The 914,632-nt window shown below is 39.0% G+C and overlaps 2 protein-coding genes and 1 long non-coding RNA gene across 7 annotated transcripts; 1 reads left to right on the plus strand and 2 right to left on the minus strand.

Annotated features, from left to right (window-relative positions):
• Window positions 1-30,052: 30,052 nt before the first annotated feature.
• LOC150085291 (uncharacterized) lies at window positions 30,053-167,541 on the minus strand. Of its 3 annotated transcripts, none has more exons than XR_016546926.1 (2): window positions 167,425-167,541; window positions 30,053-30,491 (listed from the first exon to the last, which is right to left on the minus strand). It is a non-coding gene; the product is annotated as an uncharacterized LOC150085291 (long non-coding RNA). The 3 variants fall into 3 exon arrangements; XR_016546925.1 differs by lacking the exon at window positions 167,425-167,541 and adding an exon at window positions 165,888-165,917; XR_016546924.1 differs by lacking the exon at window positions 167,425-167,541 and adding an exon at window positions 163,269-163,292.
• Window positions 167,542-204,966: 37,425 nt separating this feature from the next.
• LOC150085292 (endocuticle structural glycoprotein SgAbd-9-like) lies at window positions 204,967-206,808 on the minus strand. The gene is made up of 2 exons (XM_090373135.1): window positions 206,752-206,808; window positions 204,967-205,443 (listed from the first exon to the last, which is right to left on the minus strand). The coding sequence occupies exons 1-2, from the start codon at window positions 206,758-206,760 to the stop codon at window positions 205,006-205,008; spliced, it is 447 nt and encodes a 148-aa protein (XP_090229261.1). The 5' UTR covers window positions 206,761-206,808; the 3' UTR covers window positions 204,967-205,005.
• Window positions 206,809-299,850: 93,042 nt separating this feature from the next.
• dsh (Segment polarity protein dishevelled) lies at window positions 299,851-812,109 on the plus strand. Of its 3 annotated transcripts, XM_090373973.1 has the most exons (18): window positions 299,851-300,397; window positions 353,406-353,475; window positions 405,986-406,119; window positions 462,970-463,049; window positions 503,586-503,648; window positions 539,204-539,393; window positions 541,482-541,575; window positions 544,938-545,007; window positions 545,195-545,282; window positions 572,202-572,330; window positions 580,589-580,716; window positions 665,347-665,433; window positions 710,206-710,340; window positions 742,002-742,169; window positions 755,868-756,098; window positions 762,109-762,324; window positions 810,157-810,255; window positions 811,773-812,109. In XM_090373973.1, exons 1-17 carry the CDS (start codon window positions 300,237-300,239, stop codon window positions 810,192-810,194), a joined length of 2,082 nt encoding a protein of 693 aa, XP_090230099.1. In that variant the 5' UTR covers window positions 299,851-300,236; the 3' UTR covers window positions 810,195-810,255; window positions 811,773-812,109. The 3 variants fall into 3 exon arrangements, with proteins under 3 accessions (XP_090230099.1, XP_090230101.1, XP_090230098.1); XM_090373972.1 differs by lacking the exon at window positions 810,157-810,255 and having other exon boundaries at window positions 299,853-300,397; window positions 811,773-812,101; XM_090373975.1 differs by lacking the exons at window positions 665,347-665,433; window positions 810,157-810,255 and having other exon boundaries at window positions 299,852-300,397; window positions 811,773-812,101.
• The last annotated feature ends 102,523 nt before the right edge of the window (window positions 812,110-914,632 follow it).

Here is a 914,632-nt window from a genome sequence, read left to right on the forward strand (position 1 = left end):
TTTGACGTGGTAGCTTTTGCTACCAAAATGTTTAATAACATTTTAAATTTGTCTTGGCGCATTATGGCCTTAGCTGCCAATGCGCCATTAAAAACCAAACCAAACCAAACCAAACCAAACCTCCTACCATTGCTTGGCGCATAATGGCCTATAGGTGCCGTTGCGCCGTAAAACATACAACAACAACAACAACAACGACCACGTGTCGGCAGTTTTTAAATTTTTAAAAGCGATTAATATATACCCACATATATAAATAACAATTTGACGAGGTAACCTTTTTAAAGGTTACCAGAATTTATCTTTAATGTTATTTTAATCGTTTCTTGGCGCAGTATAACCTTAGTTGTTTTTGCGCCAATAAACCCAAAATCAAAAAATCAAATCAAAAGCAGGATGTCCCACCTCAATGCACTCATTGTGCTTTACCACTTACTGTGAAGCATATACTCATATATTGTAAGCAGTATTCCTACTTCCGAAGGACTAGTTTTCTTTCACTCTCACAAATGAAAGAGCCTCTATCACTTGCTCATATTATTGGAAACAATGCGAATTTAAATGAACTTTTTACTTTTCTTAAGCAGATACAAATATATGATTTTCTATGATTAAAAACTGGAATGAAATATTATATGAAAACATGTTATAGGAACAGGCACATTTTGGCCTTAGTTGCCCTTGTGCCCAAAATACCAATACCAATCTCTTGAGAACAGTGCTATATTTCGACTAAATAAACTATGAACAGACACAATTTGGCCTCAGTAGCCCTTGTGTCGTTAAGCTAAATAACAACAACAACAACCAATCTCTTGAGACTTCTCCGAAAACCATACTGGCTTGGACTCAGAATGTTTTGAGTCTCCAAATACCACGTTAGTCGGGTGTTAAGTATTTTTTCCATTGTTTTTCCCAAGCAACTTGTTAAGGAGATAGGTCGATAGTTTGTTGGGTCTGTGTGGTCTTTTCCTGGTTTCGGGAAGGCTAGCACATAAGAATGGCACCAGCTGGTGGGGTAATATTCCTCTAAGAAAATTCTATTATAGAGTAGTAAGAGAGCACTTAATGATCTTTCACTTAAATGGGAAATCATTGAGTAATAAATTCCATCAGGGCCTGGAGCACTGTTTTTCACTTTTGTGAGCGCATTAAGCAATTCAGTCATGGTCAACGGCAGATTGTATGAATGTTGGAGAGCGGTATTAAAATTCAGTTTATACTTTTCTGTATCACGTTTTAGCAACTGAAAGGCTGGTTCATAGGCGGAGACAGCTGAGAGTGATTCAAAAGACGAGCCAAATGCATTAGCAAGTTCTTCAGGTTCAGAAATTTCCTTTCCTTTCAGAAATAGAATTGGAGAAGTAACAAGTGGGTATTTGCCACTGATACGTTTGATTTTTTTCCAGACTGTAGCAGTATCTGTGAATCTGTTTATTGTGGCAGCATAGCGTGCCCATGCTTCTTTTTTACTTATCCGTCTTATATAGGCCCCGGGTGCCAAGCGTATTTCGAGGCCAAGCTATATTCTTGCGATTTATAAAGTGCTCTTGATAAGTGATTGAAATTATATTTTACGTTCACATTTCTATAAACAGTTTTACTTTAAAAAACAGTTCTATACTTGAAAAGTAACAAGTAGAACACAGGAAGGAAATACACCTTTCTTTACATTTTCCTCAATTTATATTTTTACTAATTAACTAACACTTCAACCGCTTGGCCTCCGAGCGGCACTGCTCCTGCCTCCCCGTGGCGGGGCCGGTAACCTGGGGGAAAAGTTATCCTCCAGGGCGAAAAGGAGTAACGATGGATATAAATGACTATCCACCTCTAGAGCCTTCAAATTCAAGGCCAGACATACCAAATGATGATGACCTAAACCAACCAAAAAGGCTCCGAAGAGAAGTGCAGAGCAATGAGATGCCAAACTTCCTTGTAATACATTCGCTCTCCAACCAGCCTGTTGGCAAATTGTCACCATTTGTCATCCAAAGATTTTTGGAATCCATTGCTGGTACGCCGAAAATGGTTAAACGTCTGCAGTCCGGAGACCTACTAATCGAAACAGCTTCCTCAAAACATTCAGAATGGCTGCTTAAAACAACAACCTTTGCTGGGCTACCCGTATCTGTAACTCCCCACAATACGTTAAACTCGTCAAAAGGTGTCATCACAGAGTGGGACCTGATTACAGTATCTGAAGAGGAACTAGTACAGGAACTGGGCAATCAAAAAGTAATTAGTGCAAAACGTATAAAAACCAAAAAAGATGGAAATCTTGTTCCAACCCGATCCATAATTTTAACATTCAGCACCCCAGATTTACCATCCTCAGTAAAAGCTGGCTATTTAAACTGCCGAATACGGCCTTACATACCTAATCCTCTACGTTGCTTTAAATGCCAAAAATATGGACATTCGCAACAAGCATGTAGAGGTGATGCCATTTGTCCAATTTGTGGTTCCAAGGAGCATACACAAACAGACTGTTCAGCCTCAAGTCCCATTTGTCCAAACTGCAAAGAAAGTCACCCAGCCTTTTCCAAATCTTGTGAAATGTGGAAAACGGGGAAGAAAATCCAAAAATATAAAATAGAGCACAAAGTCACGTACCCTGAGGCACGCAGACAGGTTATGTCGACCATGCCCAGTCGTTCATATGCAGCTCACACTCGAAGCTTTAATTCAACAGCAGCTCAAACAGATGTATCCATACCTCCCTGCACATCTCTATCTAAATGGGTTAAAAACACATTATCAAGCCCTGTCAAAGACACACATCAAATTAAAACCACTGAATCGACCAACACTCCAATCAGTATCCCAGTTGAGACTCGGACAGTCCCGCATGACAAAGAAAAACTGAAAACTACTAAACACAACAATAAACCTGAATCATCCACTGGTAGTATGGAAGTAGATGTAAACCCAGATCATGAAGAACCAATACTAGAACTTCACGCAAACGATACTATGGATACCGGTCGCCCTACCTTCCCGAAAAGAGACCGAAAAAAATCCTCCTCAAACAAAAAACAGTCAGATGAATCGTCCTCATCTAAACCAAAATGAACCACAGCATCTTACAATGGAATTGCAGAGGCTTTCGTTCAAACACAGACGATATTCAATACCTAATTAATCAATATTCTCCGGTTGCCTTTTGTTTACAGGAAACTTACCTAACCACACAAATTTCTCCTTCGATAAAGAACTATTGCATTTATCGAAGAGATCGAAATACCGCTAGCGCTGCCCATGGTGGTGTGGCAATCTTAGTAAATTCAAAGATCCCAACTAAACATATCCCACTCCAAACTAATATAGAAGCTGTTGCTGTTCGTATAATTCTCCATAGTGCAATAACACTAGTCTCAATATACCTACCGCCAAACTGTACTAACTCTTTAAAAGATCTTGAAGACCTCTTTATACAGGTACCTCCACCTCTCTGTATATTAGGGGACTTTAACGGGCACCACCCATTATGGGGCTCTCCTAAATTGGATAGACGAGGCCGACTAATTGAAAGTTTTTTGGATGCACTAAATCTCACTATACTCAATACAGGTGCACCGACACACGTACAGCTTCCAACAGGACACACCTCAGCAATAGATCTCTCAATTTGTTCACCAGTACTAGTCCCAGCCATAGAGTGGTATGTAATAAACGATCCCATGGGCAGTGACCACTTCCCAATAGTATGCAACTTTCTAAAAGCAAAGACTCCTTCAATTCAACCCTGCAGAAAGTGGAAATTTGTCCGAGCAGACTGGGCAAAATTTCAATCATCAATTGACCTCGATGAGGAAAAAATCCGCCTCCAGCACATTGATGATGTGACAGATTACATCACGTCGCATCTTCTAAATGTGGCTAAAGACACAATACCAATATCAAATCCGCCGGGCCGAAAGCATTATAATTACTGGTGGAATGACAAATGCACCACAGCAAAGAGAGCAAAAAATAAAGCCTGGAATTTGTTTCGGAAATGTCCGAGCACAGTCAATCTCATTAATTATAAGAAATTAAGGGCAAAAGCACGCTTCATACAAAAACAGGCAAAGAAAGAATCCTGGACCCGTTTTGCATCCACTTTTCACAGAAATACCGATCCCAAAATAATATGGAAAAAAATTAGACAGCTGTCTGGTAAGTTTCCTACCATACCTTCTCCAATCCTCTCCTGGAATGGAAAAGATCTCTCTAATCCTGTAGATATAGCTAATGCTTTAGCCAATACTTTTGCAGAAATCTCAGCAACGTCAGCCTATACTACCTCTTTCCAAAGAATTAAAATCACTAAAGAAAAGCATGCTATTCATTTTCAAACTACCCGTCCTCTCCCATATAACAAACCTCTGCAATATTCTGAACTTTTACATGTCATTAGAACAGCTCGCAATGGTGCTGCTGGACCAGATGGAATTTATTATGTCATGCTACAACATCTTGATGACAAAGCTCTGCGCTGCCTCCTGGTCTTTTACAATCGCATATTTTTAGAAAATGTTTATCCAGCATCTTGGCATCACTCTACAATTTTGGCATTCCTGAAGCCTGGAAAAGATCCATCAAACCCAAATAGCTATAGACCCATATCTCTCTCAAGCTGCCTCAGTAAAATCCTTGAGAAAATTATCCACAGAAGACTCGTCTGGATCATTGAGTCGGAACATCTAATGAGCCATTGTCAATATGGCTTTCGCCAAAACAGATCATGCTTAGATCTTATGGTCAAGGCCGAATTTGCCATCCGTAATGCTTTTGTCAAACATGAACATCTAGTAATGGTTTCAATAGACATAGAGAAGGCTTTTGATACCACCTGGCGGTATGGTATACTTAGTGATCTTTACCTTCTCGGACTACGAGGCAATCTTCCTATATTCATTCAGAACTTTCTACATACAAGAACATTTCAAGTTCGATATCAACATGCCCTTTCCCCAACTTTCATCCAGGAAGAAGGTGTTCCACAGGGATCAGTACTGAGTGCCACACTTTTTGCCCTGAGAATAGATTGTATTACTAAGCAGCTTCCAAATACAGTTGAGACTTACCTTTATGCAGATGACCTTTCCATCTCTTGTCATTCTCAAAACATGAGGTCTATTGAAAGACAGCTTCAGATATCACTTAATAAAATTCAACAATGGGCGAGCCTCAACGGCTATCGGCTCTCACAACAGAAAACAGTTGCCATCCATTTCTGTAGACAACGCAAACTTCATCCAGATCCTGAACTTCAAATTTCTAACATCTTTGTCCCGGTCACCAGCAACATCCGATTTCTAGGATTAACCCTTGACAATAAGTTAAATTTCCTAGATCATATTAAAAATGTACGGACTTCATGTCTAAAAAAGTTAAACATACTCAGAGCTTTATCTGCCCAAACATGGGGTGCAGATCGTACCACACTTCTTCGGTTATACAGGGCATTAATCAGATCTCGTCTCGATTACGGTGCTCCAATCTATGATTCTGCCAGAAAGAGTGCATTACGCTGGCTTGATCCCATTCAGCACAGTGCTTTGAGAATTGCAACTGGTGCATTCAGAACGTCGCCAGCACATAGTCTCTACATTGATGCTCATGAGCCCCCACTAACTTTACGCAGGAAAACACTGTTACTCAAATATGCTGTCAAGATACAAAGCTGTGCTTCTCATCCCATTCGGTCATACCTTTTTAACCCACCGTTAGAAACCCTATACAGAAACAAACCTAGCATAGTAAAACCAGCTGGTCTTCGCCTTCTTGAACTTGTGCAAGTTTGGAATATTTCCATCCATTCGGCCCCAAGTGCCAAGCGATTCTGTGATCAAGTGACTTTGCTCTGAATTAGCGCTCTTTCTTGAAGTAGAAATCGTTTCCTTATTTAAAGCATTTATTAACACACAATTAAATAATCCATAGTAAAGAAAGCAACTTTACTAGATTAAGAAGGAAAGCAACCTTCTCTCTCTCTTTTATTTTTTGGTTATATATTAATTACTAACCTCCTAGTGCTTGGTCACAGGGGTGGCACTGCTCCTGCCTCCACGTGGCGGGGCCGGTAACCTGGAAGGGAAAAGCTCTCCCTTCCAGGGCGAAATGGAGCGAACTGACTCCAATACCCAGGAATCCACTGGGTCAACGGACCCGAATAGAACTGACCCAAGATATGAGAAATCTAGTTCTTTCGGAGACACCTCTAAGGCAATCAGAAAAGGCGATACAAATGACTCTGTCTCCACAAAGAGATTAAAAACAGACGTTAAAATTTTAATTTCCCCAACATACATTATTATACATTCAAAGACTGAGAAAGCGGTAGGGCAATTGTCACCCTTTCTCATACAAAAAACTCTTGAGAGTTATGTCGGCCCACCAAAACAAGTTAAAAGACTAAAATCAGGCGACATTTTGGTAGAAACAGCCAACGCTAAACACTCCGAAAAATTATTACAAATGACAACCTTTGCAGGAATACCAGTAACGGTATCCCCACACAATACATTAAATACCTCAAAAGGTGTCATTACGGAATGGGACCTTCTAAATGTGCCCGAAGAGGAAATTCAAATCGAGCTTCAGGAACAAGGAGTCATAAGTGTTAAAAGAATTACAATTAAAAAAGAAGGGATAATCACCCCCACCAGGAATCTGATACTCACCTTCAACACACCTAAAGCGCCCAGATCAGTAAAAGCTGGATATCTACACTGCAATATAAGACCGTACATCCCGAACCCTCTCCGTTGTTTCAACTGTCAGAAGTTTGGTCACTCACAGACAGTATGCAGAGGAAAACTAACATGTGCAAACTGTGGTTCGCAAGAACATGCCACTTCTACTTGCACAGCTGGAAACCATAAATGTGTAAATTGTAAAGGGGAACACACCGCATATTCAAAGGAGTGTGAAATTTGGAAGAAGGAAAAAATGATACAAAAATACAAAGCAGAAAATGGAGTTTCATATCAGGAAGCTAAAAAGGCGATTATAATAAATATAGCAAACAAACCTTCTTATGCGCAGATTACCACAACCAAAAAGGCTCCGGAAATTAAATTACCCAATTCAAAATGTTGTGGCACACAAACGGATGTCACAATCCCCCCAGGAGAATCCATCTCAGAATGGGTTCGTGAGTTTTACAAACCATCTCCATCACAAAAACAAGAAAAGATTATCAATACTCCGTTATCTTTCCCACCAGATAATTCAGAAAATGTAAGGAGAAAAGGAAACAAAGAAAAGCTAGGTAGTACAGGGAAAAAGATTTCAGAACAAATGGATACAGATGCAAGAAACCAAGGAGAGGAACCAGTCCTCGAAATCTTCACTGAAGAAGAAATGGATACGGGTAGACCATACTTTTCAAAGAAAGATAAAATTAAGGTAGACAAAGTTAAATCAGCCCCAAGGAAGCAATCCGAGGGAACATCTAACCTCAAATGACAGGTACAATTATCCAATGGAACTGTCGAGGTTTTCGCTCAAACACTAACGATGTTATAGACCTCATCACCCAGTATCACCCACTAAGTATCTGCCTACAAGAAACATATTTAAAACCACAGGACAATAGTATAATCAAAAATTATATCATATATAGAAAGGATCGCATAACGAATGGAACAACGAGAGGAGGAGTTGCAATATTAGTTAACAGACATGTACCTTCCCAAACAATACCATTGAACACACCATTAGAAGCAGTTGCAGCCCGTCTAGCAATAGGCTTCAACATTACCATAGCCTCAATATATATACCCCCTAATCAAGAATTCCAGTTTAAGGATTTCGAAGAGCTGATCACTCAGCTACCACCTCCATTCTTTATCTTAGGTGACCTAAATGGACATCACCCACTATGGGGCGATCCCAAAATAGACCAAAAGGGTAAGCAAATAGAAAAATTAATTGTCGAGAACAACCTAATGATTTTAAATGACGGCACACACACATATTTCCACCTTCCATCAAAAAGCAGTTCTGCAATAGACTTATCAATCTGTTCCCCAACACTGTTCCCTATGACTAAATGGAGCGTGCACGAGACTCCATTGAGTAGCGACCACTACCCTATTATTTTGAAAATCACGACGAAAACACCATGTCAAGTCAGTAGGCACCCCAGGTGGAAAATATATGATGCAGATTGGGAAACATTCAGGTTACTAGCCAAGTTAGACTGCAACATTATTAAACGAGAATCAGTACAAACATCAGTAGCCTATGTTACTGATAGTATGCTTCAAGCTGCCGAAAAGACAATACCTAAAACATCTTCTAACATTAGAATATATCCAAAACCATGGTGGAACAAAGAGTGCTGGGAAGCTAAAAAAGAGAGAAATAGAACCTGGAACCTCTTTCGCAGAAATCCAACAACAGACAATCTGATACAATTCAAGAGAGCCAGAGCTAAGGTCAGGAAAGTGCAAAAAATAAGCAAAAAAGCTGCTTGGATGAAATTTGCATCCACTATAACTATTTCCACACCAGCTACACTTATCTGGAAAAAGATCAGAAGGATGACAAATAATTCTCAATCAAACCCCTCTCCCTTGCTAGATTGGAAGGGACAGCTGGTTACAAATACCTTAGATATAGTCAATGTGCTTGGTGAAAATTTTTCGAATACATCTGCTAATTGTGCATACCCCACTGCTTTCAAAACATACAAGAAAGAGGCCGAAAAAATAAAACTAAACTTTTCTAGCAATCAGTGTGAACAATACAACTTGCCGCTCACAGTAGCAGAACTAAAACAAACTCTAGTGCAGGCAAAACACAGCGCAGTCGGTCCTGATGAAATCCATTATGCAATGATACAACAATTAGATGAACAGTCCCAATTAGCGCTGTTAGATCTATACAACAAAATATACTTGGAAAATTCTTTCCCAAAAAAATGGCACCACGCAATAATACTAGCTCTCCCAAAACAGGGAAAAGATCTATCAGACCCACAGAACTATCGTCCCATAGCTTTGACCAGCTGCTTAGGCAAGATCTTAGAGAAAATGGTCAACAATAGACTAACATGGTATCTAGAAAATAATGATCTTCTCAACTCAGAACAATTTGGCTTCAGAAAAAATCGCTGTACCTTGGATGTACTTATACAACTGGAAAATCAAGTAAGAAATGCGTTTCTCAGGAAACAACACCAAGTCATGGTTAATTTTGACATCCAAAAGGCATACGATACCACGTGGCGATATGGTATACTTAAAAGATTACATCAACTTGGCCTTAGAGGACATCTACCCCTCTACGTATGCAATTTCCTTAAGAATCGGACCTTCCAAGTTCGAATGAACAATACACTTTCCAATATATTTTATCAAGAAGAAGGGGTCCCTCAAGGATCTGTACTTAGTGCCACACTTTTTGCAATCCACTTCAGCACAATACTAGAACAAATTCCAAACAATATCTTCACAACTGTTTATGCTGATGATTTCAGCATTTCTTATCAAGCGCAGCATATGAGGACAATAGAGCGGCAATTGCAAGTAGCCATTAACAGAGTCATAAAATGGACAGAAAGAAATGGATATAGAATATCGGTACAAAAGACTGCATGTATACATTTCTGCAGAAAAAGGAATCTCCATCCAGACCCAGAACTCAGGCTGAAAGAACAGATCATCCCAGTTGAAAATAGTGTCCGTTTCTTAGGATTAGTTTTTGACAAAAAACTGACTTTCCTAGAGCATATCAGTCACATAAGAGTCCACTGTTTGAAGAAAATGAACATCTTGAAGGTCCTATCCGCTATATCCTGGGGAGCAGACAGGACAATCCTACTACGTTTATATCGCCTTCTCATTCGGTCTAAGCTAGACTATGGTGCCCCAGTCTATGATTCGGCAAGACCTAGTGCCCTGAGATGGCTCGATCCGGTACATCACTGCGCACTCCGTTTAGCCCTTGGAGCTTTCCGCACCTCACCCGTGCAGAGCCTGTACGCCGAAGCTCAAGAACCTCCTCTGCAAATCAGAAGACAAAATCAATTACTCTCTTATGCAGCTAAAATAAAATCCTTACCAGATCACCCTCTACACAAAACTCTTTTTACTTCTGAATGGGAACAACATTATCAGCAACAACAAAGAATCAATAAACCTGCGAATGTAAGATTAAAAAACCTTCTTCTCAGTAGAGAGCTTAACCTAGATAACATAATTCCGCTGACGAAGCAGTCTACCCCACCATGGATAATCAGACAACCTTTATGCGACTTCTCCTTCCACTTCTGGGACAAACAAACCCTTTCCCATATAAACCATCAACAGCTGCACGCTGCTTATAAGGCACAATTTTCAGATCATTGCTTTTTATATACAGATGGATCCAAAACTGATTCTCATGTGGGAGCGGCAGTTTACTTTTCTGACATCACATTGGCCCAAAAACTCCCAAAAGACTGTAGCATTTATACTGCAGAACTGCAAGCCATTATGTTAGCACTAAACGAAATCGACCATTCAAGTTTTCAAAACAGCATAATTTTTACTGACTCTCGTAGTTCCATGATGGCAATACAAAATATCAGTTCTAACAAACATCCACTACAACAGCAGATTCAATACAGAATATCCAAACTCCTTGAACAACATCGTAACATTAGATTTTGCTGGATCCCAAGCCATGTCGGAATACATGGTAACGAACAAGCAGACAGAGCTGCTAAAGAAGCCAACAACAATATTTCCGCATCAGAATATATCTCTTTCTCAGACTACAAACGCGTTATTGATCACAGTGGGATACATCACTGGCAGCAGCAATGGCAAGTACTTACCACTAACAAATTGCATCAGATTAAAAGATTACTCCAACCATGGAAATCCAGCATTCAGAAAAATAGACGCGATGAAGTGATACTTGCTAGGTTAAGGATAGGACACACATATTTCAGTCACTCTTATCTTTTGCGAGGAGAAGATCCACCCCTATGTCCTATCTGTCACACACAACAAACAGTAGAACATGTACTGATTACTTGTCCAGCCTTTGCAGATGATCGCCGAAACTCCTTCAAAGAGCTAAACAAACATCACTCCCTCACTCTCAAAACCATACTGGAAGATAGAAAAAATATAGCAGATGTTTTTCAGTTCCTCAAGAAAATAAATTACTATAATCAAATATAAAACTAAATATTACCTATTACTCTTGGAAATTATTAGCAGCAATATACCAATTAGAACAAAACCGATATATTAAATCTTACAGGCGCATTTTAGCCTCAGTAGCTCTTGCGCCAAGAATTCTTAAATCAAATCAAATCAAATTCCATCCATTCCGTAAAGCAGGTAGCAACTTATACTCAACCTCCATGGACTCCTCCTCCTCTTCCAATCTGTGACACTTACCTCTGTCAATGGAGAAAGAATTCCTTGCAAGCAGCAAATATCAACCAAATTCACGCAGTTCACATTGAAAGATATTCTGATTTCTCTCCAATTTATACAGATGGCTCTAAATCTAATTCAAATGTTGGAGCAGCTGCAGTGTTTCCAAATACAATTGTATCAGCTTCCCTTCCGTCAGAATTTAGTATATTTTCTGCTGAATTATACGCAATAAAACTAGCTTTAGAAAATCTTCATTTTAACTCTTCCTTAAAATCTGTCATTTACACTGATTCCCTCAGCTCAATCATGTCGTTATGTAATTCCTCAGATAAAGTTCACCCTGTTCTAGATGAAATCAGAAGCTTATTACTGCAAATTAAAGAACCCAATCAACAGGTCACTTTTTGCTGGATTCCAGCACATTCCGGTATTTTAGGAAATGAACTGGCCGATAAAGCTGCAAAAAATCCAACTACCTTAGATGTAACCAACATCCCTGTTCCAGCATCAGATTATGCACTAACCATTCATGCTGCTTGCCTATCACAATGGACAGCCCTGTGGCACTCCCAGACTAATAATAAACTCTTTCAGTTTAAACAAGACCCGAAAATTTGGCGCTCCAGTGTCCGTACATCGAGACGAGAAGAAGTAGTCCTCTCAAGGGCAAGAATAGGACATACACATCTGACCCACCTTCATTTACTGAGAGGAGATGATCCACCACAATGTACACATTGTTCTAACAATTTGACTGTAAAACATATTCTTATTGGCTGCCCCTATTATAAACAAGCGAGAACTTCATCCTTGATCTCACTGGTTAATCTACATAAACCAATTACTCTTGAAAACCTGATTGGTGATAAGGCAAATATTTCTGAATTTTTTGACTTTCTCAGGCAAACTGGGCTTTTCAATTATTTCTGATTTTCTTTTGATTTAGAGAAAACTCATGTCTTAATATAATAAGTGAATAGGCACATTATAGCCTTAGCAGCTGATGTGCCATTAAACCTCCAGAGCAACAACAAACAACAACCGTCTTATATAACGAGCCTTAGCCCTTGCTCTTTTAAACTGTAGGAGGTTGGCTGTGGTTGGATGTTTTCTAAACTGATTCCAGGATTTATTTCTTTCTCTTTTAGCAATGCTACATGCTTCGTTCCACCACATTTTTGGATGGAGTCGGATTTTAAATGATGATTTCGGGATAGCGGATTCAGCTGCTGTCATTATTCGTTCTGTGATATAGCTTACTGCAGAATCGATCTTGTCAGTAGCAATGATAGTGGAATCTAAATGAGCTATTTCTTGATATTTAGCCCAGTTGGCCTTGTCAAATTTCCAGATTGTTCTAATTCTGTTTATCGGAGGAGAACTTGTACAGAAATTACAGATGATTGGAAAGTGATCACTACCAAGAGGGTTGTTAGTAACTGTCCAGTCTATGAGAGGAAATATTGTTGGAGAACATACTGTTAGGTCAATGGCAGAGCTTGAGCCAGATGGTACATGAACATATGTGTGATCACCTGTGTTTAAAATAGTTAGATTGTGTTTATCCAAGAATTTCTCAATTATTTTCCCTCTGCAGTCAAGTTGTTGAGTACCCCATAGAGGGTTATGGCCATTCCAGTCACCCAGAATACAGAAAGGAGCGGGTATTTGTCCTACTAGGTCATCTAAATCAGCAAGGGTGAAAGCATGGTTTGGTGACAGATACAATGAGACTAATGTAATCGTTATGCCAATGGTGATACGGGCTGCAACTGCCTCCAACGGTGTTTGCAAGGGAACAGGTCTGGAGGGAACTGAAGAGTTTACTAACAGCGCTACTCCTCCGTGTGATGCATTAGAGCAGTTTCTATCTTTTCTATACATGGTGAAGCGTTTAACTGTTATAGATACTGCATTCGTCAGGTTTGTTTCTTGTAAGCATGCTGCGACGGGCTTATATTGACTTAGCAGATCGTAGAGGTCATCTAAATTAGCACGAAATCCGCGACAATTCCATTGAATCACTGTCTGCATTGTTTGGTTTAAAAGGAGGGTTTGGTTTCTTACGGCGGATTTTTTTGTTTGCGCTTGTCTACTTTTGCTTTTTCTTTTTTTGGGAAGACTGGCCTACCCGTGTCAATGTCATCCTCTGGATGAATCTCAAGAATTGAGTCATCTTCATCTATCTTTTCATCAAGGCCCCGAGTGCCAAGCGAGTGATCATAGCGACATTTCCAAAGTGATTTGAAAGCGTTTTTTCTCTAAGCGACAGATTGTAGAGATTGTTAAAACCCTCTTTATTTATAAAATTATTTAATTTTGGCTTTTTCTAAATAAAGAACTAAGCTTCATATCAAGGAAGGAAAGATCCTTTCTTTTATATTTATATATATATAACCAATTTCTCTAACACACTAACCACTAATCTCTTATCGCTTGGTCACTGGTGGCACCGCTCCTGCCTCCACGTGGCGGGGCTGGTAGTCTGAGTATTAATCTAATACTCAGGGCGAAAAGGAGCAAATATGGATCCATTAATATCACCAACTGTAGAGCCTACGTGCTCGCATGAACTTGAGTCATCTCAAGCAAAAAGAATCAAAAAAGATGATTCTTCACATGACATACCTGCTTTTCTAATTTTACACTCTTTGTCAACGAAACCTCTTAGTAGCTTATCGCCATTTCTTGTGCAGAAAAGCATAGAGGCTGTAGCAGGTACTCCCAAAATTGTCAAACGCCTTCGCTCAGGAGATCTTCTTATAGAGACTTCCCATCCCAGTCATTCTAGACAACTCCTGAAGCAAACGACCTTCGGAGGCCTTCCCATTTCGGTAACCCCGCACAGAACTTTAAACACCTCAAAGGGAGTCATCTCGGAATGGGACCTCCTTAATGTTTCTGAGGAAGAAATTGCCGAAGAACTTAAAGCACAACGTGTTGTCGGTGCTAAAAGAATTATGACCAAACAAGATGGTGTCCTTACACCCACAAGAAATGTTATCCTTACCTTCAGCAGTCCGAATCTACCAGAATCAGTAAAAGCTGGCTACCTTTCCTGTAAGATCCGACCATATATACCAAATCCACTTAGATGCTTTAAATGCCAGAAGTATGGTCATTCTCAAACAGCATGCCAAGGTAAGACAATCTGTCCCCTGTGTGGCTCATCAGACCATTCCCAAACTGAATGTACAGCAGCTACGCCAAAGTGTCCCAATTGCCAGGGTACTCACCCCGCATATTCTAGAACTTGTGAATTATGGAAAACGGGAAAGAAAATAATGAAGTACAAGGTAGAGAAAAATGTATCTTACCAAGAGGCACGTAAACAAATATTAAATGTGATCCCTGCCAAAACATATTCCAATGCAGTTAAAAACACTAAAGAATTTTCTACACAGACTTATATTACTATTCCTCCTAAATTATCTCTTATTCAATGGGCTAGATCCATCCTTGCGGATGGTGAGACACTAACAGCAACAAAGACAAAAAGTCCATCAAATTCTACTAATACAAAGCCATCCAAGCCACAACAAGACGTTCCAAACTCAGGCACATTATTAAAGGAGAAAGATGTTCATCGTACACAAAATAAACCAACTGAACGAACCATGGAAACCGATGAGAAATTAGACAATGATGATGCTGTTCTCATGCTTCATGCTGATAATGAGATGGATATTACTCGCCCAGTATTTTCAAAACGAGAGAAATATAAACAGGATCGAGGGAAAAACAAACGATCAGACCAATCCATCTAACCTAAACCCAAATAATGCAGAAAATTATTCAATGGAATTGTAGAGGACTAAGAAGTAATCTTGACGAATTAAAATACCTAATGCACCAGCATGATCCTGCATGTATTTGTCTACAGGAAACTTATTTATCATCAAATTATAGCCCACACTTCTCGCGGTATACACTATATAGACGTGACAGATGTTCCGATTCTCCAGCAAGAGGAGGAGTAGCAATATTAGTTCGTAGTAATGTACCATCGAAACCCATCCAGCTTTCCACTAATCTAGAAGCAATAGCCGTTCGTATTGTTCTTGGGATTAATCTCACCCTTGTCTCCATTTATATTCCACCAAACGTTTCATGTTCCATTGCAGAACTTGATAATTTACATAATCAACTACCCCAACCTGTATGCTTTCTAGGTGATCTAAATGCTCATCATCCTTTGTGGGGTTCCCCGAACATGGATCGTAGAGGGAGGATGATCGAAACTCTACTTGATAACCATCACTTAACACTACTGAATACCGGTGTGCATACTTATATTCACTTGCCTACAGGTTCTAGCTCTGCTCTGGATCTGTCCATATGTTCCTCGTCCATTTATCCTAGCTTTGATTGGACAGTATTAACTGACCTTCATAACAGCGATCACTTTCCTATAATTTGTGAAATACAGACGGATACAAACTATACATCTAACCAAAAAATTACGTGGAATTTTCACAGAGCTAACTGGGAAAAGTTTTCGAAAACAGTGCAATTTGATAACCATTTGATTCTTTCTGCATCTATTAATAATGCTACTAGACATATAGTAGAACAATTACTTGAAGCTGCTACCAGTGCAATACCGAAAGTTAACCTTACGAAACAAAGGTACAATAATTGGTGGACAAGGGACTGCTATCTTGCCAAAAGGAAACAAAACAAAGCTTGGAACACTTTTCGCCGAAATGCTACAATGGAGAACCTTATAAACTATAAACGGCTGAAAGCTGAAGCACGCCGAATTCGTCGAAAAGCTAAACAGGATGCGTGGATTCGATTCAGTTCTACCATCTGCAGAAACACTGACCCCAGAATAATTTGGAGAAAGATCCGTATCCTCAGTGGAAAGTGTCAACAAACCAAAGCCCCAATCTTGTCCTGGAAAGGAATAGATATTTCTTCTCCAACTGATATTGCAGAGGCTTTAGCACAAACATTTGCAGTCACTTCATCATCTCAATCTTATGAAGACTCATTTAGACGCAAAAAAATTTCCGTGGAAAAATATAAAATTAACTTTGTTACAAAACAATCTCATTCTTATAACCTTCCGTTCACTATGAATGAACTCAACGAAGCTCTCCAGAATTCTAGAAATAGTTCTGCTGGACCAGATGGCATTTTCTATATAATGCTTTGCCACCTCAACTCAAACTCAAAGGAATAGGCGCATTATAGCCAAAGAAGCTTATGCGCCAGAAAACCCCCACAACAACAACAACAATCAAACTCAAAATCTATATTACTGAAATTTTACAATAGAATCTTTGAGGAGAATGTTTACCCTGATACATGGCATCAGTCAGTTGTGGTAGCCATAGCGAAAGCCGGGAAAGATGCTTCCTCTCCCAATAGTTATCGTCCTATATCTTTGACCAGCTGTTTAGGAAAGATAATGGAAAAGATGGTACACAAGAGACTTGTCTGGATTATTGAAGATCAAGGTGCTATATCATGCCATCAATTTGGTTTCCGCCGTAACAGGTGTACAACTGATGTCCACATCAAGGTTGAAGCTCACATTCGAAATGCTTTTCTTAAGAAACAGCACATGGTAATGATAACATTCGATATTACCAAAGCATTCGATACAACCTGGAGATATGGAATCCTCCAAGACTTATACAAACTTGGACTGAGAGGTAACCTGCCTAGATTCATTCAGAATTTTCTTCACCTCAGGACCTTTCAAGTAAGATTCCAGAATGAGCTGTCCAAAATTCACACACAAGAAGAAGGAATACCTCAGGGATCGATTTTAAGTGCCACACTCTTTGCATTACGTACCAGTAGCATTATAAGAGACATCCCAGCCGCGGTAGAAGTTTATATGTATGCAGATGATCTTGCTATTTCCTGTCAATCATCGAACATGGCTACCATCGAAAGACAACTACAGATAGCAATAAACAAAATTGAAACTTGGACAGAAAGCAACGGCTATCAATTAACAGAGGGGAAAACAGCAGCAATACACTTCTGTAAATTACGATCGCTTCATCCGGAACCTGTATTAAAACTGAAAGGCAGAGAAATACCGATGACAGACTGCATAAGATTATTGGGTCTGAATTTAGACACCAAATTAAATTTTCGTAAACATGTGATCTATCTACGAACTACGTGCCTCCAGAAACTAAACATCCTTCGTGCAGTATCCTCAACATCTTGGGGTGCTGACAGACAGTCACTGCTCAATTTATATCGTGCTCTAATCCGGTCACGATTAGACTATGGAGCCATAGTATATGCATCAGCTAAAAACAGCATCTTACGGTCTGTGAACACCATTCAACACAGTGCCCTTCGATCAGCACTAGGCGCCTACAGAACCTCGCCAGTTCAAAGCTTGTATATAGAAGCACACGACCCTCCGCTTTATCTTAGAAGACAACGCCTACTCTGCCAATACGCTGCTAAAATAAGAAGCTTTCCAACTCACCCCTGTTGGGTATATCTCAACCAACCTTTATGGTCAACACTTTATGAATCCAAACCTAATGAACCCAGACCTGCTGGAATTCGTCTTCAAGTAGTAATAAAAAAGTGGAAACTCGATCTCAATAAAATTGCGGAAAGTGTAAATATGCCTTTACCTCCATGGAATAGACATCATATAAACATTGATCTTTACTTCGCTCAGTGGCCAAAAAATACCATTCCACTATGTAATATCCGACAGTTGCATGCCAATCATACTTCGCAACACACTGGAAAGCTCATAATCTATACGGATGGATCTAAAACCCAATCACATGTAGGTGCAGCAACCGTGTTCCCTTCGCATGTAATTTCAAAATCCCTTCCAGTTGAGTGCAGCATTCTATCTGCAGAACTGTATGCTATACAGCTTGCATTAAGTGAAATATGTCAACAGTCATCCCTCTCTGTTTTAATATACTCGGATTCACTGAGTGCTATTTCAGCCATACAGGGTAAACGACATTCTCGTCACCCTCTTCTACAAGAAATTGAGTTTTTAATCAACCTTTGTCAAAAGAAACACTCTGAAATAACTCTTTGCTGGATCCCAGGACACTGCGGAATAGAAGGCAATGAAAAAGCAGACATTGCAGCTAAGTCAGCATCAGAACTGCCAAACAGAACAATGATAGTCCCACACACTGATTTTAGTCCAATCATTATTAGAGAAAGTGAAAATGAATGGACCCAAATATGGAAAAATGAAGTCAACAATAAACTACATGAAATAAAACCTAATCCAGAAATATGGAACTCAAGCATCAGAGAGAGTCGCAGAGAAGAAGTAATACTTGCCAGACTGAGAATTGGCCATACTCATCTTACTCATTTTCATCTATTGGCAAACAAAAATCCCCCACTCTGTTTTCAATGCCAAGTTCAACTTACAGTAAAACACATTCTTTTGGTATGCCCTCGATTCAGAAATTCCAGATTGCTTTGTTTTCAGAGTTCATACAATAACCAGAATCCAGTTACCCTTCAACAGATCTTAGACAATAACGCGAATATACATGAATTGTTTAATTTTATTCGGCAAATCAGATTTGATAAACAAATCTGAAAAAATGTTTGATGTACATTAAAAACTTGGAAAGACACATCTTGGCCATTGATGCCCTTGTGTCTTAAAACCATTAATCAACAACAACAACAACTTTTCATCAATATCCATGGTATCAGATTTAAATTTAGTAGTGTTGCTTCTTTCAGGAGTCTTGGCTCGTTCATTTGGTTTCTCATTAGGCTTCTTGTCCGGAGGTATTGTTACAGGAGTATTTGCTTCTCGAGTAGCATATTTAGGAGTAGGTTTTTCCTTTGAGGAGGAGAGGAGCGATTTAGCCCAACCAGATATTGAGATATTTGGAGGGACTGAGCAGTCTGTCTGAGTTTCTACTGAGCGTAGCCGTTGGGTAATTGAAGCATATGTAGGTGACTTAGCAGGTACTGCAAAATGTTTTTTAGCTTCTTGATAGGATACTTTCTGCTCTATCTTATATTTTTGAATATTCTTTTCTCTTTTCCATTGAGGGCATTCCTTAGAGAAGGCAGAGTGATTACCATGGCAGTTAGGACAAATTTGCACTTCAGTGTTACAGTTTGTGTGTGTATGCTCTTTTGATCCGCAGTTAGCACAAGTGGCTACACTTCTGCAGACAGCTTGGGAATGACCGAATTTTTGGCACTTAAAGCACCGGACTGGATTTGGAATGTATGGTCTTACTTGGCATCTAAGATAACCAGCTTTAATATAAGTAGGTAGATTTGGTGTTTCGAATGTTAGAATCACCGTCCGTGTGGGAGCAGGTTCTCCATCTCTTTTAATAACAATTCTTTTGGCTTGTACCACGTTTTGATCTCTTAGTTCATGCACAAGTTCATCCTCTGATACGTTTAATAGATCCCACTCTGATATTACCCCTTTAGAGGAGTTTAAGGTGGCATGTGGGGTAACCTTCGTGGGAATTCCACCGAAAGTAGATATTTTCAATAGCCTCTCAGCATGTCTATGTTCCGTCATTTCGATCAATAAATCTCCGGATCTTAATCGCCGAACCATTTTTGGAGGGCCAGCCACATTTTCGAGACATTTCTGTATCAAAAATGGGGACAGCTTACTCAATGGTTGGTCTGTGGAGGAGTGTAGTATAAGAAAGAGTGGAGTGGTCTTCTCCATTCCTTCTTTTTTTTGTCTCTTCGCATGGGATACATTTGTGTCGTCATGATCTGGATTATGTTTGTCCAGTTCTGAATCATAAGATCCACACGTGGACTGTTTATTTTTGTCCATCGTTGCTCCTTTTAGCCCTGGGAGAGTGGATTTCTTCTCCCAGACTTCCAGCCCCGCCACGTGGAGGCAGGAGCGGTGCCACCTAGTGGCCAAGCGGTTGGAGAGGTTAGTTTGTTAGTGCGAAAATTAATAAAAAAACTAGGAAAAGAAAGGTAATTTTCCTTTCTGGGTTTTTACTTAGGATCTGTTAAGTACAAAACCACTTATAAAGAAATAAGGTTGAGAAAAGCACTGGAAAGAAAATATAACGAAATCACTTAGAAAGAGCACTATATATCACTTAGGAAAATCGCTTGGACACTATCGCTTGGCACTCGGGGCCGACTTACATCAAAACTTGGAAAAGACACATCTTGGCCATTGATGCCCTTGTGTCTTTAAACCCTTAATCAACAACAACAACAACAACAACAACCTTTGGAAAACTCAAACCAATAATAAACTACTGCAGATAAAAAAAAGAGCCACAACTGTGGACATCTAGTTCCAGGAGAAGCAGGCGACAAGAAGTGATTCTAGCAAGGCTCCGCATCGGCCATTCGCACCCAACTCACCTGTTTTTGCTTATGGGAGAGAATCCTCCTCAGTGTTTCTTTTGTCAGTCGCAGCTAACAATAAAACATCCTCATAGAATGTCCCCAACTTTCAACAGTCAGAAAATCAAGCTTTAGCTCCCTGTCCAACTTAAAGGAACCATTAACCTTATTTCATATTCTTGGCAATGAAGCAAATTTCGAGAAACTATTTAATTATTTGAAGCACATAAATCTGTATGATAGACTGTGATCAAAGTGACAAACAAATCCTGAACAGGCACAATATGGCCCAAGAGGCCCTTGTGCCAAACAACCCCAATACAACAACAGCAATGTTTTTCAGTTCCTCAAGGAAATAATATTTGATTTCATATTTGATTATAGAAATTTATCTCTGCAGCAAGCTCTGATCACTTCATGACTCTTGGAAATTATTCATAGTAAAATACGGATACGAACAAAATTGTTGGGTGAAACCCTTCCAGGTGCATTTTAGCCGCAGTAGCTCTTGCGCCAAGAATTCTTAAATCAATGAATCCGAATTATAAGCAAAAAATTTATATTTTATGTGCCGCGAAAAGTTCGATTGCAAGAATAATGCTTTTATTTTCACTGGATGAAAACCCTACTTTCCGAGAAGGACCGTGCAACCCTCAACCAAGATCAACTATCATGGATGGCCACAGTGCGAAAGTACATAATGTTCCAGTCTCGATGGAATTCGAAAGAAAACCATAAGCATTATGGCCTTATTTGGCTCGGCGCTGATTCTAACAACTAGAACATCGCACATAAGTGGAAAACTTCTGTTCGAGTTTCTTCAAAATGCGAAGAACTTTTTGCTGGTCTTTTCCGTATCGTGGCCAAGCTAGTCGGTCTTGTTTAAGGTTTGAGAAATATTTGGTTTTATTTATTTACTTACTCTAATTTACTTTTATTATTTTAATCGTGCAGTTGTTGATTTCTGCCTCGCATGCACCGTTAAATCCGCAATATTTAATCCAGAGAAATTGGAGCAAATTTCTAAACACGGACGTCGTTTTGGTGATGTCACCTGTGATAACTTTGCCCTCGCGATTACTCATCGAACCACTTCCGTAGGAGTTCCGTAACGAAAGATTATAATAGTTAATTATTATGCACGCAATGGGGGGGAGAGACCTAGAGGCTCACTGGATAACCGGAATTAGATGTATCAACAGAATAAGGGTGTGGATCACGACAGATGTTTTTTTACTTCACTTGGCCGGTGAAGGTCGCGCCAATCGCTGGGAGTTGTACAAGGATGCCTGGAAGTTAGGCAACGGAAGACGGGGGAAAAACAAGGATGGAAGAAACGAAAGTATCAGGTGTTATCTTCCTGCTCCTGTCCCTTCGCTCGCCTTTCGGACACAGAAAAGTGGGTCAAGAACGCTGCGAAACGGCGCTTCTCAATCCCTTCTCTACTCGTTTTGGGTGGAGACGACATCCTTGCCATTTTTCTCTATGTGGATACGGAAAAAAGAATTGATTTTCAGCTCTTATAAAAGAATGGACGGCTAAACTCTGGGCTGTTACTTAAACAGAGCACTACCTTGAACGGATTAACATTTGGATATTTAAAAGACAATGATAGCTTCAGGCGTCTTTTGTTTATGTTCACCACTTACTCCGTAATGTGAACTGTAAACTGAGTGTGTTATAAAGGTCAGTTTAACATTTTTGCGGGGGTTTAAATAATGAAAGTCCTTAGTAGAATCATGTGAGCATCCAATGAAGAAGTTTTTATTCAGAACCAGGCTTTTAAACTAACCATCTCGAATACGTTTGTTATGAATACAATAATTATATTAACCAAGGAAATGTATTCCCATAAAGGGAAGTCCATAGAAGCATACTATAAAGAAAGTAATCATACGAGAGGAGAAGGCGAGCAAATCAGAAACGAATATTAACCCTTATTGAATTTTTGTTTGTCTCATTTTCTTCTAACTACGTCATTTGATCGATGGTTATGTTTCATCATTGCATCATTCATTATGACGCATCCGCATCCTTGAGAGTATCCTGCTCTTGGCCGCACGAATTCCTAGTATTTATTCTAATAATGCATCTATTCGTTGAACACATTTGAGAAACTCGTCAGGAATGATTTCCTGGTCGTGAGTCGCTAGTTAAACTGATATATATTTTTCTTGATTATAAAAAACTAAAAATGAGGTTAAGAAGGAAAGTTGGACAATTTAAGGATGTTAAGTAAGATACACCGATGAGCCAAAACATTATGACCACCTACTTAATATGATGTTGGTGCTCCACGTGCAGCCAAAATAGCTCGTCCCGGCAATGCATGAACGCAACAAGATTTCTAGGCCCCGAGTGACAAACGAGTGATCATAGCGATTTGAAAGAGTCTTTTTTCCAAGATTAGAGAGATTCTTAACAACTTTTCTTTTATAAAGGCCCCGGGTGCCAAGCGATTGACTGAGCGATTTCTCTTTGTGCTTTCACTGCGACTTTTTCATTGGTGAATTCTGCGTTCTCTTTTACGTTCCTCTCGTTGAGAAATACTTTTATTTAGTAGCTCTTTTATCAAAAGTACTGGTAGAGAGCAAGGAAGGAAAGTAACCTTTCTTTATTTTTCATATTTAATAGATTAACTCCTACTAATTTCGCTTGGTCACTCCAGGCACTGCTCCTGCCTCCCCGTGGCGGGGCCGGTAACCTTGGCAGAAAAGTTCATCTGCCAGGGGCTAAAAGGAGCCAAAATGGAACAAAATATGTTTCCTTCGTTACAACCGACAAGCAGTCGGCTAGACACAGAACAGGAACATGACTCTTCACATGCAAAGAGGTTAAAAACCATTTCCTCTGCGACCGAGTTTCCTGCATTTTTAATAATGCATTCATTATCAGAACAGCCTCTTAGTAAGCTATCCCCCTTTCTTATCCAAAAACACTTGGAAAGTATTGCAGGGTCTCCCAAGATGGTTAAGAGATTGCAATCGGGGGACTTACTAGTAGAAACTGTCAACTGTAGGCATTCTGAAAAACTCCTGAAAGTGACAAACTTTGCAAAAATTCCAGTAAAGGTAACTGCCCATGCAACCCTAAATACATCTAAGGGTGTTATATCTAGTTGGGACCTTTTGAATGTGACAGAAGAAGAAATTAAAGAAGAGCTAAATGAACAAAACGTAATTGCTGTCAAAAGAATCATGACTAAAAGGGACAATATACTCACACCCACCAGAAGTATCATTCTCACCTTTAACAGTCCAAATCTACCCTCAACAGTAAAAGCAGGATATCTACTCTGTCGCATTCGTCCTTATATTCCTAATCCGCTGAGATGCTACAAATGCCAAAAGTATGGCCATTCTCAGACGGCATGCAGAGGGAACCCAGCTTGTCCCAACTGTGGATCTTCTGATCACAGTCAAAATGACTGTTCGGCAAAAGAAATGACTTGCCTTAATTGCAAGGGTAACCATCCTGCTTACTCTAAAACATGTGAGAAGTGGAAAATGGAGAAAAAAATTGTAAAATATAAAGTCGAAAACAAAGTTACTTACCAGGAAGCAAGAAAATTAATTGCACCAAGTATATCTAACCGTAGCTATGCCAGTGTTGCAAAAAAATATCAAACAATAGCCACGCAAACTGATGTTACTGTTCCATCCAACATATCAATCTCCGACTGGGCCCGAGCTGTTCTTTCTCAGCAACAGTCCAATATCCAGAAGCACTCAGATCAAGCAAGTAATACGCCTCTTACGATTCCAGCAAAATCTCCTCATTCGCCAATAATTGCTACCACACCAAATAATCCCAGTTCAACTTCAAAACAGAGTATTCAGGAAACATCAATGGATCAAGAGTACCCATCTAAACAGGAAGATCCGATTCTTGAAATATTTGCAGAAGAAGAAGAAGAAGATATGGACACAGGTCGCCCCACCTTTCCAAAAAGAAATAAACCAAAGCCAGAACGCCACAAGACAGCCACGTCAGGTACAGCTTCTTCTAAACTCAAATAATGCCTTATATTTTACAGTGGAATTGTAGAGGCTTTAGATGCAACATTGACGACATTCAGTACTTAATTAGACGCTACTCTCCAGTGGGTTTCTGTCTGCAGGAAACCTATTTAACTGCTAAAATCTCTGTTTCTATAAAAAACTACTCAGTCTACCGAAGAGATCGGAATACATCTGACTCTGCTCGTGGTGGTGTAGCTATTTTGATTAACTCAAAGATCCCTGCTAGTCAAATCATTCTTCAAACCAAAATTGAAGCCGTTGCTGTGCGTCTGATTGCTGAGATTGCATTTACGCTAGTCTCAGTCTATCTCCCACCAAACAATACCTACTCTTTCAAAGATATTGAAGAACTTTTAGTACAGCTACCCTCACCAGTCTGCTTGCTAGGGGATTTTAATGGCCACCACCCTTTATGGGGATCCTCTAAATTAGATAGACAGGGCCGACTGATTGAAACTCTACTAGATAAACAAAACCTTACCATTCTTAATACTGGTACACACACCCATATACAGTTACCTACTGGACAGACCTCTGCAATTGACCAAATTTGACAGTGAAACACATTCTCATTGAATGTCCATACTATAAACAAAACAGAAATACAACCCTGCTATCTTTGGATAACCCTCGAAAACCAATAACTCTAGAGAATGTCATTGGTGACAATGCAAACATTCCGGAATTTTTTAACTTTCTGAAACAAATTGGAGTCTTTAGTCATTTCTGATTACTGCCCTTTCTGACGTGACAAGAATTTCTTATATATTTTATATATATACATATATCATTATTATTACAATAAAAGAATAGGCGCATTATAGCCAAAGCAGCTTATGCGCCATAAAACCCCACAACAACAACAACAACAACAGCAATTGACCTCTCGATTTGTTCTCCGATACTGTTTCCAGTCATTCAATGGTCCGCTATGGATGATCCATTGGGAAGTGACCATTTTCCAATTGTCTGTAACCTGCTCACTACACAACTACCATTAGACCAACCCTGCAGAAAATGGAAATTTTCTAAAGCCAAATGGGCCAAATTTCAATCAGCAATCATTCTGGACAAAGAAACTATTCAGCTACAACCTATAGATAAAGTAACCGATTATATCACATCCAGTCTTTTAGTTGCAGCAAAATACTCAATTCCATTATCAAACCCCCCAACTCGACGGCACTTCAACTACTGGTGGAACGAAGAGTGCACGAAAGCAAAGAAGGAAAAAAATAAAGCATTCAACTTATTCCGTCGATTTCCGACAACAGCTAATTTAATTAGCTACAAGAAGCTAAGGGCAAAAGCGCGGTTCATTCACAGGCAAGCCAAGAAAGCTTCTTGGACTCGGTTTGCATGTACTATCAACAGAAATACCGACTCCAGATTAATATGGAAGAAAATTAGACAGCTTTCTGGGAAGTTTCCAATCATCCCTTCCCCAATTCTTTCATACAATGGAGAAGAACTGTCTGGTCCTCTAGATATAGCGAATGCCTTGGGTAAAACCTTTGCCGAAGTCTCTGCCTTATCAAATTACACTCCGAAATTCCAAAAAATTAAGACCTCCACTGAACAGAGGCCCATTAACTTTACAACCTCGCTATCACTTCCGTATAATCAGCCCCTTGAATATTGTGAACTTTTACAAGCCATAAAAACAACGAGAAACAGTGCAGCTGGGCCAGATGGCATATATTATGTCATGCTGCAGCATCTCGATGAGCAAAACTTACAAATGCTGCTAGTTTTCTTTAACCGGATCTTCCTGGAAAATATTTATCCAACATCTTGGCACCATGCTACAGTTTTGCCCTTTTTGAAACCTGGAAAAGATCCTTCCAGTCCTAATAGTTACAGGCCAATCTCTCTGTCAAGTTGCCTTGGTAAAATTCTTGAAAAAATGATCCACAGTCGACTCAGCTGGATCATTGAAACTGAACAACTATTGAGTAATTGTCAACATGGCTTTCGCAAAAATAGGTCCTCTCTAGATCTGATGATCAAGGCCGAATCTGAAATTCGCAATGCCTTTGTGAAAAATGAACACCTTGTCATGGTCTCTATTGATATAGAAAAGGCATTCGATACTACCTGGCGATATGGCATTCTCAGTGACCTACATAATCTTGGTCTACGAGGCAACCTGCCTATATTCATTAGGAACTTCCTCCAGATCCGCTCTTTCCAGGTTCGATACCAAAACTCCCTTTCTTCTACATTCTTGCAGGAAGAAGGAGTACCACAGGGATCGGTTTTGAGCGCAACCCTATTTGCCATTAGAATTGATTCCATTTCCAAAGAACTTCCAAATACTGTAGAAGCCTATCTTTATGCTGACGATCTCTCCATTTCTTGCCACTCTCAGAACATGAGATCTATTGAACGCCAATTGCAAATATCCCTCAATAAAATTCAAAAATGGGCTGAGTTCAATGGATATCGGCTTTCCCATCAGAAAACAGTTGCTATCCACTTTTGTAACCAACGCAAATTACATACAGATCCTGAACTCCGGATATCAAATTCCAGCATCCCGATTACCAACAATATTAGATTCTTGGGATTAATATTAGACAGCAAGTTAAATTTCCTTGAGCACATTAGAGTAATACGTACTACCTGTCTGAAAAAGCTCAACATGCTTAGAGCTCTATCTGCCCAGTCTTGGGGAGCAGATCGTACAACTTTGCTGCTCTTATATAGAGCACTGATTAGATCTCGGTTAGATTACGGTGCCCCAGTTTATGATTCTGCTCGAAAGAGTGTATTACGCTGGCTGGATCCTGTACAACACAATGCACTGAGGATTGCTCTTGGTGCTTATAGGACATCACCAACCTATAGTCTATATATTGAAGCCCATGAGCCCCCTCTTTACCTCCGCAGAAAAATGTTACTACTTAAATATGCAGTCAGAATACGAAACTGTTCTCCGCACCCCATCCAACCATATCTCTTTAATCCACCATTTCACAATCTCTATAGAAATAAACCAAATAAAATACGCCCAGCAGGCCTACGGCTCCTTGAAATAGCACAAAATTGGAATGTTCCTCTACAGAGTAGGCAGCACAGAAAGAATTATTCTTGCCCACCATGGACCCCATTTCCTCAACCAGCCTGTGATAATTATTTTCTCCAATGGGGAAAGAATCATCTACCAACTCTGAATGTGCAACAACTCCATGCTAGCCATATTCAAAACTGTTTTGACTTCTTACCGATATATACTGATGGTTCCAAATCTCATTCAACTGTTGGAGCAGCAGCAGTGTTTCCCTCTGTTATCATATCAGCCTCTCTTCCACCTGAATACAGCAGCTTTTCAGCGGAATTATATGCAATTCAATTAGCTCTAGAAAATTTGAGTCTTTACCCATCTGCAAAATACTTAATTTACACTGACTCTCTGAGCTCAATTAGAGCAATGCAGAATTTCTCTCATAAGGATCACCATATACTAAATCAAATCAAGTATTTGCTGTTGAAAATCGAAGAACGCCAGCAACGAGTGAACTTTTGCTGGATTCCAGCACATTCAGGCATCAAAGGGAACGAGTTGGCTGATATTTCGGCTAAAAATCCATCAACAGTAGACTTAACCTCTGCCTTTATTCCAGTTTCTGATTATAATATTATAATTCAAACAGCATTTCATGCACAATGGACAGAGCTATGGCATAAACAAGCAAATAACAAACTGTTCCAGATAAAACAGGACCCAAAATTTTGGCACTCATGCATTCAGACAGTTCGGCGAGAAGAAGTGGTACTCGCGCGGATTAGAATAGGACATACTCATCTGACTCACCTCCACCTACTCACAGGCGATGATCCTCCTCTTTGTTCACAATGCTCTGAGCAGCTAACAGTCAAACATATTTTGATTGACTGCCCACATTATCAACAACATCGAACTTCAATATTTCATTCTCTGGCTAATTTCCGTGAACGGATAATATTAAATGATATCATTGGTGAAAATGCCAATATTAATGAACTTTTCTGTTATTTGAAACAAATAGGAATGTATAAGCGACTCTGATTAGTTCCTGGCATGAAATGAGATTGAACCGTCTTCACATTAATTATTTATTTTATCTTTTCAACATACCTATGAATAGGTGCAATATAGCCACAGCAGCTTGTGCGCCATTAAACACCCATACCACACACACTCTTTTATAAAGTTATTTATTTTTGGCTCTTCCTAAATAAAGAAGTAAGTTTCCTGCCAAGAAAGGAAAGACACCTTTCTATTATATATAATTAACTTCTCTATCACACTAACCTCTTAGCGCTTGGTCGGTAATTACAAGCCATTTCAATGGCTATAAACCAAATCAAACAAACAAATAGCAAACAGCATTATTTTCACGGACTCGCTTAGCTCTGTTACTGTCTTGCAGAACACAAATACCAAAGGACACCCAATCCTACACCATACCCAATTTTCAGTATCAAAGCTATTACAAAGAAATCACAATATCAGATTCTGCTGGATCCTTAGTGGAAATGATTTGGCTGACACCACAGCCAAATCAGCAATTCCAAATAATATTCGCTGCCTGTCAGTCCCCTATACAGACTACAGACAAATAATACAGCAGAAGATACACTCCCAATGGCAGGATTCGTTGAATAGACAGACTGCGAATAAATTATATCGTATAAAGCCTGTAATTGAACCGTGACAGTCTAGTCTGAGCAGGAATCGTACGGAGGAAGTTGTTCTTGCCCGGACCCGCATAGGACATAGTCATTTGACTCATTCGTTTTTGCTGACGGCTGATGACCCTCCTATGTGTGAGTCCTGTGGCACAGTTTTATCCATGAGACACATTTTAATTGATTGTCCAGATTTTAGCAATATCCGTTTTACCGCTTTTAATCATCTGACTGAGCCGTATACACTCAGTCAGATTTTATCCGACAATGACCATGTGTCTGCCGTTTTTAGCTTTTTGAAATCAGTAAACCTTTTAACTCATATTTAAAAAAATCTACTTTGTTAATGTTACTTGTTATTGATATTTGTCTTTTACCGTTTATACTTGTTTTTATAATTTGACTTGGTGACCTAATTCGTTAGGCCACTAAAAATTTATTTTTTAATGACCAGGTTTTGGCGCTTATAGCCTTAGTTGCTAATGCGCCAATAAAACCCAACAACAAACAAACCGAATTCCTGGATCAAAACACTAAATGTACAATCTCTCAAATTTTATAAATTTATTTATTTTCGTTTTTTTTTTATATAGTATAATGTATTGGAAGCTGTGATGAATGGCTAATTTCTATCGAAATGAGGATTTGCAAGAGTACACACACAATAAAACTTGATTATTAACTTCGCTAGTGTTCGTTATATTCAGAATTTCACTACTCCAAATAAATGTACAATAAATTTATTAGAAGAGTTTTAATACAGTTGCCTCCGATGTTTTAACTACAGCATGGTACAAAACAATCCTACGCTAGCAGAAGCCAACAAGAGTATTGTAATCTACTCCTCCTTTTTCTCCTCCTTCTTCTCTTCTGTTTTCAAGCCAATTACGGTAGTGAAAGGATGATAGCCGAAGTTATACATGGGAAGGCCCAGTGGATGGCGATAGTAATTTGGAATAATGTAATATGGAACGACAGCGTCGACTTTGTCCACCTTATCCGCCTTCTCTATCTTGAGAGTAGGAACATGGGGAGAGAATAATAATGGAAGCATTTGGGCAGAGGCCACAGCTACTAGTAGAGCGAGAACAATCTGAAAAAAAAAAAAAAAAATCATATTTTAGCCTTGAAATCATATTAGAGCATATTCTAATTAAGTTTTAAATAAATAAAAGTTGGCATTTAGAGTTTTTATCTGTTTAAGGATATAATTATTCTGAATAACTACTTTAAAATATTCATAATGAGGAGTCCATGATTAGAAATCAAAAAATCTTCAAGAAATTCTAATAATACATTTCTAGATTCAATTATTAAAAAGAACACTGATTATTTTTGTTATAATATAATTATTGTTCGAAAGATATTAAATAGCTCAGCTTACAAAACCTTTCCGTAAAACACATTCTTTTGGTATGCCCTCGATTCAGAAATTCCAGATTGCTTTGGTTTCAGAGTTCATGCAATAACCAGAATCCAGTTACCCTTCAACAGATCTTAGACAATTCTGCGAATATAGAGGAATTGCTTAATTTTATTCGGCAAATCAGATTCGACAAACAAATCTAAAAAAAAAAAAAAAAGTTTGATTTACATCAAAACTTGGAAAAGACACATCTTGGCCATTGATGCCCTTGTGTCATTAAACCCTTAATCAACAACAGCTTACAAAACCATACATTCGCGTGTACAGAATATTTTAGACAGAAGTGTTGATTCAAACTGACCTCCAAAGTAACAGGCGCAATATGGTCATAGCAGCCCTTGCGCCAATAAATCCCACTCTAACAACAAACTTACCTAGAGTGTCAAGCGATTTGTGTGACTGAGCGAGATCTGTGCCTGAATTGCGGGCCTCGAATGCCCAGCCCGGCCCCGGGTGCCAAGCGTTCCGTGGCCAAGCGATTCTAGTGCGTCTGTAAAAGCGTTTTTTCCTAAAGAGATTTTCAGCGAATAGATTCTATTTTTGTTTCAACAACCGTTTTTCTTGATTTCTCGATTAAAGTAGCTCTTTCGCACTACAAGAAGTAGGCAAAGGCCCAGGAAGGAAAACCACCTTTCTGTTTCTCTTTATATTAATACTAACTTCCTAACCCAGCCGCTTGGTCACCTTGTGGCACTGCTCCTGCCTCCCCGTGGCGGGGCCGGAAACCTGGGTGGTAAAGCAAACCCCCAGGGCCAAAAGGAGCAAAACATGGACTTTGAAAACTTTCCCCCGATTCAGACAGCAAATCCAAATTCAAAGGATTTGCACCAACCTAATGATGACAAAACCAACCGAAAGAGACTGAAGACGGATGATTCCCTAATAGAACATCCGAGTTTCCTGATCCTGCATTCCTTAGCGAACCAGGCCCTAGGCAATCTATCGCCATTCCTCATACAAAAGTGTCTGGAAAATGTAGCAGGTTCCCCCAAAATGGTGCGCCGTCTCAAATCTGGTGACCTGTTGGTTGAGACTACAAGCTCTAAACATTCAGAGTACCTTCTCAAGCTCACAACATTCAATGGAATCCCTGTTAAGGTGTCACCACACGCAACACTCAATACCTCCAAGGGTGTTATCTCAGAATGGGACCTAATGAATGTTTCAGAAGAGGAAATTGTCAACGAATTGCAGGATCAGAAGGTCATACAAGCGAAGAGAATCATGATTAAGAAAGATGGCGAACTTATTCCAACTCGCAGTATCATACTGACATTTAGCTCACCCAACCTACCATCATCAGTAAAAGCCGGGTATTTGAACTGCCGCATTCGCCCGTATATCCCAAACCCGCTAAGGTGTTATAAATGTCAAAAATTTGGACATTCCCAAACTGTCTGTAGAGGCGATGCCGTATGCCCTAACTGTGGATCGAAGGAACATGCCCAAGCTGATTGTAAATCGCAGTCCTCACTTTGCCCTAATTGTAAAGGCAATCACCCAGCTTTCTCAAAAACATGCGATCAGTGGAAATACGAGAAGAAAATTCAAAAATACAAGATAGAAAAGAAAGTCTCATTTTCCGAAGCCAGAAAACAATTACAGCAACTAATACCGATGCCAAAACGTACATATGCCGACGCTGCTCAAAAATTTCACTCAATATCAGTTCAAACAGATACATCAATCCCGCCAAGCATCTCTATTTCTGAATGGGCTCGAACTTTACTCTCTACTGTACCTCAGTCCTCAAAGCAACAGACTTCTAATAGATCTAATAACACACCAGTCACGATACCTCCTGTTACTCTTACAACTCCTGTAAGATCTAGTCAAACAGAAAACTCTGATCCCGGTAACAAGCAGCATGCTGAATCTTTCTTCATGGACACGAATGAGACTTGCTCTCATGAAGAAACGGAAACCATTCTGGAAATTCATCCAGAAGATGTAATAGACGCCAGACCAATATTTTCAAAGAGAGACAAAATAAAAATTGACCGACAGAAACAGACTTCCAAAAAGCAGACAGACACAGCTTCCTCATTTAAATCCAAACAATGAAAAACATCATCCAATGGAACTGTAGAGGCTTTCGCAGCAATATCGACGACATCCATGAGATAATTAAGCGTTATAAACCAATTGGAATCTGTTTACAAGAGACATATTTAACACCTCAGGTGTCTACTTCGATAAAAAATTACACTCTCTTTCGGCAAGACAGACCTGCTACTAATAATGCTCACGGAGGGGTAGCGATACTTATAAATGGAAGAGTACCCTGCAAACGCATTCAGTTACAAACCAATGTTGAAATTGTTGCCACACGAATAGCCATTGGCGTTACCCTAACACTTGCTTCAATCTACCTGCCACCCAGTCGCCCTTGTACCATACATGAACTTGAAGATCTCATTCAGCAGTTGCCAACCCCTTTCTGCTTATTGGGTGACTTCAATGGACACCATCCATTGTGGGGTTCTTCCAATACAGACGGACGGGGAAAAATCATCGAAATGCTTATTGAAAGACGGAATCTAACCATATTAAATACTGGTTCGCCAACTTACCTCCACCTCCCAACAGGAACAGTCTCTTCAATAGATCTCTCTATCTGCTCTCCAATCCTTTTCCCTAGTATCCAGTGGACAGCTCTGGATGATCCACTCAATAGTGACCACTACCCTATAATATGTAAAATTGAAACTTCACACTGCATACCTTCAGAAACTCACACAAAATGGAAATTTTCCAAGGCAGACTGGGCAAAGTATACCACTAACGTATCCTTCGACAATCAGATCATCAAATCTCATCCGATTGACACAGTTGCCGACCATATTACAAAACAGATTCTAGCAGCTGCATCCACCGCCATTCCGCAATCAAAGTCAAGCATTCGTAGAAACAGAAATTATTGGTGGAACGAGGATTGTAAGAATATAAAAAAAGACAAAAACCGTGCATGGAATTTATTCTGCAAACATCCTACCACCACTAATCTTATAAATTACAAGAAAATTAGAGCTAAAGCCCGTCATATTAGAAAGAAAGCAAAAAGAGACTCTTGGGTTCAATTCGCAACTACAATTAATAAAAATACTGATGTAAGAATTATTTGGAGGAAAATAAGACAATTAAATGGTAAATTTCCCCCTTTGTCGTCCCCACTTTTCACCGTGAATGGACAGGAGCTATCTACTCCTGCAGAGATTGCAAATGCTCTAGGGACGGTATTTTCACAGTTGTCTGACTCTACGGCATATGATCCATCATTTCAAAAGATTAAAGCTGTAGCAGAAAAATCCCATCCGAATTTTAGAACTACATCCTCTTTCCAATACAATACACCACTTACTTTGGTAGAACTTCAAGAAGCTTTATCCACCGCTAAAAACAGTGCTGCTGGCCCGGATGGAATATACTACATAATGTTACAACATCTAGACAATAAATCATTATCTTCGCTACTGACCTTCTACAATCGCATATTTATGGAGCATTCCTTCCCCAGCCTCTGGCGTCATGCTTTTGTACTGGCGATACCCAAACCAGGGAAAGATCATTCTATTCCGAACAATTACAGACCCATTTCGCTCACAAGCTGCCTAAGTAAAACCATAGAAAAAATGATACACCGTCGACTAACGTGGTATCTTGATTCCCAAAATATTATCTCTGACAATCAATTTGGTTTCCGAAAACACCGATCATCTCTAGATCTCATGATCAAAGCGGAAACAGACATCAGGAATGCGTTTATCCAAAACAAACATCTAGTAATGGTATGTCTCGACATAGAGAAGGCTTTTGACACCACTTGGCGGTTTGGTATCCTGAAAGATCTTCATTCCCTGGACCTGAGAGGACACTTACCGTACTTCATACAGAATTTCCTACAACACAGGACATTTCAAGTTCGCTATCGGCAAGTACTTTCGCAAACATTCATACAAGAAGAAGGAGTCCCGCAGGGCTCTGTACTCAGTGCAACCTTATTTGCAATTAGAATAAATCAGATGACAAAAAATATTCCAAAAGCTGTAAACTCTTACCTCTATGCTGATGATTTGACTGTGTCTTGCAGCTCGCAAAACATGAGCTTTATCGAAAGGCAGCTGCAAACATCTATAAATAACATTGAGTTATGGATGATACACAATGGTTACCGATTATCCTATCAGAAATCTAGAGTCATTCACTTTTGTAATAAACGAAAGATGCATCCAGATCCAGAGATACAACTAACAAATCATCCCATCACAGTGGTGAATAGCATTCGTCTCCTTGGTTTAATTTTTGATAATAAACTGAACTTCTTAGAATATATCACACATCTAAGGACTGCTTGCCAGAAAAAAATGAATTTATTAAGAATTATCTCTTCTACATCATGGGGTGCAGATCGGTACACCTTACTTCACTTGTACAGAGCCCTGATCAGATCTCGCCTTGATTATGGCGCCCCGGTGTATGATTCAGCTAGGGAAAGCGTGCTAGCACGTCTTGCCCCCATTCAACATTCTGCCCTCAGAATTGCTGTAGGCGCCTATAGAACATCGCCAGTGCAAAGTCTTTATGTCGAAGCCCATGAACCTCCGCTCAGCCTCAGGAGAAAGATGTTACTTTTGAACTATGCAGCCAAAATTCAAAGTCTGCCTTCTCACCCCAATTGGCCAATACTTAACAACCCACAGTTCTCAATGTACTACAGAAATAAACCTAGAGCAGTTCGACCTGCTGGCATCAGATTACAGGAACTATCACAAAATTGGAATATACATCTGGACAAAATCCTTCATGATCTGACCAGTTCAGATCCTCCATGGTCCTATATTAAAGCATCCTGTGACAGCTATTTCTTAAACTGGGGAAAACATTCGCTTGCAAATACCAATATACAGCAACTGCATGCCGCTCACACACAAAATTACCAAAATTTTACGCAAGTATACACTGATGGATCAAAGTCTGGTAGTAAAGTCGGTGCTGCAGCTGTCTTTCCCTTTAACACTATCTCTGTTTCACTTCCCATCGAATGCGGCAGTTATACAGCTGAATTATATGCTATCAAGCTTGCCTTAGAAAACATTCTCCACCTGTCCATCCAAAAAAGTGTAATATATAGTGACTCACAGAGTTCAATCTTGGCCTTGCAAAATTCCTCCTCAACAACACATCCCTTAATAAAATCTATAAAATCTCAACTAATGCATATCCATGATCACCAACAAGTTGTCATATTTTGCTGGATCCCAAGTCACACTGGGATATCAGGGAATGAAAAAGCAGACTATGCAGCCAAACATTCATCCAACATAGCATCACCAGGTTACTATGTCCCATATATGGACTACAGATCCCATATAAGAAATACATGCAAAGAACAATGGACTCTTCTATGGCAATCTCAACTGAATAACAAGCTCCGTGAAATAAAACCTGAACCACAGTTATGGGTTTCCAGTTTTTCTGTAAACAGAAAAGAAGAAGTCATCCTGGCCAGAGCCCGGATCGGGCACAGTCAGCTCACCCATATTTTTCTTCTTACAGGGAATGATCCTCCGCAGTGTATGCACTGCAACTCCGTTCTCACAATAAAGCACATACTCGTTGAATGTACCTTATACACTGATGCCCGAAAAGCTTCATACAGTAATCTCCAACAACCTTTGACACTCCAACAGTTCATAGGTAATGATGCAAATCTCCCGGAATTTTTCCGCTTCTTAAAACGCATAAATCTGTATAATTGTCTCTAACTGTTTTTTACAGACACCGTGAAATCCTCACCTCGTTTATAGGCGCAATATGGCCTAAGTAGCCCTTGCGCCAGAAATAACCATACCAATACCAATACCAATGCCCAGCCCCTCGACATGGTGAGGGGACCTCCCAGTGATGCTGCTGGTTTTCCAGATTAGCATCACTGGGATCTAACGCCCATACCTTGGTTCCAGGGTTATATCTGTGGAAGGCCCCGGGTGCCAAGCGTTATAGTGATCAAGCGAATTTCAGAGTGATTCATAGAGCGTTTACTCAGAGCCAAAGTTCTTATTTAGTTTAAAACGTTTTTTTACATTCTCTTTAATTAATAACTTAGTCTTACGAATTGTAAGCAAGTTTTAAGAAAGGAAATCCACCTTTCTTTCTTTTTCTCTTTAAACTAACGTATTAACCCATATACCGCTTGGTCACTCTAGCGGCACTGCCGGTAACCTGGGAGAAGAAATCTACTCTCCCGGGGCTGAAAGGAGCAAAGATGGAAAACAGTTCATTTCCACCTTTAGAGAGCGACCTTTCTGCACCACATCCGTCAACTTCGCACAAAGTGCACACGCGGGCTTAATATTCTCCGCTCGCTCTCCTCTACATCTTGGGGAGCGGACCGATGCACGCTTCTTCGGCTTTACCGTGCACTTGTGCGATCCAAACTTGATTATGGGTCCCAGGTATATTCTTCAGCCAGAGACAGTGCCCTTCGATGGCTGGATCCTGTCCATCACCAGGCTCTTCGTATCGCTACTGGAGCATATAGAACATCTCCTGTCCAGAGTTTATATGTCGAAGCAAACGAACCACCGTTATCGCTTCGACGTAAGCAGTTGTGTCTAAACTACGCTTTTAAACTGAAATCCCTGCCAGACCATCCTACGTGGCTATCCGTTTTTGAGCCACGATGGGAAAATTTGTACAATACCCGTAAGACTGCTAATCGTCTTTTTGGTATTCGTCTCCAAGAGCTACTCATAGAACTTGATATCAAGGTAGACAAGGTTGCCCAAACACCGAAGCAACCCCTTCCACCCTGGCATGCTCGTATTCCAATATGTGACTTGTCCCTTAAAAATTGGGGAAAGTCGGACACTCCATCATCGGTCTACCTGCAGCTTTATTCAGCACACCGAGCTGAACATTCTGACTTCGCGCCAGTTTACACAGACGGCTCGAAGTCAGAATCCTATGTGGGGGCCCCGAGTGCCAAGCGATATTAGTGACCACAGCGCCTTTCCAGAGTGATTATCTAGTACGCTTAATTGTAAATACGTTTCTCCTGAGTTTCGAAAGTCCGATAACTCCTGAAGATTATAATTAAATAGATATATTCAAATACTATAACCTAGAAAGGAAAGCCACCTTTCTTTAATCCCTCTTTTTATTTTTAGTTATTACTAACCCTTTTCTTCGCTTGGGTCACTAGGCGGCACCGCTCTTGCCTCCACGTGGCGGGGCTGGTAACCTGGGAGAAAAAGACAATCTCCCGGGGCCAAAAAGAGCATACCATGAGTAAATCAAACTCAGACTTATCTGGGCTGCCAGACGCAACCCAGATATCAAAAAAGAAAGACAGTTCCACAGCAGGAACGGCAAAGCGCCAAAAAACTGAGCCAGAGACATATCCAATTCCAACCTATCTAATCATCCATTCAACTGGTGAGAATGCAGTTGGCAAACTCTCTCTCTTTAGAATTCAAAAGGAATTGGAAAGTAAAGCAGGATCTCCGAAATCCGTAAAAAGACTCAGATCAGGAGATATTCTCATTGAGACATCTAATACCAAACATTCTGAGCGACTTCTGAAAACAAATTTCTTTGCAGGTCTCCCAGTAACTGTAACACCCCACAGATCACTAAACACCTCTCAAGGAGTGATCTCAAACTGGGACTTACTAGATGTAACTGAAGAAGAAATGCTAGAAGAACTGAAAGAACAAGGAGTTATTCATGTCAAGAGAATCTCCACGAGAAAAGATGGTAATCTGATCCCTACCCGCAATCTGATCTTGACCTTTAACACACCGAATCGTCCATCATCCATTAAGGCCGGATATCTGGTATGTAATGTGAGACCATACGTCCCAAACCCGCTACGGTGTTTCCGATGCCAGAAGTATGGACATTCCCAAACAGCTTGCCGGGGAACCCCTACTTGCGCGGCCCCGAGTGCCAAGCGAGTGACTAAAGCGATTCTATAGTGATTTGAAAGCGATTTTCTTAAAAGAGCGATTGATTGTAGTTGAACGTTAGTTTCTAATTTCCAAAGTTATATAATTTTGCTCTTCTAAAGTAAGAAGTCAGCTTACTCAACAGAAAGGAAAGCCACCTTTCTTCTTGTATATAAAACTAATCTACTAACGCACTAACACTAACAACCTTATCGCTTGGTCACTGGTGGCACCGCTCCTGCCTCCACGTGGCGGGGCTGGAAGCCTGGGAGGAGAAATCCACTCTCCCGGGACTAAAAGGAGCAACTATGGACAACACAAAACAGTCCTACTATGGATCTCTTGATCCAGATCCAAATAGACATGACGACCATGATAATTTGAATAAATCCCATGCTAAGAGACAAAAAAAAGAAGGGACAGATTTTTCTGCTCCTCTCTTCTTAATATTACATTCCTCCACAGACCAACCATTGAGTAAACTCTCCCCATTTTTGATTCAGAAATGTCTCGAAAATGTGGCTGGGCCTCCAAAAATGGTTCGGCGACTAAGATCTGGAGACCTATTAGTGGAGATGAGTGAACACAGACATGCTGAAAGACTCTTGAAAATATCTGCCTTTGGTGGAATTCCCACAAAGGTTACCCCACATGCTACCTTGAACTCCTCTAAAGGGGTAATATCTGAATGGGATCTTCTAAATGTATCAGAGGATGAACTTGTCTCTGAATTAAGCAATCAAAATGTAGTCCAGGCAAAAAGAATTGTCATCAAAAAAGATGGAGAGCCTGTCCCTACACGAACCGTCATATTGACATTTAAGTCACCAAATCTCCCCACAACTATAAAAGCTGGATATCTCAGATGCCATGTTCGACCGTACATTCCCAACCCAGTCCGGTGCTTTAAGTGCCAGAAATTTGGTCATTCGCAAACTGTGTGCAGAGGTATAGTCACTTGTGCTTCTTGTGGTTCAAAAGAACACACACATACAGACTGCAATAGTGAAACCCAAAACTGTCCTAACTGCCATGGAAATCATTCTGCCTTCTCTAAGGACTGTATCCAATGGAAAAGAGAGAAGAACATTCAGAAGTATAAAATAGAGAACAAAGTGTCATATCAAGAGGCAAAGAAACACTTTGCAATCCCTACTAAATCATCTACATACGCCTCAGTTACTAAACAGCTATGCACAATATCAACTCAGACTGACTGCTCTGTCCCTCCGAATATCTCTATATCTGGTTGGGCAAAATCATTACTTACTTCATTAAAAGAACCATCTCCCTCAAAATATGCAACCCAAGAAGTAAATACGCCGGTAACAATACCTCCAGATAAGAATATCAATCAGCAACCAAAAGTACAAACTAAGAGCGCTGAAAGAACTGATGCACACACATTCAGATCTGATACCATGGACACTGATGAAAAAGCAGATGAAGATGACACATTTCTTGAAATTCATCCAGAAGGTGACATTGACACAAGCAGACCAGTCTTCTCAAAGAAGGATAAAGGAAAAATAGACAGGCGTAAGCAAACTACCTCACGCAAGTCAGCAGACACTAGCTAAAACCAAACAATGGATACAGTTATACAATGGAATTGTCGTGGGCTCCGTGCTAACCTTGACGACTTTTACGATCTCCTATCTGAATACAAGCCTGTTGCACTATGCATTCAAGAGACAAATCTCACAAATGCAATATCTATGAAAATTAAGCATTACAATATGTATAGAAAAGATAGAAACTCATCTATTTTAGCTCATGGAGGAGTAGCACTCATAGTGAATTCCTCGGTACCCTCTAGACCTATATCCCTCCAAACTTCTTTAGAGGCAATTGCTGTCCGTGTCACCTTCGGAATCACAATAACATTAGTTTCATTGTATCTATCACCAAATCATACATACACCTTTGCTGATTTAGATAATTTAGTAATGCAAATACCTGCTCCCTTTTGTATTATGGGTGACTGGAATGGCCATCACCCGCTATGGGGTTCTCAACATCTTGACTCCAGAGGACAGATAATTGAAAAAATTTTAGACAAACATAACCTGACAATTTTAAACACTGGTGCTCACACATATGTGCATTTACCATCTGGCTCAACCTCTGCTATTGATCTTTCTATATGCTCTCCAGTGATATTTCCTCTCATAGACTGGACCGTTACTAATAACCCTCGCGGTAGCGATCACTTTCCTATCATCTGTACTTTCTGTATAAGTTCTACTCCTCAGAGTAACATTAGGACAACCTGGAAATTTACTAAGGCGAACTGGATTAAATACCAAGAAATAGCTCACTTAGATGCTATCTTCATAGCAACCCACACAATTGACTCTGCAGTAAGCTACATTACAGATACAATAATGAAAGCATCCGAGACTGCTATACCAAAATCATCATCCAAAATCCGGCTTCATCCAAAAATGTGGTGGAACGAAGCATGCAACAGCGCTAAAAAAGAAAGGAACAAATATTGGAATATTTTCCGAAAACATCCAACCACAGCTAACCTCCTACAGTTTAAGAGAGTCAGAGCTAAAGCTCGTCATATAAGACGGGAGAGTAAAAAAGAAGCATGGGTGCATTATGCCTCCACCATAAACAGATCCACGGATACTTCTACAATATGGAAAAAAATCAAAAGAATTAATGGTAAATACTCGCAGACAACTTCTCCTATTCTACTTGTGAAAGGGAAAGAAATCTCTGAACCTATAGAAATTGCCAATGCCTTAGGTACTACGTTTGAAACGCTTTCAGCTGTTGACACATATGAACCTGCATTTCAATCGCTAAAATCCCAGACAGAAAAATACAAACTAAATTTTAATACTGCCATCCTTCATTCTTATAATCTGCCTCTGACCATGAATGAATTGCGTAATACACTTGCACGAGTGAAAAATAGTGCTCCAGGTCCCGACGGGATTTATTACACCATGATCTGTCATTTAAATGAGGAATCATTAACTGTACTCTTACAACTTTATAACAGAATTTACATAGAAGAGTATTACCCCGCTAGCTGGTGCCATTCTTATGTGCTAGCCTTCCCGAAACCAGGGAAAGACCACACAGATCCCAAAAATTACCGTCCTATCTCTCTAACCAGTTGTCTGGGAAAAACATTGGAAAAAATAATTAACGCCAGACTGACATGGTTTTTTGAGACTCAAAACATTCTAAGCCCAAGTCAGTATGGTTTCCGGAGAAAAAGATGTACGCTTGATCTCATTATCAAGGCCGAAACAAATATCCGGAACGCGTTCCTGAGAAATGAACATCTAGTCATGGTATGTGTTGATATTGAAAAAGCCTTTGATACAACTTGGCGATACGGAATTCTTCATGACTTGCATAAATGTGGACTTCGGGGTCATCTCCCAAAATTTATTAAGAACTTTCTAGGCAATAGATTCTTTCAAGTCCGATTCCACTCTTCATTATCTCGAACATATGTACAAGAAGAGGGAGTTCCCCAAGGATCAGTGTTGAGCGCCACACTCTTTGCCATTAGGATTGATTCTATTACCAAGTGCATACCTAACACAGTTGACACATACTTGTACGCTGACGATCTTGCCATGTCATGTCATTCTAAAAATATGAGACTTATTGAAAGACAACTACAAGGCACCATTAACAAAATAGTCTCTTGGGCTAAGAACAACGGATATCGGCTTTCAAAACCAAAAACGACTGCTGTGCACTTCTGTCGCAAACGTTCGTTACATCCGGATCCAGACCTTCATTTGGATTCTCATTGTATTACTTTCCAACCTAGTATTACATTTCTTGGTGTAATATTTGATAAAAAATTAAACTTTCTGGAACATATAAAACATATTCGTACAAGTTGTCTTAGAAAACTAAATATTCTCAGAGTAATTTCTTCTATGTCATGGGGTGCAGATCGTTACGTGTTGTTACATCTATATCGCTCACTGATCAGATCCCGGTTAGACTATGGGTCTCCTGCATATGATTCAGCCAGGCCAAGTGTATTGAAATGGCTCGATCCTGTACATCACAGTGCATTAAGAGTTGCACTGGGGGCTTTTCGCACATCACCAATCTTAAGCCTCTATACCGAAGCCTATGAACCACCGTTACACCTTAGGCGAGAAACTCTACTACTAAATTATGCAGCTAAAATCAGCAGTCTCCCACATCATCCCATGTGGCAATGCCTCTTCATGCCAAAATGGAGAGAAATCTATCAAACTAAATGGCGTTACAACAAACCATCTGGCATTCGGCTTCAAGCTTTGATAACAAGCTGGGGCCTGAAGTTCTCTAACACGCTCCAGGATACTAGCACTGAAACCCAGCCATGGCTTTCCATAGCTCCAGTACATATTGATAGACTTTTTCAGCAATGGGGAAAGAATAACATTCCCGATATCAACATTAGACAAATACATATGGCTCACTCCACCGAGTTTAGCAGCTTCATTCAGCTATACACAGATGGATCCAAAAATGGTAATAAAGTTGGTACAGCTGTAGTACTACCAAACTGCACCATCTCCAGACAGCTTCCACCAGAATGCAGTATTTATACCTCAGAACTATATGGTATTCTACTAGCCCTAGAGAATATAAAAGAAGCCTCACACGCTAAATCCATCATATATACAGACTCGTTGAGTGCTGTTAATGCTCTACAGGGTAAATCCTTCCCTAGTCATCCTCTGATACAGAAAATTTTAGTTCAGTTATCAGCACTTCATGGACGTGGACAGCTCGTAATATTTTGCTGGATCCCTGGACACGTTGGAATCCAAGGAAACGAACAGGCAGATTTAGCTGCTAAAATTGCTACAAATGTGATGCCATCTAATTTCAGGACTCCTTATAGGGATCATAAGTCCTTTATCAAACAGATATATAAAGAAGTATGGACACGCATGTGGAAAGATCAGAAAAATAATAAACTTTTTGAAATCAAGAGAGAACCTAAACAGTGGCAATCCAGCATGAGACGAAACAGAAAGGAAGAAACTATTTTAGCCAGATTACGCATTGGTCATACTTTCCTCACTCATAGCTATCTACTAACAAACAGTGACCCTCCACAATGCAGTAATTGTTTATGCCCACTAACAGTAAAGCATATCATCATCGAATGCCCGCAATATCAAAAAGAACGGAAAACAGCTTTTTCCTCTAATTTCCATGATTACAATCATTTAACACTGCAGTGTGTCCTAGGAGATCGAGAGAACATAGATGACATTTTTCTTTTTCTAAAATTTATTCATAAATATCACCTTATCTGAACTGCTATCTCCTGTAAGAAAAACGAAGGAAATATCAGACAGTAATTAGTGCATTATAGCCTAAGTTGCTGATGCACCAATAAATCTAACAAACAACAACAACAACCTACTTGCGCAAAGTGTGGTTCAATCGAACACGATTGCGAAAACTGTAATGCTCCTCAATCAGTATGTCCAAATTGCAAAAAGGATCATCCCGCTTATGCCAGAATATGCGAGCGCTGGAAAAGTGAGAAACTTATCCAAAAATATAAAACTGAGCATAATGTTTCTTACCATGAAGCAAAAAGAATCATCTCACCACCAATTCATTCAGACAGACCTACATATGCCCAAGCCACCAAAAAATTCCAATCAACCGGATCGCAAACTGAAATAACAGTACCTCCAAAGCAGTCTTTCTCAAATTACGTAAAATCTTTGTACAGTGCAACTCAAACCCAAGCAGTCAATACACCAATTACCATACCACAAGAAAACATACACACTCTGGACGAAGGATTTAAAGAAAAACATATCCTAACTTCTAGTCACCAACAACAAATGGACACTAAAGAAAAATCAGCAGATGACCCTGTTCTTCAAATCTTTGTTGAAGAAGATATGGACACCGAAAGGCCTTCCTTCCCAAAAAAAGATAAAAACAAAAGTGAAAAACAGAAAACATCAACAACCCGAAAACGCTCAGAAAGTCTAATAAGAGATAAACAATGAACAGAATAATACAATGGAACTGTCGTGGATTCCGCGCCAATATCGATGACCAATACGATCTTTCCTGTAAATACTCACCAATATGTATCTGCCTTCAAGAAACTTATTTAAAACCCCAAAATACACCAAAACTGTCTCATTATAACATTATTAGAAAAGACAGAACCAATCAGAATATCGCACATGGTGGCGTAGCTATTTTAACAAACCCACATATTCCTACCAAACAGGTCTCACTGAACACTCCCCTCGAGGCAATAGCAGTCCGTATAGCTGCTGACATCCATATGACAATCTGCTCCTTATACATTCCACCAAGCTATACCTTCCAGCAAAATGATCTCAACAATCTTATAGCTCAACTCCCAACACCTTTCCTCATTCTGGGAGACTTAAATGGTCATCACACTCTTTGGGGTAACAACAGCATCGACCAAAGAGGAAAACTAATTGAACAGTGTCTTGACAATAACAACCTCCTTCTTCTAAATGACGGTTCACCTACATACGTTCACCTTCCTTCAGGAACAAGCACTGCAATAGATTTGTCTATCTGTTCTGCAACCTTATATCCTATTCTAAAGTGGACGGTAAACAACGATCCGCTACATAGCGATCATTTCCCCATAATAATTGAATTACTTAATAAGCCCCCTCATCATCCTACTAAAATTCCGCACTGGCTTACTGATAAAGCAGATTGGCAGTCCTATAAAAAATTAACCAAGCTTGATCCCGAAATAATCCAAAATTCCACAACTGACGAAGCAGTTGACCATGTCACCAAAATGATATTACATGCAGCAGAACAAACCGTACCGAAATCCTCATCAAAATTACCGATTCATCCAAAAACCTGGTGGAGCGATGAATGCCTTGTGGCTAAAAAAATGCAAAGTAAAGCTTGGAATTCTTTTCGCCGGAGTCCAACTACAACCAATCTCATTCAATATAAGCGTGCTAGAGCAAGAGCGAGATATGTTAGACGCTGCAATAAAAAGGCTGCTTGGATCCGCTTCACTTCGACTATTAATCAAGCAATGCCTACACATAAAATTTGGAAAGCAATCAGAAAAATGAGTGGCAAATATAAACCGATACCCCTACCCATCATGGAATGGAGAGGGCAGAATGTAAATGATCCTGCTGGAATTGCCAATATACTAGGTGAAACCTTTGCAAAAACATCAGCAATAGAAAGTTATACACCGACCTTCAGAAGATTAAAAACAAGTTTAGAAAAACATAAGTTAAACTTCTCTTCAAAAGGAGATGAACAATATAATTTACCTTTTACCATTCACGAATTACATAGAGCTTTGTCAACATCTAGACGCAGTGCTGTAGGACCAGATAACATTCACTATTCCATGATTCAGGAACTAAGTACCGAATCATTACAGTTACTTCTTCATCTATTCAACAGACTCTTCCTGGAAGATAAATTTCCTAATCAATGGCATCACGCTACGGTCCTTGCCTTCCCTAAACCAGGTAAAGACCCTACAAATCCCACTCATTATAGACCAATCGCCTTGACCAGTTGCATTTGCAAAATTCTCGAAAAGATGGTGAACCATCGACTGATCTGGTACCTTGAAAATCTCAATCTGCTACATTCTGCACAATACGGTGTCCGACAAAACAGATCTACACTAGATATACTAGTCAGACTAGAGAATTCCATCCGTAATGCATTCCTCAGATCGGAACACCATGTGTTAGTCTGCTTTGACATCAGTAAGGCCTATGATTCCACGTGGAAGTATGGAATACTCCGTGAATTACATCGTCATGGACTTCGGGGTCACCTCCCGATTTTCATACAGAATTTCCTATGCAAGCGTACATTCCAGGTTCGATTCAAAACCTCACTGTCCCAAGTATTTTCCCAAGAAGAAGGAGTTCCTCAAGGCTCTGTACTCAGTGCTTCACTTTTTATAATTGCAATAAACTCCATTGCCGGACAAATTCCAGACACTGTTGATAAAGCACTGTTTGTAGACGATCTTAGTATTTGGTGTCATGCTAAAAATATGAATACTATTGAGAGACAGTTGCAAGTGGCAATAAATAAGATCAGTTCATGGGCTCAGACTAATGGATTTCAACTTTGTCCAGAAAAAACGTTTTGCATCCATTTTTGCCGCCAACGCAAACTCCATCCCAATCCGGAGCTACAACTGAATCGCCAACAAATAACAGTTCATCCCAGCATACGGTTCTTAGGAATCACTTTAGACCATAAACTCACTTTCGTTGAGCACATCAAAAGACTAAGAACATCATGTCAACAAAAACTAAATATCATCCGGGTTCTCTCTGCAACCAAATGGGGAGCTGATCGCCTTACTTTATTACGGTTATATAGAGCATTAATAAGATCGAAACTTGACTACGGAGCACCAGTCTATAGTTCAGCAAGACCTAGTGCCCTTCGCTGGCTTGACCCTATCCATCATAGTGGAATACGCATTGCTTTAGGGGCATATCGCACGTCACCAATACATAGCTTATATGCTGAAGCACACGAACCACCTCTCTCAATCAGGCGACAACAACTGATACTACGTTATGCCTATAAAATTAGATCTATGCCAGAACACCCGAACTGGCCTATACTTTTCACATCACAGCACAGTAGGTTATACCAAAACCGCCCTAATGCTAATCGTCCTTTGGGTATGAGAATAGAACACCTCTTAGAAGAACTAAATCTAACCTTAGACAATGTGGCACATAGCCTCCCATCCTCTCTTGCTCCTTGGAATATCATTCCACCCTCATGTGACTTACATCTGCATGAATGGAATAAATCTACTTTGCATAGAGAAAACTTCTCGCAACTATACCATGCAGTAGTAGACCAGTTTCCCAGCTTTTCCATAGTACATACGGATGGATCAAAGAATGATGTCCACGTTGGAATCGCCGCAGTTTTTCCAAACATCACATTAGCTTATCAGTTATCACCTGAGTTCGGTATATTTTCCGCCGAACTAATAGCAATTCAGGTTGCACTGAACCATATCGAGTCCTCTGATATTAACAACAGTATAATTTTCACAGATTCTTTAAGTGCACTCCAAGCACTAAAAAACAATATGAACATCACCCACCCAGTCGTGAAAAGAATAGTCAGCTCTTTACATAGCTTATCAGAACTTGGAAAAAACATACATTTCTGCTGGGTCCCAGGACATATTGGAATTCCTGGAAACGAACTAGCGGACAATGCTGCCAAATCAGCTCACCTACCACCCGAGAAAAAATGGAAAGTGCCTCATCAAGACTATCGACCAATAATCCAGGAAAAATGCATGTGCCAATGGCAGTTATCATGGGAAAATCAACCTAATAATAAACTTCGAAGTATCAAGCCAAACCTTGAGCGATGGCCTTCCAGCTTTAATTCAATCCGACATCAAGAGGTAATATTGGCTCGACTGCGAATAGGGCACACAAATATCACTCATGGTTATCTTTTAAGAGGAGAAATACCCCCTCAATGTCATCACTGTAATACACTGCTCTCAGTGAAACACATTCTGGTCGAATGCACAAAATATACAAGAGAACGCCAGATTCTTTGCACTTCAGCCACGACAAAAGATCTTACACTTACCTCACTTTTAAACAATGAAACAAATGTCTCAAGCATATATAACTTTCTGAGGCCCCGAGTGCCAAGCGAGTGACTATAGCGATTTCTAAGTGATATTAAAGCGATTTTCTCAAAGAGCAGCTGATAATTATAGTAGTATCCTTCGTTTCTCACAGTTATTTAATTTTGCTGTTCTAAAGTAAAGAATTTAGCGTACCTAACAGAAAGGAAAGACACCTTTCTTCTTGTACATAGGATTATTTATTAACGCACTAACTACTAACCTTCCTTTATCGCTTGGTCACTGGTGGCACCGCTCCTGCCTCCACGTGGCGGGGCTGGAAACCTGGGAGAAGAAAGCCACCCTCCCAGGGCAAAAAGGAGCAAAGATGGACAAAATTAAACAGTCCACTTATGGATCTTTTGATCCAGACCTAGATAGACATGATCGAGATCATGATGACACAACATCCCATGCTAAACGACAAAAAAAAGAAGGAACGGATAATACCGTACCTCTCTTTTTAATTCTACACTCCTCCACAGACCAACCATTGAGTAAGCTTTCCCCATTTTTGATACAAAAATGTCTCGAAAATGTGGCTGGCCCTCCAAAAATGGTTAGGCGACTGAGATCCGGAGACTTATTAATTGAAATGACCGAACGTAGACACGCTGAGAGACTGTTAAAAGTATCTACCTTTGGTGGAATTCCCACGAAGGTTACCCCACATGCCACCTTAAACTCCTCAAAAGGGGTAATATCAGAGTGGGATCTTTTAAACGTATCGGAGGATGAACTTGTCCAGGAACTACAAGATCAAAATGTGACACACGCAAAAAGAATCGTCATCAAAAAAGATGGAGAGGCTGTCCCTACTCGGACAGTGATACTCACATTTAAAACACCGAACCTGCCTACCACTATAAAAGCTGGTTACCTTAGGTGTCAGGTAAGACCTTACATCCCGAACCCAGTCCGGTGCTTTAAGTGCCAAAAATTTGGCCATTCGCAAACTGTATGCAGGGGAGTTTCTGTCTGTCCAAATTGCGGGTCCTTAGATCACAACCAGAGTGAGTGTTCTGCTGCAAAAATGACGTGCGCGAACTGCAAAGGTGACCATCCGGCATATTCCAAAATTTGTGAAAAATGGAAAACTGAAAAAAAAAATAGTACGATACAAGATCGAACACAAAGTCAGCTACCAAGAAGCAAGAAAACTAGTTTCACCTATTATAAACAAAAATAGTACCTATGCTAATGTAGTAAAAAAATTCCAAACAGTCTCCACTCAAACAGATGTCACAGTTCCCATTACCAAGTCAATTTCTGATTGGGCTAGAACTGTCCTCTCTGAGCAACAACCAAGTGTGCATAAACAACAACCCAAACTCTCAGACCAGGCAAATAACACTCCACTGACAATACCAGCCGCATCTCCTCCTCAGATATGTGCTAATACATCTGATATTACAAACCCAAAATCAAAGAAAAATACCCAGGACATAATCATGGATACAGATGGGACAACTATACATGAAGAACCAATTTTAGAAATCTACGCTGAAGAAGAAATGGATACTGGTCGACCAGTTTTCAAAAAAGACAAATCAAAATTGGAACGAAATAAGCCAGTCACCTCCAAAAAGCAGTCAGATACAGCTCCATCAACTAAACATAAATAATGGCCTGTGTTTTACAATGGAACTGCAGAGGCTTTCGTTGCAACACAGATGACATCCATGCTTTAATTAACCGGTATTCTCCAATTGCTCTTTGTCTTCAGGAAACTTACCTAACCTTACAAATTTCTCCTTCGATAAAGAATTATTGCCTTTATCGAAGAGATCGTAATAGAACAAATGCTGCCCATGGTGGTGTAGCAATCCTAATAAATTCCAATATCCCAACTAAACATATTCCACTTCAAACTGAAATAGAAGCTGTCGCTGTTCATATAACTCACTGTATTTCAATGACAATTGTCTCAATTTACCTACCACCAAACCATACTTACTTCTTAAAAGACCTTGAAGATCTCTTCATACAGGTACCTTCACCCCTCTGTATATTAGGAGATTTTAACGGGCACCACCCCTTATGGGGCGATCCTAAACTAGATAGACAGGGTCGACTAATTGAAAGCTTTCTAGAGTCGCAAAATCTTACCATACTCAATACTGGTGCACACACTCATATACAACTCCCAACTGGACACACCTCAGCAATAGATCTCTCAATTTGTTCTCCAGTCCTGGTCCCAAGCATAGAGTGGCATGTTTCAAATGATCCTATGGGCAGTGATCACTTTCCAATCATATGCAATTTTTTAATATCAAAGACTCCCTCAAACAAACCCCGCAGGAAATGGAAATTTGTTCGGGCAGACTGGGCAAAATTTCGAACATCAATCTCTCTTGATGAGGAAAAAATCCAGCTCCAGAATATTGATAATGTGACAGACTACATCACGTCACATCTTCTAAAAGTGGCCAAGGAGACAATACCATTATCAAATCCCCCTGGTCGCAAGCATTATAATTACTGGTGGAATGAGGAATGTACAAAAGCAAAGAAAGCAAAAATTAAAGCCTGGAATTTATTTCGGCGATGTCCAACCACAACCAATCTCATTAACTATAAGAAACTAAGAGCAAAAGCACGATTTGTACAAAGGCAAGCCAAGAAAGAATCCTGGACCCGTTTTGCATCGACCTTTAACAGAAACACTGATCAGAAAACTATATGGAAAAAAATTAGACAGTTATCTGGTACGTTTCCTACTATACCTTCTCCAATTCTCTCCTGGAAAGGACAAGATCTATCCAGTCCCTTAGATATTGCTAATGCTTTGGGCAGTACGTTTGCTGAAATCTCAGCAGCATCAGCCTTTTCTACATCATTCAAACGAATTAAAAACACCAAAGAAAAGCATTCTATAAACTTTCACACTGCCCGCCTCCTTTCATATAACAAACCTCTGAAATACTCTGAACTTTTGCATGCTATTAGAACAGCCCACAATGGTGCTGCAGGGCCAGATGGGATTTATTATGTGATGCTACAACATCTTGATGACAAAGCTTTGCGCTTGCTGCTGGTTTTTTACAATCGTATATTTTCAGAAAATGTTTTTCCAGCTTCCTGGCATCACTCTACTGTTTTGGCACTTCTAAAGCCTGGGAAAGATCCAACCAACCCCCATAGCTATAGACCGATATCTCTCTCAAGCTGCCTCAGCAAAATCTTAGAAAAGATTGTCCACAGAAGACTCGTCTGGATCATTGAGTCAGAACATCTAATGAGCCATAGTCAATATGGCTTTCGTAAAAATAGGTCGTGCTTAGATCTTATGGTCAAGGCTGAATTCGCCATTCGAAATGCCTTCGTTAAACGGGAACATCTTGTAATGGTTTCAATAGACATAGAGAAGGCTTTTGACACCACCTGGCGGCATGGCATACTTGGTGATCTACACGCCCTTGGTCTGGGGGGCAACCTTCCTATATTTATTCAAAACTTCCTACGTACCAGATCGTTTCAAGTTCAGTACCAACATGCTCTCTCTACAACGTTCATGCAGGAAGAGGGTGTTCCACAAGGATCAGTACTGAGTGCCACTCTGTTTTCTCTTAGAATAGATTCTATTACAAGACAGCTTCCAAATTCAATCGAGACTTATCTTTATGCAGATGACCTCTCCATCTCCTGCCATTCCCAAAATATGAGATCTATTGAACGGCAGCTTCAGATATCACTAAATAAAATACAACAGTGGGCTAGCATCAATGGCTATCGGCTCTCGCAGCAGAAAACAGTTGCAATTCATTTTTGTAGGCAACGCAAACTTCATCCAGATCCCGAACTTCAAATTTCTAATGTCTCCATCCCGGTCACTAATAATATCAGATTTCTAGGATTAATCCTTGACAACAAGTTAAATTTTATAGACCATATTAAAAATGTACGTACTTCCTGTCTAAAAAAGTTAAACATTCTCAAAGCTTTATCCGCCCAAACATGGGGTGCAGATCGTACTTCTCTGCTTCGGCTATACAGGTCATTAATCAGATCCCGCCTTGATTATGGAGCTCCCATCTATGATTCTGCCCGAATGAGCGCATTACGCTGGCTTGATCCCATTCAACACAGTGCTTTGAGGATTGCACTTGGTGCTTTTAGAACGTCGCCCAAACATAGTCTCTATATTGATGCTCATGAGCCTCCATTATCGTTACGTAGAAAAACACTGTTACTAAAGTATGCCGTTAAGATACAAAGCTGTGCCTCGCATCCGATTCAGTCATACTTGTTCAATCCACCACTAGAAAACCTCTTCAGAAATAAACCTAGCATAGTAAAGCCAGCTGGTCTTCGTCTCCTTGAACTGATGGAAGTTTGGAATCTTTCCGTTCATTCCGTACAACAGGTAGCAACCTGCTGTCAACCACCATGGGCTTCTCTTCCTCTGGTGACTTGTGACACTTATCTCTGCCAATGGGGAAAGGGAGTTTTACAAGCATCTAATATCATACAGCTTCATGCAGCTCACACTCAAAGATATAGTGATTTTACCCCAATTTATACAGATGGATCTAAATCTAATTCAAACGTTGGAGCAGCTGCGGTGTTTCCGAATACTGGTATTTCAGTATCACTTCCACCTGAATTCAGTATCTTCTCAGCTGAATTATATGCTATTAAACTGGCCTTACAAAATCTCTGTGCTGATGGATCTTTAAAATCTGTTATCTACACCGATTCGCTTAGTTCAATCATGGCTTTATGTAATTTCTCAGATAAAGTTCACCCTTTTATAGACGAACTTCAAAGTATATTATTAAAAATTGAAGAACGGCATCAACAGGTCATCTTCTGTTGGATTCCAGCACATTCTGGTATTCTGGGCAATGAACTGGCTGATAAAGCTGCAAAAAATCCATCTAGCTTAGACTTAACTAACATCCCTGTTCCGCCGTCAGATTTTGCCTTAACTATTCAAGCTGCCTGCTTGTCAGAATGGACAACAATCTGGCACTCTCAAACAAATAATACACTCTTTCAATTTAAACATGATCCAAAAATTTGGAGCTCCAGTATCCGTACATCAAGACGAGAAGAAGTAGGCCTGTCAAGGGCAAGAATAGGGCATACCCATCTAACCCATCTTTATTTACTTAGAGGAGACGATCCACCACAGTGTCCACATTGTACTATAAATCTGACTGTTAAACACATACTTATTGACTGCCCCTACTATAGACAAGACAGAACATCAACCCTGCTTTCACTGGTAAATCTTAATAAACCAATAACGTTAGTGAATCTCATAGGTGACAATGCAAATATTTTCGAATTTTTCAACTTTCTGAAGCAGATTGGGCTTTTTAATCTTTTGTGATTTAAAAAAAAAAAAAAAAAATTTTTTTTCCGATTTCCCTATATAAATAATGAATAGGCGCATTATAGCCATAGTAGCTTATGCGCCATTAAACCCCCATAACAACAACAACAACAACAATAACTTTCTGAAGATGATTAAAGTATATCACCTCCTTTAGTTAGGGAAAAAAAATTATTTTCTGATTTCTTTTTCCATTTTCTGTAAGTGAAAAGAAATAGCATGCATAATTATCATATGTATGGCGCACTATGGTCATAGTTGCCGATGCGCCCAATAAATCCCGAAACAAACAAACAAACAAACAAATCCTATGTGGGATCTGCTGCTGTCTTTAGAGACACCACTACATCGGAGCAGATTCCCTCTGAATGCAGTATATTTACTGCAGAGCTGCACGCTATTGAGTTAGCTTTGGATCACATCAGTAAATGCCAAAACCAACGGTTCATTTTATATTCTGATTCTCTTAGTGTGTTACAGGCTTTAATAACCGTGAGATTTAATTCTCATCCAGTTCTGTCTAGCATTCAGCAGAAGATTCACTTGCTCCGTGAACGTGAATATGATACCCGCTTCTGCTGGATTCCTAGCCACATTGGGATTAAGGGAAATGCTTTGGCTGACACCGCAGCCAAATCAGCAATTCCCAGAAATAATCGCTGCCTGTCAGTCCCCTATACAGACTACAGGCTGCTCCGACGAAAGCAATTGTCGCTAAACTATACCTTCAAACTAAAATCCCTGCCAGACAACCCAACGTGGGCTTGTGTTTTTGAGCCACGATGGGAAACGCTTTATAGAACCCGTCAGACTGCTAACCGATCCTTTGGCATCCGGGTCCAAGATCTGCTCAGAGAGCTCAACATTACGGTAGACAATGTTGCAAAGTCACCAAGGCATCTACTTCCACCCTGGCATGCTCGCTTACCATCATGTGACTTCTCCATAAAAAGTTGGGGTAAAGCCATAACTCCGTCCTCTGTCTACCAACAACTCTATGCTGCCCATCGATCCGATTACTCTGATTTCTTGCCTGTGTTCACTGATGGCTCGAAGTCAGAGTTGTCTGTAGGATCTGCTGCTGTCTTTCCAGATTGTACTATATCTGGGAAGATTCCCCTCGAATCCAGCATATATACAGCTGAGTTGTATGCTATAGAGCTAGCCTTGGACCACATTAAAACCCGGAAGCATCAAAGATGTATGGTGTACACTGACTCTTCAAGTACACTGCAGACTTTATCGGGGATGAGATATAATCCTCATCCAATATTGACCCGGGTTCAGCAGACTTTACATTCTTTGTTTGAGAGTTCACTCGATATCCGTTTCTGCTGGATCCCAAGCCACATTGGGATCAGGGGAAATGAACTGGCTGATGCTGCGGCCAGATCACCAGAACCCCAAAACACGTATTGCCTGTTAGTCCCCTATACAGACTACAGGCAAATAATACACCAAAAGATTAATTCCCAATGGCAACAATCTTGGCATGAGCAACTCACAAACAAGCTCTATCAGATAAAGCCTGTAATCGGACATTGGCAGTCTAGTCTGCGCAGGAACCGCAGAGAGGAAGTTGTTTTAGCTCGCCTCCGCATAGGCCCCGGGTGCCAAGCGTTTCCGTGGCCAAGCGATTCTCGTGCGTTTAAAGAGCGTTTTTGGTAAGCGACTAGGTTCTATTTTGCTTTCTCCCTTACTTATTAAACCTTTTCGTTAAGTAGCTTCATTTTCTTAAAAGTACTAAGAGGTGAGCCCAGAAGAAGGAAAGAACCTTTTTCTTTAATTTAGTACTCCTACTAACTATATTAACCTATACGCTTGGCCACAAGCGGCACTGCTCCTGCCTCCCCGTGGCGGGGCCGGTAACCTGGGTGGTAAAGGTAAACCCCCAGGGCCAAAAGGAGCTAACATGGATAAAAATAATTATCCCCCTTTAGAGCCATTGAGCTCAAGACAAGAGACTCCCGATATTGACCATGACTCTGTTCAACCAAAAAGGCTTCGAACAGAAGCAAAATGTCCAAATGAGATACCGAATTTCTTGGTGGTACATTCGTTATCTGCCCAACCTGTAGGCAAGTTATCACCATTCTTGATACAGAAGTGTTTAGAGTCTATTGCAGGGTCACCAAAAATGGTGAAGCGACTACAATCCGGAGACCTCCTGATCGAAACAGCCACCTCAAAACATTCTGAGCGGCTGTTAAATACAACGTCTTTTGGGGGGCTAACAGTATCCGTTACTCCCCACAGAACCTTAAATTCATCAAGAGGTGTGATCAGTGAGTGGGACCTAACTTCAGTCTCCGAAGAAGAACTACTCCAAGAACTTAGTAGTCAAAAGGTAACAAGTGTAAAAAGAATCATGACTAAAAAAGATGGGAATCTAACTCCAACTAGAACCATCATTTTAACATTCAGTACTCCGGACTTACCATCCTCAATCAAAGCTGGCTATTTGAATTGCCGTATTAGACCATATATTCCGAATCCCGTTCGTTGCTTCAAATGCCAGAAATATGGTCATTCACAGCAGGCATGTAGAGGTGACTCCATCTGTCCCATATGCGGATCTAAAGACCATACTCAAGCTGATTGCTCAGTGGCAACCCCTGCGTGTCCAAACTGCAAGGGAAGTCACCCTGCCTTTTCCAAATCTTGCGAATTATGGATTACAGGGAAAAAAAATTCAAAAATATAAAGTAGAAAATAAAGTTACGTTTCCTGAAGCACGTAGGCAAGTAATGTTGAACATGCCTAGCAGTCGATCCTACGCTGTTCGCACTAGAAACTATGTATCTGCTGGAGCACAAACAGATGTATCAATCCCGCCTAATACCTCAATGGCTAATTGGCTTAAATCTACCCTTTCAAATTCAAAAAAAGAAAATCCTCAAAATAAAACTAGCGAAGCTACAAATACCCCAATCAGTATCCCTAGTGATACTCCATCGGTCCCATATGACACAGAGCAAACGAAATCTGACACAGGTTCAAAACAAATGGAAACTCCTACCAACAGTATGGAAGTAGATGAGCGTTTAGATAATGGGGAACCCATTTTGGAACTCCATGCAAATGACACCATGGATTCAGTACGCCCCTATTTTCCGAAAAAAGATAAAATAAAACAAGACAGACCGAAATGCTCCACTTCTAAAAAACAGTCAGACCAATCGAGCACAACTAAAATCAAATAATGTCTAATATCATACAGTGGAACTGCAGAGGACTAAGAAGCAATTCTGACGACATAAAAGATTTACTGATTAAATATAATCCGATAGGAGTATGTCTACAAGAAACTTTCTTATCATCTCAAGCTTCACCAAAATTTACAAACTATACAATATATAGAAAAGACAGGATTTCGGAGTCTCCTGCTCGCGGAGGAGTAGCTGTGCTTATAAAATCAAACATACCGTCCAGGCAAATTCAATTACAAACTAGTCTAGAAGCTGTGGCAGCACGTATTTCAATCGGTATATCAATTACTCTAACTTCTATATATATATCCCCTTCTCACCCATTGTCAAATACAGAACTTGATAATTTGGTTATGCAACTACCATCTCCAATCTGCCTTTTTGGTGATTTCAATGGCCACCATCCATTATGGGGGTCGCCTGCGATTGACACAAGAGGCAAATTAATAGAAACATTCATGAATAATAACAACCTAACTATACTAAATTCTGGATCTCCCACTTATATTCACCTATCTACAGGATCTACTTCTGCAATAGACTTGTCAATCTGCTCACCAGCAATTTTCCCAAGTATGACATGGTCAGTGCTAAACTATCCTCTAAACAGTGATCACTTCCCAATCCTTTGCTCATTACAAACACGAGTAACTGCAAATCTAGAACACCGATCCACCTGGAAGTTCAAGAAGGCAAACTGGGAGAGCTACTGTACCCAGGTCCAGTTAGACAGGAGTTATGTTCAGCAACATCCAATTGAAGACGTAACTAACTACATTACCAATCAGATACTAAATGCAGCAAAAAATTCAATTCCGAAGTCACGACCCCACAAGTGCTCCCACCATAACGGCCCCGGGTGCCAAGCGTTCCGTGGCCAAGCGATTATAGTGCGTCTCTGAAAGCGTTTTCTAAAAAGAGAATTTAAGCAATCAGTTTATATTTTAGTTTCAAACACCGTTTTCTTAATTTATATATATTAGAGTAGCTCTCTCGCACTACAAGAGGTAGGCAGAAGCCCAGAAAGGAAAATCACCTTTCTGTTTCCTTTTCTATTAGTACTAACTACTAACACAGCCGCTTGGTCACCTCGTGGCACTGCTCCTGCCTCCCCGTGGCGGGGCCGGAAACCTGGGTGGTAAAGCAAACCCCCAGGGCCAAAAGGAGCAAAACATGGATTTTGACAACTTTCCCCCGATCCAGACAGCAAATCCTAATTCAATGGATTTGCACCATCCCGATGATGACAAAAACACCAGAAAGAGACTGAAGACGGATGCTTGCAGAATAGAACATCCAACGTTTCTGATCTTGCATTCTTTAACAAATCAAGCCATAGGCAATCTATCTCCATTTCTCATTCAGAAATGTCTGGAAAGTGTAGCAGGTTCCCCGAAAATGGTGAGACGTCTTAAATCTGGCGACCTACTGGTTGAGACCACCAGCTCCAAACACTCTGATTCCCTTCTGAAAATATCCACATTTGGTGGAATTCCAGTCACGGTGTCACCACATGCTACACTCAATACCTCCAAAGGTGTCATCTCAGAATGGGACTTAATGAATGTCTCAGAGGAGGAAATTGTAAATGAATTGCAAGATCAGAAGGTCATACAGGCGAAAAGAATTATGCTGAAGAAGGATGGAGAACTTATCCAAACTCGCAGCATCATACTGACATTTAGTTCACCAAACCTACCAACATCGGTGAAAGCTGGGTATCTGAATTGCCGCATTCGCCCGTATATTCCAAACCCATTAAGATGTTATAAATGTCAGAAATTCGGACACTCTCAAACAGTCTGTCGAAGTGATGCGGTATGCCCTAACTGTGGCTCGAAGGAGCATGCCCAAGCTGATTGCAAATCACAGTCCTCACTCTGCCCTAACTGCAAAGGCAACCACCCAGCCTTCTCTAAGACATGTGACCAATGGAAGTATGAAAAGAAAATCCAGAAATACAAGGTAGAAAAAAAAAAGTCTCATTTTCAGAAGCAAGAAAACAAATACAACAACTGATACCAAAACATACATATGCTGATGCTACCAAAAGATTTCACACAATATCCGTTCAGACTGAAACATCAATCCCACCAAACATTTCTATTTCTGAATGGGCACGATCTATACTCTCTTCAGTACCACAGTCCTCAAAGCAACAGACTTCAACCAGATCTAGTAACACTCCAGTCACGATACCACCTGCTGCTGCTTCAGCTTCCGTAAGACCTGCTCAAAGAGAAAATTCTGACCCCATTAATAAACAGCATGCTGAATCCTCTTCTGCTATGGACACAAATGAGGCTTGCAATCAAGAAGAAAATGAAACCATTCTGGAAATTCATCCAGAAGACGAAATAGAAACCAGACCTGTTTTTTCAAAGAGAGAGAAAATGAAAGCTGACCGCCTGAAACAGATCTCCAAAAAACAGACAGATGCAGCTACTTCATATAAATCCAAACAATGAAAAACATCGTACAATGGAATTGCAGAGGCTTTCGCAGCAATATTGACGACATCCACGAAATAATCATGAACCATAATCCAATTGGAATCTGCTTACAAGAGACATATTTAACACCTCAGTTGTCTCCCTCGATAAAAAATTATACTCTCTTTCGGCAAGACAGACCTACAACCACAAATGCTCATGGAGGGGTAGCCATACTCGTAGATTCACGAGTCCCTTGTAAATGCATTCCGCTACAAACTACGATTGAAGCTGTTGCCACGCGAATAGCGATTGGCATTAGCCTAACACTAGTTTCTATCTATCTGCCACCCAGTTATCCTTGTACCTTTCAAGAACTTCAAAGTCTCATTATGCAGCTGCCAACCCCATTCTGTTTACTGGGCGATTTCAATGGACACAATCCATTGTGGGGATCTCCGAACATAGACGCCCGAGGACAGCTCATTGAAATGCTTGTCGACAGACAAAATCTAACCATATTAAATACAGGCTCACCAACATATTTCCATCTCCCAACCGGATCAGTCTCTGCAATAGACCTATCCATCTGCTCTCCTATCCTCTTTCCTAATATTGAGTGGACTGCTCTGGACGATCCACTCAGTAGTGACCACTACCCAATAATCTGTAAAATACCAACTTCACTCTGCATAACTTCAGAAACCAGCACAAAATGGAAATTTTCTAAGGCAGATTGGACAAAATATGCTTCCCACGTATCCTTTGACAACCAGACCATTGAATATCATCCAATTGACAAGGCTGCCAACCATATTACAAAACAGATCCTAGTAGCTGCATCTATTGCCATTCCACAAACACAGACAAGCATCCGTAGAAACAGAAACTACTGGTGGAATGAGGACTGTAGAAATGCAAAAAAAGAAAAAAACCGTGCTTGGAACTTGTTCCGCAAATACCCTACCACTGCTAATCTGATAAACTACAAAAAACTTAGAGCTAAGGCCCGACATATTAGGAAGAAAGCAAAAAAAGACTCTTGGATTAGATTCGCAACTGAAATTAATAAAAATACTGACGTCAGAATTATATGGAAAAAAATCAGGCAATTAAATGGAAAATTTCACCCATTGTCCTCCCCACTTATCACCTGGAATGGGCTAGAACTGTCTACTCCTGCAGAGATTGCAGATGCCCTAGGCGCAGTATTTGCACAGTTATCTCAATCAACGGCATACGAACCATCTTTTCAGAAGATTAAGACTTCAGCTGAAAAATTCCAGCTTAATTTCAGAACCAAATCGTCTCTACCGTACAATCAACCACTCACTATGCTAGAACTTCAAGAGGCTCTATCCACTGCAAGGAACAGCGCTGCTGGCCCTGATGGAATATACAACATAATGCTACAACATCTAGATAATAAATCGCTATCTTCCCTTCTGACATTCTATAATCGCATCTTCATGGAACAGTCATTCCCCAGTTCCTGGCGTCACTCTTTTGTACTGGCAATACCCAAACCAGGGAAAGATCTCTCTATGCCTAATAATTATAGACCCATTTCTCTCACCAGCTGCTTAAGTAAAACCCTAGAAAAAATAATACACCGTAGACTGACATGGTACCTTGATTCCCAAAACATGATATCTGATAATCAATTTGGTTTCAGGAAAAACCGATCATCACTGGATCTTATGATCAAAGCAGAAACAAATATTAGGAATGCATTTATTCAAAATAAGCATCTCGTCATGGCATGTCTCGATATAGAGAAAGCATTTGACACCACTTGGCGTTTTGGCATACTGAGAGATCTTCATTCCCTGGATCTGAGAGGTCACTTACCTTACTTCATACAGAATTTCCTACAGCAGAGGACCTTTCAAGTTCGCTACCGGCAAGTCCTTTCCAAAACATTTATACAAGAAGAAGGAGTCCCTCAGGGCTCTGTTCTTAGTGCAACTTTGTTTGCAATAAGAATAAACCAGTTGACTAAAGTTATTCCCAATACAGTGAATTCATACCTTTATGCTGATGACCTGACGGTCTCTTGCAGTTCACAAAACATGAGTTATATTGAGAGGCAACTTCAAACATCAATAAATAATATCGAACTATGGATGACACAGAATGGCTACCGACTATCCTATCAGAAATCTAGTGTCATTCACTTTTGTAACAAACGAAAGATGCACCCAGATCCTGAAATACACCTAAGAAACCAACCTGTCACTGTTGTGAACAACGTTCCTCTTCTTGGTGTGATTTTTGACAATAAATTGAACTTTAAAGAACACATTAATCATCTACGGACTGTTTGCCAGAAAAAAATGAACATACTAAGAGTTATCTCTTCTACATCGTGGGGTGCAGATCGTTGCACCTTACTTCACTTATATAGAGCCCTAATCAGATCTCGCCTTGATTATGGTGCCCCGGTGTACGATTCTGCTAGGGAAAGCGTGTTAGCACGACTTGCCCCTATTCAACATTCTGCCCTCAGGATTGCTGTAGGTGCTTTTAGAACATCGCCAGTACAAAGCCTTTATATTGAAACACATGAACCTCCCCTCAGACTCAGGAGAAAGATGTTACTCCTAAATTATGCTGCTAAAATTCAAAGTGTATCTACTCACCCCATTCGGCCAATACTTAATGATCCACAGTTCTCTATGCACTATAGAAACAAACCTAGAGCAGTTCAACCTACTGGTATCAGATTGCAAGCATTATCGCAAACCTGGAATATACATCTTGACAGAGTCTTCAAAAATTCAAACAGTGCAGATCCTCCATGGTATTCTATTAAAGTATCCTGTGACAGCTATTTCCTAAACTGGGGAAAACATTCGCTTGCTAATATCAATATACAGCAACTTCATACTGCTCACACACAAAATTATCCACATTTTACAAAAGTATACACTGATGGATCAAAGTCTGAAAGTGGAGTCGGGGCTGCAGCTGTCTTTCCCTATAACACCATCTCTGTTTCCTTGCCCACTGAATGCAGCAGTTACACAGCAGAATTATGGGCCATCAATCTTGCCTTAGAAAATATCCTCCATCTGTCAATCCAAAAAACTGTGATATATACAGACTCACAGAGCGCACTTATAGCCTTGCAAAATTCCTCCTCGCCAACACATCCTGTAATAGCAATAATAAAATCTCGGCTGATGCATATCCAAGAGCAACAGCAAGTAGTCATCTTTTGTTGGATCCCAGGCCACATGGGGATATCAGGTAATGAAAAAGCGGATTATGCAGCAAAACAATCATCCAACATAACATCTACAAATTACTACGTTCCATACATTGACTACAGATCCTATATAAGACATGTATGTAAGGAACAGTGGACACTTCTATGGCAAGCTCAACCGCAGAACAAGCTCCTGCAAATAAAATCTGAACCACAGTTATGGACTTCCAGTTTCCGTGCAAGCAGAAGGGAAGAAGTGCTCCTGTCCAGAGTGCGAATCGGTCACAGTCACCTCACCCATCTTTATCTACTCACAGGAGACGATCCTCCTAAGTGTACGCACTGTAACGCTTTTCTCACAATCAAACACATTCTCATTGATTGTACACTATACACTGACGCCCGAATATCCTCTTTCAGTATTATACGAAATCTTCAAGAACCTTTAACACTTCGTCATATTATAGGCAATGATGCAAATCTTCAAGAATTTTTCTGCTTCCTCAAAGAGATACAACTATATGATCGCATCTGATATGATTCTATAATCACAATGTCTGAACTCCATACCTTTGATAGGCGCAATATGGCCCTAGTAGCCCTTGCGCCAGAAATAACAATACCAATACCAATACCAATACCCACCATAACAACTGGTGGAACACAGATTGTTCTAATGCCAAGCGTGAGAAAAACCGTGCTTGGAACAAATTCCGTAAGTTTCCTACAACCAGTAATCTGATAGAATACAAAAGACTTAAAGCCAAAGCAAGGCAGATTAGGAGAAAAGCCAAGCGTGACTCCTGGATCTCATTTGCCTCAACTATCACCAAAGACACTGACCCACGATTCATTAGGAGAAGAATTAAAGCGCTAAATGGAAAATTCACTCGACCACCCTCTCCAATACTCTGTTGGAATGGAAAAGATCTCTCGGCACCTAAGGAAATCGCCAATGCGCTAGCAGAATCATTTTCTTCAATATCTGCTTCTGCTTCCTACTCCATCTCCTTTCAGCGCATCAAGGCAGATGCAGAACGCCGCAAAATTAACTTTTCCACACGGCTCTCACTTCCATACAATCAACCATTTAATATAACAGAACTCAAAGAATCCTTAAATAAATCTTCAAATAGTGCTGTCGGCCCAGACGACGTACATTACATCATGCTAAAACATTTACTTGAAGAGGACTTACGTACCCTATTGATCTTCTATAATCGAATCTTCTCAGAAAATGATTACCCACTTTCGTGGCGTCACTCTCACATACTTGCCATACCAAAACCAGGCAAAGACCCTTCTTTGGTTAACAATTATAGGCCAATATCTCTCACAAGCTGCATGGGGAAAATTTTTGAAAGAATGATACATACGAGGCTTACCTGGATCTTAGAAGCAGAGAACCTTTTAACAGATCATCAGAGCGGCTTTCGTAAGAACAGATCCACTCTTGATGTACTTATCAAAGCTGAATCGAATATTCGGAATGCCTTTGTCATGAAGCAACATCTAGTCATGGTCAATTTAGATATTGAAAAGGCATTTGATACTACCTGGCGACATGGTATTATTATGGACCTTTATCACCTAGGATTAAGGGGTCATCTCCCTCAGATAATTCAGAATTTCCTGCGCCACCGCTCTTTTCAGGTCCGTTATCAGAACGTACTGTCTACACCCCATATTCAGGAAGAAGGAGTACCACAGGGATCTATACTCAGCGCAACATTATTTGCAATTCGAGTCAACAGCATAACTAAAGACATCCCCAAAACTGTGGAGGCTTATATGTACGCGGATGACCTAGCAATCTCCTGCCAATCTCAAAGCATGAACACCATTGAGCGTCAACTCCAACTTGCCATTAACAGAATTGAATCCTGGATGTCACGCAACGGATATCGACTAGCTGAACAAAAGTCTACCACCACTCACTTTTGTAAGAAACGTGCTGTCCACCACCATCCTGAATTACGGCTAAACAATTGTCCAATACCAGTTGTAAACAGCATCAGATTTCTCGGTCTGATATTAGATAGTAAGCTTAACTTCCAAGCACATATCACATATCTACGAACTACTTGTCTAAAACAGTTAAACATGCTTCGATCAGTCTCATCCATGTCATGGGGAGCTGATCGGTACTCCTTACTTCACCTCTACAAATCTCTGATCCGTTCACGCTTAGATTATGGTTCTCCCGTATATGACTCAGCTAGGAAAAGCACATTAGATCGGCTGAATGTCATCCAGCACAGTGCCCTGAGGACTGCTCTGGGCGCATTCAGGACTTCTCCCATGCAAAGTCTTTATGTTGAAGCCCACGAGCCGCCATTACATCTTCGTAGGAAAACAGTATTGCTTTTCTATGCTTCTAAGATCCAGAGTCTTCCATCGCACCCCAGTTGGGAGTATCTTTATCACACTCGGTGGGATTCTTTTTATGAGAATAAACCACATGAAAATCGTCCTGCTTCACTCAGGATCAGAGATCTTATTCACAGTTGGAATATTGATTTAGCTGATATTTTTCAGAACACAACTGCACCTGTTCCACCCTGGACGTATGTTTGTGCCTCACATGATACATATTTTCTCCAGTGGGGGAAGAATGTCATACCTCCCAAAAACATGAGACAGTTGCACTCAGCCCATGCTACCCATAACTCCGATGCATGTAAAATATATACCGATGGGTCGAAAACTGATAGTAAGGTAGGTGCTGCAGCTGTTTTTCCTACATGTACAATTTCAGCCACACTACCTTTATCATGCAGTGTCTTCACTACTGAACTTTATGCCATCAAGTTAGCACTTAGTAAGATTATTGAACTTTGCATCTCACCCGCAATAATCTACACGGATTCCCTCAGTGCTATCAATGCCATAAGGAAGAATTTCTCCTCTCCTCATCCTACATTGAAAGAAATTCATTCCCAACTATTTTCCTGTAGTGTGTCCAATCAGTCAATCACATTTTGCTGGATCCCTGGCCATTCTGGCATTCCGGGAAATGAAAGTGCAGACTTTGCCGCTAAACATCCTCAACCCACTCTCTCACAACATCCTCAGGTTCCATACACTGATTTTAAACCTGTTATTCATAAAGCATGTTACAACAACTGGTCACAGATATGGAAAAGGAATACTAACAGCAAACTTTACCAAATAAAACAAGAACCAAAGCTGTGGCTCTCCTGCTTCAGACCAAACAGACGTGAGGAAGTGGTGTTGGCAAGGCTAAGAATTGGACATACGCATCATACCCATCTATACTTGCTACTGGGAGAAATCCCACCTCAGTGTTCATCCTGTAACAGTCGGCTTACGGTCCGCCATTTTCTGCTTGATTGTCCCTTGCATTCAACCATCAGGTCAAACACGTTTCAATCAGTTTCTAGGCTTAATGTATCACCTGATTTATCCCATATTCTAGGAAACAATGCAAATATTGAAGAACTTTTAATATACTTAAAATGTATTGGCCTATACAAAAGTATATAATTTAACAATCATAAAGATAGGGTCATGCAATTAAACGATGAATAGACACAATTTGGCCTCAGTTGCCCTTGTGTCTTTAAACCCAATCACAACAACAACAACAGCCTCCGCATAGGACACAGTCATCTTACACATGCTTTTCTGCTGAGGGCAGATGACTGTCCTATGTGCGAGAACTGTGGCACCATTTTAACTATTTATCACATTTTAACCGTGTGTCCACGTTTTACCCCTGAACGTGATTTTTATTTTACCGCTTTTAGTCATGGCCCCGGGTGCCAAGCGTTATAGTGATCAAGCGATTCTCAGTGATTTCTAGAGCGTTTTTCTTGAAGCTGCAGTTTTTGTTCAGTTAAAAAAGTTTTCTTACGTTTTCATTAAATACTAGTAAACTTAGACTTACGATCTGTAAGTAAGTTTCAGAAAGGCAAATCACCTTTCTTTTTTTCATTTAAACTAATATACTAACTCTTATACCGCTTGGTCACTCTAGCGGCACTGCTCCTGCCTCCCCGTGGCGGGGCCGGTAACCTGGGAGAAGAAATCCACTCTCCCGGGGCTGAAAGGAGCAAAGATGGATAACAATTCGTTTCCACCTTTAGAGCCTCCGAGCTCAAAACTAGTGACTAAACACACCGATGATGACTTCTCCCAACCCAAGAGGTTGAAAACAAATCCTCAAGAGGAGATACCAGCATTTCTCATACTGCACTCTACATCAGACCAGCCTTTGAGTAAATTGTCCCCATTCCTTGTGCAAAAATGCTTAGAGGCTGTCGCAGGTTCACCAAAATCAGTAAGGCGACTCCAGTCTGGGGATCTTCTGGTAGAGACCATGAAATCCCAGCATTCTGCAAAGCTATTAAATCTGACAACTTTCGGCGGACATCCGATAAAAGTCACTCCCCATGCCACCTTAAATTCCTCCAAGGGAGTAATTGCAGAATGGGACTTATTAACCGTATCAGAGGAGGAAATAGTCAAAGAGCTACGAGAACAAAGAGTCATCCAAGCCAGGAGAATCATGACTCGTAAAGATGGTACTCTCATTCCAACAAGGAGCATAATCCTCACTTTTAGCTCTCCCATCTTACCAACATCTGTCAAAGCAGGCTATCTCCATTGCCGTGTCCGACCCTACATCCCAAACCCAATCAGGTGCTATAAGTGCCAAAAATATGGACACTCTCAGACTGCATGTAGAGGTGAGGCAATATGTCCTAATTGCGGATCGAAAGACCACAATCAATCCGATTGCAATGCTACCACTCCTAATTGCCCAAATTGTAAAGGGAATCATCCAGCTTTCTCTAAAATATGCGAACTATGGAAGCAAGGGAAAAAAATACAGAAATATAAAGTGGAAAACAAAGTCACTTATTCAGAGGCGAGAAGAGAAATAATCAAAATGGAGCCAAAGCGAACGTATGCCACAGCTGCCAAACAGGTGCAATCAGTAAGTATCCAAACGGACGTTACAGTTCCTCCTAATACATCTATCGCGAATTGGGCACGATCCATACTCACTTCTCCCAAACAGTGTCCTTCACAACAAACAACTGAACAAGCCAGCAATACTCCAATCTCCATTCCAGCCGATGCGTCAACAATGAAACCAAAAGCTACAGAAACCCCAATGGTGCATCCACGGATTTCAACGGAAATGGATATTGATCAGGAGAAAAATTCAGATGATGGAATTTTAGAACTCCACGCAACTGATGAGATAGACACAACACGTCCTTTCTTTCCTAAGAAAGACAAAGTAAAAATAGAGAGGTATAAACAAGCTACAACCAAAAAACTGTCAGAAGCAAAAACAACTACCAAGAACGCATAATGGAAAGAATTCTTCAGTGGAATTGTAGGGGCTTTCGTAATGCAAAAGATGACTTGCATGATCTCGTAAACCGCTATGAACCAGCATGTATATCCCTACAAGAAACCTATTTAAATCCACAAGTGTGTCCTACCATTAAAAATTATACCATGTTCAGAAGAGATAGGAGTATCGACTCGCCAGCTCGTGGAGGCGTGGCAGTTCTTGTTAGAAATAATATTCCATCTAAACCTGTTGCTCTTCAGACTCCTTTTGAGGTAGTGGCAATGCGCGCAGAAATTGGCATGACTATTACAATAGCATCTATATATATTCCCCCAAATTCCTCAATCTCCTCAGAAAATCTAGAAAATCTAATAGACCAGCTACCACCTCCTTTCTATTTACTCGGAGACTTCAATGCTCATCACTCGCTGTGGGGATCTCCAACAATCGACAAAAGAGGTAAACAAATAGAAAATCTTCTCGATGTGTGCCAACTTACCCTTTTGAATACTGGAGAGCCTACCTATATACATTTTTCAACAGGATCCATGAGTGCAATAGACCTTTCAATCTGCTCTCCCTCCATATGTACTAATACGGAGTGGTCAGTTCTTGAAAATCCACTAAATAGTGATCATCTACCAATTCTCTGCAAGCTGCAAACACGGGTAAACTCCCCTTTGCCGGGTCGCTCCAAATGGAAATTTCGTAGGGCACACTGGAATGAATATGCTTCAAATGTTCAGTTAGATGATGAAATAATTCAACTTCAACCCATAGATTATGTCACACAACATATAACTAATCAAATATTACAAGCTGCCAACTCTACAATACCAAAGTCCTTGCCTGGGAAACGCAAACACAATAATTACTGGTGGAATCCGGATTGTACATACGCTAAACAGGAAAAAAATAGGGCTTGGAATTTGTTCCGCAAATTCCCCACAACCAGTAACCTAATTAGTTTTAAAAGAATGAAAGCTAAGTTCCGCCAAATAAGAAGGAAAGCAAAAAGAGAAGCATGGATTAGCTTTTCCTCTAGTATAAACAAGGACACAGATATCAGACTCATCTGGAAGAAAATACGAACAATTGATGGCAAATATGTCCAGTCCCCATCCTCAATATTAAACTGGAAAGGAAAGGAGTTGTCCTCTCCGGCAGAAATTGCAAATGCCTTAGCCGAATCATTTGCCAGTATATCAGGTGTATCCACCTACGACCCAATCTTTCAGAAAATTAAAAAATCATCAGAGCAGCATAAGATCAATTTCTCCACCAGAGTTTCACACCCGTACAACCAGCCATTTACATTAACAGAACTTTTAGGGGCGCTCAATAAAACTTCCAGTAGTGCTGCTGGTCCAGATGGGATCTACTACATCATGATAAGCCAACTAAACAACAGAACAAAAAGGGTATTGTTAAAATATTACAATCGAATATTTCTAGAAAATATTTACCCAAACTCATGGCGTCACTCAATTATACTAGCCTTTCCAAAGCCAGGAAAGGATCGCAGCTTTCCACATAATTACAGGCCGATTTCATTGACCAGCTGCTTAGGCAAAGTCTTGGAAAAAATGGTTCACAGGCGGCTAACGTGGTTCCTGGAAACTAACAACTTGCAAAATAACAATCAGTACGGGTTTCGAAAGAACCGGTCCACGTTAGATGTAATGATAAAAGCAGAAGCAAACATCCGAAATGCCTTCATAAGGGGACAACATCTGGTCATGATCAATCTTGATATTGAGAAAGCCTTTGATAACGCCTGGCGATACGGTGTACTTCAAGATCTTCATTCTTTTGGCTTGAGAGGTCATTTACCCCACTTTATACAAAACTTCCTATGCCACAGAACATTTCAGGTTAGATACATGAACAATTTATCTAAATCATTTGAACAAGAGGAGGGTGTTCCTCAGGGGTCCATTCTTAGTCCGACGTTATTTTCAATAAGAATTACAAACATGACACAGGATGTACCTAATACAGTAGAATCGTATATGTTCGCTGATGACCTCGTTGTTTCTTGTCAATCCCAATCCATGAACACCATTGAAAGGCAACTCCAAATTTCCATCGCTAAAATTGAATCATGGGCATTGCGGAATGGCTATTCCCTATCAGAAAAGAAATCTAGTGCAATTCATTTTTGTAAAAAACGCAAACTTCACCCAGATCCAGAAATATTTTTAAAAAACAACCTGATTCCTGTCACTAACAGTTTCCGACTGTTCGGGTTATATTTAGATAACAAACTTAATTTTGCTTCCCATATTGCTTTCCTTCGAACTACATGTCTAAAAAAACTGAGCATCCTGAGAGCAGTCTCTGCTAAGTCCTGGGGTGCTGACAGAAGCTCTCTCCTTCATCTGTATAGAGCTTTAATAAGATCACGATTAGACTATGGATCACCTGTCTATGACTCCGCTAGGAAAAGTTCACTATTACGTCTGAACACCATACAGCATAGTGCTCTTAGGATAGCTGTGGGAGCCTTCAGAACATCTCCGGTCCACAGCCTGTATATTGAGGCAAATGAACCCCCTTTGCATCTCAGGAGAAAATCCTTATTGTGTAAGTTTGCAGCAAAAATTAAAAGCATGCCATTCCACCCTAGCTGGCAGTACCTGTTTGATCCTCAATATGCTGAATTATATCACAATAAGCCTAATGAAAACCGCACTGCAGGGATTCGACTGCAAGAACTCACAATCAGTTGGGATCTTAAATTTCACAACATATTCCAAGACCTTGCTACTCCTGAAACTCCCTGGACTGAATTCTCACCTCTCTGCGACAATTTCTTTTCAAGATTGGGAAAATCCTCTCTGGCAAATATAAACTATCAACAGCTCCATAAAACTCATTTGTTGGAAAATTCAGATAAAGTACCTATCTATACTGATGGCTCCAAAACAGATGCAGCCGTTGGTGCTGCAGCAGTTTCTTCTACCTTTTCAGATGCTGTGTCTCTTCCAACGGAATGTACTATCTATACTGCAGAATTATTTGCTATTAAACTAGCTCTAGATAGAATACACAACAGCTGTATAAAGCAATCCCTGATATACACAGACTCCTTAAGCGCAATCACTGCCATTCAAACTACCATGTCGCCCTCACATCCGATTCTTAAAGAGATACGGTCCAAGTTATTTTACTGTCAAAAAGCCAACCAGAAGGTTACCTTCTGCTGGATACCTGGTCATGCAGGCATTCCAGGTAATGAACAAGCGGACGCCGCCGCTAAACACCCTGACTCAAGCAATTCCAGGCAACAAACAGTGCCCTACACCGACTACAAATCCATCATTGAAACAGCATGTAGGAAGCAATGGTCTGACCTCTGGAAAGCTCAAATAAATAATAAACTGCTGCAGATAAAAAAAGAGCCAAAATTATGGACATCTAGTATCAGGAAAAGCAGGCGACAAGAAGTAATTCTAGCAAGGCTCCGCATTGGACATTCACATCCAACTCATCTGTATTTGCTTATGGGAGAGAACCCTCCTCAGTGTTTGTTGTGCCAGTCGCAGTTGACAATATATCATATTCTCATTGAATGTCCCCAACTTTCAACTACCAGAAAATCAACCTTTACATCCCTATCCCATTTGAAGGAACCGATTACCTTATTGCAGATTCTTGGCAATGATGCAAATTTGGAGGAACTGTTTACTTATTTGAAACAGATAAATCTTTATAATAGCCTATGATCACAATAACATGAGAAATTAGTGATAAGCAAATATCGAACAGGCACAATATGGCCCAAGAGGCCCTTGTGCCAGAAAACCCAAATACAACAACAACAGCTTTTAGTCATCTGGCTGAGCCTTATACACTCAGCCAGATTTTATCCGACAATGACCACGTGTCTGCTGTTTTTAGCTTTTTAAAATCAATAAACGTTTTCGCTTATATATAAAATTTACATTTTATTGTGAATTTTTGTTGATTTACCTTTTATACATTTGCTAAATTTTTTGACATAGTGACCTAATTAATTAGGTCACTGAAAGTTTACTCTTTTATACATGACCTGGTCTTGGCGCATTATAGCCTAAGTTGCTAATGCGCCAATAAAACCCAAATCAAACAAACAAACAGACTACAGGCAAAGAATACTCGAGAAAATACACTCCCAATGGCAGGACTCGTGGAATAGACAGACTGGAAATAAACTATATTGTATAAAGCCTGTAATTGAACCGTGGCAGTCTAGTCTGCGCAGGAACCGTAAGGAGGAAGTTGTTCTTGCCCGGACCCGCATAGGACATAGTCATTTGACACACTCGTTTTTGCTGAGGGCTGATGACCCTCCTATGTGTGAGTTCTGCGGCACAATCTTAACAATCAGACACATTTTAATTGACTGTACCAGTTTTAGTAATGCTCGTTTTACCGCTTTTAACCATCTGACTGAGCCGTATACACTCAGTCAGATTTTATCCGACAATGACCATGTGTCTGCTATTTTTAATTTCCTAAAATTAGTAAACCTTTTTACTCATATTTAACAATCTTATTATTTGAAGACACTATGTTACTGTTTATACTTGTTTTTATAATCTGACGTAGTGACCTAATTCAGTAGGTCACTGAAATTATTTACTTTTTATGACAAGGGCTTGGCGCATAATAGCCATAGTCGCTGATGCGCCAATAAAACTCAAGCAATCAATCAATCAATCCACCTTTAGAGCCATCGAGCTCAAGACTATCAAATGACAATGGAAATGACTATTCTCAACCAAAGAGGTTGAAAACAACACCTAAAGAGGAGATACCAGCCTTCCTCATCTTGCACTCTCTATCAGATCAGCCTCTGAGCAAATTATCACCTTTTCTAGTGCAGAAATGCATTGAGTCTGCTGCTGGTTCGCCTAAATCAGTACGGAGACTTCAATCAGGTGATCTTCTAATAGAAACAACTCAACCTCAACATTCTGTAAAGCTATTAAAGCTCACAACATTTGGAGGACACCAAATAAAAGTTACTCCCCATGCTACTTTAAACTCCTCAAAGGGAGTAATAACAGAATGGGACTTATTACTTGTATCAGAGGAGGAAATTGTCCAAGAATTACACGATCAAAAAGTGATACAAGCAAGGAGAATCATGACCCGAACTGCTGAATTATATGCAATCAAACTAGCTTTAGAAAATCTCTGTTCAGACAGTTCCTTCAAATCAGTTATTTACACTGATTCCCTCAGTTCAATCATGTCGTTATGTAATTCCTCAGATGAAGTCCACCCTATTCTTAATGAAATCAGAAGCTTATTACTGCAAATTAAAGAACGCAACCAACTGGTCACTTTTTGCTGGATTCCATCCCATTCTGGTATTTTAGGCAATGAACTGGCCGATAAAGCTGCAAAAAATCCAACTACTTTTGATTTAACCAATATCCCTGTTCCAGCATCAGATTATGCACTAACTGTTCATGCTGCTTGCCTATCACAATGGACAGCACTCTGGCACTCTCAGACTAATAATAAACTCTTTCAGTTTAAACATGATCCAAAAATCTGGCACTCCAGTAACCGTACATCGAGACAAGAAGAAGTAGTCCTTTCAAGGGCAAGAATAGGACATACCCATCTGACCCACCTTCATTTACTCACAGGAGATGATCCATCACAATGTACACATTGTTCTAATAATTTGACAGTAAAACATATTCTTATTGGCTGCCCCTATTATAAACAGGCCAGAACTTCATCCTTGATCTCACTGGTTAATCTCCATAAACCAATAACTCTTGAAAATCTCATTGGTGATAAGGCAAATATTTCTGAATTTTTTGACTTTCTCAGGCAAACTGGGCTTTTCAATTATTTCTGATTTCAGATTTTCTTTTGATTTAGGGAAAACTCATGTTTTAATATAATAAGTGAATAGGCACATTATAGCCTTAGCAGCTTATGTGCCATTAAGCCTCCAGAACAACAACAACAACAACAAGACCCGAAAAGACGGTACACTCGTTCCAACAAGAAGTATAATTCTTACCTTTAGCCCCTCGACGTGGGCACCTGTACGTGGTGAGGGGACCTCCCAGTGACGCTGCTGGACTTCCAGACTAGCATCACTGGGATCCAACGCCCACAGCCTAGGTTCCAGGCTTACATCAATGGAATCCGGCGTGTTTGCCGTGCGCTGCGACCCGTGGAAATTCGGAAAGGGGGATCCTGGTGGTTGAGGGGCCCAGCTTCAATACACCACTTTGGCCCCTGCTTCGACAAGACGGGTGGTCCTGGAAGGCCCGGCTAGGATCAATCGGCTAGTAGGCTCGCCTGCGAGGGTCAACCGTGTCAATGCCACGCCCCTACCCTCATGGTCCGAGGGACAGGATTCAGGCTGGCGGCGGTGCGGGTATAGTGTCTGGGTAGCCCTGGCGTTCCACTCCCGAGCGCATTTATTGCATGCCGGGTAGTGGGCGTCCCTTTGGGCTCCGTGGTGGGTGGGGAGCCCGGGCACTGAACAATTTAAATAACTTCATGAATCCTGATAAACGTATTCCTTCAGGGGCCCCAACCCGGTCCCTATCTGAAAATAACGACGGAGAGGCAGATAGCATTATTGCTACAAAGAGGCAGCGAACCGAACTACCATCAGGGCCTGTCCCAAGGTTCTTAATAATGCATTCCACCAATGAAACACCGATTGGTAAAATGTCGCCCTTTTTTATACAAAAAGGGTTGGATGGGTTAGCAGGTACACCCAAGTCGGTTAAGAGGCTCCGTTCAGGGGACCTCTTGATTGAAACAAAAAATGACGGGCAGTCTGAACATCTACTCCGAGTAACATCAATCGGAGGTATACCCATAACGGTGACACCACACAGAACACTAAATTCATCGAGAGATGTCATTTCGGAGTGGGACCTTCTCGACGTCACCGAGGAGGAAATCTGCTCCGAATTAAAACCACAGGGAGTTACTGCCGTCAAGAGAATCACTGCGCGAAGGGATGGGAAAATTGTTAAAACCAGGAGTGTTATCCTGACTTTTAACTCTCCCAAACCTCCTGATGAGATTAAAGCTGGATACATCAACTGTCCAGTACGTCCATACATTCCAAACCCTTTACGGTGTTTTAAGTGTCATAAGTATGGACATTCTCAAATGGCCTGCCGTGGAGTCCTTGCATGCGCCCGGTGCGGTGCAAAGGACCACGAAACAACAGAATGTTCAGCCACTAAACCCACCTGCATTAACTGTGAGGGAGAACATCCGGCCTATTCAAGGGCATGCCAGAGGTGGAAAGAAGAAAAAGAAATCCAACGGCTGAAGGCAGAGCTAAACATATCGTACCAGGAGGCAAGAAAAGCAGTGAAACCTCTTAACATCAACAAACCTACCTACGCCCAGAAGGTAGCAGGGAAATGTTCGATTGGAACTCAGACGGACATGTCCGTCCCTCCAAAAGAATCATTTACTCCCATTGCACGTTATCTTTTAAGCTCCCAAAAACCTGCACAGAAGGACCAATCAGCTGCCTTTCCTATATCGATACCTCCTAATGCTCCACAAGTAACGAAAGCAAAAGAAAAGAATAAGAAAGGGAAAGTAACACCTAGTACCCAGGAAAACATGGATGTCGAGCAGAAGGAGGTACATGATGAGTCAGTTTTGGAACTCTTCGCTGAGGAAGAAATGGACACAGGACAGCGTCCATACTTCCCCAGGAAAGATAAATCCAAGACTGACAAAATTAAGCCCTCAGCACCTCGGAAGCCGCCTGATGGACCCACCAAGTCCAAATAATGGCTAAATTCCTACAGTGGAATTGTCGTGGATTCCGGCAAAATACTGACGACATCAAGGCACTCCTGCAAAAGCACAAGCCAGTTTGCTTTTGTATACAGGAGACTTATTTAAAGGCAAATGATGACCCCACCATGCTTAACATTACCATCATTCGTAAGGATAGAATTGTGGATGGGTCTGCCCACGGAGGAGTCGCAATCCTCGTCGGCAACCAGATCCCATTTCAGGCAAAATAATCACAAGATCAGTTTCTGTTGGATTCCAGGCCACACAGGAATAACTGGGAATGAAAAAGCAGATAAAGCGGCAAGAGAAGCTGCTACCTCTTACTATGCATTCCGCTCAATACCATATACCGATTACAAGTCGTTAATCCACCAAAGCAGTTTGAAACAATGGCAACAACATTGGAAAGATCAAAGTAACAACAAACTTCGTGTAATTAAACAAACACTCCGACCATGGACTACCAGTTGCCGATCCAACAGACACGAAGAAGTGATCCTTGCTCGATTGCGAATTGGGCATACCCATATGACCCATTCTTACCTACTCAGAGGTGAAGACCCCTCGACGTGGGCACCTGTACGTGGTGAGGGGACCTCCCAGTGATGCTGCTGGTTTTCCAGATTAGCATCACTGGGATCCAACGCCCATACCTTGGTTCCAGGGTTACACCATTGGAATCCGGCGTGTGCAGCCGTGCGCCGCGACCCGTGGAAGCGGAAAGGGGGATCCTGGTGGTTGAGGGGCCCAGCCTTAATACACCACTTTGGCCCCTGCTTCGACAAGACGGGCGGTCCCGGACCGGCTCGACTGGGATCAATCGGCGGGTGGTTTTATACTGCTAGGGTCAACTGCGTTCCAATAAGTCTCCCTCCCTTTGGTCCTGGGACGGGATAAAGACTTATTGGTAACGTGGGTATGGTGTTCTAAGCGAACTCGGCGTCCCATTCGTGTACGCAGTACCTGCTAGTTCACGAGTGGGCGCCCCCTCGTAGGGCTCCGTGGTGGGTGAGGTACTTAGGCATCAGACACTTTCTTTTTACTCCTATGAGTAATTTAAATCTTTCTTCTGGGGCCCCAACAAGGCCCCTACCTAATCGAGACGAAACCACAGAAAATACCTCTGCAAAAAGAGCCAGAACTGAGGATACACCACCATCTGTGACACCGCTTTTCCTCATTCTCCATTCCACCGGAGAGCAGACACTCGGGAAAATGTCACCCTTTTTCATCCAGAAAGGATTAGAAGGGTTGACAGGATCTCCAAAATCTGTAAAAAGGCTACGTTCTGGAGACATTTTAGTCGAGGCTGCAAGCCAAAAACATGCACAAAAACTACTGAAAGCAACATCGTTAGGGGGACTACCCATCGTCGTTACACCCCATAAAACCTTGAATTTCTCACGCGGTGTCATATCAGAGTGGGATCTTCTTCATGTTTCTGAAGAAGAGATCTGCTCTGAACTTAAAGACCAAGGAGTGACGGCTGTGAAAAGAATATCGATGCGGAAGGATGGGAATCTCGTCCCTACCCGAGTTCTCATCGTGACGTTCAACACCCCACGGCCTCCAAGTTCTATAAAAGCAGGCTATTTAAACTGCCCAGTGAGGATTTATATCCCGAACCCACTGAGGTGTTTTAAATGCCAAAAGTATGGCCACTCTCAAACAGCTTGTCGTGGTAACCCTGCCTGTGCTCGATGTGGTGCCAAAGACCACGAGAGCAAGGGATGTTTAGCTTCTAAGCCAAGTTGTACAAACTGCCAAGGGGAACACCCTGCATACTCTCGAGCATGCCAGCGGTGGAAAGAGGAGAAAGAAATTCAGAAACTAAAAACAGAGCTAAACATCTCCTATCAGGAGGCCAGAAGACGCATCCAACCTATAAATAGCGCCAAGCCCTCATATGCCCAGAAAGCTTCTGGGAAAAGTACCATTGGTACTCAGACTGATATGAGTATTCCACCAAGGGAGTCTTTTACCCCCATTGCGCGCTATTTATTAAGTTCCGAAAAGCCCACCCAAAAATCACAGTCAGCCGCCACTGCTATATCCGTACCTCCTAGTGCTCCACCACTTCCAAAACAGAGTACTAAAGAAACTCTGAAGAAAGTGGAACAGGCATCTACAATTCAAGAGACAATGGATGTCGAAAATAAGGAGGTACAGGACGACTCTGTCCTGGAACTCTTTGCGAAAGACGAAGAAGAAATGGATACAGGCCAACGTCCAGTCTTTCCAAAGAGAGATAAACCCAGGACTGAGAAAATCAAGCCCTCAGCCCTTCGGAAGCCACCAGACGGACCCAGTAAATCAAAATAATGGGTACATTTAAATTTCTCCAATGGAATTGCCGTGGATTTCGTAGAAATAGAGATGACATCAAGGTTCTCCTGAGTAAGCATGAACCAACTTGCTTTTGCTTACAGGAGACGTATTTAAAGGCAAACGAGGACCCTTACTTACGTAACTGCTCAGTTATTCGCAGAGACAGAGCTGGGGATGGACCTGCCCACGGAGGAGTCGCTATCCTTGTGGGTAACCATAACCCGTTTCAAGTTGTGCTTCTTACCACTAATCTGGAGGCTGTAGCAGTTCGTCTTACAGTTGGGTTCCTTTTAACTGTCTGCTCCATTTATTTGCCACCTGGGAACGACACCGCCCAGGCAGACCTTGATGATCTCATCAAGCAACTGCCACCCCCTTTTCTATTATTGGGGGATTTCAATGGACATAATCCGCTGTGGGGTAGTTCTGACATCAACAGAAGAGGTCGGATTATCGAGCGATTGCTTGAAAACAATGATCTGGCCCCTCTAAATGTGGGATCTAACACCTTTTTTCACTCGGCTACCCGTTCATTTACTGCCATTGATCTTTCCATCTGCTCCCCTTCCCTCCTGCCTCTGAGTACATGGGAGGTTGAAGAAAACCTTTATGGTAGTGATCACTTCCCCGTGTTATCCACCATTTCAAATGGGAGACAATGTCACCAGTCGAGGATACCACGTTGGAAGATCGATCATGCCGACTGGAATGCCTTTCGTCATCTGGCAACGTTTAATACCACTATAGTCGGCCAGGAGCCAATTAATGAGGCAGTAAAAGACATCACAGAAAGTATAGTCCAGGCAGCAGCAGTTGCAATTCCCAGGACATCATCCCGCTTTCCACGTTTTCCAAAACCATGGTGGAATGGAGAATGCACAGCAGCTAGGAAGGCTCAAAACAAAGCATGGGGAATATTTCGTCGTTACCCCACCACAGATAATTTAATAGCCTTCAAACGTGCACGTGCCAAAGCACGGTACATTAGACGTCAGAGCCAAAAGGAATCTTGGATCAAATTTACATCTTCCCTTACACGGGCCGCCAATCCCAAAGCCATCTGGGACAAAGTTCGGAAAATGAAGGGCAAATACAACTCACACCCTTCATCGATCCTGGAACATAATGGATGTAAAATTGCAGATGTAACTGCAATTGCAAATACTCTCGGGGAGACATTTGCTAAAGTGTCTTCAGAAACAGCTTACCCCCCAGAGTTCCTCGCACACAAGCAGAGAGCAGAAAAACATCACCTGAAGCTGTCCTCTAACAATCGCGAGGAATACAATCAGCCCTTTACACAATGGGAGCTGAAAGCAGCACTCTCGCTATCCAAGGCGAGTGCTGTTGGACCAGACGACATCCATTATGAGATGATAAAACACCTTTCATCAGAATCTATGGATCATTTGCTCCGTCTCTATAATAGAATCTATTTTGAAGAGACATTTCCGGACTCATGGCATATGGCAACCGTCCTTCCCTTTCCGAAACCTGGAAAGGATCCAAAAATAGCAAAAAATTATCGTCCTATCGCTCTGACGAGCTGCTTGTGCAAGATTCTGGAAAGAATGGTCAATGCTCGTCTTTTGTGGTATTTAGAAGCTAACGACCTTCTTTCCAGAATACAGTGTGGCTTCCGAAGGAACAGGTCAACACTTGACCATTTAATCCGCTTGGAAACATCTATACGTGATGCTTTCCTGAAACGTGAGCACCAGGTGTCGGTTTTCTTTGATATGGAAAAAGCGTACGACACGGCTTGGAGATATGGAATTTTAAAAGACATATATAACTTTGGTCTTCGAGGACACATTGCCCTCTTTATTAAAAACTTCCTTACAGACCGGTCTTTCCAAGTTCGTGTAGGATCCACTCTCTCCCGGCCATTCTGCCAAGAAGAGGGAGTTCCACAAGGATCAGTTTTAAGCGTTACGCTTTTTGCTATCAAAGTTAACTCTATAACTGAACAACTTCCTCCAATCGTAAACAGTGCCCTCTTTGTAGATGATTTTAGCATCTTTTTGCAGTCATGCAATATGAGGGTCATTGAAAGGCAATTGCAGCATGCCATAGACCACGTCAACACTTGGGCAATGACTAATGGGTTTAGGTTCTCGCCACAGAAGACTGTCTGCGTACACTTTTGTCGCAAACGGAACCTTCACCCTGAACCAGAATTTAAACTCGGACAAGACATTATTCCAGTAGCACCCGAGACAAAATTCTTGGGGCTTATTTTCGACAAGAAGTTGACATTTTTACCTTATATTCGTCAACTGCGGACAAAGTGCACAAGAGGGTTGAATCTCCTACGCTCTATTTCCTCCAATAAATGGGGAGCAGACCGCTCCACTTTGCTCAGCCTCTATCGTGCACTTGTCCGATCTAAACTAGACTATGGGTCCCAAGTGTACGCATCGGCCAGAAATAGCGTACTTAGGTGGCTGGACCCAGTTCACCACCAAGCCATCCGCATTGCTACTGGAGCATTTAGAACATCCCCTGTCCAGAGTTTATATGTTGAAACAACTGAACCACCACTGTCATTTCGACGAAAGCAATTGTCTTTAAAATATACTTTTAAATTAAAATCCCTGCCAGACAACCCTACGTGGACATCCGTTTTCAAGCCACAATGGGAAAACCTATATAACACTCGTCAGACTGCCAACCGGCCTTTTGGTATCCGCGTCCAAGAGCTGCTAAGAGAGCTCGACATCATGGTAGACAATGTTGCCCAGTCACCAAGGCAACCACTTCCACCCTGGCATGCTCGCTTACCATCATGTGACTTCTCCCTTAAAAATTGGGATAAGTCAGTAACTCCACCTGCTGTCTACCACCAACTCTACGCTGCCCACCGGGCCGAATATTCCAACTTCTTGCCTGTCTTCACTGATGGCTCGAAGTCGGAGTTGTCAGTTGGATCTGCTGCTATCTTTCCAGGTCTTTCTATATCTGGAAAGATTCCCCAACAATGCAGCATATATACAGCCGAGTTGTATGCTATAGAGTTAGCCTTGGACCATATTAAAACCCACAGGTATCAAAGGTGTATGGTGTACACTGACTCTCTCAGTACACTGCAGGCTTTATCTAGTATGAGGTATAATTCTCATCCATTTGTGATCCGGATTCAGCAGATGCTACACTCTCTGTCTGAGTGTTCTTTCGACATTCGTTTCTGCTGGATTCCAAGCCACATTGGGATCGTGGGAAATGAACTGGCAGATGCTGCGGCTAGGTCACCAGAACCCCACAGCACTTACTGCCTGTTAGTCCCCTATACAGACTACAGGCAGCTAATACAGGCTAAATTACTGTCCCAATGGCCCCGGGTGCCAAGCGTTATTGTGATCGAGCGATTCTCTGAGCTATTTACAAAGCGTTTTCTTACTGCGACAGTTCTTGTTAATTTGGAAAGTTTCTCTTACGTTTAAAACTATTTATTGTTAACTTACTCTTACGAATTGTAAGTAAGTTACAGAAAGGAAAACCACCTTTCTTTTTTCTTTCCTTAAACTAACAAACTAACTTACACCGCTTGGTCACTCTAGCGGCACTGCTCCTGCCTCCCCGTGGCGGGGCCGGTAACCTTGGCAGAAAAGTCTCTCTGCCAGGGGCTAAAAGGAGCTGACATGGATCTCAAAGATAGTTATCCATCTGTTGAGCCTCGTGCCTCAACCTGTCCAAGGACAGACCAAACTGATTTTGACACCTCCCATCCTAAGAGACAAAGAACAGAAGTTTCCAAAAAGGAATCGCCTCTGTTTCTTATAATACATTCCCAAACAAGTCAACCAATAGGTGCACTTTCTCCATTTCTTATCGAGAAATGTCTCGAGAATGCTGCCGGACCACCTAAAATGGTGAAAAGACTCCGCTCCGGAGATCTACTTATAGAGACCATGAATAGTAGGCACTCTGAAGCCCTACTGAGAATTTCAAAATTTGCTAATATTCCTGTCACAGTAACCCCACATGCCACCCTAAATTCATCCAAAGGAGTGCTCTCTGAGTGGGACTTATTAAATGTTACTGAAGAGGAATTAGTCCAAGAGCTACAAGATCAAAAAGTTATACAGGCAAAGCGAATTAAAATCAAGAAAGATGGCGAACTGGTTCCGACACGCAGTGTTATACTGACGTTTTCAACACCAATCCTTCCAGCTACAGTTAAGGCTGGATATCTGAACTGCCATATCCGACCTTATATCCCTAATCCGCTCAGGTGCTTCAAGTGCCAAAAATTTGGCCATGCTCAAACAGTGTGTAGAGGGGTTTCAGTGTGCCCCAACTGTGGATCCAAGGAACACACTCAGACAGACTGCCCAGCACAAACACCAGTATGTCCAAACTGCAACGGTAGCCATCCAGCTTACTCAAAAGTTTGTGAAACCTGGAAAACAGGAAAGAAGATACAGAAATACAAAATAGAAAACAAAGTGACTTATCAAGAAGCAAGGAAACAAGTTTTGCTCACAGTACCGAAACTCACATATGCAGCTGCAACACAAAAATACAAATCAGAAGGAACACAAACTGAAGTGTCCATACCACCAGCTACATCCATTTCCGGCTGGGCTCGGACTGTTCTAGCGAATCCGCAGGAGTCCCCTAAAGAAAAAGTAAAAGAACAAGCAAATAATACCCCAGTAACCGTACCACCAACTATTGCTCCATTACGTTCAGATACTGAAAGTCTAAGAAATCTTAAACAGCAAAATACTTTAACCGCAGATATGGAAACCGATAACACCACCAACAATGATGAAACAGTCTTAGAAATACATGCTGAGGAAGACATGGATACTGCACGACCCACTTTCCCGAGAAAAGATAAAATAAAACTGGAACGCCATAAACAGATTGGTTCTAAAAAACAGTCAGAAATAATTTCTACCTCAAAAGCTAAATAATGGAACAGTTGATTCAATGGAATTGTAGAGGCCTCCGTAACAACATAGATGACATTCACGACTTGATAAATCAGCATCATCCAGTAGGCATCTGTCTACAAGAAACGAATCTCTCTCCACAAGTGACACTTTCAGTTAAAAACTATACCTTGTTCAGGCAAGACAGGATCTCTGCCCATGGATCACATGGTGGTGTAGCTATATTGATTGACAGTAAAATCCCATCCAGACGTATTCCTGTCCAAAGCACTTTAGAAGTAGTTGCAGTACGCCTCGCTCTTGGCACAACGCTTACTCTCGTATCTATATATATCTCACCAAATCAGAACTGCCCGATAACTGAACTAGATGATCTTATCTTACAACTACCTTCTCCTTTCTGCATATTGGGTGATTTTAATGCGCATCACCAGTTATGGGGATCTTTACATACAGACAACCGGGGACGCACGATAGAGGCTTTTCTTTTAAAGCATAATATCACACTGCTGAACACAGGCTCCGACACCTATGTCCATTTTCCAACAGGCTCAACTTCTGCTATAGATCTGTCCTTATGCTCACCAATGTTATTTCCAGATTTCGATTGGAGAGTTTCAGAAAATCCATTAAACAGTGATCATTTTCCTATAATCTGTAAGCTCTGCACAAGAAGAAACTTACCAGTAAGTAGTCGAACCAAGTGGAAATTCTCAAAAGCTGACTGGAATAAATATGCATCAAGCGTTACACTAGATGATGATATTATCCATCATCACTCCATAGATGACGCCGTTAAACACATCACAGAAGAAATGCTGGCGGCAGCTGCTATAGCCATTCCTAAAACTTCAATTAAAGGATTCAAACACAAAAATTACTGGTGGAATTCGGCGTGTAACACTGCTAAGGCGGAAAAGAACAAGGCATGGAATCAGTTCCGAAAAAATCCAACCACTGCCAATCTGATTACCTTCAAGAAACTTAAAGCCCAGGCCCGATACATCCGGCGAAAAGCTAAAAAAGAGTCTTGGATTCGTTTTGCCTCATCTGTCACTAAAGACTCAAGTGCAGGACTGATCTGGCGGAAAATAAGATGCCTTACCGGAAAGTCTCCATCAATTCTCTCCTCTATCATTGTCTATAAAGGACAAGAGGTAACCCTTCCCGAGAATATTGCAAACATCCTCGCGGAATCCTTTGCTCACCATTCTGCATCAACCTCATATGATCCAACTTTCTTAAAAAGCAAATCAGTAGCTGAAAAATATAAAATAAATTTCAGAACGAAGTCAGCCCTCTCTTATAATGAACCACTTACCATATATGAATTAGAAGAATCTCTAAAAAAATCTGTCAATAGTGCATCTGGTCCAGACGGCATATTCTACTTAATGATAAAAAATCTAAATGAGAAATCTCGTTACTCTCTCCTAAAACTTTTCAACCGGATATTTGTCACAAATTACTTTCCCCTATCTTGGCGCCATTCTGTAGTCCTACCCATTCCAAAACCAGGAAAAGACCAATCAGACCCACATAATTATAGACCAATCTCACTTACTAGCTGCTTAGGTAAGACCCTGGAAAAAATGGTACATCGTCGCCTCACCTGGTATCTGGAAACTCAAACTACGGTGAACAACGATCAGTTTGGATTTCGTAAAAACAGATCTACCTTAGACCTCATGATAAAGGCTGAGGCAAATGTGCGAAATACATTCATAAAAAACGAACATTTAGTTATGGTGAGCTTAGATATAGCGAAAGCCTTTGAAACTACGTGGCGTCATGGCATCCTTTGTGACCTGCATGCCCTAGGATTAAAAGGACATTTACCAGCATTCATTCAGAGCTTTCTTGAATATCGAACTCTCCAGGTCTGTTATCGAGGTACACTCTCCAAAATCTACATACAGGAAGAAGGAGTCCCACAAGGGTCAGTCCTTAGTGCCACACTCTTCGCAGTTAGAATACACACTCTAACAACAACCATACCGAATTCAGTAGAAACTTATCTTTATGCCGATGACCTCACTATATCTAGTCACTCACAAAATATGTACTCTATCGAAAGGAAACTCCAAATATCAATAAATAAAATACAAACGTGGATGTCACAAAATGGTTACAGACTGTCACCAGAGAAAACTGTCGCTATACACTTCTGCAAGAAACGAAAACTGCACCCTGATCCTGAATTGCGCCTGGGAAACCATGCTATTCCAGTTAATGATAATATTAGATTTTTAGGATTAATATTAGATAAAAAATTAAACTTCCTGAAACACATACAGCATGTACGAACTATTTGTTTGAAGAAAATGAATATTCTTAGAGTGCTTTCTGCGATGTCATGGGGAGCTGACCGACTCTCCCTCCTTCACCTGTATAAAACTATAATCCGATCCAGACTAGACTATGGCGCACCCGTATATGGCTCAGCTAGAAAATCAGCTTTACAGTCCCTAAATACCATTCAACATAATGCACTTAGAATAGCCCTAGGTGCCTTCCGAACGTCGCCAGTCCAGAGTCTTTATATTGATGCACATGAACCTCCATTATCGTTTCGGAGACAGATGCTGCTGCTTACGTACGCTGCCAAACTTCGGAGTATGCCCTCACATCCCATCTGGCCTTACATGTTTGCTCCGTCTTTCCAAAATTTATACAGAAATAAACCAAATGAAAATAAACCTGCTGGAATCAGATTGAAAGATATTGTACAGAATTGGAGTGTCCCACTCGACAATATCCACCCAGACACGGAAGACATTGAGCCTCCATGGTCCAATTTTACACCTTTAATCGATGAATACTTTCAAAAGTGGGGAAAACAGGCGTTGGACAATCACAATATACAGCAGCTACATTCAACTCATGCATCAGCAAACACTCACTGTTTTCAAATTTATACTGATGGATCAAAATCTGATAAAGATGTAGGTGCTGCAGTAGTTCTTCCAACTTGTGCAATCTCCGAAAAACTTTTCCCAAGTTGTAGTATTTACACCGCTGAACTCCATGCAATAAAAATGGCTATCAAACACGTCAACAACAGGTCTAATGAAGAAATTATAATCTATACCGATTCCTTGAGTGCAGTAACGTCTTTACAACATAAATTTCCGAAATCTCATCCTATTCTGAAAGAAATCAGAGCTCAGCTAATTAATCTCGCAAAACATAACACAGAGGTAAGGTTCTGCTGGATTCCTGGGCATGCTGGAATCCAGGGAAATGAGAAAGCAGATCAAGCAGCAAAAAACCCAGTCAACCCCGTATCTTCACTTGCCTCGATTCCTTATATGGACTGTAAACTTATCATAAAACAGTTATGTATTGACCAATGGACATCAGTATGGCAGCAGCAAACCCACAATAAACTTTTCCAAATCAAGAAAAAGCCACAATACTGGAAATCTAGTTCACGACTAAACAGAAGAGAAGAGGTTGTCCTTGCAAGGACACGCATCGGGCATACCTATCTCACCCACCTCCATCTGTTGACAGGGGATGAACCTCCTCACTGTCGCCATTGTTCCGCCCTACTTACAGTGAAACACATTCTCCTCGAGTGTCCTTACAATCATGCTGCCCGATTAACAAATTTTAAATCGGTTTTAACCCAAAACAATTCATTAGAGATGAACCATATTCTCAGTGATGACGCAAATCTATCCGATTTATTTAGTTTTTTAAAACAAATTCATTTATTTGAACTTGTGTGACGTACGACTGAAAAAAAAAAAAAAAAAAAATTTTTTTGCACAATTACTGTGACAGGCACAATTTGGCCTTAGTTGCCCTTGTGCCAATAAACTTCCATTTAAACAACAAACAACAACTGTCCCAATGGCAAAATTCTTGGCATGATCATGTCACAAACAAGCTTTATCAGATAAAGCCTGTAATCCGACATTGGCAGTCTAGTCTGCGCAGGAGTCGCAGAGAGGAAGTTGTTCTAGCTCGCCTCCGCATAGGACACAGTCATCTTACGCATGCATTTCTGCTGAGGGCAGATGACTGTCCTATGTGTGAGAACTGTGACACCTATTTAAGTATACGTCACATTTTAATCGAGTGTCCACGTTTTAGACATGAACGTGACTTTTATTTTACCGATTTTAGTCATCTGGCTGAGCCTTATACACTCAGTCAGATTTTATCTGACAATGACAATGTGTCTGCTGTTTTTAGCTTTTTAAAATCAGTAAGCCTTTTTACCCGTATTTAAAATTGAATTTTTATTGCTTTGCTGATATACTTTTATACCTTTAACATCTATGTTATATCTCGACATGGTGGCCTAATTAACTAGGTCACTGAATACTTTAATTTTTTACACATGACCTGGATTTGGCGCATTATAGCCTTAGTTGCTAATGCGCCAATAAACCCCAAACCAAACCAAACCAAACCAAACCAAATCAGAGGTGAAGACCCTCCTCAGTGCCAAAACTGTCAAGTTCCACTCACTGTACATCACTTCATGGTGAACTGTCCAAGATTTACTTCAGAACGTATAAAAGCCTTTCAAATAACCACGAACGCACAAAACAACCTAACGCACAAAACAATTTTAGATAACCGGCCAAATATTACCGACGTTTTCTTTTTCCTTAAGTTAATCGGATACTACCAAAACATATAAAAATAAATAGTGTAACATTTACCAAAAAGTTACGTAATTATAAAATAAAATCTTGGCTTCCCATCTGAACAACATAATAAAAAATGTCGAAATATGAAACTCTAACCTAGATTAGGCGCATTATAGCCTAAGCTGCTCTTGCGCCAATAGCTCTCAAAACAACAACCCACGTCAGGTACAGCTTCTTCTTCTAAATTCAAGTAATGCCTAACATCTTGCAATGGAATTGCAGAGGCTTTCGTGGCAACATTGACGACATTCATTACTTAATTAACCGCTACTCTCCAGTTGGTTTCTGCCTGCAAGAAACCTATTTAACTCCTCAAATTTCCATTTCCATAAAAAACTACTCAATCTATCGACTAGATCGGAATACATCCAATTCTGCTCGAGGTGGTGTAGCTATCTTAATTAACACAAGGATTCCAGCTAGGCAAATCACTCTCCAAACCCAAATCGAAGCTGTCGCCGTGCGTCTGATTAGTCAGACTGCTTTAACTCTAGTCTCAGTTTATCTCCCACCAAATCATACTTACTCTTATAATGATCTTAAAGAACTTTTATTACAGCTCCCCTCCCCTATCTGCCTGCTAGGGGATTTCAATGGCCACCACCCTTTATGGGGATCAACTAAATTAGACCGACGCGGCCGACTGATCGAAACTTTACTGGATAAAGAAAACCTCACTCTTCTTAACAGTGGTTCGCACACCCATATACAGTTACCTAATGGACAGACTTCTGCCATTGACCTATCGATTTGCTCCCCAATACTGTTTTCAGTCATGCAATGGTCCGCTCTGGATAATCCCATGGGCAGCGACCATTTTCCAATTGTTTGTAATCTGATGACTACACAACCACCATTAGACGAACCCTGCAGGAAATGAAAATTTTCTAAAGCTAATTGGGACAAATTTCAATCAGCAATCACATTGGATAAAAAAATTATACAACTACATCCCATAGATGAAGTTACCGACTATATCACTTCCTGCCTTTTATTTGCAGCTAAAATCTCAATTCCAATATCAAATTCAAAGACTCGACGCCATTTCAACTGTTGGTGGAATGAGGAATGCACAAAAGCGAAGAAAGAACAAAATAAAGCATGGAATTTATTTCGGCGAACTCCAACTACAGTTAATCTTATTCAATACAAGAAACTAAAGGCAAAAGCTCGTTTCATTCAAAGACAAGCCAAGAAAGATTCTTGGACTCGGTTTGCATCCACTATCAATAGAAACACGAACCCACGATTAATATGGAAGAAAATTAGGCAGCTTTCCGGGAAGTTTCCAACTGCTCCTTCCCCAATTCTCTCCTGCAATGGTCTAAACGTTTCTGCTCCTCTGGATATAGCAAATGCCTTAGGCAAAACGTTTGCTGACGTCTCAGCTGCTTCCACCTACTCTCCGGAATTTCAGAAAACTAAGAACACCGCAGAACACAGACACATCAACTTTCGAACTTCACTGCTACTTCCATATAACCAGCCACTCCAAAAATGTGAACTTATGCAAGCCATCAGAACAACGCGCAACAGTGCCGCTGGGCCAGATGGGATATATTATGTTATGTTACAGCACCTTGATGAGGAAAACTTACAAATGCTGCTAGCCTTTTTTAACCGAATCTTCCTGGGAAATGTTTATCCCACTTCTTGGCACCATTCTACAGTTTTGGCCCCCCTCGACGTGGGCACCTGTACGTGGTGAGGGGACCTCCCAGTGACGCTGCTGGACTTCCAGACTAGCATCACTGGGATCCAACGCCCACAGCCTAGGTTCCGGGCTTACATCAATGGAATCCGGCGTGTTTGCCGTGCGCTGCGACCCGTGGAAATTCGGAAAGGGGGATCCTGGTGGTTGAGGGGCCCAGCTTCAATACACCACTTTGGCCCCTGCTTCGACAAGACGGGTGGTCCTGGAAGGCCCGGCTAGGATCAATCGGCTAGTAGGTTCGCCTGCGAGGGTCAACCGTGTCAATGCCACGCCCCTACCCTCATGGTCCGAGGGACAGGATTCAGGCTGGCGGCGGTGCGGGTATAGTGTCTGGGTAGCCCTGGCGTCCCACTCCCGAGCGCATTTATTGCATGCCGGGTAGTGGGCGTCCCTTTGGGCTCCGTGGTGGGTGGGGAGCCCGGGCACTGAACAACTAAATAACCTTCATGAATCCTGAGAAACTTACTTCTTCAGGGGCCCCAACCCGGTCCCTATCTGAAAATATAGACGGAGAGGCAGATATTATTGCAACAAAGAGGCAGCGAACTGAAACATCATCATCAGGGCCTGTCCCAAGATTCCTAATTATTCATTCCACCAGTGAAAAACCGATTGGTAAAATGTCGCCCTTTTTTATTCAAAAAGGGTTAGATGGGTTAGTAGGTTCTCCCAAATCAGTTAAGAGGCTCCGTTCTGGAGACCTCTTAATTGAAACGAAAAATGACAGGCAATCCGAACATCTACTCCGAGTAACATCAATCGGAGGAATCCCTGTAACAGTGACACCACACAGAACACTCAATTCATCGAGAGGTGTCATTTCGGAGTGGGACCTTCTTGACGTAACCGAGGAGGAAATCTGCTCCGAATTAAAACCCCAGGGAGTTATTGCCGTCAAGAGAATTACTGCGCGAAGGGATGGAAAAATAGTTAAAACCAGGAGCGTTATCCTGACTTTCAACTCTCCTAAGCCTCCTGACGAAATAAAAGCTGGATACATCAACTGTTCAGTGCGTCCATACGTTCCGAATCCTTTGCGGTGCTTTAAATGCCAGAAGTATGGACATTCTCAAATGGCCTGCCGTGGAGTCCTTGCATGCGCTCGATGCGGTGCAAAGGACCACGAAACAACAGCATGTTCAGCCGCAAAACCCACCTGTATTAACTGTGAAGGCGAACACCCGGCCTATTCACGAGCATGCCAGAGGTGGAAAGAAGAAAAAGAAATTCAACGGCTGAAGGCAGAGCTAAATATATCATACCAGGAGGCAAGGAAATCGGTCAAACCCCTGAATATCAACAGACCTACCTACGCCCAGAAGGTAGCAGGGAGATGTTCCGTCGGAACTCAGACGGACATGACCATTCCTCCAAAGGAGTCTTTCACTCCCATCGCACGGTATTTATTAAGTTCACAAAAACCTGCACAAAAGGACCAGTCAGCTGCCACTCCTATATCGGTACCTCCTAATGCTCCACAAATTACAAAAGTAGATACGAAAGAAAAGAATAAGAAAGGGGAAGTCCCCCCTAGTTCCCAAGAAAAGATGGATGTAGAGCAGAAGGAGGTACCCGATGATTCAGTCTTGGAACTCTTTGCGGAGGAGGAAATGGACACGGGACAGCGTCCTTTCTTCCCCAAAAAAGATAAATCCAAGACTGATAAAAGTAAGCCCTCAGCACCTCGGGGCCCCGGGTGCCAAGCGATTGTGACTGAGCGATTTATCTGTGCCTTATAGTGCGATTTCCAAAAAGTGATATATAGTTCTTTTGCGTTCCTCTCGTTAAGTAATCTATTTATTTTATAACTGCTCTTGCTACAAAAGTACCTGTACAGAGCAAGAAGGGCAAGCCACCTTTCTTTTTTCATATTCTTATTACTAACCCCCTACTACTTCTCGCTTGGTCACACCAGGCACTGCTCCTGCCTCCCCGTGGCGGGGCCGGAAACCTTGGCAGAAAAGCTCATCTGCCAAGGGCGAAAAGGAGCAAAGATGGAGCAAAATGATTATCCATCTTTAGAGCCGACAAGCTCTCGGCCACTTACTGAAATTGATCATGACATTTCACAACCCAAGAGGTTGAAAACAAATTCAACAACCAAAGAGTTTCCTTCCTTTTTAATTTTACATTCACTTTCAGAACAACCTCTCAGCAAATTATCTCCTTTCCTCATCCAGAAACACCTGGAGAGTATTGCAGGTTCTCCGAAGACTGTGAGAAGGCTGCAATCTGGAGACCTTCTTTTAGAAACAACAACAAGTAAACATTCAGAGAAACTCTTACAACTTTCAAATTTTGCTGGGATACCAATTAAAGTATCTCCCCATGCTACCTTAAATACATCCAAAGGTGTGATTTCTAGTTGGGATTTGTTGAACGTGACAGAGGATGAATTAACCCAAGAACTTCAGGATCAAAATGTTATTGCATCAAGAAGGATCATGACTAAAAAAGACAATAACCTTATGCCTACCAGGAATATCATTCTTACATTTAATTCCCCAAACCTACCATCAACAGTAAAAACTGGCTATCTACTTTGTCGTGTTCGCCCGTATATACCCAATCCCTTGAGATGCTACAAGTGCCAAAAGTATGGTCACTCTCAGACAACATGTAGAGGAAACCCAGTTTGTCCAAACTGTGGATCTTCCGATCATACTCAGGCTGAATGTTTGGCGACAGAAAAGACATGTCCCAACTGTAATGGTAACCATCCTGCATATTCTAGAACTTGTGAGAGATGGAAAACTGAGAAACAAATTGTTAAATATAAGGTTGAGAACAAGGTAAGCTTTCAAGAAGCAAGGAAAATAATTGCTCCTACCATGCCCAAACGTACCTATGCAAATGTTGCACAAAAACAACAAACAGTATCCACCCAAACTGAAGTTACCGTCCCCTCAAACATATCAATCTCTGACTGGGCTCGAGCTGTCCTCTCTCAGCAACAGTCCAGTAACCCCAAGCATTCAGATCAGGCAAGTAACACTCCTCTTACAATACCAGCGACATCTCCTACTCTACCGGAAGATCCAATATTAGAAATTCATGCCGAAGAAGAAGAAATGGACACTGGTCGGCCAGTTTTCCTAAAAAAAGATAAGCAAAAATTGGAACGTCATAAACCAATCACCTTCAAAAAGCAGTCAGATACATCTCAAATAATTAAACACAAATAATGGCCATAATTGTACAATGGAACTGTAGAGGCTTTCGTTACAACACAGATGATATCCATAATCTAATTAACCAGTATTCTCCAGTTGCTCTCTGTCTCCAAGAAACTTACTTAACCTCGCAAATTTCTCCATCGATAAAGAACTACTGCCTTTATCGAAGAGATCGCAATACAGCAAATACTGCCCACGGTGGTGTAGCAATCCTGATAAATTCAAAGATCCCAACAAAGCATATCGCACTTCGAACTGAAATAGAAGCTGTTGCAGTTCGTATAACTCTCCATATTGCAATAACACTAGTCTCAATCTATTTACAGCCAAACCATACTTATTCTCTAAAAGAACTTGAAGACCTCCTCATACAGATACCTCCACCTGTCTGTATATTAGGGGACTTTAATGGGCACAACCCCCTATGGGGTGCTTCTAAATTGGATACACGTGGTCGACTCATTGAAAGACTTTTAGATGCACTAAACCTCACCATACTGAATACTGGCACGCACACTCACATTCAGCTCCCAACTGGAAATACTTCAGCAATAGACCTTTCCATTTGTTCTCCAGTACTGGTCCCGACCATAGAGTGGTATGTTATAAACGACCCTATGGGCAGTGATCACTTCCCAATCGTATGCAAGGTATTGATAGCACAGACTCCTTTAACTAAACCCTGCAGGAAATGGAAATTTACAAGAGCAAACTGGGCAAAATTTAAGTCATCAATCTCTTTCGATGAGAAAAAAATCCGTTTCCATCATATTGATGATGTGACAGACTACATCACGTCGCATCTCTTAAACGTGGCTAAAGATACAATACCATTATCAAACCCACCGGGTCGAAAGCACTATAATTATTGGTGGAATGAGGAATGCACCAAAGCAAAAAAAGCAAAAAATAAAGCGTGGAATTTGTTTCGGCGTTATCCAATCACAGCCAATCTGATAAATTATAAGAAAGTAAGGGCAAAAGCACGTTTCATACAGAGGCAAGCCAAAAAAGAATCCTGGGCTCGCTTTGCATCAACAATTAACAGAAATACTGACAGCAAATTAATCTGGAAAAAAAATTAGACAGCTTTCTGGCAAGTTTCCAACCATACCCTCTCCAGTCCTCTCATGGAATGGGCGAGATTTAACTAGTCCCTCGGATATAGCTAACGCTTTGGGCAATACTTTTGCTGAGATCTCGGCAACATCAGCTTATACTACATCTTTCCAACGAATTAAAAACAGTCGAGAACGGTATTCTATTAACTTCCAAACTGCCCCCATTCTGCCATATAACAAACCTCTACAATATCCTGAATTATTGCATGCCATTAAAACAGCTCGTAATGGTGCCGCCGGACCAGATGGGATCTATTATATCATGCTGCAACATCTTCATGACAAGGCTTTGCGCCTCCTCCTGGTCTTTTACAACCGTATTTTTTTAGAAAAAACTTATCCAGCTTCTTGGCACCACTCTATTGTTTTGGCGTTCCTGAAGCCTGGAAAAGACCCAACCAATCCCCATAACTACAGACCTATATCTCTGTCAAGCTGCCTCAGCAAAATCCTTGAAAAAATTGTCCACAATAGACTCGTCTGGATCATAGAGTCACAACATCTCATGAGCAATAGTCAGCATGGCTTTCGACAAAACAGATCATGCTTAGATCTCATGATCAAGGCTGAATTTGCCATTCGCAATGCGTTCGTTAAACACGAGCATCTGGTTATGGTTACTATAGATATACAGAAAGCCTTTGACACCACCTGGCGACATGGCATACTTAGTGATCTTTATTCTCTCGGTCTACGCGGAAACCTTCCCATATTTGTACAGAACTTCCTATACACTAGATCGTTTCAAGTAAAATACCAAAATGAGCTCTCTACAACTTTCATTCAGGAAGAAGGTGTTCCTCAGGGATCTGTGCTGAGTGCCACTCTTTTTGCTCTTAGAATAGATTCCATCACTAAACAGCTTCCAAACACAGTTGAGTCATATCTTTATGCTGATGACCTCTCCATTTCCTGCCATTCCCAACAATGAAGCACATTCTTGTTGAATGCACTCTGTACAAACATGCTCGGCAATGTTCATTCAGCTTCCTTCCAAATCTAAAAGAACCTCTAAAACTCTCTCATATCATAGGCAACGATGCTAATCTCTTGGAGTTATTCTGTTTTCTTAAACGAATAAAACTATATGATCGTCTCTGACTGTTTCCATAACAGTCACCATTGATAACTTTCATATCACTGATAGGCGCAATATGGTCTAAGCAGCCCTTGCGCCAAAAATAACAATAACAACAACAACAACAACAACCTGCCATTCCCAAAGCATGAGATCAATTGAAAGGCAGCTTCAGATATCACTGAATAAAATACAACAATGGGCCAACCTAAACGGCTATCGACTCTCACAACAGAAAACAGTCGCCATCCATTTTTGTCGACAACGCAAACTCCATCTGGATCCTGAACTCCAAATTTCCAACTTCTCCATCCCAGTCAATAGTAACATCAGATTTCTAGGATTAATCCTTGACAACAAATTAAACTTCTTAGACCATATTAAAAATGTACGTACTTCCTGTTTAAAAAAGTTAAATATACTCAGAACTTTATCCGCCCTAACATGGGGTGCAGATCGCACCTCCTTACTTCGGCTATACAGGGCATTAATCCGATCCCGTCTTGATTATGGTGCTCCTGTCTATGATTCTGCCAGAGCAAGTGTTTTGCGCTGGCTTGATCCAGTTCAGCACAGCGCCTTGAGGACTGCACTTGGGGCTTTCAGAACATCACCAGCACATAGCCTCTACATTGACGCTCATGAGCCCCCGTTAACACTACGTAGGAAAACACTGCTACTGAAGTATGCTGTCAAAATACAAAGCTGTGCCTCGCATCCAATTCAGTCATATTTATTTAATCCACCACTAGAAAACCTCTACAGAAGTAAGCCTAGTATAGTAAAACCAGCTGGTCTTCGCCTTCTTGAACTGATGCAAGATTGGAAAGTTCCCATTCATTCTGTACAAGAAGTAGTAACATGCACTCAACCACCATGGACTCCTACTCCTCTACCCACCTGTGACACTTACCTTTGCCAATGGGGAAAAAATGTTCTTCAAGCATCAAATGTGAAACAACTTCATGCAATTCACACTCACAAATATTTTGACTTTTCTCCAATTTATACAGATGGCTCTAAATCTAACTCAAATGTTGGAGCAGCAGCAGTGTTCCTAAATACCACTATTTCAGCAGCCCTTCCACCTGAATTCAGTATATTCTCAGCAGAATTATATGCAATTAAACTAGCCTTAGAAAACCTCTGTTCTGACTGCTCACTAAAATTTGTTATTTACACTGATTCCCTCAGCTCAATTATGGCATTATCTAACTCCACAGATAAAGTTCACCCTCTTCTAAATGAAATTAGAAGATTATTACTGCAGATTGAAGAGCGCCACCAAATGATCACCTTCTGCTGGATTCCATCCCATTCTGGAATTTCTGGTAATGAACTGGCCGATAAAGCGGCAAAAAATCCATCTACCTTAGATTTAACCACTATCCCTGTTCCAGCATCAGACTACCCACAAATCATTCGTGACGCATGCCTAACAGAATGGACAGCACTCTGGCACTCTCAAACACATAACAAACTTTTTCAATTTAAACAGGATCCTAGAATTTGGCGTTCCAGTGTCCGTTCATCAAGACGAGAAGAGGTACTCCTTTCAAGATCAAGAATAGGCCATACACATTTGACTCACCTTCATTTACTCACAGGAGATGATCCACCACAGTGTCCACATTGTTTTCTAAATCTGACTGTGAAACACATTCTCATCGAATGCCCACACTATAATCAAGACAGAAATACAACCCTGCTATCTTTGGTTAACCTTCGCAAACCAATAACTCTAGAGAATGTCATTGGTGACAATGCAAATATCCCTGAATTTTTTAACTTTCTGAAGAAAATTGGAGTTTATAGTCATTTCTGATTTTTGCCTCTTCTGATATAAGAAGAAATTCTTATATATTATTACAATAAAGGAATAGGCGCATTATAGCCAAAGCTGCTTATGCGCCAGAAAACCCCCACAACAACAACATCAGCACCTCGGAAGCCGCCTGATGGACCCACCAAGCCAAAATAATGGCTAAATTCCTACAATGGAATTGTCGTGGATTCCGGCGAAATATTGATGACATCAAGGCCCTCCTGCAAAAGCACGAGCCAGTTTGCTTTTGCTTGCAGGAAACATATCTAAAGGCAAATGATGATCCCACCATGCACAACATCACAGTTTTTCGAAAGGATAGAATTGCGGATGGCTCTGTACATGGGGGAGTGGCTATCCTTGTGGGTAACCAGACCCCAGTGCAGCCCTTGCTAATTACAACCAGCATAGAGGCTGTCGCAATTCGCCTTTCAGTGGGATTTTTATTAACTGTGTGCTCTATCTATTTGCCACCTGGGACTGACATCTCCCAGGCAGACCTTGATGATCTTCTAACGCAGTTGCCTCCCCCTTTCTTACTTCTCGGGGATATGAATGAACATAACACCCTGTGGGGTAGTGCTAACATCAACGGAAGGGGACGAGTCATAGAGCGAATGCTCAATGACAATGACCTTTCCCTTCTAAATACTGGAACAAACACCTTCTTCCACATGCCTACCCGTACTTTTTCTGCCATTGATCTCTCTATCTGCTCCCCTTCTCTACTCCCTTCACTTACTTGGGAAGTGGAGGAGAATCCGTACGGAAGCGATCACTTCCCTGTGATAACCTTGTTACACAGTGGGAGACCATGCCTTCCCTTCAGGTTACCACGGTGGAAGATTGATCAGGCTGACTGGACTGCCTTCCAACATCAGGCAAATTTTGATCTTAGCACAGTCAGTCAAGAGCCGATCAATGATGCAGTCAAGTACATCACAGAAAATATTGTCCAAGCAGCTGCGAATGCTGTTCCAAAAACATCTGCCCGGTTTCCACCATTTCCTAAACCTTGGTGGAATTCACAATGCACAGCGGCAAAAAAGGCTCAAAACAAAGCGTGGGGGATATTCCGCCGGTATCCCACCACGACCAACCTTGTCATCTTTAAACGTGCAAGAGCCAAAGCACGATATATCCGCCGTCAGAGTCAAAAGGAATCGTGGATCCGTTTTACATCATCTATTAACCAGTCTACCAACTCTAAGGTAGTCTGGGATAAAATCCGGAAAATGAAGGGGAAATATACATCCCACCCTTCTTCAATCCTAGATTATAATGGATGCGCTATTGCAGATCCAACTGCAATAGCCAATGCTCTTGGGGAAACATTCTCTAACATCTCCGCAACATCCTCGTACTCCCCAGAGTTCCTGGTCCTGAAACATAAATTGGAAAAACAAGCACTTAATTTTAAGACCAAAGGCCTCTATCCCTACAACGGGGCGTTCACTATAGAGGAACTGAAAAGAGCCCTCACTCTTTCCAAAGCAAGTGCTGTTGGACCAGATGGCATCCATTATGAAATGATTAAATATCTTTCACCAAAATCTATGGATTGTCTGCTCCTTCTATATAACAGAATCTTTACTGAAGGGCAGTTTCCGGATTCCTGGCGAAAGGCAATCGTTCTTGCCTTCCCTAAGCCAGGAAAGGATCCAAAGGTCACCACCAACTATCGTCCTATTGCTCTGACTAGCTGTCTGTGCAAAATCCTGGAGAGAATGGTCAATTCTCGTTTAATATGGTATTTAGAATCAAATGACCTTCTCTCTAGCATCCAGTGCGGCTTCCGAAGGAACCGGTCCACTTTGGACCATCTTATTAGAATGGAAGCATCCATCCGGGATGCTTTCCTAAAACGCGAACACTTGGTGTCGGTGTTCTTTGACATGGAGAAAGCGTATGACACAACTTGGAGATTTGGCATCTTAAAAGATCTGCATCGCCTTGGTCTTAGGGGGCAACTCCCCATTTTTATTCAAAACTTTTTAGCCAATCGATCGTTCCAAGTTCGTGTGGGATCCTCACTCTCTCGCTCCTTTAGCCAAGACGAGGGAGTACCACAAGGATCAGTATTAAGTGTCACGCTTTTTGCCATAAAAATAAATTCCATCACAGAACAACTTCCTCCAACTGTAAACAGTGCCCTCTATGTTGATGACTTTAGCATTTTTTGCCAGTCGTGCAACATGAGGGTTATTGAAAGACAACTGCAGAAAGCCATTGATAATCTGAATTCCTGGGCACTTGCTAATGGCTTCAGGTTCTCGCCGCAGAAGACCGTTTGCGTACACTTTTGTCGCAAGCGTAATCTTCATCCTGAACCTGAATTAAGGCTCGGACAAAATGCTATTCCAGTAGCAGCGAACACAAAATTCTTGGGACTCATATTCGATAAAAAATTGACCTTTTTGGATCACATTCGCCAACTCCGCACAAAGTGCACAAAAGCCCTTAATATACTCCGCTCGCTGTCCTCCTTATCCTGGGGTGCAGACCGATGCACCCTTTTACGGCTTTACCGTGCACTTGTGCGATCCAAATTAGATTATGGGTCCCAAGTATATTCTTCAGCTAGAGATAGTGTCCTCCGATGGCTGGACCCTGTCCACCATCAGGCTATCCGTATCGCTACTGGAGCTTTTCGAACATCTCCTGTCCTGAGTCTATACGTCGAAGCAAACGAACCACCGTTATCGTTTCGACGTAAGCAGTTGTCTTTAAAGTACGCTTTAAAACTGAAATCCCTGCCAGACCATCCTACGTGGCCCTTCGTTTTTGAGCCACGATGGGAAAACTTGTACAATACCCGTAAGACTGCCAATCGTCCTTTTGGTATTCGTGTCCAAGAGCTACTCAACGAACTCAATATCAAGGTAGACAAGGTTGCCCAAACATCCAAGCAACCCTTTCCACCCTGGCATGCTCGTGTCCCGGCATGCGACTTGTCGTTTAGAAACTGGGGAAAATCGGACACTCCATCATGCGTCTACCTGCAGCTCCATTCAGCACACCGAACTGAATATTCCGACTTCGCGCCAGTCTACACAGACGGTTCGAAGTCAGAATCATATGTGGGATCTGCTGCTGTCTTCACAGACAGCACTATCTCAGAGCAGATTCCCTCTGAATGCAGCATATTTACTGCAGAGCTGCACGCTGTAGAGTTAGCCTTGGATCATATTAGTAAATGCCAATACCAACGGTTCATTTTATATTCCGACTCTCTTAGCATGTTACAGGCTGTAATATCTGTGAGGTATAATCCCCATCCAGTTCTGTCTAGCATTCAGCAGAAGATTCACGTTCTCCATGATCGTGAATATGACATCCGCTTCTGCTGGATTCCGAGCCACATTGGGATTAGGGGAAATGATTTGGCTGACGCCGCAGCCAATTCAGCAATTCCCAATAATAACCGATGCCTGTTAGTCCCTTATACAGACTACAGGCAAATAATACATCAAAACATACATTCCCAATGGCAGGACTCGTGGAATAGGCAGACTGCGAATAAATTATATTGTATAAAGCCTGTAATTGAACCGTGGCAGTCTTGTCTGCGCAGGAACCGTAAGGAGGAAGTTGTTCTAGCCCGTCTCCGCATCGGACACAGTCATCTTACACATTCTTTTCTGCTGAGGGCAGATGACTGTCCTATGTGCGAGCAATGCGACACCATTTTATCTATTAATCACATTTTAACCGTATGTCCACGTTTTAGACACGAACGTGATTTATACTTTACCGTTTTTAGTTATCTGGCTGAGCCTTATACACTCAGTCAGATTTTATCTGACAATGACCATGTGTCTGCTGTTTTTAGCTTTTTAAAATCAATAAACATTTTTACTGCCATATAAAATTTACATTTTATTGTTCTTTTCCATTGATTTATCTTTTACACATTTGTTATTATTTATTTTGACATGGTGACCTAACTAGTTAGGTCACTGAAAGTTTAAATTTTTATTAATGACATGGTCTTGGCGCATTATAGCCTTAGCAGCTAATGCGCCAATAAAACCAAACAAACAAACAAACAAACAGTTTTGGCCTTCTTTAAACCTGGAAAAGACCCCTCCAATCCTAATAGTTACAGACCAATATCTCTGTCCAGTTGCCTCGGTAAAATTCTTGAAAAAATGATCCACAGTCGACTCGCTTGGATCATTGAAAGCGAACATCTACTAAGTAATAGTCAGCATGGCTTTCGCCAAAACAGGTCCTCCTTTGATCTGATGATCAAGGCTGAATCCGAAATTCGCAATGCCTTTGTTAAAAACGAACACCTAGTTATGGTCTCCATAGATATTGAGAAGGCATTCGATACCACCTGGCGTTATGGAATTCTCCGTGACCTCCATAACCATGGTCTCCGTGGCAACCTGCCTATATTTATTAAGAACTTCCTCAAGAGCAGATCTTTCCAGGTGCGATATCAAAATTCCCTTTCTACTACATTCTTGCAAGAAGAAGGAGTACCACAAGGGTCAGTTTTGAGTGCGACCCTCTTTGCCCTCAGAATTGATTCTATCACAAAAGAACTTCCAAATACTGTAAAGGCGTACCTTTACGCTGACGATCTCTCTCTTTCTTGCCATTCACAGAATATGAGATCTATTGAAAGGCAATTGCAGATATCTCTCAATAAAGTACAAAAGTGGGCTGAGTGCAATGGATATCGTCTTTCCCAACAAAAAACAGTTGCGATCCACTTTTGCAATCAACGCAAACTGCATACGGATCCTGAACTTCGGATATCAAATACCACCATTCCGATTGCCAGCAATATCAGATTCTTGGGACTAATCCTGGACAGTAAGCTGAATTTCTTTGAGCATGTAAAATTGTTACGTACTACCTGTCTCAAAAAGATCAACATGCTAAGAGCTTTATCTGCCCATTCTTGGGGAGCAGACCGTACAACTTTGCTGCTCTTATATAGAGCATTGATCAGATCCCGTTTAGATTATGGTGCTCCAGTTTATGATTCTGCCCGAAAGAGTGTACTACGCTGGCTAGATCCTATTCAACATAATGCACTGCGGATTGCAATTGGTGCGTATAGGACATCTCCAACTCATAGTCTATACATTGAAGCTCATGAGCCCCCTCTGCATCTCCGCAGAAAAATGCTGTTACTTAAATATGCAGCCAAAATACAGACTTGCTCTTTGCATCCTATTCAGCCCTACCTTTTTAATCAACCACTAATTAATCTCTATAGAAATAAACCAGGTAAAATCCGACCAGCTGGCCTACGGCTTCTTGAAATATCACAGAACTGGAATGTTCCTCTCCACAATAGGCAACAGATAGAGGATCTCCCAAGATGGTGAAGAGACTGCAATCAGGAGACTTACTAGTAGAAACCACCAACCACAGACATTCTGAGAAGCTGTTACAACTGACAAGTTTTGCTGGAATTCCAGTTAAAATATCCCCGCACACAACCTTAAATTCATCTAAAGGTGTGATATCCAGTTGGGACTTATTAAACGTTACTGAGGAAGAAATAACCCAAGAGCTGCAGGGACAACACGTAATTGAAGCAAGACGAATAATGATCAAAAAAGATAATGTACTTACACCTACAAGAAACATTATTCTCACCTTCAATACACCCAACTTACCCTCCTCTGTAAAAGCAGGTTATTTACTTTGCCGAATCCGGCCTTACATTCCAAACCCTTTAAGGTGTTACAAATGTCAGAAGTATGGCCACTCACAAACTGTATGCAGAGGAGTTCCTGTCTGCCCTAATTGTGGTTCTGCAGATCACATACAAAGTAACTGTACAGCTACAAAAATGACCTGCCCAAATTGCAAAGGTGACCATCCTGCATATTCCAAGACATGCGAAAAGTGGAAAACCGAGAAAAAAATAGTAAAATACAAGGTTGAGAACAAAGTAAGTTACCCAGAAGCGAGAAAATTAGTTGCTCCAACTATAACCAAAAATATGACCTATGCCAATGCTGTGAAAAAATATCAGACCGTCTCCACTCAAACTGATGTAACAGTTCCCACTAACAAATCAATTTCTGATTGGGCTAGAAATGTTCTTTCTAAGCAACAATCCAAGTTCTCTGACCAAGCCAATAATACTCCTCTGACAATACCAGCGGCCTCACCTACTCCGGTCATAGATACCATATCTCATAGTTCAAACGCAAATGTAGTAAAAAAATTTCAGGACACAACCATGGACACAGATGGCACATCCATACAGGATGATCCCCCTCTAGAAATCCATGCAGAAGAAGAAATGGACACAGGTCGACCAGTTTTCTCTAAAAAAGATAAAACTAAATTAGAGCGTCATAAGCCAGTAACCTTCAAAAAACAGTCAGATACAGCTCCTTCAATAAAACACAAATAATGCCTTGTATTTTACAATGGAACTGCAGAGGCTTTCGTTGCAACACAGATGATATCCGTGATCTAATTAGCCGATATTCTCCAGTTGCCCTTTGTCTTCAGGAAACTTACCTAACCTCGCAAATTTCTCCTTCAATAAAAAACTATTGTCTTTATCGAAGAGATCGTAACACAGCAAATGCTGCCCATGGTGGTGTAGCAATCCTGATAAACTCAAAGATCCCAACTAAACATATTCCACTTCAAACTGAAATAGAAGCTGTTGCTGTTCATATAACTCTGAATATTTCAATAACAGTTGTTTCAATATACCTACCACCAAACCATGCTTATTGTTTAAAAGATCTTGAAGATCTATTCCTACAGATACCTCCACCTCTCTGTATATTAGGGGATTTTAATGGGCACCACCCCTTATGGGGCGATCCTAAACTAGACACACGTGGTCGACTCGTTGAAAGCTTTCTAGAGTCACAAAACCTCACCTTACTCAATACTGGTACGCACACTCACATACAACTCCCAACTGGACACACCTCAGCAATAGATCTCTCAATTTGTTCTCCAATACTCTTTCCAACCATAGAGTGGTACGTTTTAAATGATCCAATGGGCAGTGACCACCTTCCAATCATATGCAATGTTTTAATGTCACAGACTCCATCAAACAAGCTCCGCAGGAAATGGAAATTTGTTCGCGCAAACTGGGCAAAATTTCGATCATCAATCTCTCTTGACGAGGAAAAAATCCAGCTCCAAAATATTGATAATGTAACAGACTACATCACATCACATCTCCTAAAAGTGGCCAAGGACACAATACCATTATCAAACCCCCCTGATCGCAAGCATTATAATTATTGGTGGAATGATGAGTGCACAAAAGCAAAGAAAGCAAAAATCAAAGCCTGGAATTTATTTCGGCGATGTCCAACCACAACCAATCTCATTAATTATAAGAAGCTAAGAGCAAAAGCACGATTTGTACAAAAGCAAGCTAAGAAAGAATCCTGGACCCGTTTTGCATCGACCTTTAACAGAAACACTGATCCGAAAACTATATGGAAGAAAATTAGACAGTTATCTGGTAAGTTTCCTACTATACCATCTCCAATCCTCTCCTGGAAAGGGCAAGATCTATCCAATTCCTTAGACATTGCTAATGCTTTGGGCAATACTTTTGCTAAAATATCAGCGGCATCAGCATATCCTACATCATTCCAACGAATTAAAAACACTAGAGAAAAGCATGCCATAAAATTTCAAACCGCATGTACTCTTCCATATAACAAACCTCTGCAATACTTTGAACTTCTGCATGCCATTAGAACAGCCCACAATGGTGCAGCCGGGCCAGATGGGATTTATTATGTCATGCTTCAACATCTCGATGACAAAGCTTTAAGACTGCTTCTGGTTTTTTACAATCGTATATTTTTAGAAAACGTTTTTCCAAATTCTTGGCACCACTCTACTGTTTTGGCATTCCTAAAACCTGGGAAAGATCCAACTAACCCCTATAGCTATAGACCGATCTCTCTCTCAAGCTGCCTGAGCAAAATCCTTGAAAAAATTGTCCACAGAAGACTCGTATGGATCATTGAGTCACAGCATCTAATGAGCCATAACCAATATGGCTTTCGTAAAAATAGGTCATGCTTAGATCTTATGGTCAAGGCTGAATTCGCCATTCGAAATGCCTTTGTTAAACGGGAACATCTTGTAATGGTTTCAATAGATATCGAGAAGGCTTTTGACACTACCTGGCGGCATGGCATACTTAGTGATCTTTACTCTCTTGGTTTGCGAGGCAACCTTCCTATTTTTGTTCAGAACTTCCTACGTACTAGATCGTTTCAAGTTCAATACCAAGATGCCCTTTCCAAAACGTTTATACAGGAAGAAGGAGTGCCACAGGGATCAGTACTGAGTGCCACTTTGTTTGCTCTTAGAATAGATTCCATCACCAATCAGCTTCCAAATACAGTTGAGACCTACCTTTATGCAGATGATCTTTCCATCTCCTGCCATTCCCAAAATATGAGGTCTATTGAACGGCAGCTCCAGATATCACTTAATAAAATTCAACAGTGGGCCAGCCTCAACGGATATCGACTCTCGCAGCAGAAAACAGTTGCCATCCATTTTTGTAGACAGCGCAAACTTCATCTGGATCCTGAACTTCAAATTTATAATGTCTCCATCCCGGTCACTAATAGCATCAGATTTCTAGGATTAACATTTGATAATAAGTTAAATTTTATAGACCACATTAAAAATGTACGTACTTCCTGTCTAAAAAAGTTAAATATACTCAGAGCTTTATCCTCCCAAACATGGGGCGCAGATCGTACATCTCTGCTTCGGCTGTACCGGGCATTAAGCAGATCCCGTCTTGATTATGGAGCTCCCATCTATGATTCAGCCAGATTGAGTGCATTGCGTTGGCTTGATCCAATTCAACACAGTGCCTTGAGACTTTCACTCGGTGCTTTCAGAACATCACCAGCACATAGTCTCTACATTGATGCCCATGAACCCCCACTAACTTTACGTAGGAAAACACTGTTATTGAACTATGCTGTCAAGATACAAAGCTGTGCCATGCATCCGACTCAGTCATACCTGTTCAATCCACCATTAGAAAACCTTTTCAGAAATAAACCAAGCGTAGTAAAGCCAGCTGGTCTTCGCCTTCTTGAACTGATGCAAATTTGGAATGTTCCCATCCTTTCTGTGCAACAGACAACAACTTGTCCTCAACCACCATGGGTTCCACCACCTATACCGACCTGTGACACCTACCTCTCTCAATGGGGTAAGAACATTTTACAAACATCAAATATCAAACAACTTCACGAAGCTCACATTCAAAGATACTTTGACTTCTCTCCAATTTATACAGACGGCTCTAAATCTAATTCAAACGTTGGAGCAGCTGCAGTGTTTCCAAATACCGTTATTTCAGCATCCTTGCCATCTGAATTCAGTATCTTCTCAGCTGAATTATATGCTATCAAACTAGCTTTACAGAATCTCTCTTCTGACTGTGCTTTAAAATCTGTTATTTATACTGATTCCCTCAGCTCAATTTTGGCTTTATGTAACCCCTTAGATAAAGTACACCCTGTTCTAGATGAAATAAAAAGCATATTACTACAAATTGAAGAACGCAATCAACTGGTCACCTTCTGCTGGATTCCAGCTCATTCTGGCATTTTGGGCAACGAACTGGCTGATAAAGCCGCAAAAAATCCAACTAGCTTCGACTTAACTGATATTCCTGTTCCGCCATCAGATTATGCATTAATCATTCAGGCTGCAAGCCTGTCAAAATGGACAGCAATATGGCACTCTCAAATTAATAATAAACTCTTTCAATTTAAACATGATCCAAAAATTTGGCGCTCCAGTGTCCGCACATCAAGACGAGAAGAGGTAGTCCTTTCAAGGGTAAGAATAGGCCATACTTATCTGACCCACCTATATTTACTCACAGGGAATGTCCCGCCACAGTGTCCACTTTGTAATATAAATCTGAGTATTAAACACATTCTCATTGACTGCCCTTACTATGAAAAAGACAGAACTTCAACCCTGCTATCACTGGTTAATCTTCGTAGACCAATAACTTTAGAGAATCTCATTGGAGATGATGCAGATATTTCCGAATTTTTCAACTTCATAAAGCAAACAGGACTTTTTAATCAATTCTGAATTTATGAAACTTTTTCATCTCTTTTTATAATAAATGAATAGGCGCATTATGGCCAAAGTAGCCTATGCGCCATCAAACCTCCATATCAACAACAACAACAACAAGCAACAGATAGAGAATTACTGTCATCCTCCGTGGACATCGTTTCCTCAACTAACTTGTGATACTTATTTTCTACAATGGGGAAAGAATCGCCTACCGACACTGAATGTGCAACAACTCCATGCTAGCCATCTTCAAAGCTGTGCTGACTTCTTGCCGGTATATACGGATGGTTCCAAATCTCTTTCAACTGTTGGCGCAGCAGCAGTGTTTCCCTCTGCTATGATATCAGCTTCTCTTCCACCTGAGTATACCAACTTTTCAGCAGAACTGTATGCAATACAATTAGCCCTAGAAAATTGACTCTACATCCATCTGAAAAATATATAGTTTACACTGACTCTCTCAGCTCAATTAGAGCAATGCAGAATCCCTCTCAACAGAATCACCATATTTTAATTAAAATCAGGAGTTTACTATTGCAAATTGACAACCGTCAACAACTAGTGAAGTTTTGCTGGATTCCGGCACATTCAGGCATAAAAGGAAATGAACTAGCTGATATATCTGCTAAAAATCCGTCAACCTTAGACTTAACCTCTGCCTTCATTCCAGCATCTGATTATAATATCATAATTCAAACAGCATACCATGCACAGTGGACAGCGCTATGGCATAAAGAAACAAATAACAAACTTTTTCAATTGAAACAGGACCCAAAATTATGGCACTCATGCACTCAGACAGTTCGGCGAGAAGAAGTGGTACTCGCACGGATAAGAATAGGGCATACCCATCTGACTCACCTCCATTTACTTACCGGCAATGATCCTCCACAGTGTTCACACTGCTCTGAACATCTAACAGTCAAACATATTTTGATTGACTGTCCACACTATCAACCACATCGTACTTCAACACTTCAAAATCTGGCTAATCTTCAAGAACTGCTGACACTACATCATATCATAGGAGAGGAGGCAAATATTAAGGAACTTTTCTGCTTTCTGAAACAAATTAGAGTGTATAATCTTTTATGAATAGCTCTCAGAACTGAAATGAATTTGAATTGTTACGTTCTTTATTATTTTCTGATATAACTACGAATAGGCGCACTATAGCCATAGCAGCTAATGCGCCAATAAACAACCATACCACACACACACACAACAACCCATTTCAGGCTTTGCAGCTTACAACTAGCATTGAAGCTGTAGCAATTCGCCTTACAGTGGGGTTCTTATTAACTGTCTGCTCTGTTTATTTGCCACCTGGGATTGACATCCCCCAGAAAGACCTTGATGATCTTATCATGCAATTGCCTTCCCTTTGTTTAATTCTTGGGGATTTCAATGGACATAACACTCTGTGGGGTTGTGCTGACATCAATGGAAGGGGACGAGTCATAGAGCATATGCTCACTGACACTGATCTCTCCCTCCTAAATGTGGGAACAAACACCTTTTTCCACATGCCTACCCGTACATTCTCTGCCATTGATCTTTCTATCTGCTCCCCTTCTCTCCTTCCTTCACTTACTTGGGAGGTAGAAGAAAATCCATATGGAAGCGATCACTTCCCCGTGATAACAACCCTAACTAATGGTAGACCCTGTCTGCCATTTAGTTTACCGCGGTGGAAGATCGATCAGGCTGACTGGAATGCCTTTCAATATCTGGCAAACTTTGACATCACTAGAGTCAGTCAGGAGCCAATCAATGAAGCAGTCATGTATGTCACAGAAACGATTGTCCAAGCAGCTGCAATTGCAATCCCAAAATCATCCAGCCGGTTCCCACTATTTCCCAAACCTTGGTGGAATTCAGAATGCACGGCAGCAAAAAAAGCACAAAACAAAGCGTGGGGGATATTCCGCCGATATCCCACCACTGAAAATTTAATATCATTCAAACGTGCACGTGCAAAAGCACGTTATGTACGACGTCAGAGCCAAAGGAAATCTTGGATTCGTTTTACATCTTCCATAACTCAGGCTGCTAGCTCAAAAGTAGTCTGGGATAAGATCCGGAAAATGAAGGGAAAATATCCACCATGCCCTTCAGTGATCCTCGAGCACAACGGATGTCCAATTGCAGATCGAACTGCAGTTTCCAATTGTCTAGGGGAAACATTTGCAAAAATCTCTGCGATAACATCCTTTCCCGCAGAGTTTTTGGCCCTGAAAAAGAAAATTGAGAAAAACCCACCGAACTTCTCTTCAAAAGGGCTTGAATCGTATAACAAGCCCTTTTTACAGGAAGAGTTAAATACAGCACTCTGTCTCACGCATGCAAGTGCTGTGGGGCCCGATGGCATCCACTATGAAATGCTAAAACACCTCTCACCACAATCTAAGGATCACCTTTTAATTCTGTTTAACAGAATTTTTATTTACAAACAATTTCCGGATTCCTGGCAAAGGGCTATCGTCCTTGCTTTCCCAAAACCAGGAAAAGATCCTAGCAATCCAAGTAACTATAGGCCTATTGCTCTGACAAGCTGTTTGTGCAAAGTCCTGGAAAGAATGGTTAATGCACGACTGGTATGGTATTTAGAAACAAACGGTCTGCTTTCCAGGACACAGTGCGGCTTCCGAAGAAATAGATCCACTCTGGATCATTTAATCCGATTGGAAACGTCCATTCGTGATGCTTTTATTAAATCCGAGCATTTGGTAGCAGTTTTCTTTGATATTGAAAAAGCGTACGACACAGCCTGGCGATTTGGGATTTTGAAAGACCTTTATAACTTTGGTCTTAGAGGTAACCTTCCTCTTTTCATTAAAAACTTTCTTTCGAATCGCCAATTTCAAGTCCGTTTAGGATCCACCCTCTCTCGAGTTTTCTCTCAGGAAGAGGGAGTCCCACAAGGATCCGTTCTAAGTGTCACGCTTTTCGCAATCAAAATAAACTCTATCACAGAACAACTTCCACCCACTGTAAACAATGCCCTCTATGTAGATGAGTTTGCTATATTTTGTCACTCATGCAATATGAGGGTCATTGAAAGGCAACTGCAGAAAACCATTGACCATCTTACAGCTTGGTCTTTGGCTAATGGGTTCAGATTTTCATCACAGAAGACTGTTTGTGTACACTTCTGTCGCAAACGTAATCTTCATCCTGACCCAGAATTAAGGCTTGGGCAAAATAACATCCCAGTTTTAGCAGAATTCAAATTCCTTGGACTTATTTTCGACAAAAAGCTGACATTTTTACAACACATTCGTCAGCTGAGGACAAGGTGTATCAAAGGGCTTAACATCCTTCATGCCCTTTCGTCAACTTCATGGGGCGCAGATCGTTCTTCCCTTCTCCGTCTGTACCGAGCACTTGTCCGCATCAAACTTGACTATGGGTCTCAGGTTTATGGTTCTGCTAGAGATAGGCCCCGGGTGCCAAGCGTTATAGTGATCAAGCGATTTCATGAGTGATTTCTAGAGCGTTTTTGTCAAAGCTACAGTTATATTCATTTGTAAAAGTTTTCTTACGTTCCCATTAATTATTTGTTAACTTAGTATTACGAATTGTAACTAAGTTACAGGAAGGAAATTCACCTTTCTTTTTTTCTCTTTAAACTAACGCATTAACCCTTATACCGCTTGGTCACTCTAGCGGCACTGCTCCTGCTTCCCCTTGGCGGGGCCGGTAACCTGGGAGAAGAAATCCACTCTCCCGGGGCTGAAAGGAGCAAAGATGGAAAACAATTCTTTTCCACCTTTAGAGCCATCGAGCTCAAGACTAGAAAATGATACCGAAAATGACTACTCTCAACCAAAGAGGTTGAAAACAATCCCACAAGAGGAAATACCAGCATTCCTCATACTACACTCTCTATCAGAGTTGCCTCTGAGTAAACTGTCCCCATTCCTTGTCCAAAAATGCATCGAGTCTGCTGCAGGCTCACCAAAAACAGTAAAGCGGCTCCAGTCAGGGGATCTTCTTGTAGAGACCATGAAATCCCAGCATTCCGAAAAATTATTAAACATGACTACTTTTGGCGGACAACCAATAAAAGTTACTCCCCATGCCACCTTAAACTCCTCGAAGGGAGTAATCGCAGAATGGGACTTGTTAGCTGTATCAGAGGAGGAGATAGTTCAAGAGCTAAGTAAACAAAAAGTCATACAAGCAAGGAGAATTATGACTCGGAAAGATGGTGTTCTTGTTCCCACTAGGAGCATAATTCTTACTTTCAGCACTCCCATCATCTGTTAAAGCAGGCTATCTCCATTGCCGTGTCCGTCCTTACATCTCAAACCCACTCAGGTGTTACAAGTGCCAAAGATATGGACACTCCCAAACAGCATGTCGAGGTGAGTCAGTATGTCCAATTTGTGGATCGAAGGAGCACAATCAAACTGAATGCACTGCTACGACTTCTGTTTGCCCAAACTGTAAGGGTGATCACCCAGCTTTTTCCAAAAGTTGTGGCCCCGGGTGCCAAGCGATTGACTGAGCGATTTCTCTTTGTGCTTTCACTGCGACTTTTTCATTGGTGAATTCTGCGTTCTCTTTTACGTTCCTCTCGTTGAGAAATACTTTTATTTAGTAGCTCTTTTATCAAAAGTACTGGTAGAGAGCAAGGAAGGAAAGTAACCTTTCTTTATTTTTCATATTTAATAGATTAACTCCTACTAATTTCGCTTGGTCACTCCAGGCACTGCTCCTGCCTCCCCGTGGCGGGGCCGGTAACCTTGGCAGAAAAGTTCATCTGCCAGGGGCTAAAAGGAGCCAAAATGGAACAAAATATGTTTCCTTCTTTACAACCGACAAGCAGTCGGCTAGACACAGAACAGGAACATGACTCTTCACATGCAAAGAGGTTAAAAACCATTTCCTCTGCGACCGAGTTTCCTGCATTTTTAATAATGCATTCATTATCAGAACAGCCTCTTAGTAAGCTATCCCCCTTTCTTATCCAAAAACACTTGGAAAGTATTGCAGGGTCTCCCAAGATGGTTAAGAGATTGCAATCGGGGGACTTACTAGTAGAAACTGTCAACTGTAGGCATTCTGAAAAACTCCTGAAAGTGACAAACTTTGCAAAAATTCCAGTAAAGGTAACTTGCCCATGCAACCCTAAATACATCTAAGGGTGTTATATCTAGTTGGGACCTTTTGAATGTGACAGAAGAAGAAATTAAAGAAGAGCTAAATGAACAAAACGTAATTGCTGTCAAAAGAATCATGACTAAAAGGGACAATATACTCACACCCACCAGAAGTATCATTCTCACCTTTAACAGTCCAAATCTACCCTCAACAGTAAAAGCAGGATATCTACTCTGTCGCATTCGTCCTTATATTCCTAATCCGCTGAGATGCTACAAATGCCAAAAGTATGGCCATTCTCAGACGGCATGCAGAGGGAACCCAGCTTGTCCCAACTGTGGATCTTCTGATCACAGTCAAAATGACTGTTCGGCAAAAGAAATGACTTGCCTTAATTGCAAGGGTAACCATCCTGCTTACTCTAAAACATGTGAGAAGTGGAAAATGGAGAAAAAAATTGTAAAATATAAAGTCGAAAACAAAGTTACTTACCAGGAAGCAAGAAAATTAATTGCACCAAGTATATCTAACCGTAGCTATGCCAGTGTTGCAAAAAAATATCAAACAATAGCCACGCAAACTGATGTTACTGTTCCATCCAACATATCAATCTCCGACTGGGCCCGAGCTGTTCTTTCTCAGCAACAGTCCAATATCCAGAAGCACTCAGATCAAGCAAGTAATACGCCTCTTACGATTCCAGCAAAATCTCCTCATTCGCCAATGATTGCTACCACACCAAATAATCCCAGTTCAACTTCAAAACAGAGTATTCAGGAAACATCAATGGATCAAGAGTACCCATCTAAACAGGAAGATCCGATTCTTGAAATATTTGCAGAAGAAGAAGAAGAAGATATGGACACAGGTCGCCCCACCTTTCCAAAAAGAAATAAACCAAAGCCAGAACGCCACAAGACAGCCACGTCAGGTACAGCTTCTTCTAAACTCAAATAATGCCTTATATTTTACAGTGGAATTGTAGAGGCTTTAGATGCAACATTGACGACATTCAGTACTTAATTAGACGCTACTCTCCAGTGGGTTTCTGTCTGCAGGAAACCTATTTAACTGCTAAAATCTCTGTTTCTATAAAAAACTACTCAGTCTACCGAAGAGATCGGAATACATCTGACTCTGCTCGTGGTGGTGTAGCTATTTTGATTAACTCAAAGATCCCTGCTAGTCAAATCATTCTTCAAACCAAAATTGAAGCCGTTGCTGTGCGTCTGATTGCTGAGATTGCATTTACGCTAGTCTCAGTCTATCTCCCACCAAACAATACCTACTCTTTCAAAGATATTGAAGAACTTTTAGTACAGCTACCCTCACCAGTCTGCTTGCTAGAGGATTTTAATGGCCACCACCCTTTATGGGGATCCTCTAAATTAGATAGACAGGGCCGACTGATTGAAACTCTACTAGATAAACAAAACCTTACCATTCTTAATACTGGTACAAACACCCATATACAGTTACCTACTGGACAGACCTCTGCAATTGACCTCTCGATTTGTTCTCCGATACTGTTTCCAGTCATTCAATGGTCCGCTATGGATGATCCATTGGGAAGTGACCATTTTCCAATTGTCTGTAACCTGCTCACTACACAACTACCATTAGACCAACCCTGCAGAAAATGGAAATTTTCTAAAGCCAAATGGGCCAAATTTCAATCAGCAATCATTCTGGACAAAGAAACTATTCAGCTACAACCTATAGATAAAGTAACCGATTATATCACATCCAGTCTTTTAGTTGCAGCAAAATACTCAATTCCATTATCAAACCCCCCAACTCGACGGCACTTCAACTACTGGTGGAACGAAGAGTGCACGAAAGCAAAGAAGGAAAAAAATAAAGTATTCAACTTATTCCGTCGATTTCCGACAACAGCTAATTTAATTAGCTACAAGAAGCTAAGGGCAAAAGCGCGGTTCATTCACAGGCAAGCCAAGAAAGCTTCTTGGACTCGGTTTGCATGTACTATCAACAGAAATACCGACTCCAGATTAATATGGAAGAAAATTAGACAGCTTTCTGGGAAGTTTCCAATCATCCCTTCCCCAATTCTTTCATACAATGGAGAAGAACTGTCTGGTCCTCTAGATATAGCGAATGCCTTGGGTAAAACCTTTGCCGAAGTCTCTGCCTTATCAAATTACACTCCGAAATTCCAAAAAATTAAGACCTCCACTGAACAGAGGCCCATTAACTTTACAACCTCGCTATCACTTCCGTATAATCAGCCCCTTGAATATTGTGAACTTTTACAAGCCATAAAAACAACGAGAAACAGTGCAGCTGGGCCAGATGGCATATATTATGTCATGCTGCAGCATCTCGATGAGCAAAACTTACAAATGCTGCTAGTTTTCTTTAACCGGATCTTCCTGGAAAATATTTATCCAACATCTTGGCCCCACTTGTACAATCTCTCAAAAACTTTTCCCAAGTTGCAGTATTTACACCGCCGAACTTCATGCAATAAAAATGGCTATCGAACACATCAAAAACAGGTCTAATGAAGAGATAATAATCTATACCGATTCCTTAAGTGCAGTAACCTCTTTACAACATAAATGTCCAAACTCTCACCCTATCCTGAAAGAAATCAGAGCAGAGTTAATTAATCTAACAGAGCATAACACAGACGTAAGATTCTGCTGGATTCCCGGGCATGCTGGAATCCAGGGAAATGAAAAAGCAGATCAAGCAGCAAAAAATCCAATCAATCCAATGTCTTCATTTGCCTCGTTTCCTTATATGGACTGTAAACTCATCATAAAACAGTTATGTATTGACCAATGGACATCAGTATGGCAGCAACAGACCCATAACAAACTTTTTCAAATAAAGCAAAAGCCACAATACTGGAAATCTAGTTCGCGATTAAACAGACGAGAAGAGGTTGTTCTTGCAAGGACACGCATTGGCCATTCCCATCTGACCCACCTCCATTTGTTAACAGGGGATCAACCTCCTCACTGTCAACATTGTTCTGCCCTACTTACAGTGAAACACATTCTCCTCGAGTGTCCCTACAATCATGCTGCTCGACAAACAAATTTTAAATCTGTTTTAACTCAAAACAATTCATTACAGATGAATCATATTCTCAGTGATGACGCAAATTTATCCGATTTTTTTAATTTTTTAAAACAAATTCATTTATATGAACTTATCTGACATATGACTGAAAAAAAAAAAAAAAAAAAAATATATATATATATATATATCATTTGCAGAATTACTATGACAGGCACAATTTGGCCTTAGTTGCCCTTGTGCCAATAAACTCCCATTAAACCAACCAACCAACCAACATCTTGGCACCATGCTACAGTTTTGCCCTTTTTGAAACCTGGAAAAGATCCTTCCAGTCCTAATAGTTACAGGCCAATCTCTCTGTCAAGTTGCCTTGGTAAAATTCTTGAAAAAATGATCCACAGTCGACTCAGCTGGATCATTGAAACTGAACAACTATTGAGTAATTGTCAACATGGCTTTCGCAAAAATAGGTCCTCTCTAGATCTGATGATCAAGGCCGAATCTGAAATTCGCAATGCCTTTGTGAAAAATGAACACCTTGTCATGGTCTCTATTGATATAGAAAAGGCATTCGATACTACCTGGCGATATGGCATTCTCAGTGACCTACATAATCTTGGTCTACGAGGCAACCTGCCTATATTCATTAGGAACTTCCTCCAGATCCGCTCTTTCCAGGTTCGATACCAAAACTCCCTTTCTTCTACATTCTTGCAGGAAGAAGGAGTACCACAGGGATCGGTTTTTTTGAGCGCAACCCTATTTGCCATTAGAATTGATTCCATTTCCAAAGAACTTCCAAATACTGTAGAAGCCTATCTTTATGCTGACGATCTCTCCATTTCTTGCCACTCTCAGAACATGAGATCTTTTGAACGCCAATTGCAAATATCCCTCAATAAAATTCAAAAATGGGCTGAGTTCAATGGATATCGGCTTTCCCATCAGAAAACAGTTGCTATCCACTTTTGTAACCAACGCAAATTACATACAGATCCTGAACTCCGGATATCAAATTCCAGCATCCCGATTACCAACAATATTAGATTCTTGGGATTAATATTAGACAGCAAGTTAAATTTCCTTGAGCACATTAGAGTAATACGTACTACCTGTCTGAAAAAGCTCAACATGCTTAGAGCTCTATCTGCCCAGTCTTGGGGAGCAGATCGTACAACTTTGCTGCTCTTATATAGAGCACTGATTAGATCTCGGTTAGATTACGGTGCCCCAGTTTATGATTCTGCTCGAAAGAGTGTATTACGCTGGCTGGATCCTGTACAACACAATGCACTGCTCCCCGTGGCGGGGCCGGAAGTCTTGGCAGAAAAGCTCATCTGCCAAGGACTAAAAGGAGCAAACATGGATCAACATGCCTTTCCGCCTCTCGAGCCGACAAGCTCTCGGCCAGAGTTAGAAAATGAGCATAGCACGTCGCAACCCAAGAGGATGAAAACCACTTCCTCAGCGACAAATTGTCCTGCATTTCTAATAATGCACTCTCTTACAGATCAGCCTCTCAGTAAACTCTCTCCGTTCCTTATCCAGAAACACCTGGAAAGTCTGGCAGGATCGCCTAAGACAGTCAAGAGGCTACAATCAGGCGACCTTCTATTGGAAACAGTGAATTGTAAACATTCAGAGAAACTGCTTAAACTTACAAGCTTTGCTGGAATTCCAGTAAAAGTTTCTCCCCATGCTACCCTAAATACATCTAAGGGCGTTATATCCAGCTGGGATCTATTGTATGTCACTGAGGAGGAGATAACACTAGAGCTTCAAGATCAAAATGTTATTGCCGTGAGAAGAATTATGGTGAAAAGAGAAAATATACTCACACCAACAAGGAATATTATTCTAACTTTTAACACGCCAAATCTACCACCATCGATAAAAGCAGGCTACCTACTCTGCCGCATTAGACCATATATTCCTAACCCATTGAGATGTTTTAAGTGCCAGAAGTATGGCCACTCTCAAACGGCGTGCAGAGGAATCCAGGTTTGTCCTAATTGTGGGTCCGCTGACCACACCCAAAGTGACTGCTTGGCAAAAGAAATGACTTGTCCCAACTGTAAGGGAAACCATCCTGCCTACTCAAGGACATGTGACAGATGGAAAACTGAAAAGCAAATCGTTAAATATAAGATAGAAAATAAAGTGAGCTTTCAGGAAGCACGGAAATTAATTGCTCCCAGTATGAATAAACGTACATACGCCAATATTACGCAAAAATATCAATCAGTAGCCACCCAAACTGATGTTACAGTCCCTTCTACCACCTCAATCTCTGAGTGGGCTCGGACTGTTCTCTCTCAGCAACAGTCCAATCTCCCGAAACAGTTGAACCAGGCAAGTAATACTGCACTTACAGTACCAGCTACATCTCCTGCTCCTCCCCCAGTGATTTCTTCTATATCGAATAATCGTAACTCAAATTTAAAAAAGAATATCCAAGAAACGTCTATGGATACCATTGACTCATCCAGACAGGAAGAACCGATCTTAGAAATATATGCGGAAGAAGAAATGGACACCGGTCGACCATTATTCCCAAAAAAAGACAAACCAAGGCCTGAACGTCACAAGACAGTCACATCAAAAAAACAGTCAGAAGCAGCTTCTTCTACTAAACATCAGTAATGCCTTACATTCTACAATGGAATTGTAGAGGATTTCGTAGCAACCTTAATGACATTCAAGTCTTAATTAACCGCTATTCTCCAGTTGGTTTCTGTCTACAGGAAACCTATCTAACTCCGCAAATTTCCACCAACATAAAGAACTATGCCATCTATCGGCACGATCGTAATAATTCAAATACTGCCCGTGGGGGAGTGGCCATCTTAGTCAGCTCAAATATCCCGACCAAGCAAATTGTTTTGCAAACTACAATTGAAGCTGTCGCCGTACGTTTGATAACCCAGATTGCTTTAACACTGGTATCAGTCTATCTCCCACCAAGTCATACCTTCTCTTACCAAGACCTTGAAAACCTGCTAATGCAATTAGTACCCCCTGTCTGTCTCTTGGGTGATTTCAATGGCCACAACCCCTTATGGGGATCTACAAAATTAGATATACATGGCCGCTTAATTGAAACCTTTCTGGATAAGGAAAACCTTACTCTTCTTAATACTGGTGCACCTACTCACATACAACTACCAACTGGACAAACCTCTGCAATCGATCTATCAATATGTTCCCCGATTCTGTTTCCAATTATAGAATGGTCTGTTATGGACGATCCCATGGGCAGTGACCATTTTCCGATTATTTGCGATCTGCTCACTGCACAACCACCGTTAATTATACCCTGCAGGAAATGGAAGTTCTCTCAAGCTAACTGGGTCAAATTTCAATCAGTTGTCACCCTGGATGAACAATATATACGAACACAGTCAATAGATGAAGCCATAGATTATATCACTTCTCATATAATATCTGCAGCTAAATGTTCATTCCATTGTCGAATCCCCAATCCCGACGGCACCTTAACTATTGGTGGAATCAAGAATGCACAATAGCTAAGAAGTTAAAAAATAAAGCGTGGAATTTATTTCGTAGATCCCCAACCACAGCTAATCTTATCAATTACAAGAAACTAAGAGCAAAAGCACGTCGCATTCAAAGAGAAGCAAAGAAAAATTCTTGGATTCGGTTTGCATCTACCATAAACAGAAACACTAACTCCAGGTTAATATGGAAGAAAATCAGGCAGATTTCTGGAAAATTTCCAACCACCCCTTCACCAATTCTTTCATGGAATGGGCAAGAACTATCTGCTCCTCAAGACATTGCAAATGCCTTGGCTAAAACTTTTGCCGAAGTTTCTGCGGCATCAAATTATTCTCCGGATTTCCAGAAAATAAAGACCAAGACTGAACAACGAGCCATCAATTTTCGAACCTCAGTTTCTTTTCCATATAATCAGCCTCTTCAATATCATGAACTTATACATGTCATTAAAACAACACGCAACAGTGCCTCTGGACCAGATGGAATATCTTACATTATGTTACAAAACCTTGGTGACAGAAACTTACAAATACTACTGGTCTACTATAACCGGATATTTATGGAAAACATTTATCCCAGCTCTTGGCATCATGCCACAGTTCTTGCCTTTTTGAAACCCGGTAAAGATCCTACCAGTCCTAACAGTTATAGACCTATTTCTCTATCCAGTTGCCTCGGTAAATTACTTGAAAAAATGATCCATAATCGCCTTGTTTGGATCATCGAAACGCAACAACTAATTAGCAATAAACAGCATGGCTTTCGAAAGAACAGGTCCTCCTTAGATCTCATGATCAAAGCTGAGTTTGCAATTCGTAATGCCTTTGTGAAAAATGAACATCTTGTTATGGTTTCCATAGACATAGAAAAGGCATTTGATACTACCTGGCGTCGTGGCATTCTCAGTGACCTCCATGCTCTAGGTCTACGAGGCAACCTTCCTATATTCATCAGGAACTTTCTCAGGACTCGTTCGTTCCAAGTTCGATACCGCAACTCGCTTTCTAAGACATTTTTACAGGAAGAAGGAGTGCCACAAGGGTCCGTACTGAGTGCAACCCTATTTTCCCTAAGAATCGATTCCATCACAAAAGATCTTCCAAATACTGTTGAGACCTACCTTTATGCCGATGATCTCTCTATTTCTTGCCATTCTCTGAATATGAGATCCATTGAACGACAGCTGCAGATATCTTTAAATAAAGTCCAAAGGTGGGCAGAGTTAAATGGCTATCATCTATCACAGCAGAAAACTGTTGCAATCCACTTTTGTAATCAACGGAAAATGCATACAGATCCCGAACTTCAGATGCAAAACTTTACTGTTCCAGTGACTAACAACATCAAACTCTTGGGATTAATCCTTGACAGGAAACTGAATTTCCTTGAGCACATTAAATCTGTGCGTATATCCTGCCTCAAAAAGCTGAACATACTAAGAGCTTTATCTGCCTTGTCTTGGGGAGCAGACCGTACATCTCTCTTGCTTTTATATAGAGCATTGATCAGATCCCGATTGGATTATGGTGCTCCCCTTTATGATTCTGCCTGTAAGAGTACACTACGATGGCTGGATCCTATACAGCATAGCGCATTGCGGATTGCACTTGGTGCTTTCAGGACATCTCCTACTCATAGTTTGTATATTGAAGCACATGAGCCCCCCCTTCACCTCCGCAGAAAAACGCTGCTTCTTAAGTATGCAGCCCGAATACAAAGTTGCTTTCAGCATCCTATTGGACCATATCTCTTTAATCCACCACTGCAAAACCTTTATAGAAATAAACCCAGTAAAATAAGACCGGCAGGCTTACGCCTTATTGAATTAACGCAGAGTTGGAACGTTCAAATTTTCAACAGGAAACATGTAATGAATTACTCCCAACCGCCATGGATTCCTCCTCCTCAGTTATATTTGGATACTTATCTTGAAAAGTGGGGAAAGAATCGTCTACCAACGCTCAGTGTGAAACAACTCCATGCAAGTCATATTCAGAAATACGCTGATTTTTTGCCCATATATACTGATGGCTCCAAATCACATTCAGCCGTAGGAGCAGCGGCAGTATTTCCGTCTACTATCATCTCGGCTGCCCTTCCACCTGAGTATAGCAGCTTCTCCGCAGAACTTCATGCAATAAAATTAGCTTTAGACAACCTGAATCTCTACCCATCTATAAAATATGTTATATACACAGACTCTCTCAGCTCAATAACCGCAATGCAAAACTCTTTCTACAAGGCTCATCCTGTGTTAAATCAAATTAGAAGACTCCTGTTACAAATTGAAGAACGTCATCAATCAGTGACCTTCTGCTGGATCCCAGCACATTCAGGGATAATGGGTAATGAACTTGCTGATGTAAATGCTAAAAATCCGTCAACCTTTGATTTAACCTCCATTCCGATTCCAGCCTCTGACTACTGTCACATCATACAAACAGCATGTTTCGCGGAGTGGAAAGATCTATGGCACAAACAAAAGAATAATAAACTCTACCAGTTGAAACAGGATCCAAAACATTGGCACTCTAGCACAAAAACAGTGCGAAGAGAAGAAGTGGTTCTTGCACGGGCACGTATTGGACACACATATCTGACCCACCTCCATCTGCTCAGAGGCGAAGATCCTCCTCAATGTCCATACTGTTCAGAAAAATTAACAGTCAAACATATTCTGATTGACTGCCCTCACTATCAACAGGACAGAACATCCGTCCTGAGTTCCCTGAAAAATCTACAAGAACCAATGACATTACAACATATTATTGGAGATGATGCAAACATCAACGAATTTTTCTCATATCTGAAAATAATTGGATTCTATGATAAATTTTAAATATCTCTATAAATGCAAACAAGTTGTTACGCCTAAATTATGTTTTTAGCTCTTTCATGTGAATAGGCGCATTATAGCCACAGCAGCTTATGCGCCGATAAACACCCATAACACACACACACACAATGCACTGAGGATTGCTCTTGGTGCTTATAGGACATCACCAACCTATAGTCTATATATTGAAGCCCATGAGCCCCCTCTTTACCTCCGCAGAAAAATGTTACTACTTAAATATGCAGTCAGAATACGAAACTGTTCTCCGCACCCCATCCAACCATATCTCTTTAATCCACCATTTCACAATCTCTATAGAAATAAACCAAATAAAATACGCCCAGCAGGCCTACGGCTCCTTGAAATAGCACAAAATTGGAATGTTCCTCTACAGAGTAGGCAGCACAGAAAGAATTATTCTTGCCCACCATGGACCCCATTTCCTCAACCAGCCTGTGATAATTATTTTCTCCAATGGGGAAAGAATCATCTACCAACTCTGAATGTGCAACAACTCCATGCTAGCCATATTCAAAACTGTTTTGACTTCTTACCGATATATACTGATGGTTCCAAATCTCATTCAACTGTTGGAGCAGCAGCAGTGTTTCCCTCTGCTATCATATCAGCCTCTCTTCCACCTGAATACAGCAGCTTTTCGGGCCCCGGGTGCCAAGCGTTCCGTGGCCAAGCGATTATAGTGCGTCTCTGAAAGCGTTTTCTAAAAAGAGAATTTAAGCAATCAGTTTATATTTTAGTTTCAAACACCGTTTTCTTAATTTATATATATTAGAGTAGCTCTCTCGCACTACAAGAGGTAGGCAGAAGCCCAGAAAGGAAAATCACCTTTCTGTTTCCTTTTCTATTAGTACTAACTACTAACACAGCCGCTTGGTCACCTCGTGGCACTGCTCCTGCCTCCCCGTGGCGGGGCCGGAAACCTGGGTGGTAAAGCAAACCCCCAGGGCCAAAAGGAGCAAAACATGGATTTTGACAACTTTCCCCCGATCCAGACAGCAAATCCTAATTCAATGGATTTGCACCATCCCGATGATGACAAAAACACCAGAAAGAGACTGAAGACGGATGCTTGCAGAATAGAACATCCAACGTTTCTGATCTTGCAATCTTTAACAAATCAAGCCATAGGCAATCTATCTCCATTTCTCATTCAGAAATGTCTGGAAAGTGTAGCAGGTTCCCCGAAAATGGTGAGACGTCTTAAATCTGGCGACCTACTGGTTGAGACCACCAGCTCCAAACACTCTGATTCCCTTCTGAAAATATCCACATTTGGTGGAATTCCAGTCACGGTGTCACCACATGCTACACTCAATACCTCCAAAGGTGTCATCTCAGAATGGGACTTAATGAATGTCTCAGAGGAGGAAATTGTAAATGAATTGCAAGATCAGAAGGTCATACAGGCGAAAAGAATTATGCTGAAGAAGGATGGAGAACTTATCCAAACTCGCAGCATCATACTGACATTTAGTTCACCAAACCTACCAACATCGGTGAAAGCTGGGTATCTGAATTGCCGCATTCGCCCGTATATTCCAAACCCATTAAGATGTTATAAATGTCAGAAATTCGGACACTCTCAAACAGTCTGTCGAAGTGATGCGGTATGCCCTAACTGTGGCTCGAAGGAGCATGCCCAAGCTGATTGCAAATCACAGTCCTCACTCTGCCCTAACTGCAAAGGCAACCACCCAGCCTTCTCTAAGACATGTGACCAATGGAAGTATGAAAAGAAAATCCAGAAATACAAGGTAGAAAAAAAAGTCTCATTTTCAGAAGCAAGAAAACAAATACAACAACTGATACCAAAACATACATATGCTGATGCTACCAAAAGATTTCACACAATATCCGTTCAGACTGAAACATCAATCCCACCAAACATTTCTATTTCTGAATGGGCACGATCTATACTCTCTTCAGTACCACAGTCCTCAAAGCAACAGACTTCAACCAGATCTAGTAACACTCCAGTCACGATACCACCTGCTGCTGCTTCAGCTTCCGTAAGACCTGCTCAAAGAGAAAATTCTGACCCCATTAATAAACAGCATGCTGAATCCTCTTCTGCTATGGACACAAATGAGGCTTGCAATCAAGAAGAAAATGAAACCATTCTGGAAATTCATCCAGAAGACGAAATAGAAACCAGACCTGTTTTTTCAAAGAGAGAGAAAATGAAAGCTGACCGCCTGAAACAGATCTCCAAAAAACAGACAGATGCAGCTACTTCATATAAATCCAAACAATGAAAAACATCGTACAATGGAATTGCAGAGGCTTTCGCAGCAATATTGACGACATCCACGAAATAATCATGAACCATAATCCAATTGGAATCTGCTTACAAGAGACATATTTAACACCTCAGTTGTCTCCCTCGATAAAAAATTATACTCTCTTTCGGCAAGACAGACCTACAACCACAAATGCTCATGGAGGGGTAGCCATACTGGTAGATTCACGAGTCCCTTGTAAATGCATTCCGCTACAAACTACGATTGAAGCTGTTGCCACGCGAATAGCGATTGGCATTAGCCTAACACTAGTTTCTATCTATCTGCCACCCAGTTATCCTTGTACCTTTCAAGAACTTCAAGATCTCATTATGCAGCTGCCAACCCCATTCTGTTTACTGGGCGATTTCAATGGACACAATCCATTGCATTGTGGGGATCTCCGAACATAGACACCCGAGGACAGCTCATTGAAATGCTTGTCGACAGACAAAATCTAACCATATTAAATACAGGCTCACCAACATATTTCCATCTCCCAACCGGATCAGTCTCTGCAATAGACCTATCCATCTGCTCTCCTATCCTCTTTCCTAATATTGAGTGGACTGCTCTGGACGATCCACTCAGTAGTGACCACTACCCAATAATCTGTAAAATACAAACTTCACTCTGCATAACTTCAGAAACCAGCACAAAATGGAAATTTTCTAAGGCAGATTGGACAAAATATGCTTCCCACGTATCCTTTGACAACCAGACCATTGAATATCATCCAATTGACAAGGCTGCCAACCATATTACAAAACAGATCCTAGTAGCTGCATCTATTGCCATTCCACAAACACAGACAAGCATCCGTAGAAACAGAAACTACTGGTGGAATGAGGACTGTAGAAATGCAAAAAAAGAAAAAACCGTGCTTGGAACTTGTTCCGCAAATACCCTACCACTGCTAATCTGATAAACTACAAAAAACTTAGAGCTAAGGCCCGACATATTAGGAAGAAAGCAAAAAAAGACTCTTGGATTAGATTCGCAACTGAAATTAATAAAAATACTGACGTCAGAATTATATGGAAAAAAATCAGGCAATTAAATGGAAAATTTCACCCATTGTCCTCCCCACTTATCACCTGGAATGGGCTAGAACTGTCTACTCCTGCAGAGATTGCAGATGCCCTAGGCGCAGTATTTGCACAGTTATCTCAATCAACGGCATACGAACCATCTTTTCAGAAGATTAAGACTTCAGCTGAAAAATTCCAGCTTAATTTCAGAACCAAATCGTCTCTACCGTACAATCAACCACTCACTATGCTAGAACTTCAAGAGGCTCTATCCACTGCAAGGAACAGCGCTGCTGGCCCTGATGGAATATACAACATAATGCTACAACATCTAGATAATAAATCGCTATCTTCCCTTCTGACATTCTATAATCGCATCTTCATGGAACAGTCATTCCCCAGTTCCTGGCGTCACTCTTTTGTACTGGCAATACCCAAACCAGGGAAAGATCTCTCTATGCCTAATAATTATAGACCCATTTCTCTCACCAGCTGCTTAAGTAAAACCCTAGAAAAAATAATACACCGTAGACTGACATGGTACCTTGATTCCCAAAACATGATATCTGATAATCAATTTGGTTTCAGGAAAAACCGATCATCACTGGATCTTATGATCAAAGCAGAAACAAATATTAGGAATGCATTTATTCAAAATAAGCATCTCGTCATGGCATGTCTCGATATAGAGAAAGCATTTGACACCACTTGGCGTTTTGGCATACTGAGAGATCTTCATTCCCTGGATCTGAGAGGTCACTTACCTTACTTCATACAGAATTTCCTACAGCAGAGGACCTTTCAAGTTCGCTACCGGCAAGTCCTTTCCAAAACATTTATACAAGAAGAAGGAGTCCCTCAGGGCTCTGTTCTTAGTGCAACTTTGTTTGCAATAAGAATAAACCAGTTGACTAAAGTTATTCCCAATACAGTGAATTCATACCTTTATGCTGATGACCTGACGGTCTCTTGCAGTTCACAAAACATGAGTTATATTGAGAGGCAACTTCAAACATCAATAAATAATATCGAACTATGGATGACACAGAATGGCTACCGACTATCTTATCAGAAATCTAGTGTCATTCACTTTTGTAACAAACGAAAGATGCACCCAGATCCTGAAATACACCTAAGAAACCAACCTGTCACTGTTGTGAACAACGTTCCTCTTCTTGGTGTGATTTTTGACAATAAATTGAACTTTAAAGAACACATTAATCATCTACGGACTGTTTGCCAGAAAAAAATGAACATACTAAGAGTTATCTCTTCTACATCGTGGGGTGCAGATCGTTGCACCTTACTTCACTTATATAGAGCCCTAATCAGATCTCGCCTTGATTATGGTGCCCCGGTGTACGATTCTGCTAGGGAAAGCGTGTTAGCACGACTTGCCCCTATTCAACATTCTGCCCTCAGGATTGCTGTAGGTGCTTTTAGAACATCGCCAGTACAAAGCCTTTATATTGAAACACATGAACCTCCCCTCAGACTCAGGAGAAAGATGTTACTCCTAAATTATGCTGCTAAAATTCAAAGTGTATCTACTCACCCCATTCGGCCAATACTTAATGATCCACAGTTCTCTATGCACTATAGAAACAAACCTAGAGCAGTTCAACCTACTGGTATCAGATTGCAAGCATTATCGCAAACCTGGAATATACATCTTGACAGAGTCTTCAAAAATTCAAACAGTGCAGATCCTCCATGGTATTCTATTAAAGTATCCTGTGACAGCTATTTCCTAAACTGGGGAAAACATTCGCTTGCTAATATCAATATACAGCAACTTCATACTGCTCACACACAAAATTATCCACATTTTACAAAAGTATACACTGATGGATCAAAGTCTGAAAGTGGAGTCGGGGCTGCAGCTGTCTTTCCCTATAACACCATCTCTGTTTCCTTGCCCACTGAATGCAGCAGTTACACAGCAGAATTATGGGCCATCAACCTTGCCTTAGAAAATATCCTCCATCTGTCAATCCAAAAAACTGTGATATATACAGACTCACAGAGCGCACTTATAGCCTTGCAAAATTCCTCCTCGCTAACACATCCTGTAATAGCAATAATAAAATCTCGGCTGATGCATATCCAAGAGCAACAGCAAGTAGTCATCTTTTGTTGGATCCCAGGCCACATGGGGATATCAGGTATTGAAAAAGCGGATTATGCAGCAAAACAATCATCCAACATAACATCTACAAATTACTACGTTCCATACATTGACTACAGATCCTATATAAGACATGTATGTAAGGAACAGTGGACACTTCTATGGCAAGCTCAACCGCAGAACAAGCTCCTGCAAATAAAATCTGAACCACAGTTATGGACTTCCAGTTTCCGTGCAAGCAGAAGGGAAGAAGTGCTCCTGTCCAGAGCGCGAATCGGTCACAGTCACCTCACCCATCTTTATCTACTCACAGGAGACGATCCTCCTAAGTGTACGCACTGTAACGCTTTTCTCACAATCAAACACATTCTCATTGATTGTACACTATACACTGACGCCCGAATATCCTCTTTCAGTATTATACGAAATCTTCAAGAACCTTTAACACTTCGTCATATTATAGGCAATGATGCAAATCTTCAAGAATTTTTCTGCTTCCTCAAAGAGATACAACTATATGATCGCATCTGATATGATTCTATAATCACAATGTCTGAACTCCATACCTTTGATAGGCGCAATATGGCCCTAGTAGCCCTTGCGCCAGAAATAACAATACTAATACAATAATACAGCAGCTTTTCAGCGGAATTATATGCAATTCAATTAGCTCTAGAAAATTTGAGTCTTTACCCATCTGCAAAATACTTAATTTACACTGACTCTCTGAGCTCAATTAGAGCAATGCAGAATTTCTCTCATAAGGATCACCATATACTAAATCAAATCAAGTATTTGCTGTTGAAAATCGAAGAAAGCCAGCAACGAGTGAACTTTTGCTGGATTCCAGCACATTCAGGCATCAAAGGGAACGAGTTGGCTGATATTTCGGCTAAAAATCCATCAACAGTAGACTTAACCTCTGCCTTTATTCCAGTTTCTGATTATAATATTATAATTCAAACAGCATTTCATGCACAATGGCCCCTCGACGTGGGCACCTGTACGTGGTGAGGGGACCTCCCAGTGATGCTGCTGGGTTTCCAGATTAGCATCACTGGGATCTAACGCCCATACCTTGGTTCCAGGGTTACATCTTTGGAATCCGGCGTGTGCAGCCGTGCGCCGCGACCCGTGGAAGCGGAAAGGGGGATCCTGGTGGTTGAGGGGCCCAGCCTTAATACACCACTTTGGCCCCTGCTTCGACGAGACGGGTGGTCCCGGACCGGCTCGACTGGGATCAATCGGCGGGTGGTTCTATACTGCTAGGGTCAACTGCGTTCCAATAAGTCTCCCTCCCTTTGGTCCTGGGACGGGATAAAGACTTATTGGTAACGTGGGTATGGTGCTCTAAGCGAACTTGGCGTCCCATTCGTGTACGCAGTACCTGCTAGTTCACGAGTGGGCGTCCCCTCGTAGGGCTCCGTGGTGGGTGAGGTACTTAGGCATCAGACATTTTCTTTTTACTCATATGAGTAATTTAAATTCTTCTTCTGGGGCCCCAACAAGGCCCCTACCTAATCGATCGTCAGATGAGAGTGAAAGCAATTCAGCTAAAAGAGCCAGAACTGAGGAGAAAACAACATCTGTGACACCTCTTTTCCTCATTCTCCATTCCACCGGAGAGCAGTCACTTGGGAAAATGTCACCTTTCTTTATCCAGAAAGGATTAGAAGGGATGGCAGGCTCACCCAAATCCGTTAAACGGCTGCGTTCTGGAGATATTCTAATTGAAGCAGCAAATATAAATCAAGCTGAAAAATTTTTGAAAGCCATATTTATAGGGGGAATACCCATCATCGTAACCCCTCACAAAACTTTGAACTCTTCAAGAGGTGTGATATCAGAGTGGGATCTTCTTCACGTTTCTGAAGAAGAGATCTGCTCTGAATTAAAAGAACAAGGAGTGACAGCTGTAAAGCGGATATCCATGCGTAAGGATGGGAATCTTGTCCCTACCCGAGTTCTCATCCTAACATTCAACACCCCACGGCCTCCAAGTTCCATCAAGGCAGGGTACTTAAACTGCCCAGTGAGGATTTACGTTCCCAACCCACTGAGGTGTTTTAAATGTCAAAAGTACGGCCACTCACAAACATCCTGTCGTGGTAATCCTGCCTGTGCTCGATGTGGTGTTAAAGTCCACGAGAGCAAGGAATGTCTAGCTCCTAAGCCTAATTGTATTAACTGCCAAGGAGAGCACCCTGCATACTCTCGAGCATGCCAGCGGTGGAAGGACGAAAAGGAGATACAGAAATTAAAAACGGAGCTAAACATCTCCTACCCAGAGGCTAGAAAACGCATACAACCAATAAATAGCGGGAAACCTTCATATGCCCAGAAGGTTTCTGCTAAGTGCACTATCGGTACACAAACTGAGATGACTATACCACCAAAAGAGTCATTCACCCCGATTGCACGCTATTTATTGAGTTCACAAAAGCCCACCACAAAAACACAATCAGCTGCCACTCCTATATCCGTACCTCCTAGTGCTCCACCACTACCTAAACCAAGTGGTAAAGAAAAGCCAAAAACTTTAGAAGAGTCATCCGTGACACCAGAAAGAATGGATGTAGAGAACAAGGAGGTACAGGATGAATCAGTCTTGGAACTCTTTGCGGAGGAAGAAATGGACACGGGACATCGTCCTTTTTTCCCCAAAAAAGATAAAGCCAAGGCTGATAAAAGTAAGCCCTCAGCACCTCGGAAGCCGCCTGATGGACCCACCAAGCCAAAATAATGGCTAAATTCCTACAATGGAATTGTCGTGGATTCCGGCGAAATACTGATGACATCAAGGCCCTCCTGCAAAAGCACGAGCCAGTTTGCTTTTGCTTGCAGGAGACTTATCTAAAGGCGAATGATGATCCCACTATGCATAACATCACAATCTTTCGTAAGGATAGAATTGCGGATGGTCCTGCTCATGGAGGAGTGGCTATCCTTGTGAGTAATCAGACCCCAGTTCAGCCCTTGCTAATTACAACCAGCATAGAGGCTGTTGCAATTCGCCTTACAGTGGGATTTTTATTAACGGTCTGCTCTATTTATTTGCCACCTGGGACTGACATCTCCCAGGAAGCCCTTGATGATCTTCTAAAGCAGTTGCCTCCCCCTTTCTTACTTCTCGGGGATATGAATGGACATAACACCCTGTGGGGTAGTGCTAACATCAATGAAAGGAGACGGGTCATAGAGCGTATGCTCAATGACAATGCCCTTTCCCTTCTCAATACTGGAACAAACACCTTCTTCCATACGCCTACTCGTACTTTTTCTGCCATTGATCTCTCTATCTGCTCCCCTTCTCTGCTCCCTTCACTCACTTGGGAAGTGGAGGAGAATCCATACGGAAGTGATCACTTCCCTGTGATAACCTTGTTACACAGTGGGAGACCATGTCTTCCTTTTAGGTTACCACGGTGGAAGTTTGATCAGGCTGACTGGAATGCCTTCCAACATCAGGCAAATTTTGAACTCAGTACAGTCAGTCAGGAGCCTATCAATGATGCAGTAACGTACATCACAGAAATCATTGTCCAAGCAGCTGCGAATGCTGTTCCAAAAACATCTGGCCGGTTTCCACCATTTCCCAAAACTTGGTGGAATTCACAATGCACAGCAGCAAAAAAGGCTCAAAACAAAGCGTGGGGGATATTCCGTCGATATCCTACCACTGCTAATCTAATAGCTTTCAAGCGTGCACGAGCCAAAGCACGCTACATTCGCCGTCAGAGTCAAAAGGAATCATGGATCCGTTTTACATCATCTGTTAACCAGGCTACCAATTCTAAGGTAGTCTGGGATAAAATCCGGAAAATGAAGGGAAAATATACATCCCACCCTTCTTCAATCCTAGATTACAATGGATGCGCTATTGCAGATCCAACTGCAATAGCCAATGCTCTTGGGGAAACAATCTCTAACATCTCTGCAACATCCTCGTATTCCCCAGAGTTTCTGGTCCTGAAACATAAACTGGAAAAAGAGGCACTTAATTTTAAGTCAAAGAACATCTATCCCTACAATGGGCCGTTCACTATTCAGGAACTGAAAAGAGCCCTCGCCCTTTCCAAAGCAAGTGCTGTTGGACCAGATGGCATCCATTATGAATTGGTTAAACATCTTTCACCAAAATCTATGGATTATCTGCTCTCTCTGTATAACAGAATCTTTATTGAAGGGCAGTTTCCGGATTCCTGGCGCAAGGCAATCGTTCTTGCCTTTCCTAAGCCAGGAAAGGATCCAAAAATCACCACCAATTATCGTCCTATTGCTCTGACTAGCTGTCTGTGCAAAATTCTGGAGAGAATGGTCAATTCTCGTTTAATATGGTATTTAGAATCAAATGACCTTCTCTCCAATATCCAGTGCGGCTTCCGAAGGAACCGGTCCACTTTGGACCATCTTATTAGACTGGAAACATCCATCCGGGATGCTTTCCTAAAACGTGAACACTTGGTGTCGGTGTTCTTTGACATGGAGAAAGCGTATGACACAACTTGGAGATTTGGCATTTTAAAAGATCTGCATAGCCTCGGTCTTAGGGGGCAACTCCCCATTTTTATTAAAAACCTTTTAGCCAATCGATCTTTCCAGGTTCGTGTGGGATCCTCACTCTCTCGTTCCTTTAGCCAAGAGGAGGGAGTACCACAAGGATCAGTATTAAGTGTCACGCTTTTTGCCATCAAAGTAAATTCCATCACAGAACAACTTCCTCAAACTGTAAACAGTGCCCTCTATGTTGATGACTTTAGCATATTTTGCCAGTCATGCAACATGAGGGTGATTGAAAGACAACTGCAGAAAGCCATTGATCGACTCAACTCCTGGGCACTTACAAATGGTTTCAGGTTCTCGCCGGAGAAGACCGTTTGCGTACACTTTTGTCGTAAGCGTAATCTTCATCCTGAACCCGAATTAAGGCTCGGACGAAATGCTATTCCAATAGCAGCGGATACAAAATTCTTGGGACTCGTATTTGACAAAAAGTTGACCTTTCTGGATCACATCCGTCAACTCCGCACAAAGTGCACAAGAGGGCTGAATATTCTGCGCTCTCTTTCCTCTACATCTTGGGGTGCGGATCGATGCACCCTACTACGCATCTACCGTGCACTTGTACGATCCAGACTAGATTACGGGTCCCTGGTATACAATTCGGCCAGAGACAGTGTACTTCGGTGGCTGGATCCTGTCCATCATCTGGCTCTCCGTACCGCTATTGGAGCATATCGAACATCTCCAGTCCAGAGCTTATACGTCGAAGCAAACGAACCGCAGTTATTGCTTCGACGCAAGCAGTTGTCTCTAAACTACGCTCTAAAACTGAAATCCCTGCCAGACAACCCTACGTGGCTATCCGTTTTTGAGCCACGATGGGAAAATTTATACAACACCCGTAAGACTGCCAATCGCCCTTTTGGTATTCGTGTCCAAGAGCTACTTAAAGAACTTAATATCAAGGTAGACAAGGTTGCGCAAACACCAAAGCAACCCCTTCCACCCTGGCATGCTCATGTCCCGGCATGTGACTTGTCCCTTAGAAATTGGGGAAAGTCGGACACTCCGTCATCTGTCTACCTGCAGCTTTTTTCAGCACACCGAGCTGAACATTCTGACTTCGTGCCAGTCTACACAGACGGCTCGAAGGCGGAATCATATGTGGGATCCGCTGCTGTCTTTAGAGACAGCACTACATCGGAGCAGATTCCCTCTGAATGCAGCATATTTACTGCAGAGCTGCACGCTATAAAGTTAGCCTTGGATCACATTATTAAATGCCAATACCAACGGTTCATTTTATATTCATACTCTCTCAGCGTGTTACAGGCTTTAATATCTGTGAGATATAATTCTCATCCAGTTCTGTCTAGCATTCAGCAGAAGCTTCACGTTCTCCATGAACGTGAATATGATATCCGCTTCTGCTGGATTCCTAGCCACATTGGGATTAGGGGAAATGATTTGGCTGACGCCGCAGCCAAATCAGCAATTCCCAATAATAACCACTGCCTGTTAGTCCCCTATACAGACTACAGGCAAATAATACACGAGAAGATTCACTCCCAATGGCAGGATTCGTGGAATAGGCAGACTGCGAATAAATTATATCGTATAAAGCCCGTAATTGAACCGTGGCAGTCTAGTCTGCGCAGTAATCGTACTGAGGAAGTTGTTCTTGCCCGGACCCGCATAGGACACAGTCATTTAACGCATTCGTTTCTGCTGAGGGCTGATGACCCTCCTATGTGTGTGTCCTGTGGCACAATGTTAACGATCAGACACCTTTTAATTGACTGTCCAGATTTTAGCAGTACCCGTTTTACCGCTTTTAATCATCTGACTGAGCCTTATACACTCAGTCCGATTTTATCCGACAATGACAATGTGTCTGCTGTTTTTAGCTTTTTAAAAGCAATAAAGGTTTTTAATCGTATTTAAAATTTATATGTTATTGTTGTTTATTTATGTTTTCAGATCTGGACATGGTGGCCTAATTAATTAGGTCACCGAGATGTTAAATTTTTTAGATATTACCTGGTCTTGGCGCATTATAGCCTTAGTTGCTAGTGCGCCAATAAAACCCAAATCAATCAATCAATCAATGCACAATGGACAGAGCTATGGCATAAACAAGCAAAGAACAAACTGTTCCAGATAAAACAGGACCCAAAATTTTGGCACTCATGCATTCAGACAGTTCGGCGAGAAGAAGTGGTACTCGCGCGGATTAGAATAGGACATACTGATCTGACTCACCTCCACCTACTCACAGGCGATGATCCTCCTCTTTGTTCACAATGCTCTGAGCAGCTAACAGTCAAACATATTTTGATTGACTGCCCACATTATCAACAACATCGAACTTCAATATTTCATTCTCTGGCTAATTTCCGTGAACGGATAATATTAAATGATATCATTGGTGAAAATGCCAATATTAATGAACTTTTCTGTTATTTGAAACAAATAGGAATGTATAAGCGACTCTGATTAGTTTCTGGCATGAAATGAGATTGAACCGTCTTCACATTAATTATTTATTTTATCTTTTCAACATACCTATGAATAGGCGCAATATAGCCACAGCAGCTTGTGCGCCATTAAACACCCATACCACACACACATACCCAAAAGTTGCGAACTTTGGAAGCAAGGAAAAAAAATCCAGAAATATAAAATTGAGAATAAAGTGACATATCCAGAGGCGAGAAGGCAAATACTAAAAACAGATCCAAAACGCACATATGCAACGGCTGCTAAACAATTTCAGTCAACAGGTACACAAACAGATGTTGCCGTTCCCCCAAATATGTCTATCGCTAATTGGGCACGCTCCATGCTCTCTGCCCCCAAACAGTGTCCTTCGCAACAAAAAACTGAACAAGCCAGTAATACCCCAATTACCATTCCAGCTAATGTAAACCCAACAGCAAAACAAAAAGTGACTGAAACCATGGTACTGAAACCACCAAATTCAACCAGAATGGATATTGACCAGCACAATGACCCAGAAGATGCCATATTAGAACTTCATGCGACTGATGAGATGGACGTAACACGTCCCTACTTTCCAAAGAAAGACAAAGGAAAATCAGATCGATACAAACAAGTCACAACTAAAAAGCAGTCAGAAACAAAAACAAACAAAACCGCCTAATGGAAAGAATTCTTCAAAGGAATTGTAGAGGGTTTCGCAGTACAAAAGATGATATATGTGATCTCATCCACCGTTATGATCCAGCAGGCGTATCCCTACAGGAAACTTATTTAAATTCACAAGTGTGTCCTACTATAAAAAATTACTCCATCTTTAGAAGAGATAGAAATATCGACTCTCCAGCCCGTGGAGGAGTGGCAGTTCTTATAAGAAACAACGTACCCTCCAAACATATTGCTCTTCAGACTCCTTTTGAAGTAGTGGCAGTGCGCATTGAAATTGGCATCACCCTTACAATAGCATCTATATATATTCCTCCTAATTTCTCATTTTCTTCAGATGACCTAGAAAAACTAATAGAACAGTTACCGTCTCCCTTCTGCTTACTTGGAGACTTTAATGCTCATCATCCGATGTGGGGATCTCCAACAATTGACCAGAGAGGCAAGTTGATAGAATCCCTTCTGGACTCTTATCAACTTACCCTTCTGAACACTGGTGAACCTACCTATATTCATTTTTCGACAGGATCCATGAGTGCAATAGACCTGTCAATCTGTTCTCCTTCCGTATATACTATTATGGAGTGGTCGATTCTTGAAAATCCACTAAACAGTGATCACCTTCCGATTCTCTGCAAGCTGCAAACACGGGCAAACTCTCCTTCACCACGTCACTCCACTTGGAAATTTCGTAGGGCACGCTGGTATGAATATGCAACCCATGTGCAGTTAGACAATAAAATAATTCAATCTCAACCCATAAACAATGTCACAGAACATGTAACTAAACAAATATTACAAGCTGCTGCCTCCGCAATACCAAAATCTTTCCCGGGGGAACGGAAACATAGTAATTACTGGTGGAATCAAGACTGCACACACGCCAAACAGTACAAAAATAGAGCTTGGAATTTATTTCGTAAATTTCCCACAACTACCAATCTAATTAACTTTAAAAGACTGAAAGATCAGTTCCGCCAAATAAGACGAAAAGCAAAGAAAGATGCCTAGATTAGCTTTTCCTCGAGCATAAACAAGGATACAGACAGCAGAATTATCTGGAGAAAAATACAAACACTAAATGGCAAATACATTCAGTCCCCAGCTACAATACTAAACTGGGAAGGGAAAGAGTTGTCATCCCCGGGAGAAATAGCAAATGCCTTAGCGGAATCATTCGCCAGTATTCAGCAATAGCCTCCTACAAACCAACCTTTCAGCGAATTAAAAAAACTGCAGAGCAGCATAAGATTAATTTTTCCACGAGAATTTCACATCCATATAACCAGCCATTCACATTAACAGAACTTTTTGGAGCGCTCAATAAAACATCACATAGCGCTGCTGGTCCAGATGGGATCTACTATATAATGTTAAAACAACTGAACGACAGAGCAAAAAGATCATTGTTAAACTATTACAACCGAATATTCTTAGAAAATGCTTACCCAATTTCCTGGTGTCACTCAATAGTTCTAGCCTTCCCTAAGCCCGGAAAGGATCGTACCATTCCACATAACTATAGGCCAATTTCACTGACCAATTGTTTAGGCAAAGTCCTGGAAAAAATGGTTCACAGGCGGTTAATCTGGTTCCTGGAAACTAACAACTTGCTAAATAGTAATCAGTACGGGTTTCGGAAAAACCGTTCCACCTTAGACGTAATGATAAAAGCAGAGTCAAATATACGTAATGCCTTCATAAGGGGACAGCATCTGGTGATGATTAATCTAGATATTCAGAAAGCCTTTGATACCACCTGGCGGTATGGTGTTCTTAAAGATCTACACTCTTTCGGCTTGAGAGGTCACTTACCCCAATTTATACAAAGCTTCCTATGCCATAGAACTTTTCAGGTCAGATACATGAATAATTTATCCAAAACATTTGAACAAGAGGAAGGCGTACCACAGGGTTCCATTCTGAGTCCAACATTATTTGCAATAAGAATCACCAACATGACAAGGGATGTACCAAGTACAGTACAATCGTACATGTTTGCCGATGACCTCATTATCTCTACTCAATCCCAGACTATGAACACCATCGAAAGGCAACTTCAAATTGCTATAGCTAGTATAGAATCATGGGCATTGCGGAATGGTTATTCCCTAGCAGAAAAGAAGTCTACTGCTATTCATTTCTGTAAAAAACGGAAATTACATCCGGATCCAGAAATATTTTTAAACAACAGCCTGATTCCAGTCACTAACAATTTCCGTCTGTTGGGGTTAAATCTAGATAATAAACTTAATTTTGCTTCCCATATGGTGTACCTCCGGAATACTTGTCTTAAAAAACTGAATATCCTAAGAGCTGTCTCCGCTATGTCCTGGGGTGCTGACAGAAGCTCTCTCCTACATCTTTATAGAGCTTTAATAAGATCGCGCTTAGATTATGGAGCACCTGTCTACGACTCTGCCAGGAAAAGTTCTCTATTACGTCTGAACACCATCCAGCATAGTGCCCTTAGAATAGCTGTTGGAGCCTTCAGAACATCTCCGGTTCACAGCCTGTATATTGAGGCAAACGAATCCCCTCTGCATCTCAGGAGAAAAATGTTATTGTTAAATTATGCAGCAAAGATTGGAAGTACTCCAGCCCACCCCAGCTGGCAGTATCTGTTTGATCCTCAACACACCCTGCTATATCACAATAAGGCCCCGAGTGCCAAGCGATAGTGTCCAAGCGATTTTCCAAAGCGATATATAGTGCTCTTTCCCAGTGATTTTGTTATATTTTCTTTCCAGTGCTTTTCTCATACTCATTTCTTTGTAAGTGGTTCTGTACTTAACAGATCCTAAGTAAGAACCCAGAAAGGAAAATTACCTTTCTTTTCCTAGTATATTTATTAATTTTCTGCACTAACAAACTAACCTCTCCAACCGCTTGGCCACTAGGTGGCACCGCTCCTGCCTCCACGTGGCGGGGCTGGAAGTCTGGGAGGAAAAGCGCTCACTCCCAGGGCTAAAAGGAGCAACAATGGACTGTGATACATGTCCACCACTAGAGCCGACAGGCTCTCAACATTCTGAGACTAGAAGAATGGAAGACGATCCAAATCTGGCGAAAAGAATGAAAAAAGACTGTAACAAATCAGAACCACCAGCTTTTCTGATTGTACATTCTTTATCGACGCAGCCACTAAGCAGACTCTCTCCCTTTGTCATCCAGAGATGTCTGGAGAATGCAGCAGGTACGCCGAAAATGGTGAAAAGGCTCCAATCAGGAGATCTCTTAATTGAGACCACTCAAGCAAGGCATTCAGAATTTTTATTAAAAATGACATCTATAAGCGGAATCCCAATCAAAGTCTCACCACATAACACCTTGAACTCCTCAAAAGGAGTAATAAGTGAGTGGGATTTGTTGAACGTAACTGAAGAGGAGATAGTCGTGAAATTAGCAGAACAGAAAGTAACTCAAGCAAGAAGAATTATGATAAAGAAGGATGACAAACTTGTTCCCACACGTAACATTATACTGACCTTTAATACACCAAATTTGCCGACCTCAGTTAAAGCAGGCTACCTAAACTGCCGTATCCGCCCATACATTCCAAATCCTTTAAGATGTTTCAAGTGCCAAAAGTTTGGTCACTCCCAAACAACATGTAGAGGCGAAAATACTTGTCCTAACTGCGGGTCAAAAAACCATTCACAAACAGAGTGCACTGCAAAGGCTCCGGAATGTCCAAATTGCAAAAATGACCATCCAGCATACTCAAAATCATGCGAACTCTGGAAAATTGAAAAAAGAATACAAAAGTACAAGACTGAGAATAAGGTCACATATCAAGAAGCAAGAAAGCAAATAAAGTCAACTATCCCAAAAACCACGTACGCTGCCATTACACTAAAATGCCAAGCTGTTTCAACCCAAACTGATGTATCAATTCCGCCAAATACATCCATTGCAGAATGGGCACGATCTGTGCTATCAACACCTCAACCTACCACAAAACCCGTTGTAGTTGATGAAATAAGCAATACCCCTATCACAGTTCCGCCTAAAATAAAATCATGTGATAAAATGTCAAATAAATCACGAAGGCAACAAGCCACTGAATCACAAAAGGCAAACTCAAATAGAATGGATTCTGAAAATATAACTACACACGATGAAACAGTACTTGATCTTCATGCAGAAGATGATATGGAGACTGGATTTTCATCAGGTCAAACTGATGACGTAGAAGAGAGTACAGATCCCGGACGTCCCAATTTTCCTAAAAAAGATAAAATGAAATATGAACGTCAAAAGCAAACCACTCACAAGAAACAGACAGACTCGCCTTCCCTCCTCAAACCCCGATAATGCAGAACATTGTTCAATGGAATTGTAGAGGTTTACGCAGCAATACCGATGACATCTATGATTTAATCTCCCGATACAGTCCTATAGCCATTTGTATTCAAGAGACTAATCTAACTCCACAAGTAACTCCATCAATCAGAAATTTTATATTTTACAGAAAAGATAGAAACTCCTCATTATCTGCACGTGGAGGCGTCGCTATTCTAGTTGACTGTAAAATTCCTTCTAGAAACGTTCCGCTTCAAACCAACTTAGAAGCCATTGCTGTACGTGTATCAGTTGGGCAAATTCTAACTCTAGTATCTCTGTACCTTCCACCTAACAAGATGTGCACGTTTAAAGAACTAGAAGACCTTATAAGACAAATACCACCACCTTTTTGTATCCTTGGTGATTTCAATGCGCATCATCCATTGTGGGGATCAGACCACATGGACAATAGAGGACACTTGATCGAGATGATACTAGACCAATTGAATCTAACATTACTGAACACTGGTGAAAATACTTATACTCACCTTCCCACTGGATCTATTCCAGGGCACACTGGAATACCAGGAAATGAGAGTGCAGATAAAGCAGCAAGAAACCCCACCGATAATAACCACATCCGGATTCCTTACACAGACTACAAATCAATCATACGCCGCATTTGCAATGAAAAATGGCGAGAAATATGGCATAATCAGGAAAATAACAAGTTACGAAATATAAAACAGAATCCACAGCTATGGAAATCTAGTTTCCGTTCAAACAGACATGAAGAGGTAGTGCTTGCTAGAGCACGTATAGGTCATACCCAACTTACACATCACTATTTATTGCGAGGAAATAATCCACCACTGTGCTTCCACTGTAATTCAACGCTAACCGTAAAACATATCCTTATAGAGTGCACTCACTATCAGTTTGCCAGAAACACATCATTCCGATCCCTATCAAATTTAAATGAACCTCTTCAAATTAGACATATGATTGGAGACAACTCCAATTTACCTGAGTTTTTCCACTATCTAAAACAGATTAATATATTTATGCTCCTATAAACCCTTTTTATTAATCATTACTGTGTCTCTCGACTAGAACAGGCGCAATATGGCCAAAGTAGCTCTTGCGCCAAAAAACCCAACAACAACAACAACTGGATCTATGTCAGCAATTGATTTAACTCTCTGTTCCCCCGTATTATATCCCAGTACAGAATGGACAGTATTAAACGACCCACATAATAGTGATCACTTTCCAATCATATGCAGAATCCAAACGCTTCAAACATCATACCCTGATAATCGCTCAAAATGGAAATTCTCCAGAGCAGATTGGGAAAAGTTTTCAACCCGTCTTTCTTTTGATAGTCAATTGATCAGACTACAACCCATTGATGATGTCACAGAACATATTACCAGGCAAATATTGACCATTGCCTCCGAAGCAATACCTCAAACCTCCACATGTAAACACAACAACCTTAAACACTGGTGGAATGAAGCTTGTACCAATGCCAAAAAGGAAAAAAATAAAGCTTGGAACCTGTTCCGGAAGTTCCCAACTACCAACAACCTAATTCAATATAAAAGGCTAAAGTCAAAAGCTAGACAAATTAGAAGAAGAACCAAAAAGGAATCATGGATACAGTTTGCCTCCACTATTACAAAGGATACTAGCAGTCGTCTCATCTGGAAAAAGATTCGGCAATTAAATGGGAAATATCCACTTCTTCCTTCTCCCATCTTAATCAAAAATGGACAGGAAATTTCTTCTGAACAAGAAATAGCTAACACCCTTGCAGAGAATTTCTACCAAACATCTGCCACGTCAGCATATGACAACTCCTTCCTTAAAATCAAAGCTTCGGCTGAAAGGTACAAAATAAAATTCCATACTACCCAATATATTGCCTATAATCAACCGTTTAACCTATTTGAACTGCAAACAGCACTAAATAGATCACCCAACAGTGCAGCTGGACCTGATGGTATATATTATGTAATGCTGAAACATATAAACAGTACGGCATTGAATTTACTATTAATTTTCTATAATCGGATTTTTCTTGAAGGTACATATCCATCTTCCTGGCATCATTCCATCATTTTAGCCTTTCCTAAACCAGGAAAAGATCACACACTTCCAGAAAATTACCGACCTATTTCTCTAACCAGCTGCCTAAGTAAAATCCTAGAAAGAATGATACATAGACGGCTTACCTGGGTTCTTGAAACTAAAGCACTGATGAACAACAATCAGTTTGGTTTTCGACAGAACAGATGCACTTTGGATCTAATGGTGAAAGCCGAGACTAACATCCGCAATGCTTACGTCAAAAATGAACATATTGTAATGGTAAGTCTCGATATAGAAAAGGCTTTCGACACTACCTGGAGGTATGGCATATTGAGAGAACTTCATTCCATAGGATTGCGAGGACACTTACCAGAATTCGTTCAAAATTTTCTTCAACACAGAACCTTTCAGGTCCGCTATCAATCTGTACTTTCCCGGTCCTACACTCAAGAAGAAGGTATCCCGCAAGGATCAGTACTGAGCTCCACCCTTTTTTCACTTAGACTGAACACCATAACACACAACATCCCAAATACTGTAGAACTATATATGTATGCTGATGATCTAACTATATCTTGCCGTTCCCAAAATATACAGACCATTGAAAGACAGCTCCAACTCTCTATAAATAATTTGGAGGCATGGGCAATGCAGAATGGATATCGTTTATCAGGTCAAAAAACAATTGCAGTTCACTTTTGCAAAAAACGTAAGCTACACCCAAAACCAGAACTCAGATTAAAAAACCATTTGATCCCTCTCACCAGTAATTTCCGTTTTTTAGGCCTAATATTGGACACCAAACTGAACTTTGTTTCACATATCACATACCTCCGAACTGTCTGTCTAAAGAAACTTAATATACTTAGGTCCATTTCTGTTATGACATGGGGAGCTGATAGATACACTCTATTACATTTGTATCGTGCTATTATCAGATCTCGTTTAGACTACGGTGCTATTGTATATGATTCAGCTAGGAAAAGCGCATTAATCAGACTTAATACCATCCAACACAGTGCCCTTCGAACTGCTCTGGGCGCATTTAGAACATCCCCTGTTCAGAGTCTGTATGTAGAGGCACACGAACCTCCACTTCACCTTCGAAGGAAAATGTTGCTTCTAAATTATGCAGCTAAAATTCAGAGCCTTCCAGACCATCCCATTCGACCATTGCTTTCTAACCCTGAGTGGACAACGTTCTATAACAGTAAACCGAATGAAAATAGACCAACTGGCATGAGACTAAAAGATTTGCTTCACACCTGGAATATTGATTTTGATAACATACTTAAAGAAAGCGATATTCCTGATCCACCCTGGTCTGTAAATCTCCCTCACTGTGATACGCACTTTCAGCAATGGGCAAAGAACTCCCTGGCAAATAAAAATATCAAACAACTACATAAAGAACATGCCCTCAACAATATACAAAGCTACCAAATATATACAGATGGCTCAAAAACAGATTCTACAGTTGGTGCCGCAGCTGTCTTTCCATCGTTTACAGTCTCCATATCACTACCAGTTGAATGTAGCAGTTATACTGCTGAGTTATATGCAATTAAACTAGCCTTACAGAATATTAACACTATCCACAATACTAGCAGTATAATATACACTGATTCATTGAGTGCAGTGTCTGCTTTGGCTAATCAGTTTTCAATATCACAACCAATTGAAAAACAAATCATTTGCTACTTAAACCCTACGAAGTAGGAATCACAAAGTGAAATTCTGCTGGATTCCAGGGCATTCTGGTATCTTAGGCAATGAGAGAGCAGATCAGGCAGCCAAAAATCCAAACAGTACAACACCAGCAAATTATAAAGTTCCATATAGAGATTATTTGAGGCATATAAAAAAAGTCTATATGTTTCAGTGGTCAGAAATATGGAAGGCACAAAGTAATAACAAGTTGCTCCAAATCAAAAAAGAACCTGCGTTATGGATTTCCAGCTTTAGACAAAATAGACAGGAAGAAGTTGTTCTAGCAAGACTAAGGATTGGACATACTCATCTAACCCATGTGTTTCTACTCATGGGGGATGACCCACCTCGATGCACGCATTGTTCACTACCGCTTACAGTCAAACATATACTTTTAGATTGTCCTCAGTACTCTCCTTTCGGAAGAATTTTCCACTCTCAATCACAACTACAAGAACCGTTATCGCTTAACCATATGATTGGCAATAGTGCTAACCTAGCTACACTCTATACATTTCTGAAGGAAATACATATATATGAATGCCTATGATGCCAAAATAGAACATATACCTTAGAATAATAATGTAGGACCTGGCACATTTTGGCCTTAGCTGCCCTTGTGCCTTTAAACACCAATACCAATACCAATATCACAATAAACCTAATGAAAACCGCCCTGCTGGGATTCGACTGCAAGAACTCATGGTCAGTTGGAAAATTAACTTTAAGAATATATTCCAAGACCCTGCTACCCCTGAACCTCCCTGGACTGAATTCATACCTCTCTGTGACAATTTCTTTTCAAGATGGGGAAAATCCTCCCTGGCAAATACCAACTTTCAACAGCTACATAAATTGCATTCATTGGAAAACTCAGAGAAAGTTCAGATCTATACCGACGGCTCCAAAACAGATACGGCTGTTGGTGCAGCAGCAGTTTCCGCCACTTTCTTAACAGCTGCCTCTCTTCGCACTGAATGCAGTATCTATACTGCAGAATTATTTGCAATAAAACTGGCTCTAGATAACATAAACAAATACCATATTAAACAATCTCTGAGATATACAGACTCTTTTGGCCCCGAGTGCCAAGCGATAGTTCCCAAGCGATCTTTATAGTGCGTTTTCTAGCGTTTTTCCTAGAGTGAGTACTAGTGCTTTCATAAACCCTCCACCGCTCGCAACGTCACTGCTGACCGCTCGCAACGTCACTGCTTCCCTCGCTGAGCAACGTCACTGCTTCAACGCTAGCAACGTTACTGCTAACCCCGCTTGCAACGTTACTGCCATCGCTAGCAACGTACTGCTCTCTTCTTCTGCTGATCGCTTGGTCACTGGTTGGCACCGCTCCTGCCTCCACGTGGCGGGGTCGGTAACCTGGGAGAAGGAATTCCCTCTTCCAGGGCTGAAAGGAGCAACGATGGATTGTGATGCATATCCACCGCTAGAGCCCACGAGCTCCAGACCTGTCAACTCTGATTCAGAGCATGACTTGAATCGTCCGAAGAGACAGCGGACTGAAAAACATAGTGCAGATATGCCAGCATTTCTAATAATGCACTCATTATCCACACAACCTGTAGGCAAGTTATCGCCATTTCTAATACAGAAATGTTTAGAATCGGTTGTTGGATCTCCCAAAATGGTGAAGCGTCTTCAATCTGGAGACCTTCTAATTGAAGCTTCCAAACCAAGCCATTCAGAAAAATTGTTAAAATTGACAACCTTTAACAACATTCCAGTGTCAGTTACGCCACATAACACCCTGAACACCTCTAAAGGCGTCATCAGCGAATGGGACTTACTAAATGTCTCTGAACAAGAAATAATACAAGAGCTTAGTGAACAAAAAGTGACTCATGCACGGAGAATCATGACTAAAAAAGATGGCAACCTACTACCAACCAGGTCCATCATTTTAACTTTCAGTACTCCGACTCTTCCATCTTCTGTTAAAGCAGGTTACCTAAATTGTAAGATACGGCCTTACATCCCAAACCCCATTCGCTGCTTTAAATGTCAGAAGTACGGTCATTCTCAAACAGCATGCCGAGGCGATGCTGTGTGTCCTCTTTGTGGTTCCAAGGAGCATTCTCAAGAAGACTGTACAGCTTCCACTCCTATTTGTCCAAACTGTAAGGAAAACCACCCTGCATTTTCTAAAGCATGTGACCTTTGGAAAACAGGTAAAAAAATCCAGAAATATAAAGTTGAACATAAAGTCACTTACCCTGAAGCAAGAAAGCAAGTGCTACTAACCATTCCTAGCCGATCATACGCATCTGTTACTAGAACCAGCCGCTCAGCTGCAACTCAAACAGATGTGTCCATAGAACCGAGAGTTTCCTTTGCCACCTGGGCCAAAACTGTTTTATCATGCAATAAGAAATCTACAGTCAACGAAACCAGCAATACGCCGATCAGCATCCCAACTGATGCTATCTCAACTTTGCCCGAAACAACAAAATCAACTACCGTTGAAAATCAGAAAAAGGTGAAGCCACGAAATATCAACATGGAAACTGATGTTCAATCAGAAGATGACGACACGGTACTAGAGTTACATGCTAGTGACATCATGGATACAGGACGCCCAATCTTTCCCAGAAATGAGAAACCAAAACCAAGCAGACAGAAACCTTCTCAGAAAAAACAGTCAGATCAATCTTCCTCAAACAAATCCAACCAATGAATAAATTCCTACAATGGAACTGTCGAGGATTACGCAGTAATATAGACGACCTCAGTGATTTACTGACTCAAACTAATGCAGTAGGTGCATGCTTACAAGAAACATTTTTATCACCACACGCTTCGGTCAAAATCAAAAACTATACTATGTTTAGGCGAGACAGGGTTTCTAACTCTCCTGCTCGTGGTGGGGTAGCTATACTTGTGAAATCTACAATTCCCTCAAGACATCTCCAACTAAATACCTCCTTAGAAGTTGTAGCAGTCCGGATAGCAATGGGAATATCGTTATCACTTGCATCCATCTATATATCACCGAATTATCCTTGCTCCCAGACTGAACTGGACAGTCTTATTATGCAACTTCCGCCTCCCGTCTGTTTACTTGGTGATTTCAATGGTCACCATCCATTGTGGGGATCCTCCACCATGGATGGTAGAGGCAAACTAATCGAAACATTCCTGGATAACCATAACCTGACTCTTTTAAACTCTGGTTCTCCAACTCATGTTCAACTACCTGCTGGTACTACATCCGCCATAGACCTATCCATCTGTTCAGCCTCTCTTTTTCCAAGCATGGAATGGTTAGTGCTAAATGATCCATTCCACAGTGACCATTTCCCTATCATTAGTTCAATTCAAACACAGGTCATGTCATACCCTAAAGGCCATACCCTCTTGGAACTTCCAAAAAGCAGACTGGAAAACCTATTCCAGTTGTGTTATATTTGAAAAGCAATATGTACAGCAACAGAATCTTGATAACGTAACTGACCACATTACCAGCCACGTATTATCTGCAGCAGAAATTTCCATCCCAAAATCTAACCTGCACAAGAGTGTACACCAAAATCAGTGGTGGAATGAAGAATGCTCCAAAGCAAAGCGTGATAAAAACAGAGCTTGGAACCACTTTCGTAAATTCCCAACTACCGCCAACCTAATTGTCTACAAAAAACTCAGAGCTAAAGCGAGACTGATTAGAAAAAAAGCAAAACATGAATCCTGGACTAACTTCGCCTCATCCATTAACAGAAATACTGACACTCGAATTATTTGGAAAAAAATACGAGCACTCAATGGGAAATTTCTACCGCTGCAATCACCAATAATACAATGGAATGGGCAGGAACTATCTTCCCCTAATGATATAGCAAATGCGCTATCAGAGTCTTTTTATGACATTTCCGCCTCATCCTCTTATGTGACATCCTTCCAACGCATTAAAACTAATGAAGAACGTCAAAAATTAAATTTTCAAACTAGACTATCACTCCCTTATAACCAGCCTTTTACTCTCGTCGAGCTGAAGGAATGCTTAAGCAAATCGTCAAATAGTGCAGCAGGACCAGACGGTATTCACTACAGTATGTTGCAGCATCTATGTGAATCTGACCTTGGCATATTATTAATATTCTTTAACCGTATCTTTTCAGAAAATACTTATCCTCTGTCCTGGCGGCATTCCTATATTTGTGCTATTCCAAAACCAGGCAAAGATCCCACTCTGGTCCAGAACTACAGACCGATATCATTAACAAGCTGTTTAGGCAAAATCTTTGAAAGGATGGTACATAAGAGGCTCACCTGGTTTCTAGATTCCCAGCATCTTCTCTCTGATCACCAATATGGCTTCCGTAAAAACAGATCCACCCTAGATTTACTTGTAAAACTTGAATGCAACATACGAAATGCCTTCGTCATGAAACAGCACCTAGTGATGGTCAACCTAGATATTCACAAAGCATTCGATACTACCTGGCGCTATGGCATTACTAAAGATATGCATCAGTTGGGGCTGAGAGGCTATCTTCCTCAAATCATTCAGAACTTTTTAAAATTACGCACTTTTCAAGTCCGATATAAAAATGAGCTGTCAGCAACTCACATTCAAGAAGAGGGTGTCCCGCAGGGTTCAATACTGAGTGCTACCCTATTTGCGATTCGAGTCAACAAAATATTGAAAGATCTTCCAAAAACCATTCAAATTTATATGTATGCTGATGACCTCACTATATCCTGCCAATCACAAAGTATGAATACTATCGAAAGACAGTTGCAAAATGCTCTATACAAAATAGAAACCTGGACCTTATGCAATGGATATCGTCTTGCTGAACAGAAATCCACCACTACACACTTCTGCAAACTACGATCACTTCATCCTGATCCTGAGCTAAAGATTAATAACATGCCAATACCTCTTACTCACACTGTCCGTTTTCTTGGCCTAGTGCTAGATAGAAAACTAAACTTTCAAGCACATGTGACCTACCTTCGGACCATCTGCTTGAAGAAATTGAACATCCTCCGGTGTGTGTCATCTATGTCGTGGGGCGCTGATCGGCATACCCTGATCCATCTCTATCGAGCTCTCATCAGGTCCCGTTTAGACTATGGCTCCCCAGTGTATGACTCTGCTAGGAAAACTATTTTAGAGCGATTGAACATGATCCAGCACAGTGCTCTGAGAGTTTCTCTAGGGGCTTTCAGAACCTCCCCAGTTCAGAGCCTTTACATTGAAGCCCACGAACCTCCCTTACATCTTCGGAGGAAAACATTGCTTTTGATGTATGCCGCAAAAATCCGCAGTCTTCCCTCTCACCCGAATTGGAGATGTCTGTACAATACCGAATGGGAGTCATTCTTCAATAGCAAACCAAATGAAAACAGACCTGCTGCACTTAGACTTAAAGAACTAACTCAAACGTGGAATATTGAAATCGGCAATATATATGAGGACATAACACCGCCTGATCCACCGTGGACAAATATCCGTGCAATTTATGATGATTATTTCCAACAGTGGGGAAAGAAAACCTTGTCTCCCTTCAATATTGCACAATTACATGAAACTCATTCTGCTTCTAATTCACAGGCCTGTAAGATCTATACTGATGGATCAAAAACTGAGACCCAAGTAGGCGCTGCGGCAATCTTCCCTTCATTCACTACTTCTATCTCATTACCTGTAGAATGCAGTATCTTCACTGCAGAGCTTTATGCTATTAACTTGGCCCTAGATCACATTACTCAACTTCTGATTTCTTCTGCCTTAATATACACTGACTCCCTCAGTGCTGTCTCTGCCATAAATAGCAATAGCACCTCCTCTCACCCTGTTATCAAACAAATCCATTCCAAATTACTTGTGTGCAATGAGACCAACCAAACTGTGACATTCTGCTGGATACCAGGGCATTCTGGTATAGCAGGTAATGAAAGAGCAGATCTTGCAGCCAAACAACCAGATACCAATATTTTACAGAATTGTCAAGTTCCGTACTCCGATTTCAAACATATCATTCGTAAAGCTTGTTACAATAGATGGTCACTGATCTGGAGAGGTTATCCAGGAAACAAACTATACAAAATAAAACCAGAACCAAAACTGTGGCTCTCCAGTTTCCGGAAAAATAGACGAGAAGAAACAATTTTAGGAAGGCTAAGGATTGGGCATACCCACCTCACTCACCTGTATCTATTAAATAATGACAGTGCTCCCCAATGCACATCTTGCCAAGTTCAACTGACCATTCGCCATTTGCTAGTGGACTGTCCCCACTTTCAAACCATCCGCTTAAGCATCTTTAAGTCAATTTCTAATACACAGTCATCAGTAAATTTAATGCAGATCCTGGGAGATGATCCTAATAAAAAGGAACTATTTACTTACTTAAATCAGATAGGAATATACCATAAAATATAGGTATCGTTTCATATCCACCATTAGAAAGACACAATATGGCCCCAGCAGCCTATGTGTCGTTAAACTTAACAACAACAACAACAACAGACTCTTTAAGTGCAATCAGTGCCTTTCAATCTACCTTCCTCCCTCTCATCCCGTTCTTAAAGAGATCCGGTCTAAATTATTCTGCCATCAAACAGCCAACTACAAGGTTATCTTCTGCTGGATTCCTGGTCATGTCGGCATCCAAGGTAATGATCGTGCAGATGAGGCTGCTAAACATCCCGACTCTGGATCTTACAGTCAACTGAAAGTTCCATACCACAGACTACAAATCCATTATTAGAAAAACATGTTGGAAACAATGGTCTCACCTCTGGCAATCTCAGGCCCCGAGTGCCAAGCGAGTGATCTAGCGATTTACAAAGCGAATTTGAAAGCGTTTTTCTAAAGAGAAGTTGATAAAGAGATTTCCAAAGGCTTTACTTTCAAAGTTATTTATTTTCTGGCTCTTTGTAAATAAAGAAGGAAGCCTCCTACAAGAAAGGAAAGACACCTTTCTTTTGTATATATAACTACTTTTCTAACACACTAACCACTAACCTTTTAGGCCCCGAGTGCCAAGCGAGTGATCTAGCGATTTCCAAAGCGATTTTCAAAGAGTATTTTCTATAAAGAAGTAGTTAAAATTTCTAAAGTCTTTTCCTTTCAAAGTTATTTATTTTCTGGCTCTTTATAAATAAAGAAGGAAGCCTCCTACAAGAAAGGAAAAACACCTTTCTTTTGTATATATATAACTAACTCTTGTAACACACTAACCACTAACTTTTTATCGCTTGGTCACTGGTGGCACCGCTCCTGCCTCCACGTGGCGGGGCCGGTAACCTGGGAGAAGGAAGCTCCTCTCCCGGGGCGAAAAGGAGCAACAATGGATTGCGACGAATTTCCACCAATAGAGCCAACAGGCTCTCAACATATTGACACCCGTAGAAGGGAACATGATCCTAGTCTCTCGAAAAGAATGAGAACAGATTCTAGCAAACCAGAACCACCAGCTTTTCTGATAATGCATTCATTATCGAATCAACCAGTAAGCAATTTGTCTCCCTTTGTCATTCAAAGATGTCTCGAGAATTCAGCAGGAACACCAAAAATGGTAAAACGACTCCAGTCAGGAGATCTATTAATTGAAACCACGCAGGCAAGACACTCTGAACTGTTATTGAAACTGTCAACTATAAGCGGAATCCCAATTAAAGTCACGCCGCATAATACACTGAACTCCTCTAAAGGAGTAATAAGTGAGTGGGATCTACTAAACGTCACCGAAGAGGAAATAGTTACGGAATTACAAGAACAAAAAGTAACACAAGCAAGGCGAATCATGATCCGGAAAGACGATAAACTAGTTCCAACACGAAATATCATACTGACCTTCAGTACACCAAATTTACCAAACTCAGTAAAAGCAGGCTACCTCCACTGCCGAGTCCGGGCATACATTCCAAATCCCTTAAGGTGTTTCAAATGCCAAAAATTCGGTCATTCTCAAACAACATGCAGAGGAGAAATTACATGTCCTAATTGTGGTTCTAAAAATCATTCTCAAACAGATTGTACTGCAAAATCTCCAGAGTGCCCAAATTGTAAGAATGATCACCCAGCTTATTCAAAATCATGTGATCTGTGGAAAATGGAAAAAAATATACAGAAGTTTAAGATTGAACACAAAGTATCATATCAAGAAGCAAGAAGACAAGTCAAGGTAACTATGCCAAAACGCAGCTATGCTATTGCTACCCAAAACTGTCAAGCTGTTGCTACCCAAACAGAAGTGTCAATACCACCTAACACATCCATTGCAGAATGGGCACGATCTGTACTTTTGACAGATCAGCCCGCTAACAAACCTGTTTCAATGGACGAAATAAACAATACTCCACTCTCAGTTCCATCTAAAATTACGTCAATCGATAAATTACAAAGGAAACCACAAAAGGTAACGTGCCACTGAATTGCAACAACCAAATTCAAGCAGCATGGACAGTGAAGCTGTAAATGCACAAGAAGAAACAGTCCTTGATCTTCATGCATAAAATGACATGGAGACTGGATGTTCATCTACTGGTATCGATGATGTAGAAGGGAGTACAGAATATGGACGCCCTTATTTTCCAAGAAAGGAAAAGATAAAGCATGATCGCCAAAAGCAAACTGCTCCCTCTTACAAGAAACAGACAGAATCATCTTCTCTCTAAAACCAAATAATGATGCACATTGTACAATGGAATTGCAGAGGTTTACGCAGTAATACTGATGATATATACGATTTGATCTCGCAATATAATCCGGTAGCCATTTACTTGCAAGAGACTTACTTAAATCCACAGGTAACTTATTCGATTAAACATTTTACAGCCTATAGAAAAGATAGAATTAGTTCAAGCCATGCACATGGTGGAGTTGCAATTCTAGTGAATTGTAAATTTCCAGCAAGAAACATTCCTCTTCAGACCCACTTAGAAGCGGTTGCAGCTCGTGTAGCAATGGGAAAAACAATAACTCTCGTCTCATTGTATCTACCACCTAACAATATCTACACGTTGAAAGAATTAGATCTTATAAAACAGATACCATCTCCTTTTTGTCTTCTTGGTGACCTAAATGCACATCATTCGCTTTGGGGATCTGCTTACATGGATAACAGAGGGCACTTGCTAGAAAAACTCATAGACCAACTAAACCTAACTTTGCTAAACACTGGTCTAAACACCTACACTCATCTCTCCACGGGATGTATGTCGGCAATCGACTTGTCTATTTGTTCCCCTGAGTTACTTCCTATTATTGATTGGACGGTTTTGAATGATCTGCACAACAGTGATCACTTCCCAATAATATGCAGAATTCAAACAATGCAGACATCTTGCCCCGATCATCGGGTATTATGGAAATTTTCTAAAGCAGATTGGGAAAAGTTTTCTGTCTCCATCTCCTTTGATAGCCAATTGATACAACTAGGGTCCATTGATGATGCCACCGAGCACATTACCAAACAAATACTAGCAGCAGCTTCCAAAGCAATACCAATGTTTTCTGCTTTCAAACACAGAAACCTTAAACACTGGTGGAATGACGCTTGTAGCATAGCGAAAAAAGAAAAAAATAAAGCCTGGAATCTGTTCCGTAAGTTTCCAACCACCGACAACCTAATTCAGTTTAAAAGGCTTAAGGCAAAAGAACGGCAAATAAGAAGACAAGCCAAAAAAGAATCATGGATACAGTTTGCCTCTTCTATCACAAAAGACACTAGCAGTAAAACTATTTGGAAAAAAATTCGACAACTAAATGGCAAATTTTTACCGGTTTCTGCTCCAATTTTTACCAAGAACGGACAAGAAATATCTTCACCACAAGAAATAGCCAACGAGCTTGCAGAGACTTTCTCCAAAACTTCCGCCACTGCAGCTTATGATTCTTCCTTTCTACAAACTAAAGCCATAGCAGAAAAATATAAGATAAATTTCAAAACTACCCAGTCTCTAGCCTACAATCAACCTTTTCGTCTTTTTGAACTCCAAACAGCACTAAACAGATCACCAAATAGCGCTGCCGGAGCTGATGGAATCTATTATGTAATGATGAAACATCTAAACAATATAGCTTTGAAATTGCTAATAACATTCTTTAATCGGATCTTCCTTGAAGGTACCTATCCCTCCGCCTGGCATCACTCCATTATTCTAGCCTTTCCCAAACCAGGAAAGGATCAATCACTCACACAAAATTATCGACCAATCTCCCTCACCAGTTGTCTAGGTAAAACTCTAGAAAAGATGATACACAGGCGACTTACCTGGGTTCTTGAAACTCAAAACTTGTTAAACAACAATCAGTTTGGATTCCGACAGAACAGATCCACTTTAGACCTCACGTGAAAGCAGAGACTAACATCCGTAATGCTTATGTGAAAAATGAACACCTTGTAATGGTAAGTTTGGACATTGAAAAGGCTTTTGACACAACCTGGAGGTATGGCATATTGCGAGAACTTCATTCCCTAGGATTGCGGGGACATTTACCGAAATTTATTCAAAACTTCCTCCAAAACAGAACTTTTCAGGTTCGTTATCAAACAGTACTTTCTCATATTTATACCCAAGAAGAAGGTGTCCCACAAGGGTCTATACTTAGCGCTACTCTTTTTTCACTTAGGCTGAACACTATAACCCACAACATTCCCACTACTGTCGAATTATACATGTACGCTGATGATCTCACTCTATCTTGCAGTTCAAAAAATATTAATACTATTGAAAGACAGCTGCAACTCTCCATAAATAAGCTAGAAATATGGACACAGCAGAATGGATATCGTATGTCAGAACAAAAAACTGTTGCAATTCACTTCTGCAAAAAACGCAAGCTGCATCCGGAACCAGAACTACGGCTAAAAAACCACCTGATACCACTCACCAGTAATCTTCGTTTCCTAGGTTTAATGTTGGACACCAAACTTAACTTTGTTTCTCACATTACATATCTTCGAACTGTATGCTTAAAGAAACTAAATATTCTTCGGTCCATTTCTGCCATGAAATGGGGTGCTGACAGATACTCTCTCCTACATCTGTATCGTGCTCTTATCAGGTCCCGATTAGATTATGGAGCTGTTGTCTATGACTCTGCTAGGAAAAGTGCACTAACCAGACTGAACACCATCCAACACAGTGCCCTTCGTACTTCGCTAGGAGCCTTTAGAACATCCCCTGTCCAGAGTCTGTATGTAGAGGCGTATGAACCTCCACTTCACCTTAGAAGGAAAATGCTGCTCCTCAATTATGCAGCCAAAATTCAAAGCCTTCCAGCCCATCCTGTTCGACCTTTGCTTTTCAACCCTGATTGGATCACGTTCTACAACAGCAAAGTTACAGAAAATAAACCCACTGGTATTCGATTAAAAGAATTGATACATGCCTGGGACATAAACTTTGACAATATGCTTCAAGAGAATGATGTACCTGATCCACCCTGGTCTGTAACTCTCCCTCACTGTGATAACTATTCTCAGCAATGGGGAAAAAAATCTCTACCATATGAAAGTATTAAACAGCTACATAAAGGCCATGCCCTCAACAATGCTCAACGCTGTATAATATATACAGATGGTTCGAAAACAGACTCTTCTGTTGGTGCTGCAGCTGTCTTTTCCTCTTTCACGCTTTCAATATCATTACCAGTTGAGTGTAGCAGTTACACTGCAGAATTATATGCAATAAAATTAGCCCTAGAAAATATAAACACTTCCCACAATACTAGCAGTATAATATACACAGATTCCATGAGTGCAGTATCCGCTTTGGACAATAAACTTTCAATATCGCATCCCATCATAAAACAAATTTTTTCCTGCTTAAACCACCTACGAAGTAAGAATCATGCAGTGCTATTTTGCTGGATCCCAGGGCACTCTGGTATCACAGGTAACGAGAGAGCAGATCAGGCAGCCAAACAACCAATCAGTGCAATACCATCACATTACCAAGTACCATACGTAGATTATTTGAAGCACATTAAAAAAATCAATACGATCCAGTGGTCTGAAATCTGGAGGTCACAAATGAACAACAAATTGCTTGAAATCAAAGAGGAACCAGCACCATGGAAATCTAGCTTAAGAAAAAACAGACAAGAAGAGGTTGTGCTAGCAAGATTACGCATAGGGCATACACATCCAACCCATATATATCTACTCAAGCAGGAGGTCCCACCTCAGTGTACTCATTGTGCTTTACCACTTACCGTCAAGCATATACTCTTAGATTGTAAGCAGTATTCCTATTTCCGAAAAAATAGTTTCCCTTCACTGTCACAACTGAAAGAGCCTCTATCACTTGCCCATATTATTGGAAACAATGCGAATTTAAGAGAACTATTTACCTTTCTTAAGCAGATAAAAATATATGATTTTCTATGATTACAAACTGGAACCAAATTTTATATAAAAACATGTCATAAGAACAGGCACATTTTGGCCCTAGTTGCCCTTGTGCCCAAAAAAAATACCAATACCTCATACTAACCTTTTATCGCTTGGTCACTGGTGGCACCGCTCCTGCCTCCACGTGGCGGGGCCGGTAACCTGGGGGATAAATCAACCCTCGGGGCTAAAAGGAGCAGTAATGGAAACGAATGAATTTCCACGTCTAGAGCCCAAGAGTGCTCAATATGACAATCGTGAACCCGACCATAACTTTTCTACCTCTAAGAGAATGAAAAAAGATGCAGGCAGACAGGAATCACCAGCTTTCCTGATTATCCATTCTCTGTCGGCACAGCCTGTTAGCAAGCTCTCCCCTTTCATCATCTCCAAAAATGGTGAAACGTCTCCAATCCGGGGACTTGTTAATAGAGACTTCTCTCCCAAGACACTCTGAACAACTACTGAAACTCACCACTCTAAGCGGAATTCCAATACAAGTCACTCCACATAACACCCTGAATTCATCCAGAGGAGTGATTACTGAGTGGGATCTACTGAACGTGTCTGAAGAAGAAATAGTACAAGAACTAAAGTCACAAAATGTAACTCAAGCAAAAAGAATCATGATACGAAAAGATGGTACCTTAGTCCCAACACGTAACATAATTCTAACTTTCAATACACCGAATCTACCAGCATCAGTCAAAGCAGGTTACTTAAATTGCCGTGTTCGACCCTTTATCCCAAATCCCCTAAGATGCTACAAGTGCCAGAAATTTGGTCACTCCCAGACAGCATGCCGTGGCGTTTCAACATGTCCAAACTGTGGCTCCACAACTCATACCCAGTTAGAATGCAAAGCACAAACTCCACAGTGTCCTAATTGCAGGGGAAGCCATCCAGCATACTCTAAAGAATGTGACCTCTGGAAGATAGGCAAAAAAATTCAAAAATATAAGACTGAAAATAAAGTCTCCTATCAAGAAGCTAGGAAACAAATTAAACTAACCATGCCAAATAGCTCTTATGCCTCGATTATTCACTCTCACCAATCAGTAGCATGTCAGACGGAAGTGTCACTCTCTCCAGATAAATCGATTGCAGACTGGGCTCGATCAGTTCTATCGACCCAGCCTACATCAAAGCCAAACACAGTTGACCAAAGTATGAATACACCTATCACAGTTCCAACCCAAATCATAACCCAAGGTAAAGTAACAGAAAAACCTCAAAAATCAGATCCTGTCGAGGTTAATCAACCACCCTCAACAAGGATGGATACCGACGATACGACTACCCAAGACCTCCTTGAATTACATGCAGATGATGAAATGGAAGATAGCAATAATTCAACACGCCCCAATTTCCCCAGAAAAGAAAAACCTAAGCTGGATCGTCACAAACAACCCACTTATAAAAAACAGTCAGATTCATCTCCCTCTTTCAAATCCAAATAATGGAACAGATCATCCAATGGAACTGTAGAGGCCTTCGCAGCAACATCGATGATATCCATGAATTAATTCACCTATACCGACCTCTTGCAATGTGCTTGCAGGAAACGAATTTGACACCTCAGATCTCAATCAAAATCAAAAATTATACCTTGTTTAGACAAGACAGAGCTGACACTAACAGTGCTCACGGAGGAGTAGCAATACTCGTGGATTCAAGCATCCCCTCCAGACGCATCCATTTACAAACCTCCTTAGAAGCTGTTGCCACTCGCGTTGTAAATGGTATTACACTGACACTGGTTTCAATCTATCTTCCACCAAATCATCAATATACCATTCAAGAAATCGAAGATCTTGTCTTGCAGTTACCATCTGCCTTTTGTATCCTAGGAGACTTTAATGCCCACCATCCAATATGGGGTTCACCTATATCAGACAAACGAGGGAAGCTTATTGAAATGTTGATAGACAGGCAAAATTTAACTTTACTAAATACTGGCACTCCCACATATATCCATCTCCCTACAGGTACAACCTCTACAATAGACCTTACCATCTGTTCCCCAATCCTCTTTCCAAGTATAGAGTGGGTAACTCTAAGCGATCCTTATAGCAGTGATCACTATCCCATAATCTGCAAAATTCAAACATCCTGTTCCTTCCCAACAGAAAATCCAATGAAATGGAAATTTTCAAGAGCTGATTGGACAAAATACAGAACGCACATATCATTTGACAACTACATTATTCAGTCCTGTTCCATCGACAGTGTTACTGAGCACATCACAAATGAAATTCTGTCAGCCGCATCCGCTACCATTCCTCAATATCAAGCAAGAAATAGACGAAAAACAAATTATTGGTGGAATGAGGACTGCAACCATGCGAAAAAAGAGAAAAACAAAGCCTGGAACCTTTTCCGCAAACACCCAACCACCCTCAATCTTATTAGTTATAAACGTCTTAGAGCAAAAGCTCGTTACATCAGACGTAAAGCGAAAAAAGAAAACTGGATTAAATTCGCCTCGTCAGTGAATAAAAATACTGATATTAGATTAATCTGGAGAAAAATAAAATGTTTAAACAGTAAATTTCCTCCTTTATCCACCCCACTACTGAACTGGAATGGACAGGAGCTTTCTACCCCTACAGAAATATCAAATGCACTGGGAACCACATTTTCTCAGTTGTCCTCTTCTATCGCCTATGATCAAACATTTCAAAAACTTAAAACAATTGCAGAGAAATCCAGACTAAATTTCACTGACAATTCCGCTTTACCTTATAACAAACCATTTACCATGCTTGAGCTGCAACAATCCCTTAACAACTCAAGAAACAGTGCTGCTGGCCCAGATGGGATATACTATGTAATGTTGCAAAATTTGGATCAGAGATCACTCTCATTACTGCTCATATTTTTCAATCGCATTTTTTCCGAACATACCTTCCCAAGTTCCTGGAGTCATTCTTATGTACTAGCAATTGCAAAGCCCGGTAAAGATCATTCTGTTCCGCAAAATTACAGACCAATATCCCTTACCAGCTGTCTAAGCAAAACCCTAGAGAAAATGATACATCGCCGTCTCACTTGGTTCCTGGAGTCCCAAAACTTGATTAACAACAACCAATTTGGATTCCGGAAAAATCGATCTTCATTGGATCTCATGATCAAAACCGAGACAAACATTAGAAATGCTTTCGTCAAGAAGGAACATCTCGTAATGGTCTGTCTTGATGTTGAGAAAGCCTTCGACACTACTTGGCGATTCGGCCTCTTAAAAGATCTGCATTCTCTTGGCCTGAGAGGTAATTTATCATACTTTATCAAAAATTTTCTACATCAGAGATCCTTTCAAGTTCGTTACCGGGGAACCCTCTCTAAGATCTTTACCCAAGAAGAAGGAATTCCGCAAGGGTCGGTTCTCAGTGCCACTTTATTTACAATGAGAATGAACCACATAATTGAACTCATTCCGGCCCCGGGTGCCAAGCGTTCCGTGGCCAAGCGATTAAAGTGCGTTCATTGAAGCGATCTTTTCAGAGCCTTTGCTATATACAGAGTTTCTTTTTGTTGTGATTACCGTTATTTTCATTTTATACTAGAGTAGCTCTTTGACACTACAGGAAGTAGGCAAAGGCCCAGAAAGGGAAGTTACCTTTCTGTTTCTTTTTTATATCTCTCACTAACACAACTAACAGCCGCTTGGTCACCTCGTGGCACTGCTCCTGCCTCCCCGTGGCGGGGCCGGAAACCTGGAAGGAAAAGTTATCCTTCCAGGGCTAAAAGGAGCAATCATGGAAAACGAAAATTTCTCTCCTCTAAAGGCTGCAAATCCTATGGATTTGCAACAAAATTGTGACAGTCAAAACCGTAAAAGGATGAAAACTGATGTACCTGAAATGGAATACCCATCTTTCCTCATAATGCATTCTTTAACGAATCAGTCATTAGGTACACTATCTCCCTTCTACATACAAAAATGTTTAGAAAGTGTAGCCGGATCACCAAAAATGGTACGCAGACTGAAATCTGGTGACTTATTAGTTGAAACCACCAACCGCAAACATTCTGAGTCTCTCCTCAAACTAACATCATTTGGTGGAGTCCCCACTAAGGTTTCTCCTCATGCCACCCTTAATACCTCTAAAGGAGTCATATCCGAATGGGACCTATTGAACGTCAAAGAGGAAGAGATTGTTCAAGAACTCCAAGACCAGAAAGTAATTCAAGCGAGACGAATAATGTTAAAGAAGGATGGAGAATTTGTACCCACTCGCAGCATTATTCTTACTTTTTCTACACCGAACCTACCTTCATCAGTAAAAGCTGGATACCTAAACTGCCGCATCCGCCCTTATATCCCCAATCCTATCCGATGCTACAAGTGTCAGAAGTTTGGGCATTCCCAAACTGTCTGCCGAGGAAATTCAGTATGTTCAAACTGCGGATCAAAGGAGCATATTCATACCGATTGCAATGCCGAATCATCACGATGCCCAAACTGCAAAGGCAATCATTCAGCATTCTCTAAATCCTGTGAGCAATGGAAGCTGGAGAAAACAATCCAGAAATACAAAGTAATTAACAAAGTCACATATCTCGAAGCGAGAAAACACCTTCTACAAAGCATACCTAAACGTTCATATGCTGAGGCATCTAAAAGATACCAAACGGTTTCAACTCAGACGGATACAACTGTTCCACCAAAAGTGTCAATTTCTGACTGGGCTCGGTCACTCTTATCATCTGCACCACAATCCACAAAACAAACTGTCGATAGGACTAATAACACACCAATCTCAATACCACCAGCTATTTCAGGTCAAATGGAAAACTCAGATTATGCCAGAAAGAAATCATCTGATACCACAAATATGGATGTTGCAGAGAATAATACCTATGATGAACCCATTCTAGATCTATATGCTGAAGACGACATGGATACACGTCCATTCTTCCCAAAAAAGGAAAAAATAAAATTTGACCGTCAAAAACAGAGCACGTCTAAAAAACAGATGGATTCGACTGCTAACTCTAAACCTAAACAATGAATAAAATAATCCAATGGAATTGCAGAGGGTTTCGTAGCAACATAGATGACATATACGAGTTAATCGACCGTTATCATCCTGTGGGTATATGCCTACAAGAGACAAATTTAACACCTCAAGTATCTGTATCAATTAAAAATTATACTCTTTTTCGTCAAGACAGGTCCACTACACAAAATGCTCATGGAGGAGTAGCCATACTGATAGACTCAACAGTTCCTTGTAAGAAAATTGTTCTCCAAACTTCCCTAGAAGCCGTCGCAGCTCGTATAGTGGTTGGCACTGCTTTAACGATCGTCTCAATCTATCTTCCACCCAATAAACCATGTTCAATTCAGGAACTGGAAAACCTTATTCTGCAATTACCTTCTCCCATCTTCCTGTTAGGAGACTTTAACGGTCACAATCCATTATGGGGATCTCCCGTCTCAGATAGACGTGGAGAGCTCATTGAAATGTTACTAGACAGACAGAATTTAACGTTACTGAACACTGGCTTATCCACGTACATTCATTTTCCTACTGGTTCAACCTCGGCAATAGATCTTTCGCTATGCTCTCCTATCCTCTTCCCAAGTATCAAGTGGACAATACATAACAATCCTCTCAGCAGTGATCACTATCCTGTAATGTGCCGAATTCAAACCACCCATTCCAAAACAACTGAAACCCAAACGAAATGGAAATTTTCCAAAGCAGAATGGGCAAAATATAAAAATCATGTGTCTCTTTTGATGATCACATCATTGAGTCTTCTCCTGTCGATACCATCACAGAGCATATAACAGCACAGACACTTAGAGCTGCAACAACCGCCATCCCGCAGTCTCAACTAGGAAACCGCAAGCATATCAATCATTGGTGGAACAAAGACTGTTACACGGTTAAAAGAGAAAAAAATGCAGCATGGAACCAATTCCGCAAATACCCAACCACTGTCAACCTTATTAATTATAAAAGACTTAGAGCCAAAGCACGATACATCCACCGAAAAGCCAAAAAAGACTCTTGGATAAAATTCGCTTCAACAATTAACAAAGATACCGACTCCAGAATAATTTGGAAAAAAATAAGGCAGTTGAATGGCAAATATCTTAAATCACCTTCAGCTATTCTTAACTGGAATGGGAAGGAGATCTCTGATCACACAGAGATTGCAAACACCTTAGGAACTGCGTTCTCTGAGTTGTCCGCCTCAATAGCTTATCAGCCATCATTCCAAAAAATTAAAGCCGAAACTGAGAAATTCAAAATAAATTTCAAAACTACCCATTCGTTGCCTTATAATCAACCACTCACACTATCTGAACTGAAAGAATCCATAAATACCTCTAGAAACAGCGCCCCTGGCCCTGATGGTATTTACTATATAATGCTGAAACATCTACATGAGAAATCTCTGTCCTCACTCCTAAAATTCTACAATAGGGTCTATTCTGAACACACATTCCCCTGTTCCTGGCAACATTCTTACGTAATAGCTATCCCTAAACCAGGAAAAGATCACTCGGCTCCATACAACTATAGACCGATATGTCTAACCAGCTGCTTGAGTAAAACTTTGGAAAAAATGGTGCACCGCCGATTAACATGGTACCTGGAGAAAAGAAACATAATCAGCAGCAATCAATTTGGCTTTCGGAGGAATAGATCATCTTTAGATCTTATGGTAAAGGCGGAATCAAACATAAGAAATGCGTTCATTAGAAATCAACATCTGGTCATGGTTTGTCTCGATATCGAAAAAGCTTTCGATACCACATGGCGTTATGGAATCCTAAAGGATCTCCATACTATTGATATGAGAGGCCATTTACCATCTTTTATTGAAAACTTCCTTCGCCACAGGTCTTTCCAAGTCCGATACCATCAGGCTCTGTCACAAACATACATACAAGAAGAAGGAATCCCACAAGGCTCTGTACTCAGTGCCACTTTATTTGCAGTACGAATCAACAATATCACAAACAGAATTCCAAACACTGTCGACTCATATCTCTACGCTGATGACCTTACCTTATCCTGTCATTCCCAGAATATGAATTATATCGAGAGGCACTTACAAATATCAATAAATAATATTGAACTGTGGATGACCCAAAATGGATACAGGCTATCAAAGCAAAAGTCTGCAGCTATCCACTTCTGCAACAAGCGCAAAATCCATCCAGATCCTGAGCTACTCTTGGACAGTCATCCTATTCCAATCATGAACAATATTCGTCTCCTAGGACTAATTTTCGATAAGAAGCTAAATTTCCAAGACCACATCAAAAACCTACGAACTATTTGCATTAAGAAAATGAACGTACTCCGGGTAATCTCCAGTACATCATGGGGTGCAGACCGTTACACTTTGCTCCGTCTATACAGATCCCTAATTAGATCTCGGCTGGATTATGGAGCACCTGTTTATGGCTCTGCTAGAGAGAGTACCTTAGCTCGTCTTGCTCCCATCCAACACACTGCTCTCAGGATTGCTCTAGGTGCATACAGAACATCGCCAGTTCAAAGTTTGTATGTTGAGGCCCACGAACCTCCATTGAATATCAGAAGAAAGATGTTATTGATGACATACTCTGTTAAAATTAAAAGTCACCCCACACATCCTATTTGGCCACTACTGCATGATCCTCAGTACATAATCCACTATGCAAACAAACCAAGAACAATTCGGCCTACTGGTATCAGATTCCAAAATCTAACAGAATGCTGGAATATTCAACTTCATAATGTTCTCAGTGACTTAAGAGATCCAGATCCTCCGTGGATTACCTTTGCGCCTTCTTGTGATGATTACTTTGAGCAGTGGGGAAAAGGAGCTATATCAGATATCAACATCCAACAGCTACATCTTGTCCATACACAGAATTATTCCCTCTTTACTAAGATCTATACTGATGGCTCTAAGTCTGGTAATAAAGTGGGTGCAGCTGCTGTCTTCCCCAACAAAATTATTTCACTTACACTTCCTGCAGAATGCAGCAGTTATTCTGCTGAACTTCATGCCATTAAGCTTGCCTTGGAACATATTTCACTCCTGTCAATCAATAAAAGCATCATATATACGGATTCCAAAAGTGCTCTCTCAGCTCTCAAAAACACGACACCTCACAATCCTTTGCTAAAAATCTTAAGACATGCGCTAATACGTCTTCACGAACATCAGCAAACTGTTGTCTTCTCTTGGATTCCAGGACACAGTGGTATTAAAGGAAATGAATGTGCAGATAATGCTGCAAAACATCCCTCCAGCATAAATTCAACAAATGACCTTGTCCCGTATACTGATTGTAGATGCAATATCCAAAAAAAAATGTATGGAGCAGTGGGCACTTATGTGGAGAAATCAAACACAGAACAAGCTGTTTCAGCTGAAACCTGAACCACAATTATGGAATTCCAGCCTGCGTAAAAATAGAAAAGAAGAAGTAATTCTAGCCAGAAGCCGAATAGGCCATACTCACCTCACTCATCTTTTTTTGCTCACAGGAAACGATCCTCCGCAGTGTACGCACTGCTTGAAACCACTGACAGTAAAGCATATACTCATTGAATGTAGCCTGTTTAACAATGTCCGACAGTGTATTTTCAGCTCGTTGTCATTACAAGAACCGTTGTCACTCAGCCGCATCATAGGTAATAATGCAAACCTCTCCGAATTCTTTTTGTACCTAAAACGAATTCAAATGTATGATCAATTTTAACTGCTCCCAGAGCAGTCATCACATAGAACTTCACTACCTTTGGTAGGCGCAATATGGCCAAAGTAGCCCTTGCGCCAGAAACTCCAATAACAATAACAATAATAACTCTGACTAGCTGTCTGTGCAAAATCCTGGAGAGAATGGTCAATTCTCGTTTAATATGGTAATTAGAATCAAATGACCTTCTCTCCAATATCCAGTGCGGCTTCCGAAGGAACCGGTCCACTTTGGACCATCTTATTAGACTGGAAACATCCATCCGGGATGCTTTCCTATAAACGCGAACACTTGGTGTCGGTGTTCTTTGACATGGAGAAAGCGTATGACACAACTTGGAGATTTGGCAACTTAAAAGATCTTCATAGCCTCGGTCTTAGGGGGCAACTCCCAATTTTTATTAAAAACTTTTTAGCCAATCGATCTTTACAAGTTCGTATGGGATCCTCACTCTCTCGTTCCTTTAGCCAAGAGGAGGGAGTACCACAAGGATCAGTATTAAGTGTCACGCTTTTTGCCATCAAAGTAAATTCCATCACAGAACAACTTCCTCCAACCGTAAACAGTGCCCTCTATGTTGATGACTTTAGCATATTTTGTCAGTCATGCAACATGAGGGTTATTGAAAGACAACTGCAGAAAGCCATTGATCGTCTCAACTCCTGGGCACTTGCAAATGGCTTCAGGTTCTCGCCGGAGAAGACCGTTTGCGTACACTTTTGTCGTAAGCGTAATCTTCATCCTGAACCTGAATTAAGGCTCGGACAAAATGCTATTCCAGTAGTAGCGGATACAAAATTCTTGGGACTCGTATTTGACAAAAAGTTGACCTTCTGGATCACATCCGTCAACTCCGCACAAAGTGCACAAGAGGGCTGAATATTCTTCGCTCTCTTTCCTCTACATCTTGGGGTGCGGATCGATGCACCCTACTACGCATCTACCGTGCACTTGTACGATCCAGATTAGATTACGGGTCCCTGGTATACAATTCGGCCAGAGACAGTGTACTTCGTTGGCTGGATCCTGTCCATCATCTGGCTCTCCGTACCGCTATTGGAGCATATCGAACATCTCCAGTCCAGAGCTTATACGTCGAAGCAAACGAACCACCGTTATTGCTTCGACGTAAGCAGTTGTCTCTAAACTACGCTCTAAAACTGAAATCCCTGCCAGACCACCCTACGTGGCTATCCGTTTTTGAGCCACGATGGGAAAATTTGTACAACACCCGTAAAACTGCCAATCGTCCTTTTGGTATTCGTGTCCAAGGGCTACTCAAAGAATTTAATATAAAGGTAGACAAGGTTGCCCAAACACCAAAGCAACCCCTTCCACCCTGGCATGCTCATGTCCCGGCATGTGACTTGTCCCTTAGAAATTGGGGAAAGTCGGACACTCCATCGTCTGTCTACCTGCAGCTTTTTTCAGCACACCGAGCTGAACATTCTGACTTCGCGCCAGTCTACACAGACGGCTCGAAGTCGGAATCATATGTGGGATCTGCCTCTGTCTTTACAGACAGCACTACATCGGAGCAGATTCCCTCTGAATGCAGCATATTTACTGCAGAGCTGCACGCTATAAAGTTAGCCTTGGATCACATTAGTAAATGCCAATACCAACGGTTCATTTTATATTCCGACTCTCTCAGTGTGTTACAGGCTTTAATAACCGTGAGATATAATTCTCATCCAGTGCTGTCTAGCATTCAGCAGAAGATTCACGTTCTCCATGAACGCGAATATGACATCCGCTTCTGCTGGATTCCCAGCCACATTGGGATTAGGGGAAATGATTTGGCTGACGCCGCAGCCAAATCAGCAATTCCCAGTAATAATCGCTGCCTGTCAGTCCCCTATACAGACTACAGGCAAATAATACACGAAAGGATACACTCCCAATGGCAGGATTCGTGGAGTAGACAGACTGCGAATAAATTATATCAAATAAAGCCTGTAATTGAACCGTGGCAGTCTAGTCTGCGCAGGAATCGTAAGGAGGAAGTTGTTCTTGCCCGGACCCGCATAGGACATAGCCATTTGACTCATTCGTTTTTGCTGAGGGCTGATGACCCTCCTATGTGTGAGTCCTGTGGCACAATTTTAACAATAAGACACATTTTAGTTGACTGTTCAGATTTTAGCAATATCCGTTTTACCGCTTTTAATCATCTGACCGAGCCATATACACTCAGTCAGATTTTATCCGACAATGACAATGTGTCTGCTGTTTTTAGCTTTTTTAAATCAATAAAGGTTTTTACTCGTATTTAAAATTTATACGTTATTGTTATTTGTTTTATTGACACTTTTTATTATATATCTGGACATGGTGGCCTAACTACTTAGGTCACTGAAAGGATAAATTTTTATATATTACCTGGTCTTGGCGCATTATAGCCGTAGATGCTAATGCACCAATAAAATTCAAACCGAACCAATCTTCCTCAGACCCGCCTTCTTGTCCGAACTGCCATTCTCAAATCACAGTCCAGCACATCATTGTTGACTGCCCTCTCTATAATGGAGTACGGCAGACCACCTTCTTATCAAACTATGCAGCCCAAACCACACCTACTTTGGAACAAATATTAGGCGACAGATCTGATATTAATGCAGTTTTCACTTTCCTAAAAAGTGATAAAATGCTATGACAGAATATAATGCTTAAATCTCACATAGTACACATATCTCACTTTTAATAAAGCCTTTTGCCTCCTACCATTGCTTGGCGCATAATGGCCTATAGGTGCCGTTGCGCCGTAAAACATACAACAACAACAATGGCAGGATTCGTGGAATCGACAGGCTGCGAATAAATTACGACATAATTTATCGTATAAAGCCTGTAATTGAACCGTGGCAGTCTAGTCTGCGCAGGAATCGTAAAGAGGAAGTTGTTCCCGCCCGGACCCGCATAGGACATAGCCATTTGATTCATTCATTTTTTCTGAGGGCTGATGACCCTCCTATGTGTGAGTCCTGTGGCACAATTTTATCAATTAGGCACATTTTAGTTGACTGTCAAGATTTTAGCAATATCCGTTTTACCGCTTTTCACCATTTGACTGAGCCGTATACACTCAGTCAGATTTTATCTGACAATGACAATGTGTCTGCTGTTTTTAGCTATTTTAAATCAATAAAGGTTTTTACTTGTATTTAAAATTTATTATTTGTTGATGTTATTTCTTTATTGATTTATCTTTTTTACATTTTATACCGTTGTTATTTTATATCTTGACTTGGTGACCTTAATAATTAGGTCAGTGAAATCAAAATTTTTAAATATCACCTAGTTTTGGCGCATTATAGCCTTAGTTGCTAATGCGCCAATAAAACCTAACAAACAAACTCAGTCATAAGTTAATAATGAGAAGGCACAATATGGCCCAGGAGGCCCTGTTGCCAAAAACCCCACGACACCAATAACGTTGATTAGTGCAATATGGCAAAGTAGCTCCTTGCACCAAAAAACAACATCGCAAAGGTATTAAAGAAAGAAAAATATTACTTACTAACCGTAATACCGTTATGAGGTGCAGGCATGGGTCAATATACCACTGCTATGCTTGAATAAAAAAAATCCTCTAAATGATTTCACATTTTAAGATACCTTAGAACTGCTTTTCATTGCAGCTAACTTGCTTTTGTCAAGAACGGATAAATTTATTACAACTTAGTAACCCTATGCCGATAAACAGCTATACGGAAAATAATTTTGGATTGCCAAAAAACAGCGTTGGGCGAGGGAGAAGACGAGTTATGTACTTCTAAATTCTTAACCCTTTTACTGAAATAAAGTCTTCTTAGCCATGTTCTTGCGAATATTAAAAAATAAACCGAATTTAGGTAACAGATTTTATGCTACGTAATACGTATTGATGACAGCAACGAAAATTAGCAAGAATACTTACAAAGTGCTTCATCTTGAAGACTGCAGAGTACTGCTGTCGAACGTTTGAACTGCTTGGCCCTCAACTGTTTTATAGTTTCCATCAGTTTTGTTTGTTTTTTTTGTTCGCCATTCACGTGCACATTCATTACTTTCTATTCCAATAAACAATTATTATTCTGACGTTCCTGTTTGCTACGATTATCCTGCTTGAGATGGATGTAGGTCAAGTACAAAGATGATCCTACGAATCATCAACTTATACTTATTTTCTCCAACGATTTTATTGTAAAAAATAAGTCTTGAATTTAAAACTGTTTCTCGATCTTCATGAAATACGAATATTCTTAAATCATATTAGGAGAGAACTCTGCATTTTGGTATTTATCTTATGAGAGTATTTTCGGTTATTTTTAAATATACGAACTCCATGGCCTTCGATAGTTACTCCACCCAATTTGGCGGGTTTCCCACTCCTCTGCATGACCATCACACTCATCTGCTGCACTACGATATGACCACACCCCTCCCTCCCTCTAGTTCCTTACATAGTCAAATAGTTTACTTTTGTAAACCAGTTGAAAACCTACTGTGCATTAACTATGAGAATGAATTTATTGATATGCATGAGGAAAAGAAAAACTTAAGGAGTTCAGGTCCCACCTCTTTTTTCCCCCATTCTTATTTGAAGACAATCATCGGTAAACGTGTGGGATTTTCTAGAGCAATGGTCCTCAGCATTGTTGTTTTTTTTTTTTTTTTTTTTTTTTACGAGGCGTACTAAAACTTCATAGAATTTAAAAAGAAAACATCAAAAGCGGAATATTTAAATATACATTACGTATGAATTTTTCAGCGAAATACTGGCTGACAACAGCTGAAAGTACAATTCAACCTGGCCCCGGGTGCCAAGCGTTTCCGTGGCCAAGCGATTCTTGTGCGATTAAAGAGCGTTTTTTGGTAAGCGACTAGGTTCTCTTTTGTTTTCTCCCTTACTTATTAAACCTTTTTGTTAAGTAGCTTCATTTTCTTAAAAACACTTAAGAAGTGAGCCCAGAAGAAGGAAAGTACCTTTTTCTTTAATTTAGTACTTATACTAACTAAACTAACCTCTACGCTTGGCCACAAGCGGCACTGCTCCTGCCTCCCCGTGGCGGGGCCGGTAACCTGGGTGGTAAAGGTAAACCCCCAGGGCCAAAAGGAGCTAATATGGATACAAATAGTTATCCACCTTTAGAGCCATTGAGCTCAAGACAAGAAACTTCTGAAATTGACCGTGACTGTGTTCACCCAAAAAGGCTTCGAAGGGAAGCAAAATGTCAAAATGATATCCCGAACTTCTTGGTGGTACATTCGTTATCTGCCCAACCTGTAGGCAAGTTATCACCATTCTTGATACAAAAGTGTCTAGAGTCTATTGCAGGGTCACCAAAGATGGTGAAGTGACTCCAATCCGGAGACCTCCTGATCGAAACAGCCACCTCGAAACATTCTGAGCGGCTGTTAAATACAACATCTTTTGGGGGGCTAACAGTATCAGTTACTCCCCACAGAACCTTAAATTCATCAAGAGGTGTGATCAGTGAGTGGGACCTAATTTCAGTCTCCGAAGAAGAACTACTTCAAGAACTTAGTAGTCAAAAAGTAACAAATGTAAAAAGAATTATGAGTAAAAAAGATGGGAATCTAACTCCAACTAGAACCATCATATTAACATTCAATACTCCAGACTTACCATCCTCAATCAAAGCTGGCTATTTGAATTGCCGTATTAGACCATATATTCCGAATCCCGTTCGTTGCTTCAAATGCCAGAAATATGGTCATTCACAGCAGGCATGTAGAGGTGACTCCATCTGTCCCATATGTGGATCTAAAGACCATACTCAAGCTGATTGCTCAGCGGCAACCCCTGCGTGTTCAAACTGCAAGGGAAATCACCCTGCCTTTTCCAAATCTTGCGAGTTATGGATTACAGGGAAAAAAATTCAAAAATATAAAGTAGAAAATAAAGTTACGTTTCCTGAGGCACGTAGGCAAGTTATGTTGAGCATGCCTAGCTGTCGATCCTACGCTGTTCGCACTAGAAACTATGTATCTACTGGAGCACAAACAGATGTATCAATTCCGCCTAATACGTCAATGGCTAACTGGCTTAAATCTACTCTTTCAAATTCAAAAAAAGAAAATCCTCAAAATAAAACTAGCGAAGCTACAAATACCCCAGTCAGTATCCCTAGTGATACTCCATCGGTCCCATATGACACAGAGCAAACGAAATCTGACACAGGTTCAAAACAAATGGAAACTCCTACCAACAGTATGGAAGTAGATGAGCGTTTAGATAATGGGGAATGGGGAACCCATTTTGGAACTCCATGCAAATGACACCATGGATTCCGTACGCCCCTATTTTCCAAAAAAAGATAAAATAAAACAAGACAGACCGAAATGCTCCACTTCTAAAAAACAGTCAGACCAATCGAGCACAACTAAACTCAAATAATGTCTAATATCATACAGTGGAATTGTAGAGGACTAAGAAGCAATTCTGATGACATAAAAGATTTACTGATTAAATATAATCCGATAGAAGTATGTCTACAAGAAACTTTCTTATCATCTCAAGCTTCACCAAAATTTACAAACTATACAATATATAGAAAAGACAGGATTTCGGAGTCTCCTGCTCGTGGAGGAGTAGCTGTGCTTATAAAATCAAACATACCGTCCAGGCAAATTCAATTACAAACTAGTCTAGAAGCTGTGGCAGCACGTATTTCAATCGGTATATCAATCACCCTAACTTCTATATATATCCCCTTCTCAACCATTATCAAATACAGAACTTGATAATTTGGTTATGCAACTACCATCTCCAATCTGCCTTTTTGGTGACTTCAATGGCCACCATCCATTATGGGGGTCGCCTGCGATTGACACAAGAGGCAAATTAATAGAATCATTCATGAATAATAACAACCTAACTATACTAAATTCTGGATCTCCCACTTATATTCACCTATCTACAGGATCTACTTCTGCAATAGACTTGTCAATCTGCTCACCAGCAATTTTCCCAAGTATGACATGGTCAGTGCTAAACTATCCTCTAAACAGTGATCACTTCCCAATCCTTTGCTCATTACAAACAAGGGTAACTGCAAATCTCGAGCACCGATCCACCTGGAAGTTCAAGAAGGCAAACTGGGAGAGCTACTGTACCCGGGTCCAGTTAGACAGGAGTTATGTTCAGCAACATCCAATTGAAGACGTAACTAACTACATTACCAATCAGATATTAAATGCAGCAAAAAATTCAATTCCGAAGTCACGACCTCACAAGTGCTCCCACCATAACAACTGGTGGATGATCACAGATTGTTCTAATGCCAAGCGTGAGAAAAACCGTGCTTGGAACAAATTCCGTAAGTTTCCTACAACCAGTAATCTAATAGAATACAAAAGACTTAAAGCCAAAGCAAGGCAGATTAGGAGAAAAGCCAAACGTGACTCCTGGATCTCATTTGCCTCAACTATCACCAAAGACACTGACCCACGATTCATTTGGAGAAGAATTAAAGCGCTAAATGGAAAATTCATTCGACCACCCTCTCCAATACTCTGTTGGAATGGAAAAGATCTCTCGGCACCTAAAGAAATCGCGAATGCGCTAGCAGAATCATTTTCTTCAATATCTGCTTCTGCTTCCTACTCCATCTCCTTTCAGCGCATCAAGGCAGATGCAGAACGCCGCAAAATTAACTTTTCCACACGGCTCTCACTTCCATACAATCAACCATTTAATATAACAGAACTCAAAGAATCCTTAAATAAATCTTCAAATAGTGCTGCCGGCCCAGACGACGTACATTACATCATGCTAAAACAATTACTTGAAGAGGACTTACGTACCCTATTGATCTTCTATAATCGAATCTTCTCAGAAAATGATTATCCACTTTCGTGGCGTCATTCTCACATACTTGCCATACCAAAACCAGGCAAAGACCCTTCTTTGGTTAACAATTATAGGCCAATATCTCTCACAAGCTGCATGGGGAAAATTTTTGAAAGAATGATACATACGAGGCTTACCTGGATCTTAGAAGCAGAGAACCTTTTAACAGATCATCAGAGCGGCTTTCGTAAGAACAGATCCACTCTTGATGTACTTATCAAAGCTGAATCGAATATTCGCAACGCCTTTGTCATGAAGCAACATCTAGTCATGGTCAATTTAGATATTCAAAAGGCATTTGATACTACCTGGCGACATGGTATTATTATGGACCTTTATCATCTAGGACTAAGGGGTCATCTCCCTCAGATAATTCAGAATTTCTTGCGCCACCGCTCTTTTCAGGTCCGTTATCAGAACGTACTGTCTACACCCCATATTCAGGAAGAAGGAGTACCGCAGGGATCTATACTCAGCGCAACGTTATTTGCAATTCGAGTCAACAGCATAACTAGAGACATCCCCAAAACTGTGGAGGCATATATGTACGCGGATGACCTCGCCATCTCTTGCCAATCGCAAAACATGAACACCATTGAGCGTCAACTCCAACTTGCCATTAACAGAATTGAATCCTGGATGTCACGCAACGGATATCGTCTAGCTGTACAAAAGTCTACCACCACTCACTTTTGTAAGAAACGTGCTGTCCACCACCATCCTGAATTACGGCTAAACAATTCTCCAATACCTGTAGTAAACAGCATCAGATTTCTCGGTCTGATTTTAGATAGTAAGCTTAACTTCCAAGCACATATCACATATCTACGAACTACTTGTCTAAAACAGTTGAACATGCTTCGATCAGTCTCATCCATGTCGTGGGGAGCTGATCGGTACTCCTTACTTCACCTCTACAAATCTCTGATCCGTTCACGCTTAGATTATGGTTCTCCCGTATATGACTCAGCTAGGAAAAGCACATTAGATCGGCTGAATGTCATCCAGCACAGTGCCCTGAGGACTGCTCTGGGCGCATTCAGGACTTCTCCCATGCAAAGTCTTTATATCGAAGCCCACGAGCCTCCATTACATCTCCGTAGGAAAACATTATTGCTTTTCTATGCTTCGAAGATCCAGAGTCTTCCATCGCACCCCAGTTGGGAGTATCTTTATCACACTCGGTGGGATTCCTTTTATGAGAATAAGCCACATGAAAATCGACCTGCTTCTCTCAGGATCAAAGATCTTATTCTGAGTTGCAACATTGATTTAGCTGATATTTATCAGAACACAACTGCACCCATTCCACCTTGGATGTATGTTTGTGCCTCACATGACGCACATTTTCTCCAGTGGGGGAAGAATGTCATATCTCCCAATAACATGAGACAGTTGCACTCAGCTCATGCTAATCTTAACTCCGATTTCTGTAAAATATATACTGATGGGTCCAAAACTGATAGTATGGTAGGTGCTGCAGCTGTCTTTCCTACATGTACAATTTCAGCCACACTACCTTTATCATGCAGTGTCTTCACTACTGAGCTTTATGCCATCAAGTTAGCACTTAGTAAGATTATTGAACTTTGCATCTCACCCGCAATAATTTACACGGATTCCCTCAGTGCTATCAATGCCATAAGGAAGAATTTCTCCTCTTCTCATCCTACATTGAAAGAAATTCATTCCCAACTATTTTCCTGTAGTATGTCCAATCTGTCAATCTGCTTTTGCTGGATCCCTGGCCATTCTGGCATTCCGGGAAATGAAAGTGCAGACTTTGCCGCTAAACATCCTCAACCCACTCTCTCACAACATCCTCAGGTTCCATACACTGATTTTAAACCTGTTATTCATAAAGCATGTTACAACAACTGGTCACAGATATGGAAAAGGAATACTAACAGCAAACTTTACCAAATAAAACAAGAACCAAAGCTGTGGCTCTCTTGCTTCAGACCAAACAGACGTGAGGAAGTGGTGTTGGCAAGGCTAAGAATTGGACATACACATCATACCCATCTCCACTTGCTATTGGGAGAAATCCCACCTCAGTGTTCATCCTGTAACAGTCGGCTCACAGTCCGCCACTTTCTGCTTGATTGTCCCTTGCATTCAACCATCTGGTCAAACACTTTTCAATCAATTTCCAGGCTTAACGTATCACCTGATTTATCTCATATCCTAGGAAACAATGCAAATATTGAAGAACTTTTAATATACCTAAAATGTATTGGCCTATACAACAGTATATAATTTAACAACTATAAAGATAGAGTCATGCAATTAAACGATGAATAGACACAATTTGGCCTCAGATGCCCTTGTGTCTTTAAACCCAATCACAACAACAACAACAATTCAACCTGACACCTAGAACGACATGACGGATTAGGCAACCAAAGCTACAAAGTGCAGGTATAATATCTGTAAATTAAGTATTTTATGACCAGAGTTGCTTATTTTGCCTGATAAAAATCATGTAATCCTTCCCAAGACCGAGTAACTCAGTCACTGTATGAAAACCATTTTCCTGACAACGCCTTTTTGTTGATGACTTTAGCATCTTTCCTCAGTTATGCAACGTGAGGGTTATCGAAAGGCAATTGTTGCAAGCCATTGACAGTATCAACTCTTGGGCAATAGCAAATGGGTTCTTTCTGGGAAGTTTCCAATCATCCCTTCCCCAATTCTTTCATAAAGTGGGCAAGAACTCTCCGATCCTCTAGATATAGCGAATGCCTTCGGAAAAACCTTTGCCCAAGGCTCAGCTGCATCAAACTACACTCCCAATTTCCAAAAAAATTAAGACCGCCACCAAACAGAGACCCATCAACTTTAGAACCTCACTATCACTTCTGTACAATCAGCCTCTTGAATATTGTGAACTTTTACAAGCCATCAGAACGACACGAAACAGTGCCGCTGGGCCAGATGGCATATATTATGTCGTGCTGCAGCATCTCGATGAGAAAAACTTACAAATGCTGCTAGTCTTCTTTAACCGGATCTTCCTTGAAAATATTTATCCAACCTCTTGGCACCATGCTACAGTTTTAGCGTTTTTGACACCTGGAAAAGATCCCTCCAGTCCTAATAGTTACAGGCCAATCCCTAGATCTGTTGATCAAGGCCGAATCTGAAATTCGCAATGCCTTTGTGAAAAACGAACACCTTGTCATGGTCTCCATTGATATAGAGAAGGCATTTGATGCTATCTGGCGGTATGGCATTCTCAGTGACCTACATAATCTTGGTCTACGAGGCAACCTACCTATATTTATTACGAACTTCCTCCAGAGCCGCTCTTTCCAGGTTCGATACCAAAACCTTTCTTCTACATTCTCGCGAGCCCCGAGTGCCAAGGTTTCTAGTGATCAGGCGATTTCTCTGCAATTATAAAGCGATTCCTAAAGTGAAAGAGTGTTAGATATATCAAGAGATTAAAGTTAATTCTCTGCTGTAAATATAGTTGCTGAAAAGTATCAGTGCAAAGGTTCCTAAGAAAGGAAAGTCACGTCACCTTTCTTTTATTTATATTCTAGTCCTACTAGTCACTAATCTACTTCCGCTTGGTCACTAGGTGGCACCGCTCCTGCCACCCCGTGGCGGGGCCGGAAACCTGGGAGGAAAAGCTCACTCCCAGGGCCAATAGGAGCAAACATGAATGACTCAAACATTACCACGAATCCCAAAGATCTGACTCTTTTGAGTCGGAAAAATGAGGACAATGAGACTATTGCAACCAAAAGGCAAAAAAAGGAAATAACATCGCTTAATGCACCTACCTTTATTGTCTTTAATTCTACGACAGAACGGCCATTAGGAAAACTGTCGCCATTCGTCATCCAGAAATGTTTAGAAAGTGTGGCTGGAACATCAAAAAATGTTAAGCGACTAAAATCAAGCGACATTCTAGTCGAGACAGCAAATACCAAACATGCACAAAGACTGCTTCAAATGAAAACATTTGGTGGGATCCCAGTAAAGGTCTCTCCCCATAATACGCTAAATACATCGAAAGGAGTAATTTCTGAGTGGGACCTTATCAGCGTCTCTGAAGAAGAAATTAAAAATGAACTTGAAAATCAAGGTGTTATAGCTGTAAGAAGGATTAAAATTACAAGAGATTACAAGGGAGACCATTCCGCCTATTCCAAGAATTGTGAATATTGGAAAAGCAGATTCAGCGGTATAAAGTGGAACATTCTGTCACATACCAAGAAGCTAAGAGAACTACACACCCGACTATCTTAAACAGACCTTCCTATGCGCAGGTCATAATGAATCGGCGTACAATAGAAACCCAAACAGATTTTACAATTCCTCCAAAGAAGTCCATCTCAGACTGGGCACAAGCACTACATACAATATCCCAGCCAAAACACCAAGAGAAACTCACCACTTTCCGTACCGCCCGATGTAAAATACTCAGAAACGAAAGCCCCTCAAGGAAAACTTAATTCCAGAAGTCAACTGAACAAAGAGACAGAAGCGACCAACCAAACCGATGAATCAGTATTAGAGATTTTCGCGGAAGAAGAGATGGACACCGGAAAATCATATTTCCCCAAAAAGGAAAAACCAACGTGTGAAACACTTAAAACAGCATCTAGGTTGGCCCCGGGTGCCAAGCGAATGTGACTGAGCGATTTCTCTGTGCTATTACTGCGATTTTCCAAAAGTGATCTATAGTTATTTTACGTTCTTGTCGTTAATAAATTTATTCATTTAAAAACAGCTCTTGTAACAAAAACACTTGTACAGAGCAAGAAAGGAAAGGCACCTTTCTTTATTTCTTCTAGTTTACTACTAACCACTTACTACTTTTCGCTTGGTCACACCAGGCACTGCTCCTGCCTCCCCGTGGCGGGGCCGGTAACCTTGGCAGAAAAGTCCATCTGCCAGGGGCTAAGAGGAGCCAACATGGAACAAAATATGTTTCCAAATTTAGAGCCGTCAAGCTGTCGGCCAACCACAGAAAATGACCATGACCATGATTCGTCGCAAGCAAAGAGGTTGAAAACCAATCCCTCGGCGACAGACTTACCTGCATTCTTAATAATGCACTCACTATCTGAACAGCCTCTCAGTAAGCTATCCCCCTTTTTAATTCAAAAACATCTGGAAAGTATTGCAGGGTCTCCCAAGACGGTTAAGAGACTGCAATCAGGGGACTTACTTATTGAAACTCTGAATAGCAGGCACTCTGAGAAATTACTAAAAAAGACAACTTTCGCTGGTATTCCAGTGAAAGTAACTCCACATGCAACCCTAAATACATCAAAGGGTGTAATATCTAGTTGGGACCTGATGAATGTGTCGGAGGAAGAAATTAAAGAAGAGCTTTAGGAACAAAATGTAATAGCTGTAAAAAGAATAATGATAAAAAAAGAAAATATTCTCACACCTACCAGAAATATCATTCTTACCTCCAACAGTCCAATCCTGCCCTCATCAGTAAAAGCTGGATATCTACTTTGCCGCACTCGTCCTTTCATACCAAATCCGTTGAGATGTTATAAATGTCAAAAGTATGGCCACTCTCAAACGACATGCAGAAGCAACCCAGTTTGTCCCAACTGTGGATCCTCCGATCACATTCAAAGTGATTGTGTGGCGAAAGAAATGATATGTCCCAACTGCAAAGGGAACCATCCGGCCTACTCTAAGACATGTGAGAGGTGGAAAACAGAGAAAAAAAATTGTGAAATATAAAGTTGAAAACAGAGTTAGTTATCAGGAGGCTAGAAAATTAATTGCACCGAGTATACCTAACCGTACCTATGCCAATATTACAAAAAAATACCAAACCATTGCCACACAAACCGATGTTACCGTTCCTTCAAACACTTCCATCTCTGACTGGGCTCGAGATGTCCTCTCTCAGCAACAGTCCAGTGCCGTTAAGCACTCAGACCAAGCAAATAATACGCCTCTCACAATACCAGCAAAATCTCAATCTCCGCCAGTGAATGCCACTACAAATAAAGATAGCTCGACTTTGAAAAAGATTATCCAGGACAAATCGATGGAGGCAGAGTATCCACCCAAACAGGAAGATCCAATTCTGGAAATATTTGCTGAAATAGAGATGGACACTGGTCGCCCTTCCTTCCCGAAAAGAGACAAACCAAAGCCAGAACGCCATAAGACAGCCACGTCAGGTACAGCTTCTTCCTCTAAATTCAAATAATGTCTAACATCTTACAATGGAATTGCAGAGGCTTTCGTGGAAACATTGACGACATCCGTTATTTAATTAATCGCTACTCTCCAGTTGGTTTCTGCCTACAAGAAACCTATTTAACTGCTCAAATTTCCATTTCCGTCAAAAACTACTCGGTCTATAGGCGAGATCGGAATATATCCGATTCTGCTCGAGGTGGTGTAGCTATTTTAATTAGTACAAGGATTCCAGCTAAGCAAATTACTCTCCAAACCCAAATCGAAGCTGTCGCTGTGCGTCTGATTACTCAAACTGCATTAACTCTAGTCTCAGTTTATCTCCCACCAAACCATGCTTACACTTATAATGATCTTAAAGAACTTTTACTGCAGCTACCCTCTCCTATCTGCCTGCTAGGGGATTTCAACGGCCACCACCCTTTATGGGGTTCATCTAAATTAGACAGACGCGGCAGATTGATTGAAACTTTACTGGAAAAAGAAAACCTCACTCTTCTTAACAGTGGCTCGCACACCCATATACAGTTACCCAATGGACAGACTTCTGCCATTGACCTATCGATTTGCTCCCCGATACTGTTTTCAGCTATGCAATGGTCCACCCTGGATGATCCCATGGGCAGTGATCATTTTCCAATTGTTTGTAATCTGTTTACTACCCAACCACAATTACAACATCCCTGTAGGAAATGGAAATTCTCTAAAGCCAATTGGGCGAAATTTCAGTCAGCAATCACTCTTGACAAAAAAACTATTCAACTACAGCCCATTGATGAAGTTACTGATTATATTACATCCTGCCTTTTAGTTGCAACTAAGTACTCAACTCCGTTATCAAATCCCCCGTCCCGACGGCATTTCAATTACTGGTGGAAGGAAGAGTGCACAAAAGCAAAGAAGGAAAAAAATAAAGCATTTAATTTATTCCGTCGATCTCCAACCACAGCTAATCTAATTAGCTACAAGAAACTAAGGCCCCAGGTGCCAAGCGATTTTGTGATCAAGTGTCTTTGCCAGTGAATTTGCGCTCTCTTGAATAAATAAAATCGTCTTCTTTATTTACAGCGTTACACTAACAATCAATTACATAAGCTTAAGTAAAGAAATCACTTTACTTGAACAGGAGGAAAAGTAACCATCTTTCTTCTTTTTCTTTTATTTTGCATTACTACTAACCCACTACCGCTTGGTCACAAAGGTGGCACTGCTCCTGCCTCCACGTGGCGGGGCTGGTAACCTGGAGGGGAAAAGGTCTCCCTTCCAGGGCGAAATGGAGCAAGAAGTCCGTAAAACCCAGAACAACACTGGGTGCATAGAAGAAACCTTGACACGGCAAGAACAAGAGGAGTCTGGTTCTGTCGCAGCAAAACGTCAAAAGACTGACGTAGGCAGAATCCGAACTCCAACCTTCTTGATTATTCATTCAACTGAAGAACAACCAGTTGGAAAGCTCTCTCCATTTCTAGTGCAGAAATGCCTAGAAAGCACAATAGGAACTCCAAAGACAGTTCGTCGTCTAAGATCAGGTGACCTACTAGTTGAAGTTGCCACTGCTCGACAGGCTGAGCAACTACAAAAAATGAAAACTTTTGGTGGAACTTCTATCACCGTTTCACCCCACATTTCCCTGAACACGTCAAGAGGTGTCATCACCGAATGGGACCTCATGAACGTGTCAGACGAAGAACTAAAACAAGAATTACACGACCAAGGAATCATTAATGTCAGACGAATTATGACAAAGAAAGATGGCATACTAGTTCCTACACGGAACATAATACTTACTTTTGACAATCCCAAGCCACCAACAGTGATAAAAGCAGGCTACCTTAACTGCCGAGTTAAACCGTACATCCCGAACCCGCTACGCTGCTATAAATGCCAAAAATTTGGGCACTCACAGACAGTCTGCAGAGGAGTAGCTGCCTGTGCCACGTGTGGATCCACTGAACACATTAATACTGACTGCACAGCCACAAGACCAATCTGTCTGAACTGTAAAGAGGCACACCCAGCATATTCCAAAGAGTGTTCCCTTTGGCAGCGTGAAAAAAAGATACAGCGGTACAAAACCGAACATAACGTAACCTACCAAGAGGCCAAAAAATCCCTACCGGTTCCAAATACTAGTAAGCCCACTTATGCACAAATAACCACAAAACACATATCAATTTCTACCCAAACGGAAGTAACTATACCACCAAGCAAATCACTAGCTGAATGGGCAAGGTCATTGCTGTCCCCAGTACCAACGCCCCATACGAAAAACAAACATACCAAAGCCATAAATACGCCAATCTCAGTACAACCTGATGCCATTCAACAGAATACCACAGTATCTACTACTCCTGACTCAAATCAAACAGAATACATGGACTCAGAAGACAATTTGAATCACGACGAACAGGTTTTAGAACTGTTCTCCAATGAGGACATGGATACAGGGAAACCTTACTTCCCAAAGAAGGGGAAAGTTAAACTTGACCGAGGCAAATCTTCTGTCCCTCGAAAAGAAGTCGAGGGTTCCACTAAACCCAAATAATGCTTACTTTCTTACAGTGGAACTGCAGAGGCTATCGCAGTAACTTGTCCGACATCCAAGATCTTCTTTCACAATATGACCCTATTGCCTTTTGCTTACAGGAAACCAATCTGACACCAAATATAAATGTTTCCCTTCGGAAATACATAATACATCGTCAAGATCGTGTTGCACAAAATTCAAACAATCCTGCCCATGGAGGAGTAGCATTGATCATCAATGCCCAGATACCCTCAAAGCCACTCCCGCTAAAAACAAACCTTGAGGCAGTTGCTGCACGAGTCAATATTAACTTTGATTTAACCATAGTCTCACTATACTTGCCACCTAACCAAAATATAAGCTATGCCGATTTAGAAGAATTAGTAATACAACTTCCCAAACCCTACTGTATCTTAGGAGACCTCAACAGTCACCATCCGCTGTGGGGAAACCACAATCTGGACAAGCGTGGACAAATAATTGAAAAATTACTCGATCAACAGAATCTGATAACTCTGAATAATGGGGCTCACACCTATACACATCTTCCGACAGGATCTACATCAGCTATTGATGTCTCCCTGTGCACAGCAACCATATATCCACTATTTGGATGGACCATTCACAGCAATCCGCTGGGCAGTGATCATTATCCTGTGATATGTCGCATTAACACAAGCATTCCCCACCTTTCTTATCGGATCCCTAAATGGAACTTTTCAAAAGCTGAATGGGATGTGTACAAGCAGCTAGCAATACTAGAAGAAAACCAGATCCAACAGACATCCATAAACCTGGCAGTAGAATACATATCTAATCAAATACTGCAGGCAGCAGACAAAGCAATTCCAAAACAATCCACAAAAATATCGGCCAAATCAAAAGTGTGGTGGAATGATGAATGTAATGCAGCTAAAAAACAGAAGAACAAAGCATGGAACGTCTTCAGGAAGTTCCCAACAACAGAAAACCTCATCCGCTTTAAACAGGCAAGAGCAAAGGCAAAACGAGTCAGGCAGACTAGTAGAAGGGAAGCATGGAGACGCTTCGCATCCACAATTACAAGCACGACAAAAACTCAAACAATATGGTCAAAAATACAGCGGATGTACGGAAAACACCCACGTGTCAACTGTCCCATGCTATTACAAAACCTGAGGATATCGCAAACACGCTGGGTAAAACTTTCATGAACATATCAGCCGCAACATCATACTCGCAATATTTTCAGGCACACAAAGCACAAGCTGAAAAAAAACGTATCAATTTTGAATCAGTATCAATTTCTGCGTACAATCTCCCCTTCACAATGTCAGAGTTGCATCATGCTCTATCGTCTACTAAACTCAGTGCAGCAGGGCCTGATGGAATCCACTACATCATGATAGCAAAACTCAGCGAACCGGCTCTCAAGACTCTGTTACTCCTCTATAACAGAATATTCAAAGAAAACACGTTCCCCGACAAATGGCACCATGCGTACATTCTGGCTTTTCCAAAACCAGGCAAAGACCCTACAAATCCGCAACATTATCGACCTATTGCACTCACTAGCTGTATGAGCAAGGTCATGGAAAAAATGGTTAACGGCCGACTAACCTGGTTTCTAGCTCAAAAGGATCTCCTAAATCCTGTGCAATGTGGTTTCCGGGAAGGTAGATCCACTCTTGACCTTTTGATCAAGACAGAAATAAACATCCGGGATGCCTTCGTCCGAAAAGAACATCTTGCAATGGTCTTCTTTGACATCGAAAAAGCCTTTGACACTTCTTGGAGATATGGTATTATGCGAACCCTATACGATCTGGGATTTCGCGGACACCTACCACAGTTTATCAGAAACTTCCTGCATTGCCGCTCATTTCAAGTTAGAGTTCACAACCACTTATCTTCAAAATTCATCCAGGAAGAAGGAGTACCACAAGGGTCAGTGCTAAGTGCTACTCTCTTTAATATAATAATGAATTCTATAACACACGACCTACCACAAACGATATCCACTACCCTGTACGCTGATGACTTCAGTATCGCCTGCCATTCGCCTAACATGCGAATGATAGAAAGGCAGTTGCAATGTGCTATCAACAAAATAGCTAAATGGTCCCAAAACAATGGTTTTCGTCTCTCACACCAAAAAACAGTTGGGATACACTTCTGTAGAAAGCGTAATCTACACCAACATCCGGAACTTAGACTAGAAAATCAGGTCATACCAGTGGTCCCTAGTGTTCGCTTTCTGGGTGTGATATTCGACCAAAAACTCACTTTCCTTGATCATATAAAAACGCTCCGGACTAACTGTCTTAAAAAGCTTAACATTCTAAGAGTTCTATCGGGCACAACGTGGGGAGCTGACCGTTACACGCTGCTAAATCTCTACCGTGCACTAATACGGTCACGTCTGGATTATGGTTCTGTCGTATATAGCTCTGCTAGACCAAGCGCTCTACGTTGGCTTGATCCTGTACACCACAGCGCTCTTCGTCTTGCACTGGGGGCGTACCGTACATCACCGGTTCAGAGCCTATATACCGAAGCGCATGAAACACCCTTACAGCTACGGAGACAAATGCTTTTATTAAATTATGCTGCAAAACTCAAAGGGCATCCAAACCACCCCACTTGGAATGGTGTTTTCCATCCTAAATGGGAAAACCTTTATAGAGCCTACCCATCAATAAACCCACCAATTGGGATACGTCTTCGCTCACTACAAGCTGACTGGCAAATTGACCTGAGTAAGATACAGCCTACTGCCTCTCATGCAGTCCCGCCATGGATGTATCATATACCGCCGTGTGACTTTTCATTCACAGCCTGGGGAAAACACACCATGTCCCAACAGAACTTGCTTCAAATACATGCCACACTGAGAACCCAGCACGGCCAGTACACACCGATCTACACAGATGGATCTAAAAGTGAAAAGCATGTTGGTGCAGCAGCAGTATTTCCTAACATCACTTTGTCCAAAAAACTCCCCACCGAATGTAGCAGCTATACTGCAGAACTCTGTGCTATCCACATAGCCTTAAACTACACACTCTCAAGAACTATACTCCACAGCGTTATTTATACCGACTCCATTAGTACTATCCAAGCTATACAACACAATACAAAAAATGATAACCCCTTACTTAGACAGATCTGGAATAGTCTGACCAAGTTAAACCAGAAGAAACAACAGGTTCTGTTATGTTGGATCCCTGGTCACGCTGGCATTTCCGGAAACGAACAGGCCGACCTAGCTGCCAAAACTGCTACCGATCCTATAGACCAATCCTTCACTACACCTATATCTGACTATAAGTGCATTATAAATAAGCGATGCCTTGAACTATGGCAACATATCTGGCAGAATCAAGCCAACAATAAGGTACTTGGCGTAAAAAAATATCTAAAACCATGGAGATCTAGTATCCGTGAGAACCGTCATGAAGAAGTTGTATTAGCCCGATTAAGGATAGGCCACACACACCTGACACATCTTTATTTGCTGGCAGCCACTGACCCACCACTGTGTACAAACTGCAACACTCAGCTCACTGTCCACCATCTACTTATTGATTGTCCCAAGTACAGTATTCAGCGACAAGCTATGTTTATCTCATTTCCCAGGACGAACACCTCTCTCAGCATTTCTGATCTACTAGGAGACACACCACATGTGTCCAAAATTTTTGATTTCCTCAAACATATAAAACTATACAACACAATATAAATTTGAATAGCATCTATACAGATGCAATTCAAGATTTAACATCACCATAGTTAGGCGCATTATGACCTTTGCTGTCCTTGCGCCGTAAAGCCCCCCCAAAACAACAACAAGAAACTAAGGGCAAAGGCGCGTTACATTCAAAAGCAGGCCAAGAAAGATTCTTGGACTAGGTTCGCATCAACTATCAATAGGAACACTGACTCCAGACTAATATGGAAAAAAATTAGGCATCTTTCTGGGAAGTTTCCAACTGTTCCTTCCCCAATTCTCTCCTGCAATGGGCAAGAACTCTCTGCTCCTGTAGATATAGCCAATGCCTTGGGCAAAACATTTGCTGAAATATCGGCTGCATCAAACTACACTCCAAAATTCCAGAAAATTAAGACTGTCAAAGAACAGAGACCTATCAACTTTCGAACCTCACTGTCACTTCCATATAATCAGCCTCTGCAATATTGTGAACTTTTACAGGCCATCAGAACAACACGAAACAGTCCCTCTGGGCCAGATGGCTTATATTATGTCATGCTGCAGCATCTCGATGAGAAAAACTTACAACTGATTCTAATCTTTTTTAACAGGATCTTCCTGGAAAATATTTATCCAACATCTTGGCACCACGCTACAGTTTTGGCGTTTTTGAAACCTGGAAAAGATCCCTCCAGTTCTAATAGTTACAGACCAATATCTCTGTCAAGTTGCCTTGGTAAAATTCTTGAAAAAATGATCCATAGTCGACTCACTTGGATCATTGAAACTCAACATCTACTGAGTAATTGTCAACATGGCTTTCGCAAAAACAGGTCATCCCTAGATCTGATGATCAAGGCGGAATCTGAAATTCGCAATGCCTTTGTGAAAAACGAACACCTAGTCATGGTCTCCATTGATATAGAGAAGGCATTTGATACTACCTGGCGGTATGGCATTCTCAGTGACCTATATAATCTTGGTTTACGAGGCAACCTACCCATATTTATTAGGAACTTCCTGAAGAGCCGATCTTTCCAGGTGAGATATCAAAATTCCCTTTCTGCTACATTCTCGCAGGAAGAAGGAGTACCACAAGGATCAGTTTTGAGTGCAACTTTGTTTGCCCTTAAAATTGATTCCATTACAAAAGTACTCCCAAATACTGTAGAGGCTTACTTTTACGCTGACGATCTCGCTATTTCTTGCCATTCTCAGAACATGAGATCTATCGAAAGGCAATTGCAGATGTCCCTCAATAAAGTTCAAAAGTGGGCTGAGCTCAATGGATATCGTCTTTCCCCACAGAAAACAGTTGCGATCCACTTTTGCTGTCAACACAAATTGCATGCAGATCCTGAACTTCGGATTTCAAATTCCACCATTCCGATTGCCAGCAATATGAAATTCTTGGGACTAATCCTGGACAGTAAGCTCAACTTCTTAGATCATGTTAAATTAATACGTACTGCCTGTCTTAAAAAGATCAACATGCTAAGAGCTTTATCTGCCCTCTCTTGGGGAGCAGATCGTACAACTTTGCTGCTCTTATATAGAGCACTGATTAGATCCCGTTTAGACTATGGTGTTCCAGTTTATGATTCTGCCCGAAGGAGTGTGCTACGCTGGCTGGATCCTATTCAACATAATGCATTGCGGATTGCAATTGGTGCATACAGGACATCTCCAACTCAGAGTCTATACATTGAAGCTAATGAGCCCCCTTTGCATCTTCGTAGAAAAATGTTACTACTTAAATATGCAGCCAAAATACAGACTTGCCCTTTGCATATTATTCAGCCATACCTTTTTAATCAACCACTAGTTAATCTCTATAGAAATAAACCAAGTAAAATCCAACCGGCTGGCCTACGGCTCCTTGAAATATCGCAGAACTGGAATGTTCCTCTCCACAATAGGCAACAGATAAAGAATTACTCTCATCCACCATGGACCACCTTTCCTCAACTGACCTCTGATACCTATTTCCTTCAATGAGGAAAGAATTGCCTACCGGCAGTGACTGTGCAACAACTCCATGCTAGCCATATTCAAACCTATGCCGACTTCTTACCGATATATACGGATGGTTCCAAATCTCTGTCGACTGTTGGAGCAGCAGCAGTGTTTCCCTCTGCTATCATATCAGCTTCTCTTCCACCTGAATATAGCAACTTTTCAGCAGAACTGTATGCAATACAGTTAGCTCTAGAAAATTTGAATTTACATCCATCTGCAAAATATATAGTTTATACTGACTCTCTCAGCTCAATCAAAGCAATGCAGAATACATCTCAAAAGAATCACCATATTGTAATGAAAATCAGGAGTTTGTTATTGCAGATTTATGATCGTCAACAACTAGTGAAGTTTTGCTGTATTCCAGCACATTCAGGCATAAAAGGGAATGAAGTGGCTGATATATCTGCCAAAAGTCCAAATTCAGACCTAACTTCTGTCCCTATTCCAGCGCCCGATTATAATACCTTAATTCAAGCAGCATGCCATGCACAGTGGACAGAATTATGGCATAACCAAACGAATAACAAACTTTTCCAGCTGAAACAAAACCCAAAGTTCTGGCATTCCAGCAATCAGACAGTGCGGCGGGAAGAAGTGGTACTCACACGAATGAGAATAGGACACACCCATCTGACTCACCTCCACCTACTAATGGGCGATGATCCTCCTCAATGTCTACACTGCTTAGAACATCTAACAGTCAAACACATTCTGATTGACTGTCCGCAGTATCAACAACATCGAGATGCAATACTTCAAAATATGGATAATCATTCAGAAACATTGACATTACGTCATATCATTGGAGAGGATGCAAATGTTAACTATTCGGAGAGATGGAAATGTAATACCTACCAAAACCTTAATCCTGACATTTAACACACCAAAAATCCCATGCACTGTAAAAGCAGGATATTTGAACTGCCAAGTAAAAGTATATATTCCAAATCCTTTGCGCTGTTTCAAGTGTCAACAATTTGGTCACTCGCAAACAGCATGTAGAAACACACCGACATGCGCTAAATGTGGATCCAAAGAACATCAGAGTGATGAGTGCCCAGCCACAGCCCCAAAGTGTTCAAATTGTAAAGGAGAACATCCCGCATACTCCAGAGCATGTGATAGATGGAAAAAAGAAAAAGAAATACAAAACAGAGCACAATATTACATACCAAGAAGCAAGAAAAATGGTACAGCCAACCATAACCAATAGACCAACGCACGCACAAGTAACAACTAAATTTAAATCAGTGGAATGTCAAACTGAAATCTCAGTTCCTCCAAATGAATCTTTTTCTCCACAAGTCAAACACTTACTCCAAGCAAAGCAACAAGATAAACAAGAGAAAACAGTAAACACACCCATCTCAATCCCCTCAGATTCTCCAACCTTGCAACAGTGTAAGAGTAATAGCAGACCACAAAATCACGAACCTAACTCAGAATTTATGGAATTTGAGAAAACGGGAAAGATAGATGACGATACGTTGGAAATCCATGCCGAAGAATCAGAAGAAGATATGGATACCGGAAAACCGATATTTCCCAAAAGAGACAGAGTAAGGACAGAAAAACAAAAGACAGTCACCCAACGAAAACAGCTCGAGGGGCTGAGCAAATATAAATAATGGATAAAATTATCCAGTGGAACTGTCGTGGATTACGTACTAATTTTGACGCCGTACTGTATCTGATCACCCATTACACACCAATCTGTATATGTCTCCAGGAAACGTACCTCAAACAACAAGATACCCTGAATATCAGGAACTACTCAATGTACAGAAGAGACCGAATAACTCAAAGTATAACACATGGAGGAGTTGCTATATTAGTAAATGACAAAATACCAACACAACAGGCGCATTTAAATAGCCCATTAGAAGCGGTAGCAATTCGTACAATAGCAAGGTCCCTATTAACCATATGTTCATTATACATTCCACCAGGAGATGATGTCTCTTATGAAGACCTAGACGCATTACTACAACAACTACCACCCCCAATTTGTCTGATGGGAGATATGAATGGACATAACCCTTTGTGGGGATGCTCCGACTACAACAGAAGAGGACGCATCATTGAACAACTGCTAGATAATCATAACCTCTTACTTCTTAACAGGGGTAACCACACTTACTTCCATTTTCCAACTCGGACCACCACAGCTATAGATCTTACCATATGTACCCCTACACTTTACACAGCATTTAATTGGGAAGTTTTTGAGGATCCTCTTGGGAGTGATCATTATCCAGTAATTTCCACACTGGTCAGTGAATATCCATATCATACCAGCAGGACTCCTCGTTGGAAAATAGAAAAAGCTAATTGGGAAGCATTCAGGAGGAAAGCAGTTTTCAACACCAATATCATTGAGCAGGAAACAGTAGTTGTTGCACTAGCACATGTCACAGAAACCATACAAAACGCAGGCAAGCTAACAATCCCTAAGACTTCATCACGTTTTCCAAACTGTCCGAAAACATGGTGGAATGATGACTGCACTGAAACAAGAAAACAACAGAATAGGGCATGGAACCGTTTTCGCAGGTATCCCACAACAGAAAATCTGATTCAGTTCAAAAGAATGCGTGCCATAGCGCGATTTACCAGGAAGCAGAGTCGGAAAGCAGCATGGATAAAATTCACATCTACAATAAACAAAAAAACAAATGCACATATAGTCTGGAATAAAATAAGAAAAATGACAGGTAAATATAGAAATAGGCCATCACCAATACTGATCTGCAATGGAAATAGTTTGACTGAACCTACCGTTATTGCAAACACATTAGGCGAGACCTTCGCCAAAGTATCAGCGAAAGATTCATACCATCCGGAATTTCTGATCCAAAAAGAAAAAGCAGAAAAGTATAAGATCAAATTTAAATCAAAAGGTAATGAACCCTACAATCAACCATTCACAATAAACGAACTACACGAAGTTTTGTTCACAGCCAGGCCAAGTGCAGTAGGCCCAGACGATATACATTACGACATGATCAAGCACCTTAACAAGACTGAATTAGAAAATTTATTGAAACTGTATAACAGAATATTCCAAGAAAACGTATTTCCAAACACATGGTGCCATGCAATAGTACTAGTTTTCCCGAAACCTGACAAAGACCTGACAAATCCATGCAACTATCGACCAATAGCCCTCACCAGCTGTTTAGGAAAACTATTAGAAAAAATGATAAACAAAAGACTGATTTGGTATCTAGAGGAAAATAACATCTACACAAACACGCAATGTGGTTTTAGACATCAAAGATCTACTCTGGATCATCTAGTCAGGATAGAAGCCAACATCAGAAATGCATTTATCAGATCACAGCATATGGTTACAGTATTTTTTGACATCGAAAAAGCTTACGATACCACTTGGAGATATGGGATCCTGCGAGATATGCACCATGCTGGACTGAGAGGCAATCTCCCTGTGTTTATCCAGAACTTCCTTATGAACAGAACCTTCCAAGTCAAAGTACAAACTTCTTTCTCTAAAATCTACCAACAAGAAGAAGGTGTTCCACAGGGCTCAGTCTTGAGTGCCACTTTGTTTGCCATAAAGATTAATTCGATCACAAATCAACTCCCTCCTTCGGTTTCACATGCACTTTATGTTGATGACTTTAGTATCTCTAGTCAGGCACAGAACATGAGAACTGTCGAGAGACAATTGCAATGCGCAATCAACAATATAAGTAAGTGGGCACTAGATAACGGTTTCAGACTGTCAACACAAAAAACAATATGTGTACATTTTTGTCGCAAAAGAAATCTCCATCCTGATCCCGAACTAAAATTAGAAGGCAAAAATATACCAACGCAGCCGAAGGCAAAATTTCTCGGACTAATCTTAGATAAGAAACTCAAATTCGTGGAGCATATCCGAGAGCTGCGTAAAAGCTGTACAAAACACATGAACATACTTAAAATCCTTTCATCAACAGCATGGGGAGCAGACAGATATTCCTTACTAAACCTATACAAAGCACTAATTAGATCAAAATTGGACTATGGAGCCCCAGTTTACGATTCAGCACGGAAAACAGCTCTGAAATGGCTGGATCCAATTCATCACAATGCACTGCGCATAGCTACTGGCGCTTATCGTACCTCTCCCATATATAGTCTCTATGCTGAAGCCAACGAACCACCTTTAACTCTTAGGCGACAGCAACTCGCATTGTATTATACATTTAAAATAAAATCTATGCAAGGACACCCTACTTGGGAGACCCTCTTTGATCCACGATGCAGAAACACATATCAGAATCGCCAACAAGCAAACCGACCCCTGGGAATTAGAATGCAAGACTTTCTGGCAGTACATAACCTTAATATAGACAAAATAGCACACATGCCAGTTCATACTCCTCCACCATGGGATTCGCATATCCCGATATGCGACTTCTCCTTTCAGAAATGGAATAAAAAAGGGATACCTTCAACAAACTTCCAACAGTTACATGCAGAGCACAGAATTCAATTTCCTGACTATATTCCAATATACACAGATGGTTCAAAAACAGACACTTTAGTGGGAGCAGCAGCTGTATTCCCAGATATAACTTTAACACAACAGCTACCGAAAGAGTGCAGTGTATACACAGCAGAATTATACGCAATAAAAATAGCCTTAACTCATGTACAAGATAAGCATTACACGAGAAGTGTAATATATACAGATTCCTTGAGTTCTTTACAATCCATGCAAAACATAGGTACGTCCAAACACCCAATCCTTTGGCACATACGGCAAATATTAACTGACTGCGCCAAAAATGAACAGGATATTTTTTTCTGCTGGATCCCAGGACACACAGAGATTGCGGGAAACGAAGCAGCAGACAAGTCAGCCAAAGAAGCCGTACTACAGTTCGGAGAGGAAATATCAGTCCCATATTCCGATTACAAGCCTGCAATATGGCGTATTTGCCAGTTGAAATGGCAAGAAACCTGGAATCAGCAAACTACAAACAAATTATACAAAATAAAGCCGAATATTGAAAACTGGATTTCTAGCAGTCGAAGGTCGAGAAAAGAAGAAACAGCACTCACCAGGCTAAGAATCGGCCATACCCATCTTACGCACTCATTTTTGTTGCGAGCAGAGGAACCACCACGATGCCAGACTTGTGACACCGTTCAATCAGTAAAACACATATTAATAGACTGCCCTACATATACAAATGAACGTAAACAAATCTTCAAAGATATTTATGAGACACATAACGCCATTACACTAACAGATCTCTTGAAAAATAAACATGACTGCACAGATGTTTTCAACTTTCTTAAAGTAATCAATTTATACCACCTCCTCTAAGGAAGTGGTACGAAGTGGTCTGTTGCTTATGAATATAAGCAACAGACTAACACAAGAACGTATAAATCAGGTTAAAATGAACAACTGAAATCGAAAGTAAACACCCTTGAAACACATCACACCGTATGAACTGGCGCATTATGACCCCCCCGTAGTCCATGCGCCATTAATCCTCAATACAAACAAACAAGCAAATGTTAACAAACTTTTCTGCTTTTTAAAACAAATCGGAGTGTATCATCTTTTGTAAATAGGCTACAGAACTGAAACTAATTTAAACTGGATTATTTTTTAATATTCCTACGAATAGGCGCACTATAGCCATAGTAGCTAATGCGCCACTAAACACCCATACCACACACACACACACACACACGCATCTAGGAAACAGCCCGAAAACCTCTCCAAAACCAAATAATGAAAACCATAATCCAGTGGAATTGTAGAGGACTCCTCACTAACATAGGTGATATATATGATCTGATGCGTATGCACCGCTATGTCTTTGCTTACAAGAAACCTACCTCAAACCTCAAGACTCTACCTTAATAAAGAACTATACAGCATATCGAAAGGACAAAGTAACAGGCGACACAACCCATGGTGGTGTGGCAATACTAATAAATTCTCGCATTCCTTCCCAGATTGTCCCGCTAAGCACAACCCTTGAAGCGATTGCAATACGCATAGCCACTAGATCCCTCATAACAGTAATAATTTATGTTCCACCAAACCAAAATTTATTACAACAGGACTTAGAAGACAGACAGTAAGGCAGTTACCTACCCCCTTCTGTATACTAGGCAATCTGTGGTTGTGTTACCCCACACAGGGCATAGCCCTGTGTGGGGTAACACAACCACAGATCGGAGAGGAAAACAAATTGAAAAATGGATAGACGAGAATGATTTAACTTTGTTGAACGACGGCACACATACTTATACACATCTTCCATCAGGAAATACTACAGCTATAGACCTGTCTATGTTCTCCAATACTATTTCCAATACTTGATTGGTCATCAATAACCTACCTATTGGGGAACAATGCCAATCTGGATGAGCTTTTCGCTTATCTCAAACAAATTAGACTTTATGAATATATCTAATAACAAATAAGGCAAACTCCGGTACCATTCCAAATAATTGAATAGGCACATTTTGGCCACAGTTGCCCTTATGCCGAAAAACCTCTACACCAACAACAACTTGATTGGTCAGTGCACAGTGATCCGAGTAATTACCGTCCCATTGCTTTGACAAGCTGCTTGTGCAAGATCTTGGAAAGGATGGTGAATGCCCGTCTCATGTGGTATTTAGAAGGGAATGACCTCCTTTCCAAAGTTCAATGTGGTTTCCGAAGGAACAGGTCAACACTTGACCATCTTATAAGACTGGAAACATCTATCCGAGATGCTTTCCTTAAACGTGAACACCTGGTGTCAATTTTCTTTGATATCGAAAAAGCGTATGACACGGCCTGGAGATTTGGAATCTTAAAGGATATCCATGATCTGGGTCTGAGGGGCCATCTAGCCCTCTTCATTAAAAATTTCTTATTGAACCGGTCATTCCAAGTTCGTGTCGGCTCTGTTTATTCTCAATCTTTTTGTCAAGAAGAAGGAGTCCCCCAAGGGTCAGTGTTAAGTGTTACGCTTTTCGCTATCAAAGTTAATTCTATTACTGAACAACTTCCTCCAACCGTAAACAGCGCCCTCTTTGTTGATGACTTTACCATCTTCTGTCAGTCATGCAACATGAGGGTTATTGAACGACAATTGCAGCATGCCATTGACCATGTAAAAACTTGGGCAATGGCTAATGGTTTCAGGCTATCACCACAGAAGACCGTCTGCGTACATTTTTGCCGCAAACGCAACCTTCACCCTGAACCAGAACTCAAACTTGGACAACACATCATTCCAGTAGTACCTGAGACAAAATTCTTAGGTCTCACATTCGATAAGAAGTTGACATTTTTACCACATATCCGTCAACTGCGAACAAGGTGCACGAGGGGATTGAATCTCCTTCGTGCCATCTCCTCACCTGGGTGGTAAAGGTAAACCCCCAGGGCCAAAAGGAGCTAATATGGATACAAATAGTTATCCACCTTTAGAGCCATTGAGCTCAAGACAAGAGACTTCTGAAATTGACCATGACTGTGTTCACCCAAAAAGGCTTCGAAGGGAAGCAAAATGTCAAAATGATATACCGAATTTCTTGGTGGTACATTCGTTATCTGCCCAACCTGTAGGCAAGTTATCACCATTCTTGATACAAAAGTGTTTAGAGTCTATTGCAGGGTCACCAAAAATGGTGAAGCGACTACAATCCGGAGACCTCCTGATCGAAACAGCCACCTCAAAACATTCTGAGCGGCTGTTAAATACAACATCTTTTGGGGGGCTAACAGTATCAGTTACTCCCCACAGAACCTTAAATTCATCAAGAGGTGTGATCAGTGAGTGGGACCTAACTTCAGTCTCCGAAGAAGAACTACTCCAAGAACTTAGTAGTCAAAAGGTAACAAGTGTAAAAAGAATCATGACTAAAAAAGATGAGAATCTAACTCCAACTAGAACCATCATTTTAACATTCAGTACTCCAGACTTACCATCCTCAATCAAAGCTGGCTATTTGAATTGCCGTATTAGACCATATATCCCGAATCCCGTTCGTTGCTTCAAATGCCAGAAATATGGTCATTCACAGCAGGCATGTAGAGGTGACTCCATCTGTCCCATATGCGGATCTAAAGACCATACTCAAGCTGATTGCTCAGTGGCAACCCCTGCGTGTCCAAACTGCAAGGGAAGTCACCCTGCCTTTTCCAAATCTTGCAAATTATGGATTACAGGAAAAAAAATTCAAAAATATAAAGTAGAAAATAAAGTTACGTTTCCTGAAGCACGTAGGCAAGTTATGTTGAGCATGCCTAGCAGTCGATCCTACGCTGTTCGCACTAGAAACTATGTATCCACTGGAGCACAAACAGATGTATCAATTCCGCCTAATACCTCAATGGCTAATTGGCTTAAATCTACCCTTTCAAATTCAAAAAAAGAAAATCCTCAAAATAAAACTAGCGAAGCTACAAATACCCCAATCAGTATCCCTAGTGATATTCCATCGGTCTCATATGACACAGAGCAAACGAAATCTGACACAGGTTCAAAACAAATGGAAACTCCTACCAACAGTATGGAAGTAGATGAGCGTTTAGATAATGGGGAACCCATTTTGGAACTCCATGCAAATGACACCATGGATTCAGTACGCCCCTATTTTCCGAAAAAAGATAAAATAAAACAAGACAGACCGAAATGCTCCACTTCTAAAAAACAGTCAGACCAATCGACCACGACTAAACTCAAATAATGTCTAATATCATACAGTGGAACTGCAGAGGACTAAGAAGCAATTCTGACGACATAAAAGATTTAGATTTGATTTTTGATTTGGTAGTTGTTGGCGCATCGGCTTCTGTGGCCATATTGCACCTCCCAAGTTTTTTGCAGTACTTTGATCCAAGCCCGAGGCGGGAATCGAACCCGCGACCTTTGGGTTGCCGGGTAGGTGCTTTACCCACTCGACTAGCCCGGTCGGCACATAAAAGATTTACTGATTAAATATAATCCGATAGGAGTATGTCTACAAGAAACTTTCTTATCATCTCAAGCTTCACCAAAATTTACAAACTATACAATATATAGAAAAGACAGGATTTCGGAGTCTCCTGCTCGCGGAGGAGTAGCTGTGCTTATAAAATCAAACATACCGTCCAGGCAAATTCAATTACAAACTAGTCTAGAAGCTGTGGCAGCACGTATTTCAATCGGTATATCAATTACCCTAACTTCTATATATATATCCCCTTCTCAACCATTGTCAAATACAGAACTTGATAATTTGGTTATGCAACTACCATCTCCAATCTGCCTTTTTGGTGATTTCAATGGCCACCATCCATTATGGGGGTCGCCTGCGATTGACACAAGAGGCAAATTAATAGAAACATTCATGAATAATAACAACCTAACTATACTAAATTCTGGATCTCCAACTTATATTCACCTATCTACAGGATCTACTTCTGCAATAGACTTGTCAATCTGCTCACCAGCAATTTTCCCAAGTATGACATGGTCAGTGCTAAACTATCCTCTAAACAGTGATCACTTCCCAATCCTTTGCTCATTACAAACACGGGTAACTGCAAATCTCGAGCACCGATCCACCTGGAAGTTCAAGAAGGCAAACTGGGAGAGCTACTGTACCCAGGTCCAGTTAGACAGGAGTTATGTTCAGCAACATCCAATTGAAGACGTAACTAACTACATTACCAATCAGATACTAAATGCAGCAAAAAATTCAATTCCGAAGTCACGACCCCACAAGTGCTCCCACCATAACAACTGGTGGAACACAGATTGTTCTAATGCCAAGCGTGAGAAAAACCGTGCTTGGAACAAATTCCGTAAGTTTCCTACAACCAGTAATCTAATAGAATACAAAAGACTTAAAGCCAAAGCAAGGCAGATTAGGAGAAAAGCCAAGCGTGACTCCTGGATCTCATTTGCCTCAACTATCACCAAAGACACTGACCCACGATTCATTTGGAGAAGAATTAAAGCGCTAAATGGAAAATTCATTCGACCACCCTCTCCAATACTCTGTTGGAATGGAAAAGATCTCTCGGCACCTAAGGAAATCGCGAATGCGCTAGCAGAATCATTTTCTTCAATATCTGCTTCTGCTTCCTACTCCATCTCCTTTCAGCGCGTCAAGGCAGATGCAGAACGCCGCAAAATTAACTTTTCCACACGGCTCTCACTTCCATACAATCAACCATTTAATATAACAGAACTCAAAGAAGCCTTAAATAAATCTTCAAATAGTGCTGCCGGCCCAGACGACGTACATTACATCATGCTAAAACAATTACTTGAAGAGGACTTACGTACCCTATTGATCTTCTATAATAGAATCTTCTCAGAAAATGATTATCCACTTCCGTGGTGTCATTCTCACATACTTGCCATACCAAAACCAGGCAAAGACCCTTCTTTGGTTGACAATTATAGGCCAATATCTCTCACAAGCTGCATGGGGAAAGTTTTTGAAAGAATGATACATACGAGGCTTACCTGGATCTTAGTAGCAGAGAACCTTTTAACAGATCATCAGAGCGGCTTTCGTAAGAACAGATCCACTCTTGATGTCCTTATCAAAGCTGAATCGAATATTCGGAATGCCTTTGTCATGAAGCAACATCTAGTCATGGTCAATTTAGATATTCAAAAGGCATTTGATACTACCTGGCGACATGGTATTATTATGGACCTTTATCACCTAGGATTAAGGGGTCATCTTCCTCAGATAATTCAGAATTTCCTGCGCCACCGCTCTTTTCAGGTCCGTTATCAGAACGTACTGTCTACACCCCATATTCAGGAAGAAGGAGTACCACAGGGATCTATACTCAGCGCAACATTATTTGCAATTCGAGTCAACAGCATAACTAGAGACACCCCCAAAACTGTGGAGGCTTATATGTACGCGGATGACCTCGCCATCTCCTGCCAATCTCAATGCATGAACACCATTGAGCGTCAACTCCAACTTGCCATTAACAGAATTGAATCCTGGATGTCACGCAACGGATATCGACTAGCTGAACAAAAGTCTACCACCACTCACTTTTGTAAGAAACGTGCTGTCCACCACCATCCTGAATTACGGCTAAACAATTGTCCAATACCAGTAGTAAACAGCATCAGATTTCTCGGTCTGATATTAGATAGTAAGCTTAACTTCCAAGCACATATCACATATCTACGAACTACTTGTCTAAAACAGTTGAACATGCTTCGATCAGTCTCATCCATGTCGTGGGGAGCTGATCGGTACTCCTTACTTCACCTCTACAAATCTCTGATCCGTTCACGCTTAGATTATGGTTCTCCCGTATATGACTCAGCTAGGAAAAGCACATTAGACCGGCTGAATGTCATCCAGCACAGTGCCCTGAGGACTGCCCTGGGCGCATTCAGGACTTCTCCCATGCAAAGTCTTTATATCGAAGCCCACGAGCCTCCATTACATCTTCGTAGAAAAACATTGCTTTTCTATGCTTCTAAGATCCAGAGTCTTCCATCGCACCCCAGTTGGGAGTATCTTTATCACACTCGGTGGGATTCCTTTTATGAGAATAAGCCACATGAAAATCGACCTGCTTCTCTCAGGATCAAAGATCTTATTCTGAGTTGGAACATTGATTTAGCTGATATTTTTCAGAACACAACTGCACCTATTCCACCTTGGACGTATGTTTGTGCCTCACATGACACACATTTTCTCCAGTGGGGGAAGAATGTCATATCTTCCAATAACATGAGACAGTTGCACTCTGCTCATGCTACTCTTAACTCCGATTTCTGTAAAATATATACTGATGGGTCCAAAACTGATAGTATGGTAGGTGCTGCAGCTGTTTTTCCTACATGTACAATTTCAGCAACACTACCTTTATCATGCAGTGTCTTCACTTCTGAACTTTATGCCATCAAGTTAGCACTTAGTAAGCTTATTGAACTTTGCATCTCACCCGCAATAATTTACACGGATTCCCTCAGTGCTATCAATGCCATAAGGAAGAATTTCTCCTCTTCTCATCCTACATTGAAAGAAATTCATTCCCAACTATTTTCCTGTAGTATGTCCAATCAGTCAATCTGCTTTTGCTGGATCCCTGGCCATTCTGGCATTCCGGGAAATGAAAGTGCAGACTTTGCCGCTAAACATCCTCAACCCACTCTCTCACAACATCCTCAGGTTCCATACACTGATTACAAACCTGTTATTCGTAAAGCATGTTACCACAACTGGTCACAGATATGGAAAAGAAATACTAACAGCAAACTTTACCAAATAAAACAAGAACCAAAGCTGTGGCTCTCTTGCTTCAGACCAAACAGACGTGAGGAAGTGGTGTTGGCAAGGCTAAGAATTGGACATACACATCATACCCATCTCCACTTGCTATTGGGAGAAGTCCCACCTCAGTGTTCATCCTGAAACACTCGGCTTACTGTGCGCCATTTTCTGCTTGATTGTCCCTTGCATTCAACCATCTGGTCAAACACTTTTCAATCAGTTTCCAGGCTTAACGTATCACCTGACTTAACTCATATACTAGGAAACAATGCAAATATTGAAGAACTCTTAATATACTTAAAATGTATTGGCCTATACAAAAGTATATAATTTAACAACTATAAAGATAGGGTCAAGCAATTAAACAATGAATAGACACAATTTGGCCTCAGATGCCCTTGTGTCTTTAAACCCAATAACAACCAACCATCTCCTCAAATAAATGGGGGGGGGCAGACCGATGCACTTTACTGCGTCTTTATCGTACACTTGTTCGTTCAAAATTAGACTATGGGTCCCAAGTGTACGCATCGGCTAGAAATAGCGTGCTACGGTGGCTAGACCCACTGCACCACCAAGCCATCCGTACTGCAACCGGAGCATTCAGAACATCTCCCGTCCAGAGTTTATACGTCGAAGCAGGTGAACCACCACTATTGCTCCGACGAAAGCAATTGTCGCTAACATATACCTTCAAACTAAAATCCCTGCCAGACAACCCAACGTGGGCTTGTGTTTTTGAGCCACGATGGGAAACGCTTTATAAAACCCGTCAGACTGCTAACCGATCCTTTGGCATCCGTGTCCAAGATCTGCTCAGAGAGCTCAACATTATGGTAGACAATGTTGCAAAGTCACCAAGGCATCTACTTCCACCCTGGCATGCTCGCTTACCATCATGTGACTTCTCCATAAAAAGTTGGGGTAAAGCCATAACTCCGTCCTCTGTCTACCAACAACTCTATGTTGCCCATCGATCCGATTACTCTGATTTCTTGCCTGTGTTCACTGATGGCTCGAAGTCAGAGTTGTCTGTAGGATCTGCTGCTGTCTTTCCAGATTGTACTATATCTGGGAAGATTCCCCTCGAATGCAGCATATATACAGCTGAGTTGTATGCTATAGAGCTAGCCTTGGACCACATTAAAACCCGGAAGCATCAAAGATGTATGGTGTACACTGACTCTTCAAGTACACTGCAGGCTTTATCGGGGATGAGATATAATCCTCATCCAATATTGACCCGGGTTCAGCAGACTTTACATTCTTTGTTTGAGGGTTCATTCGATATCCGTTTCTGCTGGATCCCAAGCCACATTGGGATCGGGGGAAATGAACTGGCTGATGCTGCGGCCAGATCACCAGAACCCCAAAACACTTATTGCCTGTTAGTCCCCTATACAGACTACAGGCAAATAATACACCAAAAGATTAATTCCCAATGGCAACAATCTTGGCATGAGCAAGTCACAAACAAGCTCTATCAGATAAAGCCTGTAATCAGACATTGGCAGTCTAGTCTGCGCAGGAACCGCAGAGAGGAAGTTGTTTTAGCTCGCCTCCGCATAGGACACAGTCATCTTACACATGCTTTTCTGCTGAGGGCAGATGACTGTCCTATGTGCGAGAACTGTGGCACTATTTTAACTATTTATCACATTTTAACCGTGTGTCCACGTTTTACCCCTGAACGTGATTTTTATTTTACCGCTTTTAGTCATCTGGCTGAGCCTTATACACTCAGCCAGATTTTATCCGACAATGACCACGTGTCTGCTGTTTTTAGCTTTTTAAAATCAATAAAAGTTTTCGCTTATATATAAAATTTACATTTTATTGTGATTTTTTGTTGATTTACCTTTTATACATTTGTTAAATTTTTTGACATAGTGACCTAATTAATTAGGTCACTGAACGTTTACTCTTTTATACATGACCTGGTCTTGGCGCATTATAGCCTAAGTTGCTAATGCGCCAATAAAACCCAAATCAAACTCAAACCCAAACGCACAGTGATCCTCTCAGCAGTGATCACTATCCAATAATCATCACCATGGCATTAGGAACCACATGCAAGTCACGCAAAACTCCCAGATGGAAAATAAATTAAGCAGACTGGGAAACTTATAAATAAATCATTAGCAAAACTAAAATGTTGATACTATCAAGCAAAAACCGTTAAATGCAGCAGTACAATATATAACAAATAAAGTAATTCAAGCTGCTGAACACTATCCCAAAAACATCGTCTCACTTTCCAACACATCCAAAATCATGGTGGAATGCAGAATGCGAAACAAAACCCGGAATACTTTTCGAAGATATCCAACTTTAGAGAACCCCATTGTTCAAGAAGGTACGGGAAAGAGCCAGATATATTAGGCGGGCCAGTAGGAAAGCAGCCTGGATAAAATTTGCATGTACATTAACAAGTTCCACACCATCAAAAACTGTCTGAAATAAAATTAACAAAATGAGTGGCAGATACCAGATTACTCCAACTCCGATCCTAAACTAGAATGGACAAGTCACTGCAGAGCCGTCAGAAATAGCCAATGCACTGAGCGAAACCTTTGCCAGAATATCAACGACCACTTCATATACTCCCAGTTTTCAAATATACAAGGCAAGAATAGAAAGACGAACTGAATTTTTACACAAGAAATAATGAAGAGTACACCCTACCTTTAACATTCTATGAATTGAAACACGCTCTATCACAGAAAAAGCAAAGTGCTGTAGGACCAGACCAAATCCACTATATGATGTTAAAGCAACTCGATGATCAAATCCCAATTGGCATTACTAGAACTATATAACAGAATCTTCCTAGAAAACCAATTTCCAGATAACTGGCGTCATGCAATAATTCTTGCTTTCCCAAAACCGGGGAAAGCCCTCTGACCCACGCAACTACCGTCCAATTGCTCTAAAAAAAAAGTTATGGAGAAAATTTATCAATGCTCGTCTAACATGGATTTTGAACAGAAATAACCTTCTCAATCCAGCACAGCACGGTTTCAGGAAAAATCGTTCAACACTAGATTTACTTATCAAATTAGAAAACAGTGTGCGGAATGCCTGTATCCGAAAAGATCACCACGTAATGATCTGTTTCGATATAGAAAAAGCTTACGATACTGCATGGCATTGTGGAATTATTCAAAACCTATACCACCTTGGATTACGTGGACATCTTCCAAAATATATTCAAAATTTTACTCCACAGGTCATTTCAAGTTAGATTGCAGAATGCTCTTTCAAAAGTCTTCACCCAAGACTGTATTCTCATCCAACAACTCCCAAAAGAATGCAGCATCTTCACGAGCCATTTTGATGGCCGCAAACAAAATTAAACATGAACAGATAGCAGACAGCATAATTTTCACTGACTCGCTTAGCTCTGCCATTGCCTTGCAGAATGCCAATACTAAAGCACACTCGGTTTTACAACAGGTCCAATATTCAGTATCAAAGCTATTACAAAATAATCACAAGATCAGATTCTACTGGATTCCAGGCCACACAGCAATAACCGGAAATGAAAGAGAAGATAAAGCGGCAAGAGAAGCTGCTGCCTCTTACTATGCCTTCTGCTCAATACCATATACCGATTACAAGTCCTTAATCCACCAAAGCAGTTTAAAACAATGGCAACAACACTGGAAAGATCAAAATAACAAACTTCGTGTAATTAAACAAACACTCCGACCATGGACTACCAGTTGCCGATCCAACAGACACGAAGAAGTGATCCTTGCTCGACTGCAAATTGGGCATACCCATACGACTCATTCTTACCTACTCAGAGGCGAAGACCCTCCTCAATGCCAAAACTGTCAAGTTCCGCTCACTGTACATCACTTCATGGTGAACTGTCAAAGATTTAATTCAGAACGTATAGGAGCCTTTCAAACAACCATGAATGCACAGAACAACCTAACGCTCAAAACAATTTTAGATAACCGGCCAAATATTACCGACGTTTTCTTTTTCCTTAAGTTAATCGGATACTACCAAAACATATAAAAGTTAATAGCATAACAATTACAAAACAAAAAAGCTACGTAATTATAAAATACAATCTTGGCTTTCTTCTGAACAACATAATGAAAAATGTCGAAATATGAAACTCTCTAACCTAGACCAGGCGCATTATAGCCTAAGCTGCTCTTGCGCCAATAGCTCTCAAACAACAGCTAACGGTTTCTAATTTTTCGGCCAGTTAGTGTAGTTTCTATAAACTGCTTCTATTTTGTCCAAATGTGCTTTTCGGCTTTGAGAAATATTTCCTATCGGAATGAGAGGAACAGTTACAGGATTTTTACGCATGATGACGAAATTATTCTATTTCGAGTGAGAGTTGTATTTGCGCAAAAGTTCCTCCCTTTTTCGATGTATATAGGATTTAAATTCAGGTCTTCTGCACACAATGCGGAAGGACAGCGGTACATAGCCAGTGTGGAGAAGACCAGAGAAAATATTCCTCTAGCGTCGGTATAAAACCCTGAGCAACCCAGTATTTAAAGATTGCGAGAACTAGTTCAAATTTGAAAAATAAACCTAAATATTAATCATATATTGTAAATTCCTACTTAGCAGTCTGGTCATCGCAAAAGTCCAGTATCATAGCATTTCAGAGGACTATGTAGCCGTACCAGAGTAGAATCAGAACGATTTCTTTTTTTGCATCTAGTAGAACGCAAAGTCTGCACAGAACAAAATAGTTTAAGAAAAGAAAGCCATCGTGTGCATTTGCTCTAAGAATTCGGATTAAAAAAAAAAATGCCAGTGCAACAGAAAAAACAACTTTCTTTGATTGTCTACAATTCGTAGACAATAAGTAAAGAAAATTTCATTATCTTGAATATCTTGTCCGTATGTACACTAACAAGGGACTCACTTCTGTATTGTGTACAGATATTTAAAATTGCTATAAATTATTTTAAATGATTGTTAGTTCTATGCAGTACTTCAAACTTCACGTAAACAGATGAAGTGTTAAAAGTATAAAATTTAATTTTTTTAGACGCGTTAGCATATATGCATTTGTTGTATTTTCTTCCTTCATCCGTCCGCATGTAATAACCGGACTCCCATCGGACGGATTTTCATTATATCTGGGGCTTTTAAAAAATTTGCCTAACCACTACAAATTTCATTAAAATCGGACCAACAGAAATCCCACAATTATTTCTTGGTCCGTCTGTTCAGCTGCATGTATTAAACCCGACTCCCATTGAATGGAATCTCATGAAATTTTATATTTCGCTCTGTTAGAACGATTTGTAGAGCCTTCCGGAATTTCACAAAATCGGACCAATAGAACTGCAACAATTCATTTTATTTTTCATATATATCACATAGGTTATCCATAGACCGTATATTGTAGCTGATGCACTGGATATATTTCCTGCCATGCACTGGTTAGAGAAACGAATGAACAATGTGGGGTGCGCAGAAACGAAATCCTCTGTTCGCGCATAAAAGCCGCTTTTTTTTTGTTATAAAATCATTAATTATTGTTACTATTTGCTAATGCGCCTGAAATTTAACGTAATTCGTAAATTAACTATCTTGTTTAAGCTGTTATCGCTGCATTGGTGTTTTATTTATTTTTAAGGGAAATGCTATTAGTTAACTTGATTTAAAAATGACTTTGGATGTTTCTTCTTATATCTCGACTGTTGTAGTAGGATATTAGGAGTATCAGCAACTAAGGCCATATTGCTCCGTATATATACGGTCAGTAAATTGAGTATGTTCTGTGTTGATTTGCTGTTTCTGGACGAAAAACAATGCCTCCCTAGCCTGAGACTGCCACGTTGTGAAAAAGGCCCATAAAAATTCCTCGCGTCATCGATGGGGCTCGAACTCGGGTCTTGTCCATTCGTGTGGGAAGAACGCCCATTCTACCAACTGTGCTATATTTCGATTCATTTTTCATTTCATATTGGTTGCAATGCCTAATGACCGACCACACCGTTTGGAATGAAGTTCTTACCGGACGATTTCTTTCACACAATATTATTGCCAGTAGTTACCTCTGTGTTGCATTTTAACTAGCAGTCTCAACTTTATTAAATATCGCCCTTTACTAACGTTGACTCACAGGAACCCTATTATTGCCATTCTTGACGAATAATATCGCAAGAGGAACACTATATTAGAAGTCAGAAACCAAAGTATTTTTGTTTCTAACTTAGAAAAGTGCTTAAAGCTTTATCTCTGTTAAAAGTATAATCATATTTTCTATATGTAAAAATTCTGCTCCTTCTCTCGAAGGAGAAGAGAAGGAGCAGATTTGTAAGGCCAATGGTAATTATAAGGTATATATTGTAAGTACAACCGAAACTTTATTTAGCTGGGTATACCTTTATATTAATTCATTCTTTTGTATACACACACACAAATTTCAATGGAGCATATATACATTTGACTCGGACAATTACCTGTAATTACGACATTGACCTTTCAAATTGCAATGTTTTTCCACATTAGGTTCTTCCCTTTGAGTTACCTTCATAAAGGAAATACCTCTTTTTTTTTTAACGAAAACACTTTTCCCGGAATTAGTTGGACTTATTACTGTTCTTTTAAATTCAGGAATTGTTGGTTTGTTTGTTTGTTGTAGGGTTTTAGGCGCATCAGTGACTTAAGCAATATTGCACCGTATATGTCCGTAAATTGCGTGTGTTCTATGGTCGATTGTTTTCTATACGAAAAACCACGCTACCCTCGCTCGAGACCAACTAACTCTGCCACATTGTGAAAAAGGCCCACAAAAATTCCTCACGTCATCGACGGAATTCGAACTCGGGTCTTTTCTAGCCGGTGTGAGGAGAACAGAGATTCTACCAACTGTGAAAATGAACAAGAAACACAGAAAATAATATTATAAGTTTATTACATCCATACTAAAGAGTCTAAGTGTTTAATACGCAACTCTATAACTGAATGCTCCAAAAGGGTGGCGAGCCTGGAAGACGGTAGGTACTGGAATTCCATACCCAGAATAGAAAGGGTGAACGAAAGGTGCGGAGTACGTGAAAGGATGAGCAAAAGGAATAGATTCGGGCATCTTAGGGGCTAGGGCTGCAATGGCAGCAGCCTCTTCGGCAGTCTTCTTATCTACGCTAATATCACCTTCCGGTTTGAATCCAGTTTCATCAGCCTTGTAACGTATCTCACGGAGGTGGCCGTTAGGATCAACATAACTGAACTTTCCCACTACAGCTCCTCCAGCACCACTCTCTTCCCTCATGTGCGCTCCAGCGTCCTCGGTGTCGTATTTGAATTTGTAGTCTGTTCCACTTAGGTCCATGGCCATGTCGGCGACACAAGCCACAAACAGCAAGGGGACCAAAAGTACCTGCGAGATAGAATAATGATAAAATTAGTGGACACCATCTATGATTAGATTCTAAAGACGCGACTATGCGCGCGTAGCTGAATGTTATCTTAAAACCATTGAACAGCGGTTGAAGAGTCGCTTTCTACATGCTGTTACCTTAACCTGATAAGAAAGTATTGCAGACGTCTGTCTATATCTAATTGACCTCTCAAAACAAGCACTCTTAGACATCAACCTTGAAAGGGGATATTAAAGCCAATATCCGGCACCACTCAAATGCTGATATAGTTTAATCTAATCTTAACTAACTGTAAGGCACATTTCAATCATAGTAGCTCGTTCACCGATCGTTTTATAAGCAAACAGGTACCGGGGGAAAAAAATTCGTAATCCTTCTGGAGGACTTAATGTCCCTTACACGATTAAGGAGTCTTGGTCTTTTAACATCGGAAATAAATACAGAAGCTATTTTACAGCTTTATTTCCGCAATTGGAACAGATTATTTCTTGGGTCTGTACAAGGACACAGAGAATAATACAAATTTCCTTTAACAGTAAAAGTATATACCACTAACTTTCAAGCTTTTGCTATAAACTTAACTAAGCATGTACTAGTAATGTCTTTTTTGCAGGGTTCAACTTTCCAGTTAGCGTCTCAAACAAAATGAACTATGTAGTAGAATTACATGGTAATAAAAAAGATTCTTAGAGCGTAAAAGCAAAAACAGCATTAAAAAAATAGTTAATTTTTTGTGGATAAAGCAATTGTTCTCTAAAAATTCTGTTCTGCTAAGAACGGTATTAATTTTTTTATACTTTTCTCTATATAATTAGGAAAAAAAACGCAGAAATTCATCCAGTTAAAATAATCCATATTCCCTTGGTATTTCAACTTTTATCTAATTAATTACCATTCACATACGTGCTACATCACGCTTCTGGTAGAGGGGGATTGATTTGCAACGTAAATGGAGAGGTTGTCTGGGAAATCCCCGTCAGTTGAAATTTAAAATTGAATATATTATTCATTTTTGCCCTTGAGTGAGGAAAAAAAAAAAAAAAGTGGAATAATCATATATTTGTATCAATGTTTTAGAGTTTAAAATTTGTGGAGGGGGGGGCTTTAATTGATTACCATTACTGGGGAGACTGATATGCAAGGGGATAGGATCAAAAGTTCCGGAAAATTGATGTAATACTTATATGGTCCCTTAAAATATCCTGCTAAATCGGTATACGGATACAACAGAACTTGAAAAAATCGCTAAATCCCGACTAAAAGTTTAAAAACTATCACAAAGTGAAAGAAAGAAGCTTTGTACTTACGAATTTCATGATGTGTTACGACTGGTAAGAATTAACTCAGGCAACTCGAGGATGAGATATTCAATTTAAGGCTATTTATAAGTGAAAGATCTCCATTGAAAACCATCCCCATCACGTGGATACTTATCAGATGTGCAAGGCGTGGTGCTTCGCAAGGTCGTTGTGTTCGTCCTTGCCCTTTTTGTTGCATCCACAGTGATTCAGACCTTGAATTAATATTTCATCTTGAAGGGGGTGCTGTTCGGTCTCATTGTACGAATTTAGGTCATCGGTGTAATCCAAGACACCTCCAAAACGAAATATTGAACTAGATAAAGATGGAAGTAAATTATATCGACAGCCCAAGGATAACTAGGAAATATACGCCTTCGAAAAAAATTTAACTGGCCGAAAAACTGACTGACTAAGCACTCAGAATTTTAATGTTTTTTTTTTTTGCTTGTAAACTTAAAAAAAGCATTAAATTTATATGGAAAAATATATATATTGGCATATATTTTCCCTAACCTTTCTGTTTCTATGGGACCTTAGTGTTGCCAAAAACGGTACTTTTCAGGAATTATCCACTCGTTTGGCGATGGATTGGTTTACATTGCTTGATCAAAATGACTAGCCGTAGGATTCCATGTTAAGACTCCTCCGAGAAAATAAACTACAGTCAGCTGATTACAGAAAGAATGTCTTCTAATTAACGCATAACTTCATTTACCCTTAAAGGTATAGGCTTAGTGATAAGGAAGGAAAGGCTTTTTTCTTGTGTGCGCGCGCGCAGCTAATTTAATTGTTACACTAACAATGTCATTTCTTGGTCACTAGTACCACTTCCAAATAAAAAAAGAGCCTCAACTGTGGACATCTAGTTTTAGAAGAAACAGGCGACAAGAAGTAATCCTGGCAAGGCTTCGCATCGGTCATTCACATCCAACTCATCTGCATTTGCTTTTGGGAGAGACTCCTCCTCAGTGTTTTTTTTGCCAGTCGCATCTAACAATAAAACATATTCTCATTGAATGTCCCCACCTTTCATCTGTCCGAAATTCCAGCTTCAGCTCCCTCTCCAATTTGCAGGAACCCTTAACCTTATCACATATTCTTGGTAAGGAAGCAAATTTCGAGGATCTATTTAAGTATTTAAAACGCATAAACTTATATAATAGCATCTAATCATAACGTGAAATCAGAGATACCCAAACCATGAACAGGCGCAATATGGCCCAAGAGGCCCTTGTGTCAAAAACCTCAAATACAACAACAATACAACAACTAGTACCACTATTCTACTTCCATGTATCGCGCCAATAAGGTTGAGAAAAATTCATCCTCCAGGGTTAAAGGCCCCGAGTGATCATAGCGATTTCCAAAACGATTTGAAAGGGTCTTCTCTCCAATTGACTGATTAAAAACCCCTCGACGTGGGCACCTGTACGTGGTGAGGGGACCTCCCAGTGACGCTGCTGGACTTCCAGACTAGCATCACTGGGATCTAACGCCCATACCTTGGTTCCAGGGTTACATCTTTGGAATCCGGCGTGTGCAGCCGTGCGCCGCGACCCGTGGAAGCGGAAAGGGGGATCCTGGTGGTTGAGGGGCCCAGCCTTAATACACCACTTTGGCCCCTGCTTCGACGAGACGGGTGGTCCCGGACCGGCCCGACTGGGATCAATCGGCGGGTGGTATTACACTGCTAGGGTCAACTGCGTTCCAATAAGTCTCCCTCCCTTTGGTCCTGGGACGGGATAAAGACCTATTGGAAACGTGGGTATGGTGTTCTAAGCGAACTCGGCGTCCCATTCGTGTACGCAGTACCTGCTAGTTCACGAGTGGGCGCCCCCTCGTAGGGCTCCGTGGTGGGTGAGGTACTTAGGCATCAGACACTTTTTCTTTACTCTTATGAGTAATTTAAATTCTATTTCTTCTGGGGCCCCAACAAGGCCCCTACCTAACCGAGACGAAACCACAGAAAATACTTGTGCAAAAAGAGCCAGAACTGAGGATACACCACCATCTGTCACACCGCTTTTCCTCATTCTCCATTCCGCCGGAGAGCAGGCACTCGGGAAAATGTCACCCTTTTTCATCCAGAAAGGATTAGAAGGGTTGACAGGATCCCCAAAATCTGTCAAAAGGCTACGTTCTGGAGACATTTTAGTTGAGGCTGCAAGCCAAAAACATGCACAGCAACTACTGAAAGCCACATCTTTAGGGGGATTACCGATCATCGTTACTCCCCATAAAACCTTGAATTTCTCACGCGGTGTCATATCAGAGTGGGATCTTCTTCATGTTTCTGAAGAAGAGATCTGCTCTGAACTTAAAGAGCAAGGAGTGACGGCTGTCAAAAGAATATCGATGCGGAAGGATGGGAATCTCGTCCCTACCCGAGTTCTCATCGTAACGTTTAACACCCCACGGCCTCCAAGTTCCATAAAAGCAGGCTATTTAAACTGCCCAGTGAGGGTTTATATCCCCAACCCACTGAGGTGTTTTAAATGCCAAAAGTATGGCCACTCTCAAACAGCTTGTCGTGGCAACCCCGCCTGTGCTCGCTGTGGTGCTAAAGACCATGAGAGCAAGGAATGTTTAGCTTCTAAGCCAAGTTGTACAAACTGCCAAGGGGAACACCCTGCATACTCTCGAGCATGCCAGCGGTGGAAAGAGAAGGAAATTCAGAAACTAAAAACAGAGCTAAACATCTCCTATCAGGAGGCCAGAAGACGCATCCAACCTATAAATAGCGCCAAGCCCTCATATGCCCAGAAAGCTTCTGGGAAAAGTACCATTGGTACTCAGACTGATATGAGTATTCCACCAAGGGAGTCTTTTACCCCCATTGCGCGCTATTTATTAAGTTCCGAAAAGCCCACCCAAAAATCACAGTCAGCCGCCACTGCTATATCCGTACCTCCTAGTGCTCCACCACTTCCAAAACAGAGTACTAAAGAAACCAAGAAGAAAGGGGAGCAGACATCTACAATTCAAAAGACAATGGATGTCGAAAATAAGGAGGTACAGGACGACCCTGTCCTGGAACTCTTTGCGAAAGACGAAGAAGAAATGGATACAGGCCAACGTCCAGTCTCTCCAAAGAGAGATAAACCCAGGACTGAGAAAATGAAGCCCTCAGCCCTTCGGAAGCCACCAGACGGACCCAGTAAATCAAAATAATGGGTACATTTAAATTTCTCCAATGGAATTGCCGTGGATTTCGTAGAAATAGAGATGACATCAAGGCCCTCCTGAGTAAGCATGAACCAACTTGCTTTTGCTTGCAGGAGACATATTTAACGGCAAATGAAGATCCTTACTTACGTAACTGCTCAGTTATTCGCAGAGACAGAGCTGGGGATGGACCTGCCCACGGAGGAGTTTCTATCCTTGTGGGTAACCACACCCCCTTTCAAGCTGTGATTCTTACCACTAATCTAGAGGCTGTAGCAGTTCGTCTTACAGTAGGGTTCCTACTAACTGTTTGCTCCATTTATTTGCCACCTGGGAACGACACCGCCCAGGCAGACCTTGATGATCTCATTAAGCAACTGCCACCCCCTTTCCTATTATTAGGGGATTTTAATGGACATAATCCGCTGTGGGGTAGTTCTGACATCAACAGAAGGGGTCGGATTATCGAGCGATTGCTTGAAAACAATGATCTGGCCCTTCTAAATGTGGGATCTAACACCTTTTTCCACACGGCTACCCGTACATTTACTGCTATTGATCTTTCCATCTGCTCCTCTTCCCTCCTGCCTCTGAGTACATGGGAGGTTGAAGATAACCTTTATGGTAGTGATCACTTCCCCGTGTTATCCACCATTTCAAATGGGAGACAATGTCACCAGTCGAGGATACCACGTTGGAAGATCGATCATGCCGACTGGAATGCCTTTCGTCATCTGGCAACGTTTAATACCACCATAGTCAGCCAGGAGTCAATTAATGAGGCAGTTAAAAACGTCACAGAAAGTATAGCCCAGGCAGCAGCAGTTGCAATTCCCAGGACATCGTCCCGTTTTCCACGTTTTCCAAAACCATGGTGGAATGGAGAATGCACAGCGGCTAGGAAGGCTCAAAACAAAGCATGGGGATTTTTCCGCCGTTACCCCACCACAGATAATTTAATAGCCTTTAAACGTGCACGTGCCAAAGCACGGTACATTAGACGTCAGAGCCAAAAGGAATCTTGGATCAAATTTACATCTTCCCTTACAAGGGCCGCCAATCCCAAAGCCATCTGGGACAAAGTTCGGAAAATGAAGGGCAAATACAACTCACACCCTTCGTCGATCCTGGAACATAATGGATGTACAATTGCAGATCTAACTGCAATTGCAAATACTCTAGAGGAGACATTTGTTAAAGTGTCTTCAGAAACAGCTTACCCCCCAGAGTTCCTCGCACACAAGCAGAGAGCAGAAAAACATCACCTAAAGCTGTCCTCTAACAATCGCGAGGAATACAATCAGCCCTTTACACAGTGGGAGCTGAAAGCAGCACTCTTACTCTCCAAGGCGAGTGCTGTTGGGCCAGACGACATCCATTATGAGATGATTAAACATCTTTCATCGGAATCCATGGATCGTTTGCTCTGTCTCTATAATAGAATCTATATTGAAGAGACATTTCCGGACTCGTGGCATGTGGCAACTATCCTTCCCTTTCCGAAACCAGGAAAGGATCCAAAAACACCAAACAATTACCGTCCAATTGCTCTGACGACCTGCTTGTGCAAGATCCTGGAAAGAATGGTCAATGCTCGTCTCTTGTGGTATTTAGAAGCTAATGACCTCCTTTCCAGGATACAGTGTGGCTTCCGAAGGAATCGGTCAACACTTGACCATTTAATCCGCTTGGAAACATCTATACGTGATGCTTTCCTAAAACGTGAGCACCAGGTGTCAGTTTTCTTTGATATGGAAAAAGCGTATGACACGGCTTGGAGATATGGAATTTTAAAAGATATATATAACTTTGGTCTTAGAGGACACATTGCCCTCTTTATCAAAAACTTCCTTACAGACCGGTCTTTCCAAGTTCGTGTGGGATCCACCCTCTCCCGACCATTCTGCCAAGAAGAGGGAGTTCCACAGGGATCAGTTTTAAGCGTTACGCTTTTTGCAATCAAAGTTAACTCTATAACCGAACAACTTCCTCCTACCGTAAACAGTGCCCTCTTTGTAGATGACTTTAGCATCTTTTTGCAGTCATGCAATATGAGGGTCATCGAAAGACAATTGCAGCATGCCATAGACCACGTCAACCCTTGGGCAGTGACTAATGGTTTTAGGTTCTCGCCACAGAAGACCGTTTGCGTACACTTTTGTCGCAAACGGAACCTTCACCCTGAACCAGAACTTAAACTCGGACAAGACATCATTCCAGTAGCACCTGAGACAAAATTCTTGGGGCTCATTTTCGACAAGAAGTTGACATTTTTACCTTACATTCGTCAACTTCGGACAAGGTGCACAAGAGGGCTGAATCTCCTACGCTCTATTTCCTCCAATAAATGGGGAGCAGACCGCTCCACTTTGCTCAGCCTCTATCGTGCACTTGTCCGATCTAAACTAGACTATGGGTCCCAAGTGTACACATCGGCTAGAAACAGCGTACTTAGATGGCTGGACCCAGTCCACCACCAAGCCATCCGAATTGCTACTGGAGCATTTAGAACATCCCCTGTCCAGAGTTTATATGTTAAAGCATCTGAACCACCACTGTCATTGCGACAAAAGCAATTGTCTTTAAAATATACTGTTAAATTAAAATCCCTGCCAGACAACCCTACGTGGACGTCCGTTTTCAAGCCACAATGGGAAAACTTATATAACACTCGTCAGACTGCCAATCGGCCTTTTGGTATCCGTGTCCAAGATCTGCTCAGAGAGCTCGACATCACGGTAGACAATGTTGCCCAGTCACCAAGGCAATCACTTCCACCCTGGCATGCTCGCATTCCATCATGCGACTTCTCCCTTAAAAATTGGGGAAAGTCCACAACTCCATCTTCTGTCTACCACCAACTCTACGCTGCCCACCGGACCGAATATTCCGACTTCTTGCCTATCTTCACTGATGGCTCGAAGTCGGAGTTGTCTGTTGGATGTGCTGCTATCTTTCCAGGTCTTTCTATATCTGGAAAGATTCCCCAACAATGCAGCATATATACAGCTGAGTTGTATGCTATAGAGTTAGCCTTGGACCACATTAAAACCCATAGGTACCAAAAGTGTATGGTGTACACTGATTCTCTAAGTTCACTGCAGGCTTTATCGGGTAGGAGGTATAATCCTCATCCATTTGTGACCCGGATTCAGCAGACGTTGCATTCCTTGTTTGAGTGTTCATTTGACATTCGTTTCTGCTGGATTCCAAGCCACATTGGGATAGTGGGAAATGAACTGGCAGATGCTGCGGCCAGGTCACCCGAACCCCAAAACAGTTATTGCCTGTTAGTCCCCTATACAGACTACAGGCAGTTAATACACGATAAATTACTGTCCCAATGGCAACAATCCTGGCATGAGCAAGTCACAAACAAGCTCTATCAGATAAAGCCTGTAATCGGACATTGGCAGTCTAGTCTGCGCAGGAATCGCAGAGAGGAAGTTGTATTAGCTCGGCTCCGCATAGGACACAGTCATCTTACACATGCTTTTTTGCTGAGGGCAGATGACTGTCCTATGTGTGAGAATTGTGACACCTATTTAAGTATACGCCACATTTTAACCGAGTGTCCACGTTTTAGACACGAACGTGATTTTTATTTTACCGCTTTTAGTCCTCTGGCTGAGCTTTATACACTCAGTCAGATTTTATCCGACAATGACAATGTGTCTGCTGTTTTTAACTTTTTAAAATCAGTAAACCTTTTTAATCGAATTTAAAATTCATTTGGCATTCCTTTGCTCATATGTTTTGTACTTTTACTCCTTTTATATCTTGACATGGTGGCCTAACTACTTAGGTCACTGAATATTTTCACTTTTTATATATGACCGGTATTTGGCGCATTATAGCCTCAGTTGCTGATGCGCCAATAAACCCCAAACCAAACCAAGCCGCATCCGCCCTTACATTACAAACCCTTTAAGGTGTTACAAATGCAAAAAGTATGGCCACTCAAACTGTATGCAGAGGAGTTTCTGTCTACCCAAATTGTGGATCTGCAGATCACATACAAAGTAACTGTACAGCTACAAAAATGACCTGCCCAAATTGCAAAGGTGACCATCCTGCATATTCCAAGACATGTGAAAAGTGGAAAACCGAGAAAAAAAAAAAAAAAGTAAAATACAAGGTTGAGAACAAAGTAAGTTACCCAGAAGCGAGAAAATTAGTCGCTCCTAATATAACCAATAATATGACCTATGCCAATGCTGTAAAAAAATTTCAGACAGTCTCCACTCAAACTGATGTAACAGTTCCCACTAACAAATCAATTTGACTGGGCTAGAAATGTTCTTTCTAAGCAACAATCCAAGTTCTCTGACCAGGCAAATAATACTCCTGACAATACCAGCGGCATCTCCTCCTCCAGTCATAGATACCATATCTCATAGTTCAAACGCAAATGTAGTTAAAAATTCAGGACACAACCATGGACACAGATGGCACATTCATACAGGAAGATCCCGTTCTAGAAATCCATGCAGAAGAAGAAATGGACACAGGTCGGCCAGTTTTCTCCAAAAAAGATAAATCTAAATTAGAACGTCATAAGCCTGTAACCTTCAGAAAGCAGTCAGATACGGCTCCATCAATTAAACACAAATAATGCCTTGTATTTTACAATGGAACTGCCGAGGCTTTCGTTGCAACACAGATGATATCCATGATCTAATTAACCGATATTCTCCAGTTGCCCTTTGTCTTCAGGAAACTTACCTAACCTCACAAATTAGGCCTCGGGTGCCAAGCGTTCCGTGGCCAAGCGATTTGTAGTGCATTTCTAAAAGCGATTTCTGCAAAGAGTATTTGAGCAAACAGATTCTATTTTTTGTTTCAAAAACCGTTTTCTTGATTTCTTTGTATATTCAAGTAGCACTTTCACTCTACAAGAAGTAGGGAAAGGCCCAGAAAGGGAATCCACCTTTCTGTTTTTTTCCTATAAATACTAATTACTAACCCAGCCGCTTGGTCACCTCGTGGCACTGCTCCTGCCTCCCCGTGGCGGGGCCGGTAACCTTGGTGGAAAATATAATCCCCCAGGGCCAAAAGGAGCCATCATGGATTCTACAAGTTTTCCACCCTTAGAGCCTTCAAGCTCAAGACCAGAATATTGTAATGAAGACAAGGAAAATAGCCAACCCAAAAGGCTTCGAACAGAAACACTGTTCAGACATTCCCAATTTTTTGGTGATACACTCCCTGTCTACCCAGCCTGTGGGTAAGTTATCTCCGTTCGTGATTCAAAGACATCTAGAATCTATTGCAGGATCACCAAAAATGGTAAAGCGACTCCAATCCGGAGATCTCCTGATTGAAACAACCACCACAAAATATTCGGAGTGGCTATTAAAGACCGACATTTGGTGGGTTGCCAGTATCTGTTACTCCCCACAATACCTTAAATTCATCAAAAGGTGTCATCACAGAATGGGACTTGATTACTGTGTCTGAGGATAAATTAGTACAAGAACTTAGCAACCAAAAGGTAATCAGCGCTAAAAGAATAATGACAAAAAAAGATGGAAATCTCATTCCAACTCGTTCCATCATTTTAACTTTTAGTACTCCTGATTTGCCATCCTCATTAAGCTGGATATTTAAACTGCCGAATTCGTCCATACATCCCAAATCCTCTTCGCTGTTTTAAATGCCAGAAATATGGCCATTCACAGTTGACGCCATCTGTCCTATTTGTGGAGCAGAGGATCATACGCAGGCAGATTGTCCAGCCGCAATTCCCATCTGCCCAACTGCAAAGGCAATCATCCCGCATTTTCTAAAACATGTGAAATGTGGAAAACAGGTAGGAATATCCAAAAATATAAAGTAGAATATAAAGTCACATATCCTGAGGCACGCAGACAAATAATGCTGACCATGCCAAGTCCATCTTATGCCTCTCGAACCCGAAGTTTTCATACAACTGCAATTCAAACAGATGTGTCGATACCGGCCAAGGTCCCACTAGCTAATTGGGTTAAAGCTACCATATCAACCACAGGAAAAGAAAATTCTAAAACGAAAACCAGCAATGCCACCAACACCCCAATTAGTATCCCAAATGATACTGTGACAATCTCAAATGACACAGAAAAATTCCCAATTGAGACTCGGACAGTTCCGCATAACAAAGAAAAACTAAAAACTGCTAAAGATAACAATAAACCTGAATCATCAGCCAGTAGTATGGAAGTAGATGTAAACCCAGATCATGAAGAACCCATACTAGAACTTCACGCAAATGACACGATGGATACCGGACGCCCTACTTTGACAAAAAAAGACCGAAAAAAAATCCCCTTCAAACAAAAAACAGTCAGATGATTCATCCTCAACTAAACCAAAATGAACCAGAACATCTTAAAATGGAATTGCAGAGGCTTTCGTTCCAACACAGACGATATTCAATACCTAATTAACCAATATTCTCCGGTTGCCTTTTGTTTACAGGAAACTTATCTAACCACACAAAATTCTCCTTCGATAAAGAACAATTGCATTTATCGAAGAGATCGAAATACTGCTAACGCTGCCCATGGTGGTGTGGCAATCCTAGTAAATTCAAAGATCCCATCTAAACCTAAAGAAAGACATCGAGCTTCTTGAAAGGGTGCAAAGAAGGGTAACTCGCCTGGTGAGATCGGCAAAAGGGCGTCCGTATGAAGAAAGACTTCGAATATGTGGGTTGCAGAGTTTGGAAACTAGACACCTTAGAGGAGATTTGATTGAGGTGTTTAAGGCTCTGAGAGGCATCAGTAAAATGAATGAGGACAAAATTTTCAAGATTATAAATGATGCTAGAACTAGGGGACATAAATTCAAGTTACGCGGGGAAATGTTTAGATTGGACTGCAGGAAGTTTTATTTTAGCCAGCGAGTTATAAATTACTGGAATAAGTTGCCTTCATGGGTGGTAGAGGCCGACAGTTTGGGGAAATTCAAAGGTCATCTGGATAGTACTTTCGGGTAAGGGAAGCGCATAGGATGATAGGATTAATTTCCTTTTTATTTAATTTTTAATTTCATTTTCATTTAATTTTTAATTTCATTTTATTATTTTTATTTATTTATTAATTATTATTATTTATTTATTTATTTAATTTTTGTTTTTATCATTGTTTTGTTCGGATTTTTTTTTTTTTTTTTTGGCTGGTGCAGCATAAGCCATAGGCTTTCTTGCACCATACGGCCGTTACTAATACTAAATACTAAAAATACTAAATACTAATATCCCACTCCAAACTGAAAAATAAAAGCTGTTGCTGTTCGTATAACTCTCCATGGTACAATAGCACTAGTCTCAATCTATCTACCACCCCGTCTACTCACCCTCTATTAAAGCTCATTAGAACAGAGTTGATACGTCTGAGAGAGTGCCAACAAAAGGTTATTTTCTGCTGGATACCTGGTCATACTGGAATACCAGGAAATGAAATTGCGGATGATGCTGCCAAACATCCATCTAGAGCAGCCCCAACAAATTTCTTAATACCGTTTACTGATTATAAAATGAAGATCCGAAGTATATGTAAAGATCGATGGACTCTACAATGGCAAGCACAAATTCATAATAAACTTTTTCAAATTAAACCTGTACCAAAATTATGGGCCTCTAGCCTCATTACTAACAGACAAGAAGAAGTAATCCTAACCAGAGCCAGAATCGGTCATACTCATTTAACTCATTTGTTCCTCCTCTCAGGGAATGACCCTCCTGAGTGTAATCATTGTCATACACCACTTACAGTGAAACACATACTTCTAGAATGTACTCTGTATCATAATGCTCGACTAATGTCATTCAGTTCTCTAGCAAGCTTAAAGGTACCATTGTCACTTAGCCATATCATAGGCGAAAAATCAAACATCGCAGAATTCTTCTCCTTCCTAAAACAAATAGGAATGTATAGCCGTTTCTAGTTGCTTCTACATGAAACAAACAGGCAGTATGAACCACTTTTCTAAGTGCAATATGGCCTAAGTAGCCATTGCACTTAAAACCCCATAAACAACAACAACAACTATCTACCACCAAACTGTACTTACTCTTTAAAAGATCTTGAAGACCTCTTTATACAGATACCTCCACCTTTCTGTATATTAGGGGACTTTAACGGGCACCACCCATTATGGGGGTCTACTAAATTGGATAGACGCGGTAGACTAATTGAAAGTTTTTTGGAGGCACTAAATCTCACTGTACTCAATACAGGTGCACCGACACACGTACAGCTCCCAGCAGGACACACCTCAGCAATAGATCTCTCAATTTGTTCACCAGTACTAGTCCCAACCATAGAGTGGTATGTAATAAACGATCCCATGGGCAGTGACCACTTCCCAATAGTATGCAACTTTCTGAAAGCAAAGACTCCTTCATTTCAACCCTGCAGAAAGTGGAAATTTGTCCGAGCAGACTGGGCAAAATTTCAGTCATCAATCGACCTTGATGAGCAAAAAATCCGCCTCCAGCATATTGATAATGTGACAGAATACATCACGTCGCATCTTCTAAATGTGGCTAAAGACACGATACCACTATCAAATCCGCCGGGCCCAAAGCATTATAACTACTGGTGGAATGACAAATGCACCACAGCAAAGAGAGCAAAAAATAAAGCCTGGAATTTGTTTCGGCAGTGCCCAAGCACAGTCAATCTCCTTAATTATAAGAAATTAAGGGTAAAAGCACGCTTTATACAAAAGGAAGCAAAGAAAGAATCCTGGACCCGTTTTGCATCCAGTTTTCACAGAAATACTGATCCCAAAATAATATGGAAAAGAATTAGACAGCTGTCTGGTAAGTTTCCTACCATACCTTCTCCAATCCTCTCCTGGAATGGGCAAGATATATCTAATCCTGTAGATATAGCCAATGCTTTGGGCAATATTTTTGCAGAAATCTCAGCAACATCAGCCTATACTAGCTCATTCCAAAGAATTAAAAACACTAAAGAAAAGCATGGTATTAATTTTGAAACTTCAAGCCTTCTCCCATATAATAAACCTCTGCAATATTCTGAACTGTTACATGTCATTAGAACAGCGCGCAATGGTGCTGCTGGACCAGATGGGATTTATTATGTTATGCTACAACATCTTAATGACAAAGCTTTGCGTCTCCTCCTAGTCTTTTACAATCGTATATTTTTAGAAAAATGTTTTTCCAGTTTCTTGGCATCACTCTACAGTTTTGGCATTCCTAAAACCTGGAAAAGATCCATCTAACCCATATAGCTATAGCCCCATATCTCTCTCAAGCTGCCTCAGTAAAATCCTTGAGAAAATTATCCACAGAAGACTCATCTGGATCATTGAGTCGGAAGAGCTAATGAGTCATAGTCAATATGGCTTTCGTCAAAACAGGTCATGCTTAGACCTTATGGTCAAGGCTGAATTTGCCATCCGTAATGCTTTTGTCAAACATGAACATCTAGTAATGGTTTCAATAGACATAGAGAAGGCATTTGATACCACCTGGAGGCATGGTATACTTAGTGATCTGTACTTTCTCGGACTACGTGGCAACCTTCCTATATTTATTAAGAACTTTCTACATACTAGATCATTTCAAGTTCGATACCAACATGCCCTCTCTTCAACTTTCATTCAGGAAGGTGTTCCCCAGGGATCAGTATTGAGTGCCACTCTTTTTGCTATTAGAATTGATTCCATCACCAAACAGCTTCCAAATTCAGTCGAAACTTACCTATATGCAGATGACCTTTCCATTTCCTGCCATTCCCAAAACATGAGATCTATTGAAAGACAGCTTCAAATTTCACTAAATAAAATACAACAATGGGCCAGCTTCAACGGCTACCGACTCTCTCAGCAGAAAACAACTGCAATCCATTTTTGCAGACAACGAAAACTTCATCCGGATCCCGAACTTCAAATTTCCAATGTCTCCATCCCAATCGCTACTAACATCAGATTTCTAGGATTAATCCTTGACCATAAATTAAATTTCCTAGATCATATTAAAAATGTACGGACTTCCTGTCTGAAAAAGATAAACATACTCAGAGCTTTATCCACCCGAACGTGGGGTACAGATCGTACCTCCCTGCTTCGGTTGTACAAGGCATTAATCAGATCTCGTCTAGATTATGGTGCTCCAATCTATGATTCTGCCAGAAAGAGTGCATTACGCTGGCTTGATCCTATTCAACACAGTGCTTTGAGAATTGCAATTGGTGCGTTCAGAACGTCGCCAGCACATAGTCTCTACATAGAAGCTCACGAGCCCCCACTAACTTTACGCAGGAAAACACTGTTATTGAAATATGCTATCAAGATACAAAGTTGTGCCTCTCATCCCGTTCAGCCATACCTTTTAAACCCACCATTAGAAAACCTATACAGAAACAAACCCAGCATAGTTAAACCATTTGGTCTTCGCCTTCTTGAACTGGCGCAGGTTTGGAATATTTCCATCCGGAAAGTACAGCAGACACCAACCTTTACTCAACCACCATGGGCTCCTCCTCCTCTTCCAACATGTGACACTTACCTCTGCCAATGGAGAAAGAATACTTTGCAAGCAACAAACTTCAAACAAATTCATGATGTTCACATTCAAAGATATTGATTTCTACCAAATTTATACAGATGGCTCTAAATCTAATTCAATTGTTGGAGCAGCTGCAGTGTTTCCAAATACAGTTGTATCAGTATCCCTTCCATCAGATTTTAGTATATTTTCTGCTGAATTGTATGCAATAAAACCTGCTTTAGAAAATCTCTATTCTGACTGTTCTTTAAAATCTGTTATTTATACTAATTCCCTCAGCTCAATCATGTCGCTAAGTAATTGCGAAGATAAAGTTCACCCTGTTCCAGATGAAATCAGAAGCTTGTTACTACAAATCAAAAAACGTCACCAACTGGTTGCTTTTTGTTGGATTCCAGCCCATTCCGGTATTTTAGGCAATGAACTGGCTGATAAAGCTGCAAAAAATCCAACTACCTTTGATTTAACCAATATCCCTGTTCCAGCATCAGATTGTGTACTAACCGTTCATGCTGCTTGCCTATCACAATGGACAGCACTCTGGCACTCTCGGACTAATAATAAACTCTTTCAGTTTAAACAAGATCCGAAAATTTGGCGTTCCAGTATCCGTACATCGAGACGAGAAGAAGTAGTCCTTTCAAGGGCACGAATAGGTCATACTCATCTGACACATCTTTATTTACTCACAGGAGGTGATCCACCACAGTGTACACATTGCTCTAACAACTTGACTGTTAGACATATTCTCATTGGCTGCCCCTACTATAAACACAGAGCTTCATCCTTGATCTCACTGATAAATAATCGTAAACCAATAACTCTTGAAAATCTCATTGGTGATAAGGCAAAAATATTTCTGAATTTTTTGACTTCCTCAAGCAAACTGGACTTTTTAATAATTTCTGATTTCAAATTTTCTTTTGAGTTTATGGAAATTCCTCATCTCTTAAAATAATAAGTGAATAGGCACATTATAGCCATAGATGCTTATGTGCCATTAAGCCTCCATAACAACAACCACCTCACAAATTTCTCCTTCAATAAAGAACTGTTGTCTTTATCGAAGAGATTGTAATATAGCAAATGCTGCCCATGGTAGTGTAGCAATAATGATAAATTCAAAGATCCCAACTAAACATATTCCACTTCGAACTGAAATAGAAGCTGTTTCTGTTCATACAAAAAAAACTCTCCATATTTCAATAACACTTGTCTCAATATACCTACCACCAAACCATACTTACTGTTTAAAAGATCTTGAAGATCTCTTCATACAGATACCTCCACCTCTCTGTATATTAGGGGATTTTAACAGGCACCACCCCTTATGGGACGATCCTAAACTAGACACGCGTGGTCGACTCGTTGAAAGCTTTCTAGAGTCACAAAACTCTCACCTTGCTCAATACTGGTGCGTACACTCGCATACAACACCCAACTGGACACCTCAGCAATAGATCTTTCAATTTGTTCTCCAATACTCTTTCCAACCATAGTGGTACGTTTTAAATAATTCTATGGGCAGTGACTACTTTCAAATCATATGCAAATATTTTTTAATATCAGACTCCTTCAAACAACCTCCGCAGGAAATGGAAATTTGTTCGTGCAAACTGGGCAAAATTTCGACCATCAATCTCTCTTGACGAGGAAAAAATCCAGCTCCAGAATATTGATAATGTTACAGATTACATCACATCTCCTAAAAGTGGTCAAAGACATTACCATTATCAAATCCCCCTGGTCGTAAGCATTACAAATTACTGGTGGAATGACGAATGCACAAAAGCAAAGAAATCAAAAATCAAAGCCTGGAATTTATTTTGGCAATGTTCAACCACAATCAACCTCATTAATTACAAGAAGCTAAAGGCAAAAGCACGTTTTACACAAAGGAAAACCAAGAAAGAATCCTGGACCCGTTTTGCATCGACCTTTAACAAAAACACTGATCTCAAAATTATATGGAAAAAAAAAAAAAACACAGTTCTGATAAGTTTCCTACCATAATTTCTCCAATCCTCTCCTGGAAAGGAGGCCCCGAGTGCCAAGCGAGTGATCTAGCGATTTCCAAAGCGCATTTTCTATAAAGGAGTAGTTAAAATTTCTAAAGTCTTTTACTTTCAAAGTTATTTATTTTCTGGATCTTTATAAATAAAGAAAGAAGCCTCCTAGAAGAAAGGAAAAACACCTTTCTTTTGTATATAACTAACCCTTGTAACACCAATAACTTCTTATCGCTTGGTCACTGGTGGCACCGCTCCTACCTCCACGTGGCGGGGCCGGTAACCTGGGAGAAGGAAGCTCCTCTCCCGGGGCGAAAAGGAGCAACAATGGATTGCGACGAATAACCACCACTAGAGCCAACAGGCTGTCAACCTATTGAGAGACCCGTAGAAGGGAACATGATCCTAGTCTCTCGAAAAGAATGAGAACAGATTCTAACAAACCAGAACCACCAGCTTTTCTGATAATGCATTCATTATCGAATCAACCAGTAAGCAATTTGTCTCCCTTTGTCATTCAAAGATGTCTCGAGAATTCAGCAGGAACACCAAAAATGGTAAAACGACTCCATTCAGGAGATCTATTAATTGAAACTAAGCAGGCAAGACACTCTGAACTGTTATTGAAACTGTCAACTATAAGCGGAATCCCAATCAAAGTCACGCCGCATAATACACTGAATTCCTCTAAAGGAGTAATAAGTGAGTGGGATTTACAAAACGTCACCGAAGAGGAAATAGTTACAGAATTACAAGAACAAAAAGTAACACAAGCAAGGCGAATCATGATCCGGAAGGACGATAAACTAGTTCCAACACGAAATATCATATTGACCTTCAGTACACCAAATTTACCAAACTCAGTGAAACAGGCTACCTCCACTGCCGAGTCCGGGCATACATTCCAAATACCTTAAGGTGTTTCAAATTGCCAAAAATTCGATCATTCTCAAACAACATGCAGAGGAGAAATTACATGTCCTAATTGTGGTTCGAAAAATCATTCTCAAACAGATTGCACTGCAAAATCTCCAGAGTGCCCAAATTGTAAGAATGATCACCCAGCTTATTCAAAATCATGTGATCTCTGGAAAATAGAAAAAAAGATACAGAAGTTTAAGATTGAAAACAAAGTATCATATCAAGAAGCAAGAAGACAAGTCAAGGTAACTATGCCAAAACGCAGTTATGCAACTGCCACCCAAAACTGTCAAGCTGTTTCTACCCAAACAGAAATGTCAATCCCACCTAACACATCCATTGCACAATGGGCGCGATCTGTACTTTTGATAAATCAGCCCGCTAACAAACCTGTTTCAATGGACGAAATAAACAATACTCCACTCTCAGTTCCATCTAAAATTACGTCAATCGATAAATTACAAAGGAAACCACAAAAGGTAACGTGCCACTGAATTGCAACAACCAAATTCAAGCAGCATGGACAGTGAAGCTGTAAATGCACAAGAAGAAACACAGTCCTTGATCTTCATGCATAAAATGACATGGAGACTGGATGTTCATCTACTGGTATCGATGATGTAGAAGGGAGTACAGAATATGGACGCCCTTATTTTCCAAGAAAGGAAAAGATAAAGCATGATCGCCAAAAGCAAACTGCTCCCTCTTACAAGAAACAGACAGAATCATCTTCTCTCTAAAACCAAATAATGATGCACATTGTACAATGGAATTGCAGAGGTTTACGCAGTAATACTGATGATATATACGATTTGATCTCGCAATATAATCCGGTAGCCATTTGCTTGCAAGAGACTTACTTAAATCCACAGGTAACTTATTCGATTAAACATTTTACAGCCTATAGAAAAGATAGAATTAGTTCAAGCCATGCACATGGTGGAGTTGCAATTCTAGTGAATTGTAAATTTCCAGCAAGAAACATTCCTCTTCAGACTCACTTAGAAGCCGTTGCAGTTCGTGTAGCAATGGGAAAAACAATAACTCTCGTCTCATTGTATCTTCCACCTAACAATATTTACACGTTGAAAGAATTAGAAGATCTTATAAAACAAATACCGTCTCCTTTCTGTCTTCTTGGTGACCTAAATGCACATCATCCGCTATGGGGATCTGCTCACATGGATAATAGAGGGCACTTGCTAGAAAAGCTCATAGACCAACTGAAGCTAACTTTGCTGAACACTGGTCATAACACCTACACTCATCTCTCCACGGGATGTATGTCGGCAATTGACTTATCTATATGTTCCCCCGAGTTACTTCCTATTATAGACTGGACGGTTTTAAATGATCTGCACAACAGTGATCATTTCCCAATAATATGCAGAATTCAAACAATGCAGGCACCTTGCCCCGATCATCGAGTGTTATGGAAATTTTCTAAAGCAGATTGGGAAAAGTTTTCTGTCTCCATCTCCTTTGATAGCCAATTGATACAACTAGGGTCCATTGATGATGTTGCTGAGCACATTACCAAACAAATACTAGCAGCAGCTTTCAAAGCAATACCAAAATCTTCTGCTTTCAAACACAGAAACCTTAAACACTGGTGGAATGACGCTTGTACCATAGCGAAAAAAGAAAAAAATAAAGCCTGGAATCAGTTCCATAAGTTCCAAACCACCGACAACCTAATCCAGTTTAAAAGGCTTAAGGCAAAAGCACGACAAATTAGAAGACAAGCCAAAAAAGAATCATGGATACAGTTTGCCTCTTCTATCACAAAAGACACTAGCAGTAAAACTATTTGGAAAAAAATTCGACAACTAAACGGCAAATTTTTCCCGGTTTCTGCTCCAATTGTAATCAAGAACGGACAAGAAATATCCTCACAACAAGAAATAGCTAACGCGTTTGCAGAGACTTTCTCCGAAACTTCCGCCACTACAGCTTATGATACTTCCTTTCTACAAACTAAAGCCATAGCTGAAAAATATAAGATAAATTTCCAAACTACTCAGTCTCTAGCCTACAATCAACCTTTTCGTCTTTTTGAACTCCAAACAGCAATAAACAGATCACCAAATAGCGCTGCTGGAGCTGATGGAATCTATTATGTAATGCTGAAACATCTAAACAATATAGATTTGAATTTGCTAATAACATTCTTTAATCGGATCTTCCTTGAAGGTACATATCCCTCAACCTGGCATCACTCCGTTATTCTAGCGTTTCCCAAAACAGGAAAGGACCAATCACTCACACAAAATTATCGACCAATCTCACTCACCAGTTGTCTTGGCAAAACTCTAGAAAAGATGGTACACAGGCGACTTACCTGGGTTCTTGAAACTCAAAAGTTGCTAAACAACAATCAATTTGGATTCCGACAAAACAGATCCACTTTAGATCTCACGGTGAAAGCAGAAACTAACATCCGTAATGCTCATGTGAAAAATGAACACCTTGTAATGGTAAGTTTGGACATCGAAAAGGCTTTTGACACAACTTGGAGGTATGGCTTATTGCGAGAATTTATTCCCTAGGATTGCGGGGACATTTACCGAAATTTATTAAAAACTTTCTCCAAAAGAGAACTTTTCAGGTTCGCTATCAAACAGTACTTTCTCGTATTTATACCCAAGAAGAAGGTGTCCCACAAGGGTCAATACTTAGCGCTACTCTTTTTTCACTTAGGCTAAACACTATAACCCACAATATTTTCAGTACAGTACTGTCGAATTATACATGTATGCTGATGATCTCACTATCTTGCAGTTCAAAAAATATTCCTACTATTGAAAGACAGCTGCAACTCTCCATAAATAAGCTAGAAATATGGACACAGCAGAATGGATAGCGTATGTCCGAACAAAAAACAGTTGCAATTCACTTCTTCAAAAAACGCAAGCTGCATCCGGAACCGGAACTTCGGCTAAAGAACCACCCGATACCACTCACCAGTAATCTTCGTTTCCTAGGTTTAATGTTGGACACCAAACTTAACTTTGTTTCTCACATAACATATCTCCGAACTATTTGTTTAAAGAAACTAAATATTCTTCGGTCCATTTCTGCCATGAAATGTGGTGCCGATAGATACTCTCTGCTACATCTGTATCGTGCACTTATCAGGTCTCGATTAGATTATGGAGCTGTTGTCTATGACTCTGCTAGGAAAAGTGCACTAACCAGACTGAACACCATTCAACATAGTGCCCTTCGTACTTCGCTAGGAGCCTTTAGAACATCCCCTGTCCAGAGTCTGTATGTAGAGGCGCATGAACGTCCACTTCACCTTAGAAGGAAAATGCTGCTCCTTAATTATGCAGCCAAAATTCAAAGCCTTCCAGCCCATCCTGTTCGACCATTGCTTCTCAACCCTGATTGGATCACGTTCTACAACAGCAGAGTTACAGAAAATAGACCCACTGGTATTCGATTAAAAGAATCGATGCATGCTGGGATATAAACTTTGACAATATGCTTCAAGAGAGTGATGTACCTGATCCACCTGGTCTGTAACTCTCCCTCACTGTGATACCTATTTTCAGCAATGGGGAAAGAAATCCCTGCCAGATGAAATTATTAAACAGCTACATAAAGGCCATTCCCTCAACAATGCTCAACGCTGTGTAATATATACAGATGGTTCAAAAACACTCTTCTGTTGGTGCTGCAGCTGTCTTTCCCTCTTTTACACTTTCTATATCACTACCAATTGAGTGTAGCAGTTACTCTGCACAATTATACGCAATAAAATTATCCCTAGAAAATATAAACACTTCCCACAATACCAGCAGTATAATATACACAGAATCCATGAGTGCAGTGTCTGCATTAGACAATAAACTTTCAATATCGCATCCCATTATAAAACAATATTTTTTTCTGCTTAAACCACCTACGAAGTAAGAAACATTCAGTGTTATTTTGCTGGATACCAGGGCACTCTGGTATCATAGGTAATGAGAGAGCAGATCAGGCAGCCAAACAACCAATCAGTACAATACCATCACATTACTAAGTACCATACATAGATTACTTGAAGCGCATTAAAAAAAAAATCTATACAATTCAGTGGTCTGAAATCTGGAAGTCACAAACGAACAACAAATTGCTCGAAATCAAAGAGGAACCAGCACTATGGAAATCTAGTTGTAGGCAAAACAGGCAAGAAGAGGTTGTGCTAGCAAGATTACGCATAGGGCATACACATCCAACCCATAAATATCTACTCAAGCAGGAGGTTCCACCTCAATGCGCGCATTGCACTTGACCACTTACCGTCAAGCATATACTTTTAGATTGTAAGCAGTATTCCTATTTCCGAAAAAAGTTTCCTTTCACTGTCACGACTGAAAGAGCCCCCTATCACTTGCCCATATTATTGGAAACAATGCAAATTTAAATGAACTATTTACCTTTCTTAAGCAGATACAAATATATGATTTTCTATTATGACAAACTGACCGAAATCTTATATTAAAACATGTCATAGGAACAGGCACATTTTGGCCTTAGTTGCCCTTGTGCCCAAAAACACCAATACCTGGAAAGGAGAAGACCTATCCAGTTCCTTAGATATTGCTAATGCTTTGGGCAATACTTTTGCTCAAATAGCAGTGTCAGCATATTCTTCATCATTACAACGAATTAAAAACACTAGAAAAAAGCATGCCATAAACTTTCAAACCGCCCGCCTTCTTCCATATAACAAACCTCTGCAATACTCTGAACTTTTGCATGCCATTAGAAACAACTCACAATGGTGCTGCCGGGCCAGATGGGATTTATTATGTCATGCTACAACATCTCGATGACACAGCTTTACGCGTGCTCCTCGTTTTTCACAATCGTGAATTTTTATAAAAAATGTTTTTCCAGCTTCTTGGCATCACTCTACTGTTTTGGCATTCCTAAAACCTGGGAAATATCAAACTAACCCCTATAGCTATAGACCGATATCTCTCTCAAGCTGCCTGAGCAAAATCCTTGGAAAAAAAAAAAAACTTTGTCCACAGAAGACTCGTATGGATCATTGAGTCACAACATCTAATGAGCCATAGCCAATATGGCTTTCGAAAAAATAGGTCATGCTTAGATCTTATGGTCAAGGCTGAATTCGCCATTCGAAATGCCTTTGTTAAACATGAACATCTTGTAATGGTTTCGATAGATATCGAGAAGACTTTTGACACCACCTGGCGGCATGGCATACTTAAGTGATCTTTACTCTCTTGGTCTGCGAGGCAACCTTCCTATATTTGTTCAGAACTTCATACATACTAGATCGTTTCAAGTTCAGTACCAACATGCCCTCTCCAAAACGTTCATACAGGAAGATGGAGTACCACAGGGATCAGCACTGAGTGCCACTCTGTTTGCTCTTAGAATAGATTCCATCACTAATCAGCTTCCAAATACAGTTGAGACCTACCTTTATGCAGATCTTTCCATCTCCTTCCCATCTACTCATCCATTACTACAGCCAATCAGATCAGAATTGATTCGTCTCCGAGATCATCGGCAAAAATGTTGTCTTCTGCTGGATTCCAGGCCATACTGGAATACCAGGAAACGAAATTGCAGATGATGCTGCCAAGCATCCATCCAGCACATCCCCAATGAATTTTCTGGTCCCGTTCAGTGATTACAAAGTACATATACGAAATATGTAAGGAACGATGGAAACTACAGTGGCAAACGCACATTCATAACAAACTCTTTGAAATTAAACCTATACCACAATTATGGGCCTCCAATTATCACACAAACAGGCAAGAAGAGGTAGTCCTGGCCAGAGCCCGAATAGGCCACACCCATCTGACCCATCTATTCCTGTTATCAGGTAATGACCCTCCACAGTGTTCACATTGCCACAAGCCACTCACAATAAAACACATATTCCTGGAATGCACCTTGTATAACAACTCCCGTCTAATTTCATTCACTTCTCTCTCAAACTTACAAGAATTGTCACTTAGCCATATCATAGGCGAAAATTCAAACCTTACAGAATTTTTTTTCTTTCTGAAACGAATAGGACTATATAACCATTTCTAACTGCTTCCATAGAAGCCGATCATATTAGTACTAACTACTATGATAGGTGCAATATGGCCTAAGTAGCCTTTGCACCAGAAAAATCTAAACACAACAACAACTTTCCATCTCCTGCCATTGCCAAAACATGTCTATTGAACGGCAGCTCCAGATATCACTTAATAAAATACAACAGTGGGCCAGCCTCAATGACTGTCGACTCTGGCAACAGAAAACAATTGCCATCCATTTTTGTAGACAGCGCAAACTTCATCCGGATCCTGAACTTCAAATTTATAATGTCTCCATCCCAGTCACTACTAGCATTAGATTTCTAGGATTAACCCTTGATAACAAGTTAAATTTTATAGACCATATTAAAAATGTACGTACTTCCTGTCTAAAAAAGTTAAATATACTCAGAGCTTTATCCTCCCAAACATGGGGCGCAGACCGTACATCTCTGCTTCGGCTATATCGGGCGTTAATCAGATCCCACCTTCATATTGAGCTCCCATCTATGATTCAGCCAAATTGAGTGCATTGCGCTGGCTTGATCCAATTCAACACAGTGCTTTGAGACTTTCACTCGGTGCTTTCAGAACATCACCAGCACAGTCACTACACTGATGCCCATGAACCCCCACTAACTTTATGTAGGAAAACACTGTTATTGAAGTATGCTGTCAAGATACAAAGCTGTGTCATGCATCCGACTCAGTCATACCTGTTCAATCCACCATTAGAAAATCTTTTCAAAAATAAACCAAGCATAGTAAAGCCAGCTGGGCTTCGCCTTCTTGAACTGATGCAAATTTGTTTCCATCCATTCTGTAAAACAGGTAACAACTTGTACTCAACCACCATGGGTTCCACCTGCTATACCGACCTGTGACACTTACCTCTCTGAATGGGGAAAGAACATTTTACAAACAACTTCACGAAGCTCAAAGATACATTGACTTTTCTTCAATTTATACAGACGGCTCTAAATCTAATTCAAACGTTGGAGCGGCTGCAGTGTTTCCAAATACCGTTATCTCAGCATCCCTGCCATCTGAATTATATACAATCAAACTAGCTTTACAAAATCTTTCTTCTGACGTGCTTTAAAATCTGTTATTTACATTGATTCCCTCAGCTCAATCTTGGCTTTATGTAACTCCTTAGATAAAGTAAACCCTGTTCCAGACGAAATAAAAAGCATATTACTACAAATTGAACGCCATCAACTGGTCACCTTCTGCTGGATTCCAGCTCATTCTGGCATTTTGGGCAATGAACTGTCTGATAAAGCTGCAAAAAATCCCAACTACCTTAGACTTAACTAATATCCCTGTTCCGCCATCAGACTATGCATTAACCATTCAGGCATGCAGCCTGTCAAAATGGACAGCAGTATGGCACTCTCAAATTAATAATAAAAACTCTTTCAATTTAAACATGAACCAAAAATTTGCCGCTCCATTGTCCGCACATCAAGACGAGTAGTAGTCCTTTCAAGGGTAAGAATAGGTCATACTTATCTGACCCACCTTTATTTACTCACAGAGAACGACCCGCCACAGTGTCCACTTTATAATATAAATTGAGTCTTAAGCACATTCTCATTGACTGCCCTTACTATGAACAAGACAGAACTTTAACCCTGCTATCACTGGTTAATCTTGGTAGACCAATAACTTTAGAGAATCTCATTGGAGATGATGCAGATATTTCCGAATTTTTCAGCTTCTTAAAGCAAACTAGATTTTTTAATCAATTCTGAAAATCGTGAAACTTTCTCATTTCTTTTTATAATAAATGAATAGGCGCATTATAGCTAAAGTAGCTTATGCGCCATCAAACCCCCCCCATATCAACAACAATACCTTTGCTTCCAACTCACGCTGCTTTTGATAAGCATAACCCCACCACTCCTATCTTCTCTGAATACATTATACATACCATAGTGTAACTCTTCATCCCCAATTTACAGTTGTTGTTTTGGTTTTTAGGAGCATTAGCAACTAAGGCCATATTGCTCCGGGATATGCGGTGGTCATTCCCTGACCTTTCCGCATCCTCCGTATTTGGCGGTCACGGGCTCGAACGCCGGTCTAATCAAGAAGCGTGTGCTACGCACTGCTGCTCCTGCCCACCTGGCTACGGAGGCGCCCCAATTTACAGATAACGTTTGTTAGCAGTAATATGTCAGCATTCGTTGTCCTAACTAGGAGTTCGGATTCACTTTATTGAATTAGAACTCCTAGACAGTTAAGGCTAAATATTCTTCTACAGTTTACTACCCTGACACACCCCTTGAAGTTATTTACGCTTGTTTCCCTAGCTTTATATCTTCCCGCTCATTTGAAACGTTGCTACCATCAGAACACCTTGCCAACATTGACGGTTGCGGCAACAACAAAAAAAAAAATAAATAAAATTGAGATGTGTGCAAGCATTACTTTGACCTATCTCATCAGATAAATGCATGTCTACATTATCCTTTCCCCCCCCCCCATTAGCATTTTCCCTTCAAGGAAAGATCCAACATCATTGATGGTATCATGAATGATGTTGGCCAAAACCCTCGCACCACGTTTGTTTAAAGAAATACCATCTCTACAAAATAGATTCCTTCTACCTACAAGTGCGGGTCACACTGATAACGATTTCCCCTCAAGAGCCTTGCAGAGTCCAAGTTTTGAGTTAATCCACACTGCTTTCAGCATATAATCCCTCCTATTGTGGCCCCGAGTGCCAAGCGAGTGATCTAGCGATTTACAAAGCGAATTTCAAAGCGTTTTTCTAAAGAGAAGTTGTTAAAGAGATTTTCAAAGGCTTTACTTTCAAAGTTATTTATTTTCTGGCTCTTGTTAAATAAAGAAGGAAGCCTCCTACAAGAAAGGAAAGACACCTTTCTTTTGTATATATAACTACTTTTCTAACACACTAACCACTAACCTTTATCGCTTGGTCACTGGTGGCACCGCTCCTGCCTCCACGTGGCGGGGCCGGTAACCTGGGGGATAAATCAACCCTCGGGGCTAAAAGGAGCAGTAATGGAAACGAATGAATTTCCACGTATAGAGCCCAAGAGTGCTCAATATGACAATCATGAACCCGACCATGACTTCTCTACCACGAAGAGAATGAAAAAAGATGCAGGCAGACAGGAATCACCAGCCTTCCTAATTATCCATTCTCTGTCGGCACAGCCTGTTAGCAAGCTCTCCCCTTTCATAATCCAACGATGTCTGGAACATGCAGCAGCATCACCAAAAATGGTGAAACGTCTCCAATCCGGGGACTTGCTAATAGAGACTTCTCTCCCAAGACATTCTGAACAACTATTGAAACTCACCACTTTAAGCGGAATTCCAATACAAGTCACTCCACATAACACCCTGAATTCGTCCAAGGGAGTGATTACTGAGTGGGATCTACTGAACGTGTCCGAAGAAGAAATAGTACAGGAACTAAAGACACAAAATGTAACTCAAGCAAAAAGAATCATGATACGAAAAGATGGTACCTTAGTCCCAACACGTAACATAATTCTAACATTCAATTCACCGAATCTACCAGCATCAGTCAAAGCAGGTTACCTAAATTGCCGTGTTCGACCCTTTATCCCAAACCCCTTAAGATGCTACAAATGCCAGAAATTTGGACACTCCCAAACAGCATGCCGTGGCGTTTCAACATGCCCAAACTGTGGCTCCACATCTCATACCCAGTCAGAATGCAAAGCACAAACTCCTCAGTGTCCTAACTGCAGGGGAAGCCATCCAGCATACTCTAAAGAATGTGATCTCTGGAAGATAGGCAAGAAAATACAAAAATATAAGACTGAAAATAAAGTCTCCTATCAAGAAGCTAGGAAACAAATCAAACTGATCATGCCAAATAGCTCTTATGCCTCGGTTATCCACTCACACCAATCAGTAGCATGTCAGACGGAAGTGTCACTCTCTCCAGATAAATCGATTGCAGACTGGGCTCGATCAGTTCTCACGACCCAGCCTACATCAAAGCCAAACACAGTAGATCAATGTATGAATACACCCCTTACGGTTCCAACCCAGGTCATAACCCAAGTAACAGAAAAACTGCAAAAATCAGATCCTGTCGAGGCTAATCAACCACACTCAACAAGGATGGATACTGATGATACGATTACACAAGACCTTCTTGAATTACATGCAGATGGTGAAATGGAAGATTACAATAATTCAACACGCCCCAACTTCCCCAGAAAAGAAAAACCTAAGCTGGATCGTCACAAACAACCCACTTATAAAAAGCAGTCGGATTCATCTCCCTCTTACAAATCTAAATAATGGAACAGATCATCCAATGGAACTGTAGAGGCCTTCGCAGTAATATCGATGATATCCATGAATTAATTCACCACCACAAACCTCTTGCAATGTGCTTGCAGGAAACGAATTTGACACCTCAGATCTCAATCAAAATAAAAAATTATACTATGTTCAGACAAGACAGAGCTGGCACTAACAGTGCTCACGGAGGAGTAGCAATACTCGTGGATTCAAGCATCCCCTCCAGACGCATCCATTTACAAACCTCCTTGGAAGCTGTTGCCGCTCGCGTTGTAAATGGTATTACACTGACACTGGTTTCAATATATCTTCCACCAAATCATCAATATACCATTCAAGAAATCGAAGACCTTGTCTTGCAGTTACCATCTCCCTTTTGTATCCTAGGAGACTTTAATGCCCACCATCCAATATGGGGTTCCCCTATATCAGACAAACGAGGGAAGCTTATTGAAATGTTGATAGACAGGCAAAATTTAATTTTACTAAATACTGGCACTCCCACATATATCCATCTCCCTACAGGTTCAACTTCTACAATAGACCTTACCATTTGTTCCCCAATCCTCTTTCCAAGTATAGAGTGGGTAACTCTAAGCGATCCTTATAGCAGTGACCACTATCCCATAATCTGCAAAATTCAAACATCCTGTTCCTTCCCAACAGAAAATCCAATGAAATGGAAATTTTCAAGAGCTGACTGGACGAAATACAGAACACACATATCATTTGACAACTACATTATTCAGTCCTGTTCCATCGACAGTGTCACTGAGCACATCACAAATCAAATTCTGTCAGCTGCATCCGCTACCATTCCTCAATATCAAGTAAGAAATAGACGAAAGACAAATTACTGGTGGAACGAAGACTGCAGTCATGCGAAAAAAGAGAAAAACAAAGCGTGGAACCTTTTCCGCAAACACCCAACTACCTCCAATCTTATTAGTTATAAACGTCTCAGAGCAAAAGCCCGTTTCATCAGACGTAAAGCGAAAAAAGAAAATTGGATAAAATTCGCCTCATCAGTAAATAAAAATACTGATATCAGATTAATCTGGAGGAAAATAAAATGTTTAAACAGTAAATTCCCTCCTTTATCCACCCCACTACTGAACTGGAATGGACAGGAGCTTACTACTCCTAAAGAAATATCAAATGCACTCGGAACCACATTTTCTCAACTGTCCTCTTCTATCACCTATGATCAAACATTTCAAAAACTTAAAACAATTGCAGAGAAATCCAGACTAAATTTCACTGAGAATTCTGCATTATCTTATAATAAACCATTTACCATGCTTGAGCTGCAACAATCCCTTAACAACTCAAGGAACAGTGCTGCTGGCCCAGATGGGATATACTATGTAATGCTGCGAAATTTGGATCAGAGATCACTCTCACTACTGCTTATATTTTTCAATCGAATTTTTTCCGAACATACCTTCCCAAGTTCCTGGAGTCATTCTTATGTACTAGCAATTGCAAAGCCCGGTAAAGATCATTCTGTTCCGCAAAATTACCGACCAATATCCCTTACCAGCTGTCTAAGCAAAATACTCGAGAAAATGTTACATCGCCGTCTCACTTGGTTCCTGGAGTCCCAAAATATGATTCACAACAACCAATTTGGATTCCGGAAAAATCGATCTTCATTGGATCTCATGATCAAAACCGAGACAAACATTAGAAATGCCTTCGTCAAGAAGGAACATCTCGTAATGGTCTGTCTTGACGTTGAGAAAGCCTTTGACACTACATGGCGATTCGGCCTCTTAAAAGATCTACATTCTCTTGGCCTGAGAGGTAATTTACCATACTTTATCAAACATTTTCTACACCAGAGATCCTTTCAAGTTCGTTACCGGGGAACCCTCTCTAAGACCTTTACCCAAGAAGAAGGAATTCCGCAAGGGTCGGTTCTCAGTGCGACTTTATTTGCAATAAGAATGAACCATATAATTGAACTCATTCCGAAAACTGTAGATTCGTACCTTTTCGCAGATGATCTCTCAATATCCTGTCATTCTCAAAACATGCATTATATTGAACGCCAGCTACAAATATCAATTAATCGCATCGTGACATGGATGACACAAAATGGTTATAGATTCTCCAGCCAGAAATCTGCTGCCATACACTTCTGTAACAGACGCAATATGCATCCTGAGCCGGAGCTCCGCTTGAATAACCATCCTCTTCCCATATCTAATTGTATTCGTCTACTAGGATTATTTTTTGACAGCCAGCTAAACTTCCAAAAACACGTTGAATATCTCCGGACAAACTGTCAAAAGAAACTGAACATACTCAGAGTTTTATCAGCGACAACATGGGGAGCAGATCGTTACACCCTACTTCACCTATACAGAACCATAATTAGATCACGCCTGGACTACGGAGCGCCTGTTTTCGATTCTGCTAGGGAGAGTGTTTTATCTCGCCTCAACCCTATCCAACATTCAGCTCTTAGATCAGCATTAGGTGCATTCAGAACATCCCCAGTGCATAGTTTATATATAGAAGCCCATGAGCCTCCTCTAAATATCAGGAGAAAGATGTTGCTGTTAAACTATGCAATCAAGATCCAAAGCCAGAGAACCCATCCTAATTGGTCAATACTTCATGATCCGCTGTATATGACCCTGTATAGAAATAAACCACAGACAGTTCGGCCTGCTGGTATTAGGCTAAAACAACTAACAGAAGATTGGGATATACACTTTGATAAAATCTTGCAAGATCCTATAGATCCTGACCCTCCATGGTCTATCATCATGCCATGTTGTGACAAGTATTTCCACCTGTGTGGTAAACACTCTCTATCAGACGTTACCATCCAACAGCTACACATTGAACATGCTCAACATTATCCCGACTTCACTAAAATATATACAGATGGATCGAAGTCTGAGAGTGGATCGGGTGCAGCAGTGGTACTCCCTGATAAAATAATTTCTCAATCTCTTCCGACAGAGTGTAGTAGCTACACAACTGAATTATTTGCCATAAACCTTGCATTAGAAAGTGTCTTCCATATGTCAACTCAAAAGAGCATAATATACACAGACTCACAAGGTTCCATATTAGCATTGCAAAACAATTCCCCGCCTACTCACCCGATATTAAAGCTCATCAAAACACAGTTGACTCGTCTTAGAGAGCATCAACAAAAGGTTATCTTCTGCTGGATCCCAGGCCATACCGGAATACCAGGGAATGAAATTGCAGATGATGCTGCCAAAAATCCATCCAACCAAGCCCCAATGAATTCGCTAGTTCCCGTCACAGATTATAAAATGAATATACAAAGAATATGTAAGGATCAATGGACTCTTCAGTGGCAAACACAACTCCATAATAAACTACGCCAAATAAAACCCTTACCAAAATTATGGGCTTCTAGCTTTATAGCAAACAGACAAGAAGAAGTAATTCTAGCCAGAGCCAGAATCGGTCATACTCATTTAACCCATCTGTTTCTTTTGTCAGGAAATGATCCTCCCCAGTGTAATCATTGTCATACACCACTCACAGTCAAACACATACTTCTGGACTGTACTCTATATAATAATGACCGATTTATGTCTTTCAGTTCTCTGTCAAATTTAAAGGAACCTTTGTCACTTCGCCATATCATAGGCGAAAATTCAAATCTCGCAGAATTCTTCTCCTTTCTGAAACGAATAAGATTGTACAACCGTATTTAACTGCTTCCAAATCAACAAACGCAGACAGTATGCATCACTTCCATAAGTGCAATATGGCCTAAGTAGCCATTGCACTTTAAACCCCAACAGCAACAACAACCCTCCTATTGTGTCTCAGTAGGAGACACAATAGGAGGGATTATATGCCTGCTTGTTTCATCACCTGTTTTTCCAGTTCCTTCTTTGTTACTTTTATTTTTAAATTTCATCATAAACATGTATCAGATCAGGTATACATGATCATAGCCCATGGCATTTTTTTTTTCAGCATGGTCCTAGTATTATAAAAAATCGCCAGTTCGTTTAATATCGTTAGTCCTCGCATGAATAATAATACCCTTCCTTCCCTTAAAATCTACTAATAACATCAATTGTTGCTTCCTGCAAATATACCCTGGTTCTGATCCACCTATCTTTTTTTTTTTACGAAAAAAAAAAAAAAATCCACCCGTTTCCCTGACAACAGTCTCCTTAATAAAACTAATTTTCCTTCAACTAGAGCAGTATTCACTTGACCCTTTTTTGTTCTGGGGCGTGAATCGCGGATGCATCACCTGGCAGATCACAAGATACTTGAGTCCCTGACAAGCTCCCAGTTATTTGTTTCTAGGGCAACACCCATTTCTTCAGTGATTCAAATTCTTCTAGCAATGCACGAGTTATAATTTTAGATCGTTGTACCCCTTACATCGGCCGCAAAAATCAGAACTGTCAGTTGAGCTTGGTTTGTTTACTACAATAAACAGGTGAGAGATTTAATATTGGGGTGGGGGAAGGAACTAACATTCCAACTAGTTCTCGTTGGGATTTTAGGCCATTTTCATGTCCTTAGCCAGGTTTCAGTACACCTGCGACACTCTTAGCCCCCCCCCACCTGCACATTTTTTCAGTATCTCTTATCATTCCAAAAATGTTACAATAAAGCAGCAATAACTACGGAATGCTAACAGCTTGAATTCTAGTGTTTGGAAATCACATATCTGAGCATGCCCGAATTGAGATCAAGTCTTTCGAAAGAGTCCTGTAAACGCTGGGAGAATCATTACCAGGGTTGATCCTTAGAGATAATACACTGGGACTGGAAAGTGCCTGAAAACCCCGATTAAGGGTCTACCTCAATCTAGGCAAGAATTCCTCCTCCGTGCTGACTAATTCTACAACATTAATTCTTAATGTTGGAGCATATTTTAGGCATATGTCAATTCCAAAGTTTTATAGGATTTTCGTCAGGTGTTTATGGATATAACACAAGTATTTGAATACCTCTTCCTTATGGAGCTATTAAGCGACAGACACATTATGTCAGGTGTTTTGTCCATCCTAATATTTAAATCACAACTTATAAGATGCACTCAAACACAGAACTAAAAAATATAATGTTCAAAGATATATTCAATACAACAAAACCACAGTAATAAATGACTTTACACACCCAACTTTATAAATGGAATTTGCTATCTCTCAAACTCCAGATATTGGTATTCGCGCATTAAAAATTTTCCTTTTCAATACTGATTAGTTGTGAATGCTGTAAAGAGTAGTGCCACTTAGTTTTAAAAGAGGGTGGGGGGGGGGATTATGGCGAATAAGTAAACGAGACGTCAGGTATTTACCACGTTGGTTTATAAAAATGAGTTGTAAAAAAAAAATTTTCGTATCTGTACAAGGCGAAAACAAAGGCAGAACAAGGATAAAGATTTAGAAATAAAATCTTTAAAAACGCCTGCTTGTTTCATCACCTGTTTTTCCAGTTCCTTCTTTGTTACTTTTATTTTTAAATTTCATCATAAACATGTATCAGATCAGGTATACATGATCAGTCAGAACAGGTTTCTAAGCATAAATTCTGAGGAAGGTGTACAGGGAATCGGTCCTCCAACCCACGTAGTAAAAATGTGTACTGAGTTGGTTACAATTGAGTTAGTTCCCCCCACTTTTCTGTTACTTCCCTCAAGGTGTATCGTCATGTGGACGCCGTGAAGATATGCCAAGGTCTTTCAAATCACCCATGGGATCTAACCTTGCTGACATTTCTTCGGGTGTGGTTTTTCTTGTTAGCAGACGATCTGGATATATATTCACCCTCTCACGCGCATACATTGCGTGTCCCATCCACACCGCAGTCATCGAATAGCTAACTACAGGGAGGAGTAGTTAATGTGCAGTTACTGATTTCGCTGTCATATAAAACTTCTCCCCTTCCCCGGCAGGCGCTATTGTATTGCGACAAAACAATTTGTTGGGTAGCAATGCCATCATTAAAAAGTCCTGGGGATAGAATGGCCACCTGTCCACCGAACACGTGTTTTTCTTTTAACGGCTGTTAAAAAAGAACCAGCGGCAGGTCGAAGCTTAGGTTCCTTCGTATATTGAGGAAGCTACTAATCTCACCGTTGAAACCTGTCTTCCTTGGTGTGACCACGTGATTAGTGTTTATTCCAACCGTAACGTAGGACAAATTCATGAGATGCGTATAAAACCAAACTTGATTGAAAAGGTAGCAAATTAAAGATGAATATTCTTAAGAATTCGAATCTGAATAAGATCAGAATTCGAAATAAAATTTAAAGAAGTACCAAGCTTGCTATATATTTTCGCGCGTATTGGCCATCCTTCTATAATGGTAGTTCCTCAAGTTTATAGTATAAAAATGTATTACTTCTTTTTACAAAAGTTGCATAATCATCTCTTTAATTTTCAGTTTGTGATAGGCAACTACAATTAAAATTGCAGTACTGAGTAGTGCATGTGATTTGGAATTTATCTCCATTTTCAATTGAAACTACAGGAACGTAACTTCAATGAAGTATAAAAGAACTAATTGCAATTCAAGGTAGAACTGATATGACTAGTAAGGAAGTAGGAGCTAAATTGGTAAGGGCAGAATTCGAAGTTATGAAAAGCGGAATATCTAATGTCGTCGGCAGAACAGTCAAGAAAAAAAATCTGAAATCAGTTTTAAGTAGCAATGTATACACTCACTCACTCATTGGCCAACATATTAGAAACCTTTTGCAATTTACTTCAACAGATAATAAGCGTACAATATACAAGAGCAAGTTATCACATGATATTATCACAAGTTCCTTAGCATCAAAAAAATACCATACGCTTTCCTGGGACTTGAGTCAACCTGATCATGGAGATAATAGGCAATCTCTCCGATTTTCAGAAAGGTGTTAATTGTGACCACCTTTATCAGGAGTCGCAATTTAAATTCGTTTTCAATTCCTGCTTCTGCAGGAATTTAAAGCGAATTTTGAGTCAGAATAGAAGGTCCAGTGTGCAGCAAATGACAAATGGGCCTGTTGTACTGGGATCCATGGTAAATGATGATTGTTATACAGTAAAATAATTTAATTACAAATAGATACTGTAGCTTTCGAGACAAATTGTGCCTCTTTTTCAACAGAAAAATTGAAACTTAATTATTCTAACAGACACAGTTATGCTATCGCACGCCTCACTGCCCGCATAACTGTGTCCGTTAGAATAATTAAGTTTCAATTTTTCTGTTGAAAAAGAGGCACGATTTGTCTCGAAAGCTACAGTATCTATTTGTAATTAAATTTTAATTACTGGCTAACACTTAATCATCATTTAAATGGCAGAAATTCAATTAAGGGAAAGAAAGATCCATTTCTAACCGAACTATGCGGCGGGAGTTGAAGAATCTGGGATCTGGTAGTCGCGTACCTATAAAAGCCACTTCTACCTGTAAAAAATCGAAAGATTTGATACTGGAGTGGTGCTTCCAATGCAAACCTGAACTTATAGTACAGCAGAAAAAAAATCATATGGTTTGACGAGTCTCGATTGACACAAATGGTAAGTTGAAATTATGTCATGAAACCATGCATCTACCCTGCCTCACGTCCACCACTCAGGCGGCTAGAAGTGGCATCATGTTCTGACTGGATCCGCTCATACCGTTAGAAGAACGCGTTATTTCAGTTATTTCCAATATATCTGTCGTATCAGACCAACTTCACTTTGCAAGGCTTTATTTTTATCAGATTGCAATAATTTTCTTTTAAGAGGCCAACGGAACTATCCACTGTGCAAGAATTGTATCTGAATGGCTCGAGGAACATTTCCAAGACTTCCAACATCTATCCTAGCCGCCTAATTCTTAAAATATGAATCCAAATGAGAATGTGGGAAAGGGCTGTTCGGCTTCGTTGTACTCTACCGACCATTATACAGCATCTGACAAATATCCTGATGGAAAAATTACTTTAAATACCAGGTGGAATTCATGCCATGTAAGGGCTATATAATTCAGACAAAAGGCGACCCTACCAGATAATAAAGTTAATTTTTTGGCTAGTTTGTGTATAATCCCCTCCAGCTCTATGCTGTAAAAAGGGGTGAAATTTGTAAATTTGCATTTTACAGATTTGTTATTTTTAATTTGATTAACTTAAAAGAAAAGTAGCCTAATTTCGTTCTTGTTAAATAACATGCTAAATTACTTTGAATATCGTAGGAATATAATTCAGCTTTACTGAGAAGACGGATAAAACAACAGGTTTTGGGCAAAAATTCTTTATTAAAATAGAAACAAGTTAAAAATATAAAGTAAATAAATCATCAAAAGCTTTTGGACTTAAGTAGTCCTTCCTCAGTTGGGAAGTGAGCCTATTACAAAAAATATTTTGTAATAAAATTATAATTTTGAATATTTATAGCTATAACGTAGTCCTTCCTCAGTTGGGAAGTGAGCCTATTACAAAAAATATTTTGTAATAAAATTATAATTTTGAATATTTATAGCTATAACTTAGTCGCTTTCAATCCAAACGTATTTCTTCTATACGGTAACATGTTTGATGATGGTTTTCTTCCAAAAACCTAGTTTTTCATCTAGCAAACAGGCTAAATACAGTAACAAAAGTAATTAAAAGTAAAGTAAAAATAAAGCTTGTTTGCACCAACGTTACATCAATATTTGCACTCTTGTTATTAATCTTCATTCTCGCGTTTTAAAATACAGCAGAATTTTTTGATCGTAGTGATCACAATCGTTGATTATGAACCCGATTCTTGATAAAATTTAGCTTTCCATGAAATGTAAACTTTATACAAATTAATTGCTTAAAAAATGAATTTGGCCATTGAAACTATATCTGACATTTCAATGGATGTAGACCATATTACTCATACTTCATCTGTACCAAGCCATAATGAGATCCCGTCTGGACTAATGCGCCCGGATGTACAGGTATTTCATGTGCGTAAAACTCTTTATATCCCCTTTCTATGTGTAGGTCATCATGGCCCATTTTAACATAAGTAAAGTATTTACCTACATTAACGTTACAAGGAAAGGGATGAATTACATTGGTCCACTAGATATGAATGTATATCTCGAGGAAAGAATTCATATGGCTTAATTATGTGGGCACAATAAGCCCACAGTTGTCTTTGTTGAAGGACATGAGCCACCATTCGATCTTAGGGAGGAGATACTGAACTAAGCAGCAGGCTCAAGGAATATAGGATAGGAGTATTTAAATGTTGAATTAATGATTTTTCCTGTTTCGTCTATTTCTCTGGTACTGCTGTTGAGCCTCTGATCGAAAATGCAGCTACTGGTTAATAATGGCCGAATTAATTTCCAGCTAATTAACGTTGAAACCTATACGGTTTTTTTTTAGTTTGCATTCCAAACCCCGGTGGGGTTTGGAGTTTACTGTCGACTTCAAGAATAAACAAGGGGCCATAACAAATTACAGAGGAAGCTTTCGGAGGAGTCTAATGTCGCCTACTCCCAAACAATGAATGCTTTCCAGAAGGGCAAAGAACCAGAACAATTCTGAGTTTATTGCTTACACAAGAGAGGAGAGAAAAAAAGTCTAGCACATTATTTTATCGTCCATTGACATGACTGAATGGAGCAAGTATGCTTTTCAGTTCAATAAATCGTACTCTTCGATGCATTTTCATTCTCCGCCAATGGAATGAAAGATACAAAAAGTCCCACACATATTCCAAGAGAAACTAATCAAAATAACCAATTCGTTGTTAAGCAACTTCATAATGGGGGCAGATGCCATCCCTTTGTTTAGCTTAATAAAAAAAGCTCTATTTCAACGGTAAGGTCATCTTCCTTAACAAAACTGTCCACATATTCAGACTCTGTTTTGATATAGTGTTATGCCACTTGCTAAAATTATTTCCGATTTCAATTGCCCAGCCTTTCCTGAAATGTCTCCAAAAAGTATTTTTCCCCACAAAATCTTTACAAAGTGACGACCCATATGCATTTCTTCAGAAAACAGATCAGCTCTCACCTGTCTTCACTTATTGAAGCACAATGAACGCATGAATCACAAGCAACTCATTAAGCAGTCTTTCTGAACATAAGGGCTGCCTTCAACTCGATGCAAATTACTCCACTGCTGCTACTAGAGAACTAGTTCACTAGCGACTTTAGTACTACTCATAAATACACTACTGAGCTAAAACATTATGATCACCCCGTCTCCAAGAGTCTGCGCATCCCACAAACTCGTATTTGATAAAAAGTTGACCTTTCTGGATCACATTCGTCAACTCCGCACAAAGTGCACAAGAGGGCAAAATATTCTCCGCTCTCTCTCCTCTACATCTTGGGGAGCAGACCGATGTACCCTCCTTCGGCTTTACCGTGCACTTGTGCGATCCAGACTAGATTACGGGGTCGCTGGTATACAATTCGGCTAGAGACAGTGTACTTCGTTGGCTAGATCCTGTCCATCATCTGGCACTCCGTACCGCTATTGGAGCATATCGAACATCTCCAGTCCAGAGCTTATACGTCGAAGCAAACGAACCGCCGTTATCGCTTCGACGTAAGCAGTTGTCTCTAAACTACATTTTCAAACTGAAATCCCTGCCAGACCATCCTACGTGGCTATCCATTTTTGAGCCACGATAGGAAAATTTGTACAACACCCGTAAGACTGCCAACCGACCTTTTGGTATTCGTCTCCAAGAGCTACTCAAAGAATTTAATATCAAGGTTGCCCAAACACCGAAGCAACCCCTTCCACCCTGGCATGCTCATTTCCCGGCATGTGACTTATCACTTAGAAATTGGGGAAAGCCGGACACCCCATTGTCTGTCTACCTGCAGCTTTATTCAGCACTCCGAGCTGAATATTCCGACTTCGCGCCAGTTTACACAGACGGCTCGAAGTCGGAATCATATGTGGGATCTGCTGCTGTCTGTACAGACAGCACTACATCGGAGCAGATTCCCTCTGAATGCAGCATATTTACTGCAGAGCTGCACGCTATAGAGTTAGCCTTGGATCACATTAGTAAATGCCAATACCAACGGTTCATTTTATATTCTGACTCTCTCAGTGTGTTACAGGCTTTAATATCTGTAAGATATAATCCTCATCCGGTTCTGTCCAGCATTCAGCAGAAGATTCACTTCCTCCGAGAACGTGAATATGATATCCGCTTCTGCTGGATTCCCAGCCACATTGGGATTAGGGGAAATGATTTGGCTGACACCGCAGCCAAATCAGCAATCCCCAATAATAACCGCTGCCTGTCAGTCCCCTATACAGACTACAGGCCAAAAATACAGCAGAAGATACACTCCCAATGGCAGGATTTGTGGAATAGACAGACCGGGAATAAACTATCGTATAAAGCCTGTAATTGAACCGTGGCAGTCTAGTCTGCGCAGGAATCGTAAGGAGGAAGTTGTTCTTGCCCGGACCCGCATAGGACACAGTCATTTAACTCATTCGTTTTTGCTGAGTGCTGAATACCCTCCTATGTGTGTGTCCTGTGGCACAATTTTAACGATCAGACACCTTTTAATTGACTGTCCAGATTTTAGCAGCACCCGTTTTACCGCTTTTAATCATCTGACTGAGCCGTATACACTCAGATTTTATCCGACAATGACAACGTGTCTGCTGTTTTTAGCTATTTTAAATCAATAAAAGTTCTTAATTGTATTTAAAATTTATGTTATTGTTATCTCTTTATTGATTTTTATATATATATATATATCTGGACATGGTGGCCTAACTAATTAGGTCACCGAGAGATTACATTTTTAAATATTGTCTTGGCGTATTATAGCCTTAGTAGCTAATGCGCCAAAAAACCCCAAACAAACAAACAAACATCCCACAGCAAGTAGGAATGACGTCATCTACCGGAGAAACATACGTAGTGACGGCAAGGTAGTGTCATGCATCAGTATGAAGGCCATGCAATATATCTGAAAGCCTCATTTTAGGAGGTACGTGGATCTTTTGGAACAGTACATGCAGCTTACACTCTTTCTAATTCAAACGCATGTGAAATCTATACAGATGGATCAAAAACCGAGACCCAAGTAGGTGCTGCTGCAATCTTCCCATCATTTAGCACTTCTGTCTCATTGCCAATAGAATGCAGTATCTTCACTGCTGAGCTCTATGCTATAAACTTAGCTCTGGATCACATTATTGAACATCTAATTCCGTCTGCTTTAATATACACTGACTCACTCAGTGCTGTCTCTGCCATAAATACTAATAGCAACTCCTCTCACCCTGTAATAAAACAGATTCATTCTAAGTTTTTTTTATTTTTTTTTTTTTTATGAAAACCCCAAACATGAAAAGGTATCAAAACCTATAGTACTTAGTACCATGCATGGGTTGAAGGAGAAGTATGGGGGAAGGGGATGCCGGAAACTTTGCTCTAGAGACTAAACATGGGTTTCACCACTTCAAGCCTCCAATAAGCAAAGTGGTGGTATTTCACCGGTTGATGAAAAAGTTACTTGCCTGTAAGGAATTGAACCAAACTGTGATATTCTGCTGGATCCCCGGACATTCTGGAATAGCCGGCAATGAAAAAGCAGATCATGCAGCCAAACAACCAGAAACCAGTATTTCGCAGACTTTAAGTTCCATATACAGATTACAAACACATTATCCGTAAAGCATGTTATAACAGCTGGTCATTAATCTGGAAAGGTTATCCAGGAAATAAACTCTACCAAATAAAACCGGAACCAAAGCTGTGGCAATCCAGCTTCAGAAAAAACAGGCGAGATGAAATAATTTTAGGAAGGCTAAGAATCGGGCATACTCACCTCACTCACCTGTATCTATTAACTAATGACAGCGCTCCCCAATGTACATCATGTCAAGTACAACTGACCATTCGACATTTGTTAGTGGATTGTCCCCACTTTCAATCAATCCGCTTGGACATCTTTAAGTCAATTTCTAATACGCAGTCATCAATAAATTTATTACAGATTCTGGGAGATGATTTTAATCAAAAAACTATTTACTTTCCTAAATCGTATAGGAATATATCATAAAATATAGTTATCACAATTAAGCTAATATTTCATATTCACCATTAGAAAGACACAATATGGCCCTAGCAGCCTATGTGTAGTTAAACACAACTTTTGGAACAGGTTTAGAGAAGAGCAATCAAATTGGTTATGGGGCAAGAGAAGGGTGCCCTTACTGAGAAAGGCTTCAGGTTTTCAAATTACAGTGTGCCTGGATACTAGGCATCTGCGAGATCAAATTGAGGTGTTTGAGGCCTTGAATGATTGAGTTAGCTCAATGCTGTTGGAATCCTTTCTCTTGCTGAGATTACACACGAGGGCATAAGTTCAAATCGAAGACGGATGGTCGAATGCATGTAAATTTGCCTTCAGCCAGAGGATGGTTGATTGTTGGAACAAACTTCCACCTGGTGTTGTAGATGTTGATAGTTTGAATAAATTCAATGAAGAACTAGATAAGCTATTAGAGGGGAATGGACAGATGAAATGAGGTTTTTTTGCGACGCTGTACATTCTTTTTAACATTTTTTGTTTTTTCACCATTACTACTACATAGTAACGTAAAAATTATCTGGGGTCAATCTGAATTTTAACTCGTGTTTTGGGCTTTTTGCCTTTTAAAATGTGATTTTACTGAATTTGCGTCGAATTTTGCTTCAAATTAGGAAAAAAAAAAGCAATAAATTCCCACGAAATGCTAAAAACAGCTTCAAGAATATACCATATGTCGATTAAGATTTTTCAATGGTTCGCAAAATTTAAAGAAGGCCGCTTATCTAGCGAAGGTGCTCTTTGCTCTGGTCAGTGGCGAAGAGGACGATGACAGTAATTGCCTCCCTCAGAGTGAGTAAACCACACTCATTAAAGACTAACTTGGATGTTAATTACAAAAATCCGAAATAAATTCGAGAATAATTGGCAGACTTTTGATTTCTGATAATCATAGATCACCATTTTTATATCCCCCTTCCGCAAAAAAGCAGTGCAGATCCAGTGACTCTGGCCACCCTTTTTTTTTTTTTTTTTTTTACTCATTGGGAATTTCACTATGAATTTATCTCTCCATGGTGAAATAGTGAAACAGAAATACCACAAAAGAGCTCTACGGCGATTTCATGATTCTGTTCGGAAAAATAGGCCTGAAAACTGGGCTCTAGGGAATTAGCGCTTGCATCATAATATTGTCCCCTAACTGTTTTATTGCGAAGCACAGACCCTCCACTACGTCCCCCATACCGGATTTAGCTTGCTAAATTCTTTTTCCCAAGCTTAAAGCCCTGTTAAAAAAAAAGTCACATATTTGCAATGACTGAAAAATTCAGAATGAGACAGAAACTATTGGCGATTTCAAAATAAGTCCATGAAGAATGCTTTAAAAAGTTGCAGAAGCGTTGGAATCTATGTATACAGTATCATCTCAGGATTTTTTTTAATATATATATAGAGAGAGAGATATTCATTTCTCACGTATTAGCTCAGTTGCCGAACATTTCGATCATACCTCACATATTAACACAACGACACTGGAACCGAAATACAGTACGGAGTTTATGTGCGAGCGCCTAATTTTTGCAGCGTGTTTTTAAATAGTAACTGTCATTCCGATCTGAAGAGAACTTGGGGTCACCCTGGATAAATTTGATTTTTTCCCTTTTCTTCAGGTTGTTTGGAGAACTGAACTTTAGTCTTCATTTGGCCCTGGCTTCTTTTAACTATCGGCACCATCTTCTTGGTACCGATTCAACCAGAATCATTACCTTCCAAATTCTTTTCCCCTTGATTACAGCACAGAATAGTGTTCCTGCTGTTGTCAGTTAGCTTGAGAATGACAGGAAGGAATTTTATCCAAATAAGATAACTTTATTTCTTTTTAATCAGTATACTTCATTTGCACAAGTAGTATTTATTAAAAAAATTAAAATAAAAAGGTATCGAAAAAAAAAAAAAACTTCTTGGAAATATATTCACAATACATCTTTTGAGAAAGCATGAAACAGGGCATATCACATTTTAGACGACTAATCTAGAAGTAGTATGCAAGTTTGACGTTATTTCTTGAATGTAAAACAGTACTTTGATACTAGAGTCAAAATGCAGAAGATAAAATTACTTCTCTACGAAACGTTTCCAACTAGCTGCTTGGGCATGTACTTCTAACTTCACGTAGTGGGGAGCGAAAACTAACCTCCACGTCCAAACGCAGCAATCACTGATACAAACATGACAGAGTCAAAAGACTTAGCAAAGATACCTTTATTGCTAAGAAGCAAAAAACAGATATGGAATTTATTTGTGCGCCAACATAAGTTTCAAATTCAAAAGTGCTTTCTGAAAAAAATGTCAGTGTAGAACGAAGCTTTGTCTTCAGACTCCAAAAACTCGATGTTTTAGTCTGGGCTCTCACTTTCTTCAAAGAGTACATAGTCTTCGTCATTATCAAGGGCATTACTGATTCCATAATTCGTGAAAGACTTATGTAACTGTCATGTTTCATTAATTACACAATTTCACCCATTTGCACACCCGTGAACCTGTTGGTGCTAAATTGTGGTTTGGCGCCTACTACCATGTGATCCACTCCTCACGCATGAATGCTGCAAAGGGATTATACGAGATTAAGCTTGTAATTGAACAATGGCAGAAATAAAAGACGAAGTTGTTCTAGCTCGGCTCCGCATAGCATACAGTCATCTTGCACACTCTTTTCTGCCGGGTGGCTGATGACCTTTCTATGCGTGGACATGACACCATTTTAAGTATCAAGCGTAAAAAATGTTTACTGAATGTAAACATTTTATCCGTGAACGCTGTTTAAGTTCTGGCTGAGCCTTACACACTCAGATTATCTGACTAAGACAATATGCGCATATTTAACTGCTGTTTTAATGGATATACTTTTATATCTCTTTGCCTATATTGAGATTTACTTGTTTAAAGTTTATGTATTTGACGAAGTGCAGGTTTTGTTATAAATTTTGACGTGGCTGCCTATGATTTTTTCTCTATATTATACCCTGGCCTTGGCGCATAATGGCCGATGCTTCTAATGCGCCATGAAAAAAAAAAAAAAAAGCAACTGTTAATTCAGATGGCCAATGACTACAGTTGGCCAAGACCTGCTGGAATTACAGCTAAATCGGTGATTAATCTAGTACCTGTACTGGTGCTTCTGTTACTTGCGATCTGAAGCAGAACTTTCGAAAGAACTAGCATTTTCAGGTTACTTGGACGTTTCTCAAATATCCTTTAATAAAGTCAAATTCCCAAAAATATTTTATTACCAAATTAAAGATACGAGTAACTGTTAATCAATAAAATAAATCAAAGAATAATTTAAAAATGAGAATTAGAAATATTTCTATATACAGTGCTTCAATTTGAGTTTTATTATCAGCAGGTCTTTCGCTAGAAGAACTTCATAAAACATGTTGACACAATATTTTTTCTCTATTGACTTCTGGCTCGTATACAATAAATAAATGACATTTATAAAGTAACTGATCAATAATATTTACTTATCTTTAATTTAAAAATAAAGGCTTAGGTGGGATTTTAGGTCATGTAGTGAATGACAAATTAAATGATTGTCAAATTAATTTGGTTAATAATGAAAGGTCGACGGTATTTAATGATATATTTTATAATTACAGTTAAATCTTAAGAGTTAGTCCTATGCAATTGGTATACTTCTGCAACATATGCAAAGCAGTCATTTTTACTTTATCAGGAATTATCCTGGATTCTGTGATCGACTTATCTGTTATATCTGTGAATTAAGTGGATCACAGGATGCCATGAAGACTATTTCAGCTTAACTTTCAGTGTTTAATTTATTTAATCAGTAGATTCCCTTTCCCCGGTAATATGCTTTTTTCCCTTTTTATCTCATTTATATCACTTCATTTTTTTCTTTCAAAAGAATCAAGAAACAGTTAGAGCAGGGATGAAAAAGCGGCTTGTCTGGGCTTGATCACGTAAACGCGAAATAATAAAAACACATTAAAACCTTCTCTTCAATAAACTATTGTTTTAATTGTTTTTGCTTTTCTTATAATATCCTGATTTAGTTTGCCATTAGCGTAAATGAATCAATTACTTAATTTCGCATTTAAAAAAATAATGCTTATGAAGTCTGGTTAATATTATTAACTGGATTCCTGGTAAAGACTTTTCGAATGATATATCTTTGTAGATGCAAAACTAGACCAATGTCGTAAACAAATTCTCTCTCTCTCTCTCTCTCTCTCTCTCTCATGGTAATTCAGAATTTTTTTTTGTTTGGCTGGTGTAGCATAAGCCTCAGGCTTCCTTGCACCATGTGAGTAGTGATAATAATAATATCGATCTTCTGGATTCCGGTTTGTAATCTACATAATTAAAGCTTTCATTTAAGATCGACTAAATTGTAGTTTATCATTAAAATCAAGGCCAAGTAAAACTAACGTTTTGCTCATCACCAGTGCCATCTACTGGTTGAGATATCTATTATCTTCTCCTTTAAAATTATCCCCGACTTCTTCAGGTGAAGCACATAGCCTGAGCTTATGCAAGTCTATCTAAAAGGTGAATTAATACAGAAATATTAGAAGAAACGAAGAAATCCATTAGATTAATTAAAAAGCTAGATGCAAGGATTAGAAGGAAATCAACGATTTATTTGACCCAACCGGTCAATGAGCGAAGAGAAAAATCAATTAAAAAATTTATAACAGAAATAATCCTCCACTGGACATTTATATTACAGAATGTACATTCATGCTCAAAATCGTTAGATTAGATTTATTTTTTTAAATATCTCGCCACCTGCAGATTTCGATAAATTTCATAGACATTGATAAATGAATAACTTAAAACCCATCAAAAACAACTTTCGCACTTGTTTTTTTCGGATATCAATCAAAATTGCGTTATGATACAAGGTGTTTCATAAAGGACGCAACCCTAAAATGAAGGTAGAACTTAAGGGCAGGCAAATGTTATGTCAAGTTTGAAGTGTAAGTGGCAGCACTGCATCGAAGGTAAACAGTTGAATGACCGTGACATGCATTAGCCTGGGTAAAGCATCCAGTCCGTTGTGTCGGCCATGTTGACTTCCAAGAATGAGCGTATGTTTATTGTGGAGTCTTACTTCGCATATAAATATTATAAACTTGTGCAAGAGGAGTTTCAGATGAAATTTCCTCGGTCGTTTGTCCCCAACAAGTCAACAATATCGTGTATAATTACGAAATTTCGTGAGACTGGTAGTGTGGAGGAGAAAAAGAGCCCGGGCCGGCCATCACTGTTAACTGCGAACATTCTGGATGATCGTTTAACCCGCTCACCAAGAAATTCGCTTAGGAAGTTATCTTCTCAAACCGGACTGTCAACAACTACTGTTTTCAGGGCTACAAAGAAGTTAAAATTGCTTACTTACCGTATTGGTGTCGTTCGGGAACGGAAAGGATCTGACCATGCAAAACGTGTACTGTGTTGTCGTTAGTTTCGTTCTTTTGTTGACGAAAATGGAATTGAGGTGTTGGATCCTGTTTATTTTAGTGGCGAGGCTTGGTTCCACTTGGATGGTTATGTGAATAGTCAAAACAGCCGAATATGGAGCAGTGAAAACCCACATGCGTATCGCGAACGATCATTACATACCCTGAAAACTGGGGTTTTGTGTGCCATCTCGCGCCGTCGTATTATAGGGCCTATATCTTTTGACAAAACTATGGATGGGGAAGTTTATCGTGACATAATCCAACAGTTTATTGCGTTGTTGGAGGTGAATGAACGAGAATGTTGGTGTCAATAAATGGTGCGTCCTGCCATACAGCAAATGAAACGATGGCCATGTTACAGGAATTTTTCGGAGATCGCTTGATCTCAAAAAAACTTGTGGCCCCAAAGATCTCACTCCAGATTTTTTTCTTTGGGGACAATTAAAAAGGTGAGGTGTTTCACAACAATCCTCATACTCTTGACGAACTGAAGGCTAACACTGAAAAAGATTGCAAACAAAATTGACCAAACATTACGTAAGGTGGCTGCAAATGTCATGAAAAGGGTACGAACCTGCATCCAGGCGAGTGGAAACCATTTCCCACACTCGTTGTAAAGGTAAAACTGTAATTTCCCTTTTGTGTGATTTTTTAATTTCTATAATACGGTTGGGTCCTTTATGAAACACCTTATATTATTGGATGATTTGTTAAACTCGGTAACGCAAGTTTCCCAAGGTTGCTCCTTTTCCGGGCTATTAGGATCTAATTAGGCTATTGTCAGTCAAACTGCACATTATATAGACATTAAATCAAACCCCTCCCACCCACATGATCCTAGTTTAAAAAGGCCAACCAACTCCTTCAAATTCAAGTAACAACTTTCATTTACAAACCGACACTTAAATATCGTGAAGTATCTGTTTATAAAAGATTAGATTATCTACAATTTGATGTAATTTTTTTTTGTTTTTTATCACCTGCTAATATGCAAGCTTATTACCAATTCTAAATAAATTAAGTTTGATGCTTGTGATATGTTTCTCTGTTATTGTCTTGTTTCCACAGCGCTGTAGTTGATATTGCCAATTACACAACCTTTAAAATTACACAATCATAGGCTAGAGTGTCATTACATTACGTTTTGTAAATTTGCTGGAACATCTAATATGACCCCAGGTGCCGTGCGTTTTTGCAACTGAGCGATTTTTGTCACAAAGTGCTCAAAGTGATATAGTTATTATTTCTAGCATTCTATAAATTCTTTGCTTAAAAGTAGCCTTTTGTCATAAAATACTAAGGGAAGAATCGTGAAAGGCAAGTCACCTTCTGTTTCTAATTAGCATACTAACCTCTTTCGCAAGGTCACTACTGATACCTCACCAGACACTGAATGAAAAGCCATTATACTAAAAGTGTAACAATACGAGGCATCTATACTGACTAATGAAATCTTAACAGAACATAAATCTTTCTTGCAACAATGCCATTTTGTACCTCCAACTAATCTCATTGCTCTTTTCCGCACCCTGCCTAAACAGAGTTACGACCATCCTAAAATGTTACAAAAATAAAACAATCTTTATTGTACAAGTAACTTATTCACAATCGTGTCCATTAGGCTGCAGTGCCAGGGGTTACATGGTTGGATAACATTGGATAGTATTAGGAACTATACAATATAAAGAGACTAGGACATAACTAATTACATGAAAGTGATTAGCTGCAATCACTAAACATGGAACACCAGGAATTTATTGATACAGAACTTGTCACTGTCATCAGCCTTTATACTTTAAGTCATAGTATCTACGAACTAGGCATCTGCTAAATTAGCTACTAAATGCTATCAGCATATGCATCTAGACTCTTTCAGACAACACACAAAGGGTCAAATTTAAATTGAAAAAGGATGGCTGCAGAATAGATGTGCGAAAATTTGCCTTCAGCCAGAGTAATTTGTTGTAGAACAAAATTTCTACCTGGTATTGTGGGAGTGGAAAGAAGATTAAATTAAATCTATTCTTTGATAAATTTAAAGAATGTTTAATTAGACAAATTGTTGGAAGGAATGAGTAACATTAAGCGGTTTAAATAATATATTTTCTCCTCCACCTCTCTCTGATACTGTATGAACTTGTTTCGCTGCATCATTTTTCCCCAATACTAATAATTATTAGTAAAATGTGAGTTTTATCAGTTTATCAAAAGTAAATACCAACTTGGCAGGCCTATTTGGTTCAAAAATTAAACAACATGGTATCAGAATACTTCAGTGCACATTTATAAAAATAACCTGTACATAGCATTTTTTTCTTATTTCTTCCACATCATATTGGTAACACAAGACTGTGAAATAAAATTTAAATTAATAATAAAATAAATTAATTTAAAAGTAATTTATTTTATTATTAATAAGCTAAAAAGCGGTACCGATAGTCATTATAAATCTGTTTACAGTGCTGTGCCAGCGTAATTGACAATATATATATTTATTTATTCTAAATCAAAAACAGAGCTGGACTGGCGAAAATCCAAACTTAAAATTAAAGTTAATTTACAGTGCCTTAGTTAAGTTACCTCTGGCCATAGTGACAGTACGCAATACAAACTGGATTTTACTTCCAATCGTATTGTGAAATTTCACTAAATTTGTGGCGCCATCTTCTGAATAAGTTATCTACTAGAATCGTTAAAAAATATCTAATCTCACTGACAATTTGTTTCGTACCCTCTTTGTAACATTTTTTTTTCGTATCCCCTTTGTAACCAGTGTATCCTTTGTATAATTGATATTTCCATATTAATATACTGTATATGATTATAATTAAATTTGATTACAAAGGAAAACACTGATTTTTAAATATATGAACACTAATCAATCGTGTAGAAACGGTTACTCCGAATTACAAATTTTAAACTAAACTAAATTCAATTGTATAGTATTAAGTGTCCATTAATTAAAAGAATAAAAAAATAATTTCTTAAATGTTTAGGTGTGGATTATTTCATAACACGACTCAGGTATCGAGAATCTAGCACATTAAAGAATTCTTTTAAGTAGTCGTGAATGTGCTAGATCTGGATACGAAAAAAAAAATAAAATAAAATAATAATAATATATATATATATATATATCAATAAATATAGACAGTAATCGTTATATTTGCACATTACTCTAGAATAATTAATAAGTATTCTAAACAGGGTAATATTCTAACAACATCCCTCAAAGAAAAGTGTAAATTGAATACACAACTCATTACGTAAACTAGTACAAGTTTTAGAACAGTTAACTGCCTATAAATAAACCGTATAAGCACACTATACGCATATATAGTTATCCAGAATGTTGCACTGGGTGTTTGAAGGTTGTTTCAGTTCCGCCCCCCCCCCCCCCCGCGCTATTCTTTTTGAAATAAAAGAACAAGTGACAATAAGCTCAAATCCACTCATTAGTATGTTTCCAGTATTACCTTAGTTCTGTAATTCAGACTGCATGTGTCCCGTCAAAATCAGTCTAGTGGGTGCGGCAGTAGTTTTCTCCGTCTTTTATAATTATTACATTAATTGTATGGAATTAATGTGTATGCCAGGAGTACCTTGGCATACAGACTAATTTCGCACCATGAGTAAACCCTCAGAGCCACACACAATTATAATCTTTTGAAGACATTTCAAAATCAAGCGCTTCGAATTAACTTGATCTAACATGCTTATTAATGAATAAATAATACTTTTTGACATAACCCATTTGGCATTTTTAAAAGGCAAGACTTTTTTTTTTTTTTTTTTTTTAATGAGTAAACATTGTTCGAATTTCGTGAAAAACACCAATTAGTATTAAAATACTTGGATTTTCAGTTGCAACGAGTTTTCATTTTCGGGTAGTCAAGCAATTTTAAGGGATGAATATTTCCAGTCCAAAATTTCTTTGTGAACAGCAGCTCAGGCATAAAACAGCCACAATTTAGTACCGGCGGTTTGACCACGTCTGTTATATACAGTATATGGGGAGGATCATCAAACCTACGTGAACCATTTCACACCTCACAGGGGACAACATAAATAGCGAAAAATTATTCAAATACCTAAAATGCATTCAAATTTAAAGACCTCTTTTAACGTGCTGCTTCCATAAACCTGTAATATATGAAGAGGCACATTTCAGCTTTCAAAACCAACCAACCATGTTTTCCCATGTTGGTGTGTTAAGGTGTTGCAGTCATACATGCCTGTAACACCTTAAACACACAAACATGGGAGAACTTGTACACGACAGCAAAACTAATTCTTATAACAACCAAGCTGAACACACCAGACTTATCTGATTAAATGTAAATACATCCCATACTACAAAATTTAACTCTTCATATTTACGTCTAAGCAAGAGTCTCAACGGTAAACCCCACCCCCCCCCCTCACGGCAGCATTAAATTTCATTAATGAACTCTATTTTAACATTTACCAAATATCATAAAACATCATAATGCAATGTTAACTACATTAGGCTTACTTGAAAGCAGTTGCGCCATGGAGTACTTGCAAAGGTTGATCGAGGCCCACGTATTGCACCAAAGCGAAACTAATAGAATGCAAATCCTGACGAATTGATATTTGGAAAGAGTTTTCCACAGTACACTAGAACCACACTTTTTTCGCTGAGCGCAGAAAACGTTGCCACATTCGAAGACTGTCATGTACACGAACAATTTCAGTGCAATGCACTTCGCGTGAATCAACATCAGTAGAAGACGCCAACAGCAGATTCCATTGCGCAAATAAAACCCCTACCCTCAACCCGGCAGGATATCTAGCGTGTCCATAACGAACATGCTATAGAAAACCACAGTATGAGTTCCTAACCCAAAGTATCTTAATAACATGAGGTAACTAAATATGCTTACTTGAAAGCTGCCAAAGACAGAAATTTTCAAATTGCGAACCACGTCTGGGAAAAAAGCTAGTTTGCGTCGCATAGCAGGACCGCAGCAAAGTATGGTCAGAACTCATATCTTGTTTAGATGTGTTAAGATACTTAAAGTGTTATACGAACTATGTCTATGATGACATATGTCGTTGGTGGCATAATGACAATAGAACTACTAAGGCTAAAATGTACATTTTCATATATCAGCTAGGAGGTTCAAGTTCTGTATGAAATATTACCATAGCTTCAATATAAGCTTAACTCTTGAGAACTTATATGAATGTTTTGCATGAGACAGTCTTCTGAACAGCATAGCACAGAACCTCTTCGAGTTTGAGCAAGCCGTGGGCATACTTACATTTTATGGAATATATCAATGCGCGACGTCATTCTTGCAAATCTAGGTTTGTTGTATCGTGACACTTATACATATATTGAGAAAACACACTTTTCTCCCTCTTCACCTGAATTATTCAAGCGAAAGAAATAGTTTTTTTAACAGACTTTCATTTTGAACTAGTTAAAAAATGTTAGGTTAGTTTACGCCACCAAATCCGGACGGATTCAAGCGATAAACGATGTGTCCATAATCTTGTTTACTGTAGATTACGAATTCAGTTTTGAGCATGAATTCGTCCCGAATTGGTGGCGTAAACTAACTTAACCTTTTTTTCCTAGTTCAAAATGAAAATCTATTAAATAGAGTGGGCCAGTAAATCAGAGAGTCTTATAATGGGAGATTTTAATTTCCCAGATATTGACTGGAATTTGGGGGCTGGTTACTCACACACTAGCAGGGCTTTTGTGGATTTATTGGATGATTGTTTTCTACATCAGCATGTTCGGGAGGCAACTAGAGGGAGTAATACTCTTGATTTGATTATCAGCAGTGATTCTTCATGCATTAAGAATCTGCAGATAAATGAACCACTAGGTGGCAGTGATCACAGTGTGCTGAAGTGGGATTTACTGAAAGAGGTAACTACCATTAGGGGTAAAGGGAAGAGCTATTGCTTCCGTAAAGGCGACTACGATGGACTGAGACAGTATTTAAATTCTATACAGTGGGACCAACTGATGATGTTACCAACAGCAAATTCAAAATGGGAAGCATTCAAAGAACTTATCTTGGAAGCTACTAGGCTTTACATACCAACTAAGAAATATTGTTCAACGTTTAGGCCAAAATGGATGTCAGATGAACTAATGAGGCATATGACAGAGAAGAAAAATGCATGGGATACTTACAAATTAACACACGACACAGAAGCCTATGATAGATACAAGTTGATATGCAACCAAGTTACAAAGGAGGTTAGGCAGGCGAAGGCAGATTACGAGAAATCCTTGGCAAGGGATGCAAAGAAAAACAGCAAAGAGTTCTTTACTTATGTAAACTCTAGAAGGAAGGGGATGAATCAGATTGGTCCACTTGATATTGATGGGTCAACTGTTGATGATCCTGCTCAGGTAGCTAACAAACTAAATGAATATTTTGCATCGACATTCACACATGAGGAGTTATTCAGCAAGGGGAATGCCAGAGGTGTATTCAACTCTAGCAGTAAGCTACAGAATCTTGAAATAACTGGGAGTAAAGTGGAGGAGAAACTGTTGAAGATAAACACAAGAAAGGCACCCGGGGTGGATGGGATCTATCCAGTTATATTAAAGGAGGCAGCAAAGGAAGTAAGCAAACCCTTAGCCATAATTATGAGAGCTTCCTTGGACTCAGGGGAGGTACCCATAGACTGGAAATGTGCAAATGTGACCCCAATTCACAAAGGAGGATCAAAGGCTGACAGAAGTAATTATAGACCTGTGAGCTTAACTTCTGTTCCAGGAAAATTAATGGAGGCGCTGGTTAAAGAAGCACTGCAGGATCATTTAAACAAGACTTCAGTTATAGCTCAGACACAGCATGGTTTTGTTAAGGGGAAGTCTTGCCTGACCAACTTGATTGGATACTATGATGCAGTCACAAAAGAACTGGATGCAGGGAATAACTTTGATATTATATACTTGGATCTTAGAAAGGCTTTTGATACTGTTGCACATGGAAGACTGCTACACAAATTGGAGCAGTGTGACATTGGAGGCAAATTGCTGCTATGGATAAAGGGGTGATTGAGGGGGAGAAGACAGAGAGTGGTAATCAATGGACACTGCTCATCGTGGACTCATGTTATTAGTGGAGTCCCTCAGGGCTCAGTGTTGGGTCCATTATTGTTTTCTGTATTTATAAATGATATTGATGATGGTATATCAAGCTTAATGTCCAAGTTTGCAGATGATACAAAGGTTGGCAGGGTTGTCAAGGACACTACTGACACTATGCTGCTGCAACAGGATCTGGAAAGGTTGAGCAGATGGGCTGAGAGGTGGCAAATGAAGTTTAACATTGAGAAATGTAAAGTACTACACATGGGAAACAGCAACCCCAGAGCAACGTATCAACTCTGTGGTACTACACTGACAGTGGTAGAGAATGCAAGGGACTTGGGGGTGATTGTGCAGGCAGATATGAAGTTCTCTGAGCAGTGCAGACGGGCTGCAAGAGTAGCTCATGGAGTATTGTCAATGATATACAGGAATTTTTCCAGCAGGGATAAGGAGGTGATTATTCCATTGTATAAGGCAATGGTCAGGCCACACCTAGAGTACTGTATACAGGTCTGGAGGCCTCATTTCAAGAAGGATGTAGAGCTGCTGGAACGAGTACAGAGAAGGGCAACAAGATTAGTGAATGGAACAAAGGGGTGCTCTTACGAAGAAAGGCTTAAGTTTTGCAAATTTCAGTGTCTGGAGACTAGGCACCAGCGAGGTGATCTGATAGAGGTGTATAAAGCCTTGAATGGTTTAAGCATGCTCAATGCTGATGGGATTCTTCCTCTAGCTCAGAAAAATCACCTGAGAGGGCATAAATTCAAATTGAGGAAAGACAGATGTAGGATAGACGTGCGGAAATTTGCCTTTAGCCAGCGGGTGGTTGGTTGGTGGAACAGACTGCCATCCCTTGTGGTGGAGGTTGATAGCCTAAATAAGTTTAAGGCTCAGCTGGACAGGTATTTTGAACGAACAGAGGGGTGAAGTGGAAGTGGGTTTTTTTTTTTTTTTTTTTGGCTGATGCTGCATAAGCTTGCTTTCTTGCATCAAATGCCTCTACTAATGCTAATGCTAATGCTAAAAAATAAACAAAAAAAAACTATATTTCTTTCACTTGAATAATCCAGCGCCAAGATGGAGAAAAGTGTGTTTTCTCAATCTATATTCAAGTGACATGACACACTAAACCTAGAACACTAATGATACACTAAACCTTTGAACGTAGCGCATTGGTATACCCCGTAAAATGCAAATATACCAAGCCATGTTCAAGTAATTTCCTACTCTTGGATTTTGAAAAGGTAACAATTTTAGGAGTATATCGGACATACCCAAAAAAAAAGATTTTTTATTATTATATCTCGCGGGAAATTTAGGAACCAATTTTTGCATTGTGGATAGTTGCGTTGTCGTCTTGAAAGAATCCGTCTCAATCAGGGTAAAAATGAAGCATACTAAGGTGAAGTGGTCCGATCCAACAGAAAGATATTTATTAGAGGTAAGACAATTTTCTAACTGCATGAGCTGACCCGATCTGTTCACAAGCCGGCTAATTGAAATTTTATTTTTATTATTATTATTTTTTTTTTTATGAGAACCCCAAACACCAGAGGTATTATAACCTATAGTACTTAGTACCGTGCTTGGGTTGGAGGTTGAGAAGACGAAAGAAGATATTTGTTGATATTGGACTTGAACTTCTGTAGATTGTAATTTTCAGGAAATACGTATGAAGGAAGGTTGTTCCAGAAAATGTCAGTTGAATGAATAAATGAGGAAGATGAAAAGTTGGTTCTGTGGGTTTGAAGTTGGACAGTAAATGGATGTTGGCTGGTGGCGGCACGTGTTCGGACTGTTTTGAAAGAGAGAGCGGGAAGAACAGTGCCCATGGAAGTATCTGTAGAAGAGGCATGCAGCAGAAACAGTGCGTCTATGAGAAAGCGAGTGGAGAGACTCTGTTAGAGATGAATCATTAATTAACCTAACTGCCCTCTTCTGAATGGAATCAAGAAGCCTGAGAGAGGTTTTGGGGGCACCACCCCAGATGTGGGAACAATATTCCATGGCAGGGCGGATTTGCGATTTATACAGAGTGAGCAGCTGTTTGGGAGAAAAGTAACGCCGAGAGTGAAAGAGAAAACCAAGTTTTTTAGATGCAGAGGAAGCAATATTTGTAATGTGCTTGTGCCAAGACAGATTAGAAGTCAGGGTAATCCCCAAAAGAGATATATCATTTTGCCTAGAAATCGGAGTGTCACTAAAGATAAGCATAGGAGCAGAAGAATCCTTTTTGCGAGATATAAGACAAGATTGAGTTTTAGAAGGGTTGAAATCAACTAAGTTGTCTTTGCCCCACTGGAGAATTACCTGAAGATCGGCATTTAAGGAATTGGCAGCAGATTTTCGAGAACTTGAAGCTGATTGAGCTGCACAAGGTTTCTCAAAATGGAAAGTTGAATGCAATGTGCTATCATCGGTAAAACTATGGATAGGATTTCCAGTCAATGGAAGAAGGTCATTGATATACAAGAGGAAAAGAGTGGGGGAAAGAACTGAACCTTGGGGGACACCGGCATTAGTGGAGAAGTTAGAAGACAGAGAGCCATCTACCATCACCCTCAGTGAGCAATCAGAGAGAAAACTGGATACCCAATTACTAAAAACAGTTGGCAAACCATAAGATGGAAGCTTGTTTAGAAGACCTTTATGCCAAACACGATCAAAAGCCTTTGAGATGTCAAGAGCAACTACTTGTGTTTCCCTGAACCTTTCCATTGAATTAGTCCATAAATGGGTAACATAAGCCAAAATAACACCAGTGGATCGACACTGACGGAATCCATACTGGCGATCGTTGATCAGACGGAAGGTTTCTAGGTAGTTTAAGAGTTGGCGGTTAATTGATTTCTCAAAATGGAAAGTCTCCATTACTTTAGAAAGAGTAGAAGTAATTGCAAGGGGACGATAATTGGATGGGAGGGATTTGTCACCCTTTTTAGGAACTGGCTGGATATGAGCAAATTTCCAAGCAGAAGGAAAAACACCTTTGGAATAAGAAAGTGAAAAAAGGCGGCAAAGAATAGGAGTAAGTTCAGGAGCACAGGTTTTGAGAACAAGTGGAGAAATACCATCAGGACCTGGAGCTTTCTTAGCATCAAGATTCATCAAAATACTTCTGATATCCTTTTGACGGAAGACCACAGGAGGCATTGAATGGAGCGAGTTAGGAATGGTGGGAGGTGTTTTACCAAGATCATTAATACATGAGCTCGAAGAAAAATGAGATGCTAGCAGGTCAGCTTTATCCTTGGCTGAAGTGACAACAGAACCATCTGGTTTGGACAGAGGTGGGAGCAGAGATGGGCAAAAGTTGCGGCCAATAGCTTTGGCAAGAGACCAGAATGCTTGGCTACCATTAGGGCAAGAAGCAAGTTTTCTACTCTTAGCCTGTTCAAACTCTAGTTTGGACTGATTAATAACTGCTTTACAATTGTTGCGAGTTTTGGTGTAGGCAGAAAATGAAACTGAAGAATTAGAAACAAGCCAATTACGATATGCAACGTTCTTCTCTGGACAGCCTTAGCACATTTATTGGAAAACCAAGGTTTAGATAAAGGACGAGATTTTAAAGTGGAGTGTGGGATAAAGGATTCCATTCCTGCAAGAATAATTTCACTGACACGATCTGAGCAAACGTTGACATCAGAAGTTTTGAAACAGTAATCAGACCAAGGAAAAGAAGAAAAGAAGTCTCGCAGGTCATCCCATTTTGCATTCTTGTAATGCCAAATAATACGAGGTTCGGAATAGCCATGAGATAAAGGTTCCGTTGGAGAAGAGACAATCACCAAGTTGTGATCTGAAGTGCCTAAAGGACCTCTCACTTCAACCTTGTACTTAGAAGGGTTGTTTGTGAGAAAAAGATCAAGCGTATTGGCTATATGATTAGGATTGTCCGGTATTCTTGTAGGTAAATGAACAATCTGTGCTAGGTCATTAGTAATTGCAAAAGCCTCAGCATCTCGACCTGCTGGGTCGGTGTGACTAGAAAATGGAAGCCAGCTGGAGTTGTGAACGTTAAAATCAAGGAAAATTACCTCACTGTTAGGAAAGTTGGACTGGAGAAAGTCAAGTTGCAAAGAGAGGAAGTCAAAGAGCTCCAAGTGATTAGTGGAGTTGGGAGAACGGTAGAGACAACAGATGAATTTTACACAATGAGGTAGAGAGATTTTAAGCCAGAGAAGATCAAAGAGAGGAGATTCCAAATTGCCAAGTCTTTGACAGGGAATATCAGAACGGACATATGCACAAGTACCACCTTTGAGGCGAAAGGAATCATACAGCAAATAATTTGGACATCTGAGATGAGCAGTAGTTGAATCAACTGATAACTGAGATTCAGTCAGAAAAAGTACATGGGGTTTGGAAGACTGCAAGTGGAAATGGACATCGTTGAGATTAGAATTGAGACCACGTATATTTGTGAAATGAATTAGGAAGTCCTTGGGAGGTTTAGATCTTTTCGCAGATAAGCTTGCTCTATTATTTTGACAATTCATGGTGTATTCAATAGTAAGAAAAAGTGGGTGGGACATTCTGTATGAAGTAATGAAATTTTTGGATATGGCGTACATGTGGTAAGAATATACCCAGATCCTTGACATAACGTGGACTCGACAATGCTCCCCGCATACACACTACTCGGACTCCCTCCAGTCACTATCTGGCAGAGTAGAGGTAGCAAGATTATACACTAGCTGATCCGGAAGCTTCCTAGAGAGTTACCAATAGGTTCAGTCCGGTGTACTAACTAGCGGCCGGCCTGCGAACACCGTTTTAGAGCTGTACCCTCGAAATGTAAGGAATATTGGATCTCACCATGGATTTGAAATTTATGGATTTGAAATTGTTTTTGAAATTGAATTTATTTATGGATTTGAAATTGTTTTTCTCAAACTTTTGATATAAATTTAGTAGTGCAGTATTTTTTGTGATTATCATTTACTTGGATCTTATAATTACATAAAAAATCACAGTCGACTTCTGCCGGCATTGTATTCATAGGAGAGTTGAATTCTCCTGCCATGCCGTTGTTTTTCGTATTAATATAGCAGATACTGAAAGTTTCTGCGTTACTTCTAGCAGCGTAATAAATATCAGTAGAAGATTATAAACAGTAATTTATAGCACTACTTAAACCTACCACATTAATATTCGTAGAGCTTTTAAAGTCGGCGATTTGGTGTAGATATAGTATCGCAAATACGCGCGAGAGTTTGAATCATGTAGGTTAGCAATAGATAGTTAAATTTATTATCTATTATAACTACTTAAAATTTACGAACGTACCATTCTAACTTAATACATATAATTTAAACTTGCTAGGAGATACGAAATACATGTACCATTCTAACTTAATACATATAATTTAAACTTGCTAGGAGATACGAAATACATGTACCATTCTAACTTAATACATATAATTTAAACTTGCTAGGAGATACGAAATACATGTACCATAAACTCAATACATAAATAGTGTTATTACTGCATTGGGATATAAGTTTAGTGTTGTATTTTTAATTGTATTGAAAATGAATCGAAATCATACCTCAGACAAGAGCAGCAAAGCTCAAGGTAGTGGGAGTGCTGTGGCTTGGAGGAGAACTGAGGGGGGGGGGTTGTTTTCTGAATCGCAGCCTATTTAAATATACTGCGTGTTTGATATTTGTGGAGATAAGGAATGGGACATGATATTGCCGAGGGGGGAGATGTCTTTGTGCATGCTCGATGTAAGGAGAGCGAGGAAGTTAGGCACCAACTCAGCGTTGTTGAACCTTTATGAAGAACAGGGTGGATGCCCTAGAAGAATTTAAATTGGGGACCCATCAAGCTCTCAGCTGCCCACATCAATGCAGGAACTTGCACTTGATCATCAGGCAACACAGCGACAATCCTCAAGGCAGAAAGTGTTGGTCCCCCAGGAACTTGTTGCTGTCGGTGACTCTATAGTCAGGGAAACGGGAAATATATTGTGCAAAAAGAGTAGATGGAACAGAACCAGGGTATGTGTGTCAGGAGCAAAATTTCATGACTATGTACAGTAGATTCATCTTTAAAGCAGCGTTAACTTTTTTAGTCACGGAACACTTTTCATCTCATGATATATTTACGGAACGCATGTTTAGCGGGACCCAAAGAACTGTTTGCTAATATTTTATCACATACGATGCACTATGCATCAGGAGCATCTTTATTTCCAACACATGTAAAGCCAAATTTCAAATAACTGTCATTATACTTTCGTTTTGGTCTTTTATTAGTTGGTTCTTGTTTTTGAACTTGGGATTGTTGGGGAACAAAAGGCTGCGATTGTTCATCGTCACTTTGAAGTGTGACAATATTGTGTTCGCTTTCATCGACCACAGTTGCAATACTAGAAGTACTTGCTTCTTGTTTTAAAGTTCTTTTTTTCAACCACAAATCCATGGTCATTTATTTTTATAATAATATTTCGAAATGCTGATAATTATCAGAAAAAATTATACAAGGAAGTGAGTTTAGTTATGATATCGGTTCTCTAACCCCTCTCCTTCAACTCGTGAATTCCAGGCTAAATCGCATACAAATGGCATATTAGATCACTACATTGCTACTTTTTCGTAGATGCCATTACCTCTAAACTTATGCAAAGCCAGCCAAAATAGTGTTTGGCGGTCTATTTGATTATTAGTCTATGCCAGTATATTTAATAACCGAAAAAAAAAAAATGTTAAAAATTATAATGATACAAAAGTAGTGTACGCTGTAAATATGCAAATTTTATTTTTTATTATTATTATTTTTTAATTATAATTACGATTTTTCACGGAACATTTGTTCACATCTCACGAAACACTCGTGTTCGGCGGAACACAGTTTGGGAAACGCTGTTTTAAGGGCACAAAAGATAATATTCTTGTACATTTGACATTGTTGCGCATGGAAGACTATTGTACAAATTGGAGCAGAATGGTATTAAGGGTAAGCTGCTACAATGAATAAAAGGATGGTTAAGTGGGAGAAGACAGAGGATGGTAATCAATGGGTGTTGCTCTTCGTGGACTAATGTTATTAGTGGAGTCCCACAGGGTTCGGTGTTAGGTCCACTGTTGTTTTGTATATTTATCAATGATATTGATGAAGGTATATCAGGCTTAATGTCGAAGTTTGCAGATGATACAAAGGTTGGCAGGATTGTTAATGACAGTAATGACAGTGTGCTACTGCAACAGGATCTAGATAATTTGGGCAGATGGGCTAAGAATTGGCAACTGAAGTTTAAACTTGACAAATGCAAAGTACTGCATATGGGTAGAAGTAACCCCAGAGAAACGTACCGTGTGGTACTACACTTAAGGTGGTAAAAAATGAAAAAGACCTGGGAGTAATTGTGCAGTCAGATATGAAGTTTTCTGAGCAATGCAGACAGGCTGCCAGGGCAGGACATCGGCTTTTGTCAATGATATATAGGAATTTTGCTAGCAGGGAAAAAAGGAGGTGATTATCCCTCTGTATAAGGCAATTGTCAGGCCACGCCTTGAGTACTGCGTACAGGTCTGGAAGCCTCATTTTAGGAAGGATGTAGATTTACTTGAGCGTCTACAGAGAAGGGCGACAAGATTGGTGAGGGGAATGAAGGGATCCTCTTACCAAGATAGGCTTAAGTTCTGCAAATTGCAGTGGCACCTTCGCGGTGATCTGATTGAGGTATATAAGGCCTTGAATGGGTTGAGCACGCTGAATTCTGATGGGATCCTTCCACTTGTTCAGATTACGAACCAAAGGGGGCCTAAATTCAAATTAAAAAAAGACAGATGTAGAATAGATGTGCGGAAATTTGCCTTTAGCCAGCAGGTGGTTAATTGCTGGAACAAACTTCCATCTTTCGTTGTGGAAGTTGAGAGGTTGAATAAATTTAAGGAGGAACTGGACAGGCATTTGGAGGGAATGGTGTGATTTTTTTTTTTTTGGCTGATGCTGCATAAGCTCATGCACTTGCTTTCTTGCATCACATGCCGCTACTACTACTACTACTACTACTACTACAGTCAAAAATAAAATCAATCAAATTAGCACGCAACAAAAGCGTAATTTTGGAAACGGCCTCTAAGTCGGACTTAATTAGTATCTCAACATCTGATTCCTTGTCCTCTGCAGGAATCTCTACAAGATTTCCTAAAAAAGGTAACCCATAATTATCTACAACGTGCCCAAGGATTTAAGTAAGGAGGACATAATAGAAGAACTGTATAATAAAAATCTAGCTGACTACGACTTTACAATGGAGGAGATTAAGAAAGAAACCTCGTTCAGATTCACAACTAAGTCAAGGTCCTTGTCATTGGTACACTGGGTAATCAGTTTTTCACCAAATATTTACAGGTGTATTTCGTTATTGGACAGAATATTTCTTGCTTGTAGCTCACATAGCATAGGCCATTTACGATAGTTACTAAGTGCTTTTTGTGCTTGGGATATGGGCACACCACACAATACTGTATCCATCCTGTGGGCATTGCGAACCTAGTGGCCATGTACATGCAGAATGCCTTCATAAGGACGAACCTGCCTGCTGCATAAATTGAAAGAGGCATAAAAAATATTTTCGGCACTCCATCCGCGATCCTAATTGCCATGAATATAAAAGAGCTCTAGAGATTGCACGATTAAGGACCGCTGATGAATGAGGAAATTCGAAATTATCCATATCCTCCACGAAAACTAAAATGATGCTGGTTAAGGATTCGCTTAATATTTCACGGTCACCTGTTGTAAAACTTCAAAACAAATCACTGTCGATGGTTTCTTCTCTAAAATTTCTTGGTCTGATCATTGATAGTAAACTTACTTTTACTAAACACTTGGATGATCTCTCACAGAAAGTCAAAAAACTTTACCTTCTCACTTCTGCGTCTCTCTAAACAATCTTGGGGTCTTAATTCTCGCTCTCTACGGTTATATTACAAAGCTGTGTTTCTACCAATTTGTTCCTATGGCGCGGCCGCCTGGTTCTGGCATGTTAAGGTTTCAGTCTAGACTAAATTTCATAGCATTCAACGTAAAATGCTTTTAGCAATGTGCAGGGCCTGTAGAAATGTGTCTACTCCTGCTTTGCAGGTCCTTAACGGCTGTCAGCCCCTCGATCTCTTTCTTCTGTACCGAGGCCTGTGCTTCTGCATTAGGCACGCTTGTCCCTGTTACCTGCCTTGGTATTACTATCGATGTCACTGTGCATCCTAAAGCAGAGAATAGACGCTGTTGGAATATTTTGATGCAGAGTTGGCGAGACAGATGGTCCTCTACCTCTAAGGGTCTTGTTACTCTAAATTTCATCCCTAACGTCACCTTTGTTACGTTAGAGTCCACTCAGAAGTGGTTTCACCCTGGTCTGTACACTCTCTACTTACTCTCTGGTCATGGCTCTCTTAATGCCAAACTAGCAACTTTCAACCTTACTGAATCACCTCTCTGTTCTTGTGGCGCCCCAGAAGACTTGGGAACATATTTTATACCACTGCCATCAATACCTAGATCTTCGAGAGAACCTTCTTCCCTCCACTACTATCACTGTCCCCGGAAATGAGCCGGACTTCCTGAGCACCAGAGAAAATTTCCAGTTCCTGTAAAAATTTGCTCGTCGTGCTTTTGATCGCCGGAGATGCCTTCACACTTGACTACGGAATACCTCCTAGCCTTCCTAGTGGAGACTCCTGCTGGCACTGGCCTTTAGCGGAATCGCCCGCACTTATCCCGTACACACACATACACACATATATATATATAAGTAATATGGAAAGAAAGTTAATAAATTGTAACAAGCTGTAACTAATACTTATGGGCCAATTCGGTTGCTACAGCAATTATGCATTACGATCATAATGCGTATAAAATATTTTGTATAATATTGAAGATAATGATATAGAAGGTAATTCAAGCAGACAATACCAAGCTGGATTTAAAGAAACGCAAGGAATATAAAAAAAAAAATATATATATATATATATATATATATATATAACTTATCGTTGTCTACCCACAATCTAGATGACTTCAAATGGGCCAACCACCCAGACTGAAGGCAAAAAACGACAAGGAGTTCTCTGTTTCTGTAATGATCAAATATCTGCTAAGATATATAAAATATAAAAAATCCAGAGATTAAGTAATTTGAATCTAAACCAATTAAAGGTAGTTAAAAATTTTTGAATCAAAAGGAAGATATTATAAATGTAAGCATATATTGAACGTCCTTGACCCGACAGAGAACGTAATTTAATAATTAAAATAAGAATAAATGTAAAGTATAAGGCATATCTACGGTATTCAGGACATAATGTAACAACTAGTCGTTATGAAATAATAATCCCTCTAGTGAGTATATATGTGGTGACACCCCTATGTGATGGATATGGTAAAAATAAATAAATAATTAATTAATTAAAGTTAAGTTAACGCAAAGAGAAACATGCAGATAGTAAGAAAAATAAAAACTAATAGAGTAGGAATATTAGAACCTGAACTCCATAAAGGCGAAAATACAGTAGTACAAATAAGAAATAGTTTCTCCTACATCCTCGGATTACCCTAATAATTTCGGAGAAATAAGAACAAAGAGTGTAGGACAGCTTAAAGACAATACAAGATATAGGTTGTAGCTCAGGTATGCCCCGGATCGCAAATCCATTCCTATAGTAGGACCCTGAGCTGAATTTGCATGTCACCTTAGCGTGAACTTAAATATGTACAGTGTGATTATAAAATAAGATAAGATAAAATAAAATAAATTATATACTATAATTTGCAGGCCGGTGAGTACAAGTTTTCTAAGCTGTAAGACACAAAGAAAGCAAAGTGTATCCTATGTACATAATATACATGGCTCTAAATCCGTAATTATGGTAATTATATTGAAGCAATGGGTTCAGAAAATAAATTTTTGAAATTAATTATATTTATCGCCTTCCTGAAGTGGTAATTTTCTAAACTTTATAAATCTAAATGCAAAAGAAAATATAGTAAATCTAAAACATTTAAGAGCGACCGAGAACAGCTAGGGGATTTCATAGATTTATTTAAAATTTGGGACACCGATCCTATAAATATTGGTAAAATACATAATACACTCTTCAGCATTAAACTTACTGCACTCAAAGTTTGACTTGGCGCATTATAGCCTTAGATGCTAATGCGCCATAAAACAAACAAACAAAAAGCACTCAAAGCCCTAAGCAGGAAAGCCAATAATTATGTCTTTGGATCTTCTCACCTTATGCACATTATACTAGACATTGTTAAATTCAGAATTAATATTTTGAATATTAACAAGTAACCAGAAAACTCTATCCTTATCTTATATTTTCAAAATAAACTGATGGATAATTTTGATATACATAGAACTATTAACTTACGTAACGACTCGCTACCTATTAATAACTTACATGTTAATATCAGATTTAGATAGGCTAAACCATTTGGTCTTAAAGCATGTAACTATAAAATAATAGCTACAAACCTTCACAATATTAACATTGGACAGGATATATGTGTTTGCCACTAGTCTTCATTTCTTAGATACGTAGATCCTAACCATAACCACATTATAACCGGCGATTTAGATATAATCCCATATCCCGAGCTTAGAGATATTTTACCATTCGGTTTTAAGTTTCGACTTAATCTACCTATTAAGGCTCGGAGTACCAAGCAATATTAGTGACCACAGCGCCTTTCCAGAATGATTATCTAGTACGCTTAACTATAAGGCCCCGGGTGCAAAGCGATTGTGACTGAGCGATTTCTCTGTGCTATTACTGCGATTTCTCAAAAGTGATTTATAGTTATTTTGCGTTCTTCACGTTAATAAATCTATTCATTTAAAAACAGCTCTTGTTACAAAAACACTTGTACAGAGCAAGAAAGGAAAGGCACCTTTCTTTATTTCTTCTAGTTTACTACTAACCACGTACTACTTTTCGCTTGGTCACACCAGGCACTGCTCCTGCCTTCCCGTGGCGGGGCCGGTAACCTTGGCAGAAAAGTTCATCTGCCAGGGGCTAAGAGGAGCCAACATGGAACAAAGTATGTTTCCAACTTTAGAGCCGTCGAGCTGTCGGCCAAACACAGAAAATGACCATGATTCGTCGCAAGCAAAGAGGTTGAAAACCAATCCCTCGGCGACAGACTTACCTGCATTCGTAATTATGCACTCACTATCTGACCAGCCTCTCAGTAAGCTATCCCCTTTTTTAATCCAAAAACACCTGGAAAGTATTGCAGGGTCTCCCAAGACGGTTAAGAGACTGCAATCAGGGGACTTACTTATTGAAACTATAAATGGCAGACACTCTGAAAAACTACAAAAAAAGTCAACTTTCGCTGGTATTCCAGTGAAAGTAACTCCACATGCAACCCTAAATACATCAAAGGGTGTAATATCTAGTTGGGACCTGATGAATGTGACGGAGGAAGAAATCAAAGAAGAGCTTCAGGAACAAAATGTAATTGCTGTAAAACGAATTATGATAAAAAAAGACAATATTCTCACACCTACCAGAAATATCATTCTTACATTCAACAGTCCAAGCCTACCCTCATCAGTAAAAGCTGGATATCTACTTTGCCGCACTCGTCCTTTCATACCCAATCCGTTGAGATGTTATAAATGCCAGAAGTATGGCCACTCTCAAACAACATGCAGAAGCAACCCAGTTTGTCCCAACTGTGGTTCCTCCGATCACATTCAAAGTGATTGTGTGGCGAAAGAAATGATATGTCCCAACTGCAAAGGGAACCATCCGGCCTACTCTAAGACATGTGAGAGGTGGAAAACAGAGAAGAAAATTGTGAAATATAAAGTTGAAAACAGAGTTAGTTATCAGGAGGCTAGAAAATTAATTGCACCGAGTATACCTAACCGTACCTATGCCAATATTACAAAAAAATACCAAACCATTGCCACACAAACCGATGTTACCGTTCCTTCAAACACTTCCATCTCTGACTGGGCTCGGGCTGTCCTCTCTCAGCAAAAGTCCAGTCCCGTTAAGCACTCAGACCAAGCAAATAATACGCCTCTCACTATACCAGCAAAATCTCAATCTCCGCCAGTGAATGCCACTACTACAAATAATGATAGTTCGACTTCAAAAAAGATTATTCGGGACACATCGATGGAGGCAGAGTACCCATCCAAACAGGAAGATCCAATTCTGGAAATATTTGCAGAAGAAGAGATGGACACTGGTCGCCCTTCCTTTCCAAAAAAAGACAAACCAAGGCCAGGACGCCATAAGACAGCCACGTCAGGTACAGCTTCTTCTTCTAAATTCAAGTAATGCCTAACATCTTGCAATGGAATTGCAGAGGCTTTCGTGGAAACATTGACGACATCCGTTACTTAATTAATCGCTACTCTCCAGTTGGTTTCTGCCTGCAAGAAACCTATTTAACTAGTCAAATTTCCATTTCTATAAAAAACTACTCGGTCTATAGACGAGATCGGAATACATCCGATTCTGCTCGTGGTGGTGTAGCTATTTTAATTAGTACAAGGATTCCAGCTAGGCAAATCACTCTCCAAACCCAAATCGAAGCTGTCGCTGTGCGTCTGATTACTCAGACTGCATTAACTCTAGTCTCAGTTTATCTCCCACCAAATCATACTCACTCTTATAATGATCTTAAAGAACTTTTATTACAGCTACCCTCCCCTATCTGCCTGCTAGGGGATTTCAATGGCCACCACCCTTTATGCGGTTCATCTAAATTAGACAGACGCGGCCGACTGATTGAAACTTTACTGGAAAAAGAAAACCTCACTCTTCTTAACAGTTACCCAATGGACAGACTTCTGCCATTGACCTATCGATTTGCTCCCCGATACTGTTTTCAGCTATGCAATGGTCCACCCTGGATGATCCCATGGGCAGTGATCACTTTCCAATTGTTTGTAATCTGTTGACTACCCAACCACAATTACAACACCCCTGCAGGAAATGGAAATTCGCTAAAGCTAATTGGGCCAAATTTCAGTCAGCAATCACTCTTGACAAAAAAAACTATTCAACTACAGCCCATAGATGAAGTTACTGATTATATTACATCCCGCATTTTAGTTGCAACTAAGTACTCAACTCCGTTATCAAATCCCCCGTCCCGACGGCATTTCAACTACTGGTGGAACGAAGAGTGCACAAAAGCAAAGAAGGAAAAAATAAAGCATTTAATTTATTCCGTCGATCTCCAACCACAGCTAATCTAATTAGCTACAAGAAACTAAGGGCAAAGGCGCGTTACATTCAAAAGCAGGCTAAGAAAGATTCTTGGACTAGGTTCGCATCAACTATCAATAGGAACACTGACTCCAGACTAATATGGAAAAAAATTAGGCAGCTTTCTGGGAAGTTTCCAACTGTTCCTTCCCCAATTCTCTCCTGCAATGGGCAAGAACTCTCTGCTCCTCTAGATATAGCCAATGCCTTGGGCAAAACTTTTGCTGAAATATCGGCTGCATCAAACTACACTCCAAAATTCCAAAAAATTAAGACTTCCAACGAACAGAGACCTATCAACTTTCGAACCTCACTGTCACTTCCATATAATCAGCCTCTGCAATATTGTGAACTTTTACAGGCCATCAGAACAACACGAAACAGTCCCTCTGGGCCAGATGGCTTATATTATGTCATGCTGCAGCATCTCGATGAGAAAAACTTACAACTGATTCTAATCTTTTTTAACAGGATCTTCCTGGAAAATATTTATCCAACATCTTGGCACCACGCTACAGTTTTGGCGTTTTTGAAACCTGGAAAAGATCCCTCCAGTTCTAATAGTTACAGACCAATATCTCTGTCAAGTTGCCTTGGTAAAATCTTGAAAAAATGATACATAGTCGACTCACTTGGATCATTGAAACTCAACATCTACTAAGTAATTGTCAACATGGCTTTCGCAAAAACAGGTCATCCCTAGATCTGATGATCAAGGCGGAATATGAAATTCGCAATGCCTTTGTGGAAAACGAACACCTTGTCATGGTCTCCATTGATATAGAGAAGGCATTTGATACTACCTGGCGGTACGGCATTCTCAGTGACCTATATAATCTTGGTCTACGAGGCAACCTACCCATATTTATTAGGAACTTCCTCAAGAGCCGATCTTTCCAGGTGAGATATCAAAACTCCCTTTCTGCTACATTCTCGCAGGAAGAAGGAGTACCACAAGGATCAGTTTTGAGTGCAACCTTGTTTGCCCTTAGGATTGATTCCATTACAAAAGTACTCCCAAATACTGTAGAGGCTTACCTTTACGCTGACGATCTCGCTATTTCTTGCCATTCTCAGAACATGAGATCTATCGAAAGGCAATTGCAGATGTCCCTCAATAAAGTTCAAAAGTGGGCTGAGCTCAATGGATATCGTCTTTCCCCACAGAAAACAGTTGCGATCCACTTTTGCTGTCAACGCAAATTGCATCCAGATCCTGAACTTCGGATTTCAAATTCCACCATTCCGATTGCCAGCAATATGAAATTCTTGGGACTAATCCTGGACAGTAAGCTCAACTTCTTAGATCATGTTAAATTAATACGTACTGCCTGTCTTAAAAAGATCAACATGCTAAGAGCTTTATCTGCCCTCTCTTGGGGAGCAGATCGTACAACATTTCTGCTCTTATATAGAGCACTGATTAGATCCCGTTTAGACTATGGTGCTCCAGTTTATGATTCTGCCCGAAGGAGTGTGCTACGCTGGCTGGATCCTATTCAACATAATGCATTGCGGATTGCAATTGGTGCATACAGGACATCTCCAACTCAGAGTCTATACATTGAAGCTAATGAGCCCCCTTTGTATCTTCGTAGAAAAATGTTACTACTTAAATATGCAGCCAAAATACAGACTTGCCTTTTGCATCCTATTCAGCCATACCTTTTTAATGAACCACTAGTTAATCTCTATAGAAATAAACCAAGTAAAATCCAACCGGCTGGCCTACGGCTCCTTGAAATATCACAGAACTGGAATGTTCCTCTCCACAATAGGCAACAGATAAAGAATTACTCTCATCCACCATGGACCACCTTTCCTCAACTGACCTCTGATACCTATTTTCTTCAATGGTGAAAGAAGTGCCTACCGGCAGTGACTGTGCAACAACTCCATGCTAGCCATACTCAAACCTATGCCGACTTCCTACCGATATATACGGATGGTTCCAAATCTCTGTCAACTGTTGGAGCAGCAGCAGTGTTTCCCTCTGCTATCATATCAGCTTCTCTTCCACCTGAGTATAGCAACTTTTCAGCAGAACTGTATGCAATACAGTTAGCTCTAGAAAATTTGACTCTACATCCATCTGCAAAATATATAGTTTATACTGACTCTCTCAGCTCAATTAAAGCAATGCAGAATACATCTCAAAAGAACCACCATATTGTAATGAAAATCAGGAGTTTGCTATTGCAGATTCATGATCGTCAACAACTAGTGAAGTTTTGCTGGATTCCAGCACATTCAGGCATAAAAGGGAATGAAGTGGCTGATATATCTGCCAAAAGTCCAAGTTCAGACCTAACTTCTGTCCCTATTCCAGCGCCCGATTATAATATCTTAATTCAAGCAGCATACCATGCACAGTGGACAGAATTATGGCATAACCAAACGAATAACAAACGTTTCCAGCTGAAACAAAACCCAAAGTTCTGGCACTCCAGCAATCAGACAGTGCGGCGGGAAGAAGTGGTACTCACACGAATGAGAATAGGACACACCCATCTGACTCACCTCCATCTACTAATGGGCGATGATCCTCCTCAGTGTCCACACTGCTTAGAATATCTAACAGTCAAACACATTCTGATTGACTGTCCGCAGTATCAACAACATCGAGCTGCAATACTTCAAAATCTGGCTAATCGTTCAGAACCATTGACATTACATCATATCATTGGAGAGGACGCAAATGTTAACAAACCTTTCTGCTTTTTAAAACAAATTGGAGTGTATCATCTTTTATAAATAGGCTACAGAACTGAAACTAATTTAAACTGGATTATTTTTTAATATTCCTACGAATAGGCGCACTATAGCCATAGCAGCTAATGCGCCAATAAACACCCATACCACACACACACACACGCTTAACTATAAATACGTTTCTCCTGAGTTTCGAAAGTCCGATAACTCCTGAATATTATAATTAAATAGGTATATTCAAATACTAACCCTTTTCTTCGCTTGGGTCACTAGGTGGCCCCGCTCTTGCCCCCACGTGGCGGGGCTGGTAACCTGGGAGAAAAAGACAATCTCTCGGGGCCAAGAAGAGCATATCATGAGTAAATCAAACTCAGACTTATCTGAGCTGCCAGACGCAACCCAGATATCAAAAAAGAAAGATAGTTCCACAGCAGGAACTGCAAAGCGCCAAAAAACTGAGCCAGAGACCTATCCAATTCCAATTCCAACCTATCTGATCATCCATTTAACTGGTGAGAATGCAATTGGCAAACTTTCTCCGTTTAGAGTGCAAAAGGAATTGAAAAGTAGAGCAGGATCTCCGAAATCAGTAAAAAGACTCAGATCAGGTGATATTCTCATTGCGACATCTAATGCCAAACATTCTGAGCGACTTCTGAAAACTAATTTCTTTGCAGGACTCCCAGTAACTGTAACGCCCCACAGATCACTGAACACCTCTAAAGGAGTGATCTCAGACTGGGACTTACTAGATGTATCTGAAGAAGAAATGCTAGAAGAACTGAAAGAACAAGGAGTTATTCATGTAAAGAGAATCTCCACCAGAAAAGATGGCAATTTGATCCCTACCCACAATCTGATCTTGACCTTTAATACACCGAATCCCATCATCCATTAAGGCCGGATACCTGGTATGTAATATCAGACCATATGTCCCAAACCCACTATGGTGTTTCCAATGTCAGAAGTATGGACATTCCCAAACAGCTTGCCGGGGAATCCCCTACTTGCGCAAAGTGTGGTTCAGTTGAATACGATCGCGAAAACTGTAATGCTCCTCAATCAGTATGTCCAAATTGCAAAAAATATCATCCCGCTTAAGAATCATCTCACCACCAACTCATGCAAACAGACCTACGTATTCCCAATCCACCAAAAAATTCCAATCAACCGGATCGCAAACTCCGGATCGAGGACTCAAAGAAAAACATATCCTAACTTCTAGCCACCAACAACAAATGGACACTAAAGAAAAATCAGCAGATGACCCTGTCCTTCAAATTTTTGTTAACGAACAGATGGACACCGAAAGGCCTTCCTTCCCAAAAAAGATAAAAAAAAGTGAAAAACAGAAAAATTCAGCAACCCCACAACGCTCAGAAAGCCTATTAAGAGATAAATAATGAACAGAATAATACAGTGCAATTGTCGTGGATTCCGTGCCAATATCGATGACCTATACGGTCTTTCCTGTAAATACTCACTAATATGTCTCTGCCTTCAAGAAGTTGCTAGTGCGCCAATAAAACCCAAATCAATCAAATCAATCAATCAATCAAGCCTTCAAGAAACTTATTTAAAACTCCAAAATACACCAAAACAGTCTCGTTATAACATTATTAGAAAAGACAGAACCAATCAGAACATTGCACATGGTGGTGTAGCTATTTTAACAAACCCACATATTCCTACCAAACGGGTCTCACTGAACTCTCCCCTCGAGGCAATAGCAGTCCGTGTAGCTGCTGACATCCATATGACAATCTGCCCCTTATACACCTCAAATAAAATGATCTCAACAATCTTATAGCTCAACTCCCAACACCTTTCCTCATTCTGGGAGACTTAAATGGTCATCACACTCTATGGGGTAACAACAACATCGATCAACGAGGAAAACTAATTGAACGGTGTCTAGACAATAACAACCTTCTTCTTCTAAATGACGGTTCACCTACATACGTTCACCTTCCTTCAGGAACAAGCACTGCAATAGACTTGTCTATCTGTTCAGCAACCTTATATCCTATTCTAAAGTGGACGATAAACACCGATCCACTACATAGCGATCATTTCCCCATAATAATTGAATTACTTAATAAGCCCTCTCATCATCCTGCTAAAATTCCACATTGGCTCACTGATAAAGCAGATTGGCAGTCCTATAAAAAATTAACTAAGCTTGATCCCGAAATAATCCAAAATTACACAACTGATGAAACAGTTGGCTATGTCACAAAAACGATATTACATGCAGCAGAACAAACCGTACCGAAATCCTCATCAAAATTACCGATTCAAAAACCCGTTGGAGTGATGAATGCCTTGTGGCTAAAAAAGAGCAAAGCAAAGCTTGGAATTCTTTTCGCCGGAGTCCAACTACAACCAATCTCATTCAATATAAGCGCGCTAAAGCAAGAGCGAGATATGTTAGACGCTGCAATAAAAAGACTGCTTGGCTCTGCTTCACTTCGACTATTAATCAAGCAACGCCTACACATAAAATTTGGAAAGCAATCAGAAAAAAGAGTGGCAAATATAAAACGATACCTCTACCCATCATGGAGTGGAGGGGGCAGAATGTAAATGATCCTGCTGAAATTGCCAATATACTAGGTGAAACCTTTGCAAAATGATCAGCAATAGAAAGTTGTACACCGACCTTCAGAAGATTAAAAACAAGTTTAGAAAAACAAAATTTAAACTTCTCTTCAAAAGGAGATGAACAATACAACTTACCTTTTACCATTCACGAATTACATAGAACTTTGTCATCATCTAGACGCAGTGCTGTAGGGGCAGATAATATTCATTGTTCCATGATACAGAAATTAAGTACCGAATCATTATAGTCACTTCTTCATCTATTCAATAGACTCTTCCTGGAAGATAAATTCCCTAATCAATGGCATCATGCTACGGTCCTTGCCTTCCCTAAACCAGGTAAAGACCCTACAAATCCCACTCATTATAGACCAATAGCCTTGACCAGTTGCATTTGCAAAATTCTCGAAAACATGGTGAATCGCCGACTGATCTGGTACCTTGAAAATCTCGATCTGCTACATATTGCACAATACGGTGTCCGACAAAACAGATATATACTAGTCAGACTAGAGAATTCCATTCGGAATGCATTCCTCAGATGGGAACACCATGTGTTAGTCTGCTTTGATATCAGTAAGGCCTATGATTCCACGTGGAAGTATGGAATACTCCGTGATTTATATCGCCATGGACTTCGGGGTCATCTCCCGATTTTCATACACAATTTCCTATACAAGCGTACATTCCAGGTTCGATTCAAAACCCTCACTGTCCCAAGTTTTATCACAAGAAGAAGGAGTTCCTCAAGGCTCTGTACTCAGTGCTTCACTTTTTATAATTGCAATGAACACCATTGCCGGACAAATTCTCCAGGACATACAGGCATTGAAGGTAATGAAAGAGCCGATAGAGCAGCAAAGAATCCTACAAACACAAACCTAAGGCTTTACAAAGTTCCACATTTTGATTACAGGCCTATTATAAAACAAATTCTCCATACACAGTGGTCACAAATGTGACAAAATGAATCAAACAATAAACTGTTTCAAATAAAACATGAACTTCAGCCATGGAAATCGAGTCTTCGTAAAAATCGGCACGAAGAAGTCATTTTAACCAGACTGCGCATTGGACATACTCATCTCACGCACTTTCACTTACTCATCAAAGCAAACCCCCCAGAATGTTTTCACTGTTCTTGTCAACTCACTGTAAAACATTTCCTTATAGAATGTCCACAATATCACATGGCCCGACAGTCAGCCTTCCATCTCCCTATAAATTTCCAAGATTCTCTGACCTTATCACAAATCCTAGGCGATAACTCCAACATTGAAAATATATTCACTTATTTAAAATTAATAGGATATTTTGACCAGATATAAATCATATTTAAGAAATATAAACTTCCTTGTCACATAAACATTAATAGATAGGCGCAATATGGCCAAAGTTGCTTTTGCGCCAAAAAAAACCCAACAACAACAACAACAACAACAACAACGGACAAATTCCAAACACTATTGATAAAGCACTGTTTGTAGACGACCTTAGTATTTGGTGTCATGCGAAAAACATGAATACTATTGAGAGACAGTTGCAAGGGGCAATAACTAAGATCTGTTCATGGGCTCAGACTAATGAATTTCAACTTTGTCCGGAAAAAACATTTTGCATCCATTTTTGCCGCCAACGCAAACTCCATCCCAATCCGGAGCTACAACTGAATCGCCAACCAATAGCAGTTCATCCCGGCATACGGTTCTCAGGAATCACTTTAGACCATAAACTCACTTTCGTTGAACATATCAAAAGACTAAGAACATCGTGTCAACAAAACAACTGAAAGAGCCTCATCACTTGCTCATATTATTGGAAACAATGCGAATTTAAAAGAACTATTTACCTTTCTTAAGCAGATACAAATATATGATTTTCTATGATTACAAACTGGAACCAAATTTTATATAAAAACATGTCATAAGAACAGGCACATTTTGGCCCTAGTTGCCCTTGTACCCAAAAATACCAGTACCAGTACAATACATCATGTCAACAAAAACTAAATATCATCCGGGTTCTCTCTGCAACTAATTGGGGAGCTGATCGCCTTACTTTATTACGGTTATATAGAGCATTAATAAAATCGAAGGCCCCGAGTGCCAAGCGTTCCGTGGCCAAGCGATTTGTAGTGCATTTCTAAAAGCGATTTCTGCAAAGAGTATTTGAGCAAACAGATTCTATTTTTGTTTCAAAAACCGTTTTCTTGATTTCTTTGTATATCCAAGTAGCACTTTCACTCTACAAGAAGTAGGGAAAGGCCCAGAAAGGGAATCCACCTTTCTGTTTTTTTTTCTATAAATACTAATTACTAACCCAACCGCTTGGTCACCTCGTGGCACTGCTCCTGCCTCCCCGTGGCGGGGCCGGTAACCTGGGTGGAAAAGATAATCCCCCAGGGCCAAAAGGAGCCATCATGGATTCTACAAATTTTCCACCCTTAGAGCCTTCAAGCTCAAGACCAGAATATGGTAATGAAGACAAGGAAAATAGCCAACCCAAAAGGCTTCGAACAGAAACACACTGTTCAGATATTCCCAATTTTTTGGTGATGCACTCTCTGTCTACCCAGCCTGTGGGTAAGTTATCTCCGTTCGTGATTCAAAGACATCTAGAATCTATTGCAGGATCACCAAAAATGGTAAAGCGACTCCAATCCGGAGATCTCCTGATTGAAACAGCCACCACAAAACATTCGGAGTGGCTATTAAAGACAACGACATTTGGTGGGTTGCCAGTATCTGTTACTCCCCACAATACCTTAAATTCATCAAAGGGTGTCATCACAGAATGGGACTTAATTACTGTGTCTGAGGATGAATTAGTACAAGAACTTAGCAACCAAAAGGTAATCAGCGCTAAAAGAATAATGACAAAAAAAGATAGAAATCTCATTCCAACTCGTTCCATCATTTTAACTTTTAGTACTCCTGATTTGCCATGCTCAGTAAAAGCTGGATATTTAAACTGCCGAATTCGTCCATACATCCCAAATCCTCTTCGCTGTTTTAAATGCCAGAAATATGACCATTCACAGCAGGCATGCAGAGGTGACGCCATCTGTCCTATTTGTGGAGCAAAGGATCATACGCAGGCAGATTGTCCAGCCGCAATTCCCATCTGCCCCAACTGCAAAGGCAATCACCCCGCATTTTCTAAAACATGTGAAATGTGGAAAACAGGTAGGAATATCCAAAAATATAAAGTAGAACACAAAGTCACATATCCTGAGGCACACAGACAAATAATGCTGACCATGCCAAGTCCATCTTATGCCTCTCGAACCCGAAGTTTTCATACAACTGCAATTCAAACAGATGTGTCGATACCGCCCAACGTCTCGCTAGCTAATTGGGTTAAAGCAACCATATCAACCACAGGAAAAGAAAATTCTAAAACGAAAACCCGCAATGCCACCAACACCCCAATTAGTATCCCAAATGATACTGAGACAGTCTCAAATTCAAATGACACAGAAAAATTCCCAATTGAGACTCGGACAGTTCTGCATAACAAAGAAAAACTTAAAACTGCTAAAGATAAGAATAAACCTGAATCATCAGCCAGTAGTATGGAAGTAGATGTAAACCCAGATCATGAAGAACCCATACTAGAACTTCATGCAAATGACACGATGGATACTGGACGCCCTACTTTCCCGAAAAAAGACCGAAAAAAATCCTCTTCAAACAAAAAACAGTCAGATGATTCATCCTCAACTAAACCAAAATGAACTACAACATCTTACAATGGAATTGCAGAGGCTTTCGTTCCAACACAGACGATATTCAATACCTAATTAACCAATATTCTCCGGTTGCCTTTTGTTTACAGGAAACTTACCTAACCACACAAATTTCTCCTTCGATAAAGAACTATTGGATTTATCGAAGAGATCGAAATACTGCTAACGCTGCCCATGGTGGTGTGGCAATACTAGTAAATTCAAAGATCCCATCTAAACATATCCCACTCCAAACTGAAATAGAAGCTGTTGCTGTTCGTATAACTCTCCATGGTACAATAACACTAGTCTCAGTCTATCTACCACCAAATAGTACTTGCTCTTTAAAAGATCTTGAAGTCCTCTTTATATAGATACCTCCACCTTTCTGTATATTAGGGGACTTTAACGGGCACCACCCATTATGGGGCTCTACTAAATTGGATAGACGAGGTAGACTAATTGAAAGTTTTTTGGAGACACTAAATCTCACTGTACTCAATACAGGTGCACCGACACACGTACAGCTCCCAGCAGGACACACCTCAGCAATAGATCTCTCAATTTGTTCACCAGTACTAGTCCCAACCATAGAGTGGTATGTAATAAACGATCCCATGGGCAGTGACCATTTCCCAATAGTATGCAACTTTCTGAAAGCAAAGACTCCTTCATTTCAACCCAGCAGAAAGTGGAAATTTGTCCGAGCAGACTGGGCAAAATTTCAGTCATCAATTGACCTTGATGAGGAAAAAATCCGCCTCCAGCATATTGATGATGTGACAGAATACATCACGTCGCATCTTCTAAATGTGGCTAAAGACACGATACCACTATCAAATCCGCCGGGCCGAAAGCACTATAATTACTGGTGGAATGACAAATGCACCACAGCAAAGAGAGCAAAAAATAAAGCCTGGAATTTGTTTCGGCAGTGCCCAAGCACAGTCAATCTCATTAATTATAAGAAATTAAGGGCAAAAGCACGCTTTATACAAAAGCAAGCAAAGAAAGAATCCTGGACCCGGTTTGCATCCACTTTTCACAGAAATACTGATCCCAAAATAATATGGAAAAGAATTAGACAGCTGTCTGGTAAGTTTCCTACCATACCTTCTCCAATCCTCTCCTGGAATGGGCAAGATATATCTAATCCTGTAGATATAGCCAATGCTTTGGGCAATATTTTTGCAGAAATCTCAGCAACATCAGCATATACTAGCTCATTCCAAACAATTAAAAACACTAAAGAAAAGCATGGTATTAATTTTGAAACTTCAAACCTTCTCCCATATAATAAACCTCTGCAATATTCTGAACTATTACATGTCATTAGAACAGCCAGCAATGGGGCTGCTGGACCAGATGGGATTTATTATATCATGTTACAACATCTTAATGACAAAGCTTTGCGCCTCCTCCTAGTCTTTTACAATCGTATATTTTTAGAAAATGTTTTTCCAGTTTCATGGCATCACTCTACAGTTTTGGCATTCCTAAAACCTGGAAAAGATCCATCCAACCCATATAGCTATAGACCCATATCTCTCTCAAGCTGCCTCAGCAAAATCCTTGAGAAAATTATCCACAGAAGACTCATCTGGATCATCGAGTCGGAAGAGCTAATGAGCCGTAGTCAATATGGCTTTCGTCAAAAGAGGTCATGCTTAGACCTTATGGTCAAGGCTGAATTTGCCATCCGTAATGCTTTTGTCAAACATGAACATCTAGTAATGGTTTCAATAGACATAGAGAAGGCATTTGATACCACCTGGAGGCATGGTATACTTAGTGATCTGTACTTTCTCGGACTACGTGGCAACCTTCCTGTGTTTATTAAGAACTTTCTACATACTAGATCATTTCAAGTTCGATACCAACATGCCCTCTCTTCAACTTTCATTCAGGAAGAAGGTGTTCCACAGGGATCAGTATTGAGTGCCACTCTTTTTGCTATTAGAATTGATTCCATCACCAAACAGCTTCCAAACACAATTGAGACGTATCTATATGTAGATGACCTTTCCATCTCCTGCCATTCCCAAAACATGAGATCTATTGAAAGACAGCTTCAAATTTCACTAAATAAAATACAACAATGGGCCAGCCTCAACGGCTACCGACTCTCTCAGCAGAAAACAACTGCAATTCATTTTTGCAGACAACGAAAACTTCATCCGGATCCTGAACTTCAAATTTCCAATGTCTCCATCCCAATCGCTACTAACATCAGATTTCTAGGATTAATCCTTGACCACAAATTAAATTTCCTAGATCATATTAAAAATGTACGGACTTCCTGTCTGAAAAAGATAAACATACTCAGAGCGTTATCTGCCCGAACGTGGGGTGCAGATCGTACCTCCCTGCTTCGGTTGTACAAGGCATTAATCAGATCCCGTCTCGATTATGGTGCTCCCATCTATGATTCTGCCAGAAAGAGTGCATTACGCTGGCTTGATCCTATTCAACACAGTACTTTGAGAATTGCAATTGGTGCGTTCAGAACGTCGCCAGCACATAGTCTCTACATAGAAGCTCACGAGCCCCCACTAACTTTACGCAGGAAAACACTGTTGTTGAAATATGCTGTCAAGATACAAAGTTGTGCCTCTCATCCCGTTCAGTCATACCTTTTAAACCCACCATTAGAAAACCTATACAGAAACAAACCCAGCATAGTTAAACCAGTTGGTCTTCGCCTTCTTGAACTGGTGCAGGTTTGGAATATTTCCATCCGGAAAGTACAGCAGATACCAACCTTTGCTCAACCACCATGGGCTCCTCCTCCTCTTCCAACATGTGACACTTACCTCTTCCAATGGAGAAAGAATACTTTGCAAGCAACAAACTTCAAACAAATTCATGATGTTCACATTCAAAGATATATTGATTTCTACCAAATTTATACAGATGGCTCTAAATCTAATTCAAATGTTGGAGCAGCTGCAGTGTTTCCAAATACAGTTGTATCAGTATCCCTTCCATCAGATTTTAGTATATTTTCTGCTGAATTGTATGCAATAAAACTTGCTTTAGAAAATCTCTATTCCGACTGTTCTTTAAAATCTGTTATTTATACTGATTCCCTCAGCTCAATCATGTCACTAAGTAATTGCGAAGATAAAGTTCACCCTGTTCTAGATGAAATCAGAAGCTTGTTACTACAAATCAAAAAACGTCAACAACTGGTTGCTTTTTGTTGGATACCCGCCCATTCCGGTATTTTAGGAAATGAACTGGCTGATAAAGCTGCAAAAAATCCAACTACCTTTGGTTTAACCAATATCCCTGTTCCAGCATCAGATTGTGTACTAACCGTTCATGCTGCTTGCCTATCACAATGGACAGCACTCTGGCACTCTCAGACTAATAATAAACTCTTTCAGTTTAAACAAGATCCGAAAATTTGGCGTTCCAGTGTCCGTACATCGAGACGAGAAGAAGTAGTCCTTTCAAGGGCAAGAATAGGTCATACTCATCTGACACATCTTTATTTACTCAGAGGAGGTGATCCACCACAGTGTACACATTGCTCTAACATCTTGACTGTTAGACATATTCTAATTGACTGCCCCTACTATAAACAACACAGAGCTTCATCCTTGATCTCACTGATAAATAATCGTAAACCAAAAACTCTTGAAAATCTCATTGGTGATAAAGCAAATATTTCTGAATTTTTTGACTTCCTCAAGCAAACTGGACTTTTTAATAATTTCTGATTTAAAATTTTCTTTTGATTTTATGGAAATTCCTCATCTCCTAAAATAATACGTGAATAGGCACATTATAGCCATAGATGCTTATGTGCCATTAAGCCTCCATAACAACAACAAGAACAATAAAATCGAAACTTGACTACGGAGCACCAGTCTATAGTTTAGCAAGACCTAGTGCCCTTCGCTGGCTTGACCACTATCCATCATAGTGGAATACGCGTTGCTTTAGGAGCATATCGCACGTCTCCAATACATAGCTTATATGCTGAAGCACACGAACCTCCTCTCTCGATCAGGCGACAACAACTGATACTACGTTATGCCTATAAAATAGATCTATGCCAGAACACCCAAACTGGCAGATACTTTTCACATCACAGCACAACAGGTTATATCAAAACCACCCTAATGCTAATTGTCCTTTGGTTATGGGAATAAAACACCTCTTAGAAGAACTAAATTTAACCTTAGACAATGTGGCACATAGCCTCCCATCTTCTCTTGCTCCTTAGATTATCATTCCACCCTCATGTGACTTACATCCGCATGAATGGAATAAATCTCCATTGCATAGAGAAAACTTCTTGCAACTATACCATGCAGTAGCGGACCAGTTTCCCAGCTTTTCCATAGTACATACTGATGGATCAAAGAATGATGTCCACGTTGGAATCGCCGCAGTTTTTCCAAACATCACATTAGCTTATCAGTTATCATGTGAGTTCAGAATATTTTCCGCCCAACTAATAGCAATTCAGGTTGCACGGAATCATATTGAGTCTTCTGATATTAACAACAGCATAATTTTCACTGATTCTTTAAGTGCACTTCAAGCACTAAAAAACACCATGAACATCACCCACCCAGTCGTGAAAAGAATAGTCAGCTCTCTACATACCTTATCAGAACTTGGGATAAACATACACTTCTGCTGGGTCACAGGACATATGGCAATTCCTGGAAGTGAACTAGCGGACAATGCTGCCAAATTAGCTCACCTACCACCAGAGAACAAGTGGAAAGTACCTCATCAAGACTATCGACCAATAATCCAGGAAAAATGCATGTGCCAATGGCAGTTATCATGGGAAAATCAACCAAATAATAAACTTCGAAGTAGCAAGCCAAACCTTGAGCGATGGCCTTCCTGCTTTAGTTCGATCCGACATCAGGAGGTAATATTGGCTCGTCTGCGAATAGGACACACAAATATCACTGATGGTTATCTTTTAAGAGGACATAGTGACATAGTGTTTTTTGACAAGCGGCACCGGTGCTTTCGCACAACTCCGCATTTGAATCTCTTGTGAAGTATGACAGTACAGTACTGTCAAGGCCAGATAGCATATGTTAGTGTATGTTCATGTTTGCTTAGTGCGGGTTATGTTGTTCATCTGGCCGCTTAGCCTAGGGTCCGTGGAACACCACAGACCGCTAGTTACCGTCACTGGCACTGGGAGCCGGACCAGGTATGTGGGAAGAGAACTCTGACTGGCCGACCCTGGGGTTCGCCTGAGCTTCCCAGGGAGAGCCAAAATAAAAAAAAATAAAAAATAGAAAAAAAAAAAAATAAAATAAATAAATAAATAAAATAAAAATAATAAAAAAATAAATAAAAAAAAATAATATAATAAATAAATAAATAAATATAAAAAAAAACAAAAGATCCTACACTTACCTCACTTTTAAACAATGAAACAAATGTTCTCAAGCATTTATAACTTTCTCAAGATGATTAAAGTATATCACCTCCTTTAGTTAGCAAAAAAAAAATTACTTTCTGGTTCCTTTTTTCCATTTTCTCTATTTGAGAAGAAATGGCATACATAGTTACCATATGTATGGCGCACTATGGTCATAGTTGCCGATTCGCCCAATAAATCCCGAAACAAACAAACTACCTATTAATAAATCAACTTTTAAAAAACTGTTATATCTAGATTTATTAAAATGCTGCATAAGATCTGAATACAAATATAACATACCGGTTGAGGCATACTGCATGTGGCTTTTCACAATGTTAAATATCATATTTAACAAATACAATCAATTGAAATTCATACCGGATAATCTAAATAATACAAAATTAATAAATAAGCAGCACAAAGAAATACACAAACATTTTGTAATTACTCCGGTTGACAAAGCTACTTGCAATTATATGTAAGTCATATTACATAGAAATTATTAAAAATGAACTGCAGTCCAGTAGCACATACAAATACATAGCATCTTCCCCTAATGTAATAATCAAAAAACTAATAGCATTGCATAAAAAATTAAAGTACAAAACCTAAAATATCCGTTTATATATGTTATACTTAAATTTCATAAATCGCCTATTGCATTTGGATTCATAACATCATGTAGAGATAGTTATGCTAAAATTGCAGGTAAAACGTTAGAAAAGTTACTTAAAACTATATTAAATAATGTAAATAAAACTATTATAATAAATAATAACTTACCGATTATAAAATAACAATATTCAGCAGATACAAATATTTGACTTTAACCGTTTATTCACTAGTATCAATCTCGATAATTTAAAAGATGTTCTCCAAAAACTATATTTGGAACATAAAAATTCTATAAAGTTTGATTTAATCTACTGGGATACTCTAATAAATTTATATATTTTTAAGAATTACGTATATGACGGAACTTCGTTATACTTACAAGTGAATGGCACCCCTATGGGAAGTCCAGCATCCTGCATAATTGCAAATCTCTATCTATATTCTACAGAAAGAACATTTCAAGATAACCTACTTATGTTCAGATACGTAGATGATCTATGTGTGAAATTTAGGTATAGATTTGGGTACAGGTTCTTAATCTGAGCAAGAGGAAGAATCTCATCAGCATTCAGCTTGCTCAACCCGTTCAAGGCCTTATACACCTCGATCAGATCACCTCGGAGGTGCCTACACTCCGGACGCTGCAATTTGCAGAAATTACCGGTAAGCCTTTCTTGGTAACAGCACACCTTTGTTCTCCTCACCAATTTTGTGCCCTCCTTTTGTGCCCTAGAACGAGTACAAACTCCTTCTAGCAACTCTACATTTCTACTTTCCCTTAACAAACCCATGCTGTGTCTGCAGCAATAATTCAGACACGGCATGGGTTTGTTAAGGGAAAGTCTTGCCTGATAAATTTGATTGGATATTATGATGTGTTTACAAAGGAAATGGAAAAAAAATAATTTTGATATCATATACTTGGATTTCAGGAAAGGTTTCAACACTGTTGCGCATGGAAGACTACTGTACAAATTGGAACAGAATGGTATTAAGGGTAAGATGCTACAATGGATAAAATGATGGTTGAGTGGGAGAAGAAAGAGAGTGGTAATCAATTGGCGCTGCTCTACGTAGACTAATGTTATTAGTGGAGTCCCACAGGGTTCGGCGTTCGGTCCACTGTTGTTTTGTATATTTATCAATATTATTGATGAAGGTATATCAGGCCTAGTGTCCAAGTTTTCAGATGATCCAAAGGTTGGCAGGGTTGTTAATGACAGTAATGGCAGTGTGCTACTGCAACAGAATCTAGAAAATTTGGGAAGATGGGCTAGGAAGTGGCAACTGATGTTTAACATTGACAAATGGAAAATACTACATATGGATAGAAGTAACTTCAGAGGAACGTAGCAACTGTGTGGTACTACAGTTAGGGTGGTAGAAAATGAAAAAGACCTAAGAATAATTGTGCAGTCAGATATTAAGTTTTCTGAGCAACGTAGACAGGCTGCCAGAGCAGGTCGTGCGGTTTTGTCAATGATATACAGGAATTTTGCTAGCAGGGAAAAGGAAGTGAATGTCCCTCTCTATAAGGCAAAGGTCAGGCCACGCCTTGAGTGCTGCGTACAGATCTGGAATCCTCGTTTTAGGAAGGATATAGATTTTCTTGGGCGTGTACAGAGAAGGGCAACAAGACTGGTGAGGGGAATGAAGGGATCCTCTTACCAAGAGCGGGTCAGGTGCTGCAAATTGCAGCAGTTGGAGAATACGCACCTGCGAGATGATCTGATTGAGGTGTATAAGGCCTTGAATTGGTTGAGCACGCTGAATTCTAATTAGATTCTTCCACTTGTTCAGATTGCGAACCTAAGGGGGTATAAATTCAAATTGAGGAAAGACAGCTGTAGACAGATGGGCAGAAATTTGCCTTTAGCCAGAGGGTGGTTAATTGCTGGAACAAACTTCCATCTGTCGTTGTGGAAGTTGATATGTTAAAGAAATTTAAGAAGGAACTGGACAACCATTTAGAGGGAATGGTTGAGTGAATTTTTTTTTTTTTATTGATGCTCATACACTAGCTTTCTTGCATCACATGCCACTATTATTATTACTAGATCGTTCCTAAAATGAGACCTCCAGACCTGTACACAGAACTGTAGGTGTGGCCTGACGTTTGCCTTCTATAACGGGATAATCATCTCCCTATCCCTGCTAGCAAAATTCCTATTCCTATATATCATTCACAAGACTCCATGACCTGCCCTGGCAACCCCCTCTGCACTGCTCAGCTAACTTCATGCACAATCACCCCCAGGTCTTTTTCATATTTCACTTTCCTGAGTGTAGTAGCACACAGTTTGTACGTTTCTTCTGTTATTGCTACCCATATGCAGCACTTTGCATTTGTCAATGTAAACTTTAGTTGCCACTTTTCAGCCCATTTGCTCAACTAATCTAGATCCAGTTGGAGTAGCACAGTGTCTTTACTGTCATCAACAACCATGTCAACATTTGTATCATCTGGAAACTTGGACATTAAACCTAATATACCTTCATCAATCTCATTAGTAAATATACAAAACAACAATGGGCCCAACACCGATCCCTGGGGAATTCCACTAATAACATTTGTCCACGATGAACAGTGCCCACTGCTTACCACTCTCTGTCGTCTACCACTCAACCATCCCTTTATCCATTGTAGCAACTTACCCTTAATGCTACACCTCTCCAATTTGTACAGCAGTCTTCCCTATGCAACAGTATCAAAAGCTTTCCTGAAATCCAAGTATATAATATCAAAATTATTTTTGGCAATCAGTTCCTTTGTAACCACATCATAGTATCCAATCAAATTGGTCAGACAAGACCTCTCTTTAACAAACCCATGCTGTGTCTTATATTACTGCAGTCTTGCCTAGATGATCCTTCAATGCTTCTTTAACCAGTGATTCCATTATTTTCCATGGAAACAATTTAAACTAACCGGTCTATAGCTACCTGTGTCACGTTTTGAAGCCCTTTGTGAATTGGTGATACTTTTGCTCACTTCCAGTCCATGGAGACCTCCCCTGAGCCCAAGGAAGCCCTCATAATTATGGCTAAAGGTTTGCTGACTTCCTTTGCTGCCTTCTTTAATATAACTGGATAGATTCCGTCCACCCCCAGGTGCCTTTTTTATGTTTAATTTCAACAACTTCTCCTCCACTTTGCTCTCAGTTATTACAAAATCACTTAGCTCCCTGTTAGAGTTTGATAAACTTCTGGCATCCCCCTAATTGAATAACTCCTCATGTGTGAATTACTTAACAAGTACAGGTCACTGTTGAACAAAAGCCGTGAATTAGGGTTGAATTTGAAAGTGTCTGCAATTCAGCCCAGACACGATAGGAGGGAGTATATGATGAGAGCCTTGTCAATCAGTTCGGCCCTGGAAAGATTGTAGAATTTTTTTCAGCCTGGTCTGTACTTGTTAACAGGAGAGACTGCTTCTACAGGGATGGGATACACTTAAATAGAAAGGGTGCAAGAACATTTGCTGATGCTATCGAGGCAGTGTTAGGTGGGTCGGAAAACTCATAGCTTGGGGCGATACAAGTACTAATAGTTTAACAGAAGCCGCAAGCAGAGGTGAAGGTGATCCTTGCACAAATTCTATTAGAATAAGTAGCGAACTGGAACGAGGGGTGTTGGGGGTTTCAGGTACGGATGGCAGTCATCGTGAAATAGGTGGGATTATGGGATGTGTTAGGGTAAATAGGAATAGGAGCATGGATGCTTGCATGTATACCAATGCTAGAAGTATAGGAAATAAATTTGATGAATTTGAAGTGTTGGTCAAGATATCAAAGGCGGATATTGTTGGGATAGAAGAAACAGGGTGTCACACAGATATAAGGAATGTAGAACTGGAATTTGGGGAGTACAATGTGTACAGAAAGGATAGACAGGATAGAAAGGGAGGAGGTGTTATGCTGTTAATTAAGAAAAACATAAAATCAAAAGAAGTGCATCCAGTTGATATAGATGAACAGTGTACTGTTGAGTCAGTTTGGTGTGACATAAGCACTGCGAAAGCAAAAATAAGAGTAGGAGTGTGTTTTAGGCCTAATGATTCGAATGAGTACAATGAATTGTACAGAAAAATAGAGTGGGCTAGTAAATCAGAAGGTCTTTTAATGGGGGATTTTAACTTCCCAGATATTGACTGGAACTTGTGGGTTGGTCACTCACGCACTAGTCAGACTTTTGTGGATTTATTGGATGATTGTTTCCTGCAGCAGCATGTTCGAGAGGCAACCAGAGAGGGTAATACTATTTATCTGGTTATCAGCAGCGATCATTCGTGTATTAAGAATTTGCAGATAAAGGAACCACTAAGTGGCAGTGATCACAATGTAATGATGTAGGATTTACTTAAATATTTAATTACCATCAGGGGTAAAGGAAAGGGTTTTTGCTTCCGTAAAGGTGAATACAATGGTCTCAGACAATTTTTAAATTCTGTACAGTGGAATCAACTGACGATGTTACCAACAGTAACTTCAGAGTGGGAAGCATTCAAAGAATTAATCGTGGATGCTACTAAAAGTTTCATACCTATTAAGAAATATTGTTCAAGGTTTAGGCCTAAATGGTTATCTAATGAACTAAAGAGACTCGTAACAGAGAAGAAAAATGCATGATATGCATATAAATTATCAAGCGACTCGGAAGCATATTGCAGATATAAGCTAGTCTGTAATCAGGTCAAAAAGGAGGTTAGGCAGGCGAAGGCAGATTACGAGAAATCCTTGGCAAAAGATTCTTAGAAAAACAGCAAGGATTTCTTTACTTATATAAACTCTAAAAGGAAGGGGATGAATCTGATTGGTCCACTTGACATCGATGGTTCGACTGTTGATGATCCTGCTCAGATAGCAAACACACTGAATGAGTATTTTGCATCTATATTCACACATGAGGAATTATTAAGGTTTGTAAATGGCAGAAGGTTATCAAATTGTAGCAGGATACTTAATGCTTTTGTAATAACTGAGAGGAAACTGGAGGAGAAATTGTTGAAGGGAAACATAAGAAAAACACCCGGGGTGGATGGGATCTATCCAGTTATATTAAAGGAGGCGGCAAAGCAACTAAGCAAAACCCTTAGCCATAATTATGAGAGCATTCTTGGACTGAGGGAAGGTTCCCACGGAAAGGAGATGTGCAAATGTATCCCCGATTCACAAAGGGGGATAGAACGGTGACATGAATAATTACAGACCAGTTAGTTTAACTTCTGTTCCGGGTAAAATAATGGAGTGACTGGTTAAAGATACATTGCAGGATCATCTAGACAAGACTGCAGCAATAATTCAGATACAGCATGAGTTTGTTAAGGGATGCTTGTCTGACAAATTTCACAGGATATAATGATGTGGTTACAAAGGAACTGGATGCAAAAAATAATTTTGATATCATATATTTGGATTTCAGGAAAGCTTTTGACACTGTTGCGCATGGAAGACTATTGTACAAATTGGAGCAGAATGGTATTAAGTGTAAGTCGGTACAATGGATAAAAAGGATTGTTAAGTGGGAGAAGACAGAGGGTGGTAATCAATGGATGCTGCTCTTCGTGGACTAATGTTAATAGTGGAGTCCCACAGGGTTCGGTGTTGGGTCCACTGCTGTTTTGTATATTTATCAATGATATTGATGAAGGTATATCAGTCTTATTGTCGAAGTTTGCAGATGATACAATGGTTGGCAGGGTTGTTAATGACAGTAATAGCAGTGTGGTACTGCAACAGGATCTAGATAATTTGGGCAGATGTGCTAAGAAGTGGCAACTGAAGTTTAACATTGACAAATGCAAAGTACTGCATATGGGTAGAAAAAACCCCAGAGAAACGTACGAACTGTGTGGTACTACACTTAAGGTGGTAGAAAATGAAAAAGACCTGGGAGTAATGGTGCAGTCAGATATGAAGTTTTCCGAGCAATTCAGACAGGCTGCAAAGTCAGGTCATGGGGTTTTGTCAATAATATATAGGAATTTTGCTAGCAGGAAAAAAGGAGATGATTGTCCCTCTGTATAAGGCAATGATCAGGCCACGCCTTGAGTACTGCGTACAGGTCTGGAGGCCTCATTTTAGGAAGGATATAGGTTGACTTGAGCTTGTACAGAGAAGGGCAACAAGATTGGAGAGGGGAATGAAGGAATCCTCTTACCAAGAGAGGCTTAAGTTCTGCAAATTGCAGTGGCTGGAGACTAGTCACCTGCGCGGTGATCTGATTGTGGTGTATAAGGCCTTGAATGGGTTGAGCAAGCTGAATTCTGATGGGATCCTTCCACTTGTTCAGATTACGAACCTGATAGGGCATAAATTCAAATTAAGAAAGGACAGATGTAGAATAGCGGTTAACTGCTGGAACTAACTTCCATCTGTCATTGTGGAAGTTGATAGGGTGAATAAATTTAAGGATGAACTGGACAGGCATTTGATGGGAATGTTGTGATTTTTTTTTTTTTTTTTTTTGGCTGATGCTACATAAGCTCATACACTTGCTTTCTTGCATCACATGCCACTGCTACTACTACTACTACTGCCTCACTTGTTACTTGATTACAGACTAATTTATATCTGCCTTAGGCTTCTGAGTCACATGATGCTTTATATACATCCCATACATTTTTGTCCTCATTAGTTCATCTGACATCGATTTTGGCCTAAACTCTGAACAGTATTTCTTACTTAGATTGAAAAGCCTAGTAGCCTTCAAAATTTAGTCCCTGAAGGCTTCACCTTTAGAATTCAACGTTGATAGCATCAACAGTTCATCCCACTGTACAGAATTTAAAAATTGTTTGAGTCCCATCTAGTCACCTTTACGAAAGCAAAAACCCTCCATTTAGTCTTGATGGTAGTTATATCTTTAAGTAATTCCAACAATCAATGTATTGTGATCGCTGTCACGGAGTGGTTCCTTTATATGCAAATTCTTAATGCATGAATAATCACTGCTGACAATCAGATCAAGAGTATTACTCCCTCCGAACGGCCATAGTTATCGAAATTGCCACAAGCTGTTTCGTTTCATGTTTTGGTTGCCATCTTTAGAAATAGTGTTGCTCCTTAGGTTTTGCACACCAGTGTATGTCACTATCAAACATCGAACCAGATGGTCACCTTCTTCTGGATCGCTGGTGATGTTAGCATACCAGGTTATGAATGTGCGCGTAATTTTTTTAAATATCCCAACTGTGGATCTTTTTGTCATCCGAAAGTGACACCATACATCTATTCATCATTGTCTCCTACATCTCATACTTCTGGAGTACCTGGAACTACAGAAGAATATCATTATAGTCCTCTTCATCAGTCATCACATATTGGAACATATACCTGTACTGTACCAAATACAGAATATGCTGAATCAACAGATTCAGAATCTTCATCTGAGGGAGTCAAGATGCCCCTTCCTAAGACAGAAAGCAACAGTGGAAAACAAGGAAATTCCAATACTACAGCTAACAGAACATCAGGAAAAGTTCCAGTCACCACAACCACAGCAAGATTAGCAACCATACCTCACACAGTAGTTCATCCCATCTCAGCACATCAGTTAGTAGCCAAAACTGTCAATGGTGTTACGGTTTATCCAAGTCCTGTTATGATAGCTCCTCCTTATTACCAGTTGAAGGATCATAATCCAGTGGAGCATGATTCTGCAATATTGGATATGCACTACTATCATCCCAGTGTGCTGACACCACCAACAACACCATTTACTCCCTTAAATTACGACTATGCAGTAGCATCAAATGACTCTACACGGAAAACTTGAATTGGTTGCAGTTTTGTTAAAGTGAATATTGCAGCACATCTAGTCAAGTGTTAACTCGAGTATATTTATGAGTATACTTGCCCCTGCAAGTGCGGTTAACGTTAAACATCTAGTATTTATTTATATTAATATTTTTGAATAATAGCTTACTGGTCTCATCTGTGACGTTTTAAAGAGAAATAGGCGAGAAGTGATTTTGGCGAGACTCTGAATCACTCATACCCATCAAAGGAAGTGAAGCCACTCGACATTGCTGGACAGTGCAGTGTCGAGTCAGTTTGGTGTGACATAAGCATTGGGAGATTAAAATTGAGAGTAGGAGTGTGCTATAGGCCTAATGACTCTGATGAGTATAATAAGAAACTGTACGGGTAAATAGAGTGGGCCAGTAAATCAGAGAGTCTTATAATGGGAGATTTTAATTTCCCAGATATTGACTTGAATTTGGGGGCTGGTCACTCACACACTAGCAAGGCTTTTGTGGATTAATTGGACGATTGTTTTCTACATCAGCATGTTCGGGAGGCAACTAGAGGGAGTAATACTCTTGATTTGATTATCAGTAGTGATTCTTCATGGATTAAGAATCTGCAGGTAAATGAACCACCAGGTGGCAGTGATCACATTGTGCTGAAGTGGGATTTACTCAAAGAGGTAACTACCATTAGGGGTAAAGGGAAGGGTTATTGCTTTCGTAAAGGCGACTACGATGGACTGAGACAGTATTTAAATTCTATATAGTGGGACCAACTGATGATGTTACCAACAGCAAATTCAAAATGGGAAGCATTCAAAGAACTTATCTTGGAAGCTACTAGGCTTTACATACCAACTAAGAAATATTGTTCAAGGTTTAGGCCTAAGTGGATGTCAGATGAACTAATGAGACATATGGCAGAGAAGAAAAATGCATGGGATACATACAAATTAACACGTGACACAGAAGCCTATGATAGATACAAGTTGATCTGTAACCAAGTTACAAAGGAGGTTAGACAGACGAAGGCAGATTACGAGAAATCTTTGGCAAGGGATGCAAAGAAAAACAGCAAAGAGTTCTTTACTTATGTAAACTCTAGAAGGAAGGAGATGAATCAGATTGGTCCACTTGATATCGATGGGTTAACTGTTGATGATCCTGCTCAGGTAGCTAACAAACTGAATGAATATTTTGCATCGACATTCACACATGAGGAGTTATTCAGCGAGGGGAATGCCAGAGGTGTATTCAACTCTGGCAGTAAGCTACAGAATCTTGTAATAACTGAGAGTAAAGTGGAGGAGAAATTGTTGAAGATAAATACAAGAAAGGCACCTGGGGTGGATGGGATCTATCCAGTTATATTAAAGGAGGCAGAAAAGGAAGTAAGCAAACCCTTAGCCATAATTATGAGAGCTTCCTTGGACTCGGGGGAAGTACCAGTGGACTGGAGATGTGCAAATGTGACCCCAATTCACAAAGGAGGATCAAAGGCCGATCACAAGTAATTATAGACCTGTTAGTTTCACTTCTGTTCCTGGAAAATTAACGGAGGCACTGGTTAAAGAAGCACTGCAGGATCATCTAGACAAGACTTCAGTTATAGCTCAGACACAGCATGGTTTTGTTAAGGGGAAGTCTTGCCTGACCAATTTGATTGGATACTGTGATGTAGTCACAAAAGAACTGGATGCAGGGAATAACTTTGATATTATATACTTGGATCTTAGAAAGGCTTTTGATACTGTTGCACATGGAAGACTGCTGCACAAATTGGAGCAGTGTGGAATTGGAGGAAAATTGCTGCTATGGATAAAGGGGTGGTTGAGGGGGAGAAGACAGAGAGTGGTAATCAATGGACACTGCTCATCGTGGACTAATGTTATTAGTGGAGTCCCTCAGGGTTCAGTATTGGGTCCATTATTGTTTTCTGTATTTATAAATGATATTGATGATGGTATATCAAGCTTAATATTCAAGTTTGCAGACGATACAAAGGTTGGCAGGGTTGTCAAGGACACTACTGACACTATGCTACTGCAACAGGATCTGGAAAGGTTGGGCAGATGGGCTGAGAGGTGGCAAATGAAGTTTAACATTGACAAATGTAAAGTACTACATATGGGAAACAGCAACTGCAGAGCAACGTATCAACTCTGTGGTACTACACTGACAGTGGTAGAGAATGAAAGGGACCTGGGGGTGGTTGTGCAGGCAAATATGAAGTTTTCTGAGCAGTGCAGACGGGCTGCAAGGGTAGTTCATGGTGTATTGTCGATGATATATAGGAATTTTTCTAGCAGGGATAAGGACGTGATTATTCCCTTGTATAAGGCAATGGTCAGACCACACCTAGAGTACTGTATACAGGTCTGGAGGCCTCATTTCAAGAAGGATGTAGAGATGCTGGAACGAGTACAGAGAAGAGCAACAAGATTAGTGAATGGAACAAAGGGGTGCTCTTACGAAGAAAGGCTTAAGTTTTGCAAATTACAGTGTCTGGAGACTAGGCACCGGCGAGGTGATCTGATAGAGGTGTATAAAGCCTTGAATGGTTTGAGCATGCTCAATGCTGATGGGATTCTTCCACTTGCTCAGAATAATCACCTGAGAGGGTATAAATTCAAATTGAGAAAAGACAGATGTAGGATAGTCGTGAGGAAATTTGCCTTTAGCCAGCGGGTGGTTGGTTGGTGGAATAGACTTCCATCCCTTGTCGTGGAAGTTGATAGCCTAAATAAGTTTAAGGCTCAGCTGGACAGGTATTTCGAACGAACAGAGGGGTGAAGTGGAAGTGGTTATTTTTTATTTATTTATTTTTATTTTATTTTATTTTATTTTTTTTTTTTTTTGGCTGATGCTGCATAAGCTTGCTTTCTTGCATCAAATGCCTCTTCTAATGCTAATGCTAATCTGTATTTGCTTATAAGAGAGAACTCCTCCCCTATTATATATTCTGTCGATCCCAGCTAACTATCAAGTATATCCACACAGAATGTCCTGAATAGTCAAGTATCTGGAAATCCAGCTTTAGCGCTCTGACTTGTAGGAACCGTTATCTTTATCACAGGTTCTTGGTAATGATGAAAATTTTGAAGAACTGTTTGAATATTTAAAATGCATAAATTTATATCATCGTCTCTAAGTAATCGTGGTATGGAAGATTTATTCATAAAGTTTTTGCCTTCAAACCTTGAATAGGCGCAATATAGTTCAGGGGGGCCCTTTTGCCAAAAATCCTAAAAACAACAACAGCAAATTCCAAAACAACCCAATACACTCTATTAATTCATATACCGTGATATTGTTGATCAACTGACATATTTGCACCTAGCGCCTTAACACGGAGAAAATAGTAAACATTTTCTTGAGTGTTGTCGCTTCTGCTGTAGATTTAATGGAGTGCACCTTAGGTTATGAGTACCCTTAAGTTAAAGTGTTTGTGTGTATCTGAAATGGTTCTTTAAATATTTACTTATGCCATTTTGCGAAAGGTTACACCGTTGTTATTTCATGCTTGAAGTTCGTTATGTAAGATGTAATTAGTTATGAAAGAGTGGATTATGAGTTGACAGAATTACAAACTAGCTTTACCATTCGACAAAATCTTTGCATTGTCGACATTTTGACAGTGTACAGTTTGTTTTCAAGTATTGCTAGGATTTAATTTTAATCTCCTTTTCATTCACAATACCTGGATGTAATTATTGATATATAGGAGTAAGAGTTAGGACGAATATAATGCATAATTTTATAAGCATTAAAACTTACCCGGAGTAAATTGATGCCACGCGTGGTGTGAATTGCCAAGTGAAAGTCTTGTGTTATGGAGGAAACCAAAATTATATATCATATCGATGATGAAGACACGCCTTATCTAGTAAAACTTCCCATATCCCCAGATCATGTAACTTTAGCCGATTTCAAAAATGTGCTCAATAGGCCGAACTACAAGTTTTTTTTCAAGTCGATGGATGATGATTTTGGGTAAGCATTTTTCACGCTATGATTGAGCAGTTTTATAAACCGGCGCTTTCTTTTTTAATATCATTATGTTTACAACGAAGCACTGCGTAATATTTTAGAAATGTGAAGAGTAAGTTGTGAATACATGGTCATAATTAAAATAATCATGCATAACTAATAAGGTAGCATAATATTTTTGACACTGCCACTGTTTTTCAGATCAGTTATTCACGATCCAATATACAGTATTATGTCCCAATTTTATACAACTTGACCCCTATAGTCAGTGGGTGATATATGATTATTATTATTATTAATATCTATATGATGCAAGGAAGCCTGAGGCTTATGCTGCACCAGGGAAAAAAAAAAAAAAAAAAAAAGTTCCCAAGTAACCCTGAGAGAGAGAGTCAAAAGTAGAAGGGAATCACCAAGAAAGAGAATGATGATATCCAGCTCAGGACTATGGGTGTGCCAAGCCCATACTCACCAGATGTGAGCCCCCGGGGTTATTTATTTTATGTTTGCTTATGGTATTTATGCAACTCCAGGGCAAGATTCTCATGTTTGTAGGTGTGCCCCACTATTTCTGATAACAGGAAGATGTTGGTATCCTTTCAAAATGTAATAGTGTGAGTTAGCATGCAAGATTACACGAGAAATTGCCTAATGTACAGAGTCAACTCTTTTTTTTTTTTTTCTGTTACCATCACAAATATTATTACATGGATAAAATATGGATTAGTGTTAATCATATAGTGGAAGGAAGCCACAGGCTTTTGTAGCAGCTGCCAAAAAAAAAAATAATAAAATAAAATAAATAATAAATATTTAAAAATAATAAATAGAGCAAAAATAACAAAAGTATAAATAATAAAGATATAAAGAAAATATATAAAAATATAAACAAAAGAGAAATTTTTAGCAATGAATATTAAAATAATTTTCTTGTCTCTCTTATTCCAACTGCATTTTGCACTTCACTTGAGTATCATGTTCCAAATTAATACAAGTTTATTGTATATATGTATTAGCAGTAGCAAATGATGTAAGGAAGCACTTATAGCATCATCCAATAAAAAAAACAAAACAAACCTACCTATTCATGTCATCTAATTATCCCCTCTAATAATTTGCCTAATTCTTAAATTTATTGAAACCCACCTTCACAACACCAGATGGAAATTTGCTCCACCAATCAATCACTCTCAGAATTTTCCCAAGGTATTCAATTTTATTTTGTTTTATGCCAAAAATAAAGGACAAAGTGAAATATTTGAGTATCAATAGAAATGAAATAGGTGCTGGATTGCTGTAATATTTCTTTTAGAGCACAGGGTTGCAGAAAGTGAAGATGTGTATGAATCTTCTGCTAGACACATGGTCAATATTTCCAAGCTCATTATTTGTGTAAATGTATTGCTTCATCTTCCATCATTAGATATATATATATATATATATATATATATATATATATATATACACACTGTAACTTTTAACTTTACCAATGATTTGTGTAAGTGTGGATTCATCCTTCGTGTTTGGGGGAGGATATCAACATAATAAAAAAAAAGACGTTCGCCAGCGATCTCAGCTTGGGGTTGGGGGAGACAAAAGGAAAAGAGATAAATGAGAAAGCTACATAAAAGGTTTACATACTTCTGCTCTTGGCTTCCTCAAGAATAACTAGAAATTTATTTAAAAAATAAATAAATTACACCCATTGGCAATAGACATCCTCAAGAAAAAGAGGGAGAAATTGGCTCAGCAGTTTGTACAGCTTTGCTTTTACCATTGTCATTGGTGAAATTGTAATCTTGGATTGCCTTAAAGAGCTGGTATATGATAGTTACAAAGCTTAATGCCATTCCACTGCTGGTGCATTTTGCAGCTTATTTAGCAATTCTTTAAATGAAGTGAGAGAGCTGAGCTTCCCATATGTATCATTATTCTTTTATTGTAAAGGGATCTCCTGAGCATGCACTGTTAGTTTGACTCTATACCAGATGACAGTTTTTTAGATACATTTCCAGGGATAAACTGTTTTTTGTTGGTATGTTCATTGGCCGCTCTTCATCTAATTGCAGCAATCCAAGAAATTTCATTACAAACTGAAGACATTTTTATCACCCAAATTGACATTTTCAACTTGCATTTGACTTTCACATTCCTTTACAAAATCATGTCCAGCTTTACTCGAATGTGGTAAAGATTGGAGTTTTTACATGTGTAAAATTCATTACTTTACGTTCTTAGTATTAGCAGGGGCATATGATACAAGAATGCAAGCTTATACAGCATCAGCCAAAAAAAAAACCCTCCCATTTCACTCATCTGTTTACTCCAAATGCTTATCCAGCTCAGCCTTAAATTTGTTTCAGCTGTCAACTTCCACAACAAGAGACGGAAGTCTGTTCCATCAACTACCCAGTGGCAAATTTCCGGACATCTATTCTACAACTGTCTTTCCTCAGTTTGAATCCATGCCCCCTCAAGTTCTTAATCTGAGCAATCTGAAGAATCCCATCAGCATTGAACTTTCTCAACCTGTTCAAGACCTTATACACCTCAATCAGATCACCTCGCATGTGTCTAGTCTCCAAGCACTGCAGTTTGTAGAATTTAAGCTTCTCTTGGTAAGAGCACCCCTTTGTTCCCCTTCTTTGTACTCATTCTAGAAAATCAACATCCTTCCTAAAATGAGGCCTCCAGACCTGCACACAGTATTCAAGGTGTGGACTGATCATTGCCTTGCACAACTGGATAATCACCTCCTTGTCCCTACTAGCAAAATTCCTATATAACATTGACAAGACTCCATGACCTCTTCTTGCAGTCCATATGCACTGCTCAGCGAACTTCATATTCAACTGCACAATTATCCACAGCTCTTTTTCACTCTCCACTTCCCTAAGTGTAGTACCACACAGTTGGTACATTTCTCTTGGATTACTGCTACCCATATGTAGTACTTTGCATTTGTCAATGTTAAACTTCATTTACCACTTCTCAGCTCATTTTTCCAGCTTATCTAGATCCATCTGCAGTAGCATACTGTCTTTACTGTTATTAACAACTATGTCAACCTTTGTATCATCTGAAAACTTGGACATTAAGCCTGATATACCCTCAACAATATCATTAATGAATACCCAAAACAACAATGGGCCTCACCACCGAACTCTAGGGAACTCCACTAATAACTGTAGTCCACAAAGAGCAGTGTCCATTGATTACCACTCTCCGTCATCTCCCACTCAAACATCCCTTTATCCATTGTAGCAACTTGCCCTTAATGTCATACCACTCCAATTTGTACAGCATTCTTCCATGTGCAACAGTATCAAAAACTTTGCTGAAATCCAAGTATATGATATCAAAATTATTTTTTGCATCCAGTTCCTTTGTGATAACAGAAGTTGTCTGTGAGTGATCAAAAAAACCCCTAGAGACATCAGTGTGAAGGCTGAATGGAACTGATGGTTCCATATTAAATAAACCAGCAAATCACAAAGTTTCAATATTCTCTTATTAACATTGTTATGCATTAGCCATATAGTGTAAGGAAGCAAAGCCACAAGCTTTTTCTGCACCAGCCAAAAAAAAAAAAAAGGGTTTCGAAAATGCAAATTATGTACTTCCTCTTCATGTAGATAACTGTCCAATTGAGCTTTGAATTTCTTCAAATTGTCCGGCTCAATTAACCTAAGGCAACTTGTTCCAGTACAAAACTCGCTGGCTAAAAGAAACTTCATACAATCTAGTCTAAACCTCAACCCCTATAATTTGAATTAATTTCCCTAGTTCTGAAATTCTTTATAACAGTGAAAACTCTGCCTTCATTCATTTTACTGGCCTATCTTAGTGCCTTATAAAAATCTTAATCAGGTCCCCTCTAAAGTGTTACAAGTTGCAGTGTTACAGGTTGCAGCTCTGCTGAACGAGCGTTTTTTAGCCATATTTAGCTGCTTTATTGACCAATTGTTATATCAAATTATTTTCTATAAGTAGCTTATAGACCTCGTCAGGATCCTTAGTTTATTCTAAATTGAGACAGCGAGATTTGGAAGTTAATTAATTCTTAAGTGTCCGGAGATTTACCGATCATAACTTGCCGCCATTGTTATACGATACAACATTATATCCCAAACTAGGCGCATTATAGCCTTAGTAGCTAATGTGCCAATAAAATCAAAACCAAATCAAACCCAAACTAGATAGCATAAGCTTAGTATAGTATAGTGTATAATATAATATTGTCAATCAATCAGTAAAATCTATTAATCTTGTTAAACTTCATTGTCAATTAAATTGTACTTTTTAACTAAATACGTATAATGACTTATATTACAAACGTAACATAATTAATTAATACATAACTTGATACGGAAGTTATATAAACGGAAATCGTAGATAATACTCGATACTGAAATATATATATAGCATTATAACTGTGTTGGGATACAAGTTTAGGGTTATAATTTTGTACTGAAATTGAAATTTTATTGAAATTAAATCGAAATCATGACTCAGACCAGAGCAGCAAAGCAAAAGGCTCAAGCTAATGGGAGTGCTGTGGCTCAGGGGAGAACTGAAGGGGGCAGTTGCCCTCTGAATCACAGCCTTTTAAAATGCACTGCTTGCATGATGTTTCTGGAGCAATCGGGTATGGGATATGATATTGCCATGGGGGATGTCTTTGTGTGTGCGCAATGTAAGGAGTGTAAGGAAATCAGGTGACAACTCAACGTTGTTATGGGCCTGTATGAGAGCTTGAAGGATAGGGTGGATGCCCTCGAAGGATCTAAATTGAGGGGCCCATCAAGCTGTCAGCTGCCCACAACAAACAACAAGCGGCAACCCCCAAGGCAGAATGCGGTGGTCCCACAGGAACTAGTAATTGTTGGTGACTCTATTGTCAGGGAAACGGGGAACATGCTTTGTAAAAAGGATAGGTGGAACAGGACCAGGGTATGTCTGCCAGGGGCAAAGGTTGATGACGTTGTAGAGCGGATATCATCTTTTAAGGGCACAAAAGGTGATATAGTTGTACACGTTGGCACTAATGATATTAAGAGTAGGAGACCGGCAGAATTACTTAACAAGTGCAGCTCACTGTTGAAAAAAAGCCATGAATTAGGGTTGAATTTGAAAGTGTCTGCAATTCTGCCCAGACACGATAGGAGAGAGTATATGATGAGAGCCTTGTCGATCAATTCGGCCCTGGAAAGATTGTGCAAGGCTCAAGCGGTAGAATTTTTTTCAGCCTGGTCTGTACTTGTTAACAGGAGAGACTGCTTCTACAGGGATGGGATACACTTAAATAGAAAGGGTTCAAGAATATTTGCTGATGCTATCGAGGCAGTGTTAGGTGGGTCGGAAAACTGCTAGGTTGGGGGGATACAAGGACTGATAGATTAACAGTAGCCACTGGCAGAGGTGAAAGTGATTCTTGCACTGCTTCTATTGGAATGAGCAGCGGCCTGGAAAACAAGATGTAGGATATTTCAGAGAATGCTGGGAGTCATTGCGGTACAAGTAAACACATGGGTATTGTTAGGGTAGCTAAGAATAGGAACAGGCACATGTATACTTGCATGTACACCAATGCTAGGAGTTTGGTAAATAAATTTGATGAATTTGAGGTATTGCTCAAAACATCAAAGGCAGATATTGTTGGGATATCAGAGACATGGTGTCACACAGATATAAGAAATGCAGAACTGGAATTTGGGGAGTACAATCTATACAGAAAGAATAGACGGGATAGGAAGGGAGGAGGGGTTATGCTATTAGTTAATGAATCAACAGGGCTTACCTTTATTTTTTGATATAGGAAGCTTCTTTTCCAACTCTCCTTGTCCAACTCGCTAATACTTCATGGGGAAGGCGATGTCAATTTTGCAAAACATTGTCATAAAGTTAGATTTTGGAGGTCTAAACGGGCTAATAATTAAGGATCGATTTTACATTTTGGTCCTGTGGCTGGAATTTTGAGTTAAATTTAGGGGTCTAATAATTGGGTAAGGGGCGGGGGTGGGGGTAGGGGTTGGGGTTATTCTCTACATTCCTTAAGTTGGACTAGAACTTTTCGGGGCATCATGTTCACAGGAAGAGAGTTACTCACAATTAATCCGAAACTTTTTTTCTTTCCTTATGTTGTAGTATATACCATGCAAAAATTGTGACGCTGTCTACGTAGGATCCACCATGGGAGTGGCACAGCTTCGAGCAAAACAACACGAAGCTTCGGTGCGGGCGGGTCGTTCAAATGCATCGGAACTTTCGTTCCACGCAATAAATGAAAGACATACTTTCGGCTTTACGGAAACAAAAATTATAAATATTCAACACAACTACTACAAACTACTCATTGCAGAAACCTTAGAGATGAAACTACATGAAACTTCAATCAATATCCGTAGGCTATTCCTATTGTCCGACGATTGGTCACTTATACGCATGCGTGAAGAACAAATACTACAACATAAGGAAAGAAAAAAAGTTTCGGATTAATTGTGAGTAACTCTCTTCCTGTGAACATGATGCCCCGAAAAGTTCTAGTCCAACTTAAGGAATGTAGAGAATAACCCCAACCCCTACCCCCACCCCCGCCCCTTACCCAATTATTAGACCCCTAAATTTAACTCAAAATTCCAGCCACAGGACCAAAATGTAAAATCGATCCTTAATTATTAGCCCGTTTAGACCTCCAAAATCTAACTTTATGACAATGTTTTGCAAAATTGACATCGCCTTCCCCATGAAGTATTAGCGAGTTGGACAAGGAGAGTTGGAAAAGAAGCTTCCTATATCAAAAAATAAAGGTAAGCCCTGTTGATTCATAATATAATAGAATATAGGAATTATCGAGCACGTAATAGCGCTCTAGTATCAAAGCTATTAGTTAAGAAACACATAAAATCCAAGGAAGTGAAGCCAGTCAACATCACTGGACAGTGCAGTGTTGAGTCAGTTTGGTGTGACATAAGCATTGGGAGATCAAAATTGAGATTAGGAGTGTGCTATAGGCCTGATGAGTATAATAATAAACTGTACAGGGAAATAGTGGGCCAGTAAATCAGAGAGTCTTATAATGGGGGATTTTAATTTCCCAGATATTGACTGGAATTTGTGGGTTGGTCACTCACACACTAGCAAGGCTTTTGTGGATTTATTGGATGATTGTTTTCTACCTCAGCATGTTTGCGAGGCAACTAGAGGGAGTAATACTCTTGATCTGATTATCTGTAGTGATTCTTCATGCATTAAGAATCTGCAGATAAAGGAACCACTAGGTGACAGTGATCACAGTGTGCTGAAGTGGGATTTATTCAAAGAGGTAAGTACCATCAGGGATAAAGGGAAGGGTTTTTGCTTTCGTAAAGGTGACTACAGTGGTCTGAGACTGTATTTAAATTCTATAGGGTGGGACCAACTGATGATGTTACCAACAGGAAATTCAAAATGGGAAGCATTCAAAGAACTTATCTTGGAAGCTACTAGGCTTTACATACAGTCTAAGAAATATTGTTCAAGGTTTAGGCCTAAGTGGATGTCAGATGAACTAATGAGACATATGGCAGAGAAGAAAAATGCATGAGATAGATATAAATTAATGGGTGACATGGAAGCCTATGATAGATATAAGCTGGTCTGTAACCAAGTCACAAAGGAGATTAGCCAGGCAAAGGATGCAAAGAAAAACAAAAAAGAGTTCTTTATCTGTATAAACCCTAGAAGGAAAGGGATGAATCAGATTGGTCCACTGATTATTGATGATTCAACAGTTGAGGATCCTGCTCAGGTGGCTAAGAAACTAAATGAGTATTTTGCCTCTACATTCACACATGAAGAGTTATTCAGGAAGGGGAATGCCAGAGGTGAAGTAAACTCTGGCAGTGAGATAGATGATTTTGTAATAACTGAGAGGAAAGTGGAGGAGAAATTGTTGAGGATAAACATAAAAAAGGTACCTGGGGTGGATGGGATCTATCCAGTTATATTAAAGGAGGCAGCAAAGGAAGTTAGCAAACCCTTAGCCATAATTATGAGAGTTTCTTTGGACTCGGGAGGTACCCATAGACTGGAGATGTGCAAATATGACCCCAATTCACAAAGGAGGATCAAAGGCTGATATAAGTAATTATAGACCTGTGAGTTTAACTTCTGTTCCAGGAAAATTAATGGAGGCACTGGTTAAAGAAGCACTGCAGGATCATCTAGACAAGACTTCAGTTATGGCTCGGACACAGCATGGTTTTGTTAAGGGAAAGTCTTGCCTGACTGATTTGATTAGATACTACAATGCAGTCACAAAAGAACTGAATGCAGAGAATAACTTTGATATTATATACTTGGATCTTAGAAAGGCTTTTGATACTGTTACACATGGAAGACTGCTGCACAATTTGGAGCAGTGTGGCATTGGAGGGAAATTGCTGCTATGGATAAAGGGATGGTTGAGGGGGAGAAGACAGAGTGGTAATCAATGGACACTGCTCATCGGGGACTAATGTTATTAGTGGGGTCCCTCAGGGTTCAGTGTTTGGTCCATTATTGTTTTCTGTATTTATAAATGATATTGATGATGGTATATCAAGCTTAATGTCCAAGTTTGCAGACGATACAAAGGTTGGCAGGGTTGTTAAAGGCACTACTGACGCTATGCTGCTGCAACAGGATCTGGAAAGGTTGAGCAGATGGGCTAAGAGGTGGCAAATGAAGTTTAACATTGACAAATGTAAAGTACTACATATGGGAAACAGCTACCCCAGAGCAATGTATCAACTCTGTGGTACTACACTGACAGTGGTAGAGAATGAAAAGGACCTAGGGGTAATTGTTTAGGCAGATATGAAGTTCTCTGAGCAGTGCAGACAGGCTGCAAGAGTAGCTCACGGTGTCTTGTCAATGATATACAGGAATTTTTCTAGCAGGGATAAGGAGGTGATTATTCCCTTGTATAAGGCAATGGTCAGGCCACACCTTGAGTACTGTATACAGGTCTGGAGGCCTCATTTCAAGAATTATGTAGAGCTGCTGGAATGAGCACAGAGAAGGGCAAAAAGATTAGTGAATGGAACAAAGGGTTGCTCTTACGAAGAAAGGCTTAAGTTTTGCAAATTACAGCGTCTGGAGACTAGGCACCGGTGAGGTGATCTGATAGAGGTGTATAAAGCCTTGAATGGTTTGAGCATGCTCAATGCCGATGGGATTCTTCCTCTTGCTCAGAATAATCACCTGAGAGGGCATAAATTCAGATTGAGGAAAGACAGATGTTGGATAGATGTGTGGAAATTTGCCTTTAGCCAGCGGGTAGTTGGTTGGTGGAACAGACTTCCATCCCTTGTTGTGGAAGTTGATAGCCTAAATAAATTTTAAGGCTCAGCTGGACAGTTATTTCAAATGAACGGAGGGGTGAAATGGAACTGTTTTTTTTTTTTTTTTTTCTCTCTGATGCTGCATAAGCTTGCTTTCTTGCATCATATGTCTCTACTAATGCTAAAAGTGTCTGCCAAACTCTGTAGCCCACATAATTGAAATCTTTCCTTATAGAGTTGCCCTTCTTCCGATATTATCAAGCATGTTGCCCATCTTTGGACATATTCAAGGATCGTAATGTCTTTTTTCAAATGAGGGCTCTATGCTTTAGCATTAGTAGAGGCACATGATGAAAAATTGAAATCTTTCCTCATAGACTTGCCCTTTTTCCGAACTTATTATGTATGTTGCCCATTTTTGGACGTATTCAAGGATCGTTATGTTTTTTTTTTTTTTTTTTTTTTTCAAATAAGGGCTCTATACTTTAGCATTAGTAGAGGCACATCATACAAGAAAGCAAGCAAGCTTATACAGCATCAGCCAAAAAAAAAAAAAAAAAAAAAACCCCTTCCAATTTCATTGATCCAGTCATTCCAAATGTTTGTCTAGTTCTGCCTTGAGTTTATTTAAGCTTTCATCTTCCACAACAACAGATAGAAGTTTGTTTAAGCAATCAACTACCTGCTAGCTAAAGATAAACTTCCACACATCTATTCTACAACTGTCTCTTCCCATTTTGAATCTGTGCCTCCTCAGGTTTGTAATCTGAGCAAGAAGAATCCCATTAGCATTAAGCCTGCTCATTCCATTCCAGGCCTTATACACCTCAATCAGTTCTCAATCTTCTGGAGAATATGCAGGTGCATAGTCTCCAGAAGCTGCAATTTGCAGAACTTAAGCCTTTCTTCATAAGAGCACCCCTTTTGTTCCCTTCACCAGTCTTGTTGCCTTTCTCTGTACTTGTTCTAGCAACTCTACATCCTTCCTAAAATGGGGCTTCCAGACCTATATGCAGTACTCAAGGTATGGCCTGACCATTGCCTTATACAAGGGGATAATCACCTCCTTATCCCTGCTTTCAAAATTCATGGCGCCTCCGTAGCCAGGTGTGAAGGAGCAGCAGTGCATAACACACGCTTCTTGATTAGACCGGGGTTCGAGCCCATCACCACCAAATACGGAGGATGTGGAAAGGTCAGGGAATGACCACCGCATATCCCGGAGCAATATGGTCTTATTTGCTAATGCTCCTAAAAACCAAATAACAACAACAACAACAGCTTTCAAAATTCCTGTATAGAATTGACAAGACCCCATGACCTACTCTGGCAGCCTGTCTGCACTGTTCAGAAAACTTCATATCTGACTGCACAGTTACCCCAAGGTCTTTTTCATTCTCCACTACCCTGAGTGTAACACCACATGGAACATTTCTCTGGGGTTACTGCTACCCATATGTAGTACTTTGTATTTGTCAATGTCTTCTCAGCCCATCTACCCAAATTTTCCAGGTCCTGTTGTAGCAGCCCACTTTCATTAACAACCCTGCCAACCTTTGTATCATCTGAAAACTTTGACATTAAGCTTGATATACCTTCATCAATATCATTGATAAATATACAAAAGAACAATGGGCCTAACACCGAACCCTGAGGAACACCACCACTCTGTCTTCTACCACTGAACCATCCTTTTATCCACTGTAGCAACTTGCCCTTAATGCCATATGCTCCAATTTGTACAGTAGCTTTCCATGTGCAACAGTATCAGAAGCTTTCCTGAAATCCTGAAATGATATCAAAATTGTTTTTTGCATCCAGTTCCTTTGTGACCACATCATAGTATCCAATGAAATTGGTCAGACATTACTTCTCCCTTGACAAACCCATGCTGTGTCTGAATTATTGCTGTGGTCTTGTCTAAATGATCCTGCAATGCTTCTTTAACCAGTAACTCCATTATTTTCCCTGGAACAGAACTAGCAGGTCTGTAATTACTTGTTACCCTTTTATCCCCCTTTGTGAATTGGAGATACATTTCCACATCTCCAGCCTGTGGGGACTTCCACCAAGTCCAAGGATGCTCTCAAAATTATGGCTAAAAATTTGCTTACTTCCTTTGCTTCCTCCTTTAATACAACTGGATAGATCCCATCCATCACAGATGCCTTTCTTATGTTTAATTTCAACAATTTCTCCTCCACTTTGCTCTCAGTTATTACAAAATCATTTAACTCCCTGTTAGAGTTTGATAAACTTGGACACAGTATTCCAAATGGGATCTTACAATTGCCTTATACACTGGGATTATGACCGCACTGTCTATAAAGGATAATGTGCGATAAGTTTGATAGAACACCATGGGCTTTCCTGTCTGACTGTTTACACTGCTCAGAAAACTTCATAGCTGTCTGTATTGTAACTCCTAGATCCCTTTCTTCCCCTACTGTTTTTAATTCAACCCATCAAGTGTATAAAAAAAAAATTTGGGGTGATGTTCCTCAAGTCTAAGAATGTGCATTGATTCTCCACATCATAGTACTCAATAAAATTGGTCAGACAAGACCTCCCTTTAGCAGAACCATTCTGTGTCTTAACTACCACTGCAGTCTTGTCTAGATGATCCTGCAATGCTTCTTTAACCAATGACTTCATTATTTTCTCCAAAATGTGCATTTGAGTCAAGTCTATGAATGTGTGTTTAGCTGTATTAAAACCTACCTACCACTTTTCTGACTATTTTCCACATCATAGTATTCAATCAAATTGATCAGAGAAGACCTCCCTTTAACAAAACCATGCTGCTGTCTTAACTACTACTGCACTTTTGTCTAGATGATCCTGCAATGCTTCTTTAACCAGTGACTTCATTATTTTCCTCAGAACACAAGTTAAACTAACAGGTCAGTAGTTACTTGTGTCACCTTTTGTGAACCCCCTTTATGAATTGGGAATACCTTTGCACACCTCCAGTCCATGGAGACTTCCCCAGAGTCTAAGGAAGCTTTCATAATTATGACTAAGGGTTTGCTTACTTCCTTTGCTGCCTCATTTAATAAAACTGAATAGATCCCATCCACCCCAGGTGCTTTCCCTATATTTAACTTCAATTTCTCCTCAACTTTGCTCTCACTTATTACAAAATCACTTAACTCCCTGTTAGAGTTTGATAAACTTCTGGCATTGTCCTCCTTAAATAACTCATATGTGAATGTTGATGCAAATATTTATTCACTTTATCTTCTACCTGAGCATGATCATCAATAGTCAAACCATCTATGTTAAGTAGACCAATCTGATTCATCCCTTTCCTTCTAGAGTTTACATAAGTAAAGAACTCTTTGCTGTTTTTCTTTGCATCCTTTGCCAAGGATTTCTTGTTATGTGTCTTTGCCTGCCTAACCTCCTTTGTGTCTTGACTACACACTAGCTTATATCTGCCATAGGCTTCTGTGTAACCTGATAATATCCAGTCCCTTAGATATTGCTAATGCTTTGGGCAGTACGTTTGCTGAAATCTCAGCAGCATCAGCCTTTTCTACATCATTCAAACAAATTAAAAACACCAAAGAAAAGCATGCTATTAACTTTCACACTGCCCGCCTTCTTTCATATAACAAACCTCTGCAATACTCTGAACTTTTGCATGCTATTAGAACAGCCCACAATGGTGCTGCAGGGCCAGATAGGATTTATTATGTCATGCTACAACGTCTTGATGACAAAGCTGTGCGCTTGCTGCTGGTTTTTACATTCACGTATTTTCAGAAAATGTTTTTCCAGCTTTCTGGCATCACTCTACTGTTTTGGCATTTCTAAAGCCTGGGAAAGATCCAACCAACCCCCATAGCTATAGACCGATATCTCTCTCAAGCTGCCTCAGCAAAATCCTAGAAAAGATTGTCCACGGAAGATTCGTCTGGATCATTGAGTCAGAACATCTAATGAGCCATAGTCAATATGGCTTTCGTAAAAATAGGTTGTGCTTAGATCATATGGCCAAGGTTGAATTCGCCATTCAAAATGCCTTTGTTAAACTTGAACATCTTGTAATGGTTTCAATAGACATAGAGAAGGCTTTTGACACCACTTGGCGGCATGGCATACTTGGTGATCTATACGCCCTTGGTCTGCAGGACAACCTTCCTATATTTATTCAAAACTTCTTACGTACTAGATCATTTCAAGTTCAGTACCAACATGCCCTCTCTACAACATTCATGCAGGAAGAAGGTGTTCCACAAGGATCAGTACTGAGTGCCACTCTATTTGCTCTTAGAATAGATTCTATTACAAGACAGCTTCCAAATTCAATCGAGACTTATCTTTATGCAGATGACCTTTCCATCTCCTGCCATTCCCAAAATATGAGATCTATTGAATAGCAGCTTCAGATATCACTTAATAAAATACAACAGTGGGCTGGCCCCGAGTGCCAAGAGATAGTGCCCAAGTGATATTTTGTGCGATACATAGCGTTCTTTCTCACCGGATTAGTTATATTTATTTTCCAGTGTCTCTATTCTTCTTGTTTTTCATAAGTGATTCTTTACTTAAAAGCTTTGAAGTAGAATCCAAAAAGGAAATACACCTTTCTTTCCTTGTGTATATATATATATATAATCTGTACTAACTTAACTAAATCTCTAAATCTCACTGGTGGCACCGCTCCTGCCTCCACGTGGCGGGGCTGGTAACCTGGGAGAAGAAAAACACTCTCCCGGGGCAAAACGAGCAAAGATGGACATAAATAGACATGCCACTTACGGATCTCATGATCCAGATCTCTCAAACAGAGAAGACTTAAATGCAGATAATGCAAAACGGCAGAAAAAAGAAGGAACAGAAACCCCTGCTCCTCTTTTTTTGATACTGCATTCTTTGACTGACAGTCCTTTGAGTAAGCTCTCTCCATTCTTAATACAGAAATGTCTTGAAAAGGGTTCGAAGATTAAAATCCGGAGACCTTCTAGTGGGGATGAACGAGAATAAGCACTCGGAAAAACTATTAAAAATATCGACTTTTGGTGGAATTCCCACAAAGGTTATACCCTGCATGCCAGCTTAAACTCCTCTAAAGGGGTAATAGCCGAGTGGGATCTCCTTAATGTATCTGAGGAGGAGATCGTTCAGGAATTAGGCGATCAAAATGTAATAAATGCCAAAAGGATAGTCATTAAGAAAGATGGGGTTCTTACTCCTACCCGAACGGTCATTCTTACATTTAAAACACCAATTTTACCAACAACTGTTAAAGCTGGATATTTAAGGTACAAAATTCGACCTTATATTCCAAACCCAGTCCGGTGTTTTAAATGCCAAAAATTTGGACACTCACAAGCAGTCTGCAGGGGTGTAACCACCTGTGCCTCCTGTGGTTCAAAAGAGCATGTTCACACAGACTGCCTCACTGAAATACAAAGCTGCCCAAACTGTAAGGGGAATCATTCAGCATTTTCAAAGGAGTGCATCCAGTGGCAGACTGAAAAGAATATACAAAAGTACAAAGTGGAACACAAGGTGCCATACCAAGAAGCAAAAAGACATTTTTTAATTTCAAATAAATTGCCATCTTATTCTTCAGTTGTAAAAAAGCAACAATCCATAACAGTACAAACAGATTGTTCAGTTCCGCCAAGCAGCTCAATTTCTGATTGGGCAAGGTAAGGCCTCTCTACACTAAAAGAACAGCCTACCCAACAGCAATCAACTCATTTGGTAAACACACCATTGACAATACCACCAGTTAATCAAACAAGCTCTGAAAGAAATAATCAAAAAACCAGTACTGATACCATGGACATAGATAGAAATTCACACCGAGATGATCCACTTCTTGAACTTCATGCAGAAGAGGAGGATATGGACATCACTAGACCAAATTTCCCAAAAAGGGAAAAAAGACTAGACAGGCACAAACAGACCACATCCCATAAGCAAGCAGACACACCCGATAATCCTCAATAACGCATAGAATCATTCAATGGAATTGTCGCGGACTCCGAGCTAACTTAGACGATGTTTATTACTTAATTACCGAATATAAGCCTGCTGTTCTTTGTCTACAGGAAACAAACTTGACCCCTAAAATAACTATGAGCATAAAACATCATATAATGCTTAGAAAGGATAGGAACGACTCTAATACAGCACAAGGAGGTGTAGCATTGCTAGTAAACTCCAGAACTCCTTTCAGACTAGTCCCACTGCAAACAACTCTAGAAGCAATCGCTGCTAGAGTTAAGGTTAAGATAGCAGTAACAGTTGTTTCCATATACCTTTCACCAAACTATTCATACTCTCTAGCAGATTTGAATGATTTAGTTACCCAGCTGCCACCACCTTTCCGTATCTTAGGTGATTGGAATGGGCATCATCCCCTATGGGGTTCCTCTCACCTTGATAAGAGAGGTCAGTTAATTGAAAAATTTCTTGAAAGGCACAACTTAACATTATTAAACAATGGGACTCACATGTACATGCCTCTTTCCTCAAGGTCAACTTCTGCAATTGATCTTTCAATATGCTCGCCAAACCTCCTTCCTCTTATTGATTGGACGGTCACTGATAACCTGCGAAATAGTGACCACTTTCCAGTAATATGGAAAGTGGTCGGCTAACTATCGGTTAACTCTCCTCCTCAAACTGAGATAAAAACTGTTTGGAAATTCGACAAAGCTAACTGGAAGAAATATCAAGAGCTGGCACATCTAGATATTCAGACTATTGAGACCCTCACCATTGACTCTGCAGTAACTTACATAGCTCAGCAAATGATAGCAGCTGCAGAAACCAGTATACCCAGATCATCCATGAAAACTCGCTCCCACCCAAAAATATGGTGGAATGAAGCCTGTAGCAATGCCAAAAAAGAGAAGAATAGATACTGGAACTTATTTCGTAAATACCCAACCACAGCAAATCTCACACAGTTCAAGAAAGCTAGAGCTAAATCTCGTCACATACAACGAATAATCAAAAAAGAGACATGGTCCAAATATGCCACCTCTATAAACAGAACCACAAATATCAGAACCGTTTTGACTAAAGTTCGAAGAATTAATGGAAAATATCTACCTATAACCACTCTGATAATATTTCTAAAAGGCAAAGAAATCTGCAATCCTCTCGATATTTCTAATACATTAGGTGAAACCTTCGAAAATATCTCCGCTGTAACCGCATTTGAGCCAAGTTTCCAGGCACATAAAAGTACAAGCAGAAAAATATAATCTCAATTTCAGTACTTCACGACAGCATCCATATAATGTACCCCTTACCATGGCAGAGTTACGTAGCGCACTTGCAAGATGCAAAAATAGTGCTGCTGGCCCTGATGGAGTGTACTATGCCATGATATATCATTTGAGTGAAAAATCCCTTTCTGCTCTGCTAAAACTATATAATAGAATCTTTGACGAAGACTACTACCCTACCAGTCGGCGTCATTCTATTGTATTAGCTTTCCCAAAACCAGGAAAGGACCATTCAGATCCAGCAAATTACCGACCAATAGCGTTAACTAGTTGTATAGGAAAAGCATTAGAAAAAATAATTAATGCCAGATTGACATGGTTCCTAGAGACTGAATGCATTCTAAGTCAAAATCAGTATGGATTTCGAAGAACTAGATCAACACTTGACCTTATGGTCAAAGCTGAAGGAAACATCTGAAATGCATTTCTCAGGAACGAATATCTAGTGATGATATGTCTTGACATCGAAAAAGCTTTTGATACAACCTGGTGGTATGGAATTCTTCACGATCCCTATGAATCCGGTCTTCGTGGTTATCTTCCAAAATTTATCCAGAACTTTTTGAGCAATAGGTTCTTTCAGGTACGATTTCACACTGCTCTCTCGCAAACATTTGTGCAAGAAGAGGGGGTTCCTTAGGGTTCTGTGCTTAGTGCCACGCTCTTCTCTCTTAGGATTAATTCCATTACCAAATGTATTCCCGACACAGTGATCTGTCCCTTCAAGAATGGGGGAAAAGTACTCTTTCTTCACAGAATGTAAACCAGCTTCATAAATCTCTAATCGAGAAATATGAATCTTATACCAGGATATACACAGACGGTTCCAAAACTGATCACCACGTCGGTGCTGCTGTTGTTCTTCCATCATCTACAATCTCTAATCAGTTACCTTTAGAATGTAGTATCTTTACTGCTGAACTTCATGCCATTCAAATGGCGCTAGAAACTATAAAGTTGAAGCAGTTTACCCATAGTATTATTTTTACCGACTCTCTGAGTGCCCTTCTCGCTTTACAGTAACCAAGAAAGCATCATAACTACCTACTTGGTAATATTCAAAACTTGCTGGCTCATCTAGCTAAGAACACAAAAGTAATAAAATTTTGTTGGGTCACTAGCCATGTTGGTATACCTGGCAATGAGAGTGCTGACCACCCAGCCAAATCTACTGTGCAACCAATTGATGACTCTTTCAAAATTCCTTTCACCGATTATAAAAGTCTTATAACAAAGCGAAGTATGATTTACTGGCAACCCATCTGGCAAAACCAAGAAGGCAACAAACTCCTTTGGATTAAACCGAAACTCCAGTCTTGGCCATCTAGTTTCCGCTCGAACCGTAAGGAAGAAGTCATACTTGCAAGATTACGAATAGGACACACACACCTTACTCACCTCTATCTTCTCTCTTCCTCGGACCCGCCTTCTTGTCCGAACTGCCATGCTCAAATCACAGTCCAGCACATCATTGTTGACTGCCCTCTCTATAATGGAATATGGCAGACCACCTTCTTATCAAACTATGCAGCCCAAATCACACCTACTTTGCAACAAATATTAGGCGACAGACCTGATATTAATGCAGTTTTCACCTTCCTAAAAAGGATAAAATGCTATGACAGAATATAATGCTTAAATCTCACATAATAAACATATCTCAATTTTAATAAAGCCTTTTGGCTCCTACCATTGTTTGGCGCATAATGGCCTATAGCTGCCGTTGCGCCGTAAAACATACAACAACAACATTCCCGACACAATTGAAACTTATCTGTATGCCGACGATCTGGCAATCTCAAGCCACTCACAAAACATGCGTTTCATTGAAAGGCAGCTTCAAGGTACAATTAACAAGCTTGTTCAGTGGGCCAAAAATAATGGATACAGACTTTTGAAACAAAAAACAACAGCAATTCATTTTTGCCGTAAACGGAATTTACATCCAGATGATCCCGATTTACATCTTGATTCTCATCAAATTACTTTTCAACAGAGTATTAGCTTTCTTGGACTAATTCTGGATAAAAAACTTAGTTTCTTAGAGCATATTAAGCATATTCGTACAACCTGTCTAAAGAAGCTGAATCTCCTCAGGGCAATTTCCACTATGTCGTGGGGTGCAGATCGGTACATGCTGCTGCACATATACGGGCCTCTCATAAGATCCAAACTAGACTACGGGTCTCCTGCACATGCCTCAGCTAGAGAAAGTGTATTAAAATGGCTCGACCCAGTACATCACAATGCTCTCCAAATTGCACTGGGAGCTTTTCGTACATCGCCAGTTCAGAGTCTCTATACAAAAGCACACGAACCACCCCTGTTTCTTCGTCGGCAAGCTCTGTTATTAAGTTATGCAGCTAAAATCATAAGTTTCCCACATCATCCTATAAAGCAGTATTTATTCACCCCAAAATGGCATAATTTGTACCAAAATAAACCTTTGCAGAATAAACCATGTGGCATTAGATTACGAAGCATAACTACGTGCTGGGAACTAAATACGAATGACATAATTCTAGATATTAGCATGGCTATGCCACCATGGCAAATACCCCTGGCCAATGTTGACCAACATTTCCAACAATGGGGAAAGAATGCACTTCCAGATTGCAGCATTCAGCAGATCCATGCAACTCACTCTTTTCAGTTCTCTAATTTTACCCAAATTTACACTGATGGTTCCAAGACAGATAGTAAAGTTGGCGCATCTGCAGTTCTACCAAACATTACAATATCCCAGCAGCTCCCTTTAGAGTACAGTATTTACACCACAGAACTGTATGCTATCCTGATGGCTCTATACAATGTAAAACAGTCATTATATCATCAAACTGTTATCTACACCGATTCCTTAAGCACTGTAACTGCTCTTCAGTGTAAATTTCCTTCCAGTCATCTGTTACTACAACAAATTCAAACCAAGTTAGTGCAGCTTCTTGCAAACAGGCAAAAATTAATTTTCTGTTGGATACCTGGGCACTCTGGAATCATAGGAAACGAACAAGCGGATCTTGCAGCCAAAATGCCAGTCACATAAAATCAGACATGCAGATACCTTACACAGATTTAAAATGCATCATACATAGTAATGTTAGAAAAAAATGGCTATCCATTTGGCAGGGAGAAAAAAAGCAATAAGCTTTTTCAGATTAAAAACGATCACAAGAAGTGGCTATCAAGCCTAAGAGGCAATAGAAAGGAAGTAGTACTTGCCAGAATTCGAATAGGACATACTCACCTAACTCATAGTTATTTACTCACTCAGGATGACCCTCCACTATGCAGCAACTGTCAAACTCAACTCACAGTAAACCACTTGATCATCGAATGCCCATTATATCTGAGAGAATGATAAACAGCTTTCTCTTCACAACTATATTCTTCTAATAAACTTAGCTTACAACAGATTCTCGGAGACCGACAAGATATTAATGATGTTTTTACCTTCCTCAAAATGATAAACAAATATCAACTGATCTGAATCCTTTTATTTAATATAACAATCATGTACCAAATAAGATTGAAATAGGTGCATTATGGCCTTAGTAGCCCTTGCACCAGTAAATCCAACAAACAACAACAGTGGGCTAGCCTCAATGGCTATTGACTCTCGCAGCAGAAAACAGTTGCTATCCATTTTTGTAGGCAGCGCAAACTTCATCCGGATCCTGAACTTCAAATTTCTAATGTCTCCATCCCGGTCACTAATAATATCAGATTTCTAGGATTAATCCTTGACAACAAGTTAAATTTTATAGACCATATTAAAAATGTACATACTTGCTCTCTAAAAAAAAAAGTTAAACATACTCAAAGCTTTATCCGCCCAAACATGGGGTGCAGATCGTACTTCTCTGCTTTGGCTATACATGTCATTAATCAGATCCCGCCTTGATTATGGAGCTCCCATCTATGATTCTGCCAGAGTGAGCGCATTACGTTGGCTTGATCCCATTCAACACAGTACTTTGAGGATTGCACTTGGTGCTTTTAGAACGTCGCCCACACGTAGTCTCTATATTGATGCTCACGAGCCCCTATTATCATTACTTAGAAAAACACTGTTACTAAAGTATGCTGTTAAGATACAAAGTTGTGCCTCGCATCCGATTCAGTCATACTTGTTCAATCCACCACTAGAAAACCTCTTCAGAAATAAACCTAGCATAGTAAAGCCAGCTGGGCTTTGCCTCCTTGAACTGATGGAAGTTTGGAATCTTTCCGTTCATTCCGTACAACAGGTAGCAACCTGCTGTCAACCACCATGGGCTTCTCTTCCGCTGGTGACTTGTGACACTTATCTCTGCCAATGGGGAAAGGATGTTTTACAAGCATCCAATATCATACAACTTCATGCAGTTCACACTCAAAGATATAGTGATTTTTCCCCAATTTATACAGATGGCTCTAAATCTAATTCAAACGTTGGAGCAGCTGCAGTGTTTCCGAATACTGTTATTTCAGTATCCCTTCTATCTGAATTCAGTATCTTTTCAGCTGAAATATATGCAATTAAACTGGCCTTACAAAATCTCTATGCTGATCGATCTTTAAAATCAGTTATTTACACCGATTCGCTTAGTTCAATCATGGCTTTATGTAATTTCTCAGATAAAGTTCACCCTGTTATAGACGAAATACGAAGCATATTACTAAAAATTGAAGAACGCCATCAACAGGTCATCTTCTGTTGGATTCCAGCACATTCTGGTATTTTGGGCAATGAACTGGCTGATAAAGCTGCAAAAAATCCAACTAGCTTAGACTTAACTAATATCCCTGTTCCGTCATCAGACTTTGCATTAACTATTCAAGCTGCATGCTTGTCAGAATGGACAACAATCTGGCACTCTCAAACAAATAATAAACTCTTTCAATTTAAACACGATCCGAAAATTTGGCGCTCCAGTATCCGTACATCAAAACGAGAAGAAGTAGTCCTATCAAGAGTAAGAATAGGTCATACCCATCTTTATTTACTTAGAGGAGACAATCCACCACAGTGTCCACATTATTATATAAATCTAACTATTAAACACATACTCACTGACTGCCCCTACTATAGACAAGACAGAACATCAACCATGCTATCACTGGTAAATCTTAATAAACCAATAACTTTAGAGAATCTCATTGGTGACAAGGCAAATAGTTTTAAATTTTTCAACTTTCTGAAGCAGATTGGACTTTTTAATCTTTTTTGATTTTATAAAAATTTTTGATTTCCCTATATAAAAAATGAATAGGCGCATTATAGCCATAATAGCTTATGCACCATTAAACTCCCATAACAACAACAAGTAACCTGATAATTTATATGCATCCCATGCATTTTTTTTCTCTGCCACGAGCCTCATTAATTCATCTGACATGCATCTGGCCTAAGCCTTGAACAGTATTTCGTAGTTGGTATGAAAAGCCTAGTAGCCTCCAAGATTAAGCCTCTGAAGGCTTCCCATTTAGAAATCACCATTGGTAACATCATCAGTTGATCCCACTGTATAGAATTTAAAAACAGTCTGAGACCACTGTAGTCACCTTTACGAAAGCAAAAGCCCTTCCTTTTACCCTTTATGTTAGTTACATCATTAAGTAAATCCCACATCAGTACACTTATAATCACTGTCACCCAGTGGTTCCTTTATCTGCAAATTCTTAATGCATGTATAATCACTGCTGATAATCCGATCAAGAGTATTACTCCCTCTGGTTGTCTCTTGGACATGTTGCTGAAGAAAACAGTCATCCAATAAATCCACAAAAGTCTTGCTAGTGTGCGAGTGACCAGTCCACAAGTTCCAGTCAGTATCTGGAAAGTTAAAATCCCCCATTATAAAGACCTTCTGATTTACTGGCCCACTCTATTTCTTTGAACAATTGCTCATTGTACTCATCAGATTCATTAGGCCTATAACACACACCTACTCCCATTTTCCCTTTCCCGTGCTTATGTCACACCACACTGACTCAACATTGCATTGTCCACCAATGTCGATTGGATGCACTTCCTTAGATTTTGTTTTTCTTAACTAACAGCATAACTCCTCCTCCCCTCCTGTCCTGTCTATCCTTTCTGTACACATTGTACTACCCAAATTCCAATTCTGCACTGCTTATATCTGTGTGACACCACTTCTCTGATCCCAACAATATCTGCCTTTGATGTCTTTGCCATCACTTCAAACTCATCAAATTTATTAACTATACTTCTAGCATTGGTGTACATGCACCTGTTCCTACTCTTAGATACCCTAATGCAGCCCATGTATGACTCACGATGACTCCCAGCAGTCCTGGAAATCCCCAGCAGATTGCTTTCCAGGCTGCTGCTCATTCCAAAAGAAGCAGTGCAAGAATCACTTTCACCTCTGCCTGTGGCCACTGTTATTTTTTTAGTCTGTGTATCCGCCCAAGCTAGCAGTTTTCCGACCCACATAACACTGCCTCGATAGCAATAGCAAATATTCTTGCAACCTTTCTATTTAAGTGTACCTCATCCCTGTAGAAGTAGTCTCTCCGGTTAACAAGCACAGACCATTCTGAAAAAAATTCTACCCCACGAGCCTCGCACAATCTCCGCAGGGCTGAATTGATTGACAAGGCTCTCATCCTATACTCCCTCCTATCGTGTGTGGGCAGAATTTTAGTCACTTTCAAATTCAACCCTAGCCCATGACTATTTTTTCAACATTAGTAGTTAATGATCTGTACTTGCTAATTAAATCTACAGATCTTTCTCTTAAGTAGGACTTACAATACCGGTCAAAATCTTATTACCGGTATTTCGGTATTTTTAATTTACGAAACCTGGATACTGGTATTAATACCACCTTAAATAGCATGCTCACAGCACTTCCTGTGGAACCATGTGACGAGTGCCGTTAGCCTGCTATTTAAGGACGTTGTCGTACAACAGAAGCACACTGTTGAGAAAGGAGTCTGCAGTCTCCGAAAGCTACAGTTTTTAGCGCTTTTATTACCATTTTATTATTTTAACTTCAGTCAGTCATTTTATATTTATTGTAAATACATCTGTTTTTATTAGTTTTACTTCGTTCATGTATTTTAAAGCCTTTAACGCTTTTATTTTAACTTCCATTTCTGTCATAGTATATATATTTTAATTGTATTTTAATTGTAAATAAACTTACAATTTTATTTTATTTAAATTGGTTGGTGTGAAGCATAAATATTTCAACATGAATTTTCCCAACCTCTTAGGCCTGTTTGGAGACAGGCAATTTCTTATTTTGGAAAGAATTTGCAGAACACTGATGTTCTGTTCCATGTTGGTTTTCCATGGTTGAATTATGTTCATTTTCTGAAGGAGAAAAACGTTTTATTCAGCGAAGTATAATTTTCACTATAGTATCTTTACTGAGTCTGGGAGAGAGCAAAGAGTGGTGATAAGGAATTTTTCACATATATAAATGCAAAGAACAGAAAGACAAATCAGATTGGACCCTTATGCAATGGATGTGAGATAGTATTAGATACCCAGCTGAAGTTGCAGATGAACTCAAAAGTTATTTTGTATCGATATTTATATAAAAAAACCCCTTTGTGTCAATGAGATATTATGGAAGTGAAGTTGAAAAAAAATGTGATTAATGATGTTGAAATTTCAAATGATTATTTAATGATAACTTTCACGCCTATAGGCGAGTAAGGCTCCTGGGGTTGATGGCATATACCCTATAATATGAAAGGAGGCGGCAAATGAGTTCATTGAACCATTAAGGCTAGTTATGAGAGCATCACTGGAGTCTGGATAGATTCCGTTGGATTGGTGTAAATTGGAACATAAAGGCGGTTCTAGGAGTGTAACGGGAAATTACCGACCGGCCAGTCTAACTTCAGTAGTAGGGAAAATCGTGGAGGCAATGATCAAGGGTGGAATTCAGGATCATTTAGATGGAAATGGAATTCTGTAGGATACACAGCATGGTTTTTATAAAGGGAAAATCGTGTTTAACAAATCTGGTTAGCCATTTTGACAGGTCACTCGTGAGCTGGATTTAGGGAATAATTTCGACATTGTTTATTTGTATTTCAGCATTTCAGTATTTCAGCAAAACATTTGACTCAGTCCCACACGAGTGGTTACTTTATAAGTTGGAGCAGGCTGGAATCATAGGGAAAATCCTTAGATGGATAGCACGATGGCTTGAGGGCACCAGGCAGAGGGTTATCATAAATGGTTATTCCTCAGATTGGGTTAATGTAAGAAGTGGGGTTCCCCAAGGATCAGTATTGGGACCACTGTTGTTTTTGATTATCTTAAATGACATCCATAAAGGGATGGAGGGTGTGAGGTCTAAACTTGCAGATGATGTAAAGATCAGTAGAGTAGTTAATGATCTGAAGAAGCTTTATAATCACTTGGTGTATTCAGATTATAATTTAGAGAACCTAAATTATAATCTGAGCTGTAGTTATTCTGGAATTTTCAGCATTTGCAACTTGAAAATTAGCCTTTGAAACATGCTTATATAGACATCATACATGATAAACCATGAACTACTGTGAAGCCAAAACTAAACTCGCAACCTATGTCTGAAGTAATATATGTTGCTATTAACAAGCACAGACCATGCTCTAAGAACTTATACCCCATGAGCCTTGCATAGTCTCTCCAGGTCTTAATTGATTGACAAGGCGGCGCCTCCGTAGCCAGGTGGGAAGGAGCAGCAGTGCATAGCACACGCTTCTTGATTACACCGGGGTTCGAGCCCGTCACCACCAAATACGGAGGATGCGGAAAGGTCACGAAATGACCACCGCATATCCCGGAGCAATATGGCCTTAGTTGCTAATGTTCCTAAAAATCAAATAACAAATAACTGATTGACAAGGCTCTCATCATCTACTCCCTCCTGTCATTGCTGGTAAGAATTGCAGACACTCAATTTCATTCCTAACTCATGACTTTTTCTCAACGTTGCTCTGTACTTGTTAAATCTACAATTCTCCTGCTCTTAATATCATTAGTGCCAATGTGTACAGGAATATCACCTTCTATGCCCTTAAAAGATGATAGCTGCTTCTCAACATCATTAGCTTTAGCCTTCTGGCCAACATACCCTGGTCTTCACCTGACCTTTTTTGTACAGTATATTTCCTGTTTTCCTGACAGTCAAGTCACCAACTATAGCCACTTGTAGGACCAAGGATCTCTGCTGTGGAGGATTTTGCTGTGTTGTCTGCTGCTGAAGCATGGGCTCAAGCGTTGGGCTAGGCAGCCAAGTGCTTGATAGATCCCTCTCTAATCCTTCAAAAGCATCAGTCAGTCCTATTCTTCAAGCCCTCATATAAACCCTTCAGAATACTGAATCAGCACTTAATCTACTCATGTATTTTGCAACAAAAGCATTAGCATTAGTAAAGGCACATGATGCAAGAAAGCAAGCTTATATAGCATCAGCCAAAAAAAAACCTTTTCATTTCACCCATCCACTCGCTCCAGATGTTTGTCTAGTTCTGTCTTGAATCTATTTAAGCTATCAACTTATCCCCTTTGGCTGTATCATGTTCTGCCAAGAATAGCTATGCAAAGAGGGAACAAGTAATACAGGTAACATAATCCTGATTTATAGAACTACCCTTAGAAGTTCTTTCCCCTCAACCAGAGAATCTTTGCTGCTGTAGTATGAAGCTTGATTTTAATCTAAATTATAATTTAAAAATAACATATGAAACTAAGAGATATGAAAATATTAATATGACACTTATTTATCCCACTTATTTGATGACAGTACGAAGTATGCTATTTTAGAATTCATTGCATATATGGGCCCCGGGTGCGAAGCATTTCTGTGGCCAAGCAATTCTCGTGCAATTGAAGAGCGTTTTTCTCTGAGGTTCTCTTTTGTTTTCTCCCTATTAAATTTTTCCATTAAATAGCTCTACTTCCTTAAAAGCACTAAGAAGTGAGTCCAGAAGAAGGAAAGTACCTTTTTCTTTAATTTAATTCATCTTACAAACTGTACTAACCTCTATGCTTGGCCACAAGTGGCACTGCTCCTGCCTCCCCGTGGTGAGGCCGGTAACCTGGGTGGTAAAGTTAAACACCCAGGGCCAAAAGGTGCTATCATGGATACAAATAGTTATCCACATTTACAGCCTTCAAGCTCAAGACAAGAAATTTCTGACAATGACCATGATTCTATTCAACCAACAAGGCTTCGATGGGAAGCAGTGTCATAATGAAATACCAAATTTTCTGGTGGTACATTCTCTATCTGCCCAACCTATAGGCAAGTTATTACCATTCTTAATACAAAAATGTTTAGAATCTATTGCAGGGTCACCAAAAATGGTGAAGCAACTACATTCCAGAGACCTCCTGATTGACACAGCCACCCCAAAACATTCTGAGCGGCTGTTAAACAGAACATAATTTGGGGGGCTGACAGTATCAATTACTCCCCACAGAACCTCAAATTCATCAAAATGTGTGATCAGTGAGTGGGACCTAATTACAGTCTCCGAAGAAGAACTACTCCAAGAACTTTTTCAAGGTTCTTGGAGTAGTCAAAAGGTAATAAATGTGAAAAGAATCATGAGTAAAAAAGATGGAAATTTAACTCCAACTAAAACCATCATCTTAACATTCAGTACTCCAGACTTATCATTCTTAATTAAAGCTGGCTATTTGAATTGTTGGATTAGAACATAATTTGGGATTAGACCATATATTCCGAATCTCGTTCGTTGCTTTAAATCCCAGAAATATGGTCATTCCCAGCAGGCGTGTCGAGGTGAAGCCATATGTCCCATCTGCAGATCTAAAGAGCACACTCAAGCGGATTGCTCAAAGCCATCCAGCCTTTTCCAAAACTTGTGAGCTATGGATAACAGGAAATAAAATTCAAAAATACAAAATAGAAAATAAGTCACATTTTCTGAGGCACATAGGCAAGTTATGCTGATCATGCCTAGTAGTTGTTCTTATGCAGCTCGCACTCAAAATTTTGTTTCTTCTGCAGCTCAAACAGATGTATCAGTTCCGCCTGACACCTCTCTAGCGAATTGGCTTAAATCTACACTTTCAACCTCTAAAAGAGATACTCCTCCAAAAAATACTAACAAAACCACAAATACTCTAATCAGCATCCCTATTCATACTCCATCGGTCCCAGTTGAAAAAGAACAATTAAAATCTGACTCAGGCTCAAAAAAAAAATGGAAACTCTCCCCAATACTATGGATGTAGATAGGCTGTTAGATAATGAGAAGCCCATTCTAGAACTTCATGCAAATGACAGCATGGATGCCCCACATTCCCAAAAAAAGATTGGGAAAAAAGGTCCCGCACACAAAAAAACAGTCAGATGAATCACCCTCGGCTAAATCTAAATAATGCATAACATCATACAGTGGAACTGCAGAGGACTAAGTAGTCATTCTGAGGACTTAAGTGATTTACTAGCTCAATTCAATCCCATAGGTGTATGCCTACAGGAAAAATTCTTGTCACCCCAAGTTTCACCAAAATTCTCAAATTATGTGATATACAGACGAGATAGGAGTTCAAGCTCTCCTGCCCGTGGCAGAGTACCTATTCTTGTTAACTTTGATATTCCATCCAGGCTGATCCAATTGAGAACCACTCTAGAAGCTGTGGCAGCTCGTATTGCAGTTGGTATTTCAGTTACCATTGTTTCCATCTATATTTCACCATCTCTACCACTTCTGCATTCAGAACTTGACAACCTGATTTCACAACTCCCAACCCCAATTAGTATTTTTGGCGACTTAATGTACACCATCCATTGTGAGGGTCTGCCACAGTGGATAGAAGAGGCAAATTGATGGAGGAATTCATGAATAATAATGATCTTAATTTATTAAATTCTGGATCTCCTACCTACATCCACCTACCAACAGGATCTGCTTCTACAATAGACTTGTCAATTTGTTCACCATCCATTTTCCCAATAATGACGTGGTCGGTATTAACTGATCACTTTCCAATTATTTGCTCACTACAAATGGGTAACTCCCAATCCTGTTCAACAATCCAATTGGCAGTTTAAAAAGACAAACTGAGGTGCTTATTCTGCCCAAATACTCTTAGACAGATTTTATGTTCAGAGACAACGTATTGATGACGTTAACACTTATATAACCAATCAGATTCTTACTGCAGCTAATGCCTCCATTCCAAAATCCATACCATATATTACAAACACAGAAATCACTGGTGGAATACTGATTGTTTAATTACAAAACAAGAAAAAACCATGCTTGGAATAATTTCCGCAACTATCCCACCACTAGTAACCTAATTGTTTATAAAAGACTCATAGCAAAATCTAGACAAGTTAGGCGGAAAGCGAAACAGGATTCATGGTTTGCTTTTGTCCTCAACCGTCACCAAAGACACAGATCATCTGGAAAAGAATACAGGCTCAAAATGGAAAATTCGTTCAACTACCCTCTCCAATACTCTGTTGGAAAGGGAGTATTGGAGCTGAAGAAGTTGCCTATCTACATCTGAAGAAGTTTGCTAAAATCTCTGCTTTTGCCTCCTATACATCCACCTTACAGAACATCAAAGCACGTGCAGAACGGTATATTCAACACAATGCACTTAGAATAGCTCTAGGTACCTTCCGAACATCTCCATGCATAGTCTATATATTGACGCACATGAACCTCCATTATCCTTACGGAGACAGATGCTGCTGCTGCTTACGTACGCTGTCAAACTTCGGAGTATGCTCTCACATCCTATCTGTCCTTACCTCTTTAACCCGTCTTTCATATATTTCTACAGGAATAAACCAAATGAAAATAAACCTGCTGGAATCAGATTGAAGTATGTTGCTCAGTATTGGAGTGTCCCACTCGACGATATCCACCAAGATACTGGAGAAATAGAGCCTCCATGGTCCACTTTTAAAACTTTGTGATGACTTTTTTCGAAAATGGGGAAAACAGGTGCTGAACGATGAAAATATACAGCAGCTAAATTTAGCTCATGCATCAGCAAACACACACTGTCTGCAAATATATACTGATTGATCCAAATCTGATACAGATGTAGACACTGCAGTAGTTCTTCCCACTTGTGCAATCTCCCTAAAACTTTTCCCAAGTTGCAGTATTTACACTGCTGAACTTCATGCAATAAAAATGGCTATCGAACACGTCAGCAACAGGTCTAATGAAGAGATAATAATCTATACTGATTCCTTGAGTGCAGTAACTTCTTTACAACATAAATGTGCGAACTCTCACCCTCTCCTGAAAGAAATCAGAGCAAAATTAATTAATCTCACAGAGCATAACACGGACGTAAGATTCTGCTGGATTCCTGGGCATGCTGGAATCCAGGGAAATGAAAAAGCAGATCAGGCAGCAAAAAATCCAGTCAACCCCGTGTCTTCACTTGCCTCGATTCCTTATATGGACTGTAAACTCATCATAAAACAGTTATGTATTGACCAATGGACATCAGTATGGCAGCAACAGACCCATAATAAACTTTTACAAATAAAGAAAAAGCCACAATACTGGAAATCTAGTTCACGATTAAACAGACGAGAAGAGGTTGTCCTTGCAAGGACACGAATTGGACATTCCCATCTCACCCACCTCCATTTGTTGACAGGTGATGAACCTCCTCACTGTCGTCATTGTTCCGCCCTACTTACAGTGAAACACATTCTCCTCAAGTGTCCCTACAATCATGCTGCTCGACAAACAAATTTTAAATCGATTTTAACCCAAAACAATTCATTAGAAATGAACCATATTCTCAGTGATGACGCAAATTTATCCAATTTATTTAATTTTTTAAAACAAATTCATTTATATGAACTTATCTGACATATGACAGGGGGAAAAAAATCATTTGCAGAATTAATGTGACAGGTGCAATTTGATCTTAGTTGCCCTTGTGCCAATAAACTTCCATTTAAACCAACCAACCAGAACGGTATAAAATCAACTTCTTCACGCATCGCTCATTCCCGTACAGCCAACCATGTACATTAATAGAACTTCTAGAATCATTAAACAGATCTTTCAATAGTGTAGCTGGTCCAGATGGTGTTCATTATGTTATGCTAAAGCATTTACTTGAAGAAGACTTGAGGTCCCTATTAATTTTTTTATAATCGGATCTTCTCTGAAAATGCCTTTCCTTCTTCCTGGTGCTATTCATTCATTATCACCTTACCAAAACCAGGAAAAGTTCCTTCCTCTGTTGAAAATTACAGGCCAATATCTCTTACGAGCTGCATGAGAAAATTTTTTGAAAGGATGGTTCATACTAGGCTCACTTATATCCTGCAGTCAGAGAATCTCCCAGAACAACAGTATGGGTTTCGAAAGAATAGATCAACGCTAGATGTGCTTATCAAAGCTGAATCCCATATCCGCAATGCCTTTGTCAGGAAAAAACATCTAGTCATGGTCAATAATACCATGACGCCATGTAGTATCAAAAGGCATTTGATACTACATGGCATCATGGTATTATTATGGACCTTTATCATCTGGGGCTTCGGGGCCACTTGCCGGAAATAATTCAATTTCCTGCAATTGCATTCTTTTCAGGTCATATAAAAACATACTCTCTACCACTCACATTCAGGAAGAGGGAGTCCCGCAGGGATCAATCCTTAGTCCAACACTATTTTCAATCCGAGTTAGCAGCATAACATGAGATATCCCAAAAACTGTTCAAACTTATATGTATGCAGATGACCTTACCATTTCCTGTCAATCTCAAAGTATGAATACCATTGAACGGCAGCTCCAACTTGCCATAAACAAAATAGAATCCTGGACTTCACAGAACAGTTATAGACTATCAGAAAAGAAATGCACTGTCACTCACTTTTGCAAGAAACGAGCTCTACATTCCGAACCTGAACTACAAATAAACAATACTCCAATCCTGCTTGTTAATACCGTTAAATTTCTTGGACTAATATTAGATCGCAAACTGAATTTCCAAGCCCACATCCCTTATTTGAGAACTTCTTGTATAAAGCATTTGAATATACTTTGATCAGTCTCGTCGATGTCGTGGGGAGCTGATCAGTACTTTACTGCATCTTTATAGAACTTTAATCTGCTCATGGCTAGTGTCCAGTGTATGACACTACCAGGAGCACTACTTTAAAACAGCTAAATGTGATCCATCACAGTGCTCTGAGGACTGTGCTGGAAGCTTTCAGGACTTCTCTGATCCAAAGTCTATATTGAAGCGCATGATCCTCCATTACACCTGTGTAGAGAAACACTACTGCTCCACTACTAGTAAGATCCAGAGTACCATTGCACCCAAGTTGGGAGTATCTTTATAATACTCAGTGGGAAGTCTTCTATGACACCAAGCCAAATGAAAATAGACCTGCCTCATTCAGGATCAAAGAGCTTGTTCACAGTTGGAATGTCAAATTAAATTAAATTAAATTTTTCAGAACACGACTGCACCTGTTCTACCTTGGACATATGTATCCATCTCTCAAGATATACACATATATACATCCAGTGGGGGAAAAAATGCCATATCAGACAGTTACATTCAGCTCATGCTACTATGAACAACCATGCCTGTAAAATTTATACTGATGGTTCCAAAACTGATAGTGTGGTGGGTGCTGTGGCAGTTTTTCCTTTATGTACAATTTCAGCCACACTACTGCTAGCTTGCAGCATCTTCACTGCTGAATTATATGCCATTAAGTTAACACTTTGTAAGATTATTGAGCTTTCCATCTCATCTGCTATAATTTACACAGACTCCCTCAGTGCCATCTCTGCCATAAGGAAAAATTTCTCCTCTTCTCATCCTATATTGAAACAGCTATTCTCCTGCATTGTGTCCAATTAGTCAATCAGTTTTTGCTGGATCCCTGGCCATTCTGGCATTCCGGGAAATGAAAGGTGCTGACTTTGCGCTAAACATCCTCAACCCGTTCTCTCACAACATCCTCATGTTCCTTACATTGACTATAAGTCTATCATACACAAAGCGTGCTATGATAAATGGTAACAGATCTGGAAAAGTGACACCAACAATAAACTTTACCATATAAAAGAAGATCGAGCGCTGTGACTCTCTGGCTTCTGACGAAACAGGCGAGAGGAAATGGTACTGGCAAGACTCAGAATTGGACACACTCACCATACTCATCTTTTCCTATTGGGAGAAAATCTACCATAGTGCTCATCGTGTCAGATGCAACTTACGGTCCATCATTTTCTGGTTCATTGTCCCTTACATTCAACCATCCGGTCAAACACTTTTTATTCTCTCTCCACATTGAATATATCACCTGATTTATCTCATTTCTTAGGAAATGAAGCAAATATTGAAGAACTTTTATTGTATCTAAAACATATTGGCTTGTACAGAAGCATATAAATTTAACATCTCTAATGATATGCTTCTTGTGAATTAATGATGAATGGACACAATTTGGCCTTAGTTTCCCTTGTGTCGTTAAAACCAATAGCAGCAACAACAACATTACATATATGTGATAGTTACATTATAAAATCCTGTTTGTATTGCTATAAATTTATAGGTCTAACAAAAACACTTCTTATATTGATTACACTGCTACAAAACTACATAGAAAAGCTCCAAGTATCTCCTATGTTAATTCTATAACAATGATGACAGAAGTTGACTGGTTTCATGGAAGTTGATTGTTGTGCCAGGAGGAGGAGGTTCCACAGTGATTTGTTCCAAGTGTCATGCTTTTTGTTTAAAAAAGTCTATCACAGAACAACTTCTACCAACTATAAACAGGCCACATGAAACAGTTCAATATTGAAATCATTAATCACAGGCACAACCCCTTACAAATGGTGTCAAAGTTTCTTTAATATAGTCTTGTTATGTCTAATTTAGTCCACATAATTTATGTCCTCACATAAATTATGTGGGTATCTTATCATATTTTGTCACTTATCTAATATGAATGAGAGTCATTGCAAGGCAACTACAAATAAATGGCCTTTATAGGTTATTAATGACTTGTTAGCCCTTAATCATCTTGCATTCTGAATGTTCGATAATTGCTTTAGAATTTCATCACAGAAGATCATCTGTATATACACCGATGAGCCAAAACATTATGACCACCTACCTAATAAGATGTTGGTCCTCCACATGCAGCAAAAACAGCTCGTACCTGGCGAGGCATGGACGCTATAAGATTTCTAAATATCTTGTGGTATCTGGTACCAACACATAACCAGCAGATCCTTTAACTCCTGTAAGGTCCGTGGTTGAGACGCCGCAAGATCGGAGTTGCTGTTCCAACACAAACCACAGATGCTCGATGGGATTGATGTCTGGGGAATTTGGAGTCGAATTAGACGTCAGAGTGCCTGCACATGGATATCTGGACCCAGGGTATCCCAGCAGAACATCGCCCAAAGAATAACACCACCAACACCGGCTTGTTTTCATCCCACGGTGCATCCAAGCGCCATCACTTCCCCAGGTAAACGACACACGCGTACCGGCCATTCACATGGTGCAACAGGAAACTTGATTCATCGGACCAGACAACCTTCTTCCAATCACTCAAGGTCCAGTTTTGATTCTTGTGTGTCTATTGTAGGCGCTGCCGCTGGTGAACTGTGGTTAGCATGGGCACTCGGAGCTGCCTTGCAGCTACGCAGCCCCATTTTCAGCAGGGTTCGATGTACTGTACATTGTGACACATTACTCCCATCATCAGCATTCCAATGACCGGCGAGTTGTGCCACAGTCACCCTTCTGTTGCCATATACCATCTGGGAGAGCCTTCATTCACCTCAAGCATCGATTAGCCATGGTCGTCCAATACCTCACTGGTGGTTTGTGGATTTCCCCTCCTCTGACCACTTTTGGTAGGTACTAACCACCACTGACCGTGAGCATCCCACCAGCCGTGCCGTTTCAGATATGCTCTGACCCAGTTGTTTGGCCATTACAATTTGGCCTTTGTCAAACTCGCATAAGTCCACTTCCTTTCCCATCTGAAGAACAAGAGTAACACTGATTAATGGAGCTCAGTGTCAGGTGTTTTTTATACCGTGTCCCAACCTGCGCATGCACCATAGTTCACTTGCAGTTGCTTCGATTTCCATAACGACTCGCTGGTCAGGATGCTTTGGCTCACCGGTGTACTTCTGTCAAATGAAATCTTCATCCTGACAAAGAACTAAGGCTTATGTGCCTCCGTAGCCAGGTGGGCAGGACAGCAGTGCGTAGCACATGCTTCTCGATTAGACCGGGGTTCGAGCCCATGACCACCAAATATGGAGAATGCGGAAGGGTCAGGGAATGACCACCACATATCCCCGGAGCAATATGGCTTTAGTTGCTAATGCTCCTAAAAACCAAATAACAACAACAACAACAACTAAGGCTTGAGCAAAACATCATCCCACTGATAACAGAAGCCAAATTTCTAGGACTTATTTTTGATTAGAAACTGACTTCTCAAAAATATCCAACTAAGAACAAGGTGTGGAAAAGGGCTTAACATTTTTTGTGTCCTTGTCTCAGTTTTGTAAGCCCTGAATTGATGTACTCCACTTCATTTCTACTGTGCTCTTGTTAGCTCTAAATTTGATTAGATTCCCAAGTGTATGATAAGGCCACCAGCATTTCCACTGGAGCATTTTGTAGTGTCCTCACCAAAGCCTCTACGTTTTAGCAAATGGGCCTTCTTAGTCTCTTCAGCATAAGCAGTTAACAATCAGTTTTTGAGCCATAATGAAAAAATTTGTATAACACCCACTGGACTTCTAGTCAACCTTTTGTTTATCTGCCAGCAACTCTTTTCAGCACACGAAGAACATCACAATTTCCTGACAGTTTATATGGATAGCTCAAAGTCAGTCATCTCTGTTATTAGCTGCTGTCCTCTTATGCAGCAAAATGTCCACCAGAAAGTAGTATATATGTAGGGGAGTTGTAGTGCTAGCCTTGAATCACATTAAATTTCACCATGATGATAAAGCCAATAATGCAGTTACAAAATCGATAACTGCATTGCTGGCTTTATTATCAGTATAGTATATTCTTTACATGGTCCTGTGTCAGATGTAGAGAATATAGATGCTGCTTCCTTTTTTGGGATTCCAGATTTGAAATTTACTTCTGCCAGATTCCAAGCCACATTGCTGCAAGTAAATTAGCCACTCCCCCGAATAACCCCCCCCCGAGCAGACAACAGGCAAATAATCCAAACCGAACTATATTTCCAATGGCAGGCAGGATTCTTGGCATAGACAGCAGTGTAGGGTTCAATGAAAATTTTTTCCTGCTCAGCTCCTCATAAGATGTTGTCAACTTAAATTTTGTTTAAGATGACCCTCCTATTGCCATATGGTTTTTTTCACATTTGGTTGGATTGTCCTCATTTTATTAATGCACAACATTTGCATTTTACCACTTTTAGCCATCTGACTGAGCCCACATTGAGATTTTATCTGACATGATAATATTTCTGATCTTTTTAAATTTCTCCAGTCAATTCATGTTATGAATTGACTGGAGTAATTTAAAAGTTTATTTGTTATTTTAATTGTCTTTCACTCTGATGTGGTAACCAAAACTGTGCATCTTCATTTGGCATGTTATGGCCTAAGCTGCTGATGTGTCACAGAAATCATACATCCAACCAGTCAGTGTATTTGCTGACTTCACATATGATTAATAATAATAAAAAAGCTAAATAATAAAAAAAAAAAGAAAAATGCTAAATAATAAAATTTTTGTGGAGCGCGTAAGAAGATATAGTGATTGTGTGGTGAGTATTATGGTTGGTCACTTCCCCCACCCTGAGAAAATGTTCCTACTCTTGTTTAATGTGTGGCATCTGTCGATCAGGATTGGACTTTTTTCCTAATTTCTGACCCCCAGTGAAACTTTAACATTTCTGACAGTTGAATGGAAGAAATATCCAACAGTAGCAAATTTTGAAAGCTAATCATAGTCTCCCCAGTGGTAATGTAGAACTGGGTTTCTCTTGCTCTACTGTTATGGCTAAATAAAATTGAAGTAAAATTTAAATGCAATACTAATAGTGATAATAAAAAAAAGATAATAATATGATCTAACTTGTTACCAGTACCACTGATATTCTGGCATCATGATAATTATGGCAGCTTAATTTCAAAAACTGCAAAATTGCAGTTTTTGAAATTAAGCTGTCCTCAGAGAAAGAAATCTAAGCATGAATCTAACCTCACCCAAGATAAATCTTGGGTGAGGATAATAAAAGATTATAAAAAGAACAATAAAAAATTTTGAATGAGCTGAATTGGCACAAGCTATAATAGAAAAAAAGCGTGATTGCCACTGATAAAACCAGTGAATAGAAATTGGCTGTTGATGTAGTAGTATTAGTGGCATGTGATGCAAGTGTATGAGCGTATGCAGCATCAGCCAAAAAAAAAAAAAAATCATACCATTCCCTCCAAATCCAGTTCCTCCTTAAATTTATTTAACCTATCAACTTCCACAGTGACAGATGGAAGTTTGTTCCAGCAATTAACCACCCGCTGGCTAAAGGCAAATTTCCGCACATCAATTCTACATCTGTATTTTCTTAATTGGAATTTATGCCCCCCTAGTTTCGTAATCTGAATAAGTGGAAGGATCCCATCAGAATTCAGCATGCTCAACCCATTCAAGGCCTTATACACCTCAATCAGATCACTGCGCATGTGCCTAGTCTCCAGCCACTGCAATTTGCAGAACTTAAGCCTCTCTTGGTAAGAGGATCCCTTCATTCCACTCTCCAATCTTGTTGTCCTTCTCTGTACACACTCAAGCAAATCTACATCCTTCCTAAAATGAGGCCTCCAGACCTGCATGCAGTACTCAAGGTGTGGCCTGACCATTGCCTTATACAGAGGGACAATCACCACCTTTTCCCTGCTAGCAAAATTCCTATATATCATTGACAGAACCCCATGACCTACCCTGGCAGCCTGTCTGCGTTGCTCAGAAAACTGACTGCATAATTACTCCCAGGTCTTTTTCATTTTCTACCACCTTAAGTGTAGTACCACACAGTTGGTACGTATCTCTGGGGTTACTTCTACCTATATGCAGTACTTTGTATTTGTCAAGGTTAAACTTCAGTTGCCACTTCTTAGCCTATCTGCCCAAATTTTCTAGATCCTGTTGCAGTAGCACACTGCCGTTACTGTCATTAACAACCCTGCCAACCTTTGTATCATCTGTAAACTTACACTAAGCCTGATATACCTTCATCAGTATTATTGATAAATATACAAAACAACAGTAGACCCAACACCGAACCCTGTGGAACTCCACTAATAACATTAGTCCACGAAGAGCAGCACCCATTGATTACCACCCTCTGTCTTCTCCCACTCAACCATCCTTTTATCCATAGTAGTAACTTACCCTTAATACCATTCTGCTCCAATTTGTACAATAGTCTTCCATGCGCAACAGTGTCAAAAGCTTTCCTCAAATCCAAATATATGATATCAAAATTATTTTTTGCATCCAGTTCCTTTGTAACCACATCATAATATCCTATAAAATTTGTCAGACAGGACTTTCCCTTAACAAACCCATGCTGTGTTTGAATTATTGCTGCAGTCTTGTCTAGATGATCCTGCAATGCATCTTTAACCAATGACTCCATTATTTTACCCAGAACAGAAGTTAAACTAACTGGTCTGTAATTACTCGTGTCACCCTTTGATCCCCCCTTTGTGAATTGGGGATACATTTGCACAACTCCAGTCCGTGGGGACCTCCCCTGAGTCAAAGGATGCTCTCATAATTATGGCTAAGGGTTTGCTTAGTTGCTTTGCCACCTCCTTTAATATAACTGGATAGATCCCATCCACCCCAGGTGCCTTTCTTATGTTTAACTTCAACAATTTCTCCCCCACTTTGCTCTCAGTTATTACAAAATCAATTTGATAACCTTCTGCCATTTTCAAACCTTAATAACTCCTCATGTGTGAATGTAGATGCAAAATACTCATCCAGTTTGTTTGCTATCTGAGCAGGATTATCAATAGTCGAACCATCGATATCAAGTGGACCAATGAGATTCATCCCCTTCCTTTTAGAGTTTATTAGTAAATTAATAAGAGGAGTTTACCTCAATATAGTACGTGGAACACTTCCGTATGATACCCTCCAGAAATTAAAACGGAAAAAACGAAAAAATCGACAACTTACCGGTACATTAAAGTAAAATATAAATAATTAAAGTAAAATATAAATAATTAAATAATCAATTTAACACAATTCAAAATCAATTCAAAACAATTAAAATTCAAATTAACGCAATTAAAAGAATCTAACGAAAATATTCAAAACGATTGTATTTTCATTCCTGTGATCACGACAGTCGGTCGAAAAGCATTGTCAGCTTCAGGAAGGAAAATCGTTTTGAATATTTTCGTTAGATTCTTTTAATTGCGTTAATTTGAATTTTAATTGTTTTGAATTGATTTTGAATTGTGTTAAATTGATTATTTAATTATTTATATTTTACTTTAATTATTTATATTTTACTTTAATGTACCGGTAAGTTGTCGATTTTTTCGTTTTTTCCGTTTTAATTTCTGGAGGGTATCATACGGAAGTGTTCCACGTACTATATTGAGGTAAACTCCTCTTATTAATTTACTAATATTATTATCAACGTAGAACATATTGAGTATTTCAGCTCTGATTCATACTATCTAATTTTAGAGTTTATATAAGTAAAGAAATTCTTGCTGTTTTTCTTAGCATCCTTTGCCAAAGATTTCTCGTAATCTGCCTTCGCCTGCCTAACCTCCTTTGTGACCTGATTACAGACTAGCTTATATCTGCCGTTGGCTTCTGAGTCGCTTGATAATTTATATGCATCCCATACATTTTTCTTCTCTGTCATGAGTCTCATTAGTTCATTTGATAACCATTTAAGCCTAAACCTTGAACAATATTTCTTAATAGGTATGAAACTTTTAGTAGCTTCCACAATTAATTCCTTGAATGCTTCCCACTTAGAATTTACTGTTGGTAACATCGTCAGTTGATCCCACTGTACAGAATTTAAAAACTGTCTGAGACTACTGTACTCACCTTTATGGAGAGCAAAAACTCTTTCCTTTATCCCTGATTATAATTATATCTTTAAGTAAATCCCACATCAGTACACTGTGATCACTGCCACCTAGTGGTTCCTTTATATGCAAATTCTTAATACACGAATGATCACTGCTGGTAACCAGATCAAGAGTATTACCCTCTCTGGTTGCCTCTCGAACATGCCGCTGCAGAAAACAGTCATCCAATAAATCCACAAAAGTCTTACTAGTGTGTGAGTGACCAATCCACAAGTTCCAGTCAATATCTGGGAAGTTAAAATCCCCCATTATAAGACATTCTGATTTACTAGCCCACTCTATTTCTCTGTACAATTGTTCATTGTACTCATTCGAGTCATTAGGCCTATAACACACTACTGTTATTTTTGCTTTCGCAGTGCTTATGTCACACCAAACTGACTCAACAGTGCACTGTTCATCTATATCAACTGGATGCACTTCTTTTGATTTTATATTTTTCTTAATTAACAGCATGACATCTCCTCCCTTCCTATCCTGTCTATCCTTTCTGTACACATTGTACTCCCCAAATTCCAATTCTGCATTCCTAATATCAGTGTGACACCACGTCTCTGATATCCCAACAATATCCGCCTTTGATGTCTTGACCAACACTTCAAATTCATGTGCTGCAGAAGGGGAAGTTCCTATAGATTTGTGTTGTGCAAATGTCTCCCTTGTTCACAATGATGGATCAAAGGGTGCCATAAGCAGTTATAGACCTGTAAGCTTGACTTCTGTTATAAGGAAATTTATTGAGTTAAATAAGCATTGCAGGATCATCTTAACAGGAATTGAATGGAATTGGTTTGTTAAGGGAATCCTGCCTGACAATTTACTACTATGACACAGTAACAAAGGAACTGAATGCAAATATTAATTTGACATCATATATTTATATTTTAATAAAGCCTTTGGCACTGTTCAACTTGAAAGACTGCTGTACAGATTGGAGTAGAGTGGCATTAGGGACAAGTTACTGCTATGGATAAAGGGATAGTAGAAGTGGTAGAAGATAAAAGGATGATTATAAATGGGCACTGCTCCTCATGGACTAATGTTATTATTGGAGCCCCTTGGGGTTCGGTGCTTAGCCCATTACTGTTTACAGTATTTATCAACAATACTGATGCATATCTAAGTTTGCAGATGATACAAAGATTGGTTGGATGGTTAATGACCCGTATCAAGGCATACTACTATCATTACCTAGATAAATTAGGCAGATGGGCTGAGAGTGGCAACTTAATTTTGAATCTCTGAACAGTGCAGACAGGCTGCTAAAACAGCTTCTGTCAATGATATACAGGAACTTAGCCAACATAGAGGCGATCATACCATTTGTATAAGGCAATGGTTAGGCCATATCTTGAGCACTGCTTGCAGGTCTGGTAGCCTCATTTTAAAAAAGATGTGGATCTCTTGGAATGGGTGCATAGAAGAGATTAGTCAGTAGAAAGGTGTGCCTTTACCACAAGACTTCACTTTTGCAAATTGCACTGCTTGGAAAGTAGACACTTGTGAAGAGATCTGATTGAAGGGTATAAGGCTTGAAATGGAATGAGCAAAGTTAATGATGATGGTAGTCTCTCAGATAATGCCTATAAATCAACATAAATTGAAAAAGGATGACTACAGAATAGATTGAGAAAATTTGCTTTCAGTCAGAGTAATTGATTATTGGAACAAACTCCCATCTGGTATTCTAGAAGTGGCTAGCTTGAATAAATTTAAGGAAGAATTAGACATTATTAGAAGAGATAGACAGCTCGTGGGGATTCTGTCAATGATATACAGGAACTTGGCCATCAGGGACAAAGAGGCGATCATACCATTTGTGTAAGGAAATGGTTAGGCCACATCTTGAGTATGGCTCAGGTCTGGTTGCCTCATTTTAAAAAAGATGTGGTCTTGGAATGGGTGCATAGAAGAGACAAGATTAGTCAGTACAAAGGTGTGAGTAGTTTTTTGTGTTTTTTCCTTTTTGTTTTTCTGATATATAAGCTTGCTTCCTTGCATCATTTGCTAATACTACTACTAATAATAATAAAAATAAACTGGAGAAAAGGAAAGATGGTGTAATTACCGACTACTTAATTAAAAAAATAAAGTTGGACTTGAACTTCAATTATTGTTTTTTTTATTTATTTATTTTTTTATTATCTAACTAAATGTTTTACAGTTATATTAATTAATGAAACTGTTAAAAAGTGGTATAACATGGCCATATACAATTCAGGCAAAATTTAACTTGCACCCAAATTTTTATCACCTTTGATGCCATAATTGACATCTTTTGGCAGAAAGATAGGAAACTTGGATTCTGTGCAACCAGCAGTTAGTGTTTTTGATTTGTAAAAATAAAATAAATTTTTAAAAAAAGATTTTTTTTTTTTTTTCCCTTAATGGCCATTTTTTCCAGAAGGTTTAGTCAGAAACTGTGGGTAACTCTGAACTGTACCCACTGATTAGCCTCTTCACCATAAAAGTATTTCATCTCTTAGTGTGATTTGTGTAAAAGACTTTTTAACCAAAAACAGTGTTGCCAGCTTGGTCACTCCATAAGTGCAAGGATCAGTATATAAGCAATGCCTCTTTGGCTGTAAAAGTATAAAGACAGCATACACAATTTTGAACATTTATTTACTATCATTTATTAAACAAACCTAGTTAGCATATATATGTTATTCTCGGGCCCCGAGTGCCAAGCGAGTGACTAAAGCGATTCTATAGTGATTTGAAAGCGATTTTCTTAAAAGAGCGATTGATTGTAGTTGAACATTAGTTTCTAATTTCCAAAGTTATATAATTTTGCTCTTCTAAAGTAAAGAAGTCAGCTTACTCAACAGAAAGGAAAGCCACCTTTCTTCTTGTATATAAAACTAATCTACTAACGCACTAACACTAACAACCTTATCGCTTGGTCACTGGTGGCACCGCTCCTGCCTCCACGTGGCGGGGCTGGAGGCCTGGGAGGAGAAATCCACTCTCCCGGGACTAAAAGGAGCAACTATGGACAACACAAAACAGTCCTACTATGGATCTCTTGATCCAGATTTAAGTAGACATGACGACCATGATAATTTGAATAAATCCCATGCTAAGAGACAAAAAAAAGAAGGGACAGATTTTTCTGCTCCTCTCTTCTTAATATTACATTCCTCCACAGACCAACCATTGAGTAAACTCTCCCCATTTTTGATTCAGAAATGTCTCGAAAATGTGGCTGGGCCTCCAAAAATGGTTCGGCGACTAAGATCTGGAGACCTATTAGTGGAGATGAGTGAACACAGACATGCTGAAAGACTCTTGAAAATATCTACCTTTGGTGGAATTCCCACAAAGGTTACCCCACATGCTACCTTGAACTCCTCTAAAGGAGTAATATCTGAATGGGATCTTCTAAATGTATCAGAGGATGAACTTGTCTCTGAATTAAGCAATCAAAATGTAGTCCAGGCAAAAAGAATTGTCATCAAAAAAGATGGAGAGCCTGTCCCTACACGAACAGTCATATTGACATTTAAGTCACCAAATCTCCCCACAACTATAAAAGCTGGATATCTCAGATGCCATGTTCGACCGTACATTCCCAACCCAGTCCAGTGCTTTAAGTGCCAAAAATTCGGTCATTCGCAAACTGTGTGCAGAGGTATAGTCACTTGTGCTTCTTGTGGTTCAAAAGAACACACACATACGGACTGCAATAATGAAACCCAAAACTGTCCTAACTGCCATGGAAATCATTCTGCCTTCTCTAAGGACTGTATCCAATGGAAAAGAGAGAAGAACATTCAGAAGTATAAAATAGAGAACAAAGTGTCATATCAAGAGGCAAAGAAACACTTTGCAATCCCTACTAAATCATCTACATACGCCTCAGTTACTAAACAGCTATGCACAATATCAACTCAGACTGACTGCTCTGTCCCTCCAAATATCTCTATATCTGGTTGGGCAAAATCATTACTTTTTTCATTAAAAGAACCATCTCCCTCAAAATATGCAACCCAAGAAGTAAATACGCCGGTAACAATACCTCCAGATAAGAATACCAATCAGCAACCAAAAGTACAAACTAAGAGCGCTGAAAGAACTGATACACACACATTCAGATCTGATACCATGGACACTGATGAAAAAGCAGATGAAGGTGACACATTTCTTGAAATTCATCCAGAAGGTGACATTGACACAAGCAGACCAGTCTTCTCAAAGAAGGATAAAGGAAAAATAGACAGGCGTAAGCAAACTACCTCACGGAAGTCAGCAGACACTAGCTAAAACCAAACAATGGATACAGTTATACAATGGAATTGTCGTGGGCTCCGTGCTAACCTTGACGACTTTTACGATCTCCTATCTGAATACAAGCCTGTTGCACTATGCATTCAAGAAACAAATCTCACAAATGCAATATCTATGAAAATTAAGCATTACAATATGTATAGAAAAGATAGAAACTCATCTATTTTAGCTCATGGAGGAGTAGCACTCATAGTGAATTCTTCGGTACCCTCTAGACCTATATCCCTGCAAACTTCTTTAGAGGCAATTGCTGTCCGTGTCACCTTCGGAATCACAATAACATTAGTTTCATTGTATCTATCACCAAATCATACATACACCTTTGCTGATTTAGATAATTTAGTAATGCAAATACCTGCTCCCTTTTGTATTATGGGTGACTGGAATGGCCATCACCCGCTATGGGGTTCTCAACATCTTGACTCCAGAGGACAGATAATTGAAAAAATTTTAGACAAACATAACCTGACAATTTTAAACACTGGTGCTCACACATATGTGCATTTACCATCTGGCTCAACCTCTGCTATTGATCTTTCTATATGCTCTCCAGTGATATTTCCTCTCATAGACTGGACCGTTACTAATAACCCTCGCGGTAGCGATCACTTTCCTATCATCTGTACTTTCTGTATAAGTTCTACTCCTCAGAGTAACATTAGGACAACCTGGAAATTTACTAAGGCAAACTGGATTAAATACCAAGAAATAGCTCACTTAGATGCTATCTTCATAGCAACCCACACAATTGACTCTGCAGTAAGCTACATTACAGATACAATAATGAAAGCATCCGAGACTGCTATACCAAAATCATCATCCAAAATCCGGCTTCATCCAAAAATGTGGTGGAACGAAGCATGCAACAGCGCTAAAAAAGAAAGGAACAAATATTGGAATATTTTTCGAAAACATCCAACAACAGCTAACCTCCTACAGTTTAAGAGAGTCAGAGCTAAAGCTCGTCATATAAGACGGGAGAGTAAAAAAGAAGCATGGGCGCATTATGCCTCCACCATAAACAGATCCACGGATACTTCCACAATATGGAAAAAAATCAAAAGAATTAATGGTAAATACTCGCAGACAACTTCTCCTATTCTACTTGTGAAAGGGAAAGAAATCTCTGAACCTACAGAAATTGCCAATGCCTTAGGTACTACGTTTGAAACGCTTTCAGCTGTTGCCACATATGAACCTGCATTTCAATCGCTAAAATTCCAGACAGAAAAATACAAACTAAATTTTAATACTGTCATCCTTCATTCTTATAATCTGCCTCTGACCATGAATGAATTGCGTAATGCACTTGCACGAGTGAAAAACAGTGCTCCAGGTCCCGACGGATTTATTACACCATGATCTGTCATTTAAATGAGGAATCATTAACTGTACTCTTACAACTTTATAACAGAATTTACTTAGAAGAGTATTACCCCGCTAGCTGGTGCCATTCTTATGTGCTAGCCTTCCCGAAACCAGGGAAAGACCACACAGATCCCAAAAATTACCGTCCTATTTCTCTAACCAGTTGTCTGGGAAAAACATTGGAAAAAATAATTAACGCCAGACTGACATGGTTTTTAGAGACTCAAAACATTCTAAGCCCAAGTCAGTATGGTTTCCGGAGAAAAAGATGTACGCTTGATCTCATTATCAAGGCCGAAACAAATATCCGGAACGCGTTCCTGAGAAATGAACATCTAGTCATGGTATGTGTTGACATTGAAAAAGCCTTTGATACAACTTGGCGATACGGAATTCTTCAGGACTTGCATAAATGTGGACTTCGGGGTCATCTCCCAAAATTTATTAAGAACTTTCTAGGCAATAGATCCTTTCAAGTCCGATTCCACTCTTCATTATCTCGAGCATATGTACAAGAAGAGGGAGTTCCCCAAGGATCAGTGTTGAGCGCCACACTCTTTGCCATTAGGATTGATTCTATTACCAAGTGCATACCAAACACAGTTGATGCATACTTGTACGCTGACGATCTTGCCATGTCATGTCATTCCAAAAATATGAGACTTATTGAAAGACAACTACAAGGCACCATTAACAAAATAGTCTCTTGGGCTAAGAACAACGGATATCGGCTTTCAAAACCAAAAACGACTGCTGTGCACTTCTGTCGCAAACGTTCTTTACATCCGGATCCAGACCTTCATTTGGATTCTCATTGTATTACTTTCCAACCTAGTATTAGATTTCTTGGTGTAATATTTGATAAAAAATTAAACTTCCTGGAACATATAAAACATATTCGTACAAGTTGTCTTAGAAAACTAAATATTCTCAGAGTAATTTCTTCTATGTCATGGGGTGCAGATCGTTACGTGTTGTTACATCTATATCGCTCACTGATCAGATCTCGGTTAGACTATGGGTCTCCTGCATATGATTCAGCCAGGCCAAGTGTATTGAAATGGCTCGATCCTGTACATCACAGTGCATTAAGAGTTGCACTGGGGGCTTTTCTCACATCACCAATCTTAAGCCTCTATACCGAAGCCTATGAACCACCGTTACACCTTAGGCGAGAAACTCTACTACTAAATTATGCAGCTAAAATCAGCAGTCTCCCACATCATCCCATGTGGCAATGCCTCTTCATGCCAAAATGGAGAGAAATCTATCAAACTAAATGGCGTTACAACAAACCATCTGGCATTAGGCTTCAAACTTTGATCACAAGCTGGGGCCTGAAGTTCTCTAACACGCTCCAGGATACTAGCACTGAAACCCAGCCATGGCTTTCCATGGCTCCAGTACATATTGATAGACTTTTTCAGCAATGGGGAAAGAATAACATTCCCGATATCAACATTAGACAAATACATATGGCTCACTCCACCGAGTTTAGCAGCTTCACTCAGCTATACACAGATGGATCCAAAAATGGTAATAAAGTTGGTACAACCGTAGTACTACCAAATTGCACCATCTCCAGACAGCTTCCACCAGAATGCAGTATTTATACCTCAGAGCTATATGGTATTCTACTAGCCCTAGAGAATATAAAAGAAGCCTCATACGCTAAATCCATCATATATACAGACTCGTTGAGTGCTGTTAATGCTCTACAGGGTAAATCCTTCCCTAGTCATCCTCTGATACAGAAACGTTTAGCTCAGTTATCAGCACTTCATGGACGTGGACAGCTCGTAATATTTTGCTGGATCCCTGGACACGTTGGAATCCAAGGAAACGAGCAGGCAGATTTAGCTGCTAAAATTGCTACAAATGTGATGCCATCTAATTTCAGGACTCCTTATAGTGATCATAAGTCCTTTATCAAACAGACATATAAAGAAGTATGGACACGCATGTGGAAAGATCAGAAAAATAATAAACTTTTTGAAATCAAGAGAGAACCTAAACAGTGGCAATCCAGCATGAGATGAAACAGAAAGGAAGAAGCTATTCTAGCCAGATTACGCATTGGTCATACTTTCCTCACCCATAGCCATCTACTAACAAACAGTGACCCTCCACAATGCAGTAATTGTTTATGCCCACTAACAGTAAAGCATATCATCATAGAATGCCCGCAATATCAAAAAGAACGGAAAACAGCTTTTTCCTCTAATTTTCATAATTACAATAATTTAACACTACAGTGTGTCCTAGGAGATCGAGAGAACATGGATGACATTTTTCTTTTTCTAAAATTTATTAATAAATATCACCTTATCTGAACCACTATCTCCTGTAAGAAAAACGAAGGAAATATCAGACAGTAATTAGTGCATTATAGCCTAAGTTGCTGATGCACCAATAAATTTAACAAACAACAACAACATATGTTATTCTGTGTTCAAGTTGTTTATCAATTACTTTTTTGCCATTGTTCTTTCCAGCCCACTTATTCACTCTGCTAAAAGGATAGACTGGACTCTGCTGTTAAAGTCAGCCTACCACTGTCTTTTTCAGCTCCTTATCACTCAACTGTTTTCCCTTGAAGATGTCTTACCCAAATAGAAAAAAAAATCAGACAGGGCCAGTTTCAGACTATATGCATGGATGAGGTAAAACTCTCCATCCTAGGTCTGCAATTTTCATTTGAGTCATATGGACAATGTGTGGATTTGCATTATCATGATGTAATATGTCCTGTTAGAGCCACCCTTTGTTTTTGTTTTATATCCCTATTAAGCTTATCAAGTGTTTGGCAATATCTTTCCTTATTTATAATATGACCTTTCTCTAAAAAATCAATGAAAATTGGTTCTTCTGTCTCAAAACATTTTCTTGTATGGTCATAATTTGTCAAGGTTTCTTCTGCCAGATGTTAAATCAGTGAGGTTTTTTTTTTTTTTTTTTTCCCACTGTTAATGAGTGTGTTCATTCCATAGACTGGCATTTAGAATAATGATCACTGTGATCATTATTCTAAATGCCGAGCATCATTACCTCTTATCAGGCCCTTAAAATATCTTAAAAGTTATTGCACTACTGCAATAGGTTTTGGCAAGATCTCCTGCCGGGAGAATTTTTTCCCCCTCTTTTTACAGTTTGAGTACCCATTTTCAGCATATATATATATATATATTTCCTTATAGCCAGTGTATCTAAAGTGGTTAGTACACTTCTCTTTGAGCACCTTAGTGCTTGCATAAATAAATGAATTCAAATTTAAATTCAAGGAAGAACTAGACAAACTGTTGGAGGGAATGTCTATGTGAAATAGGAAGTGTTGGTTTTTTGCTGATGCTGTATAAACTTGTTTTCTTGCATCATTTGCCACTACAAATTCTAATGCTTAATCGCATGTGGTTATTGTTCTGTCTTTTGAATTTTTTCTTCCAAAATCTTATTGTTTTCTCAGTGCACACAGACAGTGGTCTTCTGCATCTTGTCTGGTCACAAATGTCAGTGAAACAAACTTCTTTTTTCTGGTGGCTGGCAATTATATATTATATAGATGGCTTGTGTGTATATATATATATATATATTTATATTTTTTTTTTTTTTTTTTTTTTGATAGTGTCTTGTTAGTATACTTTCCTCAATTTTTCATAAATTCTGACAGCTGAGTTTTCTCCTGACTTGAAAAGGAACTCTATCACTGACCATTGGAAGAAATAGACATAGTTCATAACTACAAATCTGTAGACAGAACCTTTTATTTTAGCAAGTTTGTCTTAATATCTATACTAGCAATATATAAAACTTCAAGATGTTAACCCAGTTGCAAAAAATTTTGTCACCTTAGAAGCATTACTTAAAGACTAGCCTTATACATGCAGGTACCATAACTATATGAAGCTCTTTGTGTTACAAGCCACGGGTAATGTCTTAAAATGACTTTTTGACTTATTTCAGAAATCAAATACACATTCATAGAATATGATTAAATGGAATTTGCCACATTGAGGATATTCAAATGAATGTGATGCTGAAGGTCAGTTCCAAAAGAAGAGTTCTATATATGTGTGTATAAATGGAGTGCATATGTATATTTATTTAGTTTTTGATTAATCGGAAAAGAGATTAATCGAAACCTGTTGGTAGCTCTCTAGAAGGCATCCAGATCAGCTAAGGGTATAATCTCGTTGCCTCTACTCTGCCAAGTAGTGACTGGAACAGTCCAAGTTGTGTGTACACAGAGGGATTGTCAAGGAACTGGGTATATTCTCACTGGGTATATGCCATATCCAAAAATTTCATTACATTATACAATATGGCCCTTCCTCTAATTTTACTTTAATACTGAATGCATCATGAATAGTCAGACAGAACAAATCTACCTGTGAAAAGATCTAAACATTTCAAACACTCCCTCATTCTTTTCACAAATATATGTAGTCTCAATTTCAAACTCAGTGATGTCCATTTCCACTAAGAGGCTGACAAGCCCCACTTTCTTTTTTCTGATAGAATTCCAATTATTGGTTGTCTCAACCACTGCTCATCTCAGTTGTTCTAATTATTCACTGTATGATTCCTTTCACTTCAAAAGTGGTACTTGTGCATGTGTTTACTCTGATATTGCCTATCAGAAACTTAATTTTGAATCTCCTCTTTTTAATATTCTATGGCTTAAAATCTCTCTCTCTACCCCATTTTGTCAAATTCATCTTTTGCCTTTATCGTTCTCCGGCGTCCAATAATCACTTGGAGCTTTTTGACTTCCTTTCTTTGAAACTCTACTTTCTGAGTCCAACTTTCATAATTGTAAGGCGATTTTACGTGGCAATTTTAATATTCACAACTCCAGCTGACTACAGTTTTCTAGTCACACAGACACAGCTGGGCAAGAAGTTGAGGCTTCCAAAATAATGTGACCTTGCACAGATTGTTCATTTATCTACTAGACGATCCTAACCACACATCCAACACTCTTGATCTTTTCTTACAAACAACACTTTAAAGTACACAGTCAAGGTGAATTGTCCTCTAGGCACCTCGGATCACAATTTGGTGATTGGTCTCCTCTCCGGTAGAACCTTTCTCTTGTGGCCGTTCTCAGTCTCATTTTTTTGGCATTACAAGAATGTGAAATGGGATGATATGTGAGATTTCTATTCTTTCCCTTGATTGGATTACTATCTTAAATTTTCTGATCCAAATGTTTACTCAGATCGTGTCTGTGAAATTATTCTTGTAGAGATAAAATCCTTTTATTCCACACTCCACCTCAAAATCTCGTCCTCTATCTTAATTTTGGTTTTCCAATAAATGTGCTAAGGCTGTTCAAGAGAATGTTGCTTATGGCAATTGGCTCACATATAAATTTCCAGGTTTATTTTCTGCTTACCCTAAAGCGTGCAACAATTGTAAAGCAGTTATTAATCAATCCAAACTAGATTTTGAGCAGCCTAAGAATAGAAAACTTGATAGTTCAGCATTCTGGTCCCCTGCCAAAGCTATTGGCTGCAACTTCTGCCCATGTATACTTCCACCTTATGTTAAAACCTGATGGTTCTATTGCCTCCTCAGCTAAAGATAAAGTGGACTTACTAGCATTCTACTTTTCTTATAACTCTTGTATTAATAATCTTGGTAAGCTACCTCCTACATTCCTAGTACACACCACTCAGTGTTTCTTGTGGTCTTCCATCAAAAGAATGTCACAATAATTTTGAACAATCTTGATGCCACGAAAGCTTCAGGTCCTGATGATGTTTCTCTGCTTCTCCAAACATGTGCTTTGGCGCTTGCCCCTGTTCTCTGTCACCTTTCATACTTTCTTATTCCACTGGTGTTTTTTCTTCTGCATGGAAATTTTCTCATATCCAGCTAGTTCCTAAAAAGGTTGACAAATTCTCCCATCCAATTATCGTCCCATTGCACTTACTTCTACTCTTTCCTCAAGTAATGGAGAAATCTATTAACCACTAACTCCTAAACTATCTAGAAACCTTCCATCTGATCAATTATTACCAGTATAGATTCTGTTAGTGTTGATTTACTGTCTTATGTTACCCAACTGTGGACAAATTCAATGAAAACGTTTGGTGAAACTCAAGCAGTTGCTCTTGACATAAGGCTTTTAATTGTGCTTAGCATTAAGGTCTTCTAAATTAAGCTTCCATCTTACTGATTGCTGACTGTTGGGCATTGATTTCACTTTGACAGCTTGCTGCTGGTGATAGTAGATGGCTCTCTGTCTTTGAACTTTTCCACAAATGCTGATGCTCTCCATGGTTCAGTTCTTTTTCCCACTCTTCCTCTTTATATTAATGACCTTCCACTGACTGGAAATCCTATCCATAGTTTTGCTGATGATAGCACAATGTATTCCATCTTCTGGTTTGTTTTGTCCTGCACAAACAGCATCATCTTCTCAAATATCCACCAACCAATTCTTTAAATGCTGATCCCTAGGTAATTCTGCAGTGGGGCATAGATTACTTAGTTAACTTCAACCTTTCTAAAAATCCGTCCTGTCTTGTCTTGCAGAAAGTAGTCTACTGCTCCTGTGCTTATCTTCAATGAAAAAAAAAAAAAAAAAAAAACTACTCACTGTATACAAATCTCAACTCTGCCTTACCATGGAATATTGTTCCAATCTGGGATGGTGCACCCCCCCCTCTCTCTCATAGATGTTCTATCTCTGCTGCATGCCTTTATATGTGCTCTTCTGAATTGGCATCTATAATTTCCCCCCCCCTCTCTCTCTTCCAAACCATCCTCAACATATACTACTGGCACCTCTGTAGCTGGGTGGGCAGGAGCAGCAGTGCGTAGCACACACTTCTTGATTAGACCGGTGTTCGAGCCCATTACCACTGAATACGGAGGATGCGTAAAGGTCAGGGAATGACCACCGCATATCCCCGAAGCAATATAGCCTTAGTTGCTAATGCTCCTAAAAACCAAATAACAACAACAATCAACATATACTGCAGCCAGTCAGCATCCATTTACTGCCGGCGCCTCCGTAGCCAGGTGGGAAGGAGCAGCAGTGTATAGCACACGCTTCTTGATTAGACGGGGTTCGAGCCCGTCACCACCAAATACGGAGGATGCGGAAAGGTCAAGGAATGACCACCGCATATACCGGAGCAATATGGCCTTAGTTGCTAATGCTCCTAAAAAAACCAAATAACATAACAATAACAACCGTTTACTGCCCAACTTCAAACTCACAGAACCAACTTTTCTGCTTCCTCATTTTTTTCTGTAACAACTTTCCTTCACATGTTCACATGTATTTATGGAAAATTGCAGTCTATGGAAATTCAAGTCTAATGTCACCAAGTAAGTACCTTTCTATCTTCTCAGCCTTCAACCCACACACATGGTATTAAGTTCTGTGGGTTCCAATACCTTTTGCATTTAGGGTTTTCAAAAAAAAAAAAAACATGCACACATATTCCTTCCAATGTTTCGAAACTGAGATTTGATATAAGAGCTTCTCCAAATTTCATTTGTTGAAAAAGCACATTGTATAATCTTTGTGACAAGGAAATTTACCTATATTTGTTCTTTTTAACAAATAATTTGTTATTTTTAAAAAATTGTGAAATTTGTATTATCCATTATTTTTTTTTTTTTCTTTAATAGTGTTGTGAAAGAAGAAATTAGTGATGATAATGCCAAATTACCATGCTTTAGTGGACGAGTTGTATCATGGGTAAGTAGCAAAACTGCATATTCTAAACCACAATAGAGAAGTTTTTAACCCAATTGGAGTATTCATTATCAGGACTTCATTATTCATTAAAGCAAATTTGTTTTAGATAGTATTAGTATTAGTATTAGTATTAGTAACGGCCGCATGGTGCAAGAAAGCCTATGGCTTATGCTGCACCAGCCAAAAAAAAAATAAAAATAAAAATAAAAATAAAAAATAATAAAAAAAAATATAAATCCGAACAAAACAATGATAAAAACAAAAAAAAACAAAAAAAAAAAAAAATAAATAAATAAATAAATAATAATAATTAGTAAAATAAAAAATAAATAAAAAGGAAATTAAACCTATCATCCTATGTGCTTCCCTTACCCGAAAGTACTATCCAGATGACCTTTGAATTTCCCCAAACTGTCGGCCTCTACCACCCATGAAGGCAACTTATTCCAGTAATTTATAACTCGCTGGCTAAAATAGAACTTCCTGCAATCCAATCTAAACATTTCCCCCCGTAACTTGAATTTATGTCCCCTAGTTCTAGCATCATTTGTAATCTTGAAAATTTTGTCCTCATTCATTTTACTGATGCCTCTCAGAGCCTTAAACACCTCAATCAAATCTCCTCTAAGGTGTCTAGTTTCCAAACTCTGCAACCCACATATTCGAAGTCTTTCTTCATAAGGACGCCCTTTTGCCGATCTCACCAGGCGAGTTACCCTTCTTTGCACCCTTTCAAGAAGCTCGATGTCTTTCTTCAGGTGCGGTCTCCATACTTGAACACAGTATTCCAAGTGTGGTCTAACATAAGCCTTATATAATGGGATTATCACGTCCCTATCTCTACTTGCAAAAGTTCGATAGATCATTGATAGGACACCATGGGCCTTCCTTGCAACCTGTTTACAATGCTCAGAGAATTTCATGTCTGACCGTATCGTAACACCCAAGTCCCTTTCCTCCAGTACTGGCTTTAGTTGAACTCCACCAAGTGAATAAGTTATTTTGGGATTACTGTTTCCCAGGTGTAATACCTTACACTTTGTTGGATTAAAGCACAGCTGCCATTTTTCTGACCATTCCTGAAGTCTATCTAGGTCTCTCTGAAGAAGCTCAGCTTGACAGTGATCATTAACTACTCTACCAATTTTAACATCATCTGCAAATTTAGACATCACGCCCTCTATCCCTTCATCAATGTCGTTTATGAAAATTAAAAACAACAGTGGTCCTAATACTGATCCTTGGGGAACCCCACTTCTTACATCAACCCAATCTGAGGAATAGCCATTTATCACAACCCTCTGCCTCCTGCCCTGAAGCCATCCTTCTATCCATCTAAGGATTTTCCCAGTGATTCCAACCTGTTCCAGCTTATAAAGCAACCGCTCATGTGGGACTGAGTCAAAAGCTTTGCTGAAATCTAAATAAACAATGTCGAAATTATTCCCTAAATCCAGCTCATGAGTGACCCTTTCGAAATAGCGAACCAGATTTGTTAAACATGATTTTCCCTTTACGAAACCATGCTGAGTATCCTTGAGAATTTCAATTCGATCCAAATGATCCTGAATTCCACCCTTGATCATTGCCTCCATGATTTTCCCTACTACTGAAGTCAGACTGACAGGTCGATAATTTCCAACTTCACTTTTAGAGCCACCCTTATGTATGGGAGATACATTTGCACTTTTCCAATCCAAGGGAATCTCCCCAGAGTCTAATGATGCTCGCATAATTAGCCTCAATGGTTCAATGCACTCGCTTGCCGCCTCTCTTAAGATAGAGGTGCCATCAGAAAACTTATGCACCACAATGAAATGAAAAATCACAGGTATACTGAAAAGATATTCTCTTTATAATTTTAGTAAACTTAACTGTAATTGTTTTAATTGCTGATAATTTTTACTGGTGCCCATGGGCATTTTTTATGGCAATATGTATACATTCAATCATATAAAATATGTATTGGCGACCACATGTATAATCCTAACCACTTCTTTATGCAGTTACATTTTTTTTAAAATTCCTTATAAAATGTCACTTAACAATCATTAAAACTTAACCTTTTTTTCTCTTCTGAAATTTTTTCTTTCCAGTATAACAGCATCGGAAAGCAAAGAAACTCATCAGGCACTTTCTCCACATAAATTAATCAGATTATCTGTGCACCATTTGTTTTTGAGGGCATCCTTTAAAAAACACAATTTTGTCCATTATTTTCAATATTCTTTTGGTGTGGATAATCCTGGAGTAAAACAAAAAAAAACACCTTTTTGTTTATTAAATATTTTCTTCTATAGGCCAACCATTCATCTCATATAATGTTATCTGACTTTCTAAATGATTGGCATAAGTTTTATTGTCTGTTGCATAGTTCATAATGCACTTGGTTTTTTGAATGATTTTTCATCTTTCTTTACAAATATTGAAAAATAATGTACATGATGAGCCGTGTGTCAGTTTACTGAGACAATAATTTGGACAACTTAAATCTTGATGGTTTCATGCCCATTACTTTATTAACATTATATTTATATGATGATATTTAATTTTATGTTGGTAGCACCTCAAAAGTGTAGCATAAATGGTGGTGGGTCACCTGACTGGTGCCCAACTTTCTTTTTAATTCCTGGAAAATGTTTTGGGATTTTGAATTCTTCTTGAACCGGTATTGCAATGCTGTATACACTTTTTTTTTTTTTTTTTTTTAAGTTATTAAAACTTAAATTGCTGTGTTTTTTTTTTTTGAATAAAACAAAAATATTACTTCTGCTGAAAATTGCAAAATAATATTTTAAACAAAATAAAAATATCTGTCTCTTATTCTCATCCATTTTCCACTTTAAAAGACTTAAGCATTTGAAATTTCAAACGTGTACATATTTTATTTATATGTATATTTATTTATTTATATTTATTTATTTATATCTGTTTATTTATATGCATAACGTATATAAATATTATTTTCAAACAAATTTTAAAAAATCGTATATTTCGTATTATTAGTTAGTTACATTTTCTGGTTTATTTCAAATATGGCATGCTTCACAGCATGCGAAATTGAAACAACATATCTTTCTTCCTATAATGTAGTGACCATCTTAAAAGAGAATATTGAGTTTTTAGTTTCTATGTTTATTATGTGAAAACAGTACATGTTCAAAAACAACTAGGGTAAGAGTATAGATGTTTATTGAGCTAGTGGGAGAGGAAATAAAAGTACGTGAAGCCATAAATAAACAGTGTTGACACTTGTTTGGTAGCACACCAATTTTCAGGCAAAAGACAAATAGTTAGTAAAGCATCTTTGTAACTATTACAAAGCAAAGATGCACCTTACAAATCCTCAGAGGCAATTTCTTTATGGGAACTATAAAAAATCACTTCAGAATTATTTTAATAAATGCTTAATTATATTTGATTATAGTTCATTGAAAATTCAGGTTTTTAATCACTGATTACTGGTACCTTTATAAATTTACTTAAAATTTTAAAGCCAAGGCACAGTTTGTAAGGGAAAAGTCTGAAAAAGATTCTCAGATTTAGTTTGTCTCTGCTGTAACATAAAAAAAAAAAAAAAATTGAATGGTAGATTTCCACCAGTATCCTCTCCAATTGTAATGGACAAGATTTAATATCAATAGAAACCACCAATGCTTTGGCAGAAGCATTTGCACGACCCTCAGATGTGGCCCTATGTGCCATGCAATTATTAGTGTAACCAAGCGATTCCAAGTGAGCTCTATACTGCGTATACAAAGCGAATAGTTTTCTTTTGGTTTTAAGTAGTTTTTAAATTATTTAGTTGTATTGCGCAACTTCTGCACTACAAGAACTAGGCAGAGTTCCAGAAAGGAAACTCACCTTTCTGTTTTCTATAACAGTATTAACAGAACTAACTCAGCCGCTTGGTTACCCTTGTGGCACTGCTCCTGCCTCTCAGTGGCAGGGCCAGTAACCTGGAAAGAAAAGTTATCTTTCCAGGGTGAAAAGGAGCAAAATGATCTCCCCTACAGGACCTAAGGATCCTAACATGGCTACTCATGAGATAGAAGTCTCTAACTCATGCAGTGCCAAAAGACAAAAAAACTGATACTATTAAGAGAAGAGCTCCAATGCATCTTGTATTGCACTCTACTCAAGAACAGTCTCTAGGTGGTCTCTCACCTTTTAAAATACAGAAACACTTAGAAAATCTAATAGGATTGCCAAAAATAACCCGACGTCTTAGATCTGGTGACCTGCTTGTTGAGGTCTCAGATTAACAACAATCACAACGGCTCCAAAAACTAATATCCTTTGGAGGATTATACATCACTGTTTCCCCTCATGCTACTCTAAACACCTCTAGGGGTGTGGTAGCTGAGTGGGACCTTATAAACCTCTCAGAAGAAGAGCTGAAAAATGAATTACAAGACCAAGGAATTGTGCATGTAAAATGCATATATACCAAACGAGACAATGCTCTAGTTCCGACTCTGAACATAATATTAACATTTGACAGCCCGAAACCTCCAACATCCATCAAAGCAGGGTATCTCAATCGTCAAATAAAACTGTACATTCCTAACCCAACACGCTGTTTTAAATGCCAAAAATTTGGGCATTCCCAAAACATGTGCAGAGGTTTAGCCACTTGTGCTAATTGCGGTTCATGCGGGCACATTCATTCAGAATGTAAATCAGAACAGCACAAGTGCTCAAATTGTAATGGCACACATACTGCCTATTCCAGAGATTGTCCTCTTTGGAAAAAAGAAAAAAACATTCAACGGGTCAAAGCCGAACAAAACATCACATACAAAGAAGCCAAAAAGTCGGTACAGGCTCAATTCAACATGCGACCCACTTTCGCTCAAGTAGTTCAAAAGTCAACTGCGGTAAGCAGTACTGTGCAAAGAGTATCAACGACTGGTACTCAAACAGAAGTTACATTTCCCCCAAACACATCAATGTCAGACTGGGCTCGGTCAATTTTGGCAGCTGCGCCCTTATCTAGCAAACCATCTAAGACAAGCAGGACTATTAATACACCAATCACTGTTCTGCATACCAATAATAATTCAAAGTACTCAGAAAGTGACGATCCCACTAAAGCTGACTCAACAGAAATGGAAGAAAACACTAACCACAAAGAACCAGTTCTTGACCTCTTCCCAGAGGAAGAGATGGAGATAGGAAAACCGTACTTTCCAAAAAGAAAATGTGTTCAACATAAGCCAACAGCTCCTCGGACAGAAACTGAGGACCCACTACATCCAAATAATGCCCAGTTTCCTTCAATGGAATTGTAGAGTAACCTTAATGACATTCGGGATCTCCTTCTTCAGTACCCCGGGGGCTCACATCTGGTGAGTATGGGCTTGGCACGCCCAGGGTCCTGAGCTGGATATCATCATTCTTCTCTTTCTTGGTGATTCCCTTCTACTTTTGACTCTCTCTCTCTCTCTCTCTCTCTCTCTCTCTCTCTCTCTCTCTCTCTCTCTCTCTCTCTCTCAGGGTAACTCGGGAACTTTTTTTTTTTCCTGGTGCAGCATAAGCCTCAGGCTTCCTTGCATCATATGGCTATTAATAATAATAATAATAATAACCCAGTTGCCTTTTGCCTTCAAGAAATTAATTTAACTGCTTCTGTTACTACCTCACTTAAACATCACGTTACCTACAGAAAAGATAGAGTTCCTCATGTAACCAATTCGGCTCGTGTGGAGGGGTAGCAATACCAAAAGTCAGCTCCAATATCCCTTCCTGACCATTAATGCTACAAACAAATCTTGAAGCAGTAGCCGCTCGAATATCCTTTCGTTTTGCTCTTACCGTTGTCTCTCTATATATCTTCCTCTTGACCAAGACATCTCGTACAGTGATCTTCAAACCCTTGTATCTCAACTCCCTCCCTCCTTTTGCATCATGGGGGATTTTAACGTACATAATCCTTTATGAGTTATAAGATATATGATAAATGGGGGAAAATATTAGAAAAGTTTCTTGATAAATTAAACCTGACCCTACTGAATACTGGACTACCCACTTATTTTCACCTGCCTTCTGGGTCAAGCTCAGCAATTGACCTCTCCATATGCTCACCAGCCCTTTTTCCTCTGTTTGAATGGTCTCTTCATGATAGATTACTGGGTAGTGACCACTACCCAATAGTCTGTCACGTAGAAGTAAATTTACGACCCTGCCATAATCAGACAGCCAAATGAAACTTTGCAAAAGCTGATTGGGAAAAATATAGGCAGCTAGCAATCCTAAAAAAAAAAAAAAAAGTTACAAATGTGTCAATAAATGATGTTGTTGATTACATAACAAACCAAATACTGCAGGCCACAGAAGCAGCAATACCAAGGGTTTCCATAAGTCAACGAATAAAACCAAAACCCTGGTGGAATAACTTTCGCAACAATCCTACCACTGTTAATCTACTCCAGTTTAAAAAAATCCAGAGCCAATGCCAGGCGCATTCAGCAGTCAAGCAAAAGAGAATCCTGGAAATGTTCCGCTCCACGATTACGAGGACCACCAAAACACAAGCCATCTGGAAAAATATTAGGAAAATGTATAACAAATATCCTTCACATCTGTCAATAGTGAATGCAAATGATAATGATGTTTCACTGCCTCGGGACATAGCTAACACTCTCGGAGAGTCCTTTTCTCAAACCTCTGCCGTATCCTCATACTCACCAGAATTCCAGAAATTATAAAGTCCCTTGCTGAAAAACATAAGTTAAATTTTGGCACTAACCACCATCAATCATACAACTGTCCCTTTACCATAATTGAAATAAGGCTTGCTCTTAACGGCGCAAGACCTAGTGCTGCTGGTCCTAATGGAGTTCACTATTCCTTGTTAAAAGAGGCAAGTGAAGAGTCGCTTTGTGTCTTACTTCTTCTGTATAACCGAATTTTTATAGAAAATGCTTTGCCTGATACCTGGAGACATACATATGTCATAGCATTATTAAAACATGGCAAAGTCTCAATGAATCCACCTCATTACCGGCCTATTGCCCTCACCAGCTGTATGGGCAAAATAATGGAAAAAATGGTAAACTCTCGTCTCACCTGGTTGCTGAACAAATATACCCTTATCAGTCAGTCCTTCGCAGTGTGGATTTCATACAGGTAGATCAACTTTAGACCTCTCGACTCAAATGGAAAACCAGATTCGCAATGCTTTCGTAAGGAAGGTACATCTGACTATAGTTTATTTAGACATTGAGAAAGCTTTTGATACAGCTTGGCGATATGGAATTCTTCATGATCTCTACACTTTAGGTTTCAGGGACAGTATGCCACAGTTCATACAGAACTTTTTGAAACAGCGGTCGTTCCAGTTGTGCATTCAATCCACCCTCTCTCATAACTTCATCCAAGAAGAAGGTTCCACAGGGTTCAGTTTTAAGTGCCACGCTATTTGTTATAAAAATCAACTCTGTATCAAAGATCACTCCACCCACTGTGTTTACTACTCTATATGCAGATGATTTTAGTGTATCTTGTCATTCCCAAAACATGAGCATGATTGAGAGACAACTACAGGGAGCTCTTAATAAGATTACAATATGGGCTGCAGATAAAAGTTTTCGTATATCACCTGAAAAAACTGTTGCACTTCATTTCTGTAGAAGACGTAATCTCCATCATAACCAGTACAGTACTGAGCGACAAGCTATGTTTATCTCTTTTCCCACGATGAACACCTCTCTCAGCATTTCTGACCTACTAGCAGACACACCACATGTGACCAAAATTTTTGATTTCCTCAAACAGATAAAACTATACAACACGATATAATTTTGAATATCATCTATACAGATAGAACTATGTATCTTAATATCACCATAGCTAGGCGCATTATGGCCTTTGCTGTCCTTGCGCCGTAAAGCCCTAAAACAAACAAACAAACATCCATCATAACCCAATTCTGAAGCTGGGCAACTACAACCTACCTGTTGTGCCTACTATCCGATTTCTTGACTTAACCTTAGATAAAAAATTGACCTTTAATGACCATATCAAACAACTTAGAATCACCTGTTTCAAGAAATTAAACATATTGAGAGTATTATCAGCTACATATTCTGTCGTACACTTCTTCATTTATATCACGCTATCATAAGATCATGATTAGACTATGGATCTCCCGTTTACAACTCTGCTAGACCCAGCGTCTTAAGGTTTTTGGACCCTATTCACCACAGTGGCCTGTGGATTGCTCTTGGAGCCTACTGCACATCTCCAGTCCAAAGCCTTTACGTTGAAGCTCATGATCCTCCACTCTCTATGAAGACAAATTTTACTGTTAAATTATGCTGTCAAAATGGAGACTAGGCACCTGCGAGGTGATCTGATTGAGGTGTATAAAGCCTTGAATTGTTTGAGCATGCTCAATGCTGATGGAATTCTTCCTCAGAATAATCATTTGAGAAGGCATAAATTCAAATTGAGGAAAGGCAGATGTAGGATAGATGTGCAGAAGTTTGCCTTTATCCAGCGGGTGGTTGGTTGGTGGAACAGACTTCCATCCTTTGTTGTGGAAGTTGATAGCCTAAATAAATTTAAGGCTGAGCTGGACAGGTACTTGGGACGAATGGAGGGATGAAATGGGAACTTGTTTTTTTTTTTTTTTTTTTTTTCATTGATGCTGCATAAGCTTGCTTTCTTTCATCGTATGCCTCTACTAATACTAATACTAAATCAAAAGTCAACCCCTTCATCCAGCGTGGAAACATTTATTTACTCCAGTTTGGGAGAACTTGTATGCTATTTATCCATCAATAAATAGACCTGCTGGCATACGTCTTTGCTCATTACTCGAAAATTGGCAGCTAGACCTTTCTAAAATAGCCACAACTAGTTCCACTGCCCCTCCATGGCTCTCTGTCCTGCAGCATGTGATCTGTCCCTGCAAGAATGGGGGGAAAATACTATTTCTCCACCGAATATAAAACAGCTTAACAAATCTCTAATTAAAAAATATGAATCTTATACTCAGATATACACTGATGACTCCAAAACTGACCATCATGTCGGTGCTGCTGTTGTTCATTGCCCACAGTCTCCAGTCAGTTACCTTTAGAATGCAGCATCTTTACTGCCAAACTACATGCCATACAAATAGCCCTGGAAACTATAAAATTGCATCAGTTTACCCATAGCATTATTTTTACCGATTCCCTCAATGCCCTTCTCACTTTACAGCCCCCAAGAAAACATCTCAGTTACCTACTTGGTAATATTCATAATTTGCTGGCTTGACCTAGCTAAGAACATGAAAGTAGTAAAATTTTGTTGGGTCGCTAGCCATATTGGTATACCTGGCAATGAGAGTGCTGACCATGCAGCCAAATCTCCTGTGGAACCAGTTGACGCAAAGGGATCTTTCAAAATCCCTTTCACTGACTATAAGAGTCTTATAACAAGGCGAAGTATGGATCACTGGCAAAACCAAGAAGGTAACAAACTCTTTCAGATTAAACCGAATCTCCAGTCTTGGCCATCTAGCTTCCGCTTTAACCGAAAGAAAGAAGTCACGCTTGCAAGACTTCGAATAGGACATACACACCTTACTCACCTTTATCTTCTTTCTTCTTCAGATCCGCCTTTCTGTCTGAACTGCCAAGCGCAAATCACGGTCCAGCATATCATAGTTGACTGCCCTGTCTATAATGGAGTAGAGCAAACCACATTCTTATCAAGGCATGCAGCCGAAATCATACCTACAGTAAACCCCCACTATTCGCAATATATGTATTTGCGGTTTCGCGTATTCACAGTCACTGATTTAATATAAAATGAAACCTAAAAAAATGTGAATTTTAAAGCGTCGTGAACATTTTCCGCCATAAAAAAACATGGGCATGGCTAAAATTATCTTTCCCGGTCAAAAGAGCACTCAGTGGATGGAGGGAGAAGGGTGACAAAATCGCGAGTGTGGATGTTTCTCGCTGATCCTTGTTCAGTATGTGTTATGTGCTTGTCATGGAAGGTTTTATCGTTTGCTTTTAATTTATATGCTTATAAATTGAATAAATTTATCAATTTATAAATTGATATTTATAAATTGATAAATTGATTAATATCAATTTATAAATTGATATGCTTACAAAAGTGATAAATCTACCGTTTTGCAGTGTAAAACAGACTTTTTTGAGTGTGTTAACGGAAGAATGTGACTTTATTGTGGACAAGTTCTTTCTAACCCGTACATAAATATGGCTACGAATAACAAGGGAAATGTGAAAAGATCAAAGAAGGTAATGACATTAACAAATAAAATTGAGTTATTAGACAAAATTTCTAATGGTGAAAGTGTCTCCTCAGTGGAAAAATATTATAAAAGTCAACGGTACGATCAATCAAAAAATCGGAAGAAAAAATCCTCCGTAGTGTCTGTGAAAACACGCTAATTGCTTCAAAAATTTGCTCTGTGACTCGTGATGTTAAATTAGAAAAAATGGGAAAAGCTTTAAATCTGTGGATAGAAGACCGAACTCAAAATAAAATTCCGTTAAGTTCACTCATCATTCGTGAAAAGGCAAAACTCCTTTATCAACACTTTAGCGAAACTGGTGATAGCACTGGCAGGATAAGTTTTTTAGCTAGCAAAGACGCTGGTTTGAAAGATTTGTAATAAATATTACATTTAATATTAAATTGTTTCTTATTAGCATTAGCATTAGCAGAGGCATTTGATGCAAGAAAGCAAGCTTATGCAGCATCAGCCAAAAAAAAAAAAAAAAAAAAAACCCACTTGCACTTCACCCCTCTGTTCGTTCTAAATACCTGTCCAGCTGAGCCTTAAACTTATTTAGGCTATCAACCTCCACCACAAGGGATGGAAGTCTGTTCCACCAACCAACCACCCGCTGGCTAAAGGCAAATTTCCGCACGTCTATCCTACATCTGTCTTTCCTCAATTTGAATTTATGCCCTCTCAGGTGATTTTTCTGAGCTAGAGGAAGAATCCCATCAGCATTGAGCATGCTTAAACCATTCAAGGCTTTATACACCTCTATCAGATCACCTCGCTGGTGCCTAGTCTCCAGACACTGTAATTTGCAAAACTTAAGCCTTTCTTCGTAAGAGCACCCCTTTGTTCCATTCACTAATCTTGTTGCCCTTCTCTGTACTCGTTCCAGCAGCTCTACATCCTTCTTATTTTCATTTTTTTCATTTCAATGCCATATGTTTGCATTTCACTATGTACTGTCTATGTACATAGTCATATTATGAAGGTACATATAATACATACACAGACAAAATTTTAGACTAGACAAAATTTTATATATTTCATACTTTGGAACGGAACCCCTTTATTACTATGGGAGCCATAATTCAGTATTTGCGTTTTCGGTATTCGCGGCATTTCTCAGGAACGTAACCCTAAGAACGGAACGTTACTGTACTTTGCAACAAATTTTAGATGACAGGTCTGACATCGATGCAGTTTTCACTTTTCTAAAAAAGATAAAATGCTACGACAGAATATAGTGTTTAAATCCCACGAAATACACATCTCACCTTTAATGACACCTGGTAACTTCTACCATTGTTTGGCACATAATGGCCTTTAGCTGCCATTGTGCTGTAAAACCTCCAACAACAACTCTCAGATGTATCTGCATATAAATCATCTTTTCAGCAAGATAAAAATAAAGGTTGAGTAAGGCAAATTAAATTTCAGTACAAGACTATCCTTTCCATATAATCAGTGCTTTACAGAGTTGAAGGTTATAGTATGCACTAAATCATTTAACAGAAAGGTGCATCATGTCCTGATGTGTTTTACTATCTCATGCTACAACACCTAGACAACTAGGCCCTAACATCTTTCTTGCTTTTTCTGAGTTGGATTTTTTTCTGTAAACTAGTATCCCAGTTCATGCTGTCATTCAACTGCTAATTTTCCCTAAACCTGGAAAAGATTAGATGAAGCTGTAACTATGGAACAATATCCCTTACCATCTGCTTTTTGGGCAAGGCATCAGAAAACTTTGTTAAGGAGAGATTGTTTCTATAGGGATGGGATACACTTAAATAGAAAGGGTGCAAGAATATTTGCTGATGCTATCGAGGCAGTGTTAGGTGGATCTGAAAACTGCTGGTTAAGGGGATTCACAGACTAATAGACTAGTAGCCACAGGCAGAGGTGAAAGTGATTCTTGCATTGCTTCTATGGGAGTCATGGAACAAGTAAATACACGGGTTGTGTAACTATTAGCATTAGCATTAGTAGAGGCATTTGATGCAAGAAAGCAAGCTTATGCAGCATCAGCCAAAAAAAAAAAAAAAAAAAAAAGTAACATAAATAAATAAAAATAACCACTTCCACTTCACCCCTCTGTTCGTTCGAAATACCTGTCCAGCTGAGCCTTAAACTTATTTAGGCTATCAACTTCCACGACAAGGGATGGAAGTCTGTTCCACCCACCAACCACCCGCTGGCTAAAGGCAAATTTCCGCACATCTATCCTACATCTGTCTTTCCTCAATTTGAATTTATGCCCTCTCAGGTGATTTTTCTGAGCTAGAGGAAGAATCCCATCAGCATTGAGCATGCTCAAACCATTCAAGGCTTTGCACACCTCTACCAGATCACCCCGCTGGTGCCTAGTTTCCAGACACTGTAATTTGCAAAACTTAAGCCTTTCTTCGTAAGAGAACCCCTTTGTCCCATTCACCAATCTAGTTGCCCTTCTCTGTACTCTTTCCAGCAGCTCTACATCCTTCCTGAAATGAGGCCTCCAGGCCTGTATACAGTACTATAGGTGTGGCCTGACCATTGCCTTATACAAGGGAATAATCACCTCCTTATCCCTGCTAGAAAAATTCCTATATATCATTGACAATACACCATGAGCTACTCTTGCAGCTCGTCTGCACTGCTCAGAGAACTTCATATCTGCCTGCACCACCACCCCCAGGTCCCTTTCATTCTCTACCACTGTCAGTGTAGTACCACAGAGTTGATACGCTGCTCTGGGGTTGCTGTTTCCCATATGTAGTACTTTACATTTGTCAATGTTAAACTTCATTTGCCACCTCGAAGCCCATCTGCTCAACCTTTCCAAATCCTGTTGCAGCAGCATAGTGTCAGTAGTGTCCTTGACAACCCTGCCAACCTTCGTATCGTCTGCAAACTTGGACATTAAGCCTGATATACCATCATCAATATCATTTATAAATACAGAAAACAATAAAGGCCCCAATACTGAACCCTGAGGGACTCCACTAATAACATTAGTCCACGATGAGCAGTGTCCATTGATTACCACTCTCTGTCTTCTCCCCCTCAACCACCCCTTTATCCATAGCAGCAACTTGCCTCCAATGCCACACTGCTCCAATTTGTGCAGCAGTCTTCCATGTGCAACAGTATCAAAAGCCTTTCTAAGATCCAAGTATATAATATCAAAGTTATTCCCTGCATCCAGTTCTTTTGTGACTGCATCATAGTATCCAATCAAATTGGTCAGGCAAGACTTCCCCTTAACAAAACCATGCTGTGTCCTAGCTATAACTGAAGTCTTGTCTAGATGATCCTGCAGTGCTTCTTTCACCAGTGCCTCCATTAATTTTCCGGGAACAGAAGTTAAACTCACAGGTCTATAATTACTTGTGTCAGCCTTTGATCCCCCTTTGTGAATTGGGGTCACATTTGCACATCTCCAGTCAATGGGTACCTCCCCTGAGTCCAAGGAAGCTCTCATAATTATGGCTAAGGGTTTGCTTACCTCCTTTGCTGCCTCCTTTAATATAACTGGATAGATCCCATCCACCCCAGGTGCCTTTCTTGTGTTTATCTTCAACAATTTCTCCTCCACTTTGCTCTCAGTTATTACAAGATTCTCTAGTTTACTGCTAGAATTGAATACACCTCTGGCATTCCCCTCGCTGAATAACTCCTCATGTGTGAATGTCGATGCAAAATATTCATTTAGTTTGTTAGCTACCCGAGCAGGGTCATCAACAGTTGACCCATCGATCTCAAGTGGACCAATCTGATTCATCCCCTTCCTTCTAGAGTTTACATAAGTAAAGAACTCTTTGCTGTTTTTCTTCGCATCCCTTGCCAAGGATCTCTCGTAATCTGCCTTCGCCTGCCTAACCTCCTTTGTAACTTGGTTACAGATCAACTTGTATCTATCATAGGCGTCCGTGTCACGTGTTAATTTGTATGTATCCCATGCATTTTTCTTCTCTGCCATATGCCTCATTAGTTCATCTGACAACCATTTAGGCCTAAACCTTGAACAATATTTCTTAGTTGGTATGTAAAGCCTAGTAGCTTCCACGATAAGTTCTTTGAATGCTTCCCATTTTGAATTTGCTGTTGGCAATATCATCAGTTGATCCCACTGTATAGAATTTAAATACTGTCTCAGTCCATTGTAGTCGCCTTTACGAAAGCAATACCCCTTCCCTTTACCCCTAACGGTAGTTACCTCTTTGAGTAACTCCCACTTCAGCACACTGTGATCACTGCCACCAAGTGGTTCATTTATCTGCAGATTCTTAATGCATGAAGAATCACTACTGATAATCAAATCAAGAGTATTACTCCCTCTAGTTGCCTCCCGAACATGCTGATGTAGAAACAATCATCCAATAAATCCACAAAAGCCTTGCTACTGTGTGAGTGACCAGCCCCCGAATTCCAGTCAATATCTGGGAAATTAAAATCCCCCATTATAAGACTCTCTGATTTACTGGCCCACTCTATTTCTCCGAACAGTTTCTTATTATACTCATCAGAGTCATTAGGCCTATAGCACACTCCTACTCTCAATTTTGATCTCCCAATGCTTATGTCACACCAAAATGTCACACCAAACTATGATTAAGAATAGGTACATGTATACTTGTATGTACACCAGTGCTAGGAGTATAGTAAATAAATATGATGAATTTGAGGTGCTGGCAAAGACATTAAAGGCAGACGTTGGGATTTCAGAGACATGGTGTCACACAGAGGTAAGGAATACAGAATTGGAATTTGGGGAGTACAGTGTGTATAGAAAGGCCGGAGGGGTCATGCTGTTAGTTAAGAAACACAAAATCTAAGGAAGTGCATCCAGTTGACATGAGTGGACAATGCAATGCTGAGTCAGTTTGGTGTGACATAAGCACTGGGAAAACAAAATTGAGATTGAGTGTGTTATAGGCCTAATTACTCTGATGAGTACAATGAATAACTGTACAGGGTAATAGAGTGGGTAGTAAATGAGATTGTCATATAATTGGTGATTTTAACTTCCTAAATATTGACTGGAACTTGTGGGTTGGTAACTTGACACTAGTAAGACTTTTGTGGATTTACTGGATGATTACTTTCCACAGCATCAGATGCAAGAGGTAACTGGAGGGAGTAATACTCTTGATCTGATTATCAGCAGAGAATATTCATTCATTAAGAATATGCAGATAAAGGAACCACTAAGAGGCAGTGATCACAATGTACTGATGTGGGATTTACTCAAAGATGTACTGCATATGGGTAGCAATAACCGAAGAGAAACGTACCAACTGGGTGGTACTACACTCAGGGAAGTGGAAAGTGAAAAAGACGTGGGGGTAATTGAATTGTGCAGCCAAATATGGAGTTCGTTGAGCAGTGCAGATGGGCTGCCAGGCCAGGTCATGGAGTCTTGTCAATGATATATAGGAATTTTGCTAGCAGGGACTGGGAGGTGATAATCCCGTTATAGAAGGCAATGGTCAGGCCGCACCTAGAGTACTGTGTACAGGTCTGGAGGCCTCGTTTTAGGAAGGATGTAGAGTTGTTAGAACGAGTGCAAAGAAGGGCAACAAGATTGGTGAGGGGAATAAAGGGGTGCTCTTACCAAGAAAGGTTACCTAGAGAGAGTAGGCACCTGCAAGGTGATCTCATTGAGGTGTATTAGGCCTTGAATGGGTTGAGCAAGCTGAATGCTGATGGGATTCTTCGTCTTGCTCAGACTAGGGGCACAATTTCAAATTGAGGAAAGATAGTTGTAGAATAGATGTGCGGAAATTTTACTTTAGCCAGCTGGTAGTTGATTGGTGGAACAGGCTTCCATCTTTTGTTGTGAAAGCTAATAGCCTAAATAAATTTAAGGCTGAGCTGGACAGGCATTTGGAACGAATGGAGGGATGAAATGGGAGGGGGTTTTTTTGGCTGATGCTACATAAGCTTGCTTTCTTGCATCGTATGCCTCTACTAATGCCAATGCTAATGTGACTACTATCAGGGGTAAAGGAAAGGGTTTTTGCTTTCATAAAGGTGACTACATTGGTTTCAGATGGTTTTTAAATTCTATATAGTGGTACCAACTGATGATGTTACCAACAGCAAATTCTAAATGGTAAACATTCAAGGAATTAATCTTGGAAGCTACTAGGCTTTTCATACCAACTAAGAAATGCTGTTCAAAGTTTAGGCCTAAATGGATGTCAGATGAACTAATGAGACTCTTGGCAGAGAATAAAAATGCATGGGATGCATGTAAATTATCAGGAGACACAGATGCCTATGGTAGATATAAGATAGTCTGTAATCAAGTCACAAAGGAAGTTAGGCAAGCAAAGGCAGATTATGAGAAATCTTTGGCAAAGAATGCAAAGTGAAACAGTAAAGAGTTCTTTACTTATGTGAACTCTAGAAGAAAGGGGATGAATCAGATTGGTCCACTGGATATTGATATATGTACATACCATTTCTTACGAATGCATTGTAAATATTTGATTCTGCTTTTACTAAGTGGTTTGGGAGGGACCTATTTTAGCAAAAATCATACTAATCTGTATTCATTAAGTCCTGAGTTTCCAGGAACCATGTGAGTCATACATATTTCATCTTTTCCCGGGTATTACCAGTGCAAGTAATAAGGGAGAATGGCTGGCAGTTGTGTAGATTTGAATGACCGTTCCTAGGCGTTGAACTACTGAATGTTTTTAGGAGCTAGGATAAGAATATTGAAATAATTACTGAAACACCAGCCAAGCGATTAAAATTTTACTATAAAATGAAATAAAATAAATATGATACAAATATTGATTAAACTAGACTATTACAATAAAATAGGTTAAAACAATTGAAAACAATGCTAAAATCGTTAAAATATACTAAAGTACCAAAGCTTTTGGAGACACTGTCTCCTTCCTCAACAGTGTACTATTATTGGCACGACACATCCTTAAGTAACAGGCCGATGGCACTCAAGCATGTGATTCACCAGGCACATAGCCTTTGGCTGTCAAAAACAACATAGGGGATAAATTGATATCAAAAAACATAATTTTGATATATACAGTGAAACTTCTCCTAACGGACACCTCTTGTTAACGGACATCTCTCTACAACGGACATTTTTCAAATTCCCCAACTCTCCTCTATTGGTTTTAATGTGTTTTCAGCTTCTGTCTAGCGGACATTCTCTGTAACGGACACGGACAGGCAATCTGTACTGTTTCGTTTAGATTAGCACTTGATTTGATTTCCCAATAACGGACAGCGGGCTCACGGCCCTTTTCCTAGGAACGTTTCTTCCACATGTTGCCTCAATAGTGTGTTTATTTTCTATTTCCGATTCTCTGAATTTTATCAAGGTTTACATAGCGGTTCTAAACCCTTTTTCAAGAATTTTAAGGCACGTGTAAAACTTCTGATAAATTCGGTGTGTGCAGGGGGGGCGAATTTTGTCTGCCTTTCGTCTTTTGAGTTTCAGTTTAGTTCAGTGTCGTGTGAAGTGCACAATGTCTTCTCGTAAACATTTAACTTTAAAAGATAAAGTCGAACTCATTAATGCGTATGATCGGCAAAAAAATAGTGTTCGCAATCTCGCTGCAAAATTCAAAATCGGGAAGACACAGGTAAGCGACATCCTAAAGAAAAAAAATGAACTGCTCAAACAATTTTGGCAACACGTAAATGATCAGGTTCAAAAATCATTCCCGAAAACTGTTGGACTTCAAATTTGTCGTGCACGCGCTAAAAAAATTCCCATTAATGGGCCTATTATTAGGGAAAAGGCTTTGGAGGTTGCAAAATCTATGGGAGTAAATGAGTTCAAAGCTTCTGTGGGATGGCTAGACAAGTTCAAAACTCGGCATAAAATTTCTTGGAAAACCGTAAGTGGTGAAGGTGAATCTGTTGATACTGGGGTTGTAACAGAGTGGACCGTCAAATTGGAAGATTTATGTCGTGATTTTGAAGCTAAGGATATTTACAACTGTGACGAAACAGGGTTGTTTTTTAAAGCTCTTCCTGAAAAAACAGAGTCTAAAAAACGAAAAGTGCCAGGGCGGAAAAATTTCTAAGGAACGCTTGACTATACTATTGTGTACAAATATGCTGGGAGACTTTGAACAACCTCTTCTTATAGGAAAACCACAAAATCCTCGTTGTTTCAAGGGCATAAAGTTGAATCTTTTGAATGTTGACTGGAAGTCGAATAAAAAAGCGTGGATGACACGAGATATCATGAGCAAATGGATAAGTCACTTTAACCAAAACATGATTAGTCAAAACAGAAAAATTATTCTTTTCATGGATAATGCTGCATCTCACCCGCACATTGAATTGTATCATTCAAATTGTTTTTCTGCCACCAAACACATCTGCAGAGTGTCTGCCCTTGGATCAAGGGATAATAAAAAAATTTAAACTTCACTACAGAAAACGTGTTTTAAGACATCTCATTGCAAACATGAACGATGTAACATGTGCGAGTGACCTTGCAAAGAAACTCAGCATCCTAGATGCGATTCAGTGGATTTCCTCTTCAGTAAACGCATTTAGAAAACAAACTGTCGTGAACTGTTTTGTCAAGTCTGGCTTCTCAAACGCAAAAATTGAAGTTGTGAACAGCAACCTTCTTGGAGCACCAAGAAGAACAAGAACTTCAACATCTATTGATAATGTACGATACTTCTGCTACAAGTGACCCTAGCTACAAAAATATAGACTCGAACCTCACTACAGAAGATGGTGCTCTAGATATCAACGACATTATCATCGATATTTTTCAAGAAGTTCCTCATGAGGATGAAGAAATGGAAGGAGATCATTCTGTCGAAGAACATATTAACGATGAACCACCGATGAAAATAGAAGAAGCGCTCATACAAATCAATCGTTTAAAAATGTTTTTCGCCGCTGAAGAAGATACTGTTCGATGGTTTCTTCACTCCAAACAAATGTTGAAAACAAAATTATCAGCGGAAGAAGGTGCAGAAGAAAATAAGTGATTACTGTATGTATTTTTCTTAAGATAAAGTCATAATATGCATAGCACAATTGTATGTATATTATTTACAAAAATATTGTTCAAAATCTCTATATATTTTAATTTAATTTTACATTAAACGTTTAACGATTTTTCTTTCTTTCTTTTTTTTTTTCTCCCTCAGACTTCTTGTTAGCGGACACTTCTCTCTAACGGACAGATTTTCATTCCCCATGGCTGTCCGTTAAAGGGAAGTTTCACTGTAGTCATGTTGTTGGAATATATAATTTTCTGTTCCTTTAAAGAGGTGTCTGATGATGGGCAGAAGAATCTCATTTAAAATTTGTGTAGTAGTTACCATTAATAGTGCCATTTACAAAATGTGTTCTGCCCATTTCTTTGCGTGTTATTCATTTCCAAACGATCTACCTAATGGAAACTTTACTGTTGATTATTGAGTAGTCAGATTGATAAGCTTCATTAGATCTAAGCCAAATGTATCATTTACTATCTGGTGTGTAGCAGTTAAATTTGGATTAATCAGAGAATATTAGAGATTCTATTGTTCATTTGTCCAGTTAGCATTCTTTATTCTAGGTTATTCATTTTTGACTCATGGATTTTTTTCAGTAAGGGCTTCTTTTCAAGGCCAATATGCTTTTAGACCAGTCATCACAAGTCTTTGTCATACGGGTTTATCACTTGCATTTATCCTTCCATGTGGATTTCAGGATTGTTAACTTGCACGACAATGTGGAGGCTTAGATGCTTCAAAACTCTGTCCTGTGTTGCAGTACTTTTCTGTTTCAGTCTAGTTCTATATTTTCCTTCAATATCTGTGGTCTCACATTATTTTTAAGTGGCCCCGGGTGCCAAGCAATTGTGACTGAGCGATTTCTCTGTGCTTTCACTGTGATTTTCTAAAAGGTGAATTTTAGTTATCTTTTTCGTTTCTCTCCTTAATAAATTCTTTTATTTAATAGCAGCTCCTTTATCAAAAGTACTGGTAGAGAGCAAGGAAGGAAAGTAAACTTTCTTTATTTTTCATGTTTAACAGACTAACTCCTACTAATTTCGCTTGGTCACTCCAGGCACTGCTCCTGCCTCCCTCTGGTAGGGCCGGTAACCTTGGCAGAAATTTCATTTGCCAAGGGCTAAAAGGGGCCAACATGGAACAAAATATGTTTCCCTCTTTAGAACCGACAAGCTGTCAGCCAGAGACAGAACATGAGCATGACTCTTCTCAACCAAAGAGGTTAAAAACCATTTCCTCTGCAACCAAGTTTCCTGCATTCTTAATAATGCATTCATTATCAGAAGGGCTATCCCCCTTTCTAATCCAAAAACACTTGGAAAGTATTGCAGGGTCTCCCAAGACGGTTAAGAGACTGCAATGAGGGGGGCTTACTTGTAAAACTGTTGACCGCAGGCATTCTGAAAATATGGCGTATTTGCCAGTTGAAATGGCAAGAAACCTGGAATCAGCAAACTGCAAACAAATTATACCAAATAAAGCCGAATATTGAAAACTGGATTTCTAGCAGTCGAAGGTCGAGAAAAGAAGAAACAGCACTCACCAGGCTAAGAATCGGCCATACCCATCTTACTCACTCATTTTTGTTGCGAGCAGAGGAACCACCACGATGCCAGACTTGTGACACCATTCAATCAGTAAAACACATATTAATAGACTGTCCTACATATACAAATGAACGTAAGCAAGTCTTCAAAGATATTTATGAGACACATGACGCCATTACACTAACAGATCTCTTGAAAAATAAACATAACTGCACAGATGTTTTCAACTTTCTTAAAGCTATAAATTTATACCACCTCCTCTAAGGAAGTGAATATAAGCAACAGACTAATACAAGAACGTATAAATCAGGTTAAAATGAACAATTGAAATCGAAAGTAAACACCCCTGAAACACATCACACCGTATGAACTGGCGCATTATGACCCGCGTAGTCCATGCGCCATTAAACCCCAATACAAACAAACAAACAAGCATTCTGAAAAACTCTTACAATGACAAAATTTGCTAAAATTCCAGTGAAAGTAATTTCCCATGCAACCCTAAATACATCTAAGGGTGTTATATCTAGTTGGGACCTTTTGAATGTGACAGAGGAAGAAATTAAAGAAGGGCTTCAGAAACAAAACGTAATTCTGTCAAAAGAATCGTGATCAAAAGCGACAATGTACTCACACCTACCAGAAATATTATTCTCGCCTTTAACAGTCCAAACCTACCCTCATCAGTAAAAGCAGGTTATCTACTCTGTCGCATTCGTAATCCATTGAGATGTTATAAATGCCAAAAGTATGGCCATTCTCAAACAGCATGCAGGGGAAACCCAGGTTTTCCGAACTGTCGATCCTCCGAACACGGTCAAAGTGATTGTTCCGCGAAAGATACGACCTGTCCCAACTGCAAAGGCAACCATCCTGCTTACTCTAAAACATGTGAGAGGTGGAAAACGGAGAAGAAAAAAAATGTCAAATATAAAGTTGAAAACAAAGTTAGTATTTGTCAGGAAGCAAGAAAATTAATTCCACCCAGTATACCTAACCGTACCTATGCCAATATTGCAAAAAAATATCAAACCATTGCCACTCAAACTGATGTTACCATTCCATCAAACATATCAATCTTTTACTGGGCTTGGACTGTCCTCTCTCTCATCAACAGTCCATTGCCCTTAAGCACTGACCAAACAAATAATATGCCTCTTACAATACCAGCGAAATCTTTTCCTCTGCCAGTGATTGCTACTACTTCAAATAATCATAGTTCGACTTCGAAAAAGATTGTTCAGGACACGTCGATGGATGCATTTTTTTGCATCCATCGACGACTCATCAAACCAGGAAGATCTGATATTGGAAATATTTGCAGAAGAAGATATGGACACTGGTCGCCCTACCTTTCCAAAAAGAGACAAACCAAAGCCTGAATGCCATAAGACATCCACGTCAGGTACAGCTTCTAAATTAATTGGCCCCGGGTGCCAAGCGAATCTTGAGGCCAAGCGATCTTCCCTGCGAATTCTATTGCGATTATATTAGAGAGATAAGCTTTTCACTTTGAGTTCACACGTTTTTTCTTTCGTTATTCAAATATATAATAAAAGTTCTCTTTCTTAAAGTATAAGGAAGAAGTTTCAGAAAGGAAAGTAACCTTTCTTAATTTTTCTGTGTACTAACCTTCTATTTTACTCGCTTGGTCACTTGGTGGCACTACTCCTGCCTCCCCGTGGCGGGGCTGGACCTGGGTGAAAAGACATCACCCAGGACTAAAAGGAGTTGAAAATGGACCAAAAAACTAATAACACAAGATTGGAGAAAGTTAACTCCAATAAATGTGACGACTTACAGCTGAACATGTCTCAGGCTAAGAGAATGAAAATAAACAGCTCTCAGCCTACTGTCCCTTTTTTTTTGGTGATACATTCGTTATCATCACAACCCGTTGGGAAATTATCCCCTTTCTTAGTTCAGAAGACTATAGAGTCCATGGTTGGATCACCAAAAATGATAAAACGATTACAATCAGGTGATCTCTTAGTAGAAACCTCATTAAGTCATCAATCGGAAAAATTGCTACAAATGAAAACTTTTGCAGGACTACCAGTTGAAATTACCCCACATAATTCCCTGAATACATCGAAAGGTGTTATTACCGAATGGGACCTTTTGACTGTTTCAGAGGAAGAACTACTGAGTGAGCTAACAGAACAACAAGTGATACATGTTAGAAGGATAATGATGAAGAAAGACGGAATTCTCATTCCAACCCGATCAGTAATTCTCACATTTAACAATCCTTCTCTTCCCCATTCAGTTAAAGCAGGATATGTAAATTGCAAAATCCGACCACATATATACCAAATCCAATAAGGTGTTACAACTGTCAGCGATACGGACACTCTCAGGCGACATGTCGCAGTGATCCCATCTGTCCACTCTGTGGATCAAAAGACCACAATCAAGCAAACTGCACATCCGCTACACCACTCTGTCCCAATTGTCACGAAAATCATCCTGCTTTTTCGAAGACATGCGAAATGTGGGTACTGGGAAAGCAAATTCAAAAATACAAAGTAGAAAATAAAGTGTCTTATCCGGAAGCAAGAAAACAGATACTTGCAACCAAACCTTCACGTTCCTATGCTTCAGCAGTGAAACGACAGCAAACTATAGCCACTCAAACGGAAGTAGTAATACCTCTAAATCAAATTATAGACTGGAGTAAAGTAATATTGATGACAAAAACAGTTTCACAAGAAACATCCAGCGGTAAAGAGCAGGATATTTCCATGCCTGTAAAGCAGAAATCAGAAGTAACATCTTCAAAAACAAAGCAAACATCATCTAGTGCTAAAAGGAGCAACGATGGATAAAAATGAATATCCACCTCTAGAGCCTTCAAACTCAAGGCTAGACAAACCTAATGATGAAGACGTGAACCAAGCAAAAAGGCTCCGAAGAGAAGTTCAGTGCAATGAAATGCCAAACTTTCTGGTGATACACTCTCTCTCCAACCAACCTGTAGGCAAATTATCACCATTCGTCATCCAAAGATTTCTGGAATCGATTGCTGGAACACCAAAAATGGTTAAACGACTGCAATCTGGAGACCTATTAATTGAAACAGCCAACTCCAAACATTCCGAGTGGCTGCTCAAAACAACGACATTCGGTGGCCTGCCAGTATCTATTACTCCACACAACACCTTAAATTCCTCGAAAGGCGTTATAACCGAATGGGACCTACTTACAATATCAGAAGAGGAATTAGTTAAAGAACTGAGTAATCAAAAAGTAACCAACGCCAAACGCATAATGACCAAAAAAGATGGAAATCTCGTCCCAACTAGGTCAATCATTTTAACCTTCAGTACCCCAGATTTGCCATCCTCAGTAAAAGCTGGCTATTTAAACTGCCGAATTCGGGCTTATATTCCTAACCCGATTCGTTGTTTTAAATGCCAAAAATATGGACATTCCCAACAAGCATGCAGAGGAGAAGCTATTTGTCCTATTTGTGGTTCCAAGGAACATACACAAGCAGACTGTTCAGCATCAAGTCCCATTTGCCCTAACTGCAAAGAAAGTCACCCAGCATTTTCAAAATCCTGTGAAATGTGGAAAACAGGGAAGAAAATTCAAAAATATAAAATTGAACACAAAGTCACATACCCTGAGGCACGCAGACAGGTTATGTTGACCATGCCCAGTCGTTCATATGCGTCTCACACTCGAAGCTTTATTTCAACAGCAGTACAAACAGATGTATCAATACCCCCCAGCACATCTATGGCTAATTGGGTTAAAAATACACTATCTAATTCAGGAAAAGACACACATCAAACTAAAACCAGTGAATCGACCAACACTCCAATCAGCATCCCAACTGATACTCGGACAGTCTCGCATGATAAAGAAAAATTAAAAACTACCAAAGACAAGAAACCTGAATCATCCACCAATAGTATGGAAGTAGATGTACACTCAGATCTTGAGGAACCCATACTAGAGCTTCATGCAAATGACACTATGGATACTGGGCGCCCCAGCTTCCCAAAAAAAGACCGGAAAAAGTGCTCAAACAAAAAACAGTCTGATGAATCATCCTCAACTAAACCTAAATGAACCACAGTATCTTACAATGGAATTGCAGAGGTTTTCGTTGCAACACTGACGATATTCAATACTTAATTAACCGATATTCTCCAGCTGCCTTCTGTCTACAGGAAACTTACCTGACCTCACAGATTTCTCCTTCGATAAAGAACTATTGCCTTTATCAAAGAGATCGAAATGCTGCTAATGCTGCCCATGGTGGGGTAGCAATCCTAGTAAACTCGAAGATCCCAACTAGACATATCCCAATCCAAACTGAAATAGAAGCTGTTGCTGTTCGCATAACTCTCCATAGTGCAATAACACTTATCTCAATCTACCTACCACCAAACCGTTCTTACTCTTTAAGAGATCTTGAAGACCTGTTTATACAGATACCTCCACCTCTCTGTATATTAGGGGACTTTAACGGGCACCACCCATTATGGGGTTCTCCCAAATTGGATAGACGTGGCCGACTAATTGAAAGCTTTTTAGAGGCACTAAATTTCAGTATACTCAATACTGGTGCACCGACACACGTACAGCTCCCAGCAGGACACACATCAGCAATAGACCTCTCAATTTGTTCACCAGTACTACTCCCAACCATAGAGTGGAATGTAATAAATGATCCCATGGGCAGTGACCACTTTCCAATAGTATGCAACTTTCTGATAGCAAAGACTCCTTCAATTCAACCGTGCAGAAAGTGGAAATTTGTCCGAGCAGACTGGGCAAAATTTCAATCGTCAATCGACCTTGATGAGGAAAAAATCCGCCTCCAACATATTGATGATGCCACAGATTACATCACGTCGCATCTTCTAAATGTGGCTAAAAATACAATACCACTATCAAATCCCCCGGGCCGAAAGCATCATAATTACTGGTGGAATGACAAATGCACCACAGCAAAGAGAGCAAAAAATAAAGCTTGGAATTTGTTTCGGCAATGTCCGAGCACAGTCAATCTTATTAACTATAAGAAATTAAGGGCAAAAGCACGCTTCATACAAAAGCAAGCAAAGAAAGAATCCTGGATCCGTTTTGCCTCTAGTTTTCACAGAAATACTGATTCCAAAATAATATGGAAAAAAATTAGACAGCTGTCTGGTAAGTTTCCTACCATACCTTCTCCAATCCTCTCTTGGAATGGGAAAGATCTCTCTAATCCGGTAGATATAGCTAATGCTTTGGGAAATACTTTTGCCGAAATTTCAGCAGCAACAGCCTATCCTACCTCATTCCAAAGAATTAAAAACACTGAAGAAAAGCATGCTATTCATTTTCAAACTGCCCGTCTTCTCCCATATAACAAACCTCTGCAATATTCTGAACTTTTACATGTCATTAAAACTGCCCGCAATGGTGCTGCCGGGCCAGATGGGATTTATTATGTCATGCTACAACATCTTGATGACAAAGCTTTGCGCTGCCTCCTGGTCTTTTACAATCGCATATTTTTAGAAAATGTTTTTCCAGCTTCTTGGCATCACTGTACAGTTTTGGCATTCCTGAAACCTGGAAAAGATCCATCCAACCCGAATAGCTATAGACCCATATGTCTCTCAAGCTGCCTCAGCAAAATTCTTGAGAAAATTATCCACAGAAGACTCGTCTGGATCATAGAGTCGGAACAGCTAATGAGCCATAGTCAATATGGCTTTCGTCAAAACAGGTCATGCCTAGATCTTATGGTCAAGGCTGAATTTGCCATCCGTAATGCTTTTGTCAAACATGAACATCTAGTAATGGTTTCAATAGACATAGAGAAGGCTTTTGATACCACTTGGCGGTATGGTATACTTAGTGATCTTTACCTTCTAGGACTACGAGGCAACCTCCCTATATTTATTGAGAACTTCTTACATACTAGATCATTTCAAGTTCGATACCAACATGCCCTTTCCACAACTTTCATCCAGGAAGAAGGTGTTCCACAGGGATCAGTACTGAGTGCCACTCTTTTTGCTCTGAGAATAGATTCTATCACTAAGCAGCTTCCAAATACAGTTGAGACTTACCTTTATGCAGATGACCTTTCCATCTCCTGTCATTCTCAAAACATGAGGTCTGTTGAAAGACAGCTTCAGATATCACTTAATAAAATTCAACAATGGGCAAGCCTCAACGGCTATCGGCTCTCGCAGCAGAAAACAGTTGCCATCCACTTCTGCAGACAACGCAAACTCCATCCAGATCCTGAACTTCAAATTTCTAACATCGTTGTCCCAGTCACCAGCAACATCAGATTTCTTGGATTAATCCTTGACAACAAGTTAAATTTCCTAGACCATATTAAAAATGTACGGACGTCATGTCTAAAAAAGTTAAACATACTCAGAGCTTTTTCTGCCCAAACATGGGGTGCAGATCGTACCTCGCTTCTTCGTTTATACAGGGCATTAATCAGATCCCGTCTCGATTATGGTGCTCCTGTCTATGATTCTGCCAGAAAGAGTGTATTACGCTGGCTTGATCCAATTCAGCACAGTGCTTTGAGAATTGCAATTGGTGCATTCAGAACGTCGCCAGCACATAGTCTCTACATTGATGCTCACGAGCCCCCACTAGCTTTACGCAGGAAAACACTGTTACTCAAATATGCTGTAAAGATACAAAGTTGTGCCTCTCATCCCGTTCAGTCATACCTTTTCAACCCACCATTTGAAATCTTATACAGAAACAAACCTAGCATAGTAAAGCCAGCTGGTCTTCGCCTTCTTGAATTGGAGCAAGTTTGGAATATTTCCGTCCATTCCGTACAACAAGTAGCCACATGTACTCAGCCACCATGGACTCCTCCTCCTCTTCCAACCTGTGACACTTACCTCTGTCAATGGAGAAAGAATACTTTGCAAGCATCAAATGTCAAACAAATTCATGCAGTTCACACTCAAAGATATACTGACTTCTCCCCAATCTATACAGATGGCTCTAAATCTAATTCAAATGTTGGAGCAGCTGCAGTGTTTCCGAATACAACTGTATCAGTTTCCCTTCCATCAGAATTTAGTATATTTTCTGCTGAATTATATGCAATCAAACTAGCTTTAGAAAATCTCTGTTCAGACAGTTCCTTCAAATCAGTTATTTACACTGATTCCCTCAGTTCAATCATGTCGTTATGTAATTCCTCAGATGAAGTCCACCCTATTCTTAATGAAATCAGAAGCTTATTACTGCAAATTAAAGAACGCAACCAACTGGTCACTTTTTGCTGGATTCCATCCCATTCTGGTATTTTAGGCAATGAACTGGCCGATAAAGCTGCAAAAAATCCAACTACTTTTGATTTAACCAATATCCCTGTTCCAGCATCAGATTATGCACTAACTGTTCATGCTGCTTGCATATCACAATGGACAGCACTCTGGCACTCTCAGACTAATAATAAACTCTTTCAGTTTAAACATGATCCAAAAATCTGGCACTCCAGTAACCGTACATCGAGACAAGAAGAAGTAGTCCTTTCAAGGGCAAGAATAGGACATACCCATCTGACCCACCTTCATTTACTCACAGGAGATGATCCACCACAATGTACACATTGTTCTAATAATTTGACAGTAAAACATATTCTTATTGGCTGCCCCTATTATAAACAAGCCAGAACTTCATCCTTGATCTCACTGGTTAATCTCCATAAACCAATAACTCTTGAAAATCTCATTGGTGATAAGGCAAATATTTCTGAATTTTTTGACTTTCTCAGGCAAACTGGGCTTTTCAATTATTTCTGATTTCAGATTTTCTTTTGATTTAGGGAAAACTCATGTTTTAATATAATAAGTGAATAGGCACATTATAGCCTTAGCAGCTTATGTGCCATTAAGCCTCCAGAACAACAACAACAACATCATCTAGTAAACTGTGTGAACAGAAACAAACAAACATAGACCAAATGGACACTTATGAACAGAGAGAGAGAACGTACTAGAACTACACCCTGCAGAAGATATTGATACACCTCGTCCTAATTTTCCGAAGAAAGATAGACCCAAATATGATAAACGGAAAAACTCAAAAGCGCAGTCAGATTCAGCAAATCGTCCCGAGACCTAAATAATGCAGCATATTATTATACAATGGAACTGTCGTGGTTTACGTGGAAAATTGGATGAAATAAAAGATATTATTCAGCAGTATAAACCGGCCTGCATTTGCCTTCAGGAGACCCATCTAACACCTCAATCTTCACCCACATTTCAAAATTATACACTTTTCCGGAGAGACAGGAATGATAACAGAACTGCCAAAGGAGGAGTGGCAATTTTGGTGAATACTCATATACCAGCTATGCAAACATCATTAAGAACCAACTTAGAAGCAGTAGCAGTAAGAATAGCCATCGGAATTTCTATCACAATCTCGTCCATTTATCTTCCACCAAATATCCCTCTCTCCAGATCGGAATTAAACGATCTTATTATGCAGCTCCAACCTCCCTACTGCCTTATGGGAGATATGAATGCCCATCATCATTTGTGGGGATCTACTCACACAGACAGTAGAGGTAACATAATCGAAACTTTCATAGATGATCAACAACTGAATTTACTGAATACCGGATCTCACACTTATATCAGTTTGTCTACAGGTATCATCTCTGCAATAGACTTAACAATATGTTCTCCCTCAATTTATCCTAGTATAGAATGGTTCGTGTTGAATATTCCTTACAACAGTGATCATTTTCCGATAGTATGTTCCATACAGACACAATCAACTCTTACAGAAGGAACCAGAACAGTATGGAATTTTAAAAAAGCAAATTGGAGTAAATATATGCAATTAATCAAACTGGATAAGCAATTAATAGAAACCCTGCCAATAGATGATGCTGTCTTATATATCAACGATCAACTGCTAGAAGCTTCCAGAGCTGCAATACCTCGAATAAGTAAGGCAAGGCAGGCACGGTACAACTCTTGGTGGAATGCAGAATGTGCAAGAGCAAAAACAAAACAAAATCATGCATGGAATAGATTCCGTCAATATCCAACTACCGCCAATTTAATTGCATATAAAAAAGCCAAAGCTGAAGCAAGGAGAATTCGGAAAAAAGCAAAGAAAAAGTCTTGGATCGTGTTCGCTTCCTCACTTACTAGGAACTCGAATCCTGGTTTGGTGTGGAAAAAAATTCGGATTTTAAATGGAAGATATCCAATCACACAATCTCCCATCTTCCATTGGAAAGGGCAGGACGTTTTTCAAACAGACCAGATATCAGAAATTTTGGCTGACTCTTTCGCTTCCATATCAGCAGTTACAAGCTACAGCACTGACTTTCAAAAATATAAAGAGCAAGCTGAACGGAGTAAATTGAATTTCTCTACCAAGATATCTCATTCCTATAATCTACCATTTCTAAAAGAGGAATTACTTGCAACCATTACAAAATTACCAAATAGCGCACCAGGTCCCGATGGCATTTATTATACTGTGATACAACACCTAAACTCTGATTGTCTGGAAATCCTGCTAGCACTATATAATTAAATTTTTCTGAACAACCTGTATCCATCCATATGGCGGCATGCAATTGTCCTTGCATTTCCCAAGCCCGGAAAAGATCCTTCCTATACATATAATTATCGCCCGATTTCACTGACCAGCTGCTTAGGAAAAATCCTTGAACGAATGGTGCATAATAGACTTACGTGGTTGCTGGAAAAAGAGAATGTTTTATCACCCCACCAATTTGGATTTAGGAAAAATAGATCAACACTTGACCTACACGTCAAAGTGGAAACAAATATTAGAAACTCATTTATAAGAAAGCAGCATATGGTGATGGTAAATCTAGATCTTGAAAAAGCCTTTGACACAACATGGAGATTCGGAATTCTATGAGATCTATTTCAATTAGGATACAGAGGACAACTTCCACAATTGATAGAAAAATTTCTTGCCGACAGAACATTTCAGGTACGATACAAAGGCTGTTTATCTACAATCTATATACAACAGGAAGGGGTTCCCCAGGGCTCAGTATTAAGTGCAACCCTGTTTGCACTGCGGGTGAACAATATCACAAAGGTTATACCCCCATCATTGCAAATATATATGTATGCAGGTGATCTTTCCATTTCATTTCAATCACAAAGCATGAACACAATTGAACGACAGCTGCAATTATCCATAAACGAAATAGAAGTATGGACGCAAAATAATGGCTATAGAATATCTGAGAAAAAATCAGTTGTTATACACTTCTGTAAAATGCGTGGTCTTCATCCTGAACCGGTCTTATACTTAAATAAAATTGCTCTACCTGTTGTTCAAAATTTCTCCTTTTTGGGCTTAACAATAGATAGAAAACTAAACTTTCAGGAACATATATTAAGACTTCGAACTAGTTGCCTCTTAAAACTTAACATCTTGCGCACAGTATCTTCAATGGCCTGGGGAGCCGACAGGTCCATATTATTACTATTATATAAAACTTTGATTAGATCTCGTTTAGACTATGGATCTCCTGTATATACTTCAGCAAGAAGGAGCATCTTACGTCGCCTAGATACCATTCACCATAATGCACTCCGCATAGCTCTAGGAGCATTTAGAACTTCACCAATCTACAATCTGTATGCAGATGCTTCGGAACCCCCGCTGCATCTTCGACGAGATTATCTACTGTGCATGTATGCAGCAAAAATATACAGTCAGCCATCACATCCAAATTGGTCCATTGTTGACAATCCACCATGGACGAGTAATTATGATCACAAGCCAAATGAAAATAAACCAGTAGGACTGCGCCTCAGACACTTAGCTCAAGTTTGGGAAATAAATTTCCAGCACATTTCTGCAGTAGATATAAACTCAGAACCTCCTTGGATTCCGACTGTGCCTTTATCCATGTCACATCTTACAAACAGGAATAAAAAAGAGATCTCTCCAATCGTTATACAGAAGCTTCATGCACTGCACAGTTTTGAAAATAGAAACAGTCGTCAGATTTACACAGATGGTTCAAAATCAAACAACTCAGTAGGTGCCGCAGCAGTTTTACCGGAATATATTATATCTGTCTCCTTGCCTCATGTTTGCAGAATTATATGCTATTAAACTAGCACTGGATGATATTACCCAGCATCAACTTCTACCTGCTCTAATCTATACTGACTCCCTTAGTGCAGTAGCAGCTTTACAGAACAGCAAACATTCCTCAAATTCCTTGATTCAGCATATCAAAAAACAACTCGGAGTTTTGCATAGAGCAAGAAAACAAGTGTCTATCTGTTGGATTCCCAGCCATGCTGGAATTCTAGGAAATAATCATGCAGACCAAGCCGCAAAAAATCCAGATCTTAATATACAAGATAACTTTCAGTTTGTACAATTTACAGATTATAGGGATGTTTTTCGTACCAAATATACTTCCACCTGGAAACAACTTTGGAGGGACCAATCGTGCAATAAACTTCGCAGAATAAAAAAAGATCTATGTTTGTGGAGTTCTAGCTCACGTACAAATAGACAGGAGGAAGTTATATTAACAAGACTGCGCATTGGACATACCTTCCTCACTCACAAACATTTACTTTTAAGAGAAGATCCACTGCTCTGCTCTGCTCTGTCTGTCAGATACAACTTACAGTAAGGCATATCCTGATTGATTGTCCATCATATTCAGCCGTTCGAGCCACATCCTTCCAATCATTAGCAAACTTGCAAGCTCCTCTAACCCTCTCTCATGTACTTGGTGACAAAGCAAACCTAAGTGAGCTCTTTATATATGTTAAACATCTAGGAATAATAAATACACTCTGATATAGCCATCCTAAATCATTAAAATGAACGTAATGACGCTGACAGACACATATTGGCCACAGTTGCCCTTGTGTCGTGAAACTTTCATGCCAACAACAACAACTAAATTAATTGCCGAGGCTTTCGTGGCAACATTGACAACGTTCAGTACTTAATTAACCACTACTCTCCATTTAGTCTCTGTCTACAGGAAACCTATTTAACTCCTCAAATTTCCATTTCCTTAGTAAACTACTCAATCTATCGAAAAGATCGGAATACTTCCAATTCTGACTGTGGTGGTGTAGCTATTTTAATTAACTCAAAGCCGACCGGGCTAGCCGGGTAGGTAAAGTGCCTGCCTGGCAACCCAAATGTCGCGGGTTCAATTCCTGCCTCAGGCTGGATATCACGATGGTGCCGAACCAACCGGTTGGTTGGACATCCCGGCCACGATAAACGAAGGAAGCAAGAAAAAACTGGTTCCTTCGTGTATTGATCACATCATACGAAATAAATAAATTAACTCAAAGATTCCAGCTTGGCAAATCACTCTCCAAACTCAAATCGAAGCCATTGCTATGTGTCTGATTACTCAGATTGCATTAACACTAGTCTCAGTCTATCTCCAACCAAATCATATGTATTCTTTTAATGATCTTGAAGAACTTTTAAGACAGCTACCCTCCCCTGTCTGCTTGCTAGGGGATTTCAATGGCCACCACCCTTTATGCAGATCATCTAAATTAGACAGACGAGGCCGACTGATTGAAACTTTATTGGAAAAACAAAACTTCTCTTCTTAATAATGGCTCGCATACCCATATATAGTTACCTACTTGACAGACTTCTGCAATTGGCCTATCGATTTGCTCTCCAATACTGTTTTCAGTCATGCAATGGACCGCTCTGGATGATCCCATTGGCAGCGATCATTTTCCAATTGTTTGTAATCTGATGGCTACACAACCACCATTAGACCAACCCTGCAGGAAATGGAAATTCTGTAAAGCCAATTGGGCCAAATTTTCAATCAGCAATCGCTCTTGACAAAAACACTATTCAACTACAGCCCATAGATGGCGTTACTGATTATATTACATCCCGTCTTTTAGTTGCAGCTAAGTACTCAATTCCATTATCAACTACTGGTGGAACGAAGAGTGCACAAAAGCGAAGAAGGAAAAAAATAAAGCATTTAATTTATTCCGTCGATCTCCAACCACAACTAATCTGATTAGCTACAAGAACCCAAGGGCAAAAGCACGTTACAATCAAAAGCAGGCCAAGAAAGAATCTTGGACTCAGTTCGCATCTACTATCAACAAAAACGCTGACTCCAGACTAATATGGAAGAAAATTACACTGCTTTCTGGGAAGTTTCCAGCCATCCCTTCCCCAATCCTTTCGTGCAATGGGCAAGAACTCTCTGCTCCTCTAGATATAGCGAATGCCTTCGGCAAAACCTTTACTCAAGTCACAGCTGCATCAGACTACACTCAGAAATTCCAGAAAATTAAGGCCGCCACCGAAAAGAGACCTATCAACTTTCGAGCCTCACTATCACTTCCATGTAATCAGGCCCCGGGTGCCAAGCGTTCCGTGGCCAAGCGATTTCTAGTGCATTTCTAAAAGCAATTTCTGCAAAGAGTATTTGAACAAACAGATTCTATTTTTTGTTACAAAAACCGTTTTCTTGATTTTCTTTATATATCAGAGTAGCACTTTCGCTCTACAAGAAGTAGGGAAAGGCCCAGAAAGGGAATCCACCTTTCTGTTTTTTCTATAAATACTAATTACTAACTCAGCCGCTTGGTCACCTCGTGGCACTGTTCCTGCCTCCCCGTGGCGGGGCCAGTAACCTGGGTGGAAAAGATAATCCCCCAGGGCCAAAAGGAGCCATCATGGATTCTACAAATTTTCCACCCTTAGAGCCTTCAAGCTCAAGGCAAGAATATTGTCACAAAGACAAGGAAAATAGCCAACCCAAAAGGCTTCGAACAGAAACACACTGTTCAGACATTCCCAATTTTTTGGTGATACACTCTCTGTCTACCCAGCCTGTGGGTAAGTTATCTCCGTTCGTGATTCAAAGACATCTAGAATCTATTGCAGGATCACCAAAAATGGTAAAGCGACTACAATCCGGAGATCTCCTGATTGAAACAGCCACCACCAAACATTCGGAGTGGCTATTAAAGACAACGACATTTGGTGGGTTGCCAGTATCTGTTACTCCCCACAATACCTTAAATTCATCAAAAGGTGTCATCACAGAATGGGACTTAATTATTGTGTCTGAGGATGAATTAGTACAAGAACTTAGCAATCAAAAGGTAATCAGCGCTAAAAGAATAATGACAAAAAAAGATGGAAATCTCATTCCAACTCGTTCCATCATTTTAACTTTTAGTACTCCTGATTTGCCATCCTCAGTAAAAGCTGGATATTTAAACTGCCGAATTCGTCCATACATCCCAAATCCTCTTCACTGTTTTAAATGCCAGAAATATGGCCATTCACAGCAGGCATGCAGAGGTGACGCCATCTGTCCTATTTGTGGAGCAAAGGATCATACGCAGGCAGATTGTCCAGCCGCAATTCCCATCTGCCCCAACTGCAAAGGCAATCACCCCGCATTTTCTAAAACATGTGAAATGTGGAAAACAGGTAGGAATATCCAAAAATACAAAGTAGAACATAAAGTCACATATCCTGAGGCACGCAGACAAATAATGCTGACCATGCCAAGTCCATCTTATGCCTCTCGAACCCGAAGTTTTCATACAACTGCAATTCAAACAGATGTGTCGATACCGCCCAACGTCTCGCTAGCTAATTGGGTTAAAGCAACCATATCAACCACAGGAAAAGAAAATTCTAAAACGAAAACCAGCAATGCCACCAACACCCCAATTAGTATCCCAAATGATACTGTGACAGTCTCAAATGACACAGAAAAATTCCCAATTGAGACTCGGACAGTCCCGCATAACAAAGAAAAACTAAAAACTACTAAAGACAACAATAAACCTGAATCATCAGCCAGTAGTATGGAAGTAGATGTAAACCCAGATCATGAAGAACCCATACTAGAACTTCACGCAAATGACACGGTGGATACCGGAAGCCCTACTTTCCCGAAAAAAGACCAAAAAAAATCGTCTTCAAACAAAAAACAGTCAGATGATTCATCCTCAAATGAACCAAAATGAACCACAGCATCTTACAGTGGAATTGCAGAGGCTTTCGTTCCAACATAGACGATATTCAATACCTAATTAACCAATATTCTCCGATTGCCTTTTGTTTACAGGAAACTTATCTAACCACAAAAATTTCTCCTTCGATAAAGAACTATTGCATTTATCGAAGAGATCGAAATACTGCTAACGCTGCCCATGGTGGTGTGGCAATCCTAGTACAAAGGGTACTAGGAAAGTTTTGCAATATGACGCAACAATGAATCACAGGAAGCCGCTTGTTGCTGCATGTTGAGACATGTTCATACGTGCATAGTAGCCGCCGCGCGAAGTCGATGGGCTCAGTTATTCATTAGTAGTGAGAGTGTAAAGTGCTTGCGATGGCATCGTGGTCACGAAATGAGATAAGGACAGTTTTGCGGTATAATTTTGTGCGTGGTTTAACCATAGACCAGTGCTTAGAAGAAATGACTCTTGCACTAGATGATGATTGTCCACATCGTACAACGATATTCAGGTGGTATAGAGAATTCCAAAGGGGAAATTTCACTCTGGAGGATTCTGAGAGGCCGGGAAGGCCACGAACGTCAGTTACGGAGGGAAACGTTACTGCTGTGAGGAAAATGCTTGACGAAAACAGGCGAGTGACCTACCAACAGATAGAGGATACTTTGGGCCTAAATGCACCAGCAATTCGTTCGATTCTGCAAGATCATTTGCACGTGAAGAAACTTTGTTCTCTCTGGGTGCCGCATCAACTGACTGAAGAGCAGATGACACGACGTGTGACTTGGTGCCGGGAGATGTTAAAAAAGTTTGATAAGGGACAATCTCGGTATGTGAACAACATCGTGACAGGTGACGAGACTTGGCTGTACTATTACGATCTGCCGACCAAGGCTCAAAACAAAGTTTGGGTCTTTGCTGATGACGACACACCCGTAATTGTCAGAAAATCCCGATCTGTAAAGAAGAAAATGATAGCTGTATTTTTCAAATCGAGTGGAATTGTGGAACGTGTCATTTTGGACACGCAGAAGACAGTCACAGCTAAGTGGTATACTGAACAATGCCTGCCTAAAGTCATTGGATCTATGAAGAACCTGCGGCCAAAGTCAAGAATGGACACTTGGTACCTCCATCACGATAATACTCCAGCTGACCGCGCCAAAGCCTGCACCGAATATTTGACCACGACAGGACTGAAACTTCTCGAGCACCCTCCCTACAGTCCAGACCTTGCTCCCTGCGACTTTGCACTGTTCCCGCATGTGAAAATGAAGCTAAAAGGGAGGCTGTTTTCCAGTGATGAGGACCTTCTACGGGCTTGGGACAACGAGTGTGCTTTACTCCCTAGTGAAACTTGGCAGAACTGGTTTAAAGATTGGTTTCGGAGGATGGAGAGGTGTATTGAATGTAGAGGAAATTACTTTGAAAAAATTAAATAAACAAAGCTGTATTGCAAAACTTTCCTAGTACCCTTTGTAAATTCAAAGATCCCATCTAAATATATCCCACTCCAAACTGAAATAGAAGCTGTTGCTGTTCGTATAACTCTCCATGGTACAATAACACTAGTCTCAATCTATCTACCACCAAACTGTACTTACTCTTTAAAAGATCTTGAAGACCCCTTTATACAGATACCTCCACCTCTCTGTATATTAGGGGACTTTAACGGGCACCACCCATTATTGGGCTCTCCTAAATTGGATAGATGAGGTCTACTAATTGAAAGTTTTTTGGAGGCACTAAATCTCACTGTACTCAATACAGGTGCACCGACACATGTACAGCTCCCAGCAGGACACACCTCAGCAATAGATCTCTCAATTTATTCACCAGTACTAGTCCCAACCATAGAGTGGTATGTAATAAACGATCCCATGGGCAGTGACCACTTCACAATAGTATGCAACTTTCTGAAAGCAAAGACTCCTTCATTTCAACCCTGCAGAAAGTGGAAATTTGTCCGAGCAGACTGGGCAAAATTTCAGTCATCAATCGACCTTGATGAGGAAAAAATCCGCCTCCAGCATATTGATAATGTGACAGAATACATCACGTCGCATCTTCTAAATGTGGCTAAAGCCACGATACCACTATCAAATCCGCCGGGTCGAAAGCATTATAATTACTGGTGGAATGACAAATGCACCACAGCAAAGAGAGCAAAAAATAAAGCCTGGAATTTGTTTTGGCAGTGCCCAAGCACAGTCAATCTCATTAATTATAAGAAATTAAGGGCAAAAGCACGATTTATACAAAAGCAAGCAAAGAAAGAATCCTGGACCCGTTTTGCATCCAGTTTTCACAGAAATACTGATCCCAAAATAATATGGAAAAGAATTAGACAGCTGTCTGGTAAGTTTCCTACCATACATTCTCCAATCCTCTCCTGGAATGGGAAAGATATATCTAATCCTGTAGATATAGCCAATGCTTTGGGCAATATTTTTGCAGAAATCTCAGCAACATCAGCCTATACTACCTCATTCCAAAGAATTAAAAACACTAAAGAAAAGCATGCTATTAATTTTGAAACTTCAAGCCTTCTCCCATATAATAAACCTCTGCAATATATCCATCCATTCCGTACAACAAGTAGCCACTTGTACCCAACCACCATGGGTTCAAACTCCTATACCGACCTGTGACACTTACCTCTGTCAGTGGGGAAAGAATATTTTGCAATCATCAAATATCAGACAAGTTCATGCTGTTCACACTCAAAAATATATTGATTTTTTACCAATATACACAGATGGCTCTAAATCAAATTCAAAAGTTGGAGCAGCTGCAGTGTTTCTGAATACAATTGTATCAGCAGCCCTTCCTCCTGAATTCAGTATCTTCTCAGCTGAGTTATTCGCAATTAAACTAGCTTTAAAAAATCTCCCTCCTGACTGCTCATTAAAATCAGTAGTTTACACGGATTCCCTCAGCTCAATCAACACTTTGTGTAGTTCCTCAGATAAATTTCACCGTTATAATTTAAATTAGAAAATTATTACTAAAGATTAAAGAACGTCACCAACTGGTCGCCTTCTGCTGGATACCAGCACATTCTGGTATTTTAGGCAATGAACAGGCTGATAAAGCTGCAAAAAACCCAACCAACTTAGATTTAACCAATATCCCTGTCCCAGCCTCAGACTATGCACTAATGATTCATGCTGCATGCCTAACAGAATGGACAGCACTATGGCATTCCCAAACGAATAACAAACTCTTTCAGATTAAACAGGTTCCGAAAATCTGGCCCTCCAGTGTCCGGACATCAAAACGAGAAGAAGTAATTCTTTCAAGAGTAAGAATAGGTCATACTTACCTGACCCATCTTCATTTACTCACAGGAGATGATCCACCACAATGTGAACATTGCTATATAAATATGAGTGTTAAACACCTTCTCATTGACTGCCCCTATTATAAACAAGACAGAATTTCAACCCTGCAATCACTGGTTATCCTTCAACAACCAATAACCCTAGAGAATTTGATAGGTGACAAGGCAAATATATCTGAATTCTTCCGTTTTCTGAAGCAAATTAGAATTTTTAATCTTTTCTGATTAAGGAAATTTCAGACAGTACGATTCTTTCCATTTTCCTTTAATATAAATGAATAGGCGCATTATAGCCAAAGTTGCTTATGCGCCATGAAACCCCCACAACAACAACAACAAATGTTTATTGCATAAAACAGCGGTTCTCAAACTGCGCGCCGCGGAATATTTAAAATTTTCGAGGAAAACACAGCGATACTTGACATCTGTCGGACACCATGCGAACTACTAGCTCGAGGTAGTTCACAGTTTCAACATTTCTTATTAAGTTGTTTGGACATAACTACTAAGCGGAACTGTTAGGTATTTCTTTTGGTCTGGGTGCGCCTTGAAAAAATTACTGAGACACTAAGAGCACCGTGAACCGAGAAAGTTTGGGAACCTCTGACATAAAATACACAATGAAGAAATGATTGTTGCGGAAATATTTGAACAGTGTTGACTTTCTCTTTTCATCAATCAATTTCCGATAGCCGACAACAATCTTCTCTGGGCCCTGGCAAAATAAATATCGCAGAGAACATCAAACCTTTTGTTTGAGGTTCTATGCGATCTGAAAGATTTCATCTAATTCTTTTACCGTTATCTCCTTCACGGTAACATTTTCATCTGGCTCATTTAAAAATTTGAATTTTTATGCAAGTGTGCATTGACTTTATTAGCAGGAGACAAACAAGTAACACGTCTTCTTCCAATGGAACACACCGAGGCGGGCAGCAGGCAAACGTTTGTTTATTGACCGCACTACTTGCGGTAAGCTTAACGCACGATTCAAATCTTTTTCAACTATCGCTTAAAAAAAAAAAAAAAAGATCGCGTTAACTGGAAATTTGCATCGTGTAAAGTGAAAAGTGGTATAATTTTTCAAATAGCGTTAACTGAAATTTGCGTTAATCGAACTCGCGTTATGCGAGGCCTTCCTGTACTGTAAAAGCTGGTTATCTAAATTGCCGCATCCGCCTGTATATACCAAATCCAATACAGTGTTATAAGTGTCAGAAGTTCGGACACTCTCAGGCAACATGTTGAGGAAACACAATATGCCCAAAATGTGGATCCCAGGATCACACTCAAACAGACTGTATTGCTACATCTCCAGTTTGCCGTAACTGCAGGGAAGATCATCCTGTATATTCTAGAAATTGCGAGTTATGGAAAGTTGGAAAAAAACACTGTTTGCCCTTAGAATTGATTCCATTACAAAATAACTCCCAAATATGCTGACGATCTCTCTATTTCTTGCCATTCTCAGAACATGATATCTATTGGCAATTGCAGATGTCCCTCAATAAAGTTCAAAAGTGGGCTGAGCTCAATGGATATCGTCTTTCCCCACAGAAAACAGTTGCGATCCACTTTTGCTGTCAACGCAAATTGCATCCAGATCCTGAACTTCGGATTTCAAATTCCACCATTCCGATTGCCAGCAATATGAAATTCTTGGGACTAATCCTGGACAGTAAGCTAAACTTCTTTGAGCACGTTAAATTAATACATACTACCTGTCTTAAAAAGATCAACATGCTAAGAGCTTTATCTGCCCTGTCTTGGGGAGCAGATCGGAAAACTTTGCTGCTCTTATATAGAGCACTGATTAGATCCCATTCAGTTTATGATTCTGCCCGAAGAAGTGTACTACACTGACTGGATCCTATTCAACATAATGCACTGCGGATTGCAATTGGTGCATATAGGACATCTCTAACTCAGAGTCTATACATTGAAGCTTGTGAGCCCCCGCTGCATCTCTGCAGGAAAATGCTATCACTGAAATATGCAGCCAAAATACAGACTTGCTCTTCGCATCCTATTCAGCCATACCTTTTTATTCAACCACTACTCAATCTCTACAGAAATAAATCAAGTAAAATACGACCAGCTGGCCTACGGCTCCTTGAAATATCACAGAATTGGAATGTTCCTCTCCACAATAGGCAGCAGATAAAGAATTACTCTCGTCCACCATGGACCCCCTTTCCTCAACTGACCTGTGATACTTATTTTCTTCAATGGGGAAAGAATAGTCTACTGACTCTAAATGTGCAACAACCTCATGCTAGCCATATTCAAAGCTGTGCTGACTTCTTGCTGATATATATACGGATGGTTCCAAATCTCTTTCAACTGTTGGAGCAGCAGCAGTGTTTCTCTCTGCTATCATATCAGCTTCCCTTCCACCTGAGTAGAACGAATTTTCAGCAGAACTGTATGCAATACAATTAGCTCTGGAAAATTTTTGACTGCAAAATATATAGTTTACACTGACTCTCTCAGCTCAATTAGAGCAATGCAGAATCTCTCTCAAAAGAATCACCATATTTTAATGAAAATCAGGAGTTTTCTATTACGTTTGATTGCTGGATTTCAGCACATTCAGGCATAAAAGGGAATGAACTGGCTGATATATCTGCCAAAAATCCATCAACTTTAGACCTAATCTCTGTCCCTATTCCAGCACCTGATTATAATATCTTAATTCAAGCAGCATGCCATGCACAGTGACAGAGCAATGGCATAACCAAACAAATAACAAACATTTTCAGTTGAAACAAGCCCCACGTTCTGGCACTCGAGCAATCAGACAGTGTGGCGGGAAGTGGTACTCACGGATGAGAATAGGACACACCCATCTGACTCACCTCCATCTACTAATGGGCAATGATCCTCCTTAGTGTCCACACTGCTTAGAACATCTAACAGTTCAGCATATTCTGATTGACTGTCCACACTGTCAATAACATCGAACTTTAATACTTCAAAATCTGGCTGATCTTCGAGGACAGTTGACATTACATCATATTATTGGAGAGGAGACAAATTAATGGGCCCCGGGTGCCAAGCGTTCCGTGACCAAGTGATTTTTGTGCGTTCCAAAAAGCGTTATATCCCAAGAGCCTCTGAACAAATTATATTTCGTTCCAACTACCGTTTTCTTTATTTATAAATTACTGCAGCACTTTCGCACTACAAGAAGTAGGCAAAGGCCCAGAAAGAGAAGCCACCTTTCTGTTTCTATTTCTAACAGTACTAACCAAATAACTCAGCCGCTTGGTCACCTAGTTGCACTGCTCCTGCCTCCCCGTGGCGGGGCCGGAAACCTGGGAGGTAAAGCAAACCCCAGGGCCAAAAGGAGCAAAACATGGAATATGACAACTTCCCCCCGATTAAGACTGCAAATCTGAATAATACGGATTTGCATCAACCTGATATCGACTCTACCAATCCAAAGAGACTGAAAACGGTCATCGAATTGAACATCCGAGTTTTCTGATTCTCCATTCACTGACAAACCAGCCCTTAGGCAATCTATCGCCATTTCTAATTCAAAAATGTCTTGAGAATGTAGCTGGTTCCCCGAAAATGGTGAGGCGACTAAAATCTGGCGACTTGCTTGTAGAGACCACAAGCTCTAAACACTCTGAGTCTCTACTTAGACTCAATTCATTTGGTGAAATTCAAGTCAAGGTGTCCCCACATGCCACACTAAATACATCTAAAGGCATAATTTCAGAATGGGACCTAATGAATGTTTCAGAGGAGGAAATTGTACAGGAATTGCAGGAACAGAAAGTCACACAGGCCAAAAGAATCATGATGAAAAAAGATGGCGAGCTAACTCCAACTGTGAGCATCATACTAACATTCAGCTCACCAAACCTACCTTCGTCAGTGAAAGCAGGGTATTTGCATTGTCGCATACGGCCATACATTCCAAACCCAATAAGATGTTGTAAGTGTCAGAAATTTGGACACTCACAAACAGTCTGTCGAGGTGACCCAGTATGCCCAAACTGTGGATCGAAAGAGCATACCCAAACTGATTGTAATGCCCAGTCTTCTCTTTGTCCCAACTGTAAAGGCAACCATCCAGCCTTCTCCAAAAATTGTGAACAGTGGAAATACGAGAAAAAAATCCAGAAATATAAAATAGAAAACAAAGTCTCGTTCCCAGAAGCACGAAAGCAACTGCAAATACAGATGCCTAGACGTACATATGCCGAAGCCTCTAAAAAATTTCATTCAGTATCCATCCAAACTGACACATCAATTCCACTAAACATCTCTATTGCTGAATGGGCTCGATCCTTGCTCTCTTCTGCACCACAATCATCAAAGCAACATATATCAAGCAGGGCTAACAACACGCCAATCACCATACCACCTGCTGTCCATGCAACCCCTGTAATATCCGTTCAAACAGAGAAACCAGATCCCGTTAGCAAACAGCCAGTTGACTCCATCCTTACGGATACCGATGAAATCCCCAGTCAGGAAGAAACAGAAACCATTCTGGAGATCCATCCGGAAGATGAAATAGACAAGAGACCAGTTTTCTCAAAAAGAGATAAAATTAAAATTGACCGCGGTAAACAGACTTTTAAAAAACAGACAGACTCAGCTCCCTCATCTAAATCTAAACAATGAATAATATAGTCTAGTGGAATTGCAGAGGCTTGCGTAGCAATATTGATGACATCCAGGAAATAATTAAACGTCATAATCCAGTTGGCATCTGTTTACAGGAGACATATTTAACTCCTAAGGTATCTCTCTCGATCAAAAATTATTCTCTTTTCAGAGAAGACAGACCAGTTACAAATAAAGCTCACGGTGGGGTTGCTATTCTCATAGATTCACGAGTCCCTTGCAGACGTATTCCTTTGCAAACCTCTATTGAAGCGGTTGCTGCGCGAATAGCAATTGGAGTCACTATAACACTTGTTTCTATCTATCTACCGCCCACTCAGCCTTGCACTATTCATGAACTTGAAGATCTAATACTGCAGTTGCCAACCCCTTTCTGTTTATTGGGCGACTTCAATGGACACCATCCATTGTGGGGCTCTCCCAATGCAGATGGACGGGGACAGCTTATTGAAATGCTCATTGACAGGCAGAATTTATCCATCCTAAATACTGGTTCACCAACTTGCATCCATCTCCAAACAGGAACTGTGTCCTCAATAGATCTATCTATATGCTCTCCAATCCTTTTTCCTTGTATTGAGTGCACAGCTTTGGATGATCCACTGAACAGTGATCACTATCCACTAATCTGTAAAATTCAAACTTCACACTCTGTGACTTCAGAAAACTGCATGAAATGGAAATTTTCCAAGGGTGATTGGGCAAAATATACTTATCACATATCCTTTGTAATCAGATAATTGAATCTTGTCCAATTGACATAGTCACCAGCCATATCACTAAACAAATCCTAGCAGCTGCGTCTATTGCCATTCCACAGTCACAGTCAAGCTCCCGTAGATCCATAAATTATTGGTGGAATGAGGATTGTAGGAGTGCCAAAAAAGAAAAAAACCGAGCCTGGAATATATTCCGCAAACATCCTACTACCAATAATCTTATAAATTATAAAAAACTCAGAGCCAAGGCTCGCCATATCAGGAAAAAAGCAAAAAGAGACTCCTGGATCCGATTTGCAAATTCAATTAATAAAAATACAGATTCTAGAATAATATGGAGAAAAATAAAACAATTAAATGGCAAATTTCCTCCTCCATCCTCCCCAATTTTCAACTGGAATGGACAGGAGCTGTGTACTCCTGCAGAAATTGCAAATGCTTTAGGGTCTGTATTCTCACAGCTGTCTGCATCGACCGCATACGACCAGTCATTTCAGAAGATTAATAAAGCTTCAGCTGAAAAATCTCGATTGAACTTCAAAACCAAATCGTGTCTATCATATAATCGGCCCCTTACTATGATTGAACTTCAAGAAGGTATACATACCTCAAAGAACAGTGCTGCTGGTCCAGATGGAGTGTATTATACAATGCTTAAACACTTAGATAACAAAGCATTATCCTTGCTGTTAACTTTCTACAATCGTATTTTCACTGAACATTCATTCCCCACATGCTGACATCACTCCTATGTACTGGCAATTCCCAAACCAGGGAAAGATCACTCTGTCCCTCACCACTATAGACCTATTTCTCTTACCAGCTGCTTGGGTAAAACCCTGGAAAAAATTATACACTGCCGACTGACCTGGTATCTTGACTCCAAACATTTAATATCTGATAGCCAATTTGGCTTCAGGAAAAATCGATCATCCCTGGATCTCATGGTCAAAGCTGAAACAAACATCAGGAATGCGTTTATCCGAAACGAGCATCTCGTTATGGTATGCCTTGACATAGAGAAGGCCTTTGACACCACTTGGCGTTTTGGCATCTTGAAAGATCTACATTCCCTTGACCTCAGAGGCCACTTACCATATTTCATACAAAACTTCCTTCAGAATAGAACTTTTCAAGTCCGCTATCGGCAAGTCCTCTCGCAAATCTATATACAACAGGAAGGAGTCCCACAAGGCTCAGTTCTGAGTTCTACCTTATTTGCAATAAGAATAAATAATATAACCAAATGCATACCCGTCCCTGTAAACACATATCTCTATGCCGATGACCTGACTGTTTCCTGCAGTTCACAGAATATGAACTTCATCGAAAGGCAACTACAAACCTCTCTTAACAGTATTGAATTATGGATGACACAGAATGGATACCGACTATCACATCAGAAATCCAGTGTCATTCATTTTTGTAACAAACGAAAGATGCATCCTGAACCAGAGCTTCACTTAACGAATCATCCTATATTAGTCATGAAAAGTATTTGTCTCCTGGGCCTCATTTTTGATATTAAACATAATTTCTTAGAACATATCAAATATCTGCGGACTACTTGCCAGAAAAAATTGAATATACTCAGAGTTCTTTCTTCGACAACATGGGGTGCAGATCGCTATACCCTGCTTCAATTGTATAGAACTCTAATTAGGTCTCGTCTTGATTATGGTGCCCCAGTTTATGACTCTGCCAGGGAAAGCGTACTTACTTACACCCTTGCACCTATTCAACATTCTGCCCTCAGGATTGCTACAGGAGCTTTTAGGACATCGCCAGTACAAAGCCTTTATATTGAAGCCAATGAAGTTCCACTCTGTCTCAGAAGAAAGGTGTTACTTCTGAATTATGCAGCTAAAATTCGAAGTATGCCTACACATCCAATTTGGCCTATACTTAGTGACCCACAGTTTAAAATTTTTTATAGAAATAAACCCAGTGCTGTTCAGCCTACTGGTATCAGATTACAAGCACTATCAGAAACTTGGAATGTCCATCTCGAAAAAAGTCCTCCAAGATCCAACCTGTTCAGTCGCCCCATGGGCCTATACTATACCATCCTGCGACCATTACTTCCTAAACTGGGGGAAGCATTCCCTGGCAAATATCAATATACAACAACTCCATACTGCTCACACAGAGAACTATCCTCTTTTTACAAAAATATATACCGATGGATCAAAGTCTGATAGCGCAGTAGGTGCTGCAGCAATTTTCCCTTTTAACACCATCTCTCTATCACTTCCCACAGAATGCAGCAGTTATACAGCTGAGTTATTTGCCATCAAGCTTGCCCTACAAAATATTCTCCATCTGTCCATCAAAAAGAGTATAATATATACGGACTCGCAGAGTGCACTTATAACCCTACAAAACACCTCCTCACCAAAGAATCCTTTAATAAAAACTATAAGAGATATGTTGATACACACTCAGGAACGCCAGCTTGTAGTTATCTTTTGCTGGATCCCAGGCCACACTGGGATACCTGGAAATGAATGTGCAGATTATGCAGCCAAACATCCTTCTAATTCAGAGTCATCATGTGCTCTCGTTCCATATGCTGACTACAAATCTAATATACAAAGAATATGTAAGGAACAATGGACACTTATATGGCAAAATAAACCAGATAATAAGCTCTTTCAAATAAAACCAGATCCACAATTATGGGCCTCTAGCTTCCGGGAAAACAGAAAGGAAGAAGTGATCCTAGCCAGAGCAAGAATTGGTCACAGTCACGTTACCCACCTATTCCTCCTCACAGGCAATGATCCTCCTCAGTGTACACACTGCAATTCTCAACTCACAATGAAGCACATTCTTGTTGAATGCACCTTATACTCGCATGCCCGGCAACTCTCATTCAGTTTTCTTCCTAATCTTAAAGAATCTTTGAACCTCTGTCATATCATAGGTAATAATGCCAATCTCACAGAATTTTTCTCATTTATCAAACGGATAAACTTATATGATCAGTTCTGACTGTTTGCAAAACAGTCATCATGAGTATCGTCCATATCGCAGATCGGCGCAATATGGCCTGAGCAGCCCTTGCGCCAAAAATAACAATAACAACAACAACAACAACAAATTAATGAACTTTTCTGCTTTTTGAATCAAATTGGAGTGCGTAGTCTTTTATGAATAGGTTTCAGAACTGAAATTAAATTGAACTGGCTTCATTTTTAATTATATTTTTTAATATTCCTACGAATAGGTGCACTATAGCCATAGCAGCTAATGCCCCAATAAACAACCATATCCCCCCCCACACACACATATTTTTAAGTAACTTTGACATAGTAAGCTTTATATAGCTAACTTTTGCAGCATTATGTCAACTAGAAAAGCCCTCCCTATCAATAGCAGTAATTATACATTTTTTTCATTGGCATTAACTGAGTGTATGCCATACTGCTGTGGAATAGGAAGTAAACACAGAGAGCAGAAAATGTTGATTTTGTAAACAACATGATGTAATATTATAGAATGATGATCAAATGTCACACTAGTTTTACAGGTTGATGTAAAAGTGTCTTGAGATAATGAAATAATTTTATCTATAGATGGTTTTTAAGGAAATATTAAACATCAAGCGGGTGGTGCAATTTATGTGGCTGCTGTCCACATAAATTGTGTGTATATCTTTGTATATTTCATAATTTAATTATTTGATTATAAATTGTTTCATGTTAGATCGGGTGTATTACTAGAGCCTCAAAAGTGTAAAAATTATCCCCCAAATTCTGCTATATGTGCAGCTCTTTCCTAATTAAATTTTTTCCTAAAAAAAAAAGGGTGCAAGAATATTTGCTGATGCTATCGAGGCAGTGTTAGGTGGGTCGGAAAACTGCTAGCTTGGGGGGAGACAAAGACCAATAGATTGACAGTAGCCACTGGCAGAGGTGAAAGAGATTCTTGCACTGCTTCTATTAGAATGAGCAGAAGCCTGAAAAACAAGATGCATGGTATTTCAGAGACTGCTGGGAGCCATTGCAGTACAAGTAAACACATGGGTTGTGTTAGGGTAGCTAAGAATAGAAACAGGTGCAGGTATACTTGCGTGTACACCAATGCTAGGAGTTTAGTAAATAAATTTGATGAATTTGAGGTATTGCTCAAAACATCAAAGGCAGATATTGTTGGGATATCAGAGACGTGGTGTCACACAGATATAAGGGATGCAGAACTGCAATTTGGGGAGTACAACGTCTACAGAAAGGATAGACAGGATAGGAAGGGGGGAGGGGTTATGCTATTAGTTAAGAAACACATAAAAACCAAGGAAGTGAAGCCAGTCGACATCGCTGGACAGTGCAGTGTTGAGTCAGTTTGGTGTGACATAAGCATTGGGAGATCAAAATTGAGAGTAGGAGTGTGCTATAGGCCTAATGACTCTGATGAGTATAATAAGGAACTGTACAGGGAAATAGAGTGGGCCAGTAAATCAGAGAGTCTTATAATGGGAGATTTTAATTTCCCAGATATTGACTGGAATTTGGGGGCTGGTTACTCACGCACTAGCAGAGCTTTTGTGGATTTATTGGATGATTGTTTTCTACATCAGCATGTTCAGGAGGCAACTAGAGGGAGTAATACTCTTGATTTGATTATCAGCAGTGATTCTTCATGCATTAAGAATCTGCAGATAAATGAACCACTAGGTGGCAGTGATCACAGTGTGCTGAAGTGGGATTTACTCAAAGAGGTAACTACCATTAGGGGTAAAGGGAAGGGTTATTGCTTCCGTAAAGGCGACTACGATGGACTGAGACAGTATTTGAATTCTATACAGTGGGACCAACTGATGATGTTACCAACAGCAAATTCAAAATGGGAAGCATTCAAAGAACTTATCTTGGAAGCTACTAGGCTTTACATACCAACTAAGAAATATTGTTCAAGGTTTAGGCCAAAATGGATGTCAGATGAACTAATGAGGCATATGGCAGAGAAGAAAAATGCATGGGATACTTACAAATTAACACATGACACAGAAGCCTATGATAGATACAAGTTGATATGCAACCAAGTTACAAAGGAGGTTAGGCAGGCGAAGGCAGATTACGAGAAATCCTTGGCAAGGGATGCAAAGAAAAACAGCAAAGAGTTCTTTACTTATGTAAACTCTAGAAGGAAGGGGATGAATCAGATTGGTCCACTTGATATTGATGGGTCAACTGTTGATGATCCTGCTCAGGTAGCTAACAAACTAAATGAATATTTTGCATCGACATTCACACATGAGGAGTTATTCAGCAAAGGGAATGCCAGAGGTGTATTCAACTCTAGCAGTAAGCTACAGAATCTTGAAATAACTGGGAGTAAAGTGGAGGAGAAACTGTTGAAGATAAACACAAGAAAGGCACCCGGGGTGGATGGGATCTATCCAGTTATATTAAAGGAGGCAGCAAAGGAAGTAAGCAAACCCTTAGCCATAATTATGAGAGCTTCCTTGGACTCAGGGGAGGTACCCATAGACTGGAAATGTGCAAATGTGACCCCAATTCACAAAGGAGGATCAAAGGCTGACACAAGTAATTATAGACCTGTGAGCTTAACTTCTGTTCCAGGAAAATTAATGGAGGCACTGGTTAAAGAAGCACTGCAGGATCATTTAGACAAGACTTCAGTTATAGCTCAGACACAGCATGGTTTTGTTAAGGGGAAGTCTTGCCTGACCAACTTGATTGGATACTATGATGCAGTCACAAAAGAACTGGATGCAGGGAATAACTTTGATATTATATACTTGGATCTTAGAAAGGCTTTTGATACTGTTGCACATGGAAGACTGCTACACAAATTGGAGCAGTGTGACATTGGAGGCAAATTGCTGCTATGGATAAAGGGGTGGTTGAGGGGGAGAAGACAGAGAGTGGTAATCAATGGACACTGCTCATCGTGGACTAATGTTATTAGTGGAGTCCCTCAGGGCTCAGTGTTGGGTCCATTGTTGTTTTCTGTATTTATAAATGATATTGATGATGGTATATCAAGCTTAATGTCCAAGTTTGCAGATGATACAAAGGTTGGCAGGGTTGTCAAGGACACTACTGACACTATGCTGCTGCAACAGGATCTGGAAAGGTTGAGCAGATGGGCTGAGAGGTGGCAAATGAAGTTTAACATTGACAAATGTAAAGTACTACACATGGGAAACAGCAACCCCAGAGCAACGTATCAACTCTGTGGTACTACACTGACAGTGGTAGAGAATGAAAGGGACTTGGGGGTGATTGTGCAGGCAGATATGAAGTTCTCTGAGCAGTGCAGACGGGCTGCAAGAGTAGCTCATGGAGTATTGTCAATGATATACAGGAATTTTTCCAGCAGGGATAAGGAGGTGATTATTCCATTGTATAAGGCAATGGTCAGGCCACACCTAGAGTACTGTATACAGGTCTGGAGGCCTCATTTCAAGAAGGATGTAGAGCTGCTGGAACGAGTACAGAGAAGGGCAACAAGATTAGTGAATGGAACAAAGGGGTGCTCTTACGAAGAAAGGCTTAAGTTTTGCAAATTACAGTGTCTGGAGACTAGGCACCAGCGAGGTGATCTGATAGAGGTGTATAAAGCCTTGAATGGTTTAAGCATGCTCAATGCTGATATGATTCTTCCTCTAGCTCAGAAAAATCACCTGAGAGGGCATAAATTCAAATTGAGGAAAGACAGATGTAGGATAGACGTGCGGAAATTTGCCTTTAGCCAGCGGGTGGTTGGTTGGTGGAACAGACTGCCATCCCTTGTGGTGGAGGTTGATAGCCTAAATAAGTTTAAGGCTCAGCTGGACAGGCATTTTGAACGAACAGAGGGGTGAAGTGGAAGTGGGTTTTTTTTTTTTTTTTTTTGGCTGATGCTGCATAAGCTTGCTTTCTTGCATCAATTGCCTCTACTAATGCTAATGCTAAATCACAACAGTACAATCATGGGGATACTCAGAAAATTTGCCAATTATGTTTTAGCTGGCCTCTGAATAGCCAGAATAAGCTATGAACACACCACTTGCCTCATTTCATATGTATATTGTTTGCTACATACAAACTATAGGTACATTCTCACCTTTTTATACTTAAGAACCAATCATAGAACACTGTTGCCTGCTGAGTTACTGCAATCATTTTTCCATGTAAATCCCAGCTGTTTATTTCAAAAGTCCATTTCATTCAGTTGATTGTTATCTATATGGACCCTTTGAATTTTAAAATTTATTACTGTCAAGTACAGTTCTATACAAGTGAATTTGGTATGCCACTTATAAAAGGTTGATAAGTCCCATATCAGAGATTATTCAACATTGAGATATTTACAAGTATATTGTCGAAAGGGCACAGATTTTTTACATGATTGAGTTCTGTTAGAATTAACTATAATAAGCCTATTTATTCACCCTTTGAGAATGGCTTGGTGATTGCCATATGAATATATATATATACCAGCAATGGTGATTGCTGATATATATATTTTAAGAGTGTTCATTGTTTGTTCAGTGCAAAGTTTGCCAAAAAGAAAAATACTAGTGTATGGTATGACAAATTTTGGTTTCAGTTTTCTGTCAGTGGATGGGGGGGGGGGGGGATTTCTGGCACAAGGGCTACTTAGGCCATATTGTGATGTCAGTGAAAGGAGATTATCGACATATATAAGTTACCTAAATATCACATCAGTTGTAGAGTAGTTGAGCCCTTGTTGGCCATGATATGCACATCCCATCTATCCATTTCCCCGCACAAATCTTTAAGAATATCCAGAAATCTCTGAAGACCAGTTCTTAATGGGTTTTCTGTTTAAATAAAAAGCTAAATTAAAAAAAAAAAAATTCAATATAAAATTTTAGTTAATTAAACTTGAAACTTTTTATTGCCATGTAGAACCATATTACTTTGTTAAACAAGATGTATGTCTATTATTGTCCAAATAAATTAAATAATTGATTAAAATAATGAAAATATTTTTATCTTTTATCAAAAGCTGGTAACAGCAGAAGGAAGTAGCTTATCTGATAGTACATCCCAGTGTACAGAAACCATGTCACAAAGATCAGAACTGAGACTCCCTCTAGAAAGAACAGTGGGCATAGGAGATAGCAGACCCCCATCCTTCCAGTAAGTTTATGTAGAAATAGTCCTTCCTCTCTGCATTTTAATGTTATTTTTCATAAAAAATTTTGTACAAACTTCATGAAATAACTGTTTAAAATTACTTCACTTTAATTCTGTGAGTTATTTCTATTCAGTTTAAAAAAAAAGAGAGAGAGAGAGAGAATTCTTCAGACATAACAGCTATATAAAAAAAAAGCACAAAAGTGACAAAAACCTTTTGCTTTTTAGCTATATAGAATGAGACTGTTGCCACTATAGCTTCCATACACCTGAATATTTTAGCTCTAAATTTATTTGAGCTTGAATATCCATATCTTTTAACATCTCTCATATTATAGAAATATTGAATTCCCAAGTTCTGCACTGGTGTTTCTTGACATTGACTTCAAAAATGTCACTTGTGACATTTTTGAAGCCAATTTTCACCTTTAGCACAGAGTACAGTATATACTGTGAATGTAATCTGTAGTGTGATTTCAGTTTTAATTAGATAGTGTTTCTTTACATTATATTTATGTCTTGGGCCACTGTGATGGCAGAAGGCTTGGGCTTATGTTCGGATTTGGAAATAACATTGTTATCCATGTGTTAGCCTAAAATTACCAATATTATTGTTCATAAAATAACATCACCAAATGAGGTAAATCTGTTATTTGTTAAAAACTCTAAGCCACTGCTATTACACACTGTCAATCCTTACTGGAATGTCATGAGATAGCAGATGACCTCAAGTAGGAACTTTCCTGTGGAATCTTGAATAATGTATTGAGGGTAAACAAGCAGTGTATGGGGGGGGGGGAATAAATCCAGTAAAACATGCAAAAAGGAATCAGCATTAGTAGAGGCATATGATGCAAGAAAGCAAGCTTATGCAGCATCAGCCAAAAAAAAAAAAAAAAAAAAAAATCCCATTTCACCCCTCCGTTCGTTCCAAATACCTGTCCAGCTCAGCCTTAAATTTATTTAGGCTATCAACTTCCACAACAAAGGATGGAAGTCTGTTCCACCAACCAACTACCCGCTGGCTAAAGGCAAACTTCCGTACATCTATCCTTCAACTGTCTTTCCTCAATTCGAATTTATGTCCTCTCCGGTGATTATTCTGAGCAAGAGGAAGAATCCCACCAGCATTGAGCATGCCCAAACCATTCAAGGCTTTATACACCTCAATCAGATCACCTCGCATGTGCCTAGTCTCCAGACACTGTAACTCGCAAAACTTAAGCCTTTCTTCATCAGAGCAACCCTTTGTTCCATTCACTAATCTTGTTGCCCTTCTCTGTACTCATTCCAACAGCTCTACATCCTTCTTAAAATGAGGCCTCCAGACCTGTATACAGTACTCAAGGTGTGGCCGGACCATTGCCTTGTACAAGGGGATAATCATCTCCTTATTCCTGCTAGAACAATTCTTGTATATCATTGACAAGACACCATGAGCTACTCTTGCAGACCGTCTGCACTACTCAGAAAACTTCATATCTGCCTGCACAATTACCCCCAGATCCTTTTCATTCTCTATCACTGTCAGTGTAGTACCACAGAGTTGATACGTTACTCTGGGGTTACTGCTTCCCATGTGTAGTACTTTAAATTTGTCGATGTTAAACTTTATTTGCCACCTCTCAGCCCATCTGCTCAACTTTTCTAGATCCTGTTGCAGTAGCGTACTGTCATTAGTGTCCTTAACAACCCTGCCAACCTTCGTATCATCTGCAAACTTGGACATTAAGCTTGATATACCATCATCAATATCATTTATAAATACAGAAAACAAAAATGGACCCTGAGGGACTCCATTAGTAACATTAGTCCACTATGAGCAGTGTCCATTGATTACCACTCTCTGTCTTCTCCACCTCAACCACCCCGTTATCCATAGCAGCAGTTTGCCTCCAGTGCCACATTGCTCCAATTTGTTCAGCAGTCTTCCATGTGCAACAGTATCAAAAGCCTTTCTAAGATCCAAATACAGTCGATTCCGGTTATTTGGGACACATCGGGACTAGTGCATTTTGGCCCGATTAAGCGGCTGCCCCAATTATCCGAAGTTTCATGTAAATAGTTAAAAATACAATGTCTCCCCCCCCTTTACAATTGGTTCACTGTACAATCAAATCACGTTACGATGGAGTCACCATTGTTAAGCGCCGGTCATTGTGATCATGTTCGTGAATTGAATTTGAATTCAATTAAACAGTGGCCCCAGGTGCCAAGCGAATTCGAGGTCAAGCGTTCAAAGTGCGAATATATAGCGATCTTTCCCATTGATAAAAGTTCATCAATGTTCAAGTTTTACTAGAAGTTCATTTATAATTCAGTTCTATACTTGAAAAATCACAAGTAAGAACAAGGAAGAAAACTAGCCTTTCTTTTTCATAACATATATTACTCTATTTTACTAACCAACTAACTTATCTAACTGCTTGGCCTCCTTGCGGCACTGCTCCTGCCTCCCGGTGACGGGGCCGGAAACTTGGGAGGGAAAGTCAAACTCCCAGGGCAAAAAGGAGCCTGACATGGACTACGACAATTATCCAGAGCTTGAGCAGCCTAGGCGCTCATCCAGTACAGTTAACAATGCTGACCATGAAATTTCTCACGATGTAACAAAGTCTAAACGACTGCGTACAGACACAGACCAACAGGAATGCCCATCATTCCTTATCTTACATAGTCTGTCGGACAAATCTATGAGCACTCTCTCACCATTTCTTATACAGAAATGTTTGGAAAATGTGGCGGGCTCTCCCAAAATGGTGAGAAAACTCAGATCTGGAGACCTCTTGGTGGAAACAGTGAGTCATGCACATTCTGAGAGACTGTTGAAACTAACGATATTTGGCAGACTACCCATTCAAGTTACCCCTCATTCAACACTAAATACTTCCAAGGGAGTAATTGCAGAGTGGGATCTGATAAATGTAACAGAAGATGAACTGGCCCAAGAACTTAAACATCAGAAAGTGATACAAGCCAAATGCATCATGATCAGGAAAGATGGAGAACTTGTTCCCACCCGCAACATCATCCTGACATTCGGAACACCTATCTTGCCATCCATTGTCAAAGCCGGCTATCTCAACTGCCGAGTACAACCCTTTATCCCGAATCCTATAAGATGCCACAAGTGCCAAAAATTTGGTCACGCACAAATGGCTTGTCGAGGAGATCCAGTCTGCTGGATCTCCTCGACAAGCAGATCCGGAACATTCCGGATCTGCTTGTCGAGGAAGAACATTCGCAAACAGACTGTGACGCCAAAACACCACACTGTCTGAATTGCAAAGGCATGCATCCAGCCTACTCCAAATCATGCGACCTCTGGAAAACTGAAAAAAAAAATCCAAAAGTACAGGGTAGAACAAAAAGTCACATACCAAGAGGCAAGAAAGCAAATTATGCTTATTAACACACCTAAGAACACATATGCAGCAGCAATGCAAAAATACCGAACAACAGCAACACACTGAAGTATCAATTCCCCCAACCATATCGATTGCAGATTGGGCCCAATCTATACTGTCACCATCAATGAAACAGACTCCAAAAGAGCAGAAGGTAGTAGACAGAGCCAACAACACCCCTGTCACAGTCCCACCAGTAACCCCATATAGACCATCAGATATTTCAAAGTCAAAAACCGACTCAGTTACAAATAGGAAGACAAACAATATCACTTCAGTAAATATGGACACTGATAACAATACTGACCCAAATGAACCTATCCTAGATCTTCATGCAGAAGATGTCATGGATACCGGACGCCCAACCTTTCCATGAAAAGAGAAAATGAAACTCGATCGCCACAAACAGCCTGGGAATGAAAAAGACTCAATCTTCCTCAAGTAACAAAACCAAATAATGCACCAAATCATACAGTGCAACTGTAGAGGAATTCACAGTAACATTGATGATATCCACGAGTTAATTGATCGTTACCATCCCGTAGGCATCTGCCTACAAGAGACAAATTTAACACGGCATGTATCACTCTCAGTTAAGAATTATGCACTCTTTAGAAAAGACAGAACTGCTACAAATAATGCTCACGGAGGGGTAGCCATACTCATAGACTCACGAGTACCATGCAGATTAATTCCTTTACAAACCTCCATCGAAGCTGTTGCAACACGTATTGTGAATGGTATTACTTTGACAATTGTCTCTATCTACCTATCGCCCAATCACTCCTATACTATCCATGAACTGGAAGATCTTATTCAGCAGTTGCCAACCCCTATCTGTTTATTGGGTGACTTCAATGGACACCATCCATTGTGGGGTTCTCCCAATGCAGATGGACGAGGACAACTTATCGAACAGCTTGCTGACAGACAAAATCTGACTATACTAAATACTGGCTTGCCAACTTACATCCATCTCTCTACGGGTAGAACTTCTGCAATAGACCTTTCCATATGCTCTCCAATCCTCTTCCCTAGTATTGAGTGGATGGCCCTCGACAACCCGCTAAATAGTGATCACTTTCCACTAATATGTAAGATTCAAACAGGACATTCCATAATTTCCCAAAACTACATAAAATGGAAATTTCACAGAGCAGATTGGGCAAAATTCACTTCCCGAGTGTCCTTTGATGAACAGATCATCGAAACCTGTCCTATTGACAGAGCTACTGATCACATCATGAGACAAATACTGGCTGCTGCATGCACTGCGATTCCACAATCACAGTCAACAACCCATAGAACCATAAACTATTGGTGAAACAAAGAGTGCAAAGGTGCAAAAAAAGAAAAAAACCGAGCATGGAATCTGTTTCGAAAACATCTCGCCACCAGCAATCTTATAAACTACAAGAGACTCAGAGCCAAGGCCCGTCACATTAGGAAGAAAGCTAAAAGAGAATCTTGGATTCGATTTGCTAGCTCAATTAATAAAAATACTGATTCAAGAATAATATGGCGGAAAATAAAACAACTAAGTGGCAAAGTTCCCCTGTTATCCACCCCAATTCTCAACAGGAATGGGCAGGATCTTTCTTCTCCTACAGATATAGCGAATGCCCTAGGGACTGTTTTTTTCACAGTTATCTGCTTCAACAGCATACGATCTATCATTCCAGAAGATCAAAGTATTAGTTGAAATTTCCAAACTGAATCAGATCTACGAGTTAATGTCCTTTACCTTATAATCAGCCGCTTACAATGCTTGAACTTCAAGAAGCCATATCTAGCTCAAAACACAGTGCTGCAGGCCCCGACGGAATTTACTACATAATGCTCCAACACTTAGATAAAGAATCGGTCTCTTCACTGCTCACTTTTTTTCAATCGCATCTTTCTTGAACATTGTTTCCCCAGTTCCTGGCATCACTCCTATATAATAGCAATTCCCAAACCAGGAAAAGATCATTCCATTCCTGAAAACTATAGACCTATTTCTCTCACCAACTGCTTAAGCAAAACCCTGGAAAAAATAATTCACCGTCAACTTACTTGGTTTCTCGACTCAAAAAATATAATTTCTGACAATCAATTTGGTTTCAGGAAAAATCGATCAGCCCTGGATCTCATGGTCAAAGAGGAAACAAACATCAGGAATGCATTCATTCGAAATGAGCATCTCGTCATGGTATGCCTTCATGTAGAAAAAGCCTTCGACACCACATGCTGTTTTGGTATCCTGAGAGATCTGCATTCCCTTGACCTGAGAGGCCACTTACCGTACTTCATATTGAATTTCCTTCTGCACAGATCCTTTCAAGTCCGATACCGACAAGTTCTCTCTCAAACATATATACAAGAAGAAGGGGTCCCACAAGGCTCTGTGCTCAGTGCCACCTTATTCGCAATAAGAATAAACCATATGACTAAAAATATGCCCAGCACTGTGAATTCATACCTCTATGCCGATGATCTCACTTTTTCTTGCAGTTCTCAAAACATGACCTTCATTGAGCGGCAGCTCCAAATTTCAATTAATAATATTCAGTTATGGATGGTACAGAATGGGTATCGACTCTCTTGTTCAAAATCTAAAGTAGTTCACTTTTGTAACAAACGGAAGATGCATCCAGATCCAGAGGTACACTTAACAAATCAGCCTATCTCAGTTGTGAGCAGCATTCGTCTGCTTGGTCTGACTTTCAATAGTAAGTTGAACTTCATAGAGCACGTTAAACATCTAAAGACGTCTTGCCAGAAAAAAATGAACATACTCAGAGTCATTTCTTCTACATCATGGGGTGCAGATTGGTACACGTTACTTCATTTGTATAGAGCCCTAATCAGATCCTGCCTTGACTACGGTACCCCGGTGTATGATTCTGCTAGGGAGAGCGTGCTAGCGCGACTTGCACCAATTCAACACTCTGCCCTGAGGATTTCTATAGGCGCTTATAGAACTTCACCAGTTCAAAGTCTTTATATTGATGCTCATGAACTTCCTCTAAGCCTCAGGAGAAAGATGTTACTTCTTAACTATACAACTAAAATCCAAAGTCTACCTACCCATCCCATTAGGCCGATACTTAATGACCCCCAGTTCACAACATTCTATAGAAATAAACCTAGAGCAATTCAGCCTTTTGCTCTCAGAGCTCAAGCACTATCGGAAACTTGGAATATACATCCTGATAAAGTTCTTCAAGATTTAAGTAGTACGGATCCCTCATGGACGTCTATTAAACCACTCTGTGACTGTTATTTTCTAAACTGGGGAAAACACTCTCTTGCAAATGTTAATATAGAACAACTCCACATTGCCCACACACAAAATTATCTGCATTTTTCAAAAATATATAGACGGATCAAAATCTGAGAGTGGAGTGGGTGCATCGGCCGTTTTCCCTCATAAAATGTTCTCCGTATCACTTCCCAATGAATGCAGTAGAAAATATCCTTCTGACCATCCATAAAAGCATGATGTATACGGACTCCCAGAGTGCGATTATAGCTTTACAGAACAATTCTTCTCAAACACATCCTTTAATAAAGCTCATAAAATCCAAACTGATGCATCTTCAAGAACTCCGAGTGGCCATTTTCTGCTGGATCCCAGGCCATGCAGGGATATCAGGAAACGAATGTGCAGACTATGCCGCTAAACATCCATCCGACAAAGAATTATCACAGTATTACGTTCCATATCTTGACTACAAAAGTAACATTCGAAGAATGTGTAAAGAACAAAGGAGAATTCAATGGCAAGCCCAAGCGCACAATAAACTCCGCCAAAATAAAACCTGAACCGCAACCGTGGACCTCCAGTTTCGGTATAAACAGGAGAGAGGAAGTCATTTTAACTAGAGCGCGGATTGGCCACAGTCATCTTACCCACCTTTATCTCCTCACAGGTAATGATCCTCCACAATGCACACAGTGCAACTGCCCACTCACAATGAAGCATATTCTTGAGTGTACTTTATACACCACTGCCCGCCAAGTCTCTTTTAGCTTTTTGCCGAACCCATGACACTCTGCCACATCATAGGTAATGACACTAATCTGCTGGAGTTCTTTCACTTTACAAAAAAGATCGAATTATATGATCGTTTTTGAGTAATGCCATCACAATCACCATGCATATGTAACATTCATAACGGTGATAGGTGCAATATGGCCTAAGTAGCCCTTGCGCCAAAAAAACAACAACAATTAAACAGCGATTCTAATTAGCAAAAATAGGAGGAATATTATCCATAGGCTGTAAAAGTAAAGATATATTGATTACAAATTTACCCTTTATTACCTTACTAATTAAAAAATTAAATGATATGTGAAATTCGGAAGAATATACGTGATAATCGGAAGAATTAATACGTACTGTAATATGTACATACTAACTAAACTAGTTGACATTTCTGTTCACTGTCATTTGTGGGTGGAGGTTAAAATTTAAAACAGTAAAAAGATAAGCAATCAATAACAAAGAACACGGCACACACAAATTGCAAGTAACACGATACGCGCAAGTGAGAACGGAGTAACAAATTACGAAGCTTTAAAAATAGGAATGAAGAGAAGATTATGAAAATTATTTTTTTTATATGATTGGAAGATTTCATGGAAGTGTAAACACATTTTACCATAATAACCCAGAGAATTCCAGCTGTCGGTATTATCGCAAATTCAATAAGAGTGAGTTTACTATCAGTTTATGACAGATTTCACTAACACAAAAGCCCAATAAACAGGTGACTGCTAATTGTTTTATTGTTTTATGGTTGTGACCTCTAGAAATCCGACCGAACTACGTGGTACGGTCGGAGACAATCGTAGGGTAATCTTCAGTGCTGCGGTCTCCTGCCCCGATTAAACGGCATTTTGTCCCAATTAAGCGAAGTAAACCCTGGCTATTTTCTCGATTGGGTTCTGTTTTTTAAGATTTGCCCGAAATAAACGGCTGCCCTGATTAACCGGTGGCCCAAATAACCGGAATCCACTGTATATGATATCAGAGTTATTCCCTGCATCCAGTTCCTTTGTGACCACATCATAGTATCCAATCAAATTGGTCAGGCAAGAATTTCCCTTAATAAAACCATGCTGTGTCCGAGCTATAACTGAAGTCTTGTCTAGATGATCCTGCAGTGCTTCTTTAACCAGTGCCTCCATTAATTTTCCTGGAACAGAAGTTAAACTAACAGGTCTATAATTACTTGTGTCGCACTTGGAACCTCCTTTGTGAATTGGGGTCACATTTGCACATCTCCAGTCCATGGTACCTCCCCTGGGTCCAAAGAAGCTCTCATAATTATAGCTAAGGGTTTGCTTACTTTCTTTGCTGTCTCCTTTAATATAACTGGATAGATCCCATCCACTCTGGGTGCCTTTTTTATGTTTATCTTCAACAATTTCTCCTCCACTTTCTTCTCAGTTATTACAAAATCATCTAGCTCACTGCAAGAGTTTAATTCACCTCTGGCATTCCCATCCCTGAATAACTCCTCTAGTGTGAATGTAGATGCAAAATACTCATTTAGTTTGTTAGCCACATGAGCAGGATCATCAGCAGTTGAACCATCAATATCCAATGAACCAATCTGATTCATCCCTTTCCTTCTAGAATTTACATAGGTAAAGAACTCTTTGCTGTTTTTCTTTGCATCCTTTGCCAAAGATTTCTCATAATCTGCCTTTGCCTGCCTAATCTCCTTTGTGATTTGGTTACAGATCAGCTTATATCTATCATAGGCTTCCATGTCACCCATTAATTTATATGTATCCCATGCATTTTTCTTCTCTGCCATATGTCTCATTAGTTCATTTGACATCCATTTAGGCCTAAACCTTGAACAATATTTCTTAGTTGGTATGTAAAGCCTAGTAGCTTCCAAGATAAATTCTTTGAATGCCTCCCATTTTGAATTTACTATTGGTAACATCATCAGTTGGTCCCACCGTATAGAATTTAAATACAGTCTCAGACCACCGTAGTCACCTTTACAAAAGCAAAAACCCTTCCCTTTACTCCTGATGGTACTTACTTACCTCTTTGAATAAATCCCACTTCAGCACACTGTGATCACTGCCACCTAGTGGTTCGTTTATCTACAGATTCTTAATGCATGAAGAATCACTACTGATAATCAGATCAAGAGTATTACTCCCTCCAGTTGTCTCCCGAACATGCTGATGTAGAAAACAATCATCCAATAAATCCACGAAAGCCTTGCTAGTGTGTGAGTTACAAACCCACAAATTCCAGTCAATATCCGGGAAATTAAAATCCCCCATATAAGACTCTCTGATTTACTGGCCTACTCTATTTCTCTGTACAATTTCTTATTATACCCATCAGAGTCATTAGGCCTATAGCACACTCCTAATCTCAATTTTGATCTCCCAATGCTTATGTCACACCAAACTGACTCGACACTTCACTGTCCACTGATGTTGACTGGCTTCACTTCCTTGGATTTTATTTGTTTCTTAACTAATAGCGTAACCCTCCTCCCTTCCTATCCTGTCTATCCTTCCTTTACACATCGTACTCCCCAAATTCCAGTTCTACATTCCTTATATCTGTGCGTAATCTTCATCCTGAACCTGAATTAAGGCTCGGACAAAATACTATTCCAGTAGCAGCGGACAGAAAATTCTTGGGACTCGTACCTGATAAAAAGCTGACCTTTCTGGATCACATCTGTCAACTCCGCACAAAGTGCACAAGAGGTCTGAATATTCTGCGCTCTCTCCTCTGCATCTTGGGGTGCGGATCGATGCGCCCTACTACGCATTTACCGTGCGCTTGTAAGATCCAGACTACATTATGGGAACCACACTTACTTCCATTTTCCAACTCGGACCACCACAGCTATAGATCTTACCATATGCACTCCTACACTTTACACTGCATTTAATTGGGAAGTTTTTGAGGATCCTCTTGGGAGTGATCATTATCCAGTAATTTCCACACTGGTCAGTGAATATCCATATCATACCAGCAGGACCCCTTGCTAGAAAATAGAAAAAGCTAATTGGGAAGCACTCAGGAGGAAAGCAGTTTTCAATGCCAATATCATTGAGTAGGAAACAGTAGTTGTTGCACTAGCACATGTCACAGAAACCATACAAAACGCAGGCAAGCTAACAATCCCTAAGACTTCATCACGTTTTCCAAACCGTCCGAAAACATGGTGGAATGATGACTGCACTGAAACAAGAAAACAACAGAATAGGGCATGGAACCGTTTTCGCAGGTATCCCACAACATAAAATCTGATTCAGTTCAAAAGAATGCGTGCCATAGCGCGATTTACTAGGAAGCAGAGTCGAAAAGCAACATGGATCAAATTCACATCTACAATAAACAAAAAATCAAATGCACATATAGTCTGGAATAAAATAAGAAAAATGACAGGTAAATATAGAAATAGGCCATCACCAATACTGATCTGCAATGGAATTAGTTTGACTGAACCTACCGTTATTGCAAACACATTAGGCGAGTCCTTCGCAAAAGTATCAGTGAAAGATTCATACCATCCGGAATTTCTGATCCAAAAAGAAAAGGCAGAAAAGCATAAGATCAAATTTAAATCAAAAGGTAATGAACCCTACAATCAACCATTCACAATAAACGAACTACACGAAGTTTTGTTCACAGCCAGGCCAAGTGCAGTAGGCCCAGACGATATACATTACGACATGATCAAGCACCTTAACAAGACTGAATTAGAAAATTTATTGAAACTGTATAACAGAATATTCCAAGAAAATGTATTTCCAAACACATGGTGCCATGCAGTAGTACTAGCTTTCCCAAAACCTGACAAAGACCTGACAGATCCATGCAACTATCGACCAATAGCCCTCACCAGCTGTTTAGGAAAATTAGAAAAAATGATAAACAAGAGACTGATTTGGTATCTAGAGGAAAATAACATCTTCACAAACACGCAATGTGGTTTTAGACATCGTAGATCTACTCTGGACCACCTAGTCAGGATAGAAGCCAACATCAGAAATGCATTTATCAGATCACAACATATGGTTACAGTATTTTTTGACATCGAAAAAGCTTACGATACCACTTGGAGATATGGGATCCTGCGAGATATGTACCATGCTGGACTCAGAGGCAATCTCCCTATGTTTATCCAGAACATCCTTATGAACAGAACCTTCCAAGTCAAAGTACAAACTTCTTTCTCTAAAATCTACCAACGAGAAGAAGGCGTTCCACAGGGCTCAGTCTTGAGTGCCCCCCTCGACGTGGGCACCTGTACGTGGTGAGGGCACCTCCCAGTGACGCTGCTGGACTTCCAGACTAGCATCACTGGGATCCAACGCCCACAGCCCAGGTTCCAGGCTTACATCAATGGAATCCGGCGTGTTTGCTGTGCGCTGCGACCCGTGGAAATTCGGAAAGGGGGATCCTGGTGGTTGAGGGGTCCAGCTTCAATACACCACTTTGGCCCCTGCTTCGACAAGACGGGTGGTCCTAGAAGGCCCGGGTAGGATCAATCGGCTAGTAGGCTCGCCTGCGAGGGTCAACCGTGACAATGCCACGCCCCTACCCTCATGGTCCGAGGGACAGGATTCAGGCTGGCGGCGGTGCGGGTATAGTGTCCGGGTAGCCCTGGTGTCCCACTCCCGAGTGCATTTATTGCATGCCAGATAGTGGGTGTCCCTTTGGGCTCCGTGGTGGGTGGGGAGCCCGGGCACTGAAAAATTTAAAAAACTATATGAATCCTGATAAACTTACTTCTTCAGGGGCCCCAACCCGGTCCCTATCTGAAAACAAAGACAACGATCCAGATAGCATTATTGCTAAAAAAAGGCAGAGAACTGAAGTACCATCAGGGCCTGTTCCAAGGTTCCTAATTATACACTCTACAGGAGAAAAACCAATTGGTAAAATGTCGCCCTTCTTCATACAGAAAGGGTTAGATGGGTCAGCAGGGTCACCCAAATCGGTTAAGAGGCTCCGTTCTGGAGACCTCTTAATTGAAACCAAAACTGACAGGCAGTCTGAGCAGCTACTCCGTGCAACATCAATCGGAGGAATACCCATAACAGTGACACCACACAGAACACTCAATTCATCGAGAGGTGTCATTTCGGAGTGGGACCTTCTCGACGTATACGAGGAGGAAATCTGCTCCAAATTAAAACCACAGGGAGTCATTGCTGTCAAGAGAATCACTGCGCGAAGGCATGGAAAAATTGTTAAAACCAGGAGCGTTATCCTGACTTTTAACACTCCTAAACCTCCTGATGAGATTAAAGCTGGATACATCAACTGTTCAGTGCGTCCATACATTCCGAACCCTCTACGGTGTTTCAAATGCCAGAAGTATGGACATTCTCAAATGGCCTGCCGTGGAGTCCTTGCATGCGCTCGATGCGGTGCAAAGGACCACGAAACAACAGCATGTTCAGCCGCAAAACCCACCTGTATTAACTGTGAAGGCGAACACCCGGCCTATTCACGAGCATGCCAGAGGTGGAAAGAAGAAAAAGAAATTCAACGGCTGAAGGCAGAGCTAAATATATCATACCAGGAGGCAAGGAAATCGGTCAAACCCCTGAATATCAACAGACCTACCTACGCCCAGAAGGTAGCAGGGAGATGTTCCGTCGGAACTCAGACAGACATGACCATTCCTCCAAAGGAGTCTTTCACTCCCATCGCGCGTTACCTTTTAAGTTCTCAAAAACCTGCACAGAAGGACCAATCAGCTGCCACTCCTATATCGGTACCTCCTAATGCTCCACAAATTACAAAGGTAGTTATGAAAGAAAAGAATAAGAAAGGGGATGTCCCCCCTAGTACCCAAGAAAAGATGGATGTACAGCAGAAGGAGGTACCCGATGATTCAGTCTTGGAACTCTTTGCGGAGGAGGAAATGGACACGGGACAGCGTCCTTTCTTCCCCAAAAAAGATAAATCCAAGACTGATAAAAGTAAGCCCTCAGCACCTCGGAAGCCGCCTGATGGACCCACCAAGCCAAAATAATGGCTAAATTCCTACAATGGAATTGTCGTGGATTCCGGCGAAATATAGATGACATCAAGGCCCTCCTGCAAAAGCACGAGCCAGTTTGCTTTTGCTTGCAGGAGACATATCTAAAGGCAAATGATGATCCCACCATGCACAACATCACAGCTTTTCGAAAGGATAGAATTGCGGATGGCTCTGTACATGGGGGAGTGGCTATCCTTGTGGGTAACCAGACCCCAGTGCAGCCCTTGCTAATTACAACCAGCATAGAGGCTGTTGCAATTCGCCTTTCAGTGGGATTTCTATTAACTGTGTGCTCCATTTATTTGCCACCTGGGACTGACATCCCCCAGGCAGACCTTGATGATCTCCTTACGCAGCTGCCTCCCCCTTTCTTACTTCTCGGGGATATTAACGGACATAACACCCTGTGAGGTAGTGCTAACATCAACGGAAGGGGACGAGTCATTGAGCGTATGCTGAATAACAATGACCTTTCCCTTCTAAATACTGGAACAAACACCTTTTTCCACATGCCTACCCGTACTTTTTCTGCCATTGATCTCTCTATCTGCTCCCCTTCTCTACTCCCTTCACTTACTTGGGAGGTGGAGGAGAATCCATACGGAAGCGATCACTTCCCCGTGATAACCTTGTTACACAGTGGGAGACCATGTCTTCCTTTTAGGTTACCGCGGTGGAAGATTGATCAGGCTGACTGGATTGCCTTCCAACATCAGGCAAATTTTGATCTTAGCACAGTCAGTCAAGAGTCTATCAATGATGCAGTTAAGTACATCACAGAAAATATTGTCCAAGCAGCTGCGAATGCTGTTCCAAAAACATCTGCCCGGTTTCCACCATTTCCTAAACCTTGGTGGAATTCACAATGCACAGCAGCAAAAAAGGCTCAAAACAAAGCGTGGGGAATATTCCGCCGATATCCTACCACGACCAACCTTATAGCCTTTAAACGTGCACAAGCCAAAGCACGCTACATCCGTCGTCAGAGTCAAAAGGAATCATGGATCCGTTTTACATCATCTATTAACCAGTCTACCAACTCTAAGGTAGTCTGGGATAAAATCCGGAAAATGAAGGGAAAATATACATCCCACCCTTCTTCAATCCTAGATTATAATGGATGCGCTATTGCAGATCCAACTGCAATAGCCAATGCTCTTTGGGAAACATTCTCTAAGATCTCCGCAACATCCTCGTACTCCCCAGAGTTCCTGGTCCTGAAACATAAACTGGAAAGAGAAGCACTTAATTTTAAGTCCAAGGACCTCTATCCCTACAACGGGGATTTTACTATTCAGGAACTGAAAAGAGCCCTCGCTCTTTCCAAAGCAAGTGCTGTTGGACTAGATGGCATCCATTATGAAATGATTAAACATCTCTCATCAAAATCTATGGATTGTCTGCTCCTTCTGTATAACAGAATCTTTACTGAAGGGCAGTTTCCGGACTCCTGGCGAAAGGCTATCGTTCTTGCCTTTCCCAAGCCAGGAAGGGATCCAAAAGTCACCACCAATTATCGTCCTATTGCTCTGACTAGCTGTCTGTGCAAAATCCTGGAGAGAATGGTTAATTCTCGTTTAATTTGGTATCTAGAAACAAATGACCTTCTCTCCAACATCCAGTGCGGCTTCCGAAGAAACCGGTCCACTTTGGACCATCTTATTAGAATGGAAGCATCCATCCGGGATTCTTTCCTAAAACGCGAACACTTGGTGTCGGTGTTCTTTGACATGGAAAAAGCGTATGACACAACTTGGAGATTTGGCATCTTAAAAGATCTGCATAGCTTTGGCCTTAGGGGGCAACTCCCCATTTTTATTATAAACTTTCTAGCCAATCGATATTTCCAAGTTCGTGTGGGATCCTCACTCTCTCGTTCCTTCACTCAAGAGGAGGGAGTACCACAAGGATCAGTATTAAGTGTTACGCTTTTTGCCATCAAAGTAAATTCCATCACAGAACAACTTCCTCCAACTGTACACAGTGCCCTCTATGTTGATGACTTTAGCATATTTTGTCAGTCATGCAACATGAGGGTTATTGAAAGACAACTGCAGAAAGCTATTGTTCGCCTCAACTCCTGGGCACTTGCTAATGGCTTCAGGTTCTCGCAGGAGAAGACCGTTTGCGTACACTTTTGTCGCAAGCGTAATCTTCATCCTGAACCTGAATTAAAGCTCGGACAAAATGCAATTCCACTAGCAGCGGACACAAAATTCTTGGGACTCGTATTCGATAAAAAGCTGACCTTTCTGGATCACATCCGTCAACTCCGCACAAAGTGCACAAGAGGGCTGAATATTCTGCACTCTCTTTCCTCAACATCTTGGGGTGCGGATCGATGCACCCTATTATGCATCTATCGTGCACTTGTACGATCCAGAATAGATTACGGGTCCCTGGTATACAATTCGGCCAGAGACAGTGTACTTCGATGGCTGGATCCTGTCCATCATCAGGCTCTCCGTATCGCTATTGGAGCATTTCGAACATCTCCTGTCCAGAGCTTATACGTCGAAGCAAACGAACCACCGTTATCACTTCGACGTAAGCAGTTGTCTCTAAAGTACGCCTTGAAACTAAAATCCCTGCCAGACCATCTTACGTGGCCATTCGTTTTTGAGCCACGATGGGAAAATTTGTACAACACCCGTAAGACTGCCAATCGTCCTTTTGGTATTCGTCTCCAAGAGCTACTCAAAGAACTTAATATTAAGGTAGACAAGGTTGCCCAAACACCAAAGCAACCCCTTCCACCCTGGCATGCTCATTTCCCAACATGTGACTTGTCCCTTAGAAATTGGGGAAAGTCGGACACTCCATCGTCTGTCTACCTGCAGCTTTATTCAGCACACCGAGCTGAACATTCTGACTTCGCGCCTGTTTACACAGACGGTTCGAAGTCGGAATCATATGTGGGATCTGCTGCTGTCTTTACAGACAGCACTGCATCGGAGCAGATTTCCGCTGAATGCAGTATATTTACTGCAGAGCTGCATGCTATAGAGTTAGCCTTGGATCACATTAGTGAATGCCAATACCAACGGTTCATTTTATACTCTGATTCTCTCAACGTGTTACAGGCCTTAATATCTGTAAGATGTAATCCTCATTCAGTTCTGTCTAGTATTCAGCAGAAGATTCACTTCCTCCTCGGACGTGAATATGATATCCGCTTCTGCTGGATTCCCAGCCACATTGGGATTAGGGGAAATGATTTGGCTGATGCCGCAGCCAAATCAGCAATTCCCAATAACAACCACAGCCTGTCAGTCCCCTATACAGACTACAGGCAAATAATACATCAAAAGATACATTCCCAATGGCAGGACTCGTGGAATAGACAGACTGGAAATAAACTATATTGTATAAAGCCTGTTATTGAACTGTGGCAGTCTAGTCTGCGCAGCAATCGTAAGGAGGAAGTTGTTCTTGCCCGGACCCGCATAGGACACACTCATTTAACTCATTCGTTTTTGCTGAGGGCTGATGACCCTCCTATGTGTGAGTCGTGTGGCACAATTCTAACGATCAGACACCTTTTAATTGACTGTCCAGATTTTAGCAGCACCCGTTCTACCGCTTTTAATCATCTGACTGAGCCTTATACACTCAGTCAGATTTTATCCGACAATGACAATGTGTCTGCAATTTTTAGCTTTTTGAAAGCAATAAAGGTTTTTAATCGTATTTAAAATTTATATGTTGTTGTTATGTCTTTTATTGATTTTTCTTTTTTATATATTTATTTTTAGATCTGGACATGGCGGCCTAATTAATTAGGTCACTGAGATGTTAAATTTTTACCTGGTCTTGGCGCATTATAGCCCTAGCTGCTAATGCGCCAATAAAATCGAAATCAAATCAAATCTTGAGTGCCACTTTGTTCGCCATAAAGATTAATTCGATCACAAATCAACTCCCTCCTTCAGTTTCACATGCACTTTACGTTGATGACTTTAGTATCTCTAGTCAGGCACAGAACGTGAGAACTATCGAGAGACAATTGCAATGCGCAATCAACCATATAAGTAAGTGGGCACTAGATAACGGTTTCAGACTATCAACACAAAAAACAATATGTGTACATTTTTGTCGCAAAAGAAATCTCCATCCTGATCCTGAACTAAAATTAGAAGGCAAAAATATACCAATGCAGCCGAAGGCAAAATTTCTCGGACTAATCTTAGATAAGAAACTCACATTCGTGGAGCATGTCCGAGAGCTGCGTAAAAGCTGTACAAAACACCCGAACATACTTAAAATCCTTTCATCAACAGCATGGGGAGCAGACAGATATTCCTTACTAAACCTATACAAAGCACTAATTAGATCAAAATTGGACTATGGAGCCCCAGTGTACGATTCAGCACGGAAAACTGCTCTGAAATGGCTGGATCCAGTTCATCACAATGCACTGCGTTTAGCTACTGGCGCTTATCGTACCTCTCCCATATATAGTCTCTATGCTGAAGCCAAACCACCTTTAACTCTTAGGCGACAGCAACTCGCATTGTATTATACATTTAAAATAAAATCTATGCATGGACACCCTACTTGGGAGACCCTCTTTGATCCACGATGCAGAAACATATATCAGAATCGCCAACAAGCAAACCGACCCCTGGGAATTAGAATGCAAGACTTTCTGGCAGTACATAACCTTAATATAGACAAAATAGCACACATGCCAGTTCATACTCCTCCACCATGGGATTCGCATATCCCAATATGCGACTTCTCCTTTCAGAAATGGAATAAAAAAGCGATACCTTCAACAATCTTCCAACAGTTACATGCAGAGCACAGAATTCAATTTCCTGACTATATTCCAATATATACATATGGTTCAAAAACAGACACTTTAGTGGGAGCATTCCCAAATATAACTTTAACACAACAGCTACCAAAAGAGTGCAGTGTATACACAGCAGAATTATACGCAATAAAAATAGCCTTAACTCATGTACAAGATAAACATTATATGAGAAGTGTAATATATACAGATTCCCTGAGTTCCTTACAATCCATGCAAAACATAGGTACATCCAAATACCCAATCCTTTGGCACATATGGCAAATACTAACTGACTGCGCCAGAAATGAACAGGACACTTTTTTCTGCTGGAACCCAGGACATATAGGGATTGCAGGAAACGAAGCAGCAGACAAGTCAGCCAAAGAAGCCATACTACAGATCGGAGAGGATATATCAGTCCCGTATTCCGATTACAAGCCTGCGATATGGCGTATTTGCCAGTTGCAATGGCAAGAAACTTGGAATCAGCAAACTGCAAACAAATTATACCAAATAAAGCCGAATATTGAAAACTGGATTTCTAGCAGTCGAAGGTCGAGAAAAGAAGAAACAGCACTCACCAGGCTAAGAATCGGCCATACCCATCTTACACACTCATTTTTGTTGCGAGCAGAGGAACCACCACAATGCCAGACTTATGACGCTATTCAATCAGTTCAACACATATTAATAGACTGTCCTACATATACAAATGAACGTAAACAAGCCTTCAAAGATATTTATGAGACACGTGACACCATTACACTAACAGATCTCTTGAAAAATAAACATGACTGCACAGATGTTTTCAACTTTCTTAAAGCTATCAATTTATACCACCTCCTCTAAGGAAGTGAATATAAGCAACAGACTAACACAAGAACGTATGAATCAGGTTAAAATGAACAATTGAAATCGAAAGTAAACACCCCTGAAACACATCACACCGTATGAACTGGCGCATTATGACCTGCGTAGTCCATGCGCCATTAAACCTCAATACAAACCAAACATTACGGGTCCCTGGTATACAATTCGGCCAGAGACAGTGTACTTCGTTGGCTGGATCCTGTCCATCATCAGGCTCTCCGTATTGCTATTGGACCATATCGAACATCTCCTGTCCAGAGCTTATACGTTGAAGTAAATGAACCACTGTTATCACTTCCACATAAGCAGTTGTCTCTAATGTACGCTTTAAAACTGAAATCCCTGCCAGAGCATCCTACATAGCCATTCGTTTTTGAGCCACGATAGGAAAATTTGTACAACACCAGTAAGACTGCCAATCGTCCTTTTGGTATTTGTCTCCAAGAGCTACTCAAAGAACTTAATATCAAGGTAGACAAGGTTTCCCAAACACCAAAGCAACCCCTTCCACCCTGGCATGCTCATGTTCCAGCATGTGACTTGTCCCTTAGAAATTGGGGAAAGTCGGACACTCCATCACCTGTCTACCTGCACCTTTATTCAGCACACCGAGCTGAACATTCTGACTTCGCGTCAGTTTGCACAGACAGTTTGAAGACGGAATCATATGTGGGATCTGCTGCTGTCTTTACAGACACCACTACATCGGAGCAGATTCCCTCTGAATGCAGCATATTTACTGCAGAGCTGCATGCTATAGAGTTAGCCTTGGATCAGATTAGTAAATGCCAATACCAACGGTTCATTTTATATTTCGACTCTCTCAGCGTGTTACAGGCTTTAATAACTGTGAAATATAATTCTCATCCAGTTCTGTCTTGCATTCAGCAGAAGATTCACTTTCTCCATGAACGTGAATATGATATCCGCTTCTGCTGGATTCCCAGCCACATTGGGATTAGGGGAAATGATTTGGCTGACACCGCAGCCAAATCAGCAATTCCCAATAATAAACGCTGCCTGTCAGTCCCCTATACAGACTACAGGCAAATAATACACCAAAAGATACACTCCCAATGGCAGGATTCGTGGAATAGACAGACTACAAATAAATTATATCGTATAAAGCCTGTAAATTGAACCGCGGCAGTCTAGTCTGCACAGGAATCCTAAGGAGGAAGTTGTCCTTGCCTGGACCCGCATAGGACATAGTCATTTGACCCATTCGTTTTTGCTGAGGTCTGTGATCCTCCTATGTGTGAGTCCTGTGGCACAATTTTATCAATCAGACACATTTTAATTGACTGTCCAGATTTTAGCAATATCCGTTTTACCGCTCTTAATCATCTGACTGAGCCGTATACACTCAGTCAGATTTTATCTGACAATGACAATGTGTCTGCTGTTTTTAGCTATTTTAAATCAATAAAGGTTTTTGCTTGTATTTAAAATTTACATGTTATTGTTATTTCTTTATTGATTTATCTGATCTACATTTTATACCTTTGTTATTTTATATCTTGACATGGTGACCTAAGTAATTAGGTCAGTGAAAGTTTAAATTTTTATATATCACCTGGTTTTGGTGCATTATAGCCTTAGTTGCTAATGTGCCAATAAAACCCAACAACCAGCCAACCTTATATCTGTGTGACACCACATCTCTGATATCCCAACAATATCTGCCTTTGATGTTTTGAGCAATACTTCAAATTCATTAAATTTATTTACCAAAATTATTTATTTATATGTGAATAGAATCCCTAGTACAGGGCTGTGTGTATTCAAAGCAGCAATTTTTTTTTATTTCAACACATAAATTGAAATAATTAAATAATTCTTCTTTTCATTATATCTCTGTCTTGCTGAACACTGTTTATTAATGTGAAGGAACAAGGTATTCTCCAAGTAAAAAGTTTAGGCTTATGCTGAATTTTAGAAATGATATTGTTATCCATGTTGATTAACACAGAGAAGCATTAATTATATAATTATTTCAACCCCTATATTGAAATAAATATGCCCCTTTACTAAACTGCTGCCTGTAAGAAAATGCAGCCCAGTACTAGGTATTATATGTGTGCTTAATTTTTGTGTGTTTAACAAAAGTTTCTCTTCACACCACTTGGCTGATTTAAATTTGATACATTATTTGCTGTTCCATATGAAGTTGTTAATTGAAGCTCCTGCTATCTGATGAGATTTCAATAACAATCAAAGTAGTTTGTTAATAGCAGTACCTTAGAGTTTTTTCATAAATAATGGATTTACTGCTTTGGTGCTGTGATTCAGTAACAACAGTATTAGTAAGTTTGGTCAACTCATGGATAATGTCATTCCTAAAATTGAGAGTAAGTCCAAGGCAGAAATAGAAATATAATGCATTGAAATGTACTTATCTAATTTTTCTAAAATTCTCTAAATCGGTTAATAAGCCTAACTACTTTCTCTTGAAAAAGATACTGGGAACATGCAGCTTACACAGAAATTTATTTATTTTCTATGAATATTATTTTCTCTCATTTTTATATATTGGACACCTCTTCCAACACTGTCCACTTTGCACAATGGAGAATTTTAGAAGCAATTTGTAACTCTTCAAATAAATGATTGTTTCAGCCATTACTGCAATAAAAATTAATGATATTTCAAAATGGGCAAGGTTATCGAGTATTTTTGGAGTGATGGAATTTTAAATAATAATACTTAAAATTGTTTTGCCCATCTTAATTGTTCTACACAGTAATGCAAACTGAGAGTTTTTGTCTTATCAAAAAAGAACAAAATTCAGATAATCTGTGTAAAATAAAGTAGTTTAAATTGCTGAAGAAATATGCGACTAATTGAAAGACAACTACATGGTACCATTAATAAAATAGTGTCTTGGGCCAAAAACAACGGATATCGACTTTCAAAACCAAAAACAACTGCCGTACACTTCTGTCGGAAACGTTCTTTACATCCTGATCCAGACCTAAAGTTAGATTCTCATCGTATTACTTTCCAGCCTAGTATTAGATTCCTTGGTATAATATTTGATAAGAAATTAAACTTCCTGGAACATATAAAACATATTCGTACAAGTTGTCTTAGAAAACTAAACCTTCTCAGAGTAATTTCTTCTATGTCATGGGGCGCAGATCGCTACGTGTTACTACAGCTATATCGCTCGCTGATTAGATCCAGGTTAGACTATGGGTCTCCTGCATATGACTCGGCCAGACCGAGTGCACTGAAATGGCTTGATCCCGTACATCATAGTGCCCTACGAGTTGCACTGGGGGCTTTTCGTACTTCACCAATCTTAAGCCTATATACCGAAGCCTATGAGCCACCGCTACATCTTCGACGATAAGTTCTGTTACTAAATTACGCAGCCAAAATCAGCAGTCTTCCACATCATCCCATATGGCAATATCTATTTATGCTCAAATGGAGTAAACTTTATGAAAGTAAACCACGGCTCAATAAATCATTTGGCATTAGGCTTCAAGCTCGTAACACAAGCTGGGACCTGAATTTTACTAACATACTTCAGGATACTAGCATGGAAACCCAGCCATGGCAAATGCCCCCGATACATATTGATAGACACTTTCAGCAATGGGGAAAGAATAACCTTCCAGATTCCAACATTAGGCAAATTCATATGACCCACTCCTCTAAGTTTAGTACTTTCATTCAAATACATACAGATGGATCCAAAATTGGTAGTAAAGTTGGTACCGCTGTAGTATTACCAAATATCACCATCTCCAGACAGCTTCCGTCTGAATGCAGTACTTATACCTCAGAATTATACGGTATATGAGTCTTCTTTGAAGACTCATATACCGTATATGAGAATATACGGTATACGAGTTAATGCTCTACAGTGTAAATTCTTCCCTAGTCATCCGCTGGTACAAAAAATTTGGGCACAGCTACTAGAACTTCACAGACATGGACAGCTAGTAATATTTTGTTGGATCCCTGGACACGTTGGAATACCAGGAAATGAGCAGGCAGATTTAGCTGCTAAATGTGCCACAAATGTGATACCATCTAATTTCAGGACTCCTTATATTGACCATAAATCCATTATCAAACAGATGTATAAACAACAGTGGACACGCATGTGGCAAGATCAAGCAAATAATAAACTTCTTGAAATCAAGAGAGAACCCAAGCAATGGCAATCCAGTCTGAGACGAAACAGAAAGGAAGAAACCATCCTAGCCAGATTACGCATTGGTCATACATTCCTCACTCATAGCTACCTACTAACAAAAGATGATCCTCCACAATGCAGCAACTGCTTATGTTTATTAACAGTAAAACATATCATCCTGGAATGCCCGCTATATCTGAAAGAACGGAAAACTGCTTTCTTCTCTCATTTCCATGTCTCCAGCCAGTTATCATTACAGTGTGTTCTAGGAGATCGTGAGGATATGAATGACGTTTTTCTCTTCCTAAAATTGATAAATAAATATCACAATATATGAACCATATCAAGCGTAAGACAAACGAAGAAGATATTAGACAGTAATCAGTGCATTATAGCCTAAGTTGCTGATGCACCAACAAATTTAACAACAACAACAACAATTGCTGAAGATTGAGATTGCTATAAACTGATATTTATTATCTGTTTATTGCAGATAATAAATGCACATCTATTCTTCAACTGTCTTTCCTCAGTTTGAATTTATGTCTCCTCAGGTGACTAATCTTGGCAAGAGGAAGAATCCCATCAGCATTGAGCTTGCTTGAACCATTCAAGGCCTTATACACCTCAGTCAGATCATCTCGCAGGTGCCTAGTCTCCAAACATTGCAATTTTGCAGAGCTTAAGTCTTTCTTTATAAGAGCAACCCTTTGTTCCATTCACCAATCTCGTTGCCCTTCTCTGTACTCAAGCAGCTCTACATCCTTCCTAAAATGAGGCCACCATACCTGTGTACAGTACTCAAGGTAAGGCCTGACCATTGCCTTATACAAGGGGATAATTACGTCCTTATCCCTGAAAGATTCAGGGATAAGGAGGTGATCATTGACAAGACACCATGAGCTACTCTTGCAGACTGTCTGCCCTACTCAGAAAACTTCATATCTAACTGCACAATTACCCCCAGGTCTTTTTCATTCTCTACCACCTTGAGTGTAGTACGACACAGTTGATATATTACTATGGAGTTACTACTACTACCCATATGCTGCTTTACATTTGTCAATGTTAAACTTCAGTTGCCACCTCTCAGCCCATCTGCTCAACTTTTCTAGATACTGTTGCAGTAGCTTACTGTCATTAACAACCCTGCCAACCTTTGTATCATCAGCAAACTTGGACATTAATCCTGATATACCTTCATCGGTATCATTGAGGAATACACAAAACAACAATGGGCCCAGCACCTCACCCTGGGGAACTCCACTGATACTATTAGTCTGTGAAGAGCAGTGGCCATTGATTACTACTGTCTTCTTCCACTTAACCATCCCTTTATCCATAGCAGCAACTTGCCCTTAATGCCACACTGCTCCAACTTGTACAGTAGTTTTCCAAGTGTGATAGTATGAAAAGTTTTCCTGAAATCCAAGTATATGATATCAAAATTATTTTTTGCATCTAGTTCCTTTGTGACCATATCATAGTATCCAATCAAATTGGTCAGACAAGACTTCTCCTTAACAAACCCATGCTGTCTGAACTATAACTGCAGTCTTGTCTAGATTGTCCTGTAGTGCTTCTTTTTTAACCAGTGCTTTTATTAATTTCCTTAGATCAGAAGTTAAACTAACAGGTCTGTAATTACTTGCATCACCCTTTGATCCTCCTTTGTGAATTGGGATCACATTTGCACATCTTCAGTCCATGGGGACCTCCCATGAGTCCAAGGAAGTTCTCATCATTATGGTTAAGGGTTTGCTTACTTCCTTTGCTGCCTTCTTTAATATAACTGGATAGAGCCAACTATTCATTTAGTATTCATGTCCAATAGCTACTCAGAGACCTGCATATTATGGTAATTGAAGCCTGATGATCACCAAAGCAACGTCTTCTACACTAGCTCATGAACAGCATACGATTTGTCCCTTTAGAACTGGATGGAGTCTGATACTCTGTCTTCCGTGTATATTCAGCGCTGGCGCCTCTGTAGCCAGGTGGGCAGGAGCAGCAGTGCATAGCACATGTTTCTTAATTAGACTGGGGTTAAAGCCCATGACCACCAAATACAGAAAATGTGGAAAGGTCAGGGAATGACCACCGGAGCAATATGGCCTTAGTTCCTAAAAACCAAATAACAACATATTCAACATACCAAGCTAAAAGTTCTAACTTCTTGCCAATTTACACAGATGATTCATAGTTGGAATCATGTGGGATCTGCTGATTTCTTTTCAGCACTACTTTATCCTAGCATATTCTCCCTATATGCACTATACTTGCCAAATTGGATGATATGTAGATTATGATAGCATATCATTCTACAGATATTGATATGATATCAATATCTGTAGACATTGAAAGCTGTAGCTATAATATCTATAGCCAAATCAGCAATTTGGCTGATTGGCAAATTGACATTTGTAAGATATAGCCTATTGCTTCTCATACAATCCCACCTTGGACATATCATATACTGCTATGTGACCTTTCATTCACAGCCTGGGGAAAACACATCTTTCCCCAACAGAACATATCGCAAATACATGCCAGTACACACCACTCTATACGGATGGATCTAAAACTGACAGTCATGTTGGTGCAGCAGAATTATTTCCCGACATTACCATATCCAAGAAACTTCCTACTGAATATAGCAGCTATATTACAGAACTCTGTGCTATCTTCATAGCCTTAAATTACACACTCTTAACAGCCATGTTACACAGTGTTATTTATACCAACTCCATTAGTGCTGTCCAAGCAATGCAACAGAATGTGAAGAATGATAACCCCTTACTTAGATGGATCTGGAATACGCTAAGTTAAACCAGAAGAAACAAGTTCTCTTTTGTTGGATCTCTGGTCATGCTGGAATTTCTGGAAATGAACAGGCTGACCTAGCAGCCCAAACTGCAAATCTTCACCTGTCATTCCCCTAGACAGACTACAGGCAAATAATAATTAGCAATAAAATATTTGCAATGGAAAAAATTTGTGCCATGGGCAGGAAACAAACAAACTATATCAGATTAAGCCTGTGATCAAAATATAGTAGTTCATTTTGTGCAGGAATCATAAAGGGGAAGTTGTTCTTACTTGGCTCTGCGGAGGATAATCATATGATATATTCTTTTCAGCTGAGGACTAATGGCTGTCCTGTATGAGTTCTTTGACATAGTTTTATCTGTTAAGCACATGTTAATTGAATTTATAAATTTTAATAATAAATATTTTATTGCTTTGAGCCATCTGACTGAGACATATACACAGTTAGATTTTATTCAACAGTGACCACATTAGTTATTTTCAGTTTTTGTGAGTTATTAACTTGTATACACATATAAAAATAGTCGGTTTACTTTTATGTAACTTCCTGGCGAAGTTACCTATTTCAAAGATTACCAAAACCCTTATTTCAAAATTACGCCTTTTTTCCTGATGCATTATAGCCTTCACTGTTTTGCCAGTAGAACTGAAATTCAGGTTGGTCCAAGTCAAAAATTTTGAAAAGGTGTAAACTATCCAATATGGAACATTTTTAGTTGTCATTAGCATTAGTAGTGGCATGTGATGCAAGAAAAAAATGCATCAGCCAAAAAAAAAAAAAAAAAAACACATCCCATTTCACTTATCTATTCCAAAACGTTTGTCTAGTTCTTCCTTGAATTCATTTAAGCTATCAACTTCTGAATGACAGACGAAAGCATGTTCCAGCAATTGACTACTCTGTGGCTAAAGGCAAATTTCCACACATCTATTCTGCAGTTGTCTTTCCTCAGTTTGAATTTATGCCTCCACAAGTGCAAATCTGAGCAAGAGAAAGAATCTCATCAGCATTGAGCTTGCTCAAATCATTCAAAGCCTTAAACACCTCAGTCGGATCACCTTGCGGGTTGCCTAGTCTCCAGACACTGCAGTTTGCGGAATTGGAGCTCTTTCTTGGTAAGGGCACCCCTGTGTTTCCCTCAACAATCTCTTTGCTCTTTTTCTGTTCTCGTTCCAGCAGCTCTGCATCCTTTCTAAAATGATGCCTCCAGACCTATATGCAGTACTCAGGGTGTGGCCTGACCATTGCCTTATACAAAGGGATAATCACCTCCTTATCCCTGTGCCCCTGGTGCCAAGCGATTGTGACTGAATAATTTCTCTGTGCTTTCACTGTGATTTTCTAATAGGCAAATTCTAGTTTTCTTTTCGTTCGTCCCCTTAAGAAATCCTTTTATTTAGTAGTAGCTCTTGTATCAAAGTACTGGTACTGAGCTAGGAAGGAAAGTAACCTTTCTTTATTTTTCTTAGTTTATATACTAACTCCTACTAATTTCGCCCCCTCGACGTGGGCACCTGTACGTGGTGAGGGGACCTCCCAGTGATGCTGCTGGTTTTCCAGATTAGCATCACTGGGATCCAACGCCCATACCTTGGTTCCAGGGTTACAACATTGGAATCCGGCGTGTGCAGCCGTGCGCCGCGACCCGTGGAAGCGGAAAGGGGGATCCTGGTGGTTGAGGGGCCCAGCCTTAATACACCACTTTGGCCCCTGCTTCGACGAGACGGGTGGTCCCGGACCGGCTCGACTGGGATCAATCGGCGGGTGGTATTATACTGCTAGGGTCAACTGCGTTCCAATAAGTCTCCCTCCCTATGGTCCTGGGACGGGATAAAGACTTATTGGTAACGTGGGTATGGTATTCTAAGTGAACTCGGCGTCCCATTCGTGTACGCAGTACCTGCTAGTTCACGAGTGGGCGCCCCCTCGTAGGGCTCCGTGGTGGGTGAGGTACTTAGGCATCAGACATTTTTTCTTTACTCCTATGAGTAATTTAAACCCCATTTCTTCTGGGGCCCCAACAAGGCCCCTACCTAATCGAGATCATGACGCAGATAACACCTCTGCAAAAAGAGCCAGAACTGAGGAAATACCACCACCATCAGTGACACCGCTTTTCCTCATTCTCCATTCTACCGGAGAGCAGTCCATTGGAAAGATGTCACCCTTCTTCATCCAGAAAGGATTAGAAGGGTTGGCAGGTTCACCAAAATCTGTAAAAAGACTGCGTTCTGGCGAACTTTTGGTCGAAGCTTCAAATGTTAAACAGGCGGAAAAAATCCTGAACGCCATATCAATAGGGGGAATACCTATCATCGTAACCCCCCACAAAACTTTGAACTCTTCACGTGGTGTCATTTCAGAGTGGGACCTTCTTCATGTTTCTGAAGAAGAGATCTGCTCTGAATTGAAAGAACAAGGAGTGACGGCTGTCAAAAGAATATCAATGAGAAAAGATGGGAATCTCGTCCCTACCCGAGTTCTCATCCTAACGTTTAACACCCCACGGCCTCCAAGTTCCATCAAGGCAGGCTATCTAAACTGCCCAGTGAGGATTTATATCCCAAACCCACTGCGGTGCTTCAGATGCCAAAAATACGGCCACTCACAAACATCTTGTCGTGGTAACCCTGCCTGTGCTCGATGTGGTGCGAAAGACCACGAGAGCAAGGAATATTCAGCTTCTAAACCGATCTGTGTAAATTGTCAACAAGATCATCCTGCCTACTCTAGAGCATGCCAGCGGTGGAAGGATGAAAAAGAAATACAAAAACTCAAAACAGAGCTGAATATCTCCTACCCAGAGGCCAGAAAACGTATCCAACCAGTAAATAGCGGGAAACCTTCATACGCCCAGAAGGTTTCTGCTAAGTGCACTATCGGGACACAAACTGATATGACTATACCACCAAAAGAGTCATTCACCCCGATTGCATTCTATTTATTGAGTTCTCAAAAGCCCACCAAAAAAACACAGTCAGTTGCCACTCCTATATCCGTACCTCCTAGTGCTCCACCACTACCAAAACCAAGTGGTAAAGAAAAGCCAAAAACTTCAGAAGAGTCATCCGTGATACCAGAAACAATGGATGTAGAGAACAAGGAGGTACCGGATGAATCAGTCTTGGAACTCTTTGCGGAGGAAGAAATGGACACCGGACAGCGTCCTTTCTTCCACTAAAAAGATAAATCCAAGACGGACAAAATAAAGCCCTCAGCACCTCGGAAGCCGCCTGATGGACCCACCAAGTCAAAATAATGGCTAAATTCCTACAATGGAATTGTCGTGGATTCCGGCGAAATACTGATGACATCAAGGCCCTCCTGCAAAAGCACGAGCCAGTTTGCTTTTGCTTGCAGGAGACTTATCTAAAGGCAAATGATCTCACCATGCATAACATCACAATCTTTCGTAAGGATAGAATTGCGGATGGTCCTGCTCATGGAGGAGTGGCTATCCTTGTGGGCAACCAGACCCCAGTTCAGCCGTTGCTAGTTACAACCATCATAGAGGCTGTTGCAATTCGCCTTTCAGTGGGATTCTTATTAACTGTTAGCTCTATTTATTTGCCACCTGGGACTGACATCTCCCAGGAAGACCTTGATGATCTTGTAACGCAGTTGCCTCCCCCTTTCTTACTTCTCGGGGATTTTAATGGACATAACACCCTGTGGGGTAGTGCTAACATCAATGGAAGGGGACGGGTCATAGAGCGTATGCTCAATGACAATGACCTTTCCTTTCTAAATACTGGAACAAACACCTTCTTCCACATGCCTACCCATACTTTTTCTGCCATTGATCTCTCTATCTGCTCCCCTTCTCTACTCCCTTCACTCACTTGGGAAGTGGAGGAGAATCCATACGGAAGTGATCACTTCCCTGTGATAACCATGTTACACAGTGGGAGACCGTGTCTTCCTTTTAGGTTAGCACGGTGGAAGTTTGATCAGGCTGACTGGAATGCCTTCCAACATCAGGCAAATTTTGACCTCAGTACAGTCAGTCAGGAGCCTATCAATGACGCAGTAATGTACATCACAGAAATCATTGTCCAAGCAGCTGCGAATGCTGTTCCAAAAACATCTGCCCGGTTTCCACCATTTCCCAAACCTTGGTGGAATTCACAATGCACAGCAGCAAAAAAGGCTCAAAACAAAGCGTGGGGGATATTCCGCCGATATCCTACCACTGTTAATCTAATAGCCTTCAAGCGTGCACGAGCCAAAGCACGCTACATTCGCCGTCAGAGTCAAAAGGAATCATGGATCCGTTTTACATCATCTATTAACCAGGCTACCAATTCTAAGGTAGTCTGGGATAAAATCCGGAAAATGAAGGGAAAATATGCATCCCACCCTTCTTCAATCCTAGATTATAATGGATGCGCTATTGCAGATCCAACTGCAATAGCCAATGCTCTTGGGGAAACATTCTCTAACATCTCCGCAGCATCTTCATATTCCCCAGAGTTCCTGGTCCAGAGACATAAAATCGAAAAACAGGCACTTAACTTTAAATCTAAGAGCATTTATTCCTACAACGGGTATTTCACTATTCAGGAACTGAAAAGAGCCCTCGCTCTTTCCAAAGCAAGTGCTGTTGGACCAGATGGCATCCATTATGAAATGATTAAGCATCTTCCACCAAAATCTATGGATTATCTGCTCCTTCTGTATAACAGAATCTTTATTGAAGGGCAGTTTCCGGATTCCTGGCGCAAGGCAATCGTTCTCGCCTTTGCTAAGCCAGGAAAGGATCCAAATGTCACTACTAATTACTGTCCTATTGCTCTGACTAGCTGTATGTGCAAAATTCTGGAGAGAATGGTTAATTTTCGTTTAATATGGTATTTAGAATCAGATGACCTTCTCTCCACCATCCAGTGCGGCTTCCGAAAAAACAGATCAACTCTTGATCATTTAATTAGACTGGAAACATCCATCCGGGATGCTTTCCTAAAACGCGAACACTTGGTGTCAGTGTTCTTTGACATGGAAAAAGCGTATGACACAACTTGGAAATTTGGCATTTTAAAAGATTTGCATAACCTTGGTCTTAGAGGCCATCTCCCCATTTTTATTAGAAACTTTTTAGCCAATCGATATTTCCAAGTTCGTGTGGGATCCTCACTCTCTCGTTCCTTTAGCCAAGAGGAGGGAGTTCCACAAGGATCAGTCTTAAGCGTCACGCTTTTTGCCATAAAAATAAATTCCATCACAGAACAACTTCCTCCAACTGTAAACAGTGCCCTCTATGTTGATGACTTTAGCATTTTTTGCCAGTCGTGCAACATGAGGGTTATTGAAAGACAACTGCAGAAAGCCATCGATAGTCTGAATTCCTGGGCACTTGCTAATGGCTTCAGGTTCTCGCCGGAGAAGACCGTTTGCGTACACTTTTGTCGTAAGCGTAATCTTCATCCTGAACCTGAATTAAGGCTCGGACAAGATGCTATTCTAGTAGCAGCGGACACAAAATTCTTGGGACTCATATTCGATAAAAAACTGACCTTTTTGGATCACATCCGTCAACTCCGCACAAAGTGCACACGAGGGCTTAATATTCTCCGCTCGCTCTCCTCTACATCTTGGGGAGCAGACCGATGCACCCTTCTACGGCTTTACCGTGCACTTGTGCGATCCAAATTAGATTATGGGTCCCAGGTATATTCCTCAGCCAGAGACAGTGTCCTTCGATGGCTGGACCCTGTCCATCATCAGGCTCTACGTATCGCTACTGGAGCATTTCGAACATCTCCTGTCCAGAGTTTATACGTCGAAGCAAACGAACCACCGTTATCGCTTCGACGTAAGCAGTTGTCTGTAAAGTACGCTTTAAAACTGAAATCCCTGCCAGACCACCCTACGTGGCTATCTGTTTTTGAGCCACGATGGGAAAATTTGTACAATACCCGTAAGACTGCCAGTCGTCCTTTTGGTATTTGTCTCCAAGAGCTACTCATAGAACTTAATATCAAGGTAGACAAGGTTGCCCAAACACCTAAGCAACCCCTTCCACCCTGGCATGCTCATGTCCCGAAATGTGATTTGTCCCTTCGGAATTGGGGAAAGTCGGGCACTCCATCATCTGTCTACCTGCAGCTTTATTCAGCACACCGAGCTGAACATTCTGACTTCGCGCCAGTTTACACAGACGGTTCGAAGTCAGAATCATATGTGGGATCTGCTGCTGTCTTTACAGACAGCACTACTTCAGAGCAGATTCCCTCTGAATGTAGCATATTTACTGCAGAGCTGCACGCAATTGAGTTAGCCTTGGATCACATTAGTAAATGCCAATACCAGCTGTTCATTTTATATTCCGACTCTCTTAGCATGTTACAGGCTTTAATATCTGCGAGATATAATCCTCATCCAGTTCTGTCTAGTATTCAGCAGAAGATTCACTTCCTCTGTGGACGTGAATATGATATCCGCTTCTGCTGGATTCCCAGCCACATTGGGATTAGAGGGAATGATTTGGCTGACGCCGCAGCCAAATCAGCAATTCCCAATAATAACTGCTGCCTGTCAGTCCCCTATACAGACTACAGGCAAATAATACACGAGAAGATGCACTCCCAGTGGCAGGATTCGTGGAATAGACAGACTGCGAATAAATTATATCATATAAAGCCTGTAATTGAACCGTGGCAGTCTAGTCTGCGCAGGAATCGTAAGGAGGAAGTTGTTCTTGCCCGGACCCGCATAGGACACAGTCATTTAACTCATTCGTTTCTGCTGAGGGCTGATGACCCTCCTATGTGTGTGTCCTGTGGCACAATTTTAACGATTAGACACCTTTTAATTGATTGTCCAGATTTTAGCAGCACCCGTTTTACCGCTTTTAATCATCTGACTGAGCCATATACACTCAGTCAGATTTTATCTGACAATGACAACGTGTCTGCTGTTTTTAACTATTTTAAATCAATAAAAGTTTTTAATTGTATTTAAAATTTGTTATTGTTATCTCTTTATTGGTTTTCTTTTATATACGTGTTATTATATATCTGGACATGGTGGCCTAACTTCTTAGGTCACTGAATGTTTTAACTTTTTATAATATGACCAATATTTGGCGCATTATAGCCTCAGTTGCTGATGCGCCAATAAAACCCAAAGAAACAAACAAACAAACAAACTAATTTCGCTTGGTCACATCAGGCACTGCTCCTGCCTCCCCGTGGTGGGACCAGTAACCTTGGCAGAAAAATTAATCTGCCAAGGGCTGAAAGGGCTAACCTGGATCTCAAAGACCGTTATTCATCTGTTGTGCCTCACAAACTGACTTTGACACTTTCTATCTGAAGAGACAAAGAACAGAAGGATCCAAAAAGGAATCACTGCTGTTCCTTATAATACATTCCCACACAAGTCAACCGATAGGTGCACTTTCTCCATTTCCTATCCAGAAATGTCTCGAGAATGCTGCCGGATCACCTAAAATGGTGAAAAGATTCTTACCTCTAGAGACTACGAATAGTAGACACTCTGAAGCCCTACTCAAATTATCAAAACTTTGCAGGTATTCCTGTCACAGTAACTCTTTTGCCACCCTAAATACCTCTAAAGTCTGAATGAAACTTAATAAATGTTTCCGAAAAGGAATTAGTCCAAGAGCTACAAGACCAAAAAGTTGTACAGGCAAAGATTATTAAAATCAAGAAAGATGAACTAGTTCCAACACACAGTGTTATACTGACATTTTCAACACCAGCACTTCCAGCTACAGTTAAGGCTGGATATCTGGACTGCCATATCCAACCTTATATCACTAATCCTCTTAGGTGCTTCAAGTGCCAAAAATTTGGCCATGCTCAGTGTGTAGAGGGGTTTCAGTGTGCCCCAACTGTGGTTCCAAGGAACACAGACAGAGTATGTCTAAATTGTAAGAGTAGCTATGCAGCTTATTCAAAAGTCTGTGAAACCTGAAAAACAGGAAAGAAAATATAAAAGTATAAAATAGAAAACAAAATTACTTACCAAGAAGCAAGGAAACAAGTTTTACTCACTGTACCAAAACTCACATATGCAGCTGTGACATTAAAATACAAATTGGAAGGAACTCAAACAGAAGTATCCATACCATCATCTACGTCCATTTCCGACTGGGCTCGGGCTGGTCTAACGAGTTTGCAGCAGTCCTCTAAAGAACTTGTAAAAGGCCAAGCAAATAATACCCCAGTCACTGTACCACCAACTATTACTCCATCACATTCAGATGCTGAGAGTCTGAGAAATCCTAAAACGAAAAAACTCTTAAGAGCAGATATAGAAATCGATGAACCATCACATCAATTTCTATATCTGAAGTGATGAAACCATCTTAGAAATACATGCTGAGGAAGATATGAATACTTCGTGACCTATTTTCCCGAGAAATGATAAAATAAAATTGGAATGCTATAAAGAGATTGGCTGTAAAAAGCAGTCAGAAACACCACTTTCTACTTCTAAAGCTAAATAATGGATCAGTTGATTCAATGGAATTTTAGAGGCCTCTGTAGCAATGTTGACAACATTCACAATTTGATAAATCAGCATCATCCAGTAGGCATCTGTCTACAAGAAACAAATCTCGCTCTCCACAAGTGATTTTTACAGTTAAAAATTATACACTATACAGGCATGACAGGATCACTACACATAGTTCACATGGTGGTGTGGCTATATTGATTGACAATAAAATCCCTTCCAGACATATTCCTCTATAAACCTATTTAGAAGTTGTTGCAGTATGCCTTGCTCTTAGAATAACGCTTATTCTCATATCAATATATATCTCACCAAATCAGATCAACTCTCTAACTTATATAGATGATCTTATTATGCAACTACCCTCTTCTTTCTATGTGTTGGGTGATTTTAATGCACATCACCAGTTATAGGGATCTTTACAGACAGACAACAGTGGATGCATAATAGAGCATTTCTTTGTAAAGCATAATGCTTAACACAGGTCCATTTTCCGACAGGCTCAGCCTCTGCTATAGATCTGTAAATATGCTCACCCACATTATTCCCTGTATTCTTTGGATAGTTTTATACAACCCATTAAATAGTGATCATTTTCCTATAATCTGTAAGCTCTGCACAAGGAGCAACTTACCAGTAAGCAGCCGGACTAAATGGAAATTCTCTAAAACTGACTGGAATAAATATGCATCCAGCATCACTCCATAGATGATGCTGTTAAACACATTACAGAACAGACATTGGCAGCTGCTGCTGCTGCTGCCGCCATTCCTCAAACTTCAAATAAAGGACCCAAACATAAAAACTACTGGTGGAATTCCGCATGTAACACTTCTAAGAGAGAAAAGAACAAGGTGTGGAATCAGTTTTGGAAGAATCCAGCCACTGCCAATCTCATAATCTACAAGAAACTTAAAGCTCATGCCTGTTACATTCAGCAAACCTGCAAACTACATGCCTTCATAAATTAAACATCCTTCGCACAGTATCCTCAACTTCTTGGGGTGCTGACAGGCAGTCAATGCTGAATTTATATCGTGCTCTAATCCGGTCACGATTAGATTATGGCGCTATAGTATACGCTTCAGCTAAAAACAGCATCTTACGGTCTCTGAACACCATCCAACACAGTGCCTTGCGATCTACACTAGGTGCCTACAGAACCTCGCCAGTACAGAGCTTGTACGTAGAAGCACATGACCCTCTGCTTTATCTTAGAAGACAATGCCTACTCTGCCAATACACTGCCAAAATAAGAAGCCTTCCAATTCACCCCTATTAGGTATACCTCAATGAACCTCTTTGGCCAACACTATGAATCCAAGCCTAATGAACCTAGGCCTGCTGGGATACGTCTTCAAGAAGTGATACAGAAGTGGAATATCAACCTCATTAAAACTGCGGAAAGTAGAAACATGCCTTTGCCTCCATGGGATAGATATGATTTGGACACTGATCTATACTTCGCTCAGCGAAGTATAGATCAATGTCTAAATCAATGTATACTTCGGAACACACTGGGAAACTCATAGTCTGTGTGGATGGGTCTAAGTCCCAATCACATGTAGGTGCAGCAGCTGTATTCCCTTCACATGTAATCTCAAAATCCCTTCCAATTGAGTGCAGCATACTTTCTGCAGAACTATATGCTATCCAGCTTGCATTACATGAAATATGTCTACAGTCATCACTCTCTGTCCTAATATATTCGGATTCACTCTGTGCTATCTCAGCCATACAGGGTAAACGACATTCTCGTCATCCTCTCCTACAAGAAATTGGCTTTCTAATCAACTTCTGTCAAAAGAAACACTCTGAAATAACTCTTTGCTGGATCCCAGGACACCGCAGAATTGAAGGCAGTGAAAAAGCAGACATTGCAACTAAGTCAGCATCAGAACTGCCAAACAGAACAATGATAGTCCCACACACTGATTTTAGTCCAATCATTATTAGAGAAAGTGAAAATGAATGGGCCCAGATATAGAAAAATGAAGTCAACAATAAACTACAGGAAATAAAACCTAATCCACAAATATGGAACTCCAGCATCAGAGAGTCGCAGAGAAGAAGTAATGCTTGCCAAACTGAGAATTGGCCATACTCATCTTACTCATTTTCATCTATTAGCAAATAAAAATCCCCCCACTCTGTGTTCAATGCCAAGTTCAGCTTTCAGTAAAACACATTCTTTTGGTATGCCCTCGATTCAGAAATTCCAGATTCCTTTGTTTTCAGAGTTCATGCAATAACCAGAATCCACTTACCCTTCGACAGATCTTAGACAGTTCTGCAAATCTAGATGACTTGTTTAATTTTATTCGGCAAATCAGATTTGATAAACAAATCTAAAAAAATGTTCGATTTACATTAAAAACTTGGAAAGACACATCTTGGCCATTGATGCCCTTGTGTCTTAAATCCCTTAAACAACATCATCCACTTTTGGAGCAAGTAAACACTTCCTCGTGTAAACTATCAAAAGCTGCTTCCCGCTTACAAGTCACAATTTTCAGATCACTGCTTTTTATAAACAGATGGCTCAAAAACTGGATCTCATGTGGGAGCGGCAGTCTACTTTTCAAACACCACATCGGCCCAAAAACTCCCAAAAGACTGCAGCATTTATACTGCAGGTCATTATGTTAGCACTAAACCAAATTGAACATATAAGTTCCAGAGACAGCATTATTTTCACTAATTCCCTTAGCTCCATGATCGCAATACAAAATATCAATTCAAAAAAAATCCATTACAACAACAGATTCAATACTGAGTATCAAAACTCCTAGAACAAAATCATAATATTAGATTTTGCTGGATCGCAAGTCATGTCGGAATATATGGTAACGTGCAAGCAGACAGAGCTGCTAAATAAGCCAACTGCATTATTTCTGTATCAGAATATATTCCTTTTCCCGATTAAACAGACGAGAAGAGTTTGTCCTTGCAAGGATGTGCATCGGGCATACCCATTTCACCCACCTTCACTTGTTGACAGGCAATGAACCTCCTCGCTGTCATCATTGTCCTGGCCTACTAACAGCGAAACATATCCTTCTTGACTGTCTACACAATCATGCTACTTGATTAACAAATTTCAAATCTGCTCTAACCCAAATTAATTCATTAGAGATGAACGATATTCTCAGTGATGATGCTGATCTGACCAACCTATTCAATTTTTTAAAGCAAATTCATTTATATGAACTTATCTGACATATAACTAGAAAAAAAGAAAAGAAAAAGATTTTCATTTGCAGAACTACTGTGACAGGCACAATTTGGCCTTAGTTGCCCTTGTGCCAATAAATCTCAACCAACCTTCTCCCTACTAGCAAAATTCCCATATACCATTGACAAAACCCCATGTGCTGTCCTGGCAGCCTATCTGACTGCACAATTAAACTCAGGTCTTTTTGATTCTCCACTAATCTGAATGTAGTACCACACAGTTGGCACGTTATTCTGGGGTAACTGCTACCCATTTGCAGTACTTTGCATTTGTCAATGTTAAACTTCAATTGCCACTGCTCAGCCTAACTTTTCTAGATCCTATTGCAGTAGCATACTGTATTACTGTCATTAACAACTCTGCCCACCTTTGTATCATCTGCAGACTCGGACATTAAGCCTGATATACTTTCATCAATATCATTGATAAATATAGAAAACAATGGGTCCAACACCAAACCCTGGGGGACTCCACTAATAACATTAGTCTACAAAGAGCAGTGTATACATAGATTAGCACTTTCTGTCTTCTCCCACTCTGCTCCAATTTGTACAGCAGCCTTTTATGTGCAACAGTATTAGAAGCTTTCCTAAAATCCAAGTTGTTGTTGTGGTGGTGGTGGTGTTTTCTGGCACAAGGGCTACTTAGGCCATATTACGCCTCCCAAATTAATTGAGTTACTTAAAATCCAAGTATATGATATCAGTATTATTTTTTGCATCTAGTTCTTTTGTGATCACATCGTGGTATCTAATCAGATTGGTCAGACAAGATTTCCTCTTAAGAAACCCATGCTGTCTGAACTATAACTGCAGCCTTGTCTAAATGATTCTGCATTAATTCTTTAACCGGGGGCCCCGAGTGCCAAGCGATATTAGTGACCACAGCACCTTTCCAGAGTGATTATCTAGTACGCTTAACTGTAAATACGTTTCTCCTGAGTTTCGAAAGTCCGATAACTCCTGAATATTATAATTAAATAGATATATTCAAATACTGTAACCTAGAAAGGAAAGCCACCTTTCTTTAATCCCTCTTTTATTTTTAGTTAATACTAACCCTTTTCTTCGCTTGGGCCACTAGGTGGCACTGCTCTTGCCTCCACATGGTGGGGCTGGTAACCTTGGAGAAAAAGACAAATCTCCCGGGGCAAAAAAGAGCATATCACGAGTAAGTCAAACTCAGACTTATCTGGGCTGCCAGACGCAACCCAGATATCAAAAAAGAAAGATAGTTCCACAGCAGGAACTGCAAAGCGCCAAAAAACTGAGTCAGAGACCTATCTGATCATCCATTCAACTGGTGAGAATGCAGTTGGCAAACTTTCTCCATTTAGAGTTGAAAAGGAATTGGAAAGCAGAGCAGGATCTCAGAAATCCATAAAAAGACTCAGATCAGGAGATATTCTCATTGACACATCTAATGCCAAACATTCTGAGCGACTTCTGAAAACTAATTTCTTTGCAGGACTCCCAGTAACTGTAATGCCCCACAGATCACTGAACACCTCTAAAGGAGTGATCTCAGACTGGGACTTACTAGATGTATCTGAAGAAGAAATGCTATAGAAGAACTGAAAGAACAAGGAGTTATTCATGTCAAGAGAATCTCCACCAGAAAAGATGGCAATCTGACCTTGACCTTTAATACACCGAATCGTCCATCATCCATTAAGGCCGGATATCTAGTATGTAATGTCAGACCATATGTCCCAAACCCACTATGGTGTTTCCAATGTCAGAAGTATGGACATTCCCAGACAGCTTGCCGGGGAATGCGCAAAGTGTGGTTCAGTTGAAGACGATTACGAAAACTGTAATGCTCCTCAATCAGTATGTCCAAACTGCAAAAAAGGTCATCCCCGCTTATGCTAGAACATGTGAGCGCTGGAAAAGTGAGAAACTTATACAGAAATATAAAACCAACCATAATGTTTCTTACCAAGAAGCAAAAAGAATCATCTCACCACCAACTAATGCAAACAGACCTACGTATGCCCAAGCCACCAAAAAATTCCAATCAACTGCATCTCAAATTGAACTACCAGTACCTCCAAAAGAGTGTTTCTCGAATTGCGTAAAATCTTTGTACACTGCAACTCAAACCCAAGCAGTCAATACACCAATTTCCATACCATTCGAAAACCTCCACATTCCGGATCAAGGACTCAAAGAAAAACATATTCTAACTTCTAGTCACCAACAAAAAATGGACACTAAAGAAAAATCAGCAGATGACCCTGTCCTTAAAATTTTTGTTGAAGAAGAGATGGACACCGAAAGGCCTTCCTTCCCAAAAAAAGATAAAAACAAGAGTGAAAAACAGAAAACCTCAGCAACCCAAAAACGCTCGGAAATTCTAACAAGAGATAAATAATGAACAGAATAATACAGTGGAATTGTCATGGATTCCGTGCCAATATCGATGACCTATACGATCTTTCAAGTAAATATTCACCAATATGTCTCTGCTTTCAAGAGACGTATTTAAAACCCCAAAATACACCAAAACTGTCTCATTATAACATTATTAGAAAAGACAGAAGCAATCAGAATATTGCACATGGTGGTGTAGCTGTTTTAACAAACCCACATATTCCTACCAAACAGGTCTTACTGAACATTTCCCTCGAGGCAATAGCAGTCCGTGTAGCTGCTGACATCCATATGACAATCTGCTCCTTATACATCCCACCTCCCAACAAAATGATCTCAACAATCTTATAGCTCAACTCCCAACACCTTTCCTCATTCTGGGAGACTTAAATGGTCATCACACTCTATGGGTTAACAACAACAACATCGATCAAAGAGGAAAACTAATTGAACAGTGTCTAGACAATAACAACCTCCTTCTAAATGACAGTTCACCTACTTATGTTCACCTTCCTTCAGGAACAAGTACTGCAATAGACTTGTCTATCTGTTCAGCAACCTTGGACGATAAACAACGATCCACTACATAGCGATCATTTCCCCATAATAATTGAATTACTTAATAAGCCCTCTCATCATCCTACTAAAATTCCACATTGGCTCACTGATAAAGCAGATTGGCAGTCCTATAAAAAATTAACTAAGCTTGATCCCGAAATAATCCAAAATTACACAACTGATGAAGCAGTTGACTATGTCACAAAAACGATATTACATGCAGCAGAACAAACCATACCGAAATCCTCTTCAAAATTACCGATTCATCCAAAAACTTGGTGCAGTGATGAATGCCTTGTGGCTAAAAAAGAGCAAAGCAAAGCTTGGAATTCTTTTCACCAGAGTCCAACTACAACCAATCTCATTCAATATAAGCACGCTAGAGCAAGAGCGAGATATGTTAGATGCTACAATAAAAAGGCTGCTTGGATCCGCTTCACTTCGACTATCAATCAAGCAACTCCTACACACAAAATTTGGAAACCAATCAGAAAAATGAGTGGCAAATATAAAACGACACCTTATCCATCATGGAATGGAGAGGGAAGAATGTAAATGATCCTGCTGGAATTGCCAATATACTACGTGAAACCTTTACCAGAACATCAGCAACAGAAAGTTATACACTGATCTTCAGAAGATTGAAAACAAGTTTAGAAAAACAAAATTTAAACTTCGCTTCAAAAGGAGATGAACAATACAACTTACCTTTTACCATCCACGAATTACATAGAGCCTTATCAACATCTAGACGCAGTGCTGTAGGACCAGATAATATTCATTATTCCATGATACAGAAACTAAGTACCGAATCATTACAGTCACTTCTTCATCTATTCAATAGACTCTTCCTGGAAAATAAATTCCCTAATCAATGGCATCATGCTACGGTCCTTGCCTTCCCTAAACCAGGTAAAGACCCTACAAATCCCACTCATTATAAACCAATTGCCTTGACCAGTTGCATTTGCAAAATTCTCGAAAAGATGGTGAACCACCGACTTATCTGGTACCTTGAAAATTCCAATCTGCTATATTCTGCACAATTCGGTATTCGACAAAACAGATCTACACTAGATATACTAGTCAGACTAGAGAACTCCATTTGGAATGCATTCCTCAGATTGGAACATCATGTGTTAGTCTGCTTTGATATCAGTAAGGCGTATGATTCCACATGGATGTATGGAATACTCTGGGAATTACATTTCCATGGAATTCGGGGTCACCTCCCGATTTTCATACAGAATTTCCTATGCAAGTGTACATTCCAGGTTCGATTTAAAACATTACTGTCTCAAGTATTTTCACAAGAAGAAGGAGTTCCTAAAAGCCTTGTACTCAGTGTTTCACTTTTTATAATTGCAATAAACACCTTTGCCGGACAAATTCCAAACACTATTGATAAAGCACTGTTTGTAGACGACCTTAGTATTTAGTGTCATGCAAAAAACATGAATCCTGTTGAGAGACAGTTGCAAGGGTCAATAACTAAGATCTGTTCATGCTCTCAGACTAATGGAATCCAACTTTGTCGGCAAAAAACATTTTGCATCCATTTTTGCCGCCAATGCAAACTCCACCCTAATCCAGAGCTACAACTGAATTGCCAACCAATAGCAGTTCATCCCGGCATACGGTTCTTAGGAATCACTTTAGACCATAAACACACTTTCCTTGAGCATATCAAAAGACTAAGAACATCATGTCAACAAAAACTAAATATCATCCAGGTTCTCTCTGCAGCTAAGTGGGGAGCTGATTGCCTTACTTTATTATGGTTATATAGAGCATTAATAAGATCGAAACTTGACTAGGGAGCACCAATGTATAGTTCAGCAAGACCTACTGCCCTTCGCTGGCTTGACCCTATCCATCATAGTGGAATACGCGTTGCTTTAGGAGCATTTCGCACGTCTCCAATACATAGCTTATATATGCTGAAGCACACGAACCCCCTCTCTCGATCAGATGACAACAACTGATACTACGTTATGCCTATAAAAATAGATCTATGCAAGAACACCCAAACTGGCAGATACGTTTCACATCACAGCACTGCAGGTTATACCAAAACCGCACTAATGCTAACCGCCCTTTGGGTATGAGAATAAAACACCTCTTAGAAGAACTAAATTTAGCCTTAGACAATGTGGCACAGAGCCTCCCATCCTCTCTTGCTCCCTGGAATATCACTCCACCCTCATTTGACCTACATCTACATGAATGGAATAAATCTACATTGCATAGAGAAAACTTCTTGCAACTATACCATGCAACAGTGGACCAGTTTCCCAGCTTTTCCGTAGTACATACTGATGGACAAAGAATGATGTCCAAGTTGGAATCGCCGCAGTTTTTCCAAACATCACATTAGCTTATCAGTTGTCACGTGAGTTCAGTATATTTTCCGCCGAACTAATAGCAATTCAGGTTGCACTGAATCATATTGAGTCCTCTGATATTAACAACAGCATAATTTTCACAGATTCTTTAAGTGCACTTCAAACACTAAAAAACATCATGAACATCACACACCCAGTCGTGAAAGGAATAGTCAGCTCTTTACATACCTTATCAGAACTTGGGAAAAACATACACTTCTTTGGGTCCCAGGACATATGGCAATTTCTGGAAATGAACTAGCAGACAATGCTGCCAAATTAGCTCACCTACCACCCGAGAACAAGGGGAAAGTGCCTCATCAAGACTATCAACCAATAATCCAGGAAAAATGCATGTGCCAATGGCAGTTATCATGGGAAAATCAACCTGACAATAAGCTTCGAAGTATCAAGCACCTTGAGTTATGGCCTTCGAAGTATGGAGCACCTTGAGCGATGGCCTTCCAGCTTCAGTTCAATCCGACATCAGGAGGTAATATTGGCTCGTCCGCAAATAGGTCACACAAATATCACTCATGGTTATCTTTTAAGAGGAGAGATACCCCCTCAATGTCATCATTGTAATACAATGCTCTCAGTGAAATACATTCTGGTTTAATGCACAAAAGATACAAGAGAACGCCAGAATCTTTGCACTCCAGCCACAACAAAAGATCCTCCTATACTTACTTCACTTTTAAATAATGAAACAGATGTCTCAAGCATTTATAACTTTCTCAAGATGATTAAAGTATATCACCTCCTTTAGTTAAAAAAATTACTTTCTGGTTCCTTTTTTCCATTTTCTCTATTTGAGAAGAAATGGCATGCATACTTACCATATATATGGCGCACTATGGCCATAGTTGCCGATGCGCCCAATAAATCCCGAAACAAACAAACAACTTTAACCGGGGATTCCATTATTTTCCCTGGAACAGAAATTGAACTAAAAGATCTGTAATTACTTGTGTTACCCTTTGATACCCCCCTTTGTGAATTGGGGAAACATTTGAGGGACACTACTGACACTATGCTGCTGCAACAGGATCTGGAAAGGTTGAGCAGATGGGCTGAGAGGTGGCAAATGAAGTTTAACATTGACAAATGTAAAGTACTACATATGGGAAACAGCAACCCCAGAACAACGTATCAACTCTGTGGTACTACACTGACAGTGGTAGAAAATGAAAGGGACCTGGGGGTGGTTGTGCAGGCAGATATGAAGTTCTCTGAGCAATGCAGACGGGCTGCAAGAGTAGCTCATGTTGTATTGTCAATGATATATAGGAATTTTTCTAGCAGGGATAAGGAGGTGATTATTCCCTTGGAACAGCACCAGGGTATGTCTGCCAGGGGCAAAGGTTGATGACATTGTAGAGCAGATATCATCTTTTAAGGGCACAAAAGGTGATATAGTTGTACACGTTGGCACTAATGATATTAAGAGTAGGAGACCGGCGGAATTACTTAACAAGTACAGGTCACTGTTGAAAAAAAGCCGTGAATTAGGGTTGAATTTGAAAGTGTCTGCAATTCTGCCCAGACACGATGGGGGGGGAGTATATGACGAGAGCCCTGTCGATCAATTCAGCCCTGGAAGGATTGTGCAAGGCTCAAGGGGTAGAATTTTTTTTCAGGATGGTCTGTACTTGTTAACAGGAGAGACTGCTTCTACAGGGATGGGATACACTTAAATAGAAAGGGTGCAAGAATGTTTGCTGATGCTATCGAGGCAGTGTTAGGTGGGTCGGAAAACTGCTAGATTGGGGGGATACAAGGACTAATAGATTAACAGTAGCCACTGGCAGAGGTGAAAGTGATTCTTGCACTGCTTCTATTGGAATGAGCCGCAGCCTGGAAAATAAGATGCAGGATATCTCAGAGACTGCTGGGAATCATTGGGGTACAAATAAACACATAGGTTGTGTTAGGGTAGCTAAGAAAAAGAACAGGTGCATGTATACTTGCGTGTACACCAATGCTAGGAGTTCAGTAAATAAATTTGATGAATTTGAGGTATTGCTCAAAACATCAAAGGCAGATATTGTGGGGATTTCAGAGACGTGGTGTCACACAGATATAAGGAATGCAGAACTGGAATTTGGGGAGTACAATGTCTACAGAAAGGATAGACAGGGTAGGAAGGGAGGAGGGGTTATGCTATTAGTTAAGAAATACATAAAACCCAAGGAAGTGAAGCCAGTCGACATTGCTGGACAGTGCAGTATCGAGTCAGTTTGGTGTGACATAAGCATTGGGAGATCAAAATTGAGAGTAGGAGTGGCTATAGGCCTAATGACTCTGATGAGTATAATAAGAAACTACGGGGAAATAGAGTGGGCCAGTAAATCAGAGAGTCGTATAATGGGGGATTTTAATTTCCCAGATATTGACTTGAATTTGGGGGCTGGTCACTCGCACACTAGCAAGGCTTTTGTGGATTTATTGGACGATTGTTTTCTACATCAGCATGTTCGGGAGGCAACTAGAGGAAGTAATACTCTTGATTTGATTATCAGTAGTGATTCTTCATGCATTAAGAATCTGCAGGTAAATGAACCACTAGGTGGCAGTGATCACAGTGTGCTGAAGTGGGATTTACTCAAAGAGGTAACTACCATTAGGGGTAAAGGGAAGGGTTATTGCTTTCGTAAAAGCGACTACGATGGACTGAGACAGTATTTAAATTCTATATAGTGGGACCAACTGGTGATGTTACCAACAGCAAATTCAAAATGGGAAGCATTCAAAGACCTTATCTTGGAAGCTACTAGGCTTTACATACCAACTAAGAAATATTGTTCAATTGCTCAAGGTTTAGGCCTAAATGGATGTCAGATGAACTAATGAGGCATATGGCAGAGAAGAAACATGCATGGGATACATACAAATTAACACGTGACACAGAAGCCTATGATAGATACAAGTTGATCTGTAACCAAGTTACAAAGGAGGTTAGGCAGGTGAAGGCAGATTACGAGAAATCTTTGGCAAGGGATGCAAAGAAAAACAGCAAAGAGTTCTTTACCTATGGAAACTCTAGAAGGAAGGGGATGAATCAGATTGGTCCACTTGTTATCGATGGGTCAGCTGTTGATGATCCTGCTCAGGTAGCTAACAAACTGAATGAATATTTTGCATCGACATTCACACATGAGGAGTTATTCAGCGAGGGGAATGCCAGAGGTGTATTCAACTCTGGCAGTAAGCTAGAGAATCTTGTAATAACTGAGAGTAAAGTGGAGGAGAAATTGTTGAAGATAAATACAAGAAAGGCACCTGGGGTGGATGGGATCTATCCAGTTATATTAAAGGAGGCAGCAAAGGAAGTAAGCAAACCCTTAGCCATAATTATGAGAGTTTCTTTGGACTCAGGGGAAGTACCCATGGTCTGGAGATGTGCAAATGTGACCCCAATTCACAAAGGAGGATCAAAGGGCGACACAAGTAATTATAGACCTGTTAGTTTAACTTCTGTTCCTGGAAAATTAATGGAGGCACTGGTTAAAGAAGCACTGCAGGATCATCTAGACAAGACTTCAGTTATAGCTCAGACACAGCATGGTTTTGTTAAGGGGAAGTCTTGCCTGACCAATTTGATTGGATACTATGATGCAGTCACAAAAGAACTGGATGCAGGGAATAACTTTGATATTATATACTTGGATCTTAGAAAGGCTTTTGATACTGTTGCACATGGAAGACTGCTGCACAAATTGGAGCAGTGTGGCATTGGAGGCAAATTGCTGCTATGGATAAAGGGGTGGTTGAGGGGGAGAAGACAGAAAGTGGTAATCAATGGACACTGCTCATCGTGGACTAATGTTATTAGTGGAGTCCCTCAGGGTTCAGTATTGGGTTCATTATTGTTTTCTGTATTTATAAATGATATTGATGATTATATATCAAGCTTAATGTCCAAGTTTGCAGACGATACGAAGGTTGGCAGGGTTGTCAAGGACACTACTGACACTATGCTACTGCAACAGGATCTGGAAAGGTTGAGCAGATGGGCTGAGAGGTGGCAAATGAAGTTTAACATTGACAAATGTAAAGTACTACATATGGGATACAGCAACTGCAGAGCAATGTATCAACTCTGTGATACCACACTGACAGTGGTAGAGAATGAAAGGGACCTGGGGGTGGTTGTGCAGACAGATATGAAGGTCTCTGAGCAGTGCAGACGGGCTGCAAGAGTAGCTCATGGTGTATTGTCGATGATATATAGGAATTTTTCTAGCAGGGATAAGGAGGTGATTATTCCCTTGTATAAGGCAATGGTCAGACCACACCTAGAGTACTGTATACAGGCCTGGAGGCCTCATTTCAAGAAGGATGTAGAGCTGCTGGAACAAGTACAGAGAAGGGCAACATGATTAGTGAATGGAACAAAGGGGTGCTCTTACGAAGAAACGCTTAAGTTTTGCAAATTACAGTGTCTGGAGACTAGGCACCAGCGAGGTGATCTGATAGAGGTGTATAAAGCCTTGAATGGTTTGAGCATGCTCAATGCTGATGGGATTCTTCCTCTTGCTCAGAATAATTACCTGAGAGGGCATAAATTCAAAATGACGAAAGACAGATGTAGCATAGACGTGCGGAAATTTGCCTTTAGCCAGCGGGTGGTTGGTTGGTTGGTTGAACAGACTTCCATCCCTTGTCGTGGAAGTTGATAGCCTAAATAAGTTTAAGGCTCAGCTGGACAGGTATTTCGAACGAACAGAGGGGTGAAGTGGAAGTGGTTATTTTTTATTTATTTATTTATTTATTTTATTTTTTTTTTTTTTGGCTGATGCTGCATAAGCTTGCTTTCTTGCATCAAATTCCTCTACTAATGCTAATTTGCACATCTTTAGTCCATTGGAACCTCCCCTGAATGCAAGGATGCTCTTATAATTAATGCTAAGGATTTGCTTACTTCATTTTCTGCCTCTCTTAATATAATTGGATAGATCCTATCCACCCTGCCTTTTTTTTCTCAGTTTTCTCTTCCACTTTCCTCTCAGTTATTACAAAATCATTTAGCTCCCTGTTAGAATTTGATAAACTTCTGGTCTCCCTTTCATAGAGAATTCTTTGTGTGAACGTAGATGCAGTATACTCATTCAGTTTGTCAGTTACCTGAGCAGGATAATGAATAGTCGGATCATTGATATCAAGTGGACTAATCTGATTTATCTCCTTCCTTCTAAAGTTTACATAAATAAAGAAGTCTTTGCATCCTCTGCCATAGATTTCCCATAATCTGTCTTCATTTGCCTAATCTCCTTTGTGACTTGATTACAGACTAGCTTATATCTACCATAGACTTCTGTGTGGCCAGATGATTTATATGCAATGTGTATTTTATTTCTCTGCCACAAATCTCCTTAATTCATCTGACATCCATTCTGGCTTAAACCTTGGACAGTTTTTCTTAGTTGGTAAGAAAAGTCTAGTAGCTTCCATGATTAATTCCTTGAATGCTTCCCATTTATTATTTGTTGTTAGTATCACTGTATAGAATTTAAAAATTGTCCGAGACCACTTTAATCACCTTCACAAAAGCCAAAACTGTTCCCTTTACTTAACCCTGATGGTAGTTATACCTTTAAGTAAATCCCACATGAATACACTGTGATCATAGTACTTCTTGAGTTTTTCTTTTAGATGGTTTATACTCTAAACATGCTCTGGGAAAGAAAAGATTAAAATTGTAAAGAAAATTTGCATTCATTCTGTACATCTAATATTAGTATGATTTGTATTAAATGTATATTGAAAGTTTACTTGTATCATTGCATGATTTATGTGTCTTACTTATCTGGTACTTATCTCTGTACTGTACTATTATGATTAATGTAAACTGATGTGTTTTGATAGATACCAAGGGTCGTTCAATAAAGAATCGCCCTCACCTTCTTCCACATATCGCAGTGTTATGATATTTTGTGTGTAGCGCAAAATATTATGATTGTACTAAAGGTGCAAAATTTTAGCCGTGTCTTAATTTGTTTTTCTCTTAGAGAGCTGAACGTGTGACGAAGTAGCATCACGGACAGAGTTGAAGCCTGAGCTGTAATCCGATATCTGTTCTTGAAGATGAAATCTCCTAAAGAAATCCATGAGGAGATTGCTGTATATAAGGATGAAGCCCCATCCTAGTGCATTGTGAAGCACTGGCATAGGCAGTTTAGGTGTGGTCATACATCAGTAGAATCTGAGCCCATTCCAGGTCGTCCCCATTCAGCCATTGATGACAGCACGATTAGAAAAGTGGAGTCGTTAATCATGCAAGATCGCCGGATATCTGTGCATGAATTGTCACAGGTGAAGATTAGTGTGGGCTCTGTTGAAACAGTCCTTCATGACTAACCCTATTTATGGAAATTGAGTTCAAGATGGATTCCCCAATTATTGACTGGTTTCCATAAGGCTAATAATAAGGCTAAATTCCATAAGGAAGCAGCGACAAGAGTTGTCACCGCTTCCATAGTCAGGTGGGCAGGAGCAGCAGTGCGTAGCACACGCTTCTTGATTAGACCGGAGTTCGAGCCCGTGCCCACCAAATACGGAGGATGCGGAAAGGTCAGGGAATGACCACCGCATATCCCCAGAGCAATATGGCCTTAGTTGCTAATGCTCCTAAAAACCAAATAATAAACAAACAAACAAACAAACAAGAGTTGTTAGCCCTGTGCCAAAAAAGAATAAGACTTTCTCTCATCTAATCACTCAGGATGAAAGTTGGATACACTCTTTCAACCCTGAAAGTAAAAAGCAGTCCATGGAATGGCGACATCATAGGTCCCCACCCCTCAAAAAGGCAAGGGTCCAAGCATCAGCAGGAAAGGTCTTGCTGACGGTGTTTTGGGATGAGAAAGGCGTAATAATGACTGATTACCTGCTGAAAGGTAGAACAATTACAGGTGGCTATTATGCCAACTTACTCACAAAATTACAGGAGAAAATCAAAACATGTAAGTGTGGCATGCTGTCCAAAGGTGTGAGAATGCTTCAAGACAATTCCCCAGTTTGCACTTCTGAAATTGCAACAACACAAGCGACCACTTGTGGATATGAAATACTGCCCCATCCAGCCTACTCACCCGATATTGCACCATTGGACTTCTTGTTTCCTTCTCTTAAATCATTTCTTTGGGGGGACCCACTTCCCTGATGACGAGACACTCATTTCTGCAACAGAGTCATTGTTCAAAGACCAACCTCACCACTTCTACATCTGCCAAGGGCCAAAAGGAGCAAGCATGGACCAAAATACGTTTCCGCCTCTAGAGCCGACAAGCTCTCGGCCAGAGTTACACTGACCATAACACGTCGCAACCCAAGAGGTTGAAAACCACTTCCTCAGCGACAAATTGTCCTGCATTTCTTATAATGCACTCTCTTGCAGATCAGCCTCTCAGTAAGCTCTCTCCGTTCCTTATCCAGAAACACCTGGAAAGTCTGGCAGGATCTCCTAAGACAGTCAAGAGACTACAATCAGGTGACCTTCTATTGGAAACAGTGAATTGTAAACATTCAGAGAAACTGCTAAAACTTGTAAGCTTTGCTGGAATTCCAGTAAAAGTTTCTCCCCATGCTACCCTAAATACATCTAAGGGCGTTATATCCAGCTGGGATCTATTGAATGTCACGGAGGAGGAGATAACACAAGAGCTTCAAGATCAAAATGTCATTGCTGTGAAAAGAATTATGGTGAAAAGAGAAAATATACTCACACCTACAAGGAATATTATTCTAACTTTTAACACGCCAAATCTACCACCATCGATAAAAGCAGGCTACTTACTCTGCCGCATTAGGCCATATATTCCTAACCCATTGAGATGTTTTAAGTGCCAGAAGTATGGCCACTCTGAAACGGCGTGCAGAGGAAACCAGGTTTGTCCTAATTGTGGGTCCGCTGACCACACCCAAAGTGACTGCTTGGCAAAAGAAATGACTTGTCCCAACTGTAAAGGAAACCATCCTGCCTACTCAAGGACATGTGACAGATGGAAAACTGAAAAGCAAATCGTAAAATATAAGATAGAAAATAAAGTAAGCTTTCAAGAAGCACGGAAATTACTTACTCCCAGTATAAATAAACGTATGTACGCCAATATTGCGCAAAAATATCAATCAGTAGCCACCCAAACTGATGTTACAGTCCCTTCAACCACCTCAATCTCTGACTGGGCCCGGACTGTTCTCTCTCGGCAACAGTCCAATGTCCCGAAACAGTTGAACCAGGCAAGTAATACTGCACTTACAGTACCAGCTACATCTCCTTCTTCCTCCCCCAGTGATTTCTTCTATATCGAATAATCGTAACTCAAATTTAAAAATGAATATCCAAGAAACGTCTATGGATACTATTGACTCATCCAGACAAGAAGAACCGATCTTAGAAATATATGCGGAAGAAGAAATGGACACCGGTCGACCATTATTCCCAAAAAAAGACAAACCAAAGCCTGAACGTCACAAGACAGTCTCATTAAAAAAACAGTCAGAAGCAGCTTCTTCTACTAAACATCAGTAATGCCTTACATTCTACAATGGAATTGTAGAGGATTTCGTAGCAACCTTAATGATATTCAAGTCTTAATTAACCGCTACTCTCCAGTTGGTTTCTGTCTACAGGAAACCTATCTAACTCCGCAAATTTCCACCAACATAAAGAACTATGCCATCTGTCGGCACGATCGTAATAATTCAAATGCTGCCTGTGGGGGCGTGGCCAACTTGGTCAGCTCTAAGATCCTTACCAAGCAAATTGTTTTGCAAACTACAATTGAAGTTGTAGCCGTACGTTTGATAACTCAGATTGCGTTAACACTAGCATCAGTCTATCTCCCACCAAGTCATACCTTCTTTTACCAAGATCTGGAAAACCTGCTAATGCAATTACCACCCCCCGTCTGTCTGTTGGGTGATTTCAATAGCCACCATCCCTTATGGGGATCAACAAAATTAGATACACATGGCCGCCTAATTGAAACTTTTCTAGACAAGCAAAACCTTACTGTTCTTAATACTGGTGCACCCACTCACATACAATTACCAACTGGACAAACTTCTGCAATTGATCTATCAATATGTTCCCTGATTCTGTTTCCAATCATAGAATGGTCTGTTTTAGATGACCCCTTAAGCAGTGATCATTTTGCGATTATTTGTGATCTGCTCACTGCACAGCCACCATCAGTCAAACCCTGCAGGAAATGGAAGTTCTCTCAAGCCAACTGGGTCAAATTTCAATCAGTTGTCACCCTGGATGAGCAATATATACGAACACAGTCGATAGATGAAGCCACAGATTATATCACTTCACACCTACTATCTGCAGCTAAATGTTCAATTCCATTGTCGAATCCCCAATCCCGACAGCACCTTAACTATTGGTGGAATCAAGAATGCACAGTAACTAAGAAGTTAAAAAATAAAGCGTGGAATTTATTTCGTAGATCCCCAACCACAGCTAATCTTATCAATTACAAGAAACTAAGAGCAAAAACACGTCGCATTCAAAGAGAAGCCAAGAAAAATTCTTGGATTCGGTTTGCTTCTACCATAAACAGAAACACTAACTCCAGGTTAATATGGAAGAAAATCAGGCAGATTTCCGGAAAATTTCCAACCACCCCTTCACCAATTCTTTCATGGAATGGGCAAGAACTATCTGCTCCTGAAGACATTGCAAATGAAATGCCTTGGCCAAACCCTTTGCCGAAGTTTCTGCGACATCAAATTATTCTCTGGTTTTTCAGAAAATAAAGACCAAGACTGAAGAACGAGCCATCAACTTTCGAACATCAGTTTTCTTTCCATATAACCAGCCTCTTCAATATCATGAACTTCTACATGTCATTAAAACAACACGCAACAGTGCCGCTGGACCAGATGGAATATCTTACATTATGTTACAAAACCTTGGTGACAGAAATTTACAAATACTGCTGGTCTACTATAACCGGATATTCATGGAAAACATTTATCCCAGCTCTTGGCATCATGCCACAGTTCTTGCCTTTTTGAAACCCGGTAAAGATCCTACCAGTCCTAATAGTTATAGACCTATTTCTCTATCCAGTTGCCTCGGTAAATTACTTGAAAAAATGATCCATAATCGCCTTGTTTGGATCATCGAAACGCAACTAACTAATTAGCAATAATCAGCATGGCTTTCGAAAGAACAGGTCCTCCTTAGATCTCATGATCAAAGCAGAGTTTGCAATTTGTAATGCCTTTGTAAAAAAATGAACATCTTGTTATGGTTTCCATAGACATAGAAAAGGCATTTGATACTACCTGGCGTCGTGGCATCCTCAGTGACCTCCATGCTCTAGGTCTACTAGGCAACCTGCCTATATTCATCAGGAACTTTCTCAGGACTCGTTCGTTCCAAGTTCGATACCGCAACTCGCTTTCTATGTCATTTTTACAGGAAGAAGGAGTGCCACAAGGATCTGTACTGAGTGCAACCCTTTTTGCCCTAAGAATCGATTCCATCACAAAAGAACTTCCAAATACTGTTGAGACCTACCTTTATGCCGATGATCTCTCTATTTCTTGCCATTCTCAGAATATGAGATCCATTGAACGACAGCTGCAGATATCTTTGAATAAAGTCCAAAGGTGGGCAGAGTTAAATGGCTATCGTCTATCACAGCAGAAAACTGTTGCAATACACTTTTGCAATCAACGGAAAATGCATACAGATCCCGAACTTCAGATGTAAAACTTTACCGTTCCAGTTACTAACAACATCAGATTCTTAGGATTAATATACGCAATCAAAATGGCTTTAAAACTCCTTAACGATGTTCCAAACACCCAAGTAATAATATATACAGACTCTTTAAGTGCGGTGAATGCCCTACAGAATAAATCACAACATTTGCATCCATTCCTCTCACAAATCAGGTCACAGTTATGCCAACTCAACAAAAATAATCGGACTGTCACATTTTGCTGGATACCGAGCCACGTTGGAATTCCAGGAAATGAGCGTGCAGACGAAGCAGCAAAACACCCCACTTGCTTCGATTCTATCCCTGTTCCTTTTTCTGATTATAAACCAGTCATACGGCGGATATGTACTGAGATGTGGTCTGTAATGTGGCATAATCAAACAGGTAACAAACTTCTTGAAATAAAGCACAATCCACAGCTGTGGAGATCCAGTTCCCGATCAAACAGGCAGGAAGAGGTCGTGCTGGCAAGAGCACGAATTGGCCATACACATCTTACACACCTATTTCTACTGTTAGGAGAAGATCCTCCACTTTGCCCGCACTGTAGTTCCATACTTACTGTAAAGCATATTATCATTGAGTGTACACATTATCATTCAGCTAGAATCGCATGTTTCAGATCTTTAATTAGCTCACAAAAACCTCTGCAACTAAGCCACATACTTGGAAATGATGCCACTTTATCAGAACTGTTCACTTTTCTAAAAATGATCAACGCATACAATCACTTCTAGAATAGTCTCCTTTCCTATATTGACAAACACTCCAAAGTAACAGGCGCAATATGGTCATAGCAGCCCTTGCACCAATAAATCCCACTCCAACAACAAACGTAGGATTAATCCTTGACAGGAAACTAAATTTCCTTGAGCACATTAAATCTGTCCGTATATCCTGCCTCAAAAAGCTGAACATACTAAGAGCTTTATCTGCCTTGTCTTGGGGAGCAGACCGTACATCTCTGTTGCTTTTATATAGAGCATTGATCAGATCCCGATTGGATTATGGTGCTCCACTTTATGATTCCGCCCGTAAGAGTACACTACGATGGCTGGATCCTATACAGCATTGCGGATTGCACTTGGTGCTTTCAGGACATCTCCTACTCATAGTTTGTATATTGAAGCGCATGAGCCCCCTCTTTGTCTCCGCAGGAAAACACTACTTCTTATGTATGCAGCCCGAATACAAAGTTGCTGTCAGCATCCTATTGGGCCATATCTCTTTAATCCACCACTGCAAAACCTTTATAGAAATAAATCCAGTAAAATAAGACCGGCAGGCTTACGCCTTATTGAATTAACAGAGTTGGAACATTCAAATTTTCAACAGGAAACATGTAATGAATTACTCCCAACCGCCATGGATTCCTCCTCCTCAGTTATATTTGGATACTTATCTTGACAAGTGGGGGGAAAGAATCGTCTGCCAACACTCAGTGTGAAACAACTCCATGCAAGTCATATTCAGAAATACGCTGATTTTTTGCCGCCCATATATACTGATGCCTCCAAATCACATTCAGCCGTTGGAGCAGCGGCAGTATTTCCCTCTACTATCATCTCGGCTGCCCTTCCACCTGAGTATAGCAGCTTCTCCGCAGAACTTCATGCAATAAAATTAGCTTTAGACAACCTGAATCTCTACCCATCTATAAAATATGTTCTATACACAGACTCTCTCAGCTCAATAACCACAATGCAAAACTCTTTCTACAAGGCTCATCCTGTGTTAAATCAAATCGGAAGACTCCTATTACAAATTGAAGAACGTCATCAATCAGTAACCTTTTGCTGGATCCCAGCACATTCAGGGATAAAGGGTAACGAACTTGCTGATGAAAATGCTAAAAATCCGTCAACCTTTGATTTAACCTCCATTCCGGTTCCAGCCTCTGACTACTGTCACACCATACAAACAGCATGTTTCGCGAAGTGGAAAGAGCTATGTCACAAACAAAAGAATAATAAACTCTACCAGTTGAAACAGAATCCAAAACATTGGCACTCTAGCACAAAAACAGTGCGAAGAGAAGAAGTGGTTCTTGCACGGGCACATATTGGACACACATATCTGAACCACCTCCATCTGCTCAGAGGCGAAGATCCTCCTCAATGTCCATACTGTTCAGAAAATTTAACAGTCAAACATATTCTGATTGACTGCCCTCACTATCAACAGGACAGAACATCCGTCCTGAGTTCCCTGAGAAATCTACGAGAACCAATGACATTACAACATATTATTGGAGATGATGCAAACATCAACGAGTTTTTCTCTTATCTGAAAATAATTGGATTTTATGATAAATTTTAAATATCTCTGTAAACGCAACCAAGTTGTTACGCCTAAATTATGTTTTTAGCTTTTTCATGTGAATAGGCGCATTATAGCCACAGCAGCTTATGCGCCGATAAACACCCATAACACACACACACACACACACACCACTTCTACAAAAACAGTATCCATAACCTCATCCACCGATGGGAAAAATGTATAAATCTGCACGGTGGTGGCTATGTAGAGAAGGACTAAAACCTGTGCCAAGAATCAACAGGCTGGCACCTCTACAGCTAGGTCAGGGCAATTCTTTATTGAACCACCCTCATATGTCACTTTGCATAACCCCCATTTAAGATTTTCCTTGATTTATGCTACAAAAATTTGTTTCCCAGACAAATATTAAATAAGGGTCTTGGCATATTTTGACAAAATTATATATATATGCTCTCTTAAAAGTGGTTTAAAGGAAGTGCTTCTTCTGTTACAGAATCCCAATTAAAAACGGACTACTTGTATTAATAGTAAATCCATTACTGTCAAGATACTATTAAACAAATGTTTTAAACATTCCCTGTTTAAAACTTTTGTGTTAATAGTATCCTTTGCCATTCTAATTTATTTTCCAGGCAGTCATTATGCAACTGAATCTTAAAAATAAGATAACCACTCAAAAAGTTGCTTTTGTTTTTTCTCATAGTGCAACAACTCTGGACCAGAAAGATAATTTGGGTGATACAACATGCACTGAATCAGAATCGGTAATTAGCTCAAGAAGAGGTAATTTTTACATTATTACTTTTGAAAATAGACTTTCTTTAATACTAATTTTACAATCTTTTATCACTGGTATTATTAGTCTAAGCATAATTTTGAGATGTACAACTAATATAATGGTGTAAAATTATAGAAAAATAAAAAAAAAAGGTTGATTTTATTCTTATCTAAATGTACAATTTTGAAATCCACTGTACTTTACCATTGTTTGAGTGTTAGTCCACAATCTTTCCCTTGACGTTTGCATAGACAAAAATGTATCATTCGAAAGGTCTTGTTGAGGAATTTAGTTTGTGATATTAAGTAGAATTAAATTAATTAATTTTTAATTACAAAATTATGTACTACAATATCTGAAAAAGATATATACACATTTTCATCATAAATATTTAAACATGTATTCTTAGTTGAACAAATTTTTTTCACATTTGATCATTAAGTTTTTCTGATAAAAGATGGCAATAGTTATTAAAACAAAAACAAAATGATACTTACAGTGCAAAGTGTAAATAACGTGGTGGCTGGACATTTGATGTTCCAATATCACAAATCAGTTTTACTTACAGTGGTATTTGAAATAGGAGAACATGTGTGAAATTCAGAAACAGCAAATATAAGAATTTTCCACGAAAATCACCATCATGTAGATTAATTTCAAGAATTCACACTTCTACAGTACTGTACAAGATTTGTGCAAGCAAAGGTTTGGGAGATTCCATCATGAGCAAATGGGAAAATTCTTATATGGCATTACAGTGACTTCCAAATACGTGAAGAAAACTGTTGAAAAATCAACCTTAAAATTAAATAACAGAATAATTCCTCTGTTACAGAATCGCAATTAAAAACGGACTTATTTGTATTAATAGTAAAGCCATTACTGTCAAGATACTATTACCTTTAACAATGCATAAACTTCAAAGAGGTCTCGGATAAAATAATAAATTACATTAATTGTAACAACCAGTGACTAGTTTCAAATAGTTTGGTCATTCTATAACAATAAAATTTTCTTTTAGAAAATTAGTTCCCAAACAATCTTGGAAAAGATTCTTGGAAAAGTCATAGAGAAGGCAACTAACACAAAATTCACATGGTACCTAAAACAAAACAACATCCTGCAACCTTCATATAGTGTGGCTTTAGAAAAAATTGCCCAATGCTAGATCTTGTAAATTTACAAAGTAGTATCACAAAATTTGTTTATTAGAAAGGAACAAAGTGTTGAAAGTGTTGTTTGTAATTAAGGCAGTCTCCAGGGTTTCCTCTATATGCTACTGTAGCATCTGTAAGGCAGAAGCCAATGCTAGCAAATGTGTGTTTAGCTTTGAAATGTTTGGATATGCATTGTTGTATTGTATGTTGAGTGCAGGCACCTGGTGACTTCGCAGCCAAGGAGTAGAGGACGTCTGGTCCCCTGCCCTTTGAATTCCATCCTTAGCCACATGGAGGCACACCAGGGACTACTATCTGGAAAATTACACTAACTGAGGAACAAAGTAGAAGTAGAGGATTTGGTGAAAGAGGAAAGAGATATAAGTAGGGGAAGAAGAAAGAGACATCCCCAGAAACTAAGTGAGAAGTACAATACAGCAAAAAGAATATAGAATAGAAGATTACTAGTGGAAACAAACATACACAGTCAGTTCTGCTATAATGCAATACATGTGTTCCTAAAAATCTGTTCATTATGGTATTTCGCACATTAAAAACAACAGGGCTTATGGGAAAAATGGGAATGTAGGCAGAGCACTCAAAAAAAATTTTCAGTGCGCTAAGTAAAACACTAAAAAAAGTTAGAAACCAAATAAAATTGCTAACACAGGTTTAAACATCTTAATTATTCTAATACATAAATAACAGTAAATATAGCACTGTAATATATACATTGTGAAATTTAAAACAGTAAAAAAGATAAGCAATCAATGATGAAGAACACGGCACACACAAATTGCACAAGTGAGATATGTAGTAACAGTTTCGCTCATTAAAAATAGGAAGCTTAAAAAATAAGAATGAAGGGAAGATTCTGAAAATTTATTTATGATTTTTATATGATTGAAGATTTCATGGAAGGGAAAACACATTTCACCATAATAACTTAAAAATCCACACAGAATTCCAGCTATCGGTATTATTGCAAATGCAATAAGATCAAGTTAATACCCATTTATAATTAGATTACACTAACAGAAAAGCCCAATAAACCAGGAATGCAAATTGTTTTTATTGTTTTATGGTAGTGACCTCCAGAAATGTGCTCCTCCATTCACTATCCTGCGTTATGAAATTTCTGTTCGAACTAAAAAATGTGAGCTCCTGAAAACATATTCGGCCTACAATATCACCTGTTGTCTTGTGCATACAACAAATGATAACAGTGTCTCCAACCAATACAACTACAGTAAAGGGGGAATATAGCTCTCACACACAATTAACATGTTTAAGCTCAAATCAATAATATAGCAATGGCTTAATTTTAAGCTTCTTTAACTTGTATTGCTGTGCAGGTTGCTATGTTCAGCTTTGTGCTAAGTTTTGCGTTCACCTGGTGTTACTCTAACAGATGAAATCGCACATGAGCCAATGCAAAAATTGTGTTATACTCGCATTGTTCCCTAATACATCAGTCGCGTGGCCCCGGGTGCTAAGCGTTCCATGGCCAAGCGAACTATCTAAAGAGCTTTTGCCAAATGGGAAAATTCCATTTTCTTCATTTCATTTTATATTTCAGTAGCTCTTTCATTCTACAAGTAGTAGGCAAAGGCCCAGAAAGGAAGGACACCTTTCTGTTTCTTTTTCCTTTATTACTAACACAACTAACAGCCGCTCGGTCACCTCGTGGCACTGCTCCTGCCTCCCCGTCGCAGGGCCGGTAACTGGAAGGTAAAGAAAAACCCCCAGGGCCAAAAGGAGCCAACATGGATAAAAATACTTATCCACCATTAGAGCCTTCGAGCTCAAGAGCAGAAAATTACAATGACCATGACACAAATCACGATTTAGGAAATAATACCAAAAGACTGAAAACTCATAGGATGGAGCAACCCTGCCCATCGTTTCTAATTTTCCACTCCCTCTCTAGTCAACCTATGAGTAAACTGTCTCCCTTTGTGATTCAAAAACATCTGGAAGGTATTGCAGGATCTCCTAAGACTGTTAAGAGACTGCAATCAGGAGACCTATTAATGGAAACTATTAACCACAGACATTTGGAGAAACTTTTACAACTTAGTAATTTTGCTGGTATTCCAGTAAAAATATCTCCTCACGCAACACTAAATTCATCTAATGGTGTGATATCCAATTGGGATCTTCTAAACGTCAGCGAGGAAGAAATAACCCAAGAGCTGCAGGGACAAAATGTCATTGAAGCAAAACGCATAATGACTAAAAAAGACAATCAACTTACACCTACCACAAACATTATTCTCACCTTCAATACCCCTAACTTACCCAGCTCTGTAAAAGCAGGTTATTTACTATGCCGCATTCGCCCATATATTCCCAATCCTTTACGATGTTAGAAATGCCAAAAGTATGGCCATTCTCAAACTGTATGCAGAGGAGTTCCAGTTTGCCTCAATTGTGGGTCCTCAGAACACAGTGACTGTTCAGCTACAAAAATGACGTGCGCTTACTGCAAAGGTGACTACCCTGCATATTTAAAAACTTGTGAAAAATGGAAAACAGAGAAAAAAAATTGTAAAATACAAGGTCGAGAATAATGTCAGCTACCAAGAAGCAAGAAAACAAGTTACACCTACTATAAACAAAAATTTAACCTATGCCAATGCAGTAAAAAAATATCAAACAGTCTCCACTCAAACAGATGTCACTGTTTCCACTAATAAATCAATTTCTGATTGGGCTAGAACTGTCCTCTCTGAGAAACAACCAAGTGTACATAAACAACAACCCAAAGTCTCAGACCAGGCAAATAGTACTCCTCTGACAATACCAGCGGCATCTCCTCCTCCAATGAGTACTACTACATCCTGATATTACAAACTCAAATGCAATGAAAAATGCCCAGGACACAACCATGGATACAGATGGCACATCTATACAGGAAGATCCAATTTTAGAAATTCACGCCGAAGAAGAAGAAATGGACACTGGTCGGCCAGAAAAGGCCGACCAGTGCCTTTTCTGGCCGAAAAGGCCGATAAATCAAAATTAGAACGTCATAAGCCAGTCACCTTCAAAAAGCAGTCAGATACAGCTCCATCAGTTAAACACAAATAATACCTTGTATTTTGCAATGGAACTGCAGAGGTGTTCGTTCCAACACAGATGATATCCATAATCTGATTAATCGGTATTTCACAAATTTCTCCTTCGATAAAGAACTATTGCCTTTATCGAAGAGATCGTAATACAGCAAATGCTGCCCGTGGTGGTGTTGCAATTCTGATAGATTCAATGATCCCTACTAAGCATATCCCACTTCAAACTGAAATAGAAGCTGTTGCTGTTTGTATAACGCTCCATATTTTATTAACACTTGTATCAATCAACTTGCAGCCAAACGGAGGATGTGGAAAGGTCAGGGAATGACCACCCCATATTCCCGGAGCAATATGGCCTTAGTTGCTAATGCTCCTAAAAACCAAATAACAACAACAACAACATTGCAGCCAAACCATACATACTGTTTAAAAGAACTTGAAGACCTCATCATACAGATACCTCCACCTTTCTATATCCCCTCGACGTGGGCACCTGTACGTGGTGAGGGGACCTCCCAGTGATGCTGCTGGGTTTCCAGATTAGCATCACTGGGATCTAACGCCCATACCTTGGTTCCAGGGTTACATCTTTGGAATCCGGCGTGTGCAGCCGTGCGCCGCGACCCGTGGAAGCGGAAAGGGGGATCCTGGTGGTTGAGGGGCCCAGCCTTAATACACCACTTTGGCCCCTGCTTCGACGAGACGGGTGGTCCCGGACCGGCTCGACTGGGATCAATCGGCGGGTGGTTTTATACTGCTAGGGTCAACTGCGTTCCAATAAGTCTCCCTCCCTTTGGTCCTGGGACGGGATAAAGACTTATTGGTAACGTGGGTATGGTGCTCTAAGCGAACTCGGCGTCCCATTCGTGTACGCAGTACCTGCTAGTTCACGAGTGGGCGTCCCCTCGTAGGGCTCCGTGGTGGGTGAGGTACTTAGGCATCAGACATTTTCTCTTTACTCATATGAGTAATTAGACTAAGGCGCATTTAGGGCTAGAGCCTCAAGCTGCGAACAAATTTAGACTATGTATATAAAGTGCTTAGCATCATAATACACAGCCATTTCTGAATAAACAGAAAATTTTTAAGGTGGCATCGTTTTAGGTTATATCTCATATTGTGAATACCTTCACAACGAGTTGCCATGATATTGCACTACTTCGAATAAGTAACGCTTCACCTAAGGAGAAGACTAGTGTTACTTATTCTCAGATAGGTACCACCACCCAGACAGCACTGTTTCAGGGCTATTTGGCCCTTCGTCAGTGAGTGGGTAGGTACCCAAGTGATGCAATGATGGCAAAAACAGTTATGAAGTATAACTCCACAATATGAGAGATGCCTGATGGTGTATGATGTATTTAGACTAAGGCGCATTTAGGGCTAGAGCCTCAAGCTGCGAACAAATTTAGACTATGTATATAAAGTGCTTAGCATCATAATACACAGCCATTTCTGAATAAACAGAAAATTTTTAAGGTGGCATCGTTTTAGGTTATATCTCATATTGTGAATACCTTCACAACGAGTTGCCATGATATTGCACTACTTCGAATAAGTAACGCTTCACCTAAGGAGAAGACTAGTGTTACTTATTCTCAGATAGGTACCACCACCCAGACAGCACTGTTTCAGGGCTATTTGGCCCTTATTCGAAGTAGTGCAATATCATGGCAACTCGTTGTGAAGGTATTCACAATATGAGATATAACCCAAAACGATGCCACCTTAAAAATTTTCTGTTTATTCAGAAATGGCTGTGTATTATGATGCTAAGCACTTTATATACATAGTCTAAATTTGTTCGCAGCTTGAGGCTCTAGCCCTAAATGCGCCTTAGTCTAAATACATCATACACCATCAGGCATCTCTCATATTGTGGAGTTATACTTCATAACTGTTTTTGCCATCATTGCATCACTTGGGTACCTACCCACTCACTGACGAAGGGCCAAATAGCCCTGAAACAGTGCTGTCTGGGTGGTGGTACCTATCTGAGAATAAGTAACACTAGTCTTCTCCTTAGGTGAAGCGTTACTTATTCGAAGTAGTGCAATATCATGGCAACTCGTGAAGGTATTCACAATATGAGATATAACCTAAAACGATGCCACCTTAAAAATTTTCTGTTTATTCAGAAATGGCTGTGTATTATGATGCTAAGCACTTTATATACATAGTCATATGAGTAATTTAAATTCTTCTTCTGGGGCCCCAACAAGGCCCCTACCTAATCGATAGTCAGATGAGAGTGAAAGCAATTCAGCTAAAAGAGCCAGAACTGAGGAGAAAACAACATCTGTGACACCTCTTTTCCTCATTCTCCATTCTACCGGAGAGCAGTCACTTGGGAAAATGTCACCTTTCTTTATCCAGAAAGGATTAGAAGGGATGGCAGGTTCACCCAAATCCGTTAAACGGCTGCGTTCTGGAGATATTCTAATTGAAGCATCAAATATAAATCAAGCTGAAAAATTTTTGAAAGCCATATTTATAGGGGGAATACCCATCACCGTAACCCCTCACAAAACTTTGAACTCTTCAAGAGGTGTGATATCAGAGTGGGATCTTCTTCACGTTTCTGAAGAAGAGATCTGCTCTGAATTAAAAGAACAAGGAGTAACAGCTGTAAAGCGGATATCCATGCGTAAGGATGGGAATCTCGTCCCTACCTGAGTTATCATCCTAACATTCAACACCCCACGGCCTCCAAGCTCCTCCATCAAGGCAGGTTACTTAAACTGCCCAGTGAGGATTTACGTTCCCAACCCACTGAGGTGTTTTAAATGTCAAAAGTACGGCCACTCACAAACATCCTGTCGTGGTAACCCTGCCTGTGCTCGATGTGGTGTTAAAGACCACGAGAGCAAGGAATGTCTAGCTCCTAAGCCTAATTGTATTAACTGCCAAGGAGAGCACCCTGCATACTCTCGAGCATGCCAGCGGTGGAAGGACGAAAAGGAGATACAAAAATTAAAAACGGAGCTAAACATCTCCTACCCAGAGGCTAGAAAACGCATACAACCAATAAATAGCAGGAAACCTTCAAATGCCCAGAAGGTTTCTGCTAAGTGCACTATCGGTACACAAACTGAGATGACTATACCACCAAAAGAGTCATTCACCCCGATTGCACGCTATTTATTGAGTTCACAAAAGCCCACCAAAAAAACACAATCAGCTGCCACTCCTATATCCGTACCTCCTAGTGCTCCACCACTACCAAAACAAAATGGTAAAGAAAAGCTAAAAAGTTCGGAAGAGCCACCCGTAACACCAGAAAAAATGGATGTAGAGAATAAGGAGGTACCGGATGAATCAGTCTTGGAACTCTTTGCGGAGGAAGAAATGGACACGGGACAGCGTCCATTCTTTCTGAAAAAAGATAAATCCAAGACTGACAAAAGTAAGCCCTCAAAACCTCGGAAGCCGCCTGATGGACCCACCAAGCCAAAATAATGGCTAAATTCCTACAATGGAATTGTCGTGGATTCCGGCGAAATACCGATGACATCAAGGCTCTCCTGCAAAAGCACGAGCCAGTTTGCTTTTGCTTGCAGGAGACGTATCTAAAAGCAATTGAGGATCCCACCATGTATAACATCACAATCTTTCGTAAGGATAGAATTGCGGATGGTCCTGCTCATGGAGGAGTGGCTATCCTTGTGAGTAATCAGACCCCAGTTCGGCCCTTGTTAATTACAACCAGCATAGAAGCCGTTGCAATTCGCCTTACAGTGGGATTTTTATTAACGGTCTGCTCTATTTATTTGCCACCTGGGACTGACATCTCCCAGGAAGACCTTGATGATCTAGTAACGCAGTTGCCTCCCCCTTTCTTACTTCTTGGGGATTTAAATGGACATAACACCCTGTGGGGTAGTGCTAACATCAATGGAAGGGGACGGGTTATAGAGTGTATGCTCAATGACAATGACCTTTCCCTTCTCAATACTGGAACAAACACCTTCTTCCATATGCCTACCCGTACTTTCTCTGCCATTGATCTCTCTGTCTGCTCCCCTTCTCTACTCCCTTCACTCACTTGGGAAGTGGAGGAGAATCCATACGGAAGTGATCACTTCCGTATGGATTCTCCTCATTAGTGAATGAGGAGAATCCATACATTAGTGAATGCCAATACCATCGGTTCATTTTCTATTCCGATTCTCTCAGCGTGTTACAGGCTTTAATGACCGTGAGATATAATCCTCATCCAGTTCTGTCTAGCATTCAGCAGAAGATTCGCGTTCTCCATGAACGTGAATATGATATCCACTTCTGCTGGATTCCCAGCCACATTGGGATTAGGGGAAACACTTTCTAAAGATTATAACCACAAAATCTTTACTTAAGGTACTCTTTACTGACGAGAGCCCCTCGACGTGTGCACCTGTACGTGGTGAGGGGACCTCCCAGTGACGCTCTTGGACTTCCAGACTAGCATCAAAAGGGATCTAACGCCCATACCTTGATTCCAGGGAATTACATCTTTGGAATCCGGTGTGTGCAGCCGTGCACCGCGACCCGTGGATTTCAGAAAGGGGGATCCTGGTGGTTGAGGGGCCCAGCCTTAATACACCACTTTGGCCCCTGCTTCGACGAGACGGGTGGTCCCGGAGTATTCCAGTAGCGGCGGACACAAAATTCTTGGGACTCGTATTTGACAAAAAATTGACCTTTCTGGATCACATCCGTCAACTCCGTACAAAGTGCACAAGAGGGCTGAACATTCTGCGCTCTCTTTCCTTAACATCTTGGGGTGCGGATCGATGCACCCTAATACGCATCTACCGTGCACTTGTACGATCCAGACTAGATTACGGGTCCCTGGTATACAATTCGGCCAGAGACAGTGTACTTCGTTGGCTCGATCCTGTACATCATCTGGCTCTCCGTACCACTATTGGAGCATATCGCACATCTCCTGTCCAGAGCTTATACGTCGAAGCAAACGAACCGCCGTTATTGCTTCGACGTAAGCAGTTGTCTCTAAACTACGCTCTAAAACTGAAATCCCTGCCAGACCACCCTACATGGCTAACCATTTTTGCGCCACGATGGGAAAATTTGTACAACACCCGTAAGACTGCCAATCGTCCTTTTGGTATTCGTGTCCAAGAGCTACTCAAAGAACTTAATATAAAGGTAGACAAGGTTGCCCAAACACCAAAGCAACCCCTTCCACCCTGGCATGCTCATGTCCCGGCATGTGACTTGTCCCTTAGAAATTGGGGAAAGTCGGACACTCCATCGTCTGTCTACCTGCAGCTTTTTTCAGCACACCGAGCTGAACATTCTGACTTCGCGCCAGTCTACACAGACGGCTCGAAGTCGGAATCATATGTGGGATCTGCTGCTGTCTTTACAGACAGCACTACATCGGAGCATATTCCCTCTGAATGCAGCATATTTACTGCAGAGCTGCACTCTATAAAGTTAGCCTTGGATCACATTAGTGAATGCCAATACCATCGGTTCATTTTATATTCCGATTCTCTCGGCGTGTTACAGGCTTTAATGACCGTGAGATATAATCCTCATCCAGTTCTGTCTAGCATTCAGCAGAAGATTCGCGTTCTCCATGAACGTGAATATGATATCCGCTTCTGCTGGATTCCCAGCCACATTGGGATTAGGGGAAACACTTTCTAAAGATTATAACCACAAAATCTTTACTTAAGGTACTCTTTACTGATGAGAGCTCCTCGACGTGTGCACCTGTACGTGGTGAGGGGACCTCCCAGTGACGCTCTTGGACTTCCAGACTAGTGACAGACTAGCACGTTACATTCGCCGTCAGAGTCAAAAGGAATCATGGATCCGTTTTACATCATCTATTAACCAGGATACCAATTCTAAGCTAGTCTGGGATAAAATCCGGAAAATGAAGGGAAAATATACATCCCACCCTTCTTCAATCCTAGATTATAATGGATGCGCTATTGCAGATCCAATTGCAATAGCCAACGCTCTTGGGGAAACATTCTCTAACATCTCTGCAACATCTTCGTATTCCCCAGAGTTCCTGGTCCTGAAACATAAACTGGAAAAACAGGCACTTTATTTTAAGTCTAAGAACATCTATCCCTACAATGGGCCGTTCACAATTCAGGAACTGAAAAGAGCCCTCGCCCTTTCCAAAGCAAGTGCTGTTGGACCAGATGGCATCCATTATGAAATGGTTAAACATCTTTCACCAAAATCTATGGATTATCTGCTCCTTCTATATGACAGAATCTTTATTGAAAGGCAGTTTCCGGATTCCTGGCGCAAGGCAATCGTTCTTGCCTTTGCTAAGCCAGGAAAGAATCCAAAAGTCACTGCTAACTATCGTCCTATTGCTCTGACTAGCTGTCTGCAAAATCCTGGAGAGAATGGTAAATTTTCGTTTAATCTGGTATTTAGAATCAAATCACCTTCTCTCCAACATAACATCCAGTGCGGCTTCCGAAGGAACCGATCCACTTTGGACCATCTTATTACACCGGAAACATCCATCCGGGATGCTTTCTTAAAACGTGAACATTTAGTGTCTGTATTCTTTGACATGGAGAAAGCGTATGACACAACTTGGAGATTTCGCATCTTAAAAGATTTGCATAGCCTTGGTCTTAGAGGGCAACTCCCCATTTTTATTAAAAACTTTTTAGCCAATCGATCTTTCCAAGTTCGTGTGGGATTCTCACTCTCTCGTTCCTTCACCCAAGAGGAGGGAGTACCACAAGGATCAGTTTTAAGTGTCACGCTTTTTTGCCATCAAAGTAAATTCCATCACAGAACAACTTCTTCCAACTGTAAATAGTGCCCTCTACGTTGATGCCTTTAGCATGTTTTGTCAGTCATGCAACATGAGGGTTACTGAAAGACAACTGCAAAAAGCCATTGATCGCCTTAATTCCTGGGCACTTGCTAATGGCTTCAGCTTCTCGCCGGAGAAGACTGTTTGCGTACATTTTTGTCGTAAGCGTAATCTTCATCCTGAACCTGAATTAAGGCTCAGACAAAATGCTATTCCAGTAGCGGCGGACACAAAATTCTTGGGACTCGTATTTGATAAAAAGCTAACCTTTCTGGATCACATCCGTCAACTCCGCACAAAGTGCACAAGAGGGCTGAATAATCTGCGCTCTCTTTCCTCTACATCTTGGGGTGCGGATCGATGCACCCTACTACGCATCTACCGTGCACTTGTACGATCCAGACTACATTACGGGTCCCTGGTATACAATTCGGCAAGAGACAGTGTACTTCGATGGTTGGATCCTGTCCATGATCAGGCTCTCCGTATCGCTACTGGAGCATTTCGAACATCTCCTGTCCAGAGCTTATACAGTCGGTCCTCGTAAAACACGTGTTTACATTACACGAATTCGATCATACACGATTTATAAATAGGGGAACGATATCTTATATAACACGAACCGAATTCACTTATACACGATTCGCCTTTGTGTTTACAAGAAATAGCAGTCAAGCGCAGAATCACCCCAACCGAACGCAACACGATAGGAATGAAGAGAAGATTCTGAAAATGTATTTATGATTTTTATATCAGTGAAGGGGGAAACACATTTCACCATAATAATGTAAAAACCAACACAATTCCAGCTATCGATATAATCGCAAATGCAATTAGATGGAGTTTACTACCAGTTTATAACAGATTCCACTAGCAGAAACGAAACTGGAAATTGTTTTTATTGTTTTATGGTAGTAACCCCTAGAAATGTGCTTTAGTAAAATGTGAGGTGTTTATAGTGTATCTCGGCCTTTACGGTGTTGTTTATTCAGTTGCTACACACGCGCAACTTTGTTTATGTGTATCAAGCGTGCCTCCTCATTTTGTAATTGTGCTTTATTCCCTAAAAATTAGTAAAATACTTAAAAGGTGTGAAAAGGAAGTGTTCTGGCGAAGACACTGCAGATTCAGAGAGAAAAAAAAGCAGTATCGATAAACAGAGGCGGACTGGATCAAAAATTCTTACCCGGGAAAATTTATAGTGGCCTCATACTACGGTTTATGGCAAAAATCACACCGGCCTCTGGCCCACAGGGATTTCCCGGGTAAGGCTAATGGCCAGTCCGCCTCTGTCGATAGAGAAAAAAATATGAAATTGTGAAACGCTTTGAGCAAAATGAAAGACGATGTGATATTGCACATGCTACAGACCTAAATGAGGCAACGCCGAGAATTAGAAAGAATGCAGAGAAAATAAAAACAACTTTCATAGCAGGAACAACACAAAGTGTAATTAAAATCCATTAGATTAAGACACAAAGTATTGGAAGAGATGGAACGGCTGTCATCTGTTTGGATAGAAAATCAAACAAAAAACAAGTTTGCTTACGATAGAAGCAAAAGCATTAGCAATATTTTATTACGTAATAGTCGTAATAAAATACGTAAGCATTTTATTACGACTTACATATTATAATTTATACTTACGTATTATAAAATACGTAAGTATTTTATTACGACTATTTTATTTAATATAATAAATTTTTTACTATTTTATTAATAAATTTTTATTATTTAAATAAATAATAATAAATAAATATTTTTTATTATTTTTTATTACGTATTTTAATCGTTATAAAATACGTAAGTATTTTATAACGATTAAAATTATCCGATTATTTATTGTGTTTGGTAATGTTTTGGTTCCAAATGTGTGTTCAATCTTGGGTGGTCAGCACCTAACCCCACTTTTCCCATAGGGCCTGTTGTTTATATTGCACGAGCGTTTCTAGGAACACAACTATCGTGCTATACGAGGACAGACTGTACATCGAAGCATACGAACCACCGTTATCACTTCGACGTAAGCAGTTGTCTCTAAAGTATGCTTTAAAACTGAAATCCCCGCAGACCATCCCACGTGGCCATTCGTTTTTGAGCCACGATTGGAAAATTTGTACAACACCAGTAAGACTGCCAATCGTCCTTTTGGTATTTGTCTCCAAGAGCTACTCAAAGAACTTAATATCAAGGTAGACAAGGTTGCCCAAACACCGAAGCAACCCTTTCCACCCTGGCATGCTCATGTTCCAGCATGTGACTTGTCCCTTAGAAATTGGGGAAAGTCGGACACTCCATCACCTGTCTACCTGCAGCTTTATTCAGCACACCGAGCTGAACATCACAAACAAAACAATTGTGCTCCATTGAATTTTGAGAAATTCAGATTTTAACATGGCAACATCATCTTTTTCTGACAGATGGAAATTCAAATTATAGTCATCTATATTAGCAAGAAGTTGTCTTCTTCAATGATATATCAAGTATTGTAAGATAACAACATAATATATTGGGACTCGCCCATTTAAGACCTGCAGGGCAGCAGTAGAGACAGTCCTACATGCTCTGCAGGTAGCTAGAAGAAAAAAATCACTGTGATTGAATGAAGTATTTTTTAATGGTTACTTTACTAACTGTAACCCCAAGCATCTGCCCCATAACAGATGATTTTAAGCCCCAAACATTCTTACTAATTTTTAGTATTTTTCCCCATCATAGTTTTGGTTTTCTGTAAAATATATTTAATATGTTGAATAATAAAGGACAGCCTATCATCAATCATAACACCAAGATATTTATAATTTCTTTCCTGTTTAATACTCTGATTATTAAGTTTTATGACCAGAGGTCTGTTTATGCTTAGATTTCCTTTGAGGAGGACTTGTTTATTCTTTGTGACTAAGATAACAAGCTTGTGCACATTGCACCAAGCACTTAAATCTTCCAAAATATTGGATTTCTGTTCCAGCTCATGTCTGGAATTTCTTGAAATTAAAAGAGCCAGGTCATCTGCATGTGCAATTTTACAAACATCAGCGTGGTTGGAAGCCAGCCACCCAGCAAGAACCACGTTCCAACAAATTGGACCAAGTACTGATCCTTGATGGCAGCTGCGAGTAACCTGTCTCAAAACCAAGCAAGAACCAAAGAGACAACAAAGTTTCTACTATTGAAGTAATAAGTAATCAACCAGTAGAATGGAGCAGAAACCCTGGCCTCCCAACCTCTCCAGGACACTGCCACCATAAGATGTCAAAGGCTCCTTTGAAGTCCTTGAAGATGCCGAGGACATTACTGGAGTTAACACTTCTAACTCCAGTAATGCCAAGGACATTACTGGAGTTAGAAGTGTTAACTGTATTGAAAACTAAGTTAATTGCATCTGCAGCTGCCCTTGGCCCCGGGTGCCAAGCATTCCATGACCAAGTGATTTCTGTGCGTTCCAAAAAGCATTATATCCAAAGAGCCTTCGAACAAATTATATTTTGTTCCAACTACCGTTTTCTTTATTTAGTAATTACTGCAGAACTTTTGCACTACAAGAAGTAGGCAAAGGTCCAGGAAGGAAGGCCACCTATCTGTTTTTATTTCTAACAGTACTAACTAAATAACTCACCCACTTGGTCACCTAGTGGCACCGCTCCTGCCTCCCTGTGGCGGAGCCAGAAACCTGTTTGGTAAAGCAAACCCCCAGGGCAAAACATGGAATACGACAACTTTCCACCAATTAAGACTGCAAATCCGAATCATATGGATTTGAATCAACCCGATAGTGACTTGTCCAATCCAAAAAGACTGAGGACAGATGCTCCTCGAATTGAACACCCAAGTTTTCTGATTCTGCACTCACTAACAAACCAGCCCTTAGGCAATCTATCACCATTTCTAATTCAAAAATGTCTTGAGAACGTAGCTGGTTCCCCGAAAATGGTGAGACGACTAAAATCTGGTGACCTGCTTGTAGAGACCACCAGCTCTAAACACTCTGAGTCCCTACTCAGACTCAACTCATTCGGTGGAGTTCTAGTTAAGGTGTCCCCACATGCCACACTTAATACATCCAAAGGTGTAATTTCAGAATGGCACCTAATGAATGTCTCAGAGGAAGAAATTGTTCAGGAACTGCAGGATCAGAAAGTCACACAGGCCAAAAGAATTATGATTAAAAAAGATGGCAAGCTCGTTCTGACTCGGAGCATTATACTAACATTCAGCTCACCCAATCTACCTTCATCAGTGAAAGCAGAGTATTTGCATTGTCGCATTCGCCCATATATACCGAACCCAATAAGATGTTATAACTGTCAGAAATTTGGACACTTACAAACGGTCTGTCCAAATTGTGGATCGAAAGAGCATACCCAAGCTGAATGTAATGCCCAGTCTTCGCTTTGTCCTAATTGTAAAGGCAACCACCCAGCCTTCTCCAAAAATTGTGAACAGTGGAAATATAAGAGAAAAATCTGGAAATACAAAATAGAAAAGAAAGTCTTGTTCCCAGAAGCACGAAAGGAATTACAACTACAGATGCCCAGATGTACATATGCCAAAGCCTCTAAAAAATTTCATTCAGTATCATTCCAAACTGATACATCAATTCCACCAAACATCTCCATTTCTGAATGGGCTTGATCTTTGCTCTCTTCTGTACCCCACTCATCAAAGCAACATATTTCAAGCAGGGCTAACAACACGCCAGTCACCATACCACCAGCTGCCCATGCAGCTCCTGTAAGACCTGTTCAAACAGAGAAGCCAGATCCCATTAGCAAACAGCCAGTTGACTCCATCCTTATGGATACCAATGAAATACCCAGTCAAGATGAAACAGAAACCTTTCTGGAGATCCATCCAGAGGATGAAATAGATACAAGACCAAATTTCCCAAAAAGAGAGAAAATTAAAAGTGACCGCATCAAACCGACTTTTAAAAAACAGACAGACTCAGCTCCTTCATCTAAATGTAAACAATGAACAACGTAGGCCAATGGAATTGCAAAGGCTTTCATAGCAATATTGATGACATCCATGAAATAATTAAACATCATAATCCAGTTGGCATCTGTTTACAGGAGACATATTTAACTCCTAAGGTATCTCTCTCTCGATCAAAAATTATACTCTTTTCAGAGAAGATAGATTGGTTACAAACAAAGCTCACGGTGGGGTTGCTATTCTCATAGATTCATGAGTCCCTTGCAGATGTATTCCTATGCAAACTTCTATTGAAGCTGTTGCTATGCGAATAGCAATTGGAGTCACTATAACACTTGTTTCTAACTATCTGCCGCCCAGTCAGCCTTGCACTATTCATGAACTTGAAGATTTAATCTGCAGTTGCCAACCCCTTTCTTTCTGTTTACTGGGCAACTTCAATGGACACCATTCGTTGTGGGGCTCTCCAAATGCAGATGGACGAGGACAACTTGTTGAAATGCTCATTGACAGGCAGAATTTAACAATCCTAAATACTGGTTCACCAACTTACATCCATCTCCCAACAGGATCATTGTCCTCAATAGGTCTATCTGCTCTCCGATCCTCTTTCCTTGTATTGAGTGGACAGCTCTTGATGATCTACTCAACAGTGACCACTATCCATTAATCTATAAAATTCAAACTTCATACTCTGTAACTTCAGAAAACCGCATGAAATGGAAATTTTTCAAGGCTGATTGGACAAGGTACACTTATCACGTATTCTTTGATAATCAGATCATTGAATCTCATCCAACTGACATAGTAACCAACCATATAACTAAACAAATCCTAGCAGCTGCATCTATTGCCATCCCACAATCACAGTCAAGCTCCTGTAGATCCGTAAATTATTGGTGGAATGAGGATTGTAAGAGTGCCAAAAAAGAAAAAAACCGAGCCTGGAATACATTCCGCGAACATCCTACTACCATTAATCTTATAAATTATAAGAAACTCAGAGCCAAAGCTCGCCATATCAGGAAGAAAGCAAAAAGAGACTCCTGGGTCCAAGTTGCAAATTCAATTAACAAAAACACAAATTCTAGAATAATATGGAGGAAAATAAAACAATTAAATGGTAAATTTCCTCCTCTGTCCTCCCCAAATTTCAACTACTGGAATGGACAGGAGCTGTGTACTCCTGCAGAGATTGCAAATGCTTTAGGGTCTGTATTCTCACAGTTGTCTGCATCAACCGCATATGACCGGTCATTTCAGAAGATTAAAGTTTCAGCTGAAAAATCTCGATTAAACTTCAAAACCAAATCTTGTCTATCATACAATTGGCCACTTACTATGCTTGAACTTCAAGAAGCTATATATACCTCTAAGAACAGTGCTGCTGGTCCGGACGGAGTGTATTATATAATGCTAAAACAAATAGATAACAAATCATTATCTTTGCTGCTAACTTTATACAATCGTATCTTCTCTGAACATCCATTCCCCACATGCTGGCATCACTCCTATGTACTGGCAATTCCCAAACCAGGGAAAGATCACTCTATCCCTCACAACTATAGACCGATTTCTCTTACCAGCTGCTTGAGTAAAACCCTGGAAAAAATGATACACCACCGACTGACCTGGTATCTTGACTCCAAACATCTACTCTATGATAATCAATTTGGTTTCAGAAAAAATCGATCATCCCTGGATCTCATGCTCAAAGCTGAAACGAGCATCAGGAATGCTTTTATCCGAAACGAGCATCTCATTATGGTATGCCTTGGCATAGAGAAGGCCTTTGACACCACTTGGCATTTTGGCATCCTGAAAGATCTCCATTCCCTTGACCTGAAAGGCCACTTACCATATTTCATACAAAACTTCCTTCGGCATAGAACTTTTCAAGTCCGCTATCGTCAAGTCCTCTCACAAATCTATATACAAAAGGAAGGAGTCCCACAAGGCTCAGTTCTCAGTTCCTACCTTATTTGCAATAAGAATAAATAATATAACCAAATGTATACCCAAACCTGTAAATTCATATCTCTATGCCGATGACCTGACTGTTTCCTGCAGTTCACAGAATATGAACTTCGTCGAAAGGCAACTACAAATCTCACTTAACAGTATTGAGCTATGGATGACGCAGAATGGGTACTGACTATCACATCAGAAATCCAGTGTCATTCATTTTTGTAACAAACGAAAGATGCATCCTGACCCAGAGCTACACTTGACGAATCATCCTATAACAGTCATGAAAAGTATTCACCTCCTCGGCCTGATTTTTGATAGTAAGCTTAATTTCTTAGAACATGTCAAATATTTGCGGACTACTTGCCAGAAAAAAATGAATATACGCAAAGTTCTTTCTTCTACAACATGGGGTGCAGACCGCCATACCCTGCTTCAATTGTATAGAACTCTAATTAGGTCCCATCTTGATTATGGTGCCCCAGTGTATGACACTGCCAGGGAGAGCATGCTAACACACCTTGCTCCTATTCAACATTCTGCCCTCAGGATTGCTACAGGAGCATATAGAACATCACCAGTACAAAGCCTTTATATTGAAGCTAATGAAGTTCCACTCTGTCTCAGAATAAAGGTGTTACTTCTGAATTATGCAGCTAAAATTCGAAGCATTCCTACCCATCCCATTTGGCCTATACTTAGTGATCCACAGTTTAAAATGTTCTATAGAAATAAACCCAGTGCAGTTCAGCCTACTGGTATCAGACTGCAGGCACTATCAGAAACTTGGAATGTACACTTCGAAAAAGTCCTCCAAAATCCAAACTGTTCAGTTTCCCCCATGGTCCTGTATAAAACCATCTTGCGACAATTACTTTCTAAACTGGGGAAAACATTCTCTTGCAAATATCAATATACAAAAACTCCATACTGCTCACACAGAGAATTATCGTCTTTTTACAAAAATATATACTGATGAATCAAATTTTGATAGTGAAGTAGGTGCCGCAGCAGTTTTCTCTTTTAACACCATCTCTGTATCGCTTCCCACCGAATGCAGCAGTTATACAACTGAGTTTTTGCCATCAAGCTTGCCCTAGAAAATATTCTCCATCTGTCCATCAAAAAGAGTATAATATGTATGGACTCGCAGAGTACACTTATCGCCTTAGAAAACACCTCACCAAAGAATCCTTTGATAAAAACTATAAGAAGTATGTTGATACATATTTCAGGAATGTCAGCTAATAGTCATTTTTTGCTGGATCCCAGGCCACACTGGGATATCTGGAAACCAAAAAATCGGGATCACCAAAAATGGTGACGAGACTTCAATCCGAAGACCTCCTTGTTGAAACAGCCACCGCCAAACATTGAGTGGCTATTAAAGACAATCACATTTGGTGGGCTGCCAGTATCTGTTACTCCCCACAATATCTTAAATTCATCGAAAGGCATTCTCACTGAGTGGGACCTACTTGCGGTGTCTGAGGAGGAATTAGTCCAAGAACTTAATAATCAGAAGGTAGTCAGTGCAAAGTGCATAATGATTAAAAAAGATGGAAATCTCGTCCCAACTTGCTCCATCATTTTAACCTTCAGCATTCATGATTTGCCATCCTCTGTAAAAGCTGGCTATTTAAACTGCCAAATTCGGCCGTATATCCCGAATCCTCTTCGCTGTTTTAAATGCCAGAAATATGGCCACTCTCAGCAGGCATGCAGAGGTGATGCCATCTTTCCAATATGTGGCTCTAAGGACATACAGAAGCAGATTGCTCGGCCTCTACTCTCATGTGTCCAAACTGCAAAGGAAGTCATCCTGCATTTTATAAATCAGGCGATATGTGGAAAACTGGAAAGAAAATTCAAAGATACAAAATAGAACATAAAGTAACATATCCTGAAGCATGCAGACAGATTGTGTTGACCATGCCCAGTCTATCCTATGCATCTCGCCCCCAAGCTACCTTTCAACTGCAGCTCGAACAGATGTGTCAATACCAGCAGGCATGCAGAGGTGATGCCATCTTTCCAATATGTGGCTCTAAGGACATACAGAAGCAGATTGCTCAGCCTCTACTCTCATGTGTCCAAACTGCAAAGGATGTCATCCTGCATTTTATAAATCAGGCGATATGTGGAAAACTGGAAAGAAAATTCAAAGATACAAAATAGGACATAAAGTAACATATCCTGAAGCATGCAGACAGATTGTGTTGACCATGTCCAGTCTATCCTATGCATCTCGCCCCCAAGCTACCTTTCAACTGCAGCTCGAACAGATGTGTCAATACCACCGAACACTTCTCTGGCTGGCGCCTCCGTAGCCAGGTGGGAAGGAGCAGTAGCGCATAGCACACGCTTCTTGATTAGACCGGGGTTCGAACCCGTCACCACCAAATACGGAGGATGCGGAAAGGTCAGGGAATGACCACTGCATATCCCGGAGCAATATGGCCTTAGTTGCTAGTGCTCCTAAAAAAAAAAAACCAAAAACCAAACTTCTCTGGCAAACTGGGTTAAAGCAACTTTATCAGCCTCCACAGAAGATACTTCTAAAACTAAAACTAACACTCCAATTAGTATCCCAACTGATACTCGAATGGCGTCACATGACAGTGAAAAATTAGAACTAAAGACGGCATGAAAACCAAATCACCAACCAATAGTAGACATACTCAGATTACAGGGAATCCATAATAGAACTTCATGTGAATGACTCTATGGACACCCCATCTTCCCAAAAAAAGAATGGAAAAAAGGGCCAAACAAAAAAACAGTCAGATGAATCATCCTCTGCCAAACTTAAATAATGCATAACATCATACAGTGGAACTGCAGAGGACTAAGCAGCCATTCTGATGACTTAAGGGATTTACTAGCCCAGTTCAATCCCATAGGTGTATGCCTACAGGAAACATTCTTGTCACCCCAAGTTTCCCCAAAATTCTCCAATTATATGATGTACAGACGAAATAGGAACCCAGAGTTCCCCCGCACGTGGAGGAGTAACCGATCCAGTTACAAACCAATCTAGATGCTGTGGCTTCTTGTATTGCTGTTACCTTTGTTTCTGTTTATATACCACCATCTCTACCTCTTCCCTATTCAAAACTTGACAACCTCATTACGCAGCTCCCAACTCCAATTTCTCTTTCTGATGACTTTAATGGACACCATCTATTGTAGAGATCCGCTACAATGTACAGAAGAGGCAAATTGATTGAAGAATTGATAAATAATAATGATCTTAATTTACTGAACTCTGGATCTCCTGCATACATCCACCTATCTACAGGATCCACTTCTGCAGTTGACTTGTCAATTTGTTCACCAATCGTCTGTTCAATACAAACAGTGATATCTCAATATCCCGATCAACGATCCAATTGGAAATTTAATAAGGCAAACTGGGATGGCTATTCTTCCAAAATACTGTTAGACCAAATTTATGTTCGACAGAAACCTATTGATGATGTAACTAATTACATAACCAATCAGATTCTGCGTGCGGCTAATATTTCCATTCCAAAATCCAAGACATATCGCTCCCACCGAAATCACTGGTGGAATACGGAGTGCTTGAATACTAAACAAGAGAAAAAGCGAGCTTGGAATAATTTCTGCAAGTCTCCTACCACCAGTAACTTAATTGCATATAAAAGGCTTAAAGCTAAAGAAAGACAAATCAGACATAAAGCGAAACGCAATTTGTGGATTGCTTTTGCATCAACCATCACAAAAGACACCGACACGCAGATCATCTGGAGAATGATACAGGCACGAAATGGCAAATTTGTTCGGCTGCCCTCTCCAATACTGCATAGGAAAGGGAAAGGCATTTCTACTCCTGAAGAAGTTGCTAATGCACTAGCAGAATTGTTTTCTAGAATCTCTGCTTCTGCCTCTTATGCATCCTCCTTTCAGCACATCAAAGCAGGTGCACAAAGGCATAAAATAAACGTCTTCACGCAGTGCTCCTTCCTGTACAACAAACCCTTTACCCTAACAGAACTGAAAGAATCATTAAATAGATCTTCCAACAGTGCTACAGGCCCAAATGGTGTTCATTACATAATGCTGAAGCATTTACATGAAGAGTACTTGTGTACCCTGTTGATTTTCTACAATCGGATCTTCTCTGTAAATGCCTATCCTTCTTCCTGTGCCATTCTTTCGCTATACCGAAACCAGCAAAGATCCTACCGTGGTTCAAAGTTATAGGCCAATATCTCACGAGCTGCATAGGAAAAATTTTTGAAAGGATGGTTCATACATCCTGGAGCCCCAGAATCTCCTTCTACCTCATCAATATGGCTTTCAGAAGAATAGATCAACACTAGATGTGCTTATTAAAACCGAATCTCATATCTGCAGTGACTTTGTCATGAAACAACATCTAGTCAGGGTCAACTTACATCTTGAAAAGGCATTTGACACTACATGACATTATGGTATTACAGTAAACCCCCGCTATTCGTGGGGGTTACGTTCCTGAGAAATGCCGCTAATACTGAGTTATGGCTCCCATATTAATAAAGGAGTTCCTTTCCAAAGTATGAAATATATAAGAAAAACTAGTCTAAAATTTTGTCTATGTATGTATTATACATACTATGTATGTATTATACCCTCATAATATGACTATGTACATAGATAGTACATAGTGAAATGCAAGCATATGGCATCAAAATGAAAATAAGAAACAATTTAATATTAAATCTAATATTTATTAGATATTTCAAACAAATCTTTCAAACCAGTGCCTTTGCTAGCTAAAAAATGTATCCCACCAATGCTATCACCAGTTTCGCTAAAATGTTGATAAAGGAGTTCTGCCTTTTCACGAATGATGAGTGAACTTAACGGAATTTTATTTTGAGTTCGGTCTTCTATCCACTGATTTAAAGCTTTTTCCATTTTTTCTAATTTAACATCACTAGTTACAGAGTAAATTTTTGAAGCAATTAGCGTGTTTTCACGGACACTACGGCAGATTTTTTCTTCCGATTTTTTGATTGATTGTACCGTTGACTCATTGATTTTATGTTTTGCCACTTAGGAGACACTTTCACCATTAGAAATTTTGTGTAATAACTCAATTTTATTCGCTAATGTCATCACCTTCTTTGATCTTTTCACATTTCCCTTGTTATTTGTAGCCATATTTTTGTACAGGTTAGAAAGAACTTGTCCACAATAAAGTCACTTTCTTCCGTTAACACGCTCGAAAAAGTCTGTTTTACACTGCAAAACGGTAGATTTATCACTTTTGTAAGCATATCAATTTATAAATTGATAAATTTATTCAATTTATAAGCATATAAATTAAAAGCAAACGACGAAACCTTCCATGAGAAGCGCATAACACATACTGAACAAGGATTAGCGAGAAACATCCACGCCTGCGATTTTGACACCCCTCTCCCCCACCCACTGAGCGCTGTTTTGACCGGGAAAGATAATTTTAGCCACGCCCATGTTTTTTTATGGCGGAAAATGTTCACAGTGCTTTAAAATTCACATTTTTTTTAGTTTCATTTTATATTAAATCAGCGACCGCGAATACAGATACTGCGAATAGCGGGGGTTTACTGTATTATGAACCTTCACCATTTAGGGCTTAGGGGCCATTGCCGGAAATAATTCAAAATTTCCTGCAATTACATTCTTTTCAAGTCCGATATAAAAACATACTCTCTGCATCTTGCATTCAGAAAGAGGGAGTCCCGCAGGGATTGATACTGAGTCTAACACTATTTTCAATCCCAATTAGCAGCATGACGCAAGATATCCCAAAAACTGTTGAAACTTACATGTATGCAAATGATCTTACCATTTTCTGTCAGTCTCAAAGTATGAATACCATGGAAAGGCAGCTTCAACATGCCATTAACAAAATAGAACCTTGGACTTCACGGAACAGTTACAGGCTGTCAGAAAAGAAATGCACTGCTACTCACTTTTGCAAGAAACGAGCTCTGCACCCCGAACCTGAACTACAAATAAACAACACTCCAATCCCACTTGTTAATACCATTAAATTTCTTGGACTAATATTAGACAGCAAACTAAATTTCCAAGCTCACATCGCTCATTTAAGAACTATGTGTCTTAAGCATTTGAATATACTTCGATCAGTCTCGTCTATGTCGTGGGGAGTTGATCGGTACTTTACTGTATCTTTATAGAACTTTAATCCATTCACGGCTAGATTATAGTTGTCCAGTGTATGACTCTGCCAGGAGCACTACTTTAAAATGGCTAAATGTGATCCATCAGTGCTCTGAGGACTTTGCTGGGAAGAGCTTTCAGGATTTCTCCAATCCAAAGTCTTTATATTGAAGCGCATGATCCCCCATTACCTCTGCATAGAAAATCGCTACGCTGCTAAGATCCAGAGTCTACCATCACATCCCGGTTGGGAGTATCTTTATAATACTCAGTGGTAATCCTTCTATGAGAGCGAACCAAATGAAAATAGACCTGCTTCACCCAGGATTAAAGAGCTTGTTCAGAGATGGAGTGTCGATTTAAATGAAGATTTTTCAGGACACAACTGCACCTGTTCCACCTTGAACGTATGTGTCTGTCTCTCACGATGTACCCTTTCTCCAGTTGGAGAAAAATATATCACCCTGCAATATCAGACAGTTACATTCAGCTCATGCTACTACGAACAACCATGCCTATAAAATTTATACAGATGGTTCCAAAACTGACAAAATGGTAGGTGCTGCTGCAGTTTTTCCTTCATGTACACTTCAGCTTCACAACCACTAGCTTGCAGCACCTTCACCGCTGAATTATATGCCATTAAGTTGGTGCTTAGTAAGATTATTGAGCTTTCCATCTCACCTGCCATAATTTACACCGACTCCCTTAGTGCTGTCTCTGCCATAAGGAAGAAGTTCTCATATTCTCATCCTATCTTGAAACAGATTCATTCCCAGCTGTTCTGCTGCAGTGTGTCCAATCAGTCAATCAGTTTTTGCTGGATCCCTGGCCATTCTGGCATTCCTGGAAATGAAAGTGCTGACTTTGCCACTAAACATCCTTAACCCGCTCTCTCACAACATCCTCAAGTTTCTTACACTGACTATAAGTCTGTAATATGTAAAGCATGCTACGATAAATGGTCACATATCTGGAAAAGTAACATCAACAATAAACTTTACCAGATAAAAGAAGAACCAAAGCTGTGGCTCTCTGGCTTCTGATGAAACAGACGAGAGGAAGTGATATTGGCAAGTCTCAGAATTGGACACACTCATCATACCCATCTCTTCCTGCTAATGGGAGAAAACCCACCTCAGTGCTCATCCTGTCAGATGCAACTTACGGTCCGTCATTTTCTGGTTGAGTGTCCCTTACATTCAACCATTCGATCAAACACTTTCTGGTCACTCTTAATGTTGAACATCTCATCTGATTTATCTCTCTTCTTAGGAAATGAAGCCAATATACAAGAACTTTTCATGTATTTAAAACATATTGGCCTGTACGGGAGCGTATAATTTAACATCTCTAACGATATATTGGCTGTAAATAAACTGCACAGACACAATTTGGCCTCAGTAGCCCTTGTGTCGTTAATCCCAATTACGACTGCCACTTCTTCAGTGTTTTGCTCACTCCTTTTCATTCACTCTGAATGCAGCAGCAGCAGCTGTCCTTTTGTTCACTCCTATGATTGATTGAAAGTTCAGTCCTAGGAGCTGACACCCAGTGGTGCAGCTGGTCCTTCGATGTGACAAGATTGATAACCTGGGAAAAATCCACCATCCTCAAAAGTGCAAACCTGGATTTTGATATATTTCCTTCAGTACACCCACCAATCTCATCTCACCTGGACTGTCATCAACTTGGTCATGATAAAACCTATCCTAAATGAATGAGAAAGGATATTAGTCACAAAGGAGGTTAGAGCAAACGAAGACAGATTATGAGAAATCTTTGGCACAGAATGCTAAGAAAAACAGCAAGGACTTCTTTACTTATATAAACTCTAGAAGGAAGGAAATGAATCAGATTGATCCGCTTGATGTCGATGGTTTGATTGTTGATGATCCTGCTGAGATAGCTGACAAACTGAATGAGTATTTTGTATCTATGTTCACACATGAGGAAGTCTGTAGGGAAGTGGAGGCCAGTAGGTTATCAAACTCTAGCAGAGAGGCCCCGGGTGCCAAACGAATTCGAGGTCAAGTGTTCAAAGTGCAATTATATAGCGATCTTTCTCAGCGATAAAAGTAATTTTAAGTTATATCGTTCTCTATTAGCAGTTCATTTATAATCCAGTTCTACACTTGGAAAGTCACAAGTAAGAACAGAAAGGAATTTCACCTTTCTTTTTAATTACATATATTACTTTTTATTACTAACCAACTAACTTATCTAACCGCTTGGCCTCCTTATGGCACTGCTCCTGCCTCCCCGTGGCGGGGCTGGAAACCTGGGAGGAAAAGTCAACTCCCAGGGCAAAAAGGAGCTAACCATGGACTATGACGATTACCCAGAGCTTGAGCAGCCTAGGTGCTCATCCAGTTCTGTCAGTGGTGCTGACCGTGAAATTACCCATGATGCAACAAAGTCTAAACAATTGTGTTTAACAGACACAGACCAACAGGAATGCCCACCATTCATTATCTTACATAGTCTGTCGGACAAATCTATGAGCACTCTCTCACCATTTCTTATACAGAAATGTTTGGAAAATGTGGCGGGCTCTCCCAAAATGGTGAGAAGACTCAGATCTGGAGACCTCTTGGTAGAAACAATGAGTTGTGCACATTCTGAGAGACTGCTGAAACTAACGACATTTGGAGGACTACCCATTCAAGTCACCCCACATGCAACGTTAAATACTTCCAAGGGAGTAATTGCTGAGTGAGATCTGATAAATGTAACAGAAGATGAACTGGCCCAGAAACTCAAACATCAAAAAGTTGTACAAGCCAAAGGCATCATGATCAGGAAAAATAGAGATCGTATTTCCACCTGCAACATCATCCTGATATTCGGAACACATATCTTACCATCCAGTGTAAAAGCCGGCTATCTCAACTTCCAAATACAACCCTTTATTCCGAATCCTATAAAATGCTACAAGTGCCAAAAATTTGGTCATGCGCAAATGGCTTGTCGAGGAGATCCAGTCTGTCCCAAACTGTGGGTCAAAAGAACATTCACAAACAGTGTGATGCCAAAACACCGCACTGTCCAAATTGCATATCCAACCTACTCCAAATCATGCGACCTCTGGAAAACAGGGAAAAAAATCCAGAAGCACAGGGTAGAACGAAAAGTCACATACCAACAGACAAAAAGGCAAATTGTGCTCAACACACCCAAGACCACATATGCAGCAGCAATGTGTTTTTGGGTGCAAAAATTATCAATCAACAGCAACACAAACTGACGTATCAGTTCCCCCAACCATATCGATTGCAGATTGGGCCCGATCTATACTGTCACCATCGATGAAACCGACTCCAAAAAAGCAAAAGGTAGTAGATAGAGCTAACAACACCCTAGTCACAGTCCCACCAACTACCCCACATAGACCATCAGATATTTCAAAATAGAAAACCGACTCAGTTCCAAATAGGAAGACAAACAATATCACTTCAGTAAATATGGACACTGATAACAATGCTGACCCAAATGAACCTATCCTAGACCTTCACGCAGGAGATGACATAGATACTGGACGCCCAACCTTTCCAAGAAGAGAGAAAATGAAACTCGATTGCCACAAACAGCCTCGAAATAAAAAAAGAGTCCGAATCACCCTCATGTAACAAAACCAAATAATGCACCAAATCATACAGTGGAACTGTAGAGGAATTTGCAGTAACATTGATGATATCCACGAGTTAATTGATCGTTACTATCCCATAGGAATCTGCCTACATGAGACAAATTTAACACGGCATGTGTCTCTCTCAGTTAAGAATTATGCACTTTTTTAGGAAAGACAGAACTACTACAAGTAATGCTCACGGAGGGGTAGCCATACTCACATCTGGTGAGTATGGACTTGGCACACCCAGGGTCCTGAGCTGGATATCATCATTCTTCTCTTTCTTGGTGATTCCCTTTTGACTCTCTCTCTCTCTCTCTCTCTCTCTCTCTCTCTCTCTCTCTCTCTCTCTCTCTCTCTCTCTCTCTCTCTCTCTCTCTCTCTCTCTCTGGCCCCGAGTGCAAAGCGAGTCTCAAAGCGCCTTCTCTAGAATTAGCTGTTTTCAGAGAATTTTCAAGCTTTTGTTTACTAAGTTATTTCTTTTCTGCTCTTCTCAATAAAGAAGTAAGCTTTTCAAAAGAAAGCAAAGGTACCTTTCTTCTTCCTGTATATAGAACTAACCTACATAACACACTAACCACTAATCTCTTCTTGCTTGGTCACTGGTGGCACCGCTCCTGCCTCCACGTGGCGGGGCCGGTAACCTGGGGGAAAAGTTATCCTCTGGGGCAAAAAGGAGCAACCATGGATTGCGACAACTACCCAGCACTTGAGCCCAGACGCTCATGTCATGACATTAATGAAACCGAACGTGACGCATCCCAATCTAAGAGACTACGCAAAAATGAGAATGAACAGGAATATCCAACATTCCTCATATTGCATTCTCTTTCATCCAAATCTATGAGTGCCCTTTCACCATTTCTAATTCAGAAATGTTTAGAAAGTGTGGCTGGTTCACCGAAAATGGCGAAAAGATTACGTTCTGGAGACTTACTAGTTGAAACAACTAAACATCAGCATTCCCAGGCTCTACTGAAATTGTCAACTTTTGGCTGAATACCTGTACAGGTCACCCCTCATGCCACATTAAATAGCTCCAAAGGAGTAATAGCAGAGTGGGATCTGATGAATGTCGCTGAAGATGAGATAGTAGAAGAATTGCAAGAACAAAAAGTCGTTCAAGCCAAACGAATAATGTTAAAAAAAGATGAACTTGTTCCCACTAGGAACATTATTCTAACGTTCAGTACACCAACCCTACCATCATGTGTGAAAGCCGGATACCTTAACTGCCGAGTACGTCCCTACATTCCCAATCCAATCAGATGTTTCAAATGTCAAAAATTTGGACACTCACAAACAGTATGTCGAGGGGACCCTACTTGCCCGAACTGTGGCTCTAAAGCCCATTCACAAACTGACTGCACTGCAGAAACGCCACAATGTCCAAATTGTAAAGGCCAGCACCCTGCGTATTCAAAAGCATGTGAACTCTGGAGGTTAGGAAAAAACATCCAAAAATACAAAGTTGAAAGAAAGGTCACCTACCAAGAAGCTAGGAAGCAAGTTATGCTCAATATGCCAAAAGTTAGCTATGCTGCAGCAACCAAAAAATATCAATCAACTGGTACACAAACAGCAGTCACAGTATCCCCATCCATTCCAATTGCCGATTGGGCTCGATCAGTGCTTTTGTCCCCACAACAACCATCTACAGAACAATGGAAAGTAACTTGCGCTAGCAATACTCCGCTAACAGTACCACCAACTGCAAATGATACTTTGCCAGAAACTACGAAATTGAAAGCATCAGCGTCAAACAATGCAGACCAACCATGCTCAGGAAATATAGATTCTGGTACTCTGCAAGAAGAGACCATTTTAGATTTACACGCAGAAGACGACATGGACACTGGGCGTCCTGCCTTCCGGAAAAAAGAAAGGATGAAACTAGATCGATCCAAACAGGCTGGATACAAAAAACAGACAGAACCTTTTACAACCTCTAAAACTAAATAATGCAGAACATTATACAATGGACCTGTAGAGGTCTACGAAGCAATATTTTTGACATTTATGATCTCATCAAACAGCATAATCCAGTTATCATCTGCCTGCAAGAAACTAATGTAACTCCACAGGTGACTCCAGTGATCAAAAACTATAGTATCTACCAACAAGACAGAAGCAGCACTAACTCAAGAAGAGGCGTAGCCATACTTATTGACAACAAGGTTCCTACCAAACAAATCCCTCTACAGACCACATTAGAGGCTGTAGCGGTATGTATTGTTTTCAATTTTATGCTAACCGTAGTCTCTGTGTATCTCTCCCCAAACAAAGAATTTACTGTAAAAGAGCTGGAGGATTTTATAAAGCAGCTTCCATCTCCTTTCATTCTGCTAGGGGATTTCAATGGGCACCATCCTATGTGGGGATCTCCCAAGATAGACAAACGAGGAAAACTCATCGAAACAGTTCTTGACAATCAGAATCTCACATTATTAAATACTGGTGCTAACACTTATTTCCACTTTTCCACCAGAGTATCTACCCACTGAATAGTGATCATTATCCGATTTTAAGTAACCCACTGAATAGTGATCATTATCCGATTTTAAGTAACCCACTGAATAGTGATCATTATCCGATCATTTGCAAATTGCAAACAAATAGAACCTCACATATAACCAGCCACAGAAAATGGAAATTTAACAAGGCAGATTGGAACAAGTTCACCAATGCAATTTTCTTTGATGATCAAGTCATCAAAAGCCAGCCTATAGATGTTGTTACTGACCACATTACTGCACAGATAAAAACAGCTGCAACTTGTTCTATACCCAAAACCAGAGTTGGTCCTCATAGACATGCCAATGTCTGGTGGAATGATGCATGCCGTGATGCCAAAAAAGAACAGAATAAAGCATGGAATCTATTTCACAAAAACCCAACAACTGACAACCTGGTAAATTTTAAGAAACGTAAAGCTAAGGCACGCTATGTGCAGAAAAAAGTGAAAAAGGATTCTTGGATCCGGTTTGTTTCCACCATTAATAAAAATACAGAGAGCAGAAAAATCTGGAACGAAATTAAAAAGCTGAATGGTAAATCCCACCTGGAATCAACACCTATTATAAGTTGGAAGAGTAGAGAATACTCCTCTGCAATAGAAAATGCAAACGCCCTAGCCGAATCCTTTTCTGAAATCTCTGCCACATCCGCATATGAGTCAGCCTTTAAACAGATAAAAGCCAACGCAGAAAAGCATAAGCTTACCTTTAAAACAACGGCATCTCTTCCATATAATCGACCTTTTACACTACTCGAACTAGAGAGGTCCTTAAATAGGTCAGCTAATAGTGCACCAGGGTCTGATGGGATACGCTATATCATGCTCAAACACCTAAAGAAGAAAGCTATGAACTCCTTACTGATATATTTCAACCAGATATTCTCTGAAGGCTACTACCCTCTTTCTTGGCGCCACTCAATAGTCCTAGCCTTTGTCAAACCTGGAAAGGATCAATCAAATCCACAAAACTATCGGCCAATATCTCTTAGTAGTTGCCTTGGTAAAACATTAGAAAGAATGATTCACGCTCGATTAATATGGTACCTAGAATCTCATTTGATAATAAACAGGAACCAGTACGGTTTTAGAAAAAATCGGTCAACTCTAGATCTTATGATCAAGGCAGAATCCAACATACAGAATGCTTTTATCCGTAAAGAACATCTTGTCATGGTCTGTCTGGATATAGAGAAAGCCTTTGATACCACCTGGCACTATGGCATTCTTCAAAATCTATATGCCACAGGACTCCGAGGTCAGCTACCACTAATCATACAGAGCTTTCTACAAAATAGAACCTTTCAAGTGCGTTACTGTAATTCTCTATCCCGCACATTTGTCCAAGAAGAAGGGGTCCCGCAAGGTTCAGTTCTTAGTGCGACGCTCTTTGCAGTTAAGTTAAACAATGCAACAGAGAACATTCCAGTTAACGTTGACACCTATCTATATGCAGACGACCTTACAATATTCTGCCACTCACAAAATATGCGCTAAATCGAGCGTCAATTACAGCTCTCAATAAACAAAATACAATCATGGGCATCTCATAATGGCTATCGCCTCTCTGCAACAAAAACAACTGCTATCCACTTTTGCAAAAAGCATCAGCTGCATCCAGATCCTGAACTAAGGTTAGGAATCCAACAAATACCACTCAGCAACAATATCCGGTTCTTGGGACTAGTACTTGACACTAAACTTACTTTTCAGGCGCATATAAGGCAATTACGGATGCAGTGCATGAAAAAGTTGAATATTCTCAAAGTTATCTCTTCCATGGCATGGGGAGCCGATCGCTTCACGCTTCTGCATCTATATCGAACCTTAATAAGATCTCGTCTGGACTATGGAGCTCCAGTATATGATTCTGCATGTAAGACAGTTTTGGCTTGGCTTGGCTCAATCCAGTCCAACATAGTGCTCTGAGGATTGCCTCCGGAGCTTTTAAGACGTCCCCAGTACAAAGTTTGTATATAGATGCCAATGAGCCTCCACTAAATCTCAGGAGGAAAGTATTGCTTCTTAGCTATGCAGCCAAATTACGTAGCCTCCCTTCTCACCCCATCTGGACATATCTCTTTGAACCTCAGTGGGTAAACTTATACAGAAACAAACCAAATGAAAATAAACCTGCAGGTATCCGGCTACAAGAGTTAACAGAAGACTGGGACATCTATCTTGGAAATATATCTCAAGCTGCAGATGCATTACAAGCACCATGGGCAATGTATACACCTCCTTGCGATAACTATTTTCTTCAGTGGGCGCCGACCGGGCTAGCCGAGTGGGTAAAGTACCTGCCCGGCAACCCAAAGGTCGCGGGTTCGATTCCCGCCTCGGGCTTGGATCAAAGTACTGCAAAAACCTTGGGAGGTGCAATATGGCCATAGAAGCCGATGCGCCAACAACTACCAAATCAAAAAAATCTTTCTTCAGTGGGTAAAACACTCCCTATCGAACAACAACATTAGACAGTTACATGCATCTCATGCATTGGCCAATGCTCGCAGTCTCCAAATATATACAGATGGCTCCAAAACTGATATATCCGTAGGAGCTGGAGTAATCAGTCGTACAACCACTGTTTCTGTCCAGTTACCACTTGAATGCAGTGTTTATACTGCTGAACTGTATGTGATAAAAATGACTTTAAATGTCCTTAACGATCATCTAGACAATCATCCAGATCATAATATACATTGACTCTTTAAGTGCTGTCAATGCCCTACGGAATAAATCACGAAATTTCCATCCACTTATCCCACAAATTAGATCTCAGTTATATCACCTCAGTGAAAATAAGCAAACCGTAACGTTTTGCTGGATACCCAGCCATGTTGGTATTCGAGGAAATGAGCGTGCAGGTGAAGCAGCAAAACACCCTACTTGTTTCAATTACATCCCAGTTCCATATTCCGACTACAAACCAATCATACGGCGGATATGCACTGAGATATGGTCTGAAATGTGGCATCACGAAACAGATAACAAGCTCCTTCAAATAAAACAGAATCCACAGCTTTGGAGATCCAGTTCCCGATTAAACAGGCAAGAAGAGGTTGTGCTTGCTAGAGCACGAATTGGCCATACACATCTAACACACTTATTTTTACTGCTAGGTGAAGATCCTCCACTTTGCTCGCTTTGTAGTACCACACTAACCGTGAAGCATATTATCATTGAGTGTCCACGTTACCATTCAACTAGAATTGCATGTTTCAGATCTCTACTGAATTCACAAAAGCCACTGCAACTAAAACATATACTAGGAGATGATGCCAATTTATCAGAATTGTTTATTTATCTGAAAATGATCAATGTATACAACCACTTCTAGACCCATCTATAATGTATTGATGAATTTTCGAAAGTAACAGGTGCAATTTGGCCATAGTAGCCCTTGCACCAATAAATCCCACAACAACAACAACTCTCTCTCTCTCTCTCTCTCTCTCTCTCTCTCTCTCTCTCTCTCTCTCTCTCTCTCTCTCAGGGTAACTCAGGATTTTTTTTTTTTTTGGCTGGTGCAGCATAAGCCTCAGGCTTCCTTGCACCATATAGCTAATAATAATACTCCTAGACTCACTAGTACCTTGCAGACTCATTCCTTTACAAACCTCCATCGAAGCTGTTTCAACACGTATAGAGATTGGTATTACTTTGATACTTGTCTCTATCTACCTATCGCCCAATCACTCCTATACCATCCATGAACTGAAAGATCTTATTCTGCAGTTGCCAACCGCTATCTGTTTATTGGGAGACTTCAATGGACACCATCCATTGTGGGGTTCTCCCAATGCAGATGGACGAGGACAACTTATCGAACAGCTTGCTGACAGACAAAATCTGACTACTAAATACTGGCTTGCCAACTTACATCAATCTCTCTCTATACGGGTAGAACTTCAGCAGTAGATCTTTCCATCTGCTCACCTTCCCTCTTTCCTAGTATTGAGTGGACGGCCCTCGACTTAAACCCCAGGGGCTCACATCTGGTGAGTATGGGCTTGGCACACACACCAAGGCCAAGGGTCCTGAACTGGATATCATCATTCTTCTCTTTCTTGGTGATTCCCTTCTACTTCTGACTCTTGTTTTCTCTCTCTTCCCCGCCCCCCAGGGTAATTCAGAAATTTTTTTTTTTGGTTGGTGCAGCATAAGCCTCAAGCTTCCTTGCACCATATAGCTAATAATAATAAATAATAACCCGCTCAATAGTGATCACTTTCTGTTAATATGTAAGATTCAAACAGCACATTCCATAATTTCCAAAAACTACGTAAAATGGAAATTTTCCAGAGCAGATAGGGCAAAATTCACTTCCTGAGTGTCCTTTAATGACCAAATCATCGAAACGACTTTACTATATTGAGGTAAACTTCTCTTATTATTTTACAAATTTTAATAAAGGTCATAAAATCCAAACTGATGCGTCTCCAAGAACTCCAGCGAATGGTCATTTTCTGCTGGATTCCAGGCCATGCTGGGATACCAGAAAACGAATGTGCGGACTATGTCACTAAACATCCATCCAACAGAGAATTAGCACAGTATTATGTTCCATATATTGACAACAAAAGTAACATACGAAGAATAAGGTAGTGAAGAATGGAGAATTCAATGGCAACCCCAAACGCATAATAAACTTTGCCAAATAAAACCTGAACCGCAATTGTGGACCTCCATTTTTCGTATAAGCAGAAGGGAGGAAGTAATCTTAACCAGAGCGTGAATTGGCCACAGTCATCTTGCACATCTTTATCTCCTCACAGGTAATGATCCTGCACAAAGTGCAACTCTCCACTTACAATGAAGCATATTCTTGTTGAGTGTACTTTATACACCACTGCCTGTCAAGTCTCTTTTAGCTTTCTGCCAAACCTTAAAGAACCCTTGACACTCTGCCACATCATAGGTAATGATGCTAATCTGCTGGAGTTCTTTCACTTTACGAAACAGATAAAATTTTATGATCGTTTTTGTGTAATGCCATAACAGTGAACATGCATGTTTAACATTCATAGTGGTGATAGGTGCAATATGGCCTAAGTAGCCTTTGCACCAAAAAACAACAACAACAATCTAGCAGAGAGCTAAATGATTTTGTAATAACTGAGAGCAAAGTGGAGGAAAAATTGTTAAAGTTGTACAATAGACAGGCACCTGGTGTGAATGGGATCTATCCAGTTACATTAAAGGAGGCAGCAAAGAAAGTAAGCAAACCCTTAGCCATAATTATGAAAACTTCCTTGCACCCCGTGGAGGTCCCTGTCCCTGTGGACTGGAGATGTGTAAATGTCTCCAATTCACAAAGCAGGATCAACAGGTGACACGAGTAATTACAGACCTCTTAGTTTTAACTTCTGTTCCACGGATATTAATGGAGTCACTGGTTAAAGAAGCATTATAGGATCATCTAGACAAGACTGCAGTTATAGTTCGGATAGCATGGATTTCTTAAGGGGAAGTCTTGTCAGACAAATTTGATTGGATACTATGATGTGGTCACAAAGGAACTGGATGCAAAAAATAATTTTGACGTCATGTACTTGGATTGTAGGAAAGCTTTGTAAACTGTTGCACATGGATCCTTAATGCCATACTGCTCCAAAAAATTGGAGCAGTATGACATTAAGGTCAAATTGCTGCTATGGTTAAAAGGTTGGTTGAGTGGGAGAAGACAGAGTGGTAATCAGTGGACATTGCTCTTGAGATTGGTGAATGGAACAAAGGGTTGCTCTTACCAAGAAAGTGCTTCTTAAGTTCTGCAAATTGCAGCGTCTGGAGACTCGGCACCTGTGAGATGATCTAATTGAGGTGTATAAAGCCTTTAATGGTTTGAGCAAGCTCAGTGCTGATGGGATTCTTCCTCTTGCTCAGATTACTCACCTGAGGGTACATAAATTCAAATTGAGGAAAGACAATTGTAGAATAGATATGCTGAAATTTGCCTTTAGCTAGAGGGTTGTTGATAGTTGGAACAAACTTCCATATGTTGTGGAGGTGCGACAACTTAAATAAGTTCATGGCAGAGCTAGACAAGCATTTGGAATGAATGGATGGGTGAAATGAAAGAGGTTTTTTTTTTTTTTTTTTTTTTTCTTTGGCTGATGCTATATAAGCTTGCTTTCTTGAATAATATGCATCTACTAATGCTAGTGCAGTGCCACCAGGTTTAAGGAGAAGCCATTTTATAATCTTTACAGTTATGATTCTATCCTGCGTACAGATATTCTGAATAATTATGATACTGGATTCAGTGACAGTGTTATGAGTGTAGAAAATATTAATAACATCATCTAAGAGTATAGTGAAAGGGCTGGTGGAAGGACAGGTCCAAACTAGGTATTTTAAACCAATTCAAATAGGAGAATTGGTATTATTAAAGTCAACACTCAAGCAAGAGTTGTCAGACAAGCTACACCCAATGCTAAAGGGATATTTTAGGATTATTGAAAGGTTATTAACAGTTATTTTCAGATTAAGGGATGTTACACATCCTTATGCCACCCATGTCACTCAAATTTGGTGAGATAATACTTGGGAAGAGGTAAGACATATTGCTGGGCATTAGCAATGCTGTCTTGAGAGTGGTATACAAGGCACTAGTCTGAGTCCTCTATTCTTAGTGCAACAGTTAGAATTCCAAGAAGGTGATGATTTATGCAACAGCCTCATCTAAGTTGAGAAATGATTGACTAATGCAAGATTAGTTTGTAAGGATTATTTTGAACAGCATCCTCTGCTGTTATCAAAACCAGCTGCTACTAAGGATAATTTAAAAGTTATAGTAATCCTCTTCCTGCAAAAAGTTCATCTGAATATGCTGATGAAGGAAAACATTGTTGCTGTCCTAAATTGTGTTAACTTCCTTGCAGATTTCTCCAGGGAAAAATGTATCCTTTTCTAGATATGCCTAACATATCTATTGTTCTTGTTTATACTCCAGCACGGCTACCAGGTCAGTGGAGTTTACAATAAATCAATCAATACAAATTTTAATCGTATTTAGTAGTCACGGGCTTGAACCCCTGTCCACTCGGTTATGTGCAGAGAAAACAGAAAACCTGTTGAATTTGTAACAGCAACTATTCTTAATGAAACTTTGTGGACTAACCTTAATGCTAAGTTGTTAATGTGAAGAAAAAAAAATTATTGTTGTCTTATGTTTGTTCATCGTTAATCATAGTTTGGTTATTGAATAGGTTATTTAGGATTACCTCTTGTTAAAAAAAAATAATAATAAATTTAAAAAAGGAAAGAAACAGAGAATTTTTTGACAAAAAAAAAAGTTTTTGAGTGGAGAGGTATGTAATAACATTTAATATCAACTTATGTTTTTTTATATAGATAAACATAAGAGTGCCTGTTTGTTAATGTAATTTCATAGTAATTGTCAGCTTACTTTCTTTTCTTTAACAAATAGTTTTTCAGTCTGAAGCACATTGTCCATCTGATACGTGTTTTTATCAGCGATTGACATGAACTTAACAAATATCAATACCACATGGCAGTACTAGTAGTGGCAACCAGAAAGTTAAAGCAAAATGAGGGGAAATTTAATGTATCTAAGAGTACACAGAATATTGTTGATTCGGTGAATTCTGTTGTAAAATTAATGCAATTTAGTTCTCCAAAGTTATGGTATTTATGCCAAGAAACGTGCTTGTTCATTAATGAAGCCTGGATATCAGAATTAAGTTGAATGCTAATAATTGCTAGATTTAAAAGTGCCATAGAATACTTGATGTTTGTTGATAGAACAACGTTTCAGACAATTGTAAGTAAATCATTTTCTTTGCAGTGTCAGTTAAGAAAGATCTTGTTTAGGCTGTTGCAATGCCAAGTTAGTTGGCTCAAACAAAGTACATAAATGCATTGGCTAGATCCTTCTGTTTGTTTAACTATAATGGTAATAGAGGTTGGAGCAGCTGTTTGAAAGGGGTTTGCACTTATGTATTGCTTTATGCTATTGTATGAAACAACCTATTAATACAGTCACAGATGCTTGGATACAAATTGTTAGCTATACAAGAAAGATTGAGAAAAATCAGGTTATTTATTTTGAAACTGTATTGTATCTTTAATTAAGGAAGACCACATTGGTTCTTTAACTTTATTTGTTAGCCCAGATACATACTACACACTACGACATAATAAATCAGAGCCAATAAGAAGAGAGGTTTTACAACTTACTACTTCATGCTTTTTTGATAGTGTTGGACTTTTCATATGGAGGACAATTTTTCTTATAATCTCTTAGCTTTATTATTGCATATCATGGTCAATCTTTTAATTTGACTGTTTTGTTTTCAGCAGATAATTAATTACAACTTTTATTGTTGTAGATACAAGTTGTTAAATACAATGATGCTAAATACAAGTGTTGTATCAAACTTAATGCACACATTTATTTTATATAAAAAAATGAAGGTACAAAAATGGAAACAGTCTGGGCACTTTTCTGTCAAGTGCTGGAGAAGGTCGAAAAAACTGCTATGGTAAAAGTATATTTTAGCTTCTCAACCACATACACATGAGTTCTGTGGCTACATCATTGTTCTCATAGCACTTGTGCTTTTTAAAGGGCCCAAACAGGTGGTGTTAGACCACCAAGCAGGGCCAAGTACAGACTTGGCCCTGCTTGGTGGGGGAAGATCAATTTCCAGCCAAACTTTGCAATTCTCTGTGTTGTCTGATGTTCATTATTTTTGCAATACTTGTTACAAAATACATGAAGTTTCATGAGAGACTGAAAATAGTTTGGAAGTATTGATGGTTTCTATTTTGGCAAAAAAAAAAATCAACCATTATACATCCCATATCATCTCAAAGGTTAACCACAGTGCAGCTGATTAACAATATTCATATTCCTATCCTTGAAATGTTTTGCTCTCTTTTGGAACTTGCCCATGTAAACTAAAACTGCAGCCATTATCAACCCACTGCAGAATGGAAGCCTCCTCAACAATTCATGTTGAGAGAAAGAGACCATTTGTAGGCTTCCCCATATGCTTACCAAAGCTTCATATAGATGTCTGATGTTCACAAGGTGTTCAGTCACTGCAGATTAACAACAAAAAAAAAGGTTATTGGCAACAGTTTTCCTGCACTGCATGATAGGAACACAATTAGTGCATGTATGCTGGCCCAGAATTCTCAGTGAAAAGAATAGATGGTTCCAGTTGATAGGTAACTGTGGTATGCTGCAATTTTAGTGAAAATTTGTGTAATCAGTTGATGCTCATTACTTTTGGTACAAACCTTATATATACCATATATGTAAGCATTTAGAAATATTTCTAAAACTAAATACAGTCGATTCCTGTTATTTGGAACACATCGGAACTAGTGCATTTTGGTCCAATTATGCGGCTGCCCCAATTATCCGAAGTTTCACGTGAATAGTTAAAAATACAATGGACCCCCACTTTGCAATTGGTTCACTGTACAATCAAATCACTATACAATGTGTAGTAAGTGCCGGTCATTGTGATCACTTTTGTGAATTGAATTTTAAACAGAGATTCTAATTAGCAAAAATAGGAGGAATATTATACACAGGCTATAAAAGTAAAGATATATTTACCCTTTATTACCTTATCAATTAAAAAATTAAGTGAAAATCAGAAGAATATACATGATAATCGGAATAATTAATACATACTGTAATATGTACACTGACATTTGTGGGTGGGGGTTAAAATTTAAAACAGTAAAAAGATAAGCAATCAATAACAAAGAACACGGCAGACACAAATTGCAAGTAATACGATATGCGCAAGTGAGAACGGAGTAACAAGTTACGAAGCTTTAAAAATAGGAATGAAGAGAAGATTCTGAAAATTAATTTTTTTATGATTGAAGATTTCATAATAACCCACAGAATTCCAGCTGTCGGTATTATCGCAAATTCAATAAGATCGAGTTTACTATCCGTTTATGATAGATTGCACTAACAGAAAAGCCCAATAAACAGGTGACTGCTAATTGTTTTATGGTTGTGACCTCCCGAAATCTGACTGAACCACGTGGTATGGTCGCAGACAATCGTAAGGTAATCTCCAGTGCTGCAGTCTCCTGCCCCGATTAAATGGAATGTTGTTCCAATTAAGCGAAGTAAACCCTGGCTATTTTCTCGATTGGGTTCTGTTTTTTAAGATTTGCCCCGATTAACCGGTGGCCCAAATAATCGGAATCCACTGTATGGAACTCCTATTGAGTTCTAAACGTAATTTATTTAATTTTTTATTTTTTATATTTTCCTGTTTAGATCATCACACTCATGGGCATCGATCAATGAGGCACAGGGATAAGCATTATCACGAAGATCATGGTAATATATGCATAATATCCTTATTGCAATCAGTGAAAATAGTTTATACAATTCAGTAATAGCATTATAATGGCTAAATGATGTGAGGAAGTGGCTTTTTCTGAATCTGCCAAAAATTGGAGTTAAAAATTCTCTGTTACTTGTACCTTCCCTGTCACCAAAATGGTGGCCATCCAATTTTACTTTGAACTTGACCAACTGTCTGCCTTAACCACTGTGGCAGACAGTATATTCCAGTGATTTATAACATGCTCCCCGAAAGTAATCATGATGTCCAGCCCCTGTTACTCCCCTATCACTGGTTATTCTATCTTCTACTAGTGGAACTATATCTCAATCATTCTGCTGATTTCCTGTATCTATCGCTCCCCCCCCCCCCCGCGATGCCTAGTTACTAAACTCTAAAATCGAGACTTCTAGGTCATTTTTGCATTATATGATTGATCTGTACCCTTTACCAGTCTAGTTGCTGTTCTTTGAATCCCCTCTAGAAGCTCTTTGTCTTCCTTCAAGTCTGCCTTCCAGGCACAAACAAAATGTTCTAAATGCAGTCTCTCCATTGTCTTGAATAAAGACAATGGTGAGAAATCTTTGGCAATGAATGCCAAGAAAAACAGCAAGGACTTCTTTACTTATATGAACTCTAGAAGGAAGGGGATGAATCAGATTGGTCCACTTGATATCAGTGGTTTGACTGTAGTAGATGATCATTCTTCGATAGCTGCTGAACTAAATGAGCATTTTGCATCTACATTCACACATGAGGAGTTATTCAAGGAAGAGAAGGCCAGATGTTTATCAAACTGTAACAGAGTGCTTAATGATTTTGTAATAACTGAGAGCAACATGGAGGAGAAATTGTTGAAGTTAAACATAAGAAAGGCACCTGGGGTGGTGGGGTCTATCCAGTTATATTAAAGGAGGTGGCAAAGGAAGTAAGCAAACCTTTACCATAATTATCAGAGCATCCTTTTACTCAGGGGAAGTCCCTCACGAACTGGAGATATGCAAATGTATCCCCAATTCACAAAGGGCGGTTTCTAACGGTGACACGAGTAATTACAGACCAGTTATTTTAACTTCTGTTTGGGGAAAACAATGGAGTCACTGGTTAAAGATGCATTGCAGGATCATCTAGACAAGACTGTAGTAATAATTCAGACACAGCATGGATTTGTTAAGGGAAAGTGTTGTCTGACAAATTTGATTTGGATATTATGATGTGATTGCAAAGGAACTGAATGCAAAAAATAATTTTGATATCATATACTTGGATTTCAGGAAAGCTTTTGACACTTGTGCATGGAAGACTACTGTACAAATTGGAGCAGTATGGTATTAAGGTAAGTTGCTATAATGAATAAGAGGGTGGTTGAGTGGGAGAAGACAGACAGTGGTAATCAATGGATGCTGCTCTTCATGGACTAATGTTATTAATGGAGTTCCCCATGGTTTGGTGTTGGGCCCACTGTTGTTTTGTACATTTATCAATGATATTGATGAAGGTATATCAGGTTTAAGGTCAGAGTTTGCAGATGATACAAAGGTTGGCATTTTTGTTAATGACAGTAATGGCAGTGTGCTACTTCAACGGGATCAAGAAAATTTGGGCAAATGGACTGAGAAGTGGCAACTGAAGTTTAATATTGACAAATGTAAAGTACTGCATATGGATAGAAGTAGCCCCAGAGAAATGTACCTACTGTGTGGTACTACACTTAGGGTGGTAGAAAATGAAAAAGACCTGTGAGTAATTGTGCAGTCAGATATGAAGTTTTCTGAGCAATGCAGACAGGCTGCCAGAGCATGTCATGGGGTATTGTCAATGATATACAGGAATTTTGCTAGTAGGGAAAAGGTGGTGATTATCCCTTTGTATAAGGCAATGTTCAGACCACCCTTGAGTACTGTGTACAAGTATGGAGGCCTCATTTTGTGAAGGATATAGAGTTGCTAGAGCATATACAGAGAAGGGCAACAAGATTGATGAGGGGAACGAAGGGGTTGACCTGGAGCTTAAGAAAGCTCCAGGTCCTGATGGTATTTCTCCACTTGTTCTCAAAACCTGTGCTCCTGAACTTACTCCTATTCTTTGCCACCTTTTTTTACTTTCTTATTCCAAAGGTGTTTTCCCTTCTGCTTGGAAATTTGCTCATATTCAGCCAGTTCCTAAAAAGGGTGACAAATCCCTCCCAACGAATTATCGTCCCATTGCAATTACTTCTACTCTTTCTAAAGTAATGGAGAAATCAATTAACCGCCAACTCTTATACTACCTAGAAACCTTCCGTCTGATTAACGATCGCCAGTATGGATTCCGTCAGTGTCGATCCACTGGTGATATTCTGGCTTGTGTTACCCATTTATTGACTAATTCAATGGAAACGTTTGGTGAAACACAAGTAGTTGCTCTTGACCTCTCAAAGGCTTTGGATCGTGTTTGGCATAAAGGTCTTCAAAACAAACATCCATCTTATGGTTTGCCAACTGTTTTTTGTAATTGGCTATCCAGTTTTCTCTCTGATCGCTCGCTGAGGGTGATGGTAGATGGCTCTTTGTCTTTTGACTTCTCCACTAATGCCGGTGTCCCCCCCAAGGTTCAGTTCTTTCCCCAACTCTTTATCTCTTGTATATTAATGACCTTCCATTGACTGGATATCCTATCCATAGTTTTGCCGATGATAGCACATTGCAATCCACTTTCCATTTTGAGAAACCTTACCTTGCTCAATCAGCTTCAACTTCTCGAAAATCTGCTACCAATTCTTTAAATGCCGATCTTCAGATAATTCTCCAGTGGGGCAGTGACAACTTACTTGATTTCAATCCTAAAACTCAGTCTTGTCTTATATCTCGCAAAAAGGATTCTTCTGCTCCTATGCTTATCTTTGGTAACACTCCGATTTCTAGGCAAAATGATATACCTCTTTTGGGGATTACCCTGACTTCTAATCTCTCTTGGCACAAGCACATTAGAAATATTGCTTCCTCTGCATCTAAAAAACTTGTTTTCTCTTTCACTCCCGGCGTTACTTTTCTTCCAAACAGCTGCTCACTCTGTATAAATTGCAAATCCGCCCTACCATGGAATATTGTTCACACATTTGGGGTGGTGTCCCCAAAACCTCTCTCAGGCTTCTTGATTCCATTCAGAAGAGGGCAGTTAGGTTAATTAATGATTGATCTCTAACAGAGTCTCTCCATTCGCTGTCTCATAGACGTACTGTTTCTGCTGCATGCCTCTTCTACAGGTATTTCCATGGGCACTGTTCTTCTGAATTGGCTTCTATAATTCCCGCTCTCTCCTTCAAAACAGTCCGAACACGTGCAGCCACCAGCCAACATCCATTTACTGTCCAACTTCAAACTCTCAGAACCAACTTTTCATCATCCTCGTTGATTCATTCAACTGCCATTTTCTGGAACAACCTTCCTTCACGTGGATTTCCTGAAAATTACACTGTACAGAAGTTCAAGTTCAGTATCAACAAATATCCTCTTTCGTCTTCTCAAACTCCAACCCAAGCACGGTACTAAGTACTATAAGTTCTAATACCTCTCGTGTTTGGGTTTTACATTAAAAAAAAAAAAAAAAAGTCAACCGATAGGTGCACATTCTCCATTTCTTATCCAGAAATGTCTCGAGAATGCTGCCGGACCCCCCTGAAATGGTGGTACCTCCGTAGCCAGGTGGGCAGGAGTAGCACAAGCTTCTTGATTAGACCGGGATTCGAGCCCGTCACCACCAAATACGGAGGATGCGGAAAAGTCAGGGAATGACCACCGCATATCCCCGGAGCAATATGGTCTTAGTTGCTAATACTCCTAAAAACCAAATAACAAACAAACAAACCTAAAATGATGAAAAGACTCTGCTCCAGAGATATACTTATAGAGACTATGAATAGTAGGCACTCTGAAGCCCTACTAAGAATCTCAAAATTTGCAAATATTCCTGTCACAGTAACTCCACGTGCCACCGTCAATTCATCCAAAGGAGTGCTGTCTGAGTGGGACTTAATAAATGTTACTGAAGAGGAATTAGTCCAAGAGCTACAAGACCAAAAAGTTGTACAGGCAAAGCGAATTAAAATCAAAAAAGACGGTGAAGTTTTGCTTACTGTACCGAAACTCACATATGCAGCTGCAACACAAAAATACAAATCGGAAGGAACTCAAACTGAAGTGTCCATACCACCAGCTACATCCATTTCCGACTGGGCTTGGGCTGTTCTAGCAAGTCCGCAGGAGTCCCCTAAAGAACATGTAAAAGACCAAGCAAATAATACCCCAGTCACCGTACCACCAACTATTACTCCACACGCAGTTCCGACACGCAGTGTTATACTGACCTTTTCAACACCAATCCTTCCAGCTACAGTTAAGGCTGGATATCTGAACTGCCATATCCGACCTTATATCCCCAATCCCCTCAGGTTATTAAGTGCCAAAAATTTGGCCATGCTGAAACAGTGTGTAGAGGGATTTCAGTGTTCCCCAACTGTGGATCCAAGGAACACACACAGATTGACTACCCAGCACAAACACCAGTATGTCCAAACTGTAATGGTAACCATCCTGCTTATGCAAAAGTCTGTGAAACCTGGAAAACAGGAAAGAAGATACAGAAGTACAAAATAGAAAACAAAGTGACTTACCAAGAAGCAAGGAAACAAGTTTTGCTTACTGTATCGAAACTCACATATGCAGTTGCAACACAAAAATACAAATCGGAAGCAACTCAAACTGAAGTGTCCATACCACCAGCTACACATCCATTTCCAACTGGGCTTGGGCTGTTCTAGTGAGTCTGCAGGAGTCCCCTAAAGAACAAGTAAAAGACCAAGCAAATAATACCCCAGTCACCGTACCACCAACTATTACTCCATCACCTTCAGATACTGAGTCTGAGAAATCTTATAAACTGCAAAAGATTCTAACCGCAGATATGGAAACCGATGACACCACTAACAATGAGGAAACCATCTTAGAAATACATGCTGAGGAAGATATGGGATACTGCACGACCCACTTTCCCAAGTAAAGATAAAATAAAATTGGAATGCCATAAAAAGATTGGCTCTAAAAAACAGTCAGAAATCCTTTCTACTTCAAATGTTAAATAATGGATCAGTTGATTCAATGGAATTGTAGAGGCCTCCATAGCAACATAGATGATATTCATGTTTGATAAATCAGTATCATCCAGTAGGTATCTGTCTACAAGAAACGAATCTCTCTCCACAAGTGACACTTTCAGTTAAAAACTATACCTTGTTCAGGCAAGACAGGATCACTACCCATTGTTCACATGGTGGTGTAACTATATTTATTGACATTAAAATCCTGTCCAGATGTATTTCTGTACAAACCACTTTAGAAATAGTTGTAGTACGCCTTGCTCTTGGCACAACATTTACTCTTGTATCCATATATATCTCACCAAATCAGAACTGCTCGATAACTGAACTAGATGATCTTATCCTACAACTACCCTCTCCTTTCTGCATATTTATTGATTTTAATGCCCATCACCAGTTATGGGGATCTTTACAGACAGACAACCGGGGACGCACGAGAGAGAGAGAGGCTTTTCTTGTAAAGCATAATCTCACACTGCTGAACACAGGCTCCCACACCTACGTCCATTTTCCAACAGGCTCAACCTCTGCTATAGATCTGTCATTATACTCACCCACGTTATTTCCAGACTTCGATTGGAGAGTTTCAGACAACCCATTAAATAGTGACCATTTTCCTATAATCTGTAAGCTCTGCACAAGAAGAAACTTACCAGTAAGCGGTCGAACTAAATGGAAATTCTCAAAAGCTGACTGGAATAGATATGCATCTAGCATTACACTAGATGATGATATTATCCAGCATCACTCCATAGATGATGCCGTTAAACACATCACAGAACTGCTAAGGGAGAAAAGAACAAGGCATGGAATCAGTTCCGAAAAAATCCAACCACTGCCAATCTGATTATCTACAAGAAACTTAAAGCCCAGGCCCGTTACATCTGGCGAAAAGCTAAAAAAGAATCTTGGATTCGTTTTGCTTCATTTGTCACTAAAGACACAAGTGCAGGACTGATCTGGCAGAAAATAAGATGCCTTACTGGAAAGTCTCCATCAATTCCTTCCTCAATCATAGTCTATAAAGGACAGGAGGTAACCTTTCCAGAGGGTATTGCAAACATCCTCGTGGAATCTTTTGCTCACCATTCTGCATCAACCGCATATGATCCAACTTTCCTAAAAGCCAAATCAGTAGTTGAAAACTATAAAATAAATTTCAGAACGAAGTCAGCCCTCTCTTATAATGAACCACTTACCATGTATGAATTAGAGGAATCTAAAAAAAATCAGCCAATAGTGCACCTGGTCCAGATGGCATATACTACCTAATGTTAAAAGAATCTAAATGAGAGAACTTGTTACTCTCTCCTAAAACTTTTCAACCGAATATTTGTCACAAATTACTTTCCCCCATCCTGGCAACATTCTGTAGTTCTACCCATTCCAAAACCAGGAAAAGACCAATCAGACCCACATAATTACAGACCAGTCTCACTTACTAGCTGCTTAGGTAAGACTCTAGAAAAAATGGTACATAGTTGCCTCACCTGGTATCTGGAAACTCAAACTACTGTGAACAACGATCAGTTTGGATTTCGTAAAAACAGATCTACCCCTAGACCTTATGATAAAGGCTGAGGCAAATGTTTAAAATGTATTCATAAAAAAACGAACATTTGGTTATGGTGAGCTTAGATGTAGAGAAAGCCTTTGAAACCACATGGCGTCATGGCATCCTTCTTGACCTACATGCCCTAGGACTAAGAGTACATTTACCAGCATTAATTCAGAGCTTTCTCGAATGTCAAACTTTCCAGGTCTGTTATCAAGGTACACTCTCCAAAATCTCCATACAGGAGGAAGGAGTCCCACAAGGGTCAGTCCTCAGTGTCACACTCTTCGCATTTAGAATACACACTCTTATAACAACCATCCCGAATTCAGTAGAAACTTATCTTTATACCGATGACCTCACTATATCCAGTCACTCACAAAATATATACTCTGTTGAAAGGAAACTCCAACTATCAATAAATAAAATACAAACATGAATGTTACAAAATGGCTACAGACTGTCACCGCAGAAAAATGTCGCTATACACTTCTGCAAGAAGCGAAAACTGCACCCTGATCCTGAATTGCGCCTTGGAAATCATGTTATTCCAGTCAATGACAATATTAAATTCTTAGGTTTAATATTGGATAAGAAATTAAACTTCTTGAAACACATACACAGCATGTACGAACTATCTGTTTGAAGAAATTGAATATCCTTAGAGTGCTTTCTGCGATGTCATGGGGAGCTGACCGATACTCCTTTCACCTGTATAAAACTATAATCCGATCCAGATTAGACTACGGTGCAACCGTATATGACTCAGCTAGAAAATCAGCATTACAGTCCCTAAATACCATTCAACACAATGCACTTAGAATACCTCTAGGTGCCTTCTGAACATCGCCAGTCCAGAGTCTTTATATCGATGCACATGAACCTCCATTATCGTTCGGAGACAGATGCTGCTGTTGCTTACGTACGCAGCCAGATCTCGGAATAGCCCTCACATCCCATCTGGCCTTACATGTTTACTCCTTCTTTCCAAAATTTCCACAGAAATAAACCAAATGAAAATAAACCGGCTGGAATCAGATTGAAGGATTTGCACAGAATTGGAGTGTCCCAATAGTTAATATCCACCCAGACACCAAAGAAATGGAACCTCCATGGTCCACTTTCAAACCTTTATCTGATGAATTTTTTTCAAAAGTGCGGAAAACAGGCATTGGACAATCAAAATATACAGCAGCTACATTCAACTCATGCATCAGCAAACACACTCTGCAAATATATACTGATGGATCCAAATCTGATACAGATGTAGGCGCTGCAGTAGAGTTCTTCCCACTTATACAATCTCTGAAGAACTTTTCTCAAGTTGCAGTATTTACACCGCTGAACTCCATGCAGTAAAAATGGCTATCGAACATGTCAACAACAGGTCGAATGAAGGGATAATAATCTATACCGATTCCTTGAGTGCGGTAACTTCTGTACAACATAAATGTCCGGACTCTCATCCTATTCTGAAAGAAATCAGAGCAGAGTTAATTAATCTCACAGAGCATAACAGAGAGGTAAGGTTCTGCTGGATTCCTGGGCATGCTGGACTCCAGGGAAATTAGAATTAGCATTAGTAGAGGCATGTGATGCAAGAAAGCAAGCTTATGCAGCATCAGCCAAAAAAAAAAAAAAAAAAAACTTCACCCCTCCATTCGTTCAAAATACCTGTCCAGCTGAGCCTTAAATTTATTTAGGCTATCAACTTCCACAACAAGGGATGGAAGTCTGTTCCACCAACAAACTACCTGCTGGCTAAAGGCTAATTTCTGCACATCTATCCTACATCTGTCTTTCCTCAATTTGAATTTATGCCCTCTCAGGTGATTATTCTGAGGAAGAGCCAGAATCCCATCAGCATTGAGCATGCTCAAACCATTCAAAGCTTTATACACGTCTGTCAGATCACCTCGCCATCAGCATTGAGCATGCTCAAACCATTCAAGGCTTTATACACGTCTGTCAGATCACCTCGCCGCTGCTGACTGGGCTAGCCAGGTAGGTAAAGTGCCTGCCTGGCAACCCAAGGTCGCGTGTTCAATTCCTGCCTCGGGCTTGGTTCACAGTAAAATGCAAAAACTTTGGGAGGTGCAATATGGCCGTAGAAACTGATGCGCCAACAACTAACAAAAAAAAAAAACCCTCTCCAGTGCCTAGTCTCCAGACACTAATTTGCAAAACTTAAGCCTTTCTTCGTAAGAACAACCCTTTGTTCCAGTCACTAATCTTGTTGCCCTTCTCTGTACTCGTTCCAGCAGGTCTATATCTTTCTTGAAATGTGGCCTGACCATTGCCTTATACAAGGGAATAATCACCTCCTTATCCCTGCTAGAAAAATTCCTGTATATCATTGATAAGACACCATGAGCTACTCTTGCAGCCTGTTTGCACTGCTCAGAGAACATATCTGCCTGCACAATTACCCCCAGGTCCTTTTGATTCTCTACCACTGTCAGTGTACTACCACAGAGTTGGTACGCTGCTCTGGGGTTGCTGTTTCCCATATGTAGTACTTTACATTTGTCAATGTTAAACTTCATTTGCCACCTCTCAGCCCATCTGCTCAACCTTTCCAGATCCTGTTGCAGCAGCATAGAGGCAGTAGTGTCCTTAACAACCCTGCCAACCTTTGTATCGTCTGCAAACTTGGACATTAAGCTTGATATACCATCATCAATATTATTTATAAATACAGAAAACAACAATGAACACAATAATGGACCCAACACAATAATGGACCCAACACTGAATGAACCCTGAGGGACTCCACTAATAACATTAGTCCACGATGAGCAGTGTCCATTGATTACCACTCTCTGCCTTCTCCCCCTCAACCACCCCTTTATCCATAGCAGCAATTTGCCTCCAATGCTAAACTGCTCCAATTTGTGCAGCAGTCTTCCATGTGCAACAGTATCAAAAGCCTTTCTAAGATCCAAGTATATAATATCAAAGTTATTCCCTGCATCCAGTTCTTTTGTGACTGCATCGTAGTATCCAATCAAATTGGTCAGGCAAGACTTCCCCTTAACAAAACCATGCTGTGTCCGAGCCATAACTGAAGTCTTGTCTAGATGATTCTGCAGTGCTTCTTTAACCAGTTCCTCCATTAATTTTCCTGGAACAGAAGTTAAACTCACAGGTCTATAATTACTTGTGTCAGTCTTTGATCCTCCTCTGTGAATTGGGGTCATATTTGCACATCTCCAGTCTATGGGTACCTCCCCTGAGTCCAAGGAAGCTCTCATAATTATGGCTAAGGGTTTGCTTACTTCCTTTGCTGCCTCCTTTAATATAACTGGATAGATCCCATCCACCCCAGGTGCCTTTCTTGTGTTTATCTTCAACAATTTCTCTTCCACTTTAGTCTCAGTTATTACAAGATTATCTAACTTACTGCCAGATTTGAATACACCTCTGGCATTCCCCTCGCTGAATAACTCCTCGTGTGTGAATGTCGATGCAAAATATTCATTTAGTTTGTTAGCTACCTGAGCAGGATCATCAACAGTTGAACCATCGATATCAAGTGGACCAATCTGATTCATCCCCTTCCTTCTAGAGTTTTTTGCATAAGTAAAGAACTCTTTGCTGTTTTTCTTTGCATCCTTTGCCAAAGATTTCTCGTAATCTGCCTTCGCCTGCCTAACCTCCTTTGTAATTTGGTTACAGATCAACTTATATCTATCATAGACTTCTGTGTCACGTGTTAATTTATATGTATCCCATGCATTTTTCTTCTCTAACATATGTCTCATTAATTCATCTGACATCCATTTAGGCCTAAACCTTGAACAATATTTCTTAGTTGGTATGTAAAGCCTAGTAGCTTCCAAGATAAGTTCTTTGAATGCTTCCCATTTTGAATTTGCTGTTGGTAACATCAGTTGGTCCCACTGTATAGAATTTAAATACTGCCTCAGACCATCGTAGTCGCCTTTACGAAAGCAATAACCCTTCCCTTTACCCCTGATGGTAGTTACCTCTTTGAGTAAATCCCACTTCAGCACACTGTGATCACTGCCACCTAGTGGTTCCTCACTACTGATAATCAAATCATGAGTATTACTCCCTCTAGTTGTCTCCCGAACATGCTGATGTAGAAAACAATCATCCAATAAATCCACAAAAGCCTTGCTAGTGTGTGAGTGACCAACCCACAAATTCCAGTTAATATCTGGGAAATTAAAATCCCCCATTATAAGACTCTGATTTACTGGCCCACTCTATTTCCCTGTACAGTTTATTATTATACTCATCAGAGTCATTAGGCCTATAGCACACTCCTACTCTCAATTTTGATCTCCCAATGCTTATGTCGCACCAAACTGACTCGACACTGCACTGTCCAGCGATGTCGACTGGCTTCACTTCCTTGGATTTTTTGTTTCTTTACTAATAGGATAATCCCTCGTCCCTTCCTATCTTGTCTATCCTTTCTGTAGATGTTGTACTTCCCTAATTCCAATTCTGCATTCCTTATATCTGTGTGACACCACGTCTCTGATATCCCAACAGTATCCGCCTTTGGTGCTTTGGGCAATACCTCAAATTCATCAAATTTATTCACCAAACCCCTAGCATTGGTGTACATGCAAGTATACATGCACCTGTTCTTTTTCTTAGCTACCCTAACACAACCCATGTGTTTACTTGTACCGCAATGACTCTCAAATATCCTGCATCTTGTTTTCCAGGCTTCTGCTCATTCCAATAGAAGCTTGTCTTGGCGCATTATAGCCTTAGTAGCTAATGCTCCAAAAAAAAATCCAAACAAACAAACAAACCAATAGAAGCAGTTCAAGAATCACTTTCACCTCTGCCAGTTGCTACTGTTAATCTATTAGTCCTTGTACCCCCCCAAGCTAGCAGTTTTCCGACCCACCTAACACTGCCTCGATAGCATCAGCAAATATTTTTGCACCCTTTCTATTTAAGTGTATCCCATCCCTGTAGAAGTAGTCCCTTCTGTTAAAAAGTACAGAACAGGCTGAAAAAAATTCCAACCCTTGAGCCTTGCACAATCTTTCCAGGGCCGAATTGATCGACAAGGTTCTCATCATATACTCCCTCCTATCGTGTCTGGGCAGAATTGCAGACAGTTTCAAATTGAACTCTAATTCACGGCTTTTTTTCAACAGTGACCTGTACTTGTTAAGTAATTCTGCCAGTCTCCTACTCTTAATATCATTAGTAAATGAGAAAGCAGATCAAGCAGCAAAAAATCCAATCAACCCCCTTGTCTTCACTTGCCTCGATTCCTTATATGGACTGCAAACTCATCATAAAACAGTTATGTATTGACCAATGGGCATCAGTATGGCAGCAACAGACCCATAATAAACTTTTCCAAATAAAGAAAAAGCCCCAATACTAGAAATCTAGTTCACAATTAAACAGACAAGAAGAGGTTGTCCTCGCAAGGACATGCATTGGGCATTTCCATCTTGCCCACCTCCATTTGTTGACAGGTGATGAACCTCCTCACTGTCGTCATTGTTCCGACCTACTTACAGTGAAACACATTCTCCTCGAGTGTCCCTTCAATCATGCTGCTCGATTAACAAATTTTAAATCGGCTTTAACCCAAATCAATTCATTAGAGTTGAACCATATTCTCAGTGATGAAGCAAATTTATCCCATTTATTTAATTTTTTAAAACAAATTCATTTATATGAACTTATCTGACATATGACCGGAAAAAAAAAAAAAATCATTTGCAGAATTACTGTGACAGGCACAATTTGGCCTTGGTTGCCCTTGTGCCAATAAACTTCCATTTAAACCAAACAACCAGCCTTTAGTCAGCAGGTGGTTAATTGCTGGAACAATTTTTCATCAATCGCTGTGGAAGTTTATGGCTTAAATAAATTCAAAAAGGAACTGGACAAACTTTTAGAGGAAATTAATGTGTGAAAATTTTTTTTTTTTTTTTTGCCTGATGCTGCATAAGTTCATCTGCTTTCTTTCTTGCATCACATGCCTCCATTACTACTACTACTAAAGGAACATTGACATCTTTCCCTACTTATGAACTTCCTATATTCAGGAATATGTCACATAGCGCAGTTAATGCATTGGAAAAAAACTACCGCACTGACTGAATCAGCACTAAACGGGGAATAGTTTCAATGTGAAAAATAATGTTACGTGTGTATCATAAGGATTTTTTTATATTAGAAATAATTATGCATGATTAGTTAGAAAAATAATAAATACAAATAGTAATGAGGTAGATGAAGAACTGGATACTTATGATTATATACTTATAGCATATAATTTGTTTTCTTATCTGCTTGGTTGGGGTTTTTTTTTTTTTTGCCAGTGCAGCAAAATCCTGTGGTTTCCTTGCACTACAGGGCAAATACTACTATTAGGCATTAACACATTCCTATTCTCAGTTTTGTTTTCCCAGTGCTTACATCACCTGTGTCAACTAGAGGCACTGCCTTAAATTTAATATGCATCTTAACTTAATTTAACTTAATTTAAGAGCATAACCCCTCCACCTCTCCCATCCTGTCTGTCCTTCCTGTATAATTTGTACTCCCCATATTCAAATTCAGCATCACTTATCTGAGTGATACTATGGTTTTGCTATTCCTACAATGTCTACATTGTTGACTTAATCAGTACATGCTAGGCCTCGCATAACGCGAGTTCGATTAATGCGATATTCAGTTAACGCTATTTGAAAAATGATACCACTTTTCACTTTACACGATGCAAATTTCCAGTTAACGCGGTCTTTTTTTTTATGCGATAGTTGAAAAAGATTTGAATCGCGCGTTAAGCTTTCCGCGAGTCGTACGGTCAATAAACAAACGTTTGCCTGCTGCCCACCTCGGTGTGTTCCATCAACCATCGGAAGAAGACGTGTTTGTCTCCTGCTAATAAAGTCAATGCAGACTTGCATTTAAAAATTCAAATTTTTAAATGAGCCAGATGAAAATGTTACCGCGAAGGAGGTAACGGTAAAAGAATTAGATGAAATCTTTCGTATCGCATAGAACCTCAAACAAAAGGTTTGATGTTCTCTGTGATATTTATTTCGCCAGGGCCCAGAGAAGATTGTTGTCGGCTATCGGAAATTGATTGATGAAAAGAGAAAGTCAACACTGTTCAAATATTTCCGCAACAGTAATTTTTTCATTGTGTATTTTATGTCAGAGGTTCCCAAAGTTTCTCGGTTCACGGCGCCTTTAATGTCTCAGTAATTTTTTCAAGGCGCACCCAGACCAAAAGAAATACCTAACAGTTCCGCTTAGTAGTTAGGTCCAAACAACTTAATAAGAAATGCTGAAACTGTGAACTACATCGAGCTAGTAGTTCGTGCAGTGTCCGACAGATGTCGAGTATCGCTGTGTTTCCCTCGAAAATTTAAAATATTCCGCGGCGCACAGTTTAAGAACCGCTGTTTTATGCAATAAACATTTAATTCCATAATTATTTTCATTATCTTTTACATTGTATACAGTTAAAAAGTTATTTAAAAGATATTTTTAAAATTCTTTATGGACATTCCAGAAGGTCAAGGACCAATTATAATTTTTCCTATTGGTTATGATATTCGATTAACGCGTTTCCGTTTTGCGCGATGCGCTCGCGGGACGAATTAATCGCGTTAATCGAGGCCCGCCTGTACTTCATATTCATCAAATTTACTTTCAGTATTTCTAGCATTAGTGTCCATGAAAGTATACATGCACATGTTCTTGCTCTTAATTACCCTAACACAGCCATGTATTTATTTGCTCCATTATGAACCACAGCAGGTCCTCAAGTCCGACACACCTTGCTTTCCAAACTGCTGCATATACCAATAGTACCAGTGCAAGAATCACCTTTGCCTCTGCTTGCTGCTCTTGTTAAGCTATTAGTCTGTGTATACCCTGATGCTAGCAGTTTTCCGACCCACCTCTCATTGCCCAGATAGCATCAGCAAATTCTTGGACCCCTTCTATTCAAGTATATCCCATCCCTGTAAAAACTGGTGCACTATGGCCACAGATGCCAATGCACCTAATAAATCCCCAAACAAACCTGTAAAAACTCTCCTGTTAACAAGCACAGACCACACTGAGAAAAATTCTTCTCTATGAGCCTTGCACAAGATGTCCAATTCTGAATTGATTGACAAGGCTCTCAACATATGCTCTCTCCTATCGGGTCTGGGCAGAATTGTAGACACTTTCAGCTTCAGTCGTAACTCACAACTTTTTTTTCCCCAACATTGCCCTGTACTTGTTAGCAGGTCCTCAATCTTTTTATATTAATATTCCTAGTACCAACGTGTACAACGGCGTCACCTTTTGTGCCTTTAAAAGATGATATCTGCTCTACAACATCATCTGCTTTTGTCCCTGGCAGACATACCCTGGTCCTATTCCTCCTCTCCTTCTTGCACAACATATATCCTCTTTTTCTGACAATAGAATTACCAACAATAACTGCCTCCTCTGGGACCAGTACATTCTGCCTTGGAGATTCCCCCATTGTGTGAGCTCTGGTGTTGAGCTGGGCAGCTGAGACATGGAGTGCCCTCCATTTTAATTCCTTCTAGGGCAGCACCCTACTCTTCAAACACTCATAAATGCCTATCAGAATGCTGATTTGGCACCTAATTTCATCACACTCTCTGCACCTAGCATTCACAAAGACATCCCCTTGGCTAGATCATGTCCTGTTCCAGAAAGTCTGCAAACATTTCACAAGTTGCACATTTTGTTCTACCCCTTCGGTTTTCTTCTGAGCCATAGCAGTCCTGCTACTTTGTTCCTGTTGTGTTGCTGTTCTAGTCTGGGGCATGATTTTCGTTTAAATACAATTTGATTAACAGTGAAAATTAATAAATTTAATTGTTTAATTGACAATACTTCACTAAGGCTAATAGATTCCTAAATGCAGTGACACATTAAGCTATCAAGTTTTTTATGTTATACTTTATGCTATACTTTTATGATCACGGTGCTAAATTAATTATATACTTACTAAAATTACTAATAAAACTTAATTACGAAAAAAACTAATATCCTTACTAATAAAAACTAAAATTCCTTAGCTAAACACAACAGATTTATGCCTTTAAGTGGTTAGTCCTCAGAGCTATTTATTCATCACAATTAAAGCCCTACTATTCCAATGCACTACTCATTACATGCTCCGATATTCTCACCGAAACACTGATACAATAGCGGTACAAATAGTAAGTCGTAACTTACAAAATCGCTACCTAAATTTAAAAATAAGCTAACAAACATGACTAAAACCATTTAAACTATTTTCAAAACATGATTTAATATGTTAATTAACCAAAAGACTGTAAAGATTTCAAAAACACTGTAATAGTAATAGAGGCATGAGATGCAAGAAAGCAAGCTTATGAGCTTATGTAGCATCAGCCAAAAAAAAATTCACACAACCATTCCCTCTAAAAGTTTGTACAGTTCCTCCAGCAATTAACCACCCACTGGCTAAAGGCAAATTCCTGCACATCTATTCTACAGCTGTCTTTCCTCAATTTGAATTTATATCCCCCATTAGGTTCGTAATCTGAGTAAGCAGAAGAATCCCATCAGAATTCAGCGTACTCAACCCATTCAAGGCCTTATACACCTCAATCAGATCACCGCGCAGGTACCTAGTCTCCAGCCACTGCAATTTGCAGAACTTAAGCCTCTCTTGGTAAGAGGAACCCTTCTTTCCCCTCACCAATCTTGTTGCCCTTCTCTTTATATGCTCAAGCAAATCTACATCCTTCCTAAAATGAGGCCTCCAGACCTGTATGCAGTACTCAAGGTGTGGCCTGACCATTGCTTTGTACAAAGGGATAATCACCTCCTTATCCCTTCTAGCAAAATTCCTGTATATCATTGACAAAACCCCATGACCTGCTCTGGCAGCCTGTCTGCATTGCTCAGAAAACTTCATATCTGACTGCACAATTACTCCCAGGTCTTTTTCATTTTATACCACCCTAAGTGTAGTACCACACAGTTAGTACGTTTCTCTGGGGTTACTTCTACCCATATGCAGTACTTTGCATTTGTCAATGTTAAACTTCAGTTGCCACTTCTCAGCCCATCTGCCCAAATTTTCTAGATCCTGTTGCAGTATCACACTGCCATTACTGTCATTAACAACCTTGCCAACCTTTGTATCATCTGCAAACTTTGACACTAAGCCTGATATACCTTCATCAATATCATTGATAAATATGCAAAACAACAGTTGCCTTTGCTTGCCTAATCTCCTTATCATTCCCATTAGATTAAAATTCTGCATCCCTGCATTGAAAACCATGCAAATAGTATCAGTGGTAAAGAATTTCATATGAAACTTCTTTTTCCAGTGCTTAATATGGGCAGAATATATTCAAATTTAAAATCTACAGAAAATTGCTGGCACATCATGATAAAGAAAATTGAAGCAAAGAAGACATCAAACAAGAAACTTTTATTCATGTCTGGCATATGAACTAGGCCACAGTTATGGAGTGTATCAACAAGTTGATATACTCCACACCAGACAGAGGCAGGACAGTAATTAGAGCTTGGGAACCAACAAAAAATACTGGATTTTCATAACAAGCACCAGGCTTCTGTTTACTGGCATTATTATGTTATTTTATTTTTAACTTTTTTTTTTAAGTTAACATGAATTCATCATTAAATAGTTGTTTTCTAATTTCCTTTATAATTTTTAATTTTTATTTAGTTTATGAAATTATTCCTGACACTATCCTTCCAGGGCTAAAAGGAGCAATCATGGAAAACGAAAATTTCGCATCTCTCAAGACTGCAAATCCTATGGATTTGCAACAAAACAATTGTGACAATCAAAACCGCAAAAGGATGAAAACAGATGTACCTCAAATGGAATACCCGTATTTCCTTATACTGCATTCGTTATCAAATCAGTCATTAGGCACGCTATCTCCTTTTTATATACAAAAATGTTTAGAAAGAGTAGCCGGATCACCAAAAATGGTACGCATACTGATATCTGGTGACCTATTAGTTGAAACCACCAACCGCAAACATTCTGAGTCTCTCCTCAAACTAATATCATTTGGTGGAGTCCCCACTAAGGTATCTCCTCATGCCACCCTTAATACCTCTAAAGGAATCATATCCGAATGGGACCTATTGAATGTCAAATAGGAAGAGATTGTTCAAGAACTCCAGGACCAGAAAGTTACTCAAGCAAGACGAATAATGTTAAAGAAGGATGGAGAATTTGTACCTACTCATAGCATTATTCTTACTTTTTCTGGCCCGGGTGCCAAGGGTTCTGTGGCCAAGCAATCTCAGTGAGTTTTTCAAAGTGAGATATCTAAAGAGCTTTTGCCATTATATATTCTGTTTATTTCTGAATACTGTTTTTCTCATTTTATATTTCAGTAGCTCTTTCATTCTACAAGAAGTAGGCAAAGGCCCAGAAAGGAAAGACACCTTTCTGTTTCTTTTTCCTTTATCACTAATCCAACTAATAGCCGCTTGGTCACCTCGTGGCACTGCTCCTGCCTCCCCGTGGTGGGGCGGTAACCTGGGTGGTGAAGACAAACCCCCAGGGCCAAGAGGAGCCAACATGGATTAAAATATTTATCCACCATATTCCCAATCCTTTATGATGTTACAAATGCCAAAAACAACCCAAACTCTCAGACCAAGCAAATAACACTCTAACAATACCAGCGGAATCTCCTCTTCCTCCAATGAGTACTGCCACACCACGTATTACAAATTCAAATATAATGAAAAATATTCAAGATACAACCACGGACACAGATGGCACATCTATACAGGAAGATCCAATTTTAGAGCCTTTGAGCTCAAGAGCAGAAACTTACGTCGATCATGACTCTAATCACGACATAGGAAATAATAATACAAAGAGACAGAAGACTGATCAGATGGAGCAATCCTGCCCATCATTTCTAATTTTCCACTCTCTCACTAGTCAGCCTATGAGCAAACTGTTTCCCTTTATAATTCAAAAACATCTGGAAGGTATTGCAGGATCACCTAAGACTGTTAAGAGGCTGCAGTCAGGAGACCTAATAGTGGAAACTACAAACCACAGACCTTCAGAGAAACTTTTACAGATTACAAACTTTGCTGGTATTCCAGTAAAAATCTCTCCTCATGCAACCCTAAATTCATCTAAGGGTGTAATATCCAGTTGGGACTTATTAAATGTTACTGAGGAAGAAATAACCCAAGAGCTGCAGGGAAAAAATGTAATTGAAGCAAAACAAATAATAACTAAAAAAGACAATCAACTTACACCTACCAGAAACATTATACTCACCTTCAATACCCCTAACTTACCCGCCTTTGTAAAAGCAGATTATTTACTATGCCGCATTTGTCCATATATTCCCAATCCTTTACGATGTTACAAATTCCAAAAATATGGCCACTCACAAACTGTATGCATAGGAGTTCCTATCTGCCCTAACTGTGGGTCCTCAGACCACATACAAAATGACTGTACAGCTATAAAAATGACCTGCCCAAACTGCAAAGGTGATCACCCAGCATATTCCAGAACTTGTGAAAAATGGAAAACTTAGAAAAAAATAGTAAAATACAAAGTTGAGAACAAATTTGGTTACCAAGAAGCGAAAAGACTAGTTGCACCTACTATGAGCAAAAATATTTCCTACACTAATGCAGTAAAAAAATACCAGACAGTCTCTGCTCAAACTAATGTCACAGTTCCTACTAATAAATCAATTTCTGATCGGGCTAGAACCGTACTCTCTGAGGAAAAACGAAATGTACATAAACAACAACCCAAAATCTCAGACCAAGCGAATAACACTCTAACAATACCAGCGGAATCTCCTCCTCCAATGAGTACTACCACACCACGTATTACAAATTCAAATATAATGAAATATATTCAAGATACAACCATGGACACAGATGGCACATCTATACAGGAAGATCCAATTTTAGAAATTCATGCCGAAGAAGAAGAAATGGACACTGGTCGGCCAGTTTTTCCTAAAAAAAAGACAAACAAAAATTGGAACGTCATAAGCCAGTCACCTTCAAAAAGCAGTCAGATACAGCTACAACAATTAAACACAAATAATGGCCTTCATTGTACAATGGAACTGCAGAGGCATTCGTTGCAACACAGATGATATCCATGATTTAATTAACTGGTATTCTCCAGTTGCTCTTTGTCTTCAAGAAACTTACTTAACCTCGCAAATTTCTCCTTAGGTAAAGAACTACTGCCTTTATCAAAGAGGTCGCAATACAGTAAATGCTGCCCACGGTGGTGTAGCAATACTAATAAATTCAAAGATCCCAACTAATCATATCCCACTTCAAACTGAAATAGAAGCTGTTGCTGTTCGTATAACTCTCCATATTGCAATAACACTAGTCTCAATCTACTTACAGCCAAACCATACTTATTGTTTAAAAGAACTTGAAGACCTCTTCATACAGGTACCTCCACTTCTCTGTATATTGGGGGACTTTAATGGGCACAACCCCCTATGGGGCGCTTCTAAATTAGATACACGGGGTTGACTCATTGAAAGCCTTTAGATGCATTAAACATCGCCATACTGAATACTGGCTCGCACACTCACATTCAGCTCCCAACTGGACATATGTCAGCAATAGATCTCTCCATTTGTTCTCCAGTACTGGTCCCAACCATACAGTGGTTTGTTATAAATGACCCTATGGGCAGAGATCACTTCCCAATCGTATGCAAGTTATTGATAGCACAGACTCCTTTAACTAAACCCAGCAGGAAATGAAAATTTGCCTGAGCAAACTGGGCAAAATTTCAGTCATCAATCTCTTTCGACGAAGAAAAAATTCGTCTCCAGCCTATTGATGATGTGACAGATTACATCACGTCGCATATCCTAAATGTGGCCAAAGACACAATACCATTATCAAAATCCCCAGGTCAAAAGCATTATAACTACTGGTGGAATGAGGAATGCACAAAAGCAAAAAATAAAGCCTGGAATTTGTTTCGGCAATATCCAATCACAGCCAATCTGATAAATTATAAGAAATTAAGGGCAAAAGCACGTTTCATACAGAGGCAAGCCAAAAAAGAATCCTGGATCCGTTTTGCATCAACAATTAACAGAAAATACTGACAGCAAATTAATTTGGAAAAAAATTAGGCAGCTTTCTGGTAAGTTTCCAACCATACCTTCTCCAGTCCTCTCCTGGAATGAGCGAGATTTATCTAGTCTATCGGATACAGCTAATGCCTTGGGCAATACATTTGCTGAAATCTCAGCAACATCAGCTTATACTAAATCTTTCAAGCGAATTAAAAACAGTAGAGAACAGTATTCTATTAACTTCCAAACTGACCTCATTCTACCGTATAACAAACCTCTGAAATATCTGAACTTTTGCATGCCATTAAAACCGCTCATAATGGTGCCGCCAGAACAGATGGGATCTATTGTGTCATGCTGCAACATCTTGATGACAAAGCTTTGCGCCTCCTCCTGGTCTTTTACAACCGTATTTTTTTTTTTTTTTTTTAGAAAATGTTTATCCAACCTCTTGGCACCACTCTATTGTTTTGGCATTCCTGAAGCCTGGAAAAGATCCAGCCAAACCCCATAGCTATAGACCAATATCCCTGTCAAGTTGCCTCAGCAAAATCCTTGAAAAAATTGCTGGATCACTGAGTCACAACATCTAATGAGCAATAGTCAACTGTCAACATGGCTTTCAACAAAACAGGTCATGCTTGGATCTCGTGATCAAGGCTGAATTTGCTATTCGCAATGCCTTTGTTAAATACGAAAATCTAGTAATGGTTTCTATAGATATAGAGAAGGCTTTTGGCACTACCTGGTGGCATGGCATACTTAGTGATCTTTATTCTCACTGTCTATGGGATAACCTCCCCATATTTTTTCAAAACTTTCTACAAACTAGATCGTTTCTCAGAGTACTGTATACAGGTCTGGAGGCCTCATTTCAAGAAGGATGTAGAGCTGCTGGAACGAGTACAGAGAAGGGCAACAAGATTAGTGAATGGAACAAAGGGGTGCTCTTACGAAGAAAGGCTTAAGTTTTGCAAATTACAGTGTCTGGAGACTAGGCACCAGCGAGGTGATCTGATAGAGGTGTATAAAGCCTTGAATGGTTTAAGCATGCTCAATGCTGATGGGATTCTTCCTCTAGCTCAGAAAAATCACCTGAGAGGGCATAAATTCAAATTGAGGAAAGACAGATGTAGGATAGACGTGCGGAAATTTGCCTTTAGCCAGCGGGTGGTTGGTTGGTGGAACAGACTTCCATCCCTTGTGGTGGAGGTTGATAGCCTAAATAAGTTTAAGGCTCAGCTGGACAGGTATTTTGAATGAACAGAGGGGTGAAGTGGAAGTGGGTTTTTTTTTTTTTTTGGCTGATGCTGCATAAGATGCAGGATATTTCAGAGACTGCTGGGAATCATTGGGGTACAAATAAACACATGGGTTGTGTTAGGGTAGCTAAGGAAAAGAACAGGTGCATGTATACTTGTGTGTACACCAATGCTAGGAGTTTAGTAAATAAATTTGATGAATTTGAGGTATTGCTCAAAACATCAAAGGCAGATATTGTGGGGATTTCAGAGACGTGGTGTCACACAGATATAAGAAATGCAGAACTGGAATTTGGGGAGTACAATGTCTACAGAAAGGATAGACAGGATAGGAAGGGAGGAGGGGTTATGCTATTAGTTAAAAAACACATAAAATCCAAGGAAGTGAAGCCAGTCGACATCGCTGGACAGTGCAGTGTCGAGTCAGTTTGGTGTGACATAAGCATTGGGAGATCAAGATTGAGAGTAGGAGTGTGCTATAGGCCTAATGACTCTGATGAGTATAATAAGAAACTGTTCGGAGAAATAGAGTGGGCCAGTAAATCAGAGAGTCTTATAATGGGGGATTTTAATTTCCCAGATATTGACTGGAATTCGGGGGCTGGTCACTCACACAGTAGCAAGGATTTTGTGGATTTATTGGATGATTGTTTTCTACATCAGCATGTTCGGGAGGCAACTAGAGGGAGTAATACTCTTGATTTGATTATCAGTAGTGATTCTTCATGCATTAAGAATCTGCAGATAAATGAACCACTTGGTGGCAGTGATCACAGTGTGCTGAAGTGGGAGTTACTCAAAGAGGTAACTACCATTAGGGGTAAAGGGAAGGGGTATTGCTTTCGTAAAGGCGACTACAATGGACTGAGACAGTATTTAAATTCTATACAGTGGGATCAACTGATGATATTGCCAACAGCAAATTCAAAATGGGAAGCATTCAAAGAACTTATCGTGGAAGCTACTAGGCTTTACATACCAACTAAGAAATATTGTTCAAGGTTTAGGCCTAAATGGTTGTCAGATGAACTAATGAGGCATATGGCAGAGAAGAAAAATGCATGGGATACATACAAATTAACACGTGACACGGACGCCTATGATAGATACAAGTTGATATGTAACCAAGTTACAAAGGAGGTTAGGCAGGCGAAGGCAGATTACGAGAGATCCTTGGCAAGGGATGCGAAGAAAAACAGCAAAGAGTTCTTTACTTATGTAAACTCTAGAAGGAAGGGGATGAATCAGATTGGTCCACTTGAGATCGATGGGTCAACTGTTGATGACCCTGCTCGGGTAGCTAACAAACTAAATGAATATTTTGCATCGACATTCACACATGAGGAGTTATTCAGCGAGGGGAATGCCAGAGGTGTATTCAATTCTAGCAGTAAGCTAGAGAATCTTGTAATAACTGAGAGCAAAGTGGAGGAGAAATTGTTGAAGATAAACACAAGAAAGGCACCTGGGGTGGATGGGATCTATCCAGTTATATTAAAGGAGGCAGCAAAGGAGGTAAGCAAACCCTTAGCCATAATTATGAGAGCTTCCTTGGGCTCAGGGGAGGTACCCATTGACTGGAGATGTGCAAATGTGACCCCAATTCACAAAGGGGGATCAAAGGCTGACACAAGTAATTATAGACCTGTGAGTTTAACTTCTGTTCCCGGAAAATTAATGGAGGCACTGGTGAAAGAAGCACTGCAGGATCATCTAGACAAGACTTCAGTTATAGCTAGGACACAGCATGGTTTTGTTAAGGGGAAGTCTTGCCTGACCAATTTGATTGGATACTATGATGCAGTCACAAAAGAACTGGATGCAGGGAATAACTTTGATATTATATACTTGGATCTTAGAAAGGCTTTTGATACTGTTGCACATGGAAGACTGCTGCACAAATTGGAGCAGTGTGGCATTGGAGGCAAGTTGCTGCTATGGATAAAGGGGTGGTTGAGGGGGAGAAGACAGAGAGTGGTAATCAATGGACACTGCTCATCGTGGACTAATGTTATTAGTGGAGTCCCTCAGGGTTCAGTATTGGGGCCTTTATTGTTTTCTGTATTTATAAATGATATTGATGATGGTATATCAGGCTTAATGTCCAAGTTTGCAGACGATACGAAGGTTGGCAGGGTTGTCAAGGACACTACTGACACTATGCTGCTGCAACAGGATTTGGAAAGGTTGAGCAGATGGGCTTCGAGGTGGCAAATGAAGTTTAACATTGACAAATGTAAAGTACTACATATGGGAAACAGCAACCCCAGAGCAGCGTATCAACTCTGTGGTACTACACTGACAGTGGTAGAGAATGAAAGGGACCTGGGGGTGGTGGTGCAGGCAGATATGAAGTTCTCTGAGCAGTGCAGACGAGCTGCAAGTGTAGCTCATGGCGTATTGTCAATGATATATAGGAATTTTTCTAGCAGGGATAAGGAGGTGATTATTCCCTTGTATAAGGCAATGGTCAGGCCACACCTAGAGTACTGTATACAGGCCTGGAGGCCTCATTTCAGGAAGGATGTAGAGCTGCTGGAACGAGTACAGAGAAGGGCAACTAGATTGGTGAATGGGACAAAGGGGTTCTCTTACGAAGAAAGGCTTAAGTTTTGCAAATTACAGTGTCTGGAAACTAGGCACCAGTGGGGTGATCTGATAGAGGTGTACAAAGCCTTGAATGGTTTGAGCATGCTCAATGCTGATGGGATTCTTCCTCTAGCTCAGAAAAATCACCTGAGAGGGCATAAATTCAAATTGAGGAAAGACAGATGTAGGATAGATGTGCGGAAATTTGCCTTTAGCCAGCGGGTGGTTGGTGGGTGGAACAGACTTCCATCCCTTGTCGTGGAAGTTGATAGCCTAAATAAGTTTAAGGCTCAGCTGGACAGGTATTTCGAACGAACAGAGGGGTGAAGTGGAAGTGGTTATTTTTATTTATTTATGTTACTTTTTTTTTTTTTTTTTTTTTGGCTGATGCTGCATAAGCTTGCTTTCTTGCATCAAATGCCTCTACTAATGCTAATGCTAATAAGCTTGCTTTCTTGCATCAAATGCCTCTACTAATGCTAATGCTAATAAGCTTGCTTTCTTGCATCAAATGCCTCTACTAATGCTAATGCTAATGCTTCAAGTAAGATACCAAAATGACCTCTCTACAACTTTCATTCAGGAACAAGGTGTTCCTCAGAGATCAGTACTGAGTACCACTCATTTTGCTCTTAGAATCGATTCCATCACTAAACAGCTTCCAAACACAGTTGAGATGTACCTTTATGCGGATGACCTTTCCATCTCCTGCCATTCCCAAAACATGAGATCTATTGAAAGGCAGCTTCAGATATCACTGAATAAAATACAATGGGCCAGCCTTAATGGCAATCGACTCTCACAACAGAAAACAGTTGCTATCCATTTTTGTAGACAGCACAAACTTCATCTGGATCCTGAACTTCAAATTTCTTAGACCATATTAAAAATGTACTATGTACTTCCTGTTTAAATAAGTTAAATATACTCAGAGCTTTATCCGCCCTAACCTGGGGTGCATATCACATCTCCCTGCTTTGGTTATACAGAGCATTAATCCGATCCCATCTTGATTATGGTGCTCCTGTCTATGATTCTGCCAGAGCAAGTGCTTTGCGCTGGCTTGATCCATTTTAGCACAGTGCCTTGAGGATTGCACTTGGCGGCTTTCAGAACATCACCAGCACATAGCCTCTACATTGACGCTCACGAGCCCCCGCTTACTTTATGTAGAAAAACACTGTTACTGAAGTATGCTGTCAAAATACAAAGTTGTACCTCGCATCCAATTCAGTCATACCTATTCAATCCACCATTAGAAAACCTCTACAGAAATAAGCCTAGCATAATAAAACCAGCTGGTCTCAGCCTTCTCGAACTGATGGAGGTTTGGGATGTTTCCATTCATTCTGTACAACAGGTGATAATGTTTGCTCAACCACCATGGACTTCTCCTCCTCTACCAACCTGTGACACTTACCTCTGCCAATGGGGAAAAAATATTCTACAAGCATCAAATGTTGAAACAACTGCATTAAGTTCACACTCGCAGATATATTGATTTTTCTCCCAATTTATACAGATGGTTCTAAATCCAACTCGAATGTTGGAGCAGCAACAGTGTTACGAAATACCACTATTTCAGCATCCCTTCCACCTGAATTCAGTATCTTCTCAGCAGAATTATATGCAATTAAACTGGCCTTAGAAAATCTCTGTTCTGACTGCTCATTAAAATTTGTCATTTACACTGACTCCCTCAGCTCAATCTTAGCATTATGTAATTCTTCAGATAAAATTCACCCTGTTCTAAACGAAATTAGAAGATTATTACTACTGATTGAGGAACGCCACCAACTGGTCACTTTCTGCTGGATTCTGGCACATTCTGGAATTTCTTGTAATGAACTGGCTGCAAAAAATCCAACTATCTTAGATTTAACCAATATCCCTTTTCCAGCATCAGACTGTGCACAACTCATTCATGTCGCATGCCTATCAGAATGGACAACAATCTGGCACTCTCAAACTAATAACAAGCTCATGTAGTTCAAAAGGATCCCAAAATTTGGCGCTCCAGTGTCCGTACATCTAGATGAGAAGAGGTTGCCCTTTCAAGAGCAAGAATAGGTCATACTCATCTGATCCACCTTCATTTACTAACAGGAGATGATCCACCGCAGTGTCCACATCGTTCTATAAACCTGACTGTGAAACACATGCTCATTGAATGCCCATGCTATAAACAAGACAGAAATTCAACCTTGCTATCGTTGGTTAACCTTCAGAAACCAATAAATCTAGAGAATCTAATCAGTGACAATGCAGATGTTTCTGAAGTTTTCAACTTTCTGAAGCAAATTGGAGTTTTTAATCATTTCTGATCTCAGCCTTTTCTGACGTTATAAAAACTTCTCATCTATTTTTACAATAAATGAATAGGCGCATTATAGCCAAAGCAGCTTATGTGCCATCAAACCCACATAACAACAACAACTTACTTTTCTACACTGAACCTACCTTCATCAGTAAAAGCTGGATACCTAAACTGCTGCATCTGTCTTTACATCCCCAATCCTATTCAATGCTACAAGTGTCAGAAGTTTAGGCATTCCCAAACTGTCTGCCGAGGAAATTCAGTGTGTTCAAACTGCGGATCAAAGGAACATATTCATACCAATTGCAATGCCGAATCTTCACGATGTCCAAACTGCAAAGGCAGTCATTCAGCATTTTCTAAATCCTGTGAACAATGGAAGCTGGAGAAAAAAAATCAAGAAATACAAAGTAGATAACAAAGTGACATACCCCGAAGCGAGAAAACATCTTCTACAAAGCATACCTAAATGTACATGTGCTGAAGCATCCAAAAGATACCAAATAGTTTCAACTCAGACAGATACAACAGTTCCCCCAAAAGTGTAAATTTCTGACTGGGCTCAGCCACTCTTATCATCTGCACCACAATCCACAAAACAAACTGTCGATAGGACTAATAATATACCAATCTCAATACCACCTACTATTCAAGCTCCAGTTATTTCAGGTCAAATGGAAAATTCAGATTATGCTAGGAAGAAATCATCTGATACCACAGATATGGATATTGCAGAGAATAATACTTATGATGAACCCATTCTAGATCTATATGCTGAAAATGACATGGACACAATCCATTCTTCCCAAAAAACGAAAAAATAAAAATTGACCATCAAAACAGAGCATGTCTAAAAAACAGACAGATTCGACTGCTAACTCTAAACCTGCACAATGAACAGCATAATCCAATGGAATTGCAGAGGATTTCATAGCAACATAGACAACATATACGAGTTAATCAATCGTTATCATCCCGTGGGTATCTGTATCAATTAAATGTTATACTCTTTTTTGTCAAGACAGTTCTCTTACAAAAAGTACTTATGGAGGAGTAGCCATACTCATAGACTCAACAGTTCCTTGTAAGCAAATTGTTCTCCACACTTCCTTAGAAGCCATTGCAGCTCGTATAGTGGTTGGCACTGCTTTAATGATCGTCTCAATAAACCATGTACAATTCAGGAACTGGAAAACCTTATGTTGCAAGTACCATCTCCTGTCTGCCTGTTAGGAGACTTTAATGGTCACAATCCATTATGGGGATCTCCCGTCTCAGATAGACGTGGAGAGCTAATTGTTACTAGACAGACAGAACTTAACATTACTGAACACTGGCTTATCCACTTACATTCATTTGCCTACTGGTTCAACCTCGGCAATAGATCTTTCGCTATGCTCTCCTATCCTCTTCCCAAGTATCAAGTGGACAATACATAACAATCCTCTCAGCAGTGATCACTATCCTGTAATGTGCCGAATTCAAACCACCCATTCCAAAACAACTGAAACCCAAACGAAATGGAAATTTTCCAAAGCAGAATGGGCAAAATATAAAAATCATGTGTCTCTTTTGATGATCACATCATTGAGTCTTCTCCTGTCGATACCATCACAGAGCATATAACAGCACAGACACTTAGAGCTGCAACAACCGCCATCCCGCAGTCTCAACTAGGGAACCTCAGGCATATCAATCATTGGTGGAACAAAGACTGTTATAAGGTTAAAAGAGAAAAAAGTGCCACATGGAACCAATTCTGCAAATACCCAACCACTGTCAACCTTATTAATTATAAAAGACTTAGAGCCAAAGCACGATACATCTACCGAAAAGCCAAAAGACACTCTTGCATAAAATTCGCTTCAACAATTAACAAAGATACCGAATCCAGAATAATTTGGAAAAAAATAAGGCAGTTAAATGACAATTATCTTAAATCGCCTTCAACTATTCTTAACTGGAATGGGAACACCTTAGGAACTGCATTCTCTGAGTGTCCACCTCAATTGCTTATCAGCCATCATTCCAAAAAATTAAAGCCGAAGCTGAGAAATCCAAACTAAATTTCTAAGCTACCAATCCTTTGCCCTATAATCAACCACTCATACTATGTGAACTAAAAGAATCCATAAATACCTCTAGAAACAGAGCACCTGGTCCTGACAGTATTTACTATATAATGCTGAAACATCTACATGAGAACTCTCTGTCCTCACTGTTAAAATTCTGCAATAGGGTCTATTCTGAACACACATCCCCCTGTTCCTGGCAAGATCACTCGACTCCATACAACTATAGGCCGATATGTCTAACCAGCTGCTTGAGTAAAACTTTGGAAAAATTGGTGCACCACCGATTAACATGATACCTTGAGTCTAGAAACATAATCAGCAATAATCAGTTTGGCTTTCGGAAGAATAGATCATCTTTAGATCTTATGGTAAAGGCTGAATCACACGTAAGAAATGCGTTTATTAGAAATCAACATCTGGTCATGGTTTGTCTTTATACAGAAAAAGTTTTCAATACCACATGGCATTATGGAATCCTAAAGGATCTCCATTCTATTGATATGAGAGGCCATTTACCATATTTTATTCAAAACTTCCTTCGCCACAGGTCAAGTCCAATACCATCAGGCTCTGTCACAAACATACATACAAGAAGAAGGAATCCCACAAGGCTCTGTACTCGGTGCCACTTTATTTGCAATACGAATCAACAATATCACAAACAGAATTCCAAACCCTGTCGAATCATATCTCTACGCTAATAATCTTACCTTATTCTGTCATTCCCAGAATATGAATTATATCGAGAGGCACTTACAAATATCAGTAAATAATATTGAACTGTGGATGACACAAAATTGATACAGGCTATCAAAGCAAAAGCCTACAGCTATCCACTTCTGCAACAAGCACAAAATCCATCCAGATCCGCCGCCTCCGTAGCCAGGTGGGAAGGAGCAGTAGTGCGTAGCACACTCTTCTTGATTAGACCGGGGTTCGAGCCCGTCACCACCAAATACGGAGGATGCGGAAAGGTCAGGGAATGACCACCGCATATTCCCGGAGCAATATGGCCTTAGTTGCTCATGCTCCTAAAAAAAAAAAACCAAATAACAAATAACCATCCAGATCCTGAGCTACTTTTGGACAGTCATCCTATCCCAATCATGAACAATATTCATCTCCTAGGGCTAGTTTTCAATAAGAAGCTAAATTTCCAAGATCGCATCAAACACCTACGAACTACTTGCATTAGGAAAATGAACGTACTCCGAGTCATCTCCAGTACATCATGGGGTGCAGACTGTTACACTTTGCTCCACTTGTACAGGTCCCTAATTAGATCTCGGCTGGATTATGGAGCACCTATTTATGACTCTGCTAGTGAGAGTACCTTGGCTCATCTTGCTCCTATCCAACACACTGCTCTTAGGATTGCCCTAGGTGCATACAGAACATCCCCAGTTCAAAGTCTATATGTTGAGGCCCATGAACCTCCACTGAATATCAGAAAAAAGATGTTATTGATGAACTACTCTGCTAAAATTAAAAGCCACCCCACACATCCTATTTGGCCACTACTACATGATCCTCAGTACATAATCCACTATGCAGACAAACCAAGAACAATTCGGCCTACTGGTATCAGATTCCAGAATCTAACAATGCTAGAATATTCAACTTCATAATGTTCTCAGAGACTTAAGAGATCCAGATCTTCTGTGGATTACCTTCACGCCTTATTGTGATGATTACTTTGAGCAGTGGGGAAAAGGTGCTATATCAGATATCAACATCCAACATACATCTTGTCCATACACAGAAATATTCCCTCTTTTCAAAGATCTACACTGCTGGTTCTAAGTCTTGTAATAAAGTGGGTGTAGCTGCTGTCTTCCCTAATAGAACTATTTCACTTACACTTCCTGCAGAATGCAGCCGTTATACTGCTGAGCTTCATGCCATTAAGCTTGCTTTGGAATATATTTCACTCCTGTCAATCAATAAAAGCATCATATATAAGGATTCCAAAAGTGCTCTCTCAGCTATCAAAAACATGACACCTCACAATCCTTTGTTAAAACTCATAAGATATGCGCTGGTACGTCTTCACGAACATCAGCAAACTATTGTCTTCTCTTGGAGCCCAGGGCACAGCGGTATTAAACAAAATGAATGCACAGATAATGCTGCAAAACATCCCTCCAGCATAACCTCAACATATCAGTATACGGGATCTTGTCCCATATACTGATTGTAGATGCAATATCCAAAGAAAATGTATGGAACAGTGGGAGAAATCAAACACAGAACAAGCTGTTTCAGCTGAAACCTGAACTACAATCATGGAATTCTAGCCTGCGTAAAAATAGAAAAGAAGTAATCCTAGCCAGAAACCGAATGGGCCATACTCACCTCACTCATCTGTTTCTGCTCACAGGAAACTATCCTCCACAGTGTACACACTACTTGCAAGCATTGACAGTAAAGCATATACTCATTGAATGTAGCATTGTTTAACAATGCTCGACAGTGTGTTTTGAGCTCCTTGTCAAATTTACAAGAACCGTTGTCACTCAGCCGCATCATAGGTAACAATGCAAATCTCTCCGAATTCTTTTTGGACCTAAAACGTATTCAAATGTATAATCAATTTTAACTGCTCCCAGAGTAGTCATCACATACAACTTCACTACCTTTTGTAAGCACAATATGGCCAAAGTAGCCCTTGCACCAGAAACTCCCATAACAACAACAATCCTGACACTAGACTAACCCTTTTATATCCATTGCCCAGCTATTGGGAATGGACTTGTCAGACAGTATCTATCAAGTAATCTAACAAGTAATTTCCTGTACTGTTTATTCACATCTATATACACTTTCTGATGTTGAAATCCTAATTTTTCAACCTCTGAACTATCAAAGTTTTTTAGAGGAATGAAAGGAGGTTTCTTTTACATTAGTTTTTCCCTCTGCTGTGCTGTTTTTGCGCTATTTTAAGCTTTTTTTTTTTTTTTTTTTTTAAATCCCAAACACGAGAGGTATTAGATCCTATAGTACGTAGTACTTCTCCACCTCCAACCTATGCTTGGGATGGAGGTGGAGAAGACGAAAGAAGATATATGTTGACATTAAACTTGAATTTCTGTAGACTGTAATTTTCAGGAAATACGTATGAAGGAAAGTTGTTCCAGAAAACAGCAATTGAATGAATAAATGAGGAAGATGAAAAGTTGGTTCTGTGAGTTTCGAGTTGGACAGTAAATGGATGTTGGCGGCATGTGTTCAGACTGTTTTAAAAGAGAGAGCGGGAATTATAGAAGCCAATTCATGAAGAACAGTGCCTATGGAAGTATCTGTAGAAAAGGCATGCAGCAGAAACAGTACGTCTATGACATAAAGAGTAGAGAGACTCTGTTAGAGATGAGTTATTAATTAACCTAACTACCCCTCTTCAGAATGAAATCTAGAAGCCTGAGAGAGGTTTTGGGGGCACTGCCCCCAGATGTAGGAACAATATTCCATTGTAGGGCAGATTTGCAATTTGTACGGAGTAAACAGCTGTTTAGAAGAAAAGTAACGCCGAGAGCAAAAAAGAAAACCAAGCTTTTTAGAAGCAGATGAAGCAATATTTGTAATGTGCTTGTGCCAAGAGAGATTAGAAGTCAAGGTAATCCCCAAAACAGATATATCATCTTGCCTAGAAATTAGTATCAGCATCTCGACCAGTTGGGTCTGTGTGACTAGAGAATGGAAGCCAGCTGGAGTTGTGAACATTAAAATCACCAAGGAAAATTACCTCATGTTAGGAAAGTTGCAAATAGAGGAAGTCAAAGAGCTCCAAGTGATTAGTGGAGTTGGTTGAACTGTAGAGACAACAGATGAATTTGACACACCAAGGTAGAGAGATTTTAAGCCAGAGGAGATTCCAAATTACCAAGTCTGACAGGGAATATCAGAACCGACATATCCACAAGTACTACCTTTGAGGCGAAAGGAATCATACAGCAAATAATTTCAGCAACTGAGATGAGCAGTGGTTGAATCAACCGATAACTGAGATTCTGTCAGCAAAAGTTCATGGGGTTTGGCAGGCTGTAAGTGGAAATGGACATCTTTGAGATTAGAGCAGAGACCACGTATATTTGAGAAATGAACTAGGAAGTGTTTGGGAGGTTTAGATCTTTTCACAGATAAGTTTGCTCTATTAGTTTGACAATTCGTGGTGTATTAAATAGTAAGAAAAGCTGGGGGGAGGGGGACATGCTGTATGAAGTAATGAAATTTTTGGATATGGCATAGACATTGGTAAGAATATACCCAGATCCTTGACATAATGTGGCCTCGACAATGCCCCCCAACATACACACTACTTGGACTCCCTCCAGTTACTATCTAGCAGAGTAAAAGTAGCAAGATTATAAACTAGATGATCCGGAAGCCTCCTAGAGAGTTATCAATAGGTTCGGTAGATTGTACTAACTATCAGCCAGCCTGCAAACACCATTTTAGAGCTTTTCCAGCAGGGATAAGGAGGTGATTATTCCATTGTATAAGGCGATGGTCAGGCCACACCTAGAGTACTGTATACAGGTCTGGAGGCCTCATTTCAAGAAGGATGTAGAGCTGCTGGAACGAGTACAGAGAAGGGCAACAAGATTGGTGAATGGAACAAAGGGGTGCTCTTACGAAGAAAGGCTTAAGTTTTGCAAATTACAGTGTCTGGAGACTAGGCACCAGCGAGGTGATCTGATAGAGGTGTATAAAGCCTTGAATGGTTTAAGCATGCTCAATGCTGATGGGATTCTTCCTCTAGCTCAGAAAAATCACCTGAGAGGGCATAAATTCAAATTGAGGAAAGACAGATGTAGGATAGACGTGCGGAAATTTGCCTTTAGCCAGCGGGTGGTTGGTTGGTGGAACAGACTTCCATCCCTTGTGGTGGAGGTTGATAGCCTAAATAAGTTTAAGGCTCAGCTGGACATGTATTTTGAACAAACAGAGGGGTGAAGTGGAAGTGGGTTTTTTTTTTTTTTTTGGCTGATGCTTCATAAGCTTGCTTTCTTGCATCAAATGCCTCTACTAATGCTAATGCTAATGTATGGAAGTTTGGATCTCGCCATGGTGTTCATCATAACCTCAAAAGACATCAGTCATACTGCATGATGGAAGAGATGGGGAAGGGTTGACCGGATCTTAACTCTGGAGACTAAACATGGTTCCATCACTTCAAGCATCTAATAAGCAAAGTGGTGGTATTGCACCGGTTGATAAGAGTCATCTACCACCTAATATTGCCTGGTAACACAGAGGGGTGGCATTCCTCTGTGTGGTATGAGTGCCACACCTTGACCCCTGCTTATGTTGGTTCATACCTGGGTGGTCGCCCACAGTGTGCTTGCGCATGGGGGTTATATTCAAGATTACTAACAGTCCCACCATCATGAAAGTGCAAGCAAAGGATTTGGCTGTCACAGACCATCTGGATTTCGCTGAAATTGGGTCCACTTGACTTGAGTGTCACCCGAATATCAGTTTCATCAGCGTTTTAGACTCCCAGGTAGCAAGCATAGGACCTCAAGGACCAAAGCTTATTTGCCATCCTATATCATTTCAACCCTGCTGTAAGCAATCCCATTCCGATATCATCAGTGTAACATTTTTAAGATTTAAATGCTTATGTTGTTGGATAAACTAATTTGGTTTAGTACATTATGCATCTCCTCTTCCACCTTAAATTTTAACTTTGTATCATCTGAAAAATCTCTGCTTTAGCTGCCACTAGACAGGACTAATTATCATTCATTAGCACTCTTCTGTCATCTATCTTCTACTTCTAACTGTAAATTAAACCTTAAATTTTATGTTATTTTACATTTGTTTTGATATGTGTAATATATATTTATATAAATAATAGAGAAGAAAGAAATGTAGGAAAGAGTAAAGGCATCAAGTAATAACTGTGAACCATATGCCTGCATTATGTGTTCCCCCCATATTTATCACTTTTTGGCCTTAACCCCAATATATTTCAAATTCATTAATTTTTAGAAAGTATTAAATTCTATCTAAATTCACCTTTGTGTTCCCCCCCCCCCCCCCATTGTGTTTTGCTGTGTCATGTGCTTTACTTAACAAACAGAGGTTCTATGTTCTACATTGTCATCTTTTCATGTGGTTCTGGTGGTTGCCTCTCGATGACGACATAGGGTTGTGTGACAATATACTTATTTATTTTTATTTGTATATTTATGTGGATTTAAATATTTATATATGTATATACACACACACACACACACACACACACACACACACACACTGTAATTTCTTTACTCTTTTCTGTATTTCTTTGTTCTGATACTTATGTCTTTACTCTTTTTTTTTTCTCTATTACTTATATCACTTATATTCATTATGATTATTGTGTACTTTCTGTCAGTGGCCTCATCCTTAACTTTTTTTTTTCACTTCTTTTTCCTTTAATATATTGTTGTTTATATATATATATATGTTTAATTAATTAATTAATTAATTTTCTTTTATCTTTCTAAAGGTTTATGTAATTGTAAAGCCACTGTACCTTGTGGCTGTCCCAGTGCTCGTTTAAATGGCCATAGCAAACTTAGCCATGTTCATATTCATCCTCGTCACAGAGGTGGTCAGGGCTACGAGTCATCTTCAATGATGACTAGTGATATTGAGAGTACAAGTTTTTTAGATTCAGAAGATGAAACAACTAGCAGGTAAACCTTGTTTATAGATAAGTATTTCTTATCAGAACAACCTATACAAAAGTATTTGAAGAAAGGGGCTTAAGAGTTGTAAGCACCGTTTGCTTTCTAGAATCACATGATAATCTTAAATGTAAATTTTGAGTGTTGAAAGAGTTTTTTTTACTGCTACTACTAAGAACACTTTCATTCATATAAATTAGAGCTTTGCATTTATGTGTATCCAAAGTAGAAAACCACGGATACTGATATAATAAGAAATTAGTACACTGCTTTGCATTGAATGAAATGATTTGGAGAATAATTCATTCAGCTTAGACTAGTACTTATTTCTTATTTTAGTAGTTTCTTTCTACAGCTGTGTCATTCAAATCTCTCATAATAAATGAAATTGTTCTATTTTTTACTTCAACTCTCTGCACTTCCAAAAAAAATACCTGTGGTGGCAAAGCACCCATTGGAATTCAAGTTATCCAAAATGTCACCACCGGGATCCAAACAAGTTCATAGATTCTGGAATTTTAGAAAACATTTTTCTAAGCATATGTTTTTTTTTTCTCTGTTTCAAGGATAAATGGAAGGCTTACTACATCTTTTTAGAATCAGTCAGTTAGTTTGTCTTCCTGCTTGTGCCTGTTTTTCATGTAAATTTCATTTCAGTGATATCATAACACTTAGAAACAAACTGTTAATTTTTGACATTGATTTTTTATTTTTATTATTTTTTTTTTGTGCCATCTCTAAATCAAAGCTGACTTATTCTGGGGGTTCTATGCCATCTCTTACAGTGGCAAAAGCCAACTGTGAAGTGTTGTTTACAAACATTTTAACAAGCAGGAAGTTAAGAAGGGTGCAATGACAGCTACAACTGCTAGGATGAGCATGGGAGATTCATAAACATGATTGCCACCAAATTACATTTTCAAGTTAGATAGTTTTTTTTTGTTTTTCTCTCTTCTTTTCCTTATGTGATTTGTGTTCTAGCTTCATTAAAAAAAATAATAATAACACTTGTAATCATTATTTCTAAGATTGAATGAAAACTGTGGGCCCCATAAATTTGGGTTATGGATAGCATGCAATGGACAGACCTGATTCCCACTCTGTGATTTAAATAACTGGCTTTGATATCATCCATCCCCTTAAGATGGACAGATGAAACTAAAAGTATGTTTTTTAACACAAGCAAAGATAATTCGCCATCAGACTTAAAAAATAACCTAAAAAAGTTTCCAAATTCCATGAAGGTATTTGTTCATCCAATAGTTTGTTTCGCTTGTGAAAACGAAAAAAAAAAAAGATACCCGAATCAGTTCAATGCTTTAAATATCTCAGTGAAGTCATGGCCTTTGGACTTTGCATCCCACAAAACTGAAGTGTCTCTGTAAGAATCTTTTTCATATCAATAACTTTATCCTTTACTGCACCTGTTCCAACAAATCCTCATTCTTTCAGAATTGTTGATTTGTTGGGCGGGGCGATTCCAAACCTGTGTACAAACTCAAAATATGACATAATTGCGGCTTTATGCAATTAAATAATTATCTCTTTTTTTCTAATGCATCATAGACAAAAACGTGCTGCCTTACAGCCTGTCTAAACTTTAAGAGAACATCATCATACCAGATATGCACAATTACACTTGAGTCTTTTTCATTTTTAATTTTATTGTTTTCCAAGTATTACAGTAATCTGCGGTTATCAGTGTTGTGCATTAATTACTATTTACAGACTAACTGAATAGTTTATTTAGTTCTTGTAGAAGCAAAAAGAATTATTTACTAACCTCCCAACCTTTGCATCATCATCAAACTTTGATGTCAAGTCAATCCCATCAGTGTTATTAACCCCACTTTAGGCTTTGAAACAGCATGGATGAATACAACCTCAAAATTGGATCACTTATAGCGAACCATTTAATTTTTGTAATTTTTTTCCTCCTTAATTATTGTTTTCTAAATGTAAAATGTCTGATTCATAAAAGATATAGGAATTTTTTTTTTTTTTTTTTTTGCAAAAGCATTTTGTAACTAAAGTGATCACATGTGCAGTCTTTCTTACAATTAATCATTATGCCTTTATGTCAAATTTTACTATTAGAATATCTACAACAACAGAAGAAAGTAGTGTATCCCGGATTCATGCTAGGCATAGAAGGCGAAGAAGGCGACACAGAATGCCTCCTATGAGTAGGGTAAGTTGAAATTTGATGTTATTGCATTAGTAAAAAATTCAGTCTCTTCCTGCTTTTTAACTCAAAAGATTAAATCGTATCTCACAGGGCTACATTTGGCTGTTAAAGTTATCTTATTATGATAATAATTTTAATATTTATGTGAACAAGTTTAAACATTTGCTGAAAATTTGTTTATGCTGGTATTCAACATTTTCCCCTTCACACTACAGAATTTCAGAATATTTCAAGACAGCACAATGACATCCTCCAGAGCAGAGATCTCTGTTCCCATATAAAGTAGTGATAGTTGTTGACCCTTGTCAAGGGAAACAGGAAATGTATTATGCAAGGATGGCTGCAATAGCACCAGGGTATGTCTGCCATGGGCTAAAGTTAATGATATTGCTCAAAAGGTGATATTGTTGTACACATTGGTACTAAAATATTAAGATTATGATGCTTGAAGGGTTTACTTAACAGGTTCTTGGCAGTGTTGAGAAAAAAAAAAAAAAAGTTACAAGTTATGATTAAATTTGAAAGTGTCTGCAATTCTTCAATGATGCGAGTCTTGTCAATCGGTTTGGCCCAGGAGAAACTGTGCAGGGTTCATGTGGTAGAATTTTACTCTTCTTCTTTACTTTACAAAATATAAGAGCAATGAAGCTCAATCTTTCCTACATAAATAATATTGTTAAATATATAAGAGAACTTTTCATGGTCTGTGCTTGTTAACAGAAGAGACTGTTTTTACAGGAATGGGATACACTTGAATAGAAGGGGTGCAAGCATAGTTGCTGGTGCTATCAAGGTAGTGTTAGGTGGGGGTGGAAAACTGCTAGCTTGGAGTGGGGATACACAGAATAATAGACTAACAACAGCTATTGGCAGAGGTGAAAGTGATTCTTACACAGTTTCTGTTGGAACAAGCAAATACATGGGCTATATTATGGTTATTAAAAGTGAAAAACAATAGCATGTATAAGTGTATGCTAGTTCTAGGAGCATAGTAAATAAATTTGATGAATTTTTTAAGTACTGGTTAAGTAATGATTGGTTGGGTTTTATTGGCGCATTAGCAACTAAGGCTATAATGCGCCAATTAAGTAATGAAATGCAGACATTGTAGGGATGTTGGATAAATGGAGCACCCATAAGGAATGCATAATTTGAATATTAGGAGTACATTATGTACAGAAAGGACAAGCAGGACATGATGAGGGCTGGGGGTATTAGTTAAAAAGCACATTGAATCTAAGGCAGTGCATCCAGTTGACATGGATCACTATTGCAATGCTGAATTAGTTTAGTGTGACATAAGCACTGGAAAAACAGAAATGAGAGTATGAGATAGAAAAGTGAAGTGGCAGCCATTTTAAGACTTCTGTGATGTATCATGGAACAAGCAAATACATGGGCTCTGTTAGAGTTACTATGAGTAAAAACAGTGCATATATACTTGCATGGTCAATTCATCAAATGTTGACATTGTGGAGATGGAGAAATGGTGTTACTCAGATATAAGGGATTCAAAATTTGAATGTGGGAAGTACAAGTGTAAAGTGTATTTGTGTCAAACAGCACCAGATGTTCCCGGCGCCTCCGTAGCCTGGTGGGCAGGAGCAGTAGTGTGTAGCACATGCTTCTTGATTAGACCGGGGTTCGAGCCCGTGACCACCAAATACGGAGGATGTGGAAAGGTCAGAGAATGACCACCGCATATCCCCGAAGCAATATGGCCTTAGTTGCTAATGCTCCTAAAAACCAAATAACAACAACAACCAGGGGTTCCCCCATTTTCGCGTTGTATACGTTGTTGTGTGAAACAGAACACTATTCAGGCCAGAGATTTAAAACTCTGGGAATACTGTGTATATGTGTAGTGTTGTGTATCTGTATCGTTGTTCATCTGGCCCCAGGTGCCAAGCGATTTTGTGATCAAGTGTCTTTGCCAATAAATTTGCACTCTTTCTTGGTAAAATAAAATCATTTCCCTTGTTTTCAGCGTTACATTAACTCTCGATTAATTCAGTAAAGAAAACACTTTACTAGATCAGAAGGAAAAGAAACCTTCTTTCTTTCTTTCTTCTCTTTTTTGTTTTATTACTAACCCACTACCACTTGGTCACAAAGGTGGCACTGCTCCTACCTCCACGTAGCGGGGCCGGTAACCTGGAAGGGAAAAGCTCTCCCTTCCAGGGCGAAATGGAGTAAACAGTTCCTAAAACCCAGAAATCCATTGGGTGCATAGATGAGACCCCCTGCAGGGCAAAAACAGCCGGAGACTGATTTTGTTGCAGCTAAACGTCAAAAGACTGACGTAGCCAGAATCAAAGCTCCAACTTTTCTTATTATACACTCGACTCAAGAACAATCTATTGGCAAATTATCACCATTTCTAGTGCAAAAATGCCTATAAAGTATAATAGGTACACCCAAGACAGTTCGTCGATTAAGATCGGTAGACTTACTGGTTGAAATTACCACTGCCCGACAATCTGAGCAGCTATTGAAACTAAAAGCGTTTGGTGGAATTTCTGTTACAGTTTCACCACACGTTTCCCTGAACACGTCAAGAGGTGTCATCACCTCTTGACGTGCTAAAAATGTTAATTATTGCCCATACTTCTGTCTTATCTCTTTATTAATTTTTATAAAAATTAATCTTCCCCAAACATAGTATTTCAATTAATGTACAAGAGTCAGAGTCTATCTTGTTTATTTTTAATTTTAGTCCATTTGCCTTCTGAACCATTTTTTGTAATATTTTGCTTGAATTTCTTTGAATTTTATATAAAATTTGAACTAATATTCCTGTTTTGATTTTATGATTTCTAAATTAAAATATGCAACTGATTTTTTTTTTTTTTTTTTCCCCAAAAGGTAAAATTGCTCCCATCCTCAGTTTTGTTTCTTTGAAAATGGCATGTTTCACATTTTTAAGCTATCAAATTTTTCATTAAAATTATAAAAAAAGTTACATAGTATTATTAATTAATGCAATCCAAAAAGAAAAAAAAAAAAGCTCAAGCATTGGTACACTGCAAGCAGAATTAAAATATTTAAAAAAAACCTTGCAGATATAAAAACAAAGTTTGGGCAGCTGTTAGCTGTGGTGTGGCTACTGCTAGATTAACAATTATAATTGTAACTAGGAAAGTAAAAATCTTTTGTTTTTAAAGAAAGAAAGATAATTATTTCAATATAATAACTGTTTCAGTATTATCAGTTTGAGAAATCTTATTTTAAATTTAAAATTGATTTTTGGTCAGGTTACTTTTTCTTTCTTTTGTAATTTTTATTTTCAAATAATGCTATATAATAAACATAATGTTGAAAAATGTGCCACGTTTACTTTTTTTTTTCTTCTCCTTTCCTTTCAGACTTCTTCTATTAGTAGTATTACAGATTCCACAATGTCTCTAAATATTATAACTGTAACACTCAATTTAGGTAAGTTTTGTGATTTTAGAACTGAAAATTTTTGTAAATTGCAAACTCTAATAAACTTTATCATTATTTTTTATGCCAAAATAAGTTTTTGATTTAGAAAATTGTTTAATTTCGCATGAAGTTAAATGCTTAACAACCAAGTTCTAGTCATTAATTGTCTTTTGTATTTAATTTTTATTCTTTTTAGATACCGTCAACTTTTTAGGAATTAGTATTGTAGGGCAGTCAAATAAAGGAGGAGATGGTGGAATCTACGTAGGTTCAATTATGAAAGGGTGAGTAATATTAGGTTTAAATACTGAACGTTCCTTTTTTTTTTTTTTTCTTCTTCTTCTTCTTCTTCTTCTTCTGCATTATAAATACAGTGCAACCTCTATATAATGTGGATGTTTGGGACAACTTTTAACACCTGCATTATAAGTGGAGTGCATTATAGCCAAAATTAAAATTTACCAAATTTTTTTTTTTTTTTTTTATATGAATTTTTGACATGAATTTACAATGGACTAAGGACAACCTATTAAGCAAGCCTTTTTATACAAGCATTTATTTTTCATATATATATATATATAAGCTAAATTAAAATAGAATATTTTCCAGTAGCATGGCAAACCAGTAGAGTGAAAAAGAACTTAACCAAACAAAATAACATAAGAATAACAGTAAAATATATATGGGGGGGATAAAGAAGAAGAGGGTAGTGTTGAAGCAACGTTCCTAAAATAATTTAGGAAATTAAAGTCAATTAAAAGAAATTTAGCGGCGCCCCTCTGAAGGCACCCATTTCCGAATTATGTGAAATCTCACTAAAGTGGAAACCTAGACTAACAACATTACACGACCAATTAATAAAATGAAATAAAATAAAATAGTCAGGGAATCACTGCATTTGAAACGCTAAACAAATCCATGCAATGACGGAATGATACTCTGTCGAGATGGGGCATAAGTATCATTCCGTCATATTTTTGGTCCTCTGTCGAGATGGGGCATAATGGTCAGTCTATTTTATTTCATTTTATTAATTGGTCATGTAATGTTGTTAGTCTACGTTTCCACTTTAGTGAGATTTCACATAATTCGGAAACGGGTGCCTTCAGGGTGGGTGCCGCTAAATTTCTTTTAATTGGCTAAAAAATAATTTTCTAAATTATTTTAGGAACGTTGTTTACACTACCCTTTTCTTCTTTATCCCCCCTATATATATTTTACTGTTATTGTTATGTTATTTTATTTGGTTAAGTTCTTTTTCACTCTACTGGTTTGCTATGCTACTGGCAAATATTCTATTTTAATTTAGCTTATTATAAGCAACATGTAGTGGATTGTGCTTTTCTGCTGCCACTGATGTTAGCTTTCCTACTATTTTTCTTATTTATTTTTAATATATATTTTTTAATAATTTCTGTCTATTTAATTTTTGGATTAATTGGATTATATATATATATATATATATATATATTTTTTTTTTTTTTTTTTTTTCCCATTTTTGTAATCACTTTCCTTTTAATTTTAGTAGTTTGTCATCAGTGGCCAGAACGGATTAAATGTTTTAAATGGACCATTACTTTTTTTTTTTTTATTGCATCTCTAATTGAGGGAAGGACAGGATAGAAACTGGATGTCTGCAGTAATCTCTCTCTCTCATGAATATTGTTGTTTACAAAAATTTAATCATATAATTAGAATATATCATAAATGAGAATACGAAGAAAATAAAAATGCACTTTATTGCCCAAAACAAATTTCACAACAAACACCAGCAGAAGTAAACTCGCATTTTGAAAACCATTGCAGTATTTGCTTCCCTCTATGAGTTTTCTTCTGCTGGTGTCTATTGTGAAATTTGTTTTCCCATAAGCTTGCAATTTTTTTTTTTTTTTTTTTTGTTATGTCCTTGGGGATCCATTGAAAATGCTTGCATATCCAAAACTGTGATGAAACCAGGCACGGTAAATTGAGGTAGCACTCTGTATACTGTGTGTTCATGCAAGCTAAGTTGGGTAAAACCCAAATAAGGGATGCCACTAAACATGTCACCAAGTTACTTACTGTTGTTACGCTTACATATCGATCACTGAATTTTGTTATGCCCATCAATTTTATCAGTCAAGTTTTGTTTTCAAAGTTCACTTCATTTTAGTAACTTGAGCAGTTTTTAAGAGGATGCTTTTAACATTTATGTTTTTTTTTTTGTTTTTTTTGTTTTGCAGAGTTGTTTAAAATTTTCTGAACAGTACTTGGCTTTTTATTTTTGATCTAAGCTGTTCTACATGTAGTCACAGTTATTGAAAACATATGGACACAAACCTGACAATCTCAAACAAGCAACAAATTATACAAGATCAAACAGGCACGAAGAGGGTATCCTTGCCGAGCTACATATTTAACACACATTTGACACACTGTTGCCTCCTAAGAAGAGACAATCCTCCACAGTGTCCTCAGTTTCTTTTCAAACTCGCAGTAAAGCATGTAATCATAGAGTGCCCATGTTACCAAATAGCCTGCCAATCAGCTTTCAGATCACATGCATACAAACCATTAACTCTTCAACTTATTGTGGAAGACCAATCAAGTGTAAATGACTGTTTACCTTCCTCAAATTAATAAATCTTACCAACCTTATCTAATACAATAACATCAGCAACAACTACAACATAGCAAAACTTGAATAGGTGCAATATAACCGAAGCAGCATTTCTTGCCATAAAACCAAAAACAATAACTTGGAGCATAATATACACAGATTTAATGAGTGCAGTCTTGGCATTAGAGAAAATTCTTATCCTCACGTCCAGTAACAAAACAAACCTGATCATCTCCGAAAATTTTAAATAATAGCAATAATTTGGTTAGGTTTTGCTGGATCCCTGCAAATGCTGACATTCCAGGTATTTCGCACAGTTTCTGCAGCATCAACGTATTTTCAAGTGCAATATGTAGACTTTCTGCTGCATATCCAATGAAGCTGTACATCCAGTGATAACATATTTGGTAGTTTCCAGTAAACAGCATTATCTAGATCCTGTTGCAGTAGGAACAGGATCTAGATAATTTGGGCAGATGGGCTAAGAAGTGGCAACTGAAGTTTAACCTTGACAAATGCAAAGTACTGCATATTGGTAGAAGTAACCCCAGAGAAACATACCAACTGTGTGGTGCTACACTTAAGGCAGTAGAAAATGAAAAAGACCTGGGAGTAATTGTGCAGTCAGATATGAAGTTTTCTGAGCAATGCAGACAGGCTGCCAGGGCAGGTCATGGGGTTTTGTCAATGATATATAGGAAATTTTGCTAGCAGGGAGAAGGAGGTGATTGTCCCTCTGTATAAGGCAATGGTCAGGCCACACCTTGAGTACTGCATACAGGTCTGGAGGCCTCATTTTAGGAAGGATATAGATTTACTTGAGCGTGTACAGAGAAGGGCAACAAGATTGGTGAGGGGAATGAAGGGATCCTCTTACCAAGAGAGGCTTAAGTTCTGCAAATTGCAGTGGCTGGAGATAGGCACCTGCACGGTGATCTGATTGAGGTGTATAAGGCCTTGAATGGGTTGAGCATGCTGAATTCTGATGGGATCCTTCCACTTGTTCAGATTACGAACCTAAGGGGGCACAAATTCAAATTAAGAAAAGACAGATGTAGAATAGATGTGTGGAAATTTGCCTTTAGCCAGCAGGTGGTTAATTGCTGGAACAAACTTCCATCTGTCGTTGTGGAAGTTGACAGGTTAAATAAATTTAAGGAGGAACTGGACAGGCATTTGGAGGGAATGGTGTGGTTTTTTGGCTGATGCTGCATAAGCTCATACACTTGCTTTCTTGCATCACATGCTACTACTACGTAGCCGAGTGTGTCAGGAGTGCAAGTTCAGTAGCACACCACTCTTTGAGTGGACCAGGGTTCAAGACCGTGACTGCTAAATACGATTAACATTTGTATTAGTGATTTATTGTCAGCTCTACTGACCTTGTGGTCATGCCAGAGTATAAACAAGAATATTAACTGCAACTATAGAACTTACTTTTGAAAAAATAGACAAGAAGAGGTAGTACTGGCAAGGATAACAATAGAACACACTTGCTTGTTTCTGCTCATGGAGAAAGATCCACATCTGTTCATCCAAACTTACAGTTGAGTACATTTTGCGTATATTAGAAACACTAACTTCCATTCTCTAACAAAACTTCAAGAACCGTTATCACTTTCCTACATCACAGAAAAGTTGCAAACCTGGATTAACTCTTTGCCTATCTTAAAATAAATACAGCTATGATCTTTTCTTTATGTTCTTTTCAAATAAAATAAACTTCCTAGACTATCTTATAATATCTAAGTAGTCACTGTTGACTCTAATAGCCCTTCTACCTCAAACATTTAAACCATCACTACTTGCATCATCAATAACATATTGAAAACAGTAAAGTGCCCAGCTCTGAAACTTGAGTTACACTGCTAATAACATTAGTCCAAGAAGAGCGGTGTCCATTTATCACAATCCTCTGTATTCTGTCACTCAGCCATCCTTTTACCCATAGTGATACCTTGCCCCCACATGCACTGCCTTAGGTTTTAAGTGCTTCTTATACAAGAGCATAACCTCCCCCCCCCACCTCCTGTCCTGTCTGTCTTTTCTTTACACATTGTACTATCGAATCTTTTTCCTGGAACAGCAGTCAGGCTTTATAGGTCCATAATTACTCACTCCACCCTCTGATTCACTTTATAGGATCTAAATTTGCACATCTCCAATCTGTAAGGAACTTCTCTGTATCCAAAGATGTGCTCATAATGATGGCATAAATGTGGTAGTGATCACAGTGCATTCATGTGAATCTACTTGAAGATATAAGAGCTGTTGTTCAAAGGATAGAACTAAATGAAAGGATCTAAATTGCATATTCCGCTCTATACAGACCACTGTGTCCAAGGGAAATAATCATACAAGTGATTATGCTTTTTATACGGAGAGATGGTTGAAGGTTTAGACCCTAAAGGATGTCAAATAAACTTATGAGCATAGTGGTAGAGAAGGAAAATACATGGAATGCTTATAGATTATCAGAGAACACGAAACTTGCAGTAAGTATAAACTAGGCTACAATCGAGATATGAATGGCATGACTTTTGATTAGTCTGTTCAGGTTACAGACAAACTGCCCTTCAACGTGGGCACCTGTACATGGTGAGGGGGACCTCCCAGTGATGCTGCTGGCCTTCCAGATTAGCTTCACTGGGATCTAATGCCCATACCTTGGTTCCAGGTTATCATTGGATTCTGGCATGTGCAGCCGTGTGCCACGAATCGTGGAAAGGGAGATTGAGGGGCCCAGCTTTGATACACCACTTCAACAAGACAAGAGCTTCCAGACCAGCCCAACTGGGATCAATTGGCGGGTGATTCTTTCTGCTAGGATCAACTGCTTTCCAATAAATCTTCCTCCCTTTAGTCCTGGGACGGGATCGAGGCTTATTAAAAATGTGGGTATGATGCTCCTGAGTGAACTTGGCATCCCATTCGTGTATGCAGTACCTGCTAGTTCCCGAGTGGGCGTCCCCTCGTTACAGACAAACGTCCCTTCAACGTGGGCACCTGTACATGGTGAGGGGGACCTCCCAGTGATGCTGCTGGCCTTCCAGATTAGCTTCACTGGGATCTAATGCCCATACCTTGGTTCCAGGTTATCATTGGATTCTGGCATGTGCAGCTGTGTGCCACGAATCGTGGAAAGGAAGATTGAGCAGCCCAGCTTTGATACACCACTTCAACAAGACAAGAGCTTCCAGACCAGCCCAACTGGGATCAATTGGCGGGTGATTCTTTCTGCTAGGATCAACTGCTTTCCAATAAATCTTCCTCCCTTTAGTCCTGGGACAGGATCGAGGCTTATTAAAAATGTGGGTATGATGCTCCTGAGTGAACTTGGCATCCCATTCGTGTATGCAGTACCTGCTAGTTCCCGAGTGGACATCCCCTCATAGGGCTCCATGGTGGGTCAGGTACTTAGGGCATCTGAAATTTTTCTTTTACTCCTGTGAGCAATTCAAATCTCTCTCTCTCTCTTCTGGGGGCCCCTAACAAGGCCCCCCACCTAATCGAAATGACAACAATGAAAACACCTCGGTAAAAAGAGACAGAATTGAGGACACACAAGCATTAGTGACACCGCTTTTCCTCCTCCTCCTGGCCCCAGGTGCCAAGCGATTTATTAGTGACTAGGCAATTCCCAGCAATTTATAGAGCGTTCTGAAAAATATGCCAGTTTTTTTAATTTTCATCGTTAACTTCCTTTTATTTTTGTGAAACAGCTCTTTGTCTTACAATCAGTAAGTGAAGACACAGAAAGGAAATTCACCTTTCTTATTTTTTCTCTTATTTTCACTTTTACTAATCTAACTTACACAGTAGCCAGGCGCCTCCGTAGCCTGGTGGGCAGGAGCAGCAGTGCGTAACAGTAGTGCATAGCACACGCTTCTTGATTAGACCAGGGTTCGAGCTTGTGATCACCATATACGGAGGATGTGGAGAGGTCAGGGAACGACCATTGCATATCCCCGGAGCAATATGGCCTTAGTTGCTAATGCTCCTAAAAACCAAATAACAAACAAACAAACACAGTAGCCACTTGGTCACTAAGTAGCACTGCTCTTGCCTCCATGTGGTGGGGCTAGTAACCTGGGAGAGGAAAGTAACACTCCCAGAGCCAAAAGAGCAAACATGAGTAGTGAAATAACTACTAATACTACAGGGCTTCAAGAGAAAGCCCTATCAAGTAATGATACAGAAAACACAAAGAGACAGAAGACAGATATGGACCCACCAAAAATTCTGACATACATGCAGCAGGAGAATAGACATTAGAACGCATGTCTCCATTTGTAATTCAGAAAACAGAGGGTCTAATAGAATCTGCCAAGTTGGTTCGACGCCTTAGATCCGGGGACATACTAGTGGAAACAGAAAATCCCAAACACTCACAGAAATTGCTATCAACAACACTTTTTGGAAGAATACCAGTAGTTGTAACACCACACAACACTGAATTCTTCCAGAGGAGTGATCTCTGAGTGGGACCTCTTAAATGTGTCAGAGGAAGAGCTCACAGAAGAATTGAGAAGCCAAAGTAACAGGATTGAAGAGAATTAATATCCGAAGGGATGGAAATATAATTCCAACAAGAACTCTTATCATAACCTTTAATACACCAAAACTTCCAACAACAGTCAAAGCAGGATATCTGAACTACCAAGTATGACAGTATATATCAAATCCATTGCATTTAACAAATGTCAGAAATTTAGACATTCGTAAATGGCATGGAGAAACTCAGCAACCTGTGCAAAATGTGATTCTAAAGAACACAAGACTACAGTTTGCTCTGCAAACATCTTGAAATGTACAAACTGTAAAAGGGAACACCCAGCCTACTCAAAAACATGCAAAAAATGGAAACAAGAGAAACTAATTCAGAAATATAGAACGCAACACAACGTACTAAGAAGCAAAGAGAATAATACAGCCATGGCCTACAAACAAGCCAATGCCAATTTATATTGGATTACACAAGCAGTAATCCAATATAAATCAGTAGAAGTTCAAATTAAATTTTCCATGCTGCCAAAAGAATCAATTTCTATTCACACAGAACAGATACCCACAAATCAGCACTACAACAAAGACCGACCTAAACCTACAAACACCAAAGCAGCCGAACAGATGGACATAGAAAAAATAGGCCCCGAGTGCCAAACGATAGTTCCCAAGTGATCTTTCTAGTGCGTTTTCTAGCGTTTTTCCTAGAGCGAGTACTAGTGCTGTCATAAACCCTCCACTGCTCGCAATGTCACTGCTGACCACTCGCAATGTTACTGCTTCCCTCGCTGAGCAACGTCACTGCTTCAACGCTAGCAACGTTACTGCTAACCCCGCTAGCAACGTACTGCTCTCTTATTCTTCTGATCGCTTGGTCACTGGTTGGCACCACTCCTGCCTCCACGTGGCGGGATCGGTAACCTGGGAGAAGGAAGCTCCTCTCCCCGGGGCGAAAAGGAGCAACAATGGATAGCGACGAATATCCACCACTAGAGCCAACAGGCTCTCAACATATTGACACCCATAGAAGGGAACATGATCCAAGTCTCTCAAAAAGAATGAGAACAGATTCTAGCAAACCAGAACCACCAGCTTTTCTGATAATGCATTCATTATCGAATCAATCAGTAAGCAAATTGTCCCCCTTTGTCATTCAAAGATGTCTTGAAAACTCAGCAGGAACACCAAAAATGATAAAACGACTCCATTCAGGAGATCTACTAATTGAAACCTCGCAGGCAAGACACTCTGAACTGTTATTGAAACTTTCAACTATAAGCGGAATCCCAATCAAAGTCACCCCGCATAATACACTGAACTCCTCCAAAGGAGTTATAAGTGAGTGGGATTTACTAAATGTCACCGAAGAGGAAATAGTTACGGAATTACAAGAACAAAATGTAACACAAGCAAGGCGAATCATGATCAGAAAGGATGATAAACTAGTTCCAATACGAAATATCATATTAACCTTCAGTACACCAAATTTACCAAACTCAGTGAAAGCAGGCTACCTCCACTGCCACGTCCGGGCATACATTCCAAATCCCTTAAGGTGTTTCAAATGCCAAAAATTCGGCCATTCGCAAACAACATGCAGAGGAGAAATTACATGTCCTAATTGTGGTTCGAAAAATCATTCTCAAACAGATTGTACTGCAAAATCCCCAGAGTGCCCAAATTGTAAGAATGATCACCCAGCTTATTCAAAATCATGTGATTTGTGGAAAATGGAAAAAAAGATACAGAAGTTTAAGATTGAAAACAAAGTATCATATCAAGAAGCAAGAAGACAAGTCAAGGTAACAATGCCAAAACGCAGCTATGCCACTGCTACCCAAAACTGTCAAGCTGTTGCTATCCAAACAGAAGTGTCAATCCCACCTAACACATCCATTGCAGAATGGACACGATCTGTACTTTTGACAAATCAGCCCGCTAACAAACCTGTTTCAATCAACGAAATAAACAATACTCCACTCTCAGTTCCATCTAAAATTACGTCAATTGATAAATTACAAAGGAAACCACAAAGGCAACGTGCCACTGAATTGCAACAACCAAATTCAAGCAGCATGGACAGCGAAGCTGTAAATGCACAAGAAGAAACAGTCCTTGATCTTCATGCAGAAGATGACATGGAAACTGGAGGTTCATCTACTGGCACCGATGAGGTAGAAGGGAGTACAGAATACGGACGCCCTTTTTTTCCAAGAAAGGATAAGATAAAACATGATCGTCAAAAGCAAACTGCTCCATCTTACAAGAAACAGACTGAATCATCTTACCTCTCTAAAACCAAATAATGATGTACATCGTACATCATTATTTGGTTTTAGAAACTTACTTACTTACGCTTGCAAGAAACTTACTTAAATCCAAAAGTAACTTATTCGATTAAACATTTTACCCCCTATAGAAAAGATAGAACTTGTTCAAGCCATGCACATGGTGGAGTTGCAATTTTAGTGAATTGTAAATTTCCAGCAAGAAACATTCCTCTTCAGACCCACTTAGAAGCCGTTGCAGTTCGTGTAGCAATGGGAAAAACAATAACTCTCGTCTCATTGTATCTTCCACCTAACAATATCTACACGTTGAAAGAATTAGAAGATCTTATAAAACAGATACCATCTCCTTTTTGTCTTCTTGGTGACCTAAATGCACATCATCTGCTATGGGGATCTGCTCACATGGATAATAGAGGGCACTTGCTAGAAAAGCTCATAGACCAAGTGAACCTAACTTTGCTAAACACTGGTCAAAACACCTACACTCATCTCTCCACGGGATGTATGTCGGCAATTGACTTGTCTATTTGTTCCCCTGAGTTACTTCCTATTATTGATTGGACGGTTTTAAATGATCTGCACAACAGTGATCACTTCCCAATAATATGCAGAATCCAAACAACGCAGACACCTTGCCCTGATCATTGGGTATTATGGAAATTTTCTAAAGCAGATTGGGAAACGTTTTCTGTCTCCATCTCCTTTGATAGCCAGTTGATACAACTAGGGTCCATTGATGATGTCACCGAGCATATTACCAAACAAATAATAGCAGCAGCTTCCAAAGCAATACCAATGTCTTCTGCTTCCAAACACAGAAACCTTATACATTGGTGGAATGATGCTTGTACCATAGCGAAAAAGGAAAAAAATAAAGCCTGGAATCTGTTCCGTAAGTTTCCAACCACCCACAACCTAATTCAGTTTAAAAGGCTTAAGGCAAAAGCACGACAAATTAGAAGACAAGCCAAAAAAGAATCATGGATACAGTTTGCATCTTCTATCACAAAAGACACTAGCAGTAAAATTATTTGGAAAAAAATTCGACAACTAAATGGCAAATTTTTACCGGCTTCTGCTCCAATTTTAACCAAGAACTGACAAGAAATATCTTCACCACAAGAAATAGCCAATGCACTTGCAGAGACTTTCTTCGAAACTTCCGCCACTACTGCTTATGATACTTCCTTTCTACAAACTAAAGCCATAGCAGAAAAATATAAGATAAATTTCCAAACTACCCAGTTTCTAGCCTACAATCGACCTTTCCGTCTTTTTGAATTCCAAACAGCAATAAACAGATCACCAAATAGCGCTGCTGGAGCTGATGGAATCTATTATGTAATGCTAAAACATCTAAACAATATATCTCTGAATTTGCTATTAACATTCTTTAATCGGATCTTCCTTGAAGGTGTATATCCCTCTACCTGGCATCACTCCGTTATTCTAGCCTTTCCCAAACCAGGAAAAGATCAATCACTCACGCAAAATTATCGACCAATATCCCTCACAAGTTGTCTGGGTAAAACTCTAGAAAAGATGATACACAGGCGACTTACCTGGGTTCTTGAAACTGAAAAGCTGCTAAACAACAATCAATTTGGATTTCGACAAAACAGATCCACTTTAGATCTCATGGTGAAAGCAGAGACTAATATCCGTAATGCTTATGTGAGAAATGAACACCTTGTAATGGTAAGTTTGGACATTGAAAAGGCTTTTGACACAACCTGGAGGTATGGCATATTGCGAGATCTTTATTCCCTAGGATTGCAGGGACATTTACCGAAATTTATTCAAAACTTTCTCCAAAACAGAACTTTTCAGGTTCGTTATTAAACAGTACTTTCTCGTATTTATAACCAAGAAGAATGTGTCCCACAAGGGTCAATACTTAGCGCTACTCTTTTTTCACTTAGGCTGAACACTATAACCCACAACATTCCCAATACTGTCGAATTATACATGTACGCTGATGATCCCACTATCTTGCAGTTCAAAAAATATTCATACCATTGAAAGACATCTGCAACTCTCCATAAATAAGCTAGAAATATGGACACAGCAGAATGGATATCGTATGTCAGAACAAAAAACTGTTGCAATTCACTTCTGCAAAAAACGCAAGCTGCATCCGGAACCGGAACTTCGGCTAAAGAACCACCTGATACCACTCACCAGTAATCTTTGTTTCCTAGGTTTAATATTGGACACCAAACTTAACTTTGTTTCTCACATAACATATCTCCGAACTGTATGTTTAAAGAAATTAAATATTCTTCGGTCCATTTCTGCCATGAAATGGGGTGCCGATAGATACTCTCTGCTACATCTGTATCGTGCTCTTATCAGGTCTCGATTAGATTATGGAGCTGTTGTCTATGACTCTGCTAGGAAAAGTGCACTAACCAGACTGAATACCATCCAACACAGTGCCCTTCGTACTTCGCTAGGAGCCTTTAGAACCTCCCCTGTCCAGAGTCTGTATGTAGAGGCGTACAAACCTCCACTTCACCTTAGAAGGAAAATGCTGCTCCTTAATTATGCAGCCAAAATTCAAAGCCTTCCAGCCCATCCCGTTCGACCATTGCTTCTCAGCCCTGATTGGATCACGTTCTACAACAGCAAAATTACAGAAAATAGACCCACTGGTATTCGATTAAAAGAATTGATACATGCCTGGGACATAAACTTTGACAATATGCTTCAAGAGAATGATGTACCTGATCCACCCTGGTCTGTAACTCTCCCTCACTGTGATAACTATTTTCAGCAATGGGGAAAGAAATCCCTGCCAGATGAAAGTATTAAACAGCTCCATAAAGGCCGTGCCCTCAATAATGCTCAACGCTGTATAATATATACAGATGGTTCGAAAACAGACTCCTCTGTTGGTGCTGCAGCTGTCTTTTCCACTTTTACACTTTCTGTATCACTACCAGTTGAGTGTAGCAGTTACACTGCAGAATTATACGCAATAAAATTAGCCCTAGAAAATATAAAACACTTCCCACAATACTAGCAGTATAATATACACAGATTCCATGAGTGCAGTGTCTGCATTGGACAGTAAACTTTCAATATCGCATCCCATCATAAAACAAATTTTTTCCTGCTTAAACCACCTACGAATTAAGACTCATACAGTGTTATTTTGCTGGATCCCAGGGCACGCTGGTATCACAGGTAACGAGAGAGCAGATCAAGCAGCCAAACAACCAATCAGTGCAATACCGTCACATTACCAAGTACCATACATAGATTATTTGAAACGCATTAAAAAAACCTATTCAATCCAGTGGTCTGAAATCTGGAGGTCACAAACGAACAACAAATTGCTCGAAATCAAAGAGGAACCAGCACTATGGAAATCTAGCGTAAGGAAAAACAGACAAGAAGAGGTTGTGCTAGCAAGATTACGCATAGGGCATACGCATCCAACCCATATATATCTACTCAAGCAGGATGTCCCACCTCAATGCACTCATTGTGCTTTACCACTTACCGTCAAGCATATACTCTTAGATTGTAAGCAGTATTCCTATTTCTGAAGGAATAGTTTCCCTTCACTCTCACAACTGAAAGAGCCTCTATCACTTGCCCATATTATTGGAAACAATGCAAATTTAAATCAACTACTTACCTTTCTTAAGCAGATACAAATATATGATTTTCTATGATTAAAAACTGGAACAAAATTTTATATAAAAATATGTCATAGGAACAGGCACGTCTTGGCCCTAGTTGCCCTTGTGCCCAAAAATACCAATACCAATACCAATAGAAAAAATAAACATCAGAAGAACCAGTACAGTCAGTCCTCGTATAGCACGATAGTTGCGTTCCTAGAAACATTCGTGCAATGCAAAATCGTGCAATATAAACAACAGGCCCTATGGGAAAAATAGGGTTAGGTGCCGACCACCCAAGATTGAACACCCATTTGTAACCAAAACATTATCAAACACAATAAGTAATTGTAATAAAATACTTACGTATTTTATTACGACTATTACGTTGCCTCATTTAGGTCTGTAGCATGTGCAATATCAGGTGGTCTTTCATTTCGCTCAAAGCGTTTCACAATTTCATATTTTTTCTCTATCTACAGAGGCGGACTGGCCATAAGCCTTCCTGGGGAAACCCCAGTGGGCTGGAGGCCGGTGTGATTTTGGCCATAAACGCTAGTATGAGGCCACTACAAATTTTCCCGGGTAAGAAGTTTTGACCCAGTCCGCCTCTGTTTATCGATATCGCTTTTCTTTTTCTCTCTGAATCTGCAGTGTCTTCACCAGGACGCTTCCTTTTCGTGAACCTTTTAAGTATTTTACTCATTTGTAGAGAATAAAGCACAATTACACAATGAGGAAGCACGCTTGATACACATAAACAAAGCTGCGCGCGTGTAGCAACTGAATAAACAACACAGTAAGGGCAGAGATACACTATTAACACCTCACATTTTACTAAAGCACATTTCTAGGGGTTACTACCATAAAACAATAAAAACAATTTCCAGTTGCGTTTCTGGGAGTGGAATCTGTTATAAACTGGTAGTAAACTCGATCTAATTGCATTTGCAATTATACCGATAGCTGGAATTGTGTTGGTTTTTAAGTTATTATGGTGAAATGTGTTTCCCCTTCACTGATATAAAAAACAAATACATTTTCAGAATCTTCTCTTCATTCCTATCGTGTTGCATTCAGTTGGGGTGATTTCGCTTTGACTGCCATTTCTTGTAAACACAAAGGCGAATCGTGCATAAGCAAATTCGATTCGTGTTATACAAGATATCGTTCCCCTATTTATAAATCGTGTATGATTGAATTTGTGTAGTGTAAACACGTGTTATACAAGGACAGACTGTACTAGAAATTTTCACAAAAGAAGATATGGACATGGACCGGCCAAACTACCCTAAAAAAAGATAAGTTAGAGTATAAGAATGCTCCATTTCGGAAGCAACCCGAAAGCCCTAGAAAACCCAAATAATGGATCAGTTCATCCAGTGGAACTCTTTCAGTAAAAAATTATATAATATATAGGAAAGACAATATAAGAGAAAGGTCAACACATGGAGGAGTAGCCATTTGGTCCATAACCACATCCCAACCGAACACATTCCTTTAAACAGCAGTACAGAAGCAATAGAAGTAAGAATAACGCTGAGGTTTAGGATAACCATCTGTTCAGTGTACCTTCCACCAAGACCAGATATACCATTTGAAGAAATAGACCAACTATTCTCCCAACTCCCATCACCTTTCTGTATAATGAGAGACCTGAATGGGCATAGTCACCTGTGGGGAAACACTGACATCAACAGACGAGGAAGAATAATAGACCATCATAACTTTTCTCTACTCAATAATGGTAAACATACGTACTTTCACTTTCCTAGTCGTACAACCTCAGCAGTAGATCTAACTATATGCACACCTTCCTTTCTACCAGAATTAAAGTGGCAAGTAATAGAAAACCCCATACGGCAGTGACCACTACCCAGTAATCACCATACTGACCAGAAACTCTCCCTTCCATCCCAACAGACCACCTCGCTGGAAAATAGAAAAGGGCAACTGGGAAAAATTTAAAGAACTTGCAATATTCAATCCACAAATCATTGGCGCACTATGGCCATAGTTGCCGATGCGTCTAATAAATCCCGAAACAAACAAACAAACCACAAATCATTCAAGAAACATCGGTTGATGAAGCTCTGAAGCATGTCACAGATACCTTATTACAAGCAGCCAAACAAACAGTACCCACAATTTCAACTTATTTTCCATTGCACCCAAAATCCTGGTGGAAAAAAAAGAAAAAAAATGAAGATTGCATGAAAACAAGAAGACAACAAAACAAAGCTTGGAATAAGTTCCAGAGATATCCTACAATGGATAATCTGATAAAATATAAACAAGCACGAGCATTTGCTAGGTATACACGGAAACAAGCCAGAAAAACTTCTGGATCCAGTTTACTTCCTCAATAAATAGAACAACAAACACAAATAATATGGAATAAATAGGAAATATAAAAACCAACCATCAGAGATAGCTAATATATTAGGAGAAACTTTTGCTAAAATATCGTCAAAACAATCAGAATTTTTGATTACAGAATTTTTGACCTATAAGAAAAAAACTGAAAAAAAAAAAAAAAACAGAATTAATTTTAACACCAAAAAGACTGAACCCTATAACCAACCAATTTGGTTATAGGGTTCAGTACATTATATGAATTACCCAAAACAGTATCACAAATAAAACCAAGTGCAGCTGGACCAGACAGTATACACTATGATATGCTTAAACATCTAAAGCAAAAAGAGGTAGAAACCCTCCAACTATACAACTGCAATTTTCTAGAAAACCAATATCTTGAAGCGTGGCATCATGCAATAGTATTAGCTTTCCAAAAACCCAATAAAGATCAGAAGGACCCAAACAACTATAGACCGATAGCCCTCACTAACTGCTTAAGCGAAGTGCTAGAGAAGATAATTAACAAAAGATTAGTCTGGTATTTTGAGACAACTAACTGGTTCACCAGTATGCAGTGTGAGTTTAGACATAATCGATCGGTGCCTCCGTAGCCAGGTGGGAAGGAGCAGCAGTGCGTACCACACGCTTCTTGATTAGACCGGGGTTCGAGCCCGTCAAATACGGAGGATGCGGAAAGGTCAGGGAATGACCACCGCATATTCCGGAGCAATATGGCCTTAGTTGCTAATGCTCCTAAAAACCAAACAACAACAACAACAACATAATCGATCCACATTAGATCACCTTGTACGAATAGAAGCAGATATAAGAGATGTATTTATAACCTCAAAGCATATGGTTGCTGTATTTTTTGATATAGAAAAGGCCTATGACATAGCATGGAGACACAATATATTACAAGACATCCACAATGCAGGACTCTGAGGACATTTACCACTATTCATCCAAAATTCCATGAAAAATAGAACGTTTCAAGTTAAAGTACAAAACACCATGTCAAAATCATATAAACAAGGAGTTCCCTGAGGGTCTGTCCTGAGTGCCATACTGTTCTCCATAAAAATAAACAGCATCACAAAACAACTGCCACCCACAGTGTCATATGCACTATATGCAGATGACTTCAGTATTTCATATCAAGCACAGAACATGGGAACAGTAGAAAGACAACTCCAATGCACAATTAACAATATTAGTCATTGGGCCCAGAAAAACGGGTTTAGAATATCAAAACAAAAAACAGTCTGCATACATTTCTGTAGGAAACTAAATTTGAGCCATGAACCTGAACTAACATTGTAAGGTAACATAATACAGTTAAACAAAATGTAAAATTTCTTCGACTCATTATAGACAACAAGTTGTTTTATATGTTCTACCTTTGTAGAACATGTAAAACAATTACGAATAAAATGTATGAAACAACTTAATACACCTAATTCTGTTTTTGCACGAACTTTTTTTACACGAATTTGGTTTAACACGAATTCAAAATAAATATTTCATTCTCTTTTTACGCGAGTCATTTTGATTTAACACGATTTCTATGAATTTTTTTTTGCCTAAATTCTAAGAAAATTTTTTTTTATTTGTGGCATATTAGTATCATTTCTATATTACACGCATCAATAGATTGGATAACAGCTAGTGTATGCGTTTTGAAACGCGTGCTTTTGCTTACCAATATTTACGTCTAGGTATCTATGAATCATCAACGTTTTTATTGAATTTGGTGCACATCTACGGTATTCGTGCATTGTATCTTCGAAAGACATGTAGTAGTAAGCTCTATTTCAAAGTGAAAGAATCTTTAGTGAAATTTGTGCACATATAAATTTATTAATTTTGCCGATAGTCAATAAATTGTAAGTTTACAAAATTTTCATACCTTTTTTTATTAATTATAACTGAGATATTTTTCGGTAGCCCTTATATAATGTCGAATAATTCGCCTATTACCAAAATGAAAAGGAAAGCGATTTCTTTGGAACTTAAAATTCAAATTTTAGATCGTCTTGCAACTGGACAAGGGGCTACGTCTGTAGGAAAGCATTTTGGTGTACATGAAGCTACCGTAAGAACTATTAAGAAAAATGAAGCTGCAATTAGGAAGTCGGTATGTTCTGGAACAAAAGTAAGTGTTAATTCATCATCATATACAAGAGATATTGTCAAGGAAAAAATGGAAAAGGCCCTGGTAATATGGATAGAAGATCAGTCACAAAAAAGAGTACCAGTAGATGGAAATGCCATCAAGCAAACAGCACTAAGAATTTACAGACAGATTAAAGAAAAGGAGCCAAGCACTTCATCTCAGTTAAACAGAAAGTATGAATTTTCTGCGAGTACAGGTTGGATGACAGGGTTTCTTAAAAGGAATGCTCTTCATAATATAAAAATTAAAGGTGAAACTGCATCTGCAGATGAATCGGCTGCTAAAGTATTCCCGCAGGAACTTGCAAAAATTATTGAAGATGGAGGATACACTCCTGATCAAGTGTGGAATGCAGATGAAACTGGTTTCTTCTGGAAACGAATGCAGAACAGAACGTATGTAGCCAAATCGCAGAAAACTGCTGGTGGTTTTAAGGTAGCTAAGGATCGTGTGACCTTATTATTTTCCTCCAACGCTTCAGGAGATCGTATGTTGAAACCACTGCTGGTAAATCGAGCCCTAAACCCACGTTCAATGAAAGGTGTAGATATCAATAAACTGCCTGTTCACTGGATGGCAAACAAGAAGGCCTGGGTGACCACTACTATTTTTACAGAATGGTTCAACAAATGTTTCGTCCCAGAAGTTATATGAATTTGAAAGGTCTCGAATTTAAAGTTCTTCTGATTCTTGACAATGCACCCGGCCATCCTGTCTTGGAACACCCAAACGTACAAATTTTATTTCTGCCACCTAATACTACATCTTTGATACAACCGCTAGACCAAGGTATAATTGCGACAATTAAAACATACTACGTAAAACGAACATTCCAACACGTTTTGGACAAACTGAATGATGAAACACTAAAGTCATTGATGTGTGGAAGAAATTCTCAATTATGGATTGTATCAATCAAGTTGGATTAGCGTTAACTGAATTAAAACCAGCAACTTTAAATGCGTGTTGGAAAGCGGTTTGGCCACAATGTGTAAAAAGCAAAGATCCCATCATCCCTAATACGACCGAATTTCCCAACATCATTACAATGGCACACAAAATTGGTGGAGAAGGATTCGATGATCTATCGTTTGAAGATATTGATGAATTGTTAACCGACAAAGCCCTAAGCGAAGATGAAATATTAGAGGTTGTCCTTGGGACTCCTTATCCCACAGAACGTAGTGATAATGAAGAAAATGATCCTGTTCTAAATGCAGATTTAATAAAAGAAGGTCTGGAACTGGCCAGAAAATTAGGTAATCATTTTGTCAAACATGACCCTAATGAGGAACGCGCTGGGAAGTTTCAACGTGAATTGAAGTTGTTGACAGCCTCTTACAGAGAATTATATAACGGCCTAACCAAAACACGAACACAACGATTAATAACTGAATTCGTTCGTAAAACCGGTGAAACATCAGCACCAGAGGAGACTCGTGCTGATTTTGCTGAAGAGATCACAGAAAGAATTTCATTAATAGAGGAAGAAGAAGACGATGTCCACAACATTTCTAGTGATGGCAGTGATATTCCAGTCGTACGCAAACGTATGCGCCGTTTATTATCAGAAAGTGAAAATGAATAAAATCTTGTTATGTGTAAAACAGATTTTTTTTGTTCATGAAGAATTTTTTTTCATTTCATATGCATACAAATTTATTTTAGTACATTTTAATTACATATGTATTTTGTTGAAATAAAATAATAAGCTTAAAACGAATATTTTATGTGTTTTTTTTTTTTTAATTTTTTTTACTGATTTTTTTAGATCCGGAACCAATCTTCTTTTCTTCCATAAATACAATGTCTTTTTTTACACGAATGTTTTTTACATGTATTTTTCAGGAACGTATCTATCGTGTAAAAACAGAATTAGGTGTATTCTTAAAATCTTAACAACAGCCTCTTGGGGGGCAGACCGTTATACCCTGCACAACCTTTACAGAGCATTAGTAAGGTCAAAAATAGATTATGGAGCACCAGTTTATGCATTGGCAAAAAAGAGTGCCCTCAAATAGTAGTAGTAGCAGTAGTGGCATGTGATGCAAGAAAGTAAGTGTATAAGCTTATGCAGCATCAGCCAAAAAAAAAAAAAAAATCACACCATTCCCTCCAAATGCCTGTCCAGTTCCTCCTTAAATTTATTCAACCTATCAACTTCCACAACAGGTGGAAGTTTCTTCCAGCAGTTAACCACCCGCTGGCTAAAGGCAAATTTCTGCACATCTATTCTACATCTGTCCTTTCTTAATTTGAATTTATGCCCCCTTAGGTTCGTAATCTGAACAAGTGGAAGGATCCCATCAGAATTCAGCGTGCTCAGCCCATTCAAGGCGTTATACACCTCAATCAGATCACCGCGCAGGTGCCTAGTCTCCAGCCACTGCAATTTGCAGAAAAGCCTCTCTTTGTAAGAGGATCCCTTCATTCCCCTCACCAATCTTGTTGCCCTTCTCTGTACACGTTCAAGCAAATCTACATCCTTCCTAAAATGAGGCCTCCAGACCTGTACGCAGTACTCAAGGCGTGGCCTGACCATTGCCTTATACAGAGGAACAATCACCTCCTTTTCCCTGCTAGTAAAATTCCTATATACCATTGACAAAACCCCACGACCTGCCCGGCAGCCTGTCTGCATTGCTCAGAAAACTTCATATCTGACTGCACAATTACTCCCAGGTCTTTTTCATTTTCTACCACCTTAAGTGTAGTACCACACAGTTGGTATGTTTCTCTGGGGTTACTTCTACCCATATGCAGTACTTTGCATTTGTCAAAGTTAAACTTCAGTTGCCACTTCTTAGCCCATCTGCCCAAATTATCTAGATCCTGTTGCAGTAGCACACTACCATTTCTGTCAATAACAACCATGCCAACCTTTGTATCATCTGCAAACTTCGACATTAAGCCTGATATACCTTCATCAATATCATTGATAAATATACAAAACAACAGTGGACCCAACACCGAACCCTGGGACTCTACTAATAACATTAGTCCACGAAGAGCAGCGCCCATTGATTACGACCCTCTGTCTTCTCCCACTTCACCATCCTTTTATCCATTTTAGCAACTTACCCTTAATACCATTGTGCTCCAATTTGTACAATAGTCTTCCATGCGCAACAGTGTCAAAAGCTTACCTGAAATCAAAATATTATTTTTTGCATCCAGTTTCTTTGTAACCACATCATAATATCCTATCAAATTTGTCAGACAAGACTTTCCCTTAACAAACCCATGCTGTGTCTGAATTATTGCTGCAGTCTTGTCTAGATGATCCTGCAATGCATCTTTAACCAGTACTCCATTATTTTACCCGGAACAGAAGTTAAACTAACTGGTCTGTAATTACTCGTTCGATCCCCCTTTGTGAATTGGGGATACATTTGCACATCTCCAGTCTGTGGGAACCTCCCCTGAGTCCAAGGATGCTCTCATAATTATGGCTAAGGTTTGCTTAGTTGCTTTGCTGCCTCCTTTAATATAACTGGATAGATCCCATCCACCCCAGGTGCTTTTCTTATGTTTAACTTCAACAATTTCTCCTCCACTTTGCTCTCAGTCATTACAAAATCATTAAGTATCCTGCTACAATTTGATAACCTTCTGCCATTTTCAAACCTTAATAATTCCTCATGTGTGAATGTAGATGCAAAATACTCATTCAGTTTGTTTGCTATCTGAGCAGGATTATCAACAGTGGAACCATTGATGTCAAGTGGACCAATCAGATTCATCCCCTTCCTTTTAGAGTTTATATAAGTAAAGAAATCCTTGAAGTTTTTCCTAGCATCTTTTGCCAAGGATTTCTCGTAATCTGCCTTCGCCTGCCTAACCTCCTTTGTGACCTGATTACAGACTAGCTTATATCTGCCATAGGCTTTTGAGTCGCTTGATAATTTATATGCATCCCATGCATTTTTCTTCTCTATTACGAGTCATTACTTCATAGATAACCATTTAGGCCTAAACCTTGAACAATATTTCTTAATAGGTATGAAACTTTTAGTAGCATCCACGATTAATTCCTTGATTGCTTCCCACTTAGAATTTACTGTTGGTAACATCGTCAGTTGATCCCACTGTACAGAATTTAAAAACTTTCTGAGACCACTGTACTCACCTTTACAGAAGCAAAAACTCTTTCCTTTACCCCTGATGGTAATTAAATCTTTAAGTAAATCCCACATCAGTACACTGTGATCACTGCCACCTAGTGTTTTTTTTATGTGAACCCCAAACACGAGAGGTATTAGAACCTATATAGTACTTAGTACCATGCTTGGGTTGGAGGTTGAGAAGACGAAAGAAGATATTTGTTGACATTGGACTTGAACTTCTGTAGATTGTAATTTTCAGGAAATATGTATGAAGGAAGGTTGTTTCAGAAAACGGCAGTTGAATGAATAAATGAGGAAGATGAAAAGTTGGTTCTGTGGGTTTGAAGTTGGACAGTAAATGGATGTTGGCTGGTGGCGGCACGTGTTCGGACTGTTTTGAAAGAGAGAGCGCGGGAATTATAGAAGCCAATTCAGAAGAACAGTGCCCATGGAAGTATCTGTAGAAAGGGCATGCAGCAGAAACAGTATGTCTATGAGATAAAGAGTGGAGAGACTCTGTTTTTTAGATGCAGAGGAAGCAATATTTGTAATGTGTTTGTGCCAAGAGGAATTAGAAGTCAGGGTAATCCCCAAAAGAGATATATCATTTTGCCTAGAAATCGGAGTGTCACCAAAGATAAGCATAGTTGCAGAAGAATCGTTTTTGCGAGATATAAGACAAGACTGAGTTTTAGAAGGATTGAAATCAAGTAAGTTTTCTTTTCCCCACTGGAGATCGAAGGAATTTAAGGAATTGATTGTGGATATTCGAGAAGTTGAAGCTTATTGCTGTTTTGAGAAACCTTGAGAAATAAGGTTTCTCAAACAGCAAAACTACGGATAGGATTTCCCATCTATGAAAGGAGGTCATTAATACACAAGAGGAAAAGAATGGGTTTAAAGAACTGAACCTTGGGGGACACCAACATTAGTAGTGAAGTTAGAAGACAGCCATCTGCCATCACCTTCCGTGAGTGGTCAGAGAGAAAACTGGATAACCAATTGCAAAGAACAGTTGGCAAACCATAAGATGGAAACTTGTTTAGAAGATCTTTATGCCAAACACGATCGAAAGCCTTTGAGATGTCAAGAGCAACTGCTTGTGTTTCACTGAACTTTTCCATTGAATTTGTCCATAAATTGACAACATAAGCCAGAACGACACCGAATACGTCAGTGTCGTTCCACAGGTGGAACGACACTGACGGAATCCATACTGTCGATCGTTGATCAGGCGGAAGGTTTCTAGATAGTTTAAGAGTTGACAATTAAGTGATTTCTCCATTACTTTAGAAAGAATAGAAGTAATTTGATGGGAGGAATTTGTCACCCTTTTTAGGAACTGGCTGGATGTGAGCAAATTTCCAAGCACCTTTGGAATAAGAAAGTGAATGAAGGTGGCATAGAACAGGAGTAAGTTCAGGAGCGCAGGTTTTGAGAACAAGTGGAGAAATATCATTAAGACCTGGAACTCCATCGAGAAATACCATCAGGACATAATCCTCATTATATATTGAGATTGGCTTCACAAATTTGCAACCAAATTTTGAACAATTATTTTAAAATATCCAGCCTCAATCATCTCATTAAATGATAAACCTAAAATTGAATATTTCAGTTTTAGGTTTATCATTATATTTATTTATTCACCTTAATATTGAAAAGTGGTGATCCTTTTCAGATTGTAAATTTTCTAAAATGATCATTTAAAAGCAAAAGTAAAGGGTTTTTTTTTTTTTAAACAAAAGTGAAGTATTTCAAACAGAAACAAAAGTAAGTCATATTTTTATAATTTTAATAAAATCTAAAAAATAAATCACTGACATAGATCTGTTGCACATAAAAGTGCTGGAAAATTGCATTTTTTTATATATAGCTTGAAAAGAAAAAATGAAAAAGAAAAAACTTTTACGAGTAACATTATGTAGAAAATGTGACAATTTTTTCTCAAATCACTGTGCGGCCCCAAAACACTAACTTTTATACGGCCCTCGTATGGGAAAAGGTTGGACACCACTGTTCTAATGAAATAAAGGCTATTTTACTGCTAGATAATGCACCTGCTCACCCTAATGCTGAAAGATTAGTTAGTAGGGATGGGAGAATTAAATGTTTTTCTGCCTTCTAATACTGCTTCACTGATACAGCCGATGGATCACAGTGTAATCATTGCATGTAAGAGGTCGTATAAGAAGAAGTTTTTGGAAGAGGTGATGGTTGTTTTGGAAGAAACAGAAGACATAGAAGAAGATACAAGAGGCACCAGGACACTGCAGAATTTACATGCCTACAACATCAGATCTGCTATCTTCAACTTAGCAGCTGCGTGGAAAATATGACCTTGGCCAGTGCTTGGAAGAAGTTGTACGATGTAGAACCTGAAATGGACTTTGAGGGAGTTGAGGCATCTAATTTTCAGAACGCTCTTCTGAGGGCCGGCAACAAAAATGCAACTGAGAATGATGTTGAACAGTGGCTCGAAAATGATGAAAGTGATACGGGCTATCAAATTTTTTTGAGGTAGAGATTACGGAAAATATTCTTCATGGAGAACAAGTGGATGATGATGATGACAAAGAATCAGTTGTACCTCATCCTAAATTGTCTGTTATAAGACAACATTCGGATGACATCATACATTATATTGAATCATCATCAGACCCGTGTGCATATGAACATTTTAGAGAATTTCGATCTACAGTAATAATGAAGCTGCATCCAAGTGTAAGGCAACTGAAGCTTGATGATTTCTTCAAGACCACTTCATCAACTGAACCTGTTTCACCAGAACCCTCTACTAGCAAGGAATTAACACCTCTCCCTCCATATGACAGTTGTTTCTGACTCTGAAAAATTGATTCTTTCAATTAAGTTAATATTAATATTGAATATTATGTATCTTTTTTTAATTTTTTTTTTGTTTTTGTGTTTTTTATTCAATGGACTTTAAGAATTTTTTCCCTCTAAAATGGATTTAAATGAAAAAACTAACGTTCACATTGAAAACAACTTTGTGGGAGCTTTAAGGGAAAAAAAAAATGTAGTGGAAACACTCCATTAGTTACATTGTATAGCTTTTGACATGTTTAATTAAAATAAAGTTTGTTTCCTGATATAAATTTATTTTTATATTTTTAACAGATGTTTTTGTGCCCTGTATAAATTACTCAATGTACATTATAATAATATTTTATTCACACTTATATATTATAATAATATTTTAATACATCCTGTACATTGGATGTACAGGATGTACATACATCCTGGACTCCACTAACAACATTAGTCCACGAAGAAAAGAGTCCTTTGATAACCACTCTGTCTTCTCCCACTCAACCAGCCCTTTATCCACAGCAGCAACTTTCCCTTAATGCCACAATGCTCCAATTTGTACAGAAGTCTCTTATGGGAAACAGTATCAAAAACTTGCATATAATATCAAAATTATTTTTGCATTCAGTTCCTTTGTCACTGCATCATAGTATTCAGATTGGTGAGACAAGATCTTCTCTTAAGAGAAGATCTTGTCTCACTAATGTGACTACTCAGAAATCCTTATTCTGCACAAGATCAACTAACTCAGCCATAAATGGTTGTTGTGATAAATGGTTATTCCTCAAATTGGGTTAATTTAAGAAGTGGGGTTCCCCAAGGATCAGTATTAGGACCACTGTTGTTTTAGATTTTCATAAATGACATCAATGAAGAGATAGAGGGCGTGATGTCTAAATTTGCAGATGTCAAGATTGGTAGAGTAGTTAATGATCTCCGCCAAGCAGAGCTTCTTCAGAATAACCTAGATAGACTTCAGGGATGCTCATAAAAATGGCAGCTATATGCTTTAATCCAGCAAAGTGTAAGGTATTGCATCTGAGAACAGTAACCCCAAAATAACTTATACACTTGGCAGAGTTGAACTAAAACTGGTAATGGAGGAAAGGGACTTGGGTATTACGATACTGTCAGATATGAAATTTCTCCATGCATTTGGAGACTGGTTGCAGGGAAGGCCCATGGTGTCCTGTCGATGATTTATTGAACAATTGCTAGTAGAGATAAGGGCGTCATGATCCCATTATATAAGGCTATTGTTAGACCACACTTGGAATACTGTGTTCAAGTACGGAGGCCGCACGTAAAGAAAGACATTGTGCTTCTTGAAAGAGTCCAAAGATGGGTAACTCGCCTAGTGAGATCGGCAAAAGGGTGTCCATATGAGGAAAGACTTCAAATATGTGGGTTGCAGAGCTTGGAAACTGGGCACCTTAGAGGAGACTTGATTGAGGTGTTTAAGGCTCTGAGAGGCATAATCAAAATGAATGAAGACGAAATTTTCATGGTTATTAATGATTCTAGAACAAGGGGCCATAATTTCAAGTTACAGGGGAAGATGTTTAGACTGGATTGCGGGAAGTTTTATTTTATTTCCAGCAAGTTATAAATTTCTGGAATAAGTTACCTACATGGGTTGTAGAGGCTGACAGTTTGGGGAAATTCAAAGATCAGCTGGCTAAACCTACAAGAGGAGGGAAATTCATAAGTTGTCCATTTCTTTTTCTCTTATTAATTATTATTATTTTTTTATTTTATTTATTTTTTTATTTGGCTGGTGCAGCATAAGCCGCAGGCTTCCTTGCATCGTGTGGCCATTGCTAATACTAATAATTGGAGGCCTTCAGAAATGATTCATTCCCCAATGAGACTTGAACTCAAAATTTTTCCAAACAAGTGGCAGACCCACTATATCATCGTGGAGGACATTTTTTCTCTTAACTCAGTTTTAAATCATATTAGCAAGTGTAAATATCCATGTCATGTACTTTTTTCTTTTCATGTTCTCTTTTTCTCAATAATCTAAAATTAGAGATGGTTATGTATTTCTGCAAAAAAAAAAAAAAGTCTTGATAATCCAAATTTTACTTATCTTTTTAATAGTGAGCTGCCTATATTGGCTTAGTATTGAAAAACATTTATTAAGTTTAAAGCTTTTGTATTTATATATTTGTGAATTGATATAAACTTCCTGGAGGAAAAACAAAAAACAATTTCATAAAGAAGTGAAGTGCTCTTTCATTGCAGATGTTGAAATGGAAAATAACATAACACTGCTTAGTTTTTTCTGTTTGGTGACACTCTTGCCTTTCCAATGATAGTGACTGAACTTGGACTTATACTTTTTAGAAATGACTGCATTTTTCCAGGAATCGGCCTAAAACAATTAATATCAATTTTTAATGTCATAACATCACCCAGTAAATGAATCCATTATTCATTATGAACTCTGACACCATTGTGACCGGTTGCATGTTGCTTGATGAGTCACTCAGACAACAAGACAAGAGAAAACTAATTGTATCCTGATCATAATTCAACACTGGCTTTTCTTTATTTTAGTTCTTTGCGTCTGATCACTGTGATGAATTGTGCCACTTTATACCATTCATATTATTTTAAGAAGTTGTAAATGAAATTAGAATTAATAACTAAAAGGAACTAAGTGATAGTTTATTTACTTATTTACTATGATTCCAGTGGTGCTGTGGCTCTTGATGGTAGGATAGAACCAGGAGATATGATACTTCAGGTAAACGATATCAACTTTGAAAATATGAGTAATGATGATGCTGTTAGAGTTTTAAGAGAGGCTGTTCAAAAACCTGGGTGAGTTTTTATTATTATTTTTTTTTATCCACCTTAAAATGCATAGTTAACTTATCAAAAATTCTGATATCTTAAGAGATATCAGAATTTTTGGTATGGTTTAAGAGCTAGACATCAGATTTCTTAGAGTCATAATCATGGTTGTACACAAACCTATATTTGATTACCATGGATGCTTCCAAATAATTTGGTAAGTAAATACTCCTTTATCTGTATAATCATCACCAATATTGGCCAAACTACCTTTTGTTATCACTCATTTTGTTTGGTAACCTGTATTATAATAAATAAACTGTATTCATACTCCAATTTTTGATACTTGATGAGGGCAGGGGCTGAAAATATTCAGGGATCTATTTTTAATAGGCATGCTTTGCAATTGCCTACATTTTAAAAAAATCCACAGTTATGTCAAACCGGTGATATTGCTAACACAAATAATGACATTAGATATCACTTTATCAAATATATTTGGAGGCATTATTTATTTAAAGGCTGCTCAGTGGTGCTGTTTGAAAATTTTCTTCTATCAGCCATATAGCTTGTTTCTTTAGTGAATGTGAATCAAACTGTGTGAAGTATGTTGTCTCTTGGATTTTTACTATTTCTGACTGACAGCTAATGTAAATCAAATTAATGTCTTAAAAGAGTTTGCTAAAAGTATTTAGTACTTTACAAAGCAAACCTTTTAAATAAACCTTTCAGTAATATTACATCAGTAGTTATTAGAAATAAATCCATTTTAAAGTAGATCTTCCTTCTGTTTCTATTATATTAATATTAGTATTGATAAACTGAAGTGATGCAAGGAAGCTAGGCTTATATAGTATTGGCCCTGAAAAAGAAAGGAAAAAAAGACATCTGGCAAGTTCCACAAGTTCCAGTCAATTTTACAGAATTGACTGGAACTTGTGGGTTGGTCACTCGCACACTAGTAAGACTTTTGTGGATTTATTGGATGATTGTTTTATGCAGCAACATGTTCGAGAGGGAACTAAAGAGGGTAATACCCTTGATCTAGTTATCAGCAGTGATTATTCATGTATAAAGGATTTGCAGATAAAGGAACCACTAGGTGGCAGTGATCACAGTGTACTGATGTGGGATTTACTTAAAGATATAATTATCATCAGGGATAAAGGAAAGGGTTTTTGCTTCCGTAAAGGTGAGTACAGTGGTCTCAGACAGTTTTTAAATTCTGTACAGTGGGATCAACTGACGATGTTACCAACAGTAAATTCTAAGTGGGAAGCATTCAAGGAATTAATCGTGGAAGCTACTAAAAGTTTCATACCTATTAAGAAATATTGTTCAAGGTTTAGGCTTAAATGGTTATCAAATGAACTAATGAGACTCATGACAGAGAAGAAAAATGCATGGGATGCATATAAATTATGCAACCCAGACAGGCGAAGGCAGATTACGAGAAATCTTTGGCAAAGAATGCTAAGAAAAACAGCAAGGACTTTACTTATATAAACTCTAAAAGGAAGGGGTGAATTAGATTGGTCCGCTTGATAGTGATTGTTCAATTGTTGATGATCCTCAGATAGCTGACAAACTGAATGAGCATTTTGCATCTACATTCACACACGAGGAATTCTTTAGGAAAGTGAAAGACAGAAGGCTATTAAACTCTAACAGGAAGCTTACTAATTTTGTAATGACTGAGAGCAAAGTGGAGAAGAAATTGTTGAAGTTAAACATAAGAGAGTTAAGTCAATATTTGAATCACCAGTGAAACTGGAGTAAGTAGTGAAATTTTGCAGCATGTTTAAAATAGTGAGATTGTAGCTAATTATGAACTCCTTGAGGAGGTGGCCACGAGAATCATTGTAGGAGCTAAACCAGAAATGTGATTTGGCATTCATGTCAGACAAGATTAAAATATTGCAGGAAGATATGAGAAGATTAAAAACATTCTCCAGGTAAACCAAAAATTGATCATAATCAGCTGATAGTGGGCAATATAAAGATATAAGGTAGAATTCAATTCAATAGGAGACCATAACACAGGTAGAAATTTGGATACACAAGCTATTAATGACTGTAATGTCTTGATTCTCATTAAAAACAACCACACAAGATTTAAGATCCATATCCACTGGCTGGATAGCCCTCAAGAAAAAACTCAAAATTTTAGAAGAGCGCCCTTCATGTAGACGTGCACAAAAAGGCTCTTGAATATCTGCTATGTTCACAGAATGAGTCTCTGCAGAAATCCTTAACTCATCACCAACAGCCCAGGAACGATAACCATTAATTTGCATAATCTTCAAATGTACTGGAGCCTGCAGAACTGGACGAGAGGTTCTCCCATTACCTGAGTAGATGTTTGGAAAAATTGAATCAGAATTATTTACACCATGATTATAATGTACAGTATTTACATGGCTATTCGTTGTGTTACTCATAGGCAGTTCTTAGTCATGCTGCTTCTAGCTTTTAAGTATTCAGGGCATGAATCATCTCTGACAGAACGTTACTTTCACCTTTTACAATTGATACAGCATACTTCTCTGTGTATGTGTGTGTGTTGGCGCCTCCGTAGCCAGGTGGGCAGGAGCAGCAGTGCGTAGCACACGCTTCTTGATTAGACCGGGGTTCGAGCCCGTGCCCACCAAATATGGAGGATGCGGAAAGGTCAGGGAATGACCACCGCATATCTCCAGAGCAATATGGTCTTAGTTGCTAATGCTCCTAAAAAACCAAATAACAAACAAACTTCTCTGTGTGGACACTGCAAAAACATTCCCACTACAGGCACAATGGCCACAGGATGGGGACTCATGTGAAGAAAATTATGCAGTATGACCATATCCCAGACAATGGTAGCAGTTAGTAACAATAATAAAAGGACAAAATTTGTGTGAGGACCATGATAGAAAAATCCTATCTTGAAACTTAATACAGTTGAATAGTCTGGGTGAGAAACTGATGACCCAGTGCGCACACATAATGCAGATCTAGCCTTAGTTGTGTTCCTAAATTCTGTCTCTTGTTTCACTTCCTCAGTTGAAAAACTGGAATCTACAAAATTCTTTTGAAAAAGATTTTCAATTATCTCATCCCTTGACAATTCACTGGGGATGTCATAAACTAGAATGGTCGAATTACCTTTATAGGGAGTACCTGGAGAGAGAATCCTGCCGACACAAAAGAACTTGATGCAATAAGGCTGTCCAAGTTATCTTTGGATGCAGTTTCGACGATCTTTGGATGCCTCTTTGCAAATAGTATATAATGATTTAATTTTAACACTTTTCAGATCACTCTTAAGTGTCTTGGTGACAAGATTTCTAACCTCAACACTAGTCTTACAGTCACTAGAACCTAGTGCTCTTAAAATAAGTACATTGTTGATTTAACCTTATTAGTAACACTTGTTTGTTGATCCCTTGATGAACCACTAGAAACTTCCACAAAAGATCTGACAGGAGATTCCACAGGTACTTGAAGCAAATCCTGCTGACGATCTCCATGAGACAAAGTCTCAGAAGGAAAGTGATACTTAGTTTGAGACAATTCAGAAGGTGACAAGTTAACATTAGAAAAATTGTTGACCATTTTCTTTAGAAGATCAGCCTGTTTTAAAATCTCCTTGTTGACCACTTTTAGTTTTTCATACCTATTAATACTGAAGTAACAACAGTCTCGAGGTTACGCCACTTCTCCATAAGTATGTTCCTGATGTTGTGATAATTTTATTGCTTTCATATGAAAGAAAGCCAGAAAAGTCCTTACGTAACTTTGCTATTGTTTCCAATATTGAGGTAGCACTTCTATCTAAGACCAACGCCATAGAATTTGAAGAACCAATAAGTTTATCATTCTGGGGGAAAACACTTTGAAATCTCGCTTTCCAATGCTGACTGAGTGCTTAGAGCAGAAAGTTTCTGCAATTGAAGTATATCCTGAGACACCAAACGTGTCTTAGACAAATTCTGTGAAACTCTTTGCACATGAGACGTGTCCTAAGAACAAGACTCCTCCGATCTCTCAGAACTGACTTGTTCGGTCATCAAAGGAAAATCAACCTCAGAAGAAGGAAGAGGAGCCAACTGGGCTAGCCAGGTGGGTAAAGTGCCTGCCTGGCAACCCAAAGGTTGCGGGTTCGAATCCTGCCTCAGGCTTGGATCAGAGTAAAATGCAAAAACTTTGGGAGGTGCATTATGGCCACAGAAGCCGATGCGCCAACAACTAACAAAAAAAAAAAAAAAAAAAGGAAGAGGAGGAAAATCCTCTGCTTGCTGCTTACTTGCCATTCTAAACCAAATATAAAGTATCTGTTATGTGAACAGGAAATATCCAACAAAGTATGACATCAGGCAGATGACTGTATATAATAATATTTCTGTTCTCTTTCAAGAAATTTTTATATTGCAATATTTTGGTGATGCAGTACTCACCGAGTAGAGCAGATTATGTAAATTAACTTAAGATTGTTCTTGGCTAGCATCACTGTTACTAACTCCAAGACGAAAGTAGGGTGGCAAACAAAAGCAGACTGAGAGCAGCATGGCGAAAACACACTGGTTAGTGCCGGTAGAGAAGCAGAAATTAAGATAAAAAATGACTTACTTTAGGAGCAGCATACAGTATGAAGAAGTAGTCTGGCATCAAGGACAACAATCCAGTATCAGACACAGCATAACTATTTAAAATTAAATTTATAAAAAATCACTTAATATATCTGGTAAAGAGGAGTGCGAAAATAATGTGACTTCACACGCCCAGTATTGGTACAGATGTGAGAGAAAGCTGTTTTGTCTGATTAGTACTCACTCAGAATAATTTTATCTGCCTTCATTTGTCTTCCACCAAATCAAACATATATAGCCAAGGACTTTAACGGACACCATCCCCATGTGGGGATATTCACAAATAGACAAAACGGGGGACCAGCTAATTGAATCACTAATAGAGTCATGCAATCAAACTCTGTTGGACTCTGGAACCCACTTATGCATTTTCCCATAATAAATATAAATAATTCTGCCATAAACCTATCTGCGTGCCCATTCAGTACACAAGTTTAACTCCTAGAATTCACAGTGTCTCAGAGCAGCAATTGCTTTGTTGTGGGACTTGTGTACAGGAGCATTGTCACGAAGAAGCAAGACATTCATATCATCAGTTTCTCTCTTTTATATTCCTTTTTGACCTCGCCTAAATTTTTGCAGACATGATGATTTGCTAAGCAAAAATTTGTTTGGCATAGCATCTACAGTAGTTGTTTTCTTACGTTTTGTTGTTGTTTGGTTTTTAGGAGCATTAGCAACTAAGGCCATATTGCTCCGGGAATATGCGGTGGTCATTCCCTGACCTTTCCGCATCCTCCATATTTGGTGGTGATGGGCTCGAACCCTGGTCTAATCAAGAAGCGTGTGCTACGCACTGTTGTTCCTTCCCACCTGGCTACTACGGAGGCGCCGTTTTCTTACGTGGCATATAAACTATCAAAACAATTCCTTCCTTATTCCCAAAAAATGGTAGCCTAATCTTCCCATCAGATGGTTTAGTCCAGAATTTTTTTGAATAGTGGTATCCCATGGTGTTTTCATTACATGTACTTCCATTTTGTTTCTAGATCCCAGCGATGGAACCATGTTTCATTGCTAGTTACAATTCTTGAAAGAAACTTTTGTGGATCTGCATGACTTTTTCTGAAATGAAGAGATGTGTGACACCATTTTTAACATCTAGTGAGAACTGACCTTGTCGTGACCAAGGTCAAGATGGTCAGCCTCAACTCCCTCAGAAATATTACATTCTCTGCAATCACAGACACTTTAATACATCTGTCCATAACCAGGTCTTTAATTTTTTGGCACATTTCTGGAGTTATTAAATTCCATTGGTCATCTTCTGTGGATTCTCAACCCAATTTAAATTGCTTAGCCCAACTCTCACACTGACCTTTGTGCTAACAAGGTTGTGCAGCAAGTCAGTATACAGTATCCTCTTTGAGGAAAGATTTTAGCTCATAAAGTTTACTTGAATGGGAGGGACTTTGTTTTCCTTCCCAAAGCATTCCAAGCATAATCCATAGGCTTGAGGTCTAGGGATTTTACAGAATTTCATCATCTAGCTCCGAGCTGTGCAGGAGGAAGTATGTTGTCATCATACATAAAAATAATTGAGAACCAAATTCACCCTGGAACAGCCTCGTATGGGACTCTAAGGTTTTATATCTGTATCATTGATCAGACATGGTCTCTCGAAGAACCTTGACTGTTTGACAAACAAAAATTGGAAGACGTAAGGTAGCACATGGCCACTGATGATGATACTTCCCCACCACTAAATTGCCCTTTTCCATGTGTTGATGGTTGATATCATTTATCACATTCTCTCCATACCCCATCAAGATTCGGTATTCAGACTGCATCAAAGAACAAAAAGTGTACTCCTCCTTGATTAACTCTCTTGGGATTCAGTCATAAGAATTTTAATTGCAGTTTTCCTAGTGTGTGTGGAGTCCTTTTGTTTAAGCCTGCAAATTGCTATGTACCAGAAATGGCAAACCAATAGCATGTGCCACAAGCAACACATGTTGGAAAATATATGGACATATAGCCAGCCATAAATAGCTTTATATTATAAATAAAAAAAAATTATTTGAACACAGATTCATTTTATGAACCATCATCTGTACTGGCAGTGAAAGCCATAAGTATAATTGTGTGCTTTATATAGCAGTTGAGTTCTCAATAGAAACTTTCAAATACTTTTATAATAAAAATAAAGACCACATTTTAATTTTGGTCAGCCATACTACTGTCTCCTTGAAGGCTTGAATGCCTATGAGTACATTTATAGTTGTGTCTAATGTATGGTGCTTTGATAGGACATTACTAGCTATCAGTGGAAGGAGTTTCCAGGTATTAACATAGGGCAGTGTATTTTGGCCAGATATTGGTCATCTTGTTATTGTACATGGATGGCTTGCCTCTCCTTTAGTTATATGTTCCTGTCTCGTGAAATTGTTTCCATAGCTTCAAGGAATAACACGCTGGAAGACCTGTTGACTTCTACATATGGTTGGATTATCCCTGTCCTTCTTATAGCTCCATCACTGACTGTCACCCCCAGATAATTACAACTTTACCATGTAAAGTTGTATCTAAGGTGCCTAATGGCCGCTACACACACCTTCAAGTAAACTTGTCAGGTATGCTTGTGCAGGTCTAGTGGATGCCTGTACTGCATCCACACACTCCGGTAAACCTGTCACCATTCATTCAGTCGGCTGACCATGGAATTGGCAGACGTTTTAGCAATAGTTGGCTTATTATTTGCAACGAAGTGTTTTAAATGTGAAATAAAACGTAATATATGGTGCAAAGAATGGTTGAAAAAAAGAAATGTTTATTCACATGTGAACTTGTTAAGTGAATTGCAGTAATTCTCAGAAAAATCCCCCAGACTTATTAAAATTTAATAAAATAATATAATAATGAATTTTATTATTGCTGTTATTATAAATTATATTTATTGACACATATTAAAAGTTAAAATTTACTTCTAATCCAGGTAAATTTTTTATTAATCAGCAACAAAATTAATAGTGAATTTTTTTTTTTTTTTTTTTTTTTTTCATAGAATTGATGTAATTATTAATGATAGTCAAATAGGGAAATCCCCCAATCTGGCAGTGCACCAGCCACATCGCTACACACGCTCCGGTTTGCCTGCCCAGACCACTCCGGTTCAGGCAAATCAAATGATTTTTCATATTTCCTCCGGTCGTTTGTGCTGGTCAAAATAACTGTGCAGTTTTATCATCTACATGTTCTGGTAGATCTGTACAGGCGTGCCTGCACAGGCATACGTGACAGGTTTACTTGAAGGTGTGTAACAGCCATTAGTAAAGTCCTTTACAATATATCGGCTACATTCCTTTGCTTACCAGGATTAAAAGTGAAAAATATCATTTAAATTTAAACTTATTTGTAGAGGAGGTGGGAAATTTGAATAATGCATTGCTTTTGTGAATTTTGTATAGATTTCTTTAAAGAGCATGCAAATATTTATATAGGCATACATTTTGTCTCAAACAGTGAAAAACATCCTTAACTTTAACAAATGAATATATTTACTCTATTGGTAGCAACCGGTATTGTACTGCAATAACATGCCACTTGAAAATCAAATTGAAATCTTATTGGAAGAACTTGTGTTTTATATATGTAGTACAAATAGTATTTTCTTATTTGCAATCAAAGAAAATAATTCCATTTCCTCCATCTCTGTAGTCCAATTAAGTTGGTTGTTGCTAAGTGTTGGGATCCAAATCCAAAAGGCTATTTCACAATTCCTAGAACTGAACCTGTTAGGCCTATAGATCCTGGTGCTTGGGTAGCACACACAGAAGCTGCAAGAGGTGAGAAAAAAAAGTTACATTTGGCTTATTTTTAATTTACAAATGCAGATATTAATAACAGCCAGTTACTTTAACTTTAGTCCTTTAATGGCATTTTCTAATCATCCTTTTATTAAACTGTTTAGCAGTTTAATAAAAGGATGATTAGAAATAATTAGATGATATATGATATAACTTTAAAAGAAAGAAACTTGTTTGAGATTAGTTTGCTTTGTTAATCAGGTTCTGTACTTAACAGTACAGAACCTGATGAACACAAATACAATACACTTCAGATTTTATGAATTGGTGTACTGTAAGACTTTATACACTCTAGCCTGAATAGCCATGGAGCCAAGAATACACACATACTTAAAAAAAAAAAAAAAAATGCAACAGCAGGATGAAAACTGATTAAGGCTGTTTTCACTTTCTCAAACCATCTGGCAGTGCCACATTCTGAATTCAGTGGGCATTGTTATTTTAAAAAAAAAAAAAAAAAAAAAGCTCTCACCCTGAAAGAATTATATTAATTATGGAGTGAAAATTAAAATGGTGTTTATAGTACAGGTGACCCCCGCTTAACGCTGATAATTCGTTCTGGAAAAACAGAGCACTAAGAGAGTGCTGCATTCCCGTAAGGTAACATTTGTATTTGCAAGTTGCAGTCGGTGCCATAGGATATTTCCTAATCAATAATAAATGGTAGTGAAAAGATGCACAAATGTCGGTAAAAATATTTAATATTCAAATATTTGTACATATAAAATAATCTGCATTAGATACGCATATGTGGTAACTACTTACGTATCAAAATTAAACTTAAAATTCCAATTAAAATCATGAATTTAATCATGAAAAATGTGTCGATTTTGGGTTGTACTTTGGCCCTCTTCCTGGTAAATTAAAGGGGTTTTAATTTTAAATCCCCCACAGTGTTGCCACCCAACAGTAAAGTCAACTGGTCCTTCACCGCTTTGAAACCTGACTTTTTTTTTTTTTTTTTTCCCCTTCTTCTTCTTCTTCTTCTTCTTTCAATATGAAACTTCTTTTAGGTATTTGTTTCCAAAAAAGTCCTGCTTCGTCTATGTTAAAAACTTGTTGAGAAGTATAACACATAATACCCCTCTTCAATAATTTTAACAAGTTCTTTTTTGAAAGTTTCGGCTCCTTGATCTGCACTTGCGGCTTCTCCCTGGATTTTAAATCTATTCAACCAGCCCTTACTAGTTTTAAATGGTTCCACGTTTTTTTTAGGTGAGTTTTCTTGAAATCATCATATAGACTAATCTCTCTCTCTTTTTTTTTTTTTTTTTTTTTTTTATATAATATTTAACTTAAGTGAATTCTGCATTGGATATTATCTTCGATAAAATTAGTTAAAGTCTCTCCATTTCAACCCTAATAGCCAGCCTAGCCCTAGTTTCTTGCAGTGGAACAGCTGTCTTTCTGCTGCTAAAATTAATTTTTTATATTTTATAATTGTTCTTACAGTTAAACTTGCCAGTCCTAAATTATGGCACACATCCGCTTGTCGTTGACCGGAATAGATTCACTTCAAAATGTCTAATTTAATTTTTAAATTCAGTCTTTTCTTACATTTATAGTCTTCGTGCTGCATCCAGACGTTGTTGCTTTTTCATTCTTATCCGCCATTATTAACTCTTTTAAAAATGTAACTGCATGGATTGCATTAATTATGATACTATGTTCGAGTAAACTGTCTGTTACACATGATGTCTAATACTGTACTGAGTGATGACTAGACCCCGGATAGATACATATAATGCAAATATTACAAGCAGTATTTGCATCATTTAATCATTTTTTTAAATGTTGATCTCGGAACTATGTAACAAGTCACTGTACTGCAATTAAATTAGCGTGTGAGAAAATTTCTCAAGGCGGCATGGGGAACGTTTTAATGCTGTTTGCTATTCATTTTCAAGCAGAGAAAGAGGTGCTGTGTGCACCAGCCAGACACTTCACTATCACAAAGAAAACATTTGTTGATAGCTGTCAGGAGTTTCAGAACACAACATTGCTGAAGGTCAAGTGGAGTCTTTAATACTCCAGTTGCCCAGCTAGGGGCTAAAAGAATTTGTTGTATAAAATTAGTTTGACATAAGTATGCGTACTGAATTTGAAGCTTTTTTGGGTAGCTTTCAAAACTAATCATGTTTTGAAACTTTGCATTCAAAACCTAATCAGGGTTTGAAAGCATCATGATTTATTAACAAAACTATCGTTAATGAACCATGATAGTTTAACCAGGTCTCCACGATGGTAAAATAGGAAATTAAGTAGAAATAACCCCAGGGGCTCACATTTGGTGAGTATGGGCTTGGCACACCCAGGGTCCTGAGCTGGATAGGATATCATCATTCTTCTCTTTCTTGGTGATTCCCCCTTCTACTTCTGACTCTCTCTCTCTCTCTCTCTCCCTCTCTCTCTCTCTCTCTCCCCCTCTCTCTCTCTCTCTCCCTCTCTCTCTCTCTCTCTCTCTCTCTCTCTCTCTCTCTCTCTCTCTCTCTCTCTCTCTCTCTCTCTCTCTCTCTCAGGGTAACTCGGGAATTTTTTTTTCGGCTGGTGCAGCATAAGCATCAGGCTTCCTTGCACCATACAGCTAATAATGATAATAATGTAATGCTTTAAGAAAAGCTGTGCAAATCATAAAATCATACAGTTGGACCTCTATATAACAAAATCGATCGTTCCCTTGGAAAAATTCGTTAAACAGAAATTTCGTTATAAAGAAATATAACTTTCAACAGTGAAAAATACTGTGAATTCGGAAATATAGTAAAAGATGGGAAATAAGTCAGAAATGAGTGGCAGTGAATAAATTTAATTAAAATGTTAGAAATCCACCACCAGACTTCATTGTTGGGGAGGATACAATCAGGAAGGAACTGCTCCACTAGCATTCTCCACACCCAGGAACAGCCAGCAGACTGGTAGAGTGCAAGCCTCGACTCGTCTGCCCATAAGACTGTTTTCCACTGCTCTACAGTCCAGGATTCGCACTCCTTACACTATGTTAATCAGCATCTAGCATTTGTTGAGGTGATCAATTTTATTGAGCTGTTGAGGTAATTCTGTTGAATGTGTCATCTTGCATGTCCACTTTTGCAATTCTTTGTTCAAAGCCCAGTGTGCATATTTATAGCAGGTTCTGTGACATGTTGCTTGCATGGGACCTGTTTCCCCATTAATGGAGGGGTGTCCAGATATTAATGGTAGGGGCGGTGTATTTTCTGGCACATTTTCTTCACACTGAAGGCCTCGATGCAAAGTTTCAAATGCTGCCATCATTTTCATCCACTCATCGTCGACATTGTCACTAGTTCTTTGAATACTGTCCAAAATGTTCAAGTTACTCTGATATTCAGCTACTATGCATTTTCAACTTCTAAAAATTCGTCAAGAACAATTTCTCCACTGATCAAACCTTGCTTAGAACTCTTTCTAAGACTGCTCAATATCTTGTAGTTCATCCCTCTGATCGCTATTAATTGGCATTTTAGCAAAACCTGCTTTTGCGAAACAATTCTTAAGTGTTGTTTCCGTCACACCTTGACTCCGCACTTTTGCCAACTCTGATATGCACAGCTGCAAATCTATAATAGAATCTATAGATTGGTTGGTTTCTATTCTCAGTATAACTTTTTTTCAGTATGTGCCTTCAGTAGTGCATTTTCAAATCCTTGGCCCATTGGCTGCAGTATCGACATGGTATTCGGAGGGAAGAAAAGAAGCTTCAACACTTTTAAGTTCGAAATTACCGAGAGAAGGTGGGCTGAGCAGTTGTCAACAATCAGCACGATTTTTTCCGTTTTCTTCCATCATCTTTCTATTGAAATTTAAAATCCAATGTTCAAACATTTTTTCAAAACTGTTTCTTTCCAATGGGTACAGCCTTCTTCGATTGCAACTCCACTTTCATCTTGCCTACCATACAGAGACAGGTGAAATTTGGTGAAGGTGCGAATGACTAATTTCTTCGAAACAACAAATGAATGTCTCAGATAAAGGGAAATTGCTCTCTCCTAATTCTCTAATAGGATGCTTACAGTAGAAAACAGGTTGATCAGACCCAATGTCCAAGTTGGGAATATGCCTTAATCTTTGCCAATGGTTGTAGACACTTAGATAGCGATTGAGCATGACTTCTCAGTACACTAGTGTATAGGATGTATAGGTTTACTACTTCTTTTTTATTTTAGCCATTGCTGATCCCCTGCTGGGCATCCCGCACCGTGGTTGGCCAGTTTCCTCCTGCAAGATTTTACATGGGCACCACTAAATTGTAATATGTTTTAGCTCCTAATTTGTGGAATTATTCCCTTTAGCCCTTAATTCGTGCTTTCTACAGCATCAGCTCTATTGCCTAAAGGCCAGAGGTGTGAACAAAGCGTACCCAGGTCTGTTGAAATAAATTCATTATATGGAAATTTTCATCGTTATACAGAAACTATTTTCAATATAATGACCAGATTGAAATCAAAAAGGTTCGCTACATAGAAAAATTTGCTATATGGAAGTTCATTAAATAGAGGTCCAACTGTATAGTCCAGAAAGTGCTAGAATAATATATTTCATATTAAAAAGCACTGAAGTTAGAGAATCAAAAATTTAATTATGACTGCATTGTTTGAGGCTTATAACAACCATAGTCATTATTTATTAATCATTTTTAAAAATCGCTTAACTGTAGCAAGCAGTAAGAGTGAATATAATTAAAAAGCACTTTCTGGCTATTATGGCTTTTATCAAATTATATAAGTGTAACAAAAAAATATATATAAAATAAATAATTTAATTTAAGCGATGGGTTCATTGCTGTAATATGGAGGTGTCGGGCAAACATAAATCCACATACTCTGATATAAGTGTGATTTGTATGTATTGCTAGCATTATCCTGTTATTGACATAATTACGGGTAGTCCCCAACTTTACAAGTTAATTCGTTCCTAGAGCGCGCTTGTAAAGCGGGAATTTGTATCCCATAGACATAATGTTAAAAATAGGGGTTACATTCTCAACAATGAAATTAGTTACCTTTATGTTTCAGCAATGATTGATTTATCCAAAGAAATTAGAATGTAGCCTGTAAAATCAAGCAAATTTTAAAGAATGTTTATTCTTCATCATCAACTAAATGCATACTTGTTGATCACTCATTATTGGCTCGGCATTTTGGTTTGTTGCACAAGGAGTCGTCTTCTTCAGAAATGCTTCAAAAGGCGTTTATTTCCAAGATAATCTTCTCTTTTCTCTATAAATTTCAATAGCACGCATAAGCATTTTTTAACAGAACTCACAAATTGCAACTAACACAATTTGTGTGGAGTAACAAGTTGTCTTGTCTTCCTTCACGGATTAGGCGATCCTCCTGTTCCGATCTCAAAGAGGTCTTCCCATCTTTTCTTCAGTCTTCCTCTGTCTCTTTTTCCTTTTTCCCTATATGTGTAAGCTAATTTAGGGAATCTATTATCTTCCATTCTTTCTACCTGTTCTTTCCATCTTTGTCTATATTCTATATTTTTTTCATTAATTGAGTAAATCTTTAATTCCTTTCTAATATTTACATTTGGTATTTTGTCTAATTTTGTACATCCTTTAACATATCTTAAAAATTTCATTTCTGCAGCTTGTATTCTATTAATGTCTCTTTGTTTCAGTATCCGTGTTTCTGAACCGTAAAGAAGTTAATTATTATAATTATTAGCCCTATGGTGCAAGGAAGCCTGAGGTTTATGCTGCACCAGCCAAAAAAAAAAAATTCCCAAGTTACCCAGAGAGAGAGAGAAGAATGATGATATCCAGCTCAGGACCCTGGGTGTGCCACGCCCATACTAACCAGATGTGAGCCCCTGCCATTACTTTGTAAAATTTCAATTGTGTTTCTTTCCTTGTTTTCTTAGCCAGAGTTCTTTTTATTGTTCCACATATATTTTGAAATTTCACCAATTTCTGGTTCATATCTTCTTCGACATCATATGTTATAACACATCCTAGATATTTAAAATGTTTTACTTGTTCTGATATTTTATTGTCTGTAACTATTTTTTTCTCCGTATTTTTCCCCTTAAAAGCCATCGTTCTAGTTTTCATTGTTGTTATTTTAACTTTTTATTCTTCTGTTATTTGGTATTAATTTAAATACTGCTCTTTGCAAATTATCTTCACTATCTTGAATAATTACTTGATCATCTGCAAATAACAGTGTATTAATCCTATTCTTTGTATTTAAATATATCCCTGTATTAATTTCCTCTTTCCATTTACATATCATATCCTCAATATATATGTTAAACAACGTTGGTGACAAGCTATATCCCTGTCTAACTCCTTGATTTATTATACTTTCTTCTGTTAATTGCCTAAAGTAAGCAAGTTCACGAAGCTTAAAAAAAGGATGAAGAGAAGATTCTGAAAATTTATTTATGTTCTTTTATATGATTGAAGATTTCAGTAAAGGTGAAACACATTTTGAAACACATTGGTATTTTTGCAAATGCAATAACATCGAGTTTACTACCCTTTTATAATTGCTTGCACTATCAGAAAAGCCCAATAAACTGGAAAGTGTAAATTGTTTTTATTGTTTCATGGTCGTGACCTCCAGAAATGTGCTTTAGAAAAATGTCACAAAGCTGTTTAAAATTAGTTCTTATAACAGAACATATGATAACGATGAAAGTGTAGTGCATTTTAATGATTTGAATTGGTAACTAATACAATTTGCACTATAAAAATGACCTTTTAGAGAGTCATGTAGAGAAATTTCAACTTCTGAGGTCATGGAACGAATTAGCAAAAAACAGTGTGTTATTGGGTTCACATTTTGATGTTTTCACGATACAATGGTGTCTCTGGAACAGATTAATATCGTGAAGTGTGAAACTGTATTGTATAGCTACGTGCGTGTTTTGAAATGCGGTATTTACAAATGTTTAACATTCATTTTTTGCAATTAATGTTCATATTTTCAATTTTGTTGATACTGGATACTTTGGAAGTGGAAAAAAAACTCATTAACCCGGGAACTTGTATAGCGGGAACTGCCTGTATTTACCGTTGTTTGAAATCAGTTAATTTTTCTTTTTCTTTTTTTTTTTGTACAAATGCTTAATAGCCTTTCTTATATCCAACTAATACAAAATTACATGAAATAAAGACCGAAATCTGCAGAGTAAAAGAAACATAAATAAATGCTTATTGCATTCTAATAAACTGCAGTCAATACTGCCTAAAAGTGTTTTGATTTCACACTTTTTATTTTACTTTCTTACAATGTTTTGTGGCTAATTTCCCCAAATGAAATGGGTGTATGTTGAAATTAAGTAGTACAACTTTAATCAGGAATGTTCTGTGACCTACCAGTCTTTCACAATAAAGTATATGTTCACATATTTGTGAAAAATGGAGAGATTAATTTGTCTCATTGAACAAATAAGTCTTTATTATTATTATTATTATTATTATTATTTTTATTTTTTTTTTTTTCTGTGGTTTTGTGAAAGCTTGAACACTCTTTTCTGCTATTTTTGCACAAATAAAAATTGCTCAATGGGTGCATTAAATTTTTTTTTTTTTTTTGTGTTACACTTATATAATTTGATAATAGCCAGGATATGCCATTCACGACTCAATGCAGTTGTCAGTTTCCTTTTACAAATTCAGGGAAGTAGCTGCTAATATCAGAAATAACTATTCAAGCAACTGGTAATTGCAATATTGCTCTAACAGTGGTCATGCTGTACATAAGTACCACATTGACACATGTCAGTATGTGTCTAAGATATTGATTTTTTTTTTCTTTTTTTTTATTGAAGTTGATTATATGTTTATTTGACTCACTTGAAATGTTTACAGTAGTTGTCTTCAGTTTGATAACTCTGAAGTAATTATGATTACAAATAAAATTTATAATCATAATAATAATTTTATAAATTTACAATTTATAAATAAAAGAGACAATCTTATATGCCACCAGAAACTGACTAGTGCTATGATGTTGTTAAACCTACCCTTACTTTACACTGTACTGAAAAACATTTCCAAGTGGTCTCGGCATAATTTACAGGTAAGTAAAAAATTCATTAGTCTATATTTTTTTTACTTCATAGAAGAGAATTAAATAAAAATTGTACATGCTTTCCATGTAAACAAAAAAAAAATATATATACAGGTGACCCCCGCTTAACGCTGATCATTCGTTCCGGAAAAACAGAGCGCTAAGTGAATCCGCGCTAAGCGAGCGCCGCTTTCCCATAAGGTAACATGTATTTGTGAGCTGCGGTCGGTGCCATAGGATATTTCCTAATCAATAATAAACGGTAATGAAAAGATTCACAAATGTCGGTCAAAATATTTAATATTCAAATATTTGCACATATAAAATATTCTGCATTACATACGTATAATTATGTGGTAACTACTTGCGTCTCAAAAGTAAACAGAATTCCAATTAAAATAATGAATTTAATTGATTTAATTTAATGGATGAATTTAATCATGAAAAATGTGTGGATTTTGAGTTGAACTTTGGCCCTCTTCCAAATAAACTAAAAGGGGTATTAATTTTAAATGGCCCGCAGCGTTACCACCCAACAATAAAGTCAACCGATCCTTCTCCGCTTTGAAACTTGGCATGTTTTTTGTTCTTTCAATATGAAACATCTTTTAGGCATTCGTTTCCACAAAAGTCCTGCTTCATCTATGTTAAAAACTTGTTGAGAAGTATAACACATAATACCCCTCTTCAATAATTTTAACAAGTTCTTTTTTGAAAGTTTCGGCTCCTTAATCTGCACTAGCGGCTTCTCCCGGGATTTTAAATCTATTCTACCAGTTTTAAATGGTTCCACATTTTTTTTTTTTTTTAGGCGAGTTTTCTTCATATCATCGTATTGGCTAATCTCTTTCTCTCTCTCTCTCTCTCTTTTTTTAATATTTAACTTAACTGAATTCTGCATTGGAATATTATCTTCAAAAAAATTAGTCTTTCCATTTCAATCCTAATAGCCGGTCTAGTCCTAGTTGCTTGCAGTGGAACAGCTATCTTTCCCGCTGCTAAAATTAATTCTTTATTTTTTCATAATTGTTCTTACAGTTAAATTTGCGAGTCCTAAATTATGGCACACATCCGCTTGTCGTTGACCGGAATCGATTCGCTTCTAAACGTCTAATTTAATTTTCAAATTCAGTCTTTTTCTTATATTTATAGTTTTCTTACTGCACCCAGACGTTGTTACATTTTCATTCCTGTCGGTCATTATTAGCTCTTCGAAAATATAACTGCGTTGGTTGAATTAATTATGATATAATGTTCAAGTAAACTATCCGTTACGCACGATGTCTAATACTGTACTGAGTGATGACTAACTAGACTTCGGATAAATGCATATAACGCAAATATTACAAGCAATATATTTGATCATTTTTTAAAATGTTGATCTCGGAACTACGTAACAAGTGACTGTACTTAAATTAGCGTGAGAGAAAATTTCACTGAGCGTGGGAAAATTGCTCAAGTCGGCGTGGGAAACGTTTTAATGCTGTTTTGCTATTCATTTTCAAGCTATCGACTCCATCAAATGAAACGATTTCGTTAAATATGTCAAAAATGTAATCTGTAAAAGAGCGTTATAGTAATCTGTGACAGCGTTATAGTCAGATACGGGTTATAATATAAGAACAGCGTTATAGCGAATCAGCGTAAAGCGAACCGCGTTATAACGGGGGCCTGCTGTAAATCCTGTTCCTCAATTGCTTTTCAAGATACATTCACCAATTTTCATTATATGTTTGTAACCCACGTATGTATTGCTTACATTGACTAAAATGTGAAAAATTCATTTCTTTGTTGGCATCTATTACTCTGACTTTAAAACCTTCACTCAGAAGATTCCAGCTATTTAACCTATCAAAGAAATTATTGAACATGTGGCTAGAACTGAATTTTGGCTGACAGCCTTTAGCTGATCAAAATTGAATATCATCAGCCAAAACTGTAAAGCATCAGCAGAACTATTACAAAAAAAAGTAAGAGTAGCAATTTTCACTTTAATTTTGTCTCTATATAAAAGATCATTCGCCCTACAATATCTTGAGTTTTCCCATATACTTACATTTTTTTTATTCCCTTTTATCATCAATAATTAATCCAGAGGTTCCCAAACTTTCTCGGTTCACAGCACCCTTAGTGTCCCAGTAATATTTTCACGCCCCCCCCCCCAAGCCAAAAGAAATACCTAACACAGTGGTTTTCAACCTTTTAATAATCCAATTCTCTCTGTGTATATATATAATATTAAAAAATATATGTTATATGATAGTTATCATAATAATATAGTTATAAATAAAATTACAATTCATAATACAAATTATATATACCTATATAATAATTTTATTCTTTATGTAGAGGTAATAAATAAACATCAATTATAGATCACCACAAAATTAAAAAGATACGGTACAATGGATACCATACGCCTTTTTATAATGAAATAAATATATAAATTTCAAAAAAAATTAAGTTTAAATAACTTAAACCCAAATTACATGGCACCCCAGGAATGTTGTTGCGGCACCCCTATTGAAAACCACTGAATACATAGTTTATTCTGTGACATGCATATCATCATCATCAGCCATTTTCAATCCACTGCAGGATGAAGGCCTCTCCAGCAACTTTCCAGTTCCTTCTGTTTTGAGCACTGGCCAACCATTTACTACCCAAAAACTCATGAATTTCATCTATCCATCTCCGACTTTGTCTTCCAGGTTTTCTTCTAGCTCCTCTTGAATACCATTCTGTTATTTTCTTAGTCCATCTGTCATCATGTCTTCGAGCTATGTGTCCTGCCCAAGACCATTTTAGTTCTTTAGTTTTGATAAGAATGTCCTTTACTTGAGTCTGCTGCCTAATCCATGTGTTTCTCTTCTTATCTAACAGTCTGATTCCCAATATAATTCGTTCCATTCTTCGCTGTGTAGTTCTCAGCTTCTCTTCGATTCTTTTGGTGAGTGCCCAAGTTTCACTTCCATAAGTCATGGTGGGGAGTATACATTGATTCATTATTTTACGTTTCAGACAAACTGGGATATTGCTCTTCAGTATGTGACTATATTTCCTGAATATAATGAAATACAAACATTTCTACTAATAACAGGATATTTAAAAGTGGAATCTTATTGAAATGGATCAATATTTGCTCTTAGAAAAGTACCTATTGAAATGTTAAGACTGCTTTTGAAAATTAAGGAGACAACCTCAATTAAATGTCATGAACAGAAGTTAAAGCTTCAGTGATTAAATTATCCAATGATTAAAAAATAAACTATTCGAATTTGCCACTTTCCATTTACACCTGTTAACATAAATGTCAGAGCTTCATTTGCTACTTGCAGTAGGTCAATTTCTAAGTCAATTTCAAAAACATAGCCACCAAACTCTTATTCCTGACCATTCAACATGTCTGCATAATTCCATCCTCGAGCACACACACTACTTTTTTTATCCTTCCAGAGCCACACGTAAAAAAAAAAAAATCAGTAAAAAATTTTTAGTTCTATTGAAACTTATTAGAAGATACAAAGCCCTTGATCCAGTTCTTTCACTTGCTAAAACATAATAGGCTTAATGTATTCAGCTTAAAAACTTTGTTTCAGGTTCCTCCGTGGAACTCTTCTTCAGGCCAGATGGGTGTCGGTGCTGGTTCTTAGTAATACAGCATAGTGTGGGCACCTCCAGTTGTACCAGGGTATATACAAGAAAAAAAAAAATTTCTTTATATGTCGTACCTTAAAATAAGGTACATATAAAGGGGAAAAATTTTTTCTTTTGTTATATATTCCTTGTATGTTGTGACTAAATACGATTGAAGGTGTCCACACTGCTGTTTTACTAAGCGATCAGCCCTCACCCCCCACCAGCCCAGAGAAGGGTTTCACAGAAGACCCAAAGTGTAGTTTTTAAAGTTTTAGTAAATTGAGAATACTGAGTCAAGGATGTTGTATCTTCTAGTATGTTTCAATACAACTAACATTTATTACCAGTGCTTCGGTTAAATGTCTTCCCATTTAAAAAACTTTGAAAGTTTCCACATAATATCTTTAGTAATTATAGTTTCATAAGAAAAACCAGTTGATCTATAAATGGTTTGGTTACACCTTCTCGGGATGCTAAGATGTGGAATACCGTAATACTAACAGATAACCTTGTCTATTAGTATTACGATGAAGGCCGCATATTTGCTTCTCCCCTTTTTCTAAAATACTACAGACAAGTTTGTAAACGCAGTGCCTGATACATGGGTCAGGAGTAGTCCCCCTGATGAATTTCCTGGCTATGTATCATATTTTCATTTACTATATTCAGATTTTGCATATTTGCCACCCCCCTGATTTGACTTCTTGCTAAAATTGCCCTCCGATATCTAAATACAGTGAAACTTCTCCTAACGGACACCTCTATTGGTTTTAACGTGTTTGCAGCTTCTGTCTAGCGGACATTCTCTGTAACAGACGCTGACAGGCAATCTGCACTGTTTCGTTTAGATTAGCACTTAATTTGATCTCCCCATAACGGACAGCGGGCGAGCTCACGGCCCTTTTTCTAGGAACTTTTCTTCCACATATTGCCTCAATCGTGTGTTTATTTTCTATTTCCGATTCTCTGAATTTTATCAAGGTTTACGTCGCGGTTCTAAACCCTTTTTCAAGAATTTTAAGGCACGTGTAAAACTTCTGATGAATTCCGTGTGTGCAGGGGTGGGGGGAATATGGTCGGCCTTTCGTCTTTTCAGTTTTCAGTTTTGTTCAGTGAAGTGCACAATGTCTTCTCGTAAACATTTAACTTTAAAAATGAGTCGAACTCATTAATGCGTATGATCGGCAAAAAAATAGTGTTCGCAATCTCGCTGCAAAATTCAAAATCGGGAAGACGCAGGTAAGCGACATCCAAAAGCAAAAAAAATTAACTGCTCAAACAATTTTGGAAACACGGAAATGATCAGGTTCAAAAATCATTCCCGAAAACTGTTGGACTTCAAATTGACAATGTTACGTATGAGTGGTTTTGTAGCGAACGTGCTAAAAAAATTCCCATTAATGGGCCTATTATTAGGGAAAAGGGGAGTAAATGAATTCAAAGCTTCTGTGGGATGGCTAGACAAGTTCAAAACTCGGCATAAAATTTCTTGGAAAACCGTAAGTGGTGAAGGTGGATCTGTTGATACTGGGGTTGTAACAGAGTGGACCGTCAAATTGGAAGATTTATGTCGTGATTTTGAAGCTAAGGATATTTACAACTGTGACGAAACAGGGTTGTTTTTTAAAGCTCTTCCTGAAAAAACAATGAGTCTAAAAAACGAAAAGTGCCAGGGCGGAAAAATTTCTAAGGAACACTTGACTGTACTATTGTGTACAAATATGCTGGGAGACTTTGAACAACCTCTTGTTATAGGAAAACCACAAAATCCTCGTTGATTCAAGGGCATAAAGTTGAATCTTTTGAATGTTGACTGGAAGTCTAATAAAAAAGCGTGGATAACACGAGATATCATGAGCGAATGGATAAGTCACTTTAACCAAAACATGATTCATCAAAACAGAAAAATTATTCTTTTCATGGATAATGCTGCATCTCACCCGCACATTGAATTGTCCAACATTAAATCGTTTTTCTGCCACCAAACACATCTGCAGAGTGTCAGCCCTTGGATCAAGGGATAATAAAAAAATTTAAACTTCACTACAGAAAACGTGTTTTAAGACATCTCATTGCAAATATGAACGATGTAACATGTGCGAGTGACTTTGCAAAGAAAATCAGCATCCTAGATGCGATTCAATGGATTTCCTCTTCAGTAAACGCAATTAGAAAACAAACTGTCGTGAACTGTTTTGTAAAGTCTGGCTTCTCAAACGCAAAAATTGAAGTTGTGAACAGCAATGTGGAGCACCAAGAAGAACAAGAACTTCAACATCTATTGATAATGTACGATATTTCAGCTACAAGTGACCCTGGCTGCAAAGATATAGACTCGAACCTCACTACAGAAGATGGTGCTCTAGATATCAACGACATTATCATCGATATTTTTCAAGAAGTTCCTCATGAGGATGAAGAAATGGAAAGAGGTCATTCTGTCGAAGAACGTATTAACGACGAACCACCGATGAAAATAGAAGCGCTCATACAAATCAATCGTTTAAAAATGTTTTTCGCCGCTGAAGAAGATACTGAAGGACTTTCGATGGTTTCTTCACTCCAAACAAATGTTGAAAACAAAATTATCAGCCTGAAGAAGGTGCAGAAGAAAATAAGTGATTACTGTATGTATTTTTCTTAAGATAAAGTCATGATATGCATATTACAATTGTATGTATATTATTTACAAAAATATTGTGCAAAATCTGTATATAATTTAATTTAATTTTACATTAAACGTTTAACGATTTTTCTTTCTTTCTTTTTTTTTTTTTCTCCCTCAGACTTCTTGCTAACGGACACATTTTCGTTCCCCATGGCTGTCCGTTAAAGGGAAGTTTCACTGTATAGTATTATTTACTTATTTATTCCTTTGTTATTTATTATTTTTTACTTTTATTTTTTTGTGTATATTTTTATATATATTGCTTGCTTTCTCAGTTCCAGTTCATTTTTGTACTGGGTTTTTCAAATTCTTTCACCTGTTTAGCTACTACTTCTTCCACTTTCGACTACTTTTCGGCTACTTTTCATTTCCATTTTCACAGACACTTTATTTATTTTACAAACCACATATTATTTATATCCTTTTGCTTCCTTTACTGCTGCACTCCACATTTTGGAGTATTTGACATACAGTAACTGTTGTTACTTTCCTTGTTCTTCTTATTTTGCTTCTTTAAAGTTTTATATTACTACTATATATATATATAATGATTTATGCAGCAACATCGAGCCATGATGATGAAGAGGTTGAAGAAATGTACACTGAAATTGAGTCTTCTAGATGAACAGAAAACCCACTGCACTATTATTATGGGGGACTTCAATGCTAAGGTTGGAAAAAGGCAAAACAGTGCAGAAAGAGGAACTATAGGAAATTTTGGAATTGGTGAAAGAAATAAAAGAGGTGAAAGACTTGTGGAATTTGCAGAATCTCAAGGAATGTCAGTAATGAACACTTTTTTCAAGAAAAGGGTGAACAGAAAGTGGACATGGAAGAGTCCAAATGGATTAACAACTAATGAAATCGACTTCATCCTCACTAACAGAAGATATATTGTGAATGATGTTACCGTCCTGAATAAGGTAAATGTTGGAAGTGATCACAGAATGGTAAGATGTACACTTGATATAGATGTAGGAAAGGAAAGGAAAAAACTGACTCGAGTAAATAATACAAAGGTCTTTGAAATAACAGAGGAGGAGAAAAAGCAGTATGTACTGGAACTTAAGAACAAGTTTGAGCTTCTGCAGACTGCTCAGGACCAAGATATCGACGAGGAATATTACAGCTTTCTGAAAGTGATAAAGCCCAAGAAACCTATAGGGAAACAGAAATCCAAAGAAGAAAAAATTAGTCAAGAAACACTTGTCATGATGAACCAAAGACGACAAATGAAGAGCAAGAAAAACACTGACAGGGAGAAAATTGAGTATACCGAGTTATGCAAAGCCATTAGAAAGAGACTCAGAGAGGACATAAGAAGATTTAACACAAGAAAAGTAGAACAAGCATTAAAGGAAAACAAAGGATTTAAATCAGCAGCCATGAGCAGTAATACAGAAAGACAAATGATACTGAAACTGAAGAATAGCGATGGTGTACTTATAAACAGCAGAGAAGGCATAATTCAAATAGCAGAAGACTACTATAGAGAATTATACAAGGAGCGAGGGAATGATACCAGCAGTGGGGAAGATGGATTGCAAAGTAGCAACACCTACGACATACCCGATATTCTTCCTGATGAGGTAGAACATGCATTGAAGAAAATGAAGAATCGGAAAGCCCCGGGGGAAGATGAAGTTACTGTAGAGTTGTTAAAATTGGGAGGAAGAGACATAACACAAAAACTGGCAAGGCTCTTCACAAAGTGCATTAGAAAAGGTGTGATGCCTAAGCAGTGGAATAATGCAATCATAGTTTTGCTGCATAAGAAAGGAGATAAATCAGAAATTGGAAATTATAGACCAATTAGCTTGTTATCCCATATCTACAAGTTGTTCACAAGGGTCATTACTAACAGATTAGAAAGAATACTTGATGAGAATCAACCGAAAGAGCAAGCTGGCTTTAGGACAGGATTCTCAACTATGGATCACCTTCACGTAATATCACAGCTAATGGAGAAAGCAAATGAATATAAAACACCATTATGCCTGGCATTTGTCGATTATGAAAAGGCATTTGACTCCATACAGCATAAGGCAATGTTTCGGGCACTGGAAAGACAAGGCATAGATACTCCATATATTATGATTTTGAAGAAAATATATGAGAGTGCTACATCCTTTATTAGACTAGACAAAGACAGTAGCAAATTTAAAATCGAGAAAGGAGTTCGACAAGGAGACACAATATCTCCGAAGCTGTTTACTGCTGCCCTTGAGGAAGCTTTCAGAAGATTAGACTGGTCGCAGAAAGGAGTCAATGTGAATGGAGAGTAACTAAACCATTTACGATTTGCAGATGACATTGTGGTCATAAGCCACGATCCCAAAGAATTAGAGGAAAATCTTAATCAGTTATGCACAGTTAGTAAGGATTTTGGACTAAAGATGAATATGGCTAAAACAAAAGTAATGATGAACAAGTATGCCACGGAAAGGGAAATAATGATTGAAGGAGCAGTAATTGAAAAGGTGGAGTCATATACTTATCTGGGACAAGTTATTAGCTGTAATAATGATAAATGGCTGGAAGTCAAGAGAAGAATAAATTTTGGATGGATAGCATTCGGGAAATATAGTCACATACTGAAGAGCAATATCCCAGTTTGTCTGAAACGTAAAATAATGAATCAATGTATACTCCCCACCATGACTTATGGAAGTGAAACTTGGGCACTCACCAAAAGAATGGAAGAGAAGCTAAGAACTACACAGCGAAGAATGGAACGAATTATATTGGGAATCAGACTGTTAGATAAGAAGAGAAACACATGGATTAGGCAGCAAACTCAAGTAAAGGACATTCTTATCAAAACTAAAGAACTAAAATGGTCTTGGGCAGGACACATAGCTCGAAGACATGATGACAGATGGACTAAGAAAATAACAGAATGGTACCCAAGAGGAGCTAGAAGAAAACCTGGAAGACAAAGGCGGAGATGGATAGATGAAATTCATGAGTTTTTGAGTAGTAAATGGATGGCCAGTGCTCAAAACAGAAGGTACTGGAAAGTTGCTGGAGAGGCCTTCATCCTGCAGTGGATTGAAAATGGCTGATGATGATGATGATATATATAATTATCTAATTGTACAATTAATTGTGGAATGTTTTCGGTAAATGGTGTTTGCCTATAGGTATTAGGGTGCTTACCGTTCAGGTGATCAGGTTAGTCCATAAAGGCTATCTTAATTCTGTACGGCCTATAAACATATTATATTTTATTTTTGTAGCTTTTAACCTAATGGTAAGGAAAATTTCATTACAATTGTCTGATGATTTTTCATTACCTGCAGCTAACAACTAATCAAAATTAATGATTATGTTTATAACTATTCTTATTCTAAATTACTATACAATTTTAATATTATTATGCAATTCAATTTAATACATTCCATCACGTGGTCATCAATCCCCTACGTAAGCACCCTAATACCTATAGGCAAACACCATTTACCAAAAGCATTCCACAATTAATTGTACAATTAGATAATTATAATTACAGGCACGTATTACGTCCAATTGGCTTATATACAATGGCGTTAACGATGCACTAATGATCTCTTAAAAGAAATAAGTTAAAATCTAACTAGATTAGCATTAAATATAAGTAATACTATGAAAATACACACACACACACACACACACACACACACACATATATATATATATAAAAGGCAGAATTAACACTAATATCCAAATAATTTAGATAAATTCAGGATTATTTGGTAACAACATTATAGTTATATTGATTATTATGTTGATTGTTTATTTTGTTAATACAGTGGATTCTGGTTATTTGGGCCACCAGTTAATCGGAGCAGCCGTTTATTTGGGGCAAATCTTAAAAAACAGAAACCAATCGAGAAAATAGCCAGGGTTTACTTCGCTTAATTGGGACAGCATGCCGTTTAATCGGGGCAGGAGACCGCAGCACTGGAGATTGTCTCCGACGGTACCACGTGGTTCAGTCAAAATTGTGGAGTTCACAACCATAAAACAATAAAAACAATTAGCAGTCACCTGTTTATTGGGCTTTTCTGTTAGTGAAATCTATCATAAACGGACAGTAAACTCGATCTTACTGAATTTGCGATAATACCGACAGCTGGAATTCTGTGGGTTATTATGGTGAAATGTGTTTACACTTCCATGAAATTTTCAATCATATAAAAAAATTAATTTTCAGATCTTCTCTTCATTCCTATTTTTAAAGCTTTGTAACTCGTTACTCCGTTCTCACTTGCATGTATCGTGTTACTTGCAATTTGTGTGTGCTGTGTTCTTTGTTATTGATTGCTAATCTTTTTACTGTTTTAAATTTTAACCCCCACCCACAAATGTCAGTGAACAGAAATGTCAACTAGTTCGTATGTACATATTACAGTACGTATTAATTATTCTGATTATCACGTTTATTCTTCTGATTTTCACGTATCATTTAATTTTTTAATTGGTAAGGTAATAAAAGGTAAATTTGTGCTTAATATATCTTTACTTTTATAGCCTGTGAATAATATTCCTCCTATTTTCTCTAATTAGAATCGCTGTTTAGTAGAATTAAAAATCAATTCACAAACCTGATCACAATGACCGGCGCTTACTACACATCGTATAGTGAACGGTACTTTACTATGGTGAGTTCGTCGTAACATGATTTGATTGTACAGTGAACTAATTGTAAAGGGGGGGGGTACATTGTATTTTTAACTATTACGCGAAACTTCAGATAATTGGGGGAAGCCGCTTGATCGGGCCAAAATGCACTAGTCCCGATGTGTCCCAAATAACCGGAATGGACTATATTGGAATTAGTATGACTTAGCTATATATTGGGATGGTTAGGGCTCTTAGTAGGTTATGGTTACACCTTTTTCTTAAGCTTTATAGTTTGAAATAAAAAATAAATATTTCGTATATATATATATATATGTATATATATATAAATAAATTATAATTTTAGAGACTAGTACATTAAGTAACCATTTTTGAATAATAGTGGCTATTTTATATGTAATGCGCAGAAGTAAAGGTTAATGCAAATTAATTATAACTAATAACATAGAAAAAATAAATATGAAGTTAATTAATGAATAAATAAGGAATGGATCATAAACCAAGGTACATGTGCCATTCAGGTTAGATGAAGCATCAGTGTCGAAGTTTGCAGATGATACAAAGGTTGGCAGGGTTGTTAATGACAGTAATAGCAGTGTGCTACTGCAACAGGATCTAGATAATTTGGGCAGATGGGCTAAGAAGTGGCAACTGAAGTTTAACCTTGACAAATGCAAAGTACTGCATATGGGTAGAAGTAACCCCAGAGAAACGTACCAACTGTGTGGTACTACACTTAAGGTGGTAGAAAATGAAAAAGGCCTGGGAGTAATTGTGCAGTCAGATATGAAGTTTTCTGAGCAATGCAGACAGGCTGCCAGGGCAGGTCATGGGGTTTTGTTAATGATATATAGGAAGTTTGCTAGCAGGGAGAAGGAGGTGATTGTCCCTCTGTATAAAGCAATGGTCAGGCCACGCCTTGAGTACTACGTACAGGTCTGGAGGCCTCATTTTAGGAAGGATGTAGATTTGCTTGAGCGTGTACAGAGAAGGGCAACAAGATTGATGAGGGGAATGAAGGGTTCCTCTTACCAGGAGAGGCTTAAGTTCTGCAAATTACAGCAGCTGGAGACTAGGCACCTGCGAGGTGATCTGATTGAGGTGTATAAGGCCTTGAATGGGTTGAGCACACTGAATTCTGATGGGATCCTTCCACTTGTTCAGATTACGAAGGAGGCATAAATTCAAATTAAGAAAAGACAGATGTAGAATAGATGTGCAGAAATTTGCCTTTAGCCAGCGAGTGGTTAATTGCTGGAACAAACTTCCATCTGTTGTGGAAGTTGATAGGTTAAATAAATTTAAGGAGGAACTGGACAGCATTTGGAGGGAACGGTGTGATTTTTTTTTTTTTTTTTTTTTTTTGGCTGATGCTGCATAAGCTCATACACTTGCTTTCTTGCATCACATGCCACTACTACTACATCAGTTTAATTGAAAAGGCTACCAATTTTTTTTTTGCAGAAGTTGCCATCTGTTGCACCTGTGAGCAAAAGATGTTAAAAAACATTGTAGTAACTTTTCATAACTTCTTTACAGTGCGGAAATATATTCAATAGTAAAAAAATTCATACGAAACAAATATTAAATAGGTATAGAGGATTTTATACAGTGTATAGCTTGCCACTGAACTGTGGCTCATCAAAATACTTCCATAAATCACAGTCATGTTGTAGCTTCTTGATAAGATAACATATACCTTGGTTTGTGATTATCCTTTATTTATTTTTTTCATTAACTATATTTTTTTTTTCTGTATTATTAATTATAATTCATTTGCACTTACCTTTACTTAACCCACTGTGCATTACATATAAAATAGCCATTATTATTCAAAAATGGTTACTCAAGTACTGTTCTCTAAAATTATAATTTATTTAATTTTACTATCCCCTTCTCAACTATAGCTGCTTAGCACTGGCTGGTATGTTGGTCTTATACTTTCTAATTATTTGTTCCACATGTTAGCCATACCTTTGTTACCCCCAAATCAAAAATTTATAGAAAGCCTACTTCACCCCATGGTTCTTTACATTGAGGCAGGTACACTGGTATCTCACTACTGAAATTGTAACTTTTCACCCTCCTGAATCTATATAATTCTAAAAATTCCTATTTTACCACAACAGCTAAAGCTGTAATCTATCTATATATATATTTCTGAAGAATAACTAAAAGAATTCATACCTCCAGTGTTTTGCTAGCTAATTTCATACAATCGACTTTCCCCCCCCCCCAAAAGCAGTGCCTATCTTTACATCAGAGTTTCTGTTCTGCTGCCATCTGTTGCATCTGTGAGCAAAAGGTGTTAAAAAACATTGTAGTAACTTTTCATAACTGCTTTACAGTGTGGAAATATATTCAATAGTAAAAAAATTCATATGAAACAAATAAGAAATAGTATAGAGGATTTTATACAGTGTGTAGCTTGCCACTGATCGCAACCTTAACTGAAAAACATGCGTCTATAATCTGTGCAGATTTTAATTTCTTTCAGATTAATGAATACTGTTTTGCAACTAAAATACTAAATATTGTAAATACATACACCACTTGTTATTAACAATGAAATGTTAATGTAGACTTAGTTTTTCAGATTATTTATATTAAGTATAAATAGATGGCACAATACAGTGGGAACACAAATTTCATAATCAGAAACCCTGGCGTTTGCAGTGCATGACATCCAAAAAGAAGAATACAACATAATAAAGCTGCCTGCTGTTAACAACTGAATATAAACGTATTTATAACAATTTCAACAATATTTATATATAAATAGTGGTAGTTATTAACTGGCACAATTATTGTTAATTGTGCTGGCACAGAGGGAAAACAAATTCCATAATTGGAAGTGCCAACAGGTGTGGTGACTTAGACATCCGACTGGAAGTGGCATTTTATGATGTTGCCGTGGGCACAACATTGTACTGAAAAAGGTTAAGACATACCACTCTGTTTGTGATATGGACAAGCCTGTATATAACAAAGTTGTTTGTATTTCTGGGCATGGCTTTAGTATTTAGTGAGAGATGTTCCACAGAAACTTTTGAGAAACTTTCCATATTAACGTTTTCTTGCTCATAAAGGGAAAATTTATGTTAAGTTACAGTAGGCTGGATGCAATCACTCTTGTCTCTGAAACATAATAGCAGAAATAATATATAGTGTAATTTTTATATAACATATAATTCTAAAATATATAAAAAAAATTCCATTACTACTATAGCATTAGCATTAGAAGAGGCATATGATGCAAGAAAGCAAGCTTATGCAGCATCAGCCAAAAAAAAAAAAAAAAAAGCCACTTCCTTTTCACCCCTCTGTTCATTCGAAATACCTGTCCAGCTGAGCCTTAAATTTATTTAGGCTATCAACTTCCACAACAAGGGATGGAAGTCTGTTCCACCAACCAACTACCCACTGGCTAAAGGCAAATTTCTGCACATCTATCCTACATCTGAATTTATGCCCTCTCAGGTAATTATTCTGAGCAAGAGGAAGGATCCCATCGGCATTGAGGATGCTCAAACCATTCAAGGCTTTATACACCTCTATCAGATCACCTCGCTGGTGCTTAGTCTCCAGACACTGTAATTTGCAAAATTTAAGCCTTTGTTCGTAAAAGCAACCCTTTGTTCCATTCATTAATCTTGTTGCCCTTCTCTGTACTCTTTCCAGCAGCTCTACATCCTTCTTGAAATGAGGCCTCCAGACCTGTGTACAGTACTCAAGGTGTGGCCTGACCATTGCCTTATACAAGGGAATAATCACCTCCTTATCCCTGCTAGAAAAATTCCTGTATATCATTGACAAGACACCATGAGCTACTCTTGCAGCCCGTCTGCACTGCTCAGCGAACTTAATATCTGCCTGCACAATTACCCCCAGGTCCTTTTCATTCTCTACCACTGTCAGTGTAGTACCACAGAGTTGATACGTTGCTCTGGGGTTGCTGTTTCCCATATGTAGTACTTTACATTTGTCAATGTTAAACTTCATTTGCCACCTCTCAGCCCATCTGCTCAACCTTTCCAGATCCTGTAGCAGCAGCATAGTGTCAGTAGTGTCCTTAACAACCCTGCCAACCTTCGTATCATCTGCAAACTTGGACATTAAGCTTGATATACCATCATCAATATCATTTATAAATACAGAAAACAATAATGGACCTAACACTGAACCCTTAGGGACTACACATTAGTCCACGATGAGCAGCATCCATTGATTACCACTCTGTCTTCTCACCCTTTTATCCATAGCAGCAATTTGCCTCCAATGCCACACTGCTCCAATTTGTGCAGCAGTCTTCCATGTGCAACAGTATCAAAAGCCTTTCTAAGATCCAAATATATAATATCAAAGTTATTCCCTGCATCCAGTTCTTTTCTGACTGCATCATAGTATCCAATCAAATTGGTCAGGCAAGACTTTCCCTTAACAAAACCATGCTGTGTCCGAGCCATAACTGAAGTCTTGTCTAGATGATCCTGCAATGCTTCTTTAACCAGTGCCTCCATTAATTTTCCTGGAACAGAAGTTAAACTTACAGGTCTCTAATTACTTGTGTCAGCCTTTGATCCAGCTTTGTGAATTGGGGTCACATTTGCACATCTCCAGTCTATGGGTACCTCCCCTGAGTCCAAAGAAGCTCTAATAATTATGGCTAAGGGTTTGCTTACTTCCTTTGCTGCCTCCTTTAATATAACTGGATAGATCCCATCCATCCCAGGTGCCTTTTTTATGTTTATCCTCAACAATTTTTCTCTCCACTTTCCTCTCAGTTATTACAAAATCATCTCATCTAGCTCACTGCCAGAGTTTACTTCACCTCTGGCATTCCCCTTCCTGAATAACTCCTCATGTGTGAATGTAGATGCAAAATACTCGTTTAGTTTGTTAGCCACCTGAGCAGGATCCTCAACTGTTGAACCATCAATATCCAGTGCACCAATCTGATTCATCCCTTTCATTCTAGAGTATTCTAAAAACAGAAAAGAGTAACGAACTCTTTTCTGTTTTTCTTTGCATCCTTTGCCAAGGATTTCTCATAATCTACCTTTGCCTGTTTAATCTCCTTTGTGACTTGGTTAAGACCAGCTTATATCTATCATAGGCTTCCATGTAACCCATTAATTTATGTGTCCCATGCATTTTTCTTCTCTGCCATATGTCTCTCATTAGTTCATCTGACATCTATTTAGGCCTAAAACTTGAACAATATTTCTTAGTTGGTATGTAAAGCCTAGTAGCTTCCAAGATAAGTTCTTTGAATGCTTCCCATTTTGAATTTGCTGTTGGTAACATCATCAGTTGGTCCCACTGTATAGAATTTAAATACTGTCTCAGACCATCGTAGTCACCTTTACGAAAACAAAAACCCTTCCCTTTACCCCTGATGGTAGTTACCTCTTTGATTAAATCCCACTTTAGCACACTGTGATCACTGACACCTAGTGGTTCGTTTATCTGCAGATTCTTAATGCATGAAGAATCACTACTGATAATCAGATCAAGAGTATTACTCCCTCTAGTTGCCTACTGAACATGCTGATGTAGAAAACAATCATCCAATAAATCCACAAAAGCCTTGCTAGTGTGTGAGTGACCAACCCACAAATTCCAGTCAATATCTCGGAAATTAAAATCCCCCATTTATAAGACTCTCTGATTTACTGGCCCACTCTATTTCCCTGTACATTTTCTTATTATACTCATCAGAGTCATTAGGCCTATAGCACACTCCTACTCTCAATTTTGATCTCCCAATGCTTATATCACGCCAAACTGACTCGACACTGCACTGTCCAGCGATGTCGACTGGCTTCACTTCCTTGGATTTTGTGTTTCTTAACTAATAGCATAACCCCTCCTCCCTTCCTATCCTGTCTATCCTTTCTGTACACATTGTATTCCCCAAATTTCAGTTCTGCATTCTTTATATCTGTGACACCACGTCTCTGATATCCCAACAATATCTGCCTTTGATGTTTTGAGCAATACCTCAAATTCATCAAATTTATTTACCAAACTCCTAACATTGGTATACACGCAAGTATATATGCACCTGTTCCTATTGGCACCTCCGTAGCCAGGTGGGCACGAGCAGCAGTACGTAGCACACGCTTCTTGATCAGATCGGGGTTCGAGCCCGTGACCACCAAATACGGAGGATGCAGAAAGGTCAGGAAATGACCATCGCATATCCCCAGAGCAATATGGCCCTAGTTGCTAATGCCCCTAAAAACCAAATAACAATAACAACAACAACCTGTTCCTATTCTTAGCTATCCTAACACAACCCATGTGTTTATTTGTACTGCAATGACTCCCAGCAGTCTCTGAAATATCCTGCATCTTGTTTTCCAGGCTGCTGCTCATTCCAATAGAAGCAGTGCAAGAATCACTTTCACCTCTGCCAGTGGCTACTGTTAATCTATTAGTCCTTGTATCTACCCAAGCTAGCAGTTTTCCGACCCACCTAACACTGCTTCGATAGCATCAGCAAACATTCTTGCACCCTTTCTATTTAAGTGTATCCCATCCCTGTAGAAGCAATCTCTCCTTTTAACAAGTACAGACCAGACTGAAAAAAATTCTACCCCTTGAGCCTTGCACAATCTTTCCAGGGCCAAATTGATCGACAAGGCTCTCATCATATACTCTCTCCTATCGTGTCTGGGCAGAATTGCAGACACTTTCAAATTCAACCCTAATTCACGGCTTTTTTTCAACAGTGACCTGTACTTGTTAAGTAATTCTGCCGATCTCCTACTCTTAATATCATTAGGTACGACTATATCACCTTTTGTGCCCTTAAAAGATAATATCCGCTCTACAACGTCATCAACCTTTGTCCTGTTCCTCCTATCCTTTTTACAAAGCATGTTTCCCTGACAATAGAGTCACCAACAACTACTAGTTCCTGTGGGACCAGCGCATTCTTCCTTGGAGGTTGCCACTGTGTTGCGTGATGACCAAGTGCAACTTCTGGCATTGATGTGGGAAGCTGAGAGCTTGATGGGCCCCTCAATTTATATCCTTTGAGGTCATCCACTCTGTCCTTCAAGCTCTCATATAGGCTCATAACAATGCTGAGTTGTCGCCTGATTTCCTTACACTCCTTACATCGCGCACACACAGAGACATCCCCCATAGCAATATCATGTCCCGTACCCGATTGCTTCACAAACATCATGCAAGCAGTGCATTTTAAAAGGCTGTGATTCAGAGGGAAACTGCCCTCCCCTCAGTTCTCCCCTGAGCCACAGCACTCCCATTAGCTTGAGCCTTTTGCTTTGCTGCTCTAATCTGAGTCATGATTTCAATTTAATTTCAATAAAATTTCAATTTCAGTACAAAATTATAACCCTAAACTTGTATCCCAACACAGTTATAACACTATATATATTTTTCAGCTTCGAGTATTATCTATGAGTTCCGTTTATATAACTTCCGTATCAAGTTATGTATTAATTAATTATGTTACATTTGTAATCTAAGTCGTTATGTGTATTTAGTTAAAAAGTACAATTTAATTGACAATGAAGTTTAACAAGATCAATAGATTTTACTGATTAATTGACAATATTATGTACTATACTATACTATATTATACTAAGGCCCCGGGTGCCAAGCGTATTTCGAGGCCAAGCGATATTTGTGAGATTTATAAAGTGCTCTTCAAAGGCGATTAGAGTTATTTTTAAGTTCGTACATTTCTCTAAAGCCTTATTTTTTTAAAACCATTCTACATTGAAAAGCCACAAGTTAGAACACAGAAAGAAAAGCCGTCTTTCTTTTTTATCCATATTTCTAGGTCACTAACCAACTAACACTTTAACCGCTTGGCCTCCTAGCGGCACTCCTCCTGCCTCCCCGTGGTGGGGCCGGAAATCTTGGCAGGTAAGTCCACTTGCCAAGGGCAAAAGGAGCAAACATGGCAAACACAGACCATCAGGATATTGAGAACGATAATCCAAAGAGACAAAAGACTGATCAGATGGAGCAACCTTGCCCATTGTTCTTAATCATCCACTCTCTTACTAGTCAGCCCATTAATAAATTGTCTCCTTTTGTCATACAAAAACATCTGGATGGTATTGCAGGATCTCCCAAGATGGTGAAGAGACTGTAATCAGAAGATTTACTAGTAGAAACCACCAACCACAGACATTCCAAGAAGCTGTTACAACTTACAAGCTTTGCTGGCATTCCAGTTAAAATATCTCTACACACAACCCTAAATTCATCTGAGGGTGTGGTATCCTCTGTGATTTACGTCACAGAGGAAGAAATAACCCAAGATCTGCAGGGACAACACGTAATTGAAGCAAGACGAATAATGGTTAAAAATGATAATGAACTTACACCTACAAGAAATATTATTCTCACCTTCAATACACCCAACTTACCCTCCTCTGTAAAAGCAGGTTATTTATTTTGCCACATCCACCCTTACATTCCAAACCCTTTAAGATGTTACAAATGCCAAAAGTATGGCCACTCACAGGCTATATGCAGAGGAGTTCCTGTCTGCCCAAATTGTGGATCTGCAGATCACATACAAAGTAACTGTACAGCTACAAAAATGACCTGCCCAAATTGCAAAGGTGACCATCCTGCATATTCTAAGACATGTGAAAAGTGGAAAACCGAGAAAAAAAATAGTAAAATACAAGGTTGAGAACAAAGTAAGTTACCCAGAAGTGAGAAAATTAGTTGTTCCTACTATAACCAAAAATATGACCTATGCCAATGCTGTAAAAAAATATCAGTTTTCACTCAAACTGATGTAACAGTTCCCACTAACAAATCAATTTCTGATTGGGCTAGAAATGTTCTTTCTAAGCAGCAATCCAAGTTCTCTGACCAGGCAAATAATACTCCTCTGACAATACCAGCGGCATCTCCTACTCCAGTCATAGATACCATATCTCATAGTTCAAATGCAAATGTAGTGAAAAAATTTTCAGGACACAGATGGCACATCCATACAGGAAGATCCCATTCTATAAATCCATGCAGAAGAAGAAATGGACACAGGTCGGCCAGTTTTCTCCAGAAAAAGATAAATCAAAATTAGAATGTCATAAGCCAGTAACTTTCAAAAAGCAGTCAGATACATCTCCATCAATTAAACACAAATAATGCATTGTATTTTACAATGGAACTGCAGAGGCTTTCATTGCAACACAGATGATATCCGTGATCTAATTAACCGATATTCTCCAGTTGCCCTTTGTCTTCAGGAAACTTACCTAACCTCGCAAATTTCTCCTTCAATAAAGAACTATTGTCTTTATCAAAGAGATCATAATGCAGCAAATGCTGCCCATAGTTGTGTAGCAATCCTGATAAATTCAAAGATCCCAACTAAACATATTCCACTTCAAACTGAAATAGAAGCTGTTGCTGTTCATATAACTCTCCATATTTCAATTACACTTGTCTCAATATACCTACCACCAAACCATACTTACTGTTTAAAAGATCTTGAAGATCTCTTCATACAGATACCTCCACCTCTCTGTATATTAGGGGATTTTAATAGACACTACCCCTTATGGGGCAATCCTAAACTAGACACACGTGGTCGACTCGTTGAAAGTTTTCTAGAGTCACAAAACGTCACCTTACTCAATACTGGTGCGCACACTCCCAACTGGACACACCTCAGCAATAGATCTCTCAATTTGTTCTCCAATACTCTTTCCAACCATAGAGTGGTATGTTTTAAATGATCCTATGGGCAGTGACCACCTTCCAATCATATGCAATTTTTTAATATCACAGACTCCTTCAAACAAACTCCGCAGGAAATGGAAATTTGTTCATGCAAAACTGGGCAAAATTTTGATCATCAATCTCTCTTTACGAGGAAAAAATCCACCTTCAGAACATTGATAATGTAACAGATTACATCACATCTCCAAAAAATGGCCAAGGACACAATACCATTATCGAATCCCCCTGGTCGCAAGCATTATAATTAATGATATATTGACGAATGCAAATAAAACAAAAATCAAAGCCTGGAATTTATTTCGGCAATGTCCAATCACAATCAACCTCATTAATTACAAGCAGCTAAAGGCAAAAGCACGTTTTACACAAAGGCAAGCCAAGAAAGAATCATGGACCCGTTTTGCATCGATCTTTAGCAGAAACAATGATCCCAAAATTATATGGAAAAAAATTAGACAATTATCTGGTAAGTTCCTACCATACCTTCTCGAATCCTCTCCTGGAAAGGGCAAGCTCTATCCAGTTCCTTAGATATTGCTAATGCTTTGGGAAATACTTTTGCTGAAGTATCAGCAGCATCAGCATATTCTACATCATTCCAACGAATTAAAAACACTAGAGAAAAGCTCATATACTTTCAAACCGCCCGCCCTCTTCCATATAACAAATCTCTGCAATACTCTGAACTTTTGCATGCTATTAGAACAGCCCACAATGGTGCTGCCGGGCCAGATGGGATTTATTATGTCATGCTACAACATCTCAGTGACAAAGCTTTATGCCTGCTCCTGGTTTTTTACAATAGTATATTTTTAGAAAATGTTTTTCCAGCTTCTTGGCATCACTCTACTGTTTTGGCATTCCTAAAACCTGGGAAAGATCCAACTAACCCCTATAGCTATAGACTGATCTCTCTCTCAAGCTGCCTGAGCAAAATCCTTGAAAAAATTGTCCACAGAAAACTCGTATGGTCATTGAGTCACAACATTTAATGAGCCATAGCCAATATGGCTTTCGTAAAAATAGGTCATGCTTAGATCTTATGGTCAAGGCTGATTCGCCATTCGAAATGCCTTTGTTAAACATGAACATCTTGTAATGGTTTCAATAGATATCAAGAAAGCTTTTGACACTACCTGGCGACATGGCATACTTAGTGATCTTTACTCTCTCGGTCTGCGAGGCAACCTTCCTATATTTGTTCAGAACTTCCTACGTACTAGATCGTTTCAAGTTCAGTACCAACATGCTTTCTCCAAAACGTTCATATAGGAAGAAGGAGTACCACAGGGATCAGTACTGAGTGCCACTTTGTTTGTTCTTAGAATAGATTCCATCACCAAAAAATAAATAATTTCTTTATTATTATAATTTGCTTGATATTAAAGATTGTGGTTTCATTTCTTTGGATAAATAAATCGTTGTTTAAGCATAAACTATTGTTCTGTTGGCCTTTATTTAATATTACTATGATCAAATTTCATTGCTGAGAACCTAACCCCTGTTTTTAACATTGTCTAGGGGAAATGAATTCCCATTTTTGAGTTTTCACTTTGCAACTGTGCGCTAGGAATGAATTAACTCAAAGTCGAGAACTACCTGTATGTGTCATCGTTTCTCGGCCTGTAAGTTGCAGAAATTTTTGAAGCTTGGCAGAAGGATCGCATTAAATTAAAAACAAAATATAATATATATATATAATTAGGTATTTTATTATGTATGTTTCCTGTCACAAGGTGGCACCCAGATCTACATCCATCTCCACCAATATAATTGTAGACATGATACTCATCTAAATATGGATGGTGGCCAGTTAATGTAAGTGTGTGTAGTATGTTATAGTGACCAGGCCACTCAGCCACTAGGTGATAGCCACAATTGGACAAATATCACCCAGTGCCCACCCTAGCACAAAAAGCCAGCCCTGGGTCTACTATCATAGATGGTATGATATGTACCTAACTCCCGCACCCACTAGTGAAGTGCAAGACTAGTAGGTGCCAGCATCCCGCCCCTAGATGCCCACTCCTAGGAGCTCGCAAAAAAAAATAATAAATAAATAAATATATATAAATATGTTGTAATAATATTAATTTAATTAAGTATGCATAAATGGATGTGAAAGTTACACAAGGGTGCCAGTAACTATAAGGGTGAGGAAAGTAGAAAAAGAAGAGTAGTAGATAAGTGAAAAGATAAGTGATAAGTGAGTAGTAGATAAGTGAACTAATGTTAATATTCTAGAGGTTATGATGAATTAAGTGAATTATATGGGCTGAACTGCCAAGCCAATATAAAGTGGAGGAACTGTAAAGTAAAATTAGTACAACAAAACACTAATAAAATGCAAATAAAATGAAAATGGTAGAGCTGTCACCAAACATAGGCAGAACATATTTAGTAAATGGTCTAATATAGGTAATGCAAAAAAATGCTTGATCTGATGTCAGCTGAAATAAATATTGATACTTGATCAGGTATTTCATCAGGGACTACACCTGACCATGTAGTCCCTGATGAAATACCTGATCAAGTATCAATATTTATTTCAGCTGACATCAGATCAAGCATTTTTTTGCATTACCTATATTAAGACCATTTACTAAATATGTTCTGCCCATGTTTGGTGACAGCTCTACCATTTTAATTTTATTTGCATTTTATTAGTGTTTTGTACTAATTTTACTTTACAGTTCCCCCACTTTATATTGGCTTGGCAGTTCAGCCCATATGATTTACTTAATTCATCATAACCTCTAGAATATTAACATTCTTTCACCTTTCACTAATCTACTACTCTTCTTTTTCTGCTTTCCTCACCCTTATATAGTTACTGGCACCTTGTGTAACTTTCACATCCACTTATGCATACTTAATTAAATTAATATTATTAGAACTGACATATACTCTTGCATCCTTTAATGCTGCTTTCACTGAAACCATTTCATCTGCTGTATACCTCTTTTCTGTGTAACTCTTTAACCTTTTCATTTAAAGAGTTACATTGAAAAACTCATTTACACACACACACACACACACACACACACACACACACACACACACACACACACACACACACTCCAGGAGATAACTTCCAAGTACTGGGTAAAAACATCCTGCAACCTGAATTCCCAGTAAGCCAGCTGCTTTAAAAAAAAAAAAAAAAAAAAACCTCAAGAGACAACTGTCAAATATATAACGGCAAACATTCCATTACCTGAATTTACAGGAAGCCAGCTTATAAAAAAGGTGGGAGGGAACCACACCCCAGGAGTTAACTCTCAAATATGGGGTAGCATCCTGCAACCTGAATCCATAGGAAGCCGGCAAGGAGGAGGGGAAAAAAAAAACGTACAGTCATAATAATTAATGTAAGCATATTAATTAGAACATCATTAATGCAATTATTCAATAATAGTACTAACTGACAACAACCTCTTTCTAAAAACCATTCTACAAAAATGCTGTAATGCATCATAATTAACAGCTGAAGACAACAACACTGCCTCATTCTCCCTGCCAAAATTAGCCACCAAATGTGTCAGCCATGCCACAAACGCAGTAAGGCTCATCTTCCAATCCTAACTTATGTAATTTCGCTTTCAGTGAACCATGTCCTGTAAGTATTCATGAACCCTCCATACAAGGATAAAACCACTCATTTAATTCTTATAATTAAATTGTATACTAGAAATAAAGGAATGTCCTACCCGTTATTTTTGAGTCCCAGCGCTCCTGCCACAAATTAACTAACTTAGATAATATATCCCGCTTGTTTTCTGTAATTGTTAATAATAGATTTACAGTCAGTAATACCCAAAAACGTTATTTGACCTCCCTTACGTAAATAATAGCAGAATGATCTATATACAAGAAATAAATCCAAAGGCATCACTCCAGCTGAAACTTGCAATGCATTGGTCGACACCGTCTTACATACCCATAACATAGTTAATAATATAACTCTTTGTAGAGACAATTTCTGCTTAAATTTTACCCAAGCGGTTCTTGCATACCAAATAGAGGCAGCATAAGTAACTGCCTTTAACTACATAAATAATTGGTATAAAAATAGCATTATAATATAAATGTATAACCGTCTTACCTAAACCCCAGTTGTTTCTAGTTAATCTAATAATGGAAGCAGTATAATATATTTCTCAGCCTGTAAGTTGCAGAAATTTTTGAAGCTTGGCAGAAGGATCACATTGAATTAAAAACAAAATATAATATATATAATAGTGGATGAGTATTTATTTATTTTTTTTATTATTATTATTTTTACTTTGGATATGAAAAGTTGGGTAGCCAAATTGACCAATTCTTCTGTCTGGAAATACTGAGAATAATCCAGCACTTGCATCAGCAGTCAAATTTGTCTTTAAGAATCCATGAAAAAAGAGTGACATTTATCTCTTTATAAGAGGGTTTCAGGACTTCCTTGCCTTTTAATCTGTTTTTGAAGCCAACAGCATCCAATTTGTACAGATAATGGCAATTGATATAAGAAAGCAAGATTATATATGAGGGGTGATCATTTAATTTGCAGACTGGCACAAGATGTTATCTTAATTGTCATCATCTGAATCTTCTGTGGATTTCTTCTCAAAATACTCTCCCTCGAACTTTACACACTTTCGCCAATGTTGTAACAATACCCACACATTAAATGCTTCTTGCAAGCCATTTTTCAAAAGGCTGCAAAGTTCTTCCATTGTGGCTCTGTGAGCGTCATTGTTGGACACGAAATGCTTACCTTTTTAGAGTTTTCTTCAGACTTGGAAACAGGAAGAAATCACGTGGGGCTAAGTCCAGTGAATAAGGAGGAACCTTGGCACCTATGGCAGTGGTAACTGGCTGCACAATATTAGCCATATGGGCCTGACATTGTCTTAATGGAAACCACTTCAAGTTTGACACTGAGAACCTCAGTGATTGCCAAGACCATAGTCTCTGGACCATAGTGAAAAATCCAAGTTTCATCACAAATCACTATTCGGTTTAAGGAATTTTTACTGTGTTTGAAAACGATCAGTCATTTCTGATCAATTATGTTCTGGAATCAAATTGTGTGGAATCCAGCGGGTACAGATTCGCAACATTTTCAGGTGATCTTTCACAATATTGTTAGCACTACTGTATGAAATGGACATTCTGACATCCAATTCACAAAGTGTAATTTGCCTTTCTTCAACAAATATTTCCTGGGCTTTTGCAATTTGCTCAAGAGTTGTTGAGGAGGAAGGCTTACCAGGTCTTAGGTCATCTGCAACAGACTCAAGACTCACAACCTTCAATGAATTGCTTGTGCCATCTAAATATGACCGTGTTACCAAGACACTCATAACCATATGCTTCATTCATCTCGTTAACTGTTTCCGATGCATATAGCCCCCATCTGACACAATAACGAATCGCATATCACTGTTCAATCTGTATGTCCAAACGATACTTGCTTCAAAACCACTCTCAATGACATGTGACTTAAAAAAAACTCTTCATGCAACATTAGCTCTACAAGTACTGGCATGCACACACAGTCTGCTCAGTAGCAATCAGGGAGAGCAGCATTTATGGAAAGTGTGTGCAGTAAACATGAAATCTTGCACCATTCCGTGAATTAAATTATCACCCCTCATAGCGACAGCCAAAAAAAAAAACCCTTACACAGGTCATCCATCCATACCCGCCAAGAATTTGTCTAGTTATTCCTTGAATTTATTCAGCCCATCCACTTCCACAATGACAGATAGAAGTTTGTTCCAACAATCAACCAACCATCCTTCCTGATGTTAATGAGGCAAGTTTGTTTTGATATGAGAATTAAGGCTATTGCATTATCCATCAGTTTAAATCCTGCTGTCTGCAAAAGCAGGTGAAGGTATAAGATAATCATTATAATTATTAAGTTTGACTATTTACTTCATGCTTTTTTTTTTTTTTTTTTTTGCGTAACCCTGTATTCTGTATTTATTTTGCTGAAGTTGCTTTTAAAATGAATTTATGGATGTACTGAAGTTTTCAGCAACTCCCTTTGAGTTCATTATAAATAAATTCAACTGTGTGCATGTGTATTTCAGTGCAGGAAGGCTATAGTCTAACCTTACATCATTTTGAAAATTATAACTATCAGAGGTGTATGTTGTTCGTGGATGACTAAGTGCTTTACAGCCTTATCTGTAATGAGATATAATTCTCATACATTTCTGCTGGTGTGGTATCAAGCTTTAATTTCCCAGTCCACTAGTACTAATGTGCTTTAATTTCCAGTCCGTCATTACTAATGTGGTCTGGGGTAAAATCCAGAAAATGAAGAGAAAATATACATCTCACCTTTCCTCGATCCTAGAATATAATGGATGCAATATTGCACAGCCAACTACAATAGCCAATACTCTTGGGGAAAAATTTTCTGTCATCTCTGACAGCATGATCTTTCCCAGAATTCTGGTCCTGAAACATATGTGAAAAACAGGCACTTAATTTCACATCAAGGGGCTTTATTCCTACAATGGACCATTCACCAAGGTAAGTGTGTTGGAACAGATGGCATCCATTATGAAATGATTAAGCACCTTTCACCAAAATCTGTATATCACCTGCTTCTGCTATATAACAGAACCTTTACTGAAGAGCAGTTTCCAAGGCAACCATTCTTGCCTTTCATGAAAGAATCTTAAAATTCCTACTATTATCATCCTATTGCTCTGACTGGCTGCTTGTGAAAAATCCTGGAGAGAATGGTTAATTTTCATTTAATATAATATTTCGAATCAAATAGCCTTTTCTCCACCATCCAGTGCAGTTTCCAAAGGAACCAATCCACTCTGGACCATCTAATTAGACTGGAAACATCAATCCAGGATGCTTTCCTAAAATGTGAACATGTGGTGTCTGTATTCTTTGATATGGAGAAAGTATATGACACAACTTGGAGATTTGGAATTTTAAAAGACCTTCATAGCTTTGGTCTTAGAGGGTGCCCCCCCCCCCCATTTTTATTAAAAACTTTTTTAGCCAGTCAATCTTTCCAAGTCTGTGTGGGATCCTCACTCTCTTTTCCCTTTTGCCAAGAGGAGAAGTACTGCAAGGATCAGTATTAAGTGTGATCCTTTTTGCCATAAAACTAAATTCCATCATAGAACAACTTCCTCCAACTGTAAACAGTGCCTTCTATTTTGGTGATTTTAGCATATTTTCTCGGTCATGCAACATGAGGGTTACAGAAAGACAACTGCAACAAGCCACTAATCGCTTTAATTCCTGGGCACTCGCTAATGGATTCAGGTTCTTGCCACAGAAGACTGTTTGTATACTATGCTTATGACATTTTTGTCATAAGCATAGTCTGCATCCTGAACCTGAAATGAAGCTTGGGCATAATGCCATTGCAGTAGTGAAAGACACAAAATTCTTGGGACTTGTATTTGATATATAAAAAAAAAAAAAAAAAAAAACGTTTCTCGAACACATCCATCAACTCCATACAAAGTGCATGAGAAGCTTGAATGTTCTCTGTGCTCTCTCTACATTTTGGGATGCAGACCGATGCACCTTACTGTGTATCTACTGAGGATCTTATTAAGGATATGCGGGACCTAGGCAAAAGTATTTTTGGGGCACCTGTAAAAATGTTTATTAGGAAATAATATTTAATGTTTTTTGGATTAATAATAATAGTGATAAATGGATAGTTTTTGGTGCCATTTTTGAAGTCATGGCACATTCAAAAAGTAATCTTGTCAATAATTCTTGCTTGAAATTGCTTTTTAAATTACTGATATTATACTATTCTGCATCTAAGATGAGGTGGCTGTTTGTTCAATACCATAGTTTAATACTTGTTATTTGACACAGATGAATATATTTCACAAAACAAAAATTAACTTGCAGAATATCAAACACAAAAAAGTGACTAATTAGGAGAATATATTAGTTAGTTAGAGACTCAGTTATATTGCAAAATAAGATGTTTATTCAATTATAATATGCTACAGAACAAAATCAAAATTAATACACAAATAAAACATAAAAATTCACTACAGAAAATGACAAAAACGAAAATATACCATCTATGTAAAACAAAGGTTCCCAACCCTGGGTCCTGACCCAATTGGTCATCACAGGAGAAATTCAAGGGGTCGTGAGGAAGTGAGAAATAAGACCTAAACATAATACTTTTATCATATCACTTGACATTGTAGTTACTAAAATGTTGACAATGTAATTGGCAACACTCCTTCGAGACCCCATTGTAGCTCCTACAATGTCACGCGTTACGATTTTTTTCTGTGTCCATTGCCATTTACGGGCCCCCCTCACATATGCCTAGTTTTCTCAGGCCTAAGATAGGCCCTGCATCAACTCTATACTAGATTACAGTCCTAGGTATATGCATCAGCCAGAATTCGATGGTGGACCCTATCCATCATCAATCTGTCCATATTGCTATAGGAGCATTTTTCAAACATCTCCTGTTCGCAGCCTGTATGTTGAAGCAAATGAACCACTGTTATCACTTCAAAATGAACAGTTGTCTCTAAAGTAGAGACAACTGTTCATGTTGAACAGTTGCACCCTTTGCACCCTGCCATGCCCACTTTCCAGCATGCGACGTTTCCCTTAAAAACTGGGTAAAGTCTGATACTCCAGTCATCTGTCTACCTACAGCTCTATTCAGCCCACTGAGCTGAACTTGCTGACTTCTTGCCAGTTTACACAAATGCTTGAAGTCGGAATCATATGTACGATCTGTTGCTGTCTTTCCAGACACTGAAGAGCTGCACGCATTAGAGTTAGCCTTGGATCACGAGTACTCACTTGTACCACCAGTTCACTACCTATTCCGTTTCTCTGAGCATCTTACAGGCTTTATCATCATTACCTCTCATCCAGTCTTGTCTTGAGTCCAGCAGATTAACTCTCTATTTCTATTTCCGTTTCTGTTCTTAGCTACCCTAACACAACCCATGTGTTTACTTGTACCGCAGTGGCTCCCAGCAGTCTCTGAAATATCATGCATCTTGTTTTTCAGGCTTCTGCTCATTCTAATAGAAGCAGTGCAAGAATCTCTTTCACCTCTGCCAGTGGCTACTGTCAATCTGTTGGTCTTTGTCTTCCCCCCAAGCTAGCAGTTTTCCGACCCACCTAACACTGTCTCGATAGCATCAGCAAATATTCTTGCACCCTTTCTATTTAAGTGTATCCCATCCCTGTAGAAGCAATCTCTCCTGTTAACAAGTACAGTCCAGGCTGAAAAAAATTCTACCCCTTGAGCCTTGCACAATCTTTCCAGGGCCGAATTGATCGACAAGGCTCTCATCATATACTCCCTCCTATCGTGTCTGGGCAGAATTGCAGACACTTTCAAATTCAACCCTAATTCTCGGCTTTTGTTCAACAATGAGCTGTACTTGTTAAGTAATTCTGCCGGTCTCCTACTCTTAATATCATTAGTGCCAACGTGTACAAATATATCACCTTTTGTGCCCTTAAAAGATGATATTCGCTCTACGTCATCAACCTTTGCCCCTGGCAGACATACCCTGGTCCTGTTCCACCTATCCTTTTTACAAAGCATGTTCCCTGTTTCCCTGACAATAGAGTCACCAACAACTACTAGTTCCTTCAGGACCAGCGCATTCTGCCTTGGGGGTTGCCTCTGTGTCACGTGATGCCCAAATGCAAGCTCTGGCATTGATGTGGGCAGCTGAGAGCTTGATGGGCCCCTCAATTTAGTTTCTTCGAGGGCATCCACCCTGTCCTTCAAGCTCTCATATAGGCCCACAAGAACGCTGAGTTGTTGCCTGATATCGATACACTCCTTGCATCGCGCACACACAAAGACATCCCCCATGGCAGTATCATGTCCCGTACCCGATTGCTCTGCAAACATCTTGAAGCCTTCCATTTGACCACTTGAAGCCTTCCAACGTCTTGAAGCCTTCTATTTGATCAGTAATATCCAGTGTAGATTCCATCAGTGTCAATTCATCAAGGAGATATTGGCTTGTATTTCCTATCAGTAGACAAATTCAATCGAAAAGTTTGGGAAATTCAAGCAGTTGCTCTTGACGTTTCTAAGCCTTTCGATAGTGTGTGTGCCATAAATGTCTTCTAAACAAGCTTTTGTCTTATGGATCATAGACTGTTTTTAGAAATTGGGTATCCAGTTTTCTCTGTGACCACTTGTTGCTGGTGATGGTAAATGGCTCTCTGTGTTCTAACTTCCCCACTAATGCTGGTGTTCCCCAAAGGTTCAGTTCTTTCTCCCACTCTTTTTTTCTTGTTTATTAATAACTTTCCACTGACTGAAAATCCTATCCATAGTTTTGCTGATGGTAGTATGCTGCATTGCACCTTCCAATTTGAAAACTCCACCTGTTTAGCTTTAACTTCTTGAATATTCACTGTGTGTTCCTTAAATGCTGATCTCCAGGTAATTCTCCAATGGGGCAAAGATAACTTATTTAATTTCAGGCCTTCTAAAACTCAGTTCAGTCATATATCACAAAAAAGAACTTACTGCTCCTATGCTTATCTTTGATGACTCTCAGATTTCTAGACAAGATCAAATATTTCTATTAGAGAATAACCTGATTTCTTATCTCTCTTGGCATAAGCCCATCACAAATATTGCTTCCTCTGTCTCTAAAGAACTTGGTTTTCTTCTTTGCTCTTGGCTTTACTTTTATTCCAAGTAACTACTTACTCTGTGAAAATCTCAAATCTGCCTTAACATGGGATGTTTCTGCATCTGGGGTGGTGTCCCCAAAACCTCTTTCAGGATTTTAGACTCCATTCAGGAGGGCAGTCAGGTCAATTAATGACCCATTTCTTACAGTCTATCCACTCTCTTTCTCAGTGTACTGTTTCTGCTGTATGCCTTTTATATCGATACTTATGTTGGCACTTTTCTTCTGATTTGGCATATGTTATCCCCTACTCTCTTCCAAACCAGTTAAAACATGTACCATAACCAGTCATCCATTTACTGTTCAACTTCTGTTTTTTGAAATAACTTTCTTTCACGTGTATATCCTGAAAACAACAGTCTATAGAGATTCATTTCTAATTTCATCAAGTATCTTCAGTCTTCTCAACCTTCACTCTGTGCACAGTACTAAATACTATTAAAAAAAGAAAAACAAAAAAAAAAAAAACTGAGCAATTACTCAAAGAATAGTCTTGGATGCAGCTTGTGGTATTTCAGTTGAAGGTAGACAGTATTGTACAGGGCAAATTTTTTTTCTTTGAAATGAGACAGTTTTTTTTTTTTTTTTTTTTATTGCAAATTTTATTCAAATTAATTTTCTTTGAATGAATTATAAATCAGATGTTTTTTACAGATGCTGCCCATGGTTTTGGTTGTAACCAGACTCAGAACTGTACCTCTCCATTTAGTTGAAATGGTTGTGCTTTTGTTGGCATTGAACTACTTGAAACTTTCATATGATCATAACGCCGACCGGGCTAGCCGAGTGGGTAAAGTACCTGCCCGGCAACCCAAAGGTCGCGGGTTCGATTCCCGCCTCGGGCTTGGATCAAAGTACTGCAAAAACCCTTGGGAGGTGCAATATGGCCACAGAAGCCGATGCGCCAACAACTACCAAATCAAAAAAAAAAAATGATCATAACAATACATTTAGTTGATGTTATAGCTTGGCTACTCTTAAAATCTCCCATTATAACACTGGCTTATACCAGTCTATTGCTGTTAATGCTCTTTTCTTCTGGCCTCTTTCACACTTTTTTTTTTTTTTTTTTTAGTTTTCAAGAAGGAATAAACCTAGGTATAACCCAACCCTCCTTCCTTTTGATTTTTGGTTTTGGGAAAGGGATCATAGAGACTAAATCTAGAAATTGTTTATGGTGCTAATTCTTTACTTTCTGGAAAACATTTCCTGTAAAAAAATTCCAGTTCAACTCAAAAGGTCTGGCAGGTAAGCACACTGAGTAGAAAAGGCGTGAGTCTGGATCCCATTAGTGGTGTGAGGAATTTTATGAATTTTTTTCACATGTGGTAAGTCAGATGTATGTATAAAGTTATAGAATTCTTATAGTACCGTGATAATAGACTAATATAAAAATAGCAAAATGCTTAAAGTGCGGTACTAACCTTGAATATAATCTGCAATAATTTTATGAAAAGACTGATGGCTAAATATAAGGTGGAATGGTTAAGTTAATGCATTAAGGTGGGATGAGATTTAATTTAACGGAATTTTAAAATAAGCGCAAGGAAGCAGAAGTGCACTACTCCATCCCTGGTTGTCATAAAGTAGAAAGTAGTTGATCTGGAACATAAAGGAATTGATAATGCCAATAGTCGTGACGACAGACTTTCGTTAAGTTATAACGTGTGCTGTATTTTAAGGAATTTTCTATACTCTCGTGATGCTCTTTGGAACACGTAGGAATCTCAGATGTGAGAGATTCCAAGCCGAGGAAAGGTGAAAGGGAAGTTTTGCGTTTAGGATGTTGAGATTAGTGTTGTGTCGAAACCATTCGATAATGAGGGCTTCATATTGAAGAATTTTGTGGCTGGTTTTAAGGTACTATAAGAATTCTATAACTTTATACTTGTCAGTTCATAAGATATTTTAACGTTATAATAACACCTTATCTGCACCACCTCTCAATTGTACCCTTGATGCCTTTGGACATGTCTGATAAAAAAAAAAAAAAAACACAACTCACAAAAACACTTATCAAACATTTCACTAATAAATTACATATTACCTTCCTACAAAAATGTCTTTGCCATAATATTATCCCTAAATTTGCCCACATTTTTCCGAAAAACAGCTGCAAAAAATACCCACATATCATACATCGTACCTCCATCGCCATCATACACGAGGAACTTAGAAAAAGATTCAACAAGAAACATAACCTTTTACACAATATACATCAATTGAGATTTTATCTTAAAAGGGAAATGTCATTCCAAACCTGGACAGAGTACTCCAATCTTAACGATACACGCATTAACATAGCCATCCATAATGTAGAACAACGACACATCAAGAAATGGCATACACTTACACTCCCAACCAAAAATTTCTACCGTCAACATCTCTTCAAAAATCCTTCACTCCAACTGAACTTACCGGTTTAGAATATGGCTTCAACTTTGCCATAAAAGATCAGCACTATCCCATCAAGGACTGTATAATAGAACTCCAATCTAAATTAGAACATCATCCCAAAAAATGGCGAATAATACACCAAACCAATAGCATAATAAACTCCAAACTTTCCTCCCAATCTAATTTTAAAAAGCAAAAACTCCTAGATATACAAAAATTAAGCAAAATTTCAGATGTTATTATACAAAAAGCGGATAAAGGAGACACACGATTGTCATCATAGACAAAAACACTTACATTCAGAAAATGGAACAAATTTTAGCCGACCAAAACACATATAAAATTGATAAAAATCGTAATATCACAAAACTTAAAAATAAACTAGATTTAATCTTAAGAAAACTCAGACAAAATAAATAAATCAATTTATACACACTGCAACAGATAGGAATCCGCAACAACATCCTTCCTCACATGTTTGGCATCACCAAACTACACAAACCTGGCCACCCATTAAGACCAATTATCTCTTTCAGTAAGTCAGCTTTTGCAAACCTATCCACCTACTTAGTTAAAATTATATCCCCTCTTACCAGATTCTCAGAATTCAAAATCAGCAACACTAATCAGGCCTTTCAGAAAATAAGCAATACTACAATTTCTGATGGAGATATCCTAGCATCATTTGACGTAATATCTCTATATACTAATGTGCATATCCTATACACTTTACAGGCTTTACGGAAATTCTTAACAACAGAATACACTTTGACAAAACATACCTCTCTTTCCATTAATAACATCCTTGAACTCACTTCACTTTTACTAGACGCCCGATATTTCAGATTCAATAATTAAATTTTCCAACAAATATTCGGTTTACTCATGGGTTTAGGTATTTCTGCTCCCCCTGTCAGAAATTTACCTAGCCACAAGAGAGAACCAAATCTTACAACCCTTCCCTCCAGAAATAAAATTATACACCCATTACGCTGATGATATACTCATAATAGGCAATAGGTCCACTATAGACAATCTCTTTTTAAAATTTAATTCAACACACGATAGGTTAAAACTCACTCTTGAAATTGAAACCAACAACCAAATTAATTTTCTCAACCTCACTGTTTACAAAACAGGTACCAAACTAGGTACAAAGATTTTCAGAAAAAATACACATACAGGCAAATACCTACATTTTGCTTCAAAGCAGTTTTATACAACCAAATACATAATGCCCTCAAATATAGCACCTCACAAAATGACTTAACTAATGAACTTCAATACCTCACGGAAAAATTTACAGCTAGGAACAACCCAGCCCAACTCATTCAACACACTATTTCCACCGCCAATGCAAATATACACATCATCCTCCCATACCATAATGAACTTGCCGGACAATTCTGCCGTGTGTTTACAGGTACTGATATCTCCCTTATTTTTTCAGCTTATAATAAACTCAGATCCTTATTCAACACTTACAAAGATACACACAAATACCCAATCAACGATTTGAACAGTATAATTTACCTGATTAAATGTCAACCAAACTGTGATGCCTGTTATATTGGTAGTACTAATACCAAGTTTGGTTCTACCAAAACCTCCAACACTTGCACATACTACCACTATAATAGTCTTAGATCAGGACAAGCTAGTACAGAACTCACAATTCATGCCCAAACCCACAATCACACTCCTTTAATTGACTCTGCTATCACCATTATAAGACTTAAAACAAGCCACAAAATTCTTCAATATGAAGCCCTCATTATCGAATGATTTCGACACAACACTAATCTCAACATCCTAAACGCAAAACTTCCCTTTCACCTTTCCTCGGCTTGTAATCTCTCACATCTGAGATTCCCACGTATTCCAAAGAGCATCACGAATATAGAAAATTCCTTAAAATACAGCACGCGTTACTTCTCACTCAACACCGCCAACTGAAGACGTTATAACTTAACGAAAGTCTGTCATCACGACTATTGGCATTATCAATTCCTTTATGTTCCAGATCAACTACTGTCTACTTTATGACAACCAGGGACGGAGTAGTGCGCTTCTGCTTCCTTGCACTTATTTAAAAATTCCGTTAAATTAAATCTCATCCCACCTTAATGCATTAACTTAACCATTCCACCTTATATTTAGCCATCAGTCTTTTCATAAAATTATTGCAGATTATATTCAAGGTTAGTACCGCACTTTAAGCATTTCGCTATTTTTATATTAGTCAGATGTATGCAATTGCAGACACAATATACTGATGTATCCAAGTCAAATTTGCTTGCTTTGGTACTTGATGTTTTGAAGGTGGAAAAGTTACTATTTACAACTGTTTCTAGTCCATTTATTGTAGCATTTGCACTTTCCTTAGATGTTTTTTTTATTCAACTTGCTGGGTACAATAATAACCTGTGTCTTTTTGTGTTCAACAAGGCATTAATAAATTTCATAGCAACAGCATTATTATTATTATTATATTATTATTAAGTTAATATCACATTTGTCGTGTTTATAATATGCAAGATATGTTAAGTTTAATTTATTAAAATTTTCAAAAAAAAACTGGTTGAAGGTGCCAAAAAAGCAAGTTTAGTATATTAAGTTTGAATGTTTTCAAATTACATGTAAAACATTGCTCCAGAAACACTAAAAAAAAAAAAAAAAAAAAAAAAAAAAAAATTTCAGTCAATGTCATTTACCATGCAAAGCAAACCAACTAACCAAATGTGAAAAATAGACCCCAAAAATAGAGTCCTGCTTATAGTGTTATTCAGGGCTAAACCCCTAGAAAATGCTATAACAAGAGTTTACTCTATATATGTATATATTTCAGACATGCTCCTTTAGAACTTCCTGACAACAAAAAACTAATGGCTTAAGAAAAAAGTGTGGATATTATTTTATACTGATTTATATTTATTGCACATTTATTCATGCAGTATATAATTCGCTCAACTTTTATCTATATTATATATGATATAAGAATGAGAATGTTATATAGTATATCATATATGAGATGAATGGTCGGTTGGTGGTGGTGGTAAGAGAGGCCAGGGTATTTGAAAAATAGTTGCTTGGAACCTTGCACCAGCTCTGTCAGCAGTGATCTTCTTCAGATTGTAGGGCTTGTCTTCTTTCATGAAACTAGTACATCATAGTTTGATGTTCTGCTCAAGTCCTTGGATTGTCCAAATAATGAACAAAAAATTCAGCTGGAATGGTTTCAACAAAATGTTGTCTTGTCACTTATCACATGTGAGACAGACTAATGATGTTGCAGCTGATTTTGGTTTAATTACATAATTTTTGAGACATTATATATTATTCACCTAGTTTATCTTTGCTAGACTACTTTTTTTTTTTTTTTTTGGAATTTCATCAAAAAAGTCAGCATAGATGGTTTCAACAAAGTGGTATACTTACCACACAAAACAGACTAATGGAATTGAAACCATTTTGGTTGATTGTGATTTACTTAAGGGTTATATAATATCATTTTATTCACTAGCTTTCATGACGTTGCTAGACTGCTTTCTAGGGGTAAATAAAATGGCTTATAACTCCTTGTAAATCATAATTAACCAAAAAAAAAAAAAAAATCCTTAAAACTTCATTGGTTTCATCCTGAATGCTTAATTATCCTATAATCTCAGAACCTATCATCATACACTTGTCATTGAATAAGATATAACTGCAACTTCCAGCATCTGTTATATTCCTTAATGCAAATTACTTCTTTTAGAACTTCATTAGAAATTATGTTTGTTTGCTTTATGAATAAATGTACTTATGCTATATGCAATCTAGAAAATGTCCTCAAAATTGTTATTGTTTGCCTAACTCATCACTAAGCAGTAAATAAATAATGAGCTAATATTGAATGACTAACAGCTTGTTAGTCGTTCGGTATTAGCTCATCATTAAAAACAAAACTATCCTTTTCAAGGTAATTTGCATGTTTGTTTTTGTACTAGATATATACACTCAGTGATCGCTGAATTATGATCACCGTAATGGACTATAGCTTGTGATGGTAATTTGCATCTGGTCATGCAGGTCAAATTAATAAAGTAGCATTTATGAAACTTAGTAAAGATATCAGTTTCAGAAGGACATGATTGTGGGAGCTCATGCTTTAAATGCTTTCATATGAAATGGCATGTCTTGTTGGTTTCTCACAGCTCACTGTGATTAAGGTGTACAAAGAATGTTGTCAAACAGGTCAAACACCTCATGATGACAGAACTATAAAGGATTACACAAGATGAATGTTTGTGGTGAGCAAAGGGTGCAGCACCAGCTCAATGGCAGGTCATTGTGCAACAGTTCACATCTCAATACAATGTGGGGAATGCAAGAACAATATCCCTAATGATGATGTGCTGCACACTCAGGTGTATGGGGTTCCACAGCAGATGACCCAAGAGACACCCTCTCCTCACCACTGATCATCATTGATGGCAAATGCTGTGGTGTCAACAACATGTTGGTTGGATACTGGAAGACGGAAAAGAAGTGTGTTGTTCAGATGAGTCCAAATACCACATGCAACACGCTGACAGATGCCTTCGTGTGTAGTGCCCACTATCCAGGCAAACGGCAGTAGTTGCTTAATATGGGGCACATTTTGCTGGCAAGAATTAGGAGCCCTGGTGTGTATGAGCCAACGTTTCATTGCTGTGATCTGCCAACAGCTCTTAGTAGACCTTGTACACCCTGACATGTCAAATTTTTCTTGGACAGAAATGGGATCTTCTAAGGCGATAAATGCGGCATGTCATTGGGCCCACACTGTGCACAAGTGGTTCGAGAAACACAGTCAAACTATTGCCCATCTTGATTGACCTCCAAATTCGCCTGACCTCAATCCAGTTGAGCACCTGTGGGATATTTTGGAATGTTAAGTGAGGTATATGGACGTGCAACTGTCATCTATTCTGACACCATAGAAAGCCATGTAGGCATCATATCTGCAGATCCCTATGAATGTCTTCAGACAACTAGCGGAGTCAATGCCTAGGCAAATAGTGGCTGTTATCCATGCTAATGGTGGCCCAACATGGTATTAGGTCAGTGGTCATAATTCAGTGATCACTCAGTGTATATATGTCAAGGTGAAGTTATTGGGTTAATATCATTTTTCAGTAAAATTTATTAAAAACACTGCTTTTGAGCATTCTTCTTGATTTAGCACATTCAGGAGTATAAATCCTTTTATAGCTTTATCATTATAGGCACTGCTTTTGAGAGCTTATATATTACATAATATCTTTTCAATCTTTCGCTGTCTTTTGTCCATAAGTAGGTACACTTTGAAGTGAACTTCATGTAAGTGAAGACTCAAATTTCAAATGTTAATGTAAGTGTAATAATAAAAAATAAGTCTTGTTGATTTCTATTAGCAAAACCAAAGTTGCCATGAGAAGTGCTTTTATTTACAATTATACTATAAACATCCTTTTCTTTGTACAGCTTTAAAAAAAGAGGGTTGTCATTTTTTCATTTACAGTGGATATAATATGTATTTAATGTAAGTGCAGTGAAATAATTTTGATTGATGGGATTTTATTCTGTTGTAATATTACATAGGCTCCTTACTAATGAATGTTGTAGTAGTTAATTCCTTTGCAGTGAAAGTTTCACTGATTATGCCATGTAAAATTTAGTGTGCTTAATGATTTTTGGGAAAAATTTTGTTTGCTGTTATAAATGATTGAGTGTTAATAATTATATATGGTTGCAGACCCTTATGGCTATTCAGAATTTTTTCTGGATAACTAGATATGCATTATTGTTTATGCATTCCACTAATTCCACTCTCTGATATTGCTAGCATTTTATTTTATTTTATTTATTTATTTATTTATTTATTTATTTATTCCTTGTCTGGATTAGCTTCTCTATCCTTGCCCACCTTGATTTTCAATTTCTGTATGCTATGCCCTTTCTATTTCTTTTTCCAAACAGAGTATTTTCCTTTTCTCTGGATTTTGATTTCTCCTTTTTTCTTCTTCTTCAGTAGTAGTAGTAGTAGTAATAATAACAATCAGTATTTACTAATTATATTACAGAATAATTTAAAAAAATCATTATGGATTTAAAATGGAGTGGCACAACATCAAAACATAAAGTAACAGGTGAACAGTGTACTACAAATAACCATTATAACCTATTGTACAAGAATTTTACTTAATGTTCAATGCTGCTTTGGCACCCCAGGTGTAACTGTATTTTGTGGTCAAATGATTTCTCTATAAATTATATAGTACTCTTTGTGCTCCATACTTCTCTAAACTACTATGGTTCTTTTCAGTTGTTGTCAACTGAAAAGAACCTTTTTCACATACACAAGAAACAATCTTCGCAGTCTTTGGCACACTAGCTGCAAAACAACTGCGGATTTCCTTCTCCTTTTTATAAATGTACCACACTGTAGACTCATTTTAATGCCGTGTATCTTCCCTACGTCCGTGAAAGATTTCAGATCTTTTAAGTAGTTCTGTACTAGAAAAGTTTCAAGTAAGAACCCAAAAAAAGAAATTAACCTTTCTTTTTTAGTGAATTTGTTAATTTATTAACAAAACTATTTTATCAACTTCTTGGTCACCGAGCAGCATTATTTCTGTGTCCCCGGGGCTAAAAGGAGAGTAGCACTGGGCAAGATGCTTCCCACTAAACAGACAACAGTGAAATAAAGAAAGGGAGAGAAGGAAGGAATGAACTTACTAACCCTCTCTTTTATTAATATTACACTCCTCAACAGACTGACTACTGAGCTAGCTTCCCCATTTCTAATTCAGAAATGCTTTAGATGGGGCTGGAAAGACTTAAGAATATCTACCTTTAGTGGAATTCCCACTCAGAGGTTACCTCATGTGTCACTCGGATCCCTGGTCATGCTGGAATTTCTGGAAACGAACAGGCCGACCTAGCTGCCAAAACTGCTACTGATCCTATAGACCAAACCTTCACTACACTTGCATATGACTACAAGTACATTATAAAGAAATGATGCCTTGAACAATGGCAACACATCTGGCAGAGTCAAGGCAATAATAAGCTACTTGGTATAAAAAAAATCTGAAACCGTGGGGTTCTAGTATACGTGAGAACCGACGTGTGGAAGTCGTATTAGCCCGATTACAGATTGGCCACATGCACCTGACACATCTTTATTTGCTTGCAGCCACTGACCCACCATATTGCACAAACTGCAATACTCATCTTACAGTCCAGCATATACTCATTGATTGCCTCATTTTCAGCAACGAACACTGACTATAGCTCATCTCCTTAGCAGATATGCCACAGGTGGACAAAATCTTTACTTTCCTTAAACAGATACAAATCTGTTTGTATAACTCACTATAATTCTATAACTCACTCTAAACTTTAACCACAATCCATATTCTAAAGTTTAACCACAATCCGTATTGATAAAAAAAAAAAAAAAAAAAACAGCACTGAACTCTACCATAGTTGCCCTTGCGCCATAAAGCCCCCACACAAACAAACATGTATCACTCCTAACTCCTCTAAAGGTGTAATGCAGAGTAGTATTTTTTGAATTTCTCAGAGAATGGAATGTTCATGAAGTAAAATATTGAAATATAGTGTATGTCAAATGAATATTTATCAAACGAACTAGAGCCTCTCCCTACTTGCATAGTCATATTCACAGTTAAAACACTAAAGCTGCCCACAACTATTAAAGGTGGTTAAATAATATGCCAAGCTCAACCTTATATCCTCAGTGAAGTTAGGTGATTTAAGTGCCAAAAATTTATCCATTCACAAATAATTTGTAGAGCTGTAGCCACTCTGCTTCCTGTGAACAATCCTTGTGAATAGGAAATATGTCTCATCTCCAATTTGTAGGGCATTCTCCCAAATACAAGAATGCTCTCAGTATTATGGTTAAAAGTATAACTACTTCTCGAGTGTTTTATTCAGTTTTGGCTGTAGTAATTTCTATTCCACCTTCCTTTCTGTTATTATAAGTGGAAAATTACCCATAATTTGATACTTGCTCACTCGCTCACCCATTCCATCTGCATAAAGAAGCATTTGTCATATTCTTCACAACCTTCTGTTTTGTATCCCCCCCACTCTAGTTTTCCTTTGGTACCAACTCTCTCACACACCACTCAGAGTTTATTCTGGCATGCAACAAAAGCATTCCAAGAATCTGGGAATGCTTTTGCTGCACTCAGGCTGCCTTTATGAGGAAGCAGGACCTTAACCCTTCCTATTTTGCCTATCTACTCATCATCCTCTTTCTTGGTGATATGAAGTTTATATTAGCCCTATGTATCAGTTTTAGTTGTCAAAACTAAGAGTTTAAACTCACTTGTTTTATTGACAATATTCATGACATTACACACAATTTAGACTAAGTGTTCATGTGTCTGTTTGCTACCTTAGCATTAACTGCCTATTAATTTAAACTATCACTTTCTTTGGCATATTCTAAATATTATAAGGCTCCTTTGCTTTTGAGACTGCTTCATACAAGAACTCCTGGAATGTATATAGGCTTAACTTTGACTTATATCAGGTAATTGCATATAAATGTTACCTCTGGTCCTCTAACTAGCAGTTTCCTCTTATCCCTTAAGGCCTCCTCAGTATGTCATTTATGAAGTAGGTGAAATGACCAATAGCACTACTTCATATAAAAATCCGATTCGGCAATTCTTGCTTACCTGGAGTCAAGTATCCCAATACACGTTGGTGTGTGTGTGTGTGTGTGTGTGTGTGTGTGTGTGTGTGTGTGTGTGTGTGTGTGTGTGTGTGTGTGTGTGTGTGTGTGTGTGTGTGTGTGTGTGTGTGTGTGTGTGTGTTGCACATTTGATGGCAGATTGTGTTCTACCATTTTAATTACAGTACAGTTATCCTTTGTTGTTAGAATATTCAAGACCATGTTATGTCAAGCAGCTGGGTATATTCTTGCTGCATGTACACTATATCCAAAACTTTCAGTACTTCATACAACGTGTCGTGCTCTCCACTTTTACTGCCTACTGAATACATCATGAATAGTCAAACTAATAAAACTAAGCTATCTCTGAAAAGATATAAACCTCCCAAAACATCCTCATTCATTTCGCAAAAATATACATGGTCTCAGTTCCAATCTCAATGATGTCCATTTTCCTGCACTCTGACAGAATCCTAATTATTGGCTGCCTCAACCACTGCTTGTTTCAGTTCTCCTAATTATTTTCTCTACGATTCCTTTCACTTCATAGGTGCTATTTGTGCATATATCCATGCTGCTATTTCATGTCAAATTCATCTGCCACCTCTATCATTCTCCTAACACCATTAAGCGCTTAGAACTCTTTGTCTTCCTTTCTTTGAAACTCTACTTTCTCCACACCAACTTTGCTAATTACATAGCATAAAATGGAGTTTCATATCAAGAAGCTAAAAAAGCAATTGCAATAAATATAGCAAACAAACCTTCTTCAGGTGGTAACCTATATTTATTGCAATTGCAAAGGAGGTTTGTTTGCTAAAAAGACTCCGGAAACGAAACTGCCTAATTCAAAATGGAACGCAAACGGATGTTACAGTTTTCCCAGAAGAATCCATCTCAGAATGGATTTGTGAGTTTTATAAACCATCTCCACTGCAAAAACAACAAGAAAAAATTATCAATACACCTTTATCTTTCCCACCAGATAATGCAGAAAGCATAAGAAGAAAAATAAACAGAAAGGATAAGTAATACAGAAACAAAGATGGCAGAACAAATATAGAGGTAAGAAACCGTAGAGAACACATTATCAAAATTTTTGTTGAAAAAGAAATGGATACAGGTAAACCCTATTTTCCAAAAAAAAGACAAAGAAAAAAACTGCTCCAAGGAAACAATCTGAGGGATCATCCAACCCCAAATGACAGATATGATTATACAGTGGAACTGTGGAGATTTTCACACAAACATTAGTGTGATATACAGCAGGCCCTCGTTATATTGCGGTTTGCTTTACGCTGATTTGCTATAACCCTGTTCTTATATTATTACCCGTATCTGACTATAACACTGTCACAAATCACTATAATGCTCTTTTACAGATTGCATTTTTGGCAAATTTAACAAAATCGTTTCATTTGATGGAGTCGATAGCTTGAAAATGAATAGCAAACATCATTAAAACTTTTCCCACGCCGACTTGAGAAATTTTCTCGCTCTCAGTCAAATTTTCTTGCATGCTAATTTAATTGCAGTACAGTGACTTGTTACATAGTTCCAAGATCAACATTTTAAAAAATAATCAAGTATATTGCTTGTAATATTTGCATTATGTGCATATATCCGAAGTCTAGTCATCACTTAATACAGTATTAGACATCGCGCGAAATGGACAGTTTACTCGAACATTGTATCATAATTGATGCAACCAATGCAGTTACATTTTTCAAAGAGTTAATAATGGCGGATAAGAATGAAAAAGCAACGACTTCTGGATGCAGTAGGAAGACTATAAATGTAAGAAAAAGACTGAATTTGAAAATTAAATTAGACGTTTAGAAGCGAATCGATTCCGGTCAACGACAAGCGGATGTGTGCCATAATTTAGGACTGGCAAGTTTAACTGTAAGAACAATTATAAAAAATAAAGAATTAATTTTAGCAGCGGAAAGACGGCTGTTCCACTGCAAGCAGCTAGGGCTAGGCCAGCTATTAGGATTGAAATGAACAGACTTTAAATAATTTTATTGAAGTTAATATCCAATGCAGAATTCAGTTAAGTTATCCTATAGCACCAACTGCAACTCACAGATACATATGTTACCTTATGGGAATGCAGCGCTCTGTTTTTCCGGAACAAATTATCAGCATTAAGCGGAGGTCACCTGTATTATAGACCTCATTACCCAGTACCATCCACTAAGTATCTGCCTACAAGACACCTATTTAAAACCACAGGACAGTACAATCAAAAATTATACCACATATCGAAAGGATCACATATCAGATGGAACAATGCAAGGAGTCGTCGCAATATTAGTTAACAGGCATGTGCCTTCTCAAGCAATACCATTGAACACACTATTAGAAGTAGTCACAGCCTGTCTAGCAATGGTCCTTAATATTACCATAACCTCGATACATCTATCCCCTAGTCAAGAATTCCCATTCAAACATTTCGAAGAGCCGATCGCTCAACTACCATCTATGTTCTGCATTTTAGGTAACCTAAATGGACATTACCCACTATGAGGCGATCCCAAAATAGACCAGAAGCATAAGTAAATTGAAAAAATAATAGTCAGAACAACCACATGATTTTAAATGAAGGCACAGACACATATTTTCAACTCCATCAGAAAGCAGCTGTGCAATAGACTTATCGATCTGTTCGATAAGTCTATTGCACTTAACGAAACATGGAATGTGCATGAGAATCCATTGAGCAGTGACTACTACCATTAGCATTGGTAAAGATACATGTGCAAGAAAGCAAGCTTATATAGCATCAGCCAAAAAAAAAAAAAAAAAAACCTCCTCATTTCACCCATCCAATCGCTCCAAATTGTTTGTCTAGTTCTGCCTTGAAACTATTTAAGCTATCAACTTCTACAACAACAGATGGAAGTTTGTTCCAGCAATCGCCCACCCGCTGGCTAAAGGCAAACTTCTGCACGTCTATCCTATAACTGTCTTTCCTCAATTTGAATTTATGCCCTCTCAGGCAATTTTTCTGAGCAAGAGGAAAAATCCCATCAGCATTGAGCATGCTCAAACCATTCAAGGCTTTATACACCTCAATCAGATCGCCTCGCAGGTGCCTAGTCTCCAAACACTAATCTGCAAAAGAGAAGCCTTTCTTTGTAAGAGCAACCCTTTATTCCATTCACTAATCTTGTTGCACTTCTCTGTACTTGTTCCAGCGGCACTACACCTTTCTTAAATTGAGGCCTCCAGACCTGTATACAGTATGTGGGGTGTGGCTTGACCATTGCCTTATACAAAGAGATAATCACCACCTTATCCCTGCTAGAAAATTCCTGTATATTATTGACAATACAACATGAGCTACTCTTGCGGACTGCCTGCACTACTTAGAAAACTTCATATCTGCCTGCACAGTTACCCCCAGGGCCTTTTCATTCTCTACCACTGTCAGTTTAGTACAACACAGTTGATCCGTTACTCTGGGGTTACTGCTTCCCATATGCAGTACTTTACATTTGTCAGTGTTAAACTTCAGTTGCCACCTCTCAGCCCATCTGCTCAACTTTTCTAGATCCTGTTGCAGCAGCGTAGTGTCATTAACAACCCAGCTGACCTACGTATTGTCTGCAAACTTGGACATTAAGCCTGATATACCATCATCAGTATCATTAATAAATACAGAAAACAACAATGAACCCAACAGTGAATCCTGGGGGACTCCACTAATAACATTAGTCCACGAAGAGCATTTTCCATTGATTACCACTCTGTCTTTTCCCACTCCACCATCCCTTTATCCATAGCAGCAATTTACCTCCATGTGCAACAGTATCAAAAGCCTTTCTAAGATCCAAATATATGATATCAAAATTATTCTTTGCACCCAGTTCCTTTGTGACCACATCAGAGTTATCCACTCAAACTGGCCAGACAAGACTTCCCCTTAACAAGCCCGTGCTGTTCCCGAGCTATAACTGAAGTCTTGTCTAGATGATCCTGCCATGCTTTAACCAGTGCCTCCGTTAATTTTCCTGGAACAGAAGTTAAACTAACAAGTCTGTAATTACTTGTATCGCCCTTTGATCCTCCTCCTTTGTGAATTGGGGTCACATTTTCATCTCCAGTCCATAGGTACCTTCCCTGAGTCTGAGGAAGCTCTCATAATTATGGCTAAGGGTTTGCTTACTCCTTTTGCTGCCTCATTTAATATAACTGGATAGATCCCATCCACCCCGAGTGCCTTTTTTATGTTTATCTTCAATAAATTCTCCTCCACTTCCCTCTCAGTTATTACAAAATCATCTAGCTCACTGCCAGAGTTTAATTCACCTCTATTCCCCTCCCTGAATAACTCCTCATGTGTGAATGTAGATGCAGAATACTCATTTAGTTTGTTAGCTACCTGAGCAGGATCATTAATAGTTGAACCATCGATATCAAGTGTACCAATCTGATTCATCCCCCATTAATCCTATAACATACTCCTGCTCTCAATTTTGCTTTCCCAGTGCTTATGTCCCACCAAACTGACTCGACCCTGCACTGTGCAGCCATGTTGACTGTCTATACTTCCTTGTATTTTATGTTTCTTAACCAATAGCATAACCCCCTCCTTCCTTCTTATCCCCTCGACGTGGGCACCTGTACGTTGTGAGGGGACCTCCCAGTGACGCTGCTGGACTTCCAGACTAGCATCACTGGGATCTAACGCCCATACCTTGGTTCCAGGGTTACATCTTTGGAATCCGGCGTGTGCAGCCGTGCGCCGCGACCCATGGATTTCGGAAAGGGGGATCCTGGTGGTTGAGGTGCCTAGCCTTAATACACCACTTTGGCCCCTGCTTCGACAAGACGGGAGGTCCCGGACCGGCCCAACTGGGATCAATTGGCGGGTGGATTTTTACTGCTAGGGTCAACTGCGTTCCAATAAGTCTCCCTCCCTATGGTCCTGGGACGGGATAAAGACTTATTGGTAACGTGGATATGGTGCTCCTAAGCGAACTCGGCGTCCCATTCATGTACGCAGTACCTGCTAGTTCACGAGTGGGCATCCCCTCGTAGGGCTCCGTGGTGGGTGAGGTACTTAGGCATCAGACACTTTCTCTTTACTCATATGAGTAATTTAAATCAAATTTCTTCTGGGGCCCCAACAAGGCCCCTACCTAATCGAGACGAAACCACAGAAAATACCTCTGCAAAAAGAGCCAGAACTGAGGATACACCACCATCTGTGACACCACTTTTCCTCATTCTCCATTCCTCCGGAGAGCAGGCACTCGGGAAAATGTCACCCTTTTTCATCCAGAAAGGATTAGAGGGGTTGACAGGATCTCCAAAATCTGTAAAAAGGCTACGTTCTGGAGACATTTTAGTTGAGGCTGCAAGCCAAACACATGCACAGCAACTACTGAAAGCCACATCGTTAGGGGGATTACCCATCATCGTTACCCCCCATAAAACCTTGAATTTTTCACGCAGTGTCATATCAGAGTGGGATCTTCTTCATGTTTCTGAAGAAGAGATCTGCTCTGAACTTAAAGACCAAGGAGTGACGGCTGTGAAAAGAATATCGATGCGGAAGGATGGGAGTCTCGTCCCTACCCGAGTTCTTATCCTGACATTTAACACCCCACGGCCTCCAAGTTCCATAAAAGCAAGCTATTTAAACTGCCCAGTGAGGATTTATATCCCGAACCCACTGAGGTGTTTTAAATGCCAAAAGTATGGCCACTCTCAAACAGCTTGTCGTGGCAACCCTGCCTGTGCTCGCTGTGGTGCTAAAGACCACGAGAACAAGGAATGTTTAGCTTCTAAGCCAAGTTGTACTAACTGCCAAGGGAACACCCTGCATACTCTCGAGCATGCCAGCGGTGGAAAGAGAAGGAAATTCAGAAACTAAAAACAGAGCTAAACATCTCCTATCAGGAGGCCAGAAGACACATCCAACCTATAAATAGTGCCAAGCCCTCATACGCCCAGAAAGCTTCTGGGAAAAGTACCATTGGTACTCAGACTGATATGAGTATTCCACCAAGGGAATCATTTACTCCCATTGCGCGCTATTTATTAAGTTCCCAAAAGCCCGCCCAAAAATCACAGTCCGCCGCCACTGCTATATCTGTACCTCCTAGTGCTCCACCACTTCCAAAACAGAGTACTAAAGAAACCAAGAAGAAAGGGGAGCAGGCATCTACAATTCAAGAGACAATGGATGTCGAAAATAAGGAGGTACAGGACGACCCTGTCCTGGAACTCTTTGCGAAAGAAGAAGAAGAAATGGATACAGGCCAACGTCCAGTCTTTCCAAAGAGAGATAAACCCAGGACTGAGAAAATGAAGCCCTCAGCCCTTCGGAAGCCACCAGACGGACCCAGTAAATCAAAATAATGGGTACATTTAAATTTCTCCAATGGAATTGCCGTTGATTTCGTAGAAATAGAGATGATATCAAGGCTCTCCTGAGTAAGCATGAACCAACTTGCTTTTGCTTACAGGAGACATATTTAAAGGCAAATGAAGAACCTTACTTACGTAACTGCTCAGTTATTCGCAGAGACAGAGCTGGTGATGGACCTGCCCACAGAGGAGTCTCTATCCTTTTGGGAAACCACACCCCCTTTCAAGCTCTGCTTCTTACCACTAATCTAGAGGCTGTAGCAGTTCATCTTACAGTAGGGTTCCTTTTAACTGTTTGCTCCATCTATTTGCCACCTGGGAATGACACTGCCCAGGCAGACCTTGATGATCTCATTAAGCAACTGCCACCCCCTTTCCTATTATTAGGGGATTTCAATGGGCATAATCCGCTGTGGGGTAGTTCTGATATCAACAGAAGGGGTCGGATTATTGAGCGATTGCTTGAAAACAATGATCTGGCCCTTCTAAATGTGGGATCTAACACCTTTTTCCACACGGCTACCCGTACATTTACTGCCATTGATCTTTCCATCTGCTCCCCTTCCCTCCTGCCTCTGAGTACATGGGAGGTTGAAGAAAACCTTTACGGTAGTGATCACTTCCCCGTGTTATCCACCATTTCAAATGGGAGACAATGTCACCAGTCGAGGATACCATGTTGGAAGATCGATCACGCCGACTGGAATGCCTTTCGTCATCTGGCAACGTTTAATACCACTATAGTCGGCCAGGAGCCAATTAATGAGGCAGTAAAACACATCACAGTAAGTATAGTCCAGGCAGCAGCAGTTGCAATTTCAAGGACATCGTCTCGCTTTCCACGTTTTCCAAAACCATGGTGGAATGGAGAATGCACAGCAGCTAGGAAGACTCAAAACAAAGCATGGGGAATATTTCGTTGTTACCCCACCACAGACAATTTAATAGCCTTCAAACGTGCACGTGCCAAAGCACAGTACATTAGACGTCAGAGCCAAAAGGAATCTTGGATCAAATTTTCATCTTCCTTTACACGGGGCGCCAATCCCAAAGCCATCTGGGACAAAGTTCAGAAAATGAAGGGCAAATACAGCTCACACCCTTCATCGATCCTGGAACATAATGGATGTACAATTGCAGATCTAACTGCAATTGCAAATATTCTCGGGGAGACATTTGCTAAAGTGTCTTCCGAAATATCGTACCCCCCCAGAGTTCCTCGTGATCAAACAAAATTTAGAAAAACATCACCTGAAGCTGTCCTCTAACAATCGCGAGGAATACAATCAGCCCTTTACACAGTGGGAGCTGAAAGCAGCACTCTCACTATCCAAGGCGAGTGCTGTTGGGCCAGACGACAACCATTATATGATTAAACACCTTTCATCGGAATCCATGGATCGTTTGCTCCATCTCTATAACAGAATCTATATTGAAGAGACATTTCCGGACTCATGGCATATGGCAACCGTCCTTCCCTTTCCGAAACCAGGAAAGGATCCAAAAATCTCAATAAATTACCGTCCTATCGCTCTGACGAGCTGCTTGTGCAAGATCCTGGAAAGAATGGTCAATGCTCATCTTTTGTGGTATTTAGAAAAACTAACGACCTCCTTTCCAGGATACAGTGTGGCTTCCGAAGGAACAGGTCAACACTTGACCATTTAATCCGCTTGGATACATCTATACGTGATGCTTTCCTGAAACGTGAGCACCAGGTGTCGGTTTTCTTTGATATGGAAAAGGCATGCGACACGGCTTGGAGATATGGAATTTTTAAAGACATATACAACTTTGGTCTTAGAGGACACATTGCCCTCTTTATCAAAGACTTCCTTACAGACTGGTCTTTCCAAGTTCGTGTAGGATCCACCCTCTCCCGGCCATTCTGCCAAGAAGAGGGAGTTCCACAAGGATCAGTTTTAAGCATTACGCTTTTTGCAATCAAAGTTAACTCTATAACTGAACAACTTCCTCCAACCGTAAACAGTGCCCTCTTTGTAGATGACTTTAGCATCTTTTTGCAGTCATGCAATATGAGGGTCATTGAAAGACAATTGCAGCATGCCATAGATCACGTCAACTCTTGGGCAGTGACTAATGGTTTTAGGTTCTCGCCACAGAAGACAGTCTGCATACACTTTTGTCGCAAACGGAACCTTCACCCTGAACCAGAACTTAAACTCGGACAAGACATTATTCCAGTAGCACCCGAGACAAAATTCTTGGGGCTCATTTTCAACAAGAAGTTGACATTTTTACCTTATATCCGTCAACTGCGGACAAAGTGCACAAGAGGGTTGAATCTCCTACGCTCTATTTCCTCCAATAAATGGGGAGCAGACCGCTCCACTTTGCTCAGCCTCTATTGTGCACTTGTCCGATCTAAACTAGACTATTGGTCCCAAGTGTACGCATCGGCTAGAAACAGCGTACTTAGATGGCTGGACCCAGTTCACCACCAAGCCATCCGTATTGCTACTGGAGCATTTAGAACATCCCCTGTCCAGAGTTTATATGTTGAAGCAACTGAACCACCACTGTCATTTCGACGAAAGCAATTGTCTTTAAAATATACGTTTAAATTAAAATCCCTGCCAGACAACCCTACGTGGACATCCGTTTTCAAGCCACGATCGGAAAACCTATATAACACTCGTCAGACTGCCAACCGGCCTTTTGGTATCCGTGTCCAAGAGCTGCTCAGAGAGCTCGACATCATGGTAGACAATGTTGCCCAGTCACCAAGGCAACTACTTCCACCCTGGCATGCTCGCTTACCATCATGCGACTTCTCCCTTAAAAATTGGAGTATGTCCATAACTCCATCTTCTGTCTACCACCAACTCTATGCTGCACACCGGGCCGAATATTCCGACTTCTTGCCTGTCTTCACTGATGGCTCGAGGTCGGAGTTGTCTGTTGGATCTGCTGCTATCTTTCCAGGTCTTTCTATATCTGGAAAGATTCCCCAAGAATGCAGCATATATACAGCTGAGTTGTATGCTATAGAGTTAGCCTTGGACCACATTAAAACCCATAGGTATCAAAGGTGTATGGTGTACACTGACTCTCTAAGTACACTGCAGGCTTTATTGGGTATGAGGTATAATCCTCATCCATTTGTGACCCGGATTCAGCAGACGTTGCATTCCTTGTTTGAGTGTTCATTCGACATTCGTTTCTGCTGGATTCCAAGCCACATTGGGATCGTGGGAAATGAACTGGCAGATGCTGCGGCCAGGTCACCAGAACCCCACAACATTTATTGCCTGTTAGTCCCCTATACAGACTACAGGCAGCTAATACACACTAAATTACTGTCCCAATGGCAACAATCCTGGCATGAGCAAGTCACAAACAAGCTCTATCAGATAAAGCCTGTAATCTGACATTGGCAGTCTAGTCTGCACAGGAATCGCAGAGAGGAAGTTGTTTTAGCTCGTCTCCGCATAGGACACAGTCATCTTACACATGCATTTCTGCTGAGGGCAGATGACTGTCCTATGTGTGAGAACTGTGACACCAATTTAAGTATACGTCATATTTTAACCGAGTGTCCACGTTTTGACACGAATGTGATTTTTATTTTACCGCTTTTAGTCATCTGGCTGAGCCTTATACACTCGGTCAGATTTTATCAGACAATGACCTTGTATCTGCTGTTTTTAGCTTTTTAAAATCAGTAAGTCTTCTTACACATATTTAAAATTGAATTGCTATTTTTTGTTGATATACTTTTTACTCTTATACCTTTTATATCTGTGCTATATCTCGACATGGTGGCCTAACTAATTAGGTCACTGAATGTTTTAACTTTTTATATATGACCTGGATTTGGCACATTATAGCCTCAGTTGCTGATGCCAAAAAACCTAAATCAAATCAAATCAAACCTCCCTTCCTATCCTTCCTGTACACATTGTACTCCCCAAATTCCAGTTTTGCATTCCTTATATTTGTGTGACAACAAGTCTCTGATATCACAACAATACTACTCTATAATTTTGAAAATCACAAAGAAAATCCCTATGCCAAGCAATTAGGTGCCCTAGATAGAAAATGTATGATGCAGATAGGGAAACATTCAGGGCAATAGCCAAGTTAGAACGCAACGTTATTAAATAAGAATCAGTACAAGTATCAGTGGCTTATGTCAAAGATGATATTCTTCAAGCAAAAGCAGCAAAAAAGACAATACCTAAAACATCTTCTAACATTAGAATATTTCCAAAACCATAACAAAGGGGGAACAAAGAGTGCCAGGAAGCTAAAAAGCCTGGAATCTCTTTCGCAAAAATCCAAAAATGGACAATCTGATGCAATTCAAGAGCACTTCCCTGACCTTAGCTTTGGCTAAAGTCAGGAAAGTGCAAAAAATCAGCAAAAGAGCAATTTGGATGAAATTTGCATTCCCTATAACCACACCACCATCATCATCATCAGCCATTTTCAATCCACTGCAGGATGAAGGCCTCTCCAGCAACTTTCCAATTCCTTCTGTTTTGAGCACTGGCCAACCATTTACTACCCAAAAACTCATGAATTTCATCTATCCATCTCTGCCTTTGTCTTCCAGGTTTTCTTCTAGCTCCTCTTGGGTACCATTCTGTTATTTTCTTAGTTCATCTGTCATCATGTCTTCGAGCTATGTGTCCTGCCCAAGACCATTTTAGTTCTTTATTTTGATAAGAATGTCCTTTACTTGAATTTGCTGCCTAATCCATGTGTTTCTCTTCTTATCTAACAGTCTGATTCCCAATATAATTCGTTCCATTCTTTGCTGTGTAGTTCTCAGCTTCTCTTCCATTCTTTTGGTGAGTGCCCAAGTTTCACTTCCATAAGTCATGGTGGGGAGTATACATTGATTCATTATTTTACGTTTCAGACAAACTGGGATATTGCTCTTCAGTATGTGACTATATTTCCTGAATGCTATCCATCCAAAATTTATTCTTCTCTTGACTTCCAGCCATTTATCATTATTACAGCTAATAACTTGTCCCAGATAAGTATATGTCTCCACCTTTTCAATTACTGTTCCTTCAATCGTTATTTCCCTTTCCGTGGCATACTTGTTCATCATTACTTTTGTTTTAGCCATATTCATCTTTAGTCCAAAATCCTTACTAACTGTGCATAACTGATTAAGATTTTCCTCTAATTCTTTGGGATCGTGGCTTATAACCACAATGTCATCTGCAAATCGTACATGGTTTAGGTACTCTCCGTTCACATTGACTTCTTTCTGCAACCAGTCTAATCTTCTGAAAGCTTCCTCAAGGGCAGCAGTAAACAGCTTCGGAGATATTGTGTCTCCTTGTCGAACTCCTTTCTCGATTTTAAATTTGCTACTGTCTTTGTCTAGTCTAATAAAGGAGGTAGCACTCTCATATATTTTCTTCAAAATCATAATATATGGGGTATCTATGCCTTGTCTTTCCAGTGCCCAAAACATTGCCTTATGCTATATAGAGTCAAATGCCTTTTCATAGTCCACAAATGCCAGGCATAATGGTGTTTTATATTCATTTGCTTTCTCCATTAGCTGTGATATTACGTGAAGGTGATCTATAGTTGAGAATCCTGTCCTAAAGCCAGCTTGCTCTTTCGGTTGATTCTCATCAAGTATTCTTTCTAATCTGTTAGTAATGACCCTTGTGAACAACTTGTAGATAGGGGATAACACGCTAATTGGTCTATAATTTCCAATTTCTGATTTATCTCCTTTCTTATGCAGCAAAACTATGATTGCATTATTCCACTGCTTAGGCGTCACACCTTTTCTAATGCACTTTGTGAAGAGCCTTGCCAGTTTTTGTGTTATGTCTCTTCCTCCCAATTTTAACAACTCTACAGTAACTTCATCTTCCCCCGGGGCTTTCCGATTCTTCATTTTCTTCAACGCATGTTCTACCTCATCAGGAAGAATATCGGGTATGTTGTATGTGTTGCTACTTTGCAATCCATCTTCCCCACTGCTGGTATCATTCCCTCGCTCCTTGTATAATTCTCTATAGTAGTCTTCTGCTATTTGAATTATGCCTTCTCTGCTGTTTATAAGTACACCATCACTATTCTTCAGTTTCAGTATCATTTGTCTTTCTGTATTACTGTTTATGGCTGCTGATTTAAATCCTTTGTTTTCCCTTAATGCTTGTTCTACTTTTCTTGTGTTAAATCTTCTTATGTCCTCTCTGAGTCTCTTTCTAATGGCTTTGCATAACTCAGTATACTAAATTTTCTCCCTGTCATTGTTTTTCTTGCTCTTCATTTGTTGTCTTCGGTTCATCATGACAAGTGTTTCTTGACTAATATTTTCTTCTTTGGATTTCTGTTTCCCTATAGGTTTCTTGGGCTTTATCACTTTCAGAAAGTTGTAATATTCCTCGTCGATATCTTGGTCCTGAGCAGTATGCAAAAGCTCAAACTTGTTCTTAAGTTCCAGTACATACTGCTTTTTCTCCTCCTCTGTTATCTCAAAGACCTTTGTATTATTTACTCGAGTCAGTTTTTTCCTTTCCTTTCCTACATCTATATCAAGTGTACATCTTACCATTCTGTGATCACTTCCAACATTTACCTTATTCAGGACGGTAACATCATTCACAATATATCTTCTGTTAGTGAGGATGAAGTTGATTTCATTAGTTAATCCATTTGGACTCTTCCATGTCCACTTTCTGTTCACCCTTTTCTTGAAAAAAGTGTTCATTACTGACAGTCCTTGAGATTCTGCAAATTCCACAAGTCTTTCACCTCTTTTATTTATTTCACCAATTCCAAAATTTCCTATAGTTCCTCTTTCTGTGCTGCTTTGCCTTTTTCCAACCAAACTTCAATGATCACATTGAAGTCCCCCATAATAATAGTGTAGTGGGTTTTCTGCTCATCTAGAAGACTCTTAATTTCGGTGTACATTTCTTCAACCTCTTCATCATCATGGCTTGATGTTGGTGCATAAATCATTATAATCTTTAGCTTGTACCTCTTAGAAATCTTGAATATTAGTCTTGACACCCTTGGTGATATACTTTTGAATTCCAAAATGTTGTTTTTAAAATCTTTATCGACCAGAAACCCAACTCCACCTTCACTGTTTCCATTGGTGTACAGCAGATTTCCACTTGATAAACTTATAAGTGATTCATTTCTTCTTCTTGTTTCAACCAAACCGATGATATTCCAATTCACATTTTCTAATTCCTTTTCCAGCTCTAATATCCTGTCTTCACCGATGAGTGATTGTACGTTATAACAGGCCAAGTTCAGTTTCCCTGCATGGCAGCCTGGTCGTACCAGAGATTCTTAGCACCCTCTGCTTCCACTCTGATCCTCTCGCTGCCGTAAGAGGGAGAGTGAAAGCTGCTGGGGACTGAGGGCCATTTGTATTGTTGTGCTGTCATATGCTGGAGGGTTTGGTCTTTTCCTCTTCACGCTGACCAGGCGTCTTGAAGAGAACCACTCTACACGTTTGTTGCCACCTAAGCGACGTAACAGGGCTTACCATCGAGAAGGTGTGCATGAGTGGATTTTAGGGAGGCAGACCAACCGGACTTCTCCTAAATCTTCTGTAATAGAGAGATATTGGATCCATCAGTGTTTTAGGCTGAGTGTCTGATAACACACAGGATACCTGTTCCCCTCTAAGCCTCTTATCTGGAGAAAGATCGGAAAGTTGGCAGACAATTCTCAAATAAACCCCTCTCCATTCCAAAATTGGAAAGAAAAGTTTGTCACAAATACCTTAGACACTCTCAGTGTGCTAGGTGAGAATTTTGCCAATACATCTGCTAATTATGAATACTAAACTGCTTTCAAAATGTACAAGAATGAGGCCGAAAAAATAAAACTAAACCTTTCCAGCAATCACTCTGAACAATTCAACTTGCTGCTCACAGTAGCAGAACTAAAACAAATTCTGTTACAGGCAAAACACAGTGCAGTATCCTGATGAAATACATTATACTATGATACAACAAATGAACAGTCGCAATTAGACAAACAATCCAAATTAGCCCTGTTAGATCTATTCAGCAAGATATACCTCAAAAATACTTTTCCAGACAAATGGCACCACACAATAATATCAGCTTTCCCATAACAGGGAAAAGACCTATCAGATCCACAGAGCTTTTGCCCCCATAGCTTTGACTAGCTGCTAAGACAAGATCTTAGCGAAAATGGTCAACAATAGACTAACATGATATCTAGAAAATAATGATCTTCTCAACCCAGCACGTAATGACTTTCGGAAAAATCACTCTGCATTAAATGTACTTATACAACTGTAAAATCAGGTAACAAATTCATGGAATCAAGTCATGGTTAATTTTGATATTGAGAAAGCTGATATTGAAAATATTGATATTATGATACCATCTGGCAGTACGGTATACTTAGAAAGTTACATCGACTTGGCCCTAAAAGACATCTACTCTCTACATGTGCAATTTCCTTAAGAATCGGACTTTCAAAGTTTGAATAAACAATACACTTTCTAATGCATACTGTCTGGAAGAGGGGATTTCTCGAAGATCTCTACCAAGTGCCACACTTCTTGCAGTCCCTTTCAGTACAATAATAGAACAAATACCAAACAACTTCAACTGTTTATGCTAATGATTTCATATGCTTGATATGCTAATGATATCAAGTGCAGCATATGAGGACAGTAGAATGACAATTACAAGTAGCTATAAACAAAGTCATAAAATGGGGGCAAAAATGGATATAGAATTTCAGCAAAAGACCATATGTATACTTTTCTGCAGAATAAGGAATCTCCACCCTGATCCCAAACTCAAGCTGAAAGAACAGATCATCCCAGTTAAAAATAGTGTCCATTTCTTAGGACTTGTTTTTAACAAAAAATTAACTTTTTTTAGAGCATATCAGTCACACAAGAGTCCACTGTCTGAAGAAAATGCATATCTTAAAGATCCTATCCTCTATATCCTGGGGAGTAGATAGGACAGTACTACTACATTTATATCACCTACTCATTCGGTCCAAGTCAGTTTATGGTTCCCCAGTCTACAACTCAGCAAAAACTAGTACCCTGAGATGGCTCGACTCAGTACATCACTACAAATAGCCCTTGGGGCTTACTGTACTTCGCCTGTACAAGGCCTGTATGCTGAGGCCCAAGAACCTCCATTGCAAATCAGAAGACATAATCAGTTACTTTCTTATGCAGCTAAATTAAAATCCTTACCAGGTCACCCCTACAGAAAACACTTTTTACATCAGAATGGTGGCCCCGAGTGCCAAGCGATTTCCTCTGAGATATATAGTGTGCTATTTCTAAGCGACAGAGTTTAATTTTATTTCTAGTGTCGTTTTCTCTTTTGTTTAGCTAAAGTGGTTCTGTGCTTCAAGCGTTAAAGTAAGAACCAAGAAAGGAAAACTAACTTTTCCTTTTTCAGAGTATATATATTAATTACTAACAAGCTACTAAACTTTACAACCGCTTGGTCACTGGTGGCACCGCTCCTGCCTCCATGTGGCGGGGCCGGTAACCTGGGAGAAGAAAGCCACTCTCCCGGGGCGAAAAGGAGCAAACATGGAATTTGACAATTTCCCTCCAATTGAGCCTCGGCGCTCATGTCCTAAATCAAATGATAATGACCATGACACATCACAGTCGAAAAGACTGAGGACTGACACAGAGCAAAAGGAATGTCCATCTTTCCTTTCTTATCTTCCACTCCTTGTCAAACAAATGCATGAGTACACTCTCCCCGTTTCTGATACAGAAATGTTTGGAAAATACAGCAGGTTCACCTAAAATGGTGAAAAGATTAGATCGGGTGATTTACTAATTGAAAGTGTGAGCCGTCAGCAATCAGAGACTCTGCTGAACCTCTCAGCCTTTGGTGGTATTCCCGTGCAAGTTACCCCACATGCAACACTAAATGCCTCCAAAGGGGTCATCACTGAGTGGGATTTGATTAATGTCACAGAAGACGAATTAGTCCAAGAATTAAAAGAACAAAAAGTCACACATGCTAAGTGCATCATGATCAAAAAAGATGGCCAGCTGGTTCCAACGCAGAACATCTTCCTTACGTTTGGCACACCAAATTTACCATCTAGTGTTAAAGCCGGCTATCTCAATTGCCGTATAAGACCCTACATTATTATCCCATTAGATGTTATAAGTGCCAAAAGTTTGGACACTCTCAGACCGTCTGTCGAGGGGATGCTGTGTGTCCAAACTGTGGTTCAAAATCCCACGCACAAACGGAATGTGATGCGGAAACACCACATTGTTCAAACTGTCAAGGCCAACACCCTGCCTACTCAAAGTCCTGTGAACTGTGGAAAACAGGAAAAAAGATCCAACAATATAAAGTAGAGCGGAAAGTCACTTACCAAGAAGCAAAGAAGCAGATTATGCTTACTACAACTAAACACACCTACGCAGCAGCAGCAACAAAGAAATATCAGTCAGCAGCCACTCAAACTGACGTGTCAGTTCCCCCATCCATGTCTATTGCAGACTGGGCTAGAGAAATACTCTCAAATTCACAGCAATCTACTATGGAACAGCATGTGAATGATAGTGCCAATAACACACCAATTACAGTACCGCCAACTGCTTTGCAGTCTTCCTCAGAAACTATAAAAACTAAAACAGCAGTCCCAAGGCAGAAAAGTCAGCAAAATGCAACAAATATGGATACTAATGAAAACATCAGCCCGGATGAGCCAATCTTAGATCTGTACGCAGATGATGACATGGACACAGCGCGTCCTATCTTTTCGAAAAAAGAAAGAATAAAATTTGAGAGACAAAAACAGACTGGACCTAAAAAACAGACTGAATCAAACACAACCGCCAAAATCAAATAATGGATCACATCATACAGTGGAACTGTAGAGGTCTACGTAGTAATATCGATGATATTACTACGTAGACCTCTACGTAGTAATATCGATGATATCCATGACTTAATCCAAGAGTATAGACCGGTAAGCATATGTTTGCAAGAAACTAATTTACCTCCGCAAGTAATTCAAAAAATCAAGAACTATACTATATATCAGCATAATAGAAATAATAATACCACCATCCATGGAGGTGTGGCCATTCTAGTAAACTCAAAAGTCCCTACTAAGCACATTCCACTGCAAACTTCCTTAGAAGCAGTAGCAGTGCGTGTCTCCTTAGGAATCAGGTTAACAGTAGTTTCAATCTACCTATCACCAAACAAAGAATATACTTATAATGACCTAGAAGTACTTCTACTACAGATCCCTCCTCCATTTTGTTTATTTGGAGATTTTAATGCACACCACCCGATCTGGGGCTCCCCACATACAGACAGACGAGGTAAAGTTCTGGAGTCGCTGCTTGACAAACACAATCTAACACTGTTGAATACTGGTGCTGGTACTTACATCCATTTCTCTACTAGAACAACTACAGCTATAGACTTGACAATCTGCTCTCCAACATTGTATCCACTCATCCGCTGGACAATTCTGGACAATCCGCTAAACAGTGACCATTTTCCAATAATTTGCGAATTCCAAATAACTAGAATCCCTCAGGTAAATAATTCCAGCTTAAAATGGAAATTTTCCAAGGCCGATTGGAAGTTATTTGCTCTCAGTATCTCATTCAATGATGAAATTATCAATTTCCAATCCATTGATGATGCCACACAGCACATCACATCTCAGATTCTGAATGCCGCGACCAAGGCCATACCAAAAATGCGTACTGGTTCGTTTAAACATGCCAATATTTGGTGGAGTGAAGCGTGCCAACTTGCAAAAAAAGAGAAAAACAGGGCATGGAACCTGTTTCGTAAACACCCAACTACCGAGAACCTTATAAATTTCAAAAAACTGAAAGCAAAAGCGCGATTCGTAAGGAAAAAGGCAAAAAAAGATTCTTGGATCCAGTTTGCCTCTACTATAACGAAGAACACAAACAGCAGAATAATCTGGAATAAAATAAAAAAACTAAATGGTAGATTTCTCCCAGCATCCTCTCCAATACTGAGATGGAATGGACGAATGGACAAGATTTATCATCTCCAGTTGAAATAGCTAATGCTCTAGCAGAAAACTTTGCCAATATCTCAGATACAGCTGCATATGAACCATCTTTTCAGCAACTTAAAAGAAGGACTGAGCAAAGCAGATTAAATTTCAGTACAAGAATAGCGCTCCCATATAATCAACCCTTTACAATGTTGGAGCTGCAAGTTGCTCTAAACAAATCAAGAAATGGGGCATCAGGACCTGATGGTCTTTATTACATCATGTTACAACACCTAGACAAAAAGGCTCTAAATTCCCTATTGCTTTTTCTGAATCGGGTCTTCTCCGAAAGCTATTATCCTCGCTCATGGTGTCATTCAACAGTGCTAGCTTTTCCCAAACCTGGGAAAGATCAGACGAATCCATGCAACTATAGACCGATATCCCTTACCAGCTGCTTGGAAAAGATGGTATACGATAGACTTGTATGGTACATAGAATCCCACTCAGTCATCAGTAGTAATCAATACGGCTTTCGCAAAAACCGATCCACATTAGACCTTATGGTGAAAGCTGAGTGTAACATACGGAACGCCTTTATTCGGAAAGAACATCTTGTCATGGTGTGCCTGGATATTGAAAAAGCCTTTGACACCACCTGGCGCTATGGTATTCTGCAAGACCTATATGCTATAGGCCTCAGAGGTCGACTCCCAATGATCATAGAGAGTTATCTTAAAAATAGAACTTTTCAAGTGAGTTATCGTAATGCTGTTTCGCAAGCTCTTATCCAAAGATAAGGTGTACCACAGGGATCGGTACTCAGCGCTACCCTCTTTGCTCTTAGGATAAACAATTTAGCGCAGAACATCTTGAGTAACGTAGAAATCTATCTTTATGCTGCTGATCTTGCGATATCTTGCCATTCACAGAATATGCGTTCCATTGAACGACATTTGCAGCTTGCAATAAACAAAATAGTGTCATGGACTTCACGTAATGGTTACCGTCTATCAGCAACCAAAACTGCAGCCATTCACTTTTGTAAAAAACGCCAACTACATCCAGAACCTGAATTATCACTGGAAAAACAACCGATACCAATTACCAGCAATATCCGATTCTTGGGCATAACTCTTGACACTAAACTGACATTCCAGAAACACATACTACAAACGCGAACTGTCTGTATGAAAAAGCTGAATATACTTAAAGTCATCTCATCTATGACATGGGGAGCTGATCGCTATACTCTACTCCACCTATACCGGGCCTTAATCAGATCTCGATTAGATTATGGTGCTCCTGTTTATGACTCTGCCCGAAAGACTCTGTTAGCCTGTCTCAACACAATACAACATAGTGCACTCAGGATTGCTCTTGGGGCGTTAAGGACTTCGCCGGTGCAAAGCTTATATATAGAGGCCAATGAACCTCCACTCCACCTTCGGAGAAAGATGCTGCTCCTCAATTATGCAGTTAAAATATATAGCCTTCCATCTCATCCTATCTGGTCATACCTCTATGATCCACAATGGGTAAACCTTTTCAGAAATAAGCCTCTTGAAAACAAACCTACAGGAATCCGTCTACGAGAACTGATTCAGCAGTGGAATATGCAGTTGACCAATTTACATCAAGGCAGAGAAATTGTACAGTCTCCATGGAAAGTGTGTATACCTTCGTGTGATGACTATTTCCGACGCTGGGGGAAACACTCCCTGAACAATCCAACCATTCAGAAACTACATGCAGCTCACTCTTTGGCAAATGCAGACACTTTGCAAATTTATACTGATGGCTCTAAAAATGACACAGCTGTGGGAGCTGCTGTGGTGCTACCAACATCAACAGTGTCTGTTTCATTACCACAAGAATGCAGCGTTTTCACTGCAGAACTCTATGCCATTAAGATGGGTTTGACCTTACTTGCTCATGTATTCACTCCGAAGACTATTATCTATACAGACTCCTTGATTGCAGTGACAGCCCTCCAAGGCAATTCTCGCTCTCCACATCCACTAATAAATCAAATAAGAACTCAAATATCCGAATTTCATAACAATATAGGCAGACTGTCACATTCTGTTGGATTCCAGGGCACACTGGAATACCAGGAAATGAGAGTGCAGATAAAGCAGCAAGAAACACCACTGATAATAACCACATCCGGATTCCTTACACAGACTACAAATCAATCATACGCCGAATTTGCAATTAAAAATGGCGAGAAATTTGGCATAATCAGGTAAATAACAAGTTACGAAATATAAAACAGAATCTACAGCTATGGAAATCTAGTTTCCGTTCAAACAGACATGAAGAGGTTGTGCTTGCCAGAGCACGTATAGGTCATACCTATCTTACACATCACTATTTATTGCGAGGAAATAATCCACCACTGTGCTTCCACTGTAATTCAACGCTAACCGTAAAACATATTCTTATAGAGTGCACTCACTATCAGTATGCCAGAAACATATCATTCCGATCCCTATCAAATTTAAATGAACCTCTTCAAATTAGACATATGATTGGAGACAACTCCAATTTACCTGAGTTTTTCCACTATCTAAAACAGATTAATATATTTATGCTCCTATAAACCCTTTTATTAATCCATCCTTACTGTGTCTCTTGACAAGAACAGGCGCAATATGGCCAAAGTAGCTCTTGCGCCAAAAAAACCCATCAACAACAACAACAACATCATCAGAATGGTAACAACTATTAACAACAACAAAGAATTAAAAAACCTCCTCCTCAGTAGAGATCTTAATCTAGATTTTATTACTCCACTGACTAAGCATTTTATGCCACCACAGATAATTAAACAGCCCCATACGACTTCTCCTTCCACTTTTGGAGCAAACGGGCTCTCCCTCATGAAAACTATCAACATCTGCATGCTTATTTATTTAGATCATTGCATCCTGTATACTGATGGCCCAAAAACTCCCAAAAGCTGCAGCATTTATATTGCAGAACTACAAGACATCGTGTTAGCACCAAACCAAATTGAACTTTCAAGCTCTCAAAACAGCATAATTTTCATGGACTCCCCTTAGCTTCAGGATAGCTATGAAAATGTCAGTTCTAATAAACACCCAATCCAGCAACAAGACCATAACATTAGACTTCGCTAGATCCCAAGCCATGTCACTATATGGCAATAAACAAGCAGACAAAGCTGCAAAAGAAGTCAACAGCAGTATATCACCACCCGAATCCATTCTTTTCTCAGATTGCAAACAAGTTCCTTGAGGTTGTCACAGATATTCTCTCAGATAGGCCAGACAAGCTGTACTTGCTACCTGGGAGTCTAAAACGCTGATGGAACTGATATTCGGGTGACACTCAAGTCAAGTAGACCCAATTTCGGCGAACTCCGGACGGTCTGTGACAGCCAAATCCTCTGCTTGCACCTTCACGATGGTGGGACTGTTAGTAATCCTGGGTATAACCTCCATGCACAAGTACATGGCAGGTGACCACCCGGATGTGAAACAACGTAAGTAGGGGTCAAGGTGTGGCGTCCACACCACATGGACGAATGCCACCCCTCTATGTTACCAGGCAGTACTAGGTGGTAGATGACTCTCATCAACCGGTGCAATACCACCACTTTGCTTATTGGAGGCTTGAAGTGGTGGAACCTATGTTTAGTTTCTAGAGATAAGTTCTGGTCAACCCTTCCCTATCTCTTTCATTGTGCAGTATGATTGATGGCTTTTGAGGTTATGATGAACATCATGGCGAGATCCAATATTCCTTACATTTCGAGGGTACAGCTCTAAAATGGTGTTCGCAGGCCGGCCGCTAGTTAGTACACCGGACCGAACCTATTGGTAACTCACTAGGAAGCTTCCGGATCAGCTAGTATATAATCTTGCTACCTCTACTCTTCCAGATAGTGACTGGAGAGAGTCCGAGTAGTGTGTATGCGGGGAGCATTGTCGAGGCCACGTTATGTCAAGGATCTGGGTATATTCTTACCACGTGTATGCCATATCCAAAAATTTCATTACTTCATACAGCTTGCCCCAGCCACTTTTTCTTACTATTGAATACACCATGAATTGTCAAACTAATAGAGCAAGCTTATCTGCGAAAAGATCTAAACCTCCCAAACACTTCCTAATTAATTTCACAAATATACATGATCTCAATTCTAATCTCAACAATGTCCATTTCCACTTGCAGTCTGCCAAACCCCGTGTACTTTTTCTGACAGAATCTCAGTTATCGGTTGATTCCACTACTGCTCATCTCAGATGCCGAAATTATTCGCTGTATGATTCCTTTCGCCTCAAAGGTGGTACTGTGCATATGTCCATTCTGATATTCCCTGTCAGAGACTTGAAAATTTGGAATCTCCTCTCTTTGATCTTCTCTGGCTTAAAATCTCTCTACCTCATAGTGTCAAATTCACTGTTGTCTCTACCGTTCTCACAACTTCACTAATCACTTGGAGCTCTTTGACTTCCTCTCTTTGCAACTTGACTTTCTCCAGTCCAACTTTCCTAACAGTGAGGTAATTTTCCTTGGTGATTTTAATGTTCACAACTCCAGCTGACTTCGGTTTCCTAGTCACACCGACCCAGCTGGTCGAATTGTTGAGGCTTTTGCAATTACTAACGACCTTGCACAGATTGTTCATTTACCTATAAGAATACCGGACAATTCTAATCATGCAGCCAGCATGCTTGATCTTTTTCTCACAAACAACCCTTCTAAGTACACGGTCGAAGTGGAGGTCCTTTAGGCACTTCAGATCACAGCTTGGTGATTGTCTCTTCTCCAATGGAGCCTTTATCTCATGGCTATTCCCAACTCGTGTTGTTTGGCATTAGAAGAATGCAAAATGGAATGACCTGCGAGGTTTCTTTTCCTTGGTCGGATTACTGTTTCTGCTGATGTCAACGTTTGCTCAGATCGTGTCAGTGAAATTATTCTTGCAGGAATGGAATCATTTATCCCACACTCCACTTTAAAATCTCGTCCTTTATCTAAACCTTGGTTTTCCAATAAATGTGCTAAGGCTGTTCAAGAGAAGAATGTTGCATATTGTAATTGGCTTCTTTCTAATTCTTGTTTCATTTTCTGCCTACACCAAAGCTCGCAACAATTGTAAAGCAACTATTAATCAGTCCAAACTTGAGTTTGAACAGGCCAAGAGTCGAAAACTTGCTTCTTGCCCTGATGGCAGCTGAGCATTCTGGTCTCTTGCCAAAGCTATTGGCCGCAACTTTTGCCCATCTCTGCTCCCACCTCTGTTCAAACCAGATGGTTCTGTTGTCACTTCAGCCAAGGATAAAGCTGACCTGCTAGCATCCCATTTTTCTTCCAGCTCATGTATTAATGATCTTGGTAAAACACCTCCCACCATTCCCAACACACTCCATTCAATGCCTCCTGTGGTCTTCCGTCAAAAGGATATCAGAAGGATTTTGATAAATCTTGATGCTAAGAAAGCTGATGGTATTTCTCCACTTGTTCTCAAAACCTGTGCTCCTGAACTTCCTTCTATTCTTTGCCGCCTTTTTTCACTTTCTTATTCCAAAGGTGTTTTTCCTTCTGCTTGGAAATTTGCTCATATCCAGCCAGTTCCTAAAAAGGGTGACAAATCCCTCCCATCCAATTATCATCCCATTGCAATTACTTCTATTCTTTCTGAAGTAATGGAGAAATCAATTAACTGCCAACTCTTATACTACCTAGAAACCTTCCATCTGATCAGCGATTGCCAGTATGGATTCCGTCAGTGTCGATCCACTGGTGATATTCTGGCTTGTGTTGTTACCCATTTATTGACTAATTCAATGGAAAGGTTTGGTGAAACACAGGTAGTTGCTCTTGACATCTCAAAGGCTTTTGATCGTGTTTGGCATAAAGGTCTTCTAAACAAGCTTCCATCTTATGGGGCCCCGAGTGCCAAGCGATAGTGTCCAAGCGATTTTCCAAAGCGATATATAGTGCTCTTTCCCAGTGATTTTGTTATATTTTCTTTCCAGTGCTTTTCTCATACTCATTTCTTTGTAAGTGGTTCTGTACTTAACAGATCCTAAGTAAGAACCCAGAAAGGAAAATTACCTTTCTTTTCCTAGTATATTTATTAATTTTCTGCACTAACAAACTAACCTCTCCAACCGCTTGGCCACTAGGTGGCACCGCTCCTGCCTCCACGTGGCGGGGCTGGAAGTCTGGGAGGAAAAGCACTCACTCCCAGGGCTAAAAGGAGCAACAATGGACTGTGATACATGTCCACCACTAGAGCCGACAGGCTCTCAACATACTGAGACTAGAAGAATGGAAGACGATCCCAATCTGGCAAAAAGAATGAAAAAAGACTGTAACAAATCAGAACCACCAGCTTTTCTGATTGTACATTCTTTATCGACGCAGCCACTAAGCAGACTCTCTCCCTTTGTCATCCAGAGATGTCTGGAGAATGCAGCAGGTACACCGAAAATGGTGAAAAGGCTCCAATCAGGAGATCTCTTAATTGAGACCACTCAAGCAAGGCATTCAGAATATTTATTAAAAATGACATCTATAAGCGGAATCCCAATCAAAGTCTCACCACATAACACCTTGAACTCCTCAAAAGGAGTAATAAGTGAGTGGGATTTGTTGAACGTAACTGAAGAGGAGATAGTCGTGGAATTAGCAGAACAGAAAGTAACTCAAGCAAGAAGAATTATGATAAAGAAGGATGACAAACTTGTTCCCACACGTAACATTATACTGACCTTTAATACACCAAATTTGCCGACCTCAGTTAAAGCAGGCTACCTAAACTGCCGTATCCGCCCATACATTCCAAATCCTTTAAGATGTTTCAAGTGCCAAAAGTTTGGTCACTCCCAAACAACATGTAGAGGCGAAAATACTTGTCCTAACTGCGGGTCAAAAAACCATTCACAAACAGAGTGCACTGCAAAGGCTCCGGAATGTCCAAATTGCAAAAATGACCATCCAGCATACTCAAAATCATGCGAACTCTGGAAAATTGAAAAAAGAATACAAAAGTACAAGACTGAGAATAAGGTCACATATCAAGAAGCAAGAAAGCAAATAAAGTCAACTATCCCAAAAACCACGTACGCTCCCATTACACTAAAATGCCAAGCTGTTTCAACCCAAACTGATGTATCAATTCCGCCAAATACATCCATTGCAGAATGGGCACGATCTGTGCTATCAACACCTCAACCTACCACCAAACCCGTTGTAGTTGATGAAATAAGCAATACCCCTATCACAGTTCCTCCTAAAATAAAATCATGTGATAAAATGTCAAATAAATCACGAAGGCAACAAGCCACTGAATCACAAAAGGCAAACTCAAATAGAATGGACTCTGCAAATATAACTACACACGATGAAACAGTACTTGATCTTCATGCAGAAGATGATATGGAGACTGGATTTTCATCAGGTCAAACTGATGACGTAGAAGAGAGTACAGATCCCGGACGTCCCAATTTTCCTAAAAAAGATAAAATGAAATATGAACGTCAAAAGCAAACCACTCACAAGAAACAGACAGACTCGCCTTCCCTCCTCAAACCCCGATAATGCAGAACATTGTTCAATGGAATTGTAGAGGTTTACGCAGCAATACCGATGACATCTATGATTTAATCTCCCGATACAGTCCTATAGCCATTTGTATTCAAGAGACTAATCTAACTCCACAAGTAACTCCATCAATCAGAAATTTTATATTTTACAGAAAAGATAGAAACTCCTCATTATCTGCACGTGGAGGCGTCGCTATTCTAGTTGACTGTAAAATTCCTTCTAGAAACGTTCCGCTTCAAACCAACTTAGAAGCCATTGCTGTACGTGTATCAGTTGGGCAAATTCTAACTCTAGTATCTCTGTACCTTCCACCTAACAAGATGTGCACGTTTAAAGAACTAGAAGACCTTATAAGACAAATACCACCACCTTTTTGTATCCTTGGTGATTTCAATGCGCATCATCCATTGTGGGGATCAGACCACATGGACAATAGAGGACACTTGATCGAGATGATACTAGACCAATTGAATCTAACATTACTGAACACTGGTGAAAATACTTATACTCACCTTCCCACTGGATCTATGTCAGCAATTGATTTAACTCTCTGTTCCCCCATATTATATCCCAGTATAGAATGGACAGTATTAAATGACCCACATAATAGTGATCACTTTCCAATCATATGCAGAATCCAAACGCTTCAAACATCATACCCTGATAATCGCTCAAAATGGAAATTCTCCAGAGCAGATTGGGATAAGTTTTCAACCCGTCTTTCTTTTGATAGTCAATTGATCAGACTACAACCCATTGATGATGTCACAGAACATATTACCAGGCAAATACTGACCATTGCCTCCGAAGCAATACCTCAAGCCTCCACATGTAAACACAACAACCGTAAACACTGGTGGAATGAAGCTTGTACCAATGCCAAAAAGGAAAAAAATAAAGCTTGGAACCTGTTCCGGAAGTTCCCAACTACCAACAACCTAATTCAATATAAAAGGCTAAAGTCAAAAGCTAGACAAATTAGAAGAAGAGCCAAAAAGGAATCATGGATACAGTTTGCCTCCACTATTACAAAGGATACTAGCAGTCGTCTCATCTGGAAAAAGATTCGGCAATTAAATGGGAAATATCCACTTCTTCCTTCTCCCATCTTAATCAAAAATGGACAGGAAATTTCTTCTGAACAAGAAATAGCTAACACCCTTGCAGAGAATTTCTACCAAACATCTGCCACGTCAGCATATGACAACTCCTTCCTTAAAATCAAAGCTTCGGCTGAAAGGTACAAAATAAAATTCCATACTACCCAATATATTGCCTATAATCAACCGTTTAACCTATTTGAACTGCAAACAGCACTAAATAGATCACCCAACAGTGCAGCTGGACCTGATGGTATATATTATGTAATGCTGAAACATATAAACAGTACGGCATTGAATTTACTATTAATTTTCTATAATCGGATTTTTCTTGAAGGTACATATCCATCTTCCTGGCATCATTCCATCATTTTAGCCTTTCCTAAACCAGGAAAAGATCACACACTTCCAGAAAATTACCGACCTATTTCTCTAACCAGCTGCCTAAGTAAAATCCTAGAAAGAATGATACATAGACGGCTTACCTGGGTTCTTGAAACTAAAGCACTGATGAACAACAATCAGTTTGGTTTCCGACAGAACAGATGCACTTTGGATCTAATGGTGAAAGCCGAGACTAACATCCGCAATGCTTACGTCAAAAATGAACATCTTGTAATGGTAAGTCTCGATATAGAAAAGGCTTTCGACACTACCTGGAGGTATGGCATATTGAGAGAACTTCATTCCATAGGATTGCGAGGACACTTACCAGAATTCGTTCAAAATTTTCTTCAACACAGAACCTTTCAGGTCCGCTATCAATCTGTACTTTCCCGGTCCTACACTCAAGAAGAAGGTATCCCGCAAGGATCAGTACTGAGCTCCACCCTTTTTTCACTTAGACTGAACACCATAACACACAACATCCCAAATACTGTAGAACTATATATGTATGCTGATGATCTAACTATATCTTGCCGTTCCCAAAATATACAGACCATTGAAAGACAGCTCCAACTCTCTATAAATAATTTGGAGGCATGGGCAATGCAGAATGGATATCGTTTATCAGGTCAAAAAACAATTGCAGTTCACTTTTGCAAAAAACGTAAGCTACACCTAGAACCAGAACTCAGATTAAAAAACCATTTGATCCCTCTCACCAGTAATTTCCGTTTTTTAGGCCTAATATTGGACACCAAACTGAACTTTGTTTCACATATCACATACCTCCGAACTGTCTGTCTAAAGAAACTTAATATACTTAGGTCCATTTCTGCTATGACATGGGGAGCTGATAGATACACTCTATTACATTTGTATCGTGCTATTATCAGATCTCGTTTAGACTACGGTGCTATTGTATATGATTCAGCTAGGAAAAGCGCATTAATCAGACTTAATACCATCCAACACAGTGCCCTTCGAACTGCTCTCGGCGCATTTAGAACATCCCCTGTTCAGAGTCTGTATGTAGAGGCACACGAACCTCCACTTCACCTTCGAAGGAAAATGTTGCTTCTAAATTATGCAGCTAAAATTCAGAGCCTTCCAGACCATCCCATTCGACCATTGCTTTCTAACCCTGAGTGGACAACATTCTATAACAGTAAACCGAATGAAAATAGACCAACTGGCATGAGACTAAAAGATTTGCTTCACTCCTGGAATATTGATTTTGATAACATACTTAAAGAAAGCGATATTCCTGATCCACCCTGGTCTGTAAATCTCCCTCACTGTGATACGCACTTTCAGCAATGGGCAAAGAACTCCCTGGCAAATGAAAATATCAAACAACTACATAAAGAACATGCCCTCAACAATATACAAAGCTACCAAATATATACAGATGGCTCAAAAACAGATTCTACAGTTGGTGCCGCAGCTGTCTTTCCATCTTTTGCAGTCTCCATATCACTACCAGTTGAATGTAGCAGTTATACTGCTGAGTTATATGCAATTAAACTAGCCTTACAGAATATTAACACTATCCACAATACTAGCAGTATAATATACACTGATTCATTGAGTGCAGTGTCTGCTTTGGCTAATCAGTTTTCAATATCACAACCAATTGAAAAACAAATCATTTGCTACTTAAACCACCTACGAAGTAGGAATCACAAAGTGAAATTCTGCTGGATTCCAGGGCATTCTGGTATCTTAGGCAATGAGAGAGCAGATCAGGCAGCCAAAAATCCAAACAGTACAACACCAGCAAATTATAAAGTTCCATATAGAGATTATTTGAGGCATATGAAAAAAGTCTATATGTTTCAGTAGTCAGAAATATGGAAGGCACAAAGTAATAACAAGTTGCTCCAAATCAAACAAGAACCTGCGTTATGGATTTCCAGCTTTAGACAAAATAGACAGGAAGAAGTTGTTCTAGCAAGACTAAGGATTGGACATACTCATCTAACCCATGTGTTTCTACTCATGGGGGATGACCCACCTCGATGCACGCATTGTTCACTACCGCTTACAGTCAAACATATACTTTTAGATTGTCCTCACTACTCTCCTTTCAGAAGAATTTTCCACTCTCAATCACAACTACAAGAACCGTTATCGCTTAACCAAATGATTGGCAATAGTGCTAACCTAGCTACACTCTATACATTTCTGAAGGAAATACATATATATGAATGCCTATGATGCCAAAATAGAACATATACCTTAGAATAATAATGTAGGACCTGGCACATTTTGGCCTTAGCTGCCCTTGTGCCTTTAAACACCAATACCAATACCATCTTATGGTTTGCCAACTGTTTTTAGTAATTGGTTATCCAGTTTTCTCTCTGAATGCTCACTGAGGGTGATGGCTCTCTGTCTTCTAACTTCTCCACTAATGCCGGTGTCCCGCAAAGTTCAGTTCTTTCCCCCACTCTTTTCCTCTTGTATATTAATGACCTTCTTCCATTGACTGGAAATCCTATCCATAGTTTTGCCGATGATTGCATTCCACTTTCCATTTTGAGAAACCTTGCCCTGCTGAATCAGCTTCAACTTCTCGAAAATCTGCTACCAATTCCTTAAATTCCGATCTTCAGGTAATTCTCCAGTGGGGCAAAGACAACTTAGTTGATTTCAACCCTTCTAAAACTCAGTCTTGTCTTATATCTCGCAAAAAGGATTCTTCTGCTCCTATTCTTATCTTTAGTGACACTCCGATTTCTAGGCAAAATGATATATCTCTTTTGGGGATTACCCTGACTTCTAATCTCTCTTGGCACAAACACATTACAAATATTGCTTCCTCTGCATCTAAAAAACTTGGTTTTCTCTTTCTCTCTCTCTCTCTCTCTCTCTCTCTCGGCGTTACTTTTCTTCCAAACAGCTGCTCACACTGTATAAATCGCAAATCTGCCCTGCCATGGAATATTGTTCTCACATCTGGGGTGGTGCCCCCAAATCCTCTCAGGCTTCTTGATTCCATTCAGAAGAGAGCAGTTAGGTTAATTAATGGCTCATCTCCAACAGAGTCTCTTCACTCGCTGTCTCATAGACGTACTGTTTCTGCTGCATGCCTCTTCTACAGATACTTCCCATAGGCACTGTTCTTCTGAATTGGCTTCTATAATTCCTGCGCTCTCTCTCTCTCTCTCTCTCTCTCTCTCTCTCTCTCAAAACAGTCCGAACACATGCCGCTACCGGCCAACATCCATTTACTGTCCAACTTCAAACTCACAGAAGCAACTTTTCATCTTCCTCGTTTATTTATTCAGCTGCTGTTTTCTGGAACAACCTTCCTTCATACGTATTTCCTGAAAATTACAGTCTACAGAAGTTCAAGTCTAATGTCAACAAATATCTTCTTTCGTCTTCTCAACCTCCAACCCAAGCACGGTATAAGTACTATAGGTTCTAATACCTCTCGTGTTTGGGGTTTACATTAAAATAAAAATAAGTTATTCATTACAGCGTGATACATCACTGTCAACAGCAATGGCAAGTCCTAACCAATAACAAATTGCATCAAATTAAAAGTTTACTCCAACCATGGAAATCCAGCATACAACATAGCAGACATTAATGAAGTGATAATTGCAAAGTTAAGAATAGGACACATCGTTTCAGCCGCTATCATCTCTTGCGAGGAGAGGATCCACCTCTATGTCCTAGAACATGTACTAATAACTTGTCCATCTTTTGCAGCTGAGTGCCGAAACTGCTTTAAAGGGATGATAACCAAGCATCAATTCCTCACTCTCAAAACCATATTGGAAGACAGGAAAAATATAGCAGATATTTTTCATTATCTCAAGGAAATAAACTTCTATAATCAGATATGAAATCAAATATTATCCCTTCGGTAAAGTATTGTCACTCCGTGTCCCTTGGAAATCATTTCCAACAAAATACAAACACGAACGGAACTGCCGTATAAAACCCTCCAGGTGCATTTTAGCCACAGTAGCTCTTGTGCCAAAGATTCTCAAATCAGAATCTAATAATCTCTCTTAGTCTGCCTGACCTTTTCGGCTTGATTACAGTCTAATTTATATCTGTCATAGGCTTCTGTATCACCTGATAATTTATATGCATCCCATGCACTTTTCTTCTATGCTATATGTCTCAAATAATTCATCTGACATCCTTTTAGCTCTAAGCCTTGTAACAGTATTTCTTTAGTATAAAAAGCTTGTTTGATTAATTCTTTGAATAGCTCTCATTTAGAGGTTGTCTTGGAAATGTCATCATTTGGTACCACTTCACAGAATTCAAAAACTGTGTGAGTCCACTGTAGTCACCCTTACAAAAGCAAAAGCTTTACCCTTGACAGTAGTTATGTCTTTAATTACATTCCACATTTGTACACTGTGATCCCTGCCACCCATTGGATCTTTTACCTGCAGATTCTTAATACCTGTAGAATCACTGCCGATAACCAGATCAAGAGTATTGCTTCCTCTTTTTGCCACTCTAACGTGCTGCTGTAGAAAACAGTCATCCAAGAAATCCATAAAAGTTTTGCTAGTGTGTGAATGACCAATCCATAACTTCCAGTCAACATCTGGAAAGATAAAATCCCCCATTATGAGATATTCTGATTTGCTGGCCCACTATTTCTGTGTATAGTTGGTATTCTCATCACATTGATTAGGCCTACAACACAAGCCTACTCTCAATTTTCTTTTCCCAGTTCTTATATCACACCAAACTAACTCAACATGCACTCGTCGCCCATGTCAACTGGATGACCTGTCTTAGATTTAATATGCTTTTTAATTAAGAGCATAACCCGTCCACCTCTCCTGTCCTGTTTGTCCTTCCCATATACTTTCTACACCCCATATTCAAATTAGTGGTTGGCAAGATAATCATTGAATGTGTTTGAATAAATTTAAGGAAGGATTACACATTGTTAGAGGGGATGTACATATGATACTAGTAGGGTGTTATTTTTTTTTTAAATTGACGCTTTGTAAGCTTGCTTGCTTCCTTGTGTCATTTACTAATGACAGTGTCCATCGCTAAAACTGGGTGTGCGTCATAAAGTGATGAATAGTTTTAATTAAATTCTTTTTTTTTTTTTTTTTTTTTTTTATTAAAACTTTGGCATATTTCCAATTGGATGGATTTTAATTTTGATAACCTTATATAATAGGTTTCTTTTCATTGGACTACATCAGAAATGGCAGCATCAACAACTTGAGTTTTTATGGAATGCAATGTGATGTTTGCAAAAATTGTGCAATCAGAGTCACCTTTGGTGACTTACAGCACTTTGTTTTTGGGTCCAGCACACATGACCCTAATCACTAAAAATTTATATAGTTTGCCCTTTTTTGTGGTGGGGGATATCTTTAAATTTCAAAAAACTGCATCAGTTATTATTACTACTTTGCAATATAATTGGTTCAAAAATGTGTTATTTTTATATGATCAATTTTTTTCCAGTACATCAGTTAAAATAACTCATGCACTTGAGCAAAAACCATCTATGTGCCCTGTTTGTTTGCAGTGCAGCTAAAACCCTGTAAGGAGTAATGTAGGCACTGACTTGAAAAATTATTATCACAATAATAATTCAGGAATATGAAAATGTTTGAAATTATCTAATTGTCTACTTTGTATCTAAGTGTCTTGAGACCATTTGGTTATATTTCCAATCTAATCATATATACTTTTATTTTCCCTGTTTCTTTTAGTGTATATTACCATTCTCCTTAGAGGTAAAATTGTATTTTATAGCTTGGAAAATTTTTAAGGGGTTCTTCACATTCTTATATCAATCACCCTTCACTTATCTGTCTGTTTTTCACTTCATCGGTTATTCTCTTGTATAACTTCTCATCTCCAAATTGAGCTTTGTTTGCCATGCAGAAATAATGATAATCCTAAACATGTTTAAAGAACATTCTAAAGTACTACATTCACACCATAAAGATTCAGTTGTGATTATGATTAATTTCACACATTAGACACTCAATTATGTAATTCTCAATTCTCAGTCATTTTGCAAATTATGATCTCGATCTCTCTCTCTCTCCCCCCCCCTCCCTCCCCCTTCCTTTTTGTCTGCTAAATATTAACTAGATTTAAACTTTTACTGTATTGTTTAAAACTCGAAGAAGAAATTTGTGGAATAATTTTACAATTTGCTTTACACCTTACATCCAGATCCAGTAATTAATATTTAGATCTTAAAGGAATTTAATATTCAAATAGGCTTGTGGATAAACATCACTAATAATACATAAGCTTTTTTATTTTTGTTTTGCATTTTTCATTATGAACTTTGATTTGCTTACCATATTTAAGATGTCTATTTGTTGCAGTTATGTATGAAAACTATTTGTTTTAAAAAATTGCATTTTTGTCTGCAAATATTTGTCATGCAGTTGCATGATTAATTAATGCACCTGTTATAAAAATATGTATTTAGGTTCTCTGTTGTGCATGTATTTAAAAAAAAAAAAAAAATGGCATGTTTCTTTTAGTTTATAAAGAAGCACAATGTTAATTTTTACATTCTAATTAATTTTAATTGATGAAACTTTAAATCACAGTATACTATATAAGTTCCTGGAAATTAGCAACTGTTATTTAAATTCTTCAGCTACAGATTATCCCTTGCGACCCCCCTCTGTCAGCACACTCACCTCAACCAGTTCTTCCATTACAAGCTCCATACCAGAATCAGACCGTGAGTTCCCTTATCCTTTTATTTAATGCTAGTGTTTATCTCATGCACTTTTTTATTTTGTCCCATTAGTAAATCTTATATTGTGTTCTCATTTTTTAATTTTATTGTAGTAATATTTAATTTTAATGCACTATTTGTTTATGCATTACATTCGTAAAGTAGGAAGTTGTACCCTTGTTATAATTTTGTTTGTTAAGTATTCCTTTGCTTGTACAAAATTCATTGAAAATTCAAGAATGTGAATGTTTTTAGTCTGGTGTGATTCAACAAGGTATTGCATATTAATTTTTTTTTTTTAACCTAGTACCTGTATACTATTTAGGTCTGCAAAGTTAATTAAGCCTGCCACCACTTTTTCATAAGTTGCAAATGGCAGTAGTCAGGTGACTAATAATTTTGATTATTTATAAATGCACTTTTCCATTTTCTGTGACAATATTGTTGTCATTGAATGGGATTGTTGTCATTGAATATACTACTATATCAGATCTTTCAGATTTTATTACATATAGAATAATTCTTACATTAAGCTTAAAGCTTTTATTTTAGCATGTTATATAAAAGTAACCAATCTAGGACTATTTTTGCATCTAAAGCGAATTCTCATATAGATTTAATTCTGAAAGGTGTCTAATATCTTTATAGGGCTGTGATTTGAAAATGCACATTTAAGTCCAAATTGATTAATAAAATTCAGTATACATTGCTGTTGTATATAAATATTAAGTGATTTGTGCATGTGACACAAATCACTTAATATGAACTATAGGCCAAGATACAAAAGATATGCCTGCTGGTTTTGTTGGAGGATAGTAGAAGAGCATGGTCAGGGAGAAAATGTTATCTCAAATTTGAACAAAACAAAATACCATTTTGAATAGTGTCATAATTGGATTTATATTATTATATATTTTAATCAGCCTAATGGTATTCCCAAGATGCCTGAGGCCAGCAGAATTTGCACATTCATTGAATAAATAAATATTGCTGCAAACGACGAAACTTTAAAATAAAAATAAAACTTTATTAAAAATATGCATTGAGAATTAAAAAATAAAAATTTTATAAAAAATGAAAATATATGGAAACTATTAAAATACTATGTACAAATAAATAAATACCAGAAGTAAATATACTAAAAGCAATAAAATGTATGAAGACTAGGAGTGTTAAAACAAATATACACCAAGTAGCTTTCGGAGCGATGTACCCTTTATCAACTTAGACGAGAAGGTAAGACATATGTATCCTTAAATCCCACAGAGATATAATATATGTGCATGCACAAGAACCAAACTAGGTGCTGATTGTGGATGGTGAAAAAAAGGAGGAAGGAAGAGAGGAGATGGGGAAAAGAAGAAACAGACATCAGCTGATAGCCTCTGGAGATAGGACAATACAGCCACTCCCCGACTTACGTAAGGGTTGTGTTCTGCAGAATTCTATGTAAGTCGAAATTTTACGTAAGTTGGAATTTCCCTAAATGCTTATGCAGCACTGGCAACTATGCTCACTGAATTTGATTGAAGCAAAAAAGAAATGTTCAACAAACATGTAAATAGAATTATTTATTCAATTTTTTATCTCATGCGCAGGAAATATTACAAAAAGGGAGGGGAGACAGGCATAACATCAGCAAGTTTTACTTCAAGCATCATTACCAGAATCAACATTTCCAGCTGATAAGTATGCCGCTGCAGAGGTTGAGGGCTGTGGAAATTTAGAAGGGGTTTTTTCGAACACATCACAAAATTTCTCTGCAGTTGCAGAATCGGCACTGGCAACTTCACTGCATACTTTAATGTTTTGGAAACCAGCACAATGCTTCAAACTATTAAACCACCACAAGCTTGTCACAAACTTGGCTTGTGGTTTGCTGTACTTATCCTTAATATCTTCATACATACTTCTTGCTTTTGCTTGAATGGCCATTGGACTCAGTGGCACTTGCTTCTGGATCTAATTTCCATCCATATTATTAATAGCTTTTCCATCTTCGATATAGCACCAGAATGCTGTTTTGGGATCACTGTTGATCTTAAATGCATTGATCCTTTAACATGTTCTTTTATACACGCACTGTCCCTTAAAATAGTATTCACTGTTGAAGCAGTGAGATCTAATTCCGTGCAGTGGATGACAAACTTTGTCCTGCTTTGTGCTTCTTAATTAATCATCTTCATTTCTAAATCAAGTTTGTTTTGTTTCCTAGCACTGCAAGCACTTGCACTTTCCGTTTGTCCCTTTCCCTTCACCATTGTAATAAGTAAATAGGAATGAAGAGAAGATTCTGAAAATTTGTTTTTAATATGATTGAAGATTTCAGTGAAGGGGAACTCATTTCACCATAATACCGTAACGTGAAACCCCACACAATTCCAGTTATCAGTATTATCGCTAATGCAATAAGATCAAGTTTATTACCCATTTATAATAGATTGCGCCCAATAAACCGGCAAGTGCAGATTGTTTTTATTGTTTTATGGTAGACTTCCAGAAATGTGTTTTAGAAAAATATCACAAAGGCATTCAAAATTGATTCTTATAACGGAACAGACAGAATTCATAATTCAACCTTCCTCTTTATCCATTCTACACAAGACCAACTTATTTGAAAACTTTCTCCTGTTCTAGTGCACAAATACCTATAAAGTGAAATAGGAACTCCAAAAACAGTTTCTTGCCCCTTCACTATTTTCCCACGTGCCTCCCTTAATAATCAAAAGGTGTAATTACCAAGTGGGACCTGATCAATCTATCAGACTAAGAACTGAAGCAAGAATTGCAAGATTAGGGAGTGATTTATGTGAGGTGAATCATGAGGAAACAGGAAGGTATGTTAGTTCCCACACAGAACATAATTCTCATCTTCAATAATCCCAAACTACCAAGTGTGATCAAGGCAAGCTACCTAAACTGTTATTTTAAAGCGTATTTCCCAAACCCCTTGCATTGTATTAGTAAAGGCATATGATGCAAGAAAGCAAACTGATATAGCATTCCTACAATTGCCAAAAGTTTACGCATTGCTCTAGGTTCAGACCCAAATGAATGTCAGATGAACTAATGAGACTCGTGGCAGAGAATAAAAATGCATAGGATGCATATAAATTGTCATGTGACATACAAGTTAGTCTGTAATCAATTCACAAAAGAGGTCAGGCAAGCGACGGCAGATTATGAAAAATCCTTGGCAAAGGATGCAAAGACTTCTTTACTTATATAAACTCTAAAAGGAAGGGATGAATCAGATTGGTCTGCTTGATATCAATGGTTTGACTGTAGATGATCATTCTCAGATAACTGCTGAACTAAATGAGTATTTTGCATCTACATTCACACATGAGTTATTCAAGGAAGAGAGGGCCAGATGTTTATCAAACTCTAACATGGAGTTAAATGATTTTGCAATAACTGAGAGCAAAGTTGAGGAGAAATTCTTGAAGTTAAAAATTTAGAAAAGGGCATGGGGTGGGTGGGATCTATCCAGTTATATTAAAGGAGGCAGCAAAGGAAGTAAACAAACCCTTAGCCATAATTACGAGAGCATCCTTGGACTCAGGGGAAGTCCCCACATACTGGAGATGTGCAAATGTATCACCAATTCACAAAGGGGGATCAAAAGTTGATACAGGTAACTATAGACCGGTTAGTTTAACTTGTTCTGGGGAAAATAATACAATCAATAGTTAAAGAAGCATTGCAGGATCATCTAGACAACAGCAGTAATAATTCAGACACAGCATGGGTTTGTCAAGAGGGAAATTTTTTTTTGACCAATTTGATTGGATACTATGATGTGGTCACAAAGGAACCGGATGCAAAAAATTATTTTGATATCATATACTTCGATTTCAGGAAAGCTTTTGATACTGTTGCACATGGAAAACTACTGTACAAATTGGAGTAGTATGGCATTAAATGCAAGTTGCTACAATGGATAAAAGGATGGTTGAGTGGGAGAAGACAGAGTGGTGATCAATGGGTACTGCTCTAATGGACTAATATTATTAGTGGTGTCCCTCAGGATTCAGTGTTGGGCGCACTGTTGTTTTGTATATTTATCAATGATATTGATGAAGTTATATTAGCATTAGTTGAGGCATATTATGTACGAAAGCAAGCTTATACAGCATCAGCGAAAAATAAAATAAAAACCTTCCTGTTTCACCCATCCGGTAACTCCAAATGTTTGTCTAGTTCAGTCTTAAATTTATTTAAGCTATCAACTTCCACAACAACAAAAAGATGGAAGTCTGTTCCAGCAATCAATTACCTGCTTGCTAAAGGCAAACTTCCGCACATCTATTCTACAACTGCCTTTCCTCAATTTGAATCTGTACCCCCTCAGGTTCTTAATATGAGCAAGTGGAAGTATCCCGTCATCAGATCACCTTGATCAGATCACATCGCAGGTGTCTAGTCTCCAGGTGTTGCAACTTGCAGAGCTTAAGCCTTTCTTCTTAAGCGCACCACTTTGTTCTTCTCACCAATCTTGTTGCCCTTCTCTGTACTAATTCTAGCAACTCTACATCCTTCCTAAAATGAGGCCTAGAGAATTGTATACATTACTCAATGTGTGGCCTGACCATTTCCTTATACAAAGGGATAATCACCTCCTTATCCCTGCTAGAAAAATTCCTATGTATCATTGACAAAACTCCATAACTTGCTCTGGCAGCCCGTCTGCACTATTCAGAGAACTTCATATCTGACTGCACAATTACCCCAGGGCTTTTTCATTCTCTACCTACCTGAGTGAAGTACCCCACAGTTGGTAGATTTTACTTGGGTTGCTGCTACCCACATGGAGTCCTTTGCATTTGTCAATGTTAAACTTCAGTTGCCACTTCTCAGCCCATCTACCTAACTTCTAGATCCTGTTGCAGTAGCATACTCTCTTTACTGTTTATTTTCATTAACAACCCTGCCAACCTTTGTATCATCTGCAAACTTTGACAGTAAGCCTGATATACCTTCATCGATATATTTGGAACAGGACCAGGGTATGTCTGCCAGGGGCAAAGGTTGATGACGTTGTAGAGCGAATATCATCTTTTAAGGGCACAAAAGGTGATATAGTTGTACACGTTGGCACTAATAATATTAAGAGTAGGAGACCGGCAGAATTACTTAACAAGTACAGGTCACTGTTGAACAAAAGCCGAGAATTAGGATTGAATTTGAAAGTGTCTGCAATTCTGCCCAGACACGATAGGAGGGAGTATATGATGAGAGCCTTGTCGATCAATTCGGCCCTGGAAAGATTGTGCAAGGCTCAAGGGGTAGAATTTTTTTCAGCCTGGACTGTACTTGTTAACAGGAGAGATTGCTTCTACAGGGATGGGATACACTTAAATAGAAAGGGTGCAAGAATATTTGCTGATGCTATCGAGGCAGTGTTAGGTGGGTCGGAAAACTGCTAGCTTGGGGGGAGACAAAGACCAATAGATTGACAGTAGCCACTGGCAGAGGTGAAAGAGATTCTTGCACTGCTTCTATTAGAATGAGCAGAAGCCTGAAAAACAAGATGCATGGTATTTCAGAGATTGCTGGGAGCCATTGCAGTACAAGTAAACACATGGGTTGTGTTAGGGTAGCTAAGAATAGAAACAGGTGCAGGTATACTTGCGTGTACACCAATGCTAGGAGTTTAGTAAATAAATTTGATGAATTTGAGGTATTGCTCAAAACATCGAAGGCAGATATTGTTGGGATATCAGAGACGTGGTGTCACACAGATATAAGGGATGCAGAACTGCAATTTGGGGAGTACAACATCTACAGAAAGGATAGACAGGATAGGAAGGGGGGAGGTGTTATGCTATTAGTTAAGAAACACATAAAAACCAAGGAAGTGAAGCCAGTCGACATCGCTGGACAGTGCAGTGTGGAGTCAGTTTGGTGTGACATAAACATTGGGAGATCAAAATTGAGAGTAGGAGTGTGCTATAGGCCTAATGACTCTGATGAGTATAATAAGGAACTGTACAGGGAAATAGAGTGGGCCAGTAAATCAGAGTGTCTTATAATGGGAGATTTTAATTTCCCAGATATTGACTGGATTTTGGGGGCTGGTTACTCACACACTAGCAGGGCTTTTGTGGATTTATTGGATGATTGTTTTCTACATCAGCATGTTCAGGAGGCAACTAGAGGGAGTAATACTCTTGATTTGATTATCAGCAGTGATTCTTCATGCATTAAGAATCTGCAGATAAATGAACCACTAGGTGGCAGTGATCACAGTGTGCTGAAGTGGGATTTACTCAAAGAGGTAACTACCATTAGGGGTAAAGGGAAGGGTTATTGCTTCCGTAAAGGCGACTACGATGGACTGAGACAGTATTTAAATTCTATACAGTGGGACCAACTGATGATGTTACCAACAGCAAATTCAAAATGGGAAGCATTCAAAGAACTTATCTTGGAAGCTACTAGGCTTTACATACCAACTAAGAAATATTGTTCAAGGTTTAGGCCAAAATGGATGTCAGATGAACTAATGAGGCATATGGCAGAGAAGAAAAATGCATGGGATACATACAAATTAACACATGACACAGAAGCCTAGGATAGATACAAGTTGATATGCAACCAAGTTACAAAGGAGGTTAGGCAGGCGAAGGCAGATTACGAGAAATCCTTGGCAAGGGATGCAAAGAAAAACCGCAAAGAGTTCTTTACTTATGTAAACTCTAGAAGGAAGGGGATGAATCAGATTGGTCCACTTGATATTGATGGGTCAAGTGTTGATGATCCTGCTCAGGTAGCTAACAAACTAAATGAATATTTTGCATCGACATTCACACATGAGGAGGTATTCAGCGAGGGGAATGCCAGAGGTGTATTCAACTCTAGCAGTAAGCTACAGAATCTTGAAATAACTGGGAGTAAAGTGGAGGAGAAACTGTTGAAGATAAACACAAGAAAGGCACCCGGGGTGGATGGGATCTATCCAGTTATATTAAAGGAGGCAGCAAAGGAAGTAAGCAAACCCTTAGCCATAATTATGAGAGCTTCCTTGGACTCGGGGGAGGTACCCATAGACTGGAAATGTGCAAATGTGACCCCAATTCACAAAGGAGGATCAAAGGCTGACACAAGTAATTATAGACCTGTGAGCTTAACTTCTGTTCCAGGAAAATTAATGGAGGCACTGGTTAAAGAAGCACTGCAGGATCATTTAGACAAGACTTCAGTTATAGCTCAGACACAGCATGGTTTTGTTAAGGGGAAGTCTTGCCTGACCAACTTGATTGGATACTATGATGCAGTCACAAAAGAACTGGATGCAGGGAATAACTTTGATATTATATACTTGGATCTTAGAAAGGCTTTTGATACTGTTGCACATGGAAGACTGCTACACAAATTGGAGCAGTGTGACATTGGGGGCAAATTGCTGCTATGGATAAAGGGGTGGTTGAGGGGGAGAAGACAGAGAGTGGTAATCAATGGACACTGCTCATCGTGGACTGATGTTATTAGTGGAGTCCCTCAGGGCTCAGTGTTGGGTCCATTATTGTTTTCTGTATTTATAAATGATATTGATGATGGTATATCGGGCTTAATGTCCAAGTTTGCAGACAATACAAAGGTTGGCAGGGTTGTCAAGGACACTACTGACACTATGCTGCTGCAACAGGATCTGGAAAGGTTGAGCAGATGGGCTGAGAGGTGGCAAATGAAGTTTAACATTGACAAATGTAAAGTACTACACATGGGAAACAGCAACCCCAGAGCAACGTATCAACTCTGTGGTACAACACTGACAGTGGTAGAGAATGAAAGGGACTTGGGGGTGGTTGTGCAGGCAGATATGAAGTTCTCTGAGCAGTGCAGACGGGCTGCAAGAGTAGCTCATGGAGTATTGTCAATGATATACAGGAATTTTTCCAGCAGGGATAAGGAGGTGATTATTCCATTGTATAAGGCGATGGTCAGGCCACACCTAGAGTACTGTATACAGGTCTGGAGGCCTCATTTGAAGAAGGATGTAGAGCTGCTGGAACGAGTACAGAGAAGGGCAACAAGATTAGTGAATGGAAGAAAGGGGTGCTCTTACGAAGAAAGGCTTAAGTTTTGCAAATTACAGTGTCTGGAGACTAGGCACCAGCGAGGTGATCTGATAGAGGTGTATAAAGCCTTGAATGGTTTAAGCATGCTCAATGCTGATGGGATTCTTCCTCTCGCTGAGAAAAATCACCTGAGAGGGCATAAATTCAAATTGAGGAAAGACAGATGTAGGATAGACGTGCGGAAATTTGCCTTTAGCCAGCGGGTGGTTGGTTGGTGGAACAGACTTCCATCCCTTGTGGTGGAGGTTGATAGCCTAAATAAGTTTAAGGCTCAGCTGGACAGGTATTTTGAACGAACAGAGGGGTGAAGTGGAAGTGGTGTTTTTTTTTTTTTTTTTTTTTTTGGCTGATGCTACATAAGCTTGCTTTCTTGTATCAAATGCCTCTACTAATGCTAATGCTAATATCATTAATGAATACACAAAACAACAATGGACCCAGTACTGAACCCTGGGGAACTCCGCTAATAACATTATTCCATGTAGAGCAGTGTCCATTTATTACCATTCTCTGCTGTCTCCCACTCAACCAGCCCTTTATCCATTGCAGTAACTTGCCCTTAATGCCATACCCCTCCAATTTGTACAGCAGTCTTCCATGTGCAACAGTATCAGAAGCTTTCCTGAAATCCAAGTATATCATATCAAAATTATTTTTTGCATCCAGTTTCTTTGTGACCACATCATAGTATCCAATCAGATTGGTCAGACAAGACTTCCCCTTTACAAACCCATGCTGTGTCTGAACTATTACTGCTGTCTTGTCTGTGTGATCTTGTATCACGTTAACCAGTGACTCCATTATTTTCCCCTGAACAGAAGTTAAACTAACAGGTCTATAATTATTTTTCACCCTTTGAAACCCCCTTTGTGAATTGGGGATACATTTTCACATCTCCAGTCCATAGGGACCTCCCCTGACTCTAAGGATGCTCTCATAATTATGGCTAAGGGTTTGCTTACTTCCCTTGTTGCCTCCTTCATTATAACTGGACCGATTCCATCTGCCCCAGGTGCCTTTTTTATGTTTAACTTCAACAGTTTCTCCTCCACTTTGCTCTCAGTTATTACAAAATCACTTGGATAACTCCTCATGTATGAATGTAGATGCAAAATACTTATTCAGTTTATCAGCGACTTGAGCAGGATCATCAATAGTTGAACCATCTATGTTAAGTGGATCAATCTGATTCATATACTTCGGATTCAGATTCATATACATCCCCTTCCTTCTAGAGTTTACAAAAGTAAAGAATTCTTTGCTGTTTTTCTCGTAATGTGCCTTCGCCTGCCTAACCTACCTTGTGACTTGATTACAGAGTAACTTATATCTGCCTTAAGCTTCTGTGTCACCTGATAATTTATATGCAACCCACTGCATTTTTCTTTTCTGCCATGTGCCACATTACTTTATCCAACATCCATTTAGGCCTGAACAGTATTTCTTAGTTGGTATGAAAAGTCTAGTAGCCTCCAAGATTAAGTCCCTGAAGGCTTCCCTTTTTAGAATTCACTGTTGGTAACATCATCAGTTGATCCCACCGTATAGAATTTAAAAACTGTCTGAGACCTCTGTAGTCACCTTTACGAAAACAAAAACCGTTCCCTATACCATTGATGGTAGTTACATCTTTAAGTAAATCCCACATCAGTACACTGTGATCACTGTCACCTTGTGGTTCCTTTATCTGCAAATTCTTAATGTATGAATAATCACTGCTGATAATCAAATCAAGGGTATTACTCCCTCTAGTTGCCTCTCAAACATGTTGCTGTAGAAAACAATCCTCCAATAAATCCACAGAAGTCTTGCTAGCATGTGAGTGAACAACCCACAAGTTCCAATCAATACCTGGAAAGTTAAAATCCCCCATTCCAAGACATTCTGATTTACTTGCCCATTCTATTTCTCTGCACAAGTGTTCATTGTACTCATCAGAGTCATTAGTACTATAACATACACTTACTCTCATTTTCCTTTTCCCAGTGTTTATGTCACACCAAACAGACTCAACATTGCATTGTCAGCCCATGTCAGCTGGATGCACTTACTTAGATTTTGTGTTTCTTAACTAACAGCATAACCCATCCTCCCTTCCTACCCTGTCTTTCCTTTCTGTACACATTGTACTCCCCAAATTCTAATTCTACACTGCATATATCTGTGTGACACCGTGTCTCTGATATCCCAACAAAATCTGTCTTTAATGCCTTGATCAGCACTTCAAATTCATCAATTTTATTTACTATACTTCTAGCATTAGTGTATATGCAAGTATGCATGCACTTGTTCTTATTCTTAGTTACCCTAACACAGCCCATGTATTTACTTGTTCCATGATGACTCCCAGCAACTTGCTCTCTAGGCTGCTGCTCTTTGCAATAGAAGCAGTGAAGAATCACTTTCGCCTCTGCCTGCAGCTACCCTTAATCTTTTAGTCTGTGTATCCCCCCCCCCCCCAATCTGGTAGTTTTTCAACCCACCTAACACTGCCTTGATAGCATTAGCAAATATTCTTGCACCCTTTCTATTTAAGTGTTTCTGATCCCTGTAGAAGCAGTCTCTCCTATTAGCAAACAGACCATGCTGAAAACATTTCTACCCCGTAAGCCTTGCACAATCCCTCCAGGGCCGAATTGATTGAAAAATCATATCAAGCTTAATGTCAAAGTTTGCAGATTATATAAAGGTTGGCAGGGTGGTTGTTAATAAGAGTAACGATAGTATTCTGCTGCAACAGAATCTGGAAAAGTTGGGTAGATGGGCTGAGAAGTGACAACTGAAGTTTAGGATTGACAAATGCAAAGTACTGCATATGGGTAGCAGTAACCCCAGAGAAATGTACCAACAATTTGGTGTAACACTCGGGGTAGTGGAGAATGAAAGAGACTGGGGTAATTGTGCAGTCAGATATGAAGTTTTCTGAGCAGTGCAGACAGGCTGCCAGAGATCATGGGGGCTTGTCAGTGATGTACAGGAATTTGGCAAGCAGGAATAAGGAGGTGATTATCCCCTCCCCTTATATAAGACAATGGTCAGGCCACACCTTGAGTACTACGTACAGGTCTGAAAGTTTCATTTTAGTCTGTTGTTAGAACGTGTACAGAGAAGGGCAACAAGATTGGTGAGAGGAAGAAAGGGTTTCTCTTACCAGGAGAGGCTTGAATTCTGTAAGTTGCAGCATCTGGAGACTAGGCACTTGCAAGGTGATCTGATTGAGGTGTATAAGGCCTTAAATGGATTGAGCAGGCTCAATGCTGATGGGATTCTTCCTCTTGCTCAGATTACAAACCTGAGGGGGCATAGGTTCAAACTGAGGAAAGACAGTTGTAGAATAGATGTGCATAAGTTTGCCTTTAGCCAGCGTGTAGTTGATTGCTGGAATAAACTTCCATCTGTTGTTGTGGAAGTTGATAGCTTAAATAAATTCATGGCAGAACTAGACAAACATTTGGAATGAATGGATCAGTGAAATGGGAAATTTTTTTTTCTTTTTTTAATGTGATGCTGTATATGCTTGCTTTCTTGCATCATGTGCCTCTGCTAATGCTAATTTGCAGAACATCTACTTGCACCACACGTTGATCTCACACATGCCAAGCTGACTGACTGCACAGCTGCAAAATTGTCCGTGCCATGTAGCATGTCAAGTAGCTGGGTACATTCTTTCCATGTGTACACTATATCTAAGAATTTCATTACTTCATACGTTCCCCCCACCACCTTTTCTTACTACAGAATACATTGTGAATTGTCAAACTAATAGAGTAAGTTTATCTGCAAAAAGATGTAAACCTTCTACATTTCCATTAAGAGTGTCTGCATTATTAAGGTTGTGATTTAGAGGAACCATCTATTTGTTTTCGAGGGTACTGATTAAGGCAAGAAGCAAGTTTTCTACTCTTAACCTGTTCGAAATCTAGTTTTTTTTTTTTTTTTTTTTTTTTTTTTATGTAAATCAAACACAAGAGGTATTAGAACCTATAGTACTTAGTAGTGTGCTTGGGTTAGAGGTTGAGAAGACGAAGGAAGATATTTGTTGACATTGGACTTGAACTTTTGTAGACTGTAATTTTCAGGAAATACGTATGAAGGAAGGTTGTTCCAGAAAATGGCAGTTGAATGAATAAATGAGGAAGATGAAAAGCTGGTTCTGTGAGTTTGAAGTTGGACAGTAAATGGATGTTGTCTGGTGGCTGCACGTGTTCGGACTGTTTTGAAAGAGAGAGCGGGAATTATAGAAGCTAATTCAGAAGAACAGTGCCCATGGAAGTATCTGTAGAAAAGGCATGCAGCAGAAACAGTACGTCTATGAGACAGCGAGTGAAGAGACTCTGTTAGAGATGAATCATTAATTAACCTAACTGCCCTCTTCTGAATGGAATCAAGAAGCCTGAAACAGGTATTGGGGTTCCCACTCCAGATGTGGGAACAATATTCCATGGTAGGGCAGATTTGCGATTTATACAGAGTGAGCAGCTGTTTGTAAGAAAAGTAACACCGAGAGAGGAAGAGAAAACCAGGTTTTTTAGATGCAGAGGAAGCAATATTTGTAATGTGCTTGTGCCAAGAGAGATTAGAAGTCAGGATAATCCCCAAAAGAGATATATCATTTTGCCTAGAAATCGGAGTGTCACTAAAGATAAGCATAGGAGCAGAAGAATCCTTTTTGCGAGATAGTAGTAGTAGTAGTAGTAGTGGCATGTGATGCAAGAAAGCAAATGTATGAGCTTATGCAGCATCAGCCAAAAAAAAATCACACCATTCCCTCCAAATGCCTGTCCAGTTCCTCCTTAAATTTATTCAACCTATCAACTTCCACAACGACAGATGGAAGTTTGTTCCAGCAATTAACCACCCGCTGGCTAAAGGAAAATTTCCGCACATCTATTCTACATCGGTCTTTTCTTAATTTGAATTTATGCCCCCTTAGATTCGTAATGTGAACAAGTGGAAGGATCCCATCAGAATTCAGCGTGCTCAACCCATTCAAGGCCTTATATACCTCAATCAGATCACCGCACAGGTGCCTAGTCTCCAGCCACTGCAATTTGCAGAACTTAAGCCTCTCTTGGTAAGAGGATCCCTTCATTCCCCTCACCAATCTTGTTGCCCTTCTCTGTACACGCTCAAGTAAATCTACATCCTTCCTAAAATGAGGCCTCCAGACCTGTACGCAGTACTCAAGCCGTGGCCTGACCATTGCCTTATACAGAGGGATAATCACCTCCTTTTCCCTGCTACCAAAATTCCTATATATCATTGACAAAACCCCATGACCTGCCCTGGCAGCCTGTCTGCATTGCTCAGAAAACTTCATATCTGCCTGCACAATTACTCCCAGGTCTTTTTCATTTTCTACCACCTTAAGTGTAGTACCACACAGTTGGTACGTTTCTCTGGGGTTACTTCTACCCATATGTAGTACTTTGCATTTGTCAAGGTTAAACTTCAGTTGCCACTTCTTAGCCCATCTGCCCAAATTATCTAGATCCTGTTGCAGTAGCACACTGCCATTACTGTCATTAACAACCCTGCCAACCTTTGTATCATCTGCAAACTTCGACATTCAGCATGATATACCTTCATCAATATCATTGATAAATATACAAAACAACAGTGGACCTAACACCGAACCCTGTGGGACTCCACTAATAACATTAGTCTAAGAAGAGCAGCACCCATTGATTACCACCCTTTGTCTTCTAGCACTTAACCATCCTTTTATCCATTGTAGCAACTTACCCTTAATACCATTCTGCTCCAATTTGTACAATAGTCTTCCATGCGCAACAGTGTCAAAAGCTTTCCTGAAATCCAAATATATGATATCAAAATTATTTTTCGCATCCAGTTCCTTTGTAACCACATCATAATATCCTATCAAATTTGTCAGACAAGACTTTCCCTTAACAAACCCATGCTGTGTCTGAATTATTGCTGCAGTCTTGTCTAGATGATCCTGCAATGCATCCTTAACCAGCAACTCCATTATTTTACCCGGAACAGAAGTTAAACTAACTGGTCTGTAGTTACTTGTGTCACCCTTCGATCCCCCTTTGTGAATTGGGGATACATTTGCACATCTCCAGTCCGTGGGAACCTCCCCTGAGTCCAAGGATGCTCTCATAATTATGGCTAAGGGTTTGCTTAGTTGCTTTGCCGTCTCCTTTAATATAACTGGATAGATCCCATCCACCCCAGGTGCTTTTCTTACGTTTAACTTCAACAATTTCTCTTCCACTTTGCTCTCGGTTATTACAAAATCATTAAGTATCTTGCTACAATTTGATAACCTGCTGCCATTTTCAAACCTTAATAATTCCTCACGTGTGAATGTTGATGCAAAATACTCATTCAGTTTGTTTGCTATCTGAGCAGGATCATCAACAGTCGAACCATCGATGTCAAGTGGACCGATCAGATTCATCCCCTTCCTTTTAGAGTTTATATAAGTAAAGAAATCCTTGCTGTTTTTCTTAGCATCTTTTGCCAAGGATTTCTCGTAATCTGCCTTCGCCTGCCGAACCTCCTTTGTGACCTGATTACAGATTAACTTATATCTGCCATATGCTTCTGAGTCCCTTGATAATTTATATGCCTCCCATGCATTTTTCTTCTCTGTTACGAGTCTCATTAGTTCATTTGACAACCATTAGGCCTAAACCTTGAACAATATTTCTTAATAGGTATGAACCTTTTAGTAGCTTCCACGATTAATTCCTTGAATGCTTCCCACTTAGAATTTACTGTTGGTAACATCGTCAGTTGATCCCACTGTACAGAAACTAAAAACTGTCGGAGACCACTGTACTCGCCTTTACGGAAGCAAAAACCCTTTCCTTTACCCCTGATAGTAGTTAAATCTTTAAGTAAATCCCACGTCAGTACACTGTGATCACTGCCACCTAGTGGTATTTTTATTTGCAAATTCCTAATACATGAATGATCACTGCTGATAACCAGATCAAGAGTATTACTTTCTCTGGTTGCCTCTCGAACATGCTGCTGCAGAAAACAATCATCCAATAAATCCACAAAAGTCTGCCTAGTGTGTGAGTGGCCAACCCACAAATTCCAGTCAATATCTGGGAAGTTAAAATCCCCCATTATAAGACATTCCGATTTACTAGCCCACTCTATTTCTCTGTACAATTGTTCATTGTACTCATTCAAGTCATTAGGCCTATAACACACTCCTACTCTTATTTTTGCTTTCGCAGTGCTTATGTCACACCAAACTGACTCAACAGAGCACCGTTCATCTATATCAACTGGATGCACTTCTTTTGATTTTAAGACAAAAATCAAAGATATAAGACAAGACTGAGTTTTAGAAGGGTTGAAATCAACTAAGTTATCTTTGCCCCACTGGAGAATTACCTGAAGATCGGCATTTAAGGAATTGGTAGCAGATTTTCGAGAAGTTGAATCTGATTCAGCAGGACAAGGTTTCTCAAAATGGAAAGTGGAATGCAATCATCGGCAAAACTATAGATAGGATTTACAGTCAATGGAAGAAGGTCATTAATATACAAGAGGAAAAGAGTGGGGGAAAGAACTGAACCTTGGGGGACACCAGCATTAGTGGAGAAGTTAGAAGACAGAGAGCCATCTACCATCACCCTCAGTGAGCGATCAGAGAGAAAACTGGATAACCAATTACTAAAAACAGTTGGCAAACCCTAAGATGGAAGCTTCTTTAGAAGACCTTTATGCCAAACACGATCGAAAGTTTGAGATATCAAGAGCAACTACTTGTGTTTCACCGAACCTTTCCATTGAATTAGTCCATAAATGGGTAACATAAGCCAGAATATCACCAGTGGATCGACACTCACGGAATTCATACCAGCAATCGTTGATCAGACGGAAGGTTTCTAGATAGTTTAAGAGTTGGCGGTTAATTGATTTCTCCATTACTTTAGAAAGAGTAGAAGTAATTGCAATGGGACGATAATTGGATGGGAGAGATTTGTCACCCTTTTTAGGAACTGGCTGGATATGAGCAAATTTCCAAGCAGAAGGGAAAACACCTTTGGAATAAGAAAGTAAGAAAAGGGGGCAAAGAATAGGAATAAGTTCAGGAGCACTGGTTTTGAGAACAAGTGGAGAAATACCATCAGGACCTGGAGCTTTCTTAGCATCAAGATTCGTCAAAATCCTTTTGACGGAAGACCACATGAGGCATTGAATGGAGCGTGTTGGGAATGGTGGGAGGTGTTTTACCAAGATCATTAATACATCAGTTGGAAGAAAAATGTAATGTTAGCAGGTCAGCTTTATCCTTGGCTGAAGTGACAACAGAACCATCTGGTTTGGACAGAGGTGGGAGCAGAGATGGGCAAAAGTTGCGGCCAATAGCTTTGGCAAGAGACCAGAATGCTCGGCTACCATTAAGGCAAGAAGCAAGTTTTCTACTCTTAGCCTGTTCAAACTCTAGTTTGGACTGATTAATAACTGATTTACAATTGTTGCTAGCTTTGGTGTAGGCATAAAATGAAACTGAAAAATTGGAAACAAGCCAATTATGATACGCAACACTCTTCTCTTGAAGAGTCTTAGCACATTTATTGGAAAACCAAGATTTAGATAAAGGACGAGATTTTAAAGTGGAGTGTGGGATAAGGAATTCCATTCCTGCAAGAATAATTTCACTGACACAATCTGAGCAAACGTTGACATCAGAAGTTTTGAAACAGTAATCCGACCAAGAAAAAGAAGAAAAGAAGTCTCACAGGTCATCCCATTTTGCATTCTTGTAATGCCAAACAACACGAGGTTGGGAATACCCATGAGATAAAGGTTCCATTGGAGAAGAGACAATCACCAAGTTGTGATCTGAAGTGCCTAAAGGACGTCTCACTTCGACCGTGTACTTAGAAGGGTTGTTTGTGAGAAAAAGATCAAGCGTATTGGCTGTATGATTAGGATTGTCTGGTATTCTTGTAGGTAAATGAACAATCTGTGCATGGTCATTAGTAATTGCAAAAGCCTCAGCATCTCGACCAGCTGAGTCGGTGTGACTAGAAAACGGAAGCCAGCTGGAGTTGTGAACATTTAAAATCACCAAGGAAAATTACGTCACTCTTAGCAAAGTTGGACTGGAGAAAGTCATGCAAAAAGAGGAAGTCAAAGAGCTCCAAGTGATTTGGTAGAACGGTAGAGATGACAGATGAATTTGGCACAATGAGGTAGAGAGATTTTAAGCCAGAGAAGATCACAGAGAGGAGATTCCAAATTGTCAAGTCTCTGACAAGGAATATCAGAATGGACATATGCACAAGTACCACCTTTGAGGTGAAAGGAATCATACGCAAATAATTTGGGCATCTGAGATGAGCAGTAGTTGAATCAACCGATAACTGATATTCTGTGAGAAAAAGTACATGGAGTTTGGCATACTGCAAGTGGAAATGGACATCGTTGAGATTAGAATTGAGACCATGTATATTTGTAAAATGAATAAGGAAGTGCTTGGGCGGTTTAGATCTTTTCGCAGATAAGCTTGCTCTATTAGTTTGACAATTCATGGTGTATTCAATAGTAAGAAAAAGTGGGTGGGACATGCTGTATGAAGTAATGAAATTTTTGGATATGGCATACACATAGTAAGAATATACTCAGATCCTTGACATAACTTGGCCTCGACAATGCTCCCCGCATACACACTACTCGGACTCTCTCCAGTCACTATCTGGCAGAGTAGAGGTAGCAAGATTATATACTAGCTGATCCGGAAGCCTCCTAGAGAGTTACCAATAGGTTCGGTCCGGTGTACTATCTAGCGGCCGGCCTGCAGACACAGTTTTAGAGCTGTACCCTCGAAATGTAAGGAATATTGGATCTCGCCACGATGTTCATCATAACCTCAAAAGTCATCAATCAATTTTTATTAGTATAATTGATGATTCTTAGCTCTTAAGACTAAACATAGGTTCCACCACTTCAAGCCTCCAATAAGCAAAGTGGTGGTATTGCACCCGTTGATGAGAGTCATCAAGTTTGGACTGGTTAATAACTTCTTTACAATTGTTGCGAGCTTTGATGTAGGGAGAAAATGAAACTGAAGAATTGGAAAGAAACCAATTATGATATGCAACATTCTTCTCTCGAACAGCCTTAGCACGTTTATTGGAAAATCAAGGTTGACGAAAAGGACGAGATTTTAAAGTTGAGTGTGGAATAAAAGATTCCATTCCTACAAGAATGAGTTCACTGGAACGATCTGAGCAAACATTGACTTCGGAAGTTTTGACACAGTAATTCGACTAAGGAAAAGAAGAAAAGAAATCTCTTCCAGGTCATCCCATTTTGCATCCTTGTAATGCCAAACAACACAAGGTTGGGAATAGCCATGAGATAAAGGTTCCATTGGAGAAGAGACAATCAACATGTTTTGATATGAGTTGTCTAAAGGACCACTCACTTCGACTGTATGCTTAGAAGAGTTGTATGTGAGAAAAAGATCAAGCATGTTGACTGTATGGTTAGGATTGTCCGGTATTCTAGTAGGTAAATGAACAATCTGTGCAAGGTCATTAATAATTGCAAAAGCCTCAGCATCTCAACCAGTTGGGTCTGTGTTACTAGAGAATGGAAGCCAGCTGGAGTTGTGAACATTAAAATCACCAAGGAAAATTACTTAATGTTAGGATAGTTGAACTGGAGAAAGTCAAGTTGCAAAGAGAGAAAGTCAAAGAGCTCCAAGTGATTAGTGGAGTTGGGAGAACGGTAGAGACAACAGATTTATTTATTTATTTCATATGATGTTATCAATGCACGAAGGAACCAGTTTTTTCTTGCTTCCTTCGTGTATCGTGGCTGGGATATCCATCCAACCGGTTCGGCACCATTGTGATATCCAGCCCGAGGTGGTAATCGAACCCGCAACCGTTGGGTTGCGAAGCAGGCACTTTACCTACCTGGCTAGCCCGGTCGGCGAGACAACAGATGAATTTGACATAATGAAAAAGAAAGATTTTAAGCCAGAGGAGATTCGAAATTACAAAGTCTCTGACAGAGAATGTCGGAACAGCCATATACACAAGTGTACCACCTTTGAGGCAAAAGGAATTATACATTGAATAATTTGGGCAACTGAGATGAGCAGTGGTTGAATCAACCGTTAAATGATATTCTGTCAGAAAAAGTTCATGGGGTTTGGCAGACTGTAAGTGTAAATGGACATCGTTGAGATTAGAACTGAGACCGCATATATTTGTGAAATGAACTAGGAATTGTTTGGAACGTTTAGATCGTTTTGCAGATAAGCTTGCTCTATTAGATTGACAATTCATGGTGTATTCAACAGTAAGAAAAGGTGGGGGGGGCATGCTGTATGTAGTAATGAAATTTTTGGATACGGCCTACACATGGTAAGAATATACCCAGATCCTTGACATTAGCATTAGTAGAGGCATTTGATGCAAGAAAGCAAGCTTATGCAGCATCAGCCAAAAAAAAAAACAAATAAATAAAAAATAACCACTTCCACTTCACCCCTCTGTTCGTTCGAAATACCTGTCCAGCTGAGCCTTAAACTTATTTAGGCTATCAACTTCCACGACAAGGGATGGAAGTCTGTTCCACCAACCAACCACCCGCTGGCTAAAGGCAAATTTCCTCACGTCTATCCTACATCTGTCTTTCCTCAATTTGAATTTATGCCCTCTCACGTGATTACTCTGAGCAAGAGGAAGAATCCCATCAGCATTGAGCATGCTCAAACCATTCAAGGCTTTATACACCTCTATCAGATCACCTTGCTGGTGCCTAGTCCCCAGACACTTTAATTTGCAAAACTTAAGCCTTTCTTCGTAAGAGCACCCCTTTGTTCCATTCACCAATCTTGTTGCCCTTCTCTGTACTCGTTCCAGCATCTCTGCATCCTCCTTAAAATGAGGCCTCCAGACCTGTATGCAGTACTCTAGGTGTGGCCTGACCATTGCCTTATACAAGGGAATAATCACCTCCTTATCCCTGCTAGAAAAATTCCTATATATCATTGACAAAACACCATGAGCTACTCTTGCAGCCCGTCTGCACTGCTCAGTGAACTTCATATCTGCCTGCACAACCACCCCCAGGTCCCTTTCATTCTCTACCACTGTCAGTGTAGTACTACAGAGTTGATATGTTGCTCTGGGGTTGCTGTTTCCCATATGTAGTACTTTACATTTGTCAATGTTAAACTTCATTTGCCACCTCTCAGCCCATCTGCTCAACCTTTCCAGATCCTGTTGCAGTAGCATAGTGTTAGTAGTGTCCTTGACAACCCTGCCAACCTTCGTATCGTCTGCAAACTTGGACATTAAGCTTGATATACCATCAGCAATATCATTTATAAATACAGAAAACAATAATGGACCCAATACTGAACCCTGAGGGACTCCACTAATAACATTGGTCCACGATGAGCAGATGTTGATGCCACATAACGTGGCATCAACAATGCCCACCCCCATACACACTACTCTCCCTCCTGTTACACTCTGGCAGAGTAGAGGTGGCAAGATTATACACTAGCTGATCGAAGCCTCCTAGAGAGTTACCAAAGTTTCAGTCTGGTGTACTAACTAGTGGCTGGCCTCCGAACCATTTTAGAGCTGTACCCTCGAAATGTAAGAAAGTTTGGATCTAGCCATGGTGTTCAACATAACCTGAAAAGACATTAGTCATACTGCATGATGGAAGAGATGGGGAAGGATTGACCAGAGCTTAGTTCTGGAGACTAAACATGGGTTCCACCACTCCAAGTCTCCAATAAGCTAAGTGGTGGTATTGCATCAGTTGATGAGAGTCATCTACCACCTAGTATTGCCTGGTAACACAGAGGAGCTGCATTCCTCCGTGTAATGTGGTTGCCACACATCGACCCTGGTTACATCGGTTCACACCTGGGTGGTCACCTACAGTGTGATTGTGTATGGCGGTTATACCCAGGATTACTAACAGTCCCACCATCATGAAGGTGCAAGCAGAGGATTTGGCTGTCCCAGACCATCCGGATGTCACCGAAATTGGGTCCACTTGATTTGAGTGTCACCCGAATATCACTTCCATCAGCGTTTTGTACCACCAGGTAGTAAGCATATCTGAGAGAATGTCTGCAACAACTTCAAGCATCAATTATAATTATAATTACCATTATAAAAAGAACTGAAAAATTCGCTGACTGAATTTCATACTACATCAACAGAACTAATATTGCCAACCCAACACACATCAGCCATTTTGAGCAGGAACTTTGGAAAAACTTTGTCAAAAATGGATGATGAGAACTGAAGCAGTGGTGCAGCTTCTGGCTTCATACAGGTGTTGATAGCTGTAGACTGGAAGTTGGGAAGAAGTTGTACATTTCCTTTCAAGAATATGAGAAATTTGGGAATCATATTAAACAAGGATTCAGACAGAGTAACCCGCGATATATAGTGTGTGAATGTAGCTCTAGTGGTAAAATATCTACGAAGCTTTTATCCACTAGGTGCAGCATTCTGCAACCAGAATTTTAGGGAGAATCTCTTCTGGTCAATATATATTTTGGACAGGTGGATGTAAAATTACCAACTAGTATGCTTCGAGAGCATAAACGGAAAATACATAAATTTTCTCTTTATAATCGAGGATGACCATAAGGGTCAGATTATATAGTTCTTTATGAAAAGATCATAATGTGCCAAAGATTCAAAACTGTACACAACGGAGATATCTAAATGCATATTGGGCAAAAAGTATCATGGAAGGTACTTTACATTTGGTGATATGTTAGCTGGATGTGTGATAAATGAGCATTCGGCATATTCTTCAAGATGTTTTGTAAATAATTTGAACTGATAAAAGAAATATACAAAGTAATAAATGTCTAAGTTGTGTACAGTTTCACATCTTTGGCACATTATGATCATATCATTCATAAAGGACTACTATAATAATACACTCCTCAGATCCTTGTGGTCATCCCAGAGTATAAACGGAAAATTTATTTATTTATTCATGAGATTAGAAGCTAACATGCCTTATAAATCTGAAAGCAAAACTTTTGTATTAGTTTTCACTTTTGCTGTCTTTTCAGCATTCTCATAGTTGTACTGTAACAGTAACTTTTATAAGCGTTTTTGTAATATTGTTTATCGCGTGGTTCAGATGAGCAAAAATAAGATGAGGATGTTCCTGGAACTGGTGGGATGAAAAAGAAAAGATATGCAATTACTTTTGAGCAGAAAATAAAATTTATAAGAAGAGCTGAAAATGATGAGGGCATGGCATGTATTGACCACAAGTTAGGGTTTGCGTGCTCAGCAATAAGATAATGGATAAAGGACAAATTATGAAACGTGAAAAAATAGATATGACCAGTCAGAAATCCACTCTTCTATTAGCTTGTTTGTTTGTTTGTAGGTTTTAAGGTGCAAGGGCAGCATGGCCATAATGCACCTCTTCTAATGGAAGAAATGAAAAGGATTGAAAACATAGGTTAATGTAAAAGGTATGTGTTGGATTCATTCCAGTTAAGCTTTCAGTGATTCAAAAAAAAAGAAAAGAAAATTAATCTATGAGTTTGAAAATTCACATGGGAGATGGCAGTGATAATAATAATTTGATCCTCTTAATGCATGTTGTAGTTGGTTTCAGAAATACAAGATATTTGGGACTGCATAATATAAAATTGATAACTGCTTCGGAATCTACTGGTGCAGATTCAGAAGCAGCCGTGGGTTTCTCTGACTTGCTTTTTTGGAATTATTACTATTAGAAAATTTTGCAAGGAAACAAGCTTTACATTAGCAAAAAAAAAAAAAAAAACAGACACCACCCACCTCATCTGTCTCTCCCATCTAATAACATGTCTGATTCTTCCTTAAATTTATTCAAACTACCCACCTCCACAATTGATTATTGGTAGTAATTAATACTAACATTTACTCTCTGACTGAAAGCAAATTTTCGTATATCAATCCTACAGCCATCCTTTTTCCAGTTTGAGTTTATGTCCCCCTTGTTGCATTGTTTGAAAAGTGGTTAGAATACCATTATCATTAAGTTTACTCAATCCATTTAAAGCCTTAAACACTTCAATTTGATCTCCTTGCAAGTGTTTAGTTTTTCCTGCGCCCATTCCAAGAGATCTGTGTCTTTCTTAAAATACAGCTTCCAGCCCTGTAAGCAGTACTCAGGATATGGCCTAACTGTTTTCTTTTACAATGGTACCTTGTCCCTGCTGGCAGAATTCCTGTATATCACTGTAAAAACTTGAACTGTTCTGGTAGCCTGTCTGCACTGCTCAGAATTTCATCTTAGACTGTGCAATTACCCCTAGTTCATATTTATGTGAACCAAAATAACATACAATTTATGTGGTAACACTTAAATTGTGTTATTTTGGATTATTGCTGCCCGTAAGCAGTACAGGCAACCTAGTCATTATGCAAAAAAATTGGGAAATCCCTGTATTTTATTTTGTAGGTTCTGTGCTGCTATTGAACTCGTGTAAAAAATCTAGATTTCAAAGTTTTATTACTATTGGATAATGTGCCAGGCCATCCAAAAGATTTAAGTCATCCAAGCGTGGAAATAATATTCCTACCACCTACAAAATTTACCTTTAAAACTCATTACATCAGAAAATCGTTACAATGGATTTTGGAAAAAATTGATTCTGAATCTATTGAAGTGATGTAGGTGTGGAAACATTTTTCTATTGTGGACTGTATTGGAATCATAGCTTTATCACTCAGAGTAAAACCAACTGTCAACATTAACTGAGTGTTAGAAAAATGTATGGCCAGAGTCAGTTCATTTTGGAAATATGGTTGAACCAGCAGAAAACGGAATCATTGCGATAGTACAACATGCTAAGTCAGTGGGGGGGGGCAGAAGGTTTTGATGATATGACTACTGAAGAGGATGATAGTGCAGATAAAAATTCTGAAGTTCCAAATTGTTCACTAAAAAGCATACTGGAAGGCATAAACTTAGCCGAGCAATTAGAATCTTATTTTTTGGATACAGATCCTTAGACTGAAAGGAGCACAAAGTTCAAAAGGGAGCTTCAAAAATGCTTAGCTCTATACCATGAAATTTACAAAGATCTATCAAGCAAAAGCAAACAAACCAGATTAATGATTTTTTTAGAGAGAGCAGAAGATACAAAAAATCTAGATGCTGCAGAAGGTGAAGAGATATTCTGCAACAGAGAAAACGTTCTCGTTTCATTGTGCTTAGCAGCGATGAAAAGGAAGAAAATTAAATGAATGTACATTATCTGACATATATGTATCACAGTTTGTAAGGTTCAGTTATTACTATTTTTAATAAAAATTAAGTTTCCGATAGTTATAAAAAAAAATGGCGTATTTTTTATTAGCTTTTGGAACGTAACCCCTTTTTTGTACTGGTTCTTAGTTCCATATAACGTGATTTTGCACTAAATGAGATTTTAGGAACCCAACTACCTTGTTATACGAGGGTTACCTGTACTTTGCATTTACCATTGTTTAAACTTCAGTTGCCACTTCTCAGCCATCTAATTTTTCTAGATATTGTTGCAGTAGCATACCCATATTACTGTCATTAACCACCACTCCAACTTTCGTATCATCTGCAAACTTAGAGATTAAGCATGATATGAATCACTGTCATTAATAAATATAAAAAACAATGATGGACCCAACACCGAACCTAGGGTGAGTCCACTAATCACATTAGTCAAAGAAGAGCAAGGCCCATTTGCAGCTACCCTTATTCTTCGGTCATTCAACCATCCATTTATCCATAGCAGTAATATACCCCTAATGCTACAGTGCCACAACTTTTACAGCACCTTTTTTTGTGGAACAGGTATCAACAGCCTTACTGAAATGTAAATATATATTTCTTCTCTGCCACGAGCCTCAGTAGTTCATCTGACATCCATTTAGGCCTAAACCTTGAACAGTATTTCTTAGTTGGAATGAAAAGCCTAGTAGCCTCCAAAATTAAGTCCATGAAGGCTTCCCATTTAGAATTCAATATTGGTAACGTCATCAGTTGATCCCACTGTACAGAATTTAACTGTCTGAGACACCCTGTAGTCACCTTTACGAAAGCAAAAGCCCTTCCCTTTAGCCTTGATGGTAGTTACATCTTTAAGTAATTCCCACATCAGTACATTGTGATCACTGTCACCCAGTAGTTCCTTTATCTGCAAATTCTTAATGCATGAATAATCACTGCTGATAATCAGATCAAGAGTATTACTCCCTCTGATTGCCTCTCGAACATGTTGCTGTAAAAAAGTCATCCAATAAATCCACAAAAGTCTTGCTAGTCTGTGTGTTGACCAATCCACAAGTTCCAGTCAATATCTGGAAGGTTAAAATCCCCCATTATAAGACATTGATTTACTGGCCCACCCTATTTCTCTGCACAATTGCTCATTATAATCATCAGATTCATTAGGCCTATAACACACACCTACTCTCATTTTTCCTTTCCCAGTGCTTATGTCACACCAAACAGACTCAATATCGTTTTGTCCACCAAAGCAATGTTGTAATCCACTCTTAAAACAAATGTACTGTATTGCTCTTTTTTAGATATTTTCTGTTTCTAATTTTTGATAAGTTACGTAGGGAGATCAAACCTATGAAGAAAACAATTTAGAGCTGGCCTAACATAAATTCTATAAAGAAACATAAATAGTGACATTTGATTAAAATCTCTAACTCTTTTAAAAAAACCTAAGTTTTTGCTAGTGCCTTCACAATTTTTTGAGACATGAAGATCAATGGAGGTAATTCTCTAATAAAAATACCCAAATTTTTCAATTTACTAATTTCAATGTACTAATTTTTCTAATCATGTTATTGTTAATACAGTGCGAAAAACATTTTTTTTTTTTTTTGTGTATTCGCAAAACTCATCAAAAAAATCCCTAAAAACTTCTTCACGTGTGAATTTTGATTGGTTCAAAATATTTAGTTTGTCAGCATCCTGAGCAGAATTATCGGTAGTTATGCCATTCATAGACAGTGGGCCAATATTGTTCACCCCTTTCCTTCTAATATCAACATAAGCAAAGAATTTTTTGCTGATTTTCTTTGAATTCATACCTATTCTCAGTAACGATCATTCTGTTCTTCTTCAGCCAGTGAATTACTAAATTGCAGAGCTTCATTTAAAATTATGCAATTGCCAATATTACTTACTGCTTTATAAATTTTTATGTTGTCATAGAATTTTTATTTTAATTTGGTAGTCCCAAATATATTAGGCAAGTTGTCAACATAGATTAAAAATAGCAGACAGCCCAAGAATGAACACTATGGTACACCAATTTTAGATTTACAAGGGCATGAAATTTTACCTTTAAAAGTTACCAACATTTCTCTCACTTCCAAGTAGAGTGCAATCCAGTTTAAAGCCTGGCCTCTGGGTCTATAATGATTCAGTTTTTCCATTAATCTCTGATTATCAAAGGTTTTGCTGAAATCAGAGAAGTAGTGTCAATTTATCCTCCATCTACAATGCCTGAGATATAATCTGACACAAAAAAAAAAAAAAAAAAAAAAAAAAATCCCTAAAAACTTCTTCACGTGTGAATGTTGATTGGTTCAAAATATTTAGTTTGTCAGCATACTGAGCAGGATCATTGGTAGTTATACCATTCAGAGACAGTGGGCCAATATTGTTCACCCCTTTCTTTCTAATGTCAATGTAATCAAAGAATTTTTTGCTAATTTTCTTTGCATTGTTAGCTAAGGACTTGTAATAATCTTACTTAGATTACCTATCCCCCCCCTTAGCAACTTTATTGCAGAATAGTTTACTTGCTATGGGATTTCATGATTCCAGTTAATTTATAATCATCCCGCACATCTTTCTTCTTTGCGTCTCGTCTCATCAGTTCATCTGAAATCCATTTGGGTCTAAACCTTGTTATACAGGGTGGCCACTGAAAGACTGAATGATATAAAACAAAAATAACTTTTACAAACTCATGTTTTTTTTATTTTTTATTATTTTATTTGGAAATATAATTAATGGATTTTTTTTTAGTATGATGTGGGAAAAACAACATCCCTCAAATGACCACCATTTCCCTGCTCACAAATACAGGCTCTTTCCACAGCATTTTCCATGACCGTACGCAAGGGTTCAGGTCGTAAACGTCGTATTGTGGCTTGAATGTTCTCCTTAAGTTCTTGATTTGTTCGAGGTTTATTTACATAAACCTGTTCTTTCAAGTAGCCCCACAAAAAGAAGTCTGGAGCCGTCAAATCAGGTGAACGCGGAGGCCAAACAAATTCAGCATTTTTTGAAATTATTCATTCACCAAAAATTTCTCACAGGAGGTCCATCGTCGCCCTGGCAGTGTGCGCAGTAGCTTCATCCTATACCTCCTGATTATCTTCGACCGCTGGGCATAAAAAATTTTCAAGCATTGTCCTATACAGGGCCCCGTTGATTGTTTCTGGCTGACCCTCCTCATTTTCAAAGAAATAGGGGCCGATAACTCTTTCAGCCATAACACTGCACCAAACAGTGCATTTTTGGGGATGCAGTTGATGCTGATGTAATTCCCTGGGATTCTCAGTACCCCAAAATCTGCAGTTTTGTTTGTTGATGTACCCGTTTAAATGAAAATGGGCCTCATCACTCATTATCAAGTTGTTCAAAAAGTTGTTATCTCTGGCTAGGTGTTGAAATCGAATGGCGTACTGCAGGTGCTGCTGAGTATCTTGGGGTAGTAAAGCTTGGACCATTTGGATCTTGTATGGAAACATTTTTAAATCCAGTTTCAGAATCTTCTGAAGCGATGTTCTGGCGATCCCTAGTTGAGCAGAGTGACGACGGGTAGAGGCAGATGGATCCTCAAGAACACTCTGCCGTACAGCTTCCACCACTGCATCAGTGCGCACAGTGCGCTTAGGACCTCTGAAAGGAATTTAAAAACTGCCTAAGACTACTGTAGTCACTTTTAAAAAAAAAGATTCCCTTACCCTTAACAGTAGTTATATCTTTAAGTTATATCCACATTAATATATTATGATCACTGTCACTTAGTGGTTCCTTTATTTGAAGATTCTTAATGCATGATGAGGCACTGCTCATAATTAGATCATGATTATGGCTTTCTCCTGTTGCTTCTCTAAAATACTTCTGTAGAAAACAGTCATCTAATAAATCCATAAATTTTCTGCTACTATGTGAGTGACCATCTCTCAACTCCAGGCAATATTTTTGAAAGTTCAGATCCCCACTATATTGCCTATACAGTTTGTTATACTCATCATAGTCATTAGGCCTATAATGCACTCCTATTCTCATTTTAGTTTTCCTAGTGCTTGTCACACCAAACTGGCTCAACATTGCACTGGCCACCCACATCACTTTAGTGCACTGCCTTGGATTCTGTGCCCTCATGGGTAGTACAGTTGGTACCCTTGTTGTCCTCCCCCATACCATTATGGAAAAGACCAGAGTTCATATCAAATCAGTGACATGAGGAATTTTTATAAGCCTTTTTCATAATATGGCTGAATTAGTCAGTCTGAGAGCAGTACAGTTTTTTTCTCCTGGAACTCATGTTTTTCATCCAGCAAACAGTAAATCAGCCACAGAACAAGTGCAATTTACAGACATATTAAAAATGCCAAAGTTGCTGATGCACATAAATTCCTACAACAACTTATGTTGTTAGCATTAGTTGAGGCATATGATGCAAGAAAGTAAGCTTATAGAGCATCAGCCAAAAAAAAAAAAAAAAAAAAAACAACCTTCTCATTTCCCCCATCTGGTCATTCCAAATATTTGTCTAGTTCAGCTTTAAATTTATCTAAGCTATCAACTTCCACAACAACAGATGGAAGTCTGTTCCAGCAATCCCCTAGCTAAAGGCAAACTTCTGCACATCTATTCTACAACTGTCTTTCCTCAATTTGAATCTATGCCCCCCCCCTCAGGTTCTTAATCTGAGCAGGTGGAGGTATCCCATCAGTATTGAACCTGCTCAAACCATTCAAGGCCTTGTACGCCTCAATCAGATCACCTTGCAGGTGCCTAGTCTCCGGATGCTGCAACTTACAGCATTTAAGCCTCTCCTGGTAAAAGAACCCCTTTGTTCCTCTGTTCCTCTCACCAATCTTGTTGCCCTTCTGTACGTGTTCTAGCAACTCTACATCCTTCCTAAAATGAGACCTCTAGGCCTGTATGCAGTAAACAAGTCGTGGCCTGACCATTGCATTATACAAAGATATAATTACCTCCTTGTCTCTGCTAGCAAAATTCCTATATATCATTGACAAAACTCCATGATCTGCTCTGGCAAGCCATCGGCACTGCTCAGAGAACTTCATATTTGACTGCACAATTACCCCCAGGTCTCTTTCATTCTCCACTAACCTGGATGTAACACCACCTAGTTCTTCCTTTTCTCTTGGGTTACTGCTACCCATATGCAATACTTTGCATTTGTCAATATTAAGCTTTAGTTGTCACTTCTCAGCCCATCTACCTAACTTTTCTAGATCCTGTTGCAGTAGCATACTGTCTTTACTATCATTAACAACCCTGCCAACCTTCGTATCATCTGCAAACTTGTATATTTAGCCCAATATACCTTCATCGATATAATTAATAAATACACAAAACACAATGGGCCCAGCACCAATCCATGGGGGACTCCACTAATAACATTATTCCACATAGAGCAGTGTCCATTTATTACTACTCTCTGCCATCTCCCACTCAACCATCCCTTTATCCATTGCAGCAATTTGCCCTTAATGCCATACTGCTCCAATCTGTACAGCAGTCTTCCATGTGCAACAATATCAAAACTTTCCTGAAATCCAAGTATATGATATCAAAATTATTTTTTGCATCCAGTTCCTTTGTGACCACATCATAGTATCCAATCACATTGGTCAGACAAGACATTGCCTTAACAAACCCATGCTGGGTCTGAAATATTACTGCAGTCTTGTCTAGGTGATCCTGCATCACTTCTTTAACCAGTGACTCCATTATTTTCCCCGAAACAGAAGTCAACTAAGGTCTGTAATTACTCGTGTCACCTTTTGATTCCCCCTTTGTGAATTGGAAATACATTTTCACATCTCCAGTCCATGGAGACTTCCCCTGAAGGCAAAGATGCTCTCATAATTATGGCTAAGGGTTTGCTTACTTCACTCCTTCAATATAACTGGATAGATTCCATCCACCCCATGTGCCTTTTTTATGTTTAACTTCAACAATTTCTCCTCCACTTTGCTCTCCGTTATTACAATCCCTATTAGAGTTTATTAAACTTCTGTTCTCCCCTTCCTTACAGAATTCCTCATGTGTGAATGTAGATGCAAAATACTCATTCAGTTTGTCAGCTATCTGAGCAGGATCATCAGCAGTTGAACCACCAACATCAAGTGGACTAATCTGATTCATCCCCTTCCTTCTAGTTTACATAAGTAAAAAAGTCTTTGTTGTTTTTCTTTGCATCCTTTGCCAAGGATTTCTCATAATCAGCCTTTGCTTGCTTAACCTGTTTTGTGATCTTGATTACAGACTAGCTTTTATTTGCCATAGGCTTTTTTGTCACTAGCTAATTTATATGCATACCATTCATTTTTCTTCTCTGTCACGAGCCTTATTAGTTCATCTGACATCCATTTAGGCCTAAATCTTGAACAGTTTTTCTTAGTTAGTATGAAAAGCCTAGTAGCTTCCAAGATTAATTCCCTGAAGGCCTCCCATTTAGAATTCACTGTTTTTAACATCATCAGTTTATCGCACTGTAGTCACCTTTATGAAAACAAAAACCCTTCCCTTTACCCTTTGTGTGCTTCTAACCAAGGGCATTATCCTCTTACCCCCCCCCCCCCAAGAATTCTGCAATGCTTATATCTGAGTGGCAGCATGTTTGTGATATCATCACTGCACCTGCTTTTGTTCACTTAACCAGTGCTTCAAATTCATTGAATTTCTTTACTATACTCCTAGCATTATTGTACAAACAAACATGTATACATGCATGCACCTGTTTGTGCTTTTAGTAACCCTAATGCAACCTCTGTATTTTCCTGCCCGTGATAACTCTCAAGCTGAAAAAGGCTGCTTGACCTGATTGATTGTTGGCAATGCACCTGGTGACTTCAGAAGCCACTTTTAGTGTATCATAGTGAGAATCTAAAGACTTTAAAGAAAGTTTCAGTCTCTACTGCCAGTGATTGGGAAATCGCATAAGAATAGATTACTGCAAGAGTTATTGCAGTAGCTTACCTTGATTACTGTCATTACTACCTTGCCAACCTTTATATCATCTGCAAACTTAGACATTAAGCTCGATATACCTTCATCAATATCATTAATATATATAGAAAACAACAATGGGCAAACACTGAACCACGGTTGACTCCAATACATTAGTCCATGAAGAGCAGTGTCCATTAGTAATCACTCTCTGTCTTCTTCCACTCAACAATTCCACACTGCTCCAATTTGTATAGCTGTATTTTCTGTGCAACGGTATCAAAAGCTTTTCCAAGTATATGATACTGAATTATTTTTGCGCATCCAGTTCCTGGTTAATGCATTATAGTATCCTATCAGGTGGTCAGACAAGATTGCACCTTAACAAATCCATGCTTTGACTCTATTATTTTCCCAGTAACAGACATTAAGCTAACAGGCCTGTTATTATTTGTCACTTTTTGATTCCCATTTGTGAATTTCGGAAACAAAGACTTCTATGCTTGTATTAATAGTAGAAGGAAGGGGTTGAATCACATAGCGCCACTTGATGTTTATGGTTTAACTGTTGATGACCCTGCTTAGGTTGTGGACAAATTGAAAAGGTATTTTTGCATCTACATTCATAACAGACATTAAGCTAACAGGCCTGTTATTATTTGTCACTTTTTGATTCCCATTTGTGAATTTCGGAAACAAAGACTTCTATGCTTGTATTAATAGTAGAAGGAAGGGGTTGAATCACATAGCGCCACTTGATGTTTATGGTTTAACTGTTGATGACCCTGCTTAGGTTGTGGACAAATTGAAAAGGTATTTTTGCATCTACATTCACACATGAGGAATTCTTTAAGGTGTGTTATGTCAAAAGTTTATCAATCTCCAAAGAGAAGCTAAATGACTTTGTGATAACTGAAAGGAAAGTGGAGGAGAAATTGTTGGGGATGGACATAAAAAAGACACCTCAGACAGATGGAATCTATCTGATTATATTAAGGGAGGCAGCAAAGGAAGTAAGCAAACCCTTAGTCATAATGATGAGAGCATCCTTGGATTCAGGGGAGGTTCTTATGGACTCGAAGTGCAAGTATATGCCCAATTCATGGGGGGGGGATCAAAAGCCAATGTCAGTAATTACAGACCCCTTAGCTTAACATCTGTTCCCGAGAAAATAATGGAATCACTAGTTAAAGAAGTAATGCCGGACCATTTAGACAGGTTTGCGATTATACTGCAAACACAGCATGAATTTGTTAAAGTGCGGTCTTCTCTAACCAATCTGATAGGTTACTATGATGCAGTGATCAAGGAACTGGATGCAAAAAATAGTTTTGACATCATATACTTAAATTTCAGCAAGTCTTTTGATACTGTTGCACATAAAAGACTGCTGCACGGACTGGAGCAATGTGTCATTAAGGAGCAAGTTACCGCTATGAATAAAGGGATGGTTAAGTGGAAGAAGACAGAGAATGGTTATCAATGGACACTACTCTTCATGCACTAATGTTATTAGTGGATTTCTCCAGGGTTCAGTGCTGGGTTTGTTGTTGTTTTCAGTATTTATCAGTGATATTGATGAAGGTATATCAGGCTTAATGTATAAGTTTGCAGATGATACAGATGTTGACAGGGTAGTTAACGACAATCATCGGGATGTGCTACTGCAAAACAAGATCTAGGAAAATTGAGTCAATTGGATGAAAAAAATAGCAGTTGAGGTTTAACATTGACAAATGCAAAGTACTACATTCAGAGTAGTGGCAAATTAAGAAGACCTGGGGGTAATTGTGCTGCCAGGATAGCTCATGGGATTTTGTCAGTGATATACAGAAACTTTGCTAGCAGGACTAAGGAGGTGATTATCCCTTTGTATAATGCCATGGTTAGGCCATATCTTGAGTAACGTATACAAGTCTGGAGGCCTCACTTTAGGAAGGATGTAGGTTTTCTGGTGCAGATGCAGAGAATGGTGAAAGGGACAAAAGGGTACTCATACCTAGAAAGGCTTCAGTTCTGCATGTTGCAGTGTTTTGAGACCAGGCACCTGTATGGAGATCTGATTGAGGTGTTTAAAGCCTTGACTAGATTGAGTAAGCTGAGTGTTACTGGCAGAGCCGGTGATAGGGTTTGCAGGACTGTGTGCGAAAATAAATGCAGGGCCGAAAAAAATAAACTTTTATTTACTCATTAAAGATATGTTTTTTCAAATCTAAAAATAATTATTAAAATAAAATCACAGAAAGTTTTATAGCAAAAGTAACAAAAAATTTTCTATACCGCTAAACAAAAACACTATATTAATATAAACAAAAAAAGCTATATATTTTACGTTCCCTCTTCAGCGCGGTTCGACCAATGATTCGAGTGAAAGTGTAGCACGTAAACATGCCCCGGAGTGTTTAGAAAATAGCTATCGAACTCCTAACCTGCTTATTGTTTTGACTAAACTTTACATCCTGTAGTAGGATGATTTGTGCGATTTTGTTAGTGTTAGAAAGAGATGCAGAATAAAAAACAATGTTCGCATTCAGCACGAGGATGAAATCCAGTGTTAAATTGGCAACTTACTGTAAAGTACAATTTTTTTAATCAGGGTTCAATGTAAGTAATAAAATTTAGGCTATTTTAATTTTTAATTTATTATTAAAAAATTGCCAGTGCGGGGCCGTGTGCTGTGCACACCCTGCACTCCCCCTTTTGCCGGCTCTGGTTACTGGTATTCTTCCACTTCCTGAGTCTACACGCATGAGGGGGCACAAATTCAAGTTGAGGACGGATGGTTGCAGTATACATGTGTGGGAGTTTGCCTTCAGTTTGCCTGTCCCAACACTCAACCACCCAATGGGTGGTTGAGTGTTGGGACAGGCTTCCATCTGTTGTTGTGGAAGTGGATGGGTTGAATAAATTCAAGGGAGAACTAAACAAATTCTTAGAGGGTACGAATGGATGAACTGTTTTTTTTTTTTGTCTGATGCTATATAAGCTTGGATTCTTGCATCATCTGCTATTATACTAATACTACTATGGCAACATTCGCACATCTCCAGTCCATAGGAACTTTCCCTGAATCCAAGGATGCTCTCATGATTATGGCTAACGGTTTGGTCACCTTGTTTGCTGCCTCTCTTAATATAATTGGATAGATTCCACACCAAGCACCTTTTTTATGTTTAGCTTCAACAATTTCACTTCCACTTGTCTCTCAATTATCACAAAATCATTTAGCTCCCCATTAAAAGTTTGATAAACTTCTGACATCCCCTTCCCTAAAGAATTCCTCCTGTGTGAATATAGATGTAAAATACCTATTCTACATTCACTTGTTGTTACTCTTAACAATGCTAACACACCACATGTATTTGCTTGTTCCACTTGGATCCCCCAGCAGGTCTTGAAGTCCCCTAACACTTTGCTTTCCAGGCTGCTGCATATTCTGATAGAAGTAGGGAATAAATCACTTAATATCTGCATTCGGCTACTGTTAATCAGTTAGACTGAGTATCCCCCCCTCTGTCTAAATGGCTTCTGACCCACCTAACACTGCCTTGGTAGCATCAGCAAATATTTTTGTATTCCTTCTATTTAAGTGTATCCCACCCTTGTAGAAACAGTCTCCTGTTGACAAACACAGACCATGCTTAAAAAATTCTTCTCCATAAGCCCTCCACAGTCTCTCCAGGCTGAATTGATTGACAAGGCTCTCATCATGTAATCCCTCCTATCATGTCTGGCCTGGATTGCACACGCTATTAATTTCAATCCTAACTGGTGACTTTTTCTCATTAGTAATAACATGTACAACAATATTATTACCTTTTTTGCCCTTGTGAGATGATAGCTGCTTTACATTGTCATCTACTTTATCCTCTGGCAGACATAACTTTGTCCACTCCACCCACCCTTTTTACACAGTATATTTTCCACTTCCCTGACAATCCAGTCACCAACTGTACCCACCCTCTATGAGACTGAAGATCTCTTCTGCGAATGATGGCTTTATTTTGTGTGATGCTGGAATATGTGCTCAAGAGCTGGGTGGCTGCGTGCTTTATAGGTCCCTCTCTTTTAATCATGCAAGGACAACAACCCTACTCCTCACACCTTCAGATAATCCTATGAGAACATTCAGTTTGAACTTAACCTCCTCATACTTTTTGCATGAGCACACATAAATACCCTATGGCTGTATTATGTTGTGCTAGAGGTAGCTTCACAAAAAGAGCATAAGCAACACATAACATAATCCTAATTCCTAGGAAAAACATCCTTTGGAAGTTTTTCCCCAAACTAAAGCATTCTCACAATTTTGATCCCTTTGCTTTGTTGCTCCAGTGTGAGTGATGATTTTAGTCTAAATTTAATTTAAAAATAACACACAAAACTAGGAGATCAAAAAGAATAACACTACACTGAATTTAAACAGTAAAAACTATGCTCTTTTAGATTATGCTATGTACTACTTGATAAAGTTACGTTATTAAAATGCATTTGTATTGTTATAAATTTATAGGCCTCTTCTGATATTGATTGTACTGCTACAAAACAACATAGAAAACCTCCAAGTATTGCCTATATGAGTGTTATAACAATGCAGTAGAATTTGAATGTTCTTATCAATACAGTACAAAATACAATGGTGGCAGAAGTCAGTTATGGTTTTTAACAATTATAAAAGCCAAGTAATGAACTGATTCATCAACTTAATCAGAGAATCACGTATAATAACTACTCTACTAATTTTTAAATCAAAAGTTACAAAAAAAAAAAAAAATTTCAACAATAAAGTAAGTTTTACTTGGTGCCTCCTGGAAAATTTGCAACTCCCAGATAACTGAATTCAAAAATTGGCAATTGAGTCAGTCTGCATTGGAGTGGGCAGAGACATGTTTGTTTCTTCTTTTAGCTGCTGGCAAAGGTTACTTGACAAAAATATCCAGTTTTATTCCACAAAACCAGAAGAAAATTATTCTTACAGTCAGATTCATCTGAATGGATTAAAAATCCCATGATGCACATATGCATTAACATGCGATTAACATTTTAAAGCATATTTAATCCAGGACAGTGTTCCTAGTTATTCTCCTCATGTTGTAAATTCTCACCCTTACAATAAATTAGTGTTCCTTCCCCTAAATACCATCTCCTTATTCCAGTTTATGGATCAAGGGATCTTTTCATTTCCAAGCAGTATTTGAAACCCATGGCTCAGCCTGTTATTGCTACCAACAGGAAGGAAACAACATATGGCAGTAAGCAACACTGCCAGCTGGGAAGATATCCAAGTAATTCACAGTGAAGGGTTTTAGGAAGACTTTCCTGCCATTTATCCATTACTGTGAAGGTTTTCAAGAAATGCAAGAAAATGTCACAGTGGAAATTTTGATATACAGAACACTTTAACCTGAAAGATATCTTTAACTAAAGATATGCTTGCAGGAGTCTCTTAGAGAAGACCTGACGATTGAAAATCTGATTGATTTGCAGACACAAATGCAAAACAAAGAATTGGATGGTACTAGCAATTCATCTTCAAAGAGCCTGAACCACCTCGAAAGGTTAAGAGAAATATTGAAGTTGGAAAAGACAGTAAGATTCAGAGAATTCTAATTACGATGTTGAAGAAACAGTAATGTGTCAAGGTCTTTACAATGCCACCAATTCCTACATGATTCTTTGGAGAAAAGGAGCCAATTCATCAGCTTATTTGAATCAATTTTGAAAAAAAATTGATTCAAATAAGCTAATTTGCCTAGATAGGTTCCAAAAACTATAAATTATCTTAAAATTTATTTGGTTACTATATGGTTTTTCGTGAACACATTACATATGTCTACCAAGCATTAAATGTGCGTTATTGATGCCAGAAATATGCACAACAGTGTCTTCATTAGGCAAATGAATGCTGTTGTTTTCAAATACATAGTTAAATCTTCCAAATAGTATCTAATGCTTTGATATGCACTACAAGTCTCTTTGTCAGAAGCAGTTGAGTGGAAATCAATTTAGAAACAGTTTTGAGATATGTCACTCGAATGAAAAAGAAACAAATGTTTTGGTGTGTTTCCTACCTCTGTTTTGAATTTTTTTTTTTTTTTATTTCAAAATGCATCAAGTTGTGGAATAAACCAATAGTTCTCAGTACGTTGAGATAGAAAAAAAATATATATATATTTCTAACTTTAATACTGACATGTTAAAGTTAGACATTCATGTTACTATTTCATATTAAAGACTTTGATGTTACCATAAAGAACAAAACATTTTTTGCTCTTTATGGTAATATGAAATCAACCAAAATAGAATAAGTGTGTTCTCTTTTAAAAAGCTTTCCATGATTTCACGCCTTGAAAACAAATGGATGAAACATTTTTTTTTATATATATCCTGATTAGACACACTTTGTCCAGCAGCTTTTACAAATGATGTGTGTAGAGGTGAAGTGTTACAGCTGTTTTCGATACTTTTGCTTCAACTTATGTAACTCTTATTGCAAATGATTGCATAACAAAGCCCATCACATTTAAAAAGTAAAGTAAAGTGCAGCCATTATCAACCCACTGCAGGATGGAAGCTTCCTCAACAATTCATGCTGAGGGAAATGGACCATAATCTGCCACGCTGGTCCAGTGCGGGTTGGCAGATCGACCGTATTCAGCAGTCAGGGGTTTGAACCCCGGTCTACTCAAAGAGCGTGTGCTGCTGCACTCCCGCTCCTGCCCACTCGGCTACGGAGGCCATCACATTTAGATATTTATTATTAGAATGTTTATCTGATGATTTGGGTCAAAGTAATGCTTGCACTCACCTCATGAATTCTTGTTTGTTGCCACAGCAGCCAATGTTGACAAGATGTTCTGAGGATAGCAATGTTTCAAATGGGGGAAAGATAAAGCTTGGGGTGCAAACCTAAATAACTTCAAGGGGTGTGTAACGGTAGTAAACTGTAGATGATTACTTAGTCTCAGCTGTGTCTACAGCAATGCTTTCAATAAAATGACTGACTTTGAACTCCTGGTTAGGACAGCTAATGCTGATGTAATGATATGGCTGACAGAAATGTGGTGCTGCCCGAAAATTGGTGATGACGAGTTCCACTACAGTATGTGTAACATATTTTGGAAAGATAGGGATAATATAAGGGGTGGAAGGGTCATGCTTCTTATGAAAAGCAGCCTGGGCATGAAAAGAGCTTTGGCTGAGTCTGAAGTTATATCTGCCAGCGTAGAATCTGTGTAGTGTAAGTTAGTTGGAAGCAAAGAAACAATAAGAGTGGGAGTAATCTACAGACCAGAAGATTGTGAAGAATATGACGAGAGTCTTTACATGCAGATGGAATGGGCAAGCAAGTGTGAATGTCTTATTATGGGTGACTTTAATCTGACCCAGATTGATTGGAATAAGTAGGAGGAAAACTCACGATGGGGAAAAACTTTTTTAAATAAACTAGATGATTATTATTTGTACAAGTATGTTAGATAAAAAGTACTATGAGTGAAAATACTCTTGGCCTCATCATTATTAGCAAATCAAATGATATGACAAGGCTTAGAGCACAGGAACAGTTGTCAGGAAGTGATCATGTGATCATCAGTTGGAAGATGAAAAAAATATGTTGCAGTAGTTAAAGGTAAAGGCATTGGTTTTAACTTCAGCTTGACGGTCTTTGACAATTTAAGTTGCTATATAGCATCTGTGAATTGAGCAGATTATCGAGGGGTGGTGTATACATTTGAATTATAGAATATGTTTAAAGCAAAAATAACAAGCCATGAACACATACATACCTTTAAGAAAATATTGTAGGAGATGGATGCTGAAATGGATGACTGCAGAGCTGGTTGGTCAAATAGAGCAGAAAAAGACAGCATGGGACAGTTACAGAGCAATCGAAGTACTGAAGCCTACAATGGGTACAATTTGATCTGTAATAGTACCACAAACAAGGTCAGGGAGGTCAAGGCTGCATATGAGAAAGCATTGGCTAAGAGAGCAAAGAATGGGAACAGGGAATTTTTCACATATGTGAATACAACAAAGAAGAAAACCAATCAGATCGGACCATTGTGCACTGGGTGCAGGAAAGTCTTAGATAACCCAGCTGGCGTTGCTGATGAATTGAATAGGTACTTTGCATTGGTCTTTACTGAGAAGAGGCTGTGCGAGTGAGTCTGATAAATATGAAGTTATTGATTTCATAATTACAGATAATTGTTTATTAGAAAAACATTTGAGTACAAAGGCAAGTAAGACTCCCACATTTGATTGCATATATCCTGTAGTTTTGAGGGAGAGCATGAGAGAGTGTATTGAACCATTGAGATTAATTATAAAGACATCTTTGGACTGGAGCGGTAGGAAAAATTTTACAGGCAATAATTAAGAGTGCGATCAGGGAACATTTAGATATATATGGCATTATGAAGGACACAACATGGCTTTGTTAAGAGTAAATCATGCTTAACTAACTTCAGCAATAGCATTAGTAGAGACATATGATGCAAGAAAGCAAGCTTATACAGCATCAGCCAAAAAAAAAAAAAAACTCTCCCATTTCACTGATCCATTCGTTCCAAATGTTTGTCTAATTCTGCCATAAATTTATTTAAGGTATCTACTTCCACACCAACAGATGGAAGTTTGTTCCAGCAATCAACTACCCGCTGGCTAAAGGCAATCTTCCACACATCTATTCTACAACTGTCTTTCCTCAATTTGAATCTATGTCCCCCTCAGGTTCTTAATCTGAACAGGTGGAAGTATCCCATCAGCATTGAACCTGTTCAAACCATTCAAGGCCTTGTACACCTCAATCAGATCACCTCACAGGTGCCTAGTCTCCAGATGCTCCAACTTGCAGAGCTTAAGCCTTTCTTCGTAAGGGCACCCCTTTGTTCCTCTCACCAATCATGTTGCCCTTCTCTGTACTCGTTCTAGCAACTCTACACCCTTCCTAAAATGAGGCTTCCAGACCTGTATGCAGTATTAAAGGTGTCGCCTAACCTTATAAAGCCTTATACAAGGGAATAAAAACCTCCTTATGCTTTCTCGCAAAATTTCTGTGTCATTGACAAGACCCATGACCTACTCTGGCAGCCTGTCCGCACTACTCAGAAAACTTCATATCTGACTGCACAATTACCCCCAGTCTCTTTCATTCTGGCACCTCCGTAGCCAGGTGGGCAGGAGCAGCAGTGCATAGCGCACGCTTCTTGATTAGACCGGGGTTCGAGCCCGCGACCACCAAATACGGAGGATGCGGAAGGGTCAGGGAATGACCATCGCATATCCCTGGAGCAATATAGCCTTAGTTGCAAATGCTCCCAAAAACCAAATAACAACGACAACAACTATTTCATTCTCCACTAACCTGAGTGTAACACCACCCAGTTGGTACATTTCTCTAGATTACTGCTGCCCATATGCAGTATTTTGCATTTGTCAATGTTAACTTCAGTTGCCACTTCTGAGCCCATCTGCCCAACTTTACCAGATCCTGTTACAGCAGCATACTGTCATTCTTGTTATTAACAACCTTCCTAATCTTTGTATCATTTGCAAACTTTGACATTAAGCTTCATATACCTTCATCAATATCATTGATAAATATACAAAACAACAATGGGCCCAACATCAAACCCTGGGGGACACCACTGACATTAGTCCACAAAGAGCAGTATCCATCGATTACAACTCTGTCTTCTCCCACTCAACCATCCTTTTATCCATTGTAGCAACTTGCCCTTAATGCCATACTGCTTCAGTTTGTACAGTAGTCTTCCATGTGTAACAGTATCAAAAGCTTTCCTGAAATTCAAGTATATGATATCAAAATTATTTTTTGTATCCAGTTCCTTTGTGACCACATCATAGTATCCAATCAAATTGGTCAGACAAGACTTTCCCTTAGCAAACCCATGCTGTGTCTGAATTCTTGCTGCAGTCTTGTCTAGATGATCCTGCAATGCATCTTTAACCAGTGACTCCTTTATTTTCCCTGGAACAGAAGTCAACTAAGGTCTGTAATTACTCATGTCACCCTTTGTGAATTGGAAATACATTTGCACATTTCCAGTCCGTGGAGACTTCCCCTGAGTCCGAGGATGCTCTGAAAATTATGGCTAAGGGTTTGCTTACTTCCCTCCTTCAATATAACTAGATAGATTCCATCCACCCTATGTGACTTTTTTATGTTTAACTTCAATAATTTCTCCTCCACTCTGCTCTCCATTAATACAAAATCATTTAGCTTCCTGTTAGCATTTTACAAACTTCTGTCCTTTTCCTTACAGAATTCCTCATGTGGATGTAGTTGCAAAATTCACATCGTTTGTCAGCTATCTGAACTGGATCATCGTCATCAGTCAAATCATCAATATGAAGTGGACCGATCTGATTCATCCCCTTCCTTCCAGTTTACATAAGTAAAGAAGTCTTTGTTGTTTTTCTTTGCATCATTTCCCAAGGATTTCTCGTAATCACCCTTCGCTTGCCTAACGTCCTTTGTGATCTTGATTACAGACTAGCTTATATCTACCATAGACTTCTGTGTCATCTGATAATTTATATGCATCCTATGCATTTTTCTTCTCTGCCACGAGCATCATTAGTTCATCTGACATCCATTTAGGTCTAATTTTGAACAGTATTTCTTAGTTGATATGAAAAGCCTAGTATCTTTGAAAGCTTCCCATTTAGAATTTGCTGTTTTTAACATCATCAGTTGATCCCACTGTATAGAATTTAAAAACTGTCTGAAACCACTGTAGTCACCTTTATGAAAGGAAAGCAAAAACTGTTTCCTTTTCGCTCGATGGTAGTTACATCTTTAAGTAAATCCTACATCAGTACACTGATCACTGTCACCTAGTGGTTCCTTTATCTGCAGTGATGTTCTGGTATTCCGGACCGGAATACCAGAACACCGTTCCAGCACTTTTTTTTCTAAATGTCATAATAGAAAATCATTAAATTTATACACCTAATATTATGAAACAATGGCGTAACCAATGGGGAGGGAGAAATATCTATTTTACCCATTGCTTCTAAAAATATATATTAATAGTAATCTTTAAAATTAATAGATTTCTTTAAAAATTTATTTAAGAACAAAAATATAAATTTCACAATGAAACTTGAACATTTCTTAACGTACAGTGTATTAGATAAAGAGATCCAACTAATGAGATATACTGTGCGAATGCTGCATTTTGATTCCCCATCAGCTGAATGCTTAAACTGGTTGTTCTATGAACCGTGAGTCTGAAGTCTGATTCAGTTACTGTACAGTCGATGTGCTGTTATCATATAGTCTTCTGGAGAATGAGCATTCCGGTACTATTTTTTTTAGCAATACACCTCTGTTTATCTGCAGTTTCTTAATGCATGAATAATCACTGCTGTTAATCAGATCAAGAGTGGGTTGATAGTATATGTTCATATGCTACCAACCCCCTCATATAATTTTGAGGAAGACTGTGAGGGAGAGGTGCTCCAAACCATTATGACTAATTATGAGGGCAACAGTGCACTCAGAGGAGGTTCCTTTGCATTGGAGAAGTGTCATTGTGTCACCAATCCATCAAGGCAGTTCTAGGGCAAGGAGTAACAGGGGCATCTATATAGAAGTGGTATTTTGAAGAAATCAGCAGTTTTATAAGAGGAAAAAATTAAAATTTTTCAAAACAGCTAATCTGAATAGCTCTTTTGAAAACAGTCACTCATGAGGTGGATGTATGAAATGATTTTGATTGTTCATTTGAACTTCAGCAAAGCATTTGACTCTTTCTGTATTAACTAGATCAAGTTAATATCAGGATCATCTTCCACAATCCAGCTTTATATTTATCGTGGGATGGCTGCAAAACAGGAGGCAAAAGATTGTGATTACTCTTCAGATTGGGCTATTGTTAAAAGTAGGGTCATTGATCTTTGATAGGGCCGCTGTTTCTGATTTTCTTAAATGACTTTGACAAAGGGATACAGGGAATAGTGTCGAAATTTGCATATGATATATTTTGGCAGTGGTTAATGACCAGTGCCAAACAGGACTCCTTCAGAACAACTTGTATAAGCTTCAACCATATTCAGAAATGTAACAGCTCTATTTTAATGCTTGCAAAGTTTTTACAATTGGGTAATAAAAATTTCAAAATACCTATACATTAGGACAAGTCACAGACAGTAGAAAGGGAGTGATCTAGAAGTTAGAAACCAAACAGACAAAGTTCTCTTTGCAGTGTGGAGACAAGTCAAGAAGGGGGGGGGGAATCGTATCCTATCAATGATGTATAGTACAATATGCAGAGATAGGTCATAATCCTGTTATATAAGGCAGTGGTGAAACCACATGGCTTCATTTACTGCTAATGTAAGTTTCATGATTGCTTGATTATTTCAGTTGAACTTTTATTATTATTTGAATACTTGGAATACTGTGTCCATACTTAGAGTACTGTGACCAAGTATGGAGACCACACCTGGAAAGAAAAAAAAACCATTGAGCTTCCTGAAAAAGTTCAAAGATGGGCCTTGATGAAATTGGAAAATTGGTGCCCATGTAAAAGACTTTGAATATGCTGACTACAAAGCTTGGTAATTAGAGGGAATGGTAAATTGAATGAGTGATCTTGGCTATAAATGGTACCAGAACTAGAGGAGATAATTTTAAATTACAGAGAAAGAGGTGTAGACAGGATTGTAAGGTGTTTTCTTTTAGCCAGTAAACTGTAAATTAATGTTATCTCAAATGCAATAAGTTATCTTCACTGGTAGTTGAGGCTGACTTCTTGAAAATTCAAAGGTTGAGCTAGATCAACAACTATGTGAAGAATGGAACAGGTAATGGATTTTTTTTTTTTTTTTTTGGTTGATGTTGCAAAAGCCAACGGCGTCCTCACACCATGTGGCAAATACTAGAACTAAATATCAGTACAATTTTGATGATGTTTTGACCTAAACTTTGATTTGCTCTATCTGTGGATCCTGATAATTGTCTTACACCCGAAAATGAACAACGAAGTTGGGATTTGAAACATTGTCTTCAAAATAGAGCAAGTATTTACTTGTTAACTCACTAAAATTTTATTAATTATACTCAGTTCCCAATAAATTTTAAGTTTGAAATTCTAAATTTATTGGAAGTTAAGTGGCCTTTACTTAAGACCATTCTAAGTAATAAACCTGTAAATTTGAATTTCCATTCCCACAAGTCTTTCATACAACATTTAAAGCTCATCACACTTTTGTATCTTTCCCCATTTGCAACTTTCCGTAGACATTTCATTCCTCTTCAGTTATTTTCCTTGTCCATTTCATTTTTATATTATGTTGTGATATAATGCACTATAACCATCTTTTCAGTGCTTAATATAAAATTTAATATTTTGGCTCTGTTTACTGCAAATTTAAATCTTTTAATTATTTCAGTTAAATCTTTATTTTTATTATTATCATTATTTAGGACAGTTTCAAGAGACGCCTCTAACTGTAGAAAATGACATGGCCACTATTGTAAAAGTAATGGCATCTCCAGACTCAGGTTTAGATATACGAGATCGGATGTGGTTAAAAATCACAATACCAAATGCATTCATTGGTATGGTTTTTAGTTTAATAAAATAATTTATTGCAGTATTGATATTTTTTAAACATGCTTATTTGTATTTTGTAACTGTATTATACACTTTTGCTATTATATGCTTTAGTAATAACACGTTAGCTATTGGAATAATTAATTTACAATAATAATGATGGTGCACTTAATGATGAAATTAACCTTCTGCTTTGTGCAGTGGCCATCCATTTACTACCCACAAACTTGTGAATTTCATCTGTCCATCTCCGTTGTTGGCTTCCAGATTTTTCCTTTATCTCCTCTTTGATACCCTTCTGTTATTTTTTTAGTCCATCTGTCATCATGTCTTCAGGGTATGTGTCCTGCCCAAGTCCATTTCAGTTTAGTTTTGATAAGAATGTCCTTTATTTGTGTTTGCTGCCTAATCCATCTGTTTCTCTTCTTATCAGACAGTCTTTTGATTCCTAATATAATTTGTTCCATTCTTTGCTGTGTAGTTTTCAGCTTCTCTTCCATTGTTTTGGTGAGTGCCCAAGTTTCACTTCCATAAGTCACAGTGGGGCACTACATTGGTTCGTTATTTTACATTTCAGACAAATTGGGATATTGCTCCTCAATATGTGACTATATTTCCTGAATGCTATCCATCCAAAATCTATTCTTCTCTTGACTTCCACTATTTGTCATTATTACATCTAATGACTTGTCCCAGATAAGTATATGAATCCATCTTTTCAATTACTGCTCCTTCAATGAATATATCCTTTTTGTGGCATACTTGTTCATCATTACTTTTGTTTTAGCCATATTCATCTTTAGTCAGAAATCCTTAATAACTCTGCATAATTGATTAAGATTTTCCTCTGATTCTTGGGGATCATGGCTTATGATCACAATGCCATCTGCAAATCGTGTGTGGTTTAGGTACTCTTCATTCATGTTGAATCCTTTCTGCAACCAGTCCAATTTTCTCAAAGCTGCTTCAAGGGCAGCAGTAAACAACTTCAGAGATAGTGTCTCCTTGTTGAACTCCTTTCTCAATTTTAAACTTGCTACTGTCTGTGTCTAGTCTAATAAAGGAGATAGCATTCTCGATTTTCTTCAAAATCATGTATGGGGTGTCTGTGCCTTGTCTTTCCAGTGCCCGAAACATTGCCTTATGCTGTATGGAGTGAAATGCCTTTTTATAATCCACAAATGCCAGGCATAATGGTGTTTTATATTCATTTGCTTTCTCCGTTAGCTGCGATATTACATGAAGGTGATTCATAGTTGAGAATTCTGTCCTAAAGCCAGCTTGCTCTTTCTGTTTATTCTTGTCGAGTATTCTTTCTAATGTTAGTAACGACCCTTGTGAGCAACTTGTAGATGTGGTACAACAAGCTAATTGGTCTATAATTTCCAATTTCTGATTTATCTCCTTTTTTATGCAGCAAAATTATGAACATTATTCCACTCCTTTCCTAATGTATTTTGTGAAAAGTTTTGCCAGTTTCTGTGTTATGTCTCTTCCTCCTAATTTTCAAAACTCTACAGAAACTTCATCTTCACCTGGGGCTTTCTGATTCTTCATTTTCTTCAATGCATGTTCTACCTCATCAAGAAAGATATTGGGTATGTTGTATGTGCTGCTAATTTGTAGTCCATCTTCCCCACTGGTTGCATCATTTCCTTGCTCCTTATATAATTCTTTATAGTAGTCTTCTGCTATTTATTAATACACCATCACTGTTCTTCAGTTTCAGTATCATTTGTCTTTCTGTATTACTGCTCATGACTGCTGATTTAAGTCCTTTGTTTTCCCTTAATGCTTGTTCTAATTTTCTTGTGTTAAATCTTGTCCTCTGAGTTTCTTTCTAATGGCTTTGCATAGCTCAGTATACTCAATTTTGTCTTTGTCAGTGTTTCTCTTGCTCTTCATTTGTCATTTTTCGTTCATCATGACAAGTATTTCTTGACTAATTTTTCTTTCTTTGGATTTCTTTTTACCTATAGTTTACTCGGGCTTTATCCCTTTCAGAAATCTTGGTCCTGAAAGGTCTGCAGAAGCTCAAACTTGTTCTTAAGTTCTAGTATTCTAGTACATACTGCTCTTCTTATATCAAAGACCTTCATAGTTTTTACTCGAGTCAGTTTTTCCTTTCTTTTCTTATATCTATATCCTATCTTACCATTCTGTGATCACTTTCAACATTTACCTTGTTTAGGACAGTAACATTATTCACAATATATCTTCTGTTAGTGACGATTAAGTCTTTCATTTGTTGTTAATCCATTTGGGCTCTTCCATGTCCACTTTCTGTTCACCCTTTTCTTAAAAAAAGTGTTCATTACTGACATTCCTCGAGATTCTGCAAATTCCACAAGTCTTTTACCAATTCCAAAATTTTTTATAGTTTCTCTTTTCTGTGCCATTTTTCTCTTTCCAACTTTAGCATTATAGTCCCCCATAATAATGGTGTGGTGAGTTTTCTGTTCACTGAAAGTCTCTCAATTTCGGTGTGCATTTCTTCAACCTCTTCCTCATCATGGCTCGATGTTGGTGCATAAATCATTAAAACCTTTAGTTTGTACCTCTTAGAAATCCTGAGAAGTATTCTTGACACCCTTGATTATGTACTTCTGAATTTCAAAATGTTGTTTTTATATCTTTATGGACCCAAAAAACCAACTCCACCTTTACTCTTTTCACTCCATTGGCATACATCATATTTCCACGTGATAACGTTATATTTAACCCCGGGGGGCTCACATCTGGTGAGTATGGGCTTGGCACACCCAGGTCCTGAGCTGGGTATCATCATTCTTCTCTTTCTTGGTGATTCCCTTCTACTTCTCTCTCTCTCTCTCTCTCTCTCTCTCTCTCTCTGTAGAATTTATTTATTTAATTGGTCCGCATAGTTTCTTTTGATGGGAAGTTTTTTCAGAGGTTTAATTCCTCTCAAGAATGCAGGATTCTGTAAACTATTATGAAAAAGAAAATACTGTTTACGTGAAACAAGTAAATGCTATAATTAGGGTAACTTCTAAAAAAAAGTGCAATGTCATTAACTGTATACTAAGACATTCAAATAAAATAAAACCATTAAATAAAAATAAGAAATAAAAGCAACATGCACCATCGCCAGTGCAAGTGTACAACTCCCTGCCCAAGGAGACATATACCCCAACCACCAAATCACAAGAGCCACTTACCTATAAAATAGAAAACAAAAAAGACAAGGAACTGGGTTAAACAGGAAGGTGTGGTTTTTTTTTTTTTGGCTGATACTATATAAGCTTGCTTTCTTGCATCATACACCTCTACTAATGCTAACACTAACTCACAAGCACCACCTTTTCAAGTAACATCAGTGCTTATGAACTCCAAAAAAATGGATTATATTTCAGTTATTGATTGCTATCATACATATTCCAGCAGATGTCCTTATATAATCCTGAACCAAAAGAAGTAATGAAAAAAATTGTGAAGTATGCTATGGCCACATCTCTCTATAGATTAAATTAGGACATAAGAAACAAAATGCAAACTTAAATATTGATCCACCCAGCATGCAGAGGTAACACCATCTGCCCTACATGTGGATCAAAGGATCATACACAAGCAGATTGCTCAGCCACATCTCCTGTTTGTTCCAACTGCAAAGGAAGCCACCCTGCCTTTTCTAAATCATGCGATATGTGGAAAACTGGAAAGAAAATTCAAAAGTACAAAATAGAACATAGTCACATATCCTGAGGCACACAGACAAATTATGTTGACCATACCTAGTCTATCCTATGCGTCTCGCACCAAAAGCTATCTTTCAGCTGCAGTTCACACAGATGTGTGAACACCTCTCTGGTGAACTGGATTAAAGCAACCTTATCAGCCTCCATAAAAGATATTCCTAAAGCTAAAACCAGCAAAGCGTCTAACACTCCAATTAGTATCTCAACTGATACTCTGTCTCACATGACAGTGAAACATTAGAAAAAACTAAATACAACAAGGAAACTGAATCACTAACAAATAGTATGAAAGTAGATGTACACTCATATTATGAGGAACCAATACTTAGAACTTCATGCAAATGACATAGCCTTAGTTGCTAATGCGCCAATAAAATACAAAATACAAACAGAAAAACTGCCCTGCATACAAAAAGCAGCCAGATGAATCATCCCCCACCAGACCTAAATAATGCATAACATCATAAAATGGAACTGCAGAGGACTAAGCAGCCATTCTGATGACTTAAGGGATTTACTAGCTCAATTCAATCCCATAGGTGTATGCCTACAGGAAACATTCTTGTCACTCCACGTTTTGCCAAAAATTTTCAAATAATATCATATACAGACAAGATGGGAGCTCAGAATCATCTGCACGTTGAGGAGTAGCTATGCTTATTAACTCTAACATTTCATCCAGGTCGATCCAATTAAGAACCACCCTAGAAGCTGTGGCACCTCATGTTGTAGTTGGTACTTCGGTTACCATTGTTTCCATTTATATTCCACCATCTCTACCACTTCCCCATTCAGAACTTGATTACTTCATTACACAACTCCAGTCTTTTCAGTGACTAATGGACACCATCCATTGTGGGGGAGGGGGTCAGCTACAATGGACAAAAGAGGCAAATTGATTAAGGAATAAACTCTGAAACTACTACCTACTTCCACTTACCTACAGCATCTACTTCTGCAGTTGACTTCTCAGATTTTTCACCATCCATCTTTCCAATCACGACATGGTTGGTATTAACCGATCCCTTCAACAGTGATCACTTTCCAATTATTTTCTCATTACATTACAATCAGAGGTAACTCCAAATCCTGACCAACGATCCACTTGGACATTTAAAAAGGCGAACTGGGATAGCTGTTATGCCAAAATACTTCTAGATAGACTTTACGTTCAAAAACAACTTGTTGATGATGTAACTACTTACATAGCCACTCAGATTCTGACTGCAGCTAATGCCTTCATTCCAAAATCAAAGACCTATCACACTCGATGTAAGGAGTGTAAGGAAATCAGGCGACAACTCAGCGTTGTTATGGGCCTATATGAGAGTTTGAAGGACAGGGTGGATGCCCTCGAAGGAAATAAATTGAGGGGCCCATCAAGCTCTCAGCTGCCCACATCAACGCCAGAGCTTGCACTTGGTCATCACGCAACACAGCGGCAACCCCCAAGGCAGAATGCGCTGGTCCCACAGGAACTATTAGTTGTTGGTGACTCTATTGTCAGGGAAACGGGGAACATGCTATGTAAAAAGGATAGGTGGAACAGGACCAGGGTATGTCTGCCAGGGGCAAAGGTTGATGACGTTGTAGAGCGGATATCATCTTTCAAGGGCACAAAAGGTGATATAGTTGTACACGTTGGCACTAATGATATTAAGAGTAGGAGACCGGCAGAATTACTCAACAAGTACAGGTCACTGTTGAAAAAAAGCCGAGAATTAGGGTTGAATTTGAAAGTGTCTGCAATTCTGCCCAGACACGATAGGAGGGAGTATATGATGAGAGCCTTGTCGATCAATTCGGCCCTGGAAATATTGTGCAAGGCTCAAGGGGTAGAATTTTTTTCAGCCTGGACTGTACTTGTTAACAGGAGAGATTGCTTCTACAGGGATGGGATACACTTAAATAGAAAGGGTGCAAGAATATTTGCTGATGCTATCGAGGCAGTGTTAGGTGGGTCGGAAAACTGCTAGCTTGGGGGGATACAAAGACTAATAGTTTAACAGTAACCGCAGGCAGAGGTGAAGGTGATTCTTGCACAACTTCTATTAGAATAAGAAGCGACCTGGAGCGAGGGGTGTTGGGGGTTTCAGGGACGGATGGCAGTCATCCTGGAATAGTTGGGTATATGGGATGTGTTAGGGTAACAAGGAATAGGCATAGGAGCATGTATGCTTGCATGTATACCAATGCTAGAAGTATAGTAAATAAATTTGATGAATTTGAAGTGTTGGTCAAGACATCAAAGGCGGATATTGTTGGGATAGCAGAGACGTGGTGTCACAAAGATATAAGGAATGCAGAACTGGAATTTGGGGAGTACAATGTGTACAGAAAGGATAGACAGGACAGAAAGGGAGGAGGTGTTATGCTGTTAATTAAGAAAAACATAAAATCAAAAGAAGTGCATCCAGTTGATATAGATGGACAGTGCACTGTTGAGTCAGTTTAGTGTGACATAAGCACTGCAAAAGCAAAGATAAGAGTAGGAGTGTGTTATAGGCCTAATGACTCGAATGAGTACAATGAACAATTGTACAGAGAAATAGAGTGGGCCAGTAAATCAGAATGTCTTATAATGGATGATTTTAACTTCCCAGATATTGACTGGAACTTGTGGGTTGGTCACTCACACACTAGTCAGACTTTTGTGGATTTATTGGATGATTGTTTTCTGCAGCAGCATGTTCGAGAGGCAACCAGAGAAAGTAATACTCTTGATCTGGTTATCAGCAGTGATCATTCGTGTATTAAGAATTTGCAGATAAAGGAACCACTAGGTGGCAGTGATCAACAGTGTACTGAAGTGGGATTTACTCAAAGAGGTAACTACCGTCAGGGGTAAAGGAAAGGGTTTTTGCTTCCGTAAAGGGGAGTACAGTGGTCTCAGACAGTTTTTAAATTCTGTACAGTGGGAGCGACTGACGATGTTACAAACAGTAAATTCTAAGTGGGAAGCATTCAAGGAATTAATCGTGGAAGCTACTAGACTTTTCATACCGATGAAGAAATATTGTTCAAGGTTTAGGCCTAAATGGTTATCAAATGAACTAATGAGACTCGTGACAGAGAAGAAAAATGCATGGGATGCATATAAATTATCAGGCGACGCAGAAGCCTGTAGCAGATATAAGCTAGTCTGTAATCAGGTCACAAAGGAGGTTCGGCAGGCAAAGGCGGATTACGAGAAATCTTTGGCAAAAGATGCTAAGAAAAACAGCAAGGATTTCTTTACTTATATAAACTCTAAAAGGAAGGGGCTGAATATGATTGGTCCACTTGACATCGATGGTTCGACTGTTGATGATCCTGCTCAGATAGCAAACAAACTGAATGAGTATTTTGCATCTACATTCACACGTGAGGAATCATTACAGTTTGAAAATCGAAGAAGCAGTGTGCTTAATGATTTTGTAGCAGTGTGCTTAATGATTTTGTAATAACTGAGAGCAAAGTGGAGGAGAAATTGTTGAAGTTAAACATAAGAAAGGCACCTGGGGCGGATGGGATCTATCCAGTTATATTAAAGGAGGCGGCAAAGCAACTAAGCAAACCCTTAGCCATAATTATGAGAGCATCCTTGGATTCAGGGGAGGTTCCCACGGACTGGAGATGTGCAAATGTATCCCCAATTCACAAAGGAGGTTCGAAGGGTAACACGAATAATTACAGACCAGTTAGTTTAACTTCTGTTCCGGGTAAAATAATGGAGTCACTGGTTAAAGATGCATTGCAGGATCATCTAGACAAGACTGCAGCAATAATTCAGACACAGCATGGGTTTGTTAAGGGAAAGTCTTGTCTGACAAATTTGATTGGTTATTATGATGTGGTCACAAAGGAACTGGATGCAAAAAATAATTTTGATATCATATATTTGGATTTCAGGAAAGCTTTTGACACTGTTGCGCATGGAAGACTACTGTACAAATTGGAGCAGAATGGTATTAAGGGTAAGTTGCTACAATGGATAAAAGGATGGTTAAGTGGGAGAAGACAGAGGGTGGTAATCAATGGGTGCTGCTCTTCGTGGACTAATGTTATTAGTGGAGTCCCACAGGGTTCGGTGTTGGGTCCACTGTTGTTTTGTATATTTATCAATGATATTGATGAAGGTATATCAGGCTTAATGTCGAAGTTTGCAGATGACACGAAGGTTGGCAGGGTTGTTAATGACAGTAATGGCAGTGTGCTACTGCAACAGGATCTAGATAATTTGGGCAGATGGGCTAAGAAGTGGCAACTGAAAACTGAAAAAGTTTAACCTTGACAAATGCAAAGTACTGCATATGGGTAGAAGTAACCCCAGAGAAACGTACCAACTGTGTGGTACTACACTTAAGAATAGGAATTTTGCTAGCAGGGAAAAGGAGGTGATTGTCCCTCTGTATAAGGCAATGGTCAGGCCACGCCTTGAGTACTGCGTACAGGTCTGGAGGCCTCATTTTAGGAAGGATGTAGATTTGCTTGAGCGTGTACAGAGAAGAGCAACACGATTGGTGAGGGGAATGAAGGGATCCTCTTACCAAGAGAGGCTTAAGTTCTGCAAATTGCAGTGGCTGGAGACTAGGCACCTGCGCGGTGATCTGATTGAGGTCTATAAGGCCATGTATAAATATAGTGCAAATGCATCAAAAATACATAGCTATATCTGAATAAATCAGAATATTGGTAAAACGGCATCGTTTTAAGTTATATCTCATATTGTGAATACCTTCACAACGAGTTGCCATGATATTGCACTACGTCGAATAAGTAACGCTTCACCTAAGGAGAAGACTAATGTTACTTAATCTCAGATGGATACCACCACCCAGACGGCACCGTTTCAGAGCTATTTGGCTCTTCTTCGGTGGGTGGGTAGGTACCCGAGTGATGCAACGATGGCAAAACAGTTATGAAGTATAACTCCACAATATGAGAGATGCCTGATGGTGTATCATGTATTTAGACTCAAGCGTTTAGGGCATAAGCCTCAAGCTATGAAGGAGTCTAGACTATGTATAAATATAGTGCAAATGCATCAAAAATACATAGCTATATCTGAATAAATCAGAATATTGGTAAAACGGCATCGTTTTAAGTTATATCTCATATTGTGAATACCTTCACAACGAGTTGCCATGATATTGCACTACTTCGAATAAGTAACGCTTCACCTAAGGAGAAGACTAATGTTACTTATTCTCAGATGGATACCACCACCCAGACGGCACCGTTTCAGAGCTATTTGGCTCTTCTTCGGTGGGTGGGTAGGTACCCGAGTGATGCAACGATGGCAAAACAGTTATGAAGTATAACTCCACAATATGAGAGATGATTTATATCTGATTTATTCAGATATAGCTATGTATTTTTGATGCATTTGCACTATATTTATACATAGTCTAGACTCCTTCATAGCTTGAGGCTTATGCCCTAAACGCTTGAGTCTAAATACATGATACACCATCAGGCATCTCTCATATTGTGGAGTTATACTTCATAACTGTTTTGCCATCGTTGCATCACTCGGGTACCTACCCACCCACCGAAGAAGAACCAAATAGCTCTGAAACGGTGCCGTCTGGGTGGTGGTATCCATCTGAGAATAAGTAACATTAGTCTTCTCCTTAGGTGAAGCGTTACTTATTCGAAGTAGTGCAATATCATGGCAACTCGTTGTGAAGGTATTCACAATATGAGATATAACTTAAAACGATGCCGTTTTACCAATATTCTGATTTATTCAGATATAGCTATGTATTTTTGATGCATTTGCACTATATTTATACATAGTCTAGACTCCTTCATAGCTTGAGGCTTATGCCCTAAACGCTTGGGTCTATAAGGCCTTGAATGGGTTGAGCACGCTGAATTCTGATGGGATCCTCCCACTTCTTCAGAATACAAACCTACGGGGACATAAGTTCAAATTAAGAAAGGATAGATGTAGAATAGATGTGCGGAAATTTGCCTTTAGCCAGCGGGTGGTTAATTGCTGGAACAAACTTCCATCTGTCGTTGTGGAAGTTGATAGGTTAAATAAATTTAAGGAGGAACTGGACAGGCAATTGGAGGGTATGGTGTGATTTTTTTTTTTTTTTTTTTTGGCTGATGCTGCATAAACTCCTACACTTGCTTTCTTGCATCAAGTGCCACTACTACTACTACTACTACTCACCAAAATCACTGGTGGAATACAGAATGCTCCAATACCAAACAGGAGAAAAACTGTGCTTGTAATAATTTCCAGAAGTATTCTACCACTAGTAACCTCATTGCTTATAAAAGGGTTCCGTCTAATTTGTCTTGCTTTAGCAAGACAAATTAGACAGAAAGCGAAACGGGTTTTATGGATTGCTTTTGCCTCAACCATCACTAGACACTGACACACTGCTCATCAGGAAAAGAATATGGGTGCTAAATGGCAAATTCATTCAACTCCCATCGCCAATACTTCACTCAGAAACGGCACTAATGTTTGTGGTGCCTTGTCACAGCGCCTAATTCATATTGTATATTGAAACACATATAAATGCGGTATCACATCTAGCAGCACCTATTTTAGGCAGTGCCTGTGGTAAGTCCTCACACCCCTAGCACTGGGCCAGACTTCATTGGAAAGGGAAAGACCTGTCTACAGCTGAAGAAGTTGCTAATGCACTAGCCGAAACATTTGCCACAATTTCTGCTTTTGCCTCCTGTGCATCCTCCTTCCAGAACATCAAAGCAGGTGCAGAAAAATCAACTTCTTCACGCACCGCCCTTTCCCATACAAACAACCCTTTACATTAATAGAACTTCAAGATCGTTAAACAGATCTTCCAATAGTGCCGCAAGCCCATATGGTGCTCATTACATTATGCTGAAACATTTATGTGAAGAGGATTTGCATACCCTGTTAATTTTATATAATCGGATCTTCTCTGAAATTGCCTATCCTTCTTCCTGATGCCATTCTTTCATTATTGCCTAACCAAAACCAGGAAAAGATCCTTCCCTGGTTCAAAATTACAGACCAATATCTCTTATGAGCTGTGTAGGTAAAAGTTTCGAGGCAATGGTTCGTACAAGGCTCACTTACATTCTGGAGTCACAAAATCGGCTTTCAGAAGACAGATCAATGCTAGATGTGCTTATCAAAGCTGAAACTCATATCCGCAATGCCTTTGTCACGAAACATCTAGTCATGATCAACTTAGATATTGAAAAGGCATTTGACACTACCTGGCGTGTCATGGTATTATTATTATGGACCTTTACCATCTGGGACTTAGGGGCCATTTGACTGAAATAATTCAAAATTTCCTGCAGTTGCATTCCTTTTAGGTCCGATATAGAAACATACTCTCTGCATCTTACGTTCAGGAAGGAGTCCCACAGGGATCGATACTTAGTTCAGCCCTATTTACAATCCAAGTTAGCAGCATGACATGAGATATTAACCGCTGGATTTGTGTTGTGAAGGGTATTGTAAAATCTGGTACCTATGTATTTTTAAACCTTACGATAAAGATCATATCCCAAAAACTGATGAAACTTATATGTATGCAGAAGACCTTACCATTTCCTGTCAGTCTCAAAGTATGAATACCATCGAATGGCAGCTCCAACTTGCTATAACCAAAACAGAATCCTGGATATCGCAGGATTCTGCTCACTTTTGCAAGCGATGGGCTCTCCATCCTGATCCTGAGCTACAAATAAATACTACTCCAATCCCACTTGTTAATACTGTTAGATATCTTGGAGTGAAACTAGACAGCAAACTAAATTTCCAGGCTCACATCACTCATTTAAGAACTACTTGTGTAAAACATTTGAATATTCTTCGATCAGTCTCATGCATGTCATGGGGAGCTGATTGGTATACTTTACTGCATCTTTATAGAGTTTTAATTCGTTTGCACCTAGATTATGGTTGTCCAGTATATGAATCTGCCAGGAGCACTACTATAAAACAGCTAAATGTCATCTAGCACTGTGCTTTGAAAACTGCACTGGGAGCTTTCAGGACTTCTGTGATCCAAAGTCTTTGTATTGAAGCACATGATTCCCTATTACACCTGCATAGAAAAACACCAATGCTCCACTAAACTTTTAAGATCCAGAGTCTTCCATCACACCCCCCAGTTGCGAGTATATTTATAATACTCGGTGGGATTCCTTCTATGAGAGTAAGCCAAATGAAAATTGACCTGCCTCACTCAGGATCAGAGTAGTAGTAGTAGTAGTAGTAGTAGTGGTATGTGATGCAAGAAAGCAAATGTATGAGCTTATGCAGCATCAGCCAAAAAAAAAAATCACACCATTCCCTCCAAATGCCTGTCCAGTTCCTCCTTAAATTTATTCAACCTATCAACTTCCACAACGACAGATGGAAGTTTGTTCCAGCAATTAACCACCCGCTAGCTAAAGGCAAATTTCCGCACATCTATTCTACATCTGTCTTTTCTTAATTTGAATTTATGCCCACTTAGGTTCATAATCTGAACAAGTGGAAGGATCCCATCAGAATTCAGCGTGCTCAACCCATTCAAGGCCTTATATACCTCAATCAGATCACCGCGCAGGTGCCTAGTCTCCAGCCACTGCAATTTGCAGAACTTAAGCCTCTCTTGGTAAGAGGATCCCTTCATTCCCCTCACCAATCTTGTTGCCCTTCTCTGTACACGCTTTCTCTGTTCTTCTCTGTTCATTTTCTACCACCTCAAGTAAATCTACATCCTTCCTAAAATGAGGCCTCCATACCTGTACGCAGTACTCAAGGCGTGGCCTGACCATTGCCTTATACAGAGGGATAATCACCTCCTTTTCCCTGCTAGCAAAATTCCTATATATCATTGACAAAACCCCATGACCTGCCCTAGCAGCCTGTCTGCATTGTTCAGAGAACTTCATATCTGACTGCACAATTACTCCCAGGTCTTTTTCATTTTCTACCACCTTAAGTGTAGTACCACACAGTTGGTACGTTTCTCTGGGGTTACTTCTACCCATATGCAGTACTTTGCATTTGTCAAGGTTAAACTTCAGTTGCCACTTCTTAGCCCATCTGCCCAAATTATCTAGATCCTGTTGCAGTAGCACACTGCCATTACTGTCATTAACAACCCTGCCAACCTTTGTATCATCTGCAAACTTCGACTGTAAGCCTGATATACCTTCATCAATATCATTGATAAATATACAAAACAACAGTGGACCTAACACCGAACCCTGTGGGACACCACTAATAACATTAGTCCAAGAAGAGCAGCACCCATTGATTACCACCCTCTGTCTTCTCGCACTTAACCATCCTTTTATCCATTGTAGCAACTTACCCTTAATACCATTCTGCTCCAATTTGTACAATAGTCTTCCATGCGCAACAGTGTCAAAAGCTTTCCTGAAATCCAAATATATGATATCAAAATTATTTTTTGCATCCAGTTCCTTTGTAACCACATCATAATATCCTATCAAATTTGTCAGACAAGACTTTCCCTTAACAAACCCATGCTGTGTCTGAATTATTGCTGCAGTCTTGTCTAGATGATCCTCCAATGCATCTTTAACCAGCGACTCCATTATTTTACCCGGAACAGAAATTAAACTAACTGGTCTGTAACTACTCCTGTCACCCTTCGATCCCCCTTTGTGAATTGGGGATACATTTGCACATCTCCAGTCCGTGGGAACCTCCCCTGAGTCCAAGGATGCTCTCATAATTATGGCTAAGGGTTTGCTTAGTTGCTTTGCTGCCTCCTTTAATATAACTGGATAGATCCCATCCACCCCAGGTGCTTTTCTTATGTTTAACTTCAACAATTTCTCTTCCACTTTGCTCTCAGTTATTACAAGATCATTAAGCACCCTGCTACAATTTGATAACCTTCTGCCATTTTCAAACCTTAATAATTCCTCATGTGTGAATGTAGATGCAAAATACTCATTCAGTTTGTTTGCTATGTTTAACTGCCTTTCTTATGTTTAACTTCAACAATTTCTCCTCCACTTTGCTCTCAGTTATTACAAAATCATTAAGCACACTGCTACAAAATCATTAAGCACACTGCTTCTTCGATTTTCAAACTGTAATGATTCCTCACGTGTGAATGTAGATGCAAAATACTCATTCAGTTTGTTTGCTATCTGAGCAGGATCATCAACAGTCGAACCATCGATGTCAAGTGGACCAATCATATTCAGCCCCTTCCTTTTAGAGTTTATATAAGTAAAGAAATCCTTGCTGTTTTTCTTAGCATCTTTTGCCAAAGATTTCTCGTAATCCGCCTTTGCCTGCCGAACCTCCTTTGTGACCTGATTACAGACTAGCTTATATCTGCTACAGGCTTCTGCGTCGCCTGATAATTTATATGCATCCCATGCATTTTTCTTCTCTGTCACGAGTCTCATTAGTTCATTTGACAACCATTTAGGCCTAAACCTTGAACAATATTTCTTAATAGGTATGAAACTTTTTGTAGCTTCCACGATTAATTCCTTGAATGCTTCCCACTTAGAATTTACTGTTGGTAACATCGTCAGTTGATCCCACTGTACAGAATTTAAAAACTGTCGGAGACCACTGTACTCGCCTTTACGGAAGCAAAAACCGTTTCCTTTACCCCTGATGGTAATTAAATCTTTAAGTAAATCCCACGTCAGTACACTGTGATCACTGCCACCTAGTGATTCTTTTATCTGCAAATTCCTAATATATGAATGATCACTGCTGATAACCAGATCAAGAGTATTACTTTCTCTGGTTGCCTCTCGAACATGCTGCTGCAGAAAACAATCATCCAATAAATCCACAAAATTCTGACTAGTGTGTGAGTGCCCAATCCACAAGTTTCAGTCAATATCTGGGAAGTTAAAATACCCCATCATAAGACATTCCGATTTACTAGCCCACTCTATTTCTCTGTACAATTGTTCATTGTACTCATTCGAGTCATTAGGCCTATAGCACACTCCTACTCTAATTTTTGCTTTCGCGGTGCTTATGTCACACCAAACTGACTCAACAGTGCACTGTTCATATATATCAACTGGATGCACTTCTTTTGATTTTATATTTTTCTTTATTAACAGCATAACACCTCCTCCCTTCCTATCCTGTCTATCCTTTCTGTACACATTGTACTCCCCAAATTCCAGTTCAGCATTCCTTATATCTGTGTGACAACACGTCTCTGATATCCCAACAATATCCGCCTTTGATGTCTTGACCAGCACTTCAAATTCATCAAATTTATTTACTATACTTCTAGCATTGGTATACATGCACCTATTCCTATTCCCAGCCACTCTAACACATCCCATATACCCACCTGTTTCACGATATCTGACATCCGTCCCTGAAACCCCCAACACCCCTCGCTCCAGTTCGCTACTTATTCTAATAGAAGTTGTGCAAGAATCACCTTCACCTCTGCCTACGGCTACTGTTAAACTATTAGTCCTTGTATCCCCCCAAGCTATCAGTTTTCCGACCCACCTAACACTGCCTCGATAGCATCAGCAAATATTCTTGCACCCTTTCTATTTAAGTGTATCCCATCCCTGTAGAAGCAATCTCTCCTGTTAACAAGTACAGTCCAGGCTGAAAAAAATTCTACCCCTTGAGCCTTGCACCATCTTTCCAGGGCGGAATTGATCGACAAGGCTCTCATCATATACTCCCTCCCATCGTGTCTGGGCAGAATTGCAGACACTTTCAAATTCAACCCTAATTCACGGCTTTTTTTCATCAGTGACCTGTACTTGTTAAGTAATTCTGCCGGTCTCCTACTCTTAATATCATTAGTGCCAACGTGTACAACTATATCACCTTTTGTGCCCTTAAAAGATGATATCTGCTCTACAATGTTGTCTTATAGTCGGAGCCTGTAATTCGCAGCTGTATTTTCTAAAATACAGCTGCGAATACTCTGAACAAGCTGAGAGCTTGTTCAGAGTTTGAATGTTGATTTTAATGATGTTTCAAGATGCAACCGCACCTGTTCCACCTTGAATGTATGTTTGCCTCTAACAATATACATTTTCTCCATTGGGGGATGAATTCTGGCAATAACAGACAGTTAAATTTAGCTCACACTACTCGGAACTCCCATGCCTGTAAAATATATACTGATGGATCGAAAACTGAGAGTATGGTAGGTGCTGCGACTGTTTTTCCTTCATATATAATTACAGCCATACTACCGTTAGCATGCAGCTAACACATTCTTTGCAGCTAAAGCATTCTTCACTGCTGAATTATACACCATTAAGTTAGCACTTAGTAAGATTATTGAGTTTTCTCTCTCGCCTGCCGTAATTTATACCGACTCCCTCAGTGCTGTCTCTAACATGAAGAATTTCTCATCTTCTTATCCTTTCTTGAAAGACATTCATTCCCATCCTGCACCTCCGTAGCCAGGTCGGCAGGAGCGGCAGTGCGTAGCACACGCTTCTTGATTAAACCGGGGTTAGAGCCCGTGACCACCAAATACGGAGGATATGGAAAGGTCAGGGAATGACCACCGCATATCCCTGGAGCAATATGGCCTTAGTTGCTAAGGCTCCTAAAAAAAACAAAACAACAACATTCCCGGCTGTTCTTCAGCAGTGTGTCGAATTGGTTTTGGCTGGATTCCTGGAATGCTAGAATGGCATTCCAGGAAATGAAAGTGCTCAACTTGCTGCTAAATATCCTCAACCATCTCTCTCTGGTCTTGGCGCATTATAGCCTGAGATGCTAATGCGCCAATAAAATACAAACCAACAACAACCATCTCTCTCACAACATCCACAGGATCCTTACACTGACTATGTAAGTGTGTCATGTACAAATCATGCTACGATAAATGGTCCCAAATCTGGAACAGTAACACCAACAATAAATTTTACCAGATAAAACAAGATCCAAAGCTGTGGCTTCCAACAAAACAGATGAGAGGAAGTGGTATTGGCAAGACTGAGAATTGGACACACTCAACATACTCACCTCTTCCTATTATTGGGAGAAAACCCACCCCAGTGCTCATCCTGTCACAGGCAACATATTATCTGTCATTTTCTGTTTGACTGTCCCTTACATTCAGCCATCTGGTCAAACACTTTCAGTTACTCTATGTTGAACATCTAAAATAAGTTTTCTCAATTCTTAAGAAACAAAGCAAATATAGAACAACTTTTAATTTATTTAAAACGTATTACCCTATACGGCAGCATATAATTTAACAATTATAACGATATGGTCATGCAAATAAACTATGATATTGGAAGTAGGTAAAGGCCCAGATGGGAAAGACACCTTTATGTGGGGTTGTTTTTTTTTTTTTCCCTTCTTCTCTCACTAACACAACTAACAGCAGCTTGTTCACCTTGTGGCACTGCTCCTGCCTTCCCGTGGCAAAGCCGGAAACCTGAAAGGAAAAGTTATCCTTCCAGAGTTAAAAGGAGCAATTGTGGAAAACGAAAATTTTCCTCCTCTTTAGTCTGCAAATCCTACAACTATGGATTTACAGCAAAGCGATTGTGACAATCAAACCCGGAAGAGGATGAAAACAGATGTACCTCAAATGGAATATCCATCTTTCCTCATACTGCATTCGCTAACGAATCAGTCACTAGGTACTCTGTCTCCTTTCTATATACAAAAATGCTTAGAAAGTGTAGCCGGATCACCAAAAATGGTACAAAGACTCAAATCTGGCAACCTATTAGTTGAAACCATCAAAATATAGAAATAATGTACCTTTGATGAGCTCATCATTAAGTGTTCTCCTATTGATACCTTTTTTTTTTTTTATGTAAGCCCCAAACACGAGAGGTATTAGAACCTATAGTAGTACCGTGCTTGGGTTGGAGGTTCAGAAGACGAAAGAATATATTTGTTGACATTGGACTTGAACTTCTGTAGACTGTAATTTACGAATGAAGAAAATACGTATGAAGGAAGGTTGTTCCAGAAAACGGTAGTTGAATGGATAAACGAGGAAGATGAAAAGTTGTTTCTGTGAGTTTGAAGTTGGACAGTAAATGGATGTTGGCTGGTGGCTGCACGTGTTCGGACTGTTTTGAAAGAGAGAGCGGGAATTATAGAAGCTAATTCAGAAGAACAGTGCCCATGGAAGTATCTGTAGAAAAGGCATGCAGCAGAAACAGTACATCTATGAAACAGCAAGTGGAGAGACTCTGTTAGAGATGAATCATTAATTAATCTAACTGCTTTCTTCTGAATGGAATCAAGAAGCCTGAGAGAGATTTTGGGGCACCACCCAGATCTGGGTACAATATTCCATAGTAGGGCGGATTTGCGATTTATACAGAGTGAGCAGCTGTTTGGAAGAAAAGTAACACCGAGAGCGAAAGAGCTAACCAAGTTTTTTAGATGCAGAGGAAGCAATATTTGTAATGTGGTTGTGCCAAGAGAGATTAGAAGTCAGGGTAATCCCCAAAAGAGATATATCATTTTGCCTAGAAATCGGAGTGTCACTAAAGATAAGCATAGGAGCAGAAGAATCCTTTTTGCGAGATATAAGACAAGACTGAGTTTTAGAAGGGTTGAAATCAACTAAGTTGTCTTTGCCCCACTGGAGAATTACCTGAAGATCGGCATTTAAAGAATTGGTAGCAGACTTTCGAGAAGTTGAAGTTGATTGAGCAGGACAAGGTTTCTCAAAATGGAAAGTTGAATGCAATGTGCTATCATCGGCAAAACTATGGATAGGATTTCCAGTCAATGGAAGAAGGTCATTGATATACAAGAGGAAAAGAGTGGGGGAAAGAACTGAACCTTGGGGGACACCAGCATTAGTGGAGAAGTTAGAAGACAGAGAGCCATCTACCATCACCCTCAGTGAGCGATCAGAGAGAAAACTGGATAACCAATTATTAAAAACAATTGGCAAACCATAAGATGGAAGCTTATTTAGAAGACCTTTATTCCAAACACGATCGAAAGCCTTTGAGAGGTCAAGAGCAACTACTTGTGTTTCACCGAACATTTCCATTGAATTAGTTCATAAATGGGTAACATAAGCCAGAATATCACCAGTGGATCACTGACGGAATCCATACTGGCGATTGCTGATCAGACGGAAGGTTTCTAGGTAGTTTAAAAGTTGGCGGTTAATTGATTTCTCCATTACTTTAGAAAGTGTAGAAGTAATTGCAATGTGACGATAATTGGATGGGAGGGATTTGTCACCCATTTTAGGAACTGGCTGGATATGAGCAAATTTCCAAGCAGAAGGAAAAACACCTTTGGAATAAGAAAGTGAAAAAAGGCAGCAAAGAATAGGAGTAAGTTCAGGAGCACAGGTTTTGAACACAAGTGGAGAAATACCATCGGGACCTGGAGCTTTCTTATCATCTAGATTCGTCAAAATCCTTCTGACATCCTTTTGACGGAAGACCACAGGAGGCATTGAATAGAGCATGTCGGGAATGGTGGGAGGTGTTTTACCAAGATCATTAATACATGAGTTGGAAGAAAAATGGGATGCTAGCAGGTCAGCTTTATCCTTGGCTGAAGTGACGACAGAACCATCTGGTTTGGACAGAGGTGGGAGCAGAGATGGGAAAAAGTTGTGGCCAATAGCTTTGGCAAGAGACCAGAATGCTCGGCTACTATTAGGGCAAGAAGCAAGTTTTCTACTCTTAGCCTGTTCAAACTCTAGTTTGGAATGATTAATAACTGCTTTACAATTGTTCCAATTATGATATGCAACATTCTTCTCTCGAACAGCCTTAGCACATTTATTGGAAAACTAAGGTTTAGATAAAGGAAGAGATTTTAAAGTGGAGTGTGAAATAAAAGATTCCATTCCTACAAGAATGATTTCACTGACACGATCTGAGCAAACATTGACATCGGAAGTTTTGACACAGTAATTCGACTAAGGAAAAGAAATCTCGCAGGTCATCCCATTTTGCATCCTTGTAATGCCAAACAACACGAGGTTGGGAATAGCCATGAGAGATATGTTCCATTGGAGAAGAGACAATCACCAAGTTGTGAACTGAGTTGTCTAAAGGACCACTCACTTCGACTGTATGCTTAGAAGGGTTGTTTGTGAGAAAAAGATCAAGCGTGTTGGCTGTATGGTTAGGGTTGTCCGGTATTCTTGTGGGTAAATGAACAATCTGTGCAAGGTCATTAGTAATTGCAAAAGCCTCAGCACCTCGACCAGCTGGATCGGTATGACTAGAAAATGGAAGCCATCTGGAGTTGTGAACATTAAAATCACCGAGGAAAATTACCTCACTGTTAGGAAAGTTGGACTGGAGAAAGTCAAGTTGCAAAGAGAAGAAGTTAAAGAGCTCCAAGTGATTAGTGGAGTTGGGAGAATGGTAGAGACAACAGTGAATTTTACACAGTGAGGTAGAGAGATTTTAAGCCAGAGAAGATCAAAGAGAGGAGATTCCAAATTGTCAAGTCTCTGACAGGGAATATCAGAATGAACATATGCACAAGTACCACGTTTGAGGCGAAAGGAATCATACAGCAAATAATTTGGGCATCTGAGATGGGCACTAGTTGAATCAACCGTAACTGAGATTCTGTCAGAAAAAGTACATGGGATTTGGCAGCAAGTGGAAATGGACATCGTTGAGATTAGAATTGAGACCACGTATATTTGTGAAATGAATTAGGAAGTGCTTGGGAGGTTTCGATCTTTTCGCAGATAAGCTTGCTCTATTAGTTTGACAACTCATGGTGTATTCAATAGTAAAAAAAAGTGGGTGGGACAAGCTGTATGAAGTAAAGAAATTTTTGGATATGGCATACACGTGGTAAGAATATACCCAGATCCTTGACATAGTGTGGCCTCGACAATGCTCCCCACATTCACACTACTCGGACTCCCTCCAGTCACTATCTGGAAGAGTAGAAGTAGCAAGATTATACACTAGCTGATCAGGAAGCCTCCTAGAGAGTTGCCAATAGGTTCAGTCTGGTGTACTAACTAGCAGCCGGCCTGCGAACACCGTTTTAGAGCTGTACCCTCGAAATGTAAGGAATATTGGATCTCACCACAATATTCATCATAACCTCAAAAGTCGTCAATCATACTGCATGATGAATGAGATGGGAAAGTGTTGACCGGAACTTAGCTCTAGAGACTAAACATGGGTTCCAGCACTTCAATACTCCAATAAGCAAAGTGGTGGTATTGCACAAGTTGATGAAAATCATCTACCACCTAGTACTGCCTGGTAACATAGAGGAGCAGCATTCGTCTGTGTGGTGTGGGCGCCACACCTCGACCCCTGCTTACGTTGGTTCACACCTGTGTGGTCACCCACCATGTACTTGTGCATGGAGGTTATACCCAGGATTACTAAGTCCCACCAGCATGAAAGTGCAAGCAGAGGATTTTGCTGTCACCGACTGTCCGGACTTCGCCGAAATTGGGTCCACTTGACTTGAGGGTCACCCGAATATCAGTTCTATCAGCGTTTTAGACTCCCAGATAGCAAGTACAGCTTGTCTGGTGTATCTAAGAGAATGTCTGTGACAGCCTCAAGGACCCAATTACTGAGCATATCACAATGCAGGCACTATCAGCTGCAAAACTCGCCATTACGGAGTCTCTATTAAGAAACCGTAGGCATAGCAATCACAGGTGGAACGAAGATTGTAACAAGGTGAAAGAGAAAAAAAAATGCAGCATGGAACTTATTCCGCAAATATCCCACCACCACCAACCTGATACACTTCATTAGCATCAACAAAGGCACATGATGCAAGAAAGCAAGCTTATATAGCATCAGCCAAAAAAAAAAACCCCCCTTATTTCACCCATCCACTCTCCTCAAATGTTTGTCAAGTTCTGCCTTGAATCTATTTAAGCTATCAGTTTCTACAACGACAGATGGAAGTTTGTTCCACCAATCAACCACCCGTTGGCTAAAGGCAAACTTCCGCACATCTATCCTACAACCATCTTTCCTCAATTTGAATTTATGGCCTCTCAGGCGATTTCTGAGCAAGAGGAAGAATCCCATCCGCATTGAGCTTGCTGAAACCATTTAAGGCTTTATACACCTCAATCAGATCACCTCGCAGATGCCTAGTCTCCAGACACTGTAATTTGCAAAACTTAAGCCTTTCTTCGTAAGAGCAACCCTTTGTTCCATTCACTAATCTTGTTGTCCTTCTCTGTACTCATTCCAACAGCTCTACATCCTTCTTAAAATGAGGCTTCCAGAACTGTATACAGTAGTCAAGGTGTGGCCTGAACATTGCCTTATACAACAGGATAATCACTTCCTTATCCCTGCTAGAAAAATTCCTGTATATCATTGACAAGACACCATGAGCTACTCTTGCAGACTGTCTGCACTGCTCAGAAAACTTCATATCTGACTGCACAATTACTCCCAGGTCTTTTTCATTTTCTACCACCTTAAGTGTAGTACCACACAGTTGGTACGTTTCTCTGGGGTTACTTCTACCCATATGCAGTACTTTGCATTTGTCAAGGTTAAATTTCAGTTGCCACTTCTTAGCCCATCTGCCCAAATTTTCTAGATCCTGTTGCAGTAGCACACTGCCATTATTGTCATTAACAACCCTGCCAACCTTTGTATCATCTGCAAACTTCGACTGTAAGCCTGATATACCTTCTTCAATATCATTGATAAATATACAAAACAACAGTGTACCTAACACCGAACCCTGTGGGACTCCACTAATAACATTAGTCCACGAAGAGCAGCACCCATTGATTACCACCCTCTGTCTTCTCCCACTCTACCATCCTTTTATCCATTGTAGCAACTTACCCTTAATACCATTCTGCTCCAATTTGTACAATAGTCTTCCATGCTTAACAGTGTCAAAAGCTTTCCTGAAATCCAAATATACGTTATCAAAATTATTTTTTGCATCCAGTTCCTTTGTAACCACATCATAATATCCTATCAAATTTGTCAGAAGACTTTCCCTTAATAAACCCATTTTGTGTCTGAATTATTGCTGCTGTCTTGTCTAAATCATCCTGCAATGCATCTTTAACCAGTGACTCCATTATTTTACCCGGAACAGAAGTTAAACTAAGTGGTCTGTAATTACTTGTGTCACTCTTCGATCCCCCTTTGTGAATTGGGGTTACATTTGCACATCTCCAGTCCGTGGGGACCTCCCCTGAGTCCAAGAATGCTCTCATAATTATGGCTAGGGGTTTGCTTAGTTGCTTTGCTGCCTCCTTTAATATAACTGGATAGATCCCATCCACCCCAAGTGCCTTTCTTATGTTTAATTTCAACAATTTCTCCTCCACTTTGCTCTCAGTTATTACAAAATCATTAAGAACCCTGCTGCAATTTGATAACCTTCTGCCATTTTCAAACCTTAATAACTCCTCATGTGTGAATGTAGATGCAAAATACTCATTCAGTTTGTTTGCTATCTGAGCAGGATTATAAACAGTCGAACCATCAATATCAAGTGGACCAATCAGATTCATTCCCTTCCTTTTAGAGTTTATATAAGTAAAGAAATCCTTGCTGTTTTTCTTAGCATCCTTTGCCAAAGAATTCTCGTAATCTGCCTTCGCCTGCCTAACCTCCTTTGTGACCTGATTACAGACTAGCTTATATCTGCCATAGGCTTCTGAGTCACTTGATAATTTATATACATCCCATGCATTTTTCTTCTCTGTCACGAGTCTCATTAGTTCATTTGATAACCATTTAGGCCTAAACCTTGAACAATATTTCTTAATAGGTATGAAACTTTTAATAGCTTCCACAATTAATTCCTTGACTGCTTCCCACTTAGAATTTACTGTTGGTAACATCGTCAGTTGATTCCACTGTACAGAATTTAAAAACTGTCTGAGACCACTGTACTCACCTTTACGGAAGCAAAAACCCTTTCCTTTACCCATGATGGTAATTATATCTTTAAGTAAATCCCACATCAGTACACTGTGATCACTGCCACCTAGTGGTTCCTTTATCTGCAAATTCTTAATACACGAATGCAATCATTTACCTCTTTTGTTTAAATTTACCCTATTCCTGTATAAACAGTTTCTCTTGTTAACAAGAACATTCCATGGTCAGAAAAATTTTATTATATGAGCTTGCACAATCACTCCAAGGTCTAATTGATTTTTTTTTTTATTTAAAATCCCAAACACAAAAGATATTAAAACCTATAGTACTTAGTACCATGTATGGATTATAGATTGAGAAGACAGAAGATACTTGGTGACATTAGACTTTGCAATTTCTGTGGATTTTAATTTTTGGGAAATACGTGTGAAGGAATGGTTGGTTCTGTAAGATTGGAGTTGGACAGTGAATGGATGTCGAGTGGTTGTGGCACTTGTTCAGATTGATTCAGAAGAGAGTGGGGGATTTATAGATGTCAATTTGGAAGAACAGCGGCCATATAAGTATTATTATTATTAGCCATATGGTGCAAGGAAACCTGAGGCTTATGCTGCACCAGGAAAAAAAAAAATTATGAATTACCCTGAGAGAGAGAGAGAGAGAGAGAGAGAGAGAGAGAGAGAGAGAGAGAGAGAGAGAGAGAGAGAGAGAGAGAGAGGGAATCACTAAGAAAGAGAAGAATGATGATATCCAGCTCAGGATCCTGGGGGTGCATGGAACAAAAAATAGTATGTCTATGAAACAGAGACTGGAGAGACTTTATAAATGACAGGTCACTAATTAACCTAACTGCCCTCTTTTGAATGGCTTCTAGAAGCTAAGCGTAATTTTGGGGCACCGATCGAGATTTGGGGAAAACATTCCATGATAGAGCAGATTTAATATTTGCACAGTGTCAGTAGTTGTTTAGAAAAAAAATAATGCCGAGAGTGAAAAAGAAAACCAGTTTTTTTCCTGTGGTTCCCCCCCCCCCTCAGGAAGTAATATTTGTGATGTTCAAGAAGTAATATTTTAGATCAGAAGTTAGGGTAATTCCTGGTGCAGATGTGGGCACTAGGAATTACCTTTCTAGATATCTTGTCTAGAAATCTGAGTGTCATCAAAGACTCAGACAAACACAAAAATATTAGTATACTCTTTTTTTGCAAAAATAAGACAGGACTGAATTTTAGAGAAATTATAGTTAACTAAGTTATGTTTGTTCAACTGAAGAATTACATGGAGATCAACATTTAAAGCAGAGGATATTTGAGAAGTTGAAGCTGTTTGTGCAGTACAAGGTTTCTCAAATTAGAAGAGGGGAATGTAGTTTGATGTTATCAGCAAAACTATGGATAGGATTTCCAGGCATTGGAATAAGGTCATTAATATATAAGAGGAAAAGTGGGAGAAAGAACTGGATCTTTGAGAACACCAGCATTGGTGCAGAAGTTAGAAGACCTGTAGCAACCTACCATCACCTACAGTGAGAATTAAGAGAGAAAACTGGATACCCAATTTCAAAATACAATCAAAAGAAATGTCAAGAGCAACCTCTTGAGTTTCCCAAAATTTTTACATCAAATCTGTGCAAAGATGAGTAACATAAGCTAGTATAATGGATTTCTCCATTACTTTGAAAGAGTAGAAGTAAGTGTGATGCAGTAGGGCTATAGTTGGATGGGAAGGGTAATTCAACCTTTTTAGAAAATGGCTGGATATGAGCAAATTTCCAAGAAGAGGGAAAATCACCAGTGGAATAAGGTGTAAAAAGAGGCATAGAACAGGAAAACAGGTTTTGAGAAAAAGTGGAGAAATGTCATCAGGACTTGAAGCTTTCTTGATATCAAGATTGTTCAAAATTCTTCTGACATCTTTTTGACATAACACTGCTCGAGGCATTGAGTGCAGTGTGCTGGGAATGGTAGGGGGTCATTTACCACGGTTCAATACAAGAGTTAGAAAAAAGTAAGATGGCTAGCATTAGTTTTAGTAGAGCATATGATGCAAGAAAGCAAGCTTATTTAGCATCAACCAAAAAAAAAAAAACCCTTCCCATTTTACCCATCCATTCACTCCAAACGTTTGTCTAGTTCAGCCTTGAATTTATTTAAGTTGTCAACTTCCACAACAACAAATGGAAGTTTGTTCCAGCAATCAACCACCCTCTGACTAAAGGCAAATTTCCACACATCTATTCTACAGCCGTCTTTCCTCAGTTTGAATTTATGCCCCCTCAGGAGTGGCATCTGAGCAAGAGGAAAAATCCCATCAGCATTGAGCTTGTCCAAACCATTCAAGGCCTTATACAATTCAATCAGATCACCTCACAGGTGCCTATCTTTGTAACAGCAATCCGTGACCACTCGCTAATCTCATTGCTTGTTCTAGTATCCCGTCTTTCCTAAAATGAGGCCTCTAGAACTGTATGCAGTACTCATGGTGTGGCCTAGCCATTGCCTTTTAAAAGGGGATAATCACCTCATCCCTGCTAGCAAAATTCCTATATATCATTGACAAGACCCTATGAGCTACTTTTGTATCCTGTCTGCACTGCTCAGAGAACTTCATATCTGACTGCACAATTACCCGCAGGACTTTTTCATTCTCCGCTACCCTCAGTGTATTACCACACAATTGGTATGTTACTCTGGGATTCTGCTACCCATTTGCAGTACTTTGCATTTATCAATGTTAAACTTCAGTTGCCACCTCTCAGCCCATCTGCTCAACATTTCTAGATCCTGTTGCAGTAGTGTACTGTCATTAATGTCATTAACAACCCTGCCAACCTTTGTATTGTCTGCAAACTTGAACATTGTCTGATATGTTGTTGTTATTTGGGTTTTAGGAGTATTAGCAACTAAGGCCATATTGCTCCGGGAATATGCGGTGGTCATTTCCTGACCTTTCCGCATCCTCCGTATTTGGTGGTGATGGGCTCGAACCCCGGTCTAATCAAGAAGCGTGTGCTACGCACTGCTGCTCCTTCCCACCTGGCTACAGAGGCACCTTAAGTCTGATATACCTTCATCAGTATCGTTGATAAATACAGAAAACAGCAGTGGGCCCAACACAGACCACTGGAGAAGTCCATGAAGAGCAGTGTCCATTGATTACCACTCTCTGTCTTCTCCCACTCAACCATCCTTTTATCCATTGTAGCAACTTGCCCTTAATGCTGCTCCAATTTGTACATTAGTCTTCCATGTGCAACAGTATCAAAAGCTTTCCTAAAATCCAAGTACAGTGAAACTTCCCTTTAACGGACAGCCATGGGGAACGAAAATGTGTCCGTTAGAGAAAAGTGTCCGCTAACAAGAAGTCTGAGGGAGAAAAAAAAAAAAAGAAAGAAAAATCATTAAACGTTTAATGTAAAATTAAATTAAAATATATACAGATTTTGAACAATATTTTTGTAAATAATATACATACAATTGTGCTATGCATATTATGACTTTATCTTAAGAAAAATGCATACAGTAATCACTTATTTTCTTCTGCACCTTCTTCCGGCTGATAATTTTGTTTTCGACATTTGTTTGGAGTGAAGAAACCATCGAAAGTCCTTCAGTATCTTCTTCAGCGGCGAAAAACATTTTTAAACGATTGATTTGTATAAGCGCTTCTTCTATTTTCATCGGTGATTCGTCGTTAATATATTCTTTGACAGAATGACCTCCTTCCATTTCTTCATCCTCATGAGGAACTTCTTGAAAAATATCGATGATAATGTCGTTGATATCTAGAGCACCATCTTCTATAGTGAGGTTTGAGTCTATATCTTTGTAGCCAGGGTCACTTGTAGCGGAAGTATCGTACATTATCAATAGATGTTGAAGTTCTTGTTCTTCTTGGTGCTCCACATTGCTGTTCACAACTTCAATTTTTGCGTTTGAGAAGCCAGACTTTACAAAACAGTTCACGACAGTTTGTTTTCTAATTGCATTTACTGAAGAGGAAATCCATTGAATCGCATCTAGGATGCTGATTTTCTTTGCAAGGTCACTCGCACATGTTACATCGTTCATGTTTGCAATGAGATGTCTTAAAACACGTTTTCTGTAGTGAAGTTTAAAATTTTTTATTATCCCTTGATCCAAGGGCTGACACTCTGCAGATGTGTTTGGTGGCAGAAAAATGATTTAATGTTGGACAATTCAATGTGCGGGTGAGATCCAGCATTATCCATGAAAAGAATAATTTTTCTGTTTTGACGAATCATGTTTTGGTTAAAGTGACTTATCCATTCGCTCATGATATCTCGTGTCATCCACGCGTTTTTATTAGACTTCCAGTCAACATCCAAAAGATTCAACTTTATGCCCTTGAAACAACGAGGATTTTGTGGGTTTCCTATAACAAGAGGTTGTTCAAAGTCTCCCAGCATATTTGTACACAATAGTATAGTCAAGCGTTCCTTAGAAATTTTTCCGCCTGGCACTTTTCATTTTTTAGACTCATTGTTTTTTCAGGAAGAGCTTTAAAAAAACAACCCTGTTTCGTCACAGTTGTAAATATCCTTAGCTTCAAAATCACAACATAAATCTTCCAATTTGACGGTCCACTCTGTTACAACCCCAGTATCAACAGAACCACCTTCACCACTTACGGTTTTCCAAGAAATTTTATGCCGAGTTTTGAACTTATCTAGCCATCCCACAGAAGCTTTGAACTCATTTACTCCCGTAGATTTCGCAACCTCCAAAGCCTTTTCCCTAATAATAGGCCCATTAATGGGAATTTTTTTAGCGCGTGCACGACAAATTTGAAGTCCGCCAGTTTTCGGGAATGATTTTTGAACCTGATCATTTCCGTGTTGTCAAAATTGTTTGAGCAGTTCATTTTTTTTCTTTAGGATGTCGCTTACCTGCGTCTTCCCGATTTTGAATTTTGCAGCGAGATTGCGAACACTATATTTTTTGCCGATCATACGCATTAATGAGTTCGACTTTATCTTTTAAAGTTAAATGTTTACGAGAAGACATTGTGCACTTCACACAACACTGAACAAAACTGAAACAGAAAAGACGGAAGGCCGACCATATTCTCTCCCCCCCCCTACACACACCGAATTCATCAGAAGTTTTACACGTGCCTTAAAATTCTTGAAAAAGGGTTTAGAACCGCGACGTAAACCTTGATTTATGTTGATTTATGTTGATTTATGTTGACCGAAGATTTATGTTGTCTCCCCCCCCTACACACACCGAATTCATCAGAAGTTTTACACGTGCCTTAAAATTCTTGAAAAAGGGTTTAGAACCGCGACGTAAACCTTGATAAAATTCAGAGAATCGGAAATAGAAAATAAACACACGATTGAGGCAATACGTGGAAGAAACGTTCCTAGAAAAAGGGCCGTGAGCTCGCCCGCTGTCCGTTATGGGGAGATCAAATTAAGTGCTAATCTAAACGAAACAGTGCATATTGCCTGGCCGCGTCCGTTACAGAGAATGTCCGCTAGACAGAAGCTGCAAACACGTTAAAACCAGTGGAGGTGAGTTGGGGAGTTTGAAAATGTCCATTGTAGAGAGATGTCCTTTAACAAGAGGTGTCCGTTAGGAGAAGTTTCACTGTATATGATATCAAAATTATGTTTTTTGATATCAATTTATCCCCTATGTTGTTTTTGACAGCCAAAGGCTGGACTGTTTACTCTGTATTTAAAAATTAGTTCAAAGTGCTCTCAGCCTATCCATAATTAGATCTTTAGTATAATAAGAGCTATTATCTGCGCAATATCTCCTATATTCTTTGTTACTTTTAGTAAATAATACAGGGATTAGCTTGATCTCTTTATAGGATGGCTTCTATCCCACTCTCTTAGTCCATCACGTAAATTAATTAAATTACAATAAAATGAATAGACTACATTTTAATGTGTTTCATATCAATAGCTAAGACACCGACTTAATAACCCGGAATCACAGGGGCTCACATCTGGTGAGTATAGTACACTTGGCACACCCAGTGTCCTGAGCTGGATATCATCTTTCTTGGTGACTCCCTTTCTACTTCTCTCTCTCTCTCTCTCTCTCTCTCTCTCTCTCTCTCTCTCTCTCTCTCTCTCTCTCTCTCTCTCAGGGTAACTCTGAAATTTTTTTTTACCTGGCGCAGCATAAGCCTGAGGCTTATGCTGCACCAGCTTAAAAAAAAAAATCTGTCTTCACGTATTTCTTATTTATTTGTTCTTTCTATTATTAGTAAATTTGCATAATGTTTTCCTATACTGATGGTTGCGTCACCGTTGAGGCCCCAACCCAACTCTAAAACTATCAACTGTGATGCAACCATCAGTATTGGAAAACATTATGTCAAATTTACTCATAGTAGAAATAAGAAATATGTGAAAACAGATTTCTTCCTCCTTAAGTTTGGCGGAAACTTTTTGATACTTCGTGTTCACAGGACAGAATGAAACTAAACAAATTGGTCCTATAAAAGCAGCGTGATGAGCACGCATGCTTTTATAGGACCAATCGTCCGATATTAAAAAAGGTCTGCAAATATTGATTGAGTTTTTTCAGAGTTTCATTTCAGGTGTTTCAGCAATAAGTAATTTACTATAATTGTGCTGAATATTAATTATTTTGGCTTCTTTAAAAAGAAAGGCACATTCCTTTCTTTTCAAGACTAAATTTCTTTTAAAATACTTGTGTGCATTTTTTAGTTTCATTCCGTCCTGTGAACACGAAGTATCGAAAAGTTTCTGTCAAGCTTAAGGAGGAAGAAATCTGTCTTCATGTATTTCTTATTTATTTGTTCTTTCTACTATGAGTAAATTTGACATAATGTTTTCCTATACTGATGGTTGCATCATGGTTGATAGTTTTGGAGTTGGGTTGGGGCCTCAACAGTGATTCCGGGTTATTAAGTTGGTGTCATAGCTATCGATATGGAACACATTAAAATGTAGTCTATTAATTTTATTGTAATTTAATTAATTTACATGATGGACTTGGAGAGTTGGATAGAAGCCATCCTATAAAGAAATCAAAGTAATCCCTGTATTATTTACTAAAAGTAATGAGATCTTATATTTCTAATAAGACGTGTGTCTCTATAGTGTAGCATTGAGACAACACATAGCAGCCTCAATATGAGATCAATACCATTAAAGGGATTTGTTCTTTCCTCCAATTCCCTTATTTTCTTAACCCTTTCAAGTTTGAATTCACTGAACATATATAGACCTTAGGCTGTGAGATTTACACAGTCTGTTTGGCTCCATGAAGTGAGTTTTTTCATGAAATTTTGAAAATTTGTGAAAATGAAAGATTTGTATGTAAATGCCTTTAAACATTAATTTGTTTTTGTTTTGACTTTATTGCCCTTTGTCTGTTGTCCAATATTAGAATAAAATTGTCAAAAATCAAGTCATATTTTAAAAAAAAAGAAAGAAAGAAAAAACAACCCTTATTACTTCATTTTTTGGCACAATGATAACATCTTAAGGTATTTATACACTACTCAATTCAATTTAATCAGCTTTTGGATGTGACACAACTTAAATTGGCTGTTTTAAGCTCAGATAAGAGGTTATTTACTGGACAATTTCAAGTTTGTGTATAAATATAAATAAACATTATTTGAAATATGCTTGAGCCCTTGAAAAACACACACACACATTTATGTTCTCCTTGGGGCCCACACATTATAGAAAGCCTTATTATAGAAATAATTAATTTAATAATGTATTATTGACAAACCCTGCCACTGAGAGGTGGAATTTACTTGCTTAATTGCATTGTATGAGGGAAATAGTTTAAAAATATAAACAGTTGATTTTGTTATAGACTTTCTGGCTGGACATCACCACATTAATTGGGAACAGTATCCATAAAAGAACTGTTGATTTCAACAAGCCCTTTGTTGAAATATGCTTTACCAAATGCATAATTTTTATTATTAATATCATAATTGTATTGTAACATGTATAGTGAGTATTGGTACCATCTTTGGTTTATAGTCCATACTAGAAAATAAATCTGTTACAGACCAGTTGATAAAAAAGTTTTACATTAAAAAATAAAATTTTCACACTTGTTTTTACTAATAATAATCTTTATTAAATGACCACTAATATATTTCTGTAGGTGCTGATGTTGTTGACTGGCTATTTACACATGTACAGGGATTCCAAGATAGGAGAGAAGCACGTAAATATGCAACTCAGCTGCTAAAAGCTGGATACATTCGGCATACTGTAAACAAGATTACATTTTCTGAGCAGTGTTATTATGTGTTTGGCGATTTATGTTCGAGTAAGTTTTCTTACAAAAATTATATTATTTTTCAGTAAGGTTAATAAGTTTTCAAGACATTGTATTAAGATATAAGCTTTAAAATATATTTTTAGTTATTTGGTTGCTGTAACTAAAATTTTAATTTTAGATGATGACAGATAACTCTTATTACAGAATCTTTTAAGGTATAAAAAAAAAAAAATCATTTATCTGTATTATACAACCTATCAGTTAATGATACATGGCATTGGGAAAGAGCCAAAATCAAGTGTGGTGAAAAAATTAAAGAATGATAGGTGGAAACAACATAGATTTTAGTCTACTTTGAAAAGCATATCCTTCTTTTTAGCATTTTTAAAATGAAGTGTATGCCTAATAAATATTGCATATTTTCCAATTTTTCTTGCTTTCTCAGATGTCCAGAAATAGCAAGTCATCCTTTATAGTTTTACGGATGACTTTGTTTACTTTTAATTTCAGTCAAATTTGTAATATATGGTTTCAGTTTTTTTTTTTTTTTTTTTCAGCTATACACTTACCAAATATAACATTGGCTTTGGTGCCATCATTAGATTGTTCTGCTCCTTTTTAACATAAGTTTATTTAACAATCTATGTTGAATATAGATTCTGCTGTGTGGTTTTGATTTCGTTTTTGTTTGGCACATTGGCACTACTTCACTGTTTTCTGTGATTGGTTTCTTTGTATGCTTTATCTAGTTTTTCTAAACTGTATTTAGCTTTAATATATATTAAGTTTCCTAATTATTTTCTCTTGAAAATTATATTAGGAGCACGCAACTAATATGAAGATTGTTTTGTTGAAATGTAGTAGGTGTCAGACACCTACTCCTTAATAAAAAATTTACCCTTTCATATGTGCAGACTTTCAGAAGCGCTCACTTCAGATAAATGATTTAAACCTTTACTGCAATAGGAAATAGTATTGATATGAAAATGGACTGGGGGAGCAATAGAATTTGGAAGTATGATAGAATATCTAAAATTGTTTTTGCCATTCCTAGTTCTCACAATATTAATTTTTGTCCATCCTTCTTTGTTCCATGAGGAAACAGAAATTGAGAGATTACTGGCCATCCCTGCTACAGTAAAGTTGAATAAAGTTAAAATTAATTCTGCTGCAGCTTAAAACCTAGAGAGTGAAATAATTTAAAATATTGGAGAATATTTAGAGTTAACTTAGAAAGTATCTTACAAAATGTTTAAGTTACCAAACACAGAATAAAAAACCAAACTGTGACAGAGCTACAAAATCAAGTTAGACATTTTAACTGAAGGGTTCACTTAAAGAGCAAATACAACTGGGATAGGTGCATTATAGCCAAAGTAGCTTATGCACCATCAAACCCCCATATTAACAACAACAACTGGGACACTGATCTACAGGTATTCAAGAAACAAATGAGAGGTAAGAAAAGCATGTTCATAACTAATGACACTAAAGGACAGGCATGTCTAGGATTGTAGTTAGTAATCCCTGTGGAATAGAGGCAGCCATCTTGATAGACAATATCACTTATCCTCCTCCAATGTCCAAGTTGATAATAGAAAATTATCAAATTGTAATACTGGTTGAAGTGGCTCAAGAACATGAAATGTAATAAGAAAGATAAATCTAATATGAATACTGGAGAAAGAAAACATATGCCAAAGGGAAAAAATAAGAATCAACTTAATAGAAAAACTGGAGAAAAATAAGTAAAATCTGGGAGATGGAACACAAACTAAGAAAGCTGAAAGACTGTAAATTATTATTTAATATAAGTGGTACAAATTTTAAACCAAACAAAATTATGTAACTAAAATATGCAAAGGGCATAAATGAAAAACGAAATAGTAAACTATTCACTTAAAGCACCACTCAGCACTTAAATAGAAAGAAATGATTTTTGGAAACACAAAAGGTAGTGATTCCAAAAAATGCATAAGCACATGGTCTCCTTTCATATGTGTGCGCTTATGCACAGCATGATTTCTTGACTAAAAAGCTAAAGGATAAATGATATGATAGAATAAAGAATATTTTCACCTTTAGATGCATCTTTCGAAGAGTTACTGCTATTGCCAGTGGTTTTGTTATTTTCTCCAAGTTTGGTGCACTGAAAGTTGATCTTCGTAGATATTGATAGGATATCTTCTTGACAAAAGAACTATGCATGACAGAGTAGAGGTGCTTGAAGCTGGAGCATCACTTTCTGGTTTGACTGATGCCTGCACTCCTATTAGAGTGAATCAGAATGTGCTCAACCTCTGAGCTATACCGAGGAGACAGATGCTGGATAGGAAGGGGCTGAAAATGTTACAACTTCTTTTGGATATCATTCACAGTTACCTTGTTCAGGCTTACAATCAATTTCATTGAGTTCACTCCTTGCTTTGGTTTTTGTTAATGAATGAGCTACAGAAGCACTGATGAAGAAATCTTCCTTAAATGTTCTTCCGTTATATGACAGGTATGAGGAGAGGACAAATGCATTTTGGAATACCAAAGATCTTCTGCAATTGAATGGTTGGTTGGTTGTTTTGGTGTTTATTGGCACTTTGACGATGGAGATCATAGTGTGCCATCTGCAGTTGAATACATGGGTTACTACCAAATTGAACATCTTTGAAGTATTCATCATATTCTGGTATATATTAATATGAAGAGACTAGAACATTGCATGTGTTCTTGCAGTTCTTCATGTCACACTAGGCTCCCCCTAGATAGATTTTACTGTGGATCTTTAACAGCAGATATCCTATCTGCTGTCAAAGATTTGCTTGAGAGTGAAGAATACATCACAGAAGGTAGGGTGTTTTGATATTTAGCTGTTTTTACCCTGGTATTTGAGGTATAATGGAAACAGTCATTGTGATATAACTTAAGACTATGAAACTTAACAGGTGTCACCTACAAAAGTCAACAGCCTGAGACTTTGCTAAAGACCAGATCACTCACTTCTAGAGTGTTCCCTACCGTTTCTACTTAAAATGTTGTAGCATTTTATTGACATTTTATTTTTTTTAAATATTAATTATTTAAATTTTTATTTTACTTACTTTGCATTTCTTAGTTCCTATAATTATGTTTGGTTTAACATTTGCACTACCTGTATTAAATAAAAATGTTCTCTCTTTTTGGCTTTATTTGTTCCTGTTTATCATCAATCTTTCTTCCTTCCTTAATAATAGCAACAATACACATCCTTGTTTCCTTATTTTATTGGTTAATATGTTTTTTTTTTTTTTTTTTACTTTTGGTGGAATCGCCATACAGGTCAATCCTGTGCCACCTCAATTGCATCCAAAGGAGTAGTATCCAAGTAGCAATTAATAAATTTAAGAGAAGAAGAAATAACACAAATTACATGACTAAAATTTTATCCATACTAAAACTAGTTATTAATAAATATGGAATATTTATTCATGTGTTTTCCATGATCTATACTTTTGACACACCAAATTTGCCTTACTTGTCAAAGCTGTGAATTTTTAAGTCGGACCACATAGGATAACTGTTCCAAACTCCAGATGCTTTGAGTTCCAGAAATTTGGTCATTCTCAAACAATTCATAGAGCAGTTTACATTTGTGCTGCACATCCAAAGATCATATTTGCACAGAATTCCCTGCCCAGTTACAGAAATGTCCATACAACTGGGACACTGATCTACAGCTGTTCAAGAAACAAATGAGAGGTAAGGAAGGCATGTTCATAACCAATGACACTAAAGGACAAGCATGTCTGGGATTGTAGTTAGTAATCCCTGTGGAATAGAGGCAGCCATCTTGATAGAGAAGATGACTCAACCTCCTCCAATGTCCAAGTTGATAATAGAAAAGTCAGACCACATAGGAATAAATAACTATGTTCCAAACTCCAGATGTTTTAAGTTCCAGAAAACTGGTCACTCTCAAACAATTGACATTTGTGCTGCATATCCAAAGATCATATTTGCACAGAATTCCCTGCCCAGTTACAGAAATATCCAGATTGCAGAGGACTCGCTCACCTATTTGCAAGAATGTGAACTAGGAAAGGAAATACAAGCATATAAAACTTGAGAATAAAATTACATTTCAAGAAACTAAGAAACAGATATGATATACAGTTCTGCACACATATGCTTTGGTAACCCTGTGCAATCAGTAATACGTAGCCGATGCACATTAACTACAAAAGTCAACAGCCTGAGACTTTTGATAAGACTCTTCTTATCTCACTTGGAGATTGGGCCAAATCCATAAATACCCCAGTACTTTGACTACCTGAAGCAAGAAAATGAAAAGAGAGAGCTACTTCTGATTGTGTGGATATACAGGGTGTCTCAAAAATATTGGTACAAAAGTTTAAGGGAGGTAGGTAACATCTAAAGGAATGTGAATCGCATAGGAACCTATAACCGGAAACTTCACGGGAAAGTAGTAGCAGAGGCACAAGAAGCAGAAATGACACAAGACAGTAATTAGTGGCAAACATTTATTTGGCATAATATTAACAATGGAGTACGAGATGGATGCATTTCATGATGTTACAACAGAAGCTCAAAGGTTCCACCATGAGATGCGATGCATGCATGACACTGACACAGCATGGATTGGCGGACACGGTCGAACACACCTGGAGTTTCTTTGACAGTAGCAGCAGCGCAGACGAGTCTCGCCACGAGATCCATTTCCGTCTCCACGGGCGATTCATACACGATAGATTTGAGGGTCTCCCCACAGAAATAAATCAAGGCTCGATAAATCAGGTGAGCATGCAGGCCAGGCAACGGGTCCACCATGGCCAATCCATCGACGCCCAAAACGCCTGGTTCAAATGGTCACAAACACACCTTCCATAATGGGCAGGCATCCCGTCATGTTGAAACCAAATATTGCATCTCACATTTGCTGGATGTTCTACCAGGGTTACAAGTTCTACCAGGGTTACTTGACCCTGGTAGAACTTGTTCAAGAAAGATCCAATATTTAGCAGAGTTCGTGCGGGATGGTAACAGGTATGGGCCGACTAAGCAGTCACCGACAATACCTACCCACACATTTATTGCGAAGCGATGTTGTGCCGCATGGGGGTGCACACCGTGTCGGTTGTCGTGAGCCAACACATGAGCATTGTGCTGATTGAATAAGCCTTCCTGAGTGAAATAAGCCTCATCTGTGACCAAAACATAGGCTGGAAAATTCAAGTCTTGAACACTTTCTTGAAGAAACCACTGCGCAAAAGCCACACGTGCAGGATGATCTTGGGGGAGCAGTAACTGAACCCTTTGGAGATGAAAGGGGTGTAAGGAATTGTTGTGCCAGACACGCTGTACACTGCAACGAGACACTCCTAAGGCAGAGGCAACGGCACGTGTGCTAGTAGTATGATTATTCTGGACGGCATTCAACACACTTTTTTCCATGGCGGGAGTTCGTGTTGAACGTGGTCTGCTCGCACTACTCCTGTTACCTCTAAATGACCCATAATCGCACAAATTTTGATGCACACATGCAAACAAACGGTGGTCCGGTACATGTCTGTCTGGGAAACGTTCTCCATAAATTCGTTGAGCAGCTCGTCCATTTCCCTTTGCTAATCCATACACTAGGTGCATGTCTGCCAGCTCACAGTTTTTATATCGATGCATGCTCTTTGTGCAGTGACTACTGCTTGAATGAGTAAACCAGAAATTTTCCCTCTCGCGAACTGAGGAACAGTGCCGTGTACCGACTTACGGTGACATTTCCGGTTATGGGTTCCTATGCGATTCACATTCCTTTAGATGTTACCTACCTCCCCTAAACGTTTGTACCAATATTTTTGAGACAGCCTGTAGACAATCAAATGCAACAAGAAAAAAGAAGAATACAATGCTTTAAATACATGTAGATGATAATGCAGATCTCATTTGGCAGTTAAGACAGAGATAAACCAAAAATTGGTTTGCATAAATCAGCTTCATGTAAACTAGGTGTAAACCACTAAAGTTGAGTAAAGAATAAAATAATTCAGTGGAACTGTCAAGGCCTCTTTAGCAACCTTAGAGGGCACTGAATCTCTTTAAAAGTTACAGCTGTCAGTTACAGGCTCCGCAAAAACGATGTGTTTGCCTTTTATTTACATGATTGTTATTTTATATTGTACTTAATACGTAGTCATATAGTTATAGTTACGCTGGTTATTTTTTATTTTTAATTTAGATAAAGAGTTTTTGTGGATTTTACTTACGATAGGTAAAACCGTTATTTTGTTCGATTTTTGTAGCCATTGTTTTTTGTATATAGTGGTAGGGAATTCAAATTTTTTAATTGAGGTAGCTAGGTAGCTCTGACGCATAATTATTTAGTAATACGCTTCACTGTTTCTATTTAATAGTTTCTATTCAAATACTATTGACATTTAATTTATTGATTTTATTAATTTAAACTACCATGCCCCAAACTAGAGCAGCAAAGCAACGGGCACAAAGTGGCAGGAGTGCTGTGACTCGGGGGAGAACTGAGGGGGGCAATTCTCCAACGCATCACAGCCTAAAAAAATGTGCAACCTGTGAAATGTTTGCCGAACTCTCTGGAACGGAACATGATATTGCCATGGGGGATGTCTTTGTGTGTGCGCGATGTAAGGAGTGTAAGGAAATCAGGCGACAACTCAGCGTTGTTATGGGCCTATATGAGAGTTTGAAGGACAGGGTGGATGCTCTCGAAAGATCTAAATTGAGGGGCCCATCAAGCTCTCAGCTGCCCACATCAACGCCAGAGCTTGCACTTGGTCATCACGCAACACAGCGGCAACCCCTAAGGCAGAATGCGCTGGTCCCACAGGAACTAGTAGTTGTTGGTGACTCTATTGTCAGGGAAACGGGGAACATCCTTTGTAAAAAGGATAGGTGGAACAGGACCAGGGTATGTCTGCCAGGGGCAAAGGTTGATGACGTTGTAGAGCGGATATCATCTTTCAAGGGCACAAAAGGTGATATAGTTGTACACGTTGGCACTAATGATATTAAGAGTAAGAGACCGGCGGAATTACTCAACAAGTACAGGTCACTGTTGAAAAAAAGCCGTGAAATAGGGTTGAATTTGAAAGTGTCTGCAATTCTGCCCAGACACGATAGGAGGGAGTATATGATGAGAGCCTTGTCGATCAATTCGGCCCTGGAAAGATTGTGCAAGGCTCAAGGGGTAGAATTTTTTTCAGCCTGGACTGTACTTGTTAACAGGAGAGATTGCTTCTACAGGGATGGGATACACTTAAATAGAAAGGGTGCAAGAATATTTGCTGATGCTCTCGAGGCAGTGTTAGGTGGGTCGGAAAACTGCTAGTTTGGAGGGATATAAAGACTAATAGTTTAACAGTAACCGCAGGCAGAGGTGAAGGTGATTCTTGCGCAACTTCTATTAGAATAAGAAGCGACCTGGAGCGAGGGGTGTTGGGGGTTTCAGGGACGGATGGCAGTCATCATGGAATAGTTGGGTATATGGGATGTGTTAGGGTAACAAGGAATAGGCATAGGAGCATGTATGCTTGCATGTATACCAATGCTAGAAGTATAGTAAATAAATTTGATGAATTTGAAGTGTTGGTCAAGACATCAAAGGCGGATATTGTTGGGATAGCAGAGACGTGGTGTCACAAAGATATAAGGAATGCAGAACTGGAATTTGGGGAGTACAATGTGTACAGAAAGGATAGACAGGACAGAAAGGGAGGGGGTGTTATGCTGTTAATTAAGAAAAACATAAAATCAAAGGAAGTGCACCCAGTTAATATAGATGAACAGTGCTCTGTTGAGTCAGTTTGGTGTGAGATAAGCACTGCGAAAGGAAAAATAAGAGTAGGAGTGTGTTATAGGCCTAATGACTTGAATGAGTACAATGAACAATTGTACAGAGAAATAGAGTGGGCCAGTAAATCAGAATGTCTTATAATGGGGGATTTTAACTTCCCAGATATTGACTGGAACTTGTGGGTTGGTCACTCACACACTAGTCAGACTTTTGTGGATTTATTGGATGATTGTTTTCTGCAGCAGCATGTTCGAGAGGCAACCAGAGAAAGTAACACTCTTGATCTGGTTATCAGCAGTGATCATTCGTGTATTAAGAATTTGCAGATAAAGGAACCACTAGGTGGCAGTGATCACAGTGTGCTGAAGTGGGATTTACTCAAAGAGGTAACTACCGTCAGGGGTAAAGGAAAGGGTTTTTGCTTCCGTAAAGGGGAGTACAGTGGTCTCAGACAGTTTTTAAATTCTGTACAGTGGGATCAACTGACGATGTTACAAACAGTAAATTCTAAGTGGGAAGCATTCAAGGAATTAATCGTGGAAGCTACTAGACTTTATATACCGATTAAGAAATATTGTTCAAGGTTTAGGCCTAAATGGTTATCAAACGAACTAATGAGACTCGTGACAGAGAAGAAAAATGCATGGGATGCATATAAATTATCAGGTGACGCAGAAGCTTGTGGCAGATATAAGCTAGTCTGTAATCAGGTCACAAAGGAGGTTCGGCAGGCGAAGGCGGATTACGAGAAATCTTTGGCAAAAGATGCTAAGAAAAACAGCAAGGATTTTTTTACTTATATAAACTCTAAAAGGAAGGGGATGAATATGATTGGTCCACTTGACATCGATGGTTCGACTGTTGATGATCCTGCTCAGATAGCAAACAAACTGAATGAGTATTTTGCATCTACATTCACACGTGAGGAATTATTACAGTTTGAAAATGGAAGAAGGTTATCAAATTGTAGCAGTGTGCTTAATGATTTTGTAATAACTGAGAGCAAAGTGGAGGAGAAATTGTTGAAGTTAAACATAAGAAAGGCACCTGGGGTGGATGGGATCTATCCAGTTATTTTAAAGGAGGCGGCAAAGCAACTAAGCAAACCCTTAGCCATAATTATGAGAGCATCCTTGACTCAGGGGAGGTTCCCATGGACTGGAGATGTGCAAATGTGTCCCCAATTCACAAAGGTGGATCGAAGGGGACACGAGTAATTACAGACCAGTTAGTTTAACTTCTGTTCCGGGTAAAATAATGGAGTCACTGGTTAAAGATGCATTGCAGGATCATCTAGACAAGACTGCAGCAATAATTCAAACACAGCATGGGTTTGTTAAGGGAAAGTCTTGTCTGACAAATTTGATTGGTTATTATGATGTGGTCACAAAGGAACTGGATGCAAAAAATAATTTTGATATCATGTACTTGGATTTCAGGAAAGCTTTTGACACTGTTGTGCATGGAAGACTACTGTACAAATTGGAGCAGAATGGTATTAAGGGTAAGTTGCTACAATGGATAAAAGGATGGTTAAGTGGGAGAAGACAGAGGGTGGTAATCAATGGGTGCTGCTCTTCGTGGACTTATGTTATTAGTGGAGTCCCACAGGGCTCGGTGTTGGGTCCACTGTTGTTTTGTGTATTTATCAATGATATTGATGAAGGTATATCAGGCTTAATGTCGAAGTTTGCAGATGACACAAAGGTTGGCAGGGTTGTTAATGACAGTAATGGCAGTGTGCTACTGCAACAGGATCTAGATAATTTGGGCAGATGGGCTAAGAAGTGGCAACTGAAGTTCAACCTTGACAAATGCAAAGTACTGCATATGGGTAGAAGTAACCCCGGAGAAACGTACCAACTGTGTGGTACTACACTTAAGGTGGTAGAAAATGAAAAAGACCTGGGAGTAATTGTGCAGTCAGATATGAAGTTTTCTGAGCAATGCAGACAGGCTGCTAGGGCAGGTCATGGGGTTTTGTCAATGATATATAGGAATTTTGCTAGCAGGGAAAAGGAGGTGATTGTCCCTCTGTATAAGGCAATGGTCAGGCCACGCCTTGAGTACTGCGTACAGGTCTGGAGGCCTCATTTTAGGAAGGATGTAGATTTGCTTGAGCGTGTACAGAGAAGAGCAACACGATTGGTGAGGGGAATGAAGGGATTCTCTTACCAAGAGAGGCTTAAGTCCTGCAAATTGCAGTAGCTGGAGACTAGGCACCTGCGCGGTGATCTGATTGAGGTCTATAAGGCCTTGAATGGGTTGAGCACGCTGAATTCTGATGGGATCCTTCCACTTGTTCAGATTACGAACCTACGGGGACATAAGTTCAAATTAAGAAAGGACAGATGTAGAATAGATGTGCAGAAATTTGCCTTTAGCCAGCGGGTGGTTAATTGCTGGAACAAACTTCCATCTGCCGTTGTGGAAGTTGATAGGTTAAATAAATTTAAGGAGGAACTGGACAGGCATTTGGAGGGAATGGTGTGATTTTTTTTTTTTTTTTTTTGGCTGATGCTGCATAAGCTCCTACACTTGCTTTCTTGCATCATGTGCCACTACTACTACTACTACTACTACCTTGATAATATCAGTGATCTTGCACATCATACTTCAATAGGCTTCTCTCTAGACAAAACAAACAGTTCTCGGATCCCACTATTAGCTTATTAATCTTCCTTCTGTATTCTAGGATACTTTTGGAGCGAATGGATGGGAGAAATGGGAAGTGTTTTTTTTTTTTTTTTTTTTTTGGCTGATACTGTATAAGCTTGCTTTTTTTTGCATCATACACCTCTACTAATGCTACTACTTTAATGCACACCATCCCTTGTTTGACCCGGTCCATCTTGATAAATGAGAATAGCTTATATAAAGACCTCTGGACAAACAAAATCTTAGCCTCAGTACTTGAGTTTCTACCTATGTGTACTTTCATATCATACAGGAAGAAGTTCTACAATTGTTTGTTCCCTGATCATATATTCTCCCATCCCACAGACTGGATCGTTTCAGATAGTCCCTTAAATGATGACTGCTATTCAGTGATATACAATATTTTAACTAGTATTCCTCCACAAAATGAAGCAAGAATGGTATGGAGATTTTGTGATGCCAAATGAAATCAATGTCAGAAATTAGCTGCATTTGATGAAAAAAACTGTACAATATCCCTCTATTATAGACTCACCAATAACCAGTGTCGCATATCAGATAACAAAGGTGACTAAACCTACAATTTTAAAATTACCCACTAAATTTTGCAAATGTTAAAGGATGCCATGGAATGAAGCCTATTCTGTTGGAAAAGGCTAAAAAAAATCCTGAAATTTATTTGCCACAGCACATCAGATACCATATAATCATTCATTTACCACAGTTGAACTATGCAGCTGCTTAATCCATGCAAAGAATAATGTACTAGGATACATTATTCCTGTGTAGTTATATTGTGGTTATACAGTACAGTATATACAGAAGACTTTTATTCCAGAGTATAGCAGCTCTCACCAGCAGTCCAAGTAAAAACTATAAAAGTTCACAAAATCACAAAACTATTGAAGTTCACAAAAGTGTTAGTTAAGACCAGTATGGCTTTTGAAATAACATCCTCACTCAATGGCAAAAAATTTAAACATATTTCAGTGCCGTCCTAAGAAATAAACACGTAAAGTTATCCCTTTTGATATACAGAAAGCATTTGATGCAATCTGGTGGCAAGGCATGCTTCTTCACAGTCTATGTGGTTTTGAGAGCATCTTCCAGAATCCATTCTAAACTTTCTAAATATTAAAAAAAAAAAAAGTTAATTTTCATAAAGCCTTTTTCCATATGTACATTTAAGAAGAAGTTTGTCTAGATTCTCATGGCCAGTTGACTCTACTATTTAAAAAGCCTTGTTCAAAGCTACAGTTCTTTAGTTTAAGTTTTTTTTCCATTTATGTTAGAAAAGTAGCTATTGATTTAGTAACTGTAATTAAGTTTCACAAAAGAAAGACTACTTCCTTTTTTTTTTTTTTTGACTTTTTCACTAACACATTTTAGTCATATTAACTACCACTTAGTCACTCTAATGACACTTCTCCACCTTTTCAATGATAGGAAGGTAAAAGCAGTATCACATACTTGCTGGAAACCTGAGGGGGGGGGAGAATCTACTCTTCTAGCGCCTCCGTAGCCAGGTGGGAAGGAGCAGCAGTGCATAGCACACTCTTCTTGATTAGACCGGGGTTCGAGCCCGTCACCACCAAATATGGAGGATGCGGAAAGGCCAGGGAATGACCACCGCATATCCCGGAGCAATATGGCCTTAGTTGCTAATGCTCCTAAAAACCAAATAACAAACAAACAAACAAACTCTTCTAGAGCTAGAACAAAAGTGACTGAAACAAACCTGAAAACACTGGAGTACATCAATCTGTCCCAAATGGGCAGAAAAAAATAATAGAAATTTCTTCAACAAAATTCCAAAAAACAGATTTAAACTGGTTATACTTTCTCTTTTTATATTCATCATCCAGAAAAACCTAGGAAACATGTAGGATCATCCAAAAATATCATAAGCTTCAGATCGGGGGATATTTTAGTTGAGACACCAAAATTCCGAAACACTCCTTCATATGAATACTTTTAATATTAGTATTGGTAAATGATGCTAGGAAGCTGACTTACACAGCATCAGCCAAAAAATAATAAAATAAGCAAAAAAAAAATTCTTACATCACCTGTTCCACCCTGTATAATACATGGTGAACAGGTTACGTAGTAGTTTGTGAAAAAGTCACTTTCTGGCTGAAAGCAAATTTTTGCACATCTGTCCTGAAACCGTCCTTCATAAATTTAAATTTATGCTCTCATATGTGCAGTCTCAGCAAGAGTAAAGATGTCACCAGCATTTAGCTTTCTTGATCCATTCAAAGCCTTAGACATTCACTTGGATCTCTTTGAAGATGCCTAGTTTCCAGATGCTGCAATCTGCAGAACTGAAGCCCTTCTTGATTAGAGTACCCTTTTGTTCATCACACTCATCTCATTGTTCGTCTCAGCTCCTGTTCCAACAAACCCACATGCTTTCTAAAATTAGGCTTTCCAGACCTGTATGCAGTATTCAAAATGAGGCCTTACCTTGTATAGCAGAATAATTTCCTCCTTTATCCCTAATAAGGAGGTAATTATTCTGCTGTAAAGGAATGGTAAGGCAAAATTCCTCTATATCATTGGCAAAACTCCATGAACTGTCCTAGCAGCCTGTCTGCTCTGCTCAGAGAATTTCATGACTGATTGCACAATTTATCCCCTCCCCAGGTCTTTTTCTTTCTGTACTATCCGTTGTATCACACAATTGGTATGTTATTCTGGGATTACCACTACCCATAAGCAGTACCTTGTTTGTCAGTGTTATACTTTAGTTGCTGCTTCTCAGCCCACCTGCCTAATTGTTCTAGATTTGTTGTAACATATGCTGATTACTGCAAACGTAATCAATGTCAAAAGCCTGGCATCCTTGTGTCATTTAACCATTACTGCTTGTTCAATTTCAACTAAAAATGAAGTTTTAAATGTGAGCAAAATGAATCACTATAGCTTGTAAAAGTGCAATTTTCAGAATCAGTTGCAATGTATAAACTGAATATTAACAGAACAACAGTGCAACTTCTGTGTTATAAAACAAAACTTGTACTCTACACTCAATATGCAATAATTATGTATGAACAAAGAATACATGCATAAGTGTGGTATATCAAATTTTAATGTTTATTTTTTAGAGTTTGTAATTTTACTTTTCATTTCATTTCATATTTCGTTGGCAGGCTTCATTTTCTGATCAATTTCGATTGTTTGGTTCAGCTGCATTAGCATAAACCAATAACAGTTTATCTGTAAATATGTAATTTATGTTTTCAGATGTGTTTATATTAATTTTACTGTTACAGATGTTGCAGCTTTAAAATTAAACGAAGAGGATGCAGTAAGTGAAGCAGACAGAGACACGTTGGGTCCTCTGCCTCCTCCCACGGCTACATCACCATGGGGAAACCAAATGCCTTATTCTGGCAGCTATGTTCCACAGAGTACAGGATTTATACCAATGCCTTTCAATTATACTAATGACAGCAATAGTTTCAAACACTTTGGAAGGGAGGGCAGTGTTCATAGTGGATCAGGTAAGTGTTTAAACCAAAATTTTATGAAACATAATGCAGTGCAAAGGAAAATTCTAGGAAGAATTTGCTCTTAAAGATTAAGTACAATAAATGGTGAATTCAGGAGATAGATAACTGATTAGAGGAAAATTTTTGAAACTGCTTATCTTTCCAGTTTTTATCTGTAAGTGATTACTTTGTATACTACACTATTTGCTTCCATGAAAAGCATTAGCATTAGCAAAGGCACATGATGCAAGAAAGCAAGCTTATATAGCATCAGCCTAAAAAAAAAAAAAACCCTTATTTCACCCATCCACTCGCTCCAAATGTTTGTCAAGTTCTGCCTTGAATCTATTTAAGCTATCAACTTCTACAACGACGGATGAAAGTTTGTTCCACCAATCAACTACCCGCTGGCTAAAGGCAAACTTTCACACATCTATCCTACAACCGTCTTTCCTCAATTTGAATTTATGCCCTCTCGGGCGCTTATTCTGAGCAAGAGGAAGAATCCCATCCGCATTGAGCATGCTCAAACTATTCAAGGCTTTATACACCTCAATCAGATCACCTCGCAGGTGCCTAGTCTCCAGGCACTGTAATTTGCAAAACTTAAGCCTTTCTTCGTAAGAGCAATCCTTTGTTCCATTCACTAATCTTGTTGCCCTTCTCTGTACTCGTTCCAACAGCTCTACATCCTTCTTAAAATGAAGCCTCCAGATCTGTATATAGTAGTCGAGGTGTGGCCTGACCATTGCCTTATACAAGGGGATAATCACCTCCTTATCCCTGCTAGAAAAATTCCTGTATATCATTGACAAGACACCATGAGCTACTCTTGCAGACCGTCTGCACTGCTCAGAAAACTTCATATCTGCCTGCACAATTACCCCCAGGTCCTTTTCATTCTCTACCACTGTCAGTGTGGTACCACAGAGTTGATACGTTACTCTGGGATTACTGCTTCCCATAGTACTTTACATTTGTCAATGTTAAACTTCATTTGCCACCTCTCAGCCCATCTGCTCAACTTTTCTAGATCCTGTTGCAGCAGTGTGCTGTTATTAGTGTCATTAACAACCCTTCCAACCTTCGTATTTGCGAACTTGGACATTAAGCCTGATATACCATCATCAATATCATTTATAAATACAGAAAAACAATGGACCCAACACTGAACCCTGAGGGACTCCACTAATAACATTAGTCCACGAAGAGCAGTGTCCATTTATTACCACTCTCTGTCTTCTCCCACTCAACCATCCCTTTATCCATAGCAGCAATTTGCCTCCAATGCCACACTGCTCCAATTTGTGCAGCAGTCTTCCATGTGCAAAAGTATCAAAGGCTTTTCTAAGATCCAAATATATATCAAAGTTATTCTTTGCATCCAATTCCTTTGTGACTACATCATAGTATCCAATCAAATTAGTCAGACAAGACTTCCCCGTAACAAACCCATGCTGTGTCCGAGCTATAACTGAAAATTTGTCTAGATAATAAAATACGCAATAAATAGCTTTTATTGCGTACAAGTGCAATAAAACCTTTTAAACTCTATATTGGATAAGTCAGTCATTTATCAGGTTAGGCGCAGCTCCAGTGCATGTCCGGAGCTGAGTCTGGTCCCCTTTAGCTGATTTTGTTTAAAAATTAAAAGAATGCACAAATTTACGCCAATCACAGATGGAATCCTCAACCAGCATCAAAGACAGTATCAAAAGCATTACTGAAGTCTTTTTTTTTTTGACTTGCTCATAGCAACTAATCAAATTTTTCAGACAAGTGTCCTCTTAACAAAACCATGCCGTGATTTCTGTATGGTCACATTTCTGTCAAGCTTACAGGTCAGTAAGCTTGATCTCCCTTTGTGAATAGGGGATACATTTGCACATCTCCAATCTTTAGGAACCTACCATGAACCCAAGGATGTTCTCATAATGATGGCTCAAGTGTTGCTTACCTCTCTTTCTGCTTTTAATTAAAAACTTTTTCAAGTGTAATTGCAGATGTAAAATATTTGTTTTTCAGCATCCTGAACCAGATCATCAGTAGTTATGCCATTCATATAGAGGAGGCTAATGTGGTTCGTTCCTTTCCTTCTAGTATTAACTTAAACTGAGAATTCTTCTCTACTTTATTTAGCATTTGTAGAAAATACCTCTCATCTAAATGGATACCTGATAAACTCATCAGTTTATCTGGCATCTATTTAGGTCTAAATCATGAACATTTTCATTTAGTTGATATGAAAGATTAGTTGCTGTTTTAATTACTTTCCTGAACACCTCCTGTTTGCATTTCCTAATCATTTGGCCCAGTGAAAAATAGTTTTAAAACTATCTAAGCCATGGCAAAAACAAAATTCCACATCAATGCACTATGATCACTGCTAATAATCAAATCAGGATTATTTCTTTCTCTTGTTGCCTCTCTAACATGTCGGAATAAAAAACAGTCAACCAATAAATCCAGAAACATTCTGCTTCTTAGTGGGTGATCAACGTACAAGTTCCACTTAATATCTGGAAGGTTAAAATCTTCAGGATCACATTCTGATTTATTGTGATACTGATTAACAAAGCACAGTTGGATATTTTTGATTGAACTTCTGCCTTTAAAACTCTTTGATCTTTGTTATGTGTAACATTTAAATATTGGTAGCTTTAAATGATATATCCTGTAATTAGTGATCATGCTTAATTATAAGATAAGTGTTCTGATAATCAGTGTATATAAGAAGAGTGGTACGAAAATAATGCCTCCTATTTTTTTTTCTCAGAAAATTTAATTCCTACAACTATGCCTTTTATATCAATTAATCCTCAATCATTAATAAAAATACCATTTTTTAACACGAATTCACCATCATTTTCTATGCACTTCTGCCATCTCTTAGTCAGATGCTGTATTCCAGTTCTGTAAAAGTCCTTGCTCTTGCTCTGGAGGGCTTTGCAAATACTGTGCTTGAGCTGGTCATCATCCACAAAATGGGTTTTACGGAGTGCACCCTCCAGCAGGCCAAAGTAGTGGTAATCGGAAGGTGCAAGATCCATGCTACGAGAGGGGTGAGGAAGAACAGTGCACCCCAGTTTTTCAATGGCCTCCATCGTGTGCAGACTGGTGTGGGGTCATGCATTGTCATGGAGAAGAACCATCTCATTAAGGTTTTTGTCCAGTTGAACTCTACAGATATGGGCTTTCAACTTTTCCACATATAGATCTGGGTTGATTGTGGTGCCAATCTCCAAGAGAAGTCTGCAAGCAAGACCTCATCTTTGTCCCAAAACACTGTCGCCATGACTTTACCGACAGAAGGCTGTCTTTTGAACTTCTTGCATGGTGAATTTTGATTAGTGCCACTCCGTCAACTGTCTCTTCATTTCAGGGTCATAATGGTGGACTCGGATTTCGTCACCTGTGACTATGCATGAAAGAAAAACCTCTCCTTCACTCTTGTAGCACTGGAGACATTTCATATAGATGACTTTCCTGGCTTCTTTGTGCTCATGTGTCAAAATTTTCGGGACCCACCATTGCAAACCTTGTAGCCTAGTTCCTTTATGATGGTTATCACAGCAGGTTTCTCTATAACAACTGCATCGCACAATTCGCATGTTGTGAATCCACTTTGATAAGTGCATCGATCCGGCTCTTGTTATCTGTTGTCACTGACGTTACTGACTGGCTGCTTTGGGGCTTGTTGACAATCTCACTTTCCCCACTCTTAAAGTGTCTTACTGTACTCACATCTACAGTATTGTCACCATAAACATTTTTGAGATATGTATGGATTTCAATAGGCGTTCTTCTTCCTTGGTAAGAAATTCAATCACCACTCTTTGCTTGATACGTATATCTGTAACATCCACCATTTTGAACTATCCGTGTGCTGCACTCACAAGACCGATCACAACGCCACTCAGTGACACACAAAATGGTCTACGGCACCACATTTGAAAACAAAAAATTGGGAGGCATTACTTTCGAACCAGCGTGCGTACGCACGCAGTAAGGATAAAAATGGGGTGAAGAGTTAATTAAGTGATAGTTGAGAGATAAAAGTAATATGACAGTTGTACCTGAGCATGCAAAGCAGCTGCACAGGATACAAAAGTATATATATTGTATTTATAAGAGTCGGATCAGGAATATTAACATATAGTATCATGGACTAGGGACACTGCATATATTGGCAGAAGGAACTCAACAACCATAATGAATATATAGGTTAGATGATTGAGAGGAACAGAACAGCCAAAGAGCTACCAAATGGGAATTGCAGCTACAGAGAAGGTATAGATAAAATGAAAAGTACTTGATGCTAAAAAAGCTTATGATTTCAATGTCTTTGTCAGGGGTAAACCTTCGAAATCATAGGAATTACAGCAAGAAGTAAGGCCTCTGTTTCTGGCGTGAAATATACGTAAGAATGTGGTGGTATTGTTAATGCTATTTGAATTTGGCAGTGGTGGGAGTTAGGCCTAAAGGTAGAGGTAAGCATAGGAGAGATGTGTATATTTCATGATTGAATAAAATTGAGCAGCTACAATAACCCTTTTGCCTTACACCTCTATAGTTCTGATAGTTCCACTGTCTGCATACTACTTCAGATTCAGTTTTCCACTATGCTTTCCGCCTCTGTCGGGTCAGCCATGAAATATACATATATCTCTCCTGCGCTTACCTCTACCTTTAGGCCTAACTCCTGTCACCGCCAAATTCAAATTGCATTAATAATACCACCGCTTGCTTACGTATATTTCATGTCAGAAACAGAAGTCTTATTTCTTGCTGTAATTCCTATTATTTCGTGGAATCGCAGTTTTTCCAAACATCACATTAGCACATCAGTTGTCACGTGAGTTTTGTATATTCTCTGCCTTACTAATAGCAATTCAGGTTGCACTGAAAAACATCATGAACATTACCCACCCAGTCGTGAAAGAAATAATCACCTCTTTGCATATCTTGTCAGAACTTGAGAGAAACATATACTTCTGTTGGGTCCCAGGACATATGGCAATTCCTGGAAATGAACAAGTGGACAATGCTGCCAAATCTGCTAACCTACCACTGACAACAAGTGGAAAGTACCTCGTCAAGACTATAGACCGATAATCCAGGAAAAATGTGTGCCAGTGGCAGTTATCATGGGAAAATCAATCTAACAATGGTTGATTATGGTTGACAATGGTACACTATTTTGTTTTTGTATTTCCAGAAGCCTGAGGCATATTGCATTTTATTTATTTATTTTTTTCCCCCTTTTCTTTTCTTTGTTTTTATTCCAATAAAACTAAAACTGTTTGCGTATAAGGAAGGAATTTTAAATGTGTCTGATGGTTAAAGTACTTACATACTACCTGTGTGAATTATAAGTATGGGTATATTGTCTGTTTTGGTTGTATTTAATAGTTTAAAATGGCATTTTATTTATAATTTCTTTTGGAACTATGGGTGGTTTTTTTTTTTGTTTTTTTTTTTTCTTCAGGCTTACTGTGTGAAGAATGCTGTTATTACAGGATTCCATTAAGGATTCACTTCCTTAACGGAAATAAATCTTTTGATATACTTCATTCACATCCTAAGGTCCTCTTCCTCATATTATCATTGGATGGGTGTTTACATGTTTCTTGTGGTGGGGGTATATTAGATGACTTTGATACCACTACTTGAATCTCTTATCATGCCTTCTGTATTTCTCTTGATTTGTTGTGGCATTAAATTTCTTCAATTTCCAGTATATTTGTTTATGTATTATTAATAAGGACATAACTTTTTCTTATAAGGAAAAGTGCTAATAGTTTGGAGTGTATTTGCAGGTTGGATACTTTTGTGATAATCATTTTTTTTGTGGGAAAACTTTTTCATGGATGATGAAGGGTGTGTGACAAATACCCTTCAGAACCATTCAAAATAGTTCTTTCATAAACAAAATTCTTATATCATTTGTGTTAATATTTTCTGTTATTACAGTTTATTGTTTAACAGATAATTAATAGTGAGTAACATTTATATTATTTAGGTGGAAGCAGTAATGGTGGAGATGGTGTTCAAGATAAGGATAGGAAATCTGCCAGTCCAGGTGGGAGTGATTCAGAACTTGCCAGCCAAAGAAGTGGACGTAGAGGAAGTAATGCTGGAGACAGTGGTGGGGGCAGCAGTGGTAGTGAACGAAGTGCCAATGCCCATAATGTACAGGAAATGGCTTGCCTGGATACCATCCCATCTGAACTTGCTGGTAGTAGACAATCTTTTAGGATGGCTATGGGAAATCCTTGTGAATTTTTTGTTGATGTTATGTAGGACTGTAATTCATAGGTGATAGTGGTAACTTTATTTAACCAGTGCCTAATAAGTTTTATTTGATGAAATTACGTAATAATTCTCCATAATATGTAAATATCATTATACACCTAAACCTGCCTTAACTATATTTTAGTAATTCTCTACAGGATCTGAGAAAAGATGACAATAAACATTTAATGTCTCATTACAAGCATCCAGCAAGAAAAGTTGGTCTGTAGGGCTTAAGAATGGCATTTTCAAATATAATTTAAATACCATTTATAACTTCAGTGCATTCTGAAATTTGTTCAAATGAATTCAATTAACAATTAAATTAGGTTTTAATTTTTACTCTCCTTAATTAAAAATTGTAAAATTAAAGTCTAAGCTTGTGCAATTCTAAAACTCTGCATTGATATGGTTTGACAGTGAAAGACCACCACCATGATGTGTAAAGAAGTATATGTGGTTCATCCAGATTTTTATTTGGGCAAACCCACTGGACCAGCAAGAATTTATACTGTTAGAAATTTCTAAAGTTCACAAATCTGTGGATAGCAGATTTGTAATTACCGATTCCAAGTCACCCAGATTAGCTTATATTGTTTCAACCATTCTGGGAACTGATGTATATTAGTTCTACCAGTGTACCCAAACTGTAGCAGAGTAGTAGTAGTAGTAGTAGTGGCATGTAATGCAGGAAAGCAAGTGTATGAGCTTATACAGCATCAACCAAAAAAAAAAAAAAATCACACCATTCCCTCCAAATGCCTGTCCAGTTCCTCAAATTTATTCAACCTATCAACTTCCACAACGACAGATGGAAGTTTGTTCCAGCAATTAACCACCCGCTGGCTAAAGGCAAATTTCCGCACATATATTCTATATCTTAATTTGAATTTATGCCCACTTAGGTTTGTAATCTGAACAAGTGGAAGGATCCCATCAGAATTCAGTGTGCTCAACCCATTCAAGGCCTTAACACTTCAATCAGATCACCGCGCAGGTGCCTAGTCTCCAGCCACTGCAATTTGCAGAACTTAAGCCTCTCTTGGTAAGAGGATCCCTTCATTCCCCTCACCAATCTTGTTGCCCTTCTCTGTACACGCTCAAGTAAATCTACATCCTTCCTAAAATGAGGCCTCCAGACCTGTACGCAGTACTCAAGGCATGGCCTGACCATTGCCTTATACAGAGGGACAATCACCTCCTTCTCCCTGCTAGCAAAATTCCTATATATCATTGACAAAACCCCATGACCTGCCCTGGCAGCCTGTCTGCATTGCTCAGAAAACTTCATATCTGACTGCACAATTACTCCCAGGTCTTTTTCATTTTCTACCACCTTAAGTGTAGTACCACACAGTTGGTATGTTTCTCTAGGGTTACTTCTACCCATATGCAGTACTTTGCATTTGTCAAGGTTAAACTTCAGTTGCCACTTCTTAGCCCATCTGCCCAAATTATCTAGATCCTGTTGCAGTCACCCAAATTGGCCTGTACCATTTCAGCCATGCTGAGGAATGATTCACAGTACTTTTTCCAGTATTCCTCAGCCACTCAACATTAAGTTAAAACAACTATTATCTAACTTATGTCTATACTTCAGGAATACTGCAAATGTGCTAGAAAAATTTCCTACCCAGTGGGACATCCCAAAATGCAAATATTTTGTGAATGGGTGTGATTTTGTGCTGGTATACACACACACACACACACACAGAGAGAGAGAGAGAGAGAGAGACTAGTACTGTTTTCCCCCACAGAAATAATGTTTCAAGAAATTCTGATTGAATGCAGCATATTTAAGGCAGAGATAACTATTCTAACTGAAATAGAAAATATCATAGCTACATATATAATCAAAAATGTTGTCTACACAGATTCTTTAACTGCAATTCAAGTGCTGGTGAATCCATTCAGAGGCACTCATCTGGCATCTAACAGGTGCTAAGTATACTGAAAATTATACGTGGAAGTTAGTAAATAATTCACTTTTGTGTATCCTAGGACATGTTGGTATCTCAAGAAATAGGTGTGTGGCAAAATCAGCAGAAGCATCACCTATCGGGTAAGAAGTGATGCCAGTTCATGATAAGATTACTGTTATTATGCAATAGAGATGCATGGCTCAATGGCAGAAAATTTTGGCTTGACCTGAAAAATTGGTCTCATTCTACAAATTGGCTCCACTTTCATTCAGCCTATGAACACACTTTCATAAAGACATAACACACAATGGCCTACTATGGTTAAAGCTGATATGCCAAAAACAGCCACTCTCATTTTGCCTTTGCTTCTAACTACTTCACTCCACACAGATTCTGTGCTGGAATGTGTAAGTCGTGGAAAGCTTTTGCAGGCTTATGCCACTTTTAATAAGAAGCATGATTGCTATTTCTGGATGACACTAACATTTCTATTAACCCTATTATATCAGCATTAATTTTCCTAACCAGGAATTCAGATATTCACTGACCATATTCCCAGTATTCGTGTAGGAACAGTTAATAAGTGTTCTTGTATAGTTTACTGCCCTGATACTCCTTGAAATTATTTTTTTTAGCATTAGCCTCTCATTCATTTGAAACATTGCTGTCCTCAGCACATCTTGCCAGTATTGGCTTTTGCAGCTGCAAACAAGAATTCTTGATATATGCAGACATTTCAGCCATGCTGAGGAATGATTCACAGTACTTTTTCCAGTATTTCTCAGCCACTCAACATTAAGTTAAAACAACTATTATCTAACTTAGGTCTATACTTCAGGAATACTGCAAATGTGCCAGAAAAATTTCCTACCCAATGGGACATCCCAAAATGCAAATGCAAATGTTTTGTGAATGGATGCGATTTTGTGCTGGTGCACACACACACACACACACACACACACACACACACACACACACACACACACACACACACACACACACACACACACACACACACACACAGAGAGAGAGAGTCTAGTACTGTTTTCCCCCACTGAAATAATGTGGGGGAAAACAGTACGTAACATAAGATAAATGCATGTTTATATTACCCATGCTAACAATTTCTCTCAACACTGAGGCCTCCCACATCTTATTTAAATGAAAACATTTTTGTTTATTAAAAAAAAAAAAAAACTTTGCAAATAATTAGCTTATTTATACTTGACATCATTGATGTCAAGTATAAATAAGCTAATTGAAAAGTAATTCTCTCTTTACACCCCTTCCCCTTAAAACCTGATAATCTGTTGGTAACATCATCAGTTGTTGCTCCCATCAGACACATCCTGTTTTTAGTCCATCCATCCTTATCATAAAAAGTATTTCCTTTTTCCCTGACAAAGGAATCTCCCAATAAAACTAAATCATTTCACCCGAGCAGTATGCACTTAACTATTCTGTTCTGAGACAAGAACCAGGTATCTAGTGATCTACAAAGTGCATCACTTTGTAGATCACTGGATACTTGAATCCCTGGCAGTTCCCCAGTTTTATTTGTCTCTAAGGCATCTGCCCATTTCTCCAGTGACTCTTTTTCCTCTAGTAATACACCAAGTTTTAACACTTAGTTAATTAATAGAGCTTCTTAATGTACTGTTATTTTGAAATTTGACTTAAAGAGAATAATAGCAAAGCTTAACTGATGGCATTCACCTCAAATAATCCGCTTAGTTGTATGGTGTTTAAGGCAAAGTTGTGGAAATTCAATTATAGTTGCATTGAAATGGAATTTAAAAATAAATAGAGTAGGGATTATTAATTAAAATTTTGCCCAAAGAAAGAAAGAAGTACACACCTCATCGCCTGGTTGTCCTATAAATTGTTGAAACTATGAAGAACTAATAAATGAAGCCAGTAGTCATAATGGGTGACTTCCGTAATAATGTCTTCGATTGGCAATAATAAGAGAGAAAAGGGATTGTATATTTAAAGAAATCCTAAGTTCCCATGATGCATTTCAGGACACGTAGAAACTTGACATGTGCAAGGTTCCAGATGGATGTAAGGTTTGTTGGGAATTTCGTATTCAAAACGTTAAACTTGGTGTTACGGCGACACCATTCTATGAGAAGTGCTTCATGTTGGAAAATTTTATAACTTGACTTTAATTTTATAATTGTGATAGCTGAGTTAATTAGGGCGTTGTGGTTGTGGGAATGTACATGCTGCATGAGTTCAGTGCCGGCTTGGTTGGTCTTAAAGCTGTTATAGTGATAATATGCATGTGTGTTGGAAGTTTTAATTGTGCCATATTTAGTAATAGTACTTCCGATATAGCACACGTTACAATTGGATTGGCATTTAATCAAGTAAACAATGTTGTTGATGTCACATATGGAATTTGTGTGTTTTCTTTGTATGCGTTAAATATGTTTAACGCATAGTCCCCAGTTTGTTGTATGATGAAAAATTAATGTTATGTCTGTGTTGCCAAACACTTTCCTCCCCTATCACAGTTGACTCTTGCGAGTCAACTGTGATAGGGGAGGAAAATACATATTTTTTTTGTTGTTCTGGTTTTTGTTGTGATTACGTGGGTTGTTGATCTTATTTTCTGCAATGGAAATTGTGTGTCGAATCAATTGTAAAGGATATTTCCTAGCTGTGAACTTTTTTGTAAGATATTGTAATTCTGTAGCCAAATCATCGCGTGAAGAACTGCATTTAATAACGTTATAGTTGTAAAGAACGGACTTTTTAGTACTGAGTGGGTAATATGATTGAAAGTGTAAATCACAGGAACTTAGGATTTCTTTAAATATACAATCCCTTTTCTCTCTTATTATTGCCAACCGAAGACATTATTATGAAAGTCATCCGTAATGATATTGTTATTATGTTATTTGTTTTTTAGAAGCATTAGCAACTAAGGCCATATTGCTCCAGGAATATACGGTGGTCATTCCCTGACCTTTCCGCATCCTCCGTATTTCGTAGTTACGGGTTCGAACCCCAGTCTAATCAAGAAGCGTGTGCACGCACTGCTGCTCCTACCCACCTGGCTACGGAGGCGCCACATCCGTAATGACTATTGGCTTTCATTTATTAGTTCTTCGTAGTTTCAACAATTTATAGGACAACCAAGGGATGAGGTGGTGCACTTCTTCTTCCTTTGGGCCAATTTTAATTACAGGTTTTTAATAATCCCTACTCTATTTTTAAATTCTATTTCTAAGCAACTTAATTGAATTTCCACAACTTTGCCTTAAACACCATACAACTAAGCAGATTATTTGAGGTGAGCACCATCAGTTAAGCTTTGCTATTATTATCTTCAAGAGCAAATTTCAAAATAACAGTACATTAAGCTCTATTAATTAACTAAGTGTCGCATTATAAGATATTTTAATGTTTTATCACATCCTCATCCGCATGGTCTGTCACTTCTATCCTGTTCCCTAATGGATTCAAACACATTTAACAAGAAATCCACTATTCCAAGATACTCATTAAATACTTTACAAGTAAACTTCATATTTCGTTTTTAAAAAAAAATGTCTGACAAACAACATTATTCCGAAATTCGCTCGTGTTTGCACTAGGAATACATGTAAGAAGTATCCGAATACATGTAAGAAGGATCAGACTTTGTTAATTTTAATAACACTCGCATCAAGGCAGCGCTCAATGACATGACACAAAGACATTTAAAAAATGGAACGCGCTTACACAAAAAATCCACACCCCTCAGAAATCTTCCATCGTTAACATTTCATCACAATCATTCTGCCCGGCCAAATTATCCGGGTTAAAATGCGGGTTTAACTTCACGATAATCAATAATTATTACCCTATTAAGGATTGCATCATCGAGTTGCAAATTAAATTAGAGAATCATCCAGACAAATGGCGAATCATGCACGAGACTAACGATATTATTAATTCACGGTTGGTCTCACAACCAAACATGAGTAAACAACAACTATCCAACGTACGTAAACCGAGGAAAAACCAAAATATTATCATACAAAAAGCTGACACTATCACAATCTTAGATAAAAGTGCGTACGTAGACAAAATGCAACACATTCTCTTTCTTCCAAACACATTCACATTCTTCCAAATTCAGTTGGAAGAACTAAAATTAGTTTATCTCAAATAGGGGAATTAGTCTTTTATCCTCATGAGTTATGCAAATAAGCTTGAGCATACAATACACGGTTCAAAAAACAAGCACACAGGAACTAGCATACTACTAAAACTGCTGTTGCTATTACAAAAGTAGTCAGTGCACCAAAAAATTACCCAAAAACAGCTTATTCTTTCCATAATTTTGAAAGGGCCAAATAGCATTACTGTTTTATAAAACAGTATGTAACTTCATGTAACACATTGTGGCACACATAAAGCAACTTAATTTTTACTACCTTGTCAAGGAATTATCACTCAAGACCACTTGCTATTTTGTGAGGAAGTAGGAGATGCCAAAACAGCCTATTAAAAAAAAAATGGTACATTAACTACTCATTGCCCTTTGTTTGAAGTAATTAGCATTAGCATTAGCATTAGTAGAGGCATTTGATGCAAGAAAGCAAGCTTATGCAGCATCAGCCAAAAAAAAAAAAAAAACCACTTCCACTTCACCCCTCTGTTCGTTCAAAATACCTGTCCAGCTGAGCCTTAAACTTATTTAGGCTATCAACCTCCACCACAAGGGATGGAAGTCTGTTCCACCAACCAACCACCCGCTGGCTAAAGGCAAATTTCCGCACGTCTATCCTACATCTGTCTTTCCTCAATTTGAATTTATGCCCTCTCAGGTGATTATTCTGAGCTAGAGGAAGAATCCCATCAGCATTGAGCATGCTTAAACCATTCAAGGCTTTATACGCCTCTATCAGATCACCTCGCTGGTGCCTAGTCTCCAGACACTGTAATTTGCAAAACTTAAGCCTTTCTTCGTAAGAGCACCCCTTTGTTCCATTCACTAATCTTGTTGCCCTTCTCTGTACTCGTTCCAGCAGCTCTACATCCTTCTTGAAATGAGGCCTCCAGACCTGTATACAGTACTCTAGGTGTGGCCTGACCATCGCCTTATACAATGGAATAATCACCTCCTTATCCCTGCTGGAAAAATTCCTGTATATCATTGACAATACTCCATGAGCTACTCTTGCAGCCCGTCTGCACTGCTCAGAGAACTTCATATCTGCCTGCACAACCACCCCCAAGTCCCTTTCATTCTCTACCACTGTCAGTGTTGTACCATAGAGTTGATACGTTGCTCTGGGGTTGCTGTTTCCCATGTGTAGTACTTTACATTTGTCAATGTTAAACTTCATTTGCCACCTCTCAGCCCATCTGCTCAACCTTTCCAGATCCTGTTGCAGAAGCATAGTGTCAGTAGTGTCCTTGACAACCCTGCCAACCTTTGTATCGTCTGCAAACTTGGACATTAATCCCGATATACCATCATCAATATCATTTATAAATACAGAAAACAATAATGGACCCAACACTGAGCCCTGAGGGACTCCACTAATAACATCAGTCCACGATGAGCAGTGTCCATTGATTACCACTCTGTCTTCTCCCCCTCAACCACCCCTTTATCCATAGCAGCAATTTGCCTCCAATGTCACACTGCTCCAATTTGTGTAGCAGTCTTCCATGTGCAACAGTATCAAAAGCCTTTCTAAGATCCAAGTATATAATATCAAAGTTATTCCCTGCATCCAGTTCTTTTGTGACTGCATCATAGTATCCAATCAAGTTGGTCAGACAAGACTTCCCCTTAACAAAACCATGCTGTGTCTGAGTTATAACTGAACTCTTGTCTAAATGATCCTGCAGTGCTTCTTTAACCAGTGCCTCCATTAATTTTCCTGGAACAGAAGTTAAGCTCACAGGTCTATAATTACTTGTGTCAGCCTTTGATCCTCCTTTGTGAATTGGGGTCACATTTGCACATTTCCAGTCTATGGGTACCTCCCCTGAGTCCAAGGAAGCTCTCATAATTATGGCTAAGGGTTTGCTTACTTCCTTTGCTGCCTCCTTTAATATAACTGGATAGATCCCATCCACCCCGGGTGCCTTTCTTGTGTTTATCTTCAACAGTTTCTCCTCCACTTTACTCCCAGTTATTTCAAGATTCTGTAACTTACTGCTAGAGTTGAATACACCTCTGGCATTCCCCTCGCTGAATAACTCCTCATGTGTGAATGTCGATGCAAAATATTCATTTAGTTTGTTAGCCACCTGAGCAGGATCATCAACACTTGACCCATCAATATCAAGTGGACCAATCTGATTCATCCCTTTCCTTCTAGAGTTTACATAAGTAAAGAACTCTTTGCTGTTTTTCTTTGCATCCCTTGCCAAGGATTTCTCGTAATCTGCCTTCACCTGCCTAACCTCCTTTGTAACTTGGTTGCATATCAACTTGTATCTATCATAGGCTTCTGTGTCATGTGTTAATTTGTAAGTATCCCATGCATTTTTCTTCTCTGCCATATGCCTCATTAGTTCATCTGACATCCATTTTGGCCTAAACCTTGAACAATATTTCTTAGTTGGTATGTAAAGCCTAGTAGCTTCCAAGATAAGTTCTTTGAATGCTTCCCATTTTGAATTTGCTGTTGGTAACATCATCAGTTGGTCCCACTGTATAGAATTTAAATACTGTCTCAGTCCATCGTAGTCGCCTTTACGGAAGCAATAACCCTTCCCTTTACCCCTAATGGTAGTTACCTCTTTGAGTAAATCCCACTTCAGCACACTGTGATCACTGCCACCTAGTGGTTCATTTATCTGCAGATTCTTAATGCATGAAGAATCACTGCTGATAATCAAATCAAGAGTATTACTCCCTCTAGTTGCCTCCCGAACGTGCTGATGTAGAAAACAATCATCCAATAAATCCACAAAAGCCCTGCTAGTGTGTGAGTATCCAACCCCCAAATTCCAGTCAATATCTGGGAAATTAAAATCTCCCATTATAAGACACTCTGATTTACTGGCCCACTCTATTTCCCTGTACAGTTACTTATTATACTCATCAGAGTCATTAGGCCTATAGCACACTCCTACTCTCAATTTTGATCTCCCAATGCTTATGTCACACCAAACTGACTCCACACTGCACTGTCCAGCGATGTCGACTGGCTTCACTTCCTTGGTTTTTATGTGTTTCTTAACTAATAGCATAACACCTCCCCCCTTCCTATCCTGTCTATCCTTTCTGTAGACGTTGTACTCCCAAAATTGCAGTTCCGCATCCCTTATATCTGTGTGACACCACGTCTCTGATATCCCAACAATATCTGCCTTCGATGTTTTGCGCAATACCTCAAATTCATCAAATTTATTTACTAAACTCCTAGCATTGGTGTACACGCAAGTATACCTGCACCTGTTTCTATTCTTAGCTACCCTAACACAACCCATGTGTTTACTTGTACCACAATGGCTCCCAGCAGTCTCTGAAATACCATGCATCTTGTTTTTCAGGCTTCTGCTCATTCTAATAGAAGCAGTGCAAGAATCTCTTTCACCTCTGCCAGTGGCTACTGTCAATCTATTGGTCTTTGTCTCCCCCCAAGCTAGCAGTTTTCCGACCCACCTAATGCAGTACCAGGGCAAACCGTGAAAACATGAAATTTGTTTTGCTTTGAACATTGAAATTATTGCATTTCTTATGTGTTTTTAAACTTTTCATTAAAGATCATATTAAATAAAATAAAAACTAAAATAGTGCTTCCTCAATTGCAAATAAGTATGAAACAGCTCAGTATGCCAGTACTACTGTTGCTTGTACATAAGTAAAAATAATTAATTAACAACTGGAAATTAAAAAGATGTGGCATGTCTTCACTCACCCAGCAAGACTATGCAAGCCAATCCTACTGGAAAATTTAGATACCCATGCACAAAAAATAATTAAAATAAATACCTACAGGCATGGATGCTCCCTGCTGATTTCATGCCTGTGGTTGATTCCCTTTATTCTTTATATTTATTTTTCTTGCATGAGGTGCGCTACATTTATCTATAGGATAGCCTTGGTTGGTCTCCTTACTTTGTTACAAGTTGCAGTAGCACCATTATGGTGGAATTCTGTTGGTTGCTCCCTGTGACCACTTTTTTTTTTTTTTTTTTTGCTTACATACAAATAACAGTAGTTCTTTGCAAGCAAAACTTTTGAAATTACAGTAATATTTATTTTCATGTGGTTAAAAAGCTGTTTAATTTCAATTTCATCATCTGCTAATACCACATACATTTTAACATACAAATTGGGTAACCTGTTTGTTACAGAGGTTCCAAACAACCTGTTTGGAACCTCTGTATTTAGCATTTATCACTCTACTGTTAATTTTAAGATAGCCATCTCATTCTTGAAGATGTCAGAAAGACACGATTTGGCTGATTCTCTGAAGTGGAGAACAATAAGCATAGGGATAATGAAGGAAGGACAGAGGCAAGCATAAGTGGCCAGGTGGCTGATTGTGACTCAGTGTTGTAAATACACTTGAAACCAGTTCCAAACATGCAAATGATCTCTTGAAGACCTATCTGAAACTATCCTCATGTTGCCTCTGTGCAAGATGACCATTGTCTGGTCCTAAGTGCAAAGCATCATAGTGACTTCATAGCATGACAACTTTCTTTTCAGTTTGCTTGATCTACAGGAGGTCTTATATCCAGGTAAACCTTCCATAAATGGCATCATGGGAGAAATCACTATACGCAACAGCCAGCTGCCTGGATTCCCTTGACTCCTATGCATAAAAGAGCATTTGGATTGGTGCTGACAGCAGGTTGACTGGACCTGATTGTGGGGGGGGGGGGTTAATGAAACATGGTACACTTCACCGATGAGCCTATGGATTGAATTGTCTGTTAGATACCACTAACTTGAAGCACCTCCGTAGCCAGGTGGGCAGGAGCAGTGCGTAGCACATGCTTCTTGATTAGACCGGGGTTCGAGCCCGTGACCACCAAATACGGAGGATGCGGAAAGGTCAGGGAATGACCACCGCACATTCCCGGAACAATATGGCCTTAGTTGCTAATGCTCCTAAAAAACCAAATAATAACAACAACCACCACTAACTTGATTATCACTGTTTCTAAAGGCACTTCATCTTCTGAAGTGTTGAGTCAAAGTTTTGTTCGGAACACTTGTTCTGTTTGGAAATATCTCTGCCAGCCAAGAGCATTTCCAAATCTTTGAAAGAAGAGATGCTTTTTTTTTTTTTTTTTTTTTTTTACCTACCTGGTTGAATATCCTCTCACTCAGCATTTGCTGTGGAGAATTGTTCACTTGTCAGTTCCCCAACCATGGACCAATATGCATCAATTCTTTCTTCTTTCATAACAGCATCTAGTATTTTCTCACACTAAAAATGACAGAACTGATATTGTAATATAGGCCTACAAGGCTGGGACAATTCATATTGAATAATTAGACTTTACACCAGGATTCAAATAAACAAATTCCAATCTTGCAACTAAAACACTTTATTTACAATAAAATAAAATAAAATACGAGCGTATAAAATGAAATGAAATAAAATATATAGTAGTCTAAAACTGATGTGATTTAATTTACAATAAAATACAAAAATATAAAATATGATGATAAAAGCGATAAAATCAATTAATAAAATAAAATACCGTAACAACTGTAGCTTTCGGAGATCCCAATCCCCTTTCTCAACAGCATATTTCTACTGTGTGGCACATCCTTAAGTAGCAGATCCACGGCACTCGTCACATGGTTCCTCGGGAGTAAGACCGGAATTTCCCATTTATGCACCGGAACCGGAAATGGCTCGGGAGCACGCTAGCTGAAACCGTTCAACTCGCCCAAGAACCACGGTTTTCAAGAGGAGATGTAAACGTACACCCTTGTCTCTATTAATGGAATTGCTAGCTGCCCCAATATGTAAACTCTCAAGCCATTTACGGTCCCAGAACCCCTGTGTGTGCACGATCCGTGATGACAGCATCCTCCGGGGAGATTTGATGTTGCTTCTCCCAAAAATGTTCTGCCACGACAGACTTCCCATAATTTGCGGACTTTATTGCATTCATATGCTCCCCCAGATGGTCTTTCAGTCGTCGCCCCATCTCACCTACATAACACACCCCACAATCCGGGCATTTAATCTCGTAAACCACCCCACTGTTGGCTTCTTTCGTTATGGGGTCTTTGACACAAGATATCACTGTGTACAACCTCCATCCCAGGAGTTGCACACAGCGTATCTGGCACCCCCGAATTACTTGTGCAATGTGGTCTGAAAGGCCCAGATAGTAGGGAATGTATGCAGTGCTCACAGGGGCGAACGGCTCGGTACGGGTGGACTCCGCTCCTCTAATAATTCTGTCCAACACCCTCTGGGGGTAGCCGCATTTCTTGAGATCTGCCGTGACACTGATAATTTCGTTATCTCTGCCCCCGGAGGTGCTACAGTGGGACCACACCCTATCGACTAAAGCCTTGACAACACTACCCTTGTGATGGCTGGCTTGTGCCGAGGTATAATGAGTATATTGACCTCGGCACATGGGCTTTCTAAACACCATGGTCTTGAGCCTACAACCATCCCTAATAACCAACACGTCAAGGAACGGTAGGTTACCTCTGCTTCCACCTCCGAAGTAAATTTAATAAAAGGGGAGAAGCTATTAAGTACATCAAGTATCTGATCCTCCCTCCCCTTTTGTATAATGGTGAATGTGTCATCAACAAATCTTTTCCATTTATGCATGGGAAATTCCAAACCCTCAAAAATTCAAACTTCCAACTCTTCCATAGCTAAGTTAGCCACTATGGCACTAATGGGGGAACCCATGGCTGTGCCATGGATCTGCTTATACATGACATCTTGGAAAACCATGGTGGTACTGGATAAACAGAACTCCACACCCTCACAAATATCATTAACACTAAGAGGAGACCTAGTACTTAACAAAACATCCTTTTCTAATGCCATTCTGACACACTGGACTCCGAATTTAATAGGGATACAAGTGAACAATGATGTAACGTCAAAAGAAATCATAATCTCGTCTTCTCGTATAGTCTGTCCTTTTATAAAATCCACAAACTCTTTGCTATTCTTGATAACCAAGTTGGAAAGTCCTACTATGGGTGCAATCAACTTGGCTAAGTACCTTGATAGAGCATACGCGGGACCATTGACAAATGACACAATTGGCCTGAGTGGTACACCCACTTTATGTATCTTGGGGAGCCCGTAGAATCTGGGTAAGCGGCATCCAGCAGCATGTAATGACCAATATACCTCCTTGGATATCCATCCTGACTTGTGCCAATGCTGTATAAGGTTATTCACTTGTCGTTCCACACTAACCAATGGATTTCTACGGACAACTTTGTACGTAGTGGTATCTTGCAATAATTCCAAAGCTTTATTAAAATATTGCTCCTTATCTAAAATAACTGTGGCTCTACCCTTGTCCGCAGGTAAGACTATGATTTCATCGTCTTGTTTAAGTTCCCTCAAAGCCCTTTTTTGACTAGTACTAAGGTTGGAGGGGCCGACTTGGCCTGGCTCAGGATAGCCGCAGTTCTAATGCGTACCTCATCAGCCTGGATCGCTGGTAACTTATAAACGGCTCTCTCGATGCCCATGGCTATTTCCATGATGGGAGATTTGTTGGGCATCAGAGCAAACTTGCCCAAGCTTAAAACCCCCTCCTGTTCCTTAGTTAGTCACTTTCTACTGAGATTACAAATAAAATTAGTATTAACATGGTCATGTGTAATCACTGTCTCCTCTAATAATCTGTTAAATTTGCTGATTTGCCTCTGTGTATACACATCTGAAACCTTAGTTGTTTTCTCCAAAACTAATTTCATTACCAATGATCGATGTATAAACAGAGGCAAATCAGCAAATTTAACAGATTATTAGAGGAGACAGTGATTTTAGACTACTATATATTTTATTTCATTTCATTTTATATGCTCGTATTTTATTTTATTGTAAATAAAGTGTTTCGGTTGCAAGATTGGAATTTGTTTATTTGAATACCGGCTGGTGTAAAGTCTAATTGTTCAATCTGATATTGTAAAACATTACTTAGAGGCATTTTGCTTCCACAATTAAAAACTGCCAAAATGCAATGAATGTACTCAAACACCCATGCATCAACCTGCCTATGCTTGCTGCAGTTGTCATGATGTTACAAAACTGGAGTAGATAACAAATAATTTGGTCAATCATTTATAAAAATTTCAGCTACATCCTACTCATCCCGTTTGGGCTCAAAAAAGCACAAACTGAGAAACATTTGATCAACTTTGAATCAGTATTTAGTGCTGCTACAGCATCCCCTTTACAATGTCAGAATTGCAACATGCTGTAGCTTCCACTAGCTCTAGCAACATGCTCTGACCTCAGTGCAACAGGACTAGATACAATCCATTATGTCATTATAGTGCAACTTGCTGAACCGGCTCTTAAGATGCTGTTATTTCTCTACAACAGAATATTTAAAACACCTTCCTAAACAAATGGCACTATGCTTAGGTTTATTTCTGAAACCAGAAAAAGATCTTAAAAATGCCACAACTATGCACAGTGCGTAGTTGTACATAGTTTTGCATTTTGACCTATTGCTCTCACCTGTTTGACCTGTTTGAACAAGGTCATGGAAAAAATTATTGTTGCCTGGCTAACATGCTTTCAGAGTCAAAATGACCTCCTCAACCCAGTGCAATGGTGCTTCCATGATGCCTTTTATATTAATCGTATATTAATGACCTTCTTCTATTGACTGTAAATTCTATCCATAGTTTTGTTGGCGATAGCACTCTACATTCTACCTTCCAATAACCCTGACTTCTAATCTCACTTGGCATGAACATGTCACAAATATTGTTTTCTCTGCATCAAAAATACTTGGGGTGGGGGGGTTGCTCCCAGTGTAACTTTCCTTCTAAGCAGCTACTGATTCTCTAAAAATTTCAAATTTGCTCTCACGGGATATTGTTCCCATACCTGGAGTGATGTCCCCCAAAACCTTTCCCAATTACCTTGACTCTATTCAAAATAGGGCATTTGGATTAATTAATGAACCCTCTCTTATGAAGTGAGAGATAGGTCATCAGTTAACCTGACTGCCCTCTTTTCTTTGTGAAATTATTAGTTTCTGGATGTGACTTTTTTAAACCTAAAAAATAAAAATAATTTTCAAGTTATTACTCAAAGTTTGATTACCTGTAAATAAATTCTTTTCATCTATTATACATTATGAAAACTGTGCTTGAATATGTTTATTCACAATGTTGTCTTTGTCATCTATGAAGATAAATCATATATCATTTGAAAAATTATATATGATTGATTTATCCCAACCAGTAAACGAGCTATATTAACCAGAATTGTCTTTGTGCAAATGACTAATTGACATTGTAAATCAAGATATTAAAGCACAAAAATAGCAGTTGAATGAATAGTATAACGGATAAGAGAGTTTAGTACATTTTTATTAATTTGTGTATGCTCATCAGGTCCACCTATCCGTTATCCCTACCTTAGAGATAATGAGTGAATATAACTTTAAATCTTACCTGGCAATATTCTGGTTATCAGCTTGTTTAATTTTATCTTCAAATAATGGAAAAAGTGCCACTTGTAACACCTCAGCATGTAGCACTTTGATGTAACATAGCATTAGTAGAGGCACATGATACAAGAAAGCAAGCTTATAAAGCATCAGCCACAAAAAAAAAAAAAAAAAAAACCTTCCCATTTCAGTGATCCAGTCGTTCCATATGTTTGTCTAGTTCTGCCTGGAATTTATTTAAGCTATCAAAATCCACAACAACAGAGAAAGTTTGTTCCAGCAATCAACTAAGAAGAATATTTAACCTTAACTGTCTAAAAGAATATTTAATCTTAACTGCCTAGGAGTTCTAATTCAATGAAGTGAATTCGAACTTCTAGTTAGGACAATGAACACTGACATTAGATTTAGCTTTAGATTTAATCTATACCCCCCTCAGGTTTGTAATCTACATTAGTAGAGGCACAAGAAGCAAGAAAGCAAGCTATACATCATAAGCCAAAAAAAAAAAAAAAAAAAAAAAACCTTCCCATTTCACTGATCCATTCATTCCAAATTGTTTGTCTAGTTGTGCCTTGAATTTATTTAAGCTATCAACTTCCACAACAACAGATGGAAGTCAGTTCTGCCAATCAACTACCTGCTGGCTAAAGACAAACTTCCACACATTTATTCTACAAAATAACCCCAGGGGCTCACATCTTGTGAGTATGGTCTTGGCTTCCCTTCTACTTCTGAGTCTTTCTCTCTGGGTAACTCAGGAATTTTTTTTTTTTTTTTTTTTGCTGGTGCCACAGAAGCCTCTGACTTCCTAGCTAATGATAATAACTGTCATTCCTCAGTTTGAATCTATACCCCCCTCAGGTTTGTAATCTGAGCTAGAGGAAGAATCCCATTTGCATTGAGCCTGCTCAATTCATTCCTTATACACCTCAATCAGATCACTTTGCAGGTGCTTAGTCTCCAGAATTTGCAGAACTTAAGCCTTTCTACATAAGAGCACCCCTTCACCAGTCTTGTTGCCCTTCTCTGTACTCGTTCTACAACTCTACATCCTTCCTAAAATGAGGCTTCCAGACCTATACGCAGTACTGAAGGTGTGGCCTGACCATTGCCTTATACAAGGGGATAATCACTTTATCCCTGCTCGCAAATTTCCTGTATATCATTGACAATGCCCCGTGACCTACTCTGGCCGCCTGTCTGCACTGCTCAGAAAACTTCATATCTGACTGCACAGTTACCCCAGGTCTCTTTCATTCTCCACTATCCTGAGTGTAACAACACCCAGTTAGTACATTTCTTTGGGGTTACTGCTACCCATATCCGGTACTTTGCAATTTTCAACGTTAAACTTCAGTTGTCACTTCTCAGCCCATCTGTCCAACTTTTCCAGATCCTTTTGCCACAGCATACTGTCATTACTGTTATTAGCAACCCTGCCAACCTTTGTATCAACTGCAAACTTTGACATTGATATACCTTCATCAAGATCATTGATAAATATACAAAACAACAATGGGCCCAACACCGAACCCTGAGGGACACCACTAATAACATTAGTCCACGTAGAGCAGTATCCATTGATTACCACGCTCTGTCTTCTCCCACTCAACCATCTTTTTATCCATTGTAACACTTGTCCCTCATGCCATACTGCTCGCTCCAGTTTGTACAGTAGTCTTCCATGTGCAACAGTATCAAAAGCTTTCCTGAAATAAAAGTATATGATGTCAGAATTATTTTTTGCATCCAGTTCCTTTGTGACCACATCATAGTATCCAATCAAGTTGGTCAGACAAGGCTTCCCCCTTGACAAACCCATGCTTTGTCTGAATTATCACTGCTGTCTTGTCTAGATGATCATGCAATGCTTCTTTAACCAGTGACTCCATTATTTTCCCTGGAACAGAAGTCAAACTAACAGGTCTGTAATTACTCGTGTCACCCTTTGTGTTCCCCCTTTGTGAATTTGAGATACATTTGCACATCTCCAGTCCGTGGGAACTTCTCCTAAGTCCAAGGATGCTCGCTCTCATAATTATAACTAAGGGTTTGCTTACTTCCTTTGCCACCTCCTTTAATATAACTGGATAGATCCCATCTACCCCAGGTGCCTTTCTTATGTTTAACTTCAACAGTTTCTCCTCCACTTTTCTCTCAGTTATTACAAAATCATTTAACTCCCTGTTAGAGTTTGATAAACATCTTGCTCTCTCCTCCTTGAATCAGATTTAAATAAAAGTATTAGTTAACTGTTCAAGGAATGGCTACAGAATTCACAAAAATAGCAATAAAACAAAGCATACTATTCGTTTTCTATATTATTTTTATGAATTCAAAAAGAAAAGGTTGCAATATAATATTTCTGCCATAAATGCTTTTCATAATTATCACTCTTACATTGAACTGCATTTAATAACAAAAATTTGATCACAAATTAGCCATCTGTTAAATTATCTTATTTAAGATAATTTATCGGATTATCTTATTAAATGCTGTAGATATTATAAATTAGTTGACTTAGCAATCCCTGGTCTGAATGGTCCTAAGTGCAATATACCCAGGGAAAAAAAAAAAAAAAAAATTATGGAGAATTAATTCTTTTTACTGTAACAGAAAACTTCCAAAACCAGAATGGAAAGTGAACTGCATATCACAGTTGAGTTATTTTGTGTGTGCATATCCTAGGGTTAACAAAAGGGCAGTACTGTACTATTTGTTTAAATAGTGTGAGAGGTCAGGTTATCAAATGAACTATAGAATGTTTTTTGTGAATTCATGAATGTGTTATTGTTTGTTTTGTATTGCCTTACTTAAGTAGTATAAACAGAAGCATAAATTTTTTTTTTGACTTATCCAGACTTTATTTTGATATGTATATTTAACTCAACATTGCGCTATTTGTAAATAATATCATAGTGGTAGTGTATATTATCAAACAGGGACCAAAATTAAATTTCATTAAATTTTTTTGTTAATAGATTTAGTACTGAAATTCATCATTCTGATGATCCAGAATATCATCAGTTCATCTAGACACAGTTATATGGATAAACAAGTAGATGGACATGGTGAAACTAGTTGGTGCTACCATATTGTGCAAAATATACCTGAAAATTGTAGATATCTCCATTGGAAATTTGTTGAGTGCATTTTATTCAGACTACTCAACAAACTACTAAAGGAAAATTTCTGAAATTTGCTCTTGTGGGTGTGCTGTTGCATTATGATATTGTTATCACTATAATTAAATAGTAAATTATCCATTAAACTAGTTTTATATTTGGGGAGATTCCATATTTTCAGTCTTATAAGGTTAACAGGGTATGCCTTACATATGCGTGCATAAAGCCACTTGCTTTAACTTGATGGATGTTCTTTATAACAGCAAATTACTTTAATAAGTATTCTCTAAAAAAAATACACTTACTTTATTGTCACCCTTTCTCTACGGTTGTGTTATTTAGGAAAATGGAGTGCAGTACTTAAAATTTATACCTTAAATTATAAATTTTAATCATGTTTATATTGTTTTTAATCAAATTTATACCTTAAAGTATAAATTTGAATCCAGGTAGAGTGTAATAATGTTTTCAAAAATATAATTACCATTGTAATAACTTCTCCAATACATTCAAGGCAAAAAAAAAAAGTGTACAATCATTAAAATCCTTTTTATATTGCAAATGTAAATTGCGTGTATATGTAAAGGTTCTTCACTTTAGATAGTTTTAAAAAATGTATCGGAACTCTATATTGTATATAAATTCTGAAATATAGGTGTAGTTCTTGCCACAGCATGTCAGTGTGATCATAACTCGAATTTTTTTATTTATTTTCATTTATAGTTTACATACAGTATGCTAGTAATTCTACTTAGATAACAGGATTCTGAATTGCTGTTAACTTATTTATTCATTCTCCCTTAAATGAATTCCTAATATGTCTCTACAAGGAAGTAAAGTAAAAAAAAAATTTCTTTTAGTATTATATTTTCTTCTCTGTTCCCTTACTCTATGACAGGGTTTCTCAGCCTTTCTCATTTGCAACCCAAAAATTCGCCTTGTACACCCTCCTGTCCCCACATAAAAATAAAATAAATTCTACACTAGTGAAATTTTAAAAAATTAAAAAAAAAAAAAAAAATTGGGAACTGTTATTTTAATTAATGTGGAATATCCCTTATAAGATGGGTAGTTAAAGTTTGTCACTGTGGTTAAGACTACAAGGTGCCCAGGGAAATGAGTTGTCATGGCTTTCTTAGCATTACACCCAATTTACACAGATATTGTAAGGGAAGGTACAAGCCACTTAACTAGAAATTTCCCCATATTCTAACTTGACAGTGAGCTAAGAATTGTCTACGTTTTACTTAGTGGTTTGTTGTATGCTAAGAAATAAAATATCACTTTTCTTTATCAGTTTTTATACACACAAACAAAAAATGTATAAGTACCAGTACCAATACTTTATGTATGCATTGAACTTGCATTTTGGGATAGGGAAGTAAAAAAAAAAAAAAAAAAAAACTGACCATTTTAGAACTCCGCGTGATTTTTTGCAAACCAGATGAATAAGAAGTTCTGCCCAGGGTGGTCTATTGATTTTTAACCATTTGCTCTAAATATTTTCCCTAACCATTAGATTTTTTATTTTTTGGACCTGCAGTTAATTTAGATTAATTTAGTTATTTAGTCCACATAAATAAACTTAATATTTGTGATATGTCCACAGAAATGTATTTACATGGGTCTGTTTAGAACAATTTAGTTTAATAAGTAAATGAACACTGTCCCCCCCCCCCCCCCATACACACACACACACACTGGTGTTCAAAGAAAGTGCATCACCTAGGAATTTCACATTTCTAACCCTTTTTTGCAATGGTATGTTACATTAATGACTAGCATCACAAATAGAAATATAAACAAAAGATATTTATTAATAGTTAAAGCAAAGCTAAGTAATATTTGACAGGTGCTCTCAAAATATTCCAAAATAAGCACTTGCAATCTTTATACAACAGTTTTGGTAAACACGACACTTATGGCTGAAATGTTATCAGAAGACCTCAGTTTGCTTCAGATTATTAAATGGAAAACAAAATGAAAAGTTCACCAGGTGCAAACTAATATTTAGTTGAACTGCCTCTGGCCCTGAAGACAGCAGCACACCATTGACAAAGCATTGACAAGATCAATTTCTGAAGATAATCAACTGATAGTTCGTGGTTCCAAGCACGAATTATGGCTTCCTGAAGTTCACGAAGGGTCTTTGGTTTCTTTCTGGCAACTGCAGATTCCACACAATGCCAACAGTTCTCTATAGGATTCAGGTCTGTGCTGTTTCCTAGCCAGCTAAGAGTTGTGATGGACCGTTCTTCCAACCATTTTTTCACCTGTAACAAATGTAAACACATTACTGTCACACCTCTAATGCAGAAATGAAGCTAAAGTAATTACAGAAGTGCCTACTTACACTTTTTGCCCAATGACAAGGAGCAGAGTCGTCCTAAAAGATGCAGTTACTTAGCAGGTTGAAATGGTCTCTAATTGTTGGCAGCAATTTGCCTTCCAATATAGCCAGGTATCCATTGGCATTTACAGGACCTTTTATAAACTGCAGGTGATACGAACTCCCATATCATTTGGCTGGTAGGGAATTTCATTATAGATACCATACAGGCTGGATGGTATTCTTCACCACGTCTACGGCAAATCGTTTGTCTCCCATCAGAGCCATGCAGGTTGAATTTCTTCTCATCTGAGAAAATAACTGACTTCCACTGCTCGAAGGTCCATTTGACATCTCCTTACACCAAATTAATCGGACCTTTTTCATTTTTTGTATGAGGAGGGGCTTCTCCTTAGGACAACGGGCTACAAGTCCATTTTTGAAGAGGTAGTCTTCTGACTGTTACTGCACTTGCTACCACTCCGGTATGTTCTTTGTTCTTTCCATTCTCTTTTCAGCTCAGATGAAGAAGCTTTACAGTTTTTAAGACATAAGTGCTTCAAAATGCAGTCCTGTTTTGCGTAGAGGCTTGTTTGCGTCCGGTTCCTTTTTTCCTATCAGCAGAACTGGTATTCTTGAGTTTGGCAAGAAATCTACTCACTGTCGACTGATTACAAGACAATCTTTAAGCAATATGATGGGAAGAACATCCTTCCTCACCTAAAGCAACAATAGCACTCTTTCTTCGTGGCATCAACTGCATGTAACTCGCCATTCTGACACAAGCAAGGAGTGACGGCAACTCTTGCAGAGCATGCTTATATAGCTGAAAGTAACAGCTGATGCAATATTACATCATCACCTACACGTGTCAACCTTATCTGATGCAATCTGTAAGAAATATTGACATTATTCGGACAACAATTACAATTTTAAGGGGTGATGCACTTTCTTTTAACACCAGTGTATATACAGTCGAACTTGGTTATAACAAGCACGGCTGTAACAAGCAAAAAGCCATAATGATGTTAATTTACGTGTATTCCCATACAATCATTCACTATTATAATGAGCGTGCTACACAGATATACCAAACAAATTTTGGTAACTATGCAAACATTCTTCATTGCTCCGGTAGTCGGAAAAACCCAATTCTTGGAATAAATGAAAAGGGGACTTAGCTTTATGACCACCATCGGATTAGTGGCCAGTTTTATGACCTTGTCCTCCGGGGACGGGGCTATACAATAGTGCATTGGCGTTCCGCTTGTTGCATTACCCTATTTATAGATTGTCTTGTATTCACTGAACCATAAATTTATTTTGGGACTTCTAAGAATTTTATATGTATTTTGGGAATTCTAGGAACGTTTTATGTATTTCGGGACTTCTAGTAACGTTATATGCATTTTGAGACTTGTAAAAACTTTGTATGCAGATCACGTTATCCTTTAAAAATAAAATCAGTTAGAAACAAACCCTTCCTTCGGAAACATGTCTGCTAACAAAAGAAAGTGTCACTCGATTCGCGAAAAAGTTGAAATTATTCATGAGTTAGAACATGATGCAATGTTGAAGTGTGTAAAAAGTTTTCCTTTTCCTCTTCAAGTGTATCGACATTGTGGAAGAATAAAGATGTTTACGTATCAGCACTGGAAAAGAACATAACTGAAAAAAATTTTAGAAATTGCGAGGTTACATACATTGAGGAAGCATTGGTTCAATGGTTCACTACACAAAGAAGTTCTGGATTTTCAATAGATGGTCCAATCTTGAAGGCTTAAGTGGAAAACTTTGCTGAGCAATTTGGATGTGGCGATTTTGTGTGTAGCAACAGTTGGCTGGATTGATTTAAAAACCGATATAACATCGTTTATGCAAAAATTAGTGGAGAATCTCAATCTGTAGATCCAATAATGGCAAATGAATGGATTTGACTGTGTTTGGGCAGAAATCAGGAAAGATTTCAATGACAAAGACATCTACATCTGTTGTGCTACTGCAACAGGATCTAGAAAACTTGGGCAGGTGGGCTGAGAAGTGGCAACTGAAGTTTAAGATTAACAAAGTACTGCATATGGGTAGAAGTAACCCCAGAAGAATATACCAACTGTGTGGTACTACCCTTAGGGTGGTAGAAAATGAAAAAGACCTGGCAGCGATTGTTCAGTCAGATATGAAGTTTTCTGAGCAATGCAGAATGCAGACAGGCTGCCACAGCAGGTCGTGGGGTATTGTCAATGATATGCAGGAATTTTGCTAGTAGGGAAAAGATGATTATCCCTTTGTATAAAGCAATGGTCTGGCCATGCCTTGAGTACTGCGTACAGGTCTGAAGACCTCATTTTAGGAAGAATGTAGAGTTGCTAGAGCATATACAGAGAAGGGCGACAAGATTGGTGAGAACGAAGGGGTTCTCTTACCGAGAAAGACTTAAGTTCTGCAAATGGTAGCGGGTGGAGACTAGGCACCTGTGAGGTAATCTGATTGAGGTGTATAAGTCTTTGAATGGGTTGAGCACACTGAATTCTGATGGGATTCTTTTGCTTGCCCACATTATGAACCTGAAGGGGCATAAATTCAAATTGAGGAAAGACAGTTGTGGAATAGATGTGTGGAAATTTGCCTTTAGCCAGGAGGTGGTTAATTGCTGGAACAGACTTCCATCTGTTGTTGTGAAAGTTGATAGCTTAAATAAATTCAAGGAGGAACTGGACAGACTTTTAGAGGGAATGGCTGTGTGAAATTGGGTTGTTTTTTTTTTTTTTTTTGTTTTTTTTGCTGCTGCTACATAAGCTCATACGCTTGCTTTCTTGCATCACATGCCCCTATTACTACTAGTACTACAATGCTGACAAAACAGGACTTTTTTATAATTTGACACCTGACAATACATTTAAATTCAAAGGGGGAAAATGTGTTGATGAAAAAAAAATTAAAGGCTTGCTTGATGGTGCTCATATGCGCAAATATGGCCGGAACTGATAAAAAAAAAAAAAAAAAAAACTGTTTTTTATCAGAAAATCATTAAAACCTCTGTTTAAAAAAACGTAAGGAAACTTTCTGTGGATTACACTGCAAGCAAGAAAGCTTGGATGACTTCGGATATTTTTCAGCAATACCTAATAAGGAGCTATTCAAAGAAAAATATTTTATTGTTAGTTGATAACTGTCATGCACATCCCCAGGTTCAAAATTTGTCCAACATTAAGCTAGTGTTTCTGCCTCCCAATGCGACATCAATTTTACAACCAATGGACATTGGTGTAATCAAGAGTTTGAAAGGATTTTATAAAAGATTTCTAGTTCTACCTCTGTTCAGTCAAAGAGAACAGAAACTTAGAGTCTATATTGATATTGGATGCTATAAATTTATTGAATGATGCATGTAACAACATTACTTTGACAACCATATCGAATTGCTTCAAGAAATCGAAATTAAATTAAAATGAAATTTCAGTTGTAGATGAAAAAGATGGAAACAAAGAAAACAACTTTCCATTATCCGAATGGTTGCTACGTAACGACGTTGTAGGTTTTAATACAGATAACATCGATGTATTTGTATGAGTCAATGACAACTTATTAACTAGTGGTCTTCCTACAGATAGTGACATTGTAGATGCTGTGCTCAACAAAGACAATGACGACGATGATTATGATGATGATATGATGACAGTTGAAAGTGAATCAAATTCAGTGCTGACAATCTCAAAAGCTCAAAGTGCACTGGATACATTAGTCAATTCATTTGAAGGAACTGAGTCAAGTAATGAGACTTTTAATGCATCGATTGTTTTAAGGGGAACTTAAGAAATATCAAAATGAAATCTTTAAAACAAACAGCAATTTTATGATTCATAAATAAAGACTAATTGAAATCGTGTTTAGTATTAAGTGTATAGTTTTAAAATTACAAACAAATAAATTTGGTTTAATGTTAAGTGTATTGTAGTTTATACAAGCATATTAATACAAATAATATGTAGGTATATAGTTATATTATTTTTTTATCTCTAATATTTCTTTTGTTTTTTGAATATATCTTTTTATCAAGTTATTGAGAATTTTAAAAAAATAGGAGGTAGATTTAACTCATCACTGATATAAAGTGTTCATTGTTTAAAGGCCCCATGGGGTACCCACACCTCCGCTATCACTGATATAGCAAGTAACAGTTATAGCAAGGAAATTTTATCGGTACATTGATGCTCGTCATAACCAAGTTCGACTGTATATTCTGAATAAGTGGGACTACAATCTCTCTCTCATTTACTAAAATAATTAGTTTACCGGTGACATTTCCAGACCCTCTTTAGAATTCTATCATCAAGCCAAAAATTGACTAAATTCAATTCAGAAACTGCTTAGAGAGAGTGACTTGCTCTTCGAGAAGTTAAATGGAAATAAATTCTACCCAAATGTCTTCCAGGAATCCATGAGTTTGTCTAAGTGACATTTATGATACAAAAAGTCCTGGCATTAATAGAAGTTATTTGCAGTTTCAGATAACAAAAATACTGTATTTAATAATGGCAGCAGTCAAAATTATACTTGCTGAAAATACCAATTGTTTGGCATACATAGTATGCTGTGTGATAACTAATTGTCATATGTTTTTAAAAAATTTTACCCTTTAACCATATCGAATTCACTCAAAATTTCTGTGTCTAAATCAGGTTGAATGTCGGGAATCAAATCTTAGAAAGTTAAGGACTAAATGCAGCACTTATGGAAGCCAAATTCTCACTGAGAAGGTGAAAGTGATTAATGAAGTAGGAAAAGGAATAAAGAAAAAATTTGACCTTGATCTAAAGAATATGGAATTCTGCTAATACATTCTTTCCTTGTTTAAAGAACAGATGCAACATTATAGAATCTCGGAATTCAGAAGATAGCAAAAGGAAGTGACATAGGTCAGTTGTCCTTCGTGTATTAACCAGCAGTAAAGACACAGGGATGAAATACATTGCCAAAGTTTAAAAAAAAAAAAAAACATTCATAGGGGGAATGTGACTAAACAGAGCTGTGGTTCAAATCTCTCTCTGGCTAATTTACTACACCACATCTTCACTCACCTTTGTGAAACAAGCTTTTGCTGTTGCAACTGGTTACCAGTTGTAGCAGCAAAGAATATGTAAAAACACTGGAATTGCATGACTCCTTGCAGCAAACATCTGGTAAACTTAACTATTAGTAATGTTTGTTTTTTGCTTGTGATTTTTCTTGAACAGTTTGCAGTAATGTTCTCCCATTTAAATTGGCATCATTTTGCTTATATCTCATATTGTGAATGCCTTCACAATGAGTTGCCATGGTATTGTACTACCTCAAATAAGTAACACTTCACCAGAGAAGACTACTGTTATTTATTCTCAGTGGATACCACCACCCAGACGGCACCATTTCAAAGCTTGTTGGCTTCTCTTCGGTTATTGTTGTTGTTATTGTTATTTGGTTTTTAGGAGCATTAGCAACTAAGGCCATATTGCTCCGGGGATATGTGATGGTCATTTCCTGACCTTTCTGCATCCTCCGTATTTGTTTGTCACAGGCTCGAACCCCAGTCTAATCAAGAAGCGTGTGCCACGCACTGCCGCTCCTGCCCACCTGGCTACGGAGGCACCACTTCTCTTCAGTGGGTGGGCAGGTACCCTGGTGTTGCAATAGTGACAACCCAGTTATGAACTATAACTTCACAATATGAGAAATGCCTTGTGAAGGCATTCACAATATGAGATATAACCAAAATGATGCCAATTTAATTAATTAATTTAACTACTTTGGTAGATGGCTACGTTAAAATGATGCTTTTGCACTAACCTATATGCTAGTCATTCTGCCTCGTAGCTTGAGGCCTTTGCCCTTAAATATTTTATAGGCTATATCACTGTACACCATCAGGAATCTCTCATATTGTGAAGTGGCGCCTCCATAGCCAGGTGGGCAGGAGCAGCAGTGCGTAGCACACGCTTATTGATTAGACCGGGGTTCAAGCCCGTGACCACCAAATGCGGAGGATGCAGAAAGGTCAGGGAATGACCACTGCATATCCCTGGAGCAATATGGCCTTAGTTTCTAATGCTCCTAAAAACCAAATAACATAACATAACATATTGTAAAGTTATACTTCATAACCGGGTTGTCACTATTGCAATACCAGGGTACCTGCTCACCCACCAAAGAGAAGCCAACAAGCTTCTCTTCGGTGCCGTTTGGGTAGTGGTATCCGCTGAGAATAAATAACAGTAGTCTTCTCCACTGGTGAAGTGTTACTTATTCGAGGTAGTACAATACCTGGCAACTCGTTGTGAAGCCATTCACAATATGAGATATAACCAAAACGATGCCAATTTAATTAATTAATTTAACTACTTTGGTAGATGGCTACATTAAAATGATGCTTTTGCACTAACCTATATGTTAGTCATTCTATCTCGTATGACGAGGTAGAATGACTAACATATAGGTTAGTGCTTGAGGCCTTTGCCCTTAAATATTTTGTTCTCCCATTTGTAATGTTTTCTTTTGATCCCCATAGTCAGTTATCTGAAGTACCATGCATTTTTCAACAGTGTTTCAGTTTAAAACACTTTTTCAGCTTACACTGTTTTATAAAGTTAAAATTTATTTCTTTTTGGAACTTTATATATAATGTTTCAAAAAGAAATAAACCCAAATATAATCCTTAAGTTTTCAGAAAATTATGATAGAAACTAAATTCTAGGAATCATTTATGAAGCAGTTTGTTTAGTTCACAATAATCATTTCTGATTTTTGTTTATTTCATGCAGTATTTAATTTGAAGATGTAAAGGCCATGCTTTAGAACTCAGTATCCAGCCACTTTTCATTGCATTTATATAGAACATATATAAATATGTTCTCTTCAGCTTTTTAAAATTTCAGCACTTTTTCCACATTCCTTGCTGGCACAATAATCAATGTCTCTTGCTGTGTATATGTGTGTGTTCGCAATTGGCATAAAAAAAAGGCATACCTGCCCACCCGCCGAAGCCATTTTCAGTGGGGAAAAAAATTACTAATCAATTTTAGAATGAAAGCATTATTATTACATTAGTACCACATTTATGATGTTTATAATACTCAATTTATATTTATTTTAATCTAATGAAAACATTTTTTAAAATGCCATCCTTTTTTAATAGCATATAAAAAAAAAGTTAAAGTTATCAATCAGAATATTGATGAAATATCCAAAAAAAGGGAGTCCTGCTTAGAGCACTCTTTAGGGCTAGTCTCCCTCGAAAACACTATAATGGGAGTTTATTGTAAACGCCAAAAAAATTTGGCATTAAACTTTTAAAAAATATAAACTGAAGTGGGAGAGATTATAAATAGCCCCAATCAGCAGTTGCAAGCTTTTGAAGATAAGTATATAAAAATCAGCATGTGCAGCCACTTAGGGTAAAATGTTTAAAAATAAATGACATTACCATTATAATATTTAAAGATGTATCTTCCTGTTTCTTACAGTTGCACATTAATTTGAAGTACAGATCTAGTACTTTATTATGTTTAAGAGACATGATTGTATTTTTGTAGTTCAGAATGTATTATTAATACAATTTTAGAAGTTTTTAGTAAAATTTATCTTTATTAACTTAAAAAACACTCCAACTCAATCTTATGAGCATGAGGAATCAGTAATTTATTTACTGTTTTACCAATACAGCACTGATTGCTTTTGCAAGCATTTCATTTACTTCAGTGTGTTATGGAGATAAATACTTTTACCCAAAATAATCTGGATTTAAAAAAAATTTGGATTGGTCAGAGGTTCTTAAATTTTATTAAATTTTTGAGAATTATATTAAAGATAACTTTTTAGAAATATTTTAAACCTACTCATGCTCTGCCTTTGCACAATCATAGTCACAAGTCAAAGAACAGTGTTTGAACTTCTAAGTTCCTCAAAATATACTGTTTTTGCCAGAGTTAATCTTAGTGCCAGTTGTACCTATGAAGTTGGATCATATATACAGGCATCCTCTGCTTAGTGCTCCTAATTGGGGCTTTAAAAACAGAGCACTAAGTGAATCTACATTAAGCAGTGTTGCTTTATCCATGAACTATAATGTAAATTTTCTTTTTATTTTCCATTTCTTTATATAACAATATTAAATCTAGCAGAAATATTTAAAGCTTTAAAAATAAAATTTAAATACATAAATTATCCAATAAAACACAGGTTCAATAAATTTCAAGGAAACTTACCTTAAAATTATTCAATTTTATATATATAATTTATTTACAATAACGTGTTATGTTAATTTTTAAATCACTCGAAACGACTAAATGTTAAATGTTAAATCTGGTGCTATCCTGAATCCATCCTTCTTTTTAGAATATCCAATTTAGTTTCCAAGAAAAGTTTTCCAATAGCTTTTCATCTTCTTTGCATTATTAGCACTGACTGACTCACTTGATCCCTTTGAGGCCATTTTAATTAAAACAAAAATAAAAGTTGAAACTGCCTATGTGGTAAGCTAAAATCAATCACTCATATGCAAAATACACATAAATAATACGTAAACTATAAATAAACTGAAAACGTCATTGTTGCTGTACACTGCAGCTCAAAGCAGTTCCCTGTCAGGAAATGATAGTTCATGTTGAGAAAAGTTTTATAAACAACACTTCAATAAATTTCAGCTAATTAGAACCCCAATGTGCAACGGTATCAAAAGCTTTCCTGAAATATAAATATATTATATCAAATTTATTTTGTGCATCCAGTTCCTTTGTCACTGCATCATAATATCCAATCAAATTGGTTAGACAAGATTTTCCCTTAACAAACCCATTCTGTGACTGAAGTATAACTAGATAGTCCTGCATTAGCTCTTTAACCACTGACTGTTATTTTCCCTGAAACAGAAGTTAAGCTAACAGGTCTGTAATTACTCTTGTCACCCATTGATCCTCCTTCACACATCTGCAGTCCACAGGAACCTCTCCTGAATCTAAAGATGATTTCATGATTGTGACTAAAGGTTTGCTTACCCCCTTTGCTGCCTCCCTTCTATTAGAGTTTGATAAACTTCTGGCATCCCCCCCCTAAAGAATTTCTCAGACTTCTCATAATCTACCTTAGCATGCCGAACCCTCTGAGTAACTTTACATGGCTAATCGGGCAGCAGAAAGAGTGCAGTAGTACACGCTCTTTGAGTGGATAATCATTCAAGCTCGTGACTGCTAAATACAATTAATGTATTCATGATTTATTGTAAACTCCTCTGACCTGGTGGTAATGCTGGAGTATAAACAAGAACATTTTTATTACAGACTAATTTATATTTACTCTAGAAGTCAGGGTCTGCTGAGAATTTATAATCATCCCGTGCATCTTTTTTCTCTGCCATTAAGGTATCAGGCCTTTTGTTATCCATTTTGGTCTGTACCTTGAACAATGCCTTTTTTGTTGATATAAAAAGATTAGCAGCCTCCCAGATAACTTCCTTTAACAACTCCCATTTAGCATTTTTATTTATTAAAGTTATAGTTTTATTCCATTGAAAAGAACTTTGTCTACAGTGATAGTAATCTCTCCTTGTAAAAAAAAAAAAAAAAAAAAAAAAACTTTTCTTTTGACTTAGCTACTTCTTTAAATAGATCCCACTTCAATGCATTATGATCATCATTCACTGTTGGTTTCTTTATTTGAACATTCTTAATATCTGATGGATCTTTGCAGATAACCAGGTCTTTACCTTGTGGTATCTTTAATATTCTGATGTAAGAAGCAGTTCTCCCTACCCATAAAAATTAGATCAGATTAGATCCATAAAGTTAGTTACCCTATTGGGTCCATAATCAGTAGAAAAGACCAAGTGGTCTTTTACTCAGGTCAAAACACTGAGAGGTGGCCCACTAAAATTCTCATCCCAACCCTGGAAGCATTAAAAATTCTCAGCAGCTACTCGGTATGTTTTACAATGCTGTGGTCTGTCAAGAGGCCAAAACCATCTTGAGCAACTTCTGGGTGGTCCTCCCACAGCCTTTATCCATTGTAGATATTCTTGGGTCAATTGTAAGATAAGAAGTGAGGCCAATGATAAGTAATCCCTTGTATCCCTTTATTGGCAAAAATAATTATGACAGCATTTGGAAATGAAGTTTTTTCCACCAATCTACCTTTGTCGTAGATATGTTGACTGTCTATATCTAAAGAAATGTAATTTGCATATTGATATAATCTTCATCTCAGCTTATGAACAACCAGTAAAATCAACTAATACAGGTAAAATTCTGTTTCTGCTCCATCCATCCTTGTACAAAATTTAAAATCTGAATGTTAAGTAGGCCCTCTTTGAATACATATTACTTTAAATTGCATGGTGTAAAATGCACCATTATACAAAATTATAAAATTTTATGATTACATAAATATGTACATTGCAAAATTCTAGCTTCTACATTTGTGTTATTAACACTAATGGTAAATTAAAAATGTTCTTCCCTGCTGTTTTAATTATAATGAATATCCATTATAATTGACTATTTCAATCTTAATTTTTTTGTCTGAAAATTTTTTACATTTTCCATGGTCATTTCAAATTGTATAACTATTACATTACATCATTATCACGATGTCATGTAATAGTTTATGTAAAGGTCACAATCGTAAAAATCACAATTGAATTTATTAATTATACTGTTCCTTCAAGATTTTTTTTTTTAAGTGTAATTAATGAAAGTGAAATTGTCTTGTTTTAAACTGTGTTGAATACCAGATCAGCTGTATCTTTCCCAGATTATTTTCCCAAATTTTTAGCATTAATGAAGTCAATTAGAATTTTGTTTTGAGTGGTTATTCAGTCTTACAGTTAATCATAAGCCATCTTAAAAAAAGATGTCTCTTGCTTTATTCTGGTATTCTCTCTCTCTCTCTCTCATTCATCGTATCATCTCAATCACTTAGTATAGCATAGTTATGCCATGTAACAATAGGGATCAATAGTAAATGCCCATAAGAGATACCTGAATAAATTTATATTCAGTAACTATTAAAATAATAAAATGATACTAGAGTCGACATCATTAGTACCTTTTTTATAAAATTTGTTCCATCATGATAAGAGGCTTTCATCTCTTTCTGTATTCTGGCTAAAAAATGTGCAAAGTTTAAAACATTTTAAACCCTTGCAGTACATTAAAAACTATCTTTTCTAATGACTTGATAACAGGATACACCGGATATTTTTTTTTTAAGTTAAATTTTTTTTATTTTATTTTTATTTTTTTCTCAAAATGTTTAATTTAGTAAAATACTAACATGATCTGGTTTCTAGTTTGAAGATGATTGTCTTCATTTGTAATTTACTAATTCTTTGCTTTTATAACATTGATATCAAAGAAGCATTAAACATATATTAGTCTAATTAATAGAATTAGCAGAATTAATTTAATTATTTAAAATATATCCAAAGGTTTTTTGAATATCTTGTTTCCTCAGGAATAATCAGTGAGACAACAATATCAAACTTAAAAAAAAAAAAAAAAAAATTTTATCTGCTCATTAATTATTATCATATTGTAACTGCACACCTTAGTATAGTTCAAAAAGGAAGTATAGAAATTAAAACTGGCAATTCTAAAATGCAGTACTTTTCAGCTTTATCCTGTAGAAAAAATATTAAAAATGAATTGATTAAATTATTATTATATCCAGCTATTCATAGTTTATGTATAACATCAGGGCTCTACCTTTGTGCTAACAACAAAAAAAACCTTAGGTTCTGAACGTATCATTTTATTACGTATGAAGGTTAATAGAAATATTTCCAATAAACATTAATGATAACTACAGCTTTTACCATCAACACTGATAACATCACAAATTCTCTGACAAAGAATTAACTGAAGTTTTACAGAAAAATGTATCTAGGTTTTCACATAAGAACATTATCATTTCTTGTAATTTTTGAACAAAATCCATTGGTGATTTTAGCTACTGACGATCAGTAATTAACAGAATGATTTCTGTTGGGTTGCAGTCCAGCGATGCAACCAGCCACTCTGGTTACTTAATTACTAGTCAAAAAAGCACTGGTAATTTAGTAACCTTTGCATTGTTGTGTGTGTGTGTGTATGCATCCCACATGCATACACACACAAACACACAACAATGAAAAACTGACATTATTAATAATGCCAATATTGGCATTTAGGCCTTCTTCTTCCAATCACATAGTTCCCTGAGGAGCTGTTGTGACCACCAACAAATTCCTCCAACTGCATCAATCGTGTGAGCAGCATCGCAAAGTGTCACGCCCAGAAGTTCACTGATCCCATCCTTCCAACTAGTTGCAGGTCTTCCTCTGCACCTCTTCCCCTTGGTTTTTCCTTCCATTATATTCTTCAACACCAAGTTTTCCCTTCTTACTATATGACCAAAAAACTTGTTTTCTTTTGTTGATGCTATGAAGAAGAATTTTAGGCCTGCCAATTTTATTCAATACCCACTCGTTTGTTCTTCGATCCAAGTAAGAAATATGCAGTGTTCTCTTGTAACACCACATTTCAAATGCCTCCATTTTCTTCCTGTCAACTCTTCAGATTCCATCCTTCCCATCCATAAGTGACAACTGGAAAAATTAACGAATCAATGATGCTCAGTTTTGCATTTAGGGGCAGATCATGATCTCTTCATAATTTTATCAGATCAGCGACCAACATTTTAGCAATTGCTTGTCATCTCTTTACGTCGTTTGAGCAGTCACTATTTTTATTTATTCTTGACCCTAAGTAATCAAATTCATCAACTTCTTCGATATCTTGCCCATTAACCTTCACTTTACTGGAATCGAGATTATCACCAATCACCATAATTTTAGTTCTACACACATTCAGAAACAATCCTTTTTTCTTACTTGCTTCACATACTCTCCTCAGCGTTTCTTTAAGATGATCCTTAGAATTAAAGATTAGCACAGTATCATCTGCATAACGAAGGTTGTTGGGAGGATCTTCAATCCTCCAATTTTGATGCCAGTCTCTAAATCTTCCAAAGCTTCACACATGATATCTTCGGCATAAAGATTAAAAAGGTGAGGTGACAAAATACAGCCTTGCCTGACACCGTTACCTATTGTGAAAAAGTCTGTGTTTCCCATGTTCATTCTCACAGTTCCTTCCTGTTCCTGGAACAGTAACTTAATCAGCTGAATTATGTGGATTGGGAAACCCATAATAGTCATAGTTTCTCATGTTGAACACAATCAAATGCTTTTGCATAATCTATAAAACACAAAACGACTGGAACATTGAATTCTTTTGATTTTTCAATAATCAGTCAGGCTTAAGATCTGATCTCTGGTTCCTCTACCCCTTCTGAAACCTGCTTACTCTTCTGGCATTTCTTCTTCAAGTTTTCTTGAGATTCTGTTCAATATGATTTTAAGAAGAATCTTGCTAGCATGAGAAATTAGGCTAATGGTCCTGTAATTTGAGCATATTTTCAGATCTCCTTTTTTTTTGGTAAGGGGATGAAAATTGATTTCTTCCAATCTTATGGCCACCGTCCCGTTTCCCAAATTTTTACAATCATTTTATGAAAAAACTCAGTGCCCTTCACACCTGTAGCTTTAATCAATTCCGCTGGGATTTCATCAATTCCAGGTGACTTGCCACACGTTAGTTCTCTGATGGCTTTTTCGACTTCTTCCTTCAGTGGAACTGGTTCAGGATCACACTTGAAAAGGGGGTGGCAGATCATTAGTGCCAGCAGGTGCTCGGAAGAGCTGCTCACGGTATTCTTTCCACCTTCCTTTGATTGTGTTCTCCTTTGGAGTCCTTAATTATATTAAGTTTTGGTCGGAACTTTTGTCTTAAGGACTTAATTACATCATATATCTTTTTTTTAGTGTTGTTTCTTTTGTTGTGGTATTTGATTTCTTTACACTTTCAATTGATATAATCCTGTTTGTCCTGGCTTAAACAACGCTTGATGACTTTGCTTAGTTCCTGATACTCTTTGTTTCCTTGTACACCCTGGGCTTTTGCAGTTCTTCTCTGTTCAATAAGTCTAAAAGTGGCTTCTGTAATCCAAGGTTTCCTGATCTTTGACCTTTCTCTAATATGTCTATTTGCCTTAATAATGCTTTTTGCATTTTCCCACATTTCCTCGGGCAGCATATTGTCATAGTTCTAATAGAGCTTGAAAACGATTGTCTGTTTCAAGCATATAATCATTTGGAATATTTTCTACATCCAATCGCCTAGGGGAAAACCTTATTCATGATCTTTTTCAGCTTCAGCTTGGGAATGATGTAGAATAGTTGATGATCTCATTGCCACAATCTGCTCCAGGAAGTGTTTTTTGCTGTGATTACACTGGAATGCCACCTTTGCTGCATAAGGATATAATCAATCTGATTCCTTGTTTTATGATCCAGAGATTTCCATGTGTAGAGCCTCCTCAGGTGCTGCTGAAAGCAGGTGTTATATATGACAAGACTGTTCAGATGACAAAATTCAATTAAACTTTCACCCCGCTCATTTCTAGTGCCAAGACCAAACCTGCCACATTCCGGACTAGAAGAAACTGTCTTGCCTACTTTTGCATTAAAATCACCCATGAGTATCAAAACATCCTTTTTTGGGACCAGATCAAGAGCCGACTGGAGATTTTAATAATAAACATCCATATCTTCGTCTGTGGATGTTGATGTCGGTGCATATGCAACTAAGACTGTGTGATTTACTGGCTGGCTCTGAAGTCTAACCGTCGTTCATTCTATTATTAATAGGATTGTATCCAAGAAGAGACCTTGAACATTCCTTATTCAAAATGACAGTGACACCATGTTCTTTTACTTGGCCACTTCCAGATAAAACAACTGAAAACCCATTTCCAGTTTTGAAATGACCTTGTCCTATCCACATGACTTCGGTTGCTCCTAAAATGTCAATTTTATACCTATCTATTTCATTGATGACCATATCCATTTTGCCTTCTTTTAAACTTTTTACATTCCATGTGGCCACGTTTACTCTCTTCTTTCTTGAATTTAATTTTGCAGGGCACACAGTGGCATCCGGTATCTAGTTAACAGCAGTTTTTGGAGTTGTTTTTGTTGTGGTCTCTGTGGCATCAGATAATGTAGTGGTATGCCATTGCCTACCACTTGGCCGATTTTGAAAGGGGCCGGCTTTAATCATAGGAAGAGTCATCATGCATCTCACGAAATGCTCGGGAAGAGAAGATTGACTACAGCTGAGCCCTTCTTATTGCAGAAAAGCTGATTACAGCTAGCTTTCGCCTGGTTTCCAGAGGTCGTCATTTATATATGTATCTATATGGATATATATTTTTTTTTTTTTTTTAATTTTTTTTTTTTCAGTATATTCGCACAATTAATTTTTATAACTTAGGTAGTACAGTAAAAATAAGCCAACTAGACCTGAACCATCTTCCTCTACAGATGCATCCTCTACAAAGCTCTCCACCCATACACTGATTTGGTCGTCCCAAACTATATGCCAGCTTCTGTTTATTTTGCTGTGAATTTCATAATAGATCTCTGCTGTGATAAGCTAGTTACTGTTACCAGTTGTCCATCATTGTTGATTAGATGTATAAGGTAGCAGTCATCAACAAACAGATGCTTTTACAGTGTTGACCTTGATTTTGCTTCTTTGTCTAAAAATTCACCATTTGCAATATTTTTTATGATATTTTGTACTGGCTACCTTAATACACCATCAACAACAACTACCTCAAATTTTTTCATAACAAATTGATTTTGTTCAAAAATTTTGTACCTGTCACTAGCTATTACTGATAATTTTTGCCACAAATGGTTTTTTATAGAGATAAATCATGAGATATAATCATGATTGTAGCCATTTAAAAGTTTTTGAAATTTCTGGTGATTTGCCCAAGATTTTTATGAATTTGTTCTTAAGAATTATCAACAATCTTCACTCACAATAAACTGTTATGGTCTCGAAATTGCACTAAATTTTTCTATAGCTACATAAGTGAGTATGTTGATATTACATATAATTTAAATACAAACAGATGGATATTTAAATATATTTACACACACACACACACACACACACACACGTAAATACCTATTTTAATCAGTTCTTGATATATTTTTCAATAGGGTAAGACTGAAAGGTACTGGATGTTCAATATTTTTGCACACTGTATTCAATCTCACAAAAGCTCAGATTCTAGTCCACTTGAAAGTGTTATATTATTATTAATATAATTGTAATATTATATTGTAATAATTTTATTGAGGACTATCAAAAATCATAGTCATAAGAATAATTATTTATTAAATTATTTTTAAAAGACATCTCATACTTGTCCATTGAAGGAGTTCAGGTTTCATCTATACATTTTTATTAATTAGTACCAAAGAATTTTCTGGACTTTCAGTTAGTAACATAATGTTTTCCTTTCACGTATATATTGCATTTATATACAGTAGGTCCTTGTTATAATGCAGTTCGCTTTACGCTGATTCGCTATAATGCTGTTCTTATATTATAATCCGTATCTGACTGTAATGCTGTCACAAACCACTATAACACTCTTACAGATTGCATTTCCAGATTTCCATATTTAACGAAATCGTTTTGTTTAATGGAGTCAATAGCTTGAAAATGAATAGCAAAACAGCGTTAAAACGTTTCCCACGCTGACTTGAGAAATTTTCCCATGCTCGGTGAAATTTTCTCGCACGCTAATTTAATTGCAGTACAGTGACTTTTTACGTAGTTCCGAGATCAACATTTTAAAAAATTATCAACTATATTGCTTGTAATATTTGCGTTATATGCATATATCCAAAGTCTAGTCATCACTCAGTACAGTATTAGACATTGTGTGTAACAGAAAGTTTACTTGAAAATTGTATCATAATTAATGCAACCAACGCAGTTACATTTTCAAAGAATTAATAATGGCGGATAAGAATGAAAAAGCAACATCTGGATGCAGTAGGAAGACTATAAATGTAAGAAAAAGATTGAATTTGAAAATTAAATTAGACATTTTGAACCGAATCGATTCCGGTCAACGACAAGTGGATGTGTGCCATAATTTAGGACTGGCAAATTTAACTATAAGAACAATTTAAAAAAATAAAGAATTAATTTTAGCAGCGGAAAAGACAGCCATTCCACTGCAAGCAACTAGGGCTAGGCCAGCTATTAGGATTGAAATGGAGAGACTTTAACTAATTTTATCGAAGATAATATCCAATGCAGAATTCAGTTAAGTTAAATATTATTAATAAAAAAGAAAAAAGAGAGAGATTAGCCTATATGATTATCTGAAGAAAACTCACCTAAAAAAAATAAAAAATGTGGAACCATTTAAAACTAGTAAGAGCTGGTTGAATAGATTTAAAATCCAGGGAGAAGCCACAAGTGCAAATCAAGGAGCCGAAACTTTCATAAAAAGAACTTGCTAAAATTATTGAAGAGGGGTATTATATGTTATACTTTTCAACAAGTTTCTAACATAGATGAAGCAGGAATTTTTTGGAAACAGATGCCTAAAAGAAGTTTCATATTGAAAGAAGAAAAAAAACATGCCAGGTTTCAAAGCGGTGAAGGATTGGTTGACTTTATTGTTGGGTGGTAACACTGCGGGGGATTTAAAATTAAAACCACTTTTAGGTTACCAGGAAGAGGGCCAAAGTACAACTCAAAATCAACAAATTTTTCATGATTTTAATTGGAATTTTAAGTTTAATTTTGATACATAAGTTATTACCACATAATTATATACGTATGTAATGCAGAATATTTTATATGTACAAATATTTGAATATTAAACATTCTGATCGACATTTGTGCATCTTTTCACTGCCGTTTATTATTGATTAGGAAATATCCTATGGTACTGACCGCAACTCACGAATGCATATGTTACCTTATTGGGAATGCGGCGCTCGCTTAGCATGGATTCACTTAGGGCTCTTTTTCCTGGAACGAATTATCAGTGTTAAGCGGGAGTCACCTGTATTAAAAAAAAAAAAAGTTTTCTGTATGTACTGAAAAGTTGACTCACATGAATCTGGAATTTCTCTCATTGATTTCCTTTTACTCATCAACTCTGCTGTTATCTGTGTCTTCATTCCCACACATCCCTTGCTGTTATCATGATTTCTCTGACAGTATTAAAATTGCCTTCACAGTTTTTAAAACTGCTGTCTCTTTTCACTGATTAAAACTACAAGATTAGTTTTTGTAATAATCCAGTGTGACTAAAGCCATTTTTAATGGTAGAACTGACTTACTGTAACTCAGTTCTAGACCTTGTCCAAATATCCTATAGCTTCCACAAAAGGTACATTATGATCAGGGGCGGCTCGTTGGTAGGCACTGCAGAACTGCAGCACCCCCAACTTTTTAAATCTAAATATACAGTCAACGGAGTTATATGAAATTTGGTGAAGAACAGTGCAACGCAATGAATATTTTTATTAACAGGTCCTGCATATAGTATACTCATCCTCTATTTCCAATAATCATTTCAATAATGAATAAAAACAAGAGATTGCTTTCAACTTTGAAGTTGAACTGTAGGTGGAACTGTGCGCTACACAGTTCTACATTTAGGCCCCAGTGGTTCAGTCAATGCTTAGTTGGCAGGTTGCCAATATGCAATTTTAGAGGTGATAAAACGAGTCAAAGGAACTGTGGAGTGAGCAGTGCTGATTTGAACGGGGCACCAAACTTGAATGAAAAAGTTATTAATCTATTTCCAACAAATAAAAACCAAAGAATGGATTTTATTTTTAAATAAAATTTCGAGATTACCCAAGTCTGTTAATGGCAAGTGTCCAGTTAATGTTTTGTAGTATTTTTAACTTGCTTATTATTATTACCATCTATGTCTACATGTCTTATAACCGAGACAATTTAATGTAACTTTAAGAAGCAGCACCCCATACATCAGAGTCACGAGCCGCCACTGATTATGATCTAAATTTCAAATGACATCCATGATCTATTGAGAATGGAGCATGTAAAGAAGTCATCAGTCATGGGAATAGTAATTTAATTATTTTAAAATTACATCATACTTCATTTGTCCATAAAAAGAGGCTGGATCTCATCTATAACTTTTTTATCTAATTAGCACCGAAGAATTTTCTGGACTTTCACTTATCCTGAGCTTATGATTTTCATTCCCATCCATCTTTTGTCCTAATGTTAACTTTTAAAAAATCCATGTTTTTAGTAATATGTCATCCATCAAGTGAAAATTGAAGATTAAGTAATTGAGAGGGCTGTATTAATAGTAATGCTACTGTAATTCTTCCACTGTTTAGGCAAGCTGCTCTTAACCTTTCATTGGTAATATTAGGTTTATATCACTATCCTCTCTGAATGACTTTCGGTATTGTGCTTTAGTTTGAATCTAGTGACCTGTTCAATGAGCGGAAGTTTTTTTTTTAGTTTAAAAAAATACTTGGCCTACTATTCAGCTCTTCAGTTAGCCCCCACTTATCTCAACATTAGTACTCTTTATTATGCAAACCACTTCAGCAAATCATTAGCATAAACCAATACCAGTTCAGACATGTTTTGACAAGAGAATTTTTACATGACTAAACTACACAAAATTTAATTATGAACACATCATATGGAGCTTGCTTACTGAACAAGTGATAATATCTTATTCAGGTGTAAATTATTTTAAAATTACTGTATTTTTTAAAACAAATACTGAATTAGGCCATATGGACTGTCTGTAGGTGAGAATAATTATGGATTATTTATAAATTTGTCATAGTTATGGTTATAATGGTGTTTAATTCTAAAGCAAAGTAGTCTTGAATAAAACTTCTTAGGATAACCAGTCATTGGTATCAGGAATTCTACTGTATATAATTTTTTTTTTATGATTTGCAAATGAAATGCTATAGAAATGTTTGATTTTTTATGTTACCTTATTTAATAAATCATAGACAGGTAAATTTATAAACTTAATAACTAAAAAAATAAATAAATAAACTTTGTGATCCTTTTTCCTTAAGCACCAAACCAATACTTGCTATCTTATGGCACATGCAAATGAAATATCTGATGGACTTTGCCTAGTCAAAAATAGGCGCCTCCATAGCCAGGTGGGAAGGAGCAGCAGTGCGTAGCACACGCTTCTTGATTAGACCGGGGTTTGAGCCCGTCACCACCAAATACGGAGGATGAGGAAAGGTCAGGGACCACCGCATTTCCCGGAACAATATGGCCTTAGTTGCTAATGCTCCTAAAAAACCAAATAACAAATAACAAACAAGCCTAGTCAACATAAGGTAGAGAGCAGGTTGCTGTTAACTGGGTAAAGTTTATCAGAAATTTCATTTGCATGTGCCATAAAATAGCAAGTATTGGTTTGGTGCTTGAGGAAAAAGGATTACAAAGTTGTTTTTGGATTTTTGGTTATTAATTTATTAACCTGTCTGTGACTGAGTAAAATTTATTAAATAATAAGGCCATTAGGTAGGCCTCCGTATGTTAAACATGGTTAATCTGAATTGTAATTCAGATTAACCATGTTTTTCAATTATCCAGGTTCTTTCCATGGTTAGTCTGAATTATAATTCAGATTAACCATGGAACGAATGGAGGGGTGAAATGGGAGGGGTTTTTAACCAGGCATTTGGAACGAATGAAGGAGTGAAATGGGAGGGTTTTTTTTTTTTTTTTTTTCTTGACTGATGCTGCATAAGCTTGCTTTCTTGCATCGTATGCCTCTACTAATGCTAATAATTTATTAGGATTGTCAGATATGTATTTCATGTAAAAAGAAAGTGACACTGTACCATCTAAAAATAAATCAACATTGTCATATTCGAAACCATAAATAGAACTAAACGTTTTTCAGAAAGTAAGTTTGTTAGGAAGTCTATATATATTATATATATATATACAGTCGGACCTCTTTTTAACAAACTTCCATATGGCGAATTTTTTTGATTTCCCCTTGGTCATTACATTGAAAATAGTTTCCGTATAACAAAGAAAATTTCCATATAACGAACTGATTTTGAGAGACCTGGATATATGCATTGTTCGCCCTCTGGCCTTTAGGCAATAGAGCTGATGCTATAGAAAGCATAAATGAACAGCTAAAAAGATTAAGAATTAATCTCTTTAGCTTTTATGAACTAAAGGGATTAATACTAAGAGCAGGAATTAAGAGATAAAACATTCCACAGTTTATTGGTGCCCACTAAACCTATACAACCGCCTCTACTTCACCGAGAAGATAAGGGTCAACTGCTATCTGTGTCCACAGCCATTGGCAAAGATTAAGGCAAATTCCCAATGTGAAAAAAGGCTTTGGTCAACCTGTTTTCTACTGTAAGCACCCTATTAGAGAATTAGGAGAGAGTGATTTTCCTTTATCCCGGAAATTAATCTGTTGTTTCACATAAATGAGTCATCCATACTTTCACTAGATTTCACTTGTCTCTGTTTCCATGGTAAGCACAAATAGTCCCTAAATCTGTTTTGTTTTAGCTGCAGTGCAAGTAACAATGTCTAAGAGGAAATCCTTGAGTGTAGTGGAAAAAGTGGAAGTGCTTAATAGCGTATTTCAGGTCGTTCAAAAAAAAAAAAAAAAAAAAAAACGGTTTAAAATTTGGTATACCTGTTTCGATTCTCAAACTGTTTGAGGAAATGGGACCCAGTCAGAAGCATGTGAAATTACTCCTATATGAAGATGTAGATGGAGACGTTTGTGAAGTCAATTGGTGACCGAAACTTGCCAATATCAGGGCCATTGTTGAAGAAAAGGGTATGGAAAAAACATTCCAAGCCAGTTCTGGTTGGCTAGACAAATTTAAAAAGCGCAAAGGCTTACACGAAAAAATTATTTCTGGTGAAAGTGGAGTTGGTATTGAAGAAGACTGTACCCGTTGGAAAGAAACAGTGAAAAAATTATGGAGGACAGTTGTGCCCCCCATATCTGCTGATTCAATTACCTGCGGTTAACCACGGAAAAAAAAACGAAAAGGCTTAACACGTACTACTCGTGTGTCCAACATGATGCTTCCCTTTATTTTTTACATGTTGCGTATGGTTTGGTCGTCAACATTATAATGGTTCTTTAGAGATTTAACAGATGCACCATTTTCAAACTTTTGAATAATTCCAAGTTTTTGTTTAATTTGAAAGCACAACTCTTGCATTTGCCCATCATTTTAGCGATTTCTAAACAAAAAAAAAAAAAAAATTCCAACATCCCTGACATAAATAACGAAACAAAATTTGCCCTTTTGTGGTGCGATGGAACACAACAATCGACGCAATGCACTAAATCAAACTAAACATTTGTCTCTCTTTTTTTTTTTTTTTTTTTTTTTTTTTTTTGAGCAGTAGGTGTGAAGACAGCGGGGGTTGCAAAATAATAGGTAGACTAATCTCTCAATGACTACTTATAACGCCAGTTCTTGTCGCTTATTTACGACTTGCAAAACATCTGTTTATACCTATTCTAGTTATTACTTGAATTTTATGATTTCTGGGGTTTTTTTTTTTTTTTTGGTTTTTTTTTTAATTTGGAGTCTTGAAGTGTCCTGGTTAATCCGATCTGGTAAATCGAGAGTCTGCTGTACTTTATTATTACCGTATTTAATGTTGGTAATTCTTACTGTGTGTTTAATTTATCAATTAAACTTTATTATATGTATGTATGTTCAAGAAAATCACGTTATATATGGGGTCAGCAGGTGTTCACTTATATCCGCGGTTTCAGCCATGCACGGTAGATCTTGGAACGTATCCCCCGTAGATACGGGGGATCTTACTGTACTGACCTTTAAAAAGTGATAAATGTTTGTGTGGTAAAAACAGTAAGGAGAGAATTAATCTTGTTTGCTGCAAATATGGCAGATAATGAAAACTGAAGCATTTGGTAATAGGCAAAAGTAAACAACCCCGATGTTTCATAGGAGTAAAGTTGTTAGGTTGGACTACCACAACAAAGAATCTTGGATGAAAATGAAATTTTTGAACAGTGGATTTTAAATTTCATTAGAAAGACGATGAAAGAAAACAGAAAAATCGCATTGATTGTCGACATCTGCCCTTCCCACGTTCACTTGCTAATTTCAAAACTTATAAGTGTGAAGCTTGTTTTCATCCCTCTGATTACCTCATCTAAAACTGCAGTGGATCAGGGTATTATCAAGAACTTGATAATGCACTACCAAAGACGCATACTGAAAAAAATTGTACCGAGAATAGAAACCAACCAACGTATAGATTTGTGAATGTGCATAGCAGAGTTGGAAAACATGTAGAGTCAAGATGTGATGGAAACAACAATTAATTGTTTCACAGAAGCATATTTTGCTAGAACACCAATTAACAGTGATAAGAGGGATGAACTCCAAGCAAGTTTGATCAGTGGAGAAATTGTTGTTGACGAATTTTTTTTTTTTTTTTTTTTTTTTAGTGTGAAGAAAATGTGCCAGAAAATATATTTCAATGTTTAAATAAATGCAAACATTTTTATGAACGATGTACAATAAAATCCAGTGTACAACCAAAAAAAATAATATATAAATATTTTGCGATGGGTACCTATATATTGAGCATCATGTAAGCAGTCATTTCTTAATGTGTATATATTAATAAATTGTTTCAAAATGTTAAAAATTTATATATTCTCACTTGTTTATGATTTATTTCCCATCTTTTACTATATTTCTTAATGTTCAATTGCAGTATTTTTCATTGCTGAAGAGGCCATATTTCTGTATAATGAAATTTCTGCTTAACAGATTTTTTCAAGTGAACAATCAATTTCGTTATATAGAGGTCCGACTGTATTTATTTATTTATTTTTATATATATATTAATTATTAAAAGAAATATGTCAGGGACAACATTTAATCCAAGCCCTGGATAATTGCTATTTTTACTGTACTAGGATATATCCAAAGAAAAAGTTGTCAACTTGGGGAATACAGTAAACTCCCATTGTAGCACTTTCCAGGAGGCTAGCCCTAAAGAGCACTATAACCAGAAATTGTTACAAGAAAAATCCTTTTTTTTTTTTTTTTTACCCATTTATATATATATATAAACTATTTTTTCATATGTCACCAGTATTTTGGTAGATAATATTTATTTTTCAGTTTTATTTTGTGATATTTTTTTGTCGTGCTTTTGAAGTAGTGGTTTATGTGTAAGTTTGAAAACCTGTAACACAATGTACTTACTACATTTGCTTTCTTGATGCCTTCAGTCTTTTTTTTTTTTTTTTTTTTTTTTCCTTTCTTCTGCCATTAAAAAAAATCAAAAATTTTAAAAAGATTTTATTTAAACAACACTGCACTACACATAAATTTTTCATAGGCAAAAAATTAGCGAATATAATACTTTACATAGGATTTTTTTTTTCTCTTAATATTTCAGTAAGTAAAATAATGTTAACCTTACCATACTTTTATTGTTTCAAAACTTGTATTTTCTGTTAATTAATTAAAACAATTTATTTCTTACTCATAAACAATCCATTTATTTCTTGCTCGTAAACAGAGTGAATAATCAGTTACTTCTAGCTTCTTTTTTGTGACAATTCAAACAGCTACGAATGGTATCTCTGTAATCTTGATAATTTTAATTAATTAAAAATAATAATAAAAGTTTTCTTGCAACTTGCCTATTTCATATAATTTCTTTAATTCAGTGGGCAAAATAAAAAATAATGTAGCATTAACACAGCATTTGATGTAACTCTTTCTTACAGTCACATTATTCTTCCTTCTTCTAGGCTTGATAACAATATCCTCAAGGATTTTGAAACATTATCAAAATTGGATTTTAAATAGTTATTATTGGAATGTTTTCTGTAAAGTTTTCTTTCCCGCTAGTTTCAATATCCAATCATTTTTTGCCTGTAAAAAAATTTGTGGAATGCGATTATTTAATCTGTTACTAGAATTAGATTTTATTAAATTAAACTAAACATATCTTGAGTATTGTAATAAATGTAGCATTAACAAAATTTATTAATGCCATTTTGAACACGCACAAAAAAGGACACTGTTAACTGTACCAGCAAAGTAAGTAGAAGAGCGATGGGGGGGGGGACTGGGGAAAGCATGCAAAACACAACAAATTACTAGAACTGAGTTTTAAAGAGCATCCTTTTTCTACCTTGAAAGCTTTGAGTTAAATATGAAATAAACAAACTCCATAAAGAATTCCTGAATGAATGAAGAACCCTTTAAAGTCAGGAACTGAGTACACAATAAGTTCTTGCAAGCACTAACCGATTCAGGACATTTATTTTACTGAAATATAATATATTCCATTATAATATATTTCTTCCAAATTGGTTGGTGCTTGTAAGAACTTATTTATGAACACTCCTACAATTGGTCTCTATCATTCCTTTCCAAAAAAAAAATTAGGTCGGAGGAGTTTGCAGTTAATTATTTTGACATTGAAAACGATCATTAATCATATTTAACAGTCATGTAGCCTTAAACCGCAGTCCACTCAGATACATGTTGTGCACTCTCTCAGTTGACCACTCAGCTATATTGTGACTCAAAGAGGAAGGAGAGTTATATCCAGGTTTATCACTACTTAGGATTTAAAAAAAAAAAAAAAAAAAAAAGTGATATAAGCAGGAAAGTGTTTTGAACAGAAATGATATATACATTAAAAATGCATGAAATTTCATAGGCTTGACCATGAGACCAGAATAAAAGAACATTAAAGACAGGAGAGTGCTATTAAAGGGAATTTAAACTGTGCCCAAAAGTATTCAGAGATAGTTGCAAAAAGGATTTTTAATTCAGAAACGTACTATACAGTAAGGCCACCTTTTGGCTTTTGTGGCAGTGTAACCCTCCTGGGTGTACTTTCTACCGACATCCAGTAGATGTCAGCTGGAATTTGCCTCTGTTCCTCCTGCAAAGCAGCTACCAGGCCTGTTTAGAATGAGGCTATTTTGGCTGCATGCTAAACCAGTGCACCAGTCTGACCCACGGTGTTCAGTGGGCATTGAGGCATGAGTGAAACCCCACTGAACATCTATGGGGTGAACCAGCAGATGTTTTCTCTATAGATGGTTGTCATACTGATAGCTACTCCTCTTGGATCTGCCCCTGATGTTTTTTTTTTACTGAGATATCATCACCTACAGTCTTCCATTTTTGAATAACATCTATCACAGTGAAACATTTGGCTTTTACAGACCTTTTCAGAAAAATTACTTGCTGCTGCTCAAGCATGCCCACAAAATTTATATAAATATGTCTGAGCCAATGTGCATGCACAGAGGACTTTGGGCACAGTTATACTGTTCATGATGTCAAATACTTTTGGTCATGTAGTGTATGGCGTCTCCGTAGCCAGGTGGGAAGGAGCAGCAGTGCGTACCACACGCTTCTTGATTAGACCGGGGTTCGAGCCTGTCACCACCAAATATGGAGGATGCGGAAAGGTCAAGGAATGACCACCGCATATTCCGGAGCAATATGGCCTTAGTTGCTAATGCTCCTAAAAACCAAACAACAACAACACAACATCATGTAGTGTATTTGTCATTCATCGAAATAAAAATTTCAGACAGAAAACTGTCATGATGTTTATCAGCAAATGTGATAGTGTTCTTTTCCAGATTTATTTATAATTAATATTTTAAAATAGACAATGTTCAGAATGCATTGTAAAATATTACCCACATCTCATTTAAAACAACAAAACAGCATTCCATGTCAGTGTTGTCATACAGTGTACTAACACTGATCTTCTTCTTTTATTTAGTTCTTCAAAATGATCCATATAGGATGAAACTTAGATAATTTTGTGATATAATTTGAAATCAGTCCAAATAAGAAGTACTGTACTTTGCTAAAGTTCAAGGTTAGATCAGTTCTGTTCTCTCCATATATTTGTCTCTTTATAATATGTGTTCTTTAAATTTTGCTGAGCTGTAAACTGACTTTATGCCTAACTTAATTTTGTTTTATAACTTTGCAGTGAAAGCTTACATTCTTTCTGTATGTTCCATGCTGGGTGTCATAGGCTGTGGAATTATTGCAGGCATTATTTTAATATTATCTAAATAGTATTTAATTGACTGTGCTATATATCACTGGAGTAGTTTTGCCAGTGTTATATACAAATACAATTAGATTGAAATCGAATAGAACTCTAAAATCTATATTATGGATATAACATAACTCAGAGCCTGTTGGATTGCTGACCTAAGAATGCATCATTTGGCTTTTACAGACCTTTTCAGAAAGTGCAGGTGACTTCAAGTGTGTGATATTATTAAGTGACAACTAAAAGACATCTCTGATGTTTTTCCTTTTTCTGATTAATAAATCACTACCATGTCTTTGATCTCTAATTGAGTAGAGAGATATAGCTTGCAAACACATTTAAATCAGAGTAATGCATACTTTAAATAATTAATAAGCACCACCAGAAGGCTAAATTGTTAATAATAGACTCCCCTCAACTCCAAGTGTGGCCAGCTATTAAATTCCCAACCAACTGCTTATCTCTAGAGTAACACAACAAGAATTATTTTACCATCTTCATATTTATATGATTTGTATTAATTCACAGATGTTAAATACTGATACCAGAGTGTTGTAATACTCTTGTTTTCTTTTGTAGGGAAATACTAAACTTTGCAGTATAATTGAAATTATGTAATTGATTATAATAACTGATTATTTCCCTTGTTTTTTGGGTTTTTTTTTAAATTCAGAATTTAGGAATCAGAATTTTTGTGATAATCTTTAATCCATTGTTTAAAAGACTGTCAGTAATTGTTCAATATTTTAAAAAATTCAGTCCTTTACTTCAGTTATATATTTTGTTTATGAGGCTAATTCATTTCATTTCTAGATCTTATGTGTACTTGTTATTTGTACTTTTTATTTACTAGTTGTTTCGTATATACAACCATACCTTAAATCTGTTTATTGCTAAATATGTGATCCTCATATTGAGCATCTGCTTAAATATAAACTTTTTTTTTTTAGAAATTGACTTATTTATACAGTAAGAAAAAGTGTTATAGAAGTTTTTGGTGAACAAAGTAAATGAATATATATCGCTGCTTTTCTTTCCTCATTGTTCTGCAGCTCAAAAAAAATTTGTATATGGGGGTTCTTGTATACTGATTGATAAGCTTATCATAAGTTCTCCTTTATATTTTTATTTATACCTAAATTAGCTTTATAAAATGCTTAATACATTTGCTTTTGCTCCATATTTAAACTTAACATTGATTTTTTTTTTTCTTGTCAAGCTTGCATGTTTAATTTGCTACTGAATTAATGCTTGACCATTAATGTAGTGTGTGTGTGTGTGTAGTCTTTGATGGTAGTCTCCCTTGTTTTCTTTCATGCTTGACCTACCAGTGGAAGATGATATCTTGGAATACCGTTACTCAGACAAGGGAGTAGTATAATAGCCATGCCCAAGACACTTCATCTCACCCTCCTGCTAGCTTGGTGTGGCAGCTGGTATGAAATCAGTCTCCAATATGCAAGCAAGCACTGTCTCCAACTTCTTGTCTTTCCTATCAACTAACCCTCTGTTGAATCATCAGAGCTTTTGCTTTCTTATAACCTATTATCATTGCATAGCACAATCAAAAATGTGTTTCAAAATGCCTAAAAATAATTCTTTGTAGTGTTAGTATTACAAATGTATAAATTTCCCATCCACAAAAATTACAATAGCAGTCTGCTTTTGTTTGTGTTAATACCTGGTTTAGCATTCTAGTCAAATTTTAGCATACATTAAAAAATAATTTTCTAAACCTGTAAAAAGAAAAACTTATAAAGTGTGAAAGATTTGGTTTTGGAAATATCAGTTTGAACTGAAGAAAAAGTGGTGCATTTATTGGGTTAGCAGGAAATAAATCTCACAAGTGTCTGCAGCACTCTTTATGCTTGTCAATGAGGGTGAGACTTTTTTTTCCTAAGCTAGCAGTTTATGCTAAAAACATTCATTGTATATAATACATCTAGAACATGTGCCATTTGATCCAGCCAATATTTTACCCTGGCTCTGGAGAGAAATCTTAATTTTCTCATTTGAAATATGTACCTTGTGCATATTTTTACTTTTGCTAGAATTTGTTGTACATGAATGTGTATGATGAAGCTTGTGGTATGTTTATTTATGAAAGAAATAATGTCCACCAAATGTAGAGAATATTTTTAATCTCATTTATATAAATACTATTAAAAATGTTGAGCTGACCAAGGGCCTCCATTGCTTTTACAGAGCATTATTTCATTCGTACTTGAAAGCTTTGGTTGTTTTGTTTATATGGAATTTTTACACTGTAAATCTAATTTTGTAGGTATTTATATGTTTGTCTTATTTTTTTGTAATGCAGATCTTTAGTGTACTACAGTTACATTAATAAATGTACATGTGAACATTTTGATAAATCACTTGACTCTCGCTTTTTTTTTTTTTTTTTTTCTCAACCAAAAAATTGTAAGACATTAATATAATATGCATAAATATATTCATGAAGGATTGTTGCTGTAATTTTATATGTATATATATATATATATATATATATATATATTTTTTTTTTTTTTTTTTTCTTTCCCATTGTAGAAGAAATTCCTTTGAGAAAAATTTTGTTCAGAACTAGAACATGGCAGAAGAGCAAATCAAACCACATTATGTACAAACAGCCATTTTTAAGAGGGAAAACATACCATTGATCTTCAGTTAAATCTTTAATTCAAAATTTGATATTCTTACAGTATATTTTCTTTCCCTACAAATTTGAATACATTAATTTCCATAATGTTAATAGAAAGCGTTTTCCTAGGGGCCACAATTTTTTCCCCAAAAATATACTGTGGCGAATATATCACGACTTAACCAAAATCATTGTGTCTGCTGTGCCATCTAGATTCATTTTACATTAAAGATTATGCTATCAGTGACACTACATATTCATGCCACTTGTACAGTAAAGTGAACTGACATGAATGTTTTAATGAAGCCTAATGCTTAAAAAAGTAATACAAAATGCTGTTTCATAGAAATTAAAACATTAATGAATAACCCAAATTCCTTAAAGTTTCTTCCCTAGTTTTGGCATGAGTCATGGCACACTGATGCAAGGAAACCAGGCTTATTTGGCATCAGACATAAAAAAAAAAAAATGAAGGTATTTGTCAAACCCTTAAATTTATATATGCTCCTTTTATAGAAGATCATGTGGTTATTTCTTCTAACAGTTAATGACCTTTTGGCTAAAAGAGAATTTTCTTATATCCAGTCTACAACTGTCCTTTCTTAATTTAAAGTACATCCAGTTTGTTCCACCTTTGGTGGGAGAGAGAGAGAGAGATATCTCATTGCTTTCAAAGCATTATAGATTCTACCTCAGTCAAGTCCTCAAGCAGATATAGTCTTGAGATTTTGAAACTCATAAAACTCGAAGACCTCTCTCTTTATATGAATATAACTACTTGCTATGTCAACAACTAATTTTGTTACACTTTGCTGCAACTTTTCCAACAGATCTACATCCCTCCTGAAATGAAGGCTCCCAAAAAAGTTTTATATAATGGAATAATTACCTTGTTTCCTGCTAGACAAATTCCTGTATATCGTAGATGAAACACCATATGCTGTCTTAGCAGCCTATATACTTTGTTAAGAGAACATCATGTCAGGTTGAATAATTACTCATAAGTTTTCCCATTAGCTGCCTTAAGTTTGTTGCCTCTCAATTATATAGTAAAATCCCATTACAACAAATATAATTTTAATGAAAACTAGGGGGCTTCACCCCCGCTCACTTTGCTTACCAACCCCTGTGCACGCTTTCTACATAAAATGTAGAGGTATGATGGAGTAAGTCAAATCTTTTCTGCGTAAAACGCACACCTGTCGAAATGCACTGATAGATATCTAATCAGGAAATGACCTGTGCATTTGTAGTGACGTAATTGCCCCACCCACTTGTACCAAATGACCCGCATCCCTCTTCTCCCATTAGCTACTCCACCATGTGGCATTCTCAAGGTGGAATAAATATCACTATGTAATTATTTACCTGTGTTTACATAGGTCACTTAGGAAAAGGCCTTTTGCTTCGGGTTCCATAATGCATGAGGAATATTGTTGCATCCGAAAGAGCAGGACTAAAATATTTACAAAATACTAAACTATTTACAAATATACAAACTATATTGGGTCCCTTCATCAGCCGACATTACAGTGGAACATCAAATGATGCCAGGCGTGGTCATGTATTAGACAATGAAGCCCATGCACAAGGTTTGTGAACGTTATGGAGTCAATTGTCTTTCAATAGAAGACAAAAATGTAATTATTTACCTGCAAATTTGTAGTGATGTAATTGCCCTGCCCTCTTCTCCCATTGGCTCAAATAAATATCACTAGGAGGAAAACTTTTTCCTTATATATTTCCTTGTCTTGTATAACTGACGTAGCCGAATGGCCAAGCATGAGAGTGCATTAGGGTACATGTTTGAGGACACATGAATGCTAAATATGGTTAACAGTTGTATTGATTGTCAAAAAAATTGTGAACTCCTAGTGTTTGTGCCAGAGTATAAAACACGTTTTTTTTTCCTCTCCTCGTATTAATAGTGTTCTGCAAATCTCATTTGAACAACAGTTTTGTGAAGAAAATTTCAGTACAGTAAATTATTGCATAAAATGCATTGGTTTACGATGAAACTTAATACATTAAAAACTGCATTGAGTGCACCCCATGTTGGAAACAGGGTTGCGGAGCCAGAAAAAAATTTTGTGGCTCCATCTCCGGCTCCTTTAATTTATAAAAATCTTGATCTAGTTTTGAACTGTTGAAGTGAGCAATGATCATGCCCAACCGACAAATGAAAACACTGTTTTATGTATAGCAGTTTGTTCTTAAGAACAAGATTGCCTCAAGCAAGTCCTCATTCATTAATGCTTTCAAATCTGATTTAGTGATTTTTAGAACTGAAAATAAACGCTCCACACTGGCTTGAGTAGGGGGCAATGCAAACACCAGTTGTTCAACGTCTTATATGATTTTAGGGTACTTTAATATTGCATCTTAATTGACGATAAATTTTTTCAACTTCAGTGAGGGACACATACTTCTAACTTGAATTTAGTAAATGTACTAATAGGAGTAACATGTGGTATGCCTTTTTCTAATTCCAGTCAACAGCCTTTCGAGCTATGCTGTTTGTCAATAATTTTTTCAAAGTCAAACTCATCTTCAGAATTAGTATTAGATGATGATGGATTGCTTTGTATTTCATCTCCTGGGGCTGGGCATTCTTGAGGGTTTCTTATTCTGAGTGCTACATCACATAAAGCTTCCTTTGCTTTGCTTTGTTGTCCATCTGTTAATAAACATCTGTACTTGAGATCAACATAAATGCTAGCTAATATTACATCATTTCCCAATAAAGATTTTTCCTTAACTTCCATGGAGGTGATGACACCTTCAGCTATGGGACCATATATCTTGGAGAGGCAGTAGATCAGAGACTTCCATTCCTTTAGGAACTGATCAGCAGTCAAGTCTTCACCTTGAATTTTTTTTGTAGTAGTATGTGGTTGGTAAAGCAAGTTTTTAAGTTTCGCACCTGATCCCACAATACTTCTGTTAGTGTTAGTTCAGGATTGGCCATATCAATAAGGATATGTATGGATAAGAATATGTAGACATGTTTTGTGTCTTATGTAAGGCAGCCCCTAAACGTTAGTTCATCTCAGCCATGATTCTCTGTGATGATATACAAAACTCTGTACAATAGCCAGAAATGAGTGTAGTGCTGTGTTTGCATAGTGTGTTGTTTAGTTGTTTCTGACCATTTAGCTACCAAGAAGCAACAATCACCAGGAATGTGGCAGTACATGTCCATGCCACGAATTTCAGTTCCAGTAAGCAGTCCATTATCATATGTGTGCTACCCCCCCCCCACACCAGTAGCTTGATCCAAAATTTTTACTTTTCCAGCATGCCGTTTCATTATTGCTTCTATTTTTGGCTTCCTAGCAGCTAGTACAACCTGCCTCACCTTACTTGCAAGAGCAGTTGCATGTTTATTTCCTAAGCCATCACGAATTGCCAGCTATAAAGTGTGAACACCACAATACATGTGCTGGACTCTCGAGAGACTTGAAATTTCATCCATGATGTCATTTAAATCCAGTTCTGCTTCTACGTCATCATCAGGTTCTAATTCTGGAGTCTCACCACTTGATTCATCTCTTTCACTTTCATCATCTATTATTGAATCACCTCTCTCTTGGTCTTTATTTAACTTCTCAATGGTACTTGACATGTTGGAGGCATTATCAGTCACAATGCACAATACATGCTCTTTTCTTATTTCAAACTCTTGCAGAATGCCTTTCACTAGTTGATGGAGGTACTCACTTGTATGTTGGGCATATGTTGAAACACTGATTTTATTGTTCAAAGTTTTACTAATTTTTGCTTCACATGTCAAAATCTCACCATCAGTGTCATTCACTTGGCATGTGCAAATATATTATTTATCATCTTCAGGGACCGTAAAGTATTCGAAAACATTATACTTTGTTCTATATCCTTGGTTTATTGTAGAGGGCTTCCACACATTTGACATTTCTGAAAAAATAAAATGTGCATTATTCGAAACCCACTCACTGGTTTAGGCATTAAAAAATAAAAATAAAAAAAATAATAAACAAAAAGAACAGGGAAATGAAACTACACCATGAAGTATCAAAGCATATACCATATGTGCATTTGTGCCAACCTCATGATTATGACTGACCAAGTTAGTTGGAGCCAAGGAGCCAGTTTTTTTCTTATTGACTCCGGCTCCACAACCCTGGTTAGGAATGCAGCTGAGGAAGGAATAGAGCAATCCCAGTGGTATTTGCAAAAAAAAGTGGCAGAATAATTCAATGCCCCCCCCCCCACCATTTACCTGGATTATGAAACTCAAACCCAGATGCAGTTTTCCCCTGCCCTTTAAATAATAAGACTGCTCAAATTTTAAAAAAAAAAAAAAAAAACCTTACGATAAACAGATATGAGATCATTTCCAAAGAGTCTTGTGTTTTCATTGGTTCAAGTCTTGATTTAAAAATATTCCTGTAAGCAGTTGACTTGTTCTGCTGGAAAATGTGTTAGAATTTAATTTAATTCAACTTTATCTGAAATCACACATTTTAGATTGCACCAATACTAAATGTTAATATTAATCTGCAAAAAAAAAAAAAAAACTAAACGTTAAAAGCCAAAATTAATTATAAATTATGTCTACTGTACTTTATTTCTAATTGCTAATAAAATATGCTTTCAGAATTATAATCCCTGTACAGATATGCTGTATTTACTTTTGTAGTATGTAATTTTGTTTTATTAATTCATCATTGATTTTAAAGTGATACTAAAATAAATTAAGGCACATACAGCTTCTGTATATTAGAAAATAGTATTAAAACTTATTTTAACAAATAATTGTTCTTTTGACATAATTTAGAGTGATTAGGATGAATTTTAGTATATAATGAAATGATTTATTTTACTGCAATAAGATAATCCAAAATTATTATTACCCATGTATAGGATATTACATTTCATTATTGTACTTTAACTACCATTTTTCAGACCAATGAAATAATTTATCTAGATTTTCAAACTGTATACCTCTTTTTTTACTATTGTTTACCACCCTCCAACTTTTGTATTAACGGCAAACTTTAGACCTGTTGTGCCTTTATCATTAAAAACAAACGATCAAGTTCACTTAGGTTAAAAATGCCCCACATGCCAAACAATTTCTGTTGATTGAGCAATTCCAAAGCAATATAAATTCTTGTGACAAAGGGTCTATTCTTTCTGAGTTAGTGCTTTCTATCTAAATCCTTTATTTCATAAAAAATACCTCGAAGTAAAAGTAAACAGATGTTTAAAAAGGAAAGATGCCTTCCCTATTTTACTAACACTAACTTACAAAGCCACTGTTACTAGGTGGCAGGACTGGAAACCTGAGAGAAAAAGCTTCTCACAACCACAGTAAAAATGGGGAAACCATGAGCCCTCTGGGCTCAATGAAATGATCCAAATAAACCATAAGAATGAAGAAGACAACAGCAAAAAGACAAAAAGAATGAATATAAAAACACTCTCACACCAACATTACTTATCATCCAGTATACCAGTGAAACTGTAGAAATTCATCATTATATACAAACAGAAGGAAAGGACTAGAAGAATAACTGAAAAATGTCAAAAATGATTCAAGTTGGATGATATATCAGTTGAAACTTCTAATGCAAAACACTAAACAATTTCTAAAGTAACCACCTTTCAAGAGTTTTCCAGTTACAGTAACCTCTCATGCAATACTCATTCGGAAGAGTAATTTTAAACTGGGATCCACAGTGTCAGCAAGGAAGAAATGTAAATGGAATTAGAAAAAAAAATAGAGTGGTAGAACTTTCCATCAGATGGAATGCAATTTTATTCAAACTAAAAATATCCTGAACTTTATGGCACCCTAACCTCCAGCATCTGTTAAAGCTGGGTATATTTTAGTATGCTGCGTAAGATCATGCATTCCAAATCCACCCCACTGCTTTAGATACTAGATGATGTTCATCAGAGTTTGCAGCGGTGCATCCATCCTGTTTTCATTGTGATGTTCATTCTCCTGATTATGATGTTTGAAAATAAGAAAAATGATACAGAGATATAAAGTCAAGGCTAATGTAAGTTATCCAGAAACTAGAAAAGTAGTCTTACCTGCTAACACAGGATGACAGTCCTATGCTAAAGTAAACTTCCAATATCAATCTATAGAAACACAAATGGAAATAAAATTTGGGCCAAATGAGTCTTTCTCTCACAAAGTATGAGAATTACTCACCACCACATCCTGGCTGTATGAACAAGCAGAAAACACTCCTGTCTCATTCCAAACAAAAACTACAGTGGCGGACAAAAAAAACTGCGTCACTTGTGAATTTTACGAATAATGTGTTTTGCACTGCATTGTGGGTTGCAGAAATGTTCGAAATGCATTTGTTCTATGAGATATATATCTCTGTGAATAAAATCCAATAAAAAGACTCCACCTGATATACCTAATTGCCATAAATATCTTCCCAAAGGGTAAAATGCGTAATTAATGGAAATATGAGAAATCATGCAAATGGCAATCATGACAACCAAACATACATTTTACTGCATTTACGTGTACAAACTGAAATGACAAGTTAACATGATAGTATTATGTACTGTAAATCAGCAAAACAAGTCCAATATTTTGTTGTTCCTCAAGCTGCAATTACAGCCTTGCAACGATCTGGCATAGATTTAATCAACTTCTGAATATACGGTTGTCCAATTTCGCAATACTATATCCTTACAATGCTCTCCTGCAGCTGAATCTTATTTGTTGGCTTCTTCTGAACAATTTTAGATGACATTATATATCAGTAATTTTCAATAGGGTTCAAATCTGACTGTTGCCGGGCCAGTCCAACACTAATGCCAGCATTTCTGGGATATGACTGCACTTTCCTTAAGGGAGAAAAACGAGGGAAAACATTGGTGTATGTTTTTAGCCTTGTGAGACAAGAAGACAAACTCATCATTAAATCTAAATAGCATAAAACTTACCAATTTTGCTGTGTTTTTCAACAGGACTCAGCACCTTGCCAGGTGCTGAGACCTGTTGAAAAATGCAGTTTTGGCGTCTGTGTGGTGATCTCTAATAACGGGTTTCAGGCACTCCTCCAAGATAGCAATGTAGGTTTCTGCATTCATCGTTCCTTTAATAAACTTCATTCCATTTCTTCCACACAAATGGATGTAAGTAGCAAAAATATATCAAAAGAATCAGCCTTAGAACTCTTCATTGAAGAGGAAATGGGACACAGGAAAATCTTACTGTACCAAAAAAGAAAAATTCAAAGTAGAAAATCATGACAGGTTGGTACCCTGAGACTGCTTCCATAGAGAAGTAGACTGAGGGTACCAACACAACTAAATCGAAACCCTAACACAGTGGAATCATTCAGGTTCTTGCAACAGTATAGATGATCTCCATCATCTCATAAAGCAGTACACTCCAATATATCTACATCTTCAAGAATCCATCTCAAACCACAGGAAAACCCATCCACACAGAATTAACTCAATCAACAAAGGTCAGAATAATGGAACCGAAAATGGTGGAATTTCCATTTTGGTAAGCCCACATATTCCAACTGAGAAAGCACCTCTCAGTCACAATCCACATATCAGTAGGTATGCACTATTTACTTACCATGAAACCCAGATGTGCAGTATGACAATCTAGAAGAACTCATCTCACATTTGCCTGCTCCTTTCCATCTGTTAGGCAATTTAAATGGCCACAGCATTCTGTGGGCTAGTTCCAACTTAAACAGACATGGACAACTCATTTAAAGGTTTCTGGATCAAAACAACCTCTCCCTTAATGGTTGCACACCTGCTACAATTTACCCATCTGTACTAGCACAGTGATAGACAACCTTATGTGCAGAGCTGACTGCAATTCAAATAGCATTAGAATATATTGTACAACACTCCTTTGTGAAAAGCATTATCTTTTTTGGACTCCCGAAGTGCAATCTATGCAATGCAATGCATAGATACTATTAACCACCTGCAGATAAGTCAAATCCGTGCCTTTTTAGCATACCTCAGGAGAAAGAAACCAACAGTGAAGCTGTGTTGGATACCAGGACATGCAGAAATTTTAAACAATGAAGTAGTAGATCAAGCAGCAAAAATCCAGCAACAAGGTCAGCATCACAACATCAGGTCCCATATCATGATTATATCAATGTCATTCAAAAAGCTAGTAATGAAAGATTGGCACATTTCTGTAATTGTCAAATGGATAATGAATTATGGCAAATAAAACAAGCACTCTAACCCAGAAAGGCAGACAAGAAAAGGCTTGCCCCACACAAATGGCCTCAACTTCTTGAATATCCACCATAAATTCCTTAATTGTTGATCTCCAGATAATTCTCTAATGGGGCAAAGAAAGTTTAGTTAACTTCAATCCTTCTAAAACTCACTCTTGTCTTATTTCTTGCAAAACAAGTGTATTGCTCCTGTGTTCATCTTTGATGAGCATCTTCCCTTATTAATGCTTTGCAAACCTGTTTGTACAAAATAGTTCTGACAAAAAATTCAGTACAACAAATTATTTTTGAAATCACTTATGTCTGAAATATATTGGTTTACATTGTAAAAATTATGAATGACCCTCATATTGTAATTAGCCATGAGATGGTTCAATTAAAGAAAAGGAAAAGTTCTAAAAAATAAGCAAATGGATTCCAGTTCACAACGTCTATTAAGTTTCTATATTTTTGGATGATTATGCCTGAATCTAATTGGTAGAGTATACCAGAACTCCACCTACAAACTCTAAGCAAATATTTTTACATTTGTAGTATGTATTTTGTCATTTTATTTATTTATTGATTTAAAAGTTGATAGTAAATTAAAATAATGGGAAATTGCCGGTTTTATAAATATAATAAAAGTGCAGCTGAATTTAGTTGAACAAATAATGGTTCTTTTGAAATAATTTTAAGATATATTCATTAAAATGAAATGTTGTTGCTATGAATGAATAGCCAACTTAAAAAGATTTGGTGAAAACATTTAATGATTGTTTGTAAACCGAACATTTTATTTTTAGTATTGGTTCGATTCTGTAGTACTGAGTACAAATTCATAATCAGAAGTGCAATACAATTTTTATTGTATAATACTAATGCATTATACAATAAAAAGGCCTTATATACTAATGCATTATACAAGAGTAGCATTATAATCAGAGATAATTTGGAAATATAAAAAGGATGTCCATTTTTTTTTCAACTCTTCACATTTGGCAAAGCAATACTGAGAGATAAAGAGAGAGGGTAAAAAATATATAATCGTACCTTGTAGGAGAATGTATGTAATTTATAAAATTATCAAGAGTGGAATACAGTGTTATATGTAATTTAAATAACATAAAATACAACACACACACACATGCACATTCCTGATTTAACAAATAAAGTTACTTTATGAATTAATTATACATTTTTGGTATTTTATTAAATTATTTGCATTCAAAAATTGAAACAACACCAAACCCATGAACCACAGAATTTACCCAAGACTTGACTCATTGTAGGTAACCAGTTAGTACCCGACCAAATTCAGAACCTGTTTTGAGCATCTCCTTTATGTAGTTTGTGCACTGAATCCAGTGAAACACCACCAGCTATTAGATGAGCATAACTAGTATTACAGTATGCTTACAGGATAAGATCTATACTTGATTATCCAACATGGTTCATGCCATTATCCAACATGGTTCATGCCAAATCTGGGGAAAATATATACCATGCTCACTAGAGGACAAATCGTCCTTTAAGAATAAGACTTCAGTAAGTTGTAGTAAATTACAACATATTTAGAGATAGTTCTTTTACGATCACTCTAAGGCCAATTCGTGACTTGTCTTTGAAAAATAGGTGAAAACATCCTTTCCTAACATTTCAGCAGCTACATGCTGCTCATCATGCCCTGTTTCAAACCCAAACCATTGTAGGGGCAACCAACGCCATTCAGATGAGCAGAAATCATACAACCAATGTGCGGATGGTAAGCCACAAGGGCAGCAAAATTTATTTTCTTAATATTAATTTTTTTTACTGAAATCTCAGTGGTTTACAATAAACAGTAAATATTGAAAATATTCTTAATCTTATCAATAATAAAAGTAAATATTTTTATTGTTTATCAACTTAGTTATATTTAAAGACCTTAAATCACACTACAGTAATTTGCATACAGAATTAACAGATACACCTTTGAGTGAAAGTGATATAAATAGCAATGGACTTTTTGAAGATTTCAAATGATTAAAAACAGATCAGCATTCTGATTTAAAAGAATTATGAAAACTAAATGTGAGCATAATTTAAGGGCGCCTCCGTAGCCAGGTGGGAAGGAGCAGCAGTGCATAGCACACGCTTCTTGATTAGACCGGGGTTCGAGCCTGTCGCCACCAAATATGAAGGATGCGGAAAGGTCAGGGAATGACCACCGCATATCCCAGAGCAATATGGCCTTAGTTGCTAATGCTCCTAAAAACCAAACAACAAGCATAATTTAAGTTCAGAATATAGTATTGCAACGTGAATTTTTTTGATTCAGTTGCAACTGGAGAAAGGTCCTTTTTCAGAATTCATCACAAATTATTAATTTATAATGAATTGTGAATTATTAATTCATATTTATAGAATTAAAGTTCTTAAGAATTATGTAAGATATACAGTGTTTAAATGATCTTTCACTATTAGCAGTAGAAAGATATTTCAGAAAGCATTTGTACAGACAATATAATTAAAGAATTTTCAGTAACTCAACATAAAAAAATTAACATTTAAAATTATATTTACAAGTAATTATTATACTTATTAGTATTTTATTGCATATCAGCTTATCTTGAAATTATAAAAAAGGATGCAAGTTTTGTTTTTCATTTAATATTTCAAAGGGTACATTTTTAAAATTATAGGCATGTAAAAACAGGCCAGGGGACAGTAGCAGTTTTTCAGATGTTCCCTTGTTACAGCTCTCACTGGAATGTTAGCATGTATATAGGGTGCAGCTATTAAATAACAAGACTGTTACAGTAAAATAAATATCATTATATATTTCATACCTTACAAGTTATCCCCTTCAAAGTCAAGTTATCCCCTTGGGCTTTAATGCACTGGTCCATGTTTCTTCCAAGCACAGAAACATTTCTGGATGTCATCTTCTGTAAGCCCTTTTAACACTTCAGTTTTTTCTTTTTGAAAGTCTTAAATGGACTGAAAATGGGTTCCCTTAAGTACACTTTTCAGTTTAGGGAAGAGAAAAAAGTCACCACAAGGGGCTAGCTCTGGCAAACAGTGCATTGTGTGCTGGAGCATCCAACTGTCCTTCCACAGTTCAGGTCTCTTTCTTCAAATTTTTTAATGCAGCCAGGCCTGATGTAGCCGAATGGTCAGGAGCACGAGTGCAATAGCTTGAACGTCGGTCCTTTGAGTGGACCGAGGTTCAAGCCCGTGACTGCTAAATACAATTAACATTTGTATTGATTGATTTATTATGAACTCTACTGACCCGGTGATCATGCCTGAGTATAAACAAAAGCAAAGAAAACTTTAAACTTCAGTTTATTATGTTTGATTGACAGTCTGGTTTGGTGGGATGTATTCAGTCATAATAATTGCCTTAATATTGAAGAAAACAAGGAGCATGGTTTTCATTTTTGATTTTGACATTCTTGCTTTTTTTTTTTTTTTTTTTAGTTACTGGGTAATACTAGAATAACTAACTTTCATTGGAAGTAATTACATTACTCAAAGTCTGGATCTTCAGTTTTCTTTTCAAAACATCACAAATTTGGAGTCTTCTCATTCTCTGATCTTCATTCAAAAATTTTGGCACCATCTTAGACACTTTTCTCGTGCCTAAATTTTCAGTTAAAATTTGTCTGTTTCTTTGTTCATGTTGAGTTCTGATGCAACCATTCTAATGCTTAAATGATGATAACTTCTATCATTGTCCTTACCTGGTCCACATTTACATCAGTTTTCACAGATATCCAACAGCCTAGTCATTCATCATCTTCCCTATTTCTCTCTTCCTTCTAAAATTCTTTTATGCCATTCAAACATGTAAGCTCTTTAAATAGCATCTTCCTCATAAACTTGATGTAACAACTCATAACTTTCAGTTGGTGTTTTCTTTAGTTTCATTAAAAATTTGAGGTTGATTTGTTTTTCAGTTCTTTCGTCTCTCATTTTTCTGGCAAACTACAAAAACACAAGGTAATGAAAACCTGTCTCACTGCAAAGCAAATGAGAATGGTTGAACATAACTTGACAGACAACTAGGTGTGTAGACCACTACACACCAAGTGCCAGCCTTTGTTTCACAGGTTGTGCTTGGTGTGTAGTGGCTGCATGTGCAGTCTTGTTATTTAATAGCCAAACCTCATACAGTGGAATTCCATGCAATAAAAATAGCCTTGCACCACCTGAAAATTAAAAAAATACAATGGTTCATCTACATTAGGTCCTTAAGTGCATTATAAGCATTACAGGACACAGCAGCCTATTCTTATCCAACTCTTTTTCAGATTTAACATATCATGACAGAATTCCTAGGAAACAAGGCATATGGCTGTGATCCTGTGACACCAAGATTACAGGCAGCAAATTGATTGACCTAGCAGCAAAATCATTTGCTTGTCCTGTTGCTAATGGCCTTAATTACATACAGGCCAATAATTTTACACTCTTGTTCATATTACGCTTAAGGAGTTAATAGGCAAGAAAGATAGTATACGAGATGTAATCCAAAAAGTTTGGAGACTGAACTAATAATCGGCAAATGATGAAGCATACTGGCTATTCAGATGGATTTCCTTTGAAATAGGTTACGCTTCTAATAGGCTTCTTTTGGAAGTGCTAATAGTTCCTGTGTTGCATTGTGAATTAACTTTCTCAGTCATAAATCTATGACCTTTCAAGGGTATTAAGTTTTTGGGGGGTAATTGCAGGGAAGTAAATCCAGTGAATATGGAAGATGGGGCAAAGTGATGAGTTACCAAGAAATTCTTGAATAGAAGTGTGCAGGAGCAATGTCATGATGGCAACACTAATTCCCTGAAACCCACTTTTCAAACCATTTTCTCCAAACAGAATCACATAATCATGATAGAACTGTTTTGTAGTATATCTGGTTCACTGTTTAACCATATGTGACAAAATCATACAGAACAGTCCTCTGTAAATCAAAAAATATGATAAGCATGATCTTCACATTTGGTCAGATTGCCTTGCAAAAGCAAGACTGTTGCAAGCCAACCCGATTTGTTTCCGGGTCATAGCCATGCACCTATGATTTCTTACCAATAAAGATAGAAGAAACAAAGTGTGGGTCAGCAGCAGCATGGTGACAAAGATCCTGACATGAGAATTTCTAGCTCTCTTTGATCATTGAGGCACAAATTTGGCTGAAATTATGCATTTCAGCCAAATCCTGTGTTAAAATTGGTTTTCATGTTCCACAAGAAATACCAATTTCATTAGCAGTCATCGATGGCCTTCTTCAAACTTTAACCACTGGAAAGTCTTTGAACAACACTGCTGTTCAATAAAATCACTCATTTTAAAATGAGAATGAACACTTTCTATTCAGTGTGTGCTAATTCAGACTCTGCAGCAAAATGAGTGATTCATGCATTACTAAATCTAGACGAGTCATCGAACTTGTTCAGCAAGTTGCTACAATGCCACAATTTCACTTCACAAGGTCAGTTTCAGAACTTCTTGATCACACCTCATATCAAATGTTTTAAAGTTCTCTCAAAATATTTAAAATAGTAAACAACCAGAACTATTAAATAAGTCCGCTGCACTGCTTCCTTTAATATCATTGTATAAATCCCATAAGCTCAGCTTTTTTGCATTCAGATATGATAATGTTACCAATTTTAAACACACACACCAACCGTTTATGACTGATTGAATAATGAAATAAAATAAAATAAAATGATAGAAAAGACTGTAAAATAATATTTACAAAAACTTTTAATTATTTACAAAAAACTAAACTATAAAAAAAAATAAAATAAGTAAATAAGTTAAAATGCATTAAAATATAAATATAAAAGCGATAAAAAGACAATAAAAACACTATTAGAACTTTCGGAGGTGTCACATCCTTAAATACCAGGTTCACAGCACACGTGGATGACCAGGCGCATACTCAGCATTCCTTTCACTTGTACCAGAACCGGAAGTGGCCTGGAGACATGGAAAATTAAAACGTTTATCTCTGGCCAAAACCACCACCTCAAAAAGGGGGTGAAGCCTAACTCCCCTGTCTCTGTTCATGCTATTGTTACCAGAGGATCCAATCCACAGACTTTCCAGCCACTTGCGGTCCCAGAATCTATGCGCCCGGTCAAGAATGACAGCGTTGTCGGGGGAGATCTGGTGTTGTTTTTCCCAATAGTGCTCGGCAATGGCGGATTTATTGAGCTCTGCGGTCCGTATCGCTCGTGAATGTTCCCCCAGACGGTCCTCGAGACGCCGTCCTGTCTCCCCCACGTAACATTCCCCACAATCCGGGCATGTGAGCTCATATACGACCCCACTACTAGAATCCCTAGTAATGGGGTCTTTGACCTGTGACACTACTGTGTGCAACCTCCGGCCCAGAAGCTGCACACAGCGTGTCTGAAAGTCGCGAAGCATCCTCGCAATGCGATCTGACAGGCCCGGATAGTAGGGAACATACACTATGGTAAGCGGTACAGGCGGAACTACCCGATTGGGCTCTTCCTCTCTGTTGAATTCATCAATGACCCTCTGGGGGTAACCGCACCTCATAAGATCCGTCGTGATTTGCCTAATTTCCTTCTCCCCCTCCTCAGGGGTACTGCAATGTGTTCTCACCCTACCCAAAAGTGCTCTGGCCACACTATTTTATGTTGGACAGTCTGTGCTGTCCTATAATGTGTGTACTGGCCCCTGCACATTGGTTTCCTATAAACCTTAGTTCTAAGTCTGGGGCCTTCCCTATATACCATTATGTCCAGAAATGGGAGGGTACCATCTATTTCTACCTCAGAGGTGAATTTTATAAAGGGGGAGAAACCATTGAGAAACGAGACCACATCTTCCTCTCTCCCCTTCTTTACAATAGTGAACGTGTCATCAACATATCGTTTCCACTTACGCATAGGGAACTCCAATCTTGCGAAAACCCTATTGTTGCAAAACCCTATCAGTGCCATTGTTGCAAATCTGGCTATGGAGAATAGGAACAGAGATAAACGTTTTAATTTTCCACGTCTCCAGGCCACTTCCGGTTCTGGTACAAGTGAAAGGAATGCTGAGTATGCGCCTGGTCATCCACGTGTGCCGTGAACCTGGTATTTAAGGATGTGTCGCTTAAGTCTCACTATTACTGAGGAAGGAGGGAGACACCTCCGAAAGCTCTAATAGTGTTTTTATCGTCTTTTTATTGCTTTTATATTTATATTTTAATGCATTTTAACTTATTTACTTATTTTATTTTTTGTTATATAGTTTAGTTTTTTTAAATAATTAAAAGTTTTTGTAAATATTATTTTACAGTCTTTTCTATCATTTTATTTTATTTCATTATTCAATCAGTCATAAACGGTTGGTGTGTGTGTTTAAAATTGGTGGTATGAATAATCCCAACCTCAGAGGCCTTATTGCAGATATGATAATGTTTTTCCAATCCATTTTCAGTACTACAGAATAATCTAGCAATTTGCCTCTAATACCACACTGGTCCAATTTCTGCAGCAGTCTTCCATGTGCAACAGTATCAAAAGCCTTTCTAAGATCCAAATATATGATATCAAAGTTATTCCCTGCATCCAGTTCCTTTGTGACCACATCATAGTATCCAATCAAATTAGTCAGGCAAGACTTTCCCTTAACAAAACCATGCTGTGTCTGAGCTATAAATGAGGTTTTGTCTAGATGATCCTACAGTGCTTCTTTAACCAGTGCCTCCATTAATTTTCCTGGAACAGAAGTTAAACTAACAGGTCTGCAATTACTTTTGTCGCCCTTTGATCCTCCTTTGTGAATTGGGGTAACATTTGCACATCTCCAGTCTGTGGGTACATCCCCTAAGTCCAAAGAAGCTCTCATAATTATGGCTAAGGGTTTGCTTACTTTCTTTGCTGCCTCCTTTAATATAACTGGATAGATCCCATCCACCCCGGGTGCCTTTTTTATGTTTATCTTCAACAATTTCTCCTCCACTTTCCTCTCAGTTATTACAAAATCATCTAGCTCACTGCCAGAATTTAATTCACCTCTGAAATTCCCCTCCCTGAATAACTCCTCATGTGTGAATGTAGATGCAAAATACTCATTTAGTTTGTTAGCCACCTAAGCAGGATCATCAACAGTTGAATCATCAATATCCAGTGGACCAATCTGATTCATCTGTTTCCTTCTAGAGTTTACATAGATAAAGAACTCTTTGCTGTTTTTCTTTGCATCCTTTGCCAAAGATTTCTCACAATCTCCTTTGTGACTTGGTTACAGACCAGCTTATATCTATCATAGGCTTCCATGTCACCCATTAATTTATATGTATCCCATGCATTTTTCTTCTCTGCCATATGTCTAATTAGTTCATCTGACATCCATTTAGGACTAAACCTTGAACGATATTTCTTAGTTGGTATGTAAAGCCTTGTAGCTTCCAAGATAAATTCTTTCAATGCTTTCCGTTTTGAATTTGCTATTGGTAACATCATCAGTTAGTCCCACCGTATAGAATTTAAATACTGGCTCAAACCACCGTAGTCGCCTTTATGAAAGCAAAAACCCTTCCCTTTACCCCTGATGTTAGTTACCTCTTTGGGTAAATCCCACTTCGGCACACTGTGATCACTGTCACCTAGTGGTTCCTTTATCTGCAGATTCTTAATGCATGAAGAATCACTACTGATAATCAGATCAAGAGTATTACTCCCTCTATTTGCCTCTTGAATATGCTGATGTAGAAAACAATCATCCAATAAATCCACAAAAGCCTTGCTAGTGTGTGAGTGACCAACCCACAAATTCCAGTCAATATCTGGGAAATTAAAATCCCCCATTATGACTCTCTGATTTACTGGCCCACCAATTTTGATTTCCCAATGCTTATTCCCAATGCTGTTCCTATTCTTAGCTACCCTAACACAACCCATGTGTTTACTTGTACTGCAATGACTCCCAGCAGTCTCTGAAATACCCTGCATCTTGTTTTCTAGGCTGCTGCTCATTCCAATAGAAGCAGTGCAAGAATCACTTTCACCCTTGCCAGTGGCTACTGTTAATCTATTAGTCCTTGTATCCCCCCCAAGCTAGCAGTTTTCCGACCCACCTAACACTGCCTCGATAGCATCAGCAATCTATAATGGTTTCAGCATAGAGATTATACAGCACAGGAGACAACACACATCCTTGCCTCACTCCTTTCTGGTTTGTACCCAGTCTGTGTGTGTTTTCACGCTCTACAGTGATTGCCACTTCTAGCTCAAGGTATGGTAACCATAGTATCCTTAGTTCCTTGGGATTAACATTTAGTTTGTTCAAGAGCTGGAATAGGATGTCATGTCTCAAGCAACCGAATGCTTTGTTAAAGTCAGTGAAGCAGACAAATAGGTTCTGTTGATGTTCAGTCGCTCTCCCTGTCAGAATATTCAGTGTAAATATTGCTTTTCTTGTGCCAACTCCTTTTTAAAACCCATCTGGTCTTCCAGTTTACTCTTGTATCTTGCCTTAAATTCTGCATAGAATCATCTTCAAAAGAACCTTCATGGGGTGACTTTTGAGACATTGTGCGGTAGTCTGACATTTTGCTGCTCTTGTATGGGAATAAAGACAGGTCTCAGAAAGTCAAGTAGTTTCTCTCCATTGAGGAGCTGTTGTTTTCCTCTTTCTCTGAGGTACTTGAGCATTTCGGCTGGGATGTTATCAGTGCCAGTTGCTATGTTATTGTTCATTGACTTATTATTATTATTAGCTATATGGTGCAAGGAAGCCTGAGGCTTATGCTGCACCAGTCAAAAAAAAAATTCTCAATTACTCCGAGAGGGGGGGGAGAGAAAGAGAGAGAACAAGAGTCAGAAGTAGAAGGGAATCACCAAAAGAGAAGAATGATGCTGTCCAGCTCAGGACCCTGGGTGTGCCAAGCTACCACCAGATGTGAGCCCCTGTGGTTAACTTAATTCCTTGCTCCAGTTCTTCCATCAGAAAGTCTTAATGTTCACCATCTGTTTGGTTGTTGTCATTTCTTAGTTGTCTGTCCTCATTGCAGTATAGTTCTCTCAAATAATCTTGCCACATCTGTCCTTTTTCTGTAGCTTGTCCACAGTTTCTCTTTTTTTTTTATCTAGGATATGGCCTCTTTCACAGTTTTTCCTAATGTTGCATAGTACTTTTACTTCTCTGTGAACTAGATGTTCATTTTGCAGATTCAATCCTTTCACACCTCTCTTCCAGCCATATCTGATATCTGCTTTGCCTTCCTAATGAAACTGTCATACATCTTGTATTTTCCTTCATATTTGTTCCCAAAGTTTTTCCTGCACTCTATTAGATCTAATATTTCACTTGTCATCCATTGCTGTTTAACTTTCCTTTGGGTACAAAAATTGCATTTGCAACATCTGTCATTATCTTCTTGAACTGAGTCCACTCAGATTCTCGGTCTCTATCTAGCATATCAAAATTACTATTTGCCATTCGCCTTTCAGTTGTATTTGTCTCCCATATACAAGTTGACTGAGTTTTTCTTTGTCCCAGCCTTTCTTTAGTCCCTTATTCTTGATTATATTTAATTTTATGACCAACTTCCCTATTACTGCATAGTGGTCTGAGCTGATATCAGCTCCAGGATAGGTTTTGATTATGTTTCGGAATCTTTGATTGGGCAACCTTCCATGTGTATAATCTTCGTGATGGTAGTTTAAACCAGGTGTTCATAATGACCATTTCATTCTCTTAGCAAAAGTCAACCAGTGCATCTCCTCTTTCATTTCTTTCCCAGTCCAAAAAGGCCAACAGTGTTGCCAACCCTGCCTGTTCCAACTTTGGCATTGAAATCGCCCATAACTATATTGATTCCTTTTCCTTTGGTCGAGGTTAGGATGTATTTGAGGTCTTCTAGAAAATCTTGGTATTCTTAATCAGTGTATGATGTTGGTGCATGCACCTGAATGATGTTAAGTGGAATTGGAAGGGTATTCAATTGAGCTAATATCATCCTTTCTGAAAAAGCCCAGTGTCCATTTAGGAATCTGATCTTTTCATTCCTGATAAGAATTTCCACCAGAGTATATGAGTTTGTGGCCTTTCACTGTACTCATTTTGCTTTGTCCTGGCCATTGCACTTCTCCTAGACCTAAGATATCAATGTTCATGTCATCAAGTTCTTTTGCAACATTTTCTAATTTCCTTGCTTAATACAGACTTTTGACATTCCACATCACAATTTTAAGTGGTTGGTCTTTGTTTTTGAATTTAGTTCTATGCACATCTGGCTTATCAGTTGAGAAAATAAATTGGGGGATTCTTCGCACCCTCTGGCCATTTAAGGCCTGCCCGGGACTGAGGGCCATTTTTGTTGTTTGGCTAGTCATGTTGTATTCTTGAGATGGTTAATGTCTTAGTTTCCCCTTGCTTTTCAAATCGCACTGTAGTCATAGATTTGCCTATGGCTACAGCACTGTGATGACCTTTTAAAATTGTATAACATCACGAGAATAGGGATTTTTTTTGTTATTTATTTATTTTTTTTTTTTTTAGTGGAAGTTTTATTTCAATACACTGCTTGGCTGTTCATTTAGACAGTCTGCATGTTTCCAGTCCTGAGCCTAGTTGATGTTAACTCTCTCAAGTTGGTAACAGTGAATGCTGCTGCCCACCACTAAGATGACTGGGCCAACCCTAGGGTTAACCTGAGGACCTAGGGGCCCCACACTCACTCCCTAAGTAAATATAAAGGGGAGGGATATGTACAGGCAGCCAGGGAAGCAACTCAGTTGAATAATATTAGTAATCTTGTTGCAAGGAGTTGCAGTGTAGAATGAAATAAATGAATGAACAGCCTCCCCAGCTATTTAAATCTAGATATGCAGTGAACAGAGTTATATGAAATTTTGTGAAGAACAATGAATATTTTTATTTTGTGAAGACGCAATGAATATTTTTATTAACAGGACCCGCATATAGTATGTGCATCCTCTATTTCTACTAATCGTTTCAATAATAAACGAATAAAAACACGAAATCGTTTCCAACTTTGAAGTTTAATTAACCATAGGCCTCACTGTGCACCAGGCAGTGACAATTTTGCATTCCAGTGAATATCTAGTAGTTAGTTGCCATTGGCAACTTGCAAATATGCATTTTTTTATAGGTGAAACGAATCAAAGTCACTGTAAAGTGTGCAGTGTAGATTTCATCATTGACCATGATGGGTGTGTAACTACAATGTAGGTGTCTTTTTGTTATTTGCCCGAATTCCCATTAAGTAACTAAATAATATCAGTGTTAAGTCAATACTCAACATTCAACAGTGTAATTATGTGATTACAGCTTAATTGCGAATTGAGCTTGAACTTGGTAAGTTGAAGTTATATTATGAGGTGATGTGTAAGTAAAACATTATTTCTACAACACATAATTTTGTGAAATTTGATTCGATCATGGCCTCCATGCTTCCCCATGAAGTAAGTCGCATAACAGTGAATAAACTTCAACTTAGTTTTTCACAATTATCTCTCCAAGAAAAAAAATGCGATTAAAAAAGGTCGCTCCACACCAAAGATTCAAATTTCTCAGCGGAGAATAAGTAATAAGAAATATATTCACAGTTTTAAAACTGAATGGTACCAAAGGAAAGGTTGACTTTGTGGTTGTGAAGTTAAAAATGCATTGTTTTGTTTTCCATGTTTACTGTTTGGAGGTGACTTAACGCGGACAAAAAGTGGCTTTACAAACATAAACAGAATGAAAGAAAAAACTCTAAAACATGAGAGTTTGAAGAAACATTGATAATGTGATTTCACTATTGCTTTTAGGAAGCATAAATATTAAAGAAGAGCTTAATGACTACAGACTTTCGATCTGCAAACATAACAGAAAAGTTACCAAGAATCGTGAGATATCTAAAATAATAGACTAGGTTAGATTTTGTGGACAGTTTGAAATTCCTTTACGTGGACATGATAATAAAGGCAATTCCAATTAGATTCCAATTTAAAGAACCGTTTAGAAAGTAATGCAGCATTTAGAGGCATTTCAAAAACTATTCAGAATAATATTCTTGACTGTTTGCTGCAAATATTCAGGGATGAAATAAAAAGAGTAATTAGCATTAGCAGGGCACATGGTGCAGGAAAGCAAGCTTATATAGAATCAGCCAAAAAAAACACACACACAGATCCTTCTCATTTCACCCATCCACTCGCTCCAATTGTTTGTCTAGTTCTGCCTTGAATCTGTTTAAGCTATCAACTTCTACGACAGATGGAAGTTTGTTCCAACAATCAAAGAGCCGACCGGGCTAGCCGAGTGGGTAAAGTACCTGCCCGGCAACCCAAAGGTCGCGGGTTCGATTCCCGCCTCGGGCTTGGATCAAAGTACTGCAAAAACCTTGGGAGGTGCAATATGGCCACAGAAGCCGATGCGCCAATAACTACCAAATCAAAAAAAAAAAAAAAAACCAACAATCAACCACCCACTAGCTAAAGGCAAACTTCCGCACATCTTAATTAAAGAAGCTTCATTCGTAGCTTTCATGGCTGATGACACAACGGATGTTTCAGAACATATACAAATGGTAATTGTCCTGAGATATGAACTGAATGGAGACAATTTTGGGGGTTTTTTCACCCCGGAAAACTAAATGGCAGATCGAATATCGAAGTGCATTCTAGATAAGTTAGACGTAATCCTTGAAGGACATACTCAAAAACTGGTTGCTCAGAATTTGATGGCGCAAGTGTGATGAAAGGCAAGAAAGGAGGAGTTCAGGCTAAAATAAAAGAAGTGTACAAAAATGCACATTTTATTCACTGCTATGCACACCAACTGAATCTGATGATGAGAAATGTAGCAAGTACCCAAGATTCAATATTCTTTTCGAACCTCACATCGATACCAACGTTTTTCTCAAGATCACTACAGCGTCCCTGTTCTCAAAAAGCATATGGACAGCAATGTTGCCTGACCTTCCCCTACAAGATGGAACTTCAATATATGCACCGTGAATAGCATTTATGAAAATTTTGAATCCTTAAAAAAGTGCATGTCGCTTGTAGTTTTTTAACTACAAAGCGACAGCAAATGCAGATAAGACGATTTCAGAAGCAACTGGAATTTTGCACATCTTGAGTAATGAAAAATTCGAGTTCTGGGTAGAACTTTTCCATCAGATAATGCCTCACATGGAAGTTATTTATAATCCAATGCAATCTCGAGAAATTGAGGCAGTTAAAATACATGAATATATAGGAAACTTTAAGAATGCCATTCTAAAAATCAGGAATTCAATGTACTGTGAAAATCCTTCAAAAACTCATGAAGCGAAGGAAGTATATGACTATGTAAGTGTTGATATGGGTGAGAGATATTCTTTTACAAAGCAATTAATTGCTACTAAATTGTTTAACAAGGAGAACTTTGTTATTTTTCGTATGAAAATGCCCATGGAAGAGGTACGGGAGACTACTGAGGCATATCCCATGATTGAAACAGAAAAACTTCTTACGGAATTACAAGTTTTCTATAGCAGACATAATCTACACAATTATTGCAAATTAACTGACTTGCTAAAATTTATTTCAGAAAATAATTTAGCTGAAGTTCTTGGTGAACTTACAAAACTCATAAAAAGTTCTTTTGACCATTCTGATGACTACTTCAGAGCCCGAACGCTGCCATTTGACATTAAAAACATTTTTAAGGAGCACTATGGATCAGGAAAGGCTAAATGCTCAAGCAATGCTTTCAATAGAGAAAAGCTTGGTCAACAGTGCACCAAACTTGAATGAAAAAGTTAATCTATTTTCAACATATAAAAACCGAAAAATGGATTTTGTTTTTAAATAAAAGTTCCAAGTCTGTTAATGGTAAATGTCTAGTTAATGTTTTGTACTATTTTTAACTTGCTTATTATTATTACTGTGTATGTCTACATGTCTTATAACCAAGGCAATTTAATGTAACTTTAGTCGCCTCCGTAGCCAGGTGGGCAGGAGTAGCAGTGTGTGCACACGCTTCTTGATTAGACCGGGGTTCGAGCCCATAACCACCAAATACAGAGGATGCGGAAAGGTCAGGGAATGACCACCACATATCCCCAGAGCAATATGGCCTTAGTTGCTAATGCTTCTAAAAACCAAATAACAAAAAAAATGTAACTTGAAGATGCAGCACCCCCAACCATCTGAGTCACGAGCTGCCACTGTGAATGAATGAGTGTGAAAGAATTGAAAGAATGTGATAAAGTGAAATAGAAATTGTGGTGAAAGGTAAAGAATGTGATGTTAAGGTGAAAGAAAGTGACCCAGCATGGAAGCAAAAGAGAGTTAATGAGAGTTTTGGTAAATGAAAGTGAATGAAGGTATGAGTGTAACTGAGAGTATGGAGTAGACACTTGTTAAATATATAGTTTTAGAGTATACACACTAACACAAATGAACTTAGTTACTAACAATATCAATACACCCACTGCATTCCTCCCTGGGATGCAGTGATGGATTAAGGTACAGGCCAGCAGGGCCCTTGCCGAGGGCACCATAAAAGCAGAAGAACAATGAGGCAAAAAACATATATATATATGTACAGTAAACTCCCGCTATTCGCGGGGGTTACGTTCCTGAGAAATGCCGCGAATACTGAGTTATGGCCCCCGTAGTAATACAGGGGTTCCGTTCCAAAGTATGAAATATATAAGAAAAACTAATCTAAAATTTTGTCTATGTATGTATTATATGTACCTTTATAATATGACTATGTACATAGACAGTACATAGTGAAATGCAAGCATAAGGCATCGAAATGAAAATAAGAAACAATTTAATATTAAATGTAATATTTATTAGAAATTTCAAACAAATATTTCAATCCAGCGCCTTTGCTATAGCTAAAAAACGTATCCCGCCAGTGCTATCACCAGTTTCGTTAAAGTGTTGATAAAGGTGTTTTGCCTTTTCATGAATGATGAGTGAACTTAAGGGAATTTTATTTTGAGTTCGGTCTTCTATCCACAGATTTAAAGCTTTTTCCATTTTTTCTAATTTAACATCACAAGTTACAGAGCAAATTTTTGAAGCAATTAGCGCATTTCACGGACACTACGGCGGATTTTTTCTTCCGATTTCTTGATTGATCGTACCGTTGACTCATTGATTTTATAATGTTTTGCCACTGACGAGACACTTTCACCGTTAGAAATTTTGTCTAATAACTGAATTTTACTCGCTAATGTCATCACCTTCTGTGATCTTTTTACAATTCCCTTGTTATTCATAGCCATATTTTTGTAGGGGTTAGAAAAGAATTTGTCCACAATAAAGTCACTTTCTACCATTAATACACTCGAAAAAGTCTGTTTATACTAACACACTGCAAAACGGTAGATTTTTCACTTTTGTAAGTATATCAATTTATAAATTGATAAATTTATTCAATTTATAAGCATATAAATTAAAAACAAAGCATACTGAACAAGGATTAGCGAGAAACATCCACGCTCACGATTTTGTCATCCCTCTTCCCCCCCCTCCTCCCACTGAGCGCTGTTTTGACCGGGAAAGATGATTTTAGCCACGCCCATGTTTTTTATGGCGGAAAATGTTCACGGCGATTTAAAATTCACATTTTTTTTAAGTTTCATTTTATATTAAATCAGCGACCGCGAATACAGATACCACGAATATCTGGGGTTTACTGTATATATATCCTTAATAAATGGGTACCAAAATACCTTGATCTGGCATGCAGCCGGGACTGCACCCCAAATGAATAATAATAGTAAGTTGAGGGGATGCAGTGCAGAGAGAATGGAATTGAATAACTGAAATGAATGCTTGAAAGAGTGAATTTAAGCATGTGTGTGAGTGAGAAAAAGCCGACCGGGCTAGCCGGGTGGGTAAAGTGCCTGCCTAGCAACCCAAAGGTCGCGGGTTCGAATCCCACCTCGGGCTTGGATCAAAGTACTGCGAAAAACCTTGGGAGGTGCACTATGGTCACAGAAGCCGATGCACCAACAACTACGAAAAAAAAAAAAAAAAAAAAGAGTGAGAAAAAACACAAATTTTAATTCTTAGTAAGTTTTATTCATAGTAACCCTTATTTAAGCTGTTCTTTAAATTGAAACTATTTTATATAAGTAAATCTTAAAAGTATTTTATCTTAAATTTCACCACACGCTATTGCATTTCCTCCCCTGGTGTGAGGAAAAAAAAGAAGGATGTATTGGGAAAAAAACATAATTTAACAGAAAAAAAATTATATAATTGTAAAATGTAAGAAAAACAGAATGGAAGCAGATTGCAAATGAGGGTTATGACTGTATTAAATTGTGTGGCTCTCCTACTACCCCCTTGGATTGGATGATAGGCAGAGGGCCATTTATGGCCCCCTGCCCATCCAGGCAGACACCATGCTGTCGACACTTAACTAGTGTAAAATGGGAGATGTACAGCAGGACTTGACCCATGACCAGTGTGGGGACAGAGCATCAAACAGGCACTCCAACATAGGGATCCCCTTTCCCAATAAACTTTCATTCCTACCACCTGAACTGGTTGTTCTCTCACACCCCTACTCTCCCCCATCCTAAGTGGCACCCTCTCCCTTTGGCTAGTGGGTTACCCCACTGCCAACTGTCATCTCCCTATCCCAGAGCAGGATGGGCATCCTGACCTGGGGGACCCTCTTCTGTCTCCCCATTTCAATCATGTAGGCACCTTCATACTGTCCCCCTCTTTCTCCCTAACACTTCTTATCTCCCCACTATTCCGTCTATAGCCTTGACTACCACAGGGTTCGCCGCACCAGTGCTCCACCAGACAATAGGTAATACCCTATTGCCCGGCCTGCCTCCTCTCATGGCACTGGTCGGTAAACTAGAGGTTTCTATGTGAAAACACAAGCCCCTAGGCTAAGAGGACGGATGAACAACACAAACCCACACTAACGCTACACGAACACTCACTAACCTATATAAATCTGGGCTTTACAGAGTCTGTATTCATCACAATGCTTGCCGCAGAATTGGAGGGGACCCTCCGGGGCCACATTACAGTTAACACTATAACTATGACCACCACTATCGTTTGTATCGGAGATTTCCTTCTCCTAGGTATCTCTATTGGTCTGGCTCGTATCCACAAAGCCCTGTCCATCTTAGGTGTCCCTTCTGATAGCTAGGCTATCACTGGCATAGCTGCCAGGGTTGTCAGAGCACATACGCCCTCACCATGACAAGGAGAAGATACCATCGAGGGAGATGTTCAATTAAAGACAAATACTGTCTCTATCCACAGTTCTGCCTAAGTTGTTGATACCTTTTAAAATTGTATAACATCACCAGAATAGGTAATTTTTTTTAAGTGGAAGTTTTGGATATATATTTGGAATATATATACTGTGAATATATTTGGTCTATATGAACAGCTGCTTGGCTGTTCATATAGACCAAATATATTCACAGTTCATCAAATACATTATATACAGTTCAGCTAATAGAGATTACTTTCCAGCTGATAAGAAGCCAATAAGCTTTGAATTATTGCCGGCAATGCACATATTTGTGCATAGAAGTGACAATAGAACCAGATGGTTCTGTTGTCACTTCAGCTAAGGATAAAGCTGACCTGCTAGCATCCCATTTTACTTCCAACTCATGTATTAATGATCTTGGAAAAATACCTCCCACCATTCCCAACATGCTCCATTCAATGCCTCCTGTCGTCTTCTGTCAGAAGGATTTTGACGAATCTTGATGTTAAGAAAGCTCCAGGTCCCGATGGTATTTCTCCACTTGTCCTCAAAACCTGTGCTTCTGAACTTACTCCTATTCTTTGCAGCCTTTTTTCACTTTCTTTTTCCAAATGTGTTTTTCCTTCTGCTTGGAAATTTGCTCATATCCAGCCAGTTCCTAAAAAGGGTGACAAATCCCTCCCATCCAATTATCGTTCCATTGCAATTACTTCTACTCTTTCTAAAGTAATGGAGAAATCAATTAACCGCCAACTCTTAAACTACCTAGAAACCTTCCGTCTGATCAACGATCGCCAGTATGGATTCCGTCAGTGTCGATCCACTGGTGATATTCTGGCTTATGTTATCCATTTATGGACTAATTCCATTGAATTAGTCCATAAATGGGTATGGACTAATTCGGTGAAACACAAGTAGTTGCTCTTGACAGCTCAAAGGCTTTCGATCGTGTTTGGCATAAAGGTCTTCTAAACAAGCTTCCATCTTATGGTTTGCCAACTGTTTTTAGTAATTGGTTATCCAGTTTTCTCTCCGATCGCTCACTGAGGGTGAGGGTAGCTGGCTCTCTGTCTTCTAACTTCTTCACTAATGCCAGTGTCCCCCAAGGTTCAGTTGTTTCCCTTGACTGGAAATTCTATCCATAGTTTTGCCAATGATAGCACATTGCATTCCACTTTCCATTTTGAGAAACCTTGTCCTGCTCAATCAATGAGGCGCCTTCGTAGCCTGGTGGGAAGGAGCAGCAGTGCGTAGCACACACTTCTTGATTAGACCGGGGTTCGAGCCCGTCACCACCAAATACGGAGGATGTGGAAAGGTCTAAGTGATGACCACCGCATATTCATGGAGCAATATGGCCTTAGTTGCTAATGCTCCTAAAAACCAAATAACAAACAAACAGCTCAATCAACTTCAACTTCTCGAAAATCTGCTACCAATTCCTTAAATGCCGATCTTCAGGTAATTCTCCAGTGGGGCAATGACAACTTAGTTGATTTCAATCCTTCTAAAACTCAGTCTTGTCTTATATCTCGCAAAAAGGATTCTTCTGCTCCTATGCTTATCTTTAGTGACACTCCGATTTCTAGGCAAAATGATATATCTCTTTTGGGGATTACCCTGACTTCTAATCTCTCTTGGCACAACCACATTACAAATATTGCTTCCTCTGCATCTAAAAAACTTGATTTTCTCTTTCGCTCTTGTCTTTACTTTTCTTCCAAACATAATCTGTATAAATAGCAAATCCGCCCTGCCATGGAATATTGTTCCCACATCTGGGGTGGTACCCCCAAAACCTCTCTCAGGCTTCTTGATTCCGTTCAGAAGTTAGGTTAATTAATGATTCATCTCTAACAGAATCTCTCCACTCGCTGTCTCATAGACGTACTGTTTCTGCTGCATGCCTCTTCTGCAGATACTTCCATGGGCACTGTTCTTCTGAATTGGCTTCTATAATTCCCGCTCTCTCTTTCAAAACAGTCCGAACACGTGCCGCCACCAGCTAACATCCATTTACTGTCCAACTTCAAACTCACAGAACCAACTTTTCACCTTCCTCGTTTATTAATTCAACTGCTGTTTTCTAGAACAACCTTCCTTCATACGTATTTCCTGAAAATTACAGTCTACAGAAGTTCAAGTCCAATGTCAACAAATATCTTCTTTCATCTTCTCAACCTCCAACCCAAGCATGGTACTAAGTACTATAGGTTCTAATACCTCGTGTTTGGGGTTTACATAAAAAAAATATATATTTTCAAATGCATAGCAGATTCACCTATTCTGATGTTGCTATGCATTTTAAAAATATATTACCAGCTTTTCAGTGTAACATAAACTCAAGGCTTATTATTGAGCACTTGCTGCTTGTTCTTTTAGTATTAGTAATGCCCATATGGCAGGGGTCGGCAACCTTTTTTGAGTGAAGAGCCATTTTTGATCTAATTTAAAAAAAAAAAAAAAAAAAAAGAATCCGAAGAGCCTCAGCTCAAGCTGGGAGTGTGGCGGGGTTAAGAAATGGAATAGAGTGGGAAAGTGTTTTATTAAAAATATATATTATTTATTAATCCTCACGATGCGCAGGCAAACTAAACTGAGGAAGTGTCTTCAGCATGCGCTGAAACTAATGCTATATTCACGTCGCCGCCTGCTCCTGCTGTCCGCCATGCTTGTCGTACATGTGAGCTAAAAGTTAAGAGCCGCAGTTACATGTTGAAAGTACCGCAGGTTGCCAACCCTTGCCATATGGTGTAAGGAAGCCTAAGGCTTATGCTGCATTAGCCAAAAAAGTAAAATAATAACTAGGGGCTCTGCCCCCTGCTTGCTTTGCTTCCCCCCAGCACGCTTTTCTATAAAAGTAAAATGTAGAGGTATGATGGAATAAGTTGAATCTTTTCTACATAAAAGGCACACCTGTCGAAACACTGATTGATATCTAATCAGGAAATGCCCTATGGAATTATTTACCTGTGCATTTGTAGTGCGCAGCATTACAAGGTTGAATAAATACCACTGTGTAATTATTTACCTTCATTTACATAGATCACTTAGAAAAAGGCCTTTTTGCTTTGAGTTCCATAATACATGAGGAATACTGTTGAATCTGAAAGAGCAGGACTAAAATATTTACAAACCAAAAATTATGGAGGCAGTTGTCTTGCAATGCAACGAACGTTTGCATGTGTCCCACGTACGCACACTACATTGTCAATAGCAATGTCTGATTCTCCCCAGTAACCCATTTGTGTTCCTTTCATTTAAAATTCACCAATCTGGAGTACATGCTTCACTGACTAATATATGACCACGCTTGGCATCGTTTGATGTTCCATTGTAATGTTTTTTGTACATTAATGTCAGCTGATGAAGAGACCCATCATCCCGATATAGTAGAGGTATGATTGTAAATAGTATTTTGTAAATATTTGTATAGTTTTGTATTATATAATATTATTTCTATATAATAATAATAAAATTATACTAATATACTAACATTATCAAGCACTGATCGAAATCTACTCAGAAAATGACCTATGTAATTATTTACCTGCACATTTGTAGTGATGTAATTGTTCCGCCCTCTTCATTTATTCGAGCCATCCCATTGGCTCGAATAAATATCACTAAGGGGAAAACTTTTTTAATGTACAGAGAGATAATAAATAATAATGAGAGAAAAGGAAACAGACAATCTATGCATTTCTCCTCCCATAGGTAACTATCCAGCTGATACCTTTGAATTTCACCAAACTGTCAGCCTCAACCACCCATATAGGTAACTTATTCCAGTAATTTATAACTCACTGGCTAAAATAAAACTCCCTGCAATCCCGTCTAAACATCACGACCTGTAACTTGAATTTATGGCCACTAGTTCTGGAATCATTTATAACCGTGAAAATTTCATCTTCATTCATTTTACTTTTGACTCTCAGAGCCTTAAACACCTCAATCAATCAAGTCTCCTCTAAGGTGCCTAATTTCCAAGCTGTGCAACCCACATATTCAGAGTCTTTCTTTGTGTGGATGCCCTTTTGCCAAACACAGCAGCAAGTTACCTGTCTTTAGATCCTTTCAAGAAGCTCGATGTCTTTTTTTTGGGTGCGGTCTCCACACTTAAACAGTATTCCAAGTGTGGTCTAACAATAGCCTTAAATAATGGGATTATGGTGTCCTTATCTCAACTAGAAAATGTTCAAAAAATCTTCGCTAGTACATCATGGGCTTTCCTTGCAACCTGCCTACAATGTGCATGGAAAACTTTGTGTCTGACTGTATCGTAACTCCCAAGTCCCTTTCTTCCACTACTGACTTTAGTTCAACTCCACCAAGTGTATTAAGTTATTTTGGGGTTGCTGTTCTCCTCGTGTTAGGACCTTGCATTTTGCTGAATTAAAGCGTAGCTGCCACTTTTCTGACCATCCCTCAAGTCTATCTAGGTCACTCTGAAGAAGCTCTGCTTGGTGGCGATCATTAACTGCGCTACCAGTCTTTATGTCATGTGCAAATTTAGGCATCACGCCCTCTATTCCTTCGTCGATGTCATTTAAGAAAATCAGTAACAACAGTAGTCCCAATACTGATTCTTGGGAACCTCACTTTTTTATCTGAAGAATTACAATTTATCACAACCGCCTTCCTCCTGCCCTGAAGCCATCCTGCTATCCATCTAAGGATTTTCCCTGTGATTCCAGTTATAAAGTAACTGCTCTTGTGGAATTGAGTCAAATGCTTTGCTGAAATCCAAATAAACAATGTTGAAATTATTCCCTAAATCTAGCTCTATAGTGACTCCTGTCAAAACAGCTAACCAGATTTGTTAAACATGATTTTCCCTTTACAGAATCATGCTGTGTATGCTACAGAATTCCATTTCTATCTAAATGATCCTGAATTCCTGATCCCTCATCTTTTAAGGGCACAAAAGGTGATATAGTTGTACACGTTGGCACTAATGATATTAAGAGTAGGAGACCGGTGGAATTACTTAGCAAGTACAGGTCACTGTTGAAAAAAAGCCGTGAATTAGGGTTGAACTTGAAAGTGTCTGCAATTCTGCAAAGACACGATAGGAGGGAGTATATGATGAGAGCCTTGTCGATCAATTCGGCCCTGGAGGGATTGTGCAAGGCTCAAGGGGTAGAATTTTTTTCAGCCTGGACTGTACTTGTTAACAGGAGAGATTGCTTCTACAGGGATGGGATACACTTAAATAGAAAGGGTGCAAGAATTTTTGCTGATGCTGTCGAGGCAGTGTTAGGTGGGTCGGAAAACTGCTAGTTGGGGGGGATACAAGGAATAATAGATTAACAGTAGCCACTGGCAGAGGTGGAAGTGATTCTTGCACTGCTTCTATTGAAATCAGCAGAAGCCTGGAAAACAAGATGCAGGATATTTCAGAGACTGCTGGTAGTCATTGCGGTACAAGTAAACACATGGGTTGTGTTAGGGTAGCTAAGAATAGAAACAGGTGCATGTATACCTGCGTGTACACCAATGCTAGGAGTTTGGTAAATAAATTTGATGAATTTGAGGTATTGCTCAAAACATCAAAGGCAGATATTGTTGGGATATCAGAGACGTGGTGTCACACAGATATAAGTAATGCGGAACTGGAATTTGGGGAATACAATGTGTATAGAAAGGATAGACAGGACAGGAGGGGAGGAGGAGTTATGCTATTAATTAAGAAACACATAAAGTCCAAGGAAGTGAAGCCAGTCGACATCGATGGACAGGGCAGTGTCGAGTCAGTTTGGTGTGACATAAGCATAGGGAAATCAAAATTGAGAGTAGGAGTGTGCTATAGGCCTAATGACTCTGATGAGTATAATAAGATATTGTACAGGGAAATAGAGTGGGCCAGTAAATCAGAGAGTCTTATAATGGGGGATTTTAATTTCCCAGATATTGACTGGAATTTGTGGGTTGGTCACTCGCACACTAGCAAGGCTTTTGTGGATTTATTGGATGATTGTTTTCTACATCAGCATGTTCGTGAGGCAACAAGAGGGAGCAATACTCTTGATCTGATTATCAGTAGTGATTCTTCATGCATTAAGAATCTGCAGATAAATGAACCACTAGGTGGCAGTGATCACAGTGTGTTGAAGTGGGATTTACTCAAGGAGGTAACTACCATCAGAGGTAAAGGGAAGGGTTTTTGTTTTCGTAAAGGCGACTATGATGGTCTGAGACAATATTTAAATTCTATACAGTGGGACCAACTGATGATGTTACCAACAGCAAACTCAAAATGGGAAGCATTCAAGGAACTAATCTTGGAGGCTACCAGGCTTTACATACCAACTAAGAAATATTGTTCAAGGTTTAGGCCTAAATGGTTGTCAGATGAATTAATGAGACATGTGGCAGAGAAGAAAAATGCATGGGATACATACAAATTAATGGGTGACATGGAAGCCTATGATAGATATAAGTTGGTCTGTAACCAAGTCACAAAGGAGATTAGGCAGGCAAAGGCAGACTACGAAAAATACTTGGCAAAGGATGCAAAGAAAAACAGAAAAGAGTTCTTTACATATTTGAACTCGAGAAGGAAAGGGATGAATCAGATTGGTCCACTGGATATTGATGGTTCAACAGTTGAGGATCCTGCTCAGGTGGCTAACAATCTAAACGAGTATTTTGCATCTACATTCACGCATGAGGAGTTATTCAGGAAGGAGAATGATGTAGGTAAAGTAAACATTGGCAGTGAGCTGGATGATTTTGTAATAACTGAGAGGAAAGTGGAGGAGAGATTGTTGAGGATAAACATAAAAAAGGCACCTGGGGTGGATGGGATCTATCCAGTTATATTAAAGGAGGCAGCAAAGGAAGTATGCAAACCCCTAGCCATAATTATGAGAGCTTCTTTGGACTCAAGGGAGGTACCCATAGACTGGAGATGTGCAAATGTAACCCCAATTCACAAAGGAGGATCAAAGGCTGACACAAGTAATTATAGACCTGTTAGTTTAACTTCTGTTCCAGGTAAATTAATGGAGGCACTGGTTAAAGAAGCACTGCAGGATCATCTAGACAAGAATTCAGTTATAGCTCAGACGCAGCATGGTTTTGTTAAGGGCAGGTCTTGCCTGACCAATTTGATTGGATACTATGATGTAGTCACAAAAGAACTGGATGCAGGGAATAACTTTGATATTATATATTTGGATCTTAGAAAGGCTTTTGATACTGTTGCACATGGAAGACTGCTGCACAAATTGGAGCAGTGTGGCATTGGAGGCAAATTGCTGCTATGGATAAGGGGTTGGTTGAGTGGCAGAAGACAGAGAGTGGTAATCAACGGACACTGCTCAACGTGGACTAATGTTATTAGTGGAGTTCCTCAAGGTTCAGTGTTGGGTCCGTTGTTGTTTTCGGTGTTTATGAATGATATTGATGATGGGATATCAAGTTTAATGTCCAAGTTTGCAGATGATACAAAGGTTGGCAGGGTCGTTAAGGACACTACTGACGCTATGCTGCTGCAACAGGATCTGGAAAGGTTGAACAGATGGGCTGAGAGGTGGCAAATGAAGTTTAACATTGACAAATGTAAAGTACTACATATGGGAAACAGTAACCCCAGAGCAACGTATCAACTCTGCAGTACTACACTGACAGTGGTGGAGAATGAAAAGGACCTTGGGGGTAATTGTGCAGGCAGATATGAAGTTCTCTGAGCAGTGCAGACGAGCTGCAAGAGTAGCTCATGGTGTCTTGTCAATGATATACAGGAATTTTTCTAGCAGGGATAAGGAGGTGATTATTCCCTTGTATAAGGCAATGGTTAGGCCACATCTTGAGTACTATATACAGGTCTGGAGGCCTCATTTCAAGAAGGATGTTGAACTGCTGGAACGGGTACAGAGAAGGGCAACAAGATTAGTGAATGGAACAAAGGGTTGCTCTTACGAAGAAAGGCTTAAGTTTTGCAAATTACAGAGTCTGGAGACTAGGCACCAGCGAGGTGATCTGATAGAGGTGTATAAGGCTTTGAATGGTTTGAGCATGCTCAATGCCAATGGGATTCTTCATCTTGCTCAGAATAATCACCTCAGAGGGCATAAATTCAAATTGAGGAAGGACGGATGTCGGATAGATGTGCGGAAATTTGCCTTTGGCCAGCGTGTGGTTGGTTGGTGGAACCGACTTCCATCACTTGTTGTAGAAGTTGATAGCCTAAACAAATTTAAAGCTCAACTGGACAGGTATTTCAAACGAACAGAGGGGTGAAATGGGAGTGGTGTTTTTTTTTTTTTTTTTTTTTCTTTGGCTGATGCTGAATAAGCTTGCTTTCTTGCATCATATGCCTCTACTAATGCTAATTCCACCCTTGATCATTGCCTCCATGATTTCCCCTACTACTGGTTGATTGCTGGAACAAACTTCCATCTGTCGTACAGGTTGATAGCTTAAATAGATTCAAGGCAGAACTTGACAAACATTTGGAGTGAGTGGATGGGTGAAATAAGGATTTTTTTTTTTTTTTGGCTGATGCTATATAAGCCTGCTTTCTTGCATCATGTGCCTTTGCTAATGCTACTGAAGTTAGACTGACTGGTCAGTAATTTCCTGCTACACTCTTAGAACTGCCCTTGTGTATTGGCACTTTTCCAATCCAATAGAATCTCTCCTGAGTCCAGTGATGCTCTCATAATTAGCCATAATGGTTCAATGCACTCACTTGCCACCTCCCTTAAAATTATAGGATATATGCCATCAACCCAAAGAGCCTTACTCGCCTGTAGCCTTCCTTGAAAGTTTTTTCATTAAATAAATCGTGAAATTTCAAAATCAATAATTACATGTTTTTCAAAGTCACTCACACCATTTTCCATTGACATAAAGGGTTTTTATTCTGTACATATCAATGCAAAGAAACTGTTGAGTTCATCTACAACATTAGCTGGGGTATCTGATACTATCACATATCCATTACATATGGGTCCGATCTGATTTTTCGTCTTCTTTGCATTTATATATGTGAAGAATTCCTTATCCCCACACTTTTCTCTCTTTGCTAGCCATTATTGTTTCTACAGGGATGGGATACACTTAAATAGAAAGGGTGCAAAAATATTTGCTGATGCTGTTGAGGCAGTGTTAGGTGGGTCGGAAAACTGCTAGCTTGGGGGGATTCATAGACTAATAGATAAACGATAGCCACAGGCAGAGGTGAAAGTGATTCTGTCACTACTTCTATTGGAATGAGCATCAGCCTGGAAATCGAGGTACTGGGAATTTCAAAGGCTGCTGTGAGTCATCATGGAACAAGTAAATACATGGGTTGTGTTAGGGTAACTAAAAGTAAGAATAGGTGTATGTATACTGGCATGTACACCAAAGCTAGGAGTATAGTAAATAAATTTGATGGATTTGAAGTGATAGTCAAGACATCAAAAGTGGGTATTGTTAGGATATCAGAGATGTGGTGCCACATGAATATAAGCAGTGCAGAATTGGGATTTGAAGATTACAATGTGTACAGAAAGGATAGAGAGGACAGGAAGGGAGGGGGTAGTTATGCTGTTAAGAAATGCATGAAATCTAAGGAAGTGCATCCAATTGACATTGGTGAACAGTGCAATGTTTAGTCAGTGTGGTGTGACATAAGCACTGGGAAAGGGAAAATAAGAGTAGGTGTGTGTTATAGGCCTAATCTATCTGATGAGTATAATAAGCAATTGTGCAGAGAAATAGAGTTGGTCAGTATATCACAATGTCTTATAATGGGGAATTTTAACTTTCCAGATATTGACTGTAACTTGTGGATTGATCACTTGCACACTACAAGGTTTTTTTAGATTTATTGGATGACTGTTTTCTACACATACATGTTCGAGAGACAACCAGAGCGAGCAATACTCTTGATCTGATTATCACCAGTCATTCTTCATGCGTTAAGAACCTGCAGATAAAGGCACCACTAGGTGGCAGTAATCACAGTGTACTGATTTGAGATTTACTTAAAGATGTAATTACCATCAGGGGTAAAGGTTTTTGCTTTCATAAATGTGACTACAGTGGTCTAAGAGAGTTTTTAAATTCTATACAGTGGGATTAAGAAATGCATGAAATCTAAGGAAGTGCATCCAATTGACATTGGTGAACAGTGCAGTCTGTGTCACCTGTTGATGTTACCAACGGTGAATTCTAAATGGAAATCCTTCGGGGACTTAATCTTGGAGGGTACTAGGCTTTTCATAACTAAGAAACACTGTTCAAGGTTTAGGCCTAAATGGATGTCAGATGAAATAATGGGGCTCATCACAGGGAAGAGAAATGCATGGAATGCATATAAATTATCAGGCGACACAGAAGCCTGTGGCAGATATAAGCTAGTCTGTAATCAAGTCACAAAGGAGGTTAGGCAGGAGAAGGCAGATTATGAGAAATCTGTGGCAAAGGATGAAAAAGAAAAACAGTAAACAGTTCTTTACTTATGTAAACTCTAGAAGGAAAGGGATGAATCAGATTGGTCCACTTAACATAGATGGTTTGACTATTGATGATCATGCTCAGATAGCTGATAAACTGAATGAGTATTTTGTATGTACATTCACACATGAGGAGTTATTCAAGGAGGGGAATGCCAGAAGTTATCCAAAACAGGGAGCTAAGTGATTTTGTAATAACAGAGAAAAGTGGAGGAGAAATTGATGAAGTTAAACATAAGGAAGGCACCTAGGGTGGAAGGGATCAATCCAGTTATTAAAGGAGACAGCAAAAGAAGTAAGCAAACCCTTAGCCATAATTATGAAAGTTTCCTTGGATTTGAGGGAAGTCCCCATGGACTGGAGATGTGCGAATGTATCTCCATTTCACAAAAGGGGTTCAAAAGGTGACACAGGTAACTATAGACCTGTTAGTTTAACTTTTGTTTCGTGGAAAATAATACAGTTAATGGTTAAAGAAGCAATGCAGGATCATCTAGACAAGAGCAGTTATAGTTCAGACACAGCATGGGTTTGTAAGGGGAAGTCTTGTCTGTCCAATTGGATTGGATACTACAATGTGGATGCAAAAAATAATTTTGATATTAGCATTAGCAAGGGCACATGATGCAAGAAAGCAAGCTTATATAGCATCACCAAAAAAAAAACACACACCATCCCCTTCTCATTTCACCCATTCACTCAATCCAAATGTTTGTCTAGTTCTATCTTGAATCTGTTTAACCTATTAATTTCTACGGCATATCGCAGTTTGTTTCAGCAACCAACCACCTGCTGGCTGAAGGCAAACTTCTGCACATCTATCCTATAACTGTGTCTTTCCTCAATTTTAATTTATGCCTTTCAGGCGATTATTCTGAGCAAGAGGAAGAACCCCATTCGCATTGAGCATGGGGTTCTTCAAGGCCTTATACACCTCAAGCAGATCACCTCGCAGGTTCCTAGTCTCCAGACACTGTAATTTGCAAAACTTAAGCCTTTCTTCGTAAGAGAAACCCTTTGTTCCATTGACTAATCTTCTTGTCCTTCTCTGTACTCATTCCAACAGGTCTACATCCTTCTTGAAATGAGGCCTGCAGACCTGTATACAGTACTCAAGGTGTGGCCTGACCATTGCCTTATACAAAGGGATAATCACCTCCTTATCCCTGCTAGAAAAATTCCAGTATATCATTGACTAGACACCATGAGCTACTCTTGCAGACCATCTGCACTGCTTAGAAAACTTCATATCTGCCTGCACAATTAAACCCAAGGTCCTTTTCACTCTCTACCACTGTCAGTGTAGTACCACCAATCGATACGTTACTCTGGGGTTACTTCTTCCCATATGCAGTACTTTACATTTGTCAATGTTAAACTTCAGTTGCCACCTCTCAGCCCATCTGCTCAACTTTTCTAGATCCTCTTGCAGCAGCGTACTGCCATTTGTGTCATTAACAACCCTGCCAACCTTAGTATCGTCGGCAAACTTTAACTTTAAGCCTCATATACCATCATCAGTATCATTAATGAATACAGAAAACAACAATGGAGCCAACACTGAACCTTGGGGAACTCCACTGATAACATTAGTCCACAAAGAGCAGTGTCTATTGATTACCACTCTCTGTCTTCTCCCACTCAACCATTCCTTTATCCATTGCAGCAATTTCCCTCCAATGCCACACTGCTCCAATTTGTGCAGCAGTCTTCCATGTGCAACAGTATCAAAAGCCTTTCAAAGATCCCAATATATGATATCAAAGTTATTCCCTGCATCCAATTCCATCATATTATCCAGTCAAATTGGTCAGACAAGACTTCCCCTTAACAAACACATGCAGTGTACAAGCTATAACTGCTGTGTTATCTAGATGATACTGCAATGCTTCTTTAACTAGTGCCTCCATTAATTTCCCTGGAACAGAAGTTAAACTAACAGGTCTGTAATTGCGTGTGTCTCCCATTGTGGACTGGTGTCACATTTGCATATTTCCAGTCCATGGGTACCTCCCCTAAGTCCAAAGAAGCTCTGATAATTATGGTTAAGGGTTTGCTTACCTCCTTTGCTGCCTCTGAATACAACTGGATAGACTCCATCCACCCCAGGTGCCTTTCTTATGTTTATCTTCAACAATTTCTGCTCCACTTTACTCTCAGTTATTACAAGATTATCTAGCTTACTGCCAGAGTTTAATACACCTCTGGCATTCCCTTCCCTGAATAACTCCTCATGTGTGAATGTAGATGCAAAATATTCATTTAGTTTGTTAGCTACCTCAGCAGGATCATTAACAGTTGAACCATCGATATCAAGTGGACCAATCTGATTCATCCCCTTCCTTCTAGAGTTTACATAAGTAAAGAGCTCTTTGCTGTTTTTCTTTGCATCCTTCTCCAAAATTTTTCTCGTAATCTGCCTTTGCCTGCCTAACCTCCTTTGTGACTTGGTTACAGACCTGCTTATATATATCATAGGCTTCTGCGTCACCTGTTAATTTATATGTATCCCATGCATTTTTCTTCTCTGCCACATGTCTAATTAGTTCATCTGATATCCATTTAGGCCTAAACCTTGAACAATATTTCTTAGTTGGAATAAAATGTAGTTGGAATTATTTCTTTGAATGCTTCCCATTTTGAATTTGCTGTTGGTAACATCATCAGTTGGTCCCACTGTATAGAATTTAAATACTGTCTCAGACCACCATAGTCACCTTTACGAAAGCCAAAAAACTCTTCCTTTAACCCCTAATGGTAGTTACCTCTTTGAGTAAATCCTACTTGAGCACACTGTGATAGCTGCTACCTAGTGGTTCCTTTCTTAATGCAGGAAGAATCAGATTCTTAATGCATGAAAAATCACTACTGATATTCAGATCAAGAGTATTACACCCTCTAGTTGCCTCCCAAACATGCCGATATAGGAAACAATCATCCAATAAATCCACAAAATCTTTGCTGGTGTGTGAGTGTCCAACCAACAAATTCCAATCAATATCTGGGAAATTAAAATCCTCCATTATAAGACACTCTGATTTACTGGCCCACTCTATTTCTCTGTACAGCTGCTTATTATACTCATCAGAGTCATTAAGCCTATAACACACTCCTACTCTCAATTTTAATCTCCCAATGCTTATGTCACACCAAACAGTCTCAACATTGCATTGTCCACCAACATCGACTGGATGCACTTCCTTATATTTTATGCGTTTCTTAACTAACAGCATAATCCTCCTCCCTTCCTGTCCTGTCTATCCTTTCTGTACACATTGTACTCCCCAAATTCCAATTCTACACTGTTTATGTCTGTGTGACACCACTTCTCTGTTATCCCAACAATATCTGCTTTTGATGTTTTAACTAGCACATCAAGCTCATCAGATTTATTAACTATACTCCTAGCATTGGTGTACATGCAAGTATACATGCGCCTGTTTCTACCCTTATTTACCCTAACATAGCCCATATATTTACTTATTCCACTGACTCCCAGCAGTCTTGGAAATCCTCATTGCCTTGCTTCCCAAGCTGCTGCTCAATTGCATTTCAATAGAAGCAGTGCAAGAATCACTTTCACCTCTGCCAGCGGCTACTGTTAATCTATTAGTTCATGTATCCCTCCAAACTAGCAGTTTTCCATCCCACCTAACTCTGCCTCAATAGCATCAGCAAATATTCTTGCGCCCTTTCTATTTAAGTGTATCCCATCCCTGTAGAAACAATCCACTGCCAAATTCATCAACAAGACTCTCATCGTATACACCCTCCAATCATGTGTCTTAGCAGAATTGCAGACAATTTCAAATTCAACCGTAACTCACAGCTTTTTTCAACATTGACCTGTACTTGTTAACTAATTCTGCCTGTCTCCTACTCTTAATATCATTAGTGTACATGTACAACAATATCACCCTTTGTGCCCTTAAAAGGTGATATCTGCTCTACAACATCATCAACCTTTGCCCCTGGCAGACATACCCTGGTCCTGTTCCTCCTATCCTTTTTGAACAATATGTTCCCCGTTTCCCTGACAATAGAGCCACCAACAACAACTAGTTCCTTTGGGACCAGCGCATTCTGCCTTGGAGGTTGCCGCTGTGTTGCGTGATGTTCAAGTGCATGCTCTGGCATTGATGGGTCCCTCAATTTAAATCCTTCGAGGGCATCCACCCTGTCCTTCAAGCTCTCATATAGGCCCATAACAATGCTAAGTTGGCGCCTAATTTCCTCACACTCCTTACATCGTGCACACACAAAGACATTCCCCTTGGCAATATCATGTCCCATTCCTGATTGCCCCACAAACATCAAACAAGCAGTACATTTCAAAAGGCTGTGATTCAGAGGACAACCACGCCCCTCATTTCTCCCCGGAGACACAGCATCCCCATTAGTTTGAGCCTTTTGCTTTGCTGCTATGGTCAGTCATGATTTCTATTTAATTTCAAATAAAATTCCAATACAAAATATAATCCTAAGCATATATCATATACTTGGATTTCAGGAAAGCTTTTGATACTGTTGCACATGGTAGACTGCTGTACAAATTGGCGCGGTATAGCATTAAGGGCAAATTGATGTAATGGATAATTGGATGGTTAAGTGGGAGATGGCAGAGAGCGTTAATAAATGGACACTTCTCTACGTGGAATAATGCTATTAGTGGAGTCTCCCAGGGATTGGTGCTGTTCCCATTGTTGTTTTGTGTATTTATTAATGTTATCGATGAAGGTATATCAGGCCTAATGTCCAAGTTTGCCGATGCTACAAAGGTTGACAGGGTTGTTAATGATAGTAAATACAGTATGCTACTGCAACAGGATCTAGAAAAGTTAGATAGATGGGCTGAGAAGTGGCACAACTGAAGCTTAATATTGACAAATGTGAAGTACTTCACGTGTGTAGTAGTAACCCAAGAGAAACGTACCAGCTGTGTGGTACTACACTCAGGGAGGTAGAGAATGAAAAAGACCTGGGGGGTAATTGTGCAGTCGAATATGAAGTTCTCTGAGCAGTGCAGACAGGCTGCCAGAGCAGGGCATTGGAGTATTCTACTGCAACAAGATCTGGAAAAGTTCAGCAGATGGGCTGAGAGGTGGCAACTGAAATTTATCGACAAATGTAAAGTACTGCATATGGGCAGCAGTAACCACAGAGTAATGTACCAATTGGGTAGTGGAGATTGAAAAGGACCTGGGGTTAATTGTGCAGTCAGATATGAAGTTTTCTGAGCAGCGCAGACAGGCTGCAGGAGTAGCCCATGGTGTCTTGTCAATGATATACAGAAATTTGGCTAGCAGGGAGAAGGAGGTGATTGTCCCTCTTGTATAAAGCAATGGTCAGACCACACCTTGAGTACTGCATACAGATCTGGAGGCCTCATTTTAGGAAGGTTAGAGAGCTGCTCAAAAGAGTACAGAGAAGGGAAACAAGATTGGAGAATGGCTTAAGTTCTGCAAGTTGCAGCATCTGGAGTCTAGGCACCTGTGAGGTAATCTAATTGAGATGTATAAGGCCTTGAATGGTTTGTGACAAGCTCAGTGCTGATGGGATTTTTCCTCTTGCTCAGATTACTCACCTGAGGGGACATAAATTCAAATTAAACAAAGACAATTGTCAAATAGATGTGTAGAAATTTGCCTTTAAGCAGTGGGTGGTTTATTGTTGGAACAAACTTCCATCTGTTGTAGTTGAAGTCAAAAACTTAAACAAGTTCAAGGCATCACTAGACAAGCAATTGGAGTGAATGGAGGAACAAAATGGGAAGGGTGTTTTTTTTTTTTGGCTGATGCTAGATAATCTGGTGAGTATGGGCTGGCACACCCAAGGTCCTGAGCTGGATATCATCATTCTTCTCTCTCTCTCTCTCTCAGAGAAATTCAGAAATTTTTTTGGCTGTTTGCAGCATGAGCCTCAGGCTTCCTTGCACCATACAGCTAATAATAATAATAATAATAATAATAAGCTTGCTGTCTTGTATCATATGCGCCTCTCATAATGCTGATGCTAATGTTCTACCCAGAAACATTAGGAGGGAGTACAAGGTGATATCCTTGTCAATCAGTGTGGCACTGGAAAGACTACAAAGTTGGTAGAATTTTTCTCAGTGTGGTTTAGAAAGTTGTGCAAGAAAATTTGCTCATGCTATTGAGTCACATTTAGTTAGATCAAACTCTGCTAGCCTGGGGGGTGGTACACAGACTAATAGGGATAAGTAGAGGTGTAGGTGATTTTTGCATTGCTCCTATTTGAACATGCAGCAAACTGGAAAGCAAAATTTCAGGGATTTTATTTCCTGGAACAGAAGTTAAGCTAACAGATCTATAATTATTCATATCTCCTTTTGATAATAAACCTAATAGTTGATTGTTGGAGAAGTCTTCCACCTGGTGTTGCAGAAGTGGGTAGTTTGAATAATTCCAAGGATGAAACAAACTATTAGAGGCGATAGACATGTGATAAGGCTATATGCTTTCTGCTCTTTCTTGCATTATTTGGTACTATTAATATTAACTACCTCTTTTTCAGCTTCTTTTAATGTAATGATAGATTCCGTCAGTCCCAATGCTTTTGTTCAGCATTTCTTGCATCTGTTATAAAATTCGTTCTGTTATAAAATCATTTAATCTCCAATCAGTATTAGCTTGCCTTCTGCTAGCCCTATCCCTAAAAGCATCTTCATTTGCAATTGTTATGTTTAAGACCCTTAAAAGAATAAGAACTCTTTATTGTATACAGAAGGCACATTGTTGTACACAACGCTCTTCATGGCTGCAAGCCAGAGGTTTACATGAAAAGAAGAACACAACATAATAAACAAAGATGAGAAAAAAAAACAGCATTATGATCAATTATACAACATGATTAAAGCCTGGAGCACACAAATGACAAATTTACACACGAAAAGATATTTACAACAGCATGTTAGCAAATAACATTTCCAGGGAGAAGTCGTTTTATAATGCAGGACAGTTATCTGGGCAGGGCAGAAAGCTTTGAACACTGGAGGACATGTCCTCGGGAGCAGGTTCTAATGTCCTGTGACGTAGCCCTGAGAAGGAAGTCGATGGAGTAAGTTCTGCCTGTATTTCTTATTGACTGTGAACTTGTAGAGGTCACTGTCCAAGGAATGTATGTATGTACTGCAGCATTTGCACGATTAGTAACCAATGAGATAACTTTAACCAGTTTGGGGTGGCCTGAAGGACTGGGTTTGGCCCTAAGGCTTGGTAGACTGGGATCATCCATCTCAGTTAGCCCCAGAAGTCTGGTTCGGGGAAAGACAAGTCTTCTCTCATGAATGATGGTAGAAAGACATCTGATGTTGAGAGCTGCCCCCATATGGGTGGTCCTTAATGCAGGGGAAGCCGAAATTTCCATATGGCCCACCTCAATAGCCAGAATTCCCCCACAAAACATCTAAGATGCGTCATAGCAGTTGAAGTCCAGACTTCGGCGCCATAGAGTATGACCGGATATCCACATCTTAATGTATCTGTACCCAACAGATTGGTTATGGACATGTATAAGTTATTTAGCATCCACCAGAGTCGACAGAACTTTATTTGCAAGTGGTCTATATGTAAGTAGAATGAGCAAGGCAGATATAGTAAGTCCTCAAAATACATGGGTTAAATTTACACAAATCCATAGCTATGAGTTCTCTTTTTATTATTATTTAAACCATTTAAGTAATTACAGTACATTGTGTTTATACATTATAATGCTGGTTGCATTATAATATATTATTTATGTTATGGTGCATTTAATTGTACATAATTTTGTTATATTTTGTTTTTAATTTATAGCTTTAGCTATCCATTGAAACCAACATATATGTCAAAATTTTTTTTTCTTATTTACCCATTGTTGGATTTACAGTTTTTGACTTACACAGAAAGATTTGGAACAAATCGACTGTGTAAGTTGGGTATTAAACTGTATTTTCATGTTGGGAGATAAAATAAAAAAATTGAAACAGAGATATCAAATTTTGGGAAGTGATAGAAAATTAGATCTCATGCAGTTCACCCTTGAGCAAGTATGTTGGTCAATAAATAATACTGGAATACATTGCCTCCCAAGGTATGTGAGTTAGTGAGTCTGACAAGGTTCAAGGCAGAATTGGATTGTTACTTTCTAGAAATGGGTTAAACATGACTGACTTCATGTTTTTTTTTAATTTGGCTAAGTTCATACACACAATAAGTTCACATCTTGCATCATGTGGCCTAATCAATACTAAATTTTCAACAAAAAACATGTTCTAGTAGATTGAATTTAATATTGAAATAACTATTCACGTGGCATGTAGCTGTGTTACATTAAGTCCTGATGAAACCCCAAGTTGCAGTGTGTTATAAGGGAATTAGGCAGTTACTCCTGCAGTTATTATTATTATTTATTGTGGCTTGTGATGCAAGGAAGCAAGCTTATAACGCATCAGCCAAAAAAGGAAAAAAAACTCCCACATAACATGTCCACTCCTCCAATAATTTATCTAGTTCTGCCTTGAATTTATTCAAACTGTCAACTTCTACAACAACAGATGTAAGGTTATTCCAGCAATGAACCACTTGCTGGCTAAAGGCAAACTTTTGCACATGTATTTTGCAACCATCTTACCTCAATTTGAATTTGTGCCCTCTCGTGCGTGCATGTGGTTTTAAAGAGGAAGAATGCAATCATCATTGAGCTTGCTCAATCTATTCAATGCCTTAAATAGGTTTAGTTCTATTAATAAATAGTAGAACCAGGTCAACAGGTTTTCAAAAGTAATTCTTGTCTGCTTCCACAGTGCAACTAGAAAGATAGCTTTGTTTTGACAGTAAGTTGTTTTTTATTATTAATATAATTTTAATTATTAACTCTCACTGACAATTTTTAGTTCTTTAAATTCATTGAAAATCTCCTCCAGAAATTCATTAAAATCTTAAAAGTACAAAAAAAAAATAAAATAATATAAAATAATAATAATAAAAATAGCAAAGAAAGTGATTTAATCATGAACATAAAGGCTACCTTGTATGTGAAACTACTACAAAAACAACCTAACAAACACTAACAAATGAGCCTCTACATGCAAATGGAATGGGCAAGTAAGCGTGAATGTCATATTGTGGGTGGTTTTAATTTGACTCTGATTGACTGGAGCAAATGGGAAGGAAACTCCACATGGGGGACAAAATTTTTAAATCAACTAGATGATTGCTATTTGTATCAGCATATCAGAGAAAGTACTAGAGAAAAGAATACTCTAGACCTCATCATCACCCATTAACCAGATGACATAATAGGGCTGACAGTACAGGAACCAGTAGCAGGACGTGATCATGGAGTTCTATGGCGGACGATGAAGAGAGAGGTAGTAGTAGTACTTAAAAGCAAAGGAATGGGTTATAATTTCAGAAAAGGAAATTACAATGCCTTAAGGTGCTACGTAGCCTCTATTAACTGGGTAGATATCGCACAGAGAGCGAATACAATTGAATTATGGTATACCTTTAAAACATTAATCACAAAAGCCTTGAATGCTTATATACTATTAAAAAATACTCCACGAGGGAGATTCTAAGTTGGATGAATAATGAAATTGCCCTATTACTTGGGCAGAAAAAGACTGCATAGAAGGGTTATAGAGCAATAAAAAATACTTAAGCCTATAAAAGCTACTAAGTGATCTTTATTAGTGCCACAGAAAAGGTTAGTCTGGCAAACGCAGATTATGAGAAATCGCTGACAAAGGGAGCAAAGAGTGGAGATAAGAAATTCTTCCCGTATATAAATGCAAATAAATGAAGGACAAACTAGATCGGGCCCTTATGTAATGGATGTAGGATAGTATTAAATAACCCAGCTGAAGTTGCAGATGAAAACAACAGTTACTTTGCATTGATATTTACAGAAGAAAAACCCTTTACATCAATTACATCAAATTATGGGAGTGAAGTTGAAAAATATCTAATTAATGGATTATTTAAGGAAAAAACTTTCAGCCTACAGGCCAGTAAGGCTCCTGGGGTTGATGGCATATACCCTATAATCTTAAGGGAGGTGGCAAGTGAGTGCATTGAACCGTTAAGGCTGATTATGAGAGCATCACTGGACTTGGGAGGTATTCCGTTGGATTGGAAAAGTGCCAATGTATCTCCAATACATAAGGGCAGTTCAAAGAGTGAAGTGGGAAATTTCCGGCTGGTCAGTCTAACTTCAGTAGTAGGGAATATCTTGGAAGCAATGATCAAGGGTGGAATTCATGCTCATTTAGATAGAAATGGAATTCTCAGGGATACTCAGCATGGTTTTGTAAAGGGAAACTCATGTTTAGCTAATCTGGTTAGCTATTTTGACAGGGTAACTCAAGAGCTGGATTTAGGGAATAATTTCGACATTTATTTGGATTTCAGAAAAGCCTTTGACTCAGTCCCACATAAGCAGTTACTCTGTAAGCTGGAACAGGTTGGAATCACAGGAAAAATCGTTAGATGGATAGCAGGATGGCTTCAGGGCAGGTGATAAATGGTTGTTCCTCAGATTGGGTTGATGTAAGAAGTTGAGTTCCCCAAAGATCACTGTTGTTTTTGAATTTCATAAATGACATCGATAAAGGGATAGAGGGCGCGATGTCTGAATTTGCAGATGATGTAAAGATTGGTGGAGTAGTTAATGATCGCTGCCAAGCAAACCTTCTTCAGAATGACGAAGACAGACTTCAGGGATGGTCAGAAAATGGCAGCTATGCTTTAATCCAGCAAAGTGTAAGGTATTATACCTGGGGAAAAGTAACCCCAAAATAACTTATACACTTTAGTTGAACTAAAGCCAGTAGTGGAGGAAAGGGACTTGGGTGTTACGATACAGTCGGACATGAAGTTCTCCGAGCATTGTAGACAGGTTGCAAGAAAATCTCATGGTGTCCTATCGATCATTAATCATACATTTGCTAGTAGAGATAAGGACGTCATTTTCCCATATACAAGGCTATTGTTAGACCACACTTGGAATACTGTATTCACGTATGGAGACCGAACCTAAAAAAAGACGTCAAGCTTCTTGAAAGGGTCCAAAAATGAGTAGCTTGCCTGGTGAGATCGGCAAAAGGATGTCCATATTAAGAAAGACTTCAAATATGTGGGTTACTGAGCTTGGAAACTAGGAGACTTGATTGAGATGTTTAATGCTCTGAGAGGCATAAATAAAATAAATGAGGAAATTTTCATGGTTATAAGTGATTCTAGAACTAGGGGCCATAAATTCAAGTTACAGAGGGAGATGTTTAGACTGGATGGCAGAAAATTTTATTTTAGCTAGCGAGTTATGATAAATTACCTACATAGGTGGTAGAGGCTGACAGTTTGGGGAAATTCAGAGGTCAGCTGGATACCCACGGGAGGAAGGAAATGCATAGGTTGTATATTTTGTTTTCTTTTATTATTATTTTTTTGTAATTTTCTTGTTATTATTTATTTATTTTTTTAATTTTCTTATTATTATTTTATTTTTTTATTTTTTTGGCTGGTGCAGCATGCTGCACCAGCCAAAATTAGGCACAAAAATTAACATTGTTATATTTAGTATTAGCAATGGCCACATTCGTACCTAATTTGATGGCCCCGGGTGCCAAGCGTTCCGTGGCCAAGTGATCTCAGTGCGTTTCTCAAAGCGAGCTATCCAAAGAGCTTTTGCCATTATATATATTCTGTTTATTTCCGAATACCGTTTTCCTCATTTTTATATTTAAGTAGCTCTTTCGTTCTACAAGAAGTAGGCAAAGGCCCAGAAAGGAAAGAAACCTTTCTGTTTCATTTTCTTTATTACTAATACAACTAATAGCCGCTTGGTCACCTCGTGGCACTGCTCCTGCCTCCCCGTGGCGGGGCTGGTAACCTGGGTGGTAAAGACAAACCCCCAGGGCCAAAAGGAGCCGACATGGATAAAAGTAACTATCCACTGTTAGAACCCTCAAGCTCGCGATCAGAAATTCCTGATAACGACCACGACTCCAATCGTCCGAAGCGACTAAGGATGGAAAATCAGAATAATGACGTGCCCGCATTTCTTATAATGCACTCATTAACCACGCAACCTGTTGGCAAACTATCGCCTTTTCTTATTCAGAAATGTTTAGAATCGGTTTGTGGATCTCCTAAAATGGTTAAGCATCTCCAATCTGGAGACCTTCTAATTAAAACTTCTAAGACAATTCACTCAGAGAAGCTGTTAAAATTAACATCATTTAACAGTATTTCAGTGTCAGTTATGCCCCATAACACTCTTAACACTTCTAGAGGCGTTATCAGCGAATGGGACTTGCTATCCGTGTCAGAAGAAGAGATAATACAAGAACTCGGGGAACAAAAAGTGACTCATGCGCAGAGAATAATGACCAAAAAAGATGGCAACCTACTACCAACCAGGTCCGTCATTTTGACATTTAGTACTCCGACTCTTCCATCTTCTGTTAAAGCAGGTTATTTAAACTGCAAGATTCGGCCCTACATCCCAAATCCCATTCGCTGCTTTAAGTGCCAGAAGTATGGCCATTCTCAGACATCAGACATCATGCTGAGGCGATGCTGTGTGTCCTATTTGTGGCTCTAAGGAGCATTCCCAAGGAGACTGTACAGCTGCCACTCCTAGTTGCCCTAACTGTAAAGGAAGCCATCCTGCCTTTTCTAAAGCTTGTGACCTTTGGAAAACAGGCAAACAAATCCAGAAATATAAGGTGGAGCATAAAGTCACACACCCTGAAGCAAGGAAGCAAATACTGTTAACCATGCCTAGCCAATCATACGCATCAGTCACTAAAAACAGCCGGTCAATTTCAACTCAAACAGATGTCTCAATAGAACCAAACATATCATTTGCCACCTGGGCCAAAACTATGCTAACGTGCAATAAAAAATCTACGGTTAATGAAACCAGCAACACGCCAATCAGTATCCCAACTGATGCCATCTCAACCTTGCCCAAAAGAACAAAATCTGTTAGTGTTGAAAATCAAAAGACAATGAAACCAAGCTATAGCAACATGGAAATGAAGGTTCAGTCAGAGGACGAAGACACAGTACTAGTATTACATGCCAATGACACCATGGACACAGGACACCCAAACTTTCCCAGAAATGAAAAATCAAAACTAAGCAGGCAGAAACCTCAGAAAAAACAGTCAGATCAATCTTCGTCAAATAACCCCAAGCAATGAACAAATTCCTACAATGGAACTGCAGAGGATTACGTAGTAATAGAGATGACCTGAATGATTTACTCATACAAACTAACGCATTAGGAGTATGCTTACAGGAAACATTTTTATCACCAAAAGTTTCACTCAAATTCAAAAACTATACTATGTTTAGGCGAGACAGGGATTCTGACTCTACTTCCCGTGGAGGGGTAGTAGTATATTTGTGCAATACCAAAACCGGGAAAAGATACCTCTCTAGTTCAAAATTACAGACCAATATCATTGACAGGCTGTTTGGGCAAGATCTTCGAAAGGATGGTGCATAAGAGGCTCACCTGGATTCTAGACTCCCAAAATCTGCTTTCTGATCACCAATATGGCTTCCACAAAAACAGGTCCGCCCTAGATTTACTTATCAAAATTGAATCCAACATACGTAACGCCTTCATCAGGAGACAACATTTAGTTATGGTTAACCTGGATATTCAGAAAGCATTCGACACCACATGGCGTCATGGTATTATCACAGATATGCATCAGTTAGGGTTGAGAGGCTATCTCCCTCAAATTATTCAGAACTTTTTAAAGTTACGTACCTTTCAATTCAGATATCAAAACTTCCTATCAACATCTCATATTCAAGAAGAGGGTGTCCCACAGGGTTCCATACTGAGTCCAACCCTATTCGCAATTAGGGTCAACAATATATTGGAAGATCTTCCAAAAACTATTGAAGTTTATATGTATGCAGATGACCTCACCATATCGTGCCAATCACAAAATATGAATACTATCGAAAGACAGTTACAAATTACTCTAAACAGAATAGAATCGTGGACTTTAGCATTAGCATTAGTAGAGGCATTTGATGCAAGAAAGCAAGCTTATGCAGCATCAGCCAAAAAAAAAAAAAAAAACCACTTCCACTTCACCCCTCTGTTCGTTCAAAATACCTGTCCAGCTGAGCCTTAAACTTATTTAGGCTATCAACCTCCACCACAAGGGATGGAAGTCTGTTCCATCAACCAACCACCCGCTGGCTAAAGGCAAATTTCCGCACGTCTATCCTACATCTGTCTTTCCTCAATTTGAATTTATGCCCTCTCAGGTGATTTTTCTGAGCTAGAGGAAGAATCCCATCAGCATTGAGCATGCTTAAACCATTCAAGGCTTTATACACCTCTATCAGATCACCTCGCTGGTGCCTAGTCTCCAGACACTGTAATTTGCAAAACTTAAGCCTTTCTTCGTAAGAGCACCCCTTTGTTCCATTCACTAATCTTGTTGCCCTTCTCTGTACTCGTTCCAGCAGCTCTACATCCTTCTTGAAATGAGGCCTCCAGACCTGTATACAGTACTCTAGGTGTGGCCTGACCATCGCCTTATACAATGGAATAATCACCTCCTTATCCCTGCTGGAAAAATTCCTGTATATCATTGACAATACTCCATGAGCTACTCTTGCAGCCCTTCTGCACTGCTCAGAGAACTTCATATCTGCCTGCACAACCACCCCCAAGTCTCTTTTATTCTCTACCACTGTCAGTGTAGTACCACAGAGTTGATATGTTGCTCTGGGGTTGCTGTTTCCCATGTGTAGTACTTTACATTTATCAATGTTAAACTTCATTTGCCACCTCTCAGTCCATCTGCTCAACCTTTCCAGATCCTGTTGCAGCAGCAGCATAGTGTCAGTAGTGTCCTTGACAACCCTGCCAACCTTTGTATTGTCTGCAAACTTGGACATTAAGCCCGATATACCATCATCAATATCATTTATAAATACAGAAAACAATAATGGACCCAACACTGAGCCCTGAGGGACTCCACTAATAACATCAATCCACGATGAGCAGTGTCCATTGATTACCACTCTCTGTCTTCTCCCCCTTTACGCAATGGATACCATCTTGCTGAACAGAAATCCGCTACCACTCATTTCTGCAAACTCCGGTCATTTCATCCTGATCCTGATTTAAAGATAAAAAATGTGTCGGTTCCTCTGGTTAACAGTGTCCGCTTTCTTGGCCTGATACTAGATAGAAAACTGAACTTTCAAGCATATGTGGCCTATTTTCGTACCATCTGCTTGAAGAAAAATATCCTTCGGTGTGTGTCATCCATGTCATGGGGCGCTGATCAGCATACGCTTATCCATATTTATAGAGCTCTCATCAGATCCCGTTGGACTACGGTTCTCCAGTGTATGACTCTGCGAGGAAGAGTACTTTAGAACGATTAAATACCATCCAGCACAGTGCCCTTGGAGTTTCTCTAGGGGCTTTCAGAACCTCCCCAGTCCAGAGCCTTTACATTGAAGCCCACGAACCTCCCTTACATCTTCGGAGGAAAACATTGCTTTTAATATATACCGCAAAAATCCGCAGTCTTCCCTCCCACCCGAATTGGAGATGTCTGTACAATACCGAATGGGACTCATTTTACAACAGTAAACCAAATGAAAACAGACCTGCTGCACTTAGACTTAAAGAATTAACTCAAACGTGGAATACTGAAATCGACAATATATATCAGGACATAACACCGCCTGATCCACCGTGGACACATATCCCTGCAATTTACGATGACTATTTCCAACAGTGGGGAAAGAACACCTTGTGTCCCTTCAATATTGCACAGTTACATGAAGCTCACTCTGCTTCTAATTCACAGGCCTGTAAGATCTATACAGATGGATCGAAAACTGAGACCCAAGTAGGCGCTGCGGCGATCTTTCCATCTTTCAGCACTTCTGTCTCATTGCCTGTAGAATGCAGTATCTTCACTGCTGAGCTTTATGCTATTAACTTGGCTCTAGGTCACATTACTCAACTTCTAATTTCATCTGCCATAATATACACTGACTCGCTTAGTGCTGTCTCTACTATAAATAGTAATACCAACTCCTGCACCCTGTAATAAAACAAATCCATTCTAAATTACTTGTGTGTATGTTCGTGTCGGACGGCACCTGGGATTTCTCCCATCTCCGCTACTTGTGTGTAATGAGTCAAACCAAACTGTGACATTCTGCTGGATTCCAGGTCATTCTGGGATAGCAGAAAATGAAAGAGCAGATCTTGCAGCCAAACAACCAGATACTATTCGTTTGCAGACTTTTCGAACCCCATATACTGATTATAAACATATCATCCGTAAAGCATGTTACAATAGCTGGTCATTAATCTGGAGAGGTTATCCAGGAAACAAATTATACCAAATAAAACCAGAACCAAAGCTGTGGCCCTCCAGCTTCCAGAAAAGCAAACAAGAAGAAACAATTTTAGGAAGACTCAGGATTGGGCATATTCATCTCACTCACCTGTATCTATTAACTAATGACAGCGCTCCACAATGTACATCATGTCAAGTACAACTGACCATTCGCCATTTGTTAGTGGACTGTTCCCACTTTCAGAACATCCGCTTAGATACTTTTAAATCAATTGCTAAAACACAGTCATCAATAAATTTATTGCAGATTCTGGGAGATGATCCTAATAAAAAGGAACTATTTACTTTCCTAAACCGGATACAAATATATCATAAATAGTTATTATTTCATATTCACCATTAGAAGACACAATATGGCCCAAGTAGCCTATGTGTCGTTAAACCCAACAACAACAACAACAACAACCTAATTTGATATTCTTTTTCTTAAAGAGGATACCAATAAGCTTCAGTCTGCACAAAACCTGTATCTGCCCCTGGTATGGAGGTAGGGTATAGTCCTGGTAGAAACCAAGGTGTTGATTGTCATTATTATCATTAGCCATATAGTACAAGGAAGCCTGAGGCTTATGCTGCACCAGCCAAAAAAAATTTCTGAATTACCCTATGAGAGAGAGAGAGAAAACAAGAGTCAGAAGTAGAAAGGAATCACCAAGAAGGAGAAGAATGATGATATCCAGCTCAGGATCCTGGGTGTGCCAAGCCCATACTCACCAGATGTGAGCCCCTTTCTAGCTTCTTTTTTTTTTACTGAGCCTTTAGGACATCCCACTGATCCTGTGATTGGCAAAAGAAAACAATTCCTGTATCCACTGTTCAGTCTAACATCACTTGCAAAGCCTAGTGCTCAATATTGCTCACTGTATCTTGAATTGTGTGCTTCAATCCAGCATATGCAACTTCGTTGTCCCATGGCAGGTGACTAGTTAGCACCTGTAGAATGAGGCTCGATGTATTTCTCCAATTTCTGGAGATGACTAGTATTATTGTCCATTTACCAACAGCATAGGTTATAATTAGTACAAAAATACAATTGTGGAAATCTGACAGTGTCTTCCCTTTAAGACTACAATCCAACATGGTAATTTTCACTATTTTTATTAAATACTTTTGATTTTATGCAGGGGTTTTGTTAGAGAGCATGTTGGATAAAGGACAAGCAGAGGTCCAGCATAATGTCCAGGTGCTTCAGCTGGGTTACACATCTGATGTTGTGCCCACAGACTCTAATTATTGTGATTCTGGTGTTCCTTTGAAAAACACCCTTAGTCTTAGAGCTGGATATCCTGAATTTATGCTCATTTGTGAAATTCCACAAGGAAGAACTCTTCCCTAGCTTGAAGCTCTGCCTCAAGATCATCTGCAAAAGTGGCATTTTGAGTACAGAATACAATTTGCCATGCCAGGAAGGATAGGCAGCATAGGGGGAAGCACTACTTTTTGGTTAGAAATGCATAGAATCTAAAGAAGTGCACACAAATAATGTGGGTGGTGGCTAGAGCAATATTAAGTCAATTTGGTATGATGAAAGCATTGGGAAAACTAAAAGGGGAATAGGAGTCTGCTATGGCCAAATGACTGTAAAGAGTAGAATGACCACCTATACAGGCAAATAGATCGGAATGTCTTATAATGGGGGAATTTAACTTTCCTGATATGAACTGGAACTTATTGGTTGGTTACTCCCACTAGCAAAAATTTTCTGGATCTGTGGATGACTCTTTTCTACAGCAGCATGTGACAGACAAAACAGGAAAAAGCAAAACTCAATCTGATTATCGGCAGTGACTTGTAATACAGTTAAGAATATCTGCATAAAGAAACTACTAGGTGACAGTGACCAGTGCCGGATTAAGGATGAAACAGGGCCCCGGCCAAATATAAATTTGAGGCTCCTTTAATATATACTGTATATATATTGCACATACCATGGATGTCAGATGAAATAAATACTACATGGGTTTTTATATTTATGTTGTGAATAATTCCTTGATAAAAATGTAAAATAAGAGGTCAAAAATATTATTTTTTTTACTTGAAAAATAAAGTATGAATAAAAACAATTTTAGTAGAAACTTTTAACTTATTTATTGTACAATAAAAAGGTACAAGAATAAAATTTAAACACTTAACAAGTTAAGTTTAAATAGGCTTTTAAATTACACGTTTTCTTGGTTTATTATTATTATTAAAAATTTTTATCACTACTTTAGAAAATATTTGCACTGAACAGGGCCATGGCTGGTTTGGCTGTAGCATCAACGCGGCCTTGGCAGTGACCATAATCTACTGATATGGGATATACTTAAAGATAAAACTACTGTCAAGCATAAAGAAAAGAGATTTTGCTTTCATAAATGCAAATACAGTGGTCTTAGACAGTTCTCAAATTCCTTTCAGTGGAACAAACTGATAATATTAACAATTCTAAACGGGAGACATTCAAGGCAAGTAATCATAGAAGCTACAAAGCTTTTTTATTTCCAATTAAGAGCTGTAATTGGAGGTTTACACCAAAATGGATGTCAGATGAAATGTGAATACATTCAAGACAAGACACATTAAAGAGACCATGCTGGGTATTGCTGCTTTTTTTGCCCTCCTCCACCTGTGCAAGTTTTGGACTTCTCTTGTGCTTTTGTGGATTGAATGCCTATCATTTATGTTGTAACGTTAAATGGTCCCATGCTAACGAAACAGTGACTGTGTTCTATCTTCTAATTAGACTGTGTTCTAATAGTAATGGAAATGATGCAAAAAAAGCAAGCTATGTAGCATCAGCCAAAAAAAAAAAAAAAAAGCACCGGCACAGTTCACACATCCGTAACCTCAAAGAATTTGCCTAGTCTTCCTTGAATTTATTGTACCCATCCAATAGACAAAACTTCAGTTATAGCTCGGACACAGCATGGTTTTGTTAAGGGAAAGTCTTGCCTGACCAATTTGATTGGATACTATGATGCAGTCACAAAAGAACTGGATGCAGGGAATAACTTTGATATTATATACTTGGATCTTAGAAAGGCTTTTGATACTGTTGCACATGGAAGGCTGCTGCACAAATTGGTAGGCGCCTCCGTAGCCAGGTGGGAAGGAGCAGCAGTGTGTAGCACATGCTTCTTGATTAGACCGGGGTTCGAGCCCGTCACCACCAAATAAGGAGGATGCAGAAAGTTCAGGAAATGACCCGGAGCAATATGGCCTTAGTTTCTAATGCTCCTAAAAACCAAAATAACATAACATAACATAGCACAAATTGGAGCAGTGTGGCATTGGAGGCAAATTGCTGCTATGGATAAAGGGGTGGTTGAGGGGGAGACAGCAGAGAGTGGTAATCAATGGACACTGCTCATCGTGGACTAATGTTATTAGTGGAGTCCCTCGGGGTTCAGTGTTGGGTCCATTATTGTTTTCTGTATTTATAAATAATATTGATGATGGTATATCAAGCTTAATGAGGTCTGGAGGCCTCATTTCAAGAAGGATATAGAGCTGCTGGAACGAGTACAGAGAAGGGCAACAAGATTAGTGAATGGAACAAAGGATTGCTCTTACGAAGAAAGGCTTAAGTTTTGCAAATTACAGTGTCTGGAGACTAGGCACCGGCTAGGTGATCTGATAGAGGTGTATAAAGCCTTGAATGGTTTGAGCATGCTCAATGCTGATGGGATTCTGCCTCTTGCTCAGAATAATCACCTGAGAGGGCATAAATTCAAATTGAGGAAAGATGGATAGATGTGCGGAAATTTGCCTTTAGCCAGCGGGTAGTTGGTTGTTGGAACAGACTTCCATCCCTTGTTGTGGAAGTTGATAGCCTAAATAAATTTAAGGCTCAGCTGGACAGGTATTTCGAACGAACGGAGGGGTGAAGTGGAAGTGTTTTTTTTTTTTTTTTGGCTGATGCTGCATAAGCTTGCTTTCTTGCATCATATGCCTCTACTAATGCTAATGCTAATTCCACAACAGATGCAAGCCTGTACCAACAATCAACCGCTCGCTGACTGAAGGGAAATTTCTTCACATCTATCCTGCAACCGTCCTTTGTAAACTTGAATTTATGCACCCTCATGTGTAGTTTCAGCAAGTGAAAGAATGGCATTAATATTCGGCTCACTCAATCCATTGAAGGCTTTAAACACCTCAATCGCAGATGCCTATTCTTGAGACGCTGCAATTTGCAGAACTGAAGCCTTTCTAGGTGGGAGCACCCTTTTGTTCCCTTCACTAATCTTGTTGCTCTTCTCTGTACCCGTTCCAACAGATTTACATCCATCTTGAAGTGAGGCCTCCAGACCTCTATACAGTACTTAGTATACAACATAACCATGGCCTTATGAAAAGGCATAATAACTTCCTTATCCCTGCTAGCAAAGTTTCTGTATGTCATTGACAAGATGCAGTAAGCTGTCTTGGCAACGTGCCTACACTGATCAGAGAATTTCATGTCTCACTGCATAATTACTTCCCCTTTTCACCACTACCCTGGGTGTAATACCACACAGTTGATAAGTTACAATGGGTTACTGCTAGCCATATGCAGTACCGTGCATTTGTCAATTTTAAACTTCAACTGCCATCTCAGCCCATCGACCCAATTTACCTAGATCTTGTTTCAGTTTCTCACCCTGGTGGCTGTCATTAACCACCTTGCCAACCTTTGCATCATCATCAGCAAACTTAAACATCAAGCCTGATATACGTTGATCAATATCATTGATAAATATTGAAAACAATGTACCCAACACTAAACCTTGGGAGGTGGTAGATGTCTCATCAACCACCACCACTTTGCTTATTGGAGGCTTGAAGTGGTGAAACCCATGTTTAGTCTTTAGAGCAAAGTTTCCGGCAACACCCCCCCCCCCATATTTCTCTTTCAACCCATGCACGGTACTAAGTACTATAGGTTTTGATACCTTTCGTGTTTGGGGTTTTCATTAAAAAAAAAAAAAAAAAAACTCCACTAATAACATTAGTCCACAAAGAGCAGTGCTTACTGATAACCACTCTCTGTCTTCTTCAATTTAACCATCCCTTTATCCATAGCAGTAACTTGCCCTTAATGCCACATTGCTCCAATTTGTACAGCAGTCTTTTATATGCAACAGTATCAAAAGCCTTCCTGAAATCCAAACATATGATGTCAAATTTATTTCTTGTATCCAGTTCCTTGATCACTGCATCATAGTAACCTACCAGATTGGTTAGACAATATTGTCCCTTGAAAAATCCAATGGCATGCCTGTCCAGATGGTCATGCATTAACCAGTGATTCCATTGTTTTTCCTGGAACAGACATTAAGTAATGAGGGCAGTAATTTACCTACTTTGTCCTCCCCTTTATGAATTTGTGATGCATTTGCAGATCTTCAGTCCCTAGGGAACTCCCCTGAAACCAAGAATGCTTTCATCATTAAGACTAAAATTTTGCTTACCTTCTTTGCTGCTTCTCTCAATATAATTGGTTACATTCCATCTGCCCCCAGGTGCTTTTTATGTCCATTCTCAACAATTTCTGCTCCACTTTCCTTTCAGTTATCACAAAGTCATTTAACTTCTCATTAGAGTTTGATAAACTTCTTGCATACCCTTCCCTAAAGAATTCCTCATGTGTGAATGTAGATCCAAAAATACCTTTTCAATTTGTCTGCAACCTGAGCACGGTTATCAACAATTTATCCATAAATATCAAGTGGTTCAATGTGATTCAATCCCTTCCTTCTACTATTAATATAAGCATAGAAGTCTTTGCTGCTTATCTTGTCATTCTTTGCCAGAGACTTTTAATAATCTGCCTTAGCTTCCCTGACCTCCTTTATGAGTTGATTGAAGTTACACATAAGGAAGGCACCTGGAGTGGATGGGATCTATCCAGTTATATTAAAGGAGGCAGCAAAAGAAGTAAGCAAACCCTTAGCCATAATTATGAGAGCTTCCTTGGACTCAGGGGAGGTCCCCAAGGACTGGAGGTGTGCAAATGTATCACCAAATCACAAAAGGGGGTTAAAAGGTGACAAGAAACTATAGACCTTTTAGTTTAACTTGTGTTCCAGGGAAAATAATGGAATCACAGGTTAAAGAAGCATTGCAAGATCATCTAGAAAAGACTGCAGTAAAAGTTAAGACACAGCATGGGTTTGTTAAAGGGAGGTCTTGTCTGACCAATATGATTGGATACTATGATGTGGTCACAAAGGAACTGAATGCCAAAAATAATTTTGATATCAATTTTGATACTTGGATTTCAGAAAAGCTTTTGATACTGTTGCACACACATGGAAGACTGCTGTACAAATCGGAGAGATGGCATTAAGGGTAAGTTGCTACAATGAATAAAGAGATGGTTGAATGGGAGAAGACAGAGTGGTAATCAATGGACACTGCTCTTTGTGGACAAATGTTATTAGTGGAGTTCCCCAGGGTTCGGTGTTGAGTCCATTGTTGTTTTGTATATTTATCAATGATATTGATAAAGGTATATCAGGTTTAATGTGCAAGTTTGCAGATGATACAAAGGTTAGCAGGGTTGTTAATGACAGTAAAGACAGTATGCTGCTCCAATTGGATATAGATAAGTTGGACAAATGGGTTGAGAAGTGGCAACTGAAGTTTAACGTTGACAAATGCAAAATGCTTCATATGGGTGGCAATAACCGAAGAGAAATGTATCAACCATGTGGTACTACACTCAGGGAAGTGAAAAATACCTGGGGGTAATTGTGCTGTCAAATATGAAGTTCGCTGAGCAGTGCAGACGGGTTGTCAGGGCAGGTCATGGAGTCTTGTCAATAATATATAATGATATATAGGAATTTTGCTAGCAGGGACAGGGAGGTGATTATCCCATTATACAAGGCAATGGTCAGGCCACACCTAGAGTACTGTGTACAGGTCTGGAGGCCTCATTTTAGGAAGGATGTAAAGTTGCTAGAACGAGTACAAAGAAGGCAACAAGATTGGTGAGGGGAACAAAGGGGTGCTCTTACCAAGAAAGGCTTAAGTTCTGCAAATTGCAGTGCCTGGAGAGTAGGCATCTGCGAGGCGATCTGATTGAGATGTATAAGGCCTTGAATGGGTTGAGCAAGCTGCATGCTGATGGGATTCTTCCTCTTGCTCGGATTAAGAACTTGAAGGGGACATAGATTCAAATTGAGGAAAGACGGTTGTAAAATAGATGTGCGGAAATTTGCCTTTAGCCAGCGAGGAATAGATTGGTGGAACAGACTTCCATCTTTTGTTGTGGAAGTTGATAGCCTAAATAAATTCAAGGCTCAGCTGGACAGGCATTTGGAACAAATGGAGGGGTGAAATGGGAGGGGGGGGGTTTGGCTGATGCTCTATAAGCTTACTTTCTTGAATCATATGCCTCTACCAATGCTATAGACTAATTTATATCTACCATGAACTTCTCTTATCACATGATAATTTTTATGCATCCAATGTACTTTTCTTCTCTGTCATGGGTCTCAGTAGTTCATCTGACATCCATTTAGGTCTAAACCTTGAACAGTATTTCTTAATTTCTTGCCCCGAGAAATTTAAATTTGGAAATAGGGAGATATTTATACTTTCGGAGATGCTCCAGAGTCTATAAATATGCCATAAAATTTTTAAGAACAACTTTGTCGGATATAAGAAAGCCTTCTATATACTAAGAGAAGATCAAAGGAAAGGGTGCCATCCAGAATTTGAAGTGGGGGAGTGGAGACCGTGCAACATACAAGGACAAGAAGGAATGTATGCTGAATAGAATTAAGCTTTGGTTGAATGGTACGGACCTAGCACAATGAAACCTGGCTATGCCCCCATAAATAACATTGAAGAGAACAACAGCAGCATTGTATATAAGGGATTTTTGCATTCCTGTTCACTCCAGCCCGGAAATGCGAACGAACATAATTATGAACTTTTTAATTTTATGCCAAAATGAGTATGGGTTAGAAATGTCAATTTTAGGAACGAAATATTTAGTTGTCAAAAAAGGAATAGACTGGTTATTAATTGTGATGGATGGAGGCCTATTTGCAGAAAGACAACCCTTGAAAACCATCATAAAAGTTTTGGATGGAGACATATTTAATTTATTAAGATAAGCTCAATTAAAAAGTTCCTTTAAAATAACACGAGACTTAAGCAGAATACAGAGGTCAAGTCTCCACTTCAGAATCGGATAACGCTATGACAAAGAATACTCAGAATGACAAGTGTCATGCCAATGAACATATCAGAGAGCAAGAATCCCAGAATTCAGGCCCTGGAATTATTTACCCAAGGAAGTGAAGAAAGGAAAGAAGGGCTTGAAGAAGCTGCCTAAACCCAGACCACCTGAAACTAGTCGATGGGTTAATATTAAGGAAACTCATCCGCGCTCGTGACAAACAGTGAAAGAGACCACAATTCGATATGATTTTAATCCTCATACGGAGGATTGAGCTATCATAAGTAACTCAATTGGAAAAATCCCCAAGGAAATGACACAGAAAATCGCCAATGCTTGGCCTACCCTGGAAAAGATGACATGTAAGCTTCCTGTAGGAAAAAAAATCTTTGTTCAGTTTCTGTGTTTCAAAAGTATTTCACAAGGTATTGGGAAAATTCCCCAGTCCAACACAGAGGTACCATCCACTGTACCAAATAAGAAAGGTACTGCAGCGCTTTCCTCCAACGCTAATTCCACACGTGATGTCTAGTACGCAACACCTGAAACAGCCAGTTCCACCCCCTGTTCATGAGCCAGCTCAATTAAAAAGTTCCTTTAAAATAACACAAAATAAAAACATGAAGTTATTATTAAACAAAGCCAAGAAAGTGCATTAATCACCAAAGAAGAAGTTAAACACCGAGTCATACATACCCTGATGCCACAACTATCTAACAATAGTAAAAAAGACGAAACTAAGGATAGGAGTATAGTGAAGCACAGCGTGAAAGGACGACACGGTTACCCTGACCAAGTGTCCTAATTTTCAACCTGGACAGCATGGTATCAAAGGAAGATTTAATCTTGGGCATTATTAACAGAAATCTTGTTGACTACTTGGAGTCAGATGAAGCCAAAAACCAGGTAACAATCCTGTCTCAAGATGGCCAAACACTTTAAACTAGGTCTTAGAAGTAACCCCAATGATCAGAAAAATTCTGTTTGTACAGGAAAGAATTTAGATTGGCTGGGGAACCCCCAAATTTAGCGATTTTGTGCCCATCATTAAAAATGCTATAACCGCATTGGGTAAAGGCATACCTCAACTAGATGTCTTAGAAAACAACCTATCTGTGGTCATTGTGACGAGGAGGAGCGCATTTACAAGGAGTGTCAAAGCAAGGCTTCTCCCCCACAATGTGCCAAATTCAAGGTTATTAATAGACCCCATAACCATTTGGTCAGGGATGGTGCATTTTCGTGCATATCAAAGAGTAGCTGACAACCTCAGGGAAGTAGTTCACTATGGATAACAGTTGCAATAACTCAATGCAGCTTAAAGATCCAATCAATTGTACCAAATCATGGAAGATCGAGATTTAGTCCTGCCTCTTCAGGAACCCTACTGCTCTGGTAGGGTGACCGAATATCCGCATAGCTTTCAGAACATACAGATCTCTCAAGGCAACTGCTTTGCTGCTATTGTCATTAGGAATCCTGACATAATCTTGACTAGGATTCATTCACTCTGTGCAACCAGATTCACATCTGGTTGATGCCATGTTGCAGGGCCTTTTTGGGCAAAAATTCCATCTTTACAGCCTACTTTCAATTCTCTAACAACATTACACCTCAGATAATCCAGATGGATCATGCTATGCAGCTTTTAAGCAATTCAGAGGTAATAATTGCAACTGATAGTAATGTTACATCATCTCTCTGGCACAGTACAACCGCAGACAACAGAGGTTCCCTCATTGAAAAATTTCTCCTCTCTCACAACTTGGTCCTACTCCACACCCCGAAATCAGCCAACCATGTACTGTTCTACTAGAGATCAGTCGAATACTGATATCACGGCAGCATCTTCCACAATTGCCCACATCATAACTGACTGGACTGTTCATGAATACCCTTCAACCCATGGGCACAGTGTCATAAGCTAAATGGTCACCAGTAATCAAAATTCCCGACACAGACTACAGGATAATTTCATCCGCTTTGCAACCAAGCATGCCAAATGGGATATCTTTGACTCTTGCAAAGACTGATGCAGAGTATCTATTCAGTTCATCAGCTGGTTATCTAAGGTTGTCTCATACTCAATACACAAAGGTCCTATCTGATTCTTTTTTTTTTTAATAGTACAGTATTCACATACATGAAAATATTCCTGAAGGAATTTTTCAGTGCTTTCTCATACTAATCCTTTGCCTCTCTAACCTTATATGTGTTACTTTACAGATCAACGCAGCTGTTGTAGGATTCAGTACTTTTCATCATTCTGTAACTTTCCAATGCATCATTTTCTGCTCTTTTAGACCTGTTCCTATCACCAATCTCATTGCCCTTCTCTATACTCGTCCCAGCAGCTCTGTATCCTTCCTAAAATGATGCCTTCAGACCTATAGGCATTACTCAAGATGTGGCCTGGCTATTGCCTTATACAATGGAATAATTCATTCATTTTGGCATTCATCTGTGGAACACCCTGTCTGTGGGGTTGGGAAGTGAAGGGTGAAAGGTGGGGGGTTGCAGGGAGCTTTCGTGTTCAGGGAGATTAAAAGCATAGAGTCATGGTTCCCCATGTGAGCAGAGATCGCACTGAGGACAATGGTTCTCTCTGTGCATCCCACATTGGCCAAATCAGCTGTCAGCATTTCCAACGCCATGCCACAATAGGAGGGCATGCCGTCGGAAGGCAGCGGAGTGCCATGTAGGTTGCCCCCCACTAGAGTACGATTGGGAGGGGCCCTCAAGAACAACATATACAAATCATTCACTCTTCGCAACTATACGACTATCGTACTATTAATTACACAAGTGTACCTTTTTTTAAAACATATTTAGGGGCTTGAAGCACCTAAATACGTTATAAAAAAGACCATATCACGATTATCTCACTCATACTTGCCACGTTACATTCATTTAAATGCTCACGAACAGAAGCAGTTGACACCCAAATGAACAGTTCCTTGACAGTTGCCTTTTTTTCCTTCCATCTCAAATCACAATACATTCACTCAGTCACCGCATAGTTTACACAGTTGACCACTACTTTCATTAACGTTTGTACAGTGTAACCTGGGGAGAAGGGGGAATTTAACATAAATTGATTAGTTTTTACAATCTGGTACCCCTTCCGATTGATCATTGCGAGTAGCAATGATTGACATGCCTAGGGTGATTATCTCTCCCCTACCCCTTGCCGTAAAATCGGGAAATCGTTTTCCGATTTTAAAACAGTGTCGAGCGGGGGAGGGGAGTTGTTATTTGATTTTTAGGAGCATTAGCAACTAAGGCCATATCACTCGAGGGATAAGCGGTGGTCATTCCCTAACCTTTCCGCATCCTTCGTAATTGGTGTACACGGTCTCGAACCCCGGTCTAATCAAGAAGCGTGTGCTACGCCCTGCTGCTCCTGGCTACGGAGGTGACAGGGGTGGGGAGTACTTAAGTAAGACTAACCATTGCGGGCTAGGCATGTTAATCACTGCTACTGCTAATCAATCGGTAGGGATACCAGATTGTAAAGATTAACCCGGAATTTTTTTTTTTTTTTGTATAGTATACTTATTCAGGATACAAGAGCCGCCGCGACACTATGTGCCGCCAGTAACGAAATTACATTTGCCACCCCGAAATATTTGGTTTACAAAATAAAATGCACATAAGGCGTAAATAAAATAGTATTCATTTATTAAAAGAGAAAATAATTACAAAATATCTCACATATAATATGATGAAACTAGCAAAAATAACAAAATCATTCTGAAATTCTGGAAATAAACTTTAAATTCTAAATCACAGTATCGTATACTACCACAATAATAAAATAAAAGGAAAATTATAATTTTTTTTAAACATTATACAAATTTATGTTTCCTTTCTTTAAGAAATGCGAATATATTAATTATTTCATTTGTTTATTTTTTCCAATAGGTCATTTTCTATTGAAATTATTGCCAAATTAGAAAGTGGTTGTTCAGACATTGTCGATCGTAAATAATTTTTGATTAATTTTAATTTTTAAAAACTCCGTTCACCTCAGCTGAAACTGGTAAAGTTAGAAAAATTCTTAGTGCAACGGCTACATTTAGAAAAGTATCTGTAAAATCGTTTTTAAAAATATATTGTAAAAATTCAAATGGAATAATACAGTATTATCTTTAAGGGAACCGAAGAAGAATTTCTTCACACGGCTTAAGGGTAGTGAAGAAGAATTTAAGGTGCATTAAATATGAATTATGAACCCGGGTGCCAAGCGTATTTCGAGGCCAAGCGATATTTGTGAGATTATAAAGTGCTCTTCAAAGGTGATTAAAGTTATTTTTAAGTTTATACATTTATCTGAAGCCTTATTTTTTTAAAACCGTTCTACGCTTGAAAAGCCACAAGTTATAACACAGAAAGAAAAGCCACCTTTCTTTTTAATCAACTAACACTTTAACCGCTTGGCCTCCTAGCGGCACTGCTCCTGCCTCCCCATGGCGGGGCCGGAAATCTTGGCAAGTAAGTCCACTTGCCAACGGCTAAAAGGAGCAATCATGGATAACACAGACCATCAGGATATTGAGAACGATAATCCAAAGACACAAAAGACTGGTCGGATGGAGCAACCTTGCCCGTCGTTCTTAATCATCCACTGCTTTACTAGTCAGCCCATGAATAAATTGTCTCCGTTTGTCATACAAAAACATCTGGAGGGTATTGCAGGATCTCCCAAGACGGTGAAGAGACTGCAATCAGGAGACTTACTAGTAGAAACCACCAACCACAGACATTCCGAGAAACTGTTATAACTTACAAGCTTTGCTGGCATTCCAGTTAAAATATTTCCACACACAACCCTAAATTCATCTAAGGGTGTGATATCCAGTTGGGACTTACTGAACGTCACCGAGGAAGAAATAACCCAAGAACTGCAGGGACAGAATGTAATTGAAGCAAAAAGAATAATGACTAAAAAAGATAATCAACTGACACCTACGAGAAATATTATTCTCACCTTCAATACACCCAACTTACCCTCTGTAAAAGCAGGTTATTTACTTTGCCGCATCCGACCTTACATTCCAAAACCTTTAAGGTGTTACAAATGCCAAAGGTATGGCCACTCACAAACTGTATGCAGAGGAGTTCCTGTCTGCCCTAATTGTGGATCTTCAGATCACATACAAAGTAACTGTACAGCTACAAAAATGACCTGCCCAAATTGCAAAGGTGACCATCCTGCATATTCGAAGACGTGAAAAGTGGAAAACAGAAAAAAATAGTAAAATACAAGGTTGAGAACAAAGTAAGTTACCCAGAAGCGAGAAACTTAGTCGCTCCTACTATAACCAAAAATATGATCTATGCCAGTGCTGTAAAAAAAATTTCAGACAGTCTCCACTCAAACTGATGTAACAGTTCCCACCAACAAATCAATTTCTGACTGGGCTAGAAATGTTCTTTCTAAGCAACAATCCAAGTTCTCTGACCAGGCAAATAATACTCCTCTGACAATACCAGTGGCATCTCCTGCTCCAGTCATAGATACCATATCTCATAGTTCAATCAAAAATGTAGTGAAAAATTTTCAAGATACAACCATGGACACAGATGGCACATCCATACAGGAAGATCTCCTTCTAGAAATCCATGCAGAAGAAGAAATGGACACAGGTCGGCCAGTTTTCTCCAAAAAAGATAAATCTAAATTAGAACGTCATAAGCCAGTAACCTTCAAAAAACAGTCAGATACATCTCCATCAATTAAACACAAATAATGCCTTGTATTTTACAATGGAACTGCAGAGGCTTTCGTTGCAACACAGATGATATCTGTGATCTAATTAACCGATATTCTCCAGTTGCCCTTTGCCTTCAGGAAACTTACCTAACCTCGCAAATTTCTCCTTCAATAAAGAACTATTGTCTTTATCGAAGAGATCGTAATACAGCAAATGCTGCCCATGGCGTGTAGCAATCCTAATAAATTCAAAGATCCCAACTAAACATATTCCACTTCAAACTGAAATAGAAGCTGTTGCTGTTCATATAACTCTCCATATTTCAATAACACTTGTCTCAATATAACTACTACCAAACCACTGTTTAAAAGATCTTGAAGATCTCCTCATACAGATACCTCCACCTCTCTGTATTTTAGGGGATTTTAATGGACACCACCCCTTATGCGGCGATCCTAAACTAGACACACGTGGTCGACTCTTTGAAAGCTTTCTAGAGTCACAAAACCTCATATTACTCAATACTGGTGCGCACACCCATATACAACTCCCAACTGGACACACCTCAGCAATAGATCTCCCAATTTGTTCTCCAATACTCTTTCCAACCAAAGAGTGGTACGTATTAAATGATCCTATGGGCAGTGACCACCTTCCAATCATATGCAATTTTTTGATATCACAGACTCCTTTAAACAAACTCCGCAGGAAATGGAAATTTGTTCATGCAAAACTGGGCAAAATTTTGATCATCAATCTCTCTTTACGAGGAAAAAATCCACCATCATTGATAATGTAACAGATTACATCACATCTCATAAAAGTGGCCAAGGACACAATACCATTATCGAATCCCCCTGGTCGCAAACATTATAATTAATGGTAGAATGACGAATGCACAAAAGCAAAAAAAAAACCAAAAATCAAAGCCTCGAATTTATTTCGGAAATGTCCAACCACCAACAATCTCATTAATTATAAGAAGCTAAGAGCAAAAGCACGATTTGTACAAAGGCAAGCCAAGAAAGAATCCTGGACCCGTTTTGCATCGACCTTTAACAGAAACACTGATCCGAAAACTATATGGAAAAAAATTAGACAGTTATCTGGTAAGTTTCCTACTATACCTTCTCCAATCCTCTCCTGGAAAGGGCAAGATCTATCCAGTTCCTTGGATATTGCTAATGCTTTGGGCAATACTTTTGCTGAAATATCAGCGGCATCAGCATATTCTACATCATTCCAACGAATTAAAAACACTAGAGAAAAGCATGCCATAAAATTTCAAACCGCCCGTACTCTTCCATATAACAAACCTCTGAAACACTCTGAACTTCTGCATGCCATTAGAACAGCCCACAATGGTGCTGCCGGGCCAGATGGGATTTATTATGTCATGCTTCAACATCTCGATGACAAAGATTTAAGCCTGCTTCTGGTTTTTTACAATCGTATATTTTTCGAAAACGTTTTTCCAACTTCTTGGCATCACTCTACTGTTTTGGCATTCCTAAAACCTGGGAAAGATCCATCTAACCCCTATAGCTATAGACCGATCTCTCTCTCTCAAGCTGCCTGAGCAAAATCCTTGAAAAAATTGGCCACAGAAGACTCGTATGGATCATTGAGTCACAACATCTAATGAGCCATAGCCAATATGGCTTTCGTAAAAATAAGTCGTGCTTAGATCTTAGGGTCAAGGCTGAATTCGCCATTCGAAATGCCTTTGTTAAACGTGAACATCTTGTAATGGTTTCAATAGATATCGAGAAGGCTTTTGACACTACCTGGCGGCATGGCATACTTCGTGATCTTTACTCTCTTGGTCTGCGAGGCAACCTTCCTATATTTGTTCAGAACTTCCTACGTACAAAGTACTAGATCGTTTCAAGTTCAGTACCAAGATGCCCTCTCCAAAACGTTTATACAGGAAGAAGGAGTACCACAGGGATCAGTACTGAGTGCCACTTTGTTTGCTCTTAGAATACCATCACCAATCAGCTTCCAAATACAGTTGAGACCTACCTTTATGCAGATGATCTTTCCATCTTCTGCCATTTCCAAAACATGAGGTCTATTGAACGGCAGCTCCAGATATCACTTAATAAAATACAACAGTGGGCCAGCCTCAATGGCTATCGACTCTCGCAGCAGAAAACAGTTGCCATCCATTTTTGTAGACAGCGCAAACTTCATCCGGATCCTCAACTTCAAATTTATAATGTCTTCATCCCGGTCACTAATAGCATCAGATTTCTAGGATTAACACTTGATAATAAGTTAAATTTTATAGACCACATAAAAAATATACGTACTTCCTGTCTAAAAAAGTTAAATATACTCAGAGCTTTATCCTCCCAAACATGGGGCGCAGATCGTACATCTCTGCTTCGGCTATATCGGGCATGAATCAGATCCCGTCTTGATTACGGAGCTCCCATCTATGATTCAGCCAGATTGAGTGCATTACGCTGGCTTGATTCAATTCAACACAGTGCCTTGAGACATTCACTCGGTGCTTTCAGAACATCGCCAGCACATAGTCTCTACATTGATGCCCATGAAACCCCACTAACTTTACGTAGGAAAACACTGTTATTGAAGTATGCTGTCAAGATACAAAGCTGTGCCATGCATCCGACTCAGTCATACCTGTTCAATCCACCATTAGAAAATCTTTTCAGAAATAAACCAAGCATTGTAAAGGCAGCTGGTCTTCGCCTTCTTGAACTGATGCAAATTTGGAATGTTTCCATCTTTTCCGTACAACAGGTAACAACTTGTACTCAACCACCATGGATTCCGCCTCCTATACCGACCTGTGACACTTACCTCTCTCAATGGGGAAAGAACATTTTACAAACATCAAATATCAAACAACTTCACGAAGCCCACACTCAAAGATATCTTGACTTTTCTCCAATTTATACAGACGGCTCTAAATCTAATTCAAACGTTGGAGCAGCTGCAGTGTTTCCAAATACCGTTATATCAGCATCCTTGCCATCTGAATTCAGTATCTTCCCAGCTGAATTATATGCTATCAAACTAACTTTACAGAATGTCTCTTCTGACTGTGCTTTAAAATCTGTTATTTACACTGATTCCCTCAGCTCAATCTTGGCTTTATGTAACCCTTAAATAAAGTACACCCTGTTCTACACGAAATAAAAAGCATATTAATAAAAATTGAAGAACGCCATGAACTGGTCACCTTCTGCTGGATTCCAGCTCATTCTGGCATTTTGGGCAATGAACTGGCTGATAAAGCTGGAAAAAATCCAACTAGCTTCGACTTAACTGATATCCCTGTTCCGCCATCAGACTATGCATTAACCATTCAGGCTGCATGCCTGTCAAAATGGACAGCAATATGGCACTCTCAAATTAATAATAAACTATTTCAATTTAAACATGATCCAAAAATTTGGCGCTCCAGTGTCCGCACATCAAGACGAGAAGAGGTAATCCTTTGAAGGGTAAGAATAGGACATACTTACCTGACCCACCTTTATTTACTCACAGGGAATGACCCGCCACAGTGTCCACTTTGTAATATAAATCTGAGTATTAAACACATTCTCAATGACTGCCCTTACTATGAACAAGACAGAACTTCAACCTTGCTATCACTGGTTAATCTTCGTAGACCAATAATTTTAGAGAATCTCATTGGAGATGACGCAGATATTTCCGAATTTTTCAACTTCTTAAAGCAAACTGGACTTTTTAATCAATTCTCAATTTATGAAACTTTTTCATTTCTTTTTATTATAAATGAATAGCCGCATTATAGCCAAAGTAGCTTATGCGCAATCAAACCCCCATATCAACAACAACAACAATATGAATTATTTGTTTCGTTCACTGTGTTTCGTGTTTTGTCTAACCTGCTGTTTTCTCATTCTCATAACCCAGAATCTGGAAATTACCGACGTCAGAGGCCCAATTACAATCAGAATTTGTGAAGCTAATAACTATAGAACAATTTTATTAAATAGGGAATTTGTTTACGGCGTTGAGTGCGTCTTCACAAGGTTCTTTGTGTGTGTGTGCCATATTTGGGAAAATCACATCTACATGCACAGACCTGTAGGTCGGTCTGTGCTTGTAGATGTGAGCGTGGTTATGTAGCGCTCCGTACACACGCTGCGGTTTGACTGCACAAATTTGGCCTGTGTAGGAAAGCCGGAGCGTCTGTAGGTACCCTAATGCATACGAAATTGGTAGTATTACCACCAAATTTGGATCTACTAAAACTGCAAATAACAGCTTATATCACAAAACCAGCCTCAATGCTAATTATTCAGCCACAGAAGTCAGTCAACATTCACATAACAGTAACACTCAAACAGATTCTGAAATAATATTAACAAAACTGAATTCCAGTGCCGACCGGGCTAGCCAGGTAGGTAAAGTGCCTGCCTGGCAACCCAAAGGTCGCGGGTTCGATTCCCGCCTCGGGCTGGATATCACGATGGTGCCGAACCAACCGGTTGGTTGGATATCCCGGGCACGATACACGAAGGAAGCAAGAAAAAAACTGGTTCGTTCGTGTATTGATCACATCATACGAAATAAATAAATAAAAATTCCAGTTATAAACTATGAAGTTTGCAGATGATACAAAGGTTGGCGGGGTTGTTAATGACAGTAATGGCAGTGTGCTACTGCAACAGGATCTAGGAAATTTGGGCAGATGGGCTAAGAAGTGGCAACTGAAGTTTAACCTTGAAAAATGCAAAGTACTGCATATGGGTAGAAACCCCAGAGAAACGTACCAACTGTGTGATACTACACTTAAGGTGGTAGAAAATGAGAAAGACCTGCGAGTAATTGTGCAGTCAGATATGAAGTTTTCTGAGCAATGCAGACAGGCTGCCAGGGCAGGTCATGGGGTTTTATCAATGATATATAGGAATTTTGCTAGCAGGGAAAAGGAGGTGATTGTCCCTCTGTCAGGCCACTCCTTGAGTACTGCGGACAGGTCTGGAGGCCTCATTTTAGGAAGGATGTAGATTTGCTTGAGCATGTACAGAGAAAGGCAACAAGATTGGTGAGGGGAATGAAGGGATCCTCTTACCAAGAGAGGCTTAAGTTCTGCAAATTGCAGTGGCTGAAAACTAGACACCTGCGCAGTGATCTGATTGAGGTGTATAAGGCCTTGAATGGGTTGAGCACCCTGAATTCTGATGGGATCCTTCCACTAGTTCAGATTACGAACCTAAGGGGGCATAAATTTAAATTAAGAAAAGACAGATGTAGAATAGATGTGCGGAAATTTGCCTTTAGCCAGCGGGTGGTTAATTGCTGGAACAAACTTCCATCTGTCACTGTGGAAGTTGATAGGTTAAATAAATTTAAGGAGGAACTTGACAGGCATTTTGGAGGGAATGGGTGTGATTTTTTTTTTTTTTTTTTTTTTTTTTGGCTGATTCTACATAATCTCATACACTTGCTTTCTTACATCACATGCCACTACTACTACTACTACTATTATTAATACACGAAGCTTTAGCCATTGAATGATTTTCCGACTGAACCTCGCAGGATAATATGTAAAATTTCCGGCGCGCGCTAACCTTGCACCACGGCAGCTATAGTTAACCATTATAACCAGTGGTGAGCTATAGTGGGCTCGCGAGAGCCCATTGTTATTATTATTTTTTTTTTTTTTTTGAAAATTTGCGAGCCCATTGTTGAGACGATCATTTATTTTACAAATGAATCCTAAATGCGCAATTATTGAGTATCTAGAGCCGAAACTACGGTGGGGCGAACGGTGTCCCATTCCCAGCATTTTAATGGCGCAATCGATCGGTTATGTATTTTAAAATTGCTTCATTTTTGATTTAATTACTGTCGGACCTCTGTTTAACCAACTTCTTTATACCGAATTTTTTTAAATTCCCCTTGGTAATTACATTTAAAATACAGTAGTTTCCGTAGAACGAAAATTATTTCCATGTAACGAACGAACAGATTAGGAGAAACAACTTTGTATGCATTGTTCTCACCTCTGGCCTTTAGGTACGTAATTAGAAAGAGCGAATTAAGGGTGAAAGGGATTACCGTTCCACAACGTTAGTGGTGGCCCTAAAACTTATGCAGCCACATTCCGAGAGGTCGCGCTAGTCAATATGCTTTCCATAGCCAGTCTAAAGATTAAGAAGATTCCCGATATGGATAATAGCCTCTGGTCACCTTGTGTTGTGGTTCCCCTTTACTCCGACAAACGGGCGTATGTTTTTCGGAGAAGTGAGTGATCCATGCCTTCCAGTAAATTTCTCCTGTCTATGTTTACATGGTCACAGTAGCTGAATATCTGAGTGATTCCGATATTTTGCAGTATTCAAAGAACTAGTGACAGTAGTAACGTATGGGGGGGGGGGATTGAGGAAACTAAGATAATATATAAACTTTACGTAGATGAAATGTTGACAGATTTTGAAACTTAGTCGAGCCTTTCACTGCGTAGAAAATGTTCTAAAATATAATGGCATACAGGCAATAATTTAAAAAAAAAAAAACTATTACCAATCTCCAAAAAACTAGCGCGAATTAAGGATGATTGCTAAAGAACTTGATGTGGAAACTACAAAGATCGGTCGTGTGTTCGGGCTACGAAGAGCAGCTTGTAGCTTGCGAATGGTAATTGCGAGTTAAGGGAATTATCCTGCATTGTGCAAACATTTTGAACCAGAGGCTGCCATAGCCCAGTGATCAGGCGCGCGAGTGCATAAATATACGTGCCTTGAGTGACCCGGGTTCAAGCACCGTGACTGCTGAATACCGTGCTGTTTCTTGTATTCTCTCTACCTTGTGAACTCCTCTGACCGTATGGTTGCCATGGAGTATAAACAGAAGATTTATTTTTATTTGGGATTATTAAAGCGACTTTGAAATCTGGAATTTCTTAACCATCTAGCACTAATGATCGACATCCTGCAGGAGCTCTCTTATATTTCAGAAGCTTTACAGATTCACTATGGCAAAAAGCAGATAAATTAATTATTCGAACTACCAATGCTATTGCCAATTTGAAGAATTCTGAAGGAAAATATGAAGCTAAAATTGAGAGCATGTTGAAGTGGAAAGAATTTGAAGGAATCAATATCGAAAGTAAGAACAGTAAAATTACCTCGTGACAAGTTATTAAATGCATTGTTTTATCCAGGATAAGTTATTAATGCAACAGGGTGATTTTAAATTAAATAAAGAAAATAATCATACCATTGAAAGAAATTTTAAACATATTCTACCGGAAATCGTGGAAGAACTTTGGTCTCGGTGACAAGACTGGTTACGAGGTTAGCCTGTGCAGACATTGCTCCTTAAAGCTCTTCAAACAGAGAAGTTTTTCCTGATTTATTTTCTGCTTTATTAGTTTAAATTGTCATATTAACTTATTTTCTAGAGTAGCTTTATATTCCTAGTTACGATACTTAGTTTAAAGTTTAACTTAGACAGAGATTTCGTAGATATTACTTAGTATCGGTAACGGTATCAAATCCACGTGTCACAAATTGAACGAGAGGTCTTTTAACCAAATTTAGTCGATTTATTAACCAATTGTTATATCAAATTATCTTCTATAAGTAGATTATAGACCTGGTCAGGATCCTTAGTTTATTCTAAATTGAGATAGCGAGATTTCGAAGCTAATCAATACTTACGAGTCCGTAGAAATACCGTTCGTAAATTCCCGCCATTTTTACACGATAGCATAAGCTTAGTGTAGTATAGTGCATAACATAATATTGTCAATTAATCAGTAAATCTATTAATCTTGATAAACTTTATTGTCAATTAAATTGTATTTTAACTCCATAAATATATATAACGACTTAATCGTAACAAATAATTAATACATAACTATAGTGGTACACGTGATACGGAAGTTGTATAAAGGGAACACTAGATACCGAAAAAAAAAAAAATATATATATATATAACATAACTGTTTTGGGATATAACTTAAGGATTTAATTTTTGTTTTACATTTTATTGAATTAAATTGGAATCATGACTCTGACCAGAGCAGCAAAGCAAAAGGCTCAAGCTAATGGGAGTGCTGTGGTTCAGGGGAGAACTGGGGGGGGGGGGCAGTTGCCCTCTGAATCACAGTCTATTAAAATGCACTGTTTGCTTGATGTTTGCGGAGCAGTTGGGTACGGGACATGCTACTGCCAAAGGGGATGTCTTTGTGTGTGCACGATGTAAGGAGTGCAAGGAAATCAGGCGACAACTCAGAGTTGTTATGGGCCTTTATGAGACCTTGAAGGACAGGGTGGATGCCCTCGAAGGAAATAAATTGAGGGGCCCATCAAGCTCTCAGCTGCCCACATCAACGCCACAGCTTGCACTTGGTCATCAGGCAACACAGGGGCAGCCCCCTAGGCAGAATGCGCTGGTCCCACAGGAACTAGTAGTTGTTGGTGACACTATTGTCAGGGAAACGGGGAACATGCTTTGTAAAAAGGATAGGTGGAATAGGACCAGGGTATGTCTGCCAGGGGCAAAGGTTGATGACGTTGTAGAGCGGATATCATCTTTTAAGGGCACAAAAGGTGATATAGTTGTACACGTTGGCACTAATGATATTAAGAGTAGGAGACCGGCGGAATTACTTAGCAAGTACAGGTCACTGTTGAAAAAAAGCCGTGAATTAGGGTTGAACTTGAAAGTGTCTGCAATTCTGCCCAGGCACGATAGGAGGGAGTATATGATGAGAGCCTTGTCGATCAATTCGGCCCTGGAAAGATTGTGCAAGGCTCAAGGGGTAGAATTTTTTTCAGCCTGGACTGTACTTGTTAACAGGAGAGATTGCTTCTACAGGGATGGGATACACTTAAATAGAAAGGGTGCAAGAATTTTTGCTGATGCTGTCGAGGCAGTGTTAGGTGGGTCGGAAAACTGCTAGTTGGGGGGGATACAAGGACTAATAGATTAACAGTAGCCACTAGCAGAGGTGGAAGTGATTCTTGCACTGCTTCTATTCAAATGAGCAGAAGTCTGAAAAACAAGATGCAGGATATTTCAGAGACTGCTGGTAGTCATTGCGTTACAAGTAAACACATGGGTTGTGTTAGGGTAGCTAAGAATAGAAACAGGTGCATGTATACCTGCGTGTACACCAATGCTAGGAGTTTGGTAAATAAATTTGATGAATTTGAGGTATTGCTCAAAACATCAAAGGCAGATATTGTTGGGATATCAGAGACGTGGTGTCACACAGATATAAGTAATGCGGAACTGGAATTTGGGGAATACAATGTATATAGAAAGGATAGACAGGACAGGAGGGGAGGAGGGGTTATGCTATTAATTAAGAAACACATAAAGTCAAAGGAAGTGAAGCCAGTTGACATCGATGGACAGGGCAGTGTCGAGTCAGTTTGGTGTGACATAAGCATAGGGAAATCAAAATTGAGAGTAGGAGTGTGCTATAGGCCTAATGACTCTGATGAGTATAATAATATGTACAGGGAAATAGAGTGGGCCAGTAAATCAGAGAGTCTTATAATGGGGGATTTTAATTTCCCAGATATTGACTGGAATTTGTGGGTTGGTCACTCGCACACTAGCAAGGCTTTTGTGGATTTATTGGATGATTGTTTTCTACATCAGCATGTTCGTGAGGCAACAAGAGGGAGCAATACTCTTGATCTGATTATCAGTAGTGATTCTTCATGCATTAAGAACCTGCAGATAAATGAACCACTAGGTGGCAGTGATCACAGTGTGTTGAAGTGGGATTTACTCAAGGAGGTAACTACCATCAGAGGTAAAGGGAAGGGTTTTTGTTTTCGTAAAGGCGACTATGATGGTCTGAGACAGTATTTAAATTCTATACAGTGGGACCAACTGATGATGTTACCAACAGCAAACTCAAAATGGGAAGCATTCAAGGAACTAATCTTGGTGGCTACCAGGCTTTACATACCAACTAAGAAATATTGTTCAAGGTTTAGGCCTAAATGGTTGTCAGATGGACTAATGAGACATGTGGCAGAGAAGAAAAATGCATGGATACATACAAATTAAGGGGTGACATGGAAGCCTATGATAGTTATAAGTTGGTCTGTAACCAAGTCACAAAGGAGATTAGGCAGGCAAAGGCAGACTACGAAAAAGCCTTGGCAAAGGATGCAAAGAAAAACAGAAAGGAGTTCTTTACATACTTGAACTCGAGAAGGAAAGGGATGAATCAGATTGGTCCACTGGATATTGATGGTTCAACAGTTGAGGATCCTGCTCAGGTGGCTAACAATCTAAACGAGTATTTTGCATCTACATTCACGGATGAGGAGTTATTCAGGAAGGAGAATGATGTAGGTAAAGTAAACATTGGCAGTGAGCTGGATGATTTTGTAATAACTGAGAGGAAAGTGGAGGAGAGATTGTTGAGGATAAACATAAAAAAGGCACCTGGGGTGGATGGGATCTATCCAGTTATATTAAAGGAGGCAGCAAAGGAAGTATGCAAACCCCTAGCCATAATTATGAGAGCTTCTTTGGACTCAGGGGAGGTACCCATAGACTGGAGATGTGCAAATGCAACCCCAATTCACAAAGGAGGATCAAAGGCTGACACAAGTAATTATAGACCTGTTAGTTTAACTTCTGTTCCAGGTAAATTAATGGAGGCACTGGTTAAAGAAGCACTGCAGGATCATCTAGACAAGAATTCAGTTATAGCTCAGACGCAGCATGGTTTTGTTAAGGGCAGGTCTTGCCTGACCAATTTGATTGGATACTATGATGTAGTCACAAAAGAACTGGATGCAGGGATTAACTTTGATATTATATATTTGGATCTTAGAAAGGCTTTTGATACTGTTGCACATGGAAGACTGCTGCACAAATTGGAGCAGTGTGGCATTGGAGGCAAATTGCTGCTATGGATAAGGGGATGGTTGAGTGGCAGAAGACAGAGAGTGGTAATCAATGGACACTGCTCAACGTGGACTAATGTTATTAGTGGAATTCCTCAAGGTTCAGTGTTGGGTCCATTGTTGTTTTCGGTGTTTATGAATGATATTGATGATGGGATATCAAGTTTAATGTCTAAGTTTGCAGATGATACAAAGGTTGGCAGGGTCGTTAAGGACACTACTGACGCTATGCTGCTGCAACAGGATCTGGAAAGGTTGAACAGATGGGCTGAGAGGTGGCAAATGAAGTTTAACATTGACAAATGTAAAGTACTACATATGGGTAACAGTAACCCCAGAGCAATGTATCAACTCTGCGGTACTACACTGACAGTGGTGGAGAATAAAAAGGACCTGGGGGTAATTGTGCAGGCAGATATGAAGTTCTCTGAGCAGTGCAGACGAGCTGCAAGAGTAGCTCATGGTGTCTTGTCAATGATATACAGGAATTTTTCTAGCAGGGATGAGGAGGTGATTATTCCCTTGTATAAGGCAATGGTTAGGCCACATCTTGAGTACTGTATACAGGTCTGGAGGCCTCATTTCAAGAAGGATGTAGAGCTGTGGAACGGGTACAGAGAAGGGCAACAAGATTAGTAAATGGAACAAAGGGTTGCTCTTACGAAGAAAGGCTTAAGTTTTGCAAATTACAGAGTCTGGAGACTAGGCACCGGCGAGGTGATCTGATAGAGGTGTATAAGGCTTTGAATGGTTTGAGCATGCTCAATGCCAATCGGATTCTTCATCTTTCTCAGAATAATCACCTCAGAGGGCATAAATTCAAATTGAGGAAGGACGGATGTCGGATAGATGTGCGGAAATTTGCCTTTGGCCAGCGGGTGGTTGGTTGGTGGAACTGACTTCCATCACTTGTTGTTGAAGTTGATAGCCTAAACAAATTTAAAGCTCAACTGGACAGGTATTTCGAACGAACGGAGGGGTGAAATGGGAGAGGGTTTTTTTTTTTTTTTTTGGCTGATGCTGAATAAGCTTGCTTTCTTGCATCATATGCCTCTACTAATGCTAATGCTAATGCTAATGCTAAGACTGTGAAAACCGAATAAGAAATTTGTTTTCTGATAAAATATGAAATAAAAATTAATGATTTTAGAGATTTTGTTGGAGGCAGTTCATCTATAAAATCGAGTGAAATTCCCTTTACAATTAAGAAAGCCAGAAATAGCTTTGAAACCATTGCGATTAGCAGTGCTTAAACTGAGCGAGCTTCTGAAAGCTGGCTCACTTTTTCACACGATATTATTCGTAATGAATAATATCTTGTGAATGAATGAATAATGTTAAAAATTAAACACGTTGCAGATTATGATGACCATACATCTAAATGGAAAACGTTTGCATTAATTTGATCCGGATCGTTAGGTCAATATTAATGAAGTAAATTTCATGTGGCAATTTTTAAAAGAAAAATTTTCTTGAATATTTGTGCAATATTTTTTTCATGTAATCTGTGTTTTTTGTGTACCCTTTCTAGAACAGTTTATTTTTTATGAAATATTTGTTTTTATATTCTAGAATGTTTTGTGATAATTCGTTATTTATAATATGGGAAATATTTCTGTTATTTTATATTCGCTATATTAAAATTTTATCATGAAAAAAAAAATGTATCCATTATATTTTCCTAGTTGTAAAAAAAAAGAATAAAAAAGTCGCGCGTCTACCGAGCACAAGCGGTAGATGGTTTTATGTGAAACATCCTTTTGGAGGCGGGGGGGGGGGTAACAACCGAGTAAATCCAACTAAGAAATATTGTTCAAGGTTCAGGCCTAAATGGATGTCAGATAATAAGACATATGGTAGAGAAGAAACATGCATGGGATACATACAAATTAATGGGTGACATTGAAGCCTATGATAGATATAAGTTGGTCTGTAACCAAGTCACAAAGGAGATTAGGCAGGCAAAGGCAGATTATGAGAAATCCTTGGCAAAGGATGCAAAGAAAAACAGAAAAGAGTTCTTTACCTATTTAAACTCAAGAAGGAAAGGGATAAATCAGATTGGTCCACTGGATATTGATGGCTCAACAGTTGAGGATCCTGCTCAGGTGGCTAACAAACTAAACGAGTATTTTGCATCTACATTCACACATGAGGAGTTATTCAGGAAGGGGAATGTCGTAGGTGAACTAAACATTGGCAGTAAGCTAGATGGTTTTGTAATAACTGAGAGGAAAGTGGAGGAGAAATTGTTGAGGATAAACATAACAAAGGCACCCGGGTGGATGGGATCTATCCAGTTATATTAAAGGAGGCAGCAAAGGAAGTAAGCAAACCCCTAGCCATAATTATGAGAGCTTCTTTGGACTCAGGGGAGGTACCCATAGACAGGAGATGTGCAAATGTAACCCCTATTCACAAAGGAGAATCAAAGACTGACACAAGTAATTATAGACCTGTTAGTTTAACTTCTGTTCCAGGAAAATTAATGGAGGCACTGGTTAAAGAAGCACTGCAAGATCATCTAGACAAGAATTCAGTTATAGCTCAGACACAGCATGGTTTTGTTAAGGGAAAGTCTTGCCTGACCAATTTGATTGCATACTGTCATGTAGTCACAAAAGAACTGGATGCAGGGAATAACTTTGATATTATATATTTGGATCTTAGAAAGGTTTTTGATACCGTTGCACATGGAAGACTGCTGCACAAATTGGAGCTGTTGTTGTTGTTGTTGCTTAGTGGCTTTACGGCGCAAGGACAGCAAAGGCCATAATGCGCCTAACTATGGTGATGTACAAATTGGAGCAGCGTGGCATTGGAGCAAATTGCTGCTATGGATAAAGGGATGGTTAAGTGGCAGAAGACAGAGAGTGGTAATCAATGCTCAACGTGGACTAATGTTATTAGTGGAATTCCTCAGAGTTCAGTGTTGGGTCCGTTGTTGTTTTCTGTATTTATAAATGATATTGATGATGGTATATCAAGCTTAATGTCCACGTTTGCAGACGATACAAAGGTTGGCACGGTTGTTAAGGACACTACTGATGCTATGCTGCTGCAACAGGATCTGGAAAGGTTGAACAGATGGGATGAGAGGTGGCAAATGAAGTTTAACATTGACAAAGGTAAAATACTACATAAGGGAAACAGTAACCCCAGAGCAACGTATCAACTCTGCGGTACTACACTGACAATGGTAGGGAATGAAAAGGACTTGGGGGTAATTGTGCGGGGAGATATGAAGTTCTCTGAGCAGTGCAGACGAGCTGCAAGAGTAGCTCATGGTGTCTTGTCAATGATATACAGGAATTTTTCTAGCAGGGATAGGGAGGTGATTATTCCCTTGTATAAGGCAATGGTCAGGCCACACCTTGAGTACTGTATACAGGTCTCGAGGCCTCATTTCAAGAAGGATGTAGAGCTGCTGGATCGAGTACAGAGAAGGGCAACAAGATTAGTGAATGGAACAAAGAGTTGCTCTTACGAAGAAAGTCTTAAGTTTTGCAAATTACAGAGTCTGGAGACTTGGCACCGGCGAGGTGATCTGATAGAGGTGTATAAGACCTTGAATGGTTTGAGCATGCTCAATGCCGATGGAATTCTTCCTCTTACTCAGAATAATCACCTGAGAGGGCATAAATTCAAATTGAGGAAAGACAGATGTAGAATAGATTTGCGGAAATTTGCCTTTAGCCAGCGGGTAGTTCGTTGGTGGAACAGACTTCCATCACTTGTTGTTGAAGTTGATAGCTTAAACAAATTTAAAGCTCAGCTGGACAGGTATTTCGAACGAATGGAGGGGTGAAATGGGAAATGCCTCTATTAATGCTAATGCTAATGCTAAATCTGATCGGGCACGGAAGTGACCTCACTTCGGTCACCGATCAGATTTACTCGGTAGGTACTCCCCCCTTCCTCCTCCAAAAGGATGTTTCACATCAAAAAGTCGGCAACAGTGCGAGCCCATTGTTAAAATATACCCAGCTCACCACTGATTATAACCCTCAGAATTTCTTTCCAGATTAAATGAACCAACTAATGACGAAACTGCGAAAGTCCACAGTTCTAATTCTTAGTTTCATAATCGTTAATTTTTATGTATGACGATCCAAGCGAAGAAGAATGCACTTTTTTTCCCTCTGGGAATTTAATTTCCCCTTTTAATTTCTTCATTATATTTTAACCATACGGATTAGCAGGTACGTTTCGTGATATATAAGCAATGCTAAAACACTGATATCGTATAAAGAATCGAAGCTATATCATCATCTTCATCAGCCATTTTCAATCCACTGCAGGATGAAGGCCTCTCCAGCAACTCTCCAGTTCCTTCTGTTTTGAGCAGTGGCCATCCATTTACTACCCAAAAACTCATGAATTTCATCTATCCATCTCCGTCTTTGTCTTCCAGGTTTTCTTCTAGCTCCTCTTGGGTACCATTCTGTTATTTTCTTAGTCCATCTGTCATCATGTCTTCGAGCTATGTGTCCTGCCCAAGACCATTTTAGTTCTTTAGTTTTGATAAGAATGTCCTTTACTTGAGTTTGCTGCCTAATCCATGTGTTTCTCTCCTTATCTAACAGTCTGATTCCCAATATAATTCGTTCCATTCTTCGCTGTGTAGTTCTCAGCTTCTCTTCCATTCTTTTGGTGAGTGCCCAAGTTTCACTTCCATAAGTCATGGTGGGAAGTATACATTGATTCATTATTTTACGTTTCAGACAAACTGGGATATTGCTCTTCAGTATGTGACTATATTTCCTGAATGCTATCCATCCAAAATTTATTCTTCTCTTGACTTCCAGCCATTTATAATTATTACAGCTGATAACTTGTCCCAGATAAGTATATGACTCCACCTTTTCAATTACTGCTCCTTCAATCATTATTTCCCTTTCCGTGGCATACTTGTTCATCATTACTTTTGTTTTAGCCATATTCATCTTTAGTCCAAAATCCTTACTTTTGTTTTAGCTATATTCATCTTTAGTCCAAAATCCTTACTTTTGTTTTTGCCATATTCATCTTTAGTCCAAAATCCTTACTAACTGCGCATAACTGATTAAGATTTTCCTCTAATTCTTTGGGATCGTGGCTTATGACCACAATGTCATCTGCAAATCGTAAATGGTTTAGGTACTCTCCGTTCACATTGACTCCTTTCTGCGACCAGTCTAATCTTCTGAAAGCTTCCTCAAGGGCAGCAGTAAACAGCTTCGGAGATATTGTGTCTCCTTGTCGAACTCCTTTCTCAATTTTAAATTTCCTACTGTCTTTGTCTAGTCTAATACAGGAGGTAGCACTCTCATATATTTTCTTCAAAATCATAATATATGGGGTATCTATGCCTTGTCTTTCCTGTGCCCGAAACATTGCCTTATGCTGTGTGGAGTCAAATGCCTTTTCATAATCCACAAATGCCAAGCATAATGGTGTTTTATATTCATTTGCTTTCTCCATTAGCTGTGATATTACGTGAAGGTGATCCATAGTTGAGAATCCTGTCCTAAAGCCAGCTTGCTCTTTCGGTTGATTCTCATCAAGTATTCTTTCTAATCTGTTAGTAATGACCCTTGTGAACAACTTGTAGATGTGGGATAACAAGCTAATTGGTCTATAATTTCCAATTTCTGATTTATCTCCTTTCTTATGCAGCAAAACTATGATTGCATTATTCCACTGCTTAGGCATCACACCTTTTCTAATGCACTTTGTGAAGAGCCTTGCCAGTTTTTGTGTTATGTCTCTTCCTCCCAATTTTAACAACTCTACAGTAACTTCATCTTCCCCCGGGGCTTTCCGATTCTTCAATTTCTTCAATGCATGTTCTACCTCATCAGGAAGAATATCGGGTATGTCGTATGTGTTGCTACTTTGCAATCCATCTTCCCCACTGCTGGTATCATTCCATCGCTCCTTGTATAATTCTCTATAGTAGTCTTCTGCTATTTGAATTATGCTTTCTCTGCTGTTTATAAGTACACCATCGCTATTCTTCAGTTTCAGTATCATTTGTCTTTTTGTATTACTGCTCATGGCTGCTGATTTAAATCCTTTGTTTTCCCTTAATGCCTGTTCTACTTTTCTTGTGTTAAATCTTCTTATGTTCTCTCTGAGTCTCTTTCTAATGGCTTTGCATAACTCAGTATACTCAATTTTCTCCCTGTCAGTGTTTTTTCTTGCTCTTCATTTGTCGTCTTCGGTTCATCATGACAAGTGTTTCTTGACTAATTTTTTCTTCTTTGGATTTCCGTTTCCCTATAGGTTTCTTGGGCTTTATCACTTTCAGAAAGTTGTAATATTCCTCGTCGATATCTTGGTCCTCAGCAGTCTGCAGAAGCTCAAACTTGTTCTTGAGTTCCAGTACATACTGCTTTTTCTCCTCCTCTGTTATCTCAAAGACCTTTGTATTATTTACTCGAGTCAGTTTTTTCCTTTCCTTTCCTACATCTATATCAAGTGTACATCTTACCATTCTGTGATCACTTCCAACATTTACCTTATTCAGGACGGTAACATCATTCACAATATATCTTCTGTTAGTGAGGATGAAGTCGATTTCATTAGTTGTTAATCCATTTGGACTCTTCCATGTCCACTTTCTGTTCACCCTTTTCTTGAAAAAAGTGTTCATTACTGACAGTCCTTGAGATTCTGCAAATTCCACAAGTCTTTCACCTCTTTTATTTATTTCACCAATTCCAAAATTTCCTATAGTTCCTCTTTCTGCGCTGTTTTGTCTTTTTCCAACCTTAGCATTGAAGCCCCCCATAATAATAGTGTAGTGGGTTTTCTGCTCATCTAGAAGACTCTCAATTTCGGTGTACATTTCTTCAACCTCTTCATCATCATGGCTCGATGTTGGTGCATAAATCATTATAAACTTTAGCTTGTACCTCTTAGAAATCTTGAGTATTAGTCTTGACACCCTTGGTGATGTACTTTTGAATTCCGAAATGTTGTTTTTAAAATCTTTATGGACCAGAAACCCAACTCCACCTTCACTCCTTTCACTGTTTCCATTGGTGTACAGCAGATTTCCACTTGATAAACTTATAAGTGATTCATTTCTTCTTCTTGTTTCAGCCAAACCGATGATATTCCAATTCACATTTTCTAATGCCTTTTCCAGCTCTAATATCCTGTCTTCACCGATGAGTGATCGTACGTTATAACAGGCCAAGTTCAGTTTCCGTGCATGGCAGCCTGGTCGTACCCAGAGAATCTTAGCACCCTCTGCTTCCACTCTGATCCTCTCGCTGCCGTAAGAGGGAGAGTGAAAGCTGCTGGGGACTGAGGGCCATTTGTATTGTTGTGCTGTCATATGCTGGAGGGTTTGGTCTTTTCCTCTTCACGCTGACCAGGCGTCTTGAAGAGAACCACTCTACACGTTCGTTGCCACCTAAGTGACGTAACAGGGCTTACTATCGAGAAGGTGTGCATGAGTGGATTTTAGGGGGCAGGCCAACCGGACTTCTCCTAAATCTTCTGTAATAGAGAGATATTGGATCCATCAGTGTTTTAGGCTGAGTGTCTGATAACACACAGGATACCTGTTCCCCCTCTAAGCCCCTCAAAGCTATAAGCATATGCTAACAAATAAGTTGCACATGATAGCACAAAAAATACTTAGCCTTGGAAAAAAAATACAGTATATAGTACGGTCACTCCTCGTATAACACGCGTTTACACTACACGAATTCGATCATACACAATTTATAAATAGGGGAACGTGTCGTATATAACACGAACCGAATTCGCTTGTGCACGATTCGCCTTTGTATTTATAAGAAATAGCAGTCGGTCTCCGGAATCACCGGAATGAACTGAAAGGAGAGAAGTTTCTGAAATTGTATTTATGTTTTTCATACGATTGAAGATTTCAATGAAACGGAAACACATTTCACCATAACATAAAAATCCACAATTACATCTATCGGTATTATTGCAAATGCAATTAGATCGAGTTTACTACCCGTTTATAACAGATCCCACCAGCACGAACGCAAATGGAAATTGTTTTTATTGTTTTATGGTAGGGATCTCCAAAATGTGTTTTATTAAAATGTGATCTAGCGTGAGGGGATAATAGTGTGTTTCTGTCTTTGCTGCTCTGTTTATTCAGTCGCTACACGCGGCCAGCTTTGTTTCTGTGTATCAAGCGTGCCTCCTCATTTTTGTCCGTTTTATACTGAAATTGTGTTTTATTTCTTAAAAATTAGAAAAGTGTGAAAATGAAGCGTACTGGTGAAGGTACTACAGATTCAGAGAGAAAAAAAGGAAAGCAATACCGATAGACTGCCAAATTCTTACTGGGGAAAACTTGTAGCGGCCTCATACAAGTGTTTATGTCCAAAATCACTCCGGCCCACCAGGGATTCCCCGGTAAGGCCAGTCCGCCTCTGAAGATAGAGGAAAAAAACGAAATTATGAAACGCTTTGAGCGAAATTAAAGAATATGTGATATGGCGCGTATCGCTAAATAGAAAATTTCGCTATAAAGAAGTTCGTTAATTAAACAGAGGTCCTACTTGTATAGGTAAAAAGTATTTTGGCGCCCTCTTGAACTTGCGACGGTTGCCTCACATACCCACTTGCGGCGGCCTGCAGGGTACAACTTTTGGCATGTATCGGATATTCTCATCATTCACACGCAATTATTCCCTTCATAACAGTATCTTGGACAGGACATAAGCACACAGACGGTTTCTAATTTTTTTTCAGGTTAAATGGATTTATTTCTCACCCAGCGAACTACATAAATACACTTACTTCATACATTTACTAGCACCTCAGAAACAGAAGTATGAGGTTACTTCTATCTATTCCCCCTAACCTTCAGTCTTCTTCCCTACTCTAACTTACCCAACCATTGCACTTGCTCTTAATCTAAATGAAACTTAACTTTGCGTCTAAATTTAACTCTACCCTAAACTTTAAACTCCAATTCGGCATTAACCTAATATCCAGCGGTTTTTTTGTTTTGTTTTTTATATATATATATATGTTTTAAAGGTAGAAACAGTTTAAAATACTGTATTGTTCTCCATAACCAGCGTTACTAGTCAAGTAACGTTAGCACATTGCCCTTCACGACAACTAACTTATGTATAGGCCATATCCACTGAAACCTGAGGAAACTAGGTGACAGGACCTTCCAGACTACTATTAACAATCTACTGGGTGCCGGACCTGACCCTCACGGCAAAGTGTGGACAACATTGTGTCCCAACGGCTAAATGGTCAGAGATACAACGATACACAACATTCCACTCACCATATACTTTTAAATCTCTGGCCTTCAGAGTTCTATTCACACGTACAAAGAATACAACGCGGAGATGGGGGAATCCCTGGTGCCGTCAGACAACTAACAAAATTTACATCTATTAGCATACATGTATCACACACACTGCATATGCATACATACATGCACTCCTACATGCATAATTAACATACACAAACAGGCCCAGGGTGCCAAGCGTTATTGTGATCGGGCGATTTTCTGAGCTATTTACAAAGCGTTTTCTTACTGCGACAGTTCTTGTTAATTTGGAAAGTTTCTCTTACGTTTAAAGCTATTTATTGTTAACTTACTCTTACGAATTGTAAGTAAGTTACAGAAAGGAAAACCACCTTTCTTTTTTCTTTCCTTAAACTAACAAACTAACTTACACCGCTTGGTCACTCTAGCGGCACTGCTCCTGCCTCCCCGTGGCGGGGCCGGGAACCTTGGCAGAAAAGTCTCTCTGCCAGGGGCTAAAAGGAGCTGACATGGATCTTAAAGATAGTTATCCATCTGTTGAGCCTCGTGCCTCAACCTGTCCAAGGACAGACCAAACTGATTTTGACACCTCCCATCCTAAGAGACAAAGAACAGAAGTTTCCAAAAAGGAATCACCTCTGTTTCTTATAATACATTCCCAAACAAGTCAACCAATAGGTGCACTTTCTCCATTTCTTATCGAGAAATGTCTCGAGAATGCTGCCGGACCACCTAAAATGGTGAAAAGACTCCGCTCCGGAGATCTACTTATAGAGACCATGAATAGTAGGCACTCTGAAGCCCTACTAAGAATCTCAAAATTTGCGAATATTCCTGTCACAGTAACTCCACATGCCACCCTAAACTCATCCAAAGGAGTGCTCTCTGAGTGGGACTTATTAAATGTTACTGAAGAGGAGTTAGTCCAAGAGCTACAAGATCAAAAAGTTATACAGGCAAAGCGAATTAAAATCAAAAAAGATGGTGAACTGGTTCCGACACGTAGTGTTATACTGACCTTTTCAACGCCAGTCCTTCCAGCTACAGTCAAGGCTGGATATCTAAACTGTCATATCCGACCTTATATCCCAAATCCGCTCAGGTGCTTCAAGTGCCAAAAATTTGGCCATGCTCAAACTGTGTGTAGAGGGGTTTCAGTGTGCCCCAACTGTGGATCCAAGGAACACACTCAGACAGACTGCCCAGCACAAACACCAGTATGTCCAAACTGTAATGGTAGCCATCCAGCTTACTCAAAAATTTGTGAAACCTGGAAAATTGGAAAGAAGATACAGAAATATAAAATAGAAAACAAAGTGACTTATCAAGAAGCAAGGAAACAAGTTTTGCCCACAGTACCGAAACTCTCATATGCAGCTGCAACACAAAAATACAAATCAGAAGGAACCCAAACTGAAGTGTCCATACCACCAGCTACATCCATTTCCGGCTGGGCTCGGGCTATTCTAGCGAATCCGCAGGAGTTTCCTAAAGAACAAGTAAAAGACCAAGCAAATAATACCCCCGTCACCGTACCACCAACTATTACTCCATCACGTTCAGATACTGAAAGTCTGAGAAATCTTAAACAGCAAAATACTTTAACCGCAGATATGGAAACCGATAACACCACCAACAATGACGAAACCGTCTTAGAAATACATGCTGAGGAAGACATGGATACTGCACGACCCGTTTTCCCGAAAAAAGATAAAATAAAACTGGACCGCCATAAACAGATTGGCTCTAAAAAGGAGTCAGAAATACTTTCTACTTCAAAAGCTAAATAATGGATCAGTTGATTCAATGGAATTGTAGAGGCCTCCGTAGCAACATAGACGATATTCTTGACTTGATAAATCAGCATCATCCAGTAGGCATCTGCCTACAAGAAACAAATCTCTCTCCCCAAGTGACACTTTCAGTTAAAAACTATACATTGTTCAGGCAAGACAGGATCTCTGCCCATGGGTCACATGGTGGTGTAGCTATATTGGTTGACAGCAAAATCCCGTCCAGACGTATTCCTGTGCAAAGCACTTTAGAAGTAGTTGCAGTACGCCTCGCTCTTGGAAAAACGCTTACTCTTGTATCCATATATATCTCACCAAATCAGAACTGCTCGATAACTGAACTAGATGATCTTATCTTACAACTGCCTTCTCCTTTCTGCATATTGGGTGATTTTAATGCGCATCACCAGTTATGGGGATCTTTACATACAGACAACCGGGGACGCACGATAGAGGCTTTTCTTGTAAAGCAAAACATCAAACTGCTGAACACAGGCTCTGACACCTATGTCCATTTTCCAACAGGTTCAACTTCTGCTATAGATCTGTCATTATGCTCACCAATGTTATTTCCAGACTTCGAGTGGAGAGTTTCAGAAAATCCATTAAACAGTGACCATTTTCCTATAATCTGTAAGCTCTGCACAAGAAGAAACTTACCAGTAAGTGGTCGAACTAAGTGGAAATTCTCAAAAGCTGACTGGAATAAATATGCATCAAGCATTACACTAGATGATGATATTATCCACCATCACTCCATAGACGATGCCGTTAAACACATCACAGAACAAATTTTGGCGGCAGCTGCTACTTCCATTCCTAAAACTTCAACTAATGAATCCAAACACAAAAATTACTGGTGGAATTCGGCATGTAACACTGCTAAGAGGGAAAAGAACAAGGCATGGAATCAGTTCCGGAAAAATCCAACCCCTGCCAATCTGATTATCTTCAAGAAACGTAAAGCCCAGGCCCGATACATCCGGCGAAAAGCTAAAAAAGAGTCTTGGATTCGTTTTGTTTCATCTGTCACTAAAGACTCAAGTGCTGGACTGATCTGGCGGAAAATAAGATGCCTTACCGGAAAGTCTCCATCAACTCCCTCCTCGATCATCGTCTATAAAGGACAAGAGGTAACCCTTCCCGAGAATATTTCAAACATCCTCGCGGAATCTTTTGCTCACCATTCTGCATCAACCTCATATGATCCAACTTTCCTAAAAGCCAATCAGTAGCTGAAAAATATAAAATAAAATTCGGAACGAAGTCAGCCCTCTCTTATAATGAACCACTTACCATATATGAATTAGAAGAATCTTTAAAAAAATCAGCCAATAGTTCACCTGGTCCAGACGGCATATACTACTTAATGTTAAAAAATCTAAATGAGAGAACTCGTTACTCCCTGCTAAAACTGTTCAACCGAATATTTGTCGCAAATTACTTTCCCCTCTCCTGGCGCCATTCTGTAGTTCTACCCATTCCAAAACCAGGAAAAGACCAATCAGACCCGCATAATTATAGACCAATCTCACTTACTAGTTGCCTAGGTAAGACTCTGGAAAAAATGGTACATCGTCGCCTCACCTGGTATCTGGAAACTCAAACTACTGTGAACAATGATCAGTTTGGATTTCGTAAAAACTGATCTACTTTAGACCTTATGATAAAGGCTGAGGCAAATGTGCGAAATACATTCATAAAAAACGAACATTTGGTTATGGTGAGCCTAGATATAGAGAAAGCCTTTGAAACTACGTGGCGTCATGGCATCCTTCGTGACCTGCATGCCCTAGGATTAAAAGGACATTTACCAGCATTAATCCAGAGCTTTCTTGAATATCGAACTCTCCAGGTCTGTTATCGAGGTACACTCTCCAAAATCTACATACAGGAGGAAGGAGTCCCACAAGGGTCAGTCCTTAGTGCCACACTCTTCGCAGTTAGGATACACACTCTAACAACAACCATACCGAATTCAGTAGAAACTTATCTTTATGCCGATGACCTCACTATATCCAGTCACTCACAAAATATGTACTCTATTGAAAGGAAACTCCAACTATCAATAAATAAAATACAAACATGGATGTCACAAAATGGTTACAGACTGTCACCAGAGAAAACTGTCGCTATACACTTCTGCAAGAAGCGAAAACTGCACCCTGACCCTGAATTGCGCCTAGGAAATCATGCTGTACCAGTTAATGACAATGTTAAATTCCTAGGTTTAATATTAGATAAGAAATTAAACTTCCTGAAACACATACAGCACGTACGAACTACTTGTTTGAAGAAAATGAATATTCTTAGAGTGCTTTCTGCGATGTCATGGGGAGCTGACCGACTCTCCCTTCTTCACCTGTATAAAACTTTAATCCGATCCAGACTAGACTATGGCGCACCCGTATATGACTCAGCTAGAAAATAAGCTTTACAGTCCCTAAATACCATTCAACATAATGCACTTAGAATAGCTCTAGGTGCCTTCCGAACGTCGCCAGTCCAGAGTCTTTACATTGATGCACATGTACCTCCATTATCGTTACGGAGACAGATGCTGCTGCTTACATACGCTGCCAAAGTGCGGAGTATGCCCTCACATCCCATCTGGCCTTACATGTTTACTCCGTCTTTCCAAAATCTATACAGAAATAAACCAAATGAAAATAAACCTGCTGGAATTAGATTGAAGGATGTTGCACAGAATTGGAGTGTCCCACTCGACAATATCCGCCCAGACACTGGAGAAATTGAACCTCCATGGTCCACTTTTAAACCTTTATTCGATGAATACTTTCAAAAGTGGGGAAAACAGGTGTTGGACAATCAAAATATACAGCAGCTACATTCAACTCATGCATCAGCAAACACACACTGTCTTCAAATTTATACTGATGGATCTAAATCTGATACAAATGTAGGTGCTGCAGTAGTTCTTCCCACTTGTGCAATCTCCGAAAAACTCTTCCCAAGTTGCAGTATTTACACTGCTGAACTCCATGCAATACAAATGGCTATCAAACACGTCAACAACAGGTCTAATGAAGAAATTATAATCTATACTGATTCCTTGAGTGCAGTAACTTCTTTACAACATAAATGTCCGAACTCTCATCCTATTCTAAAAGAAATCAGAGCTCAGCTAATTAATCTCGCAAAATATAATACAGAGGTAAGGTTCTGCTGGATTCCTGGGCATGCTGGAATCCAGGGAAATGAGAAAGCAGATCAAGCAGCAAAAAATCCAATCAACCCCGTATCTTCACTTGCGTCGATTCCTTATATGGACTGTAAACTTATCATAAAGCAGTTATGTATTGACCAATGGACATCAGTATGGCAGCAGCAAACCCACAATAAGCTTTTCCAAATAAAGAAAAAGCCACAATACTGGAAATCTAGTTCACGATTAAATAGACGGGAAGAGGTTGTCCTTGCAAGGACACGCATTGGGCATTCCCATCTGACTCACCTCCATTTGTTGACAAGGGATGAACCTCCTCATTGTCGTCATTGTTCCACCCTACTTACAGTAAAGCACATTCTCCTCGAGTGTCCTTACAATCGTGCTGCCCGATTAACAAATTTTAAATCGGTTTTAACCCAAAACAATTCATTAGAGATGAACCATATTCTCAGTGATGACGTAAATCTATCCGATTTATTTAGTTTTTTAAAACAAATTCATTTATATGAACTTATCTGAAATGACTGAAAAAAAAAAAATAAATAAATAAAATAAAAAAAATAAAAATAAATAAAAAAAATTAAAAAAAAAAATAAAAAAAATAAAAAAATAATAATTTACACAATTACTGTGACAGGCACAATTTGGCCTTAGTTGCCCTTGTGCCAATAAACTTCCATTTAAACCAACCAACCAATCATACACAAACATACCTCAATGCAAAGTACATATATACACATGTATGCATACGAACCCATGCATACATTCAATTAACATGCATATATACGAGCAAACAGAGCTGGATGAACGTGATCGTAGACGTTTGCTTCTCATTGTTTCAGCCAACCGGAGAGGGAGAGAGAGAGAGAGAGAGACACAAATCACCAACGAGGAAGGTGCCAGAAACGTCGCCACCGAGATCATCAGGCGATCAATTTACGAACATACCTACGCACAATTTACATACAAACATATATACTCATTCATAAAAACCCTCGTATACAATCAGTTTGCATATATACATACAATAAAAGGAGAATTCATAGGATTTCTGGTTCCTAGGCAACGCGAAGCTGTCACCCCTCTCACTAGTGGACGAATCCACCGCTTCGCAGGTATATAGGTATACTGCTTTCACGTAGACCAGTGGTTCTCAAACTTTTCAATGTGAAGACACCCTAAATCCATTATGAAAAACTCCCGGCATCCCCCATCAAAGGGGAAATGCACACTGACAGAATATTTTGTAAGGTGGTGCTGATTCAAATGCAGTGTACGCGACGGACGGCTCGGCTGTTCCGTATATGTAGGTACATAAACACTGAAATGCGGTCAGAAATTATTTGATGACTTCTAATTTACACAGTTCATGACAATCAACGACCTTTTGTAGCGAAGTCCACGATGTAAACCGATGCTACATTTTACGTCACGGCACCCCTATAAAGAGTAAGCGGCACCCAATTTGAGATTTGAGAACCACTGACGTAGATGGTAATTCGATGTCAGTATGGATAAACTTCATGGGTTATCGATTTGGAAAGAGGGATGATAGTAGGTGCCCGACGCACGGGTTATTGTATCGCGGAGGTGGTACAGAAATTGCACTATCCCCGTTTGACATTATCAAGAGTGTATCGGGAGTACGCTATTTCTGGAATAACATCTCATCATGGACAGCGCTGTGGTCGGAGAAAAGTGCTGGTTGAATGTGGCCGTCGACATCTGTTTCTCATTGTTTCAGCCAACAGAAGAAAGAGACAGTGCCACAAATCGCCAAGGACTCCAACGAGGGAGGTGCCAGAAACGTCTCCACCAAGACCATCAGGAAATCATTAGCCGCAATAGGTTATGGCAGCCGCCAAACAATATAGTCCCATTGCTAACACCACAATCCAGGACTCTACGCCTCAACTGGGAGAAAGAACATCGGCACTGTACCTTGAATGATTGGAGACGAGTCCCGTTTCCAGTTATTTCGAGCGGCGAAGGGGAGTGTGCGTATCTGACGGAAACCGAACGAAGATATGCACCCGTCGTGTCAACAAGGAATTGTTCAGGGAAGGGGACGGTCGGTAACGGTCTGGAGTGTGTTCAACTGGCACCTCTGGTACGTCTAGACGCATCTCAGAACGGTCCAGGTTATGTGTCCATCCTTACAGACCATCTGCATCCCTTAATGGTCATCGCGCACCCACACGGCAATGGACTCTTCCAGCAGGACAACGCGCCTCCCACACAGAGCCGTGATGACTAGAACATGGTTCGAAGAGCATTCCGCATATTTTACTAATATGGAATGGCCTCCTCATTCACCAGATATGAACATTGTGAAGTATTTTTGGGATGCTGCGGAAATCTCCGTTAGAACTTGGGAGCCTCCACCCAGGAATGCGACGGAATTATGGACAGCGGGAAGCAAGCATAGATGGAAATACATGTGGAACGCCTTCGTGAAAGAGTGTGCTGAATACATCGCCGAGTGATTGTCGTTATACGGGCGAAAGTGGGCCTACCCATTATTAGGTAGGTATCCCAGGATTTCTGTCCACTCAGTGTACACACAATGCACAAGTGGGCATACACAGTTACATACAGGGTGTTTCAGTTAAACGTTTCAGAACTTCTAAGAGGGGTAGGGTACATCCTGACAACTCGAAATCATATAGCAATGTGGGGTCGGAAATGCTTTCCTGAAGCGGTGTTGTACACAGAAGCACCATAAAGAAAAGAGACCGTAAGTTTAATAATACATGAAAAGAAGCAAAAGGTACATGGATTAAAGTAAGTGTTCGAAGTTTCTTCCACGGGCTACAATGCACGCCTCACATCTCCGACGCATGGACATCCGAACATTCTGGAATACTCCAGGCGAATTTCGAATTTCTTCGGCAGCTACTGCGATTCCTGCTGAAGTGTTGTTTTCCGATGAGGCATCCTTCACAAGGGAAGGAATTTTCAACACACATAACGACCATATCTGGGCGGTCGAGAACCCGCATGCAATACGACGTCGTGCAGCACAGATTCGATTTTCGGTCAATGTATGGGCCGGTATTATGGGAGATCACCTCATCGGACCTTACCTGTTACCGTGTCGTCTAACCGGACCTATCTACTTGATCTTTCTGCAGCAAGTATTGCCACAACTTTTGAGAGATGAACAGATTTCTGCATCGACGCAACAGACAATGTGGTTCCAACACGATGGAGCCCCTGCCCATTATAGCGGAGATGTTCGTAACTACCTGGATGTCACATTTGGTCAACAGTGGATCGGACGTGGTGGTCCCGTGGGTTGGCCTGCTCGGTCACCCGACCTATCATGTCTTGATTTTTATTTCTGAGGTCATGAAATCGCTAGTTTATGACACCCCTGTTGACAATGCTGAGGAGCTGGTTGCAAGAATCGCAGTAGCTGCCGAAGAAATTCGAAATTCGCCTGGAGTATTCCAGAATGTTCGGATGTCCATGCGTCGGAGATGTGAGGCGTGCATTGTAGCCCGTGGAAGAAACTTCGAACACTTACTTTAATCCATGTACCTTTTGCTTCTTTTCATGTATTATTAAAACGATTTCTCACTTACGGTCTCTTTTCTTTATGGTGCTTCTGTGTACAACACCGCTTCAGGAAAGCATTTCCGACCCCACATTGCTATATGATTTCGAGTTGTCAGGATGTACCCAACCCCTCTTAGAAGTTCTGAAACGTTTAACTGAAACACCCTGTATACAATCTACAGAAGGTTAAATTCAAACATACAATTTTACAGTACATAGATAGTATGAATCAAAGCTGTAATACTCAATATGTTCTACGTTGATAAAAATATTAGTAAAATAATAAGAGGAGTTTACCTCAGTATAGTACATAGAACACTTCCGTAGATATCCTCCAGAAATTAAAACGGAAAAAACGAAAAAATCGACAACTTACCGGTAAATAATTAAATAGTCAATTTAACACAATTCAAATCAATTTAACACAATTAAAAATCAAATTAACGCAATTAAAAGAATCTAACAATAAATCGTTTTGAATATTTTCGTTAGATTCTTTTAATTGTGTTAAATTGATTTTTAATTGTTTTAAATTGATTTGAATTGTGTTAAATTGACTATTTAATTATTTATATTTTACTCTAATGTACCGGTAAGTTGTAGAATTTTTCGTTTTTTCCGTTTTAATTTCTGGAGGGTATCATACGGAAGTGTTCTACGTACTATATTGAGGTAAACTCCTCTTATTATTTTACTAAAATTATACAGTACATACCTATATAGACATATATGCATCTACACCAAACTCACGTACTTAAACGTACATTCTGTCATAAACACATGCATATCTACGTTGACACTGAACAAACATTCAATGTACCGTTATACTAGTAGTCTCTCTCAGTTATTCAATGATAATTTCTTTAGGAAATTAGAACATATATTACACACAGTATTTTTATATTTTTACAAATAGAAATTGTATGTAAATGAAATACTGAAGGATAAGGAAGTTCATATAAGAGATAAGTGATATGTTGGAACCTAATACAGAAAAATAATTGTAAAATATGGAAATACCATTACACATACCTAACTAATAATTCAATTCAATTCACTTTACCATAAAATTTCTCATTTGGTGGGACTCTCATTCTGGCAGACTAGTCACAATGGGATGTTATATCATGATCAGGTGAGTAGATGATGATACTGACTAACTCAGCCACAGAGTACAAAAAGTCCATAAAAGTTCCTCGCATCATCGACGGGATTACCAAGGTTACTTACACACTAGCAAGGCTTTTCTGGATTTATTGGATGATTGTTTTCTACAGCAGCATGTTCGGGAGCCAAATAGAAGGAGTAATACTCTTGATCTGATTATCAGTAGGAATTCTTTAGGTATTAAGAATCTGCAGATAAAGGAACCACTAGGTGGCAGTGATGACAGTGTGCTGAAGAGGGATTTACTCAAAGAGGTAATTACCATAAATGGTAAAGGGAAGGGTTTTTGCTTTCGTAAAGGTGATTATGGTGGTCTGAGACAGTGATCACAGTGTGCTCAAGTGGGATTTACTCAAAGGGGTAACTACCATCAAGGGTAAAGGGTAGAGTTTTTGCTCCGTGGTAAAAGAGACCACGGAGGTGTGAGATAGTATTTAAATTCTATACAGTAGGACCAACTGATTATGTTACCAACAGCAAATTTAAAATGGGAAGCATTCAAAGAATTAATCTTGGAAGCTACTAGGCTTTTCACACCAACTAAAACATACTGTTCAAGATTTAGGCCTAAATGGATGTCAGATTAACTAATGAGACATGTGGCAGAGAAGAAAAATGCATGGGATACATATAAATAAATGGGTGACATGGAAGCCTATGATAGACATAAGCTGGTCTGTAACCAAGTCACAAAGGAGGTAAGGCAGGCAAAGGCAGATTACGAGAATTTTTTGCAAAGGGTGCAAAGAAAAACAGCAAAGAGTTCTTTATTTATGTAAACTCTAAAAGGAAGGGGATGAACTAGATTGGTCCACAGGATATCAGGGGTTCAACTGTTGATGATCCTGCTCAGGTAGCTAACAAACTAAATGACGATTTTGCATCTACAGTCACACATGAGTTATTTCCGAGCGGGGAATGCCAGAGGTTAATTCAACTCTGGCAGTGAACTAGATGATTTTGTAATAACTGAGGGCAAAGTGGTGGAGAAATTGTCGAAGATAAACATATGAAAGGCACGTGTGATGGATGGGATCTATCCAGTTATATTAAAGGAGGCAGCAAAGGAAATAAGCAAACCCTTAGCCATAATTAAGAGAGCTTCCTTAGACACAGGGGTAACCTTTGGACTGGAGATGTGCAAATGTGACCCCTAATTCACAATGTAAGATCAAAGGGGGCAGGAGTAATTACAAATCTGTTAGTTTAACATCTGTTTCAGGGAAATTAATGGAGGAATTGGTTAAAGAAGCACTGCAGGATCATCTAGGTAAGACTTCAGTTATAGTTCGGACACAGCATGGTTTTGTTAAAGGGGAAGTCTTGTCTGACCAACTTGATTGGATATAATGATGTGGTCACAAAGGAAATGGATGCAGCGATTAACTTTGATATCATATATTTGGATCTTAGAAAGTCTTTTGATACTGTTGCACATGGAAGACTGCTGCACAAATTGGAGCAATGGAGGAAAATTGCTGCTATCGTTAATGAATGGTCGATTGGGAGAAGACAGAGAGTGGTAATCAATGGACACTACTTTTCGTAGACTAATGTTATTAATGGAGTTCCTCAGGGTTCAGTATTGGGTCCATTGTTATTTTCTGTAATTAATAATGATATTCATGACGGTATATCAGGCTTAATATTCAAGTTTGCAGACGATATGGTTGACAGGGTTGTTAATGACACTAATTACAGTACGCTGCTGTAACAGGATCTAGAAAAGTTGAGCAGGTGGCCTGAGAGGTGGTAACTGAAGTTTAACATTGACAAATGTAAATTACTGCGTATGGGAAGCAGTAACCTCAGAGTACCATATCAACTGTGTGGTACTACACTGACAGTGGTAGAGAATGAAAATGACCTGGTTGTAATTGTGTAGGCAGATATGGAGTTTTCTGATCGGTGCAGACAGTCTGCAAGAATTGCTTATGGTGGCTTGTCAATGATATACAGGAATTTTTTTACCAGGGATACGAAGGTGATTCTCCCCTTGTATAAGGCAATGATGGTGGTAGTAGTAGTAGTAATAGTAGTGGTAGTGGCATGTGATGCAAGAAAGCAAGTGTATGAGCTTATGCAGCATCAGCCAAAAACAAAAAAAAAAAAAATTACACCATTCCCTCCAAATGCCTGTCCAGCTCCTCCTTAAATTTATTTAACCTATCAACTTCCACAACGACACACAGAAGTTTGTTCCAGCAATTAACCACCCGCTGGCCAAAGGCAAATTTCCGCACATCTATTGTACATCTGTCTTTTCTTAATTTGAATTTATGTTCCCTTAGGTTTGCAATCTGAACAAGTGGAAGTATTCCATCAGAATTCAGCGTGCTCAACCCATTCAAGGCCTTATACACCTCATTCATATCACCGCGCCGGTGTCTATTCTCCAGCCACTGCAATTTGCAGAATGTAAGCCTCTCTTGGTAAGAGGATCCCTTCATTCCCTTCACAAATCTTGTTGCCCTTCTCTGTACACGCTCAAGCAAATCTACATCCTTCCTAAAATGAGGCCTCCAGACCTTTACGCGGTACTCAAAGCCTAGGCCTGACCATTGCCTTATACAGAGGGACAATCACCTCCTTCTTCCTGCTAGAAAAATTCCTATATATCATTGATAGAACCCCATGACCTGCCATGGCATTATTCAAAGTGTGGTCAGGCCTCACATTGAATACTGTATACAGATCTTGAGGTCTCATTTTAGGAAGGATGTCGAGCTTCTGGAGCGAGTGCAGTGAACAACCACAAGATTAGTGAATGGAACAAAGTGTTGCTCTTACGAAGAAAGGCTTAAGTTTTGCAAATTACAGTGTCTTGAGACTGATGACCTGGCAGGTGCCTAGTCTCAATGTCTTGAGACTAGGCACCTATGAGGTGATCTGTTTGAGGTGTATAAGGCCTTGAATGCTTTGATCATGCTCAATGCTGATCTGATTCTTCCTCTTGCTCAGAATTAACGCCTGAGGGGACATAACCTCAAATTGAGGAAAGACAGCTGTAGGATAAATGTGCGGAAGTTTGCCTTTAGCCAGCGCGTGATTGATTGCTTGAACAAACTTCCATCTGTTGTTGTAGAAGTTGATAGGTTAAATAGATTCAAGGCAGAACTAGACAAATATTTGGAGTGAGTGATGGGTGAAATTAGAAGTTTTTTTTTTTTTTTTTTTGCCTAATGCTATATAAGCTTGCTTTCTTGAATCATGTGCCTTTACTAATGCTAATGATAATTGATAATATTTGTATAAGTAGAGGATTTCACAGTTTGAGTGTTTACAGCATAGTTGGTTCTCCTAGTCTCAAATTTGGAAAAGGCCATGAAAAGCAAATTTGTTCATCTCCCCAGTTTATTGGTCCTTTCTTTTATCATAAGTACACATCTGCGGGGATTGTAATTAGGGCTGTCGTATAAGACATAAGCTCTATCCTTGTCAACACCACGTTACCCCAACATGTACAGTTGGGGCACTGTATGAGCTCCAGTTGACAAAGTTTGGCATTTAGGGAGCCATGCCCTGTCAATAAAAAGGTAGTAAAATGTCCTGGTACAAACCAGGGTGGCAGTTTGTGGAAAAACTAGGGTAACCTGTGGGAGCAACCTCCTATTGACCTCTACTCTGTGCGCCACAATCCATCTGTCTTGCCAAGTCTGGTATAGGCAGGTTAGAATCCTTTTCTTTTGAAAAATTATTTTGTGAGTTGATACCCAGATACCCAGAATGGTTGTTGGGGTTTGCTGCTTTAAGCTGTATTTGAGGCCTCTTTTGATAACTTCTAAATCTTGTGGCGGTGCACCAGTCAGTACCTGGAATACAGGGGTATTGAATACAACGGTAATGGTGTGTTTCCAATCTTTTCCTTACAGTGCTTGCTTCTGGAAACGAAGCTTCAGTGCCAATTATATTAGCCGTATTGAGAATTTTTTTTACTGCTTCCTCTGTTCTATTTTCTTTAAAATATTCCGTTATATTTTATAGACATTCAAGAACTTCATGTATATCAGAATCTTTTTTTTTTTTTTTTTGGAGCATTTTACTTACTGGGTTAATTTTATTTAAAATATCATGCCAGATTATAATTGAACAAAGAAACTTATAAGATGTTATTTTTAAGGATATTGATTTACGATGATTCCTTGTATCGATATCTTTATTTTCGTCTTCAGCGGTTATGGCAAAATATTTACCTTGTCTAGTCATTTCTAATATTTTATCTGTAATATTTAGTGGTATTATTTCAATAATTTTATTTTGTATTTGATCACCCAAATAATGCACGATATTTTTGATTCATATTTCTGGGCGCCTCGGTAGCCAGGTTGGCAGGAGCAATAGTGAGTAGCACGTTTCTCGATTAGACTGGGGTTCGAGCCCGTGAGCCCCCAAATACGGAAGATGCGAAAAGGTCAGGGAATGACCACCGCATATCCCCGGAGCAATACGGCCTTAGTTGCTAATGCTCCTAAAATCC

Source organism: Mastigoproctus giganteus, chromosome 5, assembly GCF_048544385.1.
Source record: "Mastigoproctus giganteus isolate SK-2022 chromosome 5, ASM4854438v1, whole genome shotgun sequence".
NCBI classification, from domain to species: Eukaryota; Metazoa; Arthropoda; class Arachnida; order Uropygi; family Thelyphonidae; genus Mastigoproctus; species Mastigoproctus giganteus.

Excerpts from the sequence above, each read along its gene's own strand:
- dsh (XM_090373972.1), top strand. The coding sequence starts at position 300,237 with ATGGAGGAAACCAAAATTATATATCATATCGATGATGAAGACACGCCT. Across the intron at positions 300,398-353,405 it reads TCGATGGATGATGATTTTGG|TGTTGTGAAAGAAGAAATTA; the intron begins GTAAGCATTTTT and ends TTTCTTTAATAG. Across the intron at positions 742,170-755,867 it reads GTTTGGCGATTTATGTTCGA|ATGTTGCAGCTTTAAAATTA; the intron begins GTAAGTTTTCTT and ends TTACTGTTACAG.